This window comes from Rhinopithecus roxellana, chromosome 11 (assembly GCF_007565055.1).
Source record: "Rhinopithecus roxellana isolate Shanxi Qingling chromosome 11, ASM756505v1, whole genome shotgun sequence".
NCBI classification, from domain to species: Eukaryota; Metazoa; Chordata; class Mammalia; order Primates; family Cercopithecidae; genus Rhinopithecus; species Rhinopithecus roxellana.
Window position 1 is genome coordinate 130892672 of NC_044559.1, and position 997983 is coordinate 131890654.

The 997983-nt window shown below is 40.7% G+C and overlaps 6 protein-coding genes and 6 pseudogenes across 29 annotated transcripts; 6 read left to right on the forward strand and 6 right to left on the reverse strand.

The window, feature by feature from the left end:
- Window positions 1-27959: 27959 nt before the first annotated feature.
- On the forward strand, window positions 27960-28494 carry LOC104671878 (60S ribosomal protein L28). The gene has a single exon (XM_010375523.2). The coding sequence runs from the start codon at window positions 28013-28015 to the stop codon at window positions 28424-28426; it is 414 nt and encodes a 137-aa protein (XP_010373825.2). The 5' UTR covers window positions 27960-28012; the 3' UTR covers window positions 28427-28494.
- An 8346-nt stretch (window positions 28495-36840) lies between these two features.
- LOC104671890 lies at window positions 36841-37343 on the forward strand (annotated as a pseudogene).
- A 32577-nt stretch (window positions 37344-69920) lies between these two features.
- ADK (adenosine kinase) lies at window positions 69921-647505 on the reverse strand. Of its 3 annotated transcripts, none has more exons than XM_030940869.1 (11): window positions 647347-647505; window positions 599767-599841; window positions 578555-578608; window positions 483105-483183; window positions 401078-401250; window positions 396802-396910; window positions 265879-266049; window positions 196844-196879; window positions 185628-185742; window positions 108089-108175; window positions 69921-70325 (listed from the first exon to the last, which is right to left on the reverse strand). In XM_030940869.1, exons 1-11 carry the CDS (start codon window positions 647409-647411, stop codon window positions 70201-70203), a joined length of 1089 nt encoding a protein of 362 aa, XP_030796729.1. In that variant the 5' UTR covers window positions 647412-647505; the 3' UTR covers window positions 69921-70200. The 3 variants fall into 3 exon arrangements, with proteins under 3 accessions (XP_030796729.1, XP_030796730.1, XP_030796731.1); XM_030940870.1 differs by lacking the exon at window positions 647347-647505 and adding an exon at window positions 621919-622317; XM_030940871.1 differs by lacking the exons at window positions 599767-599841; window positions 647347-647505 and adding an exon at window positions 621919-622276 and having other exon boundaries at window positions 69943-70325.
- Window positions 122920-127890, reverse strand: LOC104663419 (annotated as a pseudogene).
- Window positions 262173-263913, reverse strand: LOC104663666 (annotated as a pseudogene). The gene has a single exon (XR_004060051.1). The product of XR_004060051.1 is annotated as a 39S ribosomal protein L35, mitochondrial pseudogene (transcript).
- LOC104669986 lies at window positions 341807-366261 on the forward strand (annotated as a pseudogene).
- Window positions 451967-452227, forward strand: LOC115900386 (annotated as a pseudogene).
- LOC115900631 lies at window positions 552797-552937 on the reverse strand (annotated as a pseudogene).
- Window positions 647506-647620: 115 nt separating the features above from the next.
- AP3M1 (adaptor related protein complex 3 subunit mu 1) lies at window positions 647621-678016 on the forward strand. 3 transcript variants are annotated; one of them, XM_010373135.2, is made up of 9 exons: window positions 647621-647937; window positions 661493-661768; window positions 663070-663241; window positions 665701-665838; window positions 669854-669939; window positions 670605-670738; window positions 673470-673677; window positions 675286-675430; window positions 675897-678016. In XM_010373135.2, exons 1-9 carry the CDS (start codon window positions 647791-647793, stop codon window positions 675995-675997), a joined length of 1407 nt encoding a protein of 468 aa, XP_010371437.1. In that variant the 5' UTR covers window positions 647621-647790; the 3' UTR covers window positions 675998-678016. The 3 variants fall into 3 exon arrangements, with proteins under 3 accessions (XP_010371437.1, XP_030797120.1, XP_010371439.1); XM_010373137.2 differs by lacking the exon at window positions 647621-647937 and adding an exon at window positions 647966-648383 and having other exon boundaries at window positions 675897-676813; XM_030941260.1 differs by lacking the exon at window positions 665701-665838 and having other exon boundaries at window positions 675897-676420.
- Window positions 678017-679629: 1613 nt separating this feature from the next.
- On the reverse strand, window positions 679630-802535 carry VCL (vinculin). Of its 2 annotated transcripts, XM_010373134.2 has the most exons (22): window positions 802241-802535; window positions 755403-755473; window positions 728878-729028; window positions 728615-728723; window positions 726825-726947; window positions 724122-724282; window positions 716496-716586; window positions 715517-715664; window positions 710045-710198; window positions 709159-709334; window positions 705022-705212; window positions 703611-703810; window positions 702160-702288; window positions 698415-698564; window positions 695960-696068; window positions 694519-694821; window positions 692561-692685; window positions 690745-690930; window positions 687812-688015; window positions 685371-685574; window positions 684809-684913; window positions 679630-681791 (listed from the first exon to the last, which is right to left on the reverse strand). In XM_010373134.2, exons 1-22 carry the CDS (start codon window positions 802406-802408, stop codon window positions 681645-681647), a joined length of 3405 nt encoding a protein of 1134 aa, XP_010371436.1. In that variant the 5' UTR covers window positions 802409-802535; the 3' UTR covers window positions 679630-681644. The 2 variants fall into 2 exon arrangements, with proteins under 2 accessions (XP_010371436.1, XP_010371434.1); XM_010373132.2 differs by lacking the exon at window positions 687812-688015.
- An 82524-nt stretch (window positions 802536-885059) lies between these two features.
- Window positions 885060-892080, reverse strand: PLAU (plasminogen activator, urokinase). 2 transcript variants are annotated; one of them, XM_030941117.1, is made up of 11 exons: window positions 891664-892080; window positions 891272-891359; window positions 890811-890838; window positions 890558-890662; window positions 889773-889947; window positions 889490-889581; window positions 889113-889332; window positions 888748-888896; window positions 887957-888097; window positions 887162-887310; window positions 885060-886169 (listed from the first exon to the last, which is right to left on the reverse strand). In XM_030941117.1, the coding sequence occupies exons 2-11, from the start codon at window positions 891326-891328 to the stop codon at window positions 885993-885995; spliced, it is 1293 nt and encodes a 430-aa protein (XP_030796977.1). In that variant the 5' UTR covers window positions 891329-891359; window positions 891664-892080; the 3' UTR covers window positions 885060-885992. The 2 variants fall into 2 exon arrangements, with proteins under 2 accessions (XP_030796977.1, XP_010371430.1); XM_010373128.2 differs by having other exon boundaries at window positions 890558-890665; window positions 891664-892079.
- A 38922-nt stretch (window positions 892081-931002) lies between these two features.
- Window positions 931003-994466, forward strand: CAMK2G (calcium/calmodulin dependent protein kinase II gamma). 17 transcript variants are annotated; one of them, XM_030940270.1, is made up of 22 exons: window positions 931003-931191; window positions 932515-932609; window positions 945367-945426; window positions 952910-952964; window positions 953833-953898; window positions 956819-956891; window positions 957038-957140; window positions 957584-957667; window positions 958121-958215; window positions 958859-958981; window positions 963337-963420; window positions 963664-963706; window positions 968359-968402; window positions 978314-978346; window positions 981081-981143; window positions 982329-982373; window positions 984977-985025; window positions 987325-987438; window positions 989425-989500; window positions 989862-989956; window positions 991730-991974; window positions 992474-994466. In XM_030940270.1, the coding sequence occupies exons 1-21, from the start codon at window positions 931127-931129 to the stop codon at window positions 991960-991962; spliced, it is 1698 nt and encodes a 565-aa protein (XP_030796130.1). In that variant the 5' UTR covers window positions 931003-931126; the 3' UTR covers window positions 991963-991974; window positions 992474-994466. The 17 variants fall into 17 exon arrangements, 14 of the variants coding, with proteins under 14 accessions (XP_030796130.1, XP_030796119.1, XP_030796117.1 ...); XR_004059970.1 differs by lacking the exon at window positions 978314-978346 and having other exon boundaries at window positions 981075-981143; window positions 989862-989964; XM_030940259.1 differs by lacking the exon at window positions 981081-981143.
- The last annotated feature ends 3517 nt before the right edge of the window (window positions 994467-997983 follow it).

The window sequence follows — 997983 nt, forward strand, 5'->3', positions numbered from 1 at the left end:
AGCACTTTGGGAGGCTGAGGCAGGTGGATCGCCTAAGGTCAGGAGTTCGAGACCAGCCTGGCCAACATGGCAAAACCCCTTCTCTACTAAAAATACAAAAATTAGCCAGGCGTGGTGGTGGGCACCTGTAACCCCAGCTGCTCGGGAGGATGAGGCAGGAAAATCGCTTGAACCCAGGAGGTGGAGGTTGCAGTGAGCCGAGATTGCATCACTGCACTCCAGCCTGGACAATAAGATTAACACTCCGTCTAAAAAAAAAAAAAAGAATTATGTGATTAACTTAGGACAAATGCAAAACACACTCCTTGAATATGGAAATCTAAGACTCCCTTCCCCTTCTAAGGAAGAGAATCTTGTTACAACCCAGCAGGAGACTGGGTCCTATTAAAAACTTGGAAGGAAGGGTCCCCAGCAGATCAACTTCCCCCCAAATGGAAGGGACCCTATCAAGTTCTCCTTAGCACCCCAACTGCAGTTAAACTTCTGGGAATAAACAGCTGGGTCCACTTATCTCAAATTAAACAGGCTGATGGAACACAAGAGACTGATCCCGTTTATTCCTGTGAGCCAATCAGTGACCTCCGACTCCTGTTCAGAAGAAATGAAAGGGATAGATATCACCTTTTGTCAGAACTCAGAGTTATAAACAACCTTCACCATACCAATGTTCTCTGCCTGAGCTTCGCTCTACCCTGAATGCAAGAGATCCTAATAGTTAGGAGTGACATCACCCCATTCAACCTGAAGAAGTTACAGAAAATAGATCTTCATCCCTGTGCAATCCTTAGGATTAAGGGTCCTCTTGTAAAGGGAGGGGGAGATATGTCGGAGGCATTTGAACCAGAGTGACTCCATTTTGAGTGAGGGCTAAGAAAATAAGGCTGAGATTTGCTGGGCTGCATTCCCAGAAAATTAGGCCTTCCCAGCCTCTAGATGTTTATGGTTAAGGGAACAAATTAATAATGTTTACTAAACAGACCCAGACTTGGAGATGTCCAGATACCCCAATATATGGAAAACAAAGACATTCCTAATTTTGATTTAAAGATCATAATATTGATTCTTGCAAAATCTAGTAATTAAGAAAAGTAATCCTTTATCACAAACCCTTGTAGCAGAGCACATCTCCCCACATATACAGGCTTTGCACCTGGGGTGGATGCGTTCCTTCTCTTACTTTCGTCGGAACGGATCCGCCTGCCTCGACCTCCCAAAGAGCTGGGATTACAGGCGTGAGCCATTGCACCCAGCCCAGAAGTTAATATTCTTACCTGCCACGTCATGTTTACCTGAGGCTCCCCTGGAGATACAACTAGTTGTTTGATGGGAGTGTGGTGGAAGGTCTTGAGCCCTGTCACTCTTGGGCTTACCTGGCTATTTTGGCCATCATTGGTTCAGGTGCTGATGGCCCCCTTTGGAATACTGGACAATCCCTCTTCCAATGGCCAGTTTTCTTACAGTGTTCACACTGATTGATGCCCGAGGCACTTTGACTCAGATGCCCAGCTTTGGGCTTCCCACCTTTCAGCTTCCCTTGTTCAGGTCAAGAGCCAGGAGCGCAGCCCCACATGGGAGGTGAGCTTAAGGCTGCAGCCAAGACCTGCACCTTTTGGGAGGTCCTTCTTGCTCTTTCTGCTTCCTCTGCTTTGTCCCTGTTATTAAAACCTAAAAATGTCATATCCAAAAGCTGTTCCTTAGGAGTCTGGGGACCCATAGCTGCTATTTGTAGTTTGCTGCAGATATCAGGGGCAGACTGGGTTACAAAATGTACTCCCAAAAGGGTTCGTCCTTCCCTTGAGGCAGGATCAGTGTTGGTATACTTCCTGATTGCCTCAACAAAAGCTGGATTCTCATCTCTTTGCCCTGAGAAACTTCCTTAACCTTTTCATAGTTAACCGGCTTTTTCATACATTTCTTCATCCCTTCCAACAAACAAGTGACCATATGATCTGTCCTTCCCAAGTCCTCAATACCCCTTTGATCATTGTTAGGTTCATGACTATGCCAAATGTCATGTCCAGGGCTAGGTTCCAGACCCATCTGAGGTCTGAGGGGAGTGAGTGGACAGGGGATAGGGAGCTGAAAGAACATTCAAAGGGCCGCAAGCCGGTGAAATGTAGTTTTATTCAGCAACTCTCTCATGAGCAGCTTTCTCAGACTAGCTCTCACACTGTTCTCTCATCAGCAGCTTACTTACACTGTCCGCCCTGTCTCGGCTGCTTTAGCTGGCCGCTCCCCCAAACAGCTGTGTGGCCAGCCCTCCCTTGCCTTGAGGGTCAGCAGCTTAACTCTTTCTCTCTTTGGGCATGGGCATGAGCATGAGCCGTGCTGTGCCATGCCGAGCTGTGCCCTGGCTCCCCTCTGTCTTCCAGATGGACAGCTCTGGTTCTTTCTCTGTCTCTCTGGGCGCCAGCACGCCTATCAAGTCGCGCCCAAGAGTGCCTGTACAGTGTTAACAGGGCAGTTACACCTTTCACAGACAATAGTGGCTCCAAGGCAAGTATGAATTTACACAAACAGGTTATATAACAAGTGGAGTATGTGCCTGCACCCTAAACTTGCTGAATTACTTTGACCCGGATGTCTGCCTCAGCCTATTGCTGACCAAAGCACACCCATGTACCTTACAGTAGTTCCACTCTGGATCTTGATCTGGAACTGCTATACCTCCTGCCTGATATATATTATGGTTTCAGTTGTGAGCCAATACCACATCTCCATGGGTCCTAGCTGTCCCTAGAATGCGTTGTTTCTCTTCCACTGTACAACACAGAGACAACAAAACATGAAGATCCTGCCAAGTTAAACTGTTGGTCAGAGTTAACTTCTCAAACTCATCTGTGAATTTTCCTGGATCTTCAGAGAAATGACCAAACTTCTCTTTACATAGAACCAAATCAGACATAGAAAAGGGGACATGTACTCTCACAGTGCCTTCTTCCCCATTTGCCACCTCTCTAAGAGGACAAAGATTTCCCTTTGGAGGTTGATGGGAGGCTCCACTGTGAGTAGTCCTCACTGGGCTAAGTTCCTCAGGGAGTGGTGGGTATAGAATGGGACTAGACTGGTAAGGAGGAGGGGACGAAGGGTTCTCACTAGAACTTTCAGGTGGACTGAAGGGAGAAAGGACTGACACATCTGAACCTTCAGAGCTGATTGAAGGAGGTTCTGCTTCACCCAAAACTCCTGGCTGAACCGGGGGACGGGGAGGGGGGGCGGTCTTGCATTAAAGGATCATCTAGTATGACTAGCTCTTTTTCCTCTTTTCCTCTCATCAAACATGCACATGCCTGCTGCAGGGTTTTATCCTGACTGAGCTGCAAAAATGCTTGAACCTGTGATATTTCATACCATTTTCCTCCCGTTTACAAAAAAAATAAGTTGAAGTGTAGTATTAAAGGCTGTAGTTCCAGTAGGAGGCAACTTCTCTTGTTTTTCCAAATAGTGCTGAGGCTAAACAGTATTACATAGAAACAACAGTTTTCACCAGGCGTGGTGGCTCACGCCTGTAATCCCAGCACTTTGGGAGGCCAAGGCGGGCGGACCACCTGAGGTCAGAAGTTTGAGACCAGCCTGACTAACATGGTGAAACCCCATCTCTACTAAAAATACAAAAATTAGCTGCGTGTGGTGGTGCATGCCTATAATCCCAGCTATTCAGGAGACTGAGGCAGGAGAATTGTTTGAATCCAGGAGTTGGAGTTTGCGGTGAGCCGAGATTGCGCCATTGTACTCCAGCCTTGGCACAAGAACAAAACTCCGTCTCAAAACAAACAAACAAACAAACAAAAAAAAACCACCAGTTTTCTCTTCTTAAGCCCATTCAGTTTAAACTGGTCCCAGTGTTCAAGAATACATCCTAGTGGTGAGTTCTTTGGAATCAATGCCATGGTTCCCATGAAGGAGGCAGGTGATGTTGAAAGAAAAGTTCCAAGCCTGCGAGATTGTATTGCCACTGGCAGAGTTCCACTAAAAAGAGGTTATTAAGGCCAGCTGCATTAATGAGGGGATCCTTGCCGAAAATTGAATTCTCTTATTCACATTTTCCAAATAACATATGTGAGCTGAGCCATGAATCTTAGATAAACCACAACATGGACTTAGACAAAAGTGTCAAATAAGGGAAAGGAAATGAAGAGGATTTAGATGGGAATGACCAGAGCAAACAGGTTCTGGGCAATAGCAGCAGTGTGGATTGGACAAGCAAAGCCAGTTTGCCCAAATCCAAGAAAGGAAAGAAGATTTTTTAGTGTGAAACGAAACAGCAAGGATAAAATTCCCTTGATTTTCATCCTAGTGCTTCTCAATCACAAGCAGATGAATGGAAATTGGGAGGCGCTTATGAAAAGAGTAAGTTAAAATCCCTAAGACTACTTAAAGTCTGCTGAAAATGATAGTGAAACAGAGACAGCAATGAAGGAATTGATTTATGCAGCAAAGAGGACAAGGCAGATTGATACAAAGAGCATAGCCTGTGGTGCCAAACACATTTTTAGCCAAGAGGGACTTTATTGAGTGGGGCCTCTAACCCCCAAATCATAGAAGGGACTCTAACCCTCCTAAGTCGGGCCTCTAACCTGAGGTTGGTCAAGCGTCCTTGCCTTTTATTGAGAAGGGTTTCTAACCCACTCTTAGGAGAGACTCTAACTCCCCTAAGATGGGCCTCTAACCCAATCCCATTCTTTACCCAGGTACTCCAGCACTCACTCGAAGTCCCCCAATCAGTGCTGCAGTCTATTCCTTTGGATTGGAGGGTTTCTTCAGTATCGTCCCTTCAGGGTTCACCAGAAAGATGTTACAGGACCCCAACACTTACCCAAAGTTAGCCACTGGGTCAGGGTTTCTGCACTATAGTCCCTTCTGTGGTCGCCAGAAATATGTTACAGGAGAGGGGTCCCAATCCAGACCCCAAGAGAGGGTTATTGGAATGCAAGAAAGAATTCAGGGCAAGCCTGCTGTACAAAGCAAAAGCAAGTTTATTAAGCAAGTGAAGTGGTGAAAGAACAGCTACTCCATAGCTATAGTTACTTGAGGACATTCCTGAAAGTAAGAGGAGGAATGCACCCACCCTAGGTACAATGCTGGTATATATGGGGAGATGTGCTCTGCTACAAGGGTTTGTGATAAAAGATTAATTTTCTGTTTTCTTTTTTGAGATGGAGTCTCACTCTGTCACCCAGGTTTGAGTGCAGTGACGTGATCTTGGCTCACTACAACCTCCGCCTCCTGGGTTCAAGTGGTTCTCTTGCCTCAACTTCCTGAGTAGCTGAGATTACAGGCATATGTCACCATGCCTGGCTAATTTTTTTGTATTTTTAGTAGAGACGGGATTTCTCCATGTTGGTCAGACTGGTCTCGAACTCCTCACCTTGTGATCCACCCGCCTCGGCCTCCCAAAGTGCTGGGATTACAGGCGTGAGCCACTATGCCCAGCCAATTTTCTTAATTACTGTATTTTGCAAGAATCAATATTATTATCTTTAAAACTTTTGTCATCCATGGACAATTGTTTTGGTCCTCTTTAGATGGTGGTTTTATAATCATCTATGAAACTCTAACAGGTGCTCTTGAATGCAGGTTTCTGATAACTCTGGAGATTGTGACATCAGAATAGAGGAAAAACTGTAGGACTCATGGAGAGCTGAAATATTCATGAATATCAAGCAGAATAGGAATTTACTGTATGGACTGAGGTAATAGAAAACTGAAGTAATTTTTTGACTTTTTGCTTAAAATGTTGCTAATCCTTAATTTTTTCAGAGTCAAGAAAACTGCTTTGGAGCCACTGATGGCCTTTAACAATTTAGTATACTCCTATAAACAAAATTTGGAGCATATTTTTTTTTCTCTCTACCTGATTTCTACAGAATTTCTAAACTATTTGTGAGTATTCTTAACTTACAGCAATGCAGCTATTTGCGTAAGTGCCGTAAGAATCTGTTTTCATTTGTAACAGGACACAATTGAAGAAACTAGTTATTTTACCAAAGCTTTGATCGGAATGGTGTGCTTGCCTTTAAGGAACCAAACTTGACTTATGGAGCCAATAAAAGCCCCTTGAGAAAACTGGCCTCATACCTTGTCTCCACAGTCCCTGTACAGGGTTCCTGACTTGTGCTAAGTAAAGAATGTCTTTCTGACAGGCCCAGGAGCCCCAAGTTTGTCTTGGAACCTCTAGAGGAGAGGAATTCACCCAACTCATAGGTATTTGATGATACAAATCCATCACTGGGCTCAGCTTTAAAAGTCTTATCTAAGATTCTTTCTATGGAACAAAGTTCCACTAAAGCCCATTTAAAAGCCTACATAAAAGAAAACAATTATTCTCGCTGCACTGTTATACAAATAATCAGGCCGAGTACAATAAAGCAAATTAGTCCTAGCATGATTTATCTTTAGTAAAAATGAGAAACTGGAGAAAGAAAAATTATGTTTCAAAAACTATAGTATACTTGTTGTTAGATTCTGGTCTTGCCTAATGTTTTTCAGTTTTTATTATTTTCTACAGTTTGGACCAAATTCTAATTTTTTTTCTTGGCTACAAGTCTGCAAAATAATGCTTTCAATTTTTTTTCCTTCTTTTTTTCCATTTTTCCTAATTTGGAGTCACCAAAAACTAAGCTCTGCTTTTGTAAAGCCCTGTGAACCAAAGCCGGATAACTTAAACTTCAGAAGAAAATAACAGCAACAAATTTTATATATATACATAAGCCACTTTCATACCTGCCTACTGATGTATGGACTTCAGAGTAATGTGGCCTATATTGATTTTCCAGGATTATTATTTTGTTTGCTGTTGTTTTTCTCTCTTCCTCCCCCTATTTTCTCTTCACAGGACATGAGACTTCACAACCTGCTGAAAAATGAGCTTTCTTAACCCATTTAACTGGGGACCTACCCATCTAGGAATAAACCATCCTAGCCATGAGAAATCAGACAAAACCTGAGATCAGAGACTCATTTTCTTCTAAAATGCTTCAAAAGATTTTTGAAAAGAAAAGGGGGGAAATGTGAAAGGAAAATAAATATTGAGGCTTCTAAATCACTAAGCTAAAGGGAAAAGTCAAGCTAGGAACTGCTTAGGGCCAACCTGCCTCCCATTTTATACAAAGTCACCCTTCTGCTCACTGAGATAAATGCATATCTGATTGCCCACCTTGGAGAGGCTAATCAGAAACTCAAAAGAATGCAACCATTTGTTTCTTATGTACCTATGACCTGGAAGCCCCCTCTCTCACCTTTGCTGTGAGTTTTGCCGCCTTTCCAGACTGAACCAATGTTCATTTTACATATGTTGATTGATGTCTCATGTCTCCCTAAAATGTATAAAACCAAACTGCTCTAACCACCTTGGGCACGTGTCATCAGAACCTCCTGAGGCTGTGTTATGGGTGCATGTCCTCAATCTTGGCAAAATAAACTTTCTAAATTAACTGTGACCTGTCTCAGATTTCTGGGGTTCACAAGACAAAATATATATGTTTTTCACAGCATCACAGTGATGGATATGTTAACTTTTTTGACTGTAGTAGCCATTTCACTATGTATATGTATATCAAAATGTAATTGCCCAATGAGTTCTTCCTGCCTGCTGCACAGACAAAAATCAATACACTGAGACCATGGCATTGCAGTAAAGAAAGAGTTTAATTGAAGCAAGGCCAGCCACACTACATTACTCAAGGCAATCTCTTCAAAAATTTGAAGGCTAGGGTTTTTCAAGGATAGCAGATAAGGGGGCTACGGAGTAGGGGCATGCTGACTGGTTGGGGATGCAGTCATACGTGTGTGGAAAATGTTCCTTCTGTGCTGAGCCTGCTTCTAAGTGGGAGCCACCAAAGAGGCCGCTGGTCCTGGTCATGCAGTCTGGTGGGGCCATCTAATCATCAGAAATGCAAAAGACATCTCAAAAGATTCTACAATAGCAATGTTAATTACAAGAGTCATTGGGGAAGTTGTAAATCTTATGATCTCTGGAACAATAAAAAATAATTTGGCCGGGTGCAGTGGATCACGCTTGTAATCCCAGCACTTTGCAAGGCTGAGGAACGCAGATCACTTGAGGTCAGGAGTTCGAGACCAGCCTGGCCAACATGGCGAAACCCTGTTTCTCCTAAAAATATGAAAACTAGCCGGGTGTGTTGGTGTACCTGTAATCCCAGCTACTCAGGAGGCTGAGGCAGGAGAATCGCTTGAGCTCGGGAGGCAGAGGTTGCAGTGAGTTGAGATTGTGCCACTGCACTCCAGCCTGGGCAACAGAGCAAGACTCTGTCTCAAAAAAAAAAATAAAATCATTTGGCCTGGCTCAGTGTCTCACACCTGTAATGCCAGCACTTTGGGAAGCTGAGGGGGTGGGCAGATGGCTTATCTCAGGAGTTCAAGACCAGCTTGGGCAACATAACAAGACCCCATCTCTACTAAAAGTACAAAGGTTAGCCAGGTGTGGTGGCGTATGTCTATAGTCCCTCTTCTCAGGAGGCTGCGGTGGGAGAATTGCTTGGGCCTGGGGAGCTCAAGGCTGCAGTGAGCCATGATTAAGCCACTGCACTCCAGCCTGGGCAGCAGAGTGAGATCCTGACTTAAAAAAAAAAAAAAAATCAGCCGGGCTTGGTGGCTCACTCCTGTAATCCCAGCACTTTTGGAGGCCGAGGTGGGTGGATCATGAGGTCAGGAGTTCAAGACCAGCCTGGCCAACGTAGTGAAACCACATCTCTACTAAAAATACAAAAAATAGCCAGGTGTGGTGGTGGGCGCCTGTAGTCCCAGCTACTTGGAAGGCTGAGGCAGGAGAATTGCTTGAGCCCAGGAGGCAGAGGTTGCAGTGAGCTGAGATCATGCCACTGCACTCCAGCCTGTGTGACACAGAAAGATTCTGTCTCAAAAAAAAAAAATTATTTATGCCTACATCTTAGCAGAATTCAGGCCCCTCTCACTCTCCTAACCTGGTGGGCTTTCATTAGTTTTATGAAGGCAGCCTAGTTTTTGGGAAGGGTTATTAATTATCATTAAACTAGAAACTAAATTTCAAGGCCTGGCAAGGTGGCTCATGCCTGTAATCCCAACACATTTGGTTGGCAGGCTGAGGTGGGTGCATCACATGAGGCCAGGAGTTCGAGACCAGCTTGGGAAACATGGTGAAACCCCATCTCTATAAAACAGACAGAAATTAACTGAATGTGGTGACGGTGCATGCCTATAGTCCCAGTTACTCAGGAGGCTGAAGTGGGAAGATGGCTTGAGCCCCAGAGACAGAGGCTGTAGTGAGCCACAGTCAAACCACTGCAATCCAGCCTGGACAACTAAGCCAGACCCAGTCTCAAAAAAACAAAACAAAAAATGGCCAGGCATGGTGGCTCATGTCTGTAATCCAAGGCATGGGGCAGGTGGATCACTTCAGCCTTGGGAGGCTGGGGCAGGTGGATCACTTGAGCTCAGGTGTTTGAGACCAACCTAGCCAACAAGGTCAGATCTCTACTGAAAACACAAAAATTAACCAGGACTGGTGGCATGCACCTGTGGTCCCAGCTACTCAGCAGGCTGAGGTGGGAAGATCACCTGGGCCTGGGGAGGTCAAGGCCACAGTGAACCACGATCACATCACTGCATTCTAGCCTGGGTGACAGAGTGAGACCCCCTTCTCAAAAAAAAAGAAAAAAGAAAAAAAAAAAAAGGCTGGGTGCAGTGGCCCATGCTTTTAATCCCAGCATTTTTTGATTGCTTGTATCCAGGAGTTCAAGACCAGCCTGGGCAACATAGCAAGACTCCCATCACTCAACAAAAGAAAATTAGCTGGTTGTGGTGGAACATGACTATAGTTCCAGCTACTCAGGAAGCAGAGGTGAGAGGATCTCTTGAGCCTGCCAGTAGAGGCTTCAGTGAGCCATAATTGCACTAATGCATTCTGCCTAGGCAACAGAGAAAGACCCTGTCTCATTTTTTAAAAAATAAATAAATTATATATATATATATATAGTTTTTTATATAAATTATATATATATATATATATATATATATAGTTTTTAAAATGGCTGGATGCAGTGGTTCACACCTATAATCCCAACATTTTGGGAGGATCACTTGATCCCAGGAGTTCAGGACCAGCCTGGGTAAAATAGCGAGGCCTTGTCTTGAAACTGCCTTTGCAAAAGAATTATAACTGAGGAAGTTATGACAGTGAAAGGGATCTGACCTAACCAACTCCACCTTGTCTCTGGCCTCACTGGTTGGCTGTCTGCTCATTCCTGGGCATGGGCCAAGCTCACTTTGGGAGAAGTTTAGTTTATAGTTTAAATAATAGCCCTTCCCTAAAACTAAACTGTTCTGGTAAAACTAATGAAAGGTCAACAGGTTAGGATGAGAAAGGCTTGAATTCTAAATAATTACCAGTCATTATTCCAGATGTCATAAGATTTGCAACTTCTCCAATTACTCTTGAAGATGACATGGTAGAACCTAGGATTGGCCTTTTAAAATGTCTCTAGGTTTTTGCATTTCTGACAGCCTGATGGCCCCACCTGGACCTGCTAATCAGTCCTGTGATCCCCACTCAGGAACTGACTCAGCGTAAGAGGACAGCTTTGACTCCCTGTGATTTCATCTGTGAGCCAACCAGTCAGTGCTCCCAAATCACTGGTCCCTTACCCACCAAATTATTAAAAATTCGAATCCCCGAATTCTCAGGGACACTTATGTGAATAATAATAAAACTCCAGTCTTTCATACAGCTGGCTCTGCGTAAATTAAACTCTTTCTCTATTGCAATTAACCTGTCTTAATAAATGGGCTGTGTCTATGCAGTAGGCAAGGAGAACTCGATGGACAGTTACAGTCTCTACAAATTTTTTTTTTTTAAATTAGCCGGGTTTGGTGGCATGTGGCTATAGTCCCAGGTCCTCAGGAAGGTAAGGTGGGAGGATCACTTGGGCCCAGGAGTTCTAGGCTGCAGTGAGTTATGATGATGCTACTGTACTCTAGCCTAGGACAGAGCAAGGCTCTATCTCTAAAAAAATTTGTTTTAATTAAAATAAATTTAATTTAAAAAATTAAAAATTTTATTTAGGCTGGACATGGTGGTTTACCCCTGTAATCCCAGCACTTTGGAAGGCTGAGGCAAGCAGATTGCCTGAGGTCGGGAGTTCGAGACCAGTCTGACCAACATGGAGAAACCCCGTCTTTACTAAAAATACAAAAAAAAAAAAAAGTTAGCCGGGCATGGTGGCGGCGCATGACTGTAATTCCATCTACTTGGGAGGCTGAGGCAGGAGAATCACTTGAACCCAGTAGGAGGAGGTTGCGGTGAGCCAAGATTGTGCCATTGCACTCCTGCCTGGGCAACAAGAGTGAAACTCCGTCTCAAAAAAAAAAAAAAATTAAAGAAACTTGCTGTTTTACTTAAATGTAATCAAAAGGGAAATTTTCTTTCTTTCTCTCTTTCTCTCTTTCTCTCTCTCTCTCTCTCTCTCTGTCTGTCTCTTTCTTTCTTTCTTTCTTTCTTTCTTTCTTTCTTTCTCCTTCCTTCCTTCCTTCCTTCCTTCCTTCTTCTTTCCTTCTTTCTTTTCTTTCTTTCTTTCTTTCTTTCTTTCTTTCTTTCTTTCTTTCTTTCTTTCTTTCTTTTCTTTTCTTTTCTTTTCTTTTCTTTTCTTTTCTTTCTTTCTTTCTTTTTCTTTTCTTTCTCTTTTGAGATGGAATTTCACTCTTGTTGCCCAGGCTGGAGTGCAACGGCTCCATCTCAGTTCACCGCAACCTCCACCTCCCGGGTTCAAGCAATTCTCCTGCCTCAGCCTCCCACATAGCTGGGATTACAGGCATGTGTCACTATGCCCAGTTGATTTTGTATTTTTAGTAGAGACAGGGTTTCTCCATGTTGGTCAAGCTGGTCTCCAACTCCTGACCTCAGTTGATCCTTCTGCCTCAGCCTCCCAAAGTGCTGGGATTACAGGCATGAGCCACCATGCCTGGCCCAAAAAGGAAATTTTATATCCATATTATAAATGGAAAAACCATTGTCACTTGCCTTTATTGACTGAACTAAGCATATTAATATTCCAAATACAAAATATTGTTTTGTGTATCCTTTAGTATGATCTTGGGAACCATATTTTGGGAAACATTACTTCTCATTCAGCACTTTCTTCACCTAATACACTGGCCATTTGCTTGGCATACAAGAATTTCTGATTCTTCCTGTCCTCCTTCCCTTTCTCAAGGGCTGAGATGCTGTGTCCTATGGAAAATGAAATTCCTTCAGTTCTGGTTTTTTTTTTTTTTTTTTTTTTTTTTTTTTCAGACGGAGTCTTGCTCTGTTGCCCAGGCTGGAGTGCAGTGGCCGGATCTCAGCTCACTGCAAGCTCCGCCTCCTGGGTTCACGCCATTCTCCTGCCTCAGCCTACCGAGGAGCTGGGACCACAGGCGCCCGCCACCTCGCCTGGCTATTTTTTTTTTTTTTTTTTGTATTTTTAGTAGAGACGGGGTTTCACCGTGTTAGGCAGGATGGTCTCGATCTCCTGACTTCGTGATCCGACCGCCTTGGCCTCCCAAAGTGCTGGGATTACAGGTGTGAGCCACCGCGCCCGGCCCCTTCAGTTCTGTTAAAGCAAACGAAATATGGCCTGAGAAGGACTCCATACTTCTATATGTAAGTCCGTGTGGATGAACTGCAACCTAATTTAATAGGTAGACAAGATTGAAAACCTAACTTAGGAGTATGCCCCTGTAACAATCGCTGAATCTTGTCCAGTCCCAGTGGCCATACTTGAACCAGTCATACACTGATGACTGCTCAAACTGTGTTCAAATAAGGCAAACGCTGAGCTGTAACCAATCCAGCTGTTTCTGCACCTCACTTCCGATTTCTGTCTGTCGCTTTACTTTTTCCATCTGTAAATTTGTTCTGACCTGAGGCACTCCTAGAGTCACTCTGAATCTGCTGTGATTCTGGGGGCTGCCCAATACACCAGTGGTTCATTGTTCAATTAAACTCCTTTAATTCCGCTGAAGTTTTTCTTTTAACAGTCCTGGTTAAAATTCACCTTTGGTCAGCTCAGAATGCTCCAGCAGAGCCCATCAGGTTTGGGTGCCCAGGTGTGCCCTGGGCTGCTCTTGGGGTGGGGCCTGTGATTGTTCTTATTCCATTGCATTGCTTGGGTGCCCACCCCAGTGTGAGTCCATCATAACCTACCTCTGAGCATAGGCATTCAATTTTTTTCTTTTTTCTTTTAAGATGGAGTCTCGCTCTGTCACACAGGCTGGAGTGCAATGGCTTGACCTTGGCTCACTGCAACCTCTGCCTCCCAGGTTCAAGTGATTCACCCACTTCAGCTTCCCGAGTAGCTGGGACTACAGGTGTTCACCACCATGCCTGGCTAATTTTTGTATTTTTTGGTAGAGACAGGGTTTCACCATGCTGGCCAGGCTGGTCTCAAACTCCTGACCTCTAGTGATTTGCCTGCCTCGGCCTCCCAAAGTGCTGGGATTACAGATGTGAGCCATTGCAACCGGCCAGCATTCAATTTTTATTATTTGTAAATTTGACTACCCAGAATACTAGGATAATGACTCAGGTGAATACTCAGACCCATCGGTGAAAGAAAAACACACTGAAACATTTTGTTATTATATACCATGCAATTGTTTCCAATTAGTCCAGGATTCATGTTGCATGTTATAGAACACGAAGTATCTCTAAACAGTCTAGAAAGACTTTTCGTACAATATACTGCATAATTACATCATTGCTGCTGATTTGTGATTTTCATTATAAACAAGTTTGCTGAGAGGTTCACAACTCCGCTTTAGCTTCCATAAAGCGTCTTTTTGGCAGGTACGAGTAGAATTGGATGCAAATCCTCACTCTAAATTAAGTGAGAACTTGTTAAGTCACTTTATTTAGATCAAGGAGGGATTTTGATGAGTTTTTGGAGAGAGTACAGACGCTTTTTGGTCCTGCCACTTCCCATAACTATAGACAGCTATTTTATCAGGAGAAACTGGTTCCCAGGGGTAAGCCCTGCTGAAAACTGGAGGGTGCCTATCCTCTGGGATGCTGAGAGCAGAGCTGCCAGGTGACTGGGAACCTGCTATTCTGCACTCTGCCTGGAGAGAGCTGAAGCCGAGATGTGCCTCTGGCTCCTCCCTGCTCCCTGGCAAGCTCACTGCCGTTCCGCGCTAACATGGGGTGGTCTGAAATGTCAGCAGGCCTGGGTCTCTTGGCCACACACCCTCCAGACTTCCACATCTTTGGTCCTCGACTCCTGCAGAGTTTGGCTAGAAGGATTTTAGGGGCCCTTGTGAGAGGGACACATCATCCCGTCCTGGATCCCCCGCAAGGAGCTGAGTTTATCATTTGTGAATTAAACCAAATTGCATTCACTTTTGCTTACTTATTGTTTCCCCATTTGAACCTTCGTTTTGATCGTCACCACTCTGGACTTTCTATTCATTCATTTCTTCATTCATGAAACATGTGTTGAATGCTTTCCAAGGGTCAGGCACTGGTCTAGGCACTGGGGAGGTTCCAGTGAACAAAACTCCCAGGTGCCAAGCAGACCCCAGTGCAAGGGGAGCGCCAGGCAGGAGTACAGGGCCCACTGTGGGAGGGGCTGCAGATCCACTGGGAGAAGGCGGGAGGCTTTCCAGGGCAGGCAGTGTCCATGCTGTGACTCCTGGAAGCTAGAGTCTGATCCCCGAGAGGTCCTGTGCCCTCCTGCTCTCCTCTCTCACCCTCCTGCTCTTCTTGGTCTTTTTCAGTGTCAATGACATTGGCAAGGTTTTGTCCTGGACCTTGTCTTCCTCCCCAGCTGGACTCTCACCTCGATGCAGGTGACTTCTCGCTGTGTCTCTAAGCTCCAGGCTTCTCTTGTAAGGGCCAGGGGTATATTCTACCTGGATCCAGCCGCCTCCAGACGTTCTGCTGTTTCCTCAGAATTCAGCACATCTGAAACAGACTGTGGCATTTCTCTTCTGAGTTCTTGCTCCTGAGACATTCAGGTAACCGTGGTTACGTTCCGGAGCCTGGGTCTGGAATCAGGTAGAAGGCACTGCCACTGGCTTCTGTCTTTTTACACAACCCAGTACAAAGTCTACCTGAGCCATATTCTCTCTATTCACAGACATTCCTTGGTAATAAACATAACCATAGTGTTTGATTATTTGTCTCTGTTTTTCTTGTTTGTTTGTTTTGTTTTTAGGGACAGGGTCTTGCTCTGTCACCCAGGCTGGAGTACAGTGGCGCCATTGTAGCTCACTGTATTCTCCAACCCGTGAGCTCAAGCCATTCTCCCATCTCAGCCTCCTGAGCAGCTGGGATCACAGGTGCATGCCACTACACCTGGCTAACATTTTAATTTTTTGTGGAGGTGAGAATCTAACTATGTTGCCCAGGCTGGTCTCAAACTCCTGGTGTCAGGTAATCCTCCCGCCTCGTCATCCCAAAGTGCTGGGATTATAGGCTGAGCCACCGCACCTGGCCTATTTGTCTCTGTTCTTAGGTAATGGTTTCTATCACGTTATATCAAGAAGTAACCTACTTCTCAGAGATGGTCTGACAACTGCATGGGGGTGCTGTGGCTGAGCCCTGTTGTCTGGACACCAGTTGCCTATGGCAGTTTAGGAGAATTGTTCAGATTATTCACCAAGTACTTCCAGCCCCCGCATCTCCTGGGACATGGGAGAATTGCATTTTCGACCCTGTTATGGTTGGGTGGAGTGCATCACTTGTTCTGGCCAATGAGTCCTGCGTGGAAGGAAGTACTGTGTGTCCCTGGGCTGTGGCATTTAATTTACATGCAAGAGCCTTCCAAGACTCCCTTTTCCATGGCGACTGGCAGTGTTTGAGATGACAGCTGCTTCCCCAGCCTGGGTCTCAGAATGAGGAGACGTGACACTGTGGCCCCAGCCAACCAGGATACACACAGAGCTTGAGTGAGAAACAAACCTTTGTTGTTACAAACCACTGAGGCTGGGGCTGTTCGCACCTGACTCCTGCGAAGTGAAGCTCTATTTAGCAACTTTTATATTTCAAGTAGGCATGAGTTTTTATAAGTAAATAGCTGACATACCCATTTCCATAAACATTGTAAATGAAATGCCTGAAAGCAATAGGTTTCTCTTCAAACAATGGTTGAAAATATATGCACATCGATAGCATATTTTACACAAACCTAACCTGGGTGAAAGCAATGTGTGTTCCATACTTAATGAGTAAATAAGTTAGGTTTATTTAAGGGACCACACTGATTGTTCAGTTCACCTTAAGCTCAAGCTGCCTCTGCTGAGACACTGCACTGACTTGACCTACTGAGCCAGCGGGGGGTGGCTGCCCCCAGCCCCATCGTCCCATGGTCACTCACTCTGATAATTCAGCAGCCTGTTTCAACTGATGTCACCTCTCTGATCTTTCATCTTTCTCTTCCCCGTGCCAGTGTGCCACCGGAGTTTCCAGTTAGAAGGGCCCCTTGCTGTCACATACCCAGAACAGAGGAAGGGAAACTTGTGTGGCCATCATTTAGGGGCAGAGGACAGATGCCTGGAATCTGGCCAAGGAGAGTCTTTGTAGATACTAACATGGACCAGGCCTCATCCCCTCAGCCTGGAGTGTGGCCCCGGCTGCCTGGGCTTCCCCTACCCTTGGGGCTTTGCTCAAATGCAGCCCTTTCTCCCAGCGAGGCCTCCCCTGACCCCCAGATTTAAAACTGCAACTGCTCCCTCACACTGCTTAAGGCTTTGCATCCCCTGCCTTGTGTCTCCTACACAGCACTGTCTCCTGAGCACACACTGTCTCATTTCCTAATTTATTATGATTATTGTTTCTTTCCCTCCCTCCTAGAATATAAGCACTACAAAAGCAAAAGGAAATTTTGTGGTTTTGTGTCTTGGATCCCAACAGCCTGTGCAGGCTGTTGTCCAAAACAGTGCCTGACACAAAAGAGACACTTAACAAATATTTGTTGAGGCCGGGCACAGTGGCTCATGCCTGTAATCCCAGCACTTTGGGAGACTGAGGCAGGTGGATCACCTGAGGACAGGAGTTCAAGACCAGCTTGGCCAACATGGTGAAACCCCATCTCTACTAAAAATACAAAAATTAACCAGGTATTGTGGCAGGTGCCTGTAATCCCAGCTACTTGGGAGGCTGAGGCAGAAAAAGTGCGTGAACCTGGGAGGCAGAGGTTGTGGTGAGCCAAGATCGCGCCATTGCACTCCAACCTGGGTAACAAGAGCGAAACTCCATCCCAAAAATAAATAAATACATACATACATACATACATACATACATACATACATAATAAATATTTGTTGAATGAATAAATAGGGTGGAGCCCAGGCACTGGTGATTTTGATGGGCTCCCCAGGTGGTTCCAGGCAGAGCAGGGTGGAGAGCTACTGCCCCACAGTCCCTCCATCACCTGCAGTGTGCGGAGTGCTTGCTCTTTTCTCGATTTGATCTAAGGGGCCAAGCATTTTCTGGTTTATTCCTGCCAAGCAGGGACAATATCCCTGCCACAGCCTTAGTAGAGCAAGACGATGGAGTCTTTGGGAGGCCCTGAGGGCTTCTGTCTATGTGCTCATACTTTAAATGGACATACACCAAAAAGAAACACAAATTGTGGTGATACGAAACAATTTTTAGTGACTATTAAATTTGGCATTGAAAGTGGAGGACACTTTTCTTTCTTTTTTCTTTCTTTTTTTTTTTTTTTTGAGACAGAGTCTCCTCTGTGGCCCAGGCTGGAGTACAGTGGTGCGATCTTGGCTCACTGCAACCTCAGCCTCCTGGGTTCAAGTGATTCTCCTGCCTCAGCCTCCCAAGTAGCTGGGACTACAGGCACGTGCCACCACGCCCGGCTAATTTTTGTATTTTTAGTAGAGATGGGGTTTCACCATGTTGGCCAGTCTGGTTTCAATCTCCTGACATCGTGATCTACCCACTTCGCTTCCCAAAGTTCTGGGATTATAGGTGTGAGCCACCGTGCCCAGCTGTGGACACATTTTTTCTCTATTATTGCATCTCCAGAGTAGAGGTCTCCCTGGCTGCCCATGGTTGTCAGGGCAGCATCGGATGCCTGGTCTTGTTCTGAACCTTGGAGTAGCAACAGGGAGACACAGCGTCATGACACAGTTTGTCCTTTGGAAGAGAGGACAGACACATCACTGTTGGAAAGCACACAGACTCTGCTAAATTTTTATTTTAAAATTTCTTTTATTTAAAGAGTACCATTTGCTGCAGGGCACAGTGGCTCATACCTGTAATCTCAGTACTTTGGGAGGCTGAGGCAAGCAGATCACCTGAGGTCAGGAGTTCGAGACCAGCCTGATCAACATGGTGAAACCTCATCTCTACTAAAAATACAGAATTAGCCAGGTGTGTTGGTGGAAGCTGTAACCCCAGCTATCTGGGAGGCTGAGGCAGGAGAATTACTTGAACCCAGGAGGCAGAGGTTGCAGTGAGCCAAGATCGCACCACTGCACTCCAGCCTGAATAACAGAGTGAGACCCTGTCTCTAAATAAATAAATAAATAAATAGTACCATTTGCTAATAATTTTTTGCCTGATTATGTCACAGTGTTTTATACATATATATATATATATATATATATGATTTTTTTTTTTTTTTTTTTTTTTTTTTTTTTTTTTTAGACAGAGTCTTGCTCTGTCACCCAGGCTGGAATTTAGTGGTGTGATCTCAGATCACCTGCAATCTCCGGCTCCTGGGTTCAAGCAATTCTCGTGCCTCAGCCTCCCTGAGTAGCTGGGATTACAGGTGTTAGCCACCATGCCCAGGCTGAATCTCATTACTTTCTAAGTAATGTATTTGATTAGTGGATGGCTTGGTAATAATAATAATAACAATAATAACCACTATATTTTGAGCCCTTACATTGTGGTAAGATATATCATCTTCTCCTAACTCTTAACAACTATCAGAGGGAGTCATTGTTACTCCATTTCGCAGAGAAGCACAGATAAGTTATTTTCTGAAATTCACACAGTTATTTTAACCATGGGATCTAGGTTCAAACCACGTCTTCTGACTTCAAAATCTGTGTTACTAATTGCTCTACACTTTCCAGAGACGCTGTTGTCAATAGAGAACAGATTTGGGGCCGGGTGCGGTGACTCATGCCTGTAATCCCAGCACTTTGGGAGGTCGAGGCTGGCAGATCACCTGAAGTCAGGAGTTTGAGACCAGCCTGACCAACATGGAAAAACCCCAACTCTACTAAATACAAAATTAGCCGGGTGTGGTGGCACATGTCTGTAATCCCAGCTACTTGGGAGGCTGAGGTAGGAGAATTGCTTGAACCTGGCAGGCAGAGGTTGTGGTGAGCCAAGATGGCACCATTGCACTCCAGCCTGGGCAACAAGAGTGAAACTCCGTACTCAAAACAAAACAAAACAAAACAAAAAACAAAACAAAACAAAAAAACCAGATTTGGTTCTCTTCTTTTCCCTGGTCACAAAGGAGGAACTGCCCTTGTGGGACTATGTTACCATTTCTGGGACTATGCTACCATTTGTAACCAATGGGCTGTGAGTAGAACTTCCAGGCTGAGGCATTTAAAAGCAAGTATGAGTTCTCTATTCTCTTTTTCCCTGTTGTAGTAGTTTGGAAGCAGTGATCAGAGATGGTGAAGTTATAAGATGAAAGGTGAGTCGGGTGTGGTGGCTCACGCCTGTAATCCCAGCACTTTGGGAGGCCAAGGCGGGCTGATCACCTGAGGTCAGGAGTTCAAGACCAGCCTGGCCAATGTGGTGAAACCCTGTCTCTACCAAAAATACAAAAAAATTAGTTGGGCGTGGTGGTGGGCACCTGTAATCCCAGCTACTTGGGAGGCTGAGGCAGGAGAATCACTTGAACCTAGGAAGCAGAGGTTGCAGTGAGCTGAGATCCCGCCATTGCACTTCAGCCTGGGTGACAGAGCGAGACTCCATCTCAAAAAAAAAAAAAAAAAAAAAAGATGAAAGGTGCCTGAATCCCTGAGTCACCATATGCACCATATGGCAAATAGGTGTCCTGGCCTGCATTGAAATTTGAATGAACAAGATATACACTTTTATGTTCAAGCTCTGTTTGTTCTTGTGGTGTAGACTACCCCATCCTATGAAAGCTGAATATCAGTGCTTCCATTTATTATTATTATTATTTTCATGTTTATATAGTTTTATTTATTTATTTTTTCTTCAACTTTTCTTTTAAGTTCAGGGGTACGTGTGCAGGATATGCAAGGTTATTACCTAGGTAAATGTGCGCCATGGTGGTTTGCTGCACAGATCAACCCATCACCTAGGTATTAAGCCCAGCCTCCATTAGCTGTTCTTCTTGATGCTGTCCCTCTTCCCAACCCCATAGGTGCCCAGTGTGTGTCGTTGCCCCCATGTGTCCATGTGTTCTCATCATTCAGCTCCCACTTATAAGTGAGAACATGCGGTGTTTGGTTTTTTTCTTCCTGCGTTAGTTTGCTGCAGACAATGACTTCCAACTCCATCCTGCAAAGGACATGATCTCACTCCTTTTTATGGCTACAGTGCCTTCATTTATTTTCCTCTGGATTGGAGTTCTGCCCTCTAGGGCTATACATAAGGATATGCCACATTGTCTTACTGTCAGACACTTGCCAGATTGTTTTATTTGCTGTTATCTCCCATGTGTTAGTCTTGTGGCATCGATTAGTTATGATCTCCTTAGCTGGTCAGATATTTCCTTTCCCTCCCTCCCTCCCTCCCTCCTTCCCTCTGTCTCTCTCTCTCTTTCTTTCTTTCTTTCTTTCTTTCATTCTTTCTTTCTTGATAGAGTTTTGCTCTTGTTGCCCAGACTGGAGTGCAATGGTGTGATCTCGGCTCTCTGTAACCTCCACCTCCTGAGTTCAAGCAATTCTCCTGCCTCAGCCTCCCGAGTAGCTGGGATTACAGGCATTCACCACCACACCCAGCTAATTTTGTATTTTTAGTAGAGACGGGGTTTCTCCATGTTGGTCAGGCTGGTCTTGAACTCCCGACTTCAGGTGATCCGCCTGCCTCAGCCTCCCAAAGTGCTGGGATTACAGGTGTCAGCCACCGCTCCTGGCTGTGTTTTATATTTCTTTGTTGTTGTTGTATTTATTTATTTATTTATTGAGACATAGTCTCATCTGCCGCCCAGTCTGGAGTGCAGTGGTGTGATCTTAGCTCACTTCAATCTCTGTCTCCCAGGCTCAAGGGATCCTCCCACTTCAGTCTTTAGAGTAGCTAAGACTAGACCGCAGAGGCATGCCACCACACTTGGCTAATTTTTTTTTTAGAGATGGGATCTCACTATGTTACCCAGGCTGGTCATTAGCCCCTGGCCTCAAGCAATCCTCCTGCCTCAGCCTCTCAAAGATCTGGGATTATAGGCATGAGCCACCATGCCTGGCCTATATTTGTTCTTTATCTTAGAAGCTCTAAGCACAAAGTTAGTGCTATAGCAGTGCTGGTGAATTATTGAATCTACATTATCCAGAAAAAAACTCCAGCCTGACGCAGTGGCTCATGCCTGTAATTCCAGCACTTTGGGAGGCCGAGGTGGGTGGATCACCTGCGGTCAGGAATTTGAGACCATCCTGGCCAAAATTATGAAACTCTGTCTCTGCTAAAAATACAAAAAATTAGCTGGGCATGGTGGCATGTGCCTGTAATCCCAGCTACTCAGGAGGCTGAGGCAGGAGAATCACTTGAACCTGGGAGGCTGGGGTTGCAGTGAGCCGAGATCGCGCCACTGCACCTTGGTCTGGGCAACAAGAGCAAAACCCCGTCTCAAAAACAAACAAACAAACAAACAAAAAAACCAAACCAAACAAACAAACAAAAAAAACCCCCACAAAACTATTTGCACTTACTCTGGTTTTAAAATGTTAATATTCAGTAGACTTTTAAGTTCAGTTGAAAACCATACTCTATTCATAAGTCTAGGTAATTTTAGCAATTACTTTTAAAATAATAATTTTATCCCATTTATACATTCAGTTAAATGCCTTCAATCATGTAAAACTTCATTTATAAATGTAATATATTCTATTTCCTTTTAAAAGTACATACTTCAATACAAAAATTAGCCGGGTGTGGTGGCGCATGTCTGTAATCCCAGCTACTCAGGAGGCTGAGGCAGGAGAATCACTTGAACCCGTGAGTCAGAGGTTGCAGTGAGCCGAGATTGCACCACTGCACTCCAGCCTGGGCGACAGAGCAAGACTCTGTCTTAAAAAAAATAAAATAAAAGGACAAACTTCAGTTGTCTAACTGACAAATGCTCCCAAGTACCTAATTTTTATAAATCCAATAAATTAAACATATAGCAGTGTGGTGAACCTAATTTCCCTGAAATGTTTCACTACTGTATATAAATTTAGTAAGGTTTTTACTTAAAAACCACAAATCAATTACTTGGTGACATGTTTTTGATACAAACACAAGCTCATAGAAAAGTTGAAAGTACAATACAAATAACTTTTTTTTTGAGACAGAATCTCGCTTTGGGCAGTGCATCTTGGCTCATTGCAGCCTCCACTTCCTGAGTTCAAGCAATTCTCCTGCCTCAGCCTCCTGAGTAGCTAGGATTACAGGTGCCCGCCATCACACCCAGCTCATTTTTGTATTTTTAGTAGAGATGGGGGTTTCACCATGTTGCCTGGGCTGGTCTCGAACTCCTGGACTCAAGTGATTCTCCCACCTCGGCCTCCCAAAATGCTGGGATTACAGGTGTGAGCCACCACGCCCAACTTAGAAAGAACTTTTTATCTGAACCATTTGAGAGGATTGCTTACCTAATACTCCATCACCTGTGAATATATAGTGTGTGTTTTCCTGGAAACAAGGACATTCTCCTGTATAACCACAACACAACCATTAAAATCAGGAGATTAACATGATACGTTACTATCATTAGATCCTAATACCACATCCAAGTTTTACCAGTAGTCCTAACAATGCCCTCTACAGCAGGCAGGTCCAGCTCAGAATCCTATGTAGCATTTAGCTGTCACGTCTCTCCCTTCTCTTTCAGTCTGGAATAGTTCCTCAGCCTCTTGTCCTTGATATTTTTGAAAGTTACAGGCCAATTATTTTGCAGAATATTTCTTGCTTTGGGTATGTCTGATCCTCATGATCAGATTCAGGTTATTCATCGGGCAGAAAAATGACAGAAATGATGCTGTATTCTTTATTGCATCTTATCAACTGGTGCATGATTTCAGTTTTTCTGATTATTAAATGACGTTGACTTAGATGATTTAAGATGGTGTCTGTCAGTTCTTTCTGCTGTAAACTTAACTTTTTATTCTCTTTGTAACTAATCAGTATTTTGCAAAGATGTATTTTGAAGTCATGCAAATATCCCATTGTACTAAAAATTCGAATGAAACTTTCAATGAATTAATCTATGTTTGAGTTATAATCTACTACTATCATTATTTTGAATCTCATATTGTCTCTCATCAAGCTGGCTTGTTCCTTTTTTTCTGAGACAAAGTCTTGCTCTCTCATCCAGGGTGAAGTGCGCTGACATGATCTCGGCTCATTGCAACCTCCGCCTCCCGGTTCCAGCGATTCTTGTGCCTCAGCCTCCTGAGTAGCTGGGATTACAGATGCACGCCACTACGCCTGGCTAATTTTTGTATTTTCAGTAGAGACCATGTTGGCCAGGCTGGTCTTCAACTCCTGACCTCAAGTGATTTACCCGCCTCAGCCTCTCAAAGTGCTGGGATGGATTACAGGTGTGAGCCACCAAACCCAGCTTGGATTGTTCCTTTTGACATGCCCCCATAATTCTTTCTTTTCTAGTAATTGTGTGCTTTCTGGAAAAATAAGGTATTTCAGGTTTATATTGCACTTTGCCTGCCTTAACCCTGGAAGCATCAATTTCTCCAAGGAGCTGTGGAAAATAGTATTTAAAGCCAAGACCTGCGCTCTGCAGGGGCCCATTGTTGTTGGAGTGACAGAAACAGACAGCACCCTGGCTTCCATTGCTCTCAATATGTTTACTTCTTTCTTTTTTTCTTTCCTTTTCTTTTTTCTTTTTTTTGGGGGGTGGGGATGGAGTTTTGCCATTGTTGCCCAGGCTGGAGTGCAATGGCATGATCTCGGCTCACCACAACCTCTGCCTCCTGGGTTCAAGCGATTCTCCTGCCTCAGCCTCCTGAGTAGCTGGGATTACAGGCACACCCCACCATGCTCAGCTAATTTTTGTATTTTTAGTAGAGATGGGGTTTCACCATGTTGGCCAGGCTAGTCTCGAACTCCTGACCTCAGGTGATCCGCCCGCCTTGACTTCCCAAAGTGCTGGAGTTACAGGCGTGAGCCACCGTGCCAGGCCATGTTTACTACTTATTTCATCACCACCTATGCCTGTGATGAATCTCCCACCTAGGCTGCCACTGGCTTTTCCCTGTGTGCACTCTGACTCCGTCCTCTGAACCACTGCTGCATGGATTCCCTCCTCCGCTCTTTACCCTGCTTGGGACCTGACACTCTGGGCTGGGCCGTGGCAGTTCCTCACTCCCCTTCTGCAGATACAATAGATTTCCATTACTTATAGCAACTGCATTTGATAAGCTCACCATGGACACTGAATTAGTGAATACTGAACCATTGCGCCTAGGGGAGATACAGGGCTAGCTTCCTGAGAGCCTCTGGTCACAAGAGTTTTGTCAACTGATTAATATATAACTTTATTTTATGTGTATTTATGATTTTTTTGGTTTTGTTTTACTTTGTATTTTATTTTTGGAGAAGCGGGGTCTTGCTCTGCTCAGGCTAGAATGCAGTGGTGGCACAATTATGTTCCACTGCCGCCTCAACCGCCCAGGCTCAAATGATTCTCCCACCTCAGCCTCCCGAGTCACTGGGACCACAGGTGTGCACCACCATACTCAGCTAATTTTTAAAATTTTTTTGTAGTGATGGAGTCTTTATGTTGCCCAGGCTGGTCCCAAACTCCTGGTCTCAAATAATCCTCTTGCCTTGGCCTCCCGAAGTGCTGGCATTACCGGCATAAGCCATTGCTCCCAGCTGTGTACTTCTGTTTAAAGATGCCTTGTGAATAAACATTGTGGATTCATTAACATTGAATTAAGTCAACCGCACTATAGCTCTTGCCGAACAAAGTTCATCTAACACATGAATTTTCTCCAGAAGGTACATCACAGTCTTTCTGCACTTAAGATCACTAGACAGCACTTCAGCTGTGTGCGTGGGGACCATTTTAAACAGCATGATCCCCAAGAAAAAGGACAAAAATATGAAAAACCTGGCACTAAATGGACTGTGAAAAGGACATTTCTTCATCAAATGACAGTCGAAACAGGAAGTCAGAGTGTTGCCTTGTTCAGCCTCTGCTGGAAATGTGCTTGTTGGTTGACTCAAATTTTTTGCCATTCTGTGCATGTTGGTGAATATCCGCAAAAGCAGTGTGGGTCGGGCGCAGTGATTCATGCCTATAATCTCAGCACTCGGAGAGGCTGAGGCGAGAGGATTGATTGAGGCCAGGAGTTCAAGACCAGCCTGGTCAACATAGTAAGCTTACATTTCTACAAAAAATAAAAAGCTAGTTGGGCATGTTGGCATGAGCCTGTAATCCCTGCTTCCCGGGAGGCTGATGAGGTATGAGGTAGAAACCCTTGAGCCCAGGAGTTTGAGGCTGCAGTGAGCTATGACTGCACCACTGCACTCCAGCCTGGGACAGAGCAAGACCCTGTCTCAAAAAATTAAAATAAATAAATAAATAGGGCATGGTGGCTTATGCCTGTAATCCCAACACTGTGGGAAGCTGAGGCAGGAGGATTGTTTAAGCCCAGGAGTCTGAGACCAGCTTGGATAACGTAGTGAGACCTGTTCTCTATAAAACATAAAAATAAAAAATAAAATAAATAGTAGCAAGTTTGAAAAATGCTTACCCAGTAAGGGAATTATTATATTATCTCACACAATTTTGGGGGTTTTTGTCTCATATTATCTTTGAGGTTACCTCATAGACTTGCACTGCTTGAGGTTGCAAAACTACCAAAGAAGTGGGCTACTGGTAGGATTCTTGCTGGTGACGCTGACAGGCTGCTGGAAATCAGCGTGTACGGGAGCTGGCTTGCCCAGGCTCACAACAGCTGGCTGTGCTATCTCTTCCCAGCTCTACATTCTGGGCCTACCTTCTGGGTAGTTTGAAATTGGCCATGGTCGGTGTATTTACACCACAGAAATGTGCACATGCCGAAAGACAGAGCTTTCAGCACGCCATTACCGTGAACTCTATTATAGATGCTGCACCAGTAACTTCGTAACCCAAGAAGGGAACGCTCATACAGCCAGAGACCCTTCCAGCCTCTCCTCACATGAGTCTTCACGCCTTATATCACTTGTTTGGATACTGCATTTCTTTGGCTCTTAAGATATGTAACCCCAGCTCTAAAAGCTTAAATTTGATGGCTTCCTGCATGCTTCCTAGGACCACACAACTCTTACAGCTATAGAAATAAAATCTGTCTGAATCTAGGCCCTCTAAGCTTTGTTCAGTTGAATCATGACCCTGAAGGTCACTCTATGTTCCACAGCCCCTACCCCCAACCTCCAAGCCAGCACGCATCCCCCTGCAGCACCCAGCGCCGGATCCTCATGCTGTAAACTTTCATCACCTCTTTTTTTCTGTTTAGGGTCCAGACAAGGGCTTCTTTTGCAGACAAGTCCCCTGGCCTCCCAGCCTGGGGTGCAGGCACCCCTCTCCCCCGCCTGCAGGTCTCCTTGAGCTGGGTAAGTCACTGCAGCCCGTTCCTTCAACACCTGGCAGCAGCATGCGGACAGAGAACTCACGCTGTTGTGCTGAGCCTGGTGATTCAGGCTGTAAAACTGCAGGCCAAGTTGTTAAACCCAGATTCAGGTAGACAGCCAAGCAGGGCCAAGGCTGTCCTACATCTGGGTTTTGGCAGACAGAGCAGTTTCCCCATCTGTGGGGGCCTTGGTGTGGCCTTTCCCTCCAGGAGGCAATGTCGGTATAATTTATTGGGCCATAATTGTTGAAAGGAGCAGTCCTTCAGGCCATTCATTCAGGCCAAAAATATTTCTTTATTGAGCATTCCCAGTGCTCTCAGCCTTGTGCTATGCGGTGGGGGTGGGGTGGGTGTGTGTTGGGGAAGTCACGAAAGGGACCAAGTCCCACTCATTCTGCAGCAACGGAGTGGCAATGGCAGGCAGGGCTTGCTACAGGCCCCACGCAGAGGCGGCAAGTCCTGCTGGAGAGTCTCAAAGGAAGAGCTCCTCTAGTGGCCTTGAATTTCACCAGGTTTTGCAGGATGAGTGGGATTTAGTCAGTGAAGAGTCTGGCAAGGGCGCCTCCCCTGGGGAATCAAAGCACGGGATGGGTGGGGAAGGGCCCAGGCTGGCCCAGGGAGTGGTGAGTCCTATGTGTGGACAGGCAGGGCACTGGAGAGGGTCTCCTGAGAGACAAGCTGGAGATGTGGCACGGCTACCTGGGAGAGGACTCTTCAATGACAGCAGAGAGTTTGGACTTCGTTCTGTAAGATACAAGGGACCTCACTGAATGTTTTTGAGGAGAGGAGCGGCATGACACGCTCCATATCACGCGAAGGCAAGCTGTTGTTTCCACTCTCAGCGCGGGAGGAGTGTTCTCCAAGAAGATCGTAGCGATGTGCCGACGATACCAGGCCAGGGGGCGTGAATGAAGGAAGAGGGTGGGGTGTGTGTTCAGGAGCATCTCTTTTGTACTCACTGGGCTGTTTCCATTGTCCTGCTGCCACCATCTGTAGATGTCAGAGATAACAGTGTGATTCCTAATAATCACTGTAGCAATGATAATAGTAACCACAAAAACCATCAGTATAGGTGAATTGTATTAAGTAATCCCTATGTGCTAGGCCCTGAGCTAAACACATTACATGAATGATTCTGTAAAATACTTACATCAACCCTATGAAGTAGACATTATTATTTCCCCCATTTTAAAGATGAGAAAAACCGCTCTTTCCGTCTCAGGTCGCCTCTGCGAGAGGAGCCGCCGCCATGTCTGCGCATCTGCAATGGATGGTCGTGCGGAACTGCTCCAGTTTCCTGATCAAGAGGAATAAGCAGACCTACAGTACTGAGCCCAATAACTTGAAGGCCCGCAATTCCTTCCGCTACAACGGGCTGATTCACCGCAAGACCGTGGGCGTGGAACCGGCAGCCGACGGCAAAGGTGTCCTGGTGGTCATTAAGCGGAGATCCGGCCAGCGGAAGCCTGCCACCTCCTACGTGCGGACCACCATCAACAAGAACGCTCGCGCCACGCTCAGCAGCATCAGACACATGATCCGCAAGAACAAGTACCGCCCCGACCTGCGCATGGCAGCCATCCGCAGGGCCAGCGCCATCCTGCGCAGCCAGAAGCCTGTGATGGTGAAGAGGAAGCGGACACGCCCCACCAAGAGCTCCTGAGCCCCTTGCCCCTAAAGCAATAAAGAGTCAGCTGGCTTTCTCAAAAAAAAAAAAAAAAAAAAAAAAAAGATGAGAAAAACCAGAGAACAGAGAAGTAAATGCACTTGTGCAATGTCACACAGCCAGGGAGTGGAAAAGAGAGAACCCAGCACTGACTCCAGAGCCTGAGCTCTGTTCCCTCCACTATAGCCCTTTATGAGATGTAGCACTTCCTCTAGAAAGCACTCCCCAATGTGTCTGGGCAGGATGGGCAGTGAGAGGCTGGATGTCAACCCAGGGAGGTGGTTTAGTAAGGGGTTGGAGGACTGTGTCCAGAGGGTGCTGAAGAAGCCCTCGGGCTTGTCCACCCAGCCCTGGGGGTCTACTTACGTTACTTTCATGGTTTCTATAGGTATTTTATTTTGAGATTCCATCAACACATGCTTCCCTGGCTGGGTGTGGTGGCTCACACCTGTAATCCCAGCACTTTGGGAGGCCAAAGTGGGCTGATCACCTGAGGTCAGAAGTTCGAGACCAGCCTGGCAAACATGGTGAAACCCTAATCTCTACTAAAACTATAAAAATTAGCCGGGCGTGGTGGTGGGTGCCTGTAATCCCAGCTACTTGGGAGGTTGTGGTGGGAGAATTGCTTGAGCCTGGAGACGGAGGTTGCAGTGAGCTGAGATTGCACCATTGCACTCCACCTGGGTGACAGAGCGAGACTCTGTCTCGAAACAAAAATAAAGTAAAACACATGCTTCCCTGACTACTCACAGGTAAAGTGAAGGTGGGAGGGATAAAGCAGATGGATCACAGCAACAAGATCCAGGAAGATCCAGTCAACTGATGAGCATCTAGTGAAAGTTTAATAGGAATAATGCGAAATCTTGTAATGGTCCATGAAATCACCACACTGTAGTAGTGTGGACACAGGGGTATGGCTTAATACTAATGTGACACCAAAAAAAAAAAAAAAAAAAAAAAGAAAAGGAAACAAACTCTTAAGTTTTGGTTGATGAAAATCTCGATATGAATCAACAGTGTTATATGAGTATCAAAAAAAGCTGTGACTGGCACTTTGGGAGGCTGAGGCGGGCAGACACATGAGGTCAGGAGTTTGAGGCCAGCCTGGCCAACATGGTGAAACCCCGTCTCTACTAAAAATACAAAAATTAGCCAGGTGTGGTGGCACGTGCCTGTAATCCCAGCTACTCAGGAGGCCAAGGCAGGAGAATCACTTGAATCCAGGAGGTGGAGGTTGCAGTGAGCCAAGATGGCACCACTGTACTCCAGCCTGGGCAACAGAGCAAGACTCCATCAAAAAAAAAAAAAAAAAGTGTGACTGCAGGCTATATTAATAGAATTATAAAGCAATTGTTTGGCTTCCACATAGAAGGTATTCGAGGTGTGCTATGCAGCCTCCCACTGTACTCACACTACTCTCACCGAGTAGAGACGAAGGGAAGACAGACTTTGGCATAGGGTAGAGAAGCTGCTCGGAGCTGCCCAGATGAAATAGCAGAAAGAATAGCTGGTGGGAGCCGGTGTGTTCCCTGGAAACTGGAGTGTTTAGGCTCGAACAGGATGACCCTTGGCAGAAAGATGGAGTAGTGAGGGAACCATTGGAAGACAATTGGGCTCAAAGAATTTCATGTCCATTTTGACCCTCATGTTCCATGATTCCATGTACTAGGATTCTTTTTGGGGAAAGGAAAGTGATAACCTCTGTGTGTCGTTTCAGCTGTGAGAGCTACACCTCCAGTGCTAGTGCAGAAGTGAAGCCTCTGGAGAGAAAGCATTGGTTGATGGTGAAAGCACACGGGGGGTATCTCCAAAAGCTCGGGAACCCCACCTCGGTCTCACCATCTGAGTGCCCACTGTGGCATTTCAGACATGGAGAGGGCTGAGGGTGAGGCAGCGAGCCACCCCCTAGGTTTGTGGTTCCACCAAACTTGTAACAGAGACATGGAAATGTAGGCTTTACCGAATTAAGTGACAGCCACTCTGTATAAACAAATTGCCAGCTATTGGGAGTCCCCATGCAGCCACAAACCAAGGCTGGTAGACAGGGCTCCCAGACAGGGTTCTGTAAGCTGGGTTAGCAACGGTTTCATGGTACTGGATGCACATCATCGTGATGCACAAGGGCGATGCTCTGCCATGGAAAGAATACAAGCTCCAGAATCAGGCAGCCTAGGTTCAAATCTCAATTCACCTTTTATTTTTTTGAGACAGGTTCTCTCTCACTTTGTTACCCAGGCTGGAGTGCAGTGGCACGATCTCGGCTCACTGCAGACTCAACCTCCTGGGCTCAAGCAATCCTCCTGCCTCAGTTCCGGAAGTAGCTGGGGCGATTCACAGCTTCCTAGCACCATGTGGCCTAGAGCCATTTGCTTCCTCTCTTTGAGGCTCAGGTGACTCCTGTGTAAAAGGAGGATAATCACATCTACATAAAAGCTAATATACATGAAGTGTTCATGATGGTAGGTGATCGACACAGAAAGCAATCAAAGACCTATTTTTCTTCACAAATATTTTAAAGACCAGACCTTTATATATATATAAAATTTTACATTGCCCAGGCTGGCCTTGAACTCCAGGCTCAAGTGATCCTCCCTCCTCAGCTTCCTGAGTAGCTGGGACTACAGGTGGGCACTGCTGTGCCTGGCTCAGACATTTCTTTCTTTCTTTTTTTTGAGACGGAGTTTCGCTCTTGCTGCCCAGGCTGCAGTGCAATGGCACGATCTCGGGTCACCGCAACCTCCGCTTCCCAGGTTCAAGTGATTCTCCTGCCTCAGCCTCCCAACTAGCTGGGATTACAGGCATGTGCCACCACGCCCAGCCAGTTCTGTATTTTAGTAGAGACGGGATTTCTCCGTGTTGGTCAGGCTGGTCTCGAACTCCGGACCTCAGGTGATCTGCCAGCCTCAGCCTCCCAAAGTGCTGGGATTACAGGCGTGAGCCGCTGCGCCGGGCCCATTTCTTCCTTTCATCCTGTTGTGGCTTTGCCTGTGGGGCTGCTTGGATTTCAGCAGCTTTGGCCTCTAAGAAAACACATGTGAGCAGACCCCGGGGGAGGGCTTAGAAGACATGAGCTCTAATTATAGGCAGGATCAACAAGTTGTTCACATGGAATGATCATCCCTGGCAGGTTTGTTTTGTTTTGTTTGTTTGTTTTTGGAGACAAGGTTTCATTCTGTTGTCCAGGCTGGAGTGCGGTGTTAGGATCACAGCTCACTGCAATCTTGAACTCCTGGGCTGAAGCGATCCTCCTGGTTGGCCTCCCAAAGTACTGGGATTACAGGCATGAGCCACCATGTGTGGCCTTCACTAGCAGTTTTATTAGAAAATCCTCTCATTTGCCATCTCACTCAGTGTCTCCTGGAAGAGGCTCCCTGGGAGGAATTGCTGTCACCAGCTCCCTAAAATGCCACCTGGAGGTCCTTCAAGATGCCAGGCACACCCCAAACCAGGGCCTTTGCATTGCTGTTTCTTCTGCCTGAAGCCCTCCTGCCTCAGGTATTTGTGGGACTCAATCTCTTTCTTCATTCAAATATGGCCTCATCGGAGGAACTGTCCTGAGCGGCCCGTCTAGAACAGCATCTCTCCCTGCCCTGATCACTTCTTCCTCCTTGTCACCTCACATTCCAGGTATTTATCTGCGTGTTATCATCATGCCTCGTGGACAGCGAGCTCCAGGAGAGCAGGGACTTGGCTATAAGCAGAGCTCTTTCCTCAGGGCCTAGAATGTGCCGGCGCGTGGTGGGTCTCAATAAACCTTTTTGGATCGTGTGGTTCACAATGCCTTCCTGGATGGCTCTACTGCTTCCCAGGAAAACTACATCCCAAACATCCTGAGTTCATTCTGAGGAATGGGTCTGTGGCCAGTGGACAACTTCTAGAGAGGTAATGCCTCCCCACCAGGCACTGAGGTGGGCAGGTTTTGTGGCTGACTCCCTCTGCCTCTGGCTTCTCTCCTGCCAATAAGGTTAAACAATAACAGCAAGAGACTGAGAGCAGGAACGGGGGCTCCTAGAATAAAAAGACATTTACTCACACAAAGGGGAAGCAGGACAAAGCACCCTACTTCTACTGAGACACACAGAATAATCCCTGAAAGTGGGGAGCACTTACCAGTCCTGGCTTTCAATGGTGCAATTGTCTGGCACCACAGAGCTGTGAAAGCTGTTTATAGATGGGCTTTCACACTTGAGCAAGGAAAGAGTCTGCTATTGACTGGTGCTGCCCAAGGTAAACCTTTCATACGTCTCCTCTCTGCACAACCATTGCATTTTACTCACATGGAAGATCATGTTTACTCCTTGGGCCCTTAAAGGGCCGATGCTGTTGAAGCAATTATTCACTGACCAGTTCTCATGCTGTCTAAACCTGTATTTCAAAGCTGTGTCTGGCGTTAGAAATAAAGTCCATTGGCTTGTGGGGTTTTTTCGTGTTGGCATTTGGCCTTGTTGGGCAGTGGGAATTTTCGGGCTGACAATTCAAACAGTATCTTGTGATGGAAAGTGACCAAATGGATATGGCCATGGATCTGAAATGAGGAATTGGAATACTAGGAATATAATTATGTTTTGCATGACATCAATTTTTAAAAACTTAACTGATAAAATTAAACAACTCACAGGGGTGGAGAGCGAGGGCTGAAAAACATTTAGACTTGAGTAAGATAATTAACACAGCAGTTAGCTATATTTTGTATTCTGCATTTGTCCTTTGTCACATGCATTGTTTGGCCCTATTGCCAGAGCTTGCCCTATGCAAAGTCTGGGCACATAGGATGACCAGACGCTCCCCCTTGAAACGAACCCCTTAGGGTTAGGGGTGGAAATATGGTGGAAATACGTGTTTGATGATACCTAGTATATTCATTGCCCATTTAAAGTCTACAAAAATGGCGTAGGCCCAAATGAGAGCCAGGTGGAGATCATGGCCTGAGTAAAAGGTCTTTAGGCATGTCCAGCTCTGGAACAAGCCCACACATCCCCATCTCCATCTCTGTGCTTCCTGTGCTGGCTCACTCAGTAAGATGGTGGGTCCTTCAATGGTGGGGTCTATGAGTCATTCCCCTTTGCAGCCCCTGGGCCTAGAAAGTGCCTGGCACACGTGCTCAATATAGGACCATTGAATGGAATGGAATGATTATAAAACAGAATTTTAGCAATGGAGGGACTTCAGAGATCGTTAGGCCAGAAGCCTGACATTACAGCAAAGGGCCTACAGAGGTGATGCAATTTGCCTGAGATCCGGTAAGCCTGGCAGCCACCAACAACCAGGGCCTTTGCTTCCTCATCAGACCTTTTTCCACTAGAAAAACAGGTGTTTCAGGCCGGGCGCAGTGGCTCACCCCTGTCATCCCAGCACTTTGGGAGGCCAAGGCAGGAGCATCACTTGAGCCCAGGAGTTTGAGAGCAGCCTGGGCAACATGGCAAGACCTTGTCTCTACTTAAAAGAAATCAAAAGTTAGCTGAGAGCATAGCATCCTGTGTCTGTGGTCCCAGCTATTTGGGAGGCTGAGGTGGGAGAATTCTTGATCCTAGGAGATCAAGATTGCAGTGAGCTGTGATTGAGCCACTGCACTCCAGCCTGGGTGACAGAGCAAGAATTTGTCTCAAAAAAAAAAAAAAAAAAAAAGACAAAACAACCAAAATCTCCCATGTGTTTCAGAGTGGGAGTGGCCTTGGCATTCGTGAGCAAGTTTTCCAGTTGTGTCCATGTGCGTGTGTTCATGTGTGTGTGTGTGTTTGGTCACAGTGAATTTCTTTCTGGTCACAGGATTAAAAAAAACAAAACCCTAAAGTCATCTGTGTAATGCTCTCATTTCGTAGATGAAGAGTTGAGGCCCAGAACCTCAGCGTAGGTGCCCAGGCTTCACAATTGGGTATGCAGTAGGCACAGCCCGAAGATGCCTCCTTTTCCGGGAGCTGAGCTCAGGGCTGTCCTGGGTGTTTCCAGACCATTAGGAACCTCCTGAGTTGTCCACAGTAGGTGAGGCTGCATCACTGTCCCCCATCACAGCCCAGCACTGTCCACAGCGGCAGCTCCGTGGAAGTGCTTAGCCCATCCTAGGGGCTCAGAGAGCCTTTGCTGAATAAAGGAAAGGCTGCTCCCAGGGCTGTTTTGAAGTGGGCCACGTAGAGAATGGCTGTAAAGTTACCACATAGAAAACAACATACGTTTTGGCTGGGCACGGTGGCTCACACCTGTAATCCCAGCACTTTGGGAGGCTGAGGTGGGTGGATCACCTGAGGTCAGGATTTCAAGACCAGCCTGGCCAACCTGGTGAAACCCCATCTCTACTAAAAATAAAAAAATAAAAAAAATAGCTGGGCGTGGTGGCGGGTGCTTGTAACCGCAGCTACTTGGGAGGCTGAGGCAGGAGAATCATTTGAACTCAGGAGGCAGAGGTTGCAGTGAGACAAGATTGCGCCATTGCACTCCAGCCTGGCCAACAGAGCGAGACTCCATCTAAAAAAAAAAAAAAAAAAAAAAAAAAAAAGAAAACAACATACATACTAATAGAACAGTTACATCTATATGCATTTTGTCTTCCAAAGAATTCACCTTGTGAGGCAATATATGTTTATTTCAGTTTGCTGTTACTGTTCAAAACACTTGTAAAAATCCTTTGGATCCCCTGAGTTCATCATCAGTCATAGGCATTCCTTAATGGTCCAATTTCTTTTGACCTAAACAATTTCATGTAATCTCATCATTGTATTTTTTTTTTTTTTTTTTTTTTGAGGCGGAAAGTCCGCTCTTCGCCCTGATGGTCGGATCTCACTCATGCAAGTCCGCCTCTTTTAGCCATCTCCTGCCTCAGCCTCCACAATAGTGGGACTACAGGCGCCCGCACCTCGCCGGCTAGTTTTGTATTTCCTAGAGACGGGGTTTCACGTTAGCCAGGATTCTCATCTCCTGACCTCGTATCCGCCCGTCCGCCTCCCAAGTGCTGGGATTACAGGCTTGAGCCACCGCGCCCGGCCCATTGTATTTTTTTTATTCAAAGATGTTTATTAAATGTCTTTTGCGTGCCAGCATCACTGACTTCAAGATTTAGTATTCAATCATTATATATATATGCAGTGAATATTTATTGAATGCCAGGCACTGTGTTTATAAGCACACCATAGAAACTGATTTATTTAATCCCACAACTTTAAAAGGTAGCTGGGCAAGGTGGTGCGAGCTGGTGGTCCCAGCTACTCAGAAGGCTGAGGTGGAGAACCACCAAGGGCAATGTAGCAAACCTTGTCTCTGAAAAAAATAAATAAATAAAATAGGTAGGTATGGAAACTGAGGCTTAGAGGGTTAAACGGATTGTTTCACAATACACAGCTAAGACGAGATGGGTTTAAATCCAGCTCTGACTTCATAGCCTAATAGCTTAAATATTCTAATATTTACCAAGTTAGAACACACTTTTTTTTTTTCTTTAGAGACAAGGTCTTGGCATGTTACCCAGGCTGGAGTGCAGTGGCACAATCATGGCTCACTGTGGCCTCAACCTTGTGGGCTCCAGTGATCCTCCCACCTCAGCCTCCCGAGTAGGTGGGACTACAAGTGCATGCCATCATTCCTTGCTAATTTTCTAATTTTCCATTTTTCGTAGACATGGGATCTCATTATATTGCCCAGGCTGGTCTTGAACTCCTGGGCTCAAGTGATCCTCCCAACCTCTGCCTCCAAAAGTGCTGGGATTACATATGGACTATAACCTACCAAAGTGATCTTCCATTGCCAAACATTTATATATATGTATGCATTGCTTTGAGACAGAGTCTTGCTCTGTCACCCAGCCTGGAGCTCAGTGGTGCAATCTGGACTCACAGCAACCTCTGCCTTCAGGGTTAAAGTGATTCTCGTGCCTCAGCCTCCCAAGTAGCTAGGATTACAGGCATATGCCACCGTGCCCGCTAATTTTAGCATTTTTAGGAGAGACGGGGTTTCGCCATGTTGGAGAACATTTAAGTATTTCCATAAAAAATAAAAAATAAAAAACAATCAGCAGATACATGTAATGAAAAACATAAAAATTTAAAAATGTATTTTAAGGGACAGGTGCTGTGGCTCATGCCTGTAATTCCAGAGTTTTGGGAGGTCAAAGCAGGATGATCGCTTGAGGCCAGGAGTTTGAGATCAGCCTGGCTAACATAGTAAGGCCTCGTCTCTCTACAAAAAAAATTAAAAACTTGGCAGGGGATGGTAGTACACACCTATACTCTCAGCTGCTTAGGAGGCTGAAGCAAGAGAATTGCTTGAGCCCAGGAGTTTGGGCCTGCACTCCAGCCTGGGCAACATAGTGGGATTCTGCCTCTCTCTCTCTCTCTCTCTCTCTCTCTCTCTCTCTCTCTCTCTCTCTATATATATATATATATATAAAATTCCTGAAAAAAAATATATTTTTCAGGAATTCTATGATGCACATCCTTGGACATAAATCTTCACATACGTTGCTTGATCTTTTCTCCAGAAAAAAAATTCTGCTGCCTACCGAACTGCAGGCTAGTGACCTGGGGGCCTACAAGCAGGTCCAGAAGGGACCCCTGAAGCCAAAAGGCATCGCAGAGCTCGGAGTGACCAAGCAGAAGAAGAAAAAGAAGCACAAAGACAAGGCACAACTCAGGAAGCGATGGGAACAAGCAAAAAGAATGAGGAGGAGAAGTGGTGCGACCTGGACAGGCTGACCCCAGCCCAGGAGAAAGTGCAGGAGAAGCGACAAATGGAAAGGATCCTGAAGAAAGCATCCCAGACCCACCAGCAGAGAGAGGAAGGCTTCAGCAGACACCCGGACGCACACACGGAGCATCGTAACACCCCAGAGTCAGCTGGACCCCGCAACCACCCACCGCTGGGACAGAGCAGCATCCAGGGGACGCAAAGGCCAAGTCGGGTTGTGTCTGTTTCCTCTGGTGTATTCTAGAAACTTTGCTTTACACACACCCTTGCATCTTCTGCTACAAAGTGCTTTTCAAAGACATGCACCCCATTCTGGAACTTGATTAAAGTAAGCCTGTCCTTTTTGTTTAGGTTCCTTGGTAACACCTAGAAGATATATCCTTTTGGTTTGGATTGGAAGTTTCTAAAAGTCTATCCAGAGGTACAGCCCATTTCTGCGTCTGGGCCATGTAAAAATATTTTACCTGCTAGTGGCACCTATAATAATGCTCTGAGGCCAACCAGCTGTCTTTGCCTGGATGAGACGGACCCCAAAGGATTGGAGCTAATGCCAGCCTGGCCTGCAGTGTGCAGACCCCCATGGGACCTAGCGTGGGCACCCTTCCAAGCTCCATCCAACTTGGGGCTTATGCTGTTCCCTGCAGGCCACAGGGAAGCCACTTGCAACTTTGTGGCCTTGACTTCCTCCTCAGCCACCTGGCCAGTGGGACAGCACAGCCTGGGTAGCAGAACAACCATCTAAGGCAAGGATGGGCCACACACCTTGTCCCTTTCTGAGCCCATTCCCCCCAAACGCCACACCCTTCCAGGCACCTCTAATGGGTATTGTCAAGGCAGGCATCACTCATGGGTCACGGCATTCTTTGCATTGGAAGCCAGACGCAGATTGTCTCTCAACCCTCCTGAGTTGGTACATCACATGGAGCCTGTTTGGCATTCCTGCCCTAAGGACACCTCAGGGTGACAGGACCAGGGCAGAGCCCCAGCACAAACAGGCATGGGTGTGGTCACCTGGGAGGCCCAGGTGGCAGTGCTAGAGGGCTAGGATTTTGAGGGCCTGTGTGTCCTGGATGCGGCTGCATATGCTGTTGGGAGAAACGGTCTCTGTTGACATAGATACTGAAAGAATAACGAAGACAGAAGAGAAAACCAAGTGTGGAATTTGGGGTTGTCCTATGTGAACTACAGAATAAAGCAAAAACCAGTTATTGAAAAGAAAAAAAAAAAGACAAAAGAAAAAAAGAAAAAATTCTAGACACAGTATTTCCAGGTGATATTTTTAAAGCCTTGACTGTCCTCTACATATATGAAGTCCTTGTTTACAGTGTTTATGTTACCATTATTTAAATTGTTGATAATCTGACCAGGCACAGTGGCTCTCGCCTGTAATCCCAGCACTTAGGGAGGCAGAGGTGGGAGGCTACTTTGAGTCCAGGAGTTTGAGACCTGCCTGGGCAACATGGCGAGATCCCATTCTCCGCAAAAAGGAAAAAAAAAAGACACACAAAAAAGTAAATTGTTGGTAACCCAGGAGATATTAAAAGGTATTTAATTTTTTTCTTATTTTATCTGCATTTCTAGGTTTATTATTGAAAGTAAACCTTTCGGCCGGGTGTGGTGGCTCATGCCTGTAATCCGAGCAGTTTGGGAGGCTGAGGTGGGTGGATCATTTGGGTCAGGAGTTCAAGACCAGCCTAGCCAACATGGTGAAACCCTGTCTCCACCAAAAATACAAAAATTAGCTGGGTGTGGTTGCGCACACCTGTAATCACAGCTACTGGGGCGGCTGAGGCAGGAGAATCACTTAAGCCTGGGAGGCAGAGTTTGCAGTGAGCCAAGATGGAGCCACTATACTCCAGCCTGGGCAACAGAGTGAGATCCTGTCTCAAAAAAGAAAAGAAAAGAAAAGAAACATTTCTTTTTTTATTCGTATTCTTCTTTTGTGAATTGCCTTTGTCCATTTTCCAAATGGAATGTATGCCTTTTTCCTTCTGCTTTGCAAGGGTGTTTTCTAAATTAAGGATATTAGGCCAGGTGTGGTGGCTCACACCTATAATCCCACCACTTTGAGAGGCCAAGACAGGTGGATCACCGGAGGTCAGGGGTTCAAAACCAGCCTGGCCAACATGGTGAAACCCAGTCTCTTCTAAAAATACAAAAATTAGCCAGGCATGATGGTACATGCCTGTAATTCCAGCTTCTCGGAGGCCGAGGCAGGAGAATCGCTTGAACTCAGGAGGCAGAAGTTGCAGTGTGCTGAGATCACGCCACTGCACTCCAGCCTGGGCAACAGGAACAAGACTCCATCTCAAAAAAATAAAAAATAAAATTAAGGCTATTAATCTTTTGTCAGGCGTTTACACTGCCAACATCTTGTCCCTGTTTGTGGTTTGCCTTGTTATTTTTTTAAAAATCAAATTTAAGTTTTAAATCTTTATGTAGGCAAATCTATGCATCTCTTATAATTTTCCTTTAGGTATTATGCTTTGAAAAATCTTTACCACTCAAGATTATAGAAACACTTTCTATATTTTCTCGTTATTTTGTTTACAGTATTTCAAAAAATAACTGATCTATTTGGAACTTTACCTTGATGATTGGCATGCAGTGGGGACTCCAGCTTAATTTTTCCCAACAGAGACCAATATTCCAGCACGATTTGCTTGCATAATATTTCCCCTCTCTGATTTTAAATTCTAACTTTATCATATGCAAAATACTGGTGTATATGTGAGTCTGCTTCCAGGTTTTAAATTTTATTTTACTGATCTGTCTATTCTATGCCAAATCTGTTTTAATTACTGTGGTTTTATAACAGATTTTAATAATTAGGCAAAATCCCCTCATATTTCTTTTCTTTCCCAACAATTTACTGACTCTCCCAAAATCGCTTTGAGATTTTAATGGACATTGCACTTCATTTATTAATTAGTTTGAAAAGAACTGACATCTTTTATTATTGTCTTTTCTCACACAGGTATGTGACATGTTTCCCATTTATTTATCTTCTTTTATGTACTTTGGCAAACTTTTACTCTATTCTTCATTCAGATTTTATATACATTTTTAAAAGTTTATTCCTGGGTGAAATATGTGTGTGCGTGCATACACACACACATAAACATATGTGTGCATACATGTATATATATATATGTATGTACACATGTGTGCACACACATGCATATGTACATATATGCACCCATGTATGCATATATGCATACATACACATTTATATGCACATGTATGCACACATGTGTACACACACACATATATGCAGATACACATGTGTATATGTATTTATGTATATGTGCGTGCATATGCATATATACATGAATACATATGTGCATATGTATGGAATATATATGATGTGTGTATACATACATAGCACACAAACACATGTATATTAGCTATAATTTCTACTTGCATCAGATCTTTTTCTTCTTATTTTCAAACTGATTATTAACAGTAATATTCAGTCACTCAACAAATACTTACATGCTACTGTGTGCCAGGCACTGTGGCAGACACAAGGACCATGCTAGTGTACAAAACAGACACGGCCTATATATAGTATTGATCATTTATAAAATATTGATCATCCTTGCATTTCTGGAACAGGATCTGCTTGGGTATGAAATATTTTAATATATTGTACTAATGAATTAAATTTGCTAGTATTCCATTTAGGATGTGTGTTTATAAATTCCATATAAATAGCCTAAGTGAGACTAACATGCTCTAGCTTGAGTGTGTGTGTGTGTGTGTGTGCGCGTGTGTGTGCGTGCACGTGGCTGGTTTTGGTAGAAGGGTTATGTTAGCTTGTGAAATAAACTGGAAACTTGCCGTTATTTCTGTATTTTATGTAGCATTGGAATTGTTTCATTCTTACTCCTTAACAATCACATTAAATTATAATGTTCAAACTAGAAGACTCAAACTGAGAAAAGGCCCCAGTTGTTCTACATCTCAAACCTTTGAAAGAATTTACGGAAATGGGATAGAATGGAGGTTTACACAACAAGACACCAGATGACAAGACATGTCTTTCTTGTTTTGGTCCTGTCCCCTCAAAGGGGACCAGCGGCCTTCTATGTTCACTTCTTGAAAGGACTGACTTTTTTCCCAGGGAGGAAAAGTGTGCCCTTGTCTTCCAGCTGTTTAATACTCCTGGCGAATGCAGGACTGTCGGACTGATGCTGTGAGGCAGGGGATAACGGATTGGCTTTGCACAAGGTAGGTAGGAAACTCCAGTGACAGCAAGCTGAGGGCAAAACACAGCACCATTACTGTTCCCGTCTCACAGAACCTGCAGAGAGCTGACACGAACGAGAGCCCCATGCCTCCCACTTGTCTTCAGCCTTTGTATCTTTCAGAATTTCTGTAACTACAGCTGAATCTGTCAGGCCGGTTCCATGTCCACGGCAGAGTGCAACGTCAGGGCCAACGTGTGAGCCCCAAAGTCCTGATTCTGTGATCTAATATAATACCTCCCATAATGTTTTTATTTATGTCCCTAAATGTGTCTTCCAATGTTTTTTTTTTCCAAGACCAGTTCTTACTCTGTCGCCCAGGCTGGAGTGCAGTGGTGCAATCTAGGCTCACTGAGACCTCTGCCTCTGGGATTCAAGCAATCCTCTTGTCTCAGCCCCCAGAGTAGCTGAGGTTACAGGTGTACACCACCACTCCTGGCTAATTTTTGTATTTTTTGCAGAGATGGGGTTTAGCCATGTTGGCCAGGCTGGTTTTGAACCCCTGGGCTCAAGTGATCTGTCTGCCTCAGCCTTCCAAAGTGCTGGGATTACAGATGTGAGCCACTGTGCCCAGCCCTAATTTTAAAATTTAAGAACCATGCCTCTTACTTCTCTAAGAACCTTTTAAGTATATGGGGTTCCTAGATCTCTCCTTGTAAGCAGCTCATATATTAGTTTTCTACTGCTGTGTAACAGATTGCCACAAACTTAGTAGCTTAAAACAGCACCCATTTATTATCTCACAGTTCTACACGCAAAAATGCTTTTTATAAATAGAGACAGGTTGTCCAAGCTAGTTTCAGAGTCCTGACCTCAAGTGATTCCCCTACTTTGTCCTCCGAAAATGCAAAATGCAGGGGTTACAGGCGTGAGCCACCGCGCCTGGCCTCTCACATTTCTGTAGTCAGAAGTCTGGTGGGTGGGCTTGGCAAGGTACTGTCCTTAGGGTCTCTAAACGCTGAAATCAAGGTGGCAGCAGGGCTTTGTTACTTCCTGGAGGCTCTGGGAAGGAAGCTTATTCAGGCTGTTGGTCAAATTCAGCTCCTTGTGGTGCTAGGGCTGAGGTCCCGTTTCCTTTCTGTTGGCCTCGAGCCTCTTGAGGTTTCCTGTGTGCCTCGTCACATTGCCCCTTCACCTTCAAAGCCAGCAATGGCTCACTGACTCCTTCTCAAGCATCGAATCTCTCCTGCCTCCTCCAGGAGAAAGTTCTCTGCTTTTAAAGGCTCATGTGATTAGACTGGACTCACCAGATCACCCAGAACAATATCTATATTTTAAAAACTGTCACCTTAATTACATCTGCAATGGCCCTTTTGCATGTTACATAATGTACTTACAGGTTGCAGGGATTGGGACATGGATATCTTTGTGGGACCATCATGCCTATCAGACCTTTTATTTCTTTGTTTTCCATATAGAATATTTTAGGATAATTTTTTTCCCTTTATGTTTTTATTTTATTTTTGAAACAGGATTTCCCTCTGTCACCCATCTGGAGTGTAGTGTTGCAATCAGGGCTCACTGTAACCTCTTCCTTCCAGGCTCAAGAGACCCTCCCACCTCAGCCTCCCAAGTAGCTAGGACTAATACAGGCACATGACACCACGCCTGGCTAATTGTTGTGTTTTTTGTAGAGACGGGGTCTCTCTATGTTGCCCAGGCTAGTCTTGAACTCCTGGGCTCAAGGAATCTGCCAGCCAAAGTGTTGGGATTACTGGCATGAGCCATCGTGCCTGGCCAATTTTTTCCGTTTAAGAGGAAGTAGAAGACAGCTCCATCCTTTTGGAAAAAATGAACTGCCAGACACCATCAGGCCCCAAATTCACACAGCCGTCATGCATTCAGCTTACGACCATAAGTCATTGATTCTGGCCTCAAACTCAGTAAAATTCATTTGTGCATTTAAGACTTGAGGCAGCCAAATTTTGACACACCATTAGGTGGCACTTGATTAGAAAGCTTGATGCTGTCTGAACTTTCTCAAGGCAGCAATCCAACAAGAGGGCAAGGAAACTGTGACGTCAAGGGGCAGAGTAGGGCTGGGGTTCTTAGTGATCATGGGGAAGTCCTCACAGGCAAAAACTGTCCAAGACTTGAAAGTAATTTGTACTTTCAAGTTAACTTTAGAGAACTTAAATATTACTTAGCAACTGTAAATAGAGCATTTAAAAGCTTTTACACATGATAGTTTAAGAAAGCATGGCATCAGCCTGGCGTGGTGGCTCACACCTGTAATCCCAGCACTTTGGGAGGCTGAAGCAGGTCGATTTCCCAAGGTCAGGAGTTTGAGACCAGCTTGGCCAACATGGTGAAACTCTGTCTCTACTAAAAATACAAAAAATTAGCTGGGCATGGTGGTGGGCACCTGTAATCCCAGCTACTAGGGAGGCTGAGGCAGGACAATCACTTGAACCCAGGAGGCAGGGGTCGCAGTGAGCCGAGATCTCCAGCCTGGGCAATAAGAGCGAAACTCTGTCTCAAAAAAAAAAGCATGGCATCAAAAAAATCACCATATATATGTGTGTGTGTTTGTGTGTGTGTGTGTGTGTGTATTTTTTTTTTTTTTTGAGACAGAGTCTTGATCTGTTGCCCAGTCTGGAGGGCACTGGTGCAATCACACTTCACTGCAGCCTCAACCTCCTGGGCTCAGGTGATCCTCCCACTTCAGTCTCCTGAGTAGCTGGGACTACAGGCACACACCACCACATCTGGCTAATTATTGTATTTTTTGTAGAGACAGTGTTTCACCATGTTGCCTGGGCTGGTTTTGAACTCCTGGGCTCAAGCAATTTACCTGTCTCAGCCTCCCACAGTGATGTGATTACAGGTGTGAACCACCATGCCAAGCCACAACATTTCTCCTGTGTTTAAAATGAGCAAATATTCAGGCCGGACGCAGTGGCTCACGCCTGTAATCCCAGCACTTTGGGAGGCCGAAGCGGGCAGATTACCTGAGGTCGGAAGTTTGAGACCAGCCTGACCAACATGGAGAAACCCCGTCTCTACTAAGAATACAAAATTAGCCTGGTGTGGTGGCTCATGCCTGTAATCTCAGTTACTCAGGAGGCTGAGGCAGGAGAATTGCTTGAACCCGGGAGACGGAGGTGGAGACGGAAGTTGCAGTGAGCTGAGATCGTACCACTGTACTCCAGCCTGGGTGACAGAGCGAGACTCTGTCTCAAAAAAAAGTTGTTATGGAGATTCATGCATGAGTTTATTCTGTGTGTGCACATATGTTTTTATTTCTTCTGAGCCAATATGGAAAGGTGGAATTTCTGGGTTAGATGGCAACTCCACATTTAGCTTTTTGAGGAACCGCTCAACTGTTTGCCAAAGTGGCTGCACCATTTTACATGATCAACACATACGTAATTTTAAAAATGTCTTCATTAGCTTATGATATTAGCATACAATAAAATATACGTATATTCAGTATGTGATTTGGTAAGTTTTGGCTTATGAATACACCCATAAAACCATCACCACAATCGCTTCAAAGTCATCTATCACTCCAAAATTTTCCTTGTACTGATACAAGTTCCTTGTATTGATACAAGTTTTTTTTTTTTTATCCAATATGTACTTTGCAAAAATGTTCTCCTATTCTGTGGCTTTTGTTTTCATATTCTTAACAGTTTCTTTTGAATAGCAGAGATTTTTAATTTTTATGAAGTCCAAAATGTCAATTCATCCTTTTTAGAATTGCATTTTGGTGTCATATCTAAATTTTTTTTTTTTTTTTTTGCCTGACGGATGACCAAAATTTTCTCCTGTTTTTGTTTTTGTAGTTTCATAGTTTTAGATTTTTAACAATCAATTGCCACATAATTAAAATTTCAGAAATAAACCCATATATTTACGATCAATTGTTTTTCAAACAGGGTGTCAGGAAATAACCTTTTCAACAAATAATGATGGAAAACTTAGATATTCACATACGAAAGGACTGTGGACCTCTAACTCATAGTATACACAAAAACGAACTCAAAATTACTTATAGATCTAAATTTAAGAGCTAAAACTATAAAACACTTAGAAGAAAATGCAGAATATTTGTGACCTCGGGCTAGGCAATGGTTTCTTAGATATGACAAAAGCACAAATAATGAAAGAAAAAATGGGTTTATAGCTAAGTTAGAAACTTTTGTGCTACAAATGACACCATCAAAAAACTGAAAAGGCAACTTACAGAACTGGAGAAAACAGTTGCAGATCATATGAAGGAATTGCATCTAGAACATACAAAAATACAATTCAACAATTAAAAGACAAAAAACCAATTTAAAAATGAGCAAAGGATTTGAAAGTACCTCTGAAGAAGTTATATAAATGGTGAATAACACATGAAATGACGCTCAACGCCATTAGTCATTAGGGAAATGCAAATCATAACCACAATGAGTTACTACTTCATATCCACTATGATGGCTATAATAATTTTTAAAACACAGAAAATTACAAGTGTTTGTTAATGAGGATGTGGAGAAACTGGAAACCTTGTACACTGCTGGGAATGTAAAATGGTGCAGCCATTGTGGAAAACCATTTGGTAGTTCCTCAAAAAGTTAGAAAGACATAAAATTACAAGATGACTCTTCAACTCTACTCCTAGACATGTAATCAAAAGAACTGAAAAGAGACTCAAGCAGATATTTATACGCTAATGGTCATTGTAGCACTGTTCACAACAGCCGAACAGTGGAAACAACCCAGTGTCCATCAGCTGATAAATAAACAAAATGTAGTGCGTGCATACAGTGGAATAGTATTCAGCCATAAAAAAGGAATGGCATTCTGATACATGCTACACCATGGGTGAATCTTGAAAACATTATGCTAAGTGAAATAAGCTAGACAATATTGTATTATTCCACTTATAATATCTATAATAGGCAAATTTATAGCAACAGAAAGTAAATAATAGGTTATCAGGGGTTGGGAGTGAGGAGAGATGTGTAGTTAACAGGCACAGAGTTTCTGTTTGGGGTGTTGGAAAAGTCTTGGAAATGGAAATAGTGATGATGATGGCAAAACATTGTGAATGTAATTAGTGCCACTAAATTGTGCTCTTAAAATGGTTAAAATGATGGCCGGGCACGGTAGCTCACGCCTGTAATCCCAGCACTTTGGGAAGCTGAGGTGGGCAGATCACGAGGTCAGGAGATCGAGATCATCCTGACTAACACGGTGAAATCCCATCTGTACTAAAAATACAAAAATTTAGCTGGGCAGCTGAGGCAGGAAAATGGCGTGAACCCAGGAAGTGGAGCTTGCAGTGAGCCAAGATTGCTCCACTGCACTCTAGCCTGGGCGACAGAGCGAGATTCCATCTCAAAAAAAAAAAAAAAAAGAAAAAAGAGGTTAAAATGATATATTTTATGTAACATTTATTTTACCACAATAAGCAAATTGGCAAACGCATGATGAGATACCATTTCATGTTCACTAGCATGGCTATAATGAAAAAGACAGGCAATAATGAGTGTTGGCAAGGATTTGGAGAAATTGAAAGCTTAGTGAACTTCTGGCGGGAATGTAGCCTTTTGTAGCTGTTTTGAAAAATAGTTTTGCAGTTTCTTAAAAAGTTAAACACAGCCGGGCGCGGTGGCTCAAACCTGTAATCCCAGCACTTTGGGAGGCCGAGGCGGGCGGATCACGAGGTCAGGAGATCGAGACCATCCTGGCTAACACGGTGAAACCCCGTCTCTACTAAAAAAATACAAAAAACTAGCCGGGCGAGGTGGCGGGCGCCTGTAGTCCCAGCTACTCGGGAGGCTGAGGCAGGAGAATGGCGTAAACCCGGGAGGCGGAGTTTGCAGTGAGCTGAGATCTGGCCACTGCACTCCAGCCTGGGTGACAGAGCGAGACTCCTTCTCAAAAAAAAAAAAAAAAAAAAAAAGTTAAACACGTCATTTTCATACAATCCAGCAATTCCACTCCTACTTATCAACCCAAGAGAAATGAAAACATATGCTCACACAAAAACTTGTACACAAACGTCCCTAGCAGCATTATTGTAATAGACCCAAAGTGGAAATAACCCCAGTATTTATTGACCAATGAATGAATAAACAAAATGTGATATATCCTTACAAAGGAATATTATTTGGCAAGTGAAAGGAATGAAGCACTGATGCACACTACAACATAGATGCACCTTGAACAAATTATACTAAGAGTAAGAAGCCAGTTATAGAAGACTAAATATTGGATGCTTTCATTTTATAAAATATCCGTAAGAACAAAATCTGTAAAGACAGAAAGATTGGCTGTTGCTTAGGGCTGAGGAGGAGATAGTAGGGGAAATGAGGAGTTACTGTTAATAAGTATAAGGTTTCTTTCTGGGTGGACAAAAGTTTTCTATAGATTGTGGTGATGTTTGTCCAACTCAGGGAACTTATTTAAAAAATTTGACTTAGGTTGGGCGAGGTGGCTCATGCTACCTGTAATCCCAGCACTACGGGAGGCAGAGCGGGGAGGATCACTACAAGTCAAGAGTTGGAGACTAGCCTGGCCAACATAGTGAGACCATGTCTCTATTGAAAAAATCAAAAACTAGCTGGGCATGATGGTGCACATGTGTAGTCCTAGCTACACGGGAGGCTGAAGCAAGAGGATCCCTTAAGCCCAGGAGTTTGAGGTTGCAGCAAACTATGATCATGCCACTGCACTCCATTCTGGGCAACAGAGAAAGACCCTGTCTCTAAGAAAAAAAATAAATTAAATAAAATTAAAAATGTAAAAAGTGTACATTTTAAATGGGTGAATAGTTTGGTTTGTAAATTATATCTCATAAAGCTCTTGAAGAGTCACTTGTGCATATTTATGTGGGTCTATTTCTGAACTCTCTATTCTGTTCCACTTCTCTGTTTCTAACTTTATGCTAATGCCACACTGTTTTGATTACTGTGGCTTTATATGTCTTGAATCAAGTAATGTAAATCCTCTGACTTTGCTCTTCTTTTTCAAAGCTGTTTTGGTTATTCTAGGTCCTATGTATTTTCATATGAATTTGAGAATCAGTAGCTTGTCAGTTTTCACAAAAATGCCAGCTAGAATTTTGATTGTGATTGCATAGCATCTGTATTAGTCCATTTTGTGTTGCTACAAAGGAATATTCAAGGCTGGGTAATTTACAGACAGAAGAGGTTTATTTGGCTCACGGTTCTGTAGGCTGTCCAAGCATGGCACCAGCATCCACTTGGCTTCTGGTGAGACCTCAGGAAGCTTTCATTCATGGTGGAAGGTGAAGGGGGAGCAGGTGTGTTACATGGCAAAAAAAGGAAGCAAATGAGAGATGCCAGACTCCTATAAACAACCAGCTCTCACATGAACGAGAACTCACTCATTACCATAGGAGGATGCCAAGCCATTCATGCAGGGTCTGCCCCATGACCCAAACACCTCCCACCAGGCCCCACCTCCAACAGTGGAAATCACATTTCAACATGAGATATGGAGGGACAGATATCCAAACCAGATAATTCCACCCCTGCCCCCCAGATCTCATGTCCTTCTCATACTGCAAAACATGTCACTCCTCCTTAATAGTCCCCCAAAGTCTTAAGCCATTCTAACATCAACTCAAAAGTCCAAAGTCCAAAGTCTTATCTGAGACTGAAGACAAGTCCCTTCCACCCATGAGCCTGTAAGACCAATAACACGTTATTTACTTCCAAGATACAATGATGGTATAGGCATTCGCAAACATTCCCATTCCAAAAGGGAGAAATTGGCCAAAAGAAGTGGGCAACAGGCCTCATGTGGGTCTGAAACCCAGCAGGGCAAACGTTAAATCTTAAAGCTCCAAAATAATCTCCTTTGGCTCCATGTCCCACATTCTGGGCACACTGGTGTAAAGCATGAACTCCCAAGGTCTCGGGTAGCCCTGGCCCTGGTCCTGTGGCTTTGCTGGGCACAGCCCAAGTGGCTGCTTTCACAGGCTGGAGTTGAGTGCCTGCAGCTTTTCCAGGCTGAGGGTGCAAGCTGCCAGTGACTCTACCATTCTTGGGCCTGGAGGGTGGTAGTTCCATTCCCACAGCTCTACTGCGCAGTGCCTCACTGGGGACTCTCCATGGGGGTTCCAACCCCACATTTTCCCTCAGCACTGCCCTAGTTGTGGCTCTCTGTGGGGGCTCTGCCCCTGTGGCAGGCTTCTGCCTGGGCACCCAGGCTTTCCCACACATCTTCTGAAATCTGGGTGGAAGCTGCCAAGCGTACTTCACTCTTGCATTCTGTGTGCCTACAGACTTAACACCATGTGGAAGTTGCCAAAGTTTACAGCTTGTGCCCTCTGGAGCTGCAGCCTCAGCTGTCCCTCAACCCCTCTGAACCAAGGCTAGAGCTGGAGTGGCTAGAATTGGGGGAGCAGTGTCTTGAGGCAGTACAGGGCAGCAGCGCCCTAGCCTGATCTCTAAAACCAGTTTGCCTGTCTAGGCCACCAGGGCTGTGATGGGAGAAGTGTCCTGGAAGATTTCCGAAATGCCTTCTGAGCCTTTTTCCCATTGTCTCTTGAATATTAGCACCTGGCTCCCTTTTAGACGTGCTAATTGCTTTAGCAAGCAGCCTGCCTGGATTCCCCTCCTGGAAACTCCCTTTCCTCCTCTACCTCATGGCCAGGCTGTGGATTATCCAAACTTTTATGCTCTGCTTCCCTTTTAATTGTAAGTTGCAACCTTAGGTCATTCCTCTGCTCCCATATCTGATCACAGGCTGTTAAAAGCAGCCATGGCACTTCTTGAACGCTTAGAAATTTCTTCTGCCAGTTACCCTAAGTCATCACTCTCAAGTTCAGCCCTCCACAAAGCTCTAGGACATGGACACAATGCAGCCAGGTTCTTTGCTAAGGTGTAACAAGGGTGACTGTTACTCCAGTTCCCACTAAGTTCTTCATTTCTTTTCTTTTTTTCTTTTTTTTTTTTTTGAGACGGAGTCTCACGCTGTTGCCCAGGCTGGAGTGCAGTGGCGCCATCTCAGCTCACTACAACCTCCGCCTCTCAGGTTCAAGCAATTCTCCTGCCTCAGCCTTCCGAGTAGCTGGGGTTACAGGCACCCGCCACCGTACCTGGCTAATTTTTGTATTTTTAGTAGAGGTGGGGTTTCATCATGTTGGCCAGGCTGGTCTTGAACTCCTGACCTCAGGTGATCCGCCCATCTTGGCCTCCCAAAGTGCTGAGATTACAGGCGTAAGTCACTGCTCCCAGACAAGTTCTTCACTTCTGTATGATACCTCCTCAGCCTGGCCTTCACAGTCTGCATTTCTGTCAGCATTTTAGACACAATCATTTCACTAATCTCTAATAAGTTCCAAACTTTCCCTTGTCTTTCTGTCTTCTTCTGAGCCCTCCAAACTCTTCCAACTTCTGCTCATTACCCAGTTCTAAAGCCACTTCCACATCTTCAGGTATCTTTATAGCAACATCACACTGCTGGTATCAATGTTCTGTGTTAGTCTGTTTTGCATTGCTAGGGAGGAAATGCCTTCAGAGTCTTTTCCCTGTTGTCTTGAATATTAGCACCTGGCTCCCTTTATTACAAATTTATAAAGACTGGGTAATTTGGCCAGGTGTGGTGGCTCACGTCTGTAATCCCAGCACTTTGGGAGGCTGAGGTGGGTGGATCACTTGAGGTCAGGAGTTTGAGGCCACCCTGGCCAATATGGCGAAACTCCTTCTCTATTAAAAATACAAAAATTAGCCAGGCGTGGTGGCTCACACCTGTAGCCCCAACTACTCAAGAGGTTGAGAGGCAGGAGAATCGCTTGAACCCACTGAGTGCAGTGGTGCTGAGATCGTGCAGAACTGTGAGATGGCTCACAGTTCTGTAGGCTGTACAAACATGGCACATCATCTGCTCAGCTTGTGGTGAAGCCTCTGGAAAGTTTTTTTTTTTTTTTTTTTTTTGAAACAGAGTCTCACTGTGTCACCCAGGCTGGAGTGCAGTGGCACAATCTTGGCTCACTGCAACCTCTGCCTCCTGGATTCAAGCAATTCTCCTGTCTCAGCTTCCCAAGTAGCTGAGACTACCCATGCATGCCACAATGCCTAGCTAATTTTCGTACGGGTCTCACCATGTTGGCCAGGCTGGTCTCAAACTCCTGACCTCAAGTGATTTGCCCACTGTGGCCTCCCAAAGTGCTGGGATTAAAGGTGTGAACCACCATGGTTGGCCAGCCTCAGGAAGATTTTACTCATGGCAGGAGGCAAAGAGGGAGTAGGTGTCTCACGTAGTGACAGAGAGAGCAAGAGAGAGATGGCAAGCTCTTTTAAACAACCAGCTCTTGTGTGACCTAATACAGCAAAAACTCACTCATTACTGCAGAAGGGTGCCAAGCCACTCAGGAGGGATCCACCCCTGTGACCCAAACACCTTTCACTAGGCCCCACCTCCAACATTGGGGATCACATTTCAACATGAGATTGAGAGGGAATAAATATCCAAACCATATCAGCATCTATAGATCAATTCAGGGACAATCGATATCTTAACATTGCTGAGTCTTCTGACCCATGAACAAGGCGTATCTATTGTTTTTTTTTTTTTTTTAATACAGAGTTTCACTCTGTCACCCAAGCTGGAGTGCAGTGGCATGATCATGGCTCACTGCAATCTCAGAATCCCACACGCCTGTAGTCCCAGATACTTGGGAGGCTGAGATGGGCTCAGGTGATCCTCCCATCTCAGTAGCTGGGGCTATAGGCGTGTGTCACTGTCAGGCCTTTGAGCCCAAGCCAAGCCATCACATCCCCTGTGACTTGCACGTATAGGCCCAGATGGCCTGAAGTAACTGAAGAATCACAAAAGAAGTGCAAATGTCCTGCCCCACCTTAACTGATGACATTCCACCACAAAAGAAGTGAAAATGGCTGGTCCTTGCCTTAAGCAATGACATTATCTTCTGCCTGGCTTATCCTGGCTCAAAAAGCTCCCCCACTGATCACCTTGTGACCTCCACTCCTGCCCGCCAGAGAACAACTCCCCCTTTGACTGTAATTTTCCTTTACCTACCCAAATCCTATAAAACGGTCCCACCCTTATCTCCCTTCGCTGACTCTCTTTTCGGACTCAGCCCGCCTGCACCCAGGTGAAATAAACAGCCATGTTGCTCACACAAAGCCTGTTTGGTGGTCTTTTCACACGGACGCACATGACAGTCACCATACCTGGCTAATTAAAAAAAATTTTTTTCTGTAGAGACGGGGTTTGCCATGTTGCCCAGGCTGGTCTTGAACTCCTGAGCTCAAGAGATCTGCCCACCTCAGCCTCCTAAGGTGTGGGATTACAGGCATGAGCCACTGTGCCCAGACTATTTATTTCTTTAGATATTATTTAATTTCTTTTAGCAATATTTTATGGTTTCCAGTTAGAGGACTTTACGTATTTTGTCAGATTTATTCCTAAGTATTTTATATTTTTGATGCTATTACAAATGGCATTTTACTAATTTGATAAGTTAGTAAATTTATTACTTTTCACTGTTAGCATATAGAAATACAATTAATTTTTGTGTATTATCTTGTATCCTTCAACCTTGCTAAACTTGCCTATTAGTTCTAGTTGCTTTTTTCTGGGTTCCATTAGATTTCTACATAGACAGTCATGTTGTCTGAAAATTGAGACAATTTTACTTCTTCAATTTGGCTGTTTTTTTTTTTTTTTTTTCCCCCTTTCTTTTTCTGCCTGATCGAGTGGCCAGGACTTCCAGCACAATGTTGAATAGAAAAGGGGAGAGAAGGTGTCTTGTTCCTGATCTTAGGGGAAACTATTCAGTCTTTCACCACTAAGTGTGATGGTAGCTGTGGGGCTTTTGTAGATGTCCATTATTATGTTGAGGATATCCCTTTCTATTCCAGATTTATTTAGTTTTTATCAGGAATGAATATTGGATTTTTTCAAATGCTTTTCTGTGTTTATCAAGATAATCATATGGTTTTCTTTTTTTTACTTTTTAAATATGGTGAATTATAATGAACGATTTTTCCTTTAGAGATGGTATCTTGTGTTGTTGCCCAGGCTGGCTTTAGACTCCTGGGCTCAAATGATCCTCCCACCTTAGCCTCCTGAGTAGCTTGGACTACAGGCATAAATGACTGCAACTTGCTCAATTATTGATTTTGAATATTTTATTTATTTGGAAATGGGGTCTTGCTACATTGCTTAGGCTGATCTTAAACTCTCAGCCTCAAGAGATCCTCCCAGCTCGGCCTCCCAGTGTTGGGATTACAAGTCACAGCTGCCACGTCTGACCTGATTTTGAAGATTAAACTAGCCCTGTATTCCTGGGATAAACTCCACTTGATCATGATATGTTAACTTATTTTTTTTGAGACAGGGTCTCGCTCTGTTGTTCAGGCTGGAGTGTAGTAGCACGATCATGGATCACTGCAACCTTGACCTCCTGGGCTCAAGTGATCTTTCCATCTCAGCCTCCTAAGTAGCCATGACTACAGGCACGCACTACCATGCCCGGTTATTTTTCATATATATTTAATTTAACATTTTTTTGAGATGGAGTCTCATTCTGTCACCCAGGCTGGAGTGCAGTGGAGCAATCTTTGCTCACTGCAACCTCCACATCCTGGGCTCAAGCAATTCTTGTGCCTCAGACTCCCGAGTAGCTGGGATTACAGGCGCCTGCCATCACAGCTGGCCAATTCTTGTATTTTTAATAAAGATGGGATTTCACCATGTTGGCTAGGCTCTTCTCAAACTCCTGACCTCAGATGATCCACCTACCTTGGCCTCCCAAAGTGCTAGGATTACAGGTGTGAGCCACAGTGCTCAGCCAACTTTTTAATATATTGTTGGATTTGGTTTGCTGAGAATTATTTTGAATTTTTAATTACGTTTGTGAGAGATATTGATTTATTTTCTTCTAAAAATTTTTTTTTTTTTTTTGAGACAGTCTTGCTCTGTAACCCAAGCTGGAGTACAGTGGTGAGATCTCAGCTCATTACAAACTCCGTCTCCTGGGTTCAAGCAATTCTCCTGCCTCAGCCTCCTGAGTAGCTGGGATTACAGGTGGGTGCCACCATACCTGGCTAATTTTTGTATTTTTAGTAGAGACAGGGTTTTGCCATGTTGGCCAGGCTGGTCTGGAACTCCTGACCTCAGGTGATCCACCCGCCTCGACTCTCAAAGTGCTGGAATTCCAGGGTATTTTCTTCTAATGTTTTAATCCGGTTTTGGTTCTAGCCTCAAATAATGAGTTGGAAAGATTTATGTTTTCTTTAATTTATTTTGGAAGAGTGTATGTAGAATTGGATTCTTTCTTCTTTAAATGTTTGGTAGACTTCATGACTAAAGCCATATGGGCCTGAAGGTGTTTTTGTAGGAATGTTTTCAACTTTACAAATTCAGTTTCTTTAATACATACAGGGCAACTCCTGCCATCTTTTTATTTGTTTCAAAGTAATTGCTATTGAGATATAATTCGCATACCATAAAACTCAACTTTTAAAGTGTACAATTTAGTTGTTTTTAATATATTCAGGTTGTACAACCACCACCACTAATTCCAGAATATTTCACTACTATCAACTCACCAAGAAGAAATTCCATAACCATTAATAGTCCTCATTTCTCCCATTCTCCCAGTTCCTGGTAATCACTCATCTGCACTTTCTCTGTGATTCAGATTAATACCAATGTAGTTCCGGTAGTATATAAAATATTTGCTCCTATATTGCTTCACCTCCCTCTTTATGCTTTTATTGTCACAAATTATATATTTGTAGGTTATATGCAAATATTTATAATTATTGCTTTATGCAGTTGTCTTTTAAACCAGATAAGAAGAATTACAATAATAATATGTTAACATTGTCTTCTATATTTACTTATGTGGTTACCCTGACTAGTGATCTTTTCTATTTTTTTTTTTTTTTTTTGAGACAGGGTTTTACTCTTTCGCCCAGGCTGGAGTGCAGTGGTGTGATCTCAGCTCGCTGCAACCTCGGCCCGGCAACCTCGGATCTCAGCTCGCTGCAATCTCGCCCCCTCCCGCAACCTCCGCCCCGCGGGTTCAAGCGATTCTCCTGCCTCCGCCTCCTGAGTGGCTGGGATTACAGGCCTGCACCACCACGCCCGACTGATTTTTGTATTTTTAGTAGAGATGGGTTTCGCCATGTTGGCCAGGCTCGTCTCAAACTCGTGGCCTCAGGTATCTGCCTGCCTCGGCCTCCCAAAGTGCTAGGATTACAGGTGTGAGCCATCGCGCCCCACCTGACTAGTGTTCTTTATTTCTCTGTGTGGATTTGAATTAGTGTCTAACGTCCTTTCCTTCCAGCCCAGAGGATGCCACTTAGCATATGTTTTAGGGAAGTTTCTTCAATAAACTCCTTCGGCTTTTATTTATCTGGGAATATCTCAATTTCTTCATTTCTGAAGGATATTTTAGTTGGAATCTTGGTTAATTTTTTTTCCTGTCAGAGCTTTAAATATGACACCCCACAGCCTTCTTTTAAAATAGACTTGATTTTTTAGAGCAGTTTTACAATTTTTTTTTTTTTTTTTTTTTTGAGACGGAGTCTGGCTCTGTTGCCCAAGCTGGAGTGCAGTGGCCGGATCTCAGCTCACTGCAAGCTCCACCTCCCGGGTTTAAGCCATTCTCCTGCCTCAGCCTCCCAAGCAGCTGGTACTACAGGTGTGCACCACCATGCCTGGCTAATTTTTGCATATTTAGTAGAGATGGGGTTTCACCATGTTGGTCAGGCTGGTCTTGACCTCCTGACCTCAGGTGATCTGCCCACCTCAGCCTCTCAAAGTGCTGGGATTACAGGCATGAGCCACCACACCCAGCCTTTTAGTTGATATTCTTTAGACGTGTTTTATTTAGCTGTTTAAACATACTTAAAATAGCTGATTTAACATCTTTGTCTAGTAAGTCTAATGTCTGAGCTACCCCAGTGACAATTTTTTGTTGATTTTTTCCCCCCACATATAGGCCATACTTGTTTCTTGCATTTCTTGGAAAGTGAGGCATGGAACTAGGGCAGGTTAAAATGCCACAATGCCACTGCACCTGGCTAAGGGACAGACTTCTAAGAATGAAGCTAAATTGAGAAGAAGGAAGAGTTTCAGTACAGAGGATGTGAGCAGAAGTAAAGCCAGATAATACAAAGAGCTAGTTTTTCTGACAGCCAAAATCCCTGGTGACTCTGCCTTTCCTAAGTCTCTAACTCACTACAGAAATCTGGAGAAGTGAGAAAGGTCTTCATTGAGCAAACATTTATTTAGCATCTACTATGTGACAGCGGACAGTTCTGCCTTAGAAGAAGACATATACATTAACAAAAATTATATGATACAATACAATTGCATAAACTATGATAAGGAAATATGCAATGTACTATGAGAGAAAAACAGATGAAGCAGCAACTAACTGCCTGGGTATTATAGAATAAAACATTACAGACGACCTGACTTTTGAACAGCATCTTTAAATATGAGTAGTTGTAGAGGAAAAATGGTAATCCAGTTAGAAGCATGAGTGTAGTTATAAGGTATGTTTAGGTTGAAGGAGGGATGGCTGTAGGAAAGCTGTTAAAGTGGTTAAGGGGTGGATGGTCAAGGGATTTCAACAGACCAGTGAATGTGACTGAGTTTCCTCTTTAACAAGGCGTCCCCATGGTGAGGGAGGACTTACTGGTGATGGGGAGGAACGAGCGTTGGGGAAATATATATGATAATGCTCTAAATTACACCAAAGGAGATGGAGACATGAGGAAGAGATTTAAGAGAGGTATTGCTGACCGAACTTGGTGATCAATTAGATATATAGGAATGAATGATGTCAGCAACATGGTGGAATAGGAATTTCCAGACTCTCCTCCACTCACAGATACACGAAATCAACATCTATTTACAGATCAATTCCCTTTGAGAGAAAGTCAGGGACCAGTTGAGAGACACCCACTGGGCAACTGAGAAAACATCCATATTGAGTGGGTAGGAGAAGCCAAGCCACACTCAGGCACGGATACCATTCTGGGCACTGTGCTATAAAACTGGGAAAGGAATCTCCAACATGTATCTTCTCCATGGTTGGTTTCTTAATCCACGAACTCTGAGAGTAGAGGGAATCAGGCATACATAAGTCTCTCTAGACCACAGGAGAAAAGTGGCAGTTTTATAGATGCACAAGCACTTCTAGAGGCTGCATGTTCCGGGAAGAACACAGAGAAGGGGCTTAAAAAGTGCATCCCTCTTTCTCCCCAGAAGGGGTTTATGACATAGTCTTTCAGTGGCTACTTGACAGCCTTACTTTTAACTAACTTGCATCAGGGAGTTAAAGAGGCAGACAAAATAGAAGCCTGCTGGCAGCCTGATAAGCAGATTGGCACTTTCCAAGCCTTCTTTCCTGGTTTACTCCAGCAATAACTCCAGGTCTATTAATCCCTTCTGGAAGGAGACTGTCCACACAAGCACCCCAGCATTTACAGTTTCCATATGAGGAATTGCATCCTAATTTACTAGAGCTAAATCTTCTAGCTCTAGTAACAGAGGGGATCTAAGCATATTTGAGTCTCTCTAGTCCACAGAAAAAGTAAGTAGTGGTTTAATATACAGGCATTACCAGGGGCTTTATCCCCTGGAAGCCGTGCAGAGAAGGGGCTATAGAAATACAGCTCCCTGTTTCTCCCCAGAAGAGGCTTATGCCAAGCATCAAGTGCTCCAGTTTTTTACAGTTATCTCCCAAAGGATTCCATCCTAAACCTCTTAGACCTGGGAGCAGAAGGGACTAGGCATATGTGAGTCTCTGTAGATCACAGAACAAAGAGATGGTTTTAAACAGGTGCACAAACACTTCCAGGGGTTAGACCTGCTTTCGGTAGTGCACAAAATGGGTTGGAATGTACAGTTTCCATTTTCTTTCCAGAGGAGGTTTATGGCACACACTTCCTGTGGCTAATTGATGGCCTGTCTTCTAATGAACTCGACTAGAGAGTTAACGGGGCAGACAAACAGTAGCTCTACAGCAACCTGAGCCAGAGCTTGGCACTTCCTGAGTCTTTCTTTTGGCTCACCCCAGTGATAAATCCAGGCCTATCCAGTCTTCTTGGGAAGGAGTTTTTACATGCACTGAGTGTCAAAAATTCTATGTCTCCTGCCAAAGGGACTATCTCCTTAAGAACCTCACTCTAGGCTGGACACAGTGGCTCGTGGCTGTAATCCCAGCACTTTGGGAGGTTGAGGTGGGTGGATCACCTGAGGTCATGAATTCAAGACCTGGCCAATATGGTGAAAACCTGTCTCTACTAAAAATCCAAAAATTAGCCAGGTATGGTGGCAGGTGCCTGTAATCCCAGCTACTCAGGAGGCTGAGGCAGGAGAATCGCTTGAACCTGGGAGGTGGAGGTTGCAATGAGCTGAGATGGCACCATTGCACTTCAGCCTGGGCAGCAAGAGCAAAACTCTGTCTCCGAAAAAACAAAACAAAACAAAACAACAACAACAATGACAACAAATCCTTACTCTAGGAATTGATGGGACTTTGCATTCCTGGGTGGCCTAGATCACAAAAAACAAAGAGGCAGATATACAACGGGCCCACTTCCAGCAGCTATTTCCCCAGGAACAGAAGGGTGCTGCCCTGAATGTGAAGACAGACCTTTACCACAGATTCTCTCCCCAGTTTTGTGCAGAGAAGGTGGGAGAAAATGCTTGCACTAAGCTTCACTGTGAAGATAGAAGGAACTGGAACACATATGCAACACCTCAACCTTTCCAGCTATATCAAGAGAGTCTGCTTCTACCTTACCAATCTTGGGGTATGGAGAGGACATAGCATATTCTTTTTTTCTCTCTTTATTTTTATGTAATATATTAATATAGAGATAGAGCCTTATTATGTTGTCCAGGCTGGTCTCAAACTCTTGGGCTCAAGTGATCCTCCTGTCTTGGCCTCCCAAAGTACTGGGATTACAGGTGTAAGCTACTGTGCCTGGCCAGGACATGGCACATTCTAATCTCCAAGGGGCCACCAAAACCAGAAAGAGCCATTTGGATGAACATAAAGGTTTAAGAGAAAATTTAAAGTCTCTGGCCAGATGGATTGGTGAGATTCTCTATATGAGGCCAGTCTGACAAGACTAGGAAAGGTGGTTCCTATCTAATGTACAGAAAAAAAGGCAAGGTAAATGGAAAAAATAGGAGAGTATATTTCCAAAAAAAGAACAAGATAAATCTCTAGAATTGATGTGAAGTGGAGATGCACTTTACCCAACAGGGAATAGAAAATAATGGTCGTAAAGATGCTCACTGAGGTCAGGAGAGCAATGTAAGAACTCAGAATTTCAACAAAGAGAGAGTATTAAAAAGTACCAATCAGGGTGTGGGAGCAGTGGCTCATGCCTGTAATCCCAGCACTTTTGGAGGCTAAGGTGAGAGGATTGCTTGAGCCCAGGAGTTTGAGACCAGCCTGGGCAACACAGGGAGATGTATCTCCATAAAAACTTTTATTAAAAAATTAGCTAGGTGTGGTGGTGCATGCCTTTGTTTCCAGCTACTCAAGGGGCTGAGGTGGGAAGATTGCTTGAACTTAAGAGGTCATGGCTTCAGTGAGCCATGATTGTGCCACTGCACTTCAGCCTGGGCAAAAGAGCAAGAGCCTATCTCAAAAACAAAACAAAACAAAAACCAAAAGAAAACAAAGTACCAAACAGAAATCATAGAGCTGAATAATACTATGACTGAACTGAAAAATTAAATAGAGGGATTCAACAGCCAACTAGATCAAGCAGAAGAAAGGATCATTTAACTTAAAGACGGATCATTAGAAATCATCCAATCTGAGGAACAAAAACAAAAAGAACTTAAAAGAGTAATGATAGCTTAAAAGACTTACGGAACACCACCAAATGTAACAACATAAACATTATTGGTATACCGGAAGGAGAAGGGAGAGAAAAAAGGACAGAAAACATTTTCTTTTTTTTTTTTTTTGAGACGGAGTCTGGTTCTGTCACCTAGGCTGGAGTGCAGTGGCCCAATCTCGGCTCACTGCAAGCTCTGCCTCCTGGGTTCCCGCCATTCTCCTGCCTCAGCCTCCTGAGTAGCTGGGACTACAGGCGCCACCATCACACCCAGCTAATTTTTGTAATTTTTGTAGAGACGGGGTTTCACCATGTTGGTCAGGTTGGTCTCGATCTCCTGACCCTGTGATCCGCCCACCTTGGCCTCCCAAAGTGCTGGGATTATAGGCGTGAGCCACCGCATCCGGCCAGAAAACATTTGCAAAGTAATAATGGCAGAAAACTTCCTAAGCCTGGGTAAAGAACATAGAAATCCAGATTCAGGAAGCCCAAAAGAAACCAAATAGGATGAATCAAAAGAGAGCCATGTTGAGACACATCATAATCAAACTGGTAAAAGTTAAAACAAAGAGAGAGTTTGGGAAGCAGCAAAGGCAGGCTAGAAGGAAGCAGTATGATACATTCAAAAACCTCAAAGAAAAAAAAAAACCGTCAACCCATGATACTATACCCAGCAATCTTGTCTTTCAATAAAGAAGGAGTGATAAACATGTTCTCAGACAAACAAAAGCTGAGAGAGTTTATCACCACTAGACCTGGCTTACAAGAAATGCTAAAGGAACTTCTTCAAGCTGAAGGAAAAGGATGTATTTAGTAACATTAAAACATATAAAAGCATAAAAGTCATTGGTAAAAATAAGTATGTTGTGAAATCCAAAACACTCTAATATGGTAAGGGCAGTGAGTAAATCAACTATATCTGTAGTATAAAAGTTAAGAAGCAAAAGTATGAACAACTAGAGTTACAATAATTTGTTAAGATTCAAATAATAAAAGATGTAAATTTTGACAAAAACATACAACGTGGGAGGAGGGGGAGTACAAGTATAGAGTTTGTATAAATAATCAAAGTTAAATAGTCAGTAGCTTAAAGTAGCCAGTTATAAGATGTTTTATGTAAGCTTCAGGGCAACTACAAAGCAAAAACTTATAGTAGATACAAAAGAGATAAAAAGAAAAGACTCAGCATACCACTACAGAAAGCCATCAAACCAAAAAGGAAGAAAGCAACAGAGGAAGAAAGGAACAAAGCATCTACAAAGCAATAAGAAAACAATGATCAAGAAGGTGCTGGTAAATTCCTACCTAGTAATAGTTATATATAAATGGATTAAAGTAATATAAATGGATTAATTTATCCAGTCAAAAGGCACAGAGTGGCTGAATGGATTTTAAAAAACAAAAAACCAAGACCCAACTATATGCAGCCTATGAGAGATTCATATCACCTTAATGGACACTCACAGATGAAAAGTGAAGACATGGGAAAAATATTCTATGCAAATGGAAACCAAAAGAAAGCAGGGGTAGCTACACTTATTTCAGATAAAATATGCTTTTTTTTTTTTTTTTTGAGATGGAGTCTTGCTCTGTCATTCAGGCTGGAGTGTACTGGCATGATCTTGGCTCACTACAACCTCTACCTCCCAGGTTCAGGCAATTCTCCCACCTCAGCCTCCTGAGTAGCTGGGACCTACAGGCATACACCACCATGCCTGGCTAATTTTTGTATTTTAGTAGAGCTGGGGTTTTACTATGTTGGCCAGGTTGATCTAGAATTCCTGACTCAGATGATTCGCCTGCCTTGGCCTCCCAAAGTGCTGGGATTATAGATGTGAGCCACCATGCTCAGCCCTGATAAAACAGACTTTAGATAAAAAACTGTAAATAGAGACAAAGAAGGTCATTATATGGTAATAAGGGGTCAATTAATCAAGAGAATATTACAATTGTAAATACATATACACCCAACATCATAGCACCTAAATATATAAAGCAAACATTAAGAGATCTGAAGGAACACATAGACTGGAGGAACGCCATAATAGTAGGGGATTTTAATATCTCAATTCCAACAACAGACAGATCATTCAGACAGATAATCAATAAGGAAGCATTCTACTTGAACTATACTTCAGACCAAATAAACCTAACTGACACAAAAAGAACATTCTACCTATTATTTAAGTCAAATAATAAATTACAGGGGAAATTTTAAAAAGTCTTGAGACAAAAATGAAAACAAAACATACCAAAATTTGTGCAATACAGTTCTAAGAGTAAAGTTTATAGGAAAAAATGCCTACCTTCAAAATGAGAAAAGTTATCAAATAAACAAATGTAACACCTCAAGGAACTAGAAGAAGAACAAACTAAGCCCAAAGTTAGCAGAAGGAAGGAAGAAATAAATGATTAGAGACTAGACAATCAATAGAAAAGATCAACAAAAGTGGTTTTTGAAAAGCTAAATGAAATGGACTCTTTTTTTTTTTCTTTTGAGATGGATTCTCACTCTGTCACCCAGGCTGGAGTGCAATGGCACGATCTCAGCTCACTGCAACCTCTGCCTCCCAGGCTCAAGCCATTCTCCTTCCTCAGCCCAAGTAGCTGGGATTACAGTGTCTGCCACCACGCCTGGCTAATTTTTGTATTTTTAGTAGAGATGGGGTTTCACCATGTTGGCCAGGCTGGTCTCAAACTCCTGACGTCAGTTGATCCACCCATCTTGGCCTCCCAGAGTGCTGGGATTACAGGCATGAGCCAGGCATGGTGGCTCATGCCTGTTACTACAGCACTTTGGGAGGTCAAGGTGGGAAGATGAGTTTGAGCTCAGCCTGGGAAACATAGCAGGACCCTGCCTCTAAAAAAAAAAAAAAAAAAAAAAAGGAAAAAAAAAAAGTTAGCTGGGTGTGGTAGTGAGCACCTGTAGTCCTAGCTGACTGGGAAGCTAATGAAGGGCAGAGGATCACTTGAGCCTAGGAGTTTGAGGTTACAGTGAGTTGTGTCACATCACTCCACTCCAGTCTGGGTGACAAAAAGGAAAATAAAAGTGGAAGAGGAGACATTACAACTGATAACACACACAGAAATATGAAAGATCATAAAAAAATACTACGAAACCAAAAAAACTGAACAACCTGGAAGAAATGGTACATTCCTGGAAACATATAACCTACCAAGACCGAATCATGAAGAAATTGGAAATCTGAACAGACCATAATGAGTAAGTAGATCGAGTCTGTAATTAAAAGTCTCCCATAAAAAAAGCCCAGGATCAGAAGACTTCGTGGCTGAATTCTACCATTTACAGAAGAACTAATACCAATCCTCAAATTCTTCCACCAAATTGAAGAGGAGGGAATATTTCTAAACAAGGTCATTATTAACCTAATACCAATGCCAGTCAAAGACACTACAAGTAAATAAAACTACCAGCCAATATCAATGATGAACATAAATGTAAAAAATCCTCAACAAAATACTAGCAAAGCCTATTCAATAGTATATTCAAGGATTATTTACCATGATCAAATGGGATTTATCCCTGGGATGTAAGGCTGATTAAACATATTCAAATCAATAAATGTGATTCATCATATTAACAGAATGAAAGATAAAAACCATGTGATCATCTCAATAGATGCAGAAAAAAATTTGACAAAATTCAAGATCTATTTATGATAAAAACTCTCAGCAAGTTAGGTATAGAAAGAATGTTCCTCAATACAATTAAGGCCATATATGACAGGGCCACAGCTAATATACTCAGTGACGAAAAGTTGAAGGATTTTTCTCTAAGATCAAGAATAAGACAAAGATGCCCATTCCCACCACTTTGGCTCAAAATATTACTAGAAGTGTCAGCCAGAGTAATTAGGCAAAAAAAGAAAATAAAGGGCATCCAAATAGGAAAGGAAAAAGTGAAATTGTCTGTGTGGATGATAGAATTTTATATACACAAAATCCAAAAGATTCCACCAAAAAAATATTAGAACTGATAAACGAATGAACTAAGGTTGCAGGATACAAAATCAACATACAAAAGAGTAGTGCTTTCATACACTAACAGTGATCTATCTGAAAAAAAAAAAAAAAAAAAAAGAAAACAATCCCATTTACAATAGCAGCAAAAGAACAAATTACTTAGGAGTAAATTTAACCAAGGAAGTAAAAGATCTGTATACTAAAAACTATAAACATTGATGAAAGAAATTTAAGAATCAGTTGGATACATCAAATATATTAAAAAAGAAACTAAAGAGGACATAAATAAGTGGAAAGATATCCTTTGTTCATGCATTGAAGAATTAATATTTTAAAAATGTCCAACTACCCAAAGTGATGCAATCCCTATCAAAAGTCCAAAAGTCCAGTGGCATTTTTTTTTTTTTTTTTTTTTTGAGACAGGGTCTGGCTCTGTTGCCCAGGCAGGAGTGCTCACTGCAATTTCTGCCTCTCAAGCTCAAACCATTCTCCCACCTCCACCTCCTGAGTAGCTGGGAATATAGGTACATGCCACTACATCTGGCTAATTTTTGTATGTTTTATAGACACGGGGGTCTTACTTTGTTGCCCAGGCTGGTCTCAAGCTCCTGAGCTCAAGCAATCTGCCTGCCTCAGCTTCCCAAAGTGCCGAGATTACAGGTGTGAATCACTACACCTGGCCTCCAATACCGTTCTTCACAGAAAGAGAAAAAAAGTCCTAAAATTTATATAGAAGCACCTAAGACCTGAATAACCAAAGCAATCTTGACTACCAAGAACAAAGGAGGAGGCATCACACTACTGGATTTCAAAATCTATTAGAAAGCCATAGTAACCAAACTGTATGGTACTGGCATTAAAAACGGACATATTGACCAATGGAATAGGATAGAGATTCCAGAAATAAATCCATATATCTATGGTCAATTGATTTATGACAAAGGTGCCAAGAACACACAAAGGGGAAAGGACAGTCTTTCCAATAAATGGTGCTGAAAAAACTTCCATTCTTCCATAAGTGGATATCCATAAATGGAAGGATGAAAGTAGCTCCTTATCTCACCTCATACAATAAACAACTTTGCCAGGTGCTGTGTAATGCCAGCACTTTGGGGGGCTGAGGTGGGAGGATCACTTGAGCCTAGGAGTTTGAGACCAGCCTGGGAAACATAGGGCGACCCCATCTATACAAAAAAAAAAAAAGTAAATTAGCTGGGTGTGGTAGTGCATGCCTGTGGTCTCAGCTACTTGGGAGGCTAAGGTGGGAGGATTGTTTGAGCTTGGGAGGTTGGGGTTGCAGTGAGCCGTGATTGCACTATTGCCCTTCAACCTAGGCAACAGAGTGTAAAGAGTTAAATGTAACATCTGAAACTATAAAACTACTAGAAGAAAACAGGAGAAAAACTTCATGACATTGATCTGGACAACAGTTTCCTGAATATGACTCCAAAAGCACAGGCAATGAAAACAAAAATAGGATTACATCGAAATGGAATTGGTATGTCACAGATATGTCTGTTCTCTCATGCTCCCAGCAACATTATTCACAATAGCCAAGATATGGAAACAACTAAAGTGCCCATCAATGGATAAATGAATTTTTAGAATGTGATCTCTATACACAATTGAATACTAGTCAGCCCTTTAAAAATAGGAAATTGGCTGGGTGCAGTGGCTCTTATCTTTAATCCCGGCACTTTGGGAGGCTGAGGCAGGAGGATCGCTTGAGGCCAGGAGTGAGACCAGCCTGGCCAGCATGGCAAAACCCCATCTCTACTAAAAATAGAAAAATTAGCCAGGCATGGTGACACATGCCTATAATGCCAGCTACTAGGGTGGCTGAGGCATGAGAATTGCTTGAGCCCAGGAGGTGGAAGTTGTGTAGTGAGCTGAGATGGTGCCATTGCACTCCAGCCTGGGCAACAGAGTAAGACCCCGTCTCAAAAAAAATTTTGTTATATTTACCTTATCTTTCATCTACTCATCTCCCTCTTTATGTTTCTTATTTCTTGATGCACTTTACCATAGGTTGAAAACCTCAGTACACTTTATCTCTATCAGTATGTATTTTATTTAACTAGAATTCATTATTTGCATATAATTCTTTTTTTTTTTTTTTTTTTTTTTGAGGCAGGCTTTCCCTCAGGCTGGAATACAGTTGTGCAATCAAGGCTCACGGCATCCTCAACCTCCGGGGATCAAGTGATCCTCCTATCTCAGCCTCCTGAGTAGCTGGGATCATAGGCATGCACAACCATGCCCAGTTAATTTTTGTATTTTTTTTTTTTTGGTAGAGATGGGGTTCCACCATGTTGCCCGGCTGGTCTCGAACTCCTGGGCTGAAGTGATCCACCCACCTTGGCCTCCCAAAGTGCTGGGGTAACAGGTGTGAGTCACCATGGCCAGCCTATAATTCTTTTTGTGTGTGTGAGGTAAAACCTAAATATAATGAAATCACAACTTAAGTGGGCTATTTCCTGAGCATTGACAAATGTATATACCTGTGTAATCCTATTATGATGCAGCACATCATCAGCAGTTCAGAAAGTCCCCTCATGACCCTTTCTAGTCAGTTTCCACTTTCCTTCTCCCCTGCAAAAGCAACCACTGCTCTTTTTCACTATAGGTTGGTTTTGCTTGTTATACTTTCAAATACATGGAATCTCAGTTTGTATGCTTTTGTATCTGGTTTCCTCAGTAAGGTTTTTTATTTTTTTATTTTTTTTATTGTTGAACTGATTCATGTTGTTTTATCAGCAGTTAATTTCTTCCTTTTGCTATTTTTTCTTTTTGAGACAGGGTCTCCCTCTGTCACCCAGGTTAGAGTGCAGTGACCCAAACATGGCTCACTGCAGTCTTGACCTTCTGGGCTCAAGCAACTCCTACCTCAGCCTCCTGGGTAGCAAATACAGGTGTGCACCACCATATCCAGCTAATTTTGCTTTTCTCTGTAGAGATGGGGGCCTCACTATATTGTCCAGGCTGGTCTTAACTCCTGGGTTCAGGTGATCCTCCCACATCAGCCTCCCAAATTGCTGGGATTATAGGCATGGGCCACCACACTCAGTCCTCTTTTGCTAAGTATTATTCCACTGTTTGAATATATCAGTTTATCTGCTCTCCTGCTGATGGACAACTATCCCTTTCCAGTTTTTGGCAATGATGAATAAAACTGCTACAAGTCCTTTGGTGGACATATACTTTCACTTCTGTAGGTAAATATCCAGAAGTGAAACTGGATGAAAGAATAGGTGTATGTTTACTTTTTTATAAAAAACTTAAGGGCCTTTTCCCAAAGTGGTTGTTCAAGTTTACATCGGCAATGTTCAGTGGTTGTTCAGTCCATCAGCAATGTTGCTGGATGTCCTCTCCAACATTTGGTGTTGTCATTTTAATTTTAGTCATTCTAGTGTAGTAGGACTCTCAATGAGGTCTTTTTTGTTTGTTTGTTTTTTGAGACGGAGTCTCGCTCCGTCACCCAGGCTGGAGTGCAGTGGCCGGATCTCAGCTCACTGCAAGCTCCGCCTCCCGGGTTTAGGCCATTCTCCTGCCTCAGCCTCCCGAGTAGTTGGGACTACAGGCGCCCGCCACCTCACCCGGCTAGTTTTTTGTATTTTTTAGTAGAGACGGGGTTTCACAGTGTTAGCCAGGAGGGTTCGATCTCCTGACCTCGTGATCTGCCCGTCTCGGCCTCCCAAAGTACTGGGATTACAGGGTTGAGCCACCGCGCCCTGCCTCAATGAGGTCTTAAAATTCATTTCTCCCATGATAACAATGTTGAATACTTTATCATGTACTTATTAGTGACTCATATATCTTCTTTTGTAAAGTACCTGTATTTTTGAGTATAAGAGTATTAAGATATATTCTGCATATAAATTCAGATATATGTGTTGTGATTATTGTATCCTGGCCTGTGGGGTGTCTTAAGAGTGTCTTTTGATGAACATAAAGTTTTTATTTTTTGAAATCTAATTTATCAATATTTTTGTTATATGGTTAGTGCTCTCATGGTTCCTTCCAAGAACTTTTGCTTACCCCAACTTGTGAAAATATTCTCCTGTTTTCTTCTATAAGTCTAATAGTTTTAGCTTTTCTGTTGTGACCATGATTTATCTCTAATTTTTTGTATGGTATGAGGTCAGGGTCAAAGATTCATTTTTTTCTTATGCATATCAAGTTTTTATAGCATCATCTATTGAAAAGATTTTCCTTTCCCCACTGGACTGCTTTGGCACCACTGTAAAATATCAAACTACTTTACGTTTAAATTAATTGCACTACAGATAGTCCTCAACTTTCTATTGTTCAACATACAAGTTTTTGACTTTATAATAATTTATTTATTTGAGACAAAGTCTTGCTCTGTTGCCCAGGCTGGAGTACAGTGGTGTGATCATGGCTCACTATAGCCTCAGACTCCTGGGCTCAAGCGATCCTCCCAACTCAGCCTCCTGAGTAGCTGAGCCTACAGGTGCAAACCACCACAGCTATTTTTTTTTTTTTTTTGAGATGGAGTCTCACTCTGTTGCCCAGGCTGGAGTGCAGTGGTGCGATCTTGGCTCACTGCAACCTCCGCCTCCTGGGTTCAAGCAATTCTCCTGTGTCAGCCTCCCAAGTAGTTGGAATTACAGGCACCCACCACCATGCCTGGCTAATTTTTGTGTTTTTAATAGAGATGGAGTTTTACCAACATGGTGGCCGGGCTGTTCTTGAACTCTTGACCTCAAGTGATACCTGCCTCATCCCAAAGTGGTGGAATTACAGGTGTAAGCCACTGTGCCCAGCCTGTGGCTGGATAATTTAAAAAACTTTTTGTAGAGGTGGGGCCTCACTTTGTTACCCAGGCTGGTCTTGAACTCCTGGGCTCAAGTGATCCTCCCACCTTGGCCTCCCAAAGTGTTGGGATTACAGGCGTGAGCCACAGCGCCTGGCCAAATTCTTTCCTATGATTTGAATTCAGTTTTATAAACATTATCTTTTTTTCTTAAAAAGGAAAATAATCATAATGATAATAAGAGCAGCTACTTATTAAGCATTTACAAGGCATTAAAACAAATATCTTATACTTGGTAATCTCTCTCAAATCATCTCAATGACCTTCTATGTAAGGGTTATTATGCCATTTTATGAAAAGGAAACTGAGGTCACATAAAGGTAACTAAGTCTGACTCCAGATGTCCAATTATACCATTTTGTCTTCCTTAAAAAAATGATTTATTGGTCTCTGATACTAAGTTATTCTTCAGTGTATTATGTTGCTGTTCTTCATAATTCCATTAACAAATTGGATAACATTTCAGGGCCCAGTATTAAATAATGGCCCAATACAAAGCAGGCAAAAGCCTCAGTTTGCTGTACACAGGGAAAAGACAGAAAAAAATTCCTATATGACAAGTTTTTGTTTGTATCAAATTACAGAGTTCCATAACACTATGACTTGAATATTGTAATACAACTTAAATTTGGCACATTATTTAATTATCCAAAGTTTATTACATGTTTGAGTGCACATTAAAGAGATTATTTGGCATAATTTGACAAGATAAAATTTCTGTACCTTATTTGACTATCAGGTATATATGTGGTATATTTATGTATGTATGTGTATACACACATATACTCCTAAATTAAATATATTTGTATAAAAAGCTAAAGATTACTATGTTAAGATTAATTCATTAAAAAATCTATATTAAATTGCATCTGCATTCAAAGCAGAAATGTAAAAAAAGAATCAGTGTACTAAATACACATGAATTTATAAAGTAATTGAAAATGAAATAAAAATTTATATTGAAATGTTATAGTTTTGTTTAATTGGCATTTAAGTGGCACTATCAAACTATGGAAATAAACATCATTTTTTAGATTGTTGAGATAATAAAGATTCTACAAGCATTACCGTACCCTTGTACCCTCTAAATTAAGATTCAGCATTATTATAGTAGGAAAAAATGGCAGATAATTTTCTTCTTTATTAATATGGGAATTCTCAGGAAGCAATCAGGGCAGTGTCTGCACTCCTGGGCTTGAGCTTTTGGCTCTTCCATCAGTGGAAATCTGGCTTCTCAGGAAAGGTGCAGCCAGTCCGTCTAATTATAACGCTTGCTGCATAGTGGCCAGCACGGATACATTCAGTCAGAGGCTTGTCAGAGACCAGTTGAGACAGAAAACCTAGAACAAAGGCAAAAAAGAACGTGAGTGTTGTGTGACAGCAGCAGAAATGTCATACTGGGTCAGACCAATATATGATCTAAGCACCTATCTCATTCTTTAGCCTTGACAGTAAGAGAAAGTCTTGAGTGTTGCTGTTAGGGAGGTCTTTTTTTTTTTTTTTCCCTCCGAGATGGAATCTTGCTCTGTCACCCAGGCTGGAGTGCAGTGGTATCATCTTGGCCACTGCAACCTCCGCCTCCCAGGTTCAAGCAATTCTCCTGCCTCAGCCTCCTGAGTAGCTGGGACTACAGGCACATACCACCATGCCCGGCTAATTTTTGTAGTTTTAGTAGAGATGGGGTTTCACCATGCTGGCCAGGCTTGTCTTAAACTCCTGACCTCGTCATCTGCCTGCCTCGGCCCGGGATTACAGGCGTGAGCCACTGTGCCTGGCCGGGAGGCCTCTTCCCAAACATCATGAGCTTCCCCTAATATTTATTCTAAAGAACTCAAGTTGAGACACAACAACTTGCCATCAAGTCAATCTGGTCTTTTTTTTTTTTGAGATGGAGTTTCACTCTTGTTGCCCAGGCTAAAGTGCAATGGCATGACCTCGGCTCACTGCAATCTCTGCCTCCCAGGTTCAAGCGATTCTTCTGCCTCAGCCTCCCGAGTAGCTGAGATTACAGGTGCCTGCCACCACACCCGGCTAATTTTTGTATTTTTAGTAGAGATGGGGGGTTTCACCATGTTGGTCAGGCTAGTCTCAAACTCCTGACCTCAGGTGATCCACCTGCCTTGGCCTCCCAAAGTGCTGGGATTACAGGCGTGAACCACTGCACCTGGACAGGGAAGCATGTGTTGATAGTGTCTCAAAAGCAACATGGTGAAACCCCGTCCCCACTAAAAATACAAAAATAAATTATCTATACTGGTAATGTGTATATATAATTATACATACGAGCAATGAACAATTAGAAGTTACTAAGAATAAGCCAGGCATCGTGGCTCATGCCTATAATCCCAGCACTTTGAGAGGCCAAGACGGGTGAGTTGCTTGAGCTCAGGAGTTTGAGACCAACATGGGCAACATGGCGAAATCCTGTCTCTACAAAAAATACAAAAATTAGCCAGGTGTTGTGGTGCATGCCTGTAAACCTAGCTACTCAGGAGGCTGAGGTGAGGGGATTGCTTAAGCCTGGAAGGTTGAGGCTGCGGTCAGCTATGATCACATCACTGCACCCCAACCTGGGCAACAGAGTAGGACCCTGTCTCAACAACGAAAAAATTAACTAAAATTAATATTAAGAATATTTATCCATATTTATTCTAAGGTACTTCACATACTTCAAATATGTGAAGTACCTTAGAATAAATCTGACAGAAGTTGTATAGGGCCTGCACATTGAAAATGACAAAACAATGCTGAGAAATATAAAAGAAGCCTAAATAAATAGAAAGACATAAAGTATTCAAAGGTCAGAAGATTCAATATTATCAGTTCTGCAGGATTTTTTCTATTAATTCATTGGAATACCAATAACAATTCTAGCAGGTTTTTCTTATAGAAACTGACCAGCTGCTTCTAAAATTTATATGAAAATTCAAAGGACCTAGGTTAGTGAAAACTCAACTCTGAAAAAGAAGAATCAGGCCAGAGGATTTATACTATCTGATTTCAAAATTTATTATAGAATGATAATAACGAAGACACTATGGTATTAACATATAGACAAATAGATCAATGGAACTGAACAGAGTCCAGAAATAAACCTACTTCTGTATAGCCAACTGATTTTTGACACAGGTGCCCAAACAATCCCATGGAGAAAGGATACTCTAACAAATTGTATTAGAACAATGTGTGAAAAAAAAGCATTTCAACCTTTACCTTACACTATCTACAAAAATTCACCTGAAATGAATCACATACATAAATGTAAGAAATAACATTCTAAAACTCTTGAGGAGAAAACATAGGAAAAAATCTTAGTGATCTTGAGTTTGCTAAAGATCACTTAGTAAGATGTAAAAAGTACAAATTTTTCTTTTTTAAAAATTTATTTATTTTTGAGACAGTGTCTCACTATCATTCAGGCTGGAGTACAGTGGCACAGTCATGGCTCACCGTAGCCTCAACCTTCTGGACTGAAAGCTCTTCTCCCACCTCAGCTTTCCTAGTAGCTGGGACTACAGGCGTGTGCCACCATGCCTGGCTAATTCTTACATTTTTTGTAGAGATGGGGTTTTGCCTAGTTGCTCAGGCTGGCCTTGAACTCCTGAGCTCAAGTAATCTGCCTGTCTTGGCCTCCTAAAGCTCTGGGATTACAGGTGTGAGCTACCACACCTGGCTAAGAATACAACTTTTATAGAAGAAAAAATAATTTGAATTTTGTCACAATTAAATACTTGGTACCTCAATAACAAGAAACAACTCAATACAAAGTAGGTAAAAGTATTTAACATTTTAGCAAAGAAGATAGATGCCAACTAAGCACATGAAAAAATGTTCAATATCATTATCCATTAAAAAATGCAAATTAAAATCACAATTAGATACCACTGCACACCCACAGAATGGCTAAAACTGAAAAGACTGACTATAACAAGTGTTAGCAAGGGTGCGATCAACTCTCATACACTAATTGTGGGAATGTAAAATGGTTAGACCACTTTGCAAAACCACTTGTCAGTCTTAAAAAGCTAAACATATGCATATCATATGACCCATTCTATTTCTAGGTATTTACCCAAGGTAGATGAAAGTACACATCCACACAAAGACTTGTAAATGAATGTTCACAGCAGCTTTATTTGTAATAGCCCCAAACTGGAAACAATCCAAAAGGGGATGAGAAGGAGCAGGAAGGCATGATTAGAAAAGGCCATGGGAGCAGTGGATATGTCCATAGTGATGGTTTCATGGGTGTACACATACGTCCAAAGTTATACAATTGTACACTTTAGATATGTACAGTTTATTGTATGTCTATTATGCCACAATAAAACTGTGAAAGAAGAAAAAAAGGATAATTGCAAATAAGGCAGGTCAAGAGCAGAAGAATCTGGGCTACCTTCCCCTTAGGGGAAACCTGAGCTGCTGCAGTAACTCTCAAATACTCAGAAGAGCAGATGATAATGAGCAACTGTGCTGCAGCTAGGCTTCTGGGCCTTCCCTGAAGCCCTGGGCAGCCTGAGGGGAATGAAGGTTAATTGAGAAGCTGTGGTATAATGACCCGTAGAGAACGTTATAAGTGATTTATGTCCTCCTTCTTCTACCATTCTGACCACACAGACTTTTCCCAGTCAGATTTAGGGAATGCTCTGTATTAGATGAAATAAATAAGTATTCCCAACCAAAGAATAAAATTAATATGGTTAATGGAATGATGTATTTTAAAGACATTTGCTGAGACTGTAAAAATCACTCTCTCGAGAGGTTTAGTAAGAGTATTTTATCACTGAGTTTTCAGGTAACAGTCAAAAGTCAATATTAACTTTTCTGCCAAACTGTGAGGCTAAAATGCTCAGTCCACACAGTGAATGGAGCAGATGCCAAACTCAGAGTCAGATCAGCTTACAATGCAAACATGTCTATTAGACGCCTTATAAGCAACATCTGTTTTCTTCATTCCCCCTGGTATGATCATTGTGAGAAAAAGAAAAAGCTTATGTTTATGAAATATTTTTGTGAAGCAAAACCACCAGCATCCTTTTTCTAAGAAAACTAGATGATGAATGAAGTAAGTATTCTGAAGAGTGTTTTGCTTTGACAAGTGGAGAACCTGGATGCTGAAAAAAGCTAAGATCTTTGCCCAAGGTGAATGTCAGTTTTTCAATAATCTATTTTAAAAAACCAACTAAAATGAAATACAGATACTACATAATCAGTTATAAGTGGAGTCTTCAAAAAGGAGCTGATGTGAATCTTGAAAGTTGTATAAAATTGTTTAAATAAACAAAGGGAGCTTATATTTAAAGAATTGTAGGGAATCCTTTTATAATGTAAGTAAACATCCCCAAGATACTTTTATTGTGGAAAAGAGACATAACATAAAATTTACTATTTTAACAAATTTTGAATGCACAATTCAGTGACAGTAAGTACATTCACAATGTGCAACTATTACCTCTATGCATTTTTAGAACTTTTTCATCACCCCAAAAGAAACTCTGTACCCATTAAACAATAACTCCCCACTCCTCTTTACCTCCAGCCCCTGGTAACTGCTACTCTACTTTTTGTCTCTATAAATTTGCCTATTCTAACAATATTTGTCTTTTTGTGTCTAGCTTATTTCACTTAGCATAATGTTTCCCAATATAATTTTAGTTTAGATTTTTAATTATTAGCCTGCTTAAAGTGTATTTTATTTGAAAAGAATTCCAAATTCAGAAAAAGTTTGCAGGAATAAAAATAGTACAAAAAGCATCTGTATATCCTTTACCCAGGTGCACAATATTGTTAACATTTTGCACCATTTGCATGTACTCTTTCTCTTTATAAAACTTTATTTCCCTGAACTATTTGAGAGCAAGTTACATTTATCATATCTTTTAACTTCTAAAAACTTCAGTGTATCTTTTCTGAGAATAAGGATATTCTCTTACATAGCTACAGTGTGGACATCAACATCAACTTCAGTAACACTGTTATCTAATCTACTGTCCATATTGCAATTTAGTCAATTACCCAATAATGTCCTATATAGAAATTTTCTCCTCTAGAACAGAATCTAGTTTAGGATTTAACTGATGTACCTTTATAGTTTTTAAAAAACTGAAACATTTCCTCAGATTTTGACTTTTGAGATATGGACACTTTTGAAGAATATAGTCATCCCCTACCTCATTTTTAATTTATTTGTTCATTTATTTGAGACAGGGTCTTACTCCAATTGCCCAGGCTGGAGTGCAGTGGTGTAATTTTTTTTTGGCTCACTGCAGCCTCAACCTCCCTAGGCTCAGGTGATTCTCCCACCTCTGCCTCCCGAGTAGCTGGGACCACAGGTGCACACCACAATGCCTGGCTAATTTTTTTTGTACTTTTAGTAGATGGGGTTTTGCCATGTTGCCCAGCCTGGTCTCGAACTCCTGGACTCAAGCAATCCACCCGCCTCAGTCTCCTAAAGTGCTGGGATTACAGGTGTGAGCCACTGCGTCCCCTTATTTATTTATTTATTTTCCCATTTTTAATAGACTGATTCTGATTTTGGGTTTGTCTAACATTTTCTCATGATTATGCATTCCCAGGCAGACTACTACACATATTATGATGGATCCTTCTCAAAGTGTCCCATTTAGAGGCACATCATGTCCATCTGCTGTTCACTGGTGATAGGAATTTTGATCACCCGATCAAGGTGTTGTCCTACTTCTCCATTGTATAGTACCTATTTTTTCCCTTGCATCTAACAAGTAGTTTGTGAACAGAGAATTTAAGATCACATAGGCCAGGCGTGGTGGCTCACACGTGTAATCCCAACACTTTGGGAGGCTGAGGCAGGCAGATCATGAGGTCAGGAATTTGAGACCAGCCTGGCCAACATGGTGAAATCCCGTCTCTACTAGAAGTATAAAAATTAGCCAGGTGTGATGTCACGTGCCTGCAATCCCAGCTACTTGGGAGGCTGAGGCAGGAAAATTGCTTGAACCCAGGAGATAGAGGTCGCAGTGAGCCGAGATCATGTCACTGCACACCAGCCTGGGCAACAAATGTGAAACTCCATCTCAAAAAAAAAGAAAGGAAGGGAGGGAGGAAGGGAGGAAGGGAGGAAGGGAGGAAGGGAGGAAGGAAGGAAGGAAGGAAGGAAGGAAGGAAGGAAGGAAGGAAGGAAGGAAGGAAGGAAGGAAGGAAGGAAGGAACCAGAGAGAGAGACAAAGGAAGAAAGAAAGAAAGACTGAGCAAATCCTCAAATCAAATTTGGCTGGGCATGGTGGCTCATGCCTGTAATCTCAGCACTTTCGGAGGCCAAGTGTGGTGGATCACAAGGTCAGGAATTCGAGACCAGCCTGGCCAATATGGTGAAACCTCGTCTCTACTAAAAATACAAAAGTTAGCCGGGCATGGTGGCAGGCGCCTGTAGTCTCAGCTACTTGGGAGGCTGAGGCAGGAGAATCGCTTGAACCTGGGAGGCAGAGGTTACAGTGAGCCAAGTATCACGCCACTGCACTCCAGCCTGGGCGACAGAGTGAGACTCCGTCTCAAAAAAAAAAAAGTCACATAAATATTCTGTTCTTTATCAGAAGTTCCAACCTACTCCCACTCCAGGTGTGAAATGATTTTCACATTTACCAGTCAGCCCTCGCCATTCTACCATAAACAAGAGCTTACCTCTTCTCCCATTTATTATTTTAAATCTATTTATTATCAATAAGAATGCACAATTATTTTTATTTTATTTGTTTGGTGGAGTCTGGAGCTCCGTCACCAAGGCTGGAGTGCAGTGGTATGATCTCGGTTCACTGCAACCTCCACCTCCCAGGATCAAGTGACTCTCCTGCCTCAGTTTCCCAAGTAGCAGCTGGGACTACATGAGCCACCATGTCTGGCTAATTTTTGTATTTTGAGTAGAGATGGGGTTTCACCATGTTGGACAGGCTGGTCTCAAACCCCCGACCTAAGGTGGTCTGAGATTCTTTTTAAATCAATGGTTCAATTCTTTTTAAATCAATGGTTTATAATCCCTTACAGCCCTTAATTAATTTGATCCTTAAAATATTCCAGTTTTTGCCAGTGGGAGCCATTCAGGCTGGTGGCTCCTGTGTCCTTGAATATGCCATCACATTATTTTTGATCACTTCTTTATGTTCTGCCATAATGTTCTGGGCTCCACTATGCCCTGGAATTAGTCATTTAGCTGAGGATAACTGGTTCTTTTTAGCATAGAATGGTATTAGGGACTAAGATCTGGGAGGCAGGTGTGCTCTTTGCTTCCAAACTCTGTAAATGAACAGAGCTAGGAAGTATGCATGTATACATAGTCACGCACACACACACTTATATCCCTAACTGTATGTATATATGTGTATAGAGACCTATTTTAGAAATTGAGCTGACACCAGTACTCCCAATTCTAGTCCATCTCCACAGGGTTCTTTCTTGCCTTTCCTCATCCCATTATTTGTATGTTCCTTCTTCTATAGTGAGAATCTATTTCCCAACAATATCAACAAATTTATTTATTTACTTACTTTTGTAATACATCTCAAATAGTTTCAAAGCCACTTCATCCCTAACTTTAAAAGAAAAAAAATCCAAATCTACTAAAAAGAGTTTAGGGTTAATTTGCTGTTCTCTGATGTAGTCAAATACTGTGTTCAGCATGTTACTCAGATTGGTTCTCCTTTTTACCCCCTTTGGGGAGCTCTTTTTACTTAAGAAAAGATTGGAAAAAGTTGGGTTCATGTTTTTCAGTTTGCTTTCAGTTTTAGTCCCATTTCTTACATTCTATCCTTACTGATTTAATATTTAAAAAATATGTAGAACATTAACATGTTTCTAAAAGTAAAAGTAAAAATTCTATAAAAGATATGCTCCAAGAAGTGTCACTTTCTTTACCATGTCCTCCTCCCCATCCTTTGTAAGTAACCACTTTCATTGTTTTCTGGTTTATCTTCCTGTATTCTTTTAGTAAAGATAAGCAGATGTATGTATGTTTTCTTCCTTTTTTTCTTTTCTTTTCTTTTTTTTTTTTTTAAACACAGAAGGAGGTAATACAGTATATATGCTCTCTTACCCTTTGCTCTTTTTTTTCACTTAAAACTATCTCTTGGAGGCTGGGTGCCATGGATCACACCTGTAATCCCAGCACTTTGGGAGGCTGAGGCAGGCAGATCACCTGAGGCTGGGAGTTTGAGACCTGCCTGGCCAACATGGTGAAACCCCATCTCTACTAAAAATACAAAAATTAGCCGGGCGTGGTGGCAGGTGCCTGTAATCCCAGTCACTTGGGAGGCTGAGGCAGAAGAATCGCCTGAGCCCAGGAAGCAGAGGTTGTAGTGAGCTGAGATTGTGCCACTGCACTCCAGCCCGGGCGACAGAGCGAAACTCCATCTCAAATAAACAAACAAAGCAAAACAAAAACAAAATCTCCTGGAAATCATTCTACATCAATTGGTAGAGATTTTCTTCATTCTTTTTTACAGCTACATAGTACCTCCATGTATAAATACACTGTAGTTTAATCTATCTCTTATGTGTGGACATTTACATGGTTTCCAATGCTTTAAAAATATAAACAATGCTGCAATGAATAACCTTTTACATATGTATTTTTGTGTTGTTAGGGGCGTATCTTCAGGATAAATTTTAGAAGTAGAACTGCTAGGTTAATGAGTAACTATATGGATATATAGTTTTATTAGTGATTCTCCTTCATAGAGGAGGATTTTATATTTCTACTAGTAATGTAAGAGTGCCCGTTTCCCCACAACTTCACCAATATAGTATACTGTCCAGCTTTTGAATTTTTGCCAGTCTGATGGGTTAGAAATATTTCAGTATAATTTTAATCTGGATTTCTCTTATTAAGTGAAGCTGAACATCTTGTTATATATCTTTAAAGAACAAATCTCTCTGTGAATTAATTTTTATCTTTTGTTTATTTTTCTATAGGATGTTTGGTCCTTCACACTCTATTTTATTATTATTATTTTTGAGACAGAGTCTCCTCTGTCACCCAGGCTGGAGTACAGTGGTGTGATCTTGGCTCACTGCAACCTCCGCCTCCAGCATTCAAGTGATTCTCCTGCTTCAGCCTCCTGAGTAGCTGGGATCACAGATGTGCGCCACCATACCCAGCTAGTTTTTGTATTTTCAGTAGAGACGGGTTTCACCATGTTGGCAAGGCTGGTCTTGAACTCCTGACTGCAGGTGATCCGCCTGCCTCGGCCTCCCAAAGTGCTGGGATTACAGGTGTGAGCCACCATGCTTGGCCTCACTCTCTATTTTTAAAAGCTCCCTGCATTTTAGGTATATTATTCAAATAAAGTGTTTTTCAAAAAAAAAAAAAAACCCAACAATAACAATATACTATTAATAGATACAAATACTGTACTGTGTCAGCAAGTAAAGAAAGTCCTTTTTCATATTTCATTCACTGAAACACAGCCTCAGGCCCCAGAGTGTTGTTGGTAAACACAATAGCAGATAAATGTGGCTTGCAGGTATTTAAAAAAAAAAAAAAAAAAAAAAAAAAAAAGGCTAGGTGGGGTGGCTCATGCCTCACCTCTAATCTGAGCACTTTGGGAGGCTGAGATGGGAGAATCATCTGAGCTCAGGAAACCAGCCTGGGCAACATAGGGAGACTCATCTCTATAGAAAAAAAAAAAAATTAGTTGGGTGTGGTGGCATGCACCTGCAATCCCAGCTACCTGAGCTTGAGCTGGGAGGTTGAGGCTGCAGTGAGCTGTGATTGAGCCTACTGTACTCTAGTTTGGGCAACAACAACAACAACAACAACAACAACAACAAAAAAAAAACAAAAACAGGTCAGGCATGGTACTTAGTGGGGCTGAGGCACGCAGATCATTTGAGGCCAGGAGTTTGAGACCAGCCTGGGCAATGTGGCAGAATTCTGTCTCTACAGAAAAATTCAAAAATTTAGCCAGGCATGGTGGTGCATACCTGTAGTCTCAGCTACTTACTCAGGAGGCTGAGGTGGGAGGATCACCCAAGCCTGGGAGGTTGGGGCTGCAGTGAGCCGTATTGCACCACTGCACTCCAGCATGGGAGACAGAGTGAGACACTATCTAAAACAAAACAAAACAAAACAAAAACAAAAATATCTGCTCTTTTTAGAACAAGATTTGGGCTTACCAAGAGTCCAAAAAGCAAAATCTTAAAAAACTGACTTTGAATGTGTGTTCAATATGAAAAAGTCTCTTAGGATCCCTTTTTCCCAGTGCCACTGGCTTGTGGTCCTCATCAGTACATCATCTTGAAAATGAAGAGCACAGCTCTGTATGTATGATTTTCAACATAGCCAAGAGAGCAGGCATAGGAGGCATTACACCGGAGAACAAAAACCATCAATGTGGGTTTTGCCAAATCAACAACTCATATGCTGAGGCCGTTGTTGTTGACTTTTTAATTTGGTTCCTTCTCTCTATCCTTTTACAGATAGGCGTATCAAGCTGGACCTCTCAGGCTTTTCCCAGCTTTAGGAGACGTTATAGACTTTAGGTCCTCTAGCTGTCGAGGCATAAGGTGAGAATCTCTCATCGACAATAAATTGGGTTCCTAGGGTTATTGTTAGCCGGCTCTGAATCTTGGAACAATCTTTCCAAATGAACCTCTGTTCATTAACAATTGGTATTATCTTCTGGTTGATTTTATTTAGACTTTCACTGATGTTACGAAGTGTGATCAATAAATTGACAAATTATATCTAGTATTTGACATGAGACCTGAAACATATGTTTAAGTTGTACAAAAAGAGGAGGTGCTACACTAGTTTCCTCAAAGCACACAGAGGTGGGATTGCTGGTGTGGTCAAAACGCAATGTAACTTAAGCTGTCTATTCCATGTAGTTACTGTAGAAGAGATATAACATGGAGAATTTTCTTAGTGTCATTTATAGAGAACTGAGAAATATTGTCAGTGGGTATGGAAGCCTTAATGGAGACACTTAATAAGAGCTAGGGATATTTTAGAAGGAAATGAACAAAGTCTTTATGAGTCCATTTTCTCTTTTCCATTTATAATTCCTTAACAGTTTTTCATGGTAGCTGGAACTTAAAACCCAGTAGACTGTGTACTGTTCATTCTACATTCAGCAGCTTGTCAACAAGTAAGCAAGCTGCACTTAATAAACTTGGAAGAATAAAGTTTTTTTTTTGTTTTTGTTTTTGTTTGTACTCCTGGGCTCAAGCAATCCTCCCACTTCAGCTTCCTGAGTAGCTAGAACTACAGGTGTGTGCCATTATGCCTGGCTAACTTTTCTATTTTTTGTAGAAATGGAGGAGTCTCACTATGTGGCCCAGGCTGGTCTGAACTCCTGGGCTCAAGCAATCCTTCTACTTCAGCCTCCCAAAGTGCTGGGATTATAGGTGTGAGCCTCTGTGCCCATTCAGAATACAGTTTTACTAATTCACTTTTTACAAGTATGTATTATGCTGAAATTGTTTTCCCAAAGATACAGTACAAATACATGTCAGTGGCTCTATCTTTATCTTCTTAAATAGTTCCCAGAAACCTTTTATATATAGTAGACCACCATATGCCTATGTAGAGTTTAAACATTTTAAAGTTTTTGGAAATATATATATATACACACACACACATATATATAATTCGTTCTAAAAAAACTCATTTTACACTAAATTTAAGTTATTATACATCTAGGTAGTACACTGTTCACCTGGAAAAATATACAAATGTTTATGTGTTGAAAATATATTTTAAGCCACATAAATGTAAAGGTCAGAGAATACCGTGAATAGATAGCAATACCTCATATATATAAAGCCTGAAGCCATAGCAGTTCCATGGCCATCCATATTACACCTACAAGGACCCCTCAGGCCTTCACTAAGATATTATTTATTTTTAAGAAAGCAAGTAAAAAATTGTTTTTCTGATTATAAAAGTCATACCCAATAACTGTAGAAAATGTGGAAAAAGTGAAACAGTAAAATTAGGAATAAATAGAAAACATACACAGTCCCATTAAAAATAATAATCAGGGCCAGGCGCAGTGGCTCACGTCTGTAATCCCAGCACTTTGGACCCCAGTCACAAAAAAGCAGGCAGATCACAAGGTCAGGAGATTGAGACCATCCTGGCTAACACGGTGAAACCCCGTCTCTACTAAAAATACAAAACCAAAATTAGTCTGGTATGGTGGCGGGCGCCTGTAGTCCTAACTACTCGGGAGGCTGAGGCAGGAGAATGGCATGAACCTGGGAAGTGGAGCTTGCAGTGAGCCGAGATTGGGCCACTGCACTCCAGCCTGGGCGACAGAGACTCTGTTTCAAAAAAAAAAAAAAAAAAAAAAATAAACAAAACATAAAATAATAATAATAATAATCAGGCCAGGCGTGATGGCTTGCACCTGTAATCCCAGCACTTTGGGAGGCCGAGATAGGTGGATCACTTGAGGTCAGGAGTTCGAGACCAGCCTGGCCAACATGGTGAAACCCCATTTCTATTAAAAGTACAAAAATTAGCCAGGTATGGTGGTGTGCGCCCATAATCCTAGCTATTCGGTTGGCTGAGGGATGAGAATTGCTTGAACCTGGGAGGTGGAGGTTGTGTTGAGCTGAGATTGTGCCACTGTAGTCCAGCCTGGGTGACAGAGTGAGACTCTGTCTCAAAAAATAAAATAAAATAAAATAAAAAATCAATACTATTTAACATAGTATTGGGGAAGTCCTAACAAGAGTAATAAGACTAAAATAATTTAAGAATTGTAAAGGGAGGCTGGGTGCAGTAGTTTGTGCCTGTAATTCCAGCACTTTGGGAGGCTGAGGTGGGCAGATCGCTTGAGCCCAAGAGTTCAAGACCAGCCTGGGTAAGAAGGTGAAACCTCGGCTCTAGAAAAAATACAGAAATTATCTGGGCGTGGTGGCATGTGACTGTAGTCCCAGTTACTTGGGAGGCTGAGGTGGGAGGATTGCTTGAGCCCAGAAGGTCGAGGCTGTAGTGAGCTGTGAACATGCCAATGCACTCATTCTATCCTGGGCAACAGTGCGAGATCTTGACACACACACACAAACACACACACACACACACCACATACACAGGAACTGTAAAGGAAGAAATAAATTTGTAAATATTTTCATTGAGAGCAGCTTTGTATATAGACTACACACACACACACACACACACACACACACACACACACACATATATATGAGAACAACAGTTTTAAAAATGTAATTTGGTAAAAATACAAATGTGATGCAAGTTATGCCAGCCTCTAATAAAGAAAACTATAGATATTTATGGAAAGATATTACAAAGGACCTAAATGGAGAGATAAGTTGAGTTATTGGAGAAGAAGATAACATTCAATACAAATTCAATCACAGTCTCAACAATGTTTTGGGGAACCTGAGAAGTTGATTCTAAAATTTATATGAAAAAGCAAAGGATCAAGAACAGGCATATATACTTACTGAAGATAAAAAAGTTAGGAGAGACTAGCCTTACCAGATTAAACACTTCTAAAAATCTATAATGATAAATGCAATGTTTGTTGGCATAGCTATAAATAAATAGGGAAAAGGTGGAAGTTTGAGCTACAACAGAGATGCCACTGCAAATTCATGGGGAAAAGATGGCTTCTTAGAAAAGTAGTGTTTAGGCAACTAGTTTTCAATTTGGAAAAATAACATTACCTTACTCTAAAAAAAAGAATTCCAGATGTATCAGTAAGTTAAATGTAAATGGCAAAATAGTAAGAGTTTTAGAAGAAAATAAAAACTATCTTTATGTCCTAGAGGTAGAAAACATTTCTTAAATAAGTCACAAAAAAAGCAGAAAGCAGAAAGTGAAAGATTGATTAAACTGTGCTAAAATGAAAACTTCTGGCCAGGCACAGCAGCTCATGCCTGTAATCCTAGCACTTTGTGAGGCTGAGGCAGGAGAATTGCCTGAGCCCAGGAGTTTGAGACCAACCCTGGCAATATAGCAAGACCCTGTCTCTACAAAAAATAGGAAAATTAGCTGGGCATGGTGGTGCACAGCTTTAGTCCTAGCTACTTGGGAGGCTAAGGTAGCAGGGACTGCTTGAGCCCAGGAGTTTGAGGCTGCAATGAGCTATGACTGTGCCACTGTACTCTAGCCTGGACTACAGAGTGAGATCCTGTCTCAAAAAAACAAACAAAAAACCCCAAAACCCCCAAACCTTCTGTTTTGCATATGATACCTTTAAAGGGAGGAAATTTAAACAAATAAGTTTCTTTCTTTTTTTTTTTTTTGGTACAGATGGGGCCTTACTAGGTTGCCCAGGCTGGTCTCCAACTCCTGGTCTCAAGTGATTCTCCCACCTCAGTCTCCCAAGGTTTTCGAATTACAGGCATGAGATACCACACTGGCCTGATCCTGATTTTATAGTTTCTACTTGTGTTTCCTTCCGTTTTTAGTCTTTAGTCAGATTCATGCAGTACATTTAGAAACATGTTTAGTCAAAATAGTAAACAAAACAAAACAAAAAAAGGTGTGTTGAAAAAAGTTGTTTTCTAGAGTTGGGATGACTTTTTTCTTGTTTGTTTTCCTTATATAATTATATAATAAGCTACATTACACTTTTAAAATCAGATCTAAGTAATACACCTTTAAAAAAAAAACATGGGAACTTTATTCAGAAAAATGGTTATTAAGAGCAACCATTCAAGAGTTGCAGCTAAGTGATGTTTTATTTTAATAGTTTCCCACTCATGCCTTTGGATTTAGTTAGTAATTGCAGCCACTGGATGAGTTTTCCACAAGGTAAATCAGTACAAGTATCAGTATAAGTAGAATGAAATTGGTCACTCTTCTTAGGAGATTCCTCAAGCACATAAAAATCATCACTATTTCCTGTATTTTACCCTTAGGCTTAGGGAAACACAAGCAATTTTAGAGAAGGCAATTTAGAAAGTTTCTGAGGGAACCTTAGCACAATCTTTCTTTCCCAAATGAAACTTCCTCTTACAGAAGCTATATCAGTACGCATACAGTATACAGTATACAGAAGTAAATCAGTATGCATCTTTTGAAACGGAAATTCAAGGACTAATACTTCCCTCACAGGGAATGCCGGGGGGATTTCTAACAGAATTAAGAAGGATAATCACACTTAGAATGGCTATCACGTGATAGTAATGAAAACAAGTATTTTGGTAAAAACTGTGAGGTCACTGGCCATCGGACACATGTCTAAGCCATAGCACCTTAAGGCAGTGAAATTGATGACACTGGGAAACACAGACCATACATACACACCCAAGATGTTGGTAGAATAAGATGGATGGAAGAAAGGTTTTTCCACCTGGGTTTTTTTTTTAAAAAATAATAGACTTTATATTTTTGGGCAGTTTTAGGTTTACAAAACAATTAAGCAGAAAATACAGAGAGTTCCCAAATCTTCCCTCATCCCCTTACTCCCCAGTTCCCCCTATGATTACAATTTTGCATTAGGCAGTGGGTATATTTGTTACAACTGATGAGCCATTATTGACATATTATCATTAAATAATGTCTATAGTTTACATTAGGGCTTACTCTTTGTGTTGTATATTCTGTGGGATTTGACAAATATAATAATATACACCATTAGAGTATCACACAAAACAGTTTTGCTGCTCTAAAAATCCTCAGTGCTCTCTACCTATTCTTCCCTCTCTCCTTGCACCACAGCTCCAGTCCATGGTAGCTACTTACTTTTTTACAATCTCCATAGTTTTGCCTTTTCCAGAATGTGATATACAGTCATGAGTTGCTTAACAATGGGTATATGTTCTGAGAAATGGATCACTAGGTGATTCTGTCATTGTGCAAACATCAGAGTGTACTTACACAAACCTAGACGGTATAGCCTATTGTTCCTAGGTTACAATCCTGTATAGCCTGTTACTCTACTGAATACTATAGGCAATTATAACAAAATGTTAAGTACTTGCATATCTATACATATCTAAACATAGAAAAGGTACAGTAAAAATAAGGTATTATAATCTTATGAGAGCACTGCCATATATGTGGTCTGTCAATGACCAAAATGTTATGTGGTGCATGACTGTAGTTAGAATCACACAGTATGTAGCCTTTCAGACTGCCTACTGCCTTCTTTCATTTAGCAACATGCATTTAAGGTTCCTTCATGTCTTTTCTTGGCTTAATAGCTCATTTCTTTCTTTCTTTCTTTTTCTTTTTTTGAGACACAGTTTTGCTCTTGTTGCCTAGGCTGGAGTACAATGGCACAATCTCAGCTCACTGCAACCTCCGCCTCCTGGGTTCAAGCAATTCTCCTGCCTCAGCCTCCTGAGTAGCTGGGACTATCCTGAGTAGCTGGGACTATAGGCGCCTGCCACCACGCCCAGCTAATTTTTGTACTTTTAATAGAGACAGGGTTTCACCATGTTGGCCAGGCTGGTCTTGAACTCCTGGCCTCAAGTGATCTGCCTGCCTTGGCTTCCTAAAGTGCTGGTGAATACAGGTGTGAGCCACCATACCCAGCTGATAGCTCATTACTTTTTGTTGGCTGAATCATATTTCATTGTATGGATAATGTTTATCCATTCACCTAGTGAAAGATATCTAGCTGCTTCCAAGTTTTGTCAATTATGAATAAAACTGCTATCAACATATGTGTGCAGGTTTTTTTGAAGACATAAGTTTTTAAATCATTTGGGCAACCAAGGAGCCTGATTCCTAGATCATATGGTAAGAGTATGTTTAGTTTTGTAAGAGATTGTCAAATTGTCTTCCAAAGTGGTTGTTTACCATTTTGCTTTTTTTTTTTTTTTTTTTTTTTTTTTTTACCAGCAATGAATGAGAGTTCCCGGTGCTACACATCCTCACCACATAGGTTGCACTGGTTGCACAGATAACCTCAGGATGTTGGAAAATAAGATGAGTGAAATATTTTTCAATTAAAAATTTCTTAATATTTACTTAAAAGAAAAACCTCCCCAAATAACAGAAACTGTTTAAAATTACATGCATTATATCCCAAACTCATTGATCTATTCCAGTGCTTTATCAACTTACTCACTTTGTTGTGTGTTTATGGTCTTCAGAAGGCACTGTGACAAGCCATGGAGAATTCACCTTAGACTTGTTTGGTATTCTCCATGGCTTTGGCTCAGATCCCCAAGGACTGGGTGCAATGATCTAATTAACCATTTGCATTCCTGATTGCAATAATCCTATGATTTCCCTGCTGCCTCCATCCCTCACCCCACCCTCGCTCATTCACTTAAATTACCAATGTTCTTTATCCATGAATAATATCAAACTTCACACTGTATAGTAGTGACAAGCTAATTATATAGTTATTAAGAGATAATATGGGAGTAGTAACATAAGTTATCATGTAATTACCTTTGTTTTTAGAAGCATTACCGTGTAATTAAAGCAAACCTGATATATTTTACAGCAACTAACAGTACTAAACTCAATTCTCCCTGCACAAACTTTGTTCTTAGTCATTTCTGGGTCAATCTGGTTTTTCAATTCTTTGTTTATTTTCCATCTTTCTTAGCTATCTGTCCTTTAGTGATGATTTATATGTTGTCTTAAGCTGGCCTGTTCGACTTACTTCCTATACCAGTGATTACCAGATATATGCTGCCACATTATACACGAGGCAGTCAACTTAAAGGTGCTACATTCTTTTTAAAGGTTTTATTTTCATTATCTCTAGCTGATTTAGGAAAGGGAATAAGATACAAATTATAACTTTGACTAATCTGAATCCTCAATTTACTAGACTCATGCCATGACTGCTTCTATAATACGTTTTTATTATAAGAAACAAAAGAAAGTAAAAACCTGGAATCTATCAGAAGTACCTGGACTCATTCCATCAACCAACAGCTATTGAATGTCTAGGTACTGGGCTTTGGGTGCACCAGAGGAGTCAAAGATGGATAAAACACAGTGTTTGTCCTTGAGGGTTTTATAGCTTTAGGAGAGAAAGCCACATATGCACTTTAAAAATAACATAACACCTCAATTTGGGGACATTTACAAACGCATCTTGGAGAAGGTGACATGAGCTGGGTGTTGAAGGAATAACATTTTGCGGAGATAGACATTATAAGGAGAAAAAAAAAAAGCCGTGCTGTTGACAGGACAAAGTTTATTTTGCAATATAGTCAAAGGTCAGCCGAGTTGGGGACACACCGGGAAAGACAAAATGGGGACATATTGTCAAGGATCTTCTATGATGTGATATGGACTTTTTTTGATATGGGGTCTTATTCTATCACCCAGGTTGGAGAATAGTGGCATGATCTCAGCTCACTGCAACCTCTGCCTTCCAGGCTCAAGCAATCCTCCCACCTCAGCCTCCTGAGTAGCTCGGACCACAGGTGTGTGCCACCCACCATGCCTGGCTAATTTTTTGTATTCTTGGTAGAGATGGGGCTTCCCCATGTTGCCCAGGCTGGTCACAAACTCCTGAGTTCAAGCGATCCACCCATCTCAGCTTCCCAAAATGCTGGGATTACAGGTGTGAGCCACCACACCCGGGCTGATTTGGATTTTATACTATAATAAATGGAGAGCCAACAAAAATCTGATACAGGGGAGGAATATTACATTGCTTTTGGGCAGCTAACCCTGGCAGAAGTGTGGAATATGAACTTACTAGGAAAGAGACTGCTTGCAGAGAGATCAAATGGGAATCTACTGCAAAATTCTTTCCAGAAATGGTTCTGAAAGTGTGTTCCTCGAACCAGCTGCTTCAGTATCACTTAAGCCCCATCACGGACCTACTAAATCAGAAACCCTGGGAGAGGGTCCAGCAATAGATCTTTTAACAACTGTTCCAGATGATTCTGATGCACACTCAAGTTTCAGAACCACTATTCTGGGTGATAGTAAGGAAAGAAGAAAAATAAGCAAGTTTGTTGATTTGATGTGGGTGTTGACAAAAGTTAAACAGCTAAGAACGATTGTGTGGCTTGAGGTAAAGAAGCTGTGGAAAATGAAACATAGGTTATGTCCCAGGCTCAGTGCCTTCACTAGAGATTTTCACTGCCTCCTTTGTGGAGGAGCTACTTTTATTCCACTCACACCTATAAATGAAGGAATGGCAGCAAAGATCCTAGGTAGGACAGGGCAAGGTTCTATTATCTGCTGAATTAAACCCTTCCCACTGGACATTTTGGCGAACCAAATCTGTAAGTTTGAGAGTGTGATGTGTGTATTAGGGAACTTGAGAGTGATGTCAGCTATCAACTTGGAGATCTACTAGATAACTTTAATACATCTTATGAAATCTTGACTGGAGCCTCTGACCTGTATGTTATTGCCTATTTCAGCAGGAACTGTTGTTCAGGATTATGATCCTGAGAATAAATTTTTCATATCTGTACTATAACAACTTAGTGCAATTGTTATTAAATACCACCTTCTTTCCTAACACATGTATTCTCTCCATATAGCATGCTTTATTTTAAGTGACAATAAAGGTAGTATGATCAGTCTCTCTGTTTCTGGATTAGTCACGTACACACCTAGGCTGGAGTGCAGTGGCACGATTACGGCTCATTGTTGCCTTAGCCTCCTGGGATCAACAGATCCTCCCATCTCACCATCCTGAGTAACCGGGACTATGGATGTTTGCCACCAGTCTGGCTAATTTTTAATTTTTGATAGAGATAGGGGTCTCACTATATTGCTCTGGTTGGTCTTGAACTCCTGCGCTCAAGTTATTGTCTCACCTCAGCCTCCCAAAGTGCTGGGATTATAGGCGTAAGCCACTGCATCTGGCCTAGCATGGGTTACTCTTAAACCAAGTTGACCTGATCCTCAAGTATGGCCTACTCTATTTCCTGACTCATTCTAACCCCTTCTTATAATATAACTCAATAACCAAATTCCTAGAAATATTGACTAAATGGTCTTTGCTTGATGGTAGGGGCAAATTGGTTTGCAGCTGTACATGTGATTGATATATTCATTTATTTAACTAATATTTACTGAGTGCTCTATTCCAGGCACTGTGCTGGGTCCTGGGGATATGCTGGTGAATAAGGCACATAAAGTTCCTGTTCTCCTGAAACATACATTGTAATGGGGGAGATAAACAAAAACAAGTAAACAAATAAGTAAATAAGACAATTCCAGAGTGTTAAGTGCTACTATGAAAAAGAACTGGGTAACAGGAGAGAATAATAGTCAAGGGACCCATTTTAGATGGGCTGATTAGAGAAGAGTTGACTTTTAATGAGTAGGGGAGGAACATTCTAGGCAAAGTAAACTACACTGTACAAAGTGTCTAAGGCCTGAAAGAAGACTGACAGTATAGCTACAGCATGCAGGCAAAGGTGAAAATGGAATGAAATAAAGATACAAGCATAACAGATCGTATAGATTCTTTTAAATCATCATAGGAGCTTGGATTTTTAGGCTAAGTGCAGTGAGAAGCAACAGCAAAATTGTAAGCAGGGGAATGAAATAATTCAACTTCTTCCTAAAGTGATTATTTTGGCTGCTGTATAGAAAATGGAATGAAGTTCTAGAAAGAGTGAAGGCACAGACATCAGTTAGGAAACTACTACAGTAAGTGGAAAACAGGCCTAAGCTAAAGTCATGACAGAGAAATACAAGTGGACAAATTTGAGATACATCCTTAAAATGGAATCAAAAGAACTCACTGACGGTTTGGAGAGAGGGAATGGAAGGACTCAGGAAGGACGTCTAGGTTTCTAGCTTGAGATACAAGCTGTTTGATGTTCCATGTATTGTATGATAGATGGATCACGTTATAGGGAACATTTTCAGAACTATAAATATGGGAAGAAGGTAGTAGACAAGGCATGGTAGCACAATGTTTACAGAGCCCATTCACGTATTACCCTTTTAAGAAATATCACTTCCAGCACTGTGGAATGTTTTGTGCACATAAATTCAACCTTCACTATTAAATGGACCAAAGGGTAGGCATCTCGTTCAAGGGCAAACAACTTATGGTTCTCCTAGTGTCCTACTTATGACATTGTATAAAAAGTGAATTGAGTTAATAACCCCATGTTCACTTTTAGGAGCCAGAATGGAAAACAAAGGCTGGGAAGCTGACTGTGAGACAGGAAGATGCAGATACGTAATGTAGCTCAGTAGCATTAATTAGTGAAGCACTGGAGTGAAGATCCAGTATCCGCTGCTGAGGTCTCTAGAACTGACTTGAACCTACAATCACCATCTGGCTATGCTCTCAGTGAAAACTTGTCATTCTGGCTCTCGCTTCAGACTTCTTTGAGACCCCTCTTATAATACGTAATACTTAATGAATCCTTATTATGTATCAGGTGTTGTGCTTTATATATATTACTTCATTTAACTTTCATAATAACCCAAATGAGATAGGTACTCATTATCTTCATTTTTATAAATGAGGAAACTGAGGCTGAGATATTAAGTAATGACCGGGCGGGGTGGCTGACGTTTGTAATCCCAGCACTTTGGGAGGATGAGGCGGGAGGATCATGAGGTCAGAATATAGAGACCATCCTGGCCAACATGGCAAAACCCCGTCTCTACTAAAATACAAAAAATTAGTTGGGTGTGGTGGTGCATGCCTGTAGTCACCAGCTACTTGGGAGGCTGAGGCAGGGGAATCGCTTGAACCCAGGAGGTGGAGGTTGCAGTGAGCCAAGATCGCGCCACTGCACTCCAGCCTGGTGACAGAGCAAGACTCCATCTAAAAAAAACCCCCAAAAAACAAAAAAATAAACAAACAAACAAAAAAGAGAAGTAACTTGTCCATAGTCTCTCTCATAGTCTGTGCTGCTGTAACAGAATACTTGAGACTGGGTAATATATAAAGAGCAGAAATTTATTGTCTCACAATTATGGCAGCTTTGAAGTTCAAGATCAAGCTGTTGGCATTTGGTAACTTGTGAAGGTGGAAGGGTAAACCAGAGTGGAAGAGCAAGCTAGCCAAATGCTGCATGAAGCCTCTTTTATAAGGGCCTTAATCCCATTAATGAGAGAGGAGCCATCATGTCCTAATCACCTCTTAAAGTCCCCACCTCTTAATACTATTACATTGACAATGCTAGAATTTTACAGGGGACACATTCAAACCACACCAGTCCCACAACTAGTTAATGGTGGTACCAGATTTAAAACCATATCTTTTGACCCAATGTCTTAACCACTATGTTATAATATCTTCCTTACAAAAAAAAAATTCCTTAACCTGAACTAGGTGAAATGGGTTTATGCTCCTTTTGACTGAAGGAGTCAGAGGAAACAGTGCCTTGAAGTTCAAGTATGGCTGCCCTACTATATCCTGTCCCTCCCCATCCAACAAGCTCTCTCACATGCTGTCATTCTCAAGAAAATTGCATAGAATAAAATAAATTACTGTACTGTGGGCATTTTGAGATGCACATAAAAATGATATAATCATAAATCCATATTCTTTATGTTTTCTATTTTTGAATACCTTAATATGGAAGAATGATCTAAATACAACCGTGAAAAGTCAATTTCTTCTACCTTTTGAAAAAGTAGAAGAGCAAGTTCTAGAGGTGCTCTCTTATGGAACAATGTTTTACAACCTGCTACTTTGTGGCTTAAAGATTCAATTCAGGGTAGAATTTGGCTTAGAACTACAGGCACAGATAAACATGTGACATAGCATTTCAAAGACAAAGAAAACCCAACATCTTTTGCTGTTCTTTCAGACAGAGTCTGTTACCCTTAGGCTTTAGAACTGGTCATTCCAGAGATATCATAATTTTTATTAGTCATTTAGACAGGCCGAGGCAGTAGTGCAAGAAGACATAAAAACTTTACCATAAAGCACTAAATGAATTATTACAGATATGGGAAGATGTACTTTAAATATAATGGTCAAACTTATTTTTTATTTTTGCTTGACTGCAGCATCATGAGAGAAGGTCAAACTTATTTTTAATAAATTTCCAGTTTTCTGTTCATTATCTAGGTGGGAGATTTTTTTCAATTGTGATTTGTTTTTCTAGACATTTGCAAGAGGTCAGGTAGTGTTCATATGAATACTTTTCATGAAGTTCAGTAGCTAATGCAGTTCCTACAGAAGGTAAGCAACTCCTTACTCTGACGCTTGCCTTTTGCACAGTGTGCATCAACTTTTATTGTTAAGACAATGACTAACTTAAAGCAAGCTAGAATACTTTAGAATCTGCTTTAATCAAGGTATTTAGAAATAAGGGTGGCATTGACAGTTTTATGTGTTTAGATCACGTTGTGTTACAAAAACATTTAAGTGTAATAAAGATGCAAACTTGATTTTTCTACAAAGACATGTTTTATTTTTATTTTTTGAAACAGGGCTTTGTTTTGTCACTCAGACTGGAGTGCAGTGGTGTGATCACGGCTCACTGCAGCCTTGACCTCCTGAGCTCAAGTGATCCTCCCACTTTGGCCTCCTGAGTAGCTGGAACTACAGGTGTGCACAACCATGCCGGGCTAATTTTTAAATTTTTTGTAGAGACGGGAGTCTCACTATGTTGCCCAGACTCATTGTGAACTCTTAGGCTCATGTGATCTTCCCGCCTTGGCCTCCCAAAGTGCTGAGCTTACAGGTATGAACCACTGCGCCTGGCTTAAATTATTTTATAATTGCTTTACTACTTCTTTTGATTTTTTGGAAAAAAAAATCATGCATTTATTCTGCTGGTATAAGTATATATCACTGTATCTTTACATTGGTTTTGGTTCTAATTGTGTTCTAGTGGTAGCCTAATTATCAGAGTGAGAAAAAGTCTGAAAAACCCTTAGCCATTCAATTCATATATTTAACAAGTCACAACCTTGATATCCTGATCTACCTGGAAATGCCATTAAAAGTGCTTGGCTATTAATACTAGGGAAAGTTTTAATAAAAGCTAATTAAGCTACAAAACTCCCAAGTGGTTAACTGATTTTAGGGGCTAAATTTCTGGTACTTCTAATTATCCTCTGATGGCTTTACTTAGTGTTTCACAACCATGACAGATGACAATGAAAAACTGCAGTGAAATTCATCCACCCTGACACTGTGCTAAGAACTGGCTTCTCCCTCTCCAAGTAAAATCAATACTCTGTTTGAGTAAACACGTTTACAGCTTTATTAGGATGTCTTGCTTGTTCTGTAACAGCTACTTGAAGCTGTGGTAACAAATCGACTCAACTCAGTTAAACCTAGAGAGCTGGGTAAGAGGCTCATCGATAAGGTTGTTATAAAAATAAACTGCAGGAGATCAGAAAGCTGGAGCAAACAGTCTGGTAAATGTCAATATTTTCCCTTACAGAGGACAACAAAACCAGTGAGATCATGTAGAAAGTCTTTTATCCCCCTTAAAAATGTTACTTGTTTCAATTGAATAATGCATTTCCACTTTTTGTGCACAGCTCTTCTAAATGAAATTTTCACTTCCTAATTCCCATGTGCATCTAGAACAGGAGGTTGATAGAAATACTTGGTCTTTTTCATGTCATTTCAGATTCTTTATTTCCCTCATATTTAAAGACATATTTTGGTCTACACTGACTTTACAAAACGACCCTATCCAAGTTATCTGGAATACCTGTGGTGGTTCAGTCTTACCTTCTTTCTATTAATGAAACAAAATTTTTGTCATCTACATTTGGGAGACATTTCAATGCAATGTTCACCCTGGATATAATATCTGTAAGACTGATGTTGTACATTCAAGATGAGGCCTTCAATGTTTTTACATTGAACAAGAGCACATCATATTGACTTCAAATAGGTTGCACAACCTCCTGACTGGTGGTAGTACATATAAAATGTCTGCTGCCTGTTAGGAGCAAGCCTTCAGAGTGGGTATAGCTCTACCAAACAAGGACTCATAACCCCTCACTTACTTAGATGTTCACAGGTTGCTCAAAGAACTTACATCTGGCAGGAAATTCCCACTTCAATTTGGCTAGCTTAAAATATCCAGATGTGACAAAGTAATGGATTCCCCCTGCTGAAAAATGCTCAGATGTAAACTTTTTGTGTTTTCTACATAGTCTAGTTAGTAAAATTTTGTTTTGACTTCATATTGACTACCAAGTAGTCCTGAACTCAAACAACAACTTGTGACCCAAATTTTAGAAAACTGATTTTTCAGGGAAAATAATAAACATTAAATTTTGAAATAACTGAAAAAGCTACTGTGCCTGCCAGGGTAAGGTCTGACCTAGCAGATATTTGCATAATGAAAACCAGGCTGGGCGCAGTGGCTTATGCCTGTAATCTCAGCACTTTGGGAGGCCAAGGTGGGTGGATCATCTGAGGTCAGGAGTTCGAGACCATTCTGGCCAATATGACAAAACCTTGTCTCTACTAAAAATACAAAAATTGGCCAGGTGTGGTGGTGCACACCTGTAGTAGGAGGCTGGAGAATCGCTCGAACCTGGGAGGCAGAGGTTGCAGTGAGCTGAGATTACACTACTACACTCCATCCTGGGTGACACAGCAAGACTCTGTCTCAAAAAAAAAAAAAAAAGAAAACCAAAGCTTAAGTGGTGTCAGATGGTGTTAATTGTTGACATGTACAGGAAGTCAATTTAGAGTAAAGTTTCCTTTCAGATAGTTCAGCACAACACACCCTCCCACATAAAGTGAGCAACTGAAAAGCAATGTGTAATATACAGGCAAGTGGTCAGTACTGTAGCTATAAGAAAGAATAACTTTATTGTCCTATAGCTACAGCTATGAGAATAACTTCTTACTCCTTTGTGGTGGCTAAAAATGGAAACTTACTGAGTTCTGTTAACATGGTATGGGACATTGTATTTGAATTAAAAACAAAACCAAAAGCCCTTCAGTTAAAAAATGATTTTAATTTCGGAAGAAAGCTCTTGAAGAGTACTGCTAAGAGGTATTTTGTACTCATATAGGTAAGATGCCCTTTCACCCCAATCCCTTTCAAAACACTGCTTTAAAAGTCATTCTTCTTCATGGAACATAGATGTACAACATTGAGTCAGAATTTGATTTTAAAGCTAATGTGTGATCTTTTGACGTGGTCCCCAAAATAAAAGTTTACCATATACTTCTGTTTAAAGTCAAACATCAAGACAAAAAAAGAAAACAAAACAAAAAACCCCTCCTTCTATGCATTTGGGATATTGACTCTTGACCTATGTATTTCCAAGAGGACTAAATAACAGACGGCTTAACTGACAACTTTTTTTTTTTTGAGATGGGAGTCTCACTCTGTTGCCCAGGCTAGAGTGCAGTGGCACAATCCTGGGTCACTGTAACCTCCGCCTCCCACGTTCAAGCAATTCTCCCGTCTCAGCCTCTCGAGTAGCTGGGATTACAGGTGTCTACCATCATGCTCGGCTAATTTTTTTGTATTTTTAGTAGAGGTGGGGTTTCACCATGTTGTGTTGGCCGGGCTGGTCTCGAACTCCTGACCTCAAGTGATTTGTCCACCTCGGCCTCTTAAAGTGCTGGGATTACAGGCATGAGCCACCGCGCTCAGCCTTAACCGACAACTTTCATTTGGATTATGAACATAAGTAACTGCTGTGTCATGAATTCAGTAATCTGGCTTCTAGTCTCGTATTTGCAATTAACTCCCTTGGACAACTCACTTTTTACCTTTCTTTGAGCCTTACTTGCTTCATTCATCAAATGGGGGCTTTTGAATAGATCATGGTTTTCCTACCTGACATCATGAGTCACCAAATAAAATGTGGATAGGGACAAATGGGAGTTTGTTTAATCTCATTTCATTCTTTCTTAAAAACTTTTTAATTTTTAATTTTTGTGGGTTCATTTCATTCTGATTCAGATAAGACCTCATTTGAAAAGAGTTTCACTACTGGAAATTGTTTGAAAACCAGAAAATATGATTTTTAAAAATGTTCCTTTCAGCGTGAACACTCTAAACAATATAGTTAAAAACAAAAGATTCATTGGGGCAAAGTAATAGCTGCTGGGATAAGATGATGGTAACGTTGTTTATGTGAAGCTGTGCTTATGCCCTAATTCATAAGATAACTTTGTTATTAAATTTTGTTATTATTTAATTCAATCAAAAACCTGCATTTGATCAACTAAAAATTTATCATAGGATGGTTCTAAAATTTTAAGAGCATTTGATGACAGAAATCAGTTTTTAATTTGCCATTTACTTTGTGGGCAAGAAATATATCTAAACTCTATAAAATGTCAATGTTGACTGGATAATTTAAATGAAAAATAAATTAAAAGACTGTGTTTATACCCCTGGTTTCAGAACTTACATATCTGAAGAGAGTAGCTGTTAATATGACAATCATTCTGCTAATTTTGTTTTATTCAGACCTCTGCTGATAAGTTGCCTTAAAACATCAGAGGTTACGTTTCATATAAATTATCATATAGTTTGAAATGTTGTGTCTGATGACTTATTTACCACAGTGAAGATTTCTGCTAGGTACTAAGGCTGGCTGGGCTCTGCATCAGTGCTACACACATGTGATTTTATTTATTTATTTATTTATTTATTTATTTATTTATTTTTGAGACGGAGTCTCGCTCTGTCGCCCGGGCTGGAGTGCAGTGGCCGGATCTCAGCTCACTGCAAGCTCCGCCTCCTGGGTTTACGCCATTCTCCTGCCTCAGCCTCCCGGGTAGCTGGGACTACAGGCGCCCGCCACCTCGCCCGGCTAGTTTTTTGTATTTTTTAGTAGAGGCGGGGTTTCACCGTGTTAGCCAGGATGGTCTTGATCTCCTGACCTCGTGATCCTCCCGTCTTGGCCTCCCAAAGTGCTGGGATTACAGGCTTGAGCCACCACGCCCGGCCCATGTGATTTTATTTATTTAAAGATTACATTAATTACAAAGCCAATAAGGGCACATTGTAAAAAAAAAATTCAGACATACAGAGTGGAAAGTGATTATTTCATTTATCCACCTCCAAGTACATCCACTGTTAGCTGTTTGGAGTGTTTCTTCTTGGAACTTTTATATGCTTTTATAAGTATACATTCAACATACACACATAAGACCATTTTTAACAAAATACAAATCACATCATATTATACTTATTGCTCTGTACTCATCTGTCAACAGCAAGTATAGAACTTACAGTTCTATACTTGTCTTCTTTACTTTTTATTTTATTTTGTTTTTTGGGATGGAGTCTTGCTCTGTTGCCCAGGCTAGAGTGTAGTGGCACCATTCCAGCTCACTGCAACCTCCACCTCCCAGGTTCAAGCGATTCTCTAGCCTCAGCCTCCCGAGTAGCTGGGATTATAGGCACCCACCACCACACCTTGGTAATTTTTGTATTTTAGTAGAGATGGGATTTCACCATGTTCGTCAGGCTGGTCTTGAACTCCTGACCTCAAGTGATCCACCTGCCTCAGCCTCCCAAAGAGCTGGGATTACAGGCATGAGCCACTGCATCTAGCCTACACTCGTCTTCTTTATATGAAGAAATGGGCCAGATATTAGAAAAACCCAACATGAACAGCATTCAAGTCATCACTAATCTTTTAGTGGCATAAAGAAAAAAAACTGGCCAAATAATTTTGTAGAATTTATGAAAAAATATGGTTGATCAGTGAATCCCAGACTTTGGGATTTCACAGAACATTGAAACTTGTCCAAAAGATTTTAGGGATAAATACAGAGCTGGCAGACTTTAATTCTGCTAGATAAGAACATTTTTTAAAAATCCAGGCCGGATGCAGTGGCTCACGCCTGTAATCTCAGCACTTTGGGAGGCCAAGGTGGGTGGATCACGAGGTCAGGAGTTCAAGACCAGCCTGGCCCACATGGTGAAACCCTGTCTCTACTAAAAAAATAAGCCGGGCGTGATGGCGGGCGCCTATAATCCCAGCTACTTGGGAGGCTGAGGCAGGAGAATTGCTTGAACCCGGGAGGTGGAGGTTGCAGTGAGCTGAGATTGCACCACTGCACTCCAGCCTGAGTGACAGAGCGGAGACTCAGTCTCAAAAAAAAAAAAAAAAAAAAAAAAAAAAAAAAATCCACTATTACCAACATTATTCATAAAAAAAGAAAATATAACTCCCTCAAAGTAGGAAGGGCAAGATTTAAAACTGAATATATTTAGCTTTACAGAAGTTTACTTTCTTGCCCCTGCCTTTTTACATTTTTATATTGACTGATGAAAACTCTTATGTCATAGACTGGTACCAGTCTACAGACCAGTGTTTATAAACCCACTTTGGCTATTTCTCCTCCTTTAGAGAGGAAGGTAAGATGATGTAGTAATAAAAGGGAGTATAGCAAAATGGCTAGGGCTAAGAACTTTGAGGCCAAATTTTGAGTTTGAATCTTAGCTTTCAATATGACCTTGGGCAAATTACTTAATCTCTCAACACTCTAAGGCCAGAGGAACTGTCCAGGTAAGCACAGGCCCAGCTGTCAACCCACAGATTTGTGGAGCTAAATAAGTGAGTTGTTATTTTAGGTAACTGGGTTTTGAAAGTTGTTAGTTATGCAGTAAAAGCTAACTGATACATGTTGGATGTGTCAGACAGATATGAGAGGTAAAACTGACCAGATTTATGTAATAGCAGCTGAGAGAATTATACGATTCAAATTACTTCCAATTGGCTCACCAATATTCTAGGTTAGGCAACTAACACACATATATTTTGTTATGTCACAATTCTGTTTAAGAAAATGAACTTCAGAAATTTTACTTATGACATTTCCTGTGGACCTCTGCAACTAAATAAAAATTTCCATATCAACATCATTTTCTTAGAATAAATATTTCTAAAAAATCATCAAATATAAGAAACCTAAGGTTCACATCCAAGCTTTAGAGTCTGATAGCCTACATGGTTCAGACTGTTTGTATCTTATCCACATTCCCAGAAGATAAAGTCCTTTCAATTCCATTATCTATTTACAATTGCTTCTAGATGGAAGTCATTCAGGATATTAGGTCTTTGAGGGAACATTTGTGTTGATGAGAAATTACAGGCTTCACTCTAAAACCATCCTGTATTTCACATGAACTAAAGTGATTTCTCTCTCTCTTTTTTTAAATCATGGCTGGAGAGGATAATCTTTACATTTTTTAACTAATGAAGGCTCAAATAATCATAGACAGTGTTTATGAAATTTGGTGCTGGTCTAGCTTCAGCTTGACTAAGACTCTGGAGGTATAACACTAGTGTAGCATGTAATAAAGCATCCTATCACTGTGCAAGGGCATAGCTCTCTCTTCCTTTCTCTTGCATGAACTTGAACTACTATCTGTGGTGAATGTTTCATATCCTTTTTCTTTTTCTTTTTTTTTGTAGAGACAGGGTCTCCCCCTGTTGCCCAGACTGTATGTAGCGCAGTGGCGTGACCTCAGCTCACTGTAGCCTCAACCTTCTGGGCTCAAGTGATCCTCTCACCTCAGCCTCTTGAGTAGTTGGGACTACAGGCACATGCCACCCTGCTTGGCTATTTATTTATTTGTTTTTGTAGAGACTGTACTGTCCAGGCTGGTCTTGAAATCCTGGCCTCATGTGATCCTCCTGCTTTTGTCTCCCAAAGTGTTGGGATTACAGGTGTGAGCCACCACGCCTGGCCTGTTTCATATTCCTAATGACCAAGCCAATTCCACAGTTCATTTGATGGTTTTAAGAAAAATTTCTGCTCAAGAAATAAAACAGAGGAGATGTCCCATTAGAGCAGAAAGACAAGAAAAAGAGTTGTTGACATTGGGTTGTTTAGCAGTGGGGAGCTGTCATCTTGGTCACCATCAAGTAAATCCTCAGCAGACGTGGGTCATATGAAGGTTTTGGTTTTTGAGTGAAGAAGTGTGAGAAACGATATATTCAACAGTTACCAAGTTGTCTTCTAGTCTTCTGAGATGGAGAGCAAAGGAAGCGTGTAGTGAAAAAAAAAAAAAAATCCCAAGAATTCTGCACCACTTCTATGCATAGCACAATGAAGCAGCAATTAAGAAGAAGGGGGGAGGAAAATGTTTGGGACGAAAAAAACAAGGTGAGGATAGAAAATATGAAGATAATTAGGGAGTCTTTATGGTCCTCAGAAGTATAGATAGGTGCCACATCAAGAGGAAGTGGCATCCTTGTTCTGAAAACAACTCTTTAAAAATTTTTTTAAACCAATGTTCTTTTCTAAACATGAATTAGAGAATGAAATTGTTTTTTGTTTGTTTTTGAGACAAGGTCTCACTCTGTCACCCAGTCTGGAGTGCAGGGGTGCAATCACAGTGCACTGCAGCCTCGACTTCCCAGGCTCCAGCAATCCTCCCACCTCAGCCTCCTGAGTAGCTGGAAGCACAGGCTCATGCCACCATGCCCAGCTAATTTTTTAATTATTGGTAGAAATGGGGTTTTGCCACGTTGTCCAGGCTGGTCTTGAACTGCTGAGCTCAAGCTATCCACTTGCCTTGGCCTCCCAAAGTGCTGGAATTACAGGTATGAGCCACTGCTCCCAGCCTAGAGAATGAAATTAGTGTTCCTTTTTATTAGAGGGGAAACAGGAGAATTATTTGCATTGTGATTGCTAAGTGGTTTTCAGAGTCATTTGCATATTATAGGTAATATTTTTAAGGGTAATACATTTTCCCTGCTGAAGCTGTTGTGAGGATTTTTAAAATAAAGAGTATTCTGGCTGGGGGTGGTGACTCATGTCTGTAATCCCAAATGAATTGTCATTTTAATGAAATGTAATCCAGCACTTTGGGAGTCCTAGGCAGGAGGACTGCTTGAGGCCAAGAGTTCAAGACCAGACTGGGTAACAGAGTGAGACTCTGTCTCTATAAAAAATTTTAAAAAAACCCTATAGTCCCAGCTACTCAGGAGACTGAGGTGGGAGGATGGCTTGAGCCCAGGAGTTTGAGGCTGCAGTGAGCTATGATCATGCTATTGCACTCCAGCCTAGGTGACAGAGTCAGACCCCATCTCCCCCTCCAAAAAATGTATTATGAGGCAGCACAATTACTTTATTATCATTCCAAATAAAATATTCTGGTTAGGTGCAGTGGCTCATGTCTGTAAATCCCAGGACTTTGGGAGGCTGAGGCAGGTGGATCACCTTAGGTCAGGAGTTCGAGACCAGCCTGTTCAACATGGCAAAACTCCATCTTTACTAAAAATACAAAAATTAGCCAGGTGTGGTGGCAGATGCCTGTAATTCTAGCTATTTGGGAGGATGAGGCAGGAGAATTGCTTGAACCTGGGAGGCAGAGGTTGCAGTGAGTCAAGATTGTGTCACTGCACTCCAGCCTGGGCGACAGAGCAAGACTCCATCTCAAAACAAAAACAAAAACAAAACAAAAAAACCAACAAAATAAAGTTTCCTAATCTATATGCGGCTCTTAATCATACTTAATGAAGGTTTTTTTTTTTTTTTTTTTAATTCTAAGAATGTTGGTTCTTGGGTGAAGTCTAGTCTTTTATCTGAGAGTTGTATATAAGTGTCTACACATTATCTGTCAAAGGTGTACTCACTTTCAGTCTAAAGATGATTTGTAGGTCCTGTCCATATTCCTACAGCTGCCATAAAACATATGACTAAATCATATTAGATTAACACAGGCTGGTATTGACAGCCCAGTGGGAACATATTGATTAGGTCCTTTTTCATGTTATTTGTTATGATTTTTCTTCTCACTTCTCAGTTTCATTTATCGGGAAGACACAGGGGAAGAGATTTCACTGGGAAAAATGACAGTGCCTGTCACAAAATGTTCTCAATGTTTCCATTTGTTACTATGGCAGTGACAAAGAGGGTTCCAAATGAAAAGGCAGACCTGCTGTGACAAAGCACAGCAGGACAACAGGAAGAAATTTTCTCTTGACCTAGGAAATTAGGAAATCATCCTTAGAGATTATAGAATTGTCTCCATTTCCAAGAGTACAATCCTAGCACTTGGGCTTTTGAGGAAGAATGTGAAAAGATTAGTTCTATCAGGGCTGGCCGGTGACAAATAAAGAGCAAATATCACAAAGCGCTTAAGACCTCCAAGTAGAACAAGGAGTGATGCTTGTAGAGGCTGGAGGGATTTGTTACTGTCACTAAACTCGTGAGATGGAACTATGAATTTAATTTAATTTAATTTATGTACATTTGGGTTACTCATTTTTAAATTATACATGAAAATCCATGATGTAGTCATATATCTTTTTAGCTGGCTAAAGGAACACATGGCACTCTGCTACTGATATAGATAATTAGCACATGGTAGCTGGAGTGATACTTTATCCAAAATCTGAAATTTATGCAAAGAAAATTATTGTCCTTCAGAGAGTTAAATTACCACAAAGTGGACTAAAATATAGATATGCAAAGTCACAAAAGACAGAAATACTCTTAGGCCAGCAAAACTTGAAAGTTACAGGATGAATATATTAACCATCCAAAGATAGAATATGTCAATCAGAAAGAAGATATGTTAATTGGGCAATGAGGCAAAGAAAAATAAACTACATAGTAAATGTAAAAGTTGCCACTGCCTGAGATTCATTTCCAAGGTGGAAGTAGTCAGTGCCTATTATTTTATTAATTAATTAATTAATTTTTTTGAGATAAGGTCTCACTCTGTCACCCAGACTGGAGTGCAGTAGTAAGATCTTGGCTCACTGCAACCTCTGCCTCCTGGGTTCAAGTGATCCTCCTGCCTCAGCCACCCAAGTTGCTGGGACTTTAGGCATGCAACGCCAAGCCCAGCTAATTTTTCTATTTTTAGTAGAGATGGGGTTTTGCTATGCTGGCCAGGCTGGTCTCAAACTCCTGGCCTCAAGTGATCCACCTGCTTCGGCCTCCCAAAGTGCTGGGATTACAGGCATGAGCCACCACACCTGGCTGATTTAGTACTTACATTTAAGTCTTTGATCTATTTTGTTAATTTTTCCATATGGGCAGGGCCTCAGCCTCCTGAGTGGCTGGGACTACAACTGCATGTTACCTTGCCTGGCTAATTTTTTGTATTTTTAGTAGAGACAGAGTTTTGCCATGTTGGCCAGGCTGGTCTCAAATTCCTGGCCTCAAGTGATCCGCCTGCCTTGGCCTCTCAAAGTGCTAGGATTTCAGGTGTGAGTCACTGTGTGGTGCCAACAGCTGTTGTTTCTAATCCCAGTAGAAAGGCTCTTGCTGGTGTGGAGAGGGAGCAGGGGGTTTTAACCAATGGATCTTTTAGTATTTCCAACTAACAAGACCATTTCTGTTGTAAGATGGATGCATCAGGTTGTTAGATGGGTGCTATTGATAGGGACAGGAGGCAGGCAAATTCTGGGCAGAAGAGGGTGGGTCTCTGGTGAGGGCCCCACCCTAAAGCCAAAAAGCCTAATACCACGGCCCAAAGTGAGAACTTACATCCTTGTTTTTCTGCTCAAATGTTGCCTTTTCCAAAACTACCCACGGCCCACCCCACCCACAATCCTGTGCCCATAAAAAACCCAGGCTCAGCTGACAGAGAAAGGAGAAGAGGAGAAGCAGCTGGATGTTGGAGACCACGATTGGACACTGGAGAGAAGCGGCTTGACTTCACAGGGACAGCTTGATGGCATAGCTTTGGAGAGGAGTCTGATTGGGGACGACCGGACTCCAGGGGATTATCTTCCTGCTCCATCCCCCTTTCAGCTCCCCTTCCTGCTGAGAGCCACTTTCATCAGCAATAAAATCCCCTGCATTTACCATCTCCAATTCGTTTGTGTGACCCCATTTATCCTGGATGCCAGACAAGAACTCAGGTGCCAAGAACTCAGCCCTTTGTGGGTGCAAAGGGCTGTCACACTGGTGACAAAGGAGGGTCACTCCACTGAGCTGTTAACGCTTAAGCTGTCTACGGACAGCAAAGCTAAAAGGGCACTGTAGCGCTTCCTCTGGGGAATCAGAGGTCAAGGGCACCTTCCCTTAGATGCTGCCACTGGGCTGGTATGGAGTTCGCTCTTACCAGTGCCCAAAAGTGCTTGGCCCAGTTCCTGCACCTGCTCACCTGTGCTCCCCCTCCTGTGAGGGGTGGAGCAGCGAGTGAGTGAAGTTCCCTCCTGCTGGCATCAAAGTGGCCGGCTAGTTCCAGTGCTCATACACTGCAGTTACTGCCTGAGAAGGGCTTAGGGAAATATCTTGCTTGACTATTAAACAGCTGATTCATATAACTCTCTTATTTGGAGTCCATGCTAACCAAGCAAGTTTATCATCTGGCTTTCTGTATCTCTGTAGTGCAATCGACGCTACAGCTTAGCAAAAAGCTCTTGGTTCAAACTCACCAGGGACTACAGTTCTTGGATTTTCTTCCCTTTCAGTTTTTCTTTCTTTTCCTCAACAATCTTACCTTAGAGTCCTCAGAACCCTGTCAGATTACAAAAGATCCTCTTCAATAAATGAAGTCATCTACTCAGATAACAGGAAGATTCTCTGGCAAAACCAGCTTTTGTCAGGAAGGCTGGTCTGCGATTCTCAGTTATAATGGTGAGATTTACATAAATGTTTAGAGAAGCAGTGTTAGTGTGGTCAGTAAAAGCACTGACTTTGGAGACAGACTTTCTGGGTTTGAATCCTGGCTCTGCTACTCTCTAGCCATGAGACTATGGGCACATTATCTCACCTTTCTTTGTCTCTGTTTTTTTCATCAGTAAAATAGGGGTAAAAATAATCTACTCCAAGAAGCTTTTGTGAACACTAAATTAGTTAATATGTATAAAGTATTTAAGATATTGGTTGGTTAGTAGGTACCGTATAAAGGTTATCTATTGCTGTTACTTTGTAGCTTGACTCACATTTGACAAAATGTGCTAAAGATGGCAACATAAGTATTCCATTAATAAACTGACATTAGGATTTTCATCTCATTGCATGACCCAGTGTTTTGGGATCTGATTACCCTGGGAACTAAGTAGGTTCAAAGTGAGAAAATTGGCTATGTAATTGTATTACCAGTGAAGTCCTGCCTAGTGTCTACTTGCCTTACACTTTCTCTATTCTGATTTCGACAATGTGTAGTGAAATCTAGTGTTTGGAGCTTTGAAATGCTAGAAATGAATAAAGTGAGGAAGCTGCCTATGAGTAAAAAAGGGTTTGGCAAACTATAGTCTGTAGGCCAACACTGGCCTATGGCATGTTTTTGTACAGCTACAGAGCTAGGAAAGGTTTTTACATATTAAAAGTGCTATTAAAAAAAAAAAAAAAAAAAAAGCAAAACCCAAGCAAGCAAACAAAGATATGCAATACAGCCTGTATATGACTTGCAAAGCCTAAAACAGTCACCATTTGGCCTTTTACAAAAAAAAAAAAAAAGTTGTGGATCCCTGTTCTATATTTTTCTGTTTTACTTAGGATAAACTTGTTTAGTAGGATAAAAAGAGGCTGAAAAATCCTCTAACAAAAAATCCCAATTGCTTTGATGAAGTAGTTTATTTATCACTCTAACGACCATACAAATGGTAGCTGGTTGTTCCTACCTGAGTATCCTAAGAATGGCCTCTCCCTCCCTCAAAAAGTCTATATATTCTCACCTAGTATCGGTAGCATTACAGATAGTTAGGTGACTGTAATGGAATCTGCTGTTGCAGGGCCAGGAAGCGTAGTAACTCAAGGCCAGAGGTAGTGGCTATTTAGGTCACCATCAAATCTATGATGCCCTCATTATGCGTCCTACTGAATGTCAAAGAAATAGAAGACTTCGTGTTTTAAAGATTTTAAAGTACTTAAGTAATGTACATACAGTGTATAAGTTTAAAAGTTTCTAGACTAAGATTCCTGGTTTGACCAATTTCTAACCAAGAAATTAATAGGGTTTTCTTAATGTATTACAGAATATGGCTAAATTCAGAATAAAATATTTTTAGCTTACATACATCTATAGCTCTAAAGAGTAAAAAATAGGAAAATTGGCTAAGTACTCTAATATTACCAATAATGAAGACTTTCCAAGCAAGGAAATAAAAAACACAATCATAACAGTGAAGCAGAATGTTGTCTGTGATACAGACTCTTTCCAAAGAATACAGGGCATGGGGCATCCTAATGGTTAATAGTTCATTTAAGACTGGGCATGACCAGCCTGCCCAACATGGCAAAACCCCATCTCCACTAAAAGTACAAAAATTAGCCAGGTGTGGTGGCATGCACCTGTGGTCCCAGCTGCTCAGGAGGCTGAGGCAGGAGAATCACTTGAACTGGGAGGCAGAGGTTGCAGTGAGCTGAGATTGCAACACTGCACACCAGCCTGGGAGACAGAGTGAGACTCCATATCAAAAACAAACAAACAAAAAACTGGGCATGAATAGTTTTAGAGAAAGAAAAATAAAAATTTATGTTGGTAAAAAGACCATTTAAATAAAATATTAAGTTAAAACCATCACACAAACTTAAATAAGTTTCCCATGATTCAAATTATCCTCCAGAGAAAAAGGGACAATGATCAGCTCCACTTGCTTGCTTTTTTTTTTTTTTTTTTAAATTAACCTGGTCTGACTGGGAAAGACCCCTTTGGGGTATCTTTGAGGAAGCTAAAGTGTTCTAGAGACTATAAACTAGCCTAATTAACTACACTTAGCTAGAAGGAATTTAGACTTATCAAAAGAATTTTTGAATCAGATTTTAGATCAATCTAAGTCACTGAGCCAAAAATCTTCTATTATCTTGATTTTATTTTTGAGTATTCATTACCAAAATCATTAGTTCATATAAAATTTGCCAGTTCTTATAGAGCCTAAAATAGGCAAAAATTGAATTCTTCCTAGTATAACAAACAACCACTATTGTGTTTGAAACAGATGTTTTAACCAAAGGATATCATCCAAAGACATCATCCTTAGTTATTAGCATACTGTTTAATATTCATCACAACTTGTTTTAAAGAACAAAAATGTGTTAACATTTAAGCCTGAAGGGCTACAAATATACTATATACTGTACTTGATGCAGCTTGTTTATGCAATTTTCTGACAGATACAATTAATCATGTGAAAATGACTGGGGTATAGCACAGTAGCAAATTATCTTTTCCAAACACAATTTTTCCTGTGGTAAAACCCCTTTATAATACTGACAATGATAGAAGTATATAGAAAGAACTTCATAAGTGAATTACTTAAAAGAAGAAATTAAAAGTTATTAAATGAATAAATCTTGGTTATATGGTAGAAACAAGGGTTAAAATGTTTAACTTGTAAGTAAGAATGAAATAAATTAGTCTGTACCTCCAACAAATGCATCTCCAGCTCCATTGGTATCAATAATTTCTTTCTGGTCTTGATCCAAGACAGCAAAAGCAGTGACTTCACTTTCTGCAATTAGAGCCAAAGAAAGGCAGACTGACTTCTCTTTGTAACACTCAATACAAGCTCACCCAGTAATGTCTGAAGCTCCTTCATCACTCATCATTCAAAGAGAGACAGGACATAAGCTCCATATTCTGTACAGGGGCACTTGGGAACTATGGTGTAAAATCATATGCAAGTAACACTTTTTTGGTAACTTTCAGCATACAGATGCTGCTGTATATGTCTTATGAGAGTTATACCTAGGTAGTTCACATTTTTTTTTTTTTTTTGGAATGACTACAAATAGTAGCAGTACATTTTTGGACAGTGCAAATGAACAGAAGCCATAAACTAAAAGAAGTGTTGGTATGGATTGGATCATGGGTTTCTAATAAAGCTTCAAGCCTGACTATATTCCTAGCAGTGAAATGTTGGGTACAGTTAAAGAGTTGTAAATTAAAAAAATATATATATAATGAATATTGGGTGTTTCTTTACAGAAAATCACAATGGCACAATAAAAACATTACTATCATTCTGTTAAAATACTTCATCCCAATGTCAATAATTTTTTTATTTTAGTTGGTTTATTAAAAACAACCTAATCTGGTTATGTTTTGCAAAGAAGTCACTATCTGTCAACTGGCAAAAGGGAAAGCTACTACCGAATGCATGGGCAGAACAAAAGGGACAGTGCAATGGGGTCTTGCCCTAGAGCAGTCTGGACCAGGGCTTGTTTTGACTACAGAGTAACCTAATTTAGTACTTTAAATGTGGCACATGACAGTGGAATGGACTTATCTGTGATGAAATCTGGCTTACAAGACACATCTGCACATGATTGGACAGTGCTTCTTACTGGGGACTGGAACTTCTGAAATAATAAATTTGCATCCCTATGGGGACAGACATGGCTAAAGACTCGTAAACTTCAGTCTCATTTAAGACCAAGAGGGAGGCAAAAGGAGATCTTGAGAAACTTAAGAAAGGTATTAATAAAGAACATAGAGAATCTTCAAAAGCATATTCTGTCTAGCTTTTGCTACCTGCTCTTAATGGAAACTTTCAACAAGAGACATAAATATGTTAATGAAAAAGCTCTCCTGGAAAGATTGATATTCAAGAAGAGGACTCATTTACTTAGTCAATCTTTTTAAAAATCTTTTTTTTTTTTTAGGTCTTGCTCTGTCATCCAGGCTGGAGTGCAGTTGTGTAATCATAACACACTCCAGCCTTGACCTCAAGGGATCAAGGGATCCTCCTGTCTCAGCCTCCCGTGTAGTTGGGACCACAGACACACAGCACCACAGCTGGTTAATTTTTTGCTTTTTCGTGGGGTGGGGGGTGGGGGGTGGACAGGGGGGCAGGTGGGTAGATACATGGTCTCTCTTTGCTGCCCAGGCTAGTTTCAAACTCCTGGGCTCAAGCAATCCCCTGTCTTGGTCTCCCAAAGTGCTAGGATTATAGGCATGAGCCACTGCATCTCGCTTAAACTTTTTTTTTTTTGAGACAGAGTCTCATTCTTTTGTCCCAGCTGGAGTGCAGTGGTGTGATCTCAGCTCATTGCAACCTCCGCCTCCTGGTTCAAGTTATTCTCAAGATTTAAGCCTCCCAAGTAGCTGGGATTATAGTCGTGCGCCACCACGCCTAGCTAATTTTTGTACTTTTAGTAGAGTCAGGATTTTGCCATATTGGCCAGGCTGGTCTCGAACTCCTGACCTCAAGTGATCTGACTGCCTCAGCCTCCCAAAGTGCTGGGATTAGGTGTGAGCCACCATGCCTGGCCAAACTCTTTAAGTAACTGAACTTTCCACCTTTTGTAACATGAGGGCCTACATGGCAGTTGACAAGATTTTGATGAATTGAAAGTTATGGCACAAATATCCAGACTTACATTTTCTAGAGAGTATATATAGTACATACTACTACACAGGCCAAAAAAAAAAGTAAGCAGACTTTATTAGAAATACTTGGGAAAGGTCTGCAGTCTGATTTAGGAAAAGGTCTGTACCATAAATACTTATAAAGAAATCTGGTTTTACTACTTTCAAGTACAAGCTACACTATACAGGGAAATAACAACTATAAACTAAAACCAAACAGGTACTAAAATAAGTAAAATGAGCTAAGTTAATGACACCATTACTATTTATAATACATTTACATTATGTAATAATCTAACATGTCTATAAAACATTTTAGGTAATATAAGAATTAATTACTAGATTTACAGATTGGAAAATAATTATATATAAATGGTAAGTAAACCAAAATTATACAGAATTCCTTGAGCTCCTTGTTTGAAAACAATTATTTATTTTTGACTGCAAAAATCTTTATTTATGAACAGAATCTAATCGACAATGGAAGAGATTATTTTGAATTTTATTCTTAAGAATGATGACTTCTGGCCGGGCATGGTGGCTCACACCTGTAATCTCAGCACTTTGGGAGGTGGAGGCAGGTGGATCATGAGGTCAGGAGTTCAACCAGCCTGGGCAACATGGTAAAATCCCGGCTCCACTAAAAATACAAAAAAAAATTAGCTGGGCATGGTGGCGTGTGCCTGAAATCCCAGCTACTCTGGAGGCTGAGGCAGGAGAATTGTTTAAACCCAGGAAGTGGAGGTTGCAGTGAGCCAAGATTGCACCACTGCACTCCTGCCTGGGGACAGAGTGAGACTCCCTCTCGGGAAAAAAGAAAAAAAAAAAAAAAAGAATCATGACTTCTTGATCTAAATTGCTGAAAATTCTACATAAATGCAGTTTTTTTTTTTTTTTTGAGACGGAGTCTCGCCCTGTCACCCGGGCTGGAGTGCAGTGGCCGGATCTCAGCTCACTGCAAGCTCCGCCTCCCGGGTTCACGCCATTCTCCTGCCTCAGCCTCCGGAGTAGCTGGGACTACAGGCGCTCGCCACCTCGCCCAGCTAGTTTTTTGTATTTTTTTTTAGTAGAGACGGGGTTTCACCGTGTTAGCCAGGATGGTCTCGATCTCCTGACCTCGTGATCCGCCCGTCTCGGCCTCCCAAAGTGCTGGGATTACAGGCTTGAGCCACCGCGCCCGGCCTATAAATGTAGCTTTATAATGCTTTTTCTAGATATAGATATATATATATATATATATATATATATATATACACATACACACACATCATTGAGATACTTTATCCTTAGTTGTCATATGAAGTTCAATTTCCTGAAATACAAAGTATAATCATTTTCTACCTTTTTATACTTATCAGTATAGATAAGTATATAAGAATACCACATATGCAAAAGATGTGTCATAAACTCAGTTTTCATTATTTTCTATTATCTAAAGAACTACAAGAACTCCTTTCAAAATGATGACACTGAAAAATCTTTAAGATCCCAAAATGTGCTCCTTGTCACAGAAGACTAAAAAATATTTAATAATATTTATGTTTTATTATGTTTTTAGTATGCTCTGATTTTCAAATGACTTAAGCTGGTTTACAGAGCTATTATGAAAAGTCACGGCCAGGCAGTGGCTCACGCCTGTAATTCCAGCACTTTGGGAGGCCGAGGAGGGTGGATCACTTGAGGTCAGGAATTCAAGACTAGCCTCAGCAACATGGTAAAACCCTGTGTCTATTAAAAATACAAAAATTAGCTGGGCATGGTGGCATGTGCCTGTAATTCTAGCTACTTGGGAGGCTGAGGCACGAGAATCACTGGAATCTGGGAGGCGGAGGTTGCAGTGAGCAGAGATCATGCCACTGCACTCCAGCCTGGGCGACAGTGAAACTCAGTCTCAAAAAAAAAAAAGTCACAAAACTAACAGTTTTCACCAGCATGACCTATTCCATGGCTATTCTAGGAAATTTATTATATGAACACAGAAGTACATTCACTAAATCTGAATATACACTTACAGGTATGGATGTTATTCAACCAATGAAGCCTAAGACACTCACATGACTCTCACTGGGACCTAGTTTTCTTAGGCATGAAATGAGCCTGGAGTAGCTGTCGGAACAATTAGTAAAAACTAGCTTTCTGCCCTAATTGTAAAAAAATGACCCGGTTAGTTTTGATCAAGTACTTCTACCTAAGAGCTTAAGATTATTCATAGCATTTATTTCTCAATTCTTCACAAACTTTTTGTAAACTGAGAAGGAAAAGGGTTGGGAATAATTATTATTCCTATTTTCTGGATTTCTAAAAAACCACTAAATCATAAGTTTCCCCAAGCAGACAGGAAACAAACATTAACAATTCAGTTGATAATAGATTTGTTTTGTGTCATTTATTAGATAAGACTGCAGCATGCCTTCATTCAAAACAATAAAATTTAGCTTACCTAGAATACAAAATAATCCATTTTAGGCATTCTCTAGACACTTCATACGAATAATTTACTCTTCACTTAAATATGAGACAAGCTTCACTATCTAATCACTTAAGAGGCCAATCTAGTTAGAATAAAAACATCTTCATGCATCTATAATGAAAGTCAACTATAGTAGAGATGGTTAAGTTTCTAAAAATGCCACAATATCTAACTGAACAATAATAAAAATCCAGTCATTCAAGTCCAAACAATTAAATGTTTCCTCAGGTTTACCTCCACCAAATTAACTATATATTTCACACAATCTCACAATATCCTTAGAAAACTTTGTTCAAAGTATTTTTAAAATGCCACATTGTTACTGTTTTGTTAATGTCCTAAACTGTTGAAAAGATACAACTGAGGCTGATCCAGCAGGTTGAAAGGCAGGTAGGCAGGTGTTTTTCTTTCTTTTCTCTTTCTCTTGCTTTTCCTTCCTTTCTTCTCCCTCTCCCTCTCCCTCTCCCTCTCCCTCTCCCTCTCCCCCTCCCCCTCCCCCTTCCCCTCCCTCTCCCTCTCTGTTTTTCAAGAGCTAAGGTCTTGCTCTGCCTCCCAGGCTGGAGTGCAGTGGTGTGATCATGGCTCACTGCAGCCTCGAACTCCTGGGCTAAAATGATCCTCCTGTCTCAGCCTCCTGAGCAGCTAGGACTACAAGTAAAAGCCAACATGCCTGGCTAATTAAAAAAAATTTTTTTTTGTAGAGATGGGGTCTTGCTTTGCTCTCCAGGCTGGTCTTGAGCCCTCGGCTTCAAGTGATCCTCCTGCCTCAGCCTCCTGAACACCAGACATGAGTCACCACACTTGGCCTGGTGTTTTTCAACCTCAAGGTAAAATGCAGTCACTACCCCTGCCACTGCCTCTGACCCAGCATCAATAGGCATGGAAGAAACAGAAAAGTGATGGTAAAAACTTCTCCAGAAAGTGAAAAGTATGACTATGTAAAAACCAGAACACTTCACATTCTTTTAAGAGGCTCCTGTATCTTGGCCATTGTTTATAATAAGGTAATCTCCATAGTATTAAAATGTTTTTGTTTGCTTGTTTTTAAAAACTATTTAGAAATAATTTTACATTAACAGAAAAGTTCCCAGAAAAATACAGACAATATCTATGCAACATTTATCCAGATTTACCATTTTTTAACATTTTGCCACATTTAGTTGATCATTCCTCCCATATATATATATATATATATAACATTATTTATTCTTTCAAACTTTTTTAGCATTTGTGGTATATATTATGCCTTTTATCCCTTAATACTTCAGTGTGTATTTCCTAAGAGTAATGATATTCTGTTAGCCAGGTTATAGTTGATAAACACAGAACACAACATTTTAATCTAATCTATAGTCCAGTCCAATTTTCTTAATTGTCCTAATGTATTTTATAGCAATATGTTTAATCCGGTAGAGAATTCAGTACAGAATCGCATATTACTTTTTTTTTTTTTTTGAGATGGAGTTTCGCTGTGTTGCCCAGGCTGGAGTGCAGTGGCGCGATCCTGGCTCACTGCAACCTTCACCTCCCAGGTTCGAGCGATATCTTTCCTCAGCCTCCTGAGTAGCTGGGACTACAGGTGCGTGCCACAATGCCCGGCTAATTTTTGTATTTTTAGTAGAGACTGGGTTTCACCATGTTGGCCAGGCTGGTCTTGAACTCCTGACCTCAAGTGATCTGCCCACCTTGGCCTCCCAAAGTGCTGGGATTACAGGGCTGAGGTACCACACCTGGCCACATATTACTTTTAGTTGTGCTTGTTTTTAATTTAACTTTTTGAGTAGGTAATGCATTCGTATGATTCAAAAATATAAAACATATGAAAAGCTATACTAGAAAATCTCTCTCTGCTCATCTCTCCCATTCAGCTGGTTTCTGCTCCTCTACTTCCCAATCTGTTTATCACTGTTATTGCTTTCTTATATATCCTTCCAGAATTTTTCTATGCATATACAATAAACTACATTCTTATTTTTTTCCTCCCCTCACCTACACAAAAAAAGGTATCATACTATCTAGGCTACTCTGGATTATATTTTAAAATACTGGATATCTTTCTATATTGGTAAAAAGAGAATGTCCTCATTATTTTTTATTGCAGCATAATAGTCCACTACATGGATATACTATAATTTATTTAACCAATCCTTTACTAATGGACTTTTAGGCTATTTTCAATCTTCTGTTATAAACAACATCACAAAGCACTAATGCTTTTAAGCAGACCTTAAATTTAATTATTTTGCTTAATAGCCAGGTCAATAATATCATTCCAGTTTTATATAGAGAACTGATAGAAGGAAACTAAATTGTTACACTAACAGCATGAAGTACGCCTATATCAAGGAATAGAGAAAAAATGAGAATCCGGAAATGCTTTTCTTTTCACTAGGACACACATATCAGGATATGAGCAAAGACACCCTGCTCAGGCTGCCCTAATAAACAGGGCAATAAAACAGATGATGAACTCTGCTAATAATAGAGATTTATAGAACAATCCTAATTAACAAGGACTTTTGGGGAATAAAGAGCTCTGAGTTAATTTAATTTTCTAGTTAACTAAAGAAAAAGCAGAAAGTCTTTTTATTTGGAAATCTTTCTAAATGTATTAATATAATAATATGCCATGATATCCCTGCTTTAATTAGTTTAGCTTATTGAACTGAATAAAAATTTTCTTTGATAATAGAGAATCCTCCAGCACATCTTAATGTCATTGTTCTGAACATCAATTCTTACTGTAGTTCCAAACGTATAAGTGCTTTCACAAAAAGTAGGAAAAATTAAATGTTCATGGGAAGTACACTGGATTAGGAACAAAAAAGCCATAGTTTTAGTCTAGTTTGGGTTTAGCTATTTTATTTAATAAATATTTATTAAGACTCTACCATGTGTCAGGTACTTTATTAGGGACTGGGAATACAGATGTGAATAGGATAAAAACTCTGGTTGTATGAGACCAACATTCTACTGGGGATAGACAATATACAAGTAACAAATATATAAACAAGCTAATTTGATATAGATATATATTTTTTGAGATAGAATCTTGCTCTGTTGCAAAAAACTCTGGTTGTATGAGGCCAACATTCTACAGGGGATAGACAATATACAAGTAACAAATATACAAACAAGCTAATTTGATATAGATATATATTTTTTGAGATATAATCTTGCTCTGTTGCACAGGCTGGGGTACAGTGGTGCGATCTTGGCTCACTTCAACCTCCACCTCCTGGGTTCAAGCTATTCTTGTGCCTCAGCCTCCAGAGTAGCTGGGATTACAGGCGTGCACCACTACGCCCAGCTAACTTTTTGTACTTTTAGCAGAGATAGGGTTTCATCATGTTGGCCAGGCTTACCTTAAAATTGTGAGCTCAAGTGATCCATGATCCACCTGTCTTGGCCTCCCAAAGTGCTGGGATTACAGGCATGCGCTACCATGTCTGGCCTAACTTGAGATATTAATAGGTGCCATAGAGAAAATAAAACAGGATGATATGATGAAGTGTGACAAGGGAGGAGAGTTAATTTACATAGGTGTTACTTTCTCACTCAGGAGGTGATATTTGAGTTGAGATTTCAAGGGCAAGAAGGAGCAAGCCATGTAAAGTTCCAGGGGTAGAACATTCAAGTGCAGAGGCCCCAGACTAGCAACAAGCTTGGCAAACTAAGACTGCTGAAGCTCAAGAAGGCCACTATACCTGGAGTATAGTGAATGTGGGGGTTTTGCAGGATTTCATTCTATGTAAAATGGGAAAGTGTTGGAAGGTTTTAAAAAAGGGAGTGATGCAATCTCATCTTTGATTTGAAAATATTACTGGCACACTGGCTCATGTCTGTAATTCCAGCACTTTGGGAGGCTGAGGCGGGAGGGCTGGTTGAGTCCAGGAGTTTGAGACCAGACTGGGAACATGGCGAAACTTCGTCTCTACCCAAAATGGAAAAATTAGCTGGGTGTGGTGGTGCATATCTATATTCCCAGCTACTCAGTAGGCTGAGGTGGGCTTGAGCCCAGGTGGTCGAGGCTGCAGTGAGCTATGATTGTGCCACTGCTCTCCAGCCTACGTGACAGAGCAACACCCTGTCTCAAAAGGAAAAAAAAAAATATTTTGGCAGCCTGATAGAGAATGGACAATGGACTGGAATGGCAGGGGTTGGGGGTGGGGTCAATAATGCTACTTATCAAGAATCCTTGGGCAAGCCACAATGTAATTTAAACTCAGTGTTATTACCTAAAAAATGAAGATAATATCTGTTCTACCTATTTTCTGTGACTATAATATGGATTAAGTATTAACAGTGTTATAAAAACACACTGACAAAGACCTATATAATATTATAAGGTATTTTTAGGAGCTTATTTTCTTCAATCAGGTAATAAGTATTTGTTGAACAACACCTATGAGCTCATTAGATCTCATAGAACAATAGTTATGATACTCTGTTAGATCCTCTGGGGGAGACACAGAAAAATATTAAGACATGATCTGTCTTCTCAAGGAGCTTAGAATCTAGATGGAAAGAGAAACCTAGCATATATCAAAGAATCTGTGAAATGTCACACAATGTAATATCTATTATAACTTCAACAGGAGTTCAAAAAAGGGAAGAAACAATATGAGTTTAACTGGAGATGCTTTCACGGAGAAGACTGAACTTAAACTAGGTCTTAAAGATGTGGATAATGAAGAAGAGAGGAAAAGAAAGGTGTGTATGTCCCAAGAGGAACAGAGACAGAAGAAAGTTTATATATCAAGTAAGGCAAGAAATAAATCAAGATGAGTGGGATCTAGCCATTTCTAGGGAGACTCTGAAAGCTAGGCAAAAGTTTGGATTTGATACATCAGGCAATGGAATGCAACAGTAGTTATCTGAGTGAAAAAGCACTGCACCAAATGCTTTGTATATTTTATCTCATCTAATTCTCAAATGAGTAAGGTATCACTAATCTTATTTTATAAATGATGACACTGAGGCTCACAGTTTGTCAACTGCTTAGGGTCCCATGGCAAAGGCAGGAATTTGGGACAAATCAATGAAAGAGAAGTAGTAAAATGTGATCCCAAAGTTGTCATTCAAGTAATGTTGCAACTACTTTTCTGAAAAAAAGGTGATCATGGAATAAATAGATTTTGATTCATCGTTATACAGCAGTTAACTGACATTTAAATTTCCATAAGCCTGGTACTGATAACCAAATTTGACTAAATTAAGTTGATAAATTCTCCATAGAGAATAGAGGGAGTATAACCGTGGTTAAGAATATAAGTCAGAATGCTTGGGTTCACATTCCAGATTTGCCATTTACAATCTGGTAATCAAATTAAATTCTCCTTTTTTTTCCTTTTATTTTTTTCTTTGAGATGGAGTCTCACTCTGTCACCCAGGCCGGAGTGCAGTGGCACGATCTCGGTTCACTGCAACCTCTGCCTCCTGAGTTGAAGCGATTCTTCTGCCTCAGCCTCCTGAGCAGCTGGGACTATAGGTGTGCACCACCACACCTGGATAATTTTTGTATTTTTAGTAGGGATGGGGTTTCACCATATTGGCCAGGCTGGTCTTGAACTTCTGACCTCATGATCCGCCCGCCTCGGCCTCCCAAAGTGCTGGGATTACAGGCATAAGCCACCGTGCCCGCCCCCTTTTTTTTTTGAAACAGGGTCTCACTTTGTCACCCTGGCTGGAGTGCAGTGGTGCGATCTCGGCTCACTACAGCCTCAACTTCCCTGGCTCAAGTGATCCTCCTACCTCAGCCTCCCAGGTAGTTGGGATTACAGGTGCATGCCACCATGCCCAGCTAATTTTTTGTAGAGATGAGTTTTCGCCATGTTGCCCAGGCTGGTCTCAAACTCCTAGGCTCAAGTAATCTTCCTACCTCGGCCTCCCAAAGTGTTGGGATTATAGGCATGAGCCACTGTGCCAGGCCAATTTTCTCATATTTAAAATAGGAGGCTAGACATGTCTGTAATCCCAGCATTTTGGGAGTCTGAGATGGGCAGATCGTTTGAGCTAACAAGTTCGAGACCAGCCTGGGTAGCATGGCAAAACCCCATCTCTACAAAAAATACAAAAAACTAGCTGGATGTGGTAGTGTATTCCTGTAGTCCCAGCTACTCGGGAGGCTGAGGTGGGAGGATGGTTAGAGTCCAGGAGCAGGAAATTGCAGTGAGCCGAGATCATGCTGCTGCACTCCGGCCTGGGTGACAGAGCCAGATGTTATCTCAGAAAGAAAGAAAAAAGGAACAGTAATAGCATTTATAGGTACTTATAGGATTTTTGTGAGGAGTAAATCAGTTAATACATATAAAGCACTTAGAGTAAAAGTTGACAGATAATAAGCATTCTTTTTAATGATTAAATGGACAAGGATATTATTAATCTTGAAATGAAACTTGTGATGGTTAATACTGAGTATCAACTTGATTGGCTTGAAGGATGCAAAATATTGACCCTGGGTGTGTCTTGTGAGGGTGTTGCCAAAGGAGATTAACATTTGAGTCAGTGGGCTGGGGAAGGCAGACCCACCCTTAATCTGGGTGGGCACCATCTAATCAGCTGTCAGAGAATATAAAGAAGGCAGAAAAACCTGAGAAGTCCAGACTGGCTTAGCCTCCCAGCCTATATCTTTCTCCTGTGCTGGATGCTTCCTGCCCTCGAACATCGGACTCCAGGTTCTTCAGCTTTGAGACTTGGACTGGCTTCCTTGCTCCTAGCTTGTAGATGGTCTATTGTGGGACCTTGTGATTGTATGAGTTAACACTAGTTAATAAACTCATATATATATATATGTGTATGTATGTGTGTGTGTATATATGTATGTATATGTGTATACATACGTATGTATATGTATATATACTATTAGTTGTATCCCTCTAGAGAATGCTGACTAATGCGAGACCTTTGAGTATAGGAGATTCAGGTCTCACTTAAAATTGCTGCTTCTGAAGGCATGATTCTGACCTTGCAGACTACCTGCCTCTACATCATTATTTGTGGTAAAATCTCTTAGTTTGTTTATGGTTGCATCTAATTTTCTATAAATGTTTCAAGTTAATTCCAGTTAAGGTCTTCACTTTTGAATGTAAATATATAAGAGAATGAGTGTTGACTTTGAATACAAAAATAGTTTTCCATGGAAAAATGACCAAGAAAACAATGATAGATGGAATTACTGCTTTAAAACCTTATTTCCCCTTGGTTTAGTGTATGTGAGTGCATTTAAGAAATTTTTTAGAGACAGGATCTCTCTCTGTCACCCAGGCTCGGGTGCAGTGGTGCCATCACAGCTCACAGCAGCCTTGAGCTCCGGGTTCCAATGATCTTCCTGCCTCAACTTCCTATGTAGCTGGGACCACAAGCTTGTGCCACCATGCCTAGTTAATTTTTTTTTTTTTTTAATAGAGATAGGGCTTCCCTATGTTGCCTAGGCTGGTTTCAAACTCCTAGACTCAAGTGATCCTCCCACCTTGGCTTCCCGAAGTACTGGGATTATAGGTGTGGGCCACTGCACCTGACTCTCTCTCTCTCTCTCTCTCTCTCTCTCTCTAGCTTAGTTTAGTAAACCACGTAAGCAAATAAACTCAAGTTTCTAGTTGTCAATGATCCTGCCATTGGGATTTAATAATTTAGCATTTCAGATGCGCTCTCTCTCTCTCTCTCTCTCTCTCTCTCTCTCTATATATATATAATATGAATTAATGAGGTTTCTGTTATCTTTAGTAAGTTCACTAAATGAAGCATATCACTTTAATCTTACTGTAAAGCTGTTCATTTCAACCTGGTCTCTACTTCTTTAAATGTTATCTGCTGCACTCTCTTATCTGAAGAACTGGTTTCCAGTCAGGCATGGTGGTTCATGCCTGTAATCCCAGAGCCTTGGGAGGCTGAAATAGGAGAATCACTTGAGCCCAGGAGTTTGAGACCAGCCTGCACAACAGGCTGTCTCTACAAAAAAAAATAAAAAGTCAGCTGGGCATGGTGGTGCGTGCCTATAGTCCCAGTTACTTGGGAGGCTAACTAAGGTAGATGGATTGCTTGAACCCAGGAGGATGGGGCTGTAGTGAGCCACGATAGCACCACTGCACTCCAGCCTGGGTGACAGAGGGACATCCTATCTCAAAAACAGACAAACAAAAAACTGGTTTCCTCTGCTATATTAGCTCATAGTTCACTGACCATCTATGGACTGTCTACCTTTGGTGAGGTTCCTAACCCTGATTCACTCAGTTGAGCACAGGAAAGGAGCTAGGGCTCAGGGCACAAAACTTGGCTGCCTAGGTAAGAGGAGTTATAGAAAAGGCAATATTTTTTTCTGATGATCGCTAGCATCCAGAACTATGCCTAGTATATTATAGGGGCTCAATAAATATATGATGAATAAATGGAGTAATTTTTCATGAATACAAATCTGATATTATTCCCCTGTTTAAAAACTCTTCAATGGTTCTATATTGAATAAACTCTTAACTCTAGGATATGAATCCAGCCTATTGTTCAAACTTTACCTTTCTCTGACCAAAAGAGTAACTTTAGTCAAACAGTTACTCTTTGGTCATACTCATGATTTCCCAAATGTGCCATGGTCTTTTATTCTTGTGTATATATCAAGTCTACATTTCAAATTGTTTTTCACTCTTAGTTCCAAATAAGGCATGTCTTCTTGGCTATAGGTCCTTGGCCTCCAAGCAGAACTGATTATTCTCTTTTATGCCATCACTTATAACCTTCACATACTTCCAGGAAAGTATCTATCATAGTTACAATTACTTCTTTACAAATGTCCTCTCAACTAAACTTTGAGGTCCTTATGGGTAAGAATTATGACTTAATCTTATTCCCAGCTCTTAGTACTGTATCTGGTAGAGAGTAGGTGCTCAATTAACATTTATTGCTGAATATAATGATTATTCCTACTAGATTTTAAGTTCCTTGAGACTGGTGTATGTTTTACATTTGATCCTCTCTCAGAATCTAGTATAGTATGAACTCACTATACATTTTCTGGCTGATATTAAGTAGTAAATAACTGTACTATATTTCTCTAGCTTAGTTTAGTAAACCACATAAGCAAATAAACTCAAGTTTCTAGTTATCAATGATCCTGCCACTGGGATTTCATAATTTAGCATTTCAGATGCTTGTATAAAAGTAAATCATACAATTGCTTGCAATTTAGAAGGAATGAATAAATTCAACCTTGCACAACCTTTCCCAAAAACCTTTCCAGACCTAACTGTGCTGAACACATTCTGGAAATAATGAAAATATGATTTGATTGTTGCTTTCACTTTCTATCATTCCATCATTTTAAAATGAGGACATATTTATGAGTTGATGAATCTAGATTCAGATCCTGTTTAAAGATAGAAGGCTGACCAGGTGCAGTGGCTCACACCTGTTGTCTCAGCCAAGGTGGGAGGAACACTTGAGGCCAGGAACTCAAGACCAGCCTGGGCAACAAAGCATGATCCCGTTTTGACAAAAAATTTAAAAAACTGTCCACAGAGGCAGTCTACAGATTAAAAAAAATTAACTAGGTATGGTAGCACATGCTCATAGTTCCAGCTACTCAGGAGGCTGAGGCAGGAAGATCCTTTGAGTCCAGGAATTCGAGGATGCAGTGAGCTGTGATTGTGCCACCGCACTCCAGTCTAGGTGAAATAATGAGACCCCGTCTCTAAAACAAAACAAAATGAAAACCCCAAAACATAGAATGCTCTCGTGGAGACTTTGAATTAACACTTGATATTTATTTATTTACTTAAAAGGAAATTAACATTTATTGAGTGGCTACTGGTTCTGGCCTTGTGCAAGGCGTTTTCATCTATAATATCCCATGTAATCCTCACGTCAACCCTGCGAAGTAGGTATCATCCCCATTTTTGTTAGATGAGGAACAGGAGGCTCAGAAAGGTTAGGTAGTTTGTCCGAGGACACAGAACCAGAAACTGATGAGCTGGGACCCCATGCTTAAGTCTCAGACTCAATCCTTGCTCTCTCTCCTACGCTGCCTCTGGGAGGAAGAAGGGAGCACCAACAAAAGCTGCAGTCCTCACACTTCCTGCCTGATGCCCCAACAGCCACCAAAAGCCTGCACCTTCCCACAGATCCTCCCCCCTCCCTTGGGAGGATGCAGTCAGTTGAAGAGATTAAGACACAAATACAAAAACAAATAGCATGGACAAGTCCCCAGCAGCAAGGATGTGCCATCTCCACACTGTGGGAAGGTCACTGTGCCATTCACAGTTGCTGTGGGATGAAGCCCCGTGGGCCCTGGGGGAAACTGGGACAATGGCTGCCAAATGCTGGAGTGGGTGGGCTCAACTGGCCTCTCCTGGGTTGCAGAGATTCGAGAACAAAATGTCTAGAGCAGACAGCAGCCGCCCGCCATCCTCCTCCATCTGATCATTTTACCAGTGTTTGTGATCTAAGAAGGATTCAAAATCAGGGGAACACACAAGTTTGTGCTTCACATGTCTCCCTGTTCCTACCTCCAAGGCCCACAGACACCCTCTCCTGCAGGAAAGAGCAGGCGGTTCCCATGGTCACGTCCAGAGTAACCTTGCCCAGGAGGAGTTGCACTCTTTTGGATCTGTGGATGGGCAGCTTGCCAACCTGACCCTCTCTCAGGTCAGCTAGGATAGAAGCAATCTCTGCCAGCCTGGCTTCCTTCTCTTTCTCCTGCTTGATGAGTACCACTGGTCCATCCTCGCCCTGCACCTCTGCCTTGATGGACTGGGTGGTGGGTGGCCAGGGAGAGTTGTCGGGCAGCTGGAGGAACAGCAGTTCCTCCTTGGTGAGGCTCAGCTCCCTGAGCAGCTCTGCCACGGGTATGTCCTTCGGGAGGCCCAGGAGTCTTCCTGGCTGCTCTGGGAGGAGCCTTCATCTTGGCCTCCTCCTCCTCACCTTGTGGCTCCTCTTTCAGTTTCATAGTAGGTACACCTACCTCTTCCTTGGGGCCAGCCAGCCAAGGTTTAACATCTGGTTCATCATTTTCTTCCTTAAAAACCCACCCCGAGTGAGCCAATGACAGCTGCACAGGCATGTTTCGAGTGTCATTCCTTAGCCTGGGGTCATCGATGAAATCGTCCTTCTCCAGCATGGTGAGATGTTTCGTGTCCTCATCCATCTCTTTCTTCTCTTTTTTGATGATGATACGAGAAGGTCCCATGTCTGACACATCCACTGTCTTATCCCAGTTCCCTTTTTTCTTCATTATTTCAGCTGGGCCTTGCTCAAAGATGGAGTGGGACTGGATCACTTCTGGGCGGCCTCATCCCTGTCCATGAACCTCTCTCTGTCCATCTCTGTCCCTTTCACGTTTCTCCTTCTTGACAGCTACTTCTTCCTTGGGTTCTTCTGATTGATGATATTTGGGGTGAAGGTTTTCTTCTTGACCCCCAACTGCAACCCCCAGAGTAAGGTTCCCAGAGTTGATGAAGGGAAGGCGGCCCAGGGTGAAGGGGGTGCCAGTCACTGCCTGTTGAGCTCCTGGGTCCCAGTCAGGAGAGGTCGGGGCCCTCACAGAGTGCTGGGTTCGCTCACTGCATTTCCTTCACCTGTGACTAACCTGCCGCCAGCCCTTGGTCTCCACAATAAGTGGAAGTCTGAATGGCAGGCTCTAGGCCCATATTGGCCCTCCCCGCCCTTTTTTTTTTCTATTGAGACAGGGTCTCGCTCTTGTCACCCAGGCTGGAGTGCAGTGGTGCAATCTTGGCTTACTCACTGCAACCTCTGCTTCCCGGGTTCCAGCAATCCTCCTGCCTCAGCCTCCTAAGTTGCTAGAACTACAGGTGCCTGCCATCACATCTGGCTAATTTTTGTATTTTTAGTAGAGATGGGGGTTTCCCCATGTTGGCCAGGCTGGCCTCAAACTCCTGAACTCAGGTGATCTGCCCACCTCAGCCTCCCAAAGTGCATGGATTATAGGCATGTGCCATTGCACCTGGCCAGAATTAATACTTGAATTGGATCAAACTAGGGCAATCAAATGAATCCTAGTGACATATGTGGGATTCACCTCATGAGGATGCCATATAAATTCAGGTAATATCTATATGTATATGATTCTTCTTTATAAAGAGACCATGGACTCTTAGCGCTGGGAGAATAGGAAGAAGCATTTATTAGATAATTTGGACCAAGGCATCATAGTTATAGAAAATACTGAAAGGCCAAACATCAGTTGCTTTCTTTTTAGTGGCCTGGTCCCAATTATTGCAGGAGTAGGACATTATTGGTATTCTAAATGTGACCCTTGTTAAAATCATGTATCTTCTTCTGAGCACAATGGTCAAGATTTTCAAAGTGGATATGTACATACAAAGTTCTTTATTTTTGAAGAAGTAGCTATTTCTAATCATGGACTTTCCCTCAGTAAGACTGTTATTTGAATTGTTGATGGTGGCAATGGAAAATATTTAGAGTTTACAAAAAACAAAACAAAACAAAACAAAAAAACCCAAAACTGCATTAGATAGGAGGGAACCAAAAGTTCCTTTTTTCTCTATGGCATAGAAGAAATCTTAGAGCAAGAAAGCATTTCAGGGATAATAATGCCACAAGGCAATGTCATAGGTTTATACTGAAAGACAAAGTTTTTTTTTTTTAACAGGGTATACTGTACAATAAAATTAAAGTTCCCTAAAGTATGAAGTCAATTTCAATGGGCACCCTGACAATCAAACACTGATAAAAGTTCTCAGTACTATTTATTGTCCAATAAACTAAACTGGATTCACAGATTACTTGTCTACTTGGAATACAGCAATAAACACCAGTAAACAACCATTTTATCCAATTTAAGCAGAAGTCTTTTCTTTATTGAGTCATTTGCCAATCTCTCTTGCACTTAAAAGCAGATTAAAATGTGTAACATATGGTTAATTACCTGTAAAAACAACAACAACAAAACCTCTCAAGTACACCAATTTTAAAGCTTGGTTGTATTCCTCACCATTCTTTATGAATAGAAGCTGCAGCACCAGGGGGAAAAAGAAGTTGCAGAAATACTTGAATGATAATACTCATGTTATTCCTTTTTTTTTTTGGAGGCAGATTCTAGATCTGTCACTCAGGCTGGAGAGCAGTGGCATAATCTCGGCTCACTACAACCTCTGCCTCCTGGGTTCAAGCAATTCTCCTGCCTTACCCTCCCATGTAGCTGGGATTACAGGTGCCCACCACCATGCCCAACTAATTTTTGTATTTTTAGTAGAGATAGGGTTTCATCATGTGGTCCAGGCTGGTCTTGAACTCCTGACCTCAAGTGATCTGCCAACCTCAGCCTCCCAAAGTGCTAGGATTACAGGCGTGAGCCACCGCACCCAGGTCCTCATATTCTTCCTTCTGTTAAAGGATCTAAAGTTGAGGTATAGCTTAGTCAGACATCTGAGGTTCAATAAAGTCTCTGGGCAAAGACACAGCTCTGGGAAAGATTGAATAATCTAAAGAATTAAACTAAAACCAAGAAAATTTAGTCCCTCAATAATAGTGATTGGTAGAAGCAGTTCAGAAATTGAGTTCACACCGGCTTTCGAATTGATCGTACATTTCTCTTCCCAACTCACCATTCAATGCCTTCATCTTGGTAGTTTGAACGGTGAGTCATGGTGGGAGTATTTACACCATGGAAATTAGAAAACACAACAAACTAGGGCTTGGTTTGCTATGAACTGACTGTTAAAAATATATACTAGCATACCGGGTTCCATCTTATAATTAGGCTTTTTTTTTTTTTTTGAGACTAAGTCTCACTCTATCACCCAGGCTGGAGTGCAGTGGCGTGATCTCAGCTCACTGCAACCTCTGCCACCCCGGTTCAAGTGATTCTCCTGCCTCAGCCTCCCAAGTAGCCTAGATTGTAGGCACCTGCCACTACAGCTGGCTTATTTTTGTATTTTTAGTAGAGATGGGGTTTCACCATGCTGGCCAGGCTGGTCTCGAACTCCTGACCTCAAGTGATCTGCCCGCCTCGGCCTCCCAAAATGCTAGGATTACAGGTGTGAGCCACCACACCTGGCCTACTAGACTACCTTTAAATTGCTGTTTGGTTTTTTATTTTTCCCAAGCAAGGACTGAAAATACAATTGTTACGTTGATAGTTCTGTAGAAAGTTCTATTGGGTAATGCTGCTATGAATATTTTTATCTAAGAAAGTTCCCGGCCAGGTGCGCTGGCTCATACCTGTTATCTCAGCACTTTGGGAGGCCAAGGTGGGTGGATCATCTGAGGTCCTGAGTTCGAGACCAGCCTGGCCAACATGGTGAAACCCTGTCTCCATTAAAAATATAAAAAGATTAGTTGGGCGTGGTGGTGGGCACCTGTAATCCCAGGTACTTGGGAGGCTGAGGCAGGAGAATTGCTTGAACCTGGAGGCAGAGGTTGCAGTGAAACGAGATGGCACTATTGCACTCCAGTCTGGGTGACAAGACCGAGACTCTGTCTCAAAAAAAAAAAAAAAAAAAAGAAAGTTCCTTCATAGCCAAATTCTTTCTCAATAAAACAAAAACCAAAAAGCTACAGATCTGATTTCTATCACTGTAAATTAATATTGCCTTTTCTAAATTCAAATAAATGTAAACATACAGTATATGTTCTTTTATATCTGGCTTCTTACCTCGGCACTTTTTTTAGCATAACGTTTTTGACATTCATTCACGTGGTTGCTCATATCAGTCATCCACCGCTTTTAACTGTCAGTGGTGTGCTGGAGCCAGACTGGCTAATGAGAATTAATTCTGCATATACAAAGCTCTTCTCAAATCTGCCTTCAGTGACCTCACATTGATGGTGGGAGTATTTAAACCATGACACAATTGCTACTAATCTACGTTATTTTTTCCTGAAAGCCAGTCATAAAACATTTGCTACCACACCACTGATTCTCTTTTAAATAACCTGCATCAACAGTGATAAAAACAGAAAGAAATGTTGGTTTGCAGCATCAGGATCTGTTTAGGCAGGAAAGAACAGGGAAGGCTAACTGTTATCAGTTAAAAAATGTAGCTGCATAATAAAATCCCTTAAGTTTTCTCCTTTGGCTTACAACTAGCTGAAAGGGACAATTTTCCAAACAAGAGAGTAGAATGTCCTTTCTGAAATTTTTCATCTGGGATTTCTTCATTTGACTCAAGTGTCTATCAAAAAATTTTAAAGAAGGAAACATTCTTCCTATAACGTATGGGATGTCACTAGACAAACCAGTTCTCCATAATTCAGGATAGGCAATGCCTATTAGATTAAGAAGAATGGCACAATCTATTAAAAAAAGATTCAAGACCCTGTGTCAAAATAGGCCATATTTATTTTCTAATACTATACCTAATTTTGGCAATTCCATTCAGAACTGGTTCTAAACTATTACTAGCTGATGCCTCCATTTCCCCTTCACTGCCCTAAATATCATTCTAAATGCCTACAGCTCTTCTTAAGCTACATACTAATTCTAACTCTCAGAGAAAAAAGAAGTCATTAGGTGTCAAGTCTTTATACTTTGCTAGTTATGTTGAACAATTAATAGTTTTCCATCAAACAATACAAGAATCAGTATTTTTGTTTCTGAGAATGAAAGAAGATGGGAGATAATTCATTTTAGGGACATTACATCATATAGCTTTAGAGGATACTATTTATACTCTAGTCTATGCAAATGGCACCTGCTAGACTTGGCCTGTTCACAGATCACAATACTATTTTTACTTCCTCAGATGACCCAGACACCATATACAAACTGGGCATAATATCGCTGTCAGTACTACAAGGTTGGTGTCTTTAATTGTGTGTGGTATGTGAAGTCTCAACACTGGTTACACCTAGGCACAAGAAATTTGTGCTGTGCTAGTTAATCTTGGAAAAAACAAAGTAATGCCAAAAAGTCTCTATTTTTAATGTACTGACAAGCTGTGCTAGTGGTACCCCAAAGAAATAGAAGAAGGAACAACTCCCTCCCAGTCCAGATATCAGTTTGTTCATCTATTTTAATACCTCATTTTAGATAATACAAGTAAATGTTCTATGTGAGCTGTAAAGTGCAACATTAGGCATGAGCAATTACTTTTTTCCTTTTTTTTGAGACAGAGTCTCACTCTGTCGCCCAGACTGGAGTGCAGTGGCGAGATCTTGGCAGCCTCTACCTCCTGGGTTCAAGTGATTCTCCTGTCTCAGCTTCCTGAGTAGCTGGGACTATAAACGCTGGCCACCACACCCGGCTAATTTTTGTATTTTTAGTAGAAGCAGGGTTTCACCATGTTGGCCAGGGTGGTCTCGAACTCCTGACCTCAAACGATCTGCCCGCCTCAGCCTCCCAAAGTGTTGGGACTACAGGCATGAGCCACTGTGCTTGGCCAACAATTACTTTCCATAATATTTTACCACAGTGGCCTCTGATAAGGAAGGGGGAAAGCCTAAATTCTGATTCGCTCAATCTGAAAATCTAGGATCTGAGGGGCAAGTTCACATTTCTGAAAGCAATGGCAATACTCTAAACATGCTTTGAGATTGAAGACAACATACACTGGACCATATAGGAGTTTTCTCCTCCTCACAATCAGGTATCTTGGTTTTGAAGGGATGGAGACAGAAATATCTTTTCGACCTTCAGGAAAGTCACGGGGACAAGTTTTCACATTTTTTGAGTTTAAATGTGGCTGGGGAATCTGAAAATGTGAACATTTTATCCAGCATTTCCCAACACTAGAATGTCACTCTCGACTTCAGATAGCTCTTCTTTCTTGACTATACATTAAAGAATTTAGTGGGAAGAAATGGAGACAATTGTTGAAACTTAGCAGGAAGTCTACCATATTAAATACTTAAGTATTAGCTGATTGACTGACAGATTTTTTTTTTTCCTTTTAATAGAGTCTCACTCTGTCGCCCAGGTTGGACTGGTGTAATCAGGACTCACTGCAGCCTCAATCTTTCAGTCTCAAGCGGTCCTCCCACCTCAGCATCCTGAGTACCTAGGACAATAGGTGAATGCCATCATACCTGGCTAATTGTTTTAATTTTTTCTAGACAGGGTCTCCCTATGTTACAGAGGCTGGTCTTGAACTCCAGGGTCTAAGTGATCCTCCTGCCTTGACCTTCCAAAGTGTTGGAAATATAGGTGTGAGACACTGTGCCCGGCTGACAGTAGAATTTAAAAGACTTCTAAGCTAGCAATTAAGTATATTTTCTAATAATCTAATTTTTATGTACTACTTTAACAAAAATAGAGAAAACTTCATTATTTCTTATTTTCTTTCTTTTTTTTTTATTTTTTGAGAGTCTCGGTCTGTCACCCAGGCTGGAGTGCAGTAGTGCGATCTTGAACCCTCTGCCTCCTGGGTTCAAGTGATTCTCTTGCATCAGCCTCCTAAGTAGCTGGGACTACAGGCAGTGCGCCACCATGCCCAGCTAATTTCTGTATTTTTAGTAGAGATGGGTTTCACCATGTTGGCCAGGATGGTCTTGATCTCCTGACCTTGTGATCTGCCTGCCTTGGCCTCCCAAAGTGCTGGGATTATAGGCGTGAGCCACCGTGCCTGACCTATTTCTTATTTTCTTAGTGGTTACTACGGGAATTACAATTAAAATCCTAAATTCATAACAATCTAGTTTGAATTAATACCAACTTAGCCTGGAGAGTATTAAAAGCCTTGCTCTTATACAGTTCTGTTCCCCTCCTTATGTTGTTGTCATAAATTACATATTTTACACGTCTTTCCATTAACATATAATTATTTTTTTAGGCATTTTTCTTCTTTTTGAGGTGGAGTCTTGCTTTGTCACCAGGCTGGAGTGCAGTGGTGCGATCTCGGCTCACTGCAACCTCCGCCTCCCAGGTTCAAGTGATTCTCCTGCCTCAGCCTCCCGAGTAGCTGGGACTACAGGAGCATGCCACCATGCCCACCTAATTTTTGTATTTTTAGTAGAGATGGGGTTTCACCATGTTGGCCAGGAATGGTCTTGATCTCTTGACCTCATGATCTGCCTGCCTCGGCCTCCCAAAGTGCTGGGATTACAGGAGTGAGCCACTGCACCCGGCCTAGGCATTTTCCTTTCATGAATGAAAGAAGAGTTACAAACCAGCAATACTGGTTTTTATATTTACTTATGTAGATACCTTTACAGGAGTTCTTTATTTCTTCATATGGCTTTGAGTTACTGTCCAGCATTCTTTCATTTAATCCTGAAACATTCCCTTTTAGCATTTCTTGTAGGACAGGTCTATTAGCAATAAACCTCTTTATCTTTTATCTGGAAATGTCTTAATTTCTCCTTCACTTCTTAAGGACAGTTTTGCCAGATTATAGAATTTCTGTATTCTTAAGCCTGTTTTTTCACATGGCAAGATACATACATACATACATACATATATGTATGTGTATATATACATATATGTATTTTTTAAACAAAGAAGCTAACTTACCTAGTAGATTCTCCACAATTCACAATGCATTTTAATCTACTGAAGATGCAAGAAGATAAATTGTAGTGTGGGCTGAGATCAGTGTTGAACTGAAGATAGGAAAGCTTTTCAAGAAATTAGTTGCTGATTGTACCTTGATAATTAAATACACAAACCTATGATCCTTTTAGGCTTATTTAATTAGTATCAAATGAGCTTACTTAATTACAGCTGTAAATTAAATGCATAGGGTTCGCCTCATCTCAAAATAATTATATGTGCATTATAATGTGAATTATGGAACATTAATTTGTAGTTTATCGATTACTCCCTAAACAGAGACTGAAACTCATTAGGACAAAGTTATTATCATAGCAGTTTTGATAAATAGCTCCTAGAAGAGGTTCCTGAATAACGTTTGCATACAAGTTCTTTAAAGGAGAACTATACATGTGTCAGAGTTAGTAGTACACACATTTATTGCAAAGCCCTGGTTCAGAAAAGTGTGCTCCCTGAGGTATTCAGATAAGAGGCATATATGCTTATATGTATGTATACAGTAATATCTCCCTGCTCATTCTGCACAGAGTTAGAACAACTTTTTCAAGTTTATAGTAGAGGTTATAATTACCTTTTAAAACAATCTTTTAACATAAATAACTACAGATCAAACTATTACCTCTAGTAAACCAGTTCTTAGCATCCCCCAAATAGAAAAAATAATAGATTATCATATTAAGAAAGCTTCTGTTATGTCTATTATACTCAAGAACCACACAAAGAGGGACATAACTCTATTATCATCTGTGGATAGTATACTGTGGGTAGCTATCTTTTTTTTTTCTTCCTTCTGCAATTTAATCTGAGAACAAATATTTGCTGCTAGAAAATGAACAGATAATTATTAAAGGCATAAATACAGACTAATTAGGGAGAGAAAACATTCAAACTCTAGAGTTTTGTTTTTTTTTTTTTTTTTTAAAGGAAATGACTATGTTTATCAATTGGGGAGAGCTGAGTACAAACGGAGCTCACTCAATATGCAATTTAATACCTTTTAATTTGGGAAGGAGACTCTAACCGTAAATTAAAATATTTCAAGTGTAATTTCATGAACAGGCCTTAGATTTTTCCTTAAACATAAAATGGATTTAAGTCGAAATGTGAGATTTTCATGATTAAAATAGACAAACTTTTCAGACTAGCCAGCCCTTGTCTTACATGCTTTAAATGTACCCACCGGTTTTCACATTTTCCTTTTCCTGCTCTCTGGTGAGACAATTCCCACTGACCACACCAATAACCGTGGCTGAGCTTATATTGTTTTCCTTTGTTTTTTCTTCAATATTTTGCACTATGAAACTGCTGCCACAAAGCCTGAAGACTGTACTTGATTGCTTACTGTAATACTAACATTTGCTAATTAGGAGTAGTGGCATTATCAGGCTTCAAAAGCAACAGCAGTGAAGGCTGAGCAGCTATGTCAAGGCTTTCCTCAGCATGTGGTATTTTTAACTTTGGCCACCATAGCTTTTTCCTCACTATATTTGTAGTTTTCTGCCATTTTCTCTTTAACTACAGAGACTGAAGGGAAGACCTAAGCATAATAATCCTATTTTAATTCAGCTCAATTTGGGCCTAAAGCAAACATTGAATTACTCATGATTAATTCTAAGGAACATAACCTACTCTCATGTTCAATGGGTCTATGTTTGAATCTAACTAGTGGCTTCCCCTCATCTTTCACTGCCTTTCAGTCTTTCATTTCCCTGTGTTAATCCCCAAAGTGAAAGAAAAATCATAACTTGTCATTCTCCTACTATACAAAACTTTTGTATTCTGCAACTCACATTTCAAGGAACTTATTATCCTTGTATGTGTTCAAATTCAAATTAAATTCAGACCACTCTATAATAAGTGACAAGATGCACGAGGGCACTGTGATCTAGGCAACCATAATTATACAATTATTGATAAAGTTGCTGTTGATAAACAATGCAAAAATTAGGAAATACATTTTGCAATTAAGTGATGAAGAAAGCTGTTTACTGCCTTCCATTCTATCCTCTGTTAATAAGATTGAAGTTGCAGATGTTCATGTATGCTGCATTGATGTTAAATGGTGCATGATGCTCTAGGTGGTTCCCATAACCTTGCTTTGTCTACTCTGAACTGACTCAATTGATATGATAATATAGAAAAATGCGGGGCTGAACTGGCACAGTTTGCATAGCCTTGAAATCTGCCATTAATGGACAGCCAACTGCTTCTAAAAGTTCTTGTTCAGTTGTCACTGACAACAATGTATTAGACAAACAATATTTTGAAATTAACCACACAGGTGGTGATATCACTTACTGAAGCTTTTATCTCATCAAACAAGGTACACATCAATGTATTTACAAAGCTAGCAATTGGGGACTTTGTGATCTTTTTGGGAGTTCAATTACTATTAGAGTAAGTATTAACATAAAGAAAGCAGAAATCATTCAGGGGTCATAAACAGTGGTAGTAGCACTTGCAGCTTTTTGACACAGGTATATATTTAGAGAAATACCTTTCTCCCTTTCACAAATCCTGTATTTCCATCTCATTATTAAATAAATACTATGTTTTAGATTAAGAAATAAAATCTTCAATGTTGCTCAATATTGCACTTTACTCATAAAAAAATCATCATGTAAGAGACTCCATATGAGACTGGTAGGAATCACTCTGATGCATGAAAATGAAATGACACACTAGAGAACCTCGAACACTGAAGAAAACTGAAACACCTGCAAAAATATACTGAACAGAGAAGAAGTAGAAAAATACCATAAATATAAGGGACAACCAGAAATCTTTGAGTTTAGAATTTATGGGCACATATGGATTAAAGACAGTACATGTGCCTTGGTGCAGGGGGTAGGGGATGGACAATTAAACAATTAGAAGAGAAAAACTGCAAATAAACTAGAGGAATACAATTTTGAAACAAAAATTCTAGAAAAGCTAATATAGAAAACTTAGTGCTAATGAAGGTAGAATACAAAAGTGAAACACACTGGGCTGCTCTGTACTACCTAGAAGTTAACATTCAATATTTAACTCCCCAAAGAGCAAATTCCCACATGACTAGTTGGATAAGACATGGGCTAAAGGAATTCAGAGAAGCACCAGATAAAAGAAAACGTGTATACATATAATTAATGTTTTAAAGAAGGGCAGCACAACCAGGCTGGGTATGGTGGCTCATGCCTGCAATTCCAGCACTTTTGGGAGGCAAAGGCAAGAGGATCACTTGAGGCCAGAAGGTGAGACCAGCTTGGGCAACATACAAAGCCCCATCTCTACAAAAATTTTAAAAAGTTAGCTGGGTATGGTGGTGCTTGTTCTCCTAGCTACTCAGCAGCCTTAGGTAGGAGCATTGCTTGAGCCCAGGAGTTCGAGGTTACAGTGATCTATGATTGCACCCCTACACTCCAGCCTGAGCGGCAGAGCAAGACCCTATCTCAAAAATAAACACATAAAAAAACCAATTCTTTCACTTAAGTCAAAGTTTGAACAATAAGCTTGTTTTAACTTTTTGTTTATACTTGGCTTAAATCCTAAATTGAGACCTTTCATTCTGAGCATTAGTTTTATTACAAGACTAGAATACAAACATAAAGGAAAATGGGGCCACTGTACACTGTATCCATCGCCCCTCTGAACTGCACTCATCTCTGTGGGAAGACTGAAACTGTTCATAAGGACTGTACTTCCTATCTGATTAATATCAGATTAAACCTTCAAGAGGAGCTCTTAAAGAACATCTGGTTGAATGTGGTACAGACGCCCCGGTCAGGGTTATCCCTGCTCTCTAACAGTTTCCCAAGCAATCCAGAAGGACAGAAAAATATTAATATGGATTTAAGTAGGTTGCAGGGACTAATGGCAGCCTAGGTAATTCAGACCAAGTGTCTTATCAAGAATTAGAACATCTGGACATATTTAAAAAAAATTTGTTTGAAGGCATTGAAGTCCTAACAAAAGAATGAAGAATTACCAGGCTATAATACAGAGGATGACAGAAACCTAGAGAAGTGAGTCTGGTGTTTGATGCTATGAAGACAAAGTCTGGAACCCAGAGTCTGTCAAGAGAAATGGGCCTAGTTAAAATCTCTTTATCTCAGGGTGGGAATCAAAAGGATTAAGGGTGTGTGAACAGGCAGTAGAAAGACCTAGACAAGGGATTGTAGCTTAGCCGCTAATAATCTAAATCCTTAAATTTAAGATTAAGATAAATACAGTGTGCCAATGTCCCCATGCCTGCCAAAAGCAAACATGAATCATTCTATACCTCAAATTATTTCTATAAGCAATTTCGCAAATACAACATATCACCGACAATAAAAAATAAACAGTAATATAAAGAGGCAAGCAGGAAGTTAAAACCAGCAGAAATTACAGCTTAATAAAGCAGTTCCAGATACTGAACTTAACAAACAGAAACTTTGAAATAACTATGCTTACTGATCAAGAGTTAAAGATAAAATTGAGAATTTTAACAGAGTACTAGAATACAACAGACAGGTTTAAATGGAAATTGAAAATAAAAATTTAGTGGATAGTTTTAATAGAAGCTTAGACACAACTTAAAAAAGAATTAGTGAACTGGAAGATAGAACAGAAGACAATACCCACAATGAAGCCCAGTGAAGACAGATAAGATGCATTCTATATAGTTCCCCAAAGTAGAACTAGAACCTGTGGGTAAAAGTGATCAAGAAAGCAAATTTATATCCAAGAGAAGGAAAAAATTTCTAACAATTTAGCGTTTATAAAACCAAATGAAATGGACCTCTCAGGTTATGAATGTTTTAGAGAGGGTTTCTGACTTGAGTTGCGAATGGGATAGATGATCCCTCTGTCCCTTTCAATTTTAAGACCTTAGGATTTAGGTTAAGCATGGTGACTCATGCCTGTAATCCCAGCACCTTAGGAGGCTGAGGTGGGTGGATTGCTTGAGGCCAGGAATTTGAGACCAGCCTGAGCAACATAGTGACATAGTGAGATGCCTGTCTCTACTAAAAATAAAAAAATTAGCCAGGTATGGTGGCACATACGTGTAGTCCTAGCTACTTAGAAGGCTGAGGTGAGAGGATCCTTTGAACCCAGGAGTTTGAGGCTGCAGTGAGCTATGATCATGCTACTGTACTCCAGCCTGGGTGATAGTGACAGAGTGAGACCCTGCCTTTAAAAAAAAAAAAAAAAAAAAAGAACTTAAGATTTTATAAGAATTTGGAGAGTGATCAGGTAGAAAAATTAAACTCAGGAGAATAAGTTTTGAAAGACCATAGTATGATCCAATGAATGTAAAATTATATAATATGTGTGAATGTAAGCATTCAGTAGAGATGTCTAGAAGTATTCACTAAATTGTTAACGAGTGTTATCTCTGGGGAGCATTTTAGTAAATATTTTATAAGAGGGAATATGGTGAAGATGATATCAGTAACCATGAGATCAGAGTATTGCAACTAGGGGTATTACATTAGAGGAGGGGTTCTCAAACTTTTTCTCTTAAAAAATTATTGAGGCCAAGTGCAGTGGCTCATACCTGTAATACCAGTACTTTGGAAGGCCAAGGCAGGAGGATTGCTTGAACCCAGAAGTTTGAAACCAGCCTGGGCAACATAGTGAGACCCTCTTTTTAAGTTTAAAAAAAAAAAAAAGAGTCCATCAAAAAATGTAAGCCAGGAAAAAAAAAAAGAAAAAGAAATTGAGGTCTCCAAATAGATTTTGTGTGAGTCATATTTATTAATATTTACTTTATTAGAAATTAAAATGATCTTTAAAAATTTCTGAATAAACCTACGTTTTACCTATTTTAATAACTATATATTCCAAACAACAATGTTAGTAAAAAGTATGGCATTTAAATTTTTGCTTATCTCTTTAATATCCAGTTAACAGAAGTCAGCTGGATTCCTATGTCTTTTTCAGCATTCAATCTGTTGTGATATCATACATTAGGTAGTCTCTGGAAAACTCTACTGTCATTGAGAGTCAAAAAGGCAAATAATATATTTGAATTACTGTGAAGTAGTTTTGACTTCATAGAAGAGATTCCTTGAAAAAGCCTCAGAGAGGGCACCCCCAATGAGTCTATACTTTGAGAACCACTGCATTAGATTAAGTGCTGTAGCTGTCACTATGCTGGGAAGGTGGCCTTGTTCACTCTAGATAAGGTATAATTACTAGGAATGTGTCAGTTCTGTTGTGCTCACAGCTGTGGCTAGTGGGATAGGCCAATAAGGAATTCATGTTCTGCAACTTAGAAAAGATCCCAAACAGGCCGGGCGCGGTGGCTCACGCCTGTAATCCCAGCATTTTGGGAGGCCGAGGTAGGCAGATCATGAGGTCAGGAGATCAAGACCATCCTGGCTAACACGGTAAAACCCTGTTTCTACTAAAAAAAAATACAAAAAATTAGCCGGGCGTGGTGGCGGGTGCCTGTAGTCCCAGCTACTTGGGAGGCTGAGGCAGGAGAATGGCGTGAACCTGGGAGGTGGAGCTTGCAGTGAGCTGAGATAGCACCACTGCAGTCCAGCAAGCAAGCTGGCCAACAAACAATATTTTAGACTTCCCTAGTCAGATAAAGTACCACTGTGCTGATCCTTTTATGTAATAATGGGCCTGAATTACATACATACCCCAACCTGTAATTTCTTTTTCATTGTTAGAAACAAGTTTTATATAAATGCATTAGACAAACTATACTAGCTGAAGCCTGACATAGAAGAACCAATAAAGGTCTCCAAAGTGAAGACAGACTTATCTCCATATTAGAATACTAATAACTTAAGACCAAGATAGAAACCCAACCCAAGACAGATGGTCTGAAACCTGCAGAGCATGGCAGCTGCCCCTTTCTGGACCACCAAAAAATTATTTATTTATTTTTAATTTTTAAAAAGTTTTTTTTTTAGTAGAGATGGAATCTTGCTATGTTGCCCAGGGTCGTCTCAAACTCCTGGGCTCAAGGGATCCTTCTGCCTCAGCCTGGGATTTTAGGCATGGGCCATTATGCCTAGCCAACAGAAAATTTTAAAAATAAAATAGTAAAGGGTCCACAGCCTACCTTCTACTATGAAAGGCATGATTTAGCTTATTTGATCACAAAGAAAATTAACAGGCCCTTGAGACTCTCTCCCTAACTTTTGAAGACTTAAAAGAACCCAGTCACAGGTGTTGCAGACACCATTTTCTTCCTTAATTGGGAAGTCAAAGGCTCTATTTCAGATAATTTACTACAACAGTTTGGTGCTAGAGTATTTTTAATCTTTTTCCCATGGTATTACATCCTAGCAGTGAAATAATATTTTATATTTGCCTAGTCTTTAAAAATAAAAAGTCTGAGAGAATGGTCTCTATGAAATAAGAATTATATCCTATTCATCCAATAATTCTTTTAATATGACATTCCTATTACATTAACATCTAGACCTGGGCTTGTTAAAATATGGCCTGTGGGCTACATCTGGCTAGCTGCCTATTTTTATAAATAGAGTTTTATTGGAATACAGCCACACCCATTTGTTTACATAGGGCTGTTTTCACGCTACAGAGGGAGAGTTGAGCACTTGCAACAGAGGTAGTATGCCCTGCAAAGCAGACAATAATTACTATTTGTCCCTTTACAAAAAGTTTGCCGACTCTTGATTTAAACATGTAGTCTATTAGAACTGAAAGATACATTAGAGATTCTTTAGCTACTCCTTTCACTTTACAGTTGAATAAAATGAGACCCAGAGAATTGAAAAACGGAGCACACAGAAGACAAGTGGAAGCTTCCTAGCACATGGGATTCCCTCTTTGTTATTTTCCAGCTTACTCATTCCACACAAGGAATGCTCTGCCTAAAGCAAGAGTCCTGCCGAGTCTCTTAAAAGCCACATATGGTGTTGGCACAGAAATTGTTTTTTCAACACCTGGGTAACCAGGCTGTGTGGGTCCCAGGAGTGCACCAGTGCCCTCAGCTTCAGCTTTAGCCAATCCCTGAGGAGTTAGATCTGAGAGAGAGCCACTTTCAAGGCCCTGCCTCATTAGTTCCTGCTGCTACCGATCTAACTCAGAGAAAACTGGTCCTTCCCTCATGCCTACTGCACCAAGGCCAGTCTTGGGTAAAGAGGCTTTGTTCATAGAGGATTTGTTAATTAAGTCATCACTGTACTAATAAAACCCCAGAGCTTCAGCCAGTAGTAGTCTATGCTACTTAAGGGTTGCTGAATTTGTATGTTTGTAACTAAAAGGAATATATTATTTTAGAAACAACTGATATGTTTTTTCAAGTATGAAAATAAGATATGGAAAATACAAGAGTATCTAATATCTTACCCCCAGCACACTGGCATACTCACTCTTGCTACTTTGTTTTTTTTTTTTTTTTTTTTGAGATGGAGTCTCGCTTACTCTTGCTCGCTCTGTGGCACAGGCTGGAGTGTAGTAGCAAGATCTCGGCTCACTGCAACCTCTGCCTCCCAGGTTCAAGCTATTGTCCTGCCTCAGTCTCCCATGTAGCTGGGATTACAAGCACATGCCACTACGCCTGGCTAATTTTTGTAATTTTAGTGGAGATGGGTTTTACTGTATTGGCCAGGCTGGTCTCGAACTCCTGACCCCTCAAGTGATCCACCCGCCTCGGCCTCCCAAAGTGTTGAAATTACAGGTATGAGCCACTGTGCCCAGACTCTCTTGCTACTTTGTAATAGCAGGTAATTTTATATTCTGATTTGTTTATACTTAAAGTCCTCAAATCCTAAGTAATGAAGTTTCACAAAGTGAATGAACCCACCGTGTTGGTTTATTTTTCATGTAACGTAATATATACAGTTTCAAGTTGCTACATTATTTTTAATGATGGCTTGAGTAAACAACACACTTTCCTATTATTTTTAGTTTTCTTTCATTTTTTTCACTATTATACATAAAAGTGACATGAATGTCTTCACATGTAGATGCTCCCAGATTTTTGATTATTTAGATTAAATTCCAAGAGCTGAAATTGCTGGATAAAAGGACATGAAAAGTTTTACCAATTTATACTGTAGCAATATTAAGAGTATATGACTATACCCTAAGCATCAAATAACAATTCTTTTAAAAGATTCTCCTATCTCACATATTCCAATTTGAACTTCTTTATGAAAGTCCCCTATGTCTTCTAACATATCCAGGTTCAACCTATAGAGTAATCTTCAGTAAGTAGAGCTCTGCTGAGTGTGGTGGTTCACACCTATAATCCCAGCACTTTGGGAGGCTGAGGTGAGTGGATCACTTGAGTCCAGTAGTTCAAGACCAGCTTGGGCAACATGGTGAAACTCTGTTTCTACAAAAAAATAAAAAAATTAGCCAGGTGTGGTGGCGTGCACCTGTAGTCCCAGCTACTCAGAAGGCTGAGGTGGGAGGATCGCTTGAGTCTGGGAGGAAGAAGGGGTTGCAGTGAGCTGTGACTGTGCCACTGTACTCCAGACTTGGCAACAGAGAGAGACCCTGTCTCAAAAAAACAAACAAAAACAACAACAAAAAACACAAACTAGAGCTCATATTAGTCTCACCCACAAGCAGGATGACACTGCCAGAAAGCCATTAAAAGTCTGATTTTAAAAGAAAAGTTCATTAATAAAAGCAAAAATGTACAAAGGTTCAAATAAGTTTGATTGATTGAGACATGGTTTCACTCTACTGCCCAGGCTACAGTGCAAGTGGTATGATCATAGCTCACTGTAACCTCAAGCTCCTCGCCTCATGTGATCAACTGCCTCAGCCTCCTGGGTAGCCAAGACTACAGGCGTGTGCTACCATACCTGGCTAATTTCCATATTTTTTTTTTGCAGGGTCTCACTATGTTCCCAGGCTGGTCTTGAACTCCTGGTCTCAAGTGATTCTCCAGCCTCAGCCTCTCAAAGTGTTGAGGTTACAGGTGTGAGTCACCCTACCAGGCCAAAAATGCTTTATTGAAAGTATTTACTAATGATATGGAGCATGTAAGATATTGATCTTTCTGCATCTCTCGCAAAAAAAAAAAAAAAAAAAAAAAAATCAAGCTAACATGGTATTGTTACATTATATAAAACCTGCTTAACACTTTAACATTCAGTCCATAGAAATCAACTCAAGAAAAATAATCATTCAGAATTAGCATAAATTTACCAATCTATATCTTAATACAGTGTTTAACGTCAAGACTCTACTTTAAATGTCATGACACTCAATTTATTATACCTCAGGTAACCTACATTGCTTCAAGTCCTGTATACATATTTTTAAATGGCCATCTCTTCTTTATATGGATAATGGTGTAGGACTTAAAATAGTGTATCTGACCATTCCAAGATGAAAGTCATCTCTTTTGCTAACATCTTTATTGAAGCATGATTGACATAAAATAAACTGTACTATCTAAGTGTACAATTGGAAAAGTTTGAATAGGTATTACTCATGAAGCCATCACCACAATCAAAATAACAAACATACACATCAATTCTAAAAGTTTCTTCGTGTGTCTTTGTAGGGTCTCACCCCTTCCTGCCCTCTATCCCTAGGCAGTCACTCATCTAGATTCAGCAGTCTCAAGGTTTGATTTGGATTTCTAATCAATTATCCTTTAGTGATTCAGGTAATACTGCCTATACCCAGTGGGTTTTGTCTCCACAAATGACCATCTAATTTGAACAACAGAGGTTACTTTCTAGGAAAATTTCTGAGCTACAGATTCCCTAAACCAAAAGCAGCCTCAACTATTCTGCTAAGCACTGCACCAGTCTTCTGTAGAGACTGACAGCCTTCTCATATATCAATGCATAATTATAGACTTCCAGCATAGCTGATGGTTGGCGGTTCTTGGATCAACAATATTTTAAAACAAATGAAAGAGGAATTAACTTGATTATTTAGAACCAGGTCTTTAGAACATTCACAGCAATTCTGTTTCTTCTTCAGTTATGCTATACGTATTTAAAGATTTTTCTTTTCTTCTGAGTTAAGAAAAACATTCGTTCAAGTCATCTTTTTTCTTTTAAAGTTTGTCATTTTTGAAAAAAACTGTGCCAATGGTCAGTATCAATTCTTGGTTGTTGACTGGCTTTAAGAAGTTATCATGATTATTTTATATTCAGAATTTCATTGATGAAACACATCTAGTGCTATTCTTCACACACACACAAAAGACCTCCTAGGTATTTTATGTCCACTGAGATGAAAAGTGTCTATAAGTTATATAATTCTTAATATTGGGTTTATCATTATTCTTCTAGTCACTTAAATTCAAAATATTAAGGTCATCCTTGTCTTCTTATAAAGTCACTAAATCCTGTTTCATCTCATATAGTCACCATATCTTTCACGTCTTTTGCCCTTAGTGATGTGATCCTTATCTTTCTAGCTTCTGTACCTATGCTTATCTTGCACATACAGACATACTGAACTATGTACCCCAACACACCATGCTCTACTCTTCTTTGCCTATAACTTTATATGTGCTGTTTCTTCTGGCTAGAATGTTGTTCTTTGCCTTCTTTGCTTGGTAAACTGTAATTACTCATGTAAGGTTAAATCTTATCTAAAGCATGTCTTAGACTCCTCTATATTATTGGCTGTTTCCACTTCTTGTGTCCTTAACACCCTAAACATTCATCTATTATAGTTTTCATTACAACAAATTGTCATTATTTTTTCACACTTCTATATTTCATATATTGTGAGTTCCTTGAATACAAAGACAAAAATGTATAGTCTTTTACCAAGTGCATAGAACACAGTAGGCCCTCAATCTCTGTAGATGTAGAATCAATAAATTTTATTATCTTTTTTTTCCATGAGCTTGCTATCATTTTAATTCAATTCCTATTGGTGCTTATCTAAATTGTTTCCAAATTGATCCATTTGATAACAGTCTCTACCTCCTCTAGTCTAATTTGTACACTAGCATGGGATGATATTCCTAAACCACTGTTTTGAACATATCATTCCTCTGCTCAAAACCTTTCAGTAGTTTCCCACTTCCCTTCAAATAAGACCCAGCTCTGTAGCCAAGCACTCAAATCTCACTGTAATCTAACCTTAAGTTATCTTTTTTACTTTATCACCTATTAATGTTTCTTATATTAATTCTACACTAGTCACATAGAAATACTTTTCTGGAACATTTTATAATTTCTATTATTATTATTCTATTTTTGTTGGATTTTAACTAAAAAATAATTATCTATTGCCCTTTGAAAGTAGACTTTTCTTTTTTTTTTTTGAAACAGGGTCTCACTCTGTTGCCCAGGCTGGAGTGTAATGGTGTGATCATGGTTGACTGTTACTGCGTTGAACTCCTGGGCTCCATGAACCCCCTTGCCTCAGTCTTCTGAGTAGCTAGGACTACAGGCATGTGCCACTGTGCCCAGTAATTTTTTTTTTTTGGTAGAGATGGGGTCTTGCTGTGTTGCCCAGGTTGGTCTCAAACCCCTGGCCTCATACAATTCTTCTGCCTTGGCCACCCAAAGTATTGGGATTACAGGTGTGAACTACTGCACCTGGTCTGAAAGCAGACTTTTAATTGAAATATGACATATACAGAGAAGAGTACAAATTGGAAGTCTGACCTTGGAAGTGTCGGCCTTTAGACTAAATAGAGAGTTCTAGACACCCCTAATGAGTCTAGCTTGCAGCCAACTTACTACCTTAATGTAGCCAAAAAGTGACCACTGTCAAGACCAGTAGAACTACTCAGCTGAGCCTAGCCTTGATTGGAGATTCATGAGAAAATAGACTGCTGTTTTTTATGTTACAAATTTATGGAGTGGTTCATTATGGCGAAAAAGGCCCTCCTTGCAATTACTAATCACCATCAAAAGTAACTTGAGGCCTATTTCCATTGACTTTATACAAATGGAATCACATAGTACATACTCTTATGTTTATATAAAATGTTTTAATGTCACCTTCATCACTGAAGGAAAATATTGCTGGAGATAGAATTCTGGGTTGGCAGTTTCCTTTCAGCATTTCAAAGATGTTCCACTTTCTTTTGATTTCCACTGTTACTGATAAGGAATCTGTAGTTGTTCATATAATTTCCCATTCTATGCAATGTGCTATTTTGCTCTTCAATATCTTCTCTTTATCTTTTGGTTTCAGCAGTAGTCTAACTATATGTTTAGGTGTGGTTCTCTTTGTATTTATTCTGCCTGTGGTTCACAGGGCTTCCCAAATCTCTAAGTTCATGTCTTTCACCAGAAGAGGGAAACCTTACAGCCATTATTCATCAGATATTTATCTTGCCTCATTCTCTAGCTCCTTTCCTTTTGAGACTCCAATTATGGACATGTTAGGCCCTTTGTTACTGTCCTAAAGGTTACAGAAGCTCTGTTCACTGTTTTTTTTTTTTTTTTTTTCTGAGACGGAGTCTTGCTCTATTGTTTAGTCTGGAGTGCAGTGGCACTATCTCGGCTTACTGCAACTTCAGCCTGCCAGGTTCAAGTGATTTTCCTGCCTCAGCCTACCAAGTAGCTGGGACTACAGGCGTGTGCCACCATGCCCAGCTAATTTTTGTATTTTTAGTAGAGACAGCATTTCACCATGTTGGCCAAACTGGTCTTGAACTCCTGACGTCAGGAGATCCACCCACCCTGACCTCCAAAAGTGCTGGGATTACAGGTGTGAGCCACTGCATCCTGCCATGTTCATTGTTTTTTCCTCTTCATTTTCCACACTTGATAATTTCTACATACCTTTATTCAAGTTTGCTTCTTGTCATATTTAAATTACTGAAAGAGTATCTAATCTTTTATTTCAAAAATACTTTCAGTTCTACAATTTTCATTTTTTAAAGTTTCTATTTGTCTGATGAGATTTTTCTAATTGTTTATCCATTATGAGCATACTTTCCTCTACATCTTGGAGTATAGTTAAAATAACTATACAGAATTGCTTTAAAGTCCTTGTCTGCTAATTCATACATGAGCATCATTTCAGAGTTAATCTCTATTGATTGCTTTTGTTCTTCAGTATGTGTATTTGTTTGTCTCATAATTTTTGATTGTACCCTGGATACTGTAATTGAGATGCTATAGAGCAGGAACTGTCAAACTATAGCCTGTGGGCTAATCACTTGTTTTTCTAAATAAAGTTTTAATGCTATGCAGTACCCCCATTTGTTTACATATTGCCTGTGGATGTTTTTACACTACAACTGCATTGTTGAGTAGTTAGAACAGAGACCACATGCCCTGTGAACCTAAACTATTTATTCTCTGGTCCTTTAAGAAAAAAATGCCGGCCGGCACGGTGGCTCACGCCTGTAATCCCAGCACTTTGGGAGGCTGAGGCGGGTGGATCACGAGGTCAGGAGATGGAGACCATCCTGGCTAACACAGTGAAACCCTGCCTCTACTAAAAATACAAAACCAAAATTAGTCTGGCGTGGTGGCGGCCGCCTGTAGTCCCAGTTACTCAGGAGGCTGAGGTGGGAGAATGGCGTGAACCCGGGAGGCAGAGCTTGCAGTGAACCGAGATCCTGCCACTGCACTCCAGCCTGGGCCACAGAGGGAGACTCGGTCTCAAAAAAAAAAAATAATAAAAAAAAAAAATGCTGACTCTGTTGTAGAGTCTAGTCAAATATGTTTCTAAGGAGAGATTATTATTTTTTTAAGTAGACAAGTGAACTTGGCTAGAATTAAATTCCAAACTCTGCACCCCAGCAATGGACAATGAGACATCTTTACTAAGTTCTTTAAGTCTTAGCTGGGCTGCTAGGAATCCACTCTGCATATGCATAATTCAGGGGTCATCCAGAGATTTGGACAAGGTCTGTATGTAGAATTTAGGGCTACGTCTGTATGGTTTTTCTCCTTTCTGAAATTTCCTTACTCCCTTTTTACCTAAACTCTTCCTCTGGATCTTCAAGTCAGTAAGACCATGTATTTTCTACCAAATTTTAGGCATGCTACTTGGTGCCAACTTGGGCTGGCCCTAGAGAAAGAGTCATAAAAATAGGAAACCCTGGCCCCTCCCCCTCAAAAACTACCCAATCCCCTATGCTATTCAAATTAATTACTACTACCAGCTCATTATAATCTAAAATCCATAAAATTAACCCTACCTCCATTACTAATCCAATCAAAAGACTACCCAATACCTCAAACCCTGAAACTCACGCTTCAAAGCCATTCTCCTCCAAGTATAGACTCTCCTTCAGTTTCTGCCCAATTTTCATTCTTCTCCAGTGTCACCAGGTAGTTGGTTTTGTAATATTTTGTTAAGAGTTATAATTGCTACCTGAAGGAGGACTGGTCTGACATGAGCTATTCCTACCTTATTTAGTTTGGAATTCTGTATATACTCTTTTGGGTCTGACTTTGTTCCACATTATGTTTGTTATATTCATTCATATTGTTGAGTTGAGTGGTAATCCATTCATTCTCTCTTCATTATGAATGCTATCACATAAATATATAATATATTCAGTTTACTCTTTATGGACCTTTGGGGTTGTTTCCAATTATTTTGGTCATTGCAAATAGTGCTGATATATTTGTTGTAGCAAAAGACTAGAAATACCAAGATGTATATCAAAAGAGGGTTAGTAAAATAAAGTATGATGTGACAAGAAAATGAAATATTATGCAGCTATAAAAAATGGAACCATCTCTAAGATATATTAAGCAAAAAGGCAAGGCATGGAACAATATGTATAGCTGACATTCAGTGGAAGCATTGGTTCACTCTGGGAAAGGGCTGATTAGATGGGGAACATCTAGAAGGAAGAATTTCATACTGTGTGAATATAATGCCTTGAAAACACAGATTAAAAAACCTCTAGACGAAAACATTCCCAATATATTGTGTACATCATTCCATGTTCATAAAAATTAAAATACTAAATCAATTTCCATCTTACGTATATATTAATTAATTCTCTATGGCTGAACATTTAGATTAGGATGAACTAGAGCTCTGTGAAGTGATATGAAAAAACTTCCAGAATATATTATAAAGTGAAAAAAGGAAAAAACATATCAACAGTATGTCACTTTTCAAATAAAAAGGAAGGAGAAATAAGAAAATGCTCATGTATCTACTCATCTGGGCATAAATAAATACAGGAATGAAATTCCATTAACTGAAGAATAGGTAAATAAAATGTTATATGTCTATATGTAGAGAGCTGAATAGTGTTGCCCCTGAATTCATGTCCATCTGGAACCTCAGAATGTGATCTTATTTGGAAATAAAGCCTTTGCAGATTAATTAGTTAAGATGAGGTCACACTGGATTAGATTAGGCCCTATATCCAATTATTGGTGTCTTTAAAATAAAAGGAGTGGGCACAGAAAGATACACATGGGGAAGAAGGCCATGTGAAGACAGAGGCAAATACTGAAGTGATACAGCTACAAGCCAAGGAATGCCAACGACTGATTGCCAGGAGCCCAGTAGCTAGTAAGAGACAAGGAACAATTTCCTAGAGTTTTCAGAGGGTGCAAGGCCTTGCTGATACCTTTTATTTTGGACTTCTAGTCTTCAGAACTGTGACATAATACATTTCTGTTCTTTTAAGCCACTTACTTTGTGGTAATTGTTATGGCAGCCCTAGGAAATGAATAAATATGCAATAGAATGTTATATGGCAATAGAAAGAAGTAAAAAACTGACACATGCTATAATATGGATAAACTTTGAAAACATTATGGTAAGTGAAAGAAGCCTAACACAGAAAACCGTATATTGTAAGAGTCCATTTATATGCAATTTCCAGAAAAGGCAAATGCATAGAAGCAGAAAGTAGATTAATGGTTGCTTAAGGTTGGAAGAAGATGGGTGAAGCTGGAGAGAGACAGTTTCTGGGATGATGAAAATGTTCTAAAATTGATTGTGGTGATGGTTGCACAACCTATGAATATACAAAAAAAAAATGAATTGTATACTTTAAATAAGGAAATTATATAGTGTCTGAATTGTATCTCAGTGAAGCTGTTAGAAAAAAAAAAAAAGAAGAAGAAGAAATACAGAAAAGCCAAAAACCGAGATTGGTTACCTACAAGAGGTAGGTGGGAACAGGGTGGGAAGAACATTAAAACAAGAATGGCGAAAAAGTAATGTCAGGGAAGTGACACTTCCTTTACTATATCTTTGTGGATAGTTCTTGACTTTTAGAACCATGGTAATTTTCTATATACTTAAATAAAATTAATCATGATGTGTGGTTGTGTGAGTTCCTCATTTTGCTCTGCTTATATCGTTCCCTGGTCTTGATGGTTCAGACTGCACATACAGAGTTGGGGTAACAGCTCTAAGCCAGTCCTGAACTCTGTGGTGTTGGATTACAATAGGTGATACTACTGTGTACTCATGTTTTAAAAATATATACACAGGGCCAGGTGCAGTGGCTCACGCCTGTAATCCCAGCACTTTGGGAGGCCGAGACAGGTGGATCACCTGAGGTCAGGAGTTTGAGACCAGCCTGATCAACATGGAGAAACCCTGTCTCTACCAAAAAAAAAAAAAAAAAAAAAAAGAAAAAAAAAAATTAGCCAGGCATGGGAGGCTGAGGCAGGACAATCACTTGAACCTGGGAGGCAGAGGTTGCAGTGAGCTGAGGTTGTGCCATTGCACTCCAGCCTGGTCAACAAGAGTGAAACTCCTTCTCAAAAAAAAAAAAAAAAATTATATATATATACACACACACACACACACACACACACACGTTAAATATAGACATAGATATAGATAGATATAGATATATGTATAAATTCTTAGTATACAATAAAAGAAACCAGGGCTTCTTGGAGAAATTTCTATTTCATAGCTGGGGCAAGGAAAACACAATATGAACCTGGAGATCTTATGGTGTCAGAATGTAAGGAAGTCAGAAAATAACTGTAGTACACTGGAAGTTCATAAGAACCAACTTGAAGGCACTTCCAATGGTCAAATCTAGGACAATCTGAGGAACACAATAAATAGTTGTAGTGATATATTTTAAATAATAGAATAAAATATTCATGAGTCCATATGATATAAATAAGTAAATGAATAAACAAAAAAACGGGGAAGAAAAAGCTCTTTTCTATTAATAAGTGTAGAATTTTGAATTAAGAAGTTTATAAGGAATAATAAAACTAAAATATAATTCTTTGGCTAATAGCACAGTAGTAATTATTTCAGGCAAGATTAATCAATATATGTATGGAAGACATATCTGGAAGTACCTCCTCATGAGGTATTTATTCATTAAGAAGGGAAAAATACTAACTTTACAATGGAGAAAACGGGCAGGCACCACTTTAACCAAGTAAAGTGAATCAATGTCAACATCACTACTATCGAGGCTAATTGGTATCATATATCTTTGAATATGATTCACTGAGAAGAGCATAATATTATTTCTGTGGTATTCTTGCCAAAAATGCATAATGTGAATTTTATCACAGGAAAACATTAGTCAAACAAAAATTGAGAGACATTCTATAAAATAACTAGCCAGTACCCTTCAAAAGTGTTAATGTTAAGGAGGAGAAAAAAAGACTGAAGAATTATGCCAGATAGCAACAGAATAAAAGAATATGATTACCTAGTAAGCACAGAGTAGAGTCCTAGACTGTATCCTGGACCAAAAAAAAAAAAAAAAAAAAAAAAAAAAAAAAAAAAGTGGGATAATTGGGAACATCTGAAAAAGGTCTGTAGCTTCAATAATAGTATCACATCTATAGTACTTTGCTGGTTTTAAAATTTTATTATTTATTTATTTGAAAAAAATTCTACCTATTTATTAACTCCTTGGTTTTGATAAATGTACTCTGGTTATATAAAATGCTAATGTTTGGGAAAGCTGGATGAAGGATATATGGAAAATATCTACTATTTTTACAACTTTTTTTTATTGCTGCAAAATGAGAAGTTAAAAAAAATTAAAAAATTTAAGACCAATGCTATGAAGAAAATTCTTGCATGTAAATCTTTGTGCATATGTTAAATTATTCCATAGGATTAATTTGTAAGTAAAGTTACTGAGTCAAAGGATATGCATATTTTAAGGCTTTTGATATGTATTCTCAAGCTGTCACCAAGAAAAACTGTACACCAACATTTACCCCACTAGTAGTGGGTCTTAATGTTTCTCAAATTTCTAAGATGTACCTGCTGATATCTAAGGTCATTTCTAGTTATATTTTGCATCAAAATCTCATTTGTGTTTCACAAACCAGTTTACATGTCACTTTTAAAATACACTGTTTCTCTGATCACCAGTGTGATGTGAAGTCATGCATTATTTCTATAGTACATATTTTGGTAAAATTCACATAATCTTTTCTACATACTGTCTTCTAGTGTACACTTCACAAGTAGCAGCTCTTTGAAGTAAGGGCCATATACCTTTGTATCCAATTATTACTTCAAATATGGTATGCATAGCAGTGGTTTAATTTAGCACTGCAGTAGTTAAGTTGCAACTGGCTTCCTATCATAGACATGTTCAGATACCTTATCTGCTGACATTTCAAGTCTTAATTTTGCTTGCGTGAGCTCCTCATTTTGCTTTGCTCATATCTTTCTTGGGTCTTGATAGTTAAGGCTGCACTTACTTACAGAATTGGGGTAACAGCTCTAAGCTAGTCCTGACAAGGGAAGAATACAAATCAAGAATAGGGTGCTCTGTAATCCCAGTGACTCAGGAGGTCAAAGCAGGAGAATCACTTGAGGCCAGGAGTTTGAGACCAGTCTGGACAACACAGCAAGACCGTCTCTAAAAGAATTTAAAAAAATTAGACAATATGGTGGCGTGTGCCTGTAGTCCTAGCTATATGGGAGGCTGAGGCAGGAGGATTGTTTCAGCCCAAGTGTTCCAGGGTGAAGTGAGCTAAGATCATTCCACTCTACTCCAGCCTGGGAGACAGAGTCTCTTTAACTTAAAAAAAAGGAAAAAAAAAAAAGAGTAGGGTGCAGAATTATTTCTGACATCCAGATGTAAGTTGTGATGATCCAACTGTGACTGCAAAGCTTCTGTTCTAGCTTAATAAATTGTATTCTGCACTAATCCTAGCAACTGGGATGAGCTTTGGTCTAGATTCCCTGTCTTTAGCTATGACTGATTATCTCTCCTAGTCTCTGCCTTCTAAAACTAGACTGCTCTAACTCCGAGGTGTTGGTTAGGCATTTTAATGCTTGCCAGTTCCCGACAACCTTTCTTCTCAGAAGACCAATATAACTCCTTTTATATAAGAATAGACTTCTCCAAGTGACACTGGTTGTCTAAGAAAGAGCTTTTTCCAGTTTTCTTCTGCCACTCTCAGCTCACACAATATCTTGGTTGTATTCATACTAGAAGTGATGAGGTTGTTGTATGCCTTTGGAGTTAGATTAGTGCCCCAAAAAGGATGCATAGTGGTTTGGTTGAATAGCAAAGTCAGTAAAGTGGAGCCAGCAGGACCTGAAAAAAACTTAATCTAGGTGAGACAGGTGAGATACAGAACATCTGCCTCACCTGGATTAAGTTTTTTTCAGGTCCTACTGGCTCCACTTTACAGACTTTCCTATTCAACCAAAGCACTATGCCTGATTCCTAGACCGTTAATCTAATTTCCATAATCCTATTTAGTGCAGCTTTGGCTTGTGAACTACTAAAACAGCACAAGAGGTCAACATCCAAGAACCATGACTGGCATGACTCATCTGAAGAGAAATGATCACCTCAATAGAAAACAGGTATTTCTATTTTTCCTTATTAGGTAAAATCTAGAAAAACTAGAAGAAAAAAGCTGATGCTTTGAGCCTGAATTGAGACTATCAAATACATAAGACTTGAGACTATCAAACACATGGAAAGCTGAGTTGCAAATAGATCCCAGATTAAACGTCAGAACTGTCAATGGTGACAAATGTCTCTATGTATAGACAGTTTACAAGTGGCATGCTGGGTTGGGTTCTTAATATCACCTGTCAAAGAAACCTAATGATCCCCATTATGATCCACCTCATATGCTCAAATACCAACACATAGGCTTCTAAAAGCTTACTGCAGTCAACTGTTCAGTTAAAAAACATTGTGGTAGGCCGGGTGTGGTGGCTTACGCCTGTAATCTGAGCACTTTGGGAGGCTGAGGCAGGGTGGATCACTTGAGGTCAGGAGTTTGGGACCAGCCTGGCCAACATAGTGAAACCCAACCTCTGCTAACAATACAAAAAAAAAAAAAATTAGCCAGGTGAGGTGGTGTATGCCTGTAATCCTAGCTTCTTGGGAGGCTGAGGTGGGAGGACTGCTTGAACCTGGCGGGGCGGAGGTTGCAGTGAGCTGAGATTGCGCCACTGCATACTCCAGCCTGGGTGACAGAGCAAGACTCCATCTCAAAAAACAAAACACAACAACAAAAAAAAAATTGTGAATTTCTTTCCCCTGCCCAAAACACTCTTTGTACTTAAAAAAAAAAAAAAAAAAAAAAGTCAACAAAATAAATCTGAATATGTAGAGCAATGTTAAAGTAAAAATCGATAAACCTGAGGCCATTTCAAAAGAAAGCTTTTTTTCTTTAGATGGGGTCTCACTCTGTCACCCAGGCTGGAGTGCAGTAGCACAATCATAGCTCACTGCAGCCTCAAACTCCCTGGCTCAAGTGATCCTCCCACCTCAGCCTCCTGAGTAGTTGGGACTATAGGTGCGCATCACCATGCTGTGCTAATTTTTTACTATTAGTAGAGATGAGGTCTCGCTATGTTGCTCAGGCTGGTCTCGAACTCCTGAGCTCGAGGGATCCTTCTGCCTTTGCCTCCCAAAATGCTGGGATTACAGGCATGAGCCAAGAAAGCTTTTTTTTGATTACCCTGTGTGCCAAATTCTCAAAGTAGTGAGAGCCAAGTCTCCAAAAAGCTTATATATATATATATATATATATGCTATAACGGCCTAAGGTCTAAATGCTTTAACAGATCCCTGAATAGTCAACTGCAAAAATACTGTTTATTTGATCATAACAAATAGCAATGTTGATCCTTCATAGTAATCATGTAATGATCTCTAATTTATGGTAGAAATAAAATGATAAATCTTACTACAAGACACAGAAAATCGAGGCCATGGATTATGTTCCACAATTTATGGGAATATTCAGATTAACCAGCAGTACAGACAGAAATATGAACCTTGCTAGGGATCCATATAACTGTTGCAGGAAACTACCCTTGTTCTCCACTCATTTCCCACATGCAATCTTCCTTAAGCCCTAGATACCCTCTAGATATTTAAACAACATCCAGAGGGAATAAGATAATTTTAAAATAATTCCTTCATTAAAATGCAAGCCACTGAAGGAAAAATGTTCCATAGAAAATTCAATCACAAAGATTTATTTAAATGTTCACAAAAGTCACTTTCAATCATATACATCCTATAAATTTAGACTCTTGGGCCAGGCGCAGTGGCTCATGCTTGTAATCCCAGCACTTTGGGAGGCTGAGGTAGGTGGATCACTTGAGGTCAAGAGTGAAGACCAGCTTGGTAAACATGGTAAAACCCCATCTCTACTAAAAATACAAAAAATTAGCCAGGCGTGGTGGCACACACCTGTAGTCCCAGCTACTTGGAAGAGATTGAGGCAGGAGAATTGCTTGAACCCAGGAGGTGGAGGTTGCAGTGGGCCGAGATTGTGCCACTGCACTCCAAACTGGGCACAGAGCAAGACTCCTCCACAAAAAAAAAAAAAAAAAAAAAAAAAAAAAAAAATTTAGACTCTTTAGTGAAGGCATGTTTCTACTGCTTTAAATTTCAGGTGATTCCACCATTGATTTCTGAACCCTTAAACCATGACTACCTCCTGGAAGAGGACACAAGTTTTTAATGTTAACTGCTGCTTCTATGTGGATTTAAAATGGGGTGAATGTGATTTTCTTTAAAATATTATTTTAAACATCTATTTCAAACATCTATTTCTAGAGTCTATTATCAGAATTTCTAGAATGTAGTATCAGCTACAGTACCTCCTAATTTAGAATCAACTACACATTTTATTAATGAGCTATCCTTTTTCGTTAAATAAAAAAATGCTTAATAAAAATCCCATCTAGTAGTAATTCTTTTAGCAAACACTATAGTATAAACTTTCTCCATGACTGAATTCATTAGCCTTTTGCATTAGTCTTTATTTACCATCTTTAAACCAAGCCAATCTTTATTAATTTTCTAAGACATTTCCCTAGTGCTTTTACCATAATTTTTCTCTACAATTTTTCTAACCCTATCACATTTGTCTCACTATAACCCCATGGGATTGTTCATCACTAATACTTTTTAGAGGGATTATTGCAGCTTTTATTCTTTAGCATTTAATTAAAAAAAGGATTTTCATCTTTAGTATTTGTTGATCCCTTGAAATAGGACTTTATAAACAAATAGAAGTGTGATTCCTTTCTTTTTATGGGATTATGGTAAACTGACCACAAAATGTTTCTCAGTCCAAAGGATGTCTTCTCTCTATATATCTTTTAAGCACTTAATAATGTATTGCCCAGCATAGCATTTAAATCCCATCACAATTACCATTTCAGAGATGCTTGCCCCATATCTCCCTTCTGCCATTCCTTGTAACAAATCATAGGAAAGACTCTGCCTTTTGCTCTTATTACCTCGTTAACTTTGAATACCTTTGTAATCTCAACTTGCCAAAATTGTAAGGATTCCTCAAGGCCTAGTTCACACATCACTTGCTTTGAAAAGCTTTCCCCAACTTCTTGTTCCTTTTGTTCTATAAAAGTTAGTTCATGAAAGTAATACCATTTTTCACATCATATTATTTAAGTATATGTCTCTTCTTCTAGATTTCAAGAAATGGAGTTTTTGTTTTCTTCGTCTTTATAACCACAATTCTTGACATACAGTAGCACTCGATAAAACCATAATGAATTGAATTTATTTGTGCTATTACATTACTGCATTAAGTGTCTTGCCTCTCCAACTTGTCCTGCTTGAGATTAGAGATTCTCACTTTTTTTTTTAAGTTCTGTATTACCTGGTATATACTTAGCACATGATCAAGAATCTTTTCACTGGAAGAAATGTTAGAAATAAACACAGCCCAAAACCTCAACCAATACACAAATTCATTTTACCAAATATTTTTGTTTAAATATCTGTAATGATTAGTGTGACCATATGGGCTGGTTTGCCCAGAACTGTCCTAGTATTATTAATAGCACCCCTGTCTTTCACTCTCAAAAGCATCTGAGTTTTTCTAATAAGTTATATGGTCATTCCAGTAACGAAAAAACTGCTTACTTCCTCACAAGTACTGACAGCTGAACAGCTCTGATAATTGTACTTTTTGCATACTAAACCACGTGAATTACTTACAAAACACCTGTTTTTTAAACTGCCCCTTCATTATGGTAAGGGTTGAAGTTCTAGGACTAGAGGAAATAATTGAGTATAAGCAAAATTTACCATGATAAATAAATTGAGTAGATGGCTAAGTGCCAAATTATTAACAAAAGAATTTGGATATTTTCTTGAGATTTTACAACCAGAAAGGCTTTAAAAACACAGAAAGGTTTAAAAACACAAGAATTTAAAATTCAAAATACCTTAACAACAGCAGATAAAAGCTAAACAAATCTTCTGGGCCAAGACTCAGCAAAGTTGGGGTGGAACCTTAGAAATGATGGCTTCTATTGGGATACTTAAAAAAAAAAATAAATGAATCAAAAATGATGTGAGTTCTAAAGCAGTTGAAATAGGATAAGCCAGCTTGGTTAAGACTTAAAAGAAATAAGGCAATAGTTAACTATTCTTTTAAACACAGTTTTTAATATTTCACGTGTAACCAGTTTATTCCTTTTAAACAAGGAAAATTTTAGCCATTCAGTTATCTGAATCAGAGTTTTCGGCTATATTTCCACAGATTTTTATCTGAGCCAAAAGCTTGCATGCAGTGTTTCAGCCAAAAGAAAATTTTGCCGCCAAGTTGTAATGCTTTGAAAAACGAATTTTAGAGTCTAATTGAATTTCTGAAAGAAATACTCACTGGTACAAACAACAATTATTCTGAAAAACATTTGGTAATATACCTTTTTAATTAAATATCTATTTGTGTTACATTTTCAAGAGCTTTTGATTATAGAAATTGATCAGTTATAAACCAAAATGAATACATTTCTCTAAGAACCATTAAGACTAACGTGTATATATATACACATACATATACATGCTTAGAATACATATATATTATGTATATATGTGTATATATATAAATAAAATCTATAAATGTGTAGGTAAATGTCACTATCATCTAGATATCCATTCATGCATACAAAATGCATTTATAAGATATGCATGCACAATTCTATACCAGAAAGTTTTCCAGCTCTAACAAATTCTAACTAAAGAGAAGTCTTAGAATTGGAGCTTATTTGGCAAAAGCTTTGAGAAACACAGTTAACCAAGTATGGACTAGAGCATATATGGACATTTTCTTGGGTCAAAGGGCCTCTGGATGTATTTCTGCAAGAAGCTTTATACTACTAAAGCCCATTGGTGTTGACCTTATGATTAAGTGTAAAGAGGAATCAGCCAGTGATCCTGTAAATATATACATTTTGAGAGATACTGTAAGACAGGGCTTTTCTAACCTTGATGCAATTAATAATTTGGGCCAGATAAGTCTTTATTGTTAATTGGCTGTCTTGTGCATTATAGGATATATAGCAGCATCCCTGGCTTTTACCCACAAAATGCCAGTGGAAGACCCAACTCTTCCACACCAGCCAGTTGTCGTAACTGAAAGGAAGGGGGAAAGTTGTTTCTGGTTGAAAACCACAGATGTAAGCAAATGAGTTAACATGGTATAGAACAGATTGGACTAGTCTGAGATTAAGAAGCTGGGTTCTTTTTTTTTTTTATAGATGGAGTTTCACTCTTGTTGCCCAGGCTTGGCACGATCTCAGCTCACCGCAACCTCTGCCTCCCGGGTTCAAGCGATTCTCCTGCCTCAGCCTCCCGAGTAGCTGGGATTACAGGCATGTGCCACCACACTCAGCTTATTTTGTATTTTTAGTAAAGACAGGGTTTCTCCATGTTGGTCAGGCTGGTCTCGAATTCTCGACCTCAGGTGATCCTCCCGCCTTGGTCTCCCAAAGTGCTGGGATTACAGGCGTGAGCCACTGCACCCGGCCAAGGCTGGCTTGTAATCTAGCAGCTTTTGTTTCTAATTTTGAGACCTTGGGAAAGTGACCTAATCCAACAGTTCCCAAAGTGTGATATGAAGAACAGTATTCCTAAATCACCTAAGTACCTTACATAATACACATATAAGCCCACTTAACTTTCTCTGGCTATGTATCTATTTAATTAAAAAAAAAAATGTATTCAATAGGGACTTTTTGGTTAGGCTCTAAAGCCATAGCTTGTAGTAAACCAATTCCCAGACCATAAAAAGGTAAAAAAGCTTAGTTCTTTTTTTTTTTTAAAGAAGGGATGAGAGAGTTGACAAGGTAGTCAAAATTTGACAGGAGAAGGTCTCAGAGAGAAGAGAATCTTAAAGAGCTAAACTGACATTCAAAAAGTCATTTTCCCCCTAGGGCATTTACAAATTCTTGTTTTGGGTAAGAGGCTAAGAATCTGGGCAATGGACTACTAAGAGGCAGAGAAGCCAACATAACTTTTTGTAATCTCTAGTGGGTGGTGAGACAAAAATTCGAGTTTGGGACTGTCAAGACAGACAGAACTGAGGGTTATGTTCCTGAAGAGGAGGGGAAAACAATAAAGTAGGCCTGAAACTCAGGAAATACTCTACTCAAGGTATTTGCAAAATTTGTCAGGAAGCAGGACAAGAAGCAAAGACACCAAGTATAAGGCATCCATAAGGCAGAGTGGTGATTTTACTAGTTGTATGGTACACAAAACATAAAATTTGGAGTTCAGAACCCAATAATGAGTAGGGATCTTGTAAACACATCAGGATTTCAGTTGAGATTCCAGGAGGGCCATGGTATAGAAGTGGAAGCAAATGAGAGGTAGACTGGGTCTACCAAAAACTATAACCCAACCTTGAGTTAGCTTAGTCCTAGATCTAATTTTACTCTACACTAACAGAAGCTCTATAATTTATTATGGACAATGTTTAACATTTGATAAAAAATTATCAGGCAAACCAAGAAACAAGCCCCAAAAGGAAATACAACCAAACAAAAACCAAACAAACAAAAACAAAAAAAAAGACCTATATACTACACAAAGTGAAGTGCCAATTCAATACAATCCTTATCAAAATACGAAAGACATTCTTCACAGAAATAGAAAAAAAAAATCCTAAAATTTGTATGGAATCAGAAAAGATCCTAAATGGTAAAAACATCCTCAGCAAGAAGAACAAAGCTAGAGGTATCATACTACCAGACTTCAAAATATATGACAAAGCTATAGTAACCAAAACAGCAGGTTACTGGCATAAAAACAGACACAAAGACCAATGGAACAGAATAGAGAACCCAGAAATTAATCCACATATCTACAGTCAACTGATTTTTGACAAAAGTGCCAAGAATAGTCATTGGAGAAAGTACAGTTTCTTCAATAAATGGTGCTGGGAAAACTAAATATGCATCTAGCCATATGCATAAGAATGGAACTAGGCTCCTAGCTCTAACCCTCTGCAAAAATCAACTCAAAATCGATTAAATGTAAGACCCAAAACAATAAAACTACTAGAAGAAAACATAAGGGAAATGCTTCAAAACATTGGTCTGGGAAAATGTTTTATGAGTACAACCTTTAGGAGTACAACCTTTTATGAGCACAGGAAACAAAAGCAAAAGTAAACAAATGGGATATGTTAAACTGAAAAGCTTCTGCATAGCAAAGGAAACAATCAACAGAGTGAAAAGACAACCTACGAAATAGAAAAAAAAACTTACAACCTACTCATCTAATCAGACAGGGAATTAATATCCATAATATACAAGGAACTTAAACATCTCAACAGTAAAAACAAACAAACAAAAAACTACTCTGTTTAAAAAAAGGGCAAATGACCTGAACAGGCATTTCTCAAAAGAGGATATACAAATGGCCAAAAAAATGGGGAAAAAAGCTCATTATCACTAATCATCAGGAAAATGCAAATCAAAACCAGTGAGGTATCATCTCACCCCAATAAGTATGGCTATTATTTAAAAAACAAACAAACAAAAAAAAAGCAAATGCTGGTGAGGATGCAGAGAAAAGAAACAAACAGAACTACCATATGATCCAGCAATCCCACTACTGGGTATTTCTCCAAAGGAAAGGAAATCAGTATGTTAAAGAGATATTTGCACCTCCATGTTTACTGCAGCATTATTCACTATAGTCAAGACATGAAATCAACCCAAATGTCCAACAACAGATAAACGGATAAAGAAAATGTGGTATATATACATGATCGAATACTACTTATCCATAAAGAAGAATGAAATCCTGTCATTCACCATAACATGGGTGGAACTGTAAGACATTATGTTACACTAAATAAGCCAGGAACAGAAAGTTAAACACGATGTGTTCTCACTCGAATTTGGAAGCTAAAAAAAGTTGATCTCACAGAAGTGAAAAGTAGAACAGAGGATATTAGAGGCTAGGAAGGGTAAGAAGAAGGAGAAAATAGGGAGAGATTTTTAAAAGTATTCAAAATTAGAGCTAGATAGGAGGAATAAATTCTAGTGTTCTACAGCACTGCGGGATAACTACAGTTAACGATAATATATTACATAGTTTCAAATAGTGAGAAGGAGGATATTGAATGTTCCCAATACAAAGAAATGATAAATGTTTGAGATGATGGATATGCTAATTGCTCTGCTCTGATCACCATACATTATATATATCAAAACATCATGATGGTCAGGGCGTGGGGGTTCATGCCCATAATCCCAGCAATTTGGGAGGCCAAGGTAAGAAGATCGTTTAAGCTCAGGAGTTTGAGACCAGCCTGGGCAACACAGTGAGACCTCATCTTTAATAAAAATAAAAAAAATTAGCCAGGTGTGGTGGCACGTGCCTGTAGTCCCAGCTACTCAGGAGGCCGAGGTGGGAAAATCGTCTGAGCCTGGAAGATACAGGTTGCAGTGAGCTGTGATCATGACACTGGACTCTGGCCCTCTGGCCTGGGTGACAGAGCAAGACCCTATCTCTTAAAACACCAAACCCATCACTATGTACCCCATAAATATTTGCAATTATTATGTGGAAATTAAAAAAATATTTAAAAGCCAGACCTACAAATGACTGAGATATTGTAGTTTTCAGACACAGAATTTATTACTACCATGATTAATATGCTAGATAAAAACAGATGACAAGGTAGAGGATTATACTATAGAACTAGGATGAATAAGAAATAATCAGATACTTTAGAAAATAAAAAAAGGGACTATTGAAATAAAGTATCCACTAGAATTTTTTTTTTTTTTTTTTTTTTTTTGAGACAGACTTGCTCTGTCTCCCAGACCAGAGTGCAGTGGCGCGATCTTGGCTCACTGCAACCTCTGCCTCCTGGGCTCAAGCAATTCTCCTGCCTCAGCCTCCCAAGTAGCTGGGAGTACAGGCACCTGCCACCATGCCCAGGTAATTTTTTCTACTTTTGGTAGAGACAGGGTTTCACCATGTTGGCCAGGCTGGTCTTGAACTCCTGGCCTCAAGTGATCTGCCCGCCTTGGCCTCCCAAAGTGCTGGGATTACAGGCGTGAGCCACTGCACCCAGCCACACTGGATGTTTTGAAATGCAGATGGACAAAGCAGAAGAGAGAATCAGGGAACTAAATGCCAGGTCAGTGCAAAATATACAGCCTGAAGCTTGGAGAGGAAAAGGGGTAAAAATACAAAAAAAAAAAAAGAGCATAAAAGGCATACGAGATACAATGAAAAGACCTAGTATATGTATAACTAGATTCCCAAGTATAAACAATTCTAGTATCTAAAGAGATAATGGCTGAGAATTTTCCAAATCTGATTAAAGTCATCAATCACAGATTCAAGACGCACTAAAAATCCTAGCAGGATAAATAAAAGGAAAACCAGAACTAAGGATAAAGTTAAAGTTTCACAAATTCTAAAAAGCAGCTAGAGAAAATACCAATATTATATACAAAAGAGCAGGTTAGGAGTAACAGCTGACTTCTCAACAAAAATAAGAGAATCCAAAAGATAACGGAAGGCCATTTATACAGAGCTCAAAAAATATAACTCCCAACATAGAGAATTATACTCATTGAAAGGCAAAAGGAAACATTTTCAGACAAACAAAAACTGAGAATTCAGGATGGGCACAGTGGCTCACACCTGTAATCCCAGCACTTTGGGAGGCCGAGGCGGGTAGATCACTTGAAGCCAGGAGTTAGTGACCAGCCTGGCCAACATGGCAAAAATGTCTCTACTAAAAACACAAAAACTAGCTGGGTGTGATGGTGCATGCCTGTAATCCCAGCTACTCAGGAGGCTGAGGCATGAGAATTACTTGAAACTGGAAGGTGGAGGCTGCAGTGAGCTGAGATCACACCACTGCACTCCAGCCTGGGCAACAGGGAGAGACTGACAAGCTAAAAGAGAAGAAAAAGAAAAAAATACTTGATTAATCCAAAAACAGCAGGAAAGGAGAGAAAAAAGAAGGTACTCATGTGAGACAGAACAAAAAGAGTAAGATGTAAGATATGAACACAAATACAATAGTAACATATTAAATATAAACAGGCCAATTAAAATATGAAGATTGTCAGAATGAATTAAAAAACCCAGAAAGATTGAAAATAAAGGACTGAAAAAAGATACATCATGTAAACACTAACCAATAGAAAGCTGGCATAGATATTAAAGCAAGATGCATCATTAGAGATTAAGAAGGACATTTCATAAGGTAAAAGGTTCAATGCATCAGGAAGACATGAGAATTCTAAATTGATATACACTTAGTAAGATAGCTTTAAAATACATAAAGCGAGGCTGGCATGGTGGCTCACGCCTGTAATCCCAGCACTATGGGAGCCCAAGGTGGGTGAATCGTTTGAGCCCAGGAGTTTGCGATCAGTCTGGGCAAGACGGTGAGACCTCATCTCTTCAAAAAATTTTAAAAATTAGTGTAGTGGTACATGCCTGTAATCCTAGCTACTTGGGAGGCTGAAGTGGGAGGACTGCTTGAGCCCAGGAGGTGAAGGCTGCAGTGAGCCTCGATAGCACCTCTGCACTCCAGCCTGGGTGACAGGACAAGACTCTCTCTCAAAAAAACAAACAGAAAACAAAATAGCATCAGATCAAATACAATAAGATATTAAAAAATGTGTCAATGTGGGCATTATTCCAAGAATGCAAAGGTGAATTATCTTTCCATAATCAATCTGTAAGTCACGTATTAAAAGAAAAAAGAGAAAAAATCATATAGTAATTTTACATGTAAAAACATCTGATAAATTCAACAACTATTCATGATTTTAAAAAAATCTCTCAAGAACAAAACAAAAACTCTTAGCAAACTATTAATGGAAAGAAATTTCCTTTATCTGATAGAGTATCTACAAAGAGACTATAGCAAACATTATCCTTTTTGATAAAATACTGAAGGTTTTTCAACTGATATTGGGAATAAGACAAAGGTGCTCACTATAACCATTTCAATTTACTTGTATTCTACATGTCTTACTGTGCTAACTAGTGTAGCAAGAAAAAAAAGTGCTGTATGAGAATTGGAAAAGTAGAAATGCAACTATCTTTACTCACAGATGATATAATTATATGTATAGAAAATCCAAAATAATTATCTGATATGTTATTGCAGTTAATATGTGAAAAAGGTCATTATTTAAAAATCTATATACCAGTAAAAAACAAATAGAAACCTAAAAGGATGCCATTTAAAAACAGATAGCATTGAAAACCTAAGAATCTTACAAAAGATATACAAGACCTGGGGGGCGGAGCAAGATGGCTGAATAGGAACAGCTCCACTCTCCAGCTCCCAGTGCGAGCGACACAGAAGACGGGTGATTTCTGCATTTTCAACTGAGGTAACGGGTTCATCTCACTAGGGAGTGCTGGACAATCGGTGCTGGTCAACTGCTGCAGCCCGACCAGTGAAAGGTGAAGCAGGGCGAGGCACCGCCTCACCTAGGAAGCACAAGGGGGAAGGGAATCCCTTTTCCTAGCCAAGGGAACTGAGACACACAACACCTGGAAAATCGGGTAACTCCCACTCCAATACTGCGCTTTACCAAGGTCTTAAGCAAACAGCACACCAGGAGATTATATTCCACACCTGGCTGGGAAGGTCCCACACCCACGGAGGCTCCCTCATTGCTAGCACAGCAGTCTGAGATCTAACTGCAAGGCAGCAGCGAGGCTGGGGGAGGGGCGCCCGCCATTGCTGAGGCTTAAGTAGGTAAACAAAGCCATTGGGAAGCTCTAACTGGGTGGAGCCCACAGCAGCTCAAGGAGGCCTGCCTGTCTCTGTAGACTCCACCTCTGGGGACAGGGGACAGCTAAACAAACAAACAAAAAGCAGCAGAAACCTCTGCAGATGCAGACGACCCCGTCTGACAGCTTTGAAGAGAGCAGTGGATCTCCCAACACGGAGGTTGAGATCTGAGAACTGACAGACTGCCTGCTCAAGTGGGTCCCCGACCCCTAAGTAGCCTAACTGGGAGACATCCCTCACTAGGGGCAGACCGACACCCCACACCTCACATGGCGAGGTACACCCCTGAGACAAAGCTTCCAAAGTAAGAATCAGACAGGTACACTTGCTGTTCAGCAATATTCTATCTTCTGCAGCCTCTGCTGCTGATACCCAGGCAAACAGGGTACTGGAGTGGACCTCAAGCAATCTCCAACAGACCTATAGCTGAGGGTCCTGACTGTTAGAAGGAAAACTAACAAACAGGAAGGACACCCACACCAAAACCCCATCAGTACATCACCATCATCAAAGACCAAAGGCAGATAAAACCACAAAGATGGGGAAAAAGCAGGGCAGAAAAGCTGGAAATTCAAAAAATAAGAGCACATCTCCCCCTCCAAAGGAATGCAGCTCATCGCCAGCAACGGATCAAAGCTGGATGGAGAATGACTTTGACGAGTTGAGAGAAGGCTTCAGTCCATCAAACTTCTCAGAGCTAAAGGAGGAATTATGTACCCAGTGCAAAGAAACCAAAAATCTTGAAAAAAGAATGGAAGAATGGATAACTAGAATAATCAATGCAGAGAAGGCCATAAACGAACTGACAGAGATAAAAACCATGACAGAAGAAATACGTGACAAATGCACAAGCTTCAGTAACTGACTTGATTGACTGGAAGAAAGAGTATCAGCGATTGAGGATCAAATGAATGAAATGAAGCAAGAAGAGAAGTCTAAAGAAAAAAGAGGAAAAAGAAATGAACAAAGCCTGCAAGAAGTATGGGATTATGTGAAAAGACCAAATCTACGTCTGATTGGGGTGCCTGAAAGTGAGGGGGAAAATGGAACTGAGTTGGAAAACACTCCTCAGGATATCACCTAGGAGAACTTCCCCAACCTAGTAAGGTAGGCCAACATTTAAATTCAGGAAATACAGAGAATGCCACAAAGATACTCCACAGAAGAGCAACTCCAAGACACATAATTGCCAGATTCACCAAAGTTGAAATGAAGGAAAAACTGTTAAGGGCAGTCAGAGAGAAAGGTCGGGTTACCCACAAAGGGAAGCCCATCAGACTAACAGCAGATCTCTTGGCAGAAGCTCTACAAGCCAGAAGAGAGTGGGGGCCAATATTCAACACTCTTAAAGAAAAGAATTTTCAACCCAGAATTTCATATCCAGCCAAATTAAGTTTCTTAAGTGAAGGAGATATAAATTCCTTTACAGATAAGCAAATGCTTAGAGATTTTGTCACCACCAGGCCTGCCTTACAAGAGACCCTGAAGGATGCCCCGAACATGGAAAGGAACAACCGGTACCAGCCATTGCAAAAACATGCCAAGATGTAAAGACCATCGAGGCTAGGAAGAAACTGCATCAACTAACGAGCAAAATAATCAGTTAATATCATAATGACAGGATCAAGTTCACACATAACAATATTAACCTTAAATGTAAATGGACTAAATGCTCCAATTAAAAGACACAGACTGGCAAACTGGATAAAGAGTCAAGACCTATCAGTTTGCTGTATTCAGGAGATCCATCTCACATGCAGAGACACACATAAGCTCAAAATAAAGGGATGGAGGAAGATCTACCAAGCAAATGGAGAACAAAAAAAAGCAGGGGTTGCAATCCGAGTCTCTGATAAAACAGACATTAAACCATCAAAGATCAAAAGAGACAAAGAAGGCCATTACATAATGGTAAAGGGATCAATTCAACAGGAAGAGCTAACTATCCTAAATATATATGCACCCAATACAGGAGCACCCAGATTCATAAAGCAAGTCCTTAGAGACTTACAAAGAGACTTAGACTCCCATACAATAATAATGGGAGACTTCAACACCCTACTGGCAACATTAGATCAACGAGACAGAAAGTTAACAAGGATATCCAGGAATTGAACTCATCTCTGCACCAAGCGGACCTAATAGACATCTATAGAACTCTCCACCCCAAATCAACAGAATATACATTCTTCTCAGCACCACATCGCACTTACTCCAAAATTGACCACATTATTGGAAGTAAAGCACTCCTCAGCAAATGTACAAGAACAGAAATTAAAACAAACTGTCTCTCAGACCACAGTGCAATCAAACTAGAACTCAGGACTAAGAAACTCAATCAAAACTGCTCAGCTACATGGAAACTGAACAACCTGCCCCTGAATGACTACTAGGTACACATAATGAAATGAAGGCAGAAATAAAGATGTTCTTTGAAACCAATGAGAACAAAGATACAACATACCAGAACCTCTGGGACACATTTAAAGCAGTGTGTACAGGGAAATTTATAGCACTAAATGCCCACAAGAGAAAGCTGGAAAGATCTAAAATAGAGACCCTAACATCACAATTAAAAGAACTAGAGAAGCAAGAGCAAACACATTCAAAAGCTAGCAGAAGGCAAGAAATAACTAAGATCAGAGCAGAACTGAAGGAGATAGAGACACAAAAAACCCTCCAAAAAATCAATAAATCCAGGAGTTGGTTTTTTGAAAAAATCAACAAAATTGATAGACCACTAGCAAGACTAATAAGGAAGAAAAGAGAGAAGAATCAACTAGATGCAATAAAAAATGATAAAGAGGATATCACCACCGACCCCACAGAAATACAAACTACTATCAGAGAATACTATAAACACCTCTATGCAAATAAACTAGAAAATCTAGAAGAAATGGATAATTTCCTGGACACTTACACTCTCCCAAGACTAAACCAGGAAGAAGTTGAAACCCTGAATAGACCAATAGCAGGCTCTGAAATTGAGGCAATAATTAATAGCCTACCAACCAAAAAAAGTCCAAGACCAGATGGATTCACAGCTGAATTCTACCAGAGGTACAAGGAGGAGCTGGTACCATTCCTTCTGAAACTATTCCAATCAACAGAAAAAGAGGGAATCTTCCCTAACTCATTTTATGAGGCCAACATCATCCTAATACCAAAGCCTGGCAGAGACACAACAAAAAAAAGAGAATTTTAGACCAATATCCCTGATGAACATTGATGCAAAAATCCTCAATAAAATACTGGCAAACCGAATCCAGAAGCACATCAAAAAGCTTATCCACCATGATCAAGTGGGCTTCATCCCTGGGATGCAAGGCTGGTTCAACATACACAAATCAATAAACGTAATCCAGCATATAAACAGAACCAAAGACAAAAACCACATGATTATCTCAACAGATGCAGAAAAGGCCTTTGACAAAATTCAGCATCCCTTCATGCTAAAAACTCTCAATAAATTCGGTATTGATGGAACGTATCTCAAAATAATAAGAGCTATTTATGACAAACCCACAGCCAATATCATACTGAATGGGCAAAAACTGGAAGCATTCCCTTTGAAAACTAGCAAAAGACAGGGATGCCCCCTCTCACTGCTCCTATTCAACATAGTGTTGGAAGTTCTGGCTAGGGCAATCAGGGAAGAGAAAGAAATAAAGGGTATTCAGTTAGGAAAAGAAGAAGTCAAATTGTCCCTGTTTGCAGATGACATGATTGTATATTTAGAAAACCCCATTGTCTCCGCCCAAAATCTCCTTAAGCTGATAAGCAACTTCAGCAAAGTCTCAGGATACAAAATTAATGTGCAAAAATCACAAGCATTCTTATACACCAGTAACAGACAAGCAGAGAGCCAAATCATGAATGAACTTCCATTCACAATTGCTTCAAAGAGAATAAAATACCTAGGAATCCAACTTACCAGGGATGTAAAGGACCTCTTCAAGGAGATACAAACCACTGCTCAGTGAAATAAAAGAGGACACAAACAAATGGAAGAACATACCATGCTCATGGATAGGAAGAATCAATATCGTGAAAATGGCCATACTGCCCAAGGTTATTTATAGATTCAATGTCATCCCCATCAAGCTACCAATGAGTTTCTTCACAGAATTGGAAAAATACTGCTTTAAAGTTCATATGGAACCAAAAAAGAGCCTGCATTGCCAAGACAATCCTAAGTCAAAAGAACAAAGCTGGAGGCATCACGCTACCTGACTTCAAACTATACTACAAGGCTACAGTAACCAAAACAGCATGGTACTGGTACCAAAACAGAGATATAGACCAATGGAACAGAACAGAGTCCTCAGAAATAATACCACACATCTACAGCCATCTGATCTTTGACAAACCTGAAAAAAACAAGAAATGGGGAAAGGATTCCCTATTTAATAAATGGTGCTGGGAAAAGTGGCTAGCCATAAGTAGAAAGCTGAAACTGGATCCTTTCCTTACGCCTTATACGAAAATTAATTCAAGATGGATTAGAGACTTAAATGTTAGACCTAATACCATAAAAACCCTAGAAGAAAACCTAGGTAATACCATTCAGGACATGGGCATGGGCAAGGACTTCATGTCTAAAACACCAAAAGCAACGGCAACAAAAGCCAAAATTGACAAATGGGATCTCATTAAACTACAGAGCTTCTGCACAGCAAAAGAAACTACCATCAGAGTGAACAGGCAACCTACAGAATGGGAGAAAATTTTTGCAATCTACTCATCTGACAAAGGGCTAATATCCAGAACCTACAAAGAACTCAAACAAATTTATGAGAAAAAAACAAACAATCCCATCAAAAAGTGGGCAAAGGATATGAACAGACATTTCTCAAAAGAAGACATGCCTACAGCCTACAGACACATGAAAAAATGCTCGTCATCACTGGCCATCAGAGAAATGCAAAGCAAAACCACAGTGAGGTACCATCTCACACCAGTTAGAATGGCAATCATTAAAAAGTCAGGAAACAACAGGTGCTGGAGAGGATGTGGAGAAATAGGAACACTTTTACACTGTTGGTGGGATTGTAAACTAGTTCAACCATTATGGAAAACAGTACGGCGACTCCTCAAGGATCTAGAACTAGAAGTACCATATGACCCAGCCATCCCATTATTGGGTATATACCCAAAGGATTATAAATCATGCTGCTATAAAGACACATGCACACGTATGCCCATTGTGGCACTATTCCCAATAGCAAAGACTTGGAATCAATCCAAATGTCCATCAGTGACAGACTGGATTAAGAAAATGTGGCACATATACACCATGGAATACTATGCAGCCATAAAAAAGGATGAGTTTGTGTCCTTTGTAGGGACATGGATGCAGGTGGAAACCATCATTCTCAGTAAACTATAGCAAGAACAGAAAACCAAACACTGCATGTTCTCACTCATAGGTGGGAACTGAACAATGAGATAACTTGGACTTGGGAAGGGGAACACCAGGGCCTATTATGGGGAGGGGGGACAGGGGAGGGACTGCATTGGGAGTGATACCTGATGTAAATGACGAGTTGATGGGTGCTGACGAGTTGATGGGTGCAGCACACCAACATGGCACAAGTATATGTATGTAACAAACCTGCATGTTCTGCACACGTACCCTAGAACTTAAAGTATAATAATAAATAAATAAATAAATAAATAAATAAATAAAGGTATAATGATAAAAAAAAAAAAAGATATACAAGACCTTTACACTGAAAAGAAAAAAAGTCCTGAGAAAAATTAAAGACTGCATAAATAGAGGAAAATATGGATTGGAAGACAAAATACTGTAAAGAAATAAGTTCTCTCCAAATTGACTTGCAGATTCAATATAATCTGAAAAAATTCTAGAAAGGGATTTAAAAAAAAATTTCTTTGGTGACAATTAACAGGCCAGTTCTAGAATTTAAGTAGAAATGCAAAGAGCCAAGAAAAGCCAGGATAATCTTGAAGAATAAACTCAGAAGACTGACATTGCCAGATAAAAAGACTGATTATAAACCTAAGCTATCAGGAGAGTGTGCAATTGGTAAAGGATAGAGAATAAGGACAATGAAATAGCCTAGAAAAAGACTCACTGATATAAGGTCATCTGAAACACGACAAAGGTGTCAATGTAATGCAGTTAGGGAAAGGATATTCCTGTCAAGGAATGATGTTGGGTCAATTGGTTATTCATATGGGCAAAATAAATGAATAATTCTCCCTATCCTACACCTTATATATATATAAATTAATCTTAGATGAATTGTGCTAGTTGAAAAAAGTAAAAGAAAAGTTTTAGAAAAAAAACAACAGAAGAATATCTTCACAAGTTTGAGATATGCTATGATTTTCTTTAAAGGGATATGAGAAGCACTAATCATAAGGGGAAAACATTATGAATTGTACTATATTAAAATCAAGAACTTTTGTTTATCAAAAGATACCATGAAGAGAGTGAAAAGGCAAGTCACAGAGTAGCAGGAGATATCTACAATACATTTATCTAACAAAAGACTTGCATACAGGCTGTAAAAATAATTCTAAATCAATAAGACAACTCAATATGGGCAAAAGACCCCAACAGCAATACCATCAAAGAAGATATCCAAATGCCAGTAAGCAAGTATGGGCACGGTGGCTCATGCCTGTTATCCCAGCATTTTGGGAGGCTGAGGCGGGTGGATCACTTGCGGTCAGGGGTTCAAGACCAGCGTGGCCAACAGGGTGGAACACCCATCTCTACTAAAAATAAAAAAAAATGAGCCGGGTGTGATGGTGGGTGCCTGCAGTCCCAACTACTCAGGAGGCCGAGGCAAGGGAATCGCTTGAACCCAGGAGGTGGAGATTGCAGTGAGCCAAGATCGTGCCACTGCATTCCAGCCTGGGTGACAGAGTGAGGCTCCATCTCAAAAAACAAAACAACACAAAACAAAACTACACACAAAAAACCAAATGCCAGTAAGCAGATGAAAAGGAGCTCCATCTCACTACAAATCAGAAAAATTCCAATCAAAATCATTGAGGTCTATTATATACTCATCAGAATGGCTAAAATTAAAAAGACGGATAGTAGCAAATACTGGTAGAGATGTGGAACAATTAGCGCTGTCTCATAAAATTGGGGGAGTGTATATTGGTACCAACCTTGCAAATCTGAAACCAAAAAATGTAACTCTTTGGTATCATGACTATGACGGTGGTTACATGATCTTATGTATTTGTCAAAACCCACAGAACTTGACACTACAAAAAGTGAATTTTATTTATTGAGAAAATAAAACCCCAATCAGGATGTGAAAAGAAACCAAAATGGAATACTCTTAACAAATGACACTACCTCTATTACAAATGAATAATATAACCACAATAAGTGGATGAAGTAAAAGAGCTAATTTATTTTGGATAACTATATATTGATTGGACACTACTGGGCTACAGAAAAAAGGAACTGTAAGCAAATACTATACTCTAAAGGGTACATCTCTTTCTCATACAAGGGTATGGGTGAGCAATTCAAAACTGCTTTAGGATAAAACAAATAAGTAAATACATTTTAGATAACGAGAGCCAGAATTTTCAATGTCAAAGGAAGAAGTAAAAAAGGAAGAATGAAGGCTAGAATGAACCTTGTGTTGCTGGACTGAAATAAAAGTTATCAGTATGACTTCATATTTTAAAAATATATAAATATACAGATATAGACATAAATATAGATGAGTGAGTATACATAGGTTATTGCCAAGTTTTGTTTGCTAAGAGGGCCTAGAAGGAAAGACACTCAGGGAACGAAGAGCATATCTAGAGCACAGTTACAGGTTTCTAAAAACTGTTCTTCAATAAAGGGAACCAGGGTTCTGTGGAGAAATCGTTGATTATAGGACTGAAGTGGAGAAAATACAACGTGAGCCTGGGGGATCTTATGTTGTCAAAAAGTAAGAAAGTGCACAAAAATGGATGGAGATAGAGCAGATAAAGTCTACATACTGAGTGGTTCCATTTCAAAAACTGGCAAAGCTAATTGTCAGTAGTAGAAGCTAAGACAATGGTTACCTTCGGTGGGGATAATGATTAGGAGGGGGCACAAGGAGAAGCTTCTAAAGTGCTATAAGTATTGTATTTCCTGATCTGGTTATAGCTACATAGGTCCATCCACTTAATGAAAAGTTGTATCAATTTTGTATGCATATTATACTTCAATACAAACTGTACAAGGTGGTCTACAGTCTGTGGCGGTTGTTATGTGTTACTTGGTAACATATTTGTGGATTTTACTATATGTAATCTATATCTCAACAAATCTGACTTAAACATCCCTCCAGAAATCAGTGCTATAATAGGGTTTATATCTGTTTAGGATAGGCTGCCTCTTATTTTGCCTTCTAGAAGGGTCCTTTTCAATAAAAAGGTGGGAGTTGAAAGAAGTCTCATTTCTTCAGGCCTGAGATCACTGAACTAAATGAACCACATCTCAAAGATATTACTTTGTCAAAAATGTGACAGTTCCACATGTTATTCTAAGTTATTTTTGACTATTAATTAAAGGAATTTATCTTTTGTGATTACAATAATCTAAAAATGGAACATGAGCTAATAACTTAGTAACTTACATTCATAGGTAAGAAATATATTTTCTCTAAGGTCTTACCTGGTAAGAACTTTTTTCTATGAATGCCATACAAGACATTTTAAAAGAATGCCACTTCGTTTATTCTATCCTTACCATCACCAACCTATGCCAACAAGATTATCATTTAAAATTGATTTGGCTGCAGTAGAGACATTTAAAAAATGATTTATATTAATATTTTGAGTTGGGATCATGTGCTGACATTATTCTTCCAGTGCTGAGATTGTTTTCCTTTAGAGTTTGCATTTTCTAATGCACATTCTCTGAACTTTATGTCTACCAGAATTGCAAATCACACTGACCTTTTCTTGCAGAGTAATGGGCATAGAACATGAAAACTTAACCAGCAGATGAGGTAACACGTTTCTTTAAGGACTCAGGAACATGAAGACAAGTAACATCAATACCCCCATTTACTTAAAATAAAATGACAAAGAGCATTGGGATATAACTATGTTAAATTATAAGCACCTCAAAGGTAGGAGACTATTTAAAGTAAACTGTAGATTGCCTGTAAGTGTGGATGGATTTTGAAGGATCGAAAGAAGAAGCATTTCCCAAGGCCTGAGTTATTGAAGAACTAGACCCTTAGCTGTTAAAAGGTTCTGTTTTCGTTATTCCACCAGATCACGGAACTTGCAGCATTATTAAATCACCTAATCCAGTGATTCTCAAAGTGACAGGTGGAGGATAGACAGCATTGCTATATCACCTAAGGGAACATTTCCAACCATACACAATCCTACACTCCCCTTGCCCCAAACTGTACTGCCTGCATTCTCAAACATCTCCTTGAAGATGTATTTTCTAATACTCCTCACAGGGTTGCATCAGATTGAGAGAAAGGTGCTTTTAAGAAGGCAGGGCAGCTGAATAGCCAAAGCCATCCTAAGCAAAAAACGAAGCCAGAGGCATCACATTACCTGACTTCAAACTATACTACTAGGGTATAGTAACCAAAATAGCATGGTATTGGCACAAAAATAGACACATAGATCAACGGAACAAAATAGAGAACCAACCCAGAAATAAAGCCACATACCTACAACCAACTGATCTTAAACAAAGTCAACAAAAATAAACAGTGAGGAAAGGACACTCAATTCAATAAATGATATTGGGAAAACTGGCTAGCCATATGCAGAATAATGAAACTGGACCCCTACACCTCTCACCATATACAACAATTAACTCAAGATAGATTAAAGAACTTACACATAAAACCTCAAACTATAAAAATCCTAGAAAAAACCTAGGAGAAACTATTCTGCACATAGGCCTAGACAAATAATTTATGACTAAGATCTCAAAAGCAAATGCAACAAAAATAAAATTGACGATTGTAACTTAAGAGTTTCTGCACAACAAAAGAAACTATCAACAAAGTAAACAGACAACCTACAGAATGGGAGAAAATATTTGCAAACTATGCAACCAACAAAGGACTAATATCCAGAATCTATAAGGAACCTAAACAAATTAACAAGAAAAACCCAAATAACTCCATTAAAAAGTAGGCAAGGGACATGAACAAACACTTCTCAAAGTAAGACATACAGCTGGGCATGGTGGCTCATGTCTATAATCTCAGCACTTTGGAAGGCTGAGGCAGGAGGACTGCTTGAGCCTCAAGAAGTATGAGATCAGCCTGAGCAACATAGCAAGACCCTTTCTCTATAAAACACAAATAAATAAAAATTTTAAAAATGGGACATACAAGCAGCCAACAAGCATATGAAAAATGTTCCGCATCACTAATAATCAGAGAAATGCAAATTAAAACCACAATGAGATATCATCACATTAGTTAGCACAGCTATTATTAAAAAGTTAAAAAATTGCATGTTGGCGAGGATACAGAGAAAAGGAAACACATACTGTTGGTGGGAATGTAAGTTAGTTCAGCCCCTGTGGAAAGCAGTTTGGAACTTTCTTAAAGAACTAAAACAGGATTACCATTCAACCCAACAACCCCACTACTGGGTATCTACCCAAAGGAAAAGAAATTGTTCTGCCAAAAAGATACCTGCACTCTTATGTTTATTACATCACTATTCATAATGCCAAAGTCATGGAATCAACCTAAGTGTCCATCAACAGTGGACTGGATAAAGAAAGTGTGGTACATATACATCATGGGATACTATACAGCCATAACAAAGAAGGAAATAATGTCTTCTGCTGCAGCATGGATGCAGCCAGAGGACATTATCCAAAGTGAATTAACACAGAAACAGAAAACCAAATGCTCCACACTCTCACTTATAAGTGGAAGGTAAACAATGGGTATACATGGACATAAAGGGGGAGGCAGGAACTGGGTGGGGGTGAGTTGAAAAACTACTATTGGATACTGTATTCACTATTTGGGTGATGGGTTCAATAGAAGCCCAAACCCCAGCCTTATGTAATATATCCATGTAACAAACCCTGAAAAAGTATCGCACCCTCCCCTAATTCTAAAATTTAAAAAAAAAAAAAAAAAAAAGTTAGGACTGTATTTACCAAAAACTCACTAGGTGATCTTGATGTGATAGCACCAGTCTTCCAGTTGAAAGTATCTGACTTAGTACATTTTCTCCCTTTGTGAAAAATTACAATTCAAACAAGAATTCTGAGTGTTCAGAAAAGTCTACAATTTAGGTCGGGTGTGGTGGCTCACGCCTATAATCCTAACATTTTAGGAGGGAGGCCTAGGAAGGCAGATTACTTGAGCTCAAGAGTTTGAGACTAGCCTGGGCAACATGGCAAAACCCAGTCCCCACCAAAGAAAAAATACAAAAATAATTAGCTGGGCAGGGTGGTATGCGCCTGTAGTCCCGGCTACTTAGGAGGTTGGGAAGAGAGGATCGCTTGAGCCTGGCTGAGGTTGTAGTGAGCCATGATTGTACTCCAGCTTTGGCAACAGAGCGAGGCCCTGTCTTAAAACAAACAAAACAGAAAAATCTACAATTTATATTTCGGAGAACCTATTTAATTGGAAACACATTATTTCCAGTTCAGAACAAAAGTTGTATTGCTTTCTCCAATTTTTGGTGATTTATTTAGTATAGAAACTTGGGGAAGTTTAAACTTTCTATAAAGCACTATATATGTATTTACATGCATATAAATATATATTTACTTTTTTACTACAATGCTTAATATAATAAGGTGTTATTGTATGAAGATCTCATTAGTAGTTGCTCTCCAACAGATAAAGAACATGGTTAGTTTTTCCAGCTTATAAATGCAGAAATGATTTCCTTCACCTGACTGCCATGTAATTCAACAGATTCATTCAACATTTATAAAGAGGATCAAAATGAACAGTCATCTTTTCTACCTTCATCACCAGCATCTTACTCTTTAGGTTATGTTTAATTTTTTAAAATTGAAAAATAAGTTTAAAAAATAAAAATATACATAAAATTTACCATTTTAAGCATTGTTGAATATACAGCTCAGTGCCATTGTACATTCATATTATTGTGCAATTATCACTACCCATCTTTACAACTTTTTCATCCTGCAAAACTGAAACTTTTTACCCATTAAACAATAACTTCCCATTCACCCCTCCCCAATCCCCTGGCTACCATCATTCTACTTTGTCTATAAAGCTAACTACTCTAGGTATGTCACATAAATGGAATCACACAGTAATTATGCCATTGTGTCTGGCTTATTTCACTTAGCATAATGTCTTCAAGGTTCATTCATGTTGCAGCACACGTTAGGATTTCTTTCTTTTTTAAAGCTGAATAATATTCCTTTGTATGTATATATCAATTTTTATTTATCTGTTCATCTGTTGATGGACACTTGGATTGCTTCTACCTTTTGGTTATTGTGAATTATGCTGCTATGAAGATGGGTGGACATATATCTGTTTAGGTTCCTGCTTCAATTATTTTGAACATATACCCAGCTGTGGAATTGCCCAGTCTGTTACTCTTAATATTCTTCAGTGTCCAGCACTCCCTTGAAAATTTTTTTGGAACTCAATTAACCTGCAAGGACTGAAACAATGATTGGTATGTGACAGAACCTCTAGGGTAGATGGAAACTCAATCTGAAAGAGGTATGACCCATAAAACAGGTGAGTAGAAAATACTTTAGATTCACTGGCAATTTAAAGAATTAAATTTATAAAATAAGAGAAAGTAGTTTATAGATATCATATCTCAAAAGGAGATAGGTCTGTAGAATAAAATTCCAAGGAAACATTTTGATACATTATCGCTAAGTACTGCAAACTTAACAGTGTGATCATTTAAAAATAAGTTTGGGTAGCTGGCAAGATGGCTGAATAGGAACAGCTTTGGTCTGCACCTCCCAGCAAGATCAACGTAGACGGCGGGTGATTTCTACATTTCCAACTGAGAGACCTGGCTCATCTCACTGGGACTGATTAGACAGTGGATGCAGCCCACGGAGGGCGAGCGGAAGCAGGGTGGGGCGTCGCCTTACCAGGGAAGTGCAAGGGGTTGGGGATCTCCCTCCCCTAGTCAAGGGAAGCCATGAGGGGCTGTGCCGTGAGAAATGGTGCACTCCGGCCCAGATACTATGGTTTTCCCATGCTCTTCACAACTCACAGACCAGGAGATTCCCTCTGGTGCCTACACCACCAGGGCCCTGGGTTTCAGGCACAAAACTGGGCGGCTCTTTGGGCAGACACCGAGCTAGCTGCAGGAGAGCTTGTTCATACCATAGTGGCGCATGGAACGCCAGTGAGATGCAACTGTTCACTGCCCTGGAAAGGGAGCTAAAGCCAGGGAGCCAAGTGGTTTAGATCAGCAGAGCCCACTCCCACGGAGCCCAGCAAGCTATGATCCACTGGCTTGAAATTCTTGCTGCCAGCACAGCAGCCAGAAGTTGACCTGGGACACTCAAGCTTGGTGGTGGTGGGGGGTGACCACCATTACTGAGGCTTGAGTAGGTGGTTTTCCCCGAACAGTGTAAACAAAGACACAAACAAAGTTCACAAAAAAAGTTTGAACTGGGTGGGGCCCACTGCAGCTTGGAAAAGCTGCTGTAGCCAGACTGCCTCTCTAGATTCCTCCTCTCTGGGCAGGGCATCTCTGAAAGAAAGGCAGCAGCCCCAGTCAGGGGCTTACAGATAAAACTCCCATCTCTCTGGGACAGAGCACCTGAGGGAAGGAACAGCTGTGGGCACAGCTTCAGCAGACTTAAACTTTCCTGCCTACCGGCTCTGAAGAGAGCAGCAAATCTCCCAGCACAGCGCTCGAGCTCTGCTAAGCGACAGACTGCCTCCTCAAGTGTGTCCCTGACCCTAATGCCTCTTGACTGGGAGATACCTCCTAGCAAGGGTCGACAGACCCTTCATAATGGAGAGCTCTGGCTGGCATCTGGCGGGTGCCTCTTTGGGACGAAGCTTCCAGAGGAAGGAACAGGCAGCAATCTTTGCTGTTCTGCAGCCTCTGCTGGTGATACCCAGGCAAACAGGATCTGGAGTGGACCTCCAGCAAACTCCAGCAGACCTGCAGCAGAGGGGCCTGTCCGTTAGAATGAAAACTAACAAACAGAAAGGAATAGCACCAACATCAACAAAAAGGATGTCCACACAAAAACCCATCTGAAGGTCACCAGCATCAAAGACCAAAGGTAGATAAGTCCACAAAGATGAGGAAAAACCAGTGCAAAAAGGCTGAAAATTCCGAAAACCAGAATGACTCTTCTCCTCCAAAGGATCACTACTTCTCGCCAGCAAGGGAACAAAACTGGACAGAGAATGAGTTTGACAAATTGACAAAAGTTGACTTCAGAAGGTGGGTAATAACAAACTCCGCCGAGCTAAAGGAGCATGTTCTAAACCAATGCAAGGAAACTAAGAACCTTGATAAAAGGTTAGAGGAATTGCTAACTAGAATAACCAGTTTAGAGAAGAACATAAATAACCCGATGGAGCTGAAAAACACAGCACGAACACTTTGTGAAGCATACACAAGTATCAATAGAAGAAAGGATATCAGAGATTGAAGATCAACGAAACAAAATAAAGCATGAAGACAAGATTAGAGAAAAAAGAATGGAAAAGAATGAACAAACCTCTAAGAAATACGGGACTATATGAAAAGACCAAACCTACATTTGATTGGTGTACCTGAAAGTGATGGGGAGAATGGAACCAAGTTGGAAAACACTCTTCAGAATATTATCCAAGAGAGCTTCCCCAACCTAGCAAGACAGGCCAACATTCACATTCAGGAAATACACAGAACACCACAAAGATACTCCTTGAGAAGAACGACCCCAAAACACATAATCCTCAGATTCACCAAGATTGAAATGAAGGAGAAAACGTTAAGGGCAGCCAGAGAGAAAGATCGGGTTACCCACAAAGGGAAGCCCATCAGACTAACAGCGGATCCCTCTGCAGAAACCCTATGAGCCAGAAAAGAGTGGGGGTCAATATTTAATATTCTTAAAGAAAATAATTTTCAACCCAGAATTTCATATCCAGCCAAACTAAGCTTTATAAGCAAAGGAGAAATAAAATCCTTTACAGCCAAGCAAATGCTGAGATTTTGTCACCCCCAGGCCTGCCTTACAAGAGCTCCTGAATGAAGCACTAAATATGGAAAGGAAAAACTGGTACCAGCCACTGCAAAAACATACCAAATTGTAAAGACCATCAAGACTATGAAGAAACTGCATCAACTAACGGGCAAAATAACCAGCTAGCATCATAATGACAGGATCAAATTCACACATAATATATTCAACTTAAATGTAAATGGGCTAAATGCCCCAATTAAAAGACACAGACTGGCAAATTGGATAAAGAATCAAGACCCATCGGTGTGCTGTATTCAGAAGCCCCATCTCACGTGTGAAGACGCACATAGGCTCAAAATAAAGGGATGGAGGAATTTTTACAAAGCAAGTGGAAAGCAAAAAAAAGCAGGGGTTGTAATCTTAGTCTCTGATAAAACAGACTTTAAACCAACAAAGATCAAAAAAGACAAAGAAGGGCATTACATAAGGGTGAAGGGATCAATGCAACAAGAAGAGCGAACTATCCTAAATATACATGCACCCAATACAGGAGCACCCAGATTCATAAAGCAAGTTCTTAGAGATCTATAAAGAGACCTAGACTTCCACACAATAATAGTGGGAGATTTTAACACCCCACTGTCAATATTAGATCAATGAGACTGAAAATTAACAATGATATTCAGGACTTAAACTCAGCTCTGGCCAAGCAGACCTAACAGACATCTACAGAACTCTCCACCCCAAATCAACAGAATATACATTCTTCTCAGCACCACATCACATTTATTCTAAAATTGACCACATAATTGGAAGTAAAACACTCCTCAGCACATGCAAAATAATGGAAATCATAACAAACAGTCTCTCAGACCACAGTGCAATCATATTAGAACTCAGGACTAAGAAACTCACTCAAAACAACTGCATGGTAACTGAACAATCTGCCCCTGAATGACTACTGGGTAAATAATGAAATTAAGGCAGAAATAAATAAGTTCTTTAAAACCAATGAGAACAGAGACACAATGTACCAGAATCTCTGGGACACAGCTAAAGCAGTGTTAAGAGGGACATTTATAGCACTAAATGCCCACAGGAGAAAGCAGGAAAGATCTAAAATCAAAATCCTAATATCACAATTAAAAGAACTGGAGAAGCAAGAGCAAACACATTCAAAACCTAGCAGAAGGCAAGAAATAACTAAGATCAGAGCAGAACTGAAGGAGATAGACACAAAAAACCCTTCCAAAACTCAATGAATCCAGGAGTTGGTTTTTTGAAAAGGTTAACAAAATAGATAGACTGCTAGCCAGACTAATAAAGAAGAAAAGAGAGTAGAATCAAATAGACATAATAAAAAATGATAAAGGGAGATCACCACTGATCCCATAGAAATATAAACTACCATCAGAGGATACTATAAATATATCTACACAAATAAACTAGAAAAATCTAGAAGAAATGGATAAATTCCTGGACACATACACTCTCCCAAAACTAAACCAGGAAGGAGTTGAATCCCTGAATAGACCAATAACAGGCTCTGAAATAATGAAAAGTGCAGGAGCAGATGGATTCACAGCTGAATTCTACCAGAGGTACAAAGAGGAGCTGGTACCATTCCTTCTGAAACTCTTCCAAAAAATAGAAAAAGAGGGACTCATCTCTAACTTATTTTATGAGGCCAGCATCATCCTGATACCAAAACCTGGCAGAGACAACAAAAAAAGAAAATTTCAGGCCAATATCCCTGATGAACATTGACGCAAAAGTCCTCAATAAAATTCTGGCAAACTGAATCCAGCAGCACATCAAAAAGCTTATCCATCAGGATCAAGTCGGCTTCATCCCTGGGATGCAAGGCTGGTTCAACATACACAAATTAACAAACGTAATCCATCATATAAACAGAACCAACGACAAAAGCTACATGAGTATCTCAATAGATGGAGAAAAGGCCTTCGATAAAATTCAATACTCCCTCATGCTAAAAACTCTCAAAAAATTAGGTATTGATGGAACATATCTCAAAATAATAAGAACTATTTATGACAAACCCACAGCCAATATCACACCGAATGTGCAAAAGCTGGAAGGATTGCCTTTGAAAACCAGCACAAGACAAGGATGCCTTGTCTCACCACTCCTATTCAAGACAGTATTGGAAGTTCTGACCAGGGCAATCAGGCAAGAGAACGAAATAAAGGGTATTCAAATAGGAAAAGAGGAAGTCAAATTGTCTCTGTCTGCAGATGACATGACTGTATATTTAGAAAACCCCATCGTCTCAGCCCAAAATCTTCTTAAGCTGAGAAGCAATTTCAGCAAAGTCTCAGGACACAAAATCAATGTGCTAAAATCACAAGCATTCCTATACACCAATAATAGACAGAGCGCCAAATCATGAGTGAACTCCCATTCACAACTGCTTCAAAGAGAATAAAATAACTAGGAATACAACTTACAAGGGATGTGAAGGACCTCTTCAAGGAGAACTACAAACCACTGCTCAAGGAAATAAGAGAGGACACAAACAAATGGAAAAACATTCCATGCTCACGGATAGGAAGAATCAATATTATGAAAAGAGCCATAATACCCAAAGTAATTTACAGATTCAATGCTATCCCCATCAACCTACCACTGACTTTCTTCACAGGATTAGAAAAAAATAAATTTCATATGGAACCAAAAAAGAGCCTGTATAGCCAAGACAATCCTAAGCAAAAAGAACAAAGCTGGAGGCATCATGCTTCCTGACTTCAAACTATACTACAAGGCAACAGTAACCAAAAGAGCATGGTACTGGTACAAAAACAGACATAATAGATCAATGGAACAGAACAGAGGCCTCAGAAATAACGCCACACATTTACAACCATCTGATCTTTGAGAAACCTGACAAAAACAAACAATGGGGAAAGGACTCCCTATTTAATAAATGGTTTTGGGAAAACTGACTAGCCATAGGCAGAAAACTGAAACTGGACCCCTTCTTTACACCTTATACAAAAATTAACTCAAGATGGATTAAAGACTTAAATGTAAGACCTACAACCATAAAAACCCTAGAAGAAAACCTAGGAAACACCATTGAGGACATAGGCATGGGTAAAGACTTCATGACTAAAACACCAAAAGCAATGGCAACAAAAACCAATACTGACAAATGTGATCTAATTAAATTAAGAACTTCTACACAGCAAATGAAACTATCATCAGAGTGAATAGGCAACCTACAGAATGGGAGAAAATTTTTGCAATCTATCCATCTGACAAATGGCTAATATCCAGAATCTACAAAGAACTTAAACAAACTTAGAAGAAACAACCCCATCAAAAAGTGGGCAAAGGATATGAACAGACACTTCTCAAAAGAAGATATTTATGCAGCCAACAAACATATGAAAAAAAGCTCATCATCCCTGGTCATTAGAGAAGTGAAAATCAAAACCACAATGAGATACCATCTCACATCAGTTAGAATGGTGATCATTAAAAAGTCAGGAAACAACAGATGCTGGTGAGGATGTGGAGAAACAGGAATGCTTTTACACTGTTGGTGGGAGTGTAAATTAGTTCAAACATTGTGGAAAACAGTGTGGCGATTCCTCAAGGATCTAGAACCAGAAATACCATTTGACCCAGCAATCCCATTACTGGGTATATACCCAAAGGATTATAAATCATTCTGCTATAAAGACACATACACACGTATATTCACAATAGCAAAGACTTGGAAACAACCCAAATGCCCATCAAAGATAGACTGGATAAAGAAAATGTGGCACATATACACCATGGAATACTATGCAGCCATAAAAAGGATGAGTTCATGTCCTTTGCAGGGACATGGATGAAGCTGGAAACCATCATTCTCAGCAAACTAACACAGGAATAGAAAACCAAACACCGCATGTTCTCATTCATAAGTAGGAGTTGAACAATGAGAACACACGGACACAGGGAGGGCAACATCACACACCAGGGCCTGTCGGGAGGTGGCAGGGCTGGGGGGTTGGGGAGAGATAGCATTAGGAGAAATAGCTAATGTGGATGATGGGTTGATAGATGTAGGAAATCACCATGGCACATGTATACCTATGTAACTAACATGCACATTCTGTACATGTATCCCAGAACGTAAAGTAAAATTTTAAAAAATAGGTTTAAGGCACAATGATTCCTAATTAGTCTTTTAATATGTGTGTTAGCACTGTCTTGTGCCATTCTGGAATGTCACTTACGGTAAATTAAGGGACATTTTCTCTCTCTATCTTCCATTAGTATTTTAATGCTAGGAGGTGGGAAAAAGCTGATCCATATTCAAGAGGAAAGGAGGGAAAACAATAACAAATTGGCATCTCTTTTGTGAATTGCCCCACAGGCCAAGCATTTTTATGTTCTTAATCATTATTAAATGGCTTAACATGACACCCAGAGCCTGGCGAATGACTGCATCCTGACATGAGAACGAATTACAAATGAAATGAAAGATCAAGCTATATTAGAGGACTGCCTCTGGGAAATGAAAATCTTTAATTCTCTTTTATTATTGACATTTATTTGGCTGCAATGAATAACAACACAGCAAAGAGATTCAGCTACGCTTGTGCACTGAATAGCTTATCCCAGGGCTCAAAACTGCATTAACATTTATCATGTTTGCTTTTGTAGCTGACACCACTGAACAGATTCTCTATCCATCTTGTATTTATCATGCATTGCAGATATAGTGCATCCTCTAATTTAAGTTCATTTTCATATGGTAGGAACAGCAAAGATTAGCCAGTGTCTTTCCTCAAATAAATTCCAGCTTGTAAGCATTCCTAAGAATGGCTTAATAGATTTAATAAAGAATAAAATGAGTTCACAGGAAATACAGTCACAGGATGGGGAGGTTAATTTTCAATTTTGGGAAAACTGCAAATTCACAATGAAGAAGACACTTGTATAGTATGTATATCTAGAATATACAAAGACTTAAAATGAATTTCTCCACAAAGAGCAACCAAAGAATATTTTGTAAATCTGAAGGTAGTACTACAATTCCCATAAGAAGCCTGCATGTTTTTCACTTTTCTCAACTGTTTACTGCTAAGACAGGAATAATCCTTATACTATAGGAAGAAAGCAATTCAGATAGTTTGTATCAATGCAGGGATACCTTTTCATGGTTTCTTTTCTCTCTTGTACAAATTAACAACCTGGTTCTTTTTGCCACCACAATAAAATATTGCTAGTACTTGTGCCTTTGCTTACTTGATCCTCTTTGACTCCATTGCTCTCCGTCATTTTTTTTTGTTTTTTGGAGACAGGGTCTTGATCTGTCACCCATGCTAGGGTGCAGTGGAGAGATCATAGCTCAACACAGCCTCGAACTTCTGGGCTCAAGTGATCTTCTTGCATCAGCCTCCCAAGTAGCCAGGACTATGGCATGTGTCACTACTCCCTCAGCTAATTTTTTTAAAAAATTATTTTTTCTAGAGATTAGGTCTTGCTGTTACTAAGGCTGCTCTCCAACTCCTGGGATCAAGCAATCCTCCCACCTTGACTTCCCAAAGTGCTAGAGTTACAGGTGTGAACCACTGTGCCCACTTGTCCTCCTTTCTTTAAATCCTTCCTAGAATTTAAGGATTCGCAAGGATATCAATGTATCTTGGGAAAGCCACTCAACATCTCTGAATCTTGTTTGAAATTTTTTTAAAAAAACTTTTCTTTCTTTTTTTAAGGTTTTAATTATAGATAATTTAAAACATATCCATAAGTGGAGATAATAGCATAATGATGCCCCCATATATCCACTGTCTAGCTTCAACAATTAATTCATTACCAGTCTCATTTCATTTATACCCTCACTTTAACACTCACTGAATTACTTTGAAGCAAGTATTTTTTGAAACAAATCTCTGAATCTTGCTTTTGACTATTCTGAAATAAGAAAGTTGATATATATGTATCTATTTATCCTATAACATCATGTTATAAACCTCAAATATAAACAATAAAATTTATTTTAAAAAAGAAAGAAAATATCTTGACAATAATTTCATCTTTGACCAGTTTCAGGCTTTATATTTAATTCAACACAAATGTACTTCATATTCACTATAACATCTTTTTTCAAGATTTACTGATCTCCTGAGTCAATGCAATCCATATAGTTTGCACCAATAGATAAGAACTATAATTATATTTTACTTTGTACTTATATTTTATGAATATTATTTTAATTCCCAATTAGGTCTTTAAGGTTCCTATTTTATATTTCAGTGTTCAACAGAGTACTGAACAAACACATAGGTAATACTAAATTGCTCTGGTTTACAATAATAACTAATCAACTGATTGGTTTTAATCTGAATGGTACAGACAGAATTAAAACATTTATATTTTGGTTTTTTTTTTTTTTTGAGACGGAGTCTCACTCTGTCGCCCAGGCTGGAGTGCAGTGGCCGGATCTCAGCTCACTGCAAGCTCCACCTCCCGGGTTTCCGCCATTCTCATCACCTGCCTCAGCCTCCCGAGTAGCTGGACTACAGGCGGCCACGCCACCACGCCCGGCTAGTTTTTTGTATTTTTTAGTAGAGACGGGGTTGCCTTTTCCAGGAGGCTCGATCTCCAGACCTCGTGATCCCCGCCTCCAAGATGGCTCCATATTAACACTATTAATCATTTTAATCAATAACATGTTTGCTTACTAGATGAAATTCCTGTTTTATGAGTGCTGTAAAATAGATGGTAAAATAAAACAAAAAATGAGATTTTCTTCTTGAAGGAAAAATGGAAAATGTAACTTAGTTCTGGATTGTTTTTGTTCATAATTGAGTAAATTTATTTTACTCTAGTGCAGGTATTTTATAAATGAAATGTATCCTTTTTTTTAGGAAAGATATTTCTTGATTGACAAAATCCCCAAAATAATTAAGTAAATTATATCCAAGTGGTTTATTTAACTACATTTTAATAAATTATCTTCTTGAACATGAAATCTTTTCTACTGAGATACAGGGTAGAAATATTTATTAAAGTAAAATACTTTATTTTATATATATTGTACATGTATAGTGTATATATTATAATAGAAAGAAAACAGAATTCTTTTGTAAATGATTAATCTCCGTAATACTAGATTCATCACAAATTTCCCACATGTACCTGTAGCCATTATAGTGTCATCTCTCCCTTGGGTGAAGATCACGATTCGCTGCCTCTTTGAGTTCATCTTTGGCAGGGCTTGTGTCTTTTTGGCTATCTCTTTAATGTCTTTAGTCTATTAACAGAAGGAAGGAAAAAATTCTCATGACCAATAAAATAAAACAAAACTTTATTAGTAGTTTAACAATTTAGCTTCTGTTGATCAAAATAAGAGACCTGCATATCTATTAAGAGACATTACATTTTTTAAAAACCACATACAAAAGTAAATAGAATAGCACAGTGACTTCCAAGGAACCCGTCAATGATCTACACAAATTTAAAATGTATGATGAATCTTATTTCACCTATATCCTCATCCACTTGCTTTTCAGATTATTCTAAAGTAAACCCCAAGAACTATATATAATTTCATCTATAAATGTTTTAGTATATATCTTTGAAAGGTAATGATAAACATAATCATAAAACTATTATCATACTTCAAAAAGTATTAATAATGACTAAGTATCAACAAATATCCAGGCAGTTTTCAAATTCCCAATTAAAGAGAGGTTTTTATAAAGAGGAAAATTTAATTATTTTAGAGGGTTAAAGAACATAATTATGCTGACTTTGGAAAAAATACAGGTCTTATAATGCCAATTTTTCAAAGGACTGATTTGAGAGAAAGAAATGCTAATCCTTTCCTACAAAGACTTAATTTTCTTTAAAAAATATAAAGTTTAAAAAATGACAAACTAATTGTCAAACCCTGATGCTGTTTTTCACGCCACACAGGCCATAAAGTTTTACTGAAATCTTTATTGAAGTTTACTGAAATCTTGAAACCTAACTCTTGAGCTAAAGGCAGAAGTTTTAGAATCATCTTTTCAACCATTTTGGATAATTTGAAAATCCATGTCTGTATTCAGTGGGCTTCTAAAACGGTCCATCTTTTTGGGCTTTGCTAACAAAACTAATTTATTCTATCACTATGCAAAGTTTCAAATAGTTACAGAGAAAGAAACACCTATCAGAGGGGAAATACAGCTGAGTGGCATAAATGAAGGATATATAAGAGAAAAGATAGAATATATGAGAGAGAAACATTTAGGCAAGCAAAGCAGACAGGTCACAGTGGTTTGCAATGGTTACAAACATCACCAGAAACTGGTATTTTTAAAGGGATGACAATCTGTAGTGAAATATTTTTATATTGTTTGTTCACTCAATATTTAATAAATTCCAGATAATACATGAAGCTAAGCTTCTAATATACATAACAGGATGACTTCTAGAGGACAGTTGTTTCTGAAAAGAATCGCCATTTGGAGGAGGACAGCGCTGCTGACTTTTCAAACATGCTGACTATTTCGCTTTCGGTTGCTTATTTTAGAACAGAACTAAGCCTGAACTCTGATAAGATGAGAAGAAATTCCCTCAGTTTCAGGAGACAGACTTTTAGAAATGACTAGTAACAGCTGAAAGGACCGGAAAATGCCATGTAATATCTTCACTCACCTAAATAAATGTAAGCATAAATTAAAACAACTCATGTATATTTTGGCAATTTCCTTAGCACAAATATATTTTACTACTATGGGATTTTTGCTTTTGATTAAGTACAGCTCATATTTAATAAAGATAAGAGACAAACACATTCACTTTATCATCCTGAAAGCAGAATCTTATGACTATACTAGATGTTCTTTAAAAGAAAGTCTTTCTTCAAGGTGGTATAAGGAATACATTAAGAATAAGATTCCGGCCGGATGTAGTGGTAATCCCAGCACTTTGGGAGGCCGAGGCGGGCAGATAATGAGGTCAACAGATCAAGACCATCCTGGTCAACATGGTGAAATTCCGTCTCTACTAAAAATACAAAAATTAGTAGGGCGTGGTGGCATGTGCCTATAGTCCCAGCTACTCCGGAGGGCTGAGGCAGGAGAATTGCTTGAACCCAGGAGGGAAAGGTTGCAGTGTGCAGAGATTGTGCCACTGCACTCCAGCCTGGTGACAGAGCGAGACAGCATCTCAAAAAAAAAAAAAAAAAAAAAAAAAAAGATTCCGTGGTTGCTTTCTACCAACCCTTTGAGAAGATATATTTTGTTGAGAGCTTTGGTAATTTAATCAAAGAAATGTTTCTTATGTCTCAAATTAAACCTCATAAAATGGCAATTAAAGGACAAAATAAACTTTCCAAGTACAAAACATAATTCTTCCCAGATGTATGTAAAACTTTATTTCTCTTTCTACAGTAATTCCTCTCCTCTGTCCCCAATAGGTTCTTCTCCCTTACAATTAAGCTCACACATCTTAACAAACAATGAAATTACAAGGACTTTTAGAATATGACAGGCTTGGATTTACTATTTGTATGATTTGGGGCAGGTTAATAAACCTCTCGAAGCTCCATTTCCTCATCTACAAAACTAAGAAAATGTTCACATTAAAAGATTTTGGGGGATAAGTATGCTAAGATTAGTGGGCAAAAGGTTAAAGAAAACAGGATATTTAGTCTCAAAGCATGTCCCCCTAAGATATTCATTACAAAAGAAAAAATAAAAATGTTATAGCAGAGAAAATTGACAGATATCACCTTAACCTAGATAAATCAGTTTAGTGATGCTAAAATTAGTGGATAAAACAGAATGCTTTCATAGCCCCAAAGTAGTATCTCCTCCAAGATATTTATTAAATACAATGGGAAAATAGTAACTTTACAGAGGATAAACTAGCAAACACCACCTAAACCTAGTGATCAAAGTTTAGCATCACCAACAATAAGAAACTGTGAGACCGTGTACCTCCTTGATATGATGCACCAAGAAAGGAATATCACTTCTGTGGTTTCCCTGCCAAAAATGCCTAATCTCAATGTAATCATGAGAAAACATCAGACAAACTCAAATGGAAGGACATTCTACAAAAACGACTGACCAGTACTTTTCAAAAGCATAAAGTTCATGAACAACAAGAGTGAGGAACTATCACAGATTAGAAGAGACTAAGGAGACATGACAAATATGCAAAGTGGGATTTGATTCTGAAACAGAAAAAGGAAATTAGAGAAAAAACAGTTGAAACCAGAATAAAGCCTGTATATAGTTCAGTTATTGTAGTTCAATGTTAATTTTCTGTTATTCATTATACTTTGGTTATGTAAGATGTTAATATTAGGGGAAACTGGGTGAAGGGTATGTGGGAATTCTGTACTATTTTTGTAATTTTTCTAAGACTTAAGTTATTTTAAAATAAAAAGTTAAAAATTATGAGGATGAAAGAAGATGAGGTAAGTGAAATAGCTTAATGCAATATTCAGCATATACTAAGAACTTAAATACTAACTTCTTTCCTCTAATTACTCTCATTTTAATACTCTTTAAAATCGTTACATCCTTAGGTTGCCCCAAAATCTCTAGAAAAGGCTTCAAGAGTTTTGAGTATGGAACATTCAATTATAGTAGCTATAAGGGAGAAGATAAAGACAGGGAGGAGTAAGAAGTATGAGTTGAAAGCTCATAAAATTGAGATATGAGCCATGTATATAGCTTTAAAGTGCTCATTAAATCTTAACTTCTCTAGTCAGTAGGTACTATTATTATCCCTATTTTATAGATGAAGAAACTAAAAGCCATGTATAAAGCTCTAAAGTATTCATTAAGGTAAGGCGTGGTGGCTCATGCCTGTAATCCCAGCACTCTGGAAGGTGGAGGTGGGTGAATTGCTTGAGCCTAGGAATTTGAGACTAGCCTGGGCAACATAGTAAAACTTCATCTCTACAAAAAAATACAAAAATTTGCTGGGTGTGGTGGCATGCACCTATAGTCCCAGCTACTTAGGAGGCTGAGGTAGAAGGATGGCTTGAGCCTGGGAGACAGAGATTTCAGGGAGCTGAGATCACACCACTGCACTCTAGCATGGTGACAAAGCCAGATCCTGCCTCAAAAAAAAAAAAAAAAAAAAAAAAAAAAGAGAGAGAGAGAGAGAATGACACTGGAATTTTGATAGGGATTGCACTGAATCTACAGATTGCTTGAGCCCAGGAGGCAGAGGGTGCAGTGAGCTGAGATCGTACCATTGCATTCCAGCCGGGGCAACAGAGTGAGGCTGTATCAAAACAATCAATCAATCAATCAAGCAATCAATAAAAGTACTCATTAAATCTGAACTACTCTAGGCAGTAGGTACTCATACATATCCCTTTTTATGAATGAAGAAACTGAGTCACAGACGTTAAGTAATGTGCCTAAGGTCATAAATATAAGCAGTGGAGAACAGACTAGCACCCAGAGTCTGACTCCAAGGATAATACACTTAACCATTATTACAGTGCTTCTATAAATGCTAGCAATGTGCTTTTTGTTGTTTTTATCACAAAACTATAGCATGTTCATCCTAAACCATTTTCCTACCACATTCACAAATCATTCCTGATCTTGTGTTTAAGTCTGCTATTTTTTCTTAATTTGGCTGATATTTTTACTCCAGAGAATTTCAGTGCTTTTTTTTTTTTTTTGAGATGGAGTTTCACTCTTGTTGCCCAGGCTGGAGTACAATGGTGTGATCTTGGCTCACTGCAACCTCCGCCTCCCGGGTTCAATCGATTCTCCTGCCTCAGCCTCCCGAGTAACTGGGATTACAGGTGCCCGCCACCCCACCCAGCTAATTTTTGTATTTTTAGTAGAGACAGGGTCTCACCATGTTGGCCAGGCTGGTCTCGAACTCCTGACCTCAGGTGATCAGCCCGCCTCGGCCTCTCAAAGTGCTGGGATTACAGGCATGAGCCACCGTGCCTGGCTGAATTTTAGTTTTTGAGTTTCAAGATATTTTTCATTTCTCTCTGGGGGCGGTGGCTCACGCCTGTAATTCCAGCACTTTGGGAGGCTGAGGCAGGCGGATCACGAGGTCAGGAGATCGAGACCATCCTGGCTAACATGGTGAAACCGCATCTCTACTAAAAATACAAAAAATTAGCCGGGCGAGGTGGCGGGCGCCTGTAGTCCCAGCTACTCGGGAGGCTGAGGCAGGAGAATGGCTGAACCCAGGAGGTGGAGCTTGCAGTGAGCTGAGATCGTGCTACTGCACTCCAGCCTGGGCGACAGAGCGAGACTCTGTGTCAAAAAAAAAAAAAAAAAAAAAAAATAATAATAATAATAAAAAGATATTTTTCATTTCTCAAAGTCATTTTGAAATCTAATCTCCTCTTCCAACATGTTACAATGTGTGAGAGAAAGCTGTGTGGTTTATAGTAAAGAGCACTAGACAGAAGAGAACTGAGTTCTGGTTCTGGCTACATAATATATTAGCTATGTGACTTTGAACAAGCCATAGAGCCTTTTTTTTTTGAGATGGAGTTTTGCTCTTGTTGCCCAGGCTGGTGTGCAATGGCGTGATTTCCGCTCACTGCAACCTCCACATTTTGGTACAAGCAATTCTGTCTCAGCCTCCCAAGTAGCTGGGATTATAGGTGTTCGCCACCACACCTGGCTAATTTTTTGTATTTTAAGTAGAGATGGGGTTTCACCATGTTGGCCAGGCTGGTCTCGAACTCCTGACCTCAGGTAATCCACCCACTTTGGCCTCCCAAAGTGCTGGGATTACAGGCATGGGAGCCACTGTGCCCGGCCATATAGCCTATTTTTTTTTTTAATCTGTTGAACTGATATGGCAATACATACCCTATCTATCTCTCAAGGTTTGTGCAAGTATGAATGTATTAATGATATGTAGGGAAAGGTTTTATAAACTGTGAAGCATTTTATAAATGTAGAATTATGCTTTTATTGTCATTAGTGATCACATTGTATTCCAAGTCAAAGAACATACTGTCTTCATTCTTTTTTTTTTTTTTTTACCTACTTGTATCTTTGAATTGAAGATACATCTCTTTTAGAGAGCATATAGTTAGACCTTAGTTTTTTTATCCAGTCTGAGAATGTCTGCCTTTTTATCATATTATTTACTCCAGATTAACATTATTATTAATATAGTTGAATTAATATCTGCCATTAGCTATTTGTTTTCCATATGTCGTATTTTAAAAAATATGTTCTATCCCTTCTTTACTGCCTTGTTTTATATGAAATAGGCATTTTCCAATGTAGCATTTTAATTTCTTTTTTTTATTTTTTCTGTTACACACAACTTTATTATTTTGGTAGAACTACAAAATTCATTTTAATTACTAGTAGTGTTACTATTACTAGAATTTTTTTTTTTAAATCATACTTTAATTTCTGGGACACATGTACAGAACGTGCAGGTTTGTTACAGAGGTGTACACGTGTCATGGTGGTTTGCTGCAGCCATCAACCTGTCATCTACATTAGTTATTTCTCCTAATGATACCCCTCCTCTAACCCCCCACCCCCTGACAGACCCCAGTGTATGATGCTGCCCTCCCTGTGTCCATGTGTTCTCATTGTTCAATTCCCACTTATGAGTGAGAACATGTGGTGTTTGGTTTTCTGTTCCTGTGTTAGTTTGCTGAGAATGATGGGTTCTAGCTTCATCCATGTCCGTGCAAAGAACATGAACTGGATTCCTCAAGGATCTAGAACAAGAAATACCATTTGACTCAGCAATCCCACTACTAGGTATATACCCATAGGATTATAAATCATTCTAATATAAAGACACAAGCCCACATATGTTTATCGCAGCACTATTCACAATAGCAAAGACTTGGAACCAACCCAAATGCCCATCAATGATAGGCTGGATAAAGAAAAATCTTCATTCTATTTTTAACCAGCTGATTATACAAAGGTTAAGCAATCCTGTCACAGTCTACCTAGTTCTGTAGAAAACCAGTGGTAGTGTTTCCACACATTGAGTCATCTAGCCATACCATTTTGTTTTGTTTTCCAAATAGAAACTCCTTTAATAGTTATGCTGTTTATATGATGTGTCAGTGCCAGCTTGATCTCATATTCCCTCCCCACTCACTCCATTCCAGTCACACTGGCCTTCTGTCAGTTCCTGGAGTACATAGTACATTAAGTACTCTCTCGTTCAGAGGCTTTTATAGTCCTGTTCTTTCTGTTTGAAATTTGTTTTACTGTTTGTCTTGCTTTTTTTTTTTTTTTTTTTTTTTTGTCATTGCTAGATATTCATCTTTTTAGGGTCATTCCATAGCCATCATACCTAAAATAGGAACCCTTCCCACATTCTCTTTCATGGTACACTCTCTGGTCACTTCCACCTTGTCTTGGGGTCTATCAAAGTGGTATGTTACTAGCTTATCGCTTTCCCTTAACTGAACTGTTCTAAAATTGTCCTCTTTTGGGGTTCAGGTACCTACAAAAAAACACTGCACTCTCTTAGCCAGCAGCGCCTGATTTAGGGTCTTATTTTCAGAAACTCTGAAACTCTGGGTGATCATTCATTGCATTATTTATATTTGTGAAGAACACAGGAATCTAAAAATCACCTAAGGTAATTCTTTGGTAATCAACACCGCCTGAATACATTCTCTGTAGACTTTCTATTCATGCTGATCAATGAAACTTTCTGTGATGATGTATATGTTCTATCCTGCATTATCCAATAAAGTAGTCACTAGGTACATAGTCTATAGAGTACTCAATATGTGCCTAGTATGACTGAAGGACTGAATTTAAAATTTTACACTTGATCTTAGCCAAAAGGCCGAGAAGTGATGAATTTTAAATTTTATTTAATTTTAATTAATCCTAATTTAAATAGCCACATGTGGCTAGTAGATGCTGTATTGGATAGCACAATTCCATACTTTTCTCTTTCAGCAGTGTAAGATGAAAGAATCCTCATTGGTCAGAGAAAGACTACAAGTCTAGGATCTTCTGGGTAGTCAGAGGTTATGGAAGAAGTGAAAAAAGGGAAAAGGATTGCATTGTTTCCCCTGTGGGCAGAAGTATTATTCTTAGAGATCTAAAATAAAAGAAAATGAAAATTTGTTACTTGGAGTAAAATGAAATAAATAATCCAATAGAGAAGGTACAAATTCTCATCATTTGGCATTTACTTCAGTTGCAGAAACAAAGAAAATACAGAGAATATATATATATTTAGGTTTTGAGGTATTTTCTTTTTTTTAAATCAATTTTCAATAGTTTAAAAAAGGTTTTATAATGAAACATGCTTTTGAGTATCTTATTTTTATTTATGTTCTAAAAATACGAACATTAATCAGTTCAGTTCAGCTCAGCTCAAGAAAAGCTAGATTTAAAAACACACTCCAGTCTGAACTGATTTTCTAGAATAATAAAAGGCCTTATAAAACTTTTTACCCCAAGAATTGTCATTTTAAATTCTTAGCAGGTCTGTCATTTAAATCAGGCACTATGCAATTTTCCATCATATATATATATATATATATATATATATATATATATATATAATCCTCTCTCTTCTGCTTTGTGTTCTGCCCAGCTCCAGTTTTTATCTCATTCTCCAGTGCCCTCCTAAGCTGCTGCTTCTAACTGAAAATTGCCCAATTCAGTTTAAAAATTTTTAAAAAAAATAAAGATTATCTAAAATTTGCAGAGAAGCTAACCAGAATAATAATAAATAAATAAATAAAAACAATGCCACTGAGAATATTTCCTGATGAATAAACACTGGTTATTTTAAGATGCGCTTGGATTGGTCTGTCAGCAGCCAGATCACTAGTGGCAATACTCAGTGGCTTTTGGAACTGACTGGGATTTATAGTAGAAAATGAAGGTAGGACAACGGCACTGATGGAAGGAAAAGATACTCACCTTTCCTTTCTTTTAATCTTTTCACTTCTTTCTTCTCATTCATGCTCCAAATTTAGAGTCAAAATTAAAGTTAGGAGGGATAAACTGCAGATTTTTGTCTAGTTTGTCATACTAGCCAAGAGTATTAATGCATTTTCACACAGAAAACTATTAAGATAAAGTGATTTACTTTTGTTTTATTCCTTAAGAATACCACGTTTCAAACCTATGCTTTCCCATTTCTGTCTAATGGCCTAGGAAACTTTAGTGACATTATAAAATCATTGAATTTCTCTAGATAGTGTTCCATACATGGATTACATTTGATTAAAAATACCTATTTGAGGGTATCCTGCTCATGGTTCAAATATATTCTGCAATGCTTGTGATGGTTTTGGGAATCTACAAAGAGACACATCAAGACACTATGTGTTTTATTTAATCTAACATATCACTGTCAATATCACTGACAGAGCAGTTTTGCTATGTCAGGAGGTAATAAGGTATGTGATTATAATCATTATCATTTTGCTTATATGCTGTAATCAATTATGGCAGATTTATGGCAAAAACAATTCTAGAATCAGTAAGTAAGAACTAATGGAAAGGTTAATACAGTGCTAGTTAGTAGAAAATAGAAAAAGTAGTTTGTTCCTATGACTGAATGTAAACCAGGCATATGAAAAGCAAGTAGCTCAAGGGGGAAATAAAATATTAATCAGGCTTAATAAACTATTTTTAAAAAATTGCTATGTAGACACTACAGGATCATGATTATTTGTTATACAACAAGTTATATTTCTAAGTATCTACAAAATTGGTTATTTTATAGAACCAAAAATACATTTTTTATGGTAACACAGTAAACTGACAGGATACAAATACATGTTCTGAAAGTTTTTTTCTATGGGGAATTCTGATGTATCAACACATAATATAATTTTTTAAATATTAAAACTTAAAATAAATAAAACCTTAAAAAACTCCTGAAAAGTTTTATTTATATTCTTATGATCAAAACATATGACTTTTTAATTGAAGAGTCCCGTGATTACATTTTGTTCTACATATAATTGCCATTTTGGGAAATTAAAACATGAAACTTAAATTAGAAAAAAACCCACCACTTGGAAATCCTTTTTCTGTATGTGACTTAACCCTAGATTTACTATAATATGGTAAAGCACAAAAAAGCAAACTTGTAAGAAACTATCACAGTTCCTAATAATTGAACACTGAGAAGCAAGGTTCCCTACTCTGGAGTAGTTCTTTTATAGGATCTTTCGAATGGAGTATCTGTATCACATGTTCCTTGTCTTCCTCTATGAAGAGGAAGCTCTATGTCTGGTTTGTCAAGTCTGATGACATGAATAACATGCACATGTATTACTTTGTTGCTTGATAATCTGCCTTTACTACATTTAAACAAGAGTTTCACAAACTCATATAATATCTTTCTCTAGAGTTCAAAGTGAGCTTACTAGTCCTTACCAATACTATCCAGTCACCACTCACCTCTTCCCTACTTGATACACAATACTGAATAAGCAAATAAAAAGAAAGTTCCTACATTTCGGCTGTGGTTAGATTGAATTTTTAAAAATTACTACCCTGTAACATTTTAAGTTGCTGTAAGAACACAGCATTCTACATAGTTCACTCAGTAAATATCACAGTCATAAAAGACTCCAACTTAGTTAATTCTCTGTCAGTTAACCTGGGTTCATATTAGTCAGTGTTTTCTAACAATCAATTGGAAGAGGGGTATTATACAGATAAAAAACATGGTTATCTCAATTTTGCCAACAACGACCACATGGAGTTTTGAATCTTGACAGGATAATACTTGTATCAGGAAAACAGAATTAGGAACTAGACATTAAATCCAATTATTGATATTTTATTTCAGAAAATGTGTGTATATTTTATGCTACCTCTCTCTCCCCAGAAAAAAAGAGGGAGAGAGAAGAAAAGGTAGGTTCAAACAGTAAGTTTATAAAAGCAGGATTTAAATTAATCAGTTCCTAACAACTGTTAAGTACAACCTTTTAGAAATTAATTTGCATAATGATAATCTACATGTGATGGGGCTGAAATTATTTAAACGACATTATATTTCATTATTTGGTCTTGTTCCACCACTGCTTTAGCAGTGAATCCTTATGAAATGTAATGCAGCTAATGAGGTAGCTTTTTAACTGAACAAACTGACAGGCCCCGTATCTGCAGAGGCAGCTTGAAACTGTGCCCAACCTCTTGGCTTCCCAAGAGGCTTTTCAAAATTCAATAAATAACATCTGTAGGCGATGTTGGGTGCAGACCTAGCAGAGTGCGTCATAACACTGTGCTGGCAGAACAAAGAAACCATGACGACTGCCAAGTTTCCATGGCAACTGCTGCGAGGCTCTGAGAGTATAATAGCACATCAATCACTGTCCAAAAGAACTTCATTATCAGCTAGAAAAAACCTTTAGGATCTGTTTAGTGTGCAATTGTGGGTTAACTCACCTCAAAGCCTTGCTCTCTAGCAAAAGTGGCAGCTTCCTGAAATAAAAAAAAAAGAACAGTTAATTATAAAGTGCTCGGTAATGAAGAAATAATCCATTTTTTGAAACTCATTCAGTCTTCTTTTTTACACAATTATCTCAATATACCCACATAGTTCAATTTTTATTCTTACAGCAATAAAGATTTCTTTTTTCCCTTGGAATAATAATAATAATAAAAAGGCAGCCTAATGTCAACACACTTCACAAGTTGGAATAAAGAAGATGTAGTACATGTTTTTACTGTAGCTGCCACAGTGAGTTCAGGTGTTCTGACCTCAGCAAAGAAAGACAATCCAAGGAATACGCTGGTGGTTGTGTTTTTAATTAAAACAATACCTCTCAAAAAGCTCTTATGTAGAGAAGAATGCCTGCTAATAAATGTATAAATTCAGAAAAATCATCTTTTTGCAATCCTCCTAATGAAACTTATGCAGGCAAGGATCCTCAGTAGACGTTAAATTCACTGGGTAAAAAGGATGATAGGGAACTGGGTATTTCCATGGAATCAAAGTATCTCAGATTTTATGCTGGTCACGGGAGCAAAGCATAACTTTATAATGGAAGGATCAAGCTGTCATCACTTTAACCCAGTGATCGATGCTATCACTTATCATCACTAATAGTGGGATCACCAAATATTCTTTGCCTTCTGTTATGATGCAGTGTGAAGTTCACAGCATCACCTATAAAGTATTCTGACCTAAACACTTAAACATGAATTAATCAAAACCTTAGTCCAGTAACTTGCAGCCTATAAGAAATACAGGAGGATAGGGGAACAAGTTAAAGTATATACAGAAAAAGCAATTGGAAAAATTCCTAGGGTAAGACATTTTGTAGGACAACTAGCTTAATGTTTTTAACAAGTCAGTGTAATGATAAAGTAAAAAAGGGAAAATGACCAAGAACAATGTATAAACCTTAATTGGTTTATACAAACTAGCTACAAATGATATTTTTGGGACAAGGGGAGAAATCTGAATCTGAAATGGAAATTAGATAATATTAGGAATTATCAGTTTGATTTTAAAAGTCCTTAATTCTTAAGATGAGTCCTGAGGTATTTAGGAATGAAATGTCACGGTCGGGCGCGGTGGCTCAAGCCTGTAATCCCAGCACTTTGGGAGGCCGAGACGGGCGGATCACGAGGTCAGGAGATGGAGACCATCCTGGCTAATACGGTGAAACCCCGTCTCTACTAAAAAAATACAAAAAACTAGCCGGGCGACGAGGCGGGCGCCTGTAGTCCCAGCTACTTGGGAGGCTGAGACAGGAGAATGGCGTGAACCCGGGAGGCGGAGCTTGCAGTGAGCTGAGAGCCGGCCACTGCACTCCAGCCTGGGCGGCAGAGCAAGACTCCGTCTCAAAAAAAAAAAAAAAAAAAAAAAGAAATGTCACGATATATATAATTTATTTTAGAATACTGCAGACAAAAATTAAAGTGAAGCAAAAGTGGCAAAATGTTAACAAGTGTTAAATCTAGGTGTGTGTGCTATGTAGGGGTTCAATGTCTCCTTTTTTGTTTGAATTTTTAAATAATAAACAGTCCAAAAATCCTCTTTAATATAAGATGACAGGGTAACAATAGTTGAGCATTAAAAATACATATGGTTAAAAAATTTTAATACACAAAGTTCTTCCAGATTTTAAATATCTTAAGGACACCATCTGATGATTATTATATACCCTAAGGCTCTTATAACAGGTTACTAAATGACAAAAATACGTATGTGTAATGAAATCCTTTCCTTTTCTTTACTCTTTGTGCATATACTTTAATTTTGGGACTGATAGAAAAGGGAGGCAATATTACTTTTCAACTCTACTTCCCTCTTGAAAAAAAAAAACTGCAGACAACTGTCAAGAGTCTCTACATCTTAACTTACATTCTTCCAAAATTATCTTTGCCAAGAGATATTAATAGAAGGATGGGATTTGAGCCTGAGTAGTGAGCAGATCCAACTCAACTAAAACGACTGCAGCATCAAGCCATGTAAGGCAGAAAGTATAGTCAATGTCTTCAGCAGAAATTTGGGAAGACATTGGGAAAAAAATACATGTATGCACCTATGGTCCAATGTACTAATAACCTATAGGTTAGAGAACCATTTTGAGGATTTAGAAAGTTCGAAATGTATGATTACAGCTAAACACTGAAGTCAACAGAAAGTGTTAAGTTGAAAGTACAACTCCTTACGCTATTTACTAGAGAAACATAAGCCTGACCAAGTTAGCCTTAGTTCATGTAGACAAAAATAAGCAAATCAATATTGATCTTGACAACAGGTCAGTTTGTGCAAGCAAGGTTAGAGCTTTGTACATCACATAGTCAATAACATTTGCTGGCTGCGATATCAAGGAATAGGATAAGGTTCAGAAGCTATTGATGTAGTGCTTCCCAAGCTGTCACTCTGAACCAAGCAAATTCTTATATGAAAAAGACAACAAAAAAGCTATACTAGAACCACTTATTTATATGGAACTTCATCAGAGACATGAGAGAACCCCAGGGGACTGTAAGACAAAGTTCAAAGGAAGAATCTGTAGGACTAAAATTGTACTAAGCCATAAACACTCAAAATTCACATACAGTAAAATTTTTTTAATGTCCAGTTTTGCTCATACAAATAAATTAACTGTAAAAAATTATATATGTCTGTGTGTGTGTGTGTGTGCATATATATATATATATATATTTTTTTTTTGAGACGGACTTTTGCTCTGGTAGCCCTGGCTGTAGTGCAGTGGTACAATCTTGGCTCACTGCAACCTCCGTCTCCTGGGTTAAAGCAATTCTCCTGCCTCAGCCTCCCGAGTAGCTGGGACTACCCACCATGCCCAGCTAATTTTGTAATTTTAGCAGAGACGGGGTTTCACCATGTTGGTCAGGCTGGTCTCGAACTCCTGACCTCAGGTGATCCGCCTGCCTTGGCCTCCCAAAGTGCTGGGATTACAGGTGTGAGTTACTGTGCCCAGCCCAAAAAAATTATTTTTAAAAATTAACTGTGATCTGTTATGGTATGGAGCTAACTGCAAGAAGACACATATACAAATGTCAAATTATTATCTTTTAAGGAAACCAGGCCCTAGGACACTTCCATGTCTGTAAACTATTTCAAGCATCACCATATTTCTGACTGAGGAAAGATGTACTTAAGAAAAGTCAACTCAATTTTCTGTCTTAGTGCCCCCTCACACAGGTTTGCTGAGCTGTGCCCTATCACCAGAAAACCTAAGCTTGTTGTTCTGTGGCTTAAAATGATGTTATCTTCTGACTTCCTCCCACCTTCCTTTGATCTTGGACTGGTGCCCCAAGTCACTCCATTAGAGAAGGCAGCTGGCTCATATCACTGCAGACTTTCCCACAGCTAACCTCTGATCTGAAGGTGTTTGTAGATACAATGATAGAACAACATTTATTTTTCCCTGTCAGCAAAACAAACAGAACAACACGAGGGAACAGTTTGACCCAGTAAGAATTTTAAGCAGAATTTTAGTTGTCAGATTCATGACATGCAGAGGCAGAAAGAAAAGGCATTAGGTCAGAAAGTAAGCAAGAAAGAAGAGGCATAGATGGTAGGCAGAAGAGTAAGACAGGTTCCAAATATCAGAGGTAATTCCAAGTGAACTGATCGCACTAAATTGAAAAGGACCTTTTTAGTGTGCCTTTGCAGTAAAAGTGAGAAAAGAAAACAAGCAAGTTCCCATCTGTGCTGCCCCAGGGCGCCTTGTACTGAGTTTCACAAATCTAATGAAGCAGTCAGGTTAAAATCCAACCACAGAGTGGATGTGACATGTGGAGAACAGCTCGGGTTAGAATAGAAAAGCAGGGCGGTTCCTAATGCAGGTGATTATCCATGTGATAATCATTATATTTACAGGCTTTCCATTTTAGATCTGACATCAAAAATCACAAAGGAGGAGGGATTAAGGAAATAAACAACCGACACAGAGGCTTTCCTGCTCCCCTGAGAGTACAGCACTTTCATTCATGCATGACAAGCAACAAAAGCAAAACTAAACAGGCCGGGAAAGAGTATTTCTAAGAAGGCTGGATTTCACATTAACACTTTTTTTCCATTTTGATAACTTTCACTATTATTCAGTTTCTCAGTCAGGTCACATTTTCAGAATCAGTTCTCATTGTTGTCTATGCTATAATACAGCATCATTTTTGGTTTACAATGAATGATACTCACATAATATGTCCTTTACAACAACAGAGCCATTTCTTCCTTCCTGGAATTGAGTGTTGTGAATAAAATGACATATAATTAAAGTCTTAGACTCTCATCTATACCACACCACTTAGGTTTTGCAGTAGGCTTGCTGCTTCAGCAACCAGGGTAAAAGGGTGCTGGTAAAACAACAACCAAATATAGTTTTTGAATGGAGGTTAGGGAAAAACTATGTTAATCAGGTTAATGAAAACTACGGAATACTTACATTAAGAGCTAAAGGGATTAGCAAGCCACTATTAAAAAGCACAATCCTGAGATTACACAGGAAAGGAAAGAAACTCAAGTGTATGTTTGTGTATGTGAAAGACAACTATGGAGGAGAAAACTTTCTCTGCATTTCGTCTGATAACGCATGTTCTTCCTTATAAAGTAGAATTATCTATAATCAATATTAAACTAAAACCATAACTTGCCCATACTCACTGCAATTCCAATTGTTGAAACATAAACAATATAGAAACACAATGATTTCTGTATATTGACAAGCCAAGAGGAAATGGAGCCACCAGACCAGGTCTGTTTTTTTACTTTGCTTGTTCATCTCTCCATGCAACAAACATTTACCTCCTAAGTGTAGTTTTAGGCTGCCAGCATCCGTGTACAGTTGTGTCATTGCTACAGCTGTTGCAGGCCTTATAATGATATTAGACTTTGACTCAGTAATACTATAACTCCTAAATGGAGTGGTATAGGTGAGAGTTTAAGACAGGGGGGTGTCCGTCTCTCTTTCTCTCTATATATAAAAATCTCTGCATAATAAAAATTCATATAATTGTATATAAATTTAGAGGTATAATATTCTCTTTGAATGGCTTTAAGCGCAACGTAGTACTGGTCAGGAGGCAATCATAGCCAATGGAAAGAGTACAGGATCTAGAATCAAAAGGCCTACACTAAGGTCCCAGTTTTACAGATTATTTGCTATGTAATCTTGAGCCAGTCATTCAGTATATCAATTTCTTCATCAATAAAATTGGGGTTAACAATACCTATTTCGTTGCATTGTTGTTAGGAATAAATGAAATACTTTATGTGAAACTGAAATCATTTTGCCTATTGAATTCAACTACTTGTTAAGATCTCAGGATAAACAAGAGAGTGTCAGAGCACCTAGAGTACATTTAATGATCTGTCCTATCTGTGGATTATATGTGTAGAAGGCAGTCTTCAAAATGGTTGCCAATGATCCTTGAACCTGGTATTCAAATCCTTCTACATTCTCCTCCCCTTGAATGTGCTCTAGACCTAATGACTTGCTTTAACAAATATATGACAAAAGTGATGGTATGTTTTGCTCATCTTCTTGATAACCATGCCTTCTCTCTCTGAGCCTTCACTCTAGGAGAAATAAATTGCAGTGTTGTAAGGACTATGGAGAGGTGCATGATCAATAACCAGTGAGGATCTGAAGTCTGTGATCAGACACGAGTGGGCTTGGAAGAAGATCCTCCCCTAGCTGAACAGCGAGATGACTACAAACCTGGCTGACACCTTTATTAAAAGTCTTATGAGAGCCAGAGGCACCAAGTTAAGTGAGCAGTGCCTGGATTCCCTATCCCACATTTTATATATGAGGTTAACAAGAAAAATTCAGATGATTTCACATTCAAATTACATTAATAAAATCTTCAAAGTGGCCAGGTGCAGTGGCTCATGGCTGTAATCCCAACATTTTGGGAGGCTAAGGTGGGAGGATTGCTTGTGTCCAGGAATTTGAGACATGCCTGGGCAACATAGCAAGACCCCATCTCTTCAAAACAACAAAAACCGAAACTTCAAAGTAAGTGGTTGGCAGATCAGAGGGTAAGCAAATTCTGGAAAGAAAATTTAGATATATGCTATCTCAATGGCTTTGTATACCTGATTGTGGTCAACCATTTCTTCAACACAGATTAACCAGGAGATATTATCCTTTGCATGAAATTTAAGTTTCAATTCATGATGTCTTCTGTTATTCTGAAACAATGATTGTGTTTCTGACACTAAAATATGAGTATTAAATAGTGCTAGAATCCTCAGCTGAGAAAAACAATACTGAGTCAAAGTCTCCTACCACTAGAATGTCTGCAACAGCTGTAGCAGTGACATAACTCTAAGTCATGCTGAAATTTAACAATAAAGAACTATCCACTGTGTATTTCTTTTCATACAATATATCATAACATAAAGATTTATATTGCTAAAGCCTCTAAATATTTTCTCATGCTGTCCTTCAAACTATGAGTTACCTTTACTTTATGTTATGTATCAAATCATTTATATACTTTCTTATGATACCACATTAGTATTATACTATTTTAACTTACGCATTATTTCTGATAAGGAAAAATTTTAATTTGTAAATAAAGTAACTGAAGGCTGGAGAAAATTGTTGCATAAAATGTGAGTCTGGGAACCCCTTTTAAAATAAATTTCATTCACAAAAGTATCTCTACTAGCTTTTCCAAGGAATATATCATATAACTTTTTGGAGATTTTCAACTTGTGCTCTGACATTTATTACCATATGCTTCCCGTCTACAGAATGCTGAATAAAAATATTATTTAACATTTTATTGAGTGCCAAAAGCTCTATGGGGCAATGTATAACTATAAAGACACTCCTGCCTCTATCCAATAGGTTTATAATAAAAATTAGATAGACAGTATATAAATTATACCTCAATAAACGTAACTGAAAAAAACATTAAGCAGCCAAAACACAGGCAAAAAAAAAAAAGTTTAGTTTACAAGAAACTTAACTGTTTCATAAAGTGATTTATTAACTGACTTGTCTATTCTAGCAAGGAGAGTTGTTCATTCCCACTTTTTTTTTTTTTTTTTTTGAGATGGAGTCTGGCTCTGTCACCCAGGCTGGAGTGCAGTGGCCGGATCTCAGCTCACTGCAAGCTCCGCCTCCCGGGTTTATGCCATTCTCCTGCCTCAGCCTCCAGAGTAGCTGGGACTACAGACGCCTGCCACCTCGCCCGGCTAGTTTTTTTTGTATTTTTCAGTAGAGACGGGGTTTCACCATGTTAGCCAGGATGGTCTCGATCTCCTGACCTCGTGATCCGCCCGTCTCGGCCTCCCAAAGTGCTGGGATTACAGGCTTGAGCCACCGCGCCCGGCCTCATTCCCACTTTTAAGCATACTTAATCTGGTAACTAAAGAAGAAATTAAGTTAGGAAAAAGTGCTTCATCAAAATGTAAGACAGATGAGTTACTTAGACTAACTTCTTTCAGAACAACCCAAGTTTTTGGTATTAAAGAACAAGAAGAAAGAGGCTAGGATAAGAAAAAATGTTAGGATAGTAGCCCTATTATTGGGAATTTTATTTCCATTTTTATTTTTATTTTTTGAGATTGGGTCTCACTCTGTTGCCCAGGCTGGAATACAGTGGCAGGATCATGGCTTATTCCAGCCTCAACCTTCCAGGCTCAGGTGCTCCTCACACCTCAGCCTCCCAAATAGTTGGCACTACAGGTATGCACCACCATGCTCAGCTAATTTTTGTATTTTTTTTGTAGAGACAGGGTTTGGCCATGTTGCCCAGACAGGTTACTTCCATTTTTAATGAGATAATATGTAGTTCGTATAAATAAGACATTCAACAAATGTCAATTCTTTTCTCTTCTATTATTTGATTCTCACAAAACCCCTAAAAATTAGCATCACTTTTATCTTACAGATGAAAATTTGAAGGTTCAGAGAGATACAAGTATGTCCAAGACCACACAGCAGGTAATTGTTATTGGCAGCATTTAGATCTGAGGCTTTCTGAATGGTCTCCTGCTGATGAACTCTTTCAGGTTTTGCACGTATGAAAAAGTATTCTGCTTTTGTTTTTGAAAGGTATTTTCACTGGGTCTAGAATTCTGGGTTAATAATCTCTTTCCTTCTGTGTTCCAAGATCTAGCTTGCATTGTTTCTGTTGAGGAGACTGCTGCTATTCTTATCTTTGTTTCTCTGTATGTAATGTTTTTGTTGTTGTTGTTGTTGTTGTTGTTTTAGAAACCTAGCTACTTTAAGGTTTTTTTCTTTATTACTGATCTTAAGCAATTTGATTATGTGCCTTGGTGTAGCTTTTCGGTGCTTCTTCTGCTTTTGGTTTGTTAAGCTTTTTGGATCTGTGGGTTTACAGTTATTATCAAATTTCGAAAAATTTCAGCCCTTATGTCTTCAAATATTTTTTCTGTCACCATCCCTAGTCTCTATATATTTGATCACCTAAAGTTGTCCCACAGCTCACGGCTACACTGCTTGTTTTTCTAGTCTTTTTTTCCCTCTAGGTGTTTCATTTTGAATAGTTTCTATTGCTGTCTTCAAGACCCTTAATCTTTTCTTCTGCAGTGCCACATCTTATCCAGTGTACTTTTCACCTCAAACATGGTATTTTTTATTTCTAGAAATTAGGTCTTTTTTACATTTCCCACATCACTCTTTAATAGGATCATGTTTTTATTTACCTTCTTGAAATACAGAATATATTTAGAAATGCTGTTTTAATATTTTTGTCAACAAATCCTAACATCTGTATCATCTCTGAATCCATTTCTATTAATATTTCTCATTATGGGTTGTATTTTCCTGCTTCTTTGCATGAATGGTTATATATACATGTGTGTGTGTGTGTGTATTTATTATTGATTGACTGAGACAGGGTCTTGCTATGTTGCACAGGCTGGCCTCAAAATCCTGGGCTCAAGCTATCCTCTTGCTTCCGCCTCTTAAGTAGCTAGAAACTACAAGCATTTGTCATTGTGCCTGGCTTACTTTTTATTTTTTAACAATGCCTTTCTCAGGGAATGAAAGGTAATTTTTGATTGGATGACAGACATTATGAATTTTATGTTTTGGATGTTGAATATTGTATTAGTCCATTTTCATGCTGCTGATAAAGACATACCCAACACTGGGCAATTTACAAAAGAAAGGTTTATTTGGACTTACAGTTCCACGTGGCTGGGGAAGCCTCACAGTGATGGTGGAAGGCAAAGAGGAGCACGACACATCTTTCGTGGATGGCAGCAGGCAAAGAGAGAGAGCTTGTGCAGGGGAACTGCTACTTTTTTTTTTTTACATGGAGTTTTGCTCTCATTGCCCAGGCTGAAGTACAATGGCACGATCTCAGCCCACTGCAACCTCTGCCTTCTGTGTTCAAGCAATTCTCCTGTCTCAGCCTCTCAAGTAGTTGGGATTACAGGCGTGCACCACCATGCCTGGCTAATTTTGTATTTTTAATAGAGATGGGGTTTCACCATGTTGGTCAGGCTGGTTTTGAATTCCTGACCTCAAGTGATCCACCTGCCTCGGACTCCCAAAGTGCTGGGATTACAGGTGTGAGCCACCGTGCCTGGCCGGGAACTCCTCTTTTCAAAACCATCAGATTTCATGAGACTTATACACTATCATGAGAACAGCACGGGAAAGACTTGCCCCCATGATTCAATTACCTCCCACTGGGTCCCTCCCACAACATGTGGGAATTCAAGGTGAGATGTGGATGGGGACACAGCCAAACCATCTCAAATAATTTGTTTCTCATTATATATTTTTGAGGTTTATTCTGAAATTCAGTTGGTTACTCAAAAACAACTTGATTCTTTACAAGCTTATTTATAAGCTTTGCTAGGTGAGATGAGAGCAGCTCTTAATCTAGAGCTAATCTTGTCCCCAACTGATGTAATATTCTTTTGAGTACTAAAAAAGATGTCCAATTTATTAGAGGTTTTTCCACTGTGATTATTGGGGCTGTAAACTATTATTAATCTTATCTGAGTTCAGGAAATATTCTGCTTATTCCTTTCCAGTGGTTTTATCCCTGAACCTGAGTAGTTTCCTAGCATACTTATGCGGGTCAGTACTCGGCTTAAACATCAAGGGGGAGCCCTCTGCAGATATCCAGTGTGTGTGCTCTATCTCTGTGAAGCTCTGTCTTCTCTGGCACTGTCTTATGCACATTCTAGCCACCTTGACTTTGTCTCCACTCAGTTGGGCCACTGGGTTCTGCTTTGGATCTCCTTCCTGCAGACTGCAGACTGGAAGCTATCTAGGCAGAATGCTATGGAAATTGTAGGGATGCCTCATTCATTTTCTCTCAGGGATCACTGCCCAGTATTGTCTAATGTCTAAAAACTCTTGTGTTATATACTTCGTCTGGTTTTTGCATTGTTTGAGGAGGGAGGATAAATCTGGCCACTCTTACTCCATTACGTCCTGCAGAAGTTCAGTGTGGATCCATTTTAAAGTATAGATGCTAAAAGATCCTGGCATATTCAATGAGTCTGTAATCATTTATTAGTTTAAAAAAATGTATCAAGCCAAAGACAAGACCAGTTGATCAGATATATTAAATGTGTCTTACCTTGTTCTTTACATATTTTTTTTTTTAGACAGGGTCTCACTCTGTTGCCCAGGCTGGAGTACAGTGACATGCTCTCAGCTCACTGCAACCTCTGCCTCCCCGGTTCAAGTGATTATCATGCCCCAGTCTCCCTAGAAGCTGGGACTACAGACACGTGCCACCACACCCGGCTAATTTTTGTATTTTCAGTAGAGATGGGGTTTCGCCATGTTGGCCAGGTCTTTAACTCCTGATCTCAGGTGATCCACTTGCCTCAGCCTCCCAAAATATTGGATTTACATGCTACCATGAGCCTGTACCAAACATGTACATGTAAAACTATGGTGGCTAAGATGTAGCCACTATGTCCAGCTACATTTTATTTTATGAAGGATATAGTTCTTGATGTACTAAACCATAAGCATTCTACTTTACTATAATCTACATTTGATACCCTCTGAAGAATTACCTACTCAGTTCTGAATCCTCCTTTATTTTACATATTCTATATTACTGTAATTTTCTTGCTTTTTGTCTTACCAACTAGAAAGTTCTGCATAGTTAATACATCTTTACTTTTTTTTCCCTCGTCCTCTCTTTCCAACCAACAGAGGGCTCTACCATAATGTATAATCAATACATTATGCTAGGATCAGCAACCTACAGCCTATAGGACAAATTCATCCTGCCACCTGTTTTTATAAATAAAGTCTTATTGGAACACAGCAAATGCTATTTGTTTCCATATTATCTAAGGTGTTTTTATGCTACCACAGACAGAGTTGAAGTAGAGTAGCTTAACAGAGACCATACTACTTGGACTTTCATTAAAAAAAATGTTTGCTAGGCTGGACGTGGTGGCTGTTAGCCTTAAGATAAGTAAAATGTGTATCTTTTGATAGGACTTCCTTCATTCATTGGCAAAACAATTTAAAAACCGAATAACTTATATTAATAAAAAGGCACTAAAAGACAAGATAACCAATTTTTATAAGTTTAGATACCTGTTTATGTAGAATAATGAGAAATAATTCACCGATCAGTGCTTAGAATTAGATGAAAAGAAGAAAGAAGACCTCAGTTGGGGAGAGATCAGCACCCTTCTTAAGTGCTTTTCTAATAATTCCTTCTACTTTGTTCAAATGTGAACCAGTGTCCTTTATATTTTCCACATCCCATGGTCCTTCCCAAGTTGTCAAGGTGTGATAATCATTGCCACTGTAAGTCTCATCCTCCAGGGCTACTCTAATGGCCCTAACTTACTCTACTCTGGAAGTTTTACAAAATTTACTCTCGAAAAAAAAGTAAAAACAAAACGAAAATGATACATAAAACACAAAAATGAACAAATATACACAGAACAGTTTTATTTTTTTAAACTACTGTGAATAAAGTGGTAAGAGTAAAGTGTGAGATGTGCTAGATGAATATGAACTTTAAAGAGAGAGCCCTAATTTTTAGCTATTTTGACTAGACCATATCAAAAAAGGTCTACTACTCTTTGGCTCTTTTGATTTTCAGAGGGAGAAGAGGGAATAGAACTAGAAATCCCAGTAATATTCACAGTCTAAAATAGTACTGGATAAAATAAAAAAAGAAACTTACAGGACTACATTGTAATTTTTTTAAAATGTAACAAAATATAGTAAAAACAGAGCAGCATCTACTTTCCTACATCTAGTGAAAAATAAAGGTAATTTCCCCCAGGTCAGAATTTTTACCTATCGATAGCACAACCCATCTAAATACTACCAAAAGCCTCTTCGGAGGTAACAATAGTAGAAAGAAAATAAGAGAAAAAAAAAAACTTTAAAAAAGCTAACATATAAAATCAACAGATATTACCAATAACCAATATTATTTTCTTATTTTTTGCCAGCTGATTCATAGTAATTATGTACAGAGTGTATTGTAATGTGGCTGTCTTAGAAACAAATATAGCATAGACAAGATTTTTCACAATGGCCAGTGGGCGTTAGCAAGGACAACCATAGAAATAATCAATACAGGTCTCTTAAGTAAAAAACAAAACGACCCCACAACTACAAAGAAGTCAGAGAGAAAAATCTAACATGCATGAAAAAGAAATTGGTCAAATGTACAGGTTAGACTATTCATACACACACACACACACACACACACACACAGAAATAATACAAATCTACTACATGCTCTACTGAAGGGTTAGGGTTAGGGTCAGGGTTAGGGTTAGGGTTAGGGTCAGTAGAGCATGTAGTAGATGGTGAATAGATACTAAATTGAAAGTAGATACCACTGCTATATGGAAAAGAAATAGGTTTTAGGAGATACTGAATACTTCTGCAAAGTTCATACTGCATTTAATAATGAAATAGGAGCCAATTATCCTAGGAGTCAATTATCCCAAAACAGAATCAAGAAATGTATCTACCAAATAGACCCTCCTTTCAGAATGTGAGATAACATATTATCCAACCTTAGTGCTTGCTTTTGGTATTCTGTAGTCTCCAAGACAAATAATGAGTTCTGCTTGGGTATCAACAACACAATGGGAATTGAAGGTAATACACCATATAGGTAGTTACAAAGTAGTGGCACTTCTACTGTACTGAACATTATACAGCAACTGGGCTGACAGATGAGATGTAAAATTAACTTTTTGTTAACAGCCATTTGACTTATGATAAATAACACTATAAATTCCACCTACACTTATCTCAGAAACTGTTTTCTCATGGCTCACCAATCTCAGTCTTTCTTCTTGATCTTTTTGAATAGGACTTGATCTCGTTTTTTCCAGGGAAGAAGGATTTCTGCATAGTGTAACATTTAGAAATATTTATTTAAGATATAAATTGAGTATTCATTCCCTTTTATTCTTTCAGAGATTTAATTTCAACTCCCATCCAAATTTCTTAGCATCTCCAATTACTTTTCATTTTGTGGCTAAATATTTTCTTTCTTTCAAGTCTTTGGTCAATTTTCCCCATGCACTGTTGCACATTTAAATTCTCTTTTTTGGATCTTCCAACTCCACTGGATAATTTAATACATGAAAAATGAGACTTTATCGATATTTTAGGGCTTGAATTTCCTTACCCTTTCCTAGGAACTCTCTTCCCTTCTTTTCTGTTGAATATCTTTATTCCCATTATCTCACTTTTCTGTTGCTTATCTTATTTGCTACACTCCCTAAATGCAGTCTTTTTCTAAAAATTCAGTTTTTAACTTTCCAATCTTTTCTCTTTACTTTTTTTTCTCTGGGATGGGGGGTAATTTCTATTATTTCTTTCCTTTAACATCATAAGATATCCTGCCTCACTTCCTGCATCCTTTTGACACTTTATCTGTCTTCAAGTTCTGTCAAGTCCATTCTATATGCATAAGCCCTATAATATCTAAAACTCTTGTTTCCAATGCTACTCACTCAAAACTAGGTCAGGCCTGTATTAATTCTTACACAGATTATCGTTGTAGTCTCTTAACCAGTCTCCAGTACCAGTCTCACTCAATTTGAAGGCATGCTTGCACACAACTGTTAGATTCATCTTCCCAAATATCAATTCTGATTAGCCTTTGCTTGAAAAAACTAACTACTGCTTCCTGATAAAAGTTCCAGTTCCACAGTCTGACTTTCAGAGGTCCTTCATAACCTGCCTCTTCTTTTCCTTTCTAGCCAGATCTTTTACTATTCCCTTATACATGTACCAGGTGCCACTCAAACTAGAATACTTGCTGTTCTCTGAACGTGCCCCAGGCTTTTTTGCCTTCATGCTGCCTAGCACATGTAGGCACTAAATGAATTAGAATATCTTCAACCACTCTTGTCAAAATCCTAGCCATCCCTCCAGGGTTAGTTCAGCCATCTTTTGCATAACGGAAGCCTTCCTGAATTGTTCATGTTTTCTCCTTTCTCTACCTGCAGGAGTGGCTTTCTGCATTGTACAAGAATTTGACTCAAGTTGTAAAGGCTTCTTTTATAACAATTATGTGCGGACTGCAGACATAGTTATTTGTGTAGATAGCTTATCTCCTCTACTAGATTATACATTCTTGGTGCAGAAGCTCATTTAGTATCCTCACAGCATCTAACATACTACTCTGCACAGAATAGATAATAAATCCCTGCTGATTTACCAAATAGTAAGGATAAAGCACTCAACTACATTAAGCAAAGAAGAAAAGAGAAGCCCTCAAATAAATCTGCATTAGATTGACACTGACTTGATTTTTCGTGGTTCATACTTAATTTTGGGGATCAGAGTTGACTGACTTTACTGGTCTGAATATTCTTCTACTATGCTATTTCTTATGTTGCATTATAATTTATTTAGTCTGTTTCCCACCCTCACCTAGTTTATCAGCTTCTTGAAAACAAAGTTTTCTATCTCATCCTAAAACTGCCTCACATATAGTATGAATTAAGTACATGTGCATTAGAATGAGTTCATTTGATTATTCTAGTAGTAGAATCTTTGCTTACAAAGGTGAAAAATTTTTCTACTCATATGCTTTAAGATTTTCAGGGATGGTAGCAAAGATTTGGCTAAAAACTTTGGAAAGTGCTGGTCTAATGTGTTCTATAAGAGTATTTATGCAATCCATATTTTGTGCCATACCTGCAGTTGTCCTGCTGTGGGAAGTTATCTCAAGGATTATGGTATTGTTTCTTTTCCAATATCAAACAAAATCAGGGAAAGAGATTTTCCCGAAAGAATATTTTATTTAAATCTTTAATTACAGTTGTATTTTCAAAGATGTATGCAGTCCAGACATTACTGATAAATACTGGATATCAAAGAGTACAATAAAGCAGAATAACAAAGCCAAAGCCAAATGTTTTGCTATGAAAGTAGCAAGAATGGCCAGGCGCAGTGGCTCATTCCTGTAATCCCAGCACTTTGGGAGGCCGAGGCAGGCGGATCACAAGGTCAAGAGAGCGAGACCATCCTGGCCAACATGGTGAAACCCCGTCTCTACTAAAAATACAAAAATTAGCAGGGCATGGCAGTGCACGCCTGTAGTCCCAGCTACTCGGGAGGCCGAGGCAGGAGAATCGCTTGAATGCGGGAGGTGGAGGTTGCAGTGAGCTGAGATTGCACCACTGTTCTCCAGCCTGGTGAAAGAGCGAGAATCTGTCTCAAAAGAAAAAAAAAAAAAAAAAAAAGAAAGTAGCAAAATAGCAAAAACAAAACCAAACCAAAAATAACTAAACAAAAATTATAAAACACCCTACGTACAGACAAAATAATGAAATAATGGGTAAATAATTAAGTCCTGACTCAGTTTGAGCACTTGGTAAATTATCAACAGAGAGCAATTTTATGACAAGCTACTGTTCTACTGTGCTGACATGCAATATAATTAGAAAATCTACAGCATGTGGGATAGAAATATAAATCTAAATAAGCTTATGATCAGCAATAACCTGCTACAATACACTTTCACAGCTTTAAAATGACTCCTTTTTTTTCCGTCTAGTAAATAAATGCTAGTATGTATCCAGCGTAATCTATGTCATTTTTAAATGCCAGTATACACATCATTATAGACACCACCACAGGTGTAGCTCAAGATGGCACTGCTAAATTTTCTTACTTCAGAAGAAGAGATTACACACAATACATTGATCTTACTGGTTAGGTGTTCAAAGGACAAGACCTCATTCACATAGTGAGCCCCTTGGAAACAGAAGCTAGCAGTTTTTACGGTAATAATCCTAAACATCTTGTGAAAGGAATGATCTGAGTTACATTTCTAATGAACATGAACTTAATCTTACAAACAAGGAAAATCGATTCTTGATTAGCTAGAGCAGATTAATGATGGTTTAGACACAATGTGGGGGACTGAGATGTGCTCACTATCCCAGTAAATTCTGGTAATTAGGCAGTATTGGGTTAGCAGTAACAGGACTGAAGGAAAGGAGTCTGGATTTAGGACTGGGTTGTTGGAGGAAAGGGCTCCATGTCCCCCATCATCACTTCTAATGGAAAAACTCACTATTACTCCAACATGGTTAACCTTCACCTGGACAACCAACACTTAAAAGTGGTTTTGTCATTATAGAGATTTTGATTTGTCAGAAACTTCTCTTTCTCCTCTGCTACCTTCACATTATCTTTTGCTAATCAATAGGTGACAGTAACCTATATAATCTACATTTCTTATCTTGGGAAGAAAACAATAAACCATGCATGTGAGAGAATGCCAACAGTCTCAAGGTCTGTTCTAGCCAAGGTTTTCAGAAGCACTGGGAATCTCCAAATGCTAAAAAATATGGCATAGCTTTCTGTGTAATTATCTAAGAAAATATGTACTGTCATTAGTATGTCAAAGCAAAATGTATACACTGTATATTCTGTAGGTAATGCCTAAATGGTGAGATTTGGTAACTGTGCTAGACCCAAGGTAGGTGTTTAATAGTTAATGGATATCTCCAGTCTCCATGAGACCACTGTAACAATATTATTGAGATACTACTCAGTGCTGGATAGGCATGGGAGTACAGGATTTCTCTTGGTTGTGATGACCTGGACAGATTTTTGATTATTTGCTGCAGGAAGAAAACAGGGTAGCAATAATTATCTTTCACCTGCTTCAAGAATCTTAATAACCAATGATCATATCAGACACTATTTCTTCAGTTATGTTACACTCTTTTTTTTCTTGAGACAGAGTTTCGCTCTCGCTGCCCAGGCTGGAGTGCAATGGCCCAATCATGGCTCACCACAACCTCTGCATCCCAGGTTCAAGTGATTCTCCTGCCTCAGCCTCCTAAGTAGCTGGAATTACAGGCATGCACCACCATGCCCAGCTAATTTTGTATTTTTAGTAGAGACGGCGTTTCTCCATATTGGTCAGGGTGGTCGTGAACTCCCAACCTCAGGTGATCTGCCTCCCTCGGCCTTCCAAAGTGCTGGATTACAGGCGTGAGCCACCGTGTCCAGCCTATGTTGCAGTCTTTTAGGCTCATTTGATTAAACAAAAATAAGGTAAAAAAATTAAGGGGAAAGCAAAATTTAAAGTCAGAATATAGTACATCAAGGATGTCCAATCTTTTGGCTTCCCTGGGTCACAACAAAAGAAAAAGAATTGTCTTGGGCCACATACAAAATGTACAAACACTAACAACAGCTGATGAGCTAAACACATACACACACACCCACAAACACCCACCTCATAATGTTTTAACAAAGTTTATGAATTTGTGTTAGGCTGCATTCAAAGCCATCCAGGGCTGCATGTGGCCCATGGGTTATAATTTGGGCAAGCTGGTAGTACACTGTAATTGGAATTAAAAAGAGAGAGAATAGGGCCGGGCGCAGTGGTTCACGCCTGTACTCCCAGCACTTTGGGAGGCTGAGGCAGGCAGATCATGAGGTCAGGAGATCAAGAACATCCTGGCTAACATGGTGAAACTCTGTCTATACTAAAAATACAGAAAAATTAGCCGAGTGTGGTGGTGAGTGCCTGTAGTCCTAGCTACTTGGGAGGCTGAGGCAGGAGAATGGCGTGAACCTGGGAGGCGGAGGTTGCAGAGAGCTGAGATCATGCCACTGCACTCCAGCCTGGGTGACAGAGCGAGACTCCATCTCAAAAAAAAAAAAAAAAAAAAAAAAAAAAGAGAGAACAAAAGAAATGGGAAATGGGAAATTTGATCTAAGTCTCAAAAGATGGGCACAATTTTAGGCAAAATTGTTATGTAAAGAAGGATAGAGTGGTATGAAAAATGAGACGTGTGTACTGAGAATAGCAAGTAAGCAGTCCATTTGGCTGGCCCATAAAAGATGAGCAGAGGAGTGGAAAGTACTAAGATTTGAAAGGTAGATTTAGTCTGTAATGGGTTAAATGATTGGATTTAATTTATTTAACTATGTGGCTGATAGAAGGGGTGAGACATATTATGGTTGTTGAGTGACATAATTAGGACTATACTGTAGAAAGATTATTTAGCAGCAGTATGCAGACTCAATGTTAAAGGGAAGACAATAAGTGAAAATTCTTAGATGGCAGATGAAAAAACAGGTAATAAACATAAAATATTTTAATTTAAATAGTGAAGTACAGAAATGACAAATTCCAAGATACAATGTAATGAACTTTAGATGAACAATCAGCTTGCTCTCCATGTTTCATAAAATAATGAGATAAAAAGAAAGAATCCTGAATTTGGAATCTAGAAACCTGAAATCCAGTTCTTCCTTTGCCTCTTACTTCACCCCTAATGTGACTCTGGGCAAGATAGAAATTATTTTTCAAAAATGAGAGGCTAATAACATTTTCTAAAGTGTTTTCTAACTCTAAAATTCAATGACCATAAAAATGATTTTTTAGGAGGTCTCCTTAAGCAAAACAGAGATTTACAGAAGCAGAGATTCCATTACAAAATAATTGGCCCAAGTCAGTGAGCAGACTTAAATACCTGCTATTTTCTACTGCTATCTTTCTATAAAAAGTAGAGCATCTTTTTAAAAGGTAACAGGAAAAGATTACTTCTTTCTAGAAGCCAAAACTCACGTAACCTTTCTCCTCATTCATAGATACTTAAACTCTCATCAAGAACAACAAACTGTAAAAGCACAAATAAGAATTTCTGATTTTATAACTGGCATTTAAATGTATTCAGAAATAGAAACAAAAACCATCAGTAGATAAGTGATTATTATTAGAATGAAAAGAAAGAGAAAACAGGCCCAGGTACGGTGGCTCACACCTGTAATTTCAGCACTTTAGAAGACTAAGGAGGAAGGACTGCTTGAGCCCAGGAGTGCAAGACCAGCCTCTCACATAGCGAGACCCTGTCTCTACAAGACATCAAAAATGTAGCCAGGCATGGTGGCATGTCTGTGGTGCCAGCTACTCAGGAGGCTGAGGTGGGAGGATCACTTGACCCTAGGAGTTGGAGGCTGCAGTAAGCTGTGATGGTGCCACCGCACTCTAGCCTGGGTGACAGAATGAGACTCTGTTTCCAAAAAAAAAAAAAAAAAAAGAGAGAGAAAGAGAAAATAAAAACATGAAGAGGCCAGATGTGAAGTAGAGAAAGAACATAGAAACAAGTTGAAAGTGAACGTACTATGATAACGATTCTGTGGTTAAATAGGGAGGCAAATGCTTATAAATTTATCTTTTGTATCACGCATTGTCTTATTTGATGGGATTTAGAATTAATACCGCAATAAAAGATAAGGCATCTGTCACTTAAGAGTCAGAAATTATTTCAGCAGCACTTGTACCAAGTTCCTAAGGAATTTTAGAACATATGGAAAGATGCAACATGTGTCTCAAAATAACAATTTGGTCTTCATTATACAACCGATTTGTATTTTATTTAATTGTCTTAATTTTTATTTCATCTTAATTTTAATCATATTCATTAATCTGAAAAATAAAATTGCAAGTGGGGTTATAATACATTGCTCTACTTCCTAAAGGAAGGATGCTGTATTTTTTTTTTTTTTTTTTTGAGATGGAGTTTTGCTCTTGTTGCCCAGGCTGGAGTGTAATGGCAAGATCTTGGCTCACTGCAACCTCCGCTTCCCAGGTTCAAGCGATTCTCCTGCCTCAGCCTCCCCAGTAGCTGGGATTACAGGCATGTGCCACCATGCCCAGCTCATTTTGTAGTTTCAGTAGAGACAGAGTTTCTCCATGTTGGTCTGGCTGGTCTCGAACTCCTGACCTCAGGTGATCTGCCTGCTTCAGCCTCCCAAAGTGCTGGAATTACAGGCGTGAGCCACCGTGCCCAGCTAGGTTTATTTATTTATTTTATTGATATGACAACTTGTTTAAAAATCATAAGTATCATAGGCAGCAATCTTGAGTTGTTAAAAGCTTTAACTTTCTCATTAACTTGTTAAGAGAACAGTTATGCCAAAATTGTTTCATGAACTAAAAAAGGACATGTTAAAGATATAGTAGTAATGTTTCAGGAGTGCTACCAGAGTTCGGCTGAATTTGAAGATTTGTGACTTGACTAGCCTCCAACTCCTCCTTTCTGAACACATTTTTAACTTTCACCCAACTTTCCCAGAGCTTTAAAACTATCCTTTATATAATTTAGAGTCCCACAAACTCTACATCCTTTTTTTCTCCATGTTACTAATACTTAGCAATTTTCTTGGGGTCCTTGGGCACAGAATAGGGAAAGAAAAGACTAAAAAGTCTATCTGGAGATGCCAGGAGAAAATATCCAACACAGAAAGCTATTGAAGCCTTGGCCAAGATGCTCATGTTGCATCAAGAAGCAACAGAGCCACTGAACTTCAAGGGATTATGTGGTCTAACAGTGGACAACTCAGGACAGCCAACATGGACAGAAGATTAGGGTGGGGTGGGGCAGGGACAATTAATTCTCTGAATGTTTTACTTTGTGTGAGATTCTGGGGGAGGTGAAGGAAAGCACCCCCAAAATGACTTACATTTAATTCCCCAGGAAAGGGGTTTAAAATTGGATTATTTCATTTAAGAAAAATAAGATTAAAGTGACTTTTTGCACATGTAAAATGAGGAAGAATGCAAACACACAAAAAACCTACTTCTAATACAAAATAAAGTTATACATGACTGTAATATAGTATTGTATACAAACGTCAAAAAATACTAAAAACTTTAGAAAATTCAAAGAATTTAAAAAAAGGAAATAGGGTTAGTCAGGAAAGATTTGTTGAGAAAAAGGATTTCTGTGTTGGACCTTGAAAGAGAATTCTAGGAAGAAAAACAGAGTAAAAGGATGCTAAGAAAATCATAGGAATTATGGGCTATCAAAGAGAATAGATGGAAATACCATTAGTTTTCCTGGGTTTGAGGTTTTCAGGTTTTGAAAATTAAAAGTAGAATGTAATATAGTGCTTTTCTTTTTTTAAGCAGCCTTCCTCCAAAGTTTGATGGGTGCATTTAACTTAAATAGTCTTTCTGGGGGATTTCTGAGATTCTGGCTCTTGACTCTCAGCAAAGAACTCTTAGAAGCCAAAGATGCAGTCAGCACGGAGATGTTTGGGGAAATTGGTAAGTAAAACAGGTTGTTTAATAGACGTGCTTATTTGGAGATTATTATACAACAGTATTCACTAACACAGTGGCTTTCAAGGTTTATGACAGCAATCAGGGTATTCATGTTACTTTGCAAATTGCCATATTCAGACATATGTATACATGCATGTATATAATGTACATGCCTATATTTTTAATTCTATTTCATTAAAAAATGCTGATTTTTTTCCCTAAAGTAAAATTAAGAATATTATTAACAAAATAACATGGTCCTTTGGAACTCAGATTTTTATTTTTTTATTATTATACTTTAAGTTCTAGGGTACATGTGCATAACGTGCAGGTTTCTTACATATGTATACTTGTGCCATGTTGGTGTGCTGCATCCATCAACTCGTCAGCACCCATCAATTCATCATTTATATCAGGTATAACTCCCAATGCAATCCCTCCCCCCTCCCCCCTCCCCATGATAGGCCCCGGTGTGTGATGTTCCCCTTCCCGAGTCCAAGTGATCTCATTGTTCAGTTCCCACCTATGAGTGAGAACATGCGGTGTTTGGTTTTCTGTTCTTGTGATAGTTTCCTAAGAATGATGGTTTCCAGCTGCATCCATGTACCTACAAAGGATGCAAACTCATCCTTTTTTATGGCTGCATAGTATTCCATGGTGTATATGTGCCACATTTTCTTAATCCAGTCTGTCACAGATGGACATTTGGGTTGATTCCAAGTCTTTGCTATTGTGAATAGTGCCGCAATAAACATACGTGTGCATGTGTCTTTATAGCAGCATGATTTATAATCCTTTGGGTATATACCCAGTAGTGGGATGGCTGGGTCATATGGTACATCTAGTTCTAGATCCTTGAGGAATTGCCATACTGTTTTCCATAATGGTTGAACTAGTTTACAATCCCACCAACAGTGTAAAAGTGTTCCTATTTCTCCACATCCTCTCCAGCACCTGCTGTTTCCTGACTTTTTAAATGATTGCCATTCTAACTGGTGTGAGATGGTATCTCATTGTGGTTTTGATTTGCATTTCTCTGATGGCGAGTGATGATGAGCATTTTTTCATGTGTCTGTTGGCTGTATGAATGTCTTCTTTTGAGAAATGTCTGTTCATCCCTTTTTCATGGGGTTGTTTGCTTTTTTCTTGTAAATTTGTTTGAGTTCTTTGTAGGTTCTGGATATTAGCCCTTTGTCAGATGAGTAGACTGCAAAAATTTTCTCCCATTCTGTAGGTTGCCTGTTCACTCTGATGGTAGTTTCCTTTGCTGTGCAGAAGCTCTGTAGTTTAATGAGATCCCATTTGTCAATTTTGGCTTTTGCTGCCATTGCTTTTGGTGTTTTAGACATGAAGTCCTTGCCCATGCCTATGTCCTGAATGGTACTACCTAGGTTTTCTTCTAGGGTTTTTATGATATTAGGTCTAACATTTAAGTCTCTAATCCATCTTGAATTAATTTTCGTATAAGGAGTAAGGAAAGGATCCAGTTTCAGCTTTCTACTTATGGCTAGCCACTTTTCCCAGCACCATTTATTAAATAGGGAATCCTTTCCCCATTTCTTGTTTCTCTCAGGTTTGTCAAAGATCAGATGGCTGTAGACGTGTGGTATTATTTCTGAGGGCTCTGTTCTGTTCCATTGGTCTATATCTCTGTTTTGGTACCAGTACCATGCTGTTTTGGTTACTGTAGCCTTGTAGTATAGTTTGAAGTCAGGTAGCGTGATGCCTCCAACTTTGTTCTTTTGACTTAGGATTGTCTTGGCAATGCGGGCTCTTTTTTGGTTCCATATGAACTTTAAAGCCGTTTTTTCCAATTCTGTGAAGAAACTCATTGGTAGCTTGATGGGGATGGCATTGAATCTATAAATAACCTTGGGCAGTATGGCCATTTTCACGATATTGATTCTTCCTATCCATGAGCATTGGTATGTTCTTCCATTTGTTTGTGTCCTCTTTTATTTCACTGAGCAGTGGTTTGTAGTTCTCCTTGAAGAGGTCCTTTACATCCCTTGTAAGTTGGATTCCTAGGTATTTTATTCTCTTTGAAGCAGTTGTGAATGGAAGTTCATTCATGATTTGGCTCTCTGTTTGTCTGTTACTGCTGTATAAGAATGCTTGTGATTTTTGCACATTAATTTTGTATCCTGAGACTTTGCTGAAGTTGCTTATCAGCTTAAGGAGATTTTGGGCTGAGACAATGGGGTTTTCTAAATATACAATCATGTCATCTGCAAACAGGGACAATTTGACTTCTTCTTTTCCTAACTGAATACCCTTGATTTCTTTCTCTTGCCTGACTGCCCTAGCCAGAACTTCCAACACTATGTTGAATAGGAGCAGTGAGAGAGGGCATCCCTGTCTTGTGCCAGTTTTCAAAGGGAATTTTTCCAGTTTTTGCCCATTCAGTATGATATTGGCTGTGGGTTTGTCATAAATAGCTCTTATTATTTTGAGGTACGTTCCATCAATACCGAACTTATTGAGCGTTTTTAGCATGAAGGGCTGTTGAATTTTGTCAAAAGCCTTTTCTGAATCTATTGAGATAATCGTGTGGTTCTTGTCTTTGGTTCTGTTTATATGCTGGATTACGTTTATTGATTTGCGAATGTTGAACCAGCCTTGCATCCCAGGGATGAAGCCCACTTGATCATGGTGGATAAGCTTTTTGATGTGCTGCTGAATCTGGTTTGCCAGTATTTTATTGAGGATTTTTGCATCAATGTTCATCAGGGATATTGGTCTAAAATTCTCTTTTTTTGTTGTGTCTCTGCCAGGCTTTGGTATCAGGATGATGTTGGCCTCATAAAATGAGTTAGGGAGGATTCCTTTTTCAATTGATTGGAATCGTTTCAGAAGGAATGGTACCAGCTCCTCCTTGTACCTCTGGTAGAATTCAGCTGTGAATCCATCTGGTCCTGGACTTTTTTTGGTTGGTAGGCTATTAATTATTGCTCAATTTCAGAGCCTGCTATTGGCCTATTTAGGGATTCAACTTCTTCCTGGTTTAGTCTTGGAAGAGTGTAAGTGTCCAGGAAATTATCCATTTCTTCTAGATTTTCTAGTTGATTTGCGTAGAGGTGTTTATAGTATTCTCTGATAGTAGTTTGTATTTCTGTGGGGTCGGTGGTGATATCCCCTTTATCATTTTTTATTGCGTCTATTTGATTCTTCTCTCTTTTCTTCTTTATTAGTCTTGCTAGCGGTCTGTCAATTTTGTTGATCTTTTCAAAAACCAACTCCTGGATTCATTGATTTTTTGGAGGGTTTTTTGTGTCTCTATCTCCTTCAGTTCTGCTCTGCTCTTAGTTATTTCTTGCCTTCTGCTAGCTTTTGAATGTGTTTGCTCTTGCCTCTCTAGTTCTTTTAATTGTGATGTTAAAGTGTCAATTTCAGATCTTTCCAGCTTTCTCTTGTGGGCATTTAGTGCTATAAATTTCCCTCTACACACTGCTTTAAATGTGTCCCAGAGATTCTGGTATGTTGTATCTTTGTTCTCATTGGTTTCAAAGAACATCTTTATTTCTGCCTTCATTTCATTATGTACCCAGTAGTCATTCAGGAGCAAGTTGTTGTTTCCATGTAGTTGAGCAGTTTTGAGTGAGTTTCTTAGTCCTGAGTTCTAGTTTGATTGCACTGTGGTCTGAGAGACAGTTTGTTATAATTTCTGTTCTTTTACATTTGCTGAGGAGTGCTTTACTTCCAATTATGTGGTCAATTTTGGAATAAGTGGGATGTGGTGCTGAGAAGAATGTATATTCTGTTGATTTGGGGTGGAGAGTTCTATAGATGTCTATTAGGTCCGCTTGGTGTAGAGATGAGTTCAATTCCTGGATATCCTTGTTAACTTTCTGTCTCGTTGATCTGTCTAGTGTTGACAGTGGAGTGTTGAAGTCTCCCATTATTATTGTATGGGAGTCTAAGTCTCTTTGTAAGTCTCTAAGGACTTGCTTTATGAATCTGGGTGCTCCTGTATTGGGTGCATATATATTTAGGATAGTTAGCTCTTCCTGTTGAATTGATCCCTTTACCATTATGTAATGGCCTTCTTTGTCTCTTTTGATCTTTGAGGGTTTAAAGTCTGTTTTATCAGAGACTAGTATTGCAACCCTTGCTTTTTTTTGTTCTCCATTTGCTTGGTAGATCTTCCTCCATCCCTTTATTTTGAGCCTATGTATGTCTCTGCATGTGAGATGGATCTCCTGAATACAGCAGACTGATGGGTCTTGACTCTTTATCCAGTTTGCCAGTCTGTGTCTGTTAATTGGGGCATTTAGTCCATTTACATTTAAGGTTAATATTGTTATGTGTGAACTTGATCCTGTCATTATGATATTAACTGATTATTTTCCTCGTTAGTTGATGCAGTTTCTTCCTAGCCTCGATGGTCTTTACATCTTGGCATGTTTTTGCAATGGCTGGTACCGGTTGTTCCTTTCCATGTTCGGGGCATCCTTCAGGGTCTCTTGTAAGGCAGGCCTGGTGGTGACAAAATCTCTAAGCATTTGCTTATCTGTGAAGGATTTTATTTCTCCTTCACTTACGAAACTTAGTTTGGCTGGATATGAAATTCTGGGTTTAAAATTCTTTTCTTTAAGAATGTTGAATATTGGCCCCCACTCTCTTCTGGCTTGTAGAGTTTCTGCCGAGAGATCTGCTGTTAGTCTGATGGGCTTCCCTTTGTGGGTAACCCGATCTTTCTCTCTGGCTGCCCTTAAGATTTTTTCCTTCATTTCAACTTTGGTGAATCTGGCAATTATGTGTCTTGGAGTTGCTCTTCTCGAGGAGTATCTTTGTGGTGTTCTCTGTATTTCCTGAATTTGAATGTTGGCCTGCCCTACTAGGTTGGGGAAGTTCTCCTGGATGATATCCTGAAGAGTGTTTTCCAACTTGGTTCCATTTTCCCCCTCACTTTCAGGCACCCCAATCAGACGTAGATTTGGTCTTTTTACATAATCCCATACTTCTTGCACACTTTGTTCTTTTTCTTCTTTTTTCTTTTGGTTTCTCTTCTCGCTTCATTTCATTCATTTGATCCTCAATCGCTGATACTCTTTCTTCCAGTTGATCGAGTCGGTTACTGAAGCTTGTGCATTTGTCACGTATTTCTCGTGTCATGGTTTTCATGTCTGTCAGTTCGTTTATGACCTTCTCTGCATTAATTAGTCTAGCTGTCAATTCTTCCACTCTTTTTTCAAGATTTTTAGTTTCTTTGCGCTGGGTACGTAATTCCTCCTTTAGCTCTGAGAAGTTTGATGGACTGAAGTCTTCTTCTCTCATCTCGTCAAAGTTATTCTCTGACCAGCTTCGATCCGTTGCTGGCGATGAGCTGCGCTCCTTTGCAGGGGGAGATGTGCTCTTATTTTTTGAATTTGCAGCTTTTCTGCCCTGCTTTTTCCCCATCTTTGTGGTTTTATCTGCCTCTGGTCTTTGATGATGGTGATGTACTGATGGGGTTTTGGTATAGGTGTCCTTCCTGTTTGATAGTTTTCCTTTTAACAGTCAGGACCCTCAGCTGCAGGTCTGTTGGGGATTGCTTGAGGTCCACTCCAGACCCTGTTTGCCGGGGTATCAGCAGCAGAGGTTGCAGAAGATAGAACAGCGAGTGTACCTGTCTGATTCTTACTTTGGAAGCTTCCTCTCGGGGGTGTACTCCACCCTGTGAGGTGTGGGGTGTCAGACTGCCCCTAGTGGGGGATGTCTCCCAGTTAGGCTACTCAGGGGTCAGGGACCCACTTGAGCAGGCTGTCTGTCCCTTCTCATATCTCAACCTCCATGTTGGGAGATCCACTGCTCTCTTCAAAGCTGTCAGACAGAGTCGTTTGCGTCTGCAGAGGTTTCTGCTGCTTTTTTTGTTGTTGTTGTTTAGCTGTGCCCTGTCCCCAGAGGTGGAGTCTAAAGAGACAGGCAGGTTTCCTTGAGCTGCTGTGAGCGCCACCCAGTTCGAGCTTCCCAGCAGCTTTGTTTACCTACTTAAGCCTTAGCAATGGCGGGCGCCCCTCCCCCAGCCTCGCTGCTGCCTTGCGGTTAGATCGCAGACTGCTGTGCTAGCAATGAGGGAGGCTCCGTGGCCGTGGAACCTTCCCGGCCAGGTGTGGGATATAATCTCCTGGTGTGCCCGTTTGCTTAAAGCGTAGTATTGGGGTGGGAGTTACCCGATTTTCCAGGTGTTGTGTGTCTCAATTCCTCTGGCTAGGAAAAGGGATTCCCTTCCCCCTTGAGCTTCCCAGGTGAGGCGATGCCTCGCCCTGCTTCAGCTCTTGCTGGTCGGCTGCAGCAGCTGACCAGCACCTGTCTGGCACTCCCTAGTGAGATGACCCCAGTACCTCAGTTGAAAATGCAGAAATCACCGGTCTTCTGTGTTGCTCGCGCTGGGAGTTGGAGACTGGAGCTGTTCCTATTTGGCCATCTTGCTCCGCCTCATTGGAACTCAGATTTAAGAAAGTTCCTTGAGGACATTTTATAAAGTCTAGAATATAGTATGTGCTCACTGTGTCAATCCATCCTTTCACTTGCCACACATCCACTATATGCTAGGAACTAGTAATACAGAAGAGATTTTTAAGGGAGATCTAACTGAGATATGGAGGCATAGATGAAGAAAGAATCTCTGAGGAAATATTTGCAACTTAATAAATTAGTAAGAGTAAGCTGGGTGAATAACACTGAATGTGGTGTAAAAATAGGTGAAGGCAGAGGATTGAGCATGTACAAAGAGTTTGAGGGGACAGATGAAAAAGCTCAATTGTCTTAAAAACAGGAAGAAGTCAGGTGTGGAGGTGCAAGTCTGTAGTCCCAGCGACTTGGGAGGCTGAGGCAGGAGGATCTCTTTAGCCCAGGAATTCAAGGCTGTAGTTGTTCTATGATCATGCCTGAGAATAGCCACTGCACTCCAGCCTGGACAACACAGTGGGATGCCATCTTTAAAAAAAATTAAAAACAAAAAAATCCCTGAAAGCAGGCCAGAGTGGCTAGGGAATATTTAGTAGATTTTGAATTTTGTTCTAAGTGAAAACCAAACCAAAACCAAACCAAAATAAAACAAATACCCACAAGACAACACAACACAAAGAAAAAATGGTACTTGTTGAATGTAAAACTAAATAGAAAAACCAAATTTAATTTGACCCTTGTCCTTGTTCACAAGGACAGTTTAAAAGTTACAGAGTACAACAGCTGGTACTTGACACAAAAAACACTGGTTTTATTTTTTGACAAAGTAGGCATTTATTGAAAGCACATGTACTATATTAAAAAATCCTAAATATTTTTGTGCCAGATTTGATAAGGGATCTAATTTATATTCTGGCATTTAGCTGGAAGCCTGAATTAGTGATTCAGCAACATAGTAAAGACTTGATTTTCCCTGTTCTTCTATATGTATATCATATTCACTTGGTCATTGGCAATTCCACTTAGTACAAACTGCTGAACTAATCTGAAGCAAAGGTTAAAAGTTAGGACAAGGAGAGTAAGATTATCCTTAAAGGAAATATGCAAACTGCTAATCAGTGAAAGTGTGTCTGCACCCATCCCAATATACTCTTGAATCCATCCCCAAATCAGAAAATTCTTTGCTTTTCTAACCAGCTCCAGTTACCCTAGTTCTGTAGCAAGACTCAGACTCTAGTCTTCTCATCGTCTCTTTCCTTCCCCATATATACATATTTTTAAAGAGGTCCTTACTCCTTTAAAAATGCCATGTGGTCTTATTTATTAAAAAGGCATTGATTAAGCATCTACTATGTGTCAGGCAGTGGGTCATGAAGAAAAAAACATGACTCATGTCCTTCTCCTTCCCCTGTAACTATGTTTTCCACAGTAATGTTGGTGTTTCCCTGTCTCACTTTTCTACTAGATTGTCTTGGTCACCACTCTATCAAGAGAAGTGCTTGGTACATAGCAGGCATTTAAATATTTTTTGAATTAAGAAATGCTTTTTAGGGACCTAGAGAAGGCGAGAAGGTTGTATATGTGCTCAAGAGCACCAGATGTAAACAGTTAAGAATACAATCTCACAACCAAATTTCACTTAAATGTAACTCTAGACCATCTTATCAGTGGGTAAACTCTAGGAATCCATTATAGAAAATTATAAGGCAAAGTTAGGTGAGCCCTTTGAAAGGCAGCTTAGGCTTTTCCTGAGCTGAGGGACTCTAAACAGCTTATGTCCATGGGTTTCTAGCCTGCTTTCCTCTTGACTGGGCTTTGGACTTGCTTAGCCAGCCTCCATACTTTCATCAGCCAGTTCCTTGTAACAAATCTCTAAATCTATATTTTCTACTGGTTCTGCTTCTCTGGTTTAACATGAACTCATATAATGATGTTATAAACAGTGAACATCTTAAAATATTGTAACCGTTCGTATTGAAAGTACTTATCAGTTTCAATGAAATGAATAGATTCGGGGATTAGGAACATATACATTAGACAGATAAAGTCTACATTTAAATAAATGCAGGTTACCTTGATGCCTGATCAAGATCGATAAAGTCTACATTTAAATAAATGAAAGGTTATCTTGATGCCTGATCCCTTGATTCATATTCTTCATCATCTTCCCTCACCTCAGATTCCTAGTCTTTTCATTGTCTCTTTCCTTCCTTATCCAAAACAAATGAACAAAGAATCATAGCCTATCACACTGTGCTATCAGGTTTGACAACATCTAGCAGACTAAAATTTCCAGGAGTTACCTCTCTTTAACAATGGTGAAAGCTTTAACAAGAAGGAGTAACTGGTGGAATAAGCAAGAAAATAAATATATTCTGGCAAATTCACAAACTCATAGATGGCCACTTGTTCCATTTGACTAGTGAAACTGGCCACTCTCAGTTTTTTAGATGATTTCATTTTACATTCTAGGAATGACTGCAGCCAAAGCTCTTCGACCAGTAACATGTCCTTAGCAGATAATACTGCTCACAGAAGAGACTGACACTTTTGTTGTTCTGTTTTGTTTTGGTTTGGAGAGGGGGTCTTTACACATTGTTGAGCAATTATCATTTGTTTTATTATTTACCTCTGGATGTACTTATGCCAAATATTCCAAACTAGATCATGAGCTCTTTAAAAATAGGATGATAGCGCACACCTTTAAAAAAAATCCCACCACTCTCTCTTTCTCTTGCAACAGCTTAGCAATAAAACAGGCACCCAATAAACATTTACTGATTTTGTAATTTATAGAACAGTATGTAGAATGAGGCTAATTGTGATTGGCTTTTAGCTAAAGGAATTTTTTCTTTTGGGTGAAATGCCACTTGCTATGTTTCTCACAATACTATAATTTGGAAAGATGTACACATTTTAGCAACAAAACTAATATTTATAAATATAAGAACATATAAAAGACTAAATTAATAAAATTTTAGGAAGGAACAAACTGTTACATGTGTTTACTATTGCTGTACATATTACATGCTACTATGACTTTACAGCAATATTCAGGAGTAGCTGCTAATCATCCTAGAGAATTTGGTCTGTTGTGAGGCTAAAGCATCATTGTTGCAAATAAGATTCTTCTTAGATTGTACAGTCAGCAATGACCCATCATCTAAGATACTTGGTACACTAAGACTCAAATGATTAGCTTCCGTAAGTAAGTGAATGAATGCATAAATTAGACCCATATGAAACACATCATCTGATATTACCAAATAAGGTAAAGGCTAGAAGGGGTAAAGGACAAGACTAATAAATATGACTAAACACTAATAGAAAAAGTTTCATGTACAAAAAAAGCACCAAAAATAAAATCAACAGACAGGCAACAGACAGAAAATAAAATCATCAGAAGTCCAGCCCGGCCTCACCAGGGTAAAATCAAGGTGTATGCAGGGTTGATTCCTTTTGAAGCTCCAGGGGATAATCTTTTCTTGCCTTTCCAGCTTCTAGAAGTGCCTGCATCCTTTGGCTCATGGCCCATCCCCACTTCAAAGCCAGTCAAATTACTTTTCAGAAACCAGGTGTATTAGCCTGTTTTCACACGCTATAAATAACTACCAGAGACTGGGCAACTTAAAAAGAAAAGGGTTTTAGTTGACTCATAGTTCCACATGACTGGGGAGACCTCAGGAAACTTATAATCATGGTGGAAGGTGAAGGAGAAGCAAGGTACATCTTACATAGTGGCAGGAGAGAGACAGCATGAGTAGGAAACTGCCACACACTTTTAAACTATCAGATCTTGTGAGAATTCACTCTTATTATCACAACAGCATGGGGAAAACTGCCTCCATGATCCAATCACCTCTCACCAGGTCCTCCCCCCAACATGCCAGGACACCCACCAGATAGAAAATGATAAGCTGGGCACAGTGGCATGTGCCTGCAGTCCTAGCTACTCAGGAGGCTGAGGCAGGAGGACTGCTTGAGACCAGGAGTTTGAGATTGCAGTGAGCTATGAATGTACCACTGCACTCCAGCCTGGGCAATAGAATGAGAGACACTTCTTTTAAATAAATACATTAAAAAAAAAAAAAAAAAAAAGAAGAAAAAAGAAAATGTCAACTGCTGTCACACAGACCTTTGATAAGGGGAAACTGAAGACTGAACTCTGACTGCTGTTCTTTGTTCTAAATTGCTTCCTGAGGGGCCTGGAGAGAGTCACACCTGTGGGCTATCAATTTCCTAAACTGGTCACTCTGACCCAGTGCATCATGGCTTGCTCTCATACCTTGACCCTGACATAGCACCCCATAATGATTAACAGGTTTCCTTATCCTAACTAACCTATGTTAAGGCCAAACCTTAACACTCCTTTCTGCTGGCCCCAAGTTTTCAGACAAAGCCTTTCTTCCTTAACCAACTGCAAATCAAAGAATCTCCTAATCCATTGATGACCTGTAAGCCCCCACTTCAAGATTTTCCTCCTTTTTGAGCCAACCCATGTATAACCTCCATGTATTGATTAATAATTTTGCCTGTAACTTCTACTTTCCTGAAATGTACCCCTGCCTTTAAAAACCCATGCTTGTAAGCCAGCGGGGAGGTTGGGTCTTAAGCATCAGCTGCCCATCCTCCTTGCTTGGTGTCCTACAATAAATGACCTTCTCTCTGTTGCTACAATAAAATAAAGTGAGTATTTTAAATACTTTTTACAATAAAATATGTCTAGAAGGACATATTTTAAAACTAATAACAAAGATTGAGATGTGGTGGAATTATGAAAGAATTTTCTTTCTGCATTATCTATTTCTATAATGTCTAGATTTTAAACAATGACCAAGAAAAAAGGAATAACATTCAAGCATAAGATTACAATAACATTTCTGGCCATTTAATCTACTTTGTTGCAAATTATATAGAGATAGAAGTATACAATATTACATAGTTTATGTAGTATATAAATGGTTTTTAAATTATAACTGAGATGAAAGGGTAGATAAAAATATTACACAATCAACATATTGCCCCCATCAGTAGTCAAATATATATGACTTTTTAGCTTCCTAAATTTACTAATTTGTGTTTGAAGACCTATGAATCACCTCTTACAAGTTTCAGTCAAGAATATACAGTAATAAGAGAATAAAGCACTGGTTTCCTCTACTATATATAAAACAGTTGTTCCTAGTAGTTTCAAGAAAGAATATTTAAAATTTTGAATTTGTGGTGCCACTTGACAATAGGTGTAGTATAGCCAAAAGCTCAAATTGAAATTTATTTTGCTTATTAATGGTTACAAAGGGTTACATAGTAGCACCACTCCCTGATAAGCCATAGTGCTTGGAATGTTTCAAATAAATATCTGGTAAGAGTCACAGTAAGAGGGGCATGTTGCTACTTTATTTCTGGAGGTCTGACAGCCTACAACATACTGTAAATGTGACAGTAAGGCATAAATAGGGCCTGATATCACCAGGCACAGAAATCTGAAGTCCTTTTCTACAGATAAACTGCTATATAACCCATGCATTTTAAAATCTTACATGACAATAATGGATCTAAAAGAAACTAACAGCATGCCTCCAGTTGTGCCTGGCATCTTCCTTTCCTCAAATTCTGAAACAGACTCCTATATTTTTAAAAACTTGAAACATTAAGGGAGACAGTAGGAGAAAAGCTAAGATTGGTTAAGAATTGCTCAATAAGACTTACAAAATGTGTCCATGAATGCTATATATGCCTCTCCCACCAATTGTCTAAGTGGCACTGCTATTCCATAGACGAGCTATGGCTAAATATACAACAGCAGAGTCCCTGCTGGTCAAAGCTAGTGAAACTGTTCTTTTAGCTCAGTGGCAAAGAACAGTACAAGAGAAGCTAGAGACCTGAAATATACTACTGCCAATTGCTTTTTACTTTGAAAGCTTTCTAAATCAATGATAAGCTATCTACACTGAGAAGGTTATGGAATAGCCTCAAGTTGTATATGCAGTCCTTACGTAGAAAATAAGCAGAGCTCATATGGCATATTGCTGTTCTCTGTTTTAGAACTAGCACAGGAACCATGTGATGTGTTCATTGCTATGGTAACTACATTTCAATAGTGAACAGGAGAGCAAATGGGCATGTAAAACATGTATAAGTTGTCAATATATAAGTAATTGCTGTCCCAGAGCTGCAATAACAAATTTCACTGATGTATCACTTATTAGAATAAAAATCTACTATTTATATCTTTAAAAGTGGCATTAATAAACCTTCACTCCCTTTAATGCCTTCCCCATTTAAGAAAATAAGTGAATAGTGTCTTTCATCCCAGTTTGCTTCTTAGAGAACTGCTATTATTAGAGACCTAAAAAGTATATGCTATGTCTTATGTGACACAAGAATGAATGGAGTCTCAGATGTAGTCAATAGGAAAATTGCTCTGCTCTGCCTAGTCTTTTTTAAGGGATTGAGTCTACTGTTAGGAACAACTCAAGTTTTGAGGTTGTTTACATGGGGGGAAATCTCTGATTTTGCACCAAATTATCTCAACCTTCTAGGTGCCTTCTGCCCAAAGCAACTGAGAAACAGGATACTCTCAAGACATGATCATCCCTGATTACTTTTAGATCAGTCTCTGATTATCCTGCATTTTAATAAGATATTTATAACAGTATACATTTAATTTTAAACTTTCTGTATGATGCCACTTAGTTTTTCTTTTTTTTTTTTTTTTTTTTTGAGACAAGGTCTTGCTCTGTATCCCAGGCAGGAGTGCAATGGGATGATCATAGATCACTGCAGCCTCAAACTCCTGGGTTCCAGGGATCCTTCCACCTTGGCCTTCCAAAATGCTGAAATTACAGGTATAAGCCACCACACCTTGCCAGGATAGAAATCTTAGTAAGTTTTTCTGACAATTCTCTCTCTCCCCCACTTCCATCTATAATTCTGACTTATAGGACTGCTAGCTGGATCTGACACCTATGACATAAAAAACCAGCAAACAATTAATCAGTTTAACCAGTTAAATATAGAAAAAGAAAGATCAGCAGTTTACATAAGTTATTATTATTGAGACAAGGTCTTGCTCTGTTGCCCAGGCGGGAGCACAGTGGCATGATGATGGCTCACTGCAACCTCAACCTCTGGAGAGCTGAGACTACAGGCATGGCCCATGCAGGGCTAATTTTCTTTTTTTGTAAAGATGGGGTCTCCTTATGTTGCCCAGGCTGGTCTTGAACTCCTGGGCTCAAGTGATCCTCCTGCCTTGGACTCCCAAAGTGATGGGATTACAGGCATGAGTCACCGTGCCTAGCCTAATATAAATTATTTTTTAAAAGTTAAAATCTACTCGAAATTTCACATTATTATATCTGAAATCTGTAGTCACATTAACTGAATTGCTTACCACAAAGACTTATTACAGTATGGTTATATGTAAAATAAGCTACATTTGCATGTATACCAAATTGTATTTTTATAAATAAATACTTTGGGGTTCTTGTATGAAGAACCATATTCTGTGGGAAATAAAACACTGCTGCACTGAAACGATTTTTTTTTTTTTTTTAAATAGAGACAAGGTCTTGCCATGTTGCCCAGGCTGGTCTTGAACTCCTGAGCTCAAGCGATCCATCTGTCTTGGCTTCCCAAAGTGCTAGGAGTTCTGGCCACAACAAGAAATATTAATATCAAAATGGACTAGTGAAAAAAGAAACCAAAAATAGAATTGCAGCTATTATTTATAGTGAATGACAATGTTCTAAGCTTTACCATTCTTGTAATTTGGTATTCATTTTGTCCTGGAACATTTTTTAAAATTGTAATAACTTTCTAATTTAGAAAATATTTTATTGGAACTTAAAGAAATATAACCCATTAAATAAACAGGATATATTTGCAATTATTATATATACAACTATTCATGATATACATATGCATACACCTACTAGGGCTACATATATAAGGGATATATGAAAGGAAACGAAAATCCCAAAGTCAGAATAAGCATTAGCTCTGCAGAGGATTGGCAGGATCTTCAAATGAGGAGGGAGGTAGAGGATATACTTTGTAATATACATATGTTAGACATTCTTTGATATATGATTTCATAAAAAAAGGACAGGAGAGAAAAAGAGTACATTAATATATAATTACCCTTTCATGGGAAGAGCATCAGTTTCCATTTTACCACAAGAAAGAATAAGAGAACAGAGTGTAAGAAGCTACCACGGGAAATCACTTTGGTTTCAGTCAATATAAAAGCATATGCAATAAGGCAAAAGATTCACCTTCTTCATGACGTTTCTTTAGCCAATTTGTTTAAATGATCTTTTCACAATTTGTATGTCATATATAAGCATATGTTAAACAGCAATAAATAAAATTATAATATTTTATTTTTTCTCAAAATAGAGATGTAGGATTTACTATTCTTTTAAAAATGGTAAGATTTATTAGTAGAGATATTGAGTTGACTTGCAATTGGCTTTTGTAGCACTTTCCATTCTTATTACTGGGGTATGATCACATAAAATATGATGCACAGATCTTAAATGGTTATCCAAAACAAAACATAGAACATTTCTATTATCCCAGAAAGTTTTCTACTTCTCTTACAGGTAAGTCCCTACATCCCCAACAAAAAGGAAACTATTTTCTGATTTCTATTATAGATTGTTTTTGTTTGTTTGAATGGTATAATGCAGAACACAAATACTGTTTTGCACCTGACTCTTCTTGTTCAACATAATGTTCCTCAGATTTATCCATGTAGTTGGGGGTAGTAGCAGTTCATTTATTTTTATTGCCTAGTAGCATACTATTAAATGAATACACAGGCCAGGCGTGGTGGCTCATGCCTGTAATCCCAGCACTTTGGGAGGCTGAGGTGGGCAGATCATGAGGTCAAGAGATCAAGACCATCCTGGCCAACATGGTGAAACCCCATCTCTACTACAAATACAAAAATTAGCTGGGCATGGTGGCACGTGCCTGTAGTCTTAGCTACTTGGGAGGCTGAGGCGGGAGAACTGCTTGAACCTGGGAGGTGGAGGTTGCAGTGAGCAGAGATCGTGCCACTACACTCCAGCCTGGTGACAGAGTGAGACTCTGTCTCAAAAAAAAAAAAAAAAAAAAAAAAAAGAATACACAATGTGCTGAAAACCTGTCTTGTTAATGAACATCTCTGTTTGCTGCTATGAATCTTCTCGTACAGCTCTTTCTGTGGATATTATGTTTTTGTTCTTCTTAGGTAAATGACTTGCTGGATCATAGGGTAGATGTGCAGTTAATTTTTATTGGGAAAAAAATAAAAAACTACCATACAGTTTTTCAAACGTGTGGTCCCACTGCATGGTCTCACCAGCAAAGAATGAGAGTTCCAGTTGTTCTGCATCCTTGTCAACAATTAGTAGTCCTTTTTATTTTAACTGTTCAAGTGGATGAGTGATGGGTCAGTATCTCACTGTGATGTTAATTTGTGTTTCCTAATGATTACTAATGTTCAGCCTCTTTTAGTGTGCTTATTTGGCCATTAGATTATTTCCCTCTATGAAGTGTCCAAGTCTTTTGCCCAATTTTTTAAAATTATGCTATTTGTCTTACTATTGATTTGTCTCATTATTGATTTCTGGATACAATCCTTTGTCAGATACATGAATTGTAAACGTTTTCTCCTAATCTATGGCTGGACGATTATCTTAATGGTATCCTTAAAAAAAAAAAACTTCATTAAGGCATTCATTTACACACTACAAAATTTAATATGTTTTCAGTGTATAGTTCAATGCTTTTGTGCAAAGTTTGTGCAAACATCACCACAATCAAATTTTAGAACATTTACATCACCCCCAAAATATACCTTTAGGCCTATTTACAGTCAATCCCTCTTCTACCCTCAGTCTACTATTTGAACTGCCCTTAACCGTAGGAGACCTTTTGAATTAACAAACCCTTTTAAATGTAAGGTCATTTAAAAATAAAGAACTACAAAATGTTTTAAAATCTCAAATAAGTGCTGACAGCAGTGGCTTATGAAAACTTTTTTTTTTTTGGTTAGGTTTATCCACCACTTTTTAATCTTTTCTATCTGTATAATCAGCAGAAAGGACTAAGACATTTCACTATTTAATCAGGACAAATGTGGCATATTTCATAGTTGGCTGTGAATTAACAGAAACAGCTGGGGAAAACCAAGTTTTACTACCTACTAAAAAGATCCCAAAATATGTATACAGTTGGACCACTGTATCTGCGTCCACATGCAACCAACTGTGAACTGAAAATATGAAAAAAAATCCAACAATAAAAAATAACAGTAATACAAAATAATACAAAAAACCATGGTATAACAACTATTTACATAGCATTTACATTGTATCAGGTATTATAAAGAATCTAGAGATTATTTAGAGTACGTGTGAGTATATGCATAGGTTATATGCAAATACTTTGCCATTTTATGCAAGGGACTTGAGTACTGGTATCCTGTGTATGTGTGAGAGGGGTCCTAAAACCAATCTCCTGAAGATACCAAGGGAGGACTGTATATTATATGCATGAATCTATAAGTCTAAGGTATGTACATTTACTAAGTAAATGGCATAAAATGAGAAAAAATATGGCCTCAAAATATTTTCTGCCTTTAGTTAAATACAGGGTTCTCTATTCTTAGTACTGGTTATAGGGAAAAAAATTATGTACAAACATATTTCCTTCCACTAGTCCACTGTGCTGAACTTCTCGTAATTCTCAAGCTCACTTTATATTTTGCCTTTTCACTTTCACAATGTCTTCTGGTGAAAGGTTCTCAATTTTGACATGTCCAATTTATTTTTCCTTAAAAATTGTTTTTTCCTAAGGCTAGTCAAGTAAAGCAGTGGAAGTGGAGAAGGAACAAAGAAATCCGTAACTGGTTGTAATCAATTAGTTGTAAATACCACTGCATTTAGACCAGACTATATTTTCTTTATTGTTAGCATTTTAAAATTATTTGTAAGAAAAGTTTTGCCTACCCAAGACCATGATATTTTCCTACGATTTCTTTGAGAGGTGTTATTGTTCTATTTTATATTTATGTACAATCATATAGAATTAATTTTGGTGTGTGGTATAAGGTAGTAGTTAATTTTTTCCATATGAATATCCACTGACCCCAATACTATCCTTTCTCCTCTATATCCCAGTGGCATCTTTGCTGTAACTGTATGACTGTATGTGTGTGGGTCTGTTTTCTATCCTTTGTCTATTAGTACATCCTTGAGTCAGTACCACACTGTCTTAACTACTCTTGCGTACAAGCTTGTCTTCATCTAAAAAAAATTTTACTTAAAAAATAGTTCGGAAATGGGTATGATGGTGCATGCCATGCTTGTAGATCCAACTACTTGGGAGGCTGAAACAGGAGGACTGCTTGAGCCCAGGAGTTCAAGATCACCCTGGCACAACATGGCGAAACCTGCAACATAGCGAGACCTTGTCTCTAAGAATTAACTCAATTATATTTGAGTATAGCATATGATTATAGCATATTATAAACTAAGATTCAAATTAATAAGTAAATTGATATAAATCAAATAAAATTAAAATTACAAGTAGTGGTAGGCCTATATTCTTTAACTACCAACAAAATGAGAATTGATTGTTGGACTGTCTTTACTACCTACTATACCATGTAAACCCACATTTACTATGCCTCTATTCCAATCTACCAAACACTACATAGCTAGATGTGTCAAAGAACAGATCCAACAAGACTATCATGCTTACTTAAAAACTTCCAATATTTCCTATTACTGTTGTGGGGAATGGCCAAGACCAGAGGCAGGGAGAGCAATTATGAGATTACTGTAATAATCTGGGCAAGTGATAATGGCATCATGAACTAGAAGGGAAGAAGTAGAGGAAGTAGAAGAAGGGAACAAGTAGTTAGGTTTTCAATATATATAGAAAGCAGAGTCAAAAGTGATTGGGTTCTTGGCTAGACTCGGTGGCTCACACCTGTAATCCCAGCACTTTGGGAGGCTGAGGCGGGAGGATTGCCTGAGGTCAGAAGTTCAAGACCAGCCTGGACAACATAGTGAAACCCTGTCTCTACTAAAAATACAAACATTAGCTGGGCATGGTGGTGGGTGCCTGTGATCCCAGCTACTTGGGAGGCTTAGGCAGGAGAACCACTTGAACCTGGGAAGTGGAGGTGGCAGTGGGCCAAGATCACGCCACTGCACTCCAGCCTCGGTGACAGAACGAGACTCCATCTCAAAAAAAAAAAAAAAAAGGTAATTGAGTTCTGATTTATGCTAATATGTGACAGTGGTTATCAAAGCTCCCTGACTGTAAATCATTAGACATCTATCCCCGACCTAATATTGCCACACAAGGTCTAAGGACCCAAGAATAACAACATATAGGCATCATAAACTTCTTTAAGAGGGTCAAAGAATCCAGAAATCGTCTTTTATGTGCTCATGGCATATATATAGCTATTAAAAGCCCCATTATAATTTCAATGAATCAACATGCAAATAATTAACACCTGTGCATATTTTACATACATGAAACAATAGAGGCTAAAAGTAAATTGAAATACCCCCTGGATCACTAAAGAACTTACAATCTAGGCTAGGTGCAGGGCTCACGCCTGTAATCCCAGGAGTTCGAAACCAGCCTGGGCAACACATCTCTACAAAAGATACGAAAAATAAGACAGGAGTGGTGATGTGCACCTGAAGTCCAAGCTACTCAGGAGGTTAAGGTGGGAGGATCACCTGAGCCTGGAAGTTGAGACTGCCACTGAGTGGTGATTGTGCCACTGTACTCCAGCCTGGGTGATGTGAGTGAGACTCTGTTTCTAAATAAATAAATAAATTAACAATCTAGTAAGTAAACTAAATTGCCCATATAAAAAGATTTTTTAAAATGTATAAGAATAAGTGTCATAGTCCAAAGAGTGTTCTATAAATTCAGAGGGAAAATTAGTGAAAGAATGAAGATTTCAAAGAAAAGATTGGATCGATCCCCAAGCCACAACACCATTCACATTCAGCTTGATCAGGTTCTTTCAAGAATACTCCCTCACTGTGTGTGATTTTAAAACATAAGTATTGTATATTTTTCCCTCACAGTATTCATATTTCTAATTATAAATTGAATGATTAAAAATTCAATTTTATAAGTTGCTAAGTTATAATTGAATTGAAATTTATTGAATATTAAATGAATAATTGAATTATAAATTGAATGTCTACCTCTAATACAGACTATAAAATCCATGAGGGTAGAAGCCATGTCTGTTCTTGTTCTCCAAAATATCCTGTGCATATGACATATAACAGTCACTTAATGAATCATTATAAAATAAATAAGGGAAGGTAGGAAGTCCAAATTCTTCTGCCAAGTTTTCCAAGTTCATGGAAATTTTATCTTTATCTACTTAGTTACAACAGGTGATCTTTGTCCCAAGTTGCCTGGTTTTATTTATAGTGCAAATTCATTTACTCATTCAACAAATATTTATTGAGTGACTACAGTGTACAGATTGTTTAAGGGATTGGGGATACAGCAGTGAATGAGACACAAAGTCTTTATCTTTATGGAGACTATTTCACACAAGCTATGTTCACTCTTGTTTTGGAGATAATCTCAACCATTCCTTTTGTGTAAAACATCTTCTTTACTCCCTTCTCTTTATCTCTACCATGAAGTCTTCCTGAATACTCAAACAACTGGTAGAGCTGCCAGATAAAATACATAATGCTCAGTCATATTTAAGTTTCAGATACGCAATGAATAATTTTTTAGTATAAGTATGTCCCAGATATCATGTGTCCCATCTGAAATTCAAATTTAAATGGACATCTTATATTTTTATTTGCTAAATCTGGCAAACTCTTTATCTGGCAATTTTTCCCTTTTCCAAATTTCCATTCTAATTGTATTCAAAATCAAAAAGATTAGCATTTGATTATTCTCTTCTGTAGGATTGTTTTGTTGCTCTATGTTTTAACAAATACTTGATAGATTCAGAAATTAAAATTACAACAAAGATTTACAAAGTTTTTTTCCCAATTGTACTTGCAATACTGAAAAAAAAACCCAAATACTAAACATTTCCAACACTAGAAGACTAATGAAAATAAATTATACAGCGATCCAAAATTATAACTGACATAATTAAAGACATTGGAAAATGTTGAAAATATATTAAGTGGCTGGGTGTGGTGACTCACGCCTGTAATCCCAGCACTTTGGGAGGCCAAAGGCAAGCAGATCACGAGGTCAGGAGATGGAGACCATCCTGGCCAACATGGTGAAACCCTGTCTCTGCTAAAAATACAAAAATTAGGTCAGGTGTGGTGGCTCATGCCTGTAATCCCAGCATTTTGGGAGGCCAAGGTGGGGAGACCACCTGAGGTCAGGAGTTCGAGACCAGCCTGACCAACAGGGAGAAACCCTGTCTCTACTAAAAATACAAAATTAGCCAGATGTGGTGGCACATACCTGTAATCCCAGCTACTCAGGAGGCTGAGGCAGGAGAATTGCTTGAATCTGGGAGGCGGAGATTGTGGTGAGCCAAGATGGCACCATTGCACTCCAGCCTGGGAAACAAGAGCAAAACTCCATCTCTAAAAAGCCAAAGAAAACAAAACGAAACAAAACAAAACATTAGCTGGGCATGGTGGTGCACGTCTGTAGTCCCAGCTACTCGGGAGGCTGAGGCAGGAGAATCACTTGAATCCAGGAGGTGGAGGTTGCAGTGAGCCAGGATCGCGCCACTGCATTCCAGCCTGGTGACAGAGCAAGGCTTTGTCTAAAAAAAAAAAAAATATATATATATATATATATACACACACATATATGTGTATATATATGTATATACATAATTTATATTTAAAAATATATATATATAAATATATATTTATATATATATAAAGTGGGAAAAATGATATAAAATCTATTTCAATTGGTTAGGAATTTACATACACAGAACGGTTGACTATACTGTTTAAAAATGCAATGGCATGAAAGAGAAAGACCAAGGAACTCCAGATTAAGGAAACCAAAGAAACATGACAAGTTAAGGCAATGCATGATCCATGATCCTGGAAAACAAAATCACTAGAAAGAACATTCTTGGGACAACTAGACAAACCTGAATATATACTATGTTTAGGCACATATATTTAGAGAGACAGAGAGGGAGAAAAAGCAAAAATGCTCAAAAGTGTAGTAGCAGAGAACTCTGTACTCTTCTTACAATTTTTTCCTAGATTGTCAATCATATCAAAATAAAAAGTGTGTGGAACAAAAATAAATATGATAAAAACAAATAAAAATTTGTGGGAAAAATCCTATAAGGAAACACAGGAAAAATTATAGAGTAGTTAATGCTGGGTGATATGATAAATGTGAATTTTAATTTTTTCTTTTGCATATTTTTGTATTTTTAATGCTCCACAATGAGCATGCATTTTTTTTTATTTATTTTATTTTATTTTATCCCTATATCTATTACATATATTATGTCTATATTTTACAACTATATCTATTATATATATATATGTTATACTATATCTATTATATCCATTATATCTATATTTTATATCTATATCTATTATGTCTATTATATCTATATTTTATACCTATATCTATTATATCTATTATATCTATATATTATACCTATATCTATATCTCTATTTTTTTAATCTATATCTATTATATCTATATTTTATACCTATATCTATTTTATCTCTTATATATATATTTTATACCTATATCTATTATATCTATTATATCTATATTTTATACCTCTAGTTATTATAGCTGTATTTTATACCTATATCTCTTATATCCTTTATGTCTATATTTTATACCTCTATCCATTATGCCTATTATGTCTATATTTTATACCTATATCTGTTGTATCTATTTTGTATATATTTTATACCTCTATCTATTAGATCTATTATGTCTATATTTTATACCTATATCGATTATGTCTATGTTTTACACCTATATCTATTTTATCTATTGTATCTATATTTCATACCTATATCTATTATATCTATTATGTCTATATCTACTATATCAATTTTGTCTATATTTTATACCTATATCTACTATATCTATTATGTCTATATTTTATAACTATATCTATTATATATATTATGTCTATATTTTATACGTCTATATATTCTAACCATTATGTCTATATTTTACACCTCTATCAATTATATCTATTATGTCTATATTTTATACCTATATCTATTATATCTACTAGGTCGATATATTATAGCTACATCTATTATATCTATTATGTCTATATTTTATACCTATATCTATTATATCTATTATGTCTATATTTTATACCTATATCTATTATAACTTTTATGTCTATATTTTATACTTAATTCTACTATATCTGTCTATATCTATTATATCTATTATGTCTATATTTTATACCTATATCTAATATATCTATTATGTCTATATTTTATACCTATATCTAATATATCTATTATGTCTATATTTTATACCTCTATCTATTATATCTATTACGTCTCTATCTATTATATCTATTATGTCTATATTTTATACCTCTATCTATTGTATCTATTATGTCTATATTTTAAACCTATATCTATCATATCTAATATGTCTATATTTTTTACCTCTATTACATCAATTATGTCTATATTTTTTACGTCTATTATATCTATTATGTCTATATTTTATACCTCTATCTATTATATCTATTATGTCTATATTTTATACTTATATCTATTATATCTATATTTTATACGTATATCTATTATATCTATTATGTCTATATTTTGTAACTATACCTATTATATCTATTATGTCTATATTTTACACCTGTATCTATTATATCTATGTTGTCTATATTTTATACCTATGTCTATTATATCTATTCTGTCTATATTTTTTACCTATATCTATTATATCTATTATGTCTATATTTTATACCTATATCTATCATATATATTATGTCTATATTTTATACCTGTATCTATTATATATATATTTTATAACTATCTCTATTATGTCTATAATTTATACCTATATCTATTATATCTATTATGTCTATATTTTATACCTACATCTATTATATCTATTGTGTCTATATTTTATTCCTATATCTATTATGTCTATATTTTATACCTATATCTTTTATATCTATTATGTCTATATTTTATGCCTGTATCTGTTATATGTATTATGTCTATATCTATTATATATGTAATATGTTTGTTTTATACCTATATCTATTACATCTGTTATGTCTATATTTTATACCTATTTCTATTATATCTATTATGTCTATATTTATACCTGTATCTATTATATCTGTTATGTCTATATTTTACACCTCTATTATATCTCTTATGTCTATATTTTATACGTCTATCTATATATCTCTTATGTCTGTATTTTATCCCTCTATTATATCACTTATGTCTATATTATATACCTCTATCTGTTATATCTATTATGTCTATATTTTATACCTCTATCTATTATATCTGTTATGTATATTTTGTAAACCTCTATTATATCTATTATATCTATATTGTATACCTATATCTATTATATCTAGTATGTCTATATTTTATACATCTATCTATTATGTCTATTTTGTGTATGTTGTATAACTATATCTATTATATCTATTATGTCTATAATTTATACCTATATGTATAATGTCTATATTTAATACCTGTATTTATTATATCTATTATGTCTATATTTTATACCACTATTATATCTATTATGTCTATATTTTATACCTATATCTATATCTATTATATCTATATTTTATACCTATATCTATTATATCTATTATATTATATTTATATTTTATACCTGTATCTATTATATCTATTATATCTATATTTTATATCTGTATCTATTATATCTATATTTTATATGTATATCTATTATATCTATTATGTCTATATTTTATACCTATATCTATTATATCTATTATGTCTATATTTTACACCTGTATCTATTATATCTATGTTGTCTATATTTTATACCTATGTCTATTATATCTATTCTGTCTATATTTTTTACCTATATCTATTATATCTATTATGTCTATATTTTATACCTATATCTATCATATATATTATGTCTATATTTTATACCTGTATCTATTATATATATATTTTATAACTATCTCTATTATGTCTATAATTTATACCTATATCTATTATATTTATTATGTCTATATTTTATACCTACATCTATTATATCTATTGTGTCTATATTTTATTCCTATATCTATTATGTCTATATTTTATACCTATATCTTTTATATCTATTATGTCTATATTTTATACCTATATCTATTATATCTATTATATCTGTATTTTTTACCTCTATTATATCTATTATGTCTATATTTTATACCTATATCTATTATATCTATTATGTCAATATTTTATACCTATATCTATTATATCTATTAGAGCATGCATTGTTACGGTTGGAATGTTTTTTTAAAAAATCACTTAACAGTACCTTGATGAAACATATAACCCATGAATCTTTGTCAATTTTGATGTCTACAAACCTCCAGAATAAGGAATTATTTTTAATGTTTTACTAAATAATCATTATATAAAATATACTCTTCTCAATATTTTTTCCAACTGAATACATTCCCAATTATTTTCCTGAGAAGTACCAAAAATGAATATCAAAGAAGTTTTTCCATCTGCCCTACTGTATAAGACACTCAATAGACTTATAAGTAATTTTTAAATGATCTAACTTAAAATTTAGATACAAGCAACCTTTTCAGATATATTTCCTGTACTCACATTACCTATTATACACAGAAATAAAGCAAATCTGATAACTAAATCAGTGACATCGTGGAGTATTTTTCTCATTGTTTAAAATAAAAAGAAATGAAAATCTGGAGCTGAGTTAATATAAATCTAAGTGAGAGCAACTAAAAAAACCGATGAGAATATTTCTAGAAAAGGCCTATCTCTTACCATGCCCATGCCACACAGTAATTACTGCATTGAAATCACATTAAGTCGGTCTAGTCTTACAAATCTTCCATTTGTTATTTGAAAAACAGTACTAAGTCCCAGTGAGCTGTGACAACATTCTTTGGTAAGTTTATATTACTTTCACCCATTTTGCAGTCAACTAAAAATTCTCAGCATCAAGCAAAATTTCTGCTAGTTTATTTTTCAGTATTCCTCGTGGTATATTTCTAGGTTCCACATAACAAGAAAGATAAACTCTGACTTCAGCATAACAGATGTGAAGTTTGATTGTAGAGTAAATTGAATTTACCTCCTAATCAGCATTTCCCTTCTGGAAGGTGGCAGGAAATTAAGAGGTCATTTTTGCATTAATACTTTGCTAAGAGAAAGAAAACCTGTCTTTCCTCATGTAAGAAATTACCTTTCTATGAACAATGAATCCAATTGGACTGATGCTGTAATATAAGAATTCTATTTATCAAATTAAGAATTCTATCTTAATTTGAACAAATTAGTACTAATACCCACTGTATTAACTTAACAACTCCATGTTTAACATTTACTTTTATTCAGTTCAATTACTGAAAACATATATTGCCTCTCAGAATGAATTATTCATTACAGCTCAAAAGGAATAATAGTTTAACAATAAAACAGAAATGGGAACATCATATCCAACTGGCCCTGAAAATATCTAACACAAACCCTATGAGAAGTCATTTCCAAATGAAAATTAGAATACCCTTCAAGGACAAGAAGTTAAAGATAGGAGAAACCAAACAACTCTGAAATATAAGACAAAATGATAGATTTAAATCTTCTGTTTCTTAAGTAGCAAAATTTGACAATTTGGGGCTGAAGTTCCTTAGTACTTTCTGTACACTATGGACTGAAACCAGAGAGGATGAGAACAAAATATTTTTGGTGGAAACTGGAGTCCATGGCTTGTTAAATTCGTAAAAGGGTACCACAAATTGAGGCCCTTAAAACTATTCACATTGTCAGGGACCCCTAAGCCTGACCTGAACTCCATATGTGAAAACATACTACAGATATATTTTACACCTGTATCTATTATATCTATGTTGTCTATATTTTATACCTATGTCTATTATATCTATTCTGTCTATATTTTTTACCTATATCTATTATATCTATTATGTCTATATTTTATACCTATATCTATCATATATGTCTATATTTTATACCTGTATCTATTATATATATATTTTATAACTATCTCTATTATGTCTATAATTTATACCTATATCTATTATATTTATTATGTCTATATTTTATACCTACATCCATTATATCTATTGTGTCTATATTTTATTCCTATATCTATTATGTCTATATTTTGAAAACAGTTGAGAGGAAAAGAATGTGATAAGTAACTGACTATGTAACAGCAATGTTAACATTCTTCTTAGAAATCCCTGAATATCTAGGGCAGAGTGCAGTGTCTGACACAGAATATGCTCTCAATAAATTGTGGTCAAATTTAAGTACATAAATCTCCAAGAGAATACCTTAAACAAAAAGGGAAAAGTAGAATCTGTATGACCCTGAACACAGACATAAGTATGGAAGAATAAATATCCTTCACAATTTTGGTGAAACCCCAATTGTTCGCTTTAGCAAAGTGATCAATATGAAAAAAGCATTGTTGGGTGATAGATATTCAAGAGAAGAGAATTGAAAGTTTATTTTAACCTGGCAACAGAGCAAGACTCCATCTAAAAAAAAAAAAGAAAAAAAAAAAATTCTCAGTTTTCATTGTCTTTTGAGACAGAGTCTCGCTCTGTCCCCAGGCTGGAGTGCGGTGGCACAATCTCAGCTCACTGCAACCTCCACCTCCTGGGTTCAAGCGATTCTCCTGCCTCAGCCTCAGTCTCCCGAGTAGCATTCACCACCATGCCCAGTTAATTTTTGTATTTTTAGTGGAGAAGGGGTTTCACCATGTTGGCCAGGATGGTCTCGATCTCTTGACCTTGTGATCTGCCCACTTCAGCCTCCCAAAATGCTGGGATTACAAGCGTGAGCCACCGTGGCTGGCCGTCATTCTTATTTCTCTCTTATGATTTCAAATTTTGTTTATCTGTTATCTGTGCTTTCTTTCATTTTTAATAGATTATATTACATGATTCTGTACCACCTCCCACCACATTTATCAAGTTTCTATAAATAGTAATCTACTAATAAAGTTGTTACATGGTATCATTACACTCTTAAAGTGGTATAGTAAAAAATATGTTGAGTCCTTGTCTGGATTCCTAGCACAGAGCTTCAAAAACCCTTGAAATTTCCTGATTGTTAAAAGTGTCTTTGTTATGCTGATGGAGTTACTCACTGTCAGCCCCAGGATGGGAAGTGGTCACCAGAAAGTCTAACCTTGTGATTACATAATTGGAACTTCCAGTCAGAAAATGACCACCTATCAAGTGGGCAGAATATAGTGAAGAATGAAAGTCACTGCTGTGAAGGAACACGTTCTAGTGTAAGAGAAACCATGTCAGCATTATAATTATATACACAAGATCACAGAATCACATTTATAAAATAACCAACTGAATGGGAGTGGAGAAGGGAGGGAAAGGAGGGGAGAATGTGAGGTAGGGAATATATGAAATGAGTATTGATGATAAGAAAACATGAATAGTTAGGCAGTACAGGAGAAAGGAAGAGATGCTTGTAGGAGAGAAGTATAAGATGAAAATATAGGGCCAGAAAATGAAACTAAAGAGTGTATAATGGGGATTAATTCATATTCCTCTAATGTGTCTGATAAAATAAAAAAAAAAAAAAAGAAAGATAAAAGAATCTTTGAAGTCTGTACCTTAAAGAATGATCACTTTTTAGTTCTTGGATTACTTTTACTGTGCTAAAATGAGTTGGCTGGTGCAACTAAGTATTTGAAATAAAGCTAGAATTTTACACTCTTAGAATTCCATTTGATAGCAATGCTTCATAAATAATTGATAACCAAATATTAAAATAACCCCATTAAAAACAGGCATTTACCTACACTGCTGCTGAGAATGAAAACATTTCTAATTATTTTGGAGAGGAATTTAGCAACATCTAACAAAATGCTATATGCACTTATCCTTTGACCCAACAATTCCATTTCTAGGAATTTACTCTGAAGAAATACCTCTAGCAACACAAGAAATATGTATGAACAAGATTATTCATTGAAAGATTGTTTTTAAGTGCGAGACTCAAAACAGTCTTAAAGTCCATACATAAGAGAGTGATTGGATAAAATATGGTACATTCACACAATGGGGAAAATCCAACTATAAAAAATGAGGATGATTGTGGCTGGATGTCTGTAATCCCAGCACTTCGGGAGGCCAAGGCAGAAGGATTGCAGGAGGATTGTTTGAGCCCAGGAGTTCAAGACTAGCCTGGGCAACACAGTGAGACCCTGTCTCAGTTTTTTTTTTAAAAATGAAATAGGCCAGGCGCGGTGGCTCATGCCTGTAATCCCAGCACTTTGGGAGGATCATGAGGTCAGGAGATCAAGACCAGCCTGGCTAACACAGTGAAACCCCACCTCTACTAAAAATACAAAAATTAGCCAGGCATGGTGGCAGGCACCTGTAGTCCCAGCTACTCAGGAGGCTGAGGCAGGAGAATCCCTTGAACCTGGGAGGCAGAAGTTGCAGTGAGCCAAGATCGCACCACTGCACTCTAGCCTGGGTGACACAGTGAGACTCTGTCTCATTAAAAAAAAAAAAAAGAAAGAAAGAAAATTAAAAATGAGGAAGATCTCTGTGAGCTTTTATGGAACGATTTATAAGATATACTTGATTGAAAAAAAGCTAAGTTCAAAGAGGATCTATCTATAGTGTGCTACCTTTCATGTAACAAAGAAGATACAATAAAATATGCATTTAGCTGCTAATTTGTGCTAAAAGAAATTTAGAAATGTGAGCCAGAAACTAAAGAGATTATTTATAGAGGGTAGGTAGGAAGAAACAGGGTAGGAATAGAGAGAGAATGGGGAATGAAGAAGATGAGGGATAAAGGAGGAGCGACACTTCTGAGTAAACCTTTTCATATAGTTCTGATGTTAAGAACCACAAAAATGTTTCACACACTTAAAAAAAATTAAAATACTTAGAGGGGAAACGAACTAACTTTAACTAAAAATTTGTGTTTTGACAACATACACAAAGGCTAAAGACAAAAAGAATTGTACACAGATATTAAGCTCTACTTAATAAATTTGTTTTTCACGGCATATTAGGTATTACTGCATAACAAATTGCTCCAAAACTTAGTGACTTAAAATGAGAAACACTTATTATCTCCATAGTTTCTGTGGATAAGGAATCCAGGCATGGCTTAGCTGAGCGCCTCTGACTCAATATCTCACAAGACTGCAATTGAGATGTAGACCAGGGCTGCAGTCATCTCGTGTTTGAGGGAGTATTTGCTTCCAAGGTCACTCATGTGACATTCTGGGCTCAAGTGATCCTCTTACCTAGCCTCCCAAGTAGCTGGGACTACAGGTGCATGCCACTATGTCAAGCTAATTTTTATATTTTTAGTAGAGATAGGGTTACACCAAGTTGCCCAGGCTGGTCTTGAATTCCTAAGCTCAAGGGATCTGTCCTCCTTGGCTCCCCAGAGTGCTGGGATTATAGGCGTGAGCTACTATGCCTGACCAGAAATAGTAACTTTGAAGTGAATAAACTGGGCCAACATTTTCTTAATCATGTGATCAAAGTCAGTATTACCAGTAATGAAACATACTAAAATCTTAACATAAGGCATGAAAAAAGACACAATAGCATTTCTGTGTTGTGTGTATGTGTTTTTTTTTGGGTGGGAGGGGTCTCGCTCTGTAACCCAGGCTGGACTCCAGGGTTGCAATTATGGCTTACTGCAGCCTCAAACTCCTGGGCTCAAGCAATCCTCCTGCCTCAGCCTTCCAAGTAGTTGGGACTACAGGAATGTGCCATCATGCCTGGTTAATTTTACTTTTTGTAGAGACAGCATCTTGCTATGTTGCCCAGGCTGTTTCTATGGTATTCCTATCAAAAATGTATTGATAATGAGGAAACTACACCAAAGGGCATTCTACAAAAAAACAAGTCAGTACTCTTCAAAATTGTCATGGTCATAAAGACAAACAAAGACTGAAGAACTGTTCTAGATTAAAGAGACTAAGGAAATGTGGTAACTAAATGCAGTGTGAGCATCCTGGACTGGATCTGGATTAGTCAAAAAGGATATTAGGATTGAACCTTCTAACTAAATGTGAACCTTCTATATAGCCATATTAAAATTACCAAAACTAAAAAATTAATGTTAAGCTGGGTGCAGTGACTCACGCCTGTAATCCCAGCACTTTGTAGGCCAACGCAGGTAAATCACCTGAGGCCAGGAGTTCAAGACCAGCCTGGCCAACATGGCGAAACCCCGTCTCTACTAGTAATACAAAAATTAGCCAGGCATGGTGGCAGGCGCTTGTAATTCCAGCTACTCAGGAGGCTGAGGCAGGAGAATCGCTTGAACCTGGGAGGTGGAGGTTGCAGTGAGCTGAGACCATGCCACTGCATTCCAGTCTGGGCGACAGAGTAAGATTCCATATCAAAATAAATAAATAAATAATAAAATAAAAATTAATGTTGATAAAATACCACGGACTAATCGATGGCACCTATTTACATTTTGCTAATTATTTCCCTCACGTCAGAATTTTGGCTTCTTGGCTTCTGTTTTCTCTGTGAAATACTCAAGAGCTAGGTCAAAAGACAGGTTTTCTAAATTTAGGTCTAGTACTTTTTCTACTGTGATATAAATTTATAGTTTTTATTTATAAGGATAAGTCAATGTAATTAAATGATTTTTAATAAACAATAATTTTTGGCTGGGTGAGGTGTCTCACGCCTGTAACCCCAGTACTTGGGAGGCCAAGGTTGGCAGATCACTTGAGGCCTGGAGTTCAAGATCAGCCTGGTCAACATGGCAAAACCCCGTCTCTACTAAAAATACAAACATTAGCCGAATGTGATGGCGCATTCCTGTAATCCCAGCTATGCGGAAAGCTGAGACTTGAGAATCGCTTGAACCTGGGGGAGGCGGAGCTTGCAGTGAGCCGAGATTGCATCACTGCACTCCAGCCTGGGTGACCGAGTGAGACCTTGTCTCGAGGAAAAAAAAAAAAAAAAAAGTAAAGGCATTAAATAAGAACATTAAATATGTATTTAATATTTTTCAATTTTTTATATTATGGCATACTATACAAATAATACCAAAATCATCACTTACATTTTTATAGTACAACAAATAAAGATTAATAGAAATAGTGAATAAAATAGAAAGGCATAACTGCATAAAATATGATTATCTCCATAGTAATTCAAACTATTTCAAATTACACAGTGTTTTTCTTGAGTGTATTTATTTTCTCCTTGCAATTAAAAACATTTAAATACTCTTCTTGATTTTCTTATAATTTTTTTTTAGTTTTTAAAAATCAACACACAATAATTAGACAGCTTTTTACCAGTGATGGATATTAGGTTGGGGATGATTCAAAAGCATTTCATCTTCAGAGAGGCAATATAGTTGACATAAAGAGGGAGAAGAAGGAGTAAGAAAGAAAGGAGAGAGCTATGTAGAAAGGCAGGGAGATGCAGAGCATATAGTTAAATAGCCTTTGCATTTTCTGAATCTTTCACATAGCACATCTTTACAACATGCCACTGACATTAGAAGTCTCCCTTGTGCTACAGTCAATCTCACTTTTTTCAGATGAGTAAACATATCAGAAAAACCCTAGGGAGAAAGTTAAATCTAGGAGTGAGCAGCAATTTTACGAAGTTACAATCCTGTGTTAACTGAAATTTCATTATCCTCCTCAGAAAATACAACTATGTCAGAATTTCTTCCAAAAAGCACCATAAGTTTTTGTTTCTTTCTGAAGAGGTTATGTATATCCTCCGAAAAAGTTTCTTTCCCAATTCCTTGATGATTTTATAACCACCTTATATTTTGTCTATATAGCTCCTCTTACTGCTTATAGCAGAAAAAGGGGAATAAAGAGATCTATATGCACAGTCTCAGAAAGGTGTTTTCCATCTCTCTTAGGAAGAAACAGGGCATTTCTGTATACTTTAAAGGGCAGAATTACCATTTTAGATACAGCCCCATTCCCTCCATTCATGGGAGAAATATTCTGATACGAAGAAGGGAAAGATCATCTCTTTTGTCAGAATACAGATCTAGGTAACAGTCTTGAATCCCTGGAAATACTTGGAAATCACATCCTTTAAAGAATTAGACTTGGCCAGGCTTGGTCGCTCATGCCTGTAATCCCAGAACCTTAGGGAGGCCAAAGTGGGAAGACTGCTTGAGGCCAGGAGTTTGAGAACAGCCTGGACAACACAGTGAGACCCTGTATCTAGCTAATTGATAATAAATAAATTAAATAAAAATTAGACGACAAAATTTTTAAAAAATTCCAACAAGAATTTTCTGTGTATATGGACTTGACAGAAAGTTTCTTTTTTTCCTCCCAAACATGTGCTCCAGTGCACAGAAAAATAGTTCTAAAAATTAAAATAATACCTTTACAAAGAAAAAGAAGTGTCTTAACCAAAAGGAGAATATCTGAAATAAGTTGTATGCATGTATAGCACTATTTGGTGTACATAATTACACATAGATTCACACAGATTTTTTATCTTAAAATAGCAAATGACTTCTATTTTACAGAAGTATGGAAACTGAAAAATTACTTAAGATACCTGTATCAAAGTTATTTACAGTTTAAAGAATTGATGGTTTCAAATTATCAATTCACTATTAGAAACATTAAAATGAATTTAACAGTGTAAACAAAATATCAATAAAGTCTCCTCCTATCCACATGGCAGTAAAATATGTAACAGAAGAAAAAGCCAATGTATCCCATCTGGTTTAGTAAAAAGATGATGATAGTTTACTTATAAAGAGATACAAGCATCATTCAGGCTTAGAAGACATGGATAACAAACCTAAAGACATTTTTATATTTTCTTTCAAAATGTCCTGATCTATCTAATAGTATTTCTGTTTTTGGCACATCCTGTCCAAATATGAGCGAAGCTACTCAATAACAAAAACAACCACAACAAACTGCAGAATTTTGTTCACTGTTTTGTAATTCACTTGTTGATAAACTAGATTTTTAAGCTAAATCAACACTCAGTAAATAAAGTAATTTCAATTTTCTTGGTGTATATTAGAGATTTTTAATATATTGAATCCTCTGTGAGGTTAATAGACAAAATGGCTTTCCCTATAAGAAAATTTGCAATATGGGAATATTGCCAGCAAAAGGACTGATAAAGCAGGGCAATATATTATCTTTTTTTTTTTTTTTTTTTTTTTTGACAGAGTCTTGCTCTGTTGCGAGGCTGGAGTGCAGTGGCACGATCTTGGCTTACGGCTACCTCCACCTCCAGGGTTCTCAGGATTCTCCTGCCTCAGCCTCCTGAGTAGCTGGGACTACAGGCACATGCCACCACGCCCAGCTAATTTTTATATTTTTACTAGAGACGGGGTTTTCACCATGCTGGCCAGGCTGGTCTGGAACTCCTGACCTCAGGTGATCTGCCCACACTGGTGTCCCAAAGTGCTGGGATTACAGGTGTGAGCCACTGCACCCGGCCTCTATATCTTTATAAATTGAAATCATTTGTGAGATTCAAAATACTAGATATGAGGGGGAGCTTTGTCTAAAGCATATCATTCTTATCCCTATGAAAAAATTCAACTGAATTCTTCTGCCCCATTTCAAACTGCTGTTTTATTATTGCAACTATCTTAAAGTGCATGGTATGGGTGATTTGACTTTTCACTGTGGAATTAAGCGGTAACTCTTGACAAAGCAGTTATTATCATGAGATAATTGACCGTATTTGAGAGTTAAGCATCCTGAGGCAAAGTTGAGTGTACTTAATCCTGGCAGGTTAATTATCTGGTGATTATGGAGCCTTGAAAGGTATTACTCCTAAGAACCATTTGCAAAATGACATAATTTTAAAAAACTTCTTAATTTAATAAAAATGAAAAACAAGAATAATCAAGTTCTTTAGTCATCTACTGATAGATAATGACTACAAAGCAGCTTGCATTAAGGGGCATCAATGGATTATAATTACCTTCATGTAGAATGTCCTTTATTAAGCTGATTTCGTGTGAGTGTAGCTAACAAATGGTTGTTGCTGAAGGGAAAATTTCAAACTTCGAAGATGTCAGAAACAAAACTACAACGTAATATTAAAGAGTGTTTATACTGCAGCAATTTTGGAACTACTTTAACAAGGATAACCAATCAATTCAGATGTGTAATCTAAAAGTACAAAATGCAATGTAACAGCTTACCCAAGATTTTAAATTAAAGAAAGAGAAATTTGTCACTATGTATTTCTGAACCTTGGCTGAAAGTAAACCACACAAATCAAAACCAAAGTGAGATGTCACCTCATGCCCAGCAGGATGGCTATTACTTTTTAAATGCAAAATAAGCGTTGGTGAGGAGGTGGAGAAATTGGAAGCCTTGTATATTGATGGTAGGAATGTAAAATGGTGTACCTGTTGTGGATCCAACAGTTCCACATCTAGGTATATATCCAAAAGAGTTAAAAGCAGGAACTCAAACAGATACTTGTACATTAACATTCACAGTAGCATTGTTCATAATAATCAAAGATGGAAACAAATTAAATGTCTATCAACAGATGAAGCAATAAAACAAAATTTCACACATACAATGAAATATTATTCAGCCTTATAAAAGACAAAATTCTGATAACATACTATAACATGAATGAAGTTTAAAAAGATTATGCTAAGTGAAATTAAGTCAGACAACTTTTGTATGATCCTATTTGTATGAGGTACCTAAAACAGGCACTTTCATAGACAGACAGTAAAACAGTTACGAAGGGTGAGGGGGGAGGAGGAAATAGGAAATAGCGAGTTATTATTTAATGGGTACAGAGCTTCTGCTTGGGTTGATTAAAAAAAAAAGTTCTGGAGAGGAATAGTGGCAATGGCTACACAACATTGTGAATGTACTTAATGCCACTGATTTGTACACTTAAAAATAGTTAAAATGGTATACATTTTATATTGTGTATTTTTTTTTTTTTTTTTTGAGACAGAGTCTCGCTCTGTCGCCCAGGCTGGAGTGCAGTGGCGCGATCTCGGCTCACCACAAGCTCCGCTTCCTGGGTTCAAGCGATTCTCCTGCCTCAGCCTCCCGAGTAGCTGGGACTACAGGTGCCCGCCATCACACCAGGCTAATTTTTGTATTTTTAGTAGAGACGGGGTTTCATCATGTTGGCCAGGCTGGTCTCGATCTCCTGACCTCAAGTGATCTGCTCGCCTCTGCCTCCCAAAGTGCTGGGATTACAGGTGTGAGCCACCGTGCCCAGCCTAGTGTGTATGTTTTCTACCAGAATTTTAAAAAAGTAAATTGTATCATTTAGTAATTATAATTTGGTTATGTCACAAGAATATAGCAATGGTATTACTGTGGATACTTCACTTTTTGTCCCAGCATGTGTCTAACCAAATATTTTCAGATATTTTTCGGAGAGAAATATCATTTCCCCTGGGTTCACTAACAAAAAAGGCATACTGGGGTCACAAATGGGGAGAATTCAGCTTAAAAGGCACTACAGTTAAGGGTACACTCATAATAAAAAAGAAGAACTACCTAAAAGAAATGTCAGGCATTATTTTAGATTTCAAGAGGAACTTTATTAATTTATAATAAAATCTAACAGTATTAATCTTAGAATGTGGGAAAAATGAATCAATTTCATAACATGTTTAAGCTACAAGAAAAAATTTAAAAGATTATCTAGTATTTCTATGCAAATCCCCTCAATTTACAGATGAGGAAATGGAAGAAAAAGTAGTTGATAAATAAGTCAGAGAGATGATTTAAATTAAGGGAACAAAAAATAGCTTTCATAATCTAAACATTTTATTTTAATATATAAAGATACATCATTTGCTAATATTTAAAATAGGGTCAGCTGGGTGCAGTGGCTCACATCTGTAATCTCAGCACATTGGGAGGCAGAGGCGGGCAGTTCAAAATCACTGGAGGTCAGGAGTTCAAAATCAGCCTGGCCAACATGGCAAAACCCATCTCTACTAAAAATACAAAAATTAGCCGGGCATGATTGTGCATGCCTGTAGTCTCAGCTACTCAGGAGGCTGAGGCACGAGAATTGCTTGAACCTGGGAAGTGGAGGCTGCAGTGAGCTGAGACTGCACCACTGCACTCCAGCCAAGGCAAAAAGAGCAAGACTCTGTCTCAAAAAAAAAAAAAAAAAAAAAAAAAAAAAAGGGTCAAAACCTTTGAACATGCCTACAGACTGACATTCTAGAGATTTTCTTGTAGAACCACATCTAGAATTCATAGTTCATGAATTTTCATTTTGCTTTCTTAAAAATTTTATTTTTAGACAGGGTCTTACTCTGTTACCCAGACCAGAGTGCAGTTGCATGACCATGGCTCACTGCAGCCTCAGCCTCCCAGGTGCAAATGATCCTCCCACCTCAGCCTCCTGAGTAGCTGGGAATACAGGTGTGTGCCACCATGCCTGGTTAATTAAAAAAATATATTTATAGAGATGTGGTCCAACTATGCTGCCCAGGCTGGTTTCCAACACCTGTGCTCAAGCGAGTCTCCCACTTCAACTTCCCAAAGTGCTAGGATTACAGGTGTGAGCTATGGTGCCCGGCCTAGTTTCAATTTCTTTAAAGCAGAGAGAAAACATAAAAACACCTGTGAAGCACTCCTGAATACAGATGTTTACAGCTTTTTACTGCCTTTAATCTTTTACACCAAAAATAACTCATATGTATTTAGTTTTAGACCCAAATTTAACTCATTAAACTAATTCTCATTCTACTTGCATTCATATTTCATCAGAATATATAATGTTAAATAAATAATGAACACAAATTTCACAAAGTTTAGGAAAAACAAAATTAACTTTTGTAAGCAAATAACTTTGTTGGACCAGAAGTAAGGTGATATAGCAGAGAGCAGTCCAATAGCCATGAGTTTTCCCTCATGTACTTCGTACTATTCATTATATTTTAACAGGGATGAATGGAGAGTGTGAGTTATCAAAGCAAGTTAAAGTGAAGTGAAACTTAATATAGCATGATCAACACTCCTAACACTACTAACAACATTACCTAACAAAAATTGTGTATATATTCTATGAGCCAAGCTGAAACTTTACATGCATTAGAAAAACGACATGGAATTGCCTTGTAGATTACATGATGGCTTTTGTGAACACCCTTTTTAACCTTAAAGCATTATTCAACAGTAGGGTATGATAATTTTTAGTTGTCTGTCATGATTAGAACCCAGGACTATCAAAACACTCTTCCTCTGGCTTGACATTGCTACTTAAATATAAGGGGATCTTCCATGGAAATAAAAGATGTTTAATATATGGTGATCAAAAAATAAGAAATTGGCCCTTCTTCATTTTAGCACTGTATTTTTGGAACTTAATGACTCTAGAATAATGTTTCCTATTTTTAAGCATATAAATGGAATCATAAAGTTTATATTCATTTTAATACCTTTACTGAGGTATAACTGACATACAATTATCTGCACAAATTAAAAGTGTACAATTAGATAAAACTTGACATATGTATAAAGTTCTGCAACCACAACCTCAATCGGAACACATCTATTACTCCTAAAAGTTTCTTCATGTCCGTTTGTGATCACTGCCTCATAGAATATCCCTGTCCCCAGACAACAATGGATCTGCCAACACTATAAATTTGTTAGCATTTTCTAGAATATAAATAGAATCATATAGAATGTACTTTATAGTATCTTTCACTCAGCATAGGTATTCTAAAATTCTTCTATGCTGTTGGTTCATTTCTTACCAATAGTACAATTCTTTTATAGGTGAGTAGTATTTTATTCTATGGAAATATCACAATTTGTTTATCCAGTTACTAGTTGGTGGATGTTTGGTTTATTTTCCAGACTTTGGCTATTATGAATAAAGCTGCTATAAACACCTGTGTATGTCTTTACATGGACAGATGCTTTCATCTGTCCTGGGTCAATATCTAAGAGTGGGATAGCTAGGTTAGGTCATTTGGAGGATGTATATTTAACTTTGTAAGAAACAAGAACACCATTCTCCAAAGTAGTTGTACCATTTTACATTCTAGCAGCTCCATATATCCTTACCAATATTTAGTATGGTCACACTTTTACACATTCTAATAGCTGTGCAGTTGTTTGTTATATGGGTTGAAGTTTGCGTTCTTGGATATGGATATTTAATTGTTCCAGAACGACTTGTCAAAAAGACTGCTTTTTTCCTCCATAAAATAGTCTCTGAAACATTGCTGAAAAATCAATTTAGATCTATTTCTGGACTTTCCCTTCTGTTCCATTGACTATTTGTCTATCATTACACCAATGCCACATTGTCTGGATTACCATAGCTTTGTAATAAGTCTTCAAATCATGTAAAGGTCCTCTGATTTGGTTTTTAAAATCCATATTGGTTTGGCTATTCTAGTTCAGTGCTTTTCCATATAAATATTAGAATCAACTTGTTGACTTTAAAAAAAATTCTGAAATTCTGACTGAATTAAACTACAGATTATTTTGAGTAGAATTTATATTTAACAATACAGAATCTTCTAATCCATGAACATGATATATCTCCCATTTGGGTCCCCTTAAATTTTTTCAACAATGTTTTGTAGTGTTCAGTGTATACATCTTTGGTCTGGTTTATCCCAAAGTAAATACTTTGTCATACTTTTTGATGGTATTGGAAATCGTATGTTTAATTTCTGGTTGTTTCTTGCTAATGTAGAAAAATACATTTCAGTTTAAAATTTTTATTCTGTATGTGACAATCTTGCTATGTCACTTAGTTTTAATAGCTTTTTTTTTTTTTTTTTTTTTTTTTTTTGAGACAGAGTCTTGCTCTGTCACCCAGACTGGAGTGCAGGGGCATGATCTCAGCTCATTGCAACCTCCACCTCCCGGGTTCTCCTGCCTCAGCCTCCCAAGTAGCTGGGATTACAGGCGTGTGCCACCATGCCCAGCTAATTTTTGTATTTTTAGTAGAGACGAGGTTTTGCCATGTTGGCCAGACTGGTCTCGAACTCTTGACCTCAAATGATCCACCAGCCTTGGCCTCCCAAAGTGCTGGGATTACAGGCATGATCCACCATGCCTAGCCAGTTCTAATAGCTTTTTGAAGATTACATCAGATTTTGCATGAAGATGATCATGGTTTTGATAATAGAGACATTTTTACTTCCTTCTTTCTAAATCTGGATGTTTTTCATGCTTTGTTAGCACTAGCTAGAACCCTCAAAACAATGTTGAATAGAAGTGGAAAGAGTGAATATCCTTGATTTTCTGTTTCTCATCTTAGGCAAAAGCATTCAATCTTTCACCATTAGGTATGATGTTAGCTTTATATTCCTGGTGGATGTTCTTTATTGACTCGAAGAAGTTCCCTTCTACTCCTACTATTCTGAGGGCTTTTTTTTTTTTTTGACACAGTTTCACCCTGTTGCTGAGGCTGGAGTGTGGTGGCATGATCTTGGCTCACTGCAACTTCTGCCTCCCCGGTTCAAGAGATTCTCCTGCCTCAGCCTCCGAAGTAGCTGGAATTACAGGGGCCCACCACCATGCCCTGCTATTTTGTGTATTATTAGTAGAGATGAGGTTTTGCAATGTTGGCCAGGCTGGTCTCAAACTCCTGACCTCAAGTGATCCTCCCACCCCAGCCTCCGCAAAGTGGTGGGATTACAGGTGTGAGCCACTGCACCTGGCCTCCAAGGGCTTGTGTGTGTGTGTGTGTGTGTGTGTGTGTGTGTGTGTTTGTGAGATAAAGTCTTGCTCTGTTGCCCAGGCTGGAGTGCAGTGGCACATCTTGGCTCACTGCAACCTCTGTCTCCTTGGTTCAAGTGATTCTCCTGGCTCAGCCTTCTCCTGGCACAGGTGTGTGCCATCATGCCCAGCTAATTTTTTGTATTTTTAGTAGAGACAGGGTTGCCTCTGCCTCCCAAAAATCCCTATTGGGACTGCACACAGGAGCCACCATGCCCAGCCTCCGAGGGCTTTTAACAGAAGTAGATACCTGTTTTTTTCAAAAGCTTTTAGGATAATCATGTGATTTTCTTTTTAGTCTTAATACATTTAATTACATTGATAGATTTTAAAATGTTAAACCAATTCTACACTCCTAGTCATGATGAATTTTTCTTTTAATATATTGTTCAGTTTGATTTGCTAAAATTATCTGAAGAATTTTTACATCTGTGTTTATGAGGGATATTGGTCTTTTCTTGCAATACTTTGTTTTGGTATGAAGGTAATACACACCTCATGAAATAAGATAGGTATATTTCTCCCTCTTCAATTTTTTGGGACAGTTTGTATACAATTGGTATTACATCTTTCTGAAATCTGTGTTAAAATTCAACACTGCCAAGTGCAGTGGCTAATCCCAGCACTTTGGGAGACTGAGGTGGGAGGACTTGCTTGAGCGCAGGAGGTTGAAACCAGTCTGGGCAACAAAATGAGACCTCCTCTCTATAAAAATTAAAAATTAGCCAGGCGTGGTGGTTTGCACCTGAGGACTTGCTTGAGCAAAGGAGGTTGAAACCAGCCTGGGCAACAAAATGAGACCTCCTCTCTACAAAAATTAAAAATTGGCCAGGCATGGTGGTTTGCACCTGTCATCCTAGCCACTCAGGAGGCTGAGGTGAGAGGATCACTTGAACCCAGGAGTTTGAGCTTGCATTGAGACATGATTGTGCCACTGCACTATAGCCTGGGTGACAGAGTAAGACCTTGTCTCAAAACAAACAAACAAACAAACAGAATTAAACACTGAAGCAATTCAGCCTTTGAGGTTTCTTTGTAGCAAGGGTTTTAACTACAAATTCAATTTCTTTAATAATCTAAACAGCCTTTTTCTATTTGTTCTTGAGTATGATTTAGTACTTTGTGTCTTTTAACAAATTTGTCCATTTCATAAAGGTTGTCAAGTATATTGTAATAATATTGACAGGAGAGACCAGAACATCTATTCTAGAGCTAATTTTACCCTACTAATGAGACAAAATTCCTTATAATACTCTATTTGAAACCTCATGAATTACTAGTCAGGTTATCCACTCTGACTAGTAGGATAGGAATGGTTACAGGTCCTCATGTGTGCACTGAGGACTGTCCTCTACAATCTTTTTGGGTGGTTCTTTTCCTGGTCTTCCTTAATTTCTTCACAAAAATCCACTGATTCATACTCAGCTGAAGACTTGGTGGGATTCTGCAAATGCCCTGAGTTCTCTCTCTATTCAGCTATTTCTTCTCTGGTACTTTTAACTTACAAACACTAGCTGTCTTAGACTCCTTGAACTTCCAGCTCCAACTCCTCATTAAAAGAGATTGCAAGGCTCTACTTGAGTTCCTTTTTTTTCTTTTTGAGATAGAGTCTCACTTAGTCACCCTGGCTGGAGTGCAGTGGTGCAATTTTGGCTCACTACCACCTCTGCTTCCCGGGTTCAAGTAATTCTCATGCCTCAGCCACCCAAGTAGCTGGGGTTACAGGCGCATAACCACCCTGCCAGGCTTTTTTGTATTTTTCGTAGAGACAGGGTTTCACCATGTTGGCCAGTCTGGTCTTGAACTCCTGACCTCAAAGGATCCACCTGCCTCAGCCTCCCAAAGTGCTGGTATTACAGGCGTGACCCACTGTGCCTGGCCTTAGTTACCCTTCTTCTGTTGCCTGGAAATTATCTCCAAGGAGTTAGCTGGGGTAATCATCAGGTTTATCTTATTTATTTCCTGTCTCACAAGGATCATTGATCATTGCCTATGAAGAAATAAACTTTGTGGACAAGGTATTTTTTTTAATACTGAGGCTATCAGAAGTTTTAAATCATCATTACTACTGTACAATCCTCTGACAAGAGGAAAGTGACATCACGTAGAAAATAAGAGCCAAGTGTGTTTGGTTTTAGCTGAGTTTTGACATTTTGAACATTTATACTAACCACAGTATATTTTTTTTTTTTGAGGGGGGGAAGATTAAAGAATCCTATGTATACTCTCTGAGAACTATATTTTATCCTTCATCACATTTTAGAAGTAAAATGTCCCTCTTTTCCTGGAGAACTGAAGATAACATTATTATTATAGTATTCAAAGAGAAAAACAATGGATGATGAGATTAAAGGGATAAAGCATTTTACTCTACTTGCTTTTTATAATCAAATATGGTATAATTTTTATTATCCCTATTAAATTTCATCACTCAACTCATATTTAGAGTCTACTAACATTAAAAAAAATTTTGATTTTGACCTTCAACTTACCTAGTATGTATTAAGGTGTTGTATTATTTGCATTTGAATTATATGGAAATATAGCTTTATCTAAATCACTGTTAGTTTACTTAAGCAAAGGTGGGGTAAACACTGAGGCATACCCCTAGAAATCGATTTATGTATCAACAGACTTTTTGAGACTGCTTCAATAACATACAAAATACCTCTAATTGTCTTATAGCCAATCTTCATTATTCTATAATCCATGTAATGACAGATGTTCTCAAATATACTATGCATCCACTACTTATTGGTCTGCCATAATAGGTACTTAGGTACTATATAAATACCTCTTGAAGTGAATTCAAATGAACAATAATCACACAAAAGAGAAAAGATTTTCTTGCCCCATGACTTACAGCCACGCAGCAGCTTACAGTTTTACCACTTCCTCTTCTAGGTGGGGAAAAATGATTCCTTTAATAATCTATACTAAGCTGTGATCCAACTTTTAAGTTTACTGATTTGTAGAATCAATCTTTTTAAAAAAATTGTGGTAAACTATACATATGATAAAGATTTCCATTTTAAGTATGCAATTCATTGGCACTAAATACATTCACAGCATGGCGCAACTATCACCACTATCCATTTCCAGAACTTTTTCATCATCCCAAACAGAAGCTCTCTGTACTTATAACACAATAATGCCTCATTCCTCCCTACCCTACTCCCAGGTAACCACTATCCTACTGTGTGCCTCTATGAATTTGCCTATTCTAGGTACTTCTTGTAAGTGGAATTCTTCTAAGAAAATCTAATAATTGTCTGATGTGTCTGGCTTATTTTACTTAACATAGTATTTTCAAAATTCATTCATGTTGTAGCATGTATCAAAATTTCATTTAAGGCTAAATAATACTCCATTGTATATATATGTGAAATTTTGTTTATCTGTTGATGAATATTTGATTTGCTTCTATCTTAGCTATTGTGAATAATGCTCCTGTGGACATTGGTGTACAATGATCTGAGTCCCTGCTTTCAGTTATTTTGGGTAATATACCTAGAAGCAGAACTGCTAGATCATATGGTAATAATTCTATGTTTAATATCTTGAGGAACCACCAAATTGTCTTCTACATTCCCATTTTACACTGCCACCAGCAATACACAAGTGTTTCCAATTTCTCCACATCTTCACCAATACTTGTTAATTTCCATGTTTTAAAATAATTGTCATTCTGATGGGTGGGAAGTGGTATCTAATTTTGGTTTTGATCTGCACTTCTTGACTGGTTATGTTGAGCATCTTTTCACGTGTTTACTGGCCATCTGCATATCTTCTTCAAATAAATGTTTATTAAATTCCTTTGATCATTATTGAATTATGTTGTTAGTTTGCTTATTGTTGAGTTGTTACTGTGATAAATATTCTGAATATGAATCCTTTATCAGATATATTATTTGCAAATATTAACTCCCATTCTACTAGTTGTCTTTTCACATTCTTGATAGTGTCCTTTGATGCACAAAAGTTGTTAATTTTGATGATGTTTAACTTATCTATTTTTTCCATTTGTTGCTTGTACTTTGGAGTCTTTTTTTTTTTTTTAAGTGAAGATTGTTTTGATATCATCAGCATCTGCTGCAAACCTAAACCACTTTTAGGACTATTCTTTTCTCTTTTGTCTCTACCAAACTTTTAGCATCATTCCCTGGTTCTAAATACATTTTCCACCTTCTTTTTACATGTCTTTTACAGATTTGAGCTTTTTCTTTTTAAGTTTTAAAACTTTTATAAGTTTAATGCTGTCACTGTATGTTTACATATTCATTGGTACAATTTACATCGAGTTTTTTACTTATCCATTTTTGCAAAGATATGTACACAAAGATACATATTCTATAACTGAGAAACAAGTGAAACTTCTGATCTATACTTTCAGGTTTGTTCGATCATGATACTTCTGATAAGGATCATGGACACACCAGTTTCGCCTCTTCCAGAAGGACGTCGTCATTTTATCTTAAGAGTTTACTCTGGGTTTTATTGCAGAATACAAATTCCCTCAATCGCTTTTTTCTTGCAGGTGTCTTTTTCCATAATTTTTTCTTATAACCAGCTCTTCTCTTCCAAAGGCCACAATGAAGTCTAAGAAACCCATAGATGACAGCTTTCACAATCTTTCTCTTGCCTTTTCATATACTGACGTATGTTAGAGATCTGACTGGCAGCTTCAAGATACTTGGAAGCAAGGGGACCACTCTATTAAGGATCGCTGAAGTATGCCCATATGTCAGGTTTCTCTCAGATGTGGTAAGTCTGGGAGTGGAGGAAACAACTGGTGTCTGAATATGACTAAAACGTCCAGTGGACAATGCAGAAATAAGAGAGGTATTTTTGACACTGCTTCGATAGGCTGAAGATGCCAAAATATTCAGAGGCCATAAGATTACTGAAGCTGCTCTCACTGCACCGGCAAAGGCAGAGGCAGCCATCTTGTCATCCTCCAAATTTGAGCTCTTACTAAAGAGTTTTCTGCGTGCTCTGCAATTTTTTTTTAAAAGATCCCTCCACATTCTCTCTTTAATTAAGATCGTTTGCGACTATAAAGTCCAAATAGCATTTTTTTTATGGCATTCAATCTCCCTAAGCTTTCTTCACTTCCAAAGTCTCATTCCTTGGAATCATATTTATTTTATTTTACTTATTTATTTATTTATTTATTTATTTTTTGAGACGGAGTCTCGCTCTGTCGCCCAGGCTGGAGTGCAGTGGCGCAATCTCGGCTCACTGCAAGCTCCGCCTCCCGGGTTCACGCCATTCTCCTGCCTCAGTCTCCCAAGTAGCTGGGACTACAGGCACCTGCCACCATGCCCGGCTAATTTTTTGTATTTTAAGTAGAGACGGGGTTTCACCATGTTAGCCAGGATGGTCTCAATCTCCTGACCTTGTGATCCACCTGCCTCTGCCTCCCAAAGTGCTGGGATTACAGACGTGAACCACCGTGCCCGGCCCTTTGGAATCATATTTATCTTTTTAAAAAGTTTTAAGATTTGTCTCTTAAACTCTGGAGAACTTATTTAAGTGCTGCCAGTCTGATCTTTCATGATTAAGAACTCTGAGACCAAGTGTTAACTTCTCCCAGTGATTCTCAAGACTACTGAGACCAATGCTTTAATATTATTCAAAGGGCTTGAGTAGCACTTTTCCCAGTTACTTCTTTTACCTTTTGGAAAATAAAACTGTTAATAAGGAAAAAACTAAATGGTAGATTTAGACAAATTAGGCTTCTAGCAGCTATCTGGCACTTCATTATTACCACTATTTCTTGCCAGTATCTCAATTTGTGCATTATCACGAATATAGCATTTCCTTCCAATGTCACCATTTGTTACCAATGTAACCATCACCTTTGCAGATATATTATGATATTATTTCTACGGATCATCCTTTAATCTTTACCCAGGTGATCTCATAAATTTCCAGGTCAATTTTTATGTTATTCTAGGCAGACAGCAGTTATTAGATATAAAATTGATGAATATATTCAAAATATGTTAGAACTATGGAATTAGAATCAGAATGAACTTCTGGGATGATTAAGACAGTACCTTCATTGTATACATTAAACTATCAAGTGACATGGCCAAGGCACAGGAAGACACACTGAAGGCTTTTTTCCTCTGTCATGGATTTTCAAAGAGGTATAAACAGTAAATAAGAGGTATAAACAGTAAATAAGCAATCAAAGTAAATAAGCATTTAAGTAAATAAGCATTTCCATAATTTAGAATGGAAGAAAATACATTCTTGGTAGAAAGAAAAAACTGTAATTGTTGAGATGAAATTCCATTTTATCACCTTCAACTATAACAAACAATATTTAAAAAATGATATTGTTAATAAAGAAATATAAATGTAATATATCAAAATTTACTCATAATTTATTAAATAAACATCAAATGGACTTAGACTCTGAAGAGACTTAAAAAAGTGATGAATGTGCTTTTTATCCATTTATTGTGGTCATAGTAACAGGTCAGGTATCCATCTGTAAAAGCTCACAGAAATTACAGTAAAAAGGATAACTCTTACTATAGGTAAATTAAATCTCAAACACCTAAACTTTAAAAAATAAATGTTGGGCCGGGCATAGTGGCTCATGCCTGTAATCCTAGCACTTTGGGAGGCTGAGGCGACCAGATCACCTGAGGTCAGGAGTTCGTGACCAGCCTGGCCAACATGGTGAAACCCTGTCTCTACTAAAAATAGTAGAGGGCATGGTGGCAGGCGCCTATAACCCCAGCTACTTGGGAGGCTGAGGCAGGAGAATTGCTTGAACCCGGGAAGGAGAGGTTGCAGTGAGCCGAGATCATGCCATTACACTCCAGCCTGGGCAAAGAGAGGGAAACTCCATCTCAAAAAAATAAAAATAAATAAATACATCTTTCACTAAGAAAGAAGTTAGTATATACTGAAGGAAATATTGAAAATACTGAGAGCAGTCAATTGACATTGAGGCAATTTTGTTGCACAATTCTCAAGGATATTTACACAAAAATTTAGGATTTAATTTATATATTTCTAAACATATATACACAGATCAGAAATAAACAAACAAAAAACCCCCAGGTTCTTTTGAAAAAGGAAAGGTAACTCACTGTCTCATTTCCAAAAAGTATGTCAACATAAGGCATAACTTTCATCAATGATTCTTTGTAGAACTGGCTAATAAATGGTGCAGACAGATTCAAAGTGAAAATCCTGTTGTTTTCAGAAGCATGGTGAGCCACTTTTAATACTGACTCTGGAGAAACTGTAAGAAAAAAGCCCTGAATGAAGAAAAAAGGAGGGAAAATTAGAAATACCATCTCCACAGTCACTCCTAGAATAAAAGAAACGTAAACAAAATACAAAAGTATATAAAATACAATTATAAAATGCAAGGCAGAAAATAGCAACATTTGACTGGAAGGGTATTTGATCATATGAGTACCATATGCTTGATACATGCCATTACTTCAGAGAATAAAGCATTACTTATTTCATACTATGTTTATATGCTCAATACTAAAGAATTCTGGAAATTCATGAAATAAAAAATATTTGAAAGGTCTCATTCAAGACAATAATTACATTTGAATTAGGGAAACTGTACTATGAAGGCAAACTGAATCCTTTTAGCTTCTTACAAACAGTTCGGAATATATATTTTTTGAGATAAGGTTTCACTATATTGTCCAGGCTGGTCCTGAACTCCTGGGATAAAGCATTCCTCCTACCTCAGCCCTCCAAGTAGCTGGGATTACAGGTGCATACCACTGAGCCTGGCTAAGTTTGTATTCTTATAAGTGACTTAAAAATAATCTGTTTATTAAGATCATAACTTCTGGCCAGGCACAATGAATCACACCTGGAATTCCAGTGCTTTGGGAGGCCAAGGTGGGCTGATCACTTGAGTCCAGGAGTTCCAAACCAGCCTGGGCAACATGGCAGAACTCCGTTTCTACAAAAATTTCAAAAATTAGCTGAGTGTGTTGGTGTGTGCCTGTGGTCCCAGCTACTCATGAGACTGAGATGGGAGGATTGCTATAGCCCAGGAAGTGGAGGTTGAAGTGAGCTGAGATCATACCACTGCACTCCAGACTGGGAGACACAGGGAGACCTTGTCTCAAAATAAATAAATAAATAAATCATAACTTGTTATGTTAAGAAATATCTAAGTTGATTTTTGAGGAAGATTCTGAATTAGAATTTTCAAATAATGAGAAAAGGATTCAGTAATGCAAAATAAAAATATTTAATTAAAATTTCATGTCAGGAAAGCTGCATTTAAAATGCTATTTATCTACAGCTTTAATATTAATGAAAGTCTTATTAAAACACATTTATGCTTTCTAGATGAAAGTATAAGCAAAGACATACATGTATATATAGGAAATTAGTTTGGATGGTGCACAAACAAGTAAAGGAATACACAAAGGGCAATAATAAAAGACTTGAAAAGGTCAGCAAAGTTAAGAATACAAAGGGCCTTGGGTGGCAGGGTAGGAATCTATTTGGTAGGCAATGTGCGAGACGGGTAGGGATGGATCATGAGTAATGAATATTTCCTTGAAAGGAAGGAATAACAAGCTTATGGGAAAATATAAAGCAAAGTTTACCTGGGCAGCAACAATTCAGCAATGGTTAATAAATGTCTACATTTGGCTGTGTAAAAGAAAACCATACTAGGAGTACTACATACAGGACTTGGCAATTGTTTAAGATGTGGAAGGCAAAGAAGGAAAGAGTAAACAGATGACTGAGATTTTTGAATTTGGTTCTACCATTAATAAAAGTGGAAAATTCCAGAATAAGATCTGGCTTAGATGGTAAAGAGTGTTTAGTTGTGGTCGTACTGCAGTTGAGGTTCTAAGGGATCTCTAAGTATCTATCAGAAAGTTGGACTTAGAGTAAAGGCCATGAAGAAGGTGAGGTCAAAGAGGTGTTGTGATTCCCAAGGCAGAGAACACAGAACAAAAGATGACGAAGGAAAGAATGGAGAATAAAAATTAGAGGAAATAAAAAAGGAAAAGGAGAAAACAAGAGGAGGCCAAATGAGGAGAGTAGAAGTGATAGTGGAGAAACTGAACAAGGGAAATTTTAAGAAGGTGCTATGGGGAAGTAGAGAAAGAAAGGAATGAGTAAAAGTTGTAAGATTTGATGATTAACAGAAAGCACTTAGTATGATGGTAAAAGTAGTTGTTAAAAAAAGGAATGGTGAGAAAGTAAGGTAAGAATAATTATTTTCAAAGCTTCATCAGTAATGATAATAAAACCATTTGAAATGTAATGAGTAATTATTGCGTCCCAGGCACTATACTACATAGCAACTCAGTTACTGTTTTTTCCTTACATCAAACCTATGAGGTGGACACTTATTAGTTTCTTTTGATAAATAAAGCAAGATAGAGAAGTTAAGAGATGTTTCCTAGGACACACAGCTTACATGTGATGAAGCCTGGATTCATATGACTCCAGATATGTTGCTAGTTTGAGCAGATAATAAGAGGAGGAAAAGGCACAAACGCTTTTTTGCGGGGTAGGGTGGGCAGGGAAAGGAGGGAATAAGAGATTTGCTTTTAAGGGCAGGGAAAGGTGGAAAGATTTTGCTTTTCAAAGAAAAGGATCTATTGGAGAAACAGAAGAATGAAGAGGCAAGGGAGGGAGGATAATTGGAGCTAAGAACTAGAGTAAGTGGGAGCACTGGAAAGTAGAAGGGGAGAAGAACTGGCTTGTAAATGGAAGAAATAACCTTGAAAATATAAAATAAACTTCTTTTAAAAGTTACAAAAATGCTGAGATATTCACTTATAACTGAGGGACTAACGATTTCCATAACGCAAACTTTAAAAAGTTTAAAAAGAAAAAAAAAAAAAACTCTTTTAAAATATTACTTTCAAATTTCAAATAGACTACAATAAGACTAAAAAAATTAATTTTGTAGCAGGAGCCATGTGTATTGGGATCCATCTTTGAAGGAATGGTTTATTGCCCTCATATATTCTGAGACATTAAGAGAGAATCGTCTACTATAATTGTGTCAGGGCCTAGAATACAATACTCCAAAATATGGCCCCCTAGCAATTGAGAAAACCGCAGAAGCAAGGTCACTCTGACCTTCTCCCACCTTTCTGTGTGAAAGCTAGCCATAAAACCCTATTCCAAAGGGGTCCTGCCCTATACCTGGCAGCCAAGAATAATCTAACAGACAGGACTTGCTGGCTTCTATCTCCTCCAACCCTAAGTTTGTTACCATTAGATCATATCCCTTTTGTCTAATCATGTTTCTCTACAACTATCCATGTCTTTCATCAGACTTCGCATAAAAATACAGTTTTTGCTGGTCTTTGGGTCTTAATTTCTGAAGGTTCCTGTGTCATATAAAACTTCGTTAAATAAATTTATTATGCTTTTCTCTTGTTAATCCCTTTCGTTACAGAGGGTTCAGTCATGACCGTTGCGATGGATGAGGAAAATATGTTACTTTTTCTCCCCTACAACTGCCTCTTATCACTTTAAAGTACTGCTAGTGAAATTCTAAGTGTTTTAGTATGTTTAGTGAAATACAAAATGTTTTTGTATAATAACAATATTTTCTCATCATTTAAAAATTCAATCCATTAATTCTTTATCAATATCCAAGTGTTCTAAGAGGCAACAAATCTTAGTCTATTATTTTTAAACGTTTTTATCTTTCTTTTTTAACCAAGTATCCTATCACTTGCAAACTATGAGCATGCAAGCTGCTGCTGTGCTATTTCTGTCACTTGGAGAATTAAAACGAACAGTTTATACAGCATCTTGTCTCCATAGTAATATGGATGTACTGTCTTGCTTTTTAGTCTTTCATTTAATGAGAAGATTTTAAAACTTTCCCTCTCTATTTCTCCCCTAACTGTTCCAGCATGAAATAAAAACCTCCCATAGCTAGCATTCTGCCAGCTGTGGATTAACCACAGCCAGCCACAGAATGGTCTACATAAATAGTAACCTGGTCAAATAATTAGGCTTCTCACCAACTTCAGACTGAAAATTTGATCTGTGCTAAAATACATCTGATTGTAATTTAAGGTACAGAACACTGTGCCCCTGGAGTCTAAATCTGGCCCCAATCCAAATGTATGTATGCTGTGTGTGTGTGTTTTCCTTTAAAATACAACACAAGAGTCTTGTGATATGGATAGTATGATGTCAATTTTGTTCATTTTATAAATATACAAAACCATCAACTTCTAAATAAAAGGCAAATTCACTATTTAAATTAATTCTATTTTTGAATGATCTCTTGTTTTTCTTTAAGTAAATATTTAGTATTTAAACAATTTGGGGTTTGTGCTCTGTTAGATTGCAAAAGACTGTTAAAATTGATGCCATCCATAATTTTTCTTGCTAGATTTATAACCTTTGCTAGGCCACATGTTCCAGACTATAGTATCACCAAAAATAAAAACAGTGCCATTACAATTTTTATCTACATGTAAGGTTTGCAATAAAATCAAGTCTATAGTTTAGAAAAATATATAACCAATAAAATCTTGTGCTTTACTAATTAGGGATTTCAGTCTGCACAACAGTTAACCAAAAGCAAAGTAGATGCTAACACTTAGAGGCTGGATAACATTAATTAGAACTGAGAATGAAGTGGGACTGTTGTGTTCATTACAACAGAAAACAAAACAACACAAAATGGTAGCAGTAGGATAGATAGGGAAAGACTAAAGTAGAACCAAAGAACCATTTTAGTGGAGCCAGACTTAATGCTTGGAAATCTAAAAAACTTAAATACGTTACACAACCACTCTAAGGATTTCTCAGAGTAGTTTAAAAGTGAGGGAATGTTAGACGCAACATTGTTTAATATACTAAAGGAAAAAATTGTCCTTTTTGCTTTTTTTTTTTTAACCAGTGTTTACCTTAATTCAAGGTAATCATTTGGGGTTCTTTACAAGTGTCCTTGCCTAAGAGCACATTATTATTTTTCATTTTTTTTATTAACAATTATGTGAGGAATAGGGGTATGTGTATGTGTGTATGTGCATGCACATCTATACACATTTCAGGGATTTATAACTCTTAGAAGTATATGTCTACATTAATTCAAAAGGAAATAAACCTATGTAAAATAACCATGACTATAATTAATCAACTGTGGATACATAGTGATAAAGACAAAAAAAGCTTTTGTTTTTTATTGATATATGGTATATATCAATATATATGATATATATGATATATGTGGTATTATTTTGAAATATTTGAAACAGTGGATTTTAATCTATTTGGGTCCATCTACTTCCTGATTATTATTATTATTATTGAGACGGAGTCTCGGTCTGTCGCCCAGGCTGGAGTGCAGTGGCACGATCTCGGCTCACCGCAAGCTCCGCCTCCCGGGTTCACGCCATTCTCCTGCCTCAGCCTCTCGGAGTAGCTGGGACTACAGGCGCCCGCCAACACGCCCGGCTAATTTTTTGTATTTTTAGTAGAGACGGGGTTTCACCGTAGTCTCTATCTCCTGACCTCGTGATCCGCCCTCCTCGGCCTCCCAAAGTTCTGGCATTACAAGCGCGAGCCACCGCGCCCTGCCATTTACTTCCTGATTAAATACACATATGCATAAAACTATGCAGTGGCGGTCAGCAACTATACATAATGAGGCTTTACCTAAAAATAATGGGTAAGCACTGGATTCAACTGAAGGTTAAGAACTTGTAATTTAGTTTCTTTTCTCACAATTACATAATCATATATTCCAGTTCGATAAAAACATCTTTTAAAAATACATAGAAAATTTATGATAGAAGAAAATATCAAACTTCTAGAGTGGGAATAACTTTCAAGCTTACAGAGGAAGCATTATCTAAATATTTGCTATGGGAAAAGTAAAGGGTTCAGTTGGTACTCCCAGAAAGAAAAAAGCAAACAAATAAACAAAAGATGAGGAAAAACATGACAAAGGGTTAGTATCTTTAGTCCACAAAGAAATTTAAAAGTAGACTAAAAATTAAACAAACATTAGGACACCAACAGATAAACCATAACATAAAGAAGTATTCCATTGAAAGAGAAATACATAGTAAATAAATATGTAGAGAAATATTCCTCTCTAGTAACTAAGGAAACAACATGGTAACAATGATGAAGAAAGGTTGATGAAACAAATATTCATACTGCTGATGGTACTGCAACTGACAACAGTCTTTCAGGAAATAATTTGAAAATACACAAGATGAACCATAAACAAATTCATATTCTTTGACCCAATAATTATACTTCTGAGAGTCTACCTTAAGAAAGTAATCCAACACATGGGAAAATACACATTCAAAAACTTATCAGTGTATTTATTTCATTGAAATCAATGTAAAAAATGACAGAAGAACAGTCAAGAATTGGCTATATACTCTAAAGCTCACTAATGATCACTTAAAATGTGACTAGTGCAAAGAGAGACTTGAATTTTAAATTTTTTTTTTTTTTTTTTTTTTGAGACAGAGTCTCGCTGTGTCACCCAGGCTGGAGTGCAGTGGCCGGATCTCAGCTCACTGCAAGCTCCGCCTCCCGGGTTTACGCCATTCTCCTGCCTCAGCCTCCCGAGTAGCTGGGACTACAAGCGCCCGCCACCTCGCCCGGCTAGTTTTTTATATTTTTTAGTACAGACGGGGTTTCACCGGGTTAGCCAGGATGGTCTCGATCTCCTGACCTTGTGATCCGCCTGTCTCGGCCTCCCAAAGTGCTGGGATTACAGGCTTGAGCCACCGCGCCTGGCCGAATTTTAAATTTAATTTAAATGAAGAATCTACATGTAGATGATAAGCATACTGTGGCTACTATGATTGTGAAACTAAATTTTTAATTTCATTAAATGTAAAAATTGAAGCATTTCAAAGTATTTTTCTGCTGGAGCTTTATTGTCTTGGTAGGACTACATTTTGACATTGAAAGTTTAGTGACAGAATTCACTGGTATATATGTAAAATAGGTACATTTCAAAGATGTAGTATGAAAAGAAGAATGTTAAAATCTAATAATTTTTACATCTAGTACAGTATATAATTTTTACATGTTGAAACAATAAATATTTTAGATATATGAGGTTAAATAAAATACATTATTAATCTTTTTCTTTTTACATTTTTCATGTGGGTCCTGGAAAATTTTAAATTATATTTCTGTTGAACAGCACCACTCCAGAGAATATTTTAAAGACATTACAAATGATGATGATGATGAAAACTAAGTAGTAAAGTAGTAAAGTAGAAAATGTTTATGGCACATAAATATTCAATTAAATAGAAGGCATACAAATAGTGGGTACACAGTATGATTATAACCTACATTAAATCAATAGTAAAAAAGATTAGAAGGGAATAACCAAAAGTAAAACTGGTTAAGTTAAGGTACAAAAATTGTGGATAATTCTAATATTTTCTTTGCTTTTCAAAATTTGGTAATATGGTTAGATGGCTCTTCTGATAAAAAAGTATTGATTACTCATATCTCTTAAACAATTTTTATCAGGAGAGCCATCTAACCACATCACTAAATTTTGAAAAATAAATTGTAAGAAATATCCATAAATTTTCACCCCAATTTAACCATTTTTAGTTTTGATGTATTTGTTTCTACACAAACAAGAGATGTTTACAAATAGTAAGAAGCTTAACTCAATAAACAGGAGTAAGTGTAGATCATACACAGCTGGGAGTAAGTCTATATTACTTCTTTGAGTAGACAGAAGGCTCAAAAAGGAACAAACTAAATGAGACTAGTGGCTTTAGAAAGCATAAACCACTATTTATAGAAGAAAAGGAAAATAAAGAAGGATGTGTGGTAACAGAAAAATATTTGGACAACCAGAGAGCCCAACCAAGCCTAGACTAGCACTGATGAGGAAAGGGCTAAGAGTACCAGATGCTTGTGTCTCAAGATGTACCACTGTCGTCTGTTCTAAAGAACATAATTAGCTTGTTCTCCATGCCATAACTTAGGTGCCATAGTAACACTAGTCAGAGAACAGGGCTGAGAGAATGAATAAATTACAAGTCAAAAATAAATATAACAACCATAGAGCATGCTTTCTTCCTGTTAATGGGTGCTACAGGTTTTGTGAATCTCCCAGAAAGTACAAAATATATTTTGTTCTCAGAGTCAATCAAATATGAGTTATGACAAAGCACAGTTCCTATCTGCCTGTAAGAAAAATGCTGGCCCTGATAATGATTAAGATAATGTATAAATCATTTATAATTACAATGTTATAATATGCAGTATTTCATACAAACGACAGCAACAGAATTACTAAAAGAAGAAAGCTAGAACAAATATACTTGTGAATGCCATAAAGGTTATGTTACCAATGACAGAGGCAATGTAAGAGAATTCACCTGGATCTTCTTCCTGCCTATGTAGTTCCTTTTAGAAGCATAAAATCACCAAGTCTACCTATCATTTAATCTTTTTTTTTTTTTTTTTGAGACAGAGACTGGCCCTGTTGCCTAGAGTAGAGTGCAGTATTGCAATCACAGCTCAGTGCACCCTTAACCTCCTGGGCTCAGGTGATCCTCCCACCTCTGCCTCCTAAGTAGCTGGGACTATAGGCATGTGCCACACGCCCAGCTAGTTTTTGTATTTTTAGTAGAAACAGGATTTTGCCATGTTGCCCAGTCTGGTTTCCAACTCCTGAGCTTAAGCCATCCACCTGCCTTGGCCTCCCAAAGCACTGGGGTTACAGGCGTGAGCCACCACACTCAGCTCATTTTAATCTGTTTAAGGGTTAAAATACTCCCAACTTCAGGTATGTTATGAAGGAAGAAGTCCATTTTCTTCCATCCCACATTACTCCCTCAAAAAAGGAAGTAAAATGAGGAAAAAGATATAGTAGAAAGAAGATGGGCTTTAAGGGAATACATGGGAGCATATTTATTATAGCTCTGTTGAACATAAAACAGTGTGAAGAATCCTAGAAGTCTATTTCTAGGGGAAAAGATGAGAATGTGGTGAATGCACACCGATACGGTTTGGCTCTGTTTTTCCACCCAAATCTCATCGTTAATTGTGCTCCCATAATTCCCACAATGTTGTGGGAGAGACCGTTGGGAGATAATCTGAATCATGGGGGTGGTCTCCCTCATACTGTTCTCGTGGTAGTGAATAAGTCTCACAAGATCTGATGGTTTTATCAGGGGTTTCTGCTTTTGCCTCCCACCATGATTCTGAGGCCTCCCCAGCCACGTGGACCTGTAAGTCCAATTAAACCTCTTTTGCTTCCCAGTCTCGGGTACGCCTTTATCAGCAACGTGAAAACTGACTAATACACATACTATTATTACGCAGAGATTGAAAGCAATAAAGGAGTTGGGCACGGTGGCTCAAGCCTGTAATCCCAGCCCTTTGGGAGGCTGAGGCAGGCGGATCACTTGAGATCAGAAGTTCAAAACCAGCCTGGCCAACATGGTGAGACCCTGTCTCTACCAAAAATACACAAATTAGTTGGGTGTGGTGGTGGGTGCCTATAGTCCCAGCCACTTGGGAGGCTGACACAGGGGAATCGCTTGAACCAAGGAGGTGGAGGTTGCAGTGAGCTGAGATCACCATTGCACTCCAGCCTGGGCAACAGAGTGAGACTCCATCTCAAAAAAAAAAAAAAAGAAAAGGCAATAATGGCTGAATAGCGATATCTGGTGCTTGTCTAACCCACAAAAAAAGGATCAAGGCAACAAACAAACAGCTAAGATTTGATTGGAGTGTAAAGGAAGAGTAGAGGGGTGCAGTGATGGAGTGAAGATGCACCTGTGGTGATTGGAAGTCTAGGAAGGCAGCATAGAGGCACTAAAACTCATGGTTCCATCTCCCCCACCTAGATCAGATCTGTCTGGAGACAGGAGGGAATTGCTATTGCAGGGGAAAAAGTCAGCAGAAGATCCCTACCAGCCCTCTTGGACACCACAAACACATGAAGTCCTTACTACGCAAGAATCCCGTAGTCCTCACAAGCCCTGAGCCCATTTTGGAGAGCTGCCACGAATTCATTTAGCTGTACTGCCCTGGATTAAGGGCACAAGGTATGTACTCCCCATCCCACCACTGTGAGTCAAACTGCTGTAACATGGCGCCATCTTGAGACTAGAGCCACCTGTGGAGTATGCCCTCCTCTTGGGGGTCAGTGGCCATTGCACCTCTTCAGAACTGGGGCTCCATCTTCATTATGCCAACCCAAAACAAGTTTCTGAACACAATGATGCCAGCTGGTGAATGTTGGACCCAGGGCTGGCTGCGATTCTGGTCTTGCACAGCAAGAAAACCAAGTCCCATGGCCATACCACCAACAGAGAAACCCGTCTACCAGTCCTACCCACAGCAAGCCTGCTCTTAAGCTGGCCAAACTGCTGGGGTCCCTCCTCTAAGCAGGAGAGTTCCTTGAGCCTCTGAGAAGGTGATATGGCCAGGGCCAGCAGAGTAGGGCTACCTGCAAGCAATCAGAACCTGAGAAACAGACACACACCTCCCCCATAGGCATACCCTTGGCCTGCCCAACAGTCCTGTACCCCCAATAAAGGCCTGAAAGATAGTTCCACAGACTGTCCCTGTGCCACAGGGAATATCTCCAAGCCAGCCAAGTGGCCAAAAGCCCATGTCCCAGACCTGAAAGCTGCTCCTGGCAGGCATGTCCCCAGGTTGCCCAAGCAACCTTATACTTGTATTTCTGGTCAGAGTAACAGCCTTGTGGACCCAAACTCAGCAAGCCAATCTCACCAACCAAGTTGGCTGACCTACTATGTGCACATACATACCCCAGACCTAAGAAACAGTCCAGTGAGCCCACCACTGGCAAAGTGGCATCACCACTGCCACAAACTCTCTCAGCCCATGCCACTGAGAAACTCACAAATGCCACTAGAGTGGATTACAGCTGAAGAAATTACTCAGAGACCACACAACTACATGCATCTAGATATAAGGCTAATGTACCCCACCAAACCAACACTGCAAGACTCATTCATATGAATAAGTCTTTCCCTATGAAATCTACTCCATAAAATTAAAAGAGGTGACTTTTCCACCAGATGCATAGAAATCAACATAGTGACACATCAACCATGAAAAAGCAAGAAAAAGCCTGGGCAACACGTTAAAACCCTGTCTCTACTAAAACCCACAATAATTAGCATGGCATATTGGTGAGTGTCTGTACTGGGGAGCTGAGGTGGGAGGATCGCTTGAGCATACGAGGTAGAGGCTGCAGTGAGCCGAGATTGTGCCTCTGCACTTCAGCCTGGGCAACAGAATGAGAACTTGTATTAAAAGAAGAAAAAAAAAAAAGCAAGAAAACATGTAATATCAAAAAGAAAACAGTAATTATCTAGTAACATACTCCAAACTATAAGGAAATATATGAAATGTGAGAAAAAATCAAAGTAATAATCTTAAAGAAATTCAATGAGATACAAGAGAATACTGATAGATAATTCAACAAAGTCAGGAAAACAGTTTATGATTTGAAAGAGAAATTCGGCCGGGCGCGGTGGCTCACGCCTGTAATCCTAGCACTTTGGGAGGCCGAGACGGGTGGATCATGAGGTCAGGAGATCGAGACCATCCTGGCTAACATGGTGAAACCCCGTCTCTACTAAAAATACAAAAATTTAGCCAGGCGTGGTGGTGGGTGCCTGTAGTCCCAGCTACTCAGGAGGCTGAGGCAGGAGAATGGCGTGAACCCGGGAGGCAGAGCTTGCAGTGAGCCGAGATTGTGCCACTGCACTCCAGCCTGGATGACAGAGCGAGACTCCATCTCAAAAAAAAAAAAAAAAAAAAAAAAGGAAAGAAAGAAAGAGAGAAATTCAACAGAGATAGATATCATAAAAGAGAATGAAGCAGAAATCCTAGAGCTGAAGATTTCAATGAATGAAACAAAAAATACAATAAAGAGCTCAACAACAGACTAGACCAAGAAGAATTTCTGAACTTAAAGAATGATCTTTTGAAATAACACAGGCAGAATAACTTTAAAAAAATAAAAGAGAGTGAAAAAGCCTAAAGGATTTATGGGATACCATTAAGCACACAAATATCTCCAGAAGGTCAAGGGAAAGGTGAGAAAAACACATTTAATGAAATAATAATAGAGAGAGAGAGAGAGAGAGAGAGAGAGAGAGAGAGAGAGAGACATATACGTCCAGAAAGCTCAAATATATTCACCTCAAACAGGACCTCTGCAAGGCACATTAAATTGTCAAAAGTCAAAGACAAAGAAATAATTCTAAAAGCAGCAAGACAAAAGCATCAAGTCATATAAGGGAATCTTCATTAGACCAACAGTGAATTTCTCAGCAGAAACCCTACAGTCCAGCAGAGGACAGGATAATATAGTCAAAGTACTAGAAGAAAAAAATTATTACCCCGAGAATATGCCTAGCAAAGCTAACCTTAAGACATAAAAGACAAATGAAATATTTCACAGACAAGCAAAACTAAGGGAATTCATCACCACAAGTCTGGCCTTGCAAGAAATGCTCAAGCGGGTCTTACAGGTGGAAATGAAAAAATAATAATCACCATCATGAAAATATGTGAAACTATAAAACACACTGATAGAACTGCTGTACAAAGGAGAAAGAGAAAGGAATAAAGCTTTTCACTAGAGAAAACCATTCAACTGCAAAAATAACATTGAGAGAAAGTAATGAACAAAGGATATAAAAACCACCAGAAAACAATCAACAAAATGACAGGAGTAAGTCCTCACTTATCAATAATAACCCTAATTATAAATATATTAAGTTCCACATTTAAAAGATACAGACTAGCTTAATGGATTTAAAAAAAAAAAAAAAAAAAAACAAGACCCAATTATATGCTAGCTATAAGAAATTCATGTCACCTGTATACACATATAGACTGGAAGTGGATGGAAAAAATATTCAATGGAAATGGAAACCAAAAGCAAGCAGGAGCAGCTATACTTATATGAGGTAAAACACTCTTCAAGTCAAAAGCTGTAAAAGAAGACACAGGGATAATATATAATTATAAAGGGATTGATCCAACAAGAGAATATAACAACTGTAAATATATATGTACCCAATACTAAAGCACCCAGATATGTAAAGCAAATACTATTAAATCTAAAGTGAAATAATAGATGGGGACTTCAACATCCCACTCTCAACACTGGACAGATGATGTAGACAAAAAGTCAACAAAGAAACATCAGGATTAAACTGCACCACAGACTAAATATAACAGATATTTACAGAACATTTCAGTCAACAATGGCAGAATACACATTCTTTTCATCAGCCCATTCAACAGTCTCAGGATCAATCATATGTAAGGACACAATAGAAGTCTCAAAATATTCTTAAAGAATCAAAATAATATCAAGTACTTATCTGAACACAATGGGCATAAACTTAGATATCTATAACAAGAGAATCATTTAGAAATATACCATTACATGAAAATTAAACAATATGTTCCTGAATGACCAATGGATGAAGAAATAAATTAAGAATAAAATTTAAAAATTCCTTGACACAAAGAAAAACAGAAACAACATATCAAAACCTATGGGACACAGCAAAAACAGTATTCAGAGTCAAGTTTATAGCAATAAATGCTTGTATCAAAAAACAAGGAAGATTTCAAGTAAACAACTTAGTGATAAACCTCAAAGAACTAGAAAAGAATAAACTAAACCCAAAATTAAAGGAAGAAAAGAAATAATGATCGGTGCAGAAATAAACAAAATTAAGACAAAAAAATACAAAAGATCAACAAAACAAAAAGCTGGCTTCTAAACAAAATTGACAAACCATTAGCTAGAATAAGAAAAAAAGAGAAGATCTAAAATAGGAAACAAAAAAGGAGACATCACAAAAGATACCACAGAAATACAGAGGATCACTAGAGACTACTATGAACAACTATATGCCAACAAATTTGAAAACCTAGAAGAAATGGGCACATTCCTGGATACATAAAACCTACCAAGACTGAAACAAGAAGAAACAGAAAGCCTAAACAGGCCAATGACAAGAAACAAGATTGATTTAATAACAAAAAGTCTTCCAACACCAAAAAAGTCCAGAACTGGATTGGCTTCACTGTTGAATTAAAACCAATTTGTCCCAAATTATTCCAAAAATGAAGCAGAGGAAATTCTTCCTAATTGATCCTATGAAGCCAACATAACTGTGATACCAAAAACAGATAAGGACAAAACAAAAAAAGAAAATGATAGGCCAATATCCCTGATGAACATAGATGCAAAAGTCTACAACAAAATACTAGCAAACTGGACCCAACAGCACCTCAAAAAGATTATGAGCAAGTGAGATTATCCCAAGAATGCAAAGATGGTCCAACAACATATGTCACTCAATGAATATCTTACATCATATCAATAGAATGAAGGGCAAAAACCATATGATCATCTCAATGAGAAGCAGAAAATGCTTTTGATAAAATTGAATATTCTTTCATAAAAACTCTTAATAAATTAGGTATAGAAGGAAAGTACCTCAACACAATAACATGATGAAATCACCTCAACATGACAAACCCACAGCTAGCATCTTACTGAAAGCTGAAAGCATTTCCTCTAAGAACTGGAACAGACAATGATGCTCTCTCTCACCACTCTTATTCAACATAGTACTGGAAGTACAAGCCACAGCAATTAGGCAAGAGAAAGAAATAAACCGTATCCAAATTGAGAAGGAGGAAGTTAAATTGTCCCTGTTTGCATATGTAATGATTCTACATACTGAAAAGCCTAAAGACTCTACCAAAAAACTCTTACAACTGATAAATGAATTCCATAAAGTTGCAGGATACAAAATCAATATACAAAAATCAGTAATGTTTCTGTACACAAACAACAAACTAGTTGAACAAGAATTCAAAAAGGCAACCTCATTTACAACAGCGAGAAAAGAAAACAGAACCTTGGGAATAAACTGAACTAATGGTGATAAAAGATCTCTACAAGGAAGATTACAAAACACTGATGAAAGAAATTGAAGTGCATACAAATAAATGGAAAGACATCTATAGATTCAATGCAATCCCTATCAAAATACCAAAGACACTTTTCACAGAAATGGAAAAAAATTCTAAAATTTGTAAGGAAACATGGAATAGCTGAAGCAATCCTGAGTAAAAAGAACAAAGCTGGAGGCACCACACTACCAGACCTCAAAATATACCACAAAGCTATAATAACACAAACAGCATGGCACCAGCATAAAAACAGACATATAGATGAATGGAAAGGCATAGAAGGCCAGAAATTTATCCACATTATCTACAGCAAAATGATTTTTGACGAAAGTGCCAAGAATTATCACTGGGAAATGAATAGTCTGTTCAATAAATGGTTCTGAGCAAACTGGATAGCCATATGCAGAAGAATGAAACTAGACTTCCACCTCTCACTGCATGCAAAAATCAACTCAAAGTGGATCAAAGAGGCTGGGCATGGTGGCTCACACCTGTGATCCCAACATCTTGGGAGGTCAAGGCAGGTGGATCTCTTGAGCCGAGGAGTTTGAGATCACCCTGGACAACATGGTGAAACCCTATCTCTACAAAAAAATACAAAAATTAGCCAGGCATGGTGGCATGTGCCTGTAGTCCCAGCTACTCAGCTGGCTGAGGCGGGAGAACTGCCTGAGCCTAGGAGGTCAAGGCTGCAGTGAGTCATGATTGCACCACTGCACTGCAGCCTGGGCGACAGAGCAAGACCCTGTCTCAAAAAAAAGATCAAAGAACTAAATATAATGACCCAAAAGGATAACCCTCCTAGAAGAAAACACAAGCGAAATGCTTCAGAACACTGATATAGAAAAATATTTTATAAATACAATTTCAAAAGCACAAGCAACAAAAGTAAAAATAAACAAATGAGATTATATCAAACTGAAAAGTTTTAGCACAGCAAAGGAAACAATCAACAGAGCGAAAAGACAACCTACAGAATGGGAAAAAATATTTGCAAACTATTCATCCCATCAGATAGGGGATTAATACGAGAATATACAAGGAACTCAAACATCTCAGCAGCAAAAAACCAATCTGATTAAAAAATGGGTAAATAATCTGAACAGACATTTCTCAAAAGACATACAAATGGCCAACGAATATATGAAAAAATGCTCAACATCACTAATCATCAGAGAAATTTGGATCAAAACCACAATGAGGTATCATCTCACCCCAGTTAGGATGGCTATTATCAAAAAGAAAAAAAAAAATGTTGGTGAGGATGGAGAAAAGGGAACAAGAAATACATTGTTGGTGGAAATAGCCACTATGGAGAACAGTTGGAGTTTCCTAAAAACCACAAGTAGAACTACTACTTGATCCAGCAATCCTACTACTAGGAATTTATCCAAAGGAATGAAAATCATTATATTTAAGGGACATGTGTACCCCTGTGTTTATTGCAGCACTATCCACAATAGCCAAGATATGGAACAAACCTAGGTGTCCGGCAACAAATGAATGGATAAAGAAAATGTGTAATATATACACAAAGGAAAACTATTCAGCCATAAAAAAGCATAAAATCTTCTGGTTCACAGCAACATAGATAAAACTGGAGGACATTATGTTAAGTGAAATGTTAGGAACAGAAAGTTAAACATGGTATGTTTTCACTCATAAGTAGAAGATTTTAAAAAAAGTTGATCTTATAGAAGTAAAAGGTAGAATAGAGGATATTGGAGCCTGGGAAAAGTAGGGGGAAGGGAGGGATAGGGAAAAATTTGCTAAAGGATACAAAATTACAGTTAGATAAGACAAGTAAGTTATAGAATTCTATACCTCTGCAGGATGACTATTTAGTTAACAATAATATATTAAATAGTTTAAATAGGTAGATGGAGGATATTAAATGTTCTTAACACAAAGAAATGATAGATGTTTGAGACGATGGATATGCTATTTATCCCTGTCTGATTACTATACATTACAGGTATCAAAACATCACTATGGGCCGGGCACAGTGGCTTACACCTGTAATCCCAGCACTTTGGGAAGCTGAGGCAGGAGGATCAAGAGGTCAAGAGATCGAAATCATCCTGGCCAACATGGTGAAACCCTGTCTCTACTAAAAATACAAAATTAGCTGGGTATGGTGGTGCACACCTATAGTCCCAGCTGCTCAGGAGGCTGAGGCAGGAGAATCACTTGAACCCGGAAGGTGGAGGTTGAGTGCGGCAAGATCGCACCACTGCACTCCAACCTGGTGACAGAGAGCGAGACTCCGTCTCAAAAAAAAACAACTCACAATATACTCCATGAATATGTACAATTATTATTTGTCAATTATTTTTTAAAAAGCAGTAAACTAAGCCAGGCCCAGTGGCGTGCACTTGTAGTTCCAGCTATTTAGGAGGCTCAACTGGGAGGATAGGTTGAGCCAGGAGTTCAAGGTTATCTGCACAATGATCACACCTGTGAATAACTACTGCATTCCGGTCTTGGTAACATATTAATAGCAAGACCTTGTTTCTTTAAAAGAAAAATGTTTGTGTGTGTATAAAAGCAATAAAGTAGAAACATATATATCAAATCAGACAAGCTATAATTTACCATTTTATATATCATATATAATTTAAACACATATGCATGCACCTAAAATAACACAATACAGTCTTCAAGGACACATCCAAATGTAAGAGCACATATCAAACACATTAAGAGTACCCATGGTGGGAAGAGATCAGGAGTGATATGAAAAATAAAAAAACAGAGAAACTATGCCTAAGTCAGATGAAGATAATTTGACAAGACCCAAGGAGAATTAACTCTTCTCCTTAGTTTACATCAACTAGTAAACTTATTTTTAAAAATTTTGCTAATCTGTCTACTTATTAACTATGTGACTCTGGACAACACAACTTTACTAGGCTTTACTGTTCTCACCTGTAAAATGGGAATAATAATGTCTCTCAAGGGTTGTGAGAATTAAATAAATGCTTAATATAGTTCCTGGCCTGTAGTATGCATTCCATACATATTTACATTGTATTAATATTATTCTTGTAGAAATAACAAGAAAGTTAGAAAGTCTTCTGCCTCCCCTCAGAAAAGTGAGTTTTATGTTACAGCTGTTAGTTACAGTGCTGAACAAAAGTATGCTCTTTAAAGATCAACAGTTTGGTATTTCCTTTGAAATACAAATACATAAAGCAAAATCCATCATTCCCTTTTAAAAAGCTATCCCTGCCTCCTTTCTCTCCTTGATTTAATCATCCTAATCTTGCTGACAGATTAATCACTCTAATCACTCCTTTTCCTAGTAAATTAAATCCAAATGCTTCACACCCCGGCATTCAAAGTGCTCCACAATAGTACTTTAACTTATAGTAAACCAGCTGTAATCTACCTTACTTCATAACATATGTCCTTGTTTCAGTCATATAGAATAATTTGCTTCTCCCAAAATAAATTTTGGGTTTTTATGTTTTTCCTTCTATCTGAAATGTCCACTACCTCTACATGTTAGAACTTACCAACATGTCAATGCCCATTTAAAATCTAACAAATTCTTTCTTCATTCCCACTAACAGATGTACACATTCTTCTTTGAATGTCCATAATATGTGACATTATGAAATAAATGAGGGTAATTATTTTATTTTACTTAATGATATAAGCAACTTGTATTTGTCTTACCACTTTGACCTGACCATAACCTTAAGGGGAAGAGCACTTCTTACTTTTTTTTGTTTGATACAGCAAAAAGCACAGAAAATTTTTAAATATGTGATTAAATTTTTGTTAAGATGTTACACAAAATCCTATGTCACTAGAATGAGTTTTTTAATTTTTTTTTTTTTTTTTTTTTTTTTGCTTTTTTGAGAGAGGATTTCACTGTCACCCAGGCTGGAGTGGAGTGGTGTGATCTCGGCTCACTGCGACCTCTGCCTTCTGGGCTCCCACATCACAGCCTCCACAGAAGCTGAGAATACAGGTGTGCACCACCACATCCGGTCAATTTTTGGGTGTTTTGTAGAGATAGGGTTTCACCATGTTGCCCAGGCTGGTCTCAAACTCCTGGACTCAAGCGATCCATCTACCTCAGCCTCCCAAAACGGTGGGATTACAAGTGTGAGCCACTGTGCCCAGTCTAGAAAGCTATCTTGAAAAAAAGAGAAAAAAGAAAGACTGCTGCCTTTTCACATGCTTATGGAAGAATGTAATCCTTTTAGAGTTGAACAACTCTCTCAAATTCAGAGGTTCTGAAACTTTCTCAGTTTGCAATGTTTTTAGTGTTTTTGTTATTTTTTTCATTTTTTCCATGGTATGCTAACAAATGCCTAACAGTTCTGTTTAATGTGAAATCCAAACAATTTAATAAGTACTATCTTCAGAATGTAATACTCAGTTAAGAAAAATATATATAAATTGAAAAAAAGTTTTAAAAATCTCATTAAAAAAATAACTACAACACAGTTGACCCTTGTACAACATGGGTTTGAACTGCGTGGATCCACTTGTGTGTACATTTTTTCAATAAGTATATCAGAAAATTTTTTGGAAATTTGTGATAGTTTGAAATACTCTACAGACAAACTGTGTAGCCTAGAAATATTGATAAAAATTGTTAAGTACATCATGAATGCATAAAATATATGTAGATACTATTTTATCACTTACTATCATAAAACTACAAAAATCTATTATAAAAAGTAAATATCTATCAAAACTTACTCAGGCAAACACTTACAGACCATACATGGCACCATTTGAGTCAAGAGAAATGTAAACAAATGTAAAAATTCAGTATTAAATCCTAACTGCATAAAATGAACCGTAGTAAATACTGTACTACTGTAACAATTTTGTAACTACCACCTGTTGCTTTTGCAGTGAGCTCAAGTGTTGCGAGTATCCATTTAAAATGTCATGTGATGCTAATCATCTCTGAGTGAACCCTACATCTTACAGTAAGTTGCATATTCCAATAAAAAGTGACCTCTCATGGCTCTTGCATTATTTTTCATCGTGTTTAGTGCAATACTGTAAACCTTGAACATCACCATGGGACCCATATGAAGTGTCACTAGTAATATTGGAAGTGCTCCCAAGAAGCAGAGAAAAATCATTACAAGAAAAAGCTGAATTGCTTGATATGTACCGCAGAATGAGGTCTGCAGCTGTGGTTGCCCACCATTTCAAGATAAATGAATCCAGCCTAAGGCCCATGGTGGTGGGGGGAGGACTTTGTGGAGCCATCACTGTAGCTACGACAGCAGGCATGAAAACCTTGAAATTTCTGTAAAATATCTTTTTATCTTATATTTAAAATACAATGTGAGTACAGAATTGCTATAAGAAAGGCATACTCTAGTAAGACTTGAAGTCATTATACGACAACTAAAAGCAAAAGGAAGGTGAAGAATTTAAAGCTGGAGAATTTAATGTCAGCAAAGGATGGCTTGATATTTTTAGAAAGAGGTTTGGCTTCAAAAAATGGATAACAGGAGAAGTAACTTCTGCTGACAAAGAAGTACCTTGTCAGTAAGGGACTGTCTTTTAAAGTTCTTTAGATATTGAACAATGCCTGGGGTCACCAGGTCGGGAGTTCAACAACAAAGGTGTCAAAGTGGTCTACTTGCCCTCAAACACAATATGTCTAATTCAGATCTAGATTAGGGGGTCATAAGGACCTTAAAAGATCATTACACATGGTGATCTATGGAAAAGATTGTCAATGCTATGGAAGTGGACTCCAACTCAGAGAACGCCAAGGATATCTGAAAGAATCAAATCATGGAAAATGCCATTGTTACAAAAATAGCCATGAAAGCCATTAAGCCCCAAAAAATAAATTGATGCTAGAGAAAAACTGTGTTCAATGGTGTATATAACTTCATAGGATTTACAAGAGTCAATCAAGGATATCATAAAAGAGACTGTGGATATGGCAAAAAAAAAAAAAAAAAAAAAAAGGCGGGGGGGGGGGAAGTTGAAGAGTTTCAAGATACGGATCTCGGAGAAATTCAAGAGCTAACAGACACCATATCACAGGAATTAACAGAACATTACTTGATGGAGATGAGTGCTTCCAAACCAGTGCCAGATGACGAGAAAGAAGATATAGAATAAGTAGTGCCAGAAACAAGTTGATATTAGACAACAGAAGGATTCCAGTTATTAAAAAGACTGCTTTTAACTTCTTTTACAACATGGACCCTTCATTGATATGGGCACCAAAATAAAAGCAAAAGGTGGAAGGATAGGTACCATATAGAAACATTTTTAGAGTAATGAAAAGACAGAAATTATAATGTATTTCTATAAAGTTACACTGAGTATGCCTACCTCTTCTGCCATCCTTTCCACCTCCCTCATCATTTCTACCCCTGCTACCCCTGAGACAGGAAGACCAACTGTTCCCTATCCTCCTCCTCCTCTTTCTCCTCTTCAGCCTGCTCAATGTGAAGACTACTAGGATGAAGATATTTATGATGATCCACTTCCACTTAATGAATAATAAATGTATTAGTCTATTTTCACACTCCTATAAAGAATTGCCCGAGACTGGCTAATTTATAAAGAAAAGAGGTTTAATTGGCTCACAGTTCTGCATGGTTGGGGAGGCCTCAGGAAACTTACAATCATGGCAGAAGGGGAAGTAGGCATGTCACATATGGCAGCAGGCGAGAGAGGGCACATGACGGAGGAACTGTCAAACACTTATAAAATAATAGGTCCCATGAGAACTCACTCACTATCACAAGAACAGCATGGGGGAAATGGCCGCCATGATCTAATGACCTCCTGACAGTTCCCTCCCTTAACATGTGGAGATTATGGGGATTAAAATTCGAGATGAGAATTGAGTGGGGATGCAGAGCCAAACCATATCAATAAATATATTTTCCTTAGGATTTTCTTTTCTCTAGCTTACTGTGTTACAAAAATACACTGTATAATACATATAATATACAAAATACATGTTCATCAACTATTAATGTTACAGGTAAGGCTTCTGGTCAACAGTAGGCTCTTAGTAAAGTTTTTGGGGAGTCAAAAGTTATACATGGATTTTCAACTACCCGGGGAAGGGGAGTACCTCTAAACCCCGCACTGTTCAAGGGTTAACTGTATTTACTAAAGGAATAGGTATGCTTATGGGATATTGCACACTCTTCAAGCCTTGTATTCCAAGTGGATACTGCTACCTTCATTTCCTGTTCCGCATTGATTTTTCAGGAGGTACACATTTACAAAAAAAAAAAAAAAACAAAAAAACAATTCTTTAAAAAATGACATCATCCAAAAGGAGTGTATCAAAATGTAATTTTGAAACTGATATAAAATATCCTGTAGCACTCTTGTGAGTCTCCTGCAGTACCCTGGGGTGTCAGTGCACAGTTTGGGAACTGTGGCTCTACTTGAATTAAACGCCTTGAGATAAGTCTTTTTATTTGAGAGAGCTAAAGCCCTTCTTGAGCATGGTTCAGATGACTTGGAAAATGGAAGTACTTTATTCTGCATGAGGTAGCATAAGTAAATCTGTGTATGAGGGTGGGATTCTGGAGAGCAAAGTAAGAGGATTTTATAAAGAGATGGACCCTGACAAGATGATGGCAGCTGGGTGCCCTGGAGATAAAATATGAAGAGTAAAAAATTGTCTCTGCCTGGGATGAATGAACAACTTCAGCAATGGTGATAACTAGTAATCAGTTTTGTTTCTTATCCTATGTAGTGTTATAATCCTTCTCCATCAACTTAAACCTCCCATAAAAATTAGCTCTTTACTTTCCTAATATGTATACAAATAATTTTTCTGCCCAATGAAGTTTTAATCTTAGAACTATTATCTCTTTGTCTCAAAATTCAGTGTCTAATGTCCTACCAATTTTAATTATACAGCAATTCCTGGAACTATGTCATCCTTCCTATTAATATAATTTTAGTTGATAACTCTCATTACTTTGTAAACACTACTGCAACACTTTCCTGTTCTGGCAAAGTTCCTTTGTTCAAAAAACTTTAAATGACTCATTTCCTAAACAATAGTACCTCAAGTTCCTGAAGTGGCAATAAAAATCCTCTAAATCTGAGAGTAATCTATCTTTCCTATATAATCTCTGATGACTCACATCCCCAAAACTCTTACTTTGACCATATGGAGTTTCTAGCTAGCCTAAGTATAAATCCTATACCTTTCTGTATCCTTTCCTTTGCTGGTGATATTTATTCACTCTACAGAATCTGCTCTTTCTTTTCTACTTGGTCAACTAAAGCAAGGGCTGGCAAGTGATTTCTGTAAAATGCCCCATAAATATTTTAGGTTTGCAGGCCACATGATATCTGTTGCAACCACTCAACTCTGCTATTGTAGCATGTGGCTCACAGGCCATACTTCATTGACCTCTAAACTAAAAGGAAAGAAGGAGATACACACTACCTTAAGTAGAAATGAAAACAACAACCCAGATAAAAATAACATTGGAGATAAATATTAATAGAAAATCCATTTAGTGTGGTAATGAGAGTGTAGCTTCCTCTTAGTAACGAAGTACATAAAGAAATTGAAAATTAAAGTGGATTTAGAGAGAAAGAAATGATATAATTACATTTCCTAAAGTTTTCCCTTAAAATGAGGACATCTGACTATTTTCTGAGGCTAGCACTAAATCAATACAAGTCCTTTACATTTGAGTACCCAATTTCCAGGGGGTGCTACATTATCTTGCTTTAATTGCACTGCTTTCTATCTCTAACTTCCAACCTGACTCAAATGTTTCTCCCTAGATGCCTCTGAGGATAGTTTCTTTTTTTTTTTTTTTTTTCATTTTTTTATTATACTTTAAGTTCTAGGGTACATGTGCCTAACGTGCAGGTTTGTTACATATGTATATTTGTGCCATGTTGGTGTGCTGCACCCATCAACTCGTCAGCACCCATCAATTCATCATTTATATCATATATAACAGAATTCATACCAAATAAGAATTTTACAGAAAGTAAAACCTCAAGCTGTCTACTATTCAGCTCTTCTCATTATACTTTAGAGAACTGATATTGATAGAAGATTTGAGTAACATGTAATCTATCCTTTTCTCTAATAACTCTACATTTTATGCTTAGACCATCAGAAAAACTGTTTACTTGAAAACAGTTTACAGAAAAACTCTTTACCCCAGTGTGTATTGGTTTGCTGCTTTCTGTTGTTTGAGATAGGGTCCTACTCTGTCACCCAGGCTGAATTGCAGTGGTATGATCATAGCTCACTGCAACCTCAAACTCTGGGGCTCAAGCAATCCTCCCACCTCAACCTCCCTAGTAATTGGGACTGCAGGCACATGCCACCACACCTGGCTAATTTCTGAGTTTTTTTATATTGAAGACTTAATCTTTCATTGAGGAATACTACAATAAACAGACTGAACTTGCTGTTGAGAAGTTGTTGAGGACAACATTGTCTTCTGTATTAATGTTTAACATATTAAGGACCCTATGAAAAGTTTATTTTAGAATCACTTGTTTCTTATAAGAAAGTGACATTTTCTTCTCTTCAGGAGTGAAAACTAGAAAACTAGGCGTGTCTTACTTTTTGCTTTCACTGTCAAGAAATTAGAAAAAAATTCAGAGCTAATTCAAGATGCCTCTGCCATGTATTTCTTTTTCTCCCCAATCTTATACTGTTTGGTTTTCTCTGATCTTTTTTTTTTTAGGTTGTCTCACTAATTATGGAACGATGGCAGGGATGTGTATGAAAGAGTGAGCAGGTAGATAAGTCAATAGACGAATGCTATTGCCTCCTCAAATCATTAGTTGTATGAGCTTGGGTGAGTCAGGCAACCTTTCTGTGCTGTTAATTTCATCTGCAAAATGAGAGGATTAATAGATCAAATATTTTTAGCTGCAGAACTCTGTTTTCATGGGAAATAATTTGGAAGCCTGAAATACAAGCCAAGTAGTAGCAGAACTGTTGTGGTCAGGCCAGTGCCATAGTGGCAGGGAAACTAAGCCTCATTTTTTATCCAGATCATATTAGAACTGCCTCTTGGAACAAAGAAACACTACCTCCTGTGTTTCTGCAATACAGTGTTCTGTATTACAGCCTTGACTACTCTACTTTTTCCCCCCCACTCCAGCCAAGTTTTACATTTTGTAGTAGGCCTCCTTTTTGCCATCTTTGTGAAGATTCTGAATTTTCCTGGATGGGTACAAATCGTAAGGATAATAAGTGGATATTTCAGTGTTTTTTTAATTGGTGGTTTGCAAAACCACCTGGAGGGCTTGGGAAAACACAGGTTGCTGTGTCCTACCCACACAGGTTTCTGATTCAGCAAGTCTGGGGTGTGACCAAGAATTTGCATTTTGAGCAACTTTCCGAGTGATTCAGAAATTATACTTTGAGAACTATTATCCTATGTCAGTATTAAAAATGTATTTTAGTCACTTTTCTTATTTTAAAAATTATATCAAATCATATAACTTCTTAATGCCCAGAAAACAATTAATGTCTCAGTAATATATGGTTTTTGAAAAATAATATTTAAATGACATACGAAGTTTCCAATGTCATGGAGCAAGTGAGAAACTGGTTGGAAAGGTTTGCTATCTAGTGTCAAGAGCTGTCTATCCCTTTTTGACTTCTTGTGCCACTGGTGCAAATGGATAGATATTAATCCTGCAGCAATCAGGATTTACTTCAGCAATAAAGAAATTATTGATGTCTGAAAGCAATCCTTTCCATTTGACTTGTTGGCAGTACCTAAGAAGAAAATGTCAGGGTCAATAGAAATGCATTTACTGACAGTTTGGCTCTTTCCTATGTTACAGAAAATGATTTCAAATTTAGCTTTTATCAAAAACAGGAACACTGACCACTTTGAATGATATAAACAATAGCTTTCAGCTTAGTCATTTTCCACTTATAAAGTGATACTTTCATAGAAATAAACAATACAAACTTCAGAGAGCCAAAACAATTACCCAGAAAAAAATCATTGCATTTTTGCCATTTTTAACTCAGATTTGAAACAACTGTGTCTGGAGTAACTGGAGAGAAATCACTGTTTTGTGTTCTGTTAAGTTAAAACTAGTTAAGATCACTTTATGATAAAATATGGCCAAAAAGAACAATCATCTTCAATTAGGTACTTCAAGATCACTTGTATTCTCTGCTGCTCTTTCAGAGCTGGATCCATGTATTTCTTAAACTTCTTCATAATATATAAAATTTTGTATTTATAAAATTTCCACTAAAACCTCAATTATTAGTTTCATGAATCAGAAGTTACAATTAGTTTCATTTCTGGCTCACCAATTTCTGGATAAAAGGGACTCCCTATTCAGAATATCCCTTTAAATCTTTTTTTAAAGTGCACCTTTGATGTGTACATGTTTTTATGTTATTTATGGCTTCTGAAAATATTATGAAAAAAATCATTATGGAAACAACCCAAATGTTCACAAGCAGGAAGATACATTGTGATAGATCCATACAATGGAATATCATCCGTTCATAAAAAAGAATAAAGTACTGATACATTATATAATGTGAATGAACCTCAATATCAAGAAAATGGAAGAAGCCAGACATAAAAGATCACATATTGTATGATTCCATTTATATGAAATATCCATAATAGGTAAATCCATAGAAACAAAAGCAGACTGGTGGTTGCCAGGGGCTTGTGGGTAGTGAGAAATGGGGAATAACTTTTTAATGGGAAGGTAGGGTTTCTTCTTGGGTTGCTAAAAATGTTTAGAAGTAGATAAAGGTAATGGTTGCACAACACTGTGTATATACTTTTATGTGAATTTCATCTCAATTCTTTAAAGAAATCAGTTAATTTAAGACAACTGAATTCTAGAATTTTTGAAATGAAGGTGTCTCTCAGGGTCATCCAACCCAGTCTCCTGTCTATTTTGCACAAATGAAAAAACTAAAACTCATCAAGATTAAATACTATATATCATTCAGATTGCCTAGTAGCTAGTCCAAACCCAGGCCAGAATTTGAGTATCTGGATTTTTAGTCCAGTGATTTCTTTTTAAACTATTGCATGCTGCTTTATTATCAATTGCTATTTTTTTAATTTTTTATGGGAACATACTACAAGTGTTAGTTTAAAAGTAAACTAACATAAAAGTAAAGACAAAAAGAAACATAACTTCCTTTGTGCTACATATAAGAAAGGTAGACATAGTGTTTACTGCAGTAATTTGCCAAAAAGCAAGTCAGAGCTTAAATTAGAAGAGGTTCATTCCCTGCAGTACTTTCACATTCACAGAAGGCATCTATATATTAAATGTAGTCTACATTTGCCTGGCTTATGAACTGCAAACTTCTATGATTACCATTCACTTTTTTAAAATTAAAAAAACTTCAAAATAATTTTTGCGTAATTATTAGCACATTCTACCACTTGATAATTTTTGTTTCTTTCAATACACAAAAGCATTCACATTGTAAAAAAATTATATAAATGACCTTGTCTTGTTGGTGAAGCTAGAAGATTTGTTTTCAACAAAACTATCCTGGGGGGCGGAGCAAGATGGCCTAATAGGAACAGCTCCAGTCTCCAACTCCCAGCGCGAGCGACACAGAAGACCGGTGATTTCTGCATTTTCAACTGAGGTACTTGGGGACATCTCACTAGGGAGTGCCGGACAGTCGGTGCCGGTCAGCTGCTGCAGCCTGACCAGCGAGAGCTGAAGCAGGGCGAGGCATCGCCTCACCTGGGAAGTGCAAGGGGGAAGGGAATCCCTTTCCCTAGCCAGGGGAACTGAGACACACAACACCTGGAAAATCGGGTAACTCCCACCCCAATACCGCACTTTAAGCAACGGGCACACCAGAAGAATATATCCCTCACCTGGCCGGGAGGGTCCCACGCCCACGGAGCCTCCCTCATTGTTAACATAGCAGTCTGCAGCGATCTAACCGCAAGGCAGCAGCAAGGCTGGGGGAGGGGCGCCCGCCATTGCTGAGGCTTAAGTAGGTAAACAAAGCCGCTGGGAAGCTCGAACTGGGTGGAGCTCACAGCAGCTCAAGGAAACCTGCCTGTCTCTATAGACTCCACCTCTGGGGGCAGGGCTCAGCTAAAAAACAACAGGGGAAACAGCAGAGGCCTGAACAGACGCGAACGACTCTGTCTGACAGCTTTGAAGAGAGCAGTGGATCTCCCAACATGGAGGCTGAGATCTGAGAACCGACAGACTGCCTGCTCAAGTGGGTCACTGACCACTGAGTAGCCTAACTGGGAGACATCCCCCACTAGGGGCAGGCTGACACCCCACACCTCACAGGGTGGAGTACACCCCTGAGAGGAAGCTTCCAAAGTAAGAATCAGACAGGTACACTCGCTGTTCAGCAATATTCTATCTTCTGCAACCTCTGCTGCTGATACCCAAGCAAACAGGGTCTGGAGTGGACCTCAAGCAATCTCCAACAGACCTATAGCTGAGGGTCCTGACTGTCAGAAGGAAAACTATCAAACAGGAAGGACACCTATACCAAATCCCCATCAGTACGTCACCGTCATCAAAGACCAGAGACAGATAAAACCACAAAGATGGGGAAAAAGCAGGGCAGAAAAGCTGGAAATTCAAAAAATAAGAGCGCATCTCCCCCTGCAAAGGAGCGCAGCCCATCACCAGCAACGGATCGAAGCTGGTCAGAGAATGACTTTGACGAGATGAGAGAAGAAGGCTTCAGTCCATCAAACTTCTCAGAGCTAAAGGAGGAATTACGTACCCAGCGCAAAGAAACTAAAAATCTTGAAAAAAGAGTGGAAGAATTGACAGCTAGACTAATTAATGCAGAGAAGGTCATAAACGAAATGACAGAGATGAAAACCATGACACGAGAAATACGTGACAAATGCACAAGCTTCAGTAACCGACTTGATCAACTGGAAGAAAGAGTATCAGCGATTGAGGATCAAATGAATGAAACGAAGCAAGAAGAGAAACCAAAAGAAAAAAGAAGAAAAAGAAATGAACAAAGCCTGCAAGAAGTATGGGATTATGTAAAAAGACCAAATCTACGTCTGATTGGGGTGCCTGAAAGTGAGGGAGAAAATGGAACCAAGTTGGAAAACACTCTTCAGGATATCATCCAGGAGAACTTCCCCAACCTAGTAGGGCAGGCCAACATTCAAATTCAGGAAATACAGAGAACACCACAAAGACACTCCTCCAGAAGAGCAACTCCAAGACACATAATTGCCAGATTCACCAAAGTTGAAGGAAAAAATCTTAAGGGCAGCCAGAGAGAAACGTCGGGTTACCCACAAAGGGAAGCCCATCAGATTAACAGCAGATCTCTCGGCAGAAACTCTACAAGCCAGAAGAGAGTGGGGGCCAATATTCAACTTTTTTTTTTTTTTTTTTTTTTTTTGAGACAGAGTCTCCCTCTGTCGCCCAGGCTGGAGTGCAGTGGCCGGATCTCATCTCACTGCAAGCTCCACCTCCCAGATTCCAGCCATTCTCCTGCCTCAGCCTCCCGAGTAGCTGGGACTACAGGCGCCCGCCACCTCGCCCGGCTAGTTTTTTGTATTTTTTAGTAGAGACGGGGTTTCACCGTGTTAGCCAGGATGGTCTTGATCTCCTGACCTCATGATCCGCCCGTCTCGGCCCCCCAAAGTGCTGGGATTACAGGCTTGAGCCACCGCGCCCGGCCTTCAACGTTCTTAAAGAAAAGAATTTGAAACCCAGAATTTCATATCCAGCCAAACTAAGTTTCATAAGTGAGGGAGAAATAAAATCCTTTGCAGATAAGCAAATGCTTAAAGATTTTGTCACCACCAGGCCTGCCTTACAAGAGACCCTGAAGGAAGCCCTAAACATGGAAAGGAACAACCGGTACCAGCCATTGCAAAAACATGCCAAAATGTAAATACCATCGAGGCTAGGAAGAAACTGCATCAACTAACGAGCAAAATAACCAGTTAATATCATAATGGCAGGATCAAGTTCACACATAACAATATTAACCTTAAATGTAAATGGACTAAATGGTCCAATTAAAAGACACAGACTGGCAAACTGGATAAAGAGTCAAGACCCATCAGTCTGCTGTATTCAGGAGACCCATCTCACATGCAGAGACATACATAGGCTCAAAATAAAGGGATGGAGGAAGATCTACCAAGCAAATGGAGAACAAAAAAAAGCAGGGGTTGCAATCCTAGTCTCTGATAAAACAGACTTTAAACCATCAAAGATCAAAAGAGACAAAGAAGGCCATTACATAATGGTAAAGGGATCAATTCAACAGGAAGAGCTAACTATCCTAAATATATATGCACCCAATACAGGAGCACCCAGATTCATAAAGCAAGTCCTTAGAGACTTACAAAGAGACGTAGTCTCCCATACAATAATAATGGGAGACTCTAACACTCCACTGTCAACATTAGACAGATCAACGAGACAGAAAGTTAACAAGGATATCCAGGAATTGAACTCATCTCTGCACCAAGCAGACCTAATAGACATCTATAGAACTCTCCACCCCAAATCAACAGAATATACATTCTTCTCAGCACCACATCGCACTTATTCCAAAATTGACCACATAATTGGAAGTAAAGCACTCCTCAGCAAATGTAAAAGAACAGAAATTATAACAAACTGTCTCTCAGACCACAGTGCAATCAAACTAGAACTCAGGACTAAGAAACTCACTCAAAACCGCTCAACTACATGGAAACTGAACAACCTGTTCCTGAATGACTACTGGGTACATAACGAAATGAAGGCAGAAATAAAGATGTTCTTTGAAACCAATGAGAACAAAGATACAACATACCAGAATCTCTGGGACACATTTAAAGCAGTGTGTAGAGGGAAATTTATAGCACTAAATGCCCACAAGAGAAAGCAGGAAAGATCTAAAATTGACACTCTAACATCACAATTAAAAGAACTAGAGAGGCAAGAGCAAACACATTCAAAAGCTAGCAGAAGGCAAGAAATAACTAAGATCAGAGCAGAACTGAAGGAGATAGAGACACAAAAGCCCTCCAAAAAATCAATGAATCCAGGAGTTGGTTTTTTGAAAAGATCAACAAAATTGACAGACCGCTAGCAAGACTAATAAGGAAGAAAAGAGAGAGGAATCAAATAGATGCAATAAAAAATGATAAAGGGGATATCACCACGGACCCCACAGAAATACAAACTACCATCAGAGAATACTATAAACACCTCTACGCAAATCAACTAGAAAATCTAGAAGAAATGGATAATTTCCTGGACACTTACACTCTCCCAAGACTAAATCAGGAAGAAGTGGAATCCCTGAATAGACCAATAGCAGGCTCTGAAATTGAGGCAACAATTAATAGCCTACCCACCAAAAAAAGTCCAGGACCAGATGGATTCACAGCTGAATTCTACCAGAGGTACAAGGAGGAGCTGGTACCATTCCTTCTGAAACTATTCCAATCAATAGAAAAAGAGGGAATCCTCCCTAACTCATTTTATGAGGCCAACATCATCCTAATACCAAAGCCTGGCAGAGACACAACAAAAAAAGAGAATTTTAGGCCAATATCCCTGATGAACATCGATGCAAAAATCCTCAATAAAATACTGGCAAACTGGATTCAGCAGCACATCAAAAAACTTATCCACCATGATCAAGTGGGCTTCATCCCTGGGATGCAAGGCTGGTTCAACATTCGCAAATCAATAAACATAATCCAGCATATAAACAGAACCAAAGTCAAGACCCACATGATTATCTCAATAGATGCAGAAAAGGCTTTTGACAAAATTCAACAGCCCTTCATGCTAAAAACGCTCAATAAATTTGGTATTGATGGAACGTACCTCAAAATAATAAGAGCTATTTATGACAAACCCACAGCCAATATCATACTGAATGGGCAAAAATTGGAAAAATTCCCTTTGAAAACTGGCACAAGACAGGGATGCCCTCTCTCGCCACTCCTATTCAACATAGTGTTGGAAGTTCTGGCTAGGGCAATCAGGCAAGAGAAAGAAATCAAGGGTATTCAGTTAGGAAAAGAAGAAGTCAAATTGTCCCTGTTTGCAGATGACATGATTGTATATTTAGAAAACCCCATTGTCTCAGCCCAAAATCTCCTTAAGCTGAGAAGCAACTTCAGCAAAGTCTCAGGATACAAAATTAATGTGCAAAAATCACAAGCATTCTTATACACCAGTAACAGACAAACAGAGAGCCAATTCAGTAAAGAACTTCCATTCACAATTGCTTCAAAGAGAATAAAATACCTAGGAATCCAACTTACAAGGGATGTAAAGGACCTTCAAGGAGAACTACAAACCACTGCTCAGTGAAATAAAAGAGGACACAAACAAATGGAAGAACATACCATGCTCATGGATAGGAAGAATCAATATCGTGAAAATGGCCATACTGCCCAAGGTTATTTATAGATTCAATGCCATCCCCATCAAGCTACCAACGAGTTTCTTCACAGAATTGGAAAAAACTGCTTTAAAGTTCATATGGAACCAAAAAAGAGCCCGCATTGCCAAGACAATCCTAAGTCAAAAGGACAAAGCTGGAGGCGTCACGCTACCTGACTTCAAACTATACTACAAGGCTACAGTCACCAAAACAGCATGGTACTGGTACCAAAACAGAGCTATAGACCAATGGAACAGAACAGAGTCCTCAGAAATAATACCACACATCTACAGCCATCTGATCTTTGACAAACCTGAGAGAAACAAGAAATGGGGAAAGGATTCCCTATTTAATAAATGGTGCTGGGAAAATTGGCTAGCCATAAGTAGAAAGCTGAAACTGGATCCTTTCCTTACTCCTTATAAGAAAATTAATTCAAGATGGATTAGAGACTTGAATGTTAGACCTAATACCATAAAAACCCTAGAAGAAAACCTAGGTAGTACCATTCAGGACATAGGCATGGGCAAGGACTTCATGTCTAAAACACCAAAAGCAACGGCAGCAAAAGCCAAAATTGACAAATGGGATCTCATTAAACTAAAGAGCTTCTTTCTGCACAGCAAAAGAAACTACCATCAGAGTGAACAGGCAACCTACAGAATGGGAGAAAATTTTTGCAATCTACTCATCTGACAAAGGGCTAATATCCAGAATCTACAAAGAACTCAAACAAATATACAAGAAAAAAACAACCCCATCAAAAAGTGGGGAAAGGATATGAACAGACATTTCTCAAAAGAAGACACTCATACAGCCAACAGACACATGAAAAAATGCTCATCATCACTCGCCATCAGAGAAATGCAAATCAAAACCACAATGAGATACCATATCACACCAGTTAGAATGGCAATCATTAAAAAATCAGGAAACAACAGTTGTTGGAGAGGATGTGGAGAAATAGGAACACTTTTACAGTGTTGGTGGGATTGTAAACTAGTTCAACCATTATGGAAAACAGTATGGCGATTCCTCAAGGATCTAGAACTAGATGTACCATATGACCCAGCCATCCCACTACTGGGTATATACCCAAAGGATTATAAATTAGTCTACTATAAAGACGCATGCACACGTACGTTTATTGCAGCACTATTCACAATAGCAAAGACTTGGAATCAACCCAAATGTCCATCTGTGACAGACTGGATTAAGAAAATGTGGCACATATACACCATGGAATACTATGCAGCCATAAAAAAGGATGAGTTTGCGTCCTTTGTAGGGACATGGATGCAGCTGGAAACCATCATTCTTAGCAAACTATCACAAGAACAGAAAACCAAACACCGCATGTTCTCACTCATAGGTGGGAACTGAACAATGAGATCACTTGGACTCAGGAAGGGGAACATCACACACTGGGGCCTATCATGGGGAGGGGGGAGGGGGGAGGGATTGCATTGGGAGTTATACCTGATATAAATGACGAATTGATGGGTGCTGACGAGTTGATGGGTGCAGCACACCAACATGGCACAAGTATACATATGTAACAAACCTGCATGTTATGCACATGTACCCTAGAACTAAAAGTATAATAAAAAAAAAAAAAAAGAAAGAAAGAAAGAAAGAAAGTTAGGGCTGCCTTAGACTTCAAGAGCAATACACAAAGCAAGACAATACTAGAACATTATTTCCAAGAAATAAAGTCAAGGATTTTACATGCAGCGAAGCTGTCTTTGTGTAGGACAAAGTATAAAGTAATAGAAAAAAGAGAACACAGAGGATACTGTACACATATGCCTTTCCTGAGAAATGTATTAGAAGATAAGCTTCATCCAAGCATGATTGGGGAAACTCAAACACAGGACTATTGTTGGTAAACCTCATTACATTTAATAAGATAATTATAATTATAAATTAAAAGGATGGAAAGAAGATAGTTTTTAAGCACTGCATATTCCGACAAAGCAGAAGTAACACGATTTTAAAACAAAGAAGTGAGAGAAAAATGCAGAATAAAATCACTGTTGTATAGATAATAGGTGAGAATCAAAGGATATCATTTAAAACTGATTGGAGAGTAGAATGTTATAAAAAAAAAGGGGATTGAGGCCACCATAAAAAGCACACTTAAAAGAAAAGCCAATGGCTAGAAAAGAAATATAAACCTTTCCAAAATGCCAGAATAAAAAACTTAAAAACAGCAAAGAGAATAAACCACACAGAAAAACAGTACACATATATATTTAGTAATTATAGAATAACATGACAGGTTTGAGGCCAAATATATCAGCAGCTTATTGACATGTAAGTATATTCAGATTGCCTCAGGAAGCAAAAGAAAATTCTCTGCTGTATGGCAAAAAGACACTAAAACAAACCAATTCAAAGTGGCTAAAAGAGAGGGGTGGGGAGAAAAAAAATGGAAAAAATAAAAAAAAAAACCCACAAAAAACCAAGTGACTAAGAGAGATAGAGAATGATAAATCAGGCCAGTGGGAATAGTAGGAAATAGAAGCTGCAATCCTAATATAAAGATATGTGAAATATAAAGACGTGAAACCACGTCTTTACAAAAAACACAAAAACCAACTAGGCATGGTAGTACGTGCCTGCGGTTCCAGCTACTTGGGAAGCTGAGGCGGGAGAAGTGCTTGAGACCCGGAGGGGGAGGTTGCAGTAGGCAGAGATCATGCCACTGCACTCCAGCCTGGGAGACAGAATAAGACTTTGTCTCAAAAAAATATTTTTTTAAAAAAGATACATGTGGAAGAACTTTCTAGAAATAGCACATAAAAATACAGTTGGAAAGAGCACAGTATTGACACACAGTAGTGAAGACCAAAACATATCTGAGTAAAAGCACAGGAATTCAAAATTTAAAAGAAATCCTTTTGTGAGCAATCAAAACGATCAAAGTATTTATAAGGATGGAGAATGGGGCAGAACCATGAATTCTGACCTCAATAATTCAATAAATGTTTATTAGCTATATGCTAAGTATTAAACACTAACTTAAGCTATTTGGAATTCAACACAGAACAAATCAGACCAAATCCCTTTATTACTGCTAGTTGCATTCTATAGATGCAGATGACAGTAAACAAATAATCCAAGGAATATATACACCAAGTGACAGAAAAATAAAGCTAGATAAGGAACTGAGAGTTACTAACAAAGAGGGAAGAAATATATGTGCGTGCTCAGGTTTTCAAAGTATCATTTAAAGAATTGCTGGGTGCAGTCACTCATGTCTTTAATCCCAGCATTATGGGAGGCCAAGGTGGGAGGACTGCTTGGGGCAAGGAGTTCAAGACCAGCCTGGGCAACAGAACAACACTCCTTCTCTACAAAAAAAAAAATTTTATTAGCTGGGTGTGGTGGCACATGCCTGGAGTCCCTGACACTCAGGAGGCTGAGGCAGGAGGATCATTTAATACTAGGAGGTCGAGGCTGCAATGAGCTATGATGGTTCCATTGCACTCTAGCCTGGGAGTGATAGTGAAACACTGTCTCTAGAAATAAATAAATACAGTTCTAAGATAGGCTAAGTATAGTGGCTAATGCCTATAATCCCAGTGCTTTGGGAGGCTGAGGCAGTAGGATTGGTTGAAGCCAGGAGTTGGAGATCAGCATAGACAACAAAGTGAGACCCTATCTCATTAAAGCAAAAAAACCAAAAAACCCTACGATAAAAGAGCAATGTCTATTACCTCCTCAAGGAAAGATAGCCTAGTTAATTTTGTATCTCGTCAAACTACCATGTAAGTATAAAAGAAGAGACAGGCCGGGCGCGGTGGCTCAAGCCTGTAATCCCAGCACTTTGGGAGGCCGAGACAGGCGGATCACGAGGTCAGGAGATCGAGACCATCCTGGCTAACACTGTGAAACCCCGTCTCTACTAAAAAATACAAAAAACTAGCTGGGCGAGGTGGCGGGCGCCTGTAGTCCCAGCTACTCGGGAGGCTGAGGCAGGAGAATGGCGTGAACCTGGGAGGCGGAGCTTGCAGTGAGCTGAGATCCGGCCACTGCACTCCAGCCTGGGCGACAGAGCGAGACTCCGTCTCAAAAAAAAAAAAAAAAAAAAAAAAAAGAAGAGACAAAATTTAGACCATAAAATAATTTGGGAAATACAGCTTCTTTGTGACTTTCTGAAGAAACCACCAGAACAAACCTCAGCAAACCAAGAGATAAAATGACTATTATGAAAGGCTTAGCTATAAACATTGATTCTGTTTATTGCCTTTTAACTGTTATGAATAAGACCAAAAATTTGCAGGAGGGAGGAGGATAATAGGTATGGTTACAGAACAGAATATAAATGTTATAAATCTCGGGAATAAATATATAAAATAGAGTAATTGGGAGAGGGAAAGTGTGAGACTATGAGGGTAAGAAAGAGTTCCTCATCTTTTATAGCCGGGGTCAAGGAGATCCTAAAAAGCTGATAAATCATGTAACTGAGGTACAAGTATTCTTTTCTTTTGTTTTTTTATACTTTAAGTTCTAGGGTACATGTGCATAACATGCAGGTTTGTTACATATGTATACTTGTGCCATGTTGGTGTGCTGCACCCATCAACTCGTCAGCACCCATCAATTCGTCATTTATATCAGGTATAACTCCCAATGCAATCCCTCCCCCCCGCCCCCCCCCATGATAGGCCCCGGTGTGTGATGTTCCCCTTCCCAAGTCCAAGTGATCTCATTGTTCAGTTCCCACCTATGAGTGAGAACATGCGGTGTTTGGTTTTCTGTTCTTGTGATAGTTTGCTAAGAATGATGGTTTCCAGCTGCATCCATGTCCCTACAAAGGACGCAAACTCATCCTTTTTTATGGCTGCATAATATTCCATGGTGTATATGTGCCACATTTTCTTAATCCAGTCTGTCACAGATGGACATTTGGGTTGATTCCAAGTCTTTGCTATTGTGAACAGTGCCGCAATAAACATACGTGTGCATGTGTCTTTATAGCAGCATGATTTATAATCCTTTGGGTATATACCCAGTAGTGGGATGGCTGGGTCATATGGTACATCTAGTTCTAGATCCTTGAGGAATCGCCATACTGTTTTCCATAATGGTTGAACTAGTTTACAATCCCACCAACACTGTAAAAGTGTTCCTATTTCTCCACATCCTCTCCAGCACCTGTTGTTTCCTGACTTTTTAATGATTGCTATTCTAACTGGTGTGAGATGGTATCTCATTGTGGTTTTGATTTGCATCTCTCTGATGGCCAGTGATGATGAGCATTTTTTCATGTGTCTGTTGGCTGTATGAGTGTCTTCTTTTGAGAAATGTCTGTTCATATCCTTTGCCCACTTTTTCATGGGGTTGTTTTCTTCTTGTAAATTTGTTTGAGTTCTTGTAGATTCTGGATATTAGCCCTTTGTCAGATGAGTAGATTGCAAAAATTTTCTCCCATTCTGTAGGTTGCCTGTTCACTCTGATGGTAGTTTCTTTTGCTGTGCAGAAAGAAGCTCTTTAGTTTAATGAGATCCCATTTGTCAATTTTGGCTTTTGTTGCCGTTGCTTTTGGTGTTTTAGACATGAAGTCCTTGCCCATGCCTATGTCCTGAATGGTACTACCTAGGTTTTCTTCTAGGGTTTTTATGGTATTAGGTCTAACATTTAAGTCTCTAATCCATCTTGAATTAATTTTCTTATAAGGAGTAAGGAAAGGATCCAGTTTCAGCTTTCTACTTATGGCTAGCCAATTTTCCCAGCACCATTTATTAAATAAGGAATCCTTTCCCCATTTCTTGTTTCTCTCAGGTTTGTCAAAGATCAGATGGCTGTAGATGTGTGGTATTATTTCTGAGGACTCTGTTCTGTTTCATTGGTCTATATCTCTGTTTTGGTACCAGTACCATGCTGTTTTAGTTACTGTAGCCTTGTAGTATAGTTTGAAGTCAGGTAGCGTGATGCCTCCAGCTTTGTTCTTATGACTTAGGATTGTCTTGGCAATGCGGGCTCTTTTTTGGTTCCATATGAACTTTAAAGCCGTTTTTTCCAATTCTGTGAAGAAACTCATTGGTAGCTTGATGGGGATGGCATTGAATCTATAAATAACCTTGGGCAGTATGGCCATTTTCACGATATTGATTCTTCCTATCCATGAGCATGGTATGTTCTTCCATTTGTTAGTGTCCTCTTTTATTTCACTGAGCAGTAGTTTGTAGTTCTCCTTGAAGAGGTCCTTTACATCCCTTGTAAGTTGGATTCCTAGGTATTTTATTCTCTTTGAAGCAATTGTGAATGGAAGTTCATTCATGATTTGGCTCTCTGTTTGTCTGTTACTGGTGTATAAGAATGCTTGTGATTTTTGCACACTAATTTTGTATCCTGAGACTTTGCTGAAGTTGCTTATCAGCTTAAGGAGATTTTGGGGTTTTCTAAATATACAATCATGTCATCTGCAAACAGGGACAATTTGACTTCTTCTTTTTCTAACTGGATACCCTTGATTTCTTTCTCTTGCCTGATTGCCCTAGCCAGAACTTCCAACACTATGTTGAATAGGAGTGGTGAGAGAGGGCATCCCTGTCTTGTGCCAGTTTTCAAAGGGAATTTTTCCAGTTTTTGCCCACTCAGTATGATATTGGCTGTGGGTTTGTCATAAATAGCTCTTATTATTTTGAGGTACGTTCCATCAATACCGAATTTATTGAGCGTTTTTAGCATGAAGGGCTGTTGAATTTTGTCAAAAGCCTTTTCTGCATCTATTGAGATAATCGTGTGGTTCTTGTCTTTGGTTCTGTTTATATGCTGGATTACGTTTATTGATTTGCGAATGTTGAACCAGCCTTGCATCCCAGGGATGAAGCCCACTTGATCATGGTGGATAAGCTTTTTGATGTGCTGCTGAATCCGGTTTGCCAGTATTTTATTGAGGATTTTTGCATCGATGTTCATCAGGGATATTGGTCTAAAATTTTCTTTTTTTGTTGTGTCTCTGCCAGGCTTTGGTATTAGGATGATGTTGGCCTCATAAAATGAGTTAGGGAGGATTCCCTCTTTTTCTATTGATTGGAATAGTTTCAGAAGGAATGGTACCAGCTCCTCCTTGTACCTCTGGTAGAATTCAGCTGTGAATCCATCTGGTCCTGGACTTTTTTTGGTTGGTAGGCTATTAATTATTGCCTCAATTTCAGAGCCTGCTATTGGTCTATTTAGGGATTCAACTTCTTCCTGGTTTAGTCTTGGGAGAGTGTAAGTGTCCAGGAAATTATCCATTTCTTCTAGATTTTCTAGTTGATTTGCATAGAGGTGTTTATAGTATTCTCTGATGGTAGTTTGTATTTCTGTGGGGTCTGTGGTGATAACCCCTTTACCATTTTTTATTGCGTCTATTTGATTCTTCTCTCTTTTCTTCTTTATTAGTGTTGCTAGCGGTCTGTCAATTTTGTTGATCTTTTCAAAAAACCAACTCCTGGATTCATTGATTTTTTGGGGTGTTTTTTGTGTCTCTATCTCCTTCAGTTCTGCTCTGATCTTAGTTATTTCTTGCCTTCTGCTAGCTTTTGAATGTGTTTGCTCTTGCTTCTCCAGTTTTTAATTGTGATGTTAGAGTGTCAATTTTAGATCTTTCCAGCTTTCTCTTGTGGGCATTTAGTGCTATAAATTTCCCTCTACACACTGCTTTAAATGTGTCCCAGAGATTCCGGTATGTTGTATCTTTGTTCTCATTGGTTTCAAAGAACATCTTTATTTCTGCCTTCATTTCGTTATGTACCCAGTAGTCATTCAGGAGCAGGTTGTTCAGTTTCCATGTAGTTGAGCGGTTTTGAGTGAGTTTCTTAGTCCTGAGTTCTAGTTTGATTGCACTGTGGTCTGAGAGACAGTTTGTTATAATTTCTGTTCTTTTACATTTGCTGAGGAGTGCTTTACTTCCAATTATGTGGTCAATTTTGGAATAAGTGCGATGTGGTGCTGAGAAGAATGTATATTCTGTTGATTTGGGGTGGAGAGTTCTATAGATGTCTATTAGGTCCGCTTGGTGTAGAGATGAGTTCAATTCCTGGATATCCTTGTTAACTTTCTGTCTCGTTGATCTGTCTAATGTTGACAGTGGAGTGTTGAAATCTCCCATTATTATTGTATGCGAGTCTAAGTCTCTTTGTAAGTCTCTAAGGACTTGCTTTTTCAATCTGGGTGCTCCTGTATTGGGTGCATATATATTTAGGATAGTTAGCTCTTCCTGTTGAATTGATCCCTTTACCAGTATGTAATGGCTTTCTTTGTCTCTTTTGATCTTTGATGGTTTAAAGTCTATTTTATCAGAGACTAGGATTGCAACCCCTGCTTTTTTTTGTTCTCCATTTGCTTGGTAGGTCTTCCTCCATCCCTTTATTTTGAGCCTATGTATGTCTCTGCATGTGAGATGGGTCTCCTGAATACAACAGACTGATGGGTCTTGACTCTTTATCCAGTTTGCCAGTCTGTGTCTTTTAATTGGAGCATTTAGTCCATTAACATTCAAGGTTAATATTGTTATGTGTGAACTTGATCCTGCCATTATGATATTAACTGGTTATTTTGCTCGTTAGTTGATGCAGTTTCTTCCTAGCCTCGATGGTATTTACATTTTGGCATGTTTTTGCAAAGGCTGGGTACAAGTATTCTTAAAAACACTAAGGTAAAGAAAAATTTTCTAGGAAAACAGAATGAAGAATTCCCCAAAAAAGGATACTTAATATCTTTTTAAAAATCTTGGCTGGGTGCAGTGGGTGCACTAGAGTAATCTCAGTACTTTGGGAGGCTAAGGCAGGTAGAATACATGGGCCTAGGAGTTTGAGACCAGCTTGGGCAACATGGAAAAACCCTATCTCTAAAAACATGTTTTAAAACAATAGCCAGGCCTGGTGGCGTAACCCTGTAAACCCAGCTACTTGGGAGGCTGAGGTGGAAGGATTACTTGCGCCTGGGAAGTCATAGCTGCAGTAAGCTGAGAGTGTGCCACTGTACTCCAGCCTAGGCGACAAGGTGAGACCATGTCTCAAAAAAACTTTTTTTAAATAAAAAAATCTTAATCATGTTACATGAAGTTACAGATCTAAAGGTGGTCACTTGAATAAAAATACAAGACTCAGAAATTATTGGAAGAAACATACACACAAACTAAAGTGGGGGAATATGGCAAAAGACAGAAACCAATTTAAAAATCCTCATAGAACAGAAAGCATACCATACAATAACAAAAATCAGCCCCAAAATATCTGGTTTAAACTATATGTTTTACATAATAAACACAAACTTGATTCATACAGTAAGAATTAATATTAAATGAATTTTGCTAAGTAAAAAAAAAAGTCAGAACCACTAGTCTACATATTTTATAATTTCATGTACGTGACATTCTAGAAAATACAAAACTACAGAGATGAAAAACAGATTAACTTTTCCCATGGTTGGCAGGTAGAACGGACCAACTACCATAAAGGAGCAGTATTTCAAATTACTTTTAGTGAATACTAATTTTAAAATACCAATTAGAATGTTGAGGAAACCCAAGATGGAATGCAAACTGTGACAAATTAGTCTAAGTGTATTAAATATGTATGATATAACCTTACCGAAAGTGGTGGGAATGAAAAGACCCTAAATAACTGTAGCCAACAGTATTTTGTATACACACTATAGGGCTAAAGACAAAAAGAACTATATATGAGCACAGTACTCTGGTAAATTGGTTTATCACAGAGGTATGATTTAGCAATTTTTTTTTTTTTTTTTTTTTTTAATACGGAGTTTCTCTCTTGTTGCCCAGGCTGGAGTGCAATGGCGTCATCTTGACTTCACCGCAACCTCTGCCTCCCAGGTTCAAGCAATTCTCCTGCCTCTGCCTCCCGAGTAGCTGGGATTACAGGCATGTGTCACTATGACCGGCTAATTTTGTATTTTTGTTAGAGATGGAGTTTCTCCATGTTGGTAAGGCTGGTCTCGAACTCCTGACTTCAGGTGATCTGCCTGCCTCAGCCTCCCAAAGTGCTGAGATTACAGGTGTGAGTCACTGTGCCCAGCCAGCAATTTTTAAACTACTTTATATGTATACTAGGCTTGCACAAATAAGTAAATACGTGTCACATAATGAGAGGCAGCTTTCTCACTATCAGAGAAGGAAGTTACAATAAGTCAAAGGGAAATGCTAGCATGAAGTCTGTGGTACTGAATTAGAGTCAGAGATACCATTATAAACTCATGATTTTATATATATTATAAACACACATAGGTAACAGGATTAAATACAATGTGTGTCTATGTATACATGAGTTAGCAGACATAAGTATATTTCCTAATTCTATCTGCTGAGGGAACCTACAAGCAATTACTGCCAGTAGCTTACGAGCAAACAGTGCTCAGATGCTGGTTTTGAAACACTTTCTCACCTCCTTCCCTCCCTCCCTCTCTCTCCCTCCTTTCTCTCTCTCTTCTCTTCTCTCTTTTTTCTTTCTTCCTTTCTTTCCTTTCTCTCTCTTTCTTTCTCTTTCTTTCTCTCTCTCTGTCTTTCCTGCTTCTTCTTTTATTTCTCTCTTTCTCTCTTCTCTCCTCGCTCTCTGTTCCTCTCTCTCTTTTTCTCTGTTTAGAGACAGGGCCTTGCTCTGTCACCTAGGTTGGAGTGCAGTGACATGATCATGGCTCACACAAGCTCAACCTCCTGGGCTCATGCAATTCTCCTGCCTAAACCTCCCCAAGTAGCTAAGTCTCAGGCACATGTCACCATGCCTGGCTAATTTTTTTTTTTTTTTTTTAGAGATGGGGGTCTCACTACATTGTCCAGGCTGGTCTCAAACTCCTGGCCTCATGTGATTCTTCTGTCTCAGCCTCCCAAAGTGTTAGGATTGTAGAATTGAGTCACAATGCCTGGCCCTTTTCTTTGATAAAAGTGAACCAGTGATCTTTGGAGAAACAAGCTGGGGTCTAGAAAGTCTAGATGATCTTGTAGTGCCAGAAAGTAAGAAAGTAATAAAAAGATGAGAGGTCTGTCACAATGATACAGAAGCCAATGTGACAAAGCTCTCAATAGTTAAATCTGGAATTTGAGTAGTAAAAGTGACACAGTTTTAGATCATAACCCAAAGAACTAAATAAATATCCATGAGCCCTATTGGTATAAATGACAATTGAGGTTTTTTTTTTTTTTTTAGATGGAGTCTCACTCTGTCACCAGGCTGGGGTGCAGTGGTGTGATCTCAGCTCACTGCAACCTCTGCCTCCCGGATTCAAGCGATTCTCCTGCCTCAGCCTCCCAAGTAGCTGGGATTACAGGCACACGCGACCGGGCCCAGTTAATTTTGCATTTTCAGTAGAGACGGGGGTTTCACCATGTTGGCCAGAATGGTCTCGATCTCCCGACCTCGTGATCTGCCTGCCTCAGCATCCCAAAGTGCTGAGATTACAACAGGCGTGAGCCACCACACCAGGCAGAATTTATGAAAAATGGAAACAAATCAGGTGTAGTGGCTCATGCCTGTAATTCCAGCACGTTGGGAGGCTGAGGTGGGAGGACTGCTCGAGCCTAGAAGGTTCAAGAACAGCCTGGGCAACACAGTGAAATTCTACACACACACACACACACACACACACACACACACACACACACACACGGGAGGCTAAGGTGGGAGATCAATTAAGCCCAGGATGCCGAAGTTTCAGTGAGCCATGATCTCGCCACTGCACTCCAGCCTGGATGACACAGAGAGAATGGGCGCGGGGGAGGGGGAGAAAGGAGAGAAAGGGAAGGGAAGAGAGGGGAAGGGAAGGGGAAGGGGAAGAGGAAGCGAAGGGGATGGGGAAGGGGAGGGGGAGGGGGAGAAAAAGAAAGAAAATAAAGGAAAAGGAAAGAAAGAAAAGACAAGACTACTGAATTTGTAAAAAACGAATACACACTGGGTGTGGTGGGTCACACATGTGATCTCAGCACTTTGGGAAGCTGAGGAGGGAAGATCACTTGAGTTCAGGCATTTGAGACTAGCCTGGGTAACACATTGAGGCCCTGCCTCTTTTTTTTTTTTTTTTTTTTTGAGACAGAGTCTCGCTCTGTCACCCAGGCTGGAGTGCAGTGGCGAGATCTCGGCTCACTGCAAGCTCCGCCTCCCGGGTTCCCGAGTAGCTGGGACTACAGCCGCCCGCCATTACGCCCGGCTAAGTTTTTGCATAGTTAGTAGAGACGGGGTTTTACCATGTTAGCCAGGATGGTCTCGATCTCCTGACCTCGTGATCCACCCTCCTTGGCCTCCCAAAGTGCTGGGATTACAGGCGTGAGCCACTGCGCCCGGCCAGGCCCTGCCTCTTAAAAAAAAAAAAAAATTAGTTAATTGGGTGTGGTGGCATATGCCTATTGTCCTAGCTACTCAGGTGGATCACTTGAGCCCAGAAGGTTGAAGCAGCAGTGAGCCATGATCACACCATTGCACTCCAACCTGAGCTATATAGAGTGAGAACCCATCTCAAAATAAATAAATAAATAAAAATAAAAATAATAAAAAATAAGAATATTAAAAATTGAAGCAAAGAGACACATCTTCCTTAAAGAACTTGAATTATTAAATATGAATATAAGAATAAATGAGGGAAATAGAAAATCAACATTAGAACACCATAGTTGTAATTGGTATGGGCAATATCCACTAATAAATGCTATAAATCAGTGGGTAAAACTTTAAAATATTAGAATATTTGCATAGTTTCACAATATCTCTCCAGTAATATTTATTAATTACTCTGGTGGCTATATCCTTCCTCTATGAGGTTTCTAAACACCATTCATTTTGTATTTAACCCCCCACCCCCAAGTGTGGGGTGGGTTTAGTGATTCATTTCTAATGAACTGTATATGGAAAGGAAAAAATAGACAATGGAGAAACCCAATGGACACCACCTTAACTTGATGTTCAAGGTTCACACTTACAGTAACAGACTGATACTATGTACACCTTGATGTGATACACTGAGAAAGCAAAATCACCTCAATGGTGGTATTCTCAAAAACCCATAATTTCAGTCTAATTACAAGGAAACAACAGATAAACTCAAATGGAAAGATATCCTACAAACTATTTGACCTCTACTCTTCATAAGTGTCAAGGCCACAAAAGATAAGGCAAGACAGAGCAACATGACAATGAAATGACAAGTAGTATCCTCCAACAGATCCTGGAAGAGAAAAAGAACATTACTTAAGAAACTGGGAAAATAAACCTGTAGTTTAGTAATGGTGTTGTACCAATGTTAATTTAGCTTTGATGAAGATCCTACAGTTATTTAAGGTGTTAATATTAGGAGAAGCTAGGTGAAGAGTACATGGAACTTCTTTTTACTATCTTAGAACACTTCCATAAATCTAAAATTATTTCAAAATAAAACTATTTGGGCCAGGCGCAGTGCCAAGCTCTCTCTCTCTCTCTCTCCATATATATATATATATGTGTGTATATATGTGTGTGTGTGTGTCTGTGTGTGTGTGCATGTGTGTGTGTATATATGTGTGTATATATATATATTTTATATATATATATATCCAAAAGACCTGAATATCTATCTATCTATCTATCTACCTATCTATCTATCTATCTATATATTAGGCATGGTGGTGCACACCTGTAGTCCCAGCTACTCAGGAGGTTGAAGTGGGAGAATCACCTGAGCCCAGTAGTTCGAGGTTGCTGTGAGCCATGATCACATCACTGTCCTCCAGCCTGGGCAGCAGAGTTAGACCCTATCTCAAAAAAATGAAAACAAACAAACAAAATCTGCCCCCCAAAACAAACAAAAAACTATTGATGAAAAAATAGTCACAATGAGATATCAATAAGTACCCATTAGTATTGGCTAAAATTCTGACATCTGAAAATAGCCCCAAATAGTGTTGAGATAGCTGGCATGTGGAAAAAGACAAAATTGATTATGGAGAAAACACTGTCCTATCAGTTCTTTATATCAGACCACTGTCTGCAATGATGGAAATGTTCCTTTTCAGTATCCAATATGGTAGCCACTACCCATATTTGGCTACTGAGCACTTGATAGTGACTACAATGGCTGAAAATGTTAAACTTTAATTTTTAAAAATGTATAGCTAAAGAGCCACATGTAGCTAGTAGCTACCAGACAACAATGCATTTCTAGGTCTTATTAGGAAATTAAGTGATAGAGGAACAACGCTACAAAAGGAAGCACTGAACCTTGTAGAACATTATGTGAGATAAATGTAAGACCTGGCTTCTCTGACAAACCAACAGAAAGCTAAAAAATGGAGGGGAGGGGAGGAAAAAGACTTACAGAAAGAAGAATCTTATCAGACATCACAACTAGATGACATCTCCATTGATGTAGAAAAACTATTTGGCAAAATTCAATACCTTTTTATAATTAAATTTAAAAAAGGCATAGAGGAAATCACCTCAACCCAATAAAGACCATATATGAAAAGCCGATGGGTAATATAATACTCAATGGTAAAAAACGGAAAGCTTTCCCTCAAAGACAATGAATAAAGCAAGGATGCCCCCTCTTGCCACTTTTTTTTTACAGACAAGATCTTGCTCTGTCACCCAGACTGGAGTGCAGTGGTGCAACCACAGCTCACTGTAACCTTGAATTCCTGAACTCGATTCTCCTGCCTTAGCCTTCCAAGTATCTAGGACTACAGGAGCATACCACCATGCCCAACACAGTAGTGCTGGAAGTTGTAGCCAGAGCAGTCAGTGAAAGAAAGAAAAGAAAGAAAAGAAAGAAAAGAAAGAAAGAAAGAAAGAAAGAAAGAAAGAAAAGAAAGAAAGAAAGAAAGAAAGAAAGAAAGAAAGAAAGAAAGAAGAAAGGAAAGGAAAAGGAAAGGAAAAGGAAAGGAAAAAGGAAAGGAAAAAGGAAAGGAAAAAGGAAAGGAAAAAGGAAAGGAAAAAGGAAAGGAAAAAGGAAAGGAAAGGAAGAAAGAAAGAAAGAAAAGAAAAGAAGGGAAAGAGGAAAGAGGAGACATACAAATTGGAAATAAAGAAGTAGAATTATTTCTTTAGATAACAAATCTTGTATGTATAAAAAGCCTAGAGACTGCACATACAAAAAAATCTGTTAGGAGGAAAAAATAAACTCAGCAAAGTTGCAGGACACAAAATAAACATAAAACAACCAATTGTGTTTGAAAATACTAACAATGAACAACCCAAAAAGAAAATTAAGAAAACAAGTATATTAATAATAGCATTAAAATGAATAAAATACTTATGAATAGCCAAGAAGGCACAAGATTTTTACACTTAAAACCACAAAACATTGCTGAAAGAAATTAAAGAAGACACCAATAAATGAAAAGACATCCTGTGTTCATGGACTGGAAGACTTAATATTGTTAAAATATCCATACTACTGAAAGGAATGTACAGATTCCTTTGTAAATGCAATTCTTGTACAAATCCCAATGACATTTTTTTGCAGATATAGAAAAAAATTCTAAAATCCATATAAACTGCAAAGGTCCCAAATAACCATAACAATCTCAAGAAAGAAAAACAAATATAGAGGCCTCAGAGTTCCTGATTTCAAAACATATTACAAAGCAACAGCAATCAAAACAGTATAGTACTGATAGGCCGGGCACGGTGGCTCAAGCCTGTAATCCCAGCACTTTGGGAGGCTGAGGAGGGTGGATCACGAGGTCAGGAGATCAAGACCATCCTGGCTAACAGGGTGAAACCCAGTCTCTACTAAAAACTGAAAAAATTAGCTGGGCATGGTGGCAGACACCTGTAGTCCCAGCTACTTGGGAGGCTGAGGCAGGAGAATGGCATGAATCCAGGAGGTGGAGCTTGCAGTGAGCAGAGATCACGCCACTGCACTCCAGCCTGGTCGACAGAGCGAGAATCCATCTCAAACAAGAACAACAACAAGACAACAACAACAACAACAACAAAAACAAAAACAGTATAGTACCAATAATGCATACAGGATAGTTTCTTTGAGAAATGGTGGTGGGAAAAACAAGATATCCACATGTGAAAGAACAAAGTTAGACCCTTACCTTATTGTGTATACAAAAATAAACTCAAAATGAATTAAACAATTAAATTTAAAATGTAAAACTACACAACTCCGAGAAGAAAACACTGGAGAAAAAAGTTTCATAGCAATGAATTTGGTAATAATTTCTTAGATAAGACACCAAAAGCATGGGCAACAAAAGGAAAATAAGATAAATGGGACTACCAAACTTACAAACTACTGTACAGCAAAGGAAACAACAGAGTAAAGAGGCAACTTATGAAGTGAGAGAAAATAGTTACAAACCACATATCCAATAAGGGGTCAATATCCAGAATATATAAGGAACTCCACAACACAGCACCCCTGAAAGAATCCAACTAAAAAAATTGGCAAAGGACTTGAATAGATATTTTTCAAAGAAGATACAGAATGGCCAACAGGTATATGAAAAGATGCTCAACATCACTAATCATTAGGGAAATGAAAATCAAATCCACAATGAGATATTACTGCATACTCATTAAGATGACCACTATAAAAAAACAAACAAACAAAAAAAAAACAGAAAAATAACAAGTGCTAGTGAGGATGTGAAGAAATTGAAATCCTTGTGCACTGTCGCTGACAATGTCAGATGACACAGCCCCTATGAAAACACTATGAAGTATCCTCAAAAAATTAAAAATGCCAGCAATCTCATTTCTGGAAATATATCCAAAAGATCTGAAAACAAGATGTTGATGAGATATTTGCACACCCATATTCATCGCAGAATTATTCAAAATAGCAAAGAGGTGGAAGCAATCTAAATGTTCATCAGCAGATGTATGTATAAAGATGAATGTATAAAGAATGAATGTATAAAGAAAGATGAATGTATAAAGATGAATGTATAAAGAAAATGTGGCTGGGTGCGGTGGCTCACACCTGTAATCCTATCACTTTGGGAGGCCAAGGCAAGCGGATCACCTGAGGTCAGGAGTTTGAGACCAGCCTGGCCAATGTGGTAAAACTCTTGTCTCCACTAAAAATATAAAAATTAGTTGTGGTAGCATGCACCTTTAGTCCCAGCTACTCAGGAGGCTGAGGCAGAAGAACTGCTCGCATCCGGGAGGTGGAGGTTGCAGTGAGCCGAGATTGTGCCACTGCACTCCAGCCTGGGTGACAGAGCAAGACTCCATCTCAAAAAAAAAAAAAAAAAAAAAAGTGCTATATATACAAAATGGAATATTACTTGGCCTAAAAAAAAAAAAGAGAGAGACAAGGAAATCCTGTCATATGCTAGAAGAAGGATGAACCTTGAGGACATTATGGTAAGGAAGTGAAATAAGCCAGCCATAAACCATGATTCTCCTTACATGAAATATCTAAAATAGTCAAATTCACAGAATCAGAGTAGAATGGTGGTTGCCTGGGGCTGTATGAAGGGGGCAAAGGGGAGTTACTGTTCAATGGTTACAGAGTTTCCATTTTGCAAGGTGTTTGTACAAGAAATCTATTGTACACAATGTGCATACAATTAACATTACTGTACTTTACACTTTAAAATGGTTAAGATGGACTGGGCACGGTGGCATATGCCTATAATCCCAGCATTTCGGGAGGCTAAGATAGGAGGATCACTTGAGGCTAGGAGTTTGAGAACAGCCTGGGCAACATGACAAAACCCCAGCTCTACAAAAAATTTTAAAAATGAGCTGGGCGTGGTGGTGTGTGCCTATAGTCCTAGCTACTCTGGAGGTTGAAGTAGGAGGATCACTTGAGCTCCAGGAGTTGAAGATTACAGTGAGCTATGCTGTGCACTACTACACTCCAGTTCTGGGTGACACAGCAAGACCTTATCTCTAAAAAATAAATTAAAAGGTTAAAAACTGTTTTTCTTTTGAGACAAGGGCTCACTCTGTCACCCAGGCTGGAGTGCAGTGGTGCAATCACAGTTCACTGCAGATTCAAACTCCTGGGCTCAGGTGATTTTCTCACCTTAGCCTCCCGAGTAGCTCCGACTACAAGTGCGCACTATCACGCCCAGCTAATTTTCATATTTTTTTTGTAGAGACAGGGTTTTGCAACATTGCTCAGGCTGCTCTCAAACTCCTGGGCTCAAGCAATGCTCCTGCCTTGGTCTCCCAGAGTGCTGGGATTACAGGTGTGAGCCATGTACAGCCTAAAGTGAGAAATTTTATGGTATGTATTTTTGACCATAAGTCTTAAAAACACAACTAGATCTCTCTCTCTCTCTCACATACACACACGCACACCCACACATGCACACATACACACATCCCTTGTCTAGATTACAATTTGAACAAAACAAAGCAACTGGAAACTATTATTACTGAGATGATATTTTAATATGGACTAGATACTTTAATTGAAATTTTAATATGAACTAGGTATTAGAAGATACTAAGGGGTTACTATTGATAACATATGAGGACAGGTAATGAGTACACAGGGATTCATTATGCTATTTATTTTTATTCTATTTTTGTGTGTATGAATAAAAGTTTTCTTTTTTTTTTTTTTTTTTTTTTTTTTTTTTTTTTTTTTGAGACGGAGTCTCGCTCTGTCGCCCAGGCTGGAGTGCAGTGGCCGGATCTCAGCTCACTGCAAGCTCCGCCTCCCGGGTTCACGCCATTCTCCTGCCTCAGCCTCCCGAGTAGCTGGGACTACAGGCGCCCGCCAGGTCGCCCGGCTAGTTTTTTGTATTTTTAGTAGAGACGGGGTTTCACCGTGTGAGCCAGGATGGTCTTGATCTCCTGACCTCGTGATCCGCCCGTCTCGGCCTCCCAAAGTGCTGGGATTACAGGCTTGAGCCACCGCGCCCGGCCTGAATAAAGTTTTCTATAATAAAAAAGATCTTTAGATCTGGATAGACCTTAGAGAGAATCCTATTCATCTTTCCATTTCAGAAGAGGAGAACTTTAGTCCCAGAAAGGTTATTAAACTTGCACATTATACAAATTAGTGGCAAAACTATGCCTAATAATATTTGAGACCCAATTTGCCATCTAATACTCTATCCAGTACATCATACTGACTTCTTCGTAAGAGGCTCTATTGATGAGCACAGAGTATGTATAATAAATTTTACTGATTCTAACTAGGTAAAATATTAAAGATCATGCCATTAACAATTATTTAAAACTGGCATGACAGCATGCCATATCTGAAAGGATCACTAGACATCACTTTATGAAGGTTTGGAGAGCACAAACTTATTAAAACTATAAAAGTCAAGGAGGTTTTGGCTTCACTGAATACTTCATCTCAACAATATCAAAAACAATCCCTAATGGGTAGTCTCAAAAATGAGAATGGCAAAAAAGTTAAGGCACAGCCTTTGTCTTTATGAAAACAGTGAGAAGAAAGAGACAAAATTATACATCTATCTACATTGCTAAGGGCCTTTTAATACTACTTGCTACAACACCATCTTCTCCCTCTTCCCCAGTCAGAATCATTGCTCACCTGGGACCCTTACTGAATAGAAAAGGGCACTTGAGAAGAAAAGTACAGTTGTGCTTTAACAGTGTAATAAAATACAAAAAGTTAAGAGGAGGAAATAGCCATACAGTATAGTGAGAACTAATGAGGAAATGTGGTATACAGGAAAAGACCTGGGTTTGAGAATTGGCTGTCAGTGACTAACAAGATTTGTGACCTCTACCTAGTTTCACAAAAATGTTCATTAAAATATTCAATAGAAATGAATTGAAATTGCAAAATCAACTATAATAAAAAAACATTTATATTCATTGTGATTCCAAGGCATAAAAAGATCACTTAATGTTTAATATAGAGATTTAAATGAAAATTAGTATTTTCCTTGTGAATTTTTTTTTGGAAAATTAAACAGAAAAACAGAGACAAGTCTCTCATAATGTGACTTCTTAGAGATAAACTGAATAGCTTTACTATTAATTATCAACTACCATAAAAAAGAAAATATTTCATTTCATATATTATTCTACTATGAAATTATCTGGATAATTTCCACAAAAACTTTTTATTGTATTGCAGCAATGAATGTATTGTCAAAATTTTTTTGTCTTATTCTTTAGAATTCTAAGTATTAATAACTGGGCAATCTGAACTATGAAATCAAAGACACAAAGAAAGCCCCGGAGATATAAATAATCTATAACTTCACATTAACACATGTGGTGGCTTTCTGTACTATCAACTCAGGAGATGTCCAGAAATGGCAGTTCATTGTTCTTCACTGCATCAAGTCTGCAGTACCCTAGTAACTCACAGTTTCTTAGATATAGGCTTGCACCAGTAACAATGTGTTAAAAGGTTGTTCCAAAAGGTAAAGAGACCACTAAAAGCATCCATGAATTTTGTTTTAATGCTATTACATGCCACCATCTTTTCTTTGAGGTCATTTATCTTCATTGTAATAGTTTAATATAAGAAATAATTTTTTAAAAAGATGGTGATAATTACACTGCTGGATCAATAACCTATACTTTAAAACTACAAAACTTTGATTTTTATCTTTTCCTTCTATATTATACAAAAATATCTAAAATATGTCATTTAGAATACATATATACATGGCAATACAAACATATATATGTACATTAATTTATCATCATGCTGTTCTCGGAAAGATCTGCAATTTCATAAATTTATCTAGATTTGTTAAAGTGGATTGAGATTTTTGTTTATTGTATATAAATACCAGTAAATCACTAAATGTCTTAGGTAACAGATATTCAACGAAGACATGACATTTCAGCTAATGAAGCAAAGCCATTTATCTTGAAATTTTCTTGCTACAGAAAGAGAAACCTTTAAAAATGGCCTCAAGTTTGCAAAAATCAGCAACTTTAATCTACCCACTTTCTTTTGACCTTTACATTCAACCTCAAAAAAATGTTCAGCAACATAAATTTGATCTCAAAAGGCTGCTGCAGATCTCATTTTCTGCTGTTTTTCCATTAGGTATTTATGGGACTTGCGAGTGCTACAAGAGACTAGTAAAACACCAGAGTAATCCTGCAGTTCCTGTGTATGAATTCAACTTCTCCCTTTGAGATGATAACTTTTTCCCGACTCTTGCCAAGGCCTTTTCAGATTCAAATGTAAAACTAAGACCATAGGTGTAATGTTCTTTTCAAGAGGTAGGGACTGAAGGCAGACAGAAAGAAAATTAAACAGATTTAGTAGTTCAACTATTGAAACAAAATAATTTTTTAAGCTATTAAGGTAACTTGTTATATATTTGTACTAATTGAAATCACAGCATGCTTACACAGGATAGAAACTGAATCCAATGAGTTCTGAAGTTTGAAGAGCTCAGCTGTATGCGTGCCTTCTCTTAACTGCATAGGAAACCAGCTGCTTCCATTTATGACACGTATTGAACACACATGCTCCAGTACATCCATGACATAACACGCAACAGTATACTTTCAGACAAGTTTGCCAAGAAGGGGGAAGAGGGATACGAATACATTAGTGAGACAAAAAAACATTATACAGTGTATGTTCATTTTTTTGAATGTTAGGAAGGTAAGAAAATAAATTTTAAGTTGTGTTTTCACTAATATGCTTTAAAATACATTATAAAATACAAATAATAAAATCAATTTAAAAATCCATCTATCATAAACAGAAGTTTATCAAAGTCTAAGTCACAAGTTTGAGACAAAAAAATTATTAAATTAGTCAGTAAAACCCATCACTTATACACTACAGAGAAGGGACTACATTAGCCATGGAATACTCAACTATGAGACCAAGACTTTCCCCACAATTTATACAAAACTAGACCAAATTATCCCCTTTTACCCTCTCTCGGTTAATGAAGCTTCCACCCTTGACTCATTTCCTCATAAACTATTCTTCAATCCAACAGCAATTTCTATTAAATCTACCTACACACTATATCCAGAGCCTGATTGTATCTTAACACTTCCATTGCTAATTCTCTAGTCCAAGTCATCATATCTCTCACTGGATTATTGCAATGACCTCCAAAATGATTTCCCTATTTCTATTTTTGCCCCATTCAGTTTTGTCCATATAACAGTGAGAATAACCCAACTAAAATATTAAGTCATGTTATATTTCTCCTCCACACAAAACCCTCTAAAGGCTTTTGATCTCGTTCAGAGTCAAAACAAAACAAAAACAACCAAGTCTTTATAATGACCTATAAAGTCTTATTTAATATGCCCCTAGACTCTACCCCAGTGTAATTATATCTCCTACTTACTTTTCCCATTGCTCATTTTACTCTAGCCATATTAATCTCCTGGCTATTCCTTAACCATGCTATATTTATTCATTGATTGTTTTTCTCCCTAATATGTGCACAACTTGCTTCTTGAAATATTTTTAAACATCACTGTCTTGGGTGAGACTTTCCCTAATGATCAGATTTGAAAGTGTAACCTTTCACGCTAGACCCAAACACTCTTTTCTGTTTTATTTTTCTCCAAGGTTCTTGTTACCATCTAATATACTAGATATTTTGTTTAAAGCATTACCCACTAAAAAGTAAGCACCCTGAGGACAGCAATATTTACTTGGTCGCTGCTATATATTCACCACCTAGAAAAGTGGCAGGAATGTAGTAATCCTTTAATAGGAATAAATTAACCATGCAAAACAACCTTTACATTAAGTGCATTTCAAAAAGTATCCTTTGAATTTCTGCTTCTATCTCTCTCTCTCTTTCTCTCTCTTCGTAAATAGTTGCCCAGACTGTAGTGGGGTGACACGATCATGGCTCACTGTAGCAACAAACTGTTGAGCTCAAGTAACCCACCCACCTTGGCTTCCAAAAGTGTTGGGATTACAGGCATCAGCCACTGTGCCTGCCCTGCTTCTGCATGTCTTGAATAAAAATAATTAAAGTTTTTGAGATATTTGAAGTTATGACAGAAACAAATATACAGTAAAACTATAAAACAATATCATTCCATGAGTTGTGTACAGATTCTTATTTTATTTTTTTAAAGACATGGTCTTGCTATATCACCAAGGCTGGAGTGCAGAGCCACAATTGTGGCTCCCTGCAACCGTGACCTTTCAGGCTCAAGTGATCCTCCTGCCTCAGTCTCCCAAGTAGCTGGGACCAAAGATGCATGCCACCATGCCCAGGAAATTTTTTTTTTTAATTAATAGAGATGGGGTCTCCCTATGTTGCCCAGGCTGGTCTTGAACTCCTGGGCTCAAATGTTCCTTCTGCCTCAGCCTCTCAAAGTATTGTAACGACAGGCATGAGCTACTGTGCTCAGCCAGATTCTCAGAACAAACCTTAAGCACACTCACATGATATCCTTACAAAGATGAAAATTTCTAGAAACTTGAACACAAAGGATATAGAAAAAGGTGAGTATCATGTATAAGATATGTCTTATGTGTACTGCTGAAATTTTTCTTGGTGGTCACTGTTTATTTGTACAAAGACTTTACGTATACATATATAGTTTTGGAAAAATACAAGTAACGTGTACAGGAATCTCTGAGTGTCTATAAGAATACCTCGATTCAAATTAGTCATAAAATCAAGAGTACTTTCCAATTCAGTAAATTTCCTGTTAAGAAGTTTTGCGGCCGGACGCGGTGGCTCAAGCCCGTAATCCCAGCACTTTGGGAGGCCGAGGCGGGCGGATCACGAGGTCAGGAGATCGAGACCATCCTGGCTAATACGGTGAAACCCCGTCTCTACTAAAAAAATACAAAAAACTAGCCGGGCGAGGTGGCGGGTGCCTATAGTTCCAGCTACTCCGGAGGCTGAGGCAGGAGAATGGCGTGAACCCGGGAGGCGGAGCTTGCAGTGAGCTGAGATCTGGCCACTGCACTCCAGCCTGGGCGGCAGAGCGAGGCTCCGTCTCAAAAAAAAAAAAAAAAAAAAAAAAAAGAAGTTTTGCTTATGACATTTCTCTTACACTTAGGCTCTGTACGTTTTCAAATAACAATCTAATTTCTTTCTAAGAACATTTCCTTGCATCTTATTAATTATATTTACACCTTGCCTACGACCTTACAAGGATTAAGGCAGTTTAGAAAGATGTAAAAAAAGGACAAGATACCATGACAAAAATTTGGTGGTAAAGAAGAAGAATCTGCACAAGACAGGTTGTTTTTAGCCTCCTAACAATGAGAAAAAAGAAAAAAGAAATTCAATGATACAATTAGAATTGTATGAAACAAGGGTCCCCAACCCCTCGGACATGGACCAATACGAATCCATGGCCTGTTAGGAACTGGGCCACACAGCAGGAAGTGCAAGTGAAGCTTCATCTGTATTTACAGCCACTCCCCATCGCTCACATTACTGCTTGAGCTCCACCTCCTGTCAGATAAGTGGCGGCATTAGATTCTCATTAGAGTGTGAACCCTATTGTGAATTCTGCATGTGAGGGATCTAGGATGCACAATCCTTATGAGAATCTAGTGCCTGATGATCTGTCACTGACTCGCATCACCACCACATGGGACTGTCTAGTTGCAGGAAAACAAGCTCAGAGCTCCCACCGATTCTACATTATGGTGAGTTGTATAATTATTTCATTATATATTATAATGTAATAGTAATAGAAATAAAGTGCACAACAAATGCAATGCACTTGAATCATTCTGAAACCACCCCTCACCCACCGCACCCTGTGGAAAAATGATCTTTTACGAAACCGGTCCTTGGTGCCAAAAAGGTTGGTGACCCCCCGTATAAAACACTGGTGAATCTAATAAACATTAGATAAAGATTTTTTGTTTTAAAACTAGAAAAAAAAAATCACTTATTAGATGGCAATTTCTCAAGAACTTTAGTTTATTTTTCCATATTTACTGATGAAATTTGAGTCATCACAATGTTGGAATTCCAGGAGACAGGTTTGAGACCTTCATAAAGCCTAAATCCCTAAAGGTTGGACATGCTAAAACGTTCACGTTTATTCTAAATTTTATATGAGAGTCATCTTTATGTGTATCTCTAAATTTAATCAATAGTGTATCATTAATATAGATTTCTGTCCTCATTTAGAATTTATTTTTCATAAAAAGCCCAAGTTCTTATCATTCCAGAGGGTAACTGTTTATTTGATACGTTGTAGGTAACAACAAATGCATGTCACATTGGATGCTAGATAGTTAACAAGAATAATTCACTACCTAACATCACAGCAAACATGAGTTAAAGTATGCTACATTTTTGAATGCTAAGAGACTATCTTGTTCTTTCATTTTGAAGCTGATGATTCCACTGCGACTAAACTGTAAGACTCTACCTGATGGTCAAAACACAAAAATTATATGGATTTTAAAAACCTGAAATATATATCTTATTGAATCACTTTCAGAAACTTCAGTAGTGAGTTCTAGGAGAAAATGTGGCTTGTGTACACATACACACATATATATATAAATATTTGAAAATACTTTTTATACTTTTTTTCTCTGTAGGTTGATTTACAAAATTTTAGAAAAATTTCTTAAAATATACTCTTAGAGGTTTTAGTTTTCCTAGGAGTACCAAAACAAAAAGTTTTTTCTTAATACTCCCTATAACTTCTAATTTTTCTCAATTTTTTCCATGTTCCCTATAATAGGTCAAAAAATCAGAGAAACTACCTAATATAAAAATCTATTAATGATATTATAAAACTATCCTAAGCAATGTTTTAAATTTACTGCTGCTTAGGACATGGTGCTCTGGTATAAAAACAAAACAACAAACAAGAAAGACATATAAAAAGACTATTCTCAAAACCTGCAAGGAATTTGTATAAGATTTGAAACAGACATATGCTTTTAAAGAACTTCTGAATGCAATAGTTAATCCACATAATAATTCAACAACCAACATAGACTCAAAGCTCTAACAGATACCATATGCAACCTGTAATAAAACCTGAGTCAAGATATTTCAGGCAACAGGATAATTTCATTTTCCATTTTAAATACCCACTTATTTTTAGTTAACTGGCCATAACACAGCACATGAAAATGCTGTCATTACTGTATAATAAAACTCTAGTACAGATAAGATATTTTATTACTAGTCAAGAAACTAAAATTTGGGGAGCATTATTACAAAAATGTTTTTCTATGTTTACTATAGAAGATATGCATACTGAATTTACCATTAATTCTATAAAGTCTAGTACCTGTAAAGATAAATCTAGCTTAGGAAGTAGATGAAATAGTAGGAGAGTTATACTTAGTCTACAAAATATATGAATTCCAAACCATCAATTATATTAAATACCTACTATGTGGAAAGCTCTATGTCAGTTATAAAGGAAATAAATGTCTGTAAGATGTAATGCTATTGTAGCAGAAATACAACATATTAGTATTAGTATTGAGATAGGGAAGGGTCAGAGATATATCTAACATAAGTCACATTTCAAATCAGAATGAAATAATTAATTGAAATGCAAATACTATGACCAGGCTTTTTTCCTTGCCAAAATAATCAAACCCTTTGCTCTGACAATTATAACAATACTGGGCTACATAAGCCATTCAGACTAGTAAGGTAAGAAAGTTTTAAAATTGAAGCAATGTGCAGATAAAATCAGATGTTAGCTGAGTAAAGCAAGAAATATATTTATTGCTTTCTGCTAACGTTTTTGAGACAAAGGAACAAATGTCTAGCAGCTGAACCAAGACAAGTTAGGGACTTAAATGGCATTGTTTTAAAAAAAAGTTCTGTTTCTGGTTTCTTAAGTTTATAGTTGGTTTACCCTAAGGACTTGCTCTAAGTATTCCTTACGTTAATCACAGAAGATGTCCTGTAAATTTAAGGACAGAAAACTGGCAACTTCCATTAGCAGTATTTCAATATTACAATAGTGTCTTTTATTAGAAAACTCAGTACTCCTTATTCATTCATCTGCTAGACAGAACTTCCTGGCTAACAGTCCATAGTGATGACATAATTTCTGACAGAGACATTCTGACTAAAATGGATACTACCAGGACTAATCATTACAGTTTTTTACTTTAAACATTTTCTTAAGCTATTTGTAATTCATGAATAAAAGAAACACTTTACTAGAACATACCTATTGTATGCTGTCATCCTAAAGGGAAAACTTAAGAGGAGAGGACACAAACAAAAAAACCTTGCAAGTCTCATACTTGTTAGGGACAATCTTGCATATACTACAGTTAAATGCAGTATTTAAATTGTCATGGTGGGGGGTCAGGGTAAATAGGAGAATCTGGCCCCAGAAAGACAAAACCATTTACATTGAATATAAAATCATAACTGAACTATTAGAAAAAACGTAAGTGTCCTTCAATAGGAATCTCTCCATCATTTGCATTATAAAAAATTAATAAAGTTAATAAACACCTGAAAAATGACAATATTTTTATATTCATACAAGGTATTAAAAGCAATACTACTACACGTGTGTGTAATAAAAAATAAAATCCACAAATTGAACATGTCTGAAATTTCACAGTTGCAGAATAGCAGGCTCATAAGCACAAGAAATGACCCCCAATCTCTGCAACCCAAACGAAGATAATTTGTGTTTGTCTGTGTCATTAGGATAACACAGTTTACCTCAAGAGGACGTTTTGGTACACAGAGAAATCACAACAAGAAGTTTTTGTTTATTTTTGATTTCAAAAATGTCTTATCTAGGGTATGACTAGAAGAATGACGTTCAGAGCACGCTCAATAGCAGGTGTTCTTTCACAGTTAGGGTGAAGAAACAGTTTTGCATCTTGGGGCCAAGAAACAGTTGGATAGCCAGAGACAGAAACAAGCTTCTAAACCCAAATCACTTTCTAATTTGAAATTTGAAAATAAAGTATAGTGGTTTCTACTTCGTAAAGTGTGAGTATAATTACGGGGAGAAATACCCTTAGAGGAAAGCAAGAAAACAAAGAAGTGATCACAGGTTTGGGTTGGGGTGGGAACACATTTGGATACTTCTTTCTTTTTTAACTCATTGGGAAACAGGAAAGAACCAATACAAGTTGGCATGGCAATTAAGCAAGGAAAAAAAATGCCTTATTTTAGCAGTAAAAATGTTTGACTTTTGACTACAGAGAGGCTGATTTTTTTCTTTTTTCTTTTCTCTTTCTTTTTTTTTTGAGATGGAGTCTTGCTCTATTGCCAGGCTGGAGTGCAGTGGCGCCATCTCGGCTCACTGCAACCTCCGCCCCCTGGTTCAAGCGATTTTCCTGCCTCAGCCTCCCGAGTAGGTGGGACTACAGGTGTGCACTACCACGCCCAGGTAATTTTTGTATTTTTAGTAGAGACGGGGTTTCACCATGTTGGCCAGGATGGTCTTGATCTCTTGACCTTGTGATCTGCCCACCTCAGCCTCCCAAAGTGTTGGGATTACCGACGTGAACCACCGCACCTGGCTGAGCCTAATTTTTTATTCTAGTATTTACCAAATTGTATCCTGCTGAACTCTAATGTCTTCTGAGATGTAAAAAGGTGTTCTAGGAAAAACCCACATTAAAGAAATCTGTTAAATTTTTGCATATTCTTACATCTTCCAACTGATTGGAGATAAAACTTCTTTTTTTTTTTTTTTTTTGAGATGGAGTCTCGCTCTGTTGCCCAGGCTGGAGTGCAATGGTGTGATCTTGGCTCACTGCAACCTCTGCCTCCTGGGTTCAAGCGATTCTCCCTGACTCAGCCTCCCAAGTAACTAGGATTACAGGCACCCACCCCCGTACCCAGCTAATTTTTTGTATTTTTAGTAGAGATGGGGTTTTGCCATGTTGGCCAGGCTGGTCTCAAGCTCCTGACATCAGGTGATCCACCCGCCTCAGCCTCCAAAGTGCTGGGATTATAGGCATCAGTCACTGTGCCCAGCCAAAACTTTTTTTTCATAGAATGTATTTTAGGAAAAATTGCTTTTCACCATATGTTAAGGTAGAGTATATATGTGTATGTTTTAAAAATATTTTGGTAAAGTTTTAGCTAATTATTTCTTTTTATTTTCCATATTAAATCTTATCTGATCAAAAGAACTCTCTTGTAAGGGAAAAACTACTAGGTGAGTCTGTGGGCTAGTATTAAAGGTAAGGCAGATTAGTACTATTTCAGAAAGAAACAGCATAGAAAAGAAAGCTATTTTCTTTTATTTATTTCTTTCGGGAGCTGTGAAAAGTGAAAGCTGATAGTACAGGTGTAGTGTATGGAATAGTCTGTATCAAACTAGATCTACATTACTTTACAAGAACTATAGGACAATAATAAAATTTCCAAAGCCAAACTGAACAATAATATATATTTCTTTGGAAAAAGTCTCAGAAAACCCATTCTTGAATGACAAAACAGAGAGATAACTTCCAACTAGGTGATGGTGGTAGTGATCTGAGGGATAAATCTGAAGTTAAATTTTCTTGGTTATCTATTTCAAAAATTCACAACTATTCTGCACTAAAATGTGTCACTGGGTCAGGCGCAGTGGCTCATGCCTGTAATCCCAACACGACGGCAAGCTGAGGCAAGAGGATTGCTTGAGGCTGGGAGTTAGAAACCAGACTGGGTAACACAGAAAACCCCCGTCTCTGCAAAAAATAAAAAAATAAAAATAAGCCTGGAGTGGTGATGCACGCCTGTGAGTCCAGATATTTGGGAGCCTGAAGTGAGAGGATCGCTTGGGCCTACTCAAGGCCAAGGACACAGTGAGCCGTGATCATACCGCTGCACTCCAGCCAGGGCGACACAGTGAGACCTTCTTTCAAAAAACGAAAAACATACAAACAGAAAAAATTTAATGCACATTAAAAAATATTACTTTTCCCCAGTTTTACATTCAAGAAGATGTGAAATATCCAATCTTTTTCTTTTTCAAATTTTATTATTATTTTTTAATTGTATTTTAAGTTCTGGGATACATGTGCAGAACACACAGGTTTGTTACATAGGTATACACGTACCATGGTGGTTTGCTGCACCCATCAACCCGTCTGCATTTGGTATTCTCCTAATGCTATCCCTCACCTAGTCCCCTACCCCCTGACAGGCCCCAGCGTGCAATGCTCCCCTCCCTGTGTCCATGTGTTCTCATTGTTCAACTCCCACTTATGAGTGAGAACATGCGGTGTTTGGTTTTCTGTTCTTGTGTTAGTTTGCTGAGAATGATGGTTTCTAGATTCATCCATGTCCCTGCAAAGGACATGAATTCATCCTTTTTAATGGCTGCATAGTATTCCATGGTGATTATGTGCCACATTTTCTTTATCCAGTCTATCATTGATGGGCATCTGGATTGGTTCCAAGTCTTTGCTATTGTGAATAGTGCTGTAATAAACATACATGTGCATATGCCTTCATAGTACCATGATTTATAATCCTTTGGGTATATACCCAGTAATGGGATTGCTGGGTCAAATGGTAGTTCTGGTTCTAGTTCCTTGAGGAATTGCCACACTGTCTTCCACAATGATTGAACTAATTTACACTCTCACCAACAGCTGCTCTCTGTACCTGTGGTAGAATTCGGCTGTGAATTCATCTGGTCCTGGGCTTTTTTTTTGGTTGGTAGGCTATTAATTACTGTCTCAATTTCAGAACTTGTTATTGGTCTATTCAGGGATTTACTTCCTCCTGGTTTAGTCTTGGGAGGGGGTATGTGTCCAGCAATGTATCCATTTCTTCTAGATTTTCTAGTTTATTTGTGTAGATGTGTTTATAGTATTCTCAGATGGTAGTTTGTATTTCTGTGGGATCAGTGGTGATACCCCCTTAATCATTTTTATTGTGTGTATTTGATTCTTCTCTAATAGTCTAGCTAGCGGTCTATCTGCTTAATCTTTTCAAAAAACAACCTCCTGGACTCACTGATTTTTTTCAAGGGTTTTTCGTTTCTCTACCTCCTTCAGTTCTGCTATGATCTTAGTTATTTCTTGTCTTATGCTACCTTTTGAATTTGTTTGCTCTTGTTTCTCTAGATCTTTCCATTGTGATGTTAGTGTGGCTATTTTAGATCTTTCCTGCTTTCTCCTGTGGGCATTTAGTGCTATAAATTTCCTTCTAAACACTGCTTTAGCTGTGTCCAAGAGATTCTGGTATGTTGTGTCTTTGTTCTCTATGGTACCAGAGAGCTGCTTTATTTCTGTCTTAATTTCATTATTCACCCAATATTCATTCAGGAGCAGTAGTTGGGTGGTTTTCAGTGAAATTTTTTTTCTTTTTTCTTTTTTGAGACGGAGTCTTGCTCTGTCGCCCAGGCTGGAGTGCAGTGGCATGATCTCGGCTCACTGCAGGCTCCGCCTCCCAGGTTCACGCCATTCTCCTGCCTCAGCCTCTCCAGTAGCTGGGACTACAGGCGCCTGACATCACACCTGACTAATTTTTCTATTTTTAGTAGAGATAGGGTTTCACCGTGTTAGCCAGGATGGTCTCGATCTCCTGACCTTGCGATCCGCTCACCTCAGCCTCCCAAAGTGCTGGGATTACAGGCATGAGCCACTGCGCCCAGCCTTGAGTGAATTTCTTAATCCTGAGTTCTAATTTGATTGCACTGTGGTCTGAGAGAGTGTTTTTTATGATTTCCATTATTTTGCTTGTGCTGAGGAGTGATTTACTTTCAATTATGCGGTCAATTTTAGAGTAAGTGTGATGTGGTGCTGAGAAGAATGTATATTCTGTTGATTTGGGGTGGAGAGTTCTGTAGATGTCTGTTAGATCTGCTTGGTCCAGAGCTGAGTTCAAGTCCTGAATATCCTTGTTAATTTTCTGTCTCGTTGATCTAATATTGACAGTGGGGTGTTAAAGTCTTCCACTGTTATTGTGTGGGAGTCTAAGACTCTTTGTAGGTCTCTAAGAACTTGCTTTATGAATCTGGGTGCTCCTGTACTGCATGCATACATATCGAGAAGAGCAACCCCCAGACACATAATCTTCAGATTCACAAAGGTTGAAATGAAGGAAAAAATGTTAAGTGCAGCCAGAGAGAAAGATCGGGTTACCCACAAAATGAAGCCCGTCAGACTAAAAGCAGATCTCTCTGCAGAAACCCTGTAAGCCAGAAGACAGTAGGGGCCAATATTCAACATTCTTAAACAAAGAATATTCACGCCTGTAATCCCAGCACTTTGGGAGGCCGAGGCGGGCGGATCACAAGGTCAAGAGATCGAGACCATCCTGGCCAACACGGTGAAACCCTGTCTCTAATAAAAATACAAAAATTAGCTGGGCGTGGTGGCGCACCCCTGTAGTCCCAGCTACTCGGGAAGCTGAGGCAGGAGAATTGCTTGAACCTGGGAAGTGGAGGTTGCAGTGGGCTGAGATCATGCCACTGCACTCCAGCCTGGTGACAGAGTGAGACTCTGTCTCAAAAAAAAAAAAAAGAAAAAGAAAAGAATTTTCAACCCAGAATTTTATATCCAGTCAAAGTAAACTTCATAAGTGAAGGAGAAATAAAATCCTTTACAGACAAGCATGATCTTCCTGAGGATCAATCACGATCCACCTGCCTCGGCCTCCCAACTAGTTAGGACTATAGGCATGTGTAATTTTTTAATTTTTTTTTTTTTTTTTTAGAGATGGGGTCTTGCTATGTTGCCCAAGCTGGTCCTGATCTCCTGGCTCCAAGTGATCCTCCCACCTCAGACTCGCAAAGTGTTGGGATTATAGGCATGAACCACCATGCAAGTTCAAAAATATCTTTATAGCAAACATTTTGTTATTGTTTCTTGTGGTTCATGCACTGTTCCATACAATTTACACACATTGTCTCATTTTATCCTTATACGGCAGATATTATTATCATTATTCCTATAGGCATGGTTCAGGATATACTACCCTAAAATATAGCACCTTGACATATTGAAAATTTTAAGGTGAAGAAATGTGAGAAAATGGCAGAAGCAGGAAGGTCTCTCTGACCCCTGCCCTTTCTCTAGAAACAGATAATAAAACCTGGTAACTATTTTTTGACCTTTCCCCTGAAGCAGGTCACAAGACCCTTATGTGAGTGGTACCCTCCCTATAAAGAAGCGTCTTTTCTCCAAAGACAAAGAGATAGAGGGCAATCCAAACAAAAAGGCTTTGCCAAGTTTCACCCAGTTTACTCCATTTACTTCATACCCTATCGTTTCACCATTAAACCTAATATAAAAAACACTCAGATTTAGCTGTTTCTTTGGGTCTTCGTTTCCTTATGAAGGCTCCCATGTCATGTAAAACTTACACTTAAATTACATGTGTATACTTTTCTCTTGTTAATCTGTTTTTGTTATAGAAGCCCCAGTCATGTACATATAAGGAGAGAATGATATTTTTCCTCTGCTATACCTTTTTGCACATAAAGAGAGATTCAGAAGTTAACTGCTTAAGAAGTTAACTAGTAAGCAGTGAAACTTGGATTTATACCCTGCCTTCAGGGTATATCCTCTTATTCAATATACTATTCTTGCCTTAGTACGGCATAAAGTTACATTCCTACTAAATATTTGCTATTATTGTTATATAATTTTTAAAATAAAAAGTATAAAAAACACCAATATTTTTTGCATAAATGAGTAAGACATTCCATATACTCACTGCAATACTTCAAAACTTTTGCTTGTTATTTCGAATCCTCTCCAGTGATCATTCCTTCAAATCAAGCACACCAATGAAACAAACTGGATCAAGTACTGTAACAAAATATGCCACCAACAAACAGTAGGAAAACCACTGAAACAAATTTTTAAATGGGGAAAGAAAAAAGATATGTCAATGAAGCCAAAAGATTTTAATCTAATCAATGTTGTCATATTCCTTAAGATTTAGGTGGCCTTTATTTAACATTCTTACTTATGCCCTACTGGAGAATGGTCCATTGATTGTAAAAGTTAAGGAAGCAAAAATATCATGGACATATGTTAGCTATGAGAAAAATTTTAAGATATTAATGAAACTGTAATTTAGAAAAAGTTCTGTCTCATATACACAAAAAAGTTTACACTATACGCTTTTTGAATTTTTTAGCAATTACTAATGATTTTTAGATTCAATTCTTATTGTTCTCCAAATTATGGCTTCTAGCATGAATGTTTATATGCTTAAAACAAAGCAGCTCTTGAAAACACAAAACCAAGTTTCATTAGTCCTTTAAAAATTGTGGTAATTAAAATATTAAGTTATTGAATTACAATTTTATAAATTATTACTTTTAATGAAATCAATGAAATAATTGTTTCAATCCTTTCTTGTAGAATTTTATAGGATGGGGAGGGTAGAGAAAAGAGAGGGAAAGGAAATAATCATAAAATGATGAAGTAATTTTTAAAAGCAAAATCACTGAAATGCCACTAATAACTTCAAGTGAAATGCCATATAAAAGCTTTTAATTGCCCTAAATTTGTGAAAACCTACCCAGGAGATCAACAAATTCACATCAATGAACTGCATTATACTAATAAAAGACCCCTGGCCACAAGCCAGGGAGAACAAACAAAATGAACCATTCTCACATGGCTGCAAATTATCTGAAAAGAAGAGAAAGATACAAAGTCAAAGTATCATGTTTGCATGGTGGGAAAAAGATCAAATATTGATCAGTCCAAGCTGAGGTAATTAGAGCCATTGTCAAGGAGATAGGATGCATGTTCTTAGTAACACAGAAATACATCTTTGTCTTAAGTGTTGAGTAAATTAACTATTCATTTGGTGGACTTTTATTTTAGAAATTCAATAAAACATCTGGATGGCACCAGGTATATATACATTTTAAATTTAGTATATTCTTAACTGTTTTTAAAAAATCTCATTTGTGAGATTTTTCAGAAAGATTTAAAAGAATTTGCTTGATTTTCTGTTAAATATTTTACTATCACCATGGTTTGCACAAATGAGCAAAATGTAAAATTACTGCAAAACGAGGATAATTTAAAAATTAGTACATTTAATTGTATATCATTACAAATCTATAACGTGTGGAGCTTATATAAGTTGTTCTTATTTTTATTATAGTAAAGCCTACACATTTCCTTTTTTGTGTATACTACCACTAATCATTGTTGAAAATTTCAGAGATTAAAGTAACACTTAAAAAGTGGAAAAGTCTTAATACTCTATGGCAGAAAGCAAACCAGAAATGTGTTTTACTACTTGTTCACAAAAAATCCTGGAGTTATTCTAGTTATAACCACTAAGTACATCTGGTAGTCCAACAGGGAAATGTTCACCCACAATTAACTTGCCATGAGAAATTCTTAAAAACACCTGAATATTACAGATGACTTCAACCTTTGGTAAAAATAAGAAAGAAAAATTAAAAAACAACAAAAACCAAAGGAAAAAATCACCTGAATATATTTCTAATTATCACATTTCTGGAGCAAAATGAAGCTCCCATTTATAAATTTACTAATACAGATCCAAATGATTGTGTTTTTATATCAATTTACAAATTCATGGCTTCAATGATGTTTAAATGAAAAAGAAAGCTTGTATGCTTAATCTCATTTCTTCCCACTACATTCATGTGTGTCAATCAGAGACAGACTTCCAAAATTCAGAAAAAGCAAATCATTGAGCTCTGAAGGCAGCACCACAAAGCCTCATTCCATAAATTTGGTATTACAGAAGCTGTAGGTGAGTAAAATAAATGCCTATTTTCATGTTCTAGCTAATGAAATAATCCAAATTTAGATAAAATTCTAGGTTACTCTAAAAATTCAAAATTCATTTATTTAAAAGATCTTTCATATTTTTGTTAATCAAGTCTGTTTTCTCTGTTGCAAATTTACTAAAATAACTGTTATTTGTTCAAGGGAGATATATCTTTTAGTCATGCATTATTATACATGGCTTAACTTCTGTGTAATTTTGTGCACATATGTATACACTTAGAAGTTATAGTTTGTCTAACAGAAGCAAATACAACAGGCAATTGAAAATTGAAATGTTTCATCAATGTATCCGTTGTTTTTCAAGCCCACTTTCCCAAAATACCAAATACAGGAAAAAGTGAGCAAATAATTATTAATGTAATCATTATTTTTATATTGAGTTCTGCTACTATTCTATCAAAAAATACAAATTTTGTTTTCTTTAACTTTCTGGTATTTTGTTCCTTCATTTTAGGATGATTTTGTTCTATCATTCACTTCTTTGTAAAAAGAGAATGAATTACATCCATTTATGCCAAATTCTTTATCCCACTGAATCTTTCGACAGATGGAATGAAATACTCAGTCATTTTAGTAGCTTAGCTACATATATGCTTTCCCACCTCCACCTTTCTTTCTGAATTGCTGGCAGAAGTGGATCAGGTGTGATGAAAATGAACCACAAATGTGGATGTCACCTCAGAAAGATAGGCTTCATTTCCAACTTTTTAGTCACATTTCAAAGAATATAAATTATACTCATCTTTCATCATTAGCATTTTCCAAAATATAATCATCTACTACATGCTACCAGTGCTCCTAGGAAAGAACTCAGCAAATTGTTCCACTGGAACCCTGCTTTTATCATAACTTTGGGAAAAAGTGGAAAAGTAAATACACTGCTTTGCCTTTTGTTACCTACTTTGCAAACAATTTTACTGGCTAAAATAACAAGGCAATGTTTATCTTTCTAGTAATAAAATCACTAAAAAGCAATCAGGGCAGAATACTTTTTGCTCTCTCCCTCTCCTCACAACAAAATCTCTGCATGTCATTACTTGACTAGATATTATAAAATCAGAACCTGAAAAAAAATCATGAAATAAAAACTATTATTTTTTTCATAGAATCTCAGGCCAAATTCATCTAACTACAACAACAACAACAAAAATAGGCAGCAGAGTCACAATTTTTATAAATTTTAAAAGCGTGAAAACCAGAAAGGAAGCTCAGTTTTATTGTTTTTCCTTGGGCATTTTTCTAATATTTAATTAAGCAATGGAAAGTGGGAAATATAGCAATTTCTATATATTAACAGACCAATGGCCTACAGATAAGATAGGAAGGTAAAAAGAGAGCATAGTTAATTAATCTTTAAGCCATTTATCTAATAAATCTTTAATTCCCCAACAAATATTTGTACTCAGAAGGATAAAACTACAGCTGCTTTCTTTCATATTCAACAGAAAAGCTATTAATATGCCTTGTTCTACAGAAAAGCTATAATATGTCTTATTCACTGGAAGATAACAAAGCAGAAGATTTTTATAAAGATTTTAAAACAAAATAAACATTAACTTCAAATACATAAAAACAGGAACATTAAAAAATCAGTTTACTGTTCCTTATTCAATCAAATGATGTATTTGAAATATTCTGGTTTTCTTATTCTCGGAGGTGATGTATTACAAAATTAAATTTGGATCTCTTCTGTATGCTGTTTTTAATTAATTCATCAAGCAGTATTTATTATCTTTTTAATGCAAGGAAATAAAACACTGAAGAGCAGACAAGACTGCATAATTCTTACCCTCAAAGAGTTTACAATCTAGTGGAGGAACAGAGGGAGATGAAATAGAAAATGACGTTCTCTAATTTAGAAATTGGGACTGTATTGCTGTATTGATTCCTTTATTTATTTATTTGAGAAACAGTCTCGTTCTGTCACACAGGCTGAAGTGCCGAGGTACGATCACAGATCACTGCAGCTTCCACCTCTAGATTCAAGCAATCCTCTACCTGAGCCTCCCAAGTAGCTAGGACTACAGGCACATGCCACCATTTCTGGCAAATTTTTATTTTTTAATTTTTTGTGGAGACAGAGTTTTTCACTATGTTGCCCAAGCTGGTCTCAAACTCCTGGCCTCAAGTGACCTCCCACCTCAGCCTCCCAAAGTGCTGGGATTACAGGTGTCAGACAATGTATCTGGCCCTGAGTCTTAATATTAATTTAGATATGTTGCTTTTGACTCCAAGTATAATCAGATCTGAATGCATATAACAAATCACATTTCAATACAGATAGCTTTTAAGTTATGTTTTTGCTCATTCCTTAATCTACCTAAACAACTAACCATTGTTGAACTTTTTCAATTACTGTGCCAGGCCATGGCAACACAAGGATAAATAACACACAATACCAGCTTTTAGAAAGCTCACAGTCTAGTGTTCTTGAGATCATCATTTCTTATCCTCTTAGTCACCACACATACTTCTGCCTCAATCTAAAGCATATGCATCATCCATATTCCACCTCTTCTAACAATACTTAATCAATGAATTCAGGGAAAATGCTTGAAACAACTTTAAGATGTTAAGATTTGAAAAAAAAAAAATCAAGATACCTTTGTTTCCTTTATAATTCTTGGCAAAATACCAGGCACTAAACAGATTCTCAAAAATAAAAAATGAAAAAGATATAATAGGCACAATACACAAAAATAAAGACCAAAATGCCCTGAACTTTCTATTTCTTTTTTCAAAAATTATTTATCCCAAGATGGCTTTTTTGAGGTGACAACTTGACTAGGCTACAGACTCTAGTTATTCAATCAAATTCCAATCTAGGTGTTGCTATATAGGTATTTTTCAGATGTAATTAAAACTCTCAGTCAGTTGACTTCTAGTACTGGAGTATCCTGGATAATCTGGAGGGGCCTGATTGAATCAGTTGAAAGGCCTTAAAAGCGTGTGGCTTAAGTTTCCTTGACAGAGAGAATAAATTCCACCTATGAATGACAGCTTCTGCCCATGCCCAAGAAGTTCAACCCTTTCTCCCCTTTCTGGTTGCCCACCCTGTGGTTTTTGGACTGCTTAGCCAGTCTCCACAATGACATAGGCCAATTCCTCGAAATCGATCAAGCAACAAATAAATCTTATTCTCACTCTGTCTTCCCTAATGAATCTGTTTCTGTGGCGGAATTCTATTAATACAACCTCATTATTTCAAATTATATAATTATTATACTAATACATTTTGAAAGAATGTGTGCCTCTGCTTTTTAATTTGAAAAGTGGACATTTTTTTTTAAAAAAAGGCAGTATACAATCTGTTATGGGATGAGAGGGAAATAAAGAAAGCCAGCATATATTATTGTATGTGTATATATAACATGTATACACAAGTATACATCTTGTATATAAGCGAGAACTGGTATAAACCTAAATAGGAATTCCTAAGAATTCTTGGCCTAAACGTCAGTTTTTAATTAAAGGAGCCCAGATGTAGAAAAAAGCAGTCTGTCAACATTATACTTTAGTTTTTTGTGTAGCCAGAGCTCTTCATTAAGCATTGAGGAGTGTCATAAAGGAAAAAGAGAACATGGCTTAATGTAAAAGTCACTTATCTTCCTGGGGCAAGGTGAGAGTCTAGAAAGTCTACATAAAAGATGAAGTTGCATGTAATAAACACTTATATAGAAGACACTATATGTATATACGCATTTATATATACATACACACACACACATATACAGGCTGCGTCGTTTAATCCTCATAACAATCTAATGAGGTAAAAACGATTCTTATTTCATAGATAGGAAAATTGAGGCTTACAGTTGTCCAAGGTCATACAGCTAATAGGTGGCATAATCAGCACTGGGAACAATCCCATCCTTTTTTTTTTTTTTTTTTTTTTTTTAAAAGAGATGGAGTGGAGGGAAGTGCTCACTAGGTTGCCCCGGCTAGACTTGAACTCCTGGGCTCAAGAGACCCTCCCACTTCACCCTCCCAAATAGCTGGGATTACAGGTGCACACCACTGCATGTGGTTTTAAACCTAACTCTTTTGCCTATGTTTTTGAGACAGAGTCTCGCTCTGTTGCCCAGGCTGGAGTGCAATGGTGCGATCTCAGCTCACCGCAGCCTCCGCCTCCAAGGTTCAAGCAATTCTCCTGCCTCAACCTTCCAAATAGCTGAGATTACTGGCACGCACCACCACACCTGGCTAATTTTTTGAATTTTTAGTAGAGACGGGGTTTCACCATGTTGGCTGACTTGTCTCCAACTCCTGACCTCTGGTGATCCACCCGCCCCGGCCTCCCAAAGTGCTGGGATTACAGGCGTGATACACCACACCCAGCCAAGTCTAAATCTTAAGCTCCAACTTTTTCTTTTGCACTACGTACTCTCAGAGGGAAATGACTTCTTAACAGTATATACATTATTCATTGAGAATTTACTATGTGTCAGACCACTTTATTAAGCATTTTTTGGTGTTTTTTAAATTGACTTATTTTTTGAGGTAAGTGCTATCATGATCTCCATTTTACAGATGAGAAAACTAAGATAGGAAATTGACAAAGAGTAGTAGATTATTAGCCAAGCCTTCAGAATTATTTTAACTCAGTACCCTGGTATTAGAGTAGTCTATAATGAAGGGGATCAGAGTATGACACCCCCAAATATGCCACTTCAGCATAAGGATTATTTTGCACTACAGGCAATTAAAACAGCAAACATAGGAGGAGCTCTCTGTCCTCCCCTTTACTTCCTAAAAACAGGGCATAAATTTCCCTTTTGTAAAGGAAATTCATATTTGTAATGGCGTCCTCCTCTACAGTACCAGGAAGAGAAGGAGCAGACTCTTTTCACTTGAGTCTGTATAATAAACCTTACTAAACAACCCTTACTTACCACTCATTTCTTAGTCACCTATCGTTAATGCCCACCCTCACCCCACCAGAAGTCCAAACCCACATTTTGTCTAGTCTCTTCTCCATACTTTATCACTCTTTGTTAAAATGGTATGTAAGCCCCTTGGTCTCACTGGCTTTTGGGGTTTTTCAATTCTTTTCTGTGAGGCTTCTCACGTGCATACAAAATAAACCTTTTATCCTCCTAATTTTTTTTCAGTTTAATTTGCAGGCACCAACTACTGAACATAAGAGGGTAGAGGAAAAGTTTTTCCTCCTACAGTACCTGCTCTACCCCTCTTATGGGGGGATGAGGTAGTGGAGAGATGTTTAAGTAAATATAGCAAATAGTACAGCTGATATAAAAATATATTTGACAGAAATTATTACTGGAGAGTAGAAGATTTAAAATACTTTGGGTAAAGCATTATACAAACAAAACAACTCCCAAAGCTTCCTAAGTGAAAATCAATGAATGAGAACCACGCAGTGATTTATAGACTAATAATATATTTTGGATTTTAAAATCAATGTTAACAGTTTGCTCAAAATCACTGTACTATATAAATAAGAGCAAATACAATTGATGGAACTAGTTCACATGTCTTTTTAACATATTTCCAAGCTCTAAAACCAATAAGAAATGAGAACACTTGAAGATATTTGTCTCCTATATTTCATTCACTGTATGTACATGGGAATCATTAGCATAAAGGCATAAAATCAAATGTACAATTAACCACCCTCTCACTATTCTTTCAAATTAGTCTTATATCACAATACTTCTTAAAGGATTTTATGGCTCCCAGCTGCTTACCGTATACAGTTTATACTCCTAAGCATGGAATATAAGGTTCTTCTGACCCCATCCTATCTTCTTTCCTATCATCGTCTCTCACTATTCTTCCACAGGCAACCTAGTTTAGTATTTCACAATTTGATCCATAGGAGAGGTTCATAAGCTCTCTTTGAAAAATGGCTTGACTGGCAAATAGGTTTTTTAAAGTTGCATATCATATCTCCCTCTTGGAAATCCAAAATGAACATCAGCGTATTAAGGTGGACAGGGGGCAGGTTGGAAGGGTTCCTGAGAGAGTAAATTAAACAAGGGTTACACAATTGGTGACAAGATTGCCCCCTCTCCTTCAACAAAAAGGGTCAAATATTTAGAATAAGAGATAAATTATCAGTCTTAAATCAGTATAAAAGAAAAAATTAAAGCCCTTTCGGCATTCAGCTAGCAGAATCTATTCCCAATTTATTTATTGGGTTTTGGCTAACCAACTGTTTATTTGTTCTCAACTATTTACATGTAATAAAAATATGTTTAAGCTGTATGCTTCAATTAATTCTGAATCACTACTGAAATAATTAAAATCAAAATATTATAACATCCATTTATGTATTTAAATTTAAATAGCTCGATTAAAAAGAGTTAGATTCATGATAGAAATTCAATGTGTGAACGGCAATTCTTTTCAAAGTGGAAAACAGTTATAACTGTTTCATTTATACTTGATGTTTTCCATTAGCCTTTCTTAGATTTCTCAGTAAACAATTACTTGCACTCACTTTATGATTTAGGTGAGGCTCAATAGCCACTTCCTTTAAGTAAGGAAGCCAAGGTTAAGAGAGGTTAAATGCCTCAGTGCAGATCAGAGGTTGAACTACCTATGTAACTGTGGGGTTTTCAGGAAATACTTTACTCTTTCCTTCAAGCAGGTGTAAATACACTAACACATTTGTTATTACAGACATTCCAGTAGCTTCTTTTATATTTCAACCACTTCTCTTCACTTAAAGGCACTTAAAAAGTATTATATAACAGTAAAGGAATATATAAAAGAATGAGTATACAAGTATGTTATAAGGAATAGGAATTACTATTAATAACATCAGATACAATTTATTGCTTCATTAAATAAAATTGATATAATAATTGCCACTTAGTTATAAATGGAAAAATCCTTCATTTGAGGAATGAATAATAAGAAACATAAGGTGTTAATACTGAAATTAATTATAGGCACATTAATGACATTCACACTTGTTATTAACATGTTAATCACTAAGAACTCAAGATATGTCAAGCTAAGGGCAGCTGATTTTAACAGAAGGTCTTTTCAACAGAGGCTGTATATAACGTCTATAAATTTTGTTTGAGAATAGGGGGAGAAAAATTTTTTCGGTAAGAAATCTGGGCAAGTATGTAAAAATAAGTGTGCATGTAATGAATTAATTCTTTATTAAAATATTGAATAATCTATTTACAAACCATTGTTTATATTTGTTTTTCTAAATTAGTTATTATGACATTAAAGAAATAAATTCTACCATGTTTTTATTCTTAATGCCTTCTTATTGCTTCTTTTCTAACCTACACTTTTAATCTTCTGCATGTATGTGCCACTAAAATCAGATGTTGTGAAAATTATTATACTGTCACAGGAAAAACGGACTTTGTGATTTCTGGAGGGAAATAAAGCAGTAATACAAATGGATCATTACGGGGAAAAAAAATCTTATCTTTTAGGAAAAGTAATGGATCAAGATATTAATGACCATCACCCCTGAACTCACTGCTAGATGCTAAAGAAAAAGAATTTAAACTCCTTAATTCTGAAATAAAAAGAAATGGCTTTATTAAAAGACCAAACCCTCTTTTCCCACATTATAAATTACATGTTTACACTATACTCATAAGAAAGAGAAGTTGTCAGAGAGAAGCTGCCTTAGAGTATACTCCCCCAACCCCTTGCTACAAAATAGTGTCTATCCATGTTTACTTATTTAAATAAACACTTCAAAATACTCTGGAGATGTAGGAACATTTAACTTGTAACAGGGAAGGCCACAGAAAAATTTAAAGATATTTACTCTTTAAAGAAAAAGATTCACATTAGTTAAAAGATCAGTATCAAACAGGAGATGGGCAAGTCTACTTACTCCCATGTATGTGTTTAACATAAAACGGACAACTCTGCCCCATTAAAATTCAAAACCTAGGGCCAGGATCTAGCTCTAGGAAAGACTTTTCTTCTTCTCTCGCTGCAGGTACTGGGTTTCCTACCTAATTAAGCCTTTATGAAAGAGTAATAATAAATTAGCCAGCATTTGTACAGGATATTAATTTCTATAGGGAAATGCATTTTGCAAATAGACTTTGGACATATTGCTCATTTGGGCATAGTGGATGGTCTGACGGATGAAGCACCATAGAGTTAATCCTCTGAACAGGTAGGTCAGTTGCATATACCTGAAATGGAGGGACAGGAGATAGAACTGGTGATCTATAAAGCTCTGGTATGATTCTTTCTCACTGGCTTACCAACACATGAGCTTTATTCTAAATACTATAATGTATTTATCCAATAGGGTTTACAGTGGAGTGAATAATACTATCTTTATTTTGATTAAAATAAGAAATAAAATAGCAATAATAACACTTCTACATTATATATTTCTTCAAGAGGTTACATGCCCCTATCTAAATTCATGCCTTTCATACTATAAATTAATGTACATTTAAATATTAATCTCTTTGGATGCTTTGTAGTTAGGTGTGCCAAGTGCTCACAGTAGTCTAAAAGTTTTGTTAATACCATCTATTTTTTAAAATAAAAGCTTTATTGAGATCTAATTCACATGTAAAATGCATCTATTTAAAGCATACAATTCAGTGATTTTTAGTATATTGACAGAGACATGTAACCATCACCACAGTCAATTTTAGAATAGTTGTCGAACTCCCAAAGAAATCCCGTATCTATTAGGAGTGTAGCATTGTCCCACAACATTTTCAGCCTAAGACAACCACCAATATACCTTCTGTCTTTATGGATTTACCTATTCAAGACTTCTCATGAATGAGATCATACAATAGACAGCTATTTATAAATGGTTTCTTTCACTTAGCACAATGTTTTAAAGGTTTATCCATGTTGCAGCATGGATGAAAGTACTTCATCTTGCATACTACTAAATAGTATTTCACTGTGTGGATATAATACATTTTTCATTCAATTTTCTCGACTTATAACTGACAAAAATTACATTTATTCACAGCATAAAATATGATATTTTGATATATGTATACATTGTGAAATGATATCACAATCAAGACAATTAACATATCCATGAACTTACAAATTTATTTTTTGTATGTGGTAGAAGACTTAAGAGCTACTTTCTTAACAAATTTCAAGCATACAATACATAATTATAAACTATAGTTATCATGTTGTACATTAGGTCTCCAGAACGTATTCATCCTATAACTAAAAGTTTATACCCCACAACCAAAATCTCCCCATCACTCCACCCACCCTTCTTCCCTCCCCAAACCACACTATCTACCCTGTTTGTATGAGGTTGACTTTTTTTAGATTTCATATATAAGTGAGATCACACAGTATCTATATTTTTGTATCTGGCTTATTTCACTTAGCATAATGTCCTGCAGGTTCACCTGTGTTGTCGCAAATGGCAGGATTTCCTTCTTTTTTAAGGTTGAATAGTACTCCATTGTTTATATATACATATACTTTCATTATCCATTCATCTGTTGACAGACCCCTAGGGTATCTCCATATTTTGACGATTGTGAATAATGCAGCAATGAACACCGGAGTACAAATATCTCTTCAACTACTGATTTCATTTCCATTTATTTAATTATTTATTTATTTAGAGACAGAATCTTGCTCTGTCACCCAGGCTGGAGTGCAGTGGTACGATCTCAGCTCACTGCAACCTCCACCTCCTGGGTTTGAGCGATTCTCCTGCCTCAGCCTCCCAAGTAGCTGGGATTATAGGCATGTGCCACCACGCCCGGCTAATTTTTATATTTTTAGTAGAGATGGGGTTTCATCATGTTGGCCAGGCCAGTCCCCAACTCCTGGCCTCAAGTGATCTGCCCACTTCGGCCTTCCACAGTGCTGGGATTACGGGCGTGAGCCACCATGCCTGGCCGATTTCCTTTAGATTTATATCCAAAAATGAAATTGCTGGATTATATAGTAGTTCTGTTTTTAAATGAACTTTCATATTGTTTTTCATAATCTCTGCCAATTTACATTCCCACTAACAAGAGATCCCTTTTCTCCACATGATTTTGACTTTTTGATAACAGTCACAAGTTTAAGGTGGTATCTCATTGTGAGGAAGAGAAAAGTAGGGCTGTAATTTTTTTTCTTTTTTTAAAGAGACAGGGTCTTCCTATGTTGCCCAGGCTGGCCTTGAACTCCTGGGCTCAACTGATCCTCCTCTTAGTCTCCTAAGTAGCTGGCACTACAGGCATGTACCACCACCACTGGACCTAGCTTCACTATGGTCTTTTGATTTGTATTTCTTTGATGATTAGTGACATTGAACATGTTTTCATATACCTGGGTCATTTGTATGTCTTCCATGGAAAATATCTATTCAGGTCCTGGGCTCATTTTTTAATCAGTTTGTTTTTCTGCTATTGAGTTGTATAAGTTCCTTACATATTTTGGATAATTAACCTTTTATCATACATGGGGTTTACAAATATTTTCTCCCATTCTGTGAGTTGTCTTTTCTTTTGTTGTCTCTTTTGCTGTGCAGAAACTTCTTAGTTTGATATAGATACACCTGTTAATTTTGCTTTTGCTGCCTGTGCTTTTAGTGTCATACATAAAAAATCATTGCAAGATTAATGTCACAAAACTTTTCTAATATGTTTTCTTCTGAGTTTTAAGGTGTCAGGTTTTATGTTTAAATATTTAATCCATTTTGAGTTAATTTTTGTGTCTCATGTAAAATAATGATCTAATTTTATTTATCCATTCAACAGTTGATAAACATTTCAGTCACTTCTACCTTTTGACTATTATAAATAATGCTGCCATAAACATTCATATACACATTTTTGTGTAAACACAGGTTTTCATTTTTCTTTGGTATAAATCTAAAAGTGGAATTGCTGGGTCATATGGTAACTCTGTTTAGCCTTTTGAGGAACTGCCAATATTTCCACCAGTGGTACATGAGGGTTCCAAGTTCTCCACATCCTTGTCAACACCTGGTATTATCTGTCTTCTTGATTATAGACATCGTGGTGAGTATTAAGACGAAGCTCACTGTGGTTATGCCACTTCTGATGGCTAACATTAGCATCTTTTCAGGTGCTTATTAAAACTCCTTGCTTTCTGTATTATGTGTTTTCACAAAGTAGAGGTAAGGTCCTGAGTTTGTAAAAACTAAGATTAATACTAAGGTGGTGAAATTACAGTTAGCTTGTTACTTTTTGGAACTTAGCTGAGGAGACCTTCACATATACTAAGCACTTATCATTCTTGTTTATATTACAATAGATCTTATTCTTCCTAGAAGATGGGTGGTTCAGTAAAGACAGCACCCATGTTTTCTTCATCTTTGAATCGGTCACATTGCTTCACAGGATACGTATAGTAGGCAGACTCAATGAATGATGGTTAAATGAATAAGTTTAACATCTGATGTCATATTAACTTTATAATGCCTCCCTAAGATATACAATGGAAGAATACTATTTAACCTTCTTTGGAAAAATGATGAACATATACAATTATGCGCTGAATTGGTATGGTCATTTGAAAACTCCAAATTTTTTAATCCCAAATTTAGTTCTCAGTGTGCCTTTGACAAGGCCAGAGATTTTTCATGTTTAGATGATCTAAGTTTTAAAACATTAACATCTAGGGGGAGGGATTGCATTGGGAGTTATACCTGATATAAATGACGAATTGATGGGTGCTGACGAGTTGATGGGTGCAGCACACCAACATGGCACAAGTATACATATGTAACAAACCTGCACGTTATGCACATGTACCCTAGAACTTAAAGTATAATAATAAAAAAAATTAACATCTATAATAAAACAATATCTTTATTTTTATTTATGAACATAATGGTAGATCACTTATTTTAAACAAATAATGAGATATCATCTCATTAGGATATGCTAAAGCCTAACCTAATGTATTAATTGTAAAATAGGCATTCAGTGGAATCTTTTGTTCTTTTCAAGTATAAAAGGCAGAACTGGGAATAACTTTATTTCTACAATCCTACAGTATAGGCTATGAATATAGGCTGTGGTATTAGAGGACCTGAGTTCCAGCCCAAATCTGTCACTTATCAGCTGGGTGAATTTTAGCCAATTATTTAACCTCTCTAACCTTGAGTTCCCGCATTTTTCAAATGGATAACAGAATTTAACTCAGAAGGCTACTGAGAGAACTAAATATGTAATGTATTACTATGTGGTAAGCTATTATTATTCAAGGAAATATTGTAAATATGTCCAACGTGGAATCAATCTTCAAATAAAAAATTCTTTAAACAATACTAAGCCACTAGGATTAGTCTAAATGCCTTAGCTTAGAGAGGAATTAGGAAATAGGGATAGGAAAAATATATTATAGCTTTTGAATTTTGTATTATTTGTATGTACCATATATTTAAAATAATCAACTAAGTTTAATTATTAACTATTAAGAGAAATACTTTATTATAAGAAAACTATTTCTACATTATAAGTTGTAAGGAGAAATTACATAACCTAATAACAGGGGCTTCTAAAATGAAGCACATATGCCTATTAGAAATTATGCTAGTCTATATGTTAAAATTAAATCAAGTTGGTTTGTAAGGAAAATCTGTGATTATTTCAGATTGAGACAATAATTTAAACATTAAAATAACATAAAATGATTTACATTAGAGATTTAATGATATGTGATATCCCTAGAATTTTGCTTGATTTATCGTATATTATAAAATGTATATTCAGGAAAATATTTGCTGATTTAACTAAACATTTTCAATATAAAGGTGAACTTTCCTTTGGAAGCCAAGACAGATTATAATCCATTAATATATCTTTCAACAAAAAGGATGAAATCTTCCACTGGGTAGGCTGATAAACTTCTTTCGTGTCAAAACTAAGCCTCTTTATCATGATAACCCAGAATAATGGTCGGCTGCTCTAGGCACTTTATCTACTTTACAGATGAAAAATCAGTTCTACTTTCATGGAATTAGATTAATGCCATAACAGGAAATACTTCTGGGGCTGAACTTGCTTCATGTCTTCAAAGCTGCCTGTAAATTTGAAGTACTTCCTGAACTCAAAAGATAAGACAGGAGAAGGAAAAAGAAAAACACAGTACAGTGACCCTTTTACTGAAGGAAAATATTGCTTCCTGAAAAAGATGTTGAAAGCTACTTGCTAAGGGCATTATGCTCTAGAAAGCCTAGGGCAAGTCTGTTTTAGTGGAACATAAGGATTCTGGTCATATATCAGACAGTTGCTATAAATCTGTTCTTTCTATAATCCTTTTTGATAAACTTTAAGTCTTTCCAGTGAAAGCTAAAGTAATAACTTTCTCACCTTTTAGTACATACAGAATTGCTTACTCTTTTACATATGACATTTTACGAAGGATTACAGTTTTACACATTTGGAAAAATGCTGACTACAAACTCAAGAATTAAATTTTGGATCAGAATGCAGATCAAAGGCAGCGAATTCAGTTGACAACATATCAGGTAGTCTGACATAAAAAATAGGCCACATTATCTAGAACATATAAAAGAGTTTTTTGAATGGTGATGATACTGAAGATGATATATATAGTAGATAATTAGGAGGAAAAGAATATTAGCTGTATGTATGCATTGGAACATGACCATATAAAATCAGAGATGAAAATAAAACTAATGATACAACCTAAAAAGAGGGGGTAAAGGAGGAAATGATCCCACCATGAAAACAATAAAGAAAATTTAGAGAGAGAGCACCATCTATCAATTTATGCATATTGGGTTGCTCACAACATGCTCATCACTATAGAGTATACAAAATAATAATATTCAACAGATGCATACTGAGCACAATAAATACGAGGCACTATGCTGGTTGCCAGAGGTAATACGGTTATTAAGAGAGGCAAGGCCAGGCACAGTGGCTCATGCCCATAATCCCAGTACTTTGGGAGGCTGAGGCGGGTGGATCACGAGGTCAGGAGTTCAAGACCACTCTGGCTAACATGGTAATGCCCCGTTTCTACTAAAGACACACACACATACACACACAAAATTAGCCGGGTGTGGTGGCGGGCACCTGTAATCCCAGTTACTAGGGAGGCTGAGGCAGGAGGATCGCTTGAACTCGGGATGTGGAGGTTGCAGTGAGCCAAGATGGCACCATTGCACTCCAGCCTAGGTGACAGGGGAGACTCTGTCTCAAAAAAAAAAAAAAAAAAAAAAAAAAAGAGAGAGAGAGAGAGGCAAGGACCTTACCTTCTTATTAGCCAGCATTCTAGGAGGGTTTAAACAAGTTAATTACCAAATGGAGATAACTGCAACAAAAGAGACAAGCATGGTTATATAAGATGGGGGTTGGGGGTTGGAGGGATATTACGACAATAGCTTATGGAGGAACAGGGAAAGCTATTTTAGATAGCTAACCAGAAAATGATTCTCTAAGAGGATGGCATTTGAGTTGAATGTTGAAGGTTATAAATGAGTCAGCCCTTAGAAAACAGTGAAGAGCATTCCAGGAAGAAGAAATAAGAGTGTAGGACTTTCGAGGGAAAAAGGTTTGGTTGTTAAAGGAAAAATCAATGGGAAAGGAACTAGAATAAGATGATATTAGACAGGTAGGAGGAAAGCCATGTAAGACATGTAGGGCTTTATACACCATGGCAGAAAGTTTGGAGTTTATTCTATGAGCAATCACTGGCAGCCATGAGAGGGATTTAAACATCAAAATGTTTTTTGCTGGCTTGCATTTTTAAAGGGCCACTCCAGCTATTCTGTGGAGAATGGTTTGAAAAAAAGTAAAAGGAGATCAGTCAGGAGGCTATAGCAGTAGGGTAGGAGAAAAATACTAATGGTCTGTAATAGAATGGTAATTGCTGATAAAAGAAGAGTGAATGGGTTCCAGATATAAAGATAGGGACTTATTGAAGGAAAAGAAAAAATCAAGGATGACTCCTAGGGTTTGGCTATGGCACATGAGTCAAACCCTACAGTGGTACCATATACAGAGATGTATTAAACATAAGAGAAACAGGAATGATACTTTAGATTAAGATGTCTATTTGCATATACTAATCAAAATAACCAGTTGGATATTAAGCTAAAAATATACATTTGGAAATAGTTTTTTGGATGGTACTTTTGGCCATGAATCTAAGAAACCTATCACAATGAATACATAAATACCAAAAATATATAAACAAATTAGAGAATGTCAAACTTTTATTGGTCCAAATTTCTTCATAGAATTGTTTACTGATAAACATTGTTTTTCACTTATAATACTGCTTCTATCTTGTCTTTTTTCACTTGCTTAGTGTTATCACCACTTTGACTATGTTGTTAATTTTATTTAAAAAGGCTTTAGATTTAATTCTATTTTCTTGTTTTCTATTTCATTACTTTCTGTTTTTGTATTTATCACTACCTTTATTTTTCTTAGTAGATTCCTTAAGATTTTCTATATGCAAAATGTCATCTACAAACAGGAGTAGTTTCACTTCTTCCCAATCTTAATGTCATTTCTATTTATTGCTTATTTGCTGTGGCTACTACAATTTTCAGTAGAAATTTGATTACCCCTATATCCTGAGATTGTCTCCTATGTTTTTCATAAGAGTTTTATTGTTTTACATTTAAGTCTGTGATCCATTTACTTGTATCAGGTCAAGGTTCACTTTTTGGTCTTTTGACCACTTTTCACTTTTGATGTCAACTTACCACAGCAACATTTTGAAAAGGCTATCTTTTCACCAATTAGTTGCCTTTATACCTTTGTCAAAAATCACTTAAGCATATTTATATGGGCCTTTTAATAATTTTTAACTAGAATTTTTTGTTATTTTCTCACTAGTTGCCCTAAGGGTTACAATACACATCTTAATTTATAATAATCTACTTAAGAGTCATGGAAACTTTTTTTTTTTTTGAGACGGTAAATGAAGACTAAGAGGATGAAGACCTTTATGATGATTAACTTCCACTTAATGAATAGTAAACATATTTTCTATTCCTTATGATTTCCAGGCTGGAGTGCAGTGGCATGATCTCGGCTCACTGAAACCTCCGCCTCCCAGGTTCAAGTGATTCTCCTGCCTCAGCCTCCCAAGTAGCTGGGACTACAAGCATTTAAAGAGTTTATTATATTAATCTTCTTATTTACCATTCTGGTTTTCTTCATTTCATCTTGTGAATTTAGTTTACCATCTGGTGTCCTTTTCTTACTCCAATAGAGCTTTGTTGCCATGCACCTCCTTTCTGCTGTTATCGTCATATATATTACATTCTAATAAGTCACAGGGCCAAAATACAATTATATACAAATTGTTGTATGCATTTGCTTTTAAATGAGTTGAGAGAATAGTGAAGAAATATGTCATTATACTGTCTTTTGTAATTACTTACATAATTACCTTTATTGATGCTCTTTGTTTTTTTGTGTATAGATTTAAATTGCTATCTGTTGTCATTTAATTTCAGCTTAAAGAATTTTCTTTAGTATTTGTTGGTAAGGCAGATGTTCCAGCAATGAATACTCTTAGATTTGCTTATCCAGGAAAATACTTCATTTTATTTTTGACATATTTTTGCTGGACATAAGGTTATTTGCTGATAATTTTTTTCTTTTTTTTTTTTTCTTTCTTTTTTTTTTGAGACGGAGTCTCGCTCTGTCGCCCAGGCTGGAGTGCAGTGGCCGGATCTCAGCTCACTGCAAGCTCCGCCTCCCGGGTTTACGCCATTCTCCTGTCTCAGCCTCCTGAGTAGCTGGGACTACAGGCGCCCGCCACCTCGCCCGGCTAGTTTTTTTTTGTATTTTTTAGTAGAGACAGGGTTTCACAGTGTTAGCCAGGATGGTCTCGATCTCCTGACCTCGTGATCCGCCTGTCTCGGCCTCCCAAAGTGCTGGGATTACAGGCTTGAGCCACCGCGCCCGGCCTGATAATTTTTTTCTTTCAGCACTTTAAATATGTTATCTTATTACCTTCTGGCTTCATTGGTACTGGTGAGAAGTCAGCTGTTAATTTTGTGTTCCCCTGTTGTGATTTGCTGAGTTTAAGATTTTCCTTTTGTCCTTGTCAAATAGTCAAGATTTTGACTATTATGAGTCCAGGTGTGCATCTCTTTGCATTTATCCTACTTGGTGTTCAAAGAGCTTCCTAGATATATAAACAAATGTTTTTCAATAAATTTGGGCTGTTTTTTGCCATTTTTTCTTCAAGTATTTTTTTCTGCCTTTATTTTCAGACATAATAGTAGTTATAGCACAGAACCGGGCATGAAAATATCTCCCCATTTACTAACCACATGACTGTGGATAAGACACATTTTTTTGTGTCTCAATTTTCTTACATGTAAAGGGGGAAGAATTATACCAACCATATGTCACCTAATTCATTGGATTCCTGTGAGGCTCAAGTTACATAATATATAATTTAAAAACTAAACATTAAATGAATTTAAAAGTATTTTTCCAAGGATTAAATGAATGTAAATGTATTTTCCTAAAGTGTTCATCTATAAACTTTTGATCTCAATTCCATCTAGTAGTTATCACTCTTCCACATTGCATTATCAGTCTTCTGTTCTATCATATCTTCCTTAGACAATATACAAACTCAAACCTCTTATATCTTTAAGCAAATCTTCCCTCTCACCCAACACTCTTCATTCGATGTAATCTGCCTACTACTTCCATCTTTCTGGTGCTATAGTGATTCTTAAACTCTCTGAGGTGAAGGCCAAGTGAGTTTTTATCCCCCAGTTCAACACAGACCCATATATGGTGCTACTGTGCATAACTAGTTTACAGATTATATATAAGCAACTCACCACAGGTGCTTTCCAATATTCAAAGTTCTCCATTCCATGTTCAGTGAGAAATCTGATGATCATGCACCAGGATGTTGGCAGTGTTAAATAAAATGTATAGGATCCCATTAATTTGGACTGAGCTCCTGCACTAGGCCCACCAGACCAAACCAAAATGGAGTCACTCAAGCTGAAGTTCCACATCATCAAGCTAAAACATAGTTGTTTATCTTACTTTCCAAGAAATCAGGAGAAACAGATAATAGCCAGATCCCTAAACAGACCAGTTTTAGCTGGTATAAGGAAGTCCCCTCTGCTTTAACCTTTATAAGAAAAGTAACTTTGGAAATGCCAATCCACGTTTTGTTTTCTGCTTTTGCTCTCCTCAGCCCTTTTATGTCTATAAAGTCAACTTCCTCTGCTCTGGAATATTCATTCTATTTAATAGAATGAGGCTATTGTCCAATTCTAGAATTGCAAATAAAAACCAATTAACATCTTTAAATTTGTTGTAATTTTGTATTTGCTGGAAGGGGGTGTAAACTTATTAAACAGTTTCCAAATAGTCTCAAATTTTTTTTTTTTTTTTTTTTTTTTTTTGAGGCGGAGTCTCGCTCTGTCGCCCAGGCTGGAGTGCAGTGGCCAGATCTCAGCTCACTGCAAGCTCCGCCTCCCGGGTTTACGCCATTCTCCTGCCTCAGCCTCCCGAGTAGCTGGGACTACAGGCGCCTGCCACCTCGCCCGGCTAGTTTTTTGTATTTTTTAGTAGAGATGGGGTTTCACTGTGTTAGCCAGGATGGTCTCGATCTCCTGACCTCGTGATCCGCCCTGTCTCGGCCTCCCAAAGTGCTGGGATTACAGGCTTGAGCCACCGCGCCCGGCATAGTCTCAAATTTTATATTTCATTCATTGCAGACTAAGATCAAATAGTTCTCAACTACACTTTTCTCTGATAATTTTTTTTCTATCACCAGTGGTATAATCAAAATCCATTAGTCATTTTAGATAGTGATGACCTCCTATCTTTCATACCCATCCTTTTCTGTCTCCTCTGTTGATACTAATTTCTTTCTTTACTATTTAGGAAGCATTCCTTAAGTTATTTTTGGCATTCTTCCTGTACTGCAAATTCATTATGTATACAGACAAGCATTTCTTCCTCAGGATTTACTAAAGGAGCCATGATTCTCTCAAGTCATGTAAAAGGGTAACCTCTACTTCATTTTACTCCACCACACACAAATATTCAATTCTAAGGGTCTTTGCATCCTTTTCTACTTTCTTACTTATATCAGCCTCAACCTAGACTAATATAACACCTTTCTTATTAATGTATCTGTAACTAATCTTCCTCACCTCCAATTTAAAGACACATGGTCAAATTAATGTATCCGGCATAGTTTTGATCATAGTAATTCCCTCCCTACTCAAAGTACTTCATTGTTTTAGCAATCCATACCAATTTCAAATTTTACCACTGTTACTCTCATATGAATCAACTTTGACAAGTCAACGATTCCTTTAACATAGCTGCAACTGTAAACACTGGTAAATAGTTACTGAATGAATGGCTGACTTAAATGATTATTGGATTCAAATAATTTTGAAAATAAAAAATCACTCTATAGTGTTTATATCATAACTATATACTTTTATATTACTGTTCTTACTTTACGAAAATTATCCCATAACCAATGCTATTTTCACGTCTAATAACACTGCTGATGGTTTTACTGTTGGATGAACTACATGCTAACCTTCTGCTGCTACTGAGAAATGCATTAAAGTAGGTCACGTGGTTTTCTTCATGTCAACAAATGATGGCTCAATTAGGCAGATAAGTATCTACAGCCCTCAGCAGAATCTTCAGTCCATTCTTAGCAGTTTAGAAAAGCACTTTAGTTAGCATTAGAGCCAAGGAAAGGAACACTTGTAATTCTCTAAGCATTCAATTAAATTTTTTTAATTCAAGACTGGCTATTGAATGTTTCCAAACAAACAGTGTGGAAGTAGACATTCATCATGAATGAGCACTATAAAATCTGGTGTGTATGTAAATTTCTTAATGAATGAGATTATGACATTTCTGATACACTGTTTGCAGTATAAACACTTATGGATGATCCATTTTGGTAATTTTGTCATCAACAGATGATTCTATGTTGGTTTGCTAATTAATGGGCAGTGTTTGCTTGCATAGCGCCAAAGGCATTTCCAACTAAAAGATACACAGAGCTACTGCTGAGTCACTTTGTAAAGTAAAACCTTCCAGTTCATGAAAGGAAATCTCAAGAATGCAAAGTAAAAAAGAAAAATCATGAAGCAAAAAAGATTCCAGAATAGACAAATACCTGAATATTTAGACATCAGTTTATCTGCTCTTTTCTAAAAATTCAATCTACCGAATTAGATATTTACCACCCTAAGAAATTAGAAGTAATTTTAAAAGGGAGGTTGTTTGAAGATGACACACTACCAGCTCCACAGCTGGTAAAATTATTAAAATGTATAGAAGTACTCAAAATACATAACAATTTGAGTAACTTAAAAGCAAATAAATGTATACACTAGAAGAGACTCACAGAATAGTCCTATAAATAACAGATATTATAGATGATGATCCTGTGTCATGAAGAAAACTGAATTGTATTCATGGAACTGATGAAGAAAGGAAAGAATTACATCAATATTTGAAAGAGGAAAATTTAAAGAAGGGTTCACTTTGGCAATAAATGATTACAGATAAATGATACATTCCTAAACTAAGTTTCAATAATACTAACAGCAGTGCTAAATTTATCTCAACAACAAAAAAATACTACAATCATTTATCTCTATTGCCAATACAAGGATGATCAATGTGAGATATCCCTCAATAACATGGAAATAACAGATATTAATACTGCCTTTTAGTCAACCATCAAACCACTAAGTAGGATCAGATATGGAATATGGCCTGTCTGAATATATTAACAAATCTACAAAAGGATTATGTTGGGGGTTAGGGTAGTGTTGGTGCATTATGAAAGAGAAACAAAAGCAAATGTTAGTGCTACTATTTTTTTAATTTTAAATAAAAATAAAAATTCTGTTGCTCAGGCTGGAGTGCAGTGGTGCAACCATGGATCACTGCAGGCTTGACCTCCTGGGCTCAAGGGATCCTCCCACCTCAGCCTCTCGAGTAGCTGGGACCTCAGGCACAAGCCACCATGTCTAAATATTATTACTATTGTTATTTTGGTAGAGACAGGGACTTGTTATGTTGATCAGGCTAGTCTTAAATTCTTGGCCTCAGGGATCCTCCCGCCTTGGCCTCCTCAAGTGCTGGAATTATAAGCATGAGCCACTGTGTCTGGCCAACACTAGTTATTAAAGAGCTCAGGAAGCCTTTTGTCTATGGACTTTAATTTTTTCAGGTCCCTACTAAGGAGATAAATATATCTTATTGATTGATTGATTAACTGAGACACAGTCTTGCTCTGTTGCCCAGGCTGGAGCGCAGTGGCACAATCTAGGCTCACTGCAACCTCCACCTCCTGGGTTCAAGCAATTATAGTGCCTCAGCCTCCTGAGCAACTAGGATTGCAGGTGCCAGCCACCACACCTGGCTAATTTTCATATTTTTAGTGGAAATGGGATTTCGCCATGTTGGCCACGCTGGTCTCAAACCCCTGACCTCAAGTGATCTGCCCACCTCGGCCTCCCAAAGTGTTGGGATTACAGGCGTGAGCTACCATGCCCGGCCTCAGACACATTTAAAGATCGATTTATTCAAGTCCCCTTATCCTGATTCTGCAGTCACCATTACATTCCAATGCAAGTTTGCCTAAAGGAAGAGATATGTGGATTAAGCAAACACAAACATTTGGGCCCATGTGATAACCTATATTTCCTACTATAAATAAATAAGGCAATCTATTGGTTTCTGTAATCATTCTCTTGGAAACTGGTAAATGGAATCATTCTTGCCTCCTTTCCTTTTCTCATACCCAACTGTCAGCCCATCAGAAAAATTTTTGTGAGCTCTTCTTCAAAATATATCTAGAATTTGAACCATCTTTAACACTTTCACCATAAGTCTAAGCTACCATCATCTCTCATGTGGCCAGCCTCTTAATAGTTCCCTGTGCTTCAACTCTTGCCCAACTACCATCTGTTTTCTATATAGCAGCCACATCTTATAGACCTTGGCTCATAGTTGCCTTGTAGAACTCATCTCCTTCTACCCGCCTTGCTCTGTCTCAAACACTCCAGGCATATTCCCCTCCTCAAGGCCTCTGTGCTTACCCCCTCTGCTTGAAATGTGCTTTCCCCAAACAGCTGTATGGCATTTTTCTTCACTTCCTTCAGGCTTCTTCTGAATGTCAACTTAACCATCAAGTCGTTCTCTACTATTTATTCCCTACTATATATTGAGAGGTGGTAGAATGTAAGAATTAAAAGCTTACAGGCAGCCTAAAGAAATGAAAATTGATGCTCCTCTTAAAAAATAATTTTTTATTTTTATAAAATGAGATGGGCTCTTGCTGTGTTGACCAGGCTGGTCATGAACTCCTGGCCTCAAGCAATTCTCCCATCTCGGCCTCCTAAAGTGGTGGGATTACAGGTGCAAGCCATTGCGCCCAGTTAAAAATTGGTGTTCATACAAAAACTTATGTGCAAATATTCACAGCAGCTTTATCTGTAATAGCTCCAAACTGGAAACAACCAAGATATATTTCAATAGGTGAACAGAGGGAAGTGGGTGGGCAACATGAAGGATCATTGTGGTGACAGATATATTTGGAGCCTTGATTATATCAGTGTCAATATGATGGTTATGATATGGTTCTATAGTTTTACAAGGAGTTACCTCAAGGGAAACTGAGTAAAAAGTACATGAGCTCTCTCTGTATTATATTACTATTGCATGTGAATCTACAAACTATCTCAAAATAAAAAAAATAAAAATAAAAAAAGCTTAGACCCAAGCCAGTCTGATGGATTCAAAATCGTGGGTCTGCTACTTATTAGCTGTGAAACCTGGAGAAAGTTAACACCTCTGTGCCTCTATTTCTTCATCAATAAAAGAGGTAATAATAGTACCAATCTAATAAGGTTGTTTGAGATAAAGGAATTACTATATGTAAAGATCTTAGAATGGTATGTGGCCCTGGAGTAAGTATCATATGAGTATTAGCTATTATTGTTAATAATTTTAGAGAACAGTATCTGCTATATTGTCCATTTTAACACATGCTCCCGACTGACAGTATAACAGTATAATAGGCACTGGATAAATATTTGTTGAATGAAAACATGAAAGCTCCTGACAGATGAATTTACTTTTAGTGTATTGATAGAATCACTCTTCTGGATATCCAAGTTTGAGAGTATCACTAGTCAAACATTTTTTCTTTTTATATTTGTATAACTGATTATGGCATACCATAAAATTTTCTATATTAGACAGTTCCTGCTCCTCTTCTGGTCATGAAAACTTTCTTAGCTCAAAGTCTATTAAAATTATACCGGACTTGATTGAAAGAACTGATGGATATTTTTAAAATCTCTTCCTTCCCTACTCCCATGACAGATATGAATTATGATAATAAGACCACTTGACTAAAGAATATGCAAGTGTCTGCAAATAATTCTAACCATCTTTTTCATGCATACAAAAATTGCTCAGAATTAATTCTTAGAATTGGGATAGCTTGTTGCAAGTTATAACATCACTATATTAAACTACTATCATGTGTTGAATCTCAAACTGATTCTAGGTAACATAATTTAATGTTGTAAGAGACATAAAGTCAATGCAATAATGCATTTCATAGTTAGCACAAAATCAGTTTCCTAACTGAATAGTTTGAATAATATTCAACTAAGAAGATTTGCTAAGTGTCTTTTATGACTCTCCACTATCAGTCTACTTTAAGACGCTTTTCCCCTCAAGTTCTCTGTAACTTTAGGACAATTTATCTAAACTTTTCCATTGGCAATCATTTCAATGTACAAAAAGTTCCAAAAATGAAAACACAGAAAATACCTTTATCCATTTTCATCTGTTGTCACATTTTTGCCTCATTTTATTTATCATCTATGTTCAGTTGTATTCTTTCTTTTTCTGTATGTATGCATAATATTCTCTTGTGATTGAGTTGAGATACATTCTGGGCCAGAAACTGCATAGATGATGCTGTGTACTTCTCAGGGACAGATAAACCCATAAGGAGGCAAACAATGTTCATGAGACTCTCACTGGAGGTGATAATTGTGATCGCCCTGTCAATGTGTTGTCTTATTTCTCCACTGCATTGTGGCTGCTTTTCTCTTCTCCCGTACAACATTTCAAGATCATGTAAATATTCTGTTCTTCATTGACATGTCTCTTCTCTTAGATGTTACAACCATTTTAGGATTTTTGCCTGATCTAATCTTTAACATGATGACTGCAAAATGAGGTTTTCTTGTTTCGTTTTTTCCCAACTCTAGCACAACCTCCACATTTGCTGGTCAACTTTCAGCATGCCACTGTAAGCAAAATATCTTTATTTTCTATCCATCCACCCATCAGTGATTGGAATGGTCTTATAAAGTCCTTTATTTCCAACAGCCTATAATTTGTTACTGTATTTAATTATTTGATGCTCAAATTGTCCTAGATTTGACCAGTAGGGAACTCTTCAAGCTAGATTCTGTATACTTAACTAACAACTCATCTTATTTTTTAGCATTTCCTTACTTTTTGGCATTACAACATGTTCTAGGTTAATCTTGTACCTACTCTGCCCTGGACAGAAGCCAGCCATTTGAGTGAAGACCTTTGGTTTTAGTAGGCATTAGGGACTGAACTGTGCTCCTCAAAAGGTCATAATCAGGTACTAACCCTGTGAATGTGAGCTTATTTAGAAACAGGGTCTTTGGAAGTTAAGATAAGGTCACAGCAAATTAGTGGGCCCTAATGAGTGGATTATTCTGATAAAAAGAGTAAAATTTGGACAGATAAACATAGGTTGAATGCCATATGACAATGAAGGCAGGAATTGAAGTTATACTGTCACAAACCAGTAAGTTCCAAGGATTAAGCACAACCACCAGAAGCTAGGAGAGAGGCATGGACAGATTCTCCCTCTGCCTCCCCAAGAAGGAACCAACCCTGCAAACACCTTTGGTTTGGAGCTCTGGCCTCCCGAGCTATGAAAGAATAAATTTCTCTGAAGTTTGTGGTAATTTGTTACAGCAGCCTTAGGAAACTAACGGTGGGAAATACCGCTAGGTGTGTCACTACAACTTTTGTGACATTGATCCTTTGCTCTTTCAGCAATAGAGCTAAGAAATATATGAATGTCTCTTCACACACACGTATATATACATACACATATATAAAAATACATGCACACACATCAACAGATACATACATACACAGAAATGACCATATTTACACAGACACCTCCAATCCAATTCATCTACACAGACTTCTTACCTGTCTTCCTCCTGTCTATATATTTGTCCTTTCTTCCATAGTGAGAACCCAGGCTCACTCATTTGTTCAAAATAGTCTCTGATTTAGTTTGCCCATACCATTAAAATAAACCTATAAAACTGAGTTCAGGATTTGTTTGCAATTCTTCATTTCTCTCCCACCCACCCCAAGCTAAGGACATATAGTTGAATTTGGTATTCATAAATTAGTCCTCCCTTCTTCCTTCATTTCTTTCCCCTTTATCCCCCCTTGGTATGGATATAGTATTCATTTTACTTTAAAATTAAGTCTATCATCTGCAAACAGGGACAATTTGACTTCTTCTTTTCCTAACTGAATACCCTTGATTTCTTTCTCTTGCCTGATTGCCCTAGCCAGAACTTCCAACACTATGTTGAATAGGGGTGGTGAGAGAGGGCATCCCTGTCTTGTGCCAGTTTTCAAAGGGAATGCTTCCAGTTTTTGCCCATTCAGTATGATATTGGCTGTGGGTTTGTCATAAATAGCTCTTATTATTTTGAGATACGTTCCACCAATACTGAATTTATTGAGCGTTTTTAGCATGAAGGGCTGTTGAATTTTGTCAAAGGCCTTTTCTGCATCTATTGAGATAATCATGTGGTTTTTGTCTTTGGTTCTGTTTATATGCTGGATTATGTTTATTGATTTGCGTATGTTGAACCAGCCTTGCATCCCAGGGATGAAGCCCACTTGATCATGGTGGATAAGCTTTTTGATGTGCCGCTGAATCCGGTTTGCCAGTATTTTATTGAGGAGTTTTGTATCGATGTTCATCAGGGATATTGGTCTAAAATTCTCTTTTTTTGTTGTGTCTCTGCCAGGCTTTGGTATCAGGATGATGTTGGCCTCGTAAAATGAGTTAGGGAGGATTCCCTCTTTTTCTATTGATTGGAACAGTTTCAGAAAGAATGGTACCAGCTCCTCCTTGTACCTCTGGTAGAATTCGGCTGTGAATCCGTCTGGTCCTGGACTTTTTTTGGTTGGTAGGCTATTATTTATTGCCTCAATTTCAGAGCCTGCTATTGGTCTATTCAGGGATTCAACTTCTTCCTGGTTTAGTCTTGGGAGAGTGTAAGTGTCCAGGAAATTATCCATTTCTTCTAGTTTTCTAGTTTATTTGTGTAGAGGTGTTTATAGTATTCTCTGATGGTAGTTTGTATTTCTGTGGGGTCCGTGGTGATATCCCCTTTATCATTTTTTATTGCATCTATTTGATTCCTCTCTTTTCTTTATTAGTCTTGCTAGCGGTCTATCAATTTTGTTGATCTTTTCAAAAAGCCAGCTCCTGGATTCATTGATTTTTTGGAGGGTTTTTTGTGTCTCTATCTTCTTCAGTTCTGCTCTTAGTTATTTCTTGCCTTCTGCTAGCTTTTGAATGTGTTTGCTCTTGCTTCTCTAGTTCTTTTAATTGTGATGTTAGGGTGTCAATTTTAGATCTTTCCAGCTTTCTCTTGTGAGCATTTAGTGCTATAAATTTCCCTCTACACACTGCTTTAAGTGTGTCCCAGAGATTCTGGTATGTTGTATCTTTGTTCTCATTGGTTTCAAAGAACATCTTTATTTCTACCTTCATTTCGTTATGTACCCAGTAGTCATTCAGGAGCAGGTTGTTCAGTTTCCATGTAGTTGAGTGGTTTGACTGATTTTCTTAGACCTGAGTTCTAGTTTGATTGCACTGTGGTTTGAGACAGCTTGTTATAATTTCATAATTTCTGTTCTTTTACATTTGCATGTCCCTGTTTGCAGATGACATGATTGTATATTTAGAAAACCCCATTGTCTCAGCCCAAAATCTCCTTAAGCTGATAAGCAACTTCAGCAAAGTCTCAGGATACAAAATTAATGTGCAAAAATCACAAGCATTCTTATACACCAGTAACAGACAAACAGAGAGCCAAATCATGAATGAACTTCCATTCACAATTGCTTCAAAGAGAATAAAATACCTAGGAATCCAACTTACAAGGGATGTAAAGGACCTCTTCAAGGAGAACTACAAACCACTGCTCAGTGAAATAAAAGAGGACACAAACAAATGGAAGAACATACCATGCTCACAGATAGTAAGAATCAATATCGTGAAAATGGCCATACTGCCCAAGGTCATTTATAGATTCAATGCCATTCCCATCAAGCTACCAATGAGTTTCTTCACAGAATTGGAAAAAACGGCTTTAAAGTTCATATGGAACCAAAAAAGACCCTGCATTGCCAAGACAATCCTAAGTCAAAAGAACAAAGTTGGAGGCAACACGCTACCTGACTTCAAACTATACTACAAGGCTACAGTAACCAAAACAGCATGGTACTGGTACCAAAACAGGATTATAGACCAATGGTACAGAACCCTCAGAAATAATATCACACATCTATAGCCATCTGAACTTTGACAAACCTAACAAAAACAAGCAATGGGGAAAGGATTCCCTATTTAATAAATGGTGCTGGGAAAAGTGGCTAGCCATAAGTAGAAAGCTGAAACTGGAACCTTTCCTTACTCCTTATACGAAAATTAATTCAAGATGGATTAGAGACTTAAATGTTAGACCAAAACCATAAAAACCCTAGAAGACAACCTAGGTAATACCATTCAGGACATAGGCATGGGCAAGGACTTCATGTCTAAAACATCAAAAGCAACAGCAACAAAAGCCAAAATTGACAAATGGGATCTCATTAAACTACAGAGCTTCTGCACAGCAAAAGAAACTACCATAACTACCATCAGAGTGAACAGGCAACCTACAGAATGGGAGAACATTTTTGCAATCTCCTCATCTGACAAAGGGCTAATATCCAGAACCTACAAAGAACTCAAACAAATTTATGAGAAAAAAACAAACAATCCCATCAAAAAGTGGGCAAAGGATATGAACAGACATTTCTCAAAAGAAGACATTCATACAGCCAACAGATACATGAAAAAATGCTTGTCATCACTGGCCATCAGAGAAATGCAAATCAAAACCACAATGAGATACTATCTCATACCAGTTAGAATGGCAATCATTAAAATCAGGAAATAACAGGTGCTGGAGAGGATATGGAGAAATAGGAATGCTTTTACACTGCTGGTGGGATTGTAAACTGGTTCAACCATTGTGGAAAACAGTATGGCGATTCCTCAAGGATCTAGAACTAGAAATACCATATGACCCAGCCATCCCATTACTGGGTATATACCCAAAGGATTATAAATCATGCTGCTATAAAGACACATGCACACGTATGTTTATTGCAGCACTATTCACAATAGCAAAGACTTGGAATCAACCCAAATGTCCATCAGTGACAGGCTGGATTAAGAAAATGTGGCACATATACACCATGGAATACTATGCAGCCATAAAAAAGGATGAGTTCGTGTCCTCTGTAGGGACATGGATGCAGCTGGAAACCATCATTCTCAGCAAACTATTGCAAGAATAGAAAACCAAACACTGCATGTTCTCACTCATAGGTGGGAACTGAACAATGAGATCACTTGGACTCTGGAAGGGGAACATCACACACCGGGGCCTATTGCGGGGATGGGGGAGGGGGGATGGCATTGGGAGTTATACCTGATGTAAATGACGAGTTGATGGGTGCTGACGAGTTGATGGGTGCAGCACACTAACATGGCACAAGTATACATATGTAACAAACCTGCATGTTGTACACATGTACCCTAGAACTTAAAGTATAATAAAAAAATAAATAAATAAAATAAAATAAAATTAAGTTTATCAATGAGAACACAAGGACACAGGGAAGGGAACATAACACACAGGGGCCTGTTGAGGGTTGGGGGACTAGGGGAGGGATAGCATTAGGTGAAATACCTAACGCAGATGATGGGTTGATGGGTGCAGCAAACCACCATGGCACATGTATACCTATGTAACAAACCTGTATGTTCTGCACATGCATCCCAGAACTTAAAGTATAATAATAAATAAATAAATAAATAAATAAATAAATAAAATTAAAAAATAAAAAATGAATTAAGTTCATTTGTTTGTTTACAATTTCAGGTCCCTGTTCCAGTGATATCATTTTTATTTAACTGTTTGAATATGTTGGACATTAACATGCTTTCAAAAGTTGAAAATATGCCAAGAAAGTACACCCCAATATCCAAGTCTCACTCCCCTCCACATCCCTTCCACTTCACTTTCCCTTCTACCTCTTGTAACTAATTTTATTGTTTTCTGCTTTATCCTTCCTGAACATACACATTCTTTAATTCTCCCTTTTTCTTGTATGACAAGTAGCACTATGGGTATTTGTTTCTGCTTTTTGTTTCATGTGATATTTCCTGGAAATTACTCCATATATTTATAAAAACAGATAGCTTTTATCAACATAGTAGTCTATTGTATGTTCCAGAGTATATTCAACCAATCTTCTAGAATGGGTCATTTATATGGTTTCTGATATTTTGCAATTATTAATAATGTGGCATGAATAACTTTGACAAAATTATTTCCAAATGCAATACAGACTCAATTTCTGAATTATACTAATTCCTATCTGTGCAGCATTTTATGTTTACTCTCATATATAATGGGGGCTGTTTTAAAGGAATAGTTAACGGCATGAGCAAACATTCATTATGTATTAACAAAAATCATATTATGAAATAGATACAATGCAAATTATATAAAAAGTATGGAGACATACATGCATGTAAAATGAACATATGATAGGATTATGGATAATTTTAATATTCTCCATACTTTTCTCTATTTCTCAAAAAAGAAAAATACATTAAATTTACAAACAAGAACAGAGACATCTATTTCTTTCTATATTTCCCCAAAAAGAAAAATAATACATTATATTTACAAACAAGAACAGAGACTTCTATTTCTGACTAAATAGGTACCCTAACAGGCCTTTTGCTAAAAATAACAACAAATGCTGGGTTAAAATAAAAAGAAAACAAAATAATCTTTTTTTGAAGTATATTGCTGAGTTGACACACAATAATCAAAAGGTTAAAACAAAGTAAAAATGGAAATCCAGCGGGGTAGGCAAACACTTAGATGTCTTTCATTCTGAGGGATATGCCAAGCCCTGTGCATTGAGCTTCAGTTTTCACAGCCATGTACAGAACTGGCAGTGATACACTGGAGCCGGCTCGAGAAAGCTAACTGTACATATCTTTTCCCAACTCCACGTTCAGTGACTTCAGGTTGGTATCGTGAAATCAGCCATAGTGCGAAATAGAAAAATGTGAGAAAGTAGGATTTTTTTTTTTGCCCTGGAGAGCCAGTTTTAAAATATTTACCAGGACACTACTGAACCCAAGGTTTAGGGGATAAATTCTAGGGTATATTAAAGACAGGAAGTCTAATTAGACTCTCCACATAAAGTTGGGATCCTAAAGAGCTACACATATGTTTAGTGTAAGAGCTGAATAGAATGATGTCTACCCTATAGAAAGAATAAGCAAAGAAATTAACCTCTTTCAAACTTGATGCTGGGTGGAGGTAAATACATCTTTTCTGAAAATTAAACCACAAGCCCACCCTCATGAAGGTTTATGGATCTGGAACTCATGTTACCTATGCAGCCCACAAAACTTTAAGCTCAACATTTATTTGAATGTGTTCCCAGGTTGACAGTATCCCCGGCTTTTGGCAGATTCAAATGTAAATACTCTCTTTGGAAACATATCTTAATCTCAGTCTCAGAAATCACCACAAATAACGAATACAAGCTAACACACAGGAAAATAAGGCAGTTTGAGTAACAGCCAGAGGAAACAACAGACAGCAAAATCAGAACTGCATAAGCTTTAAATATTAGGCTAGGCACAAAATAGAAAATAAGTTTAATTTATTTAAATAAATAAGAGGATTGTATACATGAGAATGAAGTGAGTCTATCAAAATGATAAAGTAAACTGATTTCAGGGGAAGAAATGAAAACAGAAGTAATGATTATTATGTAAAATTCAATGTCAGGTAAAACAGAATATGAGACACTGCTGAAGACACAATTAGCAATATCAGAAGATAGATCTGAAGAAATTATCCAGAACATAGCAAACATGACAAAAAAAGGAAACTATGTAAGAGGTTATGAGATATGATAGAACAGTTAGTGATACACACATGGTTAAGCTATAAAGAAAAGCATGGGAATCATAATCATAAAATGTAGGATAATGGTTACCCTCTGGGGTGAAGAGAGGCAGGCGAATTATTTTTTTTAATTTTTTTATTTTTTTTGAGACGGAGTTTTGCTCTTGTTGCCCAGGCTGGAGTGCAGTGGCAAGGATCTCGGTTCACTGCAACCTCCGCCTCCTGGGTTCAAGCAATTCTCTTGCCTCAGCCTCCCAAGTAGCTGGGAGTACAGGCGTGTGCTGCCATGCCCGGCTAACTTTATATTTTTAGTAGAGGCAGGATTTCTCCATGTTGGTCAGGCTGGTCATGAACTCCCGACTTCAGGTGATCCACCTGCCTTGGCCTCCCAAAGTGCTGGGATTACAGGCATGAGCTACCATGCCCGGCCATATTTTATTTCTTTAGATAGGTGTTTAAGTACATACATGGTCTTTGTGTTTAAGTAAAATTTTTATTTGGAGAAATCGCTGGGGGTGGGGGGAGAGAAGTGGAGCCTGTCTGAGCCCTAAGTAATGCTACTGCCCTTGAGTTTTCTTGGAGACCCCCTCCCCAACTAAGTGCCTCTTTGCATAGCAATGGCTCCCGTCCGCATGCTCTCTGGTACCATGACAGCTGGACGGGTAGTGGCGGGTCGGTGAGGCACAGCACACAACCTAGTGGACCAGCCACTGGGAACAATGAGTCTGTGGTGGCCAAATCCAGCCTTGTCCTCCACTTTGTCAAGGGACAATTTCAAGAGTACCAGGAGAGCATAATCAGAGCAGCGTTCCTTACACAGACTGTCTGCTTAGACAACACAATAGTCAAGATCTGGGGCAGCACTGGACAGGAACAGTATGGTAGCCCAGCCCCGCTGTACTATGAAATCACCAAAAAAGATACATTTGCACCAGCCAAGAAACAGGTGAAGGAGCTAGAAAGGCAGGCCAGCCCCAACATCATCACTGTACTTGTGGGTAACAAGGCAGACCTGGCCAGCAAGAGAGCCCTGGAATTCCAGGAAGCACAGTACTATGCAGACGACAACAGTTGACTGTGGAGACATCAGCAAAGACTGCAATGAATGTAAATGAAATTTTCATGGCGATAGCTAAGAAGATTCCTAAAAATAAGCCCCAGAATGCATCTGGTGCTCCAGGCTGAAACCTCCAGGAGAACCATCCAGCAAGCAAGAGCCACTGCTGCAGCAACTGAGCCTCTCTTGCCTGCCCACTGCAACTACCTTCTCTGCCTGAACGACTAGACTGGAATCCATTCTAACCAATCGCACTCAGTAACTGGGGCCACCACTGGGGACAGGGGAAGGGGCCCATCATGATTTCTCCACATAATTTTGATCATGGGCCAGAGTGAGTTATTCTACCTGCACCTTTCTGTACAAATACTAATTCAATTTTAAGTCTTCGGTCACTTTTTAAATAATATTGATTTTCTGCTCTTCCCACTTCCAACCCTTTCTATTGCTCTCCTACTTTTCCTTTGCTAGTAGCAGCCACATGCTCCTGTTCCCCTCACCCTTGTATATGAGGAAGGTGGGGTTGGAGCAACTACCCTTTCTTTGCCTCTTGCGGAACAGACTCAGCAAGAGCATCCGCATCCATACCTTATTTGGCGTGGTCTTGGGTTCAGGTGATGGAGCAGCTAGGGAAGGGAGAGGCAGCTCTTACTTCAGCTGGTTGTCATCAGGCTGCAGCCCTCCCCCACTCCTAACTCCCAGCTGGGAAACCACAGAATTGCCACAGCATTATTGTGACAGCCATGAACCCATTGCCCACAACTCCTCCACCCTCAGTCACTCTGACCTCTGGCACTAAGCCCTGTTCTGACCAAATCACAATGATGAGTATTGGGAAGTAGGTAGGTAAAGGGGGAGTGGGAAGGGATGGAACTGACTTTTTCTCTATTTTATATTGGATTTTTTTTTCAACACGTAACCTATCAGTATCTTGTCAATATAGTCAGCCCATTGATCGACCTCAAATAATTTTTTTTTAATTTGGGAATTTAGATATACAGAAAAATTACAAGTATAATATGCAGACTTCCTGTGTACCCCTCATTCAATTTGTTCTAATATCACTATCTTAGCGTCTTACGCTAAGACGCTAAGGCACATTTGTCCAAATCAAGAAACCAATGTTGGTGGATCATTGACTGAAGTTAAGACTTTATTTAGATTTCACCAGTTTTTACACTAATATCCTATTTCTATTCTGGACCCGATCCAGGAAACCATGTAACATTTAGTTGTCATGACTCTGTAGTCTCTTCTTGTCAGTGAAATGTTTGAAGTCTTTCTTCGTTGTTCACAATCTTGACAGTTTTCAGGAATGCTCAACTTATGTGGTAGAATGTCCATCAGCTGGGATTTGTCTGATGTTTTCCTGATGATTAGATTGAGGCTACAGGTTTAGGGAAAGAATATCAGAGAGATGAAGTTTCCACCTTTTCACATCAACATGACTTCCCATTTGTGATGTTAACCTTAATCACTTAGTTAACATAACTGTTTACCAGCTTTCTCCAATGGAAACAGTCAAGTCAGTATTTCGCTGTCTTCCAAACTCAATTTTTGGATCTGACTCACTCAATCCAGCTCATACTCTCAAGGAGAAGGGAAGTAGGATCCACCTTCTGGAGGGGGCAATATGTTATTTGGAATTCTTCTGTCAGGGAGATTTATCTGTTCTCTTCCATTTATTTATTTATGCAATTTATACATAACACCATGAACTCATGTATATTTATTTAATAAATTATCCTTAATCCAATGCTACATGTTTTATTTTGTTGCTCTAATTATTCCAGCTATGGCCATTGGGAATTCTTTCATGTTGGCTCATGTGTCCCTTTTGGCATGCTTAATCTTTATTATTTTTAAGAAATCTCTTGCCTTCTGGCACTACAAGATATTCCATGCTTATGTTGTATTTTCCCATCACCAGCCCCAGAATCAGTCATATTTAAAAGGAGTCCTGGATCCTTTTATTGGAGAATAGGATTTACAAACCGGGATATGAGCGTTGGATGTGTTTGTGGCTACTGGGATATCACTGCTTCTAGGCCTTCTCAGTGAACACAGCTAGGAAACATATGCATGTATACTAATCCACATATACACATGTATCTATGATTATTTCTGCATCTATCCATCTACATATATTAAGCTAAACATGGGTAAATACTTATATCTCCAACTCTAATTCAGTACCACAGGTTTCATTCTGGCTCTCCCCTCTTGTTTATTTATCTGTAACATCCCTTCCTGATAGTGAGAAATCTAGCTTCCACCATTCATCATCCATTTACTTATTTGTTCAACCCCAGGATACATGTAAAGGGGTTCAGAACTGTTAACCCATATCGTTACTGAGAAACAAATTTACCAACTAGAATACAGTGTTTCTATAGTGTTCCTTAGTCATTAGCTTTACATTGTCCAGTCAAAATACCATTTTCCAAAGTTACTGAAGTCAGCTCCTTTTCCCCCACCTACTCAGTGAAGTTATGCCATACATTTGTAATACAATTAGATTCATTTGTTACAGCTTGCATTCCATCCTGAAATCCCTAACATTTAAAATACCTGCATACATTAAAATTAACCCTTTGTGATTTACAGTTCTTGGGGCTTTAACAAATGCATAGAATCACATATCCACTACCATAGTACCATACAGAACAGTACATCACCCTAAAAATTGCCTTTTGTATCCCCTTTGTAGTCAACCACTTTTCTTTCCCATCATTTGTAATTTCAATACCTGAAACAACTGAAAAATTAGGATGCAAAAATTAAAAATCATGAGTCTTCACAGAATAAAACCTAAAACTGTCAGAAGAGTTAAACTGCTTAACAGTTAAACTGTAGGGAGAGTTACTACTTAAAAGTTATTGAGTTCTAGACAGGAGAACAAACATCTAAATTCTTTAATTAACTTTTTCGTGGTATTATTCCACAACATGCAAGATTATGAGATCAACTTTGAAGTTGTTCATGGTCAACAGAGTTGGATTCCAATTCTAAGCAACTATTTTCTGTATTTATAAAATATTTTTTCCAAGGATGGAACCTATAAGCTTTGGTCATAAAAATGTTTTGAATTTTTAATTGTTTAAAATAAAGCCAAAACTATTTATTAAAAACAAAACCACAGTGTAGTAACAAAAAAAAAAAAAAAATAGAAAACTACCTTACAGTCTATTCATTTGCTATATTAATTATGTGATTATTAGGTCTTTTTTTTTTTTTTTTTTTTTTTTTTTTTTTTGAGACAGAGTCTCGCTCTGTCGCCCAGGCTGGAGTGCAGTGGCTGGATCTCAGCTCACTGCAAGCTCCACCTCCCAGGTTTACGCCATTCTCCTGCCTCAGCCTCCCGAATAGCTGGGACTACAGGCGCCCGCCACCTCGCCCAGTTAGTTTTTCGTATTTTTTTTTTAGTAGAGACGGGGTTTCAGCGTGTTAGCCAGGATGGTCTTGATCTCCTGACCTCGTGATCCGCCCGTCTCGGCCTCCCAAAGTGTGGGATTACAGGCTTGAGCCACCGCGCCTGGCCGATTATTAGGTCTTAATAGATGTGGTATGACAGCTGCCCAGTTTCATAGATCTAAAGCACTCACTTTCAAGGATAGCTCTTCAAGTAGACTAACAGATAAGAAAAAAACAATAAAAATGTCCAGGTTGCTTATTTGTACTGTCTCTTTCCCCTTCCCAACCCCAACCACCAGAGTACGAAAGTTTCCATTTTATTTACAATTAATAGTGTGCTAAGCCTACAGGTTTCACATACTACAGGTTTTGAGAATCATGTCCCAAAAGGCAGTATTATCTGGGGTAAGTAGTTAACTATGTAGGGCTAAGGAATATAATCTACCTACTGGCAGTATCATCATCAGTTAAGAACTTTAAGATTTTAGCTTCCTTCCCCTGGTGGCAGTGTCTAGGGTGATAACTTTTAAAAAATATTCAGATAGCATCTTAAGGTTTATAGCTGCCATAGTCAATTATAGGTAAGTAATTTGGGGATAGAAGTAGATTTAAATGAAACAGAAGCAGATTTAAAAACTCTTCTAATGGAAGCACTTGGCTCCTATAGTTCTCTCTTTTTCTAAAATGCAATTACAACCATTACATCATTGTAAATTACATGCTGAGGTTATCTCAGTAGGTATCTGCCAAATGTAAAACTTACAGAAGGTCTTCAATGTAATAACGATGTTTTATCATTTTAATTACAAACTCTTTAAAAAACTCCCTAAAGTGTACCAATTGGGGTGGTCTAAATTAACAGTATCTTGGTAGCCCAAGGGTAGCAAAAATAGATTGAACTACAAAATTTCATCATACTTATAGCAGCTGTCTTCCTGCCTCTAGGAAGCTAAGTATTTAACAAAGCAGACAGCTTGGCATTGGCATCTGATTAGCAGTGTGTTCATTGTCAGATAGAATGTGCTTGGCTCTTTTGTTCCAGGGTTTGATTAGAAATCTGGAGAGCAGAGGCATCATGTAACTTCATTTTTAAAGCTTTTGAGAAAGGTGAATACACTGTGATGGTTCCTCTGGTATTGTACCTGAAAGACTGATTGATGCTTTTCTAGTAACATGCTTTATCACACCCTAAAAAATTTAAATAAGGGATTTTTTTTGGGGGGGAAATACTTCAAAGATTGAAATAGACCATTCTTAAAATCACTTTAAATATTGTACATACCAAAAATATTTTTGCAATAGAGTGCTTTGCATATTGAGTCTTGCACTAAAATACTGTTGTTGGGGAGGAAGAATGGTCATTTTAGAGTGTGTAAATACAAGACTCTATTCCTAAATATATGAATAGTCTAAATGAAGATTCAGAATGTTTTTCTAAAACCACGTGAAAAGCTTACTGGAAAAATAACACTGTCTTATAAGAATTATATTATTTTGATGGAGGTGTCCAAACATTAAACTATAAAAGGGTGACTCTCATTACCTTTTCCTCACAAATTTCTTTGAAAATTTATTACAAATGATTGTGCTTACTGGCAGAGTTCAAAATCAGTAGAGTCCATGCAAACAATCTACTTCAATGAGAAGTACATTCTTTTACTCTATCAAATCCATCGGAGGTAATCAGACTGGATGTTTTATTCAACAGGGCTGAAGAAAATTGTTCTACAATAGGTTAATTCAAAATGGCAGCATAGAAAATGCATCTGTCAGTGGGGATCAAATTACAGGGCAAGCTCCTCTCAATGCTTAGAAAAACAAGTCTGCAGTTCTACAGATTATGTGCCTGTGTGTGTTTAAAGGGGTGGGAAAGGAGCTAAATATCTGAGCTAACCTCCAATTAAAGTCAATCATAAAAACAGCCAATTTAATGAGTGCGGATTTCTTTGGGTAATTATAACACCAACCACTTTTTTCTCTTTTAAATCTGTAATTCTGCCTTCTTGTTATTGCTTGCTTTGTCATTAATCGCCTCAGGACCTTGATTTCCTAGCAACAGACTGCCACCAAACATTTGGCTCCTGTTCAACATTTTCTTTGTGAAAAATGGCACTGCTGTTGCCGCCTGGGCTGCTGCAGCTAGACTGGCTGTGTAAGTGCTCTAATAATGTATTCCACTGGAAAAAAAATCACATGATACAGGGTGCAATGACTGAGCTCAGTTAATTACTGAGCTGGGAAGTTTATCTACAATCTAAAAGCTGTGTTGGGGGAAAGGGGACTAAGGATTGAAAAGGTGTTCCTTCCATTATCAATAACTTGCAGGTAACAATATACAAAGAAACATTTTATTTTGGGGAGTACAAGTTTAAGTTTATTTGGGAAAGAGTACAAAACACCAATGTTCCCAAAATGTTGCTTGATGAAATTTTCCTCTACAAACAGTCCCAAACACACAGAAGATTCAAAGAATAGTTTGCTAAAATTTTAAAAAGCAAAATAACCTATGTATCTTTCAGCTGTTTCTTTCCTACTTAAGGCAAAAATTATTTGTATATATAAATATGCTATGAAGTAACAGAATGAGGTTTTCATTCACAACATGAACACCCAACACTAAGAATACAGAATTCAAAATGTTTTGATATATTGTGCATGTGAGTAAATATTTAATCTATAAGAGAAAAATATGCTTATCACTATTTTTGAAATTATTTAAGTGGGACTGAAGCAGTCAGGTCTCGTGATTGGAATCCCAAGAATAAAATAGATACTTTGCTTTTTTTTTTTTTTTTAAGTAGATTTACTGAGATTCTCCATGCCTTAGAAATCCTACCACCTCCCAGAAATGATAGTTATGGAAATTAACACGGCATGTCAGATATGGTTCGCTGATGCCTTGCTTTAGTTCTCAGAAATAAGGCTTTATAAGACTGGCATGTTTCAGGATTGCTGTCAGGATATGATAATTTAATATACCCAAGAGTACACTAAGAATTATGGAAGCATCTGTGAAACTAATAAGCCAGTGGACATACTGATTTTTACCAATGTGTCTACATACTATACAAAAAAACTTCCTACAAAGTATTTTCCGAAATCAGTTCATCTGAGGATGTGAAAACACTACAGTTTACCTTAAAACATCACAATCACAACCCTGACAGACTGAAATAAAAATGAAATTAGGGAATATCTATAAAGGAAAACAAAGCCTTAAAAAGTCTTCAGTTATATTAATGTGGTTAAAATGTACTGCTTTTGAAAAAGACAACAAAGGAATAAAAGATATTTGAATGATTTTAAGTAATTCTGCTTATTGCTGACACTAAGTCTACAACGTTTCACCTTGAGTCTGATTCCCCACTTTATTTTTATAAAAACAAATTCTCAGTTAATATAAGAAAGGAAATATATATTTACAATGAGAAAAGTTTTAGAAATGGGCTCAAAACTTGCAAATGATTAAAAACCACCACAAGAAGCCTATCAATCTACCAGGAAAACATCAGTTGACCTTAGTAAGTAAAATATTTTTAAAATTTAACTTAGTTTATTGTAGTTTTCACATTTAAAAAGTTAAACTTACAAGAAGCAACGTATCTGTGAAAAAAATATTATTAAGGATAAATAATAAAACATATAATGCTCATTTACTTTACTATATGTGTACTTCTCTGGAAAAGATGAAATAAAATATTATTGGTGGACTAGTCTACATTTGATATTTTATTTGATTTTTACTATTTCTGTAATACAAAATAATCTTAAATAATCTTGTCATTTATAGAATGAAGACAGAAACAAATACTTTGAAAGATGAATACAAAAAATGATTAGTTAGGACAGCAGAGCTGGAAAGAGTTGAGAGACTGGACAGAAATTAGATGTTTGCAGTGAAGGTGTGATAAGGGAAAATGGGAAACTTATAGAGAAAAGCATCCATGGACTTACTACAATTGAAAAAAAAAAAAAAAAAACCTTGTGCCAGAAATCTGTATAGAGAACAAGATAAATAAGATTTTAAAAAGCAGCAATATATCTTTCAGAACATCTTCAACTAGTTAGGATTTACTAAGATCCCTAACTGGTAAACCAGGACAATGTTAGTTAATATGAATGTGCTCTAGAAGTCTGGGGCTTCAAGAAGCTATTTTCAAGGTGAAGAAAGAAAACACACGATAGATTTAAGAGGTTAGAGTCAAAAGATCCCTATTATATAGATGAGAAACCAATATTGGTCTGAAAATGGGTAACAGGACATATGGGTTCATACAAGAACTTGCCTTCCTGCTATGTACCAGAAAGGAAAAAGGTTGTTCTCTCATTTTTTCATACCAATTTACCAAATAGTTTTTTTAAGCTTGATGTACCATGTCATCCAGCCAAATCAGAAAAAAACTGGTATTTCAAAGAACTGACCCTCATGACCCTCAAACATGGTAGCATTACATACATATATATATGTGTGTGTGTATATATGTATGTGTATATATATATTTATATTTATGAACAAAAGCTTAAAAGACTCTTTATAACACTTGTAATAGAGAAACAGGCAAGAGCAAGAGATCAAAGTAGACTTATTATGTCTTCCATTACATGCCAACAATAAAGACATAAATACATTATTTGTGTAATCAGGAACAATTGTATTGTTTGTAGTCATAATAACTAGATATCGCTGAAACTATTACAAGAAATGTGGACATAAGATTAAATCCAGGGGGTATGGAGCATTACTGCTGATGGGTGTAATGTTTCCTTTTGTGGTGATGAGAATGTTCAAAAATTAGATTACAGTGATGGTAGCAGAACTCTTTAAATACACTAACAGCCACTGAATGATATTTTTTAAATGAGTGAACTCAATGGTACATAAATACCTCAATAAAAGCTGTTAAGAAAGATTAAATTCAACTTTATCTGAAAAGACAGCAACAACAGAACATGTGGGGTAAATCACATTAAACTATAAAGATTCTATAATATGTTCAGTAAATATGTTGGAAGACAGATACCCTTCTGCAGACACTCGATTGTTTATGTCCAGTTTACACACAATTTCAAAGATATGACAACTAACACATAAAAATGTACACTGCCATCCGAATGTTTATAAGTTTTTCCACTCTTAAAAATGTTTATTAAAGAGATTTAGTAAACATTTCATTTTCTCAAGCAACTGCTGATTGGTCTAAAATACATAAAGAAAACAGAAGTGAAAATATTTCAGTAGACAATTTGTTAATTCATTTGGGGCTCTGCATAAGTGCCTACTGTCTTAACAACTAAATGCTATACATATGCTTATTTTCTTACCATTCAGAAGCAATTAGCACATAGTGTGGTTTCCAATCTCACATAAAATTCCCAGACTTTGCTATAGTGCCACAAGTCCATAACACAAAATCTACCAATCTTTATCTTTAGGGCTCTAAGCTTCTATAACCAATACTATCCCAATTCTTCATAGTAAAAAGGTTAGTCCGTGTAATGAAAAATTACATTACTTTAATATTCCCAAAGATTTCTTCTCAATCTCGGTAGGGAGTTTTACTTTTGGTAGCTGCCAAAAGTAAGACTTAAGAAAAATTATAGGAATAAAGGAGTACATTCTCCAATTTGGAAGAAGTCTTTCTGTATAAAAATCACAGTGTTACTCTAAAAAAACTAGTATTAGAATTTTACTTACTGAAGAAAACAAATTCTAGAGAAATTAAAAATAAACACAAATAGGATTTCTATAATCACACTCCTTTTTTTTTTTTTTTTTTTTTTTTTGAGATGGAGACTCTCACTGTCACCTAGGCAGGAGTGCAACCTCTGCCTCCCAGGTTCAAGCCATTCTCCTGCCTCAACTTCTCAAGTAGCTGGGATTACAGGCATGTGCCACCATACTTGGCTAATTTCTATATTTTTGTAGAATGTAGTTACACCATATTGGCCAGGCTGGTCTGGAACTCCTTACCTCAAATGATCTGCCCCCCTTAGCCTCCCAAAGTGCTGGGATTACAGGCATGAGCTACCACGCCCAGCCTATAATCACACTCTTGTTTGAAAATTTATCCAGCAAAAATCAAAGATTCTCCCTACTAAGGTGGAAGTAACAACAGTAAATAATGTGTGTAACTTAATGAACATCAATAACATATGGAAAATGGAAAACATTAGAAACTGAACTCTAATACTAATGGTAAGAAATAGCAATAATTAAGTCTGTTTTGGTATGAGCATACCTTATTTTATTGCACTTCACAGATATCATGGGGTTTTTTTGTTTGTTTTTATTTTTTATTTATTTTTATTTTTAATTTTTTAACAAATCGAAGGTTTATGGCAAGCCTGCCTTGAGTAAGTCTATGGTGTCATTATTTTCCAATAGAATGTGCTCACTTGGATCTCTGTCATATTGTGGTAATTCTTTCAATATTTCAAACTTTTATTATATCTTTTATAGTGATCACTGATCTATGATATTATTATTGTAATTGTTTTGGGATGCCACAAACCACACCCATAGAAGATGGTGAACTTAACTGATAAATGTTGTGTTTTCACTGCTCTACCAGCTGGCCATTACCCCATCTCTCTATCTCTCCTAAGGCCTCCCTATTTCTTGAGACACAACAATAATGACATTAGGCCAATTAATAATCCTACAATGGTCTCTAATTCTTCAAGTGAAAGGAGGAGTTGCATGTCTCTCACTTTAAATTAAAAGCTAGAAATGATGGAGTTTAGTGAGGAAGGCATATGGAAAGGTGAGACAGGCTGAAAGCTTGACCTCTCACAGCAAACAGGTAAGTTATCAATGGAAAGAAAGAAAAAGTTCTTGAAGAAAATTAAAAGTGCTACTCCAGTGAACACAGGAATAAGAGAGTAAAATAAGCTTATTGCTGACATGGAGAAAGTGTTAGTGGTCTGTATAGAAGATCAAACCAGGACAGCATTCTCTTAAGTCAAAACTTAATCCTGAGCATAGCCTTAACTCTTTTCAATTCTATTAAGGCTGAGAGGTGAGGATGCTGTGCAAGAAAAGTCTGAAGCTAAGAGAGGCTGATTTGTGAGGCTGAAAGAAAGAAGCCATCTCCATATCATAAAAGTGCAAGGTAAAATAGCAGGTGCTGATGAGTTACCCAGATCTTGCTAGCATCATTGATGAAGGTGGCTGCACTGAACAACAGATTGTCAACATAGACAAAAGAGTCTTCCACTGGCAGAAGATGCCATTGAAGACTTTTACAGCTAAAAAGAAGTAGATGCTTGGCTTCAAAGCTTCAATCAAAGGATAGGACGATTCTTCTGTTAGGGGCTAATGCAGCTGGTGACTTTCAGTTGAAGTCAATGCTCATTTACCATTCTAAAAATCCTAGAGCCCTTAAGAATTATGCTAAATCTGCTCTGCCTGTGTTCTATCAGTGAAATAACAAAGCCTGGATGAATGCACACCTGTTTGAGTATGGTATGCTGAATTTATTTTTTATTTTTTATTTTTTGAGACAGTGTTTCACTCTTGTCATCCAGGCTGGAATGCAATGGCGTGATCTTGGCTCACTGCAACCTCCACCTCCTGGGTTCAAGCAATTCTCCTGCTTCAGCCGCCCAAGTAGCTGGGATTACAGGCATGCACCACCATGCCCAGCTAATTTTTGTATTATTAGTAGAGATGGGGTTTCACCATGTCGGCCAGGCTGGTCTCAAATTCCTGACCTCAGATGATCCTCCTGCCTTGGCCTCCCAAAGTGCTGGGATTACAGGCATAAGCCACCACGCCTGGCCGGTATGCTGAATATTTTAAGCCCAGTGTTGAGATCTACTGCTCAGAAAAAAAGATTCCCTTTAAAATATTACTGCTCATTGGCAATGCATCTGGTAACCCAAGGACTCTGATGGAGACGTACAAGAAGATGAATGTTGTTTTCATGGCTGCTAAAACAACATTCATTCTGCAGCCCATGAATCAATGAGTAATTTGTGACTTTCAAATTTTATTTAAGTAATATATTTCATAAGGCTATAGCTGCCATAGTGACTCCTCTGATGGGTTCGGACAAGGTAATTGAAAACCTTCTGAAAATAATTCATCATTCTAGTTGTCATTAAGAACATTCATGGGCTGGGCATGGTGGCTCACACCTATAATCCCAGCACTTTGGGAGGTCGCAGTGGGAGGATCACTTAAGCACAGGAGTTCGAGACCAGCCTGAGCAATATGGTAAAACCCTCATCTCTACAAAAATAAAATAAATGATGAGGTGGGAGGATTGCTTGAGCCTGCCTGGGAGGTTGAGACTACAATGTGCAGTGATTGTGCCACTGCATTTCTCTGCTTGGGTGACAGGAGTAAAACCCTGTCTAAAAAAAATAAAGAAGCCAGACGCAGTGGCTCATGCCAGTAATCCCAGCACTTTGGCAGGCCGAGGCGGGTGGATCATGAGGTCAGGAGATTGAGGCTATCCTGGCTAACACAGTGAAACCCCGTTTCTACCAAAAATACAAAAAATTAGCCGGGCATGGGGGCACGTGTCTGTAGTCCCAGCTACTCGGGAGGCTGAGGCAGGAGAATGGCGTGAATCCAGGAGGCGGAGCTTGCAGTGAGTCAAGATCGCGCCACTGCACTCCAGCCTGGGTGACAGAGCAAGACTCTGTCTTAAAAAGAACATTCATGATTCATGCGAGGTGGTCAAAATATTAACATTAATAGGAGTTTGGAAGAAGTGGATCCCAACCCTCGTGGATGACTTTGAGGGCTTCAAGACTTCAGTGGAAGAAGTCACTGCACATGTGATGGAAATAGCCAAGAGAACTAGTATTAGAAGTGAAGCCTGAAGACAGGACTGAATTGCTGCAAATACATGATAAAACTTGAATGGATGAGAAATTGCTTCTTATAGATGAACATAGAGAGTGGTTTCTTGACATGGAATCTACTCCTGGTGAACACGCTATGAACACTGTTGAAATGACAATGAAAAATTCAGAATACTGCATAAACATAATTGTTAAAGCAACAACAGGGTTAGAGAGGGCTGACTCCAATTTCAAAGAAGTTTTACTATAAGTAAAATGCTATCAAACAGCATTGTATGCTACAGAGAAATCTTTTATGAAAGAAGAGTCAATTGATGTGGCAAACTTCATTGTTATCTTATTTTAAGAAATTGTCACAGCTACCCCAACCTTCAGAAGCCACCACCCTGAGCAGTCAGCAGCCATCAACACTAGTGCAAGACCCTCCAATAGCAAAAAGATTATTACTCACTGAAAGCTCAGATGATCATTAGCATTTTTTAGCAACAAAGTATTTTTAATTAAAGTATGTAATTTTTAAAGGTGTAATGCTACTGCACACATTTGAGAGTTACCGTATAGTGTAAATATAACTTTTATATGAATTCAAAAACCAAAATATTCATGTGACTTTCTTTATTATGATATTTGCTTTATTGTGGTGGTCTGGAACTGAATCCACAATATCTCCAAGGCATGCCTGTGTTCACCTCTACATGTTACATTTAAGCAAAGATGTCTTTGCTTAACTCAAATGTTAAGACAGTTTGGGCTTCACTTGAAGTGACTGTCAAATAAAATTACTAAACATGAGTGAAAAAGATTCATGTGTTAAGTGTCAGGAATTTTACACCAACATGAAAAGCTCCAAATAGAACAAACAACTCTACAGATTTTTTTTCATTTTATTCTCTGTATTTATAAATGAAATAGTTAAGGTCACCTGCAAGGACATTGTAAAATAAAGGCTTAAATATTCATAGTTAATCCCTAAAGAAGTTAATTAAGCAGTCCAGAATAGGATAGTTAAAAATTTGAGACAAAAATGCAGGAATAAAGTTATATGGTGATCATATGGTGATCATCGATTTGACCAATATAATGGGAGTGCTAACACATAAGAGTTCAAAACTGCACTTGGAACAGTGATAAAAGGCGAGACACAGTTTAGCTATCCCACTTCTTTAATAATCTTAGAAGAATATTATAAATTAATAAATTCCAAAAATACTTTGAACTCTATTTAAATGCTATATATAAAGAGCTGTGACATTATTTAATCAACTGTCATTCACAGACTAGCTTAAATTATAAAAAAATATTAGTTCACTTACTCTGCCCAAGTGTACTTATTGTAACAGCATAAATTATGTTACAAAGCCTTGTTCCATGGTCTAATAAGGTTTAAAGCTATCACTTTAAGTAAGTTTTTTGTTTGTTTGTTTTCAGACAGAGTCTTGCTCTGTCAGCCAGGCTGGAGTGTAGTGGCATGATCTTGGCTTGCTGCAACCTCTGCCTCCTGGGTTCGAGTGAATCTCCTGCCTCAGCCTCCCTAGCAGCTGGAACTAAGGCGTGCACCACCATGCTTGGCTAATTTTTGTGTTTTTAGTAAAGATGGGCTGGTCTCTACCAAAAATTTTGGCCAGGCTGGTCTCAAACTCTTGATCTCAGGTGATCCACCCACTTCGGCCTCCCAAAGGGCTAGAATTTCAGGCATGAGCCATTGCACCTGGCCTAAGTAAGTAACACTTGCCTTTTTAAAAAATATATTACTTCAATTTCTATCAGGTGACCATTACAAAACAACTTAATTCACTTTCACTGAAACTTTCTCAAATCTTTTCATGACAGAGCAAAGAATACTAGATGACATGTTCTAAATTCTGAGCATGAAATTTTGAGCAATCTTTTTTTTTTTTTTTTGTTTTTGTTTTTTTTTTTTTTTTGAGACAGAGTCTGGCTCTGTCTCCCGGGCTGGAGTACAGTGGCCGGATCTCAGCTCACTGCAAGCTCTGCCTCCCGGGTTCATGCCATTCTCCTGCCTCAGCCTCCCGAGTAGCTGGGACTACAGGTGCCCGCCACCTCGCCTGGCTAGTTTTTTGTATTTTTAGTAGAGACGAGGTTTCACTGTGTTAGCCAGGATGGTCTCGATCTCCTGACCTCGTGATCCGCCCGTCTCGGCCTCCCAAAGTGCTGGGATTACAGGCTTGAGCCACCGCGCCTGGCCAATCTTTTTAAATTTCTAGTCACATTTTAGTTTAACCATATCTTTTGGTAAATACTGCCAAAAGATAACCAAATCCTAAAAAATAGATATAATTTAATTATAAATTCATTCTAACTTGTTAATTCGATGGACACAGACTACATTACTGACACGTAAAATTTCAAATATAGGATTTCTTGGATAAGATGTCTTATAATTTATCACACTGCCTCATTTTAAGGGCTTTGTTGCTTTTAGATTACTGACAAAGATATTTAATTGTAACTGAGTATAAATGAAAGTTTTACTAAGAAAAATTGTTACTCATGGAATAGGTATGAAAAACCCATAGGGCAAACAAAGCAGGAGATGTAAAACGTAAACATTTGGTAGTGATTCTTACTTGCCTTTAATATACATATACTTCTGTTTCTTTGTAAGTATGAATTCTATTATTTACTGCCAAGGCTGTACATTTCTTCACACCATATTTCCTCTACTGACCCACAATCATACTTCCCTTACTCCAGAAGCAAACATTAGTGACATCTGAAAACCGTACCCTCACAAAAACCACATTCTCCAAAGCAGTAAAATTCTAGGCTGAAAACAGATAGAAGTGGTCAAGAGAGAGTTATAAATAAATGAAGAGAGGAAAAGAGACATAGGAACTGAAAAAAATAATTTAAAAAAGAAAACAGGCATGAGTGCTAAAGGAAAACTCACCACAAGTCTCAGATTCTCACAAAATTACTGACAAGATATGACATATTATTCTTTCACTTATAGTGTTTAATTTCTAATCCATGAAACAGGGTACAAATTTGGCTGGCCTTGTTTACGCAAGGGTAAGTCACAAGGTACTGAACGTTTGTTAAAATCTATTTCTTAAATATATTTTTAATACCTAAAGTTTAAAATTTTCCCCATTCATAAGCCTAAACTTGCAAGGTGATTAGTTCTTTACAGTGTTATTTGAAACTGGGAACCTTTTTTCCTATCCTAAAGAGATGTTATTTGAAGTAATGAATAGATTTCTAAACAAAATCCCACTGGACTCACAATGTAATTCAAACACTATGCAGAGATGACTAAGAAATTACAAAAAATTACAATACTAGTAATTACACAAAGATGAACAACTATATCTTAGCTGAGAGCTTTCACATTTATTTTTCAGTGATAAAATGGTATCTAGAACATTTTATAGAGTCTAGAATAATATTTGAGGGAATTTTGACATTAAATCAACCTGAAGATGAATTTAAGATTACAATTGATACTATAACAATATGAATTCGAACTGTGCAGGTCAACCTATACATAGATTTTCTTCTGCCTCTGCAAACCTCTGAGACACGAAGGCCAACCCCTCCTCTTCTTCCCCTCCTCAGCCCACTCAACATGAAGATGACCGAGATAAAGAACTTTATGATGATCCATTTCCACTTAATGAATAATAAATACATTTTCATTCCATATATTGTAACATTACCTTTTATTTAGCTTAATTTATTATAACAATACAGAATATAATACGTATACAAAATACGTGTTAATCAACTATTTACATTATCAGTAAGGCTTCCAATTAACTACTATTAGTAGTTAAGCTTTTGAGGACGTAAAAGTTGAATGTGGATTTTCAAAGGGGTCAGTGACCACAACCCCCACACTGTTCAAGGGTCTACTGTACTTTCTCATCACAACTTGCAATTTCTGCTTTTACTCAAATATTCCCCATAACACATTTATCAGTGAAGGTTATGGTCATTTTCTGACACTCCAATAGGTCAAGTAAACGAGAAACAATATTTGGGGACAAGAAAGTCAACTGGGAATGAAATCTACAGTTTAAAATGAATACAATGTTCCAGGAAAACTCAGTACAGAATTCCCATAGAGATAAATCATAGTTGTTATCAAATTCAAATTCAGGCTGGGGGCGGTGGCTCACGCCTGTAATCCCAGTACTTTGGGAGTCCGAGGTGGGTGGATCACTAGAGGTCAGGAGTTCAAGACCAGCCTGGCCAAAATGGTGAAACCCCATCTCAACTAAAAGAAAAAAAAAATACAAAACTCAGTCAGGCATGGTGGTGGGTGCCTGCAATCCCTGCTACTGGGTAGGCTGACACAGGAGAATCATTCAAACCCAGGAGGTGGAGGTTGCAGTGAGCTGAGATTATGTCACTGCACTCCAGCCTGGGCAACAGACCAAGACTCAAATTCAAATAAAAAAAATTAGGCAATCTTGAAAAAAAAAAAAGCGAGTTACCTGAAAAAGGGAAAAACCAAAATCAACATACAGATTTACACTTCCAATCACTATGAAGGACCAGGGAGTAGATTTATATTCTCATCTTAAAAAACTAACAATGAACAAAATATATGAAAACACAATTTTCAGGCATTGGATAATAAACAAAGAAGGGGCACAATAAGGTAAGTGCTACAATTACTCAAACTTACACCTTGAATAGAGTTCCCAGGCTGCAGAGCAGAAGGAAGAACCTAAATAGAGTCAAGTAGTTTCCATTCAGGGAGGCCAAGCTGGCTACCACATGCTGGGGCAGAGTACTGGAGAGGAGAGAGCTGCTTGAAGAAGAAAGAGGTGGAAAGTGAGAAATCGAGATATGCAAGGGATTCCTCTGGAGTCTTCAGTACACATGTATGAGGAAAGAACCAATACCCAGGTAATCAGAAAAAACCAATAACACAGTAATCAGATAAAAAAAGTGATAGAGCCGGGCGCGGTGGCTCAAGCCTATAATCCCAGCACTTTGGGAGGCCGAGACGGGCGGATCACGAGGTCAGGAGATCGAGACCATCCTGGCTAACACGGTGAAACCCCGTCTCTACCAAAAAATACAAAAAACTAGCCGGGCGAGGTGGTTGGCGCCTGTAGTCCCAGCTACTCGGGAGGCTGAGGCAGGAGAATGGCGTAAACCCGGGAGGCGGAGCTTGTAGTGAGCCGAGATCTAGCCACTGCACTCCAGCCTGGGTGACAGAGCGAGACTCCGTCTCAATAAAAAAAAAAAAAAAAAAAAAAAAAAAAAAAAAGTGATAGAATTAGCAGACATGGATATTAAAACAATTGTTATAACAACATTCCATAAGCACATGACAACATAAGCATACTATGTAGAGCCATAGCATGAGTAAAAGAGGCCCAAATCAAGGTTCAAGAGATGAAAACTACAATGTCAGACATAGAATGTCAACTGGATGAGATTAATGGCAGATTAACATTGTAGATGAAATAATTAGTAAACTTCAGAGTAATAGAAATTATTCAAGGACGGACGTGGCGGCTCATGCCTGCAATCCCAGCAATTTGAGAGGTCGAGACAGGCAGATCGCTTGAGTTCAGGAGTTTGAGACCAGCCTGAGCAACACAGAAAAACCTGTCTCTAGAAAAAATACAAAAACTAGCCAGGCATGGTGGTGCACCCAGTCCTGTAGTTCCAGCTACTTGGGAGGCTGAGGCGGGCCCTGCATTGACCCAATATTGCGCCACTGCACTCCAGCTTGGGAAACAGAATGGGAATTTGACTGAAAAAAAAAAAAAAAAAAAAAAGAAAGAGCCCGGGCGCAGTGGCCCACACCTGTAATCCCAGCACTTTGGGAGGTCGAGGCAAGAGGATCATGAGGTCAGGAGTTCAGGACCAGCCTAAATAATATGATGAAAACCCATCTCAAAAAAAAAAAAAAAAAAAAAAAAAAAAAAAAAAAAGAAAACCCATCTCTACTAAAAATACAAAGATTAGCCGGGCATGGTGGCACGTGCCTGCAGTCCCAGCTACTAGGGAGGCTGAGGCAGGAGAATCGCTTGACCTGGGAGGCGGGGGTTGCAGTGAGCCAAGATTGCACTACCTGCACTCCAGCCTGGGTGACAGAAAAGACTCCATCTCAAAAAAGAAAAAGAAAAAGAAAAAAAGAAAAAATAGGGGAGAGAGTAATTATTCAAAATGAAGAACAGATAGAAAAACAAAAATATTGAAAACAGAATCACTGAGACATAGGTCAACTACAAGTGGCTTCTTCTTCTTCTTCTTCTTCTTCTTATTATTATTATTAATATCATTATTATTTTAATTGGAGTCCCAAAGGTAGACGGAGATGGAAAGAGAAAATATGACTACAAGAGTTTATTGCAAGAGTTTCCAGAATATGGCATAAGGAGGAGAACTGTAGTAGATTCCAGTGAGTTGAGGAAATAGAACTGAGAGTCTGGGAATTTCAGAGCAGTTAAGAGCTGAAAGATCACAATATCAGAGAACAGAAAGATTTACAGAGAAACCTGGAATTCTGTAGAGGGTCTTTTCTTAAATATATACCAGGTCAGTACCTGGGAAAGAAACATCCAAAAGTATTAAGAGGAAAAAAAAAAAAAAAAAAAGAGGGAACAGTACCTGAGGCACATATGTATTTGGAAATAGTGGCTATTTTCAAGACCTAGAGCAGAAAATCTCACTATTTTTCTCATCAAAGTCTCCAATGTTTTTGGCACCAGGGACTACTTTTGTGGAAGACAATTTTTCCATGGAAAGGGTAGGAGGCATGGTTTCAGGATGAAACTGTTGCACCTCAGATCATCAGGCATTAGTTAGATTCTCATAAGACACATACAACCTAGATCCCTCGCTTGCGCAGTTCAGAATAGGGTTTGTGCTCCTATGAGAATCCTCTGCTAATCTGACAGAAGGTGGAGCTCAGGTAGTAATGTTTGCTGGCCCACCACTCACCTCCTGCTGTGTGGCCTGGTTCCTAACAGGAACTGATACAGCTGTAGTACCTGGGATTAGGGACCCCTTAGTGCTCTATGCCATGGAATACTAAGAAAAGTCTTGCCCCAGCAGTAGGAAATATTTAGCTTTATTTATTTGATGAGATTAATAGCAGTTCAGGTATTATAGAAGAAAATATTAGTAAAATGGAAGGCACAGCAAAGGAGGTATGCAAAATAAAACACAGAGAAAGAGACAAAATAAAAAAAAGAGTATCAGTGAGTTATGAGACAACTTCAAGTGGCCTGAAAGGGTCAGAAAACCAATTGAAGATATCTAATGGCTGCAAATATTCCAAAACTTCATAATAAAAACTAAAAACTCATAGCTCTAAGAAGTTAAACAAAACCTATGCATAAGAAACATGAAGAAGAATACACTAAGGCCCATCATAACTAAACTGATCAAAATCAATAATTTTCTCTCTGTGTGTGTATTTTTTGTAGGGATGAGGTCTCACTATGTTGCCTAGGCTATTCTTGATCTCCAAGCCTCAAAAGCTATCCTCCCATCTTGACCTCCCAAAGCACTGGAATTACAGGTGTGAGCCACTGCACCTGGTCTCATACAGAAAATCTTAAAAGCAGCAAAATTTGGGGAATTGGGGACGTGAAATATTGAAGAACAAAAGAATGTCAGATTTCTTATCAAGAATTATGCAAGTAAGATGGCAATGGGGTAACATTTTTCATGTACTGAAGAACTGTCAAACTAGAACTGTATATCTGGCACATAAAGATGTTTTCAAACATACAAAAGCTGAAAGAATTTATTACCAACAGATCCAAATACAAGAGATGTTAAAGAATGCCCTTTAGGCAGAAGGAAAATGATACCAGATGGAAATCTAATTCTAACCAAAAGGAATGAAGAGAACTAGAAATGATAAATACATGAGTAAAAATATGCTTTTTCTTATTAAGTCTTTAAAAATATATATTTGACAATTTAAACAAAAATAGCAGCAAGGTTATGATGTTTATAATATATATGTAGAAGTAAAATGTATGTATTGTAAGTTGTGAGACATACATTAACAAAGCTGATTTAAAAAAAACAACAACAATTAGGCTGGGTGCAGTGGCTCATGCCTGTAATCCCAGCACTTTCGGAGACCAAGGCGGGCAGATCACAAGGTCAGGAGATCGAGACCATCCTGGTTAATATGGTGAAACCCCATCTCTACTAAAAACACAAAAAATTAGCCTGGCGTGCTAGCAGGCGTGTATAGTCCCAGCCACTTGAGAGGCTGAGGCAGAAGAATGGTGTGAACCCGGGAGGTGGAGGTTGCATTTAACCTTAAATGTAAATGGACTAAATCCCCAATTAAAAGAAAAAGACTAGCAAATTGGATAAAGAGTCAAGACCCATCAGTGTGCTGTATTCAGGAGACCCATCTCATGTGCAGAGACACACATAGGCTCAAAATAAAGGGATGGAGGAAAATCTACCAAGCAAATGGAAAAAAAAAAAAAAAAAAAAAAAAAGCAGGGGTTGCAATCCTAGTCTCTGATAAAACAGACTTTAAAACAACAAAGATCAAAAGAGACAAAGAAGACCATTACATAATGGTAAAGGGATCAATTCAACAAAAAGAGCTAACTATCCTAAATATATACGCACCCAATACAGGAGCAATCAGATTCATAAAGCAAGTCCTTAGAGACCTACAAACACACTTAGACTCCCACACAATAATAATGGGAGACTTTAACACCCCACTGTCAACATTAGACAGATCAACAAGACAGAAAGGTAACGAGGATACCCAAGACTTGAACTCAGCTCTGCACCAAGCGGACCTAATAGACATCTACAGAACTCTCCAACCCAAATCAACAGAATATACAGTCTTCTCAGCACCACATTGCACTTATTCCAAAACTGACCAAAGAGTTGGAAGCAAAGCACTCCTCAGCAAATGTAAAAGAACAGAAATTATAACAAACTGTCTCTCAGACCACAGTGCAATCAAATTAGAACTCAGGATTAAGAAACTCACTGAAAACCACACAACTACATGGAAAGCAAACAACCTGCTCCTGAATGACTACTGGGTACATAACGAAATGAAGGCAGAAATAAAGATGTTCTTTGAAACCAATGAGAACAAAGACACAACGTATCAGAATCTCTGGGACACATTTAAAGCAGTGTATAGAGGGAAATTTATAGCACAAATTGCCCACAAGAGAAAGGCAAGAAAGATCTAAAACCAACACCCTAACATCACAATTAAAAGAACTGGAGAAGCAAGAGCAAACACATTCAAAGCTAGCAGAAGGAAAGAAATAACTAAGATCAGAGCAGAACTGAAGGAGATAGGGACACAAAAAACCCTCCAAAAAATCAATGAATCCAGGAGATGGCTTTTTGAAAAGATTAACAAATTGATAGACCACTAGCAAGACTAATAAAGAAGAAAAGAGAGAAGAATCAAATAGATGCAATAAAAAATGATAAAGGGGATATCACCACCGATCCCACAGAAATACAAACTACCATCAGAGAATACCATAAACACCTCTATGCAAATAAACTAGAAAATCTAGAAGAAATGGATCAATTCCAGGACACATACATCCTCCCAAGACTAAACCAGGAAGAAGTTGAATCCCTGAATACACCAATAACAAGCTCTGAAATTGAGGCAATAATTAATAGCCTACCAACCAAAAAAAGTACAGGACCAGACAGACTCACAACCGAATTCTACCAGAGGTATGAAGAGGAGCTGATACCATTCCTTCTGAAACTATTTCAATCAACAGAAAAAGAGGGAATCCTCCCCAACTTATTTTATGAGGCCAGCATCATCCTGACACCAAAGCCTGGCAGGGACACAACAAAAAGAGAATTTTAGACCAATATCCGTGATGAACATTGATGCAAAATTCCTCAATAAAATACTGGCAAACCGGATTCAGCAGCACATCAAAAAGCTTATCCACCACAATCAAGTGGGCTTCATCCCTGGGATGCAAGGCTGGTTCAACATATGCAAATCAATAAACATAATCCATCATATAAACAGAACCAAAGACAAAAACGATATGAGTATCTCAATAGATGCAGAAAAGGCCTTCAACAAAATTCAACAGCCCTTCATGCTAAAAACCCTCAATAAACTAGGTATTGATGGGACATATCTCAAAATAACAAAAGCTATTTATGACAAACCCACAGCCAAAATCATACTGAATGGGCAAAAACTGGAAGCATTCTCTTTGAAAAGTGGCACAAGACAGGGATGCCCTCTCTCACCACTCCTATTCAATATAGTATTGGAAGTTTTGGCCAGGGCAATCAGGCAGGAGAAATAAATAAAAGGTATTCAATTAGGAAAAAAGGAAGTCAAATTGTCCCTGTTTGCAGATGACATGACTGCATATTTAGAAAATCCCATTGTCTCAGCCCAAAATCTCCTTAAGCTGTTAAGCAACTTCAGCAAAGTCTCAGGATACAAAACCAATGTGCAAAAATCACAAGCATTCCTATACACCAATAACAGACAAACAGAGAGCCAAATCATGAGTGAACTCTCATTCACAATTGCTTCAAAGAGAATACCTAGGAATCCAACTTGGATGTGAACGACCTCTTCAAGGAGAACTACAAATCACTGCTCAACGAAATAAAAGAGGACACAAACAAATGGAAGAACATTCCATGCTCATGGATAGTAAGAATCAATATCGTGAAAATGGCCATACTGCCCAAGGTCATTTATAGATTCAATGCCATCCTCATCAAGCTACCAATGACTTTCTTCACAGAACTGGAAAAAACTACTTTAAAGTTCATATGCAACTCAAAAAGAGCCTGCATTGCCAAGACAATCCTAAGCCAAAAGAACAAACTTGGAGGCATCACGCTACCTGACTTCAAACTACACTACAAGGCTACAGTAACCAAAACAGCATGGTACTGGTACCAAAACAGGATTATAGACCAATGGTACAGAACAGAGCCCTCAGAAATAATACCACACATCTACAACCATCTGATCTTTGACAAACCTGACAAAAACAAGCAATGGGGAAAGGATTCCGTATTTAATAAATGGTGTTGGGAAAACTGGGTAGCCATATGTAGAAAGCTGAAACTGGATCCCTTCCTTACATCTTATACAAAAAAAATTCAAGATGGATTAAAGACTTAAATGTTAGACCTAAAACCATAAAAAATCCTAGAAGAAAACCTAGGCAATACCATTCAGGACATAGGCATGGGTAAGGACTTCATGACTAAAACACCAAAAGCAATGGCAACAAAAGCCAAAACAGACAAATGGGATCTAATTAAACTAAAGAGCTTCTGCACAGCAAAAGAAACGACCATCAGAGTGAACAGGCAACCTACAGAATGGGAGAAAATTTTTGCAATCTACCCATTTGACAAAGGGTTAATATCCAGAACCTACAAAGAACTTAAACAAATTTACAAGAAAAAATCAAACAACCCCATCAAGAGGGTGAAGGATATGAACAGACACTTCTCAAAAGAAGACATCTATGCAGCCAGCAGACACATGAGAAAATGCTCATCACCACTGGTCTTCAGAGAAATGCAAATGAAAACCACAATGAGAGACCATCTCACACCAGTAAGAATGGTGATCATTGAAAAGTCAGGAAACAACAGGTGCTGGAGAGGATGTGGAGAAATAGGAATGCTTTTACACTGTTGGTAGGACTGTAAACTAGTTCAACCATTGTGGAAGACAGTGTGGCGATTCCTCAAGGATCTGGAACTATAAATACCATTTGACCCAGCCATCCCATTACTGGGTACATACCCAAAGGATTATAAATCATGCTGCTATAAAGACACATATACACGTATGTTTATTGTGGTACTATTCACAATAGCAAAGACTTGGAAACAACCGAAATGTCCATCAATGATAGACTGGATTAAGAAAATGTGGCACATATACACCATGGAATACTATGCAGCCATAAAAAAAGATAAGTTTGGCCGGGCGCGGTGGCTCAAGCCTGTAATCCCAGCACTTTGGGAGGCCGAGACGGGCGGATCACGAGGTCAGGAGATCGAGACCATCCTGGCTAACACGGTGAAACCCCGTCTCTACTAAAAATACAAAAACTAGCCGGGCGAGGTGGCGGGCGCCTGTGGTCCCAGCTACTCGGGAGGCTGAGGCAGGAGAATGGCGTAAACCCAGGAGGCGGAGCTTGCAGTGAGCTGAGATCTGGCCACTGCACTCCAGTCCGGGCGACAGAGCGAGACTCCGCCTCAAAAAAAAAAAAAAAAAAAAAAAAAAAAAAGATAAGTTCATGTCCTTTGTAGGGACATGGATGAAGCTGGAAACTTCTGAACAAACTATCGCAAGGACAGAAAACCAAACACTGCATGTTCTCACTTATAAGTGGGAAGTGAACAATGAGAACACTTGGGCACAGGTTGGGGAACATCACACAATGGGGCCTGTCGTGGGGTGAGGGGAGGGGGGAGGGATAGCATTAGGAGAAATACCTAATGTAAATGACGAGTTAATGGGTGCAGCACACCAGCATGGCACAGGTATACATATGTAACAAACCTGTATACGGTGCACATGTACCCTAGAACTTAGGTATAAAAAAAAAAAATTAAAAAGTAAAAAAAAAAAAAAAAAAAAGTCAAGGCACAGTGGTATGCACCTGTATGTAGTTCCAGCACCTCAGAAGGCTGATGTGGGAGTATTGCTTGATCCCAGGCAGTCAAGGCTGCAGTGAACCATAAGTGTACCACTGCACTGCAGCCTAGACCACAGGGCAAGATGCTACCTCAAAGAAAAAAAAAATTAAGGCCGGGTACAATGGCTCATGCCTGTAATCCTAGCACTTTGGGAGGCCAAGGTGGGTGGATCACTTGAGGCCAGGAGTTCGAGACCAGCCTGGCCAACATAGAGAAACCCATCTCTACCAAAAAAACTCACAAAAAACTAGCAGGGCGTGGTGGTGCATGCCTGTAGTCCCAGTTGCTTGGGAGGCTGAGGCACAAGAATTGCTTATACCCGGGAGGCGCAGGTTGCAGCATGCTGCGATTGCACCACTGCACTCCAGCCTGGGCAACACAGCAAGGCGCAGTCGCAAAAAAAAAATTGAAATGTGACAATTACAGCATAAAGGTTAGGAAAGGTAAGATGGAAGTATACCACTATAAGGTACTTTAATACTATATGTGAAAGCAAACTGTAATGAAAGATGTGCACTATAAATCCTAATGCAACCATTAAAGTAAGACAAAAAGAGAGAGATTAAGCCAACAAAAAGGACAAAAACACAGAATTAACCCAAAAGAGGGCAGGAGAGAGAAAAGAGAATGAAGAACACATGAGAGAAATGGAAAACAAATACCAGGATTATGAAATCAAACCTAACTATACTGCTAACTGGAACGGTATAAACATTCCAGTTAAAAGGGAGACACAAAAAATAAGACTCAACTATGTTGTCTGTAAGAAATGCACTTTAAAAGATAAAAACATAAATAGGTTAGAAGTGAAAGGGAGGAAAAAGATATAACATGATATCAATAATCAAAAGAAAGTTGGATTGACTATATTAATATTAGACAGTAAATTTAAGACTAAAGTATATTACCAGGGATACATATTTCATAATGAAAAACAGGCCAAATAATCAACCTTGCACCTTATGCACCTAACAAAAGATTTCAACGTAAGTAAAAACTAATAGAATATGGGAGATGAATATACCAATTCACAATTATAATGAGAGAAAGATCTCTGCAAAGTCCCCATATCTAGAAATTAAACAACAGACATTTAAATAATCCGTGATTCAAATAAGTAGTTAAAAGAGAAACTAGAGAGTATTTCAAAGTGAATGAAAATGACAATATGTGATGCAGCCAAATTAAGCCTTAGAAATGTATAGCACTAAGCACGCACCTATAGTAGAAAAAAAGTGACAAATCAATAAATTACTCTTCTCCCTTAACAAACAAACTAAAAGAATAAGGCAAAGTAGTGGGAGGCAGAATAAAGAGAACAACAACAAAGGAAACCCAAAGAAGGAACAAAAGGCAATAATAAAGAACAAATAAAAATCAACCTGGCTTAGCTTTCCCAGAAAAGGTATGAGAAGTCAATGAAGCAATAACTACAAAATATTTTGTTTTGAAAAATATTACACCAAATGAGTTGTCATTTATGTAAAAGCAATAGGAGGTAAATAAAAGCTCAAGAAGGGATGCATTTTAAGTCCTTCCTGTAAAAAAAAAAGTTTGATGATAAAATGGAGCCAATCAAGGGATAATCAAAATTAACAATAAAGGAATGGGAAAACTGTTACAAAGTAGTTGATGATAAGCATTTATCTCATTTAAATATAGAATTAAGACTACAAAAATTATAGTTACAGAATAAAATGAAAACGTTTAAACATTGAAAAATATTAAAAAAAAAAAGTAAAAATGTAACTACCAAAATTCATGATGAAACATAGTGCTAATTTTTACCTAGCCTTTATGCTATCATTGCCACATTTTATTTTTTTTTACATTTTCCATAGCAGATTAATACACCTTAAAAAGGAAATACAAGCCAGGTGCAGTGGCTTACACCTGTAGCCCCAGCTACTCGGGAGGGTGAGATAGGAGGATCGCCTGAGCCCAGAATTTCAAGGCTGCAGTGAGCTGTGATCACACCACTGCACTCCAGCCTGGGAAACAGAGCAAGACCTTATCTACAAAAAAATCAAAAGTAAAAATAAAAGTTAAGAATATAAAAGAAGGAAATACATAATGTAGAAAAATTAATGGCTCCAATGTACTATTCTTTTTCATAAGCCTTTCCTGAATAAGTCTTACAGGTCTAATTTAAGAAATATTATTTTTCCTTTTCTTTTCTTTTTTTTTTTTTTTTGAGACAGGATTTTGCTCTGTCGCCTAGGCTGGAGTATAGTGGTACAATTATAGCTCAATGTAACTTCTAATTCCTAGGCTCAAGTAATCCTCCTGCCTCAGTCTCCCAAGTAGCTAGATCTACAGGTGAGTGCCACTATGCATCGCTAATTTAAAAGAATTTTTTTTTTTTGGCACAGATGGGGTCTCACTATGTTGCCCAAGCTGGACTCAATCTCCTGGCCAAAAGCAATCCACTGGCTTTGGCCTCCCAAAGCACTGGGACTATAGGCATAAACCACCATGCCTAGTCAGGAAATACTATTTAAGTGAGGAAAAACAGATACATCCCTTAGATAATTCTAAGGTGAAGAGAACCTGAGACTTATGTTTTCAAAAACATAATTACCGGCTGGGCGCGGTGGCTCAAGCCTGTAATCCCAGCACTTTGGGAGGCCGAGACGGGCGGATCACGAGGTCAGGAGATCGAGACCATCCTGGCTAACATGGTGAAACCCCGTCTCTACTAAAAAATACAAAAAACTAGCCGGGCGAGGTGGCGGGTGCCTGTAGTCCCAGCTACTCGGGAGGCTGAGGCAGGAGAATGGCGTAAACCTGGGAGGCGGAGCTTGCAGTGAGCTGAGATCCGGCCACTGCACTCCAGCCTGGGCGACAGAGCGAGACTCCGTCTCAAAAAAAAAAAAAATTAAAAAAAAAAAAAAAAAAAAAAACATAATTACCTAGTCACCATAACCAGTAGTCAATAATTACCTGCTAACAAAGAATCTGAGAAGTTGGTTTAAACATGGAAAAACTGAGTTTACATGGCATAAAATGAAACATTTATTATGAAAGATAAAAAATAAATTTTAAAAGATCTTGACACTGTATTTAAACCCAAAGAGGATGCTGGTGTATCCATATTCAATTTTAGCTTTTCAATCAGGAAGGTTTCCAGTGTGAACTTACTCAGCGAATTATATGGTAAAGAAAATGAAGAAGAAGGTTTGCAATTTTCTTAATATTCATTAAACACTGCTAGTTTAGAGACTAGTGTGAAGAAGTAGAGCTGAGAAGGCCGGGCGCGGTGGCTCAAGCCTGTAATACCAGCACTTTGGGAGGCCGAGACGGGCGAATCACGAGGTCAGGAGTTCGAGACCATCCTGGCTAACACGGTGAAACCCCGTCTCTACTAAAAAATACAAAAAAAAAGCTAGCCGGGCGAGGTGGCTGGCGCCTGTAGTCCCAGCTACTCGGGAGGCTGAGGCAGGAGAATGGCGTAAACCCGGGAGGCGGAGCTTGCAGTGAGCTGAGATCTGGCCACTGCACTCCAGGCCGGGCGACAGAGCGAGACTCCGTCTCAAAAAAAAAAAAAAAAAAAAGAAGTAGAGCTGAGTACGTAGATCTGGTTTAGCTTATGTGATGCAGACAGATGTTTTAGTTACAGAAATTTGTTTAATAGATAAACTGAGTTGCTTCCTTAGATCAAAATCATTTTAGAATTAAAGAGCCCCCAGAACTTTAACTTCTTAAACCTCATTAGTTTATGATGATAATGTAATGAGACTGCTGACCTCATAGAACCAGAAAGTATGGGGCAGCCCATTTAATTTATGGTTTGACCATATGCTAAGAAAAAACTAGACTAGACTACATCTCATTTCAGGATGCTCTGAAATCAAAGGGAATTACAGATTTGTAAAACCTGCAGTGTCTTTGTGGAAATAACATTATATTTCAAAAGGAAGTTCACAGATTTCAGTGAATACGAATTATGCTCTTAATCACCAAGAAAATTTTGTTAAATGTTCACTAAGAATATACAGCATCCCAGGTATCCAATATGAGTCTACTATTTTCAGAACTATTTTGGAATAAGCCAAGCTGTGAGAAGAGTATAGATTTATCTGGCAACGTAAGAGATCATTCTTTTTATGAAACTGCTGAAACAGAAGCTACAAGCTAACACCTGCATCACAGATAACAACTGAAATCCATTTTGTTATTTCTTCTAGCTGAATACACCACCCAAATGTCAAAAATAATCCCATTTGCCTTATTAATAATTAGACCAAAGCTGATCACTTTACACTGTACAAAATTGCACATTAGGTATAAATATTTAACACTACTATAAAACTCCATTCACCCAAATATGGCTAGATACAATATAGTGCATAAATGCTAAAACTATAAGTTGTCTGCAAGTTGAACCTATACTTTCATAAAAGTTCCATTCACCCAAAGTTGACCAGACGTGTTATACTGTATAATCATTATAACTATGAGTTGTTTGCAAGCTGGCTCACAATTCAGGATTGAACAAATATAAACTGAAACACAGAAGACTGTAATTGTCAAGTTAAATATACTTTTTCATCAGAATACACTGTCTTAGTTCATAGTCAACAAATATACATAAATTATGCCAAACTCTAAACATGGTGCTTTTTGATAATCAGACTTTCACGTGTAAGATGGTTTGAAATAGTACATAAATCCCCCCTAAAGAATCACACTACAAAATATATAGTAACAAGATTTGAAAAATGGAATGAACATGAGACCAATTTGAGAAGTAAAATGAAATGGAAATAATAAAGGGGAAAAAATATTTAATCCTTGAAATGTTTTTCTCACATAGTGGCAGAAAAGATAGCATAACTTTCCATTATATAATCTTCTCAATGTAAGCATTTATTTGACAGTTATAAAGGGGTAGGATCTGGTATACAGAGGAATCAATAACAATGTTGTAAAGCCTAGAACAGTGCACATAAACATGCTGTAGGAGACATTAACATTAGACTGAAAGAAATAATTATATTTTCAATAAACATGTTCCTATTAGTAGGATAATCAATTTTTACGCATCTTACCAGCTATTTCACACAGCTCAGGTAGTGAAATGGCAGCAGCTGTTATACCAAATCCATATATTACACGCATATGAGATGCTTTTAATTTTTCATAGGTATCTACTTATTTGTGTATAGCCACATTTAACACATATTAAATAAAAACAAGGTAATCATGGGGTGATTAATTCAGAAGAATTTTTGGTACAGTCCTATTTTAGAAATAAATTCTTAACCAATTATTTTTATGTCAGAAGACTTAATAATTCAAATAACACCCTGCCCTTATTCCCAGATTTAAGAGATTTGTCAAGATTAATGTTTTTGAAATATTAAATTAAGAGGTGTCATGGTAATTACTATGGAATAAATAGCAATTAAGTTTTTTAGGCAAATCAGCTCAAACTATTTGGAGTATATATATATACTACTAATATTTTTCTGCACAATGCAAGTTGCCTACAAATGTAAGATGTAAGTTTGTAGAATTATTTTAAAATATATTAGGAAACTGATTTAATATAGAATTCTGCACTTGGTTGGGAAGCACCTATGCATAATGTATCCAAAAATAGGTAGACATGAAGATTAATAATACAAATTATGTTACCCATAGAAAGATAATTATTTCTGTTCTATACTCACAATAGTGAATCTAACATATGCTTTGAGATAGGTAAATAATTTGCATGGTAAATAAAAGATAATTACTTTAAAATATATATCAGACAACAACTATAATCCATCATGTAAATATGTACCAGAGATTTGAATTAGGTAAGTACTTACTGCTATATAACAAACTCTTGCTTTTTCTACCAACATCCAGTTTTTCTCCAGATCAAGATGTTTTTCCTTTTTATAACAATTGGCAGCAGCAAGATTAGCTACGAGGGACCTAAAACAACCAAAGAATAGCAAGTAATATTATAGCCAAACTTAGCATATATTTCTATAGATAGTTATCAATATTTTTTGCAAATTTTACAATTTACAGTTTAATTAATTCTTCAAAACTAATGTTATTGATTTTTAAATAAATATAAATACAATTTTGTTTTGAGAACTTTCTGAGGCATCTATGATAATTTTTGTTCTAAACAACACCTGGTATTCTGAGAAAGAAATTGGCATTTAAGTTGCCTTTTGATAGTAAAATAGGACCTACTTTTTACACCTTAATAGTTCAAAATGCAGTTAAGAAATAAAGCTAACTCATTATATAAAAAGAAATCTATGCAACTAAAAACATTTTTTATAGTAGAAAAATATCTTGATAAAAATAAATATCAACATACTATAATTGTCTATTTAATCGAAGGCTTTAAAAGTCAAATATGGAATTAATGTCACAAAAGACGCTTACAAATGTAGACCATATTCACTAAGAGGAATTAATTTGTAAACCATTATATTCTAAGGACTGAAATCAATTAGAATTGTTTTCTATAGTTGAAAAGTCCCTTGACTGGTCCAATTTTAGAAATGGAATATCTAAGCAGGATACTGCATTTAAAATCTTGCTACAGGTGGGTGCAGTAACTCAAAGTTGAAATCCCAGCTCTTTCAGAGGCCAAGGTGGGAGGATTGCTTGATACCAGGAATTTCAGGTCAGCCTGGGCAACACAGCCAGATCCCATCTCTACAAAATAATTTTCAAAATTAGCTGGGGGTAGTGGTGCACACTTATAGTCCTAAGGACTCAGGAAGCTGAGGTGGGAGTATTGCTTGAGCCCAGGAGTTTGAGGCTGCAATGAGCTATGATCATGCCACCTGCACTCTAGCTTGGGCAACAAGGCAAAACCACATCTCTAAAAAACAAAAAATGAATAAATAAAAAATAAAATCCTGCTACAAGTGTCACTTGGCTTGTTTAATTAAAAATAAATACAATAATTATTTACATTATAAAATAATAAAAATACTTTCCTTCCTCATACTGCTTCAGAATTTAAAAAATTACTTGCCAATTTTTCTCTTTTTCTTATTAAATTGTAACAGTTATAGCTTATAAAAAAATCTTATCATTTCAGACTTTGGTAAAATGTTCGATTACACTGTTAAAAAAAAAAAAAATCTCAATTCTCTTCCAAAACGTCTTTCCACTCATCCATCTGCCAATTTACTACTAAAGGATACATCTGTTTATGTTCAAGTAAACGAAGGAAGGAAAGAGTAATATGCATCAACATATCCAAATACAAAATAACTATATTACAAACTTAAGAAAATTTAGACCTAATTTATAAAAATATTTTAGTAATTGTGACTTTAGGAAAATTTTGACAAAATGGCTACTAAATAAAAGCAAACACTTCTGGTACCAGATACTAAACTCTATTTTGATAATACAATGACTTTTTGATGGAAAACTACAGTTTCTCCAAAAGAAAAATAAAAGATTCCTTTTTTATTTTTTTGAGATGGAGTTTCGTTCTTGTCGCCTAGGCTGGAGAGCAATGGCTCCGTCTTGGCTCACTGCAACCTCTACCTCCAGGTTCAAGCAATTCTCTTGCCTCAGTCTCCCAAGTAGCTGGGATTACAAGTGCCCGCCACAACACTTGGCTAGTTTTTTTGTATTTTTAGTAGAGGTGGGGTTTCATCATGTTGGCCAGGCTGGTCTCGAACTCCTGGCCTCAAATGATCCACCTGCCTTGGCCTCCCAAAGTGCTGGGATTACAGGCATGATCCACCACGCCTGACCAGAAAAATATGAGTATTCTTATTATCCCAATGTATTTGATTCTGACTTTGAAGAGGAAGAACCTGGATCAAGAAAGATACTGAATTACCCAAACACTTCGATTTCTGAAATTTTTTGTTTTATTTTTTGTTTTTGAGACAGGGGCTCACTCTTTTGCCCAGACTGAAGTACAGTGGGTGGCACAACCGCAGTCCACCGCAGCCTCAACCTCCGGGGCTCAAGCGATCCTTCCACCTCAGCCTCTCGAGCAGCTGGGACCGCAGGTACATGCCACCATCCCCAACTAATTTTTGTATTTTTTGTAGAGATGGAGTTTTGCCATGTTGCCCAGGCTGGTCTTAAACTCCTGAGCTCAAGTGATCAGCCTGCTTTGGCCCCCTAAAGTGTTAGGATTACAAGGTGTGACCACCATGCCTGGCCAATTTCTGAGTTTTTGATAGTGGCAGCAAAGGTTACCGGACCTATCCAAAACAATTGATCCAACTGTATTAGCGTCCAGAATTTAGATAATGATTTAGATACTGAAGATTTCTCCCCAATTTTTGATTCCCATATCATCTGAACAATATCACTATAACTATCAAATTAGTATAAAAGTTAAGTTTTTGACATCTAGGAGATCTTATATTATCATAACTGTTCTCTCTCTCTTTGTTGTTGTTTTGTTTTGAGAATCTTGCTCTGTTGCCCAGGGTGGAGTGCAGTAGTGCAATCTCGGCTCACTCCACCTCCCGGGTTCAAGCAATTCTCCTGCCTTAGTCTCCCGAGTAGCTGGGATTACAGGTGCACACCTGGCTAATTTTTGTATTTTTAGTAGAGACAGAATTTCACCATGTTGGCCAGGCTGGTCTCGAACTCCTGACCTCAGGTGATCCACCCGACTCGGCCTCCCAAAGTGCTGGGATTACAGGCATGAGCCACCGCACCCAGACATAACTGTTCTTTAAGACAGCAATTTAGCATACCAAAACAATTTAGTAATATTACTGTAGCCTAAGTGATCTCAGAAGAAAATCTGACCTACTTCTCACGAATGGTAAAACTTTGCACCTACAGATTAGGGCTGGCCTTGGGAAAACTAAGGGCAAAGGTCTAAACAAGCATATTTCAACACTTTTAGTTTTTTTTTTTTAATCTCTGAATCCTGTATTTCAATGTTTACTGAAGACTTAAAATCATGAAGTTCTCCTGTATATAAAAAACAAAATTAAAGGAAAAGTCTGAAAATGCCTTACATACCCCAATAATTTTTGAATGCTGTATTTTGGTTATTCAGTAAATATTGTGCTTATTGATCCCCAGTCTCCAGAATAGTCCATTCCTTAATATACCTCTGCTGAAGGTCAAGTAGTGAGCAATAAAATGGGTAAATAGAAGAAATGGAGCAAGATGGCAGTGGAGAGGAGGAAGGAAATAAAGGAGGATGAAGAGAGAAAAAAGAAAGGAAGGGAAGATGGGAAAAGAAAGGAGATAGGGAATGGAGGAGGACAGACTACATATTTCCAACTATAAGTAACACAAAATTTCTAGTGAATCACTATTTAAAAAGAGGTCATCTTTGATTATTCCAGCAATATAATAATTGGTAGGGCAGTTATTTTGTTTTTCCCTTGCAAAGGGGAAAAAAGCCTGTGCTGATATGGTAATAATGTTAGCAAAGCATGAATACATTGAAGGAGTATCTCCATTTGGGAACAAAGGAACAATCAACCAATACATGGAGGGGCCTGAGAGAGATATTTCAAGTTCATATAAAGAATACTTTTCTAATAAGTAAGGGTATATAGAAATATACTTGGTTGTTTCGTTAGTGGTATATTACCCATGACTGAGTTTATTTAATATGAATGAATTACTATTTGCCAGAAATGGTTTAGATGATCATTTAGATAACTAAGTCATATGAGCCTGAATGTAATGTTGTATTTTATATACATAAAATACATACACACACATACACACACACACACACATACACTCACTCTCTCTCTCTGTGTGTCTCTCATTCTAATATTCCAACCTCAGGATATGGTGAAAAGAATATTCTTTCTAATTCAAGTTTCGCAACAAATTAGCTACCAGGCATTGAGCAAGCTATCTGCCTTTTCTGATTCTAATTATAAAAAGTAGAGACTGGACTAAATAATCTCAAACTTTTATTCCACATGCCTCATGAATTCAACTGCATGTTTAACAAAAGTAAATTTAAAAACAACACAGGAAAACTGATATAAGGAATAAGCATTTATCAAACATTAAAAGGAATTATAAAGTCAAAATTCCAAATTCACATTGGAATTCAGATTTTACCAGTGTTAAAATAGCCAATTAGTATAGTGCTTCCCTTGGAATTACACTGACCTGTTGTCACCAGTGATGCATGCAGCACAAGTTCCTGTGGGCTGCTCATTCTGCTCATAGTAATGAGCATCTACATGGGCTTCAGCAGCTTTTCTCTTCAGGATTTCCCCAAATTTATCTATCCCAATGCATCCAAAAAATGTTGCTGCTTTGTGTGGCTGTTGAATCATCCACTGTAAAACAGGAACATAAATAATTTAATGGGTCAAAAAAATGGTACACATAGTTCAGTATTCTGCCACGGATAGTGATGTGAAAAGAATGCTTTGTGAGAAACTGTGACTGTTATGAATGGAATTTCAATTCTGTGCTATCACGATAAAAAAAAAAAAACTTAATATAACAACCATGTAATATCTTATACTGCATTGGGGAGAGAAATTAAGTACATAGAGTGGTTAAGGATTCAGCAGCTAAAATCATTCAGACCTTAAGACAAATGCTGGCCTGATATAGGAAAATAATAGTGGGTCCCAATATAAGAAGTCTAGCATTGTCATAAAAAGAGCAGAATCCATCTTGATTGCAGACTGTCTGGGTTCAAATCTTGCTTCTGCCACTTACTAACTGCATGAGTTAGAGCATGTTAGAGCATATCACTTAACATTTCTCACTTCACTCATGTTTAAAGTGGAGATATAATTACAAATACATCTCATAAGGTCGTTGAGGATTAATTGAAATGATGTAAATTAATGTACATGCATTGCTGAGCATGGTACCCAGCACATAGTAAACAACATATATTAGCTGTGGCTGTTACTATGATTGTCATACTTATTGTAGTAATTCATACATAAATTAAGCTAAAACATGCTCGTATCTAAAAAATTATTCTAAAAATTCAGAAATAGTGTTATAGTTCTAATTACAAATATCTCATTTTTTCATTAAAGTAATTATTACAAATTTTAATGACAATGGACTTCTTGTAAGATGCATACGTTTCACAGATTTGAACTCTTTCATAATTAGCTCAAATCCCTGAGGGTTCTTTTTTTTTTTTTGAGACGGAGTCTCGCTCTGTCGCCCGGGCTGGAGTGCAGTGGCCAGATCTCAGCTCACTGCAAGCTCCGCCTCCCGGGTTTACGCCATTCTCCTGCCTCAGCCTCCCGAGTAGCTGGGACTACAGGCGCCCGCCACCTCGCCCGGCTAGTTTTTGTATTTTTTAGTAGAGACGGGGTTTCACCGTGTTAGCCAGGATGGTCTCGATCTCCTGACCTCGTGATCCACCCGTCTCGGCCTCCCAAAGTGCTGGGATTACAGGCTTGAGCCACCGCGCCCGGCCGGGTTCTAATATTCTTTAGTGATTCCATAGCTAACACCTATTTGGTTTTGAACACTTAGAGGTAGCAAAATAACCTACAAATAATCTACATACAAAGTCAAAAGACATCAAGATAAATTTTTATAAAATCTGTTCTTGAATATTTGGAATAGAAAAGAAATACATGCATATTTGAGAGGTAAAAGGATGAGGAGAGGACAAAAATAACAAAGATAAAACTGTAGGAATGAGATATAGTAACAGCTTGATGACCAGCAATCCCAATTCTAGAGACTCATCCACAATATAAAACAACATGCAAGTATTGAGATGTTATTTGTAATGCAAAATGTTGGAAACAAACTAGAAGTCCACCCGTAGAAGATCAGTCGATTAAATCATGATATATCCATATAATGGAATACCACACAGCCATTCAAAAACCCCAACAAAACAATGGAAAACAAGGAAAAGCTCTATGGAACACTCCATCTATATAAAGTAATTTCCAGGATATTTTGTTAACTTTAAAAAAAATCAAGTCTCAAAGGTATAAAAGCTTTGTTTAAAAAAGAATAAAACTTAATAATATATATTATTTTCAAATATAGGGGGATAGCTTCAGGACATTGGATTTAGCAATGATTTCATAAATATCGCACAAACGCACAGACAACAAAAACAAAAATAGATAAACGTTATTATATCAAGCTTAACTTCTGCATGGCAAAGGAGGCAACCAACAGAGTGAAAAGGCAACTTATTTCCAAACCATATATCCAATGAAAGGTTAATATCCAGAATATATAACAAACTTCTAAATGAACAATAAAAATACAAATAACATGATCTTAAAATGGGCAAAGGATTTGAATAGACATTTCTCCAAAAATGATATACAAATGGCCAATAAGCATAAGAAAAAATGTTCAACATCAGTAATCATCAGGGAAATCAAAATCACAATGAGATATCACTTCACACTGATCAGGACGGTCACTACCGAAAACACAGAAAACAAAAAATGCTGGCAAAATGTGGAGAAGTGAATGAACCCTTGTGCAGCGTTGGTGGAAATGTAATATGGTGCAGCCACTACGAAAACAGTATGGAGGTTCCTAAAAGAAATATTAAAAATTAAATTAACAAACAATCAAGCAACCTCAATTCTGGGTATACAGTCAAAAGAATTCAAAGCAGGATCTCAAAGAGATATCTGCATGTCCATGTTCACTGCAGCAACATTCATAAATGCCAAGAGGTACAAGCAATCCAGGCGTCCATCAACAATTAAAGGATAAAGAAACAAAAGAAGGAAATCCTGTCACATGCTACAACATAGATGAACATCAAGAACTTGCTAAGTTAAATAAGGTCTGTCACAAAAAAGACACATATTGTATGATTCCATTCATAGGAAGTATCTGAAGTAGTCAAAATCATAGAAACGTAAGTAGAAAGTTGGTTACCAAGGACTTGAGGGAGGGAAGTCGGAGAATTAGAGTTTAGCGGGTACAGAGTTTCAGTGTTGCAAGATGAAAAAGTTCTAGAGGTCAACTATGTAACAACATACATATACTAATTGGTACATTTAAAAATGATTAAGATGTTAAAGTTAACGTTATGGTTTTTATTACATAAAAGAGAATGTATGTGTATGTATATATGTGTGTACGTGTGTGTGTATATATATATTTTCTTGCCTCGAACTCCTGAATTCAACAGATCCTACCAGCTCAGTCTTCTGAGTAGTCGGGACTACAGGTGAAAGCCACCTCACTCAGCCATATATATTCTTTTAGTATAGATACTATACTATATACATACATTAGAATGTATATATAATTTTGTGTTTGCTAATTTTATAAAAAGAAACACAGAAAGAATAAACTAGAAATGAAAATTGATTTTCTATGAGAGTGACTGGGAAAGGAGTAGAGGAATAGGAATAGAAGAGTTCTCTGAATATAGCATTACATTCAAATTTGACTTCTGAAACGTGAAAATTTTGCATTTTCAAATAATAAAATTTAATTTGAATTTTGAATTCCATTAGAAGAAAAACAAATTATGAAGTTGAATATAACAAGAATGAAAAATCAAAGAAGATATCAAATTGTAACATAAGTACATAGAAAAAATAATGTAAATAATTTTTCAGTATGCTCTTATAATACAGTCTTGATGGAATATATTATAAGGAACAAAAACAACAAATAAACTTTACTTAGTAAGTTTATTATTGGTTATGTTATTGGTTAAACTATTTTGTGTGTACTGTAGGATAGAGCAAATGAATATAAAGTTGATGCTGTTGGGAACTAGGTTTCCTGAACAGTGATACAGGAAAATACAAATATGAAATGGGGAAAGGGAAGAAGGTTCTATGCAAGAAACCTGAGGGATGCTATCTTAATCATTATCAATTAGCATTATCAATAAAGCCATAAACTTTATGATGTGATGCAATGGGAAATACACAGTGTCACTTACATACTATTATTGCTTAAAATAATGAGAATAAGTCCACAAGGTGGCACATATTACAATCAACTGGGTTGGACCCTTAAAAGAAGAAAATGCCTTGACCAAAAAGATGAGAGGAAAGTATATTAAAGAAACAGTACTAATACATGTAATGTGTGATTCTTATTGGATCCTGGACTGAGAGTAAAATTAAACAGCTATCAAGGACACTATCAGAATAACTGCTACATCTGGAATCTTGATCATACATCAGAAAACAGTACCAATGCTTATTTTTATGAATAAGGAATAAATACTTCAAAATGATTCTGAGGAAAATATACACACATATATTTATTTAAAGAGAGAACACAAATGTGTTGAAATGTTAACAACTGGTGATCAATGTTGTTAGATCAAAGGGTATAGAAAAGTTCATTTTACTATTCTGTAAGTTAGAAAATGTTCAAAATTAAAAGGTGGGACAAACATACTGTAGCTAAACCATTCCTTTAAAGAATAACAATAATTTAAACTTAATTTATTCCATTTTGGATATTATCACTCCATTTATCAAAATGAGTAAATAACATGAAGTAGTTAATATTATAAAATGTCTCAGTATAAATGCCTAACTTAAAATACTTTATTCTACAATTAAAGTATAAATTTAACAGAGAATTTCTAGGTGTTATTAAACTTAGTGAAAGTATAAATTTAGCAGAAAATTTCTATGTTATTCTATAATTTACTTTTATTTATCTATAAGGTATGATTAAATGATCAATCATGTCTATAATATATAGCAAAATAAGTAAAACCAGAGCCAATAGCAACTTTTACTACGATTACTTAAATAATTTGTCATCAAAATAACAGCAAACTTTGTTCAGTGAAAATAAAGTCATTATTATATAATTTAGCCTAGTTATAATCAGAGAGTCTACATGTTCAAACTACAGTATGAAATAAGGGCTATATCAACTCACGGTCAGGCTTAAACCTGATTTACTAACTACTCCATAATCAGGATTTAAATGAATTGAAATATTTCCATTACAAATAAATATTATTTGAACCCGCGAGGCAAAAATTGATAAATAGTAGAAATATTCAGCAGCTTTGCTATCCTTTTAGTATCGAATATTTCAACATGAGAAACTGCCTGACATTCTATTTCTGGTATTCAGATATTGACAAAATGTGAGAACTTTGCTTTTGATCACTGATTTCCACTCAAAAGTCATTCTAAAACCAGAGTTTAACAAGCCTAAACATACAGGTTTTTAACAGCCATTAAAAAAAAGAAGCCATGTTAACTGCTTCAAAGCATTTAATAATCTGAGTAAAGATGTTATAATTGAGAATGAAATAGATTTTTAAAAACCACTTTAGGAAAATTTAATAAGTAATTTGCAAAGATTTCTGTTAAAATTTTAGTACATCTGTAAGCATCTAAAACATAATGTTTCACCAACATGTAACTAATCTATTTCCTACCATTTTGATACTCAATCAACACACATTTAATGCATGTCTGCCAGGGAATAAAAATAAAAAAATGATGATATTCCTAATACAAAGTCACAACTACTAGATTTTGATTCTCCAGGATGGAGATTCAACCTTGTTTATAACCTTTGATTATGTTCCTTCTTTTAGCTAAAATAAACTGCCCACCTTCCCTTGGTTCATAAATGTACAGTACACCTTAAAAACTTTAACTTCTGCTCTGGCCATAAGTGATTAGCAGGGTCTGGAATTACTATTGCACTGTAAACTAGAAAACCAGGAGGAAACACCTACAGTATTTTCAGACATTGAATAACAGGCATGGTAGGACTGTGATCTCTGATAGGAAAGAAACAAGGTGTGCCCTGACATCATGCAGGCTCTCTGCCAGGAGGTAAGTTCCACACCATGGAGAGGGAGAAAGAAGGCAAATAGAGCCTGGCATTCTCACTAAAACGAGGGGACAGAGATAAGTATTCAAGGAGAGCCAGAAGACTAGAAATTGTGAAAAAGATTTTCAGAGAAGAATGAGTTGAAATCTACAGAGTAACCCTTGAGGCTATGGCTGGATACCAACCTGTGTATGTTTAAGTAATATATGTAAAATCATAAGGAATCCACATAAATGCTCTAGAATTAAAAGTAAGTTAATCAAGGTCTCAGACCTTAAAATGAATATATAAAAATCTAATGTAGTTCTATAAATTTTCAAAGAAGAGTTGAAAATTAAAATTAAGAAAACAATATTTACAATACCACCAAAATTGAAATATGTAGGAACACATTTAACCAAATATGTGCAAGACATATACATAGAATACTACAAAAGATTGCTGAGGAAAAATAACAATTTATATAAACAAAGAGCTATATTACGTACATGGATTTGAAAACTCAATATTCTTAAGACATTAATTCTCCCCAAATTGATTCATAAGTTCAATGAAATCCCAACCAAACTCTCAATGGATTTCTGAGGATATCAAAAAGTTGATTCTATAATCAATATTAAAGTAAAAGGAACTAGAATAGCTAAAGACTAGGAGGTATGTGGGTGTGAGAAAAACTAACACTGTTAAATGTCAATTTCTTCAAATATAAAATGTGGATAACATAACCTATGATCTTTTAAGGATGTAGTAAGAATTAGAAATTTACAAACAGGCCGGTAGCAGTGGCTCACTGCCTGTAATCCCAACACTTTGGGAGGCCGAGGCAGGCAGATCACCTGAGGTCAGGAGTTCAAGACCAGCCTGACCAAAATGGAGAAACTCTGTCTCTAAAAATATAAAAAATTAGCCAGGCGTGGTGGCGCATGCCTGTAATCCCAGCTACTCAGGAGGCTGAGGTAAGAAGAATCACTCGAACCCGGGAGGCAGAGGTTGCGGTGAGCTGAGATTGCGCCACTGCACCTCAGCCTGGGCAATAAGAGTGAAACTCCCCTCAAGAAAAAAGAAAGAAAAGAAGAAAGGAAAGGACAGGACAGGACAGGACAGGACAGGACAGGAAGGAAGGAAAGAAGGAAGGAAGGAAGGAAGGAAGGAAGGAAGGAAGGAAGGAAGGAAGGAAGGAAGGAAGGAAGGAAGGAAGGAAGGAAGGAAGGAAGGAAGGAAGGAAGGAAGGAAGGAAGGAAGGAAGGAAACTAAATAAATAAAAAAGAAATAAAAAGAAATTGACTAATAACCCATGCAGTTTAGTATACTATGGGGTTTCTATTATTATATTTGCATCACTTTTATACAAAGAAGGAAAGGGCTCTCATTATACTTTAAGTAACTATACCTAACTGGAAGAACTAGGAAAACCACAGCCACTATTGGTAACTTCAAATAAATACTTCAATTAGTTTAACTTAAACAGCAATAGTAAAAAAGCATATTACTAGAAAATACCATGAGAGAGATTAATTGCAGTGGAGGGGAGGGGATGAGGAAAGGCCTCCAAAGACAGGTAGCAGTATCAACTGGTCTTTGAAGGACAGGTATGATCTTCCAAAATGGTTACAAACTAGAAAGAAAAAAGAGTTGTACAGCATACAGTACATGCCTCCTTTCCTATGTTAGAAATTTTATCATGGTACCCCTAGGATGACAGAAAATCCATTTATTAAATAATTAGTTTCAGCCAAAGGTGTTTATTTCCTAGCAATTTTGTACCTGTTAGACACTGCAAAATTCTCAAACCTCGGAATCAGACTGGTAACCATCACCCTCATTTGTTTCACACTGATTTGGGGGCATTATTTGCTTTTTATCACAGAAATCGTCAAAGATCCAGTTTTGCAGAGTATAATGCCACCAAAAGGAATGTAGTAATCTAATGTTAAAACTGAAATACGAAGCTGGGTGCAGTGGCTCACACCCGTAATCCCAGCACTTTGGAAGGCCAAGGTGGGTGGATCGCGAGGTCAGGAGTTCAAGATCAGCCTGACCAACATGGTGAAACCCCATCTCTACTAAAAAATATGATAATTACCTGGGCATGGTGGCATGCGCCTGTAATCCCAGCTACTCAGGAGGCTGAGGCAGGAGAATTGCTTGAACTCGGGAGGCGGAGGTTGCAGTGAGCCAAGATCACGCCACTGCACTCCAGCCTGGGTGACACAGCGAGACTCTATCTCAAACAAAACAAAACAAAAACTGAAATATCTAGAGCTAGTGGTTCATGCTGCGTCTGATAGATGTCACTGTGTTTACCCTGAAAATTTGAAATACCCTGAAGACTCTCTGTGTGTTTGCTACAGCACCCTAAGGGGACTTAGTGCACAGATTGGGAAACAAGAATATAATATTAACAAAAACAATGAAAAACAGAAATAAAAGACTATTAGGAGTATAGTGACAGAGCAACTATATGGGAGAGAAGAGACAATTGGGAAAGGTAGATGTAGGCCAGATCATTAAATACCACTTCAAGAAATTTAGGGAACATTCTGAGGGTAGAAAGCAACACATGAAGGTTTTCGAGCAAAGAGTATGATGAGAAGAGATGATGGTTCATTAAGGTAAGGAACCAGAAGGAAAAAATTTACAATTGAACTTAAATAAGGCCTAAATAAATGACATATTAAACTTCATAACAAGAGTCTTTAACAACATATGGAAATATTTCTATTAATATTAACTTTACCTTCAAGGCAGATTTCCTTTTTATTACCTAAATGCAATATTTAGGACAATATAACTGACAATGATGCCCAAGAGGCAGTCACTTCTGAGATAATGCCATATGCTTTAATTCAATTCATAATAGAATGATGAAGAATGACACCTAGATACTAAAAGAGTTGCAAGATAAGACAAAGACATGAAATTTTATACAGAAAACTCAATGAGGCATCTCAGAAAAACTGTAAAGCACAACTAAAAGAAATTAAACGTCAAAACTGAGAAATAGCAACAAGCAGACTGCAAAGGATGATGAGGAAATCGAAACTGAAATAGATTGATTAGGAAAATAGCAAATATCACATAACTTACAGGATAGATTCTCAGATGATTACAATACCACCAAGTGAGACAGGGTAAAACACAAGATTTTCATAAATATTAATAATTCATTCTCACTGAATAACTAGTATGTTATGCTTCTTTCCTTAAAAAACTGCTCCATTGCCCCTGCTGGCAAGTATCCTATGAATAAAAATCAATTTCTAATAATCCTATTCTTTCCCCTAAATAGTTCTACTGTTATTTTTGTTAGTAAATATCTGTTAACATTCTCAGAACAGATTTGGGGAATATTAGGCCTAGCAGACAAAAATAAACGTTAGACTCAGGTATATAAGTTCATCCAGCCATGTGTTGGTAAACAAGCTACTCTTTCAGAGATTATGTTTCTTGTGGAATTATTGTGAGGATTGAATAGGATAATGTAAGCAAAGTGTTCAAGGCACTGCCTATTGCAGAATGCAGATGATGATGACAACAGTGCCCTGAGACTATGATAAAATGAAGAATTTTTAGTGTATATTCATTCAATTCATTCCACCAATATTTGTTGCTCACCTATTATTTGTTGGACATTATTGTAATTAATAATGGATAAAGAAGTCTTCTCTATCTCTTTTGTAGGCTTCTTTCCTTCTTCCCATCCCTTAGCGTTTCTCAGGCCTGGATTCCCAGGTTACCTACAATTCTCACCCTATATACTTTCTCTGGATATGATCTAATCTACTCTCATGGTTTCAATTATCATCTATATGCTGAGACCCCCTCATTTTTAGCTTATACTTGTCTTCATATGACTGATCTGAATATCCAAATACCTACTCAACCCTATTTTGCCTATTAAATTGACACATTTTTACTCCTGTCTCTATTAACACCACTTTAGTACAGGCCACCATCTACTCTCAATTAGACTACTATAAAAGTCTATTTTTTAAAAATGTATTGAGATATATTCATATAACCATACAATTTGCCACTTTAAAATGTACAATTCAGTTGTTTCCTGTTTATTCATATAGCTGTGCAACCATCAGCACTAACTCCAGAACATTTTCGTTACCTTAAAAAGAAACCTCTACCCAATGGATATCATTTCCCATTCTGTCCCTCCATCCTCCCAACCATGCAACCATTTGCAAAAGCTTCTTAAATCATCTCCCTGCTTTTAGTTCTGTTTTTCTCCAATCCACTGCATTTTGAGTGCTCTTCCTAAGATGTCCTTCAATCGTTACTTAAGTATCTTAAGCAAAGTTCAACATAAACAACTTTATGATTGAACCATTAACTTCCTCTCTAAGTTCATCCTAAGCATTAACACTCTTGAATGCAATGTTCCAGTACACTGAATACTTCATTCTGTTTCTGTTTGTTCTTTCTAGCTTCCTACTTAGGTTTCAGGTTTCACTTACTTAGACAAGGTTGTCCTAAACTCTGTTCTGTATGCCCATTGTTATTTATTTTTTATTTTTTTGAGACAGAGTCTTGCTCTGTCACCCAGGCTGGAGAGCAGTGGTGTCATCTCGACTCACCGCAAACCTCTGCCTTCCAGGTTCAAGCAATTCTCCTACCCTAGCCTCCCGAGTAGCTGGGATTACAGGCACACGCCACCACGTCCAGCTAATATTTGCATTTTTAATAGAGATGGGGTTCCACCATGTTGGCCAGGCTGGTCTCGAACTCCTGACCTCAAGTCATTCGCCTTGGCCTCCCAAAGTGCTGGGATTACAGGTGTGAACAACCGTGCCCAGTCTATATGCCTGTGTTTTATGTTGCCTCAACAAACTGTATCATTCCTATCATAGAATTAATTCCACTTAATGGTAATTTGCTGTTCAAGACTGTTCTTGGCGTCTTTAAAAGAGTTGTAGGGTGTGTTTCCAAATCTAGAAGAATGCCTGAGACATTCTATGCAATTAAATAATTGTCAAATAAGTGAACAGGAAAGCCAGGATTCTATCTTCTTAAAACTTACAATTTAAGGGTACATAAAGCTTACACACAAGATATGTTACTATTTATTATAAGAGATTATATATATAATAGGAATTACTGCAGCACATGCAAGTAGCGCCTCAGTCTTTGCAGAGTGGTCAAAGGAGATTTCCTAAGATAAATATGAGAAACTTTATCCAAGCTGACACTTAACTACGACGGAGATCTGGACACACTACCCCAAAATATGGCACTTGACATACTGAAAATTTTAAGCTGAAGGAATTTGAGAACAGCAGGTGCAGGAAGGACTTTCTGATTTCCTCTGAAGCAAATCATAAGACCATCCATGTGAGAGGATGTTAACTATATGCAGAAAAAAAGAACATCCTTATTTCAGAAGATGGAAGGACATGAGATGAATCTAAGCAAACAGGTCTTGCTAAGGTCCCCTCAGTTTACTACTCTTAGTTCATATCCCTTTTTCTCCTATTGCCTTTCCCTTCCACTCTTCATAAAACCTAATGTAAAAACGCCCAGGTTTAACTGTTTCTTCAAGTCTTCATTTCCCTCCATGTTACATAAAACTTAGAATATAAATTAGTGTATTTAATTTTTGTTAATTTGTCTTTTGTTACAAGGGTCTTACAGCAGAGAACTTAGAAGGAAAATATTTTTCCTCCCTCACAACTACAAACAGGAATTAGGGGATATATGAGCCTTAGGTGGGACAGCTAATTTTCAGAGGAAGAATAATGGCAGAGAGGCCGAGAAAGAGGGAAAGAAAGAAAGAGAGAGAGAGAGAGAGAGAGAGACTGACTATTGGAATTAGAAAACTGAAAGTTCAGTATTCCAAAACGTCTTAGAACCAAAATGCATATAATCTCTTATTCAAATCTGTATTCTAAAGATATAGTATTTCCTAAAGTACAGAAGAAAAGTATGCTGAATATACTGTATCTGGAGGTATCATTAACAATATAACCAGTAATAAAGGTTAAAGGTTCAGCATAGAATCTGGCATAAGGTTGGCAGACAGTAAATTTTATTTTTTATTATTACTGTTGTAAGTATTGTAGCAGTATGACTAACACTGTTATTGTTACTTCTATGTCAAATTGTTAGATACCTAGAATACTAAGAAGGAGTATAAATCTTATTTTCTTTTTTTTTTTTGAGACGGAGTCTCGCTCTGTCGCCCAGGCTGGAGTGCAGTGGCCGGATCTCAGCTCACTGCAAGCTCCGCCTCCCAGGTTTATGCCATTCTCCTGCCTCAGCCTCCGAGTAGCTGGGACTACAGGCGCCCGCCACCTCGGCTAGTTTTTTGTATTTTTTAGTAGAGATGGGGTTTCACCGTGTTCGCCAGGATGGTCTCGATCTCCTGACCTTGTGATCCGCCCGTCTCGGCCTCCCAAAGTGCTGGGATTACAGGCTTGAGCCACCGTGCCCGGCCTGAATCTTATTTTCTAAGCTTTGTTAGTCGGCTTGAAGTCCAAGGGCCCCTATCATTGCAGGGTATATGTGGCGTGGGGGGGCGGGATCCAATGAACATCCTGAAATTTTAAGGAAACTTTGATGTGTTTTTCAAGAAAGGATTCACAGATTTCACTGGATGACTAACAGGGTCTAGGCCACTACACCAAGGAGAGGTGAGGGAAGAGTGTAGGCAGAACCCAGATATAGCCAGTGAGGGAGCCTTTTTCTTCTCAAGAAAAAGAGCAAAAAGATTATAGAACTGCATCAAATTAAACAAGAAACTCATTTAATCCAAAGCTATTTACCAAAATTTTAAAATCCTATTATAATTTTTAAAAAATTGTATTACTGAAACTTTCACTCAATTTCTTAAGATTAACAAAAATGGGTTACAAAATAGCATGGATTTATCTCCAAAGGTCTCCAAAACTAGGGATAAAAAAAATAACACAGCACCTGGTATGGTGTTACAATAGGTGTCAAATTTTTATTCAATGTGACTTTCATCAAAACAAAAGAATAGGCTGTACATAAAATAAGAAAGAAAAATCACCAAGGAAGTTTATTGTGGTAACTTAAAACCAGGACAGAATGCTGAGAAAGGGCCAGGTGCGGTGGCTCACACCTGCAATCCCAGCATTTTGGGAGGCCGAGGCAGGCAGATGGCTTGAGCTCAGAAGTTTAAGACCAGCCTGGGCAACATGGTAAAACCCCATCTCTAGAAAAAATAAAACATTAGCCAGGCGTGGTGGTGTGTACCTGTAGTTCCAGCTACTCAGGAGGCTGAGGTGAGAGGATTGCTTGAGCCTGGGAGGTAGAAGTTGCAGTGAGCTGAGATTGCATCACTTGCACTCCAGCCTGGGTGACAGAGTGAGACTGTGTCTCAAAAAAAAAAAAAAAAAGAGAGAGAGAGAAAAGAAAAATAAAAAGGAAGGTGAGGAAAGGAAGAAACCTTTAGAGAAACAGTGATCTTTAGATATAAGAATCTTTAGACATAAGTGATCTTTAGACATAAGAATGTCACTTAAATGCATCTGCCCAGAAATTCTACAAAATCCACAGAGAAGCATGCCAACTAATAACCAAAGAATAAGAAAAGAATTGAGAAAATCCTTCTCCTTTACTATTTCTAGTACACACTTTATAAAAAGCAAAATCCCTCAAGGCAGTAAACATCTGCCCATCAACACTTATCAGCAGCAACATCAAAAACATAAGGCAAAGGTCAAGTCAAAGTTTATTGACAATGATGAACTATGACAGCCTCTATTAAATTACCCCTTCCTTCAAGGTGTGTGTGATCAAAGCAGCAAAGATATTTTCACTCAGTCACATAACAAGCCATTTGTTGAGATTGAAACATCTGGTCAATATCTCCTAACACTGCAATTTCATGCACAGTTAGCATTAGGGTACATTTCTTCTACTCTTCTTCCAGGGTCCATAAGGGTGGCACATATGGCTGATCATTTCATTCAAAAAGGATTCAATTCAAGGCATTACACACAATCGTCTGTGCTTTATGGTGTTTTAAGTCTACCTGCCATAGTATTCCATCATCATTGCTGACTGCTGTTCTCTTCCACTATAAAAGCCTGCAAATATGACAGAGCACTTAAAGCTTAACAGCTTTCCTCTACCGGAGTTAGCAAGCATTTAAGGCAAAGGAATCTATAAAGCAGCAGGTCGTTTTCTATTGTCAAGAACTCCCATTATATGAAATGATTTACCATTTTATTTACCATTTAGCAAAAATCTAGTACAGATTAGAAAAGTAATTTTTAATGCCAAATCAAATACTTAACTTTCTGCTTGACAGATCTATGAAAGTACACTCTTTTGGCTATAATTTTAAGTTACAATAAACAATTTGAAAACAATATCCATAAAACATTTAAAAATTTAATGTTAACATATATTAACAGATTTTTTTTAACTTGACAAACAACGATTCTATACCAGAGAAAATCAGAATGTTACAATTTTATCAGTCCCATACACTGAAAATTTTCCACTTGAAATTCATGCATTTGTTGTCATGGTAACACAGCCCTTTCTTAAACACTTAGAGTAGTAAACTTGAACTCACACCATAGATTTCTCTTTTTCCCTTTCTTCCTTTAGTATGATACCTTCAAAAGAAAAACAGGGTGAGGGTGTGGGACAACTGTAAAGCTATTGCTTCATATTTCCTTTGACACATCTCCCTGACAGGCAGTATGACTATCTGAGTATAATTATTTTCTGAAATTTAAGATTTTGCCTAGAAGCTAATAGCTAAATGAAGAAATATTCTTTTTTTTTTTTTTTTTTTTGGAGACAGAGTCTCGCTCTGTCACCTAGGCGGGAGTGCAGTCGCGCGATCTCGGCTCACTGCAACCTCTGCCTCCCGGGTTCAAGCGATTCTCCTGCCTCAGCCTCCCAAGTAGCTGGGACTACAGGCATACGTCACCACGCCTGGCTAATTTTTTGCATTTTTAGTAGAGACAGGGTTTCACCATGTTAACCAGGATGGTCTCAATCTCCTGACCTTGTGATCCACCCGTCTCAGCCTCCCAAAGTGCGGGGGTTACAGGTGTGAGCCACTGCTCCCGCAGAAGAACTATTCTTTTCATGATAAAGAAACACAACCACCTTACAATAAGGAACATGCAACGACTGATTAAGGAAAGCAAGTATCAAAATAACAAGGTTAAATTAAAATCTAAATTAGGTACAATGTCCAGGACTGCTACTTCAGCATATATTTTGTTTGTTCATTTGTTCATTAATTGAGTCAGTCAATCCAATCTAATGATATTTATAAAGATAGTTCTAAGGGTCAGGTACCATCCTGTTACTTAACCACAAACTTGAACAAGTCAGACTGGTCCTTATTTTCATGGAGATCCCACACAAAATAAAATGCAAAGCAAAGCAAACAAAAACATTACACAGAAATAAAATGTGTAATTGTAAGAAATGCTATGAAGAAAAAAATGTTTGAGAAAGACAATGAGTGGGAGTGGGGCAAAGAAGTAACCAATTATTTTGGTGGAATCTCACTCTGTCACTCAGACTAGAGTGCAGTGGTACAATCATAGCTCACTGTAACCTTGAACTCCTGGGCTCAAGTGATCCTCCCTGCCTCAGCCTCCTGTGTAGTTAGGACTACATGTGCAAGCCATCACACTCAGCTAATCTTTCAATTTTTCAGAGATCAGGTCTCGCTATGTTGCCAAGGCTGGTCTCTATCTCCTGGCCTCAAGTGATCCTCCTGCCTCAGCCTCCCAAGTAGCTGGGATTAAAGGCACTCAGCTAAAATCTATTTTAAATAGACAAGAGGACATTTAAACTGAGACATGAAATATGCAAACGAGCTGACTGGGTAAAGAGTGACCTTAGGGTTAGGGGAAGTTTCCAGAGGGAGGAGCAATGCAAACCATCTGAGGCAGGAAAAACTTTGGCATATTAAAACAATTCAACACCAGTATGGCTGGTGTTGAGGAGCTCAGGGAGATGAAAATCGTTAGCAAAATATGCAGGTTCTAGATTATGCAGGACTTGTTGGTTATATTAAGAAGGATAAATTTTATTCAGTATGCCACTGAAAGATTTTAATCAAGAAGGTGAAATTATCAAACATAAAGTAAGATCACTTTTGCTACTGTGTATAACTGGATTGGAGAGGCAACGAGACCAGTTAGAATAGTGTTATTCACATACCACATCCAGTCCATTTGAAAAGCCTGTCCTCAAACTATTTCCAGATTTCAACCACTTTTCATTAACTCCACTGCTACCACCTATCCAAGTTACCATAACTGCTTGCCTAGACTTTTGCAATGATTTCCTAACCTCTCTGCTTCCATCCTTGACTCTATGCACATAGAGCTGTCCTTTTTAAATGCAAGCTAGAGTATGTCATTCCTTTGTTCAAAACTCTACAATGCTTCCAACAGCACTCACTAAAAAGCAAAAATCTTTACAATAGTCTATGAGGCCCTACAGGTTCAAGCCACTTCCCTTTACCTTTTATTGCCTAACTCCATTGTCTACTATTCTCCATTACTCTGCTCCAACCACTCTGAACTCTCTACAGGATTTTAAACAATTCTTAAAATTTTTGTTTTATTTTAGAGATGGGATCTTGCTATGTTGTCCAGGCTACATTTGAACTCCTGGGCTCAAGCAATCCTTCCATCTTAGCCTCCTGAGCAGCTAGGACTACAGAAGCACACCACCGCACCCAGTCCCTACTGGATTTTGAAACACACCAAACATGCTTTCCTTTAGCAAATGCCAACCCCTTTACTGAACTGGATTTCCCCTAGAAAGCCATAAGGATCCTCACTCATCTTGAAAGTCTTTACCCAAATCTCACCTTCTCAATAAAACTATTTAACATTGTAAAGTGTTCCTTCTGTTCCAGCATTCCCTATGTCACACTCTTCTAATGCATCCCAGAAACTGGCATCATAAGTATTGGATAAACTGTATCTTAAAAGATCAATGGAAAGAAATTATAGTATTATTTCAATAGATACCAAAAATTTATTCTGGTGATATTCAAAACATACCACTAAAACAACATAATTATACAAGAAGAAAATTATACTAAAATAAATATTAGCTATTTGTGTTATTGTAGGATGCATATTATCACTGCTATTTTTAACCTGTTATGGCCTATATAATTACATCCTAAAATTAAATAAAGGCCTAAAATATGAAAAAAGATAAAGCACAATATCACAATCTGCAAAAGATATGGAAAAATTAAAAAATAAACATCTGCTTTCTTTTTTTGAAGCAGAATCTCACTCTGAGTGCATTGGCATGGTCATAGCTCACTATAACCTCAAACTCCTGGGCTCAAGGGATCCTCCCACCTCAGCCTCTCATAGTGCTGGGATAACAGGTGTGAGCCACTGCTCCCAGCCCAAATATGTAGTTTCTGATTATTATGGGAAGTGATTCAATCTTCATTATAAACCTATGAGGTAGATACATGATCTCCATTTCACAGATTGAAAAAAATAAAAACAAAAACTGAGGCACAGAAAGACTAAATAACCATCCTGGGGTTTGATTTGAGACACTTCAACCCCAAAGCTCAAGTTTGACTATTCTATACTAGTCACTGAAGAGGATCAACCAAAAAATTATTAGAAACAGTTGTGAGATAAAGTAAAATCCTAAGTGCCCCAACCTACTGAATAGACGTCTATGGGCTAAGGAGGTCCCAGAAAAACTTTAAAAATGAAGTTTCCTGGCCTTGATGAGATAGGAGGTTGGCCACGTCTTCCTCTTCCTCACTACCTGTCATTAGACTTTTTTTTCCTACAAGTTAAACAAAAACCAGCCCTGGAAAAGAAAGAATGGAAAATTCTTCCACTGACCAACTGCCTGATGTTGTGGCCAGATTCCCCTCCCTTTTCATGGTTTCGACATGACTGCTGACCAACTTACAAAGCAATCCTTCCTGATAAGTGACAACTGACCAGGGACTGGTCAGTTTACAGAGAATGTGCACCAAGCACCTTTGAGTCCTAAGTCTCACCTTTGATGTATAGAGTCTGATTTTACCACATTTTTAATGTTAAGTCTCCATTCCAAAGCGAACATGGGACACATGTAACATGTTATGTTTGCTCATCATGCATACATGTGACCCCTTTCATGAATATTCATAGCTCCTCCTATAACCTGTTAAATATGTATGCAGCTAACCCAGTTAGTGTAAAACTCCTCTCTCACCCATCCTCTTTGAAATGCCTACTTTTGATCTAATCCAGAGGCTGCGCTTCCCAGCCTACAGGTTGTAACCCTTCTCAGAAATTAAGTTCTCTTTTCCAGATTTACAGATCTCATGATTTTAAGTTGACACAGTAAGGAGAGTTTGGTCAGATGTCCAGTTACTAAAACATATGCTTTAAAAATCTTCTCAGATACCAACAATAACGTATTAGAAAAACAGTAAGGAAAACATTCTATATACAATAGCAGAAAGAAAACCAAACAAACAAAAAACCTACAGCTGAACACAGTGATTAATCTCAGCATCATTAAAAGTGGAACAACCAGATATGATGGCTCACAGATGAGATAAAATGGAAATGACGGAGCATCACTTTAAGAAGATTCTTGTCTAAAGAAATGAAACCTGAGTTTAACCAAATCTCTAGCTCTAACTCTCAGCAAATACTAAATATGAAGCAACTAACCAAATTCAGAAAGTGAGATATTCTCCTGGAAAAATAACCCAGTTTCTCTTTTTAAAAAATGTCAATGACAGGAAAGAAAGAAAGAAAGAAAAAGAGGGGGGGGGGGAGGGAGGGAGGGAGAGAGGGAAGGAGGGAAGGAAGGGAGGGAAAGGAAGGAAAGAGAGAGAGAGAGAAAGACAAGAGAGAGAGAAAAGTAGTAATAATAAAAGACACAAGGTACAAATACAGTGTTTGAATTCTTCTTTAGATGCTGATTCAAATAAACTTACTGTAAAAGGCTATTTTTGAAACAATTACGAAATGTGAATCTAAATTGGGTATTAATAGCATTAAGAAATTACCATTGTGAATAATATGATGGTGGGTTTTTTGAGACAATTCTCAGGCAATCTGGAGAATTTGAGGATGAAATAAGACATCTGGGACTTGTTTCATAGGAGAGGTACTTAAATCAAGTTTGGCAAATGTAAATAATTACTGAAGCTAGATAGCTGGATAACAGGAACATGGAGTTCATTATACCTATTATTCTTTCTCTGTGTATGTTTGAAACTTTCGATAATAAAAAGCTTTGAAATAAAAAATTAAAATGAAAATCTTGATATATGATAAAAAAACAAAAATTTACCCTAAAAATGTTATTTCTTCCCAAAGAACCTACAAATTCCAGTGTGATATTTTGAAAATATCAATATGATTTTTAAATTCACGTGGAAGAATAATAAGAAAGTACCTACCTTCTGAAATAGATGAGTAATAATGATGGGATTAAGAGAGCAGTTTACTACCAGGTATTAAAATGTATTATTTGTTAATTGCTTTTGAAACAATTTGGTACTAATACAGAGATCAACAGAAAAATACAGAGTTCAAACACAGACCCAAGTACCTATGGCAATATAGTATTAAAATAAAGGTGATTTTTTTTTTTAGATGGAAATGAGGGAATTAGTACATTAAGCTGGCATAAAAATAGAACCATTTTCAGCGAAAAAAAGAAAAGTTTTTCCTGTCACACTTTAACCAAAAAATCTTTAACCAAAAGTGTAAAAACAACAACAGCAGCAACAACAACAAAAACCCCATACAAATGAAAAAACAAACCAAAACAAAACAGAACCCATAAAGGTATTAGAAAATTCAACCACTTATTTTAATAACTAAGAGAAAGATTTCCTAATTATGGCACATACACCGAACACTACAAAGAAAAATTCTGATAGCTTAGACTTTGACATAAAGTAAAGGTACCATAAAATCTTTGAAGAAGCCCCCTTTGCCACTCTCCTGGTGCTGCTGAGGTAGCACCAGCAGTTAAAAAAAAAAATGGCTCTTGCCATTCTGGCCTCCCTTGTCTGACTCTAATAAGAGACTACAGCTTTGAGCCTGCCTATCGGCCAAGTGTAAATAGGTACTAACAACTGTATCTTGGTCCAAAATGCTCATTGTGAAGACAGGTGAATCAAATGACAATTTCCCAGGCATATCCACATTCCTGGAGAGTCCATATTTTAGCCTGCCTACACCCATTCTTGCATAACTACAATTTTTTTAAAAGAGCAATGATATAAACACTAACAAACAATAAACATATATATTCTCTAGAAGAAGGGCAAATGAAAATAATGAGAAACCATTTTTTTATAATTTCACAGGCAAAGTTGTCATTTTTATATGAAAAAAGCAAAAGGCAATATCACTTATGGGGATGGTAATGCATCATTTTTTTAAAAATCTGGCAACAGACATCTACAAACAATATTGGTAATTAAGTTTTTATAGGATAATTAAAATGAATAGAGTTCTTTTACAAAAAAGATTTACATGCAGAAAGTGTAAGGGGAGTCTGATTCATACCTCAGTTATAACATCATCAAAATAAAAGTGTTACTGAGCACCCACAATAAAATTAGGCAGTTGTTAATCCAAGAGACTCTTATTATATCTAAAAGTACTCTGTGAGGCAATACAAGCACAAATAAAGTCATCAGAAGTTCATAGCTCTAGTGGAGGAGTAAGCATGAAAACAAAATACAAGCAGTGTTATAATAAAGGTATGAACAAAATACTTGGAAAGCACCAAAGAATATGGGGCATAATGAAAAGGTCAAAGAGTAAATGACACATACGCTGGTTCTTGAAGTTTGAAGATTTTACCAGGCTGAAAACAAGAAAAATAAACTAAAGTGAATTATACATAGATAAACTCATATGCACAAAAATACAGAGACATGGGCAGGCTTTCTCTGAATTTAGTAAAAGATGGGGTCCATGGCCGGGCGCGGTGGCTCAAGCCTGTAATCCCAGCACTTTGGGAGGCCGAGACAGGCGGATCACGAGGTCAAGAGATCGAGACCATCCTGGCTAACACAGTGAAACCCCGTCTCTACTAAAAATACAAAAAACTAGCCGGGCGAGGTGGCGGACGCCTGTAGTCCCAGCTACTCGGGAGGCTGAGGCAGGAGAATGGCGTAAACCCGGGAGGCGGAGCTTGCAGTGAGCTGAGATCCGGCCACTGCACTCCAGCCTGGGCAACAGAGCGAGACTCCGTCTCAAAAAAAAAAAAAAAAAAAAAAAAAAAGATGGGGTCCATAATAGCATATTTTATGAAGGACTAACTGTGCATGACAATGATAAGCAGGCTGGGATCAGAGAGTTACATGATAAATCTGTATTTCAGAAAGACAATTAGGCAATGGAGTATGGAAAACTAACCAAAAAATGGGAGATAATTCTCCCTGGGTCTCTGAAAATTATGATCATGTAAAACTCATATCCACCAGCGAGGTTCCCAATGCTTACAGACTATTTTCTTGTTTAGTAGTGATATTGACAAATGAGACATTTTACATTTGTAGGATATGCATAATTTAAGGAACAAAAACTCTGCAAATGATCAATGTATCATGGTAAAAAATATCACATATGGGTAAAATCCATTTGAAGGGTAAAACAGCCCAATAAATATATATTTTTTATTTATCAGCTTCTTAAGACATAATTCACATACTACACAAGTCATCCCTTTGAAGTGTACAGTTCAATGGTGTTTAGTATATTTCGAGTTGTAGAGGCATCACCACATCAATTTTAGAACATTTTTCAACACCCCCCAACAAAACCAGTTCACCCTTGAGTCACCACTTCCAAACATCTCATCTTCACAAGTCCTAGGCAAACACTAATTTATTTTCTGTCTCTAAAAATATGCATGTTCAGGTCACTTCTCAGACACAGAATCATAAAACGTGTGCTTTTATGACTGGCTTCTTTCATTTAGCATATTTTCAAAATTTGCCCATGTTGTAGTACGTATCAGTACTGCATTTCTTTTTTGTCAAATGATATTCTATTGTATGGATATTCCAAATTTTATTTATTCATTTATCAGGGTAGTAACACACTTGGGGTGTTTCCATGTTTAGGCTATTATACATAATGGTGCTATAAACATTTGTGCAAACATTTTCATTTGTCTTGTGTATACACCTAGGAGCAGAATTGCTGTATATGGCAACTCTATGTTCAAATATTTAAGGAATTGCAAGATTCTTTTCCAAAAAGGCTACACCATTTAACATTCCCACCAGCAATGGCTTAGGGTTCTCCAAATCCTTGCCAAAACTTCTGTCCTTCTGATTATACCCATCATCCTAGCAGGTGTGAAACGGTACCTCACTGTAGTTTTGACTTTAATATACCTGACAGCTAATTATGTTGAGCATCTTTTTATGTGCTCCTTAGTCATTTGTATATCTTCTTTTGGGAAACTGCCTATTCAGATATTCTGCCCATTTTTAAAAGTGAGTTATTTGTCTTTTCATCATTATCGAGTCTAAATAATTCTTTATATATTCAAGATAAAATAGATATGTGAGTGCAATTTTCTCCCATTCTGTGGGTTGTCTTTTCACTTTCTTGTGTCCTTTAAAGCACAAAAGTTTCAAAACTTGACAAAATCTAATTTATGTATTCTTTTCTCTTATTGCTCATGCACGTGACCTATCTAAGAATCATTTGCCAGCCCATATCCTATGCCCAGTCATAAACATGTATCCCTATGTCTTCTTCTAATGGTTGCAGTTTTAATTCTTACAGCTAAGTCTTTAATTCATTTTGAGTTAATTTTTACCTATGAGATAGGGGTCCAGCTTCTTTTATTTTCCATATGGATGGGCAGGTGTTCTAGTACCCTTCATTGAAAAGACTATTCTTTATGCCATGGCACACTTATAGAAAGACAGGTTACCATAAATGTGAAGGTTTATTTCTGTTCTCAATTCTATACCATTAATAGATATGTCTATCATTATGCCAGAACTACATATTGGTATGGCTTCATCATACGTTTTTTAATTGGGAAGTGAGAAACACAATTTTGGTCTTTTTCAAGATTGTTTTGGCTATACTGGGTCCCTTGAATTTCCATATTAATTTTAAGAGCAGCTTGTCAAATTGTGCAAATAATTTAGCTGTGATTTTAGTAGGAAATTTAAATTTATTTTAGATCAATTTGGGGGAGAACTGCCATCCTAAAAACATTAAATCTTTTCAAAATATCAACATTTAATGTCTTTCCATTTAGTTTCCTTTAATGTCTTTCAATGTTATGTAGTTTTGAGAATATAAGTTTCACACTTCTGTTGTTATATTTATACTTAAGTACATTATTTCTTTTTAAGATATTTAAATGAAATTGTTTCATAACTTCATTTTCAGTTTGTCTACTAATATTGTGCAAAAATCCAATAGATTTTTCTATCTTGGTATTTTATCTGTCAACCTAGCTGAACGCATTACTTTTTTTTTCTTTTTTTTAAGAAACTGACGTTTATTTTCCATCAACCTTATTTACATGTTGCTTAACAGTGTGTGCAAGAACAGCTTAAGACCTTTCAGTGGTTGCTCCTACCCATTCAATGGCCTGAGCATTGGGAGCTGCAGACCAGCCTTCTGTGGCAGGCTGAGTGCTCCAGTCTTCAGTAGGGAACTGATGAATAGGTGCAGAGGGCACCTGCACACCTTCAGACCAGTCTGCAACCTCAGGCTGAGTAGCAGTTAACTCAGGAGCTGGAGCAGTCCATTCACCCTGAAATTCCTCCTTGGTCACAGCCTTTTCAGCAGCAGTCTGCTCTGCTTTTTCAATCTCTTCAGGATCTCTGTAGAGATCAGGCATGAACTTCCATGGGTGTTCATGGGAAATGGTGCCACACACGCGCAAAACTTCCTGGGCTGGCATCCACCACAGCAAACCCACTGAGTGAGCTCCCTTTTTGTTGCACGGAATGCCAATGTCCACATCAGAGGAGAATCTGTGTTACACAAATCAGTGGTAGATAGGTTAACGTAACATGCCTCTGTGACAGGTTGGTTGTCAGCCCTGAGGTTAGTAACCACAAGAAGCCGTGGCTCCTGGAAGGCTGCCTGGATGTGGTTAGTGAAGATTCCAGGAGTGAAGTGGCCAGCAACTGGAGTGGCTCCAGTGGCAGCAGCAAACTTCAGCACAGCCCTCTGGCCAATATTCCTGGAGGATAATCTAACACTGACATCAGCAGGGTTTTCAATGGCAACAATGGCACGAGCTGCCAGCAAAAGCTTCTCCCAGGTCCTCTTCAGATTTATGATGTGGATGCCATCACTTTTCCTCATAGAGATGTACTGTTCCATCTGGAAGCCAAGATTGGTACCATCTAAGCGGGTTGCTGCTGCAAGGAACTTAAGGACATCCTCCTCCTTCATTTGCAGGACATCCTCCTCCTTCATTTGCAGGACATCAAGGGCTCCGGACATGGTGAAAAGTTTCGCTTTAAGCTATGATGGGAATCCAGAACGCCATATGGACCCCTATGCCGGTAGTGTGAAAAGCCATTTATTATCTCTAACAGATTTTTAGGGGACTCCTTAAGATTTTTGTTTTGTATATAAGATCATGTTATCTACAAACAGATACAGTTTTACTATTTCCTTTCCAATATAAAAGCCTTTTATTTATCCAGTTCAAGTGTATGATTCAATGATTTTAGGTATAATCATACTTGTGTAACCATCACCACAAATAATTTTAGAACATTTTCTCACCCTAAGAAGAAACCTTGTACTCATTAGCAATTACTCCTAAATCTTCCCATCTTCTTCCAATCCTAGACTGATTTTTCCAACATGTTTCCAACATGTAAACATAGCGCACTTTAATTTTTCCTTTCCAAACCCCGAAGTTGCAGTAGCTAGTACATGCTTATAAATGATTTCATTGAAAACTGATCTTTCATCATAATGTGTTGTTTGAAAAGGAAACATCATGATTAAAAACACAGGAGATGATAAGTAAAGATATCCTGAAACTAACAGTATAAATACATGTCCACAATAAAAACTGCAAAAACCTACTTTGAACTCACCGTAAAATTATTCTACGTAATCAAAAATAGTTATCAAAAGTTTACTCTAGCCTGGGTGCAGTGCTCACATCTGTAATCCCAGCACTTTTGGAAGCCAAGGCAGAAGGATTACTTGAGCCCAGGAGTTCAAGACCTGGGCAACATAATGTGACCCCATCTCTAAATTTTATTTTTTTAAAGAAAAAAATTTATATGATAAAAATATTGATCAAATATTTATAATATTTAAAATACTCTGCATCATAATCACACATATTTCAAACTGCCAACAACGATCTAGAGGGCCAGCTATATATCAGAAAGCCTGTAGAAAGCCTGCTTTCTCAAATTTTCTCAAATTTTAGAGGGCTAACTGAAAACATTAAGTTAGTAGTCAAATGTATTTAACAAGGAAAGCAGATGGTCAATGTTATGACTATTTAAACTAGTTCTGATTTCCTGATAACAATAATTGATATATATGAGGTTATGGGAGAACATCTATACCACATTCGTAACTTTTCAGAGATGTTCAGTACTTTTTAGAGATGGATTCATCCTAGGATTAAAAATGTAAATGACGAGTAAATGGGTGCAGCACACCAACATGGCACACGTATACATATGTAACAAACCTGCACGTTGTGCACATGTACCCTAGAACTTAAAGTATAATAAAAAAAAAAAATTGAGGTGAGTTCAGACAACTCATTTACTGTCATATGAACATAAATTCCTTTCGTTTGTTTTTCTAATATGTTTTAACAGTAGTATAGGGATTTGAATTAACAAAATTAACTGTACATATTTAAGGTGTACAACTGTTTAAATTTTGGCTTATGTATATAGCTGATGTACAATTAATCAATTTTAAATGTATCATTCTATTAGTATCATACGTAAGGAAACTGTTCACTTATTTTCATTTAGTAATGTTTTTACAGTTTTCAGAGTAAAGGTCTTCCAGATCTTTTGTCAGATTTGTCCCCAAGTATACCATATTATTTATGTGATAGAAAACATTTCTTTTATTAAATTTCAATTTCAAATTTTTGTTCCTAGTACAGAAAACTACACGAGTTTTAAGTACTGATCTTATATTCTGCAAGTGTGCTAAACTCAATTATTCATTCTAGTACCTTTTTGTAGATTCTACAGAATAACATACATAGATGATCATATCACTGAAGTATAATGATTGATTTACTTCTGTTTTTTAATCTAGAAGCACTTCTTTTTATTGACTAATTGCACTGGCTAGAACCTCCAGTACAATATCGAGCAGAAGCAGTGAAAGCAGACATCCTTATCTTATTCTTGATCTTAGTGAGAAAGCATTCAGACTTTCACCAGTAAATATAATGTTACCATTGGTTGTTTATAGATGCTAATTATCAGGTTGAGGAAATTCCTCTCTATCACCAGTTTCAGAAGTAATTTTATGAGGAATGGATGTTGGATTTTATCAAATGCTTGCTCTGTGTCTTAAGAGATAAACACACAAATTTTCTTTAATCATCATTTTAGATGGAGGATAAGTACAGTACTTGTTACTTCATCTTATCAAAAGCAAAGAGCTCCAACTTCCTTTAGATTTAATGAATAAAAAATACTTGGACTTCATGAATGCAATCAACTATGCAAATATACAACTTATATTTGTTAGATAAAGAACTCTTCTAACTTTTTTTGTGGTACTGCTCTGTCTCTGAGGCTGGAGCACAGCGGCATGATCATGGCTCATTGCAGCCTCTACCTCCCAGTCTGAAATAATCCTCCCACCTCAGCCTCCTGAGTAGCTGGGACTACAGGCATGCACCACCACACTTGGCTAATATTTGTAATTTTTGTAGAGATAAAATTTGTCATGTTGTCTTGGCTGGTCTTGAGCTCCTAGACTCAAGCGATCTGCCTGCCTCGGCCTACCAAAGTGCTGGGATTACAGATATGCTCCACCATGCCAAACTAGTAACTCTTTATCTACAATGAATTAGTAGACTCTTAAGTAAAATGGCTAAACTCAGCATAAATGGTTATCAACACCCTGGAGCAAAATACAGTACTATAGCTCAATATACTGTATGATGAACAATAAGAATATTTCAGACAGAGGCCAGATGCAGTGGCTCATGCCTGTTAATCCTAGCACTTTGGGAGGCTAAGGCAGGCAGATCATCTGGCCAACATGGTGAAACTCTGTCTTTACTAAAAATATAAAAATTAGCTGGGTGTGGTGGCGTGCACCTATAGTCGCAGCTACTCAGGGAGGCTGAGGCAGGAGAATCACTTGAACATGGGAGGCAGAGTTTGCAGTGATCTGAGATGGGGCCACTGCATTACAGCCTGGGCAACAGAGTGAGACTCTGTATAAAAAAAAAAAGAAAAGAAAAGAAAAAAGAGAGTATTTCAGACAGAAACCTGAAGTAGATTAGTGAATTCCAGTAGAGCTGGAGTGTAAATAAGACCATGAAACCACTAACATTCATCATGATTATGTTAGAAGTATCTGATGTGTGATACTATGAAGCAGTAAATGACCCACAGTCTCTATGTATTACCCTAGAAGAAATTTCTATGTTTACCCTAGAAGGAATTTAGAAACATTAAGTTAAAAAAAACAAAAACAAACAAACAAAAAAACCAAAAAAACACTGCAAAAGGTTAACTAGAGCTGGGCATGGAGGCTCACATCTCTAATCTCAGCACTTTGCGGGTCCAAGATGGGAGGACTGTTTGAGCCCAGAAATTCAAGACCAGTCTGAGCAAGAGAAACCCTGTCTCTACAAAAAATAAAAAAATTACCAGGCATGGTGACATGTGCCTGTAGTACGAACTACTTTGGAAGCTGGGGCAGAAGAAGCACAGGAGGTCAAAACTGCAGTGAGCCATGTTCATGCCACTGTACTCCAACCTGGAAAACAGGTTCTACCTCCTGCAGAATTATTATTCCTGGGAAAAAGACAGGGTTAGTTTCCTGCAAACCTCTCCAAACAACATCTTTGTCAACCAATGCCAATACATAATTTCTAAAATGTACGTTTCTGTTTAAAGATTCTATATTTTAATGATTTATATGTATATCTATATAAAATTATATTTAACTATTTATACAGATATTGATACTTCATATTTGAGTTATTAACAATGAACTCACAGTCAACAGTAATGTAACTCATGCCTGAACCAAGTTTGTCTATTACAGATTTTTATTCTCTAAGGTGTGTCACAGCCTTCTTATGCTTAGAAACACTAGACAGCATATCTGCACTATGCTCGGGATTTTTTAAACAGAAAAATCAACAACAAAAAAATGTGATTAATATGTCACTATATATGCATTGAAAAGGACACTTGTTTACAGTATGACAGCTGAAACAACAAGGCAAATCATTACCTTCTTTGACCTCAGAGAGGAATGAACACATAAGGTGACTCAAATTTTTTGCTTCTCCACATATGTCTACAAATGACTACGAAAGCACCCTGAGTACTGGTTTTGGATTTACAAGTATATTTTAGTCAGTAGGTAAACTCACACATGCAAAGCTTCTGAAGAATGAGAATCAAAGTATAATGTGATCCACCATGGCCTTTATCAACATTTTATATCAGTGGCTCTTAACCATTTTTTGAGTTTTAGATTCTTTTGAGAATATGATAAAAATTATGTATCCTCAGAAAAATTCACACGTTAAAAAACTGTAATTTCATGGACTTACAGACCTCCTGAAGTCCATTCCAACTGACAATCCATGAAACATAGTTTTAAAGTGCCAGCTTTAAAGACTCTAGGCAAAGACGTTTTTTAAAGTATTCTTCAATAACCATTTTAGATATAAGCCATTGCTGAATGTGCTGAATATGAACTCTTCGTATTTACAAAATAGTCACTGCTATACATTTTCTGAATGTATAGTGCAACAATGATCAGGGTTTACCAACTAAATTAAAGGTGGTTTCATAGAGGATATAATGCATTTGCAGTTTTCATGATTTTAGAGGAAACTTTTCTTATGGAGTGCTAAAGAATCTACAGAACATAAGGAGAAAAGCAAGATATAAACTAATTTAGAGCGCTCTTCTTGCTTCTTAAAATGCTCCAATTTGGGGGAATGAACACATACAATATGAGGTCTCATAGCACATTGATATTTGGGTGTTTTTATTTTGCTTTCTGAGACAGGGTCTCGCTCTGTTACCTAGGCTGGAGTGCAGAGGCACAATCTTGGCTCGCTGCAACCTCTGCCTACTGAGCTCAAATGATCCACCCACCTCAGCCTCCCAAACGGCTGGGACTACAGGTGTATACCACCACGCTTGGCTAATTTTGTATTTTTTATAGAGATGGGGTTTCACCATGTTGCCCAGGCTAATCTTGAAGTCCTAGACTCAAGTGATCCACCTGCCTCGGCCTCCCAAAATGCTGAGATTACAGGCATGAGCCATGTCCGTATGGCACACTGATAATTATATCAGATTTGTAATTTCTTTTGGCTCTCTATATATGACATACCTACAAATACTGACTGTAATCCAGTATCTCTTTAGTCTCAATGAAAATTTTATTTGAAAGACTGCTAAAGACAATTTTATTTCACATTTGCAACTGACAAATTAATCTAGCAATTGTTTGGAAGTATCAACAAGAAAGCAAAAAAATATTTTTTTAAAAAAGTAAACATCACAGAAACAAGTATCAGCAATTTGTTCAATATCAACCAATGAAGGCTACTTAATTGGCAGAGGAAATGACACCCTTTTTATAATTGCATTTTAGGATATAAAGAAATGCTAAGTAGAGTGTTCTATATTAAAACTTTCAAGATGTACTGAATATTTCAATATAAAGATTTAAAATACTATGTTTTAAGTACAAAGGGTCCAGAGATGCTGATAATATTTAAGTAATTATGAAAAACAAGACTATAATAATAGATAATGTCAAAAGTCAAAATATGGTTCTGCTTTGATAATCATTAAACCCAGCAAGGTTCCAGGTCTGATCACTTAAAAGGTATTTCTTGGTTAAAAATAAAAATCAAATAAAAAACGGGAAAATAAGTTGAATATACACTTCTCTCAAAAAGATGTATGCATGGACAACAAGCACATGAAAACATTTACAATATCATTAGTTATTAGGAAAAGGCAAATCATAAATACAATGAGATATAACTTTATACCCACTGAGTTAGATATTCATAGTATTTAAAACTGGAAAATAAAATAACAAGGGTTAGTGAGGATGTACACAAACTCGAACCCTCATAAGTTGCTGGAGAAAATTTATCTTGTTGCAGATGTTGTGGTAGACAGTTTGGCATTTCCTTAAAAAGTTAAATATAGAATTACCATATGACCCAGCAATTAAACACTCTTCACAGGTATTTACCCAAAATAAATCAGCCAAAGCATTTAGGTAAGACAAAGAAATAAAGGGCATCCAAATTGAAAGAGAGGAAATTAAATTAGCCTTGTTCCCAGATAAAATGATCTTATACCTAGGAAAACCTAAGGACTCTATAAAAATGAATCAAAATCAGGCATTCAAAAGGCAGAAACAACTCCAATGTCCACTGAATGAATAACAAATGTGGTATAGCTATACAATGGAACATTATTCAATAAAAACAAAAACGAAGTGCTAATACATGCAACAAAATGGGATGCACCTCCAAGACATTATTCTACGTAAACGAACAGACAGAAAATGTCACATATAGTGATGTTTTCATGCATATGAAAGCTCCAGAATAGGTAAATCCATTGACACAGAAAGCTGATTAATGGATGAAAGGGGCTAGCCAGAGAGGAGAATGACAAATGACTGCTTGATGCGTATGGAGTTTCTCTTTGGAGTGATGAAAACTTAGAACTACTTAGAAATTATGGTTGCACAGCACTGTGAATGCAGTAAATGACACTGAATTGTATACTTTAACATGATTTATTTCACATTATATAAATTTTAAATCAGTTTTAAAACTTTCTTAAAGATAAGGCTGTTTTTAACCTAAATGTTAACATTAATTACCGAAGCATTGTAAGGAAATGATACTACAAAATGTGTTTCTTAGTAGGGTTTTCAGTAGCTCCGTGAAACACAGACTGCAGGAGAGCCAGACTGGATGTAGGGAGAACAGAGGAAAATTGTTCTGTAATCTAAAAGAGAAGTGAATAAACTGGAGAAAAGGAGAAAAAAAGTGTCAGGAAAAGACTGTAGGAAGTAGTGATCACTAGTGTAGATTCTGTAAAACTCCCAGGAAGCTAAAAGAGAAGAAATCACAAGTAGTACCTGACACTCCAGCTTAGTGTTAGAATCCATTGGAATTCATTTGAAAGAGGCTGCTAGAACACACACACACACACACACACACACACACACACACACACACACGCCATAGCCTTTGCCTAAAGATAAAGGAAAGGAAAGGAAAACATTAGAAGAGCTGTAAGAGTAGGAATTGCCAGCTGTGGAAAAGGAAGAAGAGGAGCCAGAAAAGAAGAAAAACCTGAGGGAAAAGGTATCACATAAGCTAAGCAAGACAGAGGAAAAGTTTCAGAGTTATGGTAAGGTCAACACTGATAAATGCCAGAAATAAGTCAAATAGACAAGAACTGAAAAGTGTTCACTGGATTTGGCAACTAAAAGTTCATGGGTGACTCCTGCCCACTGGATTTTTAAAACGTGGTGAGAGCAGATGAATGCATCAGAGATAAAGAAGTGTGAACTACACTGTCAAGAAATTCAGCTGAAATGAGGATAAGGCAAAAGTTGGAAAGTTTGCCCATTTGTTTCAATATTGGGATAGGAGCACATTTACAACAAAGTTAGCGAAGATCAAGAAGAGAATAAGGTTTGAGATTAGACTCAAGGCGTGAGAAGAAAATATAGATAAAAGGTTTTAAATATAGAAGGAAAGAAGGGAAAGACCTATTCCTCAAATATGGGTAGCAATAAGAAAGTACAGGTGTGAATGTAATTAAGTGTGGTTATGTATAATGCACCAAAAATACTTAATGATTCAAATGATTGCTTACTAGAAGAAGTTGAAAAGTTACCTCCTATGGGTGTGTCTCTGAGTCAGTGAGACTAGGGTCTCCAGACTCCATGCCACAGATCCCAAGGGAAGCCCCAGACTTAGCTCCAGCTCCTCCTGCTGCAATAGGGGATGCATCCTGTCTGTGCAGAAACAGGAATCTGCTGGGAGATGGGTGCCATTTGAGCTAATGAGACAGGCACACCAACCTCCATCTCACAGCAGATCCTCAGGTGGTCCATTCTCTGCTCTGACCCTTCTTGCTGTGGTCTGAAAATAATTCTGTGCAGAGATCTGCTGGAAGAGGGGTATCTGTCTGGGTAAACAAGACGGGCTCTCCAGATTCTGCAACACAGGAGATCCTGAGGGAGCCCAGTCTCAGCTCCAGCCTTTCCTGCTGCAACCAGGAAACTATCTTGTTTACAGAGTCTACCAGCGAGATGCATGCTCAGATCAGGTTCTCCAGCCCCCATCCCACAGCAGATCCTGAGAGGGTCCAGTCTCAGATCCAGACCCTCCTCCTGCTGTTAGGCAACTCTCCTGTCTATGCAGGGACCTGCTGGGAGACACACCCATCTGAGCCAACATGACAAGCACATAAACCTCCATCCAACAGTAGATCCCAGGGTGGTGCAGTTTCAGCTTTGGCTCCTCTCACTGCAGTTGGAGAAGTATCCTATATGTGTAAGAACATTCAGGGCGATGCACACCCCTCTGAGCCAAGACCAGGTTCTCAATCCTCTGTCCCACACAGTCTCACCTCCAGCCTCTCCTGCTGTAGTCAGGGAATAATTCCATCTATGGAGGGACTTGCTGGGAGACACAGTCCCAACTGGGCCCATGTGACAGGCATATCCATATGAAGGGGCCAGTCCTGGCTCCAATCCCTCTTGCTGCAGTCAAGAAACTGCCCAGATTATACTGGGACCTGATGGGTGATGAATGCCAATCTGAGCCAATGAGGTGAGCCAATCAGCCTCCTTCCCACATTAGATTCCAAAGAGGCAGTGTCTCAAGTCCAGTCACTCTCTTTGTAGTCGGGGACCTATCCCATCTGTGCAGAGATTTGTTGGGAGGCACACCCATCTGGACCACTAGGAGAGTCTTCTGGCCTCAGGTGTCTGGACGGCATTCCCACGCAGCCCAAGTACCTTCCTTGGGTCTTTCTGAGGTCCATCTGGGCCAGAAAGCTGCGTCAACCTTGGAGCCCTTGCAGGACTCAGCAAACCTGGGCCTAAAGCATCCTCTAGTACTGAGATGGCTGTAATTGGTCAGAAGCTCAGGGAATGCAATAATCAGTCAGCTTTAGAATCCCTGGAAGGCCTCTTGAAGAAGGACAGGCACAAACAAAGTCAGGCTGGGAAGACTAAAATAAATTACAAATCCTTCAATGCACAGACATCATCACACTTTTAAAGCACTAAGAACATTGAGGGAAATACGATCACACCAAAAGAACAAAATAAGGTACTACAGACTAATCCCAAAGTGACAGAGATTTGTGATCTCTCCAAAAATTTAAAATACCTCTTTGAAGGAAGCTCAAGTAACTTAAAGAAAACATGAAGAATCAATTCAGAAATTTATGAGAGAAATAGAGACTGAAATAACTTTTTTAAAAAAACAAAAATCCTGCAACTAAAACAAAAATTAATGAAGTGAAAATTGCAATAGAGAGCAACAGAAGCAGAATTAATCAAATAAACAAAAGAATCAGTGAGCTCAAAGAAAAATGATTAAAAATATGGGGAAAAGAAAAAATAAATAAAAGGAAGAACGCTTACAAAATCTATGAGAAGTCGAAGAAGAACTGAGAAAGACAAAGGGGTAGAAAACTTACAAGGAAATGATAACAGAAAACTTTCCATACCTGAAAAAAGATATAAATATTCAGGTAGAGTAAGGTCAAAGATCACTAATTAAATTGAACACAAAGAAGATGACTCTAGGACACATTATAATCAAACTCACAAAGATCAAAGACACAAAGAAAAAATTCTGAAATCACTGAAAGAAAAGAAGTAAATAACACGTAAGGAAGATCCAATATGCCTGGTAGCAGACTTATCAGCAGAAACCTTATAGCCAGGAGAATGTGGAACAATATATTTGGAGTGCTGGTGGGGAAGAAACTGTCAACCAAGATTACTGTGCTCAGCACAATTATCCTTCAAAACTGAAGGAGAAATAAAGACTTTCTTAGACAAACAAAAGCTGAGGGAATTTATCATAATGAGACTTGTCCAATAAGAAATGCTTTAAAAACTTCTTCAAACTGGTATTATAAAATGAGTGTTATATTAACACTGAATATAAAATGAGTTATATAAAATGAGTGTTATATTAATACTGAATTTGCAGTGTTTAAAACACTAATATCTGTAGTAAGATGACTAAAAGACAAAACTATTAAAATAACTACTAAATAACTAATATTTGATAATAATTTATAATAAATAATATTTTAATAATAAATTAAAATGAATAATAAATTTAACATTTAATAATAACTATTAAAAATAATATCAAAATTAAGTTGATTATCAGTTTTAGATACTTGCTATAACTACAGGATGTTTATTTATAAGCCTCATGGTAACCACAACGCAAAAATGGATAAAAAGCAATAAATTAAAATGTACTCTTAAGAGAAAATCACCTAACCACAAAGAAAGACAGTAAGAAAAGAAGCAGAAGAAAAGTTAAAAACAACTAGAAAACAAGTAACAAAATAAGAGCAGTAAAACCTTATCTATCAATAATACTGAATATAAATGAACAAAACACTCCAATTAAGACACAGCATAGAAAAGGCATGGTGGCTCACGCCTGCAGTCCCAGCACTGTGGGAGGCCGAGGTGGATGGATGATGAGGTCAGGAGTTTGAGACCAGCCTGGCCAACATAGTGAAACCTTGTCTCTACTAAAAATACAAAAATTAGCCAGGCATGGTGGTGCATGCCTGTAGTCCCAGCTACTTGGGAGGCTGAGGCAGGAGAATCACTTGAACGAGGTAGCTGGAGGTTGTAGTGAGCCAAGATCACACCACTGTACTCCAGCGTGGGGGACAGAGTGAGGCTCCATCTCAAAAAAAAAAAACCCAAATAAAGACACAGGGTGGGTGAACGGATTTTAAAAACAAGACCCAAATACATGCTGCCTACAAGAAACTCATTTCACCTAAAAAGACATATAGATACTGAAAGTGAAGAGATGCAGAAAGATATTCTATTCAAATAAAAACCAGAAAAGGGCAGGAATACCTATAATTGTATTAGGCAAAATAGACTTTAAGTCAAAAACTGTAAAAGGGACAAAGGAGATCATTATATAATGAAAAAGGGGTCAAGTCAGCAAAAGAATATAACAATAATAAATATATATGCACCCAACAACGGTGTACCCAAATATATAAAGCAAATATTATTAGATATAAAGGGAAAGAGAGAGAGAGCATGAGAGAGAGCGAGTGTGAGTACACAGGAGCAAGAGCAAGAGATAAATACAGTAATAGTAGGGGATTTCAATTTCCTACTTTCACCTATGGACAGATCATCCCAACAGAAAATCAACAAACACTGAAGTAAAAAACTATACTCTAGACCAAATAAACCTAAGACATTTACAGAACATTTCATCCAACTGCCTCAGAATACACATTCTTTTCATCAGGACATGAACATTCTCCAGGAGAAATCTTATACATTATTAGACTAGAAATATACATTATTAGACTAGAAATATAAGAACATCAGTGTTCTTATACAAAAGAAACATAAGATGTTCTTATAAGAAATATAAGAACATCAGTGTTTAACTTCAAACAGTGAAGTTAAACTATACTCTAGACCAAATAAACCTAACAGACCTTTACAGAACATTTCATCCAACTGCCACAGAATACACATTCTTCTCATCAGTACATGGAACATTCTCCAGGAGAGATCTTATACTTCTAGTCTAATATATTAATTAGACTATATTATATTAGAACTGATAAATGAATTTAGTAAAGTTGTCAGATACAAAATCAACATACAAAAGTCAGTAGAATTTCTATACACTTAGAGCAACCAACCTGAAAAAGAAATCAAGAAAGCAAATCATTTACAATAGCTACAAAAAAATAAAATAACTAGGAAATAAATTTAACCAGGCAGATGAAAGATCTATACAAGGAAAATTATAAAACACTGATGAAAGAAACTGAAGAGAAAAGGAAAAAAAGACATCCCATGTTCAGGAATTGAAAGTCTATTGTTAAAATGCTTTTTTCCCTTAATTACAATTTTTTTTTCTTTTACACAGAGATAAGATCTCTCTCTGTTGCTCAGACTGGAGTGCAGTGGCATGATTATAGCGTACTGCAGCCTTGACAACCTGGGCCCAAAGGATCCTCCTGCTTCAGCCTCCCAAGTAGACGGAACTACAAGTGTATGCCTAGCTAATTAAAAAAAATTTTTTTTTTAGAGACGGTCTCATCATGTTGCCTAGGCTGGTCTTGAATCCCTGGCCTCAAGCAATTCTCCCACTTCAGCCTCCCAAAGAGCTAGATTACAGGCATGAGCCACCATGCTCGGCTTTGTTAAAATATCTTTACTAACCAAAGTGAGCTACAGATTAAATTCAATCCCTATGAAAATAACAAAGGCATTCTTCACAGAAATAGAAAAAACAAATCCTAAAATTCACATGGAACCACAGAAGACCCCAAATAGCTAAAATAATCCTGAGCAAAAAGAGAAAGCTGGAGGCATCACACTATACAAATTCAAATTATATTACCAAGCTACAGTAACCAAAACAGCATGGTACTGTCATATAAATAAATATACAGACCAAAGATATCCATATGGAGAATAATAAAACTAGATCCTCATGTTATACCATGTATAAAAATCAACTCAAAATGGATGAAAGACTTAAATGTAAGACCTGAGACTACAAAAGGGAGGCAGAGACAAGAGGATTGCTTGAAGCCAGGAGTCAAGGTTACAGTGAGCTATGATTGCACCAATGCACTCCAGACTGGGCACCATAGACTCCCCCAATCTCTTACAATAAACATGATTTTAGTCACTAGTAATTTATTCTGCTATTATCCTAGTCTCTTTTAGCATTATGTACAATTTGAAATAATTATGACTCAGAGTACCATTTAAAAACTATTCAATATTTACAAATTATGTATGCTACTAAAATTTTTTCTCAATTAACTATGTTCGATTCATCTGCACTTCTAAAATGTTGCTATATTTATGAATGGATCTGGAGAGATGTAGTATTTGTTGATGATAGCTTATTTAAAACTCTCATAACTTTGTCTTTCCTTTGTGGTCAAACACAAGAATTCCTAGCTCTGAGGATGAAAAGTTTTGTCAGTTTTCTACATCACTATGAGAAAATATCTACTTACGTGGGTATGGAGGAGTTTCTAGTATAAAACTGTATTCATAAAGAAATAATCCATATGCTTTTACATAAACTTTATTCTAGATTTTCAAAACAGAATCAGCTATATTACTTTGGTCACAAACTTCTTCACACATAATCTAGTAGGTACCTTTGAGAATAAATTTTGAAATAAATAAGTGGACCACAGTTACTTTGTATTAGATACAGATAACATTAAATCAACTGTTCTACATCACAGTGAATTTTAGAAGTCTATATTAATGCTAAGTTAATGCATTTCCCTTAAAAGTTCCACAAGGTTAACTTACGAAACACAAGGTTAATACTATCAAAAATACAGCAAAAAGCCTGTCACTTGACATAAATATTTTTGGATATGAGGTAATTTCATAATAAGTATAAAGATATGAAATAATTTTGCATCTGCTGCAATTATGAGGTAAATTTAGAATTTTTGAAACTTTATTATTGTAACTAAATTGTTCACTAAGTCCATTTCTTTAGTTTGCATGACAATCGAAAGTACTGAGAAAAATTATTAATTAAAAAATTCTAGAAGCATTTCTTTCCTGTGGACATTATTAAATGGAGTTTTTAAGTCAATACTTCATTTTTATCAAGGTCATTACACTTTTATTTTTCAATATATTCTGAAATACATATACATATATACACACAAACTCTGTTCATATAAATATAATTTCGTCACTAGCTATCCCAGACTCAATGTATCACTTTTTTTTAGTTTAACATATGAGGATTGAGGGAAAAATATTCAGACTGCTCATTGATCACAGATTACAGGCACATGCAAATGTGACATAAAACATTTATCTACTTATACCAAATACTAGTCATTAGCACCATATTTTCTACTTATTTTATCTGTCTGTGTAAGGAAGGAAGCATAGAAAGGGCTTTAGGTTTACAAACAGACCTACAGTTAAATTGTGTGAGCCAGAGTTAAGTTAACAAACCACAAAGGGCTAGGCATGGTGACTTATGCCCGTAACCCCAGCACTTTGGGAGGCCGAGGTGGGTGGATTGCTTGAGCCCAAGAGCTTGAGACTAGCCTCGGCAACATGTAAAACCCCGTCTCTTAAAAAAGAAAAAAAAAAAAAAATTCACTGGGTATGGTGGGATGTGCCTTCAGTCCCAGCCGGGAGGATCACCTGAGCCCATGGAGTTCGAAGGCTGAAATGAGCCTTGATCGCGCCACTGAACACCAGACTGGGTAACAAAGCAAAACTCCATCTCAAGAACACCACCACCACCACCACCCCACGAAGGTCTGATATTTAACTGTTTTTCAATCTGCTGCTTTCTCTCTGCATACACATACGCACGGACACACAATGACATAAGGACACAAGAACTGTGGATCAGAAACAAAGACAATTTATTACTCGTAGCTAAAGCAGCAGCTAGAACAATATATTTAGGCCAGTTCCCTGAGCTCCAATCTCCATGAGGCAATGCAGTAAGGGATGAATGTTACTAGTGCATACAGTAGAGAGCATCACAGGAGAGTAACCCCCAAATTAAGGAACTCTGATCTTATATTGGTTTGCTACTCTGCTCTGCCCCAGAAAGATTGCTCATTACACTCAAATATTAGCAAATCTCCTCTGGGAAGGGGAAGAGAAGTTATTTTATTTTTATTATCCTTGGATGTCTCCAGGGAGGGACATGTCAGTAGTTTTACTGTCTTGAAATTTCTCCTTATACAATTGGCATTGTAAATGCCTTTCCTTAGAAGACTCAGACTGTGCAGGAACATGAGAAATCCATGAGCTGTCTCCCAACACTCTGGTTCCCATTTGTAAATGGGATTAATAATGTATACATAGAAGTTATACTGAAGCACTGTAACGTTTAGATGTAAGGGTGACTAATGTATAGAAAAATTAATTATTTGAGACATTGGCTGTTGGAATAGACTTGCTAGAGATGTACTGAACAGGAGTGTTTTTGATTCTCTTGGTACAAAATGAAGAAAGGAAAAATCCTACTATCCATTTATAATATACCATCCAATTTATAAAATGGGTATTTTATAAAATAATTCAATAATATCTACTGTACAAACAGAATTTAAAAAGAACCCTTCATTTATTCTAATTAATCTATTTCACAGTGATTTTAATGCTGCAGAGTGTGATCCACTAGTGGAAGATATGAGCTGTAATTGGTCACAATCATCATTTAAAAAGTTAACAGAATATCAAGGTGCAGTGAAGGTATTAACAATATGAATTCTTCAGTGAAATATTTCAGATACATACACACATACACACACACAGAGGTATCCTTGGTAGCAACTTAAATTGTGTTTCTTATCATGGATTGATTGGCAAATACACTCATTTGCTTGTATAAATAACATAGATAAGTAGCACTATGCCTGAGAATTGAAAACTTAAAAATAGCACCTAATGTTTACCAACAAACACTTAAGAGGAAACCTGAGTTTTTAAATATAATGAAAATTAGAAAAGATACAGACCAATTGTCCAAATTTCAACTGTAGACAAGATAATAGAAATAAATAACAACAGGAAAATCAAAGCAAATGGTCCTGAATGAAAAGGGCTAAATATCTTAATAAGAAAGTTAAACACTTTTAAAATTTTTCCAAATGACAATGTGCTTTTCTGTTCAGTCTCGGAAAATGCTATCTGTAAATCTTCCTCAACTCATATTATCCCACAGACTACACTTCTAGCAGATACTAAGTATTAAAGAAGATAAAAGCCATGTGGAACAACCACTACCCCAAAAGGGCTTACAACAAAATAAAGTTAAATATTACTCCATACACATTATATCATTAATTCTTCATTGCACAAAGCTAAGTATATACTTTATGTACTATGTGAAATATTTTGCTTCTTTTGGGTCATTTGGGTCATTTCATTATTCCTCCAGGCAGCAGAGAAGTTTTTAAAAAGTTAACTTAACTTATATATACTTAAGTTTTTTTTATAGATATATACATATACAACTTAACTTATATATACACACATACATATTCTGTTAACAATTCCAAGTAATCTTGATTAGGAAGCAAGTGCTTTTACTAATAGTTGGTTTATCTTACAAGAATATTAGCAGAAAAACACTTCATGATACGTATCTTGCCATGTGAGCTTGGCCAAATAATAAACTCTTCAGATAGACATATAAAATCAGAAAAGAGCAGGTGCAGTGTCTCATGCCTGTAATTATAGCACATTGGGAGACCAAGACAGGAGAACACAGAGCAAGACCCTGTCTTTAAAAAGAAGGAAAAAAAATACTGACCCCAGTACAGACAAATATATGGAATGAATACTTGTAATGAAGTTTTAGTGATATACCACACTCTGCTTAATGTATTATAAATGCATACAGCTCCAATAATCATTATCCCAAAGAGTGGAAACAGTGAGTATCAGTGAGAGAAAATAAAATATCCAGCAACTCAAATTTAATTTAAGTGCTAATTGATCTGTTTAACTTTTTTAAGATAGATAATAAATTAAAGTGGAGTAATGCCATGAAATATTGGAGATATAGTAGACCTTAAGAATCATATAACAGATCAAGTAAGCTGAATCATTTGCCCAAAATGACTTAGTTGCTTGGTTGGCAGAACATGGAGTAGACCCTCCACATCATGAGTTCCCACCAAACCTGGTGGTCACTTGTTATGACTGTTTCTATCATCTAATATGTTGACAAAGTTTTCCTTAAGACTATAACAAATAGATGTATTCCTCTAAATAACCATAAAGGAGTTGGAGTTTATCATGGTTACCTTAAGCAGTATTCCAAAGCTGATATGTATTCAAAACCAATACTTGTTTTAATAATTATTTAAGGACTTCATGAATAATTATCAAAGAATGTTAAGGTTAAAGGAAAGGTTTCACGGGGGAAGTTTCTACTGTTTATGAAGGAATTGTGTAGGGATAACAGAGACGCAATTTTTCTATGAAAAAATTCAGAGAGTTACTGGAATACTTCTGTGAGAGTCATTGAGGCTGTGCAGGTGATTCTTATCAGGGCAGCATAGGATCTACTACACTGAAAATAAGATAAAAATTGCTATCTGACCTCAGAAAAGAACTTATTCCACATGCTCAAGACAATGAGTTTACCTTCTCCTATTCTTACACACATCTTCTGTTCAACAGTAGTAATCAGTAGAGAGACTAATCAAAGTCAGTGATTTCATTGCTTGTGTTACAATTCGTATACCAATTTGTTGAATACTTATTTTTAAAGGCAGTTTTAAACTGATGCTTATTCTGGACAAAGGAAACCCTTTTTCTTAATTCAGAGTGATTTAGAGCATTTTAAAGCTATACTTCCAATCTATGACTTTCTGTAATTCAGAAAGGATTATTTAAATTCTCAAGGAACTCTATATGCAAAATCAAGTAAACTGAACTTTTTTGTTTCTTTTTTTTCTTTGAAACTGAGTCTTGCTCTGTCACCCAGGCTGGAGCACAGTGGCGCAATCTCAGCTGACCGCAAGCTCCACCTCCTGGGTTCACACCATTCTCCTGCCTCAGACTCCAGAGTAGCTAGGACTACAGGTGCCTGCCACCACGCCCGGCTAATTTTTGTATTTTTAGTAGAAACGGGGGTTTCACCATGTTAGCCAGGATGGTCTCGATCTCCTGACTTCGTGATCCACCTGCCTCAGCCTCCCAAAGTGCTGGGATTACAGGCGTGAGCCAGCGTGCCCTGTTTTTTTGTTTTTTTTGTTTTTTTTTTTTTTAACTTTAAGTTCTGGGATACATGTGCAGAACGTGCAGGTTTGTTACATTGGTATACATGGGCCATGGTGGTTTGGCGCACGTATCAACCCATCATCTAAGTTTAAAGCCCTGCATGCAATAGGTATTTGTCCGAATCCTCTCCCTCCCCTTGCCCCTTACCCACCAACTGGCCAAGGTATGTTATGCTCCCCTCCCCGTGCCCATGTGTTCTCATTGTTCAACTCCCACTTATGAGTGAGAACATGTGATGTTTAGTTTTCTGTTCCTATGTTACTTTGCTAAAAATGATGGTTTCCAGCTTCATCATGTCCCTGAAAAGGACATGAACTCATCCTTTTTTATGGCTGCATAGTATTCCATGGTATCTATGTGCAAGATTTTCTCTATCCAGTCTATCATTGATGGGCATTAGGTTGGTCCTAAGCCTTTGCTATTGTAAATAGTGCTACAATAAACACATGTGTGCATGTGTCTTTATAGTAGAATGATTTATAATCCCTTGGGTACATACCCAGTAATGGGATTGCTGGGTCAAATGGTATGTCTGGTTCTAATCCTTGAGGAACTGCCACGCTGTCTTCTACAATGGTTGTACTAATTTACACTCCCACCAACAGTGTAAAAGCATTCCTATTTCTCCACAACCTCACCTGCAACTGTTGTTTCCTGACTTTTTAATGACCACCATTCTAACTGGCAGGAGATGGTATCTCATTGTGGTTTTGATTTGCATTTCTCTAATGACCAATGATCATGAGCAATTTTTCATGCTTGTTGGTTGCATGTCTTCTTTTGAGAAGTGTCCATTCATATCCTTCACCCAATTTTTGATGGGGTTGTTATTTTCTTGTAAATTTGTTTAAGTTCCTGTAGATTCTGGATATTAGACCTTTGTCAGATGGATAGATTGCAAAAATTTTCTCCCATTCTGTATGCTGCCTGTTCACTCTAATGATAGTTTCTTTCACTGTGCAGAAGCTCTTTAGTTTAATTAGATCCCATTTGTCAATTTTGGCTTTTGTTGCTATTGCATTGGGTGTTTCAGTCATGAAGTCTTTGCCCATGACTATGTCCTGAATGGTATTGCCTGGGTTTTCTTCTAGGGTTTTTATGGTTTTAGGTTTTACATTTAAGTCCTTAATCCATCTTGGTTACTTTTTGTATAATGTGTAAGGCAGTGATCCAGTTTCAGTTTTCTTCATATGGCTAGCCAGTTTTCCCAACACCATTTATTAAATAGGGAATCCTTTCCCCATTGCTTGTTTTTGTCAGGTTTGTCAAAGATCAGATGGTTGTAGATGTGTGGTGTTATTTCTGAGGCCTCTGTTCTGTTTCATTGGTCTATACACCTGTTTTGGTACCAGTACCGTGCTGCCTTGTAGTACAGTTTGAAGTCAGGTAACATGATGCCTCTAGCTTTGTCCTTTTTGCTTAGGATTGTCTTAGCTATACAGGCTCCTTTTTGGTTCCATGTGAAATTTAAAGTTGTTGGTGTTTTTTTTTTTTTTTTTTTTTTTTTTTTTAACTCTGCGAAGAAAGTCAACAGAAGCTTGAGGTGAATAGCATTGGATCTATACATTACTTTGGGCAATATGATCATTTTCACAATATTGATTCTTCCTATCCATGAACATTGAATTTTTTTCCATTTGTTTGTGTCCTGTCTTATTTCCTTGGGCAGTGGTTTGTGGTTGTCCTTGAAGAGGTCCTTCATGTCCCTTATAAGTTGTATTCCTAGGTATTTCTTTCTCCTATAGCAATTGTGAATGGGAGTTCACTCATGATTTGGCTCTCTGCTTGTCTGTTATTGATGTATAGAAATGCTTGTGATTTTTGCACATTGATTTTGTATCCTGAGACTGCTGAAGCTGCTTATCAGCTTAAGGAGACTTTGGGCTGAGACAATAGTTTTCTAAATACACAGTCATGTCATCTGCAAACAGAGACAATCTGACTTCCTCTATTCCTATTTAAATGCCCTTTATTTCTTTATCTTGCCAGATTGCTGTAGTCAGAACTTCCAATACTATGTTGAATAGGAGTGGTGAGAGAGGGCATCCTTGTCTTGTGCTGGTTTTCAAAGGGAATGCTTCCAGCTTTTGCCTGTTCAGTATGATATTGGCTATGGGTTAGTCATAAATAGCTCTTATATTTTGAGATATGATCCATCAATACCTAGTTTTTGAGAGTTTTTAGCATGAAGGGATGTTTAATTTTATCAAAGGACTTCTCTGCATCTATTGAGATAATCATATGGTTTTTGTCATTCGTTCTGTTTATGTGATAGATTACATTTATTGATTTGCTTATGTTGAACCAGCGTTGCATCCCAAGCCAACTTGATTGTGGTGGATAAGCTTTTTGATGTGCCGCTGGATTTGTTTGTCAGTATTTTATTGAGGATTTTCACATGGATGTTCATCAGGGATATTGGCCTGAAATTTTCTTTTTTTTTTCTTTTTTTTAATTAATTTTTTTTATTATACTTTAAGTTCTAGGATACATGTGCATAACGTGCAGATTTGTTACATATGTATACTTGTGCCTTGTTGGTGTGCTGCACCCATCACCTCGTCAGCACCCATCAACTTGTCACTTACATCAGGTATAACTCCCAATGCAATCCCTCTCCCCCCCCGCCGCCCCCCGTGATAGGCCCCAGTGTGTGATGTTCCCCTTCCTGAGTCCAAGTGATCTCATTGTTCAGTTCAGAAATTTTCTTTTTTTGTTGTGTCTCTGTCAGGTTTTGGAATCAGGATGATGCTGGCTTCATAAAATGAGGTAGGGAGGAATCCCTCTTTTTCAATTGTTTGGAATAGTTTCAGAAGGAATGGTACCAGCTCGTCTTTGAACCTCTGGTAGAATTCAGCTGTGAATCTGTATGGTCCTGGGCTTTTTTTGGTTGGTAGACTAGTAATTACTGCCTCAACTTCAGAACTTGTTATTGGTCTATTCAGGGATTCGACTTCTTCCTGGATTAGTCTTGGGAGGGTGTATGTGTCCAGGAATGTATCAGTTTCTTCTAGATTTTCTAGTTTATTTGTATAGAGGTGTTTATAGTATTCTCTGTTGGTAGTTTGTATTTCTCTGAGAATAGTGGTGATATCCACTTTATAATTTTTTATTGCATCTATTTGATTCTTCTCTCTTTTCTTTAATAGTCTAGCTAGCAGTCTATCTATTTGGTTAATCTTTTCAAAACACCACCTGCTGGATTCACTGATTTTTTTCAAGGGTTTTTCATATCTCTACTTCCTTCATTTCTGCTGTGATCTTAGTTATTTCTTGTCTTCTCCTAGCTTTTGAATTTGTTTGCTATTGCTTCTCTAGTTCTTTTAATTGTGACGTTGGGGTGTTGATTTCAGATCTTTCCAGCTGTCTGAAGTGGGCATTAGTGCTATAAATTTCCCTCTTAACACAGCTTTTTGTGTGTCCTAGATCCTGGTACGTTTTCTCTTTGTTCTCATTGATTTCAAGTAACTTCTTCATTTCTGCCTTAATTTCATTATTTACCCAATATTCGTTCAGGAACAGGTTGTTCAATTTCCATGTAGTTGCGTGGTTTTGAGTGAGTTTCTTAATCCTAAGTTCTAATTTGATTGCACTGTGGTCTGAAGACTGTTACAATTTCCATTCTTTTGCATTTGTTGAGGAGTGTTTTACTTTGAATTATGTGGCCAATTTGAGAATAAGTGCTATGTGGTGCTGAGAAGCATGTATATTCTGTTGATTTGGGGTAGACAGTTCTGTAGCAACCCCGTGTCTATTAGGTCCACTTGGTCCAGAGCTGAGTTTAAATCCTGAATAACCTTGTTAATTTTCTGTCTCATTGATCTAATATTGACAGTGGGGTGTTAAACTCTCCCACTATTATTGTGTGGAAGTCTAAGTTTCTTTGCAGGTCTCTAAGAACTTGTTTTATGAATCTGGGTGCTCCTGTATTGGGTGCACATATATATTTATGATAGTTAGCTCTTCTTGTTGCATTGATCCCTTTACCATTATGTAATACCCTTGTCTTTTTTGATCTTTGTTAGTTTAAAATCTATTTTATCAGAGACTAGGATTGTAACCCCTGCCTTTTTTTTTTTTTTTTTTTTTTTTGCTTTCCATTTGCTTGGTAAACATTCTTCCATCCCTTTATTTTGAACCTATGTGTGTCTTTGCAAGTGAGATGGGTCTCCTGAATAAAGCACACCAATGGATCTTGACTCTTTATCCAATTTGCTAGTCTGTGTCTTTTAGTTGGGGCATTTAGGCCATGTACAGTTAAGGTTAATATTATTATATATGAATTTGATCCTGTCATCATGATGTTAGCAGGTTATTTTACACATTAGTTGAAGCACTTTCTTCATAGTGTCATTGGTCTTTATATTTTGGTGTGTTTGTGCAGTGGCTAGTACCACTTTTTCCTTTCCACATTTAGTACTTCCTTCAGGAGCTCTTGTAAAGCAAGCCTGGTGGTAACAAAATCCCTCAGCATTTCCTTCTCTGAAAAGGATTTTATTTCTCCTTAGCTTATGAACCTTAGTTTAGCTGGACATGAAATTCTGGGTTGAAAATTCTTTAAGAATGTTGAATAATGGCCCCCACTCTCTTCTGGCTTGTAGGGTTTCTGCAGAGAGATCTGCAATTGGTCTGATGGGTTTCCTTTTGTAGGTAACCTGACCTTTCTCTATGGCTGCCCTTCATTTCAACCTTGGAGAATCTGACAATTAGGTGTCTTGGGGTTGCTCTTCTTGAGGAGTATCTTAGTGGTGTTCTCCATATTTCCCGAATTTCAGTGTTGGCCTGTCTTGTTAGGTTGGGGAAGTTCTCCTGGATAATATCCTGAAGTGTGTTTTTCAACTTGGTTCTGTTCTCCCTTTCACTTTCAGGTACACCAATCAATCATAGGTTTGGTCTTTTCACATAGTCCCATATTTCTTGAAGTTTTTGTTCGTTCCATTTCATTTTTTTCTCTGATCTTGTCTTCACTCCTTATTTCAGTAAGTTGATATTCAATCTCTGATATCCTTTCTTCTGCTCGATCAATTTGGCTATTGATACTTGTATATGCTTCATGAAGTGCTTGTGCCGTGTTTTTCAGCTCCATCAGGTCATTTATGTTCCTCTCTAAACTGATTATTCTAGTTAGCAGTTCCTATAACCTTCTATCAAGGTTCTTAGCTTCCTTGAACTGGGTTAGAACATGCTTCTTCAGCTCAGAGGAGTTTGTTATTACCCACCTTCCGAAGCCTACTTCTGTCAATTCATCAATGTCATTCTCCGTCCAGTTTTGTGCCCTTGCTGGAGAGGAGCTGCAATTATTTGGAGGCAAAGAGGCATTCTGGTTTTTGGAATTTTCAGCGTTTTTGCGCTCGTTTTTCCTCATCATCATGGATTTATCTACCTTTGATCTCTGAGGCTGATGACCTTTGGATGGGGTTTTTGTGTGGGGGTCCTTTTTGCTGATGCTAAGGTTGTTGCTTTCTGTTTGCTAGTTTTTCTTCTAACAGTCAGGGCCCTCTTCTGCAGGTCTGCTGCAGTTTGCTGTAAGTCCATTCCAGACACTGTTTGCCTGGGTATCACCAATGGAGGCTGCAGAACAACAAAGACTGCTGCCTGGTCCTTCCTCTGGAAGCTTCGTCCCAAAGGGGCACCACCAGCCTGATGCCAGCCAGAGCTCTCCTGTTTGAGGTGTCTGTTGACCCCTGTTGGCAGTTCTCTCCTAGTGAGACAGCACAGGAGTCTTCCCAAGTGGGTCCCTGACCCTCTTGAGGAGGCAGTCTGTCCATAAGCAGAGCTCAAGCACTGGCTGGGAGAATCCTCCTTGTCAGTATTAGTTGTTCTCTTCAGAGCCACCAGGCAGGAAAGTTTATGTCCTCTGAGGCTGCGCCCACAGCCGCCTCTTCCCTCAGGTGCTCTGTCCCAGGGAGACAGGAGTTTTATCCATAAGTCCCTGACTAGGTCTGCTGCCTTTCTTTCAGAAATGCCCTGTCCAATGAGGAAGAATCTAGAGAGGGAGTCTGGCCACAGTCGCTTTGCTTCACTGTGGTGAATTCCACCTGATTCAAACCTCCCGGCTGTCTTAGTACTGTCAGGGAAAAACCACCTACTCAAGCCTCAGTAATTGCAGATGCCCCTCCCCCTACCAAGCCCAATGGTCCCAGGTCAATTTCAGACTGCTGTGCTGGCAGTGAGAATGTTAAGCCAGTGGTTCTTAGCTTGCTGGGCTCCGCGAGAGTGGGACCCTCTGAGCAAGACCACTTGGCTCCCTGGCTTCAGCCCCCTTTCCAGGGGAGTTAACAGTCTCACTGGGGTTCCAGGTGCCACTGGAGTACGAAAAAAAAACTCCTGCAACTAGCTCAGTGTCTGCCTAAACTGCCACCCAGTTTTGTGCTTGAAACCCAAGGCCCTGGTGGTATAGGCACACGAGGGAATCTCCTGATCTGTGGATTGCAAAAACCATAGGAAAAGCATAGTATCTGGGTCAGATAGCACAGTCCCTCATGGCTTCCCTCGGCTCGGGGAGGGAGGTCCCCCGACTCCTTGCACCTCCCAGGTGAGGTGATGCCCCACCCTGCTTCTGCTCAACCTCTGTGGGCTGCAACCACTGCCTAACTAGTCCCAGTGAGATGAACTGGGTATCTTAGTTGGAAATGCAGAAAACACCCACCTTCTGTGTTGGTCTTGCTGGGAGCTGCAGACCACAGCTCTTCCTATTCAGCCATCTTTTTTTTGAGACAGAGTCTCACTCTGTCACCCAGGCTGGAGTACAGTGGCGTGATCTCAGCTCACTGCAAGCTCCTGCCTCAGCCTCCCGAGTAGCTGGGACTACAGGTGCCCACCACGCCTGGCTAATTTTTTGTAATTTTAGTAGAAGGTGGGGTTTCACCATGCTACCCAGGATGGTCTTGATCTCCTAACCTCGTGATCCACCTGCCTCGGCCTCCTATTACAGGCTTGGCCATCTTAAGTATTGAAAATAAATGGTTTTTCTCTTCACTGGTTGTCTTTACTTTGTGAGGTTCCTGACTCCACTGCTTCTCTTCTTCAGTTCACTCCTGTTATGGAAGTGTCGTGGCACTCTAAAGTCTGTGTCCTTAACTAGCCAGCTTCAGGGCTAAAATAGCCTTTAAGTGCAAGGGGAAAAAAACCTTAGGTATTTCCCAAATTGGTAGCTGCAGAGGGGCTCAATCCTTACTGTAAACTGCACACTTCAAAAACAAGATTGCTTTTTCACATTATGAAACCCTTTCAATCTTGCATTTAATTGATTCTAGTGTTCTCTTTCCAGTTTTAAAATATTTTTATAGAAAAAATCAAAATATAAGAAATGTAACTCAAAAGTTCAACTGTTAAAACTGAAAATATGAAAATTTAGATTAGCTTACATTAATTACAAGCTAATTAATTAATTACAAAGGATGAGGCCTACATACATTGTAAGTACACTGTACGATAAGTGTAAAACCCTGATCGATATAGGCATTCTATCAATAATATTAAAATTCAGTGTCCACTGAAGCAAAATCACTACTTTTTTTGGTGATGATATGTACCATGGCATTGGGAAAAATATATATATATGAACTTTGGATTCATTAAAAAACAGAAATTTTGGACAGGTGCTGTACTTCCAGCACTTTGGGAGGCTAAATCAGGTAGATCACCTGAGGTCAGGAGTTTGAGACCAGCTTGCCCAACAGGGCGAAACCCCATCTCTACTAAAAATACAAAATTAGCTAGGTCATGGCATGCACCTGTAGTCCCAGTTATTCCAGGGGCTGAGGCACAAGAATTGTTTGAACCTGGGAGGTAGAAGTTGCAGTGAGCCAAGATCACACCATTGCACTTCAGCCTGGGCAACAGAGAGAGACTGTGTCTCCAAAAAAAAAAAAAAAAAACCAGAAATTTTAAATGCAATGAAATGTAGGCTCATTCAAATGTTTTTCTCGAAAGCCATGAAAAACAAACTATTCTAATATACAAACTAGAATACATTTTATGAAATAGTGAAATAGTCTATTGATTCCACTCAAATAAGATAATGGGACTATACTTTCACATTTTCTTATCAATAGTTCTAATAATTATACATAAAAGACAATTATGTGGGTCAACAGGGGACACATTGTAGATACAAAGTTACTAACAGATTGAAAGTACAAGGGTGGAAAAATATATCATGCAGGCTGGATGTGGTGGCTCGCACCTGTAAAACCAACAATTTGAGAGGCCAAGGCAGGGGTTTAACTTTGAGCCAGGAGTTCAAGATCAGCCTGGACAATATAATGAGACCTTGTCTCTGCAAAAATTTAAAAATTAGCCAAGCATGATGGTATGCACCTGTAATCCCAGCTACTCAAGAGACTGAGGTGGGAGGATCACTTAAGCCTGGGAATCAGAGGTTCCAGTGAGTGGTAACCTCTGCTTGCCAGTGCACTCCAGCCTGGGCAACAAAGCAAGACCCTATCTGGGGGAAAAAAAAAAAAAAGGCCTATTATGCAAACAACATCGACAAGAAAGATAAAGTGGTTTTATTAATGTCAGAAAGAATAGCCATTAAACAAATTAGATTATTTATTAGATGAAATGGACAAATACTTAGAAAGGCACAAATGACTAAAAAATTCAAGAAAAAATAGGTAACTTGAACAGACCTATATAACAAGAGATTAAATTAGTAATCAAGAAACTACCCACAAAGAAAAGCCTAGCCCCAAATGGCTTCACTGTTGAATTCTAATGAACATTTAAAGAAGAATTAGATAAAGCGGCTGCAACACTTGCCCTGATCCTGATCCTCCATCCTCAGACTCGACTGGCAGTGTAGGCCTACAGCCTTGTACTGATGTCAGATGTGAGAGCCTGTGCTTAAGAAATCACATCTCACTGAAGACATTCAAACAAAGGTTAGAACACTACTTTACCAGAACAGAAAGGAAACTCATGCATCAGAAAAGGTGACTAATAAATGTACCAAAAGAATATGGGTGCACAAATACCAGAACCTGATCAGATTAAACAGTTTAAGGAATTTCTTGGGACTGACAATTAACTTATAGAAATCTGCTTTTTGGACTGTGTTAAGACTGCACAAGAGATGTAAAACCTGAAGAGACCAGCTGTTCAGAACACTTTATGGAAATATTTTTAAATGACAAAAAGAATATCCATGAGACTTCAGGAATATCATATTTAGCAGAATGAAGCTCTGGCAGCCAAAGCAGGACTCCTTGGCCAACCATGATAGAGAAGTACTAGATTGCCAACAGCTGCTGTACTGGAAATGAGTATGCATCTGATACAATCCCCTGAAAGCAGTAGTCACCTTGTTAAGCCATCTGTCATGAGTTTTTGGCAAATGGAAACCACTGGAGAAACCAGTGATCATTCCTATTTACCAGGAATAATCAGAATAGAAGGTCTTATTGTTCAATGAAATAGTAAGATGCAACATTTGTTGAGGCCTTAAGATTCAGCAGCATGGTCACTTGATTAGAAAAATAAACAATTGCTGCTTCTTTTAAAAAAAAAATACCAATTCTCCACAAACTCTTCCAAAAATTAGAAGAGGGAAGACATCTTTCAATTCATATTATGAGGCCAGTATTACTATGATACTCTAAAATCAGACAAAGTCACAAGAAAATAAAACTACAGACCAATACTCATGAGAATGATGCAAAAATCCTCAACAAAATACTAGCAAAACAAATCCAGCAACATTTAAAAATTATATATAACATAACCAAGTGCAGTTTGTCTCAGGAATGCAAGGTTGGTTTAAGATCCAAAAATCAATTAATTCAATGCATCGTATCAATAGAATAGAAAACAAAATTACATGATCATCTCAACAGACATAGAAAAAGCATCTGGCAGCCAGGCATGGTGGCCCACGCCTGTAATCTCACACTTTGGGAGGCCTAAGCGGTGGATCACAAGAGGTCAGGAGTTCGGGTGGATCACAAGAGGTAAGGAGTTTGAGACCAGCCTGGCCAACATGGTGAAACCCTGTATCTACTAAAAATACAAAAATTAGTTAGGCGTGGTGCTGGACACCTGAAATCCCAGCTACTCGGGAGGCTGAGGCAGGAGAATTGCTTGAACCTGGGAGGCAGAAGTTGCAGTGAGCCAAGATTATGCCATTGCACTCTAACCTGGGCAACAAGAGCAAAACTCCATCTCAAAAAACAAGCAAACCAAAAGCATTTGGCAAAATCCACTACAATTGACTCTTCAACAACACTGGTTTGAACTTCACAAATCCACTGACACCAGTATTTTCTTCCACATCTGCCACCCTTGAGACAGCAAAACCAACTCCTCCTCTGCCTCCTCAGCCTACCCAACATGAAGACAATGATGACTTTTATCATGAAATATTTCCACTTAATAAAAGAGTACATATATTTTCTCTCATGATTTTCTTAATAACGTATTCTTTATATGATACATATATAAAATATGTGGTAATTGACTTTATGTTACTGGTAAGGCTTCTGGTTAACAGTAGGCTATTAGTTGACAAGTTTTGGGAGACTCCAAAGTTATACATGGATTTTAGACTATGCAGTGGGTCAGCACCCACAATCCCCATGTTGTGCAAGGGTTAACTGTACTGTTTCAAGATAAAAACACTACGGTGGCTCAAGCCTGTAATCCCAGCACTTTGGGAGGACCGAGACGGGCGGATCACGAGGTCAGGAGATCGAGACCATCCTGGCTAATACGGTGAAACCCCGTCTCTACTAAAAAATACAAAAAACTAGCCGGGCGTGGCGGCGGGCGCCTGTAGTCCCAGCTACTCGGGAGGCTGAGGCAGGAGAATGGCGTAAACCCGGGAGGCGGAGCTTGCAGTGAGCTGAGATCCGGCCACTGCACTCCAGCCTGGGCGACAGAGCGAGACTCCGTCTCAAAAAAAAAAAAAAGATAAAAACACTAAAAAAAACTAGAAATAGAAGGTACCTTCCTCAATCTGATAAAGGGCATCTAAGAAAACTGCAGAGAAACATCAAACTTAACGGTGAATGATTAGATATTCTCCCCCTCCATGAGAAACAAGACTAGGGACATCTCTTCTTGTCACTTCTGTTCACTGTTACACTACAAGTACTGGTCACAGCAATTAAGGAAAGGGAAAAAAAGTTAAACGTTTCCAAATTAGAAAGAAAGAAGGAAACAAAACTATATTCACAGATGACATGGTTTTGTACATAGAAAATCGTAAAGAACCTACTAAAAAATATTACAGCTAAAAAAGTTCAGAAAGGCTGCAGGATACAAGATCAATATTAACACACACACACACACGCACACACACACACACACACAACTGGGCCAAGCACAGTGGCTCATGCCTACAATCCTAAAACTTTGGGAGGCTAAGGCCAGAGGATTTGCTTGAGTCCAAGAGCTTGAGACCAGCCTGGGCAACATGGCAAGACTCTGTCTCTACAAAAAAAATTAAAAATTAGCCAGGCATTGTGGCACGTGTCTGGTGGTCTCAGCTACTTGGGAGGCTGAGGCAGGAAAATCAGGTGAGCCCAGGAGGTCGTGGCTGCAGTGAGCCATGTTTGTGCCACTGCACTTCAGCCTGGGCAACAGAGCATGAGCCTGTCTCAAAAACAAAACAACAACAACAAAAACCACACACAATTGTATCTCTAAGCCATCTGCAACGAATAATCTGAACATAAAATTAAGAAAATAATTCCACTTACAATAGCATCAAAAATAAAGTAATATTTGGGAATAAGTTTTCTTTGCAGTGTAAAATTTATACTCTGAAAACTACAAAACATTGTTGCAACAAATTAAAGGTGATCTAAATAAATGGAAAAATGTCCCACATTCATGGAAATTTTTATTAAGATTGGCAATATTACCCATTATGGATGTAGAGATTCAACACAATCCCTATCAGAATCCAAGCTATACTCATTGTGTAAACTGACAAACTGACTCTAAAATTCACTTGGAATTGCAATGGACCAAAAACAGTCAAGGAGGGAGAATTGAGTGGGTGATAGCTAATGTATATGGGGCTCTTTTTGAGGTGATGAAAATGCTCTAAATTTGATTTATCTCAATAAAGCTTTTTTTTTTTTTTTTGAAGTACCATGAAAACAAAGAACAATTTAATTTCCTGATGGGAAGAAAGACTCACAGAAAGGTACCAAGAAGTGATATCATTTGTACTAAGTATATGTTTTACTATTCTCTAAGTCTTTAAAAATTTGAAAATACACACATAGCAATAATTAACCAGAATAGTACAAATTTGAGCATGCTGGTTTTGAATTACGTATTGCTGTACTAAGGATGTTCGTAAATGAATTGTCAAGACAATTTTCAATACAATGGCAGCCAAATAAATAAATACACAAAATACCAAGAACAGGGATTTGTATTATACAAGCAAGTACATGAAATAGAAAACTACCATGAGAGCCAACATACAGTGGATTTAGGATTAAGGAGGTATAAACATATTAGAAATCTTTGAAGAAGTTAAGAAGGACAGCAAAAGAAAACAAAAACAGACAGCAAGAAGTAAGTTAATGATTGCAAAAATCCTTTTTTTTTGAGACGGAGTCTCGCTCTTGTTGCCCAGGCTGGAGTAGAGTGGCACAATCTCGGCTCACTGCAACCTCTGCCTTCCTGGGTTCAAGCAATTATCCTGCCCCAGCCTCCTGAGTAGCTGGGATTACAGGTGCCCACCACCACGCCCAGCTAATTTTTTTTTTTTTTTTTTTTTTTTGTATTTTTAGTAGAGACAGGGTTTCACCATGTTGGCCAGGCTGGTCTCAAATTCCTGACCTCATGATCCACCCACCTGGGCCTCCTTAAGTGCTGGGATTACAGGGGTAAGCCACCACACAGATATACTATGGCAAGTGTAATAAACTTTAGTATAAACATTGTAAAAATGCAAGTCTAAATGTGAAGGAAACAAATGTAGAGCACCACTTTGAATATACTTGTTATAGTATACTATTAAGGAGAAGAAAAATAACTTTAACTTTGAATGTAACTGTAGCACAATGAAATGAGAACAAGTGTTCTTCAATCAAGCTAATAATAAAATTTTACTCTAAGTTTCTGACATAAAGGATAATGATAGATGTCTAATGAATAGTTAATATTGAAATCATTAAGAAGTATTTTAATATTTTATGAGGTTTTTAAAAAAGTATGGTAGAGACAATGTTCCAATGTTCCAATAACATTCTACATACTGTACTATTCCTGATATAAATGTACTTGCAAATGGGCAATAAATTTGCCAGCCATTTTAATCTTTCAAAATTAAGTATTTAAAATTGGTAATATGCAGCATGCTATATAGATAATTAAAACAGTTAAAAAAAAAAGTACACTGAATGAAAAACAAGTCTCTCACAAATAGCAATTCCTCAGTTTTCCTCCACTGGTTTCCAGTTTCACATGTGTTCTTACTGAATTTCTATTTACGTTATTTCTTGACTCTATTCTGATGCCCAGATCTGTCAATATATAAACACATAATATACACACACTGAAATATACACTGAATTTTCCAAAACAATCTAGGTTTCTATTCTTTTTAATCAAAGCAAATGCTATGTATGGCTTCATTTTAATTTCTACTTGCTTACAAGTTTGAATAGTAATATTCAGAGTTGTCAAGTTAGGAAGCAAGATATATCACCTGAAACCTGGTTTAGACAACATTTTAAAAATTAAAAATCATCAGGTATATAAATCAAGATTGTCATACTACTCAAAAATTATATGGGAATGTAAGGAAACAACTGACTTTTTCTCATATAAACAATACTAAATGCAGACACACAATGAAACAATAAACACAGTTCTTTAGATTTGTAACTGGAATTTCACACCTTTTCCTTACCCTAATCAGAGTTGAATACTAAAATTAAATAAATGTAAATTAACATGCTATTTTAAAATCAAACTAAAACCAATTTATAGTAACAGAATATATTAATATTAACTCAAACAGTTGAAATTCCCTCCTATGTACATGAAAAATGGCCCTTCAAAATGGAAGGGAATTTCATCATCTGGTTTAAAAATAACAATGAAATAAAGAGCAGCATAGACAAGACTACTTTTGGCCTCTGGCTTCTTTCAATATAGAAGTATTATAAAGAAAAGAGTAAGCCAGTGTTGATATAGTAAAGAAACCTCCACTTTAATATCTCATTTTTTTCAGGAAAGAAGTAGTCTGCAAAATCTGTGAAAGTGATTTATCTTCAGGTGAATAAAATGAACAGTAATTGATCTTGTACCTAGGGAGTGACTCTTCTTCCACCAGTTACAAACATATCTCTGTTAAATATCACTAGAATAGGTTGGGTAATTTCATGTTTTGAATAATTTATTTGCACACTTAAGATTTAGGATTGATTCTAAAGTTTTATGTCCAACAGCACAGTTTCAATTGGGTCATTAACTTGTTCATTATTCAACACTTTTTGCATCTGTAAAATGAGTCCACTTTTGTATGGGACCATCACAGAAATGACACCAAACACAGATTTGGTGGGTGAAAGAGGTATGTCAGAGGTAAGATGACCATGAAAAAGAGATATATAAGTTGAGATATGTGAAATGGGCACAAATTGGTAAAGTGAAGGAAAAGAATGTTATATGCAGAGGAATCTGTATGTTTATGTCAACGAGATATATGATCACCAAACATTTCACTTTATAGCAAAGAATTTTGAAGAAATCAAGACTGTCTTCTAACTTAGTGTATAAAGTGGATCATTTTGAAAATAAAATCTACTTTACTTATATTGGTTATCCTAGAAATTCTGTGAAGAGGCTAAAAAAGGAATTTAGGCCAGGCAGTGGCTCACCCCTGTAATCCTAGCACTTCAGAAGGCCAAGGCAGAAGGACTGCTTGAAGCCAGGAGATTGAGACCAGCCTGGGCAACATGGCCAGGCCCCCATCTCTACAAAAAATAAAAATAAAAAAATTAGTCAGGCATGGTGGCATGCACCTATAGTCCTAGCTACTTGGGAAGCTGAAGCAGGAGAATCCCTTGAGCCCAGGTATTTGAGGCTACAGTGAGCTATGACTGTGCCACTGCACTCCAGCCTGCGAAATGGAACAAGACACTGTCTCTTAAAAGAAGTTAAAAAAAAAAAAAAAAAAAACTCCCCAAAGTAGACATTACATGCATTCTTCTTAGTGTGTGTGTACTATTCTGTAAAATCTTATCAGCTGTAAAGATTCATGTACTCACCAGCACAATTAAGACACAGAACTATTCCACCAACACAAAGAAGCCCTCTCCTGCAACTCCCTTATAGTCATACCTATCCCCTTCTCCCACATTATCTCTAACTCCTGAAACAACAGGTCAATTTTCCAAAACTAATTTTTTTTTCATTTAAGTAATACTATATAATTGGAATCATACAGTATGTAACATTTTGAGTTTAGCTTTTTTTACTTAGTGTGATGCCCTTAAGATCTATGGAGACTGCTGACTGTACCAGTAATTTATTCCTTTACAAAGCTTAGCATTCCATTGGATAGATACCTCACAGTTTGTTTATTCACCTGTTGAAGGTTATCTGGATTGTTTCCAGTTTGAGGCAATTACAAATTAAGTTGATATAAATATTTGTGTAGCAAGTTTTTACATATACATAAATTTCCATTTCTCTATGTTAAATACTCAGGAATATGATTGCTGAGTCATATGGAATATTTATCTTTAATTTTATAAAAAAATGCCAAACTGTTTTCCAGAGTGGCTGTGTCATTTTCTTATCAGCAACAGATGAGAAATCCATTCATTCTGTATTCTCACCATTTTTTACTTTCGCTATCCACATATGTATGCAGCGGTATCTTGTAGTTTTAATTTGCACTTCTCTAATGGCTAAGAATATTGAAAATATTTTACATGGCTTACTTGCTATTACATATTCACTTTTATCATTTAAGTTTTCGTTGTTGTTGTTGCTGTTGTTATCCTAGAAATTCTGTATAAAGGCTAGAAAAGGAATTTAGGCCAGGGGCAGTGGCTCATGCCTGTAATCCCAGCACTTTAGGAAGCTGAGGCAGGAGGACCCCTTGAAGCTAGGGTCTCGCTCTGTCACCCAGACTGGAGTGTAGTGGTGCAATCATGGCTCATTTAAGATTCTTAAATACATTTGCAGCCCAGCGTGGTGGCAGGCACCTATAATCCCAGCTACTCGGGAGGCTGAGGCATGACGATCCCTTGAACCCGGGAGGCGGAGGCTGTGGTGAGCAGAGATTGCATCATTGTACTCCAGCCTGGGCTACAAGACTCCGACTCAAAAAAAAAAAAATCATCTGAAGAGGGAATATACAATAATATCTTCAAGTTCACAGTTAGTAAGCTCTTCTAGCTAATAGTAGGACAACACAGATTAATATACAAAAAGCGAATGAAGCCAGCTGTAGTAATAAAAAGTAGAGGAGTGTAAGTATAGAAAATTTAATTTACTTAGAAATGTCATTATAGAGATGATTTGATTAAAGCTATTCACTTTGATAACCCAGGAAAGACACTTAAAATTCACAAGGCATGAGTCAGATAATGTCAGTGCCCCTGCAATATCCTTTGGACCTAACCCTTTCCCACCACTCCAAATTACTTCCAATAGCCAGTATCTTCCTCTGTATGCCTCAGGGCTTTCCTCGGAATGGCTGAATGCTACTATGCCCACCATAGCACCAGGCGGGTGCACTGTCCTCTGTATGGCAGTCCACAACCAGTAACAGGAAATACACTCACTCTCTCACACTTCAGGTGAGTTAATTCCGAAACTAAATTTGACACTGACTTTCCCAGAATTATCCCACAAGATAAAGCTCCAGCAACCTATTGTGAGTTTACTTAGTAAGTCTTCATTAGCTGCCTTGCTTTCCTTGCATCAGTTCTTGCCTGTTACATACATCTCCAAAGTAGGCATTGTTCTAAAATCCTTGCTTCAGGTTCTGCTGCTGGGAAAACTTATGTATGTTAAACCACCCACCACAATAAAATAACTCTCATTAAAAATAAAAAATACTTGGAAGCAAAAGGTAGTGACAATAAATAAGACATATATATAGTAGGCCCACCATATCCACGGGTTCTGCATCTGCAGAACAACCAACAGCAGATCAAAAATACTTGGAAGTGGGGGAAATGGATAGTTGCTGAGTCTGTACTGAACATGTACAGACTTTTTTCTTGTCATTATTCCCTAAACAATACAGTATAACAAATATTTACTTAGCATTTACAGCGTATTAGGTATTATAAGTAATCTAGGGATTAAAGTATATGGGAGGATATGCATAGGTTATGTGCAAATATTATGCCATTTAAGGGACTTGAGTATCCATGGATTTGGTATCCACAGAGGGTCCTAGAACCAATCCCTTATGGGCTCCAAGGGATGACTGTACTTTTCTTTCTCTATTTACTTTTTCTATTTATTATTATTTCATAACTCTCTTCAATTATAAATTAAAAGCATTTCCCCTGCATATTGAAAACCTAATTTCTAATATGTCCATTACATTAAAATTAACAGTGCAAAATTACAGATGTCTACGACTACAAAAAATATCGACCTGTAAAATGCAATAATTTCAACTTCCATGATTAGACAGCAAAACAAAAAAACCAAACACATTAAGCTACAGTAATCAGAGAAGTATGATACTGGACAAAGAAGAGACATTTATCAATGAAACAGAATATGGAATATAGATACACAACCACATAATTGATTTTCAAAAAAGTACAAAGGCAATTAAAGAGATTTAAATAGACTTCGGGAAAGAGTAATGGATCAATTGGGTATCCATATGCCAAAGCAAAAAACAATAACCAAAGACTCTGTTACAGACCTCACTCAATATACACAAAAATTAACTCAAAATGGATCACAGATCTACATGTAAAAAGTAAAACTACGAAATTTCTAGTAGAAAATATAGGAGAAAATCTTTCTGATCCCGGATTAGGCAAAGAGCTCTTACATGACACAAAAGCATAATCCATTTTTAAAGTACACAAATTTGTAAGAACTTCTGCTCACTGAAAGACATTGTTAGGAAAATGAAAACACAAGCCACTCACTAGGAGAAAATATTTGCAAATCACACATCTGATAAAAGTCTTGTCTGCAGTATAGATAAAGAATTCTCAAAACCCTGTAACAAAAATAAACACAATTTTTTTTTTTTAAAGGCAAACAGTTTGAAGAGATACTTCTTCAAAGAACATATACAGATAGCAAATAAGCATATAAAAACGTGCTTCACATAATTAGGGAAGTAGAAACAATGAGATACTCCTCTCCCCCTCATAATTGATATAGTAATAAAAATTGATAATATCAAGTGCTGAAAGGATGTGGAACCACTAGACTTCTCATATATTACTAGTGGGAATGTGAAATGGCACAGATACTTTGGACAGGAGTTTAGCAATACATCTAGTAAAATGAAAATTTATGTTAACACAAAAATGTATAAATATTTTTAGCAGCTTTATTCATAATCACCAGAAACAATTCAAATATTCCTCTAGAGTGGACAGAGATACAAGGTGTAGTACATCACGATGACAGAAAACTACTCAGCCATTAAAATTTAAAAACTATTGACAAAGCAGGCCGGGCGCGGTGGCTCAAGCCTATAATCCCAGCACTTTGGGAGGCTGAGACGGGCGGATCACGAGGTCAGGAGATTGAGACCATCCTGGCTAACACGGTGAAACCCCGTCTCTACTAAAAAAATACAAAAAACCTGTAGCCCCAGCTACTCGGGAGGCTGAGGCAGGAGAATGGCATAAACCCGGGAGGCAGAGCTTGCAGTGAGCTGAGATCCAGCCACTGCACTCCAGCCTGGGTGACAGAGCGAGACTCCGTCTCAAAAAAAAAAAAAAACAATTGACAAAGCAAAATGGATGAATCTAAGACGAACTTATATCAAATAAAGTCAGATTCAAAGGCTATGCACAACATGATTCCATTTGTGTGTATCAGTACCTCAGGAGAGCTGGAGAAAGCTGGGCTGCCACGTTCTGGCACAGCCAATGGCAACAAGCCAAAAAAATAAATAAAATAAAATAAAGAATAGGTCTGTAATCACTTGCTGTGATAGTATAAGAGGCTAAACTGGAGAAAGTGCCAGTTACCCCCCATTCCATTTTCCCCTGTGGCATGGCACATTGGTCCACAGGGCAGGTAGTCCAGCACAGATGTATGTGAGGGCTGCCTCACTGCCAAAGGGAACCCCCAACAAAAGACTCTGGTAGTTTTACAGACCCAGGAGTCGAGTGAAGGCTAGAGAGGGAAGGGTTAGAAACAGAAAAGTGCAAGTCATAGTAAAAAAAGAGTTGGTGTCTTGCCTCTTTTCCCCAGTGAAGTCTTGACAGAGACACTTAAGGAAAGCTTCCCCAAAAGAACCACATAAAGAGGCCTCTGAATGATGGCACCTAGGCTAGGAATGCAGATATGTGTAAGAGGATGACTGGATCCTTGACTGCAATTCCCCTCAGAGACTATAAAAGTTTTGCACCAAGTCTGCTCTGGAGACCAGTCTTCCCCCTATGAAGCCTGCCAGGAAAACCTCTGTAAATGCTTTATGATTGGACCTAAAAAATTACTCATAGGTTGTTGACTAGAAGCAGGAACCCTCAATACAAGTCACTGGAAAAGGTAAAACTATACAAACAGAAAATTATGGAGAATGGGATTTGATTTTACCCTATTTAATAAAGCTAACACAAAAGGCTCTTAACTAATTCATGGATGCAGGCAGAAGACACAAGACTCCTCAAAGAAAAAATACTTCATTACTTACGACAAAGCAGAAGAACATCAGCATTTTTGCATCAGTTCCCCTCATTCCAAGTCCTTTGGGGATGCTCAGATGGATGCTATGCATAAAGTGAGTTTGCATTAGCAAATGAGAAGCACTGAACTTGGAGAATCCACCAATTTTATGGCAAGCAGTAAATAAGCTTGCTCTTTGTCTGGGAAGAGATGTTATCTCATGTCTCAAGTTTATCAGCTGCACATATAATCCTAAGAAATCTCCCAGGAAAAAGGGAAATCTGAGCCTTACAGTCTTCACAAGCAAGTGAGGAGAACTGTCTCTGTCAACAAAAACAGAGCAGGGATTGCTAAGGGCTGAAGTAGGGGAAAGGAAGACTACAAAGGGGACACAAGGAAAGTTTTGGGGTGATGAAACTATTCTCTATCTTACTTCTGATACTGGTAGCAAGATTGTGTGCATGTGTCATAACTTGCAGAAACATACACTACAAAGATCACTTTTTTATATATAAATTATAACTTAAAGGGGAAAAATACTTTTTTGGAAAAAAAGTATTTTTTTTATAAATAAGTTTTTTTAAAAGAATTTCTTCTCTAGAAAAAAGTAAATCTTCCCTAAAAAAAACCCAAAAATATATCCAGGACCCTGTGGTACCATCCCTGGTGTCCCTTTCTGCATATGTCTACTTTCAGTTGCCAACTACTTAATGTTTACAGTATTCATTTAAAGTTAATTAATTATACTTTCAGATATGCTTCAATACCTATTCAAGCATTAAATCAAGACTTATCATTTCTAAATCTTTTCTTTCTTTTTTTTCTTTTTTTTTTTTTTGAGATGGAGTCTCGCTCTGTCGCCCAGGCTGGAGAGCAGTGGCGCGATCTAGGCTCACCACAAGCTCTGCCTCCCGGGTTCATGCCATTCTCCTGCCTCAGCCTCCCAAGTAGCTGGGACTACAGGCACCCGCCACCATGCCTGGCTAATTTTTTTTTTTTTTTTGTATTTTTGGTAGAGACAGGGTTTCATTGTGTTAGCCAGGACGGTCTCAATCTCCTGACCTCGTGATCCTCCCACCTTAGCCTCCCAAAGTGCTGGGATTACAGGCGCGAGCCACCGTGCCTGGCCAATCTTTTGTTTCTTACGATAGTTTTTGAGAAAGAAAACAGATGAAATTTGCAAAACAATAAATTAAAAATTAGTATAGTTTACTGCTGCCTTTCAGCTCTCTAAATCAAGATATCAAAAATAAAACAACAATTGGCAGGCATCCCTTCATACTCCCCACCATGGATATTAACCCACAAATAAGATAAACCCTCAAAATTATTAAATTGCCATTGTTCACGTTTCTCCTGTTGACCGATGATCTAAACTCTCATTTTAGTAAGGTTCTAATAGAATGGAACATCTGTTTTATGTTACATGGGAGGCAGCAAAATTCTTCCTCTCTGACCGGATTATTAATACTCATACCGTCTATGGTGTTAGACTTCTCATTTGTATCCCCTGCACTAGCTCTCTAAGGTACAACATACCCCCAATGTAAAACATTTTCCTTTTAACTGTACAATACTGTAGATGCCATATTTTTAATGTGACATGCTGGTATTTCTTTTTTAAAACCACAAATGCATTTCTTATTCTCAATCACAAATTTAAATTTCCTGTGTATTCCCAGCCCACTAGGCATTTTTCTTTTAAAATAGCTGAAAAAATAGATGATTTCAATTTTTTGATTTGTCATCGCATTTTTATAGACCTCTCTCCAAGTAACTGTTAGAATGGAAAGTGAAAAGATATTTAGCTTTTAATCCGTTTTCTATAAAATCAATGTAAGCTTAAGAAAGACTGTAAAATATTTCTACTTCTTAAGACGAATAGTAGTAAGTCCATGCCACATCTAAAATGATCTAAAACAATACATTATATTCCATTTAAGAAAAATAACCTTAATAAGGCATTCTTCCAGTGTTCAAGCTTAAAATTATTTTAACATGAGTGTTTTCATTTTTAAAAGTCATCAAAATCTGACATATATTCCTTATGTTATTTCACAGATTTACACAAATACTTAGCTGAAACCATCTTACATTTCATTGGTTAAATTACAATAAAGTAATACTCTTCAAATGGAGTTGTATTTCTAATACCTTCAGTTTTTCTTGTTGTGCAATATTTTGTTCATTATGAACAGATTCTGACAAAATTGAGACAAATTGCATCACTACTGATGACTCTCAATTAGGTCTTCAGTGCATTTCCCTTGCCTAACCCTAAAAAAGCTACATATGGTTTAAACCACTGGTACTTTTTACTTTCTGCCAATACACAAACCATGCTTTTTTGTGTTGAAAACATTCCCACGAATAATTATACTAGTCTCCAAAGAGACCAGATGGTAATAAATTCTAGAGCAGATCTGGAAGCTTTCTCTAAATTTACCTTTTTATAGTCTCACTATCATAATACAGTTCTTTGTGCTATAGCTTAGAATAGCTATGGCTAGACATAGAAATGTGAGTAAACTTTGTACACAAATAAAAAAGCAATCATTTCAGGGTCTTTCATAACTACATACACCTCTCATCTAATATTATCATCAACAACTTTTAAGAGAGCATCACCTTGATAGAGTATGACATTATTAATCAAATTATAAAATTTTTACATTTGCAAAATGTTACTATGAAAGTAAAATGTGTCTGGGCACAGTGGCCCATGGCTGTAATCCCAGCACTTTGGGAGGCCTAGGTGGGTGGATCACTTTAGGTCAGGAGTTTAATACTAGCCTGGTCAATAGGGTGAAACTCTGTCTCTACAAAAAAATACAAAAAAAAAAATTAGTTGAGCATGGTGGCAGAAGCCTGTAATCCAGCTACTTAGGAGACTGAGGCAGGAGGATTGCTCAAACCCAGGAGGCAGAATTTGCAGTGAGCCAAGATCACGACACTGAGCTTCAGCCTGGGCGACAGAGCATGACTCTATCTCAAAAATAAAACAAATAAAGTAAAATTTAAGAAATACGATCCAGCTAGCTACAGCAAATGGTATGAAGTTAAAGAAATAGAAACGTTGGCTGGGTGCAGTGGCTCACGCCTACAATCCCTGCACTCTGGGAGGCCGAGGCAGGTGGATCACCTGAGGTCAGGAGTTTGAGACCAACCTGGCCAACATGATGAAACCCCGTCTCTACTAAAAATACAAAGAATTAGCCGGGTGTGGTGGCGGGCACCTGTAATCCCAGCTACTCGGGAGGCCTGAGACGGGAGAACCACTTGAACCCGGGAGGTGCAAGTTGCAGTGAGCTGAGATCATACCACTGCACTCCAGCCTGGGCAACACAGGCGAAACTCCATCTAAAAAAATAATAATAATTAATAAATAAATAAATAGAAATGTAGACTAATGTTTACTAGTATTGCCACTGATTCTATTTTGTTATTCTTCTGGAAAACATGAATAAATTATTCTGGCCTTGCTATTTCAACTGAAGTAAAATAACTTGCACAATCTTCATCATTTATATTAATCATAGATCACTCCATTTTACTTAAGAGTATCGGGTTTGTGACAAAAAAAATCAAAAGAGGTTTTCAAAACCAGAAGCATTATTCAAAACTTTCAAAACACATTGTGGTATATAAAATTAAATTTGGCCGGGCGCGGTGGCTCACGCCTGTAATCCCAGCACTTTGGGAGGCCGAGGCGGGCGGATCACAAGGTCAGGAGATCGAGACCATGGTGAAACCCCATCTCTACTAAAAATACAAAAAAAATTAGCCAGGCGCGGTGGCGGGCGCCTGTAGTCCCAGCTACTCAGGAGGCTGAGGCAGGAGAATGGCGTGAACCCGGGAGGCGGAGCTTGCAGTGAGCCGAGATCGCGCCACTGCACTCCAGCCTGGAGGACAGAGCAAGACTCCGCCTCAAAAAAAAATAAAAAAAAAAATAAAAATAAATAAATAAATTAAATTAAATTTTAGGCATTTCCTTCCATCTGTAAGAAGCAAAACACAGCCATAGTAGTTTATTTTCTACTTTTATACCAGTGTACTGGTTACAATACTGGTGTAAAATATTAGCTGAATAATTTTTGGCATAAATTATTCTTATAGCTCAAAACAACTATGTATAAAAGAAATGAAAACAAAAAAGAAAAAAGTTCAAATAGAAACAGGAAATACAAATTGGGGTGGGAAGGTACAGGGACTACTGAAAACAGGGATTAAAAACAATGTCTAAAAGTTATTGTATTATTTTAATAGTCATTGTTGCTTCAAAACATGGTGGCTATAAATAAGAAATACTATCTCACATAGTTTTGGTGGGTCAGGAATTTAGGAGCAGCTTAGTGGAACAGTTCTGTCTTGGGGTGTCTCATCAGGTTGTAGTCGGTTAAGTAAGGCAGAGCTCCAGTAATCTGATGATTTGACTGGGGCTGGCTCACTCATATGGCCAGCATATTGGTGTTGGTTGCCGTTGGAAGGCTTATGCTCCTGCCCATGTGGACCTCTTCATAGGTTGACTGCGTATCCTCAAGACATAGCAGTTGAATTCCCCATTATGGGTGTCCCAAGAAAAAATAATATGGAAGTATTTATGCCTTTAATGATCTAGCCTCAGAAATAGCACACCATCATTACATACACTCTACTTATTAGAAGCAAGTCGCTAGGTCTGGGCCATATTCAAGAGAGGGGAAATTAGGTTCTACCTTTTCAATGGAGAAGTATTAAAGAACTTGTGAACATGCTTTTAAAGAATTTTTTTTAGGAGACAGGGTGCCACTGTGTTTCCCAGGCTAGAGTACAATGGCTATTCACAGGAGCAATTACAGCGTACTGCAGCCTCAAACTCCTGGCCCCAAGTGATCCTCCCAGCTCAGCCTCCTGAGTAGCAGGGACTACAGGTATGCACCACCACACCTGGCTTTCACTTTTCATATTAGAGTAGGTGACAACTGTTACATAAAGCAAAAACCCACATTAGATAAAATATATATATATATATATATATATACACATAATTATTATTTGGTTTTGTGACAACGTCTAGCTCTGTTGCCTAGGCTGGAGTGCAGTGGCAGAATCATGGCTCACTACAGCCTCAACCTCCTAGGCTCAAGCAATTCTTGCACCTCAGCTTCCTGACTAGCTGGGATGACAGGCATGCACCACTGTGCCCTGCTAATTTTTTTTATTATTATTTGTAGAGATAGGGTTTTGTTATGTTGCCCAGGCTGGTCTTGAACTCCTGAGCTCAACTGATCCTTTGGCCTTGGCTTCTCAAAGTGCTGGGATTATAAGCATGAGCCACCACACTTGGCCTATTATTCTTAAAAGAACGAAAAATTTATCTGATCTACTTAATGATACATATAATTGTTCATATATACATAAATCATATGCCATCTTCATAAAGGAAAGTCATTAGTACTGCTTTTATAAAATTAAATCTAAGTTTTTCTCTTATTTTGACAGAGCTCTAATTTCTAAAATGCTCATAAATTTTCAGTTTTCTGCTACATATATTAAAATACATGCCACCTGCAACCCACTAGGTACTCGTTCTAAAACCATAGTTTCCCAGTGGTCACCTAACATCTATCCATCCAACCAATCTTCTTCCTTGTTTGAAAATTCCACTGCATACCTACTAATTTTTATGCAGAGATTTTTAAATGAAAATTCTGGTTAATAGATGGGCAACAGTTACTACCAAGTGAAGTCTATAAGCCAAGGTGTATGGACCTCTATATAGTGGGTTGTAAATGCTTGATATGGGAAGAATTCAAGAAGGAGAAAAGAATGAGAAAAAGTTTTGTGATAGTCCCAAGTTCATACTTGCCCAGCTTGGCTTAATTCTACTGCACATCCTTCTTGCTGCAAATCACTGTAGTATGTTACAATCTAGACTATTTGGTTTTTTACTTTGTTATCCCAAGTATCTCAGCAGCAAAAGTACCAAAGAACACAAATACTCTAAAAACATTTTTCTTTAAAAAACATGGCAGAGTGATGTTAGCAAAATGCAAGGGTAGAAATTTTTGTCTGGTTCTCTATACTCTATAGAGTTTCAATTAGTGACTTCTCAGTGGCAAGATGACTACCCTGGATCTCTTGGAACTCAGGATGATGTCTCATTGTACCACAGAGCTGAGAAAAATCTGGGAACAGTGTATTAGTCCATTTTCACACTGCTATAAAGAAATATACAAGACTGGGCAATTTATAAAGAAAAGAGGTTTAATTGACTCACAGCTCCATATGACTGGGGAGGCCTTGGAAAACTTACAACCACGCTGGAACACAAAGGGAAGTAATGACCTTCTTCACATGGTAGCAGGAGAAAAAGACAGAGAGTGAAGGAGGACCTGCCAAACACTTATAAAACCATCAGATTCATAAGAACTTACTCACTATCATGAGAACAGCATGGGGGGAACCACCCCCATGATCCAATCACCTCCCACCAGATCCCTCCCTCAACATGTGGGGATTATGGGGATTAAAACTGGAGATGAGGTTTGGGGCGAGGGACACAGAGCCAAACCATATCAGATAGTAAGGGAAATGGTGCTTTGACTGCAACACCCTTCCCCTAAGCACGCATATGCAGAAGTCCCCTGGATGCAAGTTTCTATGGTAGAAAAAATGAGTGGGAAGTGGGTATTCGGCCTATTGTAAGCATAGTATATAAACCTCTTATATCTTTAATATGAAGATTAAAGACAAAACTATTAAAAATAATTATAACTACAACAATTGATAGTGGGATATGCAGTTTTAAAAGCTGTAAGTTGTAACATCAAAAATTCAAAATATGTGGTTGGACGAGTTGGCTCATGCCTGTAATCCCAGCACTTTGGGAGGCCGAGGCAGGCAGATCACTTGAGGTCAGGAGTTCAAGACCAGCCTGGGCAACATGGTGAAACCCCGTCTCGACTAAAAATACAAAAATTGCCTGAGCAAGGTGGTACACCCCTGTAATCCCAGCTACCCAGGTGGCTGAGGCATGAGAATTGCTTGAACTCAGGAGGTGGAGGCTGCAGTGAGCTGAGATTGTGCCACTGCATGCCAGCCTGGGTGAGAGAGAGAGACTATCTCAAAAAAATTCAAAATACGAGAGAAAAAGAGGACTTAAAGTACAAGGTGTTTATTAAACATTTTTAGCAATCAAAGTTAAGTTGTTACTAGCTTAAAATAACCTGATATAAGCAAATATCAATAAATCTAAAGGGAAAGATAGTGCACAAAATAATCATAGTAGACAACTTTTTTTTTTAACTTTTATTTTAGGGGTACATGTGCAGGTATGTTACATGTGCAGGTTGTGTCATGGGGGTTTGTTGTACACATTACTTCATCACCCAGATACTAAGCCGAGAACGTAATTGTTATTTTTTCCGATCTTCTACCTAGTAGGAAACTTCAGCACCCCACTTAAGCAATAGAAACAATATCCAGACAGAAAACCAAAAAAGAAACATTAGGTTTAAACTGTATTCTCGACCAAATAGGCCTAACAGACATTTACAGAACATTCTATCCAGCGGCTGAAGATTACACATTCTTCTCAACTGAACATGAAACATGCTTCAGGATAGAGTGCATATTACGCCACAACATAAGTCTTAACAAATTTCAGTTCAAAATCATAGATTATCTTTTCTGATCACAATGGCATAAAACTAGAAGTCAATAATAAGAGGAAAATCAGAAACTCTACAAGTACATGGAAATTAAACAACATGGTCAATGAGAATATTAAAGAGAAACAAAAAGATTTTTTGAAACAATGCCAATGGAAACAAAGCATAACCTGATACAGCAAAAGCAGGTCTAAGAGGGATGTTTATAGTAATTAACACATAAATCCCCAAAAAGGAAAGATACAAACCTAATGTTGCACCTCAAGGGACTAGAAAAACAAGAACAAGCCAAACCCCAAATTAGCAGAAAAAAATAAATAATAAAGAGAAGAAATAAAGGAAATAGAGACCTAAAAACCGTACAAAAGATAAATACAACAAATAATTAGGTTTTTGAAAAGATAACCAAAAGCAACAAACCTTTAGCTAGACTAAGAAAAAAAGGAGAAGATACAAATAAAAAAGTGAGAAACAAAAAAGGAGACACTACAATTGGTCCCAGAGAAATACAAAGAATTATAAGAGACTCTCATTAACAATTATATACCAACAAACTAGAAAATCTAGAAGAAATAAATTTCTGAATACATATAATCTACCAAAATTTAATTATGAAGATATAAAAAACTAGAACAGACCAATAAGTAAAGAGATTAAATCGGTGATAAAAAGTCTCCCATCAAAGAAAAAAGAAAAAATGCCTAGGACCTGTTGGCTTCACTGCTGTATTCTACCAAAATTTTTGCTTTGTTTTTTTAAAGAGACAGGGTCTTGCTCTGTTGCCCAGGCTGCAGTACAGTGGTATGATCAGAGTTCACTGCAGCCTCCACCTCCTAAGCTCAAGCAATCTTCCTGCCTCAGCCTCCCAAGAGGCCTCCCCAAGTAGCTGAGACCACAGGTGTGTACCAGCACACCAAGTTAATTTTTTTTTTTTGGGGGGGGTAGAAACAAGGTCTTACTATGTTGCCCAGGTTGACCTCGAATTCCTGGCCTCTTGCAGTTCTGCCTCAGCCTCCCAAAGTGCTGGGGTACTGGTGTAAGCCAACACACACCCAGCCCTACCAAATATTCAAAGCAAAACTAAAACCAATTCTTCTCAAATTATTTTTAAAAATTAAAGAGGAAGGAATTCTTCTAAACTCATTCTACAAAATCAGCAATACCCTGATACCAAAACCTAACAAGGACACAACAAAAATAAGAAAACTACAGGCCAATGTCTCTGATGAACCTCGATGGAAAAATCCTGAACAAAATACCAGCAAACCAAATTCAATAGCACATTAATTTTGGGAGGCCAAGTAAATAACTTGAAGTCAGGAGTTCAAGATCACCCTGGCCAACATGGTGAAACCCTTCTCTACTAAAAACACAAAAATTAGCCAGGCATGGTGGTGGGCGCCTGTAATCCCAGCTACTCGGGAGGCTGAGGCAGGAGAATCGCTTGAACCCAGGAGGTGGAGCACCTCTGCACCCCAGCCTAGGTGACAGAGTGAGACTCCGCCTTAAAAAAGAAAAAAAAAAAAGCCAGCACATTAACAAGATAATTCACCAGGATCAAGTGGATTCGTCCTATGGATATATGAATGGTTCAACATATACAAATCAATAACTGTGATATATCACATTAAATGCAGGAAAAAAACATATAATCATTTCAATAGATGCAGAAAATGCATTTGACAAAATTCAACATTCCTTCATGTTACAATTATCAACAAATTGGGAATAGAAGGAATGTAGCTCAGCACAAAAAAGGCCATATATGAAAAATCCAAAGCTATCATTCTGAATGGGAAAAAAGTGAAAGCTATTCCTCTGAAATCTGGAACAAGACAAGGATGTATACTTTCACCTTTTCTATTCATCATAGTCTAGAAGACCCAGCCAGAACAATTAGGCAAGAGAAAGAAATAAAAGGCATCCAAATTGGAAAGGTGGAAATTCAACTGTTCTTGTTTGCAGACAACATGATCTCCTACGCAGAAAACTCTAAAGAATGTACCAAAATACTGTCAGAACTAATAATCACATTCAGTAAAGTTGTAGGATACAAAACAAACATACAAAAGCATTTCTATACATCAACCACAAACTACCTGAAAAAACAAAAATCAAGTAAACAATTCCTCTTAAAATAGTTATAAAAATAGCTAAAATACCTAGGGATAAAATTCAACAAAGGAGGTAAAAGATCTCTAAGATGAAAAGTATAAAACACCAATGAAAGAAATTAAAGAAGACACAAATAAATGAAAAGATAGCCTGCATTCATGTAATGAAAGAATTAATAATGCTAAAATATTCATACTATCCAAAGTGATCTACAGATTCAAAGTAAACTCTCTCAAAATGCCAATGACAATCTTCACAGAAATAGAAAAAAAATTCTAAAATTCATATAGAACCACAAAACATCCCAAATAGCAAAAGCAATCTTGAGCAAAAATGACAAAGACACATCATGCTATCTGACTTCAAAATGATTCAGCAATTCCACTTTTGGGTACATACTCAGTGGAAATGATTAAGATATATCTGCACTTCCATATTTATTGCTTCATTATTCACAACAGCCAAGATACGTAATCAACGTAAGAGTTCATCAGGCAATGAATGAATAAATAAAATGTGGTATACATACACAATGGAATACTATTTATCCACAAAAAAAAAAAAAAAAAAAAAAAAAAAGAACAAAATCCTCTCATTTGTGGTAACATAGAGGAAGCTGGAGAATATCATGTTAAAAGAAATAAGCCAGGTACAAAAAACAAATGCTACATAATCTCAACTCACATGTGAACTATAAAAAAGCTGATCTCATAGGAGAGTAAAATGGTGTTTATCAGAGGCCTGGGTAATTAGAGGGGTAGAAGGATGGAGAGATATTGGTGAAAGAATCTAGAATCACAGATATGAACAGGTTTTCAATAATTGGTTAAAGGCTGTGCACAGTGGCTCACACCTGTAATCCCAGCACTTCGGGAGGCAGAGGTGGGAGGGTTGCTTGAGGTCAGGAAATCAACATCAGCCTGGGCAACAAAGCAAGATTCCATTTCCACAGAAAATTTACAAGTTAAAAATTAGCTGAGCATGGTGGCACAGGCCGGTGGACCCAGCTACTCAGGAGGCAGAGGTGGGAGGATCACTTGCGCTTAGGAGTTGGAGGCTGCAGTGAGCCATGATTGTGCCACTGCACTCCAGCCTCGAAGACGGAGCAAACTGCCATCTCCAAAAACAAAAATAATTGTCTAGAATAGGCAAACATATAGAAACAAAACTAGATAAGTGACTGTCTGGGGCCGAGGGGTTGAATGGAAAGAAGATCAGGGGGTGAGAGAGAAATGGGGAATGACTACTAATGGTTATAGAGTTTCTTCATTTGATAATGAAAATATTGTGAAACTGACTGTGGTGATGGTTGTACAGCTAGCTAAATCTGTGAACACACTAAGAGCCACAGGATCATACATTTTAAACAGGTGAATTGTATGTGAACTATATTCCAATAAAGTTATTTAAAGAAGAAGGAAATGTGTATTAATTGGAATGTAAGTTAGAAAATCAATACAATTAAATATTTTCTTTGCTTTCAAAAACAATGGCAGCTGACGGTACCACTGTATAATTTAAATGGCAAAGACCATCCTTGTGAACCAATTAACAAATGAGACTCTTTCAGAAAAATCTGAGTTCAATTTTCATTTCAAATAAATGAATATACCATCCATAGGACAAAAAAGTTTCTGAATTCCAATTCCAAAATAGAATAAAAAGGAACAGAGTTTTATCCCCTTGATGAAATTATGTCCCATTGCTTGTAGTATTTCTTACTGAAGGTTTATTTGTTTTGCTTTTAGACAGAAAAATACAATTTCAAATTGTACCCATGTTTAATATCATACCCAGGAACACTGCATGACATTAAGGTCCACAAGAGTAGAGATATGTCATTCTTTTATGAAGTGGGTAACTGTGATATGTGTAGATTTATATTAGACAACTGCAGAGCACAACCATAACTGCTGAGACAGAACTAAAAGCATGTCATCACAAATAGTAGTAAAATAATTTCTTAATATAATACATAAAAAAACGTAGGAAGAAAGGAAGAAGAGGGGAGGGAGGAGGAAGGGTAGGAAGAGAAGGGAAGGAGATGTAAGGAAGGGAGGAGGAGGAAAAAGAAGGGAAGGGGAGAGGAGGGATAAAGGGAAAAAGAGAGAGAAAGGAAAGGAGAGAGACAAGGAAAGGAGAGAGGGAGAAAAGGCAGGAAGGAAAAATGAAATACTGATTTTTCTTTACATTAAAGAATCTAAGTTAGAATAATTTCACAAACACATCAAAAGTATTGTAATTGAGGACAGCAAGCCACTGCTTCCTTCATCTTATTTTAGCTATGAAAAGTTTACAACCTAATTTGAAAAGGGAAGAGCTCAGAAAGGCAAACAAAGAGGAGTATTAATTCATATTTAAACTTTAAAAATTATAAGGAGGTATCACAATTTGAATAGTCAACCTATTTGTAGGGCTTATGTTACTTAAAATTATTCATTAATCATAAAATTGACAGAATTAGTACTTACTACTTTCTTAAATGACAGAAAGAATTGAGAGACTGTATTGCATCACCTTCTGCCACATCCTGCTACAATTATAAATACAGTTGTACTACTGACATTTCTACAACTGCTCCAGGTGAAAGCATTTGAACAGAGAATTCTCTTTGATCATTTCATTGTCATTTCTTCTTTTTAAATTTACATCTGGACTGTTCCAATGCACAGAAGTACATCTCATAAAAAACCTTTTAACCTCTAACTAGCTTTTCTAGGTAAAATAGGTCACAAAAGAGATAATCAGATTTTTTTAATACAGAAAAACTTTAGATTTTTTTCAAAAAAGATCTCAAAATAGATAAACAACATGAGTCCTTTGATTTAAATCAGTTTTAACTTCTAAATACCATAACTCAATTAGTAATGTTACACCAACTGGTAGTTCTTGAAATATCAGCTTTACAATTTTGAGTTCAATGTTTCTATTTCATTCAAACATAATTCCTAAATCTTTTGTTCAGTGTTTTTAGAAACTCATTTTACATAGTATTTTGGAAAGCTTTAAAATACAATTATGAACACTAGTTTATTATGTGATGTTTTACATCAAGAAAACAATTAAAAGCATCCCCCTGAGATGTATAAAACATAAAACACACTGGCATTTAGGCAGTCCTCTCAAATTTTAATTAAAAATGAAACAACAACATGGTTAAAATTTTACTGGAAGTTAAATACAAATATGGAGGCTTATCTAACTGGAAGAGACATGAAAAACTGCAAGACTGAATGTAAGTCAATAATCATAAAAGCAGATTAGAAATTATAAGACAGAAATAAGGATCTGCTAATTTGAGAGGAGACCAAGCTAATGTCTTGAGGATCGTTTGAGCCCAGGAATGCAGGACCAGCCTGGTTAATACAGCAAAACCCCATCTGTACAAAAAAGTTAAAAATAAGGCGGGTGTGGTGGTGTGCACCTATAGTCCCAACTACTCAAGAGGCTGAGGTAGGAGAATTCCTTGAGACCAGGAGGTCAAGGATGCGGTGAGCTGTGATTGCGCCACTGCACTCCAGCCTGGGTGACAGAGCGAGACTCTGTCTCAAAAAAATAAAAAATAAAATAAAATAAAATAAAAATCCATATAGCCTCAATATTATAATAATTACAGGAAAAAAGTGATTCAAATGATTACCTGCTTATATTCCAGTTAACAAAGGATAAGATGGTATTTAAAATTTTTGAGATGCCCAGAATATACCCCAAGATGGCATTTTAAAAATAAATTTTAAAATACTATAGATAAATTAAATTCAAGGAAGCTTAAAAACAAGTGAACCTAGAACTTAAATAGAAATACCTCATGTAGCTCACCATCAGGCTTCTGAAAAATTCAATGAGTCACATAACACTATAAATCTCCAAAGAACAAAAAGGTATCTAGGCACCAAGGAAAACTGTCATCCCTGGGAAGCATGAATGAAAGAGTCCATTTACTGATAGCTATATTTAAAGTGATGCATATTCGACACTCTCTGTGACAACCTACAATTACTCCCAAATTGACGAAGACAGTAAGAAGTGAAGAAAACAAGTGAAACACTACTCAAAATCTCTCACATTTAGAGAAGTAAAAATTGAAGTCTTCTCAGGATGAGAGAAAAATCTCCAGTAAAAAAAGCAAGCTGAGGTTACTAGTTAGAACAGTAGGGTTCTATTTCTGCTTTGTTTACTCACCATGGTGTTTTTTTCTATCTTATTTAGTCAGAATCCTTATCATTAAACAATCATCACAGACCAACATATTAATTATGAGAATGCCAGAAAAAAAAACAGAGAGAAAATAAAAGAAAAAAATGTTTGAAGATGTAATGTTCCAAAACTTCCCGACTTTGATAAAATGAATGAATCTACACATCCAAGCATGAACTTGAAGCATGAATTTAATAAGCTCTAAACATGATAAACACAAAAGATTCACACCAAGACACATTATAGTCAAACTGTTGAAAGACAAAGAAAAGGAAAGAATTTTGAAATCAGTGACAGAAAAGCAACTGGTCCCAAGTCAGGATTCTCAATAAGATTAAGAACTAATTCTCATCAGAAACCATGTAGGCCAAAAAGCAGTGAGTTGACATATTTAATGTATTAAACGAAAGGCACTATTAACCAAGAATTACATATCCAACAAAACTACCCTACAATAAAGGGGCTATTTAAGACATTCCCAGATAAACAAAAGCTAAGACAGTTTGTTAACAATAGACCTGCCCTACACAAAATGCTAAAGAGAGTCCTGCAGGCTGAAATGAAAGGACATAGTAAATATAAATGCCAGTATCACTGAACTTTTGGTTTGTAATTCCTTTTATTCTATATGATTTAAAAGGCAAATGAATAAAAGAATAATTATAAATCTATGTTAATGGGCATGCAATATACAAAGACATAATCAATGAGAGTAATAATATATAAGAAGAGGATGGAGATGTAAAGGAGTAGAGTGTTTGTATATTATTGAAACTACATTGATATTATCCAAATCAGGTTGTTATGAGTTTACAATGTTAACTGTAATTTAAATGGTAAATAATAAAAGTAACTAAAACATATACAGGAAAGAAAAGGAAGACGGTATCAAAAAAGAACACTACCAAAAATTAACTTATTGATGTTTTATTACTTAGACACAAAAATTTAAAAACACATAGTTGTTATGGGCTGAACTATAAACATCCCTCCACGGACCCTCCTGCCACTATTCATATGTTGAAGCCCTAAACTCCAGTATCTCACAATGTGACTACATTTGAAGATAGGGTCTTTAACAAGGTAATTAAATTAATGGAGGGCAGTAAGGTAGGCCTTAACCCAATCTGACTGGTGTCCTTATAAGAAGACATTAGGACACGCAGACACACTCCAGGGGTACATATGTACACAGAAACCACCACGCAAAGAGGCAGAAAGAGGGTAGCCATCTGCAGGCCAAGAAGCAAGGCCTCTGAAGGAATCAAGGTGTCAACACTTTGATCTGGGACTCCAACACTGTGAGAAAATAAATCTTTGTTGTTTAAGCCACCTAGTCTCTGAAATTGTTAAGACTGCTCTAGCTAACTAATATTGAACTTATTCATAATCATATATTATTCTGCATTATTTATTTCTGTCACACTTTAAAAAAATATATAACTATAGTTGGATTAAACACTTTACCAATATTGAATTAAAAAGAACAATGGCATGCTTCTTTTTGCCTATGAAATAATAAAATAGTTTTACTTTTATGTTTCCTTTCTATACTTCACTAGAGCCATTAGGTCAATCCTTCTTGTATGTGTGGTAAAACTTAACACAGTCAAAGGTAAAATCCACTGTGACTTATACCTCTGATGCATCAAGCCCACATTCTTGGTATCAATCCAATGCGATGACATTAAGCTAAATATCCTCTCAACAAAAGCACGTAAACAGAATACTTAGGATTTTAATTACTATCAATAATAGGTGTTTAGATATAGGAATTAGTTTATAGTTCTATAAAAATATCCATCTATCTTTTAGCTAAATGCATGTTTTGGCATTCCAGCTCCTTATGAATCACATCCCTTGTGTTTACAGATTCATTATATAGGCTTATCAGTGTTCAAAATGTCCATCACTTTAAAACACGCTGAAAGACATTGGCTATCATCCTAAGTTAAATTTCTCTTTCTTGCAGAAATGGTTTTAAAACACCTGAATTTGAATTTGTGATGTCAAAACTGGATTCCAAATAAGTTACAGTTTTAGTAAAGAAACTGAAAAAAAGTTTTATTTAACCTCGTTGCTCTTTTCTGTGACTTTTTTACTTGAGTTCTGAAGCACTCTTAATATAAAAATGAGACATTTGGGCCAGGTACAATGGTTCACACCTATAATCCTAGCACTTTGGGAGACTAAGGCAGGAGGATCACTTGAGGCCAAAAGTTCAAGACCAATCTGGGCAACATACAGAGACCCTGTCTCTACAACAAATAAATTAGCCAGGTATGGCACGGTCTGACTGCAGTCCTAGCTACTCAGGAGATGGAAGAAGGAGGACTCTTTGAGCCTAGCAGTTCAAGGCTGGAGTGAGCTATGATCACACCACTACATTCCAGCCTAGGCAACAGAATGAGAGACAGTGTCTCACAAAAAAATAATAATCATAAATAAATAAAATTATTTGTGTGGTTTTTTTTTTTTTTTTTTTTTTTGGTATGTGTTTTTTCTAGCCTACTTGTGGCCTCTTCAAAAACAGAAACAAGCTGGGTGTGGTGGCTCACGCCTGCAATTCCAGCACTTTGGGAGGCCGAGGTGGGTGGATCACGAGGTCAAGAGATCAAGACCATCCAGTCCAACATGGTGAAACCCCGTCTCTACTAAAAATACAAAAATTGTCTGGGCATGGTGGCACATGCCTATAGTCTCAGCTACTTGGGAAGCTGAGGCAGGAGAATCACTTGAACCCGGGAGGCAGAAGTTGCAGTGAGCAGAGATCGTGCCACTGCACTCCAGCCTGGCAACAGAGTGAGACTCTGTCTCAAAACAAACAAACAAACAAAAGAAACAGAAACCTCATAAAAATATTTTTTTCTATAATCTTGTTTTTCCATTCTCATTCCCAATGTACTGCCAAATCAGAGAAAGGCATTCCTTTGGTCCCATATTTTGTTAATATTGTACTGCAAAGTATCTATGTCCAGCAACAAAAATAGCCATCTTTAGGCACATATTCAAGGAGGTCATTTTCTTCCATTTATTTTTCTTTTTGTAGAGACAGGGTCTCAAACTACTGGAATCAAGCGATCCTCCTGACTTAGCCTCTCAAAATGCTGGGATTACAGGCATGAGTCACAATGCCAGCCTTTTTCCATTTCTTTCAAGTCAAAAATCACATTAAGTGCTTCTACAAATTTTTTAAAAACTGACAACATAACCAAAAGTGTTCATTAAGAAAGCATCAATTATCAAACTTAAGCAAGTCATACCCCTTTTTAGCAGTGTTGTATACATGCTGTGCAGGATATTGAGCAGATAAGAACTTTTCACTTTCATTAGTAAGAAGTTCAGACCAAATGAAATTTACCAAAATTTACATTTGTACTGTATATCAAATAAATCTAGAATTCTATTTGGACAAGATATCAACAATATTTGTTTTTGTTGCCTATGGTTTCATTAAAATCTTCAAGAACATGATTTGACATATCAAAATACCTAAGAGCTTTGGGGACATTTTCTTGTTGACATAATTTGTCATATAACTTGATATATGAAAGTATGATTACTAGTAAGATCTCACATAGTAAGTTACCCAAAACTTCAAATTCCTTTTATTACCTTGCAAAAGACAAGAACAAATAAACCATTACTAGAATACATTGTTAGAATGAATGTGAAATATTGTAAAAAGTGCAAAAGAATAAAAGTAGGCAATGACTGTTTTATTATGAGACCAGTATCAGGGAGAAAGCTGAGGGAGAACTTAATTACATAATTAATGAACTTTTAGAAGGCAGAAACTGATGAAGATCCTCAAGGAAGGAGACAATCAATGAACAGCTAATAGTCTCCCAGTATTAGTCCATTTTCACACTATTGTAAAGAACTGCCTGAGACTGGGTTGGTTATTTATTTATTTATTTATTTATGAGACAGAGTCTCGCTCTGTCGCCCAGGCTGGAGCGCAGTGGCACGATCTCCACTCACTGCAAGCTCCGCCCCCTGGGTTCACACCATTCTCCTGCCTCAGCCTCCTGTGTAGCTGGGACTATAGGTGCCCACCACCGCACCCGGCTAAGTTTTTGGCCATCTCGGCCTCCCAAAGTGCTGGGATTACAGGTGTGAGCCACCGCGCCCAGCCAGAGACTGGGTAATTTATAAAGAAAAAAGGGCCGAGGCGGGCGGATCACGAGGTCAGGAGATCGAGACCATCCTGGCTAACACGGTGAAACTCCATCTCTACAAAAAATAGAAAAAATTAGCCAGGCGTGGTGGCCGGCGCCTGTAGTCCCAGTTACTTGGGAGGCTGAGGCAGGAGAATGGTGTGAACCTGGGAGGCAGAGCTTGCAGTGAGCTGAGATCCAGCCACTGCACTCCAGCCCGGGTGACAGAGCGAGACTCTGTCTCAAAAAAAAAAAAAGAAAAAGAAAAGAAAAATGGTTTAGTTGACTCACAGTTTAGCATGGCTGGAAAGGCCTCTGAAAACTTATAATCATGGCAGAAGGCAAAGAAGAAGAAAGGCACCTTCTTTACAAGGCAGCAAGAATGAGAAATGCGGAGCAAAGGAGTAAGAGCCCCTTATAAAGCCATCAGATCTTGTGAGAACTCACTCACTATCATGAGAACAACATGAAGGAAACTGCCCCCATGATTCAATTACCTCCACCTGGTCTCTTCCTTGGCATGTGGGGATTACAATTCAAGATGAGATTTGGGTGGGGACACAAAGCCTAACCATATCACCCCCAGTTCTAGTAGGAGAAAAGACTGAAAACTGTAAAATGCAAAACGTGCCTTGATAAATTAAGGCTTTAGTAAATCATCCTTTTTTTTTTTTTTTGAGATGGAGTCTCACTCTGTTGCCCAGGCTGGAGTGCAGTGGCATGATCTCGGCTCACTGCAACCTCTACTGCCCAGGTTCAAGCTATTCTCTGGCCTCAGCCTCCCAAGTAGCTGGGATGACAGGCAAACACCACCACACCTGGCTAATTTTTGTATTTTTTTAGTAGAGACGGGGTTTCACCATGTTGGTCAGGCTGATCTGGATCTCCTGACCTCAAGTGATCCGTCCACCTCAGCTTCCCAAAGTGCTGGAATTACAGGCTTGAGCCACCGTGCCTGGCCGTAAATCATCCTTTTTCTATTACTCTGGAAGTTCATAAAGTGACCACCTGGATGTTTTACCAAAAACAATACAAATCAATTGACCAACAGAAAGACTCAGGCCACTTCATATTAATGACCACCTTAAAGATTCATTTTTATAAAAGATTTGAAAACTATTATTAAATCTGAGCTTGGAAGTATGTGGAATAATCATACTATATGTCTAAATCAACTAAGAGTTACTTGAAAAGAAATCATTCTGGATTTGTCAATTTTCCACTTTTCCAGTTCTTGAAGTTAATTAGAATTCAAAGGGAAAGCATTAATCAATAAAAAAGAAAAGGAAATCTAGTATAGCAGAACTGACACATGATTGCAACGAGCAGAATTTTGAGCTAGCTTCAAACTGCAAAGGTAAGAACCAGTGGTATGTAAAACTTGTTTATATCTTTCAAAGCTGGAAGATTAAGCAGATCACTAACTCTCTCAATCAAGATTAGGTTAAACTGGTAACTCAAAGAGTATATGCCTAATGAGTTTATTCAATTACTCATTGGAAGATATGGGAAGAGAGACAGATATACAGATATATTAAAGATATACCCAGGTATAGATATATAGATGTATATACATATCTACCAACATATATGTGTATACATATTTAGGTATGAACATATGCATGTATATTTATGTATATAGATATCTATATATAATACAGAGCAATTTCTACTATCTTGTGGCAGAAACATCCTTTCTGAGGAGGACATGTAGGAAATGAAGAAGCTATAAAGTTTAATTACATTAAAAACTTTGGAAGTTACATTAAGAACTAAGGCACTGTAAAAGACATTGTAAGAGTTAATGTACACATGACAAAAAATACATACTTTCAACTTATAAAATAAAAAGGAATACTATCTATAAAATATGAAGAATTTCTATAAATCTGTAACATATGAAAAATTATAAAATGATAGTGAAAGGAAACAAGTAATTTAAGAAGAAATGCAAATGAACAATAAACATATTAAAAGTTCAAGCTTACCAATAGCCAAAGAAATAGCAATTAAAGTAACTTTTGATTAGATGTGCAATGACTACTAAAATCCCAATTCAAATGAACAAAATTATATTCTACAGCAACACAATATAAATGGAAACAATTATGCAAAATAGACATGGGTCTAGAATCATTTTGAATCCCTTTAACTTTTAAAATAAGTAACCAACCTGAGCCACTTTAATTGAGTTCTGGGTAGAGCCACCAGCATGATATTCAACTTTGAATTTTTTCACGAGTTCATCAAACCTATAAGGAAATCACAGTAGAAAAAAGTAAGTTACCTTCTGTGAGTTGCCACAATGTAAACTTTTCTGAGCAGAAGAGTATTAAAACACAAATATTTACAAATAGTAAAATATTTTAATTGTTTAAGTATGTTGAATAAATGAATTGAAATATCTTATAACAAAAATACTGAATTTCCACATTTAAGAAATGTTTTCCATAAGTGTACAACTATAAGAATTTAAGAATTTAAAACACAGACTGTCCATAATTAGCCATTAAACTAAACAGAAAGTAAAAGTAATAATTAATAGATTACCAAATGGAGGTCACATGTGGCAAATTGGTTAAGTCAAAATCAGAATCCCAGTCTCAGAATTACTTGTTACTACAAACATACAGAAATCAGTGTGTATTTCTCCTCATTCCAGACAACTAAGCGAGTTTTCTATAGAAACTAAACAAAATTTCACTTAATGTTACCCTTGGAATCAGTTCAAGAAGTATGAAAATTATAAGACCTTACACTTCAAAAGAGATGATGAAGCATATGTTCATTTCCTCTTCCACATCTTACTAAATGTCAAAAAATATATTTTATATATAAAAACAAACAAAAGCATAACAGCACTGCCTGTAAAGCAAGGAAAGAAAGATGCCACAAACAGACCTATCTAATTATATGAAAAGATGCAGCTAGAGAATGACACAGTTTCTATACACTAACAATTATTGAAAAATTTTTGAAAAATCAATAGTTGGATGGATTACCTGAGCAATCAAAATATGCATGGGTAAAAACTAAGATAAAAATACAAAAGTTGAAATTTTTAAAAATACCAAAAAAGTAGATAGAAAATATAAGAGATTTAAAATATGAAATAAAAATTAAAAGGTGCAGAGAATTTATTAGGTGGTCCGAGATCTATTTAACAGGAAATACAGAAAGGGAAAATAAACATTATGGAGAGTAAGAGAGAAATGTTGGGGGGAAAAAAGGTGAAATATAAATATGGTCAGATTTTTCCAAACATCAAACAGTTTTACAAGGGATTAGGGACGAGGACCCCATACTTGGACACATCTTGTGTAATCTCTCATATTAAGATAAAACCCTAAAAGCATATAAAGTGAAAAATAATAATTACCTTAAAAGGAATAAAAATCAGACTAATACTAAACTTCTCAAAGAATACCAGATGCTAAAAATATAATGGAGTAATGTATTCTATGCTGAGAAGGGAGGAAATTTTTGAAACTAGAAATTTTCAATATGCACTCAAATTATCAGGTTAATAAGGCAAAGCAATACTTAATAATCCTTTATCCTATGTGGAAAAAATTACTAAGGAGATGTGCCAAAATCTCCCCCCCAAAAAAACAGAAGAAAGATGGAATGAGGTTAAAAGAAAAGGAGGGTGTTGTACGACTTTGAAAAAGAAAGCCATAAAAAAGTTAAAAGTGCCCATCATACATTATTGCAAGCAAAATTCTCCCTTTTATGGAGAAGACTCCATAAATATCTCAAATGTTAAAAATCAAGTTTTTAAAAAGGTTTTAAATATATTGTTGAAGTCATAAAGTTAATCAATAAAAAAACCAAACCAAAGCAAATATAAGGAAGAATAAAAAGGCAAAACAGTGTAAGTGCACTCCATTCTTCATCTTCCAGTATAGAGTTCACAGACATTGTATAAACTTAATTAAAAGTAAGCATAAATTCATTATTTGATTTATAATGTTAAGCTAAAAACATTCCTTTTTTTTTTTTTTTTTTTTTTGAGACAGAATCTTCCTTTGTCACCCAGGCTGGAGTGCAGTGGCGCAAACATAGCTCAATGCAGCCTCCATCTCCTGGGCTCAAAGGATCCTCCCACTTCAGTCCCCCAAATAGCTGGGAATACAGGTATGCGCCACCATACTTGGCTAATTTTTTTAATATTTTATTTTGTAAAAACGGGCTTCACCATGTTGCCCGGGCAGATATTGAACTCCTGAGCTCAGGCGATCCTCCCACCTCAGCCTCCCAAAGTGCTAGGATTACAGGTGTGAGCCATGGAGCTAGGGCCTAAAAACATTAACTTTTAACAGTATTTGCATCTCTATGGAGTTGATATAAAAGGATTTTTTTTTCCACTGGTGTTTATAGTTTACTTTTGTTTTTCATAAATTTCTCTAGGGTAAGTAAAAAAATGTGCAAAATTTAAGAAGTGTCTGTGTAACTACTACTCAAGTTAAGGGAAAAAACACTGAACTGACTTAGAAATCCCAGTATCTTATACATATCTCTCATATATAATATATACATATATATACACACATATATACACACACACATACTCTCTCTCTCTCTACAAGTGTCCTTACCCTGTTGTTCTTCATGAGTACTTTGGCCATTTTGGTTCTTTGCACTTCATATAAATTTACAACTAGTTGTCAAACTCCAAAAACCAACTTGTTAGGATTTTTTTTTTTTTTTGAGACTGAGTCTCCCTCTGTTGCCAGACTGGAGTGCACTGGCGCAATCTCAGCTCACTGCAGCCTCCAACTCCCTCGTTCAAGCAATACTCCTGCCTCAGCCTCCCAAGTAGCTGGGACTACAGGCGCATCCCACCACGTCCATCTAATTTTTCTATTTTTAGTAGAGACGGGGTTTCACTATGTTGGCCAGGATGGTCTCCATCTCTTGACCTCGTGATCCACCCACCTCAGCTTCCCAAAGTGCTGGGATTACAGGCGTGAGCCACTGCACCCAACTTGTTAGAAAATTAGTGATTGCACTAATTTTCTATATCTATGCTGGGAAAAGTGATATATTTCCAATATTACATCATCTAATCCATGGTTACAGTATCTCTCAAAGTTTCATGTTTGCCACAAAGCCCCCACATCTTTTATTCTGATCACTACTTCATACTTCCTATGTTTTAATACTATTATGATATTGTTTAAACTTAATTTTTATTTGTGGCTGATATTTATAAACATTCTTTATATCCATTTTTTCCAGCCAAGTTTCTAATATTTAATTAACTCCAAAGATTTATGTGTTTTTAATAAATTAAACATAATTATCATTTGTGAATAAGGACAATTTTTTCCTCCCCTTTCTTGCGTTAGTACAAAGACTACAAGCTCTAGCATAATATAAATAGAGAATAAACAATAGTAGGTGGAAATGGGCAAATTTAGTCTTGTCTGAATTTTGGTCTGAGAAATCCTGATGAATAGCAGAATTAGTCGATTTCCCAAAATTAGAAGTCTTCAAATAAGCATTTAATTTTCTACCTTGTTGTAGTTTTAACTATGTGTATGTGTTGCTTCTATTAAAGTATTAAGCATTTTTAAATGTTACAGATTTAAAATAGATTTATGTCTATTGATAGGTATTTTCCATGTTATTTCAAATGAGAAATGTTAATTTACAAAAACTTATGCGCAATATAATCCTTTTATTGTGTAAACAAAATTATCCAATATACATGTCTACTGAAAAGAACCTAGAAGAATACAACCAAAGTATTAACAGTAGTTATCGCCAAATTAGGAACAATTATGGCTCTTTTATACATCTGTTTAAATTGTGCAATAAGCATATAAACTGTTTTGTAATGAAAAATCAACTTCATTTTATAATAAAAGAACATAGCAATTTTCCATACAATTATTTTAAAAGAACTATATATAGAACAAAGCTGAATAAAAAGCAAGAGCAGAGAAAGAAGTGATTCTGAACAAAAAAGGCAGGGAAAGTTTAACATCTGAATTGAAATTTGACACTTAAGGGAAAAAAAATATTCAGGGTTGAGTATGACACAATAAACATGATGTATTCAGAAAAACCAGTTAAACACAAACAAAATGCAGGTCAAAATCAAAGTAGTAAAAATTGACAAAGAAAAAGTAGTAACTATCAGGCTAATAAGTGTAGACACTATTCTGAAAGCTACTAGAAATTATTAAACTCTATTTAGCAATAGTGCGAGAAGTGGACCTTTTAAAAATGATGATAACACTGGAGGATAGAGTAAAGAGAAGCAGACCACCTGCCTTTAGAATAGCTCATATGAAAGACCGGATAGAGAGACAAGACCAAACTAAGGAATCATTCCGAAGTTGAAGATATAGGATGTGATGAAGTGTAAGATGTGGAAAAGGGATGATAATTCTGAGGTTGCTAGTTTGGATAACGAGTTGGATGGTGTTAGAAAAGAAATGCAGGAGAGAAGAAAATCTTAAGAAGGAAAAGGAACTCCTAAGTAGCCAACTAACAAACCAAGAAATATTTATCTTCAGGGAACTGATTGTACTGTGGCAAGACTAACAGGTGTTTAAGGATGAAAGAGTTTATGGTATCATTACATTTTATGGGAAACTTCTATATATTTTCCTTACAGGACTTTTTCCATAGGGAATAAAGTATGGGAATATCAGGAATTTATAGATTCCTTCTTACTTTCTCCTTTTGGTTGACATTCTTTGTTTGAATGGGGTGGCCATATAAACACCTCAATCAAAAGCCTGACAGAATTGGAAGGACAGTACCTGATCCATTTTTCTACCACAAGCCTATTATAGTAATTATCATTGGAAGAAATTTAATAAACCTGGTAATATTATAATTATTTATAAGTTACATTATTACAGGAAAAAAATTGTAACATAAAGATATGAATATGGTAATACTAAACAAATGTACAAAATGACACTAAAAATAAGAGAAGCAAATTAAGATAAAGTTGAAAGAACACAAAATGTAAGACATAAACATTTATAGTTTATAAAAGCTGAAATATAATATGGGATGTCCTTATAATAATTGTTCAACAAAATGATCAATAAATTCATTCAATATAATTATTTTGTCTTTAAAAATTAACATACTGTCTGGTTTTCTCTTCTTGTGAAACCAAACACCGCATGTTCTCACTCATAGGTGGGAACTGAACAATGAGATCACTTGGACTCGGGAAGGGGAACATCACACACTGGGGCCTATCATGGGGAGGGGGAAGGGGGGAGGGATTGCATTGGGGAGTTATACATGATATAAATGATGAATTGATGGGTGCTGACGAGTTGATGGGTGCAGCACACCAACATGGCACAAATATACATATGTAAGAAACCTGCACGTTATGCACATGTACCCTAGAACTTAAAGTATAATAATAAAAAAAAAAAAATTAACATACTGTCCTCCTACCTGTCTAAAACACAGGTCTAGGATGTCTGTTGGACTTCTTCTTTTCAAGAGTGACGGTGTTTGTTACCGATCCACACTTCATACACCCCTCTCCTTTTTTTCAGTCTCTTAAACCTCCCAGCTACCTCTGCTCTCCAAATGTACAGACAAAGCAGCAGAATGAATACTGGAATATGATGTTTATAACTCCGTTTATAAGAGACTTGAATTCTTACTATGTTCTGTCTCCTCGCAATTCTGAAGGTACATCTTATTCGTGACTTTAATTGTATCTGTTGTTTTGAGGAAGATGAGAAAATTTAGATTCATTATCCTCTAAGTCCAGTTTAAATGGCTTTTGATGGTATAAGTGGCAGCCTAAAAACTGGAAGATCAACACAGTAATCAAGGGTATATTAAGACCATGTAAAATAAAAATAGAAATATGTAGAATTAAATACCTTGTGGTTGGAAACTAAATGAATTACTTTTAAATAAAAGGCAACTATTGTCAGTTATATTTAGGATGCGTCTAGAAAATCTATCCTGAAAAGCTAGAAAATAGAAAAAGTGAAGAGAACAATAAGGAATACAAAAGGGAGAGGAGAAATTTTAAAACACAAATAGCACTGTAATTTCTATTGTATCTTTTTTCTCCTTACCTAACATGAAGAAATAAAAAAGACTCCATGATTATACCCTTCAACACAGCATCCTATATGAATAAAAGTACTTATAAATAAGAAATAAGAAGAATTATGAACAGGAAAATGTCCACAAAACCAACACTTTACGATTTCTAGTTCTATCTAAGGGCAATTGCTTTCCATTTTCACAGAAACTAAAGCGACTAAGTTATTTCAAACTCGGGGGAAGGGGGAGTGGGAGGGAAGGAGAGAGAGGGAGCAAGCATATGAGAGTGTGCATTTGCTCAGCATATTATCAGGAGAAGAAGACCTCACATTGTGTTAACATCAGCACAGCGTAAAAACAACATTAACAATTTTTGAACATTTCATAGATTGACATATGAAGAATAGGACATGTGATTAAAATCTTTATAATGAAATTCCAAAAATTTAACTTTCTTAAGAAAGCATTCATAACTGCCAATTAGAATTTCTGATGAAGTTCTTCCTTAAACTTCTCATCTAAACAAATAATAAGTTAAAAACATAAGTAATTCTAAACAGGTTATACTTATTAAGATCAAATGTTAATAGAATAACACAGGCAAGGGAATCGATAGGCAAACTGTAAAATTCAAAGCTTTGAAATCTTTTACTGCAAATGTTTGGTGAGGTTTTAAAAAACTCAAATGTCAGTTTGCTAAAAGCCAAACTAACATTTTCCACATGTGTTTATATTTAAGCATATTTTTACAAGATGGAAAACGTAACAGTTATTCAAAACTAAGGTTAAGCTATTAGTTCATAAGGATTATAATTTGAAGACATTTCTTGAACCTCCAATTTTATTTTCTTTGATAAGAAAGCAATTTTAAGCATGTATTGCTTAGATAAGCCCTTATTCAACTCTAACATGTTTAAAGGTTTAATTATTCCCATTTATAACTCTGAACATGAAGATCATTGTACCTAAGATAATCAAATATACTGCTGAAAAGTACTTTGTATATAAGTATAGATGATTAAAATAAAATGAATTATTCCTAAATTTTGATGCATGATACGTGCATTAGGTTTCTACCCACTGTAAGAACACAACAAAATTTCTCTAAACCAATTTATGATTTTCATTAACTAGTAACTGGTTGGCATTTAGTTTTAAATCACAAAAAGAAAAAGTCATATGTAAGAAAAAGAAAAATACTGCAGGACAGTGGTTCTCAAAATTAGATGGGTAATCTCATGGTAAACCTAGAGCATCACCCACATGTCCACAGACGGGTACTTCCAAAACACAAATTATACACTCCACCTCCCTTACTGGTTTGCTTTCAGCTGTTATTTCTACCAGAGTCCATGGTTTATAATGGGTCTGAGTTTCTCTGATTATAGAAATATTCCAGAAACATATGTAATAGATATGGAGAGAGAGTAGTTAAGCAATAACTAGCTAATCATTGCTCTCTACCAAACTTCAAAAAATATCACTCATCAGAAATACTCAAACATCTAAAATCTCTAATCAAAACATAACATATGGAACTTCCGATTCTGGGTAGCATATACTGCATCACAGCCAACATTCATACTGATGACACCTAGGAAGGCCATATAAATCATAAGTCACATTGTTAATGGTACCAAAGAGCTCTGAAGCAACAAGCACAAAGTGGACAAATTTCCAGAGAGGTGAGACCTGTTCACAGGGGCAGGCCAGAACTAGCAGTTTTTTGTTCCACCTGCCAACATTTGCAGCCAGAAGCATGAAGACAGAGAAACAAAATTTGACATTTCCCAAACCTAAAACACACAGCTAGTTTGCCCCAAAACACATTTGCTGAATTCTGAAACTGAATGCTAAGTTAAAGAGGTTAACCAAAATAGTTCCAAAAGCAGAAAGTTCTCTGAGTCTAGCAGTGCTTACAAAAGACAGGACAAGAAAAGAGCAACTAAAAACATAATAGGCAAGACATGAAAGCCCTAAAAGGAGTGGAGAATAAAAATAAGGATCCGTGGCACATTTCCACTGGGGTTTGGGGGGAAGGATATACTTATACTGGTTACATGTGGAACCTCAAAATTCACACTTTGTGCTTAGCAGAAGGTAACAGTAAGGAAGGGGGCAATAGGGGAAAAACAGCAGGGATTTTAGCAATTACATAAGACTGAAGTAATAACATTGGAAACTGAAAACCTAAAACAAAAGATCGTTTCCCCTTTGACATAATTGTCAAATTTTGAAGGCACACATAAATTAAGCTAGACACCTCTGAAATAAGCTGGAAACCTCCGAGGTCAGTTTGGTACCCTCATTCTGGGGGCTGTTTCAGAGCTGAGACCACTGGTATCAATTTAAAGTCCTAGAGGTTCAGGCTCTAGGAATAGAAGCAAACAGGCTTGACTAAACTATCAACACTGAAAAATCAACTTTGACCTAGCTTAACCCTTAATTTTTATTAAGGTAATATGCTCTCCCCTCACTCCGTATCAGCCTCATACAGAGAAGAGTGAACACTCTGGTAGAAGATACAATCTGAAGAATCTACAATTTGTATATAAAGTGTTGGTAAATAATAATAAACTGAAAGTTATAACAAGAGGTAAAATAATTTGACTAAAACGCAAGAAAGAAAAAAGCAAGAGAAGAGTATCTGCCTACTACTTAGACCCAGACATGGTTATAGTCACAGGAAGTATGTGCAGAGCTGGGAAAATAAAGCTCCAATTCTCTGGCTGTATTACCAAAGCAGAGAGCTCCAGGGAACCACAAACTACTAGGACTCTTCAGACATCTAGAAAAAGTGAAAAGACTCAGCAAAGAAACAGAAGATAAAGAAGATAAAATAAAAATATTAGAACTTAAATTTAAAAATAACCAGATGGGCTTAATAGTAAAATGAAGAAGACTGTTAAGAATCAGTATAGTTAAAAATAAATCAAAAAAATTTTTCCAATCTGCAGGACAGAGAAAGGATTTTTTTACAAAATGAAAAAAGACTCAGACCTATAAGACAATACTAAAAGATCTAAATTTGTGCATGAGAAACAGAAGAAAAAAGTGCAGTGCAGAAAAAGAAAATTGAAAAAATAATGACTTGACCAGGCATGGTGGTTCACAACTATAATCTCAGCACTTTGAGAGGTCAAAGCAGGAGGACTGCTTGAATCCACGAGTTTGAAACCAGCCTGGGCAACATAATGAGACCCTACTTCTACAAAAAAAATAAAAATAGCCAGGCATAGTGACGCATGCCTGTAGTTCCAGCTACTCAGGAGGTTGAGGCAGGAGGATCACTTCAGTCCAAGAATTTGAGGCTGTAGTGAACTAAGATTATGCCACTGCACCGCCTGAACCACAAAGCAAGACCCTGCTTCTAAAAAAGGAAAAGAAAGAAAAAAATGGCTTAAAAATTTCCGAATTTGATTAATGACATACTCTTAACAGATTCAAGCTCAGAAACTCCACACAGGATAAGCAAACACAAAATCCACACTCATACACAAGAGAAGAACACAGAGAGTGGAACCAAGGGATACACCAAAATTTAAGTGGAGAAGGTACCAGCAAAGAGGGATGGAAACAGCCCACCTGTCAGAAAAAAGAGCTAAGGGAGGGGAAAAGCTGTGGGGGTAAAGGAGGAAGAAAGGAGCAGAGGAAGAAGGGAAGGGGATAGATCCAACATGGCCAAATTCCTCACTACAGACATATAAGATCAATTTGATATCAATACATGATTTCCTATAGTGGAGTCATCAGGACAGGCAACATTCCTCAATGGTTAGAAGCAAAGGCTCTGGTGTCAGACAGACCTAGCTTTAATTCCATATTCATCTAATTGTATGACATGGGGCAAGTACGGCTGGCCCTCCATATCCATAAGTTCCACATCCATGGATTCAACCAACCATAGATTGAAAATATTTGGAAAATATGTACTGAACATGTAAATAGTGTTTTTTCCTTGACATTATTCCCTAAACAACAGAGTATAACAACTACTTACACAGCATTCACATTACATTAGGTATTATAAGTAATCTAGAAATGATTTAAAGTACATAGGAGGATATGCATATGTTATATACAAATGCCACAGAATTTTATATCAGGTACTTGAGAATCCTTGGATTTTGGTATCTGAGGAAGTTCCTGGAACCAATCCCCCATGAATACCAAAGGACAACTATACTTTAAGTTCTCTGAGATTACGTTTCCTCATTTGTAAAACATAGCATTAAAGACTATTTCTTTTTGTGTTCCACAATATTTAAGCATAGTGCCTGATGGATAATGGGTACACAGAAAAAAAAATTGATGAATGAATGGTTGAATGAACAAACTAAAGAAGGATTAAATGAGAACTGCTGCTGCTATTGTTCTTGGATTTTTAAGAACATGTACACTACCAACCTATACAAATTTTAACAAAACTAGATTTTCCTTGAATATTTTTAAAATAATTAAATATTGATTTGGTTTGTGCTTGTATCCCTGTTACAAGCACAATTTTATCCACTGTAAAAAAGAATTTCTATTCTCTGATGAAATTCTTTATCTTGTATCCCTGTTACCTACTGCTTTTGAGAGAAATCTCATTCTAAGACACAAATTTTCGATTAACACAGATATGATGTTACCCAGCAAGAAATAACAAAATGAAATTTCTAAATAAGTGAGATGAAATAAGGTGCTTGTACTTGCTTCCCTTGAGAGATTGCGTGTGTGTGTAGCGCACTAGTCCACTCTTTCATTTCATTTACCTTGAACGTAGTAAGCACTCAATAAATGCCATCAACTAAGTTTATAATTGTGGAAAAATAACTTAGTTACTGATTTTGCAGAAAATTTTCAATTGGGCTACCACCTAAAAAAAAAGAAGTAAATGATTGACATCTTTAATATTTTTAATTAAAACTTCCCAACACTTGGAAGACACTTGATACAAAGCATTCTCAATCCCCACTGTGCTAAGTAATGAAGAACAGAATCTATTCAATAACCCACTAAACAATTAACCAAATGTTACAGCTATACAAAACAAATACGAATCACATAACAATGTAAATTCAAAAGTATATAGACATACAATATTATTTTTACATTACTGTTAGTACAATTCTCATTTTGACAATACTTTTTTTTTTTTTTTTTTTTTTTTTTTTTTTTTTTTTTTTTTGAGACAGAGTTTCACTCTTGTTGCCCAGGCTGGAGTGCAATGGCGTGAACTCAGCTCACTGCAACCTCCGCCTCCCGGGTTCAAGCGATTCTCCTGCCTCAGCCTCCCTAGTAGCTGGGATTACAGACACCAGCCACCACACCCAGCTAATTTTTAAAATATTTTTAGTAGAGACGGGGTTTCACTCTGTTGGCCAGGCTGGTCTCAAACTCCTGACCTCTGGCGATCCACTCATCTCAGCCTCCCAAAGTGCTGGGATTACAGGCATGAGCCACGGCACCCGGCTTGATATTTTAAAAGTAAGGATTTTGAAAATTTATCAGTATAGAAGCTTTATCTTATGCATGCCTTTCTAGAAAAAAAAATTAAAACCAAAGCGTTTAGATACTGGAGATATTTTCTTTCATCTTCCAAATACTACAAACAAAGATTCCAATAAAGAAAACCACAAGTTTGCTGAAGTTTAAAACATCTGGGCAATATCTTAAGATACTCATTTTTAAGAGCTCCATAGTAAAGAATAGCCTGAAGGGTAGATGATAAATCTGCTCTAAAACCGAAAGTGTGTTTTTAATCCTATTGAATATAAACAGGTTTTTTCTTTTTTTTTTCTTAAATGGGGGAACTATAATCCAGATGCAAAGTGCCGAAAGACAAAATATTCCATAAAAGGAAACTTTAAAAATACAGACTAGCGTTCAATTTTAAAATAATCACAAGAATATGTTTTTACTGAGATATTAACAACTATTAAGTGTCAATAATCCTTTTGTAACTGCTAACTGAAAAATACACAGGTGATTATCTCATTATTGTGTTTCATATCTTCTGAACAGGTTATAAATATACTTTTGTAAAAGATGTCCCCAGCTGTAAACTCTCATAAGCTAAACAAAAAACTGAAGATGCATCTTTATTATGCATAAAGTTAATACAAATGCAAAAGTATGTTTCATAACAATATCATTTGCCAAAATATACATTATAGAGAAATGATATCAAGGCATGGTACATGAGATCCTTAAACTCATATTTCCCACAGAATCTGAAATAAAACTGCCTGCCATGCTTAGGAATTTGAAGAAATTATTCCAGTTTTTTTGTTTTTTTTTTTAAACAAAAACTCACACTAGACTCAGTAAAATGAGGAATACAAATTCCTCTCCTTTTGTTGAGACAGGGTCTCCCTCTGTAATGGAGGCTGGAGTACAGTGGCATGATTTGGGCTCACTGCAACCTCCGCCTCCCAGGCTCAAGCCAACCTCCCACCTCAGTGCCATGAGCTGGGACCATAGGCATGCAGCACTATGACCAGCTAATTTTTAAATATGTATTTTTGTTAGAGACGAGGTTTTGCCATGTTGCTCAGGCTGGTTTTGAACTCCTGGACTCAAGTGGGCCACCTGCCTTGGCCTCCCAAAGTGCTGAGATGATAGGCATGAGCCACAGTGCCCAGCCTGGAATATAAAATCTTTCCAGTACAAACTGGATTTCAAAAGTAAATCACTCTGAGAAAACCATCAACAGTCCATTTGAAAGCAAAAACAGGCCAGGGGTGGTGGCTCATGCCTATAATCACAGCACTTTGGGAGGCGAAGGTGGGCTGATTGCTTGAGCTCAGGAGTTTGAAACCAGCCCAGGGAACATGGTGAAACCCCATCTCTACTAAAATACAAAAAATTAACCAGGCATGGTGGTCCCACCTGTAATTACTCAGGAGGCTGAGGTGGAAGAATCGCTTGAACCCGGGAGGTAGAGGTTGCAGTGAGCCAAGATCATGCCAGTGCACCCCAGCCTGGTCAACAGAGCAAGACTCCAACTCAAAAAAAAAAAAAAAAAAAAAAAAGCAAACAAAAAAGAAAAGAAAAGAAAGCAAAAACAAGCAAACAAAAAAGGTAAAAATGCAAAGCCCTGAATTCCAAAGTCATTCAGTTACTATAGCAGAAAAGTGTTGCAGGATAAGGGTATACGACACACTCTGCTGATATTTAATTGCAGGTGAATCTCTTTTATAACACTTCAAACATTTAAATTACATTATGAAGACAACTAACTTTTCTAAATTTGAGTATTTTTAGTATTTTCTAAATGCAAGAACTTTAAAATGCTAATAAAGGATAGTCAACCCAATGCATAACTGGTTTCTGATCAGACATCTATTATTCTTTTAGAAGAAGATGAGGGTCAGAAAGCTTTCTTTGTAAAAGGCCAGGTAGTAAACAGTTTGGGCTCCATGGGTAATGAGAAAAAAACCAAGGACATTATTTAGGTACTTATAAAACAAAAAACTTTTACTGACAAATTTAGGAATATTAATAGTAATAAATTTTTTTGTTTATCAGGTTTAGTAATGAGAACAATGTAATTCTTTTAGGGGAAATAACATTTCATTTAATTGGTGTTTAAAGTTAACTCTTTTTTTTTTTTTTTTTTTTTTGAGATGGAGTCTCATTCTGTCATCCAGGCTGGAGTGCAGTGATGCAATCTCAGCTCACCATAACCTCCACCTCCCGGGTTCAAGCAATTCTTCTGCCTTAGCCTCCCGAGCAGCTGGGACTACAGGTGCACGCCACCACACCCAGCTAACTTTTGTATTTTTAGTAGAGATGGTGGTTAACCATATTGGCCACACTGGTCTTGAACTCCTGACCTCATGATCCACCCACCTCAGCCTCCAAAAGTGCTGGGATTACAGGTGTGAGACACTGTGCCCAGCCAAAGTTACTGTTATCTATCAAATTCGATCACAAATATTCATCTGTTAACACTGATCTATAATAATTTCACATATTTCAACTTTGAATGTCTCCACATACAAATGGATACTCCCAAATGCTGATATAAATTCAATAGCATATGATTCAAATTAAGCATATTTATCACTTAGAAAGCATTTATAGAATTCTGTCAGAGCTTTTTCTTGATATTTCCCCTTTAGCATGTAGATTGTAGATTAATCACTTCTACTGCAACATAAGGTAGAAGCTCCTCAATTGCAGTGTTAGATGGGTTTTGAAATAAAGAAGTTATCTCTGGCCTGGCATCGATATTGCTAAAACTATAGTTTAAGCCTACAAACATCTGCTACAAATGTGTGTGGAAATGGAAGTATCACTTTTTGTTTTAACTTTTGACAGAATGGGACATTGTATATAAAGCAGCTTGACATTACTTGTGATTCCAACTACATTAGCTGCTGTAAATAACTTTACCATAGTATAAGTTTTACATATAAGCACTGGTATGCCTCAAAATTAAGAAACCATATAAAGGCTGCTGCAGTGGCTCACACCTGTAATCCCAGCACTATGGGAAGCCAAAGTGAGTGGATAGCTTGACATTAGGAGTTTGAGACCAGGCTGGCCGACATGGTGAAATCCTGTCTCTACTAAAAATACAAAAAGCTTAGCTGGGCATGATGGCACGAGGCTGTAGTCCCAGCTACTTGGGAGGCTGACGTAGGAGAATTGCTTGAACCAGGGAGGTGGAGGTTGCAGCAAGCCAAGATAGCACCACTGCACTCCAGCCTGCGTGACAGAGTGAAACCCTGTGGAGAAAAGAGAAAAGAGAAAAAGAAGAAAGAAGAAAAAGAAGAAGAAGGAGGAGGAGGAGGAGGAGGAGGAGGAGGGAAGAAGGAAGAAAGAAGGAAGAAGAAGGAAGAAGGAGGAAGAAGAAAGAAGAAGAAACAATAATAATATCAGTATCATTAGAAACAATGTAGTAGCCAGGGGCATGATGGCCCACACCTATAATCCCAATACTTTGGGAGTTTGAGGCAGGAGGATCACTTGAGGCCAGGAGTTCAAGACCAACCTGGAGAACATAGCAAGATCCTGTTTCTACAAAAAAAAAAAAAAAAAAGAAGAAGAAGAAGAAGAAAGAAAGAAGAGAAACAATATAAAGTATTCAGTAAAAGCTAATTTTCAAAGCCATTTCATGTGCAATAATAGTAGCTGATAGAGCTTCTCCTTGTTTAGAAAAATTTGAATCTTAACCATGAGCTCAAACAACTGCAGCAATCAAACCGATGGGCAGTCAGGCAAGTCAAATATCCAGCTTAAATTTCTGATAAAAACTTACAGAACTATCTCTTCATACAGTAAATGAAGTTCACTGTTGATAATACTGGTTCAATAATAAATGATATTCAAATAATAAATGATAGATTCAAATATTGTCTACAAAATAGCTGCTAATAAATAATACAATGAATAGGCTTTACAACCTTATATTTTCACAAACTTTGTAGATTTCTCCAATTAACCCTTTTTTCTGATCCATATATATATATATATATATTTAAAATATATATGGAGCAAAAAAGTTAATCGGAGAAATCTACAAAGTTTATAAGTATATATAATATATATTTTAATATTTTATATATATATATATTTTTTTTTTTTTTTTGAGACAGAGTCTCGCTGTGTTGCCCAGGCTGGAGTGCAGTGACATAATCTCTGCTCACTGTATCCTCTACCTCCCAGGTTCAAGCAATTCTCCTGCCTCAGCCTCCTAAAGTAGCTGGAATTACAGGCATATGCCACCACACCCCGCTAATTTTTGTTCTGTTTTGTTTTGTTTTGTTTTGTTTTTTAGTAGAGATGGGGTTTCACCATGTTGGTTAGGCTGGTCTCGAACTCCTGACCTCAAGTGATCTGCCCACCTCAGCCTCCCAAAGTGCTGGGATTACAGGTATGAGCCACTGTGCCCAGCCTCCACATATATTTTTACTACTATCAGTAGCAACACATCTTAACAGATTCTACTTCAGATTATGCTGAATTAGTGTTTTCTGAAATTTTTTGAAAATATTCACGTCTGCAGATGTTTCATCGACTTTTCATGAAAGATATTTTTCAGTCGCTTCAAACTCAGCATTGGCTCTTTGAATAAACAACTGATCAGTGTCAGTAACATCTGTTGGTTCATCAGAGCCAAGTAAAACCACTATCTTCTTTAATTGACTACTGATGTTACACCCAATGTCCTCAATTCACTTTTTTGTTTTTATTTTAGAGAAGGGGTCTTGCTGTGCTCCCCAGGCTGAACTCAAACTCCTGGGATCAAATGGATCCTCCCATCTCAGCCTCCCAAGAAGCTAGGACTACAAGTGCACACCACCATGCCTGGCTAATGTCCTCAATTCTGTTTTTTTTTTTGTTTGGGGTTGTTTTTTTTTTTTTTTTTTTTTTTTTTTTTGGTAGAGATGGGGTCTTGCCATCTTGTCCAGGCTGAACTTAAACTCCTGGGCTCAAGTGGATCCTCCCACCTTCACCTCTCAAAGTGCTGAGATTACAGGCATGAGCCACCACACCTTGCCTAAAATCCTCAATACTCTTTTTATTTTTATTTTTGTAAAGATAGGGTCTCACTATGTTGCCCAGGCTAGTCTTGAACTCCTGGGCTCATGTGATCCTCTTGCTTCAGCCTACCAAAATGCTGGGGTTACAGGTGTGAGCCACTGCAACTAGCCTAATGTCCTCAATTCTTAAAGCAATGATGTTCACCAAATGGCTAATGATATTTTTTTAATTTTTTTTTTCTGAAAATATTCTTTAGCTGCTACAATGAAACACAGCTTAATTAACTTACCATTAGTAAATAGCTCTCCTTGCTTTACTAAAAAATGGGCCACTCAAAACCTTACATTAAGTCCAGCCTCTTTTTCAGTATGACAGTGAGTGAGAGAAAAAGTGAGTGCATGAAAAATTCTGCTGTTATAACATATTATGTTTTAAATTTTTGAATTTTTATGAGAATTATGTTCCCATGAATTTGGAATACTGTAAGTGCTCAGCCCGGTAATGGCAATATATATTCTATTTCTTTAGTAGGGCATAATAAACCTAATGCTTTACCATCTAATTGGATAAAATAATCCCCAGTCCACTGTGCTTTAAAACCATGAGATTTTCTCCTTTTCTTGTTTTGACATATAGGTATGCCCTAGTAACAAAAAAAAAAAAAAAAGTGTTACAGCACAGCAATACATATGGCACTTGAAACACTGTTGAATTATAACTGAATTACTGAGATGTGTAGAATGCCAAGCAGCAGTGTGAAGCAATGAAAATGCCAACTCCAATCTCTGTTGCAACGACTCAATTCTGCCATAGTGGTGGGAAGGCAGCCATAGACAATACATAAAGGAATATGCATCGGTGTCTTCTAATAAACTTTAATTATGAACACTAAACTTTGAATTTCACATAACATTCATGTGTCATAAAATACGTTTTCTTCTCCCAAACATTAAAACATATAAAAACCTTTCTTAACTTCCAGGCCATGAAGAACAAGAGGTGGGACAAATTTAGCCCACAGCTCATAGTTTGCCAGCCCCTACTTTAAATAACTCACTTATTCACTTGGGCGCAGTTCACCCTATGGTAACATGTGAATAAATTAATGATTATTATACCTATCTACTACAGAGAGCTACAATACAGCTCACCAAAGATAATGTGAACAGGTTCTGAAACTGGAAAACAAATAATTAGTGTAAAATTTGTTCTTAAATTGTTTTTCAAAAACCAAGTCTGTTTCACACTCAATATACTATGCTAGGCAGTGTGGAGAAAATTATGAAGCAAAAAACACAGTCCATATCTTCCATCTTCTATGAGCTTACAATGTAAGTTAGAAAACAAAACATAACCTAAAGTGATACTGAATAGTAAATAGCAGATGTTGTAAATCCAACTCCATAAATATAATACAACACTCAACTTTTACCTAGTGCAATACACAAAGTTATGCACTTCAGAAACTTACTATGCCCACACAAAATACAAACACTTCACCCACAAACTCGTTTAATAAAATGTGTATTTCTGCAAACAACCTTTCCTGGAGCTTGTTCTGTAACAACCAGTACCAACAGTCTATTGCCTTTTAGTGGCTACATAGCTTTCCATTGGGTACCTACAACATAGTCTCTAGAATAAACATTTCGGTTATGTCTAGTTTTTTGGCTTTTATGGGTAATATGGAAATAAACATCTTTATACATATAGTTCGTGGATTAAAGAATACTTAAGGGCCGGGTGCGGTAGCTCACGCTTGTAATCTCAGCACTTTGGGAGGCCGAGGCAGGCGGATCATGAGGTCGGGAGATCAAGATCATCCTGGCTAACACGGAGAAATCCCGTCTCTACTAAAAATACCAAAAAAATTAGCCCGGCGTGATGGTGGGCGCCTGTAGTTCCAGCTACTCGGGAGGCTGAGGCAGGAGAGTGGCGTGAACCTGGGAGGCGGAGCTTGCAGTGAGCCAAGATCGCGCCATTGCACTCCAGCCTGGGTGACAGAGCAAGACTCCATCTCAAAAAAAAAAAAGAAAAAAGAAAAAAAAAGAATACTTAAAATTTTGATAAATAATGTAAACGTCTCCTTCAAAGAGATTGTGGCAATTTATATCCTTATGATAGCTTATTTAAAAAGTGCCTATTCTCTATAACTTTGCCCATACTACTTATTACTGATTTTTAAAATACTTGCCAATTTATTAGCAGGCTTATTTTGAATTCCTCATGAGAGGATGAACATCCCTTTCATATGTTTTACTGCCATTAATATTAATTTTTCTAACATCATCTGTTCACAAACATTGCTCATTTTTAATACATAATTATTTCCTTCTTACTGACTTTTAGAAACTCACTACATATTAAAGAAGTAGGCCTCGGACTTTGATGTAATTGGTATTAAATAATTTTTTAACAAGTTTGTAATTTGTCTTCTGACTTTATGCAAATTTCTTGCCATGCATAAAAAATTTTTTTGTATGTTCCTGTATCCATCTGAAGAATCTTTTTTTAAAAACAACTGTAGGGTTAGGGTAAGGGGAAAACTGCAAAATGAAACCCAAAGAAAGTGAAAAAAGGAGCTAAATATGTAGAAATAGAAAACATGCATCATGATCTACATAGAAACAACAAAGCCAAAGTTAGTTCTTTGAAACGCTAATAAAGAACTCTTACAAAGAAGGCACAAATAATCATTAGCAGAAATGATAGGTCATATACATATTTAAAAATTACAGAAAGATACTATAGGGAAAAAATTATGCTAACACATTTTAACACTTAGACAAAATGTACAAATACTTAGAAAAAAAATTTTACCAAAGCTGATTTAAGAAGTGAAAGAAAATCTAAAAAGTCCTTTAACTATTTTTTTTAATGGAACGTTCCTACGAAGAAAACTCCAGGCTTCGAGGGCATCACCAGTGAAGTCCACCAAACATGTAAGAAATAAAACCAACAGAAATAAAACCAATCACAGACAAAATCTTCTAAAAACTAAAAAAAGGGAGGAACACCAAAAAGAGGGTTCATATTAAAATGAAGAACATCAGTTCATCAAAGACACCATTTAAAGAATGAAAGAGCAAATCCAAAAAGGTATATACCAACCAAAAAGTATCATAGCCCTCAGTACAGAGACTTTTCATTTTAAAAGAAAAAAATTTTTTTTGTTTTTTTTGAGACAGAGTCTTGCTCTTGTCACCCAGTCTGGAGTGCAATAAAGTGATCTTGGCTCACTGCCACCTCCACTTCCCACGTTCAAGCGATTCTCCCACCTCAGCCTCCCAAGAAGCTGGGATTACAGGCACGTGCCACCATGCCTGGCTAATTTTTGTATTTTTAGTAGAAATGGGGTTTCACCATGTTGGTCAGGCTGGTCTCGAACTTCTGACTTCAGGTGATCTGCCCGCCTTGGCCTCCCAAAGTGCTGGGATTACAGGTGTGAGCCACTACATCCAACCAAATTCATTAAAAATTCTTTTTTTTTTTTTTTTTTTTTTTTTTTGAGACGGAGTCTTGCTCTGTCGCCCGGGCTGGAGTGCAGTGGCCGGATGCCAGCTCACCGCAAGCTCCGCCTCCCGGGTTCACGCCATTCTCCTGCCTCAGCCTCCGGAGTAGCTGGGACTACAGGCGCCCGCCACCTCGCCCGGCTAGTTTTTTTTTTTTTTTGTATTTTTTTAGTAGAGACGGGGTTTCACCATGTTAGCCAGGTCTCGATCTGCTGACCTCGTGATCCGCCCGTCTCGGCCTCCCAAAGTGCTGGGATTACAGGCTTGAGCCACCGCGCCCGGCCCATTAAAAATTCTTAAACAGGCTGGACATGGTGGCTTGCACATGAATCCCAGAACTTTGAGGTGGGCAGATTACCTGAGGTCAGGAGTTCGAGACCAACCTGGCCAACATGGTGAAATCCCGGTTCCTTCAAAAAATACAAAAATCAGCCGGGCATGATGGCATGCACCTGTAGCCCCAGCTGCTGAGGAGGCTGAGGTGGGAGAATCACTTGAACCCGGGAGGTGGAGGCTGCAGTGAGTCAAGATCATACCACTGCACTCCAGCCTGAGCAACAGAGCAAGACTCTGTATCAAAAATAAATACATAAATAAATACATAAATAAATATAAAATAAAAAATTCTTAAACACCGAATAGAAAACTGGGTAAAAAAACTTAAGTAATTCACAAAGAAGTATATCTAATTGATCAACATATAAATACATTTTTAAAAGCTTAACTTTATTAGTGGTCATGGTCGAGGAAATACAATTAAAACTACAATGATATACCACTGCACACTTACCAGTATAACTAAACAGTTGTTTGAAGACAGAAAATAACAGTGGAAAAACTGGAACTCCCATTTCTGCTGTTCTAAAGATAACATTTTGGGCCGGGGGTGGTAGCTCACACCTGTAATCCCAGCACTTTGGGAGGCCAAGGCAGGCAGATCACCTGAAGTCAGGAGTTCAAGACTAGCCTGGCCAACATGGTGATACCCCATTTCTACCAGAAATACAAAAATTATCTGGACATGGTGGCGTGTGTCTATAATCCCGGCAGAGGTTGCAGTGAGCCAAGATTGTGCCATTGCACTCCAACCTGGGCAACAAGAGCAAGACTCCATCTCAGAAAAAAAAAAAAAGAAAGAAAGAAAAGAAACATGTGCGCATGAGCACCAAAACACGCACACAAGAATGTTCACATACCAACATTATTTGTAATATGGCCAAACTAGTAACAACCCAAATATTCATCATCAACAGTAGAATATAAAAATAAACTGAGATAAATTCATATAATGGAATAGGAAGGACATGGAAAAGAAAATGAACAAAAGTACTGCTATGTTCAACAATGTGGATAAATCTCATAATAATGAGCCAAAGAAGCCAGAGACAAAAAGTACACACTATATGATTCCATGTATTTAAAGTTTAAAACAGCAAAGGTAATCTCCAATGTTAGAAGTCAGAACAGAAGATACCTTTGGGGAAGAAGGGGGGGTGAGGGGTGCTCCTGGGCTGCTGGCCAAGTTCTATTTCTAGAACTAAATGGTAGTTAAGCAAGTATGTTTACTTTGCAGTAATTCTTTCAGCTGTGCACTTTTGATTCGTATACTTTTCTATGTTATACTTTAATTCATAAAAAGTTAATGAAAGAATCAATGATGATTTTGGCAAATGCTCTTCTAGCGTCTATGAAAATAATATAAAAATTTATCCAAAAACCTACTAATATGATACATTAGTCTGTTCTAATCAAAAGTTATAAATCACAGAGTAAGGTAAACAGAAGAAGTTTAGCATAAAGAAGTATTTTAACTCTAACAAAAGAGTAACTATAAGATGTAAGAAAGCTCCATATAGTACCCCAAGGCAGATTAAAAGAGTATGCGATGTAAGAGTCAGACCTCATTGGAGAAGGTGTAGTTCAGTAACAAGTTAGGAGAGAAGTTCATTAGTTCTAGTGGGTCTGGAGTCACTGAGTGAACAACAAACCCTCTGAGAAGCATTGTAAATTATGTTAATAGATACCCTAATTTTGAACAACTCAGCTTAGAATAAACCCCACTCATGTTTCATTCTTTTTATATTGCTGTTAACATAATTTGTAATTTGTGGCTTTTTTAAACATACAAAAGTATAAAAAATATATTTGTGTGTATCAATTCTGTAACTACCCACCACATAAATGTTCTTGTTTCTAAATACAACTATTTCACCTGCAAATAATATTTCCTTTTTTTTTTTTAATTTTTATTTTTTGAGACAGGCTCTTGCTCAGTCACTGGGGCTGGAGTGAAGTGATACAATCACAGCTCACTGCAGCCTCAACCTCCCAGGTTCAATCAATCTTTCTGCCTCAGCTCCTGAGTAGCGGACCACAAGCATGCACCACCACACCCAGCTAGTTTTGTAGAGACGGTGTTTCGCCATGTTACCCAGGCTTCCTATCTTTACTATTTTTATACCTTTCTCATTTTTATTAGAGTGTCATTATCTGACTTACTTTTTAAAATGTCAACCAATCTATTGTGCTGACAATATATTGAAGGCAGCAAAGGTGGAAGGAAAGAAACTAAGAAGCTACTGCAAAAATCTAGGCAAAGGATGATGGTGGCACAAAAGGGAGATAGGGGTACAGATGACTTTAGCGATGAAGATGGTATAAGTGATCAGATTTCAGGATATATTTCACAAGTGGTGCCAGTATAATTTCCTTAAGGATTAGATGTGGGATATAAGAGAAAGAGGAAAATCAAGAATGAGTCTCAGGTTTTTATCCTGAATAACTAGAAGGATAAAACTGCCATCAAGTGAAATAGAGAGGGCTGCAGGTGGAACAGGTTTTAGAGGAACGATTAGGAGTTCAGTGTTGGGACACATTAGGATATTAAAAATACAAGTGCATTCATTAAATAAATGCTGAAAGAACAAGTCACCTAATTTCTCAAACATGATTGACTCTCCAATCCTCCAATATTGCTATGACTAAGGACACAGAGTGCTATACTATAGGGCAAACTCTGCTTCACTTCAAAGAAATGATTCCTTGACATACAAAAAGGATAGAGACTTGACAAAAGATGTCATCTTCCCATCACAGGAACAGGCCTATACACTGACTACCACATGCAGGGAGAAACAAAATGGGCTCTTCTAAGACAGAACCAAAAGACCTAAATTCCCCTCCAGTATATTCCATATGATCTTTGTAATGCAAAAAACATGACTAAAGGACTGGTATTCTTGGTGTAGTAGACAATACTGAGCTCCCAAAAGTTTCAAGACAGAGGTAGGTAGGTAGGTAGGTAGGTAGGTAGGTAGGTAGACAGGTAAGTAGACAGAGAGAGATGTTAAATAAACACATTTGAGAAAAAGGAAAAAACAATCCCACGGCTCATGGTTCTAGTGATGCAGTCATTCTGTGCCCCAGGGAGACCTGACAAATTTACCTCAAAAATGACATCTTGGATTTAAAATCTGAACTCTAATTTCCTGTTTACAATATGATACACTTTTTTTCTTTGTTCCATGCTACCTCCTTTCATTCTTGCAAGAAAACTCATGAAGAACAAAATATTGTACAGATGAGAAAACTGAAGCATGAAATCATTATGATACACATAATACAAAGGTAGTCAAAATTAGAATCAATATCACATCCTTTGCCAACTATCTACCCCTCATTGAATATCTAATATGGTAAAGCTATCATACTAAAGTAGATATAAAACAAGATTAATAAGTTACCACACGTAACATAACAATATTTGGGGAAAAAAATCAATACTTCAATAATCACAATACTCTCCACAGTTACTGACCATTATCATTAAGATTTGACCACTGCTGTACATCCTGCATATAAAATAATTTCACATGGTTTATGCTTGCTTTCCACTTACCTATAACTCATAACAATCGATATAATGTTTTGGTAGAAAATGCTTTCTTTTTGTTGTATGTGACATTAGGGTTTTTGTTGTTGTTGTTTTTGTTTTTTTGAGACAGAGTCTCGCTCTGTTGCGCAGGCTGGAGTGCAGTGGCGCAATCTCTGCTCACTGCAAGCTCCACCTCCTGGGTTCATGGCATTCTTCTGCCTCAGCCTCCCGAGTAGCTGGGTCTACAGGTGCCTGCCACCACACCCAGCTAATTTTTTGTATTTTTTAGTAGAGACGGGGTTTCACCGTGTTAGCCAGGATGGTCTCGATTTCCTGACCTCGTGATCCACCCGCCTTGGCTTCCCAAAGTGCTGGGATTACAGGCGTGAGCCACCACGCCCAGCCTCTTTTATTTTTATGAGCTAAAGATAATAATGAGCCAAAAACTTCTATATTCTTTAGTACGTATTTTACATATGGGCAATAAAATATATTATAAAACATTTTCCATTTTAAATTATTTGGCAGAAAATCTCCCATAGCACTTATTATTATTATTTGCTGCAGACTCTTCCTAAAAGCAAGAAGCAGCCCATTTTCTCCAGATGACTCATAAACTAAAGGCACAGTAGAATGAAGTGCTCCAACTTAAAATACCAATAGCTAAATATAACCTCTTCCATAAGATTAGAAAATTCAGTGTCTCTCTTTATTCTATAAGAGCCATCTTAAAGGGTCACCTTTAAAAAACATAATTAGCAAGCATGGGGAAGGGACAGGAAAATAAAATTTAAAAATTTTTTAAATAACACAATTAGTTGCTAGGGTGATAAGCAAGAAGAAAAACCTAAAACAACATAAACTTTTTTCTTTAAGCACTCAGCAAAAAAGGAGAAAACCTCACAAAAAATAAAATTATGGGTTTTTTTTCTCATTCTTTAGGTAAAACACTTGTCTCTTTCATAAAAGCATTTAACGCCTTACTAGATGAATACTGGTCACAAACAACAAAAGTTATCGATGGTTTGAAGTGTAATTGGAAGACTTCTTCAGTCATTAAACAAATGAGAATCTAGTTCCAGTTGTTTCATTTGAGATTACCCTTTAGAGAAAGACTAGCGAAATACTTAGTAAATATTTTTAAAATATTGTGGATACTTATTTTGCATACAAAATTAAAATACAAAAACATCTGAAATTACTGGTTAATCACAAGTACTAATAGTTTTTCCAAATAAGCAACAAGAAAAACTAGCCCAAGATCATTACAAACACAGTAAGACAGAGTGAAAAACAGAGGAAGAGTATAAGGAGGCAGGCTGACAAAGTGAAGCTAACTCTCAGAGACAAAGAACTGAAGAAAAAAAAATCTGACAGCTTTTGAGACGTTAGATTTAGTCATTCCTAAGGCCCAACTGAACCCCTTATGTGAGTGTGTGTGTGAGTAGTTTAGTGACTTGAGTCACTAAATTCCTTTTTTAACCTAACGTAGCACTAGTTTGGTTTCCCATCACTTGTAACCAAGAATCCTAATTTACTGTAAAAATATTATCTTGAGAAAAGGTAAACTAATTGTTTACATGGCTACGAAAAGGTATGGATTTTCAGGTGTACTACAATACACATTCCATCCTCCTTCCTTTTTCTACAAAGGAGAATTTTCTTTCCTTTTTTTTTTTTTTTTTTGGCCCACTAAAAAAGAAAAAATCATCAATTGGATTTACTACAGTAGTCAATGTCAGCACCAACTCTTCAGAAAAGCACATGATTAAGAAAGTAAACTGAGAGCAATTTTCTTAAAGTAGTCAGCTTTTAAAAAACATAGTGCCACTTTTAAGAGAAAAATTAGTTGGAAGAGAATACAAAATGATAAGAGGAGTATTAGATTCACAGTGAAATTACTGATCATCTCTATATTTTTCATTTTGGTTTTATGTAATTTCTAATTTTTCAACAAAAATGTAACACTCCAAATCAGAAAGAAAGATGCTACTTTTTAAATAAGGGTATATATATTTTTTAAGTGTTTTAACTTTCTTCATGGTCCCAGGCTATCTTTGCTTAAGCCAAATAGTCATATAGTTTTGAGAGGTGAAATGCTTATTTAGCCCAATTCAGCAAAGTACCTACTGCGCTTAAAGCAGAGTACCAAATCAAAAATGTAGTTCCTTCAGCCAGGTACAGTGGCTCATGCCTGTAATCCCAGCACTTTCGGAGGCGGGCTGATCACTTGAGCCCAGAAGTTCGAGATCAGACTGGGTAACAAAGTGAGACCCTTTCTCTACAAAAAATAATATTAAAACAAATAAATACATTGTAGTTCCTAGAAGAAGCTATAGACAGACTTCAGTGAATTTATTTGTTTATATCGTTTAAAACATTTTCTTTTTGGTGTGATGTTTGAATTGCAATAAAGTTTAACCAGGCTTTATGCTACATTATGGCCCAATTCAACAATACTGAGAATATACTCTGAAGTGTGTGAGCTGCTTCATTCTGTTATTTTTATTTTCTATATGCTGACAATTTTCAAAGTATCCACTCATTCTCCAAATCAGCTGCAATAGAGTTTTCATATAATCTCCAAAAATAATTTCAGGCAAAATACCTTCCACGATTATTAAGAAAGCAAAGTGAAATAATGAAGTTACCCAGTTTAGATCCTATTTTCTACTATAATAAATAGTTATCAAAGTTCCATTCCAGAGGTACATAAAGAGATACCTCTAATATAGCTCAACTTCACTGAAACATTTTAAAAGTTTATAAATTTTGGCCAAAAAACCCCAATAAGACTTTTTATTCCGTAATGAAGTTTTAAAAGTTTATGTTCACTTTTCTTTTTGAGATGGAGTCTCGCTCTTGTCACCCAGGCTGGAGTGCAGTGGCGCGATCTCAGCTCACTACAATCTCCACCTCCCGGGTTCACGCCATTCCAGTCTCCTGCCTCAGTCTCCTGAGTAGCTGGGATTATAGGTGCCCACCACCACGCCCGGCTAATTTTTTGTATTTTTGGTAGAGACGGGGTTTCGCCATGTTGGCCAGGCTGGTCTCGAACTCCTGATCTCAGCTGATCCGCCTGCCTCAGCCTCCCAAAGTGATGAGATTACAGGCATGAGCCACTGCGCCAACCTATGTTCACTTTCTTTAACATCAACACAGATTTACATGATCTCTACTAAAAGTATCACTTAAGATTCCAATAGGCAACCATTTTGTCTCATCTTCCTACATTTTCTGAGTCATGATTCACTGTACTTCAGGTTGAATTTTATATGTTCCCTCCCCAAATAATGTAAGCCAAACCTTCTGCATTAATTTTATTGCCTGTTATTTACAAATATGCTTTACATTCATGTCTCCTAATTCTTTAAAAAAAAAAAAAAAAAAAGCCATACTGTCTTTGCCCAGGGTTTCTGCATATAAAAACACATAACATGGCATTTGAAAGGTTCTAAGTTAAAAATGTACTTAAAAATATATTTCTTTTTTTTTTTTTTTTTTTTTTTTGAGACAGGGTCTCAGTACATCGCCCCAGGCAGGAGTGTAGTCGCACCATTATGGCTCACTGCAGCCTCAACCTCCCAGGCTCAAATGATCCTCCCATCATAGCTTCCTGAGTAGTTGGGCTTACAGGCATGTGCCACCATGCCCAGCTAATTTTTTGTAGAGATGGAGTTTCATCATGTTGCCCAGGCTGGTCTCGAACTCCTGAGCTCTTCTACCTCGCCCTCCCAAAGTGCTTGGATTACAGGAAACATCAATGCGAACAACAATCTAGTACTCAAGTTTCATACAGAATATATTTTATAACAGATATATTTTTATATTTTCTTTTCCATGCAGTCAATAAGACTGATATGTTTGCCATTTATATTTCTACTTCAGGTAATAGGATATAACATTCCCCTCGCTCATGATTACTTCTTAATTTTCCTTTATGACTTATTTTTCTGGCCAGTCCATTAATGTAGATTTCCTTAAATCCTAGGTCTAGTTTTCTCATCCAAGAGATTTTTCTTTTTTTTTTTTTTTTTTTTTTTTTTTCCTGAGACGTAGTCTCACTCTGTCACCCAGGCTGAAGTGCACTGGCGCGATTTCGGCTCACTGCAACCTCTGCCTCCTGGGTTCCAGTGATTCTCATGCCTCAGCCTTCTGAGTAGCTGGGATTACAGGTGTGCACCACCACGCCCCGCTAATTTTTTGTATTTTTAGTAGACAGGTGGTTTCACCATGTTAGCCAGGATGGTCTTGATCTCCTGAACTCATGATCTGCCCACCTTAGTCTCCCAAAGTGCTGGGATTACAGGTGTGAACCACTGTGCCTGGCCAAAAGATTTATCTTGAGTGATCATATCCACTCACTCCATTTTTATGTTCATAATTCTTATATTGCTATCTTGAACTTCAGGATAAATGAGACCAGCTAGATTCAAATCTCATCTTTTCAATTCCTACTTATGTCACGGTAAGCAGGTCTCTGTGCCTCAGTTTTCTCATCTGTAAAACAGCAATAATAATGATAAAGACCACTCGCGGTGGCTCATGCTTGTAATCCCAGCACTTTAAGAGGCTGAGGTGGGAGGATCACTTGAGCCCAGGGGTTCGAGACAAGCCTAGGCAACATAATGAGACCCAGTCTCCATAAAAAATTTTTTAAAAAACTGTTTTAAATAACTATTTCATGGTAGTATTCTCATGAGCATTAAGTGTAATAATACATGCAAATCATTTGCCACAATGCATAAATGATAGATCTGAGGTCTGGCATTGACCGGCCTTTTCTTACAATTATATAAGAACCATACCCCTGCCCTGGGGCAAGTTAACTTCAAATATCATTGTCTCTAAACCACAATGAACGATTCCTTCCTCAAGAGTCTGTTGTGTCTAGTAAGATTATCAGCTTGTTGTCAATACTAGAGAATGTGAAAACTGGAAGTTCAGGAACTGGCAAAAAATAAATTGTTACACAGTTGCAAAATGAGTAAATCTGTTTAAACTGAAGATACTTAACTAGATAGCTAAGTCCTAGAACTTCCACTGTGCTCCCTCTTCCAGGACTTAGAATGTGTCTGGGCCCTTGAGCACTCAGTAAAGTCTTGATAAATTGATGTCTCAATGCTCACAGTTGGTCAAGATGTTTAAAAAAAAACACTCCTCAGGCCAGGCATGGTGACTCACACCTGCAATTCCACTGCTTTGGGAGGCAGGGGCGGGAGGATCGCTTTAGGCCAGGAGTTTGAGGCCAGTTTGAGCAACATAGCAAGAGTCTGTCTCTGCAAAAATTTAAAAATGAGCCAGGTGTGGAGGCACACACCTGTAGTCCTAGCTACTTGGGAAGCTGAGGCAGGAGGATCACTTGAACCCAAGAGTGCGAGGTTACAGTGAGCTATGATCATGCCCCTGCACTCTAGCCTGGGCAACAAAGTGAGATTCAGTCTCTAAATAGATATATAAAAACACTGGTAAATGAATGGGAAATCATTTAGGAAGCAGCTTATACAAATATTTGTTCAGAGACTGTTAAGACCTTAAGGATATGATTTAAGAATATTAAAGGGTATATGTCAATCTGAAATAAAAGATTTACAATAATATATAGTACAGTAAATTAAAAAATAAAGGATATTAATACATAGTACTGTACTATGTATTATCATTAATATCCTTTATTTCAGGTTGACAAATACCTTCCCAACCTGACTATAACACCTCTCACTCACTTTTTAAACCACTAAGTCTGTTGACTGCACCTACCAAATAAGCTTCAATTCCACCTCTCTCCTCTTTAATCTCACTGACATGTTTCAAGGCCTCCTGATTTCTCATTTGGACTATTCCAGCAGTCTAAGCGGGTTTTTGTTTTATTTCTTTTTGTTTTGTTTTGTTTTGTTTTGTTTTGAGACAGGTCTCTCTCTCTGTCACCCAGGCTGGAGTGCAATGGTGCAATCTCGGCTCAGTGGAGCCTTGATCTCCCAGGCTCAGGTGATCCTCCCACCTCAGCCTCCTTAGTAGCTGGAACCACAGATGCATATATATATATACATATATATATATGTGTGTGTGTGTGTGTGCGTGTGTGCGTGTGTGTGTGTGTTTATATATATATAGTACAACCTGGTTTAATGTCTTTATATCTAAAACCACTCTAAATTCCCCAACTCACATACTATGCTTCAGTCATATTGAGCTGTTCTCCAACTTTAGTATATGTGTTGCCTAAGTGAGTACCAAGTGTTCTCATAAAATGCTTTTCTCATGTCTCTGTACAAAGAGTATTCACAAGTATAACCATGCCACACACTCATTTTCCAATCTATCATTTTGTCTTAAGTTCCTACTTGTCTTTAAATACTCAGCTTAATGCATCATATTCTCTGTTAAGCCTATTCTAACTGTTAATCTTCCAACTCTAAACTAGATATCCCTCCTCTATGCTCTTAGAGGTCCCTTTCAAGTATTTATCGTAAAACTTACCACTTGCCTAATGAATTACTATGTGAGTCCTCAGAATTCTGAGAATGGCTGCTCATCTGTACAGCGGCTAATAATATCTACACTGAAGGACTGTTATAAGGATAAATACATGAAGTACCTAGCACTTAAAAAAAGTTCCAGTAAATGATGGCTATACCGTATTATTAGCATTTTTCTCAAAAGTAAGCACCCTAATATTCTCTTTCCTAACTCCAGTAGCTATCCCAATACTTGGCAAAAAATAAGTTGTTACACAGTTGTAAAATGAGTAAATCTATGTTTCACAAAGATGATTCCTATAGCATTGTAAGAGATGAATTTGAGGAAGTCCTGCAAAAGACCCTTTAGGACCTCAGAAGAGAATCACTTTTAGAATTTCTTAAAAATGAAATACACATTCCATACAGACCCAGATTTGGCACCTCATTTGAGAATTACTACTAAAGGGAGTTTCTGTTAATTTATGTGGTAGTAGGAGTAGGGAGTTGGAGAGATGGAATGGGACCCAATCCTTCATGTGCTATTGGGATAGAAGAAACAGAGCCAGAGAGGTGAGTGCTATGGCACCTAATGTAAGAGATGAAGGGCTGGGCACCGTGGCTCACGCCTGTAATCCCAGCACTTTGGGAGGGCGAGGTGGGCAGATCATTTGAGGTTGGGAGTTCCACGCCAGCCTGATCAACATGGAAAACCCCATCTCTACTAAAAATACAAAATTAGCTGGGCATGGTGACACATGCCTATAATCCCAGCTACTTGGGAGGCTGAGGCAAGAGACTCGCTTGAACCCAGGAGGCAGAGGTTGCAGTGAGCCGAGATCATGCCATTGCACAGCTTGGGCAACAAGAGCGAAACTCCATCTCAAAAAAAAAAAAAAAAAAAAAAAAAAAAAAAAAAAAAAAAAAGAATTTGCTGGGCACGGTGGCTCACGCCTGTAATCCTAGCACTTTGGGAGGCCAAGGCGGGCGGATCACCTGAGTTCGGGATTTCGAGACCAGCCTGGCCAACATGGAGAAACCCCGTCTCTACTAAAAATACAAAAAATGAGCCGGGCATGGTGGCATGCGCCTGTAATCCCAACTACTCGGGAGGCTGAGGCAGGAGAATCGCTTGAACCCAGGAGGCGGAGGTGGTGGTGAGCCGAGATCAAACCATTGCACTCCAGCCTGGGCAACAGGAAAACAAGAGCAAAACTCCGTCTCAAAAACAAAAAAAAGAAGAAGATGTGGGCAACAAACATAAAGGTAAAAAAGAGAGGTGAGATTTGAGAGCCATTTCAAATGGCAATAAGAGTTGGTGAGCAACCCGGGGAATCAAAGATGACTAAAAATATCTAGTATGACAAAATAAGTTAATTGTAATATCAAGTCAAGAAGCAAGGCACACAAATTTTAGAAACCGGCAAGGTCAAAAGGGAGAGAGAACTGAGTAATGGTAAGATGTAGCTGAAATAACTGAGTATGCCACTCAGGCTGTAGAGAGGGAGTAAAGTCAAACTAGGAGCAAGCTAAACAGGAAGCTAACATAGATAACTTTTTTTAAAGCAGTCCTGGGTAGGAAGTAGGTTCAGAACATAGTTATAAAAGATGATCAAATTGAATGGAGATAAAAGTCGTTACAAAAGAGGAGTCCAAGAAAGTGTGGTAATTAGTATTAGAAATGTCATCTACATGAGAACTAATGGGATAGCAGAAAACAAAATATTTGTAAAAAAGGTACCAAAGTTTTCAAAGAACTTGAAGAGATCTAAAACAGTGACACAGATGAGAACTCCAAAAGCTTTCCAACAATTTTTCCTTAGGCTAATCTAGTGTTTACCTATGACTAAAGTGGCTAACTGAAGCTTGCTTCTACTTCATAAATCAGAACCTACCATTGTCATCCAGAACAACTACTCTCATGGTTATTTTTTCAATAGATTCTTGACAGTTTCTTATGGCAGGAAAAACACATTCTACATCAGGTGATTTTCATATACTATGAGACAAAAATAACAGCAAAAGAAAAATCTGATTTTATATTAAACAATGCTCATTTGATAATCTTATCCTAGAAGATATTATTAAACCTTTCATTCTAAAGGTTCTGGTAAGGGAATGATTCAGATGGGAACAAGAAAAAACTTCATATATCTGTATGTCACGACGAAGAACATTTCTGCAGAAATACATGTTTTCTGGGAAGCTTCCACTGTTCTCATCATCATGGTTATTCTCATTACTATGCATAGTTCCAAAAGCAACAAAACAATTTCTTATTAAAGTAGTTAAATCCAACAAAGAAATAAAACTAAATCTTACCACTCTCAAAAGCTTAAGGGAATTATTATATTTTATGGCTATTCGTAATATTTTAGTACATTTTAAATGATCCAACTACGGTGTCTTTTCATAAGTACTTTGGTATCATCATGCAATTTTAATCCATATGCTTAAACCCCTTTCACAGTTGACAGGAACAAAGCAGTTTTGATTCACAACAATGCCCTGCAGTCAAATACGCTCATGAGGTATTAATTTACAGCTTCATCTGTGATCAGTTAAACTGCATATGAAATCTTAAACATCCTTAAAAAGTTCACCACAAATAGTTCAATAAGAGATTTTTTGGTAACATTACTTTAACAAAAAATATGTAAGATTAAATTCTATTGTAAAATAAAACCAAATGCCACTTGCTTTTAAGGATAACCCAGTAACAAAACAATCTTTTAAACTGTCACCTTTTACACCTAAAATATTAATTAAAAATGTAACACTGCTATCAAAAACATGTGCTTTGTAAGCTTTTGCAAGAAAAGTCACAGATAAAAAAAAAACCAACTTCATGAAAAAAATGTGCATATTTCAACAAACAAAATGTCTCTTTAATCAGTCCTCGGAGCCAGATTTATTAAAATGTCAGATCAACCTGAATCATACCAAAACAAAAGATTAAAATTATCAGTTTTTCCAAACAACTAAAATGTCAGGTCCATACAAGTTACGGACAAAGACAGCAATAATTTTTTTACAATGAAATAAATTTCCAATGCAGCTCATATTAGTAAAAAACAATAATAACTAACTTCTCAGAAAACTAGCAACTTCTGAGAAGTTGATCTCCATATTTATGTAATCTGAACCTTATGGTATTTACTCAGATTTTTTTCTTAGCTAGATAAAGTAATAGTTATTTTGATTGGTATTCTAAGTCAATCCAAGGAATTATTATCTCATATAACAAAAATTCCAGAGCCACAGCAGCTCCAGGGATAGGTAATTTATAATGCCTCATCAAGATCAGGGACCTAAGTTCTTTCCATGTTTTTCCTGTGTCATCTTTAGTGTGGTGACTTTTTGTCCCCTAACGGTTTCAAAGTAGTTACACTAGTTGCAAGTAACAATTTAATATCTAAGATCGTAAGAGAGACTGCCTTCCCCTTGCTTATATTTCTTTACCAAAAAAGTGAGGGAAGTACTTGCTCTCAAGGCCATTCATTATTAAATCAATGGGAGAGGGCATAAAATTGCCATTATTGATTTGGATTAATTCAGGCTCAGCCCATGAGCATAAGAAGAACCCAACTTCCCAAAAAGCACATGGGTATCTGATAAGTGATGAAAACCAGGGCATCAGATCAACAGTATCAAAAGTAAAGCATCAAATCAACACTATCTTCACATATTGTGTATAATACATAATAGCCATTATTTCCTTTACGTGCTTCAAATGACTATTATTCAAGTTGAGTATACCTTATTCAAAATTTCTTCTGAGTCTCTTGTCGGCTCACAAAAAGTTTCAGACTTTGGAGCATTATGAATTTCAAATTTTCAAATTATGGATATTTAATCTGTATATACACCAGTGGTAAACGTTTTTGTAACCCTTAATATCTCAAGTTAACTGAGTATCTCACTAGAAAACTTAACTTTGCACCTAAATTAGGAAAGACAAAATAACTACAATTCAAAATATGTATCAAACTTTCCGTAAAACCAAAGGACTCAATACATGCAAGAACTTCTGATTCCTCCTGAAACCTCACTAAAACTCTGAAAGACAAGAAAAAAAAAAATAATGGTGACAAAATTTTGGACAGTGGAAAGCAGAGTGAGGTGCAGTGATCAACTCAATAGACCCAAAAAAGCTAAATTCTAAACAGCAGGGAGAAAATCAAATTTACACTGCCATAGCTCCAAAAGCATTACACTGGGTGGCATTAGGAATCTCTACAAATAGAAGTGACAGCATTAAAACTTATTTAGAGGTGGACATAGTGGTGAGCACCCATAATTCAAACTATCTGGGAGGCCGAGGTGGGACAGAAGTACTTGAGGCCCGAAGTTAAGACACCAGCCTGGGCTACAAGGCAAGGTCCCAACTCTAAAACATTTGTGTGTGTGTGTGTGTGTGTGTGTGTGTGTGTGTGTGTGTGTATGTGTGTGTGTGTGTGTGTGTGTGTATGTATTTAAACTTGTTTAAGTCAGGGTTCAGTGGCTCATGCCTATAATCCCAGCACCTTGGGAGGCAGAGGCGGACGGATCACTTGAGGTCTGGAGTTCAAGACCAGCCTGGCCAACATGGCAAAATCTTGTCTCTACCAATAATACAAAAATTAGCTGGGCATGATGGTAGGCACCTATAATCCCAGCTACTCATGAGACTGAGGCACGAGAATCCCTTGAACCCTGGAGGCGGAGGTTGCAGTGGGCCAAGATCACACCACTGCACTCCAGCCTGGGCGACAGAGTGAGATTCTGTCTCAAAAAAAAAAAAAATCTTGTTTAAAAAGTAGCTAGTTCTAAGATTCCCCTCTTGTACTCTGCACAAAAGGGCAAATGCCCTTTCCTTATCAAGGCAGAAAATGAAGGGCTACTTTTTAGCAAGAATAATTAGGGAACTGGAAGAACATATTGAAAACATAAGGACTAAAAGAAGACTGACATACTGTGGCAGGGGCCAGTGGCTCACACCTGTAATCCCAGCACTTTGGGAGGCCGAGGTGAGCAAATTACTTGAGTCCAGGAGTTCAAGACCAGCCTGGGCAATATAGTGTGACCCCATCTCTACTATAAATAAAAAATTAGCTGGGCATGGTGGTTCTTGCTTATAGTCTCAGCTACTTGGGAGACTAAGGAGGATTACTTGAGCCCAGGAGGTCTAGGCTGCAGTGAGCCATGATCATGCCGCTGCATTCCAGACTGGGCAACAGAGCAAGACTCTGTCTCAAAAAAGAAAGAAAAGAAAGAAACATAAAAAATAAAAATTAAAAAAAGTGAAAGAAGGAAAAGGACATATTGGTCAAATGTTGACCAAAAGAAAGAAGTCTGACTACATGTAATTGTTATCAGATAAACTTTAAAATAAAAGATGATCAATTAGGAAAGAAAGAATCATAACAAAATTATTTAAGTTCACATTACCAGTAAGACAAGGTAATTTTAAAAGTATATGCATCTAATAAAATAGTCTCAAAATGCATCGAGCCAAAAGAAAAGAAAAAAGAAAAAGAAAGAAAGAGAGGGAGAGGGAGAGGGGGAAGGGGAGGGAGGGAGGAAGGGAGGAGGGAGGGAGGGAGGGAGGGAAGGAGGGAGGATGGAAGGGAGGAGGGAGGGAGGGAAGACAGAAGGGAGGAGGGAGGGAGGGAGAGAGGAAGGAAGAAAGGGAGGAGGGAGAGAGGCAGGGAGGGAGGGAGGGAGGAAGGAAAGAAGGATACTAAACTTTGACACTTCTAATTTTATTCTCCTTCTTGACTCTCAGAAGGTAGGAACTTGGAAACAGCACATTCCTATAATCAATCTGGTCTAAGAAATGATCTAATGATACCATGAGCTAATGATACCAGCATCATGGAAGTCTGTTACAAAGTAGCCCATTCAGATCATATAATAGAGACTTAGACACTAGACAAGTCCTACCCAGACACAATTAATTGTCTTTTAATTTCCTACTCTTACAAATAAGCAGAGGCAAAGATCACCAGACATTTGAAAAAAAACTACAAGTGTGAAAGAGAGCAAAATAAACAGAAATTTTAAATGGCAACTTGGAGAAAAAAGAGACATGCAGGGGGGAAAAGAAAGCCTTGAGAACAAAACCCATCTACCATTAATATCCTCAGAGAAATGAGAAAAGATACTGCATTCATGAGACAAGAACAGATGCTTTTTTTTTTTTTGAGACGGAGTCTCGCTCTGTCGCCCAGGCCGGAGTGCAGTGGCCGGATCTCAGCTCACTGCAAGCTCCAGATACTATTTTTTAAAAGTATCAACAAATACAATTTTTAAAGTATCAGAGAATATGAATCCTTTGAATATTAAAAATGACAGCAAAAATTCTCAGAAAGTAGAATAAAATTAGAAGAGAAAATAAAATTTATATAACTAATCCAATATGTCCAACATCCATATAAACTGGAAGTTTTAAAAGAGAACAAATAGGAAGAAATCAAATAAATGAATAAAGAAAATTTCTAAGAACTGAAGGATATAATACTCCATATCAAAAGAATCCACCACCAATGTGCTGAGCAAAATGGATGAAGAGAAACCCATACCAATTTGTTATAATGACAAAGATAATCCTAAAAGCTTTTGAAGAGAAAAACGTTTCCAACAAAGGATCAAGAATCAGAATGACATCAGATTTTCCCACAGCAACAATGAAAGCGAGAAGATAATGGAACAGCACTTTGAAAATGGAAAGGCAATTTTGACAAAAACCAAAAATGAAACATGCAACTGAGACTTAGAATAGTTTTGCACCAAAAAATGCTCACTTTAAGCTGCATTTACAATAACCGAAACACCAAAAAAGGGAGTAAGATCACTCAAATCTGAGCAACCATGTTATTTCAATTCTATATGGAGACCAAGAAAAACAGAATTGTAGTTTTATTCAGAGTGCTTCCAACTGTCATTCTGAGACTTGACTAAAACTTATAATGTTCATGTGCTTTCTTCCTTGTGGTAGAAATCAAGCAAAATGAAGGGTGATGAAAATAGTAACAGCATTTTATTTTCAGTAAAATTACGAAACAATATAGCCACCAAGTATTGCAAATTAATAGAGAATATATGGAATAATCAATTATTATATGGAAAAATTATAAATGTAGGCTGTAATCTCTGTCAACACCAGCTCTCTTGGGAGTAGGAAGAAAACACAAAATCCAGTGGTGGAAAGAGAATCCAGTGGCGGAAATTCACTAAACAGAGCCTATAAAAAATACTTCTTCAAAGTGAGAAGAGTACCATCAAATGTAAGACCATATCACTAATCTGCCAAGTTAGCAATAAGACAAAGATGCCCATCCCACTAATACTTAACATTATACTGGAATACTAGCCAATACCATCAAACAATATAAAGCAAATTAGAAGTATAAATATTTGGAATTAAAAGGTAAATCCTTTACTACTTGAAGTTGTTATTATTGCATAGTTTTAAAAATTGCAAAAAGAAATAATTAAAAACTAGCTGGGCAAACAATGAATACATAAAAGTCAGAACTTTTCACTGACATAAACTTAAGCCAGCTAAAGAAGATCTTGATTCACAAAACCAATAAAAAAGATAGTAAGACATATAATAAAATAAACTTTAAAACCTCTTAAAAGCATTAACAGAAGGCTTAAAACAGGAGCAGTGAAAAGACATGCCATGTTCTTGGTTAGGAAGATTCAATGTCAATTTACCTCAGGCTAATTTCTAACTTTAACATAATCCCCACATCAAAGCACAGGATTCAGAGATTTTTTGTCTTTTGTGGGAAGGATGGTACAGATGAGACAACAAGATGAAATACTGAAAAATAAAAAGAATACAGTGGGAAATTTTGAAAAACTGAAGAAATGAGAGAGGGAATAGCCCAATTTGGAATAAAACTATTTTAATATGTCAAAAATAAAACTGGAACATGGACAAAAAGCCACAGCATGGAACATAAAAAGTCAGTCCAAAAATAAAACCAAAATAAGCACAAAAATTTACATACAGTCAAAGTGGCATCTCAAAATAATGAGAAAGAGATGCAATACCTAATAAACAGTATAGAGCAACTGGACGAATAGCTAGCTATAAAAAATAAAGTAGGCCAGGCGCGGTGGCTCACACCTGTAATCCCAGCACTTTGGGAGGCCGAGGTAGGCGGATCACAAAGTCAGGAGATCCATACCATCCTGGCTAACACAGTGAAACCCCATCTCTACTAAAAATACAAAAATTTAGCCAGGTGTGGTGGCACACGCCTGTAGTCCCAGCTACTTGGGAGGCTGAGGCAGGAGAATCGCTTGAAACCAGGAGGCGGAGGTTGCAGTGAGCTGAGATCACATCACTGCACTCCAGCCTGGGTGACAGAGCAAGACCCGGTCTCAAAAAAGAAAAAAAAACACAGATATCACCAAAAAGACACAATTCCACCAAAAAATAAGTGTGGTAGAGATGATATTAACAAATATTTTACGGAAAAGAGAAAAGTAAACTTTTTGTTTAAGAGATAGAGTCTAACTCTGTCACCCCCGCTGGGTGCAGTGGTACAATAATAACTCACTGCAGACCTAAACTCCTGGGCTCAAGTGATCCTCCTCCCTGAGCCTTCTGAATAGCTGGGACTACAAGCACATAACACCACACCAGTTTAATTTTTATTTTTTAGAGATGGGGTCTCCCAACATTGCCGGGGCTGATCTCAAATTCCTGGTTTCAAGCAATCCTTCTGCCTCAGCCTCCCAACTTGCTGGGATTACAGGCCTGAGCCACTTCACTTGGTCACAAACAGTTTTTAAACAAGATGCTGAACTTCACTCATGAAAAAAGAAATTGGGAGGTAAGATGAAACATCACTATTTAGTGATCAAACTGGCAAAAAAAAAAAAAAGAAAAAAGCAAAAGTTTGGCAAATCTGTTGGTGAGGCTCTGGGTAAAAGCACTCAATTTTTTTTTTTTTTTTGAGATGAAGTCTCACTCTGTCACCCAAGCCGGAGTGCAGTGGTACAATCTCGGCTCACTGCAACCTCCAGGATCAAGCAATTCTCTGGCCTTAGCCTCCCAAGTAGCTGGGACTACAGGCGTGAGCCACCATGCCCGGCTAATTTTTGTATTTTTAGTAGAGAAGGGGTTTCACTATGTTGGCCAGGCTGGTCTCAAACTCCTAACCGTGATCCACCCGTCTCGGCCTCCCAAAGTGTTGGGATTACAGGCATGAGCCACCGTGCCCTGCCTCAATTTTTATTTTATTTTTTATTTATTTATTTTTTTTAGATGGAGTCTCACTCTGTCACCCATGCTGGAATGCAGTGGCACGATCTTGGCTCACTGCAACCTCGGCCTCCCAGATTCAAGCAATTCTTCCTGCCTCAGCCTCCCAAGTAGCTGGGATTCCAGGCGCCTGCCACCACGCCCAGCTAATTTTTGTGTTTTTAGTAGAGATGAGGTTTTGCCATCTTGGCTATGTTGGTCTTGAACTTCTGACCTCGTGATCCACCTGCCTTGGCCTCCCAAAGTGCTGAGATTACAGGCATGAGCCACCGCGCCCAGCCAGCCTCAATTTTTTTTTTATAAAGCCAAGAACAAGAGGGACAAACAAAAATCAAAAATCATTATGTTAAAAAATAAGGATTATAAGATTAAAGAATCCAACTAATGGCTATTATAAAAGACATATAAAAAGCAAAAGGACTCCTAATGTATAAATGTGAAAGAAGCTGAGTGTGATGGCCACATCTTTAGTCCCAGCTACTCAGGAGGCTAAGACAAGAAGATCGCTTGATGCCACAAGTTAGAGGATGTAGTGTGCTATCATCATGCCTATAAATAGTCATTGTACTTCTGCCTGGGCAATATATCCAGACCCGAACTTTAAAAATAAAAATAAAAAAAGTGAAAGAAGGAAAAGGATATATTGGTTAAATGCTGACCAAAAGAAATTAACTACATGTAATTGTTATCAGATAAACTTTAAAATAAAAGATAATCAACTAGGAAAGAAAGGATCATAACAAAATTATTTAAGTTCACATTACCAGTAAGACAAAGTAATTTTAAAAGTATGTGCATCTAATAAAATACTCTCAAAATACATCAAGCCAAAAAAATCTGGAAACAAATGGACAAACCTAACATCACAGTAGATTTGTTTTGTTTTGGGTTTTGTTTTTTTGTTTTTTTTTGAGATGGGGTCTCACTCTGTCACCCAGACTGGAGTGCAGTGGCGCAATCTCGGCTCACTGCAACTTTCACCTTTCAGGATCAAGCAATTCTCCTGCCTCAGCCTCCCGAATAGCTGGGCTTACAGGTGCCTGCCACTACGCCTTGCTAATTTTTGTATTTTCAGTAGTGATGGGGTTTTGCCATGTTGCCCAGGCTGGTCTCAAACTCCGGAGCTCAAGCAGTCCACCCACCTCAGCCTCCCAAAGTGCTGGGATTACAGGGGTGAGCTACCACGCCCACCCTCACAGTAGATTTTGACACAAGATTTTTCTATCACTGACCAGTCAAGCACATAAATAAACAAAGATTATATTCAGGAAATAATAATTAACAAGCTTGAGTATGTATGAATCATATAATGATATATCGAATACATGAGTTTCTGTATCCAATAATTAGGTAATCTATATTTTTATCAAATATACATAAAACATTATGAAAGTAGTCACATACTGGCAAAATATAAATCTCAAAAACTTCTAAGTTTTTGAGCACAGATCTCACATGGAACTTAGTCTCTGACTACAATGTACAATCAAAGAACAAATAGCTTTTTAAAAGCCCGTATTTCTAAACAATTCTCAAACAATCAACGGGTCAAAAAGAAATCATAAAAGAAATTTAAAACACTTCAAAAAGAAAAACTAAAAAACTATCTCACACAGTCTAGGTCACACAGAAAAGGTATTCTGAGAAAAAATTATAGACTTAAGTGCTCATCTTAGAAATGAAAAAAGCCTGTAAATGAATGAGCTAAGTATTCTTATTAAGATATTTAAAGGCCGGGCGCAGTGGCTCATGCCTGTAATCCCAGCATTTTGGGAGGCTGAGGCAGGCAGATCACCTGAGGTCAGGAGTTCGAGACCAGCCTGGCCAAATGGTGAAACCCTGTCTCTAACTAAAAATAGGAAAATTAGCTGGGCATGGTGGCAGGCGCCTGTAATCCCAACTACTTGGGAGGCTGAGGCAGGAGAATCGCTTGAACCGGGGAAGCAGAGGTTGCAATGAGTCAAGATCATGTCACTGTACTGCAGTCTATGCAACAAAGTAAGACTCCATCTCAAAAAAAAAAAAAAAAAGACAGAGATATTTGAAAAAGAACAACAGATAAACCTAAATAAAGTAAAAGGAGATGAAAAAGAACAAAAATCAAAGGAATAGAAAGGAAAGGTACAAAAGAGATCAATTTAAAACACACAATCCCATATAACTACACATACCACTGAGATTAAACTGGTAAACACCACTTCCCAAAAAGCCAGCAAGTAAATGGAAACCTCAGTTCTCTAACTGTAAGTAACTGAATTCAGCTAACAACCAGAAAGAGCTTGGAAACATTCACCCCTAGAGCCTCCAGAAAGGAACACACACTATCCTCCCAGCATCTTGATTTCTGCCTTGTAAAACCTGGAGCTGAGAACCAGCTGAGTGAGACACACTGTATCAGATTTCTGGCCTACAGAACTATGAGATAATAAAAAGGTATTATTTTAAAGCTGCTAAATTTGCGTCAATTTGTTATCTGAAAAACAGAAAATTAACGCACCCTTCTCCTTGCTTACAATGGTTAAGTGCGAAAGCAATACCCCTGTCATCCAAAAGATAACCAGAAACTACGTAGTAGAAAGGAGAGCTTTACTGGGAATATGGGTTTGCAACCAGGGAAGAGAAAGTCTCCAGCGTGGACCAAAGGTGCTCTGTCTTCAAACAGGGGAAGGATAGGTTGGGTTTTATGCCTCACAGGGCCCATATTACACAAAAGAATCATATATATTCAGCAGATTTAGGGGGAAAGGTATTCGTATTTATGAGAAGAGCTGAACGCATATGCAATGGGTAAACATATGTGTAATATACATCCTATGTTCACTTTGGGGTGGGGCTTTAGCATTAAAATAAGGTGGAATTTGGATCTTTACATCAAAAGGTAAAAACTAGAGGATGCAAAGACAATTTGTGCCCAGGCTCCAAAGCTGGTTGAAACTCAAGGTGTATAAAGCTTATCAGAAAAGAATGTTCTAAGGGCCGGGTACAGTGGCTCATGCCTGTAATCCCAGTACTTTGGGAGGCTGAGGTAGGCAGATCACCTATGGTCAGGAGTTGAAGAACAGCCTGGCCAACATGGTGAAACCCCATCTCCACTAAAAGTACAAAAATTACCCGGGCGTGGTGGTCCACGCTGGAGGCTGAGGCCAGAGAATTGCTTGAACATGGGAGGAGGAGGTTGTAGCAAGCTGAGATCACACCACTGCACTCCAGCCTGGGTGACAGAGTGAGACTCTGTTTCAAAGAAGAGAAAAGAATGTTTCTAGGTTGGGAACTCTGTCCAAAGTTGTGGTGGTCTGGGTTGTAAATCAGAATTGTGATAATTTGTCTGATAGCTCCTATTGTTAGGAAGTTTAATAAGAGTGATTTTTCTTGTAGCCATAGGAATTTAGAAATTTGCCACACCAGCAGGGCCCGGAACTTTGTACCGATAGGTAACTTTGTTTCCTTAACCTTAAAATCTGTCCTAGTTGATAAAGGGGCATCTATTTTGGTCTCTCAAACCACCCCCTCAAAGACTGGCACTTGGACATGCTTAAAGGCCTTAGAAGCTGCCTCACAATCAAGATCCCTCTAACCTTGTCGTGTCCCCCACCCCAGCGAAGAGAGGGACTCTCTCTGGTATTTCCTCATCAGCCCAAAAAGCTTCTTTCCAAAAGAAATGCAATTGTCTTAAACCCCCTTCCTAGGGAATCTCATCAAATGATCAGGAAAGATCAACCACATGAGAAGAAGCTGCAAGTCATGATCATTACTACTGCCCAGAAAGACTTCATCTATTCTTCCGAGGACAGCTCCAACAGATTACCGAGGGGGCCTTCATCTGCATAGTAAGACAACCTGTGCTCCTGTGCAGCTTCACCTCTCACCTGTCCCATAAGGTCTGCCTCCTACCTAATGATTTACTGGCCCTCAAAAAAAATGTCTACATTCTGCAGTTCCCCACTTCCCTATTGAAAAAGGGTGTATAAGCTTCTGTACTGCACTGGGTTCTCTAAGTACCGTATCAAAAATGTAGTTCCTCTAGCCAGGTATAGTGTCTCATGCTGGTAATCCCAGCACTTTTAGGAAGCAGGCTAATCACTTGAGCCCAGGAGTTCGAGACCACCCTGGGCAACAAAGTAAGACCCTGTCTCTACAAAAAAATAATATTTAAATAAATAAATAAATCTGAGCTTCTCCCCTGCTATGCACATTAAAATAAAATTTTCTCCTACTAATCACCTCTGCCCCCTCTTAGAAAGCAACCCTCCTCCTCCTTAGCCTACTCAATATGAAAGATGACAAGGATGAAGATCTTTATGATGATCCACTTCCACTCAATGAATAGTAAACAAGTTTTCTCATATGATTTTTTTTTCTAAGATGGAGTCTTGATCTTGTCACCCAGGCTGGAGTGCAATGGCGCGATTTCGACTCACTGCAACCTCTGCCTCCTAGGTTCAAGCAATTCTCCTGCCTCAGCCTCCTGAGTAGCTGGGTTTCCAGGCGCCTGCCACCACGCCCAGCTAAATTTTGTATTTTTAGTAGAGACAGGGTTTCACCATGTTGGCCAGGCTGGCCTTGAACTCCTGACCTCAAGTGATCCACCCACCTTGGCCTCCCAAAGTGCTGGGATTACAGGCGTGAGCCATCACGCCCAGTCATGATTTTCTAAATAACACTTTGTTTTCTCTAGCTTTATTGTAAGAATACAGTATACAATACATATATACAAAATATGTGTTTATAGACTGTTTATGTTACTGGTAGGGCTTCTGGTCCACAGTAGATTATTAATAGTTAAGTTTTGGGAGAGTAAAAAGTCATATGTCAATTTTCAACTGTGCAAAGGGTCAGCACTACTAAACCCCATATTGTTCAAGGGCCAAGTATATTTATTTAGTTTGACCTTGAGTCAAAAAAAAAAAAAATGTAAGCCTTTCCTTCTTAAGTCCTTGATGAGAAAGACCTTTAATTTTCAAGTCTATCTTAAAGAATATAATGGAAGCTATAGACCCCCTAAGAACAACGCAAATTCACACACACAAAAAAAAATTGCATAGAACTTTACATAAGGTTTAGGACAACATGAAGCCCATATGCCTGCCTGTTGCAAGCTGGATTCTCTGAAAACGGACACTGAAGTAGTTTTGGGTATATGATGTTTATCAGCAGTCAATCCCTGTGAAAGAAATTCGGGGAGAGGCCAGGAGCAGTGGTTCACGCCTGTAATCCCAACACTTTGGGAGGCCGAGGTGGGTGGATCACTTGAGATCAGGAGTTCGAGACCAGCCTGGCCAATATGGTGAAGCCCCGTCTCTACTAAAAATACAAAAATTAGCCGGGTGTGGTGGCAGGCACCTGTAATCCCAGTTACTCGGGGGGCCAAGGCAGGAGAATTGCTTGAACTTGGGAGGCGGAGGTTGCAGTGAGCTGAGATCACGCCATCACCCTCCAGCCTGGAGGACAAGAGCAAGACTTCGTCTCAAAGAAAAAAAAAAGAGAGAGAAATTTGGGGAGAAAGCAGAATTGGGCAGAGGGAAAAATCAAATTGCAATTCAGGCCCAACAAAGCCTCAAGCAACCTGGCAGATCTCTGGTGGTATATCCCCTGTCAGAGTTGTCTCAGCCCTGAACAAAACGTCTGGGCCTTTAAACATGTCTTGCTTGGCTGCAGGATAAGAGCTGCCCTGGAAAGGATGTGACCTTAAGCAAGGAGGCTCTCCGCAACTGAGGTAGAGCCTGAAGGAACTGACAGCTGAAGGTGAATTTTTTTTTTTTTTTTTTTTTTTTTTTTTCTGGCTGTCCTCTGTAGGCCAGGACAATTGAAGGCTTTCTGATGACTGACCTCCCCACAACTGGGCTGCAATTCTTCCTTGAAGGAGGATCAGGGCTGCACATCTCCACATCCAACATACTGAAATTTCACAACTCCTGTTACAACCATTTTTAAATCCTCTCATCTCTTATTATACACCCTTTCTCTTCTTTTCTACTTCTTCTAATTATACCAGTGTGCGTAAGGAAAAAGCCCAAGCATCTGCAGCAGAGAGGATCTGCAGTGTAACGATCTTGTGAGAGGTACACTATAGATCATGGGCTGACTGAAGTTGAACAGGGGTAGAAGGAGCCCCCACTCAGAGCAACAGGAAGCTCTACTGACTGAAGTTTCTTTGTAAATTGCTGGCCAAAGCTATAAATGAAATAAGTTCATGTGAACAACTGAGAAATTAACAGCAAATTTCTGTAAGCAGACTTTCCACCAAATCGGCTAAACAAATATGTCTTATAATTTATCTATCACAACAAAGAGCAATACAATATCATTATTTGAAGGTTATAAAGTTAAGCATTTATAATACGATCCTTTAAATTATAATCAGACATACAAAATGAAGCATATTGGCTGTGGTGCTCATGCCTGTAATCCCAGCATTTTGGGAGGCTGAAGCAGGAGGATTGCTTGCATTCAGGAGTTTGAGACCAGCCTGGGCAACATAGTGAGACCCCATCTCTACAAAAAGTCAAAAGTTAACCCAGCATGGTGGTACACGCCTGTAGTCCCAAACACTCAGGAGGCTGAGGTGGGAGGACTGCTTGACCCAAGGAGGTTGACATGCAGGGAGCCATGATTATGCCACTGCACTCAGCCTAGATGACATTGAGACCCTGTCTCAAAAAAAAAAAAAGAGAGAAAGCAAGAACATATCTGTAATGTTTTCATAACATAGTGTTTAAATAAATTAAATCTACATTTTCAAAGAAATAGATGAGAATAAACAGAAATGAGAAGTAAAATAACTTCTCACATCCCTTACAAGGAAAATTGATTTTATATGTAACATTAAGTAATGCAAAATATATTAGCAACACTTCCCCTTTATGCAAATAACTACACATATTTTGACTCAGTCACATTAAAGACAGTAAACAAATCATCTACACATCATAACATAAGTATATTCAGAGTAATTAAGGTTGCCCTACATGTTAAATCCCTGCAATTAATTTACTATCAATGGGTTTGCAGTACAGTTGGTTTCTATTCAGAAAAAAACTATTTATTTGCTTGACATATCAATGGAAAGTTCAAGCTACTATGAAAATATCAAGCAGCTTTGTCATATCAAATAATTACAATTTTGATAAATACTATTAAAGAAAAAAGATATACTTAAAACAAAAACTACCTTAAAATATACCTGACTATAAATATGAAGTAGACATACTTTTAATCCCTAAGCATAAAAATGTAAATAACTTAAATGCTTAACAAGGTTAGAGTGAAAATTTCCAACATTAGAACTGACAATTATTGTCAAATATTAATCAAAGTCTGTCCTATCTCCAAGCTTCAGTTGAATAACTGTCAATCTGGGGGTATCAAAAACCTCCACAACTTGATACTAAGGTGAATATACGTTATACTAAGAAAAATTCTCAATACAGAAACCTCTCTTTGTAAGTAGGTTAAGTTTTATTTGTTGTTTAATCTAAAGTGACCATCCCTATATATATTCCTGCCAAATAGAAGACTACATTACTGCTATATGTATTCTATTAAGACATTTTTCTCCAAAATATTTCAGTTTTATCTACACTAAAAATTGGTCATGAGAAATAATTCTCCTCTTCTTAATGATCTATGTACAAATGCCGTAAGAAACTTTTTAGCAGCTACGGAATCCACAATTGCTGCCTTGCCACTTACTTGGACATTATCTGGATTTAAAGGGCCTTAAGCCTACAGAACAATCTGGTTATGAAAAGTCTGATCAGCAGGACTTATAATGTTTTAGCCTTTAAATTCTCAAACTCTTAGTCTTTTAACAAAAGATCAATAGACATCTAATATTGATGCCCAGACTCTACTGTAAATTCAAAAGCTTTTCTACCAGTGTCTCCTACTGTACTTTCAATTGCTAAGGCCAGCAGTTCTCAAAGCATAGTCTAGGGACGACAAAGGTCTGACAAAATCTTTTCAGGGAATCCACAAGGTTAAAACAATTTGCTTTGCTGGGTGCAGTGGCTCACACCTGTAATCCTAGCTCTTTGGGAGGCCAAGGTGGGAGGATGGCTTGAGACCAGGAGTTCTGGATCAGTTCAATACATTACAACAGATTGCAGGCAGAAGCAGATGAAAATCCAGCTGTTTTCTACTAAGTCAGACATTAAAGAGATTTGCAAAAAGCAATACCATTCTTTTAACAATTTTTTTCTGGCTTAGAAAATATCATTATTTTCCACAAAAATGTGTTTATGCTAGCAAATTATTATGGTTATCTTTAAATGTATTGAATATTTTCAACCGTTTCCATTTTAATTTCTAATATGGTAAGTATCAGTAGATATAACCCACTAAGCAATAGCACTTTGGTGCATAGATACATTACTTTTCACATGTTTAATTACTTGCTTTATTCTTCAAAATAACTCCTATTGTTGAACAAACCAATTCTTCACCATTTAGTTTATTTAAAACTTTCTCTACTTTTAATTACCATCGGACTAATATCTCTCCCTATTAACATGTCACATTCTTATCACTTTTATTTATTTATTTACTTATTTGTTTTTATACATATATATATATTTTTTTTTTGAAGACGAGTCTCGCTCTGTCGCCCAGGCTGGAGTGGAGTGGCATGATCTGGGCTCACTGCAACCTCCGCCTCCTGCGTTCAAGCGATTCTCCTGCCTCAGCCTCCCAAGTAACTGGGATTACAGGCGCATGCCACCACACCCAGCTAATTTTTCATATTTTTAGTAGACACAGGGTTTCCCCATGTTGGCCAGGTTGGTCTTGAACTCTTGAGCTCAAGTGATCCACCTGCCTTGGCCTCCCAAAGTGCTGGGATTACCAAAGATATACTTGAACTCCTGAGCTCAAGTGATCCACCTGCCTTGGCCTCCCAAAGATTGGGATTACAGTGAGCCACGACACCCGGCACATTCTTATCACTTTTATACCTACATAACGCAATATTCTTAAAATTAAATAGCAACTAAAGCACAAATACAACAAACATAGTTCAGAATAATAAACACAATAACCAACCATAAAATGACCAGCCATGTCAGTTTACACTATTTTTGGTCTCATATGGTTTGTGTCTATAAAATATGGTGAAAATTAGTAAAAATAAGTTCTTTGTATATGACACTGATACTTATCAAATCTGAATAAAAGATGCCAGTATAAAGCTGCTTGTAGCTAACCAAAGTTAAATATGCCATAAGTCAAATAATGATGTATCACTATATTATAAGGAAATGATTAGTTCTATTCCATCACTATCAAGAGTTTCATATGTATTGTTAGTTATTGGAAATGTAGGCTACTAAATCTCTAATGTTCAAACAGTTTAAAAACAATTAAGGAGGCTCTTTTCTTGAGACTACACACACGTTAACCCAAATAGATTATAAGAGTGTTACAGTTGGTGAGAAAAAAATTATGATAAATACATGCAATATTTTCTAATAAAGAAGAATGTTAATAGAAAAATTAATGTTACATTTAAAATATAATTTGAATATTGTGTACAATGAAGCACTTTAATTAAAAAACAAGTTTAAACCGTACTTAATCATTCATCTTTCTCCCTTGCTGCCAACTTCCTTTTATTCTTCAAACACATGAAGCAGTTTATATTATTTCCCCAAACAATAAAACCATTTATCATAATTTCACTATACTTATTGCTACTCCTTAAAGATAATTTATATTTCCCAACATAGATTAATTGTAAAAATCTTGCAGAAGTTAAATCTGCATATTAAGTACTAGGATAAAAACACTGGCAAGTCATGAATAGGACAATATCTACCAACTGTCATTTTCAGCACTGAAAGTGGTAATCAATAAATTAAATTGATAATCTGAAAATTGATCATTCTACATTTACAACATTTGTGACACTTACAGATTATAGATGATTTAAAACATATAGCAAAGACTGATAAAATCCAAACATGTCTGGGTAATAACCATGCTTATAAGTGGACTAACATGTCTGTAATATCTAATATATGCCAGGCACCAGGCTAGGTATTTTACACACATTCTCTTATTTTGTCATCACAATAACTATATCAACAGTTGTATCAACAATTTTGCCAGTGAGGAAATGGACTCTGAGAAGTCACACAACTAGTAAGTAGCACAGATGAAATTAAAGTAAAAACAAATTCTAGTGAAATAAAATCACTAGCATAAGAACAGACTAGCCAAAAACAAACAAACAAAAAAACAGTTTTTCATGTGTTGGGGTGTGTTGTTGTTTCTTAAAGATATGGTGACTTGCTCTGTTGCTTAGACTGCAGTGCAATGGCGCAATCATAGCTCACTGCAGTCTCGAACTCCTGGGCTCGAGCAATCCTCCTGCCTCAGCCTCCTAAGTAGCTAGAACTACAGGTTCATGCCACTATCTCTGGCTAACTTGTAAATATCTTGTAGAGATGGGATCTCATTATGTTGCCCAGGCTGGTCTCAAACTCCTGGCTTCAAGCAATCCTCCCACCACAGCCTCCCGAAGTGCTGGGATTACAGGTGTAAGCCACCATACCCGGCAAAGAAAAAGAGCTTTAAGATGACTTTCTTAAAGAAATAAGTGCAATTTTACAAACATTCTTTATTTCCCTAATAAGATCCAAATTTTCTTTGGGGAATCATTCCTTCAACACTCTTAATCCATAAATTTCCAGCAGTGTTAACTCCATCTCCAGTTGCAGAGTAGATATAGAACCCAAACAAGCCATATAGACCTAACATGACATAATCCCACACCTGTGTTTACAGCCACTAAAATACACCCACACACGCACACACACACACACACACAAATAAGGATATAAGCCAACAGCTGATGGCAGTACCCTACCTCTAGAAGATGAGGTGAAGAGGGTCCAAATAACATTATTTGAACCACTGCAGCAAGCTTCACCTAAAATCAGTCATACAAACATCTTTTAAGATATGTGATCCAATACATTTCCATTTACTTAAGCCAGTATGAGTTAGGGTTTCTGTCATCTGCACAATACACATATCAACAAAAATTTAATGGTATAACTCATCTGCAGAAATCAAATAATGCACTTAATTGTTCCCAATCCGGAATCTTAAAAAAAAAAAAGTAGCAGGAATCAAGGAATCATCTTCAATACAGTCATCCCTCAGTATCTTTAGGGGATCCAGGACCCAACTTGGATACCAAAATGCACACATACTAAAGTACCACAGTTGGCCCTCTTGAACCCATAGATCGGAAAAATTGGCCCTTCTCTCCATATACACGACTTTCACATTCCTTGAATACTGTATTTTCCATCCATTTTTGCTTGTAGATGCCAAACCAACCCATATAGAGGCCCTACTGTATTTAGTGGAAAAACACTACATATAAGTGGGTACACGCAGTTCAAACCTGTGTTGTTTGAGGGTCAACTGTATTTGCGTATAACCTGCATACGTCCTCCCCATACTGTAAATCATCTCTAGATTACTTATAATACCTAATACAATGGAAATGTATGTAAACTTTTGTCATATTGTTTACGGAATATTGACAAGGAAAAAAATATACAAGCTCTGTACACATTCAATTTCTTTTTCCCTAATATTTTCTTTCCATAGTTGAATCCACCAATGCGGAACCCATGGATATGTATTTCAAAAAAATTCAATGGAATTGTACATTGACCTAGGAAAAGGCCACTAAAGCTTATTAAAACACCAAGTTCCTTCTGATTATATAATTTCAATATGAAAATTTCAATTATCTTATTTTAATGTGAATTTTAAATGAAAATATGTTTTTATATACAACCTTTAAAATTAGAAAGAAATGCACTATTACTTTTAAAACACAGTTTATTTGGTGGACAAACTTCTTCACAACGCAAATTCCAGAAAATTTTTCAAAATGACCACCGGAGAAGAAAATATCAAGAACTATAATATTACTATGGGTTATAATCAAAAAGGCAATTCACTCAATTAATATACAAGCAGTGCCTTTTTTTTTTTTTTTGAGACGGAGTCCCGCTCTGTCACCCAGCCTAGAGTGCAGTGCTGCAATCTCTGCTCACAGCAACCTCTGCCTCCAAGGTTCAAGCAATTCTCTGCCTCAGCCTCCCGAGCAGCTGGGATTACAAGTGCTCACTAACACGCTAGGCTAATTTTTGTATTTTTAGTAGAGACGGGGTTTCATCGTGTTGGCCGGGCTGGTCTTAAGTTGCTGACCTCGTGATCCACCCACTGCGGCCTCCCAAGGTGCTGGGATTACAGGCGTGAGCCACCGCGCCCAGCTACCTTTCTATCTTTCTATTCTGAGGCTACTGAGCCTCCAGAGACTTCAAATAAGCAGTCTAAGACTAATGGCACCACCTAGTGTCCTGTACTGGTCACTATCTGACTCACTGTCTTCTACTTCCTTTTGCTGCTGGACATAGGCTAGTCTTCTTCTATTGCTGTTTTTCTTTAGTAATCCTTCCAAAAGTCATTTCTGTCTCATTTATATATACATACACATCAACACATTATCCTTAAGTCTCCTTCTCTCGTCCCTCTCCAGCAATTGTCCCATTACTTCAGGAACAACTATTTAGTATGCCCTTGATCTTTGCCAGGTACTTGGTCCTTAACCTATATTATCATCACAAGCACTTTATAAACCTAATAGAACCTCTACTCACACGTCCTAGATCCCCTAAATCTCAGATGATTGAACAGGCAGTGCAAATCTAAAACAAATTTGCCTAATTACTACCCATATGACCCAGGTACATTTTTAAAAATTATTTTCATACAATGGCCACACTACAAATCCAATTTATAAAATTTGGTTGTAAATGAATCAGTTATATCTCAAAAGAAAACAAATGGCATTAAAAGTGAAAATTAGATTTTTTAAAATAAGGCTCAATTCACAACTTGAAAGTGTATATAGAAGTTCTGACTTTGAAAAAGTGATTTTTTGCACTCTCTTGTAATTAAGTTGAGCTTTTCTCAAATATCATCACAGAAAAAAATGTTATTGTTCACATCTGCTGGTTATAATATCATTTTCTAGGCCAGGCACGGTAGCTCATGCCTGTAATCCCAGTGCTTTTGGAGGCCGAGGCAGGTGGATCATGAGGTCAGGAGATCGAGACCATCCTGGCCAACATGGTGAAACTCCGTCTCTACTAAAATAAAAACAATTAACTGGGCGTGGTGGTGCACACCTGTAGTCCTAGCTACTCAGAAGCCTGAGGCAGGGGAATCACTTGAACCCAGAACCGGAGGTTGCAGTGAGCTGAGATTACGCCACTGCACTCCAGCCTGGTGACAAAACAAGAGTCTGTCTCAAAAAAAAATTTTTTTTGTAGTATTTTATATTATAAATTCCAGTATTATAGCTTATCATCAGCTAAATCAATTTTGGGAAGAGGGCTTCGACCTAAATTATCACTGTTATTTTCATTTTAAGAAAAATTGGCCAGGTGTGGTTGCTCACAACTATAATCCCAGCATTTTGGGAGGCCGAGGCAGGAGAATCATTTGAAGTTCAAGACCAGTCTACTCAACAAAGCAAGATTCCGTCTCTACAAAAAACAAAGAAAAAAATAGGTATCTTGTTAAAAAAGAAAATTCAACTGAAACATTGGTGTAGGGACAAATAGACCAATGGAACAGAATTAGAACCCAGAAATTGACCCCCATGCAAACAAAAAACTATTAAGGCAATAAACTTTTCAGAAAATTATGCAAAGATAATTGGTTATCCATATGAAAAAAACTCATTCTCAAACACTACCTCACACCATACACAAAAATTACATACTACCAGATGAAAGATCTACCTCTGCAAAGCACATATAGGAAACTCTGACCTTAGAGTAGGAAGTAATTTCTTAAATAAGGCATAAGAACATAAAGCATTTTTAAAAATTGATAAATTTGATTACATTTCATTTTAAAACTTGTGTGAGGCAAAAGACACCACAAAATGAAGTCACATACTAGACAAAGACATATATGGCAAATATAATCAAAGAATTTGTATCCATAAAATACAAAAAAAAAAAACTCACACACATCAGTAACTTAAAATATTTCAAAAGAAAAAAATGAGTAAAGGACACTAAGAGGAAATCACAAGATGGGAACTGTAAAAGGTAAATACATGTATAAGAAAAAAGGCTCAGCCTCACTACATATTTTTAAAATTCACTTAAAACCACAATGAGATACATTTCACACCTACAAAGTAGAAATTAAAACTTCTGTTTATACCAATTCTTAGCAAGACAATTGAGAAAGGGAATGCTCAGATACCACTGGAAAGAACAACTCAGCAACATCTAGTGAAGTGTAACATGTGCAAGCCCAATGACACAACAATTCCACACACAGGTATAAACCCCATGGAGCACTAGCCTATAAAACTTTTTATGATAATGGCATTATTCCATATCTACAATATCCAATACATTAGTCACTAGTTACATGTGGCTATAAAACACTTTAAATGTTGCTAGTGCAACTGAGGAACTGAGTTGATTTTAATTAATTGAAATTTAAATATCCACGTATTTAAAATACAGTCCTCAAGAATCTTTCACATATGCATAAACAGATCAGTACAAGACCCTTAAATGCAGTAGTGTTTCTAATACTGAAAAACCTGTAATTCCTCAACCAAAGAATAAATTGTAATGTATTCATACAATTCTATACAGGCGAAAATAAATTACATATAAATTACATGCATATAAATAACATGGAAAAATCTAAAAATTCAATGTTACACAAAAAAGCAAGCTGAAGGAAGACATTGTAAAATATGTTTTAGAACATGCAAATCAGTACTTCATATTGCTTATGAATATATACACATATATTTTAAGCACTAAGAAAAGCATTACAGCTAAAAACAAAACTGGAACACCAGTGAACTTTGAAATAAGACAGAAAATAGACTGAACAAAGGTATACAGAGAGCCCCAGATGTACTCGTAATGTATTCCCCTCTTATCATTTGGGTGGAAGATTCTGCCCACCCAAATCTTCAACAAATCTTAAGTGTTGAGATATTGGGTACATGGGTGTTTGTTTAAGTATTGCTAGTTTGTTCTACATAAAGTATTTCATAAGGAAAAACTAAAAGTAAGAAAATCCATGCTACAAACTGTAGAACATCATTAGCAAGTTTGAGAAGTTCCTGTTTATTCTTTAATTTCTCTTCATCTCACACAGCTTACTAACATCCATCACTAAGTACAATGAAATCAAATTTGTGAAGGCCTAAAACACCCAACTGTATTTTCATGATGAAGCATAGCCTGTCACTAAAAATGTTTTCTATTTCCTAGTAAAAGCGGTAAAAAGCAAAGTTTCTCTTTTTCTTGTGGCTTTTGACATCAAATTTAATTCCCCCATGCAGTATATGTGGAAATCAAATATGTGGGGTGGGAGACGAGGCAGGAAGAAAACTTTGCTATTACCTGTGGGATAATTCATGGATTCCAAAACCAGGCCATTTAGCCATGAGGTCAATATAACATATGTTTTAAATAACATTTAATCTACTCTGCTGAACTCTTTATTAAATGTTTATGTTGTGCAACAATTGAAGAACTCAGAGGATTACATATTAGGTCTTTCTGCCAAACAAGACACTCTGTTCCCTCCTAAGATAAAAAATCAAAAGCTAATAAATGTATTCATGAAAATATAAACAAGCAAGCATCACACTCCATTCAAAGAATGCCTGTCTTCAAAAGTTTTCTTGAGTTAGTCAATATTACTATTGAAAACCTCAAACACATGTATTATCAATTACACTCCTACTAATCCCTAGAATTGTAAATTCCATGACAGCAAGTACAGTATCACTTTTGTATTCCCAAAGAGTATCACAACATGACTGAATGAATAAATGAATAATGAATGAATAAAACTACCTATTTATTCATCAGTATGAAATGGGTTCTATGTTGGTTTGTTGTGCTTCATGACTAAGACAAAAATAATATGAAAAACTGGAAATAAACATGCTTGATAAAGCCATTCTAATTCAAGATTGAGGTATCACACCAGAATCTGAAGTTCAGGTAGGAGAATTTTAAAGCTTCTTCCTCTCCCTGCCTTCCCTGCCCCACCCTCTACCTCTCAGAGAAAGTAATAAAATAAAGCCATGTACATCTTACATAAGAACTGGCACAATTTTATAAAAGTACATGCAAAAAAGATAATAAATGTGAGTGTTTTTTTGTTGTTGTTTTTGTTTTTTTCTTGAGATGAAGTCTCGCTCTTGTCCAGGCTGGAGTGCAGTGGCGTGATCTCAGCTCACTGCAACCTCCGCCTCCCAGGTTCAAGTGATTCTCCTGCCTCAGTCTCCCATGTAGCTGGGATTTACAGGCGCCTGCCACCACACCCAGCTAATTTTTGTACTTTTAGTACGGACGGGGTTTCGCCATGTTGGCCAGGCTGGTCTCGAACTCCTGACCTCAGGTGATCCACCCACCTCGGCCTCCCAAAGTACTGGGATTACAGGCGTGAGCCACTGCACCCAGCCTATGAGTGCTTTTTGTAGTGGAAAACTTGAAAAATCCAGTGTCTATTAATAGAAAACTGACTAATAAAAATAACTTATAGCTCTAGAGAAAATGGTAGAGAAGAAATTTCAAAAACCTGCATGAATGGCAGGAAAAACATTTAAGTCTCTGAACTGTAAGGGCCCACTGCATGCTCAGAACAATGAAAAAAAAGGGCCATAATAAGAAAAATCAAATTGAGAAATGCCAGACTACCAGGAGGAAAGAGGAGATTCTAAGAATGTCCAAAGAGAAAAAAAATAGGTCACATATAAAGAATCAGCAATCAGTGTGACATCAAACTTGACATAGGCAACACTGGTTACTAATGGAATGAGGCCTTCAAGTTTTTGAGGAATAATTATTTTCAATCTGCATTTCCATACTTAATTGAAATACCAACCTATGTAAAGGTAGAATAAAGACATTTTAGACTTACACGTACCGAAAAATTTTATTTCTCACATATTCTTTTCTCAGGAAGCTCTGGAGAATGTGCTTAAGCAAAACAAGGGCATAAACTAGTAAGACTAAAAATAATCAAAAAGCAAATTGTCCCCCAAAAGAGCAACAAAGGGAAGTCCCAGGATCAGAGCTGAAAAGAATAAGACAACTCCTTATTAAAGTAGAATAGAAGGCTGAAGGAGAAAAATTTCCAGGAAAAAAAAAATTATTGAGATTTGAACCTATGGTAATCAAAGAAAAATTAATGAGAGGAGAGATCTGCTGAAACACTAAGTGGGGAGATTAGCAAATTAGCCAATAGGAAACCAAGTAAATGAATAAACAAAGCTATAAATAATGTGGTGGGAAAGGGGGACCAAATATTTAAGCAAATGAATGTAATGTGCTATATTATAGCACTCAATACTTACATAGTCACTATAATATAAATAACGATTACAGACTGCTTATAGATTGAACCAAAATTATTATATAACTTTTCAGAACTGGGTGCACAGGTACATAATATGATCTGTATCCCAGGCCCCCCAAAAAAGGTCAATAGATAACATTTAAAATTGGTTAATCAGAAAAGCTGAATACACATATTATTTAGGAATAAGCTAGTATCAGAAGGAACAAACTAACAGTATTATAAGTTGCCACTTCTAGAGAATCCAGGGTAGGGTAGGAGACTGTTATATTTTATTGTAAACTTTTGGCACTAATCAGTTGTTATTCACATGTGAGAATCACCTTAATACAAAAAAGTTCTTAGCATTATCAACTTTGATGATATTTAAATTAACAGAAGTCAAGAAACAATAAGCAGGGAACACAGTTAACAAAACATAAAATATAAATTTCCCTGAATTATTTGAAGTTTAAAAATAACCAATTTAGGAACTAAAACAATGATCACAACTTGGAAGGATGGAGAAAAGGCAGAAGTGGTGTGAGATAAAGAGTCACCTAATCACAGAACACAGAAGAGCAAAAGCATCAATAAATAATTTATAAGGCTGGGCACAGTGGCTCACGCCTATAATCACAGTGGCTCACACCTGTAATCACAGGCCAAGGCAGGAGGATCACTTGAGGCCAGGCATTCAAGGGACAACATAGCCAAACCCTGTTTCTGCAAAAAAATTTAAAAATTAGCTGGGCGGAGTGGTGCATGCCGGCAGTCCCAGCTGCTCAGGAAGCTAAGGCAGGAGGATCGCTTAAGCCCAAGAGTTCAAGGCTTCAGTGAGCTATGATCGCACCACTGTACTCCAACCTGGTGAGAGGGCAATACCTTGTGTGTAATTTAAAAAGCAAAAAAAAAAAAAAAAAAAAAAAAAAAAAAAAAAAAACCAAACAAAACATCTATAATTCTACTACAGGTTGAGACAACCACAATAAGCATTGAAAATATCAGTTACAAGTGGCTGATTTTGGGGGAGTGGGAATAGAGAAACGTAGGGCAAGATTTTTCTTGTTTTTCATTATTAGACCATCTGTTCTACTTGATTGTTAACCATGTACACATATTACCTTTGAGGGTTTTTTTTTTTTAATGGCCTAAGCTATAATGGGTCAGAGTCCGAGGGGTTCCCTGAAACTTGTTACTAACTCTCTCAAAAGGGTAAAATGCACTTAAGATATATAGTCTTCAAATCTTAGAATATCCCTATCTGGAACATTCTTATAAAGGAATACAAGATAGGTGAGCAAAGAAATACTAATTTATTGGAAAGAAAGCTAAGCAGGACAAGAAGTGTTTCCAATAATATGAACATGTATAGAAAGAATGAGCAATGAAATTAAATCTGAGTCATTTAATTCAATGAGCAGATAATTGAGAAAAATGATTACATCGAGTTTATAACTCATTCCCAAGAATTCTAAGGCAAATTTGTCACCACCTCAATCACAGAAAACAAAGATCATTTGCTAAAGATTTTCGAGTTAATTATAGTTAATCATCTTATCTAACATAATTCTGAAAAAAAAAATACTTGTGTACATGCTTATACGTTCAAAACAAGCTACTAGTAAATATTCTATGGGCCAGGCACAGTGGCTCACGCCTGTAATCCCAACACTTTGAGAGGCTGAGGCAGGCAGATCAAATGAGGCCAGTAGTTCGAAATCAGCCTGGCCAACACGGCGAAACCTCTTCTCTACTAAAAATACAAAAATTAGCTAGGCATGCTCCATGCCTGTAATTCCAGCTACTTGGGAGGCCAAGGCACAAGAATCGCTTGAACCCAGGATGGAGAGGTTGCAGTGAGCCGAGATCAAGCCACTGCACTCCAGCCTGAAAAACAGAACAAGATTGTGTCTCAAAACAAAAAAAAAATCTATGTTTGCCGTGACAAAAACGAGCTTAAAAAGCAACGAACAAAGATATTCACTCAAGGGTCGGGCGCGGTGGCTCACGCCTGAAATCCCAGCACTTTGGGAGGCGGGCGGATCACGAGGTTGGGAGATGGGACCATCCTGGCTAACATCATGAAACCCGGTCTCTACTAAAAATACAAAAAATTAGCCGGGCGTGGGGGCAGGCGCCTATAGTCCCAGCTACTCTGGAGGCTGAGGCAGGAGAACGGCGTGTACCCGGCAGGCGGAGCTTGCAGTGAGCCGAGATCAGGCCACTGCACTCCAGACTGGGCGACAGGGCGAGACTCTGTCTCAAAAAAAAAAAAAAAAACCCACAAAAACAACAACAACAACAAAAAATATATTCACTCAAGGAATTCTGATACTATGTATACGTTAAACAACCATGTTACAGAAAACAATCCATTTAGTAACATGAATAACAATTTAAAGAAAAAGGTAGAGCACAAAACTATTATGATATTAACATCTAAACATATTATATAATCACAACTTCAGCCTATGGCACTCAACAATAAACATAACAGCTACATCCCTTCATTTTTAGCAAAGAATCTTGATTTTATCAGAATTGATATGTGAATTACTAGATATTATGACCCTTCATTTTTTCCCAGCTAAATAAAATGCTTCAATTTTGATTACTTCTAAATCTGTTGTATTAAGTCTAAAACTGATTAATGATGTACCGTATCCTGCTAAGTAGAATTAAATTAGTGTATAATTGATTAGTGTATAATTGAAGCAGTTGTAGATTTACCAACTTTAATTAAGGTGGCTTATTACAGATAATTTATACTATAAGAGAGAAAATAGAAGCAACAAGTTCATCAAAACCTTAAATTAAGATCAGAGATACAATATTAAAGATCAGAAAAAAGGCTATAGGCTAATACTGAGTACTTTGAAAGTAAATCATCTTAGTACAAGTCCTTTTAGAGAAGAAAACCAATTATTAATATTGATCTTTCAGCTAAGCTAGATTTTCCAAGAAATTACACAATTTGTGATAATTTACTATAATAAGTGATGCCAACTTATGTAAGCAAATAAAAGAATACATCTAATAATATTTTGTCTACTTACAACACTAAACTACACTGAAAAAAACTTAAATATTTCTCATAACTCCTTTAAAAAGGTATTCAAGCAAGAGAAAAAGCTCATAATTCTCACTATAAAAATAAATAAAAACTAATTTATTAAGAAGCAAGCAAGTGAGGAAAAAGAACATTTCTGAAACAAAACACAGAAGTAGCGTCTGCAGTTCTCTCAATACCCTTGTGGGTGGTAACTACAGCCCAGAAACTTCTACACATAAATTGCTAACTCCCCTGAGTTTAAAGCCATGGTAATTAGGCTAATTATCTCACATGTTAATGACACAGAGACAATAAGTTTGCAGTGAATAATTCATATACTATCAGCTCTCACTGTAATGTTCATTGCTAATAGTTTATTTACAGTACAAGTTACACTGCATTTTTTTCTATAGTTTAAATTTATTGCCTACATAAACAGAAATCATTTCATGTGAAAATCTAATTTACTATCAATAAATAATAATTTCAAGCATATATTGGCTTGTATATTTGTCTAATTTTCATTCATTATTCATAATTAGTTATGATAATCAATAAACCACCATAAGAATGTCATGTAGAAAGATTAAAGTATCTCTAGATTATGTATAGATGATTATTCTAAATTAAATTTCAAAAACGATATGCTGAATTGATGTAAAATTATAAATTGCTTTAGTAACTCATATTTTTCATTTAAGTATTAACACCACCACACTCACTTTAAAATGTACATATAGATTATTGTGAAACTTTGAATATCAAAGTACCACTTAGATTTCCTTATTATGCAAATACTGACTGTAAAATACAGTTGACCCTTGAATAAAATGGGTTTGAACTGTGCAAGTCCACCTACAGGCTGAAATTTTTCAACCAAATGTGGATTGAAAATACAGTATTCACAGCATACGAAACTTGCGCATACAGAGGGCCAACTTTTCCTTTATGTAGGTTTCACAGCACCCACTGTAGGACTTAAGTATTTGTAGACTTGGGCCCTGGAACCACCCACCCATGTATACTGAAGGATGACTGTAATATCATGTACAATATAAAATTCAGTAACCTATAAAATTGCAGTTGTCTTCAATTTTTACCCATTTTTGTAATGGATTTAATATCACACTTTTATTTAACAAATTAAAGATGTCAATTTTAATCTATTTCAAAATGACTCTTAGCTGCAGTAACTCATTTCAGTTTACACATTATGAGAACTTTTATGTTACCATGTTACCTAAGTGATTGTGATTTCAAAAATTTCTCTAAATCAGAGAGGTAAAAATTTTTCTATAAATCTCTGTACTTCTACAATGATTTCTTCAAAAATACTGTTTTGATATATGGTTGCATCAATAAAAACACGTTAGGTTCATGTACCATTTATTAGGTAAGAACTGTAAAATATCAGTGGCTTAAAACAATAAGGTCATTTTCTTGCTTACACTAGCTGTTCATCATAAGTCCTTTGAGGACTCCACCCCACATCTATTCATCTCAGTACCCAAGAAGATGGAGCAGTCGCCATCTCACATTTTACCAGTTATCATGGTAAATGGAAAGAGTAGTCTGGACAGTCCTGCACTGGTAATTAAATGCTCTGGCCTGTAAAAACATTATTTTACTTCTGCTCACAACTAGCACAATTATCTGAGAAAGTTAACCCTTCAAAAAGTTTAAATATTTACAATTTCAAAAAATATATATTTTTACCTCACTAAGTAGGCCATGAAGATAGGTTATGTAATATTCACTAAAGACAAACAGCATTCCAGGTTCCTTTTCGTATTAAATAACTATCAAATCATAACAATCAGTTCTTGCCAAATCTGCTAAACATATAACCAGGATAAAGTTCTCTTTCAAAACTGCAAATTTGACCACATCACTTGCTTAAAATCCTCTAATCTTCTCAGCATGGCACTCCATGAAATGATCCCTGACTGCCTTTCTGTCAACTCTGAATACTCAATAAAATTTACAAAATGCTCCAAGGGAGACAAAACAAATATGCTGCAAGCAGGCTTTCCGGCCTTTTCACATGTCAGAATGCTTTCTCTGCCACCTCCACTTGAAAGCTTCCTCTTCCTTCAACTAAGCTTAAGCGTATCGCCACTGTGAAGCTTTTCTTGACTCTGATTACAACACCCAAAGGATTTTGTACTCCCTCAACACTGATTCCAGATCTGTACTGTGACTGCTCACTACTAACCACTAGTTATGAGCTTCTCAAAGGCAGAACTATTATTTACAAATATGAGTCCCTGGCATGAGACATTTAGTGGCTAACAAACAAATGTCTAGAAAATGACTAAAGTTCCACAGTGCCAAAGAATGGTCTTAAAGAACACCAGTATGTTTTAGAAGTGAAGAATAGCTGTTCTGACTGTCCGTGGAGATATAACCGCAAAAGTAAGTTTGCTTGACAAATTCCTTTTAGTACCTAAATGCTAGAGCTAATTTTGTTGCTGGTAATTCTAATAAATTAACTTAAAGTTATAGGACATTGAACTAATTTTCTTTCATTCATCCTCCAGACTTTTTTTTATTCAACTCAGATGTACTAAATAAATGCCAGGATCTATGAGAAATTCTAAGAATAGCATTAATGTTAGTGGAGCTGTTGTCATCATTATACATATGGGACTGTCAAATTATGCCCCCAGTTAATAGACAAGACAGACTCCTTGTGGCTCAAAAGTAAAAGCAGACCCAAGAGGCAATGACAAGGTAAGGGAGCAATTATACCCTGTGTCCTTAAAGTGTTGCAAAACCTGTTTTTCTGCCACCAAGTCAAAGAACAGTTCCTAGAAACAACTGCGGCTGTAAATTCCCCAAATGATCCCAAAAGACCACCTGGTGCCAACTGACCAATCACGTGGAAACAGCCAATTAAGAGACACTGGTGATTTGGGGATTAAAGGTCATCCAATCAAGACTTTATTCCTTACTTCCCTGATCCCCCTCCCCTGTCCTACAGTTTTTGCCTTTATAATTTCTAACTCTCCAACCCCCAACTAGGAGCTCGTTTTCATTTTACACCACAGGCTGCATATCCCCAATCTACAGATTGTTCTCTATAGAAAAATAAAGCTCTCCTTTTTTCTTCCATGGAACTCATGGTCTTTTGTTACATGAGAACAATAGGCTGTTTAACATTTTACTCATCTACATTTTTAATATCTGACGTTCACTTTGACCATCAACAAAACAAGAAAATACTGTACAGTGTAATTTTATATTAACACAATTCACTGTGGTTATTAAAAAGTTTTAACAATGATTATCCACTAGCCATAAAACTGTCAACAGTTTAATAGCAAATAAACAAAGGAAGGTACCACACTTGGCAAATACGAAATGACTATTTGTCCATTGTGTCTGTGCAACTAAAACAGACTTAGGTTCCCCATTGGGACAAAAGGAAAAACACACAAAAAAGGGAAAGAGATTCCTTTTAAACACAGAGCTCCTTGCTCCCAACTTGCAACAATTTTTTTTCTTTTTACATTCACTACACAAACTCTGTGATTAGGTAAGAAAAGTAACAAGGGCTCTTCTTGACTTTTATTTTTTTAACTGTCAACTTTTTGAAGTATGTTATTGAATAATATTTTCAGGTTTACAATTTTAACATGAAACGTTTTCATCAAAAGCAATCTGACATTAAAATAAATAAATTTCTTTTTAGAAGAAAAAAAGAGGAAATAAAAAAAAGAGTCATATCTAGATCCAGCAACTGAACCTGAAAGGTAAATATTTAAAATACTGCATTTGGTGTTTTTGGTGAGCTAATTCCTTTTTTACAATTTGGGGGACTCAATTTAAGGAAAGGAATACAAAATTAGGTGTGAAGTAAATATCTGGAATGAGAAAATAAATTACAACTAATCACTAAGTTTAAAAAGCTAATAAATGTCAAAAACATCATGAATTTCAAAAAGAAGAGCGTATCTTTATTAATTGCCTAATCTATCTCTACAATGCTCTTATTTTCTTACATTTCTGGCTGCATTTCTTGATTTCCTCCTCATATAACAATTGTGGAATATTAAGAGAATAGAAAGATAATTTTATCTTTTTACTACTGTGTTTGATCAATTTTTAGTATTGACAGTGTAGGCTGGGCACGGTGGCTCACGCCTGTAATCCCAGCACTTTGGGAGGCTGAGGCGGGCGGATTACCTGAGGTCAGCAGTTCAAGACCAGCCTGGCCAACATGGTGAAATCCCGTCTCTACTAAAAATACAAAAATTCTTTAGGCATGATGGTGCGTGCCTGTAATCCCAGCTGCTCAGGAGGATGAGGCAGAAGAATCACCTGAACCTAGGAGGCAGAGGTTGCAGTGAGCAGAGATCACACCACTGCACTCCAGCCTGGTTGACAGAGGAGACTCCATCATTAAAAAAAAAAAAAAAAAAAAAAAAGGCAATGTAGGGAGGTTTATATCAGCTTTATAACTTCTTTATAACTTATTACTGATAATGTCATATATATTCTCAGGAATATTATCAAACTCAGGAAAACCATAACCAAGTTCCAAGATTTAGAAAAATTTTTCAGAGTAGTTTGACTCTAAACACCTAAATCATATTTTTCTTCCTCTGCCTCTATCACAAAGAACATATTTATAATGCTCTAAGACCCTTGGCCCTACTGAGTTAGGAGGCAGGATTCGACTCCAGAGGTGGAGTTCAGACATCCAATTAAATTGAGGACTAGCTGAAAGATGGTTGGGCAGAAGAAGCTTTCCGTCAGACACACCCACCACTGTGCCATGTTAACACTGCCATGAGAACACCCAGGAGTTACCACCCCTTTCCATGGCAATGACCCAATGACCCAAAAGTTACTATCCCTTCCCTAGAAATTGCTGCGTAAACCACCCCTTAATCTGCATGCTATTAAAAATGGGTATTAATAACTTCCCTGAACTGCTACTCTCTGTCTACGGGGTAGCCCTGCTCTGCAGGAGCAGTCACGGAGCTATAACACCACCAGAGCTGTAACACTACCTGTTCAATAAATCTGTTTTCTTCTACCTCTGGCTTGCCCTTGAATTCTTTCCTGGGCAAAGCCAAGAACCCTCATGGGCTGAGCCCCACTTTGGGGCTCACCTGCCCTGCAAAACTACATCTATGTATCACAAGGCCAGGGAAGTAGACACAGTGGACAGTAATAATATTCCTGGAAGTAATGCCTACAAAATAACAGGACATATAAACAACTGCAAACCATACACTCTCTCTAAATGTATCCTGTAATCAATTTTCCCTTAGCTCAGGCCACTCTAATGCTACCCAATATGAGTGTATGATACAGGGAAAGCCTAAGTGAAAAGGAATAGCAATTTTAATGGATTAAAATACCTAACTTTTGCAAATCTTACCCAGCCCCCACCCCAAAAATATTATGTTAACACATTGCTTGAGATTCTTCCAGAGTCTTGGAAGGACTTGTGTAAGTGAGGGACCCTGGAATGTCAGTTAACTGTCTACAAAGTAAATCCATTTCTATTTCCTAACCTAATCTGAAGACTTACTTTCTATTCCTTTTACGTACAGAAACTGTCAGAATAATCACACTCATTTCCTCAATGACACTTTGCTACCTTTAACATATATAAGATCTATTTTCTAGAACATGATCATCTCCAACTTCAATACCAATTAAATTAGGTGCAGTGACACAAAAATTGTCTTCTGTTCCTGTTTTAATTGTGTCTCAACAGTAATGTGAGCCCTACAATGCCTTTCTATTTACTTCAGACAAAGATAAACACTGTAGATCCCGGTTAGGTTTCTTTCAGTGATTAAGTATCGTTTAAAAGAAAAAAACTGGCCGGGCGCGGTGGCTCAAGCCTGTAATCCCAGCACTTTGGGAGGCCGAGACGGGCGGATCACGAGGTCAGGAGATCGAGACCATCCTGGCTAACACGGTGAAACCCCGTCTCTACTAAAAATACAAAAACTAGCCGGGCGAAGGGGCGGGCGCCTGTAGTCCCAGCTACTCGGGAGGCTGAGGCAAGAGAATGGCGTAAACCCGGGAGGCGGAGCTTGCAGTGAGCTGAGATCCGGCCACTGCACTCCAGCCTGGGCGACAGAGCGAGACTCTGCCTCAAAAAAAAAAAAAAAAAAAAAAAAAAAAAAAAAAAAAAAAAAAAAAAAAAGAAAAAAACTGTTAATAGCTAAAAGTGCCCTCGTTTTACATAGCCTAATAAATTCCCTCTAATTTCATGTAACACCTAGTCCTGAGGCACAACAGCTTTAGGAATGGGTAATTTAGAAGTTCAACAAGATTATTAAGGATCCAAGTTCTCACCATCTTTTCACTGTGCCATCCAGTGTTTTGGTTTTATCCTGACCTGGGCCCCAAATAATTACAAGATAGCTCCCACAATTCCAAGAACCCATCTAGATAGAAACATTCAGAAATGAGGGGAGAGGAGGTGTTACCTTTCCAAGAACCCCCTCATCAAACCTCCCCTCATGTCTCATTGGCCACATATGAGTTATTGATCAGATATCAGTCATATGCCCAGGTCTTAATTAATGACCAGCAAGAAAAATGGGATAATCATGAGTGGCCTAGCCTATGCAGAATTTACTCACATCACACGGTAAAGAGGTGACTCGACAAAAAAAAAAAAAATTATATGCCACAAGGACAACAGCAGTAATGAATGGCTGTGGAGTAAGCTTCTTATTAAGCAAATTGGATAGCTAATTTTGACATTAATTACAGACCTTAGCTATGACATATATTTGATTACAGGGAAGGGCTAGATGATGTTTTAGATTCATTACAACTCTTATGTTCTACAAGACAGGCAAATAATATACTGGTTAAAAGCTTGGGTTTTAAAGGCAGATTGTCCTGGGTTTGAATACCCACCCACCACTTATTTGCTGTAACAATCTTGGTCAAGTTATCTTCCCTCTTCTAAAAATCCAGATAGTAATAATATTTAACTCATATTGCTAGGAGAATTAAATGCATGATGAATGCAAAATGCTTAGCATTTTACCTAAACTTCACAGGAAGTACTCAATAAATATTATCATCAGTCTATAACATATAAACTATAATTATTATAATTTTGTACTATTAATTTAGAATTTGTGATAACTGAAACACAGGTTATTTCAAAACCAGAAAAATTATTGATTCCACCTCCAATATATTATAAATAACAAACAGGATTTGAGATGTTTAATGACACGCTGAACAGCTACCTCTTCCCCCTACTCCTCCTCTTTTCTCTTGAATAGGCATCTCCTCCACTTACAATTTAAATGCCTCCAACATTCCCTTAGGTTTACTCCTGCCCTCAATATTACAAAACCAAATTCATTGCTTCCCTCAACCATATTGCTTTTCCTTTTGAAGTTAATAGTATCAGCATTTAACTATGCAGACGCCAAATACAAAACTTCAAAATCTTTCTCAATGCCCTCTCTCCACATCGATCACTCACTAAATCCTGTCAATTCTACCTCTGGTCCAGGCATGGTGGCTCATGCTTGTAATCCTAGCAATTTGAGAGACTGAGGTGGAAGAATCGCTTGAGATCAGGAGTTTAAGACCAGCCTGGGCAACATAATGAGACCTTGTCTCTACTACAAATAAAAATAAAAAATTGGCCCGCCATGGTGGCACACATCTGTAGCCCTAGCTGCAGTGAGCCGTTATCATGCCACTGCACTCCAGCATGGGTGACAGAGCAAGACCCTGTCTCAAAAAAATGAAGCAAAACAAAAATACCTCTGAATTTGATTTTTAATCCATCCCTGTGTTCTAAAGTCACTACTACTACTACCACTACCATATAAGAGACCCTCATTATTTCATTCATATCTATTATGAAGTTTTCAAACTGGTATACCTGCCTTTCCACAGCCTCAACTTCTCACTACTTCATCCTGTATTCTATCAACTATCTTGGTAAACTGCAGACTAAGTATGTTTGCCTGCTGAAAAATCTTCCGCAGGTCCCCAACTAACTGTCAAACAAAAAGCCAACTTTAATCTTGTATATAAAACTTTTCACAATTCGGCTTGAACCTTCATTGTAGCTTCTTCTTTTACCTCTCCCTCCATGACATACCCAGTGTTTTACCCAAACTACACAATATCTCACCATTCTCCTAATAGACCTTGCCTACTTCTCTGTGTTCATGAAGAACCCTCTATTTGGGGAATAGGAGTAACTTCTCCTTTGATCTCCCTATACCTAACTATTTCTACTCATCCTCAAATATTAGTTCTCTATGATAGCTTCTTGCATACCTCACAGCTAGAGAAAATTACTGTTCTTGCAGAATATTATTTGTAATTATATCATAGCCATCATCACACTATATAATAGCTAGTTACTGCCTGTCTATAACCCCAAATAGACTGAATTTTTTTCAGGGCAAAGTTGTATCTTACTCATCTCTGCATTTCGAGTACATATAGTAAACATTCAGTAACAACTGGTAAATGGATGAAGAGGGAGAGAGTAGCACAATAAGTTATCAGAAGCTCTTGAACTTCACATATTACTAAAAATACTTATTGAATAGGAAATTTAAAGCTCAAGTCTACCTGCTCTATTAGAGTATAAACTATGAGTGAAGGAAAATTACTGTCTGGCACTGTATTCAGTGTCTAAAATGAGGCTTTACACATAGTATAAAACTAACAAATATTAGTTAAATGAATAAATACATGAATTGATCAATTGAAGAACTGAATGATCTGGTAATTTGCATATGACAGGATAACTGGAAAGCCCTTTCATTCATTTCTAGTTGAATTTCTCAGCTATTTAAATATCACACACATCTGTGTATCTAAGAGCAAGATTCTACAATGCCACATATCTTATTTGGAAGAAGGTGATAATCTATCAATCAGTATTTATTGCTTCAAGTTGGCTCATTTTACCATTCATTTCCTATTTAAGCCCTACAGTACTTTAACTTTGTAAGACCTATGTCAGGTCTTAAATATATAATAAATAAAACTCTGTGCGTGTGTATGCATGTACATGCATATACAATAAAACAATAAAAATTCTCAAATTCTTTTTGAAAGTCTTAAGGATATAAACAATATAAAGAGAAAAATAGATGCATAGACACAGTGACACACGAATGCCCCACTCACAAATGAAAACAAAACCAAATATTTTGCAATAATCCATTTATTTCTAGTGTTTTGGACCTTCAACTCAATAGTCATAAAAAATGTTCAAAACTAATAGTAAGAACACTATTTTCCTCTAGCATGCCTAAAAAACAAAATTAAATAAGAAAAGCTAGAGCCTTCCTTCCAATAAATACTGTTAAATTAAGAAGTAATATGTTTTAGTGCAATCATCATTTCAGCAATTATATTCCAAAGAACCCTATAACTTATAAAACCAGCAACAACCGAAGAGAATCTCACACAAATTTTGGTCATGGAATACTTTATTGGAAGACATGAAAAATAGATAGTGGCAAAAAAGCAGCAGAAAATATTTATAATCATAAAGCAATGAGAAAATATACACCAAAATATCATCAATTCATTTATATCTTCCAAATGGCCTTTGTCCTCCTTTCTAATGTTTATCATCCTTTTCTCTGCCAAATTTCTGCTACCAATCCATCATCTCTTCAAAGGGCTTGCAATAAAATGAACAAACAAAACACATGCTCCTTCAAGGAGAGCTGATATCAGTGATCATGGTAAGACCACAGATCCATCAAATCTTTAGGTTAATTGAGCAGCTGATATAAAAGTATAATACATCTGCTAAACCAACTGCCTTTTTAAACTTGTTTAAAAAGTTATTTTGAAGTATACCCAAACACTTAATGAAAGAATTGCACTTGATCTTAGCCAAAAGGCCGAGAAGCGATAATAATGAAAGAATTGAAGGCTGGGCGTGGTGGCTCACACCTGTAGTCCCAGCACTTTGGGAGGCCAAGGTGGGCAAATCACGAGGTCAGTAGATCAAAACCATCCTGGCCAACATGATGAAACCCCGCCTCTACTAAAAATACAAAAAGTTAGGTGTGGTGGCACGTGCCTGTAATCCCAGAGCAAGACTCCGTCTCAAAAAAAAAAAAAAAATCTGAAAGGTCATCTAACCAAATTAAGCTTCCATCTACTGATTCATTTACTAATACTCCTACCAAGAGTCAATAATCTGATCTATGCTTTAACACCTCATAACAAAAGGATCTCACTACTTCCAAAACAAGCTGATTCTATTTTTGTGTTCTTTTACTAATAGGAAGTTTTCCTTTATTCGGCAAAAATCATTCAGTCCATGTCTTCTACATGAAGGAAGCCCCTTAAAGGAAGAAGGATATTATGTATATACTAATCCTCTTTCTTTGAATTAAAATTGTGCAGTTTCTTTATGACATGGTTTTAAATTCCTTCAACAATTAAAAGGAGGGGGTTAGAATCTACCAACCCCGCCATGAGGCTCAACCTGAGAAATAATACATATCCATCAAAAAAGCAGCATATGTGTAATTATTATCCTCTTGATGAAGTTTTTAACATTTTAAAACAGAACACTTGTTCTGTGGGTGGGCTGCCATAAATGCACAGGGAAGCTTGTAACTGATGTTTTATTGTTGAGGAAGGGGGGAAAAAAAGGAAATAAGACAGTAAAAGAGTCTCTAAAACACAAGAACCTATTTCTTTACCCTCAACATTATTCTTTTTGACGCTAAGATTACACCGTTTCATCTATCAATTCCCTTTTTCTACTAGAAAGTTCATACTTTAAAGCAAGGTTATACTAGACATTTTTTAAGTTTAAAAAAACACCATTTTATTGTTGTTGAAAAAACTAGGTTAATATTCCTAACTTACTCATGTACTTAATAAAATTAGTTAAAATATCAAACAAAGAACGTGTTAAAGGAGCTGATGGTTGGTATTAAGTTGAAGAATATCTAAACAGCAAAACAGCTAATAAAATATATCAGGCCAGGCAAGGTGGCTCATCTCAACATTTTGGGAGGCCAAAGTTAACTGATCACTTAAGCCCAGGAGTTTGAGACCAGCCTGGGCAACAAAAAATATCCATCTCTACAAAAAAACACAAAAATTAGTCAGGCATGGTGGCACGTGCCTGTAGTCTCAGGTATTCAGGAGGCTGAGGTGGGAGGATCACTTGAGTCCAGGCAGTGAAGGCTGCAGTGAGCCATGACTGCACCACTGCACTCCAGCCCTCCAGCCTGGGTGACCAGCCTGGGTGACACAGCAAGACTCTGTCTCAAAAAAAAAAAAAAAAAAAAAAAAAAATCAAAAAAAGCCAGATGTCAGTGATCCAACAATCAGCTAAGTGAAAAACTGGATGAGTGTACTTAACTAAACTAACCTGTCTGGGCCTCAGAGTATTCTCATCTGTGAAATGAGGATAAAGAATTAGAATCCTGGCCGGGCGCGGTGGCTCAAGCCTGTAATCCCAGCACTTTGGGAGGCCGAGACGGGTGGATCACGAGGTCAGGAAATGGAGACCAACCTAGCTAACACGGCGAAACCCCGTCTCTACTAAAAAATACAAAAAACTAGCCGGGCGAGTTGGCGGGCGCCTGTAGTCCCAGCTACTTGGGAGGCTGAGGCAGGAGAATGGCGTAAACCCGGGAGGCGGAGCTTGCAGTGAGCTGAGATCCGGCCACTGCACTCCAGCCTGGGCGACAGAGCGAGACTCCGTCTCAAAAAAAAAAAAAAAAAAAAGAATTAGAATCCTAAGTTCTCAGACACTTTCATCTCAGGGCCCCTTTAAACTTTAAAAAGAGTATCGAGTAGTTCAAGGAGCTTTAATATCTAGCCCTAGTTACAATATTAGAAGTTAAAATATAACTTTTTAAAATATTTATTATTTTAAGAATAAATTCATTAAATGTTAATGTAATTTTATGAAAATAACTATTTCCAAACCAAAAAAAAAAAGTTAGTGACAAAAGAAGCACTGTTTTGTAATCTTTGCAAATCTCTTTAATGTCTGGCTTATGAAGCCAAAATTATAGGCCACTGTTTTGAACAAAACTCCTGCACTAGACTCCAAAAGAAGACCAGACTAAAAATCAAAATGGAGTCATCCATGCTCACCAAACCCAAACTGCGTTGTTATCTTGACTTTCTAAAAAATCAGGAGAGACAGATAACAGCCTAATTTCCCAAATAAGACAGTTTTCAATATTCAGTGCACATGATAATGAAGTATTCAATGGGCATGATAATGAAGTTTCCTCTGTTTTAATCCCTAATCTGAAGTAACCTGATATTAACCAGTCTTTCTATTGTCCTGTCTCCCCATCCGGACCTTACAAGATAATTCACTTTGAAATGACCAATCTGCTTTCTTTAGCCCTTTCTGTCTATAAAACCAACCACCTGCTCAACTCATTAGAACACATACTCTACTTTATGGAATGATGTATTGCTTGATTCTAGAATTGCAATAAAGCTGACTGAGATCTTTAAACTAAATTTGTTGTAACTTTGTCTTTTGACAGAACTGCTAGAGTCTCATATAACTTGTGCATTCAATCAGTATGGCATGGTATGCAACCTCTAGAAAACTCCACCTACACTCATGAGAGAATGAGAATGAAAAGGGTAGACACAGTCTTAGTATTACTTTGAATACAGTTCTGCCCTCACAGAACTTCTGTCAAGGTCTTAAGGACCCCTGACCCCCGCTCCTACAAGAGGCCCTTGAACCACAATCTGAGAACTCCTGGACCAGACAATCTCTAATACTCATGCAGGCTGACAATAATATTTCAATTTTTTTAACCTGAAAATACACTTATCCTCATCATGATAGAATCCATCATAACTACGATATGAGATTCCAATGAGATGATCCTTTTAAACCCAACTATAAAAAGTCATTTCAGAAAAGCATAAGATAAAAAACTGTAGAACAGAGGCTGGGTGGGGCGGCTTATGCCTGCAATCCCAGTACTTTGGGAGGCCGAGGGGAGTGGATCACCTGAGGTCAGGAGTTCAAGACCAACCTGACCAATATGGTGAAACCCCGTCTCTACTAAAATTACAAAACTTAGCGGGATGTGATGGTGCATGCCTGTAATCCCAGCTATTAAGAAGGCTGAGGCAGGAGAATTGCTTGAACCTGGGAGGCGGACATTGCAATGAGCTGAGATTGCGCCACTGCACTTCAGCCTGGGTGACAGAACAAGACTCCGTCTCAAAAAAAAAAAAAAAAAAAAAAAAAAGACTATGGAATAAGGAATACTCATCACTAAGGAAATTCCTTCAAGACAGAAAAGCTATCTAAATCATTTCCTTTGTACTATAATACTAATAACAACACTTGGCATGACAAAAGTATTCATTTATGTAAAAAATATATAAGGTCATCTACTACATGTAAAGTATTGTGATAAGTGGAATAAGAGAAAGCATGAAGAACTTTATGTTTTTGTAGGAGGGATCTGATGTATATTCCAAAACTATAATCTAAAGTTAAAAAAAGACAAATGTTACGAAACAAGTTCAAATAAAGCATTACAGTAGGTCCTAATCTTAAGGGTATGTATGAGGATTATGTTAAAACAATTAGTAAAATATTATTCAAAAACAGTAAAGGAATATAATAAAATCTACTATTTATATTTACTGGCCTATAGAGAGATGCTTCATTCTGTTATAAATAATTGAACATTAAATTGAAAGTTATACATGCACCTTTCCAGAAGAAAATTTCAAATGTAAGATTTAAAAGCAAGTTTAATCTCTAATTTCACACATGCCAATAAAATCATTGACAACGATGACTTTGGCAAATACTTATAACAAGCATCTACATGCCTTTTATGGTTCAATCTCATGACCTGAGAAAAATACAGAGCGATAATAAAATCAGGGGGAAAAAGACTACATTAAAATCCTAGAAACACTTTTAAGAGCTGGCTAAATCTTTCCAAATTTACTGAAAACTATATTTCATTAGCTAACCATTTTGACTCTAATGGATTGTCATTCAATGGTTGCATCTAAATGAACACTGTACCACAGTTTGACCTCTTCCTAATACAAAAATAAATTTAGAAGAGTCATCTCTTTCCTTTGTAGAAATAGTGAATTTAAGCCTAAGTTTCTCTCTTTTATTTGGGTAATAATTACAAACACATAAATAATCAAAATGTTTCCCTTAATTTGTAAATCACAATGTAACTCAAATGAGATAGTAATATTGTTTACTTAACAATACAAAGAAATCTTGAAACAAATTTTGGTAACTTATCTAATAAATAATTTCATTTTTCATGCATATACAGCTATGAAGTTAATAAAATTTGCATATAGGTCAACTTTTTTAAAAATCTACTTAACATATTTAGACTAAATAAAAGGTTATCTGGCATATTAACTCTGGGAATTCATCTTTACCTTCATTAAGATAAACACACAGTACTGAACCCAAGTTTAGAGCATTTTAATGCTTCCTTCCACTGAGCTCATCTACACCCAAAATACAATGCGCAAATATTCTAGATTTTCCATACACTTTTTTGAAGTTCTATATTCATTTTTCCTACTTATTGTCACAGATAAAACAGGCGAAATAGCACCATCTGGTGGGCATCACTTTCGTTTTAAAATAATTTTCTACATTTATCTTATGAATACTTCTTTGAAAAAACTGCATAACAATTCTAAATCATTTATAAAGTACTATAAATAGTGAAAAGTAACTTAGTTACCAAGAAAAATATATTTGAATATTGAACCAAGGTTGCAGCGTTGCTTTGGTTTTTAATTATTGAGAAGTTAAACATTATTGTAATACCATTAAGGCTGAAATCTCCTCAGAGCTTAACCTTGTGGTGGTATTAGTTTTTTTATTTTAAGGTGTCGATTTTTAATACAAAAAAATTTACATTCCTTATACACAGGTAATACATCTATAGAGTTCAATGGAGAGAATGAAATGTGAACATAATCTTCAAAAAAGATAGTGTGGTCTGTTATTTATGTTTTAAAAAAATTTTTTTTTTGGAGACAGAATCTCACTCAGGCTGGAATGCGGTGCCGTGTTCTCGGCTCACTGCAACCTCCGAATCCTGGGTTCAAGCGATTCTCGTGCCTCAAAGTCCCGAGTAGCTGGGACGACAAGTGCACATCACCATGCCCAGCTGACTTTTGTATTGTTAGTAGAGACGGTATTTCACCATGTTGCCCAGGCTGGTCTCGAACTCCTGGCCTCAGCCTCCCAAAGTGCTGGGATTAGAGGCAGGAACTACTGTGCCTAGCCTTAAAATGTGATTTATTTCGATGAGTCTAAATAAGCAACTGAAATTAGTACTGACTACTAACAGTGTGCTGAATAATGGTCAAAATATAAATTAGGCCAAAATTTTATGAACTAAAACAGACACATAATACCTATGGAAAGGAATATAAACAAACTGAAAACAAAATCAAAAGAAATAAGATGATGTTACTTAATTTGGTTCATTTCATATCAGTAATGCAGGATTTTTCTCGGTCCCTTCATTGGACTCGCAACAAGGGCGACCGTTTACTCACGTCACAGCGCTCAATCCCTTGCAGGAGGGAGCATGTTAGCAAGAGAGTGAAGGACCTGGCCAGCTGCTCCAGGTGCCAGTGAAAGAAAGCTCCATGCAGGGCCCACAGCAGTGCCCAGTGAGGGTGCCCACGACCCCAAAACCCCAGAGAAAGTGTTACAGTGCTCTTTTAGTTCTGCAGTCTGTCTGTGTGTCTGTTAACAGCTCAGTTGGTCCCTTACCACATCGCATGGGGCGGCTGCCCTCCGCCGGCGAGGGCAAAGGGCCAGTATGACAGCCTTTTTGGGTACCTGCACTCCGTGGGTCCTGAGTTCTTGTCCAGTATCCAAGAAGAAGGAAGTGATGCAGACACTTGAAGGATGGTAAAGGTGGAGAATTTTACTGAGAGGTAGAAATGGTTCTCAGTGGAGAGGGGAGCTGGAGAACGGACGGAAAGGGTAGGTGGTCTTCCCCAAAGTCCAGCAGTCTCTTCTCCAAAGTCAAGCCATCTCTTTTCCCTAAAGTCTGGCAGAATCCTCTCTACCTACCGAGTCTGGGGCTTTACAGGCACAGGATAGGGGTGGGGCAGGCCATAGATAGCTTTGGAAAAAGCCACATTCAATTGGTAAAAAGACATTGTTCAGAAAGAACCAATCAGGAGAGTGCAGGCAAACGAACAGAAGTTCTCACCTTGGGGCGCTGGTTTCAAGCTTTTCAGCTTGGAGGTGGGGTTTCACCAGGGACCTACCCCTATTTGCCTATAATTTCTCTGCCTCCTGCTTCTATCATCAGCATTTTAAAGGTGAAATGAAGAAGGAGAGTAAGATCAAATTAATAAAGTCAAACAAAAAGTTTGCATATTTCCTAAATGTACTTTTAATTATCTAAAATAACACATTAAAATATATTTTTCCAATAACTGTTGGTTAATCACATACTATGTTACCCCATGCTAGGCATTGATTGTACAATGGAAAACAAACACAAATAAACAAAGATATAAGCCCATTCCCTTATGGAACTTACAATGCAGCTGTTTTGGTTGTTTTTTTTCCCCCAACTGTCTGAACACCTTCCAGATAATAGCAATTCTCCCTTCTAATTATGATGCTTTTCCCTAAAGGAATTAAACATCTCAACTTGTACAACTTTTATATTTAAAAAATATGCTTGCCATTAGCATGCTTCAACACAAAAGAGTTAAAGCAAAGTTCATCTCTGCTTCTCGCCCTAAAATTACAATGTACTCATAAGAACAATATATTTGGTGGAAAATGTTCATAATATGTTGAAAGCTTTAAAGCAACAGAAACAAGGATAGCTGAACCAGCATGTAAAAGAAAATCAAAAACCAAAGGCTGAGGGGGAAGGGAAGGCAGAAATAAGAAGCAAACAGATTTATTTACAGAACCACCATAAAAGCTCAGAAATTTCTAAAGGTATGATCTGTAAATCTATACTTTAAGAGAGACAGATTAAATAAGAGTCTTCTGGGAGCAGCAGCACAAGCCTATAGTCCCAACTACTCAGGAGGCTCAGGCAGGAGGATCGGTTGAGACCAGGAGCTGTAGGCTGCTGTGAACTATGATTGCATCACTGCACTCCAGCCTGGGAGACAGAGCAAGGCCTTCTCTCAATCAACCTTGTTTTAAGAGTTTTATGGGCTGGGCGCAGTGTCTCACACCTGTCATCCCAACACTTTGGGAGGCTGAGGCAGGTGGATCACTTGAGGTTGGGAGTTTGAAACCAGCCTGACCAATATGGTGAAACCCCATCTCTACTAAAAATACAAAAATTTGCCAGGTGTGGTGGCGTGTGCCTGTAGTTCCAGCTACTCAGGAGGCTGAGACAAGAGAATTGCTTGAACCCGGGAGGCAGAGGTTGCAGTGAGCTAAGATCACGCCACTGCACTCCAGCCTGGGCAACAGAGAAAGACTCCATCTCCCCCCACCAAAAAAAGAGTTTTATTTGGATGTGTCAATATTGGTTCATCAACTGTATCAAATGTACCACTCTGTTGTGGGATGCTGAAAATGGGGAAGGCTATGCATGTGTGAGGGCAGGAGGATTATGGGAAATCTCTGTATCTTTGCTTAATTTTGCTGTGAATGAACCTAAAACAGCTCTAAAAAGTAAACTTTACTAAGAAAAAGTTTAAAATAAAATTCCCACAGATTGACATTACACCACATGCTAAATCATCTCAGGAATTAAACTTAAATAATGGCTTCTTTTATTCTGCTTTACAAATGCGGACAATGGATAATTATTGACAATGATAATGCTGTCAAACAATATGAATTCCAAATCAGTCTTACTGATAAGTTTTGTTTTATAGTATCAATAAAACATTCCATATAAAACAAAGAAGATAGTTAACAGAGCCTCCACACTGGAGTTTTCCAGATAGTGAAACCTGCAATATAAAGAAGTGCTTCATATCATATGATACTAATTTTTCTAAATAACTGACAATGGGTTTTAAAGGTTAAGATGTCACAGTTTTAAACTAAATACTTTTCCCAGGCCCAGACAAAATATGAAAATGTATGTAATTTTCAAATATACTTTATAAGACCACAAGTATATAGTGATCTAAGGTAAGAACAATTAAAAAGTCCCTCAATTATATAAGTTGACAGAAACAGTGACACATTATCATATACTAGGTTCTCAGTCAAATCAGTCAGTCAACAAATACAATGGCCTACAAGTCTTAGGAATATAAATTACAGTTTCTACCTCTAAAAAACATTTGCTAATTTCCAAATATCTGATAAACTTTCCTTTGAGAAACATAATTTTATACTTTGTTAACTCCTGAGAGCATACTTAGGATCAAAAAAGAGAAAGAAATAAGACAGGCATCATAATAACAGTTTAAAAGGAAAATTTCAGGATCTGGGAGAATGTACTAAAACACACAAATACACAAAATAAAAGGAAAACATTGACAGGCTGACAAATTCCTACTTCCCAGGAACATTTGGATAGGATTATATATCATCTTTAAGAAATGACAGCATTATTACTATTATATTACAAGTCTCACACGTCAACAACAAAATGCTGTGCACCACTCTGGACAACATGGCGAAACCCTGTCTCTGCTAAAAATACAAAAACTAACCAGATATGGTGTTGCACACCTGTAATCCCAGCTACTTGGGAGGCTGATCGACAACAATCACTTGAACCTGGGAGGTGGAAGTTGCAGTGAGCTGAAATCACACCACTATACTCCAGCCTGAGCAACAGAGTGAGACTCTGTCTTAAGAAAAAAAAAAAAGCTGTGCAAACAAATGAAAAGCATAAATACATGCTCACATTCAGATTTATGAAAGTTAAGGCAGGACTTTCTATTTTAAAAGATTTTTACATACAAAGCAAATTGAATTTTTGTGGTTTGGTTATTACAAACTGGTTCAAAGATACCTAAATAGAATATTTTATTAATAATTATACCCACTAATATACCAAATATCCTTACATATTGAGAATTAGAATATGACAGCCTATTTTGTTTTCTCCAGAGATTATACAATTTTACTTTTATTCTCTTTTTTTTTTTTTTTTTTTTTTTGAGACAAGGTCTCACTTCGTCACCCAGGCTGGAGTCCAGTGGCACAATCATGGCTCACTGCATGCAGACTCAACCTCCCCAGGTCAAGAGATCCTCCCACCTCAGCCTTCTGATAGCTAGTACCACAGGTGCACACCACCACGCCTGGCTAATTTTTAAAATTTTGTAGAGAGGGGGCTCTCACTATGTTGCCAAGTCTGGTCTCGAACTGCTGGGCTCAAGGGATCCACTGGCTTCAGTCACCCCAAAGTGCTGGGATTACAGGCATGAGTCACTGTGCCTAGCCTATTCTTTCTACAAGGTTGACTGACCCCACAGCCATTGTCTTCATCCACAGCTAACCAATGTCTCTTTGCAAGAGATAATACTTTTCATCTAATGGAGATCTAATCTTACCTTTGCTGAGTGACTGAGTAAAACAACTCCAAACATCAAGTAATAATTTATACTACTCCATAACATGTGTTGATAGTTACAGTCAATTATGACTGAATCTAAAATTCTCAGAACTAGCAAGCTTTAAAGAAAAAAGAAAAAAAAATAAGTAACTGCAGGAGAAAAAAGAAACAATATTATATTCAGAAGAAAGTAGAAGTATGACTACCGTCCCCATTGTGATTTCCTAAAACTTTACAGCATCTCTTCTCAGTTAAAAAGTACTCCTTACTAAAAATTAGCTGGGCATGGTGCCTGGCCCCTGTAATCCCAGCTACTCAGGAGGCTGAGGCATAAGAATCATTTGAACCTGGGAGGTGGAGATTGCAGTGAGCCGAGATCGTGCCAATACACTCCAGCCTGGGACAGAGCAAGACTCCGAGAAAAAAAAAAAAAAAAAAAAAAACACTAGCTAAAGTGGTAAAGTGGTAGTTTTCAATGTATACTATTCTCCTGAATATATTTTTCTATCTTCTTTGGTTTAGAGACAGTAATTTTGTTTGTTTGCTTTTAAAGATGCCCTGCTGGGTTGCTTAGAATAAAACCAAAGAGCCTGAAAATTATGTCAAGCCAAAAATAAACAATATTTCCCATGAGACCATAACTTTGCAGGTTCCCTTTCAAGTCTGAGGGTAACACAAATCTTCCATGCTTTAAAATATATTCACTCAATTTTATACATTTTTATATCTTGGTTACTGTCAGGAAACATGTTTAAAATTCTAAACTTAAAATTTTTTATTTTTTTTAGTGTACAAGGTAATTAGGAATAATTACGATACCAGAAAATAGTATTAGAAAACCTCTTACTGAGGCTATTTCTAAGTTTGGCCCCGGTTCCTGTGTTCCCAGGAAATCTGACAGGCCATTTCATTTAAACATTGTGAGCAATTCACTATTAGTTGCCAAGTCAACACCCATTTCCCCATTGCCAGTGGAGCTCTAATTTTTGTTCAGTTATAAGGAAGCCTGTACTTCAGAATACGCTAATTAATCATGATAATTCTATTTTCTTTGCCAGTAACTGGTTTAGGAATGTGTGTGTGATGAGAGTCTACCAAAGTACTTCTGGGAAACCTTTTCTTGCTCTTAAAAAAGAAGACAGACGGACAGACAGGGGCAGTGGCTCACGCCTGTAATCCTGGCACTTTGGGAGGGTAGGCTTTTATTTTTTTGAGATGGAGTTTGCCTCCTGTTGCCCAAACTGGAGTGCAATGGTGCGATCTCAGCTCACCACGACCTCTGCCTCCTGGGTTCAAGCGATTCTCCTGCCTCAGCCTCCCAAGTAGCTGGGATTACAGGCATGCACCACCACGCCTGGCTAATTTTCTATTTTTAGTAGAGACGGGGTTTCTCCCTGTTGGTCAAGCTGGTCTCGAACTCCTGACCTCAGGTGATCCGCCCACCTCAGCCTCCCAAAGTCCTGGAATTACAAGTGTGAGCCACCACACCCGGCCCCTTTTAAAATATTTCTGCTCACTGATGATGCACCTGGTCACCCAAGAGCTCTGATAGAGATGTACAAGGAGATGAATGCTGTTTTCCTGGCTGCTAATACAACATTCATTCTGCAGCCCTCAAATCAAGGAGTAATTTTGACTTTCAAGTCTTATTATTTAAGAAATATATTTGGCAAGACTATAGCTGCCATAGACAGTGATTCTTCTGATGGATCAGACAAAGTAAAATGAAAACCTCCTGCAACGTATTCATCATTCTAGATGCCATTAAGAACATTTGTGATTCATGGGAGGAGGCCAAAACATCAACATTAACAGGCGTTTGGAAGAAGTGAATTCCAGCCCTCGTGGATGACTTTGAGGGCTTGAAGACTTCAGAGAAGGAAGTCACTGTAGATGTGGTAGAAATAGCAAGAGAACTAGAATTGGAAGTGGAGCCTGAAGATGGATACTGAAATGCTGTAATCTCATGATAAAACTTGCATGGACAGGAAGTTGTTTCTTATAGACGAGAAAAAAAAGGAGTTTCCTGAGATGGAATTTACTCCTGATGAAGATGCTGTGAACACTGCTGAAATGACAACAAAGGATTCTGAATATTCCATAAACTTTAGTTGATAAAGCAGCAGCATGGTTTGAGAGGACTGACTCCAGTTTTCCAAGTTCTACCGTGGGTAATAGGCTATCAGACGGCATTGCATATTACAGATAAATTTTTCATGAAGGGAGGGCTCTGACACAGCAACCTTCATTATTGTCTTGTTTTAAGAAATTGCCACAGCCACTCCAACCTTCAGCAACCAACATCCTGATCAGTAAGCAGCCATCAACACTGAGGCAAGACCCTCCACCAGCAAAACGATTATAACTTGCTAAAGGCTCAGATGATTGTTAGCATTTTTATCCATAAAGTATATTTATGGATTAAGGAATATACATTTTTTATATACAATGTTATTGTATACAATAGATTACATTAAATTAAGGCATATACATGTTTTATACACAATGTTATTGCATACAATAGATTACAGTGTGATATCACCACAACTTTTATATGCACTGGGAAAATACAATCTTCATGTATTTCTCTTTACTGTGATATTCACTTTATTGTGATAGTCTGGAACCAAACCCCCAATATCTCCAAGGTGTGCCTGAATAGGAAAACCAGATTACTATTTCAGTGGTTTATGGATAATGAAGGGTAGATTTGTCATACCAATAAAATTGGTCTATCTATTTTTTAAAGCAAATATCTGACATCAAATTTAGTCAAGGCCAACAAACAAAAAGAATAACAATCATTCTTGAATTTCTTTGTGCCACAATACATAGTTACATCTGTTTGAATAAACTGTTTTATATTTTAACAGAATAAAGATATTTAGTACTAATGAAGGCTTCAAAGATAATTATCCACATAAAATTGTTTAAAAGCCTACTCAAGCATAATCCTAAGAACATCCTTCAATCTACTTAGAAGAAAATACAGTTAAATTTTTAGAAACTGAAAGAGTATATGTACTTCAGTTCTTTCTTATCCTCATTTGTATGTTTTAGTCCCTGGCTTTATGGTTGAAATCAGTTCGCTCATTTTTCTAAATTCCATGTTGCAAGTCAATCATATTTCCTCTGCCTTCATGGAGCTTACATTATATCTGAAAAAACATCTTTGAAGAGCTAATTATACAACTTACAATTTAATATAAAATGGTTTAGGGGATTGTGTTAGTTCGATTGCTATGGCTGTTAACAGAAACCTGAGATTGGGTAATTTATAAAGGAAAGAAGTATTAATATGTTTCTCAGTTCTGAAGGCTGGGAAGTCCTAGAGTATGGTGCCAGCTTCTGCTCAGCAACTTCTTGCTGCATTATCCCATGGCAGAAGGCAAACAGCAAGCAAGTGCTTGCGGGGCCAGACTCGCTTTATAACAACCCTCTAGAGATAACTAACCCACTCCTGCATTAATGCACTCATGAAGGTAGAACCCCATGATCTAATTACCTCTTAAAGCCCTCCACCTCTTATTACTGTTACAATGGCAATTAAATTTCAACATGAGTTTTGGAGGGGACAAACATTCAAACCATAGCAGAAAGAAAGGAAAAAAAAGTGGTGGTAAAAGAAGTAAGCTCACTCCCACACAGGAAAATTGGAAGTAGACTTTGGTAACAAAGGATTTTCCAACAGCATAAACTCACAGAACTCATATATGTGAGCAGGGTGCAGTGGCTCACGCCTATAATCCTAACACTTTGGGAGGCTGAGGTAGGCAGACCATTTGAGCCCAGAAGCTTGAGACCAGCCTGGGCAAAGTGGCAATACCCAATCTCTACTAAAAATACAAAAAGGAACCACGCGTGATGGCACATGCCTGTAGTCCCAGCTACTTAGGAGGCTGAGGTGGGACGATCACCATGATCATGCCACTGAACTCCAGTGTGGCATGGAGTGCCACATCTCAGAATGTGATGACCACATCTCAGAGTGAGACCACATCTCAAGAAAAAAAAGAAAAAGGAAAAATTTTTTAAACCGTGTATGTAAAGCATTTTTTCCTGCAATTCTTGGCTAAATTTCTGGATCTTGCTAAAGATTTTCTCTTTGCTCTTTCTACCTATTGTAGAAGTTTGCTTTCCCCTTCTCTACAAAACAAACAAACAAACAAAAATCCCTTATGAACATTTTTCCACCCAATTCAAACTGGAAAGTTTCAGGAAAAAAAAAAAAGGATAATTTCAAGTATCCATCTAAACTTCAAAATTTATTTTTCCCCTAGGGCTTCCACCAGGCTTTACGCAACACAGACCTACAGACCTAGAAATCACACCTCTCTCTAGCCCTCCTAAATAAAAAAGCATTAAAGTTACAGGAATGTTTGAAGAAGAAGGTTTTATTTTGTATACGTTATTAAAACTTTGTGTGTACATTTTTATAAAGGTTACATTTATACTTTTTTTTTTTTTTTTTTTTTTTTGAGACGGAGTCTCGCTGTGTCGCCCAGCCTGGAGTGTAGTGGCCGGATCTCAGCTCACTGCAAACTCTGCCTCCAGGGTTCACGCCATTCTCCTGCCTCAGCCTCCCGAGTAGCTGGGACTACAGGCGCCAGCCACCTCGCCCGGCTAGCTTTTTGTATTTTTTAGTAGAGACGGGGTTTCACCGTGTTAGCCAGGATGGTCTCGAACTCCTGACCTCGTGATTCGCCCGTCTCGGCCTCCCAAAGTGCTGGGATTACAGGCTTGAGCCACCTCGCCCGGCCACATTTATACTTTTAAAAACCCACTTGCAATTGCTTAGAATACAAAGTAAAATTTTACAGGGAAATTTTATACTTATAGATAATGTTTAGATCACTTTTCTAAATCATTGAAAAAGTCCAGTTGCAATCTTATTGAAGTTCTACAGAGGGAGCTAGTATCACAAAGAATAAAGTTAAAATACACCGAATGTCAAAAAAAGACCTAGTCTGTTGGAAATATCAGATTACCATTCATCAATATGAGCTCACTTTATCCTCTAAAGTTTTACCTTAACAATTAGCCAACTCAAAATAAAACATGGTATTACCTACAAACTGTTGACATATTTCCAGTGAACCATACTAAAACTTATAAAATATAATTTCCATCAAAAATATTTTTAAATACTTTTGAAGTAGATATGTCCATAATGAACAATATCATTCCTCCAAAAAAGTTTTTTTAAAAAGTTTCCTAAGTCACTGAACTTATACAAAATGGAAAGCAATCAAAAAGATCTAAACAATTCTATCCTTTTCTTATATAAGCCAAGTTACGAAGTCTCTTCCTCATTTGTAAAACGGGAATGATTACAGTATCTACTTCACAGAGTTGCTGTGGGGATTAAATTAGATCATAAAATAATTAAAACAATGCCCTTCTTCCTTGTTCTTTAAAATGTATTATTTAATTGTTCAACACTTTCCAAAAAGAAATCAACATAGTAGAGTTTTCAAGGTTAGATTGGCTGCTAATAAATACTAAAAGTTCACTCAAGAACCCCAAGTCTGTATCATTCCTGTTTGTTGTAGACCAAGAAGAAAGAGAATTCATCACACCAGCAGCTTCTCTCTCCATTCAGTTACCCTCAATAAAATTCATCCCATAAATATATCTTGTCAAGTAAATTGCTGTTAAGGATCAATGAACTACACTTTGACTGAAAAGCTCTGAATAAAGTTTCTAGGAAACACCTTATCCTTTCCCCTAAAAATTGATGGGGGGATCCTTATCCTTTTTTGTTATTGTTGAAGAGTTTTATGCTAGAAATTCAGAAGCTATACCCAGAGGGATCACTGAACAGACTAAAAGAGAAGTAGGTAATGAGAGAAATCATTTGTTTAATGGACAATGACAGAAAAGCACTAATCTAAACCCAAAATGATATTTGAGGAACTTAAGTTTGGAAGACTAAGTGACTAAACAAAGTTAAGGTCTTAAACTATGTCAAAAAGTACACTTCCCCTAATTTCCTCTCCTATATGGTTTCAGCTTAAGATCTGTCACGAATTGAAATTTGCATAAAGTTTAGGGGATGAAATTGAAGGAGTAGCCATTTAATTCCAAAGGCAGTCATTGGTTAGAGGCAAGGAAGGACAAACATAAAGGTATGGGCAGAACTGTAATCTGTCCTTACTCATCCCCACCCTACCTTACGTCCACAACTACCACGACCAAGCCTATCACCAGATATTTCACTAAAAGCCCATAAAGGTGGTAGTTGCAAAGAACCTACAACACACGAACCTCCTTCACAATTTCCCTATCGCAGTAGAACACGCAATTGATTAACCTACACTTACTCCTGGAGATGCAGTCTTACAAGCACAAATGGTAACTCTTATTACAATGAACTATTTAACACTTACTCCTGGAGAGGCAGCCTTATAAGTACAAATGGTAACTCTTATTACAATGAACTATTTAAACCTTAGTTTAAAAAGCAATACAGTGAAAAGGTTACCTTACAAATATTATGACTACATACAAAAATAAACTTTAAAAAAAAATTTCTTGGCCAGGCATGATGGCTCACACCTGTAATCCCAGCCCTCTGGGAGGCCAAGGCAGACATATCACTTGAGCCCAGGAGTCCAAGACCAGCCTGGACAACATGGCAAGACCCCATCTCTATAAAAAATACAAAAATTAGCCAGGTGTGGTGGTGCACACTGGTAGTCCCAGATACTCAGGAGGCTGATGGGAGGATCACTTAAGCCCACAAGGTCAAGGCTGCAGTGAATCATGATCATGCCACTGCACTCCAACCTGGGCAACAGAGTTAGATCTTATCTCAGGGAAAAAAAAAAAAACTTTTCTTTCATGAGAGGCATTTATAGCTCAAGATAAAATTTCCAGCGAAAATATCATACATGGAAAGAGGCTGATGTGTCCTAGAGAAAAGGGCTTCAATGATGACAAAGTTGATAATGATGAAGATTCTGAATATGGCTGTTCAAAGAAATGGGAAGGAAAAAGAAAAAAGTAGTTCTATTTAACATAATATGAGGCTGTAAAATGTATACATTTGACTTATTTCATGAGCATACCTAAAAGCTTTTGTATCAAGCTGACCAACAGCTTTGTGTTGCATCCTCTCCTTGGAAGAATGTAAAGTACCTTGTATTTGGAAGTAATTCTCTTCAACTCACTCAATATTGGTTATAGGTATGAAGCGGTTTCCAAAACAACAACACAATACTGTGAAACTGATTTAATTAACTACTGAGTTCTCTGTGATCAGTTACCAAGTCTTGCAATGGATATTAATCCCTTTAAAAAAAAAAAAAATTACTGGCGGCCAGGGGAGGTGGCTCACATCTGTAATCCCAGCATTTTGGGAGGCTGAGGCAGGCGGATCACCTGAGGTCAGGAGTTTGAGACCAGCCTGACCAATATGGTGAAACCCTGTCTCTACTAAAAATATAAAAATTCACCAGTCGTGGTGGCAGTCGCCTGTAGTCCCAGCTACTCGGGAGGCTGAGGCAGGGGAATCACTTGAACCTGGGAGGGGGAGGTTGCAGTAAGCCAAGATGGCACCACTGTACTCCAGCCTGGCAACAGAGTGAGATTCCGTCTCAAAAAAAAAAAAAATTACTGGCTGGGTATGGTAGATCATGCCTATAATCACAACATTTTGGGAGCAGAGGCAGAAGGACTGCTTGAGCTTAGGAGTTTGAGATCAACCTGAGCAACATAGGGAGACCCCATCTCTAAAAACAAGACTGTAGTGAGCCATGATCACACAACTGCTTTCCAGGCTGGGTGACAAAGCAAGACCCTGTTTCAAAAAAAAAAAAAAAATAGACTATATACTTAGAGAACTGCTTGGTGTGACAGAAACAGCACTTAAATGGGACTCAGGAGACTTGGTTTCTGGTCTAGTACTGTCCTTAAGTAGCAACACTATAGCAAGTCATTTTATCACTGTTACTCTCACCTTATTCATGATAAAATATGGATATTGGTTCAAGGGTCCATTTCTAGAATCAAAATACTATAATTTTAAAGGTACAAAAAAAAGTGGGCCCTGAGAATAGGATCATAAAAATGTTTATGATATTTTTAAAACTGTACCTTATTTATGAACACTAAAAAAAAATTAAGCATTTAACCTTGCTGTCGGTCCTAACTTCTTTATTTCAATTTTGACTTTTTGCTTCACAAGATTATTTTTTCTATTAGCTTTACAGACATCCAGTTCTTAGATCATTCTTACCAAAAAAGATTCTTTTAACAGGGTCTCATTCTGTCACCCAGGCTGGAGCACAGTGGCACAGATCATGGCTCACTGCAGCCTGAACCTCCTGGTCTCAAGCAATCCTCCCACCTCAGCCTCCCAGGTAGCTGGGACTACAGGCACACACCACCACATCCGGCTACTTTTTTTTAAAACTTTTTGTAGGGACAAGAGTCTCACTATATTGTCCACGCTGGTCTCCAACTTAGGCTCAAGCAATCCTCCTGCCTCAGTCTCCCAAAGTGCTGCGATTATAGGCACAAGCCCAGTCTATGATCTTGATGATTTCAAAGAACTGTTAAGGCACAGCATTAATAATTCATTTAAGAGCATACCAGGCCAGGCGCGGTGGCTCACACCTGTAATTCCAGGCCCAGGCGGGCGGATCACGAGGTCAGGAGATCGAGACCATCCTGGCAACACAGCGAAACCCCGTCTCTACTAAAAATACAAAAAAAATAGCCGGACATAGTGGCGGACGCCTGTAGTCCCAGCTACTGTGAAGGCTGAGGCAGGAGAATGGCGTGAACCCGGGAGGCGGAGCATGCAGTGAGCCGAGATCACGCTACTGCACTCCAGCCTGGGCGACAGAGCAAGGCTCCGTCTCACACACACAAAAAAAGCATACCAGATGTTATTGTCTCTAACTTCCCTGACATATCCCTAAACATTCCATTTAAATACTTACAACTCTCCTGCTGGTTTGGAAATTGACACTATTCTCTAAGAAATTACGTTTTTACACTGCACCAAAGATCACAGCCTTAGCACGTCCTAATACCCTTGAAGGTTCATGCCTATTGCAAAATTTATTTATTTTCTTCCATCTCATCATAATCCTAAATTACCAACCATTTAAATACCACAATATAATTAACTTTTATAAGACAAAATTTAAAAATTTAAGGGGTTATTCTGACAAAATATTTTTTTTTCTTTTCGAGACGGACCCTCCGCTCTCTCACCCAGGCTGGAGTGCGGTGGCGCCATCTCGGCTCACTATAAGCGCCACCTCCCGGGTTCACGCCATTCTCCTGACTCAGCCTCCCAAGTAGCTGGGACTACAGGTGCTTGCCACCACTCCCAGTTAATTTTTTGTATTTTTAGTACAGATGGGGTTTCACCGTGGAAGCCAGGATGGTCTTGATCTCCTGACCTCGTGATCCACCCGCCTCGGCCTCCCAAAGTGCTGGGATTACAGGTGTGAGCCACCACGCCCGGCCTCTGACAAAATAATTTAATACTTGACATTAAAAAATCATAAATCGAACTCATTCACTATCAGAAGGGAAAATACACTTCATATTTAGAATAGTATACACTGCTTACAAAAGTTCACTGTTTACCTTGGTAGCTAAAACTATACTACAAGCCTACAGTAACCAAAACAGCATGGTACTGGTACCAAAACAGATATATAGAACGATGGAACAGAACAGAGCCCTCAGAAATAATACCACACATCTACAACAATCTGATCTTTGACAAACCTGGCAAAAACAAGAAAGGGGGAAAGGATTCCCTATTTAATAAATGGTGCTGGGAAAACCGGCTAGCCGTATGTAGAAAGCTGAAACTGGATCCCTTCCTTACACCTTATACAAAAATTAATTCAAGTTGGATTAGAGACTTAAATGTTAGACCTAAAACCATAAAAACCCTAGAAGAAAACCTAGGCAATACCATTCAGGACATAGGCATGGTCAAGGACTTCATGTCTAAAACACCAAAAGCAATGACAACAAAAGCCAAAATTGACAAATGGGATCTAATTAAACTAAAGAGCTTCTGCACAGCAAAAGAAACTACCATCAGAGTGAAGAGGCAACCTACAGAACGGGAGAAAATTTTTGCAATCTACTCATCTGACAAAGGGCTAATATCCAGAACCTACAAAGAACTCAAACAAATTTACAAGAAAAAAACAACCCCATCAAAAAGTGGGCAAAGGATGTGAACAGACACTTCTCAAAAGAAGACATTTATGCAGTCAACAGACACATGAAAAAATGCTCATCATCACTAGCCATCAGAGAAATGCAAATCAAAACCACAATGAGATACCATCTCACACCAGTTAGAATGGCAATCATTAAAAAGTCAGGAAACAACAGATGCTGGAGAGGATGTGGAGAAATAGGAACACTTTTACATTATTGGTGGGACTGTAAACCAGTTCAACCACTGTAGAAGACAGTGTGGTGATTCCTCAAGGATCTAGAACTAGAAATACCATTTGGCAAAAACAAGAAATGGGGAAAGGATTCCCTATTTAATAAATGGTGCTGGGAAAACTGGCTAGCCGTATGTAGAAAGCTGAAACTGGATCCCTTCCTTACACCTTATACAAAAATTAATTCATTTGTCATTGCTTTTGGTGTTTAGCCATTCCATTATTGGGTATATACCCAAAGGATTATAAATCATGCTGCTATAAAGACACATGCACACGTATGTTTACTGTGGCACTATTCACAATAGCAAAGACTTGGAACCAACCCAAATGTCCATCAATGACAGACTGGATTAAGAAAATGTGGCACATACACACCATGCAATACTATGCAGTCATAAAAAAGGATGAGTTCATGTCCTTTGTAGGGACATGGATGCAGCAGGAAACCATCATTCTCAGCAAACTATCACAAGAACAAAAAACCAAACACCGCATGTTCTCATTCATAGGTGGGAATTGAACAATGAGAACACTTGGACACAGGAAGGGGAACATCGCACACTGGGGCCTGTTGGAGGTAGGGGAAGGGGGGAGGGATAGCATAAGGAGATATACCTAATGTAAATGACGAGTTAATGGGTGCAGCATACCAACATGGCACATGTTTTCATATGTAACAAACCTGCACGTTGTGCACATGTACCCTAGAACATGAAGTATAATAATAAAAAAAAGTCATAAAAAAAAAGCCAAGTAAACAAATGTGAATCCCTTTTAAAGAGATTTTCCCCTTGCCTTATATAGCAAACAAACAAAAAAAAAAACTTCAGATACCAGGTTACTCTGTGTTAAGTAGTATGGATACTTCTGAATTTATTTATATTTGCATTTGGAATTCACCCCTAACTCCAGACAACTTTTAACCTTCCTTACCTAAATCTTTATGATCAGATCTCAAAATCCAAGGTAATACAAAATTTATATATTCATAAAATAGATATTCATGGAAACAAAATGGTTCTATTTTCGATAACTGCAGATGTGTCCATAGATTTTGAAAAGCCACTATTGGAGAGTAAGATTCCATTTATAATAAAATCAGTATCTTTTCCTTTTTCTTAAACCACTTTATTGAGGTATAATTCACATATAAAAAGCTGCACACGATCTTTTCTTCAATGCCTAACACAATGGAAAGTAGGTGAAAAAACACTTAGTAAAATAGTGATATTTTCTTTTTTTTTTTTTATTATACTTTAAGTTCTAGGGTACATGTGCATAACGTGCAGGTTTGTTATTAATTTATTTTAAATTATTCCATTTACAAAACTAAAACTGAAAAAAACTAGAAAGCTGATGAGACCAGTTCATTACTGGATCATGTATAGAACAAAGTATAAATCTTACAGTTTTAGATAAATCACATCGCAACTTGAATTGCTCAGCTTTCTCTACTTAAAATCATCCCCCAAGGTCTTCAGTATGCAGAATAATGAAAAACAGGAACTTGAGAAAAACCACTTTGCTTAGAAAAACAAGGGTCACTGCTGACCAATATTTCCCTGTTTTCCCATGCCAATCTTCCTCAGACAGAGAAACAAGTATACTTGTGAAGCATCAGTGACTAAGTGTATATGAAATCTGAATCACAAAATTTAAGGAACTAAAAATGTTTTAATGAAAACATACTTAATATTTATTAATATCAAGATAATTAGAACTATCATTGTACTCTCTTATTGTTATTCTTTTTTTATTTTTTTAAAGGCAAGGTCTCACTATGTTGTCCAGTCCAGAACTCAGTGGAATGATCATGGTTCACTGCAGCCTTGATCTCCTAGACCCAAGAGATCCTCCTGCCTCAGCTTCCTGAGCAGCTGGGACTACAGACACACACCACCTCATCAGGCTAATTTTTTTTTTTTTCTTTTTTTTGAGACAGAGTCCCGCTCTGTCACCCAGGCTGGAATGCAGTGGTGCGATCTCAGCTCACTGCAACCTTTGCCTCCCAGATTCAAGCAATTCTCTTGTCTCAGCCTCCCGAGTAGCTGGGATTACAGGCACCCACCACCATGCCTGGCTAATTTTTGTATTTTTAGTAGAGACGGTCTAGTAGACGTTTAGTAAAGACGGTTTAGTAGAGACGGTATTTTAGTAGCGATGACACCATCTTGACCAGGCTAATCTTGAACTCCTGACCTCAGGTGATCCACCCACCTCGGCCTCCCAAAGTGCTGGAATTACAGGCGTAAGCCACCGCGCCTGGCCTTTTTAAAGTTTTTTTGTAGAGATGGGGTCTCACTATGTTTCTCAGGCTGGTCTTGTACTCCTGGCCTCAAGCAATCCTTCCACCTCAGCCTCTCAAAGCGTTGGGATTACATGTGTGAACCACCATGCCAGGCCACTCTTTATTTATTAATACCAAGATCATTAGAGTTATCAGTGCATTCTCTTATTGATACTCTTAGAGAGTTAGGGTTAATTTTCAAAGAGCAGGTCAATGTGATGGTGCCAACACATTTTTTACAAGTTTAATAATGAATCAAGCTTTAACAGACTGAAATTAAGAAGCTGTAATAATGTTTTATGAGAATAAAGCATGGAATTACTGATTAGATAATAAAATTTTGTTTTATATCCATATCTCTTATATTTTTTAAAGATTGGTCTTGAACACAAAAAGGATTTTTTTGTTTTTAATACAGCAGGTGAGTTGTTACACACTCCTTAGCAGACTCTGACTTCCATGACCACCACCCTACTAAGATTTTGGCTATCTGAGTTGCAAAGACACAAATGAGATTATTTATAAACAGCTTTCATAATTCATGAAATTCAATAATTCAATAACTGTTGAATTTTTTAAAATTAATACTCTGCTTTTATGGTGCCGTATTCAACTGCAAGTTTTCTTTGGTATGTAGGTCAAAAAGTACAAGGCAGACAGCCAGCAGCCAAAAATATCAAGACCATCAACTAATGACAAATCAAACGAGTGGCAATACTTAGCAATAATAGAACAAACAAACAACAGAATGCTAATCTGCAAAAATAAAAAGGAATTAACTGATACATGCGACAACACTGATGAATTTCAAAACCACGGTGGCAGAAGCCTTATACAAAATAGGACATATATATGACTCAGTTTATAAGAAATTTTAGAACAGGTGAAACCAAAAAAAAGAACTTTGAAATATAAAACTCCAGTTAATGGTATATGTGTTGAAATATTTAGAGAGAAGCATATTGATGTCTACAATTTACTTTGAAATGCATCCAAAAAACAGATGAAGTAACGCATGAACAGAAGAATAAGTAGATAAGTGCAGTAATATGTTAAGGATAAAACCTTGGTGGTAAATACATGGGTGAACACATAACATATGTTTAAAACTTTTCGTAATAAAATGTAGCGGCTGGGCACGGTGGCTCAAGCCTGTATTAATCCTAGCACTTTGGGAGGCTGAAGGGGGTGGATTGCTTGAGGTCAGGAATTCGAGACCAGCCTAGCCAACATGGCGAAAACCCGTCTCTACTAAAACACAAAAATTAGCTTGGCATGGTGGCGGGTGCCTGTAATTCCAGCTACTCAGGAGGCTGACGCAGGAGAATCGCTTGAACCCAGGAGGCAGAGGTTGCAGTGAACCAAGATCATGCCACTACACTCCAGCCTGGGCGACAGAGCAAAACTCCGTCTCAAAAAAAAAAAGCGTAAGAAAAAAGTATCAGTTGGCCAAGTTATAGCCATAGGGATGAATTATATCTTGGACAGTTAAAAAACTTTCAAATGAATTAACACATTAAAATGGGTTACATATTAAATAACATATATTCTTTAAAAGCAGATTTCTGGTATTTTTAATACTGGTCATAGTCTAAGGACTAAAGGAACTTTTAAGGCTCACCAACTACTTAATTCCCAAAGCAAAAGAAGCTCTGTTACCAGACCTACAAATAATAACCAACCAATGCTACAGTAATAATCACCTACCCTCATTGACTATAGTAGGAAATAAAAAAACAGCAAAAACTTTCTTGACAATAAATATATTTGAGAACCCACTATGGAGATTATACTCAAATAAGGATAGACCAAATATAAAAATACGGATGAAAGGTTAGCATAATAATAGAATGTGTAAACAGTAAGAATGCATAAGGAAATCCTTTCCCTGAACATTGGTCCTGCCATTTTATAATTAACAATTTATATGTTATCTTAAATAGGAGAGAAGAAAATAATTTGCAAAAGGTTCAAGACAATTTTTAAAAAGCAGTTTAAAAGTATTTGGGGCCGGGCACGGTGGCTCAAGCCTGTAATCCCAGCACTTTGGGAGGCCGAGACGGGCGGATCACGAGGTCAGGAGATCGAGACCATCCTGGCGAACACGGTGAAACCCCGTCTCTACTAAAAAATACAAAAAAACTAGCCAGGCGAGGTGGCGGGCGCCCGTAGTCCCAGCTACTTGGGAGGCTGAGGCAGGAGAATGGCGTAAACCCGAGAGGTGGAGCTTGCAGTGAGCTGAGATCCGGCCACTGCACTCCAGCCTGGGCGACAGAGCGAGATTCCGTCTCAAAAAAAAAAAAAAAAAAAAAAAAAAACTATTTGGAAAAAAATTATTACTTAATCTCAAGAAGAAAATAATAGTCTTGAAGTCCTCCACAAAAAAAATTACCGTCCCTATATATGAGTACAAGTGAAGGTTACATTAAACTAAACCAAGAGAGACCTGAGTTAGATGTGAAAATAAAATGTCTTCAGCCGGGCATAGTGGCTCACACCTGTAATCCCAGCACTTTGGGAGGCCAAGGTAGGCAGATCACCTGCGGTCAGGAGTTGGAGACCAGCCTAGCCAACATAGGAAAACCCCATCATCTCTACTTAAAATACAAAAATTAGCCAGGTGTGGTGGCGGGCACCTGTAATCCCAGCTACTTGGGAGGCTGAGGCAGGATAATTGCTTGAACCCAGGAATAAGAAGTTGCAATAAGCCAAGATTGTGCCTCCAGCCTGGGCAGCAGAACAAGACTCTGTCTCAAAAAAATAAAAATAAAATAAAATAAATAAAGTGTTTTACATTGTACCAAACAACTGACATTTACTTTTTCATAAACCAGTGACAGAAACAAAATTATATTTCTCCATCATTATCATGAAGGTGGGTGATCCACTGGAATAAGACCCAAAAATTGAGTGACAATTTATTTTTATTACTTTTTTCTGGTAGAGCAGTCAGAAAGAAAATAGGAACAATTTAATATTTTATCTGGAAAGAGAAAATGAAATGACATATTTCCCAATAAGACTTTAGTCTAGATGATAAAATACAACACTACATCTTTCAATGTGAATACAGGAGAAATTATGTCCTGTGTAAACTTTATGTAGTATAAATTATATAGTGTAGGTTATCATAATTCTGTTAGGATTAAGATCATAGTGTTAATTACACTTTGTCATTATATAATTTTGAAAATCAGATTATTTACATATACATATATCAACTTCATAGACAGAGTAAACTATTTACAACCAATGGTTTAATGCACTTACAGTTCCTTGTGTTTGTCTTCAGCCAAGATTTGGTCATTTGGTTTCAGAGAATACCTATATAACAGAAACAAAAATTACACTCTTCATACAAACACAGTATCAACATAAGTTAGTTGACCTCTTCAAAACAAGGACCCCAACACTGTTATAGGTCTCTGACTTAATTGATAAAACACCAAGAATGCCCAAGTAGACGGTTTTTTGCTGTTCTATTAGTCATTTCCAGGAACACCACTCCAGGAACTGAAAAGAGATCACCTTAACCATGCTTTGAAGATCTTCAGTATTCTTCTGTAGTGAATCATCTGTAATGTCACACTTATTCAGCAGTTCAAAACTGATGCAACAACTACAACGTTAAGTATTTTAGACTTCACAAACAATATGTAAATCATTCATTAACTATATAGTAATCATATACTGTGAACCAGGCTATGTACTAAGCAGCATGACACAGGAGGGAAAGAAAAGCTTTGGAGTTTTGTTTTTTGTTTGTTTTTTTTTAAGGTAGGCTCACTCTCTCACCAAGGCTGGAGTGCAGTGGCACGATCTTGACTCAGTGCAACCTGTTCAAGCAGTTTTCCTGTCTCAGCCTCCCCAGAAGCTGGGATTACAGGCATGCACCACCATGCCCAGCTAATTTTTGTATTTTTAGTAGAGAAGGGGTTTCACCATGTTGGCCAGGCTGCTCTGGAACTCCTGACCACAAGTGATCCAACCACCTTAGCCTCCCAAAGTGCTGGGATTACTGGCATGAGCCACCACACCTGGCCTCAAGTTTTGGAGTTTTTGATTGACCATTTACTAGCTAAGTGATCATAGGCAAGTACTCTACGTCTTTAAGTCTCAGTTTCTCTGGTCATAAAATACAGGTTGCTATAAATATTAGATCAGGGATCTTTCACAGTACCATATATTTGTACTGCTGAAGGTAAACAGACTTTCTGAAGGGTACACAGAAACAGATAAACAACAATGGACAATTCCCAGGTCTTCAATTCCCATTCATACTCAACCTTTTCATAAAATTTAAAATTAATCTGCCTGAAAATGGATCATAAGTCCATTTGAAAGGTCATGTTGATTTTCCTCTCCAGTCTCCTCTTTCACAAGTGCCTTTAAACCCACTGCTATGGTTTGAATATTTGACCCCCCTCAAATCTCATGTTGAAATTTAATCTCCAATGGGGCAATATTGAGAGGTGGGGCCTTTAAGAAGTAATTGGATCATGAAAGCTCTACCTTCATAAATGGATTAATCAATTCATGGATTAATGGGTTATCATGGGAGGGGAGCTGGTGGCTTTAAAAGAAGAGAAGAGACCTGAGCTACCATATTAGCAGGTTCAGGCCCCTTGCCATGTGATACCCTGTACCACCTCAGGAATCTGTAGAGTCCCTATCAGCAAGAAGGTTCTCACCAAAGTGCAGCCCTTTGACCTTGGACTTTTCAACCTCCATAACTGTAAGAAATAAATTCCTTTTCTTATAAAATACCCAGTTTGAGGTATTCCAAGTAACAGAAAATGGCCTAAAATTCACTTTTTATTAATATAAAAAGGATGACATACTCCTCACCTATTCTGAATGAAACTATACACTATTGTATTGCCTGAGTATAAAACCCTTCTAAGTGTTAAACAAAGAATGATTCATATTTTGTCTGCAAAACTTTTTTTATTTATTTATTTATTTTTTTTTTTTTTTTTTGAGATAGAGTTAGGCTGAAGTACAGTGGTGCGATCTCAGCTCACCGCAACCTCTGCCTGCTGGGTTCAAGCAATTCTCGTGCCTCAGCCCCCAAAGCAGCTGGGACTACAGGCACGCACCACCACGCCCGGCTAATTTTTGTACTTTAAGTAGAAATGAAGTTTCACCATGTTGGCCAGGCTGGTCACGAACTCCTCACCTCAAGTGATCATCCCACCTCATCCTCCCAAAGTAGTGGGATTACAGGTGTGAGCCACTGCACCCAGCCTATTTTCGTCTGTTTAATAATTTAGCAATATTTTGAAGGAAGAGAAGCAACATTTTGAAGGCAGAGAAGGAGAAAAAAACATATTTTTTTTTTTTTTTTTGAGACAGAGTCTCGCTGTGTCACCCAGGCTGGAGTGCAGTGGCCGGATCTCAGCTCACTGCAAGCTCCACCTCCCAGGTTCACGCCATTCTCCTGCCTCAGCCTCCCAAGTAGCTGGGACTACAGGCACCCGCCACCTCACCCAGCTAGTTTTTTGCATTTTTTAGTAGAGACGGGGTTTCACCGTGTTCGCCAGGATGGTCTCGATCTCCTGACCTCGTGATCCACCCGTCTCGGCCTCCCAAAGTGCTGGGATTACAGGCTTGAGCCACTGCGCCCGGCCAAAAAAATTTTTTTAATAAATAAAAAATACTTTAGCAACATTTTAATACATTTGTTATTTTACTCTGTGCTAATTACAATTTAATGACTAAGAGATATTTTAAAATTCACATATTTTGGCTGGCTGCAAAGACATATAATAGGGTAATCAATATGCATGAAAGACTAATGCATAAAAATATACTACCTTCATAATGTATGCATGTTACATGCAAAATATAACTTATGCATAAAATACATCCTATAAGAATAGAATCTGGTGTGAAAAGTGTAACAGAAATGCAAATTCAAGACAGAAAGGACTATAAAATTTTTAAACGTCAAAAAAGGAAGCTGTTTATGTATTTTTATAAATGAATAAAAGGGGTATCAAATCATGATGGTATTTAGAGTCCACTAAAAAGAGTGATTCATCGGTATTATATAAAGTTATTAAAAATCATTAGTTGGGCACAGTGGCTCATGCCTATAATCCCCACTTTGGGAGGCCAAGGCAGGCGGATCACTTGAGTTCAGGAGTTCAAGACCAGCCTGGCCGACATGGCGAAACCCCATATCTACTAAAAATACAAAAATTAGCCAGGTGTGGTGGCAGGCACCTGTGGTCCCAGCTACTGGGGAGGCTGAGGCAGGAGAATCACTTGAACCTGGGAGACAGAGGTTGCAGTGAGCTGAGATTGTGCCACTGCGCTCCAGCCTAGGCGACAGAGCCTACTTTCAACTTAGTAGAAAGCTATAACTCAACTTCCTACCATGTCTTTCATAGAATGATGCAAAGCACAGCCTATTATATTTTGGATGAGTTTTGTTTCCTAATGGCATATATAGGTATTCTTTTATAATCAATTCTTAGCATGAACACAGTTCCTAAAAATCAGAGACAACAAAAAAATGGTACAGTGATAGTCCTCAACATTTTTTCTGCCCTAAACTACCAGAGAAAACTGACATACACTCCAAAGAACAGAAGACGGGGAAGCAAGAGGGAGCACAGGGGAGGGGCCTCTTTATTCTGCCTCTAGCCCCTACAAAGAGAACCACTGAGTGAAAAAATAACTAGATACAAATCAAAAAACCTGCAGTATCATCCTGATTCTACCATTAACTTGTTTTCTGAAATGGACAAGCCACTTAATTTCTCTAATGAAGATAAAACTGCCTATGTCACAGGGTTGCTATCCAGATCAAATAACATTACACAAAAAGTGTCCAGTGCATTATTTAACAATTATAATAAATACTCATCCCTGCCCCCTCTTCTTGGAATCTTGCACCTCTGTAAAATGAAGAATTCAATTAACTCAAAAATGGAGGAAAGGGCATTTTTAAATGTTCATAACTTTTATAAAAGCCTTTTATTGAGACTGAAACAAACACTTTTTATTCAAATGTGCTCCTCCTCCGAAGACTAGCATGGCACAGAACTTAGTGCCTTGAAAGGCGCAGGTACAGACTGTGAAGTTCCAAAATAGGACAGTCATAAGGGAGGTGCCCATGCCTAATGTTACACAGTTAACAGATGACAAGAAAATATTCTATAAATACTTGGAACTAAAATTGCCTTCCAAGAATTAAATCACCAAAATTTCTATAAATCTACAAATATTGCCACATAGTCCAAAGAATCCCAACAGTATCAAGTAAAGTTTTACAGAATTGGCAAAACCAATCAGGTAGACAGTGTGGATATGGCAAGCTTTTAAACAACATATTTAATTGGCTCTTCCAATAAAAAAAAAGTTGATTAAAATGTATTAGAAAGGAAGAAAATGGGGGAGGGGCAAAACCATTAATCGCTACAACACTATTTAACACTAAAGCTGGACTGAAATTTAAGAAGCTTATAAAGAAATAGATTAAATCACAGGGCTAGAACAAAAAAGCAAAAAGTTATAACGTTTAAGAAAATAATATTTTTAAATCTCATTAGCAAAGTAAATGAAGATTAAAACTCAATTAGAGGGAGGGGCGGAGCAAGATGGCCGAATAGGAACAGCTCCAGTCTCCAACTCCCAGCGCGAGCAACACAGAAGACCGGTGATTTCTGCATTTTCAACTGAGGTACTGGGGTCATCTCACTGGGGAGTGCTGGACAATTGGTGCTGGTCAGCTGCTGCAGCCCGACCAGCGAGAGCTGAAGCAGGGCGAGGCATTGCCTCACCTGGGAAGCGCAAGGGGGAAGGGAATCCCTTTTCCTAGCCAGGGGAACTGAGACACACAACAACTGGAAAATCGGGTAATTCCCACCCCAATACTGCGCTTTAAGCAAACGGGCACACCAGGAGATTATACCCACACCTGGCCGGGAGGGTCCCACGGCCACGGAGCCGCCCTCATTGCTAGCACAGCAGTCTGCGATCTAACCGAAACAGCAGCAGCCAGGCTGAGGGAGGGGCGTCCGCCACTGCTGAGGCTTAAGTAGGTAAACAAAGCCGCTGGGAAGCTCGAACTGGGTGGCGCTCACAGCAGCTCAAGGAAACCTGCCTGTCTCTGTAGACTCCACCTCTGGGGACAGGGCACAGCTAAATGACAAAAGGGGAAGCAGCAGAGGCCTGTGCAGACGCGAACGACTCTGTCTGACAGCTTTGAAGAGAGCAGTGGATCTCCCAACACGGAGGTTGAGATCTGAGAACGGACAGACTGCCTGCTCAGGTGGGTCTCTGACCCCTGAGTAGCCTAACTGGGAGACATCCCCCACTAGGGGCAGTCTGACACCCCACACCTCACAGGGTGGAGTACACCCCTGAGAGGAAGCTTCCAAAGTAAGAATCAGACAGGTACACTTGCTGTTCAGCAATATTCTATCTTCTGCAACCTCTGCTGCTGATACCCAGGCAAACAGGGTCTGGAGTGGACCTCAAGCAATCTCCAACAGACCTACAGCTGAGGGTCCTAACTATTAGAAGGAAAACTATCAGACAGGAAGAACACCTATACCAAAATCCCATCAGTTCGTCACCATCATCAAAGACCAGAGGCAGATAAAACCATGAAGATGGGGAAGAAGCAGGGCAGAAAAGCTGGAAATTCAAGAAATAAGAGCGCATCTCCCCCTGCAAAGGAGCGCAGCTCATCACCAGCAACGGATCAAAGCTGGTCAGAGAATGACCTTGACGAAATGAGAGAAGAAGGCTTCAGTCCATCAAATTTCTCAGAGCTAAAGGAGGAATTACGTACCCAGCGCAAAGAAAATAAAAATCTTGAAAAAGGAGTGGAAGAATTGATAGCTAGAATAATTAATGCAGAGAAGGTCATAAATGAAATGACAGAGATGAAAACCATGACACGAGAAATACGTGACAAATGCACAAGGTTCAGTAACCGACTTGATCAACTGGAAGAAAGAGTATCAGCGATTGAGGATCAAATGAATGAAATGAAGCAAGAAGAGAAACGAAAAGAAAACAGAAGAAAAAGAAATGAACAAAGCCTGCAAGAAGTATGGGATTATGTAAAAAGACCAAATCTATGTCTGATTGGGGTGCCTGAAAGTGAGGGGGAAAATGGAACCAAGTTGGAAAACACTCTTCAGGATATCATCCAGGAGAACTTCCCCAACCTAGTAGGGCAGGCCAACATTCAAATTCAGGAAATACAGAGAACGCCACAAAGATACTCCTCCAGAAGAGCAACTCCAAGACACATAATTGCCAGATTCACCAAAGTTGAAATGAAAGAAAAAATCTTAAGGGCAGCCAGAGAGAAAGGTCAGGTTACCCACAAAGGGAAGCCCATCAGACTAACAGCAGACCTCTAGGCAGAAACTCTACAAGCCAGAAGAGAGTGGGGGCCAATATTCAACGTTCTTAAAGAAAAGAATTTTAAACCCAGAATTTCATATCCAGCCAAACTAAGTTTCATAAGTGAAGGAGAAATAAAATCCTTTACAGATAAGCAAATGCTTAGAGATTTTGTCACCACCAGGCCTGCCTTACAAGAGACCCTGAAGGAAGCCCTAAACATGGAAAGGAACAACCGGTACCAGCCATTGCAAAAACATGCCAAAATGTAAAGACCATCGAAGCTAGGAAGAAACTGCATCAACTAACGAGCAAAATAACCAGTTAATATCATAATGGCAGGATCAAGTTCACACATAACAATATTAACCTTAAATGTAAATGGACTAAATGCTCCAATTAAAAGACACAGACTGGCAAACTGGATAAAGAGTCAAGACCCATCAGTCTGCTGTATTCAGGAGACCCATCTCACATGCAGAGACATACATAGGCTCAAAATAAAGGGACGGAGGAAGATCTACCAAGCAAATGGAGAACAAAAAAAAGCAGGGGTTGCAATCCTAGTCTCTGATAAAATAGACTTTAAACCATCAAAGATCAAAAGAGAAAAAGAAGGCCATTACATAATGGTAAAGGGATCAATTCAACAGCAAGAGCTAACTATCCTAAATACATATGCACCCAATACAGAAGCACCCAAATTCATAAAGCAAGTCCTTAGAGACTTACAAAGAGACTTAGACTCCCATACAATAATAATGGGAGACTTCAACACTCCACTGTCAACATTAGACAGATCAATGAGACAGAAAGTGAACAAGGATATCCAGGAATTGAACTCATCTCCGCACCAAGCGTACCTAATAGACATCTATAGAACTCTCCACCCCAAATCAACAGAATATACATTCTTCTCAGCACCACATCACACTTATTCCAAAATTGACCACATAATTGGAAGTAAAGTACTCCTTAGCAAATGTAAAAGAACAGAAATTATAACAAACTGTCTCTCAGACCACAGCGCAATCAAACTAGAACTCAGGACTAAGAAACTCAATCAAAACCACTCAACTACATGGAAACTGAACAACCTGCTACTGAATGACTACTGGGTACATAACGAAATGAAGGCAGAAATAAAGATGTTCTTTGAAACCAATGAGAACAAAGATACAACATACCAGAATCTCTGGGACACATTTAAAGCAGTGTGTAGAGGGAAATTTATAGCACTAAATGCCCACAAGAGAAAGCTGGAAAGATCTAAAATTGACACTCTAACATCACAATTAAAAGAACTGGAGAAGCAAGAGCAAACACATTCAAAAGCTAGCAGAAGGCAAGAAATAACTAAGATCAGAGCAGAACTGAAGGAGATAGAGACACAAAAAACCCTTCAAAAAATCAATGAATCCAGGAGTTGGTTTTTTGAAAAAATCCACAAAATTGACAGGCCGCTAGCAAGACTAATAAGGAAGAAAAGAGAGAAGAATCAAATAGACGCAATAAAAAATGATAAAAGGGATATCACCACAGACCCCACAGAAATACAAACTACCATCAGAGAATACTATAAACACCTCTACGCAAATCAACTAGAAAATCTAGAAGAAATGGATAATTTCCTGGACACTTACACTCTCCCAAGACTAAACCAGGAAGAAGTTGAATCCCTGAATAGACCAATAGCAGGCTCTGAAATTGAGGCAATAATTAATAGCCTACCAACCAAAAAAAGTCCAGGACCAGATGGATTCACAGCTGAATTCTACCAGAGGTACAAGGAGGAGCTGGTACCATTCCTTCTGAAACTGTTCCAATCAATTTAAAAAGAGGGAATCCTCCCTAACTCATTTTATGAGGCCAACATCATCCTGATACCAAAGCCTGGCAGAGACACAACAAAAAAAGAAAATTTTAGACCAATATCCCTGATGAACATTGATGCAAAAATCCTCAATAAAATACTGGCAAACTGGATTCAGCAGCACATCAAAAAGCTTATCCACCATGATCAAGTGGGCTTCATCCCTGGGATGCAAGGCTGGTTCAACATTCGCAAATCAATAAACGTAATCCAGCATATAAACAGAACCAAAGACAAGAACCACATGATTATCTCAATAGATGCAGAAAAGGCTTTTGACAAAATTCAACAGCCCTTCATGCTAAAAACGCTCAATAAATTCGGTATTGATGGAACGTACCTCAAAATAATAAGAGCTATTTATGACAAACCCACAGCCAATATCATACTGAATGGGCAAAAACTGGAAAAATTCCCTTTGAAAACTGGCACAAGACAGGGATGCCCTCTCTCACCACTCCTATTCAACATAGTCTTGGAAGTTCTGGCTAGGGCAATCAGGCAAGAGAAAGAAATCAAGGGTATCCAGTTAGGAAAAGAAGAAGTCAAATTGTCCCTGTTTGCAGATGACATGATTGATATTTAGAAAACCCCAAAATCTCCTTAAGCTGATAAGCAACTTCAGCAAAGTCTCAGGATACAAAATTAATGTGCAAAAATCACAAGCATTCTTATACACCAGTAACAGACAAACAGAGAGCCAAATCATGAATGAACTTCCATTCACAATTGCTTCAAAGAGAATAAACTACCTAGGAATCCAACTTACAAGGGATGTAAAGGACCTCTTCAAGGAGAACTACAAACCACTGCTCAGTGAAATAAAAGAGGACACTAACAAATGGAAGAACATACCATGCTCATGGATAGGAAGAATCAATATCGTGAAAATGGCCATACTGCCCAAGGTTATTTATAGATTCAATGCCATCCCCATCAAGCTACCAATGAGTTTCTTCACAGAATTGGAAAAAACGGCTTTAAAGTTCATATGGAACCAAAAAAGAGCCCGCATTGCCAAGACAATCCTAAGTCATAAGAACAAAGCTGGAGGCATCACGCTACCTGACTTCAAACTATACTACAAGGCTACAGTAACCAAAACAGCATGGTACTGGTACCAAAACAGAGATATAGACCAATGGAACAGAACAGAGTCCTCAGAAATAATACCACACATCTACAGCCATCTGATCTTTGACAAACCTGAGAGAAACAAGAAATGGGGAAAGGATTCCCTATTTAATAAATGGTGCTGGGAAAATTGGCTAGCCATAAGTAGAAAGCTGAAACTGGATCCTTTCCTTACTCCTTATACGAAGATTAATTCAAGATGGATTAGAGACTTAAATGTTAGACCTAATACCATCAAAACCCTAGAAGAAAACCTAGGTAGTACCATTCAGGACATAGGCATGCGCAAGGACTTCATGTCTAAAACACCAAAAGCAACGGCAGCAAAAGCCAAAATTGACAAATGGGATCTCATTAAACTAAAGAGCTTCTGCACAGCAAAAGAAACTACCACCAGAGTGAACAGGCAACCTACAGAATGGGAGAAAATTTTTGCAATCTACTCATCTGACAAAGGGCTAATATCCAGAATCTACAAAGAACTCAAACAAATTTACAAGAAAAAAACAACCCCATCAAAAAGTGGGCAAAGGATATGAACAGACATTTCTCAAAAGAAGACACTCATACAGCCAACAGACACATGAAAAAATGCTCATCATCACTGGCCATCAGAGAGATGCAAATCAAAACCACAATGAGATACCATCTCACACCAGTTAGAATGGCAATCATTAAAAAGTCAGGAAACAACAGGTGCTGGAGAGGATGTGGAGAAATAGGAACACTTTTACACTGTTGGTGGGATTGTAAACTAGTTCAACCATTATGGAAAACAGCATGGCGATTCCTCAAGGATCTAGAACTAGATGTGCCATATGACCCAGCCATCCCACTACTGGGTATATACCCAAAGGATTATAAATCATGCTGCTATAAAGACACATGCACACGCATGTTTATTGCGGCACTATTCACAATAGCAAAGCCTTGGAATCAACCCAAATGTCCATCTGTGACAGACTGGATTAAGAAAATGTGGCACATATACACCATGGAATACTATGCAGCCATAAAAAAGGATGAGTTTGCGTCCTTTGTAGGGACATGGATGCAGCTGGAAACCATCATTCTTAGCAAACTATCACAAGAACAGAAAACCAAACACCGCATGTTCTCACTCATAGGTGGGAGCTGAACAATGAGATCACTTGGACTCGGGAAGGGGAACATCACACATCGGGGCCTATCATGGGGAGGGGGGAGGGACTGCATTGGGAGTTATACCTGATATAAATGACGAATTGATGGGTGCTGACGAGTTGATGGGTGCAGCACACCAACATGGCACAAGTATACATATGTAACAAACCTGCATGTTATGCACATGTACCCTAGAACTTAAAGTATAATTAAAAAAAAAAAACTCAGTTAGAGAAAGCTGAAAGAATTAAACTAGATTTAAACCTAAATACATAAAATAGAACTATACTCTTTGTATTCTTAATTTTTCCTATGCTTTTTATTTTAAAAAATTTATTAATAATTATTCAAAATGACTAACCACATCTTTTTATTAAAGGACATTTTTTAATTTTGTACTTGGAAGATACTACTATCACTGCTTAGCTCTTGGGTCACATCAACAAAACGGGCCCATGTTATATCAACCTCCCATTTATTTGCTAATACATTTTATTTCTGGCTTCTCTCTCCATATTTGCACTGTGATTTGCCTGGCAGAGGGCACCACTGACATCCCATTCAAATACAGGGGACCCTTTTAGGCGTTACTTTACTAGATATCTCTGTTGCAGCAGGTATTATTGACTATTCTTATATAAACTCATCATACTTCATCAGACCTTGTCTTAGTTCTGCTTTTTCTTAGTCTCATTCTATACTTATTCTTTATGTATCCATCTATTAAATGTTCTAGCTTCCAGCCCACTTCTCCTTTTACTTTTTACTCTTTTTTTTGGAAATTTTATCTACTGGTTGCTTTAAATACCACCTACATAATAATAAAAATAGTGCTGGTGATAGCTACCATTTATTGAATAATACTGCATCAAACTATGTAAAATTAAATACAATTAAAGAGTCCAGGCGAGGCACTGTAGCTCACACATGTAATCCCAGTACTTTGAGAGAACGAGGTAAGAGGAGTCCAGGACCAGCCTGGGCAACATAGTGAGACCCATCTCTAAAAAATAAAATTTTTTAAATTAGCTGGGCATGGTAGGGCACATGCCTGCTGTCCCAGCTACTTAGGAGGCTGAGGTAAGAGAATCGCTTAAGCCCGGAAGGCTACAATAATTAAACTACATTTAAACAGCACCACTCACTGCACTCCAGACTGGGCAACACAGCAAGACCCTGTCTCCAAAAACAAAAGGAGTCCAGCCATGACTCTTCTATCCACCAAGAAACATAAAACCAACTGTCTCCTGAATATGCCTACCTGGGTATCACAGTCATCTCAAGCTTGAACAAAACTCAATTCAATCTTTCAACCCTCTCTTCCACATCCTCCTCCTATACTCCCTAACTCAGTTGTAAATACCACCATCATTCAGTCACCAAAACTAAAAATTCAAATGTTATCTCCGACTCCTTTACCCTCTTCATTAAATCAATCAAGTCTTACCTTGATAACACAAAAGTATCATTGTACTCTCTCTCCCAACCACTGTATCATAACTAAAGTGATCAAGTCATCATCTCTCAACAGGTTTATCACTATAGCCTCCTCAAATCTATTGATCCACAACAGACAAAGCAATTCATATAATTCTAAAATGTGAATCCCAACCATGTCATCTGCCTGCTTAAATCAACAAGTGCTCTCCATTGCCAATAACAGAGGCATGAGAGATTTCAAGCTCCTCAGTAGCCAATAATATTAGCTAACATAAGCCAAACATACAAATAATCTCATTCAATCCTCACAAGAACCCTAATATCCTTATTTTACTCACAAAGAAACTGAGCTTCCATAGATAACCACGGTCACACAGCTCCAGAGCACACTCTTAACCTCTATTCTTAATGCCACCGTGAAGAAGTGATTTTCTTTCCACATCTGTCTCCTCAATTAGATTACAAGCTGTTTAAAGGCAAAACAGTTATTTAACATTGTATTCTCAGTATTTGGCAAAACAGTAACCATAAGACATGTGCTCCAAAAAGTGTGTGTTGAGCTATGAAATGAACTGTTAAAAAAGAATCCATGTTTACGTATCCTTAGAAGTACCATTTCCTTCAATATTCAAAGTTAGGTTTGAACAGCAAAGAACACAAAGAACAGCATCTTATATCTAGGCAAAATGAAGGAAAGTAGTCTGTGTTCATTTAGTGTCCATAATTTAGGCTGTTTTTTGAGGAAGCCCCAGAGCAACTCAGGACCAATCACTCAATATGTGACATGACATAAAGATTCAAATAGCAGTTTATTTCAAATTCTAAGAATTTAGAATTTTGAAAGAGAGAAGCAGAATAACCAAAGACTATCTGTTAATGTAGGTCACAAGGTAGTCAAATAAGAGAAAATATTCAAACTTCAGCATTTCCGAACACCACCAATAATCTAGAATATGTTATAGAAAAATATATCATATACACAATAGATACAACTTTTTTTGAAGATATCTTTTAAAAAATATAAACATATCAAAAGAAATGTAAAATTGTACAATAAACCTAAGCTGTACTGGTTAATATAAATGCTAATTAATATCTATTAAAATTTAATTAACATGAAATAAAATGTTGAAATTCATCAGTTGCACTAGCCACACTTCAAGTGATCAAAGCCAAATGTGACTAGTGGTTACCATGTTGGATAGCACAGATACACATTTCCATAATCATGGAACATTCTAGTGTACAGCACACACTACTGCAAAGATACTGACCCCAGATTTCATTTCTACTTTATTGACTTCTATATGGTCTGAATATTTTTCTAAAAAGCATTTACTTTTATAATTTTTGAATCTAACAAGATTTAGCAAATGATCACCGCCACAAGATGTATAAGTTTTTAAAAAACCAGCCTAACCATTTTGTAACCCATATTACATTATTTAAATTTTACGTGTTATTAAAAGATATAGAAGAATACCTAAAATAAAGAAATATTTGTAGGGATAAGAAAATTTGTTGGTAAAGATCTCTTTTTTCCAAATTAATCTATAAATACAATACTGAACAAAATCCCAGACAGAATATTTAGATCAATTAAAGGCCTAAATATACAAAACATAATGTTGAAAGTTGTAGAAAAAAATATGGCAATAGCTTTATAAATAATTAACTAAAAGGAAGGGCATGGTAGCTCACACCTGTAATCCCAGCACTTTGGGAGGCCAAGGTGGGTGGATCACTTGAGGTCAGGAGTTCAAGACCAGCCTGGCTAACATGGTGAAACCCCATCTGTATTAAAAATACAAAAATTAGCCAGGCACGGTGGCACGTGCCTGTAATCTAGCTACTCAGGAGACTGATCCATGAGAATAGTTTAAACCCAGGAAGCAGAGGTTACGGTGAGCTGAAATCACGCCACTGCACTCCAGCCTGAGTGACAGTGAAACTTTGTCTGAAAAAAAAAAAAAAATTAACTATAAAAGTGTCAGAGCAGTTTACAATTCATTTTAAAGCAAAACAATTAAATGTCTAACTTTAAACCTAACACATGCAGTCTCACTTGACACTCCAAATAATTTTTTCACTTTCAAAGCTGTAATACACCCATTTGTAGAAGTAATACATTTTTATTTATAGAAATAATTCAGTTGTAAATTATTGGCACTGAATAATCAGCACTAAAATTTATGGCCAATTGCTTTGAGCATTTTCCTTTTTTTAAATTTTTAGAGACAAGGTCTCACACTACATTGCCCAGGATAGAGTACAGTGGCTATTCACAGGCACAATCATGGTGCACTACAGTTCGAGCCTCCCAAGTAGCTGGCATTACAGGCAAGCACTACCACAGCCAGCTACTTCGGGCATTTTAGGTGTGAACATTAAGTAACATCTTTCATGCATACTTAGATTAATAAAAACTTAGAATAATAAAAACTTAGATTAATAAAAATTAATAAAAAATAAGGTTTTTATGTTTATTTTATTAAAGGTTTAGATCTGTGAGAAAAACACTTTTCCTCAAGTCTACTAGCTTCCCGTCATAAAACTGAGTATTTTCTTTTTTTTTTTTTTTTTTTTTTTTTTTTTGAGATGGAGTCTCACTCTCTCACCCAGGCTGGAGGGCAGTGGTGCAATCTCGGTTCATTCATTGCAACCTCTGCTCCTGGGTTCAAGCGAGTCTCCTGCCTCAGCCTCCTGAGTAGCTGGGACTGCTGACGTGCACCACCATGCCCAGCTAATTTTTTATTTTTAATAGAGACAGGATTTCACCATGTAGCCAGGCTGGTCTCTAACTCCTGACTTCAGGTGATCCGTTCACCTCGGCCTCCCAAAGTGCTGGGATTACAGGTGTGAGCCACTGCACCCAGCCAAAACTGAGTATTTTCATTTTTATTGATGGTTTTCTTTTCTCAATTACCATTTCATTACTTCTCTCATTCCTCTTACTTTCATGATATTTATCTAGTGCCAGGAAAAACCAAGGCAAACCTACCTTACACATTCCTTCCCTGCCTTTTTCATCCCTATTAATACATACCTCCATAATTACAGACCAGGGCTCATCTAGACGTATTCATACGTTCCACATTTCCTATCCCCTCATGTCCACTGTGTCCCTACAGTTTACTAGAAAATATTCTTTTCAATAATGTACTTTCTGCCACAGGTGCTCCCAATAATTTTCAATTCTTTTTTTGGTGGGAGGGACAGGAGTTTGAGGCTGCAGTGAGTAGGCTATGATTGTGCCACTGCACTCCAGTCTGGGAAACAGAAACCTTGTCTCTAAAAAAAAAAGAAAATCAGAATCAGAAAAATATTTTATCAAATGAATTTTGACCATTAGAACTCACTTTCATAGTGTAAGATACTAATCAGTATATATCTCATTCATTTGGTATATATCTTAGTCCCCTTGCACTGCTATAACAAAAATACCAGACCAGGCTATTTATTTATTTATTTATTTATTTTCTTATGTTTTGTTGTTGTTGTTATATTTTTCTTATTTTGTTTGGGGTAATTTGTAAACAATAGAAATTTATTTCTCACATTCATGGAGGCTGGGAAACCCGAGGTTAAGGCACTGGCAAGACTGGTGTCTGGTGAGGCTTTTCTCTGCTTTCAAGATGGCACCTTGTTGCTGCATCCTCCAGAGGGGAGGAACACTGTGTCCTCACATGGCAGAAGGAATGTAAAGGCAGGAGAGCTCTCCCTTCGACCTTGAGTCCTTTCACAAGTGTGCTAATCCCATTCATAAGAGCAGAGCCTTCATAACTTGGTCAACCCCCAAGAGTCACACTTCTTATACTGCGGCACTGGGGATAAGTTTCAACATGAATTTTGGAGAGGATACCATCATTCACACCATAGCAATGTACCACTTATCTAGGTTGGGTGCGGTGGCTCATGCCTGTAATCCCAGCACTTTGAGAGGCCGAGGTGGGCAGATCACCAGAGTCAGGAGTTCGAGAGCAGCCTGCCCAACATGGTAAAACCCTGTCTCTACTAAAAATGCAAAACTCAGCCGGGCATGGTGGCACACACCTATAGTCCCAGCTACTCAGGAAGTTGAGGCACAAGGATCACTTGAACCCAGGAGGCAGAGGTTGTAGTGAGCTGAGATTGCGCCACTGCACTGCAGCTTGGACGATAGAGCAAGACTCCATCTCAAAAATAAAAAATTGAAAAAAAATATATATATATACACACACACACACATAGTACTTATCTAATGGTGGCTCAAAATGTAGGCTAAACACAATTGGTTTATATTATAAGGTAAATTTTTAAATATATTTGGAAGAAATGGCCAGGAGCAACAATAGAGAAGACTCTTTTATTGTTAGGGTCCAAATATTTGTTTTCTATCTTCAGGTACTTATTTGAAAATCAAGGGTAAAGATTAAAACCTTCCAAATATAAAATAAAACTTCAGCTAGCCACTTAGGATCAGCTGCTAGTAAAACATGTAAAACAAAGAGGTTACTCGAGCTCCCAGTAGTGTCATTGATGGCAGCAGCAGGCTGTCTAGAGCAGTTGCTGCAAAGACACTGGCTGCAGTAGGGGAGGTGCAGCCAGTGCTGCATGTTCCACAGAGCCCAAGGAAGTTGGGAACAGGTGGGAGCCACACCCACTTCCAAGTTGGCAGGGCTGGGGCCCCACCCTCCTGAGTGCAGCTGCAGCCACCCAGCCATGGCTGTGGACCCAGGTATCCCCTCGCTCTCTGGGGCCCGGGAAGTCCCCCTTTCCCCTGCAGGCTCAGAAGTGCCTGCTCCCGTGCCTGGCCTCTCCTCAATCCCAGCACCTGCTCCGAGGTGATAATGTTAATGTGGGTAAGTCATTTTCAACTTTCACTATGAATTTGTATTCAAAGTTGGGAAAACAATTATAGACAGATGACAGAATGAAAACGTCAACCTTAAAAACACAGTTAATAGAAGTAAGGAGATAGAAAGATGGAAGAAGTGGCAGAGGAAAGAATAGCGGCACCAGTAATCTCATTCTCCATAATGAGAAGTCAGTGGATTCCATTGAAATTTGGGTTTATTTGTTTTGTTTTGGCTTGGTGTGTGTGTGTATATATACATATAAATATACATGTATTTTTTTTTTTTTTTTTTGAGACAGAGTCTTACTCTGTCACCCAGGCTGGAATGCAATGGTGCAATTTCAGCTCACTGCAACCTCTGCCTCCCGGGTTCAAGTAATTCTCCTGCCTCAGCCACCCGAGTAGCTGGGACTATGGGCACATGCCAATACACCTGGCTAACTTTTGCTATTTTTAGTAGACACAGAGTTTCTCCCTGTTGGCAAGGCTTGAACTTCTGACCTCAAGTGATCCACCTGCCTCAGCCTCCAAAAGTGCTGGAATTACGTGTAAGCCACCACGCCCAGCCTGAAATTTGACAGAACAAGAAATTTTAAGAAACGTAAACACAGTATATTATTTAAAAGTACAAGGAACCAAAAGAACTAAAATCATTAACATAACTGTATACAGTAGTATTTTCTGACGGGGAAAGTGTGTTTTAAAGTTTGTATCTTAATGTCTTAGGATAAAACACATCTCCCAGTTTATCCTAGGCCCCCAACACATTTCCTATTATATTACCATAAGTCAAATTTACACATTTATAAATTCTTGCCTTACCCTTTGACATTTGAGTTTATTCAAACATAGGGGTAATTCCCAGGATATAAAAAGAGTTTCAAAAAAATTATTGTCCCCCATAATTACTTATATTTCTATATACTATCAATGAACAATAAGAAAAGGAAAGAAAACAATCCCAATTTACAATAGCATCAAAAATAATAAAATTAAATTTAACCAAAGAAGTGTAAGACTTACTCACTGAAAACCTACTAAACACTGCTAAAATTATTTTAAAAAGACCTAAGGCTGGGCGCAGTGGCTTACGCCTATAATCCCAGCACTTTGGGAGGCCAAGGCGGGTGGATCAGAAGGTCAGGAGTTCGAGACAAGCCTGACCAACATGGTGAAACCCCGTCTCTACCAAAAATACAAAAATTAGCCAGGCATGATGGCGCATGCCTGTAATCCCAGCTACTCAGGAGGCTGAGGCAGGAGAATCATTTCAACCCAGGAAATGGAGGTTGTAGTGAGCTGAGATCGTGCCACTACACTCCAGCCTGGGTGAAAGAGCAAGATTCTGTCTCAAAAAAAAAAAAAAAAAAGACCTAAATAAATGGAAAGACATTCTGTCTTCATAACTTGGAAGACTTAATAGTGTATTTATCTATATATTCAATGTAATTCCAAGCAAAATTCCAACTGTCTTTTTTACAGAAATGAAAAAGCTATCCCCAAAAATTCATAAGGAATTATGAGGGATCTTGAATTAAAAAATAATAATAATAATAATAATCTTGAAAAACAAAGTTGGAGGACTACACTTCCTGACTTCAAAATCTACTACAAAGCTACAGTAATCAACACAGGGTTGTACAGGCCAGGCACAGTGGCTAATGCCTATAATCCCAGCACTTTGGGAGGCCAAGGTGGGAAGACAACTTGGGCCTAGGATCAAGCCAGACTTGAGTCTGAGACCAGCCTGGGCAACATAAGCAGACCCCGTTTATATAAAAAAATTTTAAAAATAGCTAGGGATGGTGGTACATGCATATAGTCTCAGTTACTTGGGAGGCTGAAATAGAAGGATCACTTGAACCCAGTAGTTCAAGGTTTCAGTGAGTTATGATTGCACCACTGCACCCCAGCCTGCATGACAGAGCAAGACCCTGTCTCCAAAAAAAAACAAAACACACATAGACAAAAACACCAATGTCATACTGGCATAAGGACAGACATATGTATCAATAGAATAGAATGGAGTTCAGAAATTTGCCCATATATCTATGGTCACCTGATTTTGTCAACAGTATCAAAATCACTCAATGGGGAAAAGAATAGTCTCTCCAATAAATGATATTGAGACAATTGGATTTCCGCATGCAAAAGAATAAAGTTGAACCCTTATTTCATACCTTATACAAAAATTAACTCAAAATTGATCAAATGCTTCAATCTAAGATCTTAAACTACAAAACTCTTAAAAGAAAACACAGGCATAAATCTTTGTGATCCTGGATTTAACAACAGATTCTTACATATGACAGCAAAAGCAAAGCATAAGAAACAAAATAAAAATAAATTGGACATCATCAAAATTTAAAACTTTTGTGCATCAAAGGACACTATCAAAAAATTAAAGTTAATCCCCAGAATGGGAGAAAATGTTTGCAAATCATATGCTAGCTGATAAGGGTCTAATATCCAGAATATAAAAAGAACTTTTACAACTTAACAAAAAGATGACAACCCAATTAAAAAACGGGCAGAGAGCTTCAACATTTTCCCAAAGATATACAAATGTCCAATAAGCATATGAAAAGATGCTAACATCAAAAGTTTTCATTAGAAAAACGCAAATCAAAATCACAATGAGACATCATTTCACACCCACTCATATGGCTATAATTTTTAAAATAAAAAATAAGCTTTGGCAGTAGAGAAACCGGAACCCTTACACACTGCTGGTAGGAATGCAAAACAGTGCAGCTGCTTTGGAAAACAGTTTGGTGGTTTCTCTAGAAGTTAAACACAGAATTATCATGTGACCCAGCAGTTCCACTACTGTGTGTATACCCAAGAGAAATGAAAACACATTCCAACACAAAAGCTTATACATAAATGTTCATAAGAAGCATTGTTCCTAATAGACAAAAAATGAAAACAACATAAGTGTCTATCAATCAATAAATGGATAAACAAAATGTGGTATATCCACACAACGGAATATTCCACTATTAAAAGGAATGAAGGACTGATACATGCTACAACATGGATGAACTCTGAAAGCATTACATAAGCAAAATAAGCCCAAACACAAAAGGTCATATATATAAACACAAAAGATCATATATTATTATATGGTTTCATTTATATAAAATGCTCAGAATAGACAAATTCATAGAAAAACAAAGTATACTGGTAGTTCCCAGGAGACTGGGCTAGCGGAGGGAATAGTGAATGACTACTTAATGGGTATGGTATTTCATTTTAGGGTGATGAAAATGTTCTGAATTAGATAGTGGTGATGGTTGTACAACTTTGTGAATATACTGGCAGTCACTGAATTGTATACTTTATAATGGTTAAAAGGATCAGTTTTATGTGACATAAATTTTACCTCAATTTTTTAAAAAGTAATTATTCTTGGGTACAGAAATCGGGGTGTGTGAGAAGGGGGGATCTTGCTTTCTCATCATTAATCTTTTTTACTACTTAAATTTTCCAGATAGTAGTCCCCCCATTATCTGAGGCAGATGCATTGTAAGATGCCCCATGGGTATCTGAAACCGTGGATACTACTGAACCATATGTATATACATACATACACACACACATGTGCTATGTTTTTCCTACGCATACATACCTACACATCATACTATGATAAAGTTCCATTTATAAATTAGGCATAATAACAGATTAACAACTAACTAAAACTAGAACAATTATTAAAATACACTGTAATAAAAGTTATGTGGATGTGGTATGTGTCTCTCTCTCAAAATGTCTTATTATACTGTCCTATGGGTAACTGAGACCTCAGAAAGTGAAAACAAGGATGCAAGAGGGGACTTTTGTACCAAATGGCCTCAAATAGGTAAATAAACAAACTGATTTCTCAGCTAAGTTGAAACACTGGAAGTTACTAATAAAGGGGAAACAACAGAGCTTCACCGCCTCTGAATTATATCCTGCATATTCTCTTGTCTTCTCTAATCATCTTTCTTCTCCCATTATAGCTTCTGAGAGGAAACAAGATTGGGCACATTCAGGGTAGAATGTCTCTAGATTATGATACTATTATGGATGTAGTTCACTGACAGTAGTTTAAAATTTGGGGAATTAAATAATTAAGTAAATTATATAAACTTTTTTTTTTTTTTTTTTTTTTTTTTGAGATGGAGTCTCGCTCTGTCACCCAGGCTGGAGTGCTGTGGCCGGATCTCAGCTCACTGCAAGCTCCGCCTCCCGGGTTTACGCCATTCTCCTGCCTCAGCCTCCCGAGTAGCTGGGACTACAGGCGCCAGCCACCTCGCCCGGCTAGCTTTTTGTATTTTTTAGTAGAGACAGGGTTTCACCGTGTTAGCCAGGATGATCTCGAACTCCTGACCTCGTGATCCGCCCGTCTCAGCGTCCCGAAGTGCTGGGATTACAGGCTTGAGCCACCGCGCCCGGCCTATCCTTCCAAATAATAAGCAAAAAAGTTTTAAGTAAAAATAGCAATGTATATAAGTTTTCCCAAGGAAAATTGTACTCAGTTATTCAATAGTTAATGATAGCACACTTGCTATTACCAGACTTAAATTTCCTGAGTTTTCCTTTAATTGAAGACGTTCAGTGATAAAGTCACTTCTAAAGTTTTCATCCATTTTTCTTCAAATATAAGTTCCACAGAGTGCATACGAAGAGTTTAACACTTACTTATCAAGGAAATCTTTGTCCACTACAGCAGAGATGTCAAGCAGAGGATTTCCCATTCCAAAGAGAATATTTTCTCTAAAAAAACACAAAATACAAGTTAGAAATACTTCTAAAAGTAAGTTGATATGTAAAAAGTACACAAAATAAAAATAACTATCTTCATTTCAACCTGAAAATAAACCTAACATACCAGTTTATTAAACATTTGATTTGCCTATTATATGTAGGACATTTTAGAGGTAGCATAAAGACATTTAGAAAAAAAGATGATTATCAGAGAAAGATGCAAATCAAAACTACAATGAGACACCATCTCACACCAATCAGAATAACTATATATATATATTTTTTGACACAGAGTTTTGCTCTTGTCGCCCAGGCCAGAGTGCAATGGCATAATCTCAGCTCACTGCAACCTCTGCCTCCCAGGTTCAAGTGATTCTCCTGCCTCAGCCTCCTGAGCAGCTGGGATTAAAGGTGCCTGCCACCATGCCCGGCTAATTTTTGTATTTTTAGTAGAGATGGGGTTTCACCATGTTGGCCAGGCTAGTCTCGAACTCCTGACCTCAGCTGATCCACCTGTCTTAGCCTCCCAAAATGCTGGGATTACAGGTGTGAGCCACCATGCCCAGCCCAGAATAACTATTATTGAAGAGTCAAAAAAAAAAAAAGCCCAGATGTTGTCAAGGTTGCAGAGAAAAGGTAATACTTATAAATTGTTGATGGGAATGCACATTAGCTTAGCCCCTGTGAAAAGAAGTTTAAAGATCTCTCAAAAAACTTAAAATATAATTACCATCCAACCCAGCAATCTCATTATGGGTATATACCCAAAGAAAAATGAATCATTCTAGGCCGGACACAGTGGCTCATGCCTGTAATCCTAGCACTTTGGGAGGCCGAGGTGGGTGGATCATGTGGTCAGGAGACCAAGACCATCCTGGCCAACATGATGAAATCCTGTCTCTACTAAAAATACAAAATTAGCCAGGCATGGTGGCGCACGCCTGTAGTCCTAGCTACTCAGGAGGCTGATGCAGGAGAATCACTTGAACCCGGGAGGCAGAGGCTGCAGTGAGCCAAGATCGTGCCACTGCACTCCAGCCTGGGTGACGGAGTGAGACTGTGTCTTAAAAAAAAAAAAAAGAAGAAGAATCATTCTACCAAAAAGACATATGTTTATTACAGCACTCTTCACAATAGCAAAGACATGGAATCAACCTAGGTGCCCATCAATGGTAGAATGGATAAAGAACATTCAAAACATATACACCATGGAATACTATGCAGCCATAAAAAAGAATGAAATCATGTCCTTTGCAGCAATATGGATGCAGCTGAATTATCCTAAGTGAATTAACATAGAAACAGAAAACCAAATACCACATGTTTTCACTTATAAGTGGGAGCTAAACACTGGGTACACAGGGACACAAAGATGTCAGGACAATAGACACTGGAGATTCCAAAATCAGGGAAGAAGAGAGGAAAGTAAGAGCTGAAAAACTACCTATTGGGTACTATGTTCACTACTTAGATGATGGGGATCATTACAAACCCAAACTTCGGTATCACATGAAACACCCGTGTAACAAACCTGCACATGTACCCCCCAAATGTTATTAGGGAGCCCATGGCACATCCTAGAAGAGTCCAAGCAAGAGCCCTATCTACCCTTGACAAAAAATGACTGTGGTAGGGTCTTCACAAAGGATATCAGAACTGATACAATTCTTTTATTATGTATCCAAAAAATTTAAATATATGCTAACTTTTTATAGAATGATTTGTAATTTTCACAAATTTAACTGCACATCTTTTCATCTAAAAAGTCTAGCTAAAACTTTTATTCATGTCTTATGTTTCCTATATTTCTTATATTCATGTCTTCTCATGCATATACTTGTATGTTAAATATATAAGGATTCATTTCAGATGCCTACAACATGAAATAAAGCAAAACAAAAACAAATCAACAAGAAATGATATAATTTTAAATTACATTTAACAGACTTGGAGGAAGTCTGTTTTCCATAAGAGATCACAGTATGGTTCCAATCCAAATAAAAGAAAGAACTCCACCATAAGTGATGCCTTAAACGGAAGCTCATCTAGCAGTAAGAAATGGGCCAGTGAATACTGTTGGATCAGTCTCAATAGGAGACATTCATCTAGTTTATCCAATAAGATTTGTCTCTGTGTAATTTTTCTATTGGTCTCCAGTTTATTGATGATCCGCCTCCCTTTCAGTTGCCTCCAAACCAGCTACCATTCTCACCATTTGGTGACTATCAGTAATATCAATGGACTAGCACACCAGGATTTTAAGAGAATGAGGCATAGCCTATAATTATAATCTGTAATGATTTTTAGAGGATAAAATTACAGTCTCTTATTAACACCACAGATTGAGCAACTATGGCTGAATATGCAGTAAAGAGACATTTGTCCCTTTTCTATTTAAAGAAAGCTGAGTGGAGGAGGGTAAGAAAATACACTAATTTATTCACACTTAAATTGCATTTGTGATCAAAGCAAGTTTAATAAAAAGAAAGTACTTTAAGTGCTTAGAAGGTGAAGGATCAATAGACAAATACAGTAAAACCTAACCATGATTTCACTGGGACTACTCTGCCTGATTTGTATATTCTTATCCAAACAATAAAAACTCCTAGAACTTGTTATTTAAGAAAAAAAAAAAAAAAGGATGGGTACTGTTATTGGGCTACTTGGTTTTTTATTTTTATTCGCCCTTTTTATCACCCTTTGCAAGCATCCAGTTCAATGTATAGAGTCATGTAACCACAAAACTATGGAACATTTCCATCATAGCAACAACAAAAAAGCATCCTTCTACCCCCACATCAATCCCTCTACCCTCAATTTGTTCCCTCTCAGTTTTAAGGAATATAATTGCTATACCTCTTTTTAAGAAGTCAAACCTTTGAACATCTACCGCATTACCAAAATAGTTTATTATTCTCCATTTAAAAACTCAGTAAAGATAGTCTTACAGAGAGCCCAATAATTGATTCTAAGAATGAATTACAATTCAAGAGTCAAATAATTCACGTCTGAGTCTCAGTTCTTGAGGTAGCTTGTAGAAAGACTTAAGCAAGCCATCTACCATCTCTGGGCCTAAATGTTAATAATGTTTGACTTGTTCCCAAATAATATTACAATTCAGTTAAGGTCATTTGAAGTCATTCTTATAATAAACTGGAATTGTGTGTCATCTTTTCCTTGCTATCCCCCTTCTTTTACCCCAAATTTCCTCACTCAAGAGAGGAATTTTGGTGGAATTGATCCCTCAGGCAAACCAAAACCTAAGTCAATCAGTCCAATATATTTCTCTAGCCTTAGTGATCAGTTCAGAGACTGGCATGTAACCTAAGCCAGGAAAATCAGAATGAACTCAAGATTTTTTTCTATGATGCTCGGATACAGAACATATTTTTCCCTAATAGATATAAATGAAGAAGGTGCTAGAAGCCTTAAAAACCTAATGACCTCAAGGTGGCTGCCTTGGGATAAATTTGACACCACAGAAAGCAGAGCGCGAAAACTAAAAGAAACCAGGTCATTAATGAAGTTGTTGGACCATCTAATTAAGCTTTACCTGAAACCTATACTCCATCTGAACTTTTCTGTTTTTTGTTTTGCTTTGGTTTTTTAAGTACAGGGGTACAAGTGCAGGTCTGATACGTAGGCAAACTTGTGTTATGGGGAGGAGGCAAGTAGATGGTTTGAGTCCAGGAGTTCAAGGCCAGCCAGGACAACATGCCAAAACCCCACCTTTACAAAAAATTGGCTGTGCACAGTGGCTCACACATGTAATCTCAGCACTTTGGGAGGCTGAGGCGGGCGCATTGTCTGTGCACAGGAGTTCGAGACCAGCCTGGGCAACATGGCAAGACTCCATCTCTACAAAACTACAAAAATTAGCCGGGCATGATGGCATGTGCCTATAGCCCCAGCTACTAGGGAGGCTGAGGTGGAAGAATCCTTGAGCCCAGGAGGTTGAGGCTACAGTGAGCCATGAGTGTGCTACTACCTCAAAAAAAAAAAGAAAGAAAAAGAAAAATATAAAAAATCGAGCCAGGCATGGTGGTGCACACCCATAACCCCAGCTACCACGGAGGCTGAGATGAGAGGATCGCTTAAGCCTGGAAGGTCGAGGTTGTAGTAAGCTATGATTACACCACTGCACTCCAGCCTTGGGTGACAGAGTAAGACCCTGTCTTAAAAATAAATTAACTAAATAAAGTAGCACATAAAAGATAACTTCAACTAGTAAGTTAAGTAAAAAAAATATAATTATTTTCAAAAGCCAATAAAACTTTGCTCATATCACGTTTCTCTCTCCTTCACTGCACATAACTGAGATTATAATGGCTAGTTTCTTACATACAAATACATACAAACTAGTGTCCAGGCCAGTAAATACTATGCGCTTCTTAAATGATGAACATACTATATGAATAAGCATTTATTTTTATCTTGTTCTACTAGAATGTGAACAAGATGACGTTTAGTCTATAGCCAAAAACTATGACTAACCCATACTGGGATTACTTTTTGTTCCAAATGTTAGCAGTATCTTTTTTTTGGAATGGATGCTAGGATGACAGATACTGAACAATCTTTTTTTTTTTTTTCTGGGGAGGAGTCAGTAATTTTATAAATGTCTCATAATTTAGGCTTGCAGCGAACACAAACCTACACTATAATTATTATTTTGTTGGACAGTCAACAAATTTTATACTGACATATATATTAGAGTAAGAGTTCCTGAGAAAATTTTTTCTTGGCTATTGATATATTAATGTTTGAATGTTGATTAGCGCTTTCACTAACAGAAACGTTTAGTTTAGTTATGGTGCCAAAATAAACACTAACAATGACTGCCTTTAACTGTTTACACCAGTCATCTTCTCTTTCAATCCAGAAACCTCAGCTTTATATGTGACTCTTCTCTCTACATCAACTAGCCCCGTCTTATTAGTAAGGACATCATCTTGGTTTTATCAAACACTTCTTGTACCTGGATCTCCCACAATATACCCACTAGCACCAGGCCCTCTACAGACATTGCCTGAATTTCTACATTGTCAGCAATTTTTTAGCCACAATAAATCCTGCACATTATCACCAAAATCATATTATTTTAAACAATTCTAACCATAATATTTTTCCACTTAAAATCTACCTAGCTTCTGATTATTAATAGGATAAAATCCAAAAGCATAACATAAAAGACATTGAATCTAGCTCAAACTTACCATATTTCATCATATCTAAGATGCCATTTATTCATAAAATAATCCCAATTTCCGATGGTGATGCAAAACACAATCAGCTGTAAGATGTATGCCAATTTCAGAGTTGTTAAAATGGGAAGAAATGTACACATTAAGATCACAATTCAGTAATTCTTTAGCCTTACCTCTCACCATTCTAATATATACAACCTATTTTAATCATAATGCCTTACTATTATTTGAATAAGACTGCCTGTAAAGTCCTTCTCCTACTTCCTTTGCCTGGAAAACTCCCATTCATCTTTTTAAAATTCCCTATATGCTACCGGTCTTGGGAAATTTTTCCTGATCGACTCCTACCCGAGGGCTTCCACATAAGATATACAAGCTGCCCCCAACATCACTCAAGAGTGCTGTTAACAATGTAGAAAATGGCTCCTGGTACTGTGTATCAAGGCACTGCATCCCTCCCTCCCAAAGATTTATTCATTCCCTCCTGCTCAGTTCTAAAAGTCCTTTGATGAACTTTTTAGTTGATTTTAGGGGTTGCTTTGAACTTTATCTTAATCAACTGATCTTAATCACCTACACAACAAAGGGTAAAGATTTTTTTGAAATCTTATTTACATTTGTATACCCAATGGCTAGCATATGATAATTCCATGGGTTTTGAGTGATTCTGTGATTATAGGTTCTGATCTTTAGTTTCTTTCTCTTTTTGAGACAGGCTCCTGTTCTGTTGCCCAGGCTGGAGGGCAGTGGTACAATCACAGCTCACTGCAGGCTCAACCTCCCAAGCTCCCCCACCTCAGCCTCTCAAGAAGTTGCGACTATAGCCACCATGCCCAGTTAATTTTTTTGTTTTCAGTACAGACTGGGTCTCCCTCTGTTGCCCAGGCTCGTCTCAAACTCTTGGGCTTAAGCTATACTTCTGCCTCAGCCTCCCTAGGTTCTAGGATCACAGGTATGCAACCCAAGATACACCTTTATAAAGACATAGAAGTTTTGAAAATAAAAAGTTAGCAAAAAGACACACCATGAAAACACTAATCATAAATTACAGTGGCTATATTAATATCGGACAAGGTAAGCTTTAAAATACGGAGTATCACCAGATACAAAGGGATTTCATGAAAATAGGTCAACTCATCAAGAAAACATAATAATACTAAAGATAACAATACAAAGTATGTACACACCAAATAAAATGGCTTCAAAATACTTTTTAACATACTTAGAAACAAAAGAAATAGGCAAATACATAATCTTAGTTCAGCACCCTTCTTTCAGTAATTAGTAAAACAGGTAGACACACCAAAAATTAAAGAATCACACTACACATTATTTATCCTAGAGGAAGAAAAACTTAAGTGCATAGAGAAATCTGTACACAAATGTTTCTAACAGATTTGTTTGTAAAGGGAAAACACTAGGCCACCCATGGTGGCTCACACCTGTAATCCCAGCACTTTGGGAGGCTGAGGTGGAAGGATCACTTGAGACCAGAAGTTCAAGACCAGCCTGGGCAACATAGTAAGACCTCATCTCTACAAAAAATAAAAATAATTAGCTGGGTGCAGTTGTGCATGTCTCTAGTCCTAGCTCCTCAGGAGGCTGAGATGGGAGAATTATTTAAGCCCAAGAGGACTGTAGTGTTCAATAATCATGCCAACACACTCTGGCCTGAGTGACAGAGAGAGCAAGACCATATCTCTTTAAAAAAAAAAAAAAAAAAAATGGCCGGGCACAGTGGCTCACACCTGTAATCCTAGCACTTTGGGAGGCCGAGGAGGGCAGATCATGAGGTCAGGAGTTCGAGACTAGCCTGACCTAGTGAAACTCTGCCTCTACTAAAAATAGAAAAATTACCCAGGCATGGTAGTGTGCACCTATAATCCCAGCTACTTGGGAGGCTGAGGCAGGAGAATCACTTGAACCCAGGAGGCGGAGGTTGTGGTGAGCCAAGATCGCGCCACTGCACTCCAGCCTGGGCAACAGAGCAAGACTCCATCACAAAAACAGAAAAAGAAAAAAAAAATGGCAAAAATCTGGAAACGTAATAAATGCCCTTTAACAGGTAAATAGGTAAACAAACTATGGTACACCCATAAAAGAGAAGCAATAAAAAGGAATGAACTATGACACACACAACGGCTTAAACGGATCTCAAAGGCATTGTGCTAAGTGAGAAAAAAGCTGTATCTACGGGTTACATACTATATGATTCCATTTACATAACACTCTCGAAGTTACAAAATTACAGTGATGGAAAACAGATCAGTAGTTGCCTGGGGTTAGGGTTCAGAGAAAAGCATAACCATAAAGAAATGATATGAAGAAATTTCTTTGTGGTAACAGAACAGTTTAATACCCTGAATGTGGTAATAGCTACATGAATCCGGACATGATAAAATGTTATAGAACTATACACCACCACCTCCTCAGTTAAAAACAATATATACAAACTGGTGAAATTCTAATAAAGTCTATAGTCAACTTCCAACTATTGTATAACACCGAAATCAGCTTCCTGGTTTTGGTAACACACTACAGTTAATGAAAGATACATCATTGGGGGAAGTTGAGTGAACAGGGCACAGGAACTTTCTCTACAATTTTTGCGATTTCTGTGAGTTGTATTTCAAAAGAAAAGGGAGGAAAAGGATATAAAACAGATATATTAAAAATGTTTAGGCCAGGTGTGGTGGCTTACACCTGTAATCTCAGCACTTTGGGAGGCCGAGGCAGGAGAATCACTTGAGCCTAGGAGTTCGAGACCAGTCTGGGCAAGATACTGTCTTTGTATTTTACATAGTGAGACCCTGTCTTTATATTTTAAAATAATTTTTTTAATGCTTAAAAAACAAATTAGGGTGACATCATTGGGAATGGCAGAGTAAGGACCTCCAAAAATCCTCTCTTCCATAAAAGCAACAAGAACACTGGAAAAAAAAAAATGTCAAAACTTGGGCCGGGCATGGTGGCTCACACCTATAATCCCAGCACTTTGGGAGGCCGAGGCGGGCAGATCACAAGGTCAGGAGTTCAAGACCAGCCTGGCCAACATGGTGAAACCCCATCACTACTAAAAATACAAAAATTAGCTGGGCGTGGTGGCAGGCGCCTGTAATTCCAGCTACTCTGGAGGCTGAAGCAGGGAAATCGTTTGAACCTGGGAGGCAGAGGTTGCAGTGAGCCAAAATTACACCATTGCACTTCAGCCTGGGCAACAATGCAAGACTACATCTCAAAAAAAAAAGTCAAAAATAGACTTTTTCAGAACTCTGAATACTAACCAAAAAGTCTGCAACAATCCAAGGAGCATTTATTCAAAAAAGATGGCTGAATCTCAGAAAGAATAGCAAGCTTTGTGGCATTTTAACATGCCCTATTCCCATGCCCCTCCTCCCAGCTCCAGGCTAGCCCTGAAAAGCAGCAATCCACAAACCATGGAATCCTGGAGCCTAGCAGCCAGTGGAGGTGACAGAACAGGGCTAGAGCTCCTTCAAAGTCCCATTTTCAGAGCAAGTTATTATTTGAGCTGACTAGCAATTCCCTGAAAAACCCCACTCCCAAGACTTCCCAATATTTAACCTGATTCAGAGCTTGCCCATTGCTAACAGCCTTTTCCCCCAAGGTATTTATTTGTCAAAAACAATCAGCTACAATTGCTTAACATTTCAGCAACCTGAAGCAGCTGGGACAAACAAGCTAACCAAAAAACACAAAGGGAAAAGGAGAATGAGATGTCCATAGGGAGTCTTGAAAAGTTCTGAAATTCCTACGACTCTGGAAGGCCACAAGAGTGTGCCCGGGTCTATGGGCATGCTCAAGAAAGACCTGAGAAGGCCCTAAGCAATCACCACTTACTGAGCATGAAGCTCAGCAAAAACAGGAAGTCAAGGCTATGGATGAACCGGAAGCCTAGTTGAGTGATGAAAATGCGCTCCAACAAGCACACAGAGCCTCTCAGCAAAGACCGGAACAGTAACAAGTATTGACAAGAATGTGGAGAAACTGGCATCTTCATACATTGCTGTTGCAAATTATAAAGTGATTCAGCCACTTTGGAAAATAGTTTGGCAGTTCCTCAAAAAGTAAACATAAAATTACCACATGCCCCAGCAATTCTACCCTTAGGGGAAATAGAAACACAGAACAACACAAAAACTTGTACATGAATGTTTATAGCACCATTATTCATAATAGCCCAAAAGTGAAAATAACCCATATATCTCTCAAGTGATAAATCGTGGCATATCTATACAATGAAATATTATTTCAATCATAAGAAAGAATGAAATACTGATACATGCTGCAACATGGATGAACTTTGAAAACATACTTGGTTAAAAAAAAAAAGCCAGCTACAATAAAGGCCAAATATTATATGATTCCACTTAGGAAATGTTCAGAATAGGCAAATTTGTAGGGACAAGGTAGATTAGTAGTTGCCAGGGGTTAGAGGGTAGGGAGGGATGAAGAGTAACTGCTAACAGGTATGGATTTTCATTTTGGGGGACAAAAATGTTCCGGAATTAAATAGTGCCGATGGCCATACAACCTTGTGAATATACCAAAAACTACTGAGCTGTGCAATTTTTAAGTGGTGCATTTTACAGTAACTAAATTATATCTCAGTTAAATAGTAACAAACCCATAAAACTATCTGACCTAATTGATAAATTATATAGAATACTAAATTCAGTAACTGCAGTATACACTGTATTTAATAAAAGATACATAGAATATCTACACTGAAAACCTCAAAATATTGCAGAGCAGAATTAAAGACACATGTTACACTCACCAAATCAAACCACAGGGTAGGCCGTAAAACTAATCTCTGTAGCTATTGAAGAATTAAAATCATAAACAACTTATCATTTACAGATATATGGTACAAATATGTACACAATATGTCAACAACACATCCCCTGAACACCATGTAAAATTGAAAATAGCTAGAATATCCAAAATATTAAGAAATTAAACAATAAACTTCTAAATGACCTGTGGTCCAGAAAAATCACAATGGAAATAGAAATTTGAATTGCACACATCGAAACTGTATGCTGCAGCTAAAGGAGTACTTAGAAGAAAATGTTAATTATGTAAGAAATGTACATTAGAATGACTACTGGGGGTTAGCAAAGAAAAAACAATAATAATAAAAGAAATGTGGCTGGGCGTGGTGGCACTTTGGGAGGCCGAGGTGGGTGGATCATGAGGTCAGGAGTTAGAGACCAGCCTGACCGACATGGTGAAACCCTGTCTCTACTAAAAATACAAAAATTAGCCTGGCGTGGTGGCAGGCGCCTATAGTCCCAGCTACTCAGGAGGCTGAGGCAGAAGAATCGCTTGAACTGGGGAGGCGGAGGTTGCAGTAAACTATGATCGTACCACTGCACTCCAGCCTGGTCGACAGAGCGAGACTCTGAATGAATGTATGAATGAATAAATGAAATGAAATGCACATTAGAAAACAAGGAAGGTTTAAAAACAATAAACTTCTAACTCAAAAAAGGTAGAAAAAGGAGAGCAAATCAAAGCCAAAAGAGTAGAGCAAGGTGGCTGGGCGCAGTGACTCACGCCCGTAATCCCAACACTTTAGGAGGCTGAGGCGGGCAGATAATGAGGTCAGGAGATCGAGATCATCCTGGCTAACATGGTGAAACCCTGTCTTTACTAAAAACACACACAAAAAATTAGCCGGGTGTGGTGGTGGGCACCTGTAGTCCCAACTACTCGGGAGGCTGAGGCAGGAGAATGCTGTGAACCCGGGAGACAGAGCTTGCAGTGAGCCAAGATCGCACCACTGCACTCCAGCCTGGGCAACAGAGCAAGACTCCATCTCAAGGGAAAAAAAAAAAGTACAGCAAGGAAATTAAAAGAGCAGAAATACATTAAAATAAAAAATACATAACCAAAATAGAAATTCAACAAAACAAAATCTGGGTTTTTGAAAGATTAATTGCTAAACTCCTAGCAAAGCTGATCCAAAAATTCAAAAGAAGTACCAACATCAAGAATGCAAATGGAGAAATACAGCAGTTCATACAGGCAATAGCAGAATATTAGGAAATTTTATGAACTTTATAACAACAATTGAGAATAAATTCATTTAAAAATGCAACTTCTCAAAACTGACACAGGAAAAAGTGAAGAACCTGAATGCTTATATATCAGCTAAAGTAATTAAACCTGTAAAAGTAATTAAACTAATTTAAAACCTTCTGCTTTTTTCCGCAGGCCCACACGGCTTCACTGAAGAATTCTATCAAAATTTAAAGTAACAATACCAATCTTATAAAGCTACAGTAATTAAGACAGTGTGGCATTGGCATAAGAAGATACAAATATATCAACAGAATAAAACAAATCCAAGAAAAGACCTATAGCTATCTAATCAATTAATTGAGAATCCTTTTGAGAAACCTTTAGATGATAGCAAAAGATTAGTAAGACAGATCATAGGCCTAAATACAAAAGACAAAAATATAAAGCTTCTAGAAAAAAACCATGAGAGAATAGTTTCACAAGCTTAGCAGAGGGTAAGGAAAGATTAATACCATAAAATAAAATAAATCAACAAATTCAACTTGCTCAAAATTTAAAAGTTCTGCTCTCAAAAGACATTAAGAAAATGCAACAACATAGCTCAGACTAGGAGAAAATATTTAGAGAGAGAGAGAAAGTGTGTGTGTGTGTGTGTGTGTGTGTGTGTGTGTGTGTGTGTCTGTGTGTGTAAAATCTGAGAAACCTGGCAAATAACTTGCATTCAGATATAAAAAGAACTCCTACAAATCAGCAACAAAAAGACAACCCAATAAAATAGGGTTGTAAATAAAAGTTTAATAAAAACTTGTACTTAAATGTTTATAGCACCATTATTCATAATAGCCCAAAAGTGAAAATAATCCAAATATCAAGTGATAAATGGATAAATTGTGGCATATCTATACAATGAAATATTATTCAGTGATAATATTTCAGAAATGAACTGACATTTCAAAATAAAAGATAAGCAAATGGCCAATAATCACATAACTATTAGCCATCAAGGAAATATAAACTAAAACCATGATGAAATACAAGCACACACTCATGAGAAGGCCTACATTTTAAAATGCCAAACATTGTGAAGAATGTGGAAAACTGAACTCTCATAAAACAACTGGTGGGAATGTAAAATGTGTTAAATTTTCCATTTTGGAAAAGTTTAGTGGTTTCTAAAGTTAAACATAAATCTACCCTAGTACACAGCAATTTCACTCCTAGATATTTACCCAAGTCCACATAAAGATATATACAAAAATGTTCATAGCAACTTTATTCATAGTAACCAAAAACTGGAAATAACCCAAAGCCTATCAATAGGAAACTTGTTGCTACACACATATAATGGACTATTACTTGGCAATAAAAGGGAAAAACTACTGATACACACATCAAAATGGGTAAATCTCAAAAATATTATATTGAACAAAAGTAATCAGACACAAAATACTCCTTGCTATATGATTCCATTTATGTGAAGTTCTAGAATAGGCAAAACTAGTATCTATAGTAAAAGAAGTACAAAAGTGGTTGCCTGGGTGAGAAGGCGGACAGAATTAATTAAAAAGAGGCTGGGTCGGGCACAGTGGCTCACACCTGTAATCTCAGCACTTTGGGAGGCCGAGGTGGGTGGATCACTTGAGCTCAGGAGTTCAAGACCAGCCTGGGCAACACAGTAAGACCCCCCCCACCCCCACCCCACTCCCCCGGCATTGTTACAAAAAAATACAAAAAAAAAAAAAAAAAGCCAGGCATGGTGGTGCACATCTGTAGTCCCAGCTACTTCGGGAACTGAGGCAAGTAGATGGCTTGGGCTGGGGAGGTCAAGGTTGCAGTGAGACATGTTTGCACCACTGCACTCAAGCCTGGGTGACAAAGTAAGACCCTGGGGAAAGAAAAGGAGAAGGGAAAGGGGAAAGGGGAAAGGGGAAGGGAAGGAAGGGAAGGTTGATTTGACTTTATGTAAATTATACTGAGAGAGCCAGGCACAGTGGCTCATGCCTGTAATCCCAGTACTTCGGGAGGCTGAGGTAGGCGGATCACTTGAGGTCAGGAATTCCAGAGCAGCCTGGCCAACATGGTGAAACTCCGTCTCTACCAAAAAATACAAAAATTAGCCTGGCACGGTGGCATGCACCTATAGTCCCAGCTACTCAGGTAGCTGAGGCAGGAGTATCCCTTGACCCCGAGAGAGGTAGGTTGCAGTAAGCCGAGATCAGGCAGCTGCACTCCAGTCTGGGCAACAGAGAGAGACTCTGTTTATTAAATAAAAATAAAAATAAAAAAAATTATATTGTTGGCATTTTTTTTTTAAGTGAACAGACTAGGGAAATGTGTCTCTTGGTTATGTAAAGCCAATCCTTCCATATGTATTCTAGATTCTATCCTTCTTTCCTACTCAACATTGATTTCTTCCTTCTGTCAAGCATCATCTATTTTTTCTGCTTTCTATTGGACCACTCTCTTCAGCACATAAATGTGAAAATCTCAAACCCTCCCCACAGAAAACCTCAGCCTAGCATATACTTCCAACTACCATTATTTCCCTGCTCTCCTTTACAGCAAAACACTACCAGTGCTCTATCAAATAGTAAGTTCCTCTAAACTGGGTAAAATTACTCATTTTAAATTCAATTGCAGAAAAGCACATGTGTGACATGACTAACACTTACATAACAATTTTCAACTTAAAATGCATTTTTTGATATGTCACTTCTTTAATATCTTCAAAACACCTATGTAGGATAGGTATTGCTATTATCTCTTTTTAACAGATGAGGAAACAAGAGGTTCCTCAAGGTTATGTAATCGCCCAAAAGTAAGATAAATAATCCCTAATTTCAAATCATGTGCATTACTGTTCAATATATATTTGTATATTCAGAACTCTCCATACAATAAAAATGTCTGACCAATGAAAAACATCCAAATGTACCCAAAATAGGCCAAAATTCCATTATCTTATGGTCCTAGTTCAAATAGCATTTCAACAAACAAAACTTAGTACAACAAAATGATTATAATGCATATGTAGGTGACCAGATAATTTATTATCCAAATGGGACACTTTTGAGAGTAAATGAGACACATTTATGTGTCTATTAATAATTATGTCGGGATAGCCGGGGACAATGGCTCATGCCTATAATCTCAGCACTTTAGGTGGCTGAGGTGGGAGGATCACTTTACCAAGAGTTTGAGGCCAGGAGGTTCAAGACCAGACTGGGCAACATGGTAAGATCCCATCTTTACCCACATCCCCCACCCCCACATACACACACAAAATATAGCCAGACATGGTGGTGTGTGTTTATAGTCCCAGCCTCTCTGGAGGGCTGATGTGGGAGGATCACTTGAGCCCAGGAGTTCAAGGTTACAGTGAGCCATGATTGCACTATTGCACTCTAGCTGGGCAGCAGAGCAAGCCCCTGTGTCTACAAAAGAAAAAATAAATAAATAATAACGTCAGGATAACAGGCATGATCCAGAATTGTCCTGGGCAAACTGGAACATATGGTCATCCTATTCATAACCTAGCTTTGGTATTTAAAAAACAAAAATCAGCCGGGCGCGGTGGCTCAAGCCTGTAATCCCAGCACTTTGGGAGGCCGAGACGGGCGGATCACGAGGTCAGGAGTTCAAGACCATCCTGGCTAACACGGTGAAACCCCGTCTCTACTAAAAAATACAAAAAAATTAGCCGGGCGAGGTGGTGGGCGCCTGTAGTCCCAGCTACTCGGGAGGCTGAGGCAGGAGAATGGCGTGAACCCGGGAGGCGGAGCTTGCAGTGAGCTGAGATCCAGCCACAGCACTCCAGCCTGGGCGGCAGAGCGAGACTCCGTCTCAAAAAAAATAAATAAATAAAATAAAAAATTAAAAATAAAAATAAAAATCTCCGCTGGGCGCAGTGGCTCAGACCTGTAATCCCAGCATTTTTGGAGGCCGAGGTGGGTGGATCACCTGAGGTCAGGAGTTCAAGACCAGCCTGGCCAATATGGTTAAACCCCATCTCTACTAAAAATACAAAAATTAGCTGGGCGTGGTGGTGGGCACCTGTAATCCCAGCTACTCGGGAGACTGAGGTAGGGAGAATTGCTTGAACCTGGGTGGTGGAGGTTGCAGTGAGCTGAGATGGTGCCATTGTACTCCAGCCTGGTCAGCAAGAGCAAAACTCCGTCTCAAAAAAAAAAAAGATAGTATATTTCATTACAGGATCAAGGGATCTTCCTGAGTCAGCTTCTCCAGTAGCTGGGACTACAGGCACATACCACACACCCTGCAAATTTTCCTATTTTTTGTAGAGACAGGGTTTTACCATATTGCCCAGGCTGGCCTTGAACTCCTGGCCTCAAAGCGATCCTCCCACCTCAGCCTCCTGGAGTGCTGAGATTACAGGCATGTGCCACCGTGCCCATCAACAGTATTTTTTAAATAACAATTTAAAACCAAGGATGTGGATGGGCACCGTGGCTCATGCCTGTAATCCCAGCATTTTGGGAGGCCCAGCACTTTGAGAGGTCAAAACAAGTGGATCACTTGAGCTCAGGAGTTCAAAACCAGCCTGGGCAATATGGTTAAACCCCGTCTCTACAAAAAATACAAACATGGGACTACAGGACTACATGTGGGACTGTAGGGACTACAAGTGGGAATACTCCCAGCTGCTCAGGAGGCTTGAGGTGGGAGGATCACTTAAGCCCGGAGGTTGAGGTTGCAGTGAACTGTGTTCATACTACCACACTCCAGCAAGGGCAACAGGGCAAGACCCTATCTCAAAAAATAAAAAAATAAAATAAAGCCAAGGAGGTATGAAGAAGTAGGGAGACGTGACTGTTAACCAATATTGCAGGAAAGGGTTAACATTCAAACAGTCGAGAAAATCACTTTGGTTCAAGTTTTATCTTTGACAATTCTGCTTAATGTAGCAATATTGTGGCTGCAAAGATTTGGAGTTAGAAAACCTTATATGCTTTTTTCAAACAAAGATGACCTATTTATAAATAGGACCATTAACAGCTGACAACGTTGCACATAAAACAAAGATTCCTGGCTGGGCACGGTGGCTCACGTCTGTGATCCCAGCACTTTGGGTGGCTGAGGCAGGAGTTTGAGACCAGCCTGACCAATATGATGAAACCCTATCTCTGCTAAAAATATAAAAATTAGCCGGGCATGGTGGCATGCGCCTGTAATTCCAGCTACTCAGGAGGCTGAGACAAGAGAATTGCTTGAACCCGGGAGGCGGAGGTTGCAGTGAGCAGAGATCGTGCCATTGCACTCCAGCCTGGGCAATAAGAGTATAACTGTGTCTCAAAAATAAATAAATAAATAAATAATAAAGATTCCTGTTTTAGTTCTTCAAAATATTCCATAAATGAAACAATTTCATTTTATTTTAAAAGCTCACTTACCTCTCTAAAAAAAAATCCCAGAGCATAAAAAAAAAATTGTGCAGTAATGTGAATTTACAATTCTTATTTTAAAAACACAGGTAAAAATGAGTTTGAAAACTCTGTTTTAAGGCTCTAAAGAAACCAACTCAACAAAGACAGTTTCAATCTTAGCCAGATTTTAGTCTCCATATGAATGTTCTGAGTGGCTTGGCAGATTCTATTGGACATACCTCAAAAAGTTTTGTGTTAGAAGGAAAATACCCCACGACCCCACCCACTGCCCACATAAATTTTCCAATGTAGGCTTTAACCCACAAAAGTGGGTTCCAGAATCATCATGTAAGGCACAGTAATGTCCAGAGTCCCAGAATAGTTGAAGACCAAAACTGACCCATCTGCGCAGACCAAAGAACAGGACTCCTTAGCTCTACAGCAAATACTCCCCAACTCCATTTCCTAGTCTTCCCTGGCACAAACCCAAGCTGTAAGCAATGGCCAAAACCAGACTAGACACTGATGTTAGGAAAACAAGGCAATATTCAGAGGGGAATTTTGAAATAGTGTTGCTCAGTGAAAAATACATAAAGTAGGAGTCAGAAGATCTAAATTCTATCTTAGGCTCTACCACTAGGTCTACGTAGGACATTTCACTTCACTTTGGACACAAGGTCCAGTATAGAAAAGGAAAAAAAGTAAAATGCTAAGATCCTCTTTGAATCCTGACATTCTACATCTTCTTCTGTCTCCTGAATTTAACTCAGGCACCAACTTCACTATTGGGCCATTTAAAATGACAAAAGCATCAATTTATCAAATCTGTTCTATCATTTCCCAAATGAAGACCAGTAGGAATCTGATATATATAACAAAAGATATAAGTTGTTCTCCAAGGACACCTGGCTTCAGAGCCTGTACATTTAGACTCTTAATCAGTAATTAAGTAGTAGAATAGAATACAAATGATGAAATACTATCTCCAGCCAAATTCAAAGATCTTAAGTTAAAAAAAAAAAAAAAAGTTTTCATTTAAAATCATTATTTAGGAATTCCTAAAGAGACCCAAAAAAACAAAAATCATTATTTAGGAATTCCTCAGAGTTGAATGCTACACTAGAAAGGGAACTGAACAAGGTATCCAGAGATCTCATATCTAGTTCAAGATATGTAACTGTATGAACTTAAACACATCACACTATCTCTGGGCTTTAATTCAACTGTAAAATGATAAAATTAGGTAAGTTTGTTTCCTGTCTAAAAATTTAAGATTTAAACATTTTTTCTCACATGACACCATTCTCTAGAGGGCTCAAAGTGCTTTTATTCTATTTTTTAAATGCTTTAAAATTTAAAAGCACTTTTACACTTATCCAGCAACACTGGTAGGATGCATATTAGTATCTCTACTGAGTTACTTCATCAAACAAATGTACAGAATAGAAAAGAGAAATGGGGCTGGGCACGGTAGCTCACACCTGTAATCCCAGCACTTTGGAAGGCCGGGGTAGGTGGATCACGAGGTCAGGAATTCAAGACCAGCATGGCCAGCCAGGCACAGTGGCTCATGCCTGTAATCCCAGTACTTTGGGAGGCCAAGGCGGGCAGATCATGAGGTCAGGAGATCGAGACCATCCTGGCTAACAGGTGAAACCCCGTCTCTACTAAAAATACAAAAAGTTAGCCTGGCATGGTGGCGGGCGCCTGTAGTCCCAGTTACTAGGGAGGCTGAGGCAGGAGAATCGTGTGAACCTGGCAGGCGGAGCTTCAAGTGAGCCGAGATCCCATCACTGCACTCCAGCCTGGGCGACAGAGCGAGACTCCGTCTCAAAACAAAAAAAAGACTAGCCTGGCCAACATGATAAAACCCGTCTCTACTAAAAATACAAAAATTAGCTGGGCATGGCGGTGGGCATCAGCTACTCGGGAGGCTGAGGCAGGTGAATCACTTCAATCTGGGAGGTGGAGGTTGCAGTGAGCCGAGATCCCGCCACTGCACTCCACCCTGGGCGACAGAGCAAGACTCCGTCTCAAAAAATGAGAAAGAGAGAAAGAGAGAGAGAGGGGGAGAGGGGGAGAGGGAGAGAGGGAGAGGGGGGGAGAGGGGGGGAGAGAGGGGGAGAGAGGGGGAGAGAGGGGGAGAGAGGGGGGGGAGAGAGAGAGAGAGAGAGAGAGAGAGAGAGAGAGAGAGAGAGAGAGAGAGAGAGAGAAAGGAGAAATGGAAGATCAGTAACTCAAAAAAGGCTCTCAATTGGGCCCAAGATATTCTAGCCATTGGTCCTCATTGATTTTCAATCCTATATTCTTTCATAGCCATTGCTATGAAAAGAGTCACATAATACTACATTTAGCAACAATTAAGGGTGGTGTGAAAACAAGAACATTGGACACAAAGTCAGAGTTGGATATCTTGTAATCATTCAGTTTATCAGTAAAAGGGAGTCAATAATACCTACCTTTTAGGCTACTGTTAGACTGAGCACAAAATGGGAATGTTAACAGAAAGGGGTCCCGATCTAGACCCCAAGAGGGTTCTTAGACATCATGCAAGAAAGAATTCAGGGCAAGTCCATAGAGTGAAAGCAAGTCTATTAGAGAACTAAACAAAAGGATGATAATTCCAAAGACAGAGCAGGGGTATGGGCTGCTCAACTAAGTATATTGTTATTTCTTGATTGTATGCTAAACAAGGGGTGGATCAATCACGAGTTTTCCAGGAAAGGGGTGATGATTTCTCAGAACTGAGGGTCTCTCACCTTTTTAGACTATATAGGGTAAGGTCTGAACGTTGCCATGCCATTTGTAAATTGTCGTGGCACTGGTGGGAGAGTATTTTATCATGCTAATACATTATAATTAGTGTATAATAAGCAGTGAGTGTGACCAGATGTCACTCTCATCACCATCTTGGTTTTGGTGAGTTTTTGCTGGCTTCTTTACTGCATCCTGTTGTAGGGTCTTTGTGACCTGTGTCTTCTGCCAATCTCCTATCTCATCCTGTGACTAAGAATGCCTAACCTCCTAGGAATGCACCCCAGCAGGTCTCAGCCTTATTTTACCCAGCCCCTATTCAAGATGGAGTCACCCTGGCTCCATCTTGAGCTCTGGCTCAAATGCCTCTGACAGGAACATGTCTGACATCATAATTGCAAAAACTAAAGATATGACATAATTGCATTAAATGTAGTGTTCACCAGGAAATGGATGGTATCTGTAGGATGACCAGCTCATTGAAAACTATCACTATATAGAGTCACTTCACTTTCAGTGGCCTCCCTGCTCTTCCCCCCAACATCCAGCAGTTGTGTTCTCTTGGTTAACCCTGCCTACTTCTGAACCCCAGTTATCAAGTTCATTGCAGGATAAGAAGTAAAAGAGTTACTACAGTTGTCTCTCATGATACTTTACAATTTCTGTCCACAGAAACAGCTTTTTAAGGAAATTTAAGTAGTATATTGTTTTCCATAAAGGCACCATGCAGAGCACTAGATCATGGAAATCTGGATTCAATTCCTAACTTTGCCAATGATTTTGCACAAGGCACTCAACTTTTGTCTCAGTTTCCTCAGGTGTAAAATGTAATAGCTAGTTTAAATAACATCTAAAAGAGCTTTTTCGAGCCATGTTACTATAGTTCAAGAGTATGCAAAATACAGACTGACATCTCAAGAAACAAGCATAAATAAAGTTTATTATCAGTTATCCATCCTTTCAAAACATGTAAAGTAAGGATGGTGTCAACTTTTACATCAGTCTTTTAAAAACAACTATCAACCCCCACATTAAAAGATACATGCTGCTGTCACTTATTAAACAGCAGAAGCTTTAGATTTGGATGTTTCTCCAATGAGACAGGGTCAGGAAGATGATAGTCAATTAAAACTGAATCCACATAACAACTGATTCTTAACACAGAAAGTATTTGACCCCTACACCTAATTAGTAGCTAATTAGTGGGGGGGGGGGGTCTCCATGTTTCAGCACCTGAATCTCCTTCTGCATAATGAGATAAGTACGTTGTCTATGTTAGTACAGAATTAGGCAATTTAGGCCGGTGGCGGTGGCTCACGCCTGTAATCCCAGCACTTTGGGAGGCCGAGGCGGGTGGATCACTTGAGGTCAGGAGTTCGAGACCAGCCTGGCCAATATGGTGAAACCCCATCTCTACTAAAACTACAAAATTAGCCTGGTGTGGTAGTGGACACCTGTAATTCCAGCTACTCAGGAGGCTGAGGCAGGAGAATCGTTTGAACCAGGGAGGCGGAAGTTGCAGTGAGCAGAGATCGTGCCATTGCACTCCAGTCTGGGCAACAAGAGCAAAACTCCGTCTCAAAAAAAAAAAAAAAAAAAAAAATATATATATATATATATATATACGTATATATATATATATATATATATAATTATGCAACTTAAGAGACAGACTGTGTCCGAGATTAGCACAGTTAGATCTTACTGATCCTACTGAGGGTTAGGTTCCCAAGCTATCTCTTAAACACAATGTAGTAAAAATTGCCATTGAGAAGCCCTTAAATCACCAGGACGGGTGGAGCCTGGAAAGCTCATAGACTAAAAATTAGCTTATTTTATTTCTCTTCACATTTTTGTGCTGGGGCCTCCCTTTATCTGGGACAATAAAGCCCAAGTTCTGCTTTTAAAAAGGCCAGTCAGAACACTGGGTACATAAGGCAATTTATCTCTTTTTATAAATAGTTGAACTAGCGTAAATTAAACAGTCAAGGCTACTGGGAGAAAGCGGACAAGCCCATTATCCTGTCCCCATTAACAAAAAAAGAACCTTCCAAACTGGAAGGGCAATTGGGGGAAAGTCTCCAGTTTCATGACTTTCGCTACATGCCCAGTATCTCCCAACTCATTTTACTTGTGACTCTCAGATAAAAGGAGTAAAGAAACAAGATGGTACCTTCAGAAACCAGGGTCCTAATTCCAGTCATGAGCAAACATTTTAGAGACACACAATTTCACAACTTGAGGGCAATATACCTGCATCAGAGAAGGGCCAACTTTGCAGGTCTGCTCCCGGCTAACAATGAAGTTCTGTCAGAGGGCATGACACGCAGACATGACACACACTGTGCACGCCACGCTCCCTCGGGCCCTGGGCCGCCCCCGGGGGCGCGGGTGGGGCACATTTTTCATGGGAAATCCACTACACACCCAAGAACGCTCGCAACCCTGGAATCTGGGCGAGGGTAACCTCAACCAAGCAGCGACACACAGGACTCCCCAATGTGCCACAGACCCGAAAACTTCTGAGGAAAGCAGAAATGCCCAAATGAAAAGTGCGGAGGGAACCCCCAACACCAGGGGGTCCAGCGGCGGAGGCAGGCTCTAGACCACCCGCGAGAAGGAGCGACAGTGCTCAGGCGCTCAGGAGGCTAACGCCCAGCCCGGAGCAGTCGAGGCAGCCGCCCGCTCGTTACCTGACGGACGTCATGGCTTCGCCCTCCTGCCCCACGCCACGGCGCCCGCGTCCGATGCTCTACGTCCGCTCGGGCAGCAGCAGGTACCACAGCAACTGCTTCCCGGCTCAGGCACTCAGCGACTGGGAGCGCGTCCTCACACACCCCGCGCGCGGGCGGCCCCTGGCAAGCCGGCCCCGCGTGCTGATTGGAGGGAGGGCGGGCGCTCCGCCCCAGGCGAAGGGCTGGAGTTCGTCCCCAGACGCCGCGGGCCACCGCGTGTCTCGTGCCAGCTCGCTGGCGCGCGGGCTACCGAGCTGACTAGCGGGCGCGGTGGCCATCTTGAGTCCTGGTAACAGCGTCCCCGTCACCCCGCAGTTTACAAGGCGAGAGATTGGGTGCCCGCCCCAAAAATGGCCGCGCCTCTGGCAACCGGTTTAGCAGTCACATGGCCACGGTCTACCTCGGCAAGCTCAGGTCCCTTTAACAGCACTTAGGAAAGAGGCGCTGTCAGGGCAGGTCTTCGGGAATGGGATTTAACAGCCAGCAAAATCCATCTGCAAAGGTGGGGGTCGGGGGGGAAGCAACAGCCTGGGAAGCCTCAGCCTAGGAAAAAATAAAACGCCTGGCAACAGCAGCACGACGTGCTAATTCCAGTCCGCAGCCTTTCAGAGTCAGTTGCTGGCTCTGATGGTCCCAAACGTTCCTGAACTTCAGAAACACTTAGAGCAGTTTATTTAATATGGAAAGTGTCACTTTATCAGAATCTAGAAAGGTAAGGCCTGGACATCGGTATTTTTAGCAAGTTGCCAGGTGAATCAGGTACAGACATAAAATTTTACGGCCTCTGGGCCCCACTCAAGACTATCCTATTTGACACAATTACCTCACTTTTCAGAGAAGCATGCGGGCTATAAAAAAAGAATCTAAGACCATAGGGGGTTAAAGTGGATGGCTCCCTAACTCCTGACTCTAATCTTACAGGTTTAATGCAGTTGAAGGGTTAAGAAACTATGAACCAATAAAAGGAAAATTAACTCCAACTATGAAAAGGGGAAATCAGTAAATGCTTTATGATCTAAATTGCTTTTCTTTATTGCTTTATTCTCTGCAATAATTTTTTTATTTTTTTTTTTTATTTTTTGAGACAGGGTCTCACTACATTGCCCAGGCTGGTCTTGAACTCCTAGCCTCAAGCAACCCTCCCACTTTGGCCTCCCAAAGCACTGGGAATATAGGTGTGAATGACTGGGCCCTGTTATACAATGTTATTAATAGACTACAACATCCAGTGGCATTCACTTACTGACCATCTAGGATGGTGATCAATTTCATATGTCTGAAATCAGTTACATCAGAAGCAACCCAATACCATCAGATATTGAAATTGGCTGATGGGACTGAAGAACTTAATTTTTATTTAATTTTAATTCATTTAAATTTTATAACTGAAACAATATATTTTTCCATTAAACACAATTGTATTGTTTTGGTTGGACTACATTTCACTTTTTTTTTTTTTTTTTTGAGATGGAGTCTTGGAGTGCAGTGGCATGATCTCCAACCTCCGCCTCCTGGATTCAAGTAATTCTCGTGCCTCAGGCTCCTGAGTAGCTGGGACTACAGGCATGCGCCACCATGCCTGACTAAATTTTTTTGTATTTTTGGTAGAGACGGAGTTTCACCGTGTTGGCCAGGCTGGTCTCAAACTCCTGGCCTCAAGTGATGTGCCCACCTTAGCCTTCCAGGTGTGAGTCAACACTCCTGGCCTCGTTTTATCTTTTTTAATGTGGCTACTAGAAAATTTAAAATTACAGGAATCTTGCATTATATTTATACAGAACAGTGCTGCTCTACAGTCTAAGTTAGCCTTGCCTATCACTGTCCCTGTGATAGAATAATTAAGTTCACAAAATGAAATTAGTAAGGAAGCCACTTTATACAAATCTGTTTCCTTGCTAGCCATAAAACACATCAAATATTCCAGAAGATTTCAAGTTTCCTTAGAAAATGCTATTTTTAGCATTGTTCTCTTTAATTTGGGAAAGCCTATCCAGAATGAAGCCATGGTCTATAAAACTGATGTGTTCAGTCCATGAGTAAAAGCTGTTAAAACACTGAGCTATACTTGGTGTGGTTAAGACTTTGACTGAAGGTCCACAAGCAAAATTAGTCAGTTGTTCCTCTGGATTAAACACGATCTGAAGCAAAGCAGCAGCTGGATTAGCAATTCAAAGTGGTGGAGACACTGACTAGAGTTACCCACCTTCTCTTGTGGTAGATAATCCACATTTCAAACCATCAGTGCTTTTCAAACTTTAACATGCATACAAATCTCGTGGATCTTGTTAAAATGCAGATTTGGCACTGCAGGTATCAGTAACCAAAACTTTGCATTTCTTTATGTTCCCAGGTCTCACCAACTGCTTCTGGTCTGTGGGCCAGGCTGAGTAGCAAGGCTGTAAAGGTAGCAAGAGATACCTGGTTTGCAACTTCTGCTTGACTTCCTATTACCTGCATGACTTTAAGCTGTTTTTTTTGTTTGTTTGTTTTTGTTTTGTTTTTGAGATGGAGTCTCACTCTATCACCCAGGCTGGAGTGCAGTACCATGATCTTGACTCACTACAACCTCCATCCCCATCCCCGGGTTTCAGGCATTTCTCCTACCTTAGCCTCCCGAGTAGCTGGGACTAAAGGCACGCACCACTGTGCCTAATTTTTTTTTTTTCGTGTTGTTAGTAGAGACAAGGTTTCACGGTGTTGGCCAGGTTGGGCTTGAACTCCTGACCTCAAGTGATCCGCCCACCTCGGCCTCACAAAATGCTGGGAATACAGGCATGAGCCACCACGTCGGGCCTTTAAACTGGTTAATCTGTCTGTCCCTCGGTTTACCCATTACATGCTGTTCAGGGCACTGTGAAGATTAAAATTTAATTAACTATAGTAAAGAGTCTAATAGAATCCTTGGCACATGGCATAATTATTACTTTGCTATTATCATAAGAGTTAAACCTACATCTCTGGAGGCATGATTCCAAAACTAACATGAACTTGGCCCTCTGAACAATCAAATGCACTTTTGCTCATGCTTAACATACTTTGGTAACACCTACCTTTGATTTGTAACATTAAAATTTTCAAATTAAAGCCACACGCGGTGGCTCATGCCTGTAATCCCAGCACTTTGGGAGGCTGAGGGGGAAGACCACAAGGTCAGGAGTTCGAGACCAGCCTGGCCAATACGGTGAAACCCCATCTCTACTAAAAATACAAGAATTAGCTGGGCCTGGTGGCACACACCTATAGTCCTAGCTACCTGGGAGGCTGAGGCAGGGGAATCACTTGAACCCGGGAGGCGGAGGTTGCAGTGAGCTGAGATTGCTCCACTGTACTCCAGCCTGGGCAACAAGAGCAAGCCTCCGTCTCAAAAAAAAAAAAAAAAAAAAAAATTAAAATTAAAAAAAAACTAGCCGGGCGTGGGGGCTCACACCTGTAATCCCAGCACTTTGGGAGGCCAAGGCAGATGGATCACAAGGTCAGGAGATTGAGACCATCCTGGCTAACATAGTGTAACCCCATCTCTACTAAAAATACAAAAAAAATTAGCCGGGTGTGGTGGCGGGCGCCTGTAGTCCCAGCTACTTGGGAGACTGAGGCAGGAGAATGGCGTGAACCCCAGCTGGAGCTTGCAGTGAGTGGAGATTGCGCCACTGCACTCCAGCCTGGGCCACAGAGCGAGACTGCATCTCAAAAAAAAAAAAAAAAAAACTAATTTTGATACCAAAACAGGTAGTCTTAAAACTTTATTTTTTAACAAATATACTAAATTCAGTATAATTAAGGGAAGATATGGGTCTGCAACATTAAAATAGTTAATAAAATTGAAGCCACACCAAAGATTTCTTAAACTCATTTTTGATATTTGCATCTAATTTTTTTTTTTTTAAGATGGAGTCTCACTCTGTCACCAAGCTGGAGTGCAGTGGTGCAATCTCGGCTCACGGCAACCTCTGCCTCCCGGGTTCAAGCGATCCCCTAGGGGTGCGCCACTAGGCCCGGCCAATTTTTTGTGTCTTAGTAGAGATGGGGTTTCACCATGTTGGCCAGGATGGTCTCAATCTCCTGACCTTGTGATCTGCTTTTTTTTTTTTTTTTTTTGAGACGGAGTTTCTCTCTTGTTGCCCAGACTGGGGTGCAATGGTGCAATCTCGGCTCACTGCAACCTCTGCCTCCCAGGTTCAAGTGATTCTCCTGCCTCAACCTCCCGAGTAGCTGGGATTATAGGCATGTGCCACCATACCCAGCTAATTTTGTATTTTTAATAGAGACGAGGTTTCTCCATGTTAGTCAGATTGGTCTCGAACTCCCGACCTCAGGTGATCCACCCGCCTCGGCCTCCCAAAGTGCTGGGATTACAGGTGAGCCACTGCGCCTGGCCAATCAGCTGTCTGGCCAGGAGCAATTGTTCACACCTGTAATCCCAGCACTTAGGGAGACCAAGGCAGGAAGATCACTTGAGCCTAGGGGTTCAAAATCAGCCTGCGCAACATAGGGAGACCACTCACCTGTAGTCCCAGCTACCTGGGAGGCTCAGATGGAAGGATGGCTTGAGCCTAAGAGTTCAAGGCTACAGTGAGCTGTGTTTGCACCACTGCAACCTAGCCTGAGCAACAGAGCAAGACCCTGTCTAAAAAAAAAAAAAAAAAAAAAAAAAAAAAAAAAAAAAAATCCATGTAGTGTAGGAAATGAAAAAAAAGTTTTTCACTAATGGTCAACAAAACTTTCAGAAAGTTTATTCTCTCAAAATTTAAGTACCAGTCATTTCAGCAGTTACAAACACAAAAATATTATTTCAAGAAAGAGGACTCGTGATCTTTCAGAGTCAATAATGGAGGGGCAAAAGTAAAGATATATTTTTCCAGGTAGAGGCAGAAGTTCTTTTTTTTTTTTTTTTTTTTTGAGACGGAGTCTTGCTCTGTCGCCCAGGCTGGAGTGCAGTGGCCGGATCTCAGCTCACTGCAAGCTCCGCCTCCCGGGTTTACGCCATTCTCCTGCCTCAGCCTCCGGAGTAGCTGGGACTACAGGCGCCCGCCACCTCGCCCGGCTAGTTTTTTGTATTTTTAGTAGAGACGGGGTTTCACCGTGTTAGCCAGGATGGTCTCAATCTCCTGACCTCGTGATCCGCCCGTCTCAGCCTCCCAAAGTGCTGGGATTACAGGCTTGAGCCACCGCGCCCGGCTGAGGCAGAAGTTCTTTTATTCACAGCAACCTCCCTTCCCCAGACTTTCATGCTCTATTATTAATCTTTCCATTCCACCTAGTCTTCTTCTAAATACACACACACACACAGACACACACACACACACACACACACACACACACACACGGAGACAGAGAGAAAGAGAGAGAGAGAAGAGAAAGCGAGCTGAGAGAATACTGAATACTACTTTTGATCAATTTTCTAAACAATTTATTTCAACCCTATTCTTTCCCTAAAAGCCTAGCTTATCCTACTTTAGGAGAAAATAATCAATTGAAATTTTTAACCTTCAGTAGCCTTTTTACAATTAGAATAGTTGAATCAAGATAAGTGGGTCTGAATAGTTTGCCCTTCGTAAGACTGGTATGTAAATATTCCATATATTTTATCTAATCTTGTGGTTAGTCTGGCCCTATAAAAGCACTCAGATACATAATCCAAAATAGCTAAGTGCCTCCAGATAGCATAACAAAAATGTGGACTCATCCACTAATCTCTTCAACAAATGCTTCAGGCCCCAAAATAATAGCAAAGTTCCCTTCAAACACAACCAGTTTGTTAAGGGTGCGATAAAACAAGCACTCTCATATAAAATTAACAGGAGTATACATTAGTACATTTCTACTACAAAGATTTTTGGCAATATGTGTCAGTAATTCCAATTTTTAGGCAACTATCATTAAAAGAGAGACCAATGTGTATAAAGATTTATATATCTAGTTATTCATTTCAGCCTCATTAACAATAGCAAAAATTTATTATATGCTAAGTAACCAGAAATAGGGTAATAGTTAAATAAATTACAGAATGTTATGGAACTATTATAAAATGTTTCCATAGACTTTTTAAGGACATAAGAAAATACTCATGATATAATGTTAAATGAAAAAAGTAAAACAAAAGGGAGTATGAACTCAACTGTGTTTAAAAAAATACACACCATATATGCATATATGCATAGAAAAAAAGATTGGAAAGAAACACACCTAAATGTTATTATTAGTTATCTCTGGAAAATAGGATTATGCATAATTTTATTTACATTCATCTATCTTATTAATTTTCTAATACTGGTTTTATAGTCATAAATTTTATAATTATTATTAAATTTTAACTCTCATTTTTAAATGGCTTAAAAATACAAAACTTAATCCTGCCCTTTTTGAAAACTTGCATTTTTAAAATCATAACCTTATTCCTGAGTTTTTTTAAAAAAATAAATTCACAACCGTCAAAACTACCCTTATTTTTAGACAAATTGGGCTAATTTTATAAATGTTTCATTTTTTCATGTGTAAAGATTCTTTAAGACAGGAATAACAAAAACAAGATGTCCTTATGATTTTTTCGATTAATTTTAAATCACAACTTGACAAAAGTTAAAAGTGTATATCCTACTTTTAGAGCTTTGCAAAGCCTTGACGAGCCCAGCTGTCATAACATGAATGTGGAATGTTTTCCCTGCATGTTACTTAAAAATACATACCCTCGTTTAATATGAATTTAAAAATCAGTAAAATAATATTATTTAAAGGATCTATTTCATATCCAAAAAGAGAAACTTCTTAAAACTTGTCCCCCTAAAATAGTGTGCAGCCATGTAAAGGTCAGGAGCCTAGGAATGAGAAGGGATTCGAATCCTGGACTTACCAATAACTTTATTACTTTTGACAAATCATTACCTCTGTGACCATCAGTTTCCTTTTCTGAAACACAAAGGAGTTTGTTATAGGTGACATCTCAGGTTCCTTTAAGTTCTTATTAGACAACGAAAGAAAATATTTGTGCCTACTTGTGTCTCGATACACATTGAATTTTTTTTAAGGAGTTGATAAATTTTAATGCGATTTTAGTTAGCTTTCATTATGGACAAGTTTATTCAAAGAAACACTGCTAAATGTATTAATTCTCTCCTGCAAAAGACATTGTAAGAATGCTATTATGTTTATTTGCTTTTAATTATCATCTTTAGATTCTTATATGTCACATTTCACTTTAACATCACATATTCAAACAAAATACAATCTTTAAATGGAAGCTGACAATTTATTTCCCTGGAGAATTTGAAGAGTACAATAACATTTGACTGATTGAACTTTATTTAGTAAGAATTCTTAGCAAAACTCCCTTCCAGGCACACCCACACAGTACTTCTTTATTTTCTGTGAGCTACAAATCTTTGACTCTCAAAGACAACTCCAATCTAAAAGTACAAGACAACACTGCTTATCAATTATTTATGCTGCACAGAACATATTTTTAAACTATAGAAGTATCACTATCATTTCACAACAGAAAAGGGATTTGAATACAAAAATATAGAAAGTACATCACAGAAATAAGGAATAGCCCTTCTCAAAAGCTTGTTGCTAACCTTATGAAATATATTTTCTTTTTCCTTTTTATTTTTAAGACAGGGTCCCACTGTCACGCAGGCTGGAGTGTACTGGTGCAATCTTGGTTCACTGCAACTTCCGCCTCCCAGGCTCAAGCAATCCTCCCACCCCAGCCTCCTGAGTAGCTGGGACCACAGATGCACGCCACCATGCCCAGCTAATTTTTTGTATTTTTGGTAGAGATGCGGTCTCATGATGTTGCCCAGACTGATCTCAAACTCCTGAGCTCAAGGGATCCACCTGCCTCAGTCTCCCAATATGCTGGGATTACAGACATGAGCCACTGCACTGGTCCTATATTTTCTATCTAAAAGATTTTCCTTATTTTAGCCAGGCACAGTGGCTCACATCTGTAATCACAGCACTTTGGAAAGCCAAGGCAGGCGGATCATGAGGTCAGGAGTTCGAGACCAGCCTGACCAACATGGAAAAACCCCGTCTCTACTAAAAATATAAAAATTAGCCGGATATGGTGGCATGCGCCTGTAATTCCAGCTACTCAGGAGGCTGAGGCAGGAGAATCGCTTGAACCAGGGAGGCGGAGGTTGCAGTGGGCCGAGATCATGCCACTGCACTACAGCCTGGACGACAGAGTGAGACTCTGTCTCAAAAAAAGATTTTCCTTATCATTTCAACATAGATCTAATCTATGATACTTCAAATCTTTTTTTCTTTCTTTCTTTCTTTTTTTTTTTTTTTTTGAGACAGAGTCTCACTCTGTCGCCCAGGCTGGAGTGCAGTGGCACGATCTCGGCTCACTGCAAGCTCCGCCTCCCGGGTTCACGCCATTCTCCTGCCCCAGCCTCCTGAGTAGCTGGGACTACAGGCGCCTGCCACCACACCTGGCTAATTTTTTTGTATTTTTAGTAGAGAGGGGGTTTAACTGTATTAGACAGGATGGTCTCGATTTCCTGACCTCGTGATCCGCCCGCCTCAGCCTCCCAAAGTGCTGGATTACAGGCGTGAGCCACCGCGCCCAGCTCACAATCTTTTAAATTGTTCATTCATTAACTCAACAAATATTTATCAAGCATCTGTTCCACTACAGGAGACACTAGAAATTCAGCAAAGATCAAGAACATGTGCTGCCCTTTTAGAACTTACATTCTAAGGACAGAAAGATGAAAAATCGAGTAACAAACAAGGACAGCATCAAATGATCATAAGTGCTATTCAAATAATTAAAACCGGCAGGTCAATGTAGAGAAAGACATTTTAAACTTTAAATCATTTCTTCAAAAGCATAAATCCCTCAGTATTCCATGGAAAAACAATATACATATTCAAATTGAACTATGAAAATTTACCAAAAGCAGACAAATTTCCCAATGGAGGAAAAAACACTTTAATCATCTTTCAAAGGGCAATAACAGAATTAAAAGCTTGGATATGCAATTCAGTCATGTTTTTCTAAGTTATTTTACATAATTGTGGCAGACTTAAAATGGGAACAATATCTTACAGACAAGAAGTCTGTGTTCCCTTCTCTTAAATCTGGGCTAGCCTGGAACTCCTCTGACCAGTAGTGTATAGTGAAAGTGATGCTATGCCAGATTCTAAGCTAGCCTTTGAGAGGGCTGCCAGCTCCTGCTTTGGTCTCTTGGAGCTGCCACATGAGAAGTCCAACTACTCAGCTAAAGAAACCACACAGAAGATCTCAAACTACACTAAGAGAAGCCCAGTTGAGCCAAGCCTCCAGTTACCCTAAGGCACAAGGTGAATGAATAAAGACAAGATGGACCCTCCAGACCAGACCTGTTATCAGCTAAACACCTCCAAGTGATCCTATTTACCATATGGAACAGAATCAACAGGCCAAGTTGTGTCTGAATTCCTAATCCAAAAATCATGACATCTAATAAAGTAGTTATTTTAAGCCACCAAATTTTGAAATAGAAAATCAAACTGTGTGAAAAATACAGTTTTTGGCCAGACGCAGTGGCTCACGCCTGTTATCCTAACATTTTGGGAGGCTGAAGCAGGAGGATCACTTGAGCTTAAGAGTTCAAGACCAGCCTGGGCAACATAGTGAGACCTCATCTCTATTATATTTTTTGATATTTATATATTTTTTAATTAAAAATACATTTTTTACATTGTAACCCAGTACCCTGTACATATAACTGAAACAATGATTCACGGAGCAATACTTACCTCTTATATACTCAATGCACAATATTTTTTATTCTATTTCTCATTTATAAAATGCCATTTGTGCAATACTCAAAAAGGCTCATGAAGTAGTTTGGAAAACATTTTAGTCTATACAACTCACTTCACAGGTGCATTCACAAATCCAGACAGAAACCTTAATAGGACCCAGGTGTCCATATCCCTAATTCAAAGCTCTTTTCCTTACACCATGCTAAAAGCCAATAGGTATTATAGTTTGTAACCAGAAGTTCTTCACAAACTCATATACACATCTCAGAACTGAGTGAAAGCTTAAAAAGCTTCATGGAAGTCATGTAGCAATTAGAAATAGCTAAGAGGAACTGAGACTTTTCCTATTTTAATTTTTTTTTTTTTTTTTGAGACAGAGTCTTGCTTTATCACCCAGGCTGGAGTGCAGTGGCGCAATCTCGGCTCATTGCAACTTCCACCTTCCAAGTTCAAGCGATTCTCCTGACTCAGCCTCCTGAGTAGCCAACGTGGGCAGAGCACTTGAGGCCAGGAGTTCCAGACCAGCCTGGGTGACATGACAAAACCCCATCTCTACAAAAAATACAAAAATTAGTCGGGCGTGGTGATACAAGCCTGTGGTCTCAGCTACTTGGGAGGCTGCAGTGGGAAGATGTCTTGAGCCCAGAGGCGAATGTTACAGTGAGCTAAGATCGTTTAACTGCACTACAGCCTCTGCAACCGAGTAAAACCCCATCTCAAAAAATAGTACTAATAAATTGTTCTTAACTAGAACATTTTAATTAAACACAGGCAAAATTGGTTTGTCTAAAGTTTTGATTAGAAAATACAATCTACTGGCCGGGCGTGGTGGCTCATGCCTGTAATCCCAGCACTTTGGGAGGCCGAGGTAGGCAGATCACCTGAGGCTGGGAGTTCGAGACCAGCCTGGCCAACACAGTGAAACTCCGCCTCTACTAAAAATACAAAAATTCACTGGGTGTGGTGGCGCAGGCCTGTAATCCCAGCAACTTGGGAGGCTAAGTCAAGAGAATCACTTGAACCCAGGAGGTAGAGGTGTACCCAGGAGGCCACTGCACTCCCATCTGGGGCAACAGAGTGACTCTGTCTCAAAAAAAAAACAAGAAAAAAGAAAATAGAATCTACTAAAAATTCTAGTTCAATGAGTTAATCCATTTGCAAACCATACCACTAAGTAGATCCCACAAGAAAATAATTATTTTGGGGGGGATAAAAATACATATGCATAAATAAGAAAACTTGAGAGACACAAGTCTAGACAAGATTATAAAACACAATTGACAATTGCCACAGAATTTCTTTAAACAGTGTGCTTAACTAGCACATACAGAATTTACTTTGACAACTTCTCAATTTCTATCTTCATACATAATATACACAGCAAGACACATGAGTCAGAGGTCCTGAATGTGAGATGAATGTTTACTACTTAGGGACTCTTAACCTCTTTGGGTCTGTTTCCTCAGCTAAAAACAGATTGCCTGGTTGTCTTCTTGTGAAGACCAATAAGAAAATGTAAGTGAAAGTACTTGACATTTTCTTCAAATATGTTATTCTTATCTTTAAAAAAATTACATTAAAATTTTTTTTTAAAAAGCTCCCCAGTAAATTGATGCTTCATTTCTTGTTCCAGAGCCTAGAGCAATGGTAACTTATAAGACTCAGGATCAAATCTCACCTTGGATACTTAGTAGCTATAATTTACTATGTTACCTTACTGATACCACCCAGCCTCTCTGAGTTTTAATACCCTAAAATGTACAACCCAAATATTACACTCTGATTTTAAGTACCTCATCAAGCACTAACAATCTAAAAAGTCTAAAATATATTCAGAGTTTTCAAAAATCACAAGAAACTGTGAACCACCATTTCAAAGCCACATCTGGCTGATACTGAAATCTGCTGCTGCTTCACACCCCAACTCCATGTCTTGCAGGAAATCTCAGCTCTAGGAGGGAACATTTCCAAATCTACCTGTGAATTTGCACTCTTAGGCATCTTCTCCCTCCGCTGCTCCTATCCCAACTCCCACCTGCATTCCCAAGCAGTCTTTGGAAATAGTAGTTTCTCAAAGGGAAAGGCTGAGAGAGGCTGCTTTAACCTGTTTCATGAGAGTAAAGAATCAACATGTTGGCCAACAAAGAAAACATTTAAAGATCTCTGAGTTTGACTTGGTATCTACAAGAAACTAACATTTCTTCTCAGGAATGTAGTTTATTGAAACTTCACAGTGAACTGAGGTCAAAGGTCTCTGATGTGGTGTTTTTTCACATTGAAAAATGTAGGAATGCTGCACAAATATGGGGGAGACAGTGCTAAAGAAGAGATTCTTGTCTTCCAGAGGAAACTAGGCAAAGATAAGAATCTATGAGTGTAAGTCTAGAAATGTATATATTTCTCTACAGAACACGCTTAGGATATTCAAACACAGAGATGAATACACCTAAGGAAGTCAATGTATTATGTAGAGAAGAACATACACCCCCCCCCCCCAAAAAAAAGGACAAATTTTTCCTTTTTTAAAAAAAAATATTATTTTTTTTAAGATGGAGTCTCACTCTGTCGCCCAGACTTTGGTGCAGTGAAGCGATCTGGGCTCACTGCAACCTCTGCCTCCCAGGTTCAAGCAATTCTCCTGCCTCGGCTTCCCGAGTAACTGGGACTACAGGTGCCCACCACCATGCCCGGCTAATTTTTGTATTTTTAGTAGAGACAGGGTTTCACTATGTTGGCCAGGCTGGTTTCGAACTCCTGACCTCAAGTGATCTGCCTGCCTTGGCCTCCCAAACTGCTGGGATTATAGGCACGAGCCAACATACCCAGCCTAAAATACTATTTTTAGTAAACATTTTATACTATGTACTAAATTTAATAATGTAACCAAGTTTTATTATAATATCTCAAAGCTAAACAATCAAATTTAATACATTTGAAGGAACAAGCACTTAAGAAAAACAAGACAAAGTAGAATTTCATCACTATATTTTATATGCATCAACATGCTATCCCATGATAAAATGTAATATAATCAATTCATCCTGAGTGGGTGAGAACAGATATAGCCAGCAGCATAAATCTGCATCGCTTCTATAGCTTGATGGCTTCAGTCTTCAACAAAACTAAGAACTAAAAATGATAACTAAGGTCTCAGCTGGGCTGAGAAAAAACTATTTTAAAAAATTCTATTTTAGGAGAAGACTTCCTCAGTCAAGCCTATAAAACAACAAACTGTTTAAATCTCTATGTGGTTAAGTTCAAAGACAAACATGAGAACTGTTTATTTTTAAAGGAAATAATTTTCTTGTATTTCAATTTGTTTCCTCAAAAACTTAGATAGTTTTTCAGACTGCCGTTCTAGGGCTGAGAAGGAAACACTTTCTTTTGCTATAACAAGATTAAAGGAATTTGAGAAAACCTAAGACATCTGAATTTGATTTTTTTGCCCTATTTTGTTTTCAAGGGACCCCTCCTGGATAAGTCAATAGAGACAAACTTCTTTAAAAAAAATTTTGTGGTATTATGGATTCGTTTCACAGTACGTTATGTTACACCGTACATTATGAAATTCTGAACAGTATTACTGACCTTCCATGCTTGTGCAGTTCTAATTACACTGCAAACAGCCTTACTAATTAAGGGCTTGCTAACCCAGAGAAAAGAGATTCATCATTCTTTTTTTTTTTTTTTTTTTTTTTTTTTTTTTTTGAGACGGGGCTGGAGTGCAGTAGCCAGATCTCAGCTCACTGCAAGCTCCGCCTCAGCCTCCGGAGCAGCTGGGACTACAGGCGCCCGCCATCTCGCCCGGCTAGATTTTTGTATTTTTAGTAGAGACGGGGTTTCACCATGTTAGCCAGGATGGTCTCGATCTCCTGACCTCGTGATCCGCCCATCTCGGCCTCCCAAAGTGCTGGGATTACAGGCTTGAGCCACCGCGCCCAGCCGAGATTCATCATTCTGACAGGTCACTGGGATCTTCTTTGTACATTCTCTCTTTCAGAAACTCTACTCCTCCCCCAAATAAGCAATTCTACTATATTAAAAGAAGAAAGAATGAGTGAAGACATCAACCACATGGCCTTAAGAAAATGTTACTGTTGGTCGGGCACAGTGGCTCACGCCTGTAATCCCAACACTTTGGGATGCCAAGGCGGGTGGATCATGAGGTCAGGAGATCGAGACTATCCTGGCTACCCCGGTAAAACCCTGTCTCTACTAAATATACGAAAAATTAGCTGGGTGTGGTGGCAGGTGCCTGTAGTCCCACCTACTCAGAGGCTGAGGCAGGAGAATCGCTTAAACCCGGAAGGCAGAGGTTATTACAGTGAGCCGAGATCACGCCACTGCACTCCAGCCTGGGTGACAGAGCAAGACTCATCTCAAAAAAAAAAAAAAGGAAATGTTTATGTAGGAGAAGTGTATTTATTCTGAGAGAATTTTCCCCATAGACAAATATAAGAAATGACTATTATAATCGAGCTGACTATGGTCACAGAAAGAACAGAAACGCAATCTGGGGCCAGGCGAGGTGGCTCATGCCTGTAATCCCAGAACTTTGGGAGGCCAAGGCAGGCAGATCACTTGAGGTCAGGAGTTCAAGACCAGCCTGGCCAACATGGTGAAACCTAAAAACACAAAAATACAAAAATGAGCTGGGCATGGTGGCGCATGATTGTAATCCCAGTTACTCGGGAGGCTGAGGAAGGAGAACAGTTTGAACCCGGGAGGTAGAGGTTGCAGTGAGGTGAGATCACACCCCTGCACTCCAGCCTGGGCGACTGAGCAAGACTCTGTCTCACAAAAAAAAAAAAAAAAAAAAAAAAAAAGAAATGCAATCGGGAGTACATTTCTTATCCTTTAGTAGCACGTTGATTTTGCATACAAGCTCACTCCATTTAACAAAAAAATGAAAGGCCAAAGAACCATGAAGTATTTTCAGGTAATAGTTCTCTCCATCAACTCCCATTATTGGTAAGAATTTACAGGCAATACATGAATCCATTTTGCACCATTAAACGCTACAAGCAGCCGGGCACAGTGGCTCACACCTGTAATCCCAGCACTTTGGGAGGCCAAGGTGGGCGGATCACGAGGTCTGGAATTCGAGACTAGCCTGGCCAACATGGTGAAACCCCGTCTCTACTAAAAATACAAAATTTAGCCGGGGGTGGTAGCGGGTACCTGTAATCCCAGGTACTCAGGAGGCTGAGGCAGGAGAATCACTTGAAACCGTAAGGCGGAGGTTGCAGCGAGCCAAGATAGCACCACTATACTCCAGCCTGGTCAACAAGAGTGAAACTCTGTCTAAAAAAAAAAACAAAAAAAATATTTAAAGGGTTAAGAGGCCAGACATGCAGCTCATGCTTGTAATCCTACCACTTTAGGAGGCCAAGGCAGTAGGGCTGCCTGAGTTCAGGAGTTCAAGACCAGTCTGGGCAATAGAGTGAGACCCTGTTTCTACAAAAAATAAAAAATTTTTTTTTAATTAGTTTGGCACAGTGGTGCATCCCTGTAGTTCCAGCTACTCTGGAGGCTGAGATAGGAGGATCGCTTGAGCCTGGGAGGTCGAAGCTGTAGTGAGCCATGATTGTACCACTGCACTCCAGCCTAGGCGACACAGCAAGACCCCCTCATCTCAAAAAAACAAAACAAAAAAAAAACAAAAAAAAAGTTAAGAATTCCCTGATTCTGCCAGGCATGGTGGCTCACACCTATAATCCCAGCACTTTGGGAGGCGGAGGGGGAAGATTGCTTGAGGCCAGGAGTTCAAGGCAGGCATGGGCAAGACCAGCATGGGCACCATAGTGAAACCCTGTCTCTACAAAGAAAAAACAATTAATTAAAATTTTAAAATAAATAGGCCAGGCATGGTGGCTCACGCCTGTAATCCCAGCATTTTGGGAGGCTGAGGCAGGCAGATCACAAGGTCAGGAGATCGAGACCATACTGGCTAACATAGTGAAACCCCGTCTCTACTAAAAATACAAAAAAATATATATATATATATATTTAGCCAGGTGTGGTGGTGTGCACTTGTAGTCCCAGCTACTCGGGAGGCTGAGGCAGGAGAATTGCTTGAACCCGGGAGGTGAAGGTTGCAGTGAGCCAAGATCATGCCACTGAACTCCAGCCTGGACGGCAGAGCGAGACTTCATCTCAAAAAAATAAATAAATAGGAATTCATTGATTCAACAGAAATTCAGAGCCTGTTATATTGCAATGAAGTGATCAATTATGAGGAACTAAGAGTTATTCAACTAGTTTCCCAACTTCAAGTAGCAATAGGTGAGATAAAACATGCACATACTATACACTGCAATAATGCAAAGTATAAAGTACAAACAGTCAGAGGAGAAGCCATTTCTAGGTTTGGTGAGTAGAAAAGTTTTATAGAGAAGAGATAATTTGGCTAGACCTTAAAGACTGAGGTTGTTGGGTTTCTTGGAAGGGGAGAAGAGGAAGATTGTTTTAATCAATAATGTACATGCTAAAATGGATTTTTCTCTTGCTGAGGGAATGACACTACCTCCCTCACTTTACAAGGTCCTGTCCAAGTTGTTGATTACAGTGTACCCCTCAACACCCATCCATTTCCCCCCCATATACAAACAATGCCTACACTCACTGGCTCCCCATATATACTAGTACTACCTACACACACACACACACCCCACCTGCATGCATGCACACAACAGACAGGCAGACAGTGAGAATGTATCCAAGGCCATCCCAAATCTCCACCTCTGATACAGTGATTGTAATGCAGGACAGGTAAGCCCCAGAACTGGGGCTTAGCCCAGGACGGTGCTTGGCTTCATCCAGGAAAAAATTCAAGGGTCGGCCAGTGGTGTGTTAGCAACTTTTATTGAATCAGCAGCATAAAGCATCGGCAAAGGTATTGCCCCTTGCAGAGCAGGGCTACCCCATAGGCAGTATGCCCAGAATAGCAGCTCAGAAGCAGTTCTGTGGTCATATTTATACTCAATTTTAATTATATACAAGTTAAGAGGCAGATTATGCAGAAATTTCTAGGAAAAGGGTGGTAACTTCCAGGACATTGTCATGGAAAGGGATGCTAACTTCCAGGTGTTGCCATGGCAATGGTAAACTGACATGGCACATTAGTGGACGTGACTTACAGAAAGCTGCTTCCAATCTGTCCCTGTTTTAGCTAGCCCTCAATTTGGTCCAGTGTCTGAGCCCCACCTCCAGAGTTGAGTCCCACCTCCTACCTCAACTGGTTCAAGGTAGTGTGTAACACAGGCAGAACCAAATTTCTCTCAAAACTCATACAAGGATATAGAAAAACTCTCTTACTTTGGACTCATGAGATTTTGGCTTGGAGTTGAGAACTGCCATCTTGTTACACTGAAATGGCCTATGTAAGAGATAAATTGAATCTAAAGGACAACAGAGACAAGCAGTGAACTCCTAGATTGAGTCATATTTAGATGGACTTTAGGCTGGGTGTGGTGGCTCACACCTGTAATCCCAGCACAATGGGAGGCCAAGGCAGGCAGATCACCTGAGGTCAGGTGTTTGAGACCAGCCTGGCCAACATTGTGAAACCTAGTCTGTACTAAAAATACAAAAATTAGCTGGGCGTGGTGGTGCATGCCTGTAATCCCAGCTACTCGGGAGGCTGAGGCAGGAGAATTGCTTGAACCCAGGAGGCAGAGGTTGCAGTGAGCTGAGATCGTGCCACTGCACTCCAGCCTGGGTGACAGAGCAAGACTTGAGTCAACTGAGTCTCTCAGAGACTTTGAAATGGTTCTAAGTATGAACCAAAGTCCAGTCTAAGCATGTAGAAGGCAAGTAGCCAAGTGACTACTTCGATATAATTTCTGATAATCCCTAATTCAGTGAGTGACCAATGATCACACAAGCTACCTTGACATCTGCAATCCTGTTTGCAGGTAACATAGCAAAATAGTAGGACTCGCTACTAACCATGTGGCTTGCTGACAAAATAGTGAGACTGTGTTAATACAGTAAGGAAACTGTTGTGCCTGCAGAAGGCAAGAATTTCTTACATAATTGCTATACATATATATCTTCTAAATTGTAAAGAAAATACTAAAGTCAGCACGCATGCAATGAAAGTAAAAATGCAAATAGAAATTCAGATGTTCTTATATCAAAGGCTAATCACACTGCTTCTAGATCTGAAGTTTATGAACTAAATTTTTAAAGAAATGGTATGAAACCAAAAGTACAAATGATATCAGAAATAATACACATAAATGAGAGCAACAACTCTAAATCTGCTTTGAAAAATCATCAGAATGTATCTTCTTCAAGCAGTATGTGAAACTTCAGTTTGTGAGACCATTTCGTAAAATAGCCTTCCAAATCTTCAAGTTCAAACGTTGAAGAGAAGTCTGTCTTTTCTGTTACTACTGGAGAGAAAGAAAAGCCCTAATAACTCAGTGATATCAACTGTACTGGTATTATGGTAGAGCTAGCCACAAAGTATCTTCGAAATGAGCATCTACTTAGTATCACAGAAGTGCAGAACAGTGACTAGAGAAAAAAATCTAGGAACTGACTCTGATGCGAAATTATTGTTCCTGCATAGTAGCCAAATTTTAAAAGTAAACTATAAATAAGTAACAAGAGTCCACAATCCCTTTCTTAAATCCTTGGGGCAGGGTATGTTTTGGAATTCAGAATTTTATGGATTTTAGGAAGGTAACACAGCACTATATGTTTTGTAGAACACCCAGGAGGAATTCATGTGGCATGTCATTAACCGTCTAATAGTTCCATAGCAAAGCATATACATTTGTCAGACAAATAAATACTACTGACACCTTTACATCAGTTTAAATTTTGCTGCTAAATTAATTCATCTCAAACTTTTTAAAAAACTTCCAGCTTCCAGAGCTTTGGGATTTCAGAAATACAGATTAAAAGATTATAGCCTATAATAAAGTCATAATAATTATTTTACCAAGTTTCAGATGTATTTGGTATCCCAGAGGTCTATTCTGTAAAGGTGATACTTAGCCACTCAGCACTTGGCCACTTATATATTCAGCGTACTTCAAGTTTCTCCGGCTTAAAAGCAAGAGTCCTAATATGTTCAGTGTAGAAACAATGGAAAATACAAGATTCTTTTTTAAACCTCCTAATTCTTCCACCTAAAGATGCTCACTATTAAATTTGGAGTGTCTAAATTTTCACATTCTTTCTATAATAGATACATAAATATAATTAGCAAGAAAATCTCTGTAGTTTTAGTGTATATTTTTGTTTCCATCTTACTAGATACATATAATGCCCTTTCAAGCTGAGAACTGGTCTTTCTGAAATTTTGGTAAATTCTCAGCCATCAGCTCTTCTAACCTGGCTTCTCCACCATTCACATTATTTCCTCTTTTTGGAACTCCCAGTTAGATGTAAGTTGGTGCCTCTCAATCTATGGAGTTGTGCTGTTGCCCAGGCTGAAGTGCAATGGCACGATCTCGGCTCACCCCAACCTCTGCTTCCCAGGTTCAAGAGATTCTCCTGCCTCAGCCTCCTGAGTAGCTGGGATTATAGGCATGGACCACCATATCCAGCTAATTTTGCTTTTTTTTTTTTTTTTTTTTTTTTTTTTTAGTAAAGATGGAGTTTCTCCATGTTGGTCAGGCTGGTCTCAAACTCCCAACCTCAGGTGATCCGCCCGCCTTGGCCTCCCAAAGTGCTGGGATTATAGGCATGAGCCACCGCACCCAGCTCATACTTGTTAATTCCTATTTATTTCTGTGTGATACATCTGGGTACTTTCTTCCAATTCATTACGTTTCCCTTCAAATTTTTCTGGTCTAGAGTTTAACTGACCTATGTTTTTTTATTTCAATAATTCCATTTTTTCTTTAATATAGCCATCTATTTCATATCTACGTATTTTTGATTCATGCTTTTTTTATGACCATTATTTCTTTTATCTTTTTTAAGGATCTTTAAAATACTTACAATTGTTTTGAAATTACCCATATTTCCATCAGATTTTTTGTGAATTTATCTCCTAGTAATTGTGTTAATTTTCTAAGTAATGGTCTTCCTCGTGTGTTTATAGGCTCAGACTTTCTCTCTTTTCCCAGGGGTTCTGTGATAGGCCACCAATCTTCCAGAGTCCATGACCTCCAAGCTCGGTGCTCTTGTACTAGGTGATAGTGGGGAAACCACAGTTCCTGACTCTGAGCCATCTGGCAGCTTAGCCACTTCTGTATCTTCACTCCAGGTCCACAGCCTTTTGAAACAACAGCCAAGAGCAGATGTTTTCAGCCTTCTTTCATCCAGTCTCAGCCCAGCTTCAGTTTCATACAGAGTATCTGACCCCAGTTCCCCTACATGTTATTTCTACCAGCTCCTGAACCCAGAGTCTAACTGCATGTTTCTTTTCTGTTCTTGGTCCCTGGAGATGTTTATCTCGTTCTTGAGTATATCTATATCTTTTCCTCTCCTTTTTAAATTTTTAATTGCTGCATTTGCCTCTCAATATCCTTATGAGGTTCGTACTATCACTATACCCATTTTACAGGTGAGAAAAGAGAGGTATGGGGCAAGTAGGCAATCTTCCCAAGAGCACTAGCTAATAAGGATTAAGAGTCAAACCAGACTGCTGATGCCAGAGACCATGCTCTTAACCACTGCCCTATTGGGATCCATTCTGACCAGATGGCTCTTTAAAATTTTGATTCTTTTTCCCCCCACCTAACTGTAAACACTTTGTTCACAGGCAAGATATTTTGTTTTCTTTTTTTGAGACAGGGTCTTGCTGTTACCCAGGCTGGAATGTAGTAGTGCCAGTGCCTCAGCTTCCAGAGTGGCTGGGACTACAGGAACCTGCTGCCATGCCTGGCTAAGTTTATTTTTGTAGAGACAGGGCCTCACTATGTTGCCCAGGCCAGTCTAGAACTCCTGGCCTCAAGCAATCCTCCCACTTGGCCTCCCAAAGTGCTGGGATTAAAGGCATGAGCCACTCCATGTGGCCAGGATTTTAAATGATGGAAGTAAAGCAAAGACACATTCCAGGTAAAAAGCAGCACATCAGCCATGTTTTATTTGAGGCTGAATATTCAGTCTAGGCCTATACCCAAAATAAGAAACATAGTCTTCAATGCCCTCGTTTTCCTAAGGCCCTTCCCACTTTCCCTGAGTTTCAAGCACTTCCATGATTGTCCCTGGATACCCAGAACTATCCATGCAGGGCTTTCCTCTGGCTCTCTCTACCACTCTCATGCTGCACTAGTATATATTGCCCAGGAAAGGATCTTATTGAGGCATTCATACTAAGTGTGTCAGGGGACTTTTGTTTTCCATTCTTCCATAGCCCAAAGCCTTAATCTTAAAGGATTAAATTTGTGAATATAAGTAAAAGGCATGCAATATTATCCAAAAATAACCAAATTCTTTCAACAGATTATCATGATGGAAAAAGAAAATGGTAGTCAAGCTCAATTTTAGGCTGCATTATTAAAAGTATAGGGTCTAGAAAAATGAAAGTTATCAGTGCCACTCTATGTAATAAAGATTAATTAAGGCCAGGCGTGGTGGCTCACGCCTGTAATCCCAGCACTTTGGGAAGCCGTAGAATCCTCCTGCCTCAGCCTCCTGTGTAGCTGGGACCACAGGCATATGCCGCCATGTCCAGCTAGTTTTTTTTTTTTTTTAAGATTCGAGGGTCTCATTTTGTTGCCCAGACTGGTCTTAAACTTCTGGATTCAAGTGAACCTCCCACCTAGGCCTCCGAAAGTGCTGGATTATAGGCATAAGCCACTACGCCCAGCTCCTGGGTTTAATTTTAGAACACAGGGTCCATAATGAGGTAGGAGATAGAGGAAAATAATAAAAGGGGTCCATGGAAGTAAAATAGGAAGCAATATTTGAGAAAAGCTCAATATTTGCTGATTACAGAACTGTAGTTTGTTTCCTTTTTAGTACTATTAAAAGTCATGATCCTTAATAATCCTTAATTGCTAATGTCAGATGGAGTAATGATGTGGGCTTTCAGGATTCAACGTTTCCTAACATCAACTTCAGAGCTTACAAATATTTGCTGTGATGAATAAGTAGAGCTATGCCTAAAGAAAATTAGGCAGAACTTGAGGCTGAAGGTAAGGACACTGCTTAGGAAGTCAAAACAAAATCTAAGCAAAAGATCAAGTCTAAACGTAAGTTGCAGCAGCAGGAATGGAAAAGGAAAGACATTATAATGTGGATGTAAAATGAATCAAATATCTAGGTCTCAGACTTTGGAGTAAAAGAGGTTACTGGTGCCATTAACAGATGCAGGAAATATGGAAAAATGCACAGATTCAGGACAACAGAAAATTTAGTTTGGTATATATGACTTCAAAATGTCAGAAAGTCACTCAGAAGCACATATTCAGCAGACAGTTAAAATTAAGGTCTGGGAAGGCCGGGCACGGTGGCTCACACCTGTAATCCCAACACTTTGGGAGGCTGAGGCAGGAGGATTGCTTGAGGTCAGAAGTTCAAGACCAGCCTAGCCAACATGGCAAAATCCCATCTTTACTAAAAATACAAAAATTAGCCTGGCATAGTGGTGCACGCCTGTAATCCCAGCTACTTGGGAGGTGGACACAGCAGAATTGCTTGAATCCAGGAGTTGGAGGTTGCAGTGAGCCAAGATGGTGCCACTGTACTCCAACCTGTGCACCAGAGTGAGACTCCGTCTCAAAAAAATATATTAAATTAAGAGCTGAGAACTGAGAGGCATAGAGATAGAAAGGACACATGTGAGAGTGTCTAATACAAAGCCTGGACCCCCTACATCTCTGCTTCAGTCAGACTATCTGCACTTCCCCAACAGAGGCAGCTCTCTCCCAGTTCTGCCACCAAACAAACTTTCCTAGAAGGCAGATACCCTACTTCACAGATACCCTACAGTCACAGATGACTGGTTAACTCCTAGTCATCTTTAAGAATACTCAAGTGTCATTTTCACAAACCCCACTTATTTCCCACCAAGAGGATGGTACCTGTGCCTTACCTCTTTCTCTATACATATATCCAGTTTTTAACACCACGTCTAGAATAGCATGTACTTGAAAGACAAACTGAAGTTAAAGATTTGGCATGTGCTCAACAAGCCTTGGAAGGCACTGTATCCTCTTAAGAGGCGATCGCTAAAGAAACGAACTTGGAGGAGATTTCCAAAGGAGAGAAAAGAAAACTAAGTTGTCTTAAATATAAGTGATCATCATGGAACACTTTCATCTAGGGAGCAGTTCCCAAAAATGTTTCTCCACTTCTTTCATCACAAAATACCTCATCTGTAACACAGGAATCATTGCTCCTACCTCATGGGTCACTGGGAGGGTTAAAAGAGATAACATATATACAGCACATAATATAACGTCTAGCACTCAAGTAATGTTCCCTTCTTTCCCCTAATCCCACCTGAAAACATGTTAGAGCCTGATTCTTTCTTTGTAAGCAACTGTTATACACTGAAAAGCAACCGAGCCCAGAAAAATAATAGATATTTGAGAAAGGCAGACTAGCCTTGTCAGATGCTCCCTCTAGAACAGATTTCTCAACCTCAACACCTTTGACATATTTGGCCAGATAATTCTTTGTTGTGGGGGTTGTCCTATATAGGATGTTTAGCAGTATCCCTGAATTCCATCCACTAGGTGCCAATAGCTCTCCCTACCAAAAATACCTTTCTAGACCATGCCAAATGTCCCCTGGAGGGCAAAATTTCCCCTGAGGAGAATTACTGTCCCAGAGCTGACCAAATTCTCACAAATCCCTAAATCTCCTAAATATTTTCCCTGACATCTACAAATATATCTCATTATCTGTTCCCACTGATGCTGAACATTAAATTATGCTTAGTCTTTATAACCCATTCTCCTTAACCAAAACTAGTAGCAATCCCGTCAAGCAAGTCATCATAAATTAATTCAGTGTAAATACTCAATGCATTCTCACACTTTGAGTCTGAAAGTCAAACTAATATAATAAAATAATAGCCAATCCTAAAATGTCTCCCCACAAAATTAGAGATTTGTCCCAGTACTCGAGTGTCTAAGCTTTTAACTTCATGTCTACCGGTGGCACTAAGTTCATATTGTATAAAGTGAATTTTGGTTGCCTAAGGAATGCTCTCACCCCAGCCTCACAAAGCACCAGGACTGCAGGTATAAGAAAGGATGCTCAGCTAGTTCTTATTTCTGTTCCTGTACTAATTGTTTTATTTGGACTTCAATATCTTCAATTGTAAAATAGGCATAATTCTTGCCTTCCTTTGATCACAGAACTGTCCAACTGTCCAAGATAATAGGAAAACACAGTGAAAATGGATCAGCATTATATATAATTATTTTTATTAAAGAAAAACCTAAGGAAATCTGAGGGTTGTATGTTTAGTAGGATGGTAGGGAAAAGTTGCATCTGTCTTCCAGTTTGGCGAAGGAGGTGCCTTACAAAGGAAATACTCTAATAAAGGGCAGAGTAGGGAAAGCACATGCCTTGAACTCAGGTAGGTCTGATTCAATAGCCCTTGGTCTTTATTCTGCATATAGCTTCAATATTTAAAATAAAAATAGAATATCCAGAGGGTTTTTATTTTAAAGTTTATGTTCTTGGTATAAGGTAGACACGCTAACCCTTTGAGGGTAGTAGGAATACATTAAAAGCACTGGCAGGGATTTGTTCACCCTCCAAAGCAGATGAACACACCACCCGGCCCCTAAGTGTTCTTTTCTTTTCAATTGTGATTCCTTCTTTTGGAGGTGAAGAAAAGTGATACAGGAAGAAATGGGATACGTCTTGTATAATCAGGAGTGTCCCAATACTTTTAAATCAGTTTGATATGCCTATTTTAAGATGGAAAAAAAAATCGCTGCCTTTCAACGAACATTTTCAAATCATCAAAGACTGCCTGCTTCACTTTATACTTATTAGGAGGGGATATTTTAACAAATGACTCTTTATAAGTAAAAGTTGCAACATCAATCACATGTGAGGCAGGTGTTAGGGGCAGCACTGTCTCCGTTGCTGCCAAAAAGTGCAAATAAAAAAGAAAAATCAACCTTTCCTATCCATTCATCCAAATTTTGCCCCTGCAAAGCCTCGGAGGGGTCTGGGTCACTGGTAGAGGGTCCTCAAAGGTGCGGGCTTTCAGAATGTGTACGAAAAGGAAGGTCAACGTGCCCTTCCGCAACACTTTCCGAAAAATCCCCAAAAATTCTGACTTCGCCCCAGAATAGAGCAGTTGCCGAGCCTCCTCCCCGCCAAACCCCAGGAAGAGAAGGCGGCTGCGTAAAGACGCTGCTCCGGTCCAGCCCTCCGGGGTCGCACCAGCCCAGCTTGGGCTTGCTGGCAGGTGGCGCGGGCAGCCGGCTCGCCCCCCCTCCGCCGGCCACGATTGGCCAAGGGCTGCTGGAGCCGGAGCTGCACCAAACAGGCGGCGACTCGGCCAAACTGAGAGAACGTCCGGCAAGGGGTCGCGGCCAAATAGACAGCTCCCCGCGCGGCAGGTCTTGTGAGTTGGCCCCAAGCGGGCAGTGAGAGACACCACCCAGCGCCGGAGCCGCGAAACCCCACGTGGGCCCTGGCTTGCTTGCAGCAGGCGCTGTCACCCTCCTCCCCAAGTCGGGCAGCGCTCACCTCAGCGCTTGCGGCGCCTCCACCTTCAGCTTTTTGGGCTTCGGCTCCTCCTCAGCAGCTGCCATCTTTGCGCTCCCACCCTACTTTGGTTCTACAGCCCACCTCTGCCATACACTCTCTGGCCCCCCCACGTCTTCGCATCACCGCCCTCTCTTCTCCAAATCCCGCCCCTCCAGACTCCGCCCATTCTGTGCCGCTGTCATCCACAATCATTGGCTCTATCCCTCACCACCGACAGCGAATGCCCCGCCCATTCCTGACCCCGCCTCCCCTGCCATTAGGGGACCCCAGACTGAGTTAGGCCGCGGATAACCGCCTGAATCTAGATGGTGAGAAACCCACCATTTTTCTAGGTTCTGGGTGATGTAGAAGATTTAGATACTAAACCTCAAGAGACGTCTTTCCTCTCATTTACAGTCTTCTGGCATATTTAATCTTTCTAATATGATAGACAGAGTCGGTGTCTTTGAAGCTGTTAATCAGGCAATCTCCTGGGCACTCCGGCTGCGGGTCCTCGCGGCCTTCTCAGCTTCCTCAGCTTCGGTCCGGAGAGGACCCGGCGCCGAATCACTGACTGGCACAGGTGTCGGGGTGAGTGTGAGGGGCGGGAAATCTGTGGATTGGGGACAGCTCCAAAACCCGGGAGTAGGCTGAATAGCTGAGGCCCCCGACTCCGATCTGGGCTCTAGGAGCGTCTTTGGTGCCGTGGGCCAGGGCCTCGCTTCCCCCCACTCCCGGCCTTCCGGGCTTTCTCGCCAGCAAGGCCGGAAGGGAGGGGTCCACCTGCAGCCTAGTGTTCTCAGGCGCCTGAGCCCCGGAGGTCGAGCTTCCTGGGTTCCCCTTCTGTAGTGAGCTGGAGTACAGACGGCAGGAATCTCAGTCCCAGGTTTCTGCTCTGGAGGACAAAACCCCAAACGGACCTGAGCGGACGTCCTGTTAGTGGGTGGTGCCTGGAAGAGCCTGGGGTGAGGAATGCAGTGAGAAGGGTGTTGCAGTTCTTCAGGAGAGAGTGTTGTGCCCGAAGTCGCGAGACCCCAGTAAGTGACCACCAGAGTCCAGAGTCAAAGCCAAATAGCCGGGGTCGCTTTATTAGGAGTTCGAACCCGGACCTCTCCGCTTTATACAATGGCAGGTAAAGAGAGAGGCCCCGGCTGCTGTTTCAGGGTTTCTTTTATAGCGAGGTACAAACAAGTCACAGAGAAACAGTAGTTACAAGCTTATTATTGGTTAATATTTAAAGTTGAACATTCGGCAGTTTCTGGCTGGTTCCCGCCTTTTTCGCAACCTCAAACGGCTGGGGGTTTTCCAGATAAGTTGTTTGTGTAAGCCGGGGGGCTGGTCACATGCATGTATGTTGCAACCTCAAAGGGCTAGGGGTTTTCTAGATAAGTTGTTTGTGTAAGCCCCGGGGGGTGGTCACATACATGTATGTTTAGAATTTTTCCCTTAGGGGCTTTCTACCTCAAGAGGTAACGGGGGTCTAAACTGAGCAGGTAGCAGTGAGTATGGAAAAGTGACGGGCGATGTGGCTGTTGGTATTTGGTAAATTTGAACCCGAAGCTTACAGCCTTATGTGATTAAGAAGATGGTGTCACTGACAGGAGGAGGAATTTTATGGAGTTTGAGTTTTACCGAATTTGAAACAGTGGTTTACATGGAGATTGTAGAAAGACTTTAAAAAAAAATTGTAAGAATTAAGCCCGAAAGACTTTCAAGGTGAAACCCAAAACAGATGAAGTTTCATAGAAAAGGGTAAGAAGTATTTTTGTTTAGGAGAAAGTTATCAATGACATAAAATGCTGCAATGGCCAGAGGAGGAAGCTGAAATCAGAATAGATTGTTGGATTTTATAATTAGAAAGTCATTGAGCTATTTGAGAGAGATGTTTTAATAGTAACTGAGGACAGACTGCAAGTGTAGACTAATCCTTCATCATTTGGTGCATGAAGCAAGATTATTGAGAGTGGCAAGGTGGGGGAAAGTTTGGGGTTTGTTTTAAAGAATACATGATATCTATTTGGGGGCAGGAAGCAAGCAACTATTTGAAGATTCAAGAAAAAGTCTTACCTCCCAGAAGAGAAGGAAAGGAATGGGATCAAGTTACAAGTGAAAGGATTAATTTGGGAAAGACAGAGTGACAGTTTCTATTGACACTATAGGAGAAATGACGAATTATCTTAAATTTACGTATCTTGGCTAGGCGCGGTGGCTCACGCCTGTAATCTCAGCACTTTGGGAGGCTGAGGCGGGCAGATCACGATGTCAGGAGTTCGAGACCAGCCTGGCCAACATAGTGAAACCCTGTCTCTACTAAAAATACAAAAATTAGCCAGATGTGGTGGCACGCGCCTGTAGTCCCAGCTACTTGGGAGGTTGAGGCAGGAGAATCCCTTGAACCTGGGAGGCGGAAGTTGCAGTAAGCTGAGACCTCACCACTGCACTCTACCCTGAGCAACAGAGTGAGACTCTGCCTCGGGAAAAAAAAAAAAAAACAACCTTACGTATCTTTAGGAAAGCTCTCTTTGCAACAAGATTAGGTTTTCTTAATCTTATGATTTTTATTTCTAACCATTTAATATAATATATAGCCAGGCACAGTATGGCTCATGCCTGTAATCCCAGCACTTTGGGAGGCTGAGGCAGGTGGATCACGAGGTCAAGAGATTGAGACCATCCTGGCAAACATGGAGAAACCCTGTCACTACTAAAAATACAAAAATTATATGGGCATGGTGGCATGTGCCTGCAGTCCCAGCTACTCAGGAGGCTGAGGCAGGAGAATTGCTTGAACCCAGGAGGCGGAGGTTGTGGTAAGCTGAGATCGCGCCACTGCACTCCAGCCTGGCAACAGAGTGAGACTCCGTCTCAAAAAAACAAACAAACAAAAAAAAACCAAAAAACAATATACTGTTGGCAGACAGAGTGCAGTGGCTTACACCTGTAATCCTAGCACTTTGGGTGGGTGAGGCAGGAAAATCACTTGAGGCCAGGAGTTGGAGATCAGCCTGGGCAACATAGCGAGACTCCATCTCTACAAAAAATTTAAACATTAGCCAGGCTTGGTGGCGCACGGTTGTAGTCCTGACTACTCAGGAGGCGGAGGCAGAATGAGGCAGAAGGATGACTTGAGCCCAGGAGTTCAAAGTAATGGTGAGCTATGATTGGTCCACTGCACTTCAGCCTGGGCAACAAAGCGAGACCCTAACTCTTAAAAAAAAATACATATATACATACTCTATTGGAGTTCTTTGCAGGCTAAATATTTTTAAGTAGCTCAGTACTATGTCAATTCACGAGTAGCACATGGTATTTACAGAGAAGAGGATTTCTCTCTCCCTTTGGAAATGACCTCTCTCCCATTACACAGAGGAGGAGAGCCATCATCTGCCTGCAGTCAAGTATACAAACCTTCCCTTCAATCTAAAGAGTAGAAAGTGTTCCTTCTCCTTAGAGAAGGCAAACCCTTTCACCTAGTCTCCCAGTAGCATCCTATCCTGCTGTGTCAGGGTCCTCTTTCCATTTTTCCCTCTTTCCTATGTCAGCTTTTCCCCCTCTATTCACACCTTTCCTTTAGCATTTAAATGTATTCTTCCTTCACTTTATGAACTGCTGCATTTATTTTCCTGTCTTTTCATCCTCTTCACAGCTAGACTTCTTGAATCTACTCTACATATCTCTATTTTTTTTTTTACACTTCTTGCTGTTTATTTCCCAGCCCACTTACTTCTAGCATTCCACTGAACTACCATCAAAACTACTTTTTTTTTTTTTTTTTTTTGAGACAGAGTCTTGCTCTTGTCACCCAGGCTGAAGTTCAGTGATACAATCTCAGCTCACTGCAACCTCCACCTCCTGAGTTCAAGTGATTCTTCTGCCTCAGCCTCCCAAGTAGCTGGGATTACAGGCGCCTGCCACCACGCCCAGCTAACTTTTGTATTTTTAGTAGAGACAGGGTTTTGCCATGTTGGCCAGGCTGGTCTTGAACTCCTGACCTCATGATCCACCCGCCTCAGCCTCCCAAAGTGCTGGGATTACAGGTGTGAGCCACCACGCCTAGCCCACCAAAACTACTTTTACCAAGATCACCAATGTCCTCTGTGTGTTAAATCATGCAATCTCAAAGCAGATAAAAACCGCTTCTTGTGAGGTGAAAAAAATATATATACTCTTTTTATGTATAGAACACAAATACATTACATAAACAGAATATTCTGTGGTATTAAAATTTTATGGTGATATTAATTAGCTTCAGTTAATTATTCCACATTTTATTCATCAATCATAACATCTGGTACCCCTAAATATATACAACTATAATTTGTCAATTTACAATTAAAAAAGAAAGAATAATAAAAAGTTTTACGGGTTAGGAATTTGATTGGCAGGGTAGTAAGAAGATGGAGTCTAAAAGGGCTCCTTAGCAGGCGTTAAGGAAAAGAAAGTTAAAAAACACTCTTAAATCAACAGGCATTTTCAATTCTTTTTTGTTGAGATGGAGTCTCGCTCTGTCATCCAGGCTAGAGTGCAGTGGCACCATCTCGACTCACTGCAACCTCTGCCTCCTGGGTTCAAGCGATTCTTCTGCCTCAGCCTTCAGAGCAGCTGGGATTACGGGCACCCACCACCACACCCAGCTAATTTTTTTGTATTTTTAGTAGAGATGGGATTTCACCATGTTAGCCAGGCTAGTCTCAAACTTCCAAGCTCAGGTGATCTGCCCACCTCAGCCTCCCAAAGTGCTGGGATTACAGGTGTGAGCCACTGTGCCCAGCTGACATTTTCAATTCTCGTAGCTTAACCTCTTTGTGCCATGTAACAGTATTTACCCCTCCATTCTTCTGGAAATACATTAATATACTATAGTTACTAAAAACCACCCTGCTTTTTTTTCTTTTGCCTCTTCAGTCACATCTTGGGCATTCTTTAGGTCCACTTCCTTGACCCATCTGGTACTCAAATGTTGGAGTTCCTGCCATGATTATGCTCTCTTCATACTATGCACATTCTTTTTTTTTTTTTTTTTTTTTTGAGACAGAGTCTTGCTCTGTCGCCCAGGCTGGAGTGCAGTGGCCGATCTCAGCTCACTGCAAGCTCCGCCTCCCGGGTTTACGCCATTCTCCTGCCTCAGCCTCCCGAGGAGCTGGGACTACAGGCGCCCGCCACCTCGCCCGGCTAGTTTTTTGTATTTTTTTAGTAGAGACGGGGTTTCAACGTGTTAGCCAGGATGGTCTCGATCTCCTGACCTCGTGATCCGCCCGTCTCGGCCTCCCAAAGTGCTGGGATTACAGGCTTGAGCCACCGCGCCCGGCCCTGCACATTCTTTCTTTTGTTTCAATTCTACTTGTGGTTAATTACCATTAACAAAAAATCCTGATTACTTACAATTCTGATTCCAATCTGGCTTCTCTAAAGCACCAGAAGTGTATATATAGTAGTTTTTTGAATATATTTATTTGGGTCAGATATATCCAGAACTGGTCAAATTACACAGGACCAGGCTAAGTGACACATCTCTCTCATCTCCACACACCCCCTCGTCCAAGCCTAAATGTTTTTTAACACAAAACCTAAATGTTTATCTTATCTTTTCACTGTACCCCATCCCCATAGTCAAGACTCTAGTCCAGGCCATCACCACTCATCTCCCAACCGGTGTCACAGTGTTCAGTTACCAGCTATCCAGTTTCCACAGTGTAATTAGTATAATCTTTCTCAAAATGTAAATCGAATTGCATGATTACCAAAAAAAATTATAAAATGACTTTACATTGCACTAAGAATAAAGTCCAAACTCCTTAACAAGTTTAGCATGCTCCATGAACCAATCAGTCTCTGCTTCCCTCCTTCTCCAGTTTCATCTCCCCTCTTCCCTCCAGCTTCCAAATTTGCTAAATTTATGCTGGATTTCTTTGTCTTGTGTTCTCTCTCACTTCTAAGCCTTGTAGATTCCCATAGCACACTATATTTCCTGTATCATCGTAGGAATTACATCCTACTGTATTAGTTGTCTTCTCTGCTGACCTCTAAATGCTGAGAGTGTAGGAACTCTAATTTTGTTTGTTCTTATATACCCAGTGCCTCAAAACTCTGTGTTGAATAAATATGTAGTCAAGATATTGACTGAGAATCAGAAGAGTAGATGCTTTTCTGGTCTCATTCTCTCATATTCAGTATAGGCCCTTCTGTGCCTCTATCCTATCATATATAGAAGGAATACATTTTTGTTTTTAGACACTGACTTCCAAGAATATTTTGCTATTGTAAATGCATTGCTTGTGAATTTCCCAGGGTGATTATAAAATGTTTAGTAAAAAGGATTTATGATGTATTTAAGCTGCAGTCAAAGCTCTGTTGGGTCTGCCTCTGAACACAGTTTCTTCTAGTGTCTTTGAAATAAGCAGGGAGAATTCTGTCTTATGACTCAAAAGCCACTAGGAACGAAAAGATGGTTGTGGTGATAATGAGTATGGAGTTTTCCCAGAAAGTTTATTAAAATAATAATTTAAAAATAACTGCAGCGGCCGGGCACGGTGGCTCAAGCCTGTAATCCCAGCACTTTGGGAGGCCGAGACGGGCGGATCACAAGGTCAGGAGATCGAGACCATCCTCGCTAATATGGTGAAACCCCGTCTCTACTAAAAAATACAAAAAACTAGCCGGGCGAGGTGGCGGACGCCTGTAGTCCCAGCTACTCGGGAGGCTGAGGCAGGAGAATGGCATAAACCCGGGGGGCGGAGCTTGCAGTGAGCTGAGATCGGCCACTGCACTCCAGCCTGGGCGACAGAGCAAGACTCCGTCTCAAAAAAAAAAAAAAAATAACTGCAGCGACTAAAAGGATGATAAATAGTTAAAGAAACAGGCTAATTTACACTGCAACATGTGGTATTATTTAATTGTTATATGCATTAGACCCTTGATCATAATATGGATAGAAGAAGTAAGCTCTCTTTTCCTATTATAGAAGGTTAAGATGGGTTTTAAAGCTAAGCACAGTCGAGAACTTGTAAGTGTTATGCTTTCATCTCAGCACTAAGGATAACAACAATAAATCTAGAAGGCTGGTTTAACTTTCTGTATTCTGAGACCTGAACTACTGCCAATAAAAACAACTTCGGGGGAAACTTTCCTGGAAAGAATTTTTCACCAGCTTAAGAGGATGAGTAGAGATCTAGCCCTAAAATAAAGAAACTACAAAATCACTTGCTTCCAGAACAAGCAACTCTTTTAGAGTGTATTGTGGCAATGGAGCACTATAAATCCTTGTGAACTATACCTTCCATAGGATGAATGATTTTAGATAACCTGTGTCAGTGCTTTTAAATGTAACTTCCACTCTAAATAATTTATTAAACTTCCTCAGCATAAAAACTAGAATGTGTTTTGGCTCCTAACTAAACAAGAAATGTCTTTTATCTCCTCCTCTTAAATCGTAAGCTAGGCTGGGTGCGTTGGCTCACGCCTGTAATCTCAGCACTTTGGGAGGCTGAGGCGGGTGGATCACGAGGTCAGGAGTTCGAGACCAGCCTGGCCAACATGGTTTCACCAAATGGTGAAACCCCATTTCTACTAAAAATACAAAAAGTTAGCCGGGCATGGTGGCACATGCCTAGAATCCTAGCTACTCAGGAAGCTGAGGCAGGAGAATCGCTTGAACCCAGCAGGCAGTGGGTATGGTGAGCAGAGATCGCACCATTGCACTCCAGCCTGGGCAACACAGCGAAACTCCATCTGAAAAAAGAAATAAATAAATCATAAGCTGAAGCAGCACACTCATGCACTGTTCAATATATTGACTACTAACCACATATGGTTATTTAAATTTAAATTAATTAAAATTAAAACTTCAGGCTAGGCTTGATGGCTTGCACCTGTAATCCCAGAACTTTGGGAGATCAAGGTGGGAAGATCACTTGAGCCCAAGAATCCAAGACCAGCCTGGGCAATATAGGCAGACCTTGTCTCTACAAAACAAAACTTTGAAAATCAGCTGAGTGTGGTGATGCACGTCTGTAAGCCCCGCTACTCAGGAGACTGAAGCGGGAGGATCACTTGGGCTCTGGAGGTGGGGATTGGAGTGAACCCAGATGACACAGTTGCATTCCAGCCTGGGCAACAGAGCAAGACCCTATCTCAAAAAAAAAAAAAAATTAAAATTTCAGTATTGGGTGCATTAGCCACATTTCAAGTGCTCAATAGCCAGTATGTAGTGGCTACCATATTAGCACAGATAAAGGACATTTCCATCATTGCAGAAAGCCCTGTTGGACAGTGCTATATTAGAATGTGTTCCTAATAATTAGTCTCTACAAGGCAGATAAGAGCAGGAGCTCAGAATTCAGCTGGATTTAGGTTTGAATCCTAGCTTACTGCGTGATCTTAGGTAACTGACCTAACTTTTCTGAGATGACATTGTCTTGTCTGTAAAATGGGGATAAGAGTAGTATTTATAGCATAGCATTGTGAAAATAAGATGAGATAAAGTGTCTAGAATAATGTCTGGCCCATAATAAGTACTCAATACATTTTAGATAGTATTAATTCATTTATAGTATTATTCATTATCTTTAATGAATAAAACACTTTGAATGGGGACTGAGTACAGTAGCTTCACTTTGGGAGGCTGAAGCAGGTGGATCACTTGAGGCCAACATGGTGAAACCCCGTTTCTACTAAAAACAGAAAAATTAGCTGGGCGTGGTGGCCCACACCTGTAATCCCAGCTACTGAGGAGGCTGAGGCATGAGAATTGCTTGACCCTGGGAGACGGAGGTTGCAGTAAGCAGAGATCACACCACTGCATTCCAGCCTGGGTGACAGAGGGAGACTCTGCTCAAACAAACAAACAAAAAAAGCTTGTTCCCAAGTAGCTGGGATTATAGGTGCACACCACCATTCCCGACTAATTTTTGTATTTTTAGTAGAGACAGGGTTTTGCCATGTTGGCCAGGATGGTCTTGAACTCCTGACCTCAGGTAATCCTCCGGTCTTGGCCTCCCAAAGTGCTGGGATTACAGGCGTGAGCCACTGTGCCTGGCCAAAAATAACCACATTGAATGGAGCCGAAAGATTAATTTTTGCCAAGAATGCTGTGTTCCATATGTGACTCACCTGAAGTGCTCAAATCTGAGTCTCCTTGTGGATTATAGTGCTCCTCTTGAAGTCATACTTTATATTTCAGAGCTGATTTTATTCCAAGAAAAAGGTGTAATAATAAAAATTTAGTTGCATATCCTATGGTTGGATATTCTTGTTTCATTTAAAAAATGAAAGTGAAAATTTATCAGCTAAGATTATAGTTAAAATCAGCAGTTTCTTACTATTACTTGGAATGATTGAGCCACTAGACTAAACACCTGACACTGTGCTTATACACGTAAAAGATAGGAACAAGGTAAGATAATTAGACATTTTTCCGTTGTCCCCTATATTGCAGAAACAATATACTTTTTATAAGAAGCATAACTAACAGAAAAGTATTCAAATCATAATGTAAAACCTAATGAGTTATAAAAGGAACACAGCTTGTAAACATCGTGCAGATCAAGACATAAAACATTGGCCGGGTGTAGTGTCTCACTCCTGTAATCCTAGCACTTTGGGAGGCCAAGGCAGGTGGATCTCGAGGTCAGGAGTTCGAGACCAGCCTGGCCAACATAGTGAAACCTCCTCTCTAGTAAAAATACAAAAAAAAAAAAAAATTAGCTCGGCGTGGCAGTGTGTGCCTGTAATCCCAGCTACTAGGGAGGCTGAGGCAGGAGAATCTCGTGAACTCAGGAGGCGGAGGTTTCAGTGAGCCAAGATAACGCCATTGCATTCCAGCCTGGGCCACAGTGCAAGACTCCATCCCAAAAAAAAAAGGAAAAAAAAAAAAAAAGAAAACATTACCAGCACCCTAGGAGATCATCCCCATGGCCCTCCACTCTCCATAAAGGAAACCATTTGATTTAACATAGATTAGTTTTGCCTGTTCTACAACTTCATATAAATGAAATCATACTGGGTATATTCTTTTGCATCTGGCTTCATTTATTCAACATCATATTTGTAAGATTTGTTTGTATGTATATATTCTTTAGATAAATGTCTTTTCAAATCCTTTGCCCATTTTTTAAGTGGCTTGTTTATGTATTTGTTTATGTTTTAGAGGCAAGGTCTCCCTCTGTCACCCAGGCTGGAGTGCAGTGGTGGGATTATAGTTCACTGCAGCCTCAAACTCCTGGACTCAAGCGATCCTCCCACCTCAGCCTCCCAAGTAGCAGGGACTACAGATGTAAGCCACTATGGCTGGCTAATTTTTAAATTTTTTTTTGTAGAGAGGGGGTCTGAAACTCCTGGTCTCAAGCAGTCCTCCCTCCTCAGCCTCTCAGAATACTAGGATTACAGTTGTGAATCACCACACCTGCCCCTTCTTGTTATTGAGTAAAAGTTCTTTATATTTTCCAGATAGGGTCCCTTTAAGATACGTGGTTTCAAATATTTACTCTCATTTTGTGGATTTTTGTTTTCTTGATAATGTCCTTTGAAGCACTAAAGTTTTAATTTTGATGGACTCTAGGTTATCTATTTTTTATTTTTCTTGCCTGTACTTTTGGTATCATATCTTTAAAAACATTGTCTAATGCAGAGTCAAAATCTATGCATATTTTTTTCTAAGAGTTTTATCATTTTGGCTTTTCCAAGTAGGTCTCTGATACATTTTGTGTTGCTTTTTGTATCCAATTTCATTCTTTTGTATGTGGAAATCCAGTTGTTCCAGTACCATTTGTTGAAAAGGTTGTTCTCTCTCCAAGTGGTCACCCAGGTCTTGGCACCCTTGTTGAAAATCAGTTGACCATAAATGTAAGGGTTAATGTTCTGTTGATCTATATGTCTGTCCTTGTGCCAATACCACACAGTAGTTTTGTAGTAAGTTTTGAAATCAGGAAGCACGAGTTATCTGTCTTTGTCGTTCCTTTTCTTTTTTTTTTAAATTCAAATATATATTTTTTCAATCTTTTTACATTCCACATATTTTTGTAAGCATCCCCCCAATTCTTTTTCCATAGTAAATCAGACTATAGATGAAACATTTCAGACCTTTTGTCAGTCATGTCAAATGTGAGGGGAAGTCTTTTGTAAGTCAGCCAAATATTTCAAAATAAAAAGCTTTTCCAAAAGTAAAGGCAGAAGACCCCGCTTTGAAGGCTCTGGTCGGCACAGAAAGGCTTGCAAAGGTGTGTAGGAAAGTCCACCCGTTACAGGTGTAAGGTGACTTTAACCTACCGCGACCAGCTGGCCAGGAGCGCCCCAAGGCAGACGAGGACGTTGGGCTTGAGCGCCCCGTCTCGCCCCAGATCCTGGCTCAGGAAACGCAGGCTCCGACTGGGATGGATGTGTGCGCCCCAGGGCCCCAGCCCCCGGGGAACCGAGGGCTCCTCCCAGGTCCCTGGAACAGCAGAGTGGCTCCACGGCAGAGTGGCCCCCAGGAAGGATGCTCAGCTGCAGGCCTGAGTCCCTGCTCCCAAGCGCCCTGGCCGGGGAGGGAGGGCGCACTCCGCCCCCTTCGCCCCTGTTGTTCCTTTTCAAGATTGTTTTGGCTGTTGATCTTTTTCAATTCCATATGAATTTTAGGATTAGCCTGTCAAATTCCACAAAAAGGCAGCTGGGAAATTTTTTTTATTATTTTTTTTTTAACATGGAGTCTCGCGCTGTCGCCCAGGCTGGAGTGCAGTGGTGCAATCTTGGGTGTCGGCTCACTGCAACCTCCGCCTCCTGCTTTCAAGCTATTCTCCTTGCCTCAGCCTCCCGAGTAGCTGGGACTACAGGCGCATGCCACTACGGCCGGCTAATTTTAGTAGAGACGGGGTTTCACCGTGTTAGCCAGGATGGTCTCGATCTCCTGACCTCGTGATCCACCCACCTCGGCCTCCCCAAGTGCTGGAATTACAACCGTGAGCCACCGCACCCAGCCAAGATTGTTTTGGCTGTTGATCTTTTTCATTTCCATATGAATTTTAGGATTAGCCTGTCCAATTCCACAAAAAGGCAGCTGGGATTTTAATAGGGATGCATTGAAAGTGTAGATAAGTTTGGGAAATGTTGCCATCTTAAAAATATCAAGTCTTCCAATCCATGAACATGGAATGACTTTCAATTTTGTAGGTCTTTTTCATTTATTTCACTGACGTTTTGTAATATTTGCTATACAAGTCTTGTATTTCTCTTGTTAAATTTATTTTCTACATATTTAAATTTTTTGATGCTATTGTAAATGAAATTTTTTTTTTTTTTTTGTCTTTTTTTTTCCTTCCTTTTTGTGGAGAACAGGGTCTCTCTATATTGCCCAGGCAGGTCTCAAACTCCTGGACTCAGGCTATCCTCCCGCCTCTGCCTCCCTGACAGCTGGAATTACAAGCGTTTTCTTTTTTTTTTTTTTTCTTTCTTTCTTTCCTTTTTTTTTTTTTTTTTTTTTTTTTGTGATGGAGTTTCGCTCTTGCTGCCCAGGCTGCAGTACAATGGCACCATCTCAGCTCACTGCAACCTCCACCTCCCAGGTTCAAGTGATTCTCCTACCTCAGCCTCCCTAGTAGCTGGGATTACAGGCATGCACCACCACACCCAGCTAATTTTGTTTTTTGTTTGTTTTCCTTTTGTTTTTGAGACGGAGTCCCGCTCTGTCACCTAGGTTGGAGTGCAGTGGCGCGATCTCGGTTCGCTGCAAGCTCCGCCTCTGGGTTCACGCCGTTCTCCTGCCTCAGTCTCCCAAGTGGCTGGGACTACAGGCACCCGCCACCACGCCTGGCTTTTTTATTTTTTTTTTGTATTTTTAGTAGAGACAGGGTTTCACCTTGTTAGGCAGGATGGTCTCGATCTCCTGACCTCGCAATCCGCCCTCCTCGGCCTCACAAAGTGCTGGGATTACAGGCGTGAGCCACAGCGCCCCGCATTTTTTTTTTTTTTTTTTTTTTTTTTAGTAGAGATGGAGTTTGTCCATGTTGGCCAGTGGTCTTGAACTCCCGACCTCAGATGATCCGCCTGCCTCAGCCTCCCAAAGTGCTGGGATTATAGGCATGAGCCGCTGTGCCAGGCCTGAAATTGTTTTCTTAATTTCATTTTCAGTTTTTCTTTTTTTGTTTTTTTTTTCAATAGACATGAGGTCTCACTATGTTGCCCAGACTGGTCTTAAACTCCTGAGCTCAAGCAATCCTCCTTCCTCAGCGTCCCACAGTGCTGGGTTTACAGGCCTGAGCTACAATGCCCAGCCCATTTTTAGTATTTTATAGCTATAGTGGATAGAAATATAATTGATTTGTATATTGACTTGTATCCTGCAAGCTTGCTGAACTAAATTTATTGGCTCTAATAAGTGTGTGTGTGTATTCCTTATGATTTTCTATATACAAGATTGTATCTTCTAATTTGGAAGCCTTTTGTTTTATTTTCTTGCTTAATTGCCATGGTTCAAACCTCCAGTACCATGTTGAATAGAAATGATGGGACTGGACATCCTTGTTTGGTTTTGTTATTAAGGAGGAAGTGTTCAGTCTTTCACCATTAAATATAATATTAGCTTTGGGGTTTTCATCAGATGAAGGATTTTTTTTTTTTTTTTTTTTTTTTAGATAGTGTCTCACTTGGTCACCCAGGCTGGAGTGCAATGACACAATCTTAGCTCTCTACAGCCTCAACCTTCCTCCTGGGCTCAAGCAATTCTCCTTCACCCTCCTGAGTATCTAGGACTACAGGCAAGTGCCACCATGCTTAGCTAATTTTTGTATTTTTTGTAAAGATGGTGTTTTGCCCTGTTGCCCAGGCTGGTCTCAAACTCCTGAGCTCAAGCAGTCCACCCACCTCAGCCTCCCAAAGTGCTGCATACAGACATGTGCCACCGAGCCTGGCTGAGGAAGTTTCTTTTTGTTCTTAAGTGGCTTGGGTTTTTTTTTTTTTTTTTTTTTTCGTAAAATGATGTTGGATTTTGTCAAATGCAATTTCTGCACCTTTTGAAATGATTGTTTTAGTTCTAATTGTTTAGTTCTAATTGTATATCATATTGATTGATTTTTGCATTCTTGGAATAAGTCCCACTTGGTCAAAGTGTATAATCTTTTTGTATATGTTAAATGATATTTAATGTATAATAAATTTAAACCTTTCTTTGCCCCAACAGAAAATGATCCACAGTCTATTTCTCATAAACTGTTCCGGTGACATATTTCTAGAGAAGCACTGGAAGAGCGTTGTGAGCCAGTCTGTCTGTGATTATTTCTTTGAAGCTCAAGAGAAAGCTGCTGATGTTGAAAATGTACCACCTGTCATTTCAACACCTCACCACTACCTCATCAGTATCTACCGGGATAAGCTCTTCTTTGTATCTGTCATACAGACTGAAGTGCCACCTCTCTTTGTAATTGAGTTCCTACATCGAGTTGCTGACACTTTTCAGGTTTGTTATCTATCATACCTTTCTAACTTAAATGACCCAAGTTAGCTGGAGGTGAGACATGATTATATTATTTAATTACCCAGGTTTTGATATTTACTGTCTGTTTCTCTCTGTTTAAGCATAAATTCATAAACCCTTTTCTATGTGGTGTACAGTTGCACACATGGCTGCTCTATTCACTATTTTTTATATGTACTACAAATTACGGTTGGCTCTCCATATACATGGGTTCTGCATCTGTGAATTCACCGAACCTTACATGGCAAATATTTGAACAAAAAAATTGAACTGAACATGTACAAACTTCTTCTCCTCATTATTACTTAAACAATGCAGTATAACAAATAGTTACATAGCATTTACATTGTGTTAGATATTACAAGTAATCTAGAGGTGATTTAAAGTATATAGGGGGATGTGTATAAGTTATGTGCAAATACTATGCCATTTTATGTCGGGGCTTGAGAATTGTGAGTTTTGGTATCCACAGGGGATCCTGGAACTAATTCCCCACAACTACCAAGGGATGACTGTATATCATCAGGAAACAATAATGCCCTCCACATACAGTTCTCTCAGTGGTCTCAAGATTTTCATTAGTTATGAACTCTTCTGTATTTACATTTTATTATTTTCTCTTGTCTTGCTGAATATACCAAACAATTTAAGCTTATCTATGTGTATGTTGGGATAGTTAATCAGGGTGAATGAAGTTTATAGCTCAAATTCCAATTTAATGTCTCAATACTTTCTGGTATAATGTGTAACAGGAATTAAATTCAGGCTAGAAATATCAAGAAAATACTGAGGAATAATGTTAGGACTATAGAGGGTTTTTTTTTGTTTGCTTGTTTTGTTTTGTTTTGTTTGAGACGGAGTCTCACTCTGTCGCCTAGGCTGGAGTGCAGTGGCATAATCTTGGCTCACCGTAACCTCCGCCTCCTGGGTTCAAGCAGTCCTCCCTCCTCGGGCTCCCAAGTAGCTGGGACCACAGGTGTGCACCATCACACTCAGCTAATTTTTGTATTTTTAGTAGAGACAGGGTTTCACCATGTTGGCCAGGCTGGTCTTGAACTCCTGACCTCAAGTGATCCACACGCCTCAGCCTCCCAAATTGCTGGGATTGCAGGCATAAGCCACCGTGCCCGGCCTATAGAGGGTTTTTTCCCCGGCTCTGTTTTACATATGTTCAGCATCTTAAGCAATGAATAATGCTACTGTAAGTTTATTCTTCAGAACAAAAAGTATTTAGCGAGCCTTTCTTTGTGCCTTCCATTGTGTGATATTGTGTATTTTGTCAGGACTACTTTGGTGAGTGTTCAGAGGCTGCAATTAAGGATAATGTGGTCATAGTATATGAACTCTTAGAAGAAATGTTAGACAATGGATTTCCACTGGCTACCGAATCTAACATTTTGAAAGAATTAATTAAACCGCCAACAATTCTACGGTCTGTTGTCAACTCTATTACAGGTAAGATGAAAACATACTTTACTAGTAACTGAGCAATTAAAACTTGATAAATAACTCATTATTGCTCATGATCTGACATACTATTAAGGTAGTACAATTCAGCCATAATTAAAGTTACTGGTAAAGTTAAAATGGATGTACTATATATTTATTTTCATGGAAAGAGGCTAGACCTTAAGTGATAAAGAACTTTTGGTTATTACTCTTTTTTTTTTTCTAAAACACCACAACAATATTATTACCATTGTTTAACACTAAATACTAAGACTGAATAAATTGTTCCAGTTAGTCCTAAAGAAGCCAGTATATGAGCCCACTTAGAAGAGAATTTAGTCCATTTATAGACTGGCATTTTAATGTTTAAAATAACATAACTGGTATGCTGCTACTCCACAATTACTAGAGAATAGAAAATTTAAGACTCTTAACCACACAGTACAATATCCTCCGAGTGTTTTGTTTTTATGCATGCAGAAGATGTATTAAGAAAAAATAGGAAAATAGTTTACTTAAGAGATCGCATGCATTGTGGGCCTGTACTTATGTTGTAAGCTGCCAGTTGGGTTTAATTCTTGAGTGTAGCTAGAAATTAGGCACACCCATATGCCAATGTTCTTTCGAAAGCTTTAAAGTCTTTTAGAGAAAGATTCCTATGAAATGTTATATGCCACTCCAACTCCACTGTCCACCATTGTAAACCCCTCTCCAGTGCCTTGACCTAAAAATGAGGTGAGAGAGGCCTGTAAGAAAAAGACCATTCAGCAGTTCTTTATTCATCCTCTGTGTAAGGGTGAATGTTGAGAGAAATTCAAAGAAAGATAAGATGGCATGTCTGTGCTCCTAAAACTTATACTCTGAATGGGACGTTGGAAAAAAAATTAAAATAAGTAAATAACTATATAAGACTAAAAAGCAATTCCATACTTCACAGATAATGTAATAGCACTGGAAAATACACATGATATAATGTTAAATTGAAAAGTCAGCACAAAACTGAAAAAATTATTCTTATATATAAATACTCAGACAAAAAAGTTCTAAATATTTACAATGATTATACCCAGCTAAAGAAATACAGATTATCTTTATTTTTGCTTTATACTTTCTAATTTTCCAAAATAAACATGTATTTTATAGTCAGAGAAATGTTACTAAAATATAGAATGCAAAACATAACAGATTCATAAGGCAGTATATTACAAAGTTCAAGAGAATGGTTCTATTAATGAAGTAATCCCTCCTGAACTGTGGTGGGCAGCCACCTTGGAGAATCAGTAGAATTCAGGAAGTGAGGGAGGAGTAAGAGCATTCTCCATAGGTGGAACTGTATGAGAAAAAAACACACATGAAAGAGAAAAACCTAAAGTTTTATTAATGCAGAAGCAGAACTGTTTTTCGGTTGAGAAGTTAGAGATCAGATTAAAAAGTAGAGAAAGCCCTTCAAAGCTAGGCTAAATATTTAGCTTTTATCATAAAGTCAGTGAGCAACCATTGAAGGTTTTTGAGCAGGAAGATAACATGATTATAGGTTGCAGGTAGGAACACCAATCATAAGTAGACTGCAAAATTATAGATACAGTATGATTGCGACTATATTTTAAAGTGCAATTAAAAAACAAAATTATCACAATAGAAAAAAATGCAACCTTCTGGTGGTGGAAATGTTTAAAGAAATATACCAAAATGTTAATATTATATTAAAACATTAATACCATAATATTGACAAAAATGTTAATGGTAGATGTATTTTGTTAGTAAGAAGTCTAGTGTTTTTCTTTAAACCACCTTTCTGAACTCCACCTTTTTGTTGTTGTTTTTAAGTATGTAGTACTTTCAAATTGGAAATATAAATTAACCAAAATGTTAAGTAAGTCACAGCTCAAAGATATGTGTTTTGGACAACCACACTTATTTTTAGACATGTGTCAGTTTACCAGGAAATTAGCCGGATACTGAACACTAGCTATATTGCAGCCATATGGGTATGCCGACCTTAAAATAGGAAAAGCCCAGATTCCATTTACTCCACTGAGGCCTGCTTGGCAGCATCTCGTGTAAAATAAAGTTGAATACTGAAGGGCCTAGTTATAACTCTGTATTCTCAGTGGAGACATGTTATTGGCAGAAGATTTTGAAACAACCAGCCTCTTTTTTCATCAGTGGCAGAGAATCTGTTTTTGAGCCACTGGAATTAGATTAGGTTACTGTTAACACACAGGAAGCAAAAGATAAGTAAATAAATTTAACCTGGTTTGGCAGGTAAACAGAGGGCCACATGGCCTATTTTTCTCTTCTAGAAATTTGATCATGTTGGTATGGAAATGTCTGACAATTCTAGAGACCATCCACAAGTTCATTAAGAAAAATCCAAACATTAAAAAGCAGCTTTCTTTTTCCCAATAATACATTTTCTCATGACTGTTTTACACATCAGCTTTGCCTTCTTTTTGGGTTTCTAGGCAGTAGTAATGTTGGGGACACACTCCCCACTGGGCAGCTGTCCAACATACCATGGCGTCGGGCAGGGGTAAAGTACACAAACAATGAAGCCTATTTTGATGTCGTTGAAGAAATAGACGCAATTATAGATAAATCAGGTAATTGTGTGCATGTCATCTTATTTGGGGAAAAACAATTCATCTGACACAGATGAATAGAAAACTGAAGTCCTGTCCAGGCACAGTGGCTCACGCCTGTAATCCCAGCACTTTGGGAGGCCAAGACAGGCGGAACACGAGGTCAGCGTTTGAGACCAGCCTGGCCAACATGGTGAAACTCCGTCTCTACTAAAGATACGAAAAATTAGCGGGGTGTGGTGGCACACACCTGTAATCCCAGCGACTTGGGAGGCTGAGGCAGAACTGCTTGAACCTGGGAGGCGGAGATTACAATGAGACAAGATCACACCATTGCACTCCAGCCTGGCTCTGTCTCAATTTAAAAAAAAGAAGAAAGAAAAGAAAATTGAAGTCCTTTGGCAGTATGGTTTCAGTAGAAAGGCATTCATTATCTGATGATTTTTAAATCTGTTTGTTAGTTTGTTTATTTATTTATTTATTTGAGATGGGATCTCACTGTTGCCCAGGCTGGAGTGCAGTGAGATGATCTCGGCTCACTGGAACCTGCACCTCCTGGGTTCAAGGGATCCTGCTGCCTCAGCTTCCCAAGTAGCTGAGATTACAGGCATGAGCCACCACACCTGGCTAATTTTTTTTTTTTTTTTTTTTTTTTGAGATGCAGATTTGCTCTCATTGCCCAGGCTGGAGTGCAATGGTGCAGTCTTGGCTCACCGCAACCTCTGCCTCCCAGGTTCAAGTGATTCTTCTGCCTCAGCCTCCCATGTACCTGGGATTACAGGCATACACCACCACGCCCAGCTAATTTTGTGTTTTTAGTAAAGATAGGGTTTCTCCATGTTGGTCAGGGCTGGTCTCGAACTCCTGACCTCAGGTGATCCGCCTATTTCAGTCTCCCAAAGTGCTAGAATTACAGGCGTGAGCCACTGCTCCTGGCCCTGGCTAATTTTTTGTATTTTTACTAGAGACGCGGTTTCACAATGTTGGCCAGGCTGGTCTCGAGCTCCGGACCTCAAGTGATCCATCTGCCTTGGCCTCCCAAAGTGCTGGGATTACAGGCGTGAGCCACTGCACCTGGCCCATAAATCCATTTATTTTGCCCATAGGTTACATATAGTTTTCTTTTTTTTTTTTTTTTTTTTTTTGAGACGGAGTCTCACTCTACTGCCCAGGCTGGAGTGCTGTGGCCAGATCTCAGCTCACTGCAAGCTCCGCCTCCCGGGTTCACGCCATTCTCCTGCCTCAGCCTCCCGAGTAGCTGGGACTACAGGCGCCCGCCACCTCGCCCGGCTAATTTTTTTGTATTTTTTAGTAGAGACGGGGTTTCACCGTGTTAGCCAGGATGGTCTCGATCTCCTGACCTCGTGATCCGCCTGTCTCGGCCTCCCAAAGTGCTGGGATTACAGGCTTGAGCCACCGCGCCCGGCCCCTACATATAGTTTTCATAACCACTAGTTGAGGTCTGCCGAACATGTAAATCAGAACTGATAATGCCTTACTTTAAGCTAATTATTACCCTATGTAACTCTACCTCTTGCTATTTATTCCTTCTAAAATTTATTGAAAATCTACCATATACCATGCTTTTGCTACTACATTATGTGCAGTACTTCTGATAAAAGCCCCTGTCTTTTCACTTTCTTTCTTTTTTTTAAAAATACAGGGTCTTGCTCTTTTGCCCAGGCTGGAGTGCATTGGTGCAGTCCCTACTTACTGCAGCCTTGACCTCCAGCTCATGCGATCTTCCTACCTCAGACTCCTGAGTAGCCTATAGTCCCAGCCAATCAGGAGGTACATGCCACACGCCACCATGCCTGGCTAGCTTTTATTTTTTTTTTTTTGTACAGACAGTCTCACCATGTTGCCCGGGCTGGTCTTGAACTCCTGGGCTCAAGCAGTTTACCTACCTCAGCCTCCCAAAGTGCTGAGATTACAGGCATCAGCCACCACACCCAATCTAATTATCTTTTTAACCAGACAAAACAATGGTACTCTATAAGAATCGTAAAATTTTATTATTAAAAATAGCGGCCAGACACGGTGGATCACGCCTGTAGTTCCAGCGCTTTGGGAGGCTGTGGCAGGCAGATCACTTGAGGTCAGGAGTTCAAGACCAGCCTGGCCAACATGGTAAAACCCCATCTCTACTATAAGTACAAAAATTAACCGGGCATGGTGGCAGGCGCCTGTAATCCCAGCTACTCGGGAGGCCGAGGCAGGAGAATTGCTTGACCCCAGGAGGTGGAGGTTGCAGTGAGCCAAGATTGCACTACTGCACTCCAGCCTGGGTGACAGAGCGAGACTCCATCTCAAAAAAAAAAAAAAAAATTAGTCCTTCCCTTACATTTATTTTATACATAAGGAAAGCCCAGAAGGGTTAAGTGAACTGTTCCAGGTCACACAACTTGTTAACATGTAGTGATGGCTTATTGTGAATTATAGTCAATGTCTTCTCTTCCACGAGTGCCCTTTTCATTATAACATTCCATCTTATAGAATAACAGATTTTTGCCAGGCACGGTGGCTCACACCAGTAATCCCAGCACTTTGGGAGGCTTAGGCAGTAAGATCACTTGAGTCCAGGAGTTCAAGACCAGCCTAGGCAACATAGCAAGACCCTGTATCTATCAAAAATTTAAAAGATTCGCTAGGCATGGGTTCCTTAATCCCACCTATTCAGGAGGCTGAGGCAGGAGGATTGCTCGAGCCCAGGAGTTCAATGCTGTAGTGAGCTATGTTCACACCACTGTACTCCAGCCTGGATGGCAGAGAGAGACCCTATCTCTAAAAGAAAGAGAGATCTTTCTATGATGGATCCTATTTCTTAAAAGTTGACTTAGTCCTTTTCATAATACCCTTGCCTCATTTTAAAATTCTATTGAAAATGATTTTGGTTTGTTTTATTTTGTTTTTGAGACAGAGTCTCACATTGTCGCCCAGGCTGTAGTGCAGTGTTGCGGTCTCGGCTCACTGCAACCTCCGCCTTCTGGGTTCAAGCAATTCTCCTGCCTCAGCCTCTCGAGTAGGTGGGACTACAAGCACACACCACCACGCCTGGCTAATTTTTTGTATTTTTAGTAGAGATGGGGTTTCACCATGTTACCCAGGCTGGTCCCAAACTCCTGAGCTCAGATAACCTACCCACTTCGGCTTCCCTAAACGCTGGGATTACAGGCATGGGCCACTCTGTGCCTGGCCTCATGTTTTAAACTCATATCCAGTCATCTTACAGGGTTGGCTCCATAAAGGAGACAAGTTTAATTTTCCTTAGAATTAGCATATTCTGGCTGGGTATGGTAGTTCACACCTGTAATCCCAGCACTTTGGGAGGCTGAGGTAGGCGGATTGCTTGAGCCCAGGAGTTCGAGACCAACCTGGGCAATGTAACAAGACCCTGTCTCTACAAAAAAATACAAAAATCAGCCGGGCATGCCTGTAGTACCAGCTGCTTGGGAGGCTGAGGTGGGAGGATTGCTTGAGCCCAGGAGGTTGAAGCTGCAGTGAGCTGTCATAGCACTACTACACTACAACCTGGGTGACAGAGAAAGACCCTGTCTCAAAAAAAAAAAAAAATTATATTCTACGGTGGCATACCTGTAGTCCCAGTTACTCTGGGGGCCAGCTGGGACTAGCTAGTAAGACCTCATCTCTTAAAAAAAAAAAGAAAAATTATCATATTCCAACCAGAGTTAGGTATGGACCTTGTCCCCTGACCTGTTAATAGAGATGTAAAGCTTCAGTAAGTCTGACACCCAGAGGGTATCTCCATTATTCTAAATATAGTGATTGTTGGGCTAGGTGTCATGGCACGCGCCTATATTCCCAGCTGTTCGGGAGGCTAGGGCGGGAGGATTACTTGAGCCCAGCAGTGAGGCTGCAGTGAGCTGTGATCATGCCACTGCACTCCAACCTTGGCAACAGAGCAAGACTCTGTCTCTAAAAACAATAAATAAATAAAAATAAAAAGATATAGTGATAGCTCTAGTTAAGACTCATATTCCGTTGATGTTATCTTCCTTTTTCTTTCTTTCTTCAGGATCTACAGTCTTTGCAGAAATTCAGGGGGTCATTGATGCTTGCATTAAACTATCTGGAATGCCCGATCTCTCCCTTTCTTTCATGGTAAGTTTTATTCTGTTTTATAGCCCCTTGAATGCCTAATACATGTGAAGTACTAAATGAAATAATAAATATTGAGATAAGTTTGCATCTTAGATTGCAAAAGATTGTCTCAGAAATATTCCTAGCAGTTTCCTAAGATAATCACTTACATGATGAGCGTGGTCTTTATGGAAAGGCTAAGGGAGGTCTTTGCCTGAGTGTGCTAGAAGGGGCTTGAAATTGGCTGGCTGGCTTCTGCAAATATCCAATATCATTTTTACTGAGTAATTATTTGCTTTGCTGATATGAAAGGACATTGGTCTTTTGTATCATTTTAGAGTCAGCATGACATACTGCTAGGAACAATTAAGAGAACTGACTTCTGGTGTTGTCACCAGTTTGTTCTGACCTTAAGTCCTCTGAACCTCAGTTTTTTAATCTGTTAAAGGGAGATAATACTACTTGCCTTTTCTCCTTTATAGTTATTGAAATTCAACAAAATAATGTACATAAAATATTTACAAACTTTAAAGCATTGTGAAACTATAAGGTCATGTAGATGTGGTCATAAACTCTTCCATGACTGCTTTATCTTCAGGGAACATATTGATTTGTCAAGGTATCTAAGTACAGTTCCCATATTCATTATGCTCTATGAACACGGCTGTCTTCTGTTTTCTTGACAGAACCCTAGGCTTCTGGATGACGTCAGCTTCCACCCCTGCATCCGGTTCAAGCGCTGGGAATCTGAAAGAGTTTTGTCATTTATTCCTCCAGATGGAAATTTCCGACTCATATCATACCGTGTCAGCTCACAAAAGTATGTTGATGCATCAGCCAGAATCTGCCATCATACATATCAAGCAGAACTCACCTTTCCCTGTTCCTTTATGACAGTTGAGTACTTGAGGTTGTCATTGCTCACTTGAACCATAGCTCACCAGGAGACCCAGTGAGAACTGGTGAAAATATGCACCTAAAATATCAGTATACTTTGAATGTATGAGTGTAGAGTGGTACTAAGTGAGACTAGAGTAAAACGTATAGCCAAGGGCAAGCAAACCATGCATAACCTGGGCAAAAGGTTATGGTACTGGTTCTTTGCAAGGTTACGCATTGTCAAATTATGGCGCTGGTTCTTTGCTCAGGTTATGCATGGTCCATTTTGCTCTGCTTCTGACAGCTGAGTACTTTGCAAGCAGAGCAAAATGGACTGTGCATAACCTGGGCAAAACCATGAACCACTGCCATAATCTTACCATAGTCTGTAGACTTGGTGGCTAACAAGGAGACAGACCTACCTGTAGTTTGTGAGGACATTCCCAAAGTCACCTGCTTCAAGTCAGTCTTCTCTGCATTGAGGTTTTAAGGAACTGTTTAGCATTGAGAGCCGGGTGCAGTGGTTCACTCCTGTAATCCCAACACTTTGGGAGGCCAGTGTGGGCAGATCACTTGAGGTCAGGAGTTCTAGACCAGTCTGGTCAACATGGTGAAACCCTGTCTCTACTAAAAATACAAAACTAGCCAGGCATGATAGCGTGTGCCTATAATCTCAACTACTTGGGAGGCTGAGGCATGAGAATCACTTGAACCTGGAAGGCAGAGGTTGCAATGACAGACCATGCCACTGCACTCCAGCCTGGCCAAGAGGGTGAAATTCCATTTCAAAAAAATAAAAAAAAATTTAGCATTGGGGATCGTAGTTTTATAGCTAGTTTGTTTCTTGAAAATACCAGAAGTTATTGGAGTAACATTATGACAGGACTCAAAAGCAGAGAAATTATTTCTTGGCTCTTTTTTTCTTTGAACCGGAGTTCGGCTCTTGTTGCTCAGACTGGAGTGCAATGGTGAAATCTTGGCTTACCTCAGCCTCCACCTCCAGGGTTCAAGTGATTCTCTGCCTCAGCCTCCCAAGTAGCTGGGATTACATGCATGCACCACCAGACCCAGCTAATTTTGTGTTTTTAGTAAAGACGGGGTTTCTCCATGTTGGTCAGGCTGGTCTCGAACTCCCGACCTCGGGTGATCCGCCCACCTCAGCCTCCCAAAGTACTAGGATTACAGGTGTGAGCCACCGCACCCGGCCTGTTTCTTGACTCATCACATAGGAACTGTTTTCATTTATATAAAACATATTTTACATTATTTTTCAGTGGGATCGTAATTCATTTTTTTAAACTAGGGCCATTTGCCCCAATTGTTTTTTGTTTGTTTGTTTGATGTTTTTTTGGGTTTTTTGTTTGTTTGTTTTGAGACGGAGTTTCACTATTGTCGCCCAGGCTGGAGTGCAATTCTGTGATCTTGGCTTATGGCAACCTCTACCTCCTGGGTTCAAGTGATTCTCCTGCCTCAGCCTCCCAAGTAGCTGGGATTACAGGCGCCCGCCACCGCGCCCAGCTAATTTTTGTTTCTTGTTACTTTTTTTAGTAGAGAGGGGGTTTCACCATGTTGGCCAGGCTGGTCTCAAACTCCTGACCTCCAGTGATCTGCCTGCCTTGGCCACCCAAAGTGCTGGGATTACAGGCATGAGCCACTGCACCCAGCCACCCCAATTGTTTATACTGTTATTAAACTTCAGATTTCTGTCTTGATTTGTATATAATTCCCAGCACAGTGGTACCAGAACATTATGCTGTACTCAGCTCCCCCTTGTGTAGATGCTGAATCTGCAGTTCTGGAGGTACCGCCATCTTGGTATCCTTGGAGGATTGGTTGCAAAAATCAGCAGATGCTCAAGTCCCTTATATAAAATGGTGTAGTATTTGCATATAACCTATGCACATCCTCCTGTGTACTTTAAATCATCTCCAAGTTACTTCTGATAGTACACTGTAAACACTGTGTAGATAATTGTTACACTAGGTTGACTTTTTATTTTTATTACGTTTTGTAGTTGTATTGTTATTTTTTACTTTTTTTTTTTTTTTTGAGATGGAGTCTCGCTCTGTTGTCCAGGCTGGAGTGCAGAGGTGCAATCTCAGCTCACTGCAATCTCCACTTCCCAGGTTCAAGTGATTCTCCTGCCTCAGCCTTCTGAGTAGCTGGGACTACGGGCACAAGCCACCACACCCAGCTAATTTTTGTATTTTTAGTAGAGACGAGGTTTCACCATGTTGGCCAGGCTGGTCTTGAACTCCTCGCCTCGGCCTCCCAAAGTACTGGGATTACAGGTGTGAGCCACCGCACCCAGCCTCAGCTAATTTTTGTATTTTTGTAGAGACGAGGTTTCACTATGTTCGCCAGGCTGGTCTCAAACTCCTGACCTCAGGTAATCCCCTCCCACCGCTGGTCTCGGCCTCCCAAAGTGCCGGGATTACAGGCATGAGCCACCACGCCTGGCCGATAGTGTTAAATAATATTTTCAATCCTTAGCTGGTCAAATTCAAGGATGCGTAACTGTGGCTACAGAGAGCCAACTCTGTAGCACCTTATTGTGGAGTTAAAAGTATGGTAGGATACTCTGGACAGAGGTTTTCAGAATACCTCTGGTGCTGTCCCCACACCATTAATTGTGTTTGTGCTTTTGTATCTTTCTCTGTTTCTCTTTTTAGTCTAGTGGCAATACCAGTGTATGTGAAACATAGTATCAGCTTTAAGGAGAACAGTTCTTGTGGCAGATTTGATATAACAATTGGACCAAAGCAGAATATGGGGAAAACTATTGAAGGAATTACAGTGACAGTTCACATGCCAAAAGTTGTGCTGAACATGAACCTGACAACCACACAAGGCAGCTATACATTTGATCCAGTCACCAAGGTACAGCCACTTCAAATCAAGAGTGAGCAAGTGTTTCTGCAATCTATTTTGTGATTTGTGGGGAGGAATGGAGGGAAAGGTTTAGTACCTTGTTTAAAACTAAAGTTCGTATCAAAACCTAGAGAGCATACTGTGCTGTGCTTCTGCCACCGGCTGCCGAAGGAATCCTGCAGCTGCTACTGAGCAGATGAACAGAAAAGTGTGTCATTCTGTCCTTTTTCAGAATGTGCCTTCACTCGTCCATTATTAATCCAGAGCCTCACTCTGCTATCTAATAAGAAAGAAGTAAAAGCTTTTTTAAAAAGACAAAACATTATGTAGATAGAAGAAGATATTATGATGGTATATGAATTATTAAGTTTTCTATATAAATTGATCATTAAGACCTTTTTCTTCCTTTTTAATTTAAAAGCATCATTTCATACTCTTTCACAGGGCTAGGAAAGCTGCTTCCTCACCCTACTTAAATTTTCCTGTAGCAGAGGGTTTTCAGAGAAACTGTAGCAGATGATTTTCTCTCAGCTTCCTGATTAGCTAGTAAATATGATTGTTTTCAATAGCAGAGTCATTGAGCTACCTGATAAATGAAAAGACATGTTTTTTGAATAACATCATAGAACGTTAAAGATTATTTAACGCAGTTGTAAGGATTCAAAGAACCTCCTGAAGACCACACAAGGCTGAGAAAGGGAGCTTCAGATTCCTGGCCCTTTACCACAGCTTCAATTATGACAGCTTTGCTTTCTTTCTCATCTGCTGCTGAGCCTCCACACCGAAGATTTCATTTGAACAATGGGTTTCACAGCTAAAAGTTTTAAAAACACCATCTTAAGTCAATCTAATTATTTTACAGAAAAATGAACAGAGGCCATGCACAGTGGCTTATGCCTATAATCCCAGCACTTTGGGAGGCCAAGGCGGGCAGATCACCTGAGGTCAGGAGTTCGAGACCAGCCTGACCAACATGGAGAAAACCCATCTCTACTAAAGCTACAAAATTAACTGGGCATGGTGGCGCATGCCTGTATCCCAGCTGCTTGGGATGCTGAGGCAGGAGTATCGCTTGAACCCAAGAGGCGGAGGTTGTGGTGAGCCAAGATTGCGCCATTGCACTCCATCCTGGGCAACAAGAGCGAAACTCCGTCTCAAAAAAAAAAAAAGAAAAAGAAACAGGCCCAGAGAAAAGTAGTGAAGATGGTATGATGGAGAACATTTGAAATCAGAGAGCCTTAGGTTCAAATCCCAGCCTTACCTCTGACTAGCTGTGTGACCTTGAGCAAGTCATTTGATCTCTGAGCCTTCATTTCCTCATTTGTAAATAGAAGACAAAAGCTACTTCACAGCCCTCAATGAAATAACATATGAATAGTGCTAAGCACGGTGCTAATACAAAAGAAAATGCTCAACAAATGTAGATTCTCCGTCCTCACTCCCCATTGAAAGTCACAGAGCTAATCAGAGGTAAACTCACTGTAGATCCCAGATCTCTTGTTTTCAAGAGACTGCACTTCATTTTGTACAGAAGTTTATGATGTCTTTGAACCTTGTTTTTGAGGGTTTGTCTTTAATAAATGGTTCTATTTGTTTTTCATTTTTTGTCTTTTTAAGGTACTAACATGGGATGTGGGAAAAATCACTCCACAAAAGCTCCCAAGTCTTAAAGGACTGGTAAATTTACAGTCTGGAGCCCCTAAACCAGAAGAGAATCCGAGCCTCAATATACAGTTTAAGATCCAGCAGCTTGCTATTTCAGGTAAAGATAAGGTTGACTTGTAGTTAAGGGTAATTGAGTTTTGCAAGCTCAATTATTAGGCACTTAGAGGAGTAACAAAAGTTTCCCTCTCTAGAAAGAGCAGTAGCCCATTTGCCTTTTACACTGTGCTTGGTGGGGCCATCTCCCAGGCATCAACCAAATGATTTTGGAGAACACCTTATTTCACACAGCTTCCCCTCACCTCTGCCCTCATTCAAGCACCAAAAAGGGAGTTATTCATATTTACAGAAAGCAGAATTATACTTCACAGACATTCCCTGCCTGTGTGGGAATCTTAACCAAAACCATACCATCAAAGTGCAATAATTTGTAAATGATAGAAGAGACATTTCTTCCAAATGGTGGAAGGGACACTGGTTAATGTCAGATTTACCATATAGTGCTCATTGCTAACATATTGGTTGGGATGATGATAATTTATTCTTTTTCATTCTTTTTGACACAGGCTTAAAAGTGAACCGTTTGGACATGTATGGGGAGAAATATAAGCCATTTAAAGGAGTCAAATATGTCACGAAAGCTGGAAAGTTCCAAGTGAGGACATGAGAAGAGGCCAAAATTTCTCAAGACCAGTTTGTTTTCCAAGTGTCATTATGATGTATTACTATTAGGTACCAAGTGGGTGGGAATAGATATTCTAGTTAAAGCATTTGTGTCTAGCTACACACCGCTAACAAAGTTGCTTAGTTATCAATGTAGGATTCTTAAGGAGCTTTAAGCTAAGGAAACCTTTTAGTGACTTAGCTTATTTTGTATCTTTTCACTTAGGAAGATGTTGGAGGTGACTTTTTTTCCATAGGAGAATACCATCTGACGGCTGCACATTGTAACAGTAAAGGCAGAAAGCTACAGTGATAACCTCTCTCCTAAAAGGAGTTAACTGGTCTCATCCAACAGAAGCTATCTTAAATCTGTGATGTGTCAGGTGCAGCCAAATATCACACCTGATCTTAGCCATCCCAAACCAGTGTCCCAACCCCCAGAAGTTTACAGAAAACTGCCTCTTCAAGTGTTTGCCTTATTCAGCTTTTCACTTGTGCCATTAAGCAAGCACTGTAGCAAAAGCCACTTCCACATGGCCCTGGCAGGGAGCACTGCTACTCCATGCTCCATTCTCTCTGTACTTGGTATTGTATTTTTTATAAATAAGATTTTTATGTAAAGCTTATTTGATTTACAGGGACCTTGCTGCAGTAAATACCATCTCAATTTTGTGCTACTGGTTCAGCTGTTAGCACAGTAAAAAAATCATTTGTATCACAGGGGCAAATGCTTTATTAAGGTAGTAAAAGGGAACATTACTTCTGCTTTCAGGAAGTTACTGCAAGCACAAGCATTTGTGCTTTTAAGCAAATTAAAGTAGTAAAAGAAAAACGTAAGTGAAACCTTTGCCATCTTCATGTTTTATAATATAAAGCTTACCCAACACCAGTTAAGCCATGGTTAACCTAAATGTCTCGTGCCCCAGTTCAGCAAAAGGAGGAAAATGTGCCTGCCTCACTGTCATCAGTCTTTTTAAATCTTTTACCTTTTTTGTTGTTGTTCTTAAGGGGTTGAATTTGCCTGCGTTCCTTGTCTTTAGGGGAAATTCCCTTTTCATATTGTGTGCTTCCCAAAGCTATAGTCATAGATTTCTTCCAGAAACTATTGTCATAATTGTCACTGGAGTGCTTAAATATACCTACTATACCGACAAAATACATGGAAGTGAGTTATAATGAGGCAGAAACAAAATCCTCGGTAACATTGATGATACTGTACTGATCACCATGGTTTTGGAAAGTCAGTCAACAGTTGTATTATTGCACTCAACTTCATTGTGTCAATGTATGTAACTTCTTCATCTTGGTGTCCTTGCCCAGTTATTTTGCCTCATTAGACATCAAGAAATGGAGAAAGACTGAAAGTTAAGATATTCTTCAACATGAAGAATATCCTTCTTATTTATGCTGTTTTCTTCTCTTTATAGCTCCATTCTTCTTTCAGTCTTCTCAGCTTATAATCATCTTTTCCTTATGCTAAGGATAGCCCTTACACTCATGCCATCTATGCTGTCAAGGGCTGCTGGTTGGTGCTGGTACAAGGAGCCCACGGAGCAGCTTTCTTACTTTTGTCTGCCCTGCCTTTCATGGCATAAGAAAGGCAACGTTTTGCAGCTTCCAAATTTCGGAAGAAACTAATCTCAGATTGGCAGTTATTTTACAGAACTGCTAAATAGTCAAAATGTTGCCAAATATTTATTCCTTTTGCCTAAGTTTAGCTACCCAGTTCAATTGCTTTTTAATGTCTTGACTCTTCAGAGTTCATACCTCAAAAGAACCGTCAGAACATTTGCTTTGCTTTCTGCTGAATCCCTAATCTCAACAGTCTATACCTGGACTGTCTTCTATCCAAGTAGAATGTATGCCAGGAGCTCCTTCCTTCTAACAATTTCTACTAAAATGTCCAAATAGAATGTTTTCTTTTACAATCAGATTACTGTATTTATTAATTTGCTAGAATCCAGTAAATCATTTCGGTAGCTCTGGCTATGCTATCAATAAAAAGATGAAAGCAACAAGTTGATTTTTTTTTAGGTCTACTATTGATTGAACATTCTCCAATGGGCAAGGCTCATTGTCAAAGCAGGATGAACATCATCACATTTTCTTCTGCATCATCACACAAGCTGTGAGTGTTGCTGCAAAACACTTCTCAGTACTCCTTCCCTAACCTCGTTATGTTAATAGCCACTCATACTTGGCTTAAGCATCACCATTCTGGCCACAGTCTGAGAGATTAGTGATCAAAGCTCCCTTCTCTATCACTACCACCACCTACTGATACAAAGATTCCTGAATACTTAGTAGTAGTAAAATATTTTTCAAGCAGAGTTACAGCTAATCCTGGATCCATTAGTTCTCAATTCGCAAGGGAGCATATCAAGAACAAATGAAGTAGATGATTATTTCCAGTGTGTGGGAGTCACATTATTTTATCCAAAGGGAGTTCCTGTGATAGGTTCATTTCTTAAGTGGTGCTACAGTAGAAAATCAGGAACAAATACAGAACAAGATCAGGAAAATGCTGATCTTGTCCTGAGCGGCAAGTGATCTGAGAAAATGATTATACTGCAGCAGGAAGGCAGCACCAGTGAACATATGGTAAATGGCAAAAACAAGACAGTTCTGCTAATTCAGTAGTAGCCTTGAACTTTCCTTTAACTCAAACAGGCTGGAATCTGTCTTTATAGTCAGCAACTTTCCAAGATAAAGCAGTGATAATAGCAGTTGGCAACACTAAATATCAATATCATCACCCTTTAATGACGTTACCCCTTTCAGATCTAGAAAATCAGGCAAAAACAGTGATGTCCCAACTCTACTCTAAAAACCTGCTCCTACTATTTTAGTCAGTGTTTCTTTAAGGAAGAAGAGGACTATGTCCCTCAAAGCTATCTCTGCCTTATAGCTCTGGTGTATCCCTGAAAACCCTATTTATTCTATACTGGGCTTTGGAATATGAAAAACAGACCTGTGTGGCCAGGCATGGTGGATCACACCTGTAATCCCAGCACTTTGGGAGGTCAAGGTGGGTGGATCACTTGAGGTCAGGAGTTCAAGACCAGCCTGGCCAACATGGTGAAACCGCATCTCTACTAAAAATACAAAAATTAGCCAGGCATGGTGGTGCACGCCTGTAATCCCAGCTACATGGGAGGCTGAGGCAGGAGAATTGCTTGAACCCGAGAGGCAGAGGTTGCAGTGAGCCAAGATTATACCACTGCACTGCAGCCTGGGCAACAGAGCAAGACTCTGTCTTGCAGCGGGGGAAGGACCTGTGGTACTCCTACAAACTTAACGACTTCAGCTTTTCAGGGAACAGTGATGGTCTCCACAGGTAGCTAGAACCTTCTAAGATGAAAACAAACTGTTTCATCCAGCTGCTTTCTGCCTACTGTTAACCTTTGCCACTTCCATTCCTTCAAGTGTGTAATCCCCAGAGTTGTCTTGTATCACACACATCCTTGTTAAGTAAATATACCACCGTTGATTTCTTCTTCCAATACAACATTTGGATTAAATAAAAATCTTTAGTTTCCAGATCTTGAGGATTAGTTTCACTGGCTGTTCATCAAAACGAAGGAGAAACCTGACCTAAAAGTTCTTGCTAAAATAACATACCCATCATTGAAAGCATTATTTATACAAATGCATTTTATTGTTTTAAACAGAACAAAAGAAGAGGCAGAAAATATTTGCATATAACAAATCCTAGCTTATAAATGTAGTTTTTTAGCGGTGATTCTCTAATCATTCAGGGATGGTGTCTTTTTTTTTGTTGTTTTTTTTTTTTGTTTGTTTGTTTTAAATTTGCTGCACTGTGTCTTGAGCACTGATATTGGAGAAAAGCACATCCGGCATAAAGTGTAAAGCAGTGTCTCAAACCACTGGAAGAACCGGGAGAGCAAACATGATTTTTCTTATTTCCTCTAAGTAAATCTTTAGTAAAACAACAAGTGATCTTTGGCATAGATTCATACTTTAAAGGCATTAATATTGCATTTATATCAGGCAAGCAACTATACAAATATGCTGACGGCCTTGAAAATAATCATCCTCATTTTAAAGGAAATAGTGAAAGCCTGAGTGTACAGGACCAACTTAAGTTTTACACATTCGATGTTGGGAACTAACACACAGTGATGGGTGAGACGGAAGGATGTTCAGGCAAGGGTTCTTACTCCTTTACTCATCTGGTTCTGGCTTTGGAGAAAAATAAGGTTTCACATGCTGGGAAATACTTAGCAGTAGTAAGTACCAAAAAGGAAACATTGCCCTCTCATTTTGCCTAGTGGGAACTTAGTGTGGTGATAAGAAATATGAAACCCATTACTCTCTTGAACCCCGTACTTGGGAGTAGATGCAGAGAGCTTGGTTGTAGTTGGTTGCAGGGAGGTGGGAATTACAGGAGTAGTATTTTCCATTGATTCATCTTCAGCAGCACTAGAATTCTAGTCTGCAAATACCACTCTCCTTTAGGCAGGAGGTGTCCTTCAGACAAGGCTGCCTTGCCATTAAACACTATTAGGGGACAAGCACTCATTCTTAAGACTGAATTTTAAAAGGATAAAAAGGATCTTTTAGAGTTACAGGTGAACAAACACCTACATGTCTTTAAAATCTTGTTTAGAAAGGGTGTGGAGGAAGGCTACAAAAACCAGGATAGGAGACATGTTTTGGTTAAAATTAAAATGCAGCATTTCAGCTCAAAATGAACAATTAAGAGCTAAGAATGAATGATAAGGCCTCAGCACAGACCTCTGCAGGCAGTGACTAAGCATGGAGTGCCGGGAGTGGCCCTGCTGAGAAGATGGCAGGGCCACACCCTGGCTACTCTGCCCTTCCAGCAGGAGAGAGCACCAGGACACAGTGTGTTCATGGGATGGCTACCTTGGCGGGCTGAGGCAGGATATGGGATGGGAAGTTTCCCTAGCACAGACATTGCTCAGGGGCATGGTAAAGGCAAAATCATGATTCTGTGATTTCTTCCTGACAGTGAAATACGGTTTTATATTGTGGGAAACTAAAAGGATTAAACTGAGGAAGGGCAGAAAATGAATCCCGGCCCCATATGCTGGGGCTCCACAGAGGCAACCTTCCCCTGTAGCAGCGAAGCTCACTTCTGAAAAGGACCCAGGTAGCACAGCCCGGGGAAGGCAGGCATGGTTGGCAGCAACATGGAAAGCTCAAAACAATTTTTGGAGGCACAGCAATTTTCCTCTTAGTAACTGACTTGCCTGGGCCCTGGGTCTCAGGAGTCTGGAAGAGTGAATGGGAGCCAAGGAAAGAGAAATAGAGGGAAGTGTCCCCTAGGGAACAAGGGGGCAGAGCAGGGTGTCTGGCTAGTGTTCACTTGGATTCTGAGCTTATGTGAAGTCCATGGGCTAGTAACCCAGTCTGCCTATTGGGATAGAGGGTGCACAAGTATAACTGTGTTTGAGAATACAGGGTTTATACAGAAACACATTTCAAAGTGTCCATGAAAAAAGAGTATAAATGTTTTCTAATTTGAAGAGGCCCCCATTCCTTTCTGATGTGTCAGGCCAGGATGTGATTTTCAGCTCCCAGCAACTCTGGGCAGCTCCTGGGACTCAGATCATTTTCCTTCTTTTTAATAGATGTTTCCGTGTCAGCCAGGCTCAGCCAGGTGCCTACTGGTACCAGGGAGTCTTTCTAACCCAGCGCAGTGTAAATCCAGCATCTGTTCGAATTTTGATTGAAGCAGCTTCTGCTTCCCGCACAGTCTCCTTCACAGACTGCATGAGGTTCTGGGCATTGTGAACCAGCATCTCTGTGGCCTGCAAGGAAAGAGGTACCGTCTGTTACCCAGAGTCCCTGATGTAGGCCTGTCTCTAAAATAGGTTTCAGCCAGGAGTAGGATGCAGTTAACCCCACTGGTAGCTGGCATCCCCCATATTTGCTTGCATCACTAGGGGTTTTCCCAGATCACCAAAAAGAACCCAAAACTGGCCATCGCTGATTGTGTACTGTGGCTTCAGATAGCCTACAGCATGTCCTCTTTCTTGGTCTTCAAACATGCTTCTCCCTCAGGACTTACTGTTTCCTCTACCTGGACTGCTTTTTCCTCAGGGATCCACTGCATCTTCAGATCTTTGCGTGCAGTGGTGGGATCTTGGCCACTGCAGCCTCTGCCTCCTGCACTCAAGGATCCTCCTGCCTCAGCCTTTAAGCAGCTGGGACAATAGGTAAATGCTGCCACATCTGGGTAATTTTTTTATTTTTTGTAGAGATGGGGTTCCGCCATGTTGCCCAGATTGGACTCAAACTCCTGGGCTCAAGTGATCTGCCACGTCAGCCTCCCAAAGTGCTAAGACTATAGGCATGAGCCACCGCACCTGGCCTTATTTTTTCCATTGAACCTATGATCACTAACTGATACACTACATATTTTACCTAGGTTGTTTGGGAGTTTTGAGGTTTTTTTCTGTCTTCACACTAAAATGTAAGTTATACAGAGTAGATTTTTGTCAGTGTTGTTCACTGTTATACCCCCAGTATTTAGGATGGTGCCTGGCACACAGGAGGTATTTCATAAATATTAACGAATTTTAAAAACAACCAAATTAACAAACCAAGCAGCCAACCACTTTAAACCCATGAAAATCTAAATACGTTAATCTTTCAAACACACAAACTTAGAGGACTGAAATCACATTGGTATTCTACCATAGAAAGTCAAGGATCTTGGCAATTCATCAGCCCAGTAATTCTTAGCTATTTTTGAGTCATACATCATTTGAGGATTTAATGAAGGTGGGGAATTCTCCCCCAGAAAAAATGCACACATGCATAAAATTTGTACACTCAGTTTCACAGGCTCTGGTAAGTGTAATTGTGGACTGGAATTCCTCATCAGTTGTTCTTTTCACTTGGTCAGCAATGGGACTCAGGCCCAGAGACATTCATAAAGTGAGGATTAGGACTCAAGATTTCTGACTTACGTCGTATGGGTTTTGTTTTTTGTTTTTGTTTTTGTTTTTGTTTTTTTTGAGATGGAGTTTCGCTCTTGTTGCCCAGGCTGGAGTGCAATGGTGCAATCTCAGCTCACGGCAACTTCCGCCTCCCAGGTTCAAGCAATTCTCCTGCCTCAGCCTCCCGAACAGTCCTGTGTTTTTTCCATTCTACCATACTGTCAATTTCTACCCTTTTTAAAACTGAAATATTTAATGGCACATAATAGATATTCTCAAGGCATATTTTTAGTGGTTAATTAAGTCTGTGATTAGGCCTGAATCTCAGTCTTATCCTTCCTTCCCTATTTTTTTCCATCTTTCTTTGGACAGAAGAGAGCACATGACATAGAAACAGCCAAGTGTGCAAACCCTATATAGAATATATGGAAGTTAGGTGTGAAGATACAGTTCCCATGGTTTGGGAGAAGAGAGGATTAGGGTGAGAGTTGTTGGATTAGAATATGGTAGCAGAAGCAAAAATAATGGCACCAAAAAGAATGGCCACCTTATTTCTTCTAAAGTGCCCCAGGACCCTATCTCCTGGCCTAGAGATCAGAAACAGTTGTTCTTTCAAACTATTTTTGAGTTCCCCAAGGGGCGTGGGGGGGATTGTGTCTTTTAATTTTTTAAACTCCCTTAACACCTAATACAGTGCTTCACCTTACACCATGTATGATGAGCCCTGTGTGGCTAGTCCAACAAAACTGTACCTCATGTGTGATGAGCCCTGTGTGGGCAGTCCATCTGGGAATCTGGTTCAGAGCAGGGCCTCCCGGAGGGGAAATAAGGAGAGTAAGGGGTGCTCAAATGAGGGTTTCCTGAAAGACCTGGGCCAAGATTCTGGGAAGGAGGACAAACTTCAGGAGGTAATTGCCAAGGTATATGCAGGAAGCAGTGCTTAAGAGAACCTTCTCAGCATCCTTATTTCTATCTCTATCAGAGAAACCTAAAGAGAATATAAGAGAAGCACCTCCTTTGAGCTGTCATTTCAGTCTCAGCACAGGCCTAACTACCTCATGCCCCTGAAAAGCCTGCACTATTCATTCTCCCTGAGGCACTAACACCCAGAGAGCTGAAAAGCAGACATTCTCTCCAGCCAGAAACATACAGTGAGTTGAAATGAACAGGCACTGGAGGCCTCAAAAGAGCCAAACTTACTCCAAGGGTAAGGAACTGAGTGGAGTCCTAACTGCCACTGATCCACAGTACTATTTTAGACACTTAACCTCTCTAGACCTCAGTTTCCTATCTGTAAAATGACAATAGTTGCCCAAGAGCAATTCCAAATTCCTTTTATTTTATTTATTTATTTATTTGTTTGTTTATTTATTTATTTATTTTTGAGATGGGCTATCGATTGCTATCTTGCCCAAGCTAGTCTTGAACTCCTGGTTTCAAATGATCCTACTGCCTTAGCCTCCTAAGTAGCTGGGACTACAGGTGCACACCACCACACCTGGTTCCCAATTCCTGGTTTGTTTTTTTGTTTTGTTTTGTTTTGTTTTTTCAAGACAGGGTCTCACTGTGTCACCCAGGCTGGAGTGCAGTGGTGCAATCACAGCTTACTGCAACCTTGACCTCCTAGGCTTAAGCAATCCTCCTGCCTCAGCCTCCCAAAATGCTGGGATTACCTGCATGTGCCACTGCACCTGGCCCTAATTCCAAATTTCTGATGTATCTATCCAACACAGACTTTCCCCTCCTGAGAGAGTCTGAGTGCATCCCACATACTGAATACTCGATACTTGATTCAGAGGTAAAAATTTCCCCGAAGTGGAATTAAATTACTGCAAAACAGCACAGAAGCTGCCAGCCAGAAACCAAAAACAGCTGCCACGTACCTGCTCCGACTCCTCATCACTGATGTTGGTCCGGCCCAGCATGGTGGCCTTCACTGTGGACAGGATTTTGAGCTGGGTGCTTATGGTTGGTATTCGCTCACATACCTAAAGAGAAAGTTTAATTTGGTATGTTTCTCTGCTTGCCTCACCCAGGTTGGAATGCAGTGGTGCAATCACAGCTTACTGCAGCCTTGACCTCCTGGGCTTAAGCAATCCTCCCACAAGCTCCTTGAAGGCAAGACTTACCTACCTCTGTATTCCCAGTGGCTGGCACAGAGAAGGCACTCGATAAATAAGCAGCAGAATTCCACTTGTTTTTTTCCCTAGGGTCAGTACAATCCCTTTCTCCAGAAATGGAAGCATTCATTTGATTAGGAAGTAACCTTTCCTGAATCTGTCTTTCCCAGTACATTTGTGTTTTTTCCTTTCTGCTATTTCTGTCCCCGGTGAAGTGCCCCTTTCTCCCTTACCTAGTTTTTCTCTCCTGCTTTTCTCCCTCTCATACCCTCCCACTCCAACACACACACACACATACACGCACGCAGCCTCTTTCCCCGAGTACCTGTAAGAGGTTGGTTCTAATCCGTTTATCTGTGCACTGCTTGGCAACCTCCTTGGCCAACCGAGTCACCTCGTCTGAGGCCTTGGCGATGTCCTTGGCACACTGAATGAGCGCCCGCTTGGTACCACTGCCCCCTCTTACCAGCCGAGACATCTCAGCCATCAGCAGAGCCATGCGCTTGGCTGCTGCAATGATGTCATTGCCCTACAGGGAAGCAAAGATACAGTGTGAGCTCTGCCCACGCTCTGGCCATGTTAAGGAAGGAAGGAGAAGCGCAGAGAAGAGGAGGGAGCTTGCCACCTTAGCATCCCTCCGGAAGGGTGAGGACGAGAAAAGGGCCGTTCTTGAGTGATACAGATAGCACTGGAGGAAAAAAAAGAATGAGACAGGGCACGCGCCCAAGCACGCAGTGTGAGAAACAGAGGGGGAAGAGAGGAGAGAGGAGGGGGAAAGAAGGAGAGGGAGAGAGACATTTCCTGACTAAAAAAAAGGAAGACCCAGACATTAGTCTGAAAGGGCAAGATGTGCACCCCAGGCACAGCACTGAACAAGCACTTTGGCATCTCCAGGTTAATCATATCAATAAACTGGGGACAGGGCCAAGTAGCTGGTTAAATAGGCACTTTCATTTCTATAGGGAGAAAGCAGTAGAGCTGGCCTGAGGGGAAAAATACAGAGGAGCCTTTCCAAATGCTGAAATCACCCTCTTCATGCTTACCCTTGTTGCAAATAGCAGCCAAGGGCTCTTGCTAAAGAATGTCAAACCCCAAGTAACTATTCTCAGCCTGGGTGAGGGGGGAAAAAAAAAGATATTTTCTGATCTAGCCTGCTCTGGCTAGCCCTCTGGTTTGTTTTTGTTTTGTTTTGTTTTGTTTTGTTTTGTTTTGTTTTTTTAAGACAGGGTCTCACTCTGTCACCCAGGCCGGAGTGCAGTGGTGCAATCACAGCTTACTGCAGCCTTGACCTCCTGGGCTTAAGCAATCCTCCTGCCTTATTTGTCCCATCAACCTGAACGAACATGTTGCTTTAATTTTTCCCATGTAAATTTTCCCATGTAAAAAAAAAAAAAAGGGTAAAGAATCAATTCTTCAGTCCCCTCAGCTAAGTGAAGACTCCATTTAAAGGAATTTTCAGCAAAGAGGATGCAAGGGAAGGCATCAGGAAAATAAAAGTCGTGATTCAGGCTATAAATGGAACCCTCACTCCAAGGAATGGCAGTTTATCTTAGACTTGGCATTTTAGTTTACTAAAACCCTCATGGGTCATAAAAAAGAAACATACAAGTTATTTATTCTGTGCCCATCTCATGAAAGCTCCTCTTTTGGCTGCTGACAACCCCAAGTCATAGCAACTGCAATGTTCAAAACTAGCTAAAAGGCCAGGCCCTCGTTATTTTTCCCCTCATGCCCTTCATTTCTCTACATTGCAGTGAGGCATACACAAACCATACCACTGCAGGGTGCTCTGCAAAAGGCCTCCACAGGCACCATGAAGCAGTTCATCATTTATGCTGGGAGGGTGTAACATCTCAGGCAGTAATTGAGGCTGGAGAGAACGCAGGTATGGGAAGAAGTCAAGAAGCAAAGGGCATGTTAGACAAGGTCCTCTGGGTCTACCTCTTCTCGTGCAGACCTAGGATCATTCCAGGACCCCATGACCTTGGTTAGAAGATAGCATAGTGCCATGGTTAGTTACTACCTATCACTCTTCAAAGCCTTTCTTCTTGCAGCATGCCACCTTTAAAGGGAAAAGTGATCATCCCAATCCCCCTACTCTCCAAACTAGCTTTGGTTCATTCCTCAAGGCCAAAGTTCTATGGAGGCCTGTCTTGTGGCCTTGAGTACTCCATTTCCCACTCCCACTCCCTCCCACTGAGACACCTGGACAGGCAGTCAGTGAGGCCCCATTCTCTGTGGACTCCCATCAAGGCCAGCATCTGCCACATAGCCAAGTGCAGGGCAGCATGCAGTCCTCCCCCAGAGACCCTGCCATATTAAGCTGCCTCTCACCCTCATCAGCTCTCCCTGAGCCATCAGTGAGGGGTCAGTCGGGAGCAGGCAAAGCTCAATGGTCAGGCCAGGTGTCCTCATAATGGTCCACCATGGTTCCTGACCTGGAAGTCATTGAGAGATGCATCCACGGCTTCCCAAGCGGTTTAAAGTTCCAACGATGGCCACAAACTCAGTAAGAAAAGGAATCCTTTCAAAAAGTGACCCCCCATCTCTCTTCATTCCCCAAACATAAATGCAGTCCAATTAATCTGGCATTAGCAGACCTATCAAACTTGTGAAGCCAGTCCTAACAACATGGTGCAGACAGACAGATGCCCGCCCTGCTCAGACTCACAGGACCAGCACAGATCATGAGTGATGCAATGTGTCAAGGCTGCACATGGCCGGATGCATATGGAGCAGCCCCCAACTGGGGGTGCTGATCAGTACCTTACTAGACCACTTGGTAGCTTCCCGATGCAAGGACTGAGCCGCGGCCAGAATGGGCTGGTTGACCGGCTGATTGGATGGCATTAACAGCAGCTCAGGTTCGTAATCGTCTTCCATGTCAGGGGGGACAGGGAACCCAGCAGCATCGGCCGCATCTGCCTCAGCTACAACACCTATACCCACCTCAGCGGCTGGGATGCCCGGCTTTGTCGATGGCGGGAAGGATGAGAAACAGGGATAGTGTTAGTAAGAGCAATAGGACTTGGGAAACTGGGCTTCAGCTGGTTTAGTGACCAAAGCCTGCCTAGGATGAGAAAGAAATATGTTCTCTAGGAGCCTTGTGTACCAAGCTTCACAGAAGGGGGATTTCTCAGCCTCCAGCGCTACTCAGCCCAAGCCACCGTATGGTGAGAGAAGAAAAGGGACTCACTCCGATGGCAAAGGGCTTCCGGAGAAATCTTTACACCAAGAAAGCAAGTGGCATCCATTTCTTTAATATACTTGATACTAAAGTTAAACCTGACAAGAGTGATTCTCACATCAGAATATTTCTGAGGAGCCAAACAACCAAACGATAGTAGCAAATTACCTTTAAAAGGAATCCAGAGAGAAAAAGTAAATGCAACCACACTAGTTACTTTGAACGGAACAAACTGAACACTGCTGGATCATGTGGTCACTGTTGTACATTTTCCTGGGACACAGGAGGCAACTTGGGTCATCTCTGCAGCTGCCAGACACAGATTATTTCCTTCATGAGTTAAAAGTCCCAGAATTAAAAATGATACATCAGAGGTAGTGAATACCAAACTAGGAAAGAGGCAGGAAAAACAAACACAATGGTGAGTGAAGAGAACTTAAGTACCCCACCGTCACCCAGCTGTAAGAAGCCTCAAGAAGCCACCTCGTCAGCCACCCATCTCAGGGAATACCCACACATCAGACCAGCTCTCTATCCCCTCAAGGTCTTCCAAGGCAAAGCTTCTACCATCTCTTTTTGCATCCATTGCTAGTACCAACTCAGAAAGCTTCTCCTTGGGTACAACCTAAACTTCCTGCAAAATAGGTTCTCACTCACACCAAACTGCTTATCTAGTTCACAGATAGAATAATATGTGAACTTGGCAAGTGACTGCAGCTGAGCTCGCAGAAGCCAAAATTGGTGCTCATTTGGGAATGAGAATCATGATGGAGAGAATATGAATTTAGAACCAGGGATGGGGATTATAAAAGCCAGATGCTGAAAATAGACTAACGTGGAAAGAAAATTAAAAACTGCCACAACGAAGCCAAACTATTTATACGAAGAATAGTGAACACAGGTTCTTTACATCAAACATCTGTACTCAAGAGGAAGTAGTTTATATGGAATTTTCTTTGAGGTTGTTATCACTCCTAAAAGTCTTATCCTGCACACGAAACCTGACTCCAAAGGGTGACGATGTTGGAGGATTCAGGGCCAACAAGGAGTTCAGGTACCATCTAAACTCTTGCCTAAACTCAGCCAAGACCCATCTCTGCTGCTCAAAAGAAAAGCCAGCTCACTGCTGCTAAGGCTCAGAGTCCCACAGTGTACAGAGACAGATAGGTTGACAGACACACAAACATATATTCCTCCCCAGCCCAGTACATACATGGTTCAAGTAGCGTCTGACTTCACACAACTCAAAGTCAGCAAACTCCTTATGTTCCACACTTCAGGAGACAGACCTCAGGACTTCTGGCCACAAATGGCAGAGTGGGGCAAGTAATGTGGGCCAATACTGTCTGCTTTTAAGTTTGTTTGTTTCAAATAATTCATGTATATTTTTTGTTCTGCATAGTGTATCTTGGTTCATTGTAATGAAATTTAAATTTCCTTTAACATTTTCACTGTCACCTCCCCCACTCCCCATGCACAGTGGGACTCTGCCACATGCAGTTGGAGAGATACCATTATAAATAATTCTACAGGTCAGGTCGAACACCAGCAAAGTCTCCCTTCCTTCTTAGAACCTGGGCTCACAGCTAACAGTTCAGCAAAATACAGTGTTAAAAACCAATGTGAATTTCCCAGCCTGAAAAAAATCCAAGATCAGCTGCAGGTGCAGGAGGTCCCTGAGGAAGTACAGTTGGCACAAGTGCTTGAAAGCTTTGAGGATGTGCAAAGAATAAAGGCAAATAGGTGGTGGGAATAAAGATCTAGGGTCATAAAAACATTAAAGAAAAAAGATCTAGGGTCATATTAGAAACAGTTTAGAACTAAGAGCTACCTTTCACTGCAAGGTTAGCAATAGTATTCCTCTTATCTAGAAAAGCTACTGTTCACTTTTCATCATTTAGGGGAAAATAGGCAAAAGTTATTCATAGGGCAAGACTGCTGTAGCATCCATATTTTTACCAACCACATAAATATTTACACCTTCAGATTTGCTGAGTAAGAGACAGCCTGGAGCTGTCTTGAGTTGAGAGGTAAAGTGATTCTGAGAAAGGACAAAAGCACATGGCTTCTAAGATACCAATCTACTTGCTTCTGTGAAAAAAAAAGAGAAAATGCAAACATTTCATCTAGCTTTAGCACAGCCCACAGAATTCATATTTGGAGCTCTAATAATTAGCAATGTAGCATCTAAAAACATTTGCAGTTACAAGAAAGATTGGCAATGCCAAAGTCAAGGCAGCTGGCACTCTAATGGACAAAGAGGACAGGAACCCTCTTCTCAAATCACAGGCACCCTGGCTCTGGCTCTTGCAGCTTGAAGGAGAAACCATCAGGCACAAGAAACATCTCACTAAACCACAGGTAAGAAGAGGAACATGCTATTGGCAACACAGGAACCAAAGGAGAGACAGAGGGTGACTCCAAATAGACTCTTCTTTCTGGGCTGTGCACATGGTCCTTCATCCTTTCTGAGAAGACATCCTTTCTCAACAAGAAAAGCTTCACTACTTACCTTGCTGGACCATTTGCGAGCTTCATCATGGAGCTGTCTGGCAGCCATCATCATTGGCTGGTTAATCACCTCCCCGGCCTTCTGCTCAGGGAACTCTTCATCCTTTTCCTCTGGTGGTGGGGGCCTAGGTGGAGGGACCTCACCTTCAGGCAGAGGTGGTTTGGGAGGAGCAAGCTCATCTGTTAGCTAAAAAAGAGAAAACAAGTTGTAAGTAAAGTCCTAAAATTACCCCCCGCCCCTGGAATTCTTTCGTTTCTTCTAAAAAGTATCCCTAGAAAATCCATCCACATTCACTCCATGTAAGACCACCCACACTGAGCCACAAGGACCACCTGCTTTAATCTCAACAGAAGCAGGTTTCTCTACAAAAAGCTAGCAGTGGCCGGGCACAGTGGCTCACACCTGTAATCCCAGCACTTTGGGAGGCCGAGGCAGGTGGATTACAGAGGTCAGGAGTTTGAGACCAGCCTGGCCAACATGGCAACACCCCATCTCTACTAAAAACACAAAAATGAGCCAGGCATGGTGGCATGTGCCTGTAATCCCAGCTACACGAGAAGCGGAGGCAAGACAATCACTTGGACCCGGGAGGCAGAGGTTGCCATAAGCTAAGATCATGCCACTGTGCTCTAGCCTGGGCGACAGAGCAAGACTCTGTCTCAAAAAAGGAAAAAAAAGAAAAAAAAAGGCTTGCAGCTGCTGTTTTGGCTGCATCCCAGGGAGATAATACACAGTGCTACCAGATGAAAGATTCTCAAAAAATCCCTACAAAAGATGTAAGTTCTGGTCCTCGTTCTACCAAAAAGCAGCTACATAGGCAAGGAACTTCTCCCCTTGGCCTAAGGTTCCTCATCTGTCAGTGAGGGGTAGCTAGACCAAATGACCTCTAAGATCCAGATTCTAAATGGCATGACTCTGTTGCTCACATAAGAAGCCATTCCCCAGGAATAGCCCTCTCTCCCAGCTCTAAACACCCACCAAGAGCCCAGCTGGAAAGAATCTAAGCAGCGTTGAAGGCTGGGAAACACTGTTCCTTAGCTGTGTGCGCAATGACCCAATTTTGTACTCAACCAACTTAGAAACTTAACATCTTTTAATGACATTAAATATGGGAAAGTAAATCAGATTATTGCCTTGATAGGTTATTTACAAAGTCAAGGTATTTCTAATACTGTTAGTTAGAATAAGTGTCTAAAAATAATCACTATTTCTGTTTCTGGAATTTGTATCTGCAACATATTGCCTAGCTAGTTTCTTCCTACACCATGTAAAAATATATTCACAGTACTTGCGGGGGGTAGTGGGGAAGGTATCTACAGATCTTAAATTATAGTTGAGAAAAAAAAATTTTTAAAGCATGTATTTTGTTACTTAAGAAAAAGAAGTCAAAGGAAAGAACCAACACAAGATTTCAACCACCTCAGTTCTACCATTATCAACTAAGAACACACCAAATCTCCTTACTGCAAGCTGTACAGATTATTTTACCACAATACGCTACCTCATCACTCATCACATCCACACTAACCAAAGCCAGCTCCTCTGCTGCAGCCAGTCCCCATCACAGCAAGCCACTACCACACACACCAGTACTACACACACACACACACACACACACACAACCCATGCATTTAAGCACTAGGTTATAACTCCACTGGATTTAGAAATGAAAATCAAGATCTGCCTCCCACTAAGCTTCAAATGAAAGCTAAACGAAGCCACCTAGTGATGGAGGCTCTAAAACACAATCTACCTCTCTTTTGCTGCAGTCTCAACACCTTCCTGCTCAGTTCTTTGCATCTCTGAATTTACTTACTCGGAGTTGTTCAAGGTCTGGTGGAGGAGGCGGGAAGTCAGGCTCCTGAGGTTGGAAGGCTTCTCTGACCTTGGCCACGGCTCCCAGGATCCGATATCCCGAGTCCAGGAAGCTCTTTTGCAGTCCTAAACACAAGACACCCTCACTTTCAGCTGGGTGGATTAGTGCCCCAAAGCACTGTCTGTGCAGCAGCAGAACTGGTTCCATGAACAAAAGCTGGATGTGAAGCTGCCAGTAAACATCACGGGCAGTGATTGAAGAGGGAGGGAGGCAGGACAAGGCAGATGTCCTGAGGCCTGCAGAGCGTTGGAAGCATCACAAACCAGCTGTTCTTTTAGTGTTCAGGGTGCCTTCTTGGTTGTACAACTAACAAGTACGCAGGAGATCCCTGGGCGTGAACACTTTGGGCTCAGGTGGCATCCATCGCCTCTCTTATGATGAGACAGTCAAGAGATAAGTCTGCCCAACTCAGAACATGGGAGATGTCAGTTTCAGATTGGACATACATTCCCTGAAGTACTTCTCACCTTTCTCTCTACTCCTTTGCTCTACTTGGCATTCAGTATGTTAACCCTTATGCTAAGCTGCGCTACTCTGTCCAGTTGCCTGGAATTCAAGAATCTACTCAAACTATTAGAAACTCCAGTTTTGGAAACCAAGCATGTCCTTAGTGATAATGGGTTGAGGATATTAGAAAGATTCTGCCTGAACCAGAGATGGATAGGGGAGCCCCTCCTTCCTACGCTCTTGCATTGACTACATCCTACTCATAGACAAGATTGAAATCATCAGATGTTCAAAACAGGAAGAAATTCAGATGATTTCAACCAAAGGAGCGACTCCCATTATGATCTGCCATGGTAGTACCAAAAATATGATCCAAATTCACCTAAAGAAAACCCAGATTTTTTTTAGGTGTAGGGCCTAGGAGACCCACAGATCACCTTAAGCCCTCCAGATTTGATAGAAATTGAGAATGCTTTACAGAGAAAAAATGCATTTTAAGAAAAGCCCAAGAGAAGTTAACGCCACTTACATAAAATAAATGGACGGTAAATTGGTTATCATGCATCTTTTGAAAATTTTCGAAAATAATGACTGAACAAGGTGAGGAGCTATTTAGCCAGACCATATTAAGAAAGCACAGGCTGGGCACCTGTAATCCCAGCACTTTGGGAGGCCGAGGCGAGTGGATCACCTGAGGTCTGGAGTTTGAGACCAGCCTGGCCAACATGGTGAAACTCTGTCTCTACTGAAACTACAAAAAATTAGCTGGGTGTAATGGTGGGAGCCTGTAATCCCAGCTACTTGGGAGGCTGGGGCAGGAGAATCACTTGAATCCGGGTGAGGGGCGGAGGTTACAGTGAGGTGAGATTGCGCCATTTTACTCCAGCCTGGGCAACAAGAGTGAAACTCCGTCTAAAAAAAAAGCACAGAGGCTGGGCGCAGTGGCTCACACCTGTAATCCCAGCACTTTAACAGGCCAAGGCGGGTGGATCACATGAGGTCAGGAGTTCAAGACCAGCCTGGCCAACATGGCAAAACCCTGTCTCTACTAAAAACACAAAAATTAGCTGGGCATGGTGGCACACACCTGTAATCTCAGCTACTCGGGAGGCTGAAGTAGGAGAATTGCTGGAACCCAGGAGGCAGAGGTTGCAGTGAGCTGATATCACACCACTGCCCTCTGTCCTGGGTGAGAAAGCAGAACTCAGTCTCAAAAAAAAAAAAAAACAGAAAGCACAGAGAAGTTGGTCCAGAAAAATTAACATACAACAAGCCTGCTGATACTGCAGAGATTTGGATGGAAAAAGATTAATCTAGCATTCTCGAACTAAGTGTCTATAGCTTTTGCCCCCAGACTTTGTATGTGGTGGTTGTGGGGTACATATTCCCTGACTATCTTTCCTGAGTTAACCTCTCAGTGGAGGTGAGCCATAGTGCCATGCATTGCTTACCAGGGTCAGAAATGTTTCCAGCCACAGCTTTTGCATCCATCACCATTGGGGAGATGGTTTTGCTCAGCTCATCAGAGGCAGCTTTCACAGCCTCACGGAACTTGGGATCCTCGGAATTCTCCACCTCCCTCTTAGCCACCAGCAGGATCCGGTTGGCCCGACGAGCAATGCTGGTTGCCCCAGCAACCAGCATCTGAGGCTGAATGTTGGCCATAGCTACCTTGCACTTGTCCAGGTCTTTTTTAATTGCTTCTTCTGAAGCATCCAACAGAGATTTGGTATCAATGGCTTCGTCCACCAGCCCTGTTAGGAAAACAGAAATGGAATTTAGTTTCACTTTAGAAGAACAGAAACTCCAAAACACTGTTATCCACTCAAGTTTCTCATGAGAAAGTATAACATCCAGAATTCTCTTCTTCAGCTCAAAGTTCTTCCTACATAATCAAAAGCTTCCAGGTAAACACCACAGTAAAAAAAAAAAAAAAAAAAAAAAAAAGGCGAGGACACAGTCCAAAAGCCCATCTGGATTTGCAGCATTTATACCAACCGTGGTTGCCAGCCTTCTTGTATCCACCCCAGACAACCAGAAATGCAACATCGGGAGGAAACAAGGAATACGTCTGAAACCATCACTGCATCACCACCACGTTATCTGTGAATAATATTTTCTCCCTGTCCGTCTCACTCCCCAGCCATCTGTTGCTTGTTGGCAGCTTGTAGTGCTCAAGATGAGCCATGCGGAAGCTTCCAGTAACCCTAACAGCCTGTTTCTTATTCCTATTACCTCTCTTCAGACACCTCAGGAGTTCCACTTTCATCTCAGGCTGCCATGGACCCCAGTCACAACAGGTTCTGCAGGGACAGCGAAAAGCCTACATTCCTTATTCCTTCTTTCCTATCTCTCCCTTTACAGAGAATGAAGACGATTCAGAGGTGCCACTTCAATTGCACAGACACAGGTTTGCTGGTGGTTGGTTTCTCCTTTTTAAAAAAACTACGTAGTTGATAACTTGGAGGAAACTCTGAGACAAGTTGTATTAAATGGTAGCTATTGTGGTTCCTTGAAATGTGAACCCACTGTAAATGACAGGGACACTTACTGTATCCACAAATACCGCCTCCCAGCCTCTGAAACCAAACTCGGGCTCAGACTGGGCAAAGACACTATTCAAAGAGAAGATAGGAGCAGTGACAATAAACATCACGCCAGGAGGGCAGCATTAAAATAAAAGAGACTCAAAGAGCCTCTCTTCTGACAAAGTTGCAAGGCTTGAATGAGAAGCCGCCACTGCTCAGCAGCCTTAACAGGGCCAAGTACACTGCTGAGCACATGACCGGCCCTTTATCCAATGGCAGCTGAGTAACAGAACCAGTCCCACTCCAATTTCTCAGAACTCATTCTTCATGGATTAGACAACAAGAACTTTATAGAAAACTGTACCTGTCATTTTTTCAACATTATCGATCCACTGGTTCTTCATGGTCTCAAAATGTTCATAAGCAGCTTGATTTCCAGGGTTCCTAAGTAAGATACGAGCAGCCGAGACCACCTGACAATGACAAAACACCTTTAAACACCAGAGCACCCTCGCTCTCCAAATACAAACCTTCAGCTAAGCTTTCTCCTTTTTACCTACAGATGGCACTGTAAAGCCAGAAAGTGGCAAGTCTCTTTTTAGGCTGAACATAGGAGGTTTGGTCTCAATAGCTCCCCAGAATGGGCCCTCACGGGAAGGTTTTACCATCACAGACTTATTTTAAGAAGGTAATAAAGTGACAAAGTAAATGAGTGTCCACTTGATATTTCAGAAGAACATACACAAAACTGGCATATGTTTAAACACTTGGTATCAATCCATCTTAAAAATCACCATTAAGAAAGATACCAAAAAGTACTCAAAACTGATTTAACAGCATTTGGGGAAAAAAAGGATTAACATTTGCTACATATCAGGTAAGATACAGGCTGTACATGCATATTCTTAATCCAAATAGAGTCCATTAGGAAGGAGTTAGCTCCATTTTACAGATGAGAGACGAAGCATCAAGAACACAGAGGACTCGGCTGGGCGCAGTGGCTCATGCCTGTAATCCCAGCACTTTGGGAGGCTGAGGCAGGCGGATCACCTGAGGTCAGGAGTTCAAGACCAGCCTGGCCAACAGGGTGAAATCCTATCTCTACTAAAAATACAAAAAATTAGCCGAGTGTGGTGGCATATGCCTGTAACCCTAGCTACTGGGGAGGCTGAGGCAAGAGAATCGCTTGAACCCGGGAGGCAGAGGTTGCAGTGAGCCGAGATCATGCCACTGCACTCCAGCCTGAGCAACAAAGCGAGACTCCGTCTCAAAAAAAAAAAAAGAAAAGAAAAGATCACAGAGGACTCAAGTCCAGATCTGTCTCCAGAGTCCTCATTTTTTCTATAATTGAAAAAGGCCTAGATTATAAGTCTAGATTCCTGTTTCTCTTTTTTAGGAATCTCAGTTTCATATTGAAATTGTGTTTTATGTTCCATGTTTTATGGGAGCTTTTAAGGAGTGTTAGACATGCTTGTAGCTTTTAAAAAATTGTTTAAAAGTTGGACAAGTTAAAAAGCTGAACAAGAGGATCTAATTTATTAACATACCACATGGGCAAAAGTTTAATGATTAAGAGACATGCTCATTTCCCCCATATCTCCTCACAAGTTCACAGTATCACAAATTTGTAAAGTCTAGCATAGTTCTGACTATATCACAGGCACTCAATAAATGTCTGAATAAATAAATGAAAAAATAATGAATTTTCTATAATTTGAATAGAAGAAAAATTGTACAAACATTGCACTAATGTTGAGCTAATATTTTTAAGAAAACCTATCACATAGTAGACTTTTCATAACTGTCCAATTTGTTTTTTTCCCAATCTTCTTTTGCTCCCAAACTTACTAGCCATGCCTTGTTACACAATAAGTAGGAAAAAGAAAGTAAGTTGTAGAAACAGCTCAATATAAAAAAAAAAATTAATTAATTAAAAAAAAAAACTCTCACAAAGATGTGGAGAAAATATATAAACCCTAAATTAAAACAAAGTAGCCCTTAAGATTATCCAAGCCAGCCGCGGTAGCTCATGCCTGTAATCTCAGCACTTGGGAGGTCGAGGTGGGCAGATCACGAGGTCAGGAGTTTGAGACCAGCCTGGCCAACATGGAGAAACCCCATCTCTACTAAAAATACAAAAATTAGCCAGGCCTAGTGGCGGGTGCCTGTAGTCCCAGCTACTCGGGAGGCTGAGTCAGGAGAATCACTTGAACCCAGGAAGTGGAGGTTGCAGTGAGCTGAGATTGCGCCATTGCACCCCAGCCTGGGCAACAAGAGCGAAACTCTGTCTCAAAAAAAAAAAAAAGATTATCCAAATATTTTCCTAGTTATGCGTATATGTGGCAAGGGGATTGCTTTACTAACTTTTTCTACTTTCAAAACTAATAAATAGTCTTTGTAAAAAAAAATTCAAACGTTATGAAAATGTATAAAGACAGTGACAGGGTCTTGCTCTGTCACCCCAGGCTGGAGTGCAGTGGGGCAGTTTGGCAGCCTCAACCTTGGGAGTTCAAATAATCCTCCCACCTCAGCCTCACAAGTAGCTGGGTTCACAGGCATGCACCACCACACCCAGCTAATCTTTCTTTTGGTAGAGTCGGGGTCTCACTATATTGCCCAGGCTGGTCTCAAATTCCCAAGCTCAAGCAGTCCTCCTGCCTCACCCTCCCAAAGTGCCGGAATTGTAAGTGTGAGCTACTGTGCTGGCCTGTATATGTTTTCTTATGCCATCTTACATGAAGTATTCAAAAATGTATAGGAACTGTTCTGTAATTAACTTTCTTTACTGAACACTGTATGAGGAGTGAGCAAAACCCAACCTGGGGTGTGAGTTCTCGGGCCGTCTTCACTGAGGCCTGAATGCCTTCCACTGTTGATTTATTAGCAGTACCAACCGCAGCTGCCTTCTCAGCCGTGGCACCAAGCTTTCCTGAATGGTTTTCAAAGTTAGCTGCCCTCTCATCAAATACCTTGAAGAAAAAACAGACATTAAGAACATTTATTTCAATCAAATGGGTCAGGCAGCCTAACAAAAAGTCTCTTCCTTTAAGCAGGGGCAGCAACTGCTCAAAGACTTTAGAGATGACATCAAACCCTAGATAATAAAACAACAGTCAAACTCCAAATCCTGGCCTTGATGGATCTCCTCAAACGTTTAGCCATCACCATCATCTGCAAATGCACACAAACACACTCAGACACACACATGCACATACCCTTCATTTCCAGTTCAACCAGTGCTTACCAGGTACAAGCAAGAGCATTATATACTCTGCAGTAATTTGCTGAATGTGAAGACTAAATAACCCCCATTCTCAAAAGCTTATCTTCTAGTTTGAAGAAGATAGTCAAACCCACTCCAGACTCTATTGTAGGTGGCTGGGTACGTTAAAAGCCAAGAACATCCACACCTTCCTAAACTAAGCTCCAGCCTCCCCAGAGCAGCATCCTTCATATATCCCATTACCATTAATGTTGTAAAAACTCTACCCTTGACCTCCAAGGGAAAAACAATAGCTGGTGCTCACGCTTAGGCCTCAGGGCAAGGATGACTGACTTTTATTAACCCCAAATGCAAAACCATCTATTTAATTGTTCATTCAGTTCTCAAATTTTAAAAAACGTTTCCTTTCACTGTGCAAGGTTGCATACCATGGAGGGGACTATTTAACTTACCTAAAATAGCAAGAGATCTTTGGTCATTTGTTAGAATAGATTCTTGCAAAAGCTTATCTTCTTCAAACTAGAAGATAAGCTTTTGAGAATGGGGGTTATTTAGTCTTCACATTCAGTTAATTACTTACCGCACTATTACAACTGATGCTTCCGAACGGCACTGGGTCAGGTTTATACATTACACGAACATGTCTGCAGCTGCCTGGTGGAATGCATCCTCTCTTTTGTCTCCTTCTGCCTAACTTGGAGACCACTTCTGGCTCTAGACAATCTCTAAAGGTCTCTTGGTTCAATAGCAAGTTCCAATATCATTGCTATTGTTCTGTGTCTATCCTCTCAAGTCTCTTACCCACACTGGCCTCTTGTTTGGATTCAGCTACATGGGTTCCTGCCATTTAATGCTGAGAATCTCTGCCTAAAATCCCTGATCTCCTAGCCTCCTTCTCATAGCCTCAGTTCTTTCACCGTAGCTGTTCTCCCACACTCTGGATCTCCTGGGCTTTTACCTACCTAATATCCTTGGTTGACCATCTCAATGCCAGACCATGACTGCTGCTCCTTCTGATTTAACTAACTGCTTAACTTGCTTTTCTCGTCACTCAACCAAAATTTACTGAGTACCTACTATGTGCCAGACCCTGAGACAGGTGCTGAGGATACAAAAATGAGTAAGACACAATATCCTCATCTCAAGGAACTCACACCCCAGTGAGAAAAAAGCACTCGAAAACAGATTTACAATACAGTGTGCTATGTACAATAATAAAGCTAAGCACTGATATTACAGGAGCAAAGAAAAAGCACTTAACCTCTCTAGGAAGCAAAGGATAGTAGGATGAAGGATAAATAGTAATTCACCAAAAAAGAAGGGGAAGATAATTACACAGAAAAAACAAAGACATGGAAAAGACAGACTATGCAGGAAACCACAAGCAACTAGGTATAGCTAGGGCCAGAAATGAGAGGGAGCAGTTTGTAGGAAACAGGTATCGGAAGTGTCAGAGCTAGATCACAGAGCTCTGGCCTTATCTTCTGTGAAAGGGCAGGCACCACTGAAGGGTTTAAGCAGAATGTCAGAGTTAGGTTATATTTTTATTTGACTGATGGCCTAGTGAAGGAGTCAAAGAAGACCAGTTAGAGCTATGCAATCATATAGGCAGCGGGGGACTAGGAACAGAATTAGAGCTATGGCAACATGAACAGAAAATGGATGTGAGATTAAATGAGCATACCTTAGTTGTTTATTTGTATGAACAGGTGCGGGGAAGGGAAAAGTCAATGACAACTCACAAATTTCCAAGACAGAACAGAAGGACAACATATGCTGAGGTAACTAGGAAGCCTATAGGTGTAGAGGCCCACCTAGATGTATCTACTAGCATGAAAGAGAAGTCTAGAATGAAAAAAATAGCAAATCATCTCAGCCTAAGGGAGCAATTAGCTGAAATGCCTAGTAACTCAGGTTATAGAAAGAAAACTGGGGTAATCGTCACATAATAACAACAAAAACCTCCACCTACCAGTTCTACACTGTCTTGGGTACCTGACCCAAACCCCTTCTCCTTCGCTGCCAATACTATAAAGGCTGGAAAACCAAATACTCGCTTTCCTGAACTCCTTTGCAGTTGGTGGTCATGAGACAAAGAGTTCAAGCCAATGAGGCATAGCAAAGCTCTCCTAGACAATTTCTAGGAAAGCCTCTATTTTCACTCATTCAGCACCAACAATGTGGCAGGCACTGTTCCAAGAACGGGGAATAAGATAATGACAGAATAAAGTCCCTACCTGTATGGAGTTTTCATGGTAATGGTAGGAAGACAGACAAACCAAAAATGAAAAATGGGTAAATACATTAAATGTTGATAAATGCTAAGGAAAAAAGTAGGATATGGAGATGAAGAAATCCATGGAGATAGTAGTTGGGGTGGGGTTGTTATCTTAGTGGTCACCCAAAAGTGGTATTTCAGTAGAAAGCTGAAGACAGTAACTAATAGATATAGTTATCTGGAGAAGACTGGAACAAACAAGTGCAAAGGCCCCAAGGTTAGAACATATAAACACACACTAGGAATACAATTCAAGGAGGTATATACAGATGTAGCCTGAGGGGGAAGCGTGGTACCACACGAGGGCAAAGAAGTGGATGGGGACCAGATCCAGTGGTGTGCTGAAGCCACTTGTACAGACTCATGGCAGCTCACAGGAGCCAAATATGTCCATCTCTTCCCAACTTAGGTTTCAGTGACTTCATGTTGAAACAGCCACCGTGGGAATATTTACATAAGGGAAATCAACAAACATTACAAATCAAGATTTTTTGTTTTCCTGGAGAGTTGGCTTACCAGCACATCACTGGCAATTCTCTTCATTGTTAGCACTCTGGTTTTACTCTAGGATAGTGGGAAGTCATTGGAAAGGTTTGAGTATAAGAATGACATCAATTGATTTAAAAAGATCATCCTGACTCAAAAGGCACAGTTGTGACTGGAGTACCCCCATTCTTCATTTCTTCCTGCCTTTAACATGATGCCATCCCACACCCTGAGAAAATGACCTAGAAAATCACAGAAATGCCAGCTTTCATGATATTTAGTTGCTGAACCAATGCCAAAGCTACCAACTTCCATGTTTCTTGGTTTGTGATGAAAACAAACCTGGTTGTTTTCATCTCTGATGGTCAGGCCTTCTCTTGCTTGCAACTAAAGATATTCCCAACTGATACATGTGGAGACTAAAAGTAGAGATGGTAGGGCTTTCCCTGTTCAGCTCTTCCACCCCTCATCTATAGTTTCCCAACCACTGATCCTGATGTACACTGTAATCACATTTCAACTTTACATATACCTATAGCGCAGGCCAACAGAAAAATGGAAGACCTCAGATACCCACCTCTTCCCTGTTAGGTGCATCAGGAGGGGCCGTGGCTGCCACTGCCAACAGCTTGATGGGAGTTGTGGTATCACTGAAAACATCTGACACTTCCTGAGTCATGGCCTCCTGCATCCGAGCTTTTAGATCCTTAAAAACATTGTTTACATATGAAAATGTCCAGATATATCCTCAAAGCATATCTACTAATGCCCTTACTTCACTGACATTCATTCATCTATTCAGTCTTTCATTCAATAAATATTTATTGTTAACTGTGTACAAAGCACTGAGCTATTACAGAACAGATGTAATTTATGAATCCTGCCCTCTAAGACATTAGTGGTGTAGAAGAAATAAGACATGACCCACATGTCCCTAGAGATTGTTCTACTCAATCAAGGAATCCTATTTCCTTTCTTGGTGGCCTCTATGAAATGATACTGAGAATCATGAGGTTGAGCCCAAAGAAGGCCCAGAGATGAGCTAGAGTTCCATACCATTACCAGTGCTGGCAGGGCCTGATAATGATCACAGTAACTGTAAGGATTGTTCGGTGGATGTAGTGTCAAATTTCTAAGCAATTTATTATCTTAAGAGGAAAGAAATCAAGAATGGGAACTTTTTTAATCCAGGTTTTTTCAATTAAGTTTTCTAGAAAAACTCAATAACAAATATCTGTATCAATTTCTAAACATGGGTCTAAATAAGAGTATTCTTAGAAGCCATGAACAAGCTCTTTTCATAGTCATCACATTTAGTCCGATTTAAGTTTTCTGGATTTATACAAAGAAGTCTCCATCACCCTCATTGTTTCCCAAGGTGGGCAGCATAAATTAGCTGGTGATACCTGAGATAATTTTAGGTGTTACATGGGCAAATGTTTTTATTTTAATAATTATGTGTTTCTTTTAAAGGATAATAGAAGAAATACAACTAGTTTACCAAACCCAAGATTTCAGGATTATTACAAAGTTTTATTTTACTTATTTATTTATTTGAAACAGAGTCTCGCTCTGTCACTCAGGCTGGAGTGCAATGACGTGATCTTCAACCTCTGCCTCCCAGGTTCAAGTGATTCTCCCACCTCAGCCTCCCAAGTAGCTGGGATTACAGGCATGCACCACCATGCCCCGGCCACAGAGTTTTCTCTTAAATAAATTTAAGTTTTAAAAAGAAGTCCATTTTAAGAAAAATATTGGCTAAATAAAAGTACAGATGATATGTGGATAGAGCAAAAATCACAACAGGGCTCTTGACTGAGTGAAATTTGGAAAACAAATTTAGTTGCTACTATATACCAGCAAGCTTTTTCCTAATAAGCTCTAGATTTCCTTGTATCTTTGGTCACACTCTTTTCATTTTCCCTAGACGCCAGAAATTATGTATTTTTCAAACCTCTCTCTTCCTTCCCTCATCTTTCAATAATAGGAAGCATAAAAAGTAAAATGATATGTGCCCCTGACTTCTACCTTTAAGGAGTCTTGGAGCTGAGATGCAAGTGCTCGCGCCTGAGGACTCTCCCCTTCCCCTCTGGCAGCCAGGTCAGCCAGCTGGGCTGTCAGCTGGTCCACTCGGTCACACTTGGCGAGAAGATCTTGCCGATAAGGCCCCATCATTACATTAGCCAGACGATGCCCTTCAGCCACAAGCCCCCGGATGGCAGCCTGACCTAGACCAAGAGAAAAACAATGAAACTCGTAAGACCTAGAGGAGACAATTACAATGCCATTCTGCAGTGTGTTGCAGTGTGGTGTCTTGCTCTATCACCCAGGCTGGAGTGCAGTGGCATAACAACAGCTCACTGCAGCCCTGACCTCCTGGCTCAAGCAATCCCTCCCACTACAGCCTCTCAAGTAGCTGGGACTACAAGTGTGCACCACCATACCTAGCTAACTGGTTTTTTTAGAGAGACAAGGTCTCACTATATTACCCAGGCTGGTCTCGAACCCCTGAGCTCAGGCGATCCACCCGCCTCGGCCTCCCAAAATGCTGGGATTACAGGCATGAGCCACCACACCCAGCCAGTTCTTTTTATTTAACACTTTATTTTTATTTCACTATCTTTTAAAATCATGATCTAAAATCTATGTAATATTTTATCATATTAACCATAATTATTTCACAAGTCAGTTGTTATTAAACATTTATGATGTATACAACTTAATATGTTTATTATTAAACATATATTCCTGTATGCAACTTCTTAGAAAGATCTCTAATTATTTGTTAGAAAAAAAATCCCTTAATTTCCTGAGTCAATAGGTACGAACTTTGTTTAAAGCTCTTGACATCTTATACCAAATTTAGAAAGTTTGTACTAATTTATTTCTCCAGTAAATTATACATGTGCCCAATTCTCCACAACACTGGGTATAACTAACTCAGAATTTTGTCTTTTTTTTTTTTAAGAGACATGGTCTCTCTCTGTCACTGAGGTTAGAATGCAGTAGTGTGATCATAGCTTACTACAGCCTGGAACTCCTGGTCTCAAGTGATCCTCCCACCTCAGCCTCCCAAGTAGCTGGGAAGGTGTGACTACAGGTGAGCATCACTATGCCCAACTAATTCTTTATTTTTTTTATTTTTGAGGAGAGAGGGTCTTGCTATGTTGCTCAGCTGGTCTCAAACTGCTGGGCACAAGTGATCCTCCCACCTTAGCCTCCCAAAGCACTGGGATTACAAACATGAGCCACCATGCCTGGCCCACTTCTTGATTACATCACAGGAATTTTACTGGCTGCATTTGGAAATGTAATCACAGTTACTTATCAGCAGCTAAAGAACCCTTACCTAATTATAGATGTTACAGGACCCCTATCAACAACTTGCTTATTTGCACTGAGACCAATCTAATGGGGTTTAGTGCACTGCTGCCCTTACCGACTCCACGGTCATCCACTGTGGGATTATCAATCCACCGCTGTGCTTGCTCAATCTTGCCCTCAAGGTGTACAGCTGCTTTAGCGGGTCTGCTGTTGGCCACAGCCCGGTTGGTTTTGGTCTGCAGGTTCTGCAGGGCTGTGGCCACCTGTTTGGCCAAGGCTCGAGCCTCTGGGGAATCTCCTTTCCCCCTGCAGAGAAAAAGACAGCCATCCTGTCACACATAAACACTATTTACATTGAGATCACTTAGCTGCTAATGACAAATGCTAATAAGATGACAAATTGCTCGTGATTGTGATTACTATTAATTTGGTTTGAAAGGAGTGGTTTATTTATTTGGCCCTTACATAAAAAATTAATAATTTACATTTAGATTATTTTGTCCTAGTTAAGACATTAAATATGAGTTTGCATCAGTGAAGCTCAAATCAATCATTTGGTTAGCTGAGCTCAATCAATCATCACTAGGTTAGCTGCACCCTCTGCCTGCCACCTCTGAAAGCACTAGTTCCCTCTGGAACTGGGTGGGCCCAGGCAGCCATGTTTGTTGTAGGAGCGGCTGAGGTAGTTATAATCGAACTAATAGTAGTATTGTCTATCTTTTGAGTCCTAATTCTGCCAAGTACCGTTGCAAGTAATTTTTTGTTGTTGTTTGTTTTTTGTTTTGAGAGGGGTTTCGCTCCATCACCCCAGCTGGAATGCAGTGGTGAGATCATGGCTCACAGCAGGCTTGACCTCCCAGGGCTCACTGCAGCAATCCTCCTACCTCAGCCTTCCATGTGTGGGACTACAGGCATACACCACCACACCTGGCTAATTTTTTAAAAAAAACATTTCTTAGAGAAAGGAAACATTCTCCCGATGTTTCCCAAGCTGGTCTTGAACTCCTGGGCTTAAGTGATCCTACCACCTGGGCCTCCCAAAGTCCTGTGCTGGGATTACAGGCATGACCTACCACACCCGGTCATAAGCAGTTGTCTTATATTATTTAATCCTTACAACAACCCTATGATGTAAATAACAGTATTATCCTCATTACTAAAGAAACCAAGGTACGAGATTGGATAACTTGCCCAATGTCCCATTACTTACTTTGATAGAGTCAGGATTCAAACCCAGTACTGTGACTTCAGAGTCTCCACTCTGTTTCGTTTTGTTTTGTTTTGTTTTGTTTTGTTTTGAGATGGAGTCTCGCTGTGTCACCCAGACTGGAGTGCAATGGCACGACCTCGGCTCACTGCAGCCTCCACCTCTCGGGTTTAAGCCATTCTCTTGTCTCAGCCTCCTGAGTAGCTAGGATTATAGGTGCCCAACACCACACTCAGCAATTTTTTTTATTTTTAGTAGAAATGGGATTTCACCATGTTGACTGGGCTGCTCTCGAACTCCTGACCTTGGGTGATCCGCCCACTTCAGCCTCCCAAAGCGCTAGAATTACAGGCATGAGCCACCACGCCCAGCCTTCATTCTTAAACTACTATACATTTGGTATCACATAATCCCCAGTCCTTGCCATAACTGATTAAACTGCGTGGTTATCTACCTCAAGGACAAGATATCCACAGTCAGGCAAGGCACTCAATTAGATTCTGGGGGTTCTCAAAGTCCAGTATGGATAAAAGTCACTGGAGATCTTATTTTTAAATACAGATTGTTAAACCCACCATCCAAAGAGATTTGGATTAAGTATGTCTGGGGTGGGGTCAAGGGGTCTGCATTTTTAACAACCTTCTCAGATGATTCTTAGGCAGGTAATCCTGGGTCCATACTTCAAAAACACTGCATAGTCAACCAGTGATGGGATCTGGAGCTGGAAAGTGATTAAGCCTGGGCCATGGTTAACTCACAGCCGTAGACAAAACCCCCAGATAAATAAACTAAGTCAACACACAGGGTGAAACAGACATAGAGGATCCCACACAGTGACTAAGAGGTGGAGGGAGGGGCTTCCCGTTGCCACAAGATCTGGCCACGTTCAAGCTATTGGGTTTGATGAGGTGCCTCTATTTTCAATAATCCTCTACTTTGTACTTGACCAGGTCCTTCCAACCAAAGAACCTCAACCAAGTACCAACACAGAAATAAAAAGACAACCACAATTATATCACAAAGAAAAAAACTGCCCCCAAAACCTTATTCCAAAGACTTCAGATTCTAACCATTATAAAAATACAAAGAATGTGACTCATTTTCCATCTCAGGTCCTCTCAGCCATAGAAAGGTAACTTTCTGGTTAACTTTGTCTCATCTGTAAAAATAAAAATAATCGGCTGGGTGTGGTAGCTCACGCCTGTAATCCCAGGACTTTGGGAGGCCAAGGCGGGTAGATCATGAGGTCAAGAGATCAAGATCATCCTGGCCAACATGGTGAAACCCCATCTCTACTAAAAATACAAAAATTTAGCTGGGCATGGTGGTGCACGCCTGTGGTCCCAGCTACTCGAGAGGCTGAGGCAGGAGACTCACTTGACCTCAGCAGGCAGAGGATGCAGTGAGCCAAGATCGCACCACTGAACTCCAGCCTGGCAGCAGAGTGAGACTCCATCTCAAAAACAAATAAATAAATAAAATAAATACATAAATAAAAATAATAGCCCATCTGCCAGAACAGCTAATTTAGATTCTCTCTCTCTCTCTTTTTTTTTTCTGAGACAGAGTCTCGCTCTGTCACCCAGGCACGATCTCAGCTCAATGCAACCTCCACTTCCTGGGTTCAAGCTATTTTCTTGCCTCAGCCTCTGAGTAGCTGGGATTACAGGTACCCACCACCAGGCCTGGCTAATTTTTGTATTTTTTTAGTAGAGACGGGGTTTCACCACTGTTGGCCAAGCTGGCAGACTGATCTTGAACTCCTGACCTCAAGTGATCCACACACCCTCAGCCTCCCCAAGTGCTGAGATTACAGGCCTGAGCTACCTTGCCCAGCTTAGATACTCTCTTTTTTTTTTTTGAGACAGGGTCTCGCTCTGTCGCCCAGGCTGGAGTGCAGTGGCCGGATCTCAGCTCACTGCAAGCTCCGCCTTGCGGGTTCACACCATTCTCCTGCCTCAGCCTCCCGAGTAGCTGGGACTCCAGGCGCCCGCCACCTCGCCCGGCTAGTTTTTTCTATTTTTTTAGTAGAGACGGGGTTTCACCTTGTTAGCCAGGATGGTCTCGATCTCCTGACCTCGTGATCCGCCCGTCTCGGCCTCCCAAAGTGCTGGGATTACAGGCTTGAGCCACCGCGCCTGGCCAGGGGTTTTATTCTTAAGAGTGAAAAATATCTATTGAAAGAAGAAAGCAGTTAGGTGTAGTGGCTCATGCCTGCAATCCCAAAACTTTGGAAAGCTGAAGTGGGAGGATTGCTTGAGCCCTTGAGTTTGAGACTAGCCCTGACAACATAGTGACACCCCATCTCTACAAAAAATAAAAAAATTAGCCAGGCATGGTGGCACGTGCCTGGCTGAGGTGGAAGGATGGCTTGAGCCTGGGAGTTCAAAGCTGCAGTGAGGCAGGGTCATGCCGCTGCACTCCAGCGTGGGTGGCGGAGTGAGACCATATCTCAAAAAAAAAAAAAAAAGGAAATATCCCTTTTCCATATCATCAAAGTAGGTGCCATGAGAGCCTTTAGGAGAGAAGGTTGTGGAGAGGCCATTGTTACAAGAAAAATCATCCAGGAAATGTAATTTAAGTATCTTCTATACTTACTACTTACAAAATAACATTGCTGGGGAAGGAGGAAAGTACCTTCTTATGCTTCTTCCCTTCCACATACACATAGGAGTCTTTTCATAGCTAGCCACAAAAATTATTTTCCTCTTATGCATGAGAAACAGATAGGTCATAAACATGATGTATCAAAGCAAGCCCTAGCTTAGAAATTTAAAAAGCATCTCAAAAAAGGAGTTTTTATCTTCCTAAATTTATCAATTTATAACTATGTGACCAGCAATAAGTCATTAAACCTCAGTTACATCAGTGATACAACAAATTAACATCTGACCTAGAATCGATGAGAATATAGTGGAGAAGCATCGTAAGTGCATTTAACCTAGGGGAATTGAAATATGTATGAAGAAAGAAAGACAGGGAGAGGGAAGGGAGAGAGAAAGAGAGAGAAGATATAAAAAGACAATTTAAGGGTTAAATACATACTGTCTTCGCAGATCTGCTAATTTAGAAGTCAGAGCAGATATTTCTCCAAGGGAACGTAGAATGTCATCTCTTTCTTTAGGATCATCACATAATTCTGCTATTTTCCGAGCTTCAGCCAAAGCCCCTCGAATCTGCTCTTCTCCTTCCGGTCCACCATTTGGATCTGCAAGCCAGTTCTACACACAGAAACAGAGAAGCAGCACACTGTGATCTACTCACAAACTCCACTCTACTAAACTTAACAAGGCCAGAAGAAGGATTTCAAAAGTAATACACCAGTAATCATTTTTATAATGCTGGTCTTAATTATTGTACAGAGGTTCTTAGATAAGATGAACTCAATCTCTCATCTTTTTAAAATCAATTTTTTCATGCCCATTAGCATAAAATATCTTCCCAAGCTTTATCTCATCTCTGAATTAACCACACCTTATTAGTTCCTCAGTTCCTCAAACATGTGTGTTTGTGAAATGCTTGAAAATCATTTTACAGTAGAGCAGTATCAGAAAACTTTAACCCCTAAACATTACAATGACCAAAGAGTTGTGAATTCTGGGACAAGGAATAGTTTTAATGTACTGCAATCTATATCAGGAACTAGGATTCCCTTGGTACTCTGAGTGCTTACTTTTAGCTAATTGAAGTGCTGTAAATTAAGATCTTTATTTCAAAATACAAATAAATATTTGTCTAAACCTGTGGTGGTAAAGGAGGTGTTAACATTGGTAAGTGCTAGAAGTCACTCATCACTTAGAAACAATTATCCAACCACAGTAAATGATAAAAGACAGAGAAGAAAGATAGGATATTTATAATTTAGGATATTTATGAAACATTTCTCTTTCTCTTTTATTTCCCACCCCTTCTTGAAAATCACCATCATTACCTGAGCAGCATCAATCTTCTTAGCAATGCTCTGCTTTGAGTTGGTCATGGCTTCCAGCTTGCGAGCTGCATTTTCCACTTTTGCTGTGAGCACATCAAGACCCTGAGATACCTGCTGAGCTTTCTGCATGGCCACCGGTGAGGATCCTTGTCCTCTGCTCAAAACAGACACATGCTGTCATTGTACACCCTCAAATACTTAATGACAAAATATTCCCAATAGCACAGTACATGTGGTTTTCGTGAACATGCTTGGCTTTTTCCTTTTCCCCAGTAAATCTGGGACAGCACAAGAAAACAGACATAAACAAAGCAAGATGCCCAAATCACGTACTTTTTATTCTAAAAATGTACATTAGCTTCATGGAACTGCATAACCACTTTGAAGACCAGGCCAGCAAATTTCGATAATGATTCTCCTCTTGGTAGTGATTACATAATCAAATCTAAACTTGAGTGGGAAAATGTGCCGGTGATCTTATTGCTAAGGAGGGCTTTGTTACCATAGTAATGTGTGCTTCTGAAATAAATAGTCCATTAAATTGTCTTCTTATGGGCAAGTATACATTGAAAATGTTTCAGGAGGCAGCACGCATAGTGTTAATGAAAGTGTACTATAGTGGGAACAAGTAGATCTGTGTTCAAATCTTGATTCTTGGTACCTGTGGAACCTTGTTTATGATGTTTAACCTCCCTGGGTTTCCATTTTCTAACTTATATAATGAAGGTAAAATATAATGAAGGTGGGTAATACATTTTCCCCACTTATCTTATGGAGTGGCTTCAAGCATCAAAATAATATACTTGAAAACACTGGCAATAAAGCTATACAAATATACAACCTACTAATATTACTGAATTATCATCATTTTTATAATGAACCTAATGATAATCTTAAACGCCTACCTTCCACTCCTAGGCAATCCATAAATATATAAATATCAAAAATAGCTAATACTGAGCACATGTTGATAGGAAACCACTGTTTCCCATCAAGTTCTTAAAGAACTGATTTCACTATTTTCCTCTCTCAGAAATGATATGCTATTCCTACCCAAAATGATATGAGTTCATGGAAACTTGTTTCTCTATTTACTTTCCCTATTTCTTTGTTTTGCCCTCATTTTACAATTCGGATTGTTTTAATCCAAGCAGCCTGGTAATCCCAATGATAGGGACAGTAACTTTACCATTTGGTAGAATGGCATGGCTGATTATCCTAATCAGAACTTCTAATTTTAGGATAAACTCCAAAATACCTTTGCTTCCCTTCATAATAGTATTGATCTGTCATTCATCTATCTAGCCTCTGTGGGTTTTTTCTTTGAGACGGAGTCTCACTGTTGTCCAGGCTGGAATGAAGTGGCACGATCTTGGGAGGCAGTGGTTGCAATGAGCCAAGACAGCAATTCTCTTACCTCAGCCTCCCAAGTAGTTCAAGTAATTCTTCTGCCTCGGCCTCCCGAGTAGCTGAGATTACAGGCGTGTGCCACCATACCTGGCTAATTCTTGTATTTTTAGTAGAGACGGGATTTCACAATGCTGGCCAAGTTGGTCTCAAACTCCCGACTTCAAGAGATCCACCTGCTTCAGCCTCCCAAAGTGCTGGGATTACAGGTGTGAGCCACTGTGCCCAGTCTATCTAGCCTCTTTTTAAAATTCTTCTGTTTTTCATCTATACCAAAACTTGAGGTAATGAATTCATTCATTTACTGCTGGGTATATAAAAGGTATATATACACCTTTTCCTTGAAGTTGAGGCCTTCCTTTTATGTGGCAGAAGAGGGAAGACTTTTAGGAAACATAGTCTTTAGGATTTAATTTGCTTTTTTTCTTCAAATCTACTACTTTATGATGAGAGATCTTTTTGGTAAAAGAGTCCAACTGTATATTACAAAGTAATAACTTCTCTGAGGCTGGAAATTCAGAAATTCTTTTTTTTTTTTTTTAAAAAAAGAGTCCAATTGTGAAAAAGTAAAACTATTTATGGGCTACACAGTTTTTTCATTCAAAATAGAAGGTTTTTATTGAGTCCCATGGGGGCAAAAATATATACTAGTAACCTAGATACCTGTGTGACTTAACAGAATATCAAGAAGAAATTCTTACTGTATTTCAGCCACTAAAATATTAAATAGCTGGGTACACTTAAGAAAGGACTACAGGGAGATAACTTTCTAATCTTTCATCAGGAAAGAATACTGCAGGCTCCACTGTGAAGCAGGCCCATAGTTACCGTTCACTCTTCTAGCCTTTTCTATTTACAGATTAACGGTGGAACCCCTACAATAGCTACCTCATTCTCTTACTCATACTCATCTTTCTCTACACACATACAACTGTGTATTTGAGAATTCCAAGTGAAAACTGGCGACCACACTGGGAAAAGGCTGCAGACAAAAGACACAAAAGTGAGAAATCAGAAGAGCCAAGAATCCTGTCCAACAGCACTGGCATTTCTCTGAATGAGAACAAAACTTCTTTTTGTCTTTTTGCTAAGTTCTTGCCATGCTCATGACAGAGGAGACTGCTTCTCAGCAGGAGAAAAGATTCACTGAATTCAATGAGATCACATTTATTTAAGCTGTTTCTTTCCCCTTCAACATAGAGACTCAACCTGAAATTCCTGGAGCTTCCAGGGCTACAGGGAATCCATGAACCTCTAGAAATTATACGTAACATTGCATGGGCATGTTTATATGCATCTTTGTAGGTTAAGGATGAATGTTTTCATCAGATGATGGAAGTGATCTTGGTCCAAAAAAGGTTAAGAACCGCTCCTTTAAGATCTGCATTCTTGGCCAGGCACAGTGGCTCACACCCGTAATCCCAGCACTTTGGGAGGCCGCAGCAGGTGGATCACCTGAGGTCAGGAGTTCAAGACCAGCCTGACCAACATGGTGAAACCACGTCTCTACTAAAATACAAAAATTAGCCAGAGTTCAAGACCAGCCTGACCAACATAGTGAAACCATGTCTCTACTAAAATACAAAAATTAGCCAGAGTTCAAGACCAGCCTGACCAACATAGTGAAACCATGTCTCTACTAAAATACAAAAATTAGCCAGGCATGGTAGCACATGCCTGTAATCCCAGGTACTCAGGAGGCTGAGGCAGAAGAATCACTTGAACCCAGGAGGCGGAAGTTGCAGTGAGCTGAGATCATGCCATTGCACTCCAGCCTGGGCAACAAGAGCGAAACTCTATCTCAAAGAAATAAAATAAAATAAAATAAAATAAAAATAAATAAGATCTGCACTTATGCCTATTGCACTAATATTGGAGACCAGGTATAACAGTGCACTGCATGTAGAGGAGTGTTTCTGGGCCCTGTTTGTATGCAGACCCTGTGTATCCCAATTATCTCATGATGTTTCGTGAGTGTCTCATCCTATTCCAAGTTTTCGTAATGTCCATACCATAAAATTCTATAAAAATGAGGATCTTTTAGAACTTCATTATCACTATGGATGAGTTCATTTGTATAAATTCCAAACAAATTTATATTATATTGAGTTTTCTCAATAGCAAACTATGTGTATTTAGTTTATGGGGAGAAAAGCTCTAAAGGCCAAGGCTTTAGGAGGGTAAAAGGAAGGTAAATAATTATGAAACCAAATAAATAATCATGAAAAGGAAACTCAAAAAAGCCCAGAAATTACCAACTTAGAGGATAACCGAGTTAAATGATGTTTTTATGAGGTGAAATAATTCCAGTGTTTTCACTCTATGTTTCTTTCTCCCCACCCTTCGTAAATTGTATTTACCCAAGCCAGACTTCACCACTGCCCCTTATTTTTCATAAGCCTATGGCTAGAAAATTAAAAACTAGATTTGTGTTTCAGTTTCAATTATGGAACAAGTTTAAACTTTGTTATTAGGCATTTGTATATTTTAAAAGCTCAAGCCAGGAGTGGTGGCTCACGCCTTTAATCTCAACACTTTGGGAGGATCACTTGAGGCCAGGAGTTTGAGACCACAAAACATAGCAAGACCTTATCTCTACAAAATATTTAAAAACTAGCCAAGCATAGTAGCATATGCCTATAGTTCTACCTACTCAGGAGGCTGAAGAAGGAATATTGCTTCAGCCCAGGAGTTCAAAGTTACAGTGAACTATGATCATACCACTGCACTTCAGCCTGGGTGACAGAGCAAGACCATGTCATTAAAAATAAAAAATTTTGCCAGGCATGGTGGCTCACACCTATAATCCCAGCACTTTGGGAGGCCGAGGCAGGCAGATCACCTAAAGCCAGAAGTTCAAGACCAGCCTGACCAACATGGAGAAACCCCGTCTCTACTAAAAATGCAAACTTAGTCGGGCATGGTGGCACATTCCTGAAATCCCAGCTACTCAGGAGGCTGAGGCAGGAGAATCGCTTGAACCCAGGAGGCAAAGGTTGCAGTGAGCCAAGATCGCACCATTGCACTCCAGCCTGGGCAACAAGAGCGAAACTCTCATCTCAAAAAAATAAAAAATAAAAATAAAAAGTTTGGCAGGTCATGGTGGCTCATGCCTGTAATCCCAACACTTTTGGAAGCCAAGGCAGGTGGATCACCGGAGAATTTCAGACCAGCCTGGCCAACACGGTAAAACCCTGTCTCTACTAAAATTACAAAAAATTAGCCGGGTGTGGCAGCACATGCCTGTAATCCCAGCTACTTGGGAGGTTAAGGCAGGAGAATTGCTTGAGCCTGGGAGGCAGGGGTTGCAGTGAGCCGAGATCGTACCACTGCACGCCAGCCTGGGTGACAGAGTGAGACTCCATCTCAAAATAAATAAATAAATAAATGAATAATTTAAAACATGTTTTAAATAAAGTCAGGCCAGGCATGCTGGCTCACACCTGTAATCCCAGCACTTTGGGAGGCCGAGGCAGGCGGATCACTTGAGATCAGGGGTTCGAGACCAGCCTGGCCAAGATGGTGAAACCCCGTCTCTACTAAAAATACAAAAATTAGCTGGGCGTGCTGGCGGGCACCTGTAATCCCAGCTACTCGGGAGGCTGAGGCAGCGTACTGCTTAAACCATGGAGTCAGAGGTTGCAGTGACCCAAGATCCTGCCACTGCACTCCAGCCTGAAGATAGAGTGAGACTGTCTCAAACAAACAAACAAACAAAATTATCCGGGTGTGATGGCGGGCGCCTATAATCTCAGCTACCCGGGAGGCTGAGGCAGGAGAATCTCTTGAACCCGGGAGGTGGAGGTTGCGGTGAGCCAAGATCACACCACCACACTCCAGTCTGGGTGTCAGTGAGACTCCGTCTCTAAAAATAATAAATAAATAAATAAATAAAGTCAGCAAAGGGAAAGATCACCTCCATCTTGAAAGAATTTAATAGACTATATTATGTCTGTTATTTACCAGCCAAAGAAATAACTCAAAACTGGCAGAGGCTTGTTTTCTGAATTACCCTGTTAGGAGTGAGTTACCCACTACTGCTCTGTAAGGACAGAGAAACTTTACCTGGCACGGAGGTCAGCCACTTGATCAGTCATCTGCCCTAGCATTTTGCAGGTTCCCAGAATCTCCCTGCGTTCTTTGCCTGCACAGAGTTCACCAACTTTTCCAGCTTCATCTAAGATCTGTCTGATGGCCTGCTCACCAGCATCCCCTAAAATAAACAGATATTCAATATCTACACTGTTGACACATTCATTATTTAGAGAGGATACTTTACAAGTCATTTTATTCACCAAGGAATAGATGATTTTAAACAAGAGGAGTGAATAGAAGGCAACATATCTGATAGCTAACAGCCAAGCAGTGCCCTTAAACCACAGGGTGAGGTTTCAACTACAGACACTGCGAAAAAAGATACTTGGAACCATATCTATTTGGAGATACTAAGTAGCTTGTGGTAAGAATATGGACGATGAAAACAGACCCTAACAATTTAATAGTATTTAGCACCTCCAACCTCCTTTAGGTTTTTCACATTCATTCAAATATTAATCTGAAACAGAATAAATATTATATTAGAAAATCAATAAAGCCTAGTTCAATAACCTATTTGGGTCTTATCTTTATACAGTCAACTTCACTTTCCAATTCTCATTGGCACCATGATTTGATCTGCTTAATTAAGTAGTCTATTGAGATAAATGGAAGTCTGCTCAATGGGAACTGGAAGAGAAGAATTTTTATTGAAAATAATTACCTTTTGGATTCAGGGAAGGGGAGGACCAATAATTTTGCAAAGAATGCCCAGCTCAGTGTGACTTACTCCTCCATGATTAGAGATGATCGAATCTATTTCCTTCATCCTTTTAAGGCCTACTACTTGTTTCAGTTACTCAAAACTATCAGATAATGGGGTATTCCCCATAATGTTACAGTAATTCTCTCAGATGATGAGATTATGGGAGAATTTCTTTCTTTCTTTCATTTGCTTGGTTTTTAGCTTATCATTGTAACTATCAGAAAAGCAGAACTAGAGGGTTACCTGGGAAGGCACTAGGGTCATGGAGCCAACCTTTGGCCTGGTTCAGTTTGGAGTCTATGGAGGCCAATGCTCTCTTCATGGCTTCAGTGTCCTTTTGGAAAGAAATCCCACAATTACTTTATTTGCAAAAGTTGCGATACCATGATACAAAGTAAGACAGAGAAGAAGTTACAGCATTAACATACATAGCTAAGGCAGTCAGTCCTACAAAGGCCTTAAAAATATTGTCACCACACCACAATTCTCATTTCTGTCAAAATGCAGCATCTTGCATGCAAATCTTCAGTTAATTCTACTCTGTTGCTAAACAGAGTAGAATTGGGTTCCCTATTGCTAAAACTGTGAAAACTGGTAAAATTGCTCAAGCCAGAATATGTTTAATGTCTTCAGCAGGAAAAAGCCCTGTTGTCACATGCCTCATTATCAGCCTTTCCACTAGTCAACATTCATCTACTGCAGCCTTGCCAAAGCCCTTCCCACTTCAGGGAAGCCTCATTAGTATGTGGTGCCACAAATCACAGTTCTTTTACATCTTGTTTTGAAATGCACACGCTGGATGATGTTTCACTATATTCAATTAACCTGAAAAACTTGGAATTACTGGTTGGAAGAAACAATTGAAAATGTTAATCTAGCAATTTAATTTTAATTCTACAAATAAACCCCTCAAAGTAATATAATTTAGAAGTGTTTTCTGACCTTCCCTGCTATTCTTCATTCTTAGTTCCCTTACCATCCCTCACCTGGAAGAAGATGCAGGATAGAAAAATGGGTCTCAGCTTATTGTTTACAACCAGGATTCATGAGGACTATCAGGAAACTAGCATAAAATCTCCCAGGATACACCAGGAGAAGCTGAAACAACAAACTAATCACTTTAAATATATATAAGTATTTCAGTAAATGTTTTAAAATACATAAAAACACAGAGAACAATATAACACCAGCCATCTCTTAAGTCTCTATTTAGCATCTTTGAAGACCATCTGTCTTCCTTTTTGCTGTAGAAAACTGACTCTTACAGAGTTAAGCGATCAAAGCACAAAGTTAACCTCTAAAATTCTAGACAATGTTCTAGCTTCAGTTTCCAATCCTGCACAAGTGGGGTTCTTAAAGGTGTTGCACCACTAGTTTTCCACACGGGGGCACCAGGAGCACCGCCACTTCCAATTCAAAAAAGACCCAGCACTATCACAAATAAGCATTGGCAGCACCCATAGTTAGGCTCAAGGTCCACAACTGTTCCAAAGCAAAAGATAGATCTCTCAACTGTAGGAATCCCTCCTTCCCCTTCTGAACAGACACAGATTATTCTCCTGTTGAATCCTTAGCTATCGGAGGCTCTAAATAGCAAATTCTCAGCTATAGCAATGAAAAAGAAGTGAACTAAATTACCGACAAAATTGAAAATAAAATATTTTTATTATCAAGTTATATGTAACTATGGTAGCTGTCAATAAAAGGCACAGTCATAAGAAGATTCATTTCAAAATCTACTTGTAATTAGAAGAAGACACGTGGTATTTTTTAAGTGCTTTGATTCTCAAATGGCTTGAATATCAGCAAATCTCTCCTATCGTGTCTTACATTAATTTGTGCAGAAAACCTTGCCTTCAAAATTAATGCAAAGGTCAGCTTTAGCTTAATTCCAAATTAGCAAGACCTGAATCAATAACTTTTTAAAAGAATCTGAGGCCAGGCAACTCCTAACCTCAGAGAACTGGGTAGCCTTCAGGATCTAACACAGGTTATCTAGGCATAGGTTTTCTTTTAATCACAAACTCTTACTTAGGAAGTGTGTGCACATCCTGGAGAATAATTGTGTCAGTGTAAAAATATTTCGCTTAAAACCTGTTAAACCATTTTCCTAACACACTTTTATTTTCAGTGAGAAAAGCAATAGGTATTTATTACATTTCAAAAACCTAAATTCAAAGGGAAACGAAGGTCAGAAATTTTTATGTCTACTCTAGCATTAAAGGCTACTAGTTTAGAAACTAAATTCAACTGACATGCATTGAATGTAATATGCCTTCCCTGCATGTTAGGTTCTGTTTTAGCTACTTTCCCCCTCCTTACCTCATTGAATCTCAAATTTAAATGTCATTTAAATAATACTACAAATTAAGAAACAGGAACTCACTCCTACAAACTTAATTTGATCTCAGGTTTGTTGACTCCAAACCTCATTGCTTATCAAATGAAACAAGATTTTTTTTTTTCTTTTACCAAGGAGAGTTGCTAAAGATTCTACTAATCTCCTACAATACTCAGCAAATCTCTGCCTTGTCAGTTTTGACTTTGGTTAATACTGCAGAGAAAATAAGCTCCAGAAATCAAATGCATAATCTACACTAACAAAAATGACTGCTTTTATTCTCCAATGCCCAAAAATGATTTGAAACACAATTGAAAAAAATGGTTTTTGTCTATTCAGCATCCTCAAAAATCATTTCTTTTTTTCTCCTTAATAAAGCTCTAATGGCCAGTACTGCAAGGAAAGAATGTAATTCTCAGGAAATGAGTAATTTACTGCTCAGTGGGAGGTGTGACACCATCAAGAAGTTAAAATTAAGAGATGTTCATTTTCCCCTAAAAGAAACCAATAGCCAATTTTGAATGAAGCTGCATTTAATAACTGGGACTTTCAATAAGTTACCAAAGTTTTTAACAGCATTAATTTTAGACAATTTTGGAGATTTAAAACAATAACTGAAAGAGCCATCTTAAATTCTTGATGGAACACAGTAGGTTATAAGTAATCATTTTATGTGAGTCATATCTAGTAAAAACAAATGTGTTTAAGGTAATTTTTTCCTCCTAAGACTTTCACATATATTTCTTTTGAAAGGCAGTCTTTATGATAGAATTGACAGAATTCTGTCATAAGCATGTAAGTATACAAACAATGAATATGACATAAACAAATTCGCTGGACAACTAGGACAGAAGTCAATTTGGGGATATATTTATAAAGGGTGAAAATAATCATAACCCTTGTGGTCAGCCATGCTATGTATCACAAAGCATTTTGCTAAACCTTGTCATGTAGGTCTGTAAGTATCCACAGTATAATTCAGATATGAAATAGAGGAGAGAAAAACTGCACCTTCATTTGAGTATTCTTCTCTATAAAAACTCAACTTTGGGAAAAAGAAAAGTCTCTACCAATTTCTTATCTGTTTTTGCTTTTTCAGGGGGGTTGTGGGTGTTGAAAGAGTGAAGTATAAAGAGACCAGGTCTAGTCATGTGGCTTCGGGGACAGCTGGCCTGAATCTATCTGGCTACTCCCCCCCATGTTATTCTCCTTCTTACCATAAAATTCTTATGAATTTATGTTTTAAATGAAAAAAATACAGTGCCTTGGCACTCTTCCCTACATACCAAAAGATGGAACGACAATCTAAACCATTTGTACATGCTTTCCTAGGAACTGAAACACTGCTAAAATTAAATAGATTTAGGCCTCAGAACACCTGTGAATAATAATGACCTCCTTCTATGAACAGTCAAGAGGAACTTCAGTTAAAAAAGTGAAGTCCTGCAATCCTAAGCTCTTGAAAATTTTAAATATGGGGAATAAGGACCCCTCTCCGTGACTGCCCACCATACTCTCCCTTCTCCCTCCACTAACACCTCCCTTCCCACTCCATCCCCTTTCTGACCTCATTTCCACCCACAAGTCAATGTTTTAAACCAGATGTTTCTGGTTTAAGATGTTTCTGGAAAGTATAGGTTGTGCAGTAGAACAAAATCTTACAAACTACATTTAAACAAAAGAAAGTTGTCTGGTCCTGAGACTTCATGCAAGTTACCTTCTCTGGGTCTCAATTCCTCATCTCTAAGAATACCTTCCCGGCCCTAAAAGTCTATGCTGCCTATGACTGCGTGATCAGATGTACCAACCAAAGATAACTGAGATCAGAAGGGAAACATTAATTTATTTTGGGATTTTCTCCTCATGGGAGCAGGGAGATAAAATATCATAAATGCCTGAATTAACTAACTATTTATCTCAAGCTCTTAGAGATATTTCATTCTATTAGCTGCTAAAAACAAAACACTAGAACACTTGCTCATAGAAAGCCCACGAATGACCTTTTTATTTTTTATTTATTTATTTTTTTTAACAAATCAACTCTTAAATCCCAATGGTCTGCAAGTAAGGGGTAGTATTACGCAATCACAAGTTCTGACCAACATTTCCTGCCTTTGTTAAGTTTGGTAATCTTCTGTATAAGGGATCTGAATCAGTCACTACTTTTACCCACCACCAGCCCAGGACGACAGTGGGGAGAAACCCACCACAGAAACTAATTCTGAATAACAGAATTTAATGATTCAAGGTGCAAAGCTGCAGGAGTGCCTATGTAGGGTTCAAAGTCTTAGCAGAGAAAAATTTTTTTAATTTTTTATCTCACTTCCTCTTAATTCTCAGCATGCATCAAGATACAAGTAATATAAATACCAAAAACATTAAATGTAGAGCATTAAATTTACAAAGGGTAGAATTAGAATTGTGTTTAACTCAAATTCTTTTAATAAATAATGTATTCTCAGAAAAAATGCTAATTTGATTTTTAATGATCACTATAAAATGATTGTTGATTTAAGAAAAGGAAACTTTTTACTTTTAAAATAAGTGAAGTGTTTAAAGTCAAAGTTACTTTTAAATTTGTAAATGTGTAATTTGAATGTAGGTATAAAAGGTAAAATAATCAGTTAATTGCATTGCCTCTTTAAAATCTTAACTTATTCGGCAAGAAGCACTTTTACCAAGAATTTTTTCCACTTACTTTCTTCCCCCACTTTTCTAGAGGAATCATCACTTTCCAGAAGAATACTGCACCAATGGGGAGGCATGAAACAAGTATGGTAAGACAAAGTTAATTATTTATTGGTAGGTGCGAGAAGAGTTGAAAGACACTGTATGCATTAAACAGAATGGGAACCCAGCAGTCACAGTCAGACAGAAGGTCTGATTAATTCACTGCTTACAGTGGAGCAATGAAAGATGCATAATGCTACAAAACTGAAAAAGAGTCAAAATCCTAATTACCAATTTCTATTTTCAGGGTAAAATTTTTTTCTATTTTTGTAACCAATAGAAATGATTACTTTTAGAGGGTGAGGAAAGGTAGAGTGGATGGGAACCAGGTTAGGAGGAAGACTTATCAAGTACATCTTTTTGCAGCACTTTGATTTTTGAACCACATAAATGTATAACAAAAGCAAAATTAGGTTAAAAATAAACCTCTTTTTTTTATTCTGATGTCATTAGGTTAAAAAATAAGCATCTCTTGTTCATTCTGATGGTCAGTAGATTAAAAAATAAACATCTCTTGTTCATTCTGATGTCATCATGTACTTGAGTTGAGCTAATTTAATTTACCTTCTTTCATTTCAGATGAAGTTAGTTTTGTAGCATCCTAACAAATTGGTTTCCCTCAGCATAAAACTGGGACCAGCTACAAGACTGTGCACGGCGAGTACCGGGTCTATTTCCCTTGTATCCCCAAGTGCCTAATCCTGGCCCTGAAAAACTCAACTGCCTACATTTTTTTAATGAAAGAAGCAGCTCTTGATGGTACTTGCACAAAATAAAGCTCAATAACATTTATTCACTAAATGATGGATAGCTTTTCCCTTCTGAAAATAGAGAAACATTAAGGTTAAAATGCCTGTTCCTCCTTATTTCTCAGTTGCTAGAAGCAAAAGAAAGAAAATAAGCAAAGAGCTTGTGTTAGGGGAACATGAGGTCATGGAGAACTACAGCTAATTCAGTTTGGACAGCAGAACATGCAGTGAGCCATGGAATGAAGTTAGGAAGACCTTTAGACACACTTCACTTCTGTTTTCCTTTGGATTTTGAAGGCTAGGATCATTATGAAGGACAGGTGCCTCATCTAAGCTCTCTAGCCTACCCTTTTTCATTATGGCTTAAAACCTCAACGATGCATCTCCAAAAGCAAAATTTCAGAGCCCGCAAGGAAAACTGGTGGGAGAGGCAGATACAGAGATAGCATCGCTGGAAGTCTCCTTTCCCAACAGCAGGGTCCACAGGTAACTCAGGGGTCACCCAGCCACCTGGGGAATCCTGCTCCTCAAATGAAGACCAGGCCAAAAAAGATCCCAGGAGCCTACTCAAAGAAATGAAAGCACCCACCAAATATAGGCAGCCTATAGCCCATAGTAATGTCTTTCCTTTAGCTTTCCCCAAAGAAATCACTCAATATGAGCCAGAGTCAGTCTCCCTAGCACTGCCTAGAGTCCCATATTAAATCACATTCTGACACACATTCAAGCACAGTGTTACACACAGAATAAGGCACGGCACACGGCACAAGAAAACCTCACAGACATGCTTTTTCTCTTTTTAAGCGAAAAAGAAACTAGAGGGCAAGAGAAAGCTTACCTTCTAAACGTGAGAAAAAGAATAAAACAAAAGAACAAAAAAAGATGCATAAAGAAGTCATAACAGGGAAGTGAAAGTTGTCAACTATGCAAAAGCAAAATTAAATAAAATATCAGAGTTAAAATGATTTTACCACATAGATTTAAAATACAGTCTTAGAGTCTATTCAAGAACTTCATATCAATGAGAAAATGTCTCTGTGAATAAATCCATAGTTAAAATAAGTTTATTTATTCTATATAATTAAATTAGCTTTCTGGGCAACAAGAGAGAGGGCTGGTGATTTCAGGCCCCAGCTTTTACATTACCTTATAGAGGTCCTGGAGAACCTACTGCTCTACTGAGCACCCAATGGAAGTCATACTACAACATCCCTTCTTTAGTTGACTACCAGCCTTCTGGGTGGCCCTGGAGACACTGAGGTCACACATGGGAAAGCTAGATCTTTGGGACAGTGTGTTCCCCCCACTGCCTACATCTTGGGCTCCTACAAGGAAAGTATAAACCTAAGTATCTCTGTTCCCCTAGACTTGAAAGCTTGGTTGACAGTCATTAAACAGGGAGCAGCAGACCAGAGCAGCAGCAGCAACACAAAACCACTGCTGACGAGCTCTAGAAGGAATCTGCTAGCCCCTCTGGGGTCCTAAAAGAGATTCCCGACAAAGGGTGAAGGGATCTCTCAAACTAACTGACCAATGTGAAGACTAATAAAATTAAACCTTCCTTGGGGAAAATGGAATGATCAAGGGACATATTTAGAAATGCCAAGAGTTTCCTCTGTAGATTTCTCTGGATCGAAGATTGGTTAAAGAACAATTTTCCATAAAGTTCAGAATTACTGACATATCTGTATCTTACTTAGTCAGCTGGGAACAACCACCCATATACAAGGCAGAGCTCCCATCCACAGGAATATACTCTTCCACCAGTCCAACCAATGAGACTCCAGCCTGATGGAAAAGTTATAAATCTCAGCCTTAAACCAGTATTTATCCCACATGCCTATTTACTCGTTCTATCTTAGAACAAAGGAAATTAGCAAAGATAGCAAGTAACCTATGAAACAAAAATGAAGAAGAAATTACTTTCACAATATCTGAGTACTCTTATGCTGCAAAAATTACCAGATAAAGTATGAGACAGGTGCCAATCAAAACCCACAGTGGGGTAGAGTTAGGGATTTTGCTTATTTCTCCACTAAGAACACTTACCTTGCTGGCCCAGGCATCTTCATCCCAAGAGGTGAGTTGTAACACACGAATTATCTCATTAATTTCAGCACTCATTTTTTCTACAGTAAAATTGCGATTTTTTAAAGCTTCCTCTATGCCTTGGTTTTTTGAGTTTTTAGTTGTTACAAAAATCTTCATAGCTGTAAAAATAAAAGATCAGAATCTAGGCTTGGAATTTAATCTTGTTGTATGACAATATTCACAAAAGATGTTCTACACTTTGGATGTTTTGGGCTTTTAAGGTCCTAAAGTGAATATACAAAACACACACTACAAGTCTGACAATGAAGTTCCAATATTAGCAAACTTTATTGTAAAAATAAAAAAGAAAAAGAAAACTCAAGGTACAAAGACACCATTACAACATGATTAAGTAACTAATTTAACCTGCATATGCTGATGACCTGCAATCACAAAATATCTAATATCCTTCTAAATCAGTTATCATCCTGGTCCTCACCCTGGCTCCATCCACTACAAATCTAATGGAACAATATGAAAACTGTTAGTAATACTCTGAATGGCATATCCTGCTGCCCCTGATCCCAGCAAAAGATCCCAAAATGTCAAGTTTATCATCCAAGATTTTTCTCAACATGTAGCTTGGACTTGCTAACCCCCAAACATAAAGAAGAAAAAAATAATGTCTGGGCGTGGTGGCTCACACCTGTAATCCCACCCCTTTTGGCGTGATCTCAGCTCACTGCAACCTCCGCCTCCTGGGTTCGAACAATTCTCCTGCCTCAATCTCCTGAGTAGCTGGGATTATAGGCGTCCACCACCATTCCTGGCTAATTTTTGTTTTGTTTTGTTTTGTTTTATTTTTAGTAGAGACGGGTTTTGCCATGCTGGCCAGGCTGGTCTTGAACTCCTGACCTCAGGTGATCCACCCGCCTCAGCCTCCCAAAGTGCTGGGATTACAGGAGTGAGCCACCGCACCTGGCCTCCTGAACTCTTACACTCATGTCCTTTTTTAGCTACCACCTGAAACACCAAAGCAGGTAGTTGGAAGTCACAATGACATGAGTCACCAGATTTTTATAATAAAATTGCCTTCTGAGAATTAACTAATTAACCCACAACTTGACTAAGATAATTCATATAAACCATGAGATGTCTGGCTTATACTAGACACTCAATAAGTGCAACTCCCTTTTGCTAGTCGAGACAGCAGCTACCATGTTTGCATTTCAGGGTGCTGCCCAATGGGAAGGTGGTCCCAGCTGGTGACTAAAGAACTGATCTACTCATGATGTAAAGAACAGTTAAACAGGCCGGGCGCGGTGGCTCAAGCCTGTAATCCCAGCACTTTGGGAGGCCGAGACGGGCGGATCACGAGGTCAGGAGATCGAGACCATCCTGGCTAACATGGTGAAACCCCGTCTCTACTAAAAAAATACAAAAACTAGCCGGGCGAGGTGGCGGGCGCCTGTAGTCCCAGCTCCTCGGGAGGCTGAGGCAGGAGAATGGCGTAAACCCGGGAGGCGGAGCTTGCAGTGAGCTGAGATCCGGCCACTGCACTCCAGTCCGGGCGACAGAGCGAGATTCCGCCTCAAAAAAAAAAAAAAAAAAAAAAAAAAAAAAACAGTTAAATATCTTTTAGGAAAAACTGTATTAATACACACTAAAAAGGGCTCTGAGTTCATGTCTTTATCATATGGCGCTCTATAATATCCATTCCAGCTCCTAATTATTTTTCTATAACACAAATAAAGGTGTGAAAATTTTATATCCCAGACTAGAGTTTATAGAGGAGAGTCCACCTCCCAGGAAAGGGGCTTGTTAGAGCTTTAAGAGAACAGAATTAGGCCACAGGAAGGCAATTTCAAACAAAGAACAGGAGAAGGACAGTGTTAGAGAAGAAGACTGGTTCTCAGCCAATCAGCTACAGCCATCATGTGATAACCAATCAATCAGGCCTCATTTTTACCTAGGCTGAAGGATATGCAGTGAAGCCACAAAATAAAATGAATCTCATGCCAGGAGCCATAGCTCACGCCTGTAATCCCAGCACTTTGGGAGGCCGAGGCAGGCAGATCACGAGGTCAAGAGATCAAGACCATCCTGGCCAACATGGTGAAACCCCGTCTCTACTGAAAATACAAAAATTAGCTAGGTGTGGCAGTGCACACCTGTATCCCAGCTACTAGGGAGGCTGAGGCAGCAGAATCACTTGAACACAGGAGGCAGAGGTTGCAGTGAGCTGAGATAGCACCTCTGCACTCCAGCCTGGCGACAGAGTGAGACTTCGTCTCAATAAATAAATAAGGCCGGGCGCGGTGGCTCAAGCCTGTAATCCCAGCACTTTGGGAGGCCGAGACGGGCGGATCACGAGGTCAGGAGATCGAGACCATCCTGGCTAACACGGTGAAACCCCGTCTCTACTAAAAATACAAAAACTAGCCGGGCGAGGTGGTGGGCGCCTGTAGTCCCAGCTACTCGGGAGGCTGAGGCAGGAGAATGGCGTAAACCCAGGAGGCGGAGCTTGCAGTGAGCTGAGATCTGGCCACTGCACTCCAGTCCGGGCGACAGAGCGAGACTCCGCCTCAAAAAAATAAATAAATAAATAAATAAATAAATAAATAAATAGATAGATAGATAGATAAAAGAAAATGAACCTCAGAGTTTAGAACACGCTAACATTTTTTTCCCCGTATAAAATAATGTACAGGCAGGAAGTACCTGAAATGAGAACTGGCAGCAACTCTTTCACGGTGTTCATTGAGTTCACCAACATCACTCGGTGCTCCTGGTGAGTCAGCTCCTGCTGTCTCTCGTCAATCATCTTGGCCATCTTAGTCATTCCTGGGGCACAAAGAAGAAACTGTGCAGGGTGAGTAGTGAAACAATCCAGGGTCTGGCTTTCCCAGCCAGACCACTCTAAATCCATTATGAAATACTATGAAAATTCAAACCAATTGCTCACTTATTTAAACAACAGACACCATCACTGAACTCTAATATTTATGCAACATTACTCTTTTCAATGAAAGTAATGTATGAAATGTAAACCCTAAATGTGATAAACATTTTCATATTTTGATATAAATACATTCACAAATATTAAACATCTAAATGAATAAATATATATCTATTAAAAAGAAATTCACAGGTCAGGGAAAAAACGTTTTTCCAGGCTTCTATGCATACAGGTTTCATGCCATGTCTCTGAACTCTCTACTATGTTATGTAAAAATCTCACATGAGCCTAGTACTGAATCTAGTGGCTGAAAAAAGGTCTAAAAATGACAATGATATGTTTTGTTTTCATCTTTCTATGTTTCTGTACTTTCCAATTTGTCCAAAATAAGCATGTACTAGTTTTATAATTAGAAACAAATAGAAATATTATAAAAATAATTATAGGGATGACAGTGTTTGAAAGCATCTAGTGTTTTGGAATCAGTCTGCTAGCACTTTTTGTTTACGTTGGTTGTTATTCAAAGGCACTATGTGATTCTCCAAAGCTTTGATTTTCAAATTCCTCCTAGGATTTCTCAAGTTGTCTCATAGACCATCAAGGCCAAAGAGAAGCAGAGGTCTGCTCCTGCTTCACCCAAAGTAGCTCCATTTTGTCTTTTATGTTTGGGGATTCTGCATAAGATTCCATTCGGGGAAATACATTTTTGCCAGTATTATAAGAAATTTTAAGAGGACTACTATAAAGCCACCAGAGAAACCTGTTTCCAGGTGATCTTCAGTGATGGCTCAAATTCTTAACTGCCATTAAGTTTTATAGAACACCTACACTAGAACCTCATAAAAATGTTGTTAATTAAAAATCAACATTTCACATAAAACAAATGAATTTTATAAAGTGGTAAAAATCAAGTTAAGAAGATTAAACATCTAACATATCTTGTCACTGGTCTCATTCATACTTTAAAGACCCTCAAGTTCATGTTATATGTCTGTAACATCAAAAGCTGGTATCCGTTTATATATTTTGAATATTTAATGCTCAGATGCCTGAATAATCATTTCAAAATAAAATTTAACCACAATAGCTCTTCTCTCCTTCTAGGTCTGATTATATTATGCAGCCTTCGGTTAGGGCATGAATTCATAATAGTAGGCAGGCTAATTAGCAAGCTAAGAGGTCATAAAGAACTACAGGCCAGCTGGCAGACAGTGAAGGAATGCTGTGTAATGTGGAATGAAGAGATCAGGATGCAGGATGGCCTTCAGCATTACAGTAATAGATAACTATTTCCTACATTCTCCAGTAGCAGTATTTGCAATGTTTGGTTTAATTCGTTTGACAAGGCCAGGATATATAGAAAGCAGATTCAGATACCAGAGACAATGACATCACTTCAAAGCACAGCATCAGCTCCATCAACAGAGCAGACACCTGAAAGTCCAATTCATCTTCACCTATCTTCTGCAAAAAGTAGGAAGAGGGTACCCTTTCCTTTGGCTCCAACATGAACAACCCTTCAAAAATGTTATAGAAATTGGATATAACTAACCTGGCCCCAGATTCTTTGTGTAAGTGACCAAATCTTCCATAGTCTCCACCACCTCTGCCACTGTAAGATATTCCAAAATTCCTTTGCAAACTCTAATAATTTTACGGACCTGAAAATATATTTCAGAGTATTCAATCACATGAGTGGACAACTAGCAAACACAGTAACACAGATGTGCAGCATTCAACATATTTTCGTTCTAAACAATCATCAATCTTCCATTATTATCTTTAAGAGTAGGCTTTTTGTCTCAGATTGCCTACCTCAGCCTCGTCGAAGGTAAGGAGCAGGTCTGATGTTCCAGAGAGGATGCCCCTTGACCCATCAATTAGATAGTCTCGAGCAGGCACTGAATAAGGGTCTGACTGAAGCATCTGAGCTGCCTGGACAAGCTTGGTGCAAGCATTCTCCACCCTATAGGGAAGAACACAGGTTAAGACACTGGCAGAACCACACAGAAGAACACTCTATGCAAATGCAAAGACAGAATATGCATGGAAATTCACACTTTTTTTCCCTACATGAAAAATAGCCAAGACCAATTGATAATAGGACCTAAGTTTTTAGATTTTACAATTTAGGCAGGGCGCAGTGGCTCACGCCTGTCATCCCAGCATTTTGAGAGACCCTGTTTCAAATAGAAAATTACAAAATTACAGGTAAAAGCAGCATATTCATTCAGGGCACTGCCCTTATTCTTTATTTCCTGACAACAAAAAATAATGAGAAAACATCTGGGCTCCTTGACTTTAGGTTGCTCTATCTCTATAATGCCTCTGTTTCCTTATTCCCCCCCCACCCCACCCTACACACACTGTCATTAAAAGACACTGCGCAAAGAACTGAAATCCTTGGCATCATTTTCAGATCTAACATCTGGAAATAAAATGCCAAAGCATGGTGTTAAGTGAAATGTAATAACTAAACAAAGCAAAGGAATAGGAAGAAACACACAAAAAAAGTATGAAGCAATGCATAAATTTCTCACTCATTCATCTAGCTAAATAAATTTGTTTGACAAATCCATTGGACCATTTGAAAATAGATTGTTAAAAGAAAATAAAAACAAAATGAAAATGAAAATATATTGTTAATTAAAGGTCAGTAGTATTAATAACTAAGTCAGTTATTAATAGTTTAATATTAATATAAGCAACCAGGTCAGCCAAAGGTTGAGTGGCGGGAGGGGAACTGGGGAGGGATTCATTTAAAAGAGGAACCCAAAATGCATACACCAAGTATTCTCTTTGCCTTCCTTGTACTAATAAAATGTATTCATTCGTTCAATTATTCATCCACGCAGAGTTGAAAATAACCTAATAGATCATCTCCTCTAGTCTCATATTCAATATAGCCATTATGTTGTGACTGAGTAACTTATAAAGATAAGGAACAAACTGCTTAAAGTTAAAATGCTTAGCCAAAATTATACATTCTCATTTGAAAACACAGAAAATGTCACCTGCAAATAAAAGCCTACCTCACAGGGTTGTTTTGAGGATAAATGAAGTAATACAGAAACTCCACAAGTATAAAGCAGTATTACATTGTTAACAAGTAGAATTAAACCAACTTATGAATTTCAACTACATAAGAAGCACTGGGCTATGGACACTGTAGGTATGTATATAAGGATGTGAAAAGCACTATTCTAACTCTCAAGGAGCATATTTTACTAAGGCAAGACACAAACATTGGCAGAATAAGCCAATACATGGCAGGGCGCGGTGGCTCATGCCTGTAATCCCAGCACTTTGAGAGGCCAAGGTGGGCGGATCACTTGAGGTCGGGAATTCGAGACCAGCCTGGCCAACATGGTGAAACCCCATCTCCACTAAAAATACAAAAATTAGCCAGGTATAGTGGTGGACATCTGGAATCCCAGCTACTTAGAAGGCTGAGGCAGGAGAATCAGAGGCGGAGGTTGCAGTGAGCTGAGATCATGCCACCGCACTTCAGCCTGGGTAACAGAGTAGGACTCTGTCTCCAAAATAAACAAACAACAACAAAAAAACATAAGGCAGTACATAATAAATATCAGTGAAGGGCAAGACCTGTTTGATGTGGCATTTGATCGCGCTTAGAGGACTGGATATTTTGTTCTTTTTATTTTTAAAATGAAAATTTTAATTTGATTTTAAATACATAATATATATTCATGCATATTACACAAGTATATACACATACTTAAAACCAAAAGGGCATATATTGAAAAATCTCCTTCCCTTCACTATCTTCCATGCACTCATTCCATCCCACTTGCAACCAATATAGAGTTTCCTCCAATGTTGTATTTCCTCTGTATGTAAATGTCGTCATAAAACATTTCAGGCCTAAATGAAGCAAAAATGTACATTTCCCCCTTTTTTACACAAATAGGATCATACTATGTACACTCGCTATATTCTGCTTTTTTCACTTAGGTGTTGTTCTATTAAGAGTACATAAGAAGGGCAGCCGGGCGTGGTGGCTCACACCTGTAATCCCAGCACTTTGGGAGGCCATGGCGGGTGGATTACTTTAGGTCAGGAGTTTGAGATCACCCTGGCCAACATGGTGAAACCCCATTTCTACTAAAAGTACAAAAATTAGCAGGGCATGGTGGCAGGGACCTGTAATCCCAGCTACTGGGGAGGCTGAGGCAGGAGAATCACTTGAACCCATTAGCTGGGTGTGGTGGCAGGCACCTGTAATCCCAGCTACACAGGAGGCTGAGGCAAGAGAATCGGTAGAACCCAGGAGGCAGAGGTTGCAGTGAGCCAGGATCACGCCACTGCACTCCAGCCTGGGCAATAGAGTGAGACTCAGTCTAAAAAGAAAAAAACATCATTTTACAAAATAGTACCAGGTACTTTAGAACCCCACCTTAACCAAATCCTCCTTCCTATTCTCCAGAGATAATTATTACTCTGAATGTTGTTAATTATTTTCTTGATTTTCTTTATACTTTTACCACCTATATATGTATACATACCTAAGCAACATTTTGTTGAGTTCTGCCTATATTGGAACTTAAGCAGAATCATACTGTTATGCATGCTTCTGTGACTGTTCTTTTTGTTCAACACTATAATGTTCAGTTCATCATGTTAACAACTGTAGCTACTGTGTTGTATTCCTTGTAAGAATATACCAAAGTTGGTCAGGCATGGTAGCTTACGCCTGTAATCTCACTCAGCACTTTGGGAGGCTGAGGCGGGCAGATCACCTGAGGTCAGAAGTTCAAGACCTGCCTGACCAACATGGAGAAACCCCGTCTCTATTACAAATACAAAATGAGCTGGGCATGGTGGCACATGCCTGTAATCCCAGCTACTCGGGAGGCTGAGGCAGGAGAATTACTTGAACCCGGGAGGCGGAGGTTGTGGTAAGCTGAGATCACGCCATTGCACTCCAGCTTGGGCAACAAGAGTGAAACTCCGTCTCAAAAAGCAAAAAAGAATATACCAAAATTAATTTACCCATTCTACCTCTGCTGGATGTTAGAGGTGTTCTAGGTTCTTGTTTCTTTTATTAGTGTTAATATGAATAATAGTGCTATGAACATTTTTATTCTGGCTCCTGGTACACATGAACAGAGTTTAGATTATATATCTAGAAATGGAAATACTAAATTACAGAAAATGTATATACTCAACTTTACCAGGGAATGACAATCTGCTTTCCAAAATGACTGTATCAATTGAATACTTCTACCAGCAGTATACAAACTTGATCCTCAATGTCTGAACTTTTAATATGCCATTCTAGTCAATGTGAAATGATAAATTATTGTGAATTTAATTTGCCTTTTTTTTTTTTTTTGAGACAGGGTCTCAGTCTGTTGCCCAGGCGACAGGTGCAGTGGTGCAATCATGGCTCACTGCAGCCTCAACCTCCTGGTCACCTCCCACTTCAGCCTCTCAAGTAGCTGGGACTACAGGCACACACCATCATGCCCAGCTAATTATGTTTATTTCTTTAGAGGTGGAGTGTTGCCATGTTGCACAGACAGGTCATGAACTTCTGGGCTCAAGTAATTCATCCATATCAGACTCCTAAAGTGCTGGGGGCCAGGCACAGTGGCTCACATCTGTAATCCCAGCATTTTGGGAGGCTGAGGTAGGTGGATCACTTGAGGTCAGGAGTTGGAGACCAGCCTGGCCATCATGGTGAAACACTGTCCCTACTAAAAATACAAAAATTAACCAGGCATGGTGGCAAGTGCCTGTAATCCCAGCTACTTGGGAGGCTGAGGCAGGAGAATTGCTTGAACCTGGGAGGCGGAGGTTGCATTAAGCCAAGATCACGCCACTGCACTACAGCCTGAGTGACAGAGTAAGATTCAGTCTGGGAAAAAAAAAAAAAAAGTGCTGGGATTATAGATTTGAACCCACTGTGCCCAGCCCTGCATTTTTCTTTTATTAATAAAACTGAGGATTGTTTGCTTGTTTCACTGTTTACTGGCCCCATGAGTTTTGATAGGTAGTGTTTTTGTCATTCATTTCTAACTGTCACTGTGATTTATTTAACAATAAATTGTTCAAGAATTTTAAAATATACTTCTACATATAAAGTACTCTTCCACTTACTTTCTCATCATTGATTTATCATTCAAATGAGTTGTGTAGAAAATGTGGTCTTAAGACACTAAAATGTATTTAGGTTAGCTTCATGGCTTAACATATGATTCATTTTTATAAATTTTCTATGTGTTCTTAAAAAGAATGAGTGATCCAAATTTTAGGAAAAACATTTTCCCTAAAAATGTCTTTTGACACTTAAGAGTGTCTTTGTGGACAGGCACAGTGGCTCATGCCTGTAATCCCAGTACTTTGGGAGCCCAAGGCAGGAGGATCACTTGAGCTCAGGAGTTCCAGACCAGTCTGGGTAACAGAGCAAGACCCTCTACTAAAAATTTTTAAAAATAAAAATAAAATAGGCAGGCACAGTGGTTCACAAATGTAGTCCTAGCTACTCAGGAGGCTGAGGCAGGAGGATTGCTTGAGTCCAGGATATCAAGGTTGTAGAGAGCTATGATCATGCCACTGCACTCCAGTGTGGGTGACAGAGCTGGACCCTGTCTCAAAAAAAAAAAAAGTGTCTTTTGTATGCTAATAAGATGACTAGTGGCTAGGGGGCCCTAGATAGCTTCAAAATGGAAGCTAGTTCCAGAAACATCAAGGCATGGTGAGAGAGTTTCTGGGTTGGTGAACACATCCGGGTGCTGGGAGGTGGTGCACTCAGACATCATTAAAGCTTCCTCATCATATCTTGCCCTACGCATCTCTTCCATTTGGCTGTTCCTGGTTGTATCCTTTATAATAAACTGATAACTATTTGAGTAAAGTATTTCCATGAGTTACATGAGACATTCCAGCGAATTATCAAACCCGAAAGCTGGGAGTTGCAGGAGCTCCCATTTTTGTAGTAAAGTCAGACAGAAGTGTGGGTACACCAGGCACCCAATACTTGTGACTGGTATCTGCAGTGAGGAAAGTTTTATGGGATTAAGCACTTAAACCTGTGGAGTCTGACAGTAACTCTGGATAGTTAGTGTCAGAATTGAATTGAGTTGCTGAATACCAAGTTGGTGTCTGAAGAGTTGGAAGACTGGTTGTTGGTGTGGAAAAAAAAACCCATACATCTAGTATCAGAAACATTGAGTAAAAACATCCCATTATTATATACATCAACGCTTGTCTACATTTACCAACAAACTGTCCAGTATCTTGGCTCATCATTCCCTCTTGTATTTCAGGCTTATGTCTGGGATCAGCTGACTTGTCTGAAGTACATTCTTTAGGATTTCCTCTAGTAAAAGTCTGCTGGTGACAAAATGTATCCGTTTTTGTTTGAAAATGTCTATTTTGTCCTCATTCTTCAAAAACTATTATAGTAGTACAGAATTCTAAGTTGACAGTTATTTTATCAGCAAACTGAGGGCATTAATTCACTGGCATGGTAATGAAAGCAGGAGAGAAGGAGGTATGATGATGAAAGCAGAGACTGGAGTAATGTGGGGCTACAAGCGGCGAGGAAAGCAGGCAGCCTCTAGAAGCTGGAAAAGGCAAAGAAACAGAGTCTTTTCTAGAGTTTCCAGAAAGAATGTGGCCCTGCTGACTCACTTTGGACTTCTGGCTTCCAGAACTGTAAGATAATAAATTTGTGTTGTTTTAAACCACAAATTTTGTGGTGACTTGTCACAGCAGTAAGAGGAAACTCTCATCCAATCAAAAATTATCAGGTATACAAAAAGGCATGAAAATACCACCAATAATGAAAAGTCAATCATTCAAAACCAACCTAGGCCTGGTGTCATGGCTCACGCCTGTAATTCCAACACTTTTGGAGGCTGAGGTGAGAGGAGGACTGCTTGAGGCCAGGAGTTCGAGACCAGCCTGGACAACACAGGGAGACCCTGTCTTCTTTTTTTTAGACAAAGTCTGGCTGTGTTGCCCAGGCTGGAGTGCAGTGGCGTGATAGCTCAATGCAACCTCCACCTGCTGGGTTCAAAGGATTCTTGTGCCTCAGCCTCCCAGGTAGCTGGGATTACAAGTTTGTGCTACCACACCGCAGCTGGCTAATTTTTATATTTTTAGTAGAGATGGGGTTTTACCATGATGGCCAGGCTGGTCTCGAACTCCTGGCCTCAAGTGATCCACCCGCCTCAGCCTCCCAAAGTGTTGGGATTATAGGTGTGAGCCACTGCTCCCGGCTAAGGAAGACCTTGTCTCTACAAAAAATTTAAAAATTAGCCAGGCACAGTGGCAAGTGCCCGTGGTCCCAGCTACTCGGGAGGCTAAGATGGGAGGATCACTTGAGCCCAAGAGGCCAAGGCTGCAGTGAACCATTATTGCACCACCACACCCCATCTTGGGTGACAGAATAAAATCCTGTCTCAAAACAAAACCCACCTAGAAATGACAAAGATGACAGAATCAGCAGATAAGAACATTAAAATGGTTATAACTATATTCCACATGTTCAAAAAACAAAAGTAAAGATTGAGCTGGGCACAGTGCCATGGTCTGGGAGGCTGAAGCAGAAGGATTGCTTGAGGCCAGGAGTTCAAGGCCAGCCTGGGCAATATAGCAAGACTCCATCTCTACAAAAAAAAAAAAAAAATCAGGCCAGGCATGGTGGCTCACACCTGTAATCCTAGCACTTTGAGAGGCTGGGGCAGGAGGATCTGTTGAGCTCAGGAGTTCAAGACCAGCCTGGGCAGCATGGCAAAACCCCATTTTTACAAAAAATTAGCCATGTGTGGTGGTGCATGCCTATAGTCCCAGCTACTCAGGAGGCTGAGGTGGCTGGATCACCTAAGCCCAAGGAATTCGAGGATGCAGTGAGCCATGATTGCACCACTGCACTCCAGCCTAGGCAACAGAGTAAGACCCCATCTCAAAAAAATAAAAATAAAAAATGTAATGGCATGGTGTCGCACACCTGTAGCCCCAGCTACTCTTGAGGCTGAGGTGGGAGGATCACTTGGGCCCAGGAGGTTGAGGCTGCAGTGGGCCATGATTGCACTCCATCCTGGGTGACACAGCAAGATCCTGTCTCAAAAGAAAAAAAAAAAAAAAAAAGTAGATTGGTTACACTAGTTACATAAATGGAAGATAGAGAAAAAGACCCAAATAGAACAACTAGATATGAAAGATATGTCTGGGATCTAAAAATACACTGTGAATTACTAGCAGATTAGATATTGCTGGGAAAAAAATAGTGAAATTGAAGTCATAGCAATAAAGACTATCCAAAATAAAACAGGGTGAAAAAAGATTTTAAAAAACAAACGGCATCAGTGAGCTGTGGGACAACTCCAAGCAACCTAATACATGTGTAATTAAAGTTTCCAAAGAAGAGAAAGTAATGGGAGGGTAATATTTAAATTGTTTCCAGGGAACTTGAACATTTATGAAATTATAGCCAACAAACAAAAGCATCACCAACTACAAGTCTTGTGATATATCCATTCATGAAATCCAGTTACTGTATAAGTTTTTCAAATTTGGGGGAAAAATGACAGGAATGACCATTATGGAGAAAGGCAACTGAAAAAGAAAAGATGAAATGGAAAAGGTTTACAGGAATAAAATTGATTATCACTAACGGTTCCCTTGTGTGGTAAAATGAAAGGTCCAAAACAGAGACTGCACCATTTTTTAATACAATAAGACATCTGATCTGCACATTAAAATTTAATGGCATTCATAAAAGCCAAACAAATCCCACTAAGACTAACCAGCAGTCAGAAACAGGAAGAAGTCTGTCTTGTGTACGGAAAATTGGATTTTATTTAAACATTCAAGCTCCCTAGCTTCTTAAAGTGATCTTGTATATTTTAACAGAAATCTGAATTTCTAAAAAGTATTTAAAGAATGAAAGTAGGGATAAGGTCAGTTTCCTAAATAATTGTATATCTTAACTATATACTAATAATATTTAATTAGATACTTTAAATCAATCAACTAGTACTTCTCTCTCCCTTTGAATCTTCAACCTAAATTGCTAGAAAAAAATCTTACGCTATATCAAATGGACCAATGACAGCCTTATGGGATCCCTAAATATGCTTACTCATGACCCTCTAATACATTCTTCCCAGAATTACCACCTACTATAATTTGAGACAATTTAGGAGAAGACCTTGAGTATGAGTAATTATTTTGTAAGAAAAAAAGAGCACAAATTCCTCAGTTCCATGTGATTTCAATTATCACTAACCAAGAAGATTAAATGTATGCCGAATAAGAGGAAAATACATTTAGAGATTATAAAAAGACTACCACAAGTCTTTTTTGTTTGTTTGTTTTTGGAGACAGAGTCTCGCTCTGTTGCCCAGGCTGGGGTGCAGTGGCACGATCTCAACTCACGGCAACCTCCATTTCCTGGGCTTAAGCAATCCTCCTGCCTCAGCCTCCCAAGTAGCTGGAACTACAGGAATGTACCACTATGCCCAGCTAATTTTTTTTTTGTATTTTGTGTAGAGATGAGGTTTAATCGTATTGCCCAGGCTGGTCTCCAACTCCTGACCTCAAGTGACCAACCCCCTTTGGCCTTCCAAAATGCTGGGATTGCAGGTGTGAGCCACCATGCCCTGCCTACAAGTCCTTTTTAAGGGTTCTTTTAGACTGTATGCAGAAAAAGTGAGTTACTAAATTTTTTTTCTAGACAGGGTCTCGCTCTGTTACCCAGGGTGGAGTGCAGTGGTACTATCACAGCTAACTGTAGTCTCAACCTCCCAGACTCAAGTGATCCTCACACCTCAGCCTATCAAGTAACTGAGACCACAGGCACATGCCACCATGCCCAGATAATTTTTTATTTTTTATATTTTTTTGTAGAGACAGGATCTCACTGTGTTGCCCAGAATGATCTTGAACTCCTGGGCTCAAGTGACCCTCCCACCTCAGCCTCTCAAGTAGCTGAGACTATAGGCGCACATCACCACACCCAGCTAATTTTTTATGTTTTGTACAGACAAGGTCTCCTTATGTTGCCCAGACCGGTCTTGAACTCCTGGACTCAAGTGATCCTCCTGCCTTGGCCTCCCAAAGTGCCAGAATTATAGGCATGAGCCACTGTGCCCAGCAGTCACTAATCTTAAATTCCTTTAGTTAAATTCTTTCATATATTTATTCATCTAATATATTGAGGAACTATTATATGCTAGGATTCCTAGAAATGGGAATTTTTTTTAAAGTCCCTACCTAAGAGGAACCTTGGTAGGAGGAGACAAATACAAATCAGTCTTTAGAAGTATGTCCAGCGGGCTAGATGCGGTGGCTCATGCCTGTAATCCCAGCACTTTGGGAGGCCCAGGCAGGCAGATCACAAGGTCAGGAGTTCGAGACCAGCCTGACCAACATGGTGAAACTCCATCTCTACTAAAAAAAAAATACAAAAATTAGCCAGGCATGGTGGCACACACCTGTAATCCCAGCTACTCAGGAAGCTGGGGCAGGAAAATCACTTGAACCCAGGAGGTGGAGGTTGCAATGAGCCGGGATGGCACCACTGCACTCCAGCCTGGGCAACAGGGCAAGACTCCGTCTCAAAAAAAAAAAAAAAAAAAAGAAAAAGAAAGAAAAAGAAAGTATGGGTGCAAAAGCAGGAGGAGATTTTTTTCTTTTTTCTTTTTTTTGAAATGGAGTCTTGCTCTGTCACCCAGGCTGGAGTGCAGTGGTACAATCTCAGCCCACTGCAACCTCTGCCTCCCACATTCAAGTGATTCTCAAGCTTCAGTCTCCCAGCAGCTGGGATTACAGGCATGCACCACCACGCCCAACTAATTTTTGTATTTTTAGTAGAGATGGGGTTTCACCATGTTGGCCAGCTGGTCTCAAACTCCCAACCTCAGGTGATCCCAAAGTGCTAGGATTACAGGTGTGAGCCACCGTGCCTGGCCAGGAGGAGTCATTTTTACCTAAGAGGTTAGGAATGTTGTGATGGAGAAGGTAACAACTACATTGCTCCTGCCTTCAGAAGCTCAGCACTACTTATAAAGATGATTCTCTTTGCAGCATCTCTTTGAGCTCTTTTTCCAGTAGATCTCTCTCTCTCTTTCTCTCTCTCTCACGCATACACACATGCACACACACGCACACACACACATCCTTTCTGTGAGAAATAACCTGCACTTGCAATAGGCCTAGTTGGACTAGGGAGGGCAGTCTACCATCACAAAGTGCAGGTAGCTCACTCTAAAGCCAAACAATCTCAATCTACTTCTGTAAAAAGCAGTCATCCTATGTCAGCTCACTGGTTTGGCCGTGGAAGGAGAGCTTTAGACAAAATAATATAAAGGAAATGGCGTGATTAAGTCTATTTAGACATATGGTCCATAAGTTAAAACTGGAAAGCAATTGAAACCATTCAAGTTCAACTTTCACTCCCACCAAAAAAAAAAAAAAAAAGTTGGGGAGGAGTGGAAGTAACTCATATCACGTTCACTGTTTTAATAAAAACAAAAAAATTAAAACTGATCTTAGACAGTATAGCCATTTAGGTTACAAATATTGTCAAAAAGATGCATTGTTTGCCTAAGAGTGAAGTACTATGGAACAGAACACCTGAAAATTTGATTTCACAGAGGTCGCAGTTCCTGGAGCACACCCAAGGAAACAGGTGTTTACATCCCACGATCCCTGTTTTAGAGAGAGAGCTTGTTGCAGAGCCCACAAACATATCTGATCAAACAAGGCTATGACGACACTTGAGAGATGGGAAGGAGACAGGTGGAGGGAAGGAAGTCAGAACATGAGAAGCTGGTCAGTGAGGTTTTCTCCATCTGGCCAATGCACCCAGCACCTCCCTCGCTGTCATCTCCAACCAGTTTGGCCCTGGTATAATTATGTGGCAGGCAAAATCAATTGTCAGGGCTTTTCTTCCTCTTTTCTTAGCCCTTGTTGAGATCTTCCCTTCCCTTCCCATCCTGTCAGGGTCTTTCAGACATCAAGAAAGACCTAGATCGCTTCCCAGTCTAAGAAGCCCATCATATTTAAACATGAAGAAATGCCAAAACAGGTTCATAAAAATGGTGGTCTATTTAAGTGCTTACATTTAATATTTTAATTGCATGAACAACTTTTGTCTGGGCTGGAGTGCAGTGGCACAATCACGGCTCACCACAGTCTTGACCTCCTGGGCTCAAGTGATCCTCCTACCTTAGCCTCCCAAGTAACTGGGACTACAGGTGCATGCCACCATGCCCAACTAATTTTTTGTATTTTTAGTAGAGGTAGGGTTTTGCCATGTTGCCCAGGCTGGTCTTGAACTCCTGGACTCAAGCAATCTGGCCACCTCAGCCTCCCAGAGTGCTGGGATTACAATGTGAGCCACCACACCTGGCCATGGACAACATCTTTTAAGACTTCTCTTTTTCCTGTGACTACATACAGGGCCTTGTTTGAAGATAATATTAAAGTCCAGGCGTAGTGGTTCACGCCTGTATTCATTTCCCTGTCCCAACTCTCTTAAAGTACAACATAATGCAAAGTGGCCTTCTTGTTCTTATCAAGGCCAAACAGTGATAGTACAGGACACTGCATGAGTACACCCAAAACTAAAAATAAAACCACAAGGAGGCAGCTTAAATATATACAATTTCCATTTGTAAATTATATCTCAATAAAGCTAAGGGGAAACTGAATTTTAAAAAATAACCCACAATGAGTCATATTGAAAACATTCAAAACATTTCAAGGGAAACACCAAACCCTTTGCTAGAGGATGTACACTAGATAACAAAGCCTAAACATACACACATACACACACACACACACATCCGACACGAGCACACGCACACAAAAAACCCACAGGCTCACTAAATTCTCTTGTTTCAGATTATTGAGATTATAAGGGTATGCAGCCAGTTTTGACTTCACTTCAAATATAACAGGACTCTGTCCAAGTCAAGAGATAATTGAAGGGGAAGCAGAATGTTGAGAATGAATGGGAGAGGAACAAACGTTACAGCTGCCCAAGCTATATGTTTCTCATGTCTTAGTAAGTAGTTTATTTGAAAGATAGTGGATGAGTCACAATCTTTAAATCCTTTAAAACCTGAATAACTAGTCCTGCTCTTTCTCCCCTCTTCCCTTACTCTCTTGTCAAATCTAGCGTCAGTGCAGATTCTGAGTGTGCAGAGTTCAGTCAAGAACTCTGCTACCTCCTGGTCCATCAGCTCCACAGTCCTTCCTCCATCTTATACTAGGGTTACAGCAGAAATTGAGTATACAAGCAAGAGTGTCTTACAGATACCAGTAGTTTTCAAATGTATGTTGATTCTGTTATGATGAATAAAATTTTTAAATTATCTTAAAATATTGCTAAACTGTCCAGGCATGGTGGCTAACCCCTAGAATCCCAGTATTCTGGGAGGATTGACTGAACCCAGGAGTTCTAGACCCACCTGGACAACATAGTAAGATCCTATCTCTAAAAAAAAAAAAAAAAAAAATTTTCTTTTAATTACCCAAGCATGGTAGCATGCATGCCTATAGTCCCAGGTACTTGGGAGGCTGAAATGAGAGGATCACCCGAGCCCAGGAGGCTGTGGCTACAATGAGCTGTGATCACACCACTACATTCCAGCCTAGGTGACATAGGAAGATCCTGTCTCAAAAAATTATATAAAATAAAATAAAACATTATGAAATTCACTGTATCATTTGTTTGTTTGTTTGTTTGTTTGAAATAGAGTCTCACTTTGTCACTCAGACTAGGGTGCAGTGATGTGATCTCCACTCACTGCAATCTCTGCCTCCTAGGTTCAAGCCATTCTCCCACCTCAGACTCCCAAGTAGCTGGGATTACAGGCACTTATCACCATGCCCAGCTAATTTCTATATTTTTAGTAGAGAGGGGATTCCACCATGTTAGCCAGACTGGTCTCAAACTCCTGACCTCAAGTGATCCACCCACCTTAGCCTCCCAAAGTGCTGGGATTACAGGTGTGAGCCATCACACCCGGCCTGTATCTTTTCATTTTTATGCATTTCTTTTTTTTTTTTTTTTTTTTGAGACGGAGTCTCGCTCTGCCGCCCAGGCTGGAGTGCAGTGGCCGGATCTCAGCTCACTGCAAGCTCCGCCTCCCGGGTTCACGCCATTCTCCTGCCTCAGCCTCCCGAGTAGCTGGGACTACAGGCGCCCGCCACCTCGCCCGGCTAGTTTTTTGTATTTTTAGTAGAGACGGGGTTTCACCATGTTAGCCAGGATGGTCTCGATCTCCTGACCTCGTGATCCGCCCGTCTCGGCCTCCCAAAGTGCTGGGATTACAGGCTTGAGCCACCGCGCCCGGCCTATGCATTTCTTAATCAACAAATAATTTAAAATCTCACCATTATTATTTTGTTGTTGGTTTTTTTGTTTTGTTTTGTTTCTTTGTTTTTTTTTTTTTTTTTTTTTTTTTTGAGACATAGTCTTGCTCTGTCACCCAGACTGGAGTGCAATGGCATGATCTCAGATCACTGCAATCTCCCCTCCCAGGCTCAAGCAATTATCCTGCCTCAGTCACCCGAGTAGTTGGACCTACAGATGTGCACCATCACGCCCAGCTAATTTTCGTATTTTTAGTAAAGACGGGGTTTCACCATGTTTGCCACACTGGTCTTGAACTCCTGGCCTCAAGTAATCCACCTGCCTTGGCCTCCCGAAGTGCTGGGATTACAGGCGTGAGCCACCGCGCCCAGCCTAAAATCTCACTATTATTATTTAAAGGTCCTTATGCTGAAAAAAGTAGGCAATCACTGTTCTACAGTAGAATGTAATAAAAGAGTTACAGGCGTGGCTACCTAAACACAAAATGAAGTAGAATAGATACAATAAGAGGATATTTTCACTTATGAAGAAAACTGGCAAAAACTAGGATGTAGCTTTTTTTTTTTTTTTTTTTTTTTTTAAGACGGAGTCTCACTCTGTCGCCCAGGCTGGAGTGCAGTGGCGCACAGTCTCTGCTCACTGCAAGCTCCGCCTCCTGGGTTCACGCCATTCTCCAGCCTCAGCCTCCTGAGTAGCTGGGACTACAGGTGCCCGCCACCACGCCCAGCTAATTTTTATTTTATTTTATTTTTTTTTAGTAGAGACGGGGTTTCACCATGTTAGCCAGGATGGTCTCCATCTCCTGACCTCATGATCCGCCCACCTCGGCCTCCCAAAGTGCTGGGATTACAGGCGTGAACCACTACGCGTGACCAACTAGGATGTAGATTAAAAGAAAAAGAACAAAATCTGGAGAAACAAGCCAACAGTAGGCTAAGGTCTATCAACAGTCATTCTAAAAAAAGATAATTAGCAACAAATAATTAACAGAATTCAGAACCTAGGAGAATCACGAACTTGTAACCACCTAACAATATTGCTTTGAAATATATAGAGCTAACACTGACAATTATAAGAAAAATAGACAGGTCTACAATTAGTATAGGAGATTTTTAACATATAGCAATCATAAGCTGATAGTTGAAACAGACAAATTAGGCTATAACAAATTGGACCAATAATATTTACATAGTGACCTAATTAATATAAATAGAACTCTATACCCAAGCAAAAGAGAATATACTTTCTTTTCAAGCACACATAAAAACTCACTAGAACTGAGCTCTATGTAACAAAAGAATTTCCAAGAATTGATATTATACCAACCATGTCTTTGGGTACAATACAATTATATTAGAAATATAACAAAAGATAATAAAAAGAACTTTGAAAACTTTAAAAAATTATTTTAAATAATTTTTAAATGCTCTAATTTAAAAATTAAAGCAGTACATGCCTGTAGTCCCAGCACTTTGGGAGGCGGAGGTGAGTGGATCACCTGAGGTCAGGAGTTCGAGACCAGCCTGACCAACATAGTGAAACCCCGTCTCTACTAAAAACACAAAAATTAGCCAGGCATGGTGGCGGGCACCTATAATCCCACCTACTCAGGAGGCTGAGGCAGGAGAATCACTTGAACCCAGGAGGCAGAGGGTGCAGTGAACTGAGATCACACCATTGCACTCCAGCCCAGGTGACACAGCAAGACTATCTCAAAAAAAAAGAAAAGAAAAGAAAAGAAAGATGAACATAAAGACTGAAATATTAAAAATAAGGTATTCAAATAATAAACTTGAGAAAAGTAAATAATAAATATGAGAAAAGAATTTAATGAAATAGATCTTCGTGGGAAAAGCTAGTAAGACAGATAAATCTCTAACAAGAGTGATAAGAAAAAAAGACAAGGGCCGGGCACGGTGGCTCAAGCCTGTAATCCCAGCACTTTGGGAGGCCGAGACGGACCGATCACGAGATCAGGAGATCGAGACCATCCTGGCTAACACGGTGAAACCCCGTCTCTACTAAAAATACAAAAAACTAGCCGGGCGAGGTGGCGGCGCCTGTAGTCCCAGCTACTCGGGAGGCTGAGGCAGGAGAATGGCGTAAACCCGGGAGGCGGAGCTTGCAGTGAGCTGAGATCCGGCCACTGCACTCCAGCCTGGGCGACGGAGCGAGACTCCGTCTCAGAAAAAAAAAGAAAAAAGAAAAAAAGACAAAAGGCAGAAATAAGCAATACTGAATAGGAAATGTGATATAACTAGATACAACAGAGATTTTTAAAAGAATAGATTATTATGAATTTTATGCTAATAAATTTGGAAGGTTGGATAAAATTGGCAATTTCTTAGAAAAGTGTCAGATTACCACAGTTGACTAACAATGAATTTAGAACCTGATTTAGATAATAAAACAAAACTGAGTTTCTTTTTAGTCATATCTCTTCCTCCCAAAGACACCACCAGATACAGAGTTTTAGATGCAAGTTTTGACAAACTTTCAAGAGCAGATAATGTTTATCTTACATAACCTGTTTCAAAAACTAGAAAAGACCTTATTTTATGAAGCTAAAATAACCTTGATACCCAAACTAGACAAGAATATAAGAAAAGAAAATTACAGATAAAGGTCCCTCATGAGCAAAAATGCAAAATCCTTTTAAAATATTAGCAAATTAAATTCAGCACTATATATATATGTTCTTCATCACAGCCAGGTAGGGTTTATCCTAGAAATGCAAGAATGGTTCATTATCAGCAAATCTATATTCATGTGGTAAACCATAGACTATCTCAACAGAGTAAAGGATAAAAAAATATGTAATCCACTCAACAGATACAGAAAGAAAGGGCATTAAATAAAAACAAGCAATCATGGTCCAATTTAAAAAAAAAAAAAAAAAGTCTTACTACAGAAGACTACAAATTAGATTTTTAAAATCTCTGAGAAAAGCCTAAAAAGTAACTGAAGGGCCAGGCACGGTGGCTCATGCCTGGAATTTCAGCACTTTGGTAGGCCAAGGTGAGCAGATCACCTGAACTCAGGAGTTTGAGACCACCCTGGGCAAAATGGTGAAACCCCGTCTCTACTAAAATACAAAAAATCAGCGGGGAGTAGTGGCGCACACCTGTAGTCCCAGCTACTTGGGGGCCTGAGGCATGAGAATCGCTTGAGCCCTTGATGGGGAGGTTGCAGTGAGCCGAGATCGTGCTACTGCACTCTAGCTTGCGGTACAGAGTGAGACACCGTCTCAGAAAAAAAAGGAACTGAAGAATTGAATCATTTATTTGGAGAAAACTATTAAGAAACAAAAATTAAGAAGCTATAGAAGAAAAAAAGAAGCTATAGAAGGAAGCTAATATGTAATTGAAGCAGGAGTCAGTACTCAATTCCAAAGGCAGGGCTTGGACACTGGACCACATAGAGGACTAGCTAAAGCAGATCCAGGGTAGAAGCACCTCCCCATAAGACATGCCCACCAGGGTGTCAGGTCAGTTTACCACTGTCATGGCAACACCCAGATGTTACTGCCCCTTTCCATGGCAACGAGCCAACAACCTAGAAGCTACCACTTGCATTCTAGAAATTTCTGCATAAATCATCCCTTAATTGGAATATAATTAAAAGTGGGTATTAATATGAGTGTGCAGAACTGCCTCTGAGCTGCTACTCTGGGCACCCTGCCTTTAGGGTAGCCCTGCTCCACCAGGAGCAGTGCGTCTGCTGCTGCTGCTGTACACGGCTGCTTCAATAAAAGTTGCTAACACCACCAGCTAGCTCTTGAATTCTTTCCTAGGAAAAGTCAAGAAACCTCTTGGGCTAAGCCTCAATTTTGGGGTTTGCCTGTCCTGCATCATAATCACCAAATGTTTCTTTTTGTTTGTTTTAGGCATTTTCACATATTTCATTTCACTCATTTAAATCTCACAATAACTATTATGTTAGAAGAAAAGACTATTGTAAAGAAGAATGAGAAAGTACCTTAGCATACTGGAATGAGCATACTCGGAATCAAACAGTTCAGGGTTAGAATCCTACCTCTGCCATGTATGAACTGAGAAACTTTCAACACCTTACTGAGCTTCTCTTCATCTGAAAAATGAAGTAGATTAAATAACACAACTTAAAATACCCAGCTCATAGAAGGTATTGAAGAAATTGAGCAGAGTTCAAGACCAGGCTGGCCAACATGGTGAAACCCCGTCTCTACTAAAAATACCAAAAGTAGCGGGGCGTGGTGGCGTGTGCCTGTAGTCCCAGTTAATTGGGAGGCTGAGGCAGGAGAATTGCTTGAACCTGGGAGGCAGAAGTTGCAGTGAGCCAAGATCACGCCACTGCACTCCAGCCTGGACAACAGAGCGAGACTCTGTCTCAAAAAAAAAAAAAAAACAGTAGTGCTAGGTCAGGCACGGTAGCTCATGCCTGTAATCCCAGCACTTTGGGAGGCCGAGGCAGATGGATCACTTGAGGCCAGGAGTTCGAGACCAGCCTGGCCAACATGGTGAAACTCATCTCCACTAAAAATGCAAAAATTGACTAGTCATGGTGGCATATGCCTATAGTCCCAGCTACTCAGGAGGCTGAGTCAGGAGAATCTCTTGAACCTGGGAGATGGAGGTTGCAGTGAGCCGAGATGGCGCCATTGCACTCCAGCCAGGGCAGCAGAGCGAGATTCTGTCTCTAAATAAATAAATAAATAAATAACAGTAGTGCTAAATTATGTTTTATGTAGCAAGTCCAAAGGTGAAATATTTAAAGTTTGAGTGCTTGCTCTAGGTCAAAAATGCAGCAAGGCAGCTGGCAGAGGTCAATGATTACATCACAGAAACTTGGACATCCACATTAAGAGACAAAAATCTTCTAATACTGTAGTAACGGAAAGGACCACAAAACTCAGTACACACACACACACAAATCACACATTAGCCCCAGGCAAACAAAGGGCATTAAGTGATATGATTAAATAATTAATTGTTAAAAAAAGATATTCTGGGCACTTTCACCCACAAGTGTGTTTAAAAATACAAATTTCATCACAAATTATTTTGAGTGTTCAAGATCACAAGCAAAGCAAAAAAAAGTAGCCCCATGGGTCTACTTGGGATTATGCACTTTCCAGTCACAATAGCTGTAGTTCCACTAATTTCACTCCCACTAAAGAAAACATAAGGCCTGATGACCTAAAAATATCATTACTTTAGGTCAAAAGAGATCTAAATTAAGTATAAAGTATATTTTAATCCTTCTCAAATTTCTTGTTTGTGCATGAATATAAATTATGGTAAATTTGTACAAGTAAATAACATAACTGTTCTTAACTAATAAAGTTTAAGGGTTAAAACAAAAAATTCCCAAGAAATGTGATTAATGGCAATCATGTAGCAGTAGTACATCCTTTCACATGGTATTTTGGGAACATTCTTTTATTCAGTCAGCCTAGACATTACAATATGCTTCAAAAATAGTCCAAGCTGGTGAACCAATCCAAGTTTTGACTCAAGCAGACTGTCAGAGCAGCACTGAGGCAGAAAGTGACAACACTGTCCAGTTCGAAATGAAGCTGTCATTTGCCTGTAAACAGATAATGCACACCATGCCCTTTTCAAGTTCATATCACAAGACCACCTCAGAAGTGATGCTTTTTGATCCATTCAGTACTGAACATCCTTGGATCAGGTCCAAGAATTGCCTGAATTGCCTTCCTTATTCATTTCTGCTCCATTGCAGAAATAAGAATGAAATTCCATTGTATACAGCAATGACAATTTTTCCAAGGCAAATAAAATAGTTTGCTATAAACATTTCTCACCTATAATAAGGAGTCAATCTGAAGCAAATCTACACTAACAGAAAATAAATCTGGTCAGTTTGACATCCAGCTTATTCTGTTACAACACTAGCACCTACTATTCCTTCTGTATTTGGTTATGAATCTTCCTAAAGTTGCTTTCATATTATCCTCCTACTGCTCTGCAGCTACAAAGCTTCCCTGCTGCCCAATTCTAAATTCCTTTGCCTGGCTTTTAAGGACCTTCACTATTTCCCAACCTACCTACCTAAGCTTAATTCTTACCACACCCACCATGTGCCCCTCTCCCCACAGGCCCTCATGACTTGGTCAGGCCATTCATTGCATCTAGAGTATTTTCCTTCCTCCCTACATCTAACCATCCTCCCAAGCCCCACTTCCTACATAAATGCTCTTTCTACTATTCCTGCTTACAATGAGAGAGCTCTCTCTCTGAATTCCTATCATAAAGTCAGTCTATATTATAGCTCTTTAATTGGAAACTTCTTAAAATATTTCTTTTTTACAAAATTTCTCTGCAGTAGCGTTTCCACCTTTGCTCCACCATCATATATAGAAAAATAAAACTCACGTTTATGGCATAGCCCCATGGGTCTACTTGGGATTATGCACTTTCCAGTCACAATAGCTGTAGTTCCACTAATTTCACTCCCACTAAAGAAAACATAATAACAAGCATATTATATTTCAATTAAAGTTTTAAAAAAATAAACTCATAATGAGCAGAAATGAGAGGGATATTATTATACATGTGAACTTAAATATGTTCAATTTGGTTTTTTTTTTTTTTGAGATGGAGTCTCACTCTGTCACCCAGGCTGGAGTGCAGTGGTACGATCTTGGCTCACTGCAAACTCCACCTCCCGGGTTCACACCATTCTCCTGCCTCAGTCTCCCGAGTAGCTGGGACTACAGGAGCCCATCACCGCGCCCGGCTAATTTTTTGTATTTTTAGTAGAGCCAGGGTTTCACCGTGGTCTCGCTCTCCTGACCTCATGATCCCCCAGCCTCGACTTCCCAAAGTGCTGGGATTACAGGCATGAGCCAGTGCGCCCGGCCTCTCAATTCAGTTTTTTTTTTAAAGCAAAACATTAGTACCCTCTGGCACTTTATTACTGTTAACATATTATTTGCAATATATCTCACAAGTGACCATTCATTACACACTGGTAAGAACTACTATTCTATAAACAGCACTGAGCACACTAGGCACATAGAAGGCAATCAGTAAATAATTAACCAAGGAACATATCTAGCCCATTAATCAATTATACATAAAACATTACTGCCACAGCCGTCTGATGATGATGATGACAAAGAAGAAAATGACAACTGGCAGTGATACAAAATGTAAACATGGAGTATAGTAGCTGACTCCCTTGCTGACAGTCTCAAAAGGAACAAATGATTTTTTTTTTTTTTTTTTTTTTTTTTTGAGACAGAGTTTCGCTCTCGTCGCCCAGGCTGGAATGCATGGCATGATCTCGGCTCACTGAAACCTCTACCACCCGGGTTCAAGTGATTCTCCTACCTCAGCCTCCCAAGTAGCTGGGATCACAGGCATGTGCCATCACGCCCAGCTAATTTAGAATTTTTAGTAGAGACGGGTTTCACCATGTTGGCCAGGCTGGTTTTGAACTCTTGACCTCAAGTGATCCACCTGCCTCAGCCTCCCAAAGTGCTGGGATTACAGGCGTCAGCCACCGGACTCAGCCAGGAACAAATGATTTCTTACAGGGTTATAAGGTTAGTCTAACCAATATTTCAACAATGCAGCATAGCTGCTGCACTCCTGAAGTTTATGACAGTCTGGGCAGTTTCTATGGCAATTGCCATGCAACCCTACACCTCTTATGCAACACCGTGGCTATTACTGCAATCTTGGGTAAAATTAGCAAATTGTGAGCTCTATCTGCCAGTGCAGCCAGGGATCAAATAACTTTTGCTCCACCCAAGAGAAAGGCTGTGACCATGCAAATCTTGTTCTATATAAAATGGTTCTCACGTTTACAATAAGGAATTGCATGAGCACTGGAAGTTCCTCATCGACAATTACATCATTTTAAACGTATTAAACCCATTTTTCAATATGCCTTTAATTGTCAATGACACAAATAGACTATGATAGGATCTTGAGATTCCCAAAGCCTAAAAGTATCATATCTTTCCCTGAAAAATCTTTAAATATATATCAGATAGCTTAGGTATAAATCTATCTACAGGCCAAGTATCTCATTTTCTCTAGCCTTGACATCTTAACATTCTAGGAGTACAGACTGATCTAACAATAAATTTTTAAATATTTTAGCCTTTAGTGTTGCTTAAGCAGTCACTTGAGAAATCCTTGCAAAAGTAGACTACAGAGGAAGTTTCAGTCGGTCATGCCCTAGAAATTTCTAAACATCAACCAAGCAGCTCAAAAGAACGTCCTACTCAGTAGTTCCAAGGATGTCATTAATTGCTTCCATCTGTTTCCCCCCTCCCTATCCCTGTCTTTTCCAAGTCAAGACTTACTATTTTCTGCTTCATTTTGCATTCTATAGAAAAACAAGAAAAGCAAAGCATGAAAATCCATCACGGTTTATTTTGTTTTGTTTTAGACAGGGTCTCACTCCAGGCTGGAGTGCAGTGGCATGACAACAGTTCACTGCAGCCTCGACCTTCTGGGCTTAAGCAATCTTCCCACCTTGGCCTCCCAAAGTGCAGGGACTACAAGTGTGAGCCATCATGCCTAGTCCTCCACCATGTTTTCAATTATAGAAATTTGCCCCCAAATTTGTTGGACAACCACAGCCATACTGTTGTTTGTACTCAAGGCTATTTTCAAGTAACATTTCAAAGGGTGGCATATTAAATTATATACTTTTAAAAAACTGCTCAGTAAAGTTTTCAGTTGGTCATAACACACGACTTTTCCCTGATTAACCATGGAGACCAGAGTTTTTCCCCATGGCAAAATAAAAGTTCAAACTTCTGAATGGTTTCATCCATTGACTATCCTTACCTAAGTCAACAATTACATGATCAATGATAGAGTTTCGCTCTTGTTGCCCAGGCTGGGGTGCAATGGTGTGTGATCTCAGCTCACCGCAACCTCCACTTTCCAGATTCAAGCGATTCTCCTGCCTCAGCCTCCTGAGTGCTGGGATTACAGGCATGCGCCACCATGCCTGGCTAATTTTGTATTTTTATAGAGATGGGGTTTCTCCATGTTGGTCAGGCTGGTCTTGAACTCCCGACCTCAGGTGATCCGCCTGCCTCGGCCTCCCAAAGTGCTGAGATTACAGGTGTGAGCCACCATGCCCAGTGATCAATGATTTTTAATTCTGTCATGTCTTCCACATTTATTGGTTAGAATTCACCTTACAACTAGGGCTATTGGGCTACTCTAAAAATTTTGTACAGGAAAGGCAAGATAAATGCTTAATTTCCTTTAAATTACCAATTATTAGAGTAAGGGGTTGATGCCCTAGTTACCACACAGGGTGATAAATGAAGTTTTATTTTATTTTAAAGTGACCAAATTTTTTGAAATTTTTATCACAACTAGGGTGTGCTCATTTTTAATTTTTCTAAGTCCCCAAGGAAGCCTGTGAGAGCACATAGCATATTTCAGCATATGTCTCTGGGGATTAGCAAAAATAAGTTTCCTGACAAAATCCATTTACCAATCAAATCATATTCATAGGCTAGAATGTCATGGTTGGAAGCAACTGTTTGCAGGGTCTTCCAGTCGAACTATCTACCTGATAGTGAAATCCCTACTCACTCATTCCCCATGCTCTGTACCTTCCAAGGTGTGAGGGGCAACTTGCTACAAGCTAGAGCTATGTTTTCAATGCAAGGTAAATGCAAGTTTAATTATAATATGTTTAGTTGACAGCATAAGATTCCTCTTAATATTAACAGCCTAAGACCAGGGCACAGTGGCTCATGTCTGTACTCCCAACACTTTGAGAGGCCAATGCAGGAGGATCGCTTGAGCCCAGGAGTTAGAGACCAGCCTGGGCAACAGGGAGACCTTGCCTCCACAAATGATTTAACAATTGTCTGGGCATGGTGGCACACACCTGTAGTCTCAGCTATTCAGGAAGCTGGGGCAGGAGAATCACCTAAGCCTGGGCGATCGAGGCTGCAGTGAGCCATGATTGCACCATTGCACTTCAACCTGCGAGACAGAGTAAGAGCCTGCCTCAAATATATATATAAAACCAGGCTGATCGGATGGCATGTGAACAAAATAGGCTCCTGTTGGTCAGAGCTAGAAGAAACCTTGAGATCACCAAGTCCAAAGAACGTAGGACAAAAAAGATACTCCCACAAAATAGGCTCTACAGAAAAAAAAAAAAAAGATGCTTTTAGCACCTTACTTCCTGACACATGAAGACATTTTATGGAATTAACAGAAACACGGTTGCATAAAGCACCCACTCAAGTTAGTTAGAAATAAGAAGACTTCAATATGGGTGAAAATTTTACATCTGTTGAATGAAAATAATAGAACATAAGGAGGATAAAAATAAAGGAACACTTTTAGCTTTATTTAAAGTTGTGATATATAACATACATAGAGAAAATAAACATATGTATAATATAATGAATAAATATAAAACAACCACCCATGTAACTCATCACTTAAATCAAAAATAGAACATTATTACCACTTTTAGATGCCCCTGTGTACTTCTCCCTAGTATAAACCTCTTCCTCTCTTCCAGAGAGAGTACCTACCCTGGCTGTAGTGACCATTATTCCTTACTCATCTTCATCTTTTTACCATATAAATAGGCATGTCTAAACAACATAGTTTATTTCTGCATGTTTTTGAACTTTTTTTTTTTTTTTTTTCAGACAGAGTCTCACTCTGTCACCCAGGCTGGAGTACAGTCGCTTGATCTCGGCTCACTGCAACCTCCACCTCCTGGGTTCAAGCAATTCTCCCATCTCAGCCTCCCAAGTAGCTGGGATTACAGGTGTGAACCACCACGCCCAGCTAATTTTCATATTTTTAGTATAGATGGGGTTTCACCATGTTGGCCAGGCTGGTCTTGAACTCCTTACCTCAAGTGATCCACCTGCCTTGGCCTCCCAAAGTACTGGGATTACAGGTGTGAGTCACCACACCTGGACATTTTTGAACTTTAAATAAGTGGAACCTACATATCTATCTATCTATCTATCTATCTATCTATCTATCTATCTATCTGACTTTCATTTCCCTCAATTATTTTTGAGATTCATTCATTCCACTTTTTTTGTCTTTTTATTTATTTATTTATTTTTAGATACAGGGTTTCACTCTGTCACCCAAGCTGGAGTGCAGTGGTGCAGTCACAGCTCACTGCAGCCTCAACTTCCCCAGCTCAGGTGATCCTCCCACTTCAGCCTCCTGGGTGGCTGGGACTACCGGCTCACACTACCACATGCAGTTAATGTTTTGTAGAGATGAGTTTTCACTACATTGCCCAGGCTGGTCTCAAACTCCTAGGCTCAAGTGATCTTCCCTCCTCGGCCTCCCAAAGTGCTGGGATTACAGGTGTGAGCCACTGCACCCGGCCTCATTGTTTTTTTCAATTGAAATGAAACTCATATAGCATAAAATTAACCATTTTTAAGTGAAAATTCCTCATTCCTTTTCATTACTGATTAATATTACAATTTCTGACTATACCATGATTATTTTTACCCATTCTACTCTAAATAGACCAGTGGAGTCATCATGAACAATGCTGATAGAAATGTTTTTTATATGGATGCTGGTGTGCCTGTGGACAAGTATCTTTAGGGAACATACCTGGGAGTGGAACTGCTTATCCTCTACTTTACTAATGTCAAATTGTTTTCCAAAGTGGCTGCACCAATTTACATTCCCAACAGCAGTGTAAGAACATTCCAGTTGCTCCATATCTTATCAACAACTGATATTATCAGGCTTCTTAATTTAGGGTGTATAATAGAATAATTTGCACTTCTCTGATGACTGAGATAAAATATTGGCCACTTACATTTCCTCTTTTGAGGTGCTATTCAAGTCCTTCACACACCTTCTTTTTGAAAAGTCTTATGCTATTCTTACTAACTTCTATGAGTTCTACTTTTTCTGTCCTATACATCAGCTTTTACTTTTGCTTACAACTTGACTGCCATATAGAACAAAACCACTAATCAAAGACAATATAAGAACCTAAAAAGTTTTAAGTATTCAAAAATTAGTATGTCTGCTTGTTTTATGTAGAATAGCCCAAAAAGCCTGGAAATTATTTTTAGGAGTACTAGGAGATATATAAATATAACTTAAATTTAAAACATAACTGAAAATATGAAACAACAAATTTTTTTTTTTTTTGAGACAGAGTCTCCCTCTGTCACCCAAGCTAGAGTGCAGTGGCGTGATCTCCACTCACTGCAAGCTCTGCCCTCTGAGTTCACGCCATTCTCTTGCCTCAGCCTCCCGAGTAGCTGGGACTACAGGCACCCGCCACCACATTTGACTAATTTTTTTTCTGTATTTTTAGTAGAGATGGGGTTTCACCATGTTAGCCAGGAAGGTCTTGATCTCCTGACCTCAGGTGACCCACCTGCCTCGGCCTCCCAAAGTGTTAGGATTACAGGCATGAGACACCGTGCCTGGCCAAAACAATAATTTTTTAAAGTTTATATCTACCATCATTCCCTTATCTCCAAGCAAAGGTGCCTAGTATACAATGCAGATTCATGCATGCTATAGTCACAACGGGTCTTTAATACTTTTCATCCTAGAAAGAAAAACTCAAAAGTCATGGTCTTATGTCTTATGTCAAAAATCGGCCAGGTACGGTTAGCCAGACATGGTGGCACATGCCTATAATCCAAGCTATTCCGGAGGCTGAGACAGGCAAATCATTTGAACCCAAGAGGCAGAGTTGCAGTGAGCTGACATCGCGCCATTGCACTCCTCCCTGGGTGACGAGGGTGAAACTCCATCTCAAAAAAAAGAAAAAAAAATTATTATGTCAAAAATGCCTAATATCAAAGACTAAAATGAAGTGTTTTTTAAAAAGAAGACAAAAAGTTGACATTTCAATTGTAAACAAAAGTTTTATACCAAAAAAAAAGTTGTTACTGAAATCAGCTACTTTTTCTTCCTAACAAGAGCATTATTTTGCTTAGCAACAGAAGAATATTTTAATTACTCACTTAATAAACGCTGGTGGCATATCTCTCTTTAAAATCTGATCCTCAGTGGTTTGAACAGTCTCTTTTCCAACCTACAAGAGGAAAAAAAAATTCATAATTCAAATATAAATTCTCAGACCTTAAAAAACTATTACTTAAGCATATTTGAAACATATACTTAAACATAATCTATCATTAAAATTTCTAGATTTAAGGGAGATTTCTGGATTTAAGAAAATTTTTAGGATTACTCACATAATATGCTTTCACAATATACCAGAATAACAGTATAGAATACAAACATGTTGTATTACTCCTCCAGAGTAACTAATTTGAAAGCATTATTGAGAATAGGAGAAATTCATCATTGAGAATACATGTGTGTGTGTTTAGCCAAAAAACTCTGCCACATCTCTAACATGTTACCTGAAGTATATGAATCAAGTTAGACAGACAAAAACATCTATATAGAAAAAAAATAAAGTTACTGGAACTGGGGAAAATATTTGAAACTATTATGATTCTGACACTAGAAACCAAACATGAAAATATACAACTTTTACTAGTAATCAAAAAAACTGAAATTAAAACAACATATTTTTCCCTAATTATAGTGCAAGTTAAAAAGAAAGAATATATAATGCTGAATGCAACAATGGAATAGATAGTTTTACACCCTGCAGGTGGTGATATAAACTGACATATTCTTTTTGGAAAATCATTTGTTAGAATGTGTTAGGAGACATAAAAAAAGTCATACCTAGAAATTCCACTTTTGATAATATACCTTATAAGCAGTAATACCAAACGTGGTAATAAAAACAATATTCACAAAAGTATTCACTATGATGATAGTTATAAAAGCTAAAACACTTTATAAATAACTTCTCCAACAAAGGGGAATAGTTAAGTAAATTAAGATATATTGTTAGGTTGAGTACTATGGGGCCATTAAAACAATGGTTATAAAAACTTAGCATTATGGGAAAATGTTTATGACATTATATTTCACTTAAAAGAAGAAATATAAATAACAAGTACATTATGAGTACACCACCAAAAAAAACCCGCATGTATAAGTAAAGCAACAACACTGAAAGAATATTTTTAAAATATTCCAGTGGTTGTACTAATGCTTAGGAAATTGAGCGAATTTGTATTTGCATTTCCTATTTTCTAATTTCCTGAAATGTAAATTTTAAAGTAATTTTTATAATTTAAAAATGCAAAAATGTTACTGTAAGCTGTTTTGTTATTTTTTGTTTGTTTGTGTTTTTGAAATAGAGTCTCACTCTATCACCCAGGCTGAAGCACAGTGGTACAGTCTTGGCTCACTGAAACCTTGGCCTCCCAGGTTCAAGTGATTCTCGTGCCTCAGCATCCCAAGTAGCTGGGACTACAGGCATGTGCCACCACACCCAGCTAATTTTTTTTTTTTTTTTTTATTTTTAGTAGAGATGGGGTTTCACCATGTTGGCCAGGCTGGTCTCGAACTCCTGACCTCAAGTGATCCACTCACCTTGGCCTCCCAAAGTGCTGGGATTACAGGCATGAGCCACCACTCCCAGCCTAAGTTATTTAGTTGTAATTATTTCCTACCTAATAATCTTAATACATAATTATCTGTCATTTTATATAAATCTTCCAAATAGTAATGGTCAGAAATTTTCTTAAATTATCAAAATATTAAATGTCACACAACAAATTATGTATGTATTATACCACTAATCATAACACATATTCACTTTCTTCAAAATTATCTCTGTGCAGGTCTTGAATGTCAATTTTTCTTCCACTATATTCATGTATTATAAAATATTAAGAGTAAACTTTAATATAGTAAATGGCAAAATTCATCCATTTTAACAATATAAAGTCACCTAGTAGTACTAAATCATAATTATAAACCACATTTTAATGTAGAAATCTGTGAAATTTAAAAACTCCAGAATGCAAAATATGTCAGTCCTACTATTTAACCATGTAACTTTTGATTGAATTTAAGGGAAAAAAAATGGAGTAAGAAAAACCCTGGCCAGCACAGTGGTGCACACTTATTCCCAGCACTTTGGAAGACCAAGGTGAGAAGATTACTTGAAACCAGGAGTTTGGGACCAGCCTGGGCAACACAGTGAGACCCCATCTCTACAAAAAATTAGTCGGGTGTGGTGGCTCACACCTGTGGTCCCAGCTGCTTGGGAGACTGAGATGGGAGGATCACTTAAGCCCAGGAGGTCGAGGCTGTGGTGAGCAGTGTTTTACACCACTGCACTCCAGCCTGAACAGGGCAAGACCCTGTATCAAAAATTCTCTAAATGCACAGTAAATCAGCTAAAGAAAATAACACAATAAACTATTCTCAGAGAATATAATTCATGCATAAATTATGAATACAAGTTTTTTTCTCTCAAGTTAATAGCTAGAAAAAGTAACACATATCTACCACTGTGTAACAGCCAGTGCTTCTGTAGACAATAGACTGTCTGTATCATAATAAAAGGCTTTTAAATCAGCAGCTGGTTCTCTAGAGTTTCTCAGCTCAAAACATGACAGTATATTTCCAGATGTATTGTTCACTATGTTTTCCAACTGAAACCAACCATTTAAAAAGCTGTGGCCATGATTTCATGAAGTAAAAGATAAAGTTCAGCCACAAAGTCACTGGTTCACATTCAGTATAAAGGGCCTAGAAAGATATTCACATTTAAGACACAGAGAGATTCCTTTTATATATGTGGGGAGAAGGAGGGACACAGACACAGAGAGCAAGGGTGGGAGGGAGAACTAGGTGAGTTCCTCTTATATCCCCTTTAGAAAATAGTAAGTTATTCAGTGTTATTAAACATTGTTTTTAGCACAACAATATGTACCAGGTACTGTTTAGGTAGTAGAGATAGAGAATAAAAATAAGTTTCCTGCTTTCATGGAACTTATAGTCTAGTAGGGAGAGACAGAGAGTCAAGTAAATAAACAAGTATGATTCCAGATAATGGTAAAAATGATGCTATAAAGAGTACAGGCTGGAAACAGAGGAGCCTACTTTGGAAAGAGTAGACAAAGAAGCAACATTGGAGCTGAGACTTTGAAACTAAGAAGGAGCCACTCATGAAAGAGCTAGGCAAGAACAATCCAGGAGGAGTAGCCAGAAAAAGGCCCTAACGTAGGAAAAGACTGCGTGTATTTTAGGAACTGGAAAGAGGCCAGAGTGGCTGAAGAAGTGTGGTGTGGTGATGAGGCTGGGTAAGAAGGCAAGGGCCAGATCATAAAGAGCCTTTTAGGCCAGCTTGAAATATTTGGAATCGTTTATCAGTATAATAGGAGGCAGGAGTTCTAAACAAGAGATTAATCTGACTTTTTCTTTTCTTTTTTTCTTTTTTTTTAAGAGACATGATCTGGCTCCATAGCCCAGACTTGAGTGCAGTGGCGCAATCGTAGCTCAAGTGATTGGGGGCTCAAGAGATCCTCCGTCCGGAGCAGCTAGGACTCCAGGCATGAGCCACCATGCCTAGCTAATTTTTTTTTTTTTTCTTTTGTAGAGATAGGGTCTCACACTATGTTTCCCAGACTGGTCTCAAACTCCCATGCTCCAGCGATCCTCCTGCCTTGGTCTCCCAAACTGCTGGACTTATAGTCATGAGCCACCATGCCTGGCCTGATTTTCTTTTTAAAAGGTCATTTTGCCTATTTTTAGGGGGTGAGGGGAAAGCAGGGTAACCAGTATCACTCTCGAAGATGATTGCAGGGAGGCTACTGCAGTCAGCCGGGAGAGTGATAGTAGTGACTTAAGTAACCTTAAGTTACTTACTGCATTTCTATTTTCACTACTAAGTGAAATATGTCAGTCCTACTATTTAACCATGTAACTTTTGTTTTGTTTTGTTTTTTTGAGACAGAGTCTCGCTCTGTCGCCCAGGCTGGAGTGCAGTGGCCGGATCTCAGCTCACTACAAGCTCCGCCTCCCGGGTTCACGCCATTCTCCTGCCTCAGCCTCCCGAGTAGCTGGGAGTACAGGTGCGCCCGCCACCATGCCTGGATAATTTTTGTATTTCTAGTGGAGACGGGGTTTCACCGTGTTGGCCAGGATGGTCTCTATCTCCTGACCTCGTGATCCTCCCGCCTCGGCCTCCCAAAGTGGTGGGATTACAGGCGTGAGCCACCGCGCCCGGCTAACCATGTAACTTTTGATTGAGTTTAAAGAAAAAAAAAAATGGAGTAAGAAAAATCCTGGCCAGCACAGTGGTGCACACTTATTCCCAGCACTTTGGACGACCGAGGTGAGAGGATTACTTGAAACCAGGAGTTTGGGACCAGCCTGGGCAACACAGTGAGACCCTGTCTCTGCAAAAAATTAGTCGGGTGTGGTGGCTCACACCTGTGGTCCCAGCTGCTTGGGAGGCTGAGATGGGAGGATCACTTAAGTAGTGAAAATAGAAATGGAGAAAAGAACAGAATTGTGTTACCTTTTGAAGGAAGAACTAGTATTAAGACTTGCTCTTGGACTGGGTGGGGTGGGGGATGAAGACTACACTGAGGTAAAGAAAGAAAACCATGTGGCCGGGCATGGTGGCTTATGCCTATAAATCCCAGCACTTTGGGAGTCCGAGGTGGGTGGGTCACCTGAGGTCAGGAGTTCGCAACCAAGACTGGCCAACATGGTGAAACCCTGTCTCTACTAAAAATACAAAAATTAGCTGGGCATGGTGGCAGATGCCTATAATCCCAGCTATTCTGGAGGCTGATGCAAGAGAATCGCTTTAACCTGGGAGGCGGAGGTTACAGTGAGCCAAGATCGCGCCACTGTACTCCAGCCTGGGCGACAAGAGCAAAACGCCACCTCAAAAAAAGGAAAAAAGAAAAAAAATCACTTCTAAATCAATGAAATAAAAAGCCTTCAAAGGCAGCAATGCTAGAAGGTTGATATATGACAAACAGTTATTATCCAAAGATAAAGCAATCATGGCTATACCAGACGAAAACATTAAAACAGTTTTGCAAATAGCAAATATTCTGACCCCAGTAGAGGTAATTACTAAAAACTGAATGGCATGTAATTAATTGATGCCTCTTTGTAAGAGTAGGAGTAGGTGAGGAAAGATAAATAATTAAAAATATATTCAAGGGCATTTATTTAAATGCTATTTTTGAATACTTAAGTGATAAACACTAAATGTGATTTTGTTATTCTAAGCTGCATTCATACTTGAAGCAATAGTATTCATAACTGCTCAATACACTCTGCCTAGAATTAGATTAGGGACAATGAATGGCACTGTTTTTAAGGTACAACACATAAAACATGACTATGTAGAATGAATGCCATTTTTTCTTGGGGAATTGATTTTTGGCAGTGCTGTCCAAAGAATTTTCTGTTATGATGGAAATATTCTATTTAATCTGTGCCACCCAATACAGTACCCATTAGCCACATGTGAGTATTGACCACTTGAAATGTTCCCAGCATAGGCGGGGTGCAGTGGCTCATGCCTGTAATCCCAGCACTTTGGGAGGCCAAGGTGGTTGGATCACCTGACGTCAGGAATTCAAGACCACCCTGGTCAACATGGCGAAACCCCGTCTCTACTAAAAATACAAAAATTAGCCGGGCGTGTGGCAGGCGCCTGTAATCCCAGCTACTCGAGAGGCTGAGGCAGGAGAATTGCTTGAACCTGGGAGGCGGAGGCTGCAGTGAGCTGAGATTGCACCACTGCACTCCAGCCTAGGTGACAGAGCAAAACTCCGTCTCAAAAAAAAAAGAAAGAAAGAAATGTGGCCAGTATAACTGAAGAACTGAATTTTTACCTTTATTTCATTTTAATTGCCACATGCGGCTAGTGGCTACCATATCAGGCAGCACAGATTCATGAGACCTTCACTGTCTCCTAAAATTGGTCTCGTTGCTCCAGACTCTTCCTTCCAATTCATTCTTCACACAGCTACTAAATTAACCTTCATTTATGCCTTTGCTATGTGGTCTTTTAGAAGAAAGGAGCCAGGCCTGGAAAGGAGAAGCTGCCCAGTAGAGAATAATCAGGCAGCCCAACCAAAAAGAGGATCACAGGCAAAGAAGGTCAGTCAGATATGCCAGTACAAGGAGGCCAGGACTAGAAAGACAGGCTGGTGTGGCTTCAACAGAGGAAATGAGGCTAGAAAGGAAAGCTCAGTTAGTTCAGGAAGGACTTTGTATGCTAAGTGAAGGCAGAGAGGATTATGTTACCTTGACCTGCCCATTTATTCAAAGATTGTCATCCTCTGTTCTAGATCTTTACAATTCACTGTTCTAACACCGAAGTAACAAGTCGAGAACTTCCAAAGAACCAGTTTCTAAAGATCTACAGAAGCAGAAAGGTATATCCTGTTTGGGAACAACTGGCAAAACCTGTCTAGGAGAACCAAAGACAAATCTTTTATTTTTAAGCCATTAATCCATTGATGACAAAAAATGCATTTTCCTGTCCTCTCCTGTCACCATCAAAACAGAAAATTTCCATTGCACCCAACTTTTCCAAATAAAAATAGAATAGAACGGCCAGGCGCAGCGGCTCACACATGCCTGTAATCCCAGTACTTTAGGAGGCCGAGGCAGGCAGATCACGAAGTCAGGAGATCGAGACCATCCTGGCTAACACAGTGAAAACCCGTCTCGACTAAAAATACAAAAAATTTGCCGGGTGTGGTGGCGATGCCTGTAGTCCCAGCTACTCAAGGGGCTGAGGCAGGAGAATGGCATGAAACCGGGAGGCGGAGCTTGCAGTGATCCAAGATCATGCCACTGCACTCTAGCCTGGGCAACAGAGCGAGACTCTGTCTCAAAAAAAAAAAAAAAAAAAATAGAGTAGAACAAACAAGAAAGGGATTAATTCACAAAATGTCTTTTGTTAACTAACAGGAATCTTCATGGCTGGTGGGAAAATGTTATTCTTGGAGGTCAGCTTAGTATGGGGAAACATGATTCCCAGTACAGACTACAACTTTGCAAACAGGTCAGTAAGAATCAACAAATGCTTCTTTTTTAATTTTTTTTTTAAGATGGGGTATATTTTTTAAGATGGGGAACTGGGCTATACTGCCCAGTTCCTTGAACTGCTGGGGTCAAGGAATCCTTCCACCTCAGCCTCCCAAGTAGCTGGGAGTACGGGTGCATGCCACCACACCTGTCTAATGCCTGATTTTTTAATGCCTTAAAATAAATCTGATTCCTTCTGAAAAAAGCCCTATGGATTAAAGAGCTAAAAAAAAAAAAAAAAACAGAGCAGCTGGGCACAGTGACTCACGCCTGTAATCCAGCACTTTGGGAGGCCGAGGTGGGTGGATCACCTGAGATCAGAAGTCTGAGACCAGCCTGGCCAACATGGTGAAACCCTGTCTCTACTAAATATACAAAAATTGGTTGGGCATGATGGCAGGTGCCTGGAATCCCAACTACTCAGGAGGCTGAGGCAGGAGTATCACTTGAACCCGGGAGATAGAGGTTGCAGTGAGCCGAGATTGTGCCATGGCACTCCAGCCTGGGTGACAAGAGCGAAACTCCATCTAAAAAAAACAAAAAACAAAAACAAAAACAGAGAAAAGAACAAACAGATCTTAGTTATAGTCTGAATAGGTTTCTCTGGGTCAGTATTTTGAAACAACCCTTTTGGAATAATCTAACCTTATAAGACATATAGTCATGTCTCTTGGCATCTATGGAGAATTGGTTCCATGACCTGCTTCAAATACCAAAACCCACAGATGCTCGTCTCTTACATAAAACAGCATAGCGTTTGCATGTAGCTATACACATCCTCCCACATACTTTAAATTATCTCTGGATTATTTGTAATACCTAATATAATATAAATGCTATGTAAATAGTTGTTATACTGTATTGTTTAGGGAATAAAGACAAGGAAAAAAAATCTGTACATGTTCAACACAGATGCAACCATCCTTGTTTTCTGAATATTTTCAGTCCACAGTTGGTTAAATGCACAAGTGTGGAACCCACAGATACAGAGAGCTCATTGTATGTGTTATCCCTTCCTAACTTTATTCCACTGCTGAGAGAAACTCAGACTTGTTAGTTCTATTCACTGACAAAATTCTTTCTCTTTTATTTTCTTCTTCAGAGAATAGCCTTTAACTCTTGGGGCTTGATTCCATTCAATTCAATAAACAAGCAATAAGTGCCAACTATGTGTCCACTAGGTGGTAGGAAGAGAATGAGATAAGAAATAAAACATCTTTAGACATAAACTGAAATAATGGTAGTGAATGAATAAGAGGCCTGGGGGCATTTTTAGGGGGCTTGGCAGGAAGCCCTGTTTCTTTTGAAGAGTTCTTACTTTGTTCAGTAGTTAATTTAAATATCTTTTGTTCAATATGTGACTTTAGTTCAAAATTCTATGTGAGAGGCCTTTTGTCTTCTGTTGTTGTTATTGCTCCTTTCATCACAATGTACTCGATTTGGTTTAGTCATGTAGAGAGATTTGGTTTAGTCATGTAGAGAGATTTGGTTTCTTTCCAGCAAAAAAAAAAGAAAGAGAGAAAAAAAAAGGTTGGCTGGTTCAAGTCACTACCTAGACTGAAAAATATGTTAATGTAGATGTCTCCTCTAGCTAGACTAAGTACAAGAAAACAGAAAGACGAAACAAAGCTGGGAAGACTTTTGTTACTGATTTGTACAGTGTAAGTCATAACTAAAGAGCATTACATTAAAAAGGTGGTAGGAAGATGTTCTTAATTATTTAATTATTTAGACAATAGGTTGTGACCAACTGACTGTGACCAGTATTAAGAATGTGTACCTTGGCCGGGCGCGGTGGCTCAAGCCTGTAATCCCAGCACTTTGGGAGGCCGAGACGGGCGGATCACGAGGTCAGGAGATCGAGACCATCCTGGCTAATACGGTGAAACCCTGTCTCTACTTAAAAATACAAAAAACTAGCCGGGCGACGAGGCGGGCGCCTGTAGTCCCAGCTACTCGGGAGGCTGAGGCTTACTCGGGAGGCTGAGGCAGGAGAATGGCGTAAAAAACCCAGAAGGCAGAGCTTGCAGTGAGCTGAGATCCGGCCACTGCACTCCAGCCTGGGTGGCAGAGCAAGACTCCGTCTCAAAAAAAAAAAAAAAAAAAAAGAATGTGTACCCATTTGCCTGTACTTACTGTGGCTCAAATCAATGTCTTATGGCATAAGAGTTAGCCTAAACAATCCATTATACTGAACAACCATTCTGATTGCAGCTGTGTCCAGTACCAGCCCTCAGTCATATAAGGATAATAATAATGTATGTGACCCATCATCAGCAATGTTTTTGATTGTTTTTCTGGGGCGGTGATGGACTTCTGATCCATCCACCCCTCACTGATATCCTTTGTACATCATTCACAGGTGGCCAGCCAGAGTTCAGTGTTGAAGAGGCAACATCCAGAAAAACTGAAACTCTCTAATCTACTCTGATTTCCAACTTACTCATTTAATCAAGCTCTTAATGAGTACTTCCCATGTGGGAGGCACTGTGTCTGTCACCGTGTGATGGGGATACAAAAGTGAGACTCAGTCCTTGTTCATAGACAAATGCTTAAACAAATAATGTAATGCAATGTAATGCATGCTCTAGTAGAGTTACATCCAAGTTTCCGCTCTGCATAGGTGAGGTACAGGAAGTTTCACAGAGGAAGATAAATTCTAGGAAGGCAGAATAAGAGTTATCCAGAAGTGATAGGATTCAAGGTAAAAAAGAGGGCTTTCCAGTTAATAGGGCAAGATATGGGAAAGAATGGCCAGTTCATGAAACACAGCTGGAAAACGGGGTACTGTGTAGAGAGGAGGTACGGAAAGGACAGGAAATTGGAAAAGCAGAAAGGGGCCACATCATGAAGGGCCTTGTATGCAAAGCAATAGACTTATCCTCTAAGCAATGGGAAATTATTTAATTATTCTAAGTAAAAGACACTGTTAGGTCTGCATTTCAAACAGAAAAATTCAGCAGCAAGAATGGATCAGAACAAAGAAAACTAGGAAGACAAGTTCATTTGTGAATTCATTTATTCAATCAACAAATACTACTTACATAACATGCAATGCACCAAGCATTACAGACAGTGATGAAGAAAACACACATGGCCCCAGATCTCACGGAGCTTACTTACAGTCTTAGTGAAAGATAAACTACAGATTAACTGTAGCAGAAGCAGCAGCAGTGTGAATGGAGATGAGAGGGCAGGTGTAAAAAAGGCAGCTACATGACACTCCATGCGGAGGGTGAGAGAGAAATCTAGGATGGCTCCCAGCCCCTGGCTCAAGTGACTGGGTCAATTGGTAACATAGGAAGAAAATCAGATCTGAGAGGGAAACTAATTAGCACTGGGATATTCAGAGGGAGTTGTCCAATAAGCAACAGAAAAGATGGTTCCTCAGTTCACTTACCTGGACTAGAAAAATTGATTCACAAGTAACGGGCAAATCAGATGTTCTAAAAGCCATGGATAATGAATGAAATCACGACCCAACACCACCAACAGATAAGTAGCTGGTGGAAGAACAAGCTGGTGAAAAGAGCTAGGAAGAAAATATCAGAGATAGGGGCAGGGGGGATCAGTAGAACTGTGTCATAAAAGCCAAGAGTTTCAGGAACAGTCAACAGTGTCAACTGCCATAGAGAGGTTAATGGTGTCATTAAGATATTCACAGAGTTGTGCGACCATCACAATTGATTTGTGAACATTTTCATCACTCCAAAAAGAGACCTAGTACCACTAGCAGTCACCACCACCCCCATTTAGCCCTAACCCTTCCTCACCACCACCTAGTCTTAGGTAATCACTAATCTACTTTTTCTCTACAGATTTACTTATTCTAAATATCTGATATAAATAGAATCACATAAGATGTGCTCTTTAGTGACTAGCTTCTTTCATGCTGTGCCATGAATCAGTACTTCATTTCTTTTTATTGCCAAATCATATTTCATTGTATGGTTACACCACATTTTGTCTGTCCATTCATCAGTTGATGGACACCTGAGTTGTTTTCTTTTTTTGGCTATTATGAATAATGCTGCTATAAACATTAGTGTACAAGGTTTTATATGAACATGATTTCATTTCTCTTGGTTATAAACCTAGGTATTGAATTGCTGGGTCATATGGTATCTCTATGTTTAACCATTTGAGGAAATGCCAGACTATTTTCCAAAGAGGCTAAACCATTTAACATTCACAGCAGCTACATGAGAGGGTTCCAACTTCTCAACATCCCTGGCAACACTTGTTATTATCTTTTTTAATTACAGCCCTCCTAGTGAAGTAGTATCCTCATTGTGGTTTTGACCTGATGGCTAATGATGCTGAGCATCTTTTTATGTGTTTATTGACAATTTATATATCTACTTTTGAGAAATGTCTATTCAAATCCCTTGCCAATTTTTATTTTTTATTTTATTTATTTATTTATTTATTTATTTTTGAGACTGAGCCTTACTCTGTCACCCAGGCCGGAGGTGCAGTGGTGCAATCTGGGCTCACTGCAACCTCCGCCTCCTGGGTTCAAGCAATTCTGCTTCAGCCTCCCAAGAAGCTGGGACTACAGGCATGAGTCACCACGCCTGGCTAATTTTTGTATTTTTTGGGTAGAGACCAGGTTTCATCATGTTGGCCAGGCAGGTCTCGAACTCCTGACCTCAGGTGATCTGCCTGCTTCGGCCTCCCAAAGTGCTGGGATTATAGGCATGAGCCACTGTGCCTGGATCCTTGCCAATATTTTGAGTTATTTATCTTTTGCAAATATTTTTCCCAGTCTGTGGGTTGTCTTTCCCTTTCTTGATAGTGTCCTTTGCAGCACAAGCTTTTAATTTTGATAAAGGCCAATTTAAGACTAAAATATAGCTTGACTTTTTCTTTTCTTTTTTTTTTTCTGAGATGGAGTCTCTGTTGCCCAGACTAGACTGCACTGGCATGATCATAGCTCACGACAGCCTCTACCTCTTTGGGCCCAGGTGGTCCTCCCACCTCAGCCCCCTGAGTAGCTAGATGTACAGGTGTATACAACCACACCAGGCTTTTTTTTTTTTTGAGATGGAGTTTCACTCTTGTTGCCCAGGTTGGAGTGCAATGGCGTGATCTCGGCTCACTGCAACCTCTGCCTCCCAGGTTCAAGGGATTCTCCTGCCTCAGCCGCCTGAGCAGCTGGGATTACAGGCATGCGCCACCACGCCCAGCTAATTTTGTATTTTTAGCAGAGATAGGGTTTCTCCATGTTGGTCAGGCTAGTCTGGAACTCTTGACAACAGGTGATCCGCCGGCCTCGGCTTTCCAAAGAGCTGGAATTACAGGTGTGAGCCACCGCACCCGGCCACACCCAGCTAATTTTTAGTATTTTTTGTAGAGACAGGGTTTCACCATGGTGGCCAGGCTGGTCTCGAACTTCTGGGCTCAAGTAATCTACCCGTGGGGCCTCCCAAAATGCCGGGATTATAGCCTAACTTGTCTTCTTTTGTTGCTCGTGATTTTGGTTGTTTGTGCTTTTTTCCTGTTGTTTTGTGTTGTCTTTTGCTACTTGTGCGTTTGGTGTAACACCTAAGAAGGCTTCATCTAACCTGAGGTCATGAAGATTTACTCCCAGCTCTTACAGTTAGGTCTGTGATCCATTCAGAGTCAATTTTTGTGTATGGTAAAAGAAAAGGTGGTCATTTTTTTTAAACTGGAGAAAACCAAGCACACCGATGGCTACAGGAAAAGAGGCAGGAAACAGATTTCTTCTGAAGTCAGATCCCTGAAGAGACAGGGCAAGAATCTGGAGAGAGATACAGAGACTAACCTTTACCAGGAGAAAGGCCACCCTTACCCTAGACAAGGGGATTGGTGGGGGAAGCAAGTGGAGATGGAGACCTAATTGTAACTATAGGGTAATGGGCTATATCTTCTTAGGAATTTACAAGGCACATTAGCATAATTGAGGATCTATGATAACCTTCAGTCAGGAAATGTGTTCAGTTTTGTTTAATCCTCTATTTTCCAAATTCATTTGACCAAGAATTCCTTATTTTTTACACCTATTAATATATGACGGAATTAGGATTTCTAGGACATATGTAGGAAACAGTAATCTAGGCCAGGAGCTGCAAATTAGTGGACTTTGTGTAGAATTTGGGACAAGGATGGTTTTTGTTTGATCCACACAGTATTTTTAACCCATTTATGCCAGAAATTGCAAATTTTTTGTGTGAAAAATCAGACCTTGGCAATGACCTTGAACAGTAGGATATAAATAACTCCCACAAGCCTAGCGTTCCAATAATGGAACACTATGCATAAATGGGTTAAAAATCAAGAAATTTCACAAAGATCCAAATTTCTGACATTTCTTAAATATTAGAAGGTCTGGCAGCAATTTGGATCTGCATTCCATCAGGGAAAAACATTGCTGAAACCCAAATGTCCCAAACAGGGCATTTTTGCCATGTCCACACTCATAATCTTAATCCCAATTCATTTTACTCATTTATGTCACCACCTGATTCCTGTAACTGAGTTTATCATTTCTATACTAAGCAACCCTCTCAGAGGGAAAAGTTCCTGAAGTCATTCTCAGAAACTCCTTATCCAACATTTTCTTTAATAAATGTGCTCTTCTTGTGAGAGCTATGAGAAAGATTGAGAAGCATTTATGTCAGGAGTGACAAAAAATACCAGTGTATGGGCCAAGTGCAACACACAGACTATTTTGTTTCACCTGCACAGTATTTTTTAACATGGGAAATTTCACATTAAAAAGAAACAGACTTGGCCGGGCGCGGTGGCTCAAGCCTGTAATCTCAGCACTTTGGGAGGCCGAGACGGGCCGATCACGAGGTCAGAAGATCGAGACCATCCTGGCTAACATGGTGAAACCCCGTCTCTACTAAAAAATACAAAAAAAAACTAGCCGGGTGAGGTGGCGGGCGCCTGTAGTCCCAGCTACTCGGGAGGCTGAGGCAGGAGAATGGCGGGAACCTGGGAGGCGGAGCTTGCAGTGAGCTGAGATCCGGCCACCGCACTCCAGCCTGGGCGACAGAGCGAGACTCCGTCTCAAAAAAAAAAAAAAAGAAACAGACTTCTGGGACTTTCTTGACAATTAGGAAGATTTGGTAACATTAGCCCTTGTTTCCACGTGAGAACAGTAAGTTGAAGATGGTAGTAACTTTTTTTTTTTTTTTTTGAGGCAGAGTCTCACTCTGTCGCCGGGGCTGGAGTGCAGTGCAGTGGCCGGATCTCAGCTCACTGCAAGCTCCGCCTCCCGGGTTTACGCCATTCTCTTGCCTCAGCCTCCCGAGTAGCTGGGACTACAGGCGCCCGCCACTTCGCCCGGCTAGTTTTTGTATTTTTAGTAGAGACGGGGTTTCACCGTGTTAGCCAGGATGGTCTCGATCTCCTGACCTCGTGATCCGCCCGTCTCGGCCTCCCAAAGTGCTGGGATTACAGGCTTGAGCCACCGCGCCCGGCCGGTAGTAACTTCTTTAGTTAGGGCCGGCATTTTCCAATTAACCACGGTTGCTATCACTCTCCAATGCTTATAAATGGCCTGATTCGCTCATTGCCTATTTATTTGGCTCCTAAGGCATCAGAGTTTGTACCACCTGATTAAACAAACAACCTTAATTAGCACAGTGCATTAGGCAAACATCTCAATATCATGAGTGTTAAGTGAAATTTTACTGAAGCCTCAGCTATTTCACTGAGGAAACATCCCACTCTCTCCCAAACGTATATCCACATTAAGAAAATAACTGGAAGCAAACACACCATAGGAAGTAGAATTTCAGGTGATTTTTATTTTCTCCTTAATCCTTTTCTATACTTTTTCCAGAGTTTTTTTTTTTTTAATCAACTATATATTGCCTTTATAATCAGAAAAAAACACAGATTAAATTCTAAAGTGCATCAACAACATTCTTCATAAATAATCTATAAAGTCATGAGAAACCTCTAGGGCCTAAAGGTTAAAATTTTAACCAATTGCCCAAAATATTAATTTAAATGTGCATCAATGAGAACACAATCATATAGGCTAGGCAGCAGATGAACCATGTCAGTGTCAAGTTCTGATGTCAAGCAAGCTTATCTGATTCTACACAGTTTCCTTAGAACCAATGTTAAGCTTCCTTGGCAGCAGCTGTTTATTCTAACCCAGCATGAGACTCAGTCTGTCAGTTAAGGCTACATAAATGTTAGCAGATCAGTCTTGCTCACCAGATCCCCATTTATGAAGATATCATGACTAAGCTTCCAATGTGCAAACACTTCATCCTCCCCCTCAACTCAAATTCTTCTGGCCGGGCACAGTGGCTCACAGCTGTAATTCCAGCACTTTGGGAGGCTGAGGCGGGCGGATCATGAGGTCAGGAGATCGAGACCATCCTGCCTAACAGAGTGAAATCCCATCTCTACCAAAAATACAAAAAATTAGCGTGGTGGCGGGCGCCTATAGTCCCAGCTACTCAGGAGGCTGAGGCAGGAGAATGGCATGCACCCGGGAGGCAGAGCTTGCAGTGAGCCGAGATCGTGCCACTGCACTCCAGCCTGGGTGATAGAGTGAGACTCCGTCTCAAAAAAAAAAAAAAAAAAAGAGGTTCTTCTGTATGGAGGCACGCCTGTAATCCCAGCACTTTGGGAGGCCAAGATGGGTGGATCACTTGAGACCAGGAGTTTGAGACCAGCCTAGCCAACATGGTAAAACCCCATCTCTACTCAAAATACAAAAATCAGCTGGGCGTGGTGGCACCTAGCTGTAAGTCCCAACTACTCCAGAGGCCTCCCAAAGTGCTGGGATTACAGGCATGAGCCACTGTGCCCAGCCTAAAGTTTCCATTTTCGTTCCAAACATACATAAGCAAATGCTACGTAACAAAACTCAAAGGTCCCACATCTCCCATCTTTTAGTCCTGACTAGTGACAGGAAATCAAGCAATAATTATGGGAAAATAAAATGAACACTTTTTACTAATAATCTCCTCTAGTTTTTCCAGTGTTCTTAGTTATTAAAAAGATTACTTGCCAGGCGCGGTAGCTCACGCCTGTAATCCCAGCACTTTGGGAGGCCGAGGTGAGTGGATCACCTGAGGTCAGGAGTTCGAGACCAGCCTGGCCAACATGGTAAAACACCGTCTCTACAAAAAATACAAAAATTAGTTGGGCATGGTGGCAGATGCTTGTATTCCCAGTTACTTGGGAGGCTGAGGCAGGAGAACTGCTTGAACCCAGGAGGCAGAGGTTGCAGTGAGACAAGATCACGCCATTGCACTCCAGTCTGGGTGACAAGAGCGAAACTCTATCTCAAAAAAAAGAAAAAAAAAGATTACTTAAGGCTGGGAGCAGTGGCTCACACCTGTAATTCCAGCATTTTGGGAAGCCAAGGCTTGAAGATCACTTGAAGCCATGAGTTTGAGACCAGCCTGGGCAACATAGCAAGACCCTGCCGCGGTGGCTCAAGCCTGTAATCCCAGCACTTTGGGAGGCCAAGACGGGCGGATCACGAGGTCAGGAGATCGAGGCCATCCTGGCTAACACGGTGAAACCCCGTCTCTACTAAAAACTATAAAAAAAAAAACTAGCCGGGCAAGGTGGCGGCGCCTGTAGTCTCAGCTACCCGGGAGGCTGAGGCAGGAGAATGGCATGAACCCGGGAGGCAGAGCTTGCAGTGAGCTGAGATCCGGCCACAGCACTCCAGCCTGGGTGACAGAGCGAGACTCCGTCTCAAAAAAAAAAAAAAATTTAAAAAATTAAAAATTAACTGGGTGTGGTGGCTCTTGCCTGTAGCCCTAGCTACTTGGGAGGCTGACGCAGGAGAATCACTTGAGCCCAGGAGATCGAGGCTGTAGTAAGCTGTGATTGCACCACTGCACTCTGGCTTGGGCAACAGTGGGAGATCCTGCCTTAAAAAACAAAAACAACCATCCTGGCTAACACGGTGAAACCCCGTCTCTACTAAAAAAATACAAAAAAAAAACTAGCCGGGCGAGGTGGCGGGCGCCTATAGTCCCAGCTACTCGGGAGGCTGAGGCAGCAGAATGGCCGTCAACCCGGGAGGCGGAGCTTGCAGTGAGCCGAGATCCAGCAACCGCACTCCAGCCTGGGCGACAGAGCGAGACTCCGTCTCAAAAAAAAAAAAAAAAAAAAAAGAACCTCAGTCTTATTCCCACTAGTTATAATTAAGTAACTTTACATATTCATAAATACTGATGAGAAGGAAAACATCATTGGATGATCTGAATATAGTCTCTAGTAGATGCTTCAAGTACAAAGCAAATTCTTTTGCAAATTTGTGACTTAGGGTCTGTGACTGTTTTTTTCCCTCATAGCCACGACACATGGTGACTGGCACATAGCATATGCTCAGAAATTAAGTGCCAACTGAAGCAAAATGATGAAGATTTGAGATGAAATGAAAATTTAATCTTATTATTTTCATATCTGTGCACACATGCTCTTTAGCTCCTCAATTCCTTCAAATGCCTACATGATTCGCTCAGGAAAGCATTCTTTTATCTTCATTCTTTCTTCAACTCATCCATAAACTTTATTTATTTTTTATTTTATTTTTTGTTTTTATTTTTTTGAGACAGTCTCACTCTTGCCCAGGCTGGAGCACAGTGGCTGCAACCTCCGCTCCCTGGGTTCAAGCGATTCTCCTGCCTCAGCCTCCTGAGTAGCTGGGACTACAGGCGCCTGCCACCATGCCTGGCTAATTTTTGTATTTTTAGTAGAGGTGGGGTTTCACCATGTTGGCCAGGCTGGTCTTGAACTCCTGACCTCAAATGATTCACTTACCTCAGCCTCCCAAAGTGCTGGGATTACAGGCATGATATCTATAAACTTTAATACTCTATGACTGTATGAGGGTGACTAGCTGGGCTCTCACATCATTACTAAAAAAAAAAAATGGGTAAATATATTTAAAAAGGAAAGCTAAATATTTCCAACAGAAATTAGGTCAACACTACCACCTGTCCTATCTCTCTCATACGTAATTATTTTTTAAAAGGAAATATGTGTGAATATCCCATCCATGAAAGTATCCCAGAGTCCCACCAGAATCAAAACAGTCCCCATCTTCTCCCTCACTGCCCTCTAACCGAACGTACTTTTCTCATTCCACAGAATTTAAAATGCATTCTTATTTTTCTTTTTCTGCTTATAGCTAGAACTGCAATGCATTTTTTTTTCCTTAATAGTTTCAGTTCACAAATGTGCAGAATTTCAGTTACGTTACAGCTTTTGCAGATAAGCCTGGGCATGTAACCATGTAACATTGTCTCCACGGAAAAGTAACTCCAAACAACCAACTTGTAAATGAATTTTTGAAATGCAACCCATTTTCATGTTAGGAAAACGAGGTCCTACTTCTCATCTTGGAAGGTAACGGAATAGTGGAAAAAGAACTGGGGCTTTGGAATGCAGCAATCTGAATCTCACCTCACTCTGCTATTACCAGATCTGTGTCCTTTGGCAAGTAACTTAATCTCTTTGAGCCTCAGTCTCCTTATCAGTGAAAAGGAAAAAGTAACATCTCTCTCAGAGCTAAATGATGTAATACATATGTAAATCACCTAGAATAGGGCCTGGTAGATAATAAGGGCTAAATAAACATTAGTCCCTTTTTCCTTTTCTCTGCCATTGCAATATTCATTTGTGATTTCAGTTTTCTCCTTCAAAAAAAAAATTATTTTTCATTGAGCACATGCTGTAAGTCAGGAGCTCTTTATGATCTCATTAAATCTCTACAACTCCCCCGTGCGGTAGGTTCCATTTACTGTCCCATGCCACAGATAAGGAACAGAGTCACAGAGAAGTTTGTCAATTTGCTTAATAGTGATGCAGAAGCTAGAAAGAATTTATTTAGGCAGTTAGTGAGGGTAAGAGAGTTCTCGGCAAGGTTTCCCTTTTAATAAAAAGCAGCCCCCAAATCATTTCTTTTCTAACAAAGACCACCCTGAAAAATCGAGCTGCAGACATAGAAAAGCATGCTAGAAGCTTGCATGGGTGAATGCCAGCAGCTATGCCAATAGGAAAAGGCTACCTGGGGGCCAGGCATGTTCAACATGGAGGCTCCATCTTCCCTTTTCTTTGTCAACCATGTGTACAGTAAAGGAACAGGCAACATGATGCAGGCCAGGTAGAGAACATCTGCATAATAGAAGATTAGGGTGGGGTGGCCAGCTTCTTTGCATCCTATGTAAATGGCACACCTGGTCCAACCAATCCTTTGGGCCCTATGTAAATCAGACACTGCCTCCTCAAGCTCATTTATAAAACTCTGTGCATTTCATCATGGAACTGGCAACCCATTTCTCTCCAGGATCCCTCTCTGGGCTGAGAGCTCTTCTCTTTCTTTTGCCTATTAAACTTCTACTCTTAACCTCACTGTGGAGTGTTCACATCCTTGATTTCCAGCAAGTGAACCTCGGGTATTACCCGAGATAAGTGACACTGCTTCAATAATCAGTCGAATAGTGATGATGACCTCAGCACACCTATACTCTAATCCTAAACCACTGGACTGCACCCTTCCTCCCTCCCTCCCTTTCTCCCTCCCTCTCTCCCACCCTCTCTCCCTCCCTTCTTTCTTTCTTTCTTTCCCCCTCCCCTTTCTTTTTTTTTTTTTTTTTTTTTTTTTTTTTTTTTTTTTTTTTTTGACAGGGTTTTGCTCTGTCACCCAGGCTGAACTGCAGTGGGGCGATCTCAGCTTACTGCAACCTTGACCTTCCAAGCTCAATCAATCCTCCCACCTTAGCCTCCTGACTAGCTGGAACTGTAGACGCACACCACCACATTCGGTTAATTTTTGTATTTTCAGTAGAGGTGGGGTTTCATCATGTTGCCTAGGCTGGTCTCAAACTCCTGGCCTCAAGCAATTCTTCCACCTCTACCTCCCAAAGTGCTAAGTACAGGCGTGAGCCACCACACCCAGCCATACTGTGTCTTTTTAAAATAAGAAGAGTGGAGCGGGGCACTGTAGCTCACACCTGTATTCCCAGCATTTTGGGAGGCTGAGATGGGCGGATCACCTGTGGTCAGGAGTTTGAACCAGCCAGGCCAACATGGTGAAACCCCATCTCTACTAAAAATACAAAAAATTAGCCAGGCGTGGTGGTGCACACCTGTAATCCCAGCTACTTGGGAGGCTGAGACAGGAGAATGGCTTGAACCCAGGAAGCAAAGATTGCAGTGAGCTGAGCTCATGCCACGCCTGGGTGACAGAGCAAGACTTTGTCTCAAAAAATAAAGAAAATAAAATAAGAGAGTGGGATTCAATGATGTCTAATATTTTCGGCTGTTATATTGTGTGATTCTATAACTCTATAGCACTTTCAGATGGCAAGAAGAACAAGAAAAACTTCAAGTACACAATGGGGACATATAAACCATCAAGATGCAATCTAACCAACTGATGTCCCATTGTCCTGGTTCTTCCCAGAAGCTGGAAGGTTTCTACAGCCAAGATCAGTTAGGCTTAACTAGGGCTTCAGCTCCTTAACTGTTATTTGCTTAGGCATAATCAACTGAGTCAGCCTGGCCTTAAGTAACTTTTAAAATTGAACCAGTAATGACCAAGAATGTAGATCTCCCCTCCCATTTTTTTTCAATTACAGGTGCAATGACAACTTGAAATAGTAGCACAATGGCAAAAGTTTTTTGTTGTTTTTTTTTGAGACGGAGTATCATGTTGCTCTTGTTGCCCAGGCTGGAGTGCAATGGCGCAATCTCAGCTCACTGCAACCTCTGCCTCCCGAGTTCAAGCGATTCTCCTGCCTCGGCCTCCCGAGTACCTCATATTACCGAGTACCGGGCGCCTGCCACCATGCCCGGCTAATTTTTGTATTTTTAGTAGAGACAGGGTTTCACCACGTTGGCCAGGCTGGTCTCGAACTCCTGACCTCAAATGATCCGCCCACCTCAGTCTCCCAAAATGCTGGGATTACAGGCGTGAGCCACTGCACCCAGCCGGCAAAAGTCTTTAAATGCATTTACTAACGCTGACCGTCCTGCTTGCTAATTGGAGATTATTCAGTCACTTTTACAACATAGTAATTGAATTTGGCTCCAGGCCATAATAAACATTCTGACCAATTAAATTAGGGCTACAAGCGACATCACTCCTTTGCTCAAGCTACAAACACATTTCTCACAGGCAGCCACAGGCAGAATATTATAAGTTTTATAATATTCATGTGTCAAATGGCAAGACCGCCAATTAAAATGCTCATAGAAAAGAGTCTTAAGATATCTATACTTCCAAAGTTATACCTTTAGGCTTTTTTTTCTTAAGGTTTTCATCTTTCCTTTTCTTTCTTTTTTTTTTTTTTTTTTTTTTTTGAGACGGAGTCTCGCTCTGTCGCCCAGGCTGGAGTGCAGTGGCCGGATCTCAGCTCACTGCAAGCTCCGCCTCCCGGGTTTACGCCATTCTCCTGCCTCAGCCTCAGCCTCCCGAGTAGCTGGGACTACAGGCGGCTGCCACCTCGCCCGGCTAGTTTTTTGTATTTTTTAGTAGAGACGGGGTTTCACCGGGTTAGCCAGGATGGTCTCGATCTCCTGACTTCGTGATCCGCCCGTCTCGGCCTCCCAAAGTGCTGGGATTACAGGCTTGAGCCACCGCGCCTGGCCTCATCTTTCCTTTTCAACTGCTGCAAACACAATTTAGTGTGACTACCTATGAGCTGGGCACAGACTCAGTTCTAAAGTTGCAGAAAAGTGAAAGAAGAGAACAGCTGCAGCACTTCCAGAGCATGCTGGCTGAGATGTACTGATAGAAAATGAGCTGTAAACCAGCTCCAGCAATATTATTTGTGTTTGTGCCTTTTGCAGATTGTATTTCATCACTGCTCTTCATAGAACATTAATAGGTTAGACACAGCCTTTGGTCTAAAACAAGAAAAAGACTTTTATAGAAATGTTAACTTCATTTCCTTTTGTTTCACTTGCTTACCAATATAAAACATCAATACCACAGCCTAGATATTGAAAAGCTGCCACAGACAACCAAACTCATTAGTAAATTAGGCTATACCATCTCAGATAACTTATTCCCAGTTAGGCAAAAGGAATTATCAGAATTAGTCAGAATGGAGAGAATTACAGTATACTAGAGAGTTCATTGGTTTATCCAATTTGTTACTTCTTTTAAGTACAGTCATGCATTGCTTAATGACAGGGATATGCTCTGAGAAATGTGCTTTTAGACAATTTTGTCATTGTGTGAACATCACAGAGTATACTTACACAAACCTAGACAGTATAGCCTACTACATGCCGAGGCTTTATGGCATAGCCACTGCTCCTAGGCTACAAACCTATACAGCATGTTACTGTTTTGAATACTGTAGACAACTGTAACACAATTGTAAGTATTGGTGTATCTAAACATAGAAAAGGTACAGTGAAAATATCATATTTTTTTATGGTACCATCATCACATATGCAGCCTTTTGTTGAAATTTCATTATGCATGACTGCATTAAAGACAGTGCTGGCAAAGCACCTACACACTAAGCTACAATCCTTTTATCTTCATCCCTCAATAAATATCAAGTTCATTTCTAACGATTCATTGAAGAACAACACAAGTCTATATTTGGTTCATAAATGAAAACCATCTGAAACTAAGAGTTTAGGTGGAAGATATATAATAACAGAGAGTCCCTGGATATCTAGAGACAATGTGGGCCAGACACGGTGGCTCACATCTGTAATCCCAGCACTTTGGGAGGCCGAGGCAAGTGGATCACCTGGGGTCAGGAGTTTAAGACCAGCCTGGCCAACATGGCGAAACCCCGTCTCTACTAAAAATACAAAAAGAATTAGCTGGGTGTGGTGGCACGCACCTGTAATCCCAGCTACTCAGGAGGCTGAGGCAGGAGAATCGCTTGAACCTGGGAGACGGAGGTTGCAGTGAGCCAAAATCATGTCATTGCACTCTAGCCTGGGCAACAAGAACGAACTCCGTCTCAAAAAAAAAAAAAAAAAGACGTTATGGACACTGAAGTTTTATTTATTTATAAATTTATTTTTATTGTATTTAATTTTTTCTTGAGACAGAGTCTCGCTCTGTCACCCAAGCTGGAGTGCAATGGTGCAATCTTGGCTCACTGCAACTGCTGCCTCCTGGGTTCAAGCAATCCTCCTGCCTTAGCCTCTGGAGTAGCTGGAACTACAGGCGCGTGCCACCATGCCCAACTAATTTTTGTATTTTTAGTAGAGATGGGGTTTCACCATGTTGACCAGGCTGGTCTTGAACTCCTGACCCCAGGTGATCCACCCACCTCAGCCTCCCAAAGTGCTGGGATCACAGGCGTGAGTCACAGTGCCCGGCCTGAAGCTTTAATTTTGAATAACTTCTTGTCTCAAAATATTGATCTTCTGTTTTTTCCCCCAAATATTTTAAAATGCAAATACTATTCTTAGCTCCTGGACAGTAAAAACACAGGCTATATTTGCTGACATCTGCTCTCCATAGAGAAATAATAAAATCAGAAAAGGGTTAGGGATGTGATAGCCCTGAAGAGCTAGAATAAGGAATTTAAATTAATCTGGAAGACAATGGGGACGAGGCATAGGTTTCTGAGCAAGAAACTGTTGAGATCAGAGCTATACTTAAGAAAGATTTACTTGGCAGTAATGGAAAGGAAGGAGAGATTAGAAGATAACAATCAGCCTAATCCAGACTGGTTGCTTTAAGAAAGGAAAAGAAGAAAAAAGTTATGAAAAGAAAGATCAACGGAACATTTGTTGGAGAAAAAAAAAAGAAGAGGAATGGTTTATTTATCTGGCAAGAATAAGTAAAAGGTTCAATTTCTAGACAAGAAGGAGAAAAAAGGAGATTGTTGCCCTCTCATTCTCTAGTGCCATCATTATAGTATGTAATAACTTCAGCAGACTAATTGAGGAATTTGCCTTTTTACGGAAGATTTAGAACAGCCCGAGTTGGAACTTCCAGTTCAGAGACAGAGTCTTCTGGTATATGTCAGTTGAAATGTAGCAATCAAGTTTTGGTTTTACAGATAAAATAGGTATGGCAGTTTCAAGGATGGTTTATCTCTTTATGGCCCTTTTTACTCCAGAAACTTTCCAAATTAGGAAAGAGTATTCATCTGGCTTACATAGATATATCATTTGCCTTCAGAATTTTTAAGTCATTCTTCTATGACTCAGAATTTTTATCTATCTTTTCTTGTTCTGACAGGGGAAAAAAACTGCAGTGCTGAAAATGCAACCAATTCAAAATTAAAGTATGTAACTACTCTCATTCTATGGACTCAAATTTGGAAGCTGGGTAGGGGGGGTCAAGAGAAAGGAGGGGTGGAAACAGACACGAACACTGTTAGTTCTAATGATAACAACCATAGTCAAATATTTTAGGAACACAGGGAAGAGCTTCATGAAGAGAATGACATCTGTACTGGGCCCATTCTAATGAGAGAGGAAGGGCAACTCCAGGCAGTGGGAAGAGTACAAACAATAACAACAAAAAGATGGAGGGGAAATACAGAACTTATTTCTCGTTTCCAAAGTGGCCATGTTCATTGTAAGGGTAAAAGCATAAACTATGGTAAAAAAAAAAAAAAAAAAAAAGTTTTTCATTAAAACAATTTTTTTAGCTGGGCACGGTGGCTCACGCCTGTAAAACCAGCACTTTGGGAGGCCAAGGCGGGGCAGATCACCTGAGGTTGGGAATTCAAGACCAGCCTGACCAACATGGAGAAACCCCGTCTCTACTAAAAATACAAAATTAGCTGGGGTGGTGGTGCATGCCTGTAATCCCAGCTACTCGGGAGGCTGAGGCAGGAGAATCGCTTGAACCCGGGAGACAGAGTTTGTGGTAAGCCAAGATCACGTCACTGCACTTCAGCCTGGGCAACAAGAGCGAAACTCCGTCTCAAAAAAAATAAAAATAAAAATAAAACCAATTTTTTAACCTGAAATCCTACCATTCAATCCCGCCACCATTTTAGTATGCGCTCTTCCACACTTATATCATAAACAGATTACCCTACTGTTTTGTCTCTCTCTCTCTTTTTTTTTTTTTCTTTTGAGACAAGGTCTTGCTCTGTTGCCCAGGCCAGAATGCAGTGGCGCAATCATGGTTCACTGCAGCCTCAACCTCCAGGGCTCAAGTGACCCTTCCGCCTCAGCCTCCTGAGCAGCTGGGATTACAGGTGTGCACCACCATGCCCAGCTAATTTTTATATTTTTTGTAGAGATAGGGTTTCGCCATGTTGCCCAAGCTGCTCTCAAACTCCTGAGCTCAAGTGATCCACACACCTCAGTCTCCCAAGGTGTTGGGATTACAGGCATGAGCCACCAAGTGATTGACCCTGTTTTTTCTTAACGTCTTACCAGCATAGATATCTGTCCCTCCCAGCTTGGAATACATATCAGAGTCATTAAAAAACATTGGCATTCCTGAATACAAGCCCTTTCCTTAAGCGCCATCCTTTGAGCTCTCACTTCAACTAGATTGTGTTTTCTTGCAGCATCTCTCTAGGTGGATCCATGCTACCAGCTATTGTATTTAGCTTTTCTTTTTCCAAGCGAGATCAAAAAGGTTAAGGCATGACTTCTTTCATATTCAACTTCAATAAAATCATTGATGAGGTCTTTTAGATTTAATAAGAATTCTAGGTTTTCTGCCCTGCATCTCAAAGTAAGCTCATTTGCATAATTAAAATATTTGCACTCCGACACCACCAATTACTGGCTCTGGACAAGTTACTCAAATTCTTTGAGCCTTAGTTTCCTTACCTGTAAAATACAGATAATAACCACATAGTGCTCCCCTGAAAATAAATTAGTAATTTTTTTCTTTTTTTTTTTTTGAGACGGAATGTCACTCTTGTTGCCCAGGTTGGAGTGCAATATTGCGATCTCAGCTCACTGCAACCTCCGCCTCCTGGGTTCAAGTGATTCTCCAGCCTCAGCTTCTCGAGTAGCTGGGATTACAGGCGCCTGCCACCATGCCCGGCTAATTTTTGTATTTTTAGTAGAGACGGGGTTTTCACCATTTTGGCCAGGCTGGTCTCGAACTCCTGACCTCAGGTGATCTGACCATCTCAACCTCCTAAAGTGTGGAGATTACAGGCGTGAGCCACCATGCCGGGCCAATTAGTTATTTTTAAAACATTTACTTTACTGATTCATTCTCAAAATTGAGAACACTATGAATCCAAATATAAATTAAGTAATAACGAGTCTATCTCTAGAATTGATCCTTTTTTTTCTCCCTCTCCCTCTTGTATTCTACACATGCTGCAGATGTGTCTTTTCTCTATCTGCACTCCTACCACTGCTTGAAGGCAGCTCTTACTATCTCTTGCTTGAATGGATGGCTCTCCAACCCCAGTGTCTCACTAGTGCTCCAATCTATCTTTCTCGCTGCTACCAGGATTATTTTACCAAAATTTTATACATCAGCTTAAACACCTCTGTTTCGGGAGGGGAACATCACACACCGCGGCCTGTCGGGGGAAGGGGGACAAGGGGAGGGAGAGCATTAGGACAAATACCTAATGCATGCAGGGCTTAAAACCTAGATGATGGGTTGACAGGTGCAGCAAACTACCACGGCACATGTATACCTATGTAACAAACCTGCACGTTCTGCACGTGCATCCCAGAACTTAAAGTAAAATAAAGTAAAAATAATAATAATAATAATAAAAGATTTCTGTTTTCTAACATCCAATGCTTAGTATGTTCCTCTTCTAGAAATTATCCTGTAGGCCGGGCACGGTGGCTCAAGCCTGTAATCCCAGCACTTTGGGAGGCCGAGACGGACGGATCACGAGGTCAGGAGATCGAGACCATCCTGGCTAACACTGTGAAACCCCGTCTCTACTAAAAAATACAAAAAACTAGCCGGGCGAGGTGGCGGGCGCCTGTAGTCCCAGCTACTCCGGAGGCTGAGGCAGGAGAATGGCGTAAACCCGGGAGGCGGAGCTTGCAGTGAGCTGAGATCCGGCCACTGCACTCCAGCCCGGGCGACACAGCGAGACTCCCTCTCAAAAAAAAAAAAAAAAAAAAATTATCCTGTAAATGTACTTGCACACGCATAAAATGACATATTTGTGTCATTCTTTGCCATATTGTCTGAAACAGCAACAGATCACAAATAACCAAAGATCCTTCCATAAGGGTCTAGTTAAATAAATTATCTACAACTATCAAAGAACTGTTATTTAACTGTCAAAAGAAGAGAAAGTTCTGTAGGTACAAACAAGAAATGTTCCCCAAAACATGCAAAGGATGGGAAAAAAAAAAAAAAAAAAAAAAAAAAAACAAGAAACAGAACAAGCCAGTATAACAGGTCTTCATTTGTATGAAAGGGGACTAGTTACTGCCAGATTATGCACAAACTATCTCTAGAAGCATATCCAAGACATTGGGTTTCCTAAGTGCATCAGTTTCCTATGAAGAGAGAAACTGGGTGGCTGGAGTTCAATGGGGAAAGGGAGACTTTTCACTGTATACCTTTACCTTTTAAATTTTGAATGAGGTGAATCCTATACCTATTCAAAAACTGAAGTTAGTTTTGTTTTGTTTTTTAATGACTTATGTCATCTGAGTCCCTTCACAAGGGACACAATCCACCTTAACAGTCTTGTTACTAAAGCTTCCCCATTCCTAACTGCACACTCACACCCTTGTATCTTTGTATTCACTCTGCACAGAAGGTATTCCCATTTTCTCTGGCTGGCAAACTTCCTTGTGCTTCAAACACTGCATCTCTAAAGTGGAATGAACTTCCCTTCCTGCCTTCCTGCCACATTATGCAAAAGAGCCTTTGGCCTGCTTTCATTCCATGTTTGCTCCTTGGCATCAGAGGCTAAGTTCACAGTCCCAGCCCAAGTCCATCAGAAGTTTACATTCCAGCTGGGCACGGTGGCTTACACCTGTAATCCCAGCACTTTGGAAGGCCAAGGTGGGTAGATCACATGAGCCCAGGAGTTTAAGACTAGCCTGAGCAACATGGTAAAACCCCATTCTATAAATTAGCCAGACATGGTGGCATGCACCTGTAGTAGTCCCAGCTACTTGGGAGGCTGAGGTGGGAGGATGGCTTCAGCCTGGGAGGCTGAGGTTGTAGAGAGCTGAGATCACGCCACTGCACTCTAGCCCGGGCAAAAAAAAAACAGACCCTGTCACAAAAAAAAAAAGAAAAAGAAGCAGCAGCAGCTTACACCTGTCAGAGACAGAGTTCAGGCCTCTTAAGGTATTAAATGTATGATGAAATAGCAGCATTATAGCAGCATTATTCACAATAGCCAAAAGGTGGAAGCAATCCAAATGTCCGTCAATGGATGAATGGGTAAACAAATGTGGTATGCACATACAATGGAATATAATTTAGCCTTAAAAAGGAAGGAAATTCTGACACATGCTACAACTTGGATGAACCTTGATGACATTATTCTAAGCAAAATAAATCAATCACAAAAGGACAAATACTATATGATTTCACGTATATAGAGCATATCATATACTGTATGTTATACAGTATATACAAACACTGTATAATTCCACTTACATAGAGTAGTCAAATTCAGAGACAGAAAGAATGGTGGTTGCTGGGCTAGGAGGAATGAGAAATGGGGAGTCTAGTTGGGGAAAATAAAAAGGTTCTGGAGATATGTGATGGTAATTGTTGTGCAACAATGTAAATGTACTTAATGCCACAGATCTATACACTTAAAAATAGTTAAAATTGCAAAGCTAATATTATGTACATTTTACCAAAATTTAAAAATTAAGAGTGAGAGACTCCTGCAGTCTCAAAACAATAGGATTATCCTGACATTTTACCATATTTTTTTCTCTTTTTGAGACAGAGTCTCGCTCTGTTGCCCAGGCTAGAGGGCAGTGGCACGATCTCCAGCTCAAGCAATCCTCTCCACCTCAGCCTCCCAAGTAGCTGGGAATACAGGTGTACACCACCATGCCTAGTTAATTTTTGTACTTTTTGTAGGGAAGGAGTTTCATCATGTTGCCCAGGCTGGTCTCGGACTTCTACACTCAAGCAATCTGCCTGCCTCAGCCTCCCGAAGTGCTGGGATTACAGGCATGAGCCACCTTACCCAGCCTTCACCAGATTTTAAAGAGGCCTTGCTATTCTTGCTCTGGTATTAAGCTCTTATAGTTTCTATACTCCAAGAAAAACAACAAGAACAATAAGAAAAGACAATTTTAAGTATAATAAAAAGAACAAGAGACTATCAAAACTGAAGCAGATTTTGAAAAAGATCCAAAGGGAATCACAGAAGGGAAAAGACTGTCGTTTAGGCTGGATGTGGTGGCTCATGCCTGTAATCCTAAGACTTTGGGAGGCCCAGGTAGGAGGATCGCTTGAGCTCAGGAGTTCAAGACCAGCCTGGGAAACACAGGGACACCCCATTATTTACAAAAGCAAATAAATAAAAAGATAAAAGGCCAAGCATAGTGGCTCATGCCTATAATTCCAACACATTGGGAGGCTGAGATGGGCAGATCACTTGAGGTCAGGAGTTCATGATCAGCCTGACCAACATGGTGAAACCCTGTCTCTACTAAAACTACAAAAATTAGCCTGATGTGGTGGTGGATGACTGTAATCCCAGACACTTGGGAGGCTGAGGCAGGAGAATCGCTTGAACCTGGAAGGCAGTGATTGCAGTGAGCCAAGATCGCACCACTGCACTCCAGCCTGGGCAACAGAGTGAGACTCCCTCTCAAAAGAAAAAAGAAACAGAAAGAAAGAAAAAAAGTAAAAGACTGCCATTTAAATTAAAAATTCGGTGAGTGGATTAAATGGCATATTAGAAACTACTACACAAGAATTAGCAAACTAGAAGAACTGAAGAAATTACCAAGTGAGAAACAAACTTTTTTTTTTGGAGACAGTTCCCTCTGTCACCCAGGCTGGAGTGCAATGGTGCGATCTCGACTTGCTGCAATCTCCGCCTCCTGGGCTCAAGCAAGTCTCCTGCCTCAGCCTCTGGAGTAGTTGGGATTACAGGCATGCACTACCACGCCCAGCTAATTTTTTCTTTTTTGGGGGGGTATTTTTACTAGAAATGGGTTTTTGCCATCTGGGCCAGGTTAGTCTTGAACCGGACTCAACCTCCCAAAGTGCTGGGATTACAGGCATGAGCCACCACACCCAGCCAGTAAATATAAACTTTTAAGAGACATGGAGGAGAGAGTGAGAAAGGCCAACATATCTCTAATTAGAGTTCCAAAGGGACAGAATAAAATGAAGAAAGAGGCAAAAATTCCAAGAGACAATGGCTAAGAATTTTCCAGGAGTGACAAATCAGTCCTCAAAATCAGGGAAGCCCAGCAGTTCAGGTGCAGTGGCTCACCCCTGTAATCGCAGCACTTTGGGAGGCCAAGGTGGGTGGATCACTTGAGGTCAGGAGTTCGAGACCAGCCTAGCCAACATAGTGAAACTCCATCTCTACTAAAAATACAAAAATTGACCTGGCGCGGTGGCTCACGCCTGTAATCCCAGCACTCTGGGAGGCTGAGGCGGGCAGATCACAAGGTCAAGAGATTGAGAACATCTTGGCCAACATGGTGAAACCTCGTCTCTACTAAAAATACAAAAATGAGCTGGGCATGGTGGCACGCGTCTGTAGTCCCAGCTACTCTGGAGGCTGAGACATGAGAATCATTTGAACCCGGAAGGCGGAGGTTGCAGTGAGCTGAGATTGCGCCACTGCACTCCCAGCCTGGGTGACAAGAGCAAAACTCCATCAAAAAAAAAAAAAAAAAAAAATTAGCTGGGTGTGGTGGTGAGTACCTGTAGTCCCAGTTACTCTTGGCAGGCTGAGATAGGAGAATCACTTGAACCCAGGAGGCGGAGGTGCAGTGAGCCAATATCACGCCACTGTACTCCAGCCTGGGTGACAGAGTAAGACAATGTCTCAAAAAAAAAAAAAAGACAAAGGAAAAAAAAAATCAGAGGCCGGGCGCGGTGGCTCAAGTCTGTAATCCCCGCACTTTGGGAGGCCGAGACGGGCGGATCACGAGGTCAGGAGATCGAGACCATCCTGGCTAACACGGTGAAACCCCGTCTCTACTAAAAAATACAAAAAAAACTAGCTGGGCGAGGTGGCGGGCGCCTGTAGTCCCAGCTACTCGGGAGGCTGAGGCAGGAGAATGGCGTGAACCCGGGAGGCGGAGCTTGCAGTGAGCTGAGATCCGGCCACTGCACTCCAGCCTGGGCGACAGATCGTGACTCCGTCTCAAAAAAAAAAAAAAAAAAAAAAAAATCGAGAGCCCAAAATAATCCCAAGAAAGATAAGTAAGATATTAAAAACCCCGGGGAAGGCGGGACACGGTGGATCACGCCTGTAATCCCAGCACTTTTGGAAGCCGAGGTGAGTGGATCACCTGAGGTCAGGAGTGAGACCAGCTGGCCAACATGGTGAAACCCCATCACTACTAAAAATACAAAACATTAGCCGGGCATGGTGCCAAGTCCCAGTAGTCCCAGCTACTCAGGAGGCTGAGGCACGAGAATCGTTTAAGACCTGGAGATGGAGGTTGCAATGAGCCGAGATCACACCATTGCACTACAGCCTGGGCAAAAAGAGAGAAACTCCATCTCTAAATAAATAAACAAACCCCAGAGAAAAGTGACATAACCAACAGAGAAATTACAATTAGACTGATGACTGATCTGAAGGCAGAAGACATTGGAATAATATCTTCCAGTGTCCGAAAATGCTGGGAAAAAAAATTACTATCAGCCTAGATTTTTATTATAGGCAATTAAGTTATCTTTCAAAAAAGACAGCAAAATAAGCGAGGGCAAAATAAGGATTTTTCTGAGAAATAAAAAGAGTGTTTTCTGCCCTAAAACCCCACTAAAGATATTAGTGAAGGATGGACCTCAAGAAGGGAAATGTACCGGAAAAAAGGTTATTTATCATTTCCCTTACATCTCAAAGAAAGTTGTAAATGTGGGTAAATGGGGGGCAAAACTGTATAAGGCAACAATCATGTCTAATTTGTGGGTTGAAAAAGCCAAGACAAATGAAATCTGAGGCAACAGTATATAAGAGGGCAATGGGATTAAAAGTGTTTTTTGTTTGTTTGTTTGTTTGTTTTTCGTGGTTTTTTTCTTGTTTTCTATTTTGAGATGGAGTCTCGCTCTGTCTCCCAGGCTGGAGTGCAGTGGCACAATCTCGGCTCACAGAACCTCCACCTCCCACATTCCAGCGATTCTCCCACCTCAGCCTCCCAAGTAGCTGGGATTACAGGCACACACCACCATGCCCGGCTACTTTTTTGTATTTTTAGTAGAGATGGGGTTTCACCATGTTGGCCAGGCTAGTCTCAAACTCCTGACCTCAAGTGATCCACCCGCCTCAGCCCCCCAAAGTGCTGGGATTACAGGCGTGAGCCACAGGGCCCGGCCAAAAATTGTTTTAATATCCTTTTATTACTCAGGAGAATAGTAAAGATGCTAATTAAGACTTTGAAATTAAATACGCTTGGCAAAAAACTTCTTGAAAGACTAGAAATACTGAGTATAACCTCTAAACTAGTAGCTAAGGTCTCCTAATCTCACTTTTCAACTCTATTACCCCTATATCTGACAGGAATCTGAAAGCTATTCTATCCCTTTTTTCAGGTAAGAGATATTAAACTAGTCTATTATCTGGCATAGAATGTACTCATTAAATATTTGATAAACTACTGGGCATGGTGACATGCCTATAATCCCAGCACTCTGGGAGGCTAAGGTGGGAGGATCGCTTAAGCCCAGGAGTTCAAGACCAGCCTGGGCAAAATGGGAGAAACCCCATCTCTACAAAAAATACAAAAATTAGCCACGTATGGTGGTGCACGCCTGTAATCCCAACTACTCAGGAGACTAATGTGGGCTTGAGCCTGGGAGGTGGAGATTGCGGTGGGCTGAGATCACATCACTGCACTTCAGCCTGAACAACAGAGTGAGACCCTGTCTCAAAACTAAATTGGCTGTTCCAGAATATGATGAATTGTATTTCACAAATGCATAATATTTCTCAACTCTACCTGGAAAGCTGGTTCTATCTTATTATTTCAGTGAATGGCCTGGGTACCTCTTTGGGATTTTTGTTTTGCTTTTTTTTAAAAAAAAAAAACAAAAGAAAATAGGACACTGGCCGGGTATGGTGGCTCATGCCTGTAATCCCAGTACTTCGGGAGGCTGAGGTGGGTGGATTGCTTGAGTCCAGGAGTTCAAGACCAGCCTAGGCAACATGGCAAAACCCCGTCTCTGCTAAAAATACAAAATTAGCCAGGCACGGTGGCGCATGCCTGTAGTCCTAGCTACTGGGGAGGCTGATGTGGGAGAATCACCTGAACTCAGGAGATTGAGGCTGCAATGAGCCGAGATCAAGCCACTGCACTCCAGACTGGGTGACAGAGTGAGACCCTGTCTCCAAAAAAAAAGGAAAAGTAAAGAAAAAAAGAAATAAAAGAAAATAAGACAATGAATGTTTGAGTTAAAATCCTAAATCCTAAACCCTAATTCTTGCTTCAAATTGGAAAATATATATACTTTTTCCCTCACTACTGCTTCTAACAAAAGAAATATAAATTAAAAATTTGCATGTCTATCTTTAATCATGGGAAACTGGCAATCAAAGGTTCAAGCACCTAAAACTGTGAGTGATATTTTCCCCACAGTTGGTAAAACTGTATATTCCACAACATATGGAATTCTACTGAAAGCTTTCATTGGCATTTTGCCTTGTTGAATAAAAGTTAGAAGCTATCTTAGACATTTTTTTTTAAATCAACACTGCCTTTTCATTAGACTAACGTTTAAAATATGACTTAAAATCATGGGAAAATATAATAATGATAAAATCTAACACTCATTGAGCTCTTAGCTCTGTGTCGGGAATAGTTCTAATCATTTAATGAACTAATTTAACCCACACAACAACAACATTATGAGCCAGGTACTATCTTTAGCTTTGTTTTACATAGGAGGATCACGAGAAATGGAGATTAAATAACTCCCCCAATGTTACCTATCTCAAAGGTGTCAACAGTGGGATTTAAAACTAAGGAGTTTAATGCTTAACCATTATACTACTCTACTGCTTCCCAAAATTTTTATCATGCGCTGATTATCACATGCTGATTTATCTAGTATCTATATCTAAAGTGTGACTTTGGTATTTGCTAACTCATACTACCTGCACTTTGCCAAAGATGGCTATTCTGCTCATTTGCAAAGGATCCAAACTAATAGAGAATTCTAAATCCATGTTTATTTTTTTACTTACACTTACATATTCTGTGTTATCTTGTGTTGGGCTGTGCAGGATTATCCCCATCTGCACCCCAGGACTCTGTGCCTAGATTTTTTTCACTCAGAGAACATGAATTAGATGGTCCTTTTGCATGCGATGCCCTGTGTTAAGCAATGATTTACAGCTACTTTCCTAATTGGCAGTTAAATTTCACCAAGATTCAACCACAGCCTGATATATATTTCTCCAAAGAAGCTTAAAACAGTTTTTGGTCGGAGCAGAAAATGGCCTTCCTATTTGTTTATTCAACAAATATTTTACTCCACAAGGCGAGATCCTACTATACGCCAAGCACCATGATGGATACTAAAACTTCAGGGACAAACACAGCAGAGCCAATATTTGCCCCTGAGGCTCTGGTGGGGAGAGATGTTAAACAGTGAATAATCACACAAATAATTAATTACAACTGTGATAAGCATAATAAGGAAAAAATATAGAAAGTACATGATAAAAAGACCTAACCTAGTTTAGAGGTAGTCAGGTAAAGTGTCCCTGAAAACTGGACATTTAATATGAAAACGAGGATTAGTAGAAATTATCCAAGTAAAGAAGTACAGAAAAGTACATCAGGCAGAAGGAAGGCCAACAAGAAGCACTGTGCTTTGGAGGAAACAAAATCCCAATGAGTTTGGGTAGCCACAAGCAGAAATCAGCTGAGGTCAATGCTCAAAGGTCTCTTCCTAACTAGGTGGTCTACCACCTCCTCACTCCTCTCATACCGTACCAGTCTCGATCCGCTGCTGGCCCACTGTGTGTGTGTCACTCTTCCCCAACGTCACTACCGCTTCACATTTTCTCTGTGACTCCAAAGAATAAAAACCACTGTATTTGTAGTAGTTAACACACAACTCTTTAAGAAGAATATAAATTCTGCAACAATTATGTTGGTGGAGAGAATGTGAATAAATCGTTTTTATAAGAGTATTGATTTCATCTGTGTTTTAGGCAACTTGAGGCCAGAGACCATATCTTACATATCTTACATATCCCACATTGTGCATAGCTGGAGTTTGACAAGTAATTTTACTATTTGGGGAGAATTGTAGAATGAGAAATTTAAGTGTTGCTGATCTACATTTTTTCTTATATAAGATTTACTAGCCTATTCATATATCCTTATGTATTTTAATTGCAAGAATAAAAACATGTTGTCCACCTGGTAGATAAAAGATGAGCCAGTTCTCCAGGGATAGAGAGAGGACAAAGAGAAGGCTGGAAACACAAGGAACGGAGGTCCCTCAACTCTCAACTTTAACAACTGTGCCATTTCTTTCTTCACAGAAAGCTTACTCATGGGAATAACTTAAGCTTATTTCAAAAGAAGGACTGACTTTGACTTGGATTGTGGCCAGCTGTGGTAAGAAGTGCAGTGAAATTCAGCCACTTTCCCCTTAAAAGTCATTCAACCGGAAATTTTATCAGTGGGAAATTCTCTAAGGGCCAAAGACTCTATTTTCTGCAGCTTAACAACATTTGTAAAACATTTTGAGTTCTAAGATTCACCACCTCTCTCCTCTATGCACACCCCACACTCATGCCAATCCAGTGTGCTAACTTCTGATAGAAGCGACATGGAATTTTTTGGAATCTAAAAGTTGAAAATATGTACCCAACACAATATAATATCATTTATGAATCTGTTTCTCTTTAAGATTGTGTAAATATGTGGTACATAGCAACACTTGAGGGCAGGAAAAGAGAAACACCATGCCTTCCAGTAGAGGCAAGAGATAATCAGCTATCCTTATTGTCATGAAATAACCTAAAATGACTAGTTGGTATATTAAATATCAGAACATACCGCACTTAACTGAAGAACTATCATGAGCAAGGGACTATGGTAAACACAGAACCAATAATATGAAGAATATAACCCAGTCCTTGCCCTTCAAAAACCAACAGTCTAAAGGGAGACACTCTAGGAGAGTAGGGAGGGGAAGGGGAAGAAAATTTGATACGAAATCCATCATCCAAGGACTGATGATCCAGTATATGAGCACACAAAATCTACAGATTTACCAAGGGACTTGAAAGAAGGCAGTGAGTTCCCCATTTCCTATGTCTAATTATACAAGTTCCCTTTCACCTAACACTCTATCCCACTGTACCTCTTTGCATACATGCAATGCACATACTTAATTTAACCAATGGTTATTTGACCCCAGGTTTTTTTTTGGAGACAGAGTTTCACACTTATCACCCACGCTGGAGTAAAATGGCACGGCTAACTGCAACCTCTGCCTCCTGGGTTCAAACAATTCTCCTGCCTCAGCCTCCCAAGTAAGTAGCTAGGATTACAGGCACCGGCCACCATGCCCAGATAATTTTTTGTATTTTTAGTAGAGACGGGGTTTCACCGTGTTAGCCAGGATGGTCTCGATCTCCAGACTTCGTGATCCGCCTGCCTCGGTCTCCCAAAGTGCTGGGATTACAGGCGTGAGCCACCGTGCTCAGCCCCCATATCTTAATAAGTATGTTGAGACCAGAAGTTCTTTCAGGATGAGGTTCATTATCTTGAAGTTATTTCATTTCATACTTTCTGAAACAGCAGTTTCCTATCTAGAGCACAGCTCCCCAAATGGCAGCGAAAATCTTGGGGTATTTTAAGACAGTAAGTTTCCTCACCTTGCTTTGAAATTCACCAGCAGGAAAGTGAACTAGAGATGGGTTTTGTTTTTGTTTGCTTGTTTGTTTGTTTTAAACAGTGAAAAGGATAAGAGCTAGTGCATCTATATATAGTTAAATTTATGGGCCAGGCGCGGTGGCTCAAGCCTGTAATCCCAGCACTTTGGGAGGCCGAGACGGGCGGATCACAGGTCAGGAGATCGAGACCATCCTGGCTAACACGGTGAAACCCCGTCTCTACTAAAAAATACAAAAACCTAGCCGGGCGAGGTGGCAGGCGCTTGTAGTCCCAACTACTCGGGAGGCTCAGGCAGGAGAATGGCGTAAACCCGGGAGGTGGAGCTTGCAGTGAGCTGAGATCCGGCCACTGTACTCCAGCCTGGGTGACAGAGCGAGACTCCGTGTGAAAAAAAAAAAAAAAAAGTATTATTTTTAGTGCGATATGAAAACTAAAATACTTCAATTATGATAAAAATACAAAATGACAAAATTCCCTACTTACATATTCTCAACTTCCTTCCCTAATAAATCTTTTTGTAACTTGTTAAGAAGAAAAAGGTAGGCTGCTGCAGTGGCTTATGGCCTGTAATCCCAACACTTTGGGAATCCGAAGCGGATAGATCACTTGAAGTCTGGAATTTGAGACCAGCCTGGCCAACATGGTGAAACTCTGTCTCTACAAAAAATACAAAAAATTAGCCGGGTGTGTGGCATATGCTTGTAATCTCAGCTACTTGGGAGGCTGAAGAGAGAGGATCACTTGAACCCGGGAAGCGGAGGTTGCAGTGAGTTGAGATCTCACCGCTGCACTCCAGTCTGGGCAACAGAGCAAGACTTCATCTCAAAAAAGTAAAGAAAAAGAAAAAGGTGGCTGGGCGCGGTGGTTCACGCCTATAATCCCAACACTTTGGGAGGCCAAGGGGGCTGGTTCATCTGAGGTCAGGAGTTCAAAGCCAGCCTGGCCAATAGGTGAAACCCCGTCTCTTCTAAAAATACAAAAATTAGCCAGGTGTGGTGACGCATGCCTGTAGTCCCAGCTACTTGGGAGGCTGAAACAGGAGAACTGCTTGAACCCGTGAGGTGGAGGTTGCAGTGAGTCAAGATCATGCTATTGCACTCCAGCGTGGGCAACAGAGTGAAATTCCATCTCAAAATAGTAATAATAATAATAATAATAAATAGGGTAAGACAGCTTTCCTTTCCATAACAATTCCCAATACAAACAGACTTAAATACTAAAATGGTTAGGGGAAAAAAAAAAAAAAGCAGCAGCAGCCACCTAGACAATTTGAAAATTATGTTACCTGAACTTATGTGGTTCAATATATTCAAACATATACTGCAAGACTTCTACAGATCCAAAGTACAAGGAAAAGAATGACAGATGAAAGCATTCAATGGGAGGTCCTTCCTCCAATATATCAAATTTCTTCTCCATGTTTCAGTCTTATTACAGACTTGAATTTCCCCCCCAAAAGTTAACTCTGAAGGATTTACATTATATAGCACTGAAAGTTGTTGAAGTTTAAAAATGCCAAGGCAGAAGTTTGTTTTTTATTCTAGTTCTATCTATATGGAAAGGTTTAAGGGCTGACCTGCCTGAGAGCAACAAGAACTGACTGAATGGACCTTCCTCATCAAGAATTCTGACCAAACAGCATATTCTAGAAAGAAACCTCTACAAAGAAAGCAGCTAATCTCTGATATTTGCTCATTAAGGACTGCTACTTCTTTTGATACTGCCCTAATGCTGGTTTATTATGTAAAAATACACCCCGCTGTCAGAACCATGACCTAAAGGTTTAATGAAAAGGTTGGGCCCAAATCAGCCAGGAGCAAAAAAGCAGCAGATCAACTTTATGATATCTTTGTCTCTTGCCATATGGTTCAGGGAAATAAAGATCCTTTAATGAGGAATTCTGACTCATAATATGAGACTGCATTGTAACCAGCAAGGCTCCAAATAATATATCAACATCTGGTCTAAATCATTAAATTTTAAAAAGGCACTCCCAAGAAGAGAATGCAAAATACCAATGCCACTTTCAGATAGAAGGCAACATGTTATGAATTTAGTAAGTGATCTGCATAGCTGAAATGACTCTGAAACAGAAAAACCACAACCCAAAATAGCCTGAACACTTTTGTTATCTCAAACAATGGGCAGTTAGCCATTCATTCCTTTCTCTTAGTATATATTTCACTTGTTTCAGTCAAAGCCCATTATAAATTCCATGAGATGGTTCAAATTTGGCTATACCAGATATATGAAAGCCGGGGATGGGAAATATTCATTGTACAATAATTCCTAATACTATATGTTATAAATAAAAATAAATGATAGGCATATGTTCATTTAATTTAAAATTTTAGGCCGGGCGTGGTGCCTCATGCCTGTAATCCCAGCACTTCGGGAAGCCAAGGTGGGTAGATCCCCTGAGGTCAGGAGTTCGAGACCAGACTGGCCAACATGGTGAAACCCCATCTCTACTAAAAATACAAAAAAGTAGCAGCCATGGTGGTGGGTGCCTGTAATCCCAGCTACTTGGGAGGCTGAGGCAGAAGAATCACTTGAACCCAGGAGGCAGAGGTTGTAGTGAGCGGAGATTGTGCCACTGAACTCCAGCCGGAGCAACAAGAGTGAAACTCCATCTCAAAAAAAAAAAAAAAATGTAGGCTGAGTGCAGTGGCTCATGCCTGTAATCCCAGCACTTTGGGAGGCCAAGGCAGGTGAATCACTTGAGGTCAGGAGTTCGAGACCTACCTGACCAACATGGTAAAACCCTGTCTTTATTAAAAATACAAAAATTAGCTAGGTGTGGTGGAGCGTGCCTGTAATCCCAGGTACTCAGGAGGCTGAGGCAGGAGAATCGCTTGAACCTGGGAGGCGGAGGTTGTAGTAAGCCAAGATCGCCCCACTGCACTCTAGACTGAGCAACAGAACGAGACTCTGTCTCGAAAAAAAAGTATATTGCATACCTATAACCCAGACAGGCATATCGTCCCTGCCACTGAGGAACCTACGACTTAGTGAGATGACAAACACTGAACCACTATGAGTGTAATAACAGAGCACCTCCATGCTATGCTGAACTATAGGCTGCAGATAATGAGGATATTCCTATCCTACCCATTTCCTAAGGGTGCAGTGAAAGACTGGGAAGTTGTCAAAAGGCTCTTAAAATGACAATCCTGGCCAGGCACACTGGCTCACATCTGTAATCACAGCACTTTGGGAGGCCAAGGCAGGTGGATCACTTGAGCCCAGGAGTTCAAGAACAGCCTGGGCAACATGGCAAAACCCCAGTTGGATATATGTTGAAATACTACTAAAAATACAAAAATAGTCAGGCGTGAAGGTGTAAGCCTGTAGTCCCAACTACTCGGGAGGCTGCGGTGGTAGGATCAATGCCCAGTGGGTTGACGCTACAGTGAGCCCAGATCATGCCACTGCACTCCAGCGTGGGCAGCAGAGCGAGACCCTATCTCAAAATAAATAAATATAAATAAAAATAAAATGACTATATATAAAACATAAACACTTCATAACTATATAAATGATGAGTACTTAAATAAGTACAGGTTGAATATCCCTTATCTGAAATGCTTCAGATCAGAAGTGTCTCGTATTTCAGATTTTTTGGATTTGGGAATTTTTGCATATATATCATGAGCTATATTGGAGATAGGACTGAAGGTTAAACACAAAATTCATTTATGTTTCATATACACTTTATACACATAGCGTGAAGGTAATTTTATATAATAGTTTTAATAATTTGTGCATGAAACAAGTTTTGACTTCTACCCATCACATGAGGTCAGATGTGGAATTTTCCACGAGTGGCGTCATGTCAATACTCAAAAAGTTAGATTTTGGAGCATTTCAGATTTCAGATTTTCAGATTAGAGATAATCAACTTGTGTATGAAATAACCAGGCTAGTTTGTTTTTAAACAAATATCCAAGAAATAGTAAAATTCAAATGAGTCCTATAAAAGTAGTTCGTCCTACTGTCGTCCTTACTTCAGGACTGTAACAGGAGGACCCAATCTAAGCTACCGTTGCTGATACCAGAAGACTTTTGCCCTCTTACTTTGTCCATTTAGAGTTATACGAGCTCTATTTATAGAAAAGCTTTAGAAAAGCCAAATTTTCCACTGTGTGGATGTAAACAAACATTTAAGTTGTGGTTCCATTAAAATTTAAACATAGTTGTAGAAACATATACCGTCAGCCCTGCATATCCTTGTGAGTTCCACATATATGGATTCAACCAACTGGAGATCAAAAATATTCAAATAAAAATAAAAATAGGCTGGGCGTGGTGGCTCACACCTGTAATCCCGGCACTTTGGGAGGCCGAGGCCAGCGGATCACCTGAGGTCAGAAGCAGCCTGGATAACAAGGTGAAACCCCATCTCTACTAAACATACAAAAATTAGCCGGGCATTATGGTGGGTGCCTGTAATCCCAGCTACTCAGGAGGCTGAGGTGAGAGAATCTCTTGAACCTGGGAGGCAGAGGTTGCAATGAGCCAAGATCGTGCAATTGCACTCCAGCCTGGGTGACAGAGCGAGACTCCTTCTCAAAAAAATAAATAAAAATAAAAAACAATACAACAATAAAAATAAAAATGTAAAACAATACAGTATAACTATTTATAACATTTACATTGTATTAGGTATTACAGTATAAGTAATCTAGAGATGACTTAGATGCATTGGAGAAAGCAAAGTATCTGAAGCCCCATTAATAAAACTTGCATGACTTTAATGTCACATCACAGACTGACACATTTCAATGGGCCACTTTAATGAAAAAAAGAAAAATTTATATACCATGTTACAAAGTACTCAGTCTAAGACTTGTGACTTTTTCACACTGCCTGCTGAATCTAAGCCTTCTTAGAATTTCTTGTGCCCCTCCCTATTTTTCTTTTCCCACCCTTCCCTTGACTACCTCCTCTTCCTTGTTTCATTATTGAATTGGATTCACTCTCTGTGTTTAAAACTGCCTTAAATAGAGTTTTAAGTGGTACATGCCTATAATCCCTGCTACTTGAGAGGCTGAGGCAGGAGAATCACTTGAACCCAGGAGGCAGAAGTTGCAGTGAGCTGAGGTCACGCCATTGCACTCCAGCTTGGGCTACAGAGACTCCATCTCAAGATAAATAAATAAATAAACACTCCCACCCTACCCCCTCCCTAAGTGTGGAGTAAAGGTGATGACACAATTGCAATATTTTTATTTGTATATATATATATATCAGTGACCAGACTACTTTGCTTAACAAATGTACATGAAATTACAAATCCTAATGAGTCCTGCCCCCATAAAAGTAAGTAATGTCTTTTTTTTTTTTTTTTGAGACGGAGTCTTGCTCTATGTCCCAGGCTAGAGTGCAGTGGCACGATCTCGGCTCAGTGCAACCTCTGCCTCCCGGGTTCAAGCGATTCTCCTGCCTCAGCCTCCCGAGTAGCTCGGACTACAGGCGCATGCCACCATGCCCAGCTAATTTTCGTATTTTTAGTAGAGACGGGGTTTCACCATGTTGGCCACGATGGTCTCAATCTCTTGACCTCGTGATCAGCCCACCTCAGCCTCCCAAAGTGCTGGGATTACAGGCATGAGCCACTAAGCCTGACCAAGTAATGCCTTTCTTACCACATCTCTAAACATTCAAATCCCATGTCTTTAAGACACAACTCAATGTTATATCCTCCATGAAGCCTTCCCTGATTCTCCAATCAAAAGTAATCTCATCTTCCTCTGACTTTCCATCATACTCTGTTTCCTCAGTGCCACTTAAGATTTCCAATTCAGTATCATATTGATTGTGTCAGGCATCACACTTATTGCTTTGACATTTGAAGGGGTCTCAATAAATACCTGCTTGATAAGTTAATGACTATGTACAACAATTGAGAATTTCATCTTCATCTAGTAAATTTTAATTATGGAAATATTCAAAAGTCATTTAGTCTCAAGAACAGTAAATGAAGTAGTTGAGCTCAAGAATGCCTACTTCAGTCAAAATGTACATTTTATGACCAAAATAAGACTAATTTGGCATACGTATGTAAATAATCTGAAAGAAATTCCCAAAGAAAAGCACTGGAATAAGGATATAACCTCCCAAAATAACTCCAAATAAATACCCAGATTATATAAATTCCAGAAGATTTGTTCTGAAATCAGTTTCATTATTTTACAGTAATACCATGTTTCTTTCCTAGCAAATTCAGAGTTCAATTATCCAGTTCTATTATTTCTTCTTCTAATATATTTCTGATTAATTCCTTCTCTATTTTCCCTGCCACTCCCAAGTCCAGACCTTCATTTTCTTCATAACCAACCAATTTCAAAAGCTTCCCAATTTGTCTCCCTTCCCATAGTTCCTTCAACAATATTTACGGAGTGTAAAAATTAAAAAAAAAAATAAAAAAATAAAACAATATTTACTGAGTGATCCCATGTGCCAATTTTGAGGGCAGGAACTGAGGACCATATAAAGAAATATCAGGCCAGGCACAGTACCTTACAACTGTAATCCAGCACTTTGAGAGGCCAAGGCGGGAGAACTGCTTGAGCCCAGGGATTCGAGACCAGCCTGGGCAACATAGCAAGACCCTGTCTCTATTTAAAACCAAAATAAAATTTTTAAAAAAGAGAGAGATATCCGACAAGGCCTGACCTCCAGGAACAATCTTGAAGCATGTACAGAATCCACATATTTAACGGTCACTCACAATTGGCACCAAGGATGTGAAGCAATGGGTAGGTCCTCTGGCCTCCCCAAAACACACTATACTATTCTCACACGCCATTCTCACGCAGTCTTTCTCATACACTATTCTCATCCTCCTCCCCCTCCTGCTGTCTTTGTTCATCCTATTGGATAAGGCCTGTGTTACACTGCCCATATGTCACACACCAACTTCATCTCCAATTTCTCTCCAACTTGTCTCCTGAGCGGCAATGAAGATAATGTACTTGCTATAACCTGGAAGTGACTTATTCACAAGTACCTTTGTTCATGATTAACTATTTATCAGCACAATCCTCCCTACTTTGTCTCTGCTAACCCATAGCTACCACCAATCTCAAGTCCCCTCTTTTGTATGTGTTGGAAAGTATATAACTTAACTACATATCATTGTTTTCATCTTATAACCTTATTTCTTTTGTATTTGTCTCACAGTGTGTATTACAGTGTTTCCTAACTAAGGGCGTATATCACAATCAACTGTGGAGCTTCTTAAAAAATACAAAGGCCTGGCCGGGCGCGGTGGCTCAAGCCTGTAATCCCAGCACTTTGGGAGGCCGAGACGGGCGGATCACGAGGTCAGGAGATCGAGACCATCCTGGCTAACATGGTGAAACCCCGTCTCTACTAAAAAATACAAAAAACTAGCCGGGCGATGTGGCGGCGCCTGTAGTCCCAGCTACCCGGGAGGCTGAGACAGGAGAATGGCGTGAACCCGGGAGGCGGAGCTTGCAGTGAGCTGAGATCTGGCCATAGCACTCCAGCCTGGGTGACAGAGCGAGACTCCGTCTCAAAAAAAGAAAAAAAAAAAAAAAAAAAAAAAAAAAAAATACAAAGGCCTGGCCGGGCACAGTGACTCACGCCTGTAATCTCAGCACTTTGGGAGGCCGAGGCAGGCAAATCACAAGGTCAAGAGATGGAGACTATCCTGGCCAACATGATGAAACCCCGTCTCTACTAAAAATACAAAAATTAGCTGGGCACGGTGGTGCACACCTGTAGTCCCAGCTACTCCAGAGGCTGAGGCAGGAGAATTGCTTCAACCTGGGAGGAGGACGTTGCAGTGAGCCCAGATCATGTCACTGCCCTCCAGCCTCATGACAGAGGAAGGCTCTATCTCAAAAACAAACAAACAAACAAAGGCCTTTAGCTACTTGGGAGGCCGAGGTGGGAGGAATTTTCTCAGCCCAAGAGATGAAGGCTGCAGTGAGCTATGATCACACCATTGCACTCCAGTGCCTGCATGACAGAGTGAGACCCAGTCTCAAAAAAAAAAAAAAAAAAAAAAGCAAAATACAAAGGCCTTGACCCTTGGAAGCTGTACATCTTTATTTCTAAAAAGCCCCACTGATGATTTTCATGCATACTCTAAGCTGAGAACCACTGATTTATTGCAATGTTTTCCATATAGCAGACATTCAATGCTTATTAATTCATGGCATGGACGTCCATAAATAACTTTTCTCTAAATAGCCTAACCAGATATCAACCCCTAGACTACACTAGCTCTGTTCCAAGTGCAACATGTGGTTTTAAGATTTCATTTCCTGAAGTACTACATGGAGAGACACTATTACCTTGTCTCTTTACATTGTTTCCTATTTGTTGAAAAATGGAGGCCTGGAATGCAGCCATGTTAGACAACACTACATAAGAATGTACTCTGGAGTGTTCTGTTCAAATTAGTTATAAAAAGAACAACGTACAAGTAGACATTGTGAATGAATACAGCATTCTTACTGAATGAATAGATTCTTACTAAAGCTATACAGAAGAAAGATCAGGAATTTGGACGGTGGTGTCACCCTGTCTTCCTAGCTATCAGTCTCCTAAATTGCTTGAGACAGTCCAGGGACCCCTGAAGACCGAGGAAGACTTTCAGCTGCTAAAGAGCCTCTAAGTGCACTGAAGAGCTCAAATCAGATAAGTAACCCAAGCCCCACCCAGACAGACCCACAGTTGCCTTCCAATTGCCCTGACACACACTATTTACACAGCTCAGTGCGGGAGCAGTATGAACTTTTTCCAAAGTTGTTCCTCACATGCAGGACCAGTCTGAGTCACCCACCCAGGGTGGGAAAGAAAAGTGTGACATTAGCCAGGGGAGTGTTGGGAGACTGGTCTCAGCACCTCTTTTTTCCCATTTCAGACATGGGCTCCTCCTCCTCCAGGAATCACCTCCGTTATGAGTCACAGCTGTGGGTTACAGGGGTCTGCAGAGCCACCAGGAAAGTTGTGGATGGGGAGGGGATGCCCCAGCCTTCTCTCCGGCAGGGGCGGCAGATCCCAGATTCCACAGGCCTCTCCCAACAGCTCCATCTTGCTTCCTGCCAGGAGGAGGGGCCAAGGAGAGCCCCCGAGTCTAGAAAGGCCCCAGTGGGAGGAGGCCGTTTGACAGCAGCTAAAGCCAGGTGAAAATGTCCACAGGAGGGAATGAAAGGAAGGGCAGCAGGGCTGAGCGGAAGGAAAAACAGGGCTTGTGGTCACGAATAACTGCATAAAGGTGTGAGGGTGACAGAGGAGTGAGCGTAAGTAAAATGGCCAGGAGGGAGGAGGAGGCGATGGAGAGTGAGGCAAGTGAATCAAAGGGCGGAATATAGGGAGCTCTGGGGAGCGGGGGTGGGCGAGGCGGATCTCAGGGTGAGGGGCAGAAGTATTAGAAAGAAGGACAACGTGGCTCAAATAAGGATCCCTGGAAGAGAAGGCAAGGGATCCGTGGGAGGGCCCGCTCTCCCTCCCCCACAGCCAGATCGAGGAGGCCTAAAAAGGCGCTGAGAGCTAGGAAGTCAACGTGGGGGCGAAGCCTGCGCGGGGCAGGGACCCTCGGACATCCCAGCAACTCTCATTTATTGGGTGCCTGCTGTGGGCCATACGCCGCGCGAGGCACTCCACAAATAATACCTCGCCGGATCTTCACGACAAGCCCGCCAGGCAGCCTTTTCCATGACTGCTCCCATTTTATAGATGAGGACACTGAGGCCAAGAGAGGCTCAGGACTCGCTCAAGGTCACAGGCGGAGAAGAGGCCATTCGAACCCTCGGCGCCTGGCTCCGGAACCCACGCGGAAAGTCACGGCCAGCGAGACGGCTGCAGGCAGCCGCGACGCGGGCCGGGGCCCCGGGGACACCTCCCGCGCCCGTTCCCGCGCCAGGCCCTGCGCGCTCACCCGGACGAGGTTGCTGACGGCCGCCTGCACGGCAGCCACGGGCGCGGTGAGGTCAGGAATGGCTTTGCCGTCCACCTCGCCCTCCTCGTGCATTATCACCAGGTGGGAGATCTGCTGTGCCACCGGCTCCAGGATGCTCTCGATCGTGCGCGTATGAAACACCGGCATCGCGGCGGCGAGCGGGGCGGCGAACCGCGGGCGACAGAGAAGTAGGATCCACCGGGCCGGGAACCGGCGAAGAGACAGACTCTGAGCAGCGACTACAGAGTCGGGGCTTCCCTCGGCGTAACCAGCCTCACGGACTCTCCGCCCCCTCTCGTCGCCGCGCCCAATGGCAGCACCGCTCAGACCTGGGCCGCCACTCCTACTGGTCCCTTTTCGAGATGCTCCACCCCAGCCACCGCGCCGCCAAACCCCGCCCCTCCCCCATTCCCAAGGGAGGGGCCTGGGATTGGGGCTGAGCCGCCGGGATTGCTACCGGATTCCCGAGCCCTAACGCCGGGCGCTCCTTATAAGGGCATGGTGGGAGCGGAGCGGACTGCTGGAGCCAGCTGGCCCCGCCCCCGGGCCGCCTCCCGCCTCGGATCTGGGGAGCCCCGCCCCTCTGCAGAATCACCTCAGCTGGGCGGGGTCTCCTCACCTCAGGCGGTGCTTGAGTCTCAGGAGACCAAGGAGTCGCCCACGTCCCCTCCTCAACTTTTCCCTTCACACGAAACCCTCAAAATACTCCTTCCATTCCCTCCCAGTAATGCATGGGAACGTTTTTAGTGAAAGATTCAAACAGCAGAGGTGCACTGAGAAACAGCAGCGTCCCATTCATGTAAACGCAGGCTCCGCCCCCTGCCCGCCTCAGAGACATTCTGTTTAACAGCTGGGTGTGTAGCCTTCTAGACTTGTCTATAGATTCACCTCTACATATATCTTTTCTAAGTAAATGAGATTAATAAACATTTTCCTGAAACTAGGTATGATTGCCCTTGATGAAAATGCCCTTATCTTTTACTTTTGGTAAAGGGCTACCTCATTCTTCTTAATGACTGCATGGTATTCCATTGCATGAAATAAAATTATTTACAGAATCAATGTTCCTAGTCATGGACTTGGGTTGGGTTCTGGTTTTCACTATTAAAAAACAATGCTGATCCTGGCCAACATGGTGAAACCCCGTCTCTACTAAAAAAGAAAAAAAAAATACAAAAAATTAGCCGGGCATGGTGGTGGGCGCCTGTAGTCCCAGCTACTCGGGAGGCTGAGGTAGGAGAACGGCGTGAACCCGGGAGGCGGGGCTTACCGTGAGCGAGATCGCGCCACTGCACTCCAGCCTGGGCGACGGAGCCAGACTCTGTCTAAAAAAAAAACTCTGCATTAATTGTACTTGCCCCTGTTCTGTGCATCTGTGTATTTATCTAGGACAAATGCCTACCAGGGAAGTGAAAAATCCAAAAGGGTGTGCATTTTATATTTTGATAAGTAAGACCAAATTAACCAGTTCCCTCATGCTTTGTATAAGACATCTTCCAAATTCACTTTTGCCCAAGCTTTCCCATTGTGAGGCAAAACACTTTCAGTAATGCCTCCAACCAAAAGAGCCTCAGGTCAAATAAAAAGTTTTGTCTAGGCCGGGCGCGGTGGCTCAAGCCTGTAATCCCAGCACTTTAGGAGGCCGAGACGGGTGGATCACGAGGCCAGGAGATCGAGACCATCCTGGCTAACACGGTGAAACCCCGTCTCTAATTAAAAAAAAATACAAAAAAAAAGTTTTGTCTAGTCCTACCACAACCACCAGAGCTGTTTTCTCTGCCCATTGCTCTGTGTTAATAGTATAAATATTTGTGTGATGGGGCCAGGCACAGTGGCTCACGCTTGTAATCCCAGCACTTTGGGAGGCCGAGGCGGACAGATCACCTGATGTCAGGAGTTCAAGACCAGCCTGGCCAACCTGGGGAAACCCCCGTCTCTACTAAAAATACAAAAATTAGCCAGGCGTGGTGGCAGGTACCTGTAATCCCAGCTAATTGGGAGGCTGAGTCAGGAGACTTGCTTGAACCCAGGAGGTGGAGGTTGCAGTAAGCTGATACCACGCCACTGCACTCTAGCCTGAGCAACAGAGTGAGACTCCCTCTCCAAAAAAAGAAAAGAAAAATTGAGTGATGGAACTATATGATTTTTTTGTCTTAAAAATTATTTTATTAGGCCGGGCGCGGTGGCTCAAGCCTGTAATCCCAGCACTTTGGGAGGCCGAGACGGGCGGATCACGAGGTCAGGAGATCGAGACCATCCTGGCTAACACGGTGAAACCCCGTCTCAACTAAAAAAAAAAATACAAAAAGTTAGCCGGGCGAGGTGGCGGGCACCTGTGGTCCCAGCTACTCGGGAGGCTGAGGCAGGAGAATGGCGTGAACCCGGGAGGCGGAGCTTGCAGTGAGCTGAGATCCGGCCACTGCACTCCAGCCTGGGCGACAGAGCAAGACTCCGTCTCAAAAAAAAAAAAAAAAAAAAAAAAAAATTATTTTATTTTATTTTTATTTATTATTTATTTTTTGAGATAGGGTGTCACACCAATTGCCCAGGCTGGAGTGCAGTGGTATGATTTCGGCTCACTGCAGCCTTGGCCTCCCCAGGCTCAGGTTATTCTCCCACCTCAGCATCCAAGTAGCTGGGACCACAGGTGCATGCCACCACGCCTGGCTAATTTTTGTATTTTTGGTACAGACAAGGTTTTGCCATGTTGTCCAGGCTGATCTCAAACTCCTGGACTCAAGAAATCCACTTGCCTTGGCCTCCCAAATTATATATGGCCTCCCAAAAAGTATACGATTGTTTTAAATCCTCACCCTGTCCCCACTTTGCTGATTGTATATTTATGTGCAGTTTAACCTGTTCTTCTGTCCTATGTATTTCCTACAGATTGGCAGGAAGACTCAGAGGACTGATCATGTAATCGTCTTTAATGCCTGACTGGCCATATTAACCTCCCAAAAAGAATACCACTTTGCACATCCAGCCCATTGCTCCCCCACACCCAAAATCATACTCACTTCCATCCCCCTCATTTCCACATTCACTGGCTCCCTCTAAAATCTTTCTTGGTGCCCAGTAGCACGTGTTAACACCAATGCCCTCCACAATCTGGATCCAGACCAACCTTACTGCCTCCCCCACTAGACCCACAGACAAGCAGGTTAAACAGCACAAACAGCATAAATTCAGAGCCATCCAGAGCTCAAGCCAGAACCCCAGCTTTACAACTTGATGGGGATATAACTCTGGCAAATGGCTTTTCTTCTCTTTGCTGGAACTTCTTTCTTTATAAAAGTGGGATAATAGCACCCTCATAGAGCTGATGTAAGAATTGGTGAATGAATTTGTAAAGCATCCAGGAGACCTTCAGTAAAAGAAACCATTATCATTATTAGAGTGGTCACAAACTGACATATTCACAGTCTCCAGAAATTCCTGGTAGAGTTTCACTTTTGAGCTTTTCTCTACATTTCTTTCCCACCTAGAAAGCTATCTGTGCTTGTCTAACTCAAACCCAGTGCAGTAGACAGAATTCTAAGATGTCCCCCAGGATTTCTCACTCCGAGTATACACACTCTCTGTAATCCCCAGGCTGTGACTATAACGAATTTTACTTTCATAATCAGATTACATTATATAGCACAGTTGGTCTTAAAATAGGGGGATTATCAAAGTGGGCTTGACCTAATCACATGAGCTCTTTTAAAGCAGAGAGTTTTCTGCAGCCAGTTACAACAAATGAATTCAAAAGCACAAGAGGATTTGATGAGCTGTTGCTAGATTAAAAACGTGGGAGGCCATGGGTCAAGGAATGTGGGCAGCCTCTGGGAGCTAAGAGTGGCCCCTGACTGACAGCCAGCAAGGAAACAGGGAACTTGGTCCCACAGTTACAAGGAACTGAACTCTACCAACAAGAAGAATGATCTTGGAAACAGATTTTTCCTCCAGCTGAGAGCTCCAACCTTGATTTCAGTCCAGTAGACACCTTTATTTCAGCTTTGCAACAGTGAGCAGAGAACCCAGTCACACCATGTAGGACTTCCGACCTACACAGTTGTGAGATAATAAATGAGTTGTGGCTAGGCACCGTGGCTCACGCCTGTAATTCCAGCACTTTGGGAGGCTAAGGCGGGCAGATCACGAGGTCAAAAGGTCGAAACCATCTGGCCAACATGGTGAAACCCCATCTCTACTAAAAATACAAAAATTAGCTGGGCATGTTGGTGCGTGCCTGTAGTCCTAGCTACTCGGGAGGCTGAGGCAGAAGAATCACTTGAACCCAGGAGGCAGAGATTGCAGTGAGCCGAGATCATGCCACTGCACTCCAGCCTGGCGACAGAGCGAGACTCTGTCTCAAAAAATAATAACAATAAAATAAAATAAATGAGTGTTGTTTCAAGCCTCTAGGTTTGTGGTGATTTGTTCATAGCAATAGATCACTAATATACCTACCTTGAAGGTCCACTTTCAGTTCTTTCTTTATGATTTCTCACACCAAGGCCCTGGCATGAGCTGTTAAGTAGTAACCCTTTTAATTGTCCTTTTCTGACATGATCAGTTTACATTTCTCTCCTATGACACAGGCTGCTAGATGTCCTCCAATATATCTGTTCTGCTCTTCCTCTACAGTAATAGAACCCCAGATGTATGTGAGCACTTAGCCATATGATTCTCATTTGACACTTGAAAAATTACAAATCTGGTTTCTAATGTCTAAAGTGGGGATAATAAAGTTTTCAGTCTCACTAAACATAGCACAGATATTAAGGACTGAAATGTTACCATAGAAAGAGAGAGGTCAGTACATTGCATGGGCTAGACTAAGGAATCATCATGAAACTAAGTTGCAAATATGTGGCAAAGAGTGTGTGATGCTCAGATTCCAAGCAGGAGGAGATCCCTATGGGCCTAAGGGTAAAAAAGAGTCTATGGGACAGTGGAACTAAATCTGCCCTCAAAGGAAGAATAATGTTTGGTTAGGCAGACAAGAGGGCAAACATTTCAGAATGAACAAGGCAGGAGGTGGGCGAATGTTCCAGATCAGTGATTAGTCAGACTGAAGTGAATGTTCATGCAACTCAAAGATAAGGAAGAAAAGGGAAATTGCTACAGGATTATAAGCTACAGAGGTAAAGGACTGTCTGACATTTGCTCTTGACTGTGGCTAGCTCGACATTACTCTTTACCATGTAATTAGTTTGGAGACCACTAATGATAGGGAACATTGTAAGATATGTAAAAAAAAAAATTCACGTTTCTTTTTTTCTTTTTTTGAGACAAGGTCTAGCTCTGTCACCTAGGTTGGAGTAAACAATGGTGTGACCACAGCTCATTGCAGCCTTGACCTCCTGGGCTTAAGCAATCCTCCCACCTCAGCCTCCCGAGTAGCTGGGACTACAGGTGTGGGCTGCCGTCACACCCAGCTAATTTTTTTTTTTTTAATAGACACAAGGGTTCCCTATGTTGCCCAGGCTGGTCTCAAACTCCTGGGCTCAAGCAGTGCTTCCATCTCAGCCTCCTAAAGTGTTGGGATTATAGGTGTGAGCCTCCAAATTTAGCATTTCTAAATTAGAAATCATTGGGGAAGGCCGGGCGCGGTGGCTCATGCCTGTAATCCCAGCATTTTGGGAGGCCGAGGCGGGCAGATCAGGAGGTCAGGAGATCGAGACCATCCTGGCTAACACAGTGAAACCCTGTCTCTGCTAAAAAATACAAAAAATTAGCCGGGCGTGGTGGCGGGTGCCTGTAGTCCCAGCTACTCAGGAGGCGGAGGCAGGAGAATTGCGTGAATCCAGGAGGCGGAGCTTGCAGTGAGCCAAGACAGTGCCACTGCACTCCAGCCTGGGTGACAGAGCGAGACTCTGTCTCAAAAAAAAAAAAAAAATCACTGGGGAAGAATTTTTGATGGCAGCAACTCTATTACACATGGCTTCATGACGTGGGTAACTTTCTATTGTTTTAGTCTGTAGCAATTCTCTGAGGTAGGTAGAAAACAAGAAGTACAGCTCTTTCATTTACAGACTGGGAAATTGAGACACAGTAGCCACTGTCAGTTGTAAGTACAATTTGTGAATTTTTTTTTTCTTTGAAACGGAGTCTTGCTCTGTCACCCAGACTGGAATGCAATGACATGATCTCGGCTCACTGCAACCTCTGCCTCCCAGGTTTAAGAGATTCTCGTGACTCACCTCTCGAGTAGCTGGGATTACAGGCACCCACCATCATGTCTGGCTAATTTTTGTATTTTTGTAGAGACAGGGTTTCACCATGTTGGCCAGGCTGGTCTTGAACTTCTGACCTCAGGTGATCCGCCCACCTCAGCCTCCCAAAGTGCTGGGATTACAGGCGTGAGCCACTGGGCCCAGTCCAATTTATGAAAATTTTAATCCAGGATAGAGCTGATTATAAAACCTGAGACTTCTATATTTAGTTAGGATGCTCAGTGTCCCTCCAGGTTTTGGGGCTCTCCTCCTGCCTCGTTTTTGGACTGCTGAGTATTGATTATATGGCTAGATTTACTTACATCTTTCCATACACTCCAATACACTTTGTGCCCACACGAGTGAACCTGTAACATACACACACACACACACACACACACACTGCATTCTCCAGCTCATTAGAGATGAACCTTCTCTATCTAGACCACTACGGCAGCCTCTTCCCCATGTGAACCACACAGAGGCTTCATTAGTAGCTCTTCCTTCCTTTCTCCAAATACTGACGTGTACACCACGCCCCACCCTCCACCTCCACCCAAAACCACAACCATTTCCCCCATCACTTTGAATTGTGGTTCTTCTCTTTTCTTGACCAATTTTTTAAAAATCAACGTGGATTTAAGTAATGTTCAACTTCATACATTTTCCAATTTTTTTAATTATGCACTTTTTTATTGTACTTTAATCTGTGTTGTGTGAGAAAGTTACAAATAAGACTATTAACATTATGTAAAATTCCAGCTCCTAGAGATGGCTACTATTAGCATTTTAATGTATTCTCTTTCAGCCTTTTTTCTATTCATCTGTATTTTGTGTATGTGTTCAACTTTTTTCCCATGTGATTTTTATTGAGATCATTCACATACCATAAAATTCACCCCTTAGAAGTATAGTGTTCAATTTTTATTCTTGCTATTTTCACCTAAATATATCAAGAGCATATCCTGTAATTGCAGCTACTTGGGAGGTTGAGGCAGGAGGATTGCATGGTAGTCACAGTTCTCCAGAGAAACAGAACCAACTGGAGATTACATCTATCCTATTGAATTGTGCATGTGTGTCTGTGTGTCTGTGTGTGTGTGTGTGTGTGTGTGTACGTAAAATAAGGAATTGGTGTACACAATTATGGAGGAAAGCAAGCCCTAGACCTGCAAGGTAAGCTGGCAAGGTGGAGACCCAGTAGAACAGAGATTTAGCTCCAGTCTGAAGGCTAGCAGTGTCAAGAATAAAGGAAAGCTACTGTTTCAGTTCAAGTCTGAAGGCAGAGAAAAAACCCAATTCAAAAATACACAATCAGGCAGGAAAGAATTATCTTACTTGGAGGAAGTTCACTCTTTTCCTTATATTCAGGCTTTTTAAATTATTCAGTGAGGCCCAACTACACTAAGGAGCGAGGACCATCTTATTTACTCAGTCTATCAACCTAATAATTAGTCTTGTTCAAGAATACCCTCACAGAAACACCCAGAATAATGTTTGACCAAATATGTGGGCACCCCATAGCCCAGTTAACACAAAATTAACCAGCACGCTGAGCAAATAAATCCCCCTATTTTTTAGTCCAGTTTGGCTTGGGTTTTCCTTCACTTGCTGGCCAAAGAGGCATAATTATGTTGATAAAATTGTGTATGATATTTATGATAATACAATTATATACTGATTATGTATGACAAAATAGAAATCAATATTTCCTGTTTTAGAAAAAAATGATAACTTTAAAACATATTGGGCCGGACGCGGTGGCTCAAGCCTGTAATCCCAGCACTTTGGGAGGCCGAGACGGGCGGATCACGAGGTCAGGAGATCGAGTCCCCCCTGGCTAACCCGGTGAAACCCTGTCTCTACTAAAAATACAAAAAACTAGCCCAGCGAGGTGGCAGGCGCCTGTAGTCCCAGCTACTGGGGAGGCTGAGGCAGGAGAATGGCGTGAACCCAGGAGGCAGAGCTTGCAGTGAGCTGAGATCCAGCCACTGCACTCCAGCCTGGGTGACAGGGCGAGACTCCGTCTCAGAAAAAAAGAAAAAAAAAAAAAAAAAAAAAAAAAAAACATATTGATTAAATTATTTGAAAATAATAAACTCCATCCTGGCGAACACGGTGAAACCCCGTCTCTACTAAAAATACAAAAAAAACTAGCCGGGCGAGGTGGCGGGCCCCTGTAGTCCCAGCTACTCGGGAGGCTGAGGCAGGAGAATGGCGTAAACCCGGGAGGCGGAGCTTGCAGTGAGCTGAGATCTGGCCACTGCACTCCTGCCCAGGCGCAGAGCGAGACTCCGCCTCAAAAAAAAAAAAAAAAAAAAAAAAAAAAAAAAAAAAGAAAATAATAAACTCATCACATTTTAACATAACATTTTGTTTTGAGATGGAGTTTCGCTCGTTGCCCAGGCTGGAGTGCAATGGCGCAATCTTGGCTCACCCAAACCTCCGCCTCCTGGGTTCAAGCGATTCTCCCGCCTCGGCCTCCCAGAGCGCTGGGATTACAGGCCTGAGCCACCACGCCCAGTTTTTATTTGTTTGTTTTGTTTGTTTGTTTGTTTGTTTGTTTGTTTTTTGAGACGGAGTCTCGCTCTGTCGCCCAGGCACGATCTCAGCTCACTGCAAGCTCCACCTCCTGAGTTCACGCCATTCTCCTGCGTCAGCCTCCCGAGTAGATAGGACCACAGGCGCCCACCACCACGTCCAGCTAATTTTTTGTATTTTTAGTAGAGAAGGGGTTTCACTGTGTTAGCCAGGATGGTCTCGATCTCGTGACCTCGTGATACTCCCGCATCAGCCTCCCAAAGTGCTGGGATTACAGGCGTGATAACGTAACATGTTTTTATAAAAATAATGTGAACCCGGCTGGGCGCGGTGGCTCACGCATGTAATCCCAGCACTTTGGGAGGCTGAGGCCGGCAGATCACCTGAGGTCAGGAGTTTGAGACCAGCCTGACCAACATGGAGAAACTCCGTCTCTACTGAAAATACAAAATTAGCCAGGCGTAGTGGCGCATGCCTGTAATCCCAGCTACTTGGGAGGCTGAGGCAGGACAATCGCTAGAACCCAGGAGGCGGAAGTTGCGGTGAGCCAAGATGGAGCCATTGCATTCCAGCCTGGGCAACAAGAACCAAACTCCGTCTCAAAGAAAAAAGAAAAAGAAAAAGAAAGAAAGAAAAAAGAAGATAATGTGAACCCTGTAAAACTGTCTCAGAGACCCTGAGTGTGGCCTAGACCACACTCGGAAAGCCACAGTTAGATGCTGATGAGTTCCTTGCCCTTATCATACTTATCATTTTTAGCAATCGTCTCTTATTTTTTGACTTCCCAGAATCACACCCATCTTTGTGTAGTGACAAAAGTCTTCTTTCTTAAAAAGAATCTATTTCAGTTGGTTCAGATGAGGCTGACTACAACCCTTTTCCAACTCAGTAGTAAGCGTGTGACCCATGATTGGCCAGTTTTTTCCGGAATTTTTATGCCGGGCTATTAGCAAATTCTCTCTCAGGAGCACGTGCTCTTGCTCTTGCTCTCTGCCTCCCACCACCACCCAACAGGGTTGTGAATCTTGGGCCAACAATGGCTTTCTTGCTCATTAAGTAGAGAGAGAACCTTCTAAGAAACGGGAAGATCCAATCCTTAGAGACATAATTTGAGTCACTGGAGCATGCCATGACTGAAAAATCTCCCCTTCTTCTTAGTTGTGTGAGCCAGTTTGCTCAAGTTGGGTTTCTGTCACTAGCAACTGAATGAGCTCTGATTAATACACATCACTAACATTTGCACGCCATTTGTAACCTTCAAAACATTAAGAGTAACATGTGGCCGGGCACAGGGGCTCACACCTATAAGCCCTCCACTTTGGGAGGCCAAAGCAGGTGGATCACCTCAGGTCAGGAGTTCAAGACCAGCCTGGTCAACATGGTGAAACCCTGTCTCTACTAAAAAATATAAAAATTAGCCGGCCATGGTGGCAAGCACCTGTAGTCCCAGCTACTCTGGAGGCTGAGGCAGGAGAATCGCTTGAACCCGGTAGGCGGAGGTTACAGTGAACCGAGATCATGCCACTGCACTCCAGTCTGGAGGTGCAGGTGGAGACTGTGTCTCAAAAAACAACAACAACAACAACAACAACAAATTTTAGGCCTTGCCTGGAATAGTCTTATTTAAAGTGACCTTGGTGAGGACAAAGAATCTATATTATTAATAAAGTTCCTTCATGAACCTGATGAAATCAATCCAAGATCTGGCATTTGATAAACACTAACTTACGAAGTTACTAACTCCATCTCCAAGAACAATTCTTTTTATTCTTTTTTTTTTTTTTTTTTTTCTTAGACCGAGTCTCGCTCTGTTGCCCAGACTGGAGTGCAATGGAGCAATGTCAGCTCACTGCAAGCTCCGCCTCTTGGGTTTACGCCATTCTCCTGCCTCAGCCTCCCGAGTAACTGGGACTACAGGCGCCCCCCACCATGCCCAGCTACTTTTTTGTATTTTTGTGTATTTTTAGTAGAGATGGGCTTTCACCATGTTGGCCAGGATGGTCTCAATCTCCTGACCTCGTCATCTACCTGCCTCAGCCTCCCAAAGTGCTGGGATTATAGGCATGAGCCACCGTGCCCAGCTGCAAGAACAATTCTTGATACTGTGTGGATTTCTGTGCCTCTATTTTTAAAATTCTCTTGTAATTCCAGGTACTCCACAGGCTGAAGCACAGGAATTGCTTGACCCTGAAAGGCGTAGGTTTCAGTGAGCCGAGATCTTACTACTACACTACAGCCTGGGCAACACAGCCAGACTCCGTCTAGAAAAAAAAACCCAAAAAACAAAAAAAAATCCTTGGCTGGCACAGGAATTCCAAGATTTTCCGAAATTTACTTGAGAGAAATCCTGAAGTTTGTGAATTTGGTAAAATGTTCCCACAAGGCATAGTACCCATTTATCTCCCATCAGCTTTCATCCTATATTATTTAGGAGTTTCTCACTATCATCTTCAACTTTCTATCTTGTTCACAGCTTTGCCAACCAAACCGTTAACTGTATGTATCTCATAGTCTGACTCTTGACTCTACAGAGCATCTAGCAACTCAGCATTTCGCCAGCCATAACAGACGTCATTCAAAGGTGCTAACAACTACTAATGAGGGCATCAAGTTGAATATCACTATCTTGATCACCAAAGAAAAACCTATGGAAAAAATATTGGAAATCAAGTGGCAAAGTAAATGTGATTTTTCAGATTATATGATTGTATAACAAGAAAACTTAAGATACTCTACCAAAAATAAAACCTTATTTATAATTAATAAGATAATTTATCTTATGGCAAATTTTTTTTTTTTTTTTTTTTTTTTTGAGACGGAGTCTGGCTCTGTCGCCCAGGCTGGAGTGCGGTGGCCGGATCTCAGCTCACTGCAAGCTCCGCTTCCCAGGTTCACGCCATTCTCCTGCCTCCACCTCCCAAGTAGCTGGGACTACAGGTGCCCGCCTCGTCGCCCGGCTAGTTTTTTGTATTCTTTAGTAGAGACGGGGTTTCACCGTATTAGCCAGGATGGTCTCGATCTCCTGACCTTGTGATCCGCCCGTCTCGGCCTCCCAAAGTGCTGGGATTACAGGCTTGAACCACCGCACCTGGCCTCTGGCTAATTTTAAAATAGCTTTTCTTTAAATCAGAAATAACTTCCTGGAAAGGGGAATGGAAAAAATCCATTTCAGTTATCAATAAACTATGAATACCAACAAATAAACTTATTTTATTGTTATTTTGTGAGACAGGGTCTCACTCTGTCACTCAGGCTGGAGTGCAGAGAGGCACAGTAACGGCTCACTGCAGCCTCGCCCTCCTAGGCTCAGATGATCCTCCTGCCTCAGTCTCCCAAGTATCTGACACCACAGGTGTGCACCACCACACCTGGCTAATTTTTTATTTTTATTTTTATAGAGACCTTCCTGTGCTACTGAGGTTAGTCTCAAACTCCTGGGCTCAAGCGATCCTCCCACCTCAGCCTGTCAAAGTGCTGGGATTGTAGGCATGAGCCACCATGCCTGGCCCAAATAAATTTAATAAGATAGGTACATATCGGCTGGGCATAGTGGCTCACGCCTGTAATCCCAGCACTTTGGGAGGCTGAGGTGAGCAGATCACCTGAAATCAGGAGTTCGAGACCAGCCTAGCTAACAAAGTGGAACCCCGTCTCTACTAAAAAAAAAAAAATACAAAAATTAGCTGGGCATGGTGGCACACTCCTGTAATCCCAGCTACTTGGGAGGCTGAGGCAAGATAATTGCTTGAGACCGAAAGACGGAGGTTGCAGTGAGCCAAGAATACACCACTACACTCCAGCCTGGGTAACAGAACGGGACTCTGTCTCCAAAAAAAAAAGGGGGGGCTGGGTGCGGTGGCTAACGCCTGTAATCTCAACACTTCGGGAAGCCAAGGCAGGAGAATTACCTGACATCAGGAGTTTGAGGCCAGCCTGGCCAACTTGGTGAAACCCTGTCTCTACTAAAAATACAAAAATTTGGGCCGGGCACGGTGGCTCACGCTGTAATCCCAGCACTTTGGGAGGCCGAGGCAGGTGGATCACAAGGTCAGGAGATCAAGACCATCCTAGCTAACACAGTGGAACCCCATCTCTACTAAAAATTAGCAGGGCGTGGTGGCGGGCGCCTGTAGTCCCAGCTTCTCAGGAGGCTGAGGCAGGAGAATGGTGTGAACCCGGGAGGCGGAGCTACAGTGAGTCGAGATAGCGCCACTGCACTCCAGCCTGGGTGTCATAGTTTGCCATAAGATAAATTATCTTATTAATTATAAATAAGATTTTATTTTTGGTGGAGTATCTTAAGTTTTCTTGTTATACAATTATATAATCTGAAAAATCACATTTACTTTGCCACTTGATTTCCAATATTTTTTCCATATGTTTTGTTTTCTTATTGCATTAACCACAACCTTTAATGTCAAATACAGTGATGATTATAGTCATCTCCTTTTTTACAGATGATTTTAGTATATCACCATTTAAAATAATTTTATTCTTCATAAAGATTACATTTTAGTCAAAATATATATGAGCTACCTAAATGATTGCAAAGATGGCATATATCCATTAAGAATGTTTTTAGCTGCAAGCCAGGTGTGGTGGCTCATGCCTGTAATCCCAGCACTTTGAGAGGCCAAGGCAGGCAGATTGCTTGAGGTCAGGAGTTCAAGATCAGCCTGGCCAACATGGCAAAACCCATCTCTACTAAAAATACAAAAATTATCGGCTGGGCACGGTGGCTCAATCGGCCAGGCACAGTGGCTCACGTCTGTAATTTCAGCACTTTGGGAGGCCAAGGAGGGCAGATCACCTGAGGTCAGGAATTCAAGACCAGCCTGACTAATATGATGAAACCCCATCTCTACTAAAAATACAAAAATTAGTCTGGTATGGTGGTGGGCACCTGCAACCCCAGCTACTCAGGAGGCTAAGACAGGAGAATCGCTTGAGCATGGGAGGCGGAAGTTGCAGTGAGCCAAAGTTGCACCATTGCACTCCAGCCTGGGCGACAGAGCAAAACTCTGTCTCAAAAGAAAGAGAGAAAATAATAAGAGAAATCATTGGATAACATCGTTTTGGCCGGGCGTGATGGCTCATGCCTGTAATCCCAGCACTTTGGGGGGCTGAAGCTGGTGGATCATGAGGTCAAGAGTTCAAGACCAGCCTGGCTAAGATGGTGAGACTCCATCTCTACTAAAAATACAAACATTGGGGCCGGGCGCGGTGGCTCAAGCCTGTAATCCCAGCACTTTGGGAGGCCGAGACGGGCGGATCACGAGGTCAGGAGATCGAGACCATCCTGGCAAACACGGTGAAACCCCATCTCTACTAAAAAAATACAAAAAACTAGCCGGGCGAGGTGGCGGGAGCCTGTAGTCCCAGCTACTCTGGAGGCTGAGGCAGGAGAATGGCGTAAACCCGGGAGGCGGAGTTTGCAGTGAGCTGAGATCTGGCCACTGCACTCCAGCCTGGGTGACAGAGTGAGACTCCTTCTCAAAAAAAAAAAAAAATACAAACATTAGCCAGGCATGGTGGTGGATGCCTATAATCCCAGCTACTCGGAAGGCTGAGGCAGGGAATTGCTTGAACCCAGGAGGCAGAGGTTGCAGTGAGCCAAGATTGTGCCACTGCACTCCAGCCTGGATAACAGAGTGAGACTCTATCTCAAAAAAAACAAAAAAAGGAAAAAAGAAAAAAAATTAGCTGGATGTGATAGTGTGCACCTGTAGTTTCAGCTACTTGGAGGCTGAGGCAGGAAAATCGCTGGAACCCAGGAGGTGGAGGTTACAGTGAGCTGAGATCACGTCATTGCACTCTAGCCTGGGTGACAGAGCAAGACTCTGTCTCAAAAAAAAAAAAAAGAATGTGTTTAGCTGCAAATAGCAGATAATCTAATTAAAACTGGCATAATCAAATAGGAATTTGACTTCCAATCTTGACCAAGACAGAGTAACAGAAACTAGATTTGCCCTCTTGTCTAAAAACTTTTTAAAAGGCAAATATACCAACAAACATTGATCAACAGGCAGTGCATGATGAAAATCCCTGAGGAGAGGAAAACTAGTGAAGCAAGCATTCAATTTGCCCTGACTTAACGTCAGCTCAGAGAAGAGGAACCCAGAGTCCACAGTCTTCCTGAGCTGACGAGGTGTTGCTAAAAGTACTAAGCATTCAACAAGAGCATAATTCACAGTAAAGAGTACCAGAAGGAGGGAGCGCTGTACATGAAGAGTGCTCTGAAGATTTTCAGAGGATCACACTGGGTTTTCAACTGACCACTCTTTAGAATATGCATGTGAGAAAACTACCCAAAACTAGGAAAAGAACCATGTGAAAGGAGCAGGTGGAATAACTCACAGAGAGGAAATATTTCATGTTCTCTAGAGCTAGAATGGAAAAAACTTTTACTACATGGGGGATCAAGCAGCATATTTGTACTAGTGATAGTTTTCTAGAGAAGCAGAACAAATAGGAGATAGATAGATAGATAGATAGATAGATAGATAGATAGATAGATAGATAATTATTATATAGGTATGTATCTGTACACATATATAGAGAGAGGTTTATTATGAGAATTGGCTTACATAATTATAAAAGCCAAGAAGGTAAGAGTAACAGCAGACTTCTCATGGGAAACAACGAAACCAAGAAGTCAGTGGAGTGACGTCTTTAAAGGACAAGCATGCATCACTTAACAATGGGGACATGTTTTGATAAATACTTTGTAAGGCAATTTCTTCATTGTGCAAACATTATAAAACATACTTACACAAATCTGGATGGTATAGCCTACTACACATCTAGGCCTTATGGTATGGCCGTTGCTCCTAGGCTACAAACCTGTATAGCATGTTACTGTACTGAATACTGTAGGCAAGTATAAGACAATGATAAATATTTGTGTATCTAAGCATATCTAAACATAGAAAAGGTACAGTGAAAATATTGTATTGTAATCTTACACGACCACCGTTGTATATGTGGTTTGTCATTGACTGAAATGTTGTCTTGCAGTGCATGATTGTACTCAAAGAAAAAACAAAAACAAAACAAAACAAAGCTGCTAACCTAGAATTCTGTGCACATTTTACCTTTCAAAAATGAAGGTATCAACACCTTTGAAAAAGAAGGGGAAAAAAATGAAGGCAAAGAAAACTTTTTCAGACATAGAAAGCTGAAAAACTTTGTAACTAGTGTGCATGCATTATAAGTAATGTTAAAGGAAATCTTTCAGACAGAAGGAAAATGATATCTACACAAAGGAATGAACTGTACTGTAAATGGGAAATATGCATGAAAGTATAAATAAAGAAGGATTTATTGTCCTCACATAGGAGAAAGGTTGGAGATTGACAATGGGTGACTTTAATTCAACTGATTGGTCTTCAAAGATTCTAGCTCTTTTTAATCTTCATTCTGCCCAATTGGGCTTTTCAATGGCATGTGTGTTGCTTCAAAGAGGCCTTATCTTAAAATTGTTCTATTCACTGGCCAGTGAGGTATAGGTATAACTATAATATTTGCATAAATATTACTGAGCAAAGGGGTCTAGAAAGCAAGTTCAAATGCTGTGGAAAGAAAAAGCAAGAGGATATTATCATAAAATTTGGAGCTAAAGAAAAAATACTCACAAACTTAAACAAATTATAGTTATTAGCCCAACAAACTGAGGCATAGAAAAGGCCAAAGGTAAACAATTCTAGATTGATGCCTTGCAAAGCCAAAGCAGGAGGATCATTTGAGGCCAGGAGTTCGAGAACAGCCTGGATAACATAGTGAGACCCCATCAGTACAAAACAGTTTAAAAATTAGCCAGGTGTGGTGGTGCATGCCTGTAGTCCTAGCTACTAAGGAGGCTAAGGCAGTAGGACAGACATCCTCTCGTACTTCATATGACTTTGTAGGACTCCTAATTACAGGTATCTCTTTTCTCTAACCACCTCCCCTGCAACATTATCAAAGTGGAATGAATATGACCCAGGATTAGCCAATCATAGTATCTTACCTCCTTGGTAACAGTCAACCATTCAAGAATAGACATGTAACTCTAGAAGAGCCCATCAGAATCCTTCCCTGAAATTAATATATGGGTATTAAGAAAGAATAATTCTCTATTGGAGTTACTAACCTTGAAAGATGTGAAATTGGAACTGTTGGAGCCACTTTCCCCAGAAGTCTGGAGTAAGAAAAAAATGAGACCAAACGACTGTGAGAAGCAGGGCACAGAGATTGGGAGAGAGGGATAGATTTGAACCATTGTTTGAGCTCCTGAGTCCAATTATGCTCAAAGTCAGAGACTGCCCTGAACCACCCAAATATAGAAACCAATAAATTCCCTTTGGCTTTAATTAGGTTAAGTTAGGATTCCCTCATTTGCAGTCTAAAGAGCTCTGGTTAATGCATGTTGCTGTTTCCCAGTCTTGGCTATGTTCCTCCCCTGAGTATCTAGAACTGGGCATGGTGGCAGGTACCTGTAGTCCCAGCTACTTGGGAAGCTGAGGTGGGAGGATTGCTTGAGCCTAGGAGTTCGAAACCATCCTGGGCAATATAGTGAGACCCTATCTCTAAAAATAAATAAATAAATAATAAATAAAAATTAGGAGGAGAAGGAGAAGGAAAAAAAATTTAAATTTAATTTAATTTTTAAAAAGAAGAAGAAAAAGAAAACCCAGAGTATACTAGATGGTTTGTACCAGCTTAGGAAGAAGAAAAAGGCATTAAAATCACCCAAGAAAGAGGGATATTGCTTTCTTTTACCCATCACACCAACACACCCCCTCTAGCATCAGGTACACATCTAGTATTTGTATTCAGGAACTCATTTTGAGGATAGCACAGCACTGTAATTTGGGATACTATGATAAATACATTACACAATTTTCTAATTTTCTAAATAACAGTAGACTTTTGATGTGTATCCAAATCTTCAGTTCTTAGTAGGGAGGAACTGCTTGTAACTTCTAAATAACACTTTTTATTCTGCTTTTAAAATCTCAAGGTCCAGTGTCTATCAGAAACAATCCATTGCACATACATGGTCTCATTTAATCCTAAAAACAATTATGTCTTTCATTAATCTCCATTTTCCAAAAGGAAACTGTATTTCAGAGAAATTAGGGAATTTGCCCAAGGTTGCTACCCTAAGTGTTAGACACAGAAATTAAAACCAGCTCAAAGGAGTTTTTGTTTTCCTTCCGGTATGTGATCTATACGAAATTTGCTTTTTTTAAAAAAGCTTTTATTTTTATTTTATTACATATTCTAAATACATTTCTAATTGGAGTGCTTTAGAACCCCATGATCTAATAATTTTTAATGGGAGTTAATGACAGACCATAAACCACCTAGCAATATTCCTAAAATGTGATTTATTCTTCTAAGTAAGGGGGACCTTTGCATTACACTATGTGTGCTCAGGAATGATTGCTCCAAAAATTAGAGTGGATTTATAAATAAAGTCACCCTGGAGCATGGTATTTTATAGAATGACAGAGAATCTTGGAAAGTGGGCGAGAAATAATTAGTGTTCCCTGTAGTCTTGTTGTCAAGCAAGTATTTTACCTGGGCAACCAAAATGCCTGGCTTCAGCCTAATACTGCAAATTTCAGTCATATTTTCATTAATACTAAAACAATGACTCAATACTCATTCGTCTAATTGCCAAAAGTCACCACTCAGTGTAACCTGCTGGGAGAGCCTGTCTATTGAGGGGTCAGGAATAAATCTGTAAGACTCTGCCGCTCTGGCCTCCTCTCCTTGTGGACTCTCTCAGTGACCCTCATGAGATTACCACTGCAGGGGACCCCACTGTTTCCCACTGGTTCTCTCCATGGTTACCCACACTCTGGTGTCAGTAAATGGTGTGTTGCTCTCCCCGTAGCTACTCTATCCCACATGTGGCAGTCTTAGTCAGAAATAAGATGACTTTAAACAAAAAGCCAAGTATTGCACAGAAAGAAGAGTATCTCGCACCATTCAAGGAGTTGCAGCCCAGCCTCGTAAGAGTCAGAACAAAAAGAATTAGGAAGTGGTCAAGTGCTAAGGCATATACCTTCTATTTCAGCATCTTCTGCTGGGGCCTCTTGCTCTCATGGACACCTGCTTCATTCCCTGTCTCTATAGAGTCTAACTGTCTTTATTTTTTCAGTTAGAAAAAATAAATGAGGAAATTTGCCCAAGGTTGCTACCCTAAGTGTTAGACACAGAAATTAAAACCAGCTCATTCCAACTCACAATCACATCTTTCCACTGCTTTCAGAGATGCTGCTAGAAATCTAGTTTACTAAGCTTTAAGTAAATGATAATACACAGAGCATTTGAACAAACTTGCTTCCACTTTCTTTTTTCCCTTTTTTTTTTTTTTTTTTTTAGACGAAGTCTCGCTCTGTCACCCAGGCTGGAGTGCAGTGGCATGTTCGTGGCTCACTGCAAGTTCTGCCTTCCCCGGTTCATGCCATTCTCCTGCCTCAGCCTCCCAAGTAGCTGGGACTACAGGTGCCCACCACCACGCCCAGCTAATTTTTTTGTATTTTTAGTAGAAACAGGGTTTCACCATGTTGGCCAGGCTGGTCTTGAACTCCTGACCTCGTGATCCACCTGCCTTGGTCTCCCAAAGTGCTGGGATTACAGACGTGAGCCACCGCGCCTGGCCTACTTTCTATTACTTAAGAATGAATGGGCCGGGTGTGGTGGCTCATGCCTGTAATCCCAGCACTTTCAGAGGCCAAGGCAGGTGGATCATGAGGTCAGAAGTTCAAGACCAGCCTGGCCAACATGGGGAAACCCCGTCTCTCCTAAAAATACAAAAATTAGCCAGTGTGGTGGCAGATACCTGTAATCCCAGCTACTCGGGAGGCTGAGGCAAGAAAATTGCTTGAACCAGAGGCAGAGGTTGCAGTGAGCCAAGATCATGCCACTGCACTGCAGCCTGGGTGACAGAGCGAGACTCCATCTCAAAAAGAAAAGAATGAATGGTCTGCGAACAACTTCGTCAAAATAGTTGAATAAACATAAATGTTTGCCAACATATATGCATATATTGCTTAAGTTTCCGACACATTGAAGTGGGAAAAAGCCCTTTTTTCCCTCCTCCCCATCATCGGTGCTGAGCTTTCACTTGGTGCCCAGTGAGGGATGGAGGTCAGCATTTCCAGGATGAAGCAAATAAATGAATACATGTTTCTCACTGTCAAAGAAAGGAGGTACAAATATGGAAACTGGGAAACCTAGAATATATCCTCTAGTGTTGCATAGGGATTAGAGGTACCAGTATCAGAGTCTGATTAGATAGACAACAAATATAGGTGTGTGTGTGTGTGTGTGTGTGTGTGTGCACATGCTAGCTCTGTCCACTGAGATGGCCTAGAAGCAATGACATTCTGATAACAACAAACATATTAAGATCTTGGTTTCTAAATACCATTATCTGCTAAAAGGAACCAGGGCTCCTTAAAGAAATGGCTGACTCCAGGGCTGAAGTAAGGAGAATACAAGGATGGGCTTGGAACATTTTATGACACCAGAAAGTAAAGAAATGCTCAAGGAATGAAGGGCACATATCTATGAGATAGTAACCAGCTTAAAAGGACTCCCACTAGCCAAGTCTGGGACAATTTCAATATCAAGATAAATAATAATAATAACAGATTATAACTCTGTGAATAAAAAAAGATTCTTGAGTCCATACTGATATCAATAATTAATAGGAGAGAAAGGAAACTCTATCCCACCTAATAAATCTAGAAGGAATAAGATAGAAAATTCCCATTTGATAATCATCAGAGTAATAATATTCAGGTTAGAATCATTAATCAATGCTAAAACTGGTGAACGTTTGATGAGAAACAAGATTTACATGATTGCACTCAAAGATTCTTGTCACAAAATAATTACTAATTACTTAAAAATGGAGAACCTGGCAAACACCATCTTATCTAAATGATAAAAGTTAGCATCACCATTAGCGGAACAAGTCAACATCATGTGCCTTCTGGTATGCTGCACTGAGACTAGCACAGTATTATTCCTGTGATATTGCTGCCAAATGCATAAATTATAAACATTAAACAATCCCCACCCCCCAAATTGAAGGAAATTCTCAAAAGTAACTGGCCTGGGCTCTTCAAAACTATCAAGGTCATGAAAGAGAACTCAGAAATGAGAAATGGCCGGGCACAGTGGCTCACACCTGTAATCACAGCACTTTGGGAGGCTGAGGTGGGTGGATCACCTAAGGTCAGGGGTTTGAGACCAGCCTGACCGACACGGTGAAACCCCGTCTCTACTAAAAATACAAAATTAGTTGGGCATGGTGGTGCAGGCCTGTAATCCCAGCTACTTGGGAGGCTGAGGTAGGAGAATCACTTGAACTCGGGAGGTGGAGGTTGCAGTTCACAAGAGTGAAACACCATCTCCAAAAAAAAAAGGGGGCTGGGCATGGTGGCTCACGCCTGTAATCCCAGGACTTTGGGAGGCCGAGGCGGGTGGATCACGAGGTCAGGAGATCGAGACCATCCTGGCTAACACGGTGAAACCCCATCTCTACTAAAAATACAAAAAATCAACCAGACGTGGTGGTGGGCGCCTGTAGCCCCAGCTACTCGGGAGGCTGAGGCAGGACAGTGGCGTGAACTCGGGAGGCGGAGCTTGCAGCGAGCCGAGATCACGCCACTGCACTCCAGCCTGGGCGACAGAGTGGGACTCCATCTCAGAAAAAAAAAAAGAAAAGAAAAGAAAAAATGAGAAACAGTTCCAGACTGAGGAAGACTAAAGAGATGTGACAACTAAATGCAACGTGTGATCCTAGACTGGATCCTGGACCTGTAAGGGACTCTTTTGGTACAATGGGTGAGATTTAAATTGGGTCTGCAGATTAGATGGCATTATCAGATCAATGTTAATTTATCAATCTTAATTGTTGTACTATAGCCTTGCACTCAAGAAATGCAAATTGAAATATTAAAAGGTAATGGGGCATCATGTCTACAATTTATTTTCCAATTATTCAGAAAAAACAATAAATGGAGGATCTAGGTGAAGGATGTATAGAAGGTCTGTGTGCTTTTTTTGTTTTTGTTTTTTTTTGTTTTTTTTTTGAGACGGAGTCTCGCTCTGTCGCCCGGACTGGAGTGCAGTGGCCAGATCTCAGCTCACTGCAAGCTCCGCCTCCCGGGTTTACGCCATTCTCCTGCCTCAGCCTCCCGAGTAGCTGGGACCACAGGTGCCCGCCACCTCGCCCGGGTAGTTTTTGTATTTTTAGTAGAGACGGGGTTTCACCGTGTTAGCCAGGATGGTCTCGATCTCCTGACCTCGTGATCCGCCCGTCTCGGCCTCCCAAAGTGCTGGGATTACAGGCTTGAGCCACCGCGCCCGGCCATCTGTGTTCTATTTTGCAGCTTTTTTTGTAAGTTTGAAATTATGTATAGAAGGTCTGTGTTCTATTTTGCAGCTTTTTTTGTAAGTTTGAAATTATTTCCAAATAAAAAGTTTTAAGGATAAAAATTTGTGACAGTTTCTTGGTTGAAGAGCCCTAAGAACAGCAAAGCCCACAAACACCTGTGGATTAGGAGATTTAGAGAAAACAAAACAAAAATATACATTTCAGTTATTTATAGCTGCATAATAAACCACTACAAAATTCAGTGGCTTAAAACAACACCATTGTATTGTCTCTCATGATTCTCTGGATTGACTGGGCTCAGCTGGGCAGTTCTGTTCCATGTGATGCCAGATGGGGCCGCAGCCATTTGGGAGAACATGCACAAAGGCACACTCCCACATCTGGTGTCTTGGTTAGGATGACTGGAAGGTTGGGCCTTTCTCCACGCAGTCTCAGGGCCTCTTCCATTTTGCATGGTTTCTCCAAGTCACTTCTCCACATGATCTCTCCAGTAGGATAGCCAGACTTTTTTTTTTTTTTTAGATGGAGTCTCACTTTTGTTGTCTAGGCTGGAGTGCAATGGCGCGATCTCGGCTCACTGCAACCTCAGCCTCCCAGGTTCAAGCAATTCTTCTGCCTCAGCCTACTGACTAGCTGGAATTACAGGTGTCCACCACCACGTCTGACTAATTTTTATTTTGTATTCTTAGTAGAGACGGGGTTTCACCATGTTGGCCAGGCTGGTCTTGAACTCTTGACCTCCTGATCCTCCTGCCTCAGCCTCCCAAAGTGCTGGGATTACAGGCGTGAGCCACCATGCCTGACAGTCAGACTTCTTACATGGCAGTTCAGGACTGTTTTCAAAAGTACAAAAGCGAAAATTATCAGGTAGTCTTAAAGCTTCGGTCCAGAACTGGTACTGTGTCACTTTCACTGTATTCTATTGGTTAAAACAAAACAAAAGCATACAGAAATGTTCAAACATACAAAAAGTGCATAAGCCTTTTATGTGTATCTAGCTCCAAATTTTGTGTGACATCTTAAATCTCATTACGATGCTTAGTAATTTTAAAAAATGAGTTACAGGATCAATCCAAAGTCTATATGGGAGAGGGTTACATAAAGACATGAACAACAGGAAGTATATCAGGTACCAGGGCCATTTTCAAAGATTAGCTACCATACTATCATAGCTAATTTGCTTGTCTCCTTGCCAGAAATATGTTATATTCCAAAATCATGTTAAATAAGTAATATTTAAAAGCCAAATATGGATCAAAGCAAAATAAAGATTTTTTTTAGAGGCATGCTATAGATTCTTGCTCACATTATCTCTTCTACCCTCTATCTGACCAGCATGTAACTTTGTGGTTGTTTCTTGTGGTTTTCAAAAATCTGCTTTCTCTTCTCATTATAACTTGTCATTTCTGAGCAGCAAACTACCTACCTTGATTTATGAAGTTTTCTTGTTTATATGTGTATTATTTAGATTTCAAAGACTGGTTGAAATAATCAGATGTATTTTGATCATGTTCTTTCACCATCATGAATTGAAATGTTAACAGCTGGCCGGGCGCGGTGGCTCAAGCCTGTAATCCCAGCACTTTGGGAGGCCGAGACGGGCGGATCACAAGGTCAGGAGATCGAGACCATCCTGGCTAACACGGTGAAACCCTGTCTCTACTAAAAAATATAAAAAACTAGCCGGGCGAGGTGGCGGGCGCTTGTAGTCCCAGCTACTCGGGAGGCTGAGGCAGGAGAATGGTGTAAACCCAGGAGGCGGAGCTTGCAGTGAGCTGAGATCCCGCCACTGCACTCCAGCCTGGACGACAGAGCGAGACTCAGTCTCAAAAAAAAAAAAAAAAAAAAAAAGAAATGTTAACAGCTTTATTGAGATATAATTTATATACTATAAAATGTGTACATTTAAAGTATAAGGTTCAGTGATTTTTAGTATGTTTACAGAGATTTGCAACCATCACCACAATCAATTTGGGAATTTTTTTTTTTTTTTTTTTGAGACAGAGTCTCACTCTGTTGCACAGGCTGGAGTGCAGTGGTGCAATCATGGCTAACTGCAGCCTCTGCCTCCTGGGCTCAAGCAATCCTCCTACCTAAGCCTCCTAAGTAGCTGGGACTACAGGATTGTGTCACCATGCCACAGTAATTTTTCGTATTTTTTCTAGTGTCAGGGTTCACCATGTTGTCCAGGCTGGTCTTGAACTCCTGGGCTCAAGCAATCTGCCCGCCTCAGCCTCCCGAAGTGCTGGGATTACAGGCATGAGTCACCATGCCCAGCCAATTTTGGAATATTTTTATCACCCCAAAAGAAACCTCCTACTCATTTGCAATCCTCCTACTCATTTGCACCATCCCTACCCCTTGTCCTAGGTACCACTAATCTACTTTCTGTGACAATAGATTTGCATACTCTGGACATTTCATATAAATGGAATCATATACTATGTGGTCCTTTGTAACCAGCTTCTTTCACTTAGCAAAATGTTTTCAAGGTTATTAATGTTGTAGCATGTATCAGTACTTCATTCTTTTTTATGGCCAAATAATATTCCATATCTGACTATATTGCATTTTGCTGATTCATCACCAGTTAATAGGGCATTTGGAAGGTTTCTACTTTTTGGCTATTATGAAAAATGTTACTATGAAAATTCATGTTTTTTGTTCGTTTGTTTGTTTTTTGAGACAGACTCTCACTCTGTGGCCCAGGCTGGAGTTCATGGCTCGATCTCGGCTCACTATATCCTCCGCCTCCTGGGTTCAAGCGATTCTTGTGCCACAGCCTCCTGAGTAACTGGGATTACAGGCATGCACCACCACACCCAGCTAATTTTTGTATTTTTAGTGGAGATGGGGTTTCACCACATTGGCCAGGATGGTCTCCATCTCCCGACCTCGTGATCTGCCCACCTCGCCCTCCCAAAGTGCTGGGATTACAGGCGTGAGCCACTGCGCCCAGCCATTCATGCACATGTTTTTGTATGGACATGTGTTTTCATTCCTCTTTGGTATGTACATAGGTCCATGAATTGATTTTTTTTTTTTTTTTTTTTTTTTTGAGACGGAGTTTCCCTGTTGTTGCCCAGGCTGGAGTGCAACGGCGCGATCTCAGTTCACCACAACCTCCACCTCCCATGTTCAAGTGATTCTCCTGCCTCAGCCTCCCAAGTAGCTGGGATTACAGGCATGTGCCACCATGCCCTGCTAACTTTATATTTTTAGTAGAGACGGGTTTCCTCCATATTGGACAGGCTAGTCTCCAACTCCCGACCTCAGGTGATCTGCCTGCCTACGCTTCCCAAAGTGCTGGGATTACAGGCGTGAGCCACTGTGCCCAGCCGAATTGATATTTTTATGAGAAAGTCAATGATTATTTTCCAATCATTAAACTTTTATCTTTCTCATATACGGAGAACTGTAAGTAATAATGTGGGGGAGGAAAGTGGAGAAGAAGTTAATAGGAGCTTTCACTTAAGATATAAAGGAATTTAAGAGCTTAGATGGTGAAGTGAAACTGCATGGTTTAAAATCCTGCTTCTACTTTGAGAGGCCGAGACGGGTGGATCACGAGGTCAGGAGTTCAAGACCAGCCTGACCAATATGGTGAAACCCCCTCTCTACTAAAAATACAAAAATTTGCTGGTGTGGTGGCACGCACCTGTAGTCCCAGCTACTAGGGAGGCAGAGACAGGAGAATCGCTTGAACCCGGGAGGCAGAGGTTGCAGTGAGCCGAGATCGCGCCACTGCACTACAGCCCGGGTGACAGAGAGAGACTCTGTCTCAAACAAAACAAAGCAAATCCTGATTCTACCTCTTACAAGATATTTGCCTTAGGCAATTTATTTAACTCTCTAAGCTTCAGTTTTCCTTGTCTATAAAATGGAGAAAAATATAACTACCTCATAAGATTGTTGTGAGGATTGAATCAGATAGCACCAAACCCAGTGTCCAGCACATTGTAATGTTCATTAACAGTAATTATTGGCTAGCCACAATGGCTCATGCCTATAATCCCAACACTGAGAGGCTGAGGTGGGAGAACTGCTTGAGTCCAAGAGTTCAAGGCTGCTGTGATCCATGATTGTACCACTGCACGTCAGCCTGGGCAACAGAGCAAGACCTTGTCTCTGAAAGAAAAAAAAAAGTAATTATTATTAATAATTTACACACTGCTGCATTTTTATAATGAGCATGCATTGCTTTTGTAATTTAAAAATAATTTTAAGATGCATGAAATCAACCTTAATTCTGTGTTTACTAATGTAAATACAGTAAATGCAGTCTTACATTATCAAATCGTGCTTTAAACTGGAAAATAGTGCTTTGACCCTATTTCTTTGCTGTCTGTGCTTTAGATTAACTGAGGAAATGGAGACTGCCTACTTAAAGCCTGTATCATGCTTTTGTTATTCTTTTCCATTTTACAAATCAGAAGGGAGAATTTCCTGGGCAAAAAAATAGCTCATGAAGTAGTGGTGCCATTTATACCAAAATTGATCCTGAGATGGATATTAATTGTGTAGTCTACAAAGAGTTAATTTTATTTTTCCATTGACAATTTGGACCTTTGAAGTGAAGCAATTCTTTTTTTTTTTTTTTTTTTTTTTTTTTTTGAGACAGAGTCTCGCTCTGCCGCCCAGGCTGGAGTGCAGTGGCCGGGTCTCAGCTCACTGCAAGCTCCGCCTCCTGGGTTTACGCCATTCTCCTGCCTCAGCCTCCCAAGCAGCTGGGACTACAGGCGCCCGCCACCTCGCCCGGCTAGTTTTTTGTATTTTTTAGTAGAGACGGGGTTTCAGCATGTTAGCCAGGATGGTCTCGATTTCCTGACCTCGCGATCCGCCCGTCTCGGCCTCCCAAAGTGCTGGGATTACAGGCTTGAGCCACCGCGCCCGGCCGAAGTGAAGCAATTCTAACTGGACTCCTTTCTGACCCTTAAACCTTTTTGTTTTCGTGCAAAAGAAATCTGTCATCTAGCATCTTGCCAAAGATTCTGTCTCATTTCTCCATAGCTGATTTGAGCATTCCATTTTAATTAACTGCCTGTGGAATTACTAATTATATGATTTCTCTAGTGACTCCAATCTTAAATAATGAGATCCTTCTAATAAGGCTTGTTCTATTTATAGGGCTTAAAGAGAAATTAGATTGTTAGGAAGAAACAGCAGAAACACTAGAAATAACTATTAAAATATACTCAAATCTATTTTCTGGCCTGTTTTCTCATGCTTTATTTATATTTCTGGCCAAAAGAACAGGAGTACAAATGATGAGCATGTGAGGCCCTTGCCCTGGCTCCTCTCACCCATGCTTGGCCCCAACAGTGGCCACTCACCAGGAGCTCCAAACGGGGTACCAGGGCCATTTTCCATTCCTAGGGAGGGGAGACCTGCAGACTTTTAACCAATCAACTTGTAAGTACCTACAAGGTAATAAGTACTGTGTTCCAGATTATCTTTTTGTGTTATATGTGTGTGTAACAGCTTTATTGACATATAGTTTATATGCCCTACAATTCACTCATTTAAAGTATACAATTTAATGATTTTTAGTATATTCACAGAGTTGTGCAACCAACACCACAATTTTAAAATATTTTCACTACCAGCAACAGAAATTTCATACCCATTAGCAATAATTCCCCTTTTCTTCCCAGCCCCTACAGCCACTAATCTATTTTCTGTATCTATGCATTTACTTATTCTGGACATTTCATATAAATGGCATTATATGCTAAGTGGCTTTTTGTGCCAGACTTCTTTCACTTAGCATGAAGTTTTCAAGGATTGTCCATGTTGTAGCATGTAATCAGTACTTCATCCCTTTTAAGAGTGAATAAAGCCCGGGCGTGGTGGCTCACACCTGTAATCCCAGCGCTTTGGAGAGGCCAAGGTGGGCGGATCACGAGATCAGGAGTTTGAGACCAGCCTAACCAACATGGTGAAACCCCATCTCTACTAAAAATACAAAAATTAGCCAGGCATGGTGGTGCATACCTGTAATCCCAGCTACTCAGGAGGCTCAGGCAGGAGAATCACTTGAACCTGGGAGGTGGAGGTTGCAGTGAGCCGAGATTGCACCATTGCATCTGGGCAACAGAGCGAGACTCTGTCTCAAAAAAAAAAAAAAGACTGAATAATATTCCATTGTATGGATGGATTACATTTTGTTTATTCATTCATCAGTTGATGGGCATTTGGATGTTTCCATTTTTTGGCTATTGTGAATAATGCTGGCATGAACATTTGTGTGAAAGTTTTTGTGTGGACATGTTTTCATTTCTTTTGGGTATACATGTAGGAGTAGAATTGTTGAGTTACATGATAACTCTACATTTAACGTTTTGAAGAACTGTCAGACTGTTTTCAAAAATGGCTGCACCATTTTACATCAAGGCTAATTATAAGATTTACTTGGTCTGGGGTTAATTGATGTTGCATTTGGCTATGGACTTGGGAACAGGCTTTTGCTGTTCAGGTAAGAAACTTCTGTCAAAGTCAAAGTTTCTCTCTATATCACGATCCAAATTTAGCAGTCTAAAAGAGTATGTGTTTTTCAACAGTTTTAAAAAATAAGACTATTATTATTCTGTCTAGAAAGAAGAAGAGTAATTCAGCTTATCAAGTTTCCAGATTTCCTTAGCCTTTTATGGAACATTTGTCTCTTCTCACCCTAAGAGACTGTGTAGGCCTCAGGGGTAGATGGAGTTAGGCACAGTGGTATAAATGAAAGGGGACTGCAATATGTCCCCCTGTCATAGACCTATGCAGTCCCTGGCTGCCTGCCATAACACAATACCAAAGACTGGGTGGCTTAAGCAATAGGAACTTATTTATCACACTTCTAGAGGTGGGGAAGCCCACCATCAAGGTGTTGGCTAATTCAGTTCCCTGGTGAGGGCTCTCTTCCTTGCCTCTTACAGATGTCCACCTTCTCAATGTATCCTCACATGTTGTGGGCTGCGGGGGAGCGGTTGCCAGGGAGCAAGTTCTGTTCTCTCTTCCTCTTCTTATAAAGGACACTAATCTCATCATGGGAGCCCTACCTTCATGACCTCATCTAAACCTAATTACCATCAAAAAGCCTCACTTCCAACCAAATACCATCACATTGGGGGTTAAGGCTTTGACATATGAATTTTGAGGAAATATAAACATTTAGTCCATAACCCCTCCATGTTGCAACAAAGTTTTCCATTTCACTTACAATAGCATCCTTGTTCACAGCAGTTAGAAGTACACATGGGCTAATAAATGTCTTATTTTAGTCACTCACACATAAGCATAAATTAGTTTTCTTTTTTTTTTTTTTCTGGTTTTCATTTTTTGAGATGGAGTTTCACTCTTGTCGCCCAGGCTACAGTGCAGTGGCGCGATCTCGGCTCACTGCAAGCTCCGCCTCCCGGGTTCATGCCATTCTCCCGCCTCAGCCTCCGAGTAGCTGGGACTACAGGCGCCCGCCACCACGCCCGGCTAGTTTTTTGTATTTTTAGTAGAGACGGGGTTTCACCATGTTAGCCAAGATGGTCTCGATCTCCTGACCTCATGAACCGCCCGCCTCGGCCTCCCAAAGTGCTGGGATTACAGGCTTGAGCCACCGCGCCCGGCCGGTATTGAACTCTTGACCTCAGGTGATCCACCCACCTCAGACTCCCAAAGTGCTGGGATTACAGGCGTGAGCCGCCGCACCTGGCCTCTGAGCATAAATTAATACAAGCTTTCCTTTTCCTCTTAATCTCTGTTTAAGTACAATCAGCTCAAACTAAGGTGTTCTGATTGTAAAGAAGGTACTAAAAAAGGATAGGAAAGGAGTAATTTTAGGGTCAATCTAGAATGTGCTACACACATAACTTTGATTAGGTTATTTACTCATAACAACCACATGAGTTAAGCACTATTATTTTTACTCAGAAAGAAAGGAAAAGGCTCAAAAAGTAACTTACTGAAGGCCATTTAACAAATTGTATGTGTAGTGTTGGGATTTTACCCTAAATTTACTTGATTCTAGAGAATCAGAACATCCTCCTTCTATCCTGAATTGAGAGCCGACTCATGCTGGGAAGGAGGTGGAGAGGGTAGGGATTTATGCAAAAGCCAAACTTTATCTTCTCTACACATTTTTTTTTCATGTCCCTGGTTGTCACAACCACTTGTTGGCAGCACCCCCGCCCCTCAACGGTTTGGCTGTGCAGAAGTGCTAATGAGTCCCTAAATGCTTCCCAGCTTAGTGGAGCTACTGTACTCCCCTAAGTGAGGAAGGCGGCAATAGCTGCTAACTGGGCCACACACACTCCGGCAAAACTTCCTTATTTGGAAAAGTCTTTTCCATCCTATTTGGGCAGAAAGAATACAATCTCACATTTAAGATAAACAAAATGCCTTGACCTACATCAGAAGGGGCACTCAAAAACACGAAAACACAGCCAAACACCAAACAGATCCAGTGTATTCCTAGCTACTTCCCTTCAGGTGGAAGGTGGTGGGGGCAGGGGAATGCTCAGAAAGATAAAAGAACATTCACGAATTCCTTTTTCTTTAACCACAGAAGCTATTCTAGTTAGCAATTAGCTTTGAATCTCAGTTATATGGAATTTAGCACACTTTTTACTAGAGTTAAGAAAATACACATTTTTAGATTGTTCATATTGTTGAAGTTGGGAGAAGCCTGAGTGGCAGGACAGTATACTTCCTCAAGTATGATTTAGCGTTGCTTTTAATACCCTGAGCAGAGGTTACATTTGAAAATACAAGACCAAGTAAGTATTTGCAGGGTGGGCCAGTGGAGTCGACCTGAGTGTCCACTCCTGTCATTTTTGGAAACTGTGCCCAGGAGCAGCTTGTTAGAAAGATGAAAAGAGAAAATTAAGTCTCAACTTTCCCCTTGCAGGGTGAACTTGGGCAAATGACTTAAACTCTCTGGGCCTCAGTGTGCTGGTGTCTGAAGAGGAGTTGACTAAATGATCACCAAGGGCCTTCCCTATATCGGGGCATTCTTTTTATTTTTGAAACGGGGCCTCGCCTAGTGGTGCAATCTCAGCTTACTCCAACCTCTGCCTCCTGGGTTCAAGCGATTCTTCTGTCTCAGCCTCCCAAGTAGCTGGAATTCAGGCATGCACCACCATACCTGGCTAATTTTTGTATTTTTTTTAATAGAGATTTTATTTTAATAGAGATGGGGTTTCACCATGTTACCCAGGCTGGTCTTGAACCCTGATCTCAGGCAACCCGCCTGCCTCGGCCTCCCAAAATGCTGGTATTACAGGTATGAGTCACCACGCCTGGCCTCTTCCCAGTATGGGCATTTTGTGATTTCCATGATTGTGGAAAGGGCTTGTCTAGGCTTGGGTGTGCAATAGAAGACACGGGTTTCCAGTGCCCTCTAGACCCACCCTGACTTCCCTCTTGATCCTTTTGCTCCCTCAGCACTTCCAGAGCTCAGCCCTTCCTGGGTCCTGGAGCAAACCCTTAAAAGCCCCATTGTTATGCATTGGTATGCAAAGCATAAGAAGCCTAATACCCTCCATACCTGAAGTCTGCTGTCACCACCTGGCCCCAGGTGATGATGATGAATTGAATCAGATAAAATAACTCTTATTGGTATTAGCTAACATGTAACCCCCTTCCCCACAAAAATACCTTAAGAATAATTTGGGCCGGGCGCGGTGGCTCAAGCCTGTAATCCCAGCACTTTGGGAGGCCGAGACGGGTGGATCACGAGGTCAGGAGATCGAGACCATCCTGGCTAACATGGTGAAACCCCGTCTCTACTAAAAAAAATACAAAAAACTAGCCGGGCGAGGTGGCGGGCGCCTGTAGTCCCAGCTACTTCGGAGGCTGAGGCAGGAGAACGGCGTAAACCCAGGAGGCGGAGCTTGCAGTGAGCTGAGGTCCGGCCACTGCACTCCAGCCTGGGTGACAGAGCGAGACTCCGTCTCAAAAAAAAAAAAAAAAAAAAAAAAAAAGAATAATTTGAATATATGTGCTTCCCCGTGAAAGGTCCTAAAATCTGCATTCTTCATTTCTTTTTTCTTGAGATGGGATCTCCCTCTGTCGCCCAGGCTGAAGTGTAATGGCGCCATCTCAGCTCACTGCAACATACACCTCCTGGGTTCAAATGATTCTCCCGCCTCAGCCTCCTGAGTACCTGAGATTACAGGCATGTACCACCACAGCCCAGATAATTTTTGTATTTTTAGTAGAGATGGGATTTCACTATATTGGTCAGGCTGGTCTTGAACTCCCGACCTCAGTTGATCCACCCACTTCGGCCTCCCAAAGTGCTGGGATTACAGGCGTGAGCTACTGCGTCCAGCCTGCATTCTTCATTTCTGTGGGAAGGAGAGTGTTGATTAAATGGTTTCCTGTGCCCCTCAAATTGCGTGAAGGTTAGGCTGCTTTCTCGAGATCAGGGAGACTTGGAGAAGTCGTGTTATCTTGGCAGGAATATTGCAAAGTCAAGATGGATATTTTGTTTTCCTCTGCATTAATCTGCAGCTAATGCCAGTGAACATTATCTGTGTTTAATTACATTCGCTAACCAACTGACACAACCTCCCCTGGGAAGAAGCTTATCCGACTCTGACTCATGCTTTACAGCATGTTGGATTTGAGGAAATGGATAATATACGCCCTGCTGGCTTTGGAATTTTAAACAGAAACCCACATGCCGCTGAGTCTCCGGCTTACTCCCAAATATGGGAGAATCTGTGCCCCAGCAAGGGTGCAGGAGGCATGCTCAGTGTGACAAAAGGCAAAACTGGTGGTGTGTGTGGGGCAGGCCAGAGCCAGCAGCCACTTAAAGGAGAAGGAGCAACTGCAAGGAAGGGAAGGGAGGCCAACATCCCAAGGTCCTTTTCTAGAGTTAGCTTGATTATGTCATGGTGGTGAATGTCTCATTAAAAGTAAAACGTATCTCCAACATCAGGGGCCAAAGAGGGGCTGACTTTTAGAGGCATTTAGAGCAGTACTCACAGGCACAGCACGTCCGAACTGGACGAGATGATACAAGCCTTGCGCTGGGCTAGCTGGGTCACCCTGAGCCAGATGATAGTGAGAAACTTCCTGGTTGCCAGGGTGCCCCAGGATTCCCTAAGAAATGGAGCTGTCCCAGGGCACAGCAATTGGGGTCATTTTTCTTGTGTCTGAGCCACGAGGGAGGGGGCAGTCTCCCAGAGCAGAAGGAGATAGTAGCGGCTCACATTCCACCTCCCATTGCTGCTATGGCTGAGCCCCTCCACCCCCACAAACTCTTTTCCCTTCCGTGTGGTCCTTGCGCTGCTTCTCCTTAAAAAAACCTTTATTGGGGCTGGGCACAGTGGCTCATGTCTGTAATCCCAGCACTTTGGGAGGCTGAGGCGGGTGGATCACCTGAGGTCAGGAGTTCGAGAGCAGCCTGGCCAACATGGTGAAACCCCGTCTCTACTAAAAATAAAAAAATTAGCCGGGCATGGTGGTGCGGTTGCCTATAATCCCAGCTACTTGTGAGACTGGGGCAGGAGAATTGCTTGAATCCAGGAGGCGGAGGTTGCAGTGAGTCAAGATTGTTCCACTGCACTCCAGCCTGGGCAACAGAGCGAGACTCTGTCTCAAAAAAAAAAAAAAAAAAAAAAAAAAAAAAAAGGCCAGGCTCAGTGGCTCATGCCTGTAATCCCAGCACTTTGAGAGGCCGAGGCAGGCGGATCACCTGAGTTCGTGAGTTCGAGATCAGCCTGACCAACAAGGAGAAACCCCGTCCCCACTAAAAATACAAAATCAGCTGGGCGTGATGGCGCATGGCTGTAATCCCAGCTACTTGGGAGGCTGAGGCAGGAGAATCGCTTGAACCCGGGAGGTGGAGGTTGTGTAGAGCCGAGATTGCTCCATTGCACTCCAGCCTGGGCAACAAGAACAAAACTCCATCTCAAAAAGAAAATAAAAGAAAAACAACCCAATGATATAAAAATATAATAATAATCATTCCCAGTGAGAGCATTTTCTTTGCATCAGACACCATACTAAAGCACTTAATGTGCATCATTTTGGCCAGGCGCCATGGCTTATGCCTATGATCCCAAAGCTTTGGGAGGCCAAGGCAACAGGATGGCTTGAGGCTAGGAGGTTGAGACCATCCTGGGCAACATAGTGAGACCCCATCTCTACACAAAGCAGAAAAAATTAGCCAGGCTTGGTGGCACATGTCTATAATCCCGGCTACTCAAGAGGATGAAGCAGGAGGATGGCTTGAACCCAGGAATTCAAGACTGCAGTGAGTTATGACGGGGCATACCACTCAAGCCTGGGTGACAGAGCCAGACCCTGACTCTTAAAAAAAAAATGCATAATTTAATTCAAACTTCTCAAAATCCCTATGAAGTAAGTATATTATCATCCCCATTTATAGGTAAGAACATTAAAATTCATACAGGTGAAGTAAGTTGCCCAAGGCCACACAGCTAGTACATGCAAAGCTGAGATTTAAACTCAGATGATAGGCCAGGTGTGGTGGTTCATGCCTGTAATCCCAGCACTTTGGGAGGCCAAGGCGGGCGGATCACTCGAGGTCAGGAGTTCAAGACCAATCTGGCCAACATGGTGAAACCCCATCTCTACTAAAAATACAAAAACATTAACCGGGCATGGTGGTGGGTGCCTGTAATCCCCACTACTCAGAAGACTGAGGTGGGAGAATTGCTTGAACCAGGAGGCGGAGGTTGCAGTGAGCTGAAATCATGCCACTGTACTCCAGCCTGGGTGACAGAGCAAGACTGCATCTCAATACAAAATAAAAATAAATAAATAAGTAAAATAAACCCAGGTGGTTGCTCTCCAAAGGTTGTGTGTGTCAGCTACATGTGGTGCCTTGAGAGGTACAAGTAATAAAGGAATATCAACTGCAACCCATCACTTAAAGATAATCATTGTTATCATGCTTCCAGACCTCTCTTTATACACATATGACTGGTTTTATCCTGATTTCAGTAGAATAAAATCTAGGGTTGGTTGAACTTCCGGAAAGAGAGTGAACGAATTGCCCAGTGCAATTTATCCAGATTTCTCTTCTCCTTTAAAAGCTCTAGCTCAATGAACCTGCACTTGGGACTGAGTCCACTCTCCTGGTCTCCAGGAGGCTCAGGTGTCTTGCTGGGTGCATCATCCCAAGCACACGGTAAGCACTCAATAAATTCTCTCCAATTGTGTTGTCAGGGACAGGTTCTTCTGTCAGGGAGCAAAGCCTCTGCTCCCACGAGCATACTTAAGAGTTGTAAGGCTGAGGCCGGGCGCGGTGGCTCAAGCCTGTAATCCCAGCACTTTGGGAGGCCGAGACGGGCGGATCACGAGGTCAGGAGATCGAGACCATCCTGGCTAACACGGTGAAACCCCGTCTCTACTAAAAAAATACAAAAAACTAGCCGGGCGAGGTGGCTGGTGCCTGTAGTCCCAGCTACTCGGGAGGCTGAGGCAGGAGAATGGCGTAAACCCGGGAGGCGGAGCTTGCAGTGAGCTGAGATCCGGCCACTGTGCTCCAGTCCGGGTGACAGAGCGAGACTCTGTCTCAAAAAAAAAAAAAAAAAAAAAAAAAAAAGAGTTGTAAGGCTGGACACGATGGCTAACACTTGTATTCCCAGCACTCTGGGAGGACGAGGTGGGCGGATCACCTGAGGTCAGGAATTTGAGACCAGCCTGGCCAACATTGTGAAACCCCATCTCTACTAAAAATACAAAAATTGGCCAGGTGCGGTGGCTCACACCTGTAATCCCATGACTTTGGGAAACCGAGGCAGGTGGATCGCCTGAGGTTGGGAGTTCCAGACCAGCCTGACCAACATGGGGAAACCCTGTCTCTACTAAAAATACAAAATTAGCCGGCCGGGTGCGGCGGCTCAAGCCTGTAATCCCAGCACTTTGGGAGGCCGAGACGGGCGGATCACGAGGTCAGGAGATCGAGACCATCCTGGCTAACACGGTGAAACCCCGTCTCTACTAAAAAAATACAAAAAACTAGCCGGGCGAGGTGGCGGGCGCCTGTAGTCCCAGCTACTCGGGAGGCTGAGGCAGGAGAATGGCGTAAACCCGGGAGGCGGAGTTTGCAGTGAGCTGAGATCCGGCCACTGCACTCCAGCCTGGGTGACAGAGTGAGACTCCTTCTCAAAAAAAAAAAAAAAATACAAAATTAGCAGGGCGTGGTGGTGCACACCTGTAATCCCAGCTACTTGGGAGGCTGAGGCAGGAGAATCGCTTGAACCCGGGAGGCGGAGGTTGCGGTGAGACCAGATGACGCCACTGCACTCTAGCCTGGGCAATAAAGTGAGACTCTGTCTCAAAAAAAAAAAAAAAAGGGAGTTGTGGGTTCTTTTGCCCCTCCAGATGGTGCTAGTTCTGGAGCCAAGTAAAGAATCACTTGGCCGGGCGCGGTGGCTCACGTCTGTAATCCCGGCACTTTGGGAGGCCAAGGCGGGCAGATCACGAGGTCAAGAGATCGAGACCATCCTGGCTAACACAGTGAAACCCCGTCTCTACTAAAAATACAAAAACTTAGCCAGGCGTGGTGGCAGGTGCCTGTAGTCCCAGCTACTCGGGAGGCTGAGGCAGGAGAATGGCATGAACTCCGGGTGGTGGAGCTGGTAGGAGCTGAGATCGCGCCACTGCAGTCTAACCTGGGCAATAGAGTGAGACTTCATCTCAAAAAAAAAAAAAAAAAAAAAAAAAGAATCACTTGCCCCAGTGAGCCTAGAAGACACAGGCATGCCATCACTCAGAGAGCAAAACTGATCCTACTACTGTGGTCCCATTTAAAGCCCTTGGTGCATTTAGAATCCTGGCTTTCTCATGGCTGCTGATGAGGAGGGAAGCTTTGGGGACAAAGACGGACACAGGCCAGGTTGTATGTGTGTGTTCTGGGAGTGGCGGGGAGTGGAGTTACTGTAGCAAAACCTGGATTCAGTGGCACTTCTGGACCTCACAGGAGCACCTGTCATCTGGGCCAGCCTAGCTTCAGGGGGATGGAGAACCACCTGTAGCTAATGGAGGGGCTGACTTTAAAGGGCAGTGACATTTCCCTGCCTGGTCATGAAACCTTAACTGAGCAAGCAGAGCGAATGCTTGTCACATCATGGCAGGCAATGACAGAAGCTAGTTAGGGACTCAGGGAAACCCATCTTTCCTTCCCACTTCCCACTAACCAGCACTTCCCTACCACACACACACAACCACATACTTTCTCTGAAAAAAAAAAAAAAAGATATCACAAAATGGTAAATTTTGTTATGTATATTTCACTACAATTTTTAAAAACCAGGTTCAAGGTAGGCTGCAGTGGCTCACGCCTGTAATCACAGCATTTTGGGAGGCCAAGGTGGGCAGATCACAAGGTCAGGAGTTCGAGACCAGCCTGGCCAATGCGGTGAAATCTCGTCTGTACTAAAAATACAAGAAAATTAGCCGGGCATGGTGGCGCATGCCTGTAGTCCCAGCTACTCAGGAGACTGAGGCAGGAGAATCGCTTGAACCCAGGAGGTGGAGGTTGCAGTGAGCTCAGATCATGCCACGGCACTCCAGCCTGGGCAACAGAGCAAGACTCTGTCTCAAAAAAAAAAAAAAAAAAAAAACCAGGTTCAATACAAACCACGTTCACCATTCTATTTTCTTTCCTTATCCCTACATCTATGTATTCCCCAGTTGTTTTGCCAAACACTGTAATACACATTTTTGTATTTGACCCCCTCAACTTGTGGTATAATGAGTAGTTATTGTTAGTTACCAGAACCAGGGACTACTAATTTTTTCTTTTAATTAACTTTTTGTTGGTATAACATATATACAGAAAAGTGCACAAACCATATAAAAATTATATAAATAACTATAAATTTGCAAAAGGCAAAACACTCCCAAGTGACTAACATCTAAAGGAAGGAACAGAATATCACGAGTACCCCAAAAGCCCCCTGTTGACCCCTTCTAGTCACTAATCTCCCAAGGGTAATTCTTATCCATAGGTGAACAGCATAGATTAATTTCACCTATTTTTGAACTTGACATAAATGGAATCATCAGTATATGCTCTTCTGTGTCTGGTATCTTCCACGTAATATTACAGTTGTGACAGTCATCCATGTGGTGGTGCTTCGTGATACATTAATTATTCCCATTGCTGTGTAACACTCCATTGTGTGAATTCACCACGATTTATTTATCCATTCTATTGTTGGTGGACGTTTGAATTGTTTCTGTTCTTAGCTTTTACAAACAGTGCCACTATGAACATTCTTTTATTATTATTATTATTATTTTGAGACGGAGTCTCGCTCTGTCACCTAGGCTGGAGTGCAGTGGCCGCAATCTCGACTCACTGCAAGTTCCGCCTCCCAGGTTCACACCATTCTCCGGCCTCAGCCTCCTGAGTAGCTGGGACCACAGGCGCCCGCCACCACACCCAGCTAATTTTTTGTATTTTCTAGTAGAGACAGGGTTTCACCGTGTTAGCCAGGATGGTCTTGATCTCCTGACCTCATGATCCGCCTGCCTTGGCCTCCCAAAGTGCTGGGATTATAGGCGTGAGCCACTGCACCCAGCCGAACATTCTTATAGCTGTTTTTATGTATGTGAACATGCATCTTTTTAGAAATGTAATTGCTTATCACACTTTTTGCATATGTTCCACTTTGACAGTTGTTGCCAAAAGGTTTTCTAAACTGGCAATTTACATTCTCACTAGCCACATGTGAAAGTTCCAGTTGCTCTATATCCTCACCAATACTCAGTGTTGTCTTTTTCATTTTAACCATTCTGGTGAATGTGCAAGGATATCTTATTGTATTTTTTTTTTTTTTTGAGACGGAGTCTCGCTCTGTCGCCCGGCCTGGAGTGCAGTGGCCGGATCTCAGCTCACTGCAAGCTCTGCCTCCCGGGTTTACGCCATTCTCCTGCCTCAGTCTCCCGAGTAGCTGGGACCACAGGTGCCAGCCACCTCGCCCGGCTAGCTTTTTGTATTTTTTAGTAGAGACGGGGTTTCACCATGTTAGCCAGGATGGTCTCGAACTCCTGACCTCGTGATTCGCCTGTCTCGGCCTCCCAAAGTGCTGGGATTACAGGCTTGAGCCACCGCGCCCAGCCATCTTATTGTATTTTAATTTGCATTTTCTTGCCAATTAATGAATTGGTGTCTTTTTGTATGTTTATTAGCCATTTGGATATTTTGAGACATTTTAAAGGGTATTCTTTCTCCTGGTTATGAAAATAATACATGCTGAGGCGGGCGAATCACTTGAGGTCAGGAGTTTGAGACAAGCCTGGCCCACATGGTGAAACCCCATCTCTACTAAAAAATACAAAAATTAGCTGGGTGTGGTGGCATGCACCTGTAATCCCACTACCTGGGAGGCTGAGGCAGGAGAATCACTTGAACCTGGGAGGTGGAGGTTGCAGGGAGCCCAGATAGTGCCACTGCACTCCAGCCTGGGTGACAGAGTGAGATTCTGTCTCAAAAACAAAAACAAAAACAAACAAACAAACAAAACCATGCTAATTGAAGAAGCTTTGGCAAATACATAGTGGCTTTGTACTATGTCAGTTTAGCTAAACTGAAACCATGTTTTTCAGAATTTCTTTCTCTGTATGGCTCTGGGCTAGGGTTGGCCACAGAAAATTTGCACAAGATTGGAGGGCAGAGGTGAAGCAAACACGCTTATGCTCAGAAGGTCAGTGTAGAAGCAGGTGCTGTTCTAACTTATGGTGTTTCAGATCTGCTAGCTCACCCTGTGGCCATGGGATAGACTTGAGACTACATCTCCTTCGGCCCCCCATGACAGCTCTTCCTTCAGCATTTTCAGTCCCTGAGTCAGGTCTGTGTTCAGATTTATGACAAAGAGTTCAGCGATTCCTGCGGGTCGCCCACATAGTTGAAGTAGGATGTTTCAGAGGCAGTGAGACATTGATACAGGTTCCAATTCATCCTGTGGGTGCCCCCTGGTTCTTTTGGACTCTCACTGGTCCTTACTCTCCCATACTTCATGTCTACCTGCTCTTTCTGACTTCAGTCCCAGCACCAGAAACAGAAGCAACAGTTGTATACAAACTGCTTAACAAGTTCCCACATTGCATAACATCAAAACCCCACAAGAAACATCTTACTCCATGCCGTGCCTGATAGTTCTGCTTCTCTAATTAAGCCTTGACCAATAATAGGCATTAAGAAGAAAACCATGGCCAGGCGCAGTGACTCACAGCTGGAATCCCAGCACTTTGGGAGACCAAGGCGCGTGGATCACCTGAGGTCAGGAGTTTTGAGACCAGCCTGACCAACATGGTGAAACCCCACCTCCACTAAACATACAAAAATCAGCCAGGTGTGGTGGTGCATGCCTGTAGTCCCAGCTACTCAAGACGTTGAGGCAGGAGAATCACTTGAACCCGGGAGGCAGAGGCTGCAGTGAGCTGAGATCACACCACTGCACTCCCGTCTGCGGTGAAAGAGCCAGACTCCGTCTCAAAAAAGAAGGAAGCAGGCCAGGCACAGCGGCTCACATCCGCAACCCCACACTCTGGGAGGCCGAGGAGGGAGGGTCACCTGAGCCTATGAGTCCAAGACCAGCCTGGGCAATAGAGCAAGACCTTATCTCTACAAAAAGTTAAAAAATTAGCCAGGCATAGCGGCATATGCCTATAGTCTCAGCTACTTGGAAGGCTGAGGTGGAAGGATCACTTGAGCCCAGAAGGTCAGGGCTGCAGTGCGCTGTGATCACACCGCTGCACGCCAGCCTGGACAACAGAGCAAGACCCTGCCCCCCATTCCAAAAAAAGTAAACCAAACTCACCCATAATTCTACACCCGGAGAGGACCACTATCAACATCTTAGTGTGTATTCTTCCTGCCTGAGGTATTTTAAGTGAAGAGAATGAGCCTGAGACAGGTTAGATGATCGCTCAGCTTTCAACTAGCTGGCGGCAGAGCTGTGCCTTCAGAAGTCTGGTTTCATCCTTGCTCAACTAGCGTCACTTCCACTGTGCCTCAGAATCCCTAAGTGACCCTTTACTCCTCTGACCTTCCTGGGAGGACTTCTTGCTCTGAGTACAAGCTCTGGGGCATGTGAAAGCAGCCATCATCCATATCTTCCCAAGCTCTGCAGCCACCTGCTTTGACAGCTTCCCCATTTTGTTCTAACCAAACTGCAGGAGTTTCACCTTCCTGTTCCTCTTCAGGAAACAAACAAAACATTATCTTTTTTTTTTTGAGACGGAGTCTCACTCTGTCACCCAGGCTGAAAGCGCCGTGGCACGATGGCTCACTGCAACCTCCGTGCCCCCCCTGGGTTCAAGCAATTCTCCTGCCTCAGCCTCCCGAGTAGCTGGGATTACAGGCACCCACTGCCACGCTCAGCTAATTTTTTGTATTTTTAGTAGAGACGGGGTTTCACCATACTGGCCAGGCTGGTCTCGAACTCCTGACCTCAGGTGATCCATCCACCTTGGCCTCCCAAAGTGCTGGGATTATAGGCGTGAGCCACTGTGCCTGGCCTTGAAAAAAAAAAAAAAAAAGATCTTTACAAGATCTTTTAGGTGGGTGCAGCGGCTCACACCTATAATCCTAGCATTTTGGGAGGCTGAGACAGGCAAATTGCTTGAGTCCAGGAGTTCAAGACCAACCTGGGCAACATACTGAGACCCCCCGTCTCTACAAAACATACAAAAAAAAAATCAGCCGGGTGTGGTGTGTGTGCCTATAGTCCCAGCTACTTGGGAGGCTGAGGCAGGAGGATCACGTGAGCCCTGGAGGTTGAGGCTGCAGTGAGTCGTGATGGTGCTACTGCACTCGAGCCTGGGCAACAGAGTAAGAGTGAGATCTTGTCTCAAAAAAAAAAGAAAAGAAAAGAAAAAAAAAAAGAAAGAAAAAAACTACGGCCAGGCATGATGGCTCATGCCTGTAATCCCAGCACTTTGGGAGGCCGAGGTGGGCAGATCACGAGGTCAGGAGTTCAGGACCAGCCTGGCCAACATGGAGAAACCTCGTCTCTACTAAAAATACAAAAATTAGCCAGGCGTGGTGGTGCACCTGTAGTCCCAGCTACTGGGGAGGCTGAGGCGGAAGAATCACTTGAACCTGGTAGGTGGAGGTTGCAGTGAGCCGAGACCACACCACTGCACTCTAACCTGGGCGACACAGCGAGACTCCATCTCAAAAAAAAAAAAGAAAGAAAAAGAAAAGTCATGCCATGTCATCCACATATCCACATCTGGAGCAGTGGTGGCCACCAGGGGGCCAGAGAGAGCCCAAAGCCCTCCGCTCCCTACCAAACACAGGTGTCAGTTAGAGACAGTCCTCTAAGTAAGCATTACTATCTCAAGGTTTCTCTTAAAATATAAGTACTCCTGAGAGGGGGAACACAGGAAATCCTGAATTCTTCAGAATGAATAATCCAGAAGATGCAGTGATAAGTGATACAATGTCATCAAAGCTTTGGTAGACAACAGTGAGCAGGGGGTGGCCGGGGAACAGAAGGCAAAAACAAACTTTGCCTACATTGGCTGGGAGCCTCTTGGACTCTGGGTTTTACAATAACAAGAATTCACAGGGCTTTTCTGCCAAACCTGTGTCCTGGGCCTGGACTCAGTTCTTCATTTGGAGGTAGAGGAACCAGGAGGACAGATTTGTTTTCCTGAGAACAGAACCAGAGAGAAGCAATTGGGAATGGAGCGTAATTTAGAAACTAGTGATGGTGAGAAGCAGCTGGTGGCTCACTCACAGCATGTCAGTCCTGCCTGCCTGGTTTCTTGAAGAGGAACAAGAAGTAGATGCTGTATTTAAAGTTTCTTGCTTTTTTCCCCCCTCTTTCCAATGGCTGCAGATACGAGTGGCCTCTTTCCTGGTCTGTTCCTGTCACTGCCCACTGAGTGGAAGGGATGGTTGCCCCACAGGTTGGCTGAAGAGCTGGAGCCTCAGGCTGGCAGGGAGGCCACAGCCCAAAGCACAGGGGCACCCAGGGGTAACATTATCCTGCCAAAGCCAAACAAGGAACTGAGTGTTTAGAATAACTTCAAGAAAGTTGTGGGCGTTTCCTCTGCCAGGGAAACCAGAAACCACAGTGAGATAGTGGATAGCTATATTCGGGTCACAGATTATCAGCTGCCACTGCTGCTTCCCGTTCAAATTTGATGAAACTTCTTTCTAGTCACTGGAGTCTCCTGGATTCTGTGGGCATGACAGCATTTAGTGATGTGGGGCTCAGAGTTCCACCTAAGGACCTGACATAACCCGGGGGCAGAAACCATTCTTTGGGGTGAGGTTTCAGGGGCCAGCTCCTGGTGGAGGAGACGGTAGGTAAGGGGCCAACAGTAAGAATACATTTTCCTGAACTTTTGTGATGTTTCAGGCTCTTGGGCTAAGAGATTTTTGTGCATTATCTCATTTGACTCTCAAACAACCCTATGAGAGAGGTACTATTAGGATCCCTTTTTATTTATTTTATTTTATTTTATTTTATTTTATTTTAGAGACAGGGACTTGCTCTGTTGCCCACACTGAAGTCCAGTGAGGCAATCAGGGCTCACTGCAGCCTTGACCTCCTGGGCTCAAGGGATCCTCCCACCTCAGCTTCCTGAGTAGCTAGGACTATAGGCTAATGCCACCACACCTGGCTAATTTTTAAAAATTTTTATTTTGTAGAGACAGGCCTCACTTTGTTGCCCAGGCTGGTCACAAACTCCTGACTTCGAGTGATCCTCCCGCTTTGGCCTCCCAAATTACTGAGATTATACGTGTGAGCCCCCTAGCCCGGCCTGTGATCCTCATTTTATGGGTGAGGAAAGGGGCTCAGAAATGTTGTCAATTGTCCAAGGGTCACAGGGGCAGAACTGGAAACCAAAATCAAAATCAGGATTTCTTTTACTTTCTTTCCCTCTCTTTCTTCCTTTCTTTCTCCTCTTCCTCCTCCTCCTTTCTCTCTCACATAGTACTTTATTGAGCTATAACTTACATATGCCTACTATGTAACATATTAGGCCATGTCCACATAATTGTCCATATAACATGTGGTACACACTTATACCATATACGTGCATGTAGCCACCACCCAGATCAAAATGAGACTATTTTCATCACACTCCAAAGTTCCTTCATGCCCCTTTCCAGCAAATACTCACTCTCCCTAACCTCCAATGTAACCAATATTCTGACCTCTATTCTCATAGATTAATTTTACCTATTCTCGAACTTCGTATAAATAGAATCATATTGTCCAGGCGTGGTGGCTCACGCCTATAATCCTAACATGTTGGGAGGCCCAGGCAGGCAGATTGCCTGAGGTCAGGAGTTCAAGACAGCCTGGCCAACATGGTGAAACCCCATCTCTACCAAAAATACAAAAAATTAGCTGGGCATGGTGGTGCACACCTGTAGTCCCAGCTACTCAGGAGGCTAAGGCATGAGCATCACTTGAACCTGGGAGACAGAGGTTGCAGTGAGCTGAGATTGTACCACTGCACTCCAGCCTGGGCAACAGAGCTAGACTGTCTCCCTCCAAAAAAGAAAAAGAAAAAACAGAATCATATTCTTGCATGTGGTTTTTTCCGTTCTGTATAGTATGTCTGTGGATTTTCCCACCTTGTTGTACCAGCAGTATGTTCCTTTTTTATGCTGAATTGTATTCCGTTTTATGAATCTACCACCCAATTTATTTATCCATCCTCCTGTTGATGAATATGTGGACTTTTTTTTTTTTCCAGTTTTAGGCTATTTCAAATAACACTGCCATGAACATTCTTATTAGGGAGAAATATGTTTAACTTTATTAAGTACACCAAACAATTTTCCAAAGAGATTGGGCCATTTTTTTTTTCTTTGTTTTTTTTTTCTTTGTTTTTTTTTTTTTACAAACCCTTGTGTCGAGGGCTGACTTTCAATAGGCTGACTTTCAATAGATCGCAGCGAGGGAGCTGCTCTGCTACCTACGAAACCCCGACCCAGAAGCAGGTCGTCTACCAATGGTTTAGCGCCAGGTTCCCCACGAACGTGCGTTGCGTGACGGGCGACGGGGCGGCCGCCTTTCCGGCCGCACCCCGTTTCCCAGGACGAAGGGCACTCCGCACCGGACCCCGGTCCCGGCGCGAGATTGGGCCATTTTATACTCCCAGTAGCCCTGTACGAGAGTTTTAGTTGTTCTACATCCTTGTCAACCCATGGAATTGTCAGTCTTTTCATTAGCCATTAGAGTGAGGGTGAGAAATCAGGTGTTTCCTATCCCAAAGGCTATGCAGCATCATAAAACACTCAATCTAGCTGGGCATGGTGGCTCATGCCCGTAATCCCAGCACTTTGCAAGGCTAAAGGGGGTGGATCACCTGAGGTCAGGAGTTCGAGACCAGCCTGGCCAACATGGTGAAGCCCTGTCTCTACTAAAAATACAAAAAAAAAAAAAAATTAGCCAGTCATGGTGGCGCACACCTGTAATCCCTACTGAGGCAGAAGAATCACTTGAACCTGGGAGGTGAGGTTGCAGTAAGCCAATATCGTACCACTGCACTCCAGCCTGGGCGACAGAGTGAGACTCTGTCTCAAATAAATAAGGCTGGGCATAGTGGCTTATGCCTGTAATCCCAACACGTTGGGAGGCTGAAGTGCGTGGATCACCTGGGGTCAGGAGTGACCAGCCTGGCCAACATGGTGAAACCTCGTCTCTACTAAAAATATAAATATTAATCGGGCGTGGTGGCAGGTGCCTGTAATCCCAGCTACTCGGGAGACTGAGATAGGAGAATTGCTTAAACCCAGGAGGCGGAGGTTGCAGTGAGCCGAGATCGAGCCATGGCACTGCAGCCTGGGCAACAGAGTAAGACTCTGTCTCAATAAATAAACAAAATAAAATAAAATAAAAAATAAATAAATCACTCAATCTGAGCTCCTGCCACATCCATGACTCCCTGTTCTGGGGAATAAGAGGCCTAAGTGCCACTTAATCCTGGCAGCAAGGATGGGAAGCAGCTCCCCAGCAAGGCAGGGTGCCAGGAAATCCACCTCCTTCATCATTTCTGAAGGTTACCCACCAACTTCAAGGTTGGATGTGTACATGCCATTTTCTGGGAAAGACTCTCAGAAAACGCTCTCTTGTGGCTGTGGGTACAAGAGTGCGCCAAGTGTGTGGCCAGTGTGGTCAGAGCCTAGTGGGGTAAGCCCTCTTCTTCTTTCCTAACAGCTTTGAAGTGGTTCAAGCCAGAACATCAGAGGGATCTCAAGGACGGGGCCTGGCCCAGCACTGTGGTTGGAAGCATAAAAACTTTCAAGTTACATTCCAGCTTGGTCTCATCTCCTAACATGACCTTAGGCAAGTCATTTAACCTGTGACTCAGTTTTCTCAACTCTTAAATGGGGCAACAATGCCTGCACTCCATTCCATATAAGGTCTCTCAAAGGTTCCTTACTGTTTCCAGGGTGTCTGTTTCTCAGCTCTTCTTCCCCTCATGTCCCTTGTGCTTCTGCCTCATTGACCAACTGAATGTTTCACTCCTCTGTATTGTTATAAAAGGTACTTTATGCAAGATGGTCTCTTTTTTCTGCAATGCCCTTTCTCACCCAGTCCAACTGGCAAACTCCTCCTCATTCCTCAAGACTCAGCTTAAGCAGCACCTCCTCTGTGAAGCTTTCCCTGGTCATCCCTGGACCCTCCTGGCAGATAGATGATTCCATAGTATTTGGTATTATACATCCTCACAAACTACGTTATTTTCTTGTGAGTCTTCCCACCAGACTATGAGCTTAAGAAAAAGCACCATGTCAGGCACATAGCAGATGCTCAATGAACATTTATTGAATGCATGAGTGAATCTTAAATAAAAAGAAATATGGAAATAGTCAAAAAGGAAAATTAAGCCATCATTATTGTCTCTGATAGTTAAAGAAATATATACATATTGTAGGGCCGGGCATGATAGCTCACACTTGTAATCCCAGCATGTTGGGAGGCCAAGGTGGGTGGATCACTTGAGGCCAGGAGTTCGAGACCAGCCTGGCCAATACGGTGAAACACTATTTCTGCCAAAAACACAAAAATTAGCCAGGCATGATGTGGCGTGTCTGTAGTACCAGCTACTTGGGAGGCTGAGGCAGGTGAACTGCTTGATTACGGGAGGTGAAGGTTGCAGTGAGCCAAGCCAAGATCCTGCCACTGTACTCCAGCCTGGGCAATAGAGTGAAACTCTGTCTCAAAAAAACAGTATGCATATATATATATATAGATATAGATATAGATATATAGATATATATATGTATTTTTCACCAAAGTATAAATATATATAAATTTTTTTCCCATAACTGGGGTTATACTGTTCTGAATCTATTTTTTTTGTCATATCATAAACATCGTTTCAAAAATAAATTGAGGCCTGGCATGGTCGATTATTCCTATACTCCCAGTACTTTGGGAGACCAAGGCAGGAAGATTGCTTGAGGTCAGGTATTCCAGACTAGCAACATAGCAAGACCCCATCTCTACAAAAATTTAAAAAATTAGCTGGGCGTGGTGGTGCATGCCTGTAATTCTAACTACTTGGGAGGCTGAGAAAGGAGGATTGCTTGAGCCCAAGAATTCAAGGCTGCAGTGAGCTCTGATTGCATCACTGCATTCCAGCCTGGCTGACAGAGCAAGATCCTGTCACAAAATAAAATAAAATATGACCAGCCTGGGCAACATAGCAAAACCCCATCTTTATTAAAAATACAAAAATTAGCAGTGCGTAGTGGCACGTGCCTGTAGTCTCAGCTACTTGGGGGACTGAGGCAGGAAGATTGCTTGAACCTGGGAGGTAGAGGCTGCAGTGAGCCGAGATGGTGCCACTGCACTCCAGCCTGGGCAACAGAGCAAGACCCTGTCTCAAAAATAAAAATAAAATAAAAAGTTGAAAGCACAGGTCCAAAACTTGGTAAATAGGTTGGAGAGAAAAACTTAAGGACTGAATTTTCTTCTCAATTCACCACTCTGAGAACCCTAAAAAAAAAAAAAAAAACCCTTATTTATTTATGAATTCAATCACTCATTTATTCATTTTAATTACAGAGGTTATGCCTGTGTATACTGTGACAAATTCAAATACCACAGAAATGTGTAAATAAAAAAGTAGATGTCTCTCATATATGTGTGTGTGTGTGCGCGTATATTTTATATATATATATATACATACATACACATACACACACACACATATATACACACACACGCACATACTTTTTTTTTTTTTGAGATGGAGTCTCGCCCTGTTCCCCAGGCTGGAGTTCAATGGTGCGATCTTGGCTCACTGCAACCTCTGCCTCCCAGGTCCAAGTGATTCTCCTGCCTCAGCCTCCCGAGTAGCTGGGATTACAGGCGCCCACCACCATGCCCGGCTAATTTTTTTGTATCTTTAGTAGAGACGGGGTTTCACCATGTTGGCCAGGCTGGTCTCGAACCCCCGACCTTGTAATCTACCCACCTCAGCCTCCCAAAGTGTTGGGATTACAGGCATGAGCCACTGCGCCTGGCCATATATATACTTTTTAACAAGAAAAATAATACTGTACTATATATGTTCCATAACTTTCTTTTTTTACTTAACAGCTCATGGACATCTTTCTTTTTTAGAGTTGGAGTCTCACTCTGTCACCCAGGCTGGAGTGCAGTGGCATCATCATAGCTCATTGCATCCTGGAACTCTTGGGTTCAAACAATCCTCCCTCCTCAGCCTTCTGAGTATCTAGGACAACAGGCATGCACCATCATGCCTGGCTAATTTTTTTATTTTTTATTTTTTGTAGAGACAGAGTCTCACTATATTGCTCAGACTGGTCTCAAACTCCTGGGCTCAAGCAATCCTCCTATTTCAGCCTCCCAAAGTGCTGGGATTACAGGCATGAGCCACCATGCCCGGCCCTCATGGGCATCATTCTATATCTGCAAATATATATCAATTATAATTATATATCAAATACATATGAAAAGAACAATATACATTGCTCTTTTTATGGTTGCCTAGTATTTCACTGAATGATGTACTATAATTTCGATGTCGTCTAACCCTGTCCTAATACAATATATCCATTAAATAAGTACTTATTGAGCACCAGTAGGAGAAATCAAATGACAGTATGGGGCTTGCAATAACAGGTTTACCCCAGGATGCTATGGGAGCCCAGAGGAGACAGACTGCGGGACCTGTGCTTGGCAGCATCGGCAGCACTGTAGAGAGAACTGGGAAGCGTGGCTGGAAAGACCATGTGCCCAGCCCAGTGCTCTGCCTCCCACCAGGACTTGCATTTTATTGGCCAGGACAAGGCAGGATCCAGGACCCCCAGAGGGAGCATCCAGGAACGCAAGCTGAACAGAGCAAGCACAATTTGCTTTACAAGAACAAACTAGTTTTGCAGAAACAGGAAATTTCTCTCATACTTCAGGTCCTAAAATAGAAGAAATATGCTGGGATGCACAGGGATCTGGGGAATTTGGTTAACATCGTAAAGTAAATTTGATGTGCATTTTGAATCTGATCATCTTAATGTGAGCTGTTACACTCTTCTCAAAAAGGCTTTCATCGAAAATCAAGGAGTGTTCACACAGTGATAAAATGGAACAAAGAAAGCACTTCTAAGTATTGCTGGTTCCAAAGGTGCAGGTTCCTTCGCGCACTGTTGGGGAAACTAAATCCGCAGCCTACGGAGCTTGGCCTGGCCCAGTCTTCCTCTTCAGTCTGGCTTCCCAGATTCTCTCCCCGCACACTGGGCGAGATACTCCTCCACCTCAGCACACTCTGTCCCACCTCAGGGCCTCCACACAGACCTACCCTTTGTCTGGAAGGCTCTTTCCCCTTCAGGCTTCCCCCCAGGGCCCCAGTCTTCCTTGTCTAGACCACGCACGGCTAATTTTTTTTCTTTTATTTAGTAGAGACAGGGTTTCACCATGTTGGTCAGGCTGGTCTCAAACTCCTGACCTCAAATGATCCACTTGCCTACCAAAGAGTTGGGATTACAGACGTGAGCCACCGCGCCGGGCCCATTACTTTTGTAATTAAGAAATACTGCCGGGCGCGGTGGCTCAAGCCTGTAATCCCAGCACTTTGGGAGGCCGAGACGGGTGGATCACGAGGTCAGGAGATCGAGACCATCCTGGCTAAAAAGGTGAAACCCCGTCTCTACTAAAAAAATACAAAAAACTAGCCGGGCGAGGTGGCGGGCGCCTGTAGTCCCAGCTACTCGGAAGGCTGAGGCAGGAGAATGGCGTAAACCGGGAGGCGGAGCTTGCAGTGAGCTGAGATCCGGCCACTGCACTCCAGCCCGGGCCACAGAGCAAAACTCCGTCTCAAAAAAAAAAAAAAAAAAAGAAAATAAATACTAGGCTAGGGCTGGGCGCAGTGGTTCACGCCTGTAATCCCAACATTTTGGGAGGCCGAGGTGGGTGGATTACCTGAGGTCAGGAGTTCAAGACCAGCCTGGCCAACATGGCAAAACCCTGTCTCTACTAAAAATACAAAAATTCGCTGGGTTTGGTGGTATGTGCCTGTAGTTCCAGCTACTCCAGAGACTGAGGCAGAAGAATCTCTTGAACTCTGGAAGCGGAGATTGCAGTCAGCCGAGATGGCACCACTGCACTCAGGCCTGGGGGACAGAGTGAGACTCCGTCTCAAAAACAAAACAAAAAAAAAAAGAAATACTAGGCTGGGTGCGGTGGTTTATATTGGTAAACTCAGCACTTTAGGAGACTGAGACAGGTGGATCACATGAGCCCAGGAATTTGAGACCAGCCTGGGCAACATGGTGAAATCTCGTCTCCACAAAAAATACAAAATATTAGCCAGGCATAGTGGTGCGCACCTGTAGTCTCAGCTGCCCAGAAGACTAAAATGGAAGGATCACCTGAGCCTGAGAGTTTGAGGCTGTGGTGAGCCATGATTATGCCATTGTACTTCAGCCTGGGTGACAGAATGTGACTCTGTCTTAAAATAAATAAATAAATAAATAAAAGGTGCAGTGCCTCACACCTATAATCCCAGCTATTCGAGAGGCTGAGGCGTGAGAATCGCTTGAACTCGGGAGGCAGAGGTTGCAGTGAGCTGAGATCATGCCACTGTACTCCAGCAGCCTGGGTGACAGAGCAAGACTGTCTCAAAAAAAAAAAAAAAAACGAGAGAGAGAGAAATACTAAAGACTGAGAAGAAAGGAAGAATAAATAAGAATAAATACAAATAGTGTTGGACCACACATAAATTTCATACTGTACATCTGAATACATGCACAGTAACAGGTAGACATGTTCATAGCTCTCTGACCAACAATAAGCGCATACACACTTTCCCCTGAACACCCCCAGAAGCCGACACTTTTTCTTTGACTTGTGGATCCTGCCGAAGGAGAAGAAAATTGCTTGTCTCCAAGAGATTTACTCAAACCTGACCTTGGGAGAGGGTAAGCCTAGGACCCAGAGGGTGTCAGAATCTTTTCAAGACATCCAGAGAAGTCTCTTCTGAGCATGGCACTGTTCTTTCAGGCAGGCCCAAATGAGTTCTTTCTTTCTTTTTTCTTTTTTTTTTTGAGTAAGTCTCGCTCTGTGGCCCAGGCTGGAGTGCAGTGGTGGGATCTTGGCTCACTGCAACCTCCGCCTCCTGAGTTCAGGCTGTTCTCCCGCCTCAGTCTCCCAAGTAGCTGGGATTACAGGAGCCCGACACCACGCCCGGGTAATTTTCGTATTTTTAGTAGAGACGAGGTTCCACCATGTTGGCCAGGCTGGTCTTGAACTCCTGATCTAAAGTGATCCGCCTGCCTCAGCCTCCCAAAATGCTGAGATTACAGGTGTGAGCCACTGTGCCGGGACAGTTTTCTTCTTCCAATTAAAAAAATTTACACGTTTTTGTTTTTGTTTTTGAGATGGAGTCTCGCTCTGTCGCCCAGGCTGGAGTGCAGTGGCTCGATCGCGGCTCACTGTAAGCTCCGCCTCCCGGGTTCACGCCATTCTCCTGCCTCAGCCTCCCGAGTAGCTGGGACTACAGGCACCCACCATCACGCCCCGCTAATTTTTTTTGTATTTTAGTAGAGACGGGGTTTCACCGTGTTAGCCAGGATGGTCTCGATCTCCTGACCTCGTGATCTGCCTGTCTCGGCCTCCCAAAGTGCTGGGATTACAGGCGTGAGCCACCGTGCCCGGTCAAAAGTTACACATTTTTATAGTGAATATTCAAACAATACAGAAAAGCACAAAGAAGAGAATTAGTAACTTATAGTTCTACATCCTAGTAATAATATGATTTAGAAATAATAGTACTTTGGTATAAATTCTTTCAAACTTTAAAATTCACACACATATAAACACATATGTACACACACATCTTTTTTTTTTTTTTTTTGAGACGGAGTCTCGCTCTGTCGCCCGGGCTGGAGTGCAGTGGCCGGTTCTCAGCTCACTGCAAGCTCCGCCTGCGGGGTTTATGCCATTCTCCTGCCTCAGCCTCCGAGTAGCTGGGACTACAGGCGCCCGCCACCATGCCCGGCTAGTTTTTTGCATTTTTTAGTAGAGACGGGGTTTCACTATGTTAGCCAGGATGGTCTCGATCTCCTGACCTCGTGATCCACCCTTCTCGGCCTCCCAAAGCGCTGGGATTACAGGCTTGAGCCACCACGCCCGGCCAATACACACACATCTTATGTTAATATATAAGATTCCTGACTGATATATTTGCCTATTTTAATTTATTTTATACACTTTTCAGCTGCAGCTTTTCCTTTTTTACAATTTTTTCTTTTATTTTTATTTTTATTTTTATTTTTTGAGACAGAGTCTTGCTCTGTCTCCAGGATTGAGTGCAGTGGTGTGATCTCAGCTCACTGCAATCTCCGCCTTCCAGGTTCAAGCGATTCCCCTGCCTCAGCCTCCTGAGTAGCCGGGACTACAGGCCGGCTAATTTGTTGTATTTTAGTAGAGACGGGGTTTCACCATGTTGGCCAGTATGGTCTTGATCTCCTAACCTCGTGATCCGCCCTCCTCACCCTCCCAAAGTGCTGGGATTACAGGCATGAGCCACCATGCCTGACCTTTTTTTTTTTTTTTTCTTTTTCTTTTGGAATAAGTTTAAGTTTACAGAAAAGTTGCAGGGATAGTAGAGAAAGTTCTTGTATACCTTTCACTCAGCTTGCCTTATTATTAACACATGACATACTATAGCACATTTGTCAAAACTAAGAAATTAACAGTGTTACAGTACGATTAACTAAACTACAGATATTATTCAGATTCTACCAGTTTTCCACTTATGTCCTGTTTCTTTTTCTTTTTCTTTCTTTCTTTTTTTTTTTTTTTGTTTTCTTTGAGATGGAGTCTCACTCTGTCGCCCAGGCTGGAGGGCAGTGGCGTGATCTGGCGTCACTGCAACCTCCACCTCCCAGGTTCAAGCAATTCTCCTGCCTCAGCCTCCCGGGTAGCTGGGATTACAGGCGCCCACCACCATGCCTGGCTAACTTTTTGTATTTTTAGTAGAGATGGGTTTTCACCATGTTGTCCAGGCTGGTCTCGAACTTCTGACCTCAGGTAATCCACCTGCCTTAGCCTCCCAAACTGCTGGGATTATAGGTGTAAGCCACTGCACCCGGCCTATGTCCTGTTCCTGTTCCAGGATACCACACATTGTGTTTAGACACATACTTTTTTTGTTTTTGTTTTTTGAGACAGAGTCTCACTCTGTCACCCAGGCTGGAGTGCAGTGGCATGATCTTGGCTCATTGCAACCTCCACCTCCCTGGTTCAAGCAGTTCTCATGCCTCAGCCTCCTGAGTAGCTGGGACTACAGGCATGCGCCACCACACAGCTAATTTTTGAGATTTTTAGGAGAGACAGGATTTCACCATATTGGCCAGGCTGGTCTTGAACTCCTGACCTCAGATGATCCACCCAACTCAGCCTCCCAAAGTGCTGGGATTACAGCCATGAGCCACCGCGCCCAGCCTAGACACATAGGTTTCTACACATTTCAACCATTTCTTTGTTTCTTTCCTTTCCCCACCATATGCATCAGAGTGCCTTCCTGCATTTTTCCATCTCCTTGCCTTCGGGCCAAATGTTTGCTCTCCCTGCATGTTTCTCCATATACTGCTTTTGGGACTCATCAGTGTGAAGTCTCCCCAAAGACTCCTTTGATCAAACAAATCCTGCTCCTGGTCCCCTCTCCGAGTAGGGTCATTCTAGTCAGGAGATCTGGCCATCATGGGACACTTTCCCCAGGACTGGACAGGATCCACTGCATTCTGCTTCCTTTCAGTGTGGCTCTGCCCTGTAGTTGCCACTGTAATTCCAGCCCCACAATGCCCCGACCTGTCCTCTGTGAGTCCAAGCCTTTACCTGTTATCTCATCCACATAATTTCCTGTGCCACCCTGGAATTCCCCTAAGTTGCCTGAAGCATCTTTGTGGTCCTTCCTTTGAAATAGCTACCCAAGTTTTATATAGCCACCAACTATTCCAGTCATTAAGGAGACTCTCCTGATGTCCTTATATTGACCATCTGTGTGAAACTTTTCAAGGGCAATTTTCCTTCCCTCCAGTAGAGAGAGTTGGAGAAATCTCTTCAGCTCAGGTATACCATTTTTCATCTCTGGTAAGGAGGTATCCTCTTTTATTTTTTCCTCCATTCATACCCTATTTATTCATCCTTCTCCCTATCCCATAAGAGACTCACTATAATGTGTTTAATGCATGTCCTTGGGTATATAGACATTCCTAAAAGATATACAGTGCTCTTTTATGGGTAGGTGTGACTTTAGCCTACATAAATGGTGTTATACCCTAGATCTTACTGTATTTCTTCTTTATGTGACACCCGTTTTTAAGATTGTTGTGGGGGTCTAAGTACCTTTAGTTCACTGTGGCTGACTGCTGCACAGTACAGCAAAGTATGCATTTATACATTTTACTTCCCCATTTCTCTAGCGATGGCCCCCCTAGGTTGCCTCCATGTATAATCCTCTGATGAATGTGCTTGTTTATGTTCCTCTGGGGACATGAGATTGCTGGCTCATTGGCTATATGCATATATGAATTCATGAAATAGAGTCAGATGGCTTCCAGAACGGCTCTACAAGTTTATAATCCCACCAACAATTGTCCCTTTTTCCCCACATCCTTTCCAACACTTGAAAGGCATTATCGGACTTGCCTAACTTTTGTCAATTGAGGTGACACCGAGTGATATCATGTTTTAATTTGCATTGCTCACAGTACTTCTAAGATTGAACTTTCTTTTTTTGAGACAGGGTCTCACTCTGTCACCCAGGCTGGAGTGCATCCTTCACCTCCTGGGCTCAAGCAAGCCTTCCACCTCAGCCTTCTGAGTAGGTGAGACTGCAGGTGCACATCACCACGCCCAGCCTTTTGTTGTTGTCGTTGTTGTAGACATGTGGTCTCGTTATGTTGTTGAGGCTGGTCTGGATCTCCTGGGCTCAAGCAATCCTGCCTCAGTCTCCCAAAATGCTGGGATTACAGATGCGAGCCACTGTGCCCAGCCAAGGTTGGGCATCTCTTCACACACTTGCCAGCCATTCTGATTTCCCTTCTGTGATTTCAGACTTTATTATTTGCTCACTTTTCCATTGGATTTCTGGCCTTTTTCTTGTTGATCCACAAGAGTTTCTTGAGCATTCCAGATATTAATCTTGTGTAGTTTTAGACATTGCAAACCTCTTCTTCTATGTGGAGGAAGTCTGCTTGGAGGAGGTTTGAGCTCACTATCAGGGAATTAAAATAATTCATTTGCTGAGATCCAGCTTCTCTTGCTAAATCTCTTGAGTCCCAGTCACCCTCCCTAATCCAAGAACAATTAAACTATTCCCCATTTTTCTAACCCATTTATTGAAAATAGTGTTTGTTGCCAGGTGCGGTGGCTCACACCTGTAATCCCAGCACTTTGGGAGGCTGAGGCAGGGGGATCTCCTGAGGTCAGGAATTTGAGAGCAGCCTGGACAACATGGTGAAACCCCATCTCCACTAAAAGTACAAAAATTAGCCAGGCGTGGGGGCACACACCTGCAATCTCAGCTACTTTGGCAGGCTGAGGCAGGAGAATTGCTTGATCTGGGAGGCAGAGGTTGCAGTGAGCCGAGATTGCGCCACTGCACTCTAGCCTGGGCGACAGAATGAGACTCAGTCTAAAAAATAAAATAAAATAACAGTAGTTAGTTTGGGTTTATATGTCTAAGCTGTCCTCCAAAATATCCATCTTGATTGCTGTATTACTCAGGATAGCGATGGTTTGTGGGAGGAGGGAGGGTTGTGATTTGAACAGTGCACACAGAAGGTTTTCTGGGGAGGCTGGAAAAATTTTTTAATTTTTTTCTTTTTTTTTTTTTTTTTTTTTGAGACGGAGTCTCGCTCTGTCGCCCAGTCTGGAGTACAGTGGCGCGATCTCGGCTCACTGCAAGCTCCGCCTCCCGGGTTCACGCCATTCTCCTGCCTCAGCCTCCCGAGTAGCTGGGACTACAAGCGCCCGCCACCTCGCCCGGCTAGTTTTTTGTATTTTTTTTTTTTTAGTAGAGACGGGGTTTCACCGTGTTAGCCAGGATGGTCTCGATCTCCTGACCTCGTGATCCGCCCGTCTCAGCCTCCCAAAGTGCTGGGATTACAGGCTTGAGCCACCGCGCCCGGCCGTAATTTTTTTCTTCTTTGAGACAGGGTCTCACTCCAGTTGCCCAGGCTAGAGTGCAATGGCATAATCTTGGCTCACCACAGCCTCAAGCTCCTGAGCTCAGATGATTCTCCTACCTCAGCCTCCTGAGTAGCTGGGACTACAGGTGCACACCACCACACCTGGCTAGTTTTTTATATTTTTAGTAGAGATGGGGTTTCGCCATATTGCCCAGGCTGGTCTCAAACTCCTGGACTCAAGTGATCCACCCGCCTCGGCCTCCCAAAGTGCTGGGATTACAGACATGAGCCACCTCGCCTGGCCTTATTTCTTAATCTGGGTGGTTTTACCTTATAATAATAAATTAAGTTATACATTTGATTTGTGTGGTTTTCTTTTCTATGCCATGTTTTACAATAAAAGATTAAAATATATGTCCTTCAGTTACCTTTCATTTTCCATTGCTCTTTAGTTTGCAAGACTAAAATTCATTTTTCTTTTGAGACAGAGTCTCGCTCTGTCACCCAGGCTGGAGTACAGTGGTGCGATCTTGGCTCACTGCAACCTCCGACTCCCAGGTTCAAGTGATTCTCCTGCCTCCGCCTCCTGAGTACCTGGGATTACAGGCGCGCACCACCACGCCCGCCTAAATTTTTGTATTTTTAGTAGAGATGGGGTTTCACCGTGTTGGTCAGGCTGGTCTTGAACTCCTGACCTCATGATCCACCCGCCTCAGCCTCCCAAAGTGCTGGGATTACAGGCGTGAGCCACCGCACCCAGTCCTAAAATTCATTTTTCAAAACAATCTAGTTTCTCCCTGAGTCAAATCAAACCTGATTCCCAGACATAGACTGCTCTGAAAATGGACTTTTTCAATTACTACAAATCGGATATTCCTCTTTATTGTCCACTGATAAAACTGACCACCCTCTGGTGGCTGAATCCACAGCCATGGCAAGGGTCTATGCAGTCAACCTGTCAGGCCAATGCTGGGCCTGAGAATGGAGGAGGGTAGGACTCAGGAACCTCTGAACCTGCTTCATGAGCCTAAGGGCTTAGCTTGACCAAGGTTCCCTATTAATAGACTCTGGGTCTTGTACAAAACAAGAGAAAGATGACAGAATCTGAGAAGGTTGCTACCACTAGTGACCTAAGGACTCAAATCTTCACACAAAAATATGAAGAACCATATATAAAAAAGTGGCTGTGCTGGGTGTGGTGGCTCAAGCCTATAATCCCAGCACTTTGGGAGGCTGAGGTGGGCAGATCACTTGAGCACAGAAGTTTAAGATCAGCCTGGGCAACATGGCGAAACCCCACCTCTGCTAAAAATAGTAAATATTAGCCAGGCATGGTGGCGCACATCTGTAATTCCAGCTACTTGGGAGGCTGAGGTGGGAGGATCACCTGTGCCCAGGAGGCGGAGGTTGAAGTGAGCCGAGATGGTGCCATGGCACTGCAGCCTGGCTGACAGAGGAAGACCCTGTCTCAAAAAAGAATTAAAAAAAAAAAAGAAAAAAAAAGGTGGTCACATATAAAGAAGCTGCTTTTTCCACAAAGTTTTCATTTGCAATATTGGATGAGAATGGGTGAAGGGGCGCCAGCAAGCTGTGGTGGCATAAATTGCTTGACTCACAGTGACTAAAACCTCTGTCTATTTGAAGTGAGCCTCTGCCAGACCCAAAAGGCTCTATTTTCCCAATAACCTGATACCAGCTTTGGTCAAGGCACTAGCCATGGCAGCTGCACTAAGCCAGGAGCTCCCACAAGCTATTTTTGTCTCAAATACTCACTAGGACCCACTGGGTCACCAGTATGCTCAGGGAAAGGTTTGGGGCCCTGAATCCTACCTTCCACCCTACAGGGATAAAGACCATGAGGACGGTGAGGAAGCTTTTTTATTAAATGGTTGATTGAGGCTCCTGAATGCCCTCAGAACAATTTTTTTCAGTAAAAGCAGGTCAGAGAACTTGACTTTGGCCAGGAGGTCTTAGCAAGAAATCCTGCTCCCTATTTCTGAATCTGAGAGTTCATGACCTCAACCAGCTGCACAGAGGAGAATGGCTGCCCTGGTCAGAGAGGCCAGGCCCTTTACGGTCACCACGTGGAGCCGGGAAGGAGAAGAGAAGAAATGGGGCGATGAATTCCCACCCAGGAATCGGACACTTCCCTCCCTGGGTTCAGCAGTCTTGCTCTCAGACCTGGACTTGCCCCTTTCCTCAGACGCACTTTCAGAACAATCCCTGAGCCCACAGCGTGGCATACACAACCGTGCGGTAAACAGAGCTTGTCTTCTTTGAGTCCCCTGGACCCTACGCAGTCTCTCCTTCCCCAGCTCGAGCTCGGGGCACCGCCCTATCCCGGGTCGTCTTTCACCGCCAGCCCAGCAGGGGCCGCCAGAGCGATGCAGATGAAGGCAGAGCCGCGCCAGGGCCGCGAAAGCAAGGCTCCCACGGGCCGCGCCCAGTTCTTGACGCTCGGTCCAAGTGCCCAGCGAGGACAGGCGCTCTCAGGCTCTGGTTTGGAGCTCTCCTTACCCGACAGGCGCTCTCAGGCTCTGGTTTGGAGCTCTCCTTACCCTTCTCAGAGGTGAAGACTGAGCCAGACTCCTTCCGTTTTATTTTAAATTTATTTTTATTTTGTATTTTTTGCAGAGACAAAGTCTCACTTTTTTGCCCAGGCTGGTCTCGAACTCCTGGGCTCAAGCGATCTTCCCGCGTCGGCCTCCCAAACTGTTGGGATTTCAGGCGTGAGCCACTGCTCCTGGCCCCGTTTTATTATTTTATTTTATTTTATTTTTTTTTTATTTTTTTTTTTTTGAGACGGAGTCTCGCTCTGTCGCCCAGGCTGGAGTGCAGTGGCCGGATCTCAGCTCACTGCAAGCTCCGCCTCCCGGGTTTACGCCATTCTCCTGCCTCAGCCTCCCAAGTAGCTGGGACTACAGGCACCCGCCAACTCGCCCGGCTAGTTTTTTGTATTTTTTAGTAGAGACGGGGTTTCGCCGTGTTAGCCAGGATGGTCTCGATCTCCTGACCTCGCGATCCACCCGTCTCGGCCTCCCAAAGTGCTGGGATTACAGGCTTGAGCCACCGCGCCCGGCCTTATTATTTTAAAAAATGTTGGCTGGGCGCGGTGGCTCACGCCTGTAATCCCAACACTCTGGGAGGCTGAGGTGGGCGGATCACAAAGTCAGGAGTTCAAGACCATCCTGGCTAACACGGTGAAACCCTGTCTCTACTAAAAAATACAAAAAATTAGCTGGGCGTGGTGGCGAGATCGTGCCACTGCACTCCAGCCTGGGCGACAGAGCAAGACTCCGTCTCAAAAAAAAAAAAGTTTATTACTTCCCTTTAAAAGCTCCAGATATAGATAGATACAGATTTTTAATGCCAAAACAAAGTTACTGAAAGTGTGGTATATCTCAAATGTTTATACTTAGCAAGTCAAAGTTGTGACCCCCACACCCAAATAAATAAATAAATGAGTAAAAGAAAGCCAGGCATGGTGGCTCATGCCTATAATCCCAGCACTTGGAGAGGCTGAGGCAGGAGGATCACTTGAGCTCAGGAGTTCGAGACCAACCTGGGCAACAAAATGAGACACCATCTTCACAAAAAATACAAAAATTAGCTGGGCATGGTGGTACATGCCTGTAGTCTCAGCTACTTGGGAGGCTGAGGTGGGAGGATCACTTCAGCCAAGTAGGTCCAGGCTGCAGTGAGTGGTGATGCCCCACTGCACTCCAGCCTGGGTGACAAAGCCAGACCCTATCTCAAAAAAAAAAAAAACCCAAATCTGTGACTCCGCCCGACACACACACACACACACACACACACACACACACACACACACACCCAGAGAGAGAGAGACAGTGGACAAAAAGAGTCACATTGTGTAAAATATTTGAAGAGATTTATTCTGAGCCAAATATGGGTGACCATAGCTTGTGACACAGCCCTCAGGAGACCCTGAGAACATGTGCCCAAGGTGATTGGGGCACAGCTTAGTTTTATACATTTTAGGGAGGCGTGAGACATCAATCAACACATTTAAGATGTACATTGGTTAGATCCAGAAAGGGGGGACAACTCAAAATGGGGAATGGGGGTACAGAGGGCTTCAAGGTTATAGGTAGATTAAAAAATTTTCTGGGCCGGGTGCAGTGGCTCATGCCTGTAATCCCAGCACTTCGGGAGGCTGAGGTGGGCAGATCACCTGAGATCAGGAGTTTGAGACCAGCCTGGCCAACATGGCAAAACCCTGTCTCTACTAAAAATTTAAAAAATTAGCCAGGCATAGTGGCAGGCACCTGTAATCCTAGCTACTCAGGAGGCTGAGGCAGGAGAATCATTTGAAGCTGGGAGGCAGAGGTTGCAGTGAGCCAAGATTGCACCACTGCACTCAAGCCTGCACTCAGGACTCCGTCTCAAACAAAAAAAATTCTCACTGGTGATGGTTAAAAGAGTTAACAATAGAATGAAATATCTAGGTTATGATAAGAGGTTATGGAGACCAAAGTTTTATCATGCAAATGAAGCCTCCAGGTAGCAGGCTTCAGGAGAGAATAGATTGTAAAGGTTTTTTTTTATCAGACTTAAGGTCTATGTTGATGCTAATGCTGGTCAGCTTTTCCTGAATTCCAAAAGGCAGGAGGGCATTATAAGGCAGGTCCAACACCCACTTTCCCTCATGGCCTGAAACAGTTGTTCAGGTTAACTTTGGAGTGCCCTGGCCAAGAGGTTGGAGTCTATTCAGATGGTGGGGGGAGCCTTAGATTTTTATTTTTGATTTACAGCAAACACACACACAGAGTCCCATACATACACATGTGCATATATGCATATATAATGCAACGTAACGGAACAATTCACAAGCCATATGAAGATAATGAGTTTACAGCACACCATAGGGCTGGTAATGGGAGCAAGTTTAGGATGCATGTCTTCTGCTGATCCCGCAGAGCGAGTCTGAGTGTAGCTCTGACAGGTATGTGACCCCACACATTTAAGGTCTGTATCTGAGGCCCTACATAATCTGAGGCCTTAGCCAAATGCGCCCCCTCCAGGCCACTGCCTACTCTCCACCCCCATCCTCATGGTCCAGGCCACCAAGCAATATTATATCAATGAAGAGTGGAGAAGAAGCCGGGGAGTCCAAAGTTATTGGGCCTCTTCCTCCAGTTCCCAACCTGCCACCGCAGTGGAGAAAGAGTCTCAGCTGGCTTGGGGAACAGAGCTGGACGGTGAGGAGGCAGCTTCTCTATTCCTGGGCTGCTCTCTGTATCAGCCTCCACCCCAAAGTCTCCACCTTGGTCCATTATCCCCTCTCCTTAGGCCCCAGAGCCTTTTCCTGTGTTTGTGTTGTTTTTGTCAGAGCAGGAAGCCTTCCTGGAAATCCACCAGAAATCCAACATCCTCCTCCTTCCCCAGGGGACCCTGGCCTTAGGCGTGCACCCCACCCCACCTCAGCTCTGGCTGAGGCACAAGGCCAGAATCACAAGAATCCATCTTCCCAGGAACCTGCCTTGCCCTCAGGCTCTGCGTCAGCCCCCGTCCTGCCTCCCCACACAGCAACACTAAGAGCAGCAACTCCCTGCAGTAGAAAACAGCAATAAGGGAGAAAAAGCTCATCATTTCTAGAGGAAATGTGAAAAACACAGCAGTGCACACAGAAGAAAACCACCATAACCTGGATGTCCACCATGCTGCTCTTTTTGGTGTCCCTTTTCCACCAGACGCTGACAGTTGAACCAGGCCTCCCAACCACATCTGCAGACATGCACAGGCTTTCCAGCTTCTCCTCCTTGTTTGGCTGTCAGAATCCTCACCTCATCTAGTCGGTGTGGGAGAGGATAAGGCTAAAGTGAGAATGACCGACTGTGTTCACTCTTCTGTGTTATAGACTAACAGCTCAGGGTGTCCTTGGAGTCCGTGAAATACCTGTCCTGCTAGATGCTCCTGGAAGCGGGAGTTCTGAGATCATCTATGTTGGGAACACCATCTACACGGCCCCATCCCGTATCCACCAGGTTGAAGTCCAAAAAGTGCTAAAGACTAAGTTTTTAAAAATAACAGTCTGGGTGCAGTGGCTTATGCCTGTAATCCCAGTACTTTGGGAGGTCGAGGTGGATGGATCACTTGAGGTCAGAAGTTTGAGACCAGCCTGGCCAACGTGGTGAAACCCCATGTCTACTAAAAATACAAAAATTAGCTGGTTGTGGTGGGATGCACCTACAATCCCAGTTACTCGGGAGGCTAAGATGGGAGAATCGCTTGAACCCAGGAGGCGAAGGTTGCAGTAAGCCGAGATCATGCCACTGCACTCCAGCCTGGGCAACAAAGCAAGACTCCATCTCAAAAAACAAAACAAAATTTAGGGGTAAAACCTGACCTAAATTGATGTTGTGGCTTTTCAGATTTTTTACTTAGCCTGCTTAGTATGAAGATCCATATGTTTTGCTGCAGAAGTATGGCTTGATTACAGGGCCTGCTGGCTCTTCTGGGTGCAATGGAATAATAGTGGAATAAATAGCATATTCACCATTAAACCTGAAATATTCTGAAATCCAAATACGTCTGGTTCCAAGGGGTTTGGGTACTGGATTGTGAGTTGAGTAAGTTCATTGTATGGACGTTTAATCTGTTCAAAGCATATTAAGCCTTGTAGACAAGAAACTAACCTTACATAATATTCTCCAAATTTATTTGGCTACGAACCGCTTTGTTCCACTTGCTACCTATTAATATATCACAAAATTGCTATGTGGACCCTTGAGAAACATGGAATGTTTCGAAGACTTTAACTCTGTAATAGTGAATTTTCAGATGTAGAAAAAGGGTAGATCTTCCAGAGGGCTCTTAGATCCCAGGCCCTAAGACTGTGCAAGGTGAGAAGCTGGTATAGGGATGACTGAGGCAAGACATGGGCCTGGGACAGGGCCATGACCTGCTGGAAAACCTAATTAAGACAGACACATATATCAAACCAGAGAATCAAAGCAGAAAGTCAAACAAAAATCAGGAGGGAAACAGTTAAAAGTTGAGCTAAAGATCAGAAACTAGAAGATTTTCAGGACTTAAAGCACTCAGGGCTCTATGTTCCCAACAACAATGAATCTCTGAGACTAAGCCGACTTTTGCCCTATCCTGTGAGCTTTTATAAGCTTCCTGGAAACATCTGCACCCATTCTGTAGTTTACAGGTAGAAAGAAAGCAAGAGCTCCTGGTTAGTGTGTTAAATCCCTGAAGAGGCAGCTGGGACCCACCTAATGTCCTCTCTTGACACAGGCGAAGGAATTATATTCAGGCATGATATTGAGGGACTTGTGAGAAGAGCAGATTCAGGCAATAAGCATTTGAATCCATTCTTTGGGTCTCTGGTTTCTCAGCTGCTGATGTTACAATTCTTTGAAATCAGGCATTGATCAAACCTGTTGGGCTTGGGTCCCATGACTCAGCATGATCAGAGCTGGGTGCCCTGGCCTGGCAGAATATGCTGGTGAGGAATTGGACATCTTGGCTGGTACCCCTTAACAGTCCTGGACTGAGAGGTGGCAGGAAACCCTTCAGAGTTAGTTCTGGGTAACTCTAGGGTAATTCATCAGCAGTTTCCTCCGAGCTCTTAAGGCTGATGCTTGGAAGCAGCACATCAGGAAAGGATGTGCTATGTCCATCCCACGCCTTGCTGGAGCTGATTCCTGTCTCTTGCTGCTATAAGTACAGTATTTAAAAGGCCTTTTAAAAATGTCTCTTCCTGCCTGGGCATGGCAGCTCACACCTGTAATCCCAGCATTTTGGGAGGCTAAGGTGGGTAGACCACTTGAGCCCTAGGAGTTTGAGACCAGCCTGGGCAACATAGTGAGACCCTGTCTCTATTAAAAATATAAAAATTAGCCAGGCATGGTGGTACACACCTGTGGTCCTAGCTACTCAAGAGGCTGACATGGGAGAATTGCTCCAGCCGAGGAGATCGAGGCTGCAGTGAGCTATGATTGCAGCACTGCACTCCAGCCTGGGCAACAAAGAGGCAAGACCCCGTCTCAAAAAAGAAAAAACTCCCTTCCAAAATTCTCACGCTCACCCCTTGGCTACCTCTCTGTGCCTGCCTTCTACACTTATTCTCTAGGATTTCTCAGCTGTGACACTGTTGTTATTTTGAGCATCCTACATTGTAGGATATTAGCTACCTATGAGATGACAGTAGCAGCTTCCCAGTTGTGACAACCAAAAATGTTTCCAGACACTTTCAAATGTCTCCTGAGGGCAAAATCACCGCCCTCATTGATAACAACCACTGCTCTGTCTGAATGGGGAGGTCACATGGCAGACAGTGCATATCTGGCTGAGATCTCCACTCTCCCTGGGCTAGCTGTGCCCCTAGACATTTATATTATTCTATTTGTGACCCTGTAAGATTTTCTGCTAAATTTAACCCTTTTGAGCCTCACTTTCCTCACTTACAAAACATTAAATAGAAAAAAATGATAGTAGGCCGGGTGCGGTGGCTCACGCCTGTATTCCCAGCACTTTGGGAGGCTGAGGCGGGAGGATTACCTGAGGTCAAGAGTTCAAGACTAGCCTGGCCAACATGGTGAAACCCTGTCTCTACTAAATAAACAAAACAAGCCGGGCGCGGTGGCTCAAGCCTGTAATCCCAGCACTTTGGGAGGCCGAGACGGGCGGATCACGAGGTCAGGAGATCGAGACCATCCTGGCTAACACGGTGAAACCCCGTCTCTACTAAAAAATACAAAAAAATTAGCCGGGCGAGGTGGCGGGCGCCTGTAGTCCCAGCTACTCGGGAGGCTGAGGCAGGAGAATGGCGTGAACCCGGGAGGCGGAGCTTGCAGTGAGCTGAGATCCGGCCACTGCACTCCAGTCCGGGCGACAGAGCGAGACTCCGCCTCAAAAAAAATAAAAATAAAAATAAACAAAACATTAGCCGGGTGCAGTGGCATGCACCTGTAATCCCAGCTACTCAGGAGGCTGAGGCAGGAGAATCGCTTGAACCCAGGAGGCGGAGGTTGTGGTGAGCTGAGTTAACGCCACTGCACTACAGCCTGGGCGACAGAGTGAGACTTCGTCTAAACAAAAAAAAAAAAAAAGAAAGAAAGAAAGAAAGAAAGAAAAACATGATAGTAAAAATCTCAGGCACTTTTTGGAAGTATTAAATGAGCTCATGCATAAAAAGATCACAGTGCTTGGCACAACAGAGCACTCCAATACGGGTGGATTATTAACCCCTGTCCCCCAGGGCTCCATACCTGTTCAAGGTGACCACTAACTGACCTTACAGTAGCTTACAAAATACTCCATGGTCTGACCTTACCTCTGTGGCTTCATTCTTCCACACGCCCTCTCCAAACTCAACACACCAGACATGTTGACTACTTGCAGTTCCAAGGGCGCAGTCAAGTTTATATGACTCCTGCAGTCTTTGCGTATGTTGTGCTGTCCTCTGTGCTTGGAGCTCTCTTCCCCTCCGACTAACTCCTGGTCTCAGCTTGGATATCACTGGGTCCAGAAAGGTTTTGTCTCCCCAGGACTAGGCAGAGGAGCCTCCTTTGCAATTCCCTGGTGTCTGCACTTCTCATCATCACGCTTCTGACACTGCGTGGTCATTGCCTGCCTGTCTGTCTGAATTGCTCTCCCAACTGGGATCGCTGTGAGGCAAGGGATGCTGTTTTGTGGATGCCGAGTCTCCAGAATCCAGCACAGCTCCCGACATCATCCTATAGAGATTCCGTAATTCTTGTCCAGTTAATAACTAACTGTATGAAGTGCTTAGCACTAACATGGAAAAGGACTCTCTTTTTATCTTCCTTCCTAGGTAACCATGTTTTATTCTTTCCATTTGAGTAGATAGTACTTGCAAATGGAACACAATTTAAAAGTGATCAAAGGATATGTGGAAAACAGTAGTAGCAATTTTCCTTCCTGGAGGTCATTACATTTCTTGTTCTTCCGCAACCTTCCAGAGAGAGTCCAACTGTGCATTTTATTTTTAATTTATTTATTTGAGATGGAGTCTCGCTCTGTCACCCAGGCTGGAGTGCAGTGGCGTGATCTCAGCTCGCTGCAAACTCTGCCTCTTAAGTTCAAGTGATTCTCGTGCCTCAACTTCCTGAGTAGCTGGGATTACAGGTGCACACCACCACGCCCAACTAATTTTTGTGTTTTTAGTAGAGACGGGGTTTTGCCATGTTGGCCAGGCTGGTCTCTAACTCCTGGTCTCAAGGGATCCATCACCTAGGCCTCCCAGAATGCTGGGATTACAGGCGTGAGCCACTACGCCTAGCCCCAACTGTGCATTTTAAATGGAGCTTTTGTGATCTAGCGACTGGACTCTCCTAGGCACTACCCCACGGTCAGGTCTTCAGTCTGGGCAATCAGCAAAAGTCCTCCCTATTGCCCAAATCCCACCTTCCCTAGTCAAAAAGAAAAAAAAAAAAAAAAAAAAAGAATTCACTGGGGCAAGAAATAAACTCTCAGCTCTCCCTAAAGGGCAGCAGGGTAGCAAGTGGCAGGCAACAGGGGTGAAGGCTGGGGGAAGTCTTATAGATTCCAGCATGCCCACCCTCAAGTGTCCTAGACTGTCTACACACACACACACACACACACACACACACAGACACACACAGAGTGTGAAAGCAGAAGCTGTAGGAAGAAGATGCTCTAGGGGGACACCCCACCCCGACTTTCTTTTTTTTTGAGACGGATTCTTGCTCTGTAGCCTAGACTGGAGTGGCGCAATGGCATGGTCTCGGCTGACTGCAACCTCCACCTCCTGGTTCAGGCGATTCTCCTGCCTCAGTCTCCCGAGTAGCTGGGACTGCAGGTGCCCACCACCACACCCAGCAAGTTTTTGTATTTTTAGTAGACACAGGGTTTCACCATGTTGGCCAGGCAAAACTCCCCTGCAAATCTCCCCTTCCCCCCTCACTACCTTGAGAAATCAAAGGGGAGCGTCGGGCCCAGCTTTAGACTTCCTGCTCCCTCCCCAATGAGGGGAAGATAACTTCAATGCTGAGTCATTTCCCATCGGGTTGGGCTTTACCTGGGAGTTTGAGTCACCATGCAGGTGTCCGGGAGGGAGAGGTGCTGCCCAGCATGACACATCTGCCTGCTCAGGAAGGAGGTTAGCCACTGGGGGTAAGGCATTGAGGGTTCCAGGGACCACTCCATGTCTGACCCTGAGGCTAAGAACCGCTGCTACTCTGTGAGGGGTTTTACAGTCCCAGGCCAAAACCAAGGCCTTAGGGGTGAAAATCAAGAGCCCAAGGCTCCTTTGCTTGTCTAACACCTCTTCCTTTCACTCTGCTTTCTCCCCTCCAAGCCACAGGCACCCAGCCATCCTGGGGTGCATCTCCCAGCATCTCAGCTGGTGAAACCACAACCCTCCTGACAGGTCTTGGGTAAAGGCCCCACAGCTCCAGACACAATAAACAATGTCACTTCCCTTCTCCTCCCTGAGTTGAGAAGAAAATCCCAGACCTGAGGAGCACCAATGAGAGTCTGATCCCAAGGCAGCTTCAGGGGCTGCCCAAACCTTGTAGCCACACCAGGGGCTTCCTGGAGCTGACCAGCCCAGCCCCAGGAGGCCGAACTCTAGACAGGGGATCTCCACCCAACTTTCTTTTTTTTAGAGACAGAGTCTCACTCTGTCACCCAGGCTGGAGTGGTGCAATGGCACAATCTCAGCTCACTGCAACCTCCACCTCCCGGTTCAAGCGATTCTCCTGCCTCCACCTCCCAAGTAGCTGGGACTACAGGTGCCCACCACCACGCCAAGCAAATTTCTGTATTTTTAGTAGAGATGGGGTTTCATCATGTTGATCTCAAACTCCTGACTTCAGGTGATCTGCCCACCTTTTCTGCCCAAAGTGCTGGGATTACAGGTGTGGGCGAAAGATTACCTAGGTGCCGAGGCAAGAGATTGAAGGCACAAACTGTTTCAGTATAATAAAGAAAATAGTTAGAATAAGAATAGTCATAATATAAATTAGATATAGAGATGATCATGGACAATTATCAATCATTATTATAAACATTATTAATAATTCGCTTTTAATATTACTCTTTGTTGCATTACTAATATAACCTAGGAATAACCGGCGGGCATGGGGTCAGGTGCTGAAGGGACATTGTGAGAAGTGACCTAGAAAGCAAGAGGTGAGCCTTCTGCCACGCCCACATAAGGGCCGCTTGAGGGCTCCTTGGTCAAGTGCTAACGCCAGTGTCTGAGAAGGCACCCGTTACTTAGCAGACCGCGAAAGGGAGTCTCCTTTCCTTAGAGGAGTCAGGGAACGCTCTGCTCCACCAGCTTCATGTGGAAGACTGGATATTATCCAGGCCTGCCCGCAGTCATCTGGAGGCCTAAACCACTCCCTATGGTGCAGTGCTTCAATGGTCACACTACTTGTCCACTTTCATGCTCCTCTCGTACTCCTGGCTCCTCTTTGAAGTTCGTAGTAGATAGCGGTAGAAGAAATAGTGAAAATCTTAAAGTCTTGATCTTTCTTACAAGTGCAGAGAACAAAACGCTGACATATGCTGCCTTCCTTCTCTGCTTCAGCTACCTAAAAGGGAAGGGCCCCATATCCTGTAATCACGTGCCTTGCTTTACCTTGTCAATCACTTAGAAGATTCACCCTCCTTACCCTGTCCCCTTATCTTGTATGCAATAAATATCAGCGAGCCCAGCCATTCGGGGCCACTACCGGTCTCCACGTCTTGATGGTAGTGGTCCTCTGGGCCCAGCTGCTTTCTCTTTCTCTCTTTTTCTTGCGTCTTTATTTATTACAATCTCTTGTCTCCGCACATGGGGAGAACACCCGCTAAGCCCCATAGGGCTGAACCCTACATACAGGCATGAGCCACCTGGCCTTGTAGCTTTATTTTTACTTGACAAAAAATAAATATATATATTTATGGGGTACAATGTCATATTTCAATAATGCATATGTTGTGGAATGATTATATCAGCCTAATTAGCATACTATCACCTCACCTCAAATATTATTTCTTTATGGTGATAACGTTTAAAATCCTGTTTTAGCTATTTTGAAATATACAATACCTTCTTACAAACTCTAGTCACTGTGCTGTGCAGTAGAACACAAGAGCTTTTCTTCCTATCTAACTGTAACTTTGACCTATTGACTGCCTCCCCTTTACCCTTCCACCCCTACTGCTTGACTTTCATGGTCCTTCCACTTTCCATTCTCATTAGTTAAACCATGCTAACTGTGGAAGGCTAAATAATATCCTCCCAAAGATGTCCACATCCTAATCCCTGGGGCCAATGATTCTGCTCCCTTACATGGCAAAGATGACTTTGCAGATGTGATTAAGGATTTTTTGTTTGTTTGTTTGTTTGTTTTAGAGACAGAGTCTCTGTCATCCAGGCTGGAGTGCAGTGGCATGATCTCAGCTGACTGCAATCTCCACCTCCCAGGATCAAGCGATTCTCCTGCCTCAGCCTCCCGAGTAGTTGGGACTACAGGCGTACGCCACCACACCCGGCTATTTTTTTTTTTTTTTTTTTTTTGTATTTTTAGTAGAGACAAGGTTTCACCTTGTTGTCCAGGCTGATTTCAAACTCCTGACCTCAGGCCCTCCCTGGCCTCCCAAAGTGCTGGGATTACAGGCTTAAGCCACCACACCTGGCCTAAGTTAAGAATCTTGAGATGGGAAGATTATCCTGATGGACCCAATGCAATCCTCAGGGTCCTTCTAAGAGGGAAACAGAAGGACCAGAGTGGGTGAAGAGGATGTCATGATGGAAGCAGAGGTCAGAGTGATGTGGGATCATGAGCCAAGAAATGCAGGCAGCCTCTAGACTAGAAAAGGCAGGGAAATGGATTCTTCCCTGGAGCCTTCGGAAGGAACCCAGCCATTTTGCATTTCTGACCCTGAGAATTGTAAAATAATATATATGTTATTTTAAGCCATTAAGTTTGTTACAGTAGCAGCAGGAAATTAATACATTAACCTGTTTATACAGTGAGCTTTACACCTTCCAAGCCACCCTGCCCACTCTCCCACCTGAGGCCCCTTCCACCTTCCCAATCAACCTCCCCTGGATTTCCCACATGGAAACCATAATTAGCCTTGCCCTCAGGCTTCCACCAAATTGTTTCCTTGGCATTCCTTGCCTTCTCCTGTTTCCTGACCCTTCCCGGATCTGCATCTCCCTTTAACCTAATAGGTTTTTTGTTTTTGTATCTTGTTTTGAGACAGACAGAGTCTTGATCTGTTGCCCAGGCTGGAGTGCAGTGGAGTGATTTCAGCACACTACAACCTGCACTTCCCATGTTCAAGTGAAGCTTGTGCCTCAACCTCCCGAGTAACTGAGACTATAGGGACCACACCCAGCTAATTTTTGTATTTTTAGTAGAAACAGGGTTTCACCATGTTGGCCAGGCTGGTTTCAAACTCCTGGCCTCAAGTGATCCGTCTGCCCTGGCCTCCCAAAGTGCCGGGATTACATGCATGAACCACCATGCCCAGCCTAACCTGATAGGTTTTTTGTTTCATTTTGGGTTTTTTTGTTTTTTTTTTTTTTTTGAGACGGAGTCTCGCTCTGTCGCCCGGGCTGGAGTGCAGTGGCCGGATCTCAGCTCACTGCAAGCTCCGCATCCCGGGTTCACGCCATTCTCCTGCCTCAGCCTCCCAAGTAGCTGGGACTACAGGCGCCAGCCACCTCACCCGGCTAGTTTTTTGTATTTTTTTTAGTAGAGACAGGGTTTCACTGTGTTAGCCAGGATGGTCTCGATCTCCTGACCTCGTGATCCGCCCGTCTCAGCCTCCCAAAGTGCTGGGATTACAGACTTGAGCCACCGTGCCCGGCCTTCATTTTGGTTTTTAAGAGCTCAGGCTGGAGTGGTCATAGCTCACTGCAACCTTGACCTCCTGGCCTGAAGCAATCCTCCTACCTCAGCCTCCCAAGTAGCTGGGACTACTGGCATATACCACCGTGCTCAGCTACTTTTTAAAACAATTTTATTTTGTAGAAATGGGGGTCTCATTCTGTTGCCAAGGCTGGTCTCAACCTCCTGGACTCAAGAGATCCTCCCACCTCAGCTTCCCAAAGTCATGGGATTAAGGCATGACCCCCACATCCAACCAAACCTGATAGTTTTTAACTCTACCTATTAAAATAATCCGGTGTGAGACATTTAAAACATCGAGGTCCCAGCCCAGACCAATTAAGTCAGACTCTATGGAGATGGAGCTCAGGTTATCACATAATTGTATACATCTCCTCAGGTGATTCTAGTGCGTATCCAGCATTGAGAACACCTGCCAACGTGTTGCTCTGTGGTATGTGCACTTTAGTATGCACAAGAATCACCTGGAGAGCTCTGAATTTGGATGCCAGGACCCCACGCCCAGAGAGTCTGGGTCAATACCTCTGATGGGGGCTCAAGATCCTGCTTTTCCAACAAGCTCTCCAGAGGTTCAGATGCAGGTAACATTTGGAATGTTAAGAGACACTTCCATGGCCTTTCTGTCTGCTCCCTCTCCAGGAGACTCAGCTAATCAGAGAGTTCCTTAGATCAATGATCCTCAATCTTCGGTGAATATCAGAATCGTCTAGGGAGCTTACTAAAAATACAGTTGCCCAGACACCAGTCCAATTTGTTTAACCAGATCCTACATAACCAGCTGCCCCAGGCGTTAGGAAGCATCCTGAAGTTTGAGAATCAACGCCTAGAACAGTGGTCCTCAAACCTGAGCAGGCCACATAATCCCCTGGAGAGCTTGTGAAAACACAGATTGCTAGGCCCCACCTCTAGAATTTCTGATTCAATCTCTCTGGGGTGGGGCCTGAGAATTTGCACTTCTAACAATATGCCAGGTAATACAGAATTGTTGCTTTGGGGACCCTAATTGCTTTAGATTGATGTACTAGGCCGGGTGCGGTGACTCACACCTGTAATCCTAGCATTTTGGGAGGCCAAGGTGGGCGGATCACTTGAGGTCAGGAGTTCAAGACCAGCCTGGCCAACATGGCAAAACCCCATCTGTACTAAAAATACAAAAATTTAGCTGGGCATGGTGATGCACACCTGTAATCCCAGCTACTTGGGAAGCTAGGGCAGGAGAACCACTTGAACTGGGAGACAGAGGTTGCAGTGAACCAAGATCATGCCACTACACTCCAGCCTGGGTGACAGAGCAAGACTCTGTCTCAAAAAAACAAAGATTGATGTTCTAAGCAAGTGTTTATCCCACTCTGTTTCCAGTTCATCATTTCTCTTCATTCCCTCAGCCAGCAGAGAATTCAGTCGACGAGACAGAAAGGGCAGAGGGAAGTACTCAAAGAGGTCTTGACTTGAAGGGACTTTCAGAGGATTTCTGGTGAGCTCACCACTAGGGAAACAGGCAAAATTCTAATAACTCTCTACAGCCAAAGATGGTGGCCAAATGCCAGTGGGAAATAGCTATTAACTTCACAGATATGTCCAGTTCCAATGGGACTCAAGAGCTTAGAGCTTCCCTGGCAGAATCTCTCAGCCTGTGGTGGTAAGGAGTGTGTAGGTATAGTGAGAAATCAGAGAAAGTTTGAGGCCGGGCACGGTGGCTTATGCCTGTAATCCCAGCACTTTGGGAGGCTGAGGCAGGCGGATCACAAGGTCAGGAGTTCGAGACCAGCCTGGCCAATATGGTGAAACCCCGTCTCTACTAAAAATACAAAAATTAGCTGGGCGTGGTGGCATGCGCCTGTAGTCCCAGCTACTCAGGAGGCTGAGGCAGAAGAATCGCTTGAACCCGGGAGGCGGAGGTTGTGGTGAGCCGAGATCATGCCACTGCACTCCAGCCTGGGTGACACAAAGAGACTCCATCTCAAAAAACAAAAAAAAAAGAAAAGGAAAGGAAAAGAAAATTTGAGGCTGGGGCTGACACTTGTTACATTCATTCATTCATTCATTTAGAAATAAGGTCTCACTATGTTGCCCAGGCTGGTCTTGAACTTCTGGCCTCAAGCAATCCTCACCCCTGAGCCTCCCAAGTAGGTGGGATTACAGGCGGGCACCACTGTGGCTGGCTTCACCAAGACAATTAAATGGAAAAGCCAAGCTGGAGCTACAGAGTCCTCCCTCCAATGGCATTAACCCCAGCTTATACAGTGCCCTGGAGAGAGAGCTAAAAAGACAGTAGGGTGAGGATGGGAAGAGCCAGGTGAGGGAGAAAGTAATTTTCTTTCCTTTATATGAAAAGGGATTAAGAAATTAAGGGCTTGGGAGGCCGAGACGGGCGGATCACGAGGTCAGGAGATCGAGACCATCCTGGCTAACACGGTGAAACCCCGTCTCTACTAAAAAATACAAAAAACTAGCCGGGCGAGGTGGCGGGCGCCTGTAGTCCCAGCTACTCGGGAGGCTGAGGCAGGAGAATGGCGTAAACCCGGGAGGCGGAGCTTGCAGTGAGCTGAGATCCGGCCACTGCACTCCAGCCTAGGCGACAGAGCGAGACTCCGTCTCAAAAAAAAAAAAAAAAAAGAAAAGAAATTAAGGGCAACTGAAGAATCACCAAAAAGAGGGAAGCAGAGACTGGGCTAGGAATCCCACCAGCTGGAGTCCTTACAAAATCTGCTCCATCACCACACCCTCGTGCCAGAACTTGGTGATGTGCTAAGGGCATGTGATCTGTTGAAACACCAGAAGTCACATTTTTAGGAAGTCAGAAGGCAGACAGCTAGATCCAGCATCTGCTGATTTCCTTACACATGCCACGAACCTATCCACTAACTCACCGCCAGTGCATCACATGACCAGGAGGTTTGGGAGAAATTCCAGGTGTTAGAACCATAGTCACGGGACTGAACAGGCCCAGGGTATTTAGGAAACAAGCATCAGCCTGTGCAGGCTTGGATATCAGCACTGCATGGTGATTATGGTGATAGGGAAGTTCTCCAGTTGGGTGGACAGAGTCAGGGAGGTCATTAGCAGGACTAGCTGCCCTGAGCTACTGATCCTCAAAGTTCTACAAGTGGTAACTCTAGCTTGGTCAGCTACCTACTCTAAATCTCTTATAGTGGAGCCTCAGTTTCTCACCTGTAAAATTATGCTGTTGCCTTATCTACTGGAAAGCAGGAGACTAAATCAAGTGATACCTCCTTTTCTTCCCACCCCCACCCAGGCACCAAGTCTATTCTATCCCCACCAATCTTCCACATCTATATCCTCTGCTCATATTCTGCTGCCATAGCCCTGGCTCAGACACTCTTCAGCTCCTACCTCGCTGATTGCAATAGTCTCCAAACTGGTTTTCCCTGCTTGTAGTCTCACCCAGGCCCAAGAATCTTCTTTTGATCAATTTTTCACACTGCTCCAAAATCTTTAACAATTCCACATCACAAGAAAGTTCAAAGTCCTTCATGTGGCAGGCAGCATCCTCTAGGCCCATAGGTTCCAGCTCTTGCCAATCCTTCCGGTCAAATCACTTCAATGCCAGCCCCTACCCCAGCGGCTGGAACCACCTGCAGTCCCTCCAGTGCCCTGGGCTTCCTCCCTCCTCTTCACGTTTGCATGTGCTGTTTCCTCTGTTCAGAGAAGCATTTCTTCCTCCTGTATTTGCCCTTCAAGATTCTCCCCAAGGTCACCTCCTCCACCTTGCTGTCTTAGCCCTCCCTGCCCATCTTGTAAATCTTCCTCACCCTGTACTCTATTCATTTGCAATGTGTCTCTTCCCCAACTTGACCCTTATCTCACTGAAGTTGAGACTGGGGCTCTCATCTTTATACCCAATACACAGCACAATGCCAGGCCCATGGCCGACTCCCGATAAGTGTTTGTTATATTAATGAGTGAAGGATGAATCAGTGAATAAATGAAACTTTTGGGCTCTATTCTAGCCCCTAATCCTCACCAACCTGTGCTAAGAGTGCCCTTCTTAGGCCAGCCATGGTGGCCCATGCTTATAATCTCAGCACATTGGAAGGCCAAGGCAGGAGGATCACTTGAGCCCTGGAGTTTGAGACCAGCCAGCCTGGGCAACATGGTAAGACCCTGTCTCTACAAAAGAATTAAAAAAAAAAAAAATTAGCCAGGTGTGGTGGCGCATACCTGTAGTTCCAGTTACTTGGGAGGCTGAGGCAGGAGGATCATTTAAACCCAGGAGGTCAAGGCTGCAGTGAACTAGGATCATGCCACTGCACTCCAGCCTGGGCAACAGAGCAAGACTGTGTCTCAAAAAAAAGAGTGCTCTTCTTTTAGTGGTCCTTTGGTCCTTTTTTTTTTTTTTTTTTTTGAGACTGAGTTTTGCTCTTGTCACTCAGGCTGTAGTGCAGTGGTGTCAAACTGGGAAGCTATTGTAGGGTAGACTGGGTTCAACTAATGGTGATGGTGGGGAGGGAGAGAAATGGATGACTTCAAGAGATATCAATCAAATCCCCAGGATTTGGTGATGCAGGGGATGAAAGAAAACCAGGAGAGAAGCATCAGGATGGCCCCCAGGTTTCTGGTTTTCATAATTGAATGGATGTGGTGCCATCACCTGAGACAGAAGTGATGGGAGATGTCTCCACACTGGGGCATGAAGACTGGGCCAGTTTGGGGCAGGTTGACTTTGAGGTCCCCTGTGAGTGACAACCGAAAGTGATGTCAAGTAGACAACAGAAAATGAGTTTGGAGTGCAGAAGAGAGGTCTGGCTAGAGATCAGCTTTGTAAGTCATCTGTTTATTGGTGGTCATTTAAGCCTGGGTGCTAACGAGATCCAAAGGGAGAAAGCTTAGGGTGGGAGGAGGAGATTTAATATCAGGCTTTGGGAAACTTAACATTTAAGACTGAGTAAAAGAGGTCGAGATTACAAAGGAAACCCAAGAAGCCAGAGATGTTAACAACGGCTGTGGAATGCTATGAAAGTATTTTACATTTGTAGCTACTTTTACAATTGAATAAAAATGTTTAGTTTAGGCCGGGCGTGGTGGCTCAAGCCTGTAATCCCAGCACTTTGGGAGGCCGAGACGGGCGGATCACGAGGTCAGGAGATCGAGACCATCCTGGCTAACACGGTGAAACCCCGTCTCTACTGAAAAATACAAAAAACTAGCCGGGCGAGGTGGCGGGCGCCTGTAGTCCCAGCTACTCGGGAGGCTGAGGCAGGAGAATGGCGTGAACCCGGGAGGCGGAGCTTGCAGTGAGCTGAGATCTGGCCACTGCACTCCAGCCTGGGCGACAGAGCGAGACTCCGTCTCAGGAAAAAAAAAAAAAAAAAAAAAAAAAAAAAAAAAAAAAAATGTTTAGTTTAAAAACCAAACTTTTTATGGCGTCTAGAACTTAATTCACTTTCTGGATTTTGAAAAATAGTGCCTGAGGGCAAGAGGTGATAGTCAAAATATTTAACTAGCAAGATACCCCAGTAGGACAATTTCACCTGAGCCAGCTGGACAGAGGATCTCAGAGGCCTTTGCTATGCCACAGGCATTAACCCTATGGTTGCTGGATCATGAAGAAGTGGAGGGAGGCTGATGGCAGGGGCCACGTGGAGAGGATCTCAGGACAGCATCTGTTTAGTCATTGAGCAGAACCAGTGCCTGATGCTGAGAATCAGTCCTGCTGCAGGGTCCTCACCAGCTGGATCCCACCAGATTCTTCCCCACCATCTCCACCTGCTCATTGTCCCCCAGAGTTCTCCACCACAATGGACTATTCCTCATTTCCTGAGAACACCTCACCTTTTCATGCCCCCATGAACTTCCCTATGCCTACAATGCCTTTCTTCTAGTTGGGCAAATTTCTGTGAATATTTGAAAGTCCAGGTAAAACATCACCTCTTCTGTAAAGTCGTCATTGACTTCCCCAGGCAGAATCAATTGCTTCTTCATTATTGTTCCATGCATTTTATGCAGACTTACTATAGCACTTTGCAAAGTGGTAAGCTCCTTGAGGACTAGGACTGCCTCATTTGTATCTAAAATAATGTCCTGTGTATGGGTACTTTTAAAAAATGACAAAGGACCAGGGGCGGTGACTCATCCCTGTAATCCCAGCACTTTGGGAGGCTGAAGCAGGTGGATCATGAGGTCAGGAATTTAAGATCAGCCTGGCCAAGATGGCGAAACCCCATCTTATTGAAAATAGAAAAAAATCAGCAGGGCATGGTGGCAGGTGCCACTAATCCCAGCTACTCGGGAGGCTGAGGCGGAGAATTGCTTGAACCTGGGAGGTAGGGATTGCGGTGAGCCGAGATGACGCCACTACACTTCAGCCTGGGCAACAGAGTGAGAGAAAGAAAAGAAAGAAAGAGGGAGAGAGAGAGAGGGAGGGAGGGAGGAAAGAAGGGGCAAAGATGGTTGAATGAATCTCAATGTGACTGCAACCTCAAAAAAGAGACCTAGAACTTTTTTGTTTTTGTTGTTGTTATTGTTTTTGAGATAGGGCCTCTCTGTTGCCCAGGCTGGTCTGAATCTTCTGAACTTAAGGGATCCTTCTGCTTTGGCCTCCCAAAGTGCTGGAATTTACAGATGTGAGCCACTGCACCTCACCTAGACCATCTTTTCCCTCAATTTGTTGTTTAAAACTTAGCAACCTCATTGACACATGCTATGACATGGATAAAACTCGAAAACATCATGTTAAGTGAAAGAGGCCAGTCACAAAGAATCACATATTATAGGATTCCATTGATATGAAATGCCCAGAATTGGCAAACCCACAGAGAGGACAGAAAGTAAATTAGTGATTGCCTAGGGCTGAGGGGGTTAGGGAGAAAAAGGAAGTGATTGTTAGTGGGTACAGGATTTGTGAGGTGATGAAGTGTTCTAAAATTGGTTGTGATGTCTCACAATTCTGTGAATCTACTAAAAACCATTGCATTGTACACTTTAAATGGTGCCAGACATGGTGGTATGAGCCTATAATCCCAGCTACTCAGGAGGCTGAGGTGGGAGCATCACTCTGGCCTAGGAGTTTGCAATCAGCCTGGGCGAGAGAGCAAGACCCTGTCTCTAGAAAAGAGAAAGAATAAATGGGTAAGTTTATGATATATGAATTATATCTCAATAGAACTGATTTTTTTTTTCTTTAGCGACAGGGTCTTGCTCTGTCGCCCAGGCTGGAGTGCAGTATTGCAATCATAGCTCACTGTAGCCTCGAGCTCCTGGGCTCAAGCAATCCTCCCATCTAGGCCTCCCACAGTATTAGGATTACAGGTGTGAGTCACTGTACCTGGCCCAGAAATAATTTTAAAAAAACACCTCAGCAACTCCTCTTACTTCATCTAATTCAAAGGGAGGGAGGGCTTAAATGTTTCCTGCTGGGAAGGATGGTGGACCCAATGGGAGTGAGTATGGAGTGGGGTATATGCCGGGGTACAGCTGCTGCTGGCTTGGGAAAGATAGGGCATACGTGGAAAGCAGGCTGAGTCCTGTTAATATAATGGGCTGAGAATACTTCAGAAAGAGGGGTTCTGGTGAAAACGGAAACCACTTCAATGAAACCAGGTTGCAGCAGAAATGCTGAGGTTACGGTGAGAACAGTGAAGCTTTACTTTGAAACCAGTGGCTGAGTGTGGTCTCCTCACCTGGTCTGGGAATCTTCTAGGAGGAAAGAATTGTTATCTAGGAGAGGGTTAAAATTCTGATAGACGAGGCTGGGTGCGGTGGCTCACGCCTGTAATCCCAGCACTTTGGGAGGCCAAGGTGGGTGAACCACGAGATCAGAAGTTCGAGACCAGCCTGGCCAACATGGTGAGACCACCCCCGTCTCTACTAAAAATAAAAAATTATCCAGGTGTGGTGGTGCACGCCTGTAATCCCAGCTACTGAGGAGGCTGAGGCAGGAGAATCGCTTGAACCTGGAAGGCAGAGGTTGCAGTGAGCTGAGATTGAGCTACTGCACTCCAGCCTGGGTGACAGCGAGACTCCATCTCGAAGAGAAGAAGAGAAGAGAAGAGAAAAGAAAAAGCATAGTGCTTGATCATGGAGGCATTAGTAAGAGGCAGTCTCTGGAGTGAGAATCTGGAGCTGTGAAACTGGTTGCTGGAGAAGCGGCTGATGCCTGCTCGCCTGGGGTGAGATCTAATATTAGGCAAAGAGACAGCAGCTGACTAGGGGTCGGGGTGTTGGCAGGGAAATGGCCTGAAGATTGTTAACAGCCTCATTGCTTAACCCTGCCAGTAGGGCTCATACTTCCTGTTTTCAGTGTCTCTGAGCCCTGATGCTGGAGCTGCTCAAGTTTGAACAAGATCTTTCTTGGCCCCTGAGGGGAAGGCAGAAGCTGAGCAGCCACTCGGCCTGGGCAGCTTCCTAGCAAGTTTCCACTCCCACAAAATAGTGCAGTTCTGAGGTGGGAGAAGGGAGAGGGTTCCCATCTGATCTGATGCTACAAGAATTTACTTAGCTTTGTAATAATAACCACCGTTTTTATGCTTTTTTAAGGTGCCAGTATTATGCCAAGGGACTTATGAACTCATGAATCCTTATTGTTGTTGTTGTTGAGATGGAGTCTTGCTCTGTTGCCCAGGCTAGATTGCAGTGGTGTGATCTCTGCTCACTGCAAATTCCACCTCCCAGGTTCAAGTAATTCTTGTGCCTCAAACTCTCGAGTAGCTGGGATTACAGGCATGTGCCACCACGCCTGGCTAATTTTTTTTTTTTTTTTTTTCCAGTAGAGACAGGGTTTCACCTTGTTGGTCAGGCTGGTCTCAAAATCCTGACCTCAGGTGATCCGCCCGCCTCGGCCTCCCGAAGCACTGGGATTACAGGCCTGAGCCGCTGCATCCAGCCTTCATGAATCCTTATAAAAACCCAGGGAGGTAGATTGTATCATCTCTTTTGTACAGATGAGGAAACTGAGGTGCAGAGAGGCTAATAATTTTTCTCAAGTCACACAGCTGGTGTTAGATTCTAGTTCAGGCCACCGGACTCCAAAATCCATGCTCTGAACCACTGCATCAACCTGTGTAAAAAGCACACTAGATGATGGAGGTCAAAAGTCGAATACTAATCCTAGCACTCTGGGAGGCCGAGGCAGGCAGATCACCTGAGGTCAGGAGTTCGACACCAGTCTGACCAATATAGTGAAACCCTGTCTCTACCAAAAACACAAAAATGAGACAGGTAGTGGTGGTACATGCTTATAATCCCAGCTACTTGGGAGGCTGAGGCAGGAGAATCGCTTGAACCTGGGAGGCAGAAGCTGCAGTGAGCTGATATTGCGCCACTGTACTCCAGCCTGGTGACAGAGACAGACCCTGCCTCAAAAAAAAGAAAAAGCCAGTATTTGGGGTTCTTGCCCTCTAGGGAAGCATGGTCCAAAAGGCCTCTAACCAGGAAATCCAGGAGACCTTGTGCCACCAAATCGCGCTCAGAAAACAGACCGTTCATGCAGAAAACTCATGCTGACCATACATTGAATTTTTCTGGGCCCTTCATATATTCCGACCAATTGTCCCCAAAGGCTGTTAATCAGTGGTGCATGTCAGTAACACCCAGGGAGCTTTTCTAAAACCACGAGACCTGGCACCAGCCCTGACCTGAATCACAATCTCTACAGGTGGAGTGTAGGTGTGCATATTTTAAAAGGTCCTCAGCTGACTCGATTAAGAAACGCTGCCCAAACCCATTAACACAGCTTGGAAATTCTAATTTTTGATACCCAGTTATCTCCTAACCTGCATTCTATACCCCAGTTTTTCAGAACTTGATGTTTTGTTCAAAATATATGGTCATCCCCATTAGGACATCATCCTGCTTTGAGATTCTGGGCCTCCTAATCATAGGCATAGCAATGGCTGGTCACAAGGTCTGTCAACACACTGGGAAAATTCCAGCATCAGCCCCACACACAGATGATGGGGAATTATGTTTTCTATTTCCTGAATGCCACAGACTCAAGTCGGTATTCTGGATAAGCAATTTCCTTCCTTCCTTCCTTCCTTCCTTCCTTCCTTCCTTCCTTCCTTCCTTCCTTCCTTCCTTCCTTCCTTCCTTCCTTCCTTCCGGATAAGCAATTTCCCCCTTTCCCTTTCCTTCCTGCCTGCCTGCCTGCCTGCCTGCCTGCCTGCCTCCCTCCCTCCCTCCCTCCCTCCCTCCCTTCTTTCTCTTTTCTTTTTTTTTTTGAGGCAAAGTCTTCCCTCTGTCGCCCAGGCTGGAGTACAGTGGTGCGATCTCGGCTCACCGAAACCTCTGCCTCCGGGGGTTCAAATGATTCTCCTGCCTCAGCCTCAGCTCAGCCTGTAGCTGGGATTACAGGCGCCCACCACCACACCCGGCTAATTTTTTTGTATTTTTAGCAGAGATGGGGTTTCACTATGTTGGTCAGGCTGGTCTCAAACTCCTGACCTCAGGTGATCCACACACCTCGGCTTCCCAAAGTTCTAGATTACAGGCGTGAGCCACCGAGCCCAGCCAGCAATTTTCACTTACAGGTCTTCTTCTTCTTCTTCTTTTTTTTTTTTTTGAAACGGGGTCTTGCTCTGTCGCCTAGGCTGGAGTGCAGTGGCACAATCATAGCTGACTGTAAACTTGAACTCCTTGGCTTATGATCCTCCTGCCTCAGCCTCCCAGGTAGCTAGGACTACAGATGTGTGATACCACAGCTGGCTAATTTTTTAATTTTTTGCAGAGACAGGGTCTCACTAAGTTTCCCAGGCTGGTCTCAAACTCCTGGGCTCAAGCGATTCTCCCACCTCAGCCTCTCAAAATGTTGGGATTACAGGCATTAGCCACTGCACCTGGCCACAGGTGTTCCCCTTGGTTGAGGTCAGCTCAAGGATTGTTGGGGGCAGAGTGAAGAGAATGTTGTGGAGTTAACCCTAAAGAAGACCACAATGTACAGCTGTACAAGATGTGCACTGCACAAAGGTATCAGGCTAAGGAGGCAATTGGGAGCTGACACTAAGCCTGCACACTACTTACACAGCCATGGGATTGTGGTTTGGGAAAACTTCATATACCTTAAGTGCTGTGGTGGCCCTGCCCTACAGCTCTCCTAACTTATACCTCCCAAAGCTCCATTAAGTCCAGAGATGCAGTCTCATAAGAAACTCTGGGGTGCAGTCCACCTTTGTTATTTTCTCCTTTTTATGTACTCCAACGCCTTCCCATACAAGCACCAGGGAGATTTGTCATCAGAAAAATCACATTTTATTGATCACTTTTATTTAAAATTACAAAAATATAAATAAAAATAGTGACATATAAATATTCAGTGTACAGGAGTGGTCCTCACCCCACCCAGTGAGGATTGGATGAACTAGGCTAAAAGGAAGGGATAACTGGCCAAGAAAGGAACATCTATGTGAAAGTGAAACTGAGACAGTGCTGGTCACAAGTCATACTGCAGAATAATACATTCCCAGGCACTATCATGTGGGGGACCCAAGAGGCCCCAGGAGTGACCTGTAACCTCTCCAGACAGACCACTCTGTGTGGCATCACAGTCCATACAATTTAAGGAAATATCTAGACTTGCAATCAGATACCAGCTCTTACTCACACTTACACTCACAGCCCACACACAAGTGTGCAAACATACACACACATATGTATTTCCTGATACATTCATGGAATGTCAGAGCCCTGCCCTGAAATCATTAGTGTCTCTACTCCCCAAACTGCTGCTCCCATATTGGCTAAGCGCCCTCAAGACCTCAGCTGTTACACTTCCTAATTGGGAAATTATTCGTTTCTCAATCATGGGCCTTATGAATGCCCACCATCAGGGGAGCTGGCTCTCCCTTCACTCATGCACAGGAGATGCCCTGCCTTTTTTAACTCCTGCAGGCTTCAGTCCAGAAAAAGACAAGTTGCTGGTCAGTAACATCTTGAGTCAGGACCACCCCTCCATCCTGGCCAGAGGGGTTTGGGCGGCCAGCACCCAGGCCTATGCCTGAGGGTAAAGCTATTGTTGTTCGCCCTGGTGGGTGGCACAGGCAAATCCATCTGTGCAGAGCCTGTCTTCCCAGTCTCTTCTTACAGCTGATGGAGATGACTCTACTGCAAAAATGACAGCCAGCAAGAAAGCGGGTGGTGCCCGTTTCCTCCCTAGGGACCCTCAGAGGGCTAGGCCATTCTCTTCCCTGGTGTGACTGTGAATCCAGGGCAAGAAGCGTGAGACTCTCGTGTAGACGCCTGGCTTGTCCTTCAGGGCACATCCACGGCCCCAGCTCACAATTCCAGTCAAAGTCATGTGGCCTTGGATGGAACAGACAAGGGGTCCCCCTGAGTCTCCCTGTGAAGCCAAAGACACAAAAGATGAGCCCTAAAGAAGTGAGAAGGGGGTTTCTGATCCCACCACCCAACCATACCTAAGAGAGGGAAGAGTTTCCCAGTCAAAGTCCTTAGTGACTTCCCATTTTCTTTCTTTTTTGGGGGGGCGGGGGGAACAATCTCCCTCTGTCGCCCAGACTGGAGTGCAATGACACGATCTCGGCTCACTGCAAACTTGCCTCCTGTGCTCATGCAATTCCCACGTCTCAGCCTCCTGATTAGCTGGGATTACAGGCATGCACCACCACACCTGGCTAGTTTTTTTTTTGTATTTTTAGTAGAGACAGGGTTTCACCATGTTGACCAGGCTGGTCTCAAACTCCTGGCCTCAAGTGATCCACCCACCTCAGCCTCCCAAAGTGCTGGGATTACATGCATGAGCCACTGTGCCCGGCGCAGCCCCATTTTCTACCACATCAAGTTTAAAACCCCCTGCTTGGCTTTAAAACCCCTGTCGTCTGCTGCTGTTCCATCCACACTCCCAGACCCTACTTTTCCTCCCCACCCAGAATATGCCAGCCTCCTTCTCAGTTTTGTATCTTTCAACTGAAACACCCTTCTTTCTGTCTTCTGCCTCTTCAAATGCCTATCAAGTCACATTTCCTTTAAAGCCTCCCCTCCCTGACCCTCAAGTTGACACTCACCTCCCTCTTCTGAACACCTGATCATTTATAGTTCACAATGCACCCTGGGCACTGAGTTACATTGTCTTTTACTGTTTCCTCTTTCTAGGATCTCGAGCCCCCAGTCTTAAGTGACTAGCACAGAGCTGGGATTTTTTTGGTAATGTTTGGTAAACACACAAGGATTGGTTTAAACCCTCAAAGACCTGAGCTCCTGATTCTGGCTACTTAGGGCTTTGGTTAGAGAGAGACACCCCAAAGCTGGCTAGGACAAGCCCAGGAGTTCTGGGGAGATATGGAAGAGATGGAGAGAGATGCTTAGAACTCTCACCTGGCAGGAATCTGTTTCCCACTGTGGGTCAGCAGCACACAGCATTTTGGTGGTGACTTCAGAGCCGTAGTAGTGGGGCTGCTGACACTTCTGGTGGGAAATCAGCTTCACAACAGTCATTTTCAGCTGCTCCGGATAGAGATAGTCGGCTAAGTGGAGAAAATAGGGAGGCGTTTGCATCAAGATGTATCTGTCCACTGGGAGTCTGCCAGGGAGGGGAACCATAAAGTGTCCCAGGGAAGGCCCTTATTCTTTTCCATGCAAATCTGAGCCTTTACTCCACCTATAGCCCCTACCATCTATTCCCCTTTGCAGCCCATCACTCCCTAAACAACACTCCTCATCCATCCCTGGACCCATCTGCCACCTCCTCAGTGCTCCCATCTCTTTTTTTTTTTTTTTTTTTTTTGAGGTGGAGTCTCGCTCTGTGGCCCGGACTGGAGTGCAGTGGCCGGATCTCAGCTCACTGCAAGCTCCGCCTCCCGGGTTTACGCCATTCTCCTGCCTCAGCCTCCCGAGTAGCTGGGACCACAGGAGCCCGCCACCTCGCCCGGCTAGTTTTTGTATTTTTAGTAGAGACGGGGTTTCACTGTGTTAGCCAGGATGGTCTCGATCTCCTGACCTTGTGATCCGCCAGTCTCGGCCTCCCAAAGTGCTGGGATTACAAGCTTGAGCCACCGCGCCCGGCCAGTGCTCCCATCTCTAACTCTGCAGTCTTCCCTTGATCATGCTGGGCTTGCTTTCAGGTCAAAACACTCCCCAGGACCTCCTAAGTCAGTCCCAATTTTCACTTACTAGAATTCTCTTTTCCAAAGCCAGTGATCTCACAACTTGTGCCAAAAGGGGGATCATTATACATCGAGGGCAGGCAGATGGTCTGTATAGTCCGGGATGGCTGCGCACACCTGCCCTCCTTAGAACGGATCTTCAGCAAGGCTGGGGGAGGACAGAGGGTCAGAGAAGAAAGATCACTACTGGTTAGGCGGTCCCTATCTGTCCCCTTCAAGTACCAAGGAAGTAGCTATGTCTATCCCTAGGTCAGTCATCCAGGGAGGTCTGCTGGTCGCTTATCACCTGGAAACCTCCCCTGCCCCATGCCCCAAGGGCTTTGTTACAGGTGTTGAAAAAGTCTTGGATGGCCAGAGCCACTGCATACACCTTTATAGGTAGTTTTTGCAAAAAGTCCCAAGTGAGGTAGTTAGGCTGGAATCCAGCCCAAGGCTCCATTCTCCAAGTTCTATATCCCAACACAGACAGAGGCTACATCCCACAAAGGAAGGGCATCTTTTTCTAATTCATATAAACAGGGCATTCCCAGCCCAAGCCATATACCCACAGGGCCATTTCCACTCGCAAGAGGCTACTTGTTGGGGAAATTCAGGGTCTCTCCAGAGGAGCACCAGACCCCTCAGACTTTATGGAACTCTTCCTCACCACCACTCCCTTTTTCATGTATATTGAGGCTTCAAGGTCCCCTACCCCACCCCTGCCCCACCAGCCAGCTTCAACCTCAGCTCCGATCTCTCCCTGGGTCCCACTCTCCCCAAGCCATCATGGCCACAGCAGTCGCGGGGTTTCCCCCTCACCAATGTCATTGTGGTGAGCAAGCGTGTCAGCGCTGTAGTCCTCATGTAGGATGAGGTTTTCCACCTCAAACTTCATCTCCCCTTGTGTGTTGGAGTTAAGCCTTGAGCGACCCAGGTAGACGATGTAGTCCTCCTTCTTTGGGTAATTACTGTGGGAGAAGAAATCCATCAGACAGTCCCATGAAATCCTGCCACTTCCTCTTCCCTCCCTAGAGGCCTCAAAGCATGACTTGTCCCCAAGGCCATGGGCTGCAAGGAGAGGGGCAGATGAGGGAGAAATGAGGCAGAACCCTTTGCTGGGAAGGAGAAAAGGATGTGTTTGGGGTGGGGCAGAAGAGCCAAAGAGGAGAAACCCAGGGCCGTACATGAAGCAGTGTGTGGCGCTGACCACCCAGCAAGGGCTGATGAGGCTGCCTCCACACACGTAGGTGACAGAGCCCCCCCGGTGCCTCCTGTAGATGGCTGCAAACCAGGGCTGGTTCTCGATGGTGGTGAATTCTCCCCCAATAATCTTAAAGCGAGGCTTCAGAGTCTTTTGGCCACACTGAAACTGTAATTCTTCTGGAGGAGAGGAGGGCTTTTTTCCTGGAGGACAAACAGAGGGATGTCTTGGGGAGGTGGTTAGGAGAAAGCATCCCTCTTGGGCGCCCCTCACCTCCTCAGCCCTCCTGTGATGGAATAAGGGGACATGCAAGTTTGTCCCCTTCCACCCCACTGTCATCAGCAGGTCAGTGATGCTCACCATCTGCGCAGTTATGCACCATGCACTCTTGGACAAGCTGCTTTAGGCCGACCTGCACATAGCACCAGGGTTGCCTCCGGTTGTCTGGGTTCCTGGCAACACAGAAAGATAGGGGATGTCATTCCAACCCAGAGGGCCTTCCCTGCCTCCTCCCCTCAGGGAAGACTCAACCAGAGGCTGCGCTTCTCTCATGCTATGGCCGGCCCTCTGGGAGAAGGGGATGGTAACAAGGTTTCTGGGAAGCTGTGGGGAGGACTCTTGGTCCTTGTTGCCCCCACCTCACCTGCAGTAATTGTGCTTTCCCAGGCCCAGCTGAAGAGCATCAGATCTGTGGGCATGGTATATTTGCTGAAGGACAGTGGCAGAGTTCCAGGCCAGGCAGGACCGGCCCATGGTGTCAGTGCTGGCCTTTCCTCGGTAAAAGTGACCATTCCCCTCATAGCAGGTTTTTGACTTATCTATGAGGGAACAGGAAGATGAGAGAATGTGAGAAAGAGAAGGATGTTCCAATGAGCTTTTTTTTTTTTTGAGACGAAGTCTTGCTCTGTCGCCCAGCTGGAGTGCAGTGGTGTGATCTCAGCTCACTGCAACCTCTGCCTCCCAGGTTCAAGCGATTCTCCTGCCTCAGCCTCCCAAGTAGCTGGAACTACAGACATCCACCACCATGCTGGGCTGATTTTTGTATTTTTAATAGAGGCAGGGTTACAACATGTTGGCCAGGCTGGTCTTGAACTCCTGACCTCAAATGATCCAGTCACCTTGGCCTCCCAAAATGCTGGGATTACAAGCGTGAGCCACCATGCTCAGCTGCCAACGGACATTTTAAAGATGATGTGGTTTCAGATCTGCCAGAAGACTGGACAGGGTCTCCTTCCAACTGCACCTCACATTTGTGTGGCCATTGCTTCACAGGAGTGTGTGTGTTTATGCTTGTCACATAGGGATGAAGATGTCACCCACCCCACCTCCAGCTCCTAACTCCTGCCTGCTCTTGCCTCCCACCCATCCCTCCCTGTCCCCAAATTTTTGGTGCCCCCTCACTCCCTGTTGCAGTGGAGATCCCCATACCTATCTCACAGTGCTGCCCTCCGAATTTCTTTGGGCAGTTGCACCAGTGAATGCTGGAGAAGTACTTGTTGGACATACATGTTCCTCCATTTAGACAGCCACAGTCTGCTGGAGAGAACAAAGGTGGGGTAAGCGAGGGGGAGTGGAAGCGGTAAGGGCTGGGGCAGCCCTGCAGCAGGGGCAGGGAGGGGATGTCCCCAGAAGCTTTCCCAAGATGTCTGTACAGCCAATTGTTGTAGGGGTGGATACTCACATGGAACTTGATGAAGTTCACGGCTGCCCTGGAAGAGATTCGGGAGGAGGCTTCATCAAAGGTCCCATGCTCCAGGGACTCCAGGGTGAGGGTAAACTGGACCCAGTCCCAAAACCCCACTCTTCCTTCCCTCTGCCTCTCGCCTCACCCTGTTCGTATCTAGTTCTCACATGGAAGACCATGGGTTTCCAGCAAGGAGAAATGGATTGACCCAAGCAAGCTTCATCTACTAGATGCCCCCAGGCTGGGGCAGTCCTGGCGGCTTCTTCCTCCCTTGCCGGCCAGTGCCAACCCCTGTTGTTCTCAAGCCTCCGCTGCCACCGTGTCCCATTTCCTGGGGAGAGCCTGGCCCTGCTATGGATGGAAGCCGGAGGACCCCCGCTCCCTGAGCAGCCTCTCCTCTCCCCTGGTGCTGATCAGAGGTCCTCGGGCGGCATCGGTCAAAGCAAGGGAGCACTCACTTTGGAGTCGCTCACGACCAGGACGCAGAGAAGCAGGTGTGCCAGCAGGGCTCTCATGGTGGTGAGGTCGGGGCGCTAGACGGCTGTTCTGCAAAGGAAAGAGAAGTCAGGGCAAGAGGCGGAGGAGCGGGAAGGCGGGCCAGGCTGGCGACTGCAGCGCAAGGGAGGTGCCCGCGGTGACCAGGCTCCCCGGCCCCGGCTGTCTCTCTCCACTCTGGGCTCCGGACTCCCGGGCAGACTGGACCGGCACCCGCGGGGGACGCCCGGGACCGGGCGCGGTGACTCCATGCAGCCGCCAGGGAGCCGGGGCAGCCCGGAGCGGGGGAGGCAGATGCTCGGGAGCTGGGGCCGCCGCGCATCCGGCCCGGGGATCTCGGTACCGCGACACTCACTGGTGGCTGCGGCAGGAAGGCGCGAGCCGGCGCTGCGGGGATAGGTGGACCCTGAGCCGGGCTCCGGGGCTGCGGTCTCCGAGCTGTCCGGCGACCCGCGGCGCCTGCTCTATATCAGGGCCCGCCCCGGCGCCGCCCCGCCCTCTCGCGCCCGGCTCCCTCCCCTGCCCTGCAGCGCTCAGCGACCCGGACCCCGCGTGCTTCCGCAACGCTCACAAAGATTTGGGGGCAGCGCGATCTCCAGCGGAGGGGACCCAACACCGTCTGGACTGAGGAATCGAGAGGCTTGTAAATTCTCCGTGCTTCCTCCCATGAACCTGGCCCGGGGCCTGCCTCAGTGCAAGGAGTCCCCGAATTGCAGAGAGGAGAGAAGGCGCACGGGAGACTCTCTACCTTGCCCAGCTCTGAAGCCTCCTGGGGTCCCCTAATCAGTTCTTCTCCATCCTCTCCCCGCTGGGCCCCAACTTGCCTAAGAGGGCCTCAGACCCCCTTGCCCGCAGCTGATGGAGCTGTGAAGTCTTTATCAACGCGACAAATGTAGGAGACACACTCTCCCAGAAACACAGAGACAAAAACCCCTGCCTGCAGGGGCTCCCTCTGTGCCTCTCTGTTCAGTGGCAGTCCCCAGATATCACCAACACAACCAGTGGATGGAACAAAGCCGGGCTTACTGCTTTCGACAGTAAGGGAGTTTGATGATGCTATCAGAGAGGAGGAAAGCCAAGGCCAGATTACTGAAAATGTGCAGTTTGGTTTAAAGTCCGTTTTTGACAGGGCTTGATAAGGATTGGATTAGGTGTCGTGATATGATGTTACAGGATTGTGGGAACAAAGTCCTATGGCATAAACTGTTGGTGCTTCCTATTGAAGTGTTAACGGGTCTTTTGGGAAGTTTTCATAACGAACAGTTCATTTATTTGTGTGGGCAAGAATAAAAGTAAAGACAATGGAAACATGTAGACAGTTAACTGTGGAGGTTCTGGAGGGTGTGGAAGTTCTGTTCTCACCTCTGAGTAGAGGAATTGGAAAACTGGAGGACAAAATAAGAGGAAGATTTATTTTTCACTGTATGTCCTTTTAAACTCTTTACATTTTAAAAAAACACATCCCTGTATAGCCCATTCCAAAGATAATTACACATTTTTAAATGCATGTGTATTTAGTGTTTTACTTCATCATAGAGCCTTGTTTATTCTATTCGGATAGAAACAATTGTTTATCAAATAAAATTGTCCTCCAGAAAAACAGACCATGTGTAAACGACTGCACGCACCCCTCCTGCCTAAGGATAAGCAGACATTTGTGTACACACACACACACGCGCATCTTTGGGCACACTTGGAGGAGTATAGTAGGGATTCTGTGATTCTGTCACCCCCATCTCTTTCCCCTAGTGTCAGGAACCAGGGCTTGGGGTCATTTTGAACCCAGTAGGACTTGCTCTCTTAGTGGGAGGGAGGAGGCTGAGTCCCAGCAATCCACTAGGGGCCCAAGCTTTGGTCCCTTTCCCAGCCTAGGCCTGCAGCATTTTCCTGCCTTGCAAATCTGGACCTTGGGTCTGGGTCCACTTGAGAACGACAGAAGGCAGGCAGGGAGAGTGCCAGGAGGGTAGGAAGGAGGAAGGCTCCTTTGCTCCGCTGCAGCCGAGGGCTCAGGATGCCAGCTGGTAGCTGGGGAAAGTACAAGTTAGCCTTTCAGCTTTTGGGAGGCAGGTGACCCACTGTCTTCTGGAGAGACTTCTGTGCTTGCTGAGCTGCCAGCCTTCCAGGGGACACACTGAGTCAGAGATGCTATAGGTCTCAGAGCCAACCTTGCTGCTTCCTCTAGAAGACTGTGGTCAGTTTTGTTTGGATTTGAGAACCCACTAATTGTAAATAAACGTGACCAGAATGTAAACAGAGATGTTGCAGCCTGAGGACTTACCCCGAAACTCCTAGGTTAGTTATCAGGAAATTCCCAGAGGCCGTCATGATTCATGCTGCTCCCCTAGCAGCTCTCATGACTCCGGATTACTTGGCTGGAGGCTGTCATGCTGATTGTTGAGAGCGGATGACTTCATTTCCTCCTGCACAAAGAGGTTTGGAGACCGTTATAAAGCCGGACACCCTTTCCCCTCACCGCCCACCCCCTCCTCCCCCCTGAGCCTCCAACTCTTTATCCATGCGCTCTTCTTTTTTTTTTTTTTTTTGAGACGGAGTCTCGCCAGGCTGGAGTGCAGTGGCACGATCTGGACTCACTGCAAGCTCCGCCTCCCAGGTTCACACCATTCTCCTGCCTCAGCCTCCCGAGTAGCTGGGACTACAGGCGCCCGCCACCACGCCCAGCTAAATTTTTTGTATTTTTAGTAGAGAGCGGGTTTCACCGTGTTAGCCAGGATGGTCTTTATCTTCCGACCTCGTGATCCGCCCGCCTCAGCCTCCCAAAGTGCTGGGATTACCGGCGTGAGCCACCGCGCCTGGCCAATGCGCTAATCTTTAGCACTCTCTGAAATCTTTGTGCATAGCATGTGCTAGACTTTCAGTTCTTTTTTTTTTTTTCTTTAAAAACAAGGTTTTGCTGGGCTTCTGGGTTCAAGGGGTCCTCCCACCTCATCCTTCCAAAGCGCTGACATTACAGGCATGAGCCACCACACCGAGCCATATATTTTATATTGTATTTCTGTCTTGTGCTTAAAGGCACATTAATGTAAACCATTTCTCTTTAAACTCATAACTGCCTGTGATATAGACTGGTACTGTTGTTCCCATTTTGCAGATATGGAAAATGAAATGGAGAGAAGATACACAGTTGATGAGCAGCAAAGCCAGCACTAAAACCCAGCGTCTTCTGATCCTTGTTCCTATGTGCTATACCTCACTGTCTTCATGAAAGACAGAACGCTGTGAAGGGAGGGGCCAGTGAGCTAAGATGATCCAGCTCAGGGGCGCCCTCCTCCTGACTTTGGAGACCTCCTTCCAGAAAGACTGCTCGGACTATGGACTCTGAGCTCTTAAGTTGCACCCACTGTAATCCAAGTTAGTTGCTTGCCTGAATTCCAAGAACTGCCTCTGTGGTCTAGGCTGTCTGAAATTTCTACTGAGGGTAAGAGAATAAGGAACTGAATGTGTATGATTTCATTCTTTTCCTGACTCCTAGAGTGAAGCCACCAACCCCTGCCGCTGTGTCTCAAGGGTACCGAGCTCCTGAGTCAGATGTGGCAACAGAGACTGATGGAGAAGCCCTTTCCAGGAGATTCTCATAAAAGGGAAGGCAGATGCCAGATGCGCAGGGAGGGGCAGGGTATCCAAACCTGGCCCTGAGACTAAGTCCAGGAAACTCAGCCCCTAAGGACTTTCTGACCCAAAAGGAAGTTCCCATGGAGTCATAGGATGCAGTTCTGTGTTGTATAGGAAGAATGCTCAGCATGGCACTATAGAAAGACCACAGTGTCTAGCCTTGAGTCTGCTACGTCAGAGTTGAATGATCTTAGGCAAGTTGCTTAACTCTTTTTTTTTTTTTTTTTTTCCTGACAAGGAGTCTCGCTCTTGTCACCCAGGCTGGAGTGTAATGATACCATCTCAGCTCACTGCACCCTCCGCCTTCTGGGTTCAAGCAATTCTCCTGCCTCAGTCTCCCAAGTAGCTGGGATGACAGGTCCCTGCCACTATGCTCGACTAATTTTGTATTTTTAGTAGAGATGGGGTTTCACCATGTTGGCCAGGCTGGTCTCGAACTCCAGATCAAGTGATCTGCCCACCTCGGCCTCCCAGAGTGCTGGGATTATGCTTAACTCTTTTATCTAGTTCTCCCATCTGCAAAATGAAGCAGCATCTGTCCAGCCTGTGCCTCACTCTGCAGATTGGCTGAGATCATGCTTGCATGTGAAAGTATTCATTCATTCCATATTCATCATGGACCTACTATGTGCTGGGCACAGTTCTGGATGCTAGAGATAGGAAGATGAACTGTGTAAACTATAATTCCTACATCGAGTGCCTGCCTCCCCTTTTTGACTGCAGCTGGATTGACTCAGAAGACCAAGTAAGTCTGGAGTCCATTCCAGGATTCCAGGCCAATGGGGATGCTGTATCCTTGGCCAGCAGTTCCCAGCAACCAGGCAGCTGGGCCCACAGCTGCATGTGCCGTTCACTCCCACATTTCCTATGCTCACTCCCTCTCTCTCGTCTGTTCCTATGTGGCCCGAAGCGCCTCTTTCCCTCCTACACATGGGGCAGACGGACTCTTCAACAGTTCTGGGAAGGAGGTATGGAATGCTGGTCACATAGCTTCCTTGAGTCTAAGGACCCCTTCTTCCTGAGTGTCTAGTGTGAAGGGTGAAGCCCGCCGGCAACATCAGGCACTGAAAGCCGCTTCTGGGCCTGTAACATGATAGGGGGATTGCTGGAGCTGCAGGCCCCCAGCAGGCTGTGGAAGGGGTGGAGGGAGGCAGCATTCTTGCTTCCTTACTCATGGAAAGCAAAGAGCCCAGAAGTTGAACACTGAGGTTACACTGTCCTCAGTAGCACCATGAAAGAGGAACTAAAGCTGGTCCCTCCAGCATCAGGCTATGACCCCCCTAACCTTCCTCACTCTTTTTCTGCCTTACCAGCTCTGGCCTGCTTCCTAGGCCTACCTAGGCCAGTCAGCTCAGACTTCTGCATGTATGTCATGAGTCTTGGCCAAATTTTTCTTTGTCCTCCCTGACCCAAACCCAATTATTACCTAAGTCAGGAACTTAACTGCTCTAAAGGAGTTTGCCAGGCGCAGTGGCCCACGCCTGTAATCCCAGCACTTTGGGAGGCTGAGGCGGGTGGATCACTTGAGGTCAGGAGTTCAAGACTGGCCTGGCTAACATGGTGAAACCCCATCTCTACTAAAAATACAAAACTTAGCCAGCGTGGTGTTGCGCGCCTGTAATCCCAGCTCCTCAGGAGACTGAGGTGGAAGAATCGCTTGAACCCAGGAGGCAGAGGGTGCAGTGAGCCAAGATCAGGCCACTACACTCCAGCCTGGGTGACTAAGTGAGACTCCATTAAAAAAAAAAAAAAAAAAAAAAAAAGTAGTGTTGGTCATGGCTTACCAGACCTTCTGGATTCTGAGCCCCTCACCAGGAACCAAAGTTAGGCCCTGGTCCTAAAACTTCTGCTCAGAGTTCCGGTTACCATGTTGGGTGGCAACAGATGCTTCACTAGAAGCAAAGGGGCATGCCCAGGAACAAAGAACTGGGATGACTAACCAGCAACTGGTGGGCTTGCTGAAGACTGCCAAAACATCAATCATGTTTAGGGATATATGTTCAGCCAGAAGCTGAAATACTGAAAAAATCCAATTCAGAAGAAAACTAACATAATATTCATAACCCATATGATGTCTAATTCCACATGCTCATAGCTCTCCCAAGCTGGATTCTATATGCCGGATTCTATATGCATCTTTGTCTTCAAAGCAAGCACTTCCCCTTCCATTACACAGAGAGGAAAATAGAGGCTAATGAAGGGAAGTGAATCATCTGAGTTCATTCACTAAAAATGATGAGATTCAGGATTCACAGATTTTGAGGAACTTCATGACACATTTCCACCCTCTCCTTTCTTATTCTGAATCCTCAGCTCCTCCCTTTCCCCAATCACCATCCATCCCCATCCTCAATCTGTCTTGCCTACCCTTCTGCAGAAGGTGCCTCTTTTCTCTGATTTGCTGAGCCTCTGAGGAGGGTTTGGAGGCAACCAAGTCCTGCAGAGGGGACAGTCTCCTTTGAGAAGGCTGCTAGAGGACTAAATGTGTGAATATCTGTGGGAAGAGGGAGCAGGGATCCCCGGAGGCAGGTGTGTGTGCAGAGTGAGTGGGAGGAACAGTATGTGGATAATCTCCTACATGGGCGTTCCTTGTTTACTCTGGAGACAGTGATGGTGGGGAATGTGGCAGGGACTAAAGGAAAGGAAGAGTACCAGATGCAGCGGCTCACACCTGTAATCCCAACATTTTGGGAGGCCAAGGCGGGAGGATGGCTTGAGCCCAGGAGTATCAGACCAGTTTGGACAACATAGTGAGACCTTATCTCTATAAAATATTTTTTTAAAATTAGCCAGACATGGTGGCACACACCTGTGGTCCCAGCTACTCAGGAGGCTGAGGTGGGAGGATTGCTTGAGCTTGGGAGATTGAGGTGGCGATGAACCTTGATCACACCACTGCACTCCAGCTTGGGCAATGAGACCCTGTCTCAAAAAATAAAAAAGACATCTGTTGTCTCCAAGAGAACAATATAATCTTACAATCTATCCCTTGTTAAAGATAGATGATAATAATAATAATAACCAACTTTTATTTGCATTACATTCATTTTCTTTTTACATCTTAACACTTTAAGGAAGGTACTATTAATGTCACCATTTTATGGATGAGAAAATGAAGGCTCACTGGGCTTAAGCAATTTCCACAAGGTTAAACTCCAGGGAAATAGAAGCACTGAGACTCACATGCAGACCTGGTTGACTCCAGGGTTTGGAGAACTATCTCTGAGGCAGTATCAAACTCAATCAGGCAAATGGAGGTGCTTATCCCTATAACTGGGAATCTTCCTACTTCTAACCCATGGTGACATCCCAGGATAGCTGTAGCTGTCCGTCCAAGTCATTTCTGCCTTGGTTCCTGCCTGCCCACCTTGAACCAGACTTTGATTAAAGTGTTCTTCCTTTTGTCTAATGTAGCCAGCCACAGTTGTGTCTGCTGGGTCTAGTCAGGGAAGTGATCACTGGGCCTTCTGGCTGTGCTTATATATCTGTGTGGACCCCTGGAACCACCCATAGCCAGTCTTCCTTTTCCACAATTATTCACCCATATTTATATGATGGAGATACTCTAGGGTTCTTCTATGGGGAAATAACAATAGCATCTATTTATTGACCATGTCTTTTATTTAGCAGGCACTGGGCTAACAGTTCTGTATGCATTATTTCATTTGATCCTCACTGAAGGAGATGCAATATCATCCCCACTTTATGGATAAAGAAACTGAAGCACTGAGAGGTTAAATAATTTGTCCAAGATCACACAGCCTGGCAGGTCAAACCCAGGTTTCCTGCTCCAAAGCCTGTGTTGATAATCATCACTAAGATGGCATTGTCTCTTTATCCTTCCCTAAAGGGGGGGGAAAAAGCCCTGTTGAGTAGATGCCCAGGTATCTGAAATAATAAATATTCACTAATGTTATCTTTGCCAAACTTGTCTGATGATAAGAGTCACCTGGCTTGAAGGTTGAAGAAGTATAGATATTCAGGTTACCCCTTTGTAACTTCTGATTCTTTAGATGGGGCCTAGAAATCTGATTTTTTTTTTTAAAGAGAGACAGGGTGTCAGTCTGTTACCCAGACTAGAGCGCAGTGATGCAATCATGCCTTACTGCAGCCTTAAACCCCTAGGCTCAAGCAGTCCTCCTACCTCAGCCTCCCTAGTAGCTGGGACCACAGGTATGTACCATTATGCCCTGTTAATTTTTTAATTTTTGTAGCGATGGGGGTCTTTCTATGTTGTCCAGGCTAGTCTTGAACTCCTGGCCTCAAGTGAAGGAATCTGATAGGAGGGAATCTGAAGGAATCTTAATAGGTGCCCCAGAGGATTCTCATCACCAAACAAGTTTGGGGAAAATGTCAGCCAATGCATCATATATCTAGAGAGTGTTGTTTTATTTTTTTCACCCAACTAAACTACAAACTTTCTATCTACTGGGGATTCTACTTCAACCCATCCTTTGAGATGAGGGCTGGAGGAGAACACAGAGGTGGGGAAGGCCCGGGACTACAAGGCAGGTCTTTGGGCAGCATTCCCCAGGCAGGGATGAATCAAGGAAAGGGATGTACACCTGAGAGCCTTGTGCGACCCAAGCCACCCTGAAGTGACTTTTCTAGAGAATCTGTTCTCAGAAAGTGAATTGCTTCAGCACTTTTGTACTTGTTCTTTTTTTAGGTTCCTAGTGATAGTTTTATTTTTTAAATGCCAAACAAATGGTTAAATGGAGGGACTTTTCCATATAGACTAAAAGAGCTTGGAGGCCAGGTGCAGTGGCTCAACTGTAATCCTAGCACTTTGGGAGGCCAAGGCAGAGGGATCACCTGAGCTCAGGAGTTCAAGACTGCCTGGGCAACATGGTGAAACCCTGTCTCTACTAACTTAAAAAAAAAAAATCAGCTGGGCATGGTGGTATGTGTCTGTGGTCCCAGCTACTCAGGAGGCTGAGGCGTAAGAATTGCTTGAACCCGGGAGGCAGAGGTTGCAGTGAGCCAAGAGCACGCCACTGCACTCTAGCCTGGGTGACACAGTGAGACTGTGTCTCCAAAAAAAAAAAAAAAGAGGAATTGGAAACTCAGAGGAACCCTCAAAGTCATGTCAGTGAATAAAAAATTGACTCCCCAAGACCTTGGGAAAATGAAGGGAAATTAAGTAGTGGTTAGAACAAAGCAGAGTTGAGAATAGCTGTACCTACTAGTACCTGTCTATCTGTGATGCTTCCTCTCAGTTCCTGTACTGGCCCTCTTCTGAGCTTCTCAAGGTCAGTTTTTGGTTTTGTTTTTATTTCTAAGGTCTTCTGGTTCTACCTGCATAGAATTGGGTTTCCAGAGCATTATGCTTTGCAGGGAGAGTAGACCCAGTAGCTTGTGTGATGACCACAATATTGCATCTTCAGTCAAAGAGGAAGTGACAGTGACACTGTCCCCAAGCAGACTTCGCTCCACAGTGCAGCAGTATCCTGAAGATTCGTTCAGTCTGTATCATAGCAGTCAGCTTGTTCTGTTTGTAAAGGGAATTCTACCCTAGTTCTCAAAAGGATTAAGCTCAACTCAAACTGTTCATTTCATCCAATCAACCAGAAAGGACTTTCAGACACCTAAGGATATGCCTCACACTGTGCTAGGCACTGAGTGTACACAGGAGAACAGGGCGAGATTCCTGCCCTGAAGACACCTGAAATCTGTTAGGAAGACAAAGTGAATTTACATGAAATGATGAAAAAGCCTTTAAACAGGATGGCAACTCTAAAGAAAAAAAATAACAGAAAATAACAAGTGTTGGTGATGATGTGGAGAGAGTGGAATCCTTGTGTACTGTTGGTGGGATTGTAAAATTGTGCAGCTGCTATATGGCAGTTCCTCAAAAAATCAGAACTACCAAATGATCCAGCAATTCCACTTCTCGATATAGAAGTAAAAGCAGGGTCTTGATGAAATATTTGCATACCCTTGTTCGTAGCAGCACTGTTCACAATAGCCAAGAGGGGGAAGCAACCCAAATGTCCATGCAGATAAATGGATAAACAAAATGCAGCATATATACACAATGGAATATTAGTCAGCCTTCAAAAGGAAGGAAATCCTATCACATGCTAAAACTTCAATAAACCCTGAAGACAGCAGAGTAAGTGAAATAAGCTGGTCACAAAAAGACAAATACTGTAGGATTCCACTTAAATCTACTTGTATTTTACATAATAGTCAAATTCATAGAAACAGAAAGTAGAATGGTGGTTGCCAGAGGCTGAGGAGGGGGAAATGATGAGTTATTGTTCAGTTTTGCAAAACGTAAAAGTTCTGGACCAGACGCGGTGGCTCACGCCTGTAATCCTAGCACTTTGGGAGGCCGAGTGAGACCCTGTCTTAAAAAAAAGTTCTGGAGATTGGTTGCACAACAAGTGAAATGTACTAAACACTACTGAACTGCACACATAAAAAACTGGAATAAAAAATTGTAAAGATGGTAAATATTATGTTATGTAATTTTTACCAAGATTTTTGTAAAAGTTGTTAATCATTAAGCAGCCTGACTATCAGTCATAAACGCAGCAGAAGATTAGAGACTGGAGACACTAAAGTTAGAGATTTCCTGGACTAATCTTTTTTTGTGGGGGAGGAAGATAGGGTCTCACACTGTCACCCAGGTTGGTGTGCAATGGCGTGATCTTGGCTCACTGCAACCTCTGCCTCCCAGGATCAAGCAATTCTCCTGCTCAGCCTCTTGAGTAGCTGGGACTACAGGCGCCCACCACCACACCTGGCTAGTTTTTGTATTTTTGGTAGAGACCAAGGAGTTTCACCATGTTGCCCAGGCTGGTCTTGAACTCCTGAGCTCAAGCAATCTGCCCACCTTGGCCTCTCAAAGTGCTGGGATTACAGACATGAGCCACCATGCCTGGCCTCCTGAACAAATCTTTTTTTTTTTTTTTTTTTTTTTTGAGACAGAGTCTTGCTCTGTCACCCAGGCTGCAGTGCATGATCTCAGCTCACTGCAACCTCTGCCTCCCAGGTTCAAGCATTTCTCCTGCCTCAGCCTCCCAAGTAGCTGGAATTACAGACTCATATCACCACATCCAGCCAATTTTTGTATTTTTAGTAGAGACAGGGGTTTCACCATGTTGGCCAGGCTGGTCTCAAACTCCTGACCTCAAGTAATCCACCCACCTCAGCCTCCCAAAGTGCTGGGATTACAGGCGTGAGCTATCGCACTCACCCATGAACAAATCTTAAAAGATGGGTGAGGGTGGGATTGGCAGAGGGCAGGAAACAAGAATTGCAGGTAAGACTCCTGGAAAGAGACAGGAGCTAGGAATAAACATTTTTACATGTTATGGAGAATAAACCTGTATGTATTTAAGTCTGTGTGTGTGTGTGTGTATGTGTGTGTGTGTGTGTAGATGTATGCACAAGCAGTGAGAAGTCTGACTTGATTAGGGAAGGTTTACATTGCATGAGAGCTAAGTACAAATAGTTAGAGCGAGGTCAGATTATAAAAGGTCTTATTGCAGCTAGAAGTGTGCACTTGATTCCATGGACTCCAGAAAGGTACTGCAGGTTCTTGAGCAAGGGTGTGCATAAGTTTAGTAAAGCTGAAAATCCCCATCAATCTCAGTTGAAATATAGGAAGCGAAAAACAGTGATTTGAAATTTGTCTGTGCTTGGGCTGTGGGGGGAATAAACCCCAGAAGCTTGGTGCAGTAGGCTGGGCACGGTGGCTCAAGCCTGTAATCCCAGCACTTTGGGAGGCCAAGACGGGCGGATCACGAGGTCAGGAGATCGAGACCATCCTGGCTAGTACAGTGAAACCCCATCTCTACTAAAAAATATAAAAAACTAGCCGGGCAAGGTGGCGGGCACCTGTAGTCCCAGCTACTTGGGAGGCTGAGGCAGGAGAATGGCATCAACCCGGGAGGCGAAACTTGCAGTGAGCTGAGATCCAGCCACTGCACTCCAGCCTGGGCGACAGAGGGAGACTCCATCTCAAAAAAAAAAAAAAAAAAAGGAAGCTTGGTGCAGTAATGGATTTGGGAATTGAAATGAGAGGACTCCAAGAGAGGAAGTGAGAGTTCAAGTCAAGGCATGAGGACTTGTACAGCTGTCATCTTTCCTATCTTTAGGGGCTTTGATTTTCCAAACTTGGAAAGTCATGTGCTCTGCTTTAGAAAGAGTCTTTGAGGCCAGGCGCGGTGGCTCACACCTATAATCCCAGCACTGTGGGAGGCCAAGGCGGGCAGATCACCTGAGGTTAGGAGCTCGAGACCAGCCTGACCAACATGGTGAAACCCCGTCTCTACTAAAAATACAAAAAATTAGCTGGCTATGGTGGTAGGTGCCTGTAGTCCCAGCTACTCAGGAGGCTGAGGCATGAGAATCACTTGAAATGGGGAGGCAGAGGTTGCCATGAGCTGAGATGGTACCACTGCACTCCAGCCTGGGAAACAGAGCAAGACTCTGTCTCAAAAAAAAAAAAAAAAGAAGAAGAAGAAGAAGAGTCTTAGAAAGTTCCTTGAAAGGGCTGTACCATGAAAGCCATATTTGAAGGCCAGAGTAGTCTCCTGGATTGGAGTGGGAAGAGCCGGGGGTAGAAAACCCCGCCCAATGCCAGCAGCACCTGTTGAGTCCAAAGGCCATATCTGCGAGCATGAGCTGAAGCTTCCTCTTGAGGAAAGGAGTGACTGCCATGGTGAAGTCTGTGGTTTCAGAGTCAGAGGATAGAGCCCCATTCCTGGCTTGGTGGCTGACTCCATCCATGAACCTGGCTGAGTCACTTCCCTCCATATGCCTGTTTTCCCTTCTGTGGAACGCAGCAGAATGTCTTTTCCACCTGCTTTAACAGAAGACAGAATCAGCTAAAAGAAAAAGAAATTTTCCTCAGGTACCTGTAAGCAAAGGGATGAGGCCTGGGCTGAAGCAAAACCTGGGACGTCTGTAGCCCATGGGGGCCATGTTTGACGTGGACATGGGGGCCAGGTTTGACGTGGCCTGCTCTTGACATCAGAAGGCCATGGGGAGGATGTAACTATTAAACAACATAAACAAATGTTACCCCAGAGAGCCTGAGTTCTGGGAATATGAACAGGGACTCCTGACCAAAATTCCAGGTCTCCAAGTTCCCCTTGAGGAGTCATGAGGATCAGACAGGGTGAATCACCACACCCAGTGTCTGTCTTGGAGACCTAAACCCAGATATGAGCTTCAGCAAAGGACGGGGCTGATTCAAACAGCATGGGGATTGTAGCCAGAGCAATATAAGATGTTCCCCTGGGTCCTGATGGGACCAAGAAACAGTTTTGCCCAAGACTTTGGATGTTGTTCTAGTTCTGAGGTCAGTGGCAGGTCAAAGCCATAGCCGGCCCCCATGGAGTCAGCACAGTTGCCTCTGGTCTGGAAGACTATGTGGAAAAAGAAGCTCAGAAGATTGTGGGCTCAGAAATAGAGTTAGTTTCTCCCTAGAGCCTGTATTATTTCTCAGTCCAACTCTACATAAATGAAAGGCAGAGAGATGGCCAGTTCTTCAGAGCTTGGAAGAAACCAGAGGGTGCAGGAGAAAGAAGCATGTTGGCTGTTCAGCTGCAAGGGTGGTTTTGCCACCACAGGGAAATGCCACTTCTCAGAGCTGGGAGAGGTGGGGTCTCAGGGGGAGGAGCAGACCCTGGAGCCTGAAACACTCAGACATCTGGAGTATTGTGTTCAAAAACGATCTCACATGTGATCTCACACCCATTAGGATGGCGATTATCAAAAGAAAAAAGAAAAGAAGAAGTGTTGGTGGTCAGGCTTAGTGGCTCACACCTGTAATCCCAGTACTTTATTTTATTTTTGAGACAGAGTCTCGCTCTCTCACCCAGGCTGGAGTGCAGTGGCACAATCTCAGCTAATTGGAACCTCCACCTCCCAGGATCAAGTGATTCTCATGCCTCAGCCTCCGAAGTAGCTGGGATTACAGATGCGCACCACCACACCCAGCTACTTTTTTGATTTTTAGTAGAGACGGGGTTTCACCATGTTGGCCAGGCTGGTCTTGAGCTCCTGACCTCAGGTGATCTGCCCACCTTGACCTCCCAAAGTGCTGGGATTACAGGTGTGTGCCATTGCACCTGGCCCCAATCCCAGTACTTAAGGAGGCCAAGGTAGGAGGATCGCTTGAGCCTAGGAGTTTGAAGCTGCAGTGAACTATGATCGTGCCACTGCACTCCAACTTGGGTGACAGAGACCCCCATCTCAAAAAAAAAAAAAAAAAAGGGCACTGGTGAGGATGTGGAGAAATTGGAACTCTTGTGGATTGCTGGTGGGAATGTAAAATAATGCAGCCACTGTTGAAAACATTTTGGTTGTTTTTAAAAAAGTTAAATATAGAATTACCATATGATCAAGCAATTCTGCTTCTAGGTATCTACCCAAAAGAACTGAAAGCAGGAACCGAAAGAGATACTTGTTTTTTTTTTTTTTTTTTTTTTTCTGAGACGGAGTCTCGCTCTGTCGCCCGGGCTGGAGTGCAGTGGCCGGATCTCAGCTCACTGCAAGCTCCGCCTCCCGGGTTTATGCCATTCTCCTGCCTCAGCCTCCCGAGTAGCTGGGACTACAGGTGCCCGCCACCTCGCCCGGCTAGTTTTTTTTTTTTGTATTTTTTAGTAGAGATGGGGTTTCACCGTGTTAGCCAGGATGGTCTCGATCTCCTGACCTCGTGATCCGCCTGTCTCGGCCTCCCAAAGTGCTGGGATTACAGGCTTGAGCCACCGCGCCCGGCGAAAGAGATACTTGTATACCCATGTTCATAGCAGCATTATTCACAACAGCCAAAAGGTGGAAGCAACCCAAGTGTCCACTGATGGATGAACGGATAAGTAAAATGTGACACATCCATACAAGGAATATTATTTTGTCTTAAAAAGGAAGGAAATTCTGGGCTGGGCACAGTGGCTCATGCCTGTAATCCCAATACTTTGGGAAGCCAAGGCAGGCGGATCACTTGAGGTCAGGAGTTCAAGACCAGCCTGGCCAACATGGTAAAACCCCATCTCTACCGAAAATACAAAAATTAGCCGGGCGTGGTGGTGCACACCTGTAATCCCAGCTATTCGGGAGGCTGAGGCAGGAGAACCACTTGAACCTGGGAGGCAGAGATTGCAGTGAGCCAAGATCACGCTACTACACTTCAGTCTGCGTGACAGAGCAAGACTCTGTCTCAAAAAACAAACAACAACAACAACAGAAAAAACAGGAAATTCTGATACCTGCTGATACGTGCTACAACGTGGATTACCCTTGAAAACATTATGCTAAGTGCAATAAGCCAGACACAGAAGGTCACGTATTGTATAATTCCACTTACATGAGGTAATTAACATAGGCAAATTTATAGAGACAGAAAATAGAATGGTGGTTAGAGGGGATGAGGATGAAGGGAATGGAAGTTATTATTTACAGGTAGAGGTTCTGTTTGGGATAATCAAAAAATTCTGGAAATGTATACCAGTGATTGTTACACAACAATGTGAATGTATTTAATGTCACTGAACTATACATTTAAAAATAGTTAAAAAAGGAGTAGTTTAAAAGGTAAATTTTGGCTACGTGTGGTGGCTTACATATGTAATCCCAGCACTTTGGGAGGCTGAGATGGGAGGATTGCTTGAGGCCATGAGTTCAAAACCAGCCTGGGCAACATAGTGAGCAAGACCCTGTCTTTACAAAAAATTTAAAAAATTAGCCAGATGTGGAGGATTGTTTGAGCCCAGGAGTTTTTGTTTGTTTGGTTGGTTGGTTGGTTGGTTTTTGTTTTGTTCTGTTTTGTTTTTGAGACAGAGTCTCATTCTGTAGCCCAAGCTGGAGTGCAGTGGCATGATCTCGTCTCACCGCAACCTCCACCTCCTGGGCTCAAGCAATTCTCGTGCCTCAGCCTCCCGAGTAGCTGGGACTACAGGCGCATGCCACCACGCCCAGCTAATTTTTTGTATTTTAGTAGAGAAATACATGTTTCACCATGTTGCCCAGGGTGATCTCGAACTCCTGTGCTCAGGCGATAGACCCGCCTTGGCCTCCCAAAGTGCTGGGATTACAGGTGTGAGCCACTGCGACCAGCCAAGCCCAGGAGTTTGAGGCTTGATTGCACCACTGCACTCCAGCCTAGGCAACAGAGTGAGATCCTGTCTAAAAAAATAATAATAATAATTAATAAATAAAAAGCAGGGCAGGGTGGGTGGCAGGCATGGTGGCTCATCCCTGTAATCCCAGCACTTTGGGAGGCTGAGGTAGGTGGGTTGCTTGAGCCCAGGAGTTCGAGACCAGCCTGGGTGATATAGTGAAACCCCATTTCTACAAAAAATTAGCCAGACATGGTGCACATGCCTGTGGTCCCAGCTACCCAGGAGACTAAGGTGGGAGGATCACTTGACCTCCGGAGTTTGAGGCTTCGGTGAGCCATGATCATGGCATTGCACTCCAGCCTGGATGACAGAGTGAGAACCTGTCTGAAAAAAAGTAAATTTTATGTTGTGTATAATTTACCACAATAAAATAAATAATAATTTTTAAAATGGTAAATTTTGGCTGGACACAATGGCTCACACCTGTAATCCCAGCACTTTGGAAGGCCGAGGTGGGTGGATCATCTAAGGTCAGGAGTCCAAGACTAGCCTGGCCAACATGGTGAAACCCTGTCTCTACTAAAGTTACAAAAATTAGCCGAGCGTGGTGGTGGATGCCTGTAATTCCAGCTACTTGGGAGGCTGAGGCAGGAGAATCGCTTGAACCTGGGAGGCGGAGGTTGCAGTGAGTCAAGATGGCATCACTGTGCTCCAGCCTGGGTGACAGTGCGTCAGACTTCATCTCAAAAGATAAAAATAAAATAAAATAAAATGGTAAATTTTATGTTGCATATGTTTTGCTACAAAAAAAGTTGCCCAAAACAGAAGGATCCCACAACAGAAGGATCTAGCAGACTCTGAGACTGAGACTCAGAGACATGAGAAGACAGCAGCAATGACATTCAGTGATGTGAACTGAGATGGGAGTAGGGACTGGGATGAAGATAAAGAACCTGCCGGCAAGGGACAAGGATCAAGTGTGAGTGTCAGAGATGAAAGAGAAGTTGACCCGGCTGGGCATGATGGCTCACACCTGTAATCTCAGCACTTTGGGAGGCCGAGATGGGCAGATCACGAGGTCAGGAGATCGAGACCATCCTGACTAACACAGTGAAACCTTGTCTCTACCTAAAATACAAAAAATTAGCCAGGCATGGTGGCAGGCACCTGTAGTCCCAGCTACTCGGAGGTTGAACCAGGAGAATGGCGAGAACCCAGGAGGCGGAGCTTGCAGTGAGCCGAGATTGCACCACTGCATTCCAGTCTGGGGGACAAAACAAGATTTCATCTCAAAAAGAAAAAAAAAAAAGAAAGAAGAGAAGTTGACTCAAATGGAGTTCTGCTGGGGATAGTGCTGACAATTTTAACCTTTTTTCATAATTGCATTTTCTCTCTCTCCTGCCCTCTCCACACGGGGTAGCCATGTGTATGCACCTCGTTTAAATTATTTTTTCCTAAACAATTTGAAAGCGAGACATTGAGATGCTTCACCCCAAACACTTCAGTTTATATCTGTTAAGAACAAAAAATTTCACGTAAATAACACAAAATTATCACATCTAATACAATTTAACATTGAGTATGGAGAAAGAAATGGGGACTGGCAGGTCTAATTTTAAAAATGAACTTTGAGTCTGAGTCCTTTTTCTTTGGCAGGCACGTGGATTTCTGTGTTTATCGCCCACAGGGCTTGCGGTAGGATGCTTCTGAGACCTTCATCCACTGGCCACTGGTCAGCCCGCAGTTGCCCTCTGAGGCTTCCTGTCTCCTTTTAGAGCTGACAGACACCACAGTGAGTCAGTTCTGCCAAGGCTTGACTCATTTTTAACCCAGTTTTGGTGATCAAACATAATACCCTGGAATTTGGCACTATAGCTCAAAAGGTATGGTGGGCCCATGGTTAGAAGACCGGGCTCCAGCTGCTTCCTGTTGCCCCATTCCCATTTCTTTATAAAGATTGGAGTGAACTGCAATTAAAGTCAGAGAAACTTGGGTTGAAGCTCTGGCTCAAACTCTTGTTAGCTGTGCTACCTTAAGCAAGTGATTTAACCTCCATAAGCCATGGTTTCCTCTATGAGATGGTGCTTCCGAGCTCCATAGCATTGCTGTGGGGGATTAGAGAGCTAGTGCATGAAGAGCTTCTTGGCACTCTGCTTGTCACAAAGGAATTCCCCAGTAAGCTAAGGTTATTGTTATCACCACTACTATTAGGATCCTGAGATCCTTGGTTTTGCTCACTCTGTTACCCATACTGGTTTTGAATTCATGGCTTCACAAGGGCAACGGAGACCTATATGGGGAGCTTCAGCCACCCAGGCTCCTCTAGTGCTGGATTTAAAGCTAGAAGACCTGAATCTGATCTAGGTTCCCCCATTTACTAGCTGTGCAGCCTTGGGCATTTTTCACGAGTCTCAGTTTTCTCATATATAAAATGGGATGATTATGTAAAGTTGTAAATGTCAAATGAAATAATGTGTGCTAAAGCTTTATAAATAGCCAAAAATAGTAATAAAAAAAGGCATAGATGTACAGTGTACAAGGTACTCAGGATCAGAAGAAAAGACATACCTGGGCCAAGGTTAGGGTCAAGATGGGAATCAAAGCCAGGCATGGTGGCACATCTGTAGTCCCAGCTACTCAGGAGGCTGAGGCAGGAGGATCACTTGGGGACAGGAGTTTGAGACTGGCCTGAGCAACATAGCAAGATCCAGTTTCTAAACATTTTTTAAAAATATGTATGTATAGGAATCAAGGTTGGGATTGCTGGGATTGGCACCATGGCTGTAAAAGCAATTGTGATCAAGATCGGGGCTGGCACTGGGATCAAACAAAGCTTTGGGTGAGAACAGGGAAAGTATAAGGAGCAAGGTCACAGCAGGGATTGGGTGGGGTTTTTGGGTCAGGATAGGAATCTAAGCTGGGAGGTGCACACTGTCTGAGCCCTGAGGGGGTACAGGAGTGCTGTGCAGTGACTCAGAGGCGGCTCCACTGCCTTGGTTAAGGATCTAATCCAATGATCTTAGTTTGGGGGAAAGTAGAGTGTGGGATTTAAAAAATCCTTGGAGATCTGCAAAAGTACAGGCCTTTGGCAAGTCAGTTCCATTGGAGTAGTGCAACCATCTCATTTCCTTCATCCTCCTTCCCCACCCCCAGTAGTTAAGTTGGATCAAGTATTAGCCTATCTCCAGGGACATCCTGCACTCATGGCTCTGACCATCCCTCTTCCATCCATCATCCACCATCCACCTAGCATCATTTATCCATCAACCCACGATGTACTGAGTACTTGCTATGTGTTCAGCACTGTGCTAGACCCTGGGGATCCAGCAATGATAGAGGCAAGCCCATACCCTGTCCTCGTGGAGCTTCAGTTCAGAGGGGAGACAGATAATACAATGGATTTCCACCTTCTGCATTTATAGGAACAGTGGCAGATTCTAAAATCTGTCTGGGAGATAAAGATTGCCAACTTATTCTTGAAAATCCCTTACATTACCAGGACCTAGGCATTCAGAAGCACAAAAGCCGAGAAACAACATCTATTTCTCTTTGTACTTTGGTTGTGACCCTGGGGCAGTAGCTGTCAAGATCTGGCTTTAATGGTGGCATGCGACTTTAGATAAAGGAATCTCTTTGTCTCGGGCTTTTTCAGCTGAGTGTGTGGTAGGGTTTGAGTAAGTGAACTGCATTCATGATGGAACTACAGTGTAAATACAAATTAAACCAATATGTAAGTAATGATTGTGAACATGTTAAGAAGGAATACAATGACCTGTGTGAATGTATAGCAGAGGGACATAACCTGGTGAGGGGCGGAGGAGTGGATGAAGTGGAAGACCCCACTGAGGAGGTGACATTGACACTGAATACTGAAGAATGGCCGTGAGGGAGCCTGTTGTAAGGGGAAAAAGAACTTTCTGGCCGGGCGCGGTGGCTCAAGACTGTAATCCCAGCACTTTGGGAGGCCAAGACGGGTGGATCATGAGGTCAGGAGATCGAAACCATCCTGGGTAACACAGTGAAACCCTGTCTCTACTTAAAAATACAAAAAACCATCCGGGCGAGGTGGTGGGTGCTGTAGTCCCAGCTACTTGGGAGGCTGAGGCAGGAGAATGGCGTAAACCCGGGAGGCGGAGCTTGCAGTGAGCTGAGATCCGGCCACTGTACCCCAGCCTGGGCGACAGAGCGAGACTCCGTCTCAAAAAAAAAAAAAAAAGAACTTCCCAGGCAAAGTAGTTTATATGAGGCAGAAAGGAACACACAGCATCGTAGGAACTGAAAGCCAGTCAGGTACAAGACATCAAAGAGATAATGAAGGGCCTCCCCTCATCAGTCCTCAAAGTGAGGATCTATTTCACATGCTCTGACACAGTGCACTTAACTGCATAGAGGGAAGGCAGTCTGATATTCAGGGAGTTAAATAATTCAGTTGCAGGGCTAGAGAAACAGAAATAACCAGTCAACATTTTTTTTTTTTTTTTTTTTTTTTTTTTTTTTTTTTTTGAAGACAGGGTCTCACTGTGTCATCCAGGCTAGAGTGCAATCTAGCTTGTTGACCAACAGACCATCAGTTTGGGATTCTGACATAAACTAAGATTTCATCTGTCTTTCTCATAGTAACCACCCAGCAAAGGAACACACATACTGCAACCTTGACCTCCCAGGCAGGTGATCCTCCCACCTCAGCCTCCGGAGTAGCTGGGACTACAGGAACGCACCACTATGTCTGGCTAGTTTTGTATTTTTTTTTCTTCTTCTTCTTTTTGTAGAGATGGTTTCACCACATTGCCCAGGCTGGTCTTGAACTCCTGGACTCAAGCAATCCTCCGAATTAGCCTCCCAAAGTACTAGGATTACAGGCATGAGCCACCGTGCCCAGCAAGTCAACATCTTTTGGAATCACTGAGCTAGCTATATCATGTAATGCATAGAAGAATAGGAAACAAACTATTGGAAACAGAGACAGTGGGATTCAGAGCTGTAATGGAGTAGACTACACACAGACATAAACCAAGCATGGTGAATGTGAGCACCCACGAAGCTGTATAGGTAACATAAAGAGGAAAGCAGGCTGAGTGCAGTTCTTGCCTTTCCTAAAGGAGCAACTGCTGCTCAGCTCCCACTGATTATTGCCACGTGGGAACTGAAGACCAGTTTTGCTAGATCTTCTGTATTGTAGCGGATCCTGTCAGTGCCAGCTTCCTCTGACCTCTGAAGCCCACTCTTCCCTCCTGCACAGTAGCCTGGAAGTTCCCCAGGAGCTACCACTGCCATTACCCTTCCTCCCCTACACCACATCAGCGCCCAACCAGTGACTGATGAGTTTGGTGGATAAATACCCTAATGCCCTTGCCTCTCAGGTGAGAAAACTTTGAGATACATGTTGGACACTTTTCCCAGAGTTCTCCAGGAGAATTAAGCTCCAGTTGCCCATATATATAGTACTTCCTTGAAACCTCACCCTTATTGACTGTCTCAATTCCTTTCTGTATTTTTTTTTTTCTTTCTTGAGATGGAGTCTTGCTCTGTCATCCAGACTGGAGTGCAGTGGTGTGATCTCAGCTTGCTGCCACCTCCATCTCCCTGATTCGAGCAATTAACCTGACTCAGCCTCCGAAGTAACTGGGATTACAGGTGCCCGCCACTAGACCTGGCTAACTTTTGTATTTTTTATAGAGGCAGTGTTTTGCCATGTTGGCCAGGCTGCTCTCAAACTCCTGACCTCAAATGATCTGCCCACCTTGGTCTCCCAAAGTGCTGGGATTACAGGAGTGAGCCACCACACTTGGCCTTTTTTTTTTTTTTTTTTTTTTTTTTTTTTTTTTTTTTTTTTTTGAGGCATGTTCTCACTCTGTTGCCCAGGCTGGAGTGCAGTGGTGCAATCACAGCTCCCAGGCTCAAGCAATCCTCCTACCTCAGCCTCCTAAGTAGCTGGAACTACAAGCATGTGCTACCACCCCCAGCTAATTTTTAAATATTTTTGTAGAGACAGGGTCTCACTATGTTGCCCAGCTGGTCTCAAACTCCTGGGCTCAAGCGATCCTCCTGCCTTGGCCTCTCAAAGTGCTGGGATTATAGGCATGAACCTCTGTGCCCAGCTCCTGCTTCCTTTCTCTGTCTCACTTCCCCAGTCCCTTACTGCAGTTTCCTGTAATTAACTCCCAAATAAACTACTTGGTACTGAAGCCTTATAGCAGGGTTTGCTTCTGAGAAAAACCAACCTAAGGACACTAAATGTTAAGATATTTGAAATCTGAGTTTGTTTTGTTTTGGTTTTGGTTTTGTTAGAGACAGGGGCTCATTCTGTCACGAAGGCGGAGTGTAGTGGCACAATCACAGCTTACTGTAGCCTCAACCTCCTGGATCAAGGGATGCTCCTCCCAAGTAGCTAGAATTATAGGCACGCACTACTGCACTTGGCTAATTTTGTTTTTTTGGTAGAGGTGGGGTCTTGCTATGTTGCCCAGGCTGGTCTTGAACTCCTCACCTCAAGCAATATTTCTGCCTCGGCCTCCCAAAGTGCTGGAAGTGCAGGTATGAGCTGCCATGCCCAGCTGAAACCTGGATTTTTTAATGTTAAATTTTCCCAATTAAAATAGTCCATGTTAACAAAATCAGGTCTGGGGACTACATTTGACCAACAGACCATCAGTTTGGGATTCTGACATAAACTAAGACTTCATCTATCTTTCTTATAGTAACCACCCAACAAAGAAACACACGTACTAAAGGAAGTGTTTTAGAAAAAGCTGGAGGAGGCTGGGTGCTGCGGCTCACGCCAGTAATCCCAGCAATTTGGGAGCCCGAGGTGGATGGATCATCTGAGGTCAGGAGTTCGAGACCAGCCTGGCCAACATGGTGAAACCCTACTTCTACTAAAAAATACAAATACTAGCTGGGTGTGGTGGTGGGCGCCTGTAGTCCTAGCTACTCAAGAGGCTGAGGCATGAGAATCACTTGAGCCTGGGAAGAGGGGGTTGCAGTGAGCCAAGATCACACCATTGCACTCCAGCCTAGGCAACAGAGTGAGACTGTCTCAAAAAAGAAAGAAGGAAGGAAGGAAGGAAGGAAGGAAGGAAGGAAGGAAGGAAGGAAGGAAGGGAAAAAGAAGGAGGAAGGAAGGAAGGAAAGAATGGAGGGAGGGAGAGAAGGAGGAGGGAAAGAGAGAAAGAGAGAAAGAAAGAAAAGAAAGAAAGAAAAGAAAGAAAGAAAGAGAGAGAAAGAGCGAGTGAGCTGGATGAGGCCAGGCGTGGTGGCTCACGCCTGTAATCCCAGCACTTTGGGAGGACAAAGCAGGAGGATCATTTGAGGTCAGGAGTTCAAGACCAGCCTGGCCAACATAGTGAAACCCTGTCTCTACTAAAAATACAAAAAATCAGCCAGGCATGGTGGCGCATGCCTGTAATCCCAGCTCCTCGGAAGGCTGAGGAGAATCACAAGAATCGCATGAGCCTGGGAAGCAGAGGTTGCAGTTAGCCAAGATCATACCACTGCATTCCAGTCTGGGCGACAGAGTGAGATGATGAGACAAAGAAAAAGGAAGGGGAGGGGAGCGGAGGGGAGGAAAGGTAAAGAAAAGAAAGGAAAAGAAAAAGAGAGAGAAAGAAAGAAGGAAAGAAAAGAAAACAAAAGAAAAAAGAAAAGAAAAGGAAAGGAAAAGAGTTGTATGAGAAAGTTCTAAAGATAGAGACTTGTGCCACATGGAAATGGCAGCTTAACATCGGGTCAGTTAGAGAAGGGCTCAGCAATGATGAGTGTTCCTGCTAGAACGGCATTTCTTGCCCATGGCTCCCTGCTGCAAGCTTCCTCATTTGAATCAGGCCTTGGCAGCCACCACTCCCACCAGGGTAAGTCATATGAAGGCCCCATGGGAAATCCCAGAGCCTAGCCAGGCCCAGTGGCCCACAGGCAGGCACTCCAGCAGCTGCACACCAAACTGGTTCTGTAGCTACAGTGACAAGCCAGGGCCTGCTGGCCACAGGGTCCTCAGAATCAGACTTTTCTGGTACCCAGTCCACAACCTTCCCTGGGGCCACAGTTGCAGCTGCTGTTCCCTGTGATATTAGCTCAGCTCACCTGGCCTCTTGGCACGAGGAAAGTTCCCAAGAGCGCAGGGGTGAGGACCTGGTTGAGGGAGCAGTAAGCCCCCTCCTCTGGCACCTCTAGCCAAGCCAGCTTTCTAGGTAGTCATCCAATTCAGCCACCCAAAGTGCTGACAGGAGGAGCTGTCATCCTGGGGCTGCATAAAGGAAGACAGTCCAGACCCTGGAGGGCAGAGGGCTGTACCTGGCTGGGATGCCCAGACAGGCCCATGGGTGACAGACAGCACCTTATGCCCCAAGCCCAGTTTCTAGCGGTGTTTGCACAGCCTGTACTATTTTAGGTTTCTTTGTCATCTCTGCAGGCAAACTGGGCTGGAGGAGTCTGATTAGAAGAGAAAGAACCGGTTTAACAGAGCTAGGGTGATGGGGGTTGCTTCCCAGAGCTGGCCCCATAGCACCAGGTAGAAGAGCGGGTGTCAATGCTTCCGAGGCTCACAGCTGGGTTAAGATTACGGCACTGGGTTTCAGAGCAACTTGTCAGAATAAAGGAGGAAAAGGGGGAACTTTGAGCTTCAGGAGCCAGAGGCTATAATTTCTGTCTCAGGAATAATGATGACAACAATAATACCCTTATTATAAATGTGCTTAATAATATACAAGATACCTTCATAGACATTATCTCATTTGATCCTTACTGCAGCCCTATGAGCCAGGCAGATATTCTTCACCCCACTTTAAATATAAGGAATCTAAATCTCACCCAAGTAAGTGACTTGTCCAAGGTCACAGTCTTAAGAAAGTGGCAATGGCAGGGCCTGCATCAACGTAGAAGGGGGTTTGGGGAACCTAGACCTGCATAGCTAGAGGTCTTTGCAGGAAGAAAGGAACTCAGAGAATGAATGGGGAGCCCTGCCCTTCTGCTGATGGCCCTGGGAAATACGGGGCTTCATGGCTCTGTGGCCTGATAAGTGACCCCATACACAGAGCCTGCTGGTGGTCTGGGCATGTAGGGCCATCACAGCAGGCCCCTGGGCAGCTTCATCTCCTCTCTTGGCTGGCGGGTGGGAAGGGTTTTTCTGTTCCCCTTATGCCGCCCCCTGAGTCAGCTCTCTGGCATTGCCCTGGCATGTCCTGGGCCCCACGCCCAGGCAGTGAGGAGGCATTGGCAGATTGCCCAGGGAATGCTGCTGTCTTAACTTAAGCCAAATCCTAATTACGACCCCCTTCCCGGAGGCAACCCAATAATAGCTGCATTGGGGGCTGCAACTTGTAGGCACAAGGTGAGTCTCCCCTGCCCCTTGGGCTTTCTGGCACAGGTGTCACTGGGCACCCACCTTTACCTGATGGCTGCAGCCCTGGAGGGAATGCAGGGAACAAATCCATTTTATAGACTTTGGCTCAGCCAGGCTGCCACCCCAGGGCCCTGCTTGGGTTTCTGGTCACATCCAAATAGCTACGGAGGGAGTTGCTTTTGGACAGAATGGAGGAAAACAGAGCCAAGACTCCAGCCTGAAGCCGCCTCAGCTGTTTCTGGGGCTCTGACTCAGAAGCTGCTTCTCAGGAATGTGGAGCACTGGGGCCTCTGAGACCCTTGTCCAGGCACAGTGGAATGAACAACTGGGTGGAGGGGATGTTTCACTCTTCTCTGTCTTTTCTGAAAACACCCACACACAGAAATCCACCACTGGGCAGGCTGAGGGCTCCTCCAGGATGGAAGCCTTCCCAGACCCCCTCAGACCCCAGGGATCTATCCCTGGAAATGGCCACGGGCAGCCACAACTTGCACTTACAAAAATGCTGCATTGCATGGGAGTCTGTCTCTATCCCTCTATATCTTATCTCCCCAGCTCTGTTGTGACTTCCTTGACCTCATGCTTCTGAGTGAAAAAGAATGCCCTGAATATCACATTCATTTGACAAACATATTGACTGACAGATAATCTGAGAAAAAGGAAGAAATAAATAAACAAAAAGAGACAAAGATAAATCAGTAAGAAAGCAAGCAGGCAGATCGCAACACAAAGTCTGGGGAATCTGCTTTCCTTTCCAAGCAAAGCTCCCAGGTCACCTGGAGAAGGGAGAGTAGGAAGGCTGTGTTGAGGTGGCCTGGTGCTTCCTCGTCCCTAGCACCCACTCCAGCCCCAGATGCCCTCAGATCTACCAGAAGACACTGGAGATCCTTCTACCTCCAGAAAGGAGGGGTTCTGCAGTGATTCTCCAAATGTGAATGATTTTCTTTTCTCTGCTTCTGGCCTTACTTCCTTGCCCTAAAGCAAGTAGGTGTCCCATGGGATAATTCACAGTGAAATGAGACATAGAGAGAACTAACCCTGGAGGAGAAATCACGTCAGCAGTTTATCACACAATGCATTGATTTTAGGTTTGTCTGTGTACGTCATTAGATCATAAGAGCTGGGAGGGTAGGAAGGGAGGTCTTGTTCACCAAGCTAGTCCCAGAGTATAGCATCCTGCCTAGTACACAGAAGGTGCTCAGTTGGGTGCCCCATATATATTTGTTGATTTGGCTCATCGAGGGGCACCTGGAACCTGCCAGAACACTCCTGTTATCTAGCGGGCATCAGCAACTTTTATTCTGGAGCTCATTCCATGTCTGAGATGTAGTGACCTACTGGAAGAAACCAAAGCTGGAGGCACCAATAGACTGTGGGGCCTTGGGTGCTAAGACAGACTTGGTGCTGGAAAACGACTCCTGGGCTGGAGTGGGCTGAGTAATCTGGTGGCTCGCTGGCTCTCTAAAACTGGGTCTAAGGCGGCCTCTAGTGGACAAGCAGAGTCACTGCCCGTTTGGAGTGGAGGCCCAGCCTCCTCACTTCTCACTTCTTTTACTTTTTTTTTTAATAGCATTTCCTCCTTTTTTTTTTTTTTTTTTTTTAACTATACTTTATGTTCTAGGGTACATGTGCACAACGTGCAGGTTTGTTACATGTGCCATGTTGGTGTGCTGCACCTATTAACTCGTCATTTACATTAGGTACATCTCCTAATGCTATCCCTCCCCCAGCCCTCCACCCCACAATAGGACCCCGTGTGTGATGTTCCCCTTCCTGTGTCCAGGTGTTCTCATTGTTCAGTTCCCACCTATGAGTGAGAACATGTGGTGTTTGGTTTTCCGTTCTTGCGACAGTTTGCTGAGAATGATGGTTTCCAGCTGCATCCATGTGCCTACAAAGGACAGGAACTCATCCTTTTTTATGGTTGCATAGTATTCTATGGTGTATATGTGCCACATTTTCTTAATCCAGTCTGTCAGTGATGGACATTTGGGTTGGTTCCAAGTCTTTGCTGTTGTGAATAGTGCTGCAGTAAACATACGTGTGCATGTGTCTTTATAGCAGCATGATTTATAATGCTTTGGGTTTATACCCAGTAATGGGATGGCTGGGTCAAATGGTATTTTTAGTTCTAGATCCTTGAGGAATCGCCACACTGTCTTCCACAATGGTATACCATCTCACACCAGTTAGAATGGTGATCATTAAAAAGTTAGGAAACGCCGGGCACGGTGGCTCACGCCTGTAATCCCAACACTTTGGGAGGCCAAGGCGGGCAGATCACGAGGTCAGGAGATCGAGACCATGGTAAAACCCTGTCTCTACTAAAAAAATACAAAAAATTAGTCAGGTGTGGTGGCAGGTGCCTGTAGTCCCAGCTACTTGGGAGGCTGAGGCAGGAGAATGGTGTGAACCTGGGAGGCGGAGTTTGCAGTGAACCAAGATCGCGCCACTGCACTCCAGCCTGGGCCACAGAGCAAGACTCCGTCTTGTCTGTTGTTGTTGTTTTTTGAGATGGAGTCTAGCTCTGTCACCCAGCCTGGAGTGCAGTGGCGCAATCTCAGCTCACTGCAACTTCTGCCTCCTGGGTTCAAGCAATTCTCCTGCCTCAGCCTCCCAAGTAGCTGGGACTACAGACACGTGCCACCATGCCCACAAATTTCTTTTCCTTTTTCTTTCTTTCTTTCTTTCTTTTTTTTTTTTTTTTTTTTTTTGAGATGGAGTCTGGCTGTGTCACCAGGCTGGAGTGCAGTGTTGCAATCTCGGCTCACTGTAACCTCCGCCTCCCGGGTTCAAGCTATTCTCCTGCCTCAGCCTCCTAAGTAACCAGGATTACAGGCATGAGCTACCATGCCTGGCTAATTTTTGTGTTTTTAGTAGAGACGAGGTTTCACCATGTTGGCCAGGATGGTCTCGATCTCTTGGCCTCGTGATCCGCCCACCTCGGCCTCCCAAAGTGCTGATTACAGGTGTGAGCCACTGCGCCCAGCCGCTAATTTTCGTATCTTTAGTAGAGATGGGGTTTCACCATGTTGGCAAGGCTGGTCTCAAACTCCTGACCTCAAGTGCTGGGACCTCAAGTGCCTCCCAAAGTGCTGGGATTACAGGCATGAGTCACCGTACCCAGACTCAACATAAGAAATTTAGAAAGCACATTCAAGGAAGAAAAAAAGTTCACATTGATACCACTGTCAGAGATAGGAACTATTAACCTAATGATGCACATCCTTCAGCACGTGGAGCCTGTCCACAAAAGCAGGGCAGTGTGGGAGTGGAACAAAACCACAAGACTGACCAGAACTATGCAGGTTCTGGAGAGTTCTACATGGGCATTCATACTTAATACTGAAGGAAACAGCATTTCAGCAAAGAAGTAGCCTATTGAAAGTGATCTTATTTTCTGCAGATCTCTGCCTATGTGTTCATTTCAGCAGAGGGGCTTTCCCTGACCACATTATATCAAATAGCACCCCTCTGCCACTCTCTATCCCTTTCCCTGCTTTAATTTTTTGGTAAGACTTACCACCACCTGATGTATTAAATATTTATTTGTTCATTTGTTTATTGTTTTTTCCTCTCACCAGAAGGTAGGCTTCCTGAGGGCAGAGATATCATCTTTTTTTTCACTACTTTTTTTTTTTTTTTGAGACAGAGTCTTGCTCTGTCACCCAGGCTGGAGTGCACTGGTGTGATCTCTGCTCACTGCAACTTCCACCTCCTGGGTTCAAGCAATTCTCCTGTAGCTGGGACTACAGGCGCGTGCCACCATACCCGGCTAATTTTTGTATTTTTAGTAGAGATGGGGTTTCACTATATTGGTCAGGTGGTCTTAAACTCCTGACCTCAGGTGATCCACCTGCCTCGGCCTCCTAAAGTGCTGGAATTACAGGGGTGAGCCACCGCAACCGGGCTTGTTCACTACTATATACCCAGCACTGAGACAATGTCCCATTAATATTTCTTTTCTTTTTTTTTTTTTTTTTTTTGAGACAGGGTTTTGCTCTTCTTGCCCAAGCTGGAGTGCAATGGCGCAATCTCGGCTCACTGCAACCTCCGCCTCCCGGGTTCAAGCGATTCTCCTGCCTTAGCCTTCTGAGTAACTGAGATTACAAGCATGTGCTACCATGTCCGGCTAATTTTGTATTTTTAGTAGAGACAAGGTTTCTCCATGTTGGTCAGGCTGGTCTTGAACTCCCAACCTCAGGTGATCCACCCACCTCGGCCTCCCAAAGTGCTGGGATTACAGGCATGAGCCACTGCACTTGGCCAATATTTCTTAGAAAGAAAGAAAAAGAGATAGAGAAGGAAGGAAGGAAAGAAGGAAGGAAGGAAGGAAGGAAGGAAGGAAGGAAGGAAGGAAGGAAGGAAGGAAGGAAGGAAGGAAGGAAGGAAAGAAGGAAGGAAGGAAGGAGAAGGGAAGGAAAGGAAGGAAAGGAGGGAGGGAGGGAGGAAGGAAAGAAAAAAGGTAGAGAAAGAAAGAAAAAGAAAGAGGAAAAGAAATAAATTGGGTCAGCAAAGTTAGAAGGAGGGCTACTGTAGAAACTCAGGAGTCTGAGGAAGGCCTAGTCCAGGATGGTGGGAGGGAAATAAAAAAGAAGAGATGGATACAAGGACATGTAAAGGGAAAAATATGTGGGTGTCAGTTCCTAATGATATACAGGATGATAATAATAATAAGTATCATTTATTTAGCATCAGGCATTGAGCCATTCACCTACAAATACTATCATTAAATTATTATAACAACCCTACAGCGAAAGTTACAACATCTTTATTTTACCAATGAGGAACACGAAGCTCAGGGAGCTTAAGTACCTTGCCCAAGGTCGCACAAGTATTAATAGTAAGCAGCAATCCCAGAATTCAAACCCAGCTCTGTCCCCTAAGTGAGATAAGGGATGAATCAAGATTGACTCCAAGATTCTGAACCTAAGTCATTGGCAGACTAGTCATGTCACTGTCAGAGCCAAGGGATTCTGAGAAGAAAACCAGTCAAGGGTGGCAAGAGGTATATACTTCTAATGGCTAATATTTATTGAGCCCTGACTATTCCAGGCACTGTTTTGCCCTTCACTTATACTGATAATTTATTCCTTATAAAATCCTATCAATAGCTAGGAGGAATAAGTTCAAGAGATCTATCAGGAGATATAGCACTGCGATTGGCCGGGTGCAGTGGCCTGTAATCCCAGCATTTTGGGAGGCTGGGGTGGGTGGATCACTTGAGGTCAGGAGTTTGAGACCAGCCTGGCCAACATGGCAAAACCCTGTCTCCACTAAAATTACAAAAATAAATAAATAAATAAATAAATAAATAAATAAATAAATAAAAATTAGCTAGGTCTGGTGGCACGTACCTGTAATACCAACTTGAACATGGGAGGCCAAGGTTGCAGTGAGCTGAGATCATGCCACTGCACCCCATCCTGGGTGACAGAGTGGGTCCTTGTCTCAAAAAAAAAAGTTAGCATGGTGACTATAGTTAATAACAATGTACTGTATTCTTGAAAATAACTAAGAAAGTTCATTTTAAAGTGTTCTCAACACAAAAAAAACAGTATGTGAGATAATGCATATGTTAATCAGCTGGATTTAGCCATTCCATAATGTATACATATTTCAAAACAACATGTTGTATATGATAAAGACATACATTTTTTTGCCAGTGAAAATAAATAAGATGCTAATTAAAAAAAAAAAAAGTCTATGAAGTGAGTACTAGTATTATTCCTATTTTGCCAGTAAGAAAACTGAGGCACAGACAAGTCATAAAACACAGGCCAGGCGCGGTGGTTCATGCCTGTAATCCCAGCGCTTTGGGAGGCCAAGGCGGACAGATCACTGAGGTCAGGAGTTTGAGACCAGCCTGGGCAACATGGTGAAACTCTGTCTCTACAAAAAATACAAAAAGAAAATAGCTGGGCATAGTGGCGCACACCTGTAGAACCAGTTACTCAGGAGGCCGAGATAGGTGGATAGATTGAGCTTGGGAAGTCTAGGCTGCAGTGAGCTGTGATTGCACCACCACACTCCAGCCTGGGCAACAGAACAAAATAATGTCTCAAAAACAAAAAACAAAAGAAACGCTCACAGGCTCCCACGGCTAGTGTGTTCTCAACCATCATGTTATCCAGTCTCTCAATGTGGTTAATTTAGAGAAGGATCATGTCAAATTTGGGTGGATAGTGTGACATTCAAGTGGGAATGTCTAGAAGGGGATCATCTGTAGCTCAGGTCTGGGACCTAGCAGCCTCTGGACCCTGCCTGGAGTCCAGAGAGTTGGACATGGGTCCTTCCTGTTTTTTTTTTTTTTTTTTGAGATGGAGTCTCACTCTATCACCCAGGCTAAAGGGCACTGGCACGATCTTGGCCCACTGCAACCTCCGCCTTCCAGGTTCAAGTGATTCTCCTGTCTCAGCCTCTGAAGTAGCTGGGATTACAGGCGTGCACTTGCACGCATGGCTAATTTTTGTACTTTTGGTACAGACAGGGTTTTGCTATGTTGGTCTCGAACTCCTGACCTCTCAGGTGATCCTCCTGCCTTGGCCTCCCAAAGTGTTGGGATTACAGGCATGAGCCACCGTGCCCAGCCTGACATGGGTCCTTCCTGAGGCACATCCCTGCCTGGCCTGTTAGCCCACCCACAGCCAGGCATGATTTCCACGTGGCTGGTCCCAGCTTTATGGCCTGTTTCTCCCCTCTTCACACCCTCCCCTCCTTTTCTCCTGACCACCTTGTGTCCCAAACACCTGTCAAGCCTTCAGCACCTCAACACTGTGTTTTCCACTGGCATTGCCACCTCAACTCCACTTCTATCCACCAACATCCTTCCTCTCCTTCCTTTCTGTTAAGTCACTTCTGATGGTTCCAGCTGATTCCATTACTCCCATTTACACCATGCTTTGCTTTTACTTTCCAAGCATTTGTTGAGTACCTACTACAGCCGAGGCACTTTAGATCCTGGGGATGCCAGGATGAACATAAACAGGCGTAGACCTTACCCTCTTGAGGCCTGTAGTCATAGAAACACCTGTATACACTTGGGACGAGTGCTTTGAAGAAGTGGCAGATGGTACTTTTGGGGCTGTCAAGACACGAATTTGATCTGGTCAAGAGGCCAGGGAAAGTTACCCTGAGAAAATGCTGCTTGGGCAGAAAACGGGAGGACAGACAGGCAAAGAGGGGAGGGAAGAGTGAGTCAGGCAGCCACTTGTGCAAAGACCCAGAGGCTGCCTGTGGTGCTAATCTTGGGGCTTGTATCCTTGTTTTATTATCATGTTTATCTTCTTGTCCCCAGTGAGTAAAGCTCTTTAAGGTAGGGCCTATTTCTGGCCTCTTGCTGTCCTCTGCAGGGGTTAAGACTAAAGCTTGCCCAGGGCAGAGAGACAGTTGTTTGAATGGACTAAGTGGACACTGTCTGTTTCTGCAGAGACCCCCAGTGCACCACCCCCAGAACCCCTGAAGTGCAGACAGGTCATCCTGTGGCCATCTCTACCACCCTTCTTTGTGGTGGCCAAGGGCCAAGAAACAGCGTCACTTCTAGCTCCAGACCCAGATTTATGTCTGTCCTTGATGAAGGTGTCTTCTTGCACTGAGCTGGGATTTCAGGTCTCCTTTGTTTGTGAGCATGGAGGTAGCCTGCCCCTGTGGGCTCCCTGCGAGTTATAGAGTTTGGGACCACAGAAGGAACGTCAGGGTGGTTGTACCAGGATGGTGGGGTTTATTAGGGCCTCTGGGCCCTATTCTCCCACTGCTGCCCCCTGGCCCACTCTGGCCACACCAGTCTTCTTTCCACCCCTCAAATACTCCATGACCTTTTTAAAAAATTTTATTTTATTTGAGACAGGGTCTCGCTTTGTTGTCCAGGCTGGAGTGCAGTGGCATGATCACGGCTCACTGCATCCTCTGCCTCCCAGGCTTAAGTGATCCTCAGGCCTCAGTCTCCCGAGTAGCTGGGACCATCACCGCTTTTTATCTCAGGACTTTGTCACTGCCCCTTCCACCAGGAATGCTCTTGTTTGGATCTTCAAACAACTACCTCCTTATCATCATTTCTAAATGTTATTCCTAAATGTCTCCCTCAAAAGTTGCGTTCAGAGAGCACCCAGGTCTGAGTACCTCGGTTAAAGGCGCCCTCTATGTTCCCTACCCCATCACTCTCTATCCTCATTACTTGATTTTACTTTCTCTGTAGTAGGACCTAACTTCAGTCCAAAATGACCTCTTTCCAGGTACACTGCCTGCCTATAGGGATGTAAGCGCCAAGAGGCAGAGTTTTGCTGGATTCTTCCCTTCTGTTTCCTAAATGACTGGAACAGAGGAGCTACTCAATAAAATGAATGAATGAATGAACAAACGAACGAACAAATGTCCCCTGTGGGTACATGCCTGGATTCAGGGGGCTGGGACTAGATTGAGATAAATCCACAATGAGTTTAAGATTCCAATCTAGATGGTATTGGTGGTGTGAGCCTGTCTGAATTGCCCCCCATTCAATTTACAAGCCCCCCTATCTCTTTCCATTCACTGCCCTTCAATCATATTCTCCCAGCTCCACCATAAACTGTGTTAGCTATTTGCCCCGGGGCATGCTACTTTACCTTTCTAAACTTCAGTTTCCTCCTCTAAACTTCCATACTTGCAGGGTGATGGCGAGAGTTAAATGGAGCAGATTATTTAGAGTGCTTAGTGCACGAGCCTTGCAAGTAGCAAGCCTTCTCTAGACGTTAGCTTCCCTGGTGAGTTTTGTCATCCTCACCACACCTCGCTTTGTCATTTTTTTTTTTTTTTGACACTCCCCTTCCCATCCCTCCCTGTGCGCCTCACGTTTGCCCACCAGGGGGCCCCACATGCCGCTCTTCCTGCCCTGGTCGTCCACGTTGACGCATGCCGCCCGCCTGTCGTGGCATCAGTACCTCACTGGTGCCTCTGATGACAGCTCTGTCACTGGCTCTGATGACAGATTTGTCCACTGGTTCTGCCTCTTCATTCCAAGTATCTCAGCCCCTTGCACCCAATACCTCATTCATTCCAAATGACTGAGCACCTACTATGTGCCAGGCTTCAATGGTAGGTGTTGGGGATACAAGGAGAAAGATCAGCCATGCCCTGCCTTCAAGAAGCTCACAGTCTATAAGAGGATGGCAGAGGGGTCAAGAGGCAGAGGGGGCCACACCCTGGACTGGATGGATGAGAAGGCCAGGATCACATTGCTCTTTGGAACTAACTCGCTGGCTGGAAAACGTGCGGCAGCTCCCCACCATCAGGCCCTCAGCTCCTCACGTTACATATTTCTACACTTACCTGAATTTCTCAGCTCAGCTCTTCATCCCTAGTGCCTCAAACCCTATTCCAGATACCTCTGTTCCTTACACCAGATGCTGCAGCCCTTGCCTCAAACACCTCAGCCTCTCATTCCAAAATCTCCTGTGTCCCAAACTTCAGGAGCTCAGCCACTCACCTCAAATATATCAGCCCCTCCTCTAAGAAATACTGCAGTCAGGCCAGGTGCGGTGGCTCATGTCTGTAACCCCAGCACTTAGGGAGGCTGAGGCAGGAGGGCTGCTTGAGTTCAGGAGTTCAAGACCAGCTCAGGTGACATAGCAAGACCTTGTCTCTACTATAAATTTAAAAAATTAGCTGGACATGGTGGCTCGTGCTTGTAGTCCCAGCTACTCAGGAGACTGAGGTAGGAGGATGGCCTGAGCCCAGGAGATAGAAGCTGCAGTGAGCTGGGATCACTTCACTGCACTTCAGTCTAGGCGACATGGTGAGATCTATCTTAAAGAAAAAAAAAAAAAAAGAAGAAGAAGAAAAACAAAATGCTACAGTCATTGACATAATCTGTGGTTCTCAGTCCCTTGTTTTTTTTTTTTTCAGCTTTTAGATTCAGGAGGGATGGGAAAAAGTAGTGATTTGGAGAAGCCCACTGGTAGGCTTTTTCTGATGTGTCTTCCAGGGCAGAGAGGGGCATCCTTCACTCCCTCCCAGTGCGAGGATTGCTTATTTAAATATTGTGTTTGCAGTGACTCATGCCTGTAATCACAGCACTTTGAGAGGCCAAAGCAGGAGGACAGCCTGAAGTCTGGAGTTCATGACCAACCTGGGTAACATAGCAAGACACTCATTTCTACCAAAAAAAAAAATTAAGCTGGGTATAGTGTCATGGACCTGTAGTCCTAGCCATTCCGGAGGCTGAGGCAGGAGAGCGGCTTGAGCCCAGGAGTTCAAGGCTGCAGTGAATTAGGATCACACCACTGCACCCCAGCCTGGGTGAGAGAGTGAGACACTGTCTCAAAACAAAACAAATGTTTTATTTGCTTTCTCACTCTTTCCTATCTCCATGATCACATCTTCTCTCCAGTTTTAAATGCCTCACCATTAATAATTCTCTGAGAGTTCCTTGGAGAGAGGTCATGATCTCATCACTCCTAATTCTCCAAAACTAATCATAGAATCTCAGAGTTGGAAAGGACCCAGAAGTCCAAAGGGTTCCAAACTTCTTTTTAGTTAGGGAGTCTTAACTGCAACCAAATCTTATGTGGAACATCAATATATATGTTGACTAGCTGCTGGGGCCTGGCCATGTAACCCCATGGATTCTGCTTAGAATATGGATTGAAAACCCCTCATGGACATGAGACTTTGCAGACTTCAAAGAGAAAGATCTGAATGATGGAGGGTCCCACCCAGTGGGTGCCTCTGGTGATTATCAGGATATTGATACCTTTGTCATTCCCTGTTCTCCGAGCTCTGAGCACAGCCTGAGTGCTGGTGCTGCCCAGGGGACTGACTACAACCGGAGCAACCCAGCCCGAAGACCCCAGGAGGTTGCCATAGATACTGAGGTGGAGGGAGCTGTTGAGCTTGTTATTATTTGTGTGTATCTTCCCTCTAATTGCTGTGGGATAGCTGGATGTTGTGTGGGCGCTACATCAGTGGGGATAGAGGAGGGTGTATGTGCGAGGGTGTGTGTTTGTGTGTGCACACAGAAGTGTCTATAGGCTCCAAACCACCACCATGGATGCGTCAGAGGCTGCGCTGTTGAGAGAAGTAGTGAGGGAGGAAGGGAGAGGTAGAGATACAAAGGAAAAAGGAGGCTGGACAAGGTGGCTCATGCCTGTAATCCCAGCACTTTGGGAGGCCAAGACAGGATGATTGCTTGAGTCTAGGAGTTTGAGACCAGCCTGGTCAAAATTGTGAGATCTCATCTCCACAAAAAAATTTAAAACTAGCTAAGTGTGGTGGCACATACCTGTAGTCCTAGTTACTTGGGAGGCTGAAGTTGCGGTGAGCCATGACGGCACCGCTGTACTCCAGCCCGGGTGACAGGGCGAGACCCTGTCTCAGGGGGAAAATAAAAAAAAAGACAATGGATTAAGTTTTCTTCTAATTGTGTGAATTCTAATTTTCTACTTTATTTGGATGTTTCAAAAAGTAAAAGGCAGTGACAAACCTGTGGTAGGGAGTGATATTTGTTGAAAAGCAGCTAGCTCCACTTATATAGTACCGTGAGTCATCCCTGAGGCTTCACCCCAATATTTTTCTCATCACTTCACCTTTTAGAGATACAGTGCAAAATACTTTATACAGTGCAAAACGCTTTATATGGTTACCCTGAAACAACTAGTGTTGAACCCTCCCCTCAGTCGGGATGATGTTCTTCTCCCAGCAGGCATGTGAGACTGGTCAGGGTTGTAGTCCTGTTTTACATTTGCCCGGGGATACTCCTAGGGGACCCCATGGCAGCCCTCTTCTGTGCTTGTTCTGACCTCTCCTCCTCTCCTCATTCCACCTTCCATTCATGAATAGAAAGTTTCAAGTATCAGCCTGGAGGTCAGGAAGCAAGTTGCCTTGAGCACTTGGGAAGGGCACATTGATGATCAACTGATATTCGCGGTTGCTTCTGCTTTGAAGATGGATGACAGAAACTCAACACTTACTGGCATCTCCACGTACGCAATCTCATTGCCCTACCCCACACTGGGACTTGGGACCTGGCTCTCACCCAGGTGCTTTGAGATAGGAAGTGGCCTTACTCTCCACTTTACTTCCTGTTGCCCTGGGGAGGGGTGGGGCATGGTGTTCTGGCACTGCTACCCTTTCCCTTGGCCCTCTCTACCCTTCTCCCTAGAGAACTGCTAATGCTTTTCCTTTAGGGCTTCACGCCCTCCCATTCCCTAATCACCCCTACTGGGCAGTCTTGTTCCCAAAGCAGCTCCCAGGGCTGTTGGGTCAGGACAGGAGGGGAGCACTCCTGGAGAGCTCTGCCCCACCCACCCCTCAGGGAGGCAGCTTGGGAGGCTGGGACACCTCTCAGCCCCCTACTCTGGCAGAGCGAGCCTGCTCGAGACGGAGGCCCAACTCCCAGTGGGCGTCCTGCTGTAATCAAGACTGTGCGGCAGCCTCTGGCTAAGCTCCACCCTGCCCAGTTAGGGCTGGCCTCAGCCTCAGGGGACAGCTGCCCAGGCAGGTCAGGAACCTGCCCAGCCAGTTTGTCCCCCATTGAGACAGTTATGTGCCTCTGTCCCACCAACTTGTGATGGTGGGGACAGGAGAAGGGGTGGTATCTCCCTCTGCCATCCCACAAATATTTACTGAGGGTCTGGGGCTGAGTGTACAACGGTGAACAAAAGGTGCAGAGGCCCCACCTTATTGGAGCCTACAATTCAGCGGGAAGGCAAATATTAAACAAATAATAACAGCAAACATAGTTCTTTCTTTTCTTTTCTTTTTTGAGACAAAGTCTCATCCTGTCGAGTGCAGGCTAGAGTGCAATGGTGCAATCTCGGCTCTCTGCGACCTCCGCCTCCTGGGTTCAAGCGATTCTCCTGCCTCAGCCTCCTGAGTAGTTGGGATTATGGGCGCGCGCCTCCATGCCCAGGTAATTTTCATATTTTCAGTAGAGACGGGGCTTCACTATGTTGACCAGGCTGGTCTCAAACTCCTGACCTTGTGATCCACTCGCCTCAGCCTCCCAAAGTGCTGGGATTACAGACATGAGCCACCGCGCCCCACCCAGCAAACGTAGTTCTAATTAGGTACCAAGTACTATTCTAAGTGCCTTAGCCCATTTAGTGCTCACAGGCCTATGAGGTACGTAATATTATTATTCCCAGCCGGGCAAAGTAGCTCACGCCTGTAATCCCAGCACTTTGGGAGGCTGAGGCGGGTGGATCACGAGGTCAGGCGTTCAAGACCAGCCTGGTCAACATAGTGAAGCCCCGTCTCTACTAAAAATACAAAAAAATGGCCGGGCGCGGTGGCTCAAGCCTGTAATCCCAGCACTTTGGGAGGCCGAGACGGGCGGATCACAAGGTCAGGAGATCGAGACCATCCTGGCTAATACGGTGAAAACCCGTCTCTACTAAAGAATACAAAAAACTAGCCGGGCGACGAGGCGGGCGCCTGTAGTCCCAGCTACTTGGGAGGCGGAGGCAGGAGAATGGCGTAAACCCGGGAGGCGGAGCTTGCAGTGAGCTGAGATCTGGCCACCGCACTCCAGCCTGGGCGACAGAGCCAGACTCCGTCTCAAAAAAAAAAAAAAAAAAAAAAACAAAAACAAAAAAATTAGCCGAGCGCGGTGGCGGGGCCTGTAATCCCAGCTACTCGGGAGGCTGAGGCAGGAGAATCACTTGAACCCGGGAGGTGGAGGCTGCAGTGAGCCAAGATTGCGCCACTGCACTCCAGCCCGGGCGACAGTGCAAGACTCTGTCTAAAAAAAAAAAAAAAAAAAAAAAGATTAAGTGACTTACCCAAGGTCACGGAGCTCATCAGTGAGTTGCCCAGAAATCCAAGCCAGGCAGTCTGATGCAAGTTCACTCTTAGACAGCTATGAGATAGCTCTACTGCCCCTCATACCAGTCAATGCCTCATTACAAAATGTGGTAGATGCCAGAAAATAAAAGTAAGAGGGTGCCTTGCAAGAATATGGGGATTTCCCCTTTCTTCCACTTTCTCTTCTAGCCCCCACTGCACAAAGCAAAGCTTTCTGAGTCTTCCCACTTCACCCCTTTCACTGCTGGCCGGATAGAGAATACTCTTTCATCTCTGCAGTTACGGTGCAGGGAGGCAGAGTCCTACCTGTTTCCTTGTCCCTGGCCTGGTCTCCCTGATCAACCCGTGCCTGAAGGGTTTCTTTCTAATAATGGCCCTGGTGGTTGCACAAGTCTAGACTGCCAGCTCCCGGAGGGAAGGCGGCTGGCAGCTGGCTCTGCGCAGGCTGGGGGCGCCTCCCGGGCATGCAACCTGGCACAGGCTCCTTGACCTTGGCTCTCTCCCCACATGCTAGGAGCCCGGTTGGGGGCTTGGGACCCGCGTGTGGGTCCCGTCCAGAGAGCTCAGCGGTCCAGACCCCTACACTCCTAACACACGCACCCTCGCATGCACGTTCCCGAGCCTGCGCGGGGTCCGCCCCGGGACGAGCCCATAAGTCGCGAACCTTCCAGCTCGGTCTGCCCGGACGGGTGGACCGGATCGGGGACCCCCTCCCCTCGGTTGCCCAGCGCGCCTGGCCCAGTGCGGGCGGCTCCGGGGAGGGGCGGGGCCGGCGGCGGGAGGCCCCTCCCCGGGGGCGGGCCGGGGGCCGGCGGGGCTGGGGGCGGGGCGGGCTGGCGGGCGGCGCGGGGGTGTCCCTCCCTCCCTCGCTCTCCCCGGTAAAGTCTCGCGGTGCTGCCGGGCTCAGCCCCGTCTCCTCCTCTTGCTCCCTCGGCCGGGCGGCGGTGACTGTGCACCGACGTCGGCGCGGGCTGCACCGCCGCGTCCGCCCGCCCGCCAGCATGGCCACCACCGCCACCTGCACCCGCTTCACCGACGACTACCAGCTCTTCGAGGAGCTTGGCAAGTACGGCCCGCCCGCCGCGGTCCCCTGCCTGCCCTGCCGCCCGGGCGCTATGCGGCTTCTCGCCCCGCCCCCCGGCCCTGCACCGGCCGCTGCGGCGCCCCCTCGGCCGCCCCACCCCCGCCTTTCCCGCCTGCCGCCTCTGGGCCCCGCGCCCCCCGCGCCCCCCGCGCCCTGCCTCGCATCCCCCTTGGCGCCCTGCAGCAGTTGGCGGGGCCGCTGCTCCCCGCGCGCCGCCGCGGACACCGCAGCCCCCGGACCTTTCCCGGGTGCCCTCCAGCCCCGCCCCTCCGCACCCTTCATGCGCCCTGCTCCCGGCCACCTCCCAACGCTGCCAGGTTGCTCACTCCGCACCCTGAACCCAGGTCCCACGCGCCTCGCACTCAGGACCCTCCCCGGCCCTGCAGCCCTGGCCCCGCTGCGGAGCCCGGGCGTGGGGGAGGGTGCTGTTTGGCGCCCGACCCCGCCCCCCGCGAGTGCCGCTCCAGGCTCCCAGCCCCTCGGCTGGGCAGTGCTGCGGCACCCCCGTCCCCTCCCCCTATCCCTGCAGTGGTCCCGGGAGCCGCGCCGCAGCCGCAGCATCCCCCTCCCCTCCGCACTGAGCTGGCCGCTGCAGCAGCCCCAGCCACCCACCCCCACCCGCGGCATCGAGCCCGGCCACTGCAGCCCCCGCCCCGCCCGCCCCCCTAGACGTTTCCAGAGCTGAGAGTGCGAGCTCCCATTGAGGGGGACGTCAAGGAAAATAACATGGGAAGGGGAGTTCTTGATGTCTGACTGTGTCCTCTCTTCCCTTGCTGTCAGTTGAGCCGGGATGCAGTGAGATGAAGCCGGCTGTGGGAGAGGAGGGGGGGTTGAGCCTCACTTTGCCCCATGGTTGAGGGAGATTTCTCTTTCAGGGGATGATACCCTCTTTTTAATCTCTCCTTCCCCGACCCTCAACTGTTCCTGGTGAGAGAAGGGCAGGGTCTGTCTGCTCCCTTCTGCCCTGGTTCTCTTGGCCGGGACCGCAGGGCTGTCTGAGATGCAGCAGGTGTGTGTTTTCAGCGTCGCCCACCCGCTCCTGATGTGCAGCCTGAGGTGGAGGCTGTTGCCTTGCCCAGGGACTGGATGAGGGGGTGGGAGCGCGGCACACCACCCACATCTGTTCAGTGACCTGCGGTGGCCGCGTTCTTCTGCCTCATGTTGGATGGTGGTGGTCGCAGCGCCGGTGTGTGTGCGTGTGACTAGAGGTCTGGTGGTGGGAGCATCATCGTCCCCAGACTTGAAGTGTGTCTGTGTCACTCTGCCCTGCTCCGTGTCCCAGTTCTTTCCCCCTTCTCCCTCCAGGGGTGCTTTCTCTGTGGTCCGCAGGTGTGTGAAGAAAACCTCCACGCAAGAGTACGCAGCAAAAATCATCAATACCAAGAAGTTGTCTGCCCGGGGTGAGTGTTCACTGTCTTGACCTCTTCCTGAGGGTGCCTCCAGGGGCTTCTGGCTCCAGGTTTCTTCTGAAGAAGCCCCAGAAATTGAGGGTTGTGCGTTTTAGCACTTGGAGAGGAGTTGGAATTTCAGACTGGTTGGACTTTGTCAAGCTGAAGCCAGAAAAGGAGTTGCATGGGGGACTGGAAGCGCCCAGGTACAAAAGAATGAAGGAAGAGATGCAGGTAGCTGCAGTGGCCCCCAAAGGCTCAAGGGAGTTCGGTCTTCAGGGAGGTGGAGGATATGGGGGTAGTGGGTGGTACGGAACGGGGAGCTCTTTATTTGGGGCATTTAGAGCATCTCTCTTTGGGGCAGTGGTGGCTACGGCAGCCCTTTCCTGGTCCCTGTGCCCCAGTGGTGACTTAGGATGGAAATGCAGTAAGTGAGCAGCTCTGACAAAGCCAGCCTCCCCTGCCCACCAGGCGGCAGAACAGACTCCCAAGGGAAGGGAATCTGTAAACATCAGGGGAGGCTGCTACTGGCGAGGGCTTCTTAGGAACAAATTCTGCCAGATGAACTTGATTGCTTTTTTGATCAAATTACAAAGTTGGTGGTGCAGCAGCAGATGTAGTCTGTCCTAGGTGGAGGGTGATGCTTCATGGTCTAGAAATCCCAAAGGCCTGGTTTGGGCAGGAACTGCACTACCTCCAAGTCTGAGGAGCATAAAGGCCAAGGCCTTGGGGCCTCACTTGCGAGATCCTCCCAAGTACCTGAGGCTGGGAGGGTCAGGGCCTGTCTTTCACACCTTGAACCTGCACTCTCTGAACCTCCTATTGGGTGCTTGCCGAACTCACCTCATCTGATAGGTGTAGACCCAGCATTGTGCGAAGTGCTCTGTGAACAAGTCTAGTGAGTACAGAGGTCAGATCTTGGAGGGCTGCAGGGTGCAGCTGGGGAACAAAGGTTGTGAGACTCAGAGAATGGAATTAGGGCTGGGCAGCAGGATGCCATAAATATATTAGGAGCCAGGACACATGCCCTGGGGAAGACATGGGCCTTGGCCGATAATGACCCGAGTTTCTCTGGGATAAGAGACATAATAGATGTCCCAAATGCTCAGAGAAGCTCTACAATTTCATGGAGATGACATTGGGCTTCTGTCATATTGGCAGTTGTTCTGGGACCTGTTTAGCAGGGCCTTGTCCACCACCTGGCTGGGGACTCTCTCTCCATCCCCCTAGTAGGGCACTAATTTCTGACTCCCATCCAGCTCCACCTCTTCCTGTTCGTGTGCATTGCCTATAAAGTTGGACTTGTTTGTTTTCTTTTTCTCTGGGTACCTTGAGTCTGAGGATGGTTGCCATAGAGATATGTGGGCAGTCAGATGCCCTCCTCCCCTGGAGTGGGGGTGGGGGGGACAACAGGGGCTGGGCTCTCTGGCAGACATCCTCTGGCCAAGGATGGAAGGTGCAGGCAGGAACGATGGCTTGAGGCTGGATACCTCTCATGCCCACACAGCAGAACCCTGGTGCATCAGAAACGGGGCTGGTGTCTGGTGTCTCCAGTTGATGACGCAATGCTTTGCTATCCTTATCTCACCAGTGTCCTCTGACCCAGGGGTAAGGGAAGGAGAGACGGCTGGGAGCCGAATTCTGGGATATGAGGAAAGGTGATGTGCTGACTTCCTGCAGCTGCCTGACTGGGGCTTTCATTTCCTACTCCTTTCCTACCTGCCTGAACTTCCATGACCTGTGTGATAGCATCCCTTTCCCTTCCTCACCTCCTTTCAACCTTGTCCCATCTTTCCCAACAGATATCTTTCCCTGGCCAAACTGCATGAGGTTTGATTTCTCTTTGATTTTCTCCCCTGCTCAAGAAGAGGATTCTTGTGTAAAAGTATATGCTTCAGACAGAAACTCCCCCTCTCCCAAGATGCATATGCCAAGACTGGGCTCTGTTGTGTGGCCTCATGTGCCAGGTTGACTTTGGGACAGAGGCACAGATGATAGGCACAGATGCCAGCCAGAGGGGTCAGAATATGTAAGTGCCAGCCAGTACTGTGTGGAGGTGGGAGAGTGGAAAGGGCCTGTCTTGGAGATGGAGGGAACAAGGTGGAGCTGGACTATAGCTGTGGGCATGGGGGATGTGAGCTCCTGGAGAGAGCTGGGCTGGGGTAGCCATGGGCTGGTGCCCATGGGGTTAGGGAGTAAGGGCCATGGATTCCCTGCAGACTCTCAGTTTACACTGTATATTTTATAAAGGTGCAGGCACTGGGGCTGGGTTTCACTCGTCGCTGTCTGTTTAGGGCTCCGCAGGTGTTGGATTTCTGTGTCTGGGAATGTCGTGGGCCCACCAGGGTCATCTGTGAAGGTCTGAAGGGGCTTGCTGTGTTCACTGGGTCTTCCTGCCTGCTATCTTTCTTGCTTGTGATTCTCTGGGCTACAAACTGAAAAGATAGAGGGTATAGAGCTGTTTCTTCTTGGCATCCTTGGTGAGGTGGCTGGGAGGCAGGGAGAGGGATCACCTGGTCTTCTAGGGGGTTTGATTGAGACAGGAAGCCTTCCTTTGGGCTGTTGTGTCTTGTCCCTATGGCCTCAGAGGCCCACATTGGCAGCTAGGTTGTAGGGTGGGGAGTTCATGCGGATATGCATTGAGCACTCTTTGTCTGAGGGCCTGTCTACGTAAAGTCACTGAAAGTCACATAACGTCACTCCATTTGCTTCAGAACCGTGATAGGAGTGGAGCTGGGCTCTTAAAGGAGCCCATGGTTCCAAGCTTAGCTCCGCTAGGCCGAAGGAGGCATTTAAAATAGGCTTGGATGCAGGAGCTAGTGGGCCAGGTGATGGCAATGATAAGTCGTTATTTTAAGATTTAAGAGCACCCCCCTCAAGGAGCCTGAGCCCTTATGTCTTTTTTTATTTTTAAATCTTCATATTCCCTTCTTATCTTTATTCATATGCATACAGATTTTCACCTCGCGGAGCATAACATTTTATATCCTGCTCTCTTTGCTTATATCCAAAGTATTTCCCCCATATTGCTACAGTTGAAGGGCAAATGGTCCTTTCTTCTACATCATTTAGGATTTATCCCTAGAACAATCAGCATCAGAAGAAACTTCTGTATATGTACCATTTATCTGGATTCTAGTCGCTTTCACCGAGATGGATACTGGGGTAATGCCCTTGGCCTTACTAAGAGATGCTATTGGAAATGGTGTTATGAAATCTGTTATAATACTTTAACATATTTATTTAATCTGTGCATTCCATGTGAAGAAATTTCTTTTGAAGCTCAATGTAAGCAAAAGCTTTCCTCTTTGTGAGGACCTGGGAGGTGAGGGAAGGGTCCTTATGTGTTTCTTTACTTCTTCATGGACAGGCCCTAGCGAAGTGCCTGACTTATGCCGGCCACATACACATTAAATGAATGGGTCAAGAGGACTATGTAACTAATCGTGGTTGCCTTTTGGCTTTGGCTCCCAGGAAACTCAGAGTCAAGTTGCCAGAGCCCTTGTACCCTGCTACAGGCTTGAGTCCTCCCTTTCTGATCCAGGGAGCCAGGCTGCAGACCTGATACGGCTGCTGGAAGAGAGGACAGATGAGGATAAAGACCTGTACTTGGGGCATAAGGCAGAGTGGGAGATGTAGGCAGACATTTAGCTGATGATTCCTCCTTCCTTGTCACTAATGGCACTGTAGGGCCACTGTTGAGATCTCTTCCAAGTAGTGATTTTCAATTTTAGTGTGCATAAGGATCACCCTGAGTACTTGGTTTAAAAAATGCAGATTTCCAAACTTTAGCCACAGAGATTCTGCTTTAGGAGGTCTAGGGTGGGGCTGCAGAATCTGCATTTTTAACACATGCTCCAGTGAATTTCATGCAGGTGAGGCATGAGCCACTCTAAGAGATGCCACCTAAAATCTGCAACAACAGTTGCTCTTGCCATGCCCTCTGGAATTCAGCAGACACACCTTGGCCCAGCCTTCTCCAGATTGTGTGTCTGCTGCTATGTGGCCATCTGTGCACATGGGCTGTTCTGTGATTAGGGGCCTCGTTCTGGGCCTCCGGATTGGGGTGTCTGTGTCTGAGGCTGCGGCAAGCTGGGTTGTGGCATGTTGGCCACCAGAAGGGTAAAGGCTGTCCCTTTCTGGGTCCAGCTGGCCCTGGGGACTGAAATGGGATCCCCTGGATGGTGCCAGCTGAGAATCCCCACCCCCTTAGTGTTGGCCTGAGTAGCCCCCATGACATTTGTGTCCCCTGTGGTATCTCCAAGTGAGACTTTCCTGTTAAGGATCTGGGTGAAGTGAGGGAAAGAGAAGGGAGGGGGAAGCAGCAATGCAGGGAGTGGGAGAAGGAAGAGAAATCCACACAGCACTGGAACACGGGCCTCGAGGAAGCATTTAAGGAGGCTGTGTGCAAAACCATGCCTTCCTCCTGAGGGTAAAACAGGCCAATTTCTGTAAACAGAAAAATGGGCATCCTGCATATCGGTGATGGAACGCCTCTACCTTCTCTCCTGAAGGGATGGAAGCCGACTGCAGGTCCCTCCTCCGTGCGAAGTCTTCTGCTTTGTCATGTGGTCACGTTGAGCTGTGGGCCTTAGCGCACACAACACTGGCCTGTCCCCCTCCCCTCCCACCTGCCTTCCCAGAGTGACTTGGGGTGCTGCATCACGGTGTGGGGATGGAGGTGGGAAAGTTACCCTGTCCCATCAGGGAGGCCTCTGCCTTCTTCCTGCTGCTTCCTCTGGTCCCTTGTCACCATACCCTTGTTAGAAGCTGTGCTGAAACCCTAGAGGTGAGTGGCTGACCCCATTCTCTGCTGAGGCTGGAGACAGGGAAGGGGAGGCTGTATGTGACCATTCCTCCTCCCATCTCTATGCTTGCTGTTCTCTGAACAGCTTTGGCAGACCAACAAGGGCCTGATCCCATGGGTGCCAAAAGGGTGGTGACAGGAGGACATGGGCACTTTGCACCTCTTGAATGCCTCTCTGCAGAGCCCCTTTGTCATCTGCCCATGGCCAGACAGATCTGCCACAGGACTGCTGGGGAAACCAAGGCACAAAAGCTTTGTCTGGGGTCTTTTTTTTTTTTGATTTTGCGCTGCAGGTGCCTGTGACTTTGCCAGGGCTCAGACCCAGCATCCTCAGTCAGTGTGGCCTCCACCCACTTCTTGGAGCCTTTCTTTAAAACACAGGTTCTGGATACTTTGTTCCTGTGATGAATCTTGGCATATCACCTCACACCTCTCCATCTAAGCCCCAAGCTCCAAGCCTGGTGGAGCAAATCCCTCCTCGTTGCTGGCTGAGGCCCCATTCCCATCTGTACCCACCTCTCTGGGCTGTGCGGTGGGGAGATTTCCAGCCACTCCTCCCCAACACCATCTCCGCTTCCTGGGCCCTATCAGCAGCAGCCGCAGCTTCCCATCTGCTCCCCTCTTTTCTCCTCCCTTTCTTTCCCCTCCCCCCTGCTTGCTGCTGCCCTGGGAGGAGCTATTTTTAGGGGCTGCTTCCTGGGATGTTTTACTTGGGGCTGGTTACCATGAAGGAAATGTCACCAAAACAGTGGGCAAAGGCTGCAGGCACCAGGAGCCCTGCCGGGGGCCATGGAGAACACGACGGCTGACCCTTTTCTGGCCCTTGAGAGCAGCCAGAGTGTCCCCAGGCAGAGCCTTGCCTTCTTGGGGCTTGCTAGTGACCCCTTGGGGATTTTCTCCGTCAAAGCTGATTTAGGGCCTTTTCGCTGTGGGGCATTTCTTGGAGCCTCTCTCCCTCCTTAAAGCTTCCCTTGCCTTGAGATCCAGAGGCCAAAGTGGGGCTCAGGTCTTTGTGTCACCAAGTTAAAACTGCGTGAGTAAGGGCTGAAGATAAGGGGAGGATGCTGGGTACATGCACAGAGCCTTGGGGGTTCACATGGGCACATTTCAGGCCCCGTCCCTCTGTATCACATCCCCCAGCTAGTCACCAGGTGTACATGGGTGAGGGCATTAGAAGCCGTGGTCCTGCTCTTGCGTGGTGGACGGACTTTGCTTTTAATTGGAGACTCTTTGCACCTTTAGAGTGAGATTCAAAGAGGGAGGGATGTGGCGTCGCAGTGTCAGGATGAGGTCGGTGGGATCGTGGCTTGGGAATCCCACTGGTCAGTGCCCCAGGCCCAGGGCTGTGCATAAGCAGCTGGGGAAGGTGGATTATGACACCAAATCCCTGCCGTGTCCTTGTTTCTGCTCAGAGTGACCCCAAGGGGGCGAGACAGGAGCCTCTGTTGCTTGGAAAGAAGATGAGGGGCACTCAGCAGGGCAGCAAGTGAGGCTGCCTCCCATCGAGCCCTGAAATCAGTGGGGCTGCAGGAAACTTCTCACATCCATGTTTGGGGTCACAGGCACAGACCTGCAAAATACCGTTTGCAAAATTAAGGATGCCTTTGAGATTGGAACTTGGGAGAGCCCTCAGTCAGAGTAGGAATGTACATCCTTTCCCACGTACAGAGGGTTGTATGTTTAGGTGGCAGCAGGATCTTATTTGAAGCTAGTGCTGTCATTTGTGTGGTTTTTTTTTTTTTTTAGGAAAATGTCACTATGTCAAGCAGGCTCATCTCTGAGAGGGCCATGGAGAGTCTGTGGCCAGCCCTCCCTGGTCCCCTGACCCGGCAGAGGAAGGAAAGGGCATTGGAGTAGGCTTCTGTCTTCAGGCCAGAGGGGGAGGTGGTTCAAGGGCAGGCTTGGTGCACCCCTTGGCTGCACGCTATCACCTCCCTATCTGCTTCCTCTTTTCTACCTCCCTCGGTGCATCTGGTCACTTCTTGCTGCCCTTCCTGTGAATCGTGGAGCCTTGGACCAAGTCCTAAAGCACTTGGGCAGAAGGCGGGAGAGGCTGGGTTTCTAGGATCCTTGTTTCCCAGGGCCTAGCTCTGGCCTGGGCTCAGACCACTGTGGCCTGGACAGGCTGCTGGGGAAGGGCTGGAGCCGCTTCTGCTTTCTGCTCCTGTTGCTACCTCTGCTCATGATGGGGAAAACCTGAAGAGGGCTGTGGTTGGAGCTGGGCTGAAGGCCGGCAGGGGTGGGTCTCTCCATGGCAGTAGCACACAGGCAGGCAGGAAGTGGCCCTGTGCAAAAGCGGGAAGTGGCTGTTGTCAAACAGGAAGGGGGGGCTGGGCTGTGGGAGGGGCGGGGATGAGCCTGGTAGAAAGGTGGGTGGAGGAGGGTCCACCTTGGAAGGTCTGAGCATCTCCCTAGTGGTCACTGGAAGGAGGGCTGTCTCAAGGGAGATACCTTTGCAGCACCTTGGGATACTGAGCCAGGGTCCTCCCACTGTAGACCAAGCCCGTTCAGTGGCCTTGCCCTTTTTGGGGTTGGGGATGCTGCGTCCAGCTGGGATGCCCTTGCCATTGGGAAAGATTATCTAGAAACCACTACTCCATCCTGGAACCCCTCTGCTGCCGCTGCTGCTGGGGTGGACCCTCTGCTTTTTTGCAGCTGTAAGGCGCCCTGGAGGTGCTGTGGGGCAGCCCTGGAGGTGACTACAGGACAGGAAGCGTCAGGGGAAGAGACAGGAGACAACAGCTGGAGAGGCTGGGTGGTAGCTGGGCGGTGCATGGCGGCAGGAACGGGGAGAGCATGGCAGGCAGAAACCTCTCTGTTCATTGAGGAGAGCTTGTGGATGGCAGGGTGCCACGGCTGCGAGGAAGAGGAGGGAAGCAGACAGTGGCACATCCTGCGGTGTTCCCCTCTCTCTGAGGAGCCCCTGTTGCTGCCCATCACCTGCAGACTGTAGACACTGATGGGCCCCGCTAAAACAGGGAGGGACACTCCACACCCAGGACTGCAATGGAGGACCATGTGGGGAGCCCAGAAGCCAGGCAGGAGGGCTTAGTTGCTGTGTTGCAGACCCTGCATCTGCCTGGGCTGAGGGGACAGTGGGTGCCATTCACAGTGTCTCTGGTGATAGCTGTGGCCACAGGCCCAGCCCAGGAGACCCTGTCAAGCTTCTCACTGGGCCCTTGGAAAGGAGCTATATGCCAGACCTTATGCAAAACTCTTGACCTGTACCACCTCAGTTAAACCTCAGATCTTGCTGTCTCCATTTTAGAAGTGAGGAGCCTCTTGGCCGGACGCAGTGGCTCATGCCTGTAATCCCAGCACTTTGGGAGGCCAAGAAGGGCGGATCACGAGGTCAGAAGATCGAGACCATCATGGCTAACACGGTGAAACCCCGTCTCTACTAAAAAATACAAAAAAATTAGCCGGGCATGGTGGTTGGTGCCTGTAGTCCCAGCTGCTCGGGAGGCTGAGGCAGGAGAATGGCATGAACCCGGGAGGCAGAGCTTGTAGTGAGCCGAGATCATGCCACTGTACTCCAATCTGGGCGACAGAGCGAGACTCAGTCTTTTTTTTTTTTTTTTTTTTTTTTTTTTTTTTTGAGACGGAGTCTCGCTCTGTCGCCTGGGCTGGAGTGCAGTGGCCGGTTCTCAGCTCACTGCAAGCTCCGCCTCCCGGGTTTATGCCATTCTCCTGCCTCAGCCTCCGAGTAGCTGGGACTACAGGCGCCCGCCACCTCGCCCGGCTAGTTTTTTGTATTTTTTAGTAGAGACGGGGTTTCACCGTGTTAGCCAGGATGGTCTCGATTTCCTGACCTCGTGATCCGCCCATCTCGGCCTCCCAAAGTGCTGGGATTACAGGCTTGAGCCACCGCGCCCGGCGAGACTCAGTCTTAAAAAAAAAAAAGAAGTGAGAAACCTCTTTCCCAACATAATATGCCTGGCTCACTGTCTCACCTCCTTTGGGTCCTAATCAAATGTCACCTCCTTACTGAGGCTTTCCTGGACTGCCCTACTTAAATCTACACTCCCTGCTTTCTCTGCTTTTTCTACGCAGCACTTGCTGTAATGTCTAATGTGCCATTGAGTTTTCTTATTGTCTGTCCCTCCCCCGCATACAATCCACTAGAGTGTCAGCTCCATGAGGGCAGGGATTTTTGTCTGTTTTGTTCACCACTGTCTTCCTAGCATCTCGAATACTGCCTGTCACATAGTAGGCCTCAGTAAATATTTCTCTTTTTTTTTTTGAGACAGAGTCTCGCTCTGTCACCCAAGCTGGAGTGCAGTGGCTCAATCTTGGTTCACTACAGCCTCCACCTCCTGGGTTCCAGTGAGGATGTCTGGCTAAATTTTGTATTTTTAGTAGAGATGGGGTTTTACCATCTTGGCCAGGCTGGTCTTGAACTCCTGACCTCAAGTGATCCACCCACCTCGGCCTCCCAAAGGACTGGGATTACAGGTGTGACCCACTGTGCCCAGCCACAATAAATATTTCTTGAAGGAATGAATGAAGCTCGGGTGGGTTTAATAGCTTGCCAGATGTGGCAGTGTTGAGCTCAGTCCAGGGCTGTCTGACTCCACAACCGATGTGTTGTTAATTGCCATACTCTACAGCTTAGAATTAGAATGAGGATCAAGGTGCATTCCTGGGGTTCAGAGAAGACCTGGGCCTTGCCCGGAACACAGGGCTCAGCTCCTTGGAGTTAAGGCTGAACTAAGAGGCCAACAAGGACCCTCTGGACACTGGGCAGCTCCTTTGAGGAGTTGGGAGCCTGAGTCTGTGTGTCTCCTCTCCACTCGAAGTCACTGGTAAATCAGAGTGCCCTTATTTTTAGTGCTGTTGCTGTTGTGGGACTATAACCATTAGCTAGTAAGAGACTTAAGGAAGGAGATAAACATTAATCTGGGCCTTCCCTCAGCTGCCACCTCCGCATTGCAAGATGCTGTTCTCCTGCACCTACCCAGGCAACCAAGCCCGAGAGTTATGGACTGGAGGGTGGTGAGGTGTGTGCCCAGAGAGAGGGCTGTGGGTCTGTAGCTTTGGGGCTGCCTAGCTTGGTACCTCCATCTCAAGTCCAGGGATGGAAGGAAGGTGGGGTCATGTCAACATCCTGCCAGATCTGGAAGAAGCAAGCCCCCCAGCCACCAGGCAAGGCTGTTACAGCCTCCTTGACTGCCCTGCTTCTGGAGGTCACTGGCCATATCCCTGTGCCTGGGACCAGGGGATGCCAGGTGATCTGGGAGTTGGGAGTTACTTGGGGTTCTCCTGGCTGCATCCTGGTCGGTAGTCATGCTAAACCCAGGGACGGGAAGGAAGGTCTGACCCAGATCTTTGGGCAGCTGGGATGGATTAGCTGGGCAGTAGGAACTAATCTCTGCCTGTCCCCACCTCCTTCCACAAAGTAGAGCTGTTGCTAGAGGGAAAGTTTAGGACAAAGCTGGGTTTGGTTAGTGAAACAATAAATGTGAATTTCTTCTAGTTCATAATCCCTACATTATCTCAAACTGACAGGCCTGGGTTTGAATCCCAGTTCTATCCCTTTCCTGCTGTGGGATCTTGGGCAAGTTACTTAACTTCCCTGGGCCTCCGTTTCTTTCGTCATCTGGAAATGTGGACAATCATAGCATTCACCTGATGGGATCATTGTGAGGGCCATGGGAAAATTTACAGAGGCTTTTTGCTGTTTAGGGTAGAGGCAGGGAGACAGGAATAGCTTGGCAGCTATGGATGTGGAGGCGCGTGCCCGGTCCTGGATAATTCGGGGTGAACTGGACCCTCTTCCTTTTGGACCCCCTCCAAAGCCTGGAGTCTTAACTCTCACCATTCTTTATCTGGCCATAATAGCACAGGGGTGGAGAAAGAGGGCTCTAGGCTCACACCACCTGCATCACTGCCTGTCCGTGTTACCTTAGGCAGATTACTCTATCTTTTTAAACTTGTTTCCTCAGTAATATAATAGAGCTAATCAGATCCCTACTTCACAGAGTTTCTGTAGGTATGAAATATGGTAATCCATGCCTCTGCCTGGTATGTAGTCAATGCTCAGTAAGCGATTGTTATGGCTACTACTGTGGTTATTGGTAAACCCTTATTAAGCCCCTGTTTACAGAAAGAACTCTAGAAAGCACTACCCGGAAAGGTACCCCCGCCCTTCGAAGAGCTTGCAACTGAAAGATAACTGATGTAATATATGATGTGAGAATCGTGAGAAGTGCATTGGGAAATTGGGGGGGTGGAGTAGGAGGGAGAAGTCACAGTCTACCGAGAGGAGCAGGGAAGACTTCATGAAGGAGGTGACTTTTGGCAGGATTTCAGCAAGTAGAAAGAGGGAAGGACAGTGGGGGAGGGCTGTGAGGCCTCCGTGCTGTGAGTAGCATCCTCTCTTCCCACGTACTGGAGCTCTGCCTTCCTGTGGAAGGAATTGACCCACGCAGCTCACTTGGATCTGGGGACTTGTGGATTTCTGGTTATTCCACCAAAACCGAGTAATCTTGGCATCTGAATGTGAAGAGGTCAAAGCTCACAGCAGTGGTGGCCAAGAGGACCTTGGGGAGAAGCAGATTTGTGTCCTGGTTTCTCTTTCTATAAAATGGGCGTCATACTAATGCCAACCTCCTAGAGTTGTTAGGATAAATTAAAAGAGGCAGCTGCCTGGTGTAGAAGTAAGCTCTCAATAAATGTTAGCTATTATTATTTTAAGTCATCATTGTCTTGATCATCAGCCTCTTTATTATCAGCATCATTATGTTTCAGGCTTGCCATCAGGACTATGTAGAGAATATATGCAAAACCCCTAGCCAGTGCCAAGTATATATTAGGTGCTCAGTATAACTTAGCTATTGTTAGTATTCCTAACAAGAAAGAGATTCTGGGCCAGGCGTGGTGGCTCATGCCTGTAATCCCAACATTTTGGGAGGCCGAGGCGGGTAGATCACCTGAGGTCAGGAGTTCGAGACCAACCTGGCCAACATGGTGAAACCCCATCTCTACTAAAAGTACAGAAATTATGGCCGGGCGCGGTGGCTCAAGCCTGTAATCCCAGCACTTTGGGAGGCCGAGACGGGTGGATCACTAGGTCAGGAGATCGAGACCATCCTGGCTAACACGGTGAAACCCCGTCTCTACTAAAAAATACAAAAAACTAGCCGGGCGAGGTGGCGGGCGCCTGTAATCCCAGCTACTGGGGAGGCTGAGGCAGGAGAATGGCGTGAACCTGGAAGGCGGAGCTTGCAGTGAGCTGAGATCTGGCCACTGCACTCCAGCCTGGGCAACAGAGTGAGACTCTGTCTCAAAAAAAAAAAAAAAGCAAAAAAAAAAAAAAAAAAAAAAAAGAAATTAGCCAGGCATGGTGGTATGTGCCTGTAATCCCAGCTACTTGGGAGGCTGAGGCAGGAGAATTGCTTGAACCCAGGAGGCGAAGGTTGCAGTGAGCTGAGATGGTACCACTGCACCCCAGCCTGGGCAACAGAATGAGACTCTGTCTCAAAAAGAAAAAAAAAAAAGATTCTGGACACCCTAGGCCACTGAAACCCTGTTGTGGTGGAAAGAGCACCAGAGTTTTAGTTGAAGACCTGGATTCAAATCCCAGCTCTGCTGCTCCCTGGCTCGAAGTGTGCAAACCCTCAAGTCATTTCCTCATCTGGAAAAGGTGGTCATAACTATCTGGCCCAGGCCTGGTGGCTGGCACCTATAGTTCTAGCTATTCAGGAGCTGAGGTGGGAGGATTGCTTGAGCCCAGGAGTTTGAGGCTGCGATCATGCCACTACACTCCTGCCTGAGGGACAGTGAGACCTAAAATGAAAGGAAAAGAAGCTGTCTCCAGGATTGCCATGACTTGCTGCATTACTTCAGCAAATCATTACAAGTGCATAGTTAGTACCTAAGAACTGAAGGAATGTGAATAACAAGGTGACCACAAGGAGAGTGGATGGTTGATGGCTTTTATTTTTTCTCTTCTGCTTTTAGATCACCAGAAACTAGAACGTGAGGCTCGGATATGTCGACTTCTGAAACATCCAAACATCGGTGAGTGCCTGGGCATGGAGCATTTTGTGAGTATTTTGTAGAAGCAGGGAGAACAGATATCCACTGCTTTTGTGTGTGGGATCACCTCTGTCTGTGGACCTTCACCTGGTGTCTGTTTTTACATGAGCAGGATAGCAACTGTGTCTCAGAATTCTGGGGCATTCAGTTTAGAGACCTGAGTATCTGCATCACTGCGGCACCTTCTCAGGGCTGGGGTGTGAGGCATCAGAATAGGACGCTATTTCTTCCCTTTCTCCTTCTGTCTTTGGGCTGAGGTCCAGGGTCCTCAGCGTGTGAGGTTCCGGGCTCCTAGCCTGCCAGCATCCCTCACCAGGGGCCATCCACAGCCCTCATGAAAGGGTCAGGATTTTGTTTGTGGACCTGAAAGAGTTTTGTTCCTGCTGCAGTGTCCTGCACACTCTGGGGGTTTCCATGGTGCTCCCATTTGTATTCCCCAGAGCCAGGAAAGCAAGCTGCCCCCTCGCCTGGCTTCTCTGGAGAAGGGATGGCAGGAACCACTCAGATGGGGAAGGAGAAAAAAGAGGATTTCTCCCTGCTCCCACCCTGACTTGGGGGACAAGAGAACATTGTTGGTTGTGCTAAAGCCTGCCTCAACCCACTCTGGCTCAGTTTTACTTTGTTCAGCTGAAACCGTCTTTGCCAAAAGTGTTGGCCCTGATTTGGTGCTCCTTGCAGAAGGGACAGAAGCTGGGCTGGCTGCAGTGTCTGAGCAGAAGCCCCAGTGTTGACTTGAGGCAAAGCAAGGAGCATCTCCTAGGTTTTCCCTAAAAGCCCTGAGTCATCACAAAAGACAACACGTGTTCTGTGCTCCTCAGGCATGGCCTAAATATCGGGGCTCCCACCGTGCCCCGGAGGCCGCCTACTCTGCTCTATTGGCAGCCAGGGCTGTGAGGTGACTTGCTGAAGCCTAATGCTTCCTTCAGAGCTACCCAGCCCCTGGCTTCCTAGGTCTCGGGCTAGAACACTCAAAGTGAGCTCTGTCAGGGAAAGGCTGAGGTCCTGCTCTAGCCCTCTGGGAGAGGAGCAGCTCTGAGGTAGTCAGAACGTCAGCTGTGCAGGGCTTTGTGGATGGCCATCAGCAGCTTGGATTACACCCAAAGCAGATTGGCGTGGCTGGTGGCGATCGGCTCTGCCTGATGCAGTGTGTTCTGCAGAGCCAGCACCTCTCAGCTGGTGGGTTCCTGGCCTCAGAACTACTGGAGCTCCTAGGTGGTCTCTGAGGTTAGGCCTTTACCTGAAAATAGCGCACTGGGGACTGACGTGTTGCCCTGGGTAGGAGAGGGCCCACAGAGGGAAACACCTAGAACAGCAGTCATGGATTCAGGCATGTTTTGCTTGGCTGGCCCAGTGGTCTAAAAATATTTTTATTATTTGCCAATATTTAAAAATGAGATTTCACATTTTGAAGAAAAAAAATCTATTCCCTTGCCTTTCCAGTCAGAAGGCTCAGCTCTGCTGAGTCCCCACCTTGCATGGCGAGAAGGAGCTGTGGGGAGCAGTGCCTGCCCCTGCAGCCCGCTGGCCACCGTCCTTGTCACCCACTATGAGCTCACATTTGCATTGCCCACCTGGGCCCCTGTAGGCCTTGCAAGCTTGTGACCTCTGACCTAGAAGTTCCAGAACAGGAAGAAAAAGCATGTACGTGACTAAAGCCACCCATAAGCCCAGAAGCATTTTGATGTTCCAGACCTGGGTCTCAATATCTGAGGAAGGTAACTTCCTTTATTTTATGCTCCTTGTGACCAACTGGTACAGCAGTGATAATCTGACCTCATGTAGGCAGGAGAACAGCAGCTAGGTGTCAGCGATGCGGGAGGCAGAACCACGTCCGCATCACCCGCGACAAAGGTGGGTTGACCACGGACGGGTCAGGGTATAATGAAGACAATTGAGAAATTAACGAACGACAAAATAGAATTCTAGCAGAAAAAAGCCCTAGGCATCTTTTTATTTATTTCTAGAATTAAATACATACTTTTTTACCTCTTAGACTTCACTTCATTTGCTGGCCGTTTCCTTTCACCATCTGCCCTGGGCTCAGAATGGAGGCAGGCGGAGACCATCTATCCTGGCCGTCTGCTCAGAGGCCAGGTCGGGCACAGTCACTATGTTGGCCTCTGATTTCCTAGAACTGTGCTTCCATTTCATGACTGCTCCCAGGTCCTAAGGAGGTTGGTCCGAGGACCGATTCTGGGGTTGAGGGTGGGCAGAGGGAAGTGGGAGTCAGGACTGTGTCCTGGGAGCTCCAGCATCCGGTGGGAACCAGGGCTCTTGGAGATGTGGCGGAGCTGCAGGTCCAGGAGGCTGCGGTTGCCATGGATCTGGACCTGGCTTGTGGCAGGAGAGGAGGCAATTTTGTGCCCCTAATTCACTATTCCTCTCCTCTCTCCACTGCGCTGTCCTTCAGAACTGTGACCCTTTTGGCTCTGGCCTCTTGAACTCCATCCCAAAGAGAAACAAACGGGCCAGCCCAAGAGCAGTGCACAGTCGAGGAAGCTAGAGCAGAGAGCACGTGGTCAGCCCCGGCTGCGGTCAGACTTGGAGGCACTGAATTCAGATGGGGCATTTGGTGCTAGGGGCCAGCCATGCTGTTTCCCCTTAATAGCTAGATATTCTGTCCCAGAAGTTAAAAGCCTGTTGGAAGAGTGGTGAACCCTGATATAAACTCTGGACTTTAGGTGATGATGAGTCAGTGTGGGTTCATAGACGGTAACAAATCTACCACTCCAGTGGGAGGTGTTGATGGTGGGGGAGACTGTGTGTGGTGGGGGGACATGGTGTATTTGGGAACGCTCTCTCTCGGGTATTTGGGAACACCCTGTACTTTCCGCTCAATTTTGCTGTGAACCTAAAACTACTTTGAAAATAAAGTTTATTAATTAAAAACAAACAAACAAACAACAAAATGCCTGTTGGGTGGAAGGCACACTGCCGAACTCCAAATGGTGCTGGGAGTGTGGCCAGCAGTGGGGAGTTGAGAGGAGGAGACGCTGTGTGAAGTCTGAGGTCTGAATGAAGTCTGTTCTACCTGTGATCTGCCTGCTCCCTGCTCTCAAGTCCTCTAATGAATAGACTCTGTCTTCCTTCGTGCTGAGCTGCCCCAGCAGTTTGGATCATAGTCTAGCATCGTGGTTTAGAGTAGCACTTCTCAAACTTTTATGTGCTTATGACTCACCAGGGATCATGTTAAAATTCAGATTCCGATTCAGGGGGTCTGGGGTAGGACTTGAGTCTCCAGCTGATGCTCATGCTACTGGTCCGCATGCTGGTCTATACTTGGAAAAGCCAATGTTTGCAGCTTTGGAGTCGCATCCAGATTTGGGGGTTGAATCTGGGATTTGCTAATTAGTAACTGTGACCTCTGGCAAGTTATTTAACTCCTCTGTGCCTGGCTCTGTTTTGTTATCTGGGTCCCTTCGTGGAGTTGTTATGAAAGGGTTCAGCCAGGAAAGGAGGCTAGGAGGGAGATGATGAAAACGGAGATTCCAGCCCCTAGAAGTGATCTCTTCAAGACCCCCAGCCTGGACTCAGTTCACAAGTTATTCAAGCTTGACCATTGACCCTTGAGCCTAGTACCCATTCAGCTAACAGTAAGTGTAGCGAAGAAACAGTTGCAAATAAAAAGAAACATTGAATCATGACTGTGCAGTTCCTACATCCCTGTCCCCAGAGTGGGGGTGGGGGGAGCCCTGCCACAGCAAACTCTTGGGGGGCAGCTCAGTCCCCTACAAGCCCCCATGGCAACAGGACCTCCTTCCCACTGTGTTATTGCTGCAGATATTTTTAACAGCAACACTTTTTCAGTGCTTTTTGGAGAAAGATGTTAGTTAAAATGTGGCATATTGTTGGGTAGTTTTTAAAGAATTGGAAATAGCCACAACATTTGGGTTGTGGCTATCTCAGTCCTTGAAGACATGAAATATCAAGTAAAGGTTTGTAGGTGTTTTGGCCTGTTCTGTCTTTCATGGTTTTTAAAGAACAGCAATTAGGTTTGTTGCTGAAATGCAGTAAATGCTTTTATACTCCTTTCCCCACGTCTTCTTGTCGATGGACGTGGCCTGGCCCTTGTTGGCCTTCATGCTCTGTCTTTACTCTGGAACAGGCTGGGTGTCAGATTATTTTATTCTACGCATCCATAGTCCCTCTGCTCCTGCCTCACAGCATGACACAGTTGTGCTTAGTTAAGCATTTGTGTAATTGCTGGTTTAAAGCCTGTCTTCCCTCTTTGCCTGGCAGCTCCAGGTGGCAGGGCCGGCTCATCTTCTTCACAGCCACATTTGTAGCATGTACAGCCTCGCCTGCTCCAGGGTAGCTGCCCAGTGGACATTGTCAAGCCAGTCAGAATGGCCAGGGGTAGGGGGGACAGATTAGAGTTCCTTTGCCTAAGAGTTTGAGAAGGTGACTTCCAAGCAACTGCAATATCAGGAATCTTGATGTTGGTTTGTCTTGGCTTCAAGTCCAGGTTCCGCTGCTTAGTGTGATTTTGGGCAGGTTTCTTATGGAGCCTCAGTTTCCTCTCCAGTCAGATGGGGTTATTTGTATGTAAGTAGCTACCCTGCGCAGTTGGTGTGAGGGTTCAATACAGTAATACACGTGGAGCCCATGGAACAACGCCGGCACACAGGGACAGCTCGACTAAGTGTTAGTTCTTAGATTTAGATTGTTATTATCAGAATCTAATGGGGTGCAGTAGCTCACAGCTGTAGTCCCAGCCTCTCAGGCTGAGACAGGAGATGGCTCAAGACCAGGATCTCTAGCCCAGCCTGGGCAACATAGTGAGACCCTGACTCTTAAAAAAAAAGAAAGAATGAATCTGCTGTTGCTAAGTAGGCATTTAGAATGGCAAAGTCATTTCTCCTCTTGTCTTCAGTGCCCTGTTAATTTCTTTACAAATTAAAAAAATATCGATAGCAGTCTTATTCGGATACGGCTTCCTCCATCCCTCCTTGTCTTGGCGGGCGCCTTGCTCTGGGGCACACATCAAAGCTGTTCTCTCCGCTGGGTGGCCTGGAAGGATTAGTCTTCCTTTGCTGCTCCTCTCTTCTAATTCCCTCCCCCGGCTTCCTCCCACCTGGGCTCTGTGTGTGGCCTTCCTGGAGAAGGGCAGACGCCAATGACTCCATGTCTAGGCAGAGGCCTGGGTGCCTGCACTTCTTGCCCTGTTCTTGGCCTTGCTCTGCTGGGTGGGGGCAGGGTGGTGTGGGGCATGGGGTGATGCTGGGCATGGGGTGGGGGTCTGGCTGAGGGAGGGCTCAGCGCCAGGCCCAGGCAGAGCTGAGCGGCTACACTTCTCTGAGATGATTGTCAGCATCACACCTGCTGTCCTGTTAGCTCCCCATGCTGCTGCTGTTAGTCACCTCCCTAATGGAGTTGGTCTGTAGCTTCTGGGACAGCTGATTTCCAGGAGATTATTTGTATTACACACTTTAATGCTTTTTAATAGCAAATTTTTAATTAAGTGGAAAGTCCTTTTGGAAGCGAGGGAGCAGCAGCTGCAGCGAGACTCAGCATGAGGCACCGACTTAGACCAGAGGTGCGCAAGTGAGTGGGACGGAGGCAGTGGCAGGACTTCTAGAGCACTTGATGGAGTGTACATGGAGTGTGCCCAGGCTAGTTTTTATGGGAGGAAGGCAGGGACCTGGCGCTGGCTCCTTCCTCCTGTCCTAAAAGCCCCCTCTGTCATCTGCAGGCCTAGGGAAGCATCTTGTTTACCCAGGAGAGAATGTTTTAAGGAGGAGGAATATTGGAAGTATCACCCGCCTTCGCAGAAATACTGAGATTGGGATGGGATTTTTGGGGTTGAGTCACTAGATCAGATCAGGTAGTGTAGGTAATGGGAGGTGAAAACAGTCTTGAGGCCCTGGCTCCAGCCCTGGCAGGCTTCGGAGTCCTCAGTCATCAAGGGAGGAGAACAAGGGGGCTATAGTGGTGGTCAGTGCCTCGGGACTGCGCCGGCTGGGTTGTATATTTTGCTTTCTGAATGATCTTGCTTTGTGGGGAGGGGACAAAGGGAAGCACCTCAGCCCTGAGGAAACGTGTGACACTGGAAACGGAAGCAGCCAGGGCCCACCCAGGAAGAGACATGGCCATTTCTTTGTCTCCCAGCACTGAACCAGTTAGTTTGGTGTCAGGCCATTCCTGAAGTGCTCCATGAGGTACGGCTGTAACTGCCAAGGCTTGGAGCAAAGGTCAAACCAAGGGAGGCCTTTGGAACAGAGGTTCCCCATCAAGAGAGTTCAGGTGAGGGGAGGGACAGGACAGTCAGCCAAAGCGGAGTTGTGTCTGCATTAGAATGATGCTCAGGGGTTGGCATTTAACCCAGAGGTGGCTTTGTGGGCAGAAACTTGAAGAGGAGACCTCAGAAGACTTCAGGTTGGTTTTTTGCCCAAGAGCTTTGGAGGCGGGGAGCCGGGAGGGATTCCGCCTGCCAGCCTTTTCTCGCAGCTGGTGCGTCGCCCGAGTCTTCTTCCTGCGGCGCCCTCCCGGACCTGTCTGCGATGCTGCTTTAGGGACATTTGTAAGTGGCCTTTCTTTGGATGCCAGGGCTTTGTTGTCTGGATATGGGGGCTGCCCCACATTTCTTACGGGAAGCAGTGGTGTAGACCACAGTCTTTGGGGTCAGGTAGCACTGGATTCACATCTTGACCCACCACTTAGAAGCTCTTTGGCCTTTGTCAAGAGACTTTATGTCCCTGAGCCTCTGGTGCCCTCATCTATAGAATGGCAATAACATTCATCTCAGGTGGTCGAAAGGAATAATAACCTCCTCAAAGGCAGGCACTGTGTCTGTTCCTCCTGAATCCCACTACCTAGCATGGGGTCCAGCACACAGTAGGCACTCAATAAATGCTTGCAGAATCAGTAATGTATGCAAGAGCCTAGCACAAGGCCTGGCATAGAAAGCACTTAATAAACTGTTATTGTCGTCATTGCCTGAATGTGTGCGTGGCCTTCCAGGCTCGCCATCCATTATCCTGCACCACGTGCCTTCCTGCTGAGCTCTGCCTTTCCACCTTCTTCCCCTCCCCTTAGTTCTGCTCCCATTTACTGCTCTGGAAGAGCTCTCTGGCTTTCCCATCTGGTCGTTGTTGTCCCCTGCCGTCAACATTGCTAGGTGCTCCTCACGCTGCATCTCACCATCGTGCATCATATCCCAGGACCACCTTCTCGGAGACCAGCCCTCTGGGAAGGTTCCGGCTTCTCTCCATCTTGACTTCTTAGCCATGAAGCTTTTCTCTCTTGCCTGAGTCTGAGGTGGCAACCAGAGCGCCAGACTGGCTCCCAGGCTGTGTAGCTTTGCACTGGGGGGCACTGGGCATGTCGCCACTTCCCCACGCTGCTCCTTCTGGAGAGCCCCGTGAGCCTGACAGGATGGGGCAGGGGCGGGGCTACTGAGGAGGAGAAGCCCAGGATTTCCGAGTTTTCTCTCTGTTAATCTCTGTCCCCATCTCCTCTCTTGCAGTGCGCCTCCATGACAGTATTTCTGAAGAAGGGTTTCACTACCTCGTGTTTGACCTGTAAGTGCCACTTTCTGAGGGTGTGGGGGCCTTTCCCTCCAGCTGGCTCAAAATGAAGGCTCAGGAAGAGGCCTAAACAGGCTCTCCAGCCTCTGCCCTGGGCCCCCTCCTTTGTCCGAGAGAAAGGATTTGACTGGGGCAGATTACTGCCCCCACCAAGGGGGTCTCCATGTTCCCCCAGCGTCCCCCCCAGGGCTCTGAATCCCAGGACAGCGTTCCTCTCGCACTTCTGTTCAGCAGCACACCTTGCGCAGATGCCTTTGTCTTGTTTCTCAGTGTGCTGTCCGTAGTGAAGAAATAAAATACAGCTCTTTGCATGACCTTAAAAATCCTGAGAAATCAGAGGTGGCTTTCATTAGTCGGAAACCAGGCTCCATTGGAATGGGTCTCTCCTCCACGCTGGTTGTGGTTTAATGTCTTAAAAGTGGCTCTTCACCTCCTGGACACTCCTCTCCAGGATTCTCAGGGTTGAGTCTGTGTCATTGGTCTCATTACTCTTCAACTTCAGTAGTAGCTCTGTCCTTCCTGGGCAGTGATATTTTAGTGTTTATGTTGGTCTCAAAGCTGTGACTTTTGGGGTAGGTTGACTGTTTTCTCTTAGATCCCTGTATCTTCATCTCTGCCTATTAGTGAATCTGTGGATTTTGGAAAAAGAAATGTCCAGAAGGGAGGGAGGGCCCATGATACCTCAAGGAGAATCTGGGTGTCACTGAAGGATCGAGTGTGTTCTGAGCTCTCACATGAAATGCATGGGGTGTTGGGATTTCTCTGAAAGCCATTCTACAGGGTGACCCTGTTTCTTCGTGGACGTTGGGGTTGGTCAAGGGACCCTTTCCACCTCTGACCCTCTTCTTCCCATTGGTTGCAGTGTTACTGGCGGGGAGCTGTTTGAAGACATTGTGGCCAGAGAGTACTACAGTGAAGCAGATGCCAGGTAGGATGAGGGCCTGAGAGTTCAAGTGTAGCTCTGGAGTTTAAGACTGAAGTAAGTTTTGGCCACCTTTGGGGGTCAGCATTGTGCCTGTTTGAATAGTCTTTGGGGAAGATAAGAATAGCCCTTGTCTGGAGAAAGATTCTGCTGACCTGGGCTAGGGCTGCATACTGTGGGTGATATTAGAAGTTAAAAATTCAGCACTTCCTAACCAGGCGCAGTGGCTCATGCCTGTAATCCCAGCACTTTGGGAGGCCGAAGCAGTTGGATCACTTGAGGTCAGGAGTTCGAGACCAGCCTGGCCAACATAGTGAAACCCTGTCTCTACTAAAAATACAAAAAAATTAGCTGGGTGTGGTGGCGTGTGCCTGTAATCCCAGCTACTTGGGCAGCTGAGGCAGGAGAATCACTTGCACCTGCAAGGTGAAGGTTGCAGTGAGCTAAGATCATGCCATTGCACTCCAGCCTGCGTAATAGAGCGAGACTACGTCCCCCTCCCCTCACACCCAAAAAATCACTTCCAGATGAATGTTCGACAAAGCTTTTCCAAGTCTCCTTAACCCTGTGACCCCAGAAATACTTCTTTTTGCACTACTGTATACTCGCCACCATGCCCAATGTCCCCCTCTGCCCTTTTCTGTCCTTTGACAAATTCTAGTGTTCTCAAGTCACTGTGCTGAGGCTCTGGCATGATCCAGAGGTGCAGAAAACATGATTTCTATCCTGAGGGAGTGGAGAGTTCTAGGTAATAATCCAACCAGAGAGCCCAGGGGAACTTTCAGCCTTTGTCACCTTGTCCCTAGACCACCACAACCGGCCTTGCCGTGGGGCTCCTCCAACTTGAGGACCATTCCCCGGCCACATGCCTCAGCCTCTGCCCTCCCTGGAATCCCTGGTACCTCCCTCACCCACACTCTGAGGCGCCTGTTCAGCCTGCCTTTCCCGCCTTGGCTCTTGCCCCAGCCTCGCTTTTCTCTGAGGGTGATGTCCCTACAACCTGGTTTTGATCATCCTGCCTGCAGCTTATCTGGCTTATGTGGCAGCTCTGGCTGCCTCTGTAGAGTGGGGGAGTGCAGCTTCCTCACGAATTTCTCAACCCTGAGAGGCCAATGTTTGCTGATCAACTTCAGATGCTTCAGCCTCGGGAAGAATTCTCAAGTGGGGAGATGAATTCCAGTGCCAGCAGGGGAGGACCAGGCTCTGAGACGGAGGAGGCAGTGATGGCTCAGGGAGCCTGCGGGGAGGAGGGAGAGCTGTAGGGAGGGGGCCCTGAGGGGGGTGACTGTACCAGTGGGCTTGGCCTGGCTCTGCTGGGACACTTCGCACTTTTGCCATTTTTGGCCAGAAGGCGCTCCCTGCTAGCCCGGCTCTGTTCTAATTATACATCTCTGTGGAGACTCGCCTCTATAGCTCAGTCTTAAAGTTTCTGTGGCCCACTCTTGGGCTGTGTCCTATGGAGAGGCCCGAGTTTCAGCCCCCAGGGACCCAGTACGACCCCTTGGTTCTTGTGGGATCCCCAGCATCAGATTTCAGGAATAGTAAGTCCAGGCCACCCAGCCCAATACACCGGGATGCTCTGCAGATGTGCTCAGTATACCAGATAGTACCTGATGACAGGGGTCTATGCTGTAGGCCAAGTGCCTCAGCCTTGGTGCTACTAACGTTTTAGGCCAGGTACTTCCTTGCTGTGAGGCCTCTCCTGTGCATTGTGACAGACATTTAGAAGCATCCTTGGCCTCTGCCCACCAAATGCTGGGAGCATCCCTCCTCCAGTTGTGACAACCAGAAATTTCTCCAGGCATTGCCAAGTGTCCCCTGGTGGGGGTGGAGGGGCAAATTCATTCCCAGTTGAAAACCATTGCTCTAGACTGCCCCCACTCCCTGCCAGGAGTTTGATGACAGGGATGGCAGGATGGTTTGTAATGTGGACAGTCTGATTTACGTGTGTGACTGTGGCTGGGCGCAGTGGCTCACACCTGTAATCCCAACACTGAGAGGCCAAGGTGGGTGGATCACTTGAGCTCAGGAGTTCAAGACCAGCCTGGGCAACATGGTGAGACCTTGTCTCTACAAAAAAATACAAAAATTAGCTGGGCATGGTGGTTCATGCTTGTGGTCCCAGCTACTGGGGAGGCTGAAGTGGGAGGATTGCTTGAGCCCAGGAGGTCAAGGCTGCAGTGAGCTGTGTTCACGACATTGCACTCTAACCCAGGCAACAGAGTGAGACCCTCTCTCAAAAATAAAATAATAAATAAAATAATGTAACTTTGGTTTTTTTTCTCTATGCAAAATCATCAGAAGTGCTCCTCAAGTGCCCTGTTTGGAAGCTCTCAAGTAAATTGTTTCTTAAAGGTATCTAGGTACTTGTTTTAGCAGCCTTAGTGGGTGCCAAACCTCAGGGCAGCTGTTGGGTCTTGTCCATCTTCATATCCTAGGCCCTCAATAAACATTTAGGGAAATGAATGAGTGCACCCACCCCCAAAGTAGCTTAGGTTGTTTAGTTGGACTCTCCTTCCTAAGTTACCAGCACAAGCCTTTTCTCCAAGAACAAAGTTACTATATGGAGAAAGAAAAAGAAGGAAGGGGTTGGATAGTCTCATCTTCCTCAGCATTCTGGGCTGTTTCCTGATCTCTTGGAAATGAATTGGTTGTGTTAGACCTTTCCAGTCAAAAGGGGGTGAGGTGAACCCATTCTAGCGGTGATCCTAGAGAAACCATTGAATCTACCTGGGCCTTGGTTTCCTCTTTCTTTAAATAGGTTGACCAAGATGATGTGCAGAGTCTAAGGTTCCAGTGGCTGTTAAGTGATTCTCTGTGAATCCGTGGCTCCTTGTCACATGCCTTAGTCTGCAGCATGTGGTTGTGGATGTGGATGAGGTGGTTTAACCCTGCACTGACATTTCTTTTCCTTCTGCTTTTTTAGCCACTGTATACATCAGATTCTGGAGAGTGTTAACCACATTCACCAGCATGACATCGTCCACAGGGACCTGAAGGTACTACCCAGGCCCACCTCCTTGCCTTTGCTCATGAAGTGTTGGCGCCACCTGGTGCCAGATAGTGGTACTGCGTAGGTCCAAACTAGGCTCCCTCTGGGCTGCAAGGGTGTGTGCTCACAAGGTTCTCTCTGTTCTTTCTGCAGCCTGAGAACCTGCTGCTGGCGAGTAAATGCAAGGGTGCCGCTGTCAAGCTGGCTGATTTTGGCCTAGCCATCGAAGTACAGGGAGAGCAGCAGGCTTGGTTTGGTAAGGGTAACCCTGTCTTCCCAGAATGCAGCCCCGGCCCTTCCTCCTCTTCCTGATCTGCCTTCCTCTGTTAGAACTAGAAGCCGGACCCTTAATGATCCTGGCCTCCTCAGAGACTGGCAGAGGGTGGGAGGGTGCAGAGATCTCTCTTGGCCCTACATGACTCAGTACAGCAAGTCTAGCTATTGTCAGCACTGCTTTCTTGCTGCCTCTGGGAAGGAGCTGGAGTTCCTGGTAGGCATACGGCTTTGCCCTCTGGTTCAGACTCCAGGCACTACAAGAGGCCCAGCCTGTCACCTCTTGCTGCGCATGTGCTGAGAGCTTATATAGCAAAAGCAGCAGGAATGAGAAGGGACTTGGAGGGACTTGGGGGAAATGATTGGTGTGGATTTAACGAGAGAGAAAGTGGGTTCAGTATGCCTCTGCCCTCTCTTCTGCTACAGGTTTTGCTGGAACCCCAGGTTACTTGTCCCCTGAGGTCTTGAGGAAAGATCCCTATGGAAAACCTGTGGATATCTGGGCCTGCGGTAAGCCCATTCCACGCTCTCAGCTTTTCGCTGTTAAGGGCCCTTAACTTCCAATGGTGGCAAGAAAGAGGCATCGCTATTCCTTGCGGGTCACACATACATGCCTGGTGTGTGTGAAATTACGGTGTTTGCTCTAGTGCCCCTGGGATGGCCGTTCCCATCACACTCTCCTACCTGAGTGCTTCTGGGGTGACGTTGTATCCTTCTTGGAGAGGGATTTGCCCAAGCCCTAGAGGATGGGTTGTGCCTAAAGAAATCCCTGGTGTGACTTGGTGACGTGAAGTGTGAGGCATAGCAGGAGGGGCTGTTAGCATAGCATTATTGGCTGGCATCCACTTCTGTCTCTGGTATGGCCCCTGCCTTTCTAGGTGGCTCTGAGCCCTGCATGGCTTTTCTTGGTTCCTCAGGGAAGTAGGTGACTGACCCCCATGACCTGTGTGTTCTGTCTCGTAGGGGTCATCCTGTATATCCTCCTGGTGGGCTATCCTCCCTTCTGGGATGAGGATCAGCACAAGCTGTATCAGCAGATCAAGGCTGGAGCCTATGATGTAAGGACCAGAGAGCCGGGCAGCCAGGCCAGGAAGGGCAGATGTCCTACTCCTCGGGCTTTGTCCAAGGGAGCAGGCTTGTTTAGTGTGTCACGTGATACAGGGGGTGTCAGGGGACTTTGAGGACCCAGGGACGGGCATCCAGGGCCCAATTCTTGCCACCCGATGTCCCAGGGAGCAACTTTCTTTTGCACAGCCTTCTTTGTAACTAAAACTGAGGAGCCCACTGAAGTCCTTTGATCTTTACTTGCAAAGAATGGAGCAGCCTCACTGGTGTGCTGTGTAACACAGGGACAAAAGGCCTGGAGACTCCCTCCACTGCAGTGGCACCTTGGACACATTGCTGAGCCTCTATTCCCTCCTAAGTAGAGAGCTGGGCTTAAACCAGAGAATGTTGGAGTCCCCTTCCTGCTCTGATCTGATATTCTGGTATTCTAACCATGACAATTCTGTCTGTCTTTCCCAGTCTTTAAGTTGACACAGGTTCTGGGATAGTCTCACGGCTTCTCCAACTCTGCTGGTCACAGCTTTAGGTACCACAGAGTATCCCAATTACAGGAGCTGAGTTGAAGACAGAGCCAATGTTTCAGGGTGTGAAGTTCACCAATATCATATTCCTCCTCTCCCTGTTCCTGCTCCTTAGTTCCCATCACCAGAATGGGACACGGTAACTCCTGAAGCCAAGAACTTGATCAACCAGATGCTGACCATAAACCCAGCAAAGCGCATCACGGCTGACCAGGCTCTCAAGCACCCGTGGGTCTGTGTAAGTGTCTTTGCCAGTGGCCAAGGAGCTCAGGGGTGTCAGCCCTCCATGTGCCCTCGGTACCACCTCCTCCCTCTTACCAGCAGAGATTAATTCTGGGCCCCAAGCAAGAACTGAGCAGGCGGGCAGAGGACTGTTGAGGGCCAGGGTCAATAAATGTCACCAGGGAGACTCGGGAGGCTGATGGGGGCTGGCGGGCCGCTACTCCTCTTTCCCCTACTCATGGCTGTCAGGCTGGGATTGGTTCTGTTCTTGGATGAGGGATCAGGTTGACCCTTGCAGACTCCAGGTAGCTGGTGATAGAAAGCAGCTAGCAAAACCCAAAGTGAATTCCCAAGCTGGGGTTCATACTCAGATCTCAACTCCAATGGAACAGGGACCAAGACCCAACAAATCAACAGAAGGGTTCTCTGAGTCATTAAAAGCATAGAAGGTGAGGCGTAAAGCTTCTGTGCTGAAGTCCTAGGAGAGTCCCCTAAGGCTATCAGTTTGGGTCGACGTACTCTGTTTTCATACACAATTCTTTCAAGCTGAAATGTCTACTTTCAAAGAAGAGGATTTGGTAAGTTAGGCATCTTGACAACCACGAGGCATTGTTTATCTGTCCATTCTGTGTTTATTGAATAGCTCTTTGGTGCTGGTCACCGTCTGGGTGCTGGATATACAAAGATGAATGAGGCATGGTCCCTGCCCCCAAAGATCATCTAGGGAGACAGGCACTCAAACAGGCAATCATGTTACAATGTGACAAGTATGTACAAGAATCTAGTGGGAGTACAGGAGCTCCTACTGTTCCTAGTAGGTAGTGGGGTTACTGAAGGCTGCATGGAGGAGGTGACACCCCTGTCCTGGTTCTTGGCAAATAACGAGGTCCTCAGAACGTTAACCTGCAGTGTTTAGCATGGTAAGAGGTTATGGGAAACTGTCGTGAGTTGAAGGAATGTTGAGTTGTTTGGTTGTCGATGAGGCTGCAAATATCAGAATGCAAGAGAATGAGGCAAAAGATTCCCTGACATACAAGTTTTTGCCTAAGGAGTTTGGATTTTATTCTGAAAACATAGGGGAATCATTTAAGGGTTTTAAAGAAGGAACGAAATTTGCATTTAAGAACACTTTGAAAGTTGTGTAAAAAATGAATTGCCAGGCACGGTGGCACGTGCCTATAGTCTCAGCTACTGGGGATGCTGAGGCAGGAGGATCATAAGCCCAGGAGTTTGAGGCTGCAATGAGCTATGATTGCACCTGTGAATAGTGTTTGTACTCCAGCCTGGGAAAGATGGTCAGACCCCACCTCTTTAAACAAAAACAAGGGAATGGAAAATTTTTGAAAGAAAAGGGCTGGAGACAGAGAGCTCAGGAGGCTTTTTTAATAGTCATAATAGTCTAAGCAAGACCAGGTGAGGTCCCAGCGGAGGGTCAGGATGGGGGAAGGTGCAGTGTGTTGAGATTCAAGAGATATTTGAGAGAACATAAAGGATTTAATTCTCTCCAGTTGGATTTGGGGGAGCAAAGAAGAGAGGGATCTGTGGGAACGGCCAGGTTTCAAGTTGGTCCCTGAGCAGAGAGTTGTACCCCCATTGACCCAGAAGAAAACCAGAAGAGGAGCTTGTTTGTGAGACAAGATGATGGTTTTCATTTTGTGCCTACTGAGTATGGTGTCTGGCAACCTCCAGCCAGACACATCCAGTGGGTGGTTAGAAATATGGTCCTAGAGATTAGAAAAGAAGCTAAAAATTGGAAATCCAGGTTGTAGTCATTTCTGTGCAGTTGGTAGTGAGGCTGTAGAAATAGCCTCTTCCTATGCTGTAGATGGGCCTGTCCCTATGCTGGTTGAGTTCTTAACGGTGAGCTTGTATTGCTGTAGTAGAGACGAGACGGCCACTACACACCAGCATTTAAATGACAAGGAGAGTTATGGGGCCCAGCAAAGGACAATGAGAGTGAGACCTTCCAGAAAACCCAGAAACTAAGAAACAGGGGGTCTCAGTAAGGGAGCGTCAGGAATCAGATGCAGAAGAGTCCCTGATTAAGTTGGGGAAGAATCCCCTCACTCTGACCATTAGATGCCATTGTTTCATCATTTCACTGAGACAGTGGAGAGAAAGATGGAAGCCTGTTTTCAGTGAGACGAAGAGGGAGTGAAGGTGAGGAGGGGCATGGGAGCTAGGTAGTGAGGTGGGAAATAAATGGTGCTACTTCGATTAGGATGGGCTGGGGGAGCTTTTAATGTAAGGCTCACACCTGTAATCCCAGCACTTTGGGAGGCCAAGGCGGGCAGATCACTTGAGGCCAGGAGTTCGAGACCAGCCTGGCCAACATAGTGAAACCCCATCTCTATGAAAAATACAAAAAATTAGCTGGGTATGTTGGTGCACACCTATAATCCCAGCTACTTGGGAGGCTGAGGCATGAGAATCACTAGAACCCAGGAGGTGGAGGTTGCACTGAGCCAAGATCATGACACTGCACTCCAGCCTGGGTGACAGAGGGAGACTCTGCCTCTAAAAAAAAAAAATTCTTTTTAAAGATTATATTGGCAAGGAGTGATGGCTCACACCTGTAGTCCCCAGCACTTTGGGAGGCCAAGGTGGGTAGATCACTTGAGCCCAGGGGTTTGAGACCAGCCTGGGCAACATGGCAAAACCCCATCTCTACAAAAAAATTTTAAAAATTAGCTACTTGGGAGGCTGAGATGAGAGGATCACCTGAGCCTAGAGAGGTGGAGGCTGCAATAAGCCATTACTGTGCTACTGCACTCTAGCCTGGGCAACAGAGTGAGATGCTGTTTCAAAGAAAAAAATTTTTTTTTATTTAAGGAGAGGCTTAACTATAATTTATAGAGAAGAATCTAGTCCAGAGGAAAGGGTTGAAGATCCTGGCTAATTGGGGAAGCAAAGGTTTGGATAGCAGAAAAAGAGAGGGAGCTCCTGAGCCAAGGGCAAGGGGTCCACCCCAGGCATGAGGCATGATCCCCCTGAGACTCCTGTTAGGGTGGAGGCAGGTGAAAATGGCTTTCTGAGTGGGAGTCTGAGTTGAAAGGGGTTCTTGCTGATGACCTCTCATTTTGCTTTTGGAGAAATTTACACCAAGGAGGAGGCAAAATGAGAGACTTGGGGAAGGTAGAGAAGGTAGGGAGTGTTGCCTCCGGACCTGGAAAGAGTGGGCCAACGGTGAGGGAAAGGATCACGAGGAGACCCCATAGTGTTGTGGGTACCTGGCTGCAGGTGCCAGGATTTGTTTTTCTGACAGGCTGGTGAAGACAGCAACAGCAAGGGGAGAGGGCAAGCAACCTGAAACGCACCCAAGAATGGGGGAAGTATTCTGTTCTGGGGTCATTTTTGCGGGCCCTACCCTCTACAGTCCTGTGTATCTCGAGCCCCTGAGGACATCACTATATTCTGAAATTACGTAATAATTGATGCTGGTATTGACAACTGAGTCATCGAGGAAATGTAGACTATGTCCCATGGACTGTGTTTAAGGAGGCCAGGAAGTTAGCAGTAAATACATTGAAGACAAATTTCCATCCAAAAAAGGCCGGGCACGGTGGCTCACACCTGTAATCCCAGCACTCTGGGAGGCTGAAGTGAGCGGATCACTTGAAGTCAGGAGTTCAAGACCACCAGCCTGGCCAACATGGCCAACCCCATCTCTACTAAAAATACAAAAATTAGCTGGGTGTGGTGGGATGTGCCTGTAATCCCAGCTACTCCGAAGGCCAAGACAGGAGAACCTGGGAGGCGGAGGCTACGGCGAGCCGAGATCACGTCACTGCACTCCAGCCTGAACGACAAAGCGAGACTCCATTTAAAAAAAAAAAAAAAAATTCCATCCGGTATGATGAAAAGAATTTATGCTTCAAGGTGACGATCCTTAGCTTCTGGGATCACGGCTTCATTCAGGACCTTGCTGGGGGTGTGTTGAGAGGGGCTCTTGGAAGGAAGGAACGTCCTCTGTAGAGAGCAGGAACCCTGCCGTTCTCTCACTGCTGAGCATCTGGAACACAGTAGGTGCTCAGTAAACAGCTGCCTAAGGAGTAACTGAATGAGGATCACAGCCCCCAGGGTACTCTCCTGTTCCATAGCCTCTGTTTCACAAGGAAGAATAGGACGTTCTCTCAGCAGCCCGTCTAGCATCAGTTAACGGCGTTCTCACATTCATGTTTTCCTTTGTAACCTTGAGTTTGGGGTAGTGCTTTTATTCTAAAAGTGTTATCTGTGACCTCATTTCATCTTCAGAGCAACTCTGGGGTGGCTGAGTGCATGACCCTTTCCTGGACATGGTGTCGGTGCAGGGACTGTGGGAGGGGCAGAGGATCTGGGCTGGGGCTCACAGCCTGTCTGTTTGGTTTCTAGCAACGATCCACGGTGGCATCCATGATGCATCGTCAGGAGACTGTGGAGTGTTTGCGCAAGTTCAACGCCCGGAGAAAACTGAAGGTGAGTGTCGTTTCTGGGCTGCCAGCCTCCTTGACATGCCTTGCACCAGTGTGGCTCCTGCCCCATTGCAGAAGGAAGCTCCCCTCCTGGCTGGAGCTGGGCTCTGAAGGTTGTACATGTCACGGGGGAGGGGGCCTAGAGGCCTGATGTCTTCAGGCTCTATCCTGGACCTGCCTTTGCCTAAGACCAGCCTGCCCTTTTCTAGGGTCTCAGTGAATTCACAGGACCTTCCTCTTTCCCCAGGGTGCCATCCTCACAACCATGCTTGTCTCCAGGAACTTCTCAGGTATGTTTTCCCAGCTGTGTACTTTGACTATGCCGAGGTGAGTGGGTCAGGAATGGGCTGTTGCCATCCCAGGCACCGCTGGGTTTCCTCGGCGTCCTGGGCGAATGACCAGGACGAATGAGGATCCTGTTTTGAGGGGCTGCTGCTGCTGCTGCTGCTGAGTCCTGCTCCTGAGATTCAGGGGCTGGACTCACATTTGTGAATTCTATTTCCTAGAACTTCCCAAGGAGTAGCCTGCCCACCTTTACTATCTACCTTGTTTCTCTGGATTCTTATTTAACTCTCTGAAGACTCTCAGCACTTTACAGATTTTAGCCACTCTAGGATCTTGGAGAATGTGCTGGGGGAAGAAAAGAGAGATGAGGTACAGCAAGTCTTCTCAATTGCCAAATTGCCACCATTCATTTGCCCGCTGGGACGATCTCTTACTTCATTTTGCCCAAGTGGAGATGACTAATAGAAATTATTCCAGATGTTTAAACCTTTTGCGGCAACTTGTGCTTAAAATATTCCCTATGATACTAACTGTAAAAGTGAAGAAATAAATTTTGATCAGCAGGAGAGAGGGAAAGGAACTTGCTTAAATTTGCATGAAGAATTGGGAGAGGTGGGACCAATAATTTGTAAATCACACTTGACATTTCTTTTTAAGATGCAAGACACTCCACTCCCCTCTTGCCCCCACCCTTACCCCAGCCCCTATTATTGTTTGCCGTCAATTGGGAAGCACAGTGGCTTTTTTGTGAGGAAAAGATTAATGTCGAGACTGAAGACAGAGAGGGCTCTGCCCAGCTTGCCATCTCCCTCGGTCCTCCCTCCCTCTAATCCCTTGCCTCACTGTTTTGGTTCAAGACCCCTCTTCTCCTTCCCATAATAAGACTCCCTCCCTTGCTTCCCCTCTGCACCACCATGGAAAGGGGGTTGTGTGGGAGCCTAAACCACCCCTCAGTGGGAGCTGCTTCTGAGTATCCGTCCTGATGGGCTCACCTGCGCTGGCTCCAGGTAACCCCAAGGGCCTTGGCTGTGAGGATGCTGTAGGCAGGGAGGCCTAGGGCTTGGTGGTGTAGCCTGAGAGCCATGGAGCTCTGGAAGGCCAGGGCTGGATAGTAAGCCCGGGCTGGTGGTACTCTGCCTCAGGCCTCCTTTGACCCTGGTTTGGGGCTTGATCTTGTGTCGTGGGTACCCACGACGGGCATACTGTGGTCTGGATCCACCTCTCGCAGATGGGAATGGGGAAGCGTGGCTGGCTGCCTCCGGTGGAGTTGCAACTGTAGTCCCACGCCCTGCTTCTTGTGCTTTAATGACGCAGCTTCTACTTTTTGGGTCTACGAGCCTTTCCAGAGGACATTTAAAGGCGTTTCTGTGCTGCCCCTAGAGCGAAGCTCTGTCCTCTCTCCCCTCTAAGTTGAAGAAATGTGAAGTAAGAATGCTGCTTTTCTTTTAACCCGGCCAGTCAATAGCAAGGGCCCTGTCTTGTGGCCCCGGGCCTCCACGTCAGCCTCCCACTCCATTTCAGGAAACTGGCCTCCTGGTTTCAGGAAATGGAGTGTTAGGACAAAGCATTTTATTCATCCCTATAGCGCCTCCTGTTCTTATTGGCCAGACCTAGACTGCCCTTTGAGCTTACTTTGCCTTGGGTCAGAGGAGACAAACAATGCCGCAAGCATTCCAGGATGTCCTCTTCTGCCCTGACTCTGGGACAGGTGAGGACAGAGTCTGTCCGGAAGCTTCTGCAGAAAGAGGTGTCTATGGATGCAATCAAGAAGGAAGGGCACCGATGTATTTCCCTAGGGCTGTTTTTTGAGTTGACCCCCAATAGGAGATGTGGCTCAGCCTGGACTCTAGAGTTTGGCTAACAGCGAATCGGGGCCTCCAGAGTGTATTGCTTCAGCAGCCTTTGTTTTCTTTCTCGGGGCTTATCTCTTGGGTGCCTTCTCCCTCCGCGCACTGCGACACACAGACTGGAAATGCTGCGCTCCCGGCCGCCTCCCTTCAGACAGGGGCCTGTGTCTCTGAGGGGCTGGGGGCATGGAGCTGGGGCCCGCCAGTAAACTTAGTTGCACAAGGGCCACAGACCCTCCCTGGGTCTCACACGCCAGTCCCTCTAGTGTGTGGGATGTAGAGAGGGGAGAGGGCTTCTCTGTGCCCCCGGCTCTCTCATGGTGGGCTCATTTAGCTTCTAAAGAGGGAAGGACTAGAAGGGAGGGCTTTTCATCACAGCCTTAAGCTAGGGCCGGGCTACCTCAGAAGGGGCACCTGCCTCTCACCAGCTCAGGCACTTCGCCATGGACCCTCCCCGAGGGGGTCATGAGACAGGCACTGCTGCCCTCTCCATCTGGTGGGGATGCAGTGTTCCCTATGCCCTGGCCCAGCCCGGTCCTCCCAGGCTCCCAGACTGCTGCAGGGCTGGCTGCGCCTGCCTCCTCGGCCTGCCCCCGGAGCTCCGCTCCCCCAGCTCGGCTGGCTTGGCCACGCCGCCTGGGCCGCGCCTTGCGCTGGGGCATGCTCGCTGCTGACGGCCCCGTGGCTTTGCGGGGCTCTGTGCACTGAGAGACTGTATCCCCTCAGTTGGCAGGCAGAGCTCCGCCCCCGCCTCGCCTGCCGCGAGCGCCGCCGGCCTGGCCGGGCAAGGTACGTGGCATGAGTCCTCCCCGACTGCCTGCCTCGGCCCCCTGCCACCCCACCAGGAGGGCCAGCATGCCGGGCCCACTCACCAGGGAGGCGAGTCCCATGCTTGCGGGCTGAGATGGGCATGCCGGATGGACCTAACTTGGCATCTGCAAGCGCATTGTTGTTACGGAGCCCCCTAACCAGCCATGCATGCTGGGCGCTTGCCAACTCAGGGGGCAATAGCCTGGGGGCGTGGAGCCGGGCAGCGGGAAACTTGCCAAGAGCCCGACGCCCTGGGAGGGCTGCAGCCGATAGTGGGCCCTCAGAGACAGTGCTGGGCATTGCCCTGAGCTGCCTGGTGCTAGGACTAGACTTCCACAGCGCTGTTTAAGACCCCACAGAGGAGCTGCGCCCCTCAAAATTGTGAAGTCTGGCACTTTCAGGCCTCTAGGTCTGAAAGGCTCCGGAGTGCAGAAGCCTCAGAGCCAGCTGTTCCTGGGTTCAGATCCTAGCCTTGCCACACCCTGAGCGAGTCACACCAGCTCTCCCAGCCTTAGTGTCCTCACCTCCCCAGTGGGGATGATAAATTACATGGTGGTTCTTAAGATCACCCTGTCGAAGGCTCTCAGCCCTGCCTGTGCAGTACAGCTGTTACCTGGGAGCTCATAAGAAGTCCTAATGCCAGGAGCCCACCCCAGACAATAAAATCAGAGCCTTGGGGACAGGATAGGTTATATGCTTTTTTAAGCTCCCAGGTGATCCTAATGGGCAACCAGTGTTGAGAGCTGGCTGGTGAATGGAAAGCACTTAGACAGTGGTAGGTCAGGCACAGGAGTCAACACATTTAAAAAACAACATTCAAACCCAGCACAACATAAGATCAAAGACCTTTTTCTGGAGTCAGAATTCTTGTAGTGGGAGGACCCTAGTCTCACTGGAGAGAGATGGAACACAGTTTGGGGAGGAATGGCTACCCAAAGGGCAGGAGGGTGGCAGCAATAGTGACAATGATGGTGGACACTTACTGAGTACTTGCTATATGCCAGGCACTCTGCTAAGTGCTTTTCATGCATAATCCCACTGGATTCCCACCACTGTTCTGTGATGTCGACCCTACTTTATCCCATTTTATAGATAAAGAAATTGAGGCTCAGAGAGGTTAAGTAACTCACCAAAGGTCACACAGCTGGCAAGTGGTGGAACCAAGATAAAAACCCAAGGCAGGCAGTCCAGGTGGATCAGACAGTTGGGCTGATTCCATCTCCCTGTGCCTCCCAGACTCTCCTCCCCACTGTCTGCTGCCTTCCTGTGGCCTTTTGTGGCCAGCTGGTATCACCAGCCTTTTGGCACGGAGCTCATCAGCCTGTAGCGTCACCCCATGCCTGGCTAGAATCTGTTTGACAGCTCATTATTCTGCTCCATCCTTCCTGCTCACGGGTCCAGAGAGTGGACACTGGGGAAAGGGTGGCAGCTAGGACCCAGTGAACCTGGTGAGGACCTGCCCAGTGAAGGCTTCAACCCCCTGGCAAAACCCTCCTGTAGGTGGTCCTGGTTTTTGTATCTGTGTCTGTCTGTCCTCTGGTCTCCTGTGTGAACTGTGACACTCTGCTTCTTGAGAACACTCAGGAGATGTCTTGCATCCTTGCAGTTTGGCCATCCAGAGAACTCCCATGGCACCTAGGGATGGAGCCCTCACCCTTTCACCCTGGCACTCTGCTTCCAGGCCTGGGTGGAAGCTGTCAAAGGCAGAGTCCCCAGTGTCCCAGGCAGCTCCAGTACTGAGCATGGTTTCTCCTCTAAGTGCCGTGCATCCATGCCCTCTTTCATGCAGAGGAGATCCTGAGGTGCCACCCTGAGGGCTCTGACGCCACTTGAGATCGCCTTCTTGCCAAGAGGCTATAGGAAGTGCCTCTTTCGGGGGTTTCGGGAGATCCTTGGCCCCCTTGTCAGACACAGCACTCTCTTGTGGATCTGGCTGCCGGACTTCAGGTGGGGGAGAGGGTACAATGCAGGAGACTTGATTTTCCTCTTTGTTTTCACAGCTGCCAAAAGCCTGTTGAACAAGAAGTCGGATGGCGGTGTCAAGGTAAGTGTCTCCAGCCTCTGAACAGACTGACCTCTTTCTCCCCGCAGTCACTATGGGAATTCTTGGCACCTGGTTCCGCCTTTCCCAGGGAATCTTCCTATCCTTGCTAGTCTGCTTTAAACCAGATGCCTTTGTGCTCAGAACAGAAGGTTCCGCTGGCCTGAGAGGGAAGTAGGGAGGTATTTTTCCTGGCCCTAGCTGGATGAAAATGACTCAGGGGAAGTGATCCAAATCATAGTTTATACCAGAGCTGAATCCGGAACCTGACTTCCACATGGATGCTTCATCTCCAGGGCTTGACTCTGGGTCATTTGGTTATCTTTCTTCTTTTCCTTTTTAGAGCACAAACCCTTTTAATCAAGTGAAAGCCAAGTTTGCCTGAGTGATTCAGGCAGGGTATGGGGCTTGGAACCTGAAACCACTCTCCTTTTGGTCTTTTTCCTTCTCTCTACAACACTTTCAGATCCCGCTGAGTGCCAGAGCCTCGAGCTTTCTTGATGCATAGGCTCCTCAGAAAAAGGCAAGGGCCATGGTGGATCACAGCTTGTTCCCACTGGGTGAGGGAGCTTTTCCCATGGGACTGGGGCAAGAGGAGGGACCTGGGACTCAGAGGAGGGACCTGGGACTCACCAGGAGCCCTGCTGGGAATGGCTCCTTGGCCAAGGTAGAGGAGAGGTGGCTGGGGCTACCCACAGGGCCCAAGACATTCTATAGATGCTTTGGGGACAGAAAGGATCCTGGGGCTAGGGCATTGGGTAGGAGCTCATGCTATTTTGAAGCCTCCCAACTACACTCTAGACTAGATTTTCACTGGACCTTTTCCCAAGATCTTGCATCCACAGCTTAGATACACACACGCACCCCATTCCCTCCCCACTCCCTCCTCTTTCCCTCATTCTCTGCATGCCTGCTTCTGTGTCCTTCCACTCCTCGCAGGGGAGCTTGGGCTCCGCGCACACCCTCTGACATGGAGCTGGGGGCATCGTGCAGTCCCCAAGCTCTGCCCCTGAGCTAGATGGATGGAGCCAGGTGAGGAAAAGGGGCAGGTTTAGTTGGAGAGAGTGTTTAATAAGTACCTGTCCGTCAGAGGTCCACGCAGCATTCTGTTCTGAGGGATACATAACAGAGGTATAAGAGCGGGTGTGGCTTTCAGTCGCCATAGGAAGGGGACCATGCCTGGAGTCAGCTGAGCGCTGCTAGTGGACCCATGTGAGATGGTTTAGTCCAGGAAGCTCATAGGAGAGAGCTTACTGGAGAAAGCTGCAGGGACATAGGTGAGACTCACTTTGCAGTTTTACTTTCTGCTATATGTTTTCTTTAAATTAAGAATATGTGCCAGGCTTGGTGGCTCACTCCTATAATCCCAGCACTTTGGGAGGCCAAGGCAGGTGGATCACCTGAGGTCAAGAGTTCAAGACCAGCCTGGCCAACCTGGTGAAACTCCATCTCTACAAAAATACAAAAATTAGCCAGTCATAATGGCCGGGGCCTGTAATCCCAGCTACTTGGGAGGCTGAGGCAGGAGAATGGCTTGAACCTGGGAGGCGGAGGTTGTAGTGAGCCAAGGTTGTGCCATTGCACTCCAGCCTGGGCAACAGAGCAAGACTCCATCTGAAAATAAAAGAGAAAAGAAAAGGACATGCCATTTCTATAACTTAAAAACAACAAATTATATATGTATGGATTCTCTTATACATATTGATGTTCTCTGCCCAATGAGAACACAGGGTGTGTGGTAGAGGGATGTCAAAAATATGGTTGGATCAGTCTTATCAGGCAGAATTGGAAGTTTCTGTGTCAGACCATGGGAAATACCATAGGCTATGGAGCAGGGAAGCTACGGTGAAAGTGCTGATAGAAATGATTTGGCAAGCCCGGTGCAGTGGCTTCACTCCTGTAATCCCAGCATTTTGGGATGCTGGGGCAAGAGGATTGCTTGAGTCCAGGAGTTCGAGACCAGCCTAAGCCAAACCTTGTCTGTGGGGAAAAAAAAAAATTAACTGGGCATAGTGATGTGTACCTGTAGTCACAGCTGCTAGGGAGGCTGAGGTGAGAGAATTGCCTAAGCCCAGGGAATTCGAGCCTGCAGTGAGCCAAGATCAAGCTACTCCACTCTCCAGCCTGGGTGACAGAGTGAAACCCTGTCTCAAAAAAAAAAAAAGATACCTGCCGTGCCCCTGGGAGTTGGGAAGGCAAAACTTAATCCACCTTTTAAGGTGTTCACAGTGGGAGACACATAAGGCAGCTACTGGTTCTGTGCAGTCTGCTAAGGTCTCAGGGAGGTGTGCACCCAGCTGGTGCTAGGAGAGCAGACAGATAAACATCCAAACCAGGACAGGAATCTTCCAGAAGGAGACAGCCCAGGAATTGAGCTTGAGGGAGTAGCTGGATTTTGCTGGGTTAAAGAGCAAACAGGAGGGGAGGGATATTCCAGGCAGAGGGAAGAGTGCATGTGAAGATACATGAGGTTGAAACAGCATGATGATTCTGGGAACTTCAGTATCTTCTTTATGGCTGAAGGAAAGAGCAATTGCGTAAAATGAGACCTGAAATAAAGCAGTGACTGCTGAGGTGGAGGGGAGAGGATGGATACAGGCACCATTACAGAACAGGTTTCCAGCCAACCTTTCTGGATACTACTGGTCTCAAAGATGAAGGTCATGTGCAACCATGTAAGATTAGCCCAAGGAGCCAGCTCAAACCATGCACATCCAGGGCCCAGCTTGGAATTCATATTCTGGAGGCCTTGGCTGGGAGGCAGAATCTGAATTTTAACAACACTTTCATGAATCCAAAGCACGTGAAGGTTTGAGAGTCTGGTAAAGGCAAAATTTTGGGGTTATGTGTTAAGAAAGGGCTGGAACAAGAGTCGGCAAAGAAACAGAGGCAGGACAGAGAGGTAGGGGAAAAACAGATGTGTAGCAGCAGCAGCAGCAGTAGCAGCAGCTCTTCCAGGAACCCTGAGGATGAGGGCTGGGCAGACACATCATTAGGTAAAGGCTCTAAATGAGGACATGTGTGGGGAACCTAGCCCTACAATGTGTTATGTGTCTGACCCAGATAACGTGCTCAGTAAATAAGTTTTATGCCACATTCTTTTGAGAAAAGAGCTTCAATATTATGGTGGGAACCAGAGGCTAGTGACCACCCAAAATTAAAAGGCCAACCACATATTCATAGCAGTTGTGATGGGAGGGGTTGATATTTTTATTGAAAGAGTTTCTGTAACAAACAATTCCTCTTAAAACCCAGTAGAGGCTGGGCACGGTGGCTCATACCTGTAATCCCAGAACTTTGGGAGGCCGAGGTGGGCCGATCACTCGAGGCCAGGAGTTCGAGACCAGCCTGGCCAACATGGTGAAACCCCGTCTCTGCTAAAAATACAAAAATTAGCTGGATGTGGTGGCACACGCCTATAGTCCCAGCTACTCGGGAGGCTGAGGTAGGAGAATCAGTTGAACCTGGGAGGCAGAGGTTGCCGTGAGCCAAGATCACGCCACTGCACTCCAGACTCGGGAACAGAGCAAGACTCCATCTCAAAACAAACAAACAAAAAAAACAGTAGATAGATGATCAAGGAAAATAAACTGACAACCTGAAAACGAGGAAGTAGAACTGGATAACACATGTGGAAACATTTCTAGCCTCACTAGTATCAGAGAAATGCGAATTGAAACAAGGTGCCATTTTTGGACTCTTTAGTTAGTGATGGTAGTGAAAACCAGAATGGTCCTTTCTAAAACAGCCTGCGTGTCAAAATCATAAAAATGCTTCTACCTTTTTTACCCTGTTAATTCTACTTCTGGGAGTTTTTCCTAAAGAAATAATTCAAAATAGGGAAAAGCTAAAAGCAGAAAAATGTTGAACATGACATTATTTATAACTGAAAAGATTGGAGGCTGGGCACAGTGGCTTATGCCTGTAATCTTAGCACTTTGTGAGGCCAAGTTGGGAGGATTGCTTGAACCTAGGAGTTTGAGACCAGCCTGGGAAATGTAGTGAGACCCCATCTCTAAAAAAAAAAAAAAAGCCGAGCTTGGTGGAACGTGCATGTAGTCCCAGCTACTTGGGAAACTGAGGTGGGAAGATTGCTTGAGCCCAGGAGGTTGAGGTTACAGTAAGCCAGGATCACACCACTACACTCCAGCCTGGGTTACAGAATGAGGCTCTGTTTAAAAAAAAAAAAAAAGAAGAAGAAGAAGAAAAAAAGAGATTGGAGACAATTTGAAAAGCCAGTAAGGAGCCAGCCACAGTGGTGTATACCTATGGTCCTAGCTACTCAGGAGGCTGTGGCAGGAGAGAATTGCTTGAGCCCAGGAATTTGAGGCCAGCTGGGCATCATAGTGAGACCCCCAACTCTTTTTTTTTTTTTTTTTTTTTGAGACGGAGTCTCACTCTGTCGCTCGGGCTGGAGTGCAGTGGCCGGATCTCAGCTCACTGCAAGCTCCGCCTCCCGGGTTCACGCCATTCTCCTGCCTCAGCCTCCCGAGTAGCTGGGACCACAGGCGCCCACCACCTCGCCCGGCTAGTTTTTTGTATTCTTTAGTAGAGACGGGGTTTCACAGTGTTAGCCAGGATGGTCTCGATCTCCTGACCTCGTGATCCGCCCGTCTCGGCCTCCCAAAGTGCTGGGATTACAGGCTTGAGCCACCGCGCCCGGCCCCAACTCTTAAAAATGTTTTTAAATTTAAAAATAAAAAGATCTTTTAAAAGCCAATAAATGACTAAATATGGGAAATCTATGTAATAAACTATTAAAAATTATTAATTTTCATGATTATAGGGATGTTTAAGTGAAAAAGTGCAGAAATGTTTTATATTAAGTGAAGAAAGTGGCATATAAAGGAGTACAGACAAGCCAGGCACGGTGGCTCACACCTGTAATCCCAGCACTTTGGGAGCCCAAGGTGGGCGGATCACGAGGTCCAGTCTGGCCAACATGGTGAAACCCTGTCTCTACTAAAAATACAAAAATTAGCTGGACGCGGTGGCACTTGCCTGTAATCCCAGCTACTCAGGAGGCTGAGGCAGGAGAATTGCTTGAACTAGGGAGTTGGAGGTTGCGGTGAGCCAAGGTCGCGCCACTGCACTCTAGCCTGGTGACAGAGCAAGATTCTGTCTCAAAAAATAAATAAATAAAGGAGTACATACATTGTCATCTAAATTTGGTTTGAAGAAACGTATTTGTAGATATTTATTCAGTATATAATATGTGGATAAAAAAGGGACTGGAAGAAAGCCCACTGAAGTGTCAACAGTAACTTCACCAGGTGATGGGAATTTGAGAAACTTTTTTTCTTATACATTTTTCTGTATCCTACATTTTTCATCTAGATTGTGCACTACTGTTATCAGAATTTTTTTTTAAATACTATTTTTTTTTTTTTTTTTAAGTAAAGCATAATACCAGGTGTGACAGCTCATGCCTGTTAATCCAGCTACTTGTGAGGCTGAGGTGGGAGAATTGCTTGAACCCAGGAGGTCCAGCCTGGGTAACATAAGCAAGACTCCATCTCAATTAAAAAAAAAAAAAGAAAAGAGGGCATATGCTTGTATTATTATATCTTATAATGATATCTTTTTTTTTGTTTTTTGAGACAGGGTGTCACTCTGTCCCCCAGGCTGGAGTGTAGTGGTGTGATCTCAGCTCGCTTCTACCTCCACCTCCTGGACTCAAGTGATTCTCCCACCTCAGCCTCTTGAGTAGCTGGGAATATGGGCATGTGCCATCACGCCCAGCTGATTTTTGTGTTTTTAGTAGAGACGGGGTTTCACCATGTTGCCCAGGCTAGTCTTGAACTCCTGAGCTCAGGTGATCTGCCCGCCTTGACCTCCCAAAGTGCTGGGGTTATAGGCATGAGCCACCACACCTGGCCTATAATGATATCTTAAAAGATTGCTTTCTTTTTGTTTTTTTGGTTTTTTTTTTTTTGACAGAGTCTCACTCTCACCCAGGCTGGAGTGCAATGGCGCGGTCTTGGCTCACTGCAATCGCCGCCTCCCGGGTTCAAACAATTCTCCAACCTCAGCCTCCCAAGTAGCTGGGACTACAGGCACGTGCCACCATACCCGTCTAATTTTTGTATTTTTAGTAGAGACGGGGTTTTGCTATGCTGGCCAGGCTGGTCTCGGTCTCCTGACCTCGTGATCCACCTGCCTTGGCCTCCCAAAGTGCTGGGATTACAGGCATGAACCACCACACCCGGCTGACTGCATTTTTTAAACAGACTGGAAGATTTTGCTAGGAGTATGAGTGGTTTTCCCATGCCCCTTCTGTTTTCCAAATTGCTTGTGTTGTGGCTGCAGTCCTTTTATAATATGAAACAGGTAAATAACAACTGATGTTGTGGCTGCATCAAAGGGGTGAGAAACGAAAAGGAGAGGACAAAGCAAAAGAGTTTGACCTTTCCACGCTCTCCTGAAAGTCAAGGTTTTGATCAATGTGGGGGAGGCCTGCGAAGTAGCTCAGACGGTCTTGAGCTTTCATCATCATGGATTCTTTTAGATCCCATCTTCCCTTCCCAGCTCCCCCTTCCTCAATTCCTACCGCTTAAGTGTCCATAGAGCGATTTCTTTTTAACTGTTCAGAAGCTTTCTGCAAGATGTTCGAAATACTAGCATTGGTTTGAGCAGCTAGTCTATCTTGTGCTCTTGATTTGGGGGACTTAGCTTCTATTTAGATTTCTTTGAAGGTGGATGCCAGTGACCCAGGGTCTGTGGAAGAGTAAGAGCCACTTGTGAGGATAAGACTGAAGAGGCCACAAACTCTCAGATCCTGAGAGGGTAGGACAACTTGGGCCTTCTGCTAGTCCCAAGGCCAGAATGGCCATCGTATCTTTAAAAAAGAAAGTTATTTCCCTAAGTACTATTTGAATTATTTTGTTTAAATTAAGTATGGGAAAGAGGTTTGAACCCTTTTCCAGCTTAAAATTTTAAATAAATATACAGTTTTTAAGTAAAAGTGAGATATGATTCTTTAGAAATCATCTGGCATTTAGCCAGGCATGGTGTTGTGCACCTGTAGTCCTAGCTACTCAGGAGGCTGAAACGGGAGGATCCCTTGAGCCCAGGAGGTTGAGACTACAGTGAGCTGTGATCATGCAGTACTTCAGCCTGGGCAATAGAGCAAGACCTTATCTCTAAAAAAAATAATAATAAAAAGACCTCACATTTAGACAATGTGGTAGTGTGCTGGTTCAGAAGGAGCCCAGCTATGCATGGCTAAGGGCAAATCCCTGAAAGGATGGACAAGGAAATTGAAAAATGTTCACTAACCTGAGAAACAGTCTTTGGAAAAAGGTGATCTCAGGTTCTCATGCAGGACAACTTAGGGAAAAGAGAGCCAGCCAGGAGAAAGCTGAGAACTTACTCTCCATTAGTCAAAAATCTGCTTTAAGTCAAGATGGCCTTTGACAACAAGGCCCTGAAAATCACCAGAACCAAGCCTGGGCCTGGTGAATGAGTGCCTGCGTAGAGTTCTTGCTGCTGTGATTCAGTGCAAGTTAGAAACCTTTGCTCTTTAGCCTGGGGAAAACCAAAGTCCGCAAACCCAGCTCACTCAGCAAATGATCGATCGTGGCCTGTATGCTAACTATAAGGCATGTTGCTAGGTACCGTGGAAATTCTAAAGAGACATAAGATAAGAACTTTTCTGAAAGCGGTAACACTTTAGTTGGGTAAAGGGATAAGGAGATACACACACACACACACACACACACACACACACACACACACACACAGCTACGTATGTTATATATATGAATATAAGGGAACTCTCTCTTTTTGAGGGATAATTTTAGAAGTAAAATCTCATGTTTGAGCATATTTAAAAGGCCACTGTAAGGCTGGGCGCGGTGGCTCACGCCTGTAATCCTAGCACTTTCGGAGGCCGAGGCGGGTGGATCACCTGAGGTCAGGAGTTTGAGACCAGCCTGGCCAACATGGCGAAACCCGGTCTCTACTAAAAATACAAAAAATTAGCGGGGCGTGGTGGTGGGCACCTGTAATCCCAGCTACTCAGGAGGCTAAGGCAGGAGAATTGCTTGAACCCAGGAGGCGGAGGTTGCAGTGAGCCAAGATCATGCCACCGCACTCCAGCCTAGGCAACAGAGCGAGACTCCATTAAAAAAAAAATTAAATAAAAGGCCAATGTAAAAGAGGCCTAACTATATTTAGGTTTTTCTTTTCCTTTAGATCTAATTCTAAATTATGGACCATTGTCAATATTAGTAACCTCTTTCTTTGATTATAATAATCATCCTTAGGCCAGGCGCAGTGGCTCAAGCCTGTAATCCCAGCACTTTGGGAGGCCGAGACGGGCGGATCACGAGGTCAGGAGATCGAGACCATCCTGGCTAACACGGTGAAACCTCGTCTCTACTAAAAAATACAAAAAGCTAGCCGGGCGAGGTGGCGGGCGTCTGTAGTCCCAGCTACTCAGGAGGCTGAGGCAGGAGAATGGCGTAAACCTGGGAGGCGGAGCTTGCAATGAGCTGAGATCTGGCCACTGCACTCCAGCCTGGGCGACAGAGCGAGACTCCGTCTCAAAAAAAAAAAAAAAATCATCCTTGAAAATGCCTTCTAAAGAATGCTGGCCCCTTGAGGGCAGGAGCAGTTTATCAGCTGTGTTTACTGTACCTGAAACAGCCTCAGTGTTTGCTGGACATTGTTAAATTAATGTGCAAAAGTTGAATGACAGACGGACATATTCCAGGGGGGACCTTACCCCCAGTGAGCTAATGATGACATTCATAATTACCCTTCACCTTTTAGACACAGTCTTCTGGGATATATTTTTAGTGTTCCACGTGGTCTTCATCTCGATGCGTCTGTTTCACATGTGAACGTAAAATTCGTGAGCATTTAGTTGAGGCTGAGGAATCACTGCTTTCAACATTCCTTGTGGCTTACATCCCTGCATTTTTATGATCACTGTAGTTTTAATCACTGGCACACCTTCGTTTCCATTTCCCACGAATTGCAAAATGCTGGAAAAAATTCAAATACTGTAAACAAGCATGGCTATACCGACAAAGGAAGGCCAACATTTAACTGCTAGGTGATTTTCAAAGCTCAGTATCTGCCGGGCGCGGTGGCTCAAGCCTGTAATCCCAGCACTTTGGGAGGCCGAGGCGGGCGGATCACGAGGTCAGGAGATCAAGACCATCCTGGCTAACACCGTGAAACCCCGTCTCTACTAAAAAAATACAAAAAACTAGCCAGGCGAGGTGGCGGGCGCCTGTAGTCCCAGCTACTCGGGAGGCTGAGGCAGGAGAATGGCGTAAACCCGGGAGGCGGAGTTTGCAGTGAGCTGAGATCTGGCCACTGCACTCCAGCCTGGGTGACAGAGTGAGACTCCTTCTCAAAAAAAAAAAAAAAAAAAAAAGCTCAGTATCTTTATCTAAAAAGCATAGTAGGGGTGCAGCGAAGTCAGAAGTCAAATTTTATTAAAGCTGAGGACAGCCTATAGTAGCTTTTGCTTTTTCCCTGGTGGCTGCTCACTTGAATTTCAGACAGTTCTAGTAATGAGAGAAAATAAATAACATTACAGGGTGAGCCAACCCTATGAACCCAGACCTGTAAATTTGTAGCGAAATGATACTTCCTCTCACAGACTTGTGACTTAATCTCCTTAAGAGGCTTTTTCTGAGCAAGGCTGAGACATCTCAGAAGACTAAATCTGTGTCTATGAACCTGACTGCAAAAGAGTTCTTCCCTCCCAGGGTCTGGAGGGTGTGAGTGCCTGTCGGTCCATGTGCTGTTTAACCCTCTGGTGCTGGACTCCGGGTCTCCGTCTGCTCTTTTCTCCCCGATGCAGAGCCCATGCTGGTGCGCTAACCTGCAGCGTCTCTGTGCTTCTCTTCTTACCTCCTCTTTCCCCTTCTCTTTCCCTCTTGCTGTGGTGTGTCCAGAAAAGGAAGTCGAGTTCCAGCGTGCACCTAATGGTGAGCCTTGCCTGCCCACCCATCGCCCACTCCATGCTGCCTGTGCCCGCCTGCCAGCCACGCAAACCCGTTCTGCCATGTGCGTGTGCCTCACTCATCCTCACTGCATGTCTGTGCTGTGTGGGCAGGTGTGGCCTGTCCTGCCAGGCGGGGGCCATTGCCCAAGGTCACCCAGTGGCCTAAAAAGTGGGCATTGGAAGGGGTGGTATGGCACCCCCTGCTGTGGAGTTTGGACAGCCCCCAGCAGCCCAGAGTAGGATGTGAAGCTGGTAGGGACCTGGGGCAAGCAAGGGAGAGACCCTCACTCGCTGTCACCCAGAAGGAGAGGCCCTGCTTCCCAGGCATGAGCAGCTGCTTCCTACAGACTGGCAGCTGGTGGGCAACTGTGTGGTGGGCAGAGGAGCTGGTTGCAGGCTCCCACTTGTGAGTCTGCTCTCCTGGCTCTGCCCCCATGCAAATCCCATTCTCCAGCTGTGCCCAGTGGTTCATCCTGCCCACCCAACCCTCAGGGGAACAGCTAACTCATCTTTCTCTCAGGACACTGGGCACCAAGGGCAACACAGCAGCCTGAGTCATTATGAAACCATCCATTAAAACCAGAGGTGGGGGCCGGGCGCGGTGGCTCACGCCTGTAATCCCAGCACTTTGGGAGGCCGAGACAGGCGGATCACGAGGTCAGGAAATCGAGACCATCCTGGCTAACACGGTGAAACCTTGTCTCTACTAAAAATACAAAAAATTAGCTGGGCATGGTGGCGGGCGCCTGTAGTCCCAGCTACTCGGGAGGCTGAGGCAGGAGGGAGAATGGTGTGAACCCAGGAGGCAGAGCTTGCAGTGAGCTGAGATCACGTCACTGCACTCCAGCCTGGGTGACAAGAAGACTCCATCTCAAAAAAAAAAAAAAAACAAACCAGAGGTGGGGCCACTTGGGTGACATCACAGCCCTCTGCAGGTTTTATGGGCACCCTGGAGTCTTTGCCCCCTGTGAGGGTCTTGGCCTCAGCTGGGATTTACAGGTAACCAACCCCAAACAGGTCAGCATCATTCACTGAGCTAGGTGGGCTTTGCTTCTTCTTGGTGGGAATGGAGACAGCAGAGCTCCTGTGAGTTTAGAGCACCGTCTCACTACTCCTGGGACCCCTCTTCTCTAGCCTGCCGCAGTCTGTGGAGTCTTATTCAGGGAGTCACTTGGTGCCTGGCTTGAGGTTCCATGCCTAGCCCTGGGTTTGGGGATGTCTGAGCCATTGATAGCAAGCTGGCAGTGGACGGCTTCAGGTCTGGTCCAAGAGGCCTCCAGGCAAGAAGTAGGATGCTTTCTGTGTATGTCCTAGAAGAGAAGACGCACATTCTAGCTGTCGATGTATCATCTGTGCCCTGTGCAGGGATGGTAGCCACACATTTGTCCCACCTCCTATTGAAGAATTTGCAGGCATCAGGCTGCTTCTCAGTGGCCCCCAACCCCACTGGAACTCAGTGAGATTGAGTATGCTGGTTAGGGAACTATCAGAGGCAGAGAATATCACATGGATGTGGCTCCCTGCCCTGGAGATCAGCCTCCTTCCTTCCTTCCATATTCCCCTTGCCCCTCCCTTGTTGTGCCCCTCTGTGTAATGTTTTTGTTTGTTTGTTTTTGTTTTTTTGAGATGGAGTCTTGCTCTGTCGCCCAGGCTGGAGTGCAGTGGCACAATCTTGGCTCACTGCAGCCTCCGCCTCCCGGGTTCAAGCAATTCTCCTGCTTCAGCCTCCCAAGTAGCTGGGATTACAGGCATGCACCATCACGCCTGGCTAATTTTTGTATTTTTAGTAGAGATGGGGTTTCACCATGTTGGCCAGGCTGGTCTTGAACTCCTGACCTCAGGTGATCCACCCACCTTGGCCTCCCAAAGTGCTGGGATTACAGGCGTAAGCCAGCGCGCCTGGCCACCACCATGTAGTTTTGAAAGGCAAGGAGATATCCCTGGTGATCATGGTGCTGTTGGGAATGTTGGCCTGTGTGTGGCCTACTCCGTCCTGGGGGCCAGATTCTGGGACTACAGCCACAGCCCCTCTGGGTTTCACCTGCCCCTCCCTGGAATACTGCCCTTACTTCTAGCCAGTCAGGCCTAAGATTTGTTAGGCAAAAAAGTGAACAGCACAGCTCTAACTCTGCTCCCTGAGGTCAGTGAACGCATTTTGGTCTGAAATGGACTTCCACCCCCATCCTCTGGACACCATCTCTTAGGCCAGGCATACTTTCTTTTCTCCTTTCTCTTTGTTTCAGGCTTCGAGCTGGTGTTGTAAGAAGGAAATAAAGGTGCTGGGTTGAAAGGGCAGCAGGAGACTGCCCACAGATAGGGGACCAGAGTTTCTGAATTTTCTTCTGCTTTCTTATAAATTACCCCCTCCTTTCCCTGTATAGTGGGAAGAAGATCTTCAACTTCTTTGGGTCAGGTGTGGATTGTGCAATGACATGGCACCTGGCATAAGCAGAGATTTCTGGAGAGACGCTTTAAAACAAGGCTTTGGGCTGGTCCCGCCTTGAGGGTGCCCCAAGAGCTAGGTCTCTGGGTCCCACAAATACTTCCTCCGATCATCTCTCCAGCCATTGCTCCCATCTGCACAGTGTTATGGAGGCCACCTCAGGCCTACCTCCTCCAGGCCAGGCCAGGGGGCAAGGGAGGTCTGGGAGTTGAACCTGAGTGGCCTTGGGGACTCTGGAGGAACTAAACCATCTGTTTTCTTGTCTCAGCCACAGAGCAACAACAAAAACAGTCTCGTAAGCCCAGCCCAAGAGCCCGCGCCCTTGCAGACGGCCATGGTACCTCCTGACTACAGCTTCTCCGCCTCTGCCCCCGGCTGCCTCCTGCCCCTTCCCTCTTCCTCTTCTTGTGCCCCCTCCCTGGCCTCCTGGGCCTGTTCCTTTCTTGGTCCCCATAGAGCAGACTGCTTTGTGTGCTGCCCTGTATGCCTCTTCCCCTTCATTGTCCCGCCTGGCCGCACTCCGTCCCGCATGGCAGAACTGCTGCTCCTGCTCCTGCTCCTTTCGCTGGTGGGGGGAAGAGTGATCAGGGCTCTCAGCTGAACCTCCCAGGCCCAGCCCAGGACCCCCAGTGGGTCTGCTGTGGGGGCTGGGAAGGTGAGTTGCTTAGGAAAGGAGAGGGTAGGAGCTTTCTTGGGACCTGAACATCAGTTCTTGGAGGCCTCCTTGTAAAACCTCTGCCTCAGTCTCTCCTTTGCAAAGCCAGAAACAGGAAGGAGGGCTGGGGTCCCCACCTCTGGATGGTGCTGAGGTCTCCAGGCTCCTGGAGTGCCTCGTGCTAGCTGAGTTCTCTCTGGGCTCCTCCAGGGGTTCTGTGTGCTCTTGGAGCTCCCTCTGCTAGTGGTGGCTAAATAGAGAGTCAGCAGGGGGGTGACGGAAAGAGGGAGGGGTGATGGTGCCTGCTACTCCCCTCCTTCCTGCGGACCCTCGTGCCACCTGATGTGGCAGTGTGGGGCCAGGAACTAGGGAAGGCAGAAGGCGGGCGCAGTGGGCGGCTCTCTGGGCTCAGCTTGCTGAGGGGGACTCCTGTCCTGCCTCTTTCTGGGAGACCTCATTCTTCTCCCCAGTGTACACCCTGTGATGAACACTGTGGCAGGGCCCGGCCTGTGCCCTCAGTCCCACAGCTCCTCCAGTGTACCTGCCCCGTGGGAACCCCATGTGGAAAAAGCCCTCAGAACTGACAGGAATCAGGGACAGAGGCCCTTGCTATCTCAGCCTCCTGGGCACCTGCACCTGCTAGGCCTCTCTTTCTTACCAGACAGTGCTGCTGCCAAAATCCAGGGCTATCCCAGCTGCCTGGGACCCCAGTTGAACCGGACATTTTGTCTTCTGGAGATGGCTGGTGGGCAGGCCTCAGTGGTCATCACAGGGTCTGTGGGGGTCCTGGGGTGCAGGTGGGGCTCCTCAGGGAAGAGCCATAGTCTGTTCCCAAGTTGGAAGGGTAATTTTTATCTTCTCTCACAGGAGCCACAAACCACTGTGGTACACAACGCTACAGATGGGATCAAGGTGAGTGGCTCCTGAGCCTGTCTCCTGCTTTCCAGGTCAGCAGGAGACAGGTGGGCTGGGTCCCAGGGGTCTACAGGCTGCACCCTGAGGCCAAGGCGTTTGCAGAGGCTCAGCTGAAGGTAGCCTGTGCCCATAGTTGCTCCATTCTGAGGAAGGGCGTTCCACCTTACGGAGCCCAGGCTTTGCAGTCGGACAGATCTGGTCTGAATCCTGGCCCTGCACCTTAGTATCCTTTATCTGCAAATTGGGGATGATAATAATAGAATCTTCCTCCATATGTTGGAAGTTTAAAAGAGTAAACGTTCACTGAAAAACAGGCAAGAGCATGTCTAGACCCTGGAGCATTCTCCATGGCCTGTCCCCTTTGTGCCCTTGGTGTTTTCACCAGCATTCCTGAACCAATCTGTTAAGCCTGGATACCATCCATGGCTCTGGTTTAGAGAGGTGACAAGACAAATTACCTGTTCAAATGGTGGCTGGGATGGGAGGCAGATAAAAAACCAGTAAGCAAACAGATAAAATAGGCCGGGCACTGTGGCTCACACCTATAATTCTCACACTTTGGGAGGCCAAGGTGTGGGCAGATCGCCTGAGCTCAGGAGTTCGAGACTACCCTGGGAAACATGGTGAAACCCCGTCTCTACTAAAATACAAAAAAGTAGGCAGGTGTGGTGGCGCGTACCTGTAGTCCCAGCTACTTGGGAGGCTGAGGCACGATAATCACTTGAGCCTGGGAGGCAGAGGTTGCAGTGAGCTGAGATCATGCCACTGCACTCCAGCCTGTGCTACAGAGTGAGACTTAGTTTCTCAAAGAAATAAATAAGATAAAATCGAATGTCAATAGGTAATCTGAAGAAAATGGCACAAAGTAGAGAGAAGGCCAGGTGCAGTGGCTCATGCCTGTAATCCTAGCACTTTGGGAGGCCAAGGCGGGCGGATCACTTGAGGTCAGGAGTTCAAAACCAGCCTGGCCAACATGGCAAAACCCCATCTCTACTAAAATACAAAAATTAGTTGGGGATGGTGGTACATCCCTGTAATCCCAGCTGCCTAGGAGGCTGAGGCAGGAGAATCGCTTGAACCTCGGAGGCGGAGGTTGCAGTGAGCTGAAATCGTGCCACTGCACTTCAGCCTGGGCAACAGAGCAAGACTCCATCTAAAAAATGAAAAACAGAAAAACCCCACCAAAGTAGAGAGAGAGAGAGAGAGAACAGGGCCTTGAATTAAGTAGTCAGGAGAAGGCCTCTTTCAGGAGGTGGTATCTGAGCAAAAAACTGAATGGTGGGTGGGAAGGAGGCAACCAGGCCAACTCAGGCTGAGTGCCCTAGGCAGAAGGAACTGAAGCTCAGGTGTGGCATGTGTAATCAAGCAGAGGGAAGAGGGAAGTGACACAGGGAGAACTGTAGGAGAGTGATGAGGCTGGAGAAGCAGCAGGGCCTGCTACAGAAGCCCTTGTAGGAGTTTGCATTTTCTTCCAGCAGCAAGGAGAAGCTGTTCGGAGTGAGTAATAGAATCTATTTGACACTTTAACACATCACTCTGGCCACATCATGATCAAGAACTCTAGGGAGGGCCAGGCACGGTGGCTCACGCCTGTAATCCCTGCACTTTTGGAAGGCCGAGGCAGGTGGATCAGCGGAGGTCAGGAGCTCGAGACCAGCCTGGCCAACATGAAGAAACTCTGTCTCTAATAAAAATACAAAAATAGTCGGGCGCGGTGGCTCAAGCCTGTAATCCCAGCACTTTGGGAGGCCGAGACGGGCGGATCACGAGGTCGGGAGATCGAGACCATCCTGGCTAACCAGGTGAAACCCCGTCTCTACTAAAAAATAAAAAAACTAGCCGGGCGAGGTGGCGGGCGCCTGTAGTCCCAGCTACTCGGGAGGCTGAGGCAGGAGAATGGCGTGAACCCGCGAGGCGGAGCTTGCAGTGAGCTGAGATCCGGCCGCTGCACTCCAGCTTGGGCGACAGAGCGAGACTCCGTCTCAGAAAAAAAAAAAAATACAAAAATTAGCCAGGCATAGTGGCAGGTGCCTATAATCCCAGCTACTCGGGAGGCTGAGACAGGAGAATCACTTGAACCCAGGAGGCGGAAGTTGCAATGAGCCAAGATCATGCCACTGCACTCCAGCCTGGGCAACAAGAGCAAAATTCTGTTTCAAAAAAAAAAAAAACTCTAGGGGAAGTTAGGGAGACCATGAACCTGTTATCGTGGTTCAGGTGTGAGATGCTGGTGGCCTGGAGTCAGGTTGTAGCTGTGTATTGGAAGTGAAGAGGTAAGACATGGGATTTACTTTGGAGACAGAACCAAAAGATTTTATTTTTAGATTGGGCAATCCGAATATAAGGGAAAAAGAGAAAGAGAAGGCTTGAGGATGACTCCAGGTTTTAGCCTGAGTAACTGGTCTAATTAGGGGCATTTACCAAGTGGGGGAAGACTAGGGAGGAGATTTGGGAAGAGTCAGACAGCCAGGGTGGAAGCAGAACCTTCCATGGTCTCCTTGCACCTCTTGTAGGAACACAAACTCTGCTTTTGTTCCTGCTTTGCTCCTCTGGCTTCCAAGGGATGGAGCATTTAGAAACATATTCTTTTTGGCCTACAGGGCTCCACAGAGAGCTGCAACACCACCACAGAAGATGAGGACCTCAAAGGTAGGTGCTGGCCCTTGGAGAGGGAAGGACTCCAGCAGTGACCCAGGTACCTGGGCTCCAGTGGGGCACCTGCCTTTTCTGCCTCCAAAACTGGGAATGCTGGCTCCTATGCCCCTAGTAGAGGGCTTGGTATAAAAGCTACTTTCCACAAGCCAAGATATGAGGCCCCTGTGTGGTGTTGCTGAGCTGGGCAAGAGGCTTCTCTTCTTTGACCCCAAGTCTAAAATAGCTAAGCTAGAGATTCTGCAGGGGCCAGGGCTCAGAGAACTGTTCCTGTCGCTGATAATGATGTGCCATCCCAGAACAGGGGTATAAGTCCCTGCCAAAGTAGCCCACAAGTGTCATGAGTCATAAAATAGAGTGACCAATCATCCTGGTTTTCCCCGGACGCAGAACTTTTGGTTTTAAGACTGCGATGGGCCAGGAGTGCTGGCTCACACCTGTAATCCCAGAACTTTGGGAGGGCCAGGGCAGGAGGATTGCTTGAGGCCAGGAGTTTGAGACCAGCCTGGGCAACATAGCAAGACCTTGTCTCTATTAAAAAAAAAAAAAAAAAATTTAGGAACAAATAAATAGACCAGGCGAGGTGACTGATACCTGTAATCCCAGCACTTTGGGAGGCTGAGGCAAGCAGATCACTTGAGGTCAGGAGTTCGAAACCAGCCTGGCTAACATGCTGAAACCCCATCTCTACTAAAACTACAAAAAAAGGCCGGGCCTCCTGGCTCCCACCTATAATCCCAACACTTTGGGAGGCCAAGGTGGGTGGATCACCTGAAGATCAGGAGTTCAAGACCAGCCTGGCCAACATGGTGAAACCCCATCTCTACTAAAAATATAAAAAATTAGGCATGTGTGGTAGCAGGTACCTGTAATCCCAGGTACTTGGGAGGCTGAGGTGGGAGAATCGCTTGAACCTGGGAGGTGGAGGGTGCAATGAGCTAAGATCGCCCCATTGCATTCCAGCCTAGGCAACAAGAGCAAAACTTCTCAAACAAAAAAAAAGGCCGGTCATGGTGGCAGGGTCCTATAATCCCAGCTACTCGGGAGGCTGAGGCATGAAAATGCTTGAACCCGGGAGGTGGAGGTTGCAGTGAGCCAAGATCGCACCACCGAACTCCAGCCTGGGTGACAGAATGAGACCGTCTCAAAAAAAAAAAAAAAAAAAGGCCGGGCGCGATGGCTCACGCCTATAATCCCAGCACTTTGGGAGGCCGAGGCGGGTGGATCATGAGGTCAGGAGATCGAGACCATCCTGGCTAACACAGTGAAACCCCGTCTCTACTAAAAATGCAAAAAATTAGCCAGGTGTGGCGGCAGGCGCCTGTAGTCCCAGCTGCTTGGGAGGCGGAGGCAGGAGAATGGTGTGAACCCGGGAGGCGGAGCTTGCCGTGAGCCGAGATCACGCCACTGCACTCCAGCCTGGGGGACTGAGCGAGACTCCGTCTCAAAAAAGAAAAAAGAACATATATAAATAAATATAAAACCCAGATAGTCCTGGGAACACCAGGATGAGTTGGTCACTCTAGTCCTAAGATCTTGGCCTGAATGATGGAGTTGGAACCAATCTGACAACTGTGAGGCCACATTTGGTCATGTCCTGGTGGGCCTGTAAGGACCACTAGCCTAAGCTTGGGCCTGGCTAGAGTGCCAGGTGGGTGGGAGGGCATGGCAGGCCGGACCCCTGGGAATCTCTGTCCTGCTCTTTGGTTGGGCCTCCTGGAATTGCTCCCTTTGCCTGAATTCCATAAGTGACTTTGGGCCAGGCCATCAGAAAAGACAGAGGAACATTGCAGGACAGTGCTGGGAGAGCATGCCCTCGGCGGCAAGGGGGCATCAAACGTTTTGGAACCAAAAAAATAGCAGAAAGCTACGAGGAAGTGAATCATAGTAGCTCCAGGCCCCTCTGAGTGAGGTCAGATCAGTTCGATTCCAGCACTGCTGGCAACATAGGAGGCGCCATCACTGCTGGGCTCTGGACCCTGTGGCCTGGCCCCTTGGAACATCTTCCCCGGGAGCAGGGGTCCTTGGACAGGCTGTTGTAAGGCTCGTCTGGAAGCCATGGCCCAGGTCTGGGCACCTGCCTGGTGCCCTCAGCTGGGAGGCCTCTCTGGCAGAGGCGGCGGCGTGGGATGTGGTCCAGTGTCCACAGCAGCCCGAGGCGAGGCGTCCCCTTGCCCCGGCTCTGCAGCGCCATGGGCTCGGGTCCTGTCCGGCTTGCTCGCTCACCTGCCTTATTCTGTTTGTTTTGGCTGCTCTGCCTTGCCCTGCCCTGCCCTGCCCTGCCCTGGCTGGTTAGCTGCCCCGCTCCGCACTGGGAATGGCAGCTCGGTGCCTGAAGGACGGAGCTCCCGGGACAGAACAGCCCCCTCTGCAGGCATGCAGCCCCAGCCTTCTCTCTGCTCCTCAGCCAGTAAGTGTGAGGGAGGCACATTCTGGCTTCCGTCTCCCTGGCTCGTCCTGAAGCCCCTCAGGGACCCCCGCCACAGCTGTCAGCCCGGCCCAGCTGCCCATGGTAGTAAGCTCTGGGAGCATGGCCTCTGCTAGGGGTGGGGGGTCGATTGGAGGTGCTGTTGAGACCAGGCAGGGGCCCCTGAGTCTGGGGCTCAAAGAAATACGAGAAGAGTGGGTGGAAGAACATGGCCTGGGGTGGGGGGAGTAGAAAGTCCCCAAGATGTGCAGTGGGCCTTGCCTCAGCGCCGAGCCAGGAAGAAGGGCAGAGTCGGAAGTCAGGTCTGTGAGGGTGGGAGTGGGGTGATGGGGAAATCGTGACAGCAAGGAACTGTGTTGGGGATGTAGTGCTTCCTGAGTCTCAGCATAACACATTTAAGAGCATGGGGTCAGAGGCAAGACAGATCTGAGTTTAAATCCCAGCTACACTGCCTTCAAGAGTGTGAAGTTTAACCTCTCAGAGCTGCAGGTTCCTTATCTGTAACGTGGAAATAAAACAGCATGCACCTCAGAGCCTTACTGGAAAAAAGACGAGGCAGTAGGAAATCTTGATACGATGCCTCGCTGGGTTATCAGGGACTCAGCCTCATATTTCTAGTTACGTCTGTGCTGGAGGATGCCTGTGTCTGCTGCCTTTCCTCCCACCATCTATCCTTGCAGAGTTTCTAAGCACAACCCTCTTCACCCGTGGGGCCCCAGTCAGGTCATCCAGATGGGTCTGGTGGGTTGGAGAGGGTGTGTGTGTTGTGGGTGCACACCTGCCTGCTGCTTTAGGAAGCCGCTCGAACTCCTTGCTTCCCTTAACCTGCTGCTTGCTCACCTGGAGCTGCAGCCTAGCAGGGCTAATGGCTGTGGGGCTCCCTCCTGGATGTGCCTTTGGCTGCGCTACCCTGTCCCAGCTGTGCTGCTTGGCTGTGCTGGCCCGGCCAGGCCATGGTGGTGCTGTTCTGATGCTTGCAGTTGTCTTGCAGCCTTTCGCTCCTGTGAGGAAAGGGTTGTGGCCTGGGCCAACCCAGGGCTTGGGTTAAGATGAGCCCAAGCTCAACCCACGCTCTCCCTTACCCTGGCGGCAGCCCCTGCTGATAGTGGCATTCCCTATAAGAGAAGCCCAGGCCAGCAGGACATCACCAGCTGTCCCTTGGCTTGGGATGGGTTGGGGAGGAGGGCTCTGGAGGGGACCACCTCTGCCTGCCTGTCAGTCTGAGCCCTGTTTGGTTTTCCTGAGGAACACGTCCTGGCATGAGAGCTGGTGTGAAATGTACAGCTTTCCCAAGCCTTGAGAGGTAAACGGAGCAGCCTCTCTGGTACAGGCTGTCACAAGTTTTTACAATTCCGGGATCATTTCTCCCAGAAAAGCCCTGTGGAGTTGATGAGCAGTGGGAAGCATCCATCCTAGGGCTCTGATGGTCCTTTGGCACCCCAGCCCTAGCTGGATTCTGCTGTCAGGCTGCCTATCGCCCAGGGCTGGATCCTGGCCACTGAATGAGGGCTAAGAGTGGGGGTGGTGATTGAGACCTGACTGAGGCCCTTCAGGTGAGAGAAGTAAATAAGTAAATTGGGGGTGGAAACAGCCTTATTGAGAGATGCTTGTGAGAGAGGCTGCTCATACAGGGGAGGGGCTCACAGCATTCATGATGTACCAGGCTCCTCATCTGTTAAAGGCAAGCATGTTTTCTGCAACCTGGTTGTTGATGGAGAGGGAGGCCAAGGCCAAAGAACCATAACTAATGGCTGGGTTTCAGGAGGAAGTGGTCATTGTGTCTGCACACTGCAGAGAGGGAGATGGAAGGGAAGGTGGGTTCACTCTTCCTGCCAACGGCCCTAGAGACAGAGAAGAGGGGTGTCTTTGTCATAAGTGATCACAGGGGACTCCTGAGGACTGGGGAAGGCTCTCCGTCACTTGGGAGGTACCCCAGTGGGTAAATTGATGGATTTTTCTCCCCCACAGTGAGAAAACAGGAGATCATTAAGATTACAGAACAGCTAATTGAAGCCATCAACAATGGGGACTTTGAGGCCTACACGTAAGTAGAGACCCATTTTTTTTGTGACCTAAGTCATCTCCCAAGGCCTTCCCTGCTTCCAGACAACAATTAGGACCCTGGGGAAAGGGAATTTGGACCTTGGGCAAAGTATCTGAGTTAAGTCCTCTCCTGAGCTGGGAGCCCTTTCAGGTAGATTCCCTGAGCTCACCCACGGTGTCCTGGTGGTGGGCCGAAAACACAGGGCTGAGTGGCGCAGCAGGCAGGCCTGGAAGATCTTCGCTGTCTTGTCTGGGATGGCCACAGCTAGCCTGCTGCTACTGGATAGACACTGCTGATAAGGAAGGAAGACAAATCGCTCCATAGAAGCCTGATAGGCTGCTTTTTTTTTTTCTCCCTGCAGGAAGATTTGTGATCCAGGCCTCACTTCCTTTGAGCCTGAGGCCCTTGGTAACCTCGTGGAGGGGATGGATTTCCATAAGTTTTACTTTGAGAATCGTGAGTGGGTTCGTGCTGCTGATATACTCCTGCCTGCCCCTTCACCCCTTTGCCTCTGTCTCCTGCTCACCTTCTCATCCCAGTTGCCCACTTTTCCTTTATTTGACCTTCATGCTGCACTCCTACTCTGTATGCTTGCCCCTTTGTGCCCCGATGGTTGTAAACAGGCACCTTTGAAGGCCCTGCTCTGAGCCCCAAGTGCCCATTCATTCTGCAACTGCCTTGTGGCAGTGCCAGTCACCACAATCAAGTTCACTTATTTCTTGCCGAGCACGGTGGCTCACGCCTATAATCGCAGCACTTTTGGGAGGCTGAGGCTGGCGGATCACGAGGTCAGGAGATCGAGACCATCCTGGCTAACATGGTGAAACCCCATCTCTACTAAAAATACAAAAAATTAGCCGGGCGTGGTGGTGGTGCCTGTAGTCCCAGCTACTTGGGAGGCTGAGGCAGGAGAATGGTGTGAACCTGGGAGGCGGAGCTTGCAGTGAGCCAAGATTGCGCCACTGCACTCCAGCCTGGGCAACACAGCGAGACTCCATCTCAAAAAAAAAAAAAAAAGTTTATTTATTTCTTTAAGCCTCACCTCTTTCCAAGATGGATTGGAAGGAAACCCTTTGAGATTAGGTTGAGATGATCTCAGCACGTAAGAACTAAGCTCTGTGTTTACAGGTTTCAAAATAGAGGAAATTAAAACCAGGATAAGAATGTGCAAACCAGGGCACTCTTGGTGATTTGTGAGATCGGAAGTTGTGGCTAGAATCTTCCTGACTATGGAGGAAGGCAGGCGTCCTGTATGGGGGTTGGGGTGTACATTCTGGCCAGTTCGTGGAAGATAAGGGGATAAGAAGCTGAATTATCACCCCCTCCCATCTTTCTGTCTACTCTTTGAGACCCTCCCCTTCCTTATTTTTATATCTTCCCACTTTATGCTGGGCCTTCCCTATCCTGCCCTGAGTTATAGTTAGTCACTAACTTCTCTGCTGACCCCCACCCTTATCACATCTCAACTGCATATATAAACTCTCAGTTATCTAAGTAATTCTATTAGCCAGAAGCAATTCCAGAGTTTATATTAATTCTAGGAAGGTGACATGTAGCCCCTGTCTAACATTTGAATTGAACTAAAATGTGAATCTCAATAAAAGGAACACAGTTTTCACAGCATATGCTGATAATGGCAATCCAACTTCTTTTGCCTTTTCCCCAGAGAATCCTGGGAATATCCTGAGCTTGGTGCTTTGGTGATTCTATTTCAGCTTTGGTGCCTTAAAAAAAAAATTACAAATCAATTTTGAATGGTTTAAGTTCATGATTTTGTTCTGCAGCCCTAGCTAGGGGTGAGCCAAGCCTTTTGAAATCTAAACTCAGCCTAACAAAATAGAAAATCTGTAGGCTTCAGTTAGAGTCACATGGTCCTGAGTTCAGGTGTGTGATTTGAGCAAATTATTCCTTGAACCTATTTCCTCATCTTATAATGAAGAAAATATTATCCAGCAAGAAATACAGCTCAGGCATGTAAAACCCCAGCACAATGCCTGATTAAAAGAGCAGCAGCTACTATCATTGTTACCCATCTTTCTGTTCCTTTTGGATAAAGGAGACTAATGTAATGTGGTATCCTGGCCTCTGGAGGGCGTTTTTGGGGGGAGGGGACTTGGAGATTCTGGGAATGGTTGCTCAGGAGATGGTAAGACTTGGAAGTGCAGGCTGGGAGGAAAATGCAGGTGCCCAGGCCTGATGTCCTCTTACCTACTCCGCCCTGCCCTGTAGTCCTGTCCAAGAACAGCAAGCCTATCCATACCACCATCCTAAACCCACACGTCCACGTGATTGGGGAGGACGCAGCGTGCATCGCCTACATCCGCCTCACCCAGTACATCGACGGGCAGGGTCGGCCTCGCACCAGCCAGTCAGAAGAGACCCGGGTCTGGCACCGTCGGGATGGCAAGTGGCTCAATGTCCACTATCACTGCTCAGGGGCCCCTGCCGCACCGCTGCAGTGAGCTCAGCCACAGGTGCACCTGGTTGAGGGGGGAGAGGGGCTGGGAGGGCCTGGGACAGGTGGGGTCAGAGGGAGAAGAGAAGGCTGGGAGGTGGCCCTGGGAGAGGAGGTGTGGGCCATCCCAGAGGACTGGCAAAGGCTGGTAGAATGCTTGCAATAAGTTGTGCTCGGAAATCAGACAGACTGGGGTCTGGCTCCGTGACTCCAAATTAGGTGACCTCAGACAGGTTACTTCCCCTCCCTAAACTCAGTCTCCTTAGCTGTCAAAGAGAGGCAGAGAGTGGTGCCTACCTCATTTAATCATTGTGAGGATTAAGTAAGATACTATAAGTAAAGCACTTAGTAAGTGCTCAGCAAATGGGAGGCAGTTTTGTATTTAAGCATTAGCTTCACCCACTTTCCCCACCTTCTCAGGCCTACTTGGCCACGTGTTTAGCGTGCTAAAGTCGCTGGAACTCATCTGTGTGCTCATTGTCCTCTGTTCTGTTACCACATTCTGTCCTGTTTGACAGGGGCATTAGGAGATTCCAGCCAGAGGTCGAACCTTCGCAGCCAGTGGCTCTGGAGGGCCTGAGTGACAGCGGCAGTCCTGTTTGTTTGAGGTTTAAAACAATTCAATTACAAAAGCGGCAGCAGCCAATGCACGCCCCTGCATGCAGCCCTCCCGCCCGCCCTTCGTGTCTGTCTCTGCTGTACCGAGGTGTTTTTTACATTTAAGAAAAAAAAAAGAAAAAAAGATTGTTTAAAAAAAAAAAAAAGGAATCCGTACCATGATGCGTTTTAAAACCACCGACAGCCCTTGGGTTGGCAAGAAGGCAGGAGTGTGTATGAGGTCTATCCTGGCATGAGCAGCGGGCTGACCCACTGGCCTTGAAGAGGTGAGCTTGGCCTCTCTGGTCCCCATGGACTCAAGGGGACCAGGCAAGAACTCTGACAGAGCTTTGGGGGCCATGATGTGATTGGAGCTCCTGAGGTGGCCTGCTTACCCCAGGTCTAGGAACGGACTTACTTGGAACTTGCATAGGCGCCTAGAATGGGGCTGATGAGAACATCGTGACCATCAGACCTACTTGGGAGAGAACACAGAGCTCCCAGCCTGCTGTGGAGGCAGCTGAGAAGGGGTGGCCTCAGGACTAGGGGCCCGGACGTTGATGTGTACTGTCTCGTTTAGTGTAGAAGGGAAGAGAATTGGTGCTGCAGAAGTGTGCCCACCATGAAGCTGATGAGAAACCTCGTGTTAATCTGACATGCACTCACTCATCCATTTCTATGGGATGCACAATGCATGTGGGCCCTGATATTGAGGCCTTATCCCTGCAGCTAGGAGGGGGAGGGTTTGTTGCTGCTTTGCTTCATGTTTTCTTCTAACTCAGCAAGGTCAGGGCTCCCGTGCCGCCTTTGGCTGTTCTGTTTCTGTGCTGATCTGGACCATCTTTGTCTTGCCTTTTCACGGTAATGGTCCCCATGCTGACCCTCATCTGGGCCTGGGCCCTCTGCCAAGTGCCCCTGTGGGATGGGAGGAGTGAGGCAGTGGGAGAAGAGGTGGTGGTCGTTTCTATGCATTCAGGCTCTCTTCGAGGCTGCCTCCCTTCTTATTCTTCCTTGCTGCACGTCCATCTCTTTTCCTGTCTTTGAGATTGACCTGACTGCTCTGGCAAGAAGAAGAGGTGTCCTTACAGAGGCCTCTTTACTGACCAACTGAAGTATAGACTTACTGCTGGACAATCTGCATGGCCATCACCCCTCCCCGCATGTAACCCGAAAGAGGTGTCCAGAGCCAAGGCTTCTACCTTCATTTTCCCTCTCTGTGCTCAAGGAGTTCCATTCCAGGAGGAAGAGGTCTATACCCTAAGCAGATAGCAAAGAAGATAATGGAGGAGCGATTGGTGATGGCCTTGGTTTCCCTCAAAACAACTCTGCAGATTTATCTGCACAGACATCTCCACTTTTGGGGGAAAGGTGGGTAGATTCCAGTTCCCTGGACTACCTTCAGGAGGCACGAGAGCTGGGAGAAGAGGCAAAACTACAGGTTTACTTGGGAGCCAGCTGAGAAGAGAGCAGACTCAAAGGTGCTGGTGCTTGGATTTAGCCAGGCTCCTCTGAGCAGCTCATGCATGTCCCAGCCCCTGGGCCCTAGCCCTTTCCTGCCCTGCAGTCTGCAGTGCCAGCACGCAGATCCCTTCACCACAGGGTTTCGTTTTGCTGGCTTGAAGACAAACGGTCTTAGAATTCATTGAGACCCATAGCTTCATATGGCTGCTCCAGCCCCACTTCTTAGCATTCTTACTCCTCTTCTGGGGCTAATGTCAGCATCTGTAGACAATAGACTATTAAAAAATCACCTTTTAAACAAGAAATGGAAGGCATTTGATGCAGAATTTTTGCATGACAACATAGAAATAATTTAAAAATAGTGTTTGTTCTGAATGTTGGTAGACCCTTCATAGCTTTGTTACAATGAAACCTTGAACTGAAGATATTTAATAAAATAACCTTTAAACAGTCCATTGTGTTACTGCTGTTGGAGGTTTACGGCCAGAGGCATAGATTTTAGTAGCCTGGGTTACCAGGTTGGAGAGAGGTACCTCTTCCTACTTCCATTGGGGCCTTTTGAGAATAAAACTTCCTCATGCCTGTAATCCCAGGCATTAGGAGGCCGAGGCGGGCGAATCACGAGGTCAGAAGTTCGAGACCAGCCTGACTAACATGGTGAAACTCCTTCTCTACAAAAAAATACAAAAAATTTAGCTGGGCATAGTGGCGGGCGCCTGTAATCCCAGCTACTCGGAAGGCTGAGGCAGGAGAATCGCTTGAACCCGGGAGGGGGAGGTTGCAGTGAGCCGAGGTCGCGCTACTGCACTCCAGCCCAGGGAACAGTGAGATTCCGTCTCAGAAAAAAAAAAAAAAACTTCTCATAACCTCCAACCAGCGCTCGGTGCTGCGGAGGCGAGGCGGGGCGGGGAGGGAGGGTGAGTGCGGTTGAGGGCCTCGCCCCGCCCCTGGCCCCGCCTCTGGCTAGGCCGCTCCGCCTCGTCCCCTCCGAGTGGGCTGGCCCGGCTCCCCCTCCGCGGGGCTGAGTGGATGAGCCCAGGCCTAAGCCCGCCCCTGCTCCGGAGTCGCGGTCCCCGACGCCCGGCCGCCGGTGCCATCGCGCGAGGAGGAGGGGGTGCGCTTCCGCGGGCGGGGCGTCTAGCCCGCCGTCTCGGAGGCCGCGGCTCGGCCCGCCACTGCGGAGGGCCGCTTGGTTTCCCGGCACCCAGGTCGCGCGACTGCTAGGGCCGGAGTCGGTGGATCCGAGCGGGTGCCACCAGCGGCGGCGCGCCGCCTCCCCCGGTGGGAGCGGTGGTTGGGCCAGGCTGCGGCAGAGCGTTCGCTCGGAGATGGCGGAGCAGCCGCGACGCGGCCCGTGGCCCCGAGAGCAGGGAAGCCGGGCAGCCCCGGGACGCGGCGGAGCCCGGGGACAGCGGGGACGCCGCCCAGTCCTCCGGGTGAGCCGCCCCTGAGGAGACCCCCTCGCCCACGGTCGCGCTCAGACCTCGCAACAGACTCCCCTCGATGTTGCCACCATCGCCTCAGGGTCGTCCCGGGCGACCCCTCGGCGGCCCAGCGTGCGTCCCCCACCCCGATCCTTTCCGCCGGCCTCCCTCAGAACCGCCTCGCTCCCCTCCGGACCGGGCGGGCTCCCTTCTTCCCGCAAGGCTCTCCCAGCCCAGAGGCTGTTTTCGATGTCACCCCGGAGTCGCCGCCGCGCGCCCGTGGCCCCTTCCCCTTTGGTGTCCCACATCCGGTGCGCTCTTCGCATCCACCTGTGCCCCCTTCTCCTCTCGGCGGGGCCCCTCCACCCGCCAGCCTCGGGCCCCCTCGGCGCCCGCAGCCTCCGCGCCGCTGCTCCGGCCGTCCCGGTCTCCCCTAGCCCGGGCCCGGCTCCCGTCTGGCTTCGCCGTTCACAGAGACCTCCGGCACACACACACCCTGCCCAGCCCTGCTGGCCCTCAGCGTTCACTGGCCCGGCCTGCGGCGCCCCTTCCCTAAACCTTGCTGCTTCTTCCAGGTATGAAGCTAAAATGCAGCGGCTAAGAACGCGGCTCTGGAGCTTGACAGGCCTGAAGTCGAATCCCAGCCCTCCCATCAACTGAGCTGTGTGATCCTGGGCAAGTTTCTAAGCTTCTCTGAGTTACTCATATGTGAAATGGGGATAATGGAGCATGTACCTTTTCCCTACCTCTTAGGGCTGGTGTGAAGATTAAATATATGTAAAGCTCTTAGAAGAATGGCTGGCAAGTTGTAAGTTCTCAAATACGGGATGGTACACCCTGAGTATCAGCTTCCCGTCAGTGACCCCCTCACTACGATGTTATCTCTAAAGTTGCATCAAATTCTTAGCATTCACCCCTTCTCGTCACCATTTTGATCCTCTCCCCCAGCTCTCTTCTCATGTCGTTTTACCTAGGCCAAAGCTAGACTGTTTTTGTTTTTTTATTTTTCATTTTTTATTTTTCTGAGCCGGAGTCTCACTCTGTCACCCAGGCTGGAGTGCAGTGGCCCGATCTCACCTCACTGCAATCTCCGCCTCCCGGGTTCAAGTGATTCTCCTGCCTCAGCCTCCTGAGTAGCTGGGACTACAGGCGCCCACGACCACGCCCAGCTAATTTTTGTATTTTTAGTAGAGACAAGGTTTCACCATGTTGGCCAGGCTGGTCTTGAACTCCTGACCTCAGGTGATCCACCCGCCTCGGCCTTTCACAGTGCTGGGATTACAGGTGTGAGGCACCACACGTGGCCTGAACTGTTTTTAAATCATCTCTGTCAATTCTGAAGGACCTCGGCCCTGCCTTATCACCCCTGAGATGTGTGTGTTTGGGGGTAGGTGGTAGAGAGGGATTATCAGCCTTACAAGGAGGCTGAGGTGGGGATAGTGACAATAAAACTTAAAGAAGCAGTCGATTTAAGAAAAAGAACAGACTCAGGAGGCTGAGGCGGGAGGATTGTATGACCCCAGAAGTTCAAGACCAGCCTGGGCAACATAACAAGACCCCCATCTCTAAAAAAAATTAAAAATTAGTAGGGCGTGGTGGTGCACAGCTGTAGTCCCAGCTACATGGGAGGCTGAGGTGGGAGGGTCACTTGAGCCCAGGAGTTTGAGGCTGCAGTAGGCTATGATCATACCAGCACACTGTATCCTGGGTGACAGAACAAGACTCCATCTAAAAATAATAAAAGAGATCCCCAAAATTAGACCTCCTTAAAACTGTGTTTTCTGATCACACTATCCTCTTTCCTTCTGTCATTGGTTGGATGTGATTTAAGCTCCTGTTGCTCTCTGTCATCCAGTTCTTACTCAAGTTGTTCTGTTTGTGTAACTGAACTCAATACCTCATGTCTCTCCAGGCTAGCTCAGGGACTCTTCTGAGCTGTTTAAGAATAGGGTTGGAGAACCACTTAGGCTAAGTTAGGAAGGAGAACTAGAGTGGACTCAGTTGTCTGGCTTTTCTCAGCACCCAGTGTGTGGCCTGCTCAGGAGTTACATTTTTATCTCCTGACTGGCAAAGTTGAGGTGAAGGTCAGGGGCAGGTAATGTTTCACAAGCAACGGGTAAGGGAGTCGCTAAGTTCTGGGTTTGGAAACTGGTAGAATGATTACCTATCATGAGGATTGCTCTTTCCTTTTGAACTCCCCCACCATAGTGTCCACCTGACTGCAAGTTCGTTAATGCTGTTGGCTGTGATATTGGGTTTGATTGATGAGGATGATTAACAGACTCATGAGTTCCTTATCTGATATTTCGTTGAAGCATGGGACTTTTGAGGACTTCCGGGGCTTTCCGTCCCTTCCTCACAGAAAGATCAGAGCTGTTGCTGGCTGGCCAGCTGCTCAGTCATAGGCTAGGAACTCCTTTCAGAGCAGGCCTGTTTTTAGCCTTCTAGGATATTTAGCCTCTTGTTGATGGGAGATTTGTTCCCTTCTATCATTTGCATATACTGCTCCATCTCTGAGCTTTGCTTAGAGCAAAGAATTTGGACAT

What these genes read in the sequence shown, in the direction of transcription:
- LOC104671878 (XM_010375523.2), top strand. Translation starts at nt 28,013, where the DNA reads ATGTCTGCGCATCTGCAATGGATGGTCGTGCGGAACTGCTCCAGTTTC.
- ADK (XM_030940869.1), bottom strand. Translation starts at nt 647,411, where the DNA reads ATGGCAGCTGCTGAGGAGGAGCCGAAGCCCAAAAAGCTGAAGGTGGAG. An exon ending in GACAAAGATTTCCTTGATAA is followed by an intron (nt 578,609 to 599,766) that starts GTAAGTGTTAAA and finishes TCTGTTATATAG; the next exon opens with GTATTCTCTGAAACCAAATG. An exon ending in TGGAGATGCATTTGTTGGAG is followed by an intron (nt 70,326 to 108,088) that starts GTACAGACTAAT and finishes CCTTTGTTCTAG; the next exon opens with GTTTTCTGTCTCAACTGGTC.
- AP3M1 (XM_010373135.2), top strand. Translation starts at nt 647,791, where the DNA reads ATGATAGACAGAGTCGGTGTCTTTGAAGCTGTTAATCAGGCAATCTCC. An exon ending in GAGTTGCTGACACTTTTCAG is followed by an intron (nt 661,769 to 663,069) that starts GTTTGTTATCTA and finishes GTATTTTGTCAG; the next exon opens with GACTACTTTGGTGAGTGTTC. An exon ending in ATCTCTCCCTTTCTTTCATG is followed by an intron (nt 669,940 to 670,604) that starts GTAAGTTTTATT and finishes TTTTCTTGACAG; the next exon opens with AACCCTAGGCTTCTGGATGA.
- VCL (XM_010373134.2), bottom strand. Translation starts at nt 802,408, where the DNA reads ATGCCGGTGTTTCATACGCGCACGATCGAGAGCATCCTGGAGCCGGTG. An exon ending in TTAGCAGATCTGCGAAGACA is followed by an intron (nt 705,213 to 709,158) that starts GTATGTATTTAA and finishes TTTTCTCTGCAG; the next exon opens with GGGGAAAGGAGATTCCCCAG. An exon ending in ATGCACCTAACAGGGAAGAG is followed by an intron (nt 698,565 to 702,159) that starts GTGGGTATCTGA and finishes TTTTTCTTCAAG; the next exon opens with GTATTTGATGAGAGGGCAGC.
- PLAU (XM_010373128.2), bottom strand. Translation starts at nt 891,328, where the DNA reads ATGAGAGCCCTGCTGGCACACCTGCTTCTCTGCGTCCTGGTCGTGAGC. An exon ending in TGGTCGTGAGCGACTCCAAA is followed by an intron (nt 890,839 to 891,271) that starts GTGAGTGCTCCC and finishes AATCTCTTCCAG; the next exon opens with GGCAGCCGTGAACTTCATCA. An exon ending in TGCTCACCACAATGACATTG is followed by an intron (nt 888,098 to 888,747) that starts GTGAGGGGGAAA and finishes GTCCTCCCCCAG; the next exon opens with CCTTGCTGAAGATCCGTTCT.
- CAMK2G (XM_030940270.1), top strand. Translation starts at nt 931,127, where the DNA reads ATGGCCACCACCGCCACCTGCACCCGCTTCACCGACGACTACCAGCTC. An exon ending in TGTGGATATCTGGGCCTGCG is followed by an intron (nt 957,668 to 958,120) that starts GTAAGCCCATTC and finishes TCTGTCTCGTAG; the next exon opens with GGGTCATCCTGTATATCCTC. An exon ending in TCAAGGCTGGAGCCTATGAT is followed by an intron (nt 958,216 to 958,858) that starts GTAAGGACCAGA and finishes CCTGCTCCTTAG; the next exon opens with TTCCCATCACCAGAATGGGA.